Source organism: Meriones unguiculatus, chromosome 5, assembly GCF_030254825.1.
Source record: "Meriones unguiculatus strain TT.TT164.6M chromosome 5, Bangor_MerUng_6.1, whole genome shotgun sequence".
Taxonomy (NCBI): domain Eukaryota; kingdom Metazoa; phylum Chordata; class Mammalia; order Rodentia; family Muridae; genus Meriones; species Meriones unguiculatus.
In genome coordinates, this window is record NC_083353.1 from 87,500,498 (window position 1) to 88,512,863 (window position 1,012,366).

The following is a 1,012,366-nucleotide window of genomic DNA, read 5'->3' on the forward strand; positions in this document are numbered from 1 at the left end:
TAATTTCACAAACAAAGAACCCAAATTCAAGTCCTAGTCCCCTGTTATGAGGGCTTCCTGAGAGGCTTTGAGGGGAGTTATTCCCAGCAGTGAATCAGATGTAGATACAGGCGCGTGTAGATTCCTTCATGGCTTGCTATGATCTGGCTTTCACTTTTATTTATTTATATTTTTAAAATGTAACTTCTTTGTTATTTATCAGCAGAATGGGGAATTTCTCAGTCACACTTAGGCATGTGCGTCACAGTCCTGGATCCTATTTCCCTTCTTTCTTCTTACCATCGCTCATCCTGACTCTTGATGGTTCTTTTTCTTCCCTCTCTGACTCTGCTTTCTTTCTTGTTTTGAGACAAGGCCTCATTTAGCTCAGGATGGCTTTGGATTTGAGATTCTCCTGCCACCACAACTCAAGTGACGGATTAGAAGAGGGTACTGTCATGTATGGTCTATCCAGTACTGGAGAACAAACCCAGATCTTCATGCATGCTAGGCAAGCCCTGAGCTATGACCCTGGCTGCCCCTGAGCTTAATGAATTCTGTTTTTTCAACTAGATCGCACCAGAACTGGGAGTTGCTGAATTGTAGAACAGGGAGAGACCCTGTCTCAAAAGAACAAGTTGAAGGACACCTGAAGGAAGGATACCTGAAGTTGTCTTCTGGCACACAACAGACAAGCAGACACACACTGTAGTGGAAGTTTTGGTTTCTTCGTATGTTATGTGGGTATGCTCTTGTTTTAATCCCAAGCATGGAATTTAGGTTGGGCTATAGTTTGTTCACGCCTGTTAATTGTCATGTGTGGGACATGATCTTCGCCAGCTGGTACCGGCCTTCCACATGCCACATGGAGAGGGACATGATCTAGGACTCTGAGAGTATAAATAGGAGGCCAAGAAAAAAAAAATAAACATGTGGCATTCTGTGTGGCATTTGACGTTGGCATATGGTGTGTGGCAGTTTGGAGAGACCAGAAACCAGAGACAATGTGATGGTTTGGAAATGGAGAAAAACGCTTCGGGGTGCAGTGGTGTGGAGGAGCCTGCTGGTTGCGTCTGCAGTTGATGGAGATTGGTGTAGAGCCCTAAAAGAACCCTTTGACCCTAACTAGCAGAGAGAAGTAGAGGCTTCTGGGCCCCCTCTACCCACAAACCTATTCTCTCTTCTACTTAAGGTTGGGGAGGTTGGTGGAATGGAGGTAGAGGCCCAAATAAAGTAGAGTTTTAAATAAGAGCACCACAGGCTGCTCTCTGACACACACACACACACACACACACACACACACACACACACACACTCTGTTGATTTGGCCTTATGATAAAAACCATGACAGTGGAAGATGGGTTCAAGGGACAGGATTATTTGGTGTCAGTATTATGATGATGATCTGCTCCAGGACCCTAAATGATAGTTCTTCTCCCCTCAAACAATCCGACAGACTTCTAGGTGTGCCAGATTTGGGGACTACAGATTTCATATTTTATACAGTCCCATCAGCCCTTTCTGCTGCCTCTGCATTCTACAGACACTCAGTAAACGCCACATGATCTAAGCCCCAGGCACTTTCTTCGCTGCACTTAGGGGAAAGTGCTTTCAGGCACATCACTGGGCACACAGGGATTTTCCAAGGACTTCCTGTACACCATTTCAAGGAAATGGAAGTATATTCTGGAGTAAATTATATTGATTGTAATTCAGACATTTAAATCTGTTTTGTTTATTACCTTTGCAATTGAAGAATTGATCCGAACAAGGCAGACATAGCAAGAATAGATTGCTTTTATCGAATCCACAGTGACCTGATTAAAAAACATAGTTGTTATGAGAAAAATAATCTTACTTCCTATTTTATTACAGATTTCCTCCCCCCACAAATTTATTGTTTTAATATAGTAAATAAAGTAGACAATGAATTTTGTTTATTGCTGTGTGAAGTGGTCTGAGGGCAGTTAGAAAATGCTTTCTTAGAATATTTCTTTTTATTCAAATAATTGCAAAGCTTTGTGTGTGTGTGTGTGTGTGTGTGTGTGTGTGTGTGTGTGTGTAGGCCACAGGCCATTTGTTATCTGGTATTTTCCTCAGTTACTTTTAGTTTTTGAGAAAAGATCTCTTGCTGAGTGTGGAACTCGCTAAATTTTGATCAGACAGGGTGGTAGTGAGCTCCAGGGATCCTGGCTCCATCTTCCCAGAGCAACGAGGTGATAGACATGTACCACCATGCCTGGCTTTTACATGGATGCTGGGGATTTGAACTCAGATCCTCCTGCTTAGGTGGCAAGCACTTTACTGGCTGCGCTATCTCCCTAGTTCCTATAAAGCTTGTCCTAGGTGAGAGGGTGCCTCTCTCTGACGCTTTTCTGTTGGATTACCAATGCTCTGATGGTCAGATAATTCATGCTGATCTTGATTTAGAGTTTTGTTTCCTGAAAATATGTCAAAGCAAGAGCCACAACTCAAATCAATTCTTTTGTTAAAGTGTAACAGAACACCAAAATTTGATTTAGAAAATGTTCTAGTACACAGAGGGAATAAAGAAGAAAAATTACTTGCTCTTCTAAACTTTTATCTCAAGTGTTAAGATGTAACATCCTCTGTTTAATTAGATTTTGAATTTTTCTATTTGAAGTTAGGAGATGAATAGAGTCATATCTATTTTCTGGCAATCCCTTTGCTCTCCAAACTGCTACTGTTTGATCTGAAATCAAATGCAGGTTGATTCTGGAGAGCATACAGCTTCTTGTTGACATGGCTGTTTCAAAGCCCAGTGACAGATTGTGTGACAAGAGGACCGTCCCAAAGTGATGGCATGATTTACACGCTGTTCTTCCTTTACCTAATTGTCTCTCTTAACATTTCTTTATTTTATATTATGTGTAGGTGTGTGTGTGTGTGTGTGTGTGTGTGTGTGTGTGTGTAGGTATATGCATGTAAGTGCAGGGGCCTTCAGGGGTACAGGAGGGCTCCTGATCTAGAGCTGTGGTTAAAGGTGGCTGTGAGCTGCCCAGTTTGGGTGCTGGGAATCTAACTTAGTTCTCTGCAGGAGTAGACTGTTTTGATCACCGAGCTATCTCTCCAGCCCCTTCTTTTATCAATTCCAATTAGCAACGCCTTGTCTTGAATGGTTCAAGGTGATTTATTACACATACGTACCTTAACAAAGTAGTTAACCAATCACCTTTCTCCAGTGGACATTGCTAGATATTTCAGCCATCTTCAATGTTTTAATTTCATAAAACACTACCGTGAAAACTGCACTCTTGTGTCAGAAAATTTCCTCAGTTCCTTAATAAAGGGTAATTCACGGGCACAAAGTTCATGTACAACCATGTACCACTTCGCAGTCTGACCGGATTGCTAAAATGCTCTGTGCTTGCTTATGCATTACTAATAATGAGCCCCGAGGCCATTACCCACACCTCTGCAGTGATGCACTCTTCTCACTGTGCTTCTTTTCATTTGTTTCATAAGTACTATGGCTAAGCTTTTTCACTATTTTGTATTTGCTGCCTACTAGTACATCATATGAGGAGCTAATGGTTAATAGGAGCTCTTCATAAAAATTAGGTCACGAAACACTGCTGTAGTGACTCTAAATCCAGTGTTCGTATATTAACAGGATCTTTAGTTTTGACTTTGGTTTGTTGGAATACTATTCTGTCCTGAAAAAGAACCCACTGGCTCACTATCTATGGAAAGGAAAAAGTTATGATGCTAGCCGTCATGCCATTAGGAAATAACAGACCAATTCACTTGTATGATCTCACTGCAAGGAAAGAGGTGCAGTGTGACTTAGCGTCTTTCAAAGTAAATAGGTTTTCTTATTTCTGAGGCATTTTGTTATATTTAAAATTGCCAGTTACATTATGTATCAGTGCGTGCGTACATGTGTGTGGCACATGTGTTACAGTGCGCATGTGGAGGTCAGAGGACAACTTGCTGGAGTCAGTTCTCTCCTACCGTGTGTAGACCAAGCATGGGTCACTGGGCCGGGTGGCAAGGGCCTTTGCTCCCTTGTACCACCTTTATCAGCCTCTTTTTAAATAAGTCAACGTATACAAAATATGCACAAGTTTTCTGTGATGACCTATTTACTATTTCTCATTAAATTCCTTGTATTTTTGTTAAAAAATAAATCTTTCTGAAGAGTCTCCATGCATTTTTAAAGTGAAAATGGATGCCTGCCACACACGGGTTCTTCATTATGCTTTGTTCATTCAGCGTAACTCCAAAAGCTTGCTGCGTTTGTGGAGAAGGATTTCCCAGTTTGTGGCTTATAGCCTGGAGGATTTCATTATTTGGAAACATTATTTGCTAGTAGCCTAGAAATAGGTATTAAGATTTTTTTTTTCCTCATCTCCCCTGCTTCTGAGACATTTTTCTCTCTATGCAGCCCAGGCTGGCCCTGAACTGCTGTGATCCTCCTGTCTCGTCCTCTTGAATACTGGGGTCATATGAGGACATTCTTCAGCTCTTTGCAGCAATCAAAAGACATGTAGACAGACACATATAAATTCAAAATTTTATCTTAAAATGCTCAAGAGCTCTGACTGCAAGTGAGGGCAACCTTTGAGGAACGGGAGAGAGGAAAGGGTTAGTGCCAGGGAGGATGTTTTTATATATTTCACGCACTGTTTAATTTTTAATCTTTTTCCTTATGATTTGCTACTTTGAATTTTAAAAAGAATGAATTAAACATCATAAATTATAGTCATTTTGGAAAACAGTATGCTGTTTGCTTTAAAAAAATGTACTAGCTGCATGGCTGGCTTATGCCTATCATTCTATACCCCCTGAGGTGGAGGTGAGGTTGCTGTGTGGTCCCTGTCAGCCTGGGCTGTAGAGTGAGTTCAGGCCCAGGCAAGGCCAAGTCTCCAAAGACTTTATCAAAATAATAACAACAACCACAATTGTAAGATCTCTCTATTGACCATTCTGTATTGCTAGTACTGTCTCTGTTGAAGAGACATCTGCAGTCCTGTGGTGATTACAGCTCTCTTCACAACAACCAGGATATGAAATCCACCCAGAAGCTTTCATCAGTGGTGGTGGATAGGTGGCACGAACACATGGTGGGTTTTCACAAAATTACATGATTATGGAGAAGAAGGTAAAGGAGAACTGTCATGCTTAAAGCTGCTTATAAAGGAAGGAACAAGGCTGAGACTTGCTTCTGTTCTTATCTTAGAGGTCCTTAGTTGGAAGCCACGACTACGTAAGGTCCGTAGGCAGCAGCTTCTACAGAAGAGGGAGTTATATGCCGATAGACAGTTAATGTCTATGCCATACACTATCCAGTGGCATATTTGCAAATTGGCAAGTGGTTATTTTTTTTCCTGTGAAAATCAAGATTAATGTGTTTGAAACCCATCACTTTATTATATGCCAACATCAGACTTCCACCAGACCTTACACGGCCTTGCTTGACCACACTGAGATTCAACATTACACAGAGCGTGAACGCTTATGAAAAATGGCATGATTTTGTAAAACCAATCTCAGATACACAAAAACACAGGGCTGAATTAATTCATCAAGGATATCAATAAGCTGATAGAGCAGGGGCAATTTCACTTCAATTATAATCTTTAAGCTATAGCCACAGAAAAGTGACTTATTAAGGGAACCATATGTGTGATTAATGGGTTGGCCGGGGTACTAATTACTCATCAGGATGCAAGATCAAAAGTGCCTTCATATGTGAGAACAGAATAGAGTGATTTATATTAAAGGTTTGGCTGGGTCCCAAGGTCGTGAATGAGTTTATATTCAGAACCATAGGATGTGATTTTTAACTAAAAATACAGAAAAAAAAATGTGTTAGAAATGTCGAACATGGTACTAACAGTAAAATCTTTAATCAAAAGTTGTGACTTTGAGATAAATAGCCATGTTTCCACTTGATTATATATTTTAAGATTTAAATTTCTTTCTTTATTTAGCGATGTTCAGTCACCTAAAGGTAAAGGTTTCCCTGTCACTTCCCTCCCATGACCCACCATATCAGCTGCACGGGAACAGTTTTATAGCAGTCTGTTAAGTGGCTGTTTAAGTAAAAGCCAAAGTTTAGAATTCCTATATTCAACTGCACCTCAGACTAGTGGTATTAATCATCATTAGAAGACAAACAGTGCATGTAAGGATAGCTTTCTTATGTATTAGGGATATTTTCTCCATCATTACCACTGAACACTGCAACTTGGTTTGAAAATAAGAGATAAGGTTAGAAGGAAACATAGGGCAGTGTGGGTAACAGCAGGGTGGTAGTGGTGGTAAGGCAGAGTTCAGAAACCACCTGGTATCTGTCTGAAAGTGCCATAGTTATCTTTTATGTGGAATATCCCAACCATGGCTGAAGCATTGACTAAAAATTCACATAAGTAACACAAACATCAATAGTTTCATCATTCTTCCTCCCTCTGTCTCTCTTTTTTTCTCCCTCTCCCTCCCTCCATCCCTCCTTTTCTTCCTCCTGTTTTCCTTCCTTCCTTCCTTCCTTCCTTCCTTCCTTCCTTCCTCCCTCCCTCCCTCCCTCCCTCCCTCCTTCCTTCCTTCCTTCCTTCCTTCCTTCCTTCCTTCTTTCCTTCCTTCCTGATAGAGTATGCTATGTAGACCATATTGATCCAGAACTCACAATTTCCCTGCTTTAGGCTCCCAAGAGCCAGGGCTGCATATGAGTACCATCATGCCCAGCAAAGGTACTAATTTTCATAAGCTAACAATGGCAATAGGGAAGCCCACACCACAGATCCTTTTATTTTAATTAGGCAATACAGAGTGAGTGACTGGGATTCCTGTGGCATTTGTTTTTGACACTTGACACAGAGATGAGGCTTGGTGCTTTCTATACATCGGAAACGGTTTATAAACTTTGAAATGTCAGTGTAATACTTTGAGATAAGAACAAATATTGTCTTCACAGTGATGAAACCAGAGACATTTTTCCCAGGATAGGGAGAAGAATATTCATCAATTGGACAACCTCACTGTCCATGGAACAGTAAAGAAGGACAGTAAGGGTCTTATAACGAAAGAGAAGAAACAGCAAAATTTTGATAAATGTGGTAGTGTTGCCCGTATCCCCAGCAATCAGGAGTTAGGAGTTGCCATCTAGTCTGTCCAAAGAAAACCCAAACAGGAGACAAAGACCACAAACTAAAACCAAACAGAAAACCAGAGATTAGTTTGAACCTTTACTACCCATGAATTACGTATGTACATAACAGTTTCTTAAGTAGGTTGCTTCTATTTTCTTTTTATTTTTAAGAGTGTTTGAGCAACATAATTTGTCATTCTGTGTTGGCAGTGGATCTGATGGGCAGTGGAAAGTTGGAATAACCATGATTGCATTGAGATTGTCAACTGCTGACTTCTTAGAAGGTCCACAGAGCAGTCTCAAGGTTGTGACCAGATAAGTTCATTAGTTACATTTACCACAATGCAGGAAAACACACACTTGACCAAGTATGAGTTCTAGTGAGAAAGTAAGAGTTGGTGAGATGATTCTCAGTTTTTGGGTATGTTGCAGTGGTTTGAAGGTAAACCTTACCAGGCAGAGCGTGGTACTGTCTGGATGGAATCTCTGTCCTAAGACTACATACCGGTGGTCACTGTCAAGTATCATTCATGAAGCATCCTTTGATGTGCAAAATGTTGCTCTTGTTGGTCTTAGTTTGCACTCTTGTCGTTCAGGAACAAGCCTGAAATTTACTCTTGTTTGCTCTTAGTGATATTTACGTAGTGAATCATTCTCTAAGAATTATTTACCAAAATGTTGGGACAATATATCAGGTGTAAGTGTGATGCATGTTCTAGGTAGCCACAAAGTAGGTGGCTCCAAGATTATCAAGGGGTGCTCCAGTAGAGCACCTGGCATCACCTGAAACAATCAGTATCCTGAGAAGCTCCCTACATCATCTCTTAGTAGATGTGTCCGTCTCTACAATCAATCTCCTATTCTGATCTCTAAATTTCTTACTCAACCATGAGCTATTACTAGAATGAGTTGTTGCTGAGTCTGCTGCAGAGCTGGCTTCAGGAAAGTCAGCATCCCCCAATAGCTTTGTCGGCAGAGGGGTCTGCTATCATTCTGACATTGTTCATTTCCCACCAAAGTTCATGTTCTGAAATGTTTTTGCTCTGCACGTGGCTGCCATGCTGTGTCACAGTCAGAGGGCCCCATCTTGAGTTGCCCAACTACAAGAATACAACCCAAATAAACCTTAGTAGCTAATTTCAGGTAGAGTTGTATTTGCAGCAATCCATACCTGACTCATTAAGGGCTCATTCTGATCCTAACACTCGCAGGGAAGGTTGCCAAGCTTAAACTCTTGTCTTCTTTGGGTTAATCTGGAGATTGTAACCAGGGTGCATAGGGCTGTATTCTGAGCAAGGAGACTCAAGGGAATAGAATCTAATCAGAGCCTTGGGTGAGGAGGGGGTGGATCTTTGTGGAAGAAAGTTGTTAATGAAAGGCTTCTGGGCAGCCAGAGGTTTAACAAGGAAGCCAGATTATAGTGCAATAACTTTCAAATGGCTGCGAAGTGAAATCATCTACTCATCTTGCTTGGAAAAAATAAAACTGGAAATGGAGGGTTCTATCACGTAGCATGAGCAAAGTCCTGAGTTTGAACCTCAGCACCACAAATTAAGAATAAGAGAAATAAGTTGTTTAACTTCCAAGTGTTTGTAATTTTCCTATCACCTCACCTTTCTGCTTCTTGACATTTTTTTTTTTTTTGGTCTCATTCCCTTCTGACTGAAAAACATATTCTGTTCAATTTAGATTTCATTGAATTTGCTGAAGTGTGTTCCATAATCTGGCAGTCCGGGTAGCATTTTGTGGCTAAGACACTGTCCATTTTGTGTACGTTTTGTTGGACCCTGCTGTTAAGGTCAAAGCGTGGCGTTACGGGAAAGCCCCTGAACTCAGTGCTAAAGTGATGAACTCCTTTCCTCCACGTGATCTGGAGAAACCCCAGATCCTCTAAGGAGTGTCACAGACTTAGCGAGATTACCAGACCCTACTTTTCCACTTGTTTGGAAAAGCTCTCTTGGTTGAAGTCATATTTTCCCTTTAAGAATATTCTTAGTTGACAGGCATGGGGACATGCATTTACTCTGAGGGCTCGGTCATTTCAGGCAGGCAGATCAGCACTCTCTGTAGAGTGAGTTCCAGACCAGTCAGCGCTAGTAGGAACCCTTTCCCAAAACAAGAGAGAATATTCTTAACTGATAATCGAAGCATTTTGTCATGGCTTCTTACAAACTTTTCTTTTTGGATACTTCTGACACCTATGCCAAATATAGTGCTGACATTTTCAATTTGTTTAGAATATTCAAATTGAAATATCCTCAGATCTTGCTGTGATGATTTGTGATAGAAAGCTCAACCTTTTTGCGTTCAGGGAAGACCCTGGATTATGCTTGACCTTTGTTTTAGCCAGCTTACCTCCATATCACTGGGCAGGATAGGAGTTTCTACTCTCCCTCAGTCTTTCACTGAGGGAGGGGCACCTATGCCTGTTCGAAGCCACAGGCACCTTGTGCTTTCTGACACTGTCGGCTTGGTTAAAGCTCTGTGAAGGAGAACTAAGTGCATTGCTGAGGACCAGGAAGGGGTTGCAGCTTTGTCTGTGCTTTGTGGTTGGAGGAGAACACATCTTTTTATACAGGTTTTATGGTGGTCCAGGCTCCCATTTTGTGGCCCTTTTTGGTAAAGGCAAAATTTGGGGTAGATTTTCATTGACACCCCCTGGCAGTTCATTGGCCTCCCTGGTGAAAAGTCCATACAGAGGAGATTCATCATAACAACGTCTCTACCCGGCTCCTGGAATGTCAAGCCCTCTGAGTTGTATGTTGTATCCTTTTCAGAGTCTTCTTCGGTTTGTTCTGGGTCTAGCGCCTACAGGTATGTCCAGCCTATGGCTCAGGATTGCAACGAATGTGACCCAGCACAAATTCATGAGCTTACCTAAAACATTATGAGATTTTTTTTTTGATGTGTGTGTGTGATTCATTTTTGTAATTCAGTGTCACCCTGCAATGTCAAAGGTCAGCCTGGCCAAGTCTATCATTGCGAGTTTTTCTTTGTACTTTGCAGGCCGACTTGGAAGAATCAAAACAAAACAAAACAAAAATCCTTGACTTCATTTTCCTGGAAATAGAAGGGCCTGGAATTGTAATGATTCTTAATTTATGTCCACATAGATTTTGGCTTTTCTGTATTAACTACCAAACCCCACACAGCTTTTCTTTCCATATACACCACCTGAGTGAAGAAAGCCCCATAGACCTGGGGCAAGCAGCCCATGGCAGCAGATTGGCATTCTCAGCCTCCCCAAGGGACATGTTGACAAATGTGCCAGGGCTGCCTTTATACTGCTGCATTTAAATCTTTGCCTTTTGCGTAGTTTTATATGTTAAGCACCTTGTTAACATACTGCTGGAAACTCATTTCTTTGGGAATTAAAAATCTTTCTGTGGACATTAACTGGAGAAAAAGCAGAAACCAGCACTATAAAATCTGTATACTTTATAACCAAGTGCCAACTAATTATGCCAGTAGCTGGAAATGCTTGTTCATTTTAACCAGTGTTATGTTCATTTTCAGAGGGAACAAAACCTTCTTGCAAGGAGTTGTTCCTCTTCTTGCCTCATTAGAGAAAATTACATGTTTCCTTATCTGGGCTTTTTCTATAGGAATCACACCAATTATTAAGCAAAGAAGTTGCTCATGAAATTGAATATCACGGCCTCAGTCAGCAAACAATTCCTGAGAATGCAAATGTCTGACATATAGATACCTGTCTGGGGCTGATAGTACCAGCAGGGAATCCCACAGAAGATCATTTGACTCAATAACTCCATTCTTCCTTCCTTAATTCCTTTCTTACTTCCTCCCTCCCTCCTCTCCCCACCTCTCTTTCCAGACAGTGTCTGACCTCCTGTGTCTACCTCCCCTGAGATTATAGGAGCAAACCATCACACCCAGATCAACGTCTCTCTCTGATCCCTAATTTTTTTTTTTTTTTTTGGTTTGGGAGGATCCAGGCCATGCACAGTTTTCTTGCCAGTCACGGTTCTCATCCTAGCAGATTCTCTCTATTCTGGTATCAATGCCTTTATTTTAATCCTTTCCCTTCCAAGCTTGTTGTTTCAGATGTCTGAAACGACCGCTTCATATAAAGACATGAGAAGTCAACAGAGAATTTCTCCCCCCCCCACCTATACCGTTGTTTCTTATTTCTTTATTTAAATTGTTAGATGTGTGAGTGGCATGCGTGAAAGTATGCCTCTGCAGCACTTGTGTGCCTGTTGCCTGTGGAGGCCAGAGGAGGGTGTCTGATCCCCTGAAGTGGAGTTACAGATGGTTGGAAGCTGCCATATGGGAATTAAACTTGGGTCCCCTGGGAAAGCAACCAGCAGAGCCCCAGCATAGCACTGATTTTTAAGAAAGGCTATGCCAATATGTAGACATATTAACATATGTCGTTTACATTAAAAAAGTTTTAAAATGTATCATAATTGTCTTTATCTTATAATTATTTGAAAAATTATTTCATAATTTTTCTTTCTTTCTTATTTCCCTTTATATTTTTATAATCTCTTTGGGGCAGGGGTAGGAAGAAAAATATGTCTAGCAGTGGTAGAAATAGGTAGACCTAAATCAAGAAAAAGGAACTCATACAAAAGTGAAGTTTGTTTAAAACGAAATTCAATAAAACAAACAAAGAACAAAGAAAACCCAAGCAAACAGTTGACAACACAAAATAATGTCCTCAAATCCAAGTCCTCAGAAAGTTCTGGAATCCAGTCCTCCTGGTGTAGCGTCAGAGGAGTGGCTGGGTGAGTCCTGGGTATTCTAAAAGAATTAGCTGAAACTATACACCATTAATTGACATTTGTTGTAAAACAAGTGGACCCTTCAGTCTGATAGTGACAGAAAGCTAATTACGAAGCCCCCAAACCACAAAGGAAAACAGACTTGCTTCTCATTTGAGAGATGCAGCACAGGAAGAGGTGGATATTCCCTGGCTAAAATCAGGAGTCTCACTATCCATTGGCATTTTGGTAAGCAGCGCTTACGTCTCACAAGAACAGAAGCTCTTGGCGGGGGGGGGGGGGGGGGGGATGGACAGCTTTCCCCGTCTGCTGCCTCTGTCTGGAACTCCTAGAGCAATATGCGCAGCTCTGGACCAATCAACAAGGAGACAGGCCACAACAGTGACGGTTCTAGACCGAGTTCCCAACCGAGTTCTGACTTCTGATGTGGGGTTAGTGTCATTTAAACTGAGACTGCTGTCGGTCTTCTCTCTCACAGGAAAACCGAGGAGACATCGCAGAAGAAAGGTGAAGGTATTCAGAAAGGTGCAATTCTTTCTTTATTTTTTTATCTCTAAGCTTTTTTTTTTAAATTAAATTTTTATGTTTTAATATTAATTACAGTTTATTCACTTTGTATCCCAGCTGTAGCTCCTTCCCCCAGTCCCTAGATGAGGGAGGCGTAATTATTTCTCACACTGGAGCAGAATGGCGTTAGAGATACCTGTGCCGCTTCAGCTGCTTCTCCCCTCACCTGGTTCCAAAGGCACGGAATTCCCGCTAGCTTCTGTCTTATAACATTTCCAAACTACTACATTTATTGTGCTTTATATAAAATTGCCTCTTCAGAGCATGAGTCTTCAAGACAAACACACAACTTAACCTTATTTATTATAATTTCTTCTACTTCGTTTATTCATAATCATTAAAGCAACATGAACCCCTTCATGAATATACTGTGTTGTAGCAGAATTATGGCTGTTTGGGAGTCCAGGTTGGAAATGTAATCATTTAGGAAATGGTGTGTGTGTGTGTGTGTGTGTGGTCAGAAGATAATTTTTGGAGAGCAGGTTCTCCCTCTTCCTTGTTGGAGCAAAATCTTTCTTGCTTCTGTTGCTGTATGGAGCACCCTAGGCGAACTGGCCTGTAATTTTGGTTTCTGACCATGGGATTAAGCACAGCCATGTATCCAGTATCTAAATGGGTTCTGGAGGAATCAAACTCATCGGGGCTTCTGCAGCAAGTACGTTCACTCAGTATTCCAATAACCACTTTTTATAACTGTGTTTCCTAGAGAGAAATGGATTTCCTGTTCCTTGCAACTGACTTACAAGTGAACCATGGCAGTGCCGTCCTTGCACCGGCTCCTAGTTACTCCTAAGTCATTTAGCGGACATACTGTCAGATGTTAATCGCCCAGAATCAGTCTGATGAGCTTAGGCTGCCTCCTTTGGTCAAGTTACCAGGTATCTTCTTAGAGCCAGTCACAGCAGGTAGGGTCAGATGACCAGGGGCTGAATTGACTGAGATGATCAGGCCTCCTGCAAACATCTTTGTCTAGAGCTGAGGAAGTTCCAGAAACATGCTTTCACAGAGAGTAGCTCAGATATGAAGTACAGGGATGAAAGATGGAAGATTTGGGCCAGGCAGTGGTAGTGCACACCCTTAATCTCAGCACTCAGAAGGCAGAGACAGGTGGATCTCTATGAGTTCAAGGCCAGCTCTGGAACTACAGAGCCAGTTTCAGGACAGCCAGAGCTACACAGAAAACCCTGTCTCCAACAGGGGGGTCGGGTGGGCTGGGGAGATGGCTCGGTGGTTAAGAGGACTGGCTGCTCTTCCAGGAGTCCTGAGTACATTTCCCAGCAACCATATGGCCACTCATAACTGTCTATAACTGTAGTCCTATGGGTATGATGTGCAGATGAACATACGGGCAAACATCTGTATACATAAATAAATAAAGCTTTAAGCAAAAAGAAAAAAGAAAGAAAAAGAAAAACAGATGTTTTGGGATGGTAAAAGCTTTTACACAATGGACAAGTCTTTTATCTATTTAATTTATTTTATGTTTTCTTTTGTTGGGGGCAGTGTTTCATATAGCCTAGGTTATCCCTGAGCTCACTATGTAGGGGAAACTGTTCCTTCTGCCTGCATAGCCAGGCTGCTGGGAGTGTGGGCACAAATACCATATGCTTTTTAGAAAATTCTCTTTAGAAAAGACAATCCTCAGAATCTTATGAAAGAAGGGGGAGATAGAAAGACCTGGAGGGAACAGGAGCTCCACAAGGAGAGCAACAGAACCAAAAAATTTGGGCACAGGGTCTTTTCTGAAACGGATACTCCAAACAAGGACCGTACATGGAGATAACTTAAAATCCCTGCACAGTTGTAGCTCAAGGTAGCCCAGTCCAAGAGGGTTCCCCAATAATACGACCAGGGACCACCTCTGAAATGAACCTAAGGGCTGGCTCTTTGATCACCTCCACTTGAGGGGAGAACAGCCTTACCAGTGCACAGAGGAAGACAAAGAAGCCAGTCCTGATGAGACCTGATAGACTATGGTCAGATGGAAGGGGAGGAGGTCCTCCCCTATTAGTGGACTGGGGGAGGGGCATAGAAGAAGTAGAAGGAGGAGGAGGAGGAGGAGGAGGAGGAGGAGGAGGAGGAGGAGGAGGAGGAGGAGGAGGGGGTGAGAATGGGAGGGAATGAGGGAGGGGGCTACAGCTAGAATACAAAGTGAATAAACTCTAATTAATAATAAAAAAAGACAATCCTCAAAGGAGAGTCTCTCAGGGATGTCAAAATAGCAGGGATTATATCCACCACCTTCATCCCTTGTGGTTTTGTGACCTGCAGAAGTTATGACAGTGACAATTCAGTCTTGTGGAGAATATTAATTCATTCATTCAGAACACACCTGCACAGGAATCTGAAAGGTGAACTCAGCTAGACTATTGGGTCCTGCTAGGGTGTATGTGTCCCCTGCAACTTATTTTGAAATATAGTTCCCATTTCAGGACTGTGAAGGAATGATGGAGATGAGTCCATTTACAGACTGATGACCTCTGGACTTAAGGGCGGTAACAGGAGTAGCCTTGTTCTTTTTGTTCGTTTGTTTTTCGAGACAGTGTTTCTCTGTGGAGCCTTGGCTGTCCTGGACTCACTTTCTAGACCAGGCTAGCCTTGAACTCACAGCGATCTGCCTGCCTTTGTCTCCTTGAGTGCTGGAATTCAAGGTGTGGGCCACTGCGCCTGGCTTTTTTGAGTAGTAGTAAGTAGCCTTGTTAGACAAGTGAATATTGTGGCTTCCTCACTCTGTCTCCTGTAGTGGTCACAGTGAAATGTTCTGACCTTAGCTGGGAAGCCCTCAACATGCCAGCATTTGCCACTGCTGTGTTCTTGGACTTCCAGAATCATGACCTAAAAAGTAACCATTAAACAAACAAACAAACCTGTTTGTGGTGTTTACTTACAACAAGAGAATGTGATGTAAGAGATGCCTTAAACTCAAGTTTAAGTCCACTCCTTGACAACTTGTCAGATACAAAGGTGTGTGGGGGTAGCATGAGGTCTTTCATCACAACTGTTGAAACTGCCTTCTGTCGAAGGGTACCAGGTAGAGTCAAGTCAAACACTGAAACGGTGTTGTGTTAGTATTTTTATTGTGTGTGACAAAATGCATGAGCTAAGCAACTTAGAAGATAAAATGCTCATTGACTTTATTTTGTATTTTTTCATTTTCATGGGCATGTATATAGTATCTGTGTGCGTGTGTGTGTGTGTGTGTGTGTGTGTGTGTGCTTGCTTGTAGATGTGTGTACACATGTGTGTGGAGGCCAAAGGGTAAGGTGAGGTGTTTTCCTCAGTCACTGTTCACCCTATCTTTTGTATCCTGAGGGTCTGAACTCAAATCTGTACATTTCTGCAGCAGACACTTTTCCAATCAAGCCTTCTCCCCAGCCACTGAAGCGCTGATTTTTTTTTTTTCAATGCAGTTTATTCAGGAACATTGAACAATCCTCGGACCCCGGGGAAAGCCAGCCCACAGCTTAAATAGCCTCTGGGTAGCCAACCCAGGCGTGCCACGGGGGCAATGCAGATAGGTCCACATACATGGAAGCAAGCCAGATCCTCGGCCTTAGCCAAATGTGGAGTTGTTTGTGACAGAGAGCACTCACCATCGGGAAGGTGGAAGGCAGAAACCAGCTCCATCTTTAAGGCATAGCATTCCGCAGCTCTCTACAGTTCCCCCTTTTTGTTTTAGACGCATCAGGCAAGAGTAGCGGTCTGATCTCTGATATTAGAAATAAATTGGGACTTTGTACAGATGTTCATTTAGGTGTCATCCACCCAAAGAGCATCAGACCCGTCCAATACCTTTTTCTCAGAGGCGGGACCTGGGGCATCAACCCGCATGCAATCAGACATGCTCTTCTCTGGGTCCAAAGCGGCTGACCCTGAGTGCAGTGCTTAGCCTCACATCCTGAGCGTATCATTTTAGCTTTTTATGGTATCCAACCATGCTTGGGGAGAATGTCCTGCTTCAATGGCTGTAAAGGCCTGAATGATCATGGCTGCATCACACTGTTGTGAGACTCTAATCTTGCATATATACCACAGGCAAACCAAGGAGACCAACACCAGAAGGCCTGCTAAAACTCCCATGCCCACCCATTCCTTCAGATGATTCATGGCTGCAGCAATCCATATTGATAATCCTGTGGCTAGTCCTGCGTCCACTCCGGTAGAATTTACTGTGACAATGGCCACTCTCAGCTGCTCCATCGTAGTATCGAATTCTCCAGTCCAATTACCTAAAATATAGCTCAACAATTGTTTAGACAGATTTGCAGCGCAGGAAAAATTCTCATGTTGTATGCTAGTGACACAAAGTCCAGCATACTTTCATTGACAGCCAGGTTGAGCGATTTGCCATAGGGTATCAATTTGCTCCTGCAAGAGGTCAATCCTCTGATTGAACACCATCAAGCTTCCTTTTAGTTGAGCATTAATTCCTTTATGTACAACTAAGGCATGAGCTACATTGGCTAAATGATTATTCAGGGTCTGAGCAGTCTGCCCAGTATGACTCACGGCTAATGCCCTGGTGGTAGCTCCAACAGCCGCCAATGAGATGGTAGTAACAATGGTGGCTGTAGTTCCAAGATCCCTTTTCTGTCTGAAGAGAGTCATAGCGTGAGGGGCATCAATGGGCATAGGCACCCAGTGAGGCATGCGAGTAACCAGGGCATACCTAACTTTACTAGCATTCCAGCATTGGGCAAAAAAGCAAGTATCATTACCACAATTACTTGGCTCTATCTGGCTAATAATGAATAAAAATGGGGGATATAGACAAACAGGTGTGGGCTTATAGGAAATATTATGAGAAGCCTTAACCCCTCGTTGGAACATCCTGCGTCAGTTCTAGAACTAGCAGTGCTGGTGTCCGAGGTCTGAGTAGGTTCAGGAGACCATTGCCCCCAGGGGCGAGACGTGCTCCATGCCAATTGACTAACTCCATGTTTTCCTCCTATTTTGAAAGTCATTTAAGTTTCTTAAATTATTTTTTTCCCTTTTTTCTTAAATTTTTCATCAATTACACTTTATTCATTCTGCATCCCCCCATAAGCCCCTCCCTCCTCCCATCCCAATCCCACCCTCCCTCCTCCCTCTGCTTGCATGCCACTCCCCAAGTCCACTAATAGGGGAGGTTCTCCTCTCCTTTCTGATCTTAGTCTGTCAGTTCACATCAAAAGTGGCTGTATTGTCCTCTACTGTGGCCTGGTAAGGCTGCTCCCCCCCCAGAGGGAGGTGATCAAAGAGCAGGCCAATCAGAGTATGTCAGAGGCAGTCCCTCTTCACATTACTATGTAAACCAATTGGACTCTGAACTGCCCTGGGCTACATCTGTGCAGGGGTTCTAGGTTATCTCCATGAATAGTCCTTGGTTGGAGTATGAGTCTCTGGGAAGTTCCCTATGTTCAAATTTTCTTGTTCTGTTGCTCTCCTTGTGGAGACCCTGTCCTCTCCAGCTCTTACTATTTCCCAGTTCTTACCTAAAATTCCGTTCACTCTGCCCAACAGTTGCCCATCAGGCTCAGCATCTGCTTTGATAGTCTGAAGGGCAGAGGCTTTCAGAGGCCCTCTGTGGTAGGTTCCTAGGTTGTTTCCTGTTTTCTTCTTCTTCTGATGTCCATCCTCTTTGCCTTTCTGGATGGGGATTGGACGTTTTAGTTAGGGTCCTCTCTCTTGCTTAGTTTCTTTAGATGCACAGGTTTTAGTGGGTTTGTCCTATGTTGTATGTCTATATGAGTGAGTATATACCATGTGTGTCTTTTTGCTTCTGAGACAACTCACTCAGGATGATCCTTTCCAGATCCCACCATTTACCTGCAAATTTCATGATTTCCTTATTTTTCATTGCTGAGTAATATTCCATTGTGTAGATGTACCACAATTTCTGCATCCATTCTTCAATTGAGGGGCATCTGGGTTGTTTCCAGCTTCTGGCTATTACAAATAAAGCTGCTACAAACATGGTTGAGCAAATGTCCTTTTTGTGTACTTGAGCCTCTTTTGGATATATGCCCAGTAGTGGTATGGCTGGATCTTGAGGAAGCGCTATTCCTAGTTGTCTGAGAAAGCGCCAGATTGATTTCCAGAGTGGTTGTACAAGTTTACATTCCCACCAGCAGTGGAGAAGGGTTCCCCTTTCTCCACAACCTCTCCAGCATGTGTTGTCACTTGAGTTTTTGATCTTGGCCATTCTCATGGGTGTAAGGTGAAATCTCAGGGTTGTTTTGATTTGCATTTCCCTAATGGCTAATGAGGTTGAGCATTTCTTTAAGTGCTTCTCTGCCATTCGATATTCCTCTCCAGAGAATTCTCTGTTTAGCTCTGTTCCCCATTTTTTAAGTGGATTACTTGGTTTGCTGCTTTTCAGCTTCTTTAGTTCTTTATATATACTGGATATGAGTCCTCTGTCAGATAAAGGGTTGGTGAAGATTCTTTCCCAATCTGTAGGTGGTCGCTTTGTTTTGATGACGGTGTCCTTTGCTTTACAGAAGCTTTTCAGTTTCATGAGGTCCCATTTATTGGTTGTTGCTCTTAGAGCCTGTGCTGTTGGTGTTCTGTTCAGGAAGTTTCCCCCTGTACCAATGAGTTCTAGGGTATTTCCCACTTTTTTTTCAAGCCGATTTAATGTGTCTGGTTTTATGTTGAGGTCTTTGATCCACTTGGACTTCAGTTTTGTGCAGGGTGACAAGTATGGATCTATTTTCATTTTTCTACATGTAGACATCCAGTTAGACCAGCACCATTTGTTGAAGATGCTATCTTTTTTCCATTGTATGGTTTTGGCGTCTTTGTCAAAGATCAGGTGTCTGTAAGTGTGTGGGTTTATTTCTGGGTCCTCTGTTCGGTTCCATTGATCCACCATTCTGTTTCTATGCCAGTACCATGCAGTTTTTAAAACTGTTGCTCTATAGTACAACTTAAGATCAGGGATGGAGATACCTCCAGAAGATCTTTTATTGTAGAGGATTGTTTTAGCAATTCTGGGTTTCTTGTTATTCCATATGAAGTTGAGAATTTTCCTTTCCAGGTCTGTAAAGAATTGTGTTGGTAATTTGATAGGAATTGCATTGAATCTGTAGATTGCTTTTGGTAAGATGGCCATTTTTACTATGTTAATCCTACCAAGCCATGAGCATGGGAGATCTTTCCATCTTCTCATATCTTCTTCTAATTCTTTCTTCAGAGATTTGAAATTTTTTTCATACAAGTCTTTGACTTCCTTGGTTAGGGTTACTCCGAGGTACCTTATGTCATTTGTGGCTATTGTGAAGGGTGTTGTTTCCTTAATTTCTTTCTCAGCCCTTTTGTCTTTTGTATACAGGAGGGCTACTGATTTTTTTGAGTTAATTTTGTATCCTGCCACTTTGCTGAAGGTGTTTATCAGCTGTAGGAGTTCCCTGGTAGAGTTTTTGGGGTCACTCACGTATACTATCATATCATCTGCAAATAGTGATAATTTGACTTCTTCCTTTCCAATTTGTATCCCCTTGATCTCCTTCAACTGTCTTATTGCTCTAGCAAGGACTTCCAACACTATGTTGAAGAGATATGGAGAGAGTGGGCAGCCTTGTCTTGTCCCTGATTTCAGTGGGATTGCTGAAGCGCTGATTTTGACACAAGGTTTCTACCCATGACCACTTGGCTTTGCTGTTTCTGACATTATGATATAGAACATGCAGTAGATCACAGTGGCTTGTCCCAGGGTAAACGGGAGGCAGAGAGACAGGAAGGGGCTAGGGACCCAATACACCCTTCCAAGTTGTGGTCTTTTTTTCTTTTTTCTTTTTTTTTTTTCCAACAAAGCTATATCTCATAAGGTCCCAAAACCTCTTACCATCACAGCTGGTGGTCAGGTCTCCAGTCTATGAACCTTTGGGGGTGTGTTTCAGATCCCAATCCTAATTTATATCTCAAACCTGTGTCTGTAGACTGAATAATTCCAGGGGAGATCTTGGAGCTTGTTTTGGACAACCTGATAGCTGAATGCTTTGTTACTAAGTGTATCCCTTCATTACAGCCAATCCTGCTGGGAATGTTTAACAGGAGGGCAGCAACAGAGCATAGCAGTGTTTCTGAATGGAAGGAAGAGGCCAGGAATTGTGTATTGTTGACACTTGTCATTTCTAGGACTGAAATCATTCAGATAACCTGTCCTTATTTTATAAATAGATTTTCAAATGCTTGCTTGAGATGTCATGATGCAGTAATCTGAGCAGAGATTTACTTAGAACAGAGATGATAACAGGTGATCCTGGAAACCTCTCTCCTAGTTCTGAAGAACAATATTTGGACAGACACTGGAGTCTTAGGTGACTTCTACACACTTAGGAATCTAGCTGGTGTCTGGGCATTACAGAGCGTTAGGTTTCAGGAATTTCTGGGGAATAGAGGAATTATATATACTCTTAGGAAATAGTAGACTGGTAAGAGAGGATTGAAAGACATCAATGGGTTGATCTGAGACACCTCTTTAGTGGGAGCTAATTGAGCAGTTTGCAGAGGTGCCTTTGGTGAAGCTCTTGTCTGAAGAGCAAGAAGGGACAGTGTGACAGCTGTCAGTGTTGTCCTTCCTGCTTGGATAGATTGGTGTCCTGGGACTTGGAGGGCCAGGAAGGTATCTCAGGCACAGCTCTGAGATGGGAAGGTATCCCAATGGAAGGGCACCCCAAGACATGGGACCCCAGGAACCACACAGCTCTGAAAATATGCCTCTTCAGCAGAGGTTGTTGCAATTCCCAGGGTAGGTTATCCCCAGCTGAGCTAAGGAACTCAGGAGCCTCAACCCAGATCTACTTCTTTTCATTGCTTCTTCTGATGAGAGCACCACACCAGACAGCATATCTCATAAAGGCGATGTATCGGGGTGGTCCAGGTTGTGGAGAGATGAATGCAACATTGGCTGCCCCTGTTCTCGGGAGAGAACAGCAAGGAATTGAGCAGACACAGACTTTATATAGGATTTCATAGAGGATGGAGCTTGCTAAGGCAGAGATTTTATAAGGTAAGGCTTGGTGGGCTTTCAAGTCCCAAGCTTGAGAGAACTCAGGAATTGGTCAATTTTCCTGCTTAGGGATTGGTAGCTTTTTACTCAGCCTTTTCACCTAAAATTGGCATAAGCTGGGAAAGGGTCCTACTGAGAGGCTGGAAATGTCCTTTGTGACAGTTACAGAGTCTGAAAACACTATTATGACAGAGAGGTCTGGGGAAGGGGCTGGCCAGTCTCCTGCCTCGAGGGTTTACAGGTTTACAAAGTATGCAGTGTTTACAAAGTTTACAAAGGGAGTCTACCTCAGGGCTTGAGCCATCATGAATAGCTAACAGTCAGCCCAGTTGAGCCTCTCTCTACATCTTCTATGTTTGAAGTCAGACATAATTTCAAAGAACTGCTTAATGTTCATAGGACATGTGGCTCCAGGAGCATGCTTAGAGCTGAGGTACAGGTGTCCCTGATGGACTTTAGAGTACCCTGATGGTGGGTGGAGCATGAGTGAGGATGGAAGCTCTTATAAGAAAAACTGTGTCTAATCAAGCAGGCAGCACAGCAGGGCCTATTAGATTTCCTTATGACCATGCCTGAGACTCCTTTTGGGGAAAACACGGCAGGGCCGATGTTCTAAAATGAACAACTGAGATGAAAAGTCAGGATAAGCTCAGCTGCTTTGTGAGAGTTGCCTATTCAAATACTTATATTGTGACTGTTTCCTATTTTCATCTGGATATAAAGTTAAATACTAAAGAAGTACACAGTTATCAAAGAGTGTTGCCTTTTTGGTGGCCATAGAAATGAAAGTGTGGAATCCTTGAAAACTAAGAATGAATAACAGAGGAGGGAGCAGGAGATGATTAAATACGATGCCCCTGTGAGCGCAGGACTCAGTGTGACTGCACATCAGCCACCTACAAAGCCAGCCCTGTAGAACTTTGAAAGGACACCCAATCCGTCTCTCCATCCCTCCACCTGGAACCTAATGTTCCAGCCGCATGACTGGACTCTTTAAAGTTGTCTGGTGTTGGGTTCTTGGCAGAGAGTCGCTGTTGGTCAGCGGTTTGTTAAGGAAGTCCTCCCGGAGATGCCAAGAGCAATCCAGAGAGGCACACTGGGCACAGAAGGCAGCTGAACCGTGGCAACATGTTCATTTCGGTAAAGGCTTCCACCAGAGTCCTCGGGGGGAGTCAGAAGTATCAACTCCGCTTCAGAGACATCCCCCGGCCACTGTAGGAATGCTGGCCTGCCTTGTTCACAGGAGTGGCTCACAGGAGCAAATAGCTGTCGAATGTCAGGCAAAGTTGCTCTGTAGCCCAGAGATACCTGCTAAACATTGAATGGCACGGAAAAGTGACTCCCAAGTGTCTTCCAAGTAACTGCTTCGCTATTGTATATTTAAGAATCCTTTGTTTTATGATGTTTATTATTTAGGCCGATAGGCCTAAATAATGGGAGCTAGGAGAAAATGTCCCCTTGTCATTATCTCATTTTTAAGACCTAGGATTTGCCTTCTGAGTATTTGTTGAATGGATGAACAAATGAAAGAAAGCGAGCCCATCACTGAGTGCACGCTTATGGGCCAACGACTTTTATTCTCTTCTAAAATAATCTGAGTTGTCAGTTAAAAAAAAATCTTCTCAATAAGTGCTTATTGAAAGACTATGTGACAGGTTAGATAACTTTCAGTGATATCATAATGGGTTGTGTGTTCTCTGAGTCATAATTGGGGGAGGCAAGTTCCTCCAGTTCCCTGACTTCCCTGCATTAGGCTAGCAGCCTCCAGACTACAGCCAGCCTGTGGTTGCAGGCTTTGTTGTTAGCGTGTGATTATTTCTTAGTCCCTAGCCAGTGTTCCAGCTGGTTCCTGTAAGGACAGAGACAAGGACTGGAGGAGTTGTCTGAAGAAAAGGTCAGTCTCAACCCGCAAGGAGGCGGTAGGGCATTCCTGAGTGGGGTGCTCTTGTCAGGAGGTCTGGAATTGGTGGGAACAGAAAGGGAAAACGGACTCACAGCTGAAAATTTGAATACTTCTTGGAGATAGGAATGAATTGTGAGTGGAGAAAGACAAATTTACCATGGGATGGACTAGATTTGAAGTGCTGTGGTAGACATCTAGAAATCAGAGTAAGGACGTATAAATAAAGCAAACCCAAGAGGTACAGATTTCTTACCCTAAAAATTTCAAATGTTTTTGATCCCTATAATTTCTAACAAAACTTAAAGTGCACCAATCCTGTCTATTTTCTTTATTTTTTCCTCCTCCTCCTTCCCTATTTATGAATTAAAGAATTTAGTTAATGGGAAATTAGGAAGAGTTATTCTCTGAGCACAGAAAACTTAGTGGTGGCTACACCACTGAGGAAAATCCCACCACCCTCTGGAACATCTATCACTTGTTATTTCATTGTCTCCCCCTTTTACTCACATATGTCTCCTTATTTATAAAATATTAATCCTACTTCATAACTCAAGATCCCGGAACTGTGATATCACCGGTGATGTTATTACTATTTAATTTGCCTTCCAAAAAGCCTGAAACATCCTTCTGTTTGTGAACAGAAGCTGTGTCTGGGCCTTTGAATCATTCAGATTCTTCTTTCTGTTTCTCACTGAGGACAGAAGCTGTGGTCTTCTGTGTTGGGCACAAACAAGTAATAGTATTCATTCCCATTTGGATATGACAGATATGCTCTCAGGAATTAAACTCATTTCCTCGCTGTGTACGCTTGAGACTTGGAGAGGCCAACTACCATCCATCTCTTCTAAATCATACTTCCTGCTTCAGAGCAGGCTGCAGATAACCTCCATGTGAACTTTGCCTATGGATGTTTATCTACAGCCTCCAAGTAATACAGATTTATTCTGGTAATATGCAGACCATTTTGCAGATAATGTTGAGAGCAAACATTTTATTACTGTTTTCTTATAAGTTACACATGGCTCTGTTTTTAATGGATATTCCTTTCCAACCTCAGACTCACAACATGCATAGTTAGACAGATTTTTATGATGTTCTTGAACACTGTCTTTTAATTATACGCTGGTTAACAAAACGAGACTGTCACTTTCATCAAGGGAGAGCTAAGGATGGAGAGTGTTTTTTGACATCTCCCCAACATTCACATCCCAGCACCACTTGGATGTTAACATCACCCAAGCCAGACATAAAAATGGAAAAGTCTCACATTACTTTAAGAAGACCCTGGAGCAGTTTTTAATTATGTTCACCACAAGCATGCAAGGCTTCTGGTAATAGTAGTTGAAGGGTACCTTAGCAATCAGAGTCAAGGGTAAAAAGGGCTGTTGAAAGGGCCTACAAGGCAAATTTTCATCTCACTAGAAGTCAGACTAGATAAAATTGAGTCTGAAAACGGTACACAATTGAGTGGACTTCCTAATTACCAGGGTATCAAGAGAGCGGCCATTTAAAAATCCGAGAAGTAACCTCTCTCTTTCTGATAAATTCCCAATTTGAACATGGCCCTAGAAACGATTCTGCACCTGACTTTGGTGGCCTGAGAGTCCTGCAGTTCCAAGGTTGGTATCCAGACATGGCGACCCTTCAAACACTGCTCCCATTCTAAGACTCAGTGATCTCATCCTTAGAGATAATAAAAGTGTAGAGAAACTTCCATCCAACCTGTATATTTTTAGATTCTCTTTCTAAGCATGAAGAGGGTTAAAGCCTTTTGAATTTCTTTCCTGGCCATTCAGGCAAGAAAATAGGTCAAGAGCTCCACGAGGCCAAGGAGGCCAGTGATTTATTTTTGTGTGGAGCTAGTTAACTCTTTCTTTCAAGAATACCATAACATCTATTTTTGTGAAGATTTGTCAGGGATGAACACAGTTCAAAGTTCCAGGGTTTTAACGAATATTCATAGTTTAGCAGATTTTGCAAGAAGTTGTGACTGAGGGAAACTTCCAGTATTTCCTTGAAAGTGGTGGGGTTGGCATCACATCAGCTTTGTCTTCTCTTTGCAACTTCCCATGTAGAAAATATGAATTGGGAAATACTTCAGACATCAGGTTGAATCCATTTTTGTTCATTTGGTCTTTTCTGGTAACGCAGCCATGCCACATCTCATCTGTATGGCATTGTAGATCTGGAGCTGGTTCTAGCCTGCCTGTGTCCTTTCTACAGCTCATCTTAGAGAACAGCCTAGAATGGTTTTGTTTGCTTGATTTCTATCACTATGTAGAAGAGTGGTTATCTACTTACTCTGTGATTCTCATGTCTTCTACAATATTAAAAATTTCCCCCACATTGGAAATTCTGGTGCCTCCATGTCATTCTTCATAAATCAGGGATTAATGGAAAGTGGTGCCAATTATTTGTTTCAAGAGTCAATACAGGGAAAAAAATCCTGTTATCCAATTCCTAGTATATTCTTTCTAGGTAATAATGCAGCCAACACCCAAATAAGAAAAAAAAAACTAAAATCAGAAATGAGCCAAGTGCAAGTTAAAAAAACAAACAAACTGCATTTCAGAGAACCATGTGTTAAACAAAATAGAAAATGTGCAATAAACTTTAGGCATAAAAGACTTCATTGGCTATAAAATTTTATTTTATTGCAGGCCTCCTATGTCTAAACACATTCAAGATCAGTTAAAGTATTAAAATATTTAAGATGACAGAACATGAAGCCTAATCTCTGAAATACAGCAGGGAGGATGAGTGACAGGGGCAAACGCAGAAAAGCTCCCCCATCACCTGCACGAAGTCCATCTCCAGCTCCGAAGACAGTTAAAAAGGACACATAGGGGAGAAAACATCCTTAATGGCCCTTTCCATCTCTCCCCACACAAAGACACCAGTGGAAACGGAATGACATCTTTGTGCCATAGTCCCCTTGTTACAGGGCGAGTCCACCTTAGATGCTTTCACTTAAAATGAGGATGTCGGGAAACTTTCATGTGGCCCAAATTATAGTTCTCATGAATCTATGGGAGCTCAGAAACAAACAAACATACAAACAGGTATGGTTTAAAATTTCCCCAAGTGTGCAGAGACGTAGGGACGTAGCAGAAAACTTCTACATGGCCTAAGTAAAGCCTATGTGACTGAAATAAGTTTCCCCGTGGGAAGCTGCAGTTCCTGGGGGACCTTCCCTACAGTCATACTCACATTTGGACATCAGCAACTCATGTTCTAGAAATTACTAAAGGAAGTAAGTGCAGCCCTAAAAGAAGAAGAAAAATGACCCTTTGTTTTTAAATATAGATTTTAGTCATTGACTTCACACATGTCTATAATGTATTTGATCCTATTTTCCACTATTATCCTCTGTCATCCTCCCCTCCCTCTGGAACCTGGCTACTTCCCAACAACCTACCTTCCGATTTTTGCATTTATTTTATTTATTTTATGACTGACTGATTTTGATTAGTAGTGCTTCTGGGAGCATGGATGGGAGTTCCCAGGACGCGACAACTTAGCAGTGATTTCTTCACAAGGAGAAAATGATTCTATCTCTTTAGCAGTCACTAAGTTACTTACAGTAACTCTTCCTCTGGGAGTGGAACCTCATATACCACTTGTCTTAGCCATGCTGGGGTGTTCGCTGACTTCCTTGTGTGCATGTAACCACAGCTGCTGTGAGTTCATGAGGACAAAAGCTTGTCATGGCCTAGTCTTCTGTTTTGTGAAAAAGGATCTCACTGGCTGGCTTTGAACTTGTAATCCTCCTGAATGCCAAGGCTACAGGTGTGCAGTACCACTTCTGTTTTGTGAAGAAGGATCTCACTGGGTAGCTGAAGCTGGCTTTGATCTTGTAACCCTCCTAAATGCTGAGACTACAGGTGTGCAGTACCACTTCTGCCTTAGAGAAGTGTTATCCAAAGGAGATAGACAAAGGAGAATTAGAAAGTTCTCTGGAAGTGATTGAAGAGCATGCAACAGAGTCCATGTCAGAGACAGCACCTACTCCCCTTATTAGGGAACCCACACGGACACTGAGCTGCCTATCAGCTACATCTGAGTAAGGGGGTCTAGGTCCTTTCCATACATGGTCCTTGGTTGGTGCACCAGTCTCTGTAGGACCATCTGGGCTCAGATTTTTGGCTTTGTTGTTGTTCTTGTGGAGCTCCTGTCCCCTCTGGATCCTACTCCACCAATTTTCCATATGACTCCCGATGCTCTGCCCAAAGTTTGGCTGCGAGTCTTAGCATAGGCTTTGATCCCCTGCTGAGTGGAGTCTTTCAGAAGACATCTATGGTAGTCTCCCCTCCTGTTCCATCTCTTCAACTACTTCTGGTGTCTTTTGTATTTGCCCTTCTGAATGAGAACTACTTATTTTTTAGCTTCTTTAGATCTGTGGATTGTAGTATGGTTTTCCTGTATTATATGACTAAGATCTGCTTATAAGTGATCACTGTTGATTTTAGAGCCTAAGCTGTTGGTGTTCTGTTCAGGAAGTTGTCTTCTGTGCCAATGAGTTCAAGGCTTTTCCCCACTATGGTGAGGTGGGTTAGACAGGCCACAGAGAAAGAGGTTGCAGACCATCCTAATGAGACTTGATAGGCTGGGGTCAGATGGTAGGGGAAGAGGGATCCCCCGCCCTGAGGACTAGGGAGAGGGAGGGGGGGAAGAAGGAGAGAAGCTAGGACTGGGAGGAAACAATTGAGGGGTTACAGTCAGATGTAAAGTGAATAAATTATAAAAAAAACTGAATAGAAAGTTCTTTGGATATGTTGCCAAAATTACACGCATGATTAGGCTATAGCAAAGAAATCCAATCAGATCAGTTACTTAAAGAACTACAGGAAAAATACACTAACACAGGCGAAGGAACCTAGTGAATCCCTTAAAGAAATACAAGAAAATACAACCAAACAGGAGAAGGAAATGAATAAAGCTATCCAGGACTTAAAAATGGAAATATAAGCAATAAAGAAAACACAATCTGAGGCAATCCCAGAGATGGAAAACCTAGGGAAGAGAACAGGAACTGCAGACAGAAGCATCAATAACAGAATACAAGAGCTGGAATAGGAATCTCAGGGGTAGAAGATATGATAGAAGAAATCAATACATGAGTCAAAGAAAATGTGAAATATGAAAAGTTCCTGACACAAAACATCCAAGAAACCTGGAACAATATGAAAAGACCAAACCTAAGAATAATAGGAATAAGAAGAAAAAGAAGACTCCAGAAAATTTTTTCAACAAAATCATGGATTGAGACAGATGCTGGGATTTGCAGCCAAGCTTGGGGTGGAGCTCCAGGGGGTCTGTGGAAGTGTTGGGGGAAAGATGGAAGGACCTCGAGGGGACAGGAACCTCACAAGACCAACAGCCACAACTAACCCAGACCCAAGGGGGCTTAAGGAGCCTGCCTGGTCTGCACTTAGGCCCCCTGCTCATGTGGCCGATGGGTGGCTTGGCCTTCATGTGGGTCACCTGGCAAGTGGAGGGTAGTGGGTTGGGCTGTTTCAAACATGGACTCTATTGCCTGCTTTTGGCTCTCTTCTCCCTGGCAGGTCTGCCTTGCCTGGCCTCAGAGGATGAGGATATGCTCAGTCCTCCTGTGACTTAATGGGCTGGGGAGGTTGACATGGGGGGAGGGAGCTCTCCTTTTCTGGAGAGGGGAAGGAGAAAGGAAGGAGGAACTGGGAGGGGAGGAGGGAAGGAATACTCTTGGAATGTAATGTAAATAGTCTGAAACAAAAAAAGACTTAAAATATTTTGGTGTAATTCCAGCAATCGATTTGATATATGTACATGTGCACATGTATCAAACAGACATCTACATGTATGTTAGACACAGTTGGTATCAAATTAAATATTCAGTTGTATACTCTTTCCTCATTTTAACTTTAAGGATGGTAAATACACTATCAATTGATCAGTTGATTGTAGAGCACACAGTGGCTAATTACTAAAAACTTAAGTTTAGTTATTGAGGGCTGCTCAGTCTGAATTCTCATGGAAACCATGCTAGGTCGATTTGACTTGGCTCAGGCGATTTACACTTGTCAGACCTCATCACCATCAGCTACGAAATAAAGGGATCATCACAGCATCTGCCTTGAGAAGGTTATTGTGAGGATTTTGATGCCTCATGGTACAGGTTAGGTTCTCAGTAAATGCTCTTGGTCATTTGAAAAAGAATGTTCGTAGCTTTGTTTGAGGAAGGAACCGCAAACTTCCTTGCATGAAGTTGCAGCCTTTTATCACACCATTCCGTTCAGCACTCTCCCTTGTTGCTGCCTTGGGCGTCCTGTGCCCAATCCTTTAGGACTACCAGCCGTCCCTAGATTTGTGCATGCTCCAGTGCACTGCACTTCTCTGCCAGCCTTGGGAGTTCATCTCTAACTTCTCTCGAAATAACTTACCTAGAAATAAGCACAATTTTCCAGAACTAAGGCTGGACGTCACCTCTGTTTGGCCTTGTCTGCTAGTTAAATTTACTTAACCCTTCCTCTATGTTATCACAGAATTGTCATACTATCTTCTCTGTGTACATTCATTTATCTGTCTTTCTCTTCCATGCCTTCCTTCTCCTCCATGCTCCTTTCACCAACTATAATAGATAGTAATTAAGAACAAAAGCTTTGGAATCAATCATTTTAATTCACAGTTACATTTCCAGATGAAAGCACCAAAATGGTTCCTTCCTTCCTTCCTTCCTTCCTTCCTTCCTTCCTTCCTTCCCCCCTTTTCTTTTTGGTGAAACCCCAATTTCCTTGCCTCTGAACTAAGAAGAACACTTCACTAGAGTTACAGAGAGACTGTGACCTGTGAATGCATGAAGTTCTTGAAACTCACCTGCTCTGTGTAAAGCCCTAAAATAAATGTTATCTCCCAATCGGTATTTGCTCAGCACTTACTTTACGGCTGGGCCTCTTTGCGTGGTACTCTGTATTATAAGAGTTTGCGCATGGCCTGATGCTCTTCTCAGAGATCAGGCTTGTTGAGGTGAGAGACTTAAAAGAATCTCTCCACACCACGTTTGAAATACAGATGCGATAGGGGTAGCCGGGCTATCGTTTCTGTCAACATCTGGTATGCTTGTCACACAGTCTCTGCAGGGCGGCACTTCTAGCCTAAGAGAATACACACCTGCTGCTGTGGGAAGCATGGCCAGTCCTCTGCATCACGGCCTCCTGCCTCCTTTCCTAGCTCACCTTTTATGCTGCGCCCCTGGACATCATATGGTCAAAAGAAATCTCTGCAGGACTTCAGCAATGGACTTCAGCCTTCTTTTTCTACCCTGAGGCCGAAGTGTGGCTGCCCGTTACATATTCCTGCAGGAAAGGAGCCAGTGGCTACTTAATTTTCTGTGTGGATGTGGAATGCTTTGTCCTTTGTTAAAATCCACACTGCATTCTTCTCAGTAAGCTAGTGGTCCAATCTGATTAACACAATACATTTTCTTTTGTTGCCAAACACTGCCAGAGGCAAAGGTATCACTCAGGGAACCTCCCCTTCCTCCAAATGCACACACACACATACACACAAATGAAAAATAAAGAGATCTGTACAATCATTATTGGATGAAAATAGCACTTAGGAATGTATTTGTATTGTGAAAAATGGCCAAATAAGAGTCGATGACTGTTTGTAGCCGTATAATGTAAGGGAGATAAATTGGTGCCCAGAAGTCTGACATTTCAAAAGCCAGAGAACATGTTGCATTTTTTTTTCCTGATATGCCATTTTTGTAATTCCCCCTTTATTTTCCTTTAGCAAAGAGCAATTCTTCTGTGCTGAGGCAGTTCAATTAGAGCATTGTAAGTGTTGTCAGAATGGCTTTGGCTTAGGTGCCCTGAGCAACTGGTATCATTTTGGAAGGGAATGTGGTCTTGCCTTTACCACCCTGGTGTGGACCTTGTGTTAATTAATTTGGAAAAGAATTAGACCATCTGTATATTTTCAGCTTAGTCAACCAGGCAAGCAGATTAAAAGCATGCTATCTCACTTTCCAGAGGTTTCTCTCATTTGTTTGGCAGCTCAACACCCTTCTCTCTCTCTCTCTCTCTCTCTCTCTCTCTCTCTCTCTCTCTCTCTCTCTCTCTCTTTCTCACTCACTTTCTATCTCTCTCTCTATATATGTATGTATGTATTCATATATTTGGTTATATTGTCTCTGTACCAGTTTAGAAAACGTTTTGTTTGTTTGTTTTTGTTTTTTTTGGTGTAAGTTGGTTTCAATGACCTACTCTGCTTATTCCTTCCCATCCTCCTCCTGTCTGGCCACATACTCCAGCTTAACCTAAAATTTGCATTGCTCATGTTGGACTCACACTTATGATTCTCTTGTTTTAGTCTCCTGTATGTTGAAATATAGTCATGGACTACCTCATCCCAGTACCAGGAAAGCAGAGGCAGGGGGATTTCTGTGAGTTTGAGGCCAGCAGAGCAAGATTTGGGTCAGTCAGGGCTATATAGTAAGACCTTAAGATGATTTTTTTTTTTTTGGTGGAAAGGGCTACACAAATAGTAAAATGTTTCTGGATTTCTAGGCCAAGCATATGAACATGGCTGCTGACAGTACCAGGATACACAATCTCACAGCACACTCCTTGATCCTCTGGTTCTTACACTCTTCTTCCCATCTTCTGCAATGTACTCGGAGCCTTAGGTGCAGGAATTGTAGATGTGTCAGTTGGGATTGGGCTCCACAACTCTGCATTTTGATTAGTTGTGGTTTTCTGTAATGATTTCCATTTATTGCAAAGAAAAGTTTCCTTGCTTGAGTGGTGAGGATTACACTAATCTGTGGGTATAAGGACCAATATTTAGAAAGTAGCTAGGAATTGTGCTGATTTATAAAGTGGTGGTTGTAGGCTCTCTTCCAAGATCATGACGTCACTAGGCCTGGGTAGTTGGCTATGTTTCTGGTGCCAGTCATTATTTCCTTCTTGTTGAATGGGTATTGAATCCAAATATAGAGCTATTGTTTACCAACAAGATATGTGTGACACCACAGTACCCGGAGGGTTAATATGCCATGCTGGTAGTTGTTGTGGTTTATAGGCATAATAGTTGGGGTATGACTGTTGGTTGCCTCATCCTTTGGAAGCTTGCATGGCACCTTCTGGCATGAAAGCCAGTCATAGGGAGAAGCTTTCAGGTCAGTTCCAGCTCAGGAAAATCTGGGCCCCCGTGTCTGAACTGCATAGTGTCTTCAACAACAAGGAGTTATCTACCATCTTTGGGGGGTAACCAAAGGTAATAGCAATAGCCAGTAATGGTTTGGGAGTCTCTTGGACAACTCCTTTTTTCTTTTCTCACCCACTGAGTCCAAAACCAGTGCAATCCAAATGCGCATGGGTATGCAGCTATCCACTGGAGTATGGTCAACCTACTAGGTCCCACAAACCTGAAGAATACTGACTCTCCCTTCCCTAGCTGTCATAAGTTGCCAATAACTCCTTGTCTAAAGGTGAGTGGGGCCTTATCTCTGTCTGTGTTGACATGCTGATGGGCTTGATCTTGCAAGGGTCTTGTGCAAGTAGCCACAGCTTTAGTGTGTTCATGAGTGCAATAGCCCACCAATATGTCTTAATCTCTTGCTATTACAGTTTTGACAAACAGTTTATTTCAATGGAACTCAATTCCTTGGTCTTTACAGAAAGAGCGGAGACATTTTGTTTTTCTGTTGCCTAGTCTCTAAATGAACAGCATGTAAGTTTCGGACTTCCAGACATTTTGACACCAAATGACTAAAGCTTGTCCAAGAAAATAACCAACAAGGAAGAAGAAAGGGCAGGTTAGGACAGTGAGATGGAGGGCATGAACACTGGCGGCATCACTCAGTTACCACCGTGGAGCTGCTCCTAGGGTTGAATTTTGTCCACCACAATTATAAAAGCCTCTTGTGGAACCTTCTATATATTCAGAGATTGTAAGTGCTTAAGTTGAGAGGTCCTAACAAATGAAACACAGCTGCATAGTCAGTAATCAGACCAAGAAACCAGTGTTTATGGTTCTCGCAGATCGGCTCTTCTTGTCTCAATTTCACCGTTCGCCAGAGGTAACCAGTACCTTAGATTTTTGACATTCAAGACCTTAACTGTTTCTAAAAGACTCACATCTTGAAAGCTTGTTATCTAGTGGATGGTAGATCCTTTAGGAAGCAAATCTGCTGGAATGGAGTTAGATCACAGGTGACTTGTACTTGAAGAGGACACTGAGACCCTGGACACTTTGTCTCTTTGTTTCCTGGCTACCAAGGGTGGATATCCCTTTAATCAGCTGCTCCCATCAAAATGCACATGCACTGTGCTGCCACATACTCAAAGTGCAGCGTTAAGCTGCTGTGGGCTTGAAGCCTCTGAAACCATGGACCAAAATAAACCTTTTCTCTTAATAACCTGATGATGCCAGACAGTTTGTCATAGTACTACAAAGATGAAGGCCACAATCATATATTTAGTTTTTGTTCTTTGGTGCATTGCCAATCACTCTTAGTATACATAGCTTTTGGTATTTGATTCTTTCATATTTCATCCTTCTTCTATCCATTTACCTTATTGCCATATGGAGTTAGGTTCTTTATTGTTGCTATTATATAATTTTCAGTTGAATGACTATTAACATAGTTTATCTATCCTATTTCCATTAGTTTTTGTCTGTCATGATTGGAGATGTTGTACATATTTCCAAGCATGCTTTTTGATTAGCTTAATGAACACAGTTCTGCTTAATAATGAAGCCCCTGTATCACAGAGAACATGCATATTGGGTTGGGCTAGATATTCCCAAAGCTTATTGTGGTGGGATGCTTCTTTGACACTATATGACAATTCCAGGAGTGACATAAGTAGCTCAGTGTTAGACCATTTGCTTAGCATATTTAAGGTCCTAAGTCAAACTTCAGGACTGAAAAGATAAAATAAAATAAATTCTATTTTACTTTCTCATCAGTATTAGGTATTTTCCACTTTCTTCATTTTAATTATTCAGCTAGATACGGTATGGCATTGTATTGTGGTTTTAATTTATATTTCCCAAATGACTAATATGGCTGAACTTTTAATCATGTTGATTGACCATTTCAATATTCCCTTTCGTGAACCATCCAAGTCTTTTGTTTATTTTCCTACTGGGCCAGCTCTCTTTTTTTTCCCCTCATGTATTTTAGAGAGTTCTTTATACATATCAGATATATAAATTTGAGGGTGAAATATAGGCTTGCCAATACATTTTAAATGTGAACTTGAGCTTAGAGCTGTACTACTTAAAATTTACAGCTTTTAGAGAATGTCGCTTGGGTAAAATACTCAGTTTGTTTACCATCTATCTTATTTAGGGTTTCTGTTGCCATGAAAAGACACCACCACCATGGCAACTCTTATAAAGGAAAGCATTTCATTTGGGGGCTGGCTTATAGTTTCAAAAATTTACTCCATTGTCATCATGGTGGGAAGCATGACAGTGTCCAGGCAGACAAGGTGCTAAAGAAGGAACTGAGAGTTCTTTATCTTGATCCCCAGGAGGAGACTGTGAGCCACACTGGGCATAGCTTGGATATATAAGACCTCAAAACCTGCCTCCACAGTGACACACTTCAGTAAAGCTACACCTACTGCAACAAGGCTATACCTCCTAATGGTGCCACTCCCTATGGCTAAGCATTCAAACCCATGAGTCTATGGCTGCCCTTCCCATTCAAACTATCACACAAAGGCCATTGCCTACTTGCTCTTCGACTCTGAGAAAGTCCTAGGCAATATCTTGATAGAATTATGGATATGAGTTAGTCTAATTCTCCAAAATAGCCATTGTTATTCAGTACAAGGTTGTCAGGCAAGGACATGGCTGGCTCATATATTCTTCTTTGCTAATCAGGGGACTTAGAGAAGAGAAATAATTTCAAAGCCATAGTCTTCTCATGTTTGTTTTTTATATTCATATACCTTTTAAAGGAGACTAGACACAATGCTTTGCTCATTACACTCCTGTGTCCACAAGGTTTTCTGATGAACCCCAGCTTGGTTCTTAACAGTCTTGCAAAAGCCCATGCAGAGGGACTCATGTGTCATTGATCATAGCTGTAGAAAAATAAGCACTAGGATGGCTAGGTTCTTAGACTCTCTCCAGGACATTGCTTAATCTCCTTTAAAACTTAGAATCTATCCCCATTTTTATTATTATCAGTGGGCTGTAAAGCACAATTCCTTAAACCTCTGGGGTGAAATGTCTTTTTCCCTTTTCTGAAGCGTATTTTCACTTACAGGCAAAACATGTCAATATGAACTCTTGAGCCTCTCTCTCTCCCCTCAGCCATGACATTGTTCACCCTTGATGTCTATACAGGTAGAAGATTTCATTATCAAATTTTCTGCAAGGTATCTGCTAGACAGGGAAAGAATACTTATTGGCAAACCAGTTAATATGGCAGTTCTAAAATGAACATACATTGGTAGGTAAACAGGATTACTAATGCATTTGAATCTCTTGATATCATAAAGCACAATTCCTTAAACCTCTGGGGTGAAATACGTTTTTCCCTTTTCTGAAGCTTACCTTCACTTAAAATTGGGGTTTTCCTCTCCCAGAATCCATCAGCAGTAAATAGTTCACAGTAAATGACTCATGGGTAAAGTCACCATGAGCACTAACCCTTCCTTGACTGATTGGTCCCTAGAGCTGGTCTTGGGGGGTCCCAGAGCAGGTAATAGTTTTTAACAGTTTGTTCTCTCTCTCTCTTTCTTTTTTAAAAATTTATTTGTTTTTTTAAATTAATTACAGTTTATTCACTTTTTATCCCAGCTGTAGCTCCCTCCTTCATCCCCTCCTAATGCCATTCTCCCTCCCTCATCTTTTCCCATGACCTTCTCCAAGTCCATTGATGGGGAGGTCCACTTCCTTCTCCCTCTGACCCTAACCTATCAGGTTTCACCAGGACTGGATGCATTGTCTTCCTCTGTGGTCTGGTAAGGCTGCTCCTCCCTCAGGGGGAGAAGCTCAAAGAGCCAGCCACTGAGTTCATGTCAGAGACAGACCCTGTTCCTATTACTAGGGAACAAACTTGGACACTGAGACACCATGGGCTACATCTGTGCAGGGGTCCTAGGTTATCTCCATGCAAGGGACCTTGGTTGGAATATCAGTCTCAGAAAAGACCCTTAAGCCCAGATTTTTGCTTCTGTTGGTCTCCTTGTGGAGCTCCTGTCCCTTCCAGGTCTTCCTATTTACCCCTTCTTTCATAAGATTCTCTACACTCTGCTTAAAGTTTGGCTATGAGTCTCAGCATCTGCTTAGACACACTGCAGGGTAGAGTCTTTTAGAGGCCCTCTGTGGTAGGCTCCTGTTCTGTTCCCTGTTTTCTCCTCCTTCCAATGTCCATCCTGTTTGCCTTTCTGAGTGAAGATTGATGATCTTACCCAGGGTCCTCGTTCTTGCTTCTTAGGTATACAGATTTTAGTATGTTTATCTTATATTATAATATCCACTTATATCTAATATCCACTACATAAGTGAGTATATACCATGTGTGTCTTTTCTGCTTCTGGGATACCTCACTCAGGATGATCTTTTCTAGTTCCCACAGTTTGCCTGCAAATTTCATGATTTCCTTGTTTTTAATTGCTAAGTAGTGTTCCATTGTGTAAATGTACCATAATTTCTGTATCCATTCCTCAGTTCAGGGGCATCTGGGTTGTTTCCATTCTGGCTATTACGAATAAAGCTGCTATGAACATGGTTGAGCAAATGTCCTTTTGTAACTTGAGCATATTTTGGATATATGCCTAGGAGTGGTATAGCTGCATCTTGAGGAAGACTATTCCTAATTGTCTGGGAGAGCACCAGATTGATTTCCAAAGTGATTGTACAAGTTTACATTCCCATGAGCAATGAAGGAGGGTTTTCCTTTCTCCACATCTTCTCCAACATCTGTTGCCACTTGAGTTCTTGATCTTAGCCATTTTAATGGGTGTAAGGTGAAATCTCATGGTCGTTTTGATTTGCATTTCTCTAATGACTAAGGACATTGAACATTTCTTTAAGTGTTTCTCTGCCTTTCTATATTTCTCTACAGAGACTTCTCTGTTTAGCTTTGTACCCCATTTTTTAATTGGATTACTTGATTTGTTGCTGTTTAACTTCTTGAGCATATATATATGTATATATTACATATATACATATATATATTATATTACATATATATATACATACATACATATATATATATATATATTCTGGATATTACCCCTCTGTCAGATAAAGGGTTGGTGAAGATCCTTTCCCAATCTGTAGGCTGTTGTTTTGCCCTGATGACAGCGTTCTTTGCTTTATAGAAGCCTTTCAGATTCATGAGATCCCATTTATTGTTGATCTTAGAGCCTGTGCAGTTGATGTTCTGTTCAGGAAGTTGTCTCCTGTGCCAATGAGATCAAGGCTCTTCCCCACTTTTTCTTCTAATAGATTTAGTGTGTCTGGTTTTATGTTGAGGTCTTTGATCCATTTGGACTTTAGTTTAGTGCAGGGTGATAAATATGGATCTATTTGTGTTTTTCTACAAGTAGACATCCAGTTAGACAAGCACCATTTGTTGAAAATACTATCTGTTTTCCCATTGAATGGTTTTGGCTTCTGTGTCAAAAATCAAGTATCTATAGGTGTGTGGGTTTATTTCTGGGTCTTCTATTTCATTCCATTGATCCACCATTCTGTTTCTATGCCAGTCCCATGCAGTTTTTATTACTATTGCTTTATAGTACAGCTTGAGATCAGGGATGGAGATTCTTCCAGATGATAAAATAGACCTTCAACCAAAATTAATCAAAAAAGATGAGGAGGGGCATGTCATTCTCATAAAAAAAAAAAATCTACCTGCAGGACGTCACAATCATGAACATCTATGCCCCAAATACAAGACCACCTGCATTTGTAGATAAAACATTATACATTATTAAAGCTTAAATCACACATAGATCCCAACACCTTAATAGTGGGAGACTTCAACACTCCACTGTCACCAAGGACATATCATCTAGCCAGAAGCTAAATAGGATAATAATGACACTTATAGATGTCCTAAATCAAATGGACCTAATAGATGTCAACAGAAATTTTCACCTATACTCAAAAGAGTATACCTTCTTTCAGCACCTCAGAACCTTCTCAAAAATTGACCATACACTTGGACACAAAGCAATGTTCAACAGATATACAAAAAGATCAAAATAATCCCTTGTATCCTCTCAGACCACCATGGCCTAAAACTAGACCTCAACAATAACAGAAATAACAAAAAGCCTACATACACATGGAAACTAAACAACTCTCTACTCAATGACAGCTTGGTCGGGGAAGAAATGAAAAAAGAAATTAGAGACTTCCTAAAAGTCAATGAAAATGTAGCTACAACTTACCCAAACTTATGGGACAATCCCACACCCTCATCTCCCCCATCTCCTCACCTCTATCTCTATTTAAACCCTTTCATCTACAATAGTCCTCGCTTTGTTTCTTTAATCTATATGCCACTGTTCAGGAAGATATTCCTTCTACTGTCTCTGGCCATATTCTCAGCTTCCATGGGCACTCAGTGTTAAACTAAGCTAAGGAATTGATGCTGGGGCTACATATGAGAGAGAACACGTGTGTGTGTCCATCTATACTGGGTTACCTCACTTGATGTAATTTTTCTGATTCCGTCTATTTACCTGAAAATTTAATAATTCCATTTTCAGTACACGTGAGTAACTAGTCCATTGTGTATAAGTTCTGTATCTCCATTACTCCTCAACTGATGGACATCCTGACTGCTTTCATTTTCTACCTATGTGAATATGACAGCAATCAACGTGGATGATCAAGTATCCCTGTTGTAGGTATAGAGTCCTTTGAAAATATTCCCAGGAGTGAGGTAGCTAGGTTATATGGTAGATCTAGCTCTAGTTTTCTGGAGAAAATTCAAGACTGATTTCCAGAGTGACTACACCAGTTTATATCTCGACCAACCATAAGGGTTTTCCTTTTTCTACATCTGTGCCACCGTTGTTATTTGTTATGATAGAATGAGATAGAATCTTTAAGTAGTTTTAATCTACATTTTGTAATGACTAATCATGGTAAACAGCTTTAGAAATGTTTCCTAGCCATTTATATTTCTTCCCTTAAGAGTTTTCTGATAAGCCCTATAGCCTATTTTAAAACTGGCTTACTTGTTTTCTTAGTGTTTAATTTTTTGAGTTCTTTGTATATTCTTGTCACTAATCCTGGTCTGGATCTACAGACGCCAAAGGTTTTCTTCCATTTTGTAGGGCTGCCTCTTGACCATTCCTTTGTTTTGCATTGTTGGTGTTACTTTCTAGGCTACAGTAATCCTCTTCCAAAAGTCATTTGATATAGCTATATGTTGAGGTGCACTTGTTAATTTTTCTTCTAGTGTTAGAGGTTGAGGTTCAGATCTAATGCTGTGGTCCTCGATCCACTTGGGGTTGTCTTTTGTGCAAGGTGGGAGAGAAGAGGGGTCCTGTGTCATTGTTCTTCTGCATGTTTGTACCCAGGTTTTTTTAGACAGTTTTTTTTCTTTAATGTCTAGTTTAGTCATCTTTGTCAAAAACTCAGGTAGCTGTGGTTCCTATATTCTATTCCATTGATCTAAGTTTCTGCTTTTGTGACAGTGCCATGATATTTTGACTACTATGGCTCTGTAGTATAATTTGAAATCAGTTGTGGTTCCTGCCATATATATATATCCAGGATTGCTTTGGCTGTCATTAGTCTTTTGTGCTTCTGTATAATTTCTAGGGTCATTTTTTCCCCTTTATCTGTGCAGAATAATCTTGAAATTTTTATTCAGAAAATAGCTTTTGGTAGGGTGGCCATTCCTGAAGTGTTTTTCCAATTCTCTTCTTGAAAGGCCTTTTAGCCTTCTGTCTTTTATTTATTTTCAGTGTCTTAAAATTTTTAATTGTATAGGTCATCCATTTCTCTGGTTAGGTTTTCTTCTAAGCATGTGTGTGTGTGTGTGTGTGTGTGTGTGTGTGTGTGTGCTGTCAATTAGACTGGCTCCCTTTCCTTGATTTTTTTCTGTATGCTTGTCATTGTTTTATAAGAAGGCTAATGAAGTGTGAATTTATTTTGTATTGTGCCACTCTTGTGAAAGTGTTTATCAGCTCTAAGAGTTTTTGGTGGAGTCTTTAGAATCTCATATGTATAGAACCCTATCATCTATCACAGGGTTACTTTAACTTCTTTTCCTATCTGTATTTTATTTCTTTGTCTAGTCTTACTGCTCTACCTAAAACCTAAAGTGCTGTATTGAGTAGGAATGAAAACAATAGACCCTCTTGTCTTGTTCCTGGTTGTAGTGAGAACACTTTGAATGCTTCTACATTTAGCATGATGTTGGATATAGATTTGTACCACAGTGCTTTTTTTTTTTTTTTTTTTTTTGGTTACTTTACTTTTTTGTTTTGTTTTTTTGAGACAAGGTTTGTCTGTGTAGCCTTGGCTGTCCTGGGCTCACTTTGTAGACCAGACTGGCCTCAAACTTACAGAGATCTGCCTGTCTCTGCCTTCCAGAGTGCTGGGAACATAGGTGTGTACCACTATTCCCAGAGACTTTACATGATTTTTTAATAATATATCTCCTTATGATTGTGAAACCAGCTCTCTAAAAATACACTAAAATTCCTTTTATTTGTCTGTGACTACTAAAATGGTGATGAGTGAAAGAATCTTTATGAACAAGCCTGTATTTAAGCATACATAACGGTAGGGTTTTTCCAACTTTCAAAAATATCCTTTCACACAGAAGCCAATTTATGACAGCTGTTTTAATAACATGTAAAAAAACCCCACATCCCTCCACAGATTACACACAAACTGTATGCAAGTGGCTTTTTTTGACATCATTAATTTTTAGAGTCATAATGGCTCTATAGGAACAAAATAGCTTAGAAAACTAGACAAAGACCAAACAAGGGTAGAAAATAAATATTAACTCCATCAATACCTGTTGCTGCTAGCTTTTGTTATTTTTGTTTTTGAGACGGGATCTCTCTCTCTATCCCAACATGACCTGGGACCCATGACCCTCCTGCCTCACTCCACCCATTTGCTCCAATGTGGGATCATAGACATGCACTGATTCATTGTCACATATAGGTCCTTGTCTTTTCTGGATATTCAAGTTTCCTGTGTGTGTGAGAGTTAAATTTCATCCTGTGTTCAAACAGTCTTCCAAATAGAGTCCTGCTGTAGCTGGGGCTGTTTGTCACTGTAAGAGTCCAGGGCATTCAGGTGTGAGACAAGCAGGGGGAGCCTTGCATGATGGCTGCGAATCCACTTCCGGTAGGCCAGATCTTGCTGGGCTGATCTGAACTTCCGGGTCCTTCAGACTTCATGCTGTTTTGTTGCCTATTTGCTTGCTCCACTATTTTGCAGTGAGGGCAAAGTGAGAGGTGCAACGAACTTAAGAATGCTTAACTGTGCCTCAAACTGCCTTATTAAACATTTTTATTCTCCTAAAGAGACAATTTCCACCTACAATTATTTCTAAAATGAACATGTGGGGCTCGTGATTGCCACCACCCTCGGACCTGGTGGTGAGCAGCGGCAGGTAGCAGGCTCTCTCCAGGAAGGTTCTGCTCCACCTGAAGTGCTGAAAGCACGCCAGTCTGAAGGTGGTCTTTGCCGGCTTCCACTTGGCCATGGGCCACCTTGATCTTGGAGACTTTTTATCCCTGTGCGCTCTCATTACTAGGTAGATATATTTATGTTATTTATTCATCCTGTTTTAATTTGGGAATGTCATATGAATTTGAAATTCATTTGTTTCTTTTATATTTTCCAACTTAGTGGAACATAGCTTTTTCAAGGTATGTCTTTGTGATTTTTCTGAATTTCATTAGTATCTGTTGGTTGTGATATCTCTCTCATCTCTCATCAGAATTTTATTAATTTGGGCTTTTTGTCTTTAGGTTAATTTGACTAGGGGTATGTAAGTCTTATTTGTGTTTTTAAAAATCAACTGTTTCACTGATTCTTTACATTTTCCTAGTTCACTGATTTCCCTTTTAATCTTTTTATTTTGAGTGCATGTTTGTCTTTTGTCTGTGTGATGGTGTAACTCCTTTTCCCTGGAAAAGTTGTGAGCTGCCATTTGGGTGCTGGGTATTGAATCCAAGTCCTCTGAAAGAGCAGCCATTGCTCTTAACTGCTGAGCCTTCTTCATTCCAGCTCCCAATTTCACCTCTAATCTTAATCATTTTTCTCCCATTTGCTGATTTGGAGTTTAAGTTCTTCTTCTTCTTCTTTTTTTTTTTGGCATCAAGTTCCATCGTTAAGATATTTTGAGACTCAGTTTTTTTTTTTTTGTTGTTGTTGTTTTTTAATGTATACATTTAGGACTATAAACTCCCTTTTTAGGACTGCCTTAATTGTATGCAATCGATTTTGGTAAATTGTTTATTCACTTTTATTCAGTTCTAGAAAGTTTCTAAAAATTTATTTCTTAATTTTGCCAGTGTCAATTTCCCATTCAATATTGTGTTATTGTATTGTTTAAGCTCCATGGCTTTTTGTGGTATCTCTTGATGTTGCTATCTTGCTTTATTCCATTCTGGTCACATGGAATACAGGATGTTATCGCAAAATCTCTGTATTTGTGGAGACTTGCCATGTGTCCTAAAATGTGGTCAGTTTTGGAGTTGGTTCCACGAACTGCTAAAAAGAATGTTATATTCAGTATTTTGTAGATGTCTGTTTAGTCTAGTTGATTAACAGTGTCACTTAGCTCTGATGGCTCTGTTTACTTTTCATCCAGATGACTTATCTGTTAGTGTTGTAGAGTCTGGAAATATCCCATTATTACTATGTTGCACTCAAGCTTTGATTTTATATGTGGTAATATTTATTTTATGAATTAAGTGTTCCTGTGTTTGATTTGTATATGTTTAGAACTGTAATATCTTTTTTCACTTTTTAAAATTCTTTTTTTGTTTTGTTTTTATTTTTATTTTTATTAATTACAATTTATTCACTTTGTATCCCCCTGTACCTCCCTCCCTCCTCCCCCTTTTCCACCCATGCCCCTCCCCCAGTCCACTGATAGGGGAGAACTTACTTACTTCATTCTGATCCTAGTCTATCAGGTCTCATCAGGAGTGGCTACATTGTCTTCCTCTGTGTCCTGGTAAGGTTACTCCTCCCTCAGGTGGAGGTGAGGTGGAGGTGATCAAAGAGCAAGCCAATCAGTTCATGTCAGAAACAGCCCTTGTTCCCCTTACTAGGGTACCCACTTGGACACTGAGCTGCCATGGGCTACATCTGTGCAGTGGTTCTAGGTTATTTCCATGAATGGTCCTTGGTTGGAGTATCAGTCTCAGAAAAGACCCCTGTGCCCAGATTTTTGGGTTCTGTTGCTCTCCTTGTGTAGCTCCTGTCCTCTCCAGGTCTTACTATTTCCCACTTCTTTCATAAGATTCCCTACACTCTGCCCAAAAGTTGGCCATAAGTCTCAGCATCTGCTTTGCTACCCTGCAGGATAGAGCCTTTCAGAGGCCCTCTATGGCAGGCTTCTGTCCTGTTCCCTGTTTTCTCCCTCTTCTGATGCCCATCCTCTTTGCCTTTCTGAATGGGGATTGAGCATGTTAGCCAGAGACGTCCTTCTTGATTAGTTTCTTTAGGTGTACAGATTTTAGTATGTTTATCCTATATTCTATGTCTAATATCCACTTTTGAGTGAGTATATACCATGTTTGTCTTTCTGCTTCTGGGATACCTCACTCAGGATAATCTTTTCTAGTTTCTACCATTTGCCCACAATTTTCATCATTTTCTTGTTTTTAATTGCTGTAATAGTGTAAATGTACCACATTTGTGTAAATGTACACAATTTCTGTATCTATTCCTCAGTTGAGGGGCATCTGGGTTGTTTCCAGGTTCTGGCTATTACAAATAAAGCTGCTACAAACATGGTGAGCAAATGTCCTTGTTGTGTAACTTGAGCATCTTTTGGATATATGCCTAGGAGTGGTATAGCTGGATCTTGAGGTAGCACTATTCCTAATTGTCTGAGAAAGTGCCAGGATGATTTCCAATGTGGTTGTACAAAGTTTCATTCCCACCAGCAGTGGAGGAGGGTTCCCCTTTCTCCACATCCTCTCCAACATGTGTTGTCACTTGAGTTTTTGATCTTAGCCACTGTGATGGGCATAAGGTGAATTCTCAGGGTTGTTTTGATTTGCATTTCCCTGATGACGAAGGACGTTGAGCAATTCTTTAAGTGTTTCTAGGCCATCCATATTCCCCTCTTGAGAATTCCCTGTTTATCTCTGTACTCCATTTCTTAATTGGATTACTTGATTTGTTGCTGTTTAACTTCTTGAGTTCTTTATATAGTCTGTATATTAGCCCCCTTTCAGATATAAGGTTGGTGAAGATCCTTTCCCAGTCTGTAGGCTGTCCTTTTGTTCTGACAACAGTGTCCTTTGCTTTACAGAATCTGTTCAGTTTTCATGAGGTCCCATTTATTGATTGTTGATCTTAGAGCCTGTGCAGTTGGTGTTCAGGAAGTGTCTCCTGTGCCAATGAGTTCAAGGCTCTTCCCCACTTTTTTGTCTAAGAGGCTTAGTGTGTCCATTTTATGTCAAGGTCTTTGATCCATTTTGACTTTAGTAATGCAGGGTGATAAGTATGGATCTTTTTGCATTTTCCACATGTAGACATCCAGTTAGACCAGCACCATTTGTTGAAGATGCTGTCTTTTTTCCATTGAATGGTTTTCGTTTCTTTGTCAAAAAATCAAGTATCCGTAGGTGTTTGGGTTTATTTCTGGGTCTTCTGTTTTATTTCATTTATCCACCATTCTGTTTCTATGCCAGTTCCATGCAGTTTTTATTACTATTACTTTGTAGTACAGCTTGAGATCAGGGATGGAGATACTTCCAGATGAGCGGTTGTTGTACAGTATTGTTTTAGCAATTTTGGGTTTTTTGTTTTTACATATGAAATAGAGAATTGTTTTTTCAAGGTCTGTAAAGAATTGCATTAATATTTTGAGGAGAATTGTATTGAATCTGTAGATTGCTTTTGGCACAATGTCCATTTTCACTATGTTAATTCTAATGATCCATGAGCATTTTCTTATATCTTCTCCAGTTTCTTTCAGCCCTTTTGTCTTTTGTATACAGGAGGGCTAGTATTTTGAGTTAATTTGTATCCAGCCACTTTGCTGAAGGTGTTTATCAGCTGAAGGAGTTCTCTGGTAGAATTTTTGGGGTCACTCATTTATAATATCATATCATCTGCGAATGGTGATACTTTGACCTCTTCCTTTCCGATTTGTATCCCCTTGATCTCCTTTAGTTGTCTTATTGCTCTGGCTAGGACTTCAAGTACTATGTTGAAGAAATATGGAGAGAGTGGGCAACCTAGCCTTGTTCCTGATTTCAGTGGGATTGATTTAAGTTTCTCTCCATTTAGTTTGATGTTGACTATAGGCTTGCTGTATATTGTCTTTACTATGTTTAGATATGTGTCTTGTATCCCTGGTCTCTCTAAGCCTTAAACATGAATGGTTTTTGGATTTTGTCACATGCTTTTTAAGCAACTAAGGAAATGATCATGTGGTTTTTCTCCTTCAGTTTGTTTATATGGTGAATTACAATGATGGATGTTTCATATATTGAACCATCCCTGCATGTCTGGGATGAAGCCTACCTGGTCATGGTGGATGATATTTTTTTATGTGTTCTTGGATTTGGTTTGCAAGTATTTTATTGAGTATTTTTACATCCATATTCATAAGAGAAATAGGTCTGAAATTCTCTTTTTCTGTTGGGTGTTTGTGAGGTTTAGGTATCGATGTGACTGTGGCTTCATAGAATGAGTTTGTTAATGTTCCTTCTGTTTCTATTTTGTGGAATAGTTTGAAGATAATTGGAGTTAGCTCCTCTTTGAAGGTATGGTAGAATTCTGTGCTGAAACCATCTGCCTTTTTTTTTTTTTTTTTTGAAAGGGAGACTTGATGACAGCTTCTATTTCCTTGGGAGATATAGCAATATTCATTCTATTTATCTGACCTTGATTTAATTTTGGTAAATGGAATCTATCAAGAAAATTGTCCATTTCATTTACATTTTCAAACATTGTGGTGTCTAGGCTTTTTTGTAGTAAGACCTATGGATGGTTTGGATTTCCTCATTGTCTTTTATGGCCCCCTTTTCATGTCTGATTTTGCTGATTTGGATAGTTTCTCTCTGCCTTTTAGTTAATTTGGGTAAGGGTTTGTCTATTTTGTTGATTTTCTCAAAGAACCAGCTCTTGGTCTCATTCTTTGACTTGCTTTCTTTGTTTCTAATTTGTTGATTTCAGCCCTGAGTTTGATTATTTCCAATCATCTACTCCTCTTGGGTGAGTCTGCTTCCTTTTTTTCTAGGGCTTTTAGGTGTGTGGTTAAGTTGCTTTTATGTGATGTCTCAAACTTCTTTCTGGAGGCACTTAGTGCTATGAACTTTCCTCTTAGCTCTGCTTTCATTGTGTCCCATAAATTTATGTAAGTTGTGCCTTCATTTTCATTGAATTTTAGGAAGTCTCTAATTTTTTTTTTCATTTCTTCCCCGACCAAGCTGTCATTGAGTAGAGAGTTGTTTAGTTTCCATGTGTATGTAGGCTTTTTGTTATTTCTGTTGTTGTTGAGGTCTAGTTTTAGGCCATGGTGATCTGAGAGGATACAAGGGATTATTTCAATCTTCTTGTCTATCTATTGAGGCTTGCTTTATGCTGACTATATGGTCAATTTTGGAAAAGTTTCCATGAGGAGCTGAAAAGAAGGCATACTCTTTTGATTTTAGGTGAAAAGTTCTGTAGAATCTATTAAGTCCATTTTACTTAGGACCTCTGTGTCATTATTATCATATTTAGCTTCTGTCTAGGTGATCTGTCCTTGGTGAGAGTAGAATGTTGAAGTCTCCCACTATTAAGATGTTGGGATCAATGTGTGCTGTAAGCTTTAATAATGTTTCATTTACAAATGCAGGTGGTCTTGTATTCGGGGCGTAGATGTTCAGTATTCTGATGTCCTCCTGGTGGATTTTTCCTTTGATGAGAATGAAATTCCCTTTCTCATCTTTTTTGCTTAATTATGGTTGAAAGTCTATTTACTTTATTCAATATTAGGATTGCTACCCCCAGCTTGTTTTCTGGGTCCATTTGCTTGAAAAAATATTTTTCCAGCCCTTTACTCTGAGGTAGTTTTTATCTTTGTTGCAGAGACATGTTTCTTGGATGCAGCAGAATGTTGGATCTTGTTTCCACAACCATTCTGTTAGTCTGTGTCTTTTTATTGGAGAGTTGAGACCATTGATGTAGATAGATAATAGTGAACAATGAACGTTATTTCCTTTTATTGTGGAATTGGTAGTGTTACTGTGTTTCAATGCTTGTTTTTTTTTTAATTCTTTGTTGTGACATCTATATATATTGTGTTTTCTTGGGTATAATTAATTTTTTTGTATTGGAGTTTTCCTTCTATCTTTTGTAGGGCTGGTTTGCTGTGTAGATATTGTTTAAGTTTAGTTTTGTTATAGAATATTTAGTTTTCTCCATCTATGTTGATTGAAAGCTTTGCTGGGTATAGTAGTCTGGGTTGGCATCTGCAGTCTCTTAGAGTCTGCATGATATCTGCTTCAGACTCTTCTGGTTTTCATAGTGTCTGTTGAGAAGTCTGGTGTGATGTTGATAAATTATATGTTACTTGGCCTTTTTCCCTTACTGCTTTTAATATTTTTGCTTTGTTCTGTAGATTTAGTGTTGTGACTGTTATGTGATGTGAGGAGTTTCTTTTCTGGTCTGCTCTATTTGGAGTTCTGTAGGCCTCTTGTATGTTTATGTACATCTCTTTAAGTTGGGAAAATTTTCTTCTATGATTTTTTTAAAAATATTTTCTGGACCTTGGAGCCTGGAATCTTCTTTTTCGTCTATTTCTATTATTCTTAGATTTCATCTTTTCATGGTGTCCTTGATTTCTTGAATGTTTTTGTTTGGAACTTTTCTGATTTTATTTTTTCTTTGAGAGACGTATCCATTTCTGCAATTGTATCTTCAGCACCTGAGATTTTCTCTTCCATCTCTTGTATTCTGTTGGTGATGCTTACCTTTGTAGTTCCTGATCTTTTCTTTTAGTTCTCTAGCTCCAGGGTTTTCTCTGTTTGTGTTTTCTTTATTAATTCTAATTCTGTTTTCATGTCTTGCACCTTTTCCTCCATCTGTTTGAATGTGGATTCCTGTCTTTCTATGATGGGCTCTATGTTTTTGTTCATTTTCTCTCTATATGCCAGTAATTGTTCCTTTACCTACACTTCTTCTGTGCCTCTTTTTTTTTTTCCTGTGTTTCTTTGAGAGCTTTTTTCATTTCCTCTTTGCCTCTCATAACTGGATAAGTATAACTTTAAAATCATTTTCCTGTGTTTCTGATGGATTAAAACTATCTATTTTGGGGGTTGCTGGTGAAGCCATGATGTCATGTTTTTTGTTGATTGTGATCTTGTACCAACCTCTAACTATCTGCTTATCCATAACCTTCCCTGTTTGTTCCTAGAGTCTGTACTTCAGACTGGGTCTGTCTGTCTCTGGTGTCTGGAATATTCTTTAGGAAGATGAGAGAGGCCTACTTGTTTGAAAGTGGATGTTGGTGTTTCAGCTGTAAGGAGGAAGGTCACAGGTGCATATGTGCATGCACGGGTGTGTGTGTGTGTGTGTGTGTCAGTGTGCCTTGAAGGAGGGTGCTAGAGCTTGTAGATACCTGAAAGGTGGTGCTTAAATGTACTAGGGGGTTGGGGTGCAGTATGGGTGATGGTGCTGTTCATGGGTGCAATGTACATGCACTGGTGCCCTGAGTACTTCAGTGGCCCACAGGCCTGTTGTGCTGTCCTCCTGGTATTCACATCTGTCTGGGCTTCAGGAATTGTTTGCCTGGACTCCACTGGGAGACCCACAGAGCAGGGGCTTCAGTGTTGTGAACACTTTTCTAAGGATGCCTATGTTGCCCATAGTAGGGGTATGGGTGGGTGGGGTCTGATGTCTGGCTGCTAGGATAGAGGGGAGCCTGGTTCTGAGGCTCAGCAAGCACTCACTTAAAGGCACACTCACTTGCTCGCAGGTCTAATTATAAGCACAGGGGATCCTCCCGTTCTCTCCTCTCGGATTTGGGCCCACAGGGGCAAATGAGAGTGCAGGAGATCCATCAGCTCAGTGGGGTCCACTGCTTAGCTGCAGGGCAGGTATGCCTCTGTAGCCTCAGTCACAGAGCCTTCGAAGGCTGGTGCTTGTGCTACCCATTGGCCCACCGCAGCGGCAGCTCTGGGAGGCCTGTGCTGTTTCAGCCGCTGAGCGGGGAGGCTGGTGTTTGGGGTAATCATTGCAGTCTCAGCCAGGCCGTCTCAGTGCTTGAGTGCTTGGGGCAGAGGCCACTGCTGGCCGCCTTGCTGAGCAGGATTACCAGTGCTTGGGAAAAGGAAAAAGGGGGAAGTGCAGGGGGTTGAATATTCTCCACTCTCCATCCCCAGAGACGTCCACAGGTGACCTGGATCCAAACTGTCCCAGCTCACAGGTTGTTCCCTCTCGCCCAGGAAGCCTCAGTGTGGATGTTATGGCTTCAGCTGCCCCTCCACTCACCAATTTCGGAGTTTTGGATCCTGTGCCCCTCAGATACGGTACAGTGCGCGCTGGTCATAGCCATCTTGGAACCCCCTGTAATATCTTTTTGATTGGCTATTCCCCCAATGCGAATGAAGTGACATTCCTGATTTGTTGCATAGATTTAGCTTGAAGTAAATTTTTGTCAGATAGTAGAATAGCTTTCCATGCTATTTTTTTTTCATTTCTGTTCTTTTTCCCACACCTTTATCACAAGATAGCATCTATTTTTGTTGGTCAGGTGTGTCTGTTTTCTAATCCAAGCTGCTAATCTGTATCTTTTTATAAGGAAAATTGAGACCTTTATTATTCAGGGTTACATCTGAAATGTGTATCAATTCATAACATTTCATTGTTTTTTAGTGGTTCTGTATTCCTTTCCCTTAAAATGATTTTAAAAATTAATTTATTTCTATTTCGTTTCTATAAATGTTTTGCCTGCATGTATGTATGTGTACCACATGTATGCCTGGTACCCACAGAGAATAGAGATGGCGGTTGTGAGCCACCATGTGGATGCTTGGAATTGTACCTGGGTCCTCAGCAGGAACAGTGACCTTAACTGCTGAGCCATTTCTCTAGCCCCACATCTTATAGACCTCTTTTGATTATCAGTCCTGGTATCTCCTCATCTCCCTACCTCCCTGTGCCATATTGGACATGTCTTATCCCTCTCTTCAGTTTGAAATATTCCTTCTAGAATCTTTTGTAGAGCTGACTTAATGGACATTTATTTCTTTAATTTTATCATGAAAAGTTTTTACTCCTTCAATTTTAATGGTCAGTTCTTTAGGGTGTCACAGTGTGACATGGTAGTTTTTATCTTTTAGAACTTGGAAAAATATATATATTAAGCCTCCTGGCTTTAAAAGTTTCCATCGAGTAATCAGCAGTTATTCTAATAAGCCTGTCTTTATGTGTTACTTGGCCCTTTTCTAATGCAGCCTTCAGTACCCTTTATTCCATGTTTAGTGTTTTACTCCCATGCTCTCTTAATTTGGGAGTTTATTTGTTCCCTTTTTATACACTTTGAACTCACTGCACACGTACAATTGTTCTTTTGCGTTCTATATCTTGACTTTTGTTTATGTTGCTCTCCTTGGAGGGTGTAATAAGGAATTGTTGGTGGGCATGGTAGTGTCTATATTACCTTGATTTATCATATTGTTTGTGTTTTATTGGGTGTAAACTGGGCATCTTGGGTTAGGATGTTGGTTATCTTTTCAACCCGCCAGTCTGGACCCAAGGAGAGATGTCAGGCCTGGGTATCTTAGAATTGACTTGAGGGGACAGACTTAAGGCTATAGTCTGGGCACACACGTAGAATCTGCCACTATATTCAGGTCTGTTCCAGGCCCATGTTAGTTATATAGTGTAACTGCATTACTTGGGTCCAGGGAGAGAGGGACTATAAGGAAAAATGTAGCTTGGAGTCGAGGGCAGATTAAGCAGAGGTCTTGGTGAGGGCTGAGTAACTTTCTGAGCCATAGGTCCAAGTGGAGGGACATTGCCATGAAACATGAGACAGGATGGTGCCAGCAGGATCTTGGTAAGGCAGGGGAATTTCCTGGGGCCAGAGGAGAAACGTAGTATGCTTATCTAGAAGCAGAGTAAGACAGTTGGGTTCTTGGAAGACCCTCATTGGGTCCATAGGAGGGATGTGTGAAATGAGAGGTGGAGAAAAGTAGCTGGGTTCTCCCAGGAGAATATTTTATTTTGAACTTTTCTAAATTGCAAAAAATTACCAACAATTAAAGTGCCAACTGGTACATATAAGTAGTTTGAATTTGTTTTTCATAAAAGCAAATCACTAAGAAGAGAGACTACTTTTTCTCTCATTAGCATATATTAATTACATAAATGTGGGGAAAACCACCGCAGTGTTCATGCCCCTGTCTCCTCTCAAGTTTGTCCCCTTTCTCTTCTAAAATAGTTCTATTGCTGCTTTCTTGTCTTTTGTCATAAAAAAAAAATACTACATCCTACATATTTATCTTCCTGAGCCTGTATTATTTCACTTAATCTAATAATCTTCAGTATAGGCTTAGATTTTAATTAGGGTTCTTATTTAAGACTCTACCTCCCTTCCAATCTACTGACCAGTGGTAAAGGAAAAAAAGTTATTTTAGGAAAAGGGGGATCATAGATCTTTTTAGACATAGTTCCTTGGGGAGAGTCCACTCTTTGTTGTCCAGATAACAGCTGTCCAGTCTAAATGCAAACGTCACCTAGCAACATAAATCAGCACAATTCAGCAGTAACATTAAGACTCCACTTCGGAACGAGTCACTGAAAGTCACAAAACTCAGTAGGATTGTCCTGAGAAGTTCTCTAGAATGTTTTTCTTTATGAAGTCAAGTGTTGAAGAATGAAGACCAGCAAAGCAATGTCAAGCCAAAAAACATTGTCTCACTGTCCATGAACTCCTGCATATCTCCTATCCTCAGAGTTCACCCCCAGATGTTTCAGCTGGCCAAAATCACACCTTTCACACAAGATGGCTTGCAGTAAAACATCACAAGCCCTCTTACAAGACATCTTCTAGTAAAACACCACATGACACAACTGAGTCTTCAAAGAAACCAGAAACTTCTACTTCACTTCAGTTCCATTCATTTTCCCCAAAATGACATAAATTTTAATTTTTTATGACAGAATCATATTTCATTGTTTATATACACCATATTTTCTTTATCAATCCACCCATTAATCAATACTTAGGTTGATCCTATAACTTGGCTGCTATGAATGACAGGATGTTAAGTAAACATGTGTGCAGATATTTCTTGAAAGTAGTTACTCAACACTTTAGGAATGGGAACCTGGTTTAATTCTTCTCAACATGTTGCTGTTAAGTCTCCATGTTAACTGTTAGCACAGGCCTAAGTTTAATCTGTAGTTGCAACAATTGGTGGGGTGCAGAAGAGCAATTGGAATAAGATTTACAAAGTAGATAACTGATATCTTGAAGAAGTGAGGCTCAAAGGACCAGGAGACGACTACTCAATGCTCTTTATCCATACTCCAAAGCAAGCAGACCAATAAACGATCTTTTCACGCTCTTAAAATGTTTTGGAAGACTGACATGTGCCTTGGAAATCAACACTTCTCATACGGTTATTTTGATGCTGTCTGTGTTTTGTCAGGCATAAATGCCTTTCTTCTACCTTGATATAAAAGACACAAGATGATCAGATTTCAAGCTTGTCAGCATTGACATCTGATCATGTCTAGAGAGCTGTTGACTCCTTTCTCTTAAGGACAGTAGCTGACAGCCTTGCATCAATATGTTGCTAAGAAGGGTTTTAAGACGTGCATTACTTGTCTTCCATTCTTTACCATTCCAGACACCCAAGGGTCTACTTTCTTGCAATAATGGGGTAACTAAGTGATCTTAGTTCTGACTGAGTTAATGGGAGTTTCTCATGAATGTGTGTTCCCATGCATGCATGCACATGTGTATATGTGAGTCATGTGCATTTTGTGCTTATATGTGTGTGTGTTTGTGTGTGAATCATAGGAAAACATTTGGTGTTATTCTTCAGGCATTGCCAATCTTCTCTCTCTCTTTTTCTCTCTCTCCTACTTATTTATATTTTAGAGAGAATTTGGAACTCACCAAGTGGATTAGGCTGGTTGGCAAATGAGCCCCAGAGCGCCCCCTATCTTTGCTTCTCTAGTTCTGGGATATAAACATGTGCCTGGCTCCCAGCCTTTTAACGTGGGTTCTGGGGACAATACTAAGGTCAATGTTTGCAAGGCAAGGACTTTACAAACAGCCATCTTTCCAGCCCCTGAAGTTTCTGAAGAGCAGAAAAGATCACCCATTTCAAGCACTCCCAGCTGGGAAATTAGAAAGTTAACCGAAACTCAAATGTCTAAAATAGTTGGTCAAGTGGGCTCATTGTAATAGAGTTTTGAAGCAATTGTCACATTTAAACTTGGGTATTAGTTTTTTTAAAACTTGGTATTATTCAAAGTTTTAGATAAGGGGTAGATTCAGGATAGTATGCTCATTAATTTTTGCGGAAAATTAAAAAAAAATGAAGCTGAAAACAGCAATGAAATATCAGAATATAGCTGCTTTGACTGCTATTTTATGTATTTATTATTTGTGTATATGTATTTGTATGTATGTATGCAGCAGAACTTGTATGGAAGACGGAGGACAGCTTTATAGACTCTGCTTTTGTTGTCCACTGTGAGGGTCCTGAGGATTGAATTCATATCATCAGGCTTGGTGGCAAGTGCCTTTATCCACTGAGCCATCTGATCAACCCCTAATATTTATTTATTTGTATAAACCTCTGTATATGTCAAGTAAACATACATACCGTTACTGGGGGTTAGATGAAGCAAAGAATATTATGAATAAAACAGCCTTAGGTGATTTGACTATTTTTAATGACAGTTAATTCTAGCATTAGTTCAGTCTCTCACTTCCGTGTTTACTTTGATAGCAATGAACACATGTCAAAACAGAAACAAAACCCTTAGAGAATTAAGATACACTTTAGGAAAAAAGTTATTATTTGCAGTATTTTCAGTGTGTTTGTAAATAATCTTCTTTAAAGGCAGTGTTTGCTTTGTATTCAGTTTATATGCTTACACTTTACCAGACACACAGCAATTGCATGAGAAAGGCAAACTTACCTTCATTTCTCAAACAAATTTACATCTGGTGATCACCAGAGCAAACATCATCAATATCCTATGAGCAAACACATCAACAGAAATATCCCTAAAGAGCCCACTGCCATGAACTTTGCTTCTAATTCTAGTCTCCAATTTACTGGAACAAGGTACAAGACTTGAGAAAACAGAGGGTTCTGTGAAGTGAGGTGAACTCAGGGCACCTTATAATGCATAAAAACAAAAGACAAAAAAAAAAAAAAACCAAAACAGAAGTACTGGTCTAATTCCACCACAAAAAAAAAAAAAAAAAAAAAAAAGAAAAGAAAAAAAAAGAAAAGAAAAATATTCCCACAGGGCTAAGGCTCAATCAAAGGAATGTGGGTATTAAATGAAAGAACTCCTTACTGTCAATATTCAGCAGCCTGTCTCCCAAAATATGACATTGGACTTGATAGCAAGTAGAAAATATGCACAAAACTACACTGGCAAATACTTTCTTAAATGAATCAACTGGCAAAAACAGACAAACGTCCTAGGTAGAAATCTTTCAAAGATTTAATATGGTCACTCTGCCCTCAAGGTGATGAGCATAATTTGTGTGTGTGTATGTGTTTGTGTGTACATGCACGCAATGTGTGCTTTTGTGTCCTTTTCACACAAGTAGGCCAGAAGAGCATTCCAAGACTACTCCTATTTCATCTCTCAATTATTCCTTTGAGCCTGGGAGTCTCTGAGCCTGGCATTGCTCCCTGTTGGACAGGCTGGAAGTCTGTAATCCCAGTCACACTCCCATCTCTGTGCCTGGGAGCTGAGGTTACAGAGTTTGGGTGCTTGGCTTGCTATGTGCAAGCTGGAATCTGAACTCTAGTCTTCAGGATTGCAGAGCAAATGCTCTTAACTTCTGAGCCATCTCTCACGCTCTGAGAATGACTATAATTGTCTTCTCCTTAAGTGTGAGATGGGCATAAGGACTTCTTTCAAAGTTATAGGAAGCAGGGAAAAGTAATTTCACTGTAGAGAAACCTGACTCACACTAATTCAGCCAATGATGAAAGTTATCATGAAAAATCAGTCATGGATTTTTTTTTCTTTTCTTTTCTTTCTTTTTTTAAAACAGGATTTCTTTTTATCTATTTGTGTGTATGTGAGTGTGTGTGTGTGTGTGTGTGTGTGTGTGTGTGTGTATGTGCATAAATGTATGTGGCATGGTGCACACGTGTGTGTCAGTGGACAACTTCGGGGAGTAAGTTCTCGCCTTCTGCTGTATTGATCCTAGGGATCTAACTCATGTCATCATGCTTGGTGGACAGTTGCTTTCACTGCTGTCACAGTTAGGTTGTCTATTGCTGTATTAAAACATCATGACCATGAGCAACTTGGCGAGGAAAGGGTTTATTTTGCTTACACTTTAACATCCCAGTTCATCACTGAGGGGAGTCAGGGCAAGAACTCAAGACAGAAACCTTGAGGCAAGAACTGTCAGAGGGGAGTGCTGCTTACCGGCTGGCACCCTGTGGCTTGTTTGGCTTGATTCTCATACACTTCAGGACTATCCGCCCATGAGCAGCATTGCCCACCTTGGGCTGGGCCCTCCCACATCAACCATCCGTTGAGAAGAAACACTACAGGCTTGTCACAGGCCAGTCTTATGGAGGCATTTTCTTAGCAGAGGTTCCCTCTGTTCAAGTGACTCCAGCTTATGTCTGTACAGTCCTGAAACCGTACACACATGCACACATACACATACCAGAAATTGATTTAGCAAGTTGTGTTTATATGTTTTCCCTATATTTCTCTCCCTCTCTCTCTTGCAATAATAATCAAAAAGGGGCTCTCAGTTTGAGAGTTGGGGCTTGGGAGGGGTTGGAGGTAGAGGACATTGGAGGGGCTGGAGAGATGAAAGGGAAGGAGAGGGGTAATATAATTATATTTAAATTTAAAGTGTGTAAAAAAATCTCTAGAAGTCAATTCTAACCATAAAGATTATCTTAAAACACAATAAAAGGGCATCCCACAAAAGACTGAAGACAAGTATGGCCAGCTAAGAGGAACCCAGAAAGATATGTCAGCTACTCATACTCTAGTGTTCGGGGTTGGATCTTAGGTTAAAAACAAATAAAATATGAATAAAGTATAGATTTAGTTAACAATAAATCACTATTTGTTCATTGATCATAAGAGATGTTTTACATTAATGTAAGGTGTACAGGTGTTTGGAGACTCTAAGACTGACTAACTTTTCTGAAAATATGAATCTTATAAAATGTTTATTCACAGAAGCTCTTTGGTTTCCATTTATTGATTGCTCATCTTAGAGCCTGTGCTCTTGGTGTTCTGTTCAGGAAGTTGTCTCCTGTGCCAATGAGTTCAAAGCTCATCCCCACCTTTTCTTTTAGTAGATTTAATGTGTCCGGTTTTATGTTGAGGCCTTTGATCCACTTGGACTTGAGTTTTGTGCAGGGGGATAAATATGGGTCTATTTGCACATTCTATGTGTGGACATCCAGTTAGAACAGCACCATTTGTTGAAGATGCTTTCTTTTTTCCATTGTATGTTTTTGGCTCCTTTGTCAAAAAGCAAGTGTTCATAGGTATGTGAGTTTATTTTTGGGTCATCAATTTGATTCCATTGATCCATGGGTCTATTTCTATGCTAGTACCATGCAGTTTTTATTACTGTTGCTCTATAGTATAGCTTGAGATAAGGGATGGAGAAAACCCCTGAAGATTTTTTTTATCATACAAGATTGTTTTAGCTATTCTGTGTTTTTTGTTTTTCCATATGAAGTTGAGAATTGTTCTTTCAAGGCATGTAAAGAATTGTGTTAGTATTTTGATTGGAAGTGCATTAAATCTGTAAATTGCTTTTGGTAAGATGGCCATTTTTACTATGTTGATTCTACCAATCCATGAGCATGGAAGATCTTTCCATCTTCTAATAGCTTCTTCAACTACAGACTGGGTAAAGCTCTTCATCAATCCTACATACAACAGAGGGCTAATATCCAAAATATATAAAGAACTCAAGAAACTAAACTCCAACAAACTAAATAATCCAATTAAATGCTACAGAACCAAAAAGAGAATTTTCAACAGAATAATAGTGAATGGCAGAGAAATATTTAAAGAAATGCTCAGCATCATTAGTCATTAGTGAAATGCAAATCAAACCAGCTCTGAGATTCTATCTTACCACCTGCCAGAATGGCTAAAACTCAAGCGACAATACATGCTGGAGAGGATGTGAAGAAAGGGGAACCCTCCTCCATTGCTGGTGGGAGCACAAACTTGTACAACCACTTTGAAAACCAATCTGATGCTTCCTCAGACTATTGTGAATAGTGCTCCCTCAAGACCCAGCTATACCACTCCTGGGCACATGCCTGAAAGATGTTCCACTATACAACAAGAGCATTTGCTGAACTATGTTCATAGCATCTTCATTCATAATAGCCAGAATCTGGAAACAAGGTAAATGTCCCTCAACTGAACAATGGACATAGAAATTGTGATACATTTATACAATGGTCTGCTACTCAGCTATTGAAAACAAGGAAATCATGTGATTTGCAGGCAAATGGATGGAACTAGAAAAGATCAGCCTGAGTATGGTAACCCAGAGCCAGAAAAACATGCACAGTCTATACTCTTTTATAAGTCGATATTAGCCATATAATACAGGATAACTATACTACAATCCACAGAACTAAAGAAGCTAAATAACAAGGAAGACCCTAAAAAGGATACTTAATTTTCATTCAGAAGGGCAAATTGAACCTGAAGTGTTGGGAACATGATGGGAGTCTACCATAAATGTCCTCTGAAAGACTCCACCAAGCAGGGGATTGCAGCAGATGCTAAGACTCAGGGCCAAACTTTGGGCAGAGCACAGGGAGTCTTAGGAAAGAGTGGGGGACTAGAAGGAAATGGAGGAGACAGGAGCTCCATAAGAAGATCAACAGAGCCAACAAATCTGGGCCCAGATATGCATGCAAATGCACCAGCGAAGGACCATGCATGGAGAGGACCTAGACCCTCTGCTCGGATGTAGTTGATAGGCAGCTCCGTCTTCCTGTGGGCTCCCTAGTAAGGGGGAGCAGGAGTTGTCTCTCACATGGACTCTGTTGCCTACGCTTTGATCACTTCCCCCTAGTGGTGGTGGTGGTGGTGGGGCATTGCCAAGCCACAGAAGAAGAGAATGCAGGCAGTCCTAATGAGACTTTATAGGCCAGGGTCAGATGGCAGGGGAGGAGGGCTCTCCTTTTCTGAGGACTAGGGAAGGGGAATAAGGGGAAAGAAGAAGGGATGGTGGGACTTGGAGGAGATGGGGGGAAGAGAGCTACATTTGGGATGTAAGGTAAACAAATTATAAAAATACATTTAAATTGAGTGTAAAAAAAGAAAAAAATGTTCATTTAAAGTATTATACATTTGAGAGCAAAAGTCTTAGTTTTTTTAACTTTGAAAATTTAAATTGATCAGAAAATTCATTTGCTTATAATCCTTCTGTTTATTTTTTAAATTAATTAATTAATTAATTTTTGAGAACAAGCCTTGCTATATAACCCTAACTGGTCTGGAACTTCCTATGTGTACCAAGTTGGCTTTGAACTTTTGGCAGTCTTCCTGTCTCCTCTTCCTCAGTGCTGGGATTAAAGTGCTATTTAATATGGCCCTGGGGCACTATTCCTAATTGTCTGAGAAAGCGCCAGACTGATTTCCAAAGTGGTTGTACAAGTTTACATTCCCATCAGCAATGGAGGAGGGTTCCTCTTTCTCTACATCCTCTCCAGCATATATTGTCATTTGAGTTTTTAATCTTATCCATTCTGATGGGTGTAAGGTGAAATCTCACTGTTGTTTTGATTTGCATTTCCCTGATGACTAAGGATGTTGAACATTTCTTTAAGTGTTTTTCTGCCATTCAATATTCCTCTACAGAGACTTCTCTGTTTAGCTCTGTACCCCATTTTTTAATTGGATTATTAAGGGGAACAGGGACTGTCTCTGACATAAACTCAGTGGTGGGCTTTTTGACCACCACCCCCTAACGGGGGAGTATCCTTGCCCGACCACACAGGAGGACAATACAGCCAGTCCTGATGAGACCTAATAAGCTAGGGTTAGATGGAAGGGGAGGAGAGGAGGACCTCCCCTATCAGTGGGCTTGAAGTGGGGAATGGGAGAAAATGAGGGAAGGAGACTGGGATTCGGAGGGGGCTATAGCTTGCATACAAAGTGAATAAACTGTAATTAATATACAAAATGAAAATTTCATTAAAAAATATGGCCCTGGGGCTCAAAGCTAGGTTTCGTGCATGGTGCATGACAGTTCTACCAAGTGAACTACACCCCAGTTATTTACTGGTATCTAACTATTCAACAAGTGTTCTTTCGTCTGTACTTTGAGGCACCATAACACCACATCACAGGTCTTTACAGCTCAGAATGGTCATGTCCTCCATTCAGCAGTGGACATCCCCTTGAGAGGTTGTGTATCCCATGTGGTTGCAGTTTAATTCCCTGGGGCAGAGCAGTAAACTGATGTCATTCAGTAGAATTCAGAGAGACCCTAAAGTGAAGGTAGCTAATGTGTGAAAGATAGTCTCTTTTTCTGTCATCTGGTTTCCAGAATCAAACTCTGGTCATCAGGGTTGGTGGCAAGTGCCTTCGATCACTGAGCCATCTTGCTTGCCTTACTTTTTGACTCTGTGACCTTCCTTCATCATGGTGCCCAGACAGGCAAAGGCTACCTGTTAGTGGTGAGGCATGCCTTCTCATTCCCTCATTTGGTTAAGTCCTTGTCTCACTTTCAGGAGCCTGCTTCTTTGACCCACCACATACCTTGACAGAAGTTGATCTTATAAGCCCCATGCTACAGGACAAATGAGTTAATTATTCTCAAGGTCATGTTGACTTCTACGGAGATTACACTCTGATCATTCAACTGTAAGATGTGCTAACAGCAAGATATGTTCAGCACCGCATAAAAGCAGTTCCTGAAGCATGAAGACATCCATTCCTTTGAACAGTGGCTACACTGTTGGTGAAAGCTGCCTAGACATCCACCCTCAACTCAATGATGTAGTGGCATCCTCCATGCCTGCAGAAATAACACACAGCATAAATCTGTGTTTTCTGAAAATATCACGTTATATTCTTGGGGACACTGGCATGGAAATGATCTCGAGTGTAAAATGTGCCCGAGATATATGGAACTCTCCAGCAGGAATATTGGATTATTGTGCTCTGTAGCTTTGCAAACCATCTTTCTTGGATGGCAGCAGAAAGCTTCAATCTACTTGCATGAATTATAAATGACACCCAGTCCTCTTGTTAAAGTAGCTACAGGATGCTTTTCTAAAAAAGCCCTTCAGCCTGTTTGCATCATTATGCATCTGTCACGCTGAAGATTTGCTTTAGAAATACCTCAGGATTCTAGACAGTTTTTAGTAAATTGAACATAGGACTCTAAGACTGTTTTTTTTTCCTTTCTGTTTCTTTTCTTTTCTTAACTTTCCCCCCCCCTTTTAATTCTCAGGATGGTACTGACATAAATTTAACCTGAAAAACGAAGTCATGGCTTTTAAACAATTATCCCCAAAGAAGAATTGATTACAAAGAAAGACTGCCCGTGATGGGGTGGGGTGGGGTTGGAAAACAACATTGATTCTGGAGTACAGTCTCCTGGAAGCCAGACTCTAAGGTGCCTTCACATGAATGTTATCACTGTCAATAGCAAAATGGGGACAAATCCGAATCAGATGCTCCAAACAAACATTCTCTGTTTTAAAGACATACTGTTAGCTTAATTCACATTCTTCAGCATCACCTTCGAAATCTTTCCACATGCTTCAGACACTTCCAGGCTCTTGCCTTTGCAGCAGTTTTTCTTTAGTGAATGAATAAATAAATAAATAAACATATAGATTAGATTTCAGAAACCTGTCATTTCAGAGCTCATGAAATGGAACGAAAATCTTTGAGAACTCAAAGGAATGAATATTCAATGGAAAAAATTGCCCCCCCCCCTTTTTGAGACAGGGTCTCTCTGTAGCTCTGACTGTTCTGGAACTCACCATGTACATCAGGCTGGCTTCCCACTCACAGAGATCTGCCTGCCTCTGTGTCCTGAGTGCTGGGATTAAAGATATGAGCTATATATGGTATATGATACAGCCCACTTAAAATTTACTTTATTTTGTTTGGAGAACAATGTCTTACTGTGAAACTCCTGCTGGTCTGGAACTCATTGTATAGGCCAGGGTAGCTCCAAGTTCACAGAGATCTGTGCCTCTGTCTAATGAGTGCTAGGACTGAAGCTTTGTACCACCATGCCTGGCCTAATAATATGACTTTTGTATTGCTAATTTAAACTTATTTTTGATACAGCAAAAGCCTGTTTTATTTCTATATGCACACACATATTTGGGGGGATTATAAGTAAGTAGAGTCTAGGATCTGCAGGAAGGGACTAAAGAAATAATGCACAGTACTAGATGATGTGGGTTTATGATAGTTTTTAAAACAAGTATTGAAAAACATTTTATTGTGTTGCCATCTTATTCTGTTATAGAACATGTTCTGGAGAGCTAGGGACCTTGGAAAGAACATAAGTTGAAAACATATGTCAGTAAATCCAAAGAGCAGAGTCTGTTCTCTGGTGTTAGCTTTTTGTGTGACTGAGGGGAGTCAGTTGCCTTCTGAACTTCAGAATTCTCACTTGTGAGAACTTTTTTTTATAGACATGCTGTGGGTGACTAAACTTTAGAATAGCAAAGTTAGAGGACCTATTATTCCGGGCTCATTAAACCTTCCTTAAAATTAAGAAATCCACGAATTATATAAGAAACACATTAAAGTGATTTTAAGAAGAATAAAGGAGGCTTGAGCTGGGCAGTGGTGGGGGCACGCCTTTTGTCCCAGCACTCGGGAGGCAAAGGCAGGCAACCCTCTGATTTTGAGGGCAGCCTGGTCAACAGAGCGAGTTACAGGACAAGCCAGGGCTACACAGAGAAACCATGTATCAGGAAGCGGGAGGAAGAGGTGAGGCTTGAAAAGTATGCACAAAGCTCTGGGTTCAATGCTCAGAACACCATAAAACTGTGTGTGGTAGTGCTTGCCTGCCATCTAGTATGAAGGAGATGGAGCTTGGAGAATTAGAGGTTCAAGTTCTTTCTCTGTGAGTATGAAGCCCCACGGGCAACATGAGACTCCATAGGGGATAGAAACAAGAGCGAATTCTCTAAAGCGTCAGTGTGTGGATGTCCAACTTGCGCTTTGAAATACAGCGTACATGGTAGTCACTTAAACAGGCCCCAGCTGCCACTCAATGACTTTTTTTTAGACCCACTAGAGACCTGAAGTTCCACACCTCAAAACAAGCCTTGTGATCTCTGTGGGCCTCACTGGCTCGTCATCCTAACTGACTTGATGAGTCCAGGGCAGCTGTGGAATGACACTGGCGATTGGGTACACATGCACACTCGTACACCCAAGAATGTGCAGGTGCACATTCACAGTTCAAAGTTCAAAACTGAAAGTAAAATAATTTCGGAGTCTGGAATCCCCAGATGAATGCGGATTGTTATGAGTGAAATAACCTCAGTAAGGTGGAGGCGGTAGAAGGTGTTAGCCTAAGAAACTTTAGAAATGTGCAATAGCTCTAAGATTAAAGACAAAAAAAAAAGAGAGAGAAACAAAGAGCTGCAATTAAGCCTATTGATGGCGAGTGACAGCATTTTATTTCTTATAGTTGGATGGGAATTTATAAACTAAAGAAAATGGTTGGAATCGCCCCCATGGAAATGGGTTAAAGTTGAAGGTGTCAACGAAACTCATATTTGTCTTGCTGTGTATGTAGGTGGTTATGTTCCTGAACGTGGCACTCTCTCTCTCTGCTTATCCGCCTATGTGCCTATCCATATGTATCATCTCTCTTCAATCTATTCTCTATTATCTCTATAATCTCTACCCTGACATATATTCATTATTTATTTATTATTTTTGTATCTATCTAATGTCAGTGTATGTTTAAATTCATTTCACTGCTCTGGCAGTTTTCCCACACCTAAGTAATACTCAAGTAACAGTAAGCAAGCAAGGTTAGCTCACAGATGTTGGTTTCCAGCACTGTCTAACAGAGGAACAAGGGCTCTTTGGAGAAACAGCTGATGTCAAGCAAGGGATAGAAAACATGATCCATATTTCTCAACTTGTGGGTCGTGGCTCTTTTGGGAATCACCTATCAGATATTCTGTCTATCAGATAATTACATTATGATTCATAAAGTAGCAAAATTCCAGTTATGAAGTAGCAATGAGAATAATTTTATGGTCATGGGTCACCACAGCATGAGGAGAACTGTATGAAAGAGTTGGAGTAAGAGGAAGGTTGAGAACCACTGTGCTGGCTGCTCTCAGTGAATTTTGTAAGAGTCAGAAAAGACATTAGCACATGGCAACCAAAGGCACACTAACAAAGAATGGTGTGTCAACAAAACAAAACACAAGAACTCTCTCCTAGGGTTCCCAATGGGCAAAGCTAGAATGACATGAGCAAGAAAATAAGTCAAGTAGCACTGGGTTACAATCAAAAACAAAAATAAATATTCACAAGTTGGTATTGATTTAAAGACTGGTTGGATAGATAGTGGAGGAAAAAATAATAATAAACCTTACACACAGAGGAAGAATTTCAAATAAATGATGCAGCTATTAACATCCCAGAGGGCAAGGACGTCAACTCTCCATTTCCTGGGTGTGAGCTGGGCAGGGACTTCCCTCTATAAAGAGCTTCGAAAGCTGGTTAAAAAGGATTCACCCAATAGTGCCGAAACCCGGTAAACCCTCTTCACCCAAGCCATCATGGCCTATACGAACACCTAGAAATCATGTGGCCTGTACGTACATTTGCTATGTAAATGGAATGATGCTTCATCTGTTTGGTCCCCTCCTCCCCTAGGTTCACAGGATTAGTATTTTCACAAGAGAAACAGCAGACAAATTCAGTTGATGTGAGTCTTATGAGCTACTTGACTGTATGCTTTTGAACTGGCAAGGTCATTCAGACACTCAGAGAAATTCCTCTTGGATAATAAAAGCTTAGGAACACAGGGCAAGTAAATGTGACATGGTGTCCTAGAGTAGAGAAAAAAAGACACTAGGTATCAGCTAAGGAAATCTGCATTAAATATAAACTTTAGTTTGGAGTATCAGTTTTGGTTTATTAATTATGATATAATTAATGATATTAATTATATCATTCTAATATAGCCTTTTGGATAATAGGAATAACTATTACAGAGATTGAACAGAGCTTTCCTCCAAACTCCTCATCTGTTTAATCTGTAAAACTTATTTTTAGACAAAATATTTTTTTTATAGGAAGAGAAAAAAGTTTGCTTTACCAAAGCTAATCTAGATTACATACATGATTTCTGAGGAACCAGAGAATTTATTCAAAACCATAGCACTTTAATATCTTAATGATGGTAAAGTAACTTTTAAAAATTTTATTTATTTTTTAATTAATTACAGTTTATTCAGGTTGTATTCTAACTGTAGCACCTTCATTCCTTCCCAATCCCACCCTCCCTCCTCCTCCTCTACCCGTGCCCCTCCCCCAGTCCACTGATAGGGGAGGTCCTCCTCCCCTTACCTCTGACCTTAATCTATCAGGTCTCATCAGGAGTGGTTGCATTGTCTTCCTCTGTGGCCTGGTAAGGCTGCTTCTTTCTCAGGGGGAGGTGATCAAAGAGCCAGCCACTGAGTTCATGTCAGAGACAGTCCCTATTCACCTTACTAAGGCACAAATGTAGACGCTGAGCTGCCATGGGCTTCATCTGTGCAGGGGTTTTGGTTATCTTTATGCATGGTCCTTGGTTGGAATATAAATCTCAGAAAAGATTCCTGTGCCCAGATTTTTTTAATTTAATTTAATTTTATTAATTACACTTTATTCACTTTGTATCCCCCCATAAGCGCCTCCCTCTTCCCCTCCCGGTCCCACCCTCCCTCCCCCTTCTTCACTCATGTTCCTCCCCAAGTCCACTGATAGGGGAGGTCCTCCTCTCCTTCCTTCCAATCTTAGGGCAGGTTTTTTTTTTTTTTTTTTTTTTTTTTAGAGATGATGCAGTTTATAATTTATTTATTTTATGTATATTGGTGTTTTGCCTGTGCCCAGATTTTTTGTTGTTGTTGTTCTCCTTGTGGAGCTCCAGTCCCCTCCAGGTCTTTCTATCTCCCTCTTCTTTCATAAGATTCCCTGCACTTTGCCCAAAGTTTGCCTATGAGTCTCAGCCTCTGCTTTGATACCCTGCAGGGAAGTCTTTCAGAGTCCCTCTGTGGTAGGCTCCTATCCTGTTCCCTGTTTTCCCTCTCTTCCAATGTCCCATTTGCCTTTCTGAATGAAGGTTGATTCTACAGATTTTAGTATGTTTATCCTATCTTATATGTCTAATATCCACTTATAAGTGAGTATATACCATGTGTGTCATTCTGCTTCTGGGATACCTCACTCAGGATGATCTTTTCTAGTTCCTACCTTTTGCCTGCAAATTTCATGATTTCCTGTTTTTAATTGCTGAGTAGTATTCCATTGTGTAGATGTACCATGATTTCTGTATCCACTCCTCAACTGAGGGACATCTGGGTTGTTTCCAGATTCTGGTTGTTACAAATAAGCTGCTACGAACATGGTTGAGCAAATGTCCTTGTTGTAGACTTGAGCATATTTTGAGTATATGACCAGGAATGGTATAGTTAGATCTTGAGATAGCACTATTCTACTGTCTGAGAAAGCGCCAGATTGATTTCCAAAGTGGTTGTACAAGTTTACATTCCCACCAGCAATGGAGGAGGGTTCCCTTTTCTACACAACCTCTCCAGCATGTGCTGTTACTTGAGTTTATGTTCTTAGCCATTCTGATAGGTGTAAGATGGAACCTCAGAATCATTTTGATTTGCATTTCCCTGCTGACTGAGGACGCTGAACATTTCTTTAAGTGTTTCCTTGCCATTCGATATTCCTCTATTGATAATTCTCTGTTTAGCTCTGTACCCCATTATTGATTGGACTACTTGATTTGTTGCTATTTAACTTCTTGAGTTCTTTATATAGTCTGTATATTAGCCCTCTGTCAGATATAGAGTTGGTGAACATCCTTTCCCAGTATGTAGGCAGTTGTTTTGTTCGGACAACAGTGTCTTTTGTTTTATAGAGGCTTTTCAGTTTCATGAGGTCCCATTGTTGATCTCAGAGCCTGTGCAGTTGGTGTTCTGTTCAGGAAGTTGTCTCCTGTACCACTGAGTTCAAGACTCTTCCCCACTCTATCTTCTAACAGATTTAGTGTGTCTGTTGAGAGTGGGGTGTTGAAGTTTCCCACTATTAATGTGTGGGGATCTAGGTGTGATTTAAGTTTTATTAATGTTTCTTTTACAAATGTGGGTGCCCTTGTATTTGGGGCAGAGATGTTCAGGACTGTGTTGTGTTCCAGGTGGAATTTTCCCTTGAAAATTCTTCTCCATCTCTTTTAATTTTCTTCTCTATCTCTTTTGATTAATCTTGGCTGAAAGTCTATTTTATTATATATTAGAATGGCTACTCCTTCTTGCTTCTTGGGTCCATTTGTCTTCCAGCTCTTTACTCTCAGGTAATGTCTATCTTTGTGACTTAGGTGTGTTTCTCGTATGCAACAGATTGCTGGGTCTTGTTTAGGTATCCACTCTGTTAGTCTGTGTCTTTTTATTGGAGAATTGATTCCACTGATGTTGAGAGAGATTAACGACCAGTGGCTGTTAGATACTTTGATTTTGCTCTTTGATGTGCTACTATGTTTGTGTGGTTGGCTCCTTTTAGTTTTGTTGTAGTGAGGTTATTTATTCCCTGTGTTTTCCTGAAAGCAGTTAGTTTTCTTAGGTTGTATTTTTCCTTTAGTGTCTTCTGTAATGCCGGATTTATGAGTAGGAATTGTTTAAATTTGTTTTTGTCATTTAATATCTTGTTTTCTCCATCTATGATTACAGAGTTTTGCTGAGCATAGTAGCCTGGGTTGACATCTGTGTTCTCTTAGGGCCTGCATGATATCTGTCTAGGTCCTTCTGGACTAGAAACTAGATTGTTTCATAGTCTCTGTTGAGAATTTAGGTGTGATCCTGATGGGTTTGCCATTTTATGTTAGTTGGCATTTTTCCTTGCAGCTTTTAGTATTTTTTCTTTGTTCTGTATACTTACTGTTTTGAGTATTATGTGGCAGGAGGTTTTTCTTACTTGGTCTAATTTATTAGGTGCTCTGTAGGCCTCTTGTATTCTTATAGGCCTCTCCTTTATAGGGGAAATTTTTTTTCTATAATTTTGTTGAAAATATTTTCTGGGCCTTGGAGATGGGAATCTTATTTTTCCTCTATTCCTATAATTCTTTTGTCTTTTCATGTTGTCTTGAATTTCTTAGATGGTTTGTATCAGGAATTTTTTAGATTTATCATTTTCTCTGATGGATCCATTGATTTCTTCCAATTTTTCTTCCACACCTGAGATTGTTTCTTCCATCTCTTGTAGTCTGTTGGTTATGCTTACCTCTATACTTCCTGTTTTCTTCTCTAAATTCTTCTTCACCATGATTTCCTCCATTTATGTTTTCTTTAATTTTTCTAATTCTATCTTCAGATCTTGAATTGTTTTGTGATTTCCTTCACCTATCTGACTGTATTTTCCTTCAATTCCTTCACCTGTTTGTTTGAACATTCCTCTGTTTCTTTTATTTCTTTCAGTGATTTAATCATTTCCTCTCTGAAGGTCACAAACTATTTGGCTGCATCTTCCTGTATTTCTTTATGGATGGCCATAATCTCTTTGACTTTATCTTCCTCTATTTCTTTACATATTTTATTTGTTTCCTAAATTAACCTCTTCATAAGCATAGATATAAGGTCATCTTCTTGAATTTCACTTAGGTTAGGGTGTGCATGGCTACTTGCCCCTGGATAGGGTTCTGGAGATGCCATGTTGCTTTGCCTTTTGCTGGTTGTGTTTTTATGCTGGCTTCTACCCATCTGGCTCTCTCATGTGTTGGCTGTTAGTTTCTGGTGCCTGCTGGAATCCTGGGGTGGGTATAATCCCATTGGCCAGATTCTGGAAGGGGCCTCCTCAGCTTTTTGGGTATGGTCAACCGAATTGCGGTGCTTCTCACGAACTGCCATAGATCACCTCAGGTTTATGGACCTGCGTGGTAACTGGTTTTTGATTGTCAGGGGGACTGTCCTCTCACCAGGAGAAGTCCTGGAGACAGCTGCCCTGCCGCTGGATTTCTTGCTCTGAATTTAGTGAACTGTTACTGCTGTTCTTACACCATGTTTGCTGGATGCAGCCCTCGTGGAGAACCAGGGAGCCCCATGGCTTGGTCAGTTTAGCTAGGGACAACTGGTTGCACCTTGGAGCAGTATCTGGGGGCTGATCTTTGGGATCCCAGGCTTCTGTAGGTCTGAGGTTGGGGCTCTGTGTCCCATACCCGAGCGGTAATCAATGGCAGGTGAGCACAGCGCTCATGCATACTGCAGGAGCCTGCGGGAACCCAGAAACTTTACTGGAGCTGGGTGTCCTGAGGTCAGACCTGATGTTTACCCTACCACCGAGTTTCCTCCCAACAGGGAGAACCAGTCTGTGTTATTTTGGGGTCCACAGTTCCATCTGGGATGGTGAGTAGAGCACACAGGCACAGGTGAGTGGTGGCTCCAAGCTGGCGACTAGGTTCCTGTAGGAACACGGGAACTTTCCCCAAGACTTTGGGGTAGGGAGTCGGCTGAGTGTCCTGAGGTCAGACCTAATGTTTCCCTCATCGTGGGGTTTCCTCCCAAAAGGGAAACCCAGTCTCTAGTGCCCTGGGGCCCACAGTTCTGTCTGAGAAAGTGAGTCAGGCATGCAGGCTGTCTCTGGGCTGGCAGCTGAGCACCCTCCAGACCCTGGGACCTTTTTCAGCGATTGTCTGGGTGACCTGAGGTCGGTCCTGATTACTTCCTCAACTAGAAATCTTTCTCTCAACTAGAAATCCCAATTTCTGGTGTTGTGGGACCCACAGTCCAGTTTGGGATGGTGATCAGAGCACAAAGGCATGTGGCTTTGGGCTGGTGACTGAGCGCCAGCCAGGACCAGGGAACTCTTCCAGAGCTTAGCAGGGTGACCTGAACTCAATTGCTTCCCACACCGTGGGGTTTCCTCTCACCTGGGAAACACAATCGCTGGTGTTTCAGGGCCCAGAGTTTGGTCTGTTGGTCACTGTTCAGTCACTGCTGTCCTGCTCATGCGCCACCATCTTGGGTCACATAAAGTAACTTTTAAAAGTGAAATATGCCCTTGAAAATACTAATCTGTTTAAGGATAAAACCTCTCAGTAGAAATGTGCTGTCATTAGAATGTCTGGTATATGATATGAATTTAGTGTCTGTACAGATTTGAAGGCTAATTTATATTTCTTTCACAAAATTATTTTAGGATCTCTTCAAAGATAAACTGCCCTAATCAATATACCTAATAACATAACTTTATTTGTAAACATTTCATGTGCAGATATACAATTTTACAATGTTATCAGAGTTGGAGCAATTAAGAATTTCCTGAATATAAATGATTGACATGTTCAGAATTTTTCTACAGAGTCCTGCTAATTCTTTCTCTGTGTGTATGTGTGCTTGTGATGTTTTAGAAATATAATTTATTCAAAGTTGAAGTACTTCTCCCGACCTTCCATAGTTGTAGGTTACCATAATCAGTGACAATTACACATATATTGAATTCTACACGATGTTTTAATCACAAGATATCTTGGATTAATTCTGTTATGAAAGGATTTGTTATCTGGTAAGATGGTAACATACATTTAAATTCTGACCTGCTAACCTTCCAAAGAGGAATTATGTGAATTATTTAATTTCCATATACATTCTTATCTTTAAAGGTTATTATCAGGAAGAGTAGCTTTTTCTCCTTAGTATACACTAAGACAATCAGCATATTGGTCCTTGTGTCAAGCTCATCTTATTTCATCATTAGCTGTTGATGCAATTATTACATTGTAGTACCTAATATATGTGAGGGATTAGGAACATGGGGGCAGATTGATGACACTTTCCATTTGCACAGAGCCCTTAGGGCTTGTTAAATGCTTGATGCACATGGGAACACTCTAAAGATCTCTAAGACTCTGTGCAAATGTCAGACGGTAATATTTTCTTAGGCTTTTCTGTAGCTCAGTCCAACCTCATAATGGTTCTGTGAGGGCTTCAGGGAGAATATTTGACATGATTTTCTGGATGAAGGCACGGAGATTCAGTGAGCAGTGTGGCTTGTACTCCACGTGCTGTCTTGGGGACAGTTTAAGCCTTCTGAGCATCTGTTTCTTATTCTGTAAGGGTGACTGCCATTTGCTTCTAGGACAGCCTCTGAGAAAGCTAATGTACTTCTGCACTGAGTTTCATACTTGGTTATCTAAAAGTGCTCTAATAATTTTGACTATTATTGTCTGTTTTTCCGTCATCTCACTTAGCCTCCTCAGGACAGCTATAGTGTCAAGACAAAGAAGAAAAATATTGCTATTCAATTTTCATCATTTAATACTGAGTTCGAGTAGAGAATCCTGGCTTTCAGAGCCAGGTTTTGTTTGCATAAGTGTTTACTAAACACCTCACACCCAAATCCTGGATAAGTTCCAGTGACCTATGGACAAAGATGAATTTAACATAAATTGTTCACTCATAGAGATCCTGTAACATCCAAGTGACTGGACAATTGTGTGAAGAGAAGGCTAGAATGTGAGAGCAAGCGGCAGCAACACACTCAGATCACTTTCCATTTGCCGCAGTGTTGAAAGTTTGCAGGAACAGTTGGCGTTTGAGCAAATGTCCAGCAAGCAGCCGGAGCTTGTGCAGCTTGCATGTGTGCATTGGGAATCTCCGTTTGCAATTACAACAGCAAATGAGCTACAGAGTATCTCTCCTTAACCAGGACACGTGTTTCTATAATCCCTCTGGTCTCCTGTGTTGTAGCAAACAGGAAAGGATATCCACTGAAAATGAAGGTGTAGTTGGGGGTCGTTTGTAGGATGTCTTAGCTGAGGAGGAGTGATGGGAGTAGCGTTAGAATCTTTAGCAAGGGGGAGGAAAGCTTCAGTTCATCTGCTGTGTGTGTAGGGGAGTTTCAGTTTCATTTTAAAGAAGTGAAAGCTTATCAGCATCCAGCGTCACCTTGGGAGACCTCAACCTGGCAGAGTTCTTTTCACGCACAAGGATGTACTTCCTTCTCAAGCCTGCCTAGGCAATAACCCTGCTGGCTCAGCCTGTCTGTGCGTTCCCCTTGTTCTAGTGCCCCAAGGAAGACGTGTTTCCTCTTGCATGTTTCTGATTTCTCAGAGGCTGTCACCTTGAGCCGTTCCTCAAGTTGCCTTCTAAGCTCCTGGTTTCTGGTTTTATTTATTTATTTATTTGAATGTTGAATCTGGATAGTTAGTGGATGCAGCTCAGTTGGCAGTGTGCCTGTTAGCATGCCTGAGGTTCTGGGTTCAATCCCTAGAACCGCCGGTGGTGCACACTTGTATCCTCAGTATTGGGAAAGTAAGAGCAGGAAGGACAGAAGTTCAAGGTAATCCTCAGCCTCATAAGTAATCCTAGGGTAGCCTAGGCTAAAGATCCTGTCTTAAAACAAAGAAATTGACTTAGCTATGGCACTGGATGGATTTGGGGTATCATTCTCACATATTTTTCTAAGTGTCTTGTTTTCAATATGCTGATTTGTAGAAGAGGTGTTATTATTATTATTTTTTAGAGCACGGGCACATACACATAAGTATAAATGTATGTACATACACTAATAAAATAGTAGGCACACATGTATAAGAATACATACACTTATGTATATTTATATAATGTCATACTTCAGGCTGTGGGCAGAGGGACACTGGGCAAAATCCTGTGTTTGGGCTGCCTCTGGACCTTCTGAGACTAAAGAGTCCACGAGGCCAAAAGCATGTGTCCACCTGTGGCTTGTGACCGTTTGCTCAAACATGTTTTCATTGCTGAGAATCAGAATTACCTGTCTTGGACTTGGTCCCAGTCATAGAGTCTGTCTGGCTTCCCTTCAGAGTCTCTTCTTCCAAAAACAGAGCATGTTTCTGGTAGGGAAAGCCTGAGACATGAAGGACATCAAAGGAGAAGCTGCTTGCAGGGAATACTGCTGGAACTCGGATGTGTCATGCCTTTACAGTGTTGGTTAGAGCTCTGAGGAAGAAAGGATCTTTGCCAACTATGGCTGGCAACTAGGGTAGACTCCATGGATACCATTTTTTTGCTTCATAACTGTGAGAATTCTCAATGTAAATCTGATTTTTTTTTGTCAATGTGGAAAAGAGAATTTCTTTTTAACATTGGTGTGCTGTGTGAGATTTAAATATTTAGATATGCTCTGTGCCATTCTGCTTGTTTTCTTAACCTAAAACCTGCTAAAGCCAGGGCTAGGCCTTATCAACCACAATCCTCAGTCAAAATGAATGTCAGTCTTATTTTCTCTACTTTTATAAAAAGTGTCATTGGAATTTTGGTTGGAATTATGTACATTGACTGTGTGGATAGATTTTTGTAGTTGGATATTTTATTAATATCTCTTGATGCATATTCGGCTCTTTCTTATTAATGTCTTCTTTGATTCCTTTTATCACTGTTTTGTGATTTTGAGACAGTGAATGAATCTTTCAGTTCTTTAATAAATTTTATTCCTAAGGGTTTTATCTTCTTCTGAAAGAGAATTAGGGTTATTATATACTAATAATGAGTTTCATTGTGACATTTTTTTCCTTTTATTGGCAGTAGATCAAAGAAATTTATTTTAAAACAACTGTTTCGTGCATATATGTATATATGTATATATGTATATACATATATAACCTTTTCATTTATTAGATATGGAAGTATATTTGCAAACTAATGACATGGATCTATCTCTTTATTTTTAACATAACGAATTAAGTCTTTGTCTTCTATTAGATGTTGCAGACATCAAGTCCTCCAAGGTTTCCAGAGTTGATCAGAATTATGTTTTTCATCATCAGTTCTGAGAATGTGACTTAGTACAGGATGGCAAAATCATGTTTAAGCCATTTTTAAAAAACTGTTAGGAAAATTTTCCTAATCCCAAGTCAAAATTCATTTAACAGTATTTAATGGAACTTAAGTTACCACCTCAAACAGGAATTTTTATTTTATTTTATTTTTAATTGAAAATTGATACACTATTTTCTATCAGCCCTTTCCCTCTTCCACATATCACAGGAGCAATTTTTAAAGTCACGCATTCCAACACAATACAATCTAAAGATACTGTAATTTGACACGTTAAGGAATGACAGTATGAAAATATTAAGCTTTTGTTTCCATAGTAAAAGCATTACGCTTCTACAATAACAGAAAACTTTGTAAGTACAGTACAGTAACACAGTTGCTATTCATGCAGTAGTCTTGACGCTTGCTATTGATCCAGCCAGCAGCATCAGTGGGAGAGAGTCCATCAGTGGTGGGAGACACATGAGCGGAGAGGAAAGGGCGATGAAAGGGAGAGGGAGAGGGAGAGAAAGGAGAGGGAGAGGAGAGAGACAAAGAGAGAGAGGATAGAGGAGGGAGAGACAACTGAAAGTGGGACTAAGGTATAAACTCTCAAAGCCTACCACAGTGACATATTTTCTCCAGGAAAGTTGGACCTTCTATAACTTCCCCAAAGAACACCACTAACTGGGGACCAAGTGTTCATATCTCTGAGCCTAAAAGAAACATTTCTTGTCTAAACCTCCTTCTGAACTACTGTAAGTAATGTAGCTGTAGACATGGACGTTCAGGTATTTCTGTGACTTTTTAAAAAATTCTTTATTAATTACACTTTATTCATTTTGTATCCCCCCTGTGGTTCCCTCCCTCCTCCCATCCCAATCCCTCCCTTATTCCACCCTCTGCATGCAAGCCCCTCCCCAAGTCCACTGATAGGGGAGGTCTTCTTTTCCTTCCTTCTGATCCTAGTCAATTAGGACTCATGAGGGGTGGCTGCAGTGTCTTCTTCTGTGGCCTGGTAATGCTGCTCCCCCCTCAGGGGGAGGTAATTAAAGACCAGGCAACTCAATTCATGTCAGAGACGGTCCCTGTTCCTATTACTATGGAACCCACTTGGACACTGAACTGCCATGGGCTACATCTGTGCAGGGGTCTTAGGTTATCTCCATGCATAGTCCTTGGTTGTTCTGTGACGTTTTATTGTAAGAGTCCTTTAGGCATACGCCAAAGAGACATATAACTGTGTCATAGTTTAGTTCTACTTTCAGTTGGTTTAAAAAAAAAAAAAAACACTCGTATTTATTTGCACAGTGGCTATACAGTGAATATAATTGAATATAATTGTTTTCCTTGCCAGCATTTGTTGTCATTTGTTTCCCTGATAAGGTAAATTTCTGACTGAGTTAGATGGATTCTGAAAGTAGTCTTAATTTGGATTTCTCAGATGACTGAAGATGTTGAATACCTTTTCAGGCATTTATTGGCTACTTGTGTTTCTTTTGACAATTCTATTTAGTTTATTAGCTCACTTACTGATTGAATGATTTTTTTAGATGTTTAATTTTTGTAGTTCTTTTTGTGTCCTTGATATTGAAATACATTGTCTGATATTTAGTTAGCAAGGCAATTTTTAAAAAAATTCATTTAGTAGGCTTTTTGTCATGTTGTCAATTTCTTACTTTCATGTATACTATATCATATATATATATATAATTTCATTTATATCTTATCACCTGTCAATTGCTGGGTTTATTTTCTATCCAATTGGAATCCTGTTCAGAAATTCTTATCCATAACTATGTCTTAGAGTATTTTATCTATGTTTTCTAATAGTAGTTTTAGGTTTCATACCTTACATTAGAAGCTTTGATCCATTTTCACTTGATCTTAGCAAGTAGGGCCAAGAATCTATCTTTAATATGTTTTGAATTCATTTTTTTATACAGGGTCAAAGATATGGATCTAGTTTTATTCTTATGCATGGAAATTTCCATTTCTCAGCACTTTTGATAAAGAGATTTTTTTTTTTTGTTCAATATGTTTTGCCAGTTTTGTCAGAAGTTTGATAGCTATAACTTTGTGCATTTATTTCTGGATCTTCTATTTTCTTTGCTCTACACATCTTTTTGCTAGTACTATGTCTTTTTTTTGTCACTATGCCTCTTTAATATATTTTGAAGTTGGGTACTTTCATATCACCACTATTATTCTTTCTGCTAAGGCTTTCTTTTGCTATTTTGGCCATTTGATGTTTCTATATAAACTTTAGAAGTGATTTTTTTTTCATTTTTTTTAATTACACTTTATTCATTTTATATCTCCCCATAAGCCCCTCCCTCTTCCCCTCCCGATCCCACCCTCCCTCCCCTTTCTGCATGCATGCAACTCCCCAAGTCCACTGATAGGGGAGGTTCTCCTCTCCTTTCTGATCTTAGTCTATCAGTTCTCATCAAAAGTGGCTGCATTGTCCTCTACTGTGGCCTGGTAAGGCTGCTCCCCCCTCAGGGGGAGGTGATCAAAGAGCAGGCCAATCAGATTATGTCAGAGGCAGTCCCTCTTCCCATTACTATGTAACCCACTTGGACACTGAACTGCCATGGGCTACATCTGTGCAGGGGTTCTAGGTTATCTCCATGAATAGTCCTTGGTTGGAGTATGAGTCTCTGGGAAGTACCCTGTGTTCAAATTTTCTTGTTCTGTTGCTCTCCTTGTGGAGACCCTGTCCTCTCCAGCTCTCACTATTTCCCAGTTCTTACATATAATTCCATTCACTCTGCCCAACAGTTGCCCATCAGGCTTAGCATCTGCTTTGATAGTCTGTAGGGCAGAGGCTTTCAGAGGCCCTCTGTGGTAGGTTCCTAGTTTGTTTCCTGTTTTCTTCTTCTGGCTTTCAGAGGCCCTCTGTAGCAGGTTCCTAGGTCTGTGCATCTAAAGAAACTAAGCAAGAGAGAGGACCCTAACTAAAATGGTCAATCCCCATCCTGAAAGGCAAAGAGGATGGACATCAGAAGAAGAAGAAAACAGAAATGATTTTTTAAAAAAATTTGTTAATAATGTCATTGGGATTAATATGGGAGTTGAGCTGACTCTATAGATTGCTTGTGACAATAAGGCATTTTAACAATCTCAATTCTGCCCATCCATGAGTGTAGAAACATTTTTATTTTCCAGTGTTTCTTCACTTTATTTCATTGTCTTAAAAGTTTTCAGTGTACAGGTCTTTTGTCTCCTAGGCTAGGTTTGGTCCTAGGTATTGTATTATTATTCTTTTTAGTGTTGAAGCTATTGTCAGTGGAACCTCTGAACTTTAACTTCTTTCTTGGTGAGTTTATTATTGGCATATAGAAAAGCTCTAGTTTCTGTGTGCAGCGCTACTGAAAGTATTTGTTAGGTCTAGGTTTCCTGGTAAGGTCTTCAGGTCTTGTAGAACGATGTCAGCTGCACACAGATGCTTTTATTTCCTTCTTTCCTACATGCTTCTACATTATTAATATCTTATAACTTTAGATAAGATTTCAATTAGTATGTTGCATAAGACTGGAGAAAGTGGGCACCCTTACCGCATTACAAATTTTAGAGAAAATTGTGAGATTTTTGTAACTTAGTATGATTTTGGCTATGAGGTTGTCATATCTTGTTTTTATTGTGTTGCCGTCTGTTTCTTTTTATTGCTAGTTCCTCAGAGTGTTGAACCTTGTTAAGTCATTTTTTTTTTTCTGTGTGGATTGAGGTGATCATGTGATTTTGATCTTTAGGTCTATTTCAGTCTATAACGAATGTTTTACATATGTTGATTTAAACTTCCGTTGCTGAAATGAAAGCAACTTGTTGGGTGTGTGATTTTAAATTAATGTGTTCTGGAGCTTCATTTCCAAAGTTTTGCATCTATGTTCATCAGGAAAAATGATCTATAGTTTTCTTTATTGTCTCCTTATCCAGGTTCTCCATTAGGTTAATGCTGGTTTGAAAGAATAAGTTTGATAATGTTCCTTTCTTTGCATTGTATAAAACAGTTTGAGGATCATTGGAGTTAGCTCTTCTTTAAAGAGTTGGTAGAATTATTCAGTGAATCCACCCAATGCTAGACTTTTCCTTGTTGGAAGGTTCTTTTCTTTTATTACTTTATTACTTTATTTATTTATTATTTATTTATTTATTTACATGTTAGTTGTAGCCCTCTTTTCCTCCTGGTCCCACCCTCCCTCCCTTTTCTCCCATCCCCCTTCCCCTACTCCTCAGAAAAAAGCAGCCCCTACCCCAACCATCCCAGCACATCAAATTGCATCAGGACCGAGGGCATCCTCTTTTGTGTGGCCTGTTGAGGCAGCCTTGCCAGGGGGAATTGATCAAAAGGCAGTCAACCAGGTCCATGACAGAGACAGTCCAGTCCATGCATGGTCCTTGGTTGGTGCTTCAGTCTCAGTGGGCCCTTCTGGGCTCTGGTTAGTTGTCTCTGTTGATCTGGTGGAGTTCCTGTCATCTCCAGATCCTTCTATTCTTACCCACTTTTCCACAAGACTTCCTATGCTTTGCCCAGTGTTTAGCTGTGAGTCTCAGCATCTGTTTCAGTCTGCTTCTAGGAGGAGCCTCTCAGAGAACAGCTACATTAGGGTATGCCTGCAAGCATAGCAGAATATCTTGAATAGTGTTAGTGGTTGGCTCTCTCTCTTGAGTTAGGTCTCAGGTTGGACCAGGCATTAGTTGGACGTTTCCTCAGTCTCTGCTCTATCTTTATCCCTGAATATCTTATAAACAGGGTAAATTTTGGGTCAAATTTTTGTGGGTATGTTGGTGTTCCCTTCCTTCCACTAAGAATCATGTCTGAAGAGGGTATCCTCTTCAGTCTCCATGAACCCTGTTACTAGGAGTCTCAGTTAGAGTCATGCCCATATCCTCTCAGAAGCCTACCCTATCATAGGCCTCTAGCTTATCACAGAGATAAGCTGCCCCAGGTTTCTCTTCTCTCTGTAGATCCTCTATTCCCCGCGCCCCCGTCTCCAGGTTTGCTGTCCACCTTCATTTCTCTCATGCTCTCTTTCCTACCTTGTTCCCTCTCTTCAACTGCTTCCACTGTCTATTCTATTTCCCATTTTGTGGGGAAGTTCTTAAATTACTGCTTCAATGTCATTGATTGCTATGGTTTTATATCCTAGGATATAAGAGTTTATCTTGACTCCTCTGTGTTTGGGATGACTTGATTTGTGGTCTAGAATATGATCTATTTTAGAGATGGTTTTATGGGCTCTTGAAAACAATTTGTGTTCTATTTCTGTTGGATGGCATGTCCTACTGTAGACTTATCAGATTTGATATGTATTTCACTTATTGTATAGTGTAATTCTGAGGTTTTTGATGTTCTTGTTGAATTTTAGTTTAACCTATCTAGAGATAAGACTGGAATATGGAATCTACCTAATGTTATTTTACTAAGACCCATTTGACCTTTTATATTTATTAATATATTTTTTTGAAATTAGGAATCCTAATGGTTAGTGCATGCATACCTAAAATTGTTATATATTTTTGAAAAATTATTCCAGTTATTAGTAAGTATCTCCTCTAACAAATATTGGTTTTAGTCTACTTTATCAGATATCAAAACAGCTATGCCCACTTGGTTTTGGTTTTGGTTCACTTTTGCTTTATTATTTTCCATCTTTGAATCCCAGTCTCTCGGTGTCTTTACTAGTGGGGTATTTTTCTTAGAGATAATATAAAGCTTTTAGTTTCAAAAAATCAATTCAACCCTATGTTATTTATTGGTTAATTGAATTTATTTACACGTACATTAATTATGTACAGATATTTACTAATTCATTTAATTTTTTTGGCTTACATTATTCTTTTCTTTCTTTTCCATTCATTTCCATGGTTTGCTGCTTTCCTACGTTGGATGTGTTAGATCCCTCCCTAGCTCAGCTTTCATCTTTCCTTGGCTCACTTGACTGAGTTTTCTTCCTTCTTTGCTTATAGTGTTTCTTTAAATATTTTATGTATTGCTGGTGGTCATAAACTGTCTCAGTTTGTGCTTGCCTTGAAATGTTATTCATTAATTCTAAAAGCCAGCTTTGCTGGTTGTGGTATTCATGGTGAAGGGTCGCTGATAAGAGATGTGATGCTGCTTGGATGTTTCTGCCTTCGTAAGTCAGTACTTTTCTTTTACTGCTTTTAACACTGTTTTATATCCCTGACATCCCGATTGTACTGTATCAGAGAGGGGTTCTTGTTCAGTCATGTCTGCGCGAGACTCTAAATGCCTCTTCTGTTTGAATATCTAGTTCTTTCTCTGGATTTTGAGGGATTCCTGCTGTAACATCAGCGAATAGACTTTCTGTGGCTTTAGTGCTTACTCAGACTTTTGTCTTTTGGGTTCTTATCTTCAATCTCTTGATCATATCCCAAAGTTCTCGGGCATTGTGGTCATGCTCATTCTTTTTATTATTCATATTTGAATGCAGCATTTTATCAGCATTATCCACCATCCCTGTTATTTATTTCCTGCTTTGTTGACTCTATTGATTATGCTTTTCACTGTTTTTTTTTATTTGACTCATTTAGTTTCTTGTTTCTAATTTGTTAACTTTTTTCAGAATCTCAGTTTCTTTGCTGATTTTTCTTTAGTGTTGTTGATGACTTTTAATCCTCACTGATGATTTTCTCATTCATCTTGCTTTGGCCTCTGTGTTACTGACTCTCTCCAAATTCTGAATCGAAGCCCTTTCTTACTTATATCCTGTTTTGGGTCACTAGTCATACATATCTTGCCTTTAGGAGTTGATGAGTCTTATTATTATTATTATTTTTTTTTGAGACAGGGTTTCTTACCCTGGCTGTCCTGGAACTTACTCTTAGAGGAGAATGGCCTCAGGGATCTGTCTGCCTCTGCCTCCTGAGTGGTGGGAGCGAAGGCATGCATCACAACTGCCCAGCCCTGATTCTCAATTTTTTTTTCTAGGAGTTACATTGCTTTGCTTTTTAATGTTTCTTGCATTGTTTTGTTGCAACTTGTGTGCCTGTTGGTTTGGATATCTCTTGGTGGAAATGTAAAATGATGAAGCTGTTAGGCAAAGCAATGTAGATGCTCCTAAAATGGTAAAAGCTGAACTGAACTTGACCCAGCAATCCCACTTCTGCATTGGTCTGTAAAGCAAACAGAACCAGTGTGTGAAGGAAACACCAGCACATTGGTATTCTTTGTAGCAGTACTGACCATGATCAAGCCAAGAAGCAACCTGCTTTTCGGTTTATAGAGGGAGGAATGTACTGTTGAGAATACACAGAATGGGATATCACTTATCTTAAAAATGAAATCTTTTGAAAGGAGAGTATGAGAGAGAAGAAAGGCATCCTAAGGGAGGCAGAGAGAAGAGAGTAATGCAACTATGTCACATGAATGTAGAAGGGTACTCTTCCGGTAAGAGAAAGGATTAGCAAGAAGCTGGGAGGAGGACTGAATAAGAAGGAAGTATGACACCGAAGTATGGAAACGTCATAATGAAAGCTACCACATGGTGCTTACCGGGAAACGAAATCTGGAAAGAAATGCTTCTGAAAGAATCCATCACTTCTTGGCCTTTTGGTGGAGACGATGTGTAGTAGCCAGCCTTCTCAGCTCCCAGGCAATTCACAGTTTAAAACGCTCTTACGAGATGGAAAAGTCTGGCTACCCAGGCCAAAAGAAAGAGAAGGAAATTACATGCACATGTAACACCATGGACCCTGAGGTCACTATCTGAAGTGACGTAAACCGGTATCAGAAGGAATCATGCTATATGATTCCAATAATATGGAAGTCAAACCCACAGAGGCAGGGAGCAGAATGGCAGTTTGTGGGAAGTAGAGGCAGAGGGATCGGAGAATGGCTGAGAGGTGTAGACAGAGATCTGCTGTCAAGGTGTACTCACACGGAACAGTCCTGTATTGTGCCCAGGATATTTTGTCAGCAATGTAAATCTTAAGCCTTTCTCCCACTCTTAAAGCAAACGAGCAGACAGAGGGTTAAGAAACGGGGCAGTGGAGCCATGACTTCCCACAGGGTGGGAAGGAGCCTTCATGTGAGTGTTATCAACAGTGCTTTCAAAGGGCCCCAGGATGTGAATTGGAATGGTGATTTCTAGTGACGGTTAAGCGTCTTTGTAGACATCATGATCATCACTGTTCTAATGCTGCAAGGCTCCTCGGCCTTCCTCCGTCACCGTGGGCAATGTATCCCGCCTTTACGGGAAGACGTTTCCTATGTTGCAGGAGGAAGATGAAGCCCGAGTTTTTAGCTTTCTTTCCTTTGACACGGACTGCATTTTATTATTTTGCTCCTCCTGCCTGCACCTCTTTTCTAAGAGTAGATGCTCCTTTATGAATTTCACCCTCTCCCCCACCCCCGACCGTGGTTTTTCTCACTGCCCTCACCACCCTTTTCTTCAAACTCAGTGCTATACAAGCCAAATCTGCAATATACAACACCGTCTCCAAGGACTCTGCATAAAACAACATTCAAGAGCTTTAAACTCAAAATGACATTTCAGAGTAGAAACAGTCAGATAAAAACACAAGTTTCTGATTTGCTTTAAAGAGAGTTATTCGAATCTGCATTTCTACAGTCTAGCACAAAAATGGTTGCTTCAGTCATTATGCAAGGCAAGACAGCTAGCAAGATTTAATACAAGCTTTCCCTTGTTCCAGTGAGGCTCACTCACTTCCTCATGATGGGTTTTCTCAAGAAGTCACTTTTGTTTAGGACTTAAATATTTTTGGTAGCAAGATTCGACCTTGGAGGATGTTAGTGGGGTAAAGGTGAAAGGTCATTTCTATCACTTCAGCGGAAAATTGTGAGCAGCGGAAAGCTGTTCTAATTCCACCTGAAAGAGAAGACACAGTCACTGTAAGTTAGAATATACTCTCAAAATGTCAGAGGGAGAACAGCGACGAGCACGTGGCAACAGCCAAGCACGGATGCGCTCAGTTCCATACAGTTTCCTTCAGTTAAAGCTAGGGAATTACAAAGAGCTGGATTCTGGCTTTAGCTCTTGAGCTTCTACTCTCATGCAGAAGTCCTCTGATGAGCCCTTTGAACAAACAGAGCAGCATCAGGTGACGTGGCTGGCGTTTATAATCTGCTGGAGGAGCTACGAATTGTTAAAACAAATAGGCCGAGCACAGGAAGTCTGTGGCTTAGACTTTGAAGGAAGAGGATCTGCATCAAAACTCTAACCAGTGTTTCCTGTTGTGTGACATTGTATTATCTGTTTGTTGCATTATTTATTCATGTAGGGCTTTTTTTTTTCTTTTTCAACAAATAGAATGTGTTCTGTACACTTGATGATATTCTCAATGCTGGTAAACAAATCTGTAATGGTAAGACTGAAATATAAGGTGAACAAGGGGCATGCAGGCAGGTGATGTTGAGAGACATAGGAGCAGGGAAAGACACAAGGAACCTGAGGCAAGGTAGCCTGCAGCCACACCCTAGAGCTTTACAGGAGGTAGGAGTGTGGTATCCTTCGGAAAGCTGCTTAAGGTAGATGGAATAATGGTGTAAAGGCCCTAAGGCAGGTATTTGAGCAAAACTAAAGAGACAAAGCTGCCAAGTAAAGAGGAGTAAGGATAAAGATAGCAGAATAAAGTTGGAATTAAATCGCGTGGAACCTAGAAAGTTCTAGGGAGGGTTTTGCCCTATCAAGATGGTATTCATTAGTGTGAGAAGCTATGGGTGAGTTCTGAAAGAGGAGTCTCATGGGGCATGGTTTGAACTAGCCCCCAATCTAAGGAGTGATTATTTGTATTAATTTATTTTAAAATTTTATCTATGTGTGTGTGTGTGTGTGTGTGTGTGTGTGTGTATGTATGTAGGCAGGCATGCCAATGCCATTGTGCTCATATGGAAGTCAGACAACAACTTTCTGGGGTTGGTTCTCTGCTTTCACTCTGGGTGAAGTCAGGTCACCCGGTTCGTGTGGCAAACGCATGTACTCACTGAGGCATAATGCCGGTTCCACGATCTGATAGATTTTCAAGCATCACCTAGCTGCTGTGCTGAAATGGACTGCAGAGGAGAAGAGAGACTTAGAAACCATTTATAAGGCTGCTTGAACAATCCAGGTGAAGAGCCTCTGGCAGCAGTGGAGAGGATGAAAAAACTCTGGGTTCCGGAATTTATCGATGGAGGGAGCACAGATGTAAAGGACAGAGAAAATGAAGATTCTGAGGGTTTTTGCACTCCAGGATATAATTTTAAACAGCTTTAAGGGCAAAGCAATAAATTACACGTACCTTTCCAGACTTTGAGATGATGTAGTTCTCAGTATGGGGTTTCTTGGCATAAACATCTTTAGCTGTTTATGTTTACAAGTTTATCTGTCATCTCCTTTCAAAACTCAGTGTTCAGGTGTTTTCTTATTGCCTTTTTATGTTAAACGCTATTTTCTGTATGATATTGTAGATCAAGATGCAGTTATGAGGAATGATACCGAAAAAATCCCATGCACAAAATAATTAGTATGATTAGCATTATTGACTGTCAGATGACTCAGTAAACATACTCGGATTTTCTGAGGTTTTTTTTTTTTACACTGGTTTGTGGGGATTGCTGCATATTAAGAATAAATGATCATTTCATAACCTGCTTAAATTTTCGACCCCTGACCTCTGCAATGTGCACTCCACTTTTCCACTTTCGTCATTTCAAACATGTGACAGAGATGGAATCAACACTTGGTAGCCCCCTTGGGATTGCCTCTGCCAGTGTAATCCCTTGAGGTGTCCATAGTTTCCTTTCCTTCTAAGGTCCATCCATTGGCATAGCCTCTGCGGCATGAGTGTGCCACATTTGTGATGTCATTTCCCGGTGGACGAACACCTGCACTGATATTAGTTTTCAGCTTTTGCAAATAAAGTTGCTGTGAAAGTTTGTGCATGCGAATCTGGGGGGAACATAATTTTTCACTTCTCTGGGAAATTTCTCCAGGAGTGTAATTGCTGGGTTGCGTGTTTAGTTTTCTGAAGAAACTGTCAAACTCTTTCCCAGAGCTCCGGTCCCACTCGATATTCCCAGCCTCCTCCTTAAGTAACACACTTTATCTTCTGTTCGTGGAATTGTAATTGGTCTAAATGAACTGTGATGTGGGAAGGAGTTTAGAAAGCTTGCTGAGACACACAAAAATAAAGTATGTTCTGTACTAATTTGCAGGAGAGAAAAATCTGTTTAACAAAACCTTCCCATATAATAAGGTCATGAAAGGCCTGCACAATAACTGAGTAGAGTTATTTTGGATTTTCAGAGAAGCCTTTGTTAGAATTACACATGAACCCGTGCTACTTAAAAATCAAAGCTATGGGGATGAAGGGAGAAATAGAAAGAATCAAAGATCTAATTCACTGTAAACTGAACAGCCTGCTTCATGCCCGAGTTCTCATGTCCTTAAGCAGCTGTCTGCCACATGCGCCAGGCCGAGCTGCTCCAAGCTCTCCTTGAGGTCACTGCTTTCCCATACCCACTTGGATGTCATAGAACTACCTGTGTAGACAGGAGGCCGCTGAGAGCAAAGACACCACCTCTTCACCGTTGTCTGTCAAAGGACACGTTGGAACCAAAGAGTAAATGGTTCTCATCCTGAAACCGATAATCATATATGATTAACTATAATATGTATGGTCATATCTGCCGCTTTTGAGTACTGCCCTGTTTCTAGGAACTGTTAGAAAATTACATATGTGTGACTTTTAAAAGGAGGCTTCAAGAGAAAGTATTATTTCTAATTTGTGAATGAAAGCCCATTGGTCACTAGAGGTTCGCCACATGCACTTGTTAGACTAGTCTGTGAAAATGGCTCAAAAGACATGGCCAGTTTCCACATTACCGTTCTTCTAAGGGGGTCCTAATTTGTCTATTCCTTTTTGGTTTTGGGTTTTGGAGGCCGGAGCTTGCTATATAGAAGGACTGGACCAGTCCTTCCTCTCCTTTCCTGCAGTGTCTATATGCTACGATTGGAAGCATGAGCCAGTGTGCTTTTCTTGTCTTGTTGACTCTTTTTATAAATAAAATCATGTTTGGATAATTTCATGAGGACCATGTTCACATTATTTCAACCCTCCACTCTCCCCTTCCAATTTTTCTTGTACATGTGTGCCTGTGCGTGTGCATATGTGCATTGTATGTATTTTATAAGCTTCTAAATACATGTTTAGATATATTACTTAAATACATATATTTTTCATATATAAATATATATTTATGTAAGCTTATTATGTACATATTTAAGTAAGTTTATAAATTGGTATATTCCCATAAGGTTTTCCCTAGCATCCTTAATACTTTAACTTTCCTCTCTTCATCTCTCTATTTGTCAACCCTCTCTTTCCTGCCCCCCTCCAGTTATAGTCTCCTCCTATTCTTTGCATTTTCCCCTTCATGGCACACTTTGGAGTTCCTTTTCTCCCTTTCCCCCCCCCCCCCAGCCCATAGTCTCTTTTTACTTTACTGGCTTCTGTAGTTATCCCAGATTATATACTAAAATCTAAAGATTGAGAGCTAGGATCCACAAAGAGAACTTGGGCTGTTTGTCCTTTGGGGGTCTGGGCTACCCCACCCAGGTTAATGTTTTTCTAGTCTTCACCTACTCTAATGACATCTTCACCATGTTTCGTTGCAGATTATTGGGGAGCAAAAGATGTTTCGCAAGAGGGATCATGATTTAAAGTACGGTAGTACAATAACCACAACCATATCTTTAATCATGTCATCATTCTTGCAGGAATGAAGTTATTCTAAAGAGGCAGTTGTGTCTTTCCCTTTGGCCAATAGACTACTGAGACAATGGACTACAGTGACTTAGAGTCTCAGGCCGGAAAAAAAAGAAAGGCTGCATTCTGGAACCAGCCAGAGGAAGCTCTTGTCTCCAGAAAAAGACTGTACCCAGTTTTGACAGTTCGTGCGACCACGTTCACAAGGGATCCATGACAGGCAGGACCATGAATCCACCCAGAACTCTAGTTATGCAGACCTCTTGCCCTCTATTTAAACCTAAACCTCATGTCAAGTCCCCAGAGGATGGACTTGGGGGCGTGTCTCTGGCGCTCTTTTCCTTTCCCCAACGTGACCACACTAAATAAAACGTTTTCCTGCTTTAATTATAACTTGTCTGTTTGTTGAGTACAGGGAGCCAAGCTAGGTTTGTCATGGCTGCCGCCGCCCATGCTTTGACACTAAAGACTGGTAACGCTGTGGGTTTCTTTCATACGCCATGTGTTTTGCTGGGAAGTCTACATAAAATGTTATGATTCCAAACAACAACACCTGGAATTTTTATGGCTGTAAAAAAAAATAGCCACACAGATTGATAAAGTGACGTGACTGTCCATGAGGGCACACATCTGGAATGCAAGTAATGGTCGCCCTGGAACCACACTGTTGTACTGTCTTTAGAGGTACTGAACATTAGAGGTATTAAAGACAGGGGCTTTTTGGTTTTTGAAACATACCTGAGATGATTACATGGAACTTACAAGCACAGTTTTGGCAAAAGTGTAGCTGTAAAACAACTGGTGTAAAAGATAACATTGATAAGCTGTCTTTCATTAAAAAAAAACTATAAATATTTCCTGTGGATGCTAGGATGAACGCTTTACCACCTTTCTGTAACGACACATTAAAGTGGCTCTAACTTTTAAAAGAGGCTCACACCTGAAGAGAAACCTTAGAAAGATGTTCCTAATAGCTGATGGAATATAGAGGAAGAGTACCATGTGCGTCCTGGCCACTGGTGTGGCTTGTTCATATTAATTATGGCCTCTCCTATACTCTCTACTACCCATTCCCATTTTTACTTATTCCTGAAGTTAGTTTGTGACCATTACACCGCATTCATATGTAGCTGGTGGTACCTAATTCCCTAGTCTACAAAGTAGGAGCCTCCTACCTCCTCTCTCTCCCCCTCTCTCCATTTTTTGTCACATTAGACCTTTAATGTTTATGTTGGTTTGAATGAATGAATGAATGAATGAACCTTTTCTTTCTTTGTGTTTCACATTCTGGGTATCACTTTTTTAATTAAATTTTTATTTTTTATGTTAATTACAGTTTATTCATTTTGTATTAGAGCTGTAGCCCTCTCCTCATTCCCTTCTAATCCCACCCTCCCTCATCTCCTCCTATGCCCCTGTCTAATCCACTGGTAAGGGAGGTCCTCCTCCCCTTCCATCTGACCCTAGCTTATCAGGTCTCATCAGGACTGGCTGCATTGTCCTCCTCTGTGGCCTGGCAAGACTGCTCCCTCCTCAGGGGGAGGTGATCAAAGAGCCAGCCACTGAGTTCATGTCAGAGACAGTCCCTGTTCCTCCCCTTATTAGGGAACCTATTTGGATACTGAGTTGCCATGAGCTACATCTGAGCAGGGGTTCTAGGTTATCTCCATGCATGGTCCTTGGTTGGAATATCAATCTCATAAAAGAATCCTGTGCCCAGATTTTTTGGTTTTGTTGCTCTCCTTGTGGAGCTCCTATCCTCTCCAGGTCTTTCTATTTCCCCCTTCTTTCGTAAGATTCCCTGCACTCTGCCTAAAGTTTGGTTATGAGTCTCAGCATCTACTTTGATACCCTGCTGGGTAGAGTCTTTCAGAGTCCCTCTGTGGTAGGCTTCTGTCCTGTTTCCTGTTTTCTCCTTCTTCCAATGTCCTGGGTATCACTTCTTAATGTCTTCATTATCTCCTGTAGCAGCTCTCGTGAGTATCTGGTTAAAAGGATGACTTAGGGGTCTGTTAATGAACCTTCCTCTTTAGTTCAGTTTATCAGTGTTTACTGAGTTAGTCTCTAAGCCAGTGATAGGCACACCTAGGACAAGAGATGGATAGCATCTGGCATTCTGGTGAAGAACACAGTAGAAAGCGAGATAAACCGGTACAAGGAATAAGAAAATCCATCCCAGTAGATTTTCAGAGGGAGGTGAAAAAAGAAGGCTTCCTTTAGGAAATGACGGGTGCACAGTTGTTTTTAAATATTTATTTTATTTCATGTGCATGAGCATTTTGCCAGCATGTATGTGTGGCACCATATGTGTCTGGGACCTCAAGATGTCATGAGAGGTCAACATGAGCATCAGACTCAGTGGAACTGGCAGTTACAAACAGTTGTGAGCCACCATGTGAGTGTTAGGAACGGAACCCGGGTTCTCTGAGAGCCCCAAGTGCTTTTAACTATATAGCCATCTCTCCTGTGAATTGTTTACCTTTCAGAAAAAAATTCAACAATTGTTATTATCTTTATTAGAGAGTTTACTGAGAATTGAAGACACTGATATCATGTCCTTTGACCAAATCCACCTCTCCTTTTCCTCCCATCTACTTGTCCTTTATTCCCCACCGCTCTCTCCTCCTACTCTCATATACTCTTTATATATTTTTTTTCTCATGTGTGGATGTTAGCTTTGAACCTTCAGATGTGTGTGTTTTATTTGCAATGCCCGGACACATGAGTAAATTGCTAAAGGTGCATGGTGGTGGCAGTTAAGGGAGGGGAAATACAATACAGTGGAATATAGAGTTAAAGAAGAATAATGGAACAGAAAGGGTTAAACTGAGGTGGAAGTGGTAAAATAGAATAGAGGAAGGAATACAGGGAGAGAAAAATAACACTAAACTTTTGGAAAATGACAGAGAAACATACTCCTATAGGAACTTTATATATGCATATATATATATATATATATATATACACACACACACACACACAGGTTATACACATGTAGAATGTATACATATATATATATATATATATTAAATGGAGTTACCGTATAGCAGGAACAATGAACCCACTAGATACCAGAGGCTGGCAGAAAGCCCAGCACCAAGAATGGGTTAATTCTGTTGGAGTTCTTGGCCAATGGGGTCCCATAGATCCCCAAACATTAGGGGACATTGGTACTGTCCTTGGTTATCCTCCAGAACTGCAGGATAAGGCTCTATTGCTAAAGACTCCATATACTGAGTCATGAAACATGATGAAATAAGATTGTATGGGTCTGGGAGCTTCATTCATAGTGGATAACTTTCATAATAATGGAAGGTGCTATGCACCTGAGAAGGTCAGTAATTATCAATCTTACCCAACTGTGAACTCTGCAAGGTTTAGTAATGACTGGCCTGCCAAGACACGTCCACTGGTTCAACAGTGGTATGAACAGCACGTGCTGGGCTTTACACATGAGCCCAGTGGTGGTTTGAGAGAACATAGTCTGCATAGGTCCTTACATTTGGATACTTGGTCCCCAGGTGGAACTGTTTGGAAAAGGAAAAGAGGTGTGGCCTGTTTGGAAGAGGTGTGCCCTGGGGATGGGCTTTGGGGTTTCAAAGACTCATGCCCGTCCCTGTGTGCTCAGTCACTACTTCTTGTTTGTGGATTTGGATGCAAACTCTCAGCTGCTGCTCCAGTGCCAACATGTCTGTTGCTTGCTGTCACATTACCTCCTGTGATGGACTTCAGTCCTCTGAAACCATAAAGCCAGTTAAACACTTTGTTTTGTACATTGGTCGTGGTGTTTTGCATAGCAATTGAAAAATAATCTAACACAAGCGCCCATCATATCAGTTGACATTTAGCTTTTTCAATTATGTGTGTGTTTGAGAGAGAGAGAGAGAGAGTGAAAGAGAGAGAGAGAGAGAGAGAGAGGGAGGGAGAGAGAGAGAGGGCACAAGCATGCACATACGCCTGTGAATGCAATGTCCATGGAGGTCAGAAGAAGGTGTGGTGTCCCTTGGATATCTGGAGTTACACATGGTTGTGAGCCGTAATGTGGGTGTTGGGAACTGAACTGGAGTCTTCTGGAAGAGCAGCAAATGCTCTTAACCTCTGAGCCATCTTTCCATAACTAGCATCTACTTTTTAATTGACATAAAACTGTTCTGTTGGCAAGAAAGTGATTACACTTTGTGGTCAATGAGCATACTTTGCCTCTCATTACCCATTTGGTGAGATACGTATGGTAAAAGCCACGGTGGCTGTCACTTAGATCTTGACAATGCTCTATGGAGATAAATGCCCATTCAAAGGATAAGACATTCAGCAAATAAATGTTAAATAATTGAAACAATTTCAGTTCACCTGGCAAGGAAAATAAAATGGGAGATAATGAAGATAAAAGTTCTGGGATGAATTTATGTAGCATATAGAAAGACACAGGAGAGTCATGGCTACTTAACTGCTTTATGCCGGTTTTTGGTTGTTGTTTTTTGTTTGTTTTGTTTCATTTTTGTTTTTGATTGGGGAGGGGACTGAGTATTGTAATTCATGTGGCTCTTTCCTTCCTGTCACTTCGGCTTGTCATCCTCATCCCAGATTCATGGCAATATTAGTTTGCAGCCTTGTAGTTTGACAGACATTCTCTCTCCGCGATGTCTGCTGTCCCCCTGGAGTCCCTTGCTTTCTCAGGCACCACCTAGGAAAAGCTGAAAGTGGCTTTTGTGACAGAGAAGCAGCATCAGTAACTCAGACATGACTGATGTGCACTAGCCAGTGAATCTGCATGTGGTGGCCCTCCTCACAGACATTTTCCTGACAGCCCTCAGGAGCATACTCTATGCTGATGAACGGCATTGCATAGGACAGGGCTGGGCAAAGTGGCCACTTTCATGTTTATGGAAATATCCCCCTTTACTCAGTTCTCATCGCACAGAGAGATATTTTTAATAGACAAAATCTACTATGATCAGACACATGCAGTCTGGCCATATTTAATGTTTTCTCAATCCTATTAGTACTTCCTCTTAGATTTGCAGATAATTGGTGTTATATCCTACTTGTTCAAAAGACTGCCGGGAACCCATGTTTGCATATGGAACACCCAGCCTAGCCTCCTGTATACAAACGGTGTTTGACATTGTCCTATTTTCCTGGCTGATTGAGTAGGCATCATGAGCCGCTGGTCGCTTAGGGAGCTGTAGCAACCCTACCGAGCAAACATTCGGGATTTAGTTTATGACTTGAACGAAATCTCTGCTTGTCAGGGAGAGTGCCAGAAAAAATGATACTTGGCCATTTCCCCCTCCCTCTTTCAATTCTTTATTCTGGTCTTAAAAGTGCTTGGTTGTAACTAATAAATGTTACTGGGTGAATAAATGTTCACCCAATATACCGTTTTTGACATAAATAATCTAATGTCCAAACAATGCAGAAACTGCCTTAAATAAAACATGTGAGTGCCAGGTCTTTCTGGTAATAATTTGGAAAATATCAATAATGTTGTCAGTTTAACAACAGAGCATGCTATCTGCCCTTTTCATCTTACTGGTGATAGGAGAAAATGGGAAAAAATCACCCATTTTAACAGAAAAAGCAGCCCACAATACTGTCTTGAATTATCTCAGGCACCTTACCTTCAAGTTCAGGAATAAGCAAATGTATTTTGGTGGCATGCTTCTGAAGCCTTAAGGGAGGCTGGGTGGCTTGGTGGGTAAAAAATTTATTTGCTTTAAAATCACTATGTGAGCTTGAACCTCAACAAGGAGGCTTTGACATCACGAGTTCTTCCTCTAACACTCGCGCAAAATGAAGACAACTGTATCTACTTTAAAAACAGAGCTGTGGAAATTAGACAATGAAGGGTTTTAACTGACTTACATTACATTTCATGGATCAAAGCAAGAAAGAGATCGATCATTTTTTCCCTCCAAACACAATCTTCTATTCTTTGTTTCTTAAAGCTACTTCATTGGAGCCTGTAGGCATAGATAAACACAATGGTTAATCTTCCTACATTTCCACTTGAGTGTGTTTAGAGTCACCTAGGAAATTGGGGAGTCACACCTCTGGGTTTGTCTGTGAGAGTGCTTTCAGACATGACCAGCTGAAGGAGGAAGACACAGTGTCTATATTAGGTGGCACCTTCCAAGAGCTGGTGGCCCAGATGACATTGCCTTAGCTCTCCTTTCTGACCCGCCATAAAGAAAATGGCTCTGCTTTGCCATGCCTTCTCATCCACGGTAGACTGAACCTTCTGAAGCCATGAGCTACAATGAATAATTCCCACACTTGAATTGTTAGATCAGGTATTTTCATAACAGAGATACAAAAGTAACCAATACAGTAACTTTTAGTGGTAAGAATATTACTATCATGATGACCTTAGCTTGAGATTCTTTAGCAGAGAGGAACTGTAAGAAGAGCATGGGTGCAGCCTATCTACCTGGGAATGAAGAAATAGGAGTGTGTGTTAAAGTTCTCTAGAGGAATAGAACTGATAGAGTAAACATGTAAGAGGAAATTTGTTAGATTGGCCTACACAACAGAGCTTGTTTAGTCCAACAATGACTACATACTAGAGAGCAGAGAATTCTGGGAGGTCTCCACCGTAAACTGGTGCTGACCACCTGGAAGGTTCCTGAGAGCTACTGGTCTCAAGTCCACATCGGAAGTCTGAAGAATCGGGTTCTGATATCACCAAAACATGGCGGCACCAGCATCAGTGGGCATTTGCACTGCAGTAAGAAGAGAGGCTGGCAAGAGGTACCCTTTGACCTTAGGGCTGTTTACATCCAGACTACCATCCTGAAAGTTCAGCACCGTATTCGGGAGGATCTTTCTTCCCTTAGTTAATCCTTCCTGGTAATGTCTTCACAGACCCACTAGAGGTAGGTTTCTTAGTGAATTTCAGATGCAATCAATTTGACACGATTACTATCATCATAGGAAGAGATCAAAAAGAAAACAGAGAGACAGAGAATTGAAGGAAAGAAGAAAGAAAGAAAGAGAAAAAAAGAAAGAAGAGAAAGATGTTATGAGCAGGTCATAACTTGCTGTCAACGAGGTACCCTGAGAATACACCTTTTAGAAGACAAGTCTGGTACTCTATTGGTTTCTCAAGTAGACTTCCCTTAAATGGTCCTGGGTAAATGTTTCAAGTTACACTGAGCATTTCATTGCTGCCTCCTGACTGTGTGTAAGCCCACCTTCCCATGTGAGTCATCAGCAACCTGTGAATGACTGATAGAGGATAGGATAGTCTAGTACTCTGCCTCTGTAGAGGGAAATTCACTGGATAGGTTATGCTCTAGAAGAATTTTCTAAACAGGTTTCAGGCCAAAGTTAGACTTCCTTGTGACAATATCCTAGCTTGAATATTTACTTTAAAAATAATTAATTAAAAAAGTGTGTGTGTACGTGTGTGTGTGCAGGGTGTGGGTATGAGTGGGTGTGTGAGAGAGAGTGTGTACGTGCCCATAGAAGTTAATACCCACACCCTGCATGCGTGCACACACACACACACACACACACACACACACACACACAAGAATGCTGTTTGTGTGAGTGCAGGCATAGCCAGCACTCATGTTCATCATGGGGAGGTTGAACAACACCCTCCATTGTTGGTCCTTGCCTTCATCCTGTTGTTTGATGCTGTGAGGTGCTGCAGCACCTCCTTTCTCTGCTTTCCATCACACTGCAGGAGCAGCGAGGTTACTCACGCCACCACACCAGCTTTTACGTAAGTTCTTGCACTTGCCCTGCAAATACTTTTACCCACGGAGCCATGTCTCTAGCTCTTCTTTCCTAGTCTTTATTCTGTTTTGTTTTTTTTTTTTTTATTCCACCACCAGAAAAGCCTGAGACTTCTCCATGGCTAAGTCTCCTGAAAACTAGTCCCCATCTGTTACTAGGGAACCTGACTGAAGTGACACAAGGGCAGCTGTTCAACAATGCACTTCCATCACTGCTGAAGGCTAGGCGACAGCCAGCTGCTGCTTCTACGGACCTCACCACAGTGACTACTGATGGTGCTTGCTGCTGTCCTGGAAGGGTTGAGAAAGCCGAGGAAGCTCCTTGGTGCATGGGAAATTTGCTGTGCTGGGTATGACAGCTGTTGTCCCCGAGGCGCTGTCCTCTTCCTGTCATTGACGTTGGTTCCAGCTAGTCTTCCATCTTTAGAAAACTTCAGGAAAGAATTGACTATCACATTCTGGTCTCACGTGTGACCCCCTAAGTTAAGAAATTGATGTAATGCTCTTCGGGAATTTTTTTTGTCATGGAGTTCTGTTCCAGGACGGAGTAGACGGTGGGACAGGGAAAATGGATGTGTTAGAGAACTTGCATGCAGGTCCGCTACGTCATAGGAACCTTGCGTCCTGTGTCAGAACCACTGTCTAGTTTGTTTTTAGAAATACTTTTGCCTTGTAGAATGGCCAGTGGGCCACGAGTCATCTGGATTGAACCTTTCTCAGCGTGTCCTCAATTCTTATGGGAAGGAGTGCGTGCTGGGTCTGAGACAAAGGACAAGGTAAGTCATCTGTTTTGAGGGGCTAAGCTACAGCCCCTCAGGATTTTGAGCCTTTAGTTGGTATTTAGAAGTCACGGAAAAAATGTTTAATATTACATGTATAAACTAATACTTAACAACTCACTAAAGGAGCAGGATTCAATGGCATACACTCTTATTTCCAGCACTTAGGAGGTGGAGGCAGGTGGCTCTACATGAGTTTGAAGCCAACCTGGTCTACAGTGACAACCTCTCTCAACAGAAGAAAAAGAAAAAAAAAAAGTAAAAACAGAATAAAAGCAAACTCAAAGACTCACTAAATTGTAGCTGTTATATTGATGAAATTAGGTTTGGGGGTCCCTCAGTGTCTCAGCAATCTTAATGAAATAGTTTGGGCTCTCATTGTTCAGCCCTGAAATGCCTCAGCTCCTTAGACTTTCCTGTTCACAGACCCCTGGGTACTCCAAACTCCTTTCCATGCCCCACAGGTGATGTTAAACCTGTAGCGAAGGGAGGCATGAAGCATTTATTTGTGCGTGGGTGGGTTGGGACGTCAGGTAACTCAGACTAAAGCAACTCATTTCTGCGGGAACCTCCCAGAAAGCCAGTTTGCTCTTTCCTCTGAGATCTCACGTGATCCCACAAGCTGCTGTGACTGGGGCCTGACTCATTTTTGGCAAACAGATGCTGTGCTAAATGATGATGAAGTGATAAACATATGTAAATATTTCATATAGAAGCAAAGTCAATATGGACAAGCGCAAAAAACTCTGTTCCAAGACAGGGAAAGCTGGGCTGTGCATAGTCACAGCTGAAATGGAGGTTGGAGCAGACCAGGAGCTGAAAGCAAGCCTTGTGTTGTTATTTAAAGTAGATGGTCTCAAACCCATGCACATACAGGAAGCTCTAAAGGGACTCAGTGGATGTTTAAAAGTGAGATTGGGAGGGGAAAACATGGGGCATGGATAGATAAGAAATTGGAGAGGGGAGAATGGGGTGATGGTGTTGGCTCAAAATACACTGTATGCATGTATTAATATTAAAAAACGTATTTAATAAAGATTTTAAAATTTTATTTTATACACATATGAATGTTTTGCCAGCATGTACATACATGCAGCATGTGTGTGCCTGGTGCCCATGGAGCTACAAAGAGGGTATCAGATCCAATGTAAGAGAGATTACTAATGGTTATGAGACCCATTGAAAATGCCGAGAATCAAATATGGTTCCTCTGAAAGAACTCTTAACTGCTTAGCCATCTCTCCAGCCCCTCAAAGTATTTTTTATTATGTTTTAAATGAAAGAGCCCATGTTATTTTCTTTTATTTTAAAAGATAATTTATTCATGTTGTATCCCGATTATAGCCCCCTCTCTCATCTTCTCAGGTCCCACCATCCCTCCCTCTTTTCTCCTATTGCCCTTCCCTTGACTACAGAAAGGGGGAGCCCTCCTCCCCTACCATCTGACTCCAGCTTATCATGTCTCATCAGGACTGCCTGGATCCTTTTCCTCTGTGGGCTGGCAAGGCCGCCCTACCAGGGGAATGTGTTCAAAGAATGGGCAACAGAGTCCATGTCAGAGGACATCCCCCAATCTTCTTACTAGGGAACCCACATGGAAACTGAGCTGCCTATGGGCTACATCTGAGCATGGGGTCTTGGTCCTCTCCATGCACTGTCTTTGGTTGGTGCATCAGTCTCAGCAGGCCTCCCTCGGTCCTGATTTGTTAGCATTGTTGTTCTTCTTGTGGAGCTCCTGTCCCCTCTGGGTCCTTCTGTCCCCCCACTTGGGAATAGTGCTACTTCAAGACCCAGCTATACCAGCCCTGGGCATATACCAGAAAGATGCATTTGCTCAGCTGTGTTCATAGCAGCTTTATTCGTAATAGCCAGAATCTGGAAACAACATAGATGTTCCTCCATGTTTTATTTTTATTTTGATTATTTCTATATATTAATGTGTGAGGTTAGTGCAGGAGAGTGCAGGAGAGTGCAGTGCGCATGCCGGCTACAAGAGGGCATCAGATTCCCTGGAGCTGGAAGTTATAGGAGGTTGTGATCCATGATGAAGGTGCCGTACTTACCACTTTTGTCCTCTAAAGAGTAGGACCGGCTCTTTACCTCTTAGCCATTTCTCCAGGCCCCTGTGCTGGTATTTAAATGCTTACCAGAAACTCGGCCTGGGTCATGTTTCTTCAACTTCATGATGCAGTGTTCTGTCAGCTGGGTAAGGAACAGAATTTAAGCCAGGTTCTAGCTCCTATTCTTCCTGACCTTGAACTCACTGGTACCTCCTCTCTCCAGGCTCCTTGGTAGTGAAAGTTCACAGTTATATACATACTTTCACAGAATGGTTATAGATAGTTCATGATGGTGTGAGGAAAATGTTTTAGAAAGGACAGCATTGCTGTAAAGGGACAAGGCCCTATTCACTGAGGGTTGGAGAAAGGGTAGAAAATTCAGGAAAAATACTAGGAAATAGCCTGGAGAAAAGGAAGTCAGAGACACCTTTCTTCCTGGGATCATTAATCTTTTTGATCTAAATACAGAAGGCTGACATGGCTGTCTACAGGATCTAGAAAGGAACAGAGTTAAAGTGCAGTCACTCAAGAGTAAGTTGGTCAGGATAGGGCCCATTCCCCCGTTTTGATGATTATGGTCTCACCAACCACCCTCTCGAGCATTTAAAAACCTTCCCCCCTGGAGTCGTTAAGACATGCACAGCAGAGTTTCCGCACAAGTGTGCTGTAGAGCGGTCTTGTGAGATAGTGGAAGAAAAATTATTCTCAATCAAACAGCATGGGTAACATAGAGACTTGTTTTGCTCCTGACACAGCTTTCTGCCACAGAATTATTTAAAGGAATATACAAACTAAGCACCATGCAGAGCTACTCTTCTTGGGGTAAAGTTCTGGAACTCTGGGTCCATAATTTGCAGAAGTATTCTTGGGACACCTGTTTTGTTGGGTGGCCAGATAGTGATACTGTGGTGTCCACATTTGTATCAACTCAGGAAAGATGAATGAAGCATGGAAACTCTCTTCCTCTGGAGGGACTTCTGAATGCAAATCCCAGAGAAAAGAGAATGCAGGAATGAATGCTTCAATCAACCTGGTTGCTACAAACAGGCCAAGAGTGAACCAAACAATGACAGGATTCAGTTTCACGTGTATATATCTAAGCACAAGCCACAAATGAAGGGGCATAAAGTTTAAAAATAAGGGGAAAATTCTTGAGTTTTTAATCACATTCCCATGTTGATAAAATATTTATGAGCTCTCTTTCAATTAATTAGAATAAACTATGTAACACTACAGGAAACAAATTGAAAATTTAATAAAGTAAGTTCACTTCCAATTTCTTATGAAGAAAGAAACTAATTATATTTAGTTCTGTAATTATAACATTAATTAAAATATAATGCAAAATATTCCGTAAAGTGAAAACAGTGCCGAGAAATAAAATGCAGACTTTCAGACAATTTGCTCTTTAGAAAAAAAAATGTTATAATTTGAAAGGAAGCAAGTGTGTACCATTTTCTAAAAATTTCATCCTTTAAGTACAAACTAAACAGCCTTCTCATAGAACTAATTAATATTTATTTGCCACTCTAAGCCCTTTTCTTCCGCTCGTTGTGTGCCAGCATCTTCTTCCACTTGCCTTAGCCATCTCCTTTGTAGTATGTTTAGAGAGAGAACACTATGTCCCCGGGCCTACTGTCGTGACATATCCCTTTGGGGTTTGAACCTGGCTCAAGGTTCAAGTGATTGGAGATTTGAAAGCTGGGGTATTGTTTAAAATTTTGGGAGTGTTCTAAGTGCCCTCCATCTAACTGGCCTGTGACTGCCCCAGGTCCCCCCAGGCTAACACGAAGATGCTGTAACGGCCTCTGGCTCACCTGGTTGGGGTGAAAGCGGATGTTGCTCCAGGTGGCTGTTTTCTTGGGGAGACATCCAGAAGTGCTAAAATGAAACTAGACAGAAGATTGAATGACTTGCTGAGCTTTAAAAAAAAAAGATTTATTTATTTCTATTTTATGTGAATGGGTTATTTTGCCCATATATATATATATATATGTTGTAAGAAGGAACCAAACTGAAGCCATTTTGAATGAAACTTTCATTTCTAATATGGGTTAAATAAAGCTTAAGTTCCCAAGACCTGCCTGGGTAACTGACATTTTGCTTGGCAGGAGAGAGAGAGAGAGAGAGAGAGAGAGAGAGAGAGAGAGAGAGAGCCCTTATGTGGGTAACTGACATCCTGGTTGGCAAGTTTAGACATGAATGCTAGGCAAGTTGCCTGCCACAGTTGAATAAACCAACCAATGAAAAAAGGATAAGTGTATCACAGAGACATTCTCCTAAGGAAGTCCCCTAATCCGAAATCCAGATTGGTGCAAAAATAAAATAAAATAAAAAAAGTAACTGTGCTTGGCACAAATGTTTATAGTCTTCAAGCTTAAGAGCTCTATAACATCCTGGTTTGGAGTAGACGGTGGGGCTTACAGTTCAGCTCCAGAGTGTGCTCCGCAGCCCTGATTGGTCAGTAGCAGATTGATTACAACAAATGTTTGCCGTCTGCATTGCCCTGCTGTTTGAGTTGTATCGGATCTGAGCGGATCCTGTAACAATGTCTATGCACCATGTACATTCACTGGAGACCAGAAGAGGGCGTTCAGATCCCTTGGCACTGGAGTTGTTGTAAGCTGTCATGTGGCTGCTGAGACTTTAACCCTGGTCCGTGTGGAAGAGCAGCCAGTGTTTTTAGCTCGTAAGCCATTTCTCCAGCCCCAACCTGGTGATTTAATTTAAGTGATTATTTTCTCTCAAACATTTCTCAGAAGACTAGGATTGACTAATTGCCCAGATGCTAGGATTCCAGTCCACAGGAATATGGACTATTTGGCATGCTGACGGCTGCTTCCTAGCTTTTTAATTTCAGTCAGACTCTGGTTTAACCAAAACCACACAGGTTTATGACGGGAAATGACAAGCTTAAAAAACTCACACTTTTCTCTCTACATCTCATTGCACTTCAGCTTCAAGGAAAAAGTCATTTGCATTTCATCTGATTCAATTCAAAATGACTAAAAATATATATTGAATGCATACTGTGTAGAAGATATTCTAAATAAAACAAAATCTAATAAACGCAACATTTCCCTGGTTAATTTGTTAAGAATTGAATTTCTGTCCCGTTCTTCCCTGACTTCCCCGTTCAGGTCCTGGATAGGTGGTGCAGATTCCAGGTCGTTTTCATACAGTGAGTTTGAGATACAATGCACTGCGTATTTATGTATTGGCTTTCAGAGTAAGTGTGACTGGAGGTCTGGGGAGATGGCGCAGTCGGCCAGGTGCTTGATGCATAAACATGAGTTAGATTCCTCAAAATTCACATACAAAAAGCCACAAACGGACACTTGAATACATACACACAAACGCATGAAGACACGCACACACACACACACACACACACACACACACTCAGTGTTACTGGAGGCAGAGAATTAGCTCCAGTGCTTTAATTTACGGCCCAAGAACTCACATGTGCATTCCCAGAACGTCTAACCACCACACACCTTTACTTTGTGGTTCTGAGGAGAGGACCAAAGCCTTGCATGCTGTTCAAGCCCTAGAATGTCGAGTCAGTCCCTTAGCCCACTTACTGACCTCTTGATCTTTGCAAAAAGTTGGGGGGGCCTTGTATGGTGACAGTGTTTCATCTTGTTTTCCTTTGCTATGTCTAGCTTAAGGTCTACATATGCTGTGCACCCTAAAATTGTCTGCATTGTTCATTGTCACCAACAGAAATATTTGGAAAGCTGTATTTTACCATCTCCTCCACCAGAAACAAATATATATATTTTTTAAGTTTACCTGCTCTTCTATTGCCTCCCCCATCTACAACCTCAGTGTGATAAAGAAGAACAGGCTGGTACAGATATGTCCAGATCTTTTACTATAGGTAGAATCCTAGTGGTTTTAGAAACCAGATGGTGCCCCATTAAACACTTGGCCTTGCCTTTTTAGTTTTAAAAACCGCACATTTACCTGTGAGGCATATGTGAGTACAGAAACTGGTTAGCGTGTCTCATGAAGACTAATGCTGTTATGCTCACAGTTCAAGGCCAAGGGCAATGGTGGGCCAAGGACTGTCTCGTTTCCCAGGGAACACGTGTCGGTGCTCGGAGGCAGTTTTGATATTACTTCTGTAGTGGATGCTTCTAGTTTTTGCTGGGTATAGATCCCAGAGACACTATTATGGATCGCACAATGGGCAGGGCAGCCACTGCATGCCTCCCTTAGCTCCATGTGTGAATAGCGACATGACAAGACATCTTCAAATGGGGGGATACCAGTATCCTCGAACAAAGAGAGCCTGTTCTCACTCTCCTGGGACATTCTGAAAGGAAAGAATGTCAAGCGCATACCTTTCGTGATAGTGCTTTTCAGTTGATAGCCCACTTTCTGACTTAGGCACACATTCTCATTCCTAACGGCGGAGCCATTGGCAATTGTTAGCTATTGGAATAGGATGGATTAATTTTCTGTAAGAGCGTATGGTAAATCTACCATGCTCTGGCGGAAGGCTACACATCCAAGGATATTCGGATAGCACAATTTGGCCTTGAAAGGTTTTTGTTGTTGTTCATTTTGTTTTAAATTAAAAAGTGCACACTGAGGGAGGTGAATGGAGAAGGGTGCTAAATTTTGGAAGAAGTGGAGGAGATGGGATCAAAATACTTTATATGAAATGCTCAAAGAACAACAACAATAAAGCAGCTACAGTGACACCATCCAAGTGGCACAGGTTGGACCAGAGCAGAGGTATTGGTGATGCCAAATAGTTGGTTGGCAAGTTCAGAAAGGCAAACTCATCAGGATAGGTTATATGTTTGGGGGTAAAAAGAAGGGAAGGTCACGTGTGACTTCAGTTCAAGACTGTGGGGAGGGCAAAGAGGCTTAGAATCTGGAGTTGTTTTTTTTTTTTTTTTTTTTTTTTTTTTGAGATGGAGAAGCAAGCGGGCTGTACAGAGAATCAGTTGCTTTATTGTAACATTGATGATCTTTTAAAAATATTATTTATTTTTTATTAATTACAATTTATCGCAGCTGTAGCTCCCTTCCTCATCCCCTCCTAATCTCACCCTCATTTCCTTTACTCTTCCATGCCCAGTCCACTGATAGGGAGGTCCTCCTCCCCTTCTTTCTGACCCTACCTATCAGGTCTCATCAGGACTGTCTGCATTGTCTTCCTCTGTGGCCTGGTAAGACTGTTCCTCTCTCAGGGGGAGGTGATCAAAGAGCCAGCCACTTAGTTCATGTCAGAGACAGTCCCTGTTCCCATTACCAGGGAACCCACTTGGAGACTGAGCTGTCATCTGTGTGGGGGTTCTAGATTATCTCTATGCATAATCCTTGGTTGGACTATCAGTCTCAGAAAAGACTCCTGGGTCCAGATTTTTTGCTAAGCAAGAAGGAAGACCCTGGGTAAGACCTCATTCAGAAAGGTAAATGGGATGGACCTCAGAAGAGGGAGAAAACAGGGAACAGGACAGGAGCCTACCACAGAGGGACTCTGAAAGACTCTACTCAGCAGGTTATTGAAGCAGACGCTGAGGCTCATAGCCAAACTTTGGGCAGAGTTCAGGGAATCTTATGAAAAAAGGGGAAGATGAGAGACCTAGAGGGGACAGGAGCTCCACAAGGAGAGCAACAGAACATTGATGATCATAAGATGCCTGGTAAGCAGCCACATGGAAACTGGGAAGGTTTTAGTTAGGGAAAAAGTGAAGGGCAGTGATGTAAGTTAGGGACTGAACTGGATTTAACCCAATGCAAGTAAATGAAGTTGCTAAGATCTGACTGCTTATAGAGCAGATGAGGGGTCCCAAGCCTGAGCTCTGGAGCATCTATGTTTGTAGATAAAACAGATCAAGAGCAGCTACTGTGTGTTCAGTAAGAAAGGCGACAGCCAAAACAGGGAAGTGTTGTAGGAAAACATTATAGCAAACTCTGTGCAGACAAAGTTTGAAGTCATGTGGATTTAGCCAGGTGAGGTCACTGGTGACTTTGGTATGGAGACCTGATATGGTAGGATGCAACTACACTTGATTGAAGTCGGATGAAGAGAGGTTCTCAGAAAAAGAGTCAGCCTCTCTTGGAATTTTGCCAAACAGAGAAACAAAGAAATGGGTCACTAAGGGTTAAGTCTGTGTTCAAAAGAGGCCTTGGCTGTTGCAAGGCATGGATTTCAAGGTGTCTCAGACCTGCTTGGAGTTCTCATTCTATTGACTTGACCGAGTCCAAGTTTCCAAAATTTAACCCTCTTCTGAGAACATTGCCTGACAGCTGGACCTTTCTCTAGTTTCTAATTTGGTCAGTCAGGGACGGGACTCAGAGTTCAAGTTTCTGTGGCCATCGCAGGTGATGCTGGAGCTGTTGAGTGTCACTGCTCCTGGCGTGGATTCCTTTGCTTGTCCCTCTATCTAAGTGGGCTCCTATGCTTCTGTCCCGTCCCTCTACTCTTACTTGTAAATTGCCCTATTTCTATTTGATGATTTAAATCACTATTAATTCAGATTTTATGGGAAAGGAGATGTAATTTTCTTGTTTACCATTGTTCACCCTTGTGTATAACACATTGCCTGTCAGAGACTTAAAATAAAAGAAAATAATTTGGTCAGATAATGAATTGATCAATGAAGAAACGGATGGCTTAATGAATGAAGCAATTCAGCAATAAGCGTTGTGCTAAATATGCTTAGAGATACCTCCTCTTTCTTTGGGACTATTTATAATGAGAGAAAAAAAACCCTGGCATGTTTTACCAAATTCAACATAGTAAGGAGTTATGCTTTAACCTCCCAGGTACCCTGATGGATCTTATCTGCTTATTTATGTTTCAGCATTCATGGTCAGTCACCCAGAGATCCTTAATGTGGCTGTTATGTGCTGTTCCAAGATGATCACAGAACTTTCAAAGGAAATTGCCGCCCGGAAAGCCACAGAATGTGTTGTCATTAATTATTTATAGGCAGGTCCCCAGCTGTCACCAGTTTAAAAACCTCCCTAGCTGAAGAAGCCAAAGAACACTCTTGCTTTGTCCTTCTATCCACTAATTAGCATGTAAAAGCCATCCAATTTCCAACACGCGTCATCTAGTACATGAGTGTGTCACTGGAGGAATTTGTCATGTCCATTCAGTTGGAAGAATTTACCTAGCCAAGTAACACACACACACACACACACACACACACACACACCTACCAGGTTGCTAGAACAGGCATTTTCCTTCCTTCTTTCTTTCTTTCTTTCTTTCTTTCTTTCTTTCTTTCTTTCTTTCTTTCTTTCTTTCTCTCTTTCTTTCTAAGACTGTTAAAGAAAACATTTCTGCTTAATATTCATGATTGGGCAATGACCATCACCTCACCCAGAAAACATAAATAAAATATATTACTCTCAGTCATTAGCAACTCAGATAGGAAAAAGAGAAAAATTGGGACATTTAAGAGGATTTTGCATTTTCATCGTTTCATTCTAAATGACAACCTTAGATGATTGGTAGATTCTATCAATAACTTGAAAATAAGTGTGAAGAGATGGCAAAACCCAAAAGAATTTCCAAGTCATATCAGGCTTGCTATAACACTTCTACTAAAAACAAGGCATTCTTGTTTTATGTTGCCATATCTTTAGAGTCATATTTTTTTTGTACCAGAATAAAAGTGATAGTGCAACATTCATTACATTTTTTTTGGACATAAAATAGCCTTAAAAGGTTGAATATTGGCATTTCTTACTTTAGGGCTAATTTAGAAGCTTGGTGCATTTCTCAAACTTTCCTCTATTGTTTTTGTAAAGTTCTAGTGTTCAACAGTCATTCAATTTTCAAAAGCATTTCCTTAAATGAATTTTGTGTATTTGGTTGTGTTCTCAGAACTGAATGTTTATATTTCAGAGATCTTGGTACTAATGGACCAATGCATTGGTGTATTTATTTTCTTATCACAATCAGTTGATGTTTTGTTGCATTGCAGTGAACAAACAAACAAACAAAACAAACAAAAACCCCAAGCCATAGATGGCCAGTTTTCAACTCTTGAAAAATGTAATAAGTTTAATAACTTTCATTCTCCTCTCTTTTTTTCTTTCCCTTGTAGCTCTAAAGTACCAATCAAATGAAAGGAAACTTAGTCTTCGAGGTTAAAAAAAAAATCTAAGACTCTACTGTGTGGCTGAAGTAGAATGCCAGCGTTGTACATCCATTGATGTCTACATGGCTGCATCTGAAGAGAAGTATCATTCTCCATGGTCAGTCCACAGTCAGTTTCCTTCTCAGATGAATTACAAAGCAAATGCAAAGCAGCAGTTTATTCTTCCAGCTACAGTTCTCGGATGTTCTCGAGATGTACATACGGCTTCATACTTCCCTCCCGTGATGGAAAGCCCCAATGGCTGTTAAGTCTCCTGAAATAACTGAATCTTTGCAGGAAAGCAGGTGCCATTTCCCTACAGTTTTAAATGATAGGTAGATGGCGATGCTGCAGACATGAGGGGTTTCTCTTTTGCCGTTTAACTATCTTCTTTCTACATGTTAGAATATGAAAGATGGGCAATAATAAGATTTCAAAATTTGAGGGAATCTGGGATCTACAGACCTTTATCCATGATTCTGATTATCGTTCAAGCCAGCACAGTATTTCCCCAGGCTGTTGTAGAGATGAGCATGAGGAAATGTACTTCATATTGGTTTGTAGGGATTCATTTTTATGTGTACCAAAACACCGCTGGAACCATACATTAAAATTATTCTTTGAGAATTTCATACATGTATACTATGAAATATGATCACAACTAACCCCAATTTTCCCTCTTCAACTTGGCTTGGATCCCTACATACAGCTCCCCTCCAAACTTCATGTCTTCTTCTTTTTTTTTTTTTTAAAGTAGTCCATTGAGTTACAATTAAAGCTGCCCATATGTGAATGAATGGGGACCATCCCCTTGAGCATGGGCAACCTACCAGTGACTCCCAAAGAAGAATGTTTCTCCATTGCCCAGCAGATAGCAACTTCAGATAGCTCCTCAGCATGGGGGGAGGGGCATCAAGAGTTACCCCCTCCCCTAAGCTTGAGTTCTGCACGGCTCGCACTTGCGTACATTGGGTGCTGGTAACCACAGCTGCTGTATGTCTGGAAGCACAATCGCTGGAAAACAGCATTTCATAGCACTCCTCCGCATCTTCAGACTCTTGCATTCTTTCTTCCACCTCTCCCATGGTGTTCCTTGATCAGAAAGAGGGTTGATACAGACGTCTGACCTGTACCTGGTTTCTTATGGTCCTTTATTCTCAGCATCATGACCAATTTAGAAGCTCACACCTTTTATTTTGTGAGTAAAACTTTTAACAAAAAGTGAAAAACAGAATTAAAAGTTAAAGAATGGGAAATGAGAGATATGTATGAGGAGAGGGAAGGATTGGGTATGGTACTTCTGTGGCAGAGTTATTTTCTTTCCTGTAAGACATGGTAGAACCTAGCCTAACTTTGTTTAAGGCATTTGAAGAAAACAGAGAGAGAGAGAGAAAGGAGAGGAGAGAAAAGAAGGGAATTTCATACATAAGTTAAAGCATTTCCGTCATTCCTCCCCACCCCACTGAGTCCAGTTGGGTCTCTAATGTACATAGGTGAAGAATTGACCGACCACTGGGGCATAGCATGTTTGTTCCTAAAGAAAGCTGACTGTCCTTCATTTATAGCACAGTTGACTTCTAGTTTCTCATGTGACATTAATGGAGCTTCGGTGTCACAGCTCCTTCTAGCAAAGCAAGGCCTGGATAAACTGAAAATCAACTCTTCTTAGATCAGCCAGACAACTGAAGTCCGGGACAGCTGCTGCACACAGAGCAGATGGGTAGGCACAGGCCATTATGATGTGTTGGGACAGAAACACACAAACAGGAAGCACTGCAGAACCAGGACTGGGGTAGGAAACCAAATAGTTGTTGACAAGTTGCTAGAGGCGTTTTGCCTTGGGTCAAGCTCCAGAAAGCTCCATTTTTAATCAAGGCTCATGCATTTGCAATTTACCTTCAGGAGCTCTACCAGGTCCTCCTAGTAAATGTCAGAGAAAAAGAAAAGTAACTCCAAAACTCCCCCTATGTTTCCAGCAAGGGCAGAAAAAGGAATCATACCAACATGTAGAGAATACTGTTCTGAAAGACTGTTTTACCAAAGCCTAAGCTATTGGGACTTTATCCCCCTACTTGGAAAAAGAATGTACCACCTCGAAGGCTAAGAGCTAGTATTTGGTATACTCTTGCCCAGAGTATGGAGATAAAATCCCAAAAGCAACAGGGTATGGAACAGGGATGAGCAGAAAAAAAAAAAAAAAGAGGGATGGGTGCAGCCACTGTTGGAAAGGAAAACATCCAGAAAGCAGCAAGACCTGAACAGCCCCATTAATCACCAGGATAACTGACATGTCAAGAGAATTCTACTTAGTAATAGCCGATCACATGGACCATTCCCCAAGATAGACTCCATTCTGGGCAATGAAATACATGTAAATTCAACACATCATAAAGAATAGAGATGGGGTGGGGGAGGATAGAGGGAGAGAGTACTGGGAGAGACAATTGGAACAGGTGAAAGGGCAATTTGGGGCTAAGGTAGGACCTAGTGCAATGGAATCTATTAGGGTAACCTAATAATAGGGGATACAGCTTGAAACCGACCATCTTCTATAACCAGTGAAAGGATTGGGGCACCAATCCAGCCATAAAAACTTCTTCCAACAATTTGTCCTGCCAGTATGATGTACTGGGATAAAGGTGGCACAAAATTGTGGGAGTGGCTAACCAACTACTGGTCCAGCCTGAAACTTGTGCCACAAAGGGGGGCCCACCCCTGATACTGCCTGGAGGGCTAGAAATCAGAGGCCAGATGGCTCAGAGACTGAGAATAGAACCAAACAAGCCACCTCCCTCCAAAAAGTAAAGAAATAATTTTTAATGATATTATGTTGTACTTGTAGACAGAAGCCTAGCACAATCATCATCAGACATCAGAGAGGACCTATGCAGCAACTGATGGAAACAGATGCAGAGACTCACAGAACATTAGGCAGAACTCAGTGAATCTTACAGAAGAAAGGGAGGAAGGATTGTAGAATCCTGAGGGTCAAGAACACCACAAGAAAACCCACAGAATCAACAAACCTGGAATCAGTGGCTTACAGAGACTGAGTCAAGAATGATCATGGGGACTGCAAGGGTCTAACCTAGGCTTATATGTGTGCTATTGTTGTGTAGCTTGGAGTTCTTGCCAGGCTCCTAAATGAGGGAGTGGGGGCTGTTTCTGATACTTTTACCTGCTTCTGGAACCCTGTCCTCCTAGTGGGTTGCCTTGTCCAGCCTTAATATGAGGCGAGGTGCCTAGTTTTATTGCAACTTCATATACTTTCTTTGGTTGATATCCCTAGGAGGCCTGCCATTTTCTGAAGAGAAAAGGAGGAGTGGATGGGGAGGGAGGGAGGAGGTAGGGGAGGAGTGACCAGGAAGGGAGGAAGAAGGGAAAACTGTGGCCAGGATGTAATATAAGAGAGAATAAATTAATAAAAATACAGACAGAAATCCCAGAGTGATGTCTAGTTTAACAATGAAGTTCAAGGAGAAATCAATGGCAGAATAAGAGCAGGGAAAGCCTCAAATATTTGGAGACTTAAACACCCAGTTGAAATACTTGATCAAAGAAAAAAATTTAAGAGAAGTTTAAAATATTTTGAACTAAATGAAAATACAACCATCAAAGTTTGTAAGGTACGTGGAAATAGTTACCAGGAATTTTATACCACTTTCTGCACATAATAAAAAAAGAAAAGAAAAAAACCAGAGCAATCTAAAACTTATAATCAAGGAAACTGAAGAAGAAAAAGCAAATTAAATCCAGAATAAACAAACTCAAACTTAAGTTGGAGCTATCAAATGGCTCAGTGGGTAAAGGTGCTTGCCATCAATCCTTGAACCTCAATTTGATCCCTAGGATCCACCTGGGATCTACAAGGAGAAAGCTGACTAGTGGAAGTTGTCTCTGATCTGCACACCCATGCTACAGCACATACGTGTGCTCATATATACATGCCCCCACAGATGCACACAAAACAAATGCACAAGAATGAAAGAAAAGTTCATGAAAAAAAAATTAGGCATTCCAGAAAGATTTCAATTAAAAAAGGGTTAAATTAGATTAATACATCACTAAGCTAAGAAATTAATAATAATATCATAGGTATTTTTACATTGCTATAAAACTTATAAGCAAATAATAAATACAATGACATAACTTTATGTGCTCAAATTTAATAATCAAGGTGAAATGGACTAATTCTTTGAAAGACACAGTGTAGCAGAAGCCATATGAAAACAGACACCCAGAGGCCAATATTTTTCATAGAATCAGAATCAATGACTAATAATGTTTCAAAGTGAAAAGTTTTAAATCTAGATGAACTCATTATAATTTGGTTTTATTTATTCCCCTCTCCCAAAACACTTGAAAAAATTGTACCAATTCTCTACAACTACTTCTAAAACACTGAAACAAAAGAATAGTTCCTAATTTTTCCTAGGGCCAAATTACCCCAATATATGCTAAACTAGACGAATACCTCAGAAGAAAAGAAAACTGAAAACCTGAAAAACTCTCCTGAATATAGGTCCCATTTTTTTTTAATCAAAGAATTGGAGATTTAAATGTTCAATGAAAAACTAGGCAACTTCTGGAAGGTAGCACAGGAGAGAATTAAGGTGACCTTGAATACAGTGACGAGGCTGGAGACAGCACCCCCTAAACCCAGGAAACAATGGTCACTTGAGCCTCATTAAAAGAAGAGATTTCTATGAGAAGGTCCTGCCAAGAAAATGAAAGGGCAAGATTCAGACTCAGGAAAAACTTTCTAATGATAAACTTGATGAAGGACTGCTATATGAAATTGCAATTGCTCTTAATGTTCGACAATATGAAGACGCTCCAATTGAAAACATGAACAAACACCTAACCAAAGGTACACAGATTGGGAGTAAGTATATATAGAGATGCTCAACATCACAGGCCATTTGGGAATTGTGGCTAGAAGCAACCATTCTCAAGCATTCTACACCCATCAGAACGTTCCAGATCTAGAATACTGACAACATGCTGGGTAGGAACTTTGATCTGCTCTGGATGCAGCAGGGTATTTTGGAAGATGATGTGATACTGTTTTACAAAAGTAGCACTCAAGCTGTCCAACCCAGCCACTAGGCTCCTTGGTATTTACTCAAATGAATTAGAAACTAATGTCTATACGATAATTTCCCACAAATGTTTTTAGGAGCTTTATTCACATTGTTAAAACTGGGAAGCAACCAATATGCCTCTTACTAGATAAGTGAGCAAGGGTGTTACTAAGTGAAAGATACCTATGTGAAGAGGCTATATATATATATATATATATATATATATGTGTGTGTATATATATATAATATATACTATATACTATATATATTCTATATATACTATATACTACTATATACTATATACTGTATACTGTATACTATATACTTTATATACTATATACATGATTCCAATTATATGACTTTCTGGACAAAATGAAACTATGATGGTTCAAAGCATAGTGGTTACTACAGGTTAGGTGAGAAGGAAGAAAATGCTACATCAGTGATGGATACCCATCTTCACACACATTTCCAGACCCATAGAATGTGTAGCTTAACGTGAACCATGGTCTTGGGGTGACAATGATATGTGAGCGTTGGTGTGTTGGTTGTATTCAATGTACTGCTCTGATGCAGTTGTGAATAGAATCAGAGATTGAGTGTATAGCAAGACAAGAGACAAATGGAACTTTCTACAATTTTGTATTGATTTTGTTGTTGTTTAAACCTGCTCTGAAAATAAAGTTTATTATTAAAGTACTCGAAACTGAACTCAGTGACTCATTCATGCTAAGCAAGTGCTCTACCACTGAGCTATATCACTTTTAACGTTCTATTTTGAGACAAAAGTCTTCTTAAGTTGCTCAGGTTGGTTTTAAACTTGCAGCCATCTTACCTCAGCTTCCTGAATAACTGGATTAGAAAAGACATTTTTCTTCGGGTTTATTTGTTGCATTCCTGGTCTTTCCCAGGTCCGGACTTTGCTGTTTGCATTCACATCACATGACACAGTAAGTGATGTTTCATGCCTCTGAAGGGCTGGGGCTTTGTTAGAATGATGGATTTTTATTAGGTTTGGTTTGCACTAGCTTAATATAAAGGGAAGGCTCTCATGTCATCAGTGGGTTTCCAGGGTGCAAAATAAAGATAGGGGCTAGCTCTGTTTTTTTTTTCTTCCACCTTATACACTAGTTCTCAAAAGATTGTGACTACTGCCCTGGCTCCAGCACCTGACAATGCCAGAGGTGGCACAAGAAAATTAATGCTGGCAAAATGGTGTCATTGAGCTGACACGCTGAAAATGTGTGGCCACGTACTTCTAAATTTTTATTAGCTGTTAAATACTCAGGTGTTCCAAGTATCTGCCATACAATTTACATGAGTGAAGAAGTGTTCCCAGTGAAGACTGGGCCAGGAGATAACTTGGGGGCCTGTGTGGGTGGCCCCTGCTCCACTGTAGGTATGTGGTAGATGGGCGATTAAAGCCTGATCTGAAAGAGAAGCTGCTATCTGAACTTCTGTATGATTTTTCTGAGTTTAAAGGTTGTCAAACTTGGAACATTGAAATACTGCAGCACAAAGGAAGCAGAATTCGGCTACAAGTTATACGCATTTCATGTCCTGCCGGTACCTTATTTCTGCAGCAGGTGAGTCGGTAGTGTTGTTTCTGCAGCTATTTTTTGTTTTTGTTTGAAAGTTGATGGGCCTATCTCCTCCTCATTATGCCTCAGTGTCCTTCTCAGTTCCAGACGGTGACTAGCATTGCGGGAAGAGCTGATCTGGCTCAGTGTGTCACTTTTTCTCATAGGAAGCTGGGTCTCAGAGAGGTTCTGAACCATGCATGAAGTTGGCTAACTCAGTGAGTGGTCTAATTCTTGAGTCAAGGCTGTGTATGTGGCTCTATTCACAGAGTTCTGTGTCTCTTAGTCTCTCTTAGTCTCTCTCCTCTTGAGAAGTGTCTATTTTCCCAGGCCTTTGGGGGTACTCTATCCAGTGAAAGCAGAGATGGAGAGAAGGGAATGCACATTTGTCTAGACCCTGTGTGTGTGCAGGACCCTGTCATCTAGGCATCCATTTATTATTTTAATCATGGGACAAAGTCCCCAGCATGCTGCTATTATTTTATCTCGGAGAAGATGAAAACGAACAAACCGAGGCCAGAAATTTGAGTCACTCTTCTCTGGACCACCCAGGTCTACAAGACCTTCTCAGCCTGTTCTTTTCTACTTCCTCTTGCCTCCCTTCGCCAAGCTCGCAATGACACCCAATGTCATTGTCTTCATTTCCCCAGCACTACAACCTCTGCCAGATGGCTGAGGCCTTGGAGCTGCTTTCCTAGAGGACAGCCAAAGATCGCAAGCGGCAGGATGTCTTTGAGGTTCCTCTCCAACCATTGCTCTGCTCTTCCCCTCCTTCAGTTGCCTTTCTGAAACTCATTTACCAGCCCAGCCAAATGCACCATCTCAGTCAGGGGCCTGGCAGGAAGTAGACCAAAACTCAAATGGGAGTAGTGAGCCGAGTTCTATTTGGGGAGCATTACATAGGCGTGGAGGCGACGAGAGAAACCAGCAAATGATGCTGACATACCCCGTGGCTTAACAGCAGCAGGGAGCAACCACTGCTGCCCAAGAGCAGCTGTGGCCTTGGAAGAAGAATACAGACACTGCTGCCTCAGAGCTTGGCAGGAAAGGAGCTGGGGAATAAACTGGTGGCATCTCCTCCATCTATCAAAAGCAAACATCTGAGGGACAGGAAAAAGGCATTGAGTGGCACTGGCAAGACAAAGTACAGCCCGAAATGATTCCTACTCGTTTTCTGTGTGCTTTTGCTACCCTACCAGGTGTGAGCATTCCGAAGGCTACCTCTGTCAGCAAAGATCAGGTGGTCCTGCCTGTCTCTTTGTTGTTGCTGCTTCCCTGGCTGGAGTCCCAGCCAGCTTGCATTTAAACACACCTTCAGCTTGGCACCAATAGACACGAACCTCTCCATCATGTGGCACAGGCAACCGGCATTTTCAAGTTCAGGCTTCAGGATCCTGGGGGTGGGGGTGGGGCAAGCTGTTTTCTTTCCCAAGCACATCTAGACTGAACATCTGTAAAGCTATGCTTTTCCCAAGGACCTGGATCCAACAGTTCCTGTACTTTTGGGCTTTCCTGGAGAACCCTGATTTTCTTCTTGGATCCCCAAGGGTATTCTTTCTTCCCTCGGCCCCTCTGCTTTCAGACCCACAGTACCAGCAGATTAAGTTATTTTAACTTTATGAATATGCATATACAAAAGCCTAAGATACTTTTCGAAAGTGCAAATGAGTCTGGAGGAAATGTGCTGCTATTTCTGCTGATGGGTAGAAGCATGGCTGAGTTACACCCAGTGCCAGTCAGCACATTCTATGCATAGTGAGCGTCTTGCCTTCCCGGAGCAGAACTGTTTTCAGTGTGTTGGTAATGCTTAGACGATCGGTATTTGTTTCCCCAACAAGGAAAAGTCCTGTTTTTCTTCTCTGAGTGCTCGTTACTAAGTCCGGGGCTTTATACATACTAAGCACGCACTGGACTACTTAAGGTAGATCTCTAGCCTTCAAAGGTGAGATTTGTCCTCTCCTCATATATGAAGACATGGAGATCCAAAGTCCCATGTGATGTCCAAAGACGCTGTGGTCTCATTGATGCTGGGTGACAACATCCTAAGTCTTTCTTAGGCATCCTCTGATACCACTTCATCCAGAAGATACCTCATTATTGATGAGTGCAGGGAGAGCCCAGACTCCATGATTGGCAGTCTGTGAATTCTCAGTCAGAGGCATGTGGACTTCCTTTATGGCATCAAAGGTGTCATTATCTGGTCTCTTCTTTTGACTGTACTTACTCATGGGTTGGAGCTACTAGTTTTACTCACAGTGTTTTGAAAGAGGTTAAGTAAGGATGTTGTGTGTAAGCTTTCTGGCTGTTCAGGTCACCTCTTTTCTGTCTCTGTGACTGGAGTGTCCAGGCTTTGAGAGTGATTTTTTTATTGGTAGTTTTGGGTTGCCAGTCCGTTTGTTTTATCCTCTACACTGTTGAAAATGAACTCTTGGTACCTGGTGTCATAGTTGGATTGTAAAATCTCCCCCATAGGCTCATATGTTTGTACACACGTTTACCAGATGGTGGCGCTATTTCTGGATGATGTAAGAAGCATCGGGAGGCGGGGCCTAGCTGGAAAAAATTAGGGTTCTGGGAAAGGTGGTGCTTGGAGAATGCTAGCTTACCTGCTTTCGTTTCAGCGCCCCAGTTTTCGGAGTCTTCCTGTGTTGTAATTAGCCACTCAAACTCTAGCTGCCACCACTGTGAGCCATTGCCATCACCAGGTCTTCCCCATCATAACGAGATCAATGACCGCAGTCAATCCTTCCTCTCTCACTTTGCTTTTTTGTCAGATTTTTGGCCATAGAGATGAGAACGGTAACTGGTCAATACTCCTGTTTTCCAGTGTGCTTTCTCTCTCAGGACGTTCGGGATAGCTCATCTTTTTCTTACAATTCATATCGCATGGTCTTCTTGCCAAATTTCAAAGAAGAGCCTGAGAGGGATGAATATTTGGATAGAACGGTGGACAAAATAGTGTCTTTTTATTTTTCTACCTTAAAATAAAAATTGCTTCATTATTATTACTATTCTATGTCTGTCTGATATATGTGTGTGTGTTCACTTGCCGCAGTGCTTGTCGGGAGGTCAAACAATTTCGTGGAGTCTGGGATGTCCATCATGTTTACACCAGGAGCCGAACCTAGTTCATCCAGTTGCGCCGCCATGCAGGAAGCCTCCATACCTGCTGAGGCATCTCAGTAGGTCCGCCTGGGTTTTTCTCTCCAATAACTAAGTTAGAAATAGACAACCTACAGGTGTAAGGAGGTGTTAGCCTGACAATATTGGATCTTCCAATCTATGAACAATGGGCACATTTATTCGGCTCTCATGTAATCATTCAAGGACATTTCATAGCCTGTCACAACATGCTCTTTAAAGATTCTTCTGACTCATCTCAGAATTTCATACACACATAGAATATGTTTTGACTAAGTCGTTGTACAACTAAACATAGACGCATGATTTAGTGTTTTACTCGGAAGAGCTGAAGTTCTAGTCCTAGTTTGTTTGCCGGGTATATAACTGGTTTATTTTTTTGTCACTGGGTCTATGTGTAGACTCTCTCATTAAACTTGTACTTTGAAACAGTTATCTCCCGTATTCACTCCTGATGAAGCGTGAGGAGTGACAGCTAGTATTGTCTGGGCTCAGAAGATGCCCTTTGAGTCAAAATATGTTTGAAGCTTGTCTGCCACTTTAGGCTCCTATTTCCCCTGAACTTCAGGACTCAGAAAATTTTTATTTCTCTCTCTCTCCTCCCCTCCCTCCTTCCCTCTCCCCCCTTCTCCCTACCTCTATTACTGGGGGTTGACATTAGGGCTTTGCACAAACTTGGCACAAACACTCCGAAATTGTTCTCTTATTTTATTTTGAGTGAGGAGCTTGCTAGGTCATCTGATCTGGCTGGATCTGAGGCTGAGGCCAGGCTCACTTGAGGCTGCCATTGTCTTTCCTCAGCCTCCAGAGTACTTGGGATGTCTGGTATGCACCATCAGGCCCTTCTTCTGTTAGCTTGTACAAACAGATATTCATCATTACTTGGTTTAGTTATGAGAGTCAGCTCTACCCTGTCTGCTGTGTTTCTGGAAACTGAAACATATGCTAATAATACATATGCTAATAATACATTTTTGTATCTTTAAAACAATGCTTAAAATCATTCTAAGGATAATATCTGTAAAATTATCTCCAAAGGCTGAATTTAAATGGTAATTTTCAGATTAATTACAAGTTACCACAGGGAAACTATCAACATTCAACTTCCTGAGACACCCTCAAACCTTATTTTTCTTATTTGGCTGTAAAGTTGATCCTTCTTGCTACACAGAGTCACCCCTCTCTGTAACACTGGGGTTTTTATGTTTCACCTTCTGGGTCTGAGAGAACTGTTTCTACCTCTGCCCATCAAATTCTTCTATCATGCTCATCAGTTAATCAACAGGTGACTATTGAGACCACACACATACACACACACACACACACACACACACACACACACACACAACGCATTGTTGTGATAATGGTGAACTTGTTCTTTGGGTGAGGGGTACATAGCCAGGTTGTCCTCAGGGCCAGGAGCTGACTGACTCACCTGCCTCCTGTGATCACTCTGAGCCACATAGATCACAAGTTCCCCACAGAGAAGGTCAGGAGGTCAACCCAAAAAACAAAGAGAATAGTAAGTCTCCAAGAACCTATGCCAAAAAGAGTTAAGGAAATTTGGGCATTAAACATTTATTTGGTGATTTAGCGTGGTAATTAATTTTAAAAAATCCTTAAAGCTACATTTCAACTTATTAATTAGTAATTGCGTATAATAATTAGTATTTACCCAAATTATTGAAACTTTCTCTTTTGGGTGGTTGATAAAGTTAGTGAATAAATTTTTTCATTGTTACAATTTAGGTTTGACCCAGATGTTCGCTTTGTGCATGTGTGTGAATCATATGTGTATGTATGAAGGGGGTTTACATTGACATGTGTGGGTATACATGTAGTGGTCAAAAGTCTATGCTGGATGTCTTACTCAACAACTACTCATCCTATTTTCTGAGTCATGTTCTCTCACTGACCCTGGAGCTTCCTGATTTGGCTAGAGCAGCTGACCACCAAGCCCAAGGCATCCTGCTGTCTCTGTTCCCACATCTGGGAAGGCAGGTGTATGCTACTATGCCTAGCTTTAAAACAAAACAAAAACAAAAGAACATGGGCTGGAACTCAGGACCCCATGCTTGTGCCATAGGTACTTTATCAGGTCATCCATGTCTCCATCCTGTTTATTTTGATAAAGAAGAAAATCAACATTGGGATGTAGAAAAATCCATCACTGTATTACTCAGAAGGAAACACCATTTACACTTTGAAAAAGTGTTTAACTGTGAAATATTTTCAAGTGTAGTTAAAGCTATAAGAACAATACATAGAATTGCCATGTATCTCTCACCTAGATCCCGTGTGTTTACACTTTGTATTCTCCATGTATCTGTCTGCTTTAAATTAATATGTAACTCCACATACGTGCACGAGGATGAACGTCTATCCATATTATTGACTTTTCTAACTCAATTGCTACCATAGTTCTTTACTGTGAGGTGCTTTTTTTTTTTTTTTAAAAAAAAAAAGAGAGGCGGAACACTCTGTTAGTCTAACCACTATTCAGTGACTGCACTGGAGAAATTTAGCATAGACACAATCCTTTTGCTTAAGAATGTGCCCTGGAGTGAAATTTTGTCAATTGGTTCAATAATGTTCTTTATAAAGGCTTTCTCCAAATCCTGAGTCAATTTTCAATCCTATATGAAATTCAGTTGTCACATCTCCCTGGCCTCTTTTAACCTGGAGCATCCCTTCATTTTTGCTTCAACTTTCCTGACACTGACATTTTTGTGGACAACAGGCTGGATGACTTCAAGAATGCCTCTCAATTTGTCTGATATTTTTTTAATTCTGAAAAGGCTTTGAAAGGGTCGTACGAACTCCCTGTCAGGCCTGCCTTCTCTTTCTCTTGAGAGCCTCATCTACTCTGACTTTTGTCCCTATCATTCTTCCAAGATTGCTTTTATGCAGGTCACCAGTGACCTTCATGTCACAAAACGCAATGGTCACTTCCCAGTCATCCTTTTATTCAACCTCTTGACATCGTTTTATGGAGTTCATCTCCCTCCTGTTGGAGAGTAGCCCACATTTTTACTAGGCTTCTCCTTCTGCAGCCTCCTCCTTGCCCTCCCACTTCAGGGCCCTGAGAAGCCTTTGTTAACCTTTGCTCATCTTCTAGACCTAAACTTAATTCTCAGACTTCTTCGATTTCCATGTTTATTTTCAAGTAGTATTCTGAACTAGGAAAATGATTTCTTTTTTTATTTACTTATTTATTTTAATGTATCAATGTGTGGTGTATGTGTGTGTGTGTGTTTATGCATGTATATATGTGTGTGTGTATTTGATGCATGTAAGAATGTATGTGTGTATGTAGTTTGTGCATTTGTGTATGTATGTGTGTGTGTGTGTGTATTTGCATCTAAGGGATACAGAGGAGAATGCCCAGTGTCCTATTCTGTCTCTGTTTGCCTTTATTTATTTGAAACAGGGACTCTCACTGAACCTAGATCAGGGTCGGTAGCCAACAAATTCCAGAGACCCACTTCCCTGTGGGTGTTGCCAACTTTGGGCAAATGGTCCAGGGCTGTAAAAGAAATCAGGCTGAACAAACCATGAGCTCAACCCAGTAAGCAGGACTCCTCCATGGCCTCTAGGTTTTGTCCTGACATCTCGTCAGCATGGACTATGACAGTGAGCTGAAATAAACCCTTCCCTCCCCAAGTTGCTTTTGGTCAAAGTGTTTAACAGAGCAGCATAGCAATAGAAAGCAAATTAAGAAAATCCCCAGTGATGGGATTAAAAGTACACGTGGCTGTACTGGCTTTTTAAATTTTATTTCTAATTTTTAATATGAGTGCTGAGAATTTGAATTCAGATCCTCCCACTTGCACAGTCCTCGCTCTCACTAACCATCTCTTCAGACCCACAGACCCATTTTTGTGATTTCAAATCTAAGTCTAGCCTGGCCTTCTTCACACCTGAGCTCCAGACCATACATTATTCTACGTGTCTCCCACGTAGAGGCCCAATAGCTTCTCAGAATTACCATGTTCATTATCAAAGTCTTATTTTCCTAAAAGCCCCAGGTCCTTTCTCTTCATTAAGCACAAATATCTGTCTCCTTTGCCATGCATGGAGCAATGTGCCTGATGCTGAGTCTCTGACTCTGCTGCTCTCTCTGTTTGTTCTCCCAGCTGAATGAATGGCTTATTCTATCACTCATTTCAGACCCTGGGGCGGAGGTCCATCTGTGTGCACCAGTGTTTGTGTATGTGTATGTGTGTGTGCGCGTGTGTGCGTGTGTGACCAATCTTTCATCAGAAGTAAAAGTGATTTCTTACTGCATCATCTTTTTATGTAATATAGAAATGCTCTCCATGTTTGTCTTTTTTTTTTTTTTTTTTTGAGTCTTACTGTATAGCCCTGGCTGAACTGCAGCTCCTTCTGTAGAGCAAGCTGGCCTTAACTCACATGGATTTGCCTTTCTTTCCTAGGGCTTAAAACTGTGCACAGCTAGGAAAAAAAGACAAACATCACTTTTTGATTTAATTTCTTATCTTATTTCTCTATGTTGTGCTTATTAGAACTTATATTTATATGTATTTTTTTTTCTTTATCCCCCAACTAGAATGTTAACTCCATGCCCATAGAAATGTTGCTTAGTTTAATCTCACATATATAGCTCAGAATAGTTTCATGGTCTTAGTAGGCATTCTGTAAGTAATTTTTACAAACAAATTTATATATTTTCTGGTCTTTTTATAATACAAACATCAAATAAATACTTGAATAATGTTCTTTTTTGGGTTGTTTGGCAATTACTTTCTTGATCAATAATATATACTGAGTATATTTGTATATCACCAGGTACAGATCCAAGTCACTTTCAGCAGTCTCTGTGTCATTTCTCTAATTTAACAGGGCACTGTAATGATTTATTCAAATTCATCTGATGGACCATTGGATTGTTTTCCTTATTTTGCTTTTTTTTCAGCAATGCTATAATGAATAAGCTTCTATTGAAGTCTATTGTAATCTAATTCATCAAACAATTATTGAATATCTGTTTCATGCAATTTACTGGTCGGGACGATGGGATGGCAAAGCAGAAATAAATGGGTCGAGGTTTGCTCATTTAGGGAGCTCATGAACACTCAAGCAGGCAGATAATGATAACTAAAGATTACATGTTTGAGGGGACCAGGAGGGCCGCTGGAGAGGAAAACTACATGGTCAGAATTCTGGCATGTGGAGGGCCAGGAGACGCGTGGGGATGCACAGAGGCTCTCCAGTGATTCCCATGGGAAGTCAGCTTTGACACAGGCCTTCGCTGTCAGAGAGTGTGGAGCGGAGTGAATACAATATCCAGGCAGGTTGTTGGAAAAAAAACTTCCTGACTGACTTAGCTCTCGTTGGATTAGAACACGTAGTGAGTGATGATGAGTCCAGGACACTCCTGGGTGGCTCAAGCCTGTACAGGAGGATCAAGTAACTACCAGAAGGGTCCCGTGGACAGAGATCAACATGCTAAATCCACTCCATCTACCTGTCCTGTTGTTTCCTTGGGTGGAAGAAGATTTGCCCAGATTATCTCAGCTCATGGTGAGTCAGACTCACTGTTTGGAAGAGATGCCAAAAGTCTGTATTTTAAAATCACATTTCCCTGTGTGTGTCTGTATCTGTGTGTGTGTTTGTGTGTGTGTTTTGTACTGCTGGTTAACAACTAATTTTCTTCAAGAGGTTGTTTTCTGACTCAAAAGCAATAAATACATAAGTAAGTAAATAAATAAACACCAAAGCCTCACTTGACCCATCCCTAGTGGTCTGTACGTTCTCAGAGTCACTGGGGGCTCTGAATGTCCTTGCCTGGATGACCTCTGTCTCAGGAACTTGAATTTCATTTGAGCTGTAGCAAAATTATTCCTCTTCATATCTTGATTCAACATATGCTTAAACATGCATAGGATCATATGTGACGGCAGTGAAACACCCGGAAAACAGGACTCACAGTGACTGAGGCACCGAATAGCTGCTCCGTCCTGACTACAGGGGGTCTTCTGCCCTCCCCACCTGAGGTTCTCTGTGGTGCCCGCCGTCGCCTGTGCTAGGATTTAAGGTTTGGCAGGCGGATTAGAACATAAATAGCTGCTGAAATAGCTTTGTCTTAGGCTCTTCACCTAAGCAGGGTAGCAGGTGTCGAATAGCTGGATGTTGAGATTCAGACCTCTAAGACGCTCAGCAGGTCAGATCTGCGTATCAGAGCCCTGATACACATGCTGTGGAACTGCATCCCATTTAGCTGGAGGAGATGGTCAGCTGATTTAAACCAGGAAGCCATTTGTAACCAGCTCCTTCAGTCCCTCCCTCAGCAATAGATCCTGGAATCTCAGCCTTTTCCTCCTGACCTTGATTCCAGCAGACTCAAATCACCTCTGCTTTCTTCTTCAACCTTTGTTTAGATTTGGATTTGTGGAACACAAGTCAGAAAGGCTCAACTATTTTAAGCTTTCTGAGATCCAAACTCTATCTGGTTACTAAGAAACACAAATGATTTCAGTTACCTTGGAATTAAATGTAGCCTAGAACATTCAATATTTGCCAGGTCATGTTGCAAATGAGCTACTGTATTCATAATGAATGTGTCACCATCATAAATATGACAAAAAGACATTTGCAGAAAGATGATTATCCACATCGGTGATAGAGATACAAGCTCAGAAAATTAACATTTTCTGCTCTTCACCTCTCTTTGCTTTGCATTATTTAGGCATTTCTGGGGACTTGACTGAATGCTCTCAAACCCGCAGCTTGCAGAAATTGTACAGGCTACCCTGCATTGATTTCAAAGGAAGGACCCCTTTGGAGAAGTCGACATTTCTTCTCTCATGTCTGGGTTAACAGGAAGACCTGTATTCAAAGGTTCCTTTGTCTCAGTGGGAGCACCGTAAGACAGCTTTGGCTCTAATTTATATTGGTTGCAGGTATGTGCTGGATCAAAGTAAATGGGAGCAGGAGAAAGAAGCCGCATGCAAAGTAGAGAGAAGAACTGCAACGTATTCTCTTTTCCTTCTTTGAGCAGCTAAATTGTGTGACTATCACAACCAACAATTAGTGAGCAGTGGCCATGCACAAGACAATTGGTTCCTAGCTCTCCTGCTCATTTAAATCTCTAGGATGAGCTTGCATTTTAAAGTTACATTTATTTATTCAGTGGGTGTGTGTGTGCAGAGACATACTACAGTACAGATTTGGAGGTCGGAGAACAGCATATGAGAATTGGTTCTCCCTTTCCACCATGTCTGGGGATTGAACTCGGGTTATCAGGGTTGCCAGTAGGTGCCACTACTCATTTACTTGTTGACCTGCCTTGACATCTGTAGAAAAAACTGAAAACAAACAAACAAACAACAACAACAACAACAAAAACCAATTCTTTCAAATCTAGTATTTGGCAATTTCACACAAGTATAGAATGCATTTTTTATTACATTCACCCCATTGCCTTCTTTGTCCCATTTCTCCCCAACCCCTTCTTCTCTTCAGTGCCTTTTTTTTTTAATATTTTACTTCTTTGACCCAGCAAGTTTATGGCAGGTTGATGCATGAGCATGAGTGTAGGGTTATTTATTGGTACTTGGGCAACTAACCAGTAGCTAAACCACCTAAGAAAAATGACTCCTCTTTTTCCAGCATCTGGCAACTGCCAATAGCTCCTGAGCTAGCAGCAGGGTCTTATGAGTCCCTCCCCTATTCATGATGAAATATTGGTGGGCTCAGACACTTCAGGTCTTGTGTAGGTGACCACAGTGACGGTGAATTCCTGCGTGTAACGGCCTTGTCACTTCCAGAAGGCAGGAACTCACAGCACTCCTTTACCCCCCCACCCCCAGCTTGTGCATTATTATTTCTGCCCCTTATTCGACACTGTTCTCTGAGCATCGAGATGTGTGCTATGGAGGTCAAGAAAAACTTAGAAATTATTCAGCATCATGGCCTCACCCTAAAGACTCTGATTCAATTGCTCAAGGTAGAGGCAGGCACTGCCAGTTTTAGACAAGTGCCCCGAAAGATTCTAACGCCATAGGCCTGGATGGTTGCCATTATCAGCATTTTCAACTTTCCGTTGAGAAGGCAGAGGTAGAGAGAAGCACCAGGCCCGTTTCCATAGGGGATCAGAGGGGGTGAATCCAAATTTGAATCCAGGTAGGTGGATTCCAGAATGCAAAGCAAGGAAATGCAAAGATTACAGGAGAGTGGAACATTTTATGCCCAGCATTTGGGGCAAAAATAGAGGGAAGATGACTCTAGAAAGTAAACTTAGAACAAGAGAGTCCGTGTCATCCAGGGTGTGTTATGTATACTGCGTGTTATATATGTCTACATCCCCCCTTGTTAAAGGTGAACGTGAAGGAAGGAAATGGAATACTTGAAACAGTAGTGTTGACGTCCTGTGTGTGTGAGCAGAAAATGCTCATGGTTGGTCACGGGCTCTGCTGTTCTTGTCATTTAACAAAGCTAAATGCTCTCTCTCTTTTTTTTTTCTATTTTGAAACTCTAAATATGTTTAGAATAAGAAGTGCCATTTTTAAAAATGTCCCTATGTCCTACTGATTATGAGGGCCGTTACTCAGGCCTACACTGAGCCTCAGAACTCGTGGAAAAAACTGGCCATTTCCTCCGGTGTGTTATTTACTTTCTCTGTTGCTCCAACAAAAGCAACTTACAGTGAAAGGTTAGTTCCAGCTCACATTTTGAGGGTGCAGCCCATCTTGGCAGGAAAGGTTTGGTGATAAGAATGTGAGGTCACAGTTTTCAGTTTAGGACCTCAGGTGATCAGGCTGTTCTTCCCCCTTCAACTAATCCAATAGAGCAACTTCTTCCCAAACACACCCAGAGGTCTGACTGTGTTTGGGCAGAACCCAAAGGAAAAAAACCCAGCGGTGTTCTGCAAAGACAGGGCTGCCGCTCAGCTGTGTTCTTTGCAAATGTGTGAGGCAGCAGTGGTTTCATGAACTGTGGTCTTTTCACAGATGAGTGCAACGAGGAGCAAGTAGGCTAAGTAAATTGTTCAAGGTCACTGAGGAGAGGAAGAGGAAGAACTGAGGTGGCACTGAGTCTCTGCCAGGCTCACTCTTGGGGCATGGTAAATTGGTTCCCAGGCTTTTATCTGGGCTTATGTCCATCATACTCTTCACAGATTCTCCTTACGAAACTCCTGCCTCATAACACTTTCACCAGGAGTGTCTGGTACCACAGGAAACATTTTTAGAAGAATTAAAATGCTTAGGTCGATGGTTAGTCCTGGCCTGATGTTTACAAGTTCCTTTTATCAACTTGTTTATTTTTACCGTTTTTCCTATTCAATGGTCACCTTAGGAGTTCCTCGATACTTCGTTAACTTCCTTCCTTCTTTCCTTTCAACTTCTTGTTTTTGTTTTTGTTTTTTTTTTCTTTTGTGGTGCGGTGATAGTAATGACGGTGGTAGTAGTGTGTGAGTTTGTGTGTTTGTGTGTGTGTGTGTGATATGCATATGTAGTTTTGTGGGTGCATACATCTATGAGTACATGGAGATCAGACCTTGGAGCTCATGTTTTTCATCTAGGTTGGCAGCAAGCACTCCCCAGTGGTTCTCCTATTTCTTTTTCCTTGTCACTAGAGTTACAGGTGCATGTGAGACCTCACATGGCTTGTTACATGGGCGCTGGGGTCTGAACATGGTCCTCATGTTTGCATACCAAGTGCTTCTCTCTCTCTATCTTCCCCGTATTGCCCTATTCGAGGCAAACATGAGCAGGTCTCTTGTTTCTTAGGTAGTGTGTATGTCCTTCTGTTCATGACTTCTGGAGTCTCAGTTACTCTGTTTCTCAAGAAGAAAGCATCTTTAAGCAGACTGAGATGGGAAGAAGGGAGAGAACAGCTCTTTAGGTGATAAGTAGCAGAATAACGCCACACAAATATGCTCTGCTATGTCCAAAGTCTGTCTCTGGCTGTCTTCAGGTTGCTCCTCAGTATGACTTGTGATCATGCCAGCAATCTTCTCTCCTCTCTACCATTCTGTATCCCATACCTCCTTCAACACCAGGATTTCATAAAACGGAACCAGGGAGGATGGTGGCTCTAACAGCATCTAACCTTTTCGAAATATGGTATCGATTATCAGTGATTTTGATCTTTTTTTCTCATTTCAGTTAGCTGGGTTCAACAAAGGAATATATAGTGAATGGAAAATTCCCCAAATAGACAATTCACAAGTTTCAAATTGTGTGCTCTTGTGAGTAGCAGAGTGCAGTCTCTCACTGAGCTACTCCTTACTGCCAGAAAGCCAGGTCCCATTTTACATTTTTGCAGTAAAAGGTTTGAACACAGTGCAGCGAGATATTTCAAGAGGGAGAAAGACCATAGTTATGTATCTTTTACTACAATACACTTCTATAATTGTTCTGTTTCATTAATGGCAAAGTATTACTTTGCTAAATGTATAAAATTTAACATGGACCTATACCTATATGAATTAAACAACACACAGACACAGACATATACACACACACAAACATTCCAATACTCTCCCAACGTTCAGCCATCCACTGAAGGGTCTTGGGATGTGTGTTGGTTAGTTTTATATTAATTTTATATAAGCTAAAGTCATTTTGAAGAGTCAGGCTCTCAATTGAGGAAATGCCTCTGTAAGATTGGCCTATAAGCAAGTCTGTTGAACATTTTCTTCATAAATGATTGATATGAGAGGGCTCAGACCACTGTGGCTGATGGCAGCTGTGGATAGGAGGTCCTAGATGGTATGGGAAAGCATGCAGAACAAGCTGTGAGGAGCAAGTCAGTGAGCAGCGCTCCTCCGTGGCCTCTGCATCAGTTCCTGCCTCCAGGTTCCCACCTTGGCTTGTGATGAAGCAGAACTGAAATAAACTCTTTCCTCTGTAGTTGCTTTTGGTTATGGTATCACAGAGACAGACAGCAGGCTCATCCTTTGCACATGTAGTCCTCGGCTTATGGCTGTGGACTCCTTAGGAGGTGGGGCCTTGTTGGTGGAAGCAGGTCACTCGTGGTGGGCTTTCGAAGGCGGTACCCAGGCCTGGCTCCTTTCTAGCTCTTCCTTCCTCCTGGCCTGCTCCATGGGAGCAGCTACATGGCACAGTGTTGTCACAAAGCTATTCCTGCCACCATAAATGGAGCTACACATTGTCACACCCTCCTGGCCACAGCAAGCTGAAATTTCTCCCAAACTGTGAGCCAAGCTACAGATTTTCTCTCCCCCCCCCTTTTTTTTTCTCATAGACATTTCGTTTGCAAAGACAAGAAAGCAACAAACTCTGGTACATTCTCTGTGACTGTGGGCAGATTTTCCTGCATAGTACATGCTGGACAAAGAGGCAGCAATTATTTGCACCATTTAGTTCAACAGCCTGTTGAGATCAGTACTTTTTTTCATGTGAGAACACTAATGTGGGCCGGAGATTCATAAATTGTCACGTGGTCTCTGTTTACCCCATAGGATGAATTCATAGTGCATTCCATGAGGCACCAGTGAAGGCTTTTGAAGAGTGCCAGACCGAATCCCCCTCTTAGTATTTCTATTTTTATCTGAATGGACTATATACATACATACATACATACATACATACATACATACATACGTACATTGTATTTACGTGTTAGCGTTTAACTTGCTGAGTGATGGTATTGAATGCTGTCCCTGTGCATTGACATGGCTGTGTTAGGCGCTGGCTTCCAAGCTCCTGGGGGAAGTTATAGCTGAGACTTAATGTATTGTGGAGTATTTTTAAACTGTGTCTTTCTTAGTATAAATACTTAAACATATTGACTGAGCAAAATCTAACTGGAAAATGTATTATACTTGAATCAAGTAAAAAGACCTACAAAAAAAAAGTTTATGTCAGACTGCGTTTGCTCTTGGTTTAATGCATTCTTTGCCTAAATGTCTAGAATAGGAACGTAGATTAGCAGTTTCAATTCTAATAAAAAGGCAGTTAGTGTTACTAGGCTTATGTCCATGTCTTGGGTTTTGTATACGCATCCTGCCTAAAGCCTTTAGTTTTCACAGATGTAGTGGATACCTACACTTGTTTCCCAACCAGAAAATATTCAAAATATTGTTTCTGTCTGATTTGCTTTTAGACAGCCACATTTCCCCCTGACAGCAACAAATGCTTCAGGGAAAGCAAGCCTACCCTCATGTCCAGGATGCTTCTGATTTATTTCCTTCCTTTTGGGTGATAATTGTTGAAACGACTGATGATTCCTAGGCAAAACCTTGTTGAAGTGTAGCTAAATCAGATGGGAGTAGATGTTGGCCAGAGACTGTGGGAAGGATGCTCTTTCTTGGCCAAGGTCATTGTCACAGCAGAACCACGGCAGCCTTTTTAGTGTGTGCTCAAGGATGAAGGCAGCAGAGGAAAAAGAGAACCATAAAGAACCAGGCCAAGCCTCTCTCTATGTCTTTTTGGTCCCATGAAGCACCGTAAGCCACAGAGTTCCCTAATTAATGCAGGCTGAACTTTCTGTTTCTGGCTTCCAAAGCTGTCAGACTCACAGCTTAGGAAGCCAGAACCGGTACAGGAGCAGATACTGGTAGTCAAACTATGGTAACAATAGCAATAGTGATGACATTTTCATGGGGAATGCAACCAGCAGTCTACACTGATGTAGTTGACACACAGCTGTGGTTACAGTGGAGTTTTCTTTTGCTTAGAAAGTGGGACCTCAATCTGAAGGGATCAAACTGTGTAGCCAGAACTGCCCGTGAGCACCGTACCTTTCCACACTGGTAAGCCAGCTGCTTTCCACTATCTCTCTTTCACTATTTATTTGATAAACTATATTTACTAAAGACCCTTGTGCCATACACTGGGTGCAAACTAATGACATCCCTAGATCTCATGAAAGTTACTTTTTAGTATGAGGAGTGGCCAGGAAAAGATGTTGCTGAGGAAAGTAGTTGTTAAATTTTATTTTTTCATTAAAAAAATCTATTAATTTCTAGGTGTGTATGTATGGATCTCTCTCTCTCTCTCTCTCTCTCTCTCTCTCTCTCAATCTGTGTGTGTGTGTGTGTGTGAGAGAGAGAGAGAGAGAGAGGGAGAGAGAGAGAAAATATTACATACGTAGGAGGCATCATCCGCCATCTTCTCTCTCATTCCCTTGAGACAGCCTTTTGCAGAAGCTTCATGCTTTCTTTTTTTTTAAGTTTTTTATTTTTATTCTTTTAGACTTTATTCACTTTGTATCTCCCCATAAACCCCTCCCTCCTCCCCTCCTAATCCCACCTTCACTCCCCCTTCTTCACGCACGTCCCTCCCCAAGTCTACTGATAGGGGACTCTCAGCTAGGTTATCTAGCCACCAAGGCCCAGCCACCCTCGTGCCATCACCTCTGGACGCAGGATTGCAGGCACTCGTTCTCAGGTTTGTATGAGTCTAGCAACCCAAACGCAGGTCGTTGTACTTGTTCTCTGAGCCATCTGCTGAATTTGGAAAGATGAGAATGCGCTAGAATGCTGATAGATGGCCAGGAGACATTTAGATTGTTGGCAGAGAGTAAAGGGAAGGTAGATTAGAAATCATTCCTCCATGTTTATCCTAACTGAGCATAAGGAGATGCCATTCAACTGAATGAAGTTTCCATACAAGGGCTCAGGCAGGGACCAAAGAGCTCTGCTCTGAACCTCTCACATCTGAGAAGTGAGGTGTTCAGTGGATAGGTGAGAGACGTTAGTCACACAGGGAAGGTGGCTTGTGAAATATGCAATATATACACTGGTGGACACAGACTTGACTCCAGGTCTGTCTAAAGGCAGAGGTACCTGCATTGGACAATTACCTCCTCTTTAAGAAGGGTCTGATACATTGAGTCATCATTAAATGATAAGACGCATTACTTACAAATAGTAAGCAATGGCTTTGCGCTTAATAAGCTTAACAATGGCAGCAACGGCCTTAAGGACATCTCGGTTGATGAACCCCACATGGCCCAGATGATGCTGTCCATACTCCTAAAGGCCTAGCCAGTTGAAGGAATGAGCAGCAGTTATGACATTGTTTGGTTAATTCTGTTTCTTGAACGACTAGAGAAGAGACTCATAGTCATTTTCTTAGGTCCCAGAATTCTATAGAAGAACATTTTCTCATAGGTGATGATTATGACATATGCATTTCACATGGTGCTTGCATATGGCCCTGCTGTTTTGCACAGCGCCAGTCTGTATTTCAAATCTCATTATTCTCTTATATAAACCCAGCGAGTTAGATCACTCTGGAATTATTACAAGTATTACTGTTTTCTGTTGCATTTTACTTGGCTGTGTGGTTCTACAGAGCATGAAAAAATAAACTGTAGTCAAAAATACTCTCCGAAATTCTCTTCTTCAAATATTCTACTACTCTCCCATGAATGCTGGGGGTTGTTGCTATTTCTTTTACTCCTACTTGGTAAGAGAGAGGATTTCTCTTGGGGGGGGGGTCATCATAGAAAAAAAGTAGAGACACTTTTAGTAAGATGAAATGTCTGTTTCTTCATCATTCTTTCTGCACACTTCTTGAGCATTCATGTTTGAGTGTGCTCGGCATAAATTCCCACTAGATGCAATTGTGCACTCCCAGACTGCAAATGAGGAGTGTCGTGGGTAAAGTGACTTCCCTGTCGTTACCCATTCATAGCAGAGCCCCAGGTGGGACTCGGGCTTTTTTATAGATCCAGACTCCCACTTTCTCTTTCTACTCGTCCAGGCATCATCCCGATTCTGTGCTTCCTCTGTTCCTCTTAAGTCTAACTCTGGGCCCTTGTTCTTGCCTTTTATGGGATGACTCTTTCCTTCCCCAGTTTGAATTAATTTGTTCCCATCCTGACGTTTGCTTTACTTTAAAAAACAAAAAAAAGCTCTTAAAATCAATTGTTTAATCTTTTACTCTTGATACCTTGACCCTTGGTCAAGAATAGTGTAAGTAAGCATCATGTTCAGTCAAAGGGCTCGAAGTCACTTCACTGATATCTTGACTTCTCAACTTCCCCAGAGGTTCTATCACACCCCATGACCCAGGTAGGGGATTGTCATTGTCACCAAGGAAAACCTATTTAGCTGAATGCCCTCTGCAGAGTCATTTATCTTCTATTCTAGTTTATACTTGAGACATGGCTATTGTCCAAAACAGTGATTTATTAGGGTTTCTCTTTAGGACTGTGTTTAAAGACACTATGCCCTACATTGTGAGATTGTTAAAGCAAAAAAAAATTCCCGTAGAATTAAATTTAGGGTAGGACAATTGGTGTGGGGGAGGGGAGTGTTGTCTGGAGTGCATGAAACTCCGATTGTTGGGACTGTGGGCCCCTCTGACTGGGTCATGTCTCGCGGTCCCCTCTTCCATTACTGCACAGCTATAGAAAGCATAAGCAATTGAATGTTCTATATTACCAAGCCATGTTCAATTGTTTCAATAGTTGCAGTAATTTTATTACCGAATGACTTCATTTAATGTGATGGCCATTTATTAATAAGGTTTTCCATTCACCCCAGGCAAGCTGTAAGGGAAACAAGTGACTACTTGCAAAGACGTCACACAAATTGGCTGTAAGACGGTAAGACAAACAGCAGGGTAAATAGATATACTGTAAGTAAAGCAGTGTTTTGAGGTGGAATGAGGATGGTTATCCTGTGCCTCTAGCTTTACCATAGAATACTGGCCATTCACACTTCTGAGCCCCTCTTTCTGCTGGGCACATAGTGTCACTGTGAGGGCAATTCACCTCAGAGTCTCAGCTTTGCGCAGGCTTCCTTCTCATTCACCCCAGGCTCAGGATTTGATGTGGGAAAGTAAGCCGTAGTCCTTCTACACTGTGCTGCCGGACCCACAGGCTCAAATCAATACCCTTGGAAGGACTGCTAACACTCAACTCTTTTCTTCACGGGAAAAGTGTCTGAACATTGAACCTGACCTTTGAAGGTTCTTTCCTGTTGCCTTTCTCATACACACCCCAGTGACTGCCTCTAACTTTACTGGGGTGATTGGAGCACTCTGTCATCTGTTGGTGTTAAAGTGTTGCATTGCATGGAAATGCTGAGAGGCAGCCTGCCTCTGATTATGTAGGATGCAAGGCATCGTGATTGCTAAGCTACTTACCATGACAAATGCAAAGAACTTTCTAGCTCATTGATTCTGGATGTGTTCTTGACAAAAAACCTCACTCATGAAAGCAAAGGTGTCTGGTTGCTTCTCAAAAAAAAAAAAAAAAAAGTATTAGTTGTTTGATTTTTTTCCCCCACAAAGGTATGTATGCAAAGTAATTATTTTCTTCCAATATTTAATTTTTTTCCAATATTTAAATTCTTCACTCTTTTCTTTCTTCTTAAAAACAAACTCTCTCTCTCTCTCTCTCTCTCTCTCTCTCTCTGTGTGTGTGTGTGTGTGTGTGTGTGTGTGTGTTTGAAGGAAGGAAGCCAATAAACCAGTGTAATTCAGATCATCCAATGAAGAAATTGACTATGTAAGGCTCACTGCTTAATGTCTTCATGTTTCTCTTGCTACAAAACAGTCCATACTTCGTATTATTTTTATTGGACATATTTAAGATATGTAGCATGCGTTTTGTTTGCTTGCTTGCTTGTTTTAAGACAGGATCTCACTCTGCGGCAGCCTGAGTTGACCTCAACTCCTGCCTTAGCCTCTGGAGTGCTGAGATGATAGGGGTTCCACCCCACACACCCACCCAGGATGTTTTGATAAGCAAGTGATTGTTACTGTCTAGTCAGCGAGCACATCTCTCATCTCACAGTTGTACTGTTTGTGGACCTTCTCTGACCTCATTCCACCAGCACATTCTCAGTATTCACCGAGGTGTTGCTTATCATCCTGTTCTTGTGTGTGTGTGTGTGTGTGTGTGTGTGTGCTCTGCACTCACTGATCTTTTGTAAAGGAAACCATGTGTCTTCTGATCTGCAGGTGCCCAGTCCACGCCATGCTCCACTCCTTGTAACCACTGCGTTAGGCCTTTTCTTTCCTGAAATATTTTCTAATAATTCCCATTTAATCGCAGTATACACAGCATCAAGGGAAAAAAACAAAACAAAACAAAACATCTGCAGTTCATTTGGCACCATGGCCTTTAGTTTCATCACAAGAGTCACTGAGGGCCGGTCAGCCTTCTTAAAAGCTGGTTAATAGTCCCACTGTCCATATAATCTCTTCATGCAGCTACCCACAAACAGGCTGTTTCCTTATCTTGGCTGTTAGCAATAACGTGCATCGAACATAAGAACTCAGATTTCTGTAAGAGCTGTTCAGTATCTTCCCTTGGGCACCTGTGTGTGTCTGTCTCTGTGTATGTAATATGTAATATATATATGATACATTATATACATTCATTCATAATACATACACCTGGAAGCATGCCTCTTGATCATACACCAGTTCTATTTGGAAGATTTGAGGAAATTCATCCTACTTTCTTTAATGGTTGAATCGATTTAAATTTATATGCAAGAGCATATATAGGTCCCCTTTGCTCTGTACTCTCACCAACTTTTTCTTTATGACTCCATGTTTTTCCGTGGTTCTGAATACAAACCAAGGGTCTCATGTATAGTAGGCAGCACCCAAACACTATCTGATACCCTCAATTCCCTCCTGTGATTTTGATAGCAGCAATCCTTACAGGCATGCAGTAATAACTCATTGTGGTTTTGGTTTGGGTTCCTCTAATGAAAAATAATGGTCTACATTTGTTCATATACCTATTGGTCACTTGTATGTCATTACTACAGGAAAATCTATCCAGGTTCCTTGCCAGTTCTTAATAGAGTTGGTTATTGTGTGGTTTAAATAGGTACATTCCCTCTAGATTCATGTGTGTGAATGCTTGACCATAAAAAGTGGCACTATTAAGAGGTGTGGCCTCATTGGAGTAGGTGTGGCCTCATTAGAGTAGGTGTGGCCTTGTTGGAGGAAGTGTGTCACTGTAGGGGCAGGCTGTGAGGTCCCATACGCTCAAGCTACACCCAATGTGGCACACAGTCACTTCTGCTGCCTGCAGGTCAAGATGTAAAACTCTCAGCCCAGTCTTCAGCACCATGTCTGTCTGCAAGCCACCATGCTTCCAGCCATGATGATGAGGGACTGAACCTCTAAACCTGTAAACCAGCTCCAATGAAATGTTTTTCCTTACAAGAATGGCTGTGGTCATGGTGTCTCTTCACAGCACTAAAACCCTGACTAAGACAATTATCCCTCTCTCTTTTGCTGTGGAATTTGAGTTAAAGAATCATTTCGAATATTTAACCTCATAGCTGGTGGGTGGCTTGAAGATGTTTTCCCCATCTCTGGGCTACCTTCTAGCTTTATTATTTGCTTTTAAAAGATTTTTTTTTATTGATGTAGTTCCACTTGTTCATTTTTGCTTTTGTTGTCTATGTTTCTGGTGTCTTAAAAAAAAGAAAAAGATGATTGCCAAGATCAATAAAAAGAGGTTTTTCTCCTGTTTCTTTCCAGGACTCTTACAGTTTTACCCTCATATTTAAATCTTTAATCCATTTTAAGTTGATTGTGCATATGATCTAAGAATTTGATTTCAGTTTTCAATATGTGGATGTCCTCATCTGCCTCCTGATTATTGAAAAGCTTAGCCTTTCCTGTTGTGTCTCCTTAGTTCTTTGATTGAAATATATCTGAATATCTATGCTTGAGTTTATTAACAGCCTCTACAATTTGTTTACATGCCTGTTTAGTGAAGATTTTTTTTTTTGGACTTACAATTTTTTTGCTAGTATTTTAAGGAAGTCAATAATGTATTTTAGTGATGTGGGCTATTTTAAACAAAAACAAATTATAGTTTTAAACTGTTAAGACTATTGTAGTATTTTCCATCTCCAAGAAAATATTCTTAAAATATTTATATATTTCTAATAGATTTTTGGCAAATAATAACAATCCCTTGCAACTGGCTGGATTCAGGAATTGCTTGAAAGTAACAAGAAAAATCCAGGTGCCTTACTGCATCTGCCCTTGGACCACCAACAGGAAAATGCCCAAGTTGGGGAGCCTGGATGTAACCTGCCCGAGGCAGGAGAGACAGTTCTGGGAGTCAACTGTGGGAGCTGGAGAACAGGGTAAGGAGATGTGTCCTGCTCCAGGGAGGGAGCAGATCTCACCAACTAAGGATAACAATGGAGTATGAGAGCCCCCTGAGACTGAGGCCACTGGGTGGGCCAACCTCTGGACCCCCTGTCTGCTGCCCCCTCTGGGAGATATGAAGTCCCAGTCCTCTGTGCCTGTGCTGATGTCAGTGTGCACTTCCAGTGTACATGGAGGGACAGACAGAACGTTTGTTACCCCCAAGAGCACAATCGGGAGATGTAAGTGAGCAGAGAAGCCCCGGTATGCAAAGAAGGGAAGCCGCTCAAGTGGAGGCAACTTGTGCTTAATCAGCATCAGCGGTAACTGTGGAAAAGACAGGACACATCGACAAGCCAACTGACCCCTGTGCATGTGGCGGATGTCTCTATGTTTCGAAGGCTCACAGAGAAGCACCAGTTATTCATTGTTCCTGCCCTATGACCTCACCTGCTTCTTACAACACATCGGCTAGAAGTTTTCACTCTATTGTAAATTAAATACATGCCCACTTTTGTTTGTAGTTTTCATCATTGATCCATTTTCTTTCCTTTCGTAACTCCATGTCCTGCTTTCCTTTTGGGTATATTTTAATAGTATTCTGACCCTAGTATTTTTAAACGTAATTTAAAACTAAATTTATATAAAATTATTTTTATATTTATTTCGGTTTTAAAATTTTCTTATTATTGGGAAAATGCTTCTCTCTCTCTCTTATCTTACTCTTGGTCTTTTTTTTATTCTCTATAATATTCTTCTCTATTCCTTGCCTTATTTTTCTTCCACTTACTCAGTCTTGCTTTGCCTCTATCTCTTCCCTTTTTCTACCCATTCTATTGTCTCATTCACTCCCTATTTTTACATTTACCATAACTAATTTTTAACTTGATAGGACATTCTGAATTAGGTTTGCTATTTTCCCATATCACAATCATTGATGATTATTAGTGGGCCTTAATTGAGTGATGATAAACATATTTCTCTATCTTGTATGGTTTGAAATTATTGCCGTTACAGAAATTTATTTTTTCCTCAGTGAGTGACACCAAAAATTTAGCTTTCAGGAGTAGATAAGATTCCCAAATAAAAGAAAAGGAGATGCCCGAAGAAAGAGCCATAATAGATTGCAACGCAAAAACACAACATGCAAGACAATATGAGTCTTTCTCAGATTGTAACACCTCAACTACTGAATTCAAGACACTGAAATGGGTGATCTGCTGGCTGAAGTCTTCAAACATTTCCTAGTAAAGGTGATCACTGACTTCAAGGAGAATACAAATAGGCAGATGAAGTTATCTGGGATCTGGAGAAGAATTTCAGCAACATAGAGGAAACAGCTATCAAAACGGACATTACAGTTGAAAAAGTCAACAACATGGAAGAAAAAATTCAGCAAAGAAATTGAGATCATGAATAAATGTTGCAATATTGGAATTAAAAAGCTCAATGAGTCAAGTAAAAAACAATGGATAGCATCATGGGTAGACTTGACCAAGACAAGAAAGACTATCAGAGATGAAAGGCAAGGATTCATACGTCAATAAAGAAAAATAATTAATCATAATTTTACTAACCAAGGATTCTAAGATACAATCAAGGGACCAAACCTACAAATCCATGGGATAGAAAAAAATGATATAAAACTTAAGGCATATAGTATTTATTCACTAAAATGATAGCAAAAAATCCAAGTATAGAGGAAAAATAGATTTCCAAACATAAAATACATTTGGAACCCTAGATAAAAATAATTAGAGAAAACTCTCTCCATGACATATTGTAGTCACTGTGTCAAAAATATGAACCAAAGTGTTACACTGGAGAAAACACCAGTCAACTTCCAAAAGCAAAAACAGAATAACATCAGATTTCATGTTAACAATGCCAAAAGCCAAGAAAGCATGGGATGGTATATTTCAAGTCTTGAAAGAATAAAACTGTCAAGCAAGATGCCATATATATATATATATATATATATATATATATATATATATATCACTTTGGGGACTTCAATTTCATGAAATTAATATTGATAGAACCAGAAGGTGGCACAGGATTTGATACGATAATAATGCATGATTTCAATATCCAACTCTCATTTTTAGATAAGTTATCCAACTAAAAAAACAACAAAGCAACTTTGAACTATTCGATACTATAAATGGATTTAAAGATATCTGTAGAACATTTTATCTGAAACATACAGCCCATGGAACATTTTCTAATACTGACCACATTCTAAGCAAGAAAGGAAGCCATAACAAATGCAAATGAATTAAAATAATTTCTGAAATCTTCACAGATAACAGCAGAATAAAACTAGACAACAATAGTAAAGAAACTCAAAATAAACAAACCAATACAGATACACACACAACCAAATCCCAAAACAAACCCAGATAAATTATACAAATACACAAATACTCAGAGGCTGATAATGTACCCTTGACTTATCAATGGGTCATTAAATAAATCAGGATGAAAAGCAAAGAACTGCTAAAACCAAATGACCATGAAAACACGGACTACCAGAACCTTTAGGATATAGCCATGACAGCCTTAGGAGGAAAGTTAATAATTATAACAAATCAGAAAGACTTTAAACACATACCCTACATGTCTACAATAAAAACTTTAAGACACTGAAGAAAGAAGTTAAAGAAGATTCTAAAAGACAGAAAAATTCTCCCAAATTAATATTGTAAATATTATAAAATAATTTTACTACTGAAAGTAATCCATATATTTCACATATCAAAATTCCATTTATATTTTCAGAATTAAAAAATACAATACTGAAGGCACATAAACGCATAATAGACCCCAAATTCCAAAACAACTTGGGTATAAATCTCGATCTACATCTCTTACCCTGCACATAAATCAATTCAAGGTGGCTCAAGGATCTTAATGCAGGCCCTTAAACTTGAAACTGCCAGGGAAAAACAAACAAGAAACACCAAGAAACAGGCTTGAGCAAAGGATCTTCATGATAGAGCTTCAATATAACAGAAAATAATTGGGAAAATTAAGCAAAGGGGCAGCTTACAGAATGTGAAAAACACTGTCTTTCAACCATACACCAGAGGAGAAGTTAATATGTAGAGTACACAAAGAACAGAAAATTTGCAACATCAGAAAGTGAAATCATCCTACCAATAAATGGTCTAATGAACTGGACAGGTAGTTTCCAAAGAAGACTATAAATCACCAATACATACTTTTAAAATGTATTCACCATCCTTGGCCATCTGAGAAATACAAATTAAAACCACTTTGACACTCTATTTCACCCCAGCCAAAATAGCTATCATTAAGAAAAGAAATACAAGGTTATAGAGAAAGACCAACCACTATACACTGTTATTTGGTAAAACTGTCGAAGTCAGTGTGGGTATTTCTCAAAAATGTAAAACTATCCTAGGATCCAGCTATACCTGTCTAGAACTTTAAAAAATCTAATTAAATGTATCATGCAAATATTTGCACATTCATGTTTATAGATGAAATAGTCACAATAGCTAAGGAAAGGAACCAACCTACATGTCCATAAACATGAATGAATAAAGAAAACCCAACAGAATAATTTTTCAGCTCTTAAAAATGAGAACATCATAGTTGCAGGAAAATGGATGGAACTAGAGATCATTAGGTTAAGTGAAATAAGCCAGTTTCAGAAAAACAAGTATAGCATGCATCCTCACAGATGTACATGGAATCTTAGATTTAGGCTCTGTATGCGTGTGCATGTGGTAGGTCATGACATTAGAAAGATCATAATGAGATTAAGGAAAAGAAAAGGGAGATGAAATTATTTGGAGAGAAGAAAAGGAAAGAAGAAAGAAGAAAGGTGGAAAGGGAGATGAGATGGTAAAGGGAGGTGGGGGAGAGGAGTGAGTAATTCCAACATGTAATAATGTCTGGTTATGAACCCCATCACATTGCATGGCAACTTTAAAGCTGAGGTTTAATTTGGCTTATTATTTCAGAGGTTCTTGATCACCTGATCATTTGACTCCTGTCTTTTGGGCCTGTCACAAAGGGATGAATGACAGTGGGAGCACATGACAGAGGAAGCCTTTTATCTTAAATCTGAATGCTGATGTTGGAATTTATTTTTCATTATTCTCAGCGAACATTTAGTTCCATGAATATTTATCTTCACTTTGCATGTCGACTGTTGCCCCCCACCCCCTTTTTTTGTCTATTTGTCCCAGCACTTTGGTCAATACATCCAGGATGCTCAATGAATGAATATCAATGCAATGAATAAACGATGGGAATAAACAGATAGAAGAGTGACTGTTTGCCCAAAAGGAGTCAATAACCCAGCAATGGAGAGATGTGAAAAGAAATGGTTTAAAAGAAGAGTTACAAGTATTATAAGCTGATCATACTTTTGAATAAAAGAAACTGCCTAATTTATAAGAAATAAGACAGCTGGATTTTTACAGTTCTTTCTGACTTGAAAAATCAGTAATTTGACTTTATTTTTTAAAAATAAAAGTTTTCAAAAGTAATCGTGGTTTTCGGCTTTATTAGTCTCTGATACTTCTCTCATACAAGGGCAAAAGTGTTCTGCAGTAAGTATTTCAGGATTTGTGTTTTGTTCGGTCCCTGTTAAAGCTACTTAATTTTCTCATCTCAGGAGGGACGTGATTGTAGCTACTATAAAATAAATAGAAGACACCATTCCTAAGGATGAAAAATGGATGAAAAAGAAATGTAGAAATATAATACAAGCCGTTCAGTGGTTCGTCATACAGTCAGTAGGGGTCAGAGCCTAGCCTGAGAGACTCAGTGCCTGGTATCAGGATTTTCTTTTTTTATTTCCATTTATTTATTAACAGCCTGATCACCCCTCCCTCCCCTCCTCCCAGGCCTACCCTCATGCCCCTTTCCCCATTCCTCCCCACTCCTTATCAGAGAAGGGGAGGCCCTGAAGGGGTACCAACTCACCCTGGCACTTCAAGTTGCAGCATGTCCTCTCCCACTGAGGCCAGACAAAGCAGCTTAGCTAGGGGAAAGGGATCCAAAAGCAGGTAACAGAGTCAGAGAGAGACCCTACTCCTATTGTTAGGGGATCCATACAATGACCAAGCTGCACATCTGCTACTTATGTATAGGAGGTCCAGTCCATGCATGTTCTTTGGTTGGTGGTTCAATCTCTGTGAGCGCCCATGGGCCCAGGTGAGTTTACTTTGTAGGTCTTCTTGTGGTGTCCTTGACGCCTCAGGCTTCCTTAATCCTTCCTCACACTCCTCCACAAAATTCCCTGAGCTCTTTTGATAAAGCCCAAGGGCAGAGGCCCGAAGGCAGAGGCCCTGAAAGCCAGGAGGCCTGAGAGTGAGGAGATATCTTCCTGATATCTAGGAAGGGGGTCTCATCCACAGGAAAGGTTCAGGGAAAAGGGGTTGTAAAAGCCACAAGGGCCTAGAGGAGCCATGGAATTATGGACCGCTCCAAAGGAAAGGTGAGAAAGGGGCAGGTAGGGGTGTAATGGCCCAGAAGGGCCTAATGGAATTGGATTAAAAAGCTGTGTGATCCTAGAGGAGCTGAGGGATTATACACAGCTTCCAAGGGAAGGAGAGAAGAGTGCAGGCAGGAATGCAATGGCAGGTTTGGCTGTATGACAACAAAATACTATTATCTACTGAAGCAAAGGGCTCCATTTGCCAATTCTAGAAGTCTATCATGAGCCTGCTCCATCTGAGTTTTCATCTCTAGAGCCAAGACTCAAACTCGAGCCTGTCTATGCCATACCTGCTCCCCCAGTCACTCATTAGATGGCATGATATCAGGCTTCAGAAGGGTTACAGCAACAGAATGTAGTCTATATTACAAAGAAAAGAAATGGAAGGCTGGAAACAAGTCCGGATGACAAAAATCCAAATGAGACTTACTGGCATGTAAAAATAAGAGGTAACAGTAGGGACAGATGGGAGATGATTAGGGGTTTAGGGAGCATAATCCTTACGACTTGGCCACTAATGGGTTCCATCATGGTGGGCTAGAACTGGGAATGCCTAGATAAGAGACGTGGGAACACTTTGGGAAAAACCGCCTCATGCTGTCTTACTTGTGCACTGTGGCAACTGAAAAATGAGACACAGCTCTGTACAAGACGGACCAGCCTTGTCTTTGAGGACCAAGTAACTACTTCTCCCCAAGAAGAAAATACCACGAATGTGAACCCAAGTACAAATTTCCTGTTCTCCCTGCAGGTTGCCATCATTGTTTCATCATGGGTCTATCTTTTCTACGTGGGCCATCCCTGACTTCTTACTGATCAGTAACATTCTCTGGCAACCCTTGGCATGATTCCCTGGAGGAACTCTGCAATACACAACAAACTGTGTCATTCACAGAAACACTGTTGGAGCTACAGATTGTTTGCAGGGCTAGGGCAAGTTTTGCATGCCGTCAAATTGGTGTTTATGCGTTTACTGCCTGTGTTGCCTAGCTCTTTGAGATGGCACAAAGTCTATAAATGGCGGGATGCCCAAGCTCTTCCTGATCCCCTCTCTGGAAACAAATCTCTCATTTCCCCAGTATACTGCCTTCTGTGCTTGTATTCCGGCACAAGCCAGGGTTCATCTTAAATCAGAGCTGTTTATGCATGCAATTGTCTTCTCAGCTAGATTGCAGGCAGGTGGAGAGCCAAAGGCAGCATCTCATTTGTTTTCTCAAATTTGGGTCAGCATGAAATGGGTCTGCAGTTGAATCTAAGATCAGATGGGAAAGGAACCAGGAATCATGAGAACAGGGGAGCGCAGGGATGAACTCTCTCAAATGGATGTTGAAGACAATAGAGTAGAGATAATGCTTTTTTTTTTTTTTTTTTTGGTTTTACACGGTATTTACATCCACTAGAGTACATAGGTAGGTTTGCTAATAATAGAAGTACTGAATTATAGACATTTTTCAATATTTTAGTAGAAGCTTTCTGCTGCTTGGGGAATATAGAGACTAGAGATGCTACAGAGACACAGCTGATGTGATTGCTCTCACTAGAGAAAATGCAAATGCCAGACACTCACTTATGCTGGCAAGACCATCTTAGATTCCCGGCAAGGGCTAATGACAGTCTTGGCAAGTTGGATGCATCTCACTCTGTTTGGTGTCTTAGTTGGGATCTCCAAAGTAGGAGGCCCGGAAACAAAGTCTCAGGGTTATTTCTCTGGATGGTATCAGGACGTCTAAGCAAAAACAAACAAACAACCAAACAAAAGACAGGAAAAGGGAGTAAGTGGATCAGGATCCCTCAGGGATCATGAATGAAAAGATTATCACTGTAGAGAGGCGGTTCTAAATCTTCTAATAACCATCTGAGAATCTTCTAGAAAGTGTATAAAAAGTAATACAATGAGTAGGAGAGCTATTTTCATCTAGCAGTGTCCAGCCCTCACTGCCTGCTCCTACTCCCTGTTGCATTGCACTGCTTGGTTTAGTTTCTATGGAGTCAGAGTTTTTCTGTGGCCAAACAGAAAGGCAGGACAGTGGGAGATGACCAGTTTCCTGGGACCCGGCCATCCTAGTGGCAGGTCTCGTTGGGATAAACAGGACATCAACATCAGCTGCTCCAAGCATGAAGCAAGATTCAAGAGAAATGAGCTCGTGGAAGTCCCTCTTATAGTGAGGAAACCCTGGCTGAGGAGCTCAGGGTCTGAGTTCGCATGGGCTCTCTGGCAGTGTGCTGAGGTCATAAGACAGTGATGCTGCCTCATTTAATCTTCACAGTTCCTCCATACTGGGAGGATTGGAAGGAGAAAGAAATTTATCTAAGAAATGGAATTACCATTGCAGAAAAGATTAAAAAATACTTAAACAATACTGAACAGATGGCCATGGTAGTCTTTATGTGCAGAAATGATTAAGAGGTTTCTAGTAATGGCATTAATATTATTACAGCAGCCCTTTGTCGAGATCCATCAAAGTACTTTCCCGAACTGCACACCTGGCTTCGTTTGTGAGGGAGATGCTTCTCATCACTCTGTGTGGACCAGGAAGCTGAATTTCTATCAGGAAATAACTTGGCAAGAGAGGCAGGGATGAAGTTCAAGGCAGTCCAAACACAGATCTCTTCCCAGCCTGTTTAACTCCCTGTCCCTATAGGCAACTGAAGACAAATGTGCTATGTAAACAGCATTTTCATTTCCCGTGTAGATGTCTGTTTCTCTGTACTCAATTCCCAGGAAACATTTCATGAGGTGAAAGTACCTGTTTGCAGAAGTTTCGGGAAACCCCAGAGCTGCAAAGGTAAATATACAGCCTCAGTATGAATTCTGGCCCCCTCGTTCTGCAAACAGTAGATACAACCAGCTGCCAGTCACTAGCCGGCAGGCTGATTTAGAGAGGCAAAACCTACAGAAAGGGCTCCGCAGAGAACCGAGACCCTTTCAGAAGGAGTCTCTCGCTGTTACACTGAATATAGGTGGTCGGAGGGGGCTTAAAAGGAAACAGTAGAACTTAGAGAGCATTTGCTTAGCAACATGTGTTCATTATTTTCTCTTGGACTTTGTTGCTTTCACTCACTTTGCGAAGACTAGTGAAAAATGTGAATGGCATGAAGATAAAGGGTTAAAAATGTAGGCTTTCTGTTTCGGCCTTCACTCCCCCATCGCAATGAAAGCACATAGCCCACGTTGGAGTCCCAGCACCCATGTTGGGGGGGGGGCTCACACACCTTTAACTCAAGCTCCAGGGACATTCGACCTCGCTGGCCTCCTAAGGTAAAGCTGGAGTGTGGTCTGCTTCACTGTGTAGCCTGTACCTGATACATGGGTACCAAGCCACGAGACACTGGCAGTTCTCAATACGTGTGACTGCATTCAATCAAAGTTGTCATTGCTCTTGTACCTTTTAGGGTTTTCTTTTAAATACTCTCATGAAAAAGGTAAACATCAAAAATGTACAAAAGTGATTTCTTAATTGACTGAGTATTGCCACATGTAATTTTCAATGTCAGATTTAGATTACTGGATGGCCAAAACAAGATTAAAAATTTTTTTTCCTCCTGGGCTTCACCTTTGCCATAAAAATCCAATTTAAACAGCAGGACAGTGGAAGGAAACTGGTGTTGGGAGCATGAAATAACATGCACACTTGCTAATTTGTTATCATTGCGTTGTATGAAGTACCAGGACAGAGCCCTGGGTTGGGTGAGCTGCAGCAAGATGAGCTTTTAGACAACAGACAGAGGCTGACCATGGCTACAGCGTGACTCTCTTAGTTAGCTCTTGGCTCACTTGCTGCTGCTTAATGGAATGAAGCTCGACCAAATTTAGTGGGTTCAAATAGCGAGCTACGTAGGCTTTGCTTCCACATGGCATCAATGCGGACAGCTCAACTAAGGCCAGGGGTCTATTTCCAAGACAGCTTCAGCCACATGATCAGAGAGCTTTGCTAGCTGTTGGCCAAAAGCTCAACTGTCATTCCTGGCTTGGGTCTTGGTGCTTCTCTGCATGGGCTAGTCCACATGACTAGGCTAGACTTCTTACTACATGGCAGTTACTGAGTTGTCAGACCTTGCACGGGAATTATTTGCCTCCATGTGTTGATTCATATGATGCTACCGTTTTATAAGTTTTAGGTATGAAATGGACATATCATCAGAGAAGCTGGAAGGCAGGCCCATATTCACCGGGAGCAGGCCACAGATGTATTATTTTATTTTTTATTACTCTGTAATATATGTGTGCTGTGTGTGTGTGTATGTAAGTGTGTGTGTGTGTGTGTGTGTATGTATGTATGTGCGTTTGTGTGTGTATATGACTGTGTGTATGTGTGTGTGTGTGCGTGTGTGTGTGTGTGTGTGTGTGCATGTGCAATGTACTTGCAGAGGCCAGAGGCTGACATTGGGTGTTTTCCTCAATTTCTCTTCAACTCTCCCTCACTCATTCACTCACTCATTTATTCATTCACTCATTCACTCACTCATATGTTCATCTACGTATTTATTCATTCGTTCATTTATTTATTTGTTTTTGGGGCAGGGCCTCTCACTGAACTTGGAGCTTACCCAGTCAACTAGACTGGCTGTTAAGGAAGCTCCACAAATCTGCCTCGACAGAGCTGAGATGACAGACATACACCGCCATGTCCAGCTTTCCCCATGAGTGCTAGGTGTCTGTCCTCAAGTCTTTGTGCTTGACCAGTATGAACCTTTAACCCTTGAACCATCTCCCCAGCGAGTGTGTTATTCTTTTAGGGGCCCATAAAGTAAGTCCATGTGCTAATTTAAAGTATTATAATTTAGAGACAATTTATGTACTTTGTGGGTGGTGGTTGTTTATTTGCTGGCTACTGCAATGAAAGACTGAAGCCCTTCAGTGTCAATCCGAATAGGGGGCTGGGGCAGGGAGAGCATGGTGGGATTGAATTTTTGTGAGAGTCTAAACAGACTCTGTCAGACCAACAGTTCTTTAAAGTCCACAGAGTGGTTTGTGCACCTATCTGAAGAGCCAGAGAAAACAAAGCCTGTTAACTACACTAACGTATCATTGAAATGGCCATCTTGAATGTAAATGATGCTGCAGCCATTGTGCCTTTCAGGAGACAAACTGAAGACAGTAAGTGATTGAGTTTTAAAACTGTTTCTGCGTTTCTTTAGTTTGTGTTTTTGGTGTCAGGGATTCATAAAGTTCAGGCTGACCTCAAACTTGCTATATAGCTGAGGATGACCTTGAACTTCCAATCCCTCTCTCTTTACTCCCCCTAGCACTAATATTACACCCACGCACCACCACAACTGGCTCTAAGTGGTTATAAGACCAAAATCCACATTTCTCAGTAAGAAACTCAGTCAAGGAACTTTGGAAAGTTGGATACAGTTTTCACCATCTCTTTATTCTTCAGCTTTTACACAGTATCTGAGCTTCTGGGTGCAGCCTAGGAAGGGAGGAAATCTTTTTCATTAAAATTCAGACTAAGTATTCTTGAATGTACCTCCATCAGCTGCAGCTGTCCTTGCCAGAGTCATTAAAATTTGATAATTTGTTACTTAACTCTCTGGAAATGTATCAAAGTTAGAGTCCCTACCCTTGCTAAGAGGACTTTTAAAGCAGATCTAGTGAGTTCATGTCCTAAAGCAATATTCCCTGTTGATCAAAGTCTCCGGCCCTACCAGTTTCAGGATGATTCCCATAATTAAGATTTCTGTCTGGTGTTAATTTCCCCAGGGACTGCCCAACCTCTTGGAAGGAATATTTCCTAATTAAAGGTACCTTGTGAGCGAGGTCTTCTGTAGCATTAGAGGAGGTTGCTAAGTGAGCTTGACTCTTTACAAAAGGCGAGGCTGGCTAACAACCACTGAACCCGATCCGCGTGCAAACTTATTGCCCAAAGTCCACCATTTTCAAAAGAAGCATCTGAAGTACGAAGGAACCAGTTCAATAGGTTATCAATGGTCACACAGCTAGTGACAGCGCTGGATTCAAGTCTGGGTGTGGTGAGTTCTGGGGCTTGTGCTGCCCTTTCTTCGTGTTGGGCTACAAGGAGAGATGGGTTCTCAAAGTTTGGTCTAGGGACTCAGGATCTTGTGGGCCTTGTGACAAATGCAGACTTGGCCACACCTCCGGGCTGCAGAATCACAAGCTCTGAAGGTCTCTCTCAGCCAGCATTTGTCCCCTCCATCCTGTGGACTCTGAGGCATGGTCGCCTTTGAGAATCCCTTTAACTAATATTTTTATCTCACCGGAAATGTCATACAGCACAGGGCTCGCTGACAAAGCTGTCCACCTCAGGCTTCTGTAAGCATCAGACACCAGAGTGCTTCTGGGAAGCCATCCACACTCAGCAAATACTCTAGAGAAAGCCGACCTCCACATCACGAGTTCACGTTTGCTCTGTTTCCCAACACTCTAGCTGCTTCTGCCCTTCTGATTCTTCATGTTAAAATATAGATAGCGATGTTAGCTTTCTTCCCTCACCAAAATAGTATAAAAATTAATGGGCTATATTAAACTCTCTCAGTTCCTGGAAGAAAGGCAGTAGATAAACACAATATTAATATTTTAAACAGGTTGATTTTTGGGGAGGGGGAATAGAAGTCTTTTTTTTTTTCTTCTTTTGGTGATTAAACGTGCTGCTGTCTCTTAAAAGAACTTTTTTCCCCCTTCATTAGAAAGGATCTTCTTTAAAGGCATCAGCCAGGTTTCTCTCATAACATCAAGGGAAACAAACAGTATTATGATGAGAATGTGCTTTTTCTGAGCAGAACTGAGATTTCAAAATTCTTTAGTTCCCCAGTAAAGCATGCTGGCACTCTGGATCCTGGGTGTGAATCCTGATCCAGCCATTCACTAGCCCTGTGACCTTTGCTTAATCACCTCCCTCCTTCCCTCTTTCTTCTTCTTGCAGGATAAGGATGGTAATGACCTTAAATTAGGAAACGAATCTAAAGTGCATAGCTCCCAGCCACTGACTCTTCACCAGCCGTGCTATTATTATTATTATAAAAATGATCAGATGTAGCCCCTGATTTGGCTCCGGGTGTAACTTAAAGGCAGAACACATGTCTCATACCCAGCAGGCACTGGGCTTGACTCCCAGTATTGAAAAAGAAAATTCAGGTGTTGACTAGATTTTTTTTTCTCTAGAAAGTCTGGCTGCTTGGGTGTTTCAGGACATTTTCTGCAGCCTCTCTGGCTCTCTGTTGTTCATGTCTCAGGGACTCAACATTTAGCATGTGTTTCCTGAACTACATGATATCAGGGCCATCACAAGTATGAGAGAAATCAGTGACCATGGATATAAATCCCTGCTTGGAAAGTTTGCAGGGCAGCAGGCCTTCTTTTTTTATTTTATTTATTTTTTAAAAAAGATTTATTTACTTTATGTATATGAATGCTCCGTTTTCATGCACACCAGAAGAGGGAATCGGATTCCATTACAGATGGTTGTGAGTCACCATGTGGTTGCTGGGAACTGAACTAAGGACCTCTGGAAGAGCAGTCAGTGTTCTTAACCACTGAGCCATCTTTCCAGCCTCAGCAGGACTTTCTTATCACATCCATTTCATAGACATACTTAATGTGTGTTGGCTTGATGGAGCAAAATTTCTTTTTGTACTGAAAAATCTTCAGTCTGTACAGGAACTTTTTTTTTCTTGGTTATCATCTCCTTAAACAGATAAAAAAAAATCCATGTGATGAGTACTTAAGAATTTTTTTCTCCTTCTTCTTTTTCCTCCTCCTCGTCTCCCTTCTCCTCTTTCCTCTCCTCCCCCTCCTCCTCCTTGTGAAGGATTACATTTTTGGCTTTTATTTTTCCAGTGCTAGGAATGGACCCATCACCTAGTATACACCAGGTAAGTGCTCTGCCATTGAGTCAAAGCTAACAGCAGATGAGTATCAAACTGTGGGAGGTAGGTGGCTGTCACCGTGTCATCTTGCTTGGATTGACAGATGCCTGAAACACCCAGAGCCAGTCAGTAAGGAGGGTATGAAACTTGCTAGTCAGGCTGTAGATCTAGTTGGTTCAAAATCCATCTTAAAAAAAAAGTTCCTCTTCTTATTTATATTCTCTCATATATATACACCCCTACTGTAGTTTCCCTTCTCTCCCCTCTCCCAGTCTCTGCTCCCACCTTCCTTTCCCCCAGATCCACCCCCCTCCACTTCCCCTCAGAAAAGGGCAGCCCTCCCAGGAACACCAACCAAATATGGCATAACAAGCTACAATAAACCAGGCACATACCATCATATCAAGGCTGGATGAGGCAACCCACTATGAAGAAAATGGTCCTAAAGGCAAGCATAAAAGTCAGAGGTAGTCTCGTACTGTTAAAAATCCCTTGAGAACCCCGAGTTACACAACCATAACATAATTGAGGAGGACCTAGGTCAGACCCACACAGGCTCCTTGATCTCTGTGAGCTGTCTTGAGTCCTGGTCAGTTGATTCTGTGGGCCAAGTCCTTGACCCCTTTGGCTTCTCCTCCCTTGCAGGGCTCCCTGAGCTCTGGGATCCTGTATCTGCTCCCATCAGTTGCTGGATGAGGTCTCTCTGGTCTCTCTACCTTCAATGATGCCATTGTGCTAGTCTCTGTTCCCAGCATGTCCTGCAGGCATGACAAACTGTAGGTTGGAGGTTTTGTGGCTCGGTTGGTGTCCTGGTCCCTCCACTTGAGGCCTTGCCTGATTACAGAGGATGGCCAGTTCAGGCTCCATATCCTCCATTTCTAAGCACCTTTGCTAGTGTCCCCCTTGTAGATTCATGGAGTTTCCATTGTACCAGGTTTCACCTCACCCCCCAAATGCCCCCAATTCCTATTGTCTCTCCCAGTATTCCCTCGCCACCCCCACCTTACCCTTCCTGTTCTTATCCCCACCTGCCTCCAGTCCACCTGTGAAATCTATTATGTTTCCTCTCCCCAGGGAGAGCTTGTGTCCCTGGCCTTAAGCCCTCCTTGTTATTTAGCCTCTTTGGGTCTGTGGATTGTATATTTCTGGACTCTATTAAAAAACAAAAACAAAAAACAGGTGTTCACAGGTATGTGGATGTACTTTGGGGATCTTTGATTTGATTCCATTTTTACTCCAATACCATGTGGTTTTTATTACTGTTGCTCAGTAGTACAGTTTGAAATCAGGGATGGTGATACTTCCAGATGCCCTTTCATGGTGTAGAATTGTCTTAGCTATCCTGTGTTCTTTTGTTTTTCCATATGAAGTTGAGTATTGCTTTTTCAAGGTCTGTAAAGAACTGTGTTGAAATTTTGTATTAGATTCCTTTGGTAAGATGGCCATTTTTACCACCTTAATCCTACTGATCCATGAGTGTGGGAGAACATTCCATAAGATATGTTCTTCAATTTCCTTCTTCAAAGCTTTGAAGTTCTTCTCATACAGGCCTTTCACTTGCTTGGTGAGAGTTACCCCAAGATATTTTACATTATTTGTGGCTATTGTGAAGTGGGTTGTTACCCTGATTTCTTTCTAAGCCCCTTTGTCATTTGTGTATAATAGGGCTACTGGTTTTTGTTTTGTCTTGTTGTTTAGCTAATTTTGCACCCAGGCACTTTGATGAAGCTGTTTATCAACTGTAGGAGAACCTTGGTGTATTTTTTTTTGGATCTCTTATATATACTATCATTTTATCTATTAATAGTAATACTTTGACTTGTTCCTTTCCAGTTAGAATCCTCTTCATCACCTTTAGTTGTCTTATTGCTCTAGCTAGAACTTCAAGTATTATATCGAATAGATATGTCTTGTTCCTGATTTAGTGGAATTGCTTTGAGTTTATCTACATTTAGTTTGATATTGGCTGTTGGCTAGCTGTAAATTGCCTTTATTATGTTTAGGTATGTTCCTTGTATCCCTGTTCTCTCCAATACTTTTATCGTGAAAAACTTTTGGATTTTGTCAAAGGCTTTTTCAGCATGTAAAGAGATGATCATGTGCCTTTTTTTCTTTCAGTTTGTTTATATAGTGGATTACATTGACAGATTTTTTTTTTATTAAACCATCTCTGTATGTCTGGGATGAAGCCTACTTGATCATGGAGGATTATCTTTTTGATGTGTTCTTGGACTCGGTTTGTGAGTATTTTATTGAGTATTTTTTCATATATGTTTATGAGCAAAATTGGTCTATAAGTTTGTTGTTGAGTCTTCATGTGTTTTGAGTATCAGAGTGACTGTGACCTCATAAAATGAATTTAGCAATGTTCCTTCTGTTTCTATTTAGTGGAATAATTTCGTGAGTACTGGTGTTAGCTCTTCGAAAATCTGGTAGAATTCTATGCTAAAACTGTCTGGCCCTGGACTTTATTTGGTTGGGGGAATTTAATGACTGCTTCTATAAAATCCATCTTTTAAATGCCAGTTCCCCTGTGCCTGCTTAGTGGTATATATTTAAATAATGTTCCTGTGTGGCTTTTGAAAGGCAAGCAATGAATACATACATACACACACACATATATACATACGTGTACATATATATATATACATATATATATATATACAAACTTTTTATTGGTTCTTTGTGAATTTCATATCATGTACCCCAATCCTACTCATCTTCTTCTCTCCTTGTATCCACCCTTCATTTTTGCAACACCCCCCAACAAACAGAAAAAAAAAATCTTGTCGTGGAAGCTGTAGTGTGTTACACTGTGTTTTACATTTACCCTTTTTCCAACACACAAGTGTTCACCGCAATGACTCCTTGGTCTATACGTAGACTCCGGATTTTGCTCCTCTATCAATACTGGAACCTCACTAGCACTCCTCTTGGGTACCCTATTGTCACCTCATGTCGTGGAGATCCTGTAGTTGCGGATCTGTAGGAGCGTCTCCTTTTTGCATTCTAGCAGTTCATCGATGGGTAGATGATAGAGTGGGCCAATGCAAAGCCCCGGATCTGGGCCTGAGAGGTGTCTGAGCCGGTCAGCCTGCCGGCTCTCCCACTGTCATAGCTCTGTGCTAGCTCACCGGCACTCCTCCTCGCAATCAGGGTGAGCTCTACTCTGCTGCCCGGGGGACGTTCAGCGGCTACTCTCCTAAGTGTGGAAGCCCGTGAGAGGCAGGAACAGTTTTCCCATTCTCGTGACCCCAGAGCCGGCTCTCTTGCCTAATATAGGGGGTAAGGAACGAGGGAGGGGAGGGAGGAGTCTCTCCTTGCCTGTGGTACCAGACTAGCACTCATCTCAAGCTAGCTTCCTGTCCAGGCCCCATAGCTCCTGTCTAGTGGTTGCCTCGGGCTTGCTCCTTGCTTGCGCCCGCCTGAGTGTCCCCACGAGAGCAAGGGTCCTCTGTCTCAGGCTCACTCCCACCTGTGGCCTGTGGACCCAGGCAGACGGAGTTCTGCTAGTATTCAGCTTCTGCCCGGGAGCCCGTCCAAGCCTGCACGGGGCCAGACTGGTGGTTTACTCAGGCTCGCTTTTTTTCAGGGAGTGCTAGGCCACTGATCATTCAGACGTTCATAGATCAGATCCCTGAGTGTACACGCAGCCTCTCTCCTCTCTGCCACCTACCGACACAGAGCTGACACAGCAGCCACACAAGGAGCAGGACAAGGGGTATTTCTGTGTATGTGCGCGTGTGTGTGCTCAAATGAACCCATGTGTGCACATGTACATAGGTGCCTGCTTTATGCTGGTCCTGGGGATTTGAACTCAGCTCCTTACACTTGTGCATTACCCGGTGAACCATCTCCCTAGCCCCAGCAAATCAGTTTATATGTGACGGCATTTAAACACGGAGTAAATCTTCCATTCCTCTATTCATGTTTGCAGATTAAGGAGAAAACGAAGGTGAGTTCCATGCACCTGCCTGCGTGCAGAGCATTTGTCTGGAGGCTTGGGGATTTTGAATGATGCTTCCCTGACCTGTTTGCAGGAGGGTGTTGTTAAACATTTGGATTAGGACAGAAACTCTTCTCCTGCTTTGTTTCCTGGTAAGAAACAACAGAGTGAGAGCTTAGCAGCTGCAGATGTCTTCAGCAGGAAGAAACTCTCTTTTATTTCTTCCAACATAAATTAAACATCACAGGAGACATCAGGAAAGTTACAGGAACAGCAGGTACTTCCAGCCTTGTGTTAATGCGGCCTGGGCAGTGGATCCTGAGGTTTTTGAAAAGCAGTGAGATCACCAGCAGGGAATGGATCACAAACATGCTGAAATGCAGAGGGTCCGATGTGCCCGCTCCTGATACTGGTTGACTCCAGCTCACTGATACCTAGAGATTGGAACTGGCCACCAGGTGCACATTCCAGAATGAAATAGCAATATTGGCAATTTGCAGCTCATGCTGGTAAGGAAAGTGGACAACATCTTCTGCAAGAAGAGCACAGGTAGAGCAGAGGCTGTGCTAGCCTGCCTGTCCCGTGCAACAGGAACTTGCAGTTATAATGAGGCCTGTTGGCACAATAGGGTCAAGTCCAGAATGTTGGGCCAAGTGGAATAGCACTCTGGCATTTAAGGGGCTATGCATGGTTGTGGAAGGCCTCGAATCACTGAGCTGCCTTACCCAAGTTAATAGCTTGTGATAGAGATTTAATCTGTCACAGTCGTGGAGGATGGGAATTCAAAATCAAAGTGCTGGAGGGATTGACTCCTCATGGAGACTCTGTGCACCATTTCGCTCCTTTGTCTCGTGGAGGCTGACAGGCCTTGGCGTTCCTGGGCAAGTGGACGCATCTTTCCCATCTGGTCCCCCTTCCATGTTCCTTGCCTGTAGATCACGTCTCTTCTTAGAAGTACACCTGTTGTTGGACTTACAGCTCAGGCTCAATGTAAATCTAAGATTGAGATCTTAAGATTCATCATGGGATCCTTAGCTTACACCCGTAAAGGCTCTGTCACCAAGTAAGGCCATTTGCACAGCTCTGAGGGTTGGGACTTCACCTTGTCTTTGGGGAAGGTCAGTTCGCTTGCTGTGATGGATGTAACCATGGAAGTCTGAATGCCTGTGTTCTAATCCTAATCTGATCACAGCTAATCGAGTCTGATTGCAGCTACACTTTAAGGAGGCCTGCAATTTGTAAATGTGTATACAATAGCAAAACATACTAAACCTCTATCTGCTAGGTGTACCATTCTGGATGTGGGGGTCCTAAGTAATAATGCTGACGGAAATGTCTGTTGTCATGGAAACCGTTCTCCGGGTATGTGTGTGCGTATGTGTGAGTGTGTTGGTTAGTTTTCTCGTTGCTATGACAAGTGCTTGACAAGAAGCTGCTAAGGGAAAAGGGGCCTGTTTCAGTTACAGTTATAAGGGTTACAGCCTGTCATGGTCACAGTACATTGGCTGCCAGGGAACAGAGAGATGAATGTCCATGCTCAGCTTGATACTTTCTTTGTTTCCTTGTTTCTTTGTTTGTTTCTTTGTTTGTTTCTTTGTTTGTTTCTTTGTTTGTTTCTTTGTTTGTTTGTTTCTTTCTTTCTTTCTTTCTGGGACCTCAGTCCAGGAGATGAATCTTCCCTGCTCAATTTAACCTTTCTTGAGACATCCTCATCTATACACAAGAGATTCATGATAACTAAGAGTAGTCAAGTTACAGCACAGTTTAACCATCAAGGTGGGTGACACATTCAAATACATGTCACATCTGCTTGAAATGGACCACTGTAGAGGTATCAAATAAGGAAAAGGACACTGAGGCTGCAATTTTTATAATGTGACCCTAAAAAATCACCTAAAGGCTACCATTTAAGTAATGTCTTCATAGAGAGGAGGCAGTGAGCTTGACAGATGCCTGGAAGGAAAAGCATTTCATGTAGAGGCGATAGGAAGTACCAAAAAACCTTAGCTAGAGCGGAGCCTCCACTTTATAGAGGGAGTGAGAAAGGGAAAGTGTTGAAGGAGATAAGATGGATGACCATGATAATGTCAATGCTGCTGCTGCTATGATGATGACGATGATGATGAGGATGATGATGATGATGATGATGATGATGACGATACACAGACACCTGACTGTCCTGCTACAGCTTTATCATTTGCTCTGGGGTGAATAGGGGGCATGGGGGATTCTAAGTGGCACAGTGCTACTGGAGTCCATCATAGCATCAGTGATGCAGTTGTATTGAAGAGAGACTCAGATTAGGTTGGCAAGGTGGCACCTGCCTGCAATCTCAACTCTTGGGAGATAGAGGCAGGAAGAACAGGAGTTCAAGGGAACCTACAGCTAAAGAGCAAGTTCAAGGGCAGCTTGGGCTACATGAGACTGATACACACACACACACAAAAAAAACCCATAATAAATATATATTATATATAACATAATATATATATATATATATATATATATATAGAGAGAGAGAGAGAGAGAGAGAGAGAGAGAGAGAGAGAATGAATACAGACATACATGAAGGTGAAGGCAAAGCAGGAAGACCACTGGGACAGTTGCCCTAAGAAAAGAGTGTAACAGGGATATGCACCAGAAAAGTTGGGGGGAGTGGGTTAGGGGGGTTCTTTGTGTATTCTGAAGTTTCGACTGTCTTTCTTTTCATCTTACTTTTTTTTTAAGACCTGGAACTCGTCAAGAGTTGGGTATGAAAGATGAAGTAGGAGTCAAGGATGCTTCCAAGCATCAAGACAGTAATTCAGATTACTTCACACTGCAAGACAGTGTGTGGCTCAGGTTGATAAGTCCCGTGATGTCGACACACCACACCCATTTAACACCGGAGTAAACTAAGGTTATGTCACAGACACAGATGGAATTCAGAAGCTGGTCTCTTATTTATAATATATGACTCTTAAATTCCCCATACTCCATTCTTTCCACTGTTAAAAGGATCTCACTATTTTACTCATAGGCGAGGGATTGTAAGGACAATATGAGGATGACTGTCTATATTCTGTCATACTGTCTGAGTCTATAAAATTCAGTGTGGTAAATGCCTCACTCCTAGTGCTATCAGATAAGCATGCTTATTACCTCTCGTGGTTCTTGATCAGATCACCTGTGCAGCTACAGCCAGAAAACACCTAAGCTGGAGTCATCTCAGAATATCCCTCACTTCTGTGCTTTGTCTCTGATGCTAGCAGCAGTGGGCCTGTAGGTTGGAAACGCTTTCACATCGTGGCTTTTTCACACGGCCCGGACTTCCTCGCAGCTATGTGGCTGAGTTTCAAAGGCAAGCATCCTCAAAGAGAAAAGAATCCCCTGGAATCTGTGTCATCCTGGAAGTCTAGTCTGGGATGACAGGGAGAATCATGTCTCTCATACTCCATTCATGGAGGCAAGTGTCAAGAATTCACCAGGCTCCAGGGGAGGATACGACCTCTTGAAACGAGTGGCCAAGTCACACATGACAGAGACCTTGTGGAACAGAAGAGTATGCTATGGCCATCTATGTAAATGCGCAATAAAGTAGTTGATATTGTTTCAAGGGAGGATCAAATCAATAGTAATGTCAAAATTAGACAAGCTAGGTTCGGAGTGTAAGCATAGCATAAGCAAAGAAAAGGCTACAAGGTCCCAGGCTTCTGTCCCTGTGGGGAATGGTGACAACGAACCAATCTTAACATGTAGCTCAGACGCTGGAAAACTCAGTACACCTGGGATACAGGATCAGTACAAAGTGTATACACAATTCTCTTTATGAGGTGGTGTCATCTTGCATCACACATGTAGACTTTGCTTTTTTCATATGTTTGTCTTGAACATCTTTTTGTATGACTCAATGCAAACATTAACATCATCATGTTTTAGAGATGCACACAACAAGCACAGCTTGTTCGGCACTTTCTAATTGCTAACTTGAAAACATATTTTAGCAATTACATCTATCCTGAGATAACCAACTTAGTCTTATTCTTTGGCCCAGTTTTTCAATAAAAATGAATATTGACGAGCTTTTAGAAATGGATTTACTGAACCCCTTAACTTACTCAATTCTTAAAACTTAAATTGGGAAAATTTAAAGCCAACAACAACAACAATCAGCAAGCAATGTCTAATGACAATCAGTGTGTGGCTAGCTTGCTGCTTCAGTCTGCTACCATTTTTCATCTTTGCTGGATGTAGGCTTTTCTTGAAAATCAAGTATGTCAATCACAACATTTTTTTCTCTATTTTTGTTGAATGTGTGATTAAAGAGGATACATGTCTACATAGCTACTTCATCTTCACAAAACATAATAAATTATTTCTAATTCTTTATCATCTTCTAATCTATACTCCATACCCCAACTGTCCCAAAGTTTTCCTTTGGGACAAAGGAAAGGTTTCCAGCTTTGATGGCTTTTTTTTTTTTTTAATAATCCAATAAAGAACAGGTCACTAGAGTCTCTTCCATTACCTTTGCTCTCCCCTGAGCATTAACTTGTTGAAGTTGAGCTGTTGATGATGACCCTGTGAACACTAAAACCTTTGTGGTAAAGCAAGTCCTTATATAGAAAGTGTTAACTGAACCACCTGTGGAAGGCCTTGGCCTACAGTTTTTGGCTGTTCCAAAGCTAGGCTTTCCCGGGAAGGATGGTGTCATGGTTAATTTAGGAGGCCACCTGGGAGTCCCCAAGCTTATGGCAGGGATTGCTGAGTCCATTGTTTAGTGTAAATGTTTCCTCAGGTTAAGTGACTGCTGTTAAATTAGTTCACAAAGAAATGGTGCTGAAGAGTTCATCCCAGCTGATCTTCTGGTGATGTTGAGTTTTCAGGGAAGCATTGTATCTCTCTCCTTGGGTGGCCAAAATCATGTCTTTACAGTTAGGCCTATGTGTGGAAATCCTGGCTCTGCCTGTGACTAGGGTAACATGTTACCTTGGAAAACCACTTAAACTTTATTATCGTTGGCATTCTAGGATGTGGACAGGGCTGAATTCTTTCTGCTTGTCCTGTGCAAGTGACTGGTGAGCAAAACTGACACCAAGAAGCCATCAGGCTTCCCAACCTTGATGACAAGGCTTCTCACACATCCATGTGCATGAGAATCACTAGGCTTTTGGGGGGGCAGGGCAACAGAGCTAGAGAGTCTTAATCAGTAGATGAGACCCAGGAGTGACTTTCTCTAGCAGGTGTCTTATGTGAGCCCTGCTTAACAGACCCAGGAGCTGTACTTGAAATGAACCTACTGGGGACCCTCAGTTTACTTATCCTCATGTAGCAAGCACTTGGTGACGGTTACGGTATACCGGGGCCCTCCTAACCACCCACACTGACACACTTCAATGCTGAAGCTCTTCCATGTGCTGGGCTCTTTTCTATCCATATTTTATAGAAAAGAAAATCGAGGCCCAGAGAAGTCCAATAAATCCCCCAAGGCTGGGTAGCTGAGACAATACAAAAATATTGAATGTGGTAATGGAAAGCTTAATTGAAAAGCACTTCTCATTGATTTGTGGATTTAAAATTCTTCTTCTTTAAAATTTAAAAATTCTTTGGACAAAAGGTTATTACTACTCTTGGGTAATGTACAAGGGCTGTTTCCCATTCTGATCAAAGAGATACATGCAAAATACTATGTACTAGCTATTTTGTGAAATGAACTATCCAGAAAGCAGTTGAATGCTTGGCCAATAGGGAACTCCACCCGGGTTTATTGAGTGGAGGAATAAATATCTTTTAACATATTTCAGTGCCTGCATATGTTGGTCCTTAAGGCTTTATTCTGGTGATGCTTGGAACATTCCCTCTTATTCTCACCAGCTATTGGTCCAACTGATCAATTACAGCAAACTGGAAATGCCAGGCCCTTGATTCACTGTCTCCTATCTAGCCATCTGCCATACTGACAGTGTGAAATCTTTCTTCTACATTGAGTCCCAGTACTGATGTCATCTCTAGACTGTGGTTGAAACCATAGTCTGGCCTCTTGGCCGCTTCAAGCTTCTAACCGGCTCACATAAATTACTGTGCTTAAAGTACAGAATCGACTTCAAATACTAGCTTGGATGTAGGGAAATACCTTAAGTGCTTTGATTTTGTGCAGCCTCTTTAGATAGCCGAGTTAGCAATTAGCACAAGGGTGCTACTTTGGCCAAATGTGAGTCTCAGCTCAATGTTAATCAGCTGTGTGGAGCTTGAGGCAAGGGGCACCTCACTGTAAAGTGGGGCTAAGTTTGCCTTAGAGTAGTATGACGGTAGGATGAATAGATACCATTAAGTGCTTTCACCATGCTGGGCACGAGCTAAATATTGCCAAAAAATCAGCCCTATCGCCTCAGTGAAAGTGAGGTCAAAGCGCTTACTTTAAGAGAACACATTTTTGAAAGTTGTCTCTGGATGCTTGGGAACTATTGCATAAATATTAATTGCCTTGAATACTATTACAGAAAGATGAGGGTAAATGCAGACTCATAAGAGTATTTATAACATCAAGAAAGATTTTTTAATGCATACATTAATTGCATGCACATATGCAGTGTGTGTGTCTGAGTTCATAGGTGTGGGGGGGCAATTTGCAGCAGTCATTCTTTCCTCCTAACTTGCAGCTTCAGGCACAAGTGGATTTGGGGAGAAACACCTTTTCCCATTGGGATATATATATATATATATTTTTTATTATTTATTTAGATCCTCAAATAAATGAGCTGCCACTTTATCTCAGAGTTATGGCACCACCACGGGAAGGTGCCATGTGATGAAGCTCTTCAGGATATATCATTGCTGTTGACTTCAGGATTCTTTTGAAAAAACAAAACAAAACAAAACAACAACAACAACAAAAACAAGCCATGGGCTTTAATGATGGTGACTGATATATTTCCAATGAAGAGTTCTGGTTCTTGCAGATTGGACAAGATCTCTGAGCTTTGCTATTCTTTCAACTGATGGAAATGTCAGTCCTTTTGATTGTTATTGCATTATCTAACTTGGAGAGAAGAAACACCCAGTCTTATGGGAACTTTTTAATAAACCAGCTCTTTGACTATCTTGTTTTGATGTGGTTGTCCCCCAAAAGGCTGCTCTTGCAGAGCTGTGAGATAAGCACAGGACCCCAAGGTGAGTTTGAACTTCAAATGAACAAAGTATATTTTAGTATTACTTATCTCCTCACACACAATGGATAAATATGTCCCTACTTTCCAAATATGGCAACCCTCTCCGGACTATGGAGTAGGACAATGCTTCTTGGCCTTTATTTCTTCTGCATCGAAGAATGTTGATTGTATCTTGATTCCGTGATCATGAATCTGAGAGACCTACTCTACCCTCTCTCCTTCTGCCTCTTCCTCTTTGTTTTGAGACAAATCTGATGTCTTCACAGTCAAAATCATGATCATTCCGCCTAAGCCTTCTGAGTGCCGGAATTCTAGGTAAGCACAGCACATCTGTCTCGATGACTATTCTGATGCTCACACCTGGAGGGAGAGGGCGAGGGGGGGGTGTGTCTTTCTCCAGACAAGTCAGTCTCAGTGCTTGAATGCTTGTTGCATCTCAAGTGTCTCATCACAGTACTGTCGCTTTGACAGAGACCTTAGGCTAAAGATGTGTTTCTTCACAGTCCTGAAACCTAGGTGTCCCAGATCCAGACGTTGGTAGGGTGACCTCTCCTTGATGCGAGTGGCTTTTCCTCTACTGCTTCTGCACCTAATCTGCCTTTGAGCCAACCCCCAACCCTCGCGTGTCCCTAATAGGATCCTGAGCAGTCCTGATAATATCTCTACTAAGCAACTGAGTTAGGGCATATGCTGACAGACTCGTTTTATTTTAATTATCCTACTAAAATGTCTGTGTCAGTACAGGCACCTTTTGAGGTTACTGTGGTTCAGGACTTCTGTGTGTGAATTCTCACAGGATAGGATTCAGTTTACGGTACCATCTGAAAGCCACTGAGGCAGAAATGCCATGGAACGAGCTTTCAGAGAGGCCTACCCATTTGAGTGGCAAGAAGCCCACAGGGAAGAATAATGTCTCAGGTGCTTCTAATCAGGCCTGGATTAGTCCGCCTTTCCTGGACCTGAGCCTCATAAATTTGAGTATGAATGGCTGTCACCTGAAAAACTTTCTTAATGCCTTAGGTTTCTGGTTCTATATTTAGGGTATGCTCCAGATACTGGTGTAAACTGTGTGAGTACACCAACTTTTACAGAAGAGAGAATGGTTAGCTTTGCTTATAAATTTCTAAATCATATAAGTACCACATGCTAACCATTTGTGACACTGGAGCTCCAAGTAGTTCTGCTTGGGTTTGAACACCCAGACCTCCAGAATTAAAGTCCAGTATTTTAAAAACTGAGCCACTCGAAAAGACCTAGAGTACATGGGAGCTCCATAAGAAGACTAACGGAGCCAACAAATCAGGGCCATGGGGGCTTGCAGAGACTGATGCATCAACCAAGGACCATGCATGGAGAGGACCTAGACCCCCTGCTCAGATGTAGCCAATAGGCAGCTTAGTCTTCATGTGGGTTCCCTAGTAAGGAGAATAGGGGCAGTCTCTGACATGGACTCTGATGCCTGCTCTTTGATCACCTCCCTCTGGTGGGGTGGGGGTGGGGAGACTTGCCAGGCCACAGAAGGAGAGAATACAGGCAGTCCTAATGAGACATAATAGGCTGGGGTCAGATGGTAGGGGTGGAGGGCTTCCCTTTTCTGAGGACTAGGGCAGGAAAATAGGGGAAAAGAGGGGGGTGTGGGACCAAAAGGAGATGAGGAAGGGGGCTACAAAGTAAAGTGAATAAATTATAAAAAATAAATTTGAATTAAAACAAATGACCCCCCTCCCTAAAAAAATGTCTAAATCACCTTTGATAACAACCCTTTATAGCCTATAGGCTTCCTAGAACTTAGCCAGACCAGCTGAAAATAGCTAAAATAACTTATCTATTTTAAGAATAGCCATCCTCAAGCCCCAGCTCAACCACTCCTGGGCATACACCGAAAGATGCTCCACCACACAAGGACATTTGCTTCGCTGTGTTCACAGTGGCTTTATTCGTAATAGCCAGAACCTAGAAACAACCTAGATGTTCCTCAACCAAAGAATGGAAAAAGAAACTGTGGTACATTAAAAACATGAAATTTTTAGGTAAGTAGATGGAATTAGAAATGGTCATTCTGAGTGAGGTAACATAGACCCAGAAAGACACACGTGGTATGTACTCATTTATAAGTGGATTTTAGTCATACAGTACAGGGTAGACATACTACAGTGTCCAGACCCCAAGAACATAAGTAGGAAGGAGGACCCTAGGGAGGACATGCAAATCTCAATCAGAAGGGACAATAGAATAGACAGAGGTAATGGTGGACGAATGGGAACAAGGACCATCAGAGCCCACCAACCAGGGACTGGAGTGGCCTATGGAGTCTGAAGCACCAAGCAAGAATAATGCATGGTCTGGACTTAAGTCCTCTACTTATAAACACCCGGTGGGCATCTCAGGCTTCATGTGGGCCCAATCGTCAGGGGAGTGGGAGATACATCCGACATGGGCTATGTTGCCTGCTTTTTGAACACTTCCCCCTGACAAGACTGCCCTACTAAGACGCAGGGGAGAAAGACAAACTCTGTCCTCATGTGAAGAGATGAGCTGGGGTGTCTGGATATGGGGGGCTTTTCTATTCTGAGGAACAGGGGAGAAGGGATGTGGGAGGGTGTGACTGGGAGGAGAGGAAGGAGGGGCCTATATCTGAGATGTAAATTGAATTAAATAATAATAATAATAAAACACACCTTACTCTCTATTGAAGTTGGATAAATGTAGCCAGTGGAAGGTCGATACTCTGTCATTATGTTCTTTAAAATAGGCTATGATTGGCTGATAGGCAGTCTTGAAGGGCTTATTTATAGTAATGGAACTAAAAGGTGAGGGTGTCTTCCCTTCAGTACATCAGGCTTAAGAATACTCCCTGTTAGAACCTAGGAGAGAATTTTGTGTGTGTGCAGAGCTATGGCTAGGTGCCAGGGAAAGCCCAAAAGTGTCATAAAATGTGGGTGATTTTTTCATGTGACAGTCATCTGGGGACATTGTCTACCTGCCTGCTGTTTTAAAATTGTTTCCTTTCTTCATTTTCCCTAGCTCACCAATAAAACTTAAGATGGGTGTGATTTGAAAGGAGAACTTTGGCCGGAAACATTTTCCCCGTTATTTTCCTGTTAGTTTAGTTTTTAAATCTTCAGGTGATAAAGAAATAGCCTGAGAATTGACATACCTTGGCCAATTCTGCTCAGATAGAGCATTAAAGTGTGGTGGAATGTATTCCTCGCGTGCTTGAGGCCTGGTGTTTGTTCCTAGTCCACCTTCCCCCAAGCAAACAACAACAACAACAACAACAAAGCCTCCCTCAGTAAGAAGGCTGGCCTCTTGGGTAGTCTAACACTCAAACCCGGCAGTTACTGGTTTTGTTGCCACTAGGGATTAAACATAGAACCTTACACAGGACAGGAAGCACTCTGCCACTGAGCTATGCCCCCAGCCCCTTTTATTTTACTGTCTTTTGTTTTGAGAAAAAGTGTCACAATGTTGCCCAGGCACGCTTTAAACTTTCCATCCTTTTTCTGCCTCAGCCTTCCCAGTATGTCGGATTACAGGCCTAATGGCTAAACTTTGCTCGGTTCCTTGGTCTTGATGATAAAAATTCACATATGGAAAAGATGCGCCACTTACTGCTGTACTGTTAGGGTGAACCGGTGAGAGGACAACCAGTCAGGCCCTGTATCCTTCCTGAAGCCGCTGAGGTAGTTAATATCACCAGGAATATGCATTTCCACAGTGTAGGACTACTAATAAAGACGAGAGGTACGGCCAGGTGTGGTGGCTCAGCACCGTTAATCCCAGCACTAGAGGTTAGAGGCCATGGCCAGCCTGATAGGGTCAAAATGAGACCCCATCTCAATACGGCCATCTGAGCAGCAGAAGACAAAAGAGAGGTATGCGTGATGCACCAATCTCCATGGAAGCTTGAACAGGGTATCCAGAGGACCTAAGCTCATCAGAGGTTAGTGGCTGTCGAAGCATTGATCCTTAAATTGTTGGAGTAAACAGGTGTTGGGTAATTGGGCTAGCAGTTGGGCATTTGCGGAATCCCAGCACCAGCTATTTACCAAACAATGCAGCAATACCAGTCTGAGCAGGAAAAATGTATATCCTGGGCAGAAAGCCAGGCTGGCTAAATACCTCCATTTCTGTGGACGATCCATACAACCTGACCTACGGAGTACTAGACAAAACAGGGTCCTAGGGATTTTTTTCATTTAAAAAGAAATGTTAAAATCAAGGTTTTAAGCTTAAAAGCGAGTTTTCCCAAAATTCAAGTGTCTTTGCCACCGGGTCTCGGGTTCAGTAAATCTGGCGTTTTCCCTGACATCTCTGGAAGTCTTCCCCAGATGCTTTGGATCCCTGATGGGGTTGATGCTCCTTCTATTATTCTTTCCCTCCAGGGTCCATTCTCAGAGGACTGGAAACTTGATCATCCTAGAAGAACTCCTTTGCCCTCTAGAATCATATTGGCCACTGAAAATTTTAACAGGATGAGTGCGTGGGTTGAAAGAAGGAAGCATCTGGGATGCTAGCTTCTCGGCTCCCTCCTTATAGGGAACACATGTGGGATGTGCTTGTTCTGTGGCCTAGAGGTCACGGGGCCTTGAGAGGTGGTCCTTCGCTATGCTTCTTTCTTTCCAAGTTCTGTTGATTCGTCCGTTTCTCAACTCCTTCCATTTAGAGGTGATAGTGCCTCTGCTGGCAGGAAGGTCAGGGCCTGGCTAGAACAAAAGGCCTCTTTACACTGTAAATACTGTTTGTTTGTTTGGTTGGTTGGTTGCTTGGTTTATTATTATTATTATTAAATTTACTGTTTTATTTTTTCTTTATTAATTACACTTTATTCACTTTGTATCCCCCCCCATGGTTCTCTCCCTCCTCCTGACCCAATTCCTCCCTTCCTCCACCCTCTGCATGCATGCCCCTCCTCAAGTCCACTGATAGGGGAGGTCTTCTTTTCCTTCTTTCTGATCCTAGTCAATTAGGTCTCATCAGGAGTGGCTGCATTCTCTTCTTCTGTGGCCTGGTAATGCTGCTTCCCCCTCAGGGGGGAGGAAATTAAAGAGCAGGCCAATCAGTTCATGTCAGAGACAGTCACTGTTCCTATTACAATGGAACCCACTTGGATACTGAGCTGCCATGGGCTACATCTGTGCAGGGGTCTTAGGTTATCTCCATGCATAGTCCTTGGTTGGAATATCAGTCTCAGGAAAGACCCCTGTGCTCAGATATTTTGGTTCTGTTGCTCTCCTTGTGGAGTTCCTGTCCTCTCCAGATCTTACTGTTTCCCACTTCTTTCCTAAGAGTCCTTGCACTCTGCCCAAAGGTTGCCCATAAGTCTCAGCATGTACATTGATAGTCTGCAGGGCAGAGCTTTTCAGAGGTCCTCTGTGTCAGGCTCCTGACTTGTTCCCTCTTTTCTCCTTCTTCTGATGTCCAGCCTCTTTGCCTTTCTGGATAGGAATTGATCATTTTAGCAAGAGTCCTCCCTCTTGATTAGTTTCTTTAGGTGTACAGCTTTTAGTAGGTTTATCCTATATTATATGTCTATATGAGTGAGTATATACCGTGTGCATCTTTCTGTTTCTGGGATACCTCACTCAGGATGATCTTTTCCAGATTCCACCATTTACCTGCAAATTTCATGATTTCCTTGTTTTTTATTGCTGAGTAATAGTCCATTGTGTAGATATACCACAATTTGTGAATCCATTCCTCCACTGAGGGGCATCTGGGCTGTTTCCAGCTTCTGGCTATTACGAATAAAGCTGCTATGAACATGGTTGAGCAAATGTCCTTGTTGGATACTTGATCATATTTTGGATATATGCCTAGGAGTGGTATAGCTGGATCTTGAGGAAGCACTATTCCTAATTGTCGGAGAAAGCACCAGATAGATTTCCAGAGTGGTTGTACAAGTTTTCATTTCCACCAGCATATTTACACACTGAGGCAAATGCACATATGAGCATGTACATACATTGCATGCATGCTTGCATGAGTGCATGTACACACACACAGATACATACATGCTCACACACACACACACACCCCAAACTGTTCTCATATTTATGCTGTTCTTTAGGAAGCCCTGCTTCATAGTTGCTATTTTAGCCACTTGGCTAACTTTTTTGTTTTGTTTTGGTTTGGTATTTTGTTGTTATTTTTAAAGACAGTGTTTCTCTGTGTAGCTTTGGTTGTCCTGAACTGGCTTTGTAGGCTGGTCTCGAACTCACAGAGATCCACTTACTTCTGCCTCTCTAGTGCTGGAACTAAAGGTTTGCGCCACCACTCTCAACCTTGACTAGGTTTTTAATGCACTTGAATCTGTTAAAGGACTGCCTGTGCTCAACCTTTTGACCCTGTACAGAACTCAGAGAAGCTTTGGCTGACTCTGTCTGTCATGGAGTATTCTACAATGGCTGATTTCTCCAAGGTGCTAAGTTAGAAAGCTAGCTAGAGTTTTGACATTCACCTAAGCTTATCTTTCCCCAACCTCCAGTATAAAATCTTTCAAGAAGGTCTAACAGGCCCCAGGTGGAAAAGGACAAATGGGTTAACTATGATCCTAAAGACAGGGAACTTAATTGAACTTTGTAACTTTCACTTGGTACCCTAGGATCAAAACAGGAAGGAGTATGCTCCGAAGGAGAACTTTGCAAGGCAGCTTTAGCTGGATCTCTGTCTGAATATTTCTGTTTCAGTATCTGCATGGTCAATTAATCCCTTAAAGTGATGACTAGTGGGCAATTTATTTAGGGAGTACAAGGGGCTAATTGGTAATATTGTTACACAGGATCTTGTGGGCAAAAATTATGCCTGTCTTTTAAAAATATGCCTTTGGGATGTAGAGAGAGCTGGAGTGCCTCGGGCCCCAGAGGAATTCAGTCTGCCAATGTCAGAATTAATGAATAATATGGAAACTTAAGTGTAGGATGGATGGGGTGAGGAATGCATTAAAGATTAATGGCATTAGACTAGTGGGAGAGCCACATTTTCTGGTGATCAAAGGCTCTGAGGCTTTTATCTGTGAGTGCCTGTGAGAATGTTGAACATCTTGGAATTTGTCATATCGCCTTTGGTTAAGTTTTATCACCCTGCTATGCAGTAAGACACTCAAAAGAAAATCTTCCACACTCCAGCTCTGATCTGATCATTCTTTCAACAAATATTTGGGGGCCATCTACCCTGTGCCAGACACTGATAAGAAAAAACAAGACAGTGACAGCAAAACACACACAGTCCCTTCTCTCAAGGCAAGTACACTGTAGCAGAGTAGATAAGTTATCCTTAAATAATAGGGAAAGTACACAGTTACATTCTTAGGCAACGAGAATTCCTGTAATATTGTATAGTGGGATAACAAATCTTCCAGTGGAAAAAGACTCCAAATACTGGGTAAGATATAGTAAGGGACATTTTTCTTGTGAGGTTGAATCTCCCCCAAAGTCAGGAATATCCTGAGAGGCCAGGAAAAAAGAACACCAAAGAAGGGAGATAGGGTCATGGGCTGATGTCCATGTTGCCTTGTCTGGGACGTTTTCACAGATACATCCCAGGGAACAAACCATTCACCGTGTGAGTCAGCAGCCAAAGTGGGCAGCTGACCTGAGGCTTCTCAGCTAAAGTAATATTCCACAGTGAAGCAAGACTGAACTCCAAAAATTTGGGAAGGATTATCTGGTCAAAGGTGATGTGACATTCACGGTCAAAGTTTCCCTGAAGCCACTGTGCTTGGAGTGGGAGAGGCAGAACAATTTGACGGTGTCATGGTAACTGGTGATAGGAAGTTCTAGCAAAGGGTTGGTCATGTGAATAGATGTTTTGGCCAGGGGCTTCAGGATTTTGGAAGAGCTGAAATGCAGAGACAGAGAGAGACAGAGAAATGGCAGGGGGAAGGAAGGTAGGAGAAACTACATACAGTATAAGAATTGAAAGCTAAGTTATTGAAGTAATATAGTCACAGTATTTAAAGGTCCACTATTTACAGTGAGGTGATAAAGGACCAGTATTTATAGTGGTGGAGATTTTATCTGTATGTGAAGCAGCTGTTATTAATGACCTTAGGCAGTGAGATAGCCCTGGAATTGCTATTTTCAGTGCTCCTTCTTGCTGCCTTTATAGTGTTCACTGCAGTGAGGTAAGAGTTAGAGATGGTCCAGGTGATAGAACAATTGTCTTAAACCCTGCTGGGAGCAGGATGCTGTGAACAGGGCATCATGGGATGCATGAAGGAGGCAGCCCTCAAGAAGGGTTATAGGGCTTTCTCGTTGCCTCTGTTATATTTTGGGAGCTGAAAAGGAGTGGACAGAAATTCCATCTGCAAAAAAGTAAAAACCTTCATGGTGCATATTACATAGATTTTTCTTGTCAAAACATCGAAAAATAAAGCATGAGATGCAAAATACCCAAACAAGCATCTACTACCAGTAAATTTTGTGTCTTAAAGGAATGAAAAAATAGTCAAGTGCAATTGGTTCTAGAGTAGAATATATGTGAAGTTTTCTGCTCCTCCATCCTGCCTGCCAAGTGCCACTTCACAGGACCTGATTTACTGCTCTCTCTCTCTCTCTCTTTCTCTCTCAATGCCCCTAATGATCCTTTCTTTTATGTTCTACTCTGTTAACTTTATTTCTTTCAAAAGTCTCATTAATGACAAAAACGATATCCAAGTCCTGGACTCAGGGTGGTCCCAAGCTCTCCTTAGTCAAAAGTGTATTCCTACGACCTCCTAAGAGATAGGATCTCACCTTATTTACCATTGGGAATACAAAGATGGAGATTTAGGTAAGAAAAATTAGTTCGTCAAACATCACAGGCAGTAATGGTGGAGCCAGGACTTGGGCTCAAGCAGGAGTTTTCAAAAAAAAAAAACAAAAATTTGGTCTTGTGGGTAGCTAGATTTCTACATCTGTGCTGCCTATATTTTAAAGTGAGCATATATATATATAATGTGATATATATAATATATATATAATTATTATATATAATGTGGTATATATAATATATATAATTATTATATATATATAATGTGATATATATATATATATATATATATATATATATATATATATATATATAAAATGTGATTTGTATACATTGAATTTGTCAGTCTGGGATAGGGCCCAAATCTCATATTCCTAATAAGCTTCGGGTGCTATGTGGTAGACATTGGGAAAACTCTCTGAACAAAACCACCCAAGGAAGGAAATGCTAAAATTCGTAGTATAGTGAGTCCATGCTGCCTCACACTCACAGTCGAGTAGGACGTTTTCAGTTGAACATTGAATGAGCATCTACTATGCTCTGTTTCATCATGTTTTGTGTTATACATACGGATGTATTGTATGGAGTGTGAAAATATTCAGTTGTGACTTCTACAACAATCTGTAACATATTTCTCTCGGCACTGGGTTTTTGATAACTCTCCATGATGAGTCACATAGGTATGGCACTTTCATTTACGACTTTTCTGTATCCTTTATTTTCCTAGTGATAGATGTGCACTTTGCTTATGATGCAGTTTCACAATGAAGTGAAGCGTCTTCTCAGAGACCGGTGCAAGCATCTCTACGGGGGTTATGTAGAAATGAAGTCACCCTTTGAAAAGCATCGACCTGTTGCCAAGCTGTTCAGAAAAGCAATCTCAAGCAACTTAGCTGGGTCCAGAAGTTTCCTTCCCTATTTGAGAAGTGTGAGGTGGTACCCTATCCTTCATTATTTTAATTTGTAGGGCTTTGCTAATTGAACCTTACCGTATTTTTTGTTGTTGTTGTTGTTGTTCATTTGTTGCCGTTGCATTTCTACTTCACTTGTTCTTGCTCTCAGAGTTCCTCTGTTGTGGTCCTTATCTGCTCCTCATACCGTTTCCTATGCTGGTTCATCATGTGTAGCTCTTTGCATTCTGTTGATGCTTATCATATCTTAGAGTATCTACACACTGACACTTTTCATGTGGGCAAATGTTACCTTTTCTTTTTATGAATTATGCTTTTCCTTCGTGAAGGCTTCTACGGGGAGAGATGACCTTGCAGGAGCCAAGGATCCCTGAGACGGAACAAAGTTGCCCTGATTTACCACGCTGCATGGATGAAGAGTATGGGGTCAATGCTTTGGGGATTGATAGCAGGGCCTTAACTGGAGCTTACAGAATGTGTTTTAACATCCTGCATGTCCTGCATGCAGCACTAAAATGAGGATATCTATCCCATTTCCTCGGATTTCTGGCTACACTGCCATCTATTGGTAAGCAGTCCTTTAAATGTAAGGTCAGAAATTCTGTTTTTTTTTTTTTTTTTTTTTTTTTTTTTTTTAGATGCCCACTATTAAATTTCATATGCATGACAGATGCTACTTGACTTACTGATGTCCCTAACAGGACTCATGAGGAACTTACCCAGGCCAATAATTATGGTTGTGCAGGAGTCCTGGAGGACCTTCTCCCACGGGAAGGTCCAAGCGCCGTAGGCTTCCGGGTGGATAAAGATCAAGGGTGGGGTCAAAGGTTCTGCCTCTCCCAGAAATGCCAGTGAAACATGGAACCAAGGTCTATGCCAGACGATCTCAAGCTTAGCTGGAGGTGTGGAAGAAAAGATTTCTCTACAGTAAGTGTTACAGCTCTTTTTGCTGGAATGCCAGCGCCAGGCCAGGTGGCAGAAGGGAGCTCAGGCTCCGAGACCTGAGTCAGGAGGCAAGGCGGGATCAGCCTGTCTTGGGCAGTTTAGTGGATGTTTTGGGAACAGCTGCTAGTGGAGGCTCGGAGCTACCAAACTGAGAGGCAGTGGTGGGAGTCCAGTTTGATGCAGGCAGACGGAAGGGCTGCTTAGAGAACGCCCAGCTGCTCACCTCAGCAGATGGACACTGCGGTGGATGGAGCAGCACGAGAAAGATGGTGGCAGCAACAGGGGCCGACACCTGGAGAATGGGAAAAGCTCGTGGTGGCCAGCAGCATGTGGCTCCCCAACCAGCAGTCAAGCCTGGGGAGCCCTTCCCTCCCCCAAATAAATGTTGAGTCCCAGACAGTCATGGTGGAGGAATGGAGTAAAAGAGTGTTTCTTCAGTGAATCAGGGACATTATAAACCTTGGGCAGTAGGAGAGGTTTGGTTGGGGGAGGGATATATTTGATTTGCTCGGGCGAGGGATGCCAGTGATATTTCATTTACATGCAGCATTTACATACAGTCCTATCATAAGAAGGTAAATGCAGTACTTAATTTTCCTATGGGCAGCAGGGGGTTAGGGGAAGAACTCCAGGTTACGGTTAGAAGTATGGAAAAAGCTCATTGGCCAAAAGCTAAGGTACCAAGACATCTCATTAGCATGCGGAGGGTATTTCCAGGAATCCCCATGTGCACACTGAAGGGGTTTCTCATTGGGATAGGGTTGGGCCTGAAATCTTCCCGAGGGCTATGTTGACGCTCCTTTGAGGGTCTGGGGTTTCCCCAGCTCAGACAGAGAGGAGGGAATCCAGCTGAGGAAGGGAGTCTGTCATTTAGCACTGAGCTCAGGGGCTTTTTGGTAATGTCAGGCTTTGACCTTAACAGCAGGGTCCAACAAATAATATTAGCTGATGCAACTTCAAAAATCTAAATAGAACCTGTGTGTTGTAGGTAGCTCTTTCTTGGGTCTACCTACAAGGTAGATTGGATTGGATGGATTATCTGTGGTACCTGATGTCTCTGTTCTGTGATATCTGTGAAATGGGGTCAGTGGATCCTACTCTACCTCCCTCAACGAGTTCAGAGGTTTGATCAGATAATGCCATCTGAAAAGCTGCCTGCATATTCTGATGGCCACAGGACAGTTGCAGATAAGGAGAAAGACAAATCATTGACCATATGCCACACCAGAATGTGAATGAGACATTTAAATAGGCTAGCCATCATCTTCATTGCCACAGTGGTTGCCATGTGTGACCCAATGGCTTTAAATAGTGCCTGAAACCATTTGGAGACTCTCTGTTGGCCAAATAAAACAATATAGAATTTAATATGATCTCTATTTGATTAATAAGAGGATATGAAGTTGAATTCAAGGATCTTTTTGTGAGACTACACATAGATATAAAACACAGTGGATATGAAAGGAGTGGAACAGAAGAAAGCAGAAAAGGAAAGTGATGAAAAAAAAAAGCCCCTTACATTCCGATGAAGGAGACACTGTTTAGGAATTTTAAAACCATAGACAGAAAAGGATGTTTGGATTTGCTTTTTAACTGTAAAGGATTGTTTGGGTGATTGATTTCACTGTATAAAGTTGGTCATTAAGAAGTCAAGGGGGCTACAATTTACCTGCAGATTCTTGACTTAGTATTTTTCAAGTGTATGAAGAGAGATGAGAGACGAGAGTCTGTAGACCTTTTGCTTTTGGAGAAGTGCTATAGGAGTTGGGCCTGTGCTCTGAAAACAGTACTAATGTCTCCTGAAGAACTTGGAATCTGGGCACATCCTAACATTCTCTGTATGTCAGTGTCTTTGCTGGGTTTCTGCTGCTGTCATAAAACTCTATAGCCAAAAGCAACTTGGGGAGGAAAGGTTTCATTTCACCTTTGCAGATTTTGGTCCCTCATTGAAGAAAGTCAGGGCAGGAACTCAGGAGCTGATGCTGAGGCCATGGAGGAAAGTAGCTCACTGGCTTGCTTGTTTAGCTTGCATTCTTATAAACCTGAGGACTACCTGCCCACGGGCGGCAATGCCCTCAGTTGGCTGAGCCCTTCCACATCAATCATTAATCAAGATAATGCCCCTCACAGACTTGCTAATGGCAACTGATAAGAGCCATTTTCTCAATTGAGGATTTTCTTCCCAGATGACCCTCACTTGTATCAAGTTGACAAAAGCTCATCGGGACAGTCAGTACACTCATCAAGCAGTTTTGCTTGTCATTTCTTGCTTTTCTTGTCCTGTGCATATATCATTTATTATTTCTCTTTCCTTTTACTTGTGTTGGAAGATAAAGTCCCGGTCTAATCCATTTCGTGAAGATTTCATGTAGATGGGCTGCTCTTTTCTATTTAGGAATGGCTGAGTGACCCAGACCAGGAAAATCAACAGAGACTACGTCCCTGGTGACAGCAGGTGACCCTGGCTCAAGAAAGGTCAGTGTCGGAGCAATAAACAAAGACACTCATTATAAGGACCTTTGGCTGGACCACTGAGAAAGAAAAAGAAAGTCTGCCGCACCATCTGTCACCAAGAGAAAAGAACCTGCCTGGGAGATGCCAACCCAGGAGGCGTGATGCTGATGGGGGAAGCCATGTTTTACTGATGTTTAAGTCCTTAGTTGCGGGGAAACAATTTTTCCACAGCCATTCCAGCCAGATTAGTATGTAGATCTTTCAGTTCCTGTTGTGGTTTACTTCCCATCACAAGGGGCCTTGGTTATACACTGATTAAATTTTTTTTTCCAGTGGAATTTTTTCTTTAGGGCAAAGCCCTTAGATGTAAGTGAATGAGGGCCAGTAAAGTCTATCTTGTACATATTTCTAGATAATTCTTACTGAAAACACACCTTTGGAGTTTTAAACTCATCAAAATGTGCAGATCTGTGATTACATTCAGAGGTACTAGGATTAGGGCAAGTCAAATTTATTATCAGGTCAGCATAAAGTTGACAGATATTTTGGTTTGTTTTTGTTTTTAATTTAATTAAAATTTTTGTGTGTGAATGGTTTTCAAGACAGTGTTTCTCTGTGTAGCCTTGGCTGTCCTGGTCTATACCTGGCCTCGAACTCACAGCCATCAGTTTGCCTCTGCCTCCCTGAGTGCTGGGATTAAAGGTGTGTACACTGTCATACCCAGCTGAGAGACATTTTGTGATGACATCATAATGTTGCCCATATTTACAGGCAGCTTTTGATGGCTCTGGCTATCATTTGCCAAGCTGTAAGTCATGCCCTGCCACCCTCATCACTCTCCCTTTTTTCATGTTTCCTGACAACCTACGGAGGCACTGCTGGCGTGATGATGCTGCTGATGAAGCTTCCATCTTCAACTCCCACAAGCCTTAGTTACTCACACAGCTCATTTCTCTCATTTTCCTAAATTTTCTGACAAAACCAGTAGTAAAAGGACAAACATGCAATAATCATCCAACCAGAATGAAGGTCTGGGACTTGCCCAGTTTAACCTAGCTGAACAAGTCCCCAGTATCACCACCCAGTGGGAGGGAACTTCCCCCTTCACCTGCATCTAAGGAATGAAGACAATCACAGGTGTTATGTGGGCCGGTCAGTTGAGATCTGTAAGTCTTTCCCTACAAGATTGCCTCACAGAGACAGGATCTTTATAAGTGAGATTCTGTTCTTTGCACACTTCAGAATTATCAACACATGTCTTTCGGCTATGGTGGGGCAGTGAATGACCAGTGAAATCGTGAGCCCCTTGTGACATTGTGACACCGGTTACTAGTACCACAGAAAATGACCCCCTCCCCCCATGACATTCAACCTGATACTTCCTTGATGGATAATATTCAACTTTAGTTTCTTTAGGCTCAAATTCTAACATTTTATTTTGTGTGTATGTGTGTGAATGCACATTTTTTAGTGTGTGTGTGTGTGTATGTTTGTGTATGTATGGGCACACTGCACATGTATGCATGTGGAGGCCAGAGGTCAACCTCTTTTGTTATTCTTCAGGGGGCATATCTTCCCCCCACCCCTTTGAGACAGGCTCTCTCTCTCTCTCTCTCTCTCTCTCTCTCTCTCATCTGGAAATTCATGATTCATGAATTGATGGCTGACTCAAGCTAACACCAGGGATCCTCCTCTTTCTTTGGGGCTATGAGTGTGTTCTCCTAGGCTCATTTTTTTTTTTTAATGTGGGTTGTAGGGATCAATGCTGGGGTCTTTATATTGTTTGAAAAATGCTTTACCAACTGAGCTATGTTCCTAGCTTCTTGAAGTATTTTCAAAAAGTAATTCTCTCCTGCCCTCCCCCCCCCATTTTTTTAGTCTTTATTTCCCTTCCTCATTTAATTTACCTTGTTTTGTGAATTTTGCTCATGGTCCTTCAGAGTTGACACAAAGAATGCATTAAGCTTACAACATGAGGGACTTTCTTAGACTTAATATCCCATTTTCATAAAGAAAAAAAGTAAGTTGATTCCCCATAGGGACACATTGTGGATATTTATATTCAGGGACCATTTCAATCCTTATTTTCCTGACTGGGACACTAAGTCTCTGATTATTTAAATGGATCAGAGCTTATGGAATTAAGAGGGTGTTAAGCTCTAAGCTCATTATCTTCACCTGTTATGCAGAGGAAATGCAGAGGCGGCTCTGTCATTGCCTGGGGCCCAGAATCATGAACCATGTCCACAAAACCCCAAACTCCATCCAGTGCACACTACCCACCACCCTGGCTATGTCTTCCTCATACATGAAGTAAGTATAGCTATACATGTTGAATACTTTAATTCCTGGTCATGAATGGGACTGACTCTCACACCACACTGTTTTCCCCCAAGGTCAAATAAGGTAGACAGGACCTGGCTTGGGGTCCTACTTTCTTAGGACAATGATGAAAAAAAAATAGCTTAAATAATGATGCCAAAAATAAAAATAAAAAACATCTTAAATAATGGCTGCTAGAAACAAAAACAAAACAACAACAACAAAACAAAACAAAACAAAAAAAACCCCCTGCACTACAGAATTTATCAGCTTCTATTTTCTACAGATTATTAGAGGAATGAGCCAACCAAACATTGAACAGTCCATGTGGATTTCTAGAAATGTGATCTCTGATAGACCTTGACAGCGAATCTTCTCTGAAATACATAATTTATAGGCGAACTCGTAGGCATTTGTTTTTCTCTAGGTTTTGAAAAGAGCTTTGATACATTCTCTATGTAACCTTGTGATTCCATTTGCCCAACTGGTGCATGCTTATAACTCATTCTCAACCTCATTTCTCGCTGTCTAGTGAATGAGTTAAGTACTGTTAGTTCTTACATGGAAACAATGAACACAGCCCTGGTTTTCTACCAAAACAGGAAAACTTATCTTCCTAGGTAACGTTTATTGATTCTTTTTACTATTCACATGAAGATTTCTTATATCAAGATACAGGAAGGAAAAAGATATGGCCACAAAAGGTTTGGCTACATCCATAGTAACAATCCCTAATTCTGCAAGTTTTAGCTTGTACAAGAAAGACTTGCAAACCTGACTGTGAAATATAGATTTAACATGCTATTTAAACTATTACTTTGTACAAAAATATGTCAGACTTTTTCAGATAAGGAAAAAGTCTTGAAGCTAGCTTGTTCCCACATTATGTGTTTTTGTCACTCTAGTAAATTATCACTTGTAAGTCCCCTGTATTTCTCCTGATGTATATTTATTTTCAGTGGCCTGAGAATAAAGTGTCAGATGTATGAGTAACAGGTAGTTTGTATATGAGAGTTATAGGGTAACACAGTATTACTCGAACTGCACTGGTTAATACAGGGGGTTGCAAGGTTGAATGAGCATGATGTGACAGTGGGTTAACTCCAGAAAATGATAAAAAAAAAAACAAAAAAAACAAAAACAAAACACTTCTCCATGTTGTCAATGGGAATGATTATACGGTAAGTAACCCACCGTGCACTTTGAGAGGATGCCTTGATTGTTTCTTTGTTTGTTCATGCTACACACACCCCACAAGCAAGAACAGAAATTTCTTCGATAAATATATGCTGAATGGAGCCGTGCTTCACCTGTCTCTTTGTGTTTTCTCTTCTTTAAACCTACCATGCCAAACTCCTTGCAGTATAATACAATACAGTGTCAAAATTGGGAGGAAGCATAAGGTGAGAAAGGTCAAAGTCTTCCATGACAATAAAAACAGCTACTTAAGTGAATGACATGATCCTAGGCATAGGCCTTGGGCCACTTGCCTGCGGTTATGTCCGGTTCTGTATAGTTTATGGATCATTATTGACAGAAGGAGAAGGTTTTACATTCTGGGACAGCTATGGCTGAGAAGTGGTGGGGGTTTTGTTTCAGACAGTGTTTCTTTCTTTCTTTGGCCTCTGAGACATCAACCTTAGACGTGTCATACAAAGAATTTAAGTGCCGGAGATTACTCCTCTTCAGGGTGCTGCTGTTTCAGTAGTCTCCATAATGGCAAATGGAAACGCTGCTGCTGGGGCTGAAAACAGAAATCTGTCCCTTTGCTGTGAGTGTGACCCACTATGTGGTGGTTCAGTGTGACCATGAATACATCACTGCATTTAATTGTTTTAGAACTTTTACAAGGGATAGTGAGTACTGTTACCTACATTTGCAGATGAGGGTCATGGACAGTAGGTGCTAGAACTGAAACAATAGTTTATAGGCTGCAGAGCAGGAGGTAAACTGGGAGACAGCTTATGCTCTGAACCAATCATCTCTCTGACCCCTAAAGGATGTTTGATAAGAATGGATAATGGATGGAAAGTGGGAAGAAGAGGTAATGATTTCCACATTCCTTTTATTGTGCTCTGAAAGGCTGGTTCCTCTACTTTGGGTCTTTAAAGCTTCCAGTAGCATCCTTTGTACTTTGAATGTCTTCTCAACTACAGACTGAGGGAACTGCATTAGCTATTAAATTGGATGTGTGGCCATACACTATTTTCTGACTGAACTTTTTAGTACTTCAAAGACTTGAAGTACAGTTTAATGGTGTTTTAGCTGTCACTGGAATTAAAAGTCGAGTGCTATTGTGTGCTGGGTTTTGTCCCTCCTTTGGCTGATATTTAGAGAAGTAATTCTACTTGAGGCTTGCAAGATGTGTGTAGCATGAAACAAACAATGCAGGTAGGCTTCTTGTGGTATACAGATTATTTATTGTTCTTCTAATATTCCTTGCTGAGAAAAATCCACTACCGACTGTTTGACCCACTGGACCTTTTTTTTTTTTTTCTTAATAAAAAGATAAAGAGACCTTAGGTCTAACTCTCCTGAATTTATGTTACCACCAAATCATACAGTAAACACAACAAAAATATCATCTAGTCTTTAAGGCTTTCAAGCCAGGGGAACAAAAGCAGAATGAATGGCTACTGTCAGACATTGATCCTGAGAGCGGACATTTTTTAAGGAGTTCATGGTAGACTGTGCAGACTCACGTTCTTCTGCGCCTCCTTGTTGTAGAATACTAAGGTTTGGGCATGTCACCTCTGCTTATTTTTTATAAGCATCTGTTGCTTATATTCTTCTCATTAAGGTTTGTTGGTATTTTCCTTCATCTTCCAGTTAGATTGGCATATCTGCTCAGTGGGTCCCATGCAGAGGAACCAGGATGAACCAGACAGACCCAGCCTCTGACTTAGAGAGGTGGGCTGGCTACCATCCTGTCTTTCCCATTTTTTATACAGCTGGACATGCCTGGGAAATGCTTAATACCTACTAACTTGATGTGTCTAGGAACGACTGTGCCAAGAAGAACAGGAACCTGATTCCTTCCCAGTAATTATCACGGGGTAGTCTCTGTATCAACCTCAGTTGTGGCAAATGGATGAGAAACAGCATGCACAGATTTTAAAGAAGTGAAGTGACATGACTTTTCTGAAATTAGGCATTGCAGGACTGTTAGAGAATGGAAAGAGGCCGCTGCATCAGAAAGTCCCCAGGTCAAAATCGTTCAGACACAGACACACAGACAAGGTACATAGACCTGAAGCCTTTTAGTTGCTATGAGAGTTCCCAGAGAAATGGGAGCAAGTCAGGAGGAAAATGCAAGGATGTCAGGGGCTCGTCATGCCTGACTGGTAATATTTGCTGCTAGATAATTCATCCTGTGCAGGAAATAATTCAAATGGGAGGAAATATTTTCCTTAGACATCAGAAAGATTGGCCAGAAACGAATGTGACTGACACGGTGTCTGTGGTCAGTATTTGACATTCAGAAGGACTCCACTCTGCCTGAATACATTTGCTTGAGAGACAGGGTGAATTCTAATGAGGTATAAGCTGTCATGCTGTTTATGATTTGGTTTGAGGACCTTACAGCTGGCGTGCTGATGAAAGATTGGACCTAAAAATGTTTATGGTCATGACTCCTTGAAGATCAGGGTGCAGACAGACATGCAGTGTACATGAATAGGTGTGACCATCTTGACCAACCAGCTCTCTGCAGGTGGAATAGAAGTTAATTGCCCATTATGTCCGTGTGCCCTGGAACTGCATACATCCTGAATGGAGATACAGACATCTTGAACACAGCAATCAATCAGACTCCAAACTCGAAATGAATACAGCATGAGAAGAACACTATCGGCCTCTTGTCTTAACAGTGGTTAGCACCGACAGAAATTTAGAATAATACCCTTCTTTTATTAAACAACCACTTCTAGAAACCCATTGGATCATCTCACCAGTGAGTTACCTATCTATACGGAACAAATTAGTCCGTGACAGTGAGTTAACACAATAATGGTTGCCTTTTATTTCATGCTATCCGTTGGCCTATAGTAGCTTAGCTGGGTAATTTGGGTTTTTGGGTCCCATGAGTTTGCAGTCAAAGTGTGAGTTGGTCTCTGCACCTTAGTGGGCTGAACTACACAGAAGGTTAGCAAGTTGGTGAGAAATCTCATTCTGTACTTGGCCTTTTCCATAAAGGGATGCCAATATCTTTCTGTGATGGTGGTTGTCATTCTCCAGAGTCACTTTTCCAAGAGAGAACACATCAGAAACTACAACGTCTTAAAGAATATTAATGGATCATTTTGGCAATATTTGATTGATTTTGTTGGCCAGTTCTATGGATCGTGGGAAAGGACTCAAAACCATTGAGATTGTTTTGGACACTGGCGGTCATCAAACCCGATCAGCCAACACTTTCAGACTGACTTCTTGAACATTTCTGCAAATTTAAAGTATCCCAACCAAAAAGGCTGTATACCTGTATATAAATTTTATGTAAATTTTTTAGTACTTTCCCACACATTATGCTTTTTTTTGTTTTGAAGTCACTCTTTACACAGACACATAAAAACTACTTTAAAATTTATTCCAGGTGTGCAGGTGCCTGTGTGCTGTGGTGCATGCATAGGGATGAGAGCACAGCTTACAGAGGTTGGTGTTCACCTTTGACCATATGGGTACTTGAACTCAGATTGTCAGGTGAGGCAGCAAGCAAACTTGCCTGCTGCCCCACCACACTAGCCCCGAACCTGACAGCATTGCATACCGAATCTCTTGACACACAAGGATGTCCAGCCTTTTGTCCTTGTGACATGATATCATCGACAGATGTGTTGAGCCTCACTGATAGCTATCCTGGGACATGCGCAGCCTCTGACCATGTAAATCTTCACAAAATCTTTCAGGAACTGGAAAAAAAAAACTCCTAAGGCTGGATGCTGAAAAATCTAAGAAGTCCTTGGCTCTTGTGATTGGTGGTCGGTAATGAATGCACATGAAGGTCATACTTGTCACATGGGAGTTGCATATTGCCTTTCATAAGTTACCAAAATTTAATCTATGACTCAAATCCTGACTAAGTTTATTATTCCCTCAGAAAAAGAACCACAAGTAGATTTTAGAAGTCTGTGGCATTTGATGGTTTTACTCACCCTATCACAGGTTTGCCTCGTCAACATCACGTTGAGGACATGGGCCTTGGAGGGGCCTTTTTTCCATTCCCAGCCCACTTCTACCACAGTGTCAGCTGCTGATTTTTATCCCTTCCATCACAGATTGTTATAATATTTAAAGTTTATGTGTTCTTGCTCAGCACCAACTGGGGCTATGGCCAAAATTCCGATTGGGAGTGGGCGCTGGGTTGGGAAATTATAGATATGGCAGCTGAACAGCTGGGATAATCTATGTTTTTGAGAAAATAATCATGAACAATGCAAACTCAGCCATTAAAATAGAATGAAAGGGTGACATCTGATGCAGTGGGAATTTTAAGGAAAAGTCACGGTTTCAGATTTTCAATGCTGGCCCCTCTGACTAGGTGTCAACGGTATCACCACTCACTAGTAATACTGTAGTCAGCTTGATTTATGTCTGTAACATCTTTAATTCGAGCCCCTCAGAAGAGTTGACAGGGAATTCACCTAGTGCCATCCTTTCTGGGAATTCTTTGCCGTGAAGCTGCGCTAGCCTGGTTCCGGTGTACCTGCTGGGTCCTGTGTGGACTGTATTTCTCCACTGATGGTGGCTGATGGTGACTCATTTACTCCTTAGCATCTCTCACAATGATGACGCTTCTGTAAGCCAGGAACTGCACTTTTCTGGGTCACTATTGATTTCCCAGCCCTGACCATACTGTACAGTACTAGTGACTTTCCATAGTAAGTAAGGGTGTGCGATTCCATACAACTGTAAAGGGCAGGCATTATCTAATAGGAATCAAGAATCTCCTGCTACACAGCTTCAGGCATGATTATACTCAGCTGCCTGAAGGTCTGTTCCTTCATCATCTCTTAACCCTGTGACTAGTGCTAGTGTTAATTTCATGCAACCCCTTCCTTTTGGAGGTCATCGCAGCCAGCAGATAGTGTCTGCAGAATGAAAAAAAAAGGAGCCCTTTACCTCAAATGGTTGTAGCTTAAATCCAGGCAGAACAACATCTGCTTTAAGGAGTCTACCTGGGATTACCTACTCTCCTAATTCATTCACTGTCATAGGAGGGATGGAAATGTAGTAACAGGCCTGGACTGCCTACAGAGCATGGACCTGACTATGATGTGGAACTTGGATTTTAACTAAGGACTTAGATAAGAGGAGAGAAATGGATGTGTTCTAGTCAGCGAAGGCCAAAAGAAACCACCTTGCATGAGGAAGGCAAAGGGTACGTAATAGGCAGAGTCTGTATATTTAAATTCCAATTCCAGGATTAAAAAAAAAAAAGAATAACACTTATAATCTATGGTTATGCCTAATTGCTTTCTTATAAATGTCATTATTTTATGCCTTTGTAAATAATTAAAGCAACTTCAAACCAATCTGGGCAAAGCATCTTAAATTATCTGGAGCGATCAGGAGGAGCCGATGTTTTTAGCATGTCACATATTTACTGAGCAGATTTGACTTACCTTGGTGACAAAGTTGGTTATAACTATAAGCTGCCGTAGCAAGAACCACAGCAATGAAAACAACAAAAGCAATAACAACAAAAATGCTGCCCAGCGAACCAGCATGATTTCTGAACGTGGAAAGCAGATGTATGAATCTATAAAGACAATATTTTTTTTAAAAAAATGCACCTCAAGGTAGAAATTAATTAGGGTAGGTGACATGGTAGGGCTTTAATCCACGGGTACTTAAAGTCCCAATGTTCATGTTTTACTGCTGTCCATAGTGTCTACAAAGGAAGCAAAAGAGGCAGAAATGTCACATTTTGCCTTCATCAATTGTATGCCTTTAATCCATCACCTCCATGATGCCGGGATCCCATCTCTCTTCCTCAAATGCCCACCCACAGACTGCTCATCTAATGTCTAGAAGTGGGAACGCCTTGACCTTTCACACGTGGCTGGTGTCTGAAGCCCAAGGTGTTTACAAAGAACATTTTATTTGGTGTCTTTGCAACGAGGTCATCTCTTATGTTCGAATTTTAAATGCAATGCCGAAAACCTGCTAAGTAGTTCAGAATATGATTTATTATTAATTGCCACTAAGATTTACAGGAAGCCTGACTGTCCGGCCCTGGTGCCAGGTACTTTACAAGTGTAATCTAATTTAATTGACCAGTATTTGTACAGATTAATAGTGGTGTGTGTAGAGTAGAGGCAATTTATTTAGTTCCCTCCTTGGAATTCACATTAGTAGCAAGGTTATTGCTTCCTTATCTCCCTTGAATAGAAATAGGTGGTCAGGAGCGTTTGATATGTGTGCTTTCTTCCCCTGACTCATATCGTTCTGGATCTGTCTGCAATCCTGAGGAAGGCGTCCATGACCTTCTGTCCCAGCCAGATGTTTCAGGCCACACTTTGGAGGGAGACAAATGTGTCCACTGGAGCTGTCACCACTTGTACCAGTGACCTTGTGTCTGGCAGTTTGAAACTGAGCAGTTAGGAAATGCTGGAGCTGCTTTTAGCTGGAATGACATGGTAGTGGTTTTTTGTTTGTTTGTTTTTAAGCCAACAACCCCATTCTGTTCATTTAGTTGCCGGATTGGGAAAACAAACAAACAAACAAACAAACAAACATACCCAAGGGTCTCCAGTCTACAAATATTTAGGTGATAATTGGCAGGCACATTCCCTAAAGTGACCATACACTATCAAATGTGGGGACACTAAGTTTCTATTTAGTAAGTAATTCTTAAGCTAAAACACAGGCTCCCATTCCAAACTGCCCTTTTGGGCCTCAGGACATAACCATCTCTGCATTGTGCCTTATTCTGTGGGTTAATTGCAGTAAAGTACTATGTAATGGGTTTTATCTTAATGTTATTAGCTGGAATTATTATTATTATTATTATTTGCTCAGAGACATTTCTGGACATGCTTTGTAAGATCGTGAAGGAAATCTTGTACCAATGCTAATCAAACAAAAGGACTTCAAATAAAACTGGAAGCATTACTAATCTGGGATCCTCACGTAGACATGTAATGATCTGCCTTGTGTGCAGCTTGTTCCACAGGATAAAAATCACCTCGGGCCAGCTGTTGCTTCTGCAGAGTCTTGGCTGTTCCTAGCAGGAGGAAGTGGTTTCTCTCCCAGAGGCAGGGCAGAATTCTGAATCTGGGAAGGCAGGGAGAGACAGGTCAAGCCTGCCTGGAAAGGGTGTAGAAGTAACAGATGAGGCTGCCTTTGTGTGTAGATTATGGACTGTTCTGTTCTAGCAATCAAAGGATTGTTGGGGTTTACAAAGAGGTCTTGATTTTTATTATGTAAAAATAAAGGGTCTCATGGGCTGGAGAGATGGCTCAATGGTTAAGAGTACTGTCTGCTTTTAAAGGACCTGAATTCAACTCCCAACACCCATATGGCAGCTTATAACTCTCTATAACTCCAGTTCCAATGCACATAAAATACAATGAAATAAATTATATAAAAATAAAGAGTCTATGATACCACACCAGCAATTTTGAAAACAAGGCACGTAGTGAGTGAGAGAACATAGATAACTTTCCAGGACTAAGATCTCAAGGGACCTAGACAGCTGCTAATTATCTAGAGTTAGTAACATTTATGGCTCAAACAAAACAACAATAGCAACTTTGTTTCCAAAAATTTCTACAATGTTGGGAAAAATCACAAGAAAGTGGAAGAGTCCCAGCTCCAGCTATAAAGTGTTTTTCTTCATGTGGACAAGTAGAAACTCGGGCAGACAGAGAGGCCCGGAACTAAGAGTGGTGATCTAAAAGATGCCTACCATCATAGAAACAGGAGAAAATCTAGAGGGACACAGCACTGTTCAGAGCCAGCCCCTCCAGAATGCAAGAGTAAGCCATGTGCTCTGACTTACTCTGTTCCAGTGACTATTCCACAACGTTGCAGCAGCTCTTGAACCCAACAGACCATGGCTGTGGTGAGGACCAGCCAGGTAGAGGACCCTAGGCATAACCAGAGCCGTTTTAGTCTCCTTCCTACAGAATTCACTTTCTTAAATTTAATTTTTCTCAGTAACTTCGCGTAAAGGTGTTGCATTCACATCGCTTTTCTCCACTCTTGCGCTACTGCCCTCCCCAGATTTATGATCTCTTCTTTAATTATTGTTACCAGAAAACTTGCACACACATGCGCGAGGGTGCGCGCACACGCTCACTCACACACACATATACAATATACTAAGTTCCTTCACCTTTGCTCGTACGTCTGTGTGTCCAGGCTGACCATTCGTGACTAGGCAATCTCTGTGGGATCTCATTCCTGGAAGAAACTGATTGTCCTCCCAGCAGCCACTGGTGGTAGCTCTTCATCCAGCGGTGGCGGTGGCGGGACTTTGTGACATTTTCCCCCTCCATGTTGGCATTCCGTGAGGCATCTTCAGTATTCTGTTTAGGCAGCCACACTGCTGAGATTTCATGGGATGGCGTCTCTATTGTGTCTAGGGAACACAGCATAGCATCAGGCATCCCAGTACTCTGGCTTTTATAATCTGTCTGCTCTCTCTACTGCAATATTCTCTGAACCTTAGGTGTAGGGGTTGCATTGCAGATGTATCAGTTGGAGTTGGCAGATACTTTCAGTGAAAAAAAAATTTTTTTTCATCTGTTTGGCAGTAAGTTCTGCTTGCAAAGGTAGCTTGATTTGATCTGACTTATATATCCTTGTGTGAAATCTTTTTTGGGAAGATGTTTGTGAAAAACATTTAGAGGCCAATCTTCAACTATGAAAGTAGATAATAGTTGGCAAAAATAACAGGCCAGCCTAAAGACTTCAAGAGAAAAGTAGTAGAATGACAAAGTTTTTATGGGTGTTGAATGGGCTCTCATTGATTTTTAGAGTCTTCAAGGCCAGACGCCTGTGAAGGGCTGTGCGCATTTTCAGAGCTCTTAGCATGCTCTGGAAGTGACTGGGAATGTCATAAGCACTCAACCCTGACTGATCTTGAGGCTCTGTGAAGGGAAGGAAAGGCTGGCTAGCTGAGAGTCAAAGAAGTGTCCAACATAGATGGACCTGCTCAGAAAAGACGGGGAGTCCTGTTGCTTTTAGCTGTTTCAGGAAAACAGGTCTAATTGTCAGCAGCCACAAAGCTCTCTGAGCACTTGTATTTCTCAAATCAAAGAACACAGATTTTACAAAATCCAATTCAGGAAGCCGACATATCAGTCACTTTTCTTACTGCTATGACCAAATACCCATTGAAAGAAAGTTAAGAAAGCAAAGAACAATTTACTTTGGTTCATGGCTTGATGGAATTCAGTCTATCAAGCTAGAGAGACCATGGAAGCACACACCAACTGTGTGTGGCAGTTGGTCTCACTGGGTCTGTAGTAAGAATGCAGAGAGAGAGGAAGGACAGCCCTCAGCTCGCTTTCTATTTTCCATTTATTCCTTCTGGGACTCCAGGCCATGGGGGTTTTGCTGCCCACATTCAGCGTGGGTCTTTCTCCTCAGCTAACCCCTCTCTGGGAATGTCCTCATTAACATGTCCAGAGGTGTGTCTCCTAGGTGATTACAAATTCAGTGAAGGTAATGGTGAAGACTAATCATCATGGGAAGGAGAAAGGGCTCAGCAGTTAAAGGCTAGGCTCACAACCGGAAATATAAGACTAATCATCACATGTCCACCCCTTATCAACGTGACATCTAGACACACCTCGTTTAACTACAACATTTGACTCCTGGTCCTCTCATGGCCATCTTAGAGTGTGGTATGCATTCAGTGTATCTGAAAGTCTCCAATTCTTCTTAACAGTTTTAACTGATACTTCTCAAAATTCCAAAGTCCCAAGTTTTTTCTGAGACTCAAAACAGTCTTTTAACTCATAGCCCTGTAAAATGAAAGTTATATTTCTAATGGCACATAATGAACATTCTTATTCCAAAATGGGAGTAGTGGTACAGCAAGGAAAGGCTAGACTAGATCAGGTCCAAACCCTCAGTTATAAGTATATAGGCCTTGTGATGACATCATATGGGCTCCAACAGCCTTGGGTAGCCCGCCTCTCCTGTTCTGCTGCTTGCAGAACACATACTAAATCTTTGGGGCTGGTTCCACTCTACACACACAGCAGATAGCTCATTGTTCTGGTATTGTAAACAAACCGGCATCTCCACCTCAGTTCAGGCTTCACTTTCTCACCTTCAGATACGGACCTCTGAGGGTCTGCATGGAACGTGACCCCGCCATGCATTACCTGATCGAAACAGCTTTCTGGAAACTTGATGCAAACTTGCAGGATCCTGAAATTCCAGGATTTTACATGCCCTCAGATGTTGCTGGCACTGTCAATTTCTGCTGCTAGCATGAGATGTAGCAGCCGGTTCCCCACCTTTACTGCAGCGCTTGTGGCCTTTGAAAGTTTTGGCAGCTGAACCGGAGAACTCTTTTGTGGCATTCTCAGTTCGGGCTCTCTTCAGATAAATTTTTACTAGGTTGTAGTCTTACATAGATGGCATCATTTCTTCTCTTCGGGGCCCTTTTCCTCTCACCCCATGGTAGAGCGCAGGGTTCTTCTCTAGCATCACCGATCTCATTAACAGTGAACTGCTGGTTTTCTATACCCACACTGTATACAAATATTAAACTCCCTCACACTCCCTTCATCACCAGACTGTGCTTTTTAAAAAATGTGTTTCTGCTGTTTCTCACTGTAGATATGACAAAGAGTGCCGAGCAGTAACCTTGTCCCAGTGTGGGTGTATTGCTGTCTTGAAATTTCCTCTACCAAGCAATTTAGTTTGTTACTTTTGACTTTCAGCCTAAGTCGAGGCTTTAGGACACAGACGAAATACAGGAAGAGTCTTTGCCAGCGTGCAGCACAAAGGGATGAAGAGTGTCCTTGCTTTCCTCTGGAACCTCCTCAGCTGGTCTTCTGCTGTCCCCCTTTCCCTCAGGGTTCTAGTTTTCCAAATTCCCACCAGAGCTGATCATGCAGCTTTGCTCATGGCACTCCAGATCTTTCTTCCTACGTTTCCAGCTTCTACAGATCAGTTCCAAAGACCCACAAGTCACATCACCAGGTTTAACACAACAATAACCCCTTCTCTGTATTAGTTATTCATCTCATGAATTCAAGGCAGGCTAATTTTGGTTCGCTTTATGAAGGAATCCTGGTGGCAGGAAGCTGGGGCCGCTCGTGAGGTCTACAGTCAGAGAGTAGAAAAGGTGAATTCTGGTTTTCATCTGAATTAGTGATCCCCCCCCCTTCTCGCCTTACTGACCTCTTATTGGCCTTGTCATTTTTAATATTGGAATTTTTTTTTAATTCTATTATCACTTGCTGAAAAGACTTTTTTTTTTTCTTTTTCTGGTTGAATACTGCATCATTCCTATTTAAAAAGCATCAAGCTACACATGTATGGGTTTTGTTGTTGTAAATAAAAAATGAGTGTTGGGATATATAATGTTTATTATTAGCCCTAAGATTATCACAGCAGTATTATTTAACCCACTACCACAAATAATAAGACACGGATACCTATTAGATTTTATAATTGCCTTACATACCTTGAGCCAGGCAGATAGTTCACCTATGATGTCTCAATAACCTCACCATCCATCTCCCAGTCCCTATCCAATGCCATTCACCTTAATCCACCTCATCTGGTCTACCTTCCATCCATAAATGTCATGGTACTTGCTTGTATTCTTCATCTGGGCCATTTTATGCCATTATTGGAGTCATTCCTCCTCGGCCATGTGTTTCCTTCTCCACGCTAACCGACGGTGGCGTGGAGAATTCTCCTTTTGCCTCCCTTTTCCCATGATTCTCCTGTCTGGGAAGCCTGGGAACCTTAGCCACGTCTATCCATTCTGCCCTGCCCAGGTATAGGCTATTTAAACAACCAATCAGGTATGTTTTAGGCAGGTTTACAAAACAAGATAAATGCAACCGGATCTTGAGGGCCAATAATTAGCATAAAAATAGAGCAGAACAATCCCCAACAGGGTTAATTTCTGAATTTTCACCTCTAACCCACTGATCTGTGTGTATATCATAGGTTATCACACAGTCTTCATTTCTGGAGCTTTTGGGTAAGTTCTGAAGTTAGGATGGGGTCCTGTAGATTTGAGGAAGGCTGTCATCTGCTTAGCAGGAGGTTGATTAAGACCTGCTGTTATCCATAAATTCAATGTCCCAGTTGGGAAGATTTGATCTGTGTTAAACAGAGCCAGGTATGCCACTTTGTTTGACAGAATGAAGGAAGAATACACGGAAATGTGGCATTTCTGAACCTTGACTCTCCAATCATTCCTGCAGTGTTTTAATTCTTTTCTCGATTTTTCTATCATCTTTTTTCCCTTTTTTAAATATTTTTTTATTTTTAAATAATTTTATACATTCACTTGTATCCCAGGTAGCCCTCTCCCTCTTTCGTTCTCAATCCTCCCCTCTCTCCCTCCTCTCCTCCCTGCCCCCTTCCAAGTCCACTGAGAGGGGGTGTTCTCCTCTTCTTCCATCTGGCCCTAGCTTATCAGGTATCTTCAGGATGGTTGCAATGTCCTTATCTTTGGCCTAGCAAGGCTGCTCCTCTCTCAGGGGGGAGGGGAAGCTCATGAGTTCATGTCAGAACAATTCCTGTCCCCCTTACTAGGGAACCAACTTGGATACTGAGCTACCATGGGCTATATCTGAGCAGGGGATATAGTTTATATCCATGCATGGTCCTTGGTTGGATAAACAGTCTCATAGAAGCCCCCTGTGCTCAGATATATTTGGACCTTGTGGGGCTTCCTGTCCCCTTTAGGATATACTAATTCCTCCTTCCTTCATATGATTCCCTACACTCTGCCGAAGGTTTGGTTATGGTTCTCAGCATCTGGTTTGATACACTAGGTAGAGTCTTTCAGGTGCCTTCTGTGGTAGGCTACTGTACTGTTACTTGTTTTCTCATATTTCCAATGTCCATCCCCTTTGTCTTTCTAGATGAGGATTGATTCGATTTTTCTATCATCAACTGCTCACCTTAATCCCTAATTATTTGAAAAGGTGTCTCTATCATAAGTGTTTGTGAAATTCTGGTTTTAAGATGTTGATAAGAGTTCTTACACATGTTAAAAGGTACACATAACTGTTGAAAAGAAAGTTTGTTTAGTACCTACAAGCTCTAAAGAGCCCATAAGCATTTGAATACCTTTCTCAGGGAGACACAGCTGCATGGAGATGTCCTTTCTGTGAGAAGGTATTTGATCAGACTTCTATTATGTAATATGTCTATTCTGTAGTCTTTGTTGAACATGCTTATCAGCGGCCTTATCTATAAATGTGAACAAATTTTCAATTTTCCAGTATGAGCTATTTTTTTTTTGCCAAGTGCCTCCTAGAAGTCATGATCCTTGAGATTAGCTACCAGATATACATAGTCAGGTTGTATATTGTTAAAAACTGAATTGTATCCCCTTTAACAATATTGTAAGGTTCCAGTCCAACTTATCTGAGAATGTGAGATGGATTTTAGTCAGTGGGAAGTTCCTGTCAGATTAAGAATGGCTCTAAGGCTTATACTGACAATTATTGTTTATACACAATAAGGGGAATTTAGAAAAATACATGTGCTGGTGAAAATAGAGATTGAAGTCATGTGTCTACAAGCCCAAGAATATCCAGAACTGTTGGTGTTTCAGGGTTTTAAAACACTATGACCAAAAACAGCTTGGAGAGGAAATTGTTTATTTTGCTTACACTCCCATAATTCATAATGCAAGGAAATCAGAGAAGGAACTCAAAGCAGGAACGTGGCAGCAGGAACTGAAGCACAGGCCATGGAGGAGTACAGCTTACTGGCTTGTGCCTTGTGGCCTTCTCAGATGGTTTTCTTATAGCACCCAGTTCCCAGTGGATGCCTTCAATTGTTATTCAGGAAAATGCCCATCAGTCAATCTGGTGGGGGCTTTTTCTCTGTTCGGTTCTCTCTTTCTAAATGACTTTAGCTTGTGTAAAACTTACATAGAACTGGCCAGCAAACTTGGTGATCATTGGAAGCTAAAAGAGGTAGTGCTTTCTGAGATAGACTGAAATGGCTGTAGACATCCTGATTCTGGATTTGATTTGAGCTTCCAGACTTGTAGCAATTTGACCAGAACCTCAGTGAAACAATCTGCCCACCTTTCTTTGTCTCTGGAAGCCAGATGATGGGCTGCTGCCTTTTGATTTGTGTACTGCTAATCCTCAAGTCCTGAAGCAGTTTCCTCACCTGTAGTAAGTGCTTCACTTTATCTATCTATCTATCTATCTATCTGTCTGTCTGTCTGTCTGTCTGTCTGTCTGTCTGTCTATCTATCTATTCCTGTATTTGATTGATATAGCCTGCTAGCTATATAGTTTTTGAATTATGAAGAAAACAAGCCTAAGTTTTCAAAATACGTAAATAGTGAGCCAGAACTCAGATTCAGGATCAGGAGCCTTTTCAAGTGAGGTATCCACGCTTTCTATGCCAGAACTCAAACCTAGATCTGCCCACTTCTAGAACATCTCTGCTTGTTGCCATGTTCTGTCCACCACAAAATAAAGGGCTGGAGTCAGGTGGTGTCTTGAACCCTTGGAATCTCAGAGCAGTGATTCTTTGCGAATAGTTTTTCAGTCCCAAGTTTAAGAACACTCGCTACATTTGAAGTAAAATGGGGATCCACCCGTAAGAGCAAAGCTGGAATGCTCAGGTGTTAGTTTTATTCAACAACCCTGTAATACTTACTTCGTACCTGGCCTTATATGTTTCATTTGATGGAGGACACCACACTATTGCCAATTTAAATTGTTGTCATTTTTACAAAGAAACTGAAGCAAGAATTCCTGTCATTTGCTGGAAGCCATGGCCAAAATGCTACTTGAACTGTATCCATCCAGGACAATTACGGGACATATTTGTACCACTCTTGTGGGTATTCTGATTGTACTTCAAGTCCTAGGTCAACATCTCACCACCCAGTAAGTTGTCGTTCATGCTATGTACCTTGTGCTATATGTTGCTTATAGACCACAGTTCTGGATTCTCTATACTTTGCCGACTTTCTTTTTTTTTCTTTTTGATCTTTAGCAAGTAAATTTATTTTTAAATATAATTTTATATTTATTTCAATTTATTCACTTTGTATCCCTTCTGTAGCCCCACCCTCATCCCCTCTCAATCCTACCCTCCCACTCTCCTCATTTCCTCCCACCCCCCTTCCCTAGTCCACTGATAGTGGAGGACCTCCTCCCCTTCCATCTGACCCTAGCCTATCAGGTCTCATCAGGACTGTCTTTCACAGTCTTTCTCTGTGGCCTGGTCAGGCTGCTCCCCGTTCAAGGGGAGGTGATCAAAGAGCTAGCCACTGATTTCATGTCAGAGACAACCCCATGTCCCCTTATTAGGGAGCCCATTTGGAGACTGAACTGCCATGGGCTACCTCTGTGTAGGCAGGGGATCCAGGTTATCTCCATGAATGGTCCTTGTTTGTAGTAACAGTCTCAGAAAAGACCCCTGTGTGCAGACTTTTTGGATCTGTTGCTGTTCTTATGGAGATCCTGTCCCTTCCAGGTCTTACTATCTCCCCCTTATTTCATTAGATTCCCTCCATTCTGCCCAAAGTTTGGCTATGAGTCTCAGCATCCACTTTAATACCCTACTGGGTAGAGTCTTTCAGAGGCCCTCTGTGGTAGGCTCTTGTCTTGTTCCTTATTTTCACCTTCTTCCAATGTCTATCCCATTTGCCTTTCTGAATGATGATTGAGCATCTTACCCAGGGTCCTCCTTCTTGCTTAGCTTCTTTAGGTGTAGAGATTTTAGTATGTTTATCCTATATTTTATGTCTAATATCTACTTCTAAGTGAGTGTATACCTTCTATGCCTTTCTGCTTCTGGGATACCTCACTCAGGATGATCTTTTCCAGTTCCCACCATTTGCCTGCAAATTTCATGATTTCCTTGTTCATAATTGTTGAGTAGTATTCCATTGTGTAAATGTACCACAATTTCTGTATCTATTCCTCAGTTGTGGGACATCTGGGAACTGTCTCCTATGTCACCCACAGTAGCTGAAGTTATTAATATAAATGGTGCCAAAGAAGGTACTTCATAGGAACTGGAAAAAACTCCTTCAGAAGTATGTGGGCTAATCACATTGAGAGGTAGTTGGAAAGGCAATGCTGCCGTCGACCTTCTCAAAGCTTTTGGTAATTTACACCCAAATCACTTGTGCCCTTTCTAAAATTTTGTTTTCCTGGACTTCACTTCATATTTATGGAATCAGACTTTCTGAGAGTGAAATCTTCCCAACCTCATTAGACATGGTATTCCCAGTGTCTGCAATGTCTTCTCCCAGTTCACGATTTCTTTACCTGAAAAGTTTCCAGCCTCTAAGGATTTTCCTGTTTATAGGGAAGGCTGTGGGTGAGGCACCCTTGATGTCTCTACCAAACATTTTGGTAGCAGCTGCACACAGCACTTTGCACACTGTAAAAACATGCCTGTGCCTTTTCTTTAAGACTCCCATGCACATGCTGATGAGCTCCTTGAGGACAAGGTCTTTCGCTGTCACCCATCAAGAGCTTGTCACAGTCTCTGGTAGGTAGCAGGCGGTTAGTAATATAACAGGGATAAATGAGCAAATAATAAGAAATAGTGGAATTAATGAATAATTAGGAGCTCTTAATTTCCCTTCAAATTTTTGTTAAGAGCACACGGATCCGAATCTATCTTTTTTAATTTGGTGTTCACTTGATGATCACATCTTGCCCCCTTCCTCTCCCCCATGCCCTCAGCCATTTTCTCAGTTGAAGAATACAACTTGGCATTACTAGTCAAGAAAAGCAGACAGAAGCCACGGGGACTAAGGACTGCTTGTTTCACTCGCCTTTTTGAAGGGATGCCAACAGGGAATTTAGATGGTGGAGCAATAGTCCTTAGCCTCCAGAATCATTCCTAGCAAGCTTGGTGTGGCTTCTGTTCATACATGAAGAAAGCAGAGTGGCAGCCAGTGATTGGGCAAAGCACAGAATTTCAAACAGAACACACCCTTTTGGCAATCTAGGCTAACTATAAGTTAAGGGAACCAACATCTCTGTTTTATACAATCTGGAATGCTTTCATTTTCTGATAGAACCTAACGTGCTATATTTGTTGTATAAAAGTTAGTAATGCATGTGTGTAGAGGGGGCTCAATTGGCCCAGTAGCCTTTATAAACACGTGGGAAGGATATGAGACCTGATGAAATTTCTTTCCCTTGTCATCCACAAGTTTATACAAACTTGTTCCATTTTTACATAATGAATAACAGATGATTTGCCAAATGAGTTTGGATTATGATTATGTTTTTTAGACTTTGATCATGATTTTGACTCTAACTAGAAAGGTGGCCTTAGAAAAGATCCTTCACTCATTACTTTTTGAAACATCCTTAATTACTAGGAGAAAACAATCCTAACTTTTTTGTTAGCTCATATATTTCTTTGCTCCTATGATTTAATACAACACCACGCCAGTGAGGAATTATGTTGTCTAGGTAGATACTGTAGCCAACTGATATCAAGTCAATGAAATGCTGTCTATGAAGAAATTTAGTGGCTGGGGAGATGGTTCAGTGGCTAGGATGCTTGCCACTCAAACATGGGGACCTAAGTTTCAGTCCCCAGGGCTCACATGGAATGCCGGCTGTGGTGGTACACATCAGTATCCCCAGCACCGATAAGGGTAAGGCAAGCATCCTTAGGGCTTACTGGCCAGGCAGTCTAGCTCAATCAGTGAGTTCAGGGTTCAGTGAAAGACCCCGTGTCAGAAAAAAAGGAAGAAACTGTCTCAGAGAAGACCCCTATGCCCACATATACTTGGTCCTTGTGAAGCTTCTGTCCTTTCCAGGTCATATTAACCCCCTCCCCTTTTTTATGATTCCCTGCACTCTGCCGAAGCTTTGGTTATGAGTCTTAATATCTGCTTTGATACACTGCTAGGTAGAGTCTTTCAGAGGCCCTCTGTGGTAGGCTCCTGTTCTGTTGCTTGTTTTCTCCTACATCCAATGTCTATCCCATTTGTCTTTCTAAATGAGGATTGATTATCTTACCCCGGGTCCTCTTTCTTGTTTATCTTCTTGAGGTGTATAGATTTCAGTATCTTTATCCTATCTTATAGGTCTATATAAATGAGCATACACCATGTACATCTTTCTGCTTTTGGGATACCTCACTCAGAATGATGGTTTCTAGGTCCCATCATTTGTCTGCAAATTTCATGATTTCCTTGTTTTTAATTGCTGAGTAGTATTCCATTGTGTAAAAGTACCACAATTTCTGTATCCATTTCTCAACTGAGGGACATCTGGGTTGTTTCCTAGAACCTCTGCTCAGATGTAGTCCACGGTAGCTCAGTATCCAAGTGGGTACCCCAATAAGGGGAACAGGGACTCTTTCTGACATGAACTCAATGGTGGGCTCTTTGACCTTCTCCCCCCCCCACCCCGTGGGAGAAGCAGCCCTAATAGGCCACATAGGAGGACTTTGCAGCCAGTCCTGACGATACCTGATAAGCCAGTATCAGATGAAAGGGGAGGAGGTCCTCCCCTATCAGTGGACTTGCAAAGGGGCAGGGAGGAGATGGGGGAGGGAGGGTGGGATTGGGAGGGAAAGACGGAGCGGGATACAGCAGGAATACAAAGTTAATAAACTGTAACTAATATTAAAAAAATAAAAAAATGGAAAAGAAAATAAGGAAGAGAGTGGTTGGGCTGCAAAGTATGTCACTGTAATTTTTATTATGGAAGACTGAGGCAAGGAGAGAATTGGCAGAGAATTCCCATGTCTTTATCACCTACCATCATTAACTGTCAAATCAAGAAAGTCTTGTGGCTTTATTCTTTCTGTCTTCTATGGAAGTATTTTGATGGCCATATTTCAGTATGTCTAAAATATAAGAACTGTTTAAAATACAGCTATAATAAGATTGTTATATAAAAACAGTGATTCATTAAAACTATTAATGTATCTAATCAACATTCAATATTTTCCAGTGGTGTGTGTGTTGGGTGTGTGTGTGCTATTTTTCTCCTTAAAAGAGTGTATTCAGTTCAAGATTTCAGCAGGGTTTGTATGATGCATTTACTTGATGGTGACTAGGAATTAAATTCAAAGCCTCATTGTTCCTGGCAAGCATTCCACCGATTGCATCATAGCCTCTGCCAATTGACGTATTCCTTAATACGCTTAAGGAATTGACGTATTCCTTAAGCCTCTCCTGTTCTGTAGTCTCTTCCCCTCTTCTCTGATCACTGCACTTTCTTTGTAGTTTGTTTGTCATGGAAACCAATTCAGCTGAAATTTTCAAGTCTGCATTTGCTAGTGGCACTTTCATGGTGTTAGTATATGTATTTGTCACCTCTTGTCTTCTTATGTGGTTACTAAATCTAAAAGCTTAGTCTGATTGTGTCTGTGTATGTTTGCTTGTGTGTGTGTACATGCATGTGGTTAGCTGTATGTACAAGGGTCTTTTCTTTGGAAGGGTAGTACTCTCTTGCCTTGGGAGCTTCGTTAGACCTGGTTGTCTCTCTTCTAGTGCGATTAAGATGAATCTGTGAATTTAGCTGGAAATGGATGACATTCATATCACTAAAATACATCCCAAATCTAAGAAACAAAATATTTTATTTCTTAGTCTCAAAGATGCCTTTGAATCACAAACACATGAATCAATGTACAAGTATAAACAGTTACTAAACCAACTCATCCATTTTGTTCACGATCACCTCACATTTGAGAGCTCTCATTGTGTTTATTTTCTGTGAACTGAATTTGAGGCTTTGACTGGGAAGCCATAAATCCAGTTTTTGATGAAATACGACTTTGCTGAGAGGCCAGACTGGATAGGGTGCCTGCTAATTTTTTCTTCTCAGTGTGGCTTTGACGAGCGGTGAGCACTCCACTCAGTCCTTTCAGGCCTAGCGGCCTAGCCCACCGTTGACTTCCTCCTTCTAAAAAAACTGTCCTCTTTCAGGCTCAATGTTTGATGGACAAGGTCTTGCTAGGGATATCCCAGTCAGCCAGGCTTCACGGGCCGCATCTGACATGTGCCTAAGGTGCGGGCAGACGAACGAGATGAACGAGTTCTAAGACCCGGAGTGCAGGCGCTTCTTCTCACACTCCCCAGACACTAGTTAGGCCTAATACACTCGGAAGGTTGCTTGTCTAATTTGAACTGTAAGAGGCTTTGGCTGGAGGGTGGCTCTGTGTCCCAGTGATAAAAGAACACATAAAACAACCCAGTGCCTGATCACTCTCCCTGACTGTCAGTGAATCATGTCTAATAGCACCTCCATGCAGTTTGCGCCAATTTGCTTGCAATGGCATCTCTTTTCCGTGGGCTTGCTGCTCAGCAGGCCCTGAAGCAATCTATGAATAACTTCCCAACAGATGCTGTTTATGAATTGAAGCAAATGGCTTCCCTGTTTCTCTTTTTTCTCACTTCAATAATTTTCAGTTACATTACGATGAATATTTATAGTCCTGGAGCAGTGCATAAAAATGGAGCCCAAGCAGACCTGGGTATTGTTTCATACGTGAGTGCTGTTCTAATGGGCTCTGCCTGAGTGGTTTTAATAATGTTCTGTTGATGGACCAAAAAGAGGATGCAAATTGTAGATCAGTCATTTCCATTCACTGTTTTACCTGGATGGACAGTGACGGAGTACTGGCTGCACCCTTTACTCTCCCGTGCTACCTACCTCCCTGTGCCCAAACAACCAAGCCTGCTTTCTGCCCCTTCAGAGCGAATCTCAAATACATGACTTCCATAGAGTCGCTGTCCCCACTAGAAAAAACCCATTAGGCTAGTTGACCACTCTCCCGGTGTTTCTATTTAAGATTCAAGTAGCTGCTACAGAGAAAGCCATAGCCCACAGAATACAGCGTTCCTCAGAATTGAAATGTAAGTCACAGAGAATATGTTGGTTTTGATTTCCAGGCCTTTTACGGAAAGGTATTGGGCTGCATTTTTGCCTAAAATGGCTTTTCAAATGTTTTATATTTCTATGCTCTTTTAAATATTACAAAAACGAAAGGACTTATATCTAGTCATTGGTCCTAAATTGTGTTTGAAGGGGAACTGCTCTCTCTTCAGTGGCTTATGTTTCAAATAGCTGGTATACCTTCCCTGCGTTTCCCATTTTACAATAATGAGTTCGTTAACTACCCTATATTTTCCAGACCATTGACTGTGTCATATTGGCCCACATACAAATAATTGCCTGTTTGGCTATTTGCTTATAAATCAGAGTGTTGAAAATGGTATGTCAATACGTACAGACATGCATAGTGATTACATAGAGAAACCTCCCAAAATATTTAAATTGTCCCATTTCCTACTTGTGTGTTATGAAATACTCACCAGCTACTCAAATAGAGCTGTATTTATTATGCATGCAAGCCCACAATCTCTTTACCAGCTACCATTTGTATGCTACACACAGAAGGTTGTGCTGTAACACAACGGTAAAAATAAAAAAGGCAATTTGGAGAGAAGTATATTCCTTGCTTTAACGGCAGCAGAGGCAAAGAGTGATCTTCCTTCGACACAGGGAAGCATAACCCACAATCTTGCAATATTCAAAGCATTAAGGAAAAGCCCAAGAATTTAATATTTGATCCAGAAAGGTTATTTTTAAAGAAACCAAGACATAGCAAAATGTCTCCAAATGATTATCCTGCCTTAAAAAATATATATGTATAACTAGAGTCAGTGGGAAGATTTTCAGGCTTGAACTGCAAGACCTAAGGATAGACTGTGGCCCCTACATGCCACCATGGTGCTTTTTGTTTGCTTGTTTTTCATTACTGCAGTGCCTAGGCTCCAGCCTGGCCCTTGTGCACGCCAGGCAAGGGTTCTAACACAGTCACACCCCTGTCTTCTACTTGCTCGAAATAATACTACCACACTATGAAAACAGCAGCCTTAATAAGGATCACGGGTGTCAATGTGAACATTGTTCTCCCACTGGAAGACCATCAGTCGACAGAGACGTAACTGTAATTTTGGATGCTTACATGCAGATGTAATGTTTGCAGTGGCACACCAAGGCACCATTCTTGATGTGGCATGTTCTCTAACTGACTGTGAGAAATATCGAGATCCTTGTTTCCTTTTCCTACCTGATCTGCAACCCGTCCCTTTCCTTCTCTTGATCGCACGTCTTTTCGTCCATTTGCTTTTCTTCATATTGTTCTTTTATCCTAGAGATAGTTGCAGTTTCATTATTTATGTTTTTTACAGTGCAGTGGGTCTTTCTGAGAAAAAAATTCTCACTTTCTGATGGTCGTTGGATGAGGATGAAGCTAGGTGAGAGGGTTGGAGTGGTGATCAACATCAGGGAATGGACCACTTTTTAGGGCAAGGGTGTTGAGGAAACATGGCTTGGATATGAAAAGTTGTGTGAGGTTTGGGTATCTGGAAATCATTGCTTTGGAACTATTGGCTGGATATGCAGGATGGAAGGTACTGGAGTCCAAAATTAAACATAAGTTGGGAGCAAAAAAGTTCTCAATAGAAAACAGTTGGTAACATTGGGCGAGCAAAATGTCTCATTGGGTAAAGAAACCTATCACTATACCTGATGACCTAGAAGGACATAACTGATTTTTCCAGCTGTCCTCAGACCTCTACACACTGGCATATGAGCACACACATGCTCTCACACAAAATAAATCAAATAGAAATGCAACTAAAAATTATTCCAGGGAAAACTTGGAAACACAGTCAGAATCAGGCTTCACATCAAGGGTCTGGAGCCCAAAGATGAGGGATAGATCTTCCTGAGTTTGGTTCTTACTACCTTGAGAGGTAAGACTGATAGAAAAATTAAGGAAAGTCATTTGAAACCAGCTAAATAAATCAATGTAATTACCCCCATTTTCTTTTTTTAACAAGTCTACTTATTTTATTTTATATATCAAGAGACAGGCCTACAGGTGACATAGCTCCGAGGGCTTTAGAGTTTTGAATCTAGGTACATGTAACACCAAAGGCCATTATATGGACAGGAAGGCTCTGTAATTATGTCACAAAAGCCCCTAGAGCAGGGTTGTCCAACCTTTTGGCAATGCCATGATGTTTTCTACTGAGGTGTGTAGAGAATGGGCCACATTGCTGCCTACAGGCTGCAGGCCATGTGTGTTTGCCAGTGGATGGGGGTAGAACACAGTCCTTGATAGAGCAGGACATTCCAAAGGGTTTCAGATTCCACATTGACAGGAGGGTCCTGTTCAGTCTGTTGCCACCATTCTCCCCTTTCCATGAGGAAAAAAATAAAAAAAGCAGCAAGACTTTGTAGGTCAGGCAGAGATTGAACCAGGGACTATGCAAATCATTTATAGAGTGCTCATGTCTGCGGGTGCCTCCAAATTCTAGAAACTCAGGCAAACATATTCCTTTTATTTTTATTAAATAATGTCATCAAAGAAACAACTAGTAAAAATAAAATGACATCTGTGTTTCTAGACTTTATGGCTACCCTGTAGAGAAAATATTTTAAAATTGATATTATTTTTCTCTGTTAAAATATTTCTTGTGATATTTCTTGTGAAAGTACTCTGTGATGTTAAGTATATTATTCTTTTTATTGTATCCAAGGTGACTACATTATTGTTACATTCTTCACATCTCTCCTTTCTTATCTTTTCTAATCTGTCCTGTCATATTTCCCAATCATCCATCCATCCATCGTTTTTCTTTTCTTTTCTTTTCTTTTTTTTTTGAGTCAGGGTTTCTCTGTGTATCCCTGGCTGTCCTGGACTCACTTTGTAGACCAGGCGGACCTCAGACTCATAGAGATCTGCCTGCCTCTGCCTCCCTGAATGCTGGGATTACAGGCATGAGCCATCATACCCAGCTTCATCCATCCATCTTTTATTTGAAAAATAGTATTTGCTGAGCAATGACTGAGAGATAGTAGTTAGAGATTCTTTGACAAATAAGATAGGGTTTGAGTTCACCCCAAGACATTCCCTCTATCCCCGCCAGCAAAGTTTCTAGAAAAGCACAAAGCTTGTTGTGATACAATGCAACAAATGTCAGACTGAGTCATGGCACCGATTCCACATGGGACTGGATTGGTTGGTTAGTAGTGATACCAGGATTTTAGATCGAGGGGCTCAAGAGAAAAGAAGGCTAGAATCAGCAGAAATTCAGAATGGTGGTGTTTAAAAGTTCTGTGCAGAGGGAGCCGGAAATGTGAAGGTAGAAAGCCTCTATGGAAAGCTCCTGGTCTGGTCTCGAAATGAAAGAACATTGTGCAGTCTAGCATCACAGCAATGCGTGTGGGAAACCCTGGTGGAAACAGGGCCATCAGGGACCACGAGGGAAGAGGTAGTTCAGATATGCTTGGGCGTGACTTTCAAAAGTTGTGTTAGGTGCTCAGAGTTCATTATTCCAAGGGTAATTCGGAGTCAAGATGGGCTTCAGGAAAACTCAGTGACATTTACACTTTGGAACAATGTGAACACGGCAGGGCAGATGCAATGGAAAAGCCAGGACAAATTCAAAGAACCCGCTTGGGAAGCTGACGAGGTACCCCAGCAAGGGGATGGCGGCCTGAACTGAGCAGGTCAAGAGAAGTTCTCACACTGGAATCTTAAGTTGTGCATCGGTGTTTTCCGTTATGTTATGTTCAATTGCTTCTCAACATGGTAGAGATGACTATAGCAGCAGCTCAGTACCAGCTCTCCACAAATCTCAGGAAACTTCATTGTCTAACTTTTTCATGTCCTCTCCTTGTTTATCTCACCTTTTTACTATGTAGTTCTTTCATACACACTTTTATAACTTTCGTGAAGATTGCTATATTAAGCCTTGTATTGAAGTTATTGTTTTTTATATTCAATACATATGAGGTTAAATCCTGGTCCTCTTGTCAAATATTTAAGTTCCTCAGGCAAGCTTCCTAACATAAATTTCAGGTTTCTCATTTTTAAGATTCAAATAGCAGTAACAACAAATAAAAACAACATCTACTGTCTAGTGTTAAGACCAACAACTATTCTACCACAGTAACCAACATAGCGTTTGATTCATTACAACTACAAAATGGTCCAGACATTATACAAACACCTCCAGAGGTCCCAAACTATATGTGGAAAAGTGACATACTGGCTCATGATTTTTATTTGTCATAAATATAAAAATCCAATATGATGGACTATAAGGCAATTATGTTATTAGGAAAAATAATTAGACTTCATGAAAGATTTATGCAAACTAGCAGCTATAGATCTTAAATTATTTTAGATTGCATATAAACCTTATATTATTTTGCTCATACAATTCAATAACAAGAGGGTAAATGTATTTAAAAAAATGATTGTTGCCCCAGTCATCCTAAAAGCACTCATTTTTAAAAAGTACATTTTAAGAGTTACAGAAAGTAACTAATGGTAATTTCTCATGGAAATTACTGTTTTTTTGTCCATAGACAAAGAGTTCAGAGCCAATAATAATAAAAAAAAAAAACCAACATAAACTCTAATGTAAGCCATAATTAAGGTTGACAAATAGGTTCTTGAATGGTGTTAAATAATGAATTTTTAAAAATAAAAATCAAAAGTCACACAAGCCATCTGAGAGATGCCTGCTTGTCATTCACTATAAAGCTTCATAGACATCTGTACGTGACCCCCAAATCTTACGGTGATATTTAAAGGTACCCTGGGTTCCCTTGTGTAAATGGTTCATTTTAGCCAGCTCTTGATGTGAGTTTAGTTGCTGTGTGGATAGGGTCACTGAGTTCTGAAATATCCCTGTGGGATGGACGGGCAGGGAGTTCCCTGATGTGCACAGATCTTAGAACTTGGGGGATTGATGGGCAGCTCTTGACATTATCAATGGACTTGAGGTCGATGTCTTAACAATTCACACAAAGAAGGGGGAGATAGAAAGACCCAGAGGGGACTGGAGCTCCAAAAGGAGAGCAACAGAACCAAAAATCTGGGTCCAGGTTTTGTTTTTCTGAGACTGATACTCCAACCATGGACCATACATGGAGATAACCTAGAACCCCTGCACAGATGTAGCCCATGGTAGCTCAGTGTCCAAGCGTGTACCCTAGTAGGGGGAACAGGAACTGTCACTGACATGAACTCAGTGGCAGGCTCTTTGGTCGCCTCCCCCTGAGAAAGGAGCTGCCTTACCAGGCCACAGAGGAAGATAATGCAGACAGAACTGGTGAGATCTGATAGGCTAGGGTGAAAGGGGAGAAGGACCTCTCCTATCAGTGGACTAGGGACGAGTCATGAGAGGAGAACAGGGAGGGAGGAAATGATTGGAAGGGGATGAGGGAGGCAGCTACAGCTGGGATACAAAGTGAATAAACTGTAATTAATAAAACAAAAATTTAAAAAGAATCCACACAGAGCAATGACCTACCTGCTGGCCATTCAGAGCAACATTTGCAGGAGGGCAGGAGGAGTCCCACCCACTGTAAAATCAGGACATGATTTAGAACTAAGCACATTTAGGACTGGTCCATGTCTGAGAGGAAGGCAGCCGTGTAGGGAAGCAAACAGCAGTCGTGAGGCACATCTCCTGGGGGCGCCACTAACACTCCCATGGCAGACAACATAAAAATGAAAACAGTACACAGCACATCCGCACTTCAGCGAAGCTGTCACGGGGATCAATTTGTTTGTGAAGGGGCTGAACAGTTGGGAGAAAGGTATACATTTATTACTTCCATGTGCCGGGTTGTTTATGTTTAAATGGGAACCGTTGCATTTGAAGTGAAATAATCCCTTTAAGCACTCGGCATTTGTAATGAGTTATTTAATGTTTTATGTTTGCCGTGTGCTCTGTGATCAATAAAGTGCAGATAAAAAGCATTCTACAAAGCCGTAGCTTATGCTATGAAATAACGCAAATTTAGGTTGATGACTATGGTTTGTGCTAAAGTAAATTTCTCTTTGGAGTTACCAGCTGTTGATTTTGTATTTTCCTGTTTGAAGGAACTTTTCAAAGGGATCTTCATATCTAATGGATGCACAGAGATTTAAAATTCAGACTGTATCCTATTTGCACAGCTCACTCAGAATTAGCCTCTAGAAATGACTTCTAGGCTCACTCAGAATTGGTTGTTTTCAGTAGTTGCATGCAGGGGGACTGGAGACGCCCAATGAATCAGACCTTCTGAGTACAAAAGGCGGCTGCATCCAAAAACAAGCGCCGGTTCGCAGAATCTAACTTGTCTGGAACTAGAATGAAAACACCTGCAGTTGTCTGCCACAGGAAGCCTTATGTTGGAAGACCATCATGTGTATTCATGTGTATTAGGTCTTTGTACTGTCAACCTCTGGGTTAAGACCGCCTTCTGCCTGCCATGCCCAGGTTGTCCCAGGTCTGGTTAAAGCCTGTGGTTAAGCTGCAGACTGTCTTACGTGCACTGCCATGCTGTTCATGAACGCACCAGGCCTATCTGGGAGCAATGACAGTGGGGATTCACCGACTTTCTCACTCTCTTCCTAACGAACGTGTTTGCTTCCTAATGTAATGAACAGGCTAGCTGGAATCCACGCTATTGCCAGCTCTACTTAAAGTAATAAGAGCCACCGATGGGTCATCTTCAAGGAGTGGAACACAGTGAGCAAGCAGTTTAAACACCCTGTCTCATTTCTCCCAGGAGCCTACCGGACAAGCCTGTGTAATCCCCTTCCGTTTTAGATAGAAATTCAGCCCACTCAGGGTGTTAAGTGGTTCGCTCAAGACGTAAAATCCAATATCAAATCCAAGTGTGTTGGTCCTTCACTATAACCGATGGTTTCTACCTGCCAATCATATACACACGGTGCTCACGGGTACACACTCACCACCTCTGATGAGAGGTTAGGAGCACGTTGCTTCTGGAGCTGCTGACAACAATATAAGATCTCGATGCCATTATTTTAGTGCTTCTCTATAGAGAGTGATTCAGTATTACAAGTGTATTTTGGACTTTATCTCTACCCAAATATTTAGTTCATGAATTACTAAGCATTCTGAGAAGGCCTATGAGAAAAGAGTTTTGCACTGGTTTTCTCCTGGTAAGAGCCTGGGAGAGAACATTTTTCAAATGCTTCTGACGAGCTAGCTCCCTTTCCAGGAATCAAACCAAAAGTATTCTCACAATGGGAAGACGGCCCAGTAAATGAAGTGCTTGCCTCCTGAGCATGAGGGCCTGAGTCTGAAACCTAGATGCCATGTCAAAAAGGCTGGTGTCCTGGCATGTGCTTGTGACCTCAGTGCTGGGGAGCCAGAGGCAGGAGGATCCCTGCGATTCGCTGGCCACCCTGATAATGCCTTCTCAACCCACAAACCAAACGTTAAAACCAATAATAAAGACCTGGGGATGGCATTCATGGGGAGAAACTCCTGGAGTCGTACTCTGGTCTTTACATGTAGATGCACATATGTACATGTGTATACACACACACACCCACCCACACACACACACACACACACACACACTGAATGAATGAATGAATGAATGAATGAATGAATGAATAGAGCCACACAGCAGGGACAGATTTATTAATTGCAAGGCCATGGATGTTTTCATTTTATCCCAAGAATTATCAGGACAGGATTTTATTTCTTTATTTTAAAATTGTCTACAGTACCAGATCTGCAGTGATCTAAAGCCAATAACTAAAAAATTATTTTAAAGAGGGACCTGTTGCGTCTGTACGGACAGCCCCCAGAAAGATTGCAAAGCAGAGCCTGTCCTTAACTCAATTAAGAACACCACAAGTGATAGCTCCATCTCCCCGGGTTTTCTCCCAGCATGAGATGACTCAGCCAGAAATAGCGAGATAATATCACAGATGTTCCTTTGCTCGCATAGCTGGTTATTGCTTATCTCGATGATATTTTAATACAAACACACAACTGTTCACCCTGTTTTATGGCTGTCAGGATTTTGCTTCATATTTAACAAATGGAAGTTTATGGGCAGATGTATCATTGACTCAGATTTACTTTCCCCCCTCATTATGTGACATGGAAGAGCTAAATGCCGGAGAGGGTATTGGCAACATCTGCACTGACAGACTCTAGGATTCAGACTGCCTGTCCGGAGGAGCATCACTCTCCCATTACCACAAAAAGATCATAATTGCTTTCTAGGCTTCTGAGCAAATGACAATGAGGCATGGTTACCGTCACCACTCCTCTCGGGTGTAGGTTAAAATAGCAAATAATTCCCAGGGTCACTGTCATCCTCAAGTGATTTTTTGCTTCCCCCTGATCTGGCCTAGTGGGCTCAACAAAACAGTAGGTACATATGGCTTTGAGAGTATTTTGAGTCTGCTGAGTCCCAGGCATCCGCTTGTTTCCCCCTCCTCACTGCTGGACTGCAAACTCCCGTTGCCTCGTTGTCTGTCTTTACGAAGGCAAGCGTGCTCACAGAGACTCTCACTGCCTCATCTGGTTCCACAAAGGTTGTCACGATTACACAAGCACTTTCCTGAATGAGCCGTCTCACCAGCCCAGTCCCTTACAGTTAACCCTGCTCCCTTTCTGTCCTTCAGCTTTGTCTTGAGCGGTCACACACTCAGTCACCCTGATCCTTTGCTTTGTTCACCGAAATGAGCCACGCGACTTGTCTTGGAATACTGAGGGGTAGAGACACCTGGGAAATCACCCGGAATGGTACCAAGCTGGCTGCTCTAGTTGTTAGTCTCCAAAAGTATTCTGAGGGAGGCAGCAAGAATGTTGAAAGGGGGCAACGGAGACTACCAAGCATTCCGGCCTGCCCACTGCCATTCTCACTCCAAACTGACTTATCTGCAGCTGAGGAATTTCATAGAGAACCATTTATGTTGATGAGTGTGATATATACATTATATACATGTATATATATATATTCAGGGATACATATATATATATATATATGACTGGATGCCTTAGAACATGTTTCAAGTCAAGCTTAGCAGGTAGTCATGAACAGGCTAGTGGTTCTCCTGAGGATGTTGGTCTCCCTAAACTCAAGCAGTGTAATAAGTGCATGTCAGTTTTATGAAGTGTGTTACAGTAAAGGACGCAGCCCCACCGGAGACCACCAAGCCCACAGGTACATCATCCTCGGTCACCAGGTGGCTCCCTCACAGGCCTCCTCATCACATGTATCAGCAAAGCTGCTATCTGCGCACTATCACAGAACCTTTCTTCTCAGGCTGTAGCTGGAAATTGTCTCCACTTTGCTCTCGTGTTGTTTCCCGTCCTCCTGTTCTCTCCTGCCTCCCCTGGTCCATGGCCCTTGTAATGAGGCAGGAGCATTGCGTTTGTGGCTCATGGTGGGCAGATGGTTCCCCCACATCTACATGCTCCCACCTGACCTTGACTCAACACTGTCCTGTTGGGTAAATGGGAAAGTTGACATTGCCCCTTTGCCCCCTCTTGACATCATCATCATAAGTATGTAAGGTTTGTTGGTTACTGCTGCTCAGCCTTGTTGATACATGATGGCTCAATCACTGTGCCACTGCTTCTGTATTCCTTGTTCTCCACACTTTAGTGATAAAAATAGAGGTCGTCGATTAGACTGCTTTAAATGCTTTGCAAAACGTACCAGATTAACAAAATTCTAAGGTAGGCACCATGCCTATTCCCTTTTTGCAACTGGGCAACTAAAACAGAAGGGAAAATAACGTTTACTATTTCACAGAGAAGTGGGAAAATGAAGATTCAAAACCTCAGCAACAGAGGCCCCAAATCTGTGCTCCTTCCCAGGAGGCAACATGACTTCTCTGCTTTCCTTAAGCAACCTGACCTCCTTAGCCTGTGACTTCTGACACAGTCACATCCATCCCATGACTGTGCACTAAAACCCAGCACTGTTGTGTTCCTTTCAGCTCTTTGCACGTTAGCCCAAACATGGGCTGTTGTCTCAGAGAAAGCAGGAGACTGACTTGCAGTTCAGCTTTGAGTTGTAGGACAAAGATGTAAATCGTAACCAGCAAATGAAACTTAATGGTAAATTCGTGAGATGTTGGGATTTTTTTTTCTAAATCATAAAAATGATTCTTGCCACCAAGAATCATTTTTTAAAAATGTTTTTAGTACTTCTTTGAGAGTTTCATATGACATATTTTTTTTTATTGTATCCACCCCGCCCTCTACACCCCCTCCCGCACCTCTCTTAAACCTATAACATTTAGTTTGTATTGGTACCCTCTATACTCTTGGGTATAGAGGGTACCCTGGGACATGGTCAACCTGAGGTGGCCACACCATTAATGAAAATCGACTCTCCCTGTACTAGTAGCTATCCAATGTTAGCAGTTTCTCTTCTAGGGATGGACTTGGTGCCATTCTCCACTCCTCCATGCTGGAGTTTTGCCTGGCTGGATCTTGTATCGGTCTTGTGCATACAGTCTCAATTGCTGTGAGTTCACGCTTGTAACTTCCCTGTTGTGTACTATAGAAATTGTTTCCCTCAAGTCACTTGTCATCTCTGGCTCTTGCACTCTTTCTATACCCTCTTCCTGGAAGAGCCTCTGAGCCCCACCTGGGGGGTAGGGAGTGGGATACAGACCTCCCATCTAAGGCTCAGCAAAGTCTCTTATTCTCTGTGTGTGACTAATTGTGGGTCGTTTTTGAAAGTACCTCCTTTTAGTATCAAGTGTGCTCTCCAAAACTGAAGACACAGGGACTCCATAGGTGACTCAGTGGTTAAGGGCACTTGTTGCTCTTCTAGAGAATCCATGTTCTGTTCTCAACACCCTCAAGCCAGCTCATAAGTGTCTAGCTCTGATGCCCTCTTCTGGCCTCTGCAAGTACCCTTGCATTTGCTTCAGACATATGCAAGCAAAGCTCTTCCCCACATAAAATTAAAACAAAAAAACAAAAAACATTGAGATGCATACCTAAGTGTGCATACAAGACAAAAAGAATTAACATTTATCAAGTATGTACTATATGTTAAGAAATGTTAAGGGCTGGAGAGATGGCTCAGCTGCTAGAATGTTGCTTAGAAGCATAGGGTTCTAGGATCAGTACCCAGCAACGCATAGCTTGAGTATAACAGCAATGCTTGCAATCCAAACATGTAGGAAGCAGAGGGAGAGGAATGAGGATTCAAGACCATCCTGAGTGAGTTCAAGACCAGCCTGGGAACAGCAAAACCCTGTCTTTTTAAGTGTTTCATGAGTATATATTCCTGCAGTGTCTATATGCTGGAAAAGCTTCCATACACATGAGTATATACTTATGAAACACATATATATTTTTTAAAGACAACAAGTTTTCAACCTTGTGAGGTTTGTTTCACGTCGGCATCTTTTTTACAGATAGGAGTACAGGCTCAGAACAGTTAAATCTGTTGATTTTTGGTCAAGCAACTAGCAAATGACGTGGGCAGAACCGGGGCCACATGTTTGGGCACAGACAGTGCTTCTGATAACCACACTTCACCAAGACACATGTATTAGTACACACAATTGCAGACCTAAGTAGAAACCCAAACACTCGTGAAATGCCAAGAGGAACATAGATGAACATCTGTGAAGTATCTTCAAACAGGAACAGAGAGAATGGACTGTGTTGAGCATCTTTCCAGATCTCAAGTTCTGTCATTTAACTTCATTCTACAATGAATTTGACCTATTCAAGAAAAGCTCGCTTACTGCCATCTCTTTTTCCTGCCCTAAGAGGGGTGTGGGAAGGCCATGATTAGAACCCGTAAAAGCACACCTTCCCAGGTTGGTCTTAGAAGTGTTTTGAGGAGGACTCCACAGCGGCCACTGTCAATTCCCAGAATAAAATTAGCTGGATGGCTCAGTGTTAAGAGCAAACCCCAACTTCTCTACATTTTCTGTGATAATTCATACAAAGATTTATGTTTTCACGCTGATGAAAGTGTCAAAAATGAACATAAACACAGTTTGAGTTCTTTAGAGGCAAATGGGAAAGTTGAGCAGAAATCAAAATTTTAGAGTTGTTGGCAGCAAGGAGCTTTGAGTATGTCAGACCTGGCTTCAGACAGCTTCCTTATGCTGTCTCTGTATGTGTCTGAAGCATGTTGCTATGGTACCTACATTTAAATTTTTTTTTAAATTTACAATCTTTAAATTGAAGATGACAATCCTACATCCTTGGGTCACGTGGAAGATAAGTGTAATATTGTCTTGAGCTAGTATATAGTAGATTAGTAAAATACTGTTTATAAAAAAAAATACTGTTTATAATTACTCATTTGTGTGGAAGGGTAATTTGGAGATGGATTTCACACAGTGAACCATTGGCTAGTTGCCTACCGACCCTCTCTATACGAACTTTTCATAAGTTGATGAGACTGTGGACATGACAGCTAGAAACTGTCCGTTTTTGCAAAGGATGCATACTATCTAGAAAGCTGCTGAAGTCTAGCACACACCTAGTAGGACTCCATAAGCAAGACATAGACAAATGGATATCCCAAGGAGAAACTGCCTTCGCATAACGAGGAAAATGGGTAAAGCCAGGCAATAAAATAGAGCAAAACAAATAGATTGTATAAATGTAAAGTGAAAACCAAACTGTTCCTGCAATTATAGCATTCATATGATTTATGCCTTTAATTTGTCTAAATCAGTGACCCATGGAGTATTGGCATAAAAATTTCAAATTCAGCAGAAACCTAAATCACTGGAAGGAAACACTGAATTTTTATTAGTTATCCTTCTTTCATTGACTTCTCCCAAATAAAATGAATCCTTCCCCGAGCGAGGTAAAATGAAGTATTGTACTTACTGAGATATTATTGATCTCAGAGTCTTAGCATCCAATACGTCACAGACACATAGAAGTACTCCTTGCCTGTGAAATCAACGGCTCAGAATTACATTCACGAAGCCTTTGCTTCTGAGGAACATTAACCCCAGGTTCCAGCCTGAATTATTTGACAAGACGACATGAAAATAGACTCCAACAAATTTGGGTATAACACAAAAATAAACAAAAAAAATTTGCAGAAATCTTTTAGGGAAGTAAGTAATCTTTTAGAGAGAGCTTATAGACTCCACAGAGGAGGTGAACACGTATACTTGAGAAAACTCTGTAAGTGGGACCAAGCCCTGGGGTCTAGGAGGCACAGACTACGAGATGCAACAAAATCCTAAAAGTGTAATCTGGTCGTGAATTACTTCCACTGATATTCCCATGACTGAGGGGAAAGTTCTGATTGACCCTTGAGATAAAGGAGGCCAATAAGGAGAGTGTTCCCCACATTGGAGACCCCTGCCAACTTCCAGAAATGAGTCAAACGTTGTGATGCAAGATTTTTAATTTTAGTTCAATGAGACCCTGTCCTACAGAGCTGTGAGACAAAAAAAATTGTGTTGTTTTAAGCTGCTACTGTGTTTGTGAGAATGGTTTATGAAGGCAAGAGAAAGCTAAAGAATAGCCACTTGAAAAGTAATTTCTTACACCACACATTATGTGTTGCATTAGAAATGCAGCAGGTGCTTACTGTCATCATAGGCTAAATGCAGTTGCTCAAAGATAAGCAAGACCTCAAGCACAAAATATGCTCATAGATGGCCCTGCCAAGCTTCATGGATAATCACCTCTGGGTTTGCTGTATAGATGAGGTTGAAAAGAACGATGAGGAAAGGTGCCAATGGGGAAATACTCTCATATTCATGTCCTCCCCACATTGGGTAGGGAAGAGATAAACAGCCACCCTGAAACCAAATGAATTCAGCGTAAGGGGAACAATAGTGATGGGTGTCTGTGCCTTCTTGGATTGGCTCGGAGAGGTAAAACAAAGAAAGAAAGTATGGCTGTTTTCAAGGACGCCTTGTGAAAGAGTCTCCACCAGACAAAACTTCGAGGTGGAGTGAACCAGAAAGAGAGACTAGAGATTTCAGGCATAAGGAACTTGGATGTGGCCAGTTGGAAGGAGTGATCACTTACCTTCTGGGAGCTGTGGTGAGAAGCCACTGCAGCGTGGTGCCTGGGCACTGCTAAGGATTCACAAGGAAGGCTTCCGTACTGTGCTCCTGCCATCCTCTAGGGGGCTCATCTAGTAGAACAAGGCCTTTTCCAGCACGAAAGACATCAGGCTTCAGAAACCCAGCGGGTGCCAGACTAGACGAAGGGGTGAGGGGAAAGCAGACACCCCGTGGACATGGCTGATCTCTCTGCCTGAAGTGGGTCTGAACCGAACAAGAAGAGAAACTTCAAGTTTGGACTCTTAAACATGCTTAAGATCAGACTCTATCATAACGAGGCTGTTCTGGAGACTTGAAAGGGACGACGGAAACTGCAGGACTTGTCCAACTTTTCAGAACTCTTATCTGTTGACAGACAGTGGCAGATGGAGGATGAAGTCTGTCAAATTTGGCTTATAGAATGTGCTTGTCAAATCTCGCATTTTTTTTTCTATATTAGTTATCAAAACAACAAAGTGATTTGAAGACCCACGGAAACAAAAATCTACCCCTAAAACAAATGACATTAAAGAAATGACAGAATCCGTAGCAAAAGTATGTGAACAGCATTTAAGTGTGGACCACATATGATCGCTGTGAACCCAGATAATAACAAAACAATGAATGCCAGTGAGCAGATAAAACAAAGAACGCACAAACTCAGATGAGAAAAAGTGATCTATAAGTTTTCCACGCAAAGATTTAAAAAATATATAATACGTTTAGCTAAAGGACACTAAAGAATTTTTCTGAAATGAAGAGACAAATACATCTACGGATATCAATAGCACATGGGCACGGTGACTTCTGAACCTCATCTCTCAGGTTCCCCGGTAGAAAAAAAAATGTACTGAATCCAGCAGGCCCCAGCCCTACCCATAATGTGTATATTTAGTTCCTTTATCTCAAAATGATAGCAAATACCTGACAAAGTCAACTCAGGGGAGAAAAGTTTACTTTGGCTCATAGTTTCAAGAAAGTTCGGTCCAATGATGGTGAAGGCATGATGGAATGATTCTCTGATGGTGGGGTCATAGCAAAGCCCCTCACATCTTGGCCAATGAGGAAGCAAAAACACAAGACCAGATCTAGATGGGAGCCCCATATAAACTTATATATTAAAAACTAAAAGAGGGGATCCATTTATGAGGAGGAAAAAAAAAAACAAACAGGCAGCGCATATCTTTCTGCAAGTGGCCTATTCACTTAACATGGTGATTTCCTGTTCTGTCCATTTTCTGGTTGGCTTAATAGATATATCTTTAAATTTTTATGCTGTTTTTGAGAATTCCATATATGTATGTAATGAAATATGGTCACACCTACCCCACTTCCCCCCATAATTTCTATATCTTCCCAACAACTGCTTCTCAACTTTATGTCCTCACCCCTCTTTTATAATACATTGAGTCCTATAAACACTGCTCAAAAATGCACAGGTTTGGGGCCACCAACTAGAACACGGCAATCCCAACAGTGGCCATAACCTCAAAAAAGAACGATTCTTCCTCCCTCAGAAATTGCCCACTCCCAAGAGAGTGAGGCTCGAAATGGCCTATGCTGGAATTGTGGCTGTCTTGGTCTTGTGTAGGTCATGCACTGGCCTGAGTTCATCAATGTGATTGCCATGCCACAGCCAGGAGACTGTATTCCGTGGCACTGCTCTCTTCCTCCTGTTCCTATATTCTTTCTGCCTTCTCTTCCTCAGTGGTACCTGAGCCCGAGCGGTCTGTGATTGGGGTTAATATACATGTCCCGTTTATGGTTGAGCACCAATCTCTTATTTTCAGCACTTTGACCAATTATGCATCTCAGCACTGGCTGCTGTCCACTGCAAAAGCAAGCTTTTCTGACAGGGTTGAGAACAGCCCAGCTCTTTCAACACCAGGAGAGAGGTAACAGATATTTCTTGACTATTTCTGGCCTGGCAGATTCTGGCTCACAGACTGAGCCTTCAGAACTCATCAAGGAATGGTTGTGCCCTTAGGGAGCCCTTTCAATTTGAGGCACATAAAGGATCAAATGCTTTCAGTATCATTTCCTTTGCTGCCACCCACAACTTCCCTGCCATTGCTCAAAAGTATTACGTTTCTCATTGTACCAGGGTTGATTTAGCCAGGAAGCCAGGATGTCAGGCAGACACGCTGATGTAGATACGCGTCTCCAAGTTCTCATCACTTGGAGGCTAAGGGCAAGTGCATTCAAGCAGAATGCTGAGAGGGTCAGTACGTAATTGGGAGAAGAGTTGGAAGAGCAGTCACAGGCACAGCACAAAGAGTGACTTGCCCCATCGGCCCCTGGAGAGTCTTGGAAGTAAAGCAGCTGCACAGGAGGAGGACTGGCTGGTGGCACCAGCTGGCGAAACATATTTCATACAGAATGTTACCTGTTGCTCTCCATAGCAGTGTCTGCAACATTTCTTAAAAATAGAACAGTAGCAGAAGTCCCTCAATGCATCCCCTGCCTCTGAGCAGCCATGCCTTGCTCTCAGCCACCGTATGTGCGGGTGCTTGAAGTGAGCTGGTTCATGGAAGGAGTTTAAAGGGCCAAAATGTCCTAAAAGTCAAGAGGACCGCTGACGTCTTTCTGTGATTCTATCCAGACAACAGTGGTGCAATGGGCTCTCGCTGGGTATGGTCATGGAGTTGCTCCATGTTTCTCTGGCCTGAGTCTTCTGTGAGGATGAATCATATCTTCCTTGTGTGTCTAACTCTGTGCATGTATGCGAGGGGGTTGAAAATAAGTGTGGAAGCCAGAGGACAGCCATCGGTATCATTCCTTACTTGGTATCTACCTCATTGTATGAGGTAGTGTCTTTCACTGGTATTGGCTAGGATGACTGGCCAGTGATCTGCACGGGTCTGCCGTCCATGCCTTCCCAGCTCTAGAATAACAAGTGCATGTCCTCCTGCCTGGGTCTCTCTGGGGACCGCTCTGAGGTTCTCAGGCTTATTATGCAGCTTACCGACTCAGCTGTTTCCCCTGCATTATATATGTTCCTTGAATGTTCCCATTACTGAGGAGGGAGAAAGAAGGTGCTAGATCACATAGAAATGCCCCTTCATTCAGGCTATTTTATCCTTCACCTTGGTCTCAGCTGCTCACTCCACTTTCTGTTTCACCAGCCTCTACCGGAGGCCCCTACTCTTAAGGATCTAAAGTTCTTGTCTAAGGTTTAAGTCTTTTTTTTCCTGGTGGCAAAAACAAGATGATTGCCTGAATCTCCTTGGGCTCACTGTGGCAGGAACTGCAGCAGTTCTGGCCATTAGGCTGGAGGCACAGGGCTCTGGATTTCCATCTTCTCTCCAGAACAACATTCCAAAAGAACAGGGGAGACATCTGACAGCTAAGTGACAGGAAAGGAGCCAGGGGATCAGCCAGCAGGCATAGCTCTCCCCTGGGGCTTCTGACTTTAGTGTTGCTGTTCTTTAGGATCCCAAGAACAGTTTAGGCACAGGGCCTTTGCTTCTTTCCTGCCACGACTCCATCCCCCTCTTCTTCACTCTTTTGTCCCCTGACTTAAACATCACTAATGTTATGAATTCTTTTTATAAATGAGTTCTTCCAATCAGGGTGAACAGTTATATACAGCCAGGCCTAGTGGTACAGATATAGAATCATAGGTATTTAGGAACTGAGTCAGGGGAATAGCAAGTTCAAGGCTTGATTGGTCTGCAAAGCAAGATTAAGGCCAGTTAAATGGTAGGAACTGGTAAAGATCATCCTTAGTGAGCTATCCCAGGAGCAGAAAGACACACATGGTATATACTCACTTAGAAGTGGATATTAGACATATAATATAGGATAATCAGACTAAAATCTGTACACCTAAAGAAGCTAAGCAAGAAGGAGGACCCTGGATAAGATGCTCAATCCTTGTTCAGAAAGGCAAATGGGATAGACATCGGAAGAGAGAGAGAAAACAGGAAACAGGAGCCTACCACAAAGGGCCTCTGAAAGATTCTACCCAGCAGGGTATTAAAGCAGATGTTGAGACTCATAACCAAACCTTGGGCAGAGTGCAAGGAATCTTATGAAAGAAGGGGGAGATAGAAAGACCTGGAGAGGACAGGAGCTCCACAAGGAGGGCAACAGAACCAAAATTTCTGAGCCCAGGGGTCTTTTCTGAGACTGATACCCCAACCAAGGACCATGCATGGAGATAAACTAGAATCCCTGCACAGATGTAGCCCATGGCAGGTCAGTGTCCAAGTGGGTACCCTAGTAACAGGAACAGGGACGGTCTCTGATATGAACTCAGTGGCGGGCTCTTTGATCACCTCCCCCTACGGGGGGTCAGCCTTACCAGGCCACAGAGGAAGACAATGCAGCCAATCCTGATGAGGCCTGATAGGCTAGAGTCAGATGAGACCTGATAGGCTAGAGTCAGATGGAAGGGGAGGAGGACCTCTCCTATCAGTGGACTTGGAAAGCGGCATAGTAGGAGATGAGGGAGTGTGAGTGGGATTGGGAGTTGATGAGGGAGGGGGCTACAGTTGAGATACAAAGTGAATAAATTGTAACAAATAAAAATGAAAAAAAAAGAGTACATTAAAAAGGCTGACAGCTGCAGTACTTCAGAGTCTAGACTTTATCCTTCCCTAACTTCAGCACCTTGCAGCTCCTTGACCAGCCCTGGAAGACACAGCCATGTCGATTAGCCATCGTGTTTATTGGCAGAAGAGCAGGTTTAACAACTGAGAGAAAAAAACTCTCACTCCTGCTAAACATGATAATAAACAATCACCTGTTTAAAAAAAAAGATTAAGGCCAGTCTATGCAACTTAATAAAATTCTACTATTAAATTAAAAAAAATACATTAAAAGGGCTGCATATATACACTGACCATAGCACACTTGCCTAGTATGTGAAGGGCCCTGGGTTCAATCCCTACCTACTACTGCTGAGAGAAAGAAAGAAGAAAACATAAACGGAAAAAATGCTGTAAGTAACTCTAGATTTTGAATGCTGGATTTCAAAATCACACAAACTTTATGGACCTTTCTTTGTGCTGCCATGGAGACACCAGCTGGAAGGCTGAGACAGCCTGTATTTGTTTCTTAGAGTCCCTGAGGTTAGAAATCCGAGTCCAAGTCCCCAGGGGGGGTCACCTTCTTTGTGAGGGCTGGCTTTGTTCTAGCCTAGTGTGACTTGCCTCAGACACCAGAACAGGGAAGTAGGCAGAGAGGATAAGAGGATGGGAGGAAGTGAAGGAGTGGGAGAAAAAAACAGAAGGGGACAGGGGAGGCAAGGAAGAGGACAGGAGAGAGGAAGTGGGGGGGTGGGACAGGGAGAAAGAATGAACCTCATGTCTTTTCTTCTTCCATCATGGTACTTTATTCGCAGGACCTCATCTCAACCTAGTTAATTCTCAAAGGTCCATCTCCAGACACCATCCCATTGAGGGTTGGGGGTTAGCATAAATTCTGTAGAAATACATTCCCTTTTTAGCGTAAGGCACTATGAATGCTGTTGCTAAAATAATGGATTTTTGCATTAAAACTAGCAATGAACAGGGTGGGCATCAACTTGTCTCCAAGACCATAACGGGGCTAAGGTAGGGACTGGAATGAACGTGGAATCTCTTTTCAAAGTTCACTACAAGATGTTCGCTTCAGGCCAGAAGGCTTCGCCATCGCAGAGGCAAACTAAGTGTTTGTAGTGATTGAGAGCCCTCAGAACGTTGCGTTTTCCTAAATTGATGTCACTGAAGAAAAAGAGAGAGAAAAGAAAGGTGTACCTCCTTGCTAACAGTCACCTGGGCTTTTCCATCAAGCTCTAATGTGTACCTGCTCAGCTGCATTTTCTAAAATGGAAATGGTCCCTTGAAGGGGCGTCTCCTCAGGCATAAACTCTTCATACATGCTTAGTACTCAACGGGATGTTTACAAATTAAAACAAGTCCCCTAAAGCAAAAGCTAACATTCTGCTAGACGAAATACATTGAGGGTATTGGCTGCAGAGGAATCTTTGAAGGACTTTCGGAGGTAGGTAATGGTGTAACCACATTGCCAATTTCCCTTCCTGTTGACTAGCTTAAAATGCCCTTCAGAGGCTGAGAGTGAGATCTCTAACTCTCATCCCCTGTGGACAAAGGGTAAAATCCGGCCCTCCCACATTCCGCCAGCTGCTCTATCTGGTAGCAACAGCCTCTTCAACACTAATAAAAAAAATTTTTTTCCCCTTATTAGCTGAGTTAGCTCTAGCCTCAAGATTCCTTTGCTGTAACTTTTCTTTGGCAGCTCATTTCCTGCCAGGAGTTGTTTGTTATGAAAACCAATGGGAAATGAATAATGTATAAATTATAAAAGCTACCCCATTTTACCTCCCTCGTTATGGCCCACTGTGTTTTCAGGAGCATATGTGTTAGTGGGGTGTTTGCAGTATTCATGACATGGACTTCTAATTTATGAGCTCTTAAAGGCACACTAGTCACCAGCCTGCTAATTATTAATATTGCACTCTGAGGATTTTTCTCCTGAGCTTTTATTGCTGCCGAACAGAACTCTACGAACTAGTATCCGGCCGCCTCCAAGATCCATGGCTAGGTCAGACTGGAGTGTGAGTCTCTGACACTGATGTGTGGATGGTTGTATCAGAAGTTATTTACCACGTGAAATACCAGCCTTGCCAGCTTTTAAATGTTAATGGCTTTATGGTGAAGATAAAAGGTCTGTGCGTCCCACCTGGAGAGCTCAGAATTTCGCATCCGGCCGTGGAAATGCCTCCTTGATGTCATAAATCACTTTCACTTTTCTCTTAATTACCTATAGGTGTTTATGAAGGTTCATAAGTGTCAAGTAAAAAAATACCTGAAATAATGTGTATGATAACCGAGGCTAGAGAGCTGCATTTAATGTGCTATCGTTGCTGATTTGGTTAGATAAAAAGAAAGAACCAAAATTAAAGGTTTAAATAGACCATTTGGATTTATTAATTTCAGTCAGGTTGCGGAATTGAATTTAGAGACCACATTAATTTATTCAACAGTGTGAGTCAGCCAAGTAGAAAGATTGCCCGGGGCCAGCTTATCTTGTAAGATGCTGCCCAAATGTCCATACCGGTCTTAGTTGATCTCTTAGTCTTTATTTATTATACACAAAACTTCAAAAAAAAAATTTAATTCAAGTGCTGGGGAAATGGCTCGGCAGGTAAAGGCACTTGCTGTGAATGTATGAGGACCTGAGTTCGAATCCCCATAACCCATGTAAAGCCTGGCACCTTAGAACACAGGTCTGTAATCTCAGTGTGGCCATAGCAAGATGAGATGCTTGTGGGCTCGGTAGTTAACGTGGACATGGCAGAAAACAAACTGTGGCGCTGACTCCAACACGGCAGAAGGTGAGGATCAGAACTGCATGTTGTCTTCTGGCCACTGTGTGTATGTGCCCTCACTCACAGTCATGTAAACATGCATGTACACATAGGTGTATATATTTATATATAAGATAACAAAATACATAGTGTTCAACTCCAAATATCCTTCATAGTTGTACAGTATTTTAGATACACTCCCCTCAATTAGTGGCATACCAATTCTAGTATTTTATGTAACTAATTTTTAACACTTTGAGAATTTCATACATAATTACTGAACTGAAATCAGTTCAATCCCTTCTCTTCCCCCTTCAATTTCTTGCATGTCTTCTGCTATTTCTGCTCAAATTCACTAACTCTTCTATAATTATTACTGTGACATGTCCGCATTCACTCTCACTCTCTCTCTCTCTCTCTCTCTCTCTCTCTCTCTCTCTCTCTCACACACACACACACACACAACCTATTGAGTCCATTTTGTGTTGTTTGCACGTACTTGTGTTTAGAGATGATCGCTGGGGATTAGATAACCTGTCAGGGGGCTCAACCTTTCAGAATACCAACTCTCCCTCCAAGCAGCCATTGATTGATTACCGGTAGCTTTTCATCTAGGAGTTTGGTCTTGTGAAATCTCCCCCACCCATGTTGGCATGATGACTGTTGGCATTATGCCGGCCTCGGGCAACTCTATGGTTCAGATTGCATGAGTGCAGCTTCCCTGCCTCTACAGAAGACATAATCTCCCAGCGGGCAAGCTGGTCCTCTGGCTCTTACAAACTTTCTCGTAAATGATCCCAGGTCAGATATTATCTTGGCTTAGGAAAGGGGCAGAGTAGGTTCTCCTCTGAGACCTATGACCTTCTGGGTGGCTGCTTAGGTTTACACTGCCAAGCATGAATTCCTGACCACTGTTTCCACTTTCTGGCTACTGTGAATAGAGGAGCAACCAACATAAATGGGGGAGTATTTCTATAGCAGGATAGTCTTTTGGGTATATGCCCAAGAATGATAGCTGATCACATGGTAGAGCTGTTTCTAGCTTTTTGAGGAACTCCAACCCTGATTTCTGTAGTCGCCACTCCAGAATATGCTCTTGCCGGCAGTGACTAAGGATTTCCTGTTCATCATGTCCATACCAGTGTTTCTCATTATTTGTATTTTTGATCTTCGTAATTCTGAGTGGAGAAAGATGAAGTAATCAAAGTAGTTTTAAGTTGCATTTCCTTGACATCTAACATTATTTCTCGGCTTTGTCTGTTTCATCGTTTGAGAACTATCTTTAGTTTTATACCCCAGTTTAAAACTGTGTTGTTTGTTTTTTTCATGTTTAGGTTTTTTTAAGCAAAAATTCAAAGTATCTTATTAATATTAACCTTATAAATGAAAATTAAAAGTAATATTTCCATTTTATTCATAATAGGTTATTTTTTCATACAATATATTCACATTACAGTTTTCCCTCCCGGTCCTTGTACCCTCCTCCTCTCCCTAGATTTTCAAAGAAGAGTTAATACCAACACTCCTCAAATTATTCCCCTAAATAGAGACAGAAGGAACATTTCCATTTTTTTTTTAATGAGGCCATGGTTATCCTGATATCCAACCCACATAAAGACTCAACAACAACCAAAAAGGAAATTATAGACCAGTTTTTTTTTTTATGAACAAAGATGTAAATATACTCACTCAATAAAATCTTTGCAAATCAAATCCAAGAACACTTCAGAAAGTTCATCCACCATCATCAAGTAGACTTTAACCCTGAGATGCAGTGTTTTTTTTTTCAATATATGAAAAATCAATAAATGTAACCCACCATTTAAGCAAACTTGAAAAAAAATCCATGTGATAAGCTCAGAGATCATTCTTAGTGACACACCTAAACATAGTAAAAGCAGTTATAGCAATCCATAGCCAACATAAATTTTTATTTCTTTTTTTTTCTTTAGTTCTTTGTATATTCTAGATGCTAACTCTCTGCTAGATGTAAATTTCTTCCCTTTCTATAGGCTAAACGACGTTTTTTTTTGTTTTTTTTTTTTGTTTTGTTTTTCTGTACAGAAGCCTTATAGTTTCATGAAATTCCATTGTTAATCGTTAGTCTTTAATAATGAGCTGGCAGAGTCCTGTTTAGAAAGTCCTTTCAATGCCAATGGGTTCAGGTGTATTTTCTACTTTATTCTCTATCAGAATGTCTATGTTGAAGTTCTTAACCCATTTGAAGTTGAGTTTTATGCAGGATAAAGGGTAAGATCCACTTTTGTTCTGTGACATGTAGCTATCTTAGTCTGATGAGCAGAATTCACTGAAAATTTTGTCTTTTCTCCGATTTATACGTACTATTGGCTCCTTTGTCAATAATCATGCTGCTGTAGGAGTACGGGCTTTCATGTGGGTCTTCAGTTATATTACATTCATTGATGTGTCTACGTTTATGCCAGAATGATGTTGTTTTTATTACAGTAGCTCTGTAATATAGTTTGAAATCTAGGTTGGTTTTAGTTGCAGTTGTTGTTAAGATTTATTTTGGTTATCCTGTATCTTTCACATTTACATGTGGAATTTAAGACTTTTTTCCAGTGGAGAATTGAATTAAAATTTTGATGGGGATTGCATTGAATTTTATAGATTGGTTTTGGCAAGGTGAACAGTTTTATAATATTAATCTTAGGAATACATGAGCATGGGAGGTCTTTCCATGTTCTGGTATACTCTTCAACTTCTTTTCTCAAGGTCTTAATGTTTTCATTGTATGAGTCTTTTACTTCTGTAGGTAGATTTATTCCAAGATATTTCTCTTCGAAGCTATTTCAAATGATACTGTTTTCTTGAATTATTTATTGGTGTTTATCATTTGTATACAGGAGTTTTCTGTGCTAGCTTTGTATCCAGCTACTTTGATGATTTTTTAAATCAGCTTTAGGAGGAGAATCTTTTGGATTTTTATGTATAGAATAAAATCATTTGGAAATAAGATTACTTTGAGTTCTTCCTTTCCTGTTGGTGGTATCACCTTTTATCTGCTTCACTTGTTTTCTTGCTTCAGCTGAGACTTCTGTACTGTATTGTGTGGGGCTGGTGGGCCGTGCCTCCAGGGGAATTGGCAGAGGAACTGGCTAGATGGAGCATGTTCAAACCCTGGAAATCTCAAACTTGGGATTTAAAATCTCCTCCCAAGAAAGGAAGGTGTGGACAAAGCTCTCTCCCTGTTTTCCTGCCTGCCTCAGGAGCACATGACACAACCCCAAGGTGATTACAGGTGGTCAGCCACGTAAGCTTGTCACCTGTTATTTCTCCCCATGGAAATAGAGTATCATCAGTGTCCTAGTCTCAGCCAATGAAACGGATCCATTCCCCAAATCCCTTCCCACTGTCCAAAGTTTGTAAAAACATTTAAAAAAAAAAAAAAAAAAAAGCACGCCATCTATTTAATTAAAGGTTGTATGGTATAGCTGTTTATTCTGAGCAGCAACACTGGGGAAAGAAGGCCCTCTCCCCCGTCCTTGAAGAATTCGCCATTGGACCCCCACTTGACTGCTGGCCAGGCTGTAGCCGGGTGCCACAACCATCACAGGCAGTTGTTTCCGGGGACTGTTGTAGCCACCATAGAAGCTGGCCTGTCACTGCAGGCTTCTGCTGTTCATCAGCCAGTCAGCACAGATCACCATTGCCGTCTTCTTCCCTGCTGCTTGGCTCACCACAGCGCCCTTTTGTGGCAGTGAGCTGTCGCTGTTCTCCACAAGCCAGGGGCAGCACCACCATCTGGCTCAGCTCCGGGACTGAGTTCTAGCCGTAGCCCAGTCAGGCACAGGCATGTTCACCTGTACGCCTCCTGCGTGTTTAGACAGTGGTTAACGCTGCTGTTCTGGAAGCAGCCTTTCCACTCGTCCGAATCAGCTTGGGCTTCAGCCAGGCCCCTGTCTCAGTTTCGGAGCCCTGAACTTTCAACTAAAAGAGACGCTTCATTCACTGTGGAGAAATCTTTTTCCTCCGCATCTCGAGCGGGGCCTGAAATCCTGTGGCATCGATCTTGGATCTTGTTCAGTGCTCCACCCTTTCCTGCCTGGAGTCTGACGCTCCTGAGACAAGCAGAACTCAGGACCCTGCACTTCATCCTTTCCAGGGCTCCTGGAGACCAGCAGAGCCCGGACCTTCCAGAGCACACTTCCCCCACGGTGCCCAGCGGGGAAAATGGAACTATAACATTGAACATGTTTTGTTCCTGGTTTTAGTACACACACACACACACACACACACACACACACACATATATATTTGAGTTTTCCTCTATTTAGCAAGATGGTTTATTGACCGGCCTTTATTTTTATTTTATTTATTTCATTTTTTATGTTGAGGTATGTTCCCTGTATGCCTACATTCTCTCAGACTTTTATAATGAAGTGGTGTTGGACTCCGTTTTAACCTTTTTATGCGTCTGATGGGATGAGCGTGCAGTTTCCGTCCCTTAGTCTGTCTGTGTGGGGGATTACATTTAATGACTTATGTATATTGAACCATCCCTGCATCAATCAGATAAAGCCAATGTGATCTTGTTGAATAATCTCTTTGATATATGTTCTTGAATTCAGTTGGCAATTATTTTATTGGAAAATTTTATGTCTATGATCGTCAGAGATATTGGCCTATGCCTTTCCTTTTTGTCGTTGTTGGGACCTTGTTTTTTGGTATCAGAGCGATAAATTGGCTTTGTAAAAATTATTTGGAAATGTTCCCTTTTTATTTTACTGAATAATTTGAGGAGTATGGGTGCTAGTTTTTTTTTCAATGAAGATTTGGTAGATTTTTTTTGTTTTCAGTCCATCTGGCCCTGGACTTTTTTTTAGATGAGAGATTTTTAATTAGTGGTTTCATCTCATTGGGTAATATGAGTCTGATTAAATTATTTATTTTAGATTAGCTTTTCTAGGCCACATGTACCTATAAATTCATTCATTCCTTTCAGATATTGCAGTTTGGCAGAATATAGCTCTTTTAAAGCATGATTCTCTTAATTTTCTCAGTGCAAGTTGTAATGTCCCCTTTCATTGCTAATTTCATTAGTTAGATCTCTCTCTTTTGTTTAATTTAGCTAAAGATGTGTCAGTTTTTTCAAGGCAGCAACTCTTAGTTTTATTACTTTTTTGTAATATTTGTTTATTTGTATTTCATTAATTTTAATCTAGATTTTGATTAGTCTTTCTATTGTGTTTTTGTGGCATTGCTTATTATTTTTCCAAAATATTCAGATGCATCATTAAATCATTAATTTGTTGTTTCTCTCTCTCTCTCTCTCTCTCTCTCTCTCTCTCTCTCTCTCTCTTTGATGTAGGTAACCCCTGGTATAAAATTTCCTCTTGACACTACGTTTTGTCTCATATATTTTAATATGCTACATTTTAATTTCCATTCAATTTTAGAAACTTAGATTTAACTCTTGATTTCTTTCTTGACACAATGCCATTCAGTAGGGTGCTTTTTAATTTTCATGAGTCTGTGAATTTTCTAAAGTTTTTTTTTACTGCCATTGAAATCCATATTTCTCTCAATTGGTGGTCATGTAGCAGAGTGTTATTTCCATCTTTATATTTTTGAGACATGCTTTGTGTTCTGATATGTGGTTGATTTTGAAGAAAGTTTCATGGGCTACTGAAAAGAATCTGTACTCATTACTGTTTCATGGAATATTCTGTAAACATTTTCGAGGCCCTTTTGATTCAGGGTGTTATTTAAGTCTAGAGTTTCTTCCCTTATCTATTTTTTTCTTGATGGCCTGTCTATTGATGACTGTACGCTATTGAAGTCACCCATTATCATTGATTTGGGGGCCAGTCTAGGATTTTACCCACAATATTGTTTCTATTGTGAAATTGAGTGCCCCTCTGTTTTGTGGGTATATATTTAGAATTGTTAAATTCTGTTGGTATATTTTTTACCTTTAATGAGTAAAAGTTTCCCTTATATCTTCTGACTAATTTTTGTTTGAAGCATATTTTGTCAGATACTAGAGTATCTATATTGTCTTGTTTATTAGTTCCATTTTCTTCAAATACTCTTTTCCATTTGCCCTAAGATGCTTTCTACCATTGATGGTAGAGTGTGTTTCTTGGAGACAGCATAAAGATGGACCCTATTTTCTAATAACCTATATTTTCACTAGAAAGTCAAGACCATTGATAGTCATAGTAATTATTTTAAAGATTATTTAATTCCTGTCATTTTACATATTTTTGTGGGTTTTCTCCGATCTTTTCTGATTATCTGTCTTGGCATTGTTTATTTGTTTTCTGTGCTTATTTGTTCTCTGTGATCTCCTGGTTCTGTTTATTATTTTTTTTCAGATTGAAATATCTCTAGTAGTGTCCTTTGTAGAGATGTCCTGATAGACACAATAAGGTGGTTTTTAATATGCAAAGTTTTGATTTATCCTTTGATTTTAATAGATAGTTTTGGTGGGTATAATAATCCATGTTGACAGTGTGCAGTTTCAGTACTTGGAGTAAACCTTTCCAGACCCTCCTGGCTTTAAATGTTCTTTTCAAATAATCTGGCTTTATTCTAAAGGGCCTGCCTCTGTGAATGACTTGACTTTTCTGTCTTGAAGCTTTCAGTATTCTGTATTTATTCAGCTTTCAATATCCTTTATTTATTTTATATTTTTAAATTTTTTAGATATAATGTTGTTAAGAATTTTTTTCTGGTCTTGTTTGTTTTGTCTTCTGTGGGCTTTTAAAGCTTGAATGAGGATCTCTTTCTGCAGTTTTAGAGATTTTTCTTCTATGATTTTACTGAATATATATATGTATATATTTTTGCCTTTGCTGTGGTACTCTCTTTTTTTATACCTATAAATTTGGAGGTTGTGTATTTTCATGGTGTTGTACAACTCTGCCACATACAATTCATAATTAAAAAGAATTCTCACTGACATTTATTAAGTGATCAAATTACTTTACTTTACTTTGATCCCTGACTTTTTGTCTCTGAGATAATCTATTTTGTTGATGAGGTTTCCCCTCACTTTTTAATTGATTTTATGATTTTAATTTACATCATTATTTTGGCTTTGATTTCTTTAAAAACTCAAACTTGGTTTTTATGTCTTTTTTGTACCTTTTCCTGTTTCGTCTCTGTATCTTTGTGTTTTTTTTTTCTTTTTTTTCTATAGTTATAGTCTTCTATAATTCATTGGGAATTGTTCTGGGCCATTTTCATTAGGGAACATTACTATGGGTTTCATATTTTTTGAGAAGACATGTTATTTTGGAGTGTGTGAATGTATGTGGTTTAATCATATTTTTATTAATTAATTCAATTTATATCTCTGTCATAGGTCCCTCCTACTCCTCCTCCCAGCCCCACCCATCCTCCCTTTATCTCCTTTCCTCTCTATTCCTTAGAATAGGTGAGCCCCCCTACCCAGACACCCCAGCACATGACTTCACATGAGGACTGAGTTTGTCTTCTTCCCCTATGGCCTGGTAGGAAAGTCTCATCAGGGGGGAGGTGATAATAAAAGCAAATAAGATAATCCTTGTCAGAGATATCCCCCACTTCCCCAAATAGTGGTCCAACATGAAGTCTAAGATGTCCATTAGATTTATCTTCTTGGGGTCCTGTGAATTGTGGTATGTGTATGCTGTACTATATGACAAAAATCTGCTTATAAGTGAGTATATACCATGTATGTCTTTCTGAGTCTGTGTTATGTGTGTGTTTAATTTGCAAAAACTAACATCTGGAGTTGGTCTATTTCTTCTCTCTGCTAGTTGAGGGGTACAGCTTCTATTTGTAGTCTTCTGGTTGCCACCTCTAATCTATTCCTTTCAGGGGCTTAGATAAGAAAGAAGCTTGGAACAATGTTCTCCTGCTAGTATGGATTGCTACTGGGTCTCAAGGCCAGAAAAGACAACTGGAACTTTAGAGGGATGGTGAGGGCCTAACAGAAGGTGGCAGTCCCTAGAAAGCATTGGGCTCTGGAATAAATGGAGCAGAACTGAAAACGGGATCAGAAGTGGTCTCTATGTGATTTCTTTGATTCATGTTGCCATTCAGTATGCCAGTATTTTATTGAAAACTTTTGTGTCTGTGTTTATTAAGGATATTAGCCTACAGTTTTCCTTTTTGTAATGTCTTTACTTCGGTTTTGGTATTAGAGTGATACTGGCTTTGTAAAGGAGTTTGGGAGTAGTACTTCTGTTTCTATTGTTTTTAAATATTTAAGAAGTGTTGGTTTCAGTAATATTTTGGAAATAGAATTCTACTGTGGGCACTACTGTGAATCCATCTGGACTTAAGATTTTTATTTATCTAGAAGGCTTTTTATTTTTGTTTCAATCTACTTGTTGTGGTCTGTTTAAGTTGTTGATCTCTGGTTTAAATTTGATGGTTCAGATTAATCTAATTTCTTTTTTTTTCTAAGTTAATAGAATTTTTGAAATATTCTTTAATAATGTTCTTAATTTCTTTGGTGCCCTTTATCATTTCTGATTTTGTTCATTTGGGTCTCCTCTTTCTTTGGTTAATTTTGATAAGGGTCTATTGACCCTTATTTGCCTTTTCAAAAAGCCAGCTCTTAGATTTGTGGGGTTTTTGTATTATTTTTGTTGGTGGTGATAATATTTTTTTCTATATCAGTAATTTCTGCTGTGATTTTTATTATTTCTTCCCATCTCTATTCACCCCATCCCCTTCCCCTAGTCGACTGAAAAGGAGAGTTCTCCTCCTCTGCCATTGATCCATAGCTTATCAAGTCTCATCAGGACTGTCTGGATTCTCTTTCTCCATGGCCTAGCAAGGCCACATCACCAGGTACAAGTGATCAAAGAGCAGACAACCAAGTTCATGACAGAGGTGCCCCTGCTCCCCTCACTCAGAGATCCACATAGACACTGAGCTGCCAGTTGGCCATGTCTGAGCAGGAAGTCTAGATCCTCTCCATGCATGGTCCTCTATTGGTACATCGGTCTCTGCAGGATCCCTGCGCTAAGATGCTTTATTTTTACTCTTTCTTGTTTTTCAACGTAGCCACTTTAAAGGCATACATTTCCCTCTTGACTGGGTTTTGATATGTTGTGGATATTTTGTTGTATTTTCATTTTTGTTTATTTCTGTGATTTAATTTTTTTCTTGATTTCTTCTTTGACCCATTCATCAATTCAGTAGTGTTATTTAATCTCTACAAGTTCGTGAAATTTTCAGAGACTCTTTTGCTTTGATTTCAAACTTTCTTATGTTGTGGTTAGACTGAACACATGGAATTATTTCACTGGGGCTGACCCACATCTTAAAGCCAATAGTATGCTCTTTATGAAACTGTATGTGCCAGAATTTCTTGCATCATGTTTAGGACTGCAGTGTCTTCTTGCTTAATTATTACTAAATCTAAAATTTTAGAAGGCTAGCCATGAATGGCTCAAAATTACTCAAATTATTCGTGAGTGAATACTACAGCTAACAATATTTTATGCATATTATCTCTTTACAGTACTGCCAAATATAATAGAAATCATCATCTAATGTTGCTTTACATGAAAAAATTGAAGACTGTTTTTAATCTTGTGATCTTCTGGAAAGCTAGAGAAATGTATTAACTTGTCAAAGTAAAGTACAGAGACTAGATAGGCATTACTGTAACTAAACCATTCAAGTTGAATTTTTCATTAGTATCTTTCGAAAAACACATTTTTAAGAATAATTAAATTAAACCTAATAAAATAGTAAAGTAATAGTAATTTCAGAAGATAAATTTCTAACCACTCATATTACAAAGAAATCCAGAGTAAACAATATTCACTGTTATCAAAGATAATGATTCTATCTTTTGATATATTGATTTCTAGTCTTAATATACAATTGATGTTTTAAAACTGTACAATTAGAATTTATCACAGCATTCTGTTTTGCATTATTCTTGTGCTATGAGTATTTTATTACATAATTTAAAGGTCTTCATTTACATAATAAATATAACTTTAGAACGGGGCTGTATAGCAGGCTCACCATCCATCTGAAATTCTAGTTGTCTTTTCTGGCTTTGAGAACCAGTAGCAATCCACATTGGCAAAGGAACATTGTTCCATGCTTCTTCCTTGACCAAGCCACTGAAGAGAATAGGTTATTAGATGGCTACCAGAAGGCCAGGGATAGAAACTGTAGCCCTCAACTAGCAGACAAGCAGAAGAAACTGATGTCCTACTTTACTTTACTGCATGTCCCGCAGGGCCATCTGTACCGACATGCACATGTATACCCAGAGACCCATGTGTGCACATAAATAAAAAGAAACAGCTGTTTAAAAGATTCTTGTCTAGAAATTGTCACTGGCATGTTGTGTTTAGTATAATATCTCCCATGCTCTTTGCCCAATGTATAAGTCATTATTTGCTGAAGTTACTTAGGGAGTATTTTGTGTGCCCTCTAGAGCATGCATCCTTGAAGTAAATGTAGATTAAAGCTACAATCAGATACAATTTAGAAAAGAATTGTTATAGAGGTGAATAGTGCTTCTGATCTGGAGGGAGTGTAGCACTGGTGATCCTGTGAAATAGTGCAGACACTTGGTGAAATAGTTTGGTTCTTCTTTTAAAACTGAAAGTCAAGTTTCAGCTGTCATAAGACTTAATGACTCTTTTCTTGGGTATTCATCTCAGAGCAACAAAAACCCAACTTTACCTATAAATAGGTAAACAAAATGACAAAAAACACCCCCAAAATATTCAAACTGCGTACAAATGTATAAAAGCTTGATTCAACAAATGAATGACCATACAAATGTGATATACTTACTTTATAGAATATAATTCAATATTAAGAATGAAACCCAGAGACACAGGATAGAACCAAACACAACTGAGAAAAAAAAGTCAGCAAAATTTTTCTGATGATATTTTCCTATACTCACAGATCAGTGCTTACCCCTAGTCATCAAAGGGTCACCATCCATCAACTGATGGGACAGATGAAGAGACTCATAGCTAAATACCAAGAGGAGCCATGGTAACCCAGCAGAAGTGGGGAAGGAAGGATTCTAGGAGCCAGAATCAACTAAGCAGGGATAATAGGGGTTCATAGAGACTGAAGTGACATGGACTCTGTGTGGATCTGAGCTAGGTCCTCTGTATATACCTTATGGTTGTGTGCTTTGATGTTCTTGTGGGACTCCCAACAGTGGGAGTGAGGGTGCTCTGGGTCTTTTGCCTGCACTTGCGATCCCTTTTCCACCTACTGTTGCCTTGCTCAGCCTTGATATGAGGGGTTTTGCTCAGTCTTATTGCATCTTGTTAGGCTATGTTTGGTAGATATCCCTGAGAGGCCTACTCTTTTTTTTTTTTTTTTAAGGGAGAGGAGGAACAGAGAAGAAGTGAATATGGAGAGAGGACAGGAGAGGGGACGAACTGGGAGGAATGAAGGGAGGGGAAACTGTGGTCAGGATATAATATATGAGAGAGGAAGAAAAGGTTTTTTGTTTGTTTGGTTGTTTTTTTTTTTTTTTAGATAAAATACAAACTTATGTTAGAATTTGGATAAATTCCTGAAAAATTATATTGAGAAAGGTCAATACTAGATAGTGATATATAATATACTTGTATTTATACAATACTCTGAGATGACAAAATTATAGAAATGAAATAGAAACTATGGCTTTCTATGGGCTCAGGACATGGGTGATTAGAAGAGAAGGGTATGAATGTATTAATAAAAATAACAAGGGCATCCTCATGGTAAAGGGTTAATGGACTGACTTTAGTGGTAGACACGATGAGCCTATGCTTATGACAAAATTTTATCACACACATGCATATACATTGATGGACATACAAATAAGTGAATTGGCAAGATGCTAGTTGGATCATCATTTTATTGGTTGCTGTATAGCACAGCTATTTTCCAAAATGTCACCACTCAGAAAAATAAGTGAAGTTTAAATGTTCAGTATCTGTTATTACTTCTTATGATTCCATAGAAATTTGTATTTATTTCAATAATTACAATAAGTTACAATAAATTACAATAATTACAATAAATACATTGTGCAATTGTGCCAATGATAACTGAAAAATCTTTGCATCTATGCCTATTTGTTTTACAGTTTTCTTCTGTTATTCTCCACTCAATCTTTTATTAGTAGTTTGAAAGAACAGATGTCATCCAGGAAAAGGTAAAGTTGGACTCCTTAGGCAGATAGTCTGGAAATGTGAAAGCTATAGATATTCTACAAAATCTGAACATAAACTGTCCACAAACCCCTAGCTGGATGCACATTATGTATGCACTGAGTAGGGGCCCCAGGGCAAGATGAATTGGAAACATGGAGTCAAGTAGGACTCTTTAAGAACTCAAAAATTCAGAACTGCTTCTGGTAAGGTTATGACTTTGTTGCATTTTTAAAAAACATGTGCTTATAGTCACCCACAATTCATCTGAAGGTATAAGAGGTATGAATCTGAGACTAAAACACAGCTGGAGTTTGAAAGAAAATGCACAGACACAGCCATAGAACCACATGTACTACAAGAAGTGAAATTTGAATGTAAAATCTTAGCTTGCTGGACTTACCTATTCAATAGACTCAAGAATTAAAAATCAAAACCAAAACCAAACTTAAAAAATTAAAAAAAAACAGTAACCAAGTACACCATAGTTATTAGTGCAATTATTTTACAAATAAAATTAAATATGAGCCTTGTGAGATGGGTTAGCAGATAGGAGTTCATGCTGCTCTTTATTGCCTAGACCAGCATCAGCCAGCTGGCAACTTGCCTGTAGCCCTGGTTCCATCTGATTTGACACCCTCTTCTGGTATCAAAGGGACCTACACACATGTGGTACACATACACACACAATAAATGAGTGAATAAATAAATAACATTAAAAAGTTAAACAAACTCAAATGACAATAATCTAGAAAATTGATAGCTAGCCGATTATTAGTAAAGGAAATGCTGGATAAATTTATTTGTGTTCCAGGCAAGTCTCACTGTATCATAATGTGGGTATATAAACAGAGGAGGTGTATTGTTTCACAATTGCGACAATTTAATTTTTAAAAATTACTATTAAATGTAAACAAATTCTCATGAGTTTTATTTAACAAACACATACTGTCACCCACTAAGCAATCTCTGAAAAAGGACATTTAAAGACGTATAATTAAAAGTTCAGGAGATTAAAATGATACTCAAAGATGTTAGGAAGAAAAGAAAGGGGAAAAGGACAGTGGAAGGGGAATAAAACAAATAGAAAAGACAGAGCACATTGGCAGGTCAGAGTCTTTGTACACAGTGATCACACTAAGTATAAATGGAATAAATATTGGAACACAAATATTAGATTGGACTATTTGTAAGAGCTGACTGAAAAAGAAACAGGGATACTGGAAGGAAGTGGTGAAGACAAGAAGACAAGTATGGAGGGGTTTGGGTGGTCGCTATGGCATGTGAGAAGCCTCTTTTTTTCAGTTAAGCAGAGTTCAAAGACAGCTAGCCGTACTGGCCATCTTGGATCTCAAGATAATATAGTAGTAAGTTTGTATCCTCCTGATCCTGCTACTCTGTCCAAGTCAAAGAGGTCCAGAAAGCCTGCCCCTATACAACCAGGGTTTCCTTGATGACTGGATGTTGCAAAACAGATAGAGCCTGATCATACCATGCATCCTAGAGGTCACAGCTAATTTGCATATCTTTCCTTGCCACCTGGGACTATTCTGTAAAGATCGTGTGTTGTTTCCCTTCTTATTTTAAAAACTTATTGTTATCATTATTATTTACAATTTATTCACTTTGTATCTTGGCTGTGGCTCCCTCCCTCATCTCCTCTTCTTCGTTTTCTATGGTGTGTATGTGTAAAAAATTTTCAAGAGTTTGATATGATGTAAAGTGGCAATTGTTTAATGTAGCACTGCTCAGCCCAAACCACTTGAATTTTTGTTTATGCATTCACACCTCAGATTTTGTTGTAAAAATCAAATGCAGATTTTTATCCACATCAAGAATATAACTGTTTATCGTGTAAGTGACAATTGGGGGTCTATTGGCGTAATATGCCATAATTTATTTACCTCATTTTCAATTGGTGGATATTTAGTTATTTTCATGGTCCTTTTTCTCACTAAAACCACTATGCATTATGTATCTGTTATCTTGTTTATATTTCTAATTATTTTATTATGATGATTTATAGGGTTAAGTTGTCTGGCCAAATTACTGATTAGAACACTTTGAACATATTTAATAGTGATAGGTATTTATTGTCAAATGCTCCCCAAATGGTTGAAATTTTACCTAAAACAACAGCTGATTGTTTCCCTCATCTTTACCAACACTTCAGATTATCAGTGTTCTGTTGTCCTTCCCAGTCTAGCTGAGACATGACAACATACTGCTGTTGTGGTGGTCTATCTTTCTTTAGGTTTCAATGATGAAAATTCCTAGTATAAGTAGCAAAGGTGAAATAGTATCTAAATTTATCTCATTTCTGGGACTAACAATTGTGTTTGCCTTGACATTGATATGAGGTCTAAACGTAAATGAGATATGTGAGATGTTTAGCACAGAGTTGATAAATAGTCGGGAAGGCAGTCCTTGTTAGCATGTGTGAAACTGAGCCTTTTCTATAAAGTAATGTACAGGAAGCTAGGAGTTAGGCATTTCTGCCTGGCCAATGCATCTTGCTCTCAGAAAGCAAAACACTCTGTATTCCTTTGGCCAGCTCTCGCTTTCCCAGTCACAATATTCAACTAAAGCAGTTGATCACACAAAGGGCACTTAGGTAGGACTCCTATAGTTGAGCTTGAGGGTGAGGTGACTAATGTGTAAAATAAGGTTATTCATTCCAAATCCATAATTTTTATTAGGTAGTATCTTGCCTAAAATAGGAGCCAGTGTGAGTCAATGAGATTAGTTTTGGATTGGTAATAGGTAAAGCATGAAAGGTAATCAGCTTTCCCACATCACACTGGGAAGTCCAAGTCCTTGTGGAGACTTGCTTAGTTAATTATAGTTGTCTCTTCTTTGGACAGAACCTTAACAATGACAAGTTTAGCCAGAACGGAAACTTCTGTTCAGAAAATAATAGCTTTCATTGCTATTGACAATAGCATTTTAAACAGAATTTGACGCTGTGTGTAAGATAGCTTGGGTTACGTTTCTTTTCTTCCGCGTAGAGAGTAAAGATGTGGAGAGGTGTACTTACTGATCAGGGGGGGTCTAACCTTAGAATATTTGTATCAGATGATGTGTTGTTTCTGGTCCCTCCCTCCAGTGTTAGATACTCCTTCTTGCTAAAAGTGGGCTTCGGCAGTTGTTTCTCCTCTGTATAATCTGTAATGTTCCAGGAAACGAAACAGTGTCTAAAATAAGAGTAAGTCATCAGTGTGTGTGCATCCCAAGAAAAAAATACATTTACTGGCGACCTTTGTGCATTTCAGTGCCTCTGATTACCATCTGGCCCCTTATTGAACCGAATCCCCCAAAACATCTCACATATGGATTTGCTTAAAGAAAAAGCTTTCTGTGTGTGTGTGTGTGTGTGTGTGTGTGTGTGTGTGTGAAAGAGAGAGAGAGAGAGAAAGAGAGAGAGAGAGAGAGAGAGAGAGAGAGAGAGAGAGAGAGAGAGGGAAGTTACCCCTGCATGTGAAGGTCAAAGGACAATCCTGGCTCTTGTTTCTTAGACACTGGCCGACCTTGTTTTGCTTTGCCTTTAAATTTTCATTTATGTGCCTATATGTCTGTGAGTATATGCACGGGTGCATTCACCTAGGCCTGAAGAAGGTCATCAGAGCTTTAGTTAGAGGCATTTGTGGAATGCTCTGCTTTTCACATGGACTGGGATCTGAACTCTACTCATAATTGAGCATGAGCAGGTGCTTTTGACTGCAGAGCTATCTCCCAAGCACTCACCTTTCCATCCCTGCCCCACTAACTTTTCTCACTGGCTTGGGCTGGAGGGGCCAGCAAGATGGAGGGATCTATTTGTTTCTACCAGTCAGGGACTAGGACTGGGATTTCAAGTGTGTGCTCTGCTATCCCAGCTTCTTTTTTTTTTTTAATTTTAAATAACTTCAGTTCTAGGAAATCAAAAAGGAGGAAAGAAGCTCATGCCTTCAGGACAAGCACTTCACTGATTTATCTGTTACACAGCTTAGAAAAGTTTCTTCATCTGGGTGAACCATTGTTACAAAGTGCTTAAGCAACTTTACACATTCAACTGTGGCCTGTGTTTAGTGTTATTTTCTTCTTACAGATTATATGGGTAATGGAATTTTAAAAAAATCATGTAATACATTAGCAGAACAAAACATCAATTTTTAAAAGTAAAACATTTGTAAATAGTATCTACAATATGCCACTTGGATCAGAACTAGATTTTTCAGTAACTTCTATGAATTAATTTTCATCAGCATTATTTAAGTGCTGTGGCCTTTGCTAACCACGCAAAAGATGCACAACTTCACATATACATCTTGCCAAATGGATAAAAATAGTCCATACTGATGGTGATTTACAGTCAGGTTTTGGTGTTGATATTTTATAGGGCCCTTTTGTAAGTAGCCATAAATTTAATCACAATGTCTTTATCACTTGTGGTCAACAGTACTCCACTAAAGTGAATTTCCCTTATTAAAGTAGAGCATGACATCAGTTAGGATAAAGGACAGGGGCACAGGATAGTTCGGTGGCAGAGCACTTGCCTTGCATGCCTGAGACCTTGACTTCAGTCATCAACACCACAGAAGAAACAAGGGGAGTAAACAACCAAGAGTAAGGGAGTTCCCAGCATGCACATTGGATGGCGAGCTTATCCTAATTTGTCCTTCATTCTTTAAGGTGTAGGCAGCACCTGTGGAGGTTATAATGACATTTCCACATGAATAGGTCTAGTTTTGGAGGAGACTTCCGCATTGTGTAGGAGCCACAATTTGCATCATTAGATTAAACTAAAGGGTGTGATCTTGCCTCTTTTAAGGCACATAATTCTCATTTTATGTTCATGGAAGTTCTGTCTAATTCCCAAAGGGAGAATAGAGCTCTAAATTATGATGTCCTCCTGAAGAGTTATGAGTGTCACCCCATTAACACTTGACATGTGGAAAAGGCAACCTTTTGAATGTTGAGATAAAAATATGGCCCTCTAATGGAGAGTATATTTTATCTGTAACTGAGTAATTTAGACTCAAGCGACCTATATCAAGGAAAAGAATTAATAATGAAAAGATTAAGGATTGATGGATTCCTGCCACACAGGAACAGGAAGTTCAGCACATTCGCAGTAGCTGGAGAAATTTGGGACATGATGCTATTCCCAAAATTATCAGGAAGAGAAAATATAATAAAGGAGAAAAAAAATAGCGCAAACAGTTTCCTACCCCCGCCTTCCCGGATGTTCAAATTCATGTTTCCTTAGATGGAGCTTCTACATCAGATTTCTCTTTTGAAAAAGCTCTGTGTTTTGTGGGCTTTCCTCCAATGAGAAATAAACCGAAAGTTTTTTTGTTTATTTTTGTAGTGATCATTATGTTCTCAGAACATAATTCTCTGAATCCCACTTGTTGGTATTCTAAGAAAATTCGCTGCTTTCTGTGTGATAAAATACTGTCATCTTCCAAGTTAAAGTCCAGATAAAAATGTATCTGCTTCTTTAACAAACCAAACTCCTTAATAGAATTGCTTCTTCATAGGAACATGGCTTTTCTGAGCAGGCTTTTTTGACTGCCTCCCTCCAACCATTCTTTTTCCACCCCCTCTTCCTCCTCCACCTCTTTTTCCTCCTTTTCCTTTACTTCCGCTGTCTCCTCTCTTTCTTCCTCCCACGTTAGTTCCTGTTACAGCTCAGAAAAAAAAATCTGTCCCAGATTTTAAGCACTTTGAAATTCTTATGATAGGAAATGTACCCTGAATTTAATCTGATTATTTAAAAAAGAACTGCAGATTCAATTTCTTATAATAACTTGTTACGATCGTGTAGACTCCATATCTTGAGGACTTAACTGAAGTCAAAAGAAGGAGGAAAAAACCTGAAGTATAAAACTACCAGCCCAAATCTGTATTTGGTATATGTTCAATATGTAATTCACTGAACTCAGGTCCGGGGGTTTTGGAATCCCACCTCTGGTGTGTGTGTGTGTGTGTGTGTGTGTGTGTGTGTGTGTGTGTGTACTGAGTGCTGCAAGTGATTTGGGGTTTTGGAATCCCACCTCTGGTGTGTGTGTGTGTGTGTGTGTGTGTGTGTGTGTGTGTGTGTACTGAATGCTACAAGTGATTTGCATGCATTTGTGATTCACTTCTGTTTTTAAGACTGATTAGGGGAAGTGCCATCATGGAGATGTCAGTGATCTTTTAGAGGATACCACGCCTGTAGTTGTGTGCTTGACTTCAGAGTGAGTTTAACCTTTGATCTTGGAACACCAAACTTCTATCAGCAGCGTTAATTCCTGAATGACTACATTATCTGGGCTTTGGATCTATAGAGCAGACATTCTGACATTTGAAAGCATAAGTGTTTTTCTTAGCTTTTTTTTCCCCTTGGGTCTAAGTTTTTTTTATTATTATTATTCTTTTTCTTTTTTATATTAATTACTGTTTATTCACTTTGTAGCCCAGCTGTAGCCCCTTCCCTCATTCCTTCCCAATCCCACCCTCCCTCATCTCCTCCCATGCCCCTTTCCAAGACCACTGATAGAGGAGGTTCTCCTCCCCTTCCCTCTGACCCTAGTCCTATCAGGTCTCATTAGGAGTGACTGCACTGTCTTCCTCTGTGGCCTGGTAGGCTGCCCCCTCAGGGGGAGGTGATCAAAGGGCCAGCCACTGAATGTATGTCAGAGATAGTCCCTGTTCCCCTTACTAGGGTACATACTTGGAGACTGAGCAACCATGGGCTACATCTGTGCAGCCATGGTCAATGATTGGAGTATCATCTCAGAAAAAAAAAAAAAAACGTGGGCTCAGATGTTTTGGTTCTGTTGCTCTCCCTGTGGAGCTCCTATCCCCTCCAGGTCTTTCTATCTCCCACTTCTTTCATAAGATTCCCTGCACTCTGCCCAAAGTTTGGCTATGAGTCTCAGCATCTGCTTTGATACCTGCAGGGTAGAGTCTTTCAGAGGCCCTCTGTGGTAGGCTCCTGTCCTATTTCCTGTTTTCTCCCTCTTCCAAATTTTATCCTGTTTGCCTTTCTGAGTGAGGATTGTTCGATGATTCCTAATGCAAAGCATTCCTCAAAAAATAAATAAGGGCTGATATGGCTAATACAATTAAATACATTTTAAAACAAAGATTTAAGCCTTGAAGAGACTGTGATGAAAGCTAAAGTTCAAATATCTGGCATTGGGCCTTTTAAAAAAGTATTTTGAAGTGTGTGTGTATGTGTGTGTGTATGTGTGTGTGTTTGTATGTACATGTGGACAGGGGCAGATAACTATGGAGTCCATAGGCCTTCAGTCTCCTGGAGCAGGATCCCCTGGGGATGAAATGATAAACAGCTGTGGGGTTTTGAGCTATTTGACTTGGGTGCTGGGAACTGAACTTGGATCCCGTGGGAGATTAGTTTGAGGTCTTAATCACTGAATCACCTCCCCAGACCCTAGGAAATGATTTTTTTTTTTACTCAAATTATTTTTTACTGAAAGACTAACAACATAGTATAGATTTATCAAATGTTGATTTTTTTTAAAACGTGTGTGTGTGTGTGTGTGTGTGTGTGTGTGTGTGCATGTGTGTGTGTATGTGTATGTGTGGTCTTTAATCACCCTGAGTCCCTAGCATTTTTGCTGTGTGTCTTAACTCTTTGGCCTTAACTGTTACCTTGACACAGCCTGAGTCACCTGATAAGGGCATGTCAATTGAGGGACTGCTTAGACAGGATTGTCAGCTGATGGACAGATCTGTGGTGGCATTGTCTTGAGGCCCAGCTCACTGCGGGCAACACCATTCCCTGGGCAGGAAGTACTGCGTTGTATAAAAAGGGTATCTAAGCATGACCCTGTCAACAAGCCAGCAAGGAGTGCGCCTTCATGGTTTCTGCTCAAGTTCCCACTCGTGTTTCCTGCCCTGACTTTCCTCAACAATGGTCTATAACATGCAAGTTAAAGTAACCTCATTCTTTCCCTAAGGTGATTTTAGCCATGTGTTTGTCTCAGCAAAAAAGAAACAAACCAAATCGCTGTCCCTCTCTTTCCAGTGAAGAGAATAAAACCATTGGACTTTGAATAGAAAATTCAAATTTTGAATCTTTTTAAAATCTTCTAGACATGGGAGGATTGGCCATCACAATAACTCAGTAGCATAAACCTTTGTGTACCCTGTCATAGGAGCACCTTATGTTGGGTCTCCATCTTAAAATCGACACTTATTGGTATATAACTTCAGAGGACAGCTGTAGCATGAAAAGAAAGGAGCAAATAGAATAAGCGTACATTCTTACCCATAAATTCAGTTTTTCCATATAGATACAATGTACATACAAGGCATAATATAACATACCCGAGGGGTTATTGGTAAGATCCTAGCAATGATGCTGCTTTTAGAACAGGCTGTAGAGACATGATACTTTGTCAGTGTTCGTTCCATTTTACATATTTAAATTTAAGAGGGGATTAAAGTGAACTCCCTTTTGTCAACTGTTCACAGTGCAATGCAAGTATTTTAATGTAAATTGTTAATTAAGCGCCTAGTCATGTACTAAGTTTGAAATGAGGTACTTACTCCTTTGGTTTGGCCAGAATCTCTTATACAAATGTTAGTTAAATAATTATTTATGATGTGACAGAGAAAATGACTATATTGTGCTAATAAATGGGATTAACTACCTCTTTTATTCTGTAGGTTCACTAGAGCAAGATAAGAGACAAAGGAAAACCTAGTGTTAGTCAACAAGAAAGATTTTTTTATGCAGCCAATATAGGTTTATGAGATCTATCTATCTACTATCTGTCTATCTATCTATCTATCTATCTATCTATCTATCTATCTATCATCTATATATCATTGAAATTTTTTTGCAAAGTCAGAACAATATTATGTAATATAGAAATGCTGCAATATCTATGACCCTTAAGATTCAGCTAATACTCTAAAGGTGAAAGAAGGTTTAGACTTGATAAGAAAGTATACTTTCTATATTAGGTAGATATGGTGAAAGCTTAAAAGAAACCCTCAAAAAGAATTTTGCTGAAATAAGCACGTGCTGCACTCTTGGTTCAGCTGGGCAGTCTTAGTATTGGCTAGCCTTCCTCACACGTCTATGCTCAGTCATGAGAAACCACAGTGGCATGGCAGATCCCCAACTGGGTGGGGCTGGCAAACACCTGGGCTGAGTGGACACTGACCCATATTCTTTGTTTTCTTCCTGTAGGCTAGGCTGAGGTTATTCTGACTACCCAAGAAAACAGAATCAGAGGTCGGTGACTTCCAAAAGCCCAAATCTAGATGTGACCCTCTAAGATAGTACACTGGAGTCTGCCTCTTTGTGACTTGGTTTAACGGTTACTGTTCTGTCGCTCTGATAAAAAAAATACTTTGAACAAGTGAAACTTGGGGTAGAAAAGGATTTATTTAGACAGAGTCTATCATGGTGAGGAAGGGTTGGCAATAGTCAGGGAAAGCATGGCAGGAGCAGGAAGCTGGCTTATCATACTTTTTTATTCATATATCAGAAGCATAGGGAGAGAAAGAACAAGATAGCAAGTATGTGTGAGAGAGAGATGGGGAAAGAGAGAGAGAGATAGAGATGAGATGAGGCTGTAAGTCATCAAAGTCCATCCACAGTGATACACTTCTTCCATCAAGGCTCCATCTTCTAAAGATTTCCATAATCTTGGCAAACAACACCACCTATTTGGCATCAAGTGTTCAAATACAAGACCCTATGTGGGACATTTATCATCCAAAGTACCACACCTGAGTAAGAAAGAGTCATTAGAAGTAAAAATAGACAACTTCAAAGAGAGAAAGAAGAGCTTTGAAAACTCAAGAAGGCGACAGTACAGTGATAAAGTACTCAGGAAAGAAAAGACATAGCCAACACGTGGACCATGGCAGAAGAAGAAAAGTAGAAGCCTCAACCCAAAGTAAGCTAAGTGGCCACAGCAATTAGACACTCAGGTCAAGTTCACAGTCCCCAGAAATCACAATTCCAGCTTCGGATTTGGCTGAGACCGTGTTTCCTCCGGTGAATAGATAGGTCAGCAGTGGGGAGGAACCCATTTTGCCATGCTGTGACTTAGATGGTCAGAAGTGCACCACCTCAGAGGATCACCACTGTCCTGTCTCAGGACCAGGATGCTTGGAACAACTATCAGGGAGCTTGAATTTAACTGACCTGACCACACCTTCAGGACAGGGAGTCAGTCCTGAGAGGCCACTGGGGAGAACAGGAAACTGAACGTCAATAAGCTGAAATTTGACCCAGGCAGTGCATTAACAGAAACAGGAAGGTCCACTCTGGTGGTCAGGAGCAGCTCCCACTAACAGATAACAACACTGGACTCTGATAGAGTAGAGCCTCAAGTTAGCGAGGGGATCAACCTCTGCAGCTACCTGTTTTCCATTTCCTGTTTACAGCTCCGAGTGTCTAGATTTTTAAAAACAAAAACCTCAAATAACCCAATGATACACCTCAACGTCTTAGAAAATTAAGAATAAATTAAACCCACAGGTAGTAGACAGCAAGAACTCATAAGGATCAAAGAAGAAATCAATGAAACAGAGACCAAAAGAACGATATATAGCTCAATCAAAAAAAAGTTGGTTCTTTGAAAAGATAACGTGAGACTATAAAATCTCTACTCAGGGCCTACAAGAGATGGCTCAGTAGTTAAGAATGCTTTCTTGCATCCACACCCAGCACCTCACACACATGTCCAACACCTCACACCCACATCCTATGGCTCACAATGTCATATAATTCCAGTTCCAGGAGATCCAACACTCTTCTGATTTCCTGCACACAAGTCATTAGTTCAGGCAACATACCTACACACGTAAATAAAATAGAAAGAAAGCAAATCCTTGCTCAATTAACCAGAAGGGAAAGAATACTCAAAGTAGTCAAATTAAAGTTAAAGAACAGGATGCTACAAACACATTGCCATGAAGCCTAGGTAATCATTCAGGGACACTTTGAAATTTTACCCCCCCCCCCAAAAAAAAAGATGATGAAGAAGGAAAAGATAACCAATCTACCACCACCAATATCAAAACCAGGAAAATCTAAAAGAAATAAATTCCAAGATGTAAGACCTACCAAACTTAAATCAAGAACAGATCTATAGCATACAGATTAGAGACTGAAACGGGAATAGAAATAAATGTCCTCTGTAGGGCTGGGAAGATGCTCAGCAGGTAAGAGACCTTGTTATGGTCTCTTATGCACTAGAGCTCAAGGGCTGATACCCACCACCCATCTAAAAGCTGGGTATGGCTATAAACACCTGGAACCTACTGGGGGCTGGTTGGAGCCAGAAGGATTACTGGGATATACTGGCAGCTGGCCTGCGGCACGTCTAGATTTGGAGAAAGACCCTGACATAGGAGGTAGTGCAAAGTGATGGAGGAGAATACCATCATTCCTTGTCTGGCCTCTAGGCATGTACACTTCCATGCTCAAATCTCCCTCTGACTCTCTCTGTGTCTGTGTCTGTCTGTGTGTCTCTGTGTGTCTCTCTATCACACACACACACACACACACACACACACACACACACACACACAAGTCTTCCCATGAAGAAAAGCCCAGGACAAGTTGAATTTATCAAACCTTCAGAGGAGAATGCCTAATACCAATACTCTACTGTTTGTCCAACAGCATAATTTTATATTTAATCTTCACCTTCTTATCTGAATATGAACTGTTGCTTATTGAGTTCTCATTGTGTGCTAGATACTATAGTATATACAAGGCCTTCTCTCTCTCTCTCTATATATATATATACCACATTTTTTTATTATTTTTACCACTGTGCAATAAAATATCCCCAGTTTTAAGATGAGTAAACTAAGATTTCAGTCCACCCACTGACCCTAGACCTATAGAACATTTTGTTAAAGAGAATCTCATTGCAGTTGGGATTCATTTTTCCAAAGTAAGGTATAGGTGTGTGTCAAATAGGTTTGGGAAAGAATAAAGAGGAAGTAAATGGTATGAGCAATCCAGTCAGCATAGTACATATTAGCTATCCTATAAGAACTCTGAGTTGGACACTGATAGTGAGTTTTAACTGTCAGCTTGACACAACTAGAATCAGCCGGGAAGGGATTCTTGAGCAGTTATCCAGATCAGTTCAGCCTATGGAGACGTTTGTAGAAAACTGTCCTGATTGTTAGTGGATATAGCAAGACCCTACCCACTGTGGGTGGTAACATTCCCTAGGCTGGGCTCTGAATGGTGCAGGAGTGAGAGAAAGCATTGGTTAGCTCTGTTCCTGATTGTGGAACTTGACCAGCTTTCTCAAGTTCTTGATTCTGTGATTTCCCTGCAGTGATGCACTCTGACCTAAATTGTTACCCAAATAATGCTATTTTTCATAAGTTGCTTTTTGTCAGGGTATTTTTTTTTTAAATCATAGAAATGCATTAGGACAGGTACCATGACTTGCTGTTTACTCAGATCATGAATAGCAGCTTGCAGGGTATTTGATTCTGATAGTTCTGTCTCCTTTTCACAATAGGGCTCAGTTGCAGGTCTGTTCCCTTATCTCAATCAACCAGAAATAAAAAAGTCATACAGATTAGGACTACAGGCAAAACCATTTATCTTGTGTACACTGTGAAGTGTGACTTAGTCTCCAGTATGCCATATTATTGGACATTTTTAAAGAATAAATTTAACTCTCATTACTTTTTATTTTAAGCACCAAATTCTGACTATGAAACACATTAAGATTCAAATTCAGTTAATAATATTGGATTTTCTGATGGTTTAAGTGTCTTTAGTAAAACATATTTCTAAAATATTTATTTTGTAATCTTCAGGTGGATTAGTTAAACATAAAAAATGACATTATGAAGACAATACTACTATCATGGTATTCTGTGGGAGTGAATTTTGCACTGTTTTAATATAATTTTGATGTTAAATTTTTACTAAAATGTAACACAAGGAGAATTAGGTACAGAAGAGTGGAGAGCTCAAAATGCTTTTTCTAACTGAGTCAAAGTGGAACTAACCCATTCATAGCAAGCACCACATTTGATTAATTACTATCTGTTTTGTTTGTGTGAAAGATATACATGTATGTTTTATATATATATATATGTATATATGCATGTATAATGTGCATATGTATCTGTATATGGGTCACTATGGTCTACTTGTGAGGGTCAGAGAACAATTTTCAGGAATATAACCTTACCTTTTCATCTTGTTTTTTTTTCATTGTGTGTGTGTGCTCTCATGTCAGAGGAGTACATCTGATCCTGCGGAGCTGGAATTACAGGCAGCTGTGTGCCCTGATGTGCGTGCTGAGAAGTAAGCTGAGAACCTTTGAAAGAGCAGAAACTTCTCTTAGCTGCCAAGCAGTCTCTTCAGCTCCCCTTCTCGCTTTTGAGGCAGAGCGGATCTTGTTGATTTTGCCCTGAGCACACGAGCCTATTGGTTCCTCAAGCTCCCAGGCCACTCTTCTGTCTCTGACTTCTCTTCTCCATTACCAAGGTGTGTTATTGCATGTGGCTTTTTGCTTAGATTCTGGGGTACAGACTCAGGGTGTTAAGCTTGTAGGGCAATTTTTTTTAACCCATTGAGCCATCTGTTCTACCCTTATTTGGATGTTTTTATGGTGAAGATTACTTTGAACTACGTTTTTCAGTATAATGGATTGATTTTATGATTACATACATAGATACATACATACATATGTTTCACATCTTTTATTTAGCATCAAGTTCAAAAGATTGATCTATGAGACTGCATGGCATTGCCATTGGTTTGACCTCTTTACCACCGAGTAAGCACCATTATTGGTCCATTCTGTTGGGATGAGCCTTTGGGTAGCTTCCAGTGAGAGGCTTCTACAGATAGTTCTGCTATGAACACTCTAACATGGGTTTTCACACACACGTGCTTCACTTCTGCCGTGACTAATCTAGGAATAGAGACTGGGAAGGGAGAGGCTGTGCATCTTTGTAGTTAAACATGGCCGCCAGCTCACACGAGGAGTATATTGCAGTTACTGGGACTTTGTGTTGTGTGCCTTTTAACTTAGGTGAACGCAGGTCTCTCTTCTTACACATGGCAATGGTTGAAATTCCCTTTACGTTTGCTATGGGTACGTCATCTTAAACTTTCAGGTTAACAACCCCAAGGAAATGATTATTAAAATAAGCTCCTGTTGATTATAGGAAAATACTGTTGTTAAGGAGGATACTCTCAATTCACTCTCATGAGGACAGGAAACAAAATAATTACAACTCAGATTAAATGATGCAGCTGGTTTACAGTTATTCTTTGGCTCCTTTCTCTTATCATTTTATTGCTATTACAAATGCCTAACCTATGTGCCTTCTTTAACTTAAAAATAGTTTTTATGCCAAACAGTATATTTTTTTCTATTGTACCCAGTGACTTGGCTTCCTTTATTAAGTCTGATCAAAGGCCAATTAAAGTTAGAAATTTTTTTCCAAAGCACTTCTGTGTGTCATCGTCTGACATAACTCTGTGTGGAAGAAATACTTCTGGCTTTCTTTGCTTAGTGCTTGCCTCAAAAAAAAAAAAAATACAGTCTGTGTATTCAAATACACCTTTCCCATTTCAGAACATAAAGTATCTCTCAAATTATAGTCTGTTCAGAGAATGTAATTTTTGGACAATTGCAAATTTTATCAGTATCTGGTTTAGAAACTGTGCTCTACCACCAACAATAGCATTCTGGCATTTTATTCCACCAAATTATGAATATGTAAGAAATGTTTGAATGAGGAGAGGTTTTGGGAGATAGTGTCACTCTTTTATGCCAACAGCAGAGTGGCTTTAACACTCGGTGTCCCCCTGCTGTAAGTATTGTGTTGGAGTGGAAAGCCTGTGTCATTCACAGCTACAGCCATTTTTGGCTAACACTAATCGTTTTGACTTGATTATGGGGCAGGTTCTTTTCTGTTGAACTTAGGGGAGGGTTTGAAGAAGTATTAAGACATACACAGTTTAACCGCTAATTATTTTAATTATTTATGAAAGATAACCCACATGAAAAGTGACTTTATATTCATGCCCAGGTTATAATTTTCCTGAACAGTATATTCCAATTTTATGGGTGAATAGAAACTAGTGGGAGCAGCGTATTATTTAAATATGTAAGCCATCTTTGGGTGAAATTAAAAAAGCCATTTACCAAATGATATGGAAAAAAAATCCCGCAAGTAAAAGAAAATAGTGTAAATTTTCTTTTCAAATGACACATAAAGTTGTACATATTTATAGTTGCCGCGTGGTATTTTGATACCTGTGCACAGTGTTAAAATTTTATGTCAGTAAGTATATCAATGTCTTTATAGCTACATGCATTTCTGGTAGAAATATTTCATATGTTTTATTTGAGTTCTTCTGAATATACAGTATTATAATCTGTCATGATCCCTCTGAGCATTGGCATACTAGAACTTTTGGTCTTGTTTGTAACTTAATACCTTTTAATCAACTTTTCCCCGCCTGTGGCTAACCTTCCCAACCTAAGGGTATTTAGTGTTCTGTGCCTATTTTATTTAACTAGGTATTATGTTCTCTACTTCTGTCCATGTTGTTACAAATGATAGGATTTCATTCTTGCTATGTCTAAATAGTATTCATCATATATACTATGCATATATGTTAATATAGTATATTATATAATATATATGTTAATATATTACATATTAGATATTATATATTATGAACAGTTTTCTTTATTACTCCACCAGTTGAGGAACATTTATGTGGTTTCCATTTCTCAATTCTTTTATCTAATAATGTAGCTTTAGCTCTACTCATATTAATATGCTTTCTGTATTAGCACATAATATTTATTGAATGATAGCTGGATAGAAAAATAACGTTTGTTAAGTACTATTGGTTGCTATGCTTTACAAATGATGATATGGAGACCCAAAAGGGTTAGAATAAGTGATTTTTCCAAATATAATAATACAGTTGGTGGGGTTTAAAGCTGTAAAATAATAAAAATTACATCATTTTTTCTCTTTGTGAAGTGAGTTTTTTCCTAAATAGTCCAGGAAGACCTCAAACTTGGAATCCTTCTGCCTCAGCCCCTTACTTGAAAATGCTATCTTTTTAACTAATTAACTAGTTAGTTAATTAATTAACTTTTATTAATTACAACTTGTTCATTTTGTATTGCAGCTGTAGCCTTCCCTCATCTCCTCCCATTCTCACCCACCATCCCTCTTCTTCCCCTATACCCCTCCCCTAGTCCACTGATATGGGAGGTCCTCCTCTCCTTCTGTCTGACCCTAGTCTATCAGTTTTCAGCAGGGCTGGCTGCATCATTTTCCTTTGTGGCCTGGCAAGACTGCACCCCCATCTCTCTCTTTTTTTTGTATTTTGTATTTTTATTTTTATTAATTAGTTTATTCATTTTGTATGCCCCTGTAGCTCCCTCCTTCCTCCCTTCCCAATCCCACTCTCCCTTCCCCTTCTTCACCCATGCCTCTTTTCCGGTCCATTGATAGGGGAGGTCTTCTTTTGATCCTAGTCCTATCAGGTCTCATCAGGAGTGGCTGCACTGTCTTCCTCTGTGGCCTGGTAAGGCTGCTCCCACCTCAGGGAGAGGTGATCAAAGAGCCAGCCACTGAGTTCATGTCAGAGACAGTCCCTGTTCCCATTACTAGGGAACCCACTTGGACACTGAGTTGCCATGGGCTACACCTGTGCAGGGGTTCTAGGTTATCTCCATACAAGGTCCTTGGTTGGAGTATCAATCTCAGAAAAGACTCCTGTGCCCAGACTCTTTGGTTCTGTTGCTCTCTTTGTGGAGCTCCTGTCTTCTCCAGGTCTTACTGTCTCCCCCTTCTTTCCTAAGATTCCCTTCACTCTGCCCAAAGTTTGGCTATAAGTCTCATTATCTGCTTTGATACCCTGCAGGGTAGAGCCTTTTAGAGGCCCTCTGTGGTAGTCTCCTGTCCTGTTCCCTGTTTTCTCCCTCTTCTGATGTCCTTCCTCTTTGCATTTCTGAATGGGGATTGGGCATCTTAGCCAGAGTCCTCCTTCTTGATTAGTTTCTTTAGTTATGCAGATTTTAGTATATTTATCCTATATTATATGTCTAATATCCACTTATGAGTGAGTGTATACCCTCTGTGTCTTTCTGCTTCTGGGATACCTCACTCAGGATGACCTTTTCCAGTTACCACCATTTGCCTGCAGATATCATGATTTCCTTGTTTTTTATTGCTGAGTAATATTCCATTGTGTAGATGTATCACAATTTCTGTACCCACTCCTCAACTGAGGGGTATCTGGGTTGTTTCCAGCTTCTGGCTATTACAAATAAAGCTGCTACAAACATAGCTGAGCAGAAGTCCTTGTTGTATACTTGAGCATCTTTTGGATATATGCCTAGGAGTGGTATACCTGGATCTTGAGGCACCCCCATCTTTTAACCAATCTAGATGATAAAGCTTAAAACATCACAGCACAGACAGTGCTTTGCATGTGACTGACTTCACAGATATCAGCTAACACACGTTGGTTAATACCAACAGCTCTCCCACTGCACAATAAGCAGGAGTTGCTATCATCACATTTCATCCAATCTTCTGTCCTGATTCTTCGTGACATTAGCAGCAACTGTTCACCATTGTAACTGATTGTGTCACTTATTTCAAAGCCTCTTGGTGATTGGTCACAGTGTGCCAGGTATTACAAGTATGAGCAGATGACAGTGAAGGTAACCTGTTGCCATTCGTCTCTCATTGACAGAGCTGAGAGACATTTGATAGAGATGGGTAAGATTACCATTTCCCAGTCTCATCAGAGGAACCATTCAGCCAATAAGTTAATAGTAAAGGAGGGACATGAAAAGAGCTAACACTGGTGTTGCAATTCAAATGGAATGTATGTGAAACCAGAAAGGAAGTCCTTCTACAGGTGTGTGGACACCAGCAGATCTCAGAGAGATCCTGAATGTGAAGCCCAGGGAACTCAGTGGAGAAACTTAGAGGTGAATTTCTCAATGCCAACAAGGAAACCAGGTGCCAGGGAAAGATAGACATGTTCAGCGGAACACTGGCAGACAGTTCAAGAGAAAGCTACCTTGCAAAGCGTTTCAGATTTTTTTAATTTATGTTTTTATTGATTACAGTTTATTCACTTTGTATCTCAACTGTAGCCCTCTCCCTTGTCCCCTCCCAATCTCCTCTCCCTCCCTCTTCTTCACCCATGCTCCTCCCCCAGTCTGCCAGAATACAGACACGCTCTGAGTCAGGATCTGCTAGGACAACCAGTCTCTTCTTTTGTTTGTTTCTATAAAAACAACAACCAAACATATCCTAGTCTGTAGGAGCACCCACAACAAAATATTGTTATTTTAAATAACAAGAGTCATGTCTCACAATTTTGAAGGCTTATATATCCAAGATGAAGGACTAGCTAAGTAGATTGCATTTCAAGAACTAGTCTCTTGGCTAGGAGGAAGCCCCCATATTCCTATATGTCTAACAGCTCTTTCTGATAATTCCTAGACAGAGGGGAAGAAGAGTTCAGTACAGCATGTAAGTACCATCTTTTTCAATCTAACCTGTCAATACACACGCCCTTATGACTTCATTTCATTTTAAGTGCCTTTTAATGCCTCAGCTCTGCACAAAAGTCATATTTGGGTTGCAGACCTTCAGTATGAGTTTAAAGGGAGATTCATTTATTAACGACACACCTTAATTTTTAATGTCTGTATTCTGCCCATCTCCAGATATCGTGAGTACGTAGCCCTGAGAGCTATTTAGAAAAGTATAGCATGAAATTAATATATTAAGCCCATGGCATGCTGAAAATTTGAGGTTGTCCAAGACTAGCATCACCTTCTGGCTCTCAACAAAAATGAATCCTCCACATTGGACAAGATGGCTACTGCATTAATTACTTTAGTCATTGCTGTAACCAAATACCAGACAGGAAGCGACTTAGGGAGAAAGGGTATATATTTCTAAGGGATATACTCCACTGTATCCCTTAAAAAGGCTTGCAGTAGGAGCAGAGATAAGGGTCACATTCTATCTAAGAATCAGATTAAGAAAGATGAATGTTGCTGTTACAGCCAGGTGATCCCCAGAAGTTGCCAATTCAAGGTAAACTAGTAGGAGCTCACAAACCCCCACAGGTAAGAACTAACAGCAGAAAAAATGCATAGAACTTAATAATATAATAATATTTTATTATTAGGTAGAATAATAAGCAGAATATAAAATTAATTTATGAAATAAATAAAAATGGACAAGCAAGAAAAACGTTGTTCAAAATAACTAAATATCTGACAAGCAGAAGTCTATGTTTGCGTTCAGTCTATTGGTCTTCGGTGTTGCAATTGTACTACAGAACACAGATGCATGGTTCATGCACGTGGATATTTACAGATAAGAATAACTGAAAATAGCATTAAAAAGTAATTAAATAAAAAATTACGAATAGAAATCTGCTTAAATAAAAATAGAAGTATCAACCCTATATTAGCTAGTCTGAACATATATGTATTACCTAAAACAGTCTTAAAATGTACACAAGTTAAAAATATTTGGCTTATAAATATGAGCTGGTAGATAGATGCCTGTGATGCAGACAGTTGGCAGTCTAGGGTAGGAGGCTAGCTCATCTAAGACAAGCTTCAGCGCATAGCAAGGGCTCATTTCAAAAATCACCAGAACTACAGATTATTAGCGGTAACTTTAGCAACACACAGTAGAAGTTGGCACAGCTCCCTCATTTATTAAAAGAATGCACAGCTAATTAACTATTAGCAATGGGTTATTTAATCGATCTTTTATATATAGATGTTTCTTTAAAAGTATCTAAGTCTTAGTTTTTGGACTAGAACATTGTAAATTTTCTGTAAGTTTTATGTTGGGTTAAGAAGACCAGTAAACTTCAATAAACGTTTCCTTATATAAGTTGCCTTGGTCATGACGTCTTATCATGGCAATAGAAAATTAACTAAGACCAATACAGGGTGAGGAGCATATCATGAGCCTCCACTCTTGGCCAAGGAGATATTAGAAGTTCATGGCTTGTCAGGAGGAGAGAATCTGTTTTATTTAATGGACATTTTTCCTGGTAGGTTGACTGTACTCTGTGAATAAACCCACAAATTGGACTTGGTGGGTTATAAGAAAAGGACATGAGGTTGGGAGGGGTTGCAAGGATAAAGGATGGATAGAGGAAGAGTTATAGGGAAGAGCGGGCCGAATATGATTTTGCATGCATGAAATTTTCAAAGTATTAACAAAAACATTATTTTTCAAAAAAAGACATGAATGCCCACTCTGCTGATATTAGTATATAAGGTAGTGGTGGAGGTTTCCCTCAGTGCCCTAAGGAAATACAGAAAAAAAGGGAGTGTGATGAATAACATTGTGTCCAGAAAAATAGGCAGAACCAGAGATCATTATGTTGAGTGAAGTAAGCCACACTCAGAAAAACAAATAGAATGTGCTTTATCTCATGCAGAATCTAGACAAATAGTACTTTAAAAGACGTGAAAGTAGAAAAAGAACTGTTTGGATGTGGGAAAGAGTCCAGGAAGGTATGGGTCAAAAATGTAATATGAGGGGCAGAATACGATAAAAGTATATATGTGTAAGGAAATATCACATGGAAGCCCATTATTTTACATAAGCAGTATATAGTAATCAAAGAAAGAAAAGGGGAAATTTAGATGTCAAGTACTTAAACTATATATATATTACTTTAACTTCTAGGGGGTTGACATTTTTCAAAAGAAAATGTTGGTGAGATAATTTTAAAAGGAAGATTTATCCTCTTATCAAATTTCCAGTGTATGTTGTCTACTGTAGTCACTTTGCTTTAAGCTAAATCTCCAGGACTGTTAAAAAAAAAGTAATAAAGGAGAAAAAAAAAGGAAATAATTTCTCTGTCTATATCTCTGTCTGTCTGTCTCTCTCTCTTTGGGAGGGGGCTGTGGGCAGATGCAATTCCTCAACTAGGAGACTATATGATTTCTGTACATAAATCAAAATAACAAAAGAACTTCTTCATGAGGCAGCTGAATATAATACAATCAAACTCAACTTCTATATACAAAGACTTTTGAGAATGTAATTTTGAAAAGGTAATATTAGCTCCATGTTTTGGTGGTACTTAGGAAGACATTTAATAGTGAACATAATTTATGTGGGGAAAATTATAGTACCTCAGCACTTTATTTAAAAATACAAAAGTACAAGGTATGGTGGTACATGCCAATAAGCCAAGTATTTTAGAACCATAGAAAAGAGGGCCAGGGGTTCAAGACCACCCTCAGCTACATAGCAAGTTCAAGACTAGTTGAACTTTTTATAGCAAAATTAAAAACAAAATCATTTTAATCACATAAAGGCTTCATATCACAAAATGTTACTTCTCCTGTGTTGGTCTATGGATTAAATGAAATTTCAATTTAAGCTCCCAAAGACATTTAAGAGGCAATTTATGACCTAATTTTTAATTTTAGTGGAGGTTCAATTGTCCATCAATAACCAAGAGACTCTTGAAGAGAACAAGTAGAATGAGCTGAAAGGCTAGCACTCCCAGAAGAGAACTCTAATAGGTAATAATTAGCTCAGATTAGCATGATATGCAAACCAAACAGACTCCAGTTCTCAGTATGAAACCTGCACTTAGCTGGTACTTTGATGTGTGGCAGAGGCTTTGCCATTTAGGTGAAAAAGATGGACCTTCTAATAAGTAGCACTGGAGCCAAACCAAAAAATAAACCCAAAAAAACCAAAACATCAAAATGGGATCCCTACTCTATGCCGCTAAAAATGTAAAATAAACTATGATATATACTAGCTTTCCATGGTGTGCTTTGAGGTACAGGAATGTCATTCCGTGTCTACTCATTTATCATATGGAATTCTTTCCTCTAACTCTTCTATAGCATTGTCCAAATTTTCTTTTCTTTCTTTATTTTTTAAGTAAGAATAACAATTGCTGTTCATTCCAATCCTCTGAAGTCTCTGCTTAAACTCATTATGTTTTCCAAAGGTTCTATTTCCAAATGAGAGCATATTTCCTGCTTTGAGATGGATGTAAACCTGGGGGAGGAGGATTCTGTCCAATGGAGGACAGTCATTGAGGAAAAGCCCCACCACATGCCCACTGCTTATAAAGATAATGGAAAGATAAGCTACAAAATGAGAGGGAATATAAATAATATATAAAAGAAACAAAGTTTATGTAAATATGCTGCAAAAATATTTACATAACGGATGTGAATCAGTTAGGAAGATAAATAACCCAATGGGAAAATTGGCAAGGATCACAAATAAGCTGCTTAGAGAAGAGAAAACGCATGTGGCCGATTGCCCTATAAAGAGGCTCTAAGCATGTGCAGCAAACAGGGAAAGCAAACTAAGGTCATGATAAAATATATTTACTCTCTCTAGGTTAAGGAGCCTGACAATGTGAAATATTGTCACACCTCTCATTGTGACAGAAACTCTTAGCATCACTACTGTTGTTCGTGGACCCAGTACTAACCACAGTAAAACACTAGATGCAATCCGATACTTGTTGGTAAGGATAACTGATACATCGGGATATATTCATTTAGTATTCTATTTTAAAGCTGAATAAAGTTACCTATGTATGACAACACGATTATAGGCTCACCCAAGTAGAACTCTTGATACAATCCTATATAGTCTATGTTTTTAAAAGTAAGGGAATACTACAAGCTTGAAGATAATGATAACTTTCAGGAAGAGACAGAGAAGTAGTCTACCAAGATATTAGTAAGAATCTAGCTCTTTGAGGTAGGTTCAGGCTCATCGTTAGTCATCGTCATCATTTGTATCATATATAAATGTTCCATCATATAATACATTCAAAATCTTTATGTTTTTAGTAATATAAAACTGCATTTATTTATTCATTTGTTGTTTTTTTATTAAACTGTATTTATGTAGATGAATAAATGTATTCAGGTTTAATCAATCAGCCCACAAAAAGTCTGATTAAAATACTTTAAACCACATATGCCAGAGATGATATCTAGGAAAAAAAGCAAGTACTAGCTCCAAAAAGCCAAATACTACTGGTTTTACAAAATCAGTAAAATGATTCCTAATGATATTCTGATATACTCACAGATCGGTGCTTTATCCAGTCTGCATCAGGGAGGCTTTCTCTGGCAGCAGAGAGGAACAGTTGCAAAGGCCCACAGCCCGACATTCTGTAGAGAGAGACTCTAAATTAGAAAATCATCATATTTGAAATGTTATAGTGTAGAAAGTCAGGTACAGCCAACAGCTCTATTTTGAGAGTTTGTTGAAAGGATGTAGATGTCTATGGAATGTCCTGCAAACCTGCAGTACATGAATCAGTACTGGAGTCCTGACTTAGCTCTTTACTAGATAGAGGATATTGAAATTTTCTTAACTTTGCCTGCTATGATTTTTTTCTGTTAATGAGGGACACTCTCCCGGTTATCTAGTGCCCCTTTGCCCAGAATGAACACTCATGAACTGAGCCAAAATGAGGATCAAGTCAAAGCAGGGCTGCAATCTGCGGCAGAACTGCTTATCTGCCCAGGCTCAGAAGCTGAACTTGGGATTAGAGAACTGAGGTTGAACAAGTGGTAAGCCTCTAAGACTTGGAGCATTTGGAGCTAAGCACCTGATACTGTTATTGTAATTATCATTTGATATCAGAGCTTCCTAAGACAGATGCTCTTGAGTTTCCAAAATGGGCCTCAAGCCACTGTACTTGGTTACATATGTGGAGAATTTTCCAGCAAGCAGGAATTTGTTTCATACCCTGGTCTCGCCTCTCTATCAGCATACACTGCAACTGTCCAACGCAGTTGACGGCACGAAGGAGGTGTCCTATCTCTGGTTCAGTTGCCTGAGCTATAGGATCTGCATCTCTATGCCTCTCTTGGTGTACGAACACTGTACAGTCCGGAAATGGTTCGTTCACACATTGTCTTCCTGCTCTGCAGTCCACCCTGCCTGACGCCAGGATCAGGGCCTGCTCCCTCCTGGGTAATGAAGGCCTTCAATCTCTATCGGTTTGTATTACAGTCACTTGCCCAAGGCTCTAACATGAAGCTTCTGTTCCCAAGTCTTGAATTTCCTCAATGGATTCACAGTTGCTTTTGAATGCTGCAGTTTTCTTGCTAGAGAGTGCGCACTTTTCGGCACACTGCCTTACTCGAAGGTTGTGTCCATCTCTTGCATAACCCTAGTGCTGCAGAGAGCGTGCTGTCATGTGAAAAGGCAGCAGACTGCCACCCCCTCCTCAGCCACTTGGACTCGGATACGCAGATTCTAGAAAGTTGTCATGCATGTTTACAGCTCTAGACTGTGCTGATTTTTCAAATTACACCTGTCTAGAAGATTTGGAGGCAATGGTACAGGTGGGGAAGAGAAGAACCTTAACCTGTTATTTTGGAAGTACCTGAACTCACTAGTGAAGAAAAGGTTAACAAATTGACAAACCAACCCCTTTTTCCACTTGTTTGTTTGCCAGTTAAGATTAAAATAAAATAAGTAAATGAATGAATTGTCTGTTTTCTCCTTCCATCTTTTGTTTTAGCAGACGGTGATGGAAGATTTCCAAAGAATTTTCTATTTAAAATATCACCAGATGTTCTTGTTGGTGAAATTCCTTTGAATAATGTTGCATTGTTTTAAATTATATACCTTATTTTTCATTAATTTATTATTGTTTTTAATGTATTCACTTTACATCCCGATCGTTGTTCCCTCCCTCTTCTCCTCCCACTTTCATCTTCCCTTCTCCTTTCTCCCTCCCCATCCCCTAGCCCTCAGAATGGAGAAGCCCTCCTCCCCTACCAAATGACCTCAGACTATCAAGTCTCTTCAGGACTGCCTGCATCCTTTTGCACAAAAAATTTTATGAGTTCTGGATAATATTCCTTGTGGGCAGAGGACTTGATTTAATGAATCAGTCCCAGACTGCAGGGCTTTGTGCCTTTGCCTGCCTGGATTAAAATTTCACCCATACTACTTACTTGCTGGGTGATTTTGGACAGGATACTTATGATTCCTAAACCTCAGATTTGTTACTTATAAAATGTGACAACTAATAAGTCCTTTCTTAGGTCACTGTGAGGAAGAAGCTAAATAATTCATTTACAGAGCTTAGTAAAAACCCCTGGTTCTAGTTGCTGTTCAAATGGTTGCAATTAGCTAGGTCTGCCCTGGACTTCATCTTCCCAACCGCCTCATCTGAGCAGTTTGCAGTGCTTGCTGTTAGAAACGGGTGTCCAGAGCTTTGGCTTGCTGAGGTTTCACATCCTATCAGCAAATAGTAGACCGGCTCCAGATTGTAGCACCTTTAAAAACTGCGTGCAGAAAGGAGAGGGATGTGGCTCCGGGTGGTTTTGGAAGTCTAACCACAGAAAGCACACCAAACAGCGCCTTGCACACACAGTGACCCAGCAACAAACGTCTCCTGTCTTCAGTCTCGTCTGTGCTGAACAGAAAGGATTGACTTTGCAAACCTCTGATGAGAACAGTACAAAGTCAACCCAGTGACATCTCTGCGCTGTCACTGACAAGCATTGGGTTGTCTGCCTGGCTCCCGTTGGGTAACCTGGCCTGCCCTTGGCCTTGAGCTCTTTCTTCTCAGAGACCTGGTTGGGACTGAGCCAGAGTCCGTACACACGCAGTGGGCACCCTGGCTACCAACTGCTGCCCATGAACACGCTGTCCTTGCAGGCTACTCTGATTTGTTTTGCCAATGTTTGCAGTAGACTTTACGGTTCTGAAAACCTGACACTCCTGAAAACCTGTTCAGTGCAGTCTCTGCTCAATTCAAGCCATAGCATATCACCTCTGGTCCCCTGCACACACCTAGAGCTCTGGGGTTCTCTTTCGGCTGTAAAAGCCCAGAAGTGTACATATTTAAGGGATGGCCCAAAGCATTTCTCAGTTCACAGCCAATCAACAACTCTCTTCTAACTTTTCCTTACATGTTTATCAAGTTTCAATCAAATCTTTCCATCATTGTCTACAGGCCTTATATGATCCAAATCTTTCCGCCTCTCTGGTCTCATTTACTTCTTTGTATGCTTTGGCCACACAAACTTTTATTCCTTGGACTGTACATGGTCATTACCTGCTTATTGCTTTGACATTTGGTTCTCTCTGTCTGGAACCTCTCTCTAAACTATTGCCTCATTAGATTTTTTTTTTCATTTTTCAGTGAAGTTCTTCTATGCCCATCAAAGGACTTAATCACCAACAGCACAACCTATGGCCTCATCATTCTTATACAGTGGTTCTCAATTAGGAGTCTTGTGATCTTCCAGGGGACATTTGGCAGCCTCCAGAGATAGTTTTTGTTTGTAACCGCTGGAAGGGGCAGGGTATCCCATAGAGGATGGGGGCTAGATGTACTCTAAACACCGTAAAATGCCCAGGGTGACCCACCAAAGAATTACTCTCAGAAGTGTCGATGTTACAGAGGTTGAGAGAGCTCATGTAGAATTTTATTTGCTCAAGGAATCTGGACCTTTGCGGAACTGATTCCCTGATTCATTCGTGATGGTAACTTGATTTTGCCTGTTTTCTCTGTTAGACTACAAATGCCAGTAAAACAGAAATCTTGTTTGTTTTTTTTTAAAAAAAAAACCATTTACTTGAAAACTTCAGACCCGAGCATACTGCGTTTACACCCTCCCTTCAATCCCTCCCATCTCCCTCATCACCCCTTGTAGAGTTCATGATCTCTTCTGTAATCATTGTTGTGATATACAGACATACGGCTTAATATGCATTGAAACTGCATGTGTGTATTTATATTTTTGCATATTATAAGTGCATTTTAAAGTAAATTACTTAACGATATGTTTCCTTATGGCCTTTCCTTAGTGTTATCTATCTCCCCTCCCTCCTCCTCTGTATTACACTCTCTTTCTTTGCCCCAGGTAAGCTCTCCTCCCATTTTCCCTTTCCCTTTCTCTTCATCATACCTCTGTCCTGCTATCTCCCTCTTTAGAGCTCCTTCCTTCCCCAAGTGGTTCCTTTTTAATTTCCTAGTTCCCCTGCTTAGTCCAGGTGTTGCAGTCACATAAAAAGATTCAGATTTAGGATCCACAAATATGAAAGAACTTGCAGATTTGTCTTTCTGGGTTAATTCAATTGGTGTAATTTTGTTGTTGTTTTCTTTAGTTCTATCCATTTACTTAAAATTTTATAATTTTGTTAAGTTTTCATAGCTGAATATAACCTCATTATGAATTCCCAGCACATTTTCATTATCCATTCACCGGTTCCATGCTAACTGGGTTGTTTGCATGTCCTAGCTGTTGTGACGGGAGCATCAACAAACATGGCTGAGCAACTATCTTTGCAATAAGGTGTCAAGTCCTTTGAACAGATGCCAAGGAGTGGTACAACTGTATTATACGGGAGTTCTGTTTTTAGCTTTTTGAGACTTATCCGCACTAATTTCATAGTGGCTATGTCAGTTTGCAACCGGAGCAACAGTTAGAGAGTGTCACCCTTTCTTGAAGCATCCTCGCTTATACTTCTTGGTGGTTTTCTAAAAATAATGAGAAACATTGTAGCCATTTTGACTTTGAAATCTCAGAGTAGTTTTAATTTTCATTTGTCTCATTGCCAAGGGAATTGAGCATTTGGAAAACTTCTGTTTGTTTCATCACTGTTGTGTCTCCAGTCTCTACTTTGTACCTGAACTTGGTGAGGACATTAACAGTATATATTAACCATAACCATAGCATTAACATAGCATCTTAATTAACCATAGCATCTTAGTAGAAAAGTTAACTGTGCATTGCTGTACATTATACTTGACCATACCAGGCCTTTACTATTTTCTTGCATTGCATTTGGTCTTGGTGATTGTTATATATTTGGAGTAGTTACAGACTTGATGCCTGGGATAGTTCCATGGTGGGTGAAATAAACTCATTAATAATATGAATTATACTTGACCATGCCAGGCTTTTACTATTTTCTTGCATTGCATTTGGTCTTGGTGATTGTTACATATTTGGAGTAGTTACAGACTTGATGCCTGGGATAGTTCCATGGTGGGTGAAATAAACTCATTAATAATATGAAATACCCATTGTAGAAATATTCCACTTCCTGTGTCTGTCCCAGGACTTTTAAATGTTCTCTGTGTACTTTTAACCCTCATTTTATTTGTAACTGTACTACCTAGAAATTAAAAAAAAGCAATATATACTTTCAGAAAACACGGGCATCAAACCTGAACACACTGCAATCCCTTGCCCGCCCTTTGGACCTGGTCAACAGATGTTAGGTGTAGAGTTTACAATATAACTGCCCTCCTCTGACATAGGCTCTACTTCAGTGTTCTGAACATGAGGATAACCAAGGGCTTTGTACGACTTCAACAACACCTGCTTAAAACCCAGTCATACTTGTCTGCCTAACTAAAGCCAGGAAGGGGATCAAAGGAGTTGGTGCTGTCCCTTTTTGTGTTCCTAGGAGCAGAATTGTGAGTGGGTCTATCACTGAGAAGAGTCTGTGTGGTCTATATAGGCTCTGTCCTTTTTTGAAGAGTTTTTTGTTGTTGTTCTTATTTGTTTTGTTTGTTTGTTTGTTTGCTTGTTTTTCAAGACAAGGTTTCTCTGTGTAGTCTTGGCTGTCCTGGATTTGGTTTTTGTAGACCAGGCTGGCCTCAAACTCACAGCAATCTGCCTGTCTCTGCCTCCCTGAGTGTTGGGATTAAAGGCATGCACCACCACAGCCAGTTCTTTTTTTGAATGGTTTTATCTATTGCTTTCAGCTTCCCAGAAAGTGAAATTAGAAGATTTATCATGGACTTGGGACATCATGTACCTATTGTTCTCATGGGAACTAGCCAGATGTGTCTGATGAGCGTCAATTGTGCCGCCATCTCTCTCCCGCCACCTTTGGCATCTATATAAGCAGAAGAGGAGACAAATCCGTGGAAATGGGGAGGTGTGCTGTGTTCCACCCTGACTCCTCTGGGAAGAAAGGCAAAGAATTTAAGAAGGCTGTATAATGATCGTCTACATCATATCAAGCGTGTTGATTGTGCTGTTTATACATCCTGTAGCTCAATCACATCTTTTTCTCCTTGTGCAAAGGGTCTATTATTCTCCTGCTGTGCTAGTAAACTTCCTTCCGAATTGTAATTGTCATTTTTCCTACATTATGTGTTTTGGAGTTATACTTTTAAAAGATTTTATCTATCTTATTTTTATATGTGTGGCTGTTTTCCCTGCATGTATATCTGTGCATGTATGACCTGGTGCCACAGAGGCCAGAAAAAGTGTCAGATCTCCTGGGACTGGTGTCACACACAGTGGTGAGCCTCCTTGCGCGTAGTTTGAATGGAATCCCTGAACTTTAGAAAGGCAGCCAGTGCCCCTCGCCACTAAGCCATTCCTCCAGCCCCTTGGAGCTATACAATAAGGTATGTCTTAGTTCAGAGTTTTATACCTTCTCAGTAATTAAGGCTGCTCATAATTAGCATTAAAATACTATTTTCCTTGTAAGTTTCTCCTGCCTTCAAGCCAATTTTACTTGGTGTCATTGCTTCTCGTGCATTCTCTTTGATTAACCCTTTGATGACTGAAATCTCTCTGTGTTCTCAGAAGTGTCTTCGACTTGTGAGTTGAACCTAGGTACCTGTACATGAGTGCTTTACCACTGATCCAGATTCCCAGCCTCGGGGTCTCTGGGAGAGATCTCACATAGTAGCTGAACTTTTCAATGAAGTCCCAACACGGTCTAAGTTGACTTCAAACTAGCTACTGAAATTTCAAAACCACTGTATTAATCCTTGATAACCACAAGAGTGACACACACACACACACACACACACACACACACGCAGGACTTCAAATGTGTTTCTGTTGAGTTTATTGCTATCATCTAATCTGTGACAGATTTGTTTCATTTTCCTTTTATTTCTTTATTTTGGATCATTGAAGGATTTTCTTTTCCTTCATTCAGACTTTTTTTTTTGGCGGGGGGGGGGGTAGTTACAAGTCATATGTCTGTATTACTAATTATCTGAGCTGTTACAGCAGGCTTGCCTGTCTTAATGGCTTATAAAATCAATGACTGTCTTTATTATCACACAGCACACAGGATCTTACAGTGGCTCCGCTCGGACCACAGTCCTCCAAACTTAAGTGTTACTATTCTCCCATGTTTTACTTTGAATCCTTCCCAAATCAGACAACTTGATTACGTTTTCTACACTGGATGATTGTATAACGTGTGCACTTGATGTGTACACGTATGATGTAAACACATACCAATGCCAGGCTTACGCTTTTTGTTAGAGCTTAGACTCTTTCCGTGATATAATTTTCCCTCTGCTCAGTGGACATATGGCGAAGTATCTCCCAGTGAAGGTTAGACCCCTTAAGGAGGCACTGAGTAGCTTTTGGTCATGTGACCCTTAGTTTTATAGTAGAAAATGTGAACAAATTCTTGGTGTTCCTGGTGATTAAACTTTGAAAGAAGTTTGGCTGTGTACCTACTTCAAGTCTCTGGATCTTACCATCAAAGAGAATGGGAATATCACAGGCTAGGATGTTTAAGAAGCACAAGGATGGAGGGAGGAGGTGGGGGTGAATGTGATCAAGGTGTGAAAGATGTGTACAGGTGTAAAAATTTCAGAACATAAATAATAAAAAAGATACACAAGGAAACACCATCATTACTGCTAGATTAAGTCACTTAATATTGTCATTTTTGTTCAACATTGCTCATAATCACTAATTCTGAATGGTCTATTTTCAGGTTTATAGCAATGTGCGCATAAGAATGCAAATGGGAGTATGAGACCCTCACAGGTAGTGATCCTCTTACGGCTAATTAAAATATTTTAATTGATCCAAGCTGTCTTTACATTGCTAGATTTGCATCAGAAGAAACAAATATGACATAATTTAGCTTAAGCTCACACAATATGGCTTTAGTTTGTTTTATATATTGAGGTTCTGTAAAAATATTTTAGTTCAGAAAGAAATTCTTCTAAGCAAACCAATCCAAAAAGGAAAGATATATTTTGCTTTTAAATGTGTCGTTGCCTGCTTGTTATTCTTTGAAATTGAATCTTATTATATACTGCAGCTGTCTTAAATCAAGTGTAAACTCTGCTTTACCTCAAATAAGAAACATAAAACTTTTCTCTACCTTACTGCCACAGCCCTGGCTGGACACAAAATTTAATAAATTACTCCCCTCTCTCCTTCATTTCCTTCCCCTCTCCTAGTCTCATCTTCTTTTCCTTTCCATCCTTCCTTTCTCTCTCCCGCCCACCTTTCTCTCCTTCTTGTCTCTGCAACAGAGTGTTGTTATGTGTCCCAGGATGGCTTTGAACTCCCCATCTTTCTGCCTCAGACTCCATCTTGCTAGGATTGCAGGTTTGTGTCACTATGCTGGCCTTCTTGAAGAAACTTTCTAAAAGTTAATCCACTATTTGATAACAGTTAGGTTAATATTATGAGGAGTAGGTAGAGGACATTGAATGTTTCCACTGTGAAGAAATGACAAAGGTCTGAGGTGTTAAATAAACCAAAGTGATCTGATTACATTTTATATACATACATGAATGTTACACCAACCCCAATAAACATGTACAATTGATTCTATGTTCATTTAAAATGTTCCAAAGATGTTATACTAGCCGAGGGATAAATTAATTTACTCAATGCTCTAGTTTTCCAGAAAGGAGTTTTGTTTTGATTCTGAGTCTTGCTGTGTAGCTCAGGTCGGCCTAAGACTCTTGCTTCATAGCTTGGGTTGGTTTTCAATTCTTAGTCTTGCCACAGTCAATTCCTGAGTACCAGGACCACAAGCATTACCCATCACGCATAGCTATGGAAAAACATTAAATACTTTTTAGGCTTTTCCAACCTATGTAATCACGTATTCTTTTATGAATGATAACTTCATATTTATGATGAGCTTGTCTAGAACAAGTTAGCAGTGCAACTAATTAATTCACCCTTAGAGTTTTCCTGCCTCCCGAGAAAAGATAAGTTCTCTCTTATCGACACAAAATGTTGATATAATGATTTATTATAACATAGTAAAATGGCTTCTACAAATATAAACCCATCGTCTCCATGTCTCTCCTTTATTTTTTGACCATTTGTTTAGAACTAAATATATACCTTTGTTGACTCAATAAAAATAGACAACGACCCAAGTGCTGTCTCAATCATGCCGGCCTGCCTGCTACCAAGCTCCCTGCCATGATGGTTATGGACTCTAACCTGCAACGAGACGCTCCAATTAAATACTTTCTTTTATGAGCGGCCTCAGTCATGGTATTTCATCTCAATAAAAATAAATTAACAAAGACAAAAAAAAGACAAGTATACCTAATAGTTATATTGCTCTTGGGAATTTATTTTTTAAACCACCTAATGATTTAAATGAAGCCTTATTTTGGGGAGTCTTTTATGAAGGGATTTTTTAGCATGGATTCTAGTTTACAAACAACCACATGGATGCCACACCATCACTCATATTAACTTAGGGACATGGTCATTTTCCTTTTTTTTTTTCCCTGTGAATTCCCCCAAATCGTTTCATTTCATAGAGAAAACAATGCTGGGAGATACAGCAGTTTAGTGCTAAGGAAATTAACACACATCTTGAGAACAACTTCTGCAAACTAAGAATGGGTTCTAGGCTGTCAGCTGTGCTTGGCATTTTTTTTTTAAACCTTGTGCATTTAAAATACTTGCATAATCTAAACCAGTTACCGCAGATCAAGCAGTAGCTGCTATGTAATTAACAGATACTTCAGACAGTTCCTAGCTCTGGAAAAGCTGGTGGTGATTTCTATAGATGAATTTCCACATCTGGAACTATTGGTATGTCTTGGATTTCAGTCAAAGTTTTGCTCTGTCTAGATCTTTCTCATCCAACAAAGCAGTCACTAGTTACATGAGGCTTTTAACACTTGATGTGTAGACACTCTAAGGAGAGATGGTCTGGAAGGATCAGATACAATCAGACACAAGCTGCATTCCAAATTTTTTTCTCTGATAGTAATATTGTGCCATAAACCTTCTAGACAGTAAAGAAAAGTGTCAACGGGGCGAAAGGATGGGAATGCAATGAAGGAAGATATTTACAATCCACGAATCTGCTAAGAGACTGACATCTAGGTATGTAATAAACTCGGACTTCTCAGTACCAGGAAGGCCAATAACCTGATCCGATATGAATCCAAGGTTCTGAACCGAGGTTAGCGGAAAAGATCATTCAAAGGACCAACAGGTGTGTAAAAGTGCTCACTCTCACTAAGTGGAATAAAAAATAAAAGCACAAGGAGATTCCACTCCGCTTCTGGTAAGATGACCTTCATGTGCTAAGGGGAAATGGGAGGCCCCTGCACGCTGTGGGAAGTACCTGGCCCCGGAACTAGGCAAATCAGGGCAGGGACTCCCCAAAAGTGAAACAATGGAATTGCTTTATGGCCCAGCAGTCTCACCAGAAGTGAAGACAGTACATAGCAGAGACAGATGCACTCTCACACTCACGCTATCTTTGTTCACAGCAAGCAAAATAGCGAAATCAGCCAAAGTGCCTACTGACTGATGAGTACATAAAGAAAAACTGGTACACATAGCAAATGCCACTCAGCCTTAGAGAAGAGGGCAGCTCTGTTATGTGTGACACAGAGGATCCACCCAGAAGACATGGTGTTGAGTGAAATTCCCTCTCATGGTATCACCTCCGTGCAGAAGTTCAGAGAGCTGAACACACAGAGGCAGAGATGATTGGCTTGGTCGTGCGTGCTCAGTGCAGAAGGCATTGGGATGGGTAACACCGTAGTTAAAGGATAAGAGGCTCTTGGTGTGAAAGGAGCAGCAATTTAAGAGACCTGTGATAAAACGTGGTGACTACAGATGATAACAATGCTTCATATTTTGAAACTTGCTAAGGCTGGGGGGTGTGTCTAAAAGACCTCATCATAAAAAAAATACATAAGAATGTGGAATAATACATAGGATAGTTGGATTACTTTAGCCATGACGTGCTTATATACAATATCACTTAGTACATATTAAACATGGGTTTTGATTATAATGAACATAATCATTTTTGTCGACATTAGTTAATTTTTTATCATTAAAATCATTTTATTGTTAACATTTATTTTTATTTTTTTAAATTTTTTATTAATTACACTTTATTCACTTTGTATCCCCCCTGTGTTTCCCTTCCTCTTCCCATCCCAATCCCTCCGTTCCTCCATCCTCTGCATGCATGCCCCTCCCCAAGTCCACGGATAGGAGAGGTCTTCTTTTCCTTCCTTCTGATCCTGGTGAATTAGGTCTCATCAGGAATGGCTACACTGTCTTCTTCTGTGGCTTGGTAATGCTGCTTCCCCCTCAGGGGTAGATAATTAAAAAGCAGGCCAATCAGTTCATATCAGAGACAGTCCTGTTCCTATTACAATGGAACCCACTTGGATACTGAACTGCCATGGGCTACCTCTGTGCAGGGGTCTTAGGTTATCTCCATGCATAGTCCTTGGTTGGAATATCAGTCTCAGGAAAAACCCCTGTGCTCAGATGTTTTGGTTCTGTTGCTCTCCTTGTGGAGTTCTGTCCTCTCCAGATCTTACTATTTCCCACTTCTTTCATAAGATTCCCTGCACTCTGCCCAAAGGTTACCCATAAGTCTCAGCATCTGCATTGATAGTCTGCAGGGCAGAGCCTTTCAGAGGCCCTCTGTGTCAGGCTCCTGACTTGTTCCCTCTTTTCTCCTTCTTCTGATGTCCAGCCTCTTTTCCTTTCTGGATAGGAATTGAGCATTTTAGCAAGAGTCCTCTCTCTTTATTAGTTTCTTTAAGTGTACAGATTTTAGCAGGTTTATTCTATATTATATGTCTATATGAGTGAGTATATACCGAGTGCATCTTTCTGCTTCTGGAATAACTCACTCAGGATGATCCTTTCCAGCTCCCACCATTTACCTGCAAATTTCATGATTTCCTTGTTTTTTATTTCTGAGTAATATTCCATTGTGTAGATGTACCACAATTTGTGCATCCATTCCTCCACTGAGGGGCATCTGGGCTGTTTTCAGTTTCTGGCTATTACAAATAAGGCTGCTACAAACATGGTTGAGCAAATGGCCTTATTGTGTACTTGAGCCTCTTTTGGGTATATGCCTAGGACTGGTATAGCTGGATCTTGAGGAAGCGCTATTCTTAGTTGTCTGAGAAAGCGCCAGATTGATTTCCAGAGTGGTTGTACAAGTTTACATTCCCACCAGCAGTGGAGGAGGGTTCCCCTTTCTCCACAACCTCTCCAGCATGTGTTGTCTCTTGAGTTTTTTATCTTAGCCATTCTGATGGGTGTAAGGTGACATCTTAGGGTTGTTTTCATTTGCATTTCCCTCATGGCTAATGAGACTGAGCATTTCTTTAAGTGTTTCTCTGCCATTCAATATTCCTCTATTGAGAATTCTCTGTTAGCTCTGTACCCCATTATTAATTGGATTACTTGGTTTGCTGCTTTTCAGCTTCTTTACTTCTTTATATATACTGGATATTAGCCAATATCAAACTCAATGGAAATAAACTTAAATCATTCCCACTGAAATCAGGGACAAGGCAAGGCTGCCCACTCTCTCCATATCTCTTCAACATTGTTCTTGAAGTCCTTGCTAATAAGACAATTGAAGGAGATCAAAGGGATACAAATTGGAAAGGAAGAAGTCGAATTATCACTATTTGCAGATGATATGATAGTATACCTGAGTGACCCCAAAAATTCTACCAGGGAACTCCTACAGCTGATTAACACCTTCAGCAAAGTGGCTGGATACAAAATTAACTCAAAAAAATCAGTAGCCCTCCTGTATACAAAAGACAAAAGGGCAGAGAAAGAAATTAGGGAAACGACACCCTTCACAATAGCCACAAAGGACATAAAGTACCTTGGTGTGGACCTAACCAAGCTAGTCAAAGACTTGTATGAAAAAAATTTCCAGTCTCTGAAGAAAGAATTAGAAGAAGATATCAGAAGATGGAAAGATCTCCCATGCTCATGCCTTGGCAGGATTAATATCGTAAAAAGGCCATTTTACCAAAAGCAATCTACAGATTCAATGCAATTCCCATCAAATTACCAACACAATTCCTTATAGATCTTGAAAGAAAAATTCCCACTTTCATTTGGAACAACAAGAAACCCAGAATTGCTAAAACAATTCTCTACAGTAAAAGATCTTCAGGAGGTATCTCCATCCCTGATCTCAAGCTGTACTATAGAGCAACAATACTAAAAACTGAATGGTACTGGCATAGAAATAGACTGGTGGATCATTGGAATCGAATAGAAGACCCTGACATAAATCCACACACTTATGGACACCTGATTTTTGACAAAGATGCCAAAACCATACAATGGAAAAAAGATAGCATCTTCAACAAATGGTGCTGGTCCAACTGGATGTCTACATGTAGAAAAATGCAAATAGATCCATACTTATCACCCTGCACAAAACTAAAGTCCAAGTGGATCAAAGACCTCAATATAAAACCAGACACACTAAACCGCTTAGAAGAAAAAGTGGGGAAGAGCCTTGAACTCATTGGCACAGGAGACAACTTCCTGAACAGAACACCAACAGCACTGGCTCTATGATCAACAATCAATAAATGGGACCTCATGAAACTGAAAAGCTTCTGTAAAGCAAAGGACACTGTCTTCAGAACAAAATGACAGCCTACAGATTGGGAAAGGATCTTCACCAACCCTATATCTGACAGAGGACTAATATTCAGTATATATAAAGAACTAAAGACATAGGTTAATTTTAAGAAGAAGAAGAAGAATACAAATATGAAAATGTCCCAATAATTCTAATACTGATCAGGTGCTGGAATGAAATCTCTTAAGTCCAATATTTAACTCATAACTAAGGCTCAATTCACAGATCTGAATTCTTCTTTTATTGCAGTTTTAGAACACAAACTCTGTGGGTCCTATGTATTCTTCCTGTCATCTTATGTCTCAGGTAGAGCTTCAATTATCTTGAACCTAGTTCCTGGTTTCATTCTTTATCCCCCACCCCTTTCCTTTAGAAATGATTGAAAGTTTCCTGCCAGTATTTAGGCCTGCTTACCCTCCCGTCTATGGCATTTGGTGCTAGAATCTAGATACAGAGAGGCTAAAATCATAATTTAAATGTGGAAACCTCCTAAACATTTGCAGTGACTTTCACATTAGAAGTCCAGGTGTGCTCTGAGCTCCCTATATTCAGTGTTCTGGCATTCTTAGAATAAAAGTAGTACTATGGAGCTGCAGAGGTGGCTCAGCTCTCGCCACTCTTCTAGAGGACCTGGGCCTAAGTCCCAGCACTGACATGATAGAGCCAATGTTCTGCTCTGGCCTCTGCAGACACCAAGACACATGTTACACACACACACACACACACACACACACACACACACACACACACACGGGCACAATTCACATACATAACAGTTTTTTAAGTAAAAAAAAAAAAAACAAAACCCTAAAAACTAAAAACAAAGGCAGAGGGAAAATAAGACAAAAGTAGACGGAAAGTATTAGAGAAGGAATGGTTTTGTGAGACCAGAAGCTAATGATAAAGTACATTTGTTGGATAGTCACATTTGAAAAGTTCTGCCTGGATTTTCTCTTCTGCCTTGTGTGTGCACAAGTGTATCAGGGCTCCTCAAAGATCTGATGTGTTAATTCACAGAAAACTTTTAGAGTTGTTTCTCCCATTGAGGAGACAACAAATATTGGCTTTTATTGGATCATAAATGCTGAACATCAGTATGTCAGTGCTTGGTCCTGGCTCGACGGACCTTTGTAGTTAACACTAGAATAATTGTTAACAAAGGTGAATATAGAATTATAGCTAAATGCATTTCTCTCTTTCACTTTTTATTATCTAACTATACCTTCTTTTTTTGAAGCTTATACTTTCTATTCATATTATTTCTCAATTGCAGAGTTTTGCAACTAAATGGGAAATGATAGATTATCATTTAGCCAGATTCCTTTACCAAGCAGTGATGATGTCACCGGAAGATGTTACATCAGATATCTTGTACTCAAACAGCTGTTTGAAAGACAGGAAACGGGTGCCCCATCTTCTCTGCCAACTGCCTCCAGCTGGCCCCAGCTCAAAGCTTTGAAGATCTCACGGCAAATGGCTACAATGCTGCCGCTGTTCCTATGGCACAGGTGGGGAAGTGGAACGTCAATGGGGTGAGTTGTGCAAGCACTTAGCAGCAAGCTGAGAGTGGGTGTGCACATTGGACTCTGATTCCAAAGCTGCTTTTCACTATTTTGTTCTTAAAGCTAACTGACAAAGTGAAGGGATTACAAAGTAACGATGGTTCACTTCCCTTTGGATATCCTCGGAGGAAGGGGGATTGAAGGCTCCTGTACCATCTAGCCTTTATTGGTGATAAGTGCCAATAAAGCAAAGGTGATAGGCTGTCACCTTTTTGTGGCTATGAGACCCGGTACAACAACCATAGTAGAGGTCCCTTGATATTTTCAATCTATGTGAGAATAAACAGACGGTAAGAAATGAATGATGGCCATGACATCTACATATAGTTCCTTAAGGGCCATGTAATGCACTTGAGTGCATACAGTATGGGAAATAGACTGTGAACATACCTGTGTTGTTTTTGTCCAAAGAGAGTATAAGAGGTTAGCACTGTCTTTCCCCAAATCATGACATTGTAAGACCAATCTCAGTTTATTTCATTGTATAGTACTAGTGTAAAAGTGTTAAAACATCTTTAAAATTGAGTAAAAATCACTTAATTACTTTCACTGCTTACTAATTAAATAGAAGAACTAACTCTATTACCACGGTTTTAATTCAGTAATTTATTTATAACAATAATATGAGACCTACTTGGCTTAATGATTTAAACAGCAAAATGTTTTGAAATGCTGTGAATTCATTCTAGCTAGCTAGCTAGAAAAGGGGTGGGGGGAGGATCTACAAATCATAAACCGCTGAGCTCTACATGAAGGGCTTACATGAAGAGATTACACGAGAAGTCAGCAATCAAAATTATTTCCTATAACTCAATGGATAAAATGGGAAGAGAACACACACAAATACGAGGCTATTCTATGAAGACAGGGAGTTTTCCTTTCTTTTTGCTCTTGTTAGTGATGTCCACAAAGCGAGTGGCTTCAGAGACTGGCTCTTCTACATCTGTGCATCAGAACCTCCACAAGGCTAAAAAGCAGCTAGTCAGCAAAGTTGTAGTGTTTTCAAAGATTACAGGGAGTCACCCATTTTCTTGTCTTTGCTTGCTTCAAGAAGTTGGCAACGTCCCCTGTCTTTTGGCCCCATCCTTTATTTTGAAGGCTAGAAGAAAAGTATCCTCCAATCTCTTAGACTTCACACTCTGTTCTCGCTCCATTTCCACTGAGCAATGCCCTCATACAAACAGCTGTCATCACAAAGATGTTCCTCCTGTACTTTATTTCTCTTTTGTTCAAGTCCCTCTGTCCTTCTTTCCCTCTTTTGTTATTAATTCTTAGCAGTCCTGAGTTTGGCCTCATACTTGTTCTGTTCTCATTTGCAGGGCTTGTCGTGCAGTCATAGCCAACATCTGTTCATCAGGAAACACATCTATCAGAGATCAAGTTAGTTTGGGCTTTGTCCCCTTGAATTGGGCTGCCCTATTAGCTGGACTGTCACACCTGCTTTCTGTGTGGTAGCTGTGTCTTTGCCAGTGACATAGATTCCATCATCTCCATATGCTTTTCCTATTCACTGGCTGCCTTACTTCTGCTTCTACGTTTCCATTTGTACCAAGTGTCTAAATGTTTACAATGCCTTTTGGGATGGGGGAAAAGGGGTGGGTACACATATAACCCTATATTCTATAGACATCAATAATTGCTAGGAATACGCTCAGCTAGGAGAATAGTACCTGATGCTCGTGAGGTATTCTCAGAAAGATCTGAAGACGTATCATATGGAAATAGTTGCAAGAGAATTATGTGGGGTTTGGGTTTTTTGTTGTTGTTGTTGTTTATTTGTGTGTATGGAAAGAGTTGCAATAGTATTATGTGGCAGTTTCTTTTTGTTTATTCTCTCCATATAAATTCTCTCAAGTTACCCAAGCTTGCTATTTGAGGACTCAGATAGTCCTCACTAACAGAAAAGATAAATCTTATCACAAGATCTTTAAGATGCTTAATCACTAGTGAGTACTTTCACAGAAGCAGCACGGTCTTACACAAAACCGGATCATAAGTGAATTAATAGTAGACACGAGAAATTATTTTGCTACATAGTTTATTGCTTAATATAAACCATGCTGTGAAATAAATATGCCTTCATAAGCAGTGCATTCAGAGTCAATCAATGGTAATTTTTCCTGTTGAAGTTTGGTAAATAATTTAATAAATTTCCTAGCGAAATCGGATGGAATTTCAAATAAATCAGTAGATTTTTAGTTTAGCTGTTTAGTGCCCATAATGAATACTTAATGTCTAACAGCATCTACTGTTTACATTTGCCTGGAGTCTCTAAAACACTAGGAGATGAAATGATGTTGTTGTTGTTTTTCTGTTGCCTGGTGTATGGCTCTGGCAGAATTAAAGCGTTCCATGAATTTCATGTTTGAGGGAGAAACTTCCTCCTGCAATCTCTTGTGAGCTGGCACAGGGGTAGAGCTGAGCTTAACGGCATGCTCTCCTCTCTAGATTGAATCTGTTCTGAGCCGTGCGGCTCTCAACTGTACCCTCACGCGTCCTTAAAAGAAACCACAAATTCTATGGGACACATATTTAGTTCTTTGCTGAATGCTGAGGACGTAAAATGATGATTTAAGGGCCATGAAGCTGAAGTTGGTATAAAACTAGGAACAGTGTGTAAATTTCCTTTAGAAACATAAGAGAAAGCTTGTTTTGAATACGCTTAAAAGTTTAATAAGAATTCCTTTTCTGGTGTTCAGGAAATGCAACTTCACAGAAAAAAATAAATATATATCCATTAGCCTCTGCTAAAACGCACCCAGCTTTCCAATTATAAAAGTCTAGTAAAGCCAATGTTTCCTCCTTTTAGAATCACTTAAAACAAGTGTGAGAATTATATCGTTATTTGAATGGGCCACATTCATGGATATTGAATGGATTTCTGCCTAGGCTGTGGAAAGAGCAATGTAATTCTCTGTGAGCGCTTTGGAAAACTCACCAGAAGGAATTGATACAACAGAAGAGAGTTAATTAGGGGGACCCTGTAGTCACCACCCTTTCCTGTGTGACCTCTGATGATGAAGTTCATGGAGCAGGCCACTAGTCAGCTTCTGTGACATCAACCCTGGGTTCCAGGTGTTGAAAATACAACACTGGACATGTCCCAATAGCATTTACCTTTGTTGTTGTTGTTAGTGTAATAGACAAGATTAATCAACAAAGAGCTATATAATATCCTGTTGCGTGGTTAAGTCTAAGTGCTACCAGAAAAAAATAAAACAAGATCATTTTTGAAATTGTAACCTAATTGCCTTGAGCTTCATGTTCCCCCATGAGAAGCTTTTTCTTAATATTTTCATCTGCATCAGAATTTGGAGCAACTTTAGGACACATGAAGGGAATTCAGTACGAGCTTAGAAAAGTGGCTGCATCCTAAGATAAAATTAGGTCCTAGACATAGCAACTTTATGGCCTAGCACAGTTTCTCCAGTTTTATCTCTAAGCCTACTGGCATAGCAACAGCCAATATACAAGTGTTTTGTCAAGAAGCCCATCTTAAACATGCCTGCTGTCTAGGAGTTTATAAGCACCGATTGCTTTAAAAGGTATCAGGATGATACACTTGAGATAACGCATGATGAATTGATACCTCCTAATTCTCTCAGGGAATACTAGTCCTTCTTCTCTTATGACCAGACAACCCCACTGTTAAAGAACAAATCCTTTAGAACAGTATACTCTGTTTCCCTTTCCTTGAAAGATTCCCTCTGCATCCCTTGGGCCCTTGCTTGCTACCTAAACTGTGGATATTCTGCATGATACACACATATCTGAAGCTTGAAAAGATAACATCCACATATGAGAAAAAAAATTCAATATTTGTCTTTCTGGGTCTCGGTTACCTTGCTCAGAATGATTGTTTTTAGTTCATCCATTCACCTGCAAATTTTATTTTTTTCTTAATAGCTGAATATAATATGCAATTTTGTAAATGTTCCAAGTTCATTATCCATTTGTTAGTTGATGGACATCTAGGATCTTTCCAAGTTCTGGCTGTTGTGAGTAGAACAGCAATGAACATGGATGAGCAAGTATCACTATAGGAAGATATAGAGTCCTTTGGCCCCAGAGTGCGATAGCTCAGTCTTGTGGTAGGTCCATTTTCACTGTGGAGGCAGGCCCAGGCTTAGGAATAGTTGGGCGACACCATACAATGGATTCCATGGCATTGTTGCCATTCTTGTTGTGTGGGTGTAGGTGTGCGTGTGTGCAGGCACGCATGTGCTACTTACTGTTCATCTAGGATGTTTTTGGTTTTTTTTGTAGAGAGAAATAATATGTAGTTGAGTGACCATGGAGATGCGGACAATCTGAAGTAGCTGTGGGAAGGAAGGACTATGAACAAAATATATGGTGTGTAAAATTTGAAAAATAAAAAAATAATAGTAATAACTCATCTTTTAGGATGCTTTGCCCTCTTTTAAATTTTTATAATTGTTTGTGTTACATTATTATTCATTATTACGCATTATTCATGGGGAAGGTCACACTTGAATATGAAGGCCAGAGGCCAATCATTTTTCCCCTTACTTTCTGAGACAGGATCTCTCACTGCCCTGGAGATCACTGACCTTATTTGGCTAGCCCGGCTGGCCTGCCACCCTCGCGATGATCTTTAAATCTCTACTGCCACAGAGCTGAGATTACAAGCCTGCTTTTATTTTATTTTTTTTAATGTGGGTGCTGGCTTGTCAAACTTGGGTCTGCATATCTGTGCTGCAAGCACTTTATCCATAGAGATTTTCTCAGTCCCTTCTTTGAAATATTTTTATATGTGCTTTGGAGAGATGTGCTAGGCCACTTTGAGAATTTGATGAGAGCTATGGTTGCCATCCTTAGAAAGACACGCTTATATACATTGATTCATAATTTGGTATATACTCTCAAGTTGTCAAAGAGGTTCTGAGAGCCAAACAGAAATCCCAAGATGCCCACTTCCCCTTCACTACACTATCGTGAAAAATAGAGAAACTTGGCGTTTTTCACATAATCCTCCCTCTATGAATATTCATGCAACCATCTTCCTTTTAATTATTGAGCAGCAAAGAACACACTGTTGTGGGCTCTGATGAAAAGAAAAAACTCATTTGCAAATATTTCTCGGCCAGTTATTAACAGAACCATATGCTTTGAAAATTAGATGCATCCAAGAAGAAATGAGGAACGAGAGAAGACACTGGCATCTTTGATACTCTGTTAACGGTTTGGACAGAGCAACTCTCAGACTGCAAGTCCATTGCCATTTAGGCCTATACTTTCGAAGTGTCTGCTTCTTATTTCCCACTTAATTCCCTTTTTGGTTTTAAAGCTCCACAGTCAGGATTCTTCTAGCAGTGTATGTATCTGTTTCTCCGTATGATTCCAAGTCTTAGAAAATTGAATTATCCAGCCAACTAATAGAATAGAATTGAAAAGTTTAACAAAATGTCTCCCTAGTTGAGCCTTAATTGAAACTCCAAATACAGTGAAGAAAACGGTACCAACGTAGGCGGATGAAAGTCTTAATTGCCAGGTATCAATTGTTCACATGGTTGGCATCATTAAGAGGATTTCAAGTCATTTCACCTACTAGGACTCCTTTGACCATGCCCACGATGCTTACCCACTTAATATGCGTAAATAAAATTATACAAGTCAGAACGAACATGCTCACTCTGACACAATAGAGCTTCACCTGTTATTTTCCAACCTTTCTTTTACATTCTCCACTCACTTTTTCGTTCTCTCCCCCTTTGTTATTCAAAACCTTTATTGGACTCTGAGAGCGAAGAATGGGGGAGTCATTAGTTAGCAGGATCTCCATGGGAGGCTTGTACTCGAGAGGTGGTTCCAAGGTCCTCAACTGCAAACACCTGCTTCTGTGTTAAAGTCCTACAATGGTGACACTCAGCATGGGAGCAATTTCTTCTTTAGAAAATAATTCCCCTTAGTGTGAGTCTCACTTCGGGGTGCACATGCATAAATGCTTGCTTTTTTGAAAGAGCAGATCTTGTAATACACAGTAGGTGGCTTTCCCCAGTGTTCAATACCCACAAGATATTCCTAACTTGGTTCTGCTCACTCAGAGAATTATATTTTCAAAACACTGGTGATCGGTGACTCACTGGTGTGCCTTCTCTTTCCTTAAGGGAGTCACAAACCACTGGTGTGTCTTGAAGAACTTAGACATTTGTGTGTGTGTGTTCCATGCAAAGTATTTTTGAAAAAGTACAGCATTATATCTAAATGGTTTTGTGACCGGAAGCACTACATGAGATAACTCTACGTGCATTTCAACTGAGAAAGCAACATTTGTTGTGGTGGTCTTCCTTATAACGCCTCTACTCCTAAAATTCCTAATCCTCTGACAACCTTAAACCTTGCTTCTTCTTCTATTGCCTTCTACGTGCTAGAGATATGAATGATAGATGATGAGGAGGGGAGAGAAAATAATGAGTCATAAATAAGACCCTCTGATTACTAGTTTAGAAATGTTTGCTGGGATTACCTGTACAGGAAGCAGCTTGTGACAAATCAGTGTCTGAGATGCTGGTGACTCCTGATTTGGGCATGTGCTGGAAGAGCAGTAGGTGTTTATTTCTTTGGTATAATGAAGTATCAGGGCTTAGTCCCTCTAATCATTAATTTTTTATCATAAAATTGTAATGGAAGGCAATTGGTAGGGTGGGCACCAAGCAAGGAGGACAGCTAGAAAATACAAACATGCAGAAAGCTGTTACAGGCAACAAGTGTGGAAAACACTGGGCTGAGCAATTGGAGAACACTGGTGGGGTGGGGGGTGTCTATTGATGCTCACACTTGCATTCTCATATGAAAGCAGATGGGACCAGCACATTTCTAAGCACGCTCAGTTTAAGGTCAGACATTGCAATTCCACCCCGCTCCTCGGCATCTTTCTAGTCTTCTGCTTCACCCCTCCCCCCAAAGCCATGACCAGTTCTAACATTCAAGGAAGACAATATCCATGGAAGATGAGACTCTAAGGTGAAGCACCGTTTCCCTGGCTTCTGGAGTCAGCACACCCAGCGCATACCCAAAGCCATCCCCTGTGATTCTCAGATGTACCCAGGGGCTGGCCGTCATCTCCACCTCTAATACAGAGCTGTGTTGGTTTTTTTCTCCTTCCACCCTGACTCTCAGAATCATGTTTACAATAAATTATCCATGATTATTTACCCTGGATTTCTTGTGGACAACCTAACTTGAAATAAAAAGCCTACACTTTGGAAAGAGGGGGAAAGCTCTGAGTGAATGAAATCCAGAATGAATGTGTGCTATTGATATGGATATGACCACGTCAAGGACCAGAGCTGCAGAACCCTGCGGAATGGCAAAGACACCCCCCCATCTCACCCTGGTGAGGCTCACAGGGTGGTAAAACCTTCCTCTGGTCCTGTGTAGATGCTGATACTGTGTGCAGAAACTATCCACCATGGCTATTTATGGTCTAAAGATCGCTTCCCTACAAAGATTGCTTCTATATAGATTAGGTATTCCTGCCTCTTTGATCCAGCTGTATAATAAACTCTGTCTCCTTGATTCAGCTGTCTACAATTACCCAGCTCCACCCCCACCCCTGCCCCATTCAACTCAATATAATAAACATGGTGAGCGCCCAGGGTGCTGTGGTTTCTCCATCAGAGAGCCCAGTCCGTCTGATCCCAGCTTTTTCTGTGTTTCTGTCACCTTTTCATTCTCTCACCACTGACTCAGATCAAATGCCCGGAGCCATCCTGGGTATAGCACTACACTTTTGCTAATACCATCCTATTTATGTCCTAAAACTGTGAAAATTTACCCAGGCTTTTTTTTGCGCGTGTGATGCAATATCCAGAATACGAACTGATAGGGGTCTAATTTTATTTCTATAGGAAAATCCATAAACCTAAGTACTTTTTCTTGAAATTTTTATAGCCCTCGACATACGAACTGAAACACCAATTTTTTAAAAAAACCACTTAGGTATTCTAAAGGAACTCATACTTTAATCATTTTAATCTACAAAATAAAAAATATCCATTTATAGTAACAGTTGTCTATTTTCTATATTTGACTTTCTAGGTTGATCTTGTTATTTATAATCACTGTTTCAGCCTTTGGCCAATAGAACTAATGAGGACCAGAGACTATATTGTTTATCTAGATCTAGGCAGGTCAAATTGCAGTTGTACATGTAAGCCTTCATCAGGAAATTGTTCATGCTTTCTTATTGATGTTTTTATGGTATCCTGGGTCACTTGCCTTTCTGTTTAGCCTGGGAAATTATGACTGATTTACTTTTCATGTGTTGGGGCATACACGAGTTTAGCAGTTGCTTCTCAGAGAGAATTCAGGCCAGCTGATCCTCCTCTTATGAAACTCAGCATGCAAAAATAATACCTAAAGTATAAATTTCATTAAGTATGGCCCTCATCATGGAAACTCCTACCTGGTAGATCAGAGTGTTGATTTTGTTGTTGTTTTATTTTAATTTGAATTCCTTGTCACTTAAAGGCAAGTGAGCGCTGTGAGCATGAGTAAGCATTTGGAGATTTCTGGACAGAGGATGCTGTATCAGGGCCATGTTTCTCTTCTCATGATACAGTTGGTTGCTGAGCAGCTGAGCCTCTTCATTTGGAATTGCCCTGTGCCATCTCAGGCTATGACTTTCTGACTTTACTGTTTCTTCCTGCTTATATTTGCTTCATTGTTTTCTTTTTAAGAGCAGTCCTTTTAGGGGTTAGACTGGGATTTCTGCTTTAATATCATGGAGGATGCAAATTAAAACAATTGCCTTGCTCTAAACCAAATCAGGAAGCAGGATAACCTTGATGACAGGGCTTATACTTAGGATGCTCAAAATACAGTGCACCACAACTACTAGAAATGAAAGTTAAAACGGGAAACTTGTAATCAGCTGTTTCTATTACTCTTGGAGGCCTTCATGAATCAGTCCAGATATCCTTAACTCACTATTAGGAAGATGCAAGAACAGAGAAGCTAGTTTTAGTCAGACACAGCTGGCTAATGATTTAGTGTGCCAGCACTTAAGTGGTTTGAATATAAATTTAAAGATTCTTCACTTTTGCCATGGAAGGAAAAGGTCATAGGCTCTATCCTTCTTTAGAATCTAAGTTCTTTAAACAGACTGCTCTAAAAGAAAAGAAAGAAAGAAAAAAGAAAAGAACAAGAGAAAAACAAGGGATTGGTAAAATCCAAATTAGGAAACTCACAAGTATCTTTCAAACAGTCAAAAACTCCAAATCATTATGTTTTTGAAGTGGTCTGGGCGGATGTGATGAGCAATATGTCAAAATGATAGATCAGCAGGAAAATGAGAGTGCACAAGAGTGACAGGGGGCATGTTAATTAGAAATCACAGGCTTCAGAGACTGAATGGATTGGCTTATCTAAATAGCACTTTTCAGTCTTTCAGTGTGAGGTTTTACCTCATTGCACGTTTGAAAGCATTTCATTATAAGACCTGGGCTGTATATAAAGAGATGATGTATATCCTATTTCAAGACCTTCTTAAATGTCACCTTATGAATGGGCTGAGGACTTGAGCAGAATATGTGTGCTGTGATCCTCATTAGCCATTGAAACAAAAGCTCTTAAGTTCATAAGACTGTGAGGTGGTAATGGTTAAAATAAAAGGACCTCTTTCTTCTTCCCCAGCCATTTAGGAAACAACTAATGCAAGGAATGGCCCTTAAGAGTCTTTGAGAATTTCAAGATACTACTTGCTGAATGGGTGGGTGGAGGGAATGCTGAAGCCACCCAGAAGCAATATAGCTCATGTTAAGTATGTGCTGTTCTCTGGGAAGGCCAAGTTTTAAGGCACCAGGAAGGCAAGTCTCTTATTTATATACTTGTGTTCTGTGAGGTGTACCCAAGGACTTCTCAGCCATCTACAGAAATCTGGAAAATCTCATAGAAAACCACCAATCTTCATGGTCTTACAATGTTTCCATTTCTTTTTCCACAATCATCTCTGAGCTTTAGGTACAAGAGTTTTGCTGTAGATGTGTCCATTGGACCTGTACTCCACAACTCTGAATTCTGATTGGTTGTGGTTTTCTGTAATGGTCCTTACTTACTGTAAAGAGAAAAAGTTCTTTGATAAGGGGTAAGGAGCATCCTTCTCTCTCTCTCTCTCTCTCTCTCTCTCTCTCTCTCTCTCTCTCTCTCTCTGTGTGTGTGTGTGTGTGTGTAAGTATTTCGAATATGGTTGAGGATTATTGTGACTTAATAAAGTGTCATTTGTAGGTTCTCCTCCAAAATCCATGACTTCCCTAGTCCTGGGTAACTTGCTAAGTTTCTCTCACCACATGTTTTCCCTCTTATGAAGTAGGTCTTAAGCCTGAGCCATTAGTTACCTCCAAGGCATGTGTGCCACTATTGCAGCCTTAGGGCTCTCATTGCTGGTCATTGTTTTATTGTTGCTCATAGGTGCCCTATCTAGGTAGGAGTGTTGATTGCTCTCCTCCTTTTGAAGATTGCATGTCACCTTATGGTACCATGAAAGCTAGTACTTAGGTTAGAGGTTTTCAGGTCCATCTTGCTAAGAGGCCTCTGGGCCCTGTGCCTGAAAGATGTGATATCGACAGCAGTAGTGACGTACTGTCTACCTCTGGGAGCAACCAAAGGCAACAGTAATATCCTGTAATGTCTTTTGGACAACCCTGACCAACAACAACTCAAAAGAATCCTTCTCATAGCGTTGGAATTTTTGTTAGATTATCTTTGCCTCTTAGAAGACACATTGTCAGCCCAGTTTTAAAATTTTTGTTTAAACTATATATGCATATTTATTTTAGAAGATACACCCATAAAGTTTCACCAAAATGATTGCCAAAACATGTGCTGATGACACCAGTGGTCATGCTAATGCCTATGGGAGACAGCCTATTGGGCATCAACCCTATACAGAAAAGTCCAGGCAACTAAGGAATGCTTAGATTGCAATGTCCCACCAATAATAGGTGGTCATCCCTGAAAACATATATATATAAGTAACATTATACAGATTGAACAGGTTGTATTAGAGACACACAGGTACAAACCACGTACACATATTCACACACATATAGTAACAACAATTGATGAAAAAAGAGACCATGGATTTGAAAAAGTACAAGGAGGAATATACGGTAAGGTTTGAAAGAAGAAAGGGGAAGGGTGAAATGATGTAATTATATTATAATCTCAAAAAATAAAACACTTAAAATTGCTCTGACCTCTGAAAAAGAAAGAAACAGAGAGAGAGAGAGAGAGAGAGAGAGAGAGAGAGAGCTGCTTTCTAAAGAACAAAGATCCCGGTCCTGCAACTCTCCACCCCTATTAAGATCTGTTTCTATTTCTTAAGTTTTGAGTAGCCTACATTGAATTTTAAACATATTTTCTCTGCCAAAAATTACAAATAAACTATTGACATTACAAATAACAAATAAGAAAGAAACCTGGGTCACATGCAGCAGACCTCAGCTCGTAGCTGCTTCTACACAGCTGTTTCACACTGTGCACGTCTTACTGTAATTATCTCCTTCCACTCTTAATTCCACACAGTCTGTTCCCAACCCCAACAGGGCCAGTGTGCTGCTACACCAGAAGTCAGAATTGGCTGTTTTTCTGTTCTTCCTCACTGAATGATTTCACCAGCTTACAACAGAAAGAGGTCCAGGTGATGTTGAAGCTCTACAAATTAACCAGATTGGTGGACTCTAAGGCAGAGCTATTGGCAATTTGTAATACATACATGCTCGGTGGTCTGGCATCAGAGTGCCTAGAGAAGAGGTCCTGAATCCAGACAGCTGTGTTTTATGAGCCCTCCTCCACCCTGCACTGTCCCCAAATGATATTATCCCAGCTAAAGTTTAAGCACAGTTGTGTCTTCATGTTGTCTCCCAGGATGGCAGTATAACTGCTTCAGGATCCCACTCCAGTTTCCTGTGATCACACCTTGGGGAATTAGCTCACCATCCACTTCATTATCAGACAAAGCTCACATACTGAGATTCTGAGAGATGGAATTTCGGTTTGCTTTTCTGAGGGGAAATGTATGTACCCCACACTGTTCAAAGTTGCATCCTGTCCTTCTTCACTGCTTATCCCACTGCTGAGCTGCCTCCTCACACACCCTACAGTTTGCATGTCTATTTTGTTTACTGTTTGGCTCCCTCCACTGGAATGAAAGTTGCCTCAGAGTGAGAATTCATGTCCGCTTTCTTTTCATCCCCACAGCGTGAACAAGTTTTGGAGCATATCTGACAAACAGTAGGGAGTCCATAATGTTTGCAATGGGAATGAAAATGATAGAAAAGCATTACCATCTTTTGTGGTTAGGAAGTCAGAGTGTTCATCTTATGCTTGAAGCACAGGCACTACCTCACTTTTTCCTTTAATGCTCATTGGACTAGCAATGGAGAGAGAAATTATACCATGTGAAAGAAGTAAAGTTCATTCTTAAACCAATGACAAGCCTCCAGATGGACCAGGCTGTCTACCAAGGAGAGACCCAAGCTTTTTGGCTGGACATGTTTAATAAGTTTAGTAACTAAGCTGGCAGTCAACATCAGGAATGGACTAGTGACAGAAATATAGTTGGTTCAAGCATCACTGTTACAGAAGGATTTTATACTGTGAACTCTTGTTTTATGATCTTGCGTTGTGATGTTCCTGTTAATTTGTTTGTATATTCCATCTATACATATATGTTCATCCCACACATTCATTCATTCCATCCATTAATATAGTCATTCAATTTCTTTGTACCATATCCATCCATCCATCCATCCATCCATCCATCCATCCATCCAATACCTGACTAAATAATGAACTGTGGACTCCAAGATTGGGGTGGTTGACTGGGTCTGTGAACTTTCTGGAGGGTGCATTGAAAATAGGTTGAGCATGGGAGTGTGCAGAGTTACCAAGACAAACACTTTTTCTTTTTTAATGGGACAAGATTGGCTAAGAGCAGGTTGACTTACAGAAATGTATGAGATCTGTACCATCTGTAAGACCACACTTATCTTTTGGCATTGTAGTATTCCCATGAGGAATCTAAACAAAGCTCAGTGGGAAGCCCACATTACGTACTCAGCATGGGTATTGAAGAAAAAAACAAGAACACATCCAGAGATCGCATATTCAAGAGTTTGGTAGATCTTTGTTTTTCTTTTGTGGCATCAGGGGATAAAAAAAGATCAAAACACAGTCCAGTACAAATCAGAGTTTGCCAATGGTAATGCCTTTACCCGGGGGGCATTAATATGGTGTCAAGAAAGGCATTGTGTGGCAATACAATATTCTGTACACGCCTCATATGTACTAAGAGACTGGGGCTTTTAGGGGCCCTCACAGCCAAAGTTAGTAACACACCTTGAGGTCACTTAAGACTTAAGACTACTATAGTACTGTGTGTTCAAACTTTTTGTTTAACCTGCGGTTAAGAGAACAATGTAACAACCAATACCTGCCCTTTTTTGAGAACAATGTAACAACCAATCCTATTTGCCTTGGATTTCCCACACAATCAGTGTTTAAAACCTAAGCTAATGCATAGCTGCAATTTTAAGTTACATGTTTTTCCATGCCCATCACCCAGAGTAATACAGATGTATCATTTGCTGAAAGCAACTTTCTAAAATTTACAATGACAGTTGAAGGCATCCATTTATGGATATTGGTTGAGAAACAATGATGTTTATTATCTGGGTCAGCAGGGATCAGTTGGAGCCAGTGACTTACTCCCTTGTAAAACTTGACTTTCTATAAAGTATCTCACTCCTTACACACATGCTGTTCGATAAATGCAAATCAAAGCCCTTTGTTAGGGACGGACCCCAGTAATACGCAGAGACACATACAGCACGCACATATACATACAATCAACACACACCGACAGCCACACCCATACAGGCACAACAGATAGTCATGGAGACACTTATAATGACAAAGACAGAAACAGACACATCCAGATGGTGATACAGACACAGGAACACACAGACTCACCAGGCAGCCTTTGGGAAGGTAGAGATTCAGAGCCCTGCAACAGACAGACAGAGGAAGGAAGATACAGGGAGAAAGAAGTAGAAAATTCAAATCTGGACTCACTGGTAGTTATAGGACTCCAAGAGAAAGTGCTTTGTGTTCTTTCCTTAGTTCAGCATCAGCGCACCATTGGTACCTTGGGGTTAATCACTGACAGATATAATCTGTGCAGCACAGGAAATGGCAGCGTCTCCTGTATTTAGATTTTAGGATGTTACCTACATCTCCTCAGTTATGAATCTTGTATGGTGGGCTTGAGGAATGCTTCCTAACAGCTCAGGGAGAGAAGCATAACAGCAAAGTTGCAGTTTCTGTGCAGTGCTGTTAAAATTAGGCGGAGAGGCTCTGAAGGCCGTTCTCTTTCGCAGCTCGCTTCCCCATGCTGCTTAGAAAAGACAGCAGCGAGTGGAAACTGAACAGCAAACTGTGTTCTCACCATCTGTCTTGAAAGAAGTATAATATAGAGTGACTGTCACTCAGGCTACTTGGAAAGGGAAGCCATTTATAAGTGTCTCCAGTCCTGATTGAACACTCCACACAGAGTTGAACCAAACTATTCAAAAATACCTTCCGAGGGTATTTCCAGGGCTGGCAGTTCAATAAAAAAAGGCTCCAGGCATCAAGTGTATAAGCCATCTGCTGATAATTCCAATGTCTTTATTAGCCCAGATTAATTAAAATCTGAAGATAAGAAACCCTCTTCCATCCTCTCTGCCCTTTGCATTTCCTGGCAAGAATCATCAAAGCGTTGAAAGCATGTTGGGGGCCAACTCCTCCATCATTAGGTGTAACTATTCTTACCGCTTTTCAAAAGCCATACCTGTGGCAAGCAATCAGCTTGTAGGCTGCGAGGAGAAATGCATGTGTTTAAAAACTGAGCCTTGACAAACAGAAAAGTGTCAGTTTTTACAGCAGAGATGGCATATGCTTCAGAGCCTGAGGTAGGGAATGAGTGAAAAGCACAGCCCTTCACTCCCCTTCTGCAACAGTCTCCAGCACCCTGTCAAGATACTGCCTTGCTGGCCTACTTCTGACACATGGAACTCTTTTCTTATAGGTAAAGTATTTGATATTCACTTCCCCATCCTAGCAATGTGAGAGGTGGACTTTTTAGGTCATATATATAGGTCTGTATTGTGGGTGAGCACACTGCCTGCTTTTGTAACTGACTGAGGTCCTTGCTTACCCTAGAGCAGAGATGGTCAGTAAACGAAGCATTTGCTCTACTCAAAGATCACTGCCAAGCATCCTGCTCTGTAGGGAACTGCAACATGTCTGTAGCCTTGGACAAAACTAGGTGTAGCGTCTATCCATGGTTCTTTGAACAGTGTATTTTTTTTTTTCAATTTAAGGCAATAGAGAGAGAGAAAAAAAATCAACAACTCAGCTTTGTTGCCAGTAATAGAGGGACTATTTTACAAGGAGCCGTCATGTGACTTAGACTTTTTCCACCTTCTTGTAGCAGTGTGCTGTATTTTAATAGACTTCCCATGCATTATGCAAACGGGATGCTTTACAGACTTGTCGCAGATGGCCGTTGAAAGTGACTATTGGCTGATCACTGCTTACCACTTTCTTTTTAAAAATGACAAGCTTTATCTGCCTACCCATAATCCCTAAGTTGAGGAGCATAATAAACTACAGAATTAAAATAAAATGGAAAAGAATTCCACAGGGAAGGAATGACAGCATGGCTGGGTTTTCATCATGTCTTCCAAGTGCTACTATCAGGAGCTTGACCTAATAGTGCAGGGATATGGGCAGTGGAGCCTAGTGAGCGGTGCTTCTGCCAGGAGCAAGGAAAAAGCCCTCGCGAATGGATTGTGCTGCTATCGAAGGAATGGGTTGCTTAATGGCAAAAGTAAGATTTTTGTTACAAGATTAAGTCTGCCTCTCTTGCCTCCTCTTCGGCACTGTGTACTTCCCTTTCTCTTTCTACCATGTCATGATACAGCTTGAGAGCTCTTACCACATGCCATCATTGTGCTTTTAGCTGCTCCTACCTCTACAATGCTAAAGTTCTTTTCTTTATAAATTATCCAGTCAGCTATCTTCTCTTACAGTAGCAGAATACAGACTAAAGAGTGCCCTTCAAAGAATGACTGGGAGGAAATATTTTCTTATGTGGCAAATGAAAGAAAAATTTCAAACCTCTTCAGCTAAGTTTTGAGTACTGGGGATATAATAACGGGAGGCAGGCGGGTCAAGGCAGGCAAGAAACATTTGAAAGCTCTGAAACGGTTCACGTCCTCCAAAGTTGGGTGCTGATCATTACCAACACTGTAAGTCTAATTGTCATCTCCCAGTCCATCCCTAAGGCTCTCAGGTCAGTTTTGCACACCTTCCATCCTCATCTCCAAACTCACTTTCTGCAGGATATGTCCTTTGCCTTTCCCTCAGTAACATCAGCTTATATCCATTTGACCTGTCTCATGAAAGAAGTCTTTCCTCCATTTTTATTTCTTATTCCTTTTATTTATCTGGCTGCCCTGAACATCTCCATGGGAGCACAACTCATTTGCTGAAAGAGCCCTCTCTTTTCAGTGAAAAGAGTTTGGCTGAAAGAACTCTGTGTTTAGATGCCCAGTAGAAGCAGGGATGTTGACAGGACGAAAAGAAGTTCCTTGGGAATCACGAGCAGCAAGTACCATGCTGTCAAGGCCTCAAAGGGGGTGAAACTGGAGAGAGAGTCAGTGTGGAGACTGTTCAGGGAGGATCATCTTCCACTGAGTCCACAAAGTCCACCCCAGGCGTCCCTGATGAGACTGCAGAATCCTTTTAAGTGCCCTTCGCTTTCGGTCCTGCTGCCAACCTAGCCAACGTTTTCTAAACCCACGTCTTAGAAGCAAATCTGTTAGCCCACATGTCACTGTCCAGCAGTGGAAAGAGGAGAGTTGAACTTCCTTTGAGACACTGTTCTTTTCTGCCCTGAACAGCTATACTCGGCTTGATGTATCTTAAGGCAGGACAATGGAGAAAAGTTATCACACAGAGTAGCAGAGGCAAGATTTTGAAAAGGACATGTGGGAATATCACATAAAGGCAATGTAGTCACAGGCCTGTCCCCAGAGATCATTTCAGATTAGCTGATGGGGCAGTTCAGAAAAGACGACTTCCAGAAGGGGCTAAGAATGAAAGTGTTAGATTTCACTTATATTCAAATCTTACTGAAGGAACACCTATTTTGCTCAGTGTGTATTCTTGATAGTAGTTGGAAAGTCGAAGATATGACAGCATGGGTCTCTGTGTATGTCACTGTGTGTGCATTTTAGAGAACGAGAAAACGGAACATCTTTGTTCATACCATGGGGATAGGAAAGAAAGCACTATACTTTTTTCAGAGCAGTGTTTTTCTGTCCCCACCATACATACTGCAGATAAAGATATACAGGCGCATAAAATGTACATAGGAAGTTTGAAAGCATGTAGTTGTTAAGCGACAACCTGAGGAGTCCCGAGCCAAGGTACTTCATAACCATGCAACATGATTTTTCTTCTCTGCACATAATCTGTATTATATAAACAGGGCCGAGTATCTATTGTACTCTGTCGTTTCATAAACAGCACTTACAGCTCAGACTCTGAATCAAAGGCCATCACCCCACAAAGCCCTTGGACCACTCCCTTCAGGACATCTCACTTTGTGTCTCAGCTGTCTATTATATCATGATTTTGCTGGGTGTCTATTACTTCTATCTGTAATCACTTGGTGAGTCTGTTTCCACACCTTTCTCCCCAATAAAATATGAAGACCTATGGAGGCAGAGATTGCTTTTCTTTCTCATATGTCAATAACAAGTCATAGGTCTGCGTGTTCAATAAATAAGGGTATTAAAAGAATATAAGTGTTAGGGTAGGGGGACACACAAGGCCTGGTTTTGGCCATATGACTAATGAGGAGTTGCAAAGTTGAATCTTGGCCTGACTTTCCATTTTTCTAATGATCTGTCCCCCGGACTCTTAAATGATATAATTATTTCTACCTAGAACAAAATGGGGAGTCACCTCCGAGGGAGCCAGAAACATCTGATTCAGATGTGACTCTACCTGTGTGGGTGTGTTCCCCACAAACTGGGTTGCGACAGAGAGCCGCTGGGCTTGCAGATACCACATCCTGAATGCCTTCACTGTTTGTGGGTATTCCTGGAACTCTCTGCCGGGAAGAAGAGTTCATTCTTATTCTGGCTCCTGGCAGCCTGCACAGGTCCCTCTTACTGCTGCAGGCAGGTTACTGACAGGACCTGTTGTTTAGTACCCTATCTATCAAGTCCTATTTATTTTTAAAATAAACTTTAAGTATACTGTAAACTCCCTTCACAAACAGAGTTTTTTTCCTCCTCTTTTACACTTGACAAGCCTCTAAAAGGAACAGTAACTCTGTCTCATAAACATTTGAACCTGATCCTTTTAAGAAAGAATTACACTTAAGATACTCAAGAATAAGGAAAGTCTCTGTCTAAATCCTGCCTTCCAACTACTCATTTCACCATCTCTTTTCATCTTATTTCCTCCCTTCCTCACTTCCTTCCTTCTGTTTTATTCTTCTAATATTAACTTATTAGAGATTCTATACTGTACCCTGGTCCCAAATCTAGCTGAAGTCTACCCCCATACTACTCTTAAGTAATGTGGTATTATGTGAATGTGTTTTGTTAAAAAGGCAAAGTGAATTCCAATTTCTCCATTCATCAAACCTAAACACTGTAAATCTTTTACTTGTAAACCTACAATTCCATTTGACCACCAAATGCAAAGCTGATTAGAAAGAACATTGGCATGATGGGACATAAAGGAGCTTGATATTTAGAGTCATAATGATGTTGATTCAATTCAGACTTCTTAGTATCAGGCCTTGGGGAAGCCTGCTATCCTTGCTCACTGTGTTTCTTCATGGGAGATGTAAGCAATAATAATAACCCTTTGGGTAGATTTTCAGGATATTTTCTAAGTATTTCCAACTTTGCCCCTTCTCAGCATAGTACGCCAGCCCTTTATATAGGCAGACTATACAATTTATTGTATCTGGCAGGATGGAAGGTAGATCATAGTTTGCAAACACAGAATCTTTGACCCAAATCTTGCGTGTGGTGAGATGGCTCAGTGTTTAAGAGCACTTGCTGCTGTTCCTGGGTACTAAGTTTTGGTTCCCAGAACCCACACCAGGCAGTTCACAAATGCCCATGACTCTTCTTCTAGGGAATCTGATGCCTTCTTCTGGTGTCCGTAGAGGCACACATACACACATAAAAACATCTTTTAAAAATCCCCCTATCGCCTACATTTCTTTTAGCTCCCCCCTCTCTCCACGACTCTCCCTCCCCTTGCCCTGTGTGTGTGTGTGTGTGTGTGTGTGTGTAAGAAAACAGGTTTACTGAGAACACTGCAAGGGACAGCAAGCTGTGTAGTAAGAATTGTTCTGCCTTTATCTATCTTTTCCCTTGACCTATGGGTGCGCTTACATAAATGGCATCCGTGAACAGACATTTACACAGACCATTCCCCCTCCCTAAAGCTACCAGTAGCCCAGAAAAATTCGATTACTTTCTTTTAAGGCTCTTCTTTGGTTTTGTTTCTACATTTTAGGCCATTATCTGGGGACAGTGCATGGGAATTCCTGATTGGACAAGCCTGAGTGATGTGGCTGCCCCTTCAACCATCGAATAATTTAAAGTATTGTGTGGTCAATGGGTCCTTTAGAACTAATCCAGGGCACAGAGAGGAGAGAGTAGGATGCTTAGGAGTCATGCTACAATCATCATTACAAACCTCTTTTTTTTTTTTAAAAAAAAAAAAAAACCTTACACAAAGATAGGAGAGAACCTTGTAAGAGAACCAACCCATTCCCTGTGAGCTTTATCTCTCAGATCCAACCTCCATCAACACTTTTCATTGACTTCCTGTGGCTCAAAAACTAGAGTATTGACGGGAACTTCTCATGGCTGCCTGAGGGAACTAGAAATGAAGCTTTGAAGGGAGACTCTTAGCTCTCCAGCCAAAGCACAAGGCTTAGTGGCCCCATGTACTTAGATGGGCACAACCCATCTCCCCAACCATGAGAGGCCACACAAAAAGGACAGTCTTTAGTTGACCCGTGAACGTTTTCCCCAAAGGTCACTACAAATCACCAGGGGTAATAAACTAAGCAGTACGATGCTTCAGGAGTCAGAAACCTCTGAAAGGGGTCTGAATTCTACTTTGTAATATAGGAAACACTCTCAAACCCCTAATATGAAATGTTACAATAGAGGAAAACTGACTCATTATTTTTGGCCACACAAGTTCTGCTAAAGGGTATCACCATGGCTGTTGGTATGAGTTGGGCACTGGAAAACTGAGGCAATTTCACATATACCAGCCCTTCCTCTACTCTTCACTTGGCTCAGAAATTTTCATGAAATTATACAAATCCCTGAAATCTAATATTTTTATGTGATAAAATTGTGTAAGAGGAGGGGGTGGAAGAGAAGTTTGGAAAATATGATGACAGATGGCAAGTGGGCTCAGGCACATAGCGTTCCTATATATAGGGGAGGGGACAATCTGGTTAATCAAGGGGAGGGGGAGCATTTTTTAAATTTAGATCCAAGTATTTTATATATTCAGCAGCATCATGTGTAGTGTAAAAGTGTACTGAAGCAGCTGAGCCGGGTAGAATTTTTAATGTTATTTCTTGGTTGGGGGTGGGCTGTGTGATCTATATTTTCAACAGCTTTACATATTATTTCATGCTGTCTACATCTGAAAATCAAATTGCACCCATAGGTTTGGGGGGGGGGAGTATGTCTTTTGAGAGAGGGCTGAGAATATCTATTTCTAGAGAGAGTTTCTTCAAAGGAAGGCTAAAGGCGTTTCAGAGACGATGGCCATTACAACTCATTCAACACACTGGAAAACTTAGGCATGCATTCTCAATGAGAAAGGTCCCGGAACTTGGTGGAATGAGCCATGGCGAGGCAGCGAAGACTCTTGAGGGCAAAGCCTGGCTTTATATAATTCAGGACAGGTAAATTGTGTCACCTGGTATAAATCACCTTATATCTTTGGATCCTAATTTATTTAATTTGAAAGTGGGAGATCAGAGGCTTGTGTGTATGTTTGTGGGGGGGGTGTGGATTGGTGGGTAAAGACATCATTGTACAGATGCAAGCACCTGAGTCCACAGACAACCAGATGTGATAGCACACGTCCGTCATCTTAGCACTCCTACAGCGGCGTGAGGAGGAGAAACAGGAGAATCCCTGGAAGCTCCTGGGTCCTCCAGGACTGGTATGCCAAATCTAGCTGCCTTAACCCCTAGTAGTCAAAATGTGGAGCTCAGTGGGTACTGGGTTTGGCTTTCTTAAACAGAGGACTTTTCCCCCCCTCGTGTGATTCACTGTGATTTCTTAATATTGTTTTCACCCTAAACTAGCACTCCCTGAAGTTGTCTTAGACGAGAGAAAGACATCTTCCCGAGAGATGTTCACAAACCTTGGCTGGTCCAAATTGGTTAATCTAATCGTGACACCAGGGAATGGGTCTTCCATGTGTCACAGGGAAGACTCCTAAAACTACAGTTAATTCAAGAAGGGGAATTGAGTTAATGTGAGTGAAAAATCAAAACAAGAGATGTATTTAAAGAAGGCAACTTTGAAATCTGATAGACATTCCTTGGAGCACTTATTCTTCCTCTACTCTATGCATTTAAATGAAGAGTCAAAAAACATGATAATGAAGTAGAGGTTTCATATGGTGGCTATTACCATACAAAGCACATAGTAAGCGTTCAATAAATATGCCTACATCGGGCTAACCTTACATCTGTTAAACATAGCAAATTTGTGTTTTTAGTTGGCAACTAATTAACAAGGAATTGCAGGTATTTCTGGAGTTGCCATAGTGACACAAAATCTACCAAAATAAGTTTTTGTTTTAGCACAGTGGTTTTCAAACTTGGCTGCATATTGAAACTAACTAGGGAGCTGTGAAAAATCCTATTGCCAGGGTCTCCCATCTAGAGATACCAATTTGATGGGTCTCAGGGTGAGGTCTTGGGACATAGAAGTGTAAATACTCCATCCCTTACTGAAATTCTCTGCCATGCCTAAGGACCTCTGGCTTAGGGAGCATGAATCTGGTCATTTCTTCCTCCTGAGCAGTGCCCAAGGCTTCCTTTTACAATGCTCTTTCCTTCTGCTTTAATCCAGTGTGGCTAGATTCTCCCGTCTGAGCTGGCACCGTCAGAAATACCACACACTCTCCATTACAGTATGAAAAATGCTTCATGTGAGGGTGGAAACCAAGAGTGGGGAAGGCCCACTGTCAATATGGTATGTGAGGGGAGAGGAGAGGATAGGGAAGAGAAAACGAGAGGCGAGGCGAGGAGCACTTCCTTCTGGTGCTGGGATATGGTTAGAGAGGCACTTTTAGGCACAGCGAGCCTCAACGTCCCACACAAACACCCATGCTCGCACAGACACATCATCTGAAACTTTTCCCAGCCTCCTCCCGCTCAGCCCACTGCCAGCCACCCACTTAGCATCTTCCTGGGAATTTATAAAACATCTCAAACATGAATAAATGAGAAGTGACTGAGTTTGTTCATTCATTCACACATTCATTTATTCATATTTTCTATAAATATTGATTGAATACCCACTATGGACCAGGTACATTGCCAGACAGCAAACAAACAGTAGTGTTCAGAGTGGGGAGCTTTCAGATTTTACCAAAGCCCTTGAATTTGGAAAGCATTTGGGACAATGAACCAAGTTGTGATGATCTATCATCTTTTCATGAGTTCTTGAGTTCAAGTCTCCCTACACTGCTGAATGAATGAGCAGTTAAATTCATTAGAGAAGGGAAGAGTGAATGGGGAGCTATGAGCAATCAGGTGGGTAGGGAGGAATAAAATGATATTAGGTGGAAACTATGGGTGAATGCCATTTCATTTGAGGTTTTGTGATCTACAGTTTTAGAATAATTAAGTATAGCCGGGCTGGGTGGCACATCCTATAACCCCATCATCTAGGAGGCAGGGACAGGGAGATTCAGACCAGTCCATGCTACACACTGGGATAATTGATAATTGTTTCAAAACGAATAAAATCCCACTCCAGACATCATTATGCGGTGTGCGTTTTGGGACGATAAAGCTTGCTTGAAGCAAAGAATGATGGGGTTAGAGAAAGTCTGTATCCAGGGTGCTAAAATCTAACTTGGGTAAAGAATAAGATGATAGAAAGGCAACAAAATGTATAAAAACTTTGAATCAAGAAGCATGTGATACATTGGAGGGGCTGAAAGGCTCTGTACTTTCTCTGATGGTATGGATTTGAGCAGTAGATTGAGGATACAGAGCAATAGACACCACTGCAAATGGAAGCAGCACTGACTCTCAGAGCTTTCAAGAATCTGTGTCTAATGTAGACTGGGGAAACCAAGTGAAACTCCTTGGAAAATGATTTATAAATACTCGTTCTAGAGAATTTCAGTTAGGGAAGTAAAGTGAATGGGTGGCAGTGGGTGAAAATAAAAGAAGGAAGAAAACTCTGTGGATGTTTCAAATACAGTTGACTTTGCAAGGGTTACAGGAAGTGAGAAAACACCTTAAAAGTCTAAGAAATAAATTTTACAGTAAAGAAAAAAAAGTTGAAAAAAGAAAACTTGATCAAAGCTAACAGTATTCCAGGCCTCTGGTAAGCATCTGTGATGATGCTGTGTGGATGGGCTCAGAGGGTACATCTTCCCAGGTGGGGCTGAGAACAGATTGTAGCTCCAGGGCTCTTAGATCATCGCATTCATACTGTCTTACAGATGAGTTCAACAATAAAGAATTAAAAGGAAGAAGACCCAAGGAAGGGGCTGGTCATGAGGTTCAGGGGAGGTGAGTTTGTCTAGCAAGTAGGCAGTCTTGGTTAAAATACGCATCAAAAAATATTGTCCTATTACCAGAAATTGCATAGTTCCCAGAATTAAATTGAAACCACAAAGAAGAGAATAATCGGCCATATTAATATTGAAAGAAAACTCAGAAGAAAAATTCATTTTAAAATAAAATTGATATGAACATAGAACATCAGGAAAAGCTAAGAGGATTGCTTCTCCAGAGGGAAAGCAGATGAGAGAGTCTTCTTCAGGAGTTAACAACTAGTATTGTGGAGGATCCCATAGAGAAACATTCTCCTTTTTTGCTCTATTTCATCAAAATAAGAGCAACAAAACATTAGAAATAACTAATAGATTTGGACTACTTATATTGGCTAAGACACCATTGAAGGAAGAATTACTGATTTGGAAAATGTGATATCCTGAGGGAAAAAAGAATGTAAAACATGTTTGAAATGCTTTTTACTTTTGTCAAGAAAGGGTCTCACTGTGTACCCCAAGCACACTTAGTACTCACCACATAGTTCAGGTTGACCCCAGGATTGACAGTATTCTCCTGCCTTAGCACCTAAGTGCTGGTATTACAGGAATGAGTCACTGGGCCTGGCTCAATACAGTAAATGTTAAAAAGTTTAGTATTTAGAAAAGTAAGACATTCAAGAGAAATGCTTGGAAAAGTGTTAGGCGTATGCACACTTACATATGAGTGTTGCAAACCTTGCTCTGCTGCATCAGAGATGATTTTCAAATTCTCTATTTAGATCTTGAGTATTCTACCTTCCTAAAATGATGAATATGTGTGACATGAAAGCAGAAGGAGAGACTATTTAGGGGCAGGAATGGTACCAGCAAGTGGGGGAAAGGCAGTATGGGGGAGAGCAGTTGGGGGAGATTCATCATATCTATGTATGCAAGTGTCACAATGAAACCAAAAGATTAACTCTAACTAAAGAGATACTAAAAAGAGAAAAACACGAGTGAGTATTTTTATAAGAAGAGAAATTACATGAAACTGTAGAAAAACATTACAGCTTTGATCACAAATGGGATTATCTTTTCAATATTTGTCCCCCCTTTCTCATTATTATTCTAATGCTTCCTGTGTGCCACCCCTCTCATTCCATCCCTCTCTCTTAGCTTATGGATGAGGGCTGGGACATTACTCACTCTAAGCCTGGCACTGTGATCTTTCCTCATGGTCCAGAGAGCAGCCCAAGGAGGCATAACCCTTTCTCTTGCCATCACCTGTATAGACTTGAGTACCATGTCTGACTAACGGCTGTTGGACTGAAAAGCATTGCTCTGCTATGTACCACCAAGGTCAAGGAAAGCACAACCTGTGCCATCAGTAATTGGCAGCAAGCTAGAAGATCTTGAATTACCTGAAAGTAGGTGCCGCATTTTGTCTCGTTCAAAACTCATGTCATGGATGAGGAAGCGCAGAGTCCAGACACCTGTGAGCCGTCCTGATGCATTCATGATGAGAAGGTCGTCATGGGACAGATACCCTGAAAGGCAAAGAGATCATTAGAAGTGAGGCAGCCAGGTCTTCAATGGCACAGTGGAATTGCGGAAGCAGACTCACCTTGAGATGAGTTTGTGGGCTGTCAAATACTTAGAAACCGCACATTTTTATTATATTCTTGTTTGAAATGGTTTTAGTGCATTTTTTCCTCTCCTTTTTTTTTTTCTGCAAGTGGGAACCATCATTTACAACTTACATTCTTCTTTTGTGTCATTAGAATCTTGGAAGATTGATGTCTTCGTTTGCTTGCTGATCCTGTAACTGAACACAGTAGACTGGCTAATTAGTAAAGAATAAAGATTCAGTCAGCATGTAGTTCTGGAGGCTGCTTGATCCAAGGTCAAGGTACCATATTTGTTGAAGGTCTTCTTTCTGGAGGGGAATCTGCAAATTCTTAATATCAGAGACTATTATATCATGAAAAGGCTATTGTATCATACAAGAGACAATTGGGTTTTATAACAACCTATTGTCAAGCTAATGTATTAACTTCTTCATTCGTTGGTCCATGGATGGATTAACCCATTCATGGTTGCAGAACCTTTTTAACCCCCTACCTGGCCCCACCTCTCAATACATCTAAACAGAAACTTTATTTCAACATAAGCTTTGTTGAGGACATTTAAGCCATAGCAGTGACTATCTCCTTCTATCTTCCTGCAAAGCTACCCAGGGGCCCAGGTCTTCTTCTCCCTGACCTCGATAGTGAGGGCCAGAGCTGTGCTTTCTAACACAGTAGCCACTAGCTGAATGTGGCTCTCTAAATTTAAACAAATTTAAGTGAAAGTTAGTAGAATTTAAAGCTGACTTCTATAACTCTACTAGGCACATTGCAAGTGCTTAACAACTAGGGATTGGTGGGTCCCATCTTCACCAGTGTACAAAGAAAACACTTTCAGCACTGTAGGAGATTCCACTGTGCAGTGCTGTGAGTGTGCGTATGTGTAGGGTACAGTGAAGAAGGGAAATGGGGGTGGCAGAGAGAAAGTGACGAAGAAGGAGTAGGGGAGAGAAGGGAAGATGTGTTAGATTGGAAAACCTGGTGAACATGCGTGTGTGGGGGGGCACAGGACAGCATCAGATGCTATTTCTAAAGCACTACTAACCTCTCTCTCTCTCATTCTCTCTCTGGTCTTTCATTCTCACGGAACTTACCAAGTAGGCTACGCTGGTTGGCCCAGGGTTCGTCTATGTTCACCTCTGCTGTAGTCCTGGGAATATAAGTGAACAAGTGCCTGTCCCCATTTCCAGCTAACGTAGATTAGAAGGGGTCAAACTCAGGTAGCCGTGGTTCAATGGCAGACAGTGTCTGAGCTATTTCCCTAGCCTGGGTAACCCATGTTCTCATGCCATCCATGCTGTGCCAGTTAAGCCTCTGTGATCCCTTGAGTGTGCCCTTTTCTTTTTCTTATATCTTCTCATGTCTGCCAGAAAAGAGACACAAAGCTAGGAGGCTGTGGGAATTCTTTCTAAGTTTAATATAATACAACTTCAGTCTCATTCAAGTTCCCAAGAAAAGGCATCAGCAGGAGCAAGAGCAGACATGTATATTAGCCACTTCACTTATTGTTGGAACAAAATAACTGGTTAAAAAATATCTTAATGAACAGCTTGTTTTGGCTCACAGTTCAAGGGTACAGTTCATCATAGCAGTTAGAGCTAGAGGCAGCTAGACACTGTGCATCCACAGGAAGCAGAAAACACTGCATGATGGTACTCAGCTTGACTTCTCATTTTTATAAAGCCCAGGACCCAGGCCACAACTGTGCTGCCCATGTGTAGAGTAGATTTCCTACCTCAGTTAACCTAATCTGGGTAATCGCTCAAAGATGTTCTGACATGCGTGTCTCCTTGGTGATTCCGGATTCTGTGAAGTTGACAGCATGTTTATAATAGGTGCAGTCTAAACAGGGGCCGGCTAAAGGTGATGCCTCATCAACCGCAGTCATGAAAATTGGACTTTATGTTAATCTAAGAGGGAAGTCTTTGAAAAATTTCAAACCAGCAAGGGTAATGTGATCATTGTGGGTATTAAATACGTTCCATGTAACATACAGAATGAGGGCGATTTGGGTAGAAGATGCACAGTCTCAGGTAGCTGAGCTACGTAGGCAGGTATTACTGCTATGATAAAGGTGATGGATACACAGTGGGCGAGTGTGTTTGAAGGAAGAAGGAAACAATAGAGGATCTGAGGCATAGCTGGGAAGCACAAGTTAGAGAAAGAAGCAACTGGATGTAGAAATACATTGGAAAGGATGTGGCAGAGCCACGTTAGGCACAAACCAATCAAAGTCATTTATGTAATCATAGTGGGTCTGGGAGATACGATTTCGGATCAACTGAAAATCTGAGGGGTTAAAAATAATAGGAGTAACACTTTATTTCATGTGTCTGCAAATGTACATATGTGTACGTGTTCACCTGTGTAGGGTTGTTTTTGCAGGTGCCTTTGCACACGGGTGCAGGTACATGTGAAAACTTCTGGCAAACGTTGGGTATATTCCCACCTGGTGCACTGAGGCAGGCTCTCTCTCTCTAAAAAAAAAAAAGCCTTCTGAGTTCTGGAATTACAGGGCTCTGCTGTGTCCACCTGGCACTTATATGGGTTGTAAGGATTCCTCAGCTTGCACGACACATGACACTTTGCCACTTGAGCCACAACACCATTCCTGGATCTGAAATTTTCACAGTGAAAATGTCACGTGGTTGCCTCTAGTTGCCAAAGCAGTGGTTGTCACAACCCAACAAAAATTAGGTAATTTTAGGTGCTGATAGTTCATGTTTACACCCTTGTAATGAAGACACCCTTGGTCTCTGACTTTCTCACGCATTCCTTATTTTGCTTAGAGAGAAGGATGAGCAGCTGTTGTGATTTCAGCTTTATCCGTGTCCTAAAAAGACAATAAAGAAACCAGGAATTGAAGAACAAAGGAAATGACCTCATTCTTTCTTTTTCTTCTGCCTACAAGACAGAGATGATAAGCAGTGAGCAGTGAGTTCTACTTGATAAAGTAATTGCAGAAATAGGCTGTTGGAGTTGAAAAATGAGTCTCCTATATGAAGGTTACCTTTTCAACAGGCCTCAGAAAAACCTTACTTCCATCTTCCTGTTCTTACAATTACTATAAATTTAGCTTCTGCATTCAGATCTAAGTAATAAACTATCACCATTTTTATAACAAGTAATTTAGGCTCGCTGATACTATTTTGTTATTACTAACAGATTTTTAACTTCAAAAAATTATTTTATTATCATAGGTGTCTATTTTGCCTGCCTGCATGTATGCGTATTATGTGCATGCTTGGTGCCTGAGGGGGGCCAAAAGAGAGAGTTGTTCTCTGAAATTGGAGTTATGTGCGGTTGTGAACCACCGTGTGTGTGCTGGGAACCAGACCTGGATCCCCTGCATCAGCAGCCAGTGCCCTTAGCAGCTGAGCCATCTCACCAGGTTCTGTTACTTAAATGTTTTATTCTTTTCTAAGCAGTGATTTCTTTGTTCTTACCATTTTCATTTATTTTACTTTTTTTTTTCCTTAAATCTCATTTTCTAGTTTTTAAGAGTATAATTGTCCCATCTTCATTGTGGCCACTTCAGAGTTTATTTGAATGGCTTCATGTCTTATCTGTCATACTCTCCTCTCATATCTGGCTTGTTTCACTGTAATGTCTAGGTCTATGCTGTTATAATGATGAGTCAAAATTTATTGTTCCTCACTAATGTTGTTTGCCTAGAATTTGGTTGCTTAGCACCTGGGCCCTAGGAATCAGAGAACTATCTGAGTCATAGTCCTCCAACCTTGCTAGACAAAGATGTCACATTGTTTTAATTTTCCAGTTTCTCTGAAATTAGGTGTCTTTAACAAAAAAGTCTACCTGTTAGCAATTCTGTATTAAATGAAAGTATGCGTAAGGGCCCAGACTAGTGTAAGAAGCTTTTGTTGTTTCCCTGCTGTGCTGATACATGAGTTAACATCATCAGATGACATACTCTAAATTTGTTTTACCTAATTTTTGTTTTTAATAGCTTCCTCTCCAATGCTGCTTGATATCAGAACACAATAGCAGAGTAAATGTCTTCATTGCTTTTCCTCTTGCCGTGATGAAATACCCTGACAAGAGTAACTTAAGAACCGGGTGTGGTGGCACGTGACTTTAATCCCAGAACTTGGGAGCCTGAGAGGCAGAGGTTAGCCGATCTCTGTGAGTTCAGGCCCAGCCTTGTCCACATCGTGAGTCCTAGGCTAACCAGGACTCCATATTGAGACCCTGTCTCAAACAAAGGGAGTGGGTGGAAGGAAGGGTTTATTCTGGCTGACAGTTGCAGAAGGATAGAGTCTGTCACGGGAGCAGAGGTAGGCGGTTGGCTGCTCACATAACATTTATATTCAGGAAGCAGAGAATAAACAAAAAAATGGGGCCAGGATGTAAAACTTCAAGGTACTCTCCCACTCCCTCCAGCAAGAGTACACCTCCAAAAGGTCCTTACAACTTTTGCAAACAGTGCCATCCCCTGGAGATCAAGTCTTCAAATATGTGAGCTTATGGGGGGGGGGGTTATTTCACACATTTAAACCATAACGATAACTAAGAAAGTGTATGTAACAAACATTATTATATTTAGTTCTTATGAGCAAGATGGACAAGTGCTACATTTCCGGTATGTAACACATTGTAGGGTTCTAGCATAGATGGAAAACTGGGACTCTGAAAAAAATGTTAGAGCACAAATGGCTTGTGAGATTGGGCTCACGGGGGGAGACAGGATGGAATTATGACTTAGCTAGCAAAACTGCTTTTGCATAATGAGGAATCTAAAATGGACATTCTAGATGACTTGTGGGTAACCCCAATAACTTTTTTCTCCTCCTAAACAACAGGAAGAGAGAGAGAGAGAGAAAGAGAGAGAGAGAGAGAGAGAGAGAGATAAAGAAATGAAGACTAGAGAAAAAGAAAAAGGAACAAAATTTAAAAAATGGGCTTTAGTGGCACTGACAACATTTGGATTCCAACTGTCTCAATCATCCTTTTGTCTATGTCACCATTTTCATTAATTGATTGAAATGGAATAAGGAAAAAAAACAGCTATGAATTCATGGCCGAAGTGTGCTATCTGAAGAAATATACATATACGTCATTTGACTCTGCATTGAACTGAAACTTGGTGTGCTCCTTACGCTAGCTGTCATTTATTCAAATTCCTTTCATTGTTTTCAGTTCAGAAATATGCAGACATAAAATACTGCATGTCTCACATTTTCTTCTGTACATTTGTGAATTAAGATTATCTGAATCATTAATTTGCTTGTTCTTAAATTGGAGTAAGGACAGCTTTCATTTCCAATAAGTGTAGAATGGAGTAAAATGGGAATTTTTGTTTGTTTGTTTTTGAGTAACTATGTGGCAGTGTTTGTTGTCTGTACATGGAGTTTAGTTTCTTGGATGGATTTCTCAGGTTAGCGTTTTATTTTATTTTATTTTTTATTTTGTTTTATTTTCAAGACAGGGTTTCTCTGTGTAGCGTTGGCTGTCCTGAACTCACTTTGTAGACCAGGCTGGTCTCTAACTCATAGAGATCCACCTGCCTCTGCCTCCGGAGTGCTGAGATTATAGGCATGTGCCACCATACAGGGATCCCAGGTTAGTTTTTAAGTTACCCTGACTGTGTGGAACATTTATACAGAGACTTGTCATCATTTAGAGCTACACTTTCATCGGGAGCAATGTGTTATCCACTCGTCAGGTGTAGTTCTCCACCAAGGTGGCTGGATGGCTGAGTGTCAGAGCACTGGCTGCTCTTGCGGAGGACCTGGGCTTGATTTCCAGCACCACATGGCTGCTTGCAAGCACCTGTAACTCCAGGTCCTGGAGATCTGATGCCCTCTTGTGGCCTGTGTGGATTCAGGCATGTGTGCTTATACATGCAGGCAAAAATACGTGAAATAATTTGTTAAGACAGCTGGACTGGGTGTTTTCTATTCACTAGGCTCCTTCTGTTCCTCAGCCTCCACCTCTTTCTCACTGATGTTTCCTCCTCCTTCATTTCCATCCTGTTACAGCATCTGTCCCGCCTTCTCTACCCTCTACTTATCATGTTGCCTTGTGCAGGGGCAGTTTGCTGCCGGATTGAACATTCTGAGTGCTTTACTTTACCTCCAATGTCCCTGCATGCCTTTCTTTCTGATTTTCCATGGGAGGAATCCTTGTGAACAGGATACATTTAAAAGCATGCGTATCTGTACATGCGTATACAGTACTGTATTTGAAAGCTCTATCTTTAGGATTTTGACCCAGAAAATGACTTGAACCCCACAATGCTTGGGATATTTTAAATTAATGAAAGCCTTCCGTCCTTCTTAGTCCCTTTTCTTTCAAACACTGTGCTGTCATGACACTGGTCCATTATCATCAGCCATAGTAGGGGCCAACTTATACATCACTCCCTACTTGGGCCTCTAGTCCTAATACTTTAAGCTTTGTGGTTATCAGCGCACTGACAAACGACAACCAATAGACTCTTACCACAGCGGACTCTGAAGACAGAAGCTTGAATGGTCACACCGCTGTCTCCTCAGAGATAGCTTAGGATGGAAAAAAAACAATTTAATTAGGAAATGAGTAATACGGGTTTAAGTCTTTATCAATCAGGATTGTCAATTTTATGCTATAATAAAGTTACAAGTCTCAGTTGCTTTGGCAACTACTTCCTATTCACTGTGTGTGTCCATCTGTTTTGGGAGGGGAGGAGGAAGGGCCTCTCATCACACGGTCCCTCAGTGATCTGATCTAGGCTGATAGCACAGCTTGTCCCTGTTCCAGAGGCAAAGAGAAACGTGCATGGTCCCATTGTGATGCACCTGCCCTCACTGACCGACCTAACCCCAACCAACCCAAAGCGCACCTGCTTCTGTTCTACTGTGGTCAGAAAGGCACAAGTCCCTGGAAGGGCAAGACAGTCACTCTTGTTAACTAGAACCTCTGTGTTTGTTGAAGCTGGGGAGGGAGGGTGCTCAGGGAGTAAAAGCACGTGCTGGGCAAGGGTGAGGTCTTGTGTTCAAATTCCCATCGCCCCTATCAAAAGTTATCTGTGCCTATAGCCCCAGTGCTGTCAGAGGCAGAGTTAGGAGGACTGGTGGGGCTTGCTGGGTATCAGCCTAGCTCCAGGGACCAAAGCAGAGAGTGATAGAACAAAACATTGCCTGGTCTCTGCACACACAGGGACCATACTCTGCATACCACAGGTGCACGTGTGCACACACACGCACACACACACACACACACACACACACACTCAATATTTTCTAATGTTTTTGTTATCAAGGAAAAGATCACTGGCTGCAATATAATAGATTGTAAAGCATCCTTTGGAAAGATATAAATGGAGCAATGTTAACATCCCCATTTCATTCATTCATTTCACCCATCATATACATGTGTAGAATGTTACAGCAAATCTCTTAGCTTTTCATATATCTCAAAAATTTTCTACAGTGCCTTAAACATGACCCATGAGTCCATGCTTCCATTGTACTAAAATTGAATTATAGTTGAGCCACTATGGTGATCCTCTGTTTAATCCCTAGAAATGAAAATTATAAAGTTATGGTATTTCAAAATGATGGCATTTGTTGGCATGTAAGAATTTATGAATTTACTTTAATGTAAAATTATTTGAAAACCAAAATCAGACCCCCCAAAAAATTATGGGGTAAAGCCTGTCTTGAACACATAGATGTTTCAAATGTCTAGAATAATCTATGACTCTAGAATAGATGACTAGTAAATCTTGAAACTCTCTTACTGTAAAGCAAATACAAACATAAAGACAGATTTTTAAATTATTTTTTTCATAAATCCCTTTCCTGGAATATTGACAAGATGGCTCCCATGCAGAGCATTTAGGTTGGAACCCACCCTTTCACTTCGTGCTTCTTTAGCTTGAAAGAGTTCTTTTCGCTTCCTTGTCTTCCCTCCATGTTCCTCACTTGTGAGATGGAGCCTGTCCTTGTACACTAGTAAAACACTTTAGATTATGCTTTACAAGGTAGAGTTCAGAACAGTTTGAGCATGTGGGAAAGGTCTGACGAACTTTGACCCCAGTTCCTGTGGCTGTTTCTACTGTTGTCTTGATTCTGAATAAACTTCCTATAGACAACAATAATGAGGCAATGAAATAAACACACAAATCCAAACTAAAAACTTGTCCTTCTTAACTCATTTGATGGTTAGTTTTGAAATTTGGTTTGTGGAGGGAGGGAGAACCAAAGGGAGGGAGATCCAGAGAGGGGGGAAGGGAGAGAGAGAAAGAGAGAGAGAGCATGAGAAAGGATATTGTTCTCAAAGATACACCCAGCATTCAGCCTTCTTTACAATGCCCACAAAAGGGGGAAGACATTGGAATTCTCAGAAACTTTGAAGTTTTTCAAGACAAGAAGGTTGTGAGAACCCTGTCTGAAAATAATGCAGAGGAATCAGGGTGGTGACCTTTGACAATGGGGGTCACACCGGTCTAGCTTTCTGCTTTATCCCAAGCATCCAGCACATAGTAGGTGTGATAAAAGTGACTTGTGAAGCAACTGAATGGGCATTTAGGAGAATTAGCACCGCCACAGCCTATAGAAGAAAAGTAGGTCACCTCCCATGCGCCTCTGAAGTTTAAGTACAATCATAGTATACTTCCAGGGAAGCCAGGGTTCACACCATAGTACTAGAGATGCTACTGAACTTCTGAGTGTTTTCCCTTTCCATCTCAGCATGCTATTTAAAGAAAGCAAAAAATACTTTCACAAAGAACCTTGAGCATATTTCCTCATCCTAACTGGCTCTGCTGCTAGCAATGGTTTCTACTTATTAAACATGTTGAATAGCTCCGAAGATTTTATTTGGCTTAGGAACACAAACATCAGTTATATCCCATATAAATCGAATTCCAAGAAATAGCTGACAAAACAACAGAAAAAAAAAAGTCAGGACAAGTCTAACTATATTCAGTTAGCTTGCTGGCACAAAGAATACTCAGAGGTAAGACATGGTGCCTGCTTCCCTTTCCCATTTACTGTCTGAAGCCTAAAAGCCATTAACACCATCAATATTTTGCATGCTGTCTTTTCTCCCTCGTTTTTCTTTCCCTTCGCAGTCCCCTAGCATGAGAATGGTATAAGAAAAAAATAAAAAATAAAAACACCACAGACCAGCAGGCGACATTGTATTAAGGCACTGCTTGGCTCGTGGGAGAGTTAAGGGCAGTTATTAGAATTTACCTTATCTACAATCGAGGGTAATGTCACTTTAAGACATGTGAGACTTTAGAGAGGAGGGGTGTACTGAAACAGACTCCCGCTACTTACAGGAGGTATAGCAGCCCTGCTCCTACATTTCGCTGCCTAACTCTGTCCTGAATGTGCTGAAGTGGGAATGGTCCGTCCGCGGCTATAAACTGCTTCTCATCAGGAAACTACATTAGCTCACCATCACTTCAAAGGTCTCGTCAGACAGAGGTGACGCCAGGAGATGATTTAAAGGTGAAAATGACAAGGTTTCCGCCCCTCAAACCTTGGTTCCTTTTCTGACAATACAGTGAACGAACCCAACGTCTTCTCAACTGTGAAAATAGGACTGGAGGAGGAAAGCTTGATTTTTTTTTTTTCAATTCTTGATAAAGAACTGCCGGGAAGCGTTCTCTTTGAAAAAAATCTCAGAACTGTGACACAGATGGATTTTAAAAAGTGTTAGCTCTTTCCAATGAACACTAGGAGAGTGCCCTGCTCTTGGCTGGATTTTTCAGGTAAGAAAGCCTCTGTAAAGACTTAAGATCCAGAAAGCAGATTTGTAACATATTCAGAGAAGTATGCAAGGCTAGCTGCATTATTTGGAGGAAAAGACTGCCACAGAGCAGAGCTCTGTCAGGGAGCAAGCAGGGAAAGATATGCAGGAGCCTGGGGAGTAATGCTGGGAATTAAAGAAAGTTAACGGGGAGGGGGAGGAGGGAGAAAGAAAGAAAAAAAGAAAGAAAGAAAGAAAGAAAGAAAGAGAAAAAAGAAAGAAAGAGCAGCATTGCAATTGTTAAGTCACAGCATCTTCCTGTGTACTGAGGTCTATGTGGGTTTAAAATGAGCAAGAGAAAGCAGTCTCTGAAGAATTGTTAAGTTTTGATGATGGCTAGATTTTTTTCCCTGAGTTAAATTTCCGGTGCATTTTAACAGCGATTGGCAAATAGCAAATGCATATGGGGGTCACCTCTGTTTTGTCTTTCTGTAATTTGCAGGCTATTCTGAAAGGCTCTAATATGCATTCATTTGGGGATTCACAGAAGGGGTATATCTATTTATCTCTGCTGATGAGAGTGCATCTATGCTCTCCTGCTAGTTCTGAATACAATGAAGCAAAGCATGCTGTATACAAAACTAAATAGTGGGCCACCAAACTAGAAACTAATTAGAAAGTGAGTGGTCCACCTGAGTCACCGCCTGGGGCATGGATGGCTCCATGCTGTTGGAAGAATGTTCTCCCACTTGGCACTTAATTACAGTTGTCGTGTTTATCCATTGTCACCCTCAAAGCCCTTCTGAAACGCTCCATCTCCCTGAAACCTGCAAAGTACCCAGAATTATGTACAAGCAGATATGTGTGTGCATAATGCTTATTTTTGCTGAACATCACTGGTTTCCAAAGAGTACCAATTTCCACAAATAAGGAAGGCATATGGGAGGTCACGAGCAGTTAGTCAATGTACAGTGGAAATTGCTGAAGGGTATCGTTTGACAGAGGGAAGGATGAAAACATAACCTTGATTGCACAGCCCCTCTCTGAGCTCTCAGAGAGGAAGGCATGTCGCTAACGGAATTCTTCTATAGAGGATGTCTCCTGTCACTGGCTGACTAAGGATGATGCTTCAAGTTTGATTAATTTGGCAATACGAAATGCAGCATAAGGTGTTGTTTGGGAAATTGGACAATATGTAGCGCCATTGAGCTTCTGTAGCTCCTGAGATGCTCATAGGTGCAGATAAGACTGTCAAAGTTTCGGCGCCTGAGAAAAGGTATATGCTCACCCATAAATACACACACCACCTGTATATGCATATTCATCAATGCTCCGGCAAATGCCACATGGGATCTTAGGAAGCAAAGCAATACTGTAAATTAGGGCTTGCTGTAGGATAGATGCACAGACCTTGCCTTTGAAACTCCTTCCGGCTAAAGACACAGTTCCTTCTGATTTCAAGTCCAGTCAGAAAGATCAGTTCTATTGGGAGATTACAACATCCCTCTGAGAAATGATTACTTAGTTTAGAAGACAGCATTGCGATTAAAAATTCATGACTGTAGAATTAAAAAAAAATAAATAAAAAGAGCCCACTCTTTTCTTCCAGGCTTATGTCAGACTTGCAATGAAGTTACGATGAGGACGTCTACAGCTATTGAATGCCTGGGAAAACTAGTTTGCAGATCTTTGTGCAAAACTATGCTTTTACGGGCATGAGATGTTTTCATCCGCCTGACTGACAGTCAAAAACTTTATTTCTGCATTTTGGGGCTTCGTTGGCCTTTTCTCTTACAGAACTTAAGGGACATATTTATAAGCTTCTGGAAAGGGTCTTTAACTCTACTCCCTCGCATGACCTCTGCAGGGACGTGCCTTTTAGCCGGCCAAGTAGCAAAAGAATACTTTGTCTGAGCTCCTACTTCCCTCTTCAGTGTGCCGGAAACACCAGGGGCTTGAAGCCGGGGGTAACCTGTGTCTCATGTTCTCTTCAGAGAATGGCAATGGTCTCTGCGATGTCCTGGGTCCTGTACTTGTGGATAAGTGCGTGTGCGATGCTGCTCTGCCATGGGTCCCTCCAGCATACCTTCCAGCAGCACCACCTGCACAGACCAGGTAAGTGGGGGAGCTGGCGCCTCGGCAGGCTCCTCCAGGCTCACCGTGGTCCCTTCAAAAAACAGATGGCAGAGCGCGAGTGACAGAAATTGCCATAGTGTAGGCAGTTTGCCTCTGAATTCTAAGACAAGTTGTGGGACGGATGCTCCGGGGGAAGTAGGGTGTATCAAGAGCGCCCTGGAGGTGTTTCTGTCAATCTCTCAGAAAAGGTGTGTTTCTGTAGAAGAGCCCCCTCCTCCCACCCTCTTCCACACACCTTGCTAGAATGATTTCGAGTTTGACAACAGAAAAAAAAAATTCTACAAAAAGGTGGGGGTAACTTTCAAAACTAGGGGATTTAGAAAGGAGACATGTGAGTTTATACCCAGTGTAGACACTGTCATTATCAGTCTGTGGATAAGGGTTCCACGGATGTGTCAGTGACTAGACTAACTTTAGAAGTTGTCAATGGAAAAGAAAAGGAAACAGTGACTTACTATGCCGTCTCTGGTTTAATTTGCATCCTGTCTTCTCTCCCCTCCTTTCTTTACTTTTGGCTTCTCCAGTGTGTTCCGTGCCCCCACCCTTGTATTCTTCCCTCTGTTGGCAGTTTCAGGAACAAGTTCGCTCTGGCATGATTTTTGATTTTTGAAAAATTCTTTTATTGATTCCCCCCCCCCTTCTTTTTAGTTCCTGTTGCAATTTTCTTTTCTCGGCTTCTAACTCTTTCCTCACCTCACTCTCCAATCCGGATTTTCCTTTCTTTGCCTCTTCAGCTTCCTCATTACAAAGTCTCTCCCGGTGCGATTGTTCTTAAGCTTCCAGGTTGGTTCTCAAAAAAAACGCTTCCTTCCGAGTAGCTGTATTTAGCCTTTGTGTCCTTTCGCCGCACCCCCTACCTCCACAGTCCTGGTGGCCCCCTCTGATGGTCAAGTTCAACGCTTGGGGACCGGTTGCACACCCAAGTTCCCGCTCCTCAGTCCTGGAGTGCTGCCGACCTCCCTCCAGGACCCTCTCCATACCCTTCCCTGGCCTCCTGCCATCCACAGGGTGTCTTGGTGCGCGGGTCGTCTGCGTGCTGTCTTTCCTGGCTCCGCAGGGTGCCTTTTGCTGCTTCCCGAGCTCAGCTTCTAGGCTGGGGCGGACTGCACAGAGCTGGGAGGGTGCTTGCCAGAATACGCCTGCGGGCTCTGCAGCCCTTAGCTGCAGAGGAGGGCCGGGGGCGGAGGCCAGCTGTCCCGGGGTCCCAGCCGCCTTCCTTCCACGAGCCAGGTCAGCAAGCGAGCGAGAGGGCGCTGGTGCCCCTGCATGTGGGCATGGAAACCACGCTGCTGCCGCCGGTGCTGCCTGCCTGTTTTCCGTGTCCTGTGTGCAGACCCTGGCACGGGAAGCGCCAGATTCCTGCCAGAAGCTTCGGTGCCAACATGGAGGGAACACAGTCGTGGATTTGGGGATCCCTGAGCTACCTCCAACCACTTAATCGCCAATCTGTTCTGGCAAGAAAAGTCTCTGGCTTGTTACATGGTCATACAAATAACCTGGGGAATGCGCCTTCTCTGTAATGCTCAACAAGGAGATAAAGGAACCATTAATCCCGTCAGTGCTGGGCACCATGTTCGGGGTTAATCCATGTTGTTAGTTTAATCATTGTGTAAGTGGATATAGTTTGCTCTCTTTTTTTCCTCCCAGAGAACGGAAGTGGAAGTTTGGAGGGGCTGGGTAACTGGCCTGAAACCACCCAAAGAATGGTTGCCAATGGAGGTCATGCCCATGTAATTCTGCCACTGCCACGGGGGGGGGATGCCCACTGGTGCAAAATGACAATGCCAGGTAGCCTCTGTGAGGACCGTCCGATATAATCTATGGGAACTTTAAGGTCATGCCAATACTGGGAGCCATTAAACAGGTGGCAGGTGGTGGGGGCCAGGGACTGATCAATACTCTGTCACTTAACTTTCCCGCCATGACTTTGGATTAGTGACGTCTCATATCTGACCCCATCAGGAGACGAGGGAGGGGGATGAGAGGATGACCCCCCAAGTAGCGGAAAGTGCTCTGTGCGCTGTGAATTTCCCTATAAATAGCAAGCATACAGATGCCCTGTCCAAGGGACTGTGACCTGTAATCAGAGATGCTGAATGAGTCAAAATCTACTGTTTATACTGCTAATAAGTCCACTTGGCCAGCACGAAAGTTTGTTGCTTTCGTTGTTTTCTAACTAGGTGATGCATGGCCTGGACATGCCAGCGATGATGACCTCTCTTACAGGCTGCTGTGTGGGTAGTGGACTCTTACATAGTGTGTGTCTATTCACTTGTGGGAGCTGGAGCTGACATGTGTAACAAGGAAGTTCTTACCATCTCAGGTCTTACTAAAATATTTTTAAAACTGAGAAACAGATACAAGATTCTAACTGAAACTAAGCTCATTGCTTACATTTCTCTTACTGACCGTGGAGTTTGCTCATTATCAGCCAATAGATGTTAAGGCTCTCCCTTAAGTAGACCCAGGAACTATGTTGCCAATAACTCTTCCTCCAAATACTCACTCTTTGAGCTCTATCTCAGCCTTATTGTGGAAAAGGAGGAACTACAAATGCCTCCTTTAGATGCAGGGGGATTAAAACTATGTTGATTTGCAAAAAAAAAAAAAACAAAAAAACAAAAAAAAAAAACAAAACAACAACAACAACAAAATGATGTCAGTTTGGAAGTCCAATTGGTTTGTGTAATGTGCTCATTGAACTTTCTTAGGATTTCTACAATTAGCGTGATAGATCTTGGTCACAGCAATCTTCTAAATTATTTCAGTCACTCTTTAAGGAGCTCTTCTGCTTCCATTTTAAGAGTAAAAATGTGTTTCTTTTCTTTTCCTTTCTTTTTTTTTTTCTCAGATAGATGTGGCATTTTCCTTTGTGGATCTTCAATCTTTAGGGACACTAATAAAATATAGGTGCAAACAAACAAACAAACAAAGAAACAAAACCCACCAGGACCAGTTATCTGTTGACAATCCACCCCTAAATGAGCAAATAAATAAATAAGTAAATAAATAAATAGTTGGACAAACGAATACAAAAGGGAAAACATAATCTCATTCTCTCAAATTGGTGAAAATGAGTGACATGATGAGGAAAAACGAGGCAACAGCAGATCCCAGCCTTGCTGCCTTGGCCTAAGCTTGAAAAATCACCCCCTACAGAAGGTAGAACAGTGCACTTGGCATGCCTTCCGAGCATGTGGAAATGTGCAGAATGACAAATCTTTCACTACGAGTGTGCGTGCGTGCGTGCGTGTGTGTGTGTGCGTGTGCGTGTGTGTGTGTGTGTGTGTGTGTGTGTGTGTGTGTGTGTATGTGGACTCTAGCCCTCCTCACCTGCTTAGGAATGGCAGCCCCTCCCCCTCCAGCCAGCACCTCAGGAAGCTCCCCAGTCCCCCTCCACAGCAAGATTGATGGTGTTCCGATTGCAAGCAGGCAATTTCAGTCTCTCAAGAAATAATCCACTACACTGACAGATGAGAGGAATTTGACGAGCCGTTCCCCTTGTTGAGACTGCGCCTCACCTGGATGGCACCAGGCAGCCAGGGCCTGTTAGGGGAAAAATGGTTAGAGATTTGGGCCAATTTCTGCTGTCAGAACACGAGATTGGGACAGTGTTTTTGTAAGGCCATACATTTGTGATCTGTCTCCTCAGTGTAGGGGCTTTGCACACAAGCAGAATGAGAATATGTTAACTAGAAAACTGACTGATTTTAATGTATTCGCCTGCAGCCCCTAAGTTCTTCCTATTTTTCATATTTATAGTATTAGGAATGCACCATTTATTTTCACTTACTCACTAGTTAAGGAAGATTAAAACAGTCAATCAAATGAAACTGAAATTTAAAATTACATAACTGAGTAAAATGTGCTGTAGATTAAAGATTCATAATTTCAATAATTGAATATTGGAATTGTTTTTTTTTTAATCTGGGCAATGACGTAGGAAGTTGCTATGACAACTTGCAAAATATTTGTGCCGTTTTCTCCACCCTTCCCCCCATCCTTATACCAGAACTTTGGAAGGACAGTTAATTTTTAAAAGACAGATTCACCAATGAGGACTCAGAGGCAGCATTTCCATTGTTTTTAGTAATTAGAACATCCTACATTCTTCACACTCAACAGGATATGCATAGAAGACAAAGAATACATGGTCTGTTAAATGAGTCTTCCAATTTAAGATTAGGTTTGCTTCTGGTATGGCTATATGACTTTTGATGACAATTTTAATGCTTAATTTATTTGGGGTATGTGGGTGGGTATGTGGGGGGTATCTTTGAAACAATGGAATATAAATCTTCTCAAAATTTTTTTGCAAGAAAAGAATCCCTGGAATCCTTCAGTAAAATAAAATTATATATCTATGAATTACATGAGACAAGTTAGTGGTAAACAATGAATCATTTGTTCTCGAGTCAATGCGATTTCATTGATGTTGGAAATGATATATAAAAGCTTGCTCTCAATAGAATGTCTGTTTAATTTATACTTGACAAGATTCAAAACTGTATTAAGTAAACCATAAATATTAGAAGCTCACATTTATGACTTTATTATATGGTGAACATCCCCCCCCCCCCCATTTTAACACAAGGATTTCAGGTAAATCAATAAAAATTTGTGTATGTCTGATATTAAGTTTTAACCCTACCATTGAAGACTACATTTCAGAAAACTGCCTGGAGGGGTGTATCTTAGATGCTTTTCAACAAAAGGCCGCTTTACAGATTTCGTGTGCAAGAATAGCGGATACAACTGTGGTTGTGCACTTTCCTGCTAGGAATGCCTACTACAGCAAAGTTGCTAAGTGCAGTGGATTAGAGTTAGGATTGGAGCAGACAAGCTGTTATTTGGTGTAAGCTGGGGCTGGTAATAATGCATTGATCATCTGATGGAGGATATTGACCACCCCCAAGAGTCTGAGCGCAGCTATGGACATCAAATAAAACTCTAAAATCCTGGCCAACTAGAGAAACAAATACGTATTTCCTGCCACCGCCACGGACTTGGGACAGAACGGTGGCAGTGTCCATAAATAGCACAAGACTATGTGTTCAGTTCACAGTTAAGGACAGTAGATGTTTTGCTCCACTGCAAACTAAAGAGTCTTCAGCAGTGGCTCAAATGAACATTAGTTGTCAACTGCTAATTTCTTAAACTTTATTGGAGGTGATGATCTGAACTTCAAGTTGACACACTGCAAAGGGTTTCTGTTTGAGTATGCTGAAGCTGGTGAACCGTTTCTCCCACAGCCTTTCAGGGGTAGCTCTTGAAATGTGAAATGTGTGAAGGTAGACACACACTTCTACTTCCAGAAGCTTATCGCAAGAAAAAAAATGTAGACACGTATGAAAAGATTTATGTTGAGGTATGGTCACTGCAGCAATGGTTTTAATGGCAACAACAGAGTTTCAGCTCCATCAAAATGGGATTGATAAAATAAATTATGGCACACATCTATTCAACTGGATGCAGTGCGGCCATTACGAAGGATGAGTTATGTTTATATGTGGAAAAGGCCCTAAGATAAAGTGCTGAGTGAAGAAGACAAGGAGCAGAAAAACTATTTTAAAATAATTTGAAGAAATACAGACAATGTTAAAAGATTATGAATATGGTTCATGCAGTACTAGTGAAATCTGAAAAAAAATTCTTAAAGACCTAGAGGCCGTAATTCTTAAGTTGTATGTATTAGTTATACATGATAATGGGCCTTGATATACATTTTCCATGTCTGTAGATAATGCTTTTGCTCATATTCAACCTACCATTACAATCCCTTGTTCTTTCTGCACTCATTTACCCTCTTCTTACCCACTATTTTCCCTTCTACCTTCATGTCTTTTTAAGAAAGACTATGTTCATCTTTAACTGTGTGAATGCATGTGTATGTGGGTGAGGACATACACATGAGTGGGGTTACCTGAGGAGGCCAGGGGTGCTGGATGCCCTGGAACTGGAGCTGCAGATGGTTGTGAGCTGCTCAGCGTGGGTGCTGGGAAATAAACTCAGGTGTTCTGCGACGCCAGTGTATTCTCTTGACTCCTGAGCCATCTCTGCAGCCCTACTATGTCTTTTTTTATGTATGTGTGAACCAAGGAGTTTGATTAGGATTGCTTACAGAAATATGGAAGGAGGCTGTTTACTGGAGTACCAACCAGAAACTTACCAGTGGCTTTACCAGCGATAAGAAAACTTTTATCCTTCCTGCAGGAGCTTGTGGCTTCCTATAGAGTTTCAGGGAGGGATAAGGTCTCTTGTGTCCACCCCCCCACCCCCACCCCGTCTATGGCGTAATATTGGTGGACCCAATGTTATGTAAATTTTATGCAGGTAACCACAGTTGCTGAGCGTTCAAGAGTACCACAGCCATGGTTTAGAAGTTTTACTTGTGAGTCTGTGTTTTTAATTCATTTCATAATCATAGGCTACCTTTAAAGACAGTCTGAAAATTAGCTATAGAGTTTTAATGATTAAATTAGAAGTAAATCAAATGCCATTTCTAAATAAACAAAATGAAGGAGAGATGGGTAAAAAACTCTCGTGAGGCCTCTTTCCTAAGACCCTTATAATAATAGACAGTGTAAACCAGTATTAATGAAATTATGCTTCATAAAGATCCTTATTGGGAAAATGGGGTTGGATGTTAGGGAAACAATTTCTTTGTGATATATTCTTCTCTGGGAGATGAACAATGTAAGTGTATGAAAGTTTTGGGAACAGTTGCAGATGGGAAACAATATTGTTTATCTAAATTTTACAAACATTCCTTTTTTATTTGGGCACCATCAAGTGTCTACTCACATCACATGCACTGATAAATGCTGAAGAAGAGAATTCTGAAAATGCATTCATCCTTTATATCTCGCCATTACTAAGGGGCTTCGTGTAGTAGAGGCCCAGAGCATACTTGCTGGGTTATTCAACAACAACAAAAAATTGATGGAGGTTTTGCTAAAATTGTAGGGTCTTTTTTGGTTGTTTTGACTTGTGTGTGCATGTGTGTGTGTGTGTGTGTGTGTGTGTGTGTGTGTGTGTGTGTGTGTGTTTGGCATGTGAGCACAAGGACACTTTGGATTTATGACGTTTGTATGTGAATTAAAATGTGGATACCATTCAAATGGATAGTGATATAAATAGCAAATAATCAGTGTAAGGTTATGGGACGAGCTAAATCAATAAAGATGAGTAGGCATATGACAGATCTTAAATATAAAAGAGGTTTATTAGGTGGATATGAAGAGAGGGAGAGAAGAGAGAGCAGGACATGATGGGGAGAAAGAGAGAAAGAGAGGGGGGTGCCCTGATAGAGAAAGGACCAAGAGAGCAAGAGAAGAGAGGACCAAGAGAGAGACCACAAGTCTGGCTTTAACGGGTAAGGTACCCAGCCTTCCAGGTGTGGCCACCTGGCCAGTGACACATGAGGACATCGTAGATTGCTAGGCCACCCAGAAGCAGGTTTTGTTCCAAAATCCTAACAGTCAGTATAGCATATATGTGTATAGGAATGTATGTCTTTGTATAGATATTTAACTCTTTGATATTTGAAAGCTATTTTATTAAGCAAAATAATCTGAAGTACTGCTTTAAAATGTACTTATGGATGTAGGATATATAGATGTTTTATTTATACATGTAGTCATATGTTGAATGCCAAGAATTTTTATTTTTGACAATGAGCTTTCTTTTCCCCTTTAGGTTTGAAAAAGTCTTACAGGGATCAGCTTGGGGGACTTAAGAGAAAGCTCCCCTTAACAGGCAGAGAGAGGCCTTTCACTGTCTTTTGATTTCAAGAGACAAAATTCACTTCAGCTTTGTAGTCAAGAATACACCAGACAGGCAATTTCCCCCTTCTTGGGATAAAGAAAAGATGAATGTTTTTAACAAGCTGTGTAAACTAATTGAATCCCCCAAAAGTAATATCCTCAAAGCACACAGAAAACTCTCTTAGCCCACTCTTTCTTTCTCCCTCCTGATGTTGTGTAATAACAGTCCCTAAAGTGAAAACAGAAATGGTGTTATCATGAAGTTTTCCTCTCAGAAGTTGTATTGAATACTGCAAGGTCTGTCTGTTGATGAAGGACTTCCTTTATGTAGGAAAGGCATCAAACTAAGTCTTATCCTGGGTCCTGAAGGGCAGAAGACCTTGATGCCCTCAGGTATGGTCACTGTTCTCATGACCCTACCAAAGCTTAATTTTACTACATCCTTACTAGACAATCTTTTAGGCTGCTCTCTACCACTCAATCCCAAGTCAAAGCCTTTGGATATACCTACCCAGGGGTATTGTCTTGTTTCTGTGAATAAAGAACAGATTGACTTACTTACACAGTTCTCAGAATCCCAGCTCCTAGATTTCAATAAAGCACCTAAATTGAAGGGCAGTATTACCAAGCACTAGCATTCATCACACATCTTAGATCAGGGTCAGCAGGCCAAGCTTGCTACAGAATAAAGATTGAGTAATGCTTCAATAAGTACTTGATGGTCAACTGGGCTTTGCTTTTCCTAAACAAGACCTTTATATCTTCAAACTCACATGCTGTGGAAAAGGACCACATTAGCTTTTAAAAAATATTATGAGATACAGTGAGGAGAGATAACCATAGAATAGAGGTCAGAGGCTGAGATTTAGCATTTCCCTCATGCCCTGTCGATCACCAAGGCTCCAGAGGAAGGAATGAAGGAACACTGTTCACACTTCAAAGGCAGCAATCTGTATATTCCATAGATAGGTATGTATGTTTTCAGACAACGAATCTTTAAACTGTCCCCCAAGAAATGGTTTGTTCGTTTTACCTATTCCACGTAGAAAGACTCATTGCAAAAATACCCCTTTTCAAGAGACATTGGCTAAAGCGAATTGAACTTCATGGACAATTCATAGGTGAGAAAGATAAAACCCCTCATGGCAACTAATGAGTTAAGTAGACGAGAGAGGGCATTAGGGGGTTCTGACGTGTGAGACAACTGAAGACTAGACACACATCTTGAGGAATGAACTTGTTCTGAGCTGCCTCTGAGCCCAGCCCAATGTAAGAAGATTATGTGGCATTTGAAAGTGATCCTGAATCTTAACCTCTATGTGTACTCTCCTTATCTCATAAACAGCGGGTGGCCACAACAAACCTTGGCTAAGAATGACATCCTTTCTGCAGACTGCCAGACAAGGTTATCTCCAGCTCCAACATTTTTATTCCTAATGAATTTATTAAATATGTGTATGAAAGCCAAGTAAAGAGAAGCAAGGTCAATAGGTACTAAGACGGGACATTGGAGGCACGTCTGTCTTGACTTGGTTCAAATTGTGTGCACTCGAGTCCTTCCCCGAGTTTTACCCAATAGGCCCACACACTTGACTCTGTGCTTTTTATATGCAGAGGAATTGTTATTACGGGGGCTCCACTCAACTGAGAGTTTTGATATAATGAGGCCATTGTTCTAATCAGAGGTCTCATTTGAATCTCAGCTAAAAAAAATAATTAATTTTCTTTTAAATTAAGGCTTGGGAGAAGGGGTAATCGGTAAATGTAATAAAAATGAGAGAAGCATCCAGAAGTACTTGTGAGGCCCACATAAAACTCTTAATTTAATATTTTATTAAAGTTCTCAGAATCTAGTTTGCAACCCACTAGTATGTCATAAATATATCTTGAAGGCCAATATTATTTCTTTTTCACAGTTGTTCTTTAAACAAGTGCATTTATTTCATGCAAGAATAAAGGCGACTTATTATAAAGCCACCTATGTCATTATTCTCCTGCAAATGACATACAACTGAGGTTCCTGAGAATTCTTAATTTAGTGTCCTCGTAGGAAACCTGGATGGCAGCTCTTAGAAATACTGCAAAGTTTCTGCATGCAGATAATTATAATTTATCTCATTTGGGAATAGACAATTTGGTATCAGTGTATCATGAGTGTTGTTTTAGTTGCTAGTGATTTTCAATTGCTGTGGTCTTGCTTTTTAATTATAAATCACTGTTGGTTTAGTTTTCTCATTATCAATTAGTTTGCTGTGTGCTATTTGGTTAACCCTACAGAATGAATGATGCATATTTGTTCATCTTGTACTTCAAATTGCTAAAGAAGACTAGCCTTTAAGCTCATCCTAAATTACGGCCCAAAGATAATTAATCTGAGGTTAGGCTGCTGCGATGCTTGCCTACCATAGATGAAGACTTGAGTTTGATCCCCAGCACCTCCTATGTGTGGAGGTGCATACCTGTAGCCTCTGCCCTCAGGAGATATAAATAAACGAAGGGACAGAAGCTCAAGATCATCTTAAGACTGAAGACAGCCTAAGGTACATCAGGCCCTGGAGAGAGAAAGGTGTGCGGTGGGGTGGGGGAGTAATTTAGATTCTAATTGCTAAAACATGTACAGCTTATCATTCCGTGTACATTCATCATTTGTCTAGTGATATTGTGTAGACACTAACTGTGGCCCTTTGCAATGTGTTCTTTTGGTACTTTTATGTCCATAGAGCTAGAACATTGCTTTATAGGAACCTGATAACAGGTTCATCTTATTTCACAAAAACAGTGTTTCATACAGGTTTCTTTTCAGAAATTTATCTCTTAGGACTCTTTCCATTAGAAAGTTGTAATAGGTGGGAATTGGATACTCCTCTTCTTCGCTGAGCTATGGTTATGGAAGTTGGAAGACCGCTTTTGTTAAGACAATTTCATGACCAGAGATTAGTGTTCTCAGGAGTTTGAATTAAAAATAGTAGTTGTCACAGTGAAAACTCAATCAATTCTTTTTTTATGAAACAAAATGATAAAAGGCAGAAGGATGTAGGTTTTTGTGGACGCTTCTTAGATACAGTTACATCCAATGGAATTGATTTGGTTGCTCCTTGTTGCTCTTCATCTGCTGAGAATGCAAAAATGTTACATTCAGGAGAGGTACTCCGGAATTGAGGTCAGTGGGTGAGCATTTGTAGGGCAATATTTTTGACAGCTGCTGAAGAATTACTAAGAAGATAGAGTGAATTCATGACTTGTGGATTGCCAATCTCCAGCTTTCTATCAGACCTACAAGATCAATAAGTGATCACTTTCCACATTCTCTTCCTTGATGTTCCCTGACCCTTGGGACAGGGGGAGTAGTAAAGATTAAGGCTGGGATACGATAGTCACTTATTTTCAGCACTCAGTATTTCTTCCCCGTGCTTTCATAGGACATGTGTTTCACTATCCCCTCCAGTCAGGGTTTTTAACTGGGTTGCAATAGAGTAGAGTTCCATATGGCCTTTGCATACACCCTTCATTTTGGCTAACTCTTCTCTCCTGTTTCCTCGTTTTCCCTGTCCCTCACCAGTACTCCTGCTTTAACTTTTCTGCCCCTAAAATTCCTGCCTACTTTCATTTGATTTATAATCTACCATTCACACTTTCCTTTTTTTAAAAAATCCCCTCTTGATTTTATTTTTAATATGGCATACATTTGATATACAGTATTCATTCAATGTCATTTGCCATCTACTGGGGGCAGCGAATTGTATTTTTGTCCTGTTATAATAGAGATGACCTTTTTTTTTTAAGTAATGCCTACTTAACATAAGCTCATAATTTCTGTGAGCTAGAAAATGCTGGTCATGATGAAAACCATGTTTACACACAGTGAAGGCAACTGAATACTTGCTGATGATGAGCAAATATGAAAATGAGCCTAAACATTAGCCTTCACAATAACGGTGTGAGGTAGAACATCCTTTCATTTCATGAAGACAGTCTAAATAATAGGTTTATTGATCTGGTCATGTCCCTGTGGTGTGGGACGTGGCTTGGGATAACAAACTAGGGTTTCCTTCCAGTGTCTGAGTGCTACCTCCATTTATTGTATAATGAGTTCAATGTGATGTGAACCCTTCTCCATCATGCTTTACCTGGAGCACAACCACACATGATGGGTAGTGTTATCCTCATTGTTCCACATGGCAAAATATGGAAAAATCATTCCAAGTGAAAGAAGAAAGCTTAGCTTATGCAAGGACTCTTGTTAGAGTCCCACGTCCATGATAGCCATGCATTGCTAGGAAAATACCAGCAAGGTGATCTCAACCAATGGGAATTAGAAGACAAAGTTTTGTGCAAGGTCCATCGTTCTGTTTCATGTCAGCTAAGGGCCTTGCTTGCTGAGAATGTTGCTTAGTCTGTATCAGGCAGTACTTTTGAGGAACGAGTTTGCCTTCATTTCAATGGGCAAAGAGGCAGAGCTGGGCACATGCATCTGCTGTTTCTTTGCTTGGTGAGTGTTAACTCATTTGCAAGAAAAATTTTCAGGGCTATTGTTGGCCAGCAGACTCTGGAGACTGCCGTACCACACACAGGGAAACAACAGCAGAGGAGAAATGGCCTTAGTGGAAATTTTTCTATAATACTCAAAATGAAGTTGTAAATCATTCACACTGGGAAAGAATTCTCTCCAACTACAATCTAACTTTTCCGATAAGATTTCTTTTTGGCATTTATCATGTTGAGATTTTATAAATTATGTAGACTATTGTAAAGTGGGCTGACCTTTCTGGTAAGTGATTTGATCATTTGCAGCAGTGTCTTTTTTGCTAAAACATTGAATTTTCTGTCTTTCAAATACAACATGCAAGGCCCACAGCCCAGTAAGAGGTTAGGTAGAAATTGCTTCTAGAATCAGACAAGAAACCTTCCTTTCCAATCCCTGTCGTTATCAAATACATATCTCTCTCGATTCTAAAAATATCCCCAAGGCCTTCAGTGGTTCATTTAGTATGCTGCACTGTTCCATCCCGACTCACTCCTCACACCAAAAATAATTAACAAGGTAAAATCAAGCCATATAAAACAAAGTCGACTCTAATTTCCAAAGATACGGGAAGGTGCTTCACTCAGGAACTCTTGGCAGCCAGTTCATTCTTTCCCTGAAGATACCATCGCAGGCATCATTAATCAATCACAGAATAGTTTACGTCGAACCCAGCCTCTATCTTGGAATCACCGAGTGACTAAATAGGGCAGCAGTGATTTACAAAGCAACCACAGCAACCACCCCAAGAACAGTCATCATCCAGCTGCTATTTCGTGCTACATGTTGCATCATAGACTTTCCTATTCAGCTGCAAGATGAAACACATGGGCTCTTTCTGGTCTAGATTGTTCTTTTCTGTATGTCACATGTCCCTTCAATGTAGGCCGTATTATTCATTTACAATTAATTATTTGGGAGGTGGTGAGATGGCTCAACAGCGAAGAGCATTTTCTGGGTTCTATTCCCAGAGCTCACAACTATCTATAATTCCAGTTCCAGGGGATCCATGCCCTCTTCTGGCCTCCACATATACTGCCTGCACATAAATGGCACACAAATATACACATAGGTAAAGCATCTAGACTCATAAAATATTTTTTAAATAAATAAAAATAACAATTTGAATGATCAAAGAAGTTGGTACGTACTTAGTATGCATAACAGATCCTGGAATAGGTTAAGCACCTGTGAGTGAAGCATCTTCTTGTATCTTTGGAAATTAGAATTGACTTTGTTTTATATGGCTTGGATTCACCCTTTTAATTATTTTTGGTGTAAGGAATGGGTTGGGAAGGAACAGCGTGGAATACTAAATAAGTCAGAAGTCCACATCTTGGTTCTATTGCTATTATTATTATTTTACTTATTTGCTCTAACTATGGATAAGTGAGGCTAATTATTCCTATTTAATCTATCACAAAGGGGAAAGCCCTATTTATAAAATCTCACTTACAGACTTGGGCAGGAAATAGTGAATGTCAGAAAAAAACGAGGTAAATGGGATACTTAATACTGGCATCAATAAGCTTAATATTTCATCATGTAATGAAGATACACATATAAATTTTATAACTTGGCCTTAATTAATCACAAACATATCTGAGTCTTCTGACAACAAAATCTATGTGTTCAGCCCAGCAAATAATAGAGATTTTTATGGCTAATCTCTCCACTGCAATACTCAATAGTTAGCCATGAGTTCTAAGTCAATATGAGCAGGTCAATATTTCTAGTGCCCTTCTCCTAACAATATGCTGTATATGAAATTACATACAAAAGTGCTCTAGTCAAGTTTAAAAGTGCCTGTGTCTACCAGACAGGAGAGAAGTTTAGTTAATTAATAACCCATCGAAGGGAAGTGCTCTGAAAGTTAATGTTGTCCTGTCTCTCTGAAGATAACCCAACTGTATTATAATTGCACTAAAACAGACACTAGTCTCACGGAATCTTATATGATGTATCTATGCTTCCTTGTGTGGCTTTTCTTTTCTATTAACTTTAATTATCTCTGGTGCACTGGGAACTGAGCTTGAAGATTTGCCAGTGCTAAGCCTGTGCTCTATCACTGAGCCCCTTTCTTTTGATCAAGATGTTCTTAAAATAATCTATTGCCTATTTATCACAGAGCCCAACTACTAAAGGAAGAAAGCCATAAATATGCTGATAAACACAGTGCTATCAAAGTGTCCATGGGATTCATCCCAGCCCACCATTCAAGTCTTGAAGCTATACTCTCATGTTTTTCTTTATTTTCTAGTCTAAGTATAAAATATTACCTTTGTATATTAAGAAGTGCTTAAGCCGGGGCTGGGGAAATGGCTCAGTTAATAGCGTGCCTGCCATGCAAGCATGAAATGGATATGACTCAGGATGGCTCGAGCCTGCGTGAAAAAGCAGGGCATGGTTGTGAGCATCTAGATTCTTGGTCCTGTGAGGGCAGAGATGGGCAGTTCCTCAGAGTTAACTTGTAAGGCTGCCTAGCCAATTGGTGAGCATTCGGTTCAGGGAGAGGCCCTGTCTCAAAAGGTAAGGTGGAAACAACAGAGTAAGGCACCCGACAGTGAACTCTGGCCCCTGCCTATGCATGCCCACAGAGCGCTTGCACCCACAAGCGCACACACACACACTCACGTAGCTGTACGCTTATACTAGATGTAAGAATTATTTAAATTTGGTTGGGGTTCAGTTTGGCAAAGCGTTTGTCTAGTTTGCAGGAAATCCTGGATTATCCCCAGCGTGAAGGGACATGGTAATGCATGCCAGTCGTCCTAGATTTTGGGAGATGGAAGCAAGACAATCACATATTGAAGGTTATCCTTGCCTATACAGTGAGTTTGAGGACGGCACAGTCTATGTGAGACCCTGTTTAAAAAAAATTAACTATCTGAGGCACATAGGATGGAAAATTCTGAACCTTGTCGGGGGGGGGGAATGCATCAATGGTCTGTTTCTCCTGTTCTAAGAGCCTAGGGAACTGGAGCTATCATGACAGAATAGCCTGAATAGGCAAAACCATGGATTAAAGATAGTTTAAGATGATGATAAATTTGCAATTAATATCTCAGAGTCTCTTAATAACTGTATCCGACAGTCATCAGATGTGTACCAAAGGGGTCAAAAGCATTATCAAGCCTTCCTGAGTTCTTCTTGAAGCTTTATTATCTCCTTTTTACTGTCCTCATTAACATACTTCACAAATGCTGTTAAGGATTTCTGGCAGGCAGCGCATCTGAGTAATTTTACAGTAGTGTAAAGGATTTATTAATTATAATCTTTTCATGAGTCTATTTATTTTCAATTGTGACACTAATAGGTTGCCAAAACAAACCAGAGTTAATTGTATTTAATTAAATTGTTGAAAACAAGTAAGGGTAGTTTATTCTTATTGTAAGCAGAAAGCCTTATTGATGTACTTGTTTGTGTGAATAAGGTCTAGTGAGAAGTTCTTTCTGCTGGCTATCATGCAATTCATCAAGGAAAGGCAATACAAAGATGCTAATTCAAGGATGTTGTCATTACGATAGAACTTTTGGAAATAGAAGCTTCCAGTACTATTTGTAACACTGAATTTGTGTTAGGTAGTTAAAGTGTGGGGGGGGGGTAGGTATTTTCCATCAAGGCAGAATACCTGTCTTCCTACTGTGTTCCCCCAGAAGTGGCCATAACTTCTCTCCTTCCTTTATTGACTTGTATTGTTGGGAGGAAGTGGCTAAGATCTGCCTTAAATACAATTGGAAGAGGTAGAGTGGGACGTTCCAAGAGCAAATGACTTATAGGGGGTTTCAAAGGGCAACAACAGAAAAGCATTCTGGCAAAGATCACAGCATTCTCTTTTGTATTTTGGTCAGGGTGAAGGACAGAAGTTAAAGCAGAAAAATCAGGAAACCCAGTGAGGTGGCACAAACCTGTAATCCCATCGGTGGAAGAGACAGAGGCAGGTGGATCTCTGTGAGTTCGAGGCCAGCTTGGTCTACAAAGCAAGTCTAGGACAGCCAGAGCTACACAGAGAAACCCTGTCTCAGGGGGGAACTAGAAAGCAGAACAACCAGATCTGAAGAAAGGGGCTGCCTTGTGACCAGTGCGTGCAGATGCTGTGAAGGCCACAGGGGGCAGGGTAAAAACTGGCTTTAGAAGGAAAAGTCTGACTTAGCCCTCCCTCCCCTTAGCTATCCCTAAAATTTACAAGAATTCCAAATGCGAAGTTCTCCCGATCATTGCAGTGTGGCTGGTGTTATGCTACGCATTCCACATCATTTCATTACTCTACGTATTTACCCTGAGTAAAGAAGTTAACTCTCTTCTTTCTACGAGCAAGGGATATACAGCTCACAGGAGCTACGCGTCCTTGGCCCAAAGCGCAGACTAGTAAGGAGAACAGAATTTGAAGCAGGACCCTCGACTTCCCGGTGGCATGCTGGCTGCAGTGGCCTTAAGGAAACGCTGCCTCTGGCAGTACGGTTGGTTTCACTGAAGTGTGTGAGATGAGAACAAATGTATGTCAGGCCAGGAAAGGTAATGCCAGAGTATCCAGACTTTCCAGTGCAAGTGTCTTGAGCTCTTCCCTGCTTATGTGGCTGCCTACTGAGGCTGACTTGGAGTGCTTCCGTCTACTGTCTACTAGGTATCCAAATGCAGATAGAGCGGTTTACTGTGACAGATTTGGGGAGGGTCTGGCGGTGACAAGGCTGCCTTTGGAACTACCACAGGTAATTTTTATTTACAACTTTCAGATCTGGCTCAACCCAACGGCTGGCTTCCATGTGTAGATATCCCTACTTAAACGGCTTAGTTTGTTTTAATACTTTGTTGAAGCTCAGGGAACTTCAGCAAAGAAGGCCAAAGGGAATTAAAGAAAGAGATCATCTAGTTAGTGAATCCAGACCAACACACACACACACACACACACACACACAAACCCACAGAGACCCCTTGAATGTTTTCCTTATTTTCATGTAGCAGACTGTTAAGTGACTGAGGGTGGCTGTGGTCCACATTCTCATTGTTGTGAAAGTAAGGAACGCCTTTGAAAGGCCAAGTGTATATCTATCTGTTCTTCAGTCAGGTACATTCCTTTCCTATCACCAGTGTATCATGCATTTGTCGCTTGCATTCTCTTTTTGTTTCCATTCCTCTTCCTTCTCAACTGGTGAAAGGAAATTTTCCCTTATGGCTCTCAAAGGTCAAAGCACTTACAACCACACTATCTAGGATGCTCCTATTCATTTTAGAGAAAAATTTGGGATAGAGAAAATTGAGCAAGGTGGTGTTTTTCTATTCTCCTTGGCATTTTTTTTTTAATCTCCTTATTTTCATTTCTAGAACCGTGTTTCTTCCTGGTTGGCAGGCAGAGAAATCAGTTATGGATCAAATGCACCCATGTGTCATGGATTAATGCATGCAAATGCTTTGATGGCAGCAGGAGACAGAAGCTTGTAAGAATGGATGCTGACTTGGGAAGAGAAAAATTAATGAAGCTAGGAAAACAGTGATAGCAGAGAACATTGCAATTTTAGGTGCTAAATGACTTATTTTCAAACCCTAGGAGTATGGCAATATTATTCCTCGCCTCCTTCCTGTAACTAAGTGTTCTCATAATGCATGGTGACCTCCACTGAAGGAAAGTTGTTGTGGGGAGTCAGGCTTTCAGGAGAACTCCTATTTAACTAACAGACTTTTTTATTATTGAGGAAAAAAAAAAAGAATTCAGTGCTCATGGGATGATCAGAAAGAGCTGAAATTCACCACTGTGAAGCTAAAGGAAGAGAATTAAAAACAGGAACACCATCCTGGTCTGCCAACACTTCTGTGTGTCACAGATGCCATTACCAAGTGCCATTTTCCTGTGGATAGTTTAAGAAGACGACATTTGCTTGCCAGATTTAGTTCTGCAAAACGTGACTTTAATATCTGACCTATCTCCTAAGTGTGGAATTCAGCAGAGGCAGTTATTTTTCTCATGACTTTAAAGGCTTCTCTAGACTAGAATATCACACACACACACACACACACACACACACACACACACACACACACACGTGTGTGCACACACCCTGAATCATACATTGTTAGGGTATTATAAAATTGTATTTCAATAAGGAACAAGATGACCCTAAAAACCATGTAGACTAAGCCTTCATTAGATCCTTTGTTTGCCTCGAATCATCATTGCCTGCCAAGTAATTATTGACTCACTGATGGGGGTCTGTGCTGTGCTATCTTGGGGTGCACTGCTGAGATTTGGGATGTTTCCTTTGACTGGCCGAGAGAAGATGCTTTCAGCCATGAAGCTGGGCTGTCCCTGACATGCTTCCATTCATAGCTTTGTCACGGTAAATGGCAACCCCAACCTTCCCATTGCTTACAACAGCACCCTAGTGTCTCTCTTAGTTCTGGGCTCTCTCCCAGATTGCATATTGAGTCTACCAACAGGCCTGCTCTCACCAATTCATGCCACATCTAGATTCTGGCCACATCTCTGCACCTCTTCAGCTGGTTATTATGTCCTCTGAGGTGCTGCAGAAACCCTTGGTTGTCTTTTACACTCTTCTCTTTTAAGCAGCAGGGCCATACAGTTGGATCTCATTTCGATTTATTTATGGGCCTGCAGCCTATATGGGTTTCATGTTTCCCTCAAGGTAAGAGCCGAAGTCCTTACAATATACCCCAAACGCACAATCCCATTATTAGTGACAGATCTCTCCCCGTTGCTGACTTTTCCTTGCCCACACTGGCCTTCTTGTTTTCCTTTAAAAGACAGATGCATGACTGTGCCTACCAGTTTTTGCTCTGCCTGGAACAGTCTCTTACGGATCTGTGTGATGCACACTCTTACCCTATTTTGTTTGGCTTCAGATATTGTCTCTGTGATCCTGTGGGCCTCTTTATGGATTTTCGGTTTTCTCCATCCTCCCAGAGGTCTGCGTCTCCCGCTCCCCTTCTGCCTCTGTTTTTGTGGAAATAGCACTTGCTACTGTGAACTTACTGTAACTCCCTTTTTATGTTTGTCTGTTCCCTCTAAAAGGTGAGCCACACAAGGGCTGTGCTTCTATTATTTTTGACACCTGGCAAACCACAAGCTGAAAATAAGTCCCCTAAATATTTGTCAAGCAAATCAATGAGGAAAAGAAATTTCAGAATCTCATTGTGTGATAAACCTTTCCCTCTACTTAGTATTAAATATCTCTAACTAGTCCCACAGCTCCTGCCCCGAACTCTTGCCCTCGGGTTCTTTGCTGAAAAAGGAATACCTTCTCATTTTTGTGGTCCTGTCCCCAGAACTGGCATGATGCTGCTGTTCACAGGGGTGAGTGAAGAGACTAGCCCAAGGCCAAATGTTTGTGAGTGTCAGGCGACAGGCCTAACCAGGAGCAGGGTATGGAGCGTGCGAGAAATCTGCTGGTGTAAATGCCTTTTTCATCTAAGGTAACAGTGTCTGCATCCTATGCAGCTTTTGTCCCCCGTGGAATGATAAGCACTGTGTATGCCCACCCCAGTACCGGTCCTTGTCACTGGATCTTGACAATAAACAACAGGGGTGGGACTTTCATTCCCTGGATTCATATAAGCAGTAAGTAACAAAGCTGGGATTAAAACCAGTCTGACTCCAGAGTGTGTTCCTAACCCCTGTGTGGCGTGTTGGTCTGACTCTAATGCATGTTCCTAACCCCTGTGGTACATGTTGGTCTGGTTCTAGTGTGCGTTCCTAACCCCTGTGTGACATGCTGGTCTGCTCGTAGGTGTGCTCCTAACCCCTGTGGTACTTGCTGATCTGATTCTGGTGTGTGCGCCTAACCCCTGTGGTACTTGCTGGTCTGACTTTAATGTGTGTTCCTAACCCCTGTGGTACTTGCTGGTCTGATTCTAGTGGTCTGATTCCTAACCCCTGTGTGGCATGCTGGACTGACTCTATAATGTGCTTCTTACTACTGTGTTGCCTGCTGGCTTTTTGGAAGGTGATACACCATTCTCTTGGGATGCCATTCTTAAGAAAAGGAAACAGTTTTCTAGCTCTTGTAGAGGGTGCTTCATGAACACCTCTGAGATATGAGGTGTTCATTACCTGTTGGTATAGAAGAGTTCCATGTTTGATAATTCAAAGTAGATCTGCTCTCTTTTTATTTAAATGTTTTTCATACCATATATTTTTATCAGATTTTCCTCTCTCCCAGTTCCAATTCCCCCCATATTTTCCCATCCTTCCTATCCCACCCAACTTTATGTTCTCTCTCTCCCTCCTCCCTCCCTCTCTCCCTCCTTTCCTTCCTTCCTCCTTCCCTGTCTCTGTCTCCCTCCCCACCCCCGCTCTCTCTCTCTGGAAATACAACCCCACAAAAGCACAGAAAGAAAAGCAAAACAGCAACAACAAAAAAATCCAATTAAAACAAAACAAAAAAAAAGATCAAACAAAACCAATATCCACAAAACAAAGCAAACAAAAACACACAAAACACAAGTGTGGAGTCCATTTTGTCATAGTCAACTATTGGACTTGCGCCTGCCCTTAGTGCTCTCTGCATTCGATATCAGTTGCCAACATCATTTCCTCCAATGGAGTGTCACTGGCTGGACCAACCCCTCTTTTCACATGTACTTGAATTGTAAGAAAATTGGAGTTAGGGAAGACGGGTTGAACTGACTTTAGGTTTACGGGAGGTGAAACAGTCATGATGTCTTCCGGAGGAGAGTCATTCAGAAATGGAGGGTCCGCGTGTCCGTCTTACCTCTTCCCTTGGCCAGGCTAGTAGCCCATCATATGATATATGGCAGTTGTGGACTAATGCAGCACTGTGGCTGTGATACCCTGATTTTTATTTAAACAGCGCAAATGTCCACTTTGCTATGTCGGCGACTGTATCACCCTGCCAATTCCTATTGAGTTCTCCATTAGTGAAGACCCCCAGGTCTTTTCACACATAGCACACAGACGTCATCTCTCCTCCTGTCTCTGCTCTTGCAGCTGGCTGTTTGGATCCAAACGTGGAACTCTGCGTTTGTTCCTGTTACTTTCTATCTCATTAGGTTTCAACATTCATTTCCCCTCATTAGAAACCGTCAAAGTTTTCAATCCTCTTACAACCACCGAATTCTCAGCCTAATGGTTTCAATAAATAAAGAAATCTGTAAGGTAATTATCAATAAATTAGTTCCTAAGCAGGAATTGAGAATTTACCATGCCCTGAAACTGCGGATGGCATGTGAGCACGTCATCATTTTGTGTTGGGGGTAGGAGATAATGAATGTGATTGTCGTGTAAGCAGGGGGACCTGTGTTTGAATCTCAGCACCCACATGAAAAAAGCCACATACTGACTGCAGGTCTGTAACTCAGCATTGGGGAATGGAGAAAGAAAGAGCCCTGGGGCTTGCTAGCCAGCTAGTCTAGGCAATTAGTGAGGTTGAAAATGCCTTGAGAGACCTGTTTCAAAATATAAGGTGGAGAGCAATTAAGGAAGATGCCTGAGGTAGACATCTATCCTGCACAGAGCTATGTGAGTTTACCTGCACACACCTATGTGGGAGCACGCACACACACACACACACACACACACACACACACACACACACAGAGGCGCTTGAAAAACGCACGTTCAGAAGAATAGTTTCAAGCTGCTTCTTACACATACGACCTTAGAGATGGAAATTCCAGGAAAAAAAAAAACATCCCCCCCCCCAAAAAATCAAATAGTTCATTCTAGAATGAGGACAAACAATGTGAGCCATATATAACACAATTTTTTCTAGAAACCATATTTGTTAAGGTTACAAAATACACAGTTAGAATATTATCTTTTATCCAACGTATCCAAAATGCTCGTTTTCAATTTTCCCCTGTGCCGGCTGATGACAAGTTGCTTAAAGCAGTAGGAAGGTGTCACCTCATAGTCACGGAGAAGCTGGGTCTAGCAGTACTGTCTGCAGGCTCGCAGTCCTTTGGTTGTTGGTATTCTCTGACTGTGATGGCCGCATCACCGTTGTAATCTCTATGTCCATATTGCCTGTTCCTCTGATGTCTATCAAACCTCCCTTGTTCTCACTTGTAGGATAAGCTCTTCCCCAAGATTTACAGTCACTGTTTTTTGTTTGTTTTCTCCTTCTTTGCCCTGTAAGGGACTATTTACTCACTGTATGAAGTTATAGTCGTAGGTTATTTCTTTGTGCTAGAACTGGAGTCCAAGGACATGGGCATATTGTTGAGTGGGGGATTGTTCAATCCATTAAAGTGACCATGCATGTCTTCATTAACAATATAAAATAATTTCTCCAGTTGTTTTACTTTACATTTTTTGCACAAGTCCTTTGATTTTGTGTCTTGTGCTGGCAGTGTGTTGGCCTGCAGACACTCAGGATTCACCATAAATCCTTGATATGCATTTAGAGTTTATTAAATGTGTAGTTGAACAAGACTAGTCACACACTTAAGTTATTCTAGTTGTATTTAAAAGTTTTCCTCTAAGGAAACTAAACATCAGGTTGAAAATTTAAATTAAGTAAATTCAGTAAGAGTAAACACCTATCTTAAAGGTCCCCTTGGTCGTGCTTCAAGGCTCTGGGAGGAACGTGATAAGAACTTCAGGGGAACTTGATGTTTTGTAAGATGAAGAAGTAAGAGGGGAGACAAAGATCTTCCATTCTCATGGATCAGTAGGATTAACATAGTGAAAATGGCCATCTTGCCTAAAGCAATCTACAGATTTAGTGCAGTTCCCATCAAAATACCAACACAATTCTTTACAGACCTTGAAAGAACAATTCTCAATTTCGTATGAGAAAAACAAACAAACAAGCAAACAGAGTTGCTAAAACAATCCTGTTCAATAACAGATCATCTGGAGGTACCTCCATCCCTAATCTCAAGCTGTACTACAGAGCAATAGTAAAAACAGCTTGGTACTGGCATAGAAACAGAATGGTAGATAAATGGAATCAAATAAGACCCAGAAATAAACCCACACACCTACGGTTACTTGATTTTGACAAAGAAGCCAAAACCATACAATGGAAAAAGGATAGCATCTTCAATAAATGGGGCTGGTCTAACTGCATGTCTACATGTAGAAAAATGCAAATAGATCCATATTTATCACCCTACACAAAACTGCACTCCAAGTGGATCAAAGACCTCAACATAAAACCAGACACACTAAACCTGTTAGAAGAAAAAGTGAGGAAGAGCCTCACTTGAACTCATTGGCACAGGAGACAACTTCCTGAACAGAACACCAACAGCACTGGCTCTATGATCAACAATCAATAAATGGGACCTCATGAAACTGAAAAGCTTCTGTTAAACAAAGGACACTGTCATCAGAACAAAATGACAGCCTATAGACTGGGAAAGAATCTTCACCAGCCCTATATCTAAGAGAGGGCTAATATCCAGAATATATATATAAAACTAAAGAAATTAAACAGCAACAAATCAAGTAATCCAATTAAAATATAGGGTACAGAGCTAAACAAAATTCTCAATAGAGAAATATCAAATGGCAGAGGAACACTTAAAGAAATGTTCAACATCCTTAGCCATCAGGGAAATGCAAATCAAAACAACCCTGAGATTTTACCTTATCCCATCAGAATGGCTAAGTTCAAAACTCAAGTGACAACACATGCTGGAGAGGATGTGGAGAAAGGAGAACCCTCTTCCATTGCTGGTGGGAAAGTAAACTTGTACAACCACTTTGAAAATCAATCTGGTGCTTTCTTAGAAAATTAGGAATAGTGCTACCTCAAGATCCAGCTATACCACTCCTAGGCACATATCCAAAATATGCTCAAGTATACAACAGGGACATTTGCTCAACCATGTTCGTAGCAGCCAGTTTGTAATAGCCAGAAGCTGGAAACAACGTAGATGGCCCTCAGTTGAGTAATGGATACAGAAATTATTTGCACAATGGAATACTACTCAGCAATTAAAAACAAGGAAATCATGAAATTTGCAGGCAAATGGTGGTAACTAGAAAAGATCATCCTGAGTGAGGTATCCCAGAAGCCTTCACACATGGTATATAGTCACTTATAAGTGGATATTAGACATATAATATAGGGTAAACATAATAAAATATGTACACCTAAAGAAGCTAAGCAAGAAGGAGGACCCTGTGTAAAATGTTCAATCCTCATTCAGAAAGGCAGACTGAATGGGCATCAGAAGAGGGAGAAAACAGGGAACAGAACAGGTAGCACAGACGGCCTCTGAAAAACTACCCAGCAAGGTAGCAGCACAGATGTTGAGACTCATCGCCAAACTTTGGGCAAAGTGCAGGGAATCTTATGAAAGAAGGGAGAGATGAAAGACCTGGAGGGGACAGGAGCTCCACAAGGAAAGCAACAGAACCAAAAAATCCGGGCACAGGGGTCTTTTCTGAGACCAATACTCCAACTAAGGATCATGTATGGAGGTAACCTAGAACTTCTGCACAGATGTAGGCCATGGCAGCTCAGTGTCCAAGTGTGTACCCTAGTAAGGGGAACAGGGACTGTCTCTGACATGAATTCAGTGGCTGACTCTTTGATCACTTACCCCTGAGGGCCACAGAGGACCAGGCCACAGAGGAAAACAATGCAGCCAGTCCTGATGAGACCTGATAGGCTAGGGTCTGAGGGAAGGGGAGGAGGATCTCCCTTATCAGTGGACTTGGGGAGGGGCATGAGAGGAGAAGAGAGAGGGAGAGTGGGGCTGGGAGGGGAAGAGGGAGGTGGCTACAGCTGGGATAGAAAATGAATAAACTGTAATTAATTTAAAAAATAAAAAAGATATGAAACTATAGTTAAAATGTCAAAAGAATGGATATAACTAGAAATAAGATGGAGAGTGTTATTAATAATAGCCAACAGTAATGTCCTATCAGTAGAACAAGCTATGAAGATAAAGCAGGTTTTGACCAGCCAACTCTTAATGATATTTTAAGCCATCTATCTTTTATATGGTACATTTTTGTCCAAGATCTTCCCTAAATGAGATACTGATTGTCCGCTTCCAATAGCAACCCCAGCTTGAAACATACCCTGCTTAGGAACAAAAAGAATGCCCTCATTAGAGGCTTCAGAGAGACCACAAATCTGGCCGTGCATTACATGAATCACATCAGCTTAGCTTCAACACCACAAAGAATTGCACCAGCAAAAATGATGTCATGGCTTTGGAGACAATCAAGTTTCTCATGTGTGTCTCATGGTGCTTTGATTGTGTTTCATCACTTAGGTGTTGAAATTTCTTCCAATGGCCATTCAGAACTTATTTAAAATTTTCAGGGCCCCCCCCTAAAAGGTTTTCTTATTTAAGAGTAGAGTAGAAACTTGAAGGTCTCATCTGGGAATGTCTTAATGCAATCATTATTGGAAGAAGATAAATATTCAGTATGGACTAAGGCCGGGAATTATCCATATTGAGAGACTGATGTGAAAGTAATTTCCTTGTGGGATGCCTGGTGACGAATTTTACTTCCCATCTGGATTGTCATTTCATTCCACAGATATTTCTGTGGGACGCTGTTCTAATGCCGGTAGGTGCTGGAAAAGAGAAATAAAAGTCTCCTTTAGCTTTAAAGCACTCATGAAACTGTAGGCAATGCTCAAAAATGAAAAAGGGATGTAAAGCAAGGAGAAGTCAGTGCTGAAGGTGCGAGGAATAAGAAAGAATAATGATGCTGACCTAGAAGAGCCGGAGAAAGCCTGTTTTGTGGAGGAGATGGCAGAGGAATGGGTCTGGGAGACAAATGAAAATAGTCATTTCCATTTGTCGAGTTGTTCCTGGGTGGCAGAGTAGTCATAAAACCAGAAACGGGTGCACAATGGCCAGTAATAGAAAAGGATGGTGAGTAGATGAAACAGGAAAGTCAGAAAATTTTGTTTAAAAAAAACTGAGGCCTCATTGTGTAAACATCCATCTGTGAATCCCTAATAACACGGAGCTGTATTGTAACTCCGGTTAGATCTGAGGACTTCTGTCTTCTATTGTACTTCCTGTGGCTTCTGTTTTCATCTCTCATGGACATTCTGCTTGAGAAATACCCCATTGAGATAAACACAAGCCAGAATCAGAGGGATGTGATTCTTAGACTTAATCTCTAAATTATACCTATTTGAGTCTTCTTATAGATTTTCCTTTCTCAAGCCTGAAGGGCTTATTTACTAATTTCTTCATTGGCCGTGATTGAATCTCACTTTTGGTGTTCATATTTTCTTTGAGATTTCCTCATGTTTTATGCCTTAAGCCTGGTGTTCATGTCTTCAGGTCTTTCGGGGACTGTTTGGGTTTCAACTCTGTTGTCTTCTTGAAACAAACCAAGAGCCTCTCTGCGTGAGAATAACCAGTTGACACTCTTACCATATATATATATATATATATATTTACTGTTACAGTGAGCCAAGTGGTAGTCAGATATGTCCTCTAGGTAACTCTGAGTGTGTTAACACACAAGGAGGGAGTGTGCAAGAAAAGTCAGTCACATGATCAACTGGCAGAGGTTTAGCCAACTCTTCTTTTGATTTATTTTTCCCTCATTCTTTCTTTTTCCCTTTTCCATACCCATGTAAATCCAAAGTGTTTATTTCCCAGCCTAAAGCCCATCTGGTCCCACTAACATGTAGGGACATAAAAAGCATAGCAAATGTGTCAGGATATATCAGGCCTTTGCTGACAGATTTATAGACTGGGTAAATGAAGCATGAATTGCTAGAATTCTCCTTTACCTAGCCCCAGTGCTCCCAACCCCCACAATACTCATTTCTCACCCTAACAGGCAGCTCTCCCTCTGCCTGTTTCTATCTTTGTACTCTTTGGCTGTCAACTTCCTTGTCTATGTCTGTAAGAAGAACCTCAAGTCATTTGTTTAATACAGAAAACAATGAGCTTTCCTTTCATACCAACCTGTGCAACGAGGTGAGAAGATTTTTCTCAGGACCTTGGTACTCAGTGGCTTGTGAGATTGTTACCACAGTCTCCTTTAATGGCTTAGGGATAGTAGTTTCAGGATACCCACAGATACCCAAATCCTTGGCTGTTCAAATCTCTTATGAAACATTTGTTCACCATCTTCCCATATACATTAAACTACCTCTAGAAACTCCGATAGCCAGCAGAAGGGCACATAGTTCTTGTGTACAGAAACAGCTTGTTAGATTGCATTTTAGAATTTACATTCTTTTTCTATTGTTTCTTCTTGCTCCCCTTCTTCCTCTTCTTCTTTTTCTTCTCTTTTTTTCTCCTTCTTGTCTTCCTTTTCCTCCTTCTTCTCTTCCTCCTCCTCCTTCTTCTATCTCTTCTCCTCTTTCTCCTCTGCTTCACTAAATATTTTTAGCCATGCTTGTTTGATTGGCAGGTGCAAGACCTGGGGCCACAGAGGGCTAACTCTGTAATAAATTAATTATCGTTTGTATTATACTTCCATTTTTCTCTTACTCCTGTTTTCTACCAAGCCTCTAATCCATCATTTGTTTCCGCTTTCCTTTTGTATTTTTGTTTCCTTTCTTTTCTTTTCCTTTTCTTTCCTCCCTTCCCTTTTCTTTCCCTCCCCTCCCCTTCCCTTCCCTCCATATAACATCCTTACATTTCTACCAAAATTAAGTCAGAAGAGAAAAACCTTTATTTCTATATAGTCGATGGAAAAAATATATACTTACCAGCTGTTTAGGAAGGTAATGCCTAGTTGTGAAACACTTTCACAATAATGAAAAAGTGGTCAAATTGCCTTCAATTTTTTTTATAAAAATAGACAACGCCTGTAGTAATTTTCTGCATTTTCCCATTGACCTAGTTGCTCGTTCCTTGTGTGACAGCATAGGTTCACATTTTTCCTGTGTGGGAGCTTTCAGACTCACTTTCCTTTCTGACAGTCTGGTCCCATCTTCACCTTTCCTCTGTCCTCACAGCTGGGGACTAAACGTTGGCTTTCCGTGGCTGACATATCTGGAACACTCTACCTCAGGGCCATTCCTCTTTGTGTCCTTCTTTACCAAGTACTGGATCATGAGGGTTTTACTTTCCTGTCTTAGTTTCTTTGCATCTTGAAAACTATGTACAATGCAAGTGTTTAACTTCCGATGTTGACATTTGCTTTGCAATTTTATGTCAGACATTGTGCTTTTTAAAAAATTTATATACAAAATTCAATGTCCTCTTTGATAGCACAGCATTTTTATATGTAGATAAGATAATATGATATGACAAATATTAGCTTATGAATTGCTGGATCAAACCTATGTTGGATGCTTCCTTCTTAAGGAATGGATAAAAGGGAAAATTAGCATATAAAGTATTTTCCCAAGTAGGAAACATTTACTTATGTAGAAAGTGGAATTGGAACTATGTCTGCTCTTTCAAGAATATTTATTAGAGACATCTTTGTCAGCTGATCAATGTTGAAAATACAGTTTTTAATGCCTCTGTGCACCATGGTGAGTTCCACAAATCACCTTTCAGTTAAGAGTTCAGTGTTCTTTTTGGATCAGTTTGTTTGGAAGAATAGAGGTGATAATACAGTTGTGAAATAAAAGAGAACTTGGTCATACGAATGACAAGAAAGGAAAGAGTTTCCCTCAGGAGAGTGCACGTATTCAATGTGACATGACAGGTCGCCTTTGATGAGTGAGACAGCAGCATCTTTCATAGGTGCATCACCTTCTTGCTAGCCCGTAGCTACCTTCTGTAGCTCAGCTTATAGACTGAGCTACTAAATAAAACATTACAGAATAAAGAAAAGGGAGCATAGGAGTCAGGGTGAAGTGAAACTTGGGTGCTTTTGAATGCTTCCTTCCCCTGACAGATGATAAAGCTCACTTGAAAGTAGTAATAGCTTATATACAGCACTTATGATCTGCATACTATTAGTCTTGCTCACCCAAATCCATTCATCCTTCCCGGTATACATTTCCCTGTTATGTACTGCTACAGATCTCTTTAATCCGAGGGACTGCAAAGTCCCACCTTTCCCAAAATACCAGTCGGATGCCTAGCGAGTAACTGAGTCAAGTTCGTGTTCGAACTGATTTCTCCCCCTGTGCTCTGAACTGTGAGCGTAAGTGGACTGCACTCTGGTACCGCCTCCGTAGCGGGTCTGTCAGAGGTTCTCGGGTTGGGGAGATGAGGCAGCGTGCAAAGTGTTTGCCATACAAGTGTGCAGACCTGAATTGAAACACTCAGATTTGAACACTAGATATAGCAGCACACAGCTGTAGTCTCAGTGTGTGTGTGTGTGTGTGTGTGTGTTTTAAGAGTTCTTCTGTGTAATAGGAATGGCTGTTCTGGAGCTTGCTCTGTAGACCAGGCTGCCCTTGAACTCAGAGAGATCCACCTGCCTCTGCCTCCCGAGTTTCTTCATAAAATGATGCTTTCTGATTTTAGTCTTGCCATGTTGTTTTTTTGTTTTGTTTTGCTTTGTTTTGTCTTGTTTTGTTTTTGGTTTTGTTTTTTTTTAGTTGAAGACAAGGAAATTGCTATTAGTCTTTCATGTCCTCACTTGGCAAACACGAACAGTTTCTATGCTGGGATGCTGAGCCTAAGAGTCTTCTTTTTCTGTCTATATAAAATGATGTAGAAGAGAGAAAGCCAATACGTTTATGAACTGAAGAGGACAGGAATTTTTGTGTGACTGCTCAGATAAACTGGAAAATGCCTGATACTATCACAATGGCGGTGACATAAAATCAGATTATATAACAATTTGTGTGTGTGTGTGTGTGTGTGTGTGTGTGTATTCTGCTCTGTAGCAGCACCTAGGTCAAGAGATGCCTTGGGACTTGCTCACAAAGCCTCTCTGAAGGTTTTCCCTTTCAGGCACCCATCAAGCATTTGCAGAAAAGACTGTTGATACAGCAGACACTCATTTCCACCTATTCCAGTGGTTTTCAACCTGTGGATCATGACCCCCTTGGAGATTGAACAGCCCTTTCACAGGGGCTGCCTAAGACCGTAGAAAAACACAGGTGTTGACATTATTATTTATAACAGTAGCAAAATTACAGTTATGGAATAGCAATGAAAATAATTTTATGGTTGGGAATCACCAAAACATGAGGAACTTTAAAAGCTTTCAGTATTAGGAAGGTTGGGAACCACTGGCCTAGTCCTTGCTCTTGTCCTATTATATGATTTCGAAAAACCAAAGATCCCTTTCATTTACAGACTGTCACTAGACCTCTTTTTCCTGGAGTCTGTAAGCCAGTCCTATCTGTGGTCTTACTAGTCTTCTGACTACTGTTTCTACATGCAGTTTTGAGGCACTTTCTCATTTGGTGCACACTTTCTGTTTATTCGTAACCATCCATTCTGTCCCCTTAAACCCAAGCCTTTACAGTTCCTTGTGGTTTTTTTATATTAAACACTTAATATATTTAATAGCAAAATAGTGATCTCCACCTGTATTGGAATTAATATGTTTTACTAAGCTATTTTGTGATGCCATGCATAATTTTTTTCAGTACTTGAGGATAAAATCTAGAGCCATAGACATGTAGGCAAACACTCTGCCACTAGGACGCAGCCACAGACCCCTTTTCTCTTGACTATAAGACAAGTTCTCACATGAACTTGGCAGCCCTCATGCTCCAGATTAGACTATACTTCTTACATATTCAAAATCTCACTCTCTAATACCAAATCTGCCATCTCAGTGATCCACTGACTAGAACAGTGCAGCAGCTCCTTAGCAAATTAAATAGACATTTATAATATGGGCTCACTGCTGTTCCTTCTCTGTGTTGTCTTAAGAAACCTGTAACTGATGTCCACACAAGACCACGCAAAAATATTTAATTGAGGTTTTCTTAAAGACCAGTCGTGACTGAGGACACTACAAAAGTACTTGAGCAGGTGAGTAGCCTAGTGAACTACGGTGTATGAGCACAATGGAAAAGCAATGCAACGCTACAAAATATTGAAACATGCACCAGCTTGGCAGTCTGTTAAGTGAAAGAAGCCAGTCTCGAGACTTTCTTCAGGGTTTCATATACGCAGTATTCTGCAAAGGCAAAATTAGAGTGACAAAAACCTCACAGTGATGCCCCAGGGGCTGGCGCTGATGCTAAGTATGGGACAATTCAACAAAAAGAATGAATGTTGCCATAAATAAACTTGAGAACCACAAATGCAACGTAAAACTTGACATAATTTCGTGACATTATTTGTAAGTTTATTATTGATTCCATATCTTGCTTAATGCCAGGGAGACTGACACTTATTATTTTAACCATTTTACCATTTTACTTGGGAAGAGTATCTCTGAGATCAGTGATTTTTAAACATGTCATGTTTGGCTGCAGGTGATGAGTAGGTACAGGCTTGTCAAGTCCCTGTTAAGGTCAGGGTAGTTGCATAGGTACCACAAATCCTGGACTCAACTATCTTCCCTCCTCCAAATCCTGGCCAGTTTCTCCCTAATAAATACTACGTCATGACAATTACTCTGTCGCTCTCCAAACAAATATTAACTTTGAGGACAATTCCTCCTATTTGTCAAAGCAATTCCCATGAGCTCACGAAAATTGTAAGAAAACCACCAGATGGCTAGAACCCAGTGTAACCATTCAATACCAACAGAATTTTAACCACTTAGCTCATATTTTGCTGTTTGTTTGTTTATTTATTTATTTATTTATTTATTTTTGTGTTGGTGCCATTTTTTGCTTATTGATCACATGTCTAATACCTGCCAAGAGCTAAATCTTGAGTCAGAAGACAGCAAAGAAAAGCTCAGTCGGATTCTCTGAAGTCTGTGTTCTCTTGTAGCAGATAGAACTGCTGTTTAGATGCACTGTGGTCATCAGAACAATGACCAGGACTCATGAGTGACATCTTCGGGCAGGTCAAGAGTAACTGAGAGAAGAGTGAGAAAAGTGCTTATCCAGACAAAGAAGGGCACGAGAAGGTCACAAGACAGAGGGATGAGCACACGGAAGCACAAAAGAGCAAGGGCAGCAGTGTGTCTGGAGAAATGGGAAGATGGCAGCATTCTAGGGGGTGGGGTATAAAGGAGCTTGCACTCTGGAGATGACACCGGGGTGATGGGGACCACATCTGCAGGCCCTGGGATGTAGCACTGAAGGAGTGAATGGTTCTGTCTTAAGAGTGGTGGTGACGGACCTGCAGTGTACGAGTGTCCCGTGACTGTGCCCCAGCCCACAGGATCCAGTTTCAATGTGGAAGATTTGAAAGCAATTTCTTTTTCTCTTCAAAAAAGGTCTAGGTATTAACATTTTATGTCTAAACTGCAGTTTCAATTTTTCCCTGTGACATTCTTCTACTCAATAAAGGAGGTAATCCATTTTGGAAGAAATACAGTTCATCCATGGGACTCAGTAAAACGATTTTCCATTTTAGTGGGGAAATATTCAGCCTGTAAATATTTTAATCTTTTCCTCTGGTGTGTGGAAGGGGCTCTTTTAAATGGTTTTTGGCAAGGATGAGACACAGTAAGATTTGCATTTTAGAAGCATCACTCCAGAGGCAAGGTGGAGAGAGGACTCTGGCAAAAAACATTTCACTGCTCTGGAGGCTCAATTTAAGCAAATCCTTTTTAAGCATCTTATGGCCAGACAGGACAACAGAGCAAGAGAAATTATTCTCACCACCTGCCATTTCTGTGTATGTGGGAATGCAACCCAAAGGAAATTGTGCTCTCTCTCTCTCTCTCTCTCTCTCTCTCTCTCTTCCTCTCTCTCTCTCAGAGAGAGGAAATAAAGAGAAGAAAGATGAAGGAAAACCACAAAGCCCCCTTTGCACACCATCACATAAAAGCATAATGTTATTTGAATTATTATCACATAAAAACACAAAGTTATTTGAATTATTGTCTTACATGTGATATTCAGCCTTTCATATCTCTAACAAACTGCAGAAGAGTGTTAGGAAATCTCAGAACAATGCTGGGACTTGTCTGGAGTACTTTTAGCATATGGATCCTTGCTTTTACTTATCTAATATATGGCTACTTGGTCATTTTTTATCAAAATCATCCCTGCCACATGATAAAACAATGGCTCATAGAGTCCAAAACATCTTCTGCTTTATTTTTTTAAATGAGTCACTTTGAGTAAATTATGGACACGTACGCAACTGAAAAACTGAGGCAAATCATCAAAAGCTTTTAACACCAATGTTTTGTGTCAAAGGAATTATGAGCCAATTTGTTGGGAAAGTAATTTCGGCAGACCAGACCAGGAAATCTGCATCAAAAGTACAATGATTTTCATACAACTTTCTTTCATTTGTGTTCTGCCTTGGACTTGGTTGTCAGTGCCCTGAGGCCATGAACAATATCTCTTCCTACTTAACCCATAGCATGCCGCACAGAGCACAGACTCTAGTCCGAACTTGACATGTTTCGCTTGTGTGAATGAAGGAGACCTTCTACAGTTGCATTGTTGATGTATAGAATCTACAGTGGAGCAGACAAGGTTTTGGACTATATGTTGTTCAGAGTAGAGGATATCTTTGAAACCCAGCTTAAAAAAACCTTCAGATCAGACCTCTACTCTTGCCTGATGCGTCTAAAACAAAAAGGGGGAACTGTAGAGAGCTGCGGAATGCTATGCCTTAAAGATGGAGCTGGTTTCCGCCTTCCACCTTCCCGATGGTGAGTGCTCTCTGTCACGAACAACTCCACATTTGGCTAAGGCCGAGGATCTGGCTTGCTTCCATGTATGTGGACCTATCTGCATTGCCCCCGTGGCACGCCTGGGTTGGCTACCCAGAGGCTATTTAAGCTGTGGGCTGGCTTTCCCCGGGGTCCGAGGATTGTTCAATGTTCCTGAATAAACTGCATTGAAAAAAAAAAAAAAAGTAAAAAAAAAAAAAAACAAAACAAAAAAAAAAAAAAACCTTCACAGAAGCGCTGGAAAGATGGCTCATTGGTTAAGAGGATTTGCTGTTCCTTCAGAGGACCTGAATTCAGTTCCTAGGACCCACATGGTGGCCCACAACTCTCTGGTCTTCTCTGGCTTACATCAGCACTGGACATGCATGAGGTGCATACACAAAGGACAAAGATTCATAGGTACAAAGTAAAAATAAATAAATCAAAATGCCACACAGAGATCAATGTTCATAGGATGAAAGACTTGGTATTGGTGGACAAACAACCAGCATTGTATCTCTGAGAAATTTGAATATCCTGGCTTTTCATAAATCTTGCTATCCAGTCATCATTACTTGGTAATATCTTATTCAACCTCCCATATTCTTTACGATTCATATAACATAATCTCTATGCATTTTCATGAAATGAAGTGCATTTATCTTTTGTTTGGAACATTTCTTTTTCATGTTAGATGACAACCCCCTAAATTTTTAACTCATGAATTACTTGCATTGTACCAGATTCTGTTTCAATATTTTCCTTTCCCAGTTATACTTCAAACTCTGTGTCACTGAGGATTATGTTGTCTTCAGCTTTGCTCTGCGTTTAGCCTCTGTTATTTGTCAGTCTGCACTTGAACACTTGTTGATTGGTGAATTGTGTTTTATTTGTATTAATCGTACAGTTCTTTATTTTCTGAATGTCACATGACTCATTTCTTTAACCTTCTGTTGATTGAATTTTAGATTTTAAGTACTTCCATGGAAAGATTCATTTTCTAGGTTATCACGTAGAATAAATTCACTGAAGAAAGTCCATGCTAGTATGTGTGTGTGTGAAGCATTTATTATAACTAATAAGAAACAGTCCTTTTTATTCTGCAACCTCTTCCTACTCAATTATTTCATAGAGTTTCATCTGACAAACATCCATGATAAATAATTGTTAGTACTTTTAAAACAATATTTCAGAGAACGGGTAGGTTGTCCCAGATGTAGGCTTTTTTGAAACAAGGATTTGAGTTTGCATAGTTCATTGGTAGGAGATTGCTTATCCTAGGAGGTACCAGCGGGGGCCTGGGGAAATAAGGCAGGAAAGAGAAGACAACCATTATGTTTTGTATCATTCAGCAGATTGCTGATGTGGACAGCAGGGCCCACCAAAGCTTTCTGAGGACTGTGCAGAACATGCCTCGGAGGAATCCCATTTAAGGAATAAACAAATCAATTATTCTAGCTTGTCATGCACTGAGAGCTACTCTCATTGGTGTTAACTGCACATTTCTGACTTGTCCTGTGAGAGTATGCCCATGTGCTCATGTTCAGAGAAAGTCCTCAAGGGACTCCACGTGTCCACTGTGGGGAGACAGAGACTTACAAAATAATATGGCAAGACACTAGGAGCATGTGCTACAAAGATTATGCCTTATTGTGCATAGAGGTATTTTTGCTGGCGTGCTGATGCTGTGTCTATTTATCATGTTTTTCTAGTGACAAAATAAAGCAACTTAAAGAAGAGTTTATTTTGGCTTGTGGTTTCATCTCACGGTTGGTGAGCCCCATTCCTGTAGATTTGTTTCATGCAGAGTATCATGGTGGGTTAGCAAAGTTGCTCACCTTATGGTCCCCCAGAATTGGAGAGAAAGAGTCCAAGGGTAAGATACTGTTATCTTGGTTAGCTCCAACTGACCTATACATTAAATGATGCATCCTAGAGCCATTTGAGAGAAACGTCTTAATTGAAAAATTACCTAAATCAGGTTGGCACTGGGGGGTTATATTAATTGTTAATTGATGCAAGAGGGCCCAGCTCACTGTGGGCAATACTATCCCTTGGCAGATGGTCTTGGATTGTATAAGAAAGCTAATTAATCACGAGCCTGTGAGTGAGCGAACAAGCGGTATTTCTTCATGGTCTCTGTTTCAGGTCTCTGCTTGTGGTCTTGCCTAGACTTCTTTCAAATGATGGACTGTGGCCTGGAAGTGTAAGCCAAATAAATCTTTCCCGCCATTTAGTAGCTTTCTTTCATGGTATTTGATATAGCAGCATAATGATGCTAGAACAGCTACACCAACACCTGTCTAGAAATGCTGACTTTCCTAAATTAGGTCAGCCCTCCTAACAGCCCATTCAGCCAGACACTCATCAGCAGGTTATTCCATTGCTGTGCCTGGCATCCCTGAGATCCTTTTACTTCACAGTAGCCCCTCACGTGGAAAACACACTTTGAAAGGATGAGTCATTGGAGGCGTTTTATTTCTAAACTGTAGCAGTGGGTTAATGATCTACCTTAGCCCCTAGAGTTTCATATTGTTGCAGGACAATTTTCTTTATTCCAGTAGCTCAGGAAGTGTGGCCCTCCCCCCAGTAGCTTCAGAGTTGCTCAGTTGCCCAGGAAGCTGTTTTAGATTCATACACTTGGCCTCCTTCTCTGTCTCTTCGTAGACTCCGGATATGACAGAGTTTAAAAACTCTTCCAGGAGATGTTGGTGAACCACCATGCTACTCATCTACAATTTGCATCTGTATGAATTTAGGTCTCCTACCAATTTTTATAAGATTAAAATTATTTCAGCAAAACAAAACAAAAATACTTTTCATTTTGGAAAATTTTTCTTAATGCCACCCTTGTCATTAACTAAAATTCCAATGTTCTCATCCTCTCCTGAGTTATGGCGTACACAAGTCTCAGATAAGGAAATGTTACTTTGAAAATTATTCTAGTATCTCATTGTTGATACATCAGGATTTGTTATAAATATAAAGATTAGTGATCTCCTTAAATCAGTTTATAGAAATTTGCATAGAAATATTTGCAAATAACTTAGTTAGTAATGATAAAGGCACGTCCTTCACTGAGAATAATTCTGGCATTTAAATCTAGAAGTAAAATTTTGAGCCCCTGTTCCCGTCCTGTGCAATTTTTTTCACATTTTTAATGCACTCTGTTAAAGCATGTTTATGGAAAACATACTTTTCTTTTATGTTCAATTATGTAATAAAAATAGAGGAGCCAACTGAATTGTCTTACCAAAGTTCAGGTTTTATTCTGTTAAGAATTAAAGTAAGAATGCATATACACATGCTTTTCTACTGCCTGGAAATTTTTATTGTTTGATTATTTTATACATATTTCATACAACATATTCTCAACTTCATATTATAATGAAACACCTTGATTCAAACTTATCTCCTCTAGAAACTCACCATGAAGATTGATAACGTTTGAGTTGTTCTAGTGAAATATGGATGCAGATTCCTTATTGATCATTCTGGGTCATTTCATGGTTTGAAAGCCACTGAGCTAACCTGGTGACTATAAACCTTCTCAGGGTTGTTATCACATTGTTTTGAAATTCTGAGTGCTTTTTATTAGAGACATTTAATAAACTCCAAATTAAATCCCTTAATTACCTGGGTAAACTAGCTGCAAAAAGCTTTTCTTATCTTATGGCTGGTCTGTATTTGCTCTAGAGCAGCGGTTCTCAACATTGCTAATGCTGTGACCCTATAATGTAGTTCTTCATGTTGTGGTGACCCCGAACCATAAACTTTTGTTTGCTACTTCATAACTGTAAGCTTGTTAGTTATGAATTGTAATATCTCTGTTTTCCAATGGTCTTAGGGTTCATGGCAGAGGGGTCAATGGGGTCGTGACTCACAGATTAAGAATCATTGATAAAGACCATCTTGACTTCCTGTTTCATGACATTTCTTCCTCTGCTCTAAGTCAGATAAAATGCCGCGAGCCACAGGCTTAACTTACAAAGCTGAGAGACTGAGAAATATACAACATCTCCTATTATTTGAGATGCTCATCATCCATTATGTTTTTCTAGTGATTGCATTCATGTGTAACAGACATTGTTGTCAGTTTCGATTATGACATTGACCTTTATATGTTTGTGTAGAGATGTACCCATGGCTGTTACTATCCATGCCCATTCATGTGTGTGTTCTCTAATCGTGACATGTCTCCTAGCAGGTGACCATTGGAATAGCTCTTGTTTTGCAGGTGAGAAATGCAGCTGCCAATGAGGCTGGCTCAATTTCCTAAACCTTCAAGTATATATTAATTTTCATTTAAATTACTAGTAGTACAGTGCTGTTCTAATTTCATATGTTAGCATAAGACAAGAATAGTGTTTCACATGAAAAGCTAACAGACCCTGTCTTTTACTTCCATGTTGGCTGTGACTCTGGTATTATTTATTTGAAGTCCAACTAGTGACACTTTGGGAGAAAGGCAGAACTCTTAAAACTGTCTTCTGTATAATTTCCCAGTTTTGTTCCCAATACCAAAGACTATTCAGGGAACACCAACTTTACGCGATGAGGAGAGAAGAAGAATGAAGTAATCTCAGAGTTTGAGTGAGGAGGGATGGTTTAGCTGAGAGACTGGGAAGGAGAAGGGTTGAGAGGGATGAATATGTACAAAATACATGGTATGAGGTTCTCAAAGAATTAACAAAACTTTATTTAAAACAATCAAAATACCTACCCAAGTCACTTGAGTTTTTTTAGGTTCTTCTGTTTGGGATGGGAGGGGCATTTGTTTTAAAGAACTAATTCAGATGGTGTATGGTATACCAGCATTTAATCCTAGCACCCTTATAGCTAAGGACCACAAAATATTTCAGGCCAGCCTGAGCTACATAAGTAGTTAAAGGAAATTCTGGATAATTCAGTGAGTCTCTGTCTAAACAACCAATCAAAAAAAGAAAGTAATTAACTGAAAATATTAAGATTAACTTGCTTGAAAATTTCTTTTCAAATAAGAAAACACTATAAAATGAGAAATTTACTATCAAAGAAGTTTTCATTTTTGGTGAAATATGAACATACTTATTTGGAGCTGTGCTTTCAATAAAGATGATTAAAAGATTTGCCAGACACAACATAAACATTTACTCTTTTAGAAAAAGAAATTGATTACAGCCTAAAATATAAAGAAGTGGGTTCATCAATCACAGAATGTTCTGTGAGTTTTTTTCTTCTTCTTCTTCTTCTTCTGGTATCTAAGCGAGACACTGAAGATTTGAAATCTGAATTCTAAAAGGGGCTTAGACAGCTGGCAAGATTCAAGTTTCTCATTCTCCTGGATTTTTTTTCCCTAGATGATTCCACATGTCTTCAATGCTGCTTGCCAGAGTCAGCCCTTCCTTTGTTGCTGATAATGCCATTTGATTAAAAACAGGCTATAGCCAACAGATGCATGCAGATCTCTTTTCAAAATCCCCATTTTCTGACCTAAAATTCCCCTTTCCATCATTTCAGGTAACATTTTTCACTAAGATATAAAGGCAAAAATCACTTATGAGCCTCAATTTTAGGATTCTGCTCTTGAAAGTCACAAAGAATAATAAAATTTTGATAGCAGTCTAACGAACATATCATACCCTTAGATAGGAGTCCCTACCTTTCCTTATTTCCTTCCTTCCTTCCTTCCTTCCTTCCTTCCTTCCTTCCCTCCTTTCTTTACAAAAAGAAGATGTATTCATTTTTATTGTATCTGTATGGGTGTTCTTGCCTGAGTACACAATGAAGCATTGCATGTGTGCAGATCCAGCAGAGACCAGATATTCTGGAACTGGAGTTGTGAGCTACCATGTGAGTGCTGGGAACTGAATCCAAGACCTACACAAGACCAAAGAGTGTTCTAACCACTGAGCTATTTCTCAAGCCCCTGATTTGAATCCTTTCTGTTACTTTATTTCTTTATTCAATCATTCAATCCTTCCTTTGTTTATACTTTCTTTTTTCTTTCATTTTTTTCTTTTGACAGTGTTTTTTTTAATTTTTTATAATTTATTAACTTTATATCTTGATTGTAACCCTCTCCCTCATCCCCTCCCAGCTTCACCCTCCCACTCTCTTCCTCCCCTCCCCCGTCTTCTAGTCCTCAGAAATGGGGAGCCCTCCTCCCCTACCATCTGACCCCAGCCTATCACGTCTCATCAGGACTACCTGCATCCTCTTCCTCTGTGGCCTGGCTAGGCCGCCCTGCCAGAGGGACTTGATTAAAGAGAGGGCAACAGAGTCCATATCAGAGCCAGCTCCTTTCCTCTTTCTAGGGAACACACATAGAGACTGAACTGCCTATTGGCTACCTCTGAGCCAGGGGTTCTAGGTCTTCTCCATGAATAGTCCTTGGTTGGTGCAATAGTCTCTGCAGGCCCCCATAAACCCAGATTTGTTGGCTTTGTTAAAGTCTTTGTGGAACTCCTGTCCCCTCTAGGTCCTTCTATCCTCCCACTCTTCCATAAGACTCCTTGAGTGCTGGCCAAGTATGGTTGTAAGTCTTAGCATCTTCTTTGATCCCCTGCTGGGTAGAGTCTTTCAGAGGCATCTATGGTAGCTCCCGTCCTATTCCCTCTCTTCAAACTCTCTCAGTGTCTATTCTGTTTGCCCTTCTTAACGAGAATTAAGCATCATTCCTAAGGTCCTCCTTATTATTTAGCTTTTTTAGGTCTGTGGATTATAGTATGGTTTTCCTGTATTATATGGCTAATTTTTGCCATGAGTACATACCATGCATGTCTTTCTGATTCTGGGTTACCTCACTCAGGATGATCTTTTCTAGTTCTGTCCATTTGCCTGCAAATTTCTTGATTTCTTTGTTTTATAATAGCTGAGTAGTATTCTAATGTGTAAATGTACTACAATTTCTGTATCCTTTATTTGGTTGAGGGATACCTAGGTTTCCAGATTCTGGCTATTATGAATAAAGCTGCTATGAACATAGTTAAGCAAATGTCCTTGTTGTATAGTGAGCATCTTTTGAGTCTAAGACGAGGAGTGGAATAGCTGGGTCTTGGGGTAGAGCTGTTCTCAGTTTTCTGAAAAAGCACCAGATTGATTGCCAAAGAGGTTGTATAAGTTTGCACTCCCACCAGCAATGGAAGAGGGTTCCCATTCTTTGAACTTAGCCATTCTGACAGGTGTAAGATGGAATCTCAGAGTTGTTTTGATTTGCATTTCCCTGATGACTAAGGACGTTGAGCATTTAAAAAAAAATGTTTCTCAGCCATTTGATATTCTCTGTTGAGAATTTTGTTTAGCTCTGTACCCCATTTTTAAACTGGATTATTTGGTTTGTTGGTGTTTAATTTCTTGAGTTCTTCATATATTTTGGATATTAGCCTTCTGTCAGATATAGGATTGGTGATCTTTTCCCAGTCTGTAGGTTGTCCTTTTGTTCTGTTGACAGTGTCCTTTGTTTTACAGAAGTTTTCAGTTTCATGAGGTCCCACTTATTAATTGTTGTTCTTAAAGCCTGATCTGTTGGTGTTCTGTTCAAGGTGTTGTCTTCTATGCCAATGAGTTCAAGGGTATTCCCCACTTTTTCTTCTAACAGATTTAGTTTAGTCTGGTTTTATGTTAAGGTCTTTGATCCATTTGGACTTCAGTTTAGTGCGGGGTGATAAATATGGATCTATTTGCATTTTTCAACATTTAAACATTCAGTTAGACCAGCACCATTTGTTGAAGATCCTGTCTTTTATCCATTGTATGGTTTTGGCTCCTTTGTCAAAAATCAAGTATCCGTAGGTGTGTGGGTTTATTAGTATCATGTACTTCTTCCCACTCATATTTTGATATTAAGTTTTCAATTAGCCTGGAAGCTGACCATCGAAATCCTCATGTCAAGCAAAATGCTTAGAAAATATCCCGTGAGTTAAAACATCAGAATTCCTTTTCTTTTTCTTTTTCTTTTTTTTTTCCATTGTGGTTATGTGTTTGCTGCTTTCTAATCTGTATGGTGACCAGGTTAGAGCTGAATTTTCCTTCCTCCTGCTTTAGCCTCCCAAGTGCAAAGATTACAGACATGAGTCACCATGCACAGCTTTTTTTTTTGTCGTAGTAAAATAAGAGCTGTTCTTGATGATGCAGCCTCTGGTCATTTTCCTGATTTTATTGGCTATTACTCTTACCTTCACACTTTATTCCAGCCTTGAACTTTCAAGAAATATAGATACTTTCTGTAGAAAAGTCTTGCTTGCCTACATTGATGTATTGTTTATCAGTAGGAGGAAGAAAACATGGAATTTTAAGCTCCACCTAATTTCAAATCACAGACTAGCAGCCATTTATTATTACACATTAGAAAAACGAGAAAGATTTTCTAAGCTTCAATTTTCCATTTCCAGGATTGGAAAAAAATGCTGTTGTAGCAAAATTCCTGTGATTGGGCTTGGTGTATAAACATAGGTAATAATTATTACTGTCAGTGATCGTGGGTATACCAGTCAGATACTGTCATGTAATAAATATATACACAATCTCAGAGAAAAGAACATTTCTGCACTTTTCAGGTCAATCCTCTGCAGGTGGGTTAGTGATGATTATGCTGACCTTGAAGAAGGCTTCAGCTGACCTTAGCGGTTCTGCTCTGAGTCGTGGGTAAAGCCAAGCCAGATCTGTCCCACCCACACGTCTGTTCCAGGTAGACGAACATGAGCCATATGAAGAAAACTCTTGCTATTTCCAAGACCACAATCAAAATAGAAACATCTTAAGAATGGAGGCTCAGAACCGACACCACACCTCTTACGTGCGTAATCCATTGCCTGACAAAGTCACCTGTGCGAACCATGCCAAGACATCGGATACCGTGCTCTTCCGTTAGGTGAATGACGAAGGTATCTGGAAGACACCAAAGATTGCAGCACCGAAGCTGCTAAGTAACTGGCCACACACAAAAATATTATTAGACAATTGTCGTAAGGAAACTCAGGCTCTTTTTTAACTTGATCTACATTAGATGGTCTTGCCAAAGCCTGTAAGAGAGTGCAAGTCTACTTTAGGTCACATGACCAGTGAATTTGGTCTTGAGACTTGAGTTCTACCGCAGACTTTCTCGGTAGTCCTCAACTCGCCTTCTTTAAGAAAATAACCACCGTGGGACAGTTCTAAGAAAGAATGCCCTCTGTAAGGATGGCAGCTAGTATGGGCGCTGGAGAGGGAGAGACGGTCCAGGTAAGTGTGTTTATCTGCCTGCTGTCGGGCATGTTCTAAAATCATCGTCAGATCTCGCATTATTTTGTTATTTTCCAAGCTTTACTTCGTTTTCAAAATCAAGTGCTAACATTAACGAAGGGAATCTCTCTCCTAGAGAGTACACCTCCCATGTCCAAACAACGCTGGCGTCAGAAGCCACCAAGAACTGTTAGTGATGTGAGGTAGCAACTTCAGGATCCTGTCATAATCACTGAGTTTTGAGAGTTTGCCTAGTGGCATACTTTAATTACATTTTTTTTTCCTGCTGGCAACATCCGCGTCCTAATAGGTTTACACTCCCCTTAGATCAACTGGAATTCATTTTCTCTTATCCTCATGGCTTATGTAAGCCATACTCCCATTGAGGATACTACATTTTCAATTAAGGTGTTGAATATAATATAATTAACTTGCCATTGGCTTCCAGGATTTGAAGCAAACTCATGTCTTCATTTCGTTTCTGTACTATGTGGAATGTTTTATATGGGTACAGATAATGTTTGGTGATGTTACCTGGAATGATAAGTTATACTTTAGAGGTTCGTTGAATTGGTGTAAAATAATTTACTCTCTAACCAAAAAAGCAAAACAAAACAAAACCCTAAATAACCGGACCCTTAAAATATTGCTCCATTAGTTCTGGAAAACAGTGCATTTCAACTTTTAAAGATTCATTATTGAGATACTGTCTTATAAGTGAGTTCCCTGGTTTGCAATGGTACATTAAAAAAAAGAAAAAGAAGAAGAAATTTTAAAGCATCCAGCTGACTATAAACAAGAACCCTAGAAATAAATCATTAAAGTTGTCCATTAGGGTCTCGTTGTTTTTCTGATAAGATCAATACTGAGTATGTTGCTTCTTTGGTGACAATAAGTATTGACTGAAGGCTTACTGGGCTCAAGCATCATGATAAGGATGGCACATGGATAATCCCATTTAATCCACAGAGTACCTCGTGTAGAAAATACACCAACTGAATTTACAAATAGACCAAAGTTCAAAGAGGCTAAGTAGCTTAGTCTTCTAAACACCACCACAAGTGGCAGATCTAAGTCCTGAATTCAGGTAGTCTGCTTAAAGACCCTGCGTGGGCCATACAGTGCAGGTGGTCAGATTTTGTATGTACAAAGATTAAACCTGGTGATATTAAGTTTTATAAATATTATTGTATGATTAAGTATAGCATATTGAGAGTTCTTTTTTAATTTTTCTATTTTCTTCACAATTTATTCATTATGTATCCTATGAAGGCCCCTCTCTCAACTTGCCCAGTTCTACCTTTCTACAGAAAGGGGGAGTTCTCCACTATTGCCATCTGCCCATAGCTTGTTAAGTCTCATCAGGACTGCTTGGATCCTCTTCCTCCATGGCTTGGCAAGGCTGCATCATCAAGGGTGAGTGATCAGAAAGTAGTCAACTGAGTTCATGATAGAGGTAGCCCCTAATTCCCTCACTCGGAGATCCACATGGAGACTGAGCTGCCAACTAGCCACATCTGAGCAGGGGATCTAGGTGCTCTCCATGCATCGTCCTCCATTGGTGCATCTGTCTCTGTAGGAGCTCCTGAGCTCAGATCTTTTAGTTTTGTTGGTCTCCTTGTGGGTCCACTGTCCCCTCCATGTCCCTCTAATCACACCCCTCTCTTCCTCCATAATATTCCCTGCGCTCTGCCCAAAGTTTAGGTCTGCGTCTCAGCATCTACTTCTATCCCCTGTTGGGAGAGAGATTTCTTTCTGGTGCTGGAATCAAACCCACAGTTTTGTGAATGTTAGACAAACACTTTACTAATTGTGACTGTACTGCATATTCCTGTTTTCAAAGAAAATACTGTTAAATATATATATGTATATATATATATATATATATATATATATATATATATATATATATAGTCCCACCATATGTTATCAGAACTCTTATATAGCATTGTACTCCACTTGGATAAAAGTTTTGTTTCCTCAGTTAGACCTCTGTAGTATCTATAAAAACCGTTATTCTAATATTCAGGTAGTTGAGCTTTGTCCTCCCACTCATTCTCATATAGGTTTGTAGGTCCTGGGGTATACACATGTCATCTTTATTAAGCACATACAGTCAGAGCCATCTTTTATTTTCTGTGAATGACACAATGCCATCTTGGGGTATGAGAGGCTCTTAAACAGATGATTTTCAACAGCCCTTCCTGATGTTGACCATTACTCCCACTCCTTCAGCAACCATGAACTGCCTATAGCTCTAGGGTCGGGTGGGGCCATAAGAACTTCTCTCCCTTCAAGGACATAGTGTCGATAGGCTTGGTCTCATCAGGTCTTGGGCTGGTAACTACTGCTGTTGTGAGTTCATGGGTTCCACAGCCATGATGCTTCCAAAGGATAGCATTTCGTAGCACCACGCCTCATCTTTGGGCTATATAGTCCTTTCACCCCTCTTCTTCTGGGAAGGAATGATATAGGTGTCTCACTTAGGACTGAGCATTCAGTAGTCAATTAGTCTCATCACTTTGGCCAGTTATAAAGCTCTTCATTGAGCACTGCTCACTGTAAACAATCTTCTTTCACTTATAGGAGTGACTGTAGCTACATTTAATGAAGAAAGGCAAGTTCCTCTCTGGAATGAAGTCATGGATATTTTTCCTCCTTGGGGTGTCATGTAATGTCCGGATGGAAACATCTCTCTCAGGTAGCAGTTGAAAAAGTTGGTTAAGGCATTTTGTGAGAAGGAAAAGTCATACACTCACCTAGATCATTTAAATGAGGAATGAGGATGTACTGGGAATATTGACCAAGGTGGGTGAGTGGTGACAGGTGACAAATCTAGAGTTTTCAGAAGCCTCTAGAGCTCTGAATCCATTGCTGTTCTGCAGGAGATGGGGGTTCAGTTATTCTCTGACCCTTTAGATTCTGTGAATGGGTGCATTTGTCCAGGTGTCCCTGGGGGCTGGTGCTTAAACTACAGAAGCCATCTTTTCATTAAGAGACAGAGGCAGATGTAATTGTACAGAAGTCAAGAAAAACCGCAGGCACCATGGATTCACTGAAATAACAAACCCAGAATAACCCACTGTATTCTTTTCTGCTTTATGAGTTACAATTGTTGTTAATTAAATGATTAATTTCTGCCGGTCAGACATATTCTTATTCTTTTTTAAATAAATAATTTACACTAATATAGCATCTATGATTATAAGAATGTGTTGGCAAGACGTATCCATATGGGACTCATAGATCTTGAAAGTGGGCTGAAAGGAGGCCTTGTACTGCTGGGTGGACTCTTTACTATGCAGTTCTAGAGGCAATGATTCCATATTCTCTTATGTGTGTCGTAGCTGTGCCCTACTTCTTCACTTTCTCCTTAGAAGACCATTGATGCTCTCAGTTTTCTTCATTCAATACGTAGGAAATAAACTCCTTACCTTTGCCTGTAGTGCCTTGGGCAGGACCAAAGCAGTGGGCTCCGTTGATAGAAGATGTTTTCCCTTAAGGGACCAGCTCTTGTTCAGCCACCAGGAAGGATGCATGTGTGACAGGCAAAATGATTTGAGTGCCTCTCATTATGGTGGGACATGGGCTGTAGATGAAGAATAATAACAGTGGCGTATCAATCACACACGTGCTTTACTTTAATTCCTTAAAGGAACAAGGATGATGATCTCACTGTTTCCCCAGACTGATGAAGAATAGAAGCATGATTTGTGTTCGCAGGCACACATGAATTCTGGGTGTCAGTAACAGAACCTGAGTGGAGATTTTATGCCTGTCTTGATGCCCAGGGAAAGGTAACTGATTATGTGGAGCTGGGGAGAGTGTACCACCTGGAGCTGGTAGCGGAGCGGTGGCAATGGGAGGGTGTAAATGCTAATGCCCATGAATGACTCAGGGAAGGAAAGGTTGCTCCTCTCTGCCCATCTCTCAGGTCGTGACACACAAGATGCTGCCAAGAGAGGAGTCAGTCTTTTCTAATTAAGAACAGATGAGGACAGGGGAGAGTGTTCTCTCTGTTTTAGTTCCCACCCCCCCCCCGAAATATATTTCCTCTCCCCATATAAGCTCTCAGAGATAGTCCTGATGCTCTATTGGTTTCCTGTTCACAGAGGTTGCTGAGCAGGCACACTCAGATACACATACATACAGTTGTCTCAAGGGAAGAGTTTGGCAAAGAATGTGGACTTTGGAGCGAGACATCTCTGGCTTGCATCTTGACAACATAAATCTCCAGCTCGAGGACCCTGGCTTTCCCCTATAACGTTGCCAGATCTTGGTGTTTTTGCCAGAGAACCTGACATGCCTAAGTTTCATTATCTTGAGAAAAATATCTTGAAATGAGAATTTGGCTAGGAGACAGTTACAGGAAATACACATTGGAAGTGAGGAAGAGGTGCCGGAAGGGGAGAGAGCCAATAAGGACTCTCAAATGTCTAGTCTTAGAGATTTTGGGGTTGTCTCAATCAAGGGTTAGACTAAGGGACTCCTCACTGACTCTTCTCGGGGAGAAAATGGAGTATGGTCTTTGGAGCATTTCACTTCTATATTTGGGTAAAGTATTCCCAGGAAAATAAGAGAAAAAGGCCTCTCTGCATAGCATGAAATGGAGAGGGCTTGGGCTGGGTCCCTTCAGCCTCTGTCAGGCAGTACAGTAGTACCTCACTGAGCTTTAGAAGACTATGGTGTTTACATCAATAAAGGCTTTCCAGAATGGCCCACAGAAAGCACTAGCTCTCTGCTGGTGGCCATCTGTGCCAGCAGCAGCAGCATCCTCTGGGTGAGAACCTGGTTAAAGAACTGACCTAGATTCAAGCCCCGCCTCTTTCCGAACTCGCTGCAGGGAAGAGCCTTTCAGCTTTTAGAGTTCTGTAAAAGGCCGGTTCTTAACTATTTAAGAGCTGGACCGATGATTCATTGGCTTACATGCTTACTATGCAAGCATGAAGACATGGGTTTGGATCCCAGCATGCATATAAAATCTGGGAAACAAAGATACGTGGATTCCCAGAGGTTGCTGACCAGTTAGAAGCTATAAGAACAAGCTCTATTGCCAGGCCACACTGGAAGACAATGCAACCAATCCTGATGAGAGCTGATTGGCTAGGGTCAAAGAGAAGGGGAGGAAGACCTCACCTATCAGTGGACAAGGGGAGGGGCATAGGGGGAGAAGAAGGAGGGAAGGTGGAATTAGCAAGAGAGGAGAGGGGGGGCCACAGCGGAGATTCAAATTGAACAAATTGTAATACATGATGATAATAAAATTTTTAAAAAGAATAAGCTCCAGGCTCAGTGAGAGACCCTGTCCAAACACTAAGATAGTAATAATAATAAAAAGAGAGACCTGGTCAACCTCTGGCCTTTCCATGTATATTCATGGATGCGCACCCCAGCACATTTTTGTGCACACACATGCATGTAACACACATACTAAAACAAAGTTAGAGATAATAATTGTTTCTTTACAGTACTTATACTCTGTTTCTTCTATTCAGTGTGGCCTTGTAGCCTGGAAGCAGCTACGCACAGTGTGCCTGTAAGTGGATGTGGCCCCGGTTCAACAACAATTCATTAACTAGCAAAGGTCATCATCATTTTGTTCAGTAGCCACCATACCTTTCCCTATAGCCATGTAACAATTACTAAAAGAGCTTTAAATTCTCAATAGGTAACAGAGAAAGATGCGAAGTGAGCTCTGTGTAACCCTGCCTGGTTTTGAACCTTGGCCTACAGGTTTTCTGTTGTGGAGGCTTTATACAAATGTTTATTCTCTCAGCGTTATTTTTCTCATAGGGTCATTTGGAGGACTGGCTAGGTTAATCTCTCTGTTAAGCTTGAAATAATATATGGCACATTTACAATTGAATAAATGGTTATATTATGCCTATTTAGATTTCCACCCCTTTCTCTCTCTCTTCCCCTTCTTTATTGAAAATCCATTAGAATTATTTTGGAGTGAAAACTGCAGGATAATTTTCTACACCTTTCTTAAGATTCAGATCTGGTACAGATATTTACTAAACTGTTTGAACAACCTGTAAGAACAGTATTGTTTAAATCAAAGGACCATGTGACCAGTTCTGGAGGTTTTGTGGGTTACACTGGCCACAGAAGAGGGAGCTACTGGCATGCCATGAGTAAGCTTCTGTGGCAGAATTTACCTGGTTTAAAACGGCATTAGTGCCAGGCTGAACGCCTAAATTAGATATGTCACTTCTGTACTCCTAACCTCTGATATTTGACACAGTGTATGTCACAATATCACACATGATTTATAAATTATCATCATATTTTTCTCTGGCTCACAGGCTTTGAAAAGATGGATGAAAATATTTTGTCAAGATAGATACATGTAGGCACGGAGTATAATTTCTTTCTTTCTTTGTCTTTTGAATGGCACTATCATTGAACAAAACTCTATCAAGGGCCTTGTTGATGAAAAATGTGTAATTTATTTTCTCCTAAATCAAATTTAAACATTGAAGGATTGTTTTGACAATGTGAATAATGTCCCTTGCATTCCATATCTTTCTATCAATCTGGAACAATTGGAGCTGACAAAGGACAGCTTCCAAAACCCTGGTCTTTGTTGTGATTTAAAGAAGCCTTTTCTCCATAAATTACAGAGGTGTCTGGCAGCGCTAAGGCTGGGAGACTGTTATTCATAACTACTTAACTCTCAATATTATGACAGTGTGGCTTTGAAGTGGAATACCCCCATTCAAATGCTCTTGCTTCTAAATTTCACCACACTGGAGCAATTACTAATAGCTCTTTCCCATCAAAATCTCACCATGGCCTCTTTCCTTTATTTCTAAATCTGGAGATCATTCAGCTTGTCAGATAAATTTGCTAGAGAATTTTCAATTAAAAAAAAAATGGGTCTAAGCTGGTGGCTAGGGAGGTCATAGGCCCCAGAGGAGATCCTACTAGTAATACTTTGTGAAATGGACACAGTGTCAAACTGCCTTCTTAATTTGCTCTTTGGAAATTTAATACAAGTATTTAACACATTTGACTTATTCTCAATTCTACCCTTTTAAATCTCTCTCTCACTTGTGTCGATCCTCAGTCCTCTCTGTAAGTTTGTTTTCCGTATCTTCATTTCTGCTGGTTTTGTTTCATAATGCACTGAGTTTAATAAGGGTAGTATGTGTGACATGATAGCTACAACTATCTTTTGAAGCTTCGTGGGCTCACCAGTAGGTATACAACTCAAGACGACTCCCCTTTCCCAGAGTCTAGCCCATACCCAATAGTTCAGTGGGGAAGGTAGGACCTCATGAGTCCCTCTCCTATCCAATCGGTCCTTTCTATCTCCTCTAGCACTGGTTTCAGCATTGGTCAAAAAAGATTCACTTTGCAGAGGACAAAGACTCACACATGGTTGGAATGTGGTGGTTAAGTGACCACAGGGTGATCATCCCCAGATAAGACGTCTTTATTGCCTGCTTTAAGGCTCATGAAATATCATGAAAGAGGGGGCAGAAAGGAGATGATAGCAGAAGACCGGGATAATTGCTGTGGAACACTGTCTTCTGGACATTGTACAGACGATGTACTCACGAATTCACCTAAGCAGATTGGGTCCATTAGCATTTCCTCATGCATGTCCTCATTTAGGGACAATACGCAGTTAATGGGTGTGGGGGAGGGGAGAAGTTATCACTTTCTTCAGTCTATAGTCATTGATAACTTGCCCACAGTCTAACAAATAAGTACTGCCACTCATGCTCATTCAAGTAACCATAATGAAATTTAGTGACATATACTCACTTTCCCTCCGCCCCAAACACAGACATCAAAGTACAAGGGGAAAGAAGAAAGGTTTCAGCAGGAGATGAAGAGGGATGAGAGAGTAGTGCAATATAAAGGTGACAAGAATGCATATGTATTTATGGAATTGCAAGAAATGAAGCAATCTCAATAGACGACTTCTGCTAAAATCTTTTATGACTCCAGCTTTCACCTGAGCATCAGCAGGTTCCTGTGGCTACTGTGAGGCCTGTGTCCTTATCTAATGTCCTTGTGAAGCTTCTCCACCCTCTTGCAGCCCATGTGGTTGCTCTGTGATGACTGAAGAAGGACATCCTTAAGAAGAGGCACATTACAACGAAGACAAGGGGTTTTGATTGGGAGGTCTTCCATGGTTCTCAACTGAAGCCCTCTCACAGGGAGTATTTGAAAGCCGCCTTCTAGTCAGCTTTGCCTCCCAGATGTACACCTTGTTTGGTCAACTCCATTCATCTTACACTCCTTGGTCACTTATTCCTCTCTCATTCCCACTGCGTGCCTGTCACAATGTTGAGCCATACAATTTTTCCTATCTGCTTCATTTGGTTTTGATCTTGGTTTAGTGTTAATTGCTAATTTTGAAAAGAGTAAGTTATGACTCATGCAGATATAATACATGACTCTCAAAGATTTGATTCCACTTCTAGTGGGCTAATAATATTTCACAGTTGGTTTGAATGAACATTGGACTTAAGAAGAATGACACTCTCCATTGGGAAACCATTTGCCTTGATTTGGACAGAAGACATTGATGTCACTAGTGACATCACCCACAATTTATTTTCTCCTTGGTGATACAAATAGTATCACCAAGGTAAAAGGGGGCCAGAGTGCATGCATACCGCTGGAATAAGAGTGTCTCTAGAACAGTGTTTCTGAGCCTGAGGTTTGAAACCCCTTTGGGGGGGTCAAACAACCCTTTCACAGAGGTTTCCCTCTAAGACTATTGGAAAACAGAGATTTACATTACAATTCACAACAGTAGCAAAATTACAGCTAGGAAGTAGTAATGAAAATAATTTTATGGTTGGGGGAGGTCACCACAACGTTAGAAACTGCCTTAAAGGATTGCAGCCTTAGGAAGGTTGAGAACCACTGTCCTGGAGGGGCCGTTATGTGTTATCTATTACCCTACAGTAGCCATTCCTGGTCTAGGCAAGAGCCTTTCAGCTTTTTAACACTAGCAGAGACAGCCACTGAAGACAGAATGAAAGTGAAGAGAGACACATCGTGGTTTGGAAGAGGGTGGCCCTAATAGTAGGACATCTAGGTGACCCGTGTCAGGGAGAATCCTACAATAAATTGTTTAAAACGTCGCCTCCCGAATAGAAGGGGTACCTAATTTCTTTCAGAAACCTCTGAATAGTTAATTTACTCAAAAGTGAACATTAAAAGACATTTAAAAAAACCTTTTTATTCAAACGTATTTTGCGTACTAGGCGGCTCTTAAAAAGGGAGAGCACTTTCTCCACACTCAACTGAACTTTTTGTTGGCCTTAACTGTGCTCACAAAAATTTTCTTATCCGGAAGTTCTTAGGGTATCATAAGCAAGAAGATGAAGAACTATCTTTTGGGGGCGGGGGACAAGAGCAAGGAAGCAGGAAGCTGGCAAGCTCCCCCGGTGGATTTTGTGTGCTCAGGCATCCATTTTCTGCAGTAAAATTCTGTGCAGTTCATCGGCGTCCTTACTTGACTTTACCCGAATTAGCATGGTGGCCTCGACGGCGGCGTTCTTCTCCAGCGGCGGGTTGGGTACACAGACGATTAAGACGTTGTTTTTCCCCATTCTGCTACAGGGCATGCTGGGCGGCACCAGAACGTTCAGGAGGGTGTTGCCCAACCTGGGATCCTGCACCAAAAGCCGAGTCTTCTGATTGGCCGTGGCTTTTAAAGACAGCGTGCCCGCGCCTCTTTCTTTAAAGTCGTTGTCTTTCTTGTAAAATAGTTTACACCTTTTGGAGTAGAAAGGGCACTCCTCCTTCTCTTCCACCGGGGCCGCCTTGGGGGACTCATTCCTTCTGCTTTCGCTTTCCTCGCTGCTGCCTAGTGCTGGACTCTCCAGAGCCCTGGCAGACACGGGTTTCTTCTGGGCGATGCCTTTCCCGTTCGAGCTGGATCTTCTGGTGGATGATGAGACGCCATCCACGGGGCCAGAGCTTAAGGGAGCCCACGCTTGGCTTTCGGTGATCTTGCCCGAGTTGCTCGAGGCGCTTGTGGCTCTTTGTGGTGGGTCTGCTCTCCTTTCAGACGTGAGCTCCGCCTTTTCAGGTGGGCCCGGCTCTGGTTGCTGGTCAGTGGCGACAGCTAGGGAAGGAGGCTGTGTCCCAGCCGGGTCCCTGCTGAGCTCACTTTCGGAGAGACAGCCGCAGCTGCTGTGGAGCTGCTTTTCGATGGCGGTCAAGTATTTCTCGTATTGTTTAAACACAGGCGTCAGATCGCAGAACGGATTCGCATTCACGTGTTTCACTATCCAGTCCCGGACCGAGCAGTTCAGGCCAGTCAACTGCCTGTGGTAGATGCTCCCAGCGCAGGCTTGACTGAAAGCAAGGCTGGGGGAGACAGGAGGCTGACTGTGGCCATTAGGCTGGGGATCTGAGATCTGTTCAGGGTCCATAGACGTGGGCTCATTTGCAGTTACGGAACCGAAGTCTCCCTTGGGCTCTGCGGCGGCTTGGGCTGTGTTCTTTCTGGTTGTCAGTCCTTCCAGAGGCTTCTTTTCAGGGCCACCGCCAATTTCTTCTCTTCCCGAAGGCACGGGCAAACTTTTCATCCCTTTGGAAGTCCCTCTACCATTGCTCTGGAGTCGGGCATGTCTCCGTTTGGCTCTCTTTATGGTTCTATTCCTAAGGACGTCCTCACTGGCCAGTGAGAATGTTCCCTCCTCTTCAGCGTCTTGATGCCAGTTCCTGCCTGTCACTTCCTTCTTGGCAATTTTTTTGGCCATGTATTTTGACTGTCCCTCAGGATCGCAACAGCCCCACCGTGGGTCCTGGGAGCTGTCGGTATTGGGAGCCTGGAGGGATTTGGTGGTCAGCAAGTCTGGCGTCTCCAAAAACTGTTCATGGCCCTCCCCTGTGTACCGCACTAAGCGGAGGGACGTCTGGGCCTGATACCACTTGGGGAACGGCGACAGCACAGCGCGCTCCAGCCTAGAATCTTGGGGCTATTTAAATTTTAACGGATTTTATTCAGGACCTCACTCTGCATGCCTGAGAAATGTGGATACTCAAGAGGCAGACAAATGAAATCTACTGTTTCTTTTTCTGAGAGCAATGAAAACAATGTAACCCCCTGCCTTTTAGGCTGCTTCGCCTTCTTCTTATTCTCTTCCTTAACGCTGTTTCTGCTTTTCAGCTCCATGTAGTGATCTTCTGCTTTACCAAGGCAATAGGTTCCAGGCCCCCAGCGAATGCCTGCAACTGTAGATATCACCAAACTAAGTTTGGATACATATATGACTATGCATGTATGTGTATGCATAATATGTATGGTAAATATAATCCATGGTTACTTCTGTGTATAGATACCCTTTAAGATATCTTTTTCAGTTAGGTTTAAGATACCAATAACAATAATAAAGCACTTCAACAAAGTTATTTTAAACTCATCCGTTGTTTTTTTTCTAGAATTTTTCCATTCAGTGTTTTCAGACCACAGTTAACCGCTTATAATTGAAGCCATGGAAGGCGGAACTGTATTTTAGGGAGGGTGGGCTTCCTGAAGTTACTCTCCTCTCAAGGCGATCGTGGCATCTGCCTTTGCTGTTTATTGTGTAACATTTCATTTCTTCATATTTTGTGATGATGTAGAATCGCCCAAGTGATCAGTGAGACTTCCAGCAAGGCAGGGACACCTCAGATAATAAAACCACTAGAAAATAAGTTCCTATTTTCAAAAGTCTCATCAGAGGCACCTGGACTTTTCTAGATTCCCTCTAACTTGTTTGTTAGAGGGAACAAATCTGCATCAGGGATTAGTAAGCTATGCCTTGCGGCCTAGCATGTGCTTACAAATGAAGTTTTATTGAAACACATCTATATTCATTACATATTTTATGCAACAACAGAGATAAATAGTTACTGCAGACACTGAGTACCCTGTGAGACCTGAACTATTTATCATTGCATCATTTTACAGGCAAAGTTTGCCACCCTGTGAGTTATGCAAGCGGTTAGCATTAATGTTATTTGCTTTTCATTCATTCATTCAGCAAATACTTAATGCAGCTATTAAAGACCAGATTCTGTCCTAAAATCTCCTGGTAAACTGCTAGTTATCCAAAGTACTAAGAACCTCAAATTCTTTAGTGTGTTCCTTTTCTCTGTCTTTCACTTTTGGCGATGGTAAAGGATGCTCTTAAATCTTAGTGTTGAGATTTTTTATCCCCATGGGATCTTGGTTTTGGGCTCTCCTGCAAGCATGCCCTCAGGCCGAGATTTGGGATCCAGAACTCTCATTGGGTGGAAAACAAACCATCAAACAAACATGATCTCAGGGACAGAGAAGGATGGAAGGGGAGGCAGCTGGTTCACTGGCAAGCCACCTGTCATCCCTGGTGACAAGGTTAAGATCTCTGTGGACAGAGTCTGAGAAATGTGTGGCGCTCATTATCAGAGACGGCCCTCCTAGAGGGGAGGGTGGGAATATTTGTTTCCAGGCTTTAAAAATGTCAGTTGGAAGCTACTCATGGCTCAAATAGCAAAAGGCCGGGAAGTCCAATTTCTACTATTCTCTATGTAGTCAGAGCCTCCATAGCAGTAAACTTTTCCTCCCTATATGTTGTTCCCTTTTCCCTACCCAAAGACACACATGTCTTAAGACCTACTAGCAAGCATGTCTATTAGTTCACAGGAATATGTCCATCTGGTTACGACGTGCCTTCGTTGAATGATTTGAACTCTTTAGAATAGTTGATACTGTCTTCATCTAGCCATGCTGAAAGTTGACCTTGGTTATCAGGCCATGGGGTAGGCCTTGAGGACAGCAGTACAGTCATCTTTTAAGGCCCTCTCTCAGCTCAGAACTTCTGCTTAGTTCTTAACCATGGAGAAGTAGCTGTGTTTTTGTCTATCACATTAAATCTTCCCACTTTTTCCTCCCATCAGTTCCCAGTCTGAGCTCCCTTCTACCTGCAAAGATGAGAGTCTTTTTCTCATGTTGTCCTTCAAACCTGCTGGCTTTCTTTCTTGACCTGAGTTAGTATTCATAGCACTTTATTCTGTCATCTCCTTTCTTCTCATGGTGACACTTGGCACCACTTGGGATTCCATAATCATTCCAATGACCATTGCCACTGTATTTCTTAGGTGTCAGAGAGATTACACAAACCACTATATCCTTCTCTAGCCATGCCCCATTCCAGGTTAAATCAGGTAAGAGTCCCGGCAATTCTGAGAGCATAGCATACATATATGTCCAAACAGTGAGGGCAATTTTGTTGGGGTTGTTTTGTTTGTCGATTCCAAGCTTTTAAGGTTAATTCTACCCTCAAGCCCTTGCCATGTGTATGTGATGTGTTTGCTTGCATGTTTACATGCGTATGGGAGTGCATGTGTGTGGAAGCTCAAAGTTGACATCCTGTGTCTAGCTGGGTTATTCTCCACACTGTTTATTGAGGCAGAGTCTCTCCCTGAGCCTCCTGAAGATCATCTATTCTGGCTACTTAGCTAGCCACCTTGCTCTGGGAGTCCCCTCTCTCTGCCTTCTAAGTGCAGACACTACAAACAACTCCTATGCCTGCCTCAACTTTAAGTGAGTTCTGGAGATCCGATCTCTAGCCCTCAGGCTTGCAAGTATCATACACACTGAACCCCCTTTAAAAGTCAATTCTGAAGATGCCGTTCCTGGGGCTAGTGAGATGGCTTAGCAGTAAAGGTATTTTCTGCCAAGCCTGATAAACCTGAGTTCAGTACTGTCGATACCAGGGATACACATGGTGGAAGTGAAGACAAACCCCTCTAAGTTTACATGCATGCACACACTTGTGAAAGGTGCAAATGTAACATTTTTTAAAATACCCCTTTTAAAGATCGATTTGGTTTGCAGCTGAAGTTCATTCTGATTTTCCTAGATTTTTGTCACACAGTAACACGGAAAGCCCTATATCCCCAAACAAACAAAAACAAAACTAAAATCAAACCAGAAAGAAAACAAACAAACAAACAAACAAAAACAAAAAAATAAACCTCTCAGTTTCAGACAATTTGGGGCTGTTTTTCTTTGTACAGTCTTGGTTTGAAAATTGATAGTTCATTTATATTGGTCTCTCTAATTCCAAATATCTTGATGTCCTGTGTAGATCCTGAGGTAAAATTTATCCTGATCTATTTAGGAAACACAGGAGGATATATTAGCTCGAAACAATGAAGCTGGCAAGGAAAGCATTAACCACAGTGAACATCTAGTGCCCATTTCCTATGGGAAATGGAACACTAGGGTAAAATACAACTTTCTTAAATTCCCAAAGCAGAACGAAAGTGCTGGGGAATTGGCATAGCAATTCCCAAGAATCACTGGCTAAGTGTTCTTCCTAGACAGCACTAAACTGTAGATATTTTCAGTCATCTGACCTCAGACAGGGTGACTTGATTTGAGTTCCAGGATAAAAAGCCACAAGTGCTCCAGGAAGCCCCAGCTGGAATTTTGCAGGAATTATTGAAGGTACTGTGGTGAGAAGGCATTAAACGGCATTTTCAGGAGTGCATGAAGTCCGATCTACTCCTTGCCTGTGGTAAGCTGATTTCATCACAGCCAAGGAGATTCTCATTGGCTATAGTTTATCATAAGATGCTTAATGGTAAATAGGTGCAAGCCCGGTAATTATAACCCAGCTGCAGTGAACCCACTGTCTCCCCTCTAATACTTGTCTTAGAATCCTGTTACCCCTGGCAAACAACCAGCGGTTCTCTTCCTTGAGAGCTGCCTTTGGTGTGTGTGTAGGAGTGTCTCAGTGTCAATGTATGTTTTACACCCTGCAAAGGAAACCCAGGCTAGAAATCGGCATTTTGTATGTAGACTATCATGTGAGAGCTCAAAGGCTATCTGTGGTTCACTACCTGTTTTATAGTCTGATTCCTGTAACTTAAAACATAGCTGACATAGCCACCAAAGCCAGCTTCCTGTATCAGTGCCGGAAAGAGGTGACACCGGCCATCTTCCTTACCCTCCTGTGACTGAGAGCTTAATTCAGCAAGCTGGGGAGAAAAATATCAGGTTCACAGTTTCATTTATTTATAAACATAGATCTGCGCTTATAAAATATGAGAGGATGAAAGAAACATATTTTCACATTAGGAATGATTCCTTAGGTAAAAGTTTTATAACTTGATTTTTTTCCAGGTGGGATAATGCCAAACATGGGGTCTAGCCAAAGATATTCCTTCTCCATCCCCAGAGCAGATTCTGTGAATGCTGTGTTTTACATGGCAAAAGGGACTTTGCTCGTTTGAGTAAATAAAGAATGCTAATGTGAGTGGATGGGCTAGGTAGACCTTCAGTGGCCTTATCATTGAATGAGTTAGGAGCCATTCTGCATCAGATTGCGTACTACTACAATGAAGTGACAGAAGCCTTGACCCTGTGATAATTTGAAGTTGAAGGAGAAGCCAAAGAGAGCAAGAAGTAGATCCTTACCTGGACCCTTGAGAAGGAATGTAATCCTGATGACACCTTGATTTTTGTCTACTAAGGTACAGTTTCTACATCTAATCCCCAGAACTATAAAATAATGTTCATGTTTTAAGCCATTAAGTATATGCCAGTTTCTTGGATTGTGGTGGTTTAAAAGAGCAATGTCTCCCATTTAATTACTTGGTCCCAGACAGTTAAATACTTGGTCACCAACTGGTGATACTGTTTAAGGAGGCTTGGGAGGTGTGGCCTTGTTGGCAGATGCATGTCACTGGAGGAGGGCCTTGAGAGTTTAAAGACTCATTCTGTTTTAGAGTCCGCTCTATATTTCATGCTCAAGTTTTATAGTTCAAGATGTGAGCCCTCACTCTCCTGCTCTTGCTGCCATCCTTTGCTTCACTTTTGTGGACAGTAACTCTCTGCAGCGTTAAGCCCAAATGCACTCTCTACATTGCTTTGGTCATGGTGTTTTATCAGAGCAACAGAAAAGTAACTGATACAGTGGTGTAGCCTCCATAAAACCATTCATTATTACACATAGTATACATATTAGTGATAGCACTGATAACCACTTCTGTGTAAATTATGATAAAGATGCAAAAATTTAGTTAGTGAAATCACACTCCACAGCTCTATTACATACTCATCCTGGACCTTCCGAAAATTATTTAGCAACACTGAGTCTTGTTTTCTCATCTGTAAAATGGGTATTATAATACGTATCTTAGATTGTTATGAACATCAACAGAATGATTTATGTTTTGCATAACATAACTCACAGGGTTCTTGGGATATAATAAAATCTAAAATGCCGTCTTACTGAAACATAATAGTAATGTTTATTTGTCTGAAGACTTCACAGTTCATAAAGTATTGCCACATGTACAGTTACTATCTTTTCTCTGTACTCTAGATTTCCACTGTTGGAGCAGAAAGGACAAATATCATCTTCAAAGTCACAGAGTTATTAAATGGCAGAGGTAGGATTTGAACTCAGCCAGGCTGGCCTTAATTCCTTGTCAAGGAAGGTAGAGAACACATTTCTATTAATGTAGAACAAAGCACCGATGAGTTTTGCGAGCAAAAAGGGAGACTGCAGGAGTGGTGCGACGGAAGAGCCCTGGTATCTGTGACAGCATAGGACACTCATTATAGTTAGGACACTATTTACAATTTCCTCACCTGTGGAGCCAACTTAGGACTGAACTGTTTTGTGAAAAAAAAGAGTTTCATGTTTACTGAACACATGTAGACTTTTCTTGTTCTTATTCTGTAAGCAATACAGTATACTTTTTATGTACTATCTACATGACATTTAATGTTATATGCAATCAAGAGATGACATTAAATACATAGGAGTGTGTTTGCAGACTACATGCAAATAGTATGCAGTTATACTATAAATGTGGGATGTGAGCATTCAGCAGTGTTTGGATGATGGAAGAATTGTGTGCATGATATAGGATTTAAAAAAGCGAAACTCAGGCAAAAAGCCCCATGGGTAATCTTTATCTAGTCTTCAATTTAGCCAACGGCCTAGCCTAACTAATGAATTAAAGGTTCAATGAAATAAGGACTTCTGTGAAGTGTACTAGTTTGATTTAGAGACCGTTAGGCATTCTGAATTCAAGTACCACGAGAGAGTGTAATTGCTTGCAGTTAGAAAGATGCCTGAGCTGAAATTCCTAGGTGCAAGTGAATCCTTCCTGTCATTAGGGTTGTATGGTGTGCTGGTTAGGTTTTGTTAATCTGACACAAGGCAGGGTCATCTGGGTCATGACATTTATCAAAGCAAGAAAAAGCAAATTAGGTCATACCGCTTAACGGTGGAACACTCACCCAGACCTTGCTTTGACACAGACACATACAACACACACAATTCTTTGAATGGGGTTCAACTATAGCTAATCTGCTGCTCACATTTCTGTCATGGAATACAAGTGACAATCACTTCCTGATTCTTCTAGGAGCCAACCTCGAGAGGAAGAGATGTTTGTCTGTGATGTTTTGATATTATCCTTAAACTCCCTCAGAATTCTATCTTTCCACAGAGCATGTGTATGTACCCATGTGTATGTACGTATGTATGAGTGAAAATATGTATGTGTGTATGTTTCCTCTTTTAGAATCCTTTTCTTCCTTTGGAGATATGGCCTCCCTAAGTGGCCAGTGCCTGTCTCTCTCCTGGCTGTGTCTGTATTCAACTGTAGTATAGCACATGTACCATCAGCCTTGCCCACCAAACCTTCACCGCTATACAAATTGGTTTTTATCCAAATTTTTATACAAATTGGTTCCAATGGAGAAATTACACAAGGCAGACCCTGAGTGTTCACTGACAAGTGGTACTTCGTTTTGTGACTCCAGGATACACAATTTTATTTTAATATTTATAAATAGTGTTTAAGACTATGGCATTTGATCTTGAAAAAAATAAAGCTAGAATGGTGTAATTTCAGGCAAAGAAACACATAGGACACGGGAATATTCTAGATCAGCAATTGATATGTGGATGTTTTGCCAGGAATTGCTGCACTGAGATTAAAGGCAAGCTTATTTCCTCATGAATGGCATCAGTCTGGAACTCCATGAATGTGGAGAGCCTGGTGTCCACTGTGATGTGGGCTCAGTTTCCTTTTGAGCTCTTTCTCATGGATGTCAGGTACATATGCCTTAGGGGAAAGATAAAAGAGTGAAGAGGTGGGCTGGAGAGAGGCTATATAATTTTATTGAGCAATATTTCTCTTTTAAATGGACTCATGGATAATTCAATTAGCTAGCTTTTGATTGCTCTTTTTAGTGCAAAGTACTATATAATGAAAATGTAGATTCTTCAGATCTCACCATCACAAAACCATCTTGTAAGGGTGGATGACTGGACTTTGTCTTAGTCACTGTTCTATTGCTGTGAAGAGATAGTTGTGACCACAACAACTCTTAGGCAAGAAAGCATTTAATTGGGGCTTGCTTACAGTCTCAGAGGCTTTGTCCATTATCACCATGGCAGGGAACATGGTGGCGGGCAGGCATGGTGCTGGAGAAGTAACTGAGAGTTATACTGAGTCCACAAGTAAAGTGAGAGGGGCTGGGATTGTCATAGGCTTCTAAAATCCCAAAGCTCACTCCCAATGACACACTTCCTCCTACAAGGCCATACCGTCTAATCCTTCTAATCCTTCCAATTCTGTCAACAGTTCCACTCCCTGCTGACTAAGCATCTAAATATGTGAACCTCTAGGGGCCAGTCTTACTTAAACCACCAAAGGCTTGATCATTCAGTGAGCTTGACATAGGTTTTATTTTTGTAACAGCTGCATGTTCCTTTTCAATGTCTCACCCCAACTCCCTACTGAGTATGTCAAGTTGCTTTCTCAGATTTGTTTGGACAGAGCTGCTCACTGAAAGTGAACCTGGCTTAAACTGAGTAGACAGCAGCCACCAATAGCCCTGTAAAACACTTCCCAGTGGAAAGTATCACAGCAGACCACCTAGGAGTCTGCCTGTCTCATCCGTGCTGGAAGTAGTAGAAAGTACCATGTAAGGCCATGTAAGAGTCTGTTCCATCCATGCAATAAGCAGATGAAAATAATAACAGAAAGCAGGCTTTGAGAAGGATGGTAAATGAGTCTCACATCAAAACCTGGGTTTTGCATTTCATGTATGGAAATGACATGAGTGTAAAAATTTTTAAAAGAAATATGGTGATTGATTTCTCCTGATAGCAAGAATTTCACCTTTCATGTGGTTGGCATGCCTCAGGGAGAGGGGGATGAAGAAGTTCTGAGAAAATGGACTACATTGGCTGGGATGGATTGGGAATCCCAGTGTTGAAACCTGAGGGCCGAGCAGGAATCATGTTTAGCACTATGGTGTTAGAAAGGGTGTGAGAATCAGAAAGGGGTCTCTTTGTTTATAGTCTCCTGGAAGCTGGGTATTAGTGGAAGCTTGAAAAGGAGCTTGTAAGCCTGAGTAACAGATGCATTTTATACAGGATATAAGCACTCAGGATTATACACAGCATCATGAGACCATAGATTCCGAAGTAGAGCAGACAAATAAGTAAAGAACAGAGCTAGCTGGCAATGAAGGTATATATAGAGCATCCAGGAGAGGCCTCTTCTTTTTGAGAGTGAAATCATGTCTCCTCCAGGAAGGACCTTCCGGACAGAGGTGGAAAATGAATGGCAGACTCAGTGTGATTCTGCCTTCTTGAGTTCTCTGACTATGCTACCTGTTCTTCATCAAAGACGGTATGTCTCCTTATGGTCATATGAAGAAATGAATTTGCAATAAAAACAATCCATGGATAATTTTTTTTTAAATTTTGGGTTTCTTTTATAATAAAAGCAGATGGGAACAAATACAGAGACCCACACCCAGACATTATTCAAAGAGGAAGAGAGGGCTGGGGAGAGACAGAGACAGAGACAGAAGAGTCCTTGGAACACAATGGGAAATGCCAACAAATCCCTTCCCTTAGGGCTCAAGGAATCCTATAGAAGAGGAGGTGAAAGAGCATAAGAGCCAGAATTGAGGGAGGACACCAGTAGAACAAGGTCCTATAAGTCAACTGAGCGAAACTCTATGAACTCACAGAGACTGAAGCAGTAAGCACAGGGCCTGCATGGGTCTGTATCAGGCCCTCTGTGCATTTATTGTATGTATCTTTTAGTTTAGTGTCTTTATGTGACTCATGTGTGAACAAGTGGGTCTCTGATTCTTGTGCCTTCTCTTAGCACTCTTTTCGTCTTATTGACTTATTTTACCTATCTTCAATGTGACTTTAGAAAAAAATCTTGCTATGCTTTGTTATGTCTTAGAAGCCTATTCTTTTATAATGAGAGACAGAAAGGGAATGGATACATGTGGGAGGGGAGGTAGGGAGGACTTGGGGGGAGTAGAGGAGGGGAAACTGTAATCAGGATATATTGTATGAGAAAACAATTGATTTGCAATAAGGGGGAAGAAGTTTTAAAAGGTTTACTTTATAATTTTATGTGTGTGTGTTTTGTCCACAAGCATGTCTATGCACCATGTATGTGCCTGGTGCAGGTAGAAGTCAGAAGATAGGGCTTAGCCAACTTTCCAGCTCCCATCCAATTTACTCTTTGAGAAAGGGTATTTCACTGGACCCAAAATTCATCATTTTCAGATAGGCTCGCTGACCATCAAGCTCCTAAACTCTGTCTGTCTGTGTCCAGCCCCATGATGGGGTTAGAGGCACACAGGACCACGCCTTGCTTTTGCATGAGTTCTGAGGCTTTGAACTTAGATCCTCTTATTTGTGTTACAAGTTCTCTTACCCACTGAGCAATCTCCAGTCTACTAGTTCTTACAGGAACAGTATCTTCTGAAGTAGTATTTCAGCTCCACTGATGATGGAAGAACTATTACCACTTTGCATCTCCCAGGCGTACCCTCTGACTAAGCAAATCAGCCCAGAGTTTGCTATTATTTGAATATCTTTGTATTTGTTAAAATGAAGCAACTGTCATATTAAAGTAGAAAAGGAGTAGTTGCTTATGCAAATATCTCTAAAGTTCATCTGCTGCTAAATGAGATGCTGTTCTCTGAAACTTAGAAATGCTTGACATAAATTATGACCTAATTAACATTTGCATGGTAATCCGGACTTCCTGCAGCTTATTCTGCTAATTAACACATGACAAATGAGCACACGTTAATATTTTATCGTAACATAACTTGCCCAAGAAAGCCTCTTATGCCACCAAAAACATTTCACACTTTGTGTGTTTTTTTGTCATATGTCGCTGTTATATAATTGTAATAATAAAATTGCCTCCCATTGTAAATGTAGTAAGAAGGACATATTTGCAGACTCTTAGAATCTTTTATTTTCTTCATTAAGGCTTTTAATTCAAGTTGTGGAAAATGTCTGTATTTTTGTGGAGAAAATTCTTGATTTGTGCATTTCAGTTAGCTGTCACTTTCCATGGTAGATTCTGTGATTGGTCCCAAAGTTGTGGTTCATGAGGAAATCAAAACCCATCCAAGAAAAGCAGCATTGCCCATAAGCCCAGTTGTATTATGCAGGCGACTTCCTATATATTGTAAAGCGAATTAACTAATGTTTTTCGTCTCTTTTCTAAATTATAATGTGGCAGGGTGGGGATTGTTCAGGTTATTTCTACTTTGTCCTGGAAGAGCAAACAGGTGCATTTTAGGTGACTTGGCTGCCTTTGCAGATTTTCTGTTTTGATGGCTGTCCTTGGGTGTTAAAGGGCTGTTTTGTTTGTTTTCCTTGGGATTTCTCTAGCATAACTGCAGAATGCATTTCCATCTGATCATATAAATCTGATCTGTGGTTTTTGTTTTTTTTATTTATTATTTATTTATTTATTTTTTAATTTTTTATTTTTTTTTATCAGTTACATTTTATTAACTCTGTATCCCAGCCGTGTCCCGATCCCTCATTCCCTCCCAGTCCCTCCCTCCCTCCCTCATCTCCCCCGTGCCCCTTTCCAAGTCCACTGATAGGGGGGACCTCCTCCCCATTCATCTGATCCTGTTTTATCAGGTATCTTCAGGACTGGCTGCAAAGCCCTCCTCTGTGGCCTAACAGGACTGCTCCTCCCTTCGGGGGTGGGGAGACCAAAGAGCCAGTCATTGAGTTCCTGTTAGAAATAGTCCCTGTTCCCTTCACTTTGGGAAACCAATTGGTTACTGAGCTACCACAGGCTACATCTGAGTGGAGGTTCTAGGTTATATCCATACATGGTCCTTGGTTGAATGTCAGTCTCAGAAAAGACCCTGTGCCCAGATATATTTGGTCCTTGTGGAGCTCCTATCCTTTCCCCATCAGACTAACTCCCCTTCTTTCTTATGATTCCCTGTACTCTGCCAAAGGTTTGGTCATGAGTCTTTGCTTTGACAACACTGCTAGTTAGAGTCTTTCAGATGCGCTCAGTAGACTCCTGTCATACGTTCAATGCACATCCCATCTGTCTTTCTAAACGAGGATTGATCATCTTACCCCATGTCCGCTCAATTGATTATCTTTTTTAGGTGTATAGATTTCATTATGTTTATCATATCTTATAGGTCTATATAAGTGAGTATATCCCATGTTTGACTTTCTCCTTCTGGGATATTTCACTCAGAATGATCTTTTCTAGATCCCACCATTTGCCTGCAAATTTCATGATTTCCTCCTTTTTGATTGCTGAGTAGTATTCCATTGTATAAAAATACCACAATTTCTGTACCCATTCCACCGTTGATGGACATCTGGGTTGTTTCCAGGTTCTGGCTATTACAAATAGAGCTGCTATAAACATGGTTGAGCAAGTGTCCTTTTTGTGTACTTGAACAAACTTTGGGTATATACCTAGCAGTGGTATAGCTGGGTCTGGAGGAAGCACTATTCCTATTTGTCTTAGAAAGCGCCAGATAGCTTTATCACCCTGCACAAAACTAAAGTCAAAGTGGATCAAGGACCTCAACATAAAACCAGATACCTTAAATCAATTGGAAAAAAAAAAGTGGGGAACAGCCTAGAACTCATTGGCACAGGAGACAACTTCCTGAACAGAACACCAACAGCACAGGCTCTAAGAGCAACAATCAATAAATGGGACCTCATGAAATTGAAAAGCTTCTGTAAAGCAAAGGACACCGTCATCAAAACAAAACGACTGCCTACAGATTGGGAAAGAATCTTCACCAACCCTTTATCTGACAGAGGACTAATATCCAGTATATACAAAGAACTAAAGAAGCTGAAAAGCAGCAAACCAAGTAATCCAATTAAAAAATGGGGAACAGAGCTAAACAGAGAACTCTCGACAGAGGAATATCGAATGGCAGAAAAACACTTAAAGAAATGCTCATCCTCATTAGCCATCAGGGAAATGCAAATCAAAACGACCCTGAGATATCACCTTACACCCATCAGAATGGCCAAGATGAAAAACTCAAGCGATAACACATGCTGGAGAGGTTGTGGAGAAAGGGGAACCCTCCTCCACTGCTGGTGGGAATGTAAACTGATCTGTGGTTTTTGAAGTCTGAGAGAAAACTTTCCGAAGTAGAATAAGAACCTTTGCTGGGATGAATAAATAATTCTGTGGTTTTTTAAATATATATTTTATTTTTATTAATTAGTTTATTCCCTTTGTATCTCACCTGTAGCATGCTTCCTCTTCACCTCCCATCCCTCTCTCCCTCTTCTCCTCCCATGCCCCTTCCCCAGTCCACTCAAGGGAGGTCCTCCTCCCCTTCCATCTGATCCCAGTCTATCAGGTCTCATCTGGAGTGGTTGCATTGTCTTCCTCTGTGGCTTAGTAAGGCTGCATCCCCTTGAGGGGGAGGTGATCAAAGAGCGGGCCAATCAGTTCATGTAAGAGACAGTTCCTGTTCCCATTACTAGGGCACCAACTTGGACACTGAGCTGCCATGGGCTTCATCTATGCAGGGGTTCTAAGTTATCTCCATGAATGGTCCTTGATTGTAGTATCAGTCTCAGAAAACACCCCTGTGTCCAGATTTTTTTGGTTTTGTTGTTCTCCTTGTGAAACTCCTGTCCCCTCCAGGTATTTCTATCTTCCCCTTCTTTCATAAGATTACAATTCTGTGTTTTAAAAGCATGTTTTCTATGTTATCTAGTGAGCCCTTGAGAAAGTCTTTATGTCTTTCCTTCTATGCTTACTTACATATGCTCCTGACATTATTGAGCAAGATTTCTTGCCTAGTGCTACAGTAATGCCCATGGTTTTCCAAATCTAATACAGTTAAACCTCCTCCCTCTGGAAGTTACAAGGGAGTCTACAAGCATGATGGAGAGCACAAAACTGTTAGTGGGGAATTCTGTGTGAGCTTCATGTAATGTATGTGTGTGTGCAGAGAAATATAGATGTAGCTCTATGATATGTGTGTGTCAATCATCGATCTACCCATCTCTTTATTTGTATTAGCTCCAAACTGGATACAAACCAACTGTCAGGCAGCAGGTAGAAGAAATAAACTCTAGTGTCGTGAAAAATGTATTTTGTTACTATTTTAATTTTGGAAATTATGTTGGTTTTAGTTCCTACCAATTAGCCACCTTCTTTTTCTCCTTCTTTACCTCTTCCTCTGCAGCCCTCCATTTCTTCCTTCCTACTTGCTCCCCTCCTTCCTTTCTCTCCATTCAGTAATCATTCACTAATTGACTGTTATGTCATAGATCTGATGACACAAATCTGAGTGAGTCTGTCCCTGCTCTACAGGGATGACAGAAAGTACATGCGTGTATGGTTAGGACAACTAGGAGGAATAATTCTTTTAATGAAACAACTCTGAAATACTCAGACACAACTGGGAAGTTAGGTGTGGCTGCGCAGAATTGCTGTGGCCTCCTTTGATATCACCATTCTTGCCATTCCTCACTGGCAGCAGTGTCTTCCATAACCAAAGACAACAAACTATGGCTGCCATTTGACTCTCAAGCACAGTGACTAGAGACAGGGAAATGATGAAAACTCCCATTTCACTTCCATCATAACACATCTCATCAGCTACTAGGTGACAGACGTACTATATAAGTGGTCTCAGTATGTGAAACGCATAAAGTGAAAAATGTAACAAGAAGAATTTTGAAGTACTCTGTGTAACATGTCATTTTGTCCAGAAAAGACTTATCAGTTAGTACTAGGCCCACAACTCTGCAGTTTGACTGGTTGTGGTTTTCTGTAATGGCATCCATCTGAGGCAAAGAGAAGTCTCCTTGATTATATCCTTGATTAGAGACTATACTTATATGTGGGTATAAGGACAAGTACTTAGAATTTGGTTAGGGATTATGCTGATTTATTGAAGTGATAGCTGTAGGTTCTACCCTAAGATCCATGACTCCAACTAGCATTAGGTAGTTGACTAGATTTCCAGTACCATGCATGATATCCCTCTGGTTGATCAAGTCTTAAAGCCAACTAGAGAGCTTTTGGTTAATGCCAAGGTAGGTATGAGGCCATCCCACCTTTAGGTTTCTTGTGCCGTGTTGTTTGCTGTTGTGGTTCACAGGTGTTACAGCTGGGTTGGACTGTGGTTGCTTCTTTTTTCTGGAAGCTAGTATGGCACCTTCTGATACCATGAGAGGTAGTCCTCCGGGAGCAGGTTTTTTTTTTTTTTTTTTTTTTTTTTTTTTTAAACTAATGTATTCTTTATAGGGCTTTCTTGTAGATCTACTCTAGACATAACTTTTTCCCCCTCCAGTTCAGACAGATCCTTCTTATTTATATTTACTGGATTTTTATGCTGTCCTGAGGCTTGAGACTTCATAGTAGAACCGTGCTCAGGGCTCTAAGCTTTTAAATCTTTAATCACCCTAATTCCTGTACTTGGGGTCATGTTACTTAAGTAGGCGCCACTATTCTCAGGAATAGAGCTGCTCAGATAAAAACATATTTGTGTCTTTACTTCCCCTGTGGTTTTCCTGAAATAAACCCCAAGAGCATGGAACTGGAAACCATAAACTTATTTCCTCCAAAATTACACTTTGATCAAAAGGAGCTCATGTATTACAGCTACAACTAGAGTGCTTGCTTTCTCTCTCTCCTCTTTTCTTATACCTTTTTTTAAATTAATAACAAATTTATCACGGTGTTTGTTTACTCTCTTCTCTTTGTACCTAACAATGATGCAGAGAACAAAAGAACAATGGGGTAGCATGTTTGTATGTTTATGTTTGCATGTATGTGTTCAACTATGTATGCACGTGTGAAAGATACATGTATGGGTATGCACACATGTATAGGTTAACTTTGGTTAACCTATAGACCATAGGTTAACTTTGATTATCCTTCCTTGGCATCATAACCTTGCTTTTTTAAAATAGGCCCTCTGACTGACCATCAGTTTGGATAGGCTGGCTGGCCAGGGAGCCCCAAACATCCTCCTTTCTAAGCCTCTCTACCAGTGGGATCACAAGTATACAGACATGCCTTTAAGCTTTCTTCCATGAGTCTTGGGGATTGAAGCTGGATCTTCATGCTTGCACAGCTTATACTTTACTAAGTGTGCTAGTTAATTTTCTATGGCTGTAATAAAAACCCCACCATGCTGAAGGCAACTTAGAGAAGAGTTTATTTGGGTTTATAATTCAGGAAGGTGAGAGTCCCTGGTGACAGAGTGAAGGTATGTGGCAGAAATAGGAATCTGAGGGCTTACATCTGGAACTGCAATCACAAAACTGAGTGTGCACTGGGGAATGGCCCAAGATTTTAAAACCTCAAAGCTCTGCCAGTGACATGCTTCCAACAAAGGCATTCCTCCCAAACAACATCACCAACCACAAACCATATATTCAAACACCTGAGCCTTTGAGGGACTGCATCATCGAAACCACTACACTGAGTTATCTCCCCAGGCTTGACGGCTTATCTTTTTTTTACGTCTTCCTTATGTGAGGAATGGATGATTCCATACCATTCCTCTATTTTTGTTGGACACACAGCATTTTGTGAAGATTGCCAGTACCATAGGGTCCTGCATTCTGACCTTGAACATTTTATTCAGTAGGTATAGAGTGCTATGCAGACTACTGAATTCAGGGGTACTTCTGAGAAAAGGATTAACTCAAACTCTATCGTTTTCAACATATAATGGAATGCTCTATTGAAGGTGGCACTGGGACTGTAGGAACTGATGGGTATATGAACCAGAACAGATAGGGCCCTCAGATGAAATTAAGAGTCCGTGTCAACTAGTAGCTATGTCTGAAGAGTGGGATGGTAAGCTGATGGGAGAGAATTAGGGAAGGTTTCTAAAAGGCAGGCTCATGTCTTATACTCTAACATTGTGGAGCCTAGAAAGCCATGTTTTCATGTAGTGACACAGTTGTTAGCTTAGCTTGTCTGTACATTAGATTTTTATCCCTAAAATTGTACAACCATTGCAAGGAATAAATAAGGCTAAACCTCTAATTTGCTTAGAATGCTATTAGAAATATTCTAAGCACTAATTGACATTCATTCTCATTATGCTTCTGTTACCATGGGTTGTAATCCTTGAAATGAGGCTTAAAGGATAAGGAAGAGTCAGCCAGAGAGTGGACCAGATGTGCTAATAGCAGGTGGCTTTTGAAGCAGAGCTATGATCATGGGCAAAAAGCACAGATGTGAGAAAATGCTTCACGTTGCTTGAGCATAAAAGCAACAGGATAGGAGGCTTGAGAACTGGGCTGAGGCCACACCATAGCTCTTAATTTTGTACTATAAAATTTCAAGTGAAGTGCATGCATTCTCAATATGAGAAGAGGATGACATTTTAGCTGTTGTTATGCTGGAGTTGTGGAGTGTGGATTTGGGTAAGTAAAACTGCAGGCAGGGTGAGGGGTTGGTTGGACCCAAAGGATTTCAGGTGACAGGTGGTATAGAAATAGAAAAGCGCTAGTGTCACAATTCGTATTTTGTTGTAAAATACTCAGGATGGGGTCATTTCTGAAGAATCAAAGTTTCTTTGGCTTGTTCTTCTAGACACCAAGACTTTCAAGAGCATGGCCTTCGCTTTAGCCCAACATGAAGTGAAGCTTGTCTTTCTGTCTTATGGCATGGCAAAGGATATCACATGATGACAAAATAAAAAACCAGTGTGCTAGCTAAGATTTTACCTGTTTTCATTTTAAATCTGCTAATGTCATCAATAGGACCTCACACTCATGATCCTAGTTAAATAGCTGCCAAAGATCACCCTTCTTCCAGATGTCACTGGACTCAACATAAATTTAACGATTAAGTTTCTGATACGTGAATTTTCGAGGTGACGTTAAAGCCAGAGTTGACAGATAAAAGAAGAGTTGAGGGATGTTTAGGAGAGAATGAAATTGTGGCATCTTAATTTTGTGCTTAGATGTAAGAGGAGAGCCACAGTGAACAATCTTCTGGCCTTAGGACTAGAGCAATGACAATGACACAGATAAGGTAGAAGGAGATTTTATGCATTGGCTGCTTTTTGTGAAATAGTTGGGCACTATGGGCCTAAGAATTAGTGATGGGTCTTGTCTGAAGTCTGGAACGTATGATCTAAAAGACATCGGGGCTCTGGAAACCTGAAAGGAGCAATACTGGGCTAAGGCATGCAGAGCAATGTTGATGTGTTTGTGCTGTTTTCAGAATTAATTAATTCGCGTTAGAGTACAATGAACTCCAACGATATTCTCCTGAAAGGGAACAATGCTCTCCTCCCCCAGCTCATTAGAAGGATTTCTGTAGAGAGGATCTTTGTTCAATGACAGACGTTTGAATTTCATGCTTCTAAAGGAAATTAGCAGACAGCCCATCCTTGTTCTGTGTTAATTAGAAAACGAGTAGATAAACAGTGGGGAATACCTCCTTTGGGTAGCCTTTCTACTTGTGGGATTCTTGAAGGATTACTTGTGCCGTAGCTTTGTGATAGGAAGACATTATGCATTTACAGAGCATTAGATTTAAGTAATAATGACGCCGATGGATGAACATTCAGTGTGTGACGTTTGTTGGGCCACCATTCTGCGTGTATTTAAGGCTGTGCAGATTTTTAACCCTGAACTCTGAACTTGAAGCTCAGATTCCCAGAATCACATGCCAGGGTAGCTTGCACCTACTACGTGACCTTGAACAAACAGTTAAATTGTTGAAGCTTCGATTCCTCATTACTAAAAATTAGAAATCAAACTGTCTACCTTAAAGGAATATGTTTAAATTAAATTGAAAAGAAAAAAAAAAGCAGTTGGCAAAGCTTGTAACCCTAACTTTGCAAGGGAGACTTTTTCTCCTCACACATCAGAAGCCTGAGATCCTAGGGGGTGAAGCAGTAAACAGTTCACTTTACAGCAGAGCTGAGGTATCAGCCTTTCTACGGTGTGTGGACTTCTTAGCCTCATTTGCAACTGCCATGTACATCTCCTTTAGCGAAGCTGGCTCAGTCTCAACTCAGAAAAATTGTCTCGTATCCTGAAAACGCATGCATCTTGCTTGGGCTTTTTATTGTGATTTCTTTCTTTTCTGTCTTTCGTTTTTTCTTTTCTTTTCTTTTTTTTTTTTTTGGTGGTCCTATTGAATGACTCCAAAGTTTTATGAAGGCTGGATAAGTGTTTTACTACTGAGCTACTCTTGTTTTTCTTTTATGTAAAGCAGTCTCTTGTTAAACTACAGAGATTGACCTTGAACTTGCTATATATCCCAAGTAGAACCCAAACTAAGATCCTTCTATCAGTCTCCCAAGTAGTAGATAGCAGCCCGTGCTACTATCCCCCCTAGTCTTAACGTTTGCTCCCTCAGAGTATTCTCCACCATAGAGAGGGGTCTATTTCAGAATTATTGCAACAAGATGCCCCCACTGTAAAGTGTGTTCTCTCGGATCATATCAGGACAGTCAACAGAAGGTACCTATTTTATATGGCGCCTTGACATAGTTGCATCACAGAACACAGGCATAAGCTCAATAGATGCTGTTTTTGGAAGAGTATTCGCACCTGTGACCTTCCTTTGCAAAGATTTGCATCGAGATTGTCATAGTTGAGTACTGCCTTATACGGCTGCATGGTTGTTGCTTGTCTTTATATGTGGACACACTAGTAATGGCAGGCATGAACTTAGCTGCAATTTGGTTTTGCAAAGGAGTCTGGAGTCTACATGACTTTGGGTTTTACTCTTGGGATAATAATGTCTTCGATACTATCAGTGAGCTGATTTTTACTATGTTTTTTTTTTTTTTCCCCGTAAAGTAATTTAGAAATCAACTTGGGATCTTTGATAAAAGCATTGAAAAGCTAACTAGAATAGTACATTTAACTCCACAAAGGAAGGTCTATTTCAAGAGAACAATAACAAATTGCTCATGGGACTAGGTCCTATGAATGACATTTTCTTGATATATATACAAACATACAAACATACATACATCATACATACATATATTTGTATAAATAAGCTATCAGTTTCTCAAAATATCATTTAAATAGCAGTCCAATAGAAAAATTTAAATATGGTGGTATATAAACTTCATTACAAAGTAAACAGTTTTACAAAGCACTATGTACAGTTTTAGTTGTTTGAAGACTGACAGAGAAAACTCAAGCTAGCTGCAAAACTCACTAAGTTGTGGGTGATGGCAGTGAGGATTTAGCCTTTTATTTATTGTGTTATAATAACTATTTTAGTTCACCTTTCTCAATACAAAGTGAGTACCTTGAGGGTAGGAACAAAGCTGTATTTATAAAGTGTTCTCTGAGACAGGTGCCATTTTGGTTGCTTTGAGTTCATCTAAAAAAGTGCGGGGTCCTGAATGAAAAGAATTTTCGTCTCAGAAATTTCAGCTGTGAAAGCCTGATTGCCATTCTCCATTCTCCTGCTGTTTGACATTGAGGAAGTCACTGCCCTCCTTGGCTTATCTACTTCTCCATAAATAAGGAGGCGGTATCCTACCTGCCCTTTGGGGATTCTATAAGAATGTATTTAACATTTAATAGGGAATTGTCTCTTAATCTGTGAGGAATTAATATTTAATATTAATGAAGTTCATAGCCTCCCTTTTAACTCTTTTCTTTGTAGTTGCAAAGTGCTTAGCAGCATAAAAGAGGATGAATGATAGAAGATGAAGGCCATGACTGTGTCACACATGATACCACTTCTACAGTCAGAGGAGGGCTCTGTCTAGTGACAAAGGAGTGTTCTAGGCAGTAAAGAAATTAAACGAGGCAGGTAACTATCCCCACCCTTCAAGCTACACTGTTCCTGTCTAGGTAGTTACATATTTCAAGTGGTAAACACTTGGCTTATTATGAATCATCTATATTTCAATTGCCTGTTTTCTGTAGATTTTATATGAAAATCATTTAAACAAAAATTACACATCAGAAAGACTGGGCAAGAAGGCTCACGAATGATCATTATATGATAGTGGTGTGACTACAGTATGTTTCTTTGTTCTTTCCTATTCTAAACTTGGTTTAATCCATATCCCAGAGTGGCATGGAACAGAGCTATCAAGACCAGCACATGTTGCTGGTGATTATGGTAAACAGGCCAATGGGCACTCTTGGGTTTGTGAACTGGCACAGTGACGCTCCTGAGGTTTGTGGGAAATGGAGATAAACAGGATACATCACTGCAGATCTCAACGAAAATTCCTGAATGTTCTTGCAGTTTTAGGCTTAATTATTTCTTGGTCTTAGCTTTTATTTTGGCATGGTTTCCTTGCTTGTGGTCCACTATTGAGTAGGGAGCATTGAGTGTTTGATTATCTCACACCATTTCCCTCTCCCTCTCTCTGTTTTTCTCTCTCTCCCACTCTTCTTATTTTACTATATGTGCGTCTACTTCTGAGTTTTCATGGCCTCTACTTCTTTCTACATTGCCTCATCCACTAATGGTACTTGGTAATTTCCCTCTCAACTACTTCAAGATACTCTTCTTCTTCTTCTTCTTCTTTTTTTTTCCTTCTTACACAATCTCAATGTAGCCAACACAACAGGGTCATGATCCACATTTCCCAGTTTAATTTGGGAGAGAGAGAACCTCAGAATCCCAGCCCATTTCACTTTTGGTGGTGCCTGTAACGGCATGCACCCTGACAGATGACTGACTGTTTCTGTCAGTCTTGGAGGTGACCTGACATGTGCCTCAATGGACACACTTCACAGCTTCCTAAGGTCACCCCTCAGTAAGGACTGTAGAAAGGAAGTTTCAATAAGGGGGGAGGAAGGATAGTTGATTCTACAATAGTATAGTTAATTCTATAGTTACTGTGTCATTGTCACTTGTTGTGTATAAATATTATATACTGTTGTGTTGTAATAATACAATAAATATTTTCTGTAAAAATGCACATGATCATATCATAATGTATAGTTATATTGTTTTATGGATTTAATATATATTTAGTCTTAGATTAAATTTGTTCATAGCCTAGAAAAAAAGCAATTTTTCTTTATGTATGACTTTATTACAGCAATAGCTTTTTCCTACTCCATTCATATGCTGTTATTGTTAGTACTTACAAGGCTTTTCTAAATTTCTCTACAAGTGTGACTCCAAAATTTAACTTTTATCTCTAACCCTTCACTGTGTCTCCTTTGAAAATTATTTCTCCTGTGAGAGTGGAATTGGTTGCCTTTTCTCTTACACATTATAGATCTCCTTGTATTGAAGTGCCCTGTGTTAGAATCACATATTTGCCTTCCCTTTGACGCAAGGCCCAGTTCATAGGAATGGTACCCTGTGGACTAGTGTTTGTGGGAGGAGGTAAAAGATGGCTCCGCTGGTAAATCACTTACCTTATGAGGAGTCCCATCCCCAGGGTCTAGTTATGAATTCTGAGTATAGTGATATGCATATGTCATCCCAGAACCAGAGAGGTAGAGACTGGTGCATCTCTCAAGCTCATTGGCCAAGCACTGTAGCCTAGTTTCTGTGTTTCCGACCAACAACAGCATTTCTCCAAATAATATGGAGACTTTCCTGAGGATACCTTGGGTTGTCGTCTGGCCTTCATACACATCCCCACACATACAAACATCCCCCCCCCCCATATACACACACACACGTACAAATTTCTATCTTGTTCATTTGTTTGCATCTTTCCCATGCTCCCTCGCACCTAGTGAATGGTCTAGGCAGTTTGAACCCTTGGCATCCTAATGTGGGAGTGGTAACCTAAGCAGAGGTTCGAAATGCTCACCCACCTGTGATGACTTCTGGGAGTTGAGTGTTACATTTTGTTGGGTTTTGTTTTCTGATGGGACGGGGGATTATAATTCCAAAATTAATAACTAGCAAAGGAATTATGTGCTTAAAAATCTAGTAGCTGAGCATTATGTGCAGGCCTGTAACCCTGGGATACTGAGGGGCTGGGGAGGATTGTGATTTACAAGCTAGCCTTGGTGAGACCTTGTCTCAACCAACAAAAACCCCCAATGAAGAAATAAGGAGATGAACAATGAAAAGTGTTTACTCTATAACAGGATCTCTGAGGACCTCAATGAAGTAGCACCCACTAGGTGTCTTTGGGGAGGATGCCCCATATGAAACATTTCCTAACTCATGTGCTTATGAGGAAAGCGTGGAGGGTGACAAAGTGGAGAGACAGGGAAATGATAGCATTAGAATCCTTTAGGAATTGCTCACATGCAGCTTTAACGTATTATCATTGTCAAGTCCAATGGAAATTCCAATTTCCCAAACTCTAAAAATCAGTTCAAATATACAGAAACATGCTCAGTCTGAACTGTTGGAGGACTTCTGGTGGTTAAAGTCAGCATTCGTTGGGAACACATGAAACCTGCCTAAGGGAGTCATTTTCCTTACCTCTGGCAGAAGGGTACATATGGCTGTCCATTGACACATACCTGTGGCTGCATATCAAAGCTGGTGCCCGCCTCTAGGCTTCCTCAGTAACACACATACATGTTATACAGTTCAAATCCCTCACACCAATCTCCCAGACCTTACCCTACCCCACCCCACAACTACTTATCCTCTTCATAACCCCTCTATTCTCCCTATCTCTCTCCATTCCCTATCTCCTGCTATCCTGCCTTCTTGCAGATGGCTCTGGCCATGTCCATTCTGCTGGCTATGCTCGGTCTTCTTGTTTCTCTTTCTGCTCTGGACTCTTCCAGATGCCTCTGATTATTCTCTTGCTCTTATTTACAAAGAAACCTTACATGTGGAAGTCATGTCATAGTGTCTTTAGTGCACCACCTCACATATGTGACTCATGTAAGAGTAGGGATTAAGATGCTGCTTTACGCACAGCTTTGAAGGTTTTTTTTATTTTTTTTTAAATTGTCTTATCTTGACTCCTAAACGTATACCCACTTATTCTACTCCCTCATGTTTGATCATGTACTTAGCATTCCAAGTAACCACCCAGGAACTTGAAAATTAAGGCAAGATTACTCTGCAGCTGAAGAGCATTTCAATTACCAATTCCTCCAGATTAGGACTTTCATAGCCTCTGATGCATTCTTCAAAATCTCTGCCCACATGGAAACAATGAAACAGCAGCACAGGCCCCAGCCATGTTGAAACATTTGTTTCCAATATGGAACGTGATGTTTATCTCAGAAGTTGAGGACTAATTTAGGTATTTGAGAAAACTGATGGCTGATGCTTGAAAGAACCCATCAGCGAACTTTCTGCCCTGGGGGAGTTTTCTCTATTCCCAGGAAGCACAGCCCATTGAGAGATGCTGAAACTGGAGTCATCAGCCGACATGTCTGCAAGTGGAGATTTACACACTATTCCAGTTTAGTGATCCAGGATGAGAACCACAGAGAGTCTTTCCGCTTCTCTCTTAAAGTACCCTAGTATCCAGATGTTTCCAGAATGTTGTTCACGTCATTGTGGGCGTTATCTATGGTTTTCATTCCAGATAGGGTAGCAGGTATCAGAGTATGCTGGGGGCCTGGAGGTGCATGCTGTTTTCTGAGACATCTGTCATACCTTGAGAATCTGCTTACCCTTTTCTTTGGTCCTTGATAGTAGCTGCATGGAATGGCATCTTTCATGTCTATCCCATTTGCTGGAACTATTTCTAATTGCTGTATGCTAAAGCACCATTAGTGTTTTTTTTCCCTTTTCACTTCCTTTTTAGTCATAACCAACTATATAAAAACATTTTTACTATACTTTCTCTTCTGATTCCAAAATTCATAGCTGAATTGGTTTATTTCTTAAAGCTCTTTGTTATATAATGAGATGGGGGAAAAAGATGAGCTATCACTCCTTCCTTTTAATGCAGTCTAAAGTATAAGGGCAGCTTGTCAATAATAATGGTTTTGAAGTTATGAAATTTGCAGTGAAGTAACCTATTGTGTTATAAACCCATTCCCTCCCCCCCCCCCAGTGTCCTGGTTGAGAGCATTCTTTGATGCTAACAGATGACAAAAGATTTTAGGTAGTGCTCTCTTAAATGATTTACTAAAAGAATCCTCCCCTTGATCAGGACCACTGAGGTCAATGTGGGATGTTAGAGCATTACTCTTGCAGGATCATCGTTTTATCAAAATGAAAAGGGTTTTCAACAAGACACCCCACAAGTCCCAAGACAATAATTACAGTCTTGGAACGGAAAATCTTGCATGTTTGCAGACATTTTAGAGTTTGGCATTTGTGGCTTTTCTCACACTATGAAATATTCATGTGCTGTTCATATAACCCTGCTTAGTTACTATTGGATATCCACTGTTGTACGGGAATTGCATTTAGAATGGAATTGAATCTAATTTGGAAAATCCATTAGCTCTCATGCCCAGAAAGTTGGAGACAATAGTTAATAGAGCTGGAGAATAGATGTGAATTCATCTTGGAGGGGTTTTATTGTTGATGATGATGGTTAAAAAGAAAAGGAATTATTCTCAAAATTATATCTCATCTAGAGAATATGAGATTGATAATAAATTTAGATTATGTGCATTAGATATTTTGAAACAATAATTAATGGTAATTCAAGTAATTTATTTTGTTAACAAAAAAAAACATAAAAACCAGATTATTGATAGATGTCATGTAGAGAAAACATTTTGGAAATTACATATCAGACTTCTTACTGTTTTCTTCCTTCACTCTTTTTCTACCTGCTTTCTGTTTATCTGTCTGGGCAGAAATATTAGGGAGGGGTGTTGCTATGTCCTCTTTTGGTTCTAATTATCTATTAAGGGTTTCTACCCAACTTTAGACTGTTTGGTTCTTGAATTAAAGACACAGATTTATTAGACTTGTTAATAAGCGTTAGGGTCAATAACTGGGCAGATATCAACTTATACTAATTCTCTAATTTACCTGGGTATTTCCTAGTCCCATGCCCCAAATTACTTGCCTTATTGGTCCTGCCTAGGCTGTTTATGCGCCATCATCCCTCATAGCCATGTCTTTTCTCTACGCTTTTTTCTTTTTTCCCCTGGTCCCTTACCTGCAACCCAAGACTGGAAACTGAAGCTCCTCCTACCTCTCTTCTGCCCAACTACAGGCTGGCCAGTTGTTGTTTTGTTGTTGTTGTTCTTTTTAATTTACCCAATCAGGGATAATTGGGGAGCAAAGTTTACATAACATTGATCAGACTATGTGAACAGAATTCACCATTTGTATACGCGGAGCACAAGACGAACCCCCAACACATGTCCATGTTTGTAAAACTGGGTATGGTTATGGATATTTTTTTAAATCTATCTGCTTCACGATAAATAATAAAGCACAATCATTCAAATTTAGTCAGGAGTAAAATTTTGTTTTACTGAGATGATTTTTATCATCAGTTGAGAGTTAGTGTTCTCCAGAGATTTAAAAGATTTTCTACAAATACCAGCATGATATAAACTTAAAATAGTCTGGACTCATAGAGTGTCCTTGGACTAGAGTATCTGAAAAATCACAGGACAATCGTATTACCCTAAATTCTACAGCCACAGTGAGCTGGTGTTGCCAGGCATATACACTGGCTTTATCCTTCCAAAGATTTTGGTTTTATTGATTTCTTGTGGTTTTGATGCACAGCATTTCCTGCTATAGCAACTAAGGAGGTGGAGTCTATGAAGTCATGTCTGAGATACTGGCCAAAAGCTAAGAACTCTGAACAGTAATCTGTGTTCAGCTGCTTATAAGCGGCTAGACTTTTGGAGATCATCAAATATTCCCAAACTACTGTTTTCTGCCCAGTAAAATGGGAGTGTATTGCTGGATGGTTCCTTAGTTTCTATAAATTCTGCAGTTTTGAACATCTATGTTTTTCATTTGTTTGACTTGAAGCTTATACCAAAAATATTTGGGTACTTTAATCTTAATATGACTTCCTTACATTTATCAATGCAAAGCAAAGAGGGCCGGGGTGTGAGAAATCAAATGCCACAGCTTTCAACCAAGGGACAGTTTGGTAAGTCACTTTCTAAAGGATGATCCTCAGCACAAGTATTTGAATAGACTGTAGAAAGTCTAATGTCACAGTCAAATCCAAAAATTATTTCAGTTGATACACAGAGCAATTATACCAGTGACATTAATGATGGTGAGAAATAGTCCTGATTCTATTGAGAGGTACAGCTGACTGGGCATACAGCTAGGATGCACAGCAAGAATGAAAGGGGTGTTCAGAAGGATTCTCCAGGTGTTGGTCTGAGTAACTGGACAGACAGTAGTTGCCATTCCTGAAATGAAAGGTGCCGAGATTTTACAGGGATGTGCAAAAGTTGTCAGGGGGATGTATGAAGAACATGGTCACTATTTCAATTTTATACATGCTGTATTTGAGGACTGAGATTGAATAGAAAGCTAGAAATATTTGTCCTGAATTCAAGAGAATGATCAAAACTGGTGATTTAAATTTGGGAAGTGTTAACATTGCCAAAATGGTATGGATGTGATCAATCCTGACATTCCGCACTTTTCTCATCAATAGGTAAATGTTTTTGTTTTTGTTTTGTTTTGTTTTGTTTGTGTGTGTGTGTGTGTGTGTGTGTGTGAGGGTTACATGAGATAATTAAAGCTTTATAATATGTGTATAACACTGTGTGCTGACTATTACATAAGTAATAAACATCTTTCAATTCATTATTACAAAGATCAAGGAACATGTAGGTGCTAAATTAATGAACATGATGACTGTTATAATCAATTCTGGAGGCTTGGCTAATCTCAGAACCTGATGAAGTTAAAGCTGGGCTTCTCAGGCTCTTGGTAAAGTTGGAGGAACCTGAGAGAAAAGGAAACACTTATAATTTAATATAATAAATGGTTATTAACTGCATCTTTCAGTGAAATCTGAGCTGTGAATCCCAGCATCCACATTATCAAAGATGGCTGTGCCAACTCTCGACTTTTTGGTTGAAATGTGCACCTGATCCTCTTTGCCTAGAAGGAAATGTTGACCAGGAGAGATTGAAGAGTCCTTGAGATGCTCAGAGAGTATCTGTTTAATAATTCATCTAGTATTTACATTGTCCCTTGGTGTCTAAAGTAGCTCTTGTTAGGAATAAAGGATAAAATATTAAAGAAAGAAATATAAACAATCCTGATCTGAATTACAATTTCTACTTTAAAAAGCATGTTCGTGATTCACAGATGCAGTTATATGTGTGCTCTCTGAAAAAGAGGCTGGCTGGCTGACCTAAGAGCCTCCCTTAAACACTCAGTGAATATTTCCTTATAGTGACCATGACTTTGCACTTGAGGTTAGGAGCCTGAGACTTTCTAGTCACTTCCTTGGAGCTGGATATGGTGGCACACAGCTTTATCTCAGCACCCAGGAAGCAGAGGCATGTGGATTTCTGAGTTCAAGGCCAGCCTGGTCTACAGAGTGAGTTCCAGGTAGCCAGGGCTACACAGAGAAACCCTGTCTCAAAAAACCCAAAATAAATAAGTAAATAAAATAAAAGAATTACCTACTTCATTCAATTACTAAAGTTGTGAAAAGCAACTAATAGAAGCTATGAATCATGGTGACCAAGAGCCCAGTGTTTCTGGAATCTTGATGTCTTGGTGAAAACTGACAGGTCATCTAAGCATCTTCATCCAACAATAAGAGTGTATCAAAAGCAACAATTAGACTTGTATTTCAGTCTTTTAAATTAAGCATTGATTTATACATTTACATGTATTTGTAAGAAATAGAGATCCTGTGTACTTTCTGCTCAAGTTCTTCTCTTTTTAATTATATTTTTAAATATGCTTGAGACTAATATATTTATATCATTTATGATAAGTTTTTGGAAAACCACAATAGGCTGTCTCAGACAGCTTCATTATATTTATATTAAGATTATTTATATTAAGATTGTATATGGGGCTAGAGCAGTATTGCGTCAATAAAATACTTGCCTTGCAAGCATCCCCCAGAACTCAAAAACAAGCAAACAAACAAAAACCATAAAACTAGTCACAGTGGCCTACAGTAGTTATCTAGCACGGGAGGGGCAGACACAGGTGGATCCTTGGGACTTGCTGGTCAGTTGCAGACCAAGGGCAGGCACTGTCTCAACACGCCAAGTGGATGGCATCTGAGGAAAGACATCTGACGCTGCCCTCAGACCTCTATATTCAAGAATATATAACGTTCTCTCACCCACCCATGCATACATCTGCATACACACCAATAAATATGCACATACACACACACACAGACATACACACAAACACACCTTGGTGCACTTAGAATTACAAACGCATGTTTTGAATCCTTAACTCTAAATCTATACAAAGGCATCGTAGTTAATGCCGTTTTCTCTGTTTTCTGCCCTGTGTATTTTTCCTTCAACTGTGACCCTGCAGGTGTGGCTAGTCTTCAGAGTAGACAGCAGCTCGGTGCAACCCTTTTCGTAACGCTCGGCTCAGCAGTAATTCCTTCTTCATTGTCAGTTTTCCTGTGTGACTATAACCTCAGAGGACAAACAGATCTGCTCTCACTACAGTTTCTATAGCATCTGGCAAGGGATCTGCCATGCGGAGAGGCTGTATGCCTTTTTTTGGGGGTGAGAGAATCAGCTACTCTCCCCAGCTGAGATACACACGTTGCCAAGAGTTAGATCAGAGGAAAACCAGATTGTGAGTGTTGGTGCTACTAAAAAGAAAAAAAATCTATGGCAGCCTGATTTTGAATCTCAGAGCCCAAATCTGCCTCCTTTTACAGGGTTTCCACTTACCAACCACCACTCCACAAATTTTGGAAAGTCTCAAATTGGAGCCTAGGAACTTAAATTCTTCCTCTTCTGGCTTAGAGAACTGGAGGAACAAGCATGAAGAGAAAGTAAGCCAGTTATTCCAGGCTCTAAAAAAAGCAAAACATACTATAAAATGGTGTGTTGGGATCGGGGTTGACATGGTAGTCTGTGGAAGTCGCTGTCTATCTAACTATGCCACAGGGCCACTTATATTCCTCAAGTGACCTTTGGCAGAGGGTATCTAGAGGCAGTGTTCACCTGGAGTTACAGTGGGTGATGCTTATGGTAACCTTTATTGCCATGTTATGTGATTTCACTACTTGAGGATTTGTTCACAGAAATAAATAAAAGATGACAAAAATAAAAACTCCTGCTTCTGACCTCCCTGGAATCATTCTCTTTATCACACATCAGTGGGCATTTGCGTTCTCTATCAAGGTTCCTCTACCTAAGACACAGGACATACAGACATTTTTTTTTTTGCCAGAAATTTTTATATAGGAAGTGGCCTTTTGAACTTTTCTACTCTTTTGACAACACCTAACTGTCAGAACTATTGTCTTGTTATGATCTCAAAATAAATCTAAGCTGACAGACCTCATGGATCAAGAATTCTGTTATTCCAGATGATGTCCACTCTTTCCCTTAGGCACTGCCTCTATCCCATTAGGATAGAGGAGCCCCAGAGTATTGTGATTGAAGATGAATGAAAAATATATGTATAATATTTTTTTTTAAAAAAAAACTACATCTATGAAAGCTCTAATTCTATCTAGTTATGATTTCCAACTTTGGTGGGCTTAGAGATGTTTAAATTTTTCATCTCCTCTGAGCCTATGAATCTTTCTGGCATTTAAAATAATTTGTTTATCTGTTGATGTTATAACTCAGTCTTATTTCTTATTTTTTCCTTTAGAATATGAGGTCCATAAGGATAGGATTCCTAATTTCTTCTGGGTCCTGATCCGTGTTTGGTGCCTAGAGCACATAGTTTGTTCAATGAATGAAAAGAACAGACTTTCTTTATAGCCATTTCAGCGCAGAAACAGAAAGTCAGATCCTGACTGACTTTCTAGGAGAAAAAGTGATTTGTCATACTGATGGAAGGGTGCTTAGGGAATGGCAAGCATTGGGGTTACAATGCAAGAGGGACATTTGTCAGTTCATGGAAGATGGCAAAAAATAAAATCAGTTGTTTCATCTCTGCCACACTGGCAGCATTGTCATGAGTAATATAAGGTTATTTGCCCTTATTGTTGTTCTAGGTACTTCATGGCTCTTCAGTGAATGTTGATAGCCCTCCAGCTTAACATCACAGATTTTTTCCTTTTTAAAACTTTTTTATTTATTACAATTTATTTACTTTGTATCCCAGTCGTAGCCCCCTCCTTCATTCCCTCCCAATCCCAACCTCCCTCACTCTTCTCGTCCCATGACCCTTCCCCAGTCCACTGATAGGGAAGGTCCTCCTCCCTTTCCATCTGACCCTAGCCTATCAGGTCTCATCAGAACTGGCTGCATTGTCTTCCTCTGTGGTATGGTAAGACTGCTCCCCAGTCAGGGGGAGGTGATTAAAGAGCCAGCCACTGAGTTCATGTCAGAGACAGTCCCTGTTCTCCTTACTAGGGTACCCACTTGGACACTGAATTGCCATGGGCTAAATCTGTGCAGAAGTTCTAGGTTATCTCCATGCATGGTCCTTGTTTGGAGTATCAGTCTCAGAAAAGACCCCTGGGTCCAGATTTTCTGGTTCTGTTGCTCTCCTTGTGGAGCTCCGGGCCCCTCCAAGTCTTTCTATCTCCCCCTTCTTTCATAAGATTCCCTGAACTCTGCCCAAAGTTTGGCTATGAGTCTCAGCATCTGCTTTAATACCCTGCTGGATAGAATCTTTCAGGGGCCCTCTGTGGTAGGCTCTTGTCCTCTTACCTGTTTTCTCCATCTTCCCAGGTCTATTCTGTTTGCCTTTCTGAATGAGGATTGAGTATCTTACCCAGGGTTCTACTTCTTGTGCAGCTTCTTTAGGTATACAGATTGTAATATGTTTATCCTATATTATATGTCTAATATCCACTTATAAGTGAGCATATACCATGTGTGTCTTTCTGCTTCTGGGATACCTCACTCATGATGATCTTTTCTTGTTCCTACCATTTGCCGGCAAATTTCATGATTTCCTTGTTTTTAATTGCTGAGTAGTATTCCATTGTATAAATGTACCTCATTTTCTGTATCTATTCCTCAATTGAGGAACATCTGGGATGGGAATAAAAGACCCATAAATAAATCCACAGATTTATGGACACCTGATTTTTGACAAAGATGCCAAAACCATACAATGGAAAAAAGATAGCATTTCAACAAATGGTGCTGGTCTAATTGGATATCTATATGTAGAAAAATGCAAATAGATCCATACTTATCACCTTGCACAAAACTAAAGTCCGAGTGGATCAGAGACCTCAACATAAAACCAGACACACTAAACCTGCTAGAAGAAAAAATGCGGAAGAGCCTTGAACTCATTAGCAAAGGAGACAACTTCCTGCTTTCTGTTAAGCAAAGGACACTTTCATCAGAACAAAATGACAGGCTATAGGTTGGGAAAGGATCTTCACCAACATCACAGATTTTAACATTCAGGATGGTGTCAAGAGCCAGAGAAGGAAAATGTGATGACTGCAAATAGGGACTTGTTTCTCATTCCTCATTGCACATTGCTTTGGCAACTGTGGATCATCTTGCATAACTGTGGCAGTATGTCTAGCACTGTAGAAGGCCACCTGACCATCTTGAAATGGGCTGTGACCCTCCCACAGGCTTCCTGTTGGCTTGGCCACAGTAATGTATCATTTTGATCCTTTGCCTTCACATCAAGGGGATGTGATTGGATGTTTTTCAAATATTCTGATAGCTTTCTGGGTATGCCTGCTATGTCCATACACTGGCTAGAGCTCTCAGGGTCTGCCTCTGCTGCTTACAAAGCCTCAGATCTTATGAGACTCACTTCCCTACCCTTGAGAGTACTTCAGATAGGAATATAGATGAGACAGTTTCTTTGACTGGTGTTACATTTTTTTTTCATGAAATTTATTTGTAATACTAAGATATTTGTGTAATAATCTACACTTTGTGGTACTCAAATCTATTGGCAACTAGGACATAAAATAGCAAAGAAGTTTTAATTCTGAAGATCTGGTCTTATATGGAGCAGTGATGATGAAGAGGAAGATGACGATGATATGATGACAATCATTGGACCGCACTTACTGAGAACAGCCTACATTTCAAGCACTGTGAGACACCTGCTGTGGATCAAATAATTTAATCCTGGCAAAATATCTGATGAGTTAGGCACTGTTAAACTCTATTTTGCATATATAGTAAATGGGTTCAGAGTAGTTAAATGATCTGTGAGAATATTAGAGCAGACTTCAGAAAATTTTCTTTACTAAAAATTCATTGGGTTTATTATTTTGCTTCTGTTTTATTTTTTTCCCTCCACAATTCCATAAGGTCATTAGCTACTTTTCCAACCAAGGATACTAAGGCTCCCGTGAGAAAGTGAGGTGACTTCTCCTGAATTAGACAGCTTGGAATCAGCTGGGATTTAGAACAACAAAACTGGTGCTCTGAACTTTCGAGTCTAAATTAGCTCCTGTTGTAGTGCAGCTTAGAGTCCTACAGAAAGACACTGATAGGAACAGGAAGTGTGTCTGAGTAATCTACAAACACATGAATGCATACAGATGCACATGCAAGCATATGTCTATACTCATATATACAGCCAGGAACTTAAGAAAGGTGGAACCACAGAACACTTTTATAAGGCTTAGGAAGAAGAGTTTGTAAAGCGTTCCTCTCACAGGTAATGGGAGGGAGTAATCAGATAAATTGGAAGGTTTATTTTTGAAAACATCTAATTACCTTCCAGCAGGTGTGTACCCCAGGGCACCCTCAGCAGGTAAATGGTACCTGGGGATCTTAGGAAATACTTCTTTGAGTAAATGTTCCTTTTCTCTCTTTAGCCTGTTCCTGGAAGCTGAGGGATTTGATAACAGATGCTCAGGGCTCATTCTTATTAAAGCAAAAGAATTGTGTCGTCTGTCACCATAGATGCATCTCCCATGCATGCATCTACAAGGAGCGTATCCTGAGAAGAAAAAACAAAAAACAAAAAACAAAAAAACGATCTCCTTATTCACATGCTATCGGGATGAAAACCTGGGGTTGGGTTCCTTGTGATTACAATGACAGAACCTCAGCTTCATTTACACCAGCTTTTACTCCAGACACTTCTTTCCCATAATAACCCTCATTTGAAAGGAACACCTTTTAGCCTCAGGGCCACAGCAATTATGTCAGGTTGAAGAGCAGTTAGTCTCTACTTATGTTAGAGTAAACAAAATAAATGATTGTCTCTGTCTGTTTACCTGTTCTATCTGTTTGCTTCTGTGTTTTTCAGCCAGCAAAACAGTACTCACCGTTCTCTTTCCTGCCTTAAAATGAGCTTTGAGTGCAATGATCCTTTATAATGTGGGTTAGTGTTCTGTTGTCTCAGGGCCTTGACTTCTTATGGATTCAATTGTCTCAGTCATTCTGCAGTATGAGAGGGAGAAAGGCAAGCATATTCACTTCCTATATGCATCTTCAAGTCTAACAAGAAGGCAAAGCAAGGTGTTTTGTTTGACTTCTTCCATGTTGTGCCCAAGGCCTGACACTTAATATGTGCTCAGTAAAAGCTTATTGGAAAAGTATATGCATAATAAAGTATAGTGTCTGGATGGAAAGGATACAAAGATGAGAAAGAAGCTCTAAAAAAACCCTCCTTTATTTGGGGTGTTTAGGCCTCTACCTCCCTTCCACCAGCCGCCCCAACCTTAAGTGGGAGAGAGAAATGGTTAGTGGGTAGAGGGGGCGCAGACCCCTTTACTTCTCTCTGCTAGCTAGGGTCAAGGGGTTCTTTTAGGCTCTATACCAATCTCCATCAACAGCAGGTACAGCTAGAAGTCTTCTCCATACCACTGCGCCCCGAGCCTCCACACCTGGTCTCCGGTCTCTCCAAACTGCTACACACCACACTCCAACACCAAACACCACACCTGCTCTTTCTCAGCTCTCATATTTATTCTCTCCCAGTCCTAGACCACACCCCTCTCCATGCCACATGTGGAAGGCCATTCCCAGCTGGCAAAAGCCATGCTCCACACAAGACAATCAACAGGTGTGGACAGACTATAGCTGAACCAATTCCATGCTAATTTAAAACAAAAGCATACTTATATAACACACAAAGAAACCAAAGCTTCCATTACAAAAAGCCCTTAGAAATAGAATCCCCAAAGCTTGGTGACCCTGACATTGGCCTCCATTGTGAGGTAAATATTGGTCTAGAGCCCACTACTTCCCATGTTGGTTATGAAAGCATCAGTATGATGTCCCTGTGACGCCTTAGTTTCCTCAAAGGCAGAATGGGAACATCTCCGTGGGATATTCTTTGTTAGAGACCAGACCATGCTGGGCAGTCAATGCTTGTAATTGCCATTGATGCTGAAGATTGATTGGCTTCTTGCTGCACAGAATTACACCATTGCTTTCGAATGAAACCTAAGTGAATTCAGTGTCTGAACAGAACCGTAATGGAAGTCAATAATTGGATGCATCAAATAGAAAATAGAAACAAAAGCTCACTCAGCTGAAGCCATTTTGATGTCTAACTGTCTTGTAAATGTGTCCACAGGCTTGTAAATGACTGGCATCTTCTCAGACAGAGTCAACTTCCCTAATCTACTGCGCTGCATCTCAGCTGTGACTTAGGAGAAACCATTGGACTTCCCAGGGTTTCTCCTGCCAAACGTACAAAAATCAAAGTGAAAATAAGGGCATCCCCTTCTCCATCTCAGAGTGTTAGCTCTGCATGTCTTTCTGGCATCGTTTTCATTGCGTTATCAATTCACCAAATGCCCACTGGTCTGTGCTCATAAGCAAAGCGGTAAGGCAGTCAAACAATGGGAGACCTGCCTAGTGGGAGCATGTGCTAGGGTAACATGCTGATTGGAAGACAGACATGCTAATGAATACAAGGAATAGGAAGTAAGAAAGATGATAGAGATGCTAAGGGCTATGAGTGTAAGGGATTGGGGTCTTGGCTTATTCTGGTTTATTGGGGTTACTAGACAGAGACTTTGCATTTTGAATCTTGTTCCCCAGTTTAGTGTCTAATACTGTTTATCAATAGACCTTTCGTGTGTATTTAGACTACACCAGTCCTAAGCAGTTCTTCTGGTTGTTCACCATTCCTTACTCTATGGGTCTAACCATTCCACAGGAAGACCTTTCCTCAGCTTTCATGGTGTTTTCCATTCTCTGCTCTTCAGTCAGAGTTGAGTAAGATCCTCTCTCCTTAAGAAACATCTTGTCAAGGAAATGATATAGTCTGTGCATCAACAAGAGGAGACTAAGGCTAGGAAGCAATTAGTTTTCCTGTTTCACATCTAACCAGCACCATATGTTTAGTCACCTCTGACCTAGACACTTCAATCCACTGAGGAGAGGTTCCTTTCTCAAGATACTTGCAATCTGATAGTCCTGGGGTGCCAAGTAAGGTTTTTCGGTAGAATGGCTTCTAGCTTCTGAGGCAGGAAAGGGAGAGCATGAATAAAGATAGGTAGCAGCACCTCCAGGGTCCTGTGAGTGGGCTGAGGCTGAGAGATACATCTGAAAAAAGAAATTCTATTTTCTCCCGAACATAGATGACTGATGTTTTCTCCTGGAGATTTTTAAGTATATCATTACAAAATATAGATTTATGCCACAGCACCCTCTCCAAGGAGTCTGGCATCTCTCCCGTTCCCAGGAAGAAGCGCTGCTGCGTTGGATGACTTCTGATGCTTTTTTGGTCATTCCTTACTAAGCACCCTCAGGAAACTCAAGTTCATATAGATCTCAGAGCGGATGGTCCTGGATGGAGAGTCTTACTTGGTTTTTCTTCAAGACTGGGATAGTCAGAGAGTTTAAAACAATCACCTGAATCACCAACGGTAAAAATTCTTTACAAGGTCCTTGCAAACAAGAATAAAGATGCCTATGTTGGGGTAGCTGTATGTTTGACATTCTGTGCTGGAAGTCCAGCTCTGCCTTCAAACCAACTGGAGGTGCTGTCTTTCTCCATAGTAACATGGGGCAGACCTGGGTTGTGAGGCCAATGATGTTCTTGAAGATGAGAAGACTATAAACCTCCTGTGCTGGCTAGTTTTTATCAACATGACAGACACTCAAGTCACCTGGGAGAAGAGAACTGCAGCTGAGGAAACACATCCATCAGACTGGCCTGTAAGCAAGTCTGTGAGACTTTTATTTTTTTAGTGATTGGTGTGGGAGAACCCAGCCTATTTCCAGGCAAGTGGTTCTGGGTTATAAGAAAGTACACTGAGACAGCCATTAAGAGCAGGCCAGCAGAGAACATTCTTCTATGGTTCTTGCCTCTGTTCTTATCTGAGTTCTCTCCTGATTTCCCTCAATGAGGAATTGTGATCAGGGTTCATAAGTCAAACAAACCCTTCCTTCCTCCAGTTGCTTTTGGCAAGTGTTTTATCACAGTCACAGAAAATAACTAGGACACCTTATTATGAAGCAAGTTCTAACCTCACTTTGCAACTCTTTGAGTACCCTGAACTCAGGGCAGGGTTGGGTTTACTAAAGGTACTTCAATCTAGGCATAAGCATGAAGATTCAGGGAGAAAGACATACCTCAGAGTATGTTGTGGACTTCTTAGAAAAAGTAGTCTCGGTGTAGAATTTTAAAGCCTGTTCATTTAATACCATTCATTATCTACCTTTCGGGTAACTACGATATTACAATGTTGAAACATCCTGTATCTCTGTGACCCAGAATTCATTAGTATATACCAGCGATGTTATGCCATTCTAATTAATAGGAGATCCAACCAGGAGCTTTAATGTCAGTTAACTAATAATGCACACAGGAAGGTCTTGTCTTTTTATTTATTTATTTATTTATTTTCTTGGATGGCTGGGGCATTAGATGGAACTGAGTTGAAGATCTATGCTCCTATAAAAGTTATATTATGCATCACGACTTTCAGCAATTTATTGGTGAGCATCTTGGAGGTTAAGAAAGAGATACCTGGATTCTCAGGTGGTTTCGTTTAATTACTAACCTCTACGATTTCCCAGAAGGCCAGTCACAAGACCTTGTCTATTCTTGTCTCTCCAGTCATGTGTAACATACAGTACATTTAGATGCCAGACAATTTACCTTAGGCCAAGACTTGGGCTCCAGGACCCAGCTCTATTTCTTTCTGGTTATGTCTTTCTACTTAGGTTGGTAATCCTTAGGTGTAAAGCTGTGTCCATCCTGAACTCATATTCAGCTTCCACATTGTCCTCTGAGTACCAAAGACCCTACACTTCTTAGAACAAATGGCTTTGAAGTTCTTGAAGTTTCTGTCTTCTCTGAGGTTAAAAAAAAAAGTGTTCTGGGAGTACATGTGGATGATCAAGAAGGGTGATTATTAGGAAGGAAATGAAAGTGTCTCGGCCTCAAAATGATGTGCTCAGTCCCCGACAATGTAGGCTGGCATCATGGATAGTGATGCAGAGAAGTGTGTGTGTTTGTGCTCATCAGTACTCTTGCTTTCAACCCTTCAAGTCTTGGGCAGACAGGGATACCCCTGCCTACCTGTTAGGAGGAAGTGTAGGAGAAACAGCTGTAGCAAAGGCTGGTCTAACACCTCTGAGGCCTAAGTATTGGGGGGATAAATGCCTATTGAGTGTTCCTTCTCTTCAATTGTTTATTAACTCCATGTCATGATAATTCTAGCCACGTTGATTCATTCCTCTATTTCAGTTGTGGAATTCATACTGAAACATGAACAGTTCCAATCAGAGTAGTGCTAATACATTCACATTATGGGCTCAAAGCAATTAACATCTCTCTGTGCATCCATCCCATTAGCCAGTCATTGGTGGTGAATTATGAAGCGTGTATGACCACTTTGGAATTCCCTGGGTCTGCTGAGTATACGTTTGAGCACTCTAATAATCATCATCACATAACAATAAAAGCAATAATTGGCGGTAGCCTCTACTCACTAAGCATTTGCTACATACAACCTCTGTTCTGAGCACCTTACGTGGTGTTGTGACATGCAAAGCCCAAAGACTCAGTGAAGCAGTATTCTTATTACTTCTAACCCACAAATGATTTCCCATGTCAAAAGTTAACCAGAGTCAGCAACCGAGCAAATATCTACCCAGTTTGTTGGTTTAAGATTCCCAGGTGTGTGATGTATGATGTATGTATGTATATATGATATGTGTTTGTGTTTTGTCATCCCAGTTTATTGATTTAGCCTGAATGTACCTCCAAAACATGACAGCAATTTAAAGGCCCATGTTAGCTTGCTCATAATAATTAATCTTTATTACCCTTGTCATAATCATCACATCCTGGACACAGTAGTCACTTGATACCAGTCTCCTCTTTTTGTCATTAAAGAGCTTTGGGGGTTGCCAAATTGAAATGTATCTACTATATTTACTTAGCTAAGTGCTGAAGTAATAGCCCGATATCAAACAATCCTAAGAATGGTTCTTTATGAATTTTTACATTGTTCAATTAGATTTTCATTATCTTTTCAAATGTATGCAAAACACAGAACTTTTAAATGAGACAAAGTATGTAAAAAATCATAAAGTGTTCTGACAGAATTCATTATGTTCATATTATGGTTAAAATATTACATTCCTAGAATATATAAAATGGTCTTTAAATGAAATGAATTATCCTGAAATTTCATTTATTTTTCACACAAACTGTATTGAAATGAATTTTCTCTTAGACAGCTCAAATTAAAGAATTGTCACTCCAAACCAGTGTTCTGAAAACTGTAACCAGGAGTTTCACGGATATAGTTTTATTGGACTATAGTTTATGTATGATCAAGTTAACTGGTTCACATTTTGCCTGTGGCTGCTTTAATGGCACAACAGCAGAGAGGCAGAGCAGTGGTGAAGATATTACCCACACAAAACCTGGGCTTTCCATCTGGTCCTTCATAAAGAAAAGTTTGATAATTTCGGCTTTAAATAATTTCTTTCAGACTAGAATGTTTGTAGATACACATTCCCATAAAGTCTGATGAATTCTGATCTAAGTACTTTCTTTCAAAGTGAATGTTTATGGATATTTGTTCTTATAACTCCCTAGAGTCACTGAATATTTGAGATCTTCCTGATAAACAAAATACTCTCATTTCAAAATAATTTGAGTAGTCTAAAATGTTTAGCCAGCTAAAGAAATATTTTATTTAATTGAAACCTGGATAATTTGAAAAAAAAAAATCGAAGGTCATCCTGGTCCTATAGTTGATCTTTAAGCACAATGTATATTTATCAAAATTCACTAAATTTACCTAGAAGGAAAAATAAATACCAAAGTCTGTGTGAGAAGCACATTTTTCTACTGTTCTAGTTTCATGTCTGTGGCCATGATGAAATCTCCTGACAAATGGCCACTTTGGAGAGAAAAGTGTTCATTGGGCTTCTAATTCCAGGTCACAGTCCATCAGTTTAGAGAAGTAAAAGCAGGAGCATCAACAGCTGGTCACAAGGGATCCACAGTTGGGGAACAGAGAGAACAATCAAGTCTGTTCTTGATTTTTCCATTTTCTATGCACTATCAGTTTTCACCACTCAGAGGTTCCAGCCAGTGAGAGGTGCGGTTTATCACATTTAAGGCGGAACTTTCTACCTCAATTGACTCAGTTGAGAAAATGCCAACCCAACCGGAGGCTCTTCCTAGGTGCGTGGATTGTGTTAAGTCGACAACTGAAGCTAACCAATGCACTCACTAACAGGGAAAAGACAAGACAATGTGTCAAAAATGCTCACTAAGCTCCCCTCTGCACTAAGGTTTACCTACAGAGGCCTGTCTGTACATTAAGGATGAAGCCAGGTTTTGTTCCCATGATTTGGCAGTTCACTAGCTCCTGTTTAGGAAGAAATTGGCTTTTGTGTGCATTTTGGCTGCCTTTCTATGTCTGTTAGGTCCTATCTGCCTAGTATCAGAGATCAGTTTGCCAAGGACTGGGACACACAGTTTATCTGGACCGGAGTTTGGTCTGAGAGATGAAGGGCAGTGGGTGACATGATAATCACTTGGGAAACCAGGTGGGCACAATTCAACTTTAGGTGCTATAATCTAACTTTTTATTCTCAGGCATGTCTATCCTTTTGAAAGGAATTTTTAAATACTGAAAAAAAAAAACCTTTTTAGTTATACTTTCAGATACAAAAGAAAATTACATGACAGCAAAAGATTTCAAAATATAACTGGAACAATTTTGAATCCTTGCGGGAAAGCTCATACTGTCTGACCTCACCTTAGTATGCCTGGATTAAATACATTAAACCTAAAATAATAAAACTTGTGGGAAAGGTGTCCAAAAAGGATGTTGAACACTGATGAAAATGGTCACTAGATCCTTTGCCACACATCCTAGAACCTAGTCAGGAAGTCAACTGGGGACAAGAAATGTAATCAGTAGGATAGAGAAATAATGGTTTACTTTTATTCACTTTCAAATCAGTTGTTAAGTGACTACATATGTAAATTGCATAAGACATCTAAATTCTAGAGGAAATTTTAGGAACGAATATTTATGGTTTTGGTTAGGTAAATATTTTAGAACAAAAAGCACAAGCAACAACAACAACAGAAGGTAAAAGAGGGCAGGCAAGGTGGCTCCGTGGGTAAAGCAACCTAAAGCAAGCCTGATGATCCAGTTTCAAGCTCTTGAATCTCCGTGGTGGACAGGGAAAACCGCATCTCACAGACTGACAAACAAAAGGAATGACTGCATCACTGTGCAGCTTGGAGAACTGACGGGTTTGCTGGGTATGTCCAGACACCTCGCAGAGGGGTCCTTTCGGGGAGCAGGGAGAACTCAAAGGGCAGCTGAAAAGCCCCTCCTACTGTGGGTGAGAAGTCAGGCACAAAGCAACCCTCTGCATGGCCGGCAGGCAGCTCAACGAGGCAGCATCTCTTCCCTAGTAGGTATTTACTGCTCTCATAACCCCAGGAAAAGGTCTCATGACTCTAATTCAGTTTTTCCAGATACATAAAGACTGTTGGCCTCAAGATTTTGGCTTAGTACTTCCAACTTCAGTGAGGAACCTCCCTCCCTGTGGAATGTTTCAGTCAGGAGGAATTGCTTTAGATATCCTCTGACTTTCCCATGCGGTGCCCCGCGCCCTCCCAAGCGCTCAGCATAAACACATACGATACATTTTAAAGGTGGATGAGACTTAGTCAGCACCAAAAGCCATCCTTTGTCCTCAGACAGGTTATGAAAAAGGAAGACAGGGAATGGGTGGAAAAACAAACATCTTTAACCAGAACACCTGGTGTGGAGCTCAGAAACTCTCAATATGAAATACTAAGAGAGAAGGTATTTCAGTAAAACACATGTGAAGATAAAAAAAAAAAAAAAAGGCGAATAATTGTAAGGGAGGGCATTCGGCATCGTCAGTAACTACGGACACTCTGATGAAACCATAATGGTAAAACGTTATGTACCTGACAGCATGACTGAATTGACAGGGGTCAGTGCTGAATGCCGGCTAGAATGCTGAGTTAATGGAATCCATAACATTCATGGCAGGGATGCAGAAGCTTTGCAAAACAATTTGGCAGTTACCCTAACAAAATGGAGATATATTCGTGATTATATTTATATTCCATTCTGGCCGCTTCTTGAAGGTTGAAGTAGACTAGGGCAGAAATGTTTATACTGCAGTAATTAGAAAAGGCTGAAATCAGGAACTTAGACAGGCAGGAAGGGAAAGCCAATTGTTAAATGTTTACCATTATAGCATTACACATGCCCCAGCAATTCTAGTACCAGGGATATTAAAATGTATATCTATTCATATGCCTGTGCGTTAATGTTTGTCATAGTATTATTCAGACTTTGACAAACCAGACATGACCAAAATCTCTATCCAGCAGGAGTGGATGAAGAACTAATGGTGTGTTCACCCACACAATACTGAGCAGTCCAAACCAAACCAACCAAACAAAACCACTGACATATAAAACAACGTCTACAAACATAGGCTTTCTGTGGTTTAAGAGTAAATGAGACATACATCCTGTCTCTTCTTCCAAGCTCAAGAGTCTTTCTGGAAGAGGGCAGAAAGATTTTGAGAGCAGGAGATGGTGGATGACTACATTGAAGCCGTGTTGTCCAAGACAGTTGCAGTATGAACTCACAGTGGTTGTGACAGCATACACCAGACCTGCCCAAGCTCAAGCCAAAAGAAGACTAACAGGGGGAAAAAACTCATTGCAGATTATGCAAATTTGAGGTGAAAAGACTGGAGAAAAACCCCACCAATCCCTGAGCAGGAAAACTGACCAATCCCTGAATAGGAAAGCCCACCAGTCTCTGTGCTTCTCACAATTTAGGACTTGAAATCCCACCAATCCACATTCTGGATATCCCTGTCTCAGAAAGCTCTGTCTCCTAAGAATTCCTATATAAAGGTTGCATTTGCCCCAGTTTCCCGAGGCCTTCTCCAGGGAGCAGAAGCAGCCGCTCTTGGGTTTGTCCCTTCAGTAATTTATTTTATTTTTTAACCTCTTTTTAATATTATTATTATTATTTAACATTATTACTTTTTGGAGTGGTGGAGCGTGCCTGTAATCCCAGCACTTGGGGAAGCAGAGGTAGGCAAGTCTACAAAGAGAATCCAGAGCACCCAAGGCTACACAGAGAAACCCTGTCTCTAAAAAACAAAATAAATTAAAAAATTAAAAGTAATAAAATAAATCTCTTTTAAAGAGATTTACTGCCTGCCCTGACTCACTTGTCAGAAGAAGAGAAGAAAGAAGAAATGAAGAAGGAGCAGAACTCAGGATCCCAGGCTCCTGAGCTTATCAGGGGTTGGGGACAACCCTTTCCTACGAGCTACAACATCTCTGTTGAGGAGGTTTCCTCTCAGAGCGGTGGTTCCTGTACTCCTGTGCCTCAGGATACCCTTGGGACACTGTCCCACTCAGAGCTGCGATACCTCCAGTCTGTGACTCAGATTCACTGCCCTCGGAGTTGTGAGTGGTCTAGACATCTTCCCACCCGATCAGGGAGGCAGGCCAACCAACAAGCAAAAATAACAGCATTTGGTGCTGTGACTCGGATCCACGGCCTCAGAGCTGTGCATTTCCCGGACACTTTCACCTGACTACCAGAAGGCAGGCCAAGAAAAATAATAGTCAGGGCTCTCTTTCCCATGAAGCTCCTGGAGCAGTTAGCCTTCATGTGATTTCTGATACTCTCGTATAACACCAATTAACACTGTGCAGATTCAAATTCAAACTCAAAGGGCAAAAGTCTTTTAGCACATAATTTATTGTCAATTTCAATTTGCTGCTTGTGTTTTTATTGATTTTACAGAGGCTCCCGGATGGTTCTGCCCTAGTCATTAAAGTACTAATTTTGTTAAACACTTATTAAGTAAGACTAAATCACGGACGACCGCCAAACCTTATGCTTCAAGGCCTGGATGAAGAATGCAGGAGCTGACAGGCTGTGTGATTTCTCTCTTTTAAAATGCTATCATGTTTGAACAGTTTTGGACAAATTTTTTAAAGAGTTCATGTTAGCAAAAGTAAAGACCTTTGTATAACCTTATAGGATCATTGTGTCAAATGACGTGTAAAACTTCATTGTTTCTGTCCTTTAATGTGTTTATCTCATGTGGTAAAATGTAGAAACTTGTTCAGACAAGAACTCTGGGGGTTGAGTTTAAATTTGAAAAGCCACTTGAAGTGAAATGCACTGTAAGTACCTTGCTAATAATTCAAGAGGTTTTAATGCAAAGAAAAATTGAGAACACAGATGTTTGTAGCTTCCCCCCCCCCCAATGTCTAATTTTATGAAAGTAGGATAAGGTGGTGGGAGAGATGTCTTACTTAAAGTTGTGTGTATATGCGTAAAGAGTTAGGCGTCATGATGTGTCTTAGCCTTTGGCAGCCACCCCTGGCCCCGCTAGTTTGCGAAGTGTAGGACATGGACACCAATTGATTGGTGAGTAGCCAAGGATTCAGGCTTCTGGAAGGCTTCAGACATTAAGCAAGAACAAGTTAATCCAGGTGGCACAACTTTTACAAGCATAGTCATTTCTCACACCCGAGAACACTGTTGCTGATTAGATGAAGACATGGAAACACACCCGAGGGAAATGGTCAAAATTAAACAGATTCAATTTAAAAGTTTCTGAATTATCATCTGATGTTCTGTAACCGTAAAAATATGTAAAATAAAATTTTAAGATAAAACAAAGGCCTAGAAATGCGATGTAATAGTCTTTACTCTCAATTTTACTCTATAGAACGAATACACATGTGTCTATAGAGAGAAATATTTCAAATTAAACCTCCAGAATCTAATACATTCATCTCTGTAATCTATCGTATAGCTTGCATGATTTATCCAGCCATCCCCATGGTAATTTAACATTACATTTTTTCATAAAAAGAAAAAAGAAAAAAATAGCCAGAGATCTTCCAAAAGGCTGTCCATGATTAGGCTCTCAGACACAGGATGAGCCAACTCTCTATAAAAGAATGTTTAGGCTTTCTAGCATTTCTCTTTTATACTTCAGATTCCTGTACTCAATTATTAAACTGTTATCCATTGCTGCATCTTTGGGTCCACTGCTAAATGCACATACTTTTGTTGAAAATAAAAAGGAAATATTTTCTTGGGAAGGAAATTGAATGATATCAAACTGGAGATTAGGAATGAAGGGCAAAACGAAAGCAAACTAGCCTCTTCCCTTTAAAGAATATAATCATAATGAGTTTTCTTCACTGGCCAGAGCTTTGTCATGTCAGTTTTATCAAATACAGAGTGCACCTTCTGTGAGCCAGCACTGTTCTTCATTTTATCTATCTCTTCCTTTGTACTCCTTTCATCTGATAATCAATTATGACGCTTTTAGGCAGGTTTCTCTATATCATAAAAAGGAATTATTATCTTTGACTTAAGGAATTTGAATGGATCTTAAAAGAATAATGTCAGAACAGGATCACAGGAACTATAAATGTATAATGTATGTGTATGTGTATATACATATCTGCAATGTATATGCATGTCCGTATATATACATATACATATACATGTATGCACATATATGGATAGAGGATGCATGCATTATACATATATGTATATATGTGCCTGTCAGGAGGCGATGCTAGGGAGGAAACAGAAAGCCCTGTACATGCTTGGAAGCACTCAGCCACTACAGTACATCCCTACTCCACTGTGAACAAAGTTAGGGAGACATACAGAGGACTTGCTGAGGGAAAACCTTGCTGAGGCCTTGAGCTAAGTAAGGCCTCTTGGTTAAGATAATATGAGGAGAGCTTGTGTGACTCAGAAGAGTCAGCCATTAGGCAAGTCACCAGCTCTCTTCACAAATAAGGTAGACCATTAGCACATAGATGTTGAGGCAGGAAGTGTGTCTATGGACCAGAAGAAGAAGTTGGTGGTATGAAGGAGACAGCTGGTTAGGAAAAACTCATAGTTTAAATTTTGATTTTTACCTGTAGTGATATGCTCCTGTCTTGTCATGGCCTACGGCAGGGCTTGGACTATTCCAAGAATCACCATACTTGTAGAAATATATGAGATTTCTAGGGCTCAGAATAAAGGAAGTTGTCCATAGAAAATGTTCCCACAATAACACTGAGCTTAGTGGGTAAATGAGCTTGCTGTGCATGTGTGACTGTTTCTTTGATTCCCAGGACCCATATTAAGGTGGAAGGAGAGAATGTTGTGGAGTCCTTCTAGCCTTCCACCTTTCTTCTGCCTACTGGTTTGAAGACAACTTTTTTTTTTTTTCTTTCTGAACATACAACTCACTCTTGACCACATGTTTCTTTGAGTACACTGGGACTGTCATTTCACTGCACTTCTTGCCTATTAGTTTTGACTAGAATTCTGCTACCAGAACCACCTTCCCACGTGTGCCAGGATGCAGGGATGTAGTTTGCTTTCTAGCATGACTGGCTGTCTTAGGTGGTGTTATGGGCGTTTGATGTGAACTGTTTGTAGAAATGACTGGAGCACTGGAAACCTTGTATATCTCTACAAGTAGGACAGTATTATTCCCGCCGAGGGCCTAGGCCGTGGCGAGGCAGGACCATATTCCTTACAGCGTTAGGGACTGAGAGGCTGATGTTTCAGTCAACTCCACATGTCATCCATGTGAAGTCTGGCTTTCTTTCAGCTCATGCTTACTACCCAGGGTGTCACATTCCAGACTACAAACCAGGAAAGGCCTGTAATGGTACCTACTCTAGTAGCCTGTGAACTCCTGTGTTTTATGACTATGACCTCTCAGAGTTGGTTCTCTGAGAACCTCTTCCTCTAGACTAGAGGTGACCATAATCTGTCTCCTTCTATGACAGCCCACCTGAAAACTGTCATCAGATTCTGTGGATTCCACCTCCAGAAAATGCCCTTCTTCCATGGCATCTGTCAAATTTCACTGTCATCCCTGTCCCGTATCCTTTATCTCTCATTCCCTCCTTACTCTGACCTCCAAACACACAGCTAAAGCAAGCGAGCCACTCATGTAAATGAGATCATGGGCTATACTATTTTGATATATCTGATACTTGAACACTCATGATACCTTCCAGTTTGCAATGCTGCATTCCATGGTGAATACATCACTATTTCCCTCCTTCCTTCCTTCCTTCCTTCCTTCCTTCCTTCCTTCCTTCCTTCCTTCTTCCCTCCCTCCCTCCCTCCCTCCCTCCCTCCCTCCCTCCCTCCCTCCCTCCCTCCCTCCCTCCCTCCTTTCTTTCTTGCTTGTTTATCATTGTTTTACAAGACTGGGTTTCTCTGTGTAACAGCCCTGGCTGGACTGGACTCACTTTGTAGATCAGACTGGCCTCGAACTCACAGACATCCACTTGCCTCTGCCTCCCATGTCCTGGAATTAAAGGTGTGCACCACCATACCTGGCCCTATGTCCCTACTTCTTAACTGATAGAGATTTGCAATGATTTGAGTTTAGGGCTTCTTAGAAATGACAATTCGTGCACCTGAGTGTTTTATAGAACACAAACAAAAGTCCTTTAAAAATGTGTGGTAGCTTGAATGATGTTCCCCATCGTGCTGGGCATTTAAACACTTGGTCCCCACGTAGTGGCACCATTTCGGGAGACTTAGGAGTACAGAAGAGGAAGTTGGTCACTAGGGCTGGGCTTTGAGAGTTGTGTCACTTCTAGTCCCCTCCGAGGTTCTTTGTGCTCATGGTTGAATAATGATCACACAGCTTCTGTTACAATCACCTTGCCTGTTGCTTGCTGCCATGATGGACTCTTGTACACACACACACACTCACACACACACACACACACACACACACACACACACACACACACACACCAGGCCAATGCTCTCTGGTGGGGCAGGTGGAGGTTTTGATATGTATGAAACTCACAGTGGTTAAAGCAATGCCCAGCGGCTTTGTGCTTTGCTTCCTAGGTATTTTCTGTCAGGCTGAAGGTTTGCCTCTGTCTCTCAATTTTACAACTGTCGGTGTGGATAGAAAACCCATCAAGATATTTACCAGAGGGTATATGTGTATGTATGTGTGCATATGTGTGTGTATGCATATGCTTATATGTTTGTGTGTATGTGTGTGTGTGTGTGTGTGTGTGTGTGTGTGTGTGTGTGTAGGACAGAGGGAAACCTCAGGTTTTATTTCTCTTTAAGTATCATAGATTCGCCTTGGTATTTGAAACATGGTCTCTCATTTGGACCTGGGGCTCCCCGACTTGGCTAGACTAGCTGGCTAGGAAGCCCCAGGGATTGTCCTGACTCTGTGTGCCCAATTCTGGGATTACAAGTTTAACACCATATCTGCCTTTAAAAGGAGATGGTAAGAACTGAACTCAGATCCTTGCATTTGTATGGCAAACACTAAACTGACTGAAATGTCTCCAGCCCCTGTTTGATTTTGTGAGAAGATTTTATTGTTTGAAAGCTTTGCAATACGGTGCAGGCCACGTCCTTTCATCACTATAATTACAGTCCTGGGAAAAACAAACTTCCAGAATAAACCAGCCTTGAGTACCAATGTCTAAGTCTAGCCATTAATAAAACGTATCAGTCTGAATCATTCCAAAGAATCCCTAAGGATTAACATGGAATTTAGACGTGTATATTCTGCAGATGTGTCTAGGATTCCTAGATAAGTGAAATATTACTATCTCAGGCCACCGTGCTACTTGCAATATATAGGCACAGTTACTCCTTGCATAGGAGGGAATGAGTTCTTAGTAGATCATTGATTCATCATCACTATTCCTATGATATTTTGTCAGTAAAGTTAGCAAATTATTCTCAACTATATTTAGAAGAAAAAGGTTCTTTGACCAGAGCTCTCACCTGTAGAACTTTTTTGCTTGAAAAAAAAAAAAAAAAAACCAAGAAAAATCAAAACAAAACCCCTTAATTTTTCTTAAGGATTTTCTAAGTGAGATGTCACTTGTTTGTGGAAACTAAAAAGCTGGCCTAGGTTGGGAAGGAGGAGGAGGAGAGAAGAAGTGGAGAAGGGGCATAGAGAGGTAACTTCAAATCTTCTCAGTATTGTAGAGTAACTCTAATTGGCAGTAATTGGCCAAACCTTTCCAAGTAGCTGATCAAGAAGATGCTGAAGGTTTTTAGCACATAGAAATGATAGCTATCTGAGGTTCTAAGCTATGCTAATTACTTGATCTAATTATGGTATGTATTTATTGAAATATTACAAAATAACCACTAAGTACATGCAATACTATGTACAAAGAAAAATTATTTTAAAAAGAATTACTGGTCTATGAGCCCTACCGTAACTACAAACCAAAATCCCAGACTTGACTAAAGAGTCTGATTTTCCGTTTTACTATGGAATGTAATTATAGGGTTTCCTCTATTCAGCCCCCTCATCCTCCACCTCAAATCCATGGCATCTTCTTCTGTAAGTGCAATTGTCACACACATAAATATGTGTGTGTGTGTGTGTGTGTGTGTGTATATGATTTCAGGCTTGGTACTGGATAACCACTTAAGGGGTTTGTCACTGTGGAAGACTAATTCTTCTCCTTCAGGCATTCCTTAGATGCCTGAAGGTATTTTGCTTTTTAATGTACATGGGTAATTTGCTTGAATGCATGTCTGTGTACCATATGCATTCCAAATGCCTTCGGAAACCAGAAGAGGGTATCACATCTCTTGGAACTGGAGTTACAGATGGTTATGAGCCATTCTGGGGGTGTTGGGACTTGAACATGGTTCCTCTGGAAAAGCAACAAAAGGCCTTAACTGTTGAACCATTTCTCCAGGCTCTTTGCCAACAGTTCTTTGTCTAGGGTGGTGACCTTTGACATTCCCCCCTCCCAGGTGAGCATGTCTGTTAGGGTTGCCTTTTTGGAGCCATGCTGTTGAGATCAAGCTTTCCTGTCATTTCTTGGAGACACAATCTCACAGCTGATTTCCTGGTCCTCTGTTTTTTTACAATCTTCCTGTCTCCTCTATTGTGATGTTCCCCAAATCTGAGAGACAGGAATTTTGTTGAAGATGTAACCATCCTAGCCGATCTCCCCGTGATAAGTGGTTCAGAAGGCTGAATTTTCAGCTGATTCCTCTGGACACCTATGGATTTGTCGGGTTTGGAAACCACTACTTTGGAGGAGTTAAAACTGCCTCATTAGAAAACACATGGTGTCTTTTCACTTTCATCTGCTTTCCCCTCACCCATGTCCTGGGACAGAAACTTCTGAACACACACACACACACACACACACACACACACACACACACACAAAATCAAACCTCTGGGTCTTCACCCCTGGGTTCTGGCAAGCAGGACAAAGGCTGGCACCATTGTAGGCCAAATCTACTCATTTGCCTGGTTTTATAAACCAAGTTGGTTTTGGCCATGGTGTTGCCCAACAATTTACACATTGTCTATAGCTCTTTTCATGCTTTGGTGAGTGGCAGAGGTATGCAGTTGGCAATTGAGTCTGCCTGGCTTGCAAAGCCAGGAACCCTTGTTATCTGCAACTTTTCAGAAACCGTGTGCTGGTCCCAGAGCTGAAGAGTGGGCAGCACACAATGCTATTTCCTTAACGGTGTCTACTCTAGGTGTCTGACGGGAGGTGACAATTCAGTCCGTGTCTTCTTTGTGACTGACTTGTTTCACTTCCCATAATATCCACAACATTCATTTACGCACGGATCTCGCTTTGTTTTTAAAGCCAACTACTTCTCTTTCGTGTGTGTGTGCATTGCATTTATTTATCCATTTGCACACTGTTGTGCATTTTAGTGGCTTCTGCCTTATTGTGAATTCCCTGCTGCTGATATGGTTGAACATGCATCTTTTTGGGGTTCTGTTTTCATTATTTAGGATAAATACCCAGAAGCGAGATTGATGGATCACATGCTTGTTCTGTTACTATTATTTTTGAGAACCTATGGTACTATTTTATGGAACCTACATTATTTTGCCCTCTCACCAACAGTGCACAGGGCTTCCACTTCTCCATCTCTTCGTTATTTTCCACAGTTCTGTTTAGTTCTCTTGTTTTTATATCAGTTGCTTTAAGGTTGCAAGGTGACATATCACTGTGGTTTGTGCTTGCATTTCCCTAAAGATTAGGGATACTGCATGTGGTTTTATGCCTTTGCTGGTTGTTTATGCAGTTCTTGGCCAAGAGTCTCTTTAAATCGGTCCATGTTTTAATTGAGATTATGTTTTTGTTTTTCCTGGTTAGTTCTTTGTGCTTGGTGTGAAAACCTTGTTAGAGACATAATTTCAAGGTTTTCTTCCATTCTGTTTTGCTTTTATATTTTTGATGATGTCCGTGGTACACAGAAGTTTTAAATTCCTATGTTGCCCAGTTTATCTGCATTTATACCCATCACCAGTTCTCTTGGTTTCATGTCCAAGAAACCACCGATAACTTGAGTCAAAGGCTTCACCCCAAATTTTCCTGCTGAAAGTTTAATGTAGTCTAGTTCTCTGATCTATTTTGAATTATTTGTGTTCATGGTGAAAGGAAAGAGGCTAGCATCATCTGTCTGCATGTGGCTGTCCAGGTTTCCCAACAGCAATTGTTGAAAAGATCGAGTCTCTTGGGGTCTGTGTTTTGTCATTTCACCACACAGGTCAGGGTTAACTTCTGGGCTTTCTAGTCCATTTCACAAGTCTAGCTAGGTGTTGGTTTTTATGCTATTATTGCCTTGTACATTTATTACTGTGCCTTTGAAATCAGTTGAAACTTGGAAGTATGAGACCTCTAAATTTGTTATCCCTTTTTTCCAGTTTTTATTTTTTTGCAGATCATCTATATAGTCTTATATAAGCAAACTTTATTAAAACTGTATATAGTGAATTTTGGATATAGTCAGGTTAGAAAACCATTGATCTAGTTTTTTTTTTTTTTTTTTAAAAAAAAAAGGGGTAAAATGGAACATCTAGATGCAAATGCCTGCTGGTTGTTTCCAATCAATTCTTCTTTGAAGAGAACTATGAAATTCTTAACAGAGGGTGGGAGAGAGGTGTGGGGGAGAATGCCGAAGCAGTCCAGCTTATCTGACTTTGTGATTTTTCATAGTGACACTCCTCTGTGTGCCCTAGCAAGAGTCCCAGCAATGATAGGGTCTTACGAGGTGAAGCTGATAATCCTGGGAAAATTGATCCTTTGGAGAGACACTGCTACCATCTTCATGATTTGTGCAACACATATTTATTTTGTGCCTGTTGTTTCATGAAAATTCATGAAAGAAACTTGCATTTCCAAGAGTCTTTGGAGATTGATTTTTTTTCCAGAGATTGTGGTAAGAACTCTTGCCCATGATTTAGGAAGAGTGAAAGGAGCTATCCATCCGCAGTATAGCACATGTTGATACATTTTCAGGGCTGGGCCTGCCTGGGTCCAGTTTTCAGTTGTTTTTTGTTGTTGTTGTTGTTTTTGTTTTTTGATTAATATATTTTAGTGTGAGGAGAAAGGGCAGGGTGATGTGCTTGTTCACGTGTGTGTGTATGAATGTGGGTGCATATGTAGGTACACATGTATGTGGAGGAGGCCTGACTTTGATGGACAGTGTCTTCTTCTATTGCTTTTCACCTTCTGTATTAAGACAAGGTCTCTCACTTGAACCCAAGCTCTCTGTCTCAACTGGTACAACTGGCCAGTTTTCCTTTTTTTTTTAACTTTTATTAATTACACTCTATTCATTTTGTATCCCCCCCATAAGCCCCTCCCTTCTCCCCTCCCAATCCCATCTTCCCTCCCCCTTCTTCATGCATGCCCCTCCCCAAGTCCACTGATAAGGGAGGTCCTCCTCTCCTTCCTTCTGATCTTAGTCTATCAGATCTCATCAGGAGTGGCTGCATTGTCATCTCCTGTGGCCTGGTAAGGCTGCTCCCCCCTCAGGGGGAGGTGATCAAAGAGCAGGCCAATTAGTTCCCGTCAGAGGCCAGTTTTCCTCTTAATCTCCTTCCTGAGCACAGGGACTATAAGTGGAGTACCATACCCTTCTGGCATTTGCATGGATGCTGGGGATGTGAAGTCAGGTCCTCACACTTGTATGGCAAGTGTTTCAACCTTAGGGTTTCAATCTTTACAAGACACATACCTTAAGTTTATTAAAGCCAAATGAAGCATGCTTACACAACTTGAGCAGAGTTAAGCCACAAATTCAAGCCCTGCCTGTAATCAATATTCCCTCCTTTCTCAGAGTAGAATTTCCTTTTATATCAGTGAACTGCTTCTAGGCCAGTGGCATGAGGATGAAAAGGCAGCAGACAGATAGTCAAGAATTAATAAAGGAAGAGTCTGACTTTTAGATCCCTTCTAATCAGATTTTAATGGAGGCTTCAAAATGCTCTGGATAATGCATTCCATCCTAATTATTCATAGGACACGTTTTAATTAGATTTTTCAAATGCTATACATGCATATGTTTGTCTTTGTGACTAAATGTGGTAAATGTACACACAATTTTATACACATGATGTCCGTGTACATCAGCATTCATCACCAGAGTTGAAGTTTCCCAGCCGTGAGTTCAAGGTCTTCTAGTTCAATAATTCTTAATGACACAGAGAAAAAAAAGATGACTTTCCTGTGTTTTTGACAACTCTGGCAGAACTCATTATTCTGTGTTGGTGGATCTCTCACATATGCAAGCTTATTTTTGGTGTTCTAAGAAATCTGAAGTTCACTAATAAGGTTTTTGAAGAACACTCTTGAACTGAATGTACGGGCTACAGTTGAATAAGAACAGTTTGTGTCTGGGGTGTGAATGAACCAGCTGGGACATGAAGTTCTCCACGGTGTCCCTAATTCAATAACCACAGGTTTTCCCATTCTCCCAAAATAAGGCAGCATTTGTGATCGAAAGTAAAAAGCGTCAGATAAATGTGTACAATTTAATGTTTGGTTCAGTATCAGACCTCTTTCATTTAGATCAATCAAAATACAGACTGCACTGCGACTCCTAAGAACAACTGGCAATGAACTGAAGAGGCAGTAGCTTCAAAAGTTTGAGTGTGATTCCCAGACGGGAGCCATGTAGATTTTTAGGGCCATCCCAGCAGCACGGGAGGCGGGAGGGTGTGTGGGATGTCTGTGCCTGTACTCTGTACCTGTAGTGTTTATTGTTAACGTCAACGGTGGCTTAGAGAGGATGCGCTTCTCTCTGTAAGCCTAGTGGTCTGCTGTATCCATGAACAGTGTTTACTTTTATATCTGCAACTACCTCTTTCTAAAATGGATTTTTAGAAATGACACAAAACTTTTATACTTTGCTCTTATTGGCTGCAGATCACCTTTCTCTTGCTCCTCTTCTTCCCACCAAACACTCTCCCTTTTGCTTTCATGTCATATACAGTTACATACCATGTGTAACATAGTGACATTACATGTATGTATTTATATATAAACATATGTGTGTGTGTCCCATATATGAGAGAGAGAGCATATGATGCTGGATTTTGTTTTATACTTTTTGTTGTTGTTCTGCTCTGTTTCCTCCTCCACATGATTCCTTTTCTACTTTCGTATTACATGCACTTATAATATAATATATGTTTATATATTCCAGATTCTGAATGAGAGAAAATATATATATATATATATAGAAGTCTGGCTTATTTTGCTTAACATAATAGTCTCTATTTCTCTCCATTTTTCTGCAAATGACACACTTTTACTTTTCTTCATGGTTGAATAAAAATCCACATGTGTATACTTCAGTTACGTGATTCATCTCACATCTCTTTCTTTCTTTCTTTTTTTTTTCAATGCAGTTTATTCAGGAACATTGAACAATCCTCGGACCCCGGGAAAAGCCAGCCCACAGCTTAAATAGCCTCTGGGTAGCCAACCCAGGCGTGCCACGGGGGCAATGCAGATAGGTCCACATACATGGAAGCAAGCCAGATCCTCGGCCTTAGCCAAATGTGGAGTTGTTCGTGACAGAGAGCACTCACCATCGGGAAGGTGGAAGGCAGAAACCAGCTCCATCTTTAAGGCATAGCATTCCGCAGCTCTCTACAGTTCCCCCTTTTTGTTTTAGACGCATCAGGCAAGAGTAGAGGTCTGATCTCTGATATTAGAAATAAATTGGGACTTTGTACAGATGTTCATTTAGGTGTCATCCACCCAAAGAGCATCAGACCGTCCGATACCTTTTTCTCAGAGGCGGGACCTGGGGCATCAACCCGCATGCAATCAGACATGCTCTTCTCTGGGTCCAAAGCGGCTGACCCTGAGTGCAGTGCTTAGCCTCGCATCCTGAGCGTATCATTTTAGCTTTTTATGGTATCCAACCATGCTTGGGGAGAATGTCCTGCTTCAATGGCTGTAAAGGCCTGAATGATCATGGCTGCATCACACTGTTGTGAGACTCTAATCTTGCATATATACCACAGGCAAACCAAGGAGACCAACACCAGAAGGCCTGCTAACCCTCCCATGCCCGCCCATTCCTTCAAATGATTCATGGCTGCAGCAATCCATGTTGATAATCCTGTGGCTAGTCCTGCGTCCACTCCGGTAGAATTTACTGTGACAATGGCCACTCTCAGCTGCTCCATCGTAGTATCGAATTCTCCAGTCCAATTACCTAAAATATAGCTCGACAATTGTTTAGACAGATTTGCAGCACAGGAAAAATTCTCATGTTGTATGCTAGTGACACAAAGTCCAGCATACTTTCATTGACAGCCAGGTTGAGCGATTTGCCATAGGGTATCAATTTGCTCCTGCAAGAGGTCAATCCTCTGATTGAACACCATCAAGCTTCCTTTAGTTCCAACGAGGGGTTAAGGCTTCTCATAATATTTCCTATAAGCCCACACCTGTTTGTCTATATCCCCCATTTTTATTCATTATTAGCCAGATAGAGCCAAGTAATTGTGGTAATGATACTTGCTTTTTTGCCCAATGCTGGAATGCTAGTAAAGTTAGGTATGCCCTGGTTACTCGCATGCCTCACTGGGTGCCTATGCCCATTGATGCCCCTCACGCTATGACTCTCTTCAGACAGAAAAGGGATCTTGGAACTACAGCCACCATTGTTACTACCATCTCATTGACGGCTGTTGGAGCTACCACCAGGGCATTAGCCATGAGTCATACTGGGCAGACTGCTCAGACCCTGAATAATCATTTAGCCAATGTAGCTCATGCCTTAGTTGTACATCTCTTTCTTTCAATCTCCATTTTACAAACAAAGAGACCGAGGTCTGCCAGCAAACATGAATCTGGCACTGAAATCTCATTCCAAATAATTTAAGTCGAATTTTGTGGGGCTTCCCACAAAGGTCCTGGTCCTTCCCAGGACCCCGATGCTACTTTTCTTTAAACTGCTTTGGAGGCTTTCTCTATCACCTAACTTTTTTAATGATACTAAGGATTTGCCATTCTGATCACAACCCACCTTTCTGTTGCTCTTGACAATGACACCGGTGCTAGATGGAGCAATCCTTATGATGTATAAATTTCATAGTGTTTATGAACACATTAAGCAGAGTTGCCTAATATATATGTCAGTCATAAAACATAAATATATATTTAAGGCATATTACCTGCCTTATATAATGTCAGTCACAGAACATAAATAACCAAGAGAAGCCTAGGTTGAAAAGAATCACAAATGAGATGAAGATAATGAATAGGCTGAGTGATTCCATAGGTCAGAACATGTTGTGTGAGGTAAGCAGCCCTCCTAACAGGAGCACTTACTCCTGGAGAGGGAGAAAAGGGAGATAAACATGAATTTAGGACAATGTTGTGCTGGAAACCATGATTGAGACTCGCCCTGGAGTGAGTTTGACAGTGATATGACTTATTTGTTTTTCATAAAAGACAAAGCCTGGACCAAAAGAGTTTTTTTTTTTTTAACTTGAGCAGAATAATAACCTAAGACTCCTGCACAGATGTAGCCCATGGCAGTTCAGTATCCAAGTGGGTTCCATTGTAATAGGAACAGGGAGTGTCTCTGACATGAACTGATTGGCCTGCTCTTTAATTACCTCCCCCGGAGAGGGAAGCACCATTACCAGGCCACAGAAGAAGACAATGCAGCCACTCCTGATGAGACCTAATTGACTAGGATCAGAAGGAAGGAAAAGAAGTCCTCCCCTATCAGTGGACTTGGGGAGGGGCATGCATGCAGAGGGTGGAGGAAGGGAGGGATTGGGAAGGGAGGAGGGAGGGAACCATGGGAAGGGGATACAAAGTGAATAAAGTGTAATTAAAAAAATTTAAAAAAATAACAAAAACCTAAAAAAAGAAACAAATGATAAATTTACTTATTTTTTAAATTAGGACTTCAGTTGCTTTCACCATAACTTGGTTTATGCCATTTGTGTATGTATAAATGCATGTGCACTAATATGATGAGCAGTTACTTACACATCAATTTTCACTTTACATATACGCCTATGCAATGTCGTTTATGTACATACATGGCACATACACATAGCACAGCTTCATGAGTCATTGAGGAGAAGGGATACCCATTGGAAGCAGCAGAAAAGAAGACAACAATGCTCAAAACAGCCCTAGTGGATGGCCACACACCACATAGGCAGCATGAGTAGGACTTGGCTGCCCTCTTTCTTTCTTTCTTTCTTTCTTTCTTTCTTTCTTTCTTTCTTTCTTTCTTTCTTTCTTTCTTTCTTTCTTTTCCCTTTTAAATGAGTACATGAATTTGGGTGAATACGGAATTGGAAGTAGGTCTGGGAACACATGAAAGAGGGTAAAGAGAATGTTCAAAATATAATGTATCGAATTCTCCACAACAACGAACAAAAATAGTTTTTAAATTAAAATATTTAAAACAAAGAGCCAGAAAGGACAATAAATCTTTTTTAAACAAAAACATTTGTGTGTGTGTGTGTGTGTGTGTATGTTTGATCACTAGAGACTGTAGCATGCCAGTGTTTCTTTTTTTTTAATTTTATTTTTTTCTTATCAGTTACATTTTATTAACTCTGTATCCCAGCTGTATCCCCCTCCCTCGTTCCTTCCCACTCCCACCCTCCCTCCCTCATGCCAGTGTTTCTAAACTCTCTTGCTTCTGTCAATATTTTCTTCAGCCAGATCACCAATGTTAGTTGCAAATGAAGGTAGCCCATTTACTGGTGAACACCTTGCTCTATTTGCTCATCTTCCTGGGTAGAGTTTTAGGGTTATTATTGTATTATTATTTAAGTAAGTTAATATTGCCTTCAGCTTAATTAATTAAAAATTTAATTGCATTGGCTGTAAGCCTTGCCACTCGGTGGTGACAAGGGTTTTATAATTAGCAGGGGCTATGGAATGTGAGATTTTTTTAAAAAAGAAATGCTCCCTCTTAGCGAGGAGAGGAGCCCCTGGCCATTCGTCATTTTCCAGAGACTTCCCTGCCTGTTATTACCATGAACTGGCTAACACGTAGGGGAAAGGCAGGGGGATGGTAACTGAGTGGTAATGGCTCTGGGATTGTGTACGTGTGTGTACGTGGACTTTTAAAAGAGGACTGATCATAGCATTGCCTCTCCTCTGTGTTGTGCACATGTGTAGTGTGTGTGTGTGTGTGTGTTTCAGTGCTGGAGGAACCCCAGAGTTCTCCACATGCAAGACAAATGCTCTACCACTGACCTACACCCCAGCCCCTTCCTTTAAGCTTAGAGAGGCGGGATGTAGTAAATGCCGGATCTGTAATCTAACTTTATGGATATGAATTCCTGCCCTGAGCTCACCAGCAACTTTCCGCTTGGGAAATCTCAGTGCTTGTTTCAGGTTTAATTTCCTCACCTGTAAAAAGTGTTCGTAACGACACTTACGCTTCTGTGTTGCTGTGAAGAATTAGCCACATCACATAAAGGGCCGGAACAGAGCTTGGAATGTGGAGTTACCCTCACTGCTATTTGCTGTTTATGCTAGTGTCAGTATTATTGCTGCTTTGTGCTGAAAGTGGCTAGAGAGATGAACCCCCAGCTTAAAGATGTGGAAACTCTAAGGTTCAGAAGCCCTTGATTTTGTGACACCCCCAGACAAGAATCCCAGCGCTGGGCCATCTCTGTAGATACTGGGAGTAGACTCTTACTCCATTCCTAATAAAAGACTGGCTATACAGCAAGGTATGGTGGCACATACTTGTCATCCTATTACCTGAGAGAATGACTGAAGCAGACTGATTGTTAGTTCTAGGCCGGCCCGTGCTACGTAGAAAGTGTCTGTCTTAAACAACGTTATTTTTCTGTCATTAGTATCCCACATGGTCCAGCTGACTTCCTTGAGCCATTAAGGTAGACAGTGCGTTGGGAGGCTTACATTTACCTTTCTACAGGAGTAGGCCCCTACCTCAGAGGCATTTAGACTATTTCTGTGCCATACATTCTTCTGATGAAGTCCCCTCATCATGAAGACAAAATGAGCCTGCCAACAGCCCCGGTGAGTGAGGATGAAGGCTAGTGGGCCAATGCAGCAGCTTCTCATCCTTCCGGTGAATGCATCGAGAAAGTGCTCTGCGAATTTCTTGGGTGTCCCAAAGGGTTGTCAACAGCCCCTTCTGTCTGTACCACAGGCCTCAGGCCACACCATTTTATTGAGTTTGCCCCATTGTTATATCACCGCTCTAGCTGTGTTGATTCTATGCCCTTTGATCACCTTTGGAATGAATTTCCTTTGTTCCTAAGGCCGCTCTTGGTCTGATCTGTGGGGTCCCAGATGGAAGCATGCACTTCTCTGAAATCCTAGTGCAGAAGCCGGTGTCCGTGTACGTTTAGAATGAATGCCATTTTTCCTGGCCAGTCCTGTCTCCCCGAGGTCTGCCTTGGTGTCTGGCAGCCCACAGCCATCACCAACTGCTGGCTGAATGATGGAGCCAGTGAGTGAATGAATCAAAATACTTCTAGGAAGCTGAAAATGAGCAGGCCAGCTGGGGGTGGTTTGGTTTTATTTACTAAGCACTGTTCTGTAGACATGACAGGAGGGTGTCAAAACCCCATGGAGGGCTCGGTGTCATGCCTGGTTACCTCCATCTTTAGTCATGGCATGCTTTCTGTTTTCCCTATGATCACAGAGAAGCGGAGGTTGGTACATATGCTGGTTCTTTGTCTCCAAAAACCGTCTCTGAGGATACATATGTTTTACATGCTGTCAGATATTCATCAGTGGCCTGCCTCAGGTTTGATAGCAGAAATGGGTGAATGCTTTGATGCACAGTATAAAGGGGGAGAAACCTGGAGATCAAATGCTCAGTCAAGGATACACTCTGGTGAGAAATGAGGACTATGAGAGAAGCCGTCATTAGAAGCACGTCTTGCTGTGTGAAGGTACAGGTGACCATCCTCCATGCTCACTAAAAAAATAAGACGATGGTCAGCCTCTCCTGATTGAAGAACGAAAGGCATCCCCTTAGCATGTGGGCACGCCCTTGCCTCCTAGTTTCAAAATGAACGCTAGGCACAGTAAGTTCAATACAATAAGTTCACAGTTTTAATCTTCTAAAGAGGACAGATTTAAGTTTTAGATTTTGAGGTTTAAAGAATCTACCTAACTCCACGATTTCAGATATTGATCAGGGACAGCTGGTATTACTGCTGTGACACAGCGTGGCCAACAGATCACTGCTGTAAGGACAATCAGTACAAACGGCAGACTTAGGATGGGTCTTTATTAACCAGACCATAAGTTAAAGTTCCTGTCAGAATTCTGAAATTCTTTCACAGCCATGTGATGCCCTTGGTCGCTAAAGCGGTGGTAGAAGCCAAGGAGGAGATTTTTATATATGTGTATGTCTATGGAATGGGCCATATTTCGTGTTTAATAGCATGACACCAGACCCCTGCCTAGAGGTGCAGGATCCAGAGGGGGATAGTCCAGAGACCTAGAATAGAGTTAAATACGGCTGGCAAAAACGTCAATAAAATGATTCCTAATTATATTCTGCCTTACTCATAGATTGGTGCCTAGCCCAGTTGTCATCAGAAAGGATTCATGTAGCAACAGATGGAAAAAGATTCAGAGACCCATAGCCAAACATTAGGCAGAACTCAGGGAACCCTTCAGAAGAAGGTAAAAAAGGATTATAGGACCAAGGTGGTTAAGGACACCACAAGAAAACCCACAGAATCAACTAACCTGGGCTCATAGGGGCTTTCAGTGACTGAACCAACAACCAGGGAGCCTGCATAGGACTGACTTAAGACTTTTGTATATATGCTGCTTTTATGTATCTTGGTGTTCTTGTAGGACTCCTAACAGTAGAAACAGGGGCTATCTCTGATTCTTTTGCCAGATTTTGTGACCCTTTTTCTCCTACTGGTTTGCTTCTTCCAGCCTTAATGTGAAGGGAGGTGCCTAGTCTTACTGAAAATGATATGCAATATTTGGTTGATATTCCTGGGAGGCCTGATATTTCCTGAATAGAAAGAGAGGAGGAAGAGTGGAAGCAGGGGGAAAGGGGAGGAGGAGAAAGGTGTCTAGGAGGAAAGAAATGAATGGAAACAGGGAAACTTGTCCGGATAGAAAAATAATAATCATAATCCTAAACTGTTCTTAGTTCTATTGCACAATATGAGCCTGGGTGAAATGCACCAAGGAAGGGGAGATGTTGGGATTCAGAAAAGATGTTAAGGAGACTTGTAGATACGGGCTGCTGGGTTTGGATGGAACATGTCTGTTAGTGCTGCTGTTAAAGTCAGGGTGGTGATGATTTGGCGATGGTAATGAAGATGATGGCAGTTTGTGGTGCTGATGGTGATATTGACCGTGATCTGGGTGGTAGTAACTGAGGGTAGTGCTGAGGGTGGTAGTGGTGGCAGTACAGTTGATGGTTATTGCATGGATCATGGAGGTGACAATTTTTGTGACAGTTGAGGTAATGATGGTGGTGTTGTGATAATGTGGGTACTGGGCATGATGTGGATGATGCTGGTTGTGAAGATGGTGGCAGTGATGGGAGCGGTGGTAAGTGATGGTGATAATGTTGTATCCATGTTGGTGATGATAATAATCATCATAATTGTGGCAGTGTTGATGATGATGGCATTGTGGTAACGGTGGTGATGATTATTATTGATAATAGAAATGGTAGTGCTGGTGATAGTGGTGACAGTGCAGGCAATGAAGCTGCTGACATTAACCATGGTGGGTACGATGGTCACTCACAAGGAAAGACTATCATATTAGGCTGCTCTCTGTTGATGTGATCAACAGCATGGCAGAAAGAAACTTGGGGAAGGGAGGGTTTATTTCATCTTATACTTCCCTGTCTAGAGGGCAGTCAGGACAGGAACTCACTCAGGAACCTGGAGGCAAGAACTGAAGCAGAGTGATAGAAATGATGCTTGTATTTATTTTGCCTTAGGAGCTCTACTTGTGCCTTAATTTTTATAATCGTTCACAGGTTTGTGGTAAATATCATTCTCATTAAAATTATTGTTCAGGTTAAAGCAGGAGGAACAAGCCTCCAGAGGTCCCACAGTTTTAATATGCCATGGAACCTAGACTCAAAGTCAGGCATGCTGATTCCAGAGGCCACATGCTGAATTCCACAAAGTCTGTATTCTAATCTGACATCTTATTTCCCAATTTAAACTCATCAAGTTCAGTACCATTTGGATTCAGTTCTAAGTGAGACCCCCATGTCCCACTGCTGAGGGACTTCAGAGTGTAATGAGCAGAAAATTGTGCTCAGATCCTAGGGTTAATAGCTGGGAGGCAGGACTTTGCCAACCACAACTTTATTATCCAAGCAACGATTTCATTAAGTAGACAAGCAACTCACAAGGGGACTGTTGACTAGGATGATGCTGGTTTCTGGTAGTCTTAAGTAAGTCAAGATAAAGGTGTGGTTTGTGATGTAGCTTCATGCATTGTTTGAGCACACTCCCTACAGATGTATGCTCTAGGATCTCTCCTGTTCTCTGGACCTACACCATGCAGACTGTCCACAATCTACAGAGGAAATCCTTGCTACTTTAAGTGGTACCTAGGGGCTTATGCAGCCTCAGTAGTTAAGTGCTCATCTCTTGCCAAGATTCCAGTTTTCCTTCATGTTACTGAATTACTCAGTAACATGAGTTAGCACAAAGGGAAGAATTTCCAGATTAAATAAAAAAAAAGCAAAACAAACAACTTTTACATAAAGCTCATTTCTAGAAAACTTTCTAGAGTAAGTGAAAATATGTGGCTTTTGCCTTTTGTCACTTAAATCTAAATGCATGCATATGAATAAATAGAAATGAAAGAAACTCTGGAAGGAGGTAATAGCCTTGTTCTTATCTTCAAGATGCCGTCATTCTTCCAGAATCCCAACATTGTGGGATTCTTGTGTATCCTTCAAGAATACACAAGGAATAAATAGTGCATAAAATAACAAGGAAGTCTGAGTATTTAGTAGAGGATCCAAACATGTCAGGCACTGAGCTCCTAGGTAAGGTCTCAATAAATATTCATTGTGAGTACTTTGTCATCTCTCCTACATAGGCGAGTTAGTCAGTGCTTAACAGGGGAGGTTAAACAAAATGCCAAATTCTGGTTTCCACCCCTTGCCAGACTTCTTTGCCTTCTGCTGCTTGTGGTACAAAATAGAGTGGAAGTTTCACTAACTGAAAGGCTGCTACACTGGATCTAGACCTTTTAAAAGAACACAGTTAATTGGGCATGGCAGCAGTTTTAATCCTAGTCACCGGGAAGCTGAAGTAGGAAGATAGAGACTATGAATACAGCCTGGGCTACATAGGAGAACCTCGTCTCCTAAACTAAAACACAGAGAATGGAAACAAATGGAAAAATGATATGGTATAGAGGGTAGAGGTTTGCATGTTGGTTTCTGGGTAGGTTAGATGAACTTATGTATATCACTCCATGTCTACCAGCTCTACTTTCTCAATCAACTGAAAATCCCAATAACAAATTCTTCAGGATTCTTGGATTAAGAGAGATGTTATTCCAGCAACATCACCAGCGTTTCCCTTTGTATTTGCTCTCTGACCAATATCCACATCAAGGCAATGACTCCCTAAAGTAATCATGCTTCTCCAAGTTAATGAACATTGGTTTTGTCACATGGTTTCCTTCTGGGAGGTTTTAACCTCTAAAGACTGTCTGGCACCCACCATTAGTATTTTCATTTCTGCTGCACAATTTTTATAATGGCAGATTATGTGGCTCACAGAATCACAGAGAAAGTAAAAGTTCCTTCCTGGAATAAGTCTGAGAATAGCAGAGTAGTGCTGTAGCCTCCTGGACAGGGAAGACTCTGAGAAGCCTCACAAGGCAGCCTCCTGTAGAAGGCCGTGATGGTGGGATGCCTATTTTTACATTTCTTTGAGCAATATTTCATAACATGTGGTTTGTTTTGGAAGATATAAGCATGATAGCTTAAATTCTTTCATCTTATTTATTATTGATTAATTTTTCATAGTAACTCTTTTAGAAGTAGGGGTGTCCAGGCCTGTAGAGCCGCCAAGCCTGAGTGACATTAAGAAGTTTACCCTCTGCAACAGAGCCTTCATTTAAGAATCTGGAGTGTAGCTATTTGATTTTTCTTCTTGAATTAATGTCGGATAGAATCACGTCCTTCTAAATTATTTAATTCTAAGAGTCTTAGACACTGTGGCAAAGGGCAAGCAAGAGGTTCTTCTCCAAAACACTGTTTATGCTGATTTCCATTTCTGCTGCTCTCATGCTCCCCCAAACCACTTAAACTGCCAGAGCAGCCAACACCTCCAGTTCTTTCCCCTTCTCATCTTGCACTGAACAGCTTCAATGCAGCTATGTATCTCCGCAGCACAGTACGAGTCTCTCATTCCTCTCACCTTTGTATCACAGGCTTAGAAGCTCCTGCAACCTTGTCTGTTCTCCAACCTCCTCTCACGTCACTTTCTCCATATTATATTCAAGCAGCACTTTTTTCCCCTCTCCAATTTATCAAGCTTCTTTCTGGCTCAGGGCCTCTGCCCAACGCTCTTCTTTGTCTGAAAATCTCTTTCCTTGCCAGCAGGTAGCAGAGATGGGTCCTTTCCATGAATAGCTTAGTATGCATATCATTTTCTTATGAGACATCCCTCTTCTTTCCTGACTAAGGCCTCCTTTTTACTGTTCTCTGGTTTGTTGCATCATTTCTTATTTGTCTGTTGGTTGGTTGGTTTCAGTTATTTACTTTTCCTCTGGTGGCCGGCACAGGCATTGTCTGTCTCCCTCAGACACATGACAAGATGTGTAAGATGTCAGAGTTCTATTCTGTGTATTGCTGTTGCCATGTAACTATGCGATGTGTGCGACAGAGTAGGTTCTTTAAGTAATGTGCCTTGCCTGTTTGGCAGAGTAAGTTAGTATGTAAAGAATATCCTGTTGAAGAACAAAGGCCTCTCAATCAACTAAGACACATATGAGCTCATAGGGACGGAAGCAGCAAGCTCAGGGCCTACATGGGTATATACCAGGTTCTCTGTGCATATATCATAGCTATTAGCTTAGTATATTTTTATGAGACTTCTGACTGTGAGAACGAGTAGGTCACTGACTCTTGTGCCTGCTCTTGGGATTCTTTTCCTCTTATTGGGTTGCACTGTCCAACTTAGATATGATAGGGTTTTTGTTGTTGTTGTTGTTCCATTTTAGTTTGTTTTGTCATGTTTATTTGTTTTCTCTTAGAAACTTGTTCTTTTTTTTTTTTTATTGAGTAACAGAAAGAGGGTGGACCTGAGGGGAAATGACGTAAAGAGGAGCTGGGTGTAGTAGAGGGGGAGTGGGAAGCTATGATCAGGATATATTGTATGAGAAAAGAATCTATTCTCAGGAAAAGAAAAAAAATGTATAAAAAATGCTCAGTTGAACTGTGTTCCTTCAGGAAGATTCCAAGCACCATAAATGATAGGTCACTTGTTGATCTTTGAAACCGTGACTGAGCACTGTTTATTTTATTTTATTTTATTTTTTTGCTTATAAGACACTGTCTCATACTTTATTCATGTTCTGTCCACTCAGGGTGATGTAAACTAGCACCCCTCCATGACCATCTCTGCACACACACTCACATAAACACACATAGGACACAAAGACTACTAGCTGTCAAAGCTGTTTATGCTGGCCAATTAATTGATTTCTGTTCTCCCCAGAGTGTGCAGGTTAATTGCCTTCAAGCACCCCCTCCTGTATGCTTGCTTTTATTTTCAGCTTGCCTCCTGCTGTTATGTTGTTTCCCTTATTCGACCCACAGCTGTCTTTATTACTGACTTCCCAGGTAGATCGAGTGAACTTTGTAGCTGTTGTTGTGATCTATTCACTGTACAATGATTGCCTATTTCTTGTCTCCTGCCTGGGCTGGGTCGGATGGCTGGTAGACCTTGCTGTAGGTGGGTGGGCTGCATCCAACCAGTAGTGTTCAAAACTCATGATTTAGAATAAGTGCCACGTGGTATTCGAGTTCAAGTCTTTGGACCTAGAGCCTGGACTAAAACCCTGGGTGTGGACTTGGTTCACTAACAGCTTTTGTGCCTCAGTTTCTTCACCTATAATTGAGAAATAATTACAGACCCTCCTCATTTGATAGACGTAGTCTATGGAAACATTTGACCCAGTAGCTGGGACCTACTAAGCTCTCTAGATCCAATTTGTAAACACAAACACTAGTGTTTCTTTGAATTGTGTGGGTTTCAGACTCCTGATCACAACAGCTCCCGTATCCTTGGTTTCAGAGAAGGTAGGCTTCTGATGCTTGCAATCAAGATGGCTTCAGTTAAAGAATAGTTATTAAATATTATGTCCCATGCCAGATAATACGAATCAAGGAGGGTAAGGATACAGAATTGCTTTGAAAATTTCTATGAGCCTTGTCCCTGTCCACACGATAAGAGGAGAATTCTGAGAGTTGTGGAGATGTTGAATGTGATCCCCAGAACCTGCATATAAAATCCAGACAGGTTGGCCTATGCTTATAAGCTGAGCAGTGAGGAGGCAGAGATTAGAGGACCGCTGGAACTTGATAGCCAGCCAACTGGTCTATTCCACTTGGTGAATTCCAGGTCAATAAAAGACTGTATTAGAAAAAAATTGTGGTGGTACTTGAGGAATGACACTGAAGTTGTCTTGCTACCACAAGATGTACTCACACATGATCTATACTCTGCCCCATTTGCACATACAAAAAGTATAGTTTAAGTCAAGACACAATTAATAGGACAGAGAGTTAAGGAAAGGGGACTTCAAAATATGGACATATCTCTGAAGTCATAGTGGATACTTAGCATTGGACTGGACACTAGAATAGGGGTTGGATACAATTGAAAGGACATCTTGGAAAAATAAAAGAAAAAAAAGAAAGGACATCTGTGATGATCACGGGAATAGAACCATTAATTTATGGATTGCTTTAAGAAGGGGTTGAAATGATTGGCCCGTAGAGTTGACTTTCGGGTGACAAGCCCAATCATATTTGTCGGCGATAGGTATCTTAGCCCACATAGAATGTGCTCAGTCAGGTGTCGTAATCTAGAGAGTTCACATTAATGGGAAAGATGGTAGCTCTGGAGAAGATCACATGGCTACAGAAGCAAGCTTTCTAGAATGGTACATACAAAGGGGAAGGGGGACCACACAAACTAGGCAGTCGGGTGGAAGGGAGACTGAAGGGATCCACAGTATCTAGATAATGTGCTCCTATGTAGGAGCAAGGGCACAGGAATCCTGCAAAGGCAGGAGTGGCTCACCTTAGGAGACACATCTTGCCTTCTGATTCCTTATGAGAGAAATTTGAAGGTCCATACTGTACACACTGAAGGAGCTGAGGAACATGCTGTGGCTACCTCATCAGAGACGGTTCAGTCAACGACAACTTGAACCACATCCACCTGAAATCCTGTGTGGTGCACATTTGTAAAAACAACACAAGCAAGGCCAAGGCAATTGGGCTGCAGGTTTGATGGCAACCTGTCTTACACCTCCACCAAGAAACATATAAAAAAGTTTCATTTGCAGTGAGAATATTTACAGCATGCTTTTGTACCGAAACTACACAAGCTGGCTTTCTGTTCGTCATTACATCAACAATATAGTATAAACATATTTGTGTAGCATCTATATGATATTATACAACCAACTAGGGATAATATAGAGTTAACAGGAATTGCATGTAGGTTACATGAACATACTGCATGATTTTATGGAAGAGACTTGACAGCCAGGGTGAACTTTAGTATCCATGGAAGTCTTGAATCAAACCCCAGGGTACCAAGGGAAGGCTGGAGTAGTTCCTTTGTCAACTGTAATTATTTCAAAGTCCACAGGCTCTTTATTTAGCTGCTGTCATTTAGAGTGACACATTGAGTGCTGGGTGGTTGTTTGCACCAGGCTGAGGAACATTTGGTTCTTGCTGTCAGTCAGTGTCAGTGGCCTGCTGGAGTCTGTCCCAAGTACATTTCCTTAGAGTTGAAGGGTTTGAACTGAGTTTAGCTTTGAAACACTGATGTCCTGAAAATTAGACTTTTCTCAGAGCTATGAAAATATCTACGGGCCTGAGCAGAGAACAAACCGTGGACTCCATGCTGTTTGCCTGGAATAGTTTGCCGTGTTGGGGAAACATTAAAACACAGCAACAGGTAGACTTACATTGCATCTCCAGAAAGTTCTATTTGGGGGAAGACCAGGACATGAATTCCTGATTTCCTTTCTTCCTAACTCTACAGCGTTAAGTTCCAGCTGAAACCAATTCAGACTTCATGGAGCAGATATTCCAGCTGATTGTGACTTAAATAAAGTATCATGTCTCTCTCACACATATGCACATCCACATGCATGCGTGTGTGTGTGTGTGTGTGTGTGTGTGCGCGCGTGCACATCCCACAGCACATGTGTAGAGGTCAGAGAACAGTACTGAAGCTAGTTCGCTTCATCTTCATCACATGGATTACAAGGATGGAACTCTGGACTTCAAGCTTGCTGGCACACGTCCTTACTTTCTGCATTATTTCCCTGGCCCATACGTTTTCTCTGATATAGGATGATGTTGGAACCAGAAGAGGTACATGAAGTTTCTTCATGTTCTCTTTTTACCTTCTGAGCTCCTTCATGATTAAGAATAATTGTCTACCCTTCAGCCACCTGTGTAACATTCTAAGCACAAAAAGCAAGGCTTTGCTAAGGCAAAGGTGCCACATTACAGCCAAGCAAGACACTTTGTAAAAGCTTTGCTGACAGCTTTATCCATTGGTTTCTTATTGTATCCCATTGGTTATACACATCTCTCCACAAGATTTGCAAATGTAGTTATTTGGCTGGGCACATCCATCCACCTGCTAGCAAAGAGAAGTGGAGAACAGATTTAAGGTAGCCATTTCTATTAGTTACTCTTTTATTGCTGTGATAAAACACCATGACCACAGCAACTTATAAAATTACAATCCAGAGGGACAAGAGTCTATGACTGTGTAGTGGCTGGAAATGGAAGCTGAGAGCTTATCTCTTGAACCACAAAAAATAAACAGAGAAAATCTGAGACTAGCATGTAGCTTTGAAACGTCAGAGCCGGTCCCTAGTGACATATTTTCTCCAGCAGAGCCATACCTCCTAAACCTACCCAACCAGTGTCCCCCAACTGGGAAGCACATATTCAAACATTTGCGTCTGTGGAGGACATTCTCATTCAAACCACCACACCACTGAACAATATCTGCCATGATACATGTGTAGCTTGCTGAAGCCAAGAAAGTCTATGCTTCCTGGCAGCATCGAAATACATGGTCTGGGACACATGTGAGGCTTGTCTGAGGTTCTGCACTTGGCTGCCGACATTTCCTGATGTCCAGGTAGCATGGAGGAAGAAGCAGATGCTGGTGTGGCACTTATGCAGAAGAATGAACTTCAGTGGGTTGCTAAGCAACCGTGGGCCAGTATTTTCTGGTCACACACCACCATTTCTCATAAGTTGTTTTGAGGACTGGATGGAATTGTAAGTATAAAGGACTTGGCTTTGTGCATGGGAACATAATAGATGGTTGATAAATGTCAGTGATATTTTTTAATGTGCAAAGTTGGGGGCAGTTCTTTAAGGATCATAGCATTTGGACTTGCCAGATCATTTATTTAAACAGCTGTGATAAGAGTGAAAATTTTAGTTTTATCATTCCTTTAAATCTGTCAAGACTCTCTGAGGCCAACAAAATGGTTCAGTGGGTAAAGGGGGTGCAAGCCTGATGACCTGAATTCAAACCCCTAAAAATTGTATAAAGGTGAAAAGAAAGAACCAGTTCCATATTGTCCTGAGACTTTCAGATATGTACATACACACTCACATGCACACACCACACACACACACACACACACACACACACACACACACACCTATTAATAATTTTTAAAAAAGAATTTTCCTGTTACATTTCAACAACTCCCAATAGGATGAAGGTACATTTATTTTCAAACATGTAGTGGTTGCATGTACGTACCTCTCATGAATGAAGGAATGTTATGCTTTCCTTCATTCAAACCCAGGAAGTTTGGCTGCAGTCTAATAAATGGAGAAAACATTTAACTTTCACGTTCTTAAATAACTCTCAGACAGGAAATAAAGCAGATAAGACTTAAGGAAGATAGGTGTGCCCACATTCTGGTTTTGACTGACAGATCTTTTCAAGAATGTGAGATGACGGACTTTGATTTCCATCACAGTTGGAGAGAGCATGAGTCAGAATTTTACAAGCTCATCCCATGTGGAGGAACGCCACCATACCAGAACTCCACAGAGGAGGAAAGTGGAAAAAAAGGATTGCCACGAGATTTCTACTCGACGTGGGTCCACACACATGGATTTGGCATGTGCTTGCATCTCAGTCTAGGTTGTAAGGGCACAGCTCTACTGTCAAGCAAGAGACACTCACAAAAAGACAGAGTCCCATATTTAAAGGAAGGAGGATAGGAATTATGAGCGCCGCAGGGCAGCTGCTGCACGTGTGCTGACAAGTTTGCATGCCACTTTTCCAGGATGACTGCTCTTTACCTGGAACAGATTCTCCATGGCAACCTCTTCACAGGGCGCTTCTGTCTTTTTAAAATGTGCACATTGGGAAGGAAGTAGAATACGGACCACCGAGTGCCTATATATAGAATAAAGGAAGGATTGCAGACACCATGGACAGCATCTAGTGTTTCTTTTCTTCCCATTTTCTGACATTTCTTCCTTCTTAGATGGGTCTAGGTGGAAAGACAGGATTAAAATTCACTTTTACACACCATCAGTGAGCATACCTGTGAGATATGGATTGGGTCAATTAGCTTGCACTGTTCTCAGTGACTTAAGTTTTGCCCCAATAGTATGCTGAAATGTTAATGGACACTTTGGCCTTGCTCCATGAGGCCAAAAAGAGTACTTTATCAGAAATAAAAACTTTAAAGACTTTAAAGACTGCTCATAAAAACTAAAGTTCTGAGGCTTTTGTGGGCAGAACAGAGTCTCAATACAGTGTTTTCAAAGATAGAGTGGGCTGAGAGCCCCAGAATGATTTTTCTACTATCGTTGGAATATTTGCTATCTGAAGTCTTTGTCAAGGTCTAAAACGGGAGTGCTTTGTAGCAAAACCTTTCCTTGGCTTCCATGGAGCAAGTGCAGAGCGTCCTGGAAACAAAAAAACAAGGCAACGCCATCAACAACAACAAAACCCTCAGAATCCAGTTAATTCAGACTACTGCACATCCATGCCCTCCCCGAGAGCATCACCCATCACCCTTCCCTCCATAATTCAGCTTTCCAAAGTAATTTACCCTATCAGATTATACTCAGAGGCAAGATGTGACTTTAAATTCAGGGAGTGTATTATAGACCGTAGCACACTCCTAAGTAAAAATTGTACCGAAGGACAGGTGCATATTGCAGAATAGAAACCCCCAGAAACTTGTTAGGTTCCTAGAATACGAAAAAGCAAATGAAACAAAGACAAGTACTCCGGTGGCTTTGGGAGTTTTTATGCTCTGAGATCTTTGCCTTCTGTTTCAGCGAAGTAGAGAAGGAGAACGATAAAGGATGACAATCAGGCAAGCTGCTGACCCTGGTGGGGTGCCCCTTGGACCTGTAGTTGTGTTGGTCAGCTGTGGGCAGAAAGTGAGAATATAAACACTGAATCATGGCAGGCATGTAAGGAAGGTTACGGAAAGGTCATCTTCATAGCTGCCTGGCGCTTACACTCGGTTCTTTCCCATGTAATCTATTGAGAGGAAATAGAATCCGTGTAAAGACAGTATCCTCTGGATTAAGAAGAGATTTGATATTTATTTGTGGATTCAAATGCTTATGAGCCAATGCTACAAGGTTCCCACCCCTCTTCCCCAAGACTATGGACATCGTGTGGACATGCTAGAGGCACAATGTTGAAGCTATCAGGCACACTGTGTGGACATCGTGGCTTCTGTGTTAAAATAAAATGAAATATCTGTTGCCGACACATTTGTTTGTATAGTATAAAGGATAAGAGTGAGTGCTTGCTGAAACTTCAATTTGGAACAAAACAGTGCTGGAGTGGAGCCCTTATGCCCCCATGGAACATGAGACACTGTGCCACTGTTTCCTCACGTGTCTGACAGGAGCTCCTTACCTCTAAGCAAGTCATGTGAAATGACCAGTGAAAAGCATCTAGTACATGGTGTGGATACAGACACACTGGTAGTCACCCTCCTTATGTATCGTTATCAAGAGTTGGCTTCCATGATGAAAGACAATTCCCATCAACAGTATGTGACAGTGCCTTTAAGTGTGGCCTCGAAGAACAAGCACTGCATTTCTGATTGACAGGGATTAAACTTTTAGGATTCTGGGAGTCATTACTGCCTTTTAATTGTAAAGAAATTCCAGTGGGATTTCTGATACACTGTTACAGTCATCATTTTAAAGATAGTGTTTGTTTATGTTAACTCATGCAAACATTGATATACCAAATGCCAGGTCAATTAGCCTTAGAAATTAATTATGTATTTAAATAGCAGTAAGATGAGAAATGCACACCATGGAAGTTAGAGTTGGGAATAGATTCGATAAAGTGAACACAGTTTCAATAATATATGGGGATGAATAATTCCCCACCAAACACCAAAGTAATAATGTGCCGTAAGTAGTGCTTTCCCCAGTAGACACTGCCAGGAATTCAGTAGGAAACAAGTAACATTATGAGGAAATATTGATTCACTGTGGGCACAGTGAGTCCTGTTATGATAAAGACAGTCTGTGGCCATTTGTTTTTTTTTTTTTTTTTTCATTTCCTTCTTTAAAGAAAAAAAAAAAAACAAAACTAAATATATGACTTGCTTACTGTAACCAAGATGTTTAGATTACATCCTTTTATAGAATAAAAAGATTTATTGGGCTTCAGCTTCCCCCCCCCGTGATTTGGGCACCCCGAGGTCATGAAAAAGTTGAACTCATTCCATTACACTAGCTCTGGGTTTTATACTTACATTAAGTCTGGAGCCTGGTATAGGAATCCCTTCCAGTTGATAGAAAGCCTCATCAGGCTTATCCGGACCCACAAGGTGCTGAATCTCAACCCACGACAGCGTGGCAGATAGAGACTGGCAAACACAACTCTTCACTGGGGCTAGCTCCACTGCTCAATGCCTGTATACAATATTGGGTCAAGCTCCTGAATGGCACTCAGGTTTTTACCTTAAAAGTTGAGATAGATAGTAGTTCTTCACGTGTGGAGGTGTTGTCAGGGTTACCTGAAAGGATGCATGTAAATATGTACTGCATCAGAGCTAGGCCCTGCTCAAGTTGGTGTGCCTGTGGTTGCTGTGGCTTAGGTTCCGTCTTGCACCCCAAGCTCCAGTGAGGAACACCTAGGAGAAAGGACTAAAAGTTGCCTCGTGAGAGCCTGTCCTCACAGCCATCCCCACTCAGCTTAGAGGAGAGGCGATCTGGCGATGGTGGCACCTTGACATTGACGACTGACATTGCCTTGTCAATGTGCTTGCTTAGGGATGAGTGCCTCTCTTCAGTCCCTGTGCAGAAATGCGTCCTGTCTCACACTCAGAAGGATGAGATCCAGACTTCATCAGTGAGCAGAGCCAAACAGCACTTCCCCTTTCGCAAAAGCCCTTCCAGATTAAAGCCCTTAATGTTTCCAGTCAAGTAATATTCTTTCTCATCTTGAGGGCATCCCATGGGTTGAGATGATCTTTACATATGGAAGGAATCTGGGGGTCAGCGAGATGGCTTAGCTGGTGGAGGCATGAGCTGCACTTGTCTGGAGACCTGAGTCCCATACCTGAAACCCCCATAAATGTAAAAGGAGGGAACCAATGTCATCAAGTTGTTTCCTTACTCTCACATACATATATTCCTCATGCACTATAAACAGAGACATAAATAGCACCTAGAGAAAGTCAGCAGTACTCAGTGTAACCACTACCTCTAGTTTATAGGACAGTGAATTCTCTCGAGACAGTTATTTTTTTTTTCCTGGGGTTTCCCTACTAACTGCCACTTAAAAACTAAACGTAGAGCTCCTTTGCTGTGCTGCTTCCTAGAATCCACCCTACTGAACTATGAATGTGCTGACCTGTCTTTCTTAAAAGCCCTCATTTTCAGAGTGACCTCAGCAGGCTATGCAGAAATTCACTGAATCTACTTTGGAGGCAGAGATGGCGAAGTACCTCAGATTCCATTTGCCCATGGAATAAGCCGACTCTGGTTTGATACTTAGTATACTGTGCCCACATTGTCCCTTCCTTCTTGCTCTAAAAGCCTTAGCTGTAAAGTCTGAGAATAACAAAAGACAAAGGTCAGCGTCCAGCAATACTTCCTAAGAGTCCACTTCCTCAGGCTGCCAAATGATTGACAGGTGGTATGGCATGTCCTGAGGTGAGCATGCTTTTTATTTATTTATTTATTTTTAATTCTTTTTTTCTCTCTAACTCTGTATCCCAGCTGTATCCCGCTCCCTCATTCCCTCCCAAACCCTCCCTCCCTCCCTCATCTTCTCCCTGCCCCTTTCCAAGTCCACTGATTGGGGAGGACCTCCTCCCCTTTCATCTGACCCTGTTTTATCAGGTATCTTCAGGAATGGCTGCAAAGTCCTCCTCTGTGGCCTAGCAGGACTACTCCTCCCTTGGGGGGTGGGGAGGTCAAAGAGCCTGTCATTGAGTTTCTGTCAGAAATAGTCCCTGTTCCCCTTACTATGGGAAACCAATTGGTTACTGAGCTACCACGGGCTTCATCCGAGCAGAGGTTCTAGGTCCGTGGTGGAGTGTCAGTCTCAGAAAAGACTGCTGTACCCAGATATATTTGGTCCTTGTGGAGCTCCTATCCTTTCCACGTCATACAAACTGCCCCTTCTTTCATATGCTTACCTGCACTCTGAGAACATCTCCAGTTCAGCTGTTTCCACTCTCCTCTTGTTTTCAGCCCATGTGCAATTCGGCTTTGAAACCATCCACAGCATGTGACAGGAAGGAAGGAAGGAAGGAAGGAAGGAAGGAAGGAAGGAAGGAAGGAAGGAAGGAAGGAAGGAAGGAAGGAAAAAGGAAGGAAGGAAGGAAGTTGCAATGACTTTTATTAAGAAAGAGAACTTGAGTGGCCAGCATGACAGCATAGAAGACTGTCTGACTGACATTATTCTTCTGGTTTCTGCTTAATTCCTTGCCTTCTCAATAGACTGAGCTCAAGTTTGGTCTGATGGTAAGCCAGATGTGTGACCAAGGCACGGGCAAAAGAGAATAAACTCTTACTTCTCAAGTGGTTTTGGGAAATCCCTTTGGTCAGCTGGCCTTGACAGTCAAAAGGATGTGTGCTTGGCTGTCCTTGAAGCTGCCTCTTCAGGGAACTTTGATAAAGAATGCAGTCCACACAAAAGAAAGCCAGGTAAAGAGACCAATTTGTGATAACTTATTTTGAGAGCTAGATTCTTTCTTATGGATACAGCCGGTTAGGTGTCTTAATAAGGGTGTATAGATAGATGTCTTCCTTCTTATTCTTTAAGACAGTTGGTGTTGACTTTCAGTTACCTGCCACCAAAAAAAAAAAAAAAAAAAAAAAAAAGACCAGTTCCAGTAAATTGGTTCCAACTCAGTCTATTCTACCTTGGACACTATACCCTTTGCCATGATGTAACTCTACAGAATCCCTGAAGAACCTGAGGCTTCCAGGAATAATAACCAAATCTGGAATAATAACCAAATCCCATTATCATATTGTGGAGAGATAAAAAAAAAACAACACTCTGTTAGCTATTTTGTTTGTTTGTTTGTTTGTTTTATACACTTGGAAGTACTAGCAATTCATGGAGGATTTTTGTTATTTCATTTTTTTAAAGAGAGTGTTAGTATCCATGTTTTTTGGAGTTGGTGGGAATTAGAACCTGATAAACTCAAATAAGTTGTCCAAGGTCTTATGCCAGCTACTAGTGAATAAATATGAGATTGAGTGTACATTGTACATTTTTACCTGCATGTGAAAGAAAGGCTATCTGGAAACCTCCAACCTTCATCATACAAGGGCACTTTCCATTCAGGCTCCTCATTCTCTGGTGTGGTACCCATAGCTCTTCCCTTAATTCCGTTTCCATGGTGCACTGTACACTGATGTGCCTTGAACATTCTGGCATTTGCTTGGGGGTGGGAAGCCTTTCTCCAGACCTCAGCTTCAGCTGCTGCCCACCTAACCATCTGCGGCAACAGATTTGTGTGTTATCAATTAAAGTCTAAAGGAAGTTGGCAAAGCCTCCTACTCTAACAGGATGGGCTAAAGACGTTCCTGTTAAGACAGAAATGGGTTGTGTCTATGATGGCGGTGCTTGGTCGCTTTCCAAGAACACTTTAAATATACCCCGTGTCATGAATCGCCCAGCTTGCATTCACTTTCAGACATTCTTCCCAGAAGTGGCTTTCTTTCATAGAATGGACCTGTGCATAACTTGACAGGGCTGCCCCATGAAAACCAGAGAAAAAATGCACAGTTTGGAATATCCTGCCCTGTGAATTTCACATTGACATTCACTTGGAAAATTACTCTTTTAAAAAACATCTGCAAAATCTTCATGTATCTTTATCCATAATGCCGAGTTCCATGTATAGCCCCAGAGTCCTCAGTTCCGCTGCTCGGGAAGATCATGCAGCTCTCTGCACTGTCTCCCTTGGGCTCTCCGACAGTGTTGAGTACACCAGATGTGCTGGATTCTAACATAGACAATCTCAAGCTCACGCTCAAGATTTGTAAAAGAACATTTTCCACAAAACTGGATTAGTTCCATGATCATTTATTATATGTTACCCCCATGTTATGTCTTATTGAATTAAGGCTTAGCATTTGTTCTGAAACCACTTACCAGCTACAAAGACTAGCTGATTAGTCTATCGCCTTATTTAAAAAGGCTTTTATTTTTCAGGGGATAGAGAGGTGGCTCAGCAGTTATGAGCACTGGCTGCTCTCCTAAAAGACCCAGGTTCAATTCCCACCGCCCACATGATGGCTCACAACCATCTCTAGCTCCAGTTCTAGGGAATATGTCACGCTCTCTGCTTCCAAAAGCACTGCACACAAGTTGTGCACAGACATCCATGCAGGCATAACACTCATAAACATAAAATGAAGATAAATTAATTTTTCTATAAAGGCTTCTAAAATGGGTTTTGAAGTGATGTGTTCCTGAATTACAAGAAATTTATTCACAGTATAGTTAGGCCCTTATAGTACAAATATCACATTATCTACCCCCCTTCCAAGACTGCCAGCACCATGACTACCATTGTAAAATATGGACCTATGGAACCAAGTGACTCCTTGTGGTGAGGCTTACCTCAGGGACTTCATTATCCCTGGCATCCACTACCTTAAAGGCACTAGTGACCCCTGTTTTTCTTTCTTTTTTTGAAATATGTTTTTATTAATTTTTAATAATTTATTCACTTTATATCTTGATTGTAGCCCCTCCCTCATCTCCTCCTGGTCCTCCCTTCTCTCCCTCTTTCTCCCTCCCTGCCTCCCTAGTCCTCAGAAAGGGGGAGCCCTCCTCCCCTACCATCTGACCCCAGCCTCTCAAGTCTCATCAACACTTGCTGTATCCTCTTCCTCTGTGGCCTGGTAAGAGCCACCTCCTCACCAGGAGGATGTGATCAGAGAGCAGGTAACTGAGCCCATGTTAGAGACCACCCCCATTCCCCTTACTGCAGAACCCACATAAAAACCAAGCTGCCCATTGGCTACATCTAGGTAAGAGGTCTATGTGGTCTCCATGCATGGTCCTTGGTTGGTACATCAGTCTCCACAGCCTCCACCCTGCCCAGGCCCAGATTTGTTAGCTTTGTAGGTATCCTTGTGGAGCTCCTATCTTCTCTGGGTCCTTCTATCCCCCAACTCTTCCATAAGCTTCCTCTGCTCTGGACAAAGTTTATGAGTCTCGGCATCTGCTTCGATCGCCTTCTGGGTGAAGTCTTTCAGAGGTCATATGTGGTAGGCTCCTGTGCTGTTCCCTCTGCTCAGTTGCTTCTAATGTCTATTCTATTTGCCCTTCAGAATTAGAATTAAACATCCTCCCCTAGGGTGCTCCTTGTTATTTAGTTTCTTTAGGTCTGTCGCTTTTAGTATGGTTATCCTGTATTATATAACTAATATCCACTTATAAGTGAGTATATACCATGCATGCCTTTCTGGTTAAGAGTTACCTCACTCAAGATTATCTTTTCTAGTTCCTGCCATTTGCCTGCAATTTTCATAATTTCCTTGTTTTTAATAGCTGAGTAGCATATCAGGTTGTTTTCATATTCTGGCTACTACAAATAAAGCTGCTATGAACATGTTTGAGCAAAGGTCCCCGTTGTATGGTAGAGGAACTTTCAGGTGTATGCCCAGGAGTGGTATAGCTGGGTTTTGAGGTAGCACTATTCCCAATTGTCTAAGAAAGTGCCGGATTGTTTTCCATAGTGATTGTACAAGTCTGTACTCCCACCAGCAATGGAGGAGTGCTCCCTTTTCTCCACATAATTGTCAGCATGTGCTATCACTTGAGTTTTTGATCTTAGCCATTCTGAGCAGTATAAAATGGAATCTCAAAGTTGTTTTGATTTGCATTTCCCTGATGACTAAGGATGTTAAGCATTTCTTTAAGTGTTTCTCCACCATTCAGTATTCCTCTGTGGACAATTCTCTGTTTAATTATGTACCCAAGTTTTAATTGGGTTATTTGGTTTGTTGGTGTTTGATTTATTGATTCCTTTATGCATTTTGATATTAACCCTCTGTTGGATGTAGGGCTGGCGAAGACCTTTTTCTAGTCTGTAGGCTGCCATTTTGTTCTGCTGACAGTGTCCTTTGCTTTACAGATGCTTTTCAGTTTCATGAGGTCCTATTTATTAATTGTTGATCTTAGAGCCTGTGCTGTTGGTATTCTGTTCAGGAAGTTGTCTCCTGTGCCAATGAGTTCTCGGCTCTTCCCCACTTTTTTCTTCTAACAGATTTAGTGTGTCTGGTTTTATGTTGAGGACATTGATTCAATTGGACTTGAGTTCTGTTCAGGATGATGAATATGGATCTCTTTGCATTTTTCTACGTGTAGATATCCAGTTAAACCAGCACCATTTGTTGAAGATGCTACCTATTTTTCCATTGTATAGTTTTGGCTTCTTTGTCAACAATCAAGTATCCATAGGTGTGTAGATTTGTTTTGGGGTTTTCAGTTTGATTTCATTGATCCACCAGTCTGTTTCTATGCCAGTACTATGCAGTTTGTATTACAGTTTCTCTATAATATTGCTTGAGGTCAGGGATGGAGATACCTCCAGAAAGTTTTTTATTGTACAGGATTGTTTTAGCTATTCTGGGCTTTTGTTTTTCCATATGAAGTTGAGAATTGTTCTTTCAAGGTCTGTAAAGAATTACCCACACCAGAGGATGGTGAGAGTGTCTATTTTTCAGTTATAACACAGAAGGGCCATTCTGCATTGTCACATGTCCCCAGATTGGGCGTAATGAGGGGGTACACTCCAGATTGCAAGGCACTGAGTTAAGCTAGGATTAAAGTCAAGGGCTTATAGTGAAATTGGAGAAATGATGTCTGGCCATAGTAAAACCTGCTTCCCAATGTTCTCTAAAATGGGATGAATTTTATTCTCTAAGGGTCCAAAGGAAGTGATTGAAAAGATGAGTCATTCTTGACGACAGAGAAATGGACTAAATGGTCTCTCAAGATCCTGCATGACCCTTAGATTCTATATCAATTTTAAATGTGCAACCTAGCCCAATTCCTCTTTGTTCCTTTAACTGTCACTAGGACAAAAAAAAAATTGTGCCTTATAGGCAGCTCATCCTTGCCATGCCCTTTATGTCACCAGAAGCCAGAGAACTCTATTTTTTTAAGATCTTTTTGTTTTTGAGAAAACTTGGCAGAAACACTCTTTTTGAAAAGGAAAAAAAAATCAAATTTTAGGGCTATGGAAAAATAACTTTCTGTGCTCCTAGGCTCCAGAATCTACCATTTGTTAGAACCAAGTGTCTGTCAGGGTGTGAAAAATTCTTGGAAGGCATTTCCTAAATTTTGTTATTGTTGTTTTATCACCTCATTCCCATGAGCCTTCTCATTTGCTCTCTGATGCCTGTAAGGCTGAGCTGGCCAAGAGAGGCCTGGCTCATCTCTTATTCTTAAAGCCCTAATATGTATTTCATGGTGGAGATACATATGTTTGTTTCATCTTGTCTGCTTAGACAGTATTCTTTATTTCAAATCAGGAAAACAAAATTGTGTTTTCTAAGAACACATTCTGACCACACATTTTACATTAATCTCTCTTAAAATATTGTTCTCCAAGTTCCTTTTAATTTTCTACTTTGTCTACCAAGAAAATTTTAACCTAGTTTTCTATGTGAAAACCACAGTCACTGTAATTAGATTTCATATCAAATCCCGAGTTCTGATATTCTTCCTTCCTGATCTTTGACCCTGAGCTTAAGTATAAAATCTTTCATCAACCCACAGAAAATTCCATTTCTTAATTGGAAAATAGGAAGATAATAAACCACATTGGAGGGTTGGCATGGTGACAATTTACAACAATGATGTACATACCATCAATTACCTAGCTTTTTAACTATTACTGATGAACTTTCATTTGTTAAAGTAATGTAACAAAACCCACATAAGGCTTTATTTTTGTCATAGTATGGTATAGATTTTGAAAATATATTTTTTTTAGTTTTCACAACTCTAAGAAATACCATGTCTCTTATGAACCACATTGCTTCCTGTTAGCATAGCTGCACAGCCTGTGACATTCTTGTATTTCATAGCCTTTCAAGGGAGTCTTGAAGAGGTGTTCCAGAAGGACCTGCTCAGGACACATTCAAAACGTTTCCTCAAAGTCAGGATGATCAAAGTTTAGAAAGATATTGCACAGGAGAAGGTCAGAGCTCTGATTCCTACATATTTATTTTGGCAAACACAGAAACCATCTTGGAAGTACCCACTTGATGTATGAATTTATCAAGAAAGACTCTAAGTCCAACCTTGGAACAACTACAGCGGAATAAGAACAAGAGCATGCTTTACAGGCTTAATATAGCATTTCCCCTTGGATTTTCCACATGTCTTTAGAACAGATCACAGTTTCACAGGGGAGAGTTGGAGCACTTGACCCTGGTATGTACCTGGGGTGGCTGATATGATAAAAAGAAACATTCACAGAGTTTTGGGGGAGACCCTCTAATTGAAATAGTGCATCTGATACAGCACGCTGTCGATTATGAGGACATGTTGATTTTCTGAAGGGGTAGGACTAATCATATAACATTTCTTGCTTAAACAGACTTAAACTATTGAAATCACCTTAGGAATGTGGCGACACAAGCTGAAGCAGAGTGAGCAGTGATGCTAAGAACTTATAAGTGATCCTCATACAGGTTAAAAAAAATGATATTGTGATATTTTGATGTCTTAAAAATCCGGCTAGGGAGTGACGGCTTCTCTTGGACCAGACAGCTCTAAGAATCAGCAAGAATGCATCCAGGAACAGACTTTTAAATTGCAGACTGATTAATACAATGGTGTGCTTGCACCGCCGGGCTCAGATGTCTATCCAAGGATTAGGAATCGGCAACTATGTACCATCTCTGTGATGTATAGAAAATAAAATAAAAAAAATAAATTAAAAAAAAAACAAGACAACTAAGTCAGACAACCTTAAACTGTTCACCCTGCTCTACATTCTTCAGAGGACCCAGTAAAACTCACAGTTAATTTTCCCTCAACATCTGCTGCTGTCTTCTCACTTGTGACCCTTCCCAGCCCTGCTATCTTTCCCAAGCAGCTCTGTGTAGCATGGGATGCCTCTCGTGATGGGTAGCTCTGAGTACAGAGTCTTCTTAAGTTGGGTCTGTACCCTGATAAACCTACAGTAAGTTGAAGATTAGGTGGAAAGTGCGTTCAAGGTACTTGGCCTTCCGAAGAGCACAATTTGGTCAAGCTTACCTTAAACACACCAGGAAAACTCGCATTCGCCAGGCAAGCTCATCTTGCACACACTCTATCTCACAAGAACGTATTAAACATCCCCTGTAACTCGCTGAATACCCATATTCGGGAACAGCGTCGGCACAGCCCATTGTTGAGACTTGGCAGTCTCACAGCGACAGTGGTGACTGAGAACTGGGCTCACTACCGTTGCTCAACATCATTAGAGATCATGAAGCCCAGAAATGACTAAAATTCACCATCCGAAGCAGAGTGTCTACTCAATGGGTATCATTTTCATATTATAAAAGGCTGTAAAACTTGATACGGAGCCACTGTAGGTTGGGGAATGGCTCTGTAACAAAGCGTTTTTCCGGATCTGTCCTCTGTCTCCATCTGTAGCCACAGCTAATGTACTCAAACATAAAACAATACACAACACTCTCAGAACCAATGCTGTTGAATTCATGACCATCTGTGACTACCCTTGACTCTGATCAGTGGCAGTTTCAATGAAACACATGAAATATTTGAAGTTGTATTATTTTATAGCTATTCCTCAAATGAGTCCGTTCTTGGCTCTTTCCAACCACCTAATGATAGATTTGGAACAGACATTCAATCTGTCTGCAAGGCCAGTTCTTTGTGAATGAAGTGCCCGGGTCTTTATGGAAGAAGTAAGGCTACACCTGCCTTGCCTGGTGTTTACACCTGCTGTAAAAATTACTGTGGCCTATGCAAAGAAAACAGCTTAAAAACCGTTGGTAAAGCAGCATTCCAATCTTCTTACTTTGAAAGAAAAGTGTCTAGAATTAAGGAAGTTGTTGACCAAATTTGTATAGCATAGAAATTGGAAATAATAAACCAGGCCACTATTTCTGCCACTTTTTTTTTGTATTTGGCCTTTGTCCAGTGCTTGGGAGTGATTGGTTCTGTGTGGGAAAAGGCAAGAGAAACTTTGTTAACTGATTTATCTAATGAACAGCCAAAGATCCTTTTGTAAAGTCCTCGGCCACTCTTAGAGATTTCTTGTCTCTCTTTTTTTTTTTTTCATTTCTTTTTTCTTCTTGCCCATAATGGCAGTATACTGTTATTCACATTTGCTCTGCGTTGGTTAAAAGCATGACCTCTGATGGTCATAGGCAAGAACTCTTTCCTGGAGCTTATTCGTTTAATCTCTTGCAGCATTTTGAATGATTGTGTTCTGCCCTATGGGACCCTATTAACTAATAGGCAGTAAACTTTGACACGAAGTTCAGCTCTGTTTGTCTCAGACATTTGGGTTTGTATTTGTAGTCTGTTTGCGTGTCTTCCCACCATACCCCCAGCTTCTTCCCTCTGTAATGGCATGCACCTGAGAAAGCCAGTTCTTGATAGGATCTCAGAGATTTCAGAACAGCGTTTGGCTAGGGGCCTGGATCTTTGTTATTTCTCTGCTCACTTGCTCATAGCCCCTGCTGTGTTCAGGTTTCCTTCCAACTCCATCATCTTTCTAAAGTAGCTCCCGATTCTTCCTTGTCAAGCCACTGAGACTACAGCTCCTATCATCAAAGAATTCACAGGGGCCTTCCTCCTGTGCACAGGACAGCCCTTTATCCAGGAATGTTTTTTAAAATCAGTATTAAATGATGCATGATAAAAATCCAAACTCAACTACCCAAATGTAAAAGATTCTTCAAAATAAAATAAGACCAAGATAATTGTTGAAAACACAGCGCTATTTTAAAAACAGTAATATTAGTTTATTATGTCATTTGAGGTATGGCCACCCCAGGAACAAAGTGGAATGTGGGTAATCATGTGCCTGAGTCTGCTAAGGATTCAGGATGCGTTTTCTCCCTACATTATCCCCTGGCAACCATATGTGCTAAGCCATACTTCTCCCCACCCCTCACTTTATGATTAAGAAAACTAATGCTTGCAGTTATTAATAAATACTCACAACATACTTACCTTATGCGACCTTTTCCTCAGAGTGCTTTCCACCATTTTAGTCAATAATCTTAACTATCTAATTAAAATAAACCCAAGTATTAGTCAGTGTTGTTATGCCATTTAATGGAAGATGAAGCTGAGGTACGGGACTTAAGGAATGTGACTGAGAGTTCTAGATTTAAGTCATTTAAGTCAGGGTGTGAAGAGCAGACACAGATTGTGTATTTGTAGAGCGCACGGGTGTACACTGGCCTCTCTGTTGACAGAAACGCTGTGGGGATGGAGCAGTGGGCTGAGTTCACCTGCAGCCGCCACTACCTTGAGGGCTTACCCTGAAAAGCTGTGTTTATTTCCTTTGAAATGCCACATAGGTGCCAGCACCAAAGGCAGGTCTCTAGCTCCTAGAGGCAAATGCTGTAATCATCCACATGACTTGCTTCTTTATACAGTAATATGAAAATTGTCAATTATGGCTGAATTATGGATGCTACAGATACCTGTAATTTTCGGCTGCAGTTTTGTAAACACACACAGCTGCCTTTAATTTCATTTTACCAGTCATGTAATTCATTAACACACACCTGCAGTTACCCAAGATACACCACCAAATGAACATAGCTTTTGGGTTGCACTTTCTGATTTTCACATGCTCCCCTGTTTAATTACCACACTCAGAAGGCAGGGGGTTGGTTAAAAATAGGGTTCCTCTAAAGAAGAAGCCTGGTGATTATCCTGTAAGCCCATACTCAGGTTGCCTTCTCAGACATTGCTGTAAATCACTGCTTTATCAGTCAAAGCCCAGGGTGGTTAAGAAAAGGATAAAAGTGTAAAATTGATTTTTTTTCCAACTGTTATGTCAACAAAGACAAATCATTACAGAATGAATTTTGGGAAGCCCTCCCACCATAGCCATGGAGGGTGCTGGTGGATTCTTGCCTCCAAGGGAAAAGTCAACAAAGGTTGTGAGATTGTGTCTTGGATGTTATTGCAAGACTAGATTAACAGGATGCCTATATTTTAATTTTCCACTTTCTGCTTTCTTTCCAACCATTTGGATTGTTTTAAATGGATTAGGCATTTTTTTACCAAACTATCTATACCTTACCGACTATAATAACAATGCCAGTTCTACTTTGGGAGGAATGAACTTATGCCCAGCATCTTATTCAACATGTGGAGTCTTCAGTATCACTCAGTGATATTGGTTTTACTTTTCTCTCTGTGCATATTCAGGGTCCAGAAACTAGAGAAGCTATACTCACCGATACGAACGTTCCCTTGGCAAATGGGACCTCTGTGATTTAAACCCAGGATGGCTTTTTCTAGCTACCCTCCCTATCATGACGCCACTTACAGTTTCCTAGCATATGAAGGTTCTACTCACTCCTACTATACTTGTTACCACTAACCCCCTTATATACTGCACAAATTGCAGGGTATCGTATGAAGATCTGCTCCTAGTGCTGTCAGTGGGATTCGGTCTCCTATCTTAAGACGCGGTGTTTTCAGAGACACCAGTGCATACTGCTAAAGCATGAAGGCCCATCTATTTGCTTCTGTAACATACAGCTAGCTCAGGTATCTTTCTGCCCACTAATGGTTCAGCTCACTTTTGTTTTTATGTTAAGTTTAGTCTCACGTAACTACTTCCAAAGTGAAGAGGAGGCCGTCGCTAATGCTGGGGGTATATTCTTCCAGATTACACTTTTTAATTCCAAGAGCCAATATTTCAACAAGATTATATCAAAAGTCTTAGGATTTGTGGCTCTGATTATCCCTGTTACTTCATTGAGCAGAACAGAAGTTTAGGTGACAGAGCTTCCGGGGTGCTGTTTGTAGTCTTGGGACTGGAGGGTAAAGAGAGTGCAAATTGGAATCAGCCACTCATTATTATCCACGTAGAGAAAGGGGAAAATGAACTTGGTTATCAAAGGAAGGCTAGACCTTAACTCTACAAGCAAGGAATCTGGATACGGGTAGATAAATCAGTGGATGCCTCTCTAGTCTATCAGTAGATCAAATGAGCTGTTTTATTTGCTCACAGTTCCGCAGCCATTTTTCCCTTTGACGGTTAAGTTTAGCAAAAATTTCTCAGCAAATATTTTAAATGGCTGCCAATCTAAAGTGATCCAGGTCCATTCCAGCTGTGGCTCTATATAGATCAATACCAAACTATTCACATCAGACCCAATTAGTGCTCTGGTGGTATCTATTCCCCACATGCTTTAAATTGCTGAAATGAATAAAGTGGTTTAGAATGTGTCGCAGGACACACTCAAGGAACATTCAGAAACTGCTGCAGCGGGAGAGCAAGAAGGACACAGTTAGGAACTGTTACGTGGAAAGATGAACGAGTGGAGAGATTGGTGTTTTGTTGAGAGCTGGAGGAGGTGGATAAACAGGGACCCTCTGAGTGTAAGTTGAAAAGCTCCTCTATAGCTTTGGAGAGCTTCGGAATCAAGCCCTCAAAGGCTGCTTTGTTTTCTTTGTTCATGTTTTATTTATTTTATACCTCTCGGCTGCAAGTATTAGCATCACTTGTATTTTCAGACAGACCTCCATAGAGTGGTTAAGATTCACACATCAATCTGATGATGCCATGGCACTCTCATGGCTGAGAGGCAGCCCTCCAATGTTGACGTTTTCCTTGAGGAAGAGAGCCCTGTCAGATGGCTCCTCTGAATTAGTCACCACAGTAACCCAGGGTGAGCACATGTGCTTTTGAGACTAGCATTGCTTGGATAGCAACATGGGAAATCCGCATTCCAAGAAACCCATTCATAGACCCAAGTGTGACTCACTTTTTTTGTCATTATTTACCTCAAATCTATTTGCTTCTGTTTTTCAGCTTTTCACTTTTAGATATGAGAAACTTGTCAGTTACTTGACTACTAAGGGTGATTAATGCTAGCTCATCTACTTCATGCCATATATTTTTCTTCCATTTGTTTCTATTATTTTAAATGTTGTATTCATTGAAAAAAGTTTCATAAATATATCCAATGTATATTGATTATTCCCATCTACCCTTTCAGTTTTTCATAGTATCTCCCATCTTCTCTCCCAACTTCATGCCTCTTTTTTTTTAATCGTTATTAATAACTCCTGAGTTCAGTTCGTGCTACCTATATGTACAGGTATTTTTGGCTGTCCACTGGGGCATGCAGGGCTGCCCACATCCACAGCCTTTAAGGAGAGTAGTGCTCTCTTCCTCAGCAATTACCCAATGCCGTCACTCCCTAAGTTAGCAGTAGGGGCTCTGGGGTCCCCTGTGCCAGAGCTGTGCCATCCCTACTTGATTTTTTACTAGTTTGATCTTATTAGGAAGGCCTGTGCAGCTGAGGTGAATTGATACTTGCACCGGGAATGTCACATCCAGAAGTCAGCCTTTCCCAGTGCGCCTCCAAAATGCATGGGCTCCTACATTCTTTCTGCCTCCCTCTTCAGAATTGCTCCCTGAGCCTTGGATGAGAGGAAAGTCAGAGAGACAACCCTTTCCAAGCTGAGCCCTTGATGTTATTTATCCCTGGCACTTGGACAAGTTAGGAATCTCTTCACTGACCACACCTGCTTCGAGCTGTGTTGGTCAATGGGATTCCATGAGTTCCCAAAAGGAAGGAACGTGTTCTGTGAGCATTCGGCAAAATCCTGCTATAAGCATTCCTGGGCTTCCTTTGGCTTTTAGATTATTGTACAACCTCGAGAGTTTAGTTAGAATATTGTGTCTCTGTATAAATTGTGTCGTATTATTGATCCTTGTACCATATTATCCAAACCTGTGTTACTTCTTTGGGGCTCATAGTTGTCGCTTCCCATCCCCTCCTGCTCTGGGCCTTACCAGTGACCCATGTGGTTTATTCTTTTCTGGGTACCTGAAGACAGGTTTGGTTGTCCTGTTCTGAGGAGGTTGGGGGAGTAGTAGTTTTCTCCACTCTCTCCAAAATTTATTTACACATAATTCTACTTGCCTTAGCCATGGGCACATGAATGCACACACACACACACACACACACACACACACCACTTCTTATATTACCTATCCAATGCACACAGAACATTTAATCTCTGTTTTCCATGCCAGCAAAATTCTGAAGCAAGAAAGCATAGAACGGCTTGATGGCCACTGTGCAGGAAAATTAGGAGAGGGACTATTAAGAAAAAAAAAAAAGCCATAACAATGAACGGCTATAAAATAAATAAAAGTTGATGTGTATTGAATATATTAATTGCATGCCTTATTACAGTTTATCAAGCCAGCACCATGGAGGTAGGTCATGTTTTCCCCCATCTTAAGATGAAGCTGAGTCTTGAAGAAATCGTTCTAGTTCTCCTCAGACATGCTTGACATTAGGTGGGATTTATGATGAGAACCTACAGAGAACAGACTCCCGCTCCTAACTCCTGATTAGCTGCATAACACAGAAGTGCCTGATCACTGTGAGGACTACTGAGCTGGAGGAGCCTAAGAAGCCTCAGCAATCCCTTTGACCCATGCCGTTGTTAGCAGAGAGTGATGGAACTGCAGCAGTCAGCATTTGTTCCAGACACTGTATCCCCTCCCAGCTTTCCCAGCACTGACGTTATCCTTATTTTATAGAGGAGGAAATGGAAGTGGAGAGGGGTTATCACTTACGCCTTATTTAAGATCTGAGCCGGGACTCAAGCTAATCCATGCCTGCCAACTGTAATCTCATAGGTCAGACCCTGTGCCAGTCTGTGTGCCTTGCAGATCTCCTGTCAAAATGTGCTGTACCGGAGAAGTCTCTCTCCTTTATGGTTTGAGAAAAATAGCTTGTACTGTTGGGGGCCACAAGCTGAAAATTAACAAATCATTTCAGTGATAATAGGAAAACAGAAAGGGTCGGATCTGGAGAAGTTACCCGAAGCTTGAACAGTGGCCAAATCCAAAGAAAACACTTGCAGAGGCCTTATTCATGACTCTGTCCCTTTGTCTGCAGCCATCCTTCATTAAAAACCAGTCTTGTGCAGTAATTTCAGGGTATTAAAGTCGAACAGCTTAAAGTTATGTAATTAATTGCATTCAGCTTCGGTTACAATTACTAATTGATCTAAGCCTGCCAGCACCACACCTGGCAATAGACAGGAACGCAACGGTGAAGCCAGGCAGGTGGTGGCAATAATTAGGTTATTACTTTTTTTCCCCCTTCAAGTACCAGGTGGTCCAAACCCCAGGATCAGGCAGGCTGCATTTGGCCCATGGGTACCATTTCTGACTCTGGAGCTATTTTGAAGGCACTAAGAACGATGACAGAAATAACTTGTAGATGAGGTGAGGTAAACTCAGTACCAAAGTTGCTGTACAAAGACAGGCTTGGGGAATGAAATCCCCAGACCTTAAGATGTTTCCCGGAGACAGGTGAGGTCTAGAAGAAAAACCTGCTAGACCAATGGCCACCGAGTCTGTGCGCTCTTTGGCTACCATGAACCAGGCTTTCTGGGCATGAATGAAGGATGAAGTTACGGAAGTAGGCATGTAATCTGAGACTATGGGAACTGTGTGTCGTGGTCCCACACATCAGCCTGGAAATCAGGGAGACACTTTTTATTTGTCTGGTTGGTGTATTTTTGCTTTCTCCCTGGATTTTCTTAACGAAATGTGACATCTTGCAAATTATATTACTTTCGGCGGCTCAGTTTCTTCATCTGTAACACAGAACTGGTTAATTAATTAATATGGATCGATGGTCGTTGTACTCACTAAAGAAGAAATGTGTCAACATGGTTTAGTACAATGCTGGCTGCACAATAAATTATTCATTCATATAAACCTGTTTTACCTTATTGTATCTAAAAGAGTAAATGGTTTGACTATCTGATATTGAGTTAAGATTGATTGATAGTAGTCAGAACTTTGGAATGATAAATACTATTATCTTCACTTCGAAAATAAAACACGTGCCTGTATTGAGCATGTGTTATATGGCAGGAAAAGGCTAAATGGATACTCTATGCACTTCTTAATGTTGGGTTGGTATTAGTATATCCATTATGTAGATTAAAACCTGAGGTCTGAGGAGGACATGGAGTGCTCTATTTGGGTCTATTTTTAGCTAGCACATGAGGAGTTGTGTTGGAACTCATCCTGGTTCTATTGCTATTAACTTACCGTGATGTAGAAAAGAGGAAAAAATGTTCTTGAGTCCTTTTTGCAAGCTTTGCTTCTGGGTTATCCCATTCTACCCTCTGTGCTTTCATTCAGATTGATTTCAGAAGCACTCAGTGTTTGGGGCAGGAAACATGCATATGAAGGGCTTTCAGTAAGGAACAGGGGAAATTATGACTAGTGTCATTTAGCTGTTGGTTTTCCTCTGCTTTTGTTTATGGTCTTTGTGCTTTAAAGCCTGCCTCAGAGCATCCTGTGGAAATCCAGGCTGAGGTACAATTTTAGTGGTAGACAAAACACTTTGGTGGGTCCATCCTCTTATGTCACAAGTAGAATATTGCCAGGAGGTATCAAATGTTATCAACATGATTGCAGCTCTGTCCATAACATCTGAAAAGTAAGCTTTTCCTTTGCTGAAAATTAATTATCCCAACTGCTGCAGGAGTGAAGAGGATAAAACCTTGTTTGGAAGGCAGACAGGCAGATAGGCAAAAATACAGCTTGTTTATTTTTAAAATAGTTTTCAGTCTTTCAGGGACTGTCTTCTGATCAATAGACATGACTAAGAAATCCCATGGTTTCATCTCCCAGGCTTTATGCTTCCCATTTATTTGCCCAAGATGATAAAACCTCACCTGTGGTCTCTTCAGTCATTCAAATCGGGGCTGGTATCCTCCAGTTTATCTTCAGGTAGATCTGGCTGCACATTTCACTTTCAGACTGCCTTAGTATTTACAATGCACTGCAAGGAGAGGAAAGAGACGCCACCTTCAGTTTCTGCGTTAATGAAGACAGGGCTCCTTGGATTAAAGGACGTGGTTTAAATGCTGAAAAATTGCACCTTACTTTTCAGCCCATGGAGAGCAGCCGGGAGGCTCCACTGTTAGTTCCTTCCCTGATGATCTGCCTCTTCCTCCACAGGGTTAACCAGTTCCACAGATCAATACCTTCCTGCTAGAATCAGCGGAAATTAAAACCAGACATGAAACTTCACTCAAGCCCCTTAGAAAATAGGCCCCTGAAGAGGAGGCCTGATACTGGAGTCTCTGGTAGAATGGCTTTGCTGGACCTTTATTCTCATGCCAGTTCTGGGCTGATAGGAAAAGGGCTTCTGATTTGAGCCACATCTCTTACAATAGTGTTCATCAGTATACTGCTGAGATTTCTCAGTGACCTCTCGGATTCAGAAGCAGCTGCCCTCTCTATTGCATGGACAGGCATCTGGCTTCCTAACAATCCTTTGAAGTCCCCACCACCCACACTTATATATAACCCTGCACACTGGGACCATTTATAACATACAATGCAATGGAATAATGTCTTTGTTTAAACTCTTGTTGTGAAGAACAAATTGTTTGAATTGTTCACAAAAACGCTGTATGGGACCTTGATAATATATAGTTACTAAGAGTTTGATGCATCATACACATTGTACAATTTCCTGGGAGCAAAGGTAGGTGTATGGACTCTGATCCCAGCTTATGGTCTCAACTGAAGGCAGACATGGCTAGCAGAAAGCAGGGAATTATGTGCCTGTGAAGACTACAAGGCAGGACGGGCCACCTGGGAGTAGTCTCCTGACATCACAAGAAGTGATTCAAGGCTATTCCTCATCCGACTCGTGATGGGATTTTAAGTAACATGCATTAGTTTCTTCATCTAGAAGGAAGCAGCTAGAACAATGCTTCTCAACCTTCCTAGTGCTGCGATCCTTTAATACAGTTCCTCATGCTGTAGTGACCCCCAACCATAAAATTAATTTTTGTGGCAATTTCATATTTTCATCCTGACTCCAGAACTGTAATTTTGCTACTGTTACAAATCATAATGTAAATATCGTTGGAGACAGAGGTTTGCCCAAGGGCTTGGGACCCACAGGTTGAGAACCACTGAGCTAGACCATGAACCCATTACCATCCTCCAGGTTGTGTTGACTACAAGAATAGTTCTCTACCGAATTAACCACAGACCTTCCAAAGCAAGAACACCGAGACCTCTACGGTCAAATAAGGCAACACACGGAATACGTGTATGAACACTGGCTGTGGAGAGCTCCTGGGATTCTGAAGGCCAGCACTGTGAACCATCTTTTGTAGTGCAGAGATGGGCTGAGATAAGGCGAACAACTTCACAGAGAACATTCCGGCTCATTCCAGAGCCTCCCAGAGCAATCTCAGCAAACTTTCTACTAAAGAAATAGAGAAAATACGTAAGACGTTGTGGGCCATTCATTCTCTGGTGCTATCACTCGGCTCTGATAAGGAAGAGGAAAGCAAGCATAGGTTGTATGTGATTGAATGGGTGTGGCTGCTTATCAGTAAAAGCTCATTGACAATTTTTTTTTTTTTTTTTCTGGGACTGCCTTTGACCAGTGCACCATAGTTTTCTGGGTAAAAAGCTCTAGATATGTTTCTTTATGGCTTGGTGATTCTACATAGGATGCTCCCTGCCCCCAACGTTCTGCTTCTGAGTCTATGGTGTGGATGGTACAATGGCAGCAATGCAGAGATGATGTGAGGATAAAAGCTGATGCAGATAATTAGAGTAGCAGCGAGCTCCTAGTAAGTTCTTGTTTCATTGGCTATTATTGCTAAAACCCAGAAACTTCAGCAGCTTTTCTGGCTCACATGATCATTAACACATGTGGACAGGATTTCCACTCAGGAAGTCAGATTCTGGACCCCTCCACTGCCTTCCCTGGCTTAGAGAGAAGGATTTGGCCCAGTTTGTCTAAGCCCAGAGTTCAAGGTAACTCACTGAAACAGGACTCCTGATCACTTATCAGGCAGGGTAGGCTTTTTAGGTCAAAATGCAAATGCTCATATATTCAGAGTGTGTGTGTCTGTGTGTGACACTACTTGTTTAGAACTGTACCTTAAAAGTATTCCGAGTCATGCATTAATTCTTTTTTGTTAGAGATTCTAACAAAACTGTATATCCTACAACTATATGTGTGTGCAATGTTATGGTAATACTTCGAAGCAAAAGTAATTCAAATGTACTTCTCTGGGTCTGTTAGGAAACTGAAGAAGGATGTTGGTGTTTATCATAGGGTCACACATTTTTCCTGTAAAAGGCTTAAAATGCTTGATATGCTGACCACAAAATATACCTCTCAATTTTAGATATTTATTATATATAAAACACCTGAACCTCACTGTAGCCCTCACTTTTCTGGTTTGGAATTCCATTTGTGACCTCACATTCACTTTTATGGAATAAATGGTCTCCAGACAGGCAGTAACGGCATCCCCTGAGGACTGTGAACAAAGTGAAGAGTTGGGTCCCATTTTAAACTTGCTGATCTGGAAACCATAGCACCCAGAATGTGGTGGTAGCACCCAGCAATATGAGGTACAAAAACCAAATAACTATGCTATCCGTGTCATTTTTTTTGAAGCATTCCAACACATTCCAAACATGTGCTTATGTCATTTGTTCTATTGAGTAGACTGAAGAATGAGTAAAAGAATTCTACCCTTCTTAAGCTTATTTGCTTGATTTTATTTAACCTTGTTGGCATAAAGACTTGCTATTTCCTCTTTGGACTAGCCAGAGTATGCTGACACCTTTGGTTTCTATCTTGAGATTTGAGATACATGGTTTGTTATTCTAGTACAGGCATTAAAAAAAAACAACAAAAAAACCCCACAAAAAACAAACAAACAAACAAACAAACAAACTGCAGCCCTGTGGAACAAACCTGGCCCATCACTTGTTTTCATATATAAAGTTTTATTGGAGCACAATCATGATTTTTCAATTGTCATGCCTGCACTGCACCAGCAAGCCTGCTCAGTCACAATGGATGTGGATCGTTCATAAAGCAGAAATTCTTTACTATCTGTTCTTTTATAAAGAATATGTTTAGTCTAGAGGTACAAATCTCTACAAGTAAGACAGCTAAGAACAAGAGAGTGATATCAGCTTCAGTTTCCCACTTTGAATTCAATATCCAAGATTCCCAGCTTTTCTCCAAATGTGTTCCTCAATGTTCTGGATCATTCTTCACGTAGGCACTATAATTTCTCCCAGCTGAATCAGTAATGCCAAATTTATTCACTCTTTTCCCTAAGGCTCAGTAGTGCAATATTTGTCAGTATTCTGTTAAATTATCACAATTAATTCTTTGAGGGAATATCATTACATGTATGTGTCTCAGTGTAACATAGTGCAAATTTGAAAATATTCCAAGAGAATTGTTTTGAGCCTAGACAAGAAGCCAAAAGTGATACAATATACTGTTGCCCCTCTGATGATGCTATCTGAAAAACCTGAAGTGCTTTACAGTGTGCACCATGTCCAGACTCAGAATGAAGAATGACAAAAATTTTTAGATAAATTGGTTTGTGAAATATTTATGTGCACTTTGGTGGCACAGACAGGAGGTAATGTGTTTTGTATTGAATCAGCTTGGGGGGAAAAAAGAGCACAATGTTAATGAGATTTTTTAAAGCTGCTTTTAAATTCATGTTGGCAAAAGACAAATAGTCAAGACTTTTAATTTCTATAAAGTTAACAGCTAGAGAACAAATAAAGCTTTATTAACTTAAATAAAAGTAGCTTTTCTTTCAAGGGCACTGTGATTTATTTTTCTTTCCATGCAATGTTCTGAAGGGCTGTTCTTCTTTATATATTGATCAGCCCTTTCCAGTGTATTAGCCAGGTTCTAACTAAGTACTACTGAAGTTTGAAATGTCACTGAGTGACTCCAGAGGAGTATAGATCTGGGGTTTAGCCAACATCTCTTCCAAACACACCGTGCTGTGACCTTGATACATAACCTTAAGCCAACATGTGATCTCTCCATCTTATTAGTTGGTTCTTCCAAACTTAGAGATTTAAAATGGACTGAGTATCTGAAGAAGTTGGCGCTGTACTTGGATGGGTTAATAATTCTTGGAAAGTTTGCTAAGAGCCAAGTCAATCCTCAAGCATGGGCTCAAACCTTTCATTGCCTTTGTGGGGCAGCCATTTTTGCCTCCTCCTGGGCCTCTCTGCTCACTTCTGCCATTGCATAATTATGACGGGCGAAAATTATGACTTTTGCTTGTTGTGACCCTTTGTACACTCTGACATTCTCAAGGATAGGAGGTGAATATTGCGCATCAGGGGTCCCAAGTGCCTGGAGGAGTGTGGGCAATAAGTTCATTTATGGTGGGTGAACAAATCAAGAGACAAATTTTAGTGAATAAGCTGCAAAGCCTTCTATCACGATGGGAGTATGTATAACCTGACAGTGGAAGCAGTCAAAATCTATGAGAACTCTTACTAAAACGTTCTTTGGGTTGAGCTTAGGGACAACGATGACTCTCTCATCTACACTTCTGCAGTTTTAACTCACCTAGGGAAACCCTGAGAGCCCCTTCAGATTTCCTGATTGGATCTCCCAACCTCCTTCCCCTTTATGTAAAAATGTCCTTTCTGCTGACCACTAGCAAAATGCCTTGGCTCTAGTGGCTGGATGTTCTTATTTTATTTTATTTTTTAACAGATATGCTAATCTCAGGAACGATCCATCACAGCCCCAGCATCATTAAAACAGTGTCCCATCGCCACGCTGCAGCTGACTGCTGAGTCAGCGCCTCCACCACAGTCTTGTTTTTTGCAAGGATTTTAATTTGGCCATAAACCTTCACTCAGGGCAGAAAATTGACACAGAAAAGGGCTTTCTTCTCAATGAGGGATTTTTCAACAGGATGTCAAAGTACACTATTTAATGTGTGTGAACTGTCGTGAGGCTCACAAATATTCAAGCAAAATTCTAGAAAGGCCTTTAAGACTTTGGAAGTTGTGTTATCAACTGACTACTGGAATTATCTCTTGGAGGTGTCAACAGGCAAATTTTGAATATTTTTTTCCCTCTTGGGAGATTGGCCCAGACACATTGTATGAAATAACTCCAGTTACTGGAAGTTCAAAAAAATTCTTATTTTTGCAGAATCTCAGCTTTTTCATTATATGAACTTTCTCATTTCCATCTGCTTTTGAGCTCACACAGTTTTGACCTTGACTATGACAGTCTCTTGTATGTGTGTGTCTGTGTATTCGTGTGTTTAAGACTACACGGGGGAATTAGATTAATCGTGTCCAGTACTTGGAGTCAGCTCACAGCTCTGCATATGATTTTTGCTTTACAAGTCACCTGTGATGGACTTTTCTTTCAGTCCCACTTTTCCTTCCATCTGATAGATAACCTGTGTGAGCTTTTTCCAATTCTCTAATACACATCCAGTGGCTTTAATAATCCTTTGACTGTCTTCTTAGGGGAATCATTAAAGATGGTGTTTTCTCCTTAACTTGTTATAAAATATGTTGGGCTTGAAGCATGGCTCTCTGGGTAAAGGTGTTTGCTGTCAAACCTGACAACATGAGCTCAGTCCTTGGGACACACAGGGCAGAAGGAGAGCAGTAACTCCTGAAAAGTTTTCTTCTGACCATCACACATGCATCATGGCATGCTTGCACCCACACACCCTCACACCTCCATCTAAATAACAACAACTATAATAATAATAACATGTAATTTTAAGACTGCATAAAATACGCCCAAAGTTAATTGTTTCAATACTTCCTCAGTACATGCCACTACTTTACAATGCTCACATTCCCTTCCTTCCATTTTGAAGATAGACAATGGTGGCTGTTCACACACAAACAATTGCTCAAGATGAGGTAAGTTTAGGCCAGGGTGTGGCAGGCTACATATACTGTAAAAACAAATGATCTCACTGAAGCCTACAGTGCTATATGCATGGAGAGCCTTTATCTACTGACATTTTCAAACCTCACCTTATGCTTGAAGGGTGATCCTACACAGCAACACCTCCAACAAGAAAAAAATTAGTGATAAAATTTAAATATGAGGGGGATCCCCACCAAAACTCAATCAGGAGCAATGCTGGGTGATAAAACTACCCACGGGTTCTGCCCTAGTTCAGTCTGATTCCTGTTATTAGACTCTGACTATATACTGTATAATGTGGCCATGCAGAGTCTGAATACAGAGTATTCTGAAGTAGTCAAAGTACTAAGCATAACACTCATGCACATCTGCTCCACATCAGTTCTATGCTAGCCTCTGCAGAAGGAAGGAGTGAAAATGAAATGGTCTTCACCCTCAAACTGTTGTAAGTCTATTGATGCGAAATATAATTTTCAGGGTAAGATGTTCTTTAAAGGCTCCTTTATTCAACAATATACTTTTTTCCAAGTGCCATACATTTCCTAAGTTGTGAGAATATAGCATTAGAATTCACACATACACACACATTAGGTAGCACGTAGCATGTACTCAATAATTATTTGGAAACTTGAATTTAAACAATTAAGTAAAACAGTAACAGGAATGAGGAAATATTTTCAGGGCAAAGTGAGCACAAACAACAGAAGAGGGAACTGTTCATTCTTACCACATTTCTACAACATTGGAGTTTTCTGCAATATTGAAAGTGGTGTGAAGGAAAGTAGCAAGGGCAGATGGAAGAGAGAGAACCCTAAGTAAAGTCACAACAGACCACAGCACATCCAACCTGTTGAAAGTTAATGTGATCAGAGTTCAGAGACCACACGGGGGGAGGGGTGTCAAATGAGACTGCAAAGCTCTTATTTGGCAAGAATAAGGTTTTCTTGGCCTACTGAGATGAGGACACTTAAGATTTCCATTTTCTTTTTCTTGTTAACATTTTAAAACAAACAATGACAATAAAACAACAAAACAACCCTCACATATACATCAAAAACAAAACAAAACAAACATACAAAAACAAAACAAAACACCAGGATCTCATACAGTCCAGACCGGCTTTGAACTCTTCCTGCCTCCTTCCAAGTGCTAGGATAGACTCACAGGCAGGCTCACTATGCCCCGTATCTGACTGTACTGGTCCTGAATGCATACATATTTCTTGTTCTTTCTTTTGCTGGCTCTTTATCCCATACTAGTTCTGCTGTTCTTGCTTCCTTTCAAGCTACTGCATCTGCTCTCAGTTAGTCAGTCTTCTGCTTGTCATGGAATAACTCTTTGCATCTTTCTCAGGATACAGTGACAGTATACAATGAACAACAACAAGATCTGTGTGCCATTATTGAGATAATAACAATAGGGCACCTAGAGAATCCTAGCAGAAGAAAGCCATTTTCAGGACCAGCCAAAAGATGTAACTCACAGAATAGATTAAGAATGCTCAACAGAATGCTGTCCATGATTCAGGGAGCCAAAGGCATTTGATGTTCCACATTAAAAATTAACACTGTGAAAGGCACAGCAAAGCCTGTCACATGCCCCCCCCCCCCCCTTGTGAAGCCCATTAATGGTAGAAGCAACCTTTCCCAGGGGACAGGAAGAGAACATCTTCATATGGAGGTGCCAATTTAGTCATTAGAGGAAAGTTCTAGAATCAAACGGAGGGCAAGACTTTCAGAAAGAGGATGAGGATTTAATTGCCCATTTGTGGAGCTGCAAGTCCCTTACCGGCACGAGTGAGGGCCAGGGAAAGTACAATGGCCTCAAAGTGAACATGTAGGATACAGCTTCTGAGTGATGAGCTGATCACTTTGGGCTGATACCTCCGCAGTGAGAATGGCCTGCATGCTGTTTGAGGAGCTTAAATTTTATGAAACACTTGGGGGTGATGTCTCTTTACCACTTCAGCAATATGCTGTTACTTTCCTGCTGTTGTTTCAAATACCTGGCTAAACAAATGAAGGAAAGAAGGGTGTATTTGGACCTATAGTTTTGGGGTAAAATCCATCACCATGGGGAAATATGACAGCATGAGCTGGAGGTCACATCTCATCCTCAAACAGAGAGCAGAAAAATGACACATGCTGGTACTCAGCTCCCAACCTCAACCCTTGGAATGTGTCACCCAACCTCAATTCCCTCCATCTAGAAGATTAAATACTCAGGTTTATCTCCTAGATGATTCTAGACCTAGTCAAGTTGATAATATTATCAATCACACCAGTATATGACAAGAGTTTTCTCTATTGTTCACTGGAAGCCTGGTAAGGTTACTCCAGATGACATGGCTGGTTGGGGACAGAGTTGAGACATGGCTTCAGATCTGATAAATCTCTGTGTTGAATACTCCCTCGATGCTCAAACAATATACCTGGTGCCATGGTATTCAACTCCTCACAGCATTGTCCTAGAAGACTATTTCAGAATGACCCTGGACAAGTTAGAAGGCAGATTTTGAAGCTTCACTCAATCACCCATTCTGGAAGGACCCTCACAATACTCTTTATTTTTAAAACAAGAGCACTGAGAAATTCTTACCACATCAGAGTATAAGGACCACTATACAAAAATAAACAACTCTATTATAGTCAAAGATATTTAATGAAATGTACAGTGGTATAAATTAATCCCAAGATAGAGCTTAAAATAAGCTGAAGAAGAGCTGAGGATGTGGCTCCGTGGACAGAGTAGTTGCCACACAAGGACCTGAGTTTTGACACCCATCATCCACATAAACCCAGACGCCAAAACAGGTGTCTCTAAATTTTAGTGTTCATATGGAAAGATGAGTGGTGGAGAGAGGAAAAATGCTGGAAGTTCACAAGTATGCCAGCCTAGCATATTCTGGGGAAAATAGGGGACCTTCTTTCAACAAGATAGAAGGTGGGTCATCCTCTGACCTCCATAGACTGTAGCATGCAATCCTCAATAATACAGACAGACACACACACATATACACCCACCAAGCCTTAAAATGAAAAGAATTCATTGTAATATTTATTTTTTTAGTTGTGCCATTTATTCTCTTCTCTTTGCTCCTCCAACTGCTCCCATGCTCAATCCCACATCAAGACAGTTTCCTTTCCCCCAAACCCAACACTCCTATATAAACGTTTCCCAGTGAAAATCATCTTACTGTTTTCTAAGGAATTGTATGCACACATTCACAGGTATTTCTAAAGGTCATGCTGACCTGAATAGTATCCTCCATTTGTCATTCAATTTCTCACTAAAAAATTTAGGAGAAACTGATGGTTACCATAAACTTGGTTTTTTTTTTTTGTTTATTTTTTTCTTCATACACTTCAAACATGCACACACACACACACACACACACACACACACACACACATAATATAAAAAAATACAAAAACCTGTTCTGTTTGAGTAAATAGAAACCATGGGAAACATTGTTTGTTATTGTGGTAGTTTGGACTGGATTTGCCACTATAGAGTCCTATATTTGATCATTTGGTTTTCGCGTGGAACTATTTGGGAAGGTTTTGGAGGTTTAGCTTTTCTGGGGGTGGTGTATCAGTGAGGCAGGCATTGAGGTTTCAAAAACCCATGCCATTTCTAGCATCTCCTTCACTGCCTTGTGGCAGTATCTCAAGATGTGCACTCTCGGCTACTGCTCTAGTGCCATGCCTGCTTTCCTGCTGCTGTGATCTTGGTTATGATAGTCATGGACTCTACCCCTCTGAAACTGTAAGCCCTGGATAAAGTTTTTTTTTTTAATCAGTTGCTCAGTCATAATGTCTTATCACAGCAATAAAAAAAGTAATGTAAATATTCCTTCTACGTTCTGTTGCTCTTAGCCCAGCAGCATTGATTCTAAGTATAGGAAACTCTGATAGATAGATGTTGGTCTGTGCTCTATTTCAGCAGCCAGCATTGGTGAAGCAAACCAGTCACAGAAATTTCAGATTCCCCAAGTAAGCATTTTAGAAGCCATAGATAAGAACCCAAGTAGGCTTTCAGTACTGACAGCTACATGCCTTTGAGACTCTAGAGTCATCATCATTTACATATTGGATGGTTTTCAGCAATATCTACTTTATCTGTATTCTAATCAAAGAAGGGCAATTTTAGAAGCCACTTCCTTTCCTTCAGATTCTAGGAGCAGATTCTAGTTCAATAAATCCTACTAATTATTCCTGATAATTTGATGTCCCCTAGTCCCTTCTTTAAGATTACAAATGATTTTATCAACAAATGGGTCTAAAACTGCTCATGATCTTAAAAATTCCATTAAGCTTTTTTTTTTCTTACCTTAAGAAAGACTTTATTGGGGTTTAAAGTGAGGATTATACTGTCTTTTTACAGAAGCAGGCAGCACACCAGTCATATAAAAAAATAAAAATAAACAGTGGTTTTCTGATTTCTCTGCCATAGCTAAGAGGTACTTTCAGTCTAAACTCTTATTTTGAAAAACGAATACATTCTCTACTTTTACTGAATTTTCAAAGTGTATCATCTTTCTTTCATTTTTGACAGATGAGTTATGTAGAGTTGTATTGCACTGGAATGCCTGCTTTTACTCCTGTGCATAGAGATTGGCAGTTGTTTAAGAGGTGGCCACATCTATAAATATTTATACCCTGCAAAATAGTCCTAGGTAAATTAGATACTATAGCAGATGCTCTTTAAGATACTCTTGAATGATTTATGTCACCATTAATTTGTGTCCTCAAATTGAATCAAGATGACCAGAAGGTGACAAACGTGGTGATGAGAGCCTTCCCAGGCTGGAGTTTTCATACCCTGGAAGATGCCAGCTGCCATATCATGATGACTTTCAAGCAATGCTTTGGTGGTGTCATCTACAGAGCAACTGGGGCACTAAATGAAATTAAGTTAATCAGGTGTGACAAGAGGGGTCACAGTTAAAATGAAGGTGAACTGAAAATATCATATTAAATTACATATATATATATACACATATATATATTTCACATTGATACTTGGATACTAAATATCTCATTATGTTTTCACATATTCAAAAATATAAAATATCTAAACTCCAAAACATCTGGTCCCAAGCACTTCAAATAAATAAAGCATGTTCAACCTGTATAGAATTTTATTGTTAAAGGAAAGAGGAAGACAAATAAAAGGCTCATGTTATTAGATACTGCCAGACTCTATGACAGGAATAAGTCTCCCTAACTGTGTTGATCATGTGAAGAGTTTTGACACACGTTAGTTTTTAATGAGATTTTTAGAAGGAAGATTATGACAATGAGGCTGAGAAAAGTGATGTATCTTCTACAAACACTTGACAGATGGGAAGCTGACTGCCTACAGTGGGTGATCAGAAAGCTTGATGTCCTGTTCATGATGGGATGGGTTACTTAAAAAAAAAAAGCACACAGATACTTAGGACATTTATTCACAGAAACAAGTGACTATCCATAAGAAGAACACGATTCATCTAATTTCTGACCTGCCATATTCTTATCATCCTCTTTCAGGTTTCCAGTCACATTGGACTGGAAACAGCTTCAAAGCCATAGTACTGGTGAAAATCGGCAATGCGTCTTTCACCAGAGGGATCAAAGCCATTGGAAGGCTTTCCTGAAGCTGCATCCCTGTTGTCTTCATCCAGTAACTTCCTTGGAGTGCCCTATTTTGAGAGCTTGGTTTATTTTGTCTGACTCAGGTTTCTCTGTGCAAATAGCCCTCCCCATTGGGTATTTGGAAACAAAACAAAACTAAATAATCAGCTGCTCCTGCATAACATTACAGCTCTCTAAAGCAGTGGCACAATGAAACAAACAAAAAAGAGAGGCTGACCATGAACTTCAAAGGGAAATATGGGTCAGGAGATGCCCACAAGTGGCACTTGAAATATTCCAGCATATTTCTGGGATGTGAGGAAGAGCTTATTTTCAGAGATTCTAGATAGCATATATAAAATTGTAGTCATAAAAATGGTGGTTGAAGAGCGAGCTCATAGCTCATACATACATAGGAAGCAAGCCCAATGAAACAGAGCTATGTTGGACTTGCTATACCAAGCCTCTAAATATGCTACTATAGATATGATAAAAAAAAAACAAACACAAGACACTGTCTACAATAATTAATGGATGATAAAACAACCATATCTTGCCAAACACAGATATTCAACAAAGAAAAAGACATTTAAAAAGATCTAAATGGATATTCTCAAGATGCAAAGTACAAAAAACTGAAATGAAAAGTTCACGAGAGGACATTGGTGGCAGTTTCCAACAGACCTTGGAGGGAGAAGAGTGGAGAAAATCAACAAAAGACAATTTTGACTTAGGTTAGGTCAAATGAGATGATCTAGGTTGAGTAACAAAAAAGTAGTAAACCATAGATGAGCCGACTTCCAACATCTAGGTCATACCATCATATGCCCTAACTAAGAAAGAGAAGAAAGACAAAGAGAAAGCTTTAGGAAAAAAAAAAAAAAAAAACCTAAGGAAAATGGTCTAAACCTTTCCAGTTTTGCTTAAAAAAAGAAAAGCAATATAAACGTTCTAGCAGCATAGTGAACTGTAAGTGACTTTAAAAGTTCACCTGGACAAAGCAGAGCCTAAAGAGGGCATAGAGAAGAGCAGGATCCTGCTCAGCAGGTTAGGCAGGTGGCTCCTTATCAGAACTCAAGGGCAGTAGAAAGCAGTAGGCTGACAGAAAAGACTACCGACAGTTCTCAGTCCACTGTTATGGTTTGGAAGTTCTTTACATTCTCCTAAACTCCTGCTGAAACTTGGTTCCCTGGGGTAATCGCTCCAAGAGAAGCTGGACCTTTAAAAGGCCGGTTAGTTCATTAAGAATTTGGCAGCTCTTGTAGGACAGGGCAGTTGAAAAAAGCTAGAGAGGACAGGAGCTTCACAAGGAGAGCAACAGAACCAAAGTATCTGGGCACAGGGGCCTTTTCTGAGACTGATACTCCAACCAAAGACCATGCATGGAGATAACTTAGAACCCCTGTTCGGATGTAGCCCATGGCAGCTCAGTATACAAGTGGGTTCCCTAGTGCCTCTGACATGAACTCAGTGGCTGGCTCTTTGACCGCCTCCCCCTCATGGGGGAGCAGCCTTACTAGGCCACAGAGGAGGACAATGCAGCCAATCCTGATGAGACCTGATGGACTAGGGTCAGATGGAAGGGGAAAAGTACCTTCCCTATCCATGGACTTGAAGAGAGAGGCATAGGAGGAGATGAGGGAGGGAGGAAGAGATTGGGAGGAGATGTGAGGAGGGGCTACAGCTGGGATACAAAGTGAATGAACTGTAATTAATATAAAAATAAAAAATAAATTAAAAAAGAAAAGTCGTGTCTGCATTCTCTCTTTGGTGTGAGCCCATGCCCTCCCAATTCTCAGCCCTGTAGAGCTGCTGTGGAAACCCCTTAGCAAGGGGAGGATGTCCAGCCTTTAAGCGGTGAACAAAGTCCTTTTAAATGAATTCCTCAGGGTCAATTGTTCTGTGATAGCCAGAGAAAGTGAGCTAAGACATTTAGAAAATCTGTGCTTCGGGAATTAAGGGGAAATGAGCTAAATAAAAATGAGAGAACCTACTTTTTAAGAGAGCTGTTCTCTCAGGGATACACAAATGCTTTATGCTGCAAAGAAAGGACATAGACAATAACTTGAGTCAATGTGGAAAAATAGCACCAGTAACTACATAGGAATATGTAGGAGGCAGAATAAATATTATTTTTGCTTTGTGACTCTTTCCCCCTTCCTTTTGATTTTAAATATCTTATTTTTAAATATTTAAAATTACTATTTATTAATATTAAATTATAAATAAAATTAAATATTTAAAATATTTTAATATCAGAATATTTGCAATATTCTGATTTTAAAATCTAAATAAATAGCATAATCAATGAAGAGATAGTTTGTGTAATATAATGTACAGAATAATGGAGAAAATCGAGCTAACTAGGAGCAAGTTTCTTATGTTATTTAATTAAATTTTTATAGTTATAATATGTTGAATGGTTAGGTGCACTCTCAGAAAAATCACTAGTTCTTAAACTATTGCAAGGATGCAAACTGTGGAATTAAGGTATTTCTATTTAGCACAACAGAGGCAAGAGTGAGGGATAGAAGTAACTGACATGGCATACATAACACAACATCACAGAGGACAGAAACAGAAAAATGGCAGATGTGACTCTTATGTCATATATAATTATAACAAACCAAAATGGACTGAACAGTCCAATCGGATAACAGAGATTGTCAGAGGTGCTAAGGGAATAATATTTTATAAATGTTTATAATTTCTTACGTTTCTATACCTGATGTGTAGCGTGTGCATGCATGCATGCATGAGTGCATGTGTGTGTATTTCCGTGTGCATGTGTGTACATGATATGGGAGGATGCATGCCACGGTGTATGTGAGGAGGTCAAAGGAAAACTTTGTGGAGGTGATTCCCTTCTTCAACCTCTACCTAGGATTCAGGGATTGAGCTCAGATCAGCAGGCTTACTTGGCAACCACCTTTTCCTGCTGAGCCATCAAGGATGTGATGTTTACAAGAGGTGTACTTTTGTTCTGTGGGTTTGGGAGGAGTAGGTTGGAAATCAAAGTATGGGAAAAGAGGCAGCATCAAAAGAGAAATTGAAGAATCTGGAAGCAATATGGAGATGTAAGGCAAAATAGGCTTTAAAATGCTGATGGAGGCAGAGAAGGATATTTTATAATCATGTACCAGTCCATAAGGAAGACCGGAAGCTCATAATCACAGCTATACCCAGTAGTAGAGTAAAAAGACATCACAGAATTTAAATAAATACAGGAGATATAGTGACAAAAAATAAAAATAAAATAAAAGAGTTGAAAAACACTGAACACCAGCCCCAGTTAACAGACATTTACAAAATACTCTACCTAACAGTGAGTTCATCTTTACCTCCTCATCCCCAGACCACATGGAACATTCTCCAGGACTGATTTGTTAAATCAGAAACATACCCTATAACATTTTAAAAGATTAAGATCATTCAAAATAGTTTCCTCTTCCCAGATTTAAAAAAAAAATATTATTATTTATATTCTGCCTGCCTGTGTACCAGCAGGCTGAGGGCACCAGATCTCATTATAGATGGTTATGAGCCACAATATGGTTGCTTGGAATTGAACTCAGTACCTTTGGAAGAAGAGCCAGTGCTCTTAACCTCTGAGCCATCTGGTCCAACTCAAAGTATTTTCCTCAACACTAGAAAATAGAAAAAAAAATCTGAGAACTCATATATATATATATACATACATACATACATATTTATATGTACACATACATATGTAGAGAGAAAGAAACTAAACAGCACCATAATAGTCAACAATGAAATTTCATACATGTGTGCACGTGAATGCATAGACACTCACGCACACACACAAATCACCTTAGAAAAATACATTGAAATTGGTGTATTATAATGTATAATCTGTAAAAGCCATGTTGAGAGGGAAATTAATATGTGTAAAAGTCTACATTTGGAAAGAACAAAGGTTTTAAATAAATTAAAAAAAAAAAAAACCTCAAGCTTCTATTCAGGAATTTTTTTCTTCAAAGAGAATTAAATTAAATCTAAATAAAGAACAACGTTGAAAGTTAAAGATTAAAGTTAAAATAAACAACAAAGAGTAGAAAAACAGTAAAGAAAATCAATAAAGCAAAAAAGACAAGTTCTTTGTAAAATACGACAAAATTGACAAGGCCTTTGCTAGAGTCAGCAAAAGATTTGAATTACCATGATCAGGAATAAAATAGGGGCTATCACTACTTATCCCACAGAATGGAGAAAAATAAATCAAGACCTGTATGCAAGCAAGTTGTATAACATAATGAAATGAACAAATGCCTAGAAAGATACAAACTACCAAAACTGTCAGTGAAATAGAAGTGCAATTATGCCTGAAACAAACACTAAACACGTAGCCAAGATCTTCCCTAGTACAACTCAGATTACAAGACTTGACTAGGAAACCCATACAACAGTTTCTTTAAAATAATGTTTTCTTTTTGAGATTATAAGATATTGACTTCATTCCTGCCTGCCATGTATGTCTGTATGGACATACGCATATGTAGTACTAAATATAACCTAAATGGTCTGTATAATGTTTTAAAAGTAACAGTAATCCTTGCATAGCCTTTAAAGTTGAGGTGCTGAAGAGATGGCCCAGTTGTTAAGAGCACTTGTTGATTTCCCAGAGGACAATCAATTCCCACCACTCCCTGCGGCTCACACCATCTGAACTTCCAGCTTTATACAGCATGGCACTGTATGCATGTGATGCACAAACATTCATGCAGACAAAATATCCAAACTTATAAATGAATGAAATGAATTAATAAATCAAAATAGTTTTAAAATAAAGTAGTGTTTCCCAGTTAATTGTATAAAGGCAGCTATTTATCCCAATACCAACATTAGGCAAGAACCAAACTCCATTATCAATAAAGAAATGCAAAGTTTCAGCAAAACTCTACTAAATAGAAATTATGTACATGTGTTATAAGAGATTATGGACCATAAAATTGGAGTTCGCTATTGGAAAGTAAGACTGAGTTAACACACAAAACCAAAAAGTTTAAGAAACCATGTTAATATTGTAAGAAACCAAAATACATGACTTAAGTACATACAGACAAAACTATTTTTAAAGTATACTGGCAAAACTTATTCAATTGAGTAGTGACACTTTTATGAAATAAGAAATAATTCCATTTATAATATTACCTTAAACAAAAAGCATTTAGTCATAAATTTAACAAAAACATATAATAAAAATTATACCTTTTTGATATGAAAAGGAAAAAGTAATACATGCATGGGAGTAGCTCACAGGAAGTAGTCTAGTTGTTATGTGACATTATTTGCGCTGGTTAGGACGTGACACAAATTGCATTCACTTCAGAGGAGGGAGCTTCCATGGAAGAGTTGCCACCATTAGATTGGCCTGTGGGCATATGTCTGTGGGCGTTCCCTTCATTTCCACACAAAGAAGAGCCTAGCCCAGTACAGGAAGTGCCACCCACCCCTGGGCTGTCTGGTTGTCTTGGGTTGTATAAGTGCAAATTGAGCAAGCCATGATGAGGGAGGCAGTGAGCAGTATACTTCCATGGTATCAGCTTCGGTTCCTGTCTCCAGGTTCCTACCTCGAGTTCCTGCTTTGGTTTCCCTTGATAATGGACTCTAACCTTTGAAATATAATAAACACCTTTTCCCTCAAGTTGCTTTTGGTCTTGATTTTATTGCAGCAACTGGGGAGCAATCCACTACAGCATCTATACGAAATTCCCACAGCATAAAAATCTATAAGAATAGAAAGGATGTTGAGCAAGTACAGGAAGTGATGTGACGGCTGTTTTCAAGTGACAGGATCAAAAATTAGATTGTCTAATAGTTACATGACCATACTAAACCTTTGGAATTAAAAGGGTAAATGTTACTATATTGGTGACCTTTTTCTTTATTTAAACAATGTAGGGTGTGTGTGTGTGTGTGTGTAGTGGTGGAATATGTTTCTTCCACCACGTGGGTTCTAAGGATCAAATTCAGGTCATCTGGTTTGGCAGCAAGCATCTTAATCCTTTAAGCAATCTTGCAAGCCCTCAGTTTTATAGCATTTGAATTAGAGTTCAATAAATCTATTATTTAAGAAGACAATGTAAATAATCCACATTAAAACTGTGGAAAGTTGAGTTTGATGTAGCACCTGAATTCAGGAGGCAGAGCCAAGTTACAAGCTTGTTGCCCTGGTATGCAACAAATGTGCTTTGGCTAAGAATACCCATCAGTAACATCCGCTCTTGTTTTCCTCCTGGCCTAGAGCTCTTGTTCAAGTTCCAATGGCAACATTATGTGTATTATTTAAACAAAGTTTCCATGTTCTTAAGTGACATGTCGTGCCTACATGAACTAGGGCAGGAAAGGAATACTTGCACCAGGGAATCACCTTTAGTGTTTGTGGAGGTAAAATATTTTGGAGTGGGGTGGGGATAGGGTGGGAGGTTGATGTGATGTAAGAGGCCAAGACAGTACAAGATCTCACTCAGGGAAAATGTTATTTCTTATGTTTTACATTTAGTGCAATGCTTTGTCTTCCTGAAGAGAAAGCTTCAAATTCTTCAGCATAAATGTCTGTGGCAATATCTTCCATCTGTATATCTCTAAAACCTATCTATAGGCTGTTTTTATGTCAGTCCAATCCTCTTATATCACTTGAATATTTTCCTGGAAGCCTTTGAATTCTCTCCTTCCCAACATAGTCACACTTCTCATGGTACCTAAAATTTAAACTATCTAAATTCTCATCAGTGTTGTGTAGGTAGAACTCCAGGCAGCGGCTGGTGGCCATATCACTGACATCCCATGTGATAGAATGTCAAAGCTGTGAATCATGCGAGTCTTTCAAAAGCCACTTCACAAATATTTAAGTGGCAGTTTACATTCAGGAATATATGTTTTCTGACAAGTTGGAGCTGTAATTCATGGAGGAAATGTGTCAAGATGCATATTCCTTTCTGTAGTGCACTGAAGTGGCTCTCCATATTTTTTAGAGGTCCAGTACTCCATCCCGGGACAGAGGACCACAGCTATATAATTTGAGCTACTAACACCAAGTTTAGTAGCTGTTGTATGTTTAGGGATGTTTATTTTAGAGTAAAACTAATTTGTTTTCACAAATATTTAATATTTTAATATACCCAATCACCCGTATAATATTTTTTCTACTAAGCATATGGACAATAGCTCTGGATAGAATGTTCTGGTGCCCTTTAAAATTTCTCCAAGCTTCTCTTAAAGCACTGAATATAACACTGTCTTTATACTGCAAAACATTTTGTCTCAGTCCATTGTACGCTGTTATAACAGAACACCCCAGTCTGACTAATTTATAAAGAACAGATTTTTTTTAAATTATTTTCTTACAGTTCTGGAATCTGAAACTCAATGTGTCAGGCCTTGCTCATGAAAAGGCCTTATTGTGTGTTATCCCACTGCTGAAGGTGGGGGAGAACAAGAAAGGAAATAGAACAGGTGTCGTAAGAGAGGAAATCTCTTTTTATGAGAGAACTATAATCCGTTTATGAAGGCTTGTCCCCATTCATGTCCCAAATCTCTCCTATTTGGCCCCACCTCCCAACGTATGAACTTTGGGGGGAAATTTTAAACCAAAGTCTTACCACTTTGTATCACACATGAAAAAGTATAGAGCAAGAAAAGCCCTCTACTTTGATATGCCTAGCCAGAGTTCAGGGGCATAAAGTGTATATGGTAGGCATGGTGACAATGCAAGACTCGCCTTGCTAGGAGGGTTCTTTTACAAGATGACTTTCTGCTGAGGAGATGTGGGCAAATGTCTCCTCACTCCAAGTAGGACATCGGCAGCACATCAAAGCAAGAACTATTCTACCTGACTCTAGTTAGATGAAGCAGTGTGATTATTTTGGTTCCTAAAGTAGGATAGGTAACTCAAAGATAACGGCGGCACTGGGAAGCCCACCCCAGAATGAATGGCAGCTTGGAGAAGCTGCATGGCTGGCACTTCCTGACCAGTTTGCAGACAGCTCCACAGGTTTAGTGCTTTTGAAACCTTGGGGAGAAGCCCTGTCAGCCTTGTAACTTTCTGTACTTCCCGAGCCTGGTAAGTGGCCTCAGCTTCCTTATTCTCAAGAGCCTCCCTGCTCCCTTCAGAAGCATTTGTAAGAAGCTGCTGCCTGATGAGGATGGAGGAGGCCATCAGTCTTCTTCGTTTGCCCAGCGAGATGGGCTCCAGAATCTTTGTGCTTGGGTACCAGAGGTGGCAATATGCTTGTCTGTCTTTCTGCACAGTGCTTTTGGACCTCTTCGTTTCAAGGGCATAGACTTCCAGAAACCTTGATTTTTAAAGCAGTGCTCAGACCACCACTTTAAAAACTGTATCGCACACAGTGACAGTATCTCTTTGGATGTAAGTTTCTCACCACACACATTTTCAAGGTGCATTTGAATGTTATAATAACAGTGCAGTGGTAACCACAAGCTCTCACAGAAATTCCATTGCAAATAAGCAATGGTATGGACCAGCAATTGGTGAGATGCTCAGAGAAGCCATGCCCCTGATCCATAGAACCCAACTCCAAATTTTAACTGGACTGTGCTTTCTAAGCACATACCATTTTTAAAAAAGACCAGATTGCACAGAATGAAAAAGGACAGTTGATATTTTGGTTTTAAAGTCGAGTTGTTGTCCAATGCAATAAAAATGTAATGTAAACAGAAGCACAGATTACACCACATTTAGCCTCCCTTTTAATCTTGATCCATTTTTTTTTTTTAAGTTGGACATGTCGGCATTAATTCTTTTCCGTGATGATGACTAATGTTCTTACCACTTCGTTGCCGAACTCATTAAGATCTACGTAATTCATATTTGCATTCATGTACACGTTCACCGCTTCTCCATTCCAAAAATACCGCACTGAACCCTGACCAATGTGTTTGTACATTTCCACAATGCTCCTTCTGGGATCCCCAGGCCACATAACATAGTGGAGAGTTCATTAGGACCATGTCACCAGTATAGCTATAATTAAGGCTGCATCAGCCATTTCAGGGTTTATAACTCTGCTGTAAAGTTGTTCTCTGGGATGAAACTCAGCACAAAAGCTCAACGTGGGAATAGGTCGTTTGCCAGAACTGGGGAGGGGAGATTGATTTGGTTGTTTATGATTCTCTGTGCTGCTTATCTGATTCTTTGTGGCATTTGAATCAGGATGTTTTACGGGCTTGGTGTTCATCAAGAACTGACATTTCCACCAGAGTCTTCGTGGACCTCACACTGTAAATATTGCAGTGACTCAGCCGGTGTTCCTAGTTATATTCATTGAATGGGGACAATATGCATATGAGTGCAGTTAACACGGAGCAGAAGTCACTCTAATTAGGCGGGAACTGTGTCATTTCATTTAAGTCAATACACTGAGTTCCGCAGTTGGCTGAATATTCTTGTCAAGCAGATACTGAGGCATACGCCCTCAGATTGTTCTGGGATATTTAATTGGTAAATCATTGCAAATGGTCAGAAAAGTTTAGATCCATTTCTGTTAGAAAACGGCTGCTCACCTTCCTAGCTGAGGAGCAGTTGATGGCTGCTTGGGACAAGTGTAGTCACTGCAAGAATGCCAGTACCCGCAGTGAATGACTCCACAGCTGTACACTTCTGTGCACATCAGGAACACTAATAGGACTTGGTGGGATAAATCACAGTCAGTCAGTCAGTCAGTCAATCAATCAATCAATCAATCATTATAAGAAGAAATGAAGTTGGAAAAAGAGTATGATGATGAATCTTGGGAAAGTTGGAGGGGGAAGTTATGGAGTAGGTACAATCAAGATACATTATGTGTGTGTGTGTGTGTGTGTGTGTATGTGTGTGTGTACATATATTGAGTTGGAGCTATCCATTGGAGCCTGGTGGGCTCCTCAGAGAGTCCACAACTGGAGATAATAGTTACCCCTTTCTTTGAACATGTCTGTAGCAAATGATCTAGCAATGAAGGTGGGGTTTTCTTATCTAATCCTCCATTTTTTCTTGACTGTTGACAGACCCAGTCCAGGCCTCAGCAGTTGCTCTGAGTTTCTGATTGCAATGGTTGTGTTTTGCCCAGGAAATGACATTTCTCAGCCTTTTGCCTGTCTTCTGATTCTTATATTCTCTCTACACCCTTTACCCAAGCCATTCCTTGAACCTTTTGAGGTAATTGTATAATTGTCTTATTTATGGCTGAGCATTTATGTATCACTTGTTCTCAGCCATGACTCTGCTTCACCATGTTCCCTAGGAAGAGAGCTTTCTACAACTAAGGCTGCAAGGTGTGTGCATCTATAATTATACAGAATGCAGTTTGATGCCAAATAAGTTTGTTAAACAGTAGTATTCAGTTTCTCCATAGGGCCTGTAATAGCCCTGGTCTTTCTTCCTTCCTTCCTTCCTTCCTTCCTTCCTTCCTTCCTTCCTTCCTTCCTTCCTTCCTTCCTTCCTTCCTTTCTTTCTTTCTTTCTTTCTTTCTTTCTTTCTTCCTTTCAATATTTTTAGTACCAGGCATGGGTTCTCTCCTATGAAGCAGGTCTCAGATCCAATTGGACAGCAGTAGACAGTGTGAGCAGAAAGCAGTTGGTTGACCCCGTAATAGTAGTACCATTGCTGCACAGTAGACACATCTTAAATGCCCGGTTGCTCTTAAGATCATAGGATTCAAGGCTGGGTAAGACTGTTGATGCCTTTTCTGTCCAAGCAGCCTGCATAGCACCTCTGGGAACTATGAAAGCTATCCTGTAGGAAGGAAGCTTCTAGGTCAGTTCCAGCATGAGTTCTCTATGTCATGTATCTAAGGTGTGCTCTGTTCAGCAGCAGGAACTTACCATCATGTCTTTTGCAGATGTTGCCGTCTTGAGACACCCGACTAAAGGATTCAATAATAGAACACTAGTTCACTTCTCTTACAGTCAATTTGTGATTAGACATACTGTCATATTTGGTACAAGTTTAAATGTAGTCTTAGGCAGTTATCCAAATAATTAAAAGCCTATGATTTTTTTCAGTGAGAGATTAACTGTTAATGGCATCTGTAATAATTATCAGCTTCAACTCCAGAAAAATGAAATAGGATTCAAGCATTCTTTCACTGCTTTTATGTATCTGGTTTTGGACAAATGGCTTAACACCATTAAGTTCAATTTCTCATTTATAGTATGTAGATGCATACAAAGAAATTACTAAAACATAAACTTTGACAGCCCTACTAAGCACAGCACTTACAACATAGTGGCTATTATTGTGTCAAGTTGTGTTTGGCCTAATTAGAATAGCTTTTTAATTTGTCATCTATCATTTGTTTATTCACTCATTTTCTCATAGAGTTGTTTCCACTGTGCCAGACACTCTGGTATGACGCTGCAGAATATGCTGATCTGGGTTGGTACAGTCCCTTTTTTTCTTAGATTCTAGTGAAAGAGACAAGAGTTATTAGATAAATAAAATAATCCTGAATTTCGGCAGATGCTAAGAAGGAAACAAGTAACAGGTGAAGATGGAGACTAACAACCAGGAGATCCAAATAAGCCTCAATTCTAGGCATCCAGGGAAGCCTTCCAGGAGAAGGGGTGGTATTTAACAGAGCAAGAGTGGAAGACACACTCAAGACAGAGCATCTCAGGCCAGCAGGAGCTTGTGGTAGAAGGTGCTTGGGATGCTCAAGAACCTGAGAGAAGGTGAGTTTGCTGGGCCATAGGAAAAGTTAGGGCTGTAAGAATCTCCAGGTTCTTTCCTGCCCAGTAAGCTGAGTAAATAACCGACAGTTTCAGAAGTAAGAAGGCATTCCTTTTGATGAGAAATCAATGGGTAAGGCAAACGCAGACTCTAGTGGTGCCTTCTGCATGGTTCTGGGTTTGAGGTCCTTTCTAGGAATGGGCTATGAGGGAGGATGGTATTCATGCTGTCACCAGACAGCAGGGAACAGACCTCTAGCAGCCACGGCCACCATAATTTGGACACAGTTGTGTCTGTGAGGTGGCATTATAATGAAACCAAGTGGTCTGGAGTTTAAAATGGCATTCAGACCAGAGCAAGCCTGTTTGGAGTCCCTGTGGTGATCACGTAGGTATATGTGATAACTCAATATTTGAAAGCTAAGATCGTGTGGTTTCAGTATCTGGGCTTTAACTTTTGCAACCAAGGATGAAATCAATCAGTATTTTAGTGGCTGAGGCTCTTTGGAGTGAACTAATATGACTAGCCTGGAGATAGAAAGGGCAGGAGGTAGGTCTTAGATAACAAAGGCTTTTCATTCACAAAAAAAGATTCCATTCCATTTGAGGTAAAGATCCCAGTACAGATGATAGAATGTGGTATTATTAGGATTTGAATACAAAATGCCTCTCATAGTCCCAACTTAAATATTATATGTCTAATTCTTAGCTGTCAGTGCTGTTTGGGAGTTGTGAAAACTTTAAGAGGCAGGAACTTTAAGAGGTTGCTGGGGTTTGGGGTTTGTTGTTCCTCCCCCATCACACACATTTTCTGTCTAGCACGAGGTGAACATCCTCCCTTAGGCTCCCGCCTCTGTGATATTCCATCCCAGCCCACGGTGGGGTGGCAAGAGATGGCAGACTGGCCGCTTTAAAACAGTGAGCCAATACAGAAGTATTTCCTCTTTGTGTTCTTTCCAACAGTTTAGTCCCGCGATGACTAAACTCACGCATGATGTTTATTCTTCAAGAAGTGTGTCTCAGGTTGGTCAGTGAACATTGTTTTTAAGAAATTCGGTGGTGACTCTGACATTCCTCACTGATCCAGAGGGATATCAGGAAACACCCACATCTGGGGCGGTTTTGTATCATGGTGTGAGCTGGAAGACACTTGGAGAGGTTGGATGTCCTCCTTATCAGTGTACAGAAGGGGACCCGAGTGGTGCGCACAAGGGTCCCACTTGGTGAGAGTTGTTCTGATGGCAGAACCACGCAAGACTTTAGCGCTGCAATGTGAAAATGCATATGGTATCATCAGTCATAATTCCACCAGATTGTAACCTGTTCACTTCCTGAAAAACAGTGCGCTGTGTCTCCTCCACGCTCCTCCCCACCACACACCCTGCATAAAATACCATGCTTGTTTCTTTGAAAATTTAAAATTCAAGAACATGTACAAGATCTGCATATTTCCCCAGTTCCCTCCTCTCTAGATACAAAATATGTTTAGGATTGTTACAACTTGGTCTTTCTAAACAACCTTCAGAACTAAATTTGCATGGCTTGTTAGAGCAGGGTGAGCATAGAATTCAAATTTTCATTAGATTTCTTTTCTGGTAGTATCATTTTGCCTTAGCTTGTTGTGTTTGGGTTTTTTTTTTTTCTATTCACTGTAGAAACTGCACTGAAGGTTTTTGGTTTTGCTCTGTGCTCACTGTTAGACTATTGAATAATGATGCAGCAACCAGGAATTGTCTAGTACTTTCTTCAAGGACTTCTTTTTGCAATTCCACACTTAAAGAACACAGGAAATGTACTCTTTGTAAGCTTTTCACAGTAATATTGTCTGGTCTTCATCTTCTTGATTTACTCTCAAGATGCTACTATTATTGTTTTCAAATAAAGAAGTTTGGTGATACATAGAAGGAGTATGTTTTCTTGGATTGTGTTGGAGGCTCAGTTAGGATTTGAAAAGATGCTCCTGGAATCTGTGTGGTCACCCCCCTCACTTGCAGTTTATCCACTTTGCTTTTTTACCTCTGTATTTATGTAAATACAAAGAAATTCTGCACATGGTTAAAAGATAGGAGGGATTGGTTCATTCAGTGCACATTAAATTGTCACACCTGAGTGTCATGTCATTAGTTCACACTTAAAACATAGTCTTTTATTTGGCTTTTTTAGGTCTGTGGATTGTAGTATGGTTATCCTGTTTCATATGGATAATATCTGCTTGTAAGTGAGTGTGTACCTTGCCACTCTTTCTGGTTCTGGGTTACCACACTCAGGATGTTCTTTTCTAGTTCCATCCATTTGCCTACAAATTTCATGATTTCCTTGTTTTTAATAGCTGAGTAGTATTCCATTGTGTAAATGTACCACAAGAGGGAAGATGCTTAATTCTCATTTAGAATGGCAAATAGAATAGACACCAGAAGCAGTTGAAGAGAGGAAGCAGGACCAGAGCCTACCATAGATGACCTCTGAAAGACTCTACCCATAGGAGAACAAAGCAGATGTTAAGATGCACAGCCAACATTTTGGCAGAGTGCATGAAATCTTAGGAAAGAGTGGGGAAATAGAAGAACATGGAGAGGATAGGATCTCTATAAGTAGACCAACAGAGCCAACAAATCTGGGCCCAGGGGAGCTTGCAGAGACTGATGCATCAACCAAGGACCGTGCATGGAGAGGACCTAGACCCTAAATGTAGCCAATAGGCAGTTCAGTCTCCATGTGGGTTCCCCAGTAAGGGGACATTTTCCTAAGAACTCTGAAAACAATGAACTTTCTTACTCCTTTGTAGCTTTACAGAAAGGTTGGTATCAGATTTACTCAGCAGCTATGAGATGAACTAAGGATGAGTCATGGCAGATAAGTCAACCACTGTAAAATGTGACCCACTAATATGCTTTTTGTATGATAATTATCCTTTCAAAATCCAGTCTTGTGGCACATGACAGCTGGGGTTACAGTGGAGCTGAAAGTTTCCTATCATCTAGGGATGCTGTAGCCGGTGTAACACTGCAGCATACAGCATGACTTCTTGTTTGCGATGCTGCTGCTATAAACAAACCCACTGCAGTGCCTGTCATGTATAAGCATGGCACATGCAGCTCGCAGAAACTTCTTGCTAATGATAATAAAATGGTATGTTAAGGATTTTTATACGTATTGCATTTTTAATCACTTACTTTAAGTGTTTTGTGGACTTATACAGTGTGTCCTGTAATCCAGCATGAGTATGACCAGATACTATCTCATAGCCTCGTACCCATATTGCCCATCTCTTGAATGCATCTAGAGCCCATACTGAAATGTTGGCCTATACCCTCTAGGTAATGAGTGTGTACAGTGGTGTCCGCCTAATAGCTGCAGCCCTCAGTCTATGTCTCTGGTATTAAGCAACACATAACCATAATGATTACCTTAATTTCCCGGTCCTTTTGGGTACACCTTCAAATGTTCTAATCATCAAAAACAGGTCACAGATACACAAAGAGAATGTCAGTGGCCATGGCAAATACCCAGAGTGCCTGACTACAGAAGGAGGTGGCCAGAAATGCAGCAGGCATCAAAAGCACCAGTTAGGAGAAGGAAGAGTTGCCACACTCATCGGAAACCTAAGGGAGCAGGCTCACTGAGGGTAAAAAGCAGGACAGGGCTAAATCACAGTAAAGATTATGTGAGATATAAAAGCCAGTTTTGGCTGATGAATTGTGTATCCCTTAGCGCACTGTTCGCTATCAGGTTCTCAGCTGGAAAAAACTGGTCCCCTTCATGACTCTATTCAGTGAGCTCTGTAAACGCCTCCCTGCTATTGTACTGGGGATGGAGATGAAAATGAATGCGATTAGAGTTCAGTGGGGTGTCTTTATTTCCCGAGGTTGTGACATTTAGGTTTTAAATGCTACACACAATGCACTAGTATTTGATTCAAAAGTGCATTAACAGCTTAACATATTCAAATATCAGAAATGGGACCGTGGGACTCTTAGCACCAAGGTTCTTGACTCAGCTGCTAGTTTGTTATTGCCTGGTTGCTGTGTGCTTCAGCCTCCTGAGCGCTGGGATTTTAAGCATGCAGCAGCTCATTTGCTTCACTCTGACTTGTTTGCATAGTCCTGGGAATAGAACCCATAGCCTTACGTGTGCCTGGGAAACCTTCTACTCAGACCTGAGGTGTTTAATGTTCCTATTGAAAAACACATACACGTATTCTAATGTGTGCTTTCAAGGAATGGCTTATAGCCCTTAACGCATTTCTTTACATAAACCTTGTGTTCTTGAGACTCCTTACCTAAAGCACACTGCTTTATGAACTGTATGTATCTATTAGCAATTTCAGCCAACTCGGTTTGGTTCTTAGTAGCAGGGTCATGTTTTATGGATGTTGTTTATATTTTATGCATATGATGGTGATAACCATGGGTCAGACTGAACTGAAAATGGGAAGAAATATAATTTATGTCTAGGTTAAGGAGGTTCACAGAAAAAAAACAGTAAATCTTCAAAGAATTGTTTATGATCAACTGGCTTAGTCCTCCAGAATAATTATTCTGTCATCAAAACCTAGCAATATTCAATATATTTGAATTGAGCTGCATCTGTGTAGTCTTAGCATTAATCAATAACATCAGCTGCCTCCCTGCTTCAGGGGAAAATGTTGGTTTGGGATGTTTTTAGCTGTTCAAAAGAAAAAAAAAATTCACTGACTAATTCTTGTCCAAGTTCACCTTTTCAAGTTTTCCTGGGACCACTCATTGTACATCGAGTGTGAGGAGTAGATCAAAGGTTAATGATACTTAATTGGACTTCATTAAGTGGTAATATAAGTTCTGGCGCTCCTCATTACACCCCAGGACTGGACAGCAATGTCATAACATCAAGAAATAACGAAGCAGAAGCCATGCATTATCATGCACTGGAACGCTCCAGCCACTTATTATGTTCCAGATATATTGTCTCCACTGAGGTATAAAGTGAGGTGCATATTAATATCCTGGTCAAGTTCCAGTTCTGAGAAGGACCGTATTTTCATATACTGAAGACTTCCTGATTTGGAACTGTTAGGATTTAGATGGTGATTGGGTGCTGCTTCTCTTTTATTATTATTTATTAGCTGCCCTCAGCCCACAACAGACAAGGTGATTTGAGATCATTCCCTGGGGCGGAGAGTCTACTCATCCTGCTCTCCTGTTCTCACGTGTCTTTTGAGTTTAGGGACTGCCTATTCCCTCGTTTCTGCGGTTGGCAATTTCTAACGAATTTAACGAAAATAACATATTTGCAAGTGAGCATGTTCTATTTACATCAGACTCCATTCTGCGGCTCCCATTCTGATTCTGGGATGGGAACCCATGCATGCAAAACAGTTGTAACTGTCATTAACATGTCAGGGAGAATGTGGACTACATTGCCATGTGCTTAAGAGATAACCACAAAGATGGGGTAATGAGCTGACCTTGGCCCTCTGCAGCACAAAGCTAAACACTAAAAAAGAAACTGCCCTTCATTACAATGGAATGTAATTACCCCTAATCTTTAACCCAAGCAGGGAGCTCAAATTGCTCATCCAAACAGTCATAATCACACTGCCTCTCTCTGAGATGTCAGCATGATGTTTCGAATTCCTGTGTCTGAGAGAGGGGCTGGGTGATACAGTGGTGCCTCCTGTGCTGTGTTCTCACCCCAGCTTGCTGTGAATAAATGAGGAAGTGATTAAGTGGACATGGTAGTAATTCAAGATAACTGACTGTCATATGATTGACAGGACAGATGGGATAAAGAAAAGGATCTCATGACTCCCACTGTAAACGGGTATTGTCAGCGCAGTTGGATTTTTCAGGGTTAAAGGCATAGAAATTTACCCAAGCCTATATTTCAGGAATACAATAAATATAAGGTATATCAACATCTTTTTCCCATTTAAGTTGTTAAGCTCTGTGTGTTAAATGTCATTTTTATCCCATTCCTTTCAAATCAATAAATGTCTAACCCTGTTATGTGACAGGAAATCTGTTTAGATGGTACCGACATAAAAACCACAGCTCTCGTCTACAAAGAAATAAGAAGTAGTTTATTTTGGAGCCATTATAAGTGGCTCTGTGCCAGAAATACAGATTTAGGTTACCCCAAATCCCATGTTGTAACATGGAAGCCGTTTTACAGAGTTTTTATAGTTTCATACAGCAAAGAAAGTCATAAATCAAGGCACGTTTAAAATACATTTAAATTTAAATTAAATTTAAAATATCAGAGAGGCAAATACATCCAGATAGCGGAAGCTTTTATTGTTTTCTTTTTAATAGGCCCAACCCACTATCTGATGACATCCTAAGCTCCTGGATTGCTGGAGTCCAGTGTTCTGCTAAGTTCATCGCTTCTGAAAGGTTTTTATTTATTATCACAAGGTGTTAGTTCAGATACAGAGTGGGGCAAGGAATGGCTGCTGGAAAAGGCTAAACTTATCCCAAAATATAGTAATTAGCCTCTGAACCTACCAAATTCCAATCTCTCCATAGTACTGAAATTCCAATAGGTCCATCAGACACACACATAGACTCCTTCCAGAAGGTTTTTTTCCCCCCCCCAGGAATTCTCAATCACAATGGTCATCTAAATTTCCCTCTTCTCATGAAGTCGTCATGCTTTTAGGGAAAACAGACCTCTGAGCCGACAGTCTGGGTATAGAGACCTGGGTCTCCTGTGAGGCAGAAGAGAGGTATCCCTTTAGGATATTTGAATGCTATTAGCTATTAGTCATGTTTGAATGTTCCCTTGAAGAGCCACTAGAAGCTAGTCAACAGAGGCCAGAGAAAGACAGAGAAGGGCAAGGACCCTTTCCAGACAGAATCATTTCTGTTGACTCCAGAGGCAGTTATGCACAGAAAGCCTTAATGGCTGGAAAATTACAGGCCCTGCCAGCATTGAAAGGCGGTAGAAGGGCAGGAAACTAGGGGGTGTTACAAGTCTGTCTTTTCTAGTCTTTGAAATTTTGGTTGCACTTTTGTAGCTTGCTCCACTGGGAATCGCTTGTACCATGGTTTTCGTATTTCATCACAAATTCATTTATCGTAAAAGGCTCTTTACATATATGCAAGACCAGCACCCAATATTGAATATAAATAGAAGAGAAATTTCAAAACAACCTAAATCAAGACAAAATAAGGTTCTAATTCAGAGTTGTTGTTGAGCACAAGTTCCTGAGCATAAATCTGCACTTTATTGAGTGGGGAGACGAACACATGGTAGAAAGATACATCAAACAGGAGCCTTTCTCCTATAATGCCCCACCTGGCTGCTTAAGAGCCAGGCAACTTCCTGAAATTGTAGTTATTGGAAAATAGCAGCCTCATGGGAAAATACGGTAGCCTTTGAGTTTGTCCTTTGAAACCTCTGCAACACATGGCTCCTGGCCGTTCTCATCAGGGAAATGTCTGGGAATGGCCCTGACCATCTCTTGGTCAGTTTTTAATATTTAATAAGCCTTGCTTTAAATTCAGCTCAAAATGGTAGAATTGTTTCTTTCTCTCTGGTGAATCTCGGGATTAACACTCTTTGAAAATAAAGCTGGAAAATGACCTTCTCATCATTAACTCACAGCCTCCCGCGGCCTTCTCCACGGGAGAAGTTTCCTTCCTAATGTTATCTTGAGTTTCTCCTAGTATGCAGTTCCACTACTCAGGAATAATTATTATACCGTAGACAGATTTTAAATTTTGTCCCAGAGGTCACGAGAAGCTGATGGAGAATCTTAAACACTTCATGGTATTATTCCCTAATTCTTGTCTTGAAATTTCCAGAATAGCCTGAAGCCATGGCAGGGAGCTGAACACGTCCTTCTGCTCGCAGGCGCTGCTGTACACCTCCCTGTAATTTGTGCTCTGAAGCTTAACTCAGCTCCTTGCATTAAAATAACAGTGGACTATGGGTTAAAGCCCTGTTTTGTTAGGATGTGAATGTTGAGAGTAAAGATTAAACCTTTTTTTTTTTTTTTCTCCTTCTCAGCATAACACCCTTTCAACTCCTGCATGCAGACTGGCACATAGCAGGTGCTCAATGAACATGTCATATTTATAAACAGACACATGCATTGTGTCTGTGATGAACTTAATGGCCTCCACCATGGTTCTTCGGTTTTGAAAATCATACATCCTGTGCATTTAATTCTTTATACTAAAGGAAAATATACTCTACATCGCCCACAGAGCCATCTTTCTGCATTTATCATATATTTCTTGGAAGTCTTTGATGGTGTCAATTGCTGATCACTGAAGTCCTGGGGCTTCATTTCTTGATTTTGCATTTTTTTTTCCTGTCAAATTTTGTCAAATTTGCTTCCTTTGCTGAGGACAATCTCTGTCTCCTCATTGCCTGGATCTGGAAATGATTACTGGTTCTCCTGTGAGCTGTCTAGGTGTCTCCTTCACTTCCTTCTCCACCTGGGCACCTAACCTGCCTGGGCCATCTCCTTTGCTTTCTTGCTTCCCTTTCATTCACTCCTTCAGCTCTTTTCCTTGATAGCCCAGGTGCTTCCCTCCCAGCACCCCTTTCACCCTCAGTTGGCTTATCAAAGCACACCATGAACTAGCCCAGAGAAGATGCTCCAGGGAGTCTCAGTTGCTTCTTGCCTCTGCAGATAATTAGCAGATTCTTGAAAATTCTCCAAACTGTATAAACAGTGAGTCAAACTGGTTTACTTTTCCTAAATGCTCACCCCCTGCTTCATCCTTTACTAGTCTTCACACCAAACCTCAGTGGAAAAACTAAGAGTACATTCCAGCCCTTAGTTGGAGTCACTCTACCTGTTTTCACTCAATGAGAATAAAAAATAAAGTAAAATAGGTGTAAGATGTAATCTCAGGGTTGTTTTGATTTGTGTCTCCCTGATGCTAAGGATGTTGAACATTTCTTTAAGTGTTCCTTTGCCATTCTATATTCCTCTGTTGAGAATTCTCTGCTTAGCTCTGTGCCCTATTTTTTTTAAATTGGATTATTTGATTTGTTGGTGCCTAATTTCTTAAGCTCTTTGGTATTCTGGATATTATTCCTCTAGTGGGTCTACACCTTTTCTTCCAACAGATTTAGTATATCTGTTTTTATGTTGAGGTCTTTGATCCACTTGGACTTTAATCTTATGCAGGGTGATAGATATGGGTCTATTTGCATTTTTCTACATGTGAACTTCCAGTTAGACCAAATGTTTAAAATAAAAACCTCAAGTGACAACATATGCTGGAGAGGATATGGAGAAAGGGGAACCCTCCTCCATTGCTGGTGGGAGTGTAAACTTGTACAACCACTTTGAGAATCAATAAGGAAATTTGTTCAACTATGTTTATAGCAGCTTTATTTGTACTAACCAGAATCTGAAAACAACCTAGTTGTCCCTCGATGGAGGAATGGATACTGAAATGGTGGTCCATCTATATAATGGACTACTACTTAGCTATTAAAAACAAGGAAATCATGAAGACCAACCTGAGTGAGGTAACTCAGAAACAGAAAGACAGGCATGGTATACACTCACTAATAAGCAGATATTAGCCATATAATATAGGACAGCCATCTACAGACCTAAAGAAGCTAAACACAAAGGAGGATCCTAGGGAGGATGCATAAATCTCATTCAGAATGGCAAACAGGATAGATACCAGAAGCGGGAGAAGAGAGGAAACATGATGGGAGTCTACTACAGGATTCACCCAACACAGGATCGAAGCAGATTCTGAGACTCAGGCCAAACTTTGGGCAGAGCACAGGAAGTCTTATGGAGGAAGAGAGAAGTAAGATTAGAAGGACGTGGAGACCAACCAAACTAAAAGATCTGAGCTCATGGGGTCCTACAGAGACTGATGCAACAACAGAGGACCATGCATGGAAAGGACCTAGATCCCCTGCTCAGATGTGTCTGATTGGCAGCTCAGTCTCCATGTGAATCTCTGAGTGAGGGGATCAGGGGCTGCCTCTATCATGAACTCAGTTGACTGCTCTCTGATCACTCATTCCTGATAATGCAGCCTTGCCAGGCCATGGAGGAAGACAATCCAAGCAGTCCTGATGAGACTTAACAAGCTATGGGCAGGTGGCAATAGTGGAGAACTTTCAGTGGACTAGGGGAAGCGGCTAAGGGGAAAAGGGAGAGAGAGTGGGACTGGGGGAGTTGAGGGAGGGGCCTTCAACTGGGATATATAACGAATAAATTGTGAAGAAGTCTACATAAATTATAAACACAAGGCCCAGTGGATTAGCAGAAAGGGGCTGCAAACAGATAACAAATGCAAGAGTGCTATATACAAGACTTTAGCATGTGCTGTCTGATCAGTCTCAAAGGTTATATCACCCTTTTGGTTTTACACATTAATTTTGTTTGTTTTTTTTTTAACTTTACACAATAGCTTTACATATGTGCCTTTATCAGTTCTATAGAAGGTTGTGATTTTGATTTGTGTGATGATGTAGCACACGATTGCAAGACGGATTACAGGGACATGTTTAAAGGACCCCTGTAGGACTGTTTTTCCTTTTTGAGCTTGTGACCGTTCTATCCATACTTTGGGAGTGTGTCTTAGTTAACACGAGGCACTTAAGATGTGATAAACTCCATCACCCAAACGAAACTCGGGAAGAAACAGTTTATTTCATTTTATAGCTTTTAGTCCACCATCCGGGGAAGTTAGGGATGGGACTAAAGGAAGGAACCATTGCAAAGGCCATGGAAGAACACTTCCCACAGGTTGTTCAGCTTCCTTCTCTATATAAACCAGGACCTGCGCAAAGGTAACACATTCCAGTGTGGGATTGGCCCTGTTAAATCAATAGCTGATTAAGAAAACCCACCACAGGCTAATCTGGGGAAGGATCTGTAGCTTTAGTTTAAAAAAAAATTCTATGCATTTTTTTTCTACCCATTTTGAGTTGTACTCAGGCCACAAAGAGTAGACATTGATTCTTGACTTACCTTCTTCTAAGTACTTGGTTCTGTCAATCTTTCTAATTTTCATCATTGACATGATTATTGTGGTGGTATTGTGGTTTTGTGTTTCATTAAGTAATAAAACTGAGCACTTACTCCTGTGATTATTCATGTAATTACAGGCTGTTGGAATATTATGGTTTGTGGTTGCTGTTTCAGTCTTACCCATTTTTTCTTTTTAAACTGGATGGTCTTGCTCTGTCTTTCTTTCAGATTTTCTATTATATTTACTATTTACTTGTGGATGGACATGCTTTTTTTTAAATTCATGCCCTCTATTTATTTAACTACTATTATATGCATATGCTCATACATATACATGAATAAATACATAAATACAACCTGCTGGGTTGTTGACTGTGTTTATATATGGGGCTGACCACTTGGGATTAGAATAAAAACTAGGGGGCCTATCCTTGAGGGAGATTGATGTTCCTACTCTTTGAAATCAATGATTGCATGTAGAGGTGGGGCCTTGTGAGATTTCCCAATTTTATTTCTTATATTCATTGTTGGCTTGAGACTCGCATCTGTTATATCTCTTTTGTGTTTCCTGAAACAACCCATGTTTTTATAAAGAACTGTATTTACAATTAAGAGTCTGGTCTTCCTGACTTTAAAACTTCCTGCATTTTCATAACTCTGAATTTCTTCCCCTTGCATGGAGGACAACCTTGCAAGGAGGGAAAGATGGATTTGTGATATCATCCAGCATTTGATGTGATGCTCTGCTGGTTCAAGCATGCTCTCTTGTCCTGCCATTTTACTTCCTTATTGGATGCATGTGCCCTTGGATAGGTACGTTTATGACCATTTCATGGCTTTGTAGGTTCAGACTTTGGGCATCAGCTTTGGACAAAGGGACTTTAGACTCAGGTTGAATATAAGATAATGATTGTGTTATCCGGGATGACTTACAACAAGTAATCTTTAGTGAGTAGAGTATAAAATTACAGGTTGGAAGTTTTGAGAAAGTAGAGATTATATGCTGCCCACTATCATAGTCTCAATGGCCAGGTATGTATATAAATGTTCAACAAATGTTGGTTTAAGGAAAGAAAAGAAAGGATCTAGTAGGCACCGTGGCTAGCACTCTGTCATAGTTATCCAGTAGGCACCAACTCTCATAGTCATCCTGTAGACATTGTGTGTAGCACACTGTCATCCTGTTCTTGGCCTTCAGTGTGCTTGCTCCATGCTAGTATTTACTGGCACACAACATGTAGCCCAAGAAAGAATCTTGTTTAAGCTTTTTCTTCAAATTTATCTTTAATGGTGTTTGAACTCATTCTTACCCCTCTTCCATCCATTCCCATTTCTTAAATGCTGGTTTAAATATTCGATCATGGCTGGAGAGGAGGTTTAATTGATGAAGTGCTTGCCTTGCACACGCAAGGATCTCAGTTTCTTCTTCAGAATACAAGTTTTTTTTTTTTTTTTTTTTTTAGCCAAAATTAAATTAAATTAAATTTAAAGGTGAGCATGGTGGCATACACTTGTAATTCCAATATTAAGGACAGGAAGAATTTAAGAGCTGGCTGTCCAGCCAGCCCAGCCTACTTAGTGAGCTCCAGGCTTGGGAGAGATTCCATATAAATAAAGTAAACAAAAACCCATGTTACATGGCTTTTGAAGAATAACACTCAATCCTGACTCCTTGGTTGTACTTACACACGTCAATCAAGAAAATGTGACCAAGATAAAAAAATGCAGTAGGTAAAGTCTTGATTCTAATAATAATAATAATAATAATAATAATAATAATAGTAATAATAATAATGGCTTGTGCTTTTATTAGTACATGACTTGTATTCAAACTCTTTAATTTATCTTTGCCTCTGATTCTTCAGCTCTACACTGGGAATAATGTTTTTCTCTTCTCTTAGAATACTTTAAATTTAAAGTGAGGTAATTCAGGATAAGGGGTGGTGTGACACCAGGCACAAAGGGGCTGCTGTTAATACCATTGCTGTCACTGCTGTAATTCCTAGTGTCACCATTGGCATTATTAGTCATTGGCACAGGGGAATTTCCCCTAGTGTGTGACTGAACTTTGAAGCCTCAGTTAGAGAGAAGCAGGTTGTTTGATGAGAATGAATTAGAACAAAGGAAGCTGGTGAACTTCAAAGCTATTATATCAAGCTACTGCTGCTGAAATGAATTGTCTTGCTCTACATGAGGGGGAATCTGTCAAAAAGAGCTGCTGTTAGTTCTGTGGAATCAGCCTGCTCCCTACCTTGAATGGTGTCAGGAAGAGATACGAACAAATTCTAACGTTTTGTCATTCTGTTCTCCATTCCTCATTCGTTGTCAGTCTTTTATGTCTGCATTACCCTGTAGTGAAAGAAATGATTAATTAGATCACAGCTTATCTTGCATCCTCTCCAGGACAGCCTGGCGGCCTCTGTAGTACTGACAATGTTTCTGATTATGTTCCAAAGGATAGCAAGAAGCCATTGGAAAGCAAGACCCAAATCCTTCCAGAAGATGGTTTTACTCATCAACGTGAACTTGATTTCCATGGCCTTCGTTTTCTGAAGGCAAAACACTAATATGGGAACAATGCCCTCTCAGACTCCATGGTAGGAGCATAGTGTGATAACTCCTCCCTACACACGCTACCATTAGGGTCTTATAAAAATACAGGCTAACAAGCGAGGACTAGAGAAGATTAATACAAGTTTTAAGTGACACAGAAGCATTCATGACTGAAAGCCCAAACACTCAGAGACTTTTCGTGAGTATAAATCATCTTTATGAAGTTATGTAGAAAGGTGGTTGGTCTCAAAGAGTGTTAACCATATTGGTAGGATGAGGAGAGGAAATCAAGAGAGCCCTCTTTGATTATAGTCTTCTTGCCTCTCTGGATAGACTTCTTCCTTCCAGGTGTGGGGCAAGCCCTCATCTGGAATAAGAGTTCATACTGTTGGGAACTATGATGCACATGCTACAGATGACCTAATTTCCACTGTGGGTAATTTAGGACATCTGTATGATGTCATAATAATTCAGGAATAGTTGATGTGGTGATGATTCTGCAATCTCTTTCATGCCTGGAAAGCTGTTGAATGTGTCTGTCAGGAGTTTCCTTCTGTCTCCACCTTTCTGCTTCTGCCCTGGTCCCTACTCTCCTTCCTAAAGACCTGCCTATATGTGCCATTTTCTCTTGCTCCTAAGTGCTTCTTGTCTTCTGATCTGTTAGAGGTATGGTCACTGTAGCCCAATATTTTTTTATTGAATACTTATATGTATGAGATTATAAGAGTATAAGGAAGAAAGTGACAAAATTCTTGCTGTCATGGAAACCACAAAGAAATGAGTGGGATTAAAGTGAGGTTGGGAGGTTGGACAGCACACAGGGCTCTGATAGCACTTTGTAGGGGCATCAGTTTTGATGGGCCACATGGAACCTGAAGCTTGATCAGGAATTTTCTTCCAGATAGAAAGCTCAATAGAAGGAAAAGAGTGGAAATGTGCCAAAGGGAGCCCAGGAGAACTAAAAAGCAAAGGTTAAAAAGGAAAGTGAAAGATTGTGGCATAAGCAAAAATGATGCATGGTGGAAAAGAAGATTGTGTTGCCATTAATTTATTTTGATTTTTTTTTTCAAAATAGAGTCTCACTAGATAATTCAGATGGCACACTCTACTTTTTTTCAGTGTCCAGAGCCTTACACATGCTAGGCATTGCTCTATCACTGGGATATTTACATCTTAGATTCTAAGGTTTGTGATCTTTAGAAGCTCATTAATAATGAGAATTAAGAGCCAGTAAGACTGTTTTAAGAATGAGTAACTAGTCATAGTACCTATCTCTTCCTCCTAAAGAAAACCACAAAATCCATGCTGTATAGGAGCAGAGATCTAGCAGAAGACAGATATTTCAGATCAGATAGTTTTATATTATTCATATAAGCATTTTATGCTAAAAAGCATTTAAATGTCTACTTTAAGTCCACAAGCTTCCACAGCTTTAGCAAAAGTATCAACAAAATAACCAAGTTAAATAGACTTTATAACAAGAAAACTCATCCAAATCACTTATTTTTGAAATCAAAACAAGGAAGCAAAAAAAAAAAATTCAACCATATCTTCTCTGTACTAAAAAGCCTGCTGTCCTCTCTATGCAGAGCTGCTTTGAAGTTGCTTGCATCGTCAAGGAAAGAAATTTTAGTAGTTTTGTGTGTTGAGTCCATCGCCTTTTTGTGAGTATGGCTGTCATCATTGTTTTAAAGACATTTTTCTTCAGGCAAAACAACTCTGAAAGTATAATATGAATCAACAGAAAAATATATTTATTCTTAGAGAAAGTCTGTTTTCTCCTAAGTTTTAGTTTACTCTCTACAGATGAGTTGCAGAATGCAAACCTTCTTTTCTGGGTATATCCTGCACGGTGGCCATGTTAGGATAGTTTCTGCTGCTCTAAGGTTGTGTAGCAAGCAAGTCAGGTTTTTCCAGCTGCGAATAGTTTTTGAAAAGCATGTGGATTTGAACTGTAGGTATGTTTCATCTGGTCTTGGCTGAATTTGGTTAGGGTAGGCTTCATGTAAGGTTCAGTGTGAGGTCCACTTCTATGCCACTTTCCTATATTGTGAGAATCAGTCTCTCTGTGTGTGTACATGGAGATATAGTGGTGGGAGAAGGCATATTAATATTCATGTAAGAAGGGGTGTGGTTTCAACTTCGAACTCTTTGTATAAATGTATATTGTTTCAAGCTACTTCAGATAACATTACAGGAGACTATGGGAACCCATATGCCGGCTGTGCCCCTGGAATAAAGGACTTCGGTATATAATGCCTTAGTTTGCCTATCCTCACATAATGGCAATGACTCCACTAGGCATGTCACAGAGATGGTATGGATTTTCTTCGTAAAGTCTAGAGTGTCCAAAGAGCATTTATTAAGTATTTGTCACAGGTGAAGATGTACCAGCGCGTCCATTATTATGGCCGCGGTCTTCTCACACATTTCTCTGCAACTGTTGCTTTTTAAGTACAGCTATCTAATTTCCTACAATCCTGCTTAAAGATATGCCCCTCAACTACCTCTGTGTTGGGATCCTTGCGTACTTCTTTCACCGTATGCTCACATCAGAAGAAGATGAATGTATGCTTGAAGGGTTGTGACTACAGCCTTCTACAGCCCATAGCAGTTGGAAGTGTTCTTTCGAGACTTAGGCTAATTTTTAGCTACTCTGATTTATACGTACATTTGTTGAAGATAAAAATAGGCATACCTAATTACCAGTCCCATTGCTTAACTTCCTTAACATCTTGAAGGAGATGATCAGTGTCATGGGCAGATGAAGCATAAAGCCTAAGTGACAGACATGACCCTTAATCGCAGTTATCAGCACCCTACTTAAAACATCCAACCCCAGGATCCTAGAATATATACATACGTGGGTGGCCATGTCCTTGCTGGGGTAAGTTCACACTATGGCAAACCTGTCTCTGCACATGACTACCTCATGACCTCAGGTGTGTATGGGACATTTTAAATCATCTCAATGCAGTTCTGGTTGTCACACCTTGGGAGACTTCTGCGAACCAGAGAATGCTGATTAGCATTCATGTCTTATAAGATCTTATATTACCTTTCTATGTCTTCTAATGCATAGGACAGCCTTCCTGTTATACAGGATTATCCTACCCAAGAAGTCAATACCTCCAAGGCTGAAAACCCTGCTCTCCGCTCTGCCTACTCTAGACAAGTAGCATGCCCCTGCAACAGACCACAGGGGTTCTGACTATAACGCTCTTACCAGGAACCATTGAAGTTTTCTCTTTTATTTTGTCTCCTAATGTACACATCTTTGTATTCCTTTAGTTCCTAGGATTCATCTGGAAAGTAGTAATGCTTAATAAGCACACACAGATGGAATCTATGGTTATACAGATGTGCGCTTAGTCAGTACTACTGACAACTCTCTTCCTAATATTGTCTCTCTTCTTCCTGATCTCAACTGCATCAGTAATGTATGGCATTTTGGAGCAAGCTGGGTTCTCAGAAGATAGGCCATGGCTCACTGAGGTTTTAGGAGAAATGATCTTCCTGCAGCTGGAAGAGGATGCTAGAGCTGATTCAACTACATAGGATACATTTCAGAAAAGGGAGATACATTTTACAACTAGGAGAACAAGCAGAAAGACCTCCAGGATGAGAGATCAACTTTACGAGATCTATCACAGACCCAATGTCTATCACTTTCTTTTACAAGGCCTAGAATTAGTCTTTAAACCACTGCCAGAACTGAAAAATATATTTTCCATAGCCACCGACTGAAGGCCAAGTTTAATGAGTTACTCTTTTACATATTGTCAGAATTTTGGTTTTGAAGGAGTTACAAGCATAGTGAATTAAAAATTTCCTCAACAATGAATAGAACTTTTATGCTCTGTGAAAATAAGCATTCCCTGAGCTTATTTGGCTGCTTTTCTATTACTATTATTATTATTATTATTATTATTATTATTAATTACAATTTATTCACTTTGTATCCTGGCTGTAGCTCCCTCCCTCATCTATTCCTGGTCCCACCCTCCCTTTCTCTCTACCCCCTATATTTGCTCCCCTAGTCCACTGATAGGGGAGGACCTCCTCCCCTACTATCTGACCTCATCAGGACTGTCTGGATCCTCTTTCTCTATGGCCTATTAAGGCCACCTCACCAGAGGGAGATGATGAAAGAGCAGACAACCAAGTTCATGCCAGAGACTCCCCACTTCTCCCCCTACTCAGGGACCCATATGGAGAGCTGCCCATGCTCTACATCTGAGCAAGGGGTCTAGGCCCTCTCCATGTATGGTCCTTGGGTGATTCATCAGTCTCTACAGTCCCCTGTGGGCCCAGATTTTTTACTCTGTTGGTCTCCTTGTGGAGCTCCTGTCCCTTTCAGGTCTTTCTATCTCTGCCTTCTTCCATAAGATTCCCTGCACTCTGCCCAAAGTTTGGCCATGAGTCTCAGCATCTGCCTTGATTTCTGCTAGGTATAGTCTTTCAGAGGCCCTCTGTGGTAGGCTCCTGTCTCCTCTCACTTCTGATGTCCATGCTGTACAGTTTTTCTTAACCAAATGGTGACAGTTAGAGGAAGTAAAACGGGCCTGGCGTGGACAATGCGTCTTCACTGGATCACAGGTGTCTTTGGCAGGATCTCACTTTTACCCAGAAGATTTTTATGGTGGCTTGGTTAGAAGCATAGTCATCTGCTGCTTGAGGAGTGCAGCAGTGACCAGGACTATGGCTTCTTCTGTCTCCTTATCAGTATAGCCTCTAATAATGTAGAAGACTGAAATGGTAATATCTTTTGTGCTCTTTCAATTCCCAGCAGGTGGTTGTATTAAACAGAACTTTAGTTGGCAGGTACTACTCAAAATTATCTCCTACAGAAAAGTTCCGTCAAACAAGGCATGAATATATCTTTGTCAAAACAGCAAGAAAGAGCCCTTATTTTAAAAAGAAAAAGAAAAAAAAAACCTTAGCAAATATTATACCTTCAGGCTCTTATGATAAACTTGGTTCCAAACTCACTGTTGGAAGAAACATTTGAAAATCTGAGATTTGTGAATTATGTGGTATCATTTTTCATTCTGGATTTAATTATTCCGGAGTACAGGAGGGTTGACTGCTTCTGAAACCAAGTTATTTGTAATTAAACATAATGCAATTTTGGCTCTGCCAGAGTACAAGTTTCAGCTACAGGGCACTTTCTGTTTTGTCCACTATTGCCATCTCAGGACCTGGCATGTAAAACTTGTTTAACCAGTATGCATTGAACAGATACATGAATTTGTATATTAGTCATTAAAAAATGAAAATCTTTGTGTCTAAACTTTTTGCCTTGCCCTATATTAGCCTTGTATTTAGAGTCATGCAGCACAAAGCCTTGGCAAACCAATGTATTTTTCTTAATAAAATACGTTTAAGTTTCCTCCATGTCTTATCTTTGGCCCTGGAGTAACTTCTTTTTACAACTAAGTAACATGCTATTTTACAGATCTGTCTGAATGACTTTCTCATTTACCTGAAGGGCATCCTGATGCCCCCAAAGCTCTGTGATTATGATTGATGCTACTATAAATATCTCTGCATTGTGTTCTTATGGACACAATTTTCAACTCCTTTGGGAAAACACTAAAGGGTACAGATGCTAGGTCTTACAGTAAAGTATGTTTAGTTTTATAAGAAATAAAACTGTTTTCCAAAATAGCTGTATGATTTTTATGTTTTCCCTGGCAAATAATGAGATTTCCTTTTCCTTTTATCTTTTTGTTTTTAATTTTTACTGCAATATAATTACATCATTTTTAACTCTTCCCTTTTCTAACTCCAACTTTTCTTATGTCCCTTCTTTCCAAACTCCCCAAGTCCCTCTCAAAGTCATGTTCTCTTTTTCTTTATTACTGACACACACACACACACACACACACACACGTGTGTGTATTTATATATATCCATACATTTATATAAAATATGAATATAACCTACTGAGTCTTCGTATTGTTGCATACATATTTGTGATTTAAGGACTGATGACTTGGCACTGGGAAGCCAATTAAGGGACTCATCCCTGAAGAAGAGTAATTCTCCTTCTTTCAGCAGTCATTAGTTTCCGGTCTTTTGTCTGGGATGGGACCCTGTGAGATTTCTCCCTTCCACTTTAGTCTGTCTAGTGGTGTAGTCATTGTTTGGCTCTTCTTTAGGCAATCATAGTGTTGAATTACATGGGTGTAGCTTTCCTGTCATTGGTAGGAGACACAGTCTCCAATTCCTGTCTCTTTGTGGACTTGCCAGCACTTGCAGTTCTCCTGCTCTGGATTGGTTATTGTGATAGGCATGTGGTAGAAATAACCCAGGCTTGCTTCGGTTGGCCTTTTCTTCACAGGGGCTCTAGGGAACATCTTTTATTATGCCTTTGATGTTAAGGGAGATGTCATTACCAAATCCAACCTCACCTCAATACCTGTGTTACCTCCTAGGGGACTATGGTTTTGAAATTCGCATTTAAGACTCTGATCCTTACTAAGTTCATTTTGCAGTGTGTGTGAGATATGAGCCTAGACTATTCTTTTTTTTCTTTCTTAAGTTTTTCCAAGTGGGTGTGTCCAGTTGTTTGGTGGTCATTTATTGAAAAGACTGCCATTTCTCTGTTGTGTTGCTTTTGTCATTTATGAAACTCCAGTTGACTAGATTTGTGAGGCTCTTTCTGCACTCTCCGTTCACCTGTTCACCTCTATTGATATATTTGTTTATTCTCTCACCAAGACAATACTGTGCATATTGTTGTATTTTTGTGATAAGTCTTAGAAGTAGGTAGTGCCAGGCTCTTAACTTTGGATTTTTCTCCTTCAATTTGCTATTAGCTAGTCCAGATTTTTTACTTGGTCATAGAAAGAAACTATTATTGTTGTTGTTGTTATTGTTGTTGTTGTTGTTATTGTTGTTATTATTATTATTATTATTATTATTATTGACAGGGCCTCATCATGTAGCTTTGACTGTCCTGGAATTTATATAGATCAGATTAGCCTCAACTCATAGATAATCTGCCTGCCTCTGCCTGCTGTGTGCCCGGATTAAAGACATGTACTGCTACACCCAGCCAGCTTGATATAAAAAATCATTTACTGAGGTTTAATTGTTTTTTCACTGAATATACAAATATTTTAAGAAACTGGCATATTGACAATATTGAGTCTCCCTTTAGAGACTGTTTACGTAGTTTTCTGATTTCTTTCACCTGACTTTTGTGGTTAACGTCACATAGGTATTGTATCAATATAGTCAGAATTATAAGTAAACATTTCATTTTATATGGTGCTAGTGTAAATTGTATTGTACTTATTTCTAGTGTATATGGGATTGGCTTTTTATGGTAATGTTGTATTTTATAAATTTGCCCTTATGACTTATTAATTCCAAGAAGGCCTTTTGTTGTTGTAAATTTCTTCAGATTTTTTTTTCCCAAACAATCTTGTTATCTGCAAACAATCTCCCAATAAGTAACATTTCATTTTACTGTCTTTTTCATTGCTAGAACTTCAAGTACAATATGGAAACTAAATAGTAAGAATATGCCTTTCTATTGTTTTGTCTATAGTAGGAAGGTTTCTAATTTTGTTCCTTGCATATTTTATGGACTGTCTTACTGAGTTGAAGCTATGCCCTGTATTGAAAACATTTGTCATTAATAGTAATTGTATTTTGCCAAATGCGTTTTTTTCTTTGTACTATAGTAGCGTTTTCCCTCTCAGCCCCAAGCTCCTGGAATAAAGACACATGGGACTCAAAATATATTTGCAACTACCTACGCCATATAGCTAGGCTCTTCTCTGACTTACTCATAATTTAAAATAGCCTATTTGTACCAATCTACATTCTGCCACGTGGGTGGTTACCCCTGTTCAGGTACCATGTGTCTGTCCTTCTCACATCTTCCCAGACAAATCTCCTGTGCCTGGCACTATCCCAGAGTCCTTTTTGCCTGCCAGATGTCCTACCATTTATACTGCTCTTTCCTATAGGCCATAGGTTTCTTAATTGGCAGGAAATGTTTCCAGACAATACATAAGACATTCTCTCTATATTGTACCAATGATGTACTTGTGTGTTTTTGTTTGTTTGTTTGGTTTTTGTTTTGTTTTTTAGCCTATTGATGTGGTAGATTACATGTTTCAAACACTGAACCATGTGTATGTTCATTCTGTGGGCAAATACTATTTGGTCATATTTCTAATATTCCTATGGATTAAACCTGCTTATATTTTTGTTGAGGATTTTTACAAGAGTGCTTATGAGAGGTATTTTAAACAATTTTTCTTTTCTTACAATGTCTTTGTCTGAATTTAGAATTTATGTGGCACAGCCCGTGTAGGTACGTTAGAACTGGAATATTTTTCTCCTGAAATGTATGGTGTATTTGACCAGTGAGTATATCCAGACCTAGTGCTTTCTAATTTGGAAGTTTTTAATTATTATTTTAAGTTTTTAGCAGACATAGGCCTATTTAGATTGCTTGTGTGTTCCTATGTTGTTTTTAACTAATTAATCCTCTCAAGGCACTGACTCATTCCAAGTTATAAAATTTGCAAGAATAGATCTATTCACAGCATATTTTTTATTATTGTTTCAGTTTTCATGGCCTATTTGCAATGTCTCCTTTTTATCACTGAAGAAATAACTTGTGTATTTCTTCACAAGTTATTGTGAATGAAAATGTATGAGATCCATTTTCTTACACACACTCTCTGTCTCTCTCTGCCTGCCCCCTTTTGCCTCTACTTTTCTTCTGTCCTTCCTTCCTTCCTTCCTTCCTTCCTTCCTTCCTTCCTTCCTTCCTTCCTTCCTTCCTTCCTTCCTTCCTCTTTTTGTATCCTATTCAGCCTAAAATTTTATTGATGTTTCCTAAATACTCATTTATTAGTTCCCATTGATTTTTCTCTATTGAATTTATATTTTAAATTTCATTTCGTCAAAATTTGCTCTTGTTTTTTTGGTCCATTTTCATGTTAGTCTTCTTTTTCTTGTTTCCTAAGGCAAAAACCTATGTGTCTTCTTTTACAATAGTCATACCCAATGGTATCAATTTTCACCTCATCACTGCCTCTACTCTGCAATACCAACTTTGATATAACCTACTTTAATTTATTGATTTCACTTATTTCAGACTATTTGACATTTCTTCCCTGTTTCAATTTAAATATGTTTAGACTCTTTGACGTATGTATTATTCAGAAAAGATTGGTTAATCTTCTTTTAAATTTGGTAAGGTAAAATTATTGTTGAGTATGACATGTCTCAATGAATAATTCTGAGTGAGCTTGAGAAGAAAATACATATCTATGTCTATTTTGATGACACAGTCTATAAGTCTTATTCAGCTCATTGATGATGCTCTTGAACCCAGCTTCATTCCTGCTGCTTTTCTGCCTTCTGGCTCTGTATGCTTCCAATAAAGGAGTGCTCTAGTCTCAGCCCATAAGTTGATTCATTTACATCTCTTTGCAGCTATCCAGGTTTTACCTAAGATATGTTACTGTCTTGCCTCTTTATAGTTGGATACATATTTTACATCAGTTGTTAGGTTCCTTGATCATTGTATAGTGCTCCACTTTATCTCTGGTTACTCCCTGCGTTTATGGCGACTCTGTCTGAAATCAATATAGTTGCACCTACTTGTTTTTCATTAGTGTTGGAGTGTTATTTGTTTTCCCTCCGTGTGTTGCTAACTTTATAAGCTGGAATGCAATAATTGCATACATTTATGCAACACTGTGTTTTATTTATAGGGATCACATTAAGATAATTGGCATATTTATTATCTAAATATCCATTAACTCTTTTTCATGGAAACATTCAAAATCATTCTTACAGGTTGTTTTCAAATAAGCAATCAACTGTTCCCAACCATAGTTTTTCTGCTTTTGATGGTTAATCTGCCTTGTCAATCTCACTAAGTTTGGACTTACCTATGAAACAAACTTCTGTGCATGTATTACAGTGTTTCAAGAGGTTTAACTAGGGAAGAAGATCTACTGTAAGATCAGGTAGCACTGCTCTGTAGGCCAGGGAACCAAAATGAATTAAGAAAAGAAAGTGAACCGGGCACCATAATTCATTCATCTCCACTTCCTAACCTAGAGACACATGTGACAAGCCAGTATGCTTTCTGCATTGTAATATATTATACTCACAAACTATGATCCAAAGGGAACCCTTCCTTCCTTAATTTTATTTTATCAGGCATTTGTCACATGATAAAAAAAATTAATATATTTCTGTACTATTAAAACATTGGCAATCATGTCACATGTATTGTATCATCTTTACCCCTCATTCATCTTCACTTAAGACCTCTTTTTAATTCTTATGGTCCCATTTCTAATTATAGGACTTATAAGTGCTCTCCAACTACTTATATTTAAAAATTTTAATATGAGGTCCAAATATGACAACAAGGCATATTTGTGTTTTAATTTAGAATACTTTGCTTCACAAAACAATTTTTAGTTGAGTTAAATTACTTACATATATTGAGATTTCATTTTTCTTTATGGCCGACTAAAATTCTATTGGTTATATTGCAGCAATTTCCTTATCCAGTCACGTGGACAGTGTCTGGTCTGGTTTTTTTGTATAGGTGTTTTTGTTTGTGTTTTGTTTTCCTTTTGACAGAGTCTCACCTTAGCTCTCATTTGACTTAGGGATGAATTTGTTATATAGATTAGGCTGGCCTGGAACTCACAGAGGCTCAGTTTATTTTGCCTCTTGCAGGCAGCTCAGATGCTTCTTTATGAACTTGGGCTGGCCTTTGTTTGACTGCTGGGCCTGAGCCTCAACTTGCCTAGGAAAGACTCTCAGCAGTGTTTATTGTTTACATAGTCTTAGGGAAGGAGGATCTTAGTGAATCTGTTCAGCTTCAGGAACTTCCTGAAGCTATTTCAATGAGATTCCCTACAGTATTTGAACTCTCCTTAAGAACATCCTGTCTTAAGAAGTTTCCCTCAAAAAAAAAAAAAAGGATGCACAGAAAAGAAAAGAAAAAAATTTCCCTCCAATATGGAAGGATTGAATCCTGAAGAAAACCTCTACACAGTATCCTTCAGCATTTAGTGTTTTTTAACTAAACATTTAAAATTCTGCATCCTCTCCATTCTTTTCCTATCAATTATATTTCTTTAACTTTTAAGTGGAATTTTTTTATATACATTTGCAAACAAATCAAGTTTAAAGTTTGGCAAAGTAAACTTAAAGCCCTTCTATCCTTTATAATTTTTCTATAATTCATTTCACGTACATGAAATTAATGTTACATAATTCAAACATATTTTGTATATAAGCATATATAATTGAATATTTATTTTATTTACTGTACTGTACTGTTGAGATTTCACAGATGCAGCTTCCCTGTCATACCTAAAAGACACTCCTTTGAAGCACACAGCCTGGTCCTCTGGCTCTTATAATCTCTCTGCCTTTTTTCAAGGTGTTCTCTGAACCTGTTGTGTAGTGGTGTATTGTTGACCCGAGTCACTTATTATTGGCATTTTGACCAGTTGTGGATCTCTGTACTAGCTTCCATCTGCTACAAAAAGAGGCCTCCTTGATGATGGCTGAGAGCTGCACTCATCTGTGGGAATAAGGACAGGTTTTTAGACTATAGTCAGGAATTAGGAAGATGGCCAAAGAAGTTGCTATAAATAGGCTTTTGGCAATGTGATGGTAAAATTCAGGGAGGGTGAGGTCCTGTGGCCGGTGGTTAGGTCTCTGTATTTCTGTGATCCAATGGCTCTGCGTGCTGAGCACTGTAAGTGACTCTCAGTGTTACTGTCCTACGGTATGGGACAGGGTGTGAGTATTTTTGTTCTTCCTCATGGAAAGCTCAGTCTGTCTGAATTTATGGATTTTCTTTCTTCCATGTCACTTAGGTCCTTTTCATGTCAGACTCAGCTTTAAGGAAGTTTCTTTTGAGGGTAGCCTTGTTGAACAGACTATTTTAGCATGTGTTAAAGTCCTTCCTTTTCTTTTCCTCTGCCACAATCACCAGGGATTTCCCCCAGTATTTAGTGTGATAACCCGGTTGTGAAACTCACAAAAGTATGGAGAACTTACTGTGGTTGATTAACACAGTATTTTAGCTCTGAAACATAGCCATACTCTCCCTCCATCGATCCATCAGTTAAGCTAGCTAGCGCCTTCATCTCCTTTGTCAATATGGCTTTTCAGAGGTGACAATGATTAGCACTGTTTGATGATATGGTCAGCTCTTGGTTAATGTAATTATCTACAGGAGAGATGGAAGAGATAATCTTATAAGTCAGTCTGAATCATGTGCCTTTACTGAGGCCAAGAAAGTATAACCAGAGCTACAAGTCTAAGGCAATTGGATGGAATATCAAGTGCCAGAAGGATTAAGACAAAATCTCACCACAGACATTTGGTTGTCTACCAATTCCCTCTAAGAAACTTTCTATAAAGAACTCTTATTTTATCAGTGTTCGTTCCCAAATCCCTTACAGGGAACTGAAGTTCTCAAGGTAAAGCTAATTTGCTCAAGGTCATCCAGTGAGTTAATGACTAATTTATTTGATAACGAATGTCTATAGTCCCCTCCTGTAAATATCTGTTCTCATTGTATCATTTGGCCTCTCAGGTGCCCTATAAACCCACTTTCTCTTTTCCCCTTCTCACTTCAAGCATAACTATTCCCATTTAGTAAATCACATCTTATTACAGAATTATAAAGTTGAGTGGCCAGTTGTAGTTCCACACATAATATAAAACTGACCTTGTGTGTAATGTATTGGAATTCCATAATGCAGGTTAGCCCAAGAAAATGAACTGTGACTTTACACTGAAGTGCAAGGATTGTGTGAAGGGAGATTTCTTTGACTTATTCTGGAAGACACGGGTGATTTTTATAACTCACATTCTCTTGCAAAATGATTTGACTCGGTTCAATAACTAGGGTTTGTGCTTTATGAGCTGAAACTTTTAGTCGATAAATGCAATGGAAATTATACCGAGGAGCAAGCTCTGGCTATGTTCACTTCAGGCTGTCTTAGGGTCTCATGTCCAGCCAGAGTACACTGTAATATTGTAGACTTTTTCCTGAAAGATCAGAGACATAAACAACTGTGAGTGTGAGGAAGGAAAAGACAGGACTAGGTAGGAGTCCATTGGGACTCTGTAAACCTGGAAAAGGCTCTCTCTCCATATGAAATGTAGATATTTAGAGCTCAAAAAAAGTAGAATTCCATCAGGTTTTCATATCTGCTACTGTAATAGGACAAAGGTACATTTCACATGATTTTAGATACTGGGAGACTGTGAAATAAATTCAGGGAGACTGTGAAATATATCTGGATAATTTTATTTCTTTAAAATGTTGCATTTGTTTGTTTGCAGGTGATGTGACTTTTCATAGGATCAGACCATAAGTGATATACAAGTGACTAGAAACTCTGTCATGCAACAAGATACAATTTTGTTTGTTAAAGAAAAAAGCAAAAAAAAAACAAACAACCAAACAACCAAACAAAAACAAAAAATCAACTGAACAAACAAATCACAGAATCGATTCACCTGATAGTAATAAAAAATATGTTAGATGTGTTACAATTAACTACTGTTCAGACTTTCTCCTGTTGGCTGAGCTCTCGAGAGATAGTAAACACAATTCACGGTCATGATGCATTGAGATTCACTGTTGTGTAAAGAAGAATATAGTCACCTGATACACAGCTCCCCACCCCAAATAAGGACATAGCCTAAATTCCTTCATTATTCTATTTGCTTCATCAATATTGGAACAAATTTTAGATATTATTTCATATGATTTATTTTAAAAATCCACATTTGTACATGAGAAGCCAACTGCTGGTAATCGGTAAAGAATTTTATGTCGGGGCTCACAGAGATGGGAGAGACAAACACAGAGCCTGTATGGGTCCTTGTGAGACCCTCTGCATTTGCTCATGGTTGCCTAGCCTGGTGTTGTTGTGGGACTCCCGAGAGTGGGAGTGGGGGGATCTCTTTGCCTGACTTGGAACCCTTTCCTCCTTATTGGTTGCCTTATTCAGTCCTGCTATGAGAGTTTGTGCCTAGTCCTGTTATAATTTGTTAGCTCATGTTTAGTGAATATCTCTGGAAGGCCTGCTGTTTTATTTGAAGAAAAATGGAGGAGGAGTGGATCTGGGAAAGAAGGGAGGTTGGGGGAGGGAGGGGAAACGGTAGTTGGGACATAATGTATGAGAGAAGGATAAAAGAAAAAAACAACAATTTCATAAGGGTTTAAAGCTAGGGCAACACTATGACAGCAGAAAAAAGATATGCTACATACATATTAAGGATATAAGATAATGGTGAATTCAAATGTTTTCTATATCAATGTAGAGAATATGATATTGTCAACAAAGAATATTTAGGATGACAACTAGTGGCAGATAGATAATAGACTGCTGACAGCCTTGAAATGAGATGGGTGATTGTGTTTAGTATATCTGATTTCTTATGAAATGTTATGAAATATTTTCAGATAGGTGTTCATTGTAAGCTACTCATGTCTTACAAACCTACTAATTTACAAATTGCATCATTCAGGGATCTTTAATGTGTGGATTAAAAATTACGTATAAATTGGCTTCAACATGAAGATTTATTAACATAGTAGTAGAATTAAAAAGACAGTAATACCATAGCTCCAACTGCAGTTGGCCCCTTCTGTGCAGCACCATGGTTTGAATCACAAACCCCACCTCGGAGCTCCATTGTTTTGGATGGGTCTTCTCTGACCAGACCCAGTTACATCCATCTAAAGAAGGGAAGGTTTTTCCAAGGACCACCATAAAATTCTGGGCTTATGTCTCTTTGGACTGACTTAGACCCTATGACTGTCTCTGAACCAGCTACTGTACTTGGGAGGTTGATATGAATTGGTCAGACCTCAGTCATGTGATGTCCACAGACACTGGGAGCTCAACTTAGTCATACTAAGCCACATTGATGAGGAATACAAATGATCTGACCACCTAAAGTGATACGGAGACTTACAGAGTAGATCTGAGTAATTTAGCATTGATAACATCTAAAAATGTACATGCACATATGAGCAAACAAAAGGGCTGAGGTTTGGTTTTGTATCAATTTGCCTGGCAAAGGATACCCAGAGGGTTACCAGGTTTCGTGATGAATGGTGTTAAGAAAACATGTAATTTTTAGGCCCCAGCTGGTAATAAGCAAATAAAAACAAGGTCCTGTTCTTTATTGGTTAGTATGGAATAACCTCTTCACAACCAAGATTCACCCACTTATTGCTGTCTGAAGTCTTTCTCTTTGTTTGAACCAGTAATTCACAGTTTATGCCTTTACTTTCCATGCATTTTCCCAATTAAAACATATTAGCATGTTATAAATCATTAAAAGAGGCAAGGTTTCTATAGATAATAAGAAAAATTCCTTAGTAAAAAAAAACATTAGCATAAGTTTTGGGTGCAATGCGATGTCATAGTACTGCTTGGAATGGTGATTTTTTTTTTATTCCATTAATGAGTGCAGTCCACAGTGACCATAATCATGCATATCAATTCTAAGGGCACGATGCTAGGCTTATTGAATCTGTGCCTCTAGGGACAGTCCCAGAAATCTGTACAGTCAGACCTACCTGGTTATTGTGATGTAAACAAAGATTTGCACACAGCAATAAAAAAGCATTAGTTTCTGGACTCTGGTCATACAAGCTGTAGAAATTGGAGTGGAATTTGTTAAGCCTTTACCATTTATCAGCCAGCTTCCAGAATTCACTTGATGACCAGAACTGAGTTAGGAGCTCTTGTTATTCCTATTTAGCAAAAAGGAAATAGGGAGCAAAGCTGAAGGGTTAAGTCAAGATGTGGCGAGTACACATAACGCTTCCTTTACCAGCATCCTGCTCTGTAGTTTGAATGCCTCGAAAGAGACTCAACCACGGAGGCCGCTGAGTTACAATGGACTCAGTCACTTTCAGAAACAGGAGAAAGTTTCACTGTTTTCCTTTATATTACCTTGAAGATAAACTGTGCCCCTTTGCAAATTTATATGGAGGACATAACAGGAGATGTAGTAATTAAAACACAAGGAAAACCCTTTTGATTTTCCTCATAAGACAGTCTCTGTATGCAGGGAGCTGATACTAATACTGACGGTCTTAGCCAAAATCCCAGTACTTTCAGGCTTGTGTTTACTAAGAGCTGAGTTGGCATGACCTGTCTGGACACAACCTTTCCTTTGGCCCTGAATGACATCTGGAGTCTGTTTCCTTTGTGTATGTTATCCTACCAGGCTCAAGCAAAGACCCACCGCTTTTCTTCATGGATGCATTTTTAAAATAAATCCTATGACTGTGTTTTACTTTAGTGAGGAAGGTACATGCATATGCCACAGCATGCACAGAGAGGCCAGAGGACAGCATGGACAGAGGAGCAGTCCGTGCTCACCTTGCACCATGGGGACTCTGGAGCTTTCTCTCACGTTACCAGGAAAGCACCTTTATCCCCTGAATCACGTTGCTGTTGTCAGATTCAACCTTAACCTGTTGCTTAAGTCCAAAGTGAGGACAAAGCTATACCGGCAGAGTTCTTTTCTCAAAGAATTGGTCCAAACGTGGGTCTCTGCCAGCTCTTGCCCTAAACTCAGATCCATCAAGATTCCATTCTCATTTTGGTGGATGTTTTCTCAATTTACCTAAAGAGTGGCTTAACCTCCGTCTTGCTTGTTGCCCTGAGAACTGGCATAGCCTACTCCCAGTCTATGCTCCTAGGATGTTTCTTCCCCTAAGGAAGAAAGGACCAAGTCATGATTTCTGGTCAGGTGCACAAGCCTGTGACTCAGGCTTCTGATCTGTGCAAAATTTACTGCATAAAATTCTCTCTTTGTCATTCTCTGAGTGAGGAGGTCGTCTTGATGTGCATGGGTGCCACCTAATCGGGTGCACACTGTATGAAACAGGATAAAATAGGCCTAAGTGGTCAGAGCCAAAAGAGCATGAGAAATTCCAACTTGTAGAGATGCCTTCCATCTTGCCTTGATAAACCAAATGCCATTTCATGGATAGGGCCCAGAGAAGGGCCTGAGACTGACTCTGGGTCCTGAGAGGTGTTTCCAGTCAATAGCTGACAAGAAAATGAGAACTGTAACTATAAAAATGTGAGGAAATGTTTTCTGCTAGCAATGACAGTCTGGAAGTAGAAATTTGCCTAGTTGGATTTGACAACATAGTCAACTGAGATTTTGACTTCAGCCTTGGAAGGCCTCGAGTAGAGAACCCAGCTGGAACACACCATGCTTTCGACCCAAGGAATCTGATGAATTCGTGTTATTTTAAGTGGTTAGATTTGTGGTAATTTGTCATGCTGCAAGAGAAAACTAATACAGCCTAGAACATGCCTAGTCCTCCCTGAAGATTGTTACGTTATATAATGGTAATTTCTATGACTGATGTTCAAGAAAATGGACAGTGGCTTGGTAGCAAATGGAAAGCAACATAGAAATGTTGTGATTCTCATAGACAATTAAATTTAGAGGGTGGCATATCGCATTATCATCATCCTTTCTTGCTCCTTAACCAGTTTATTTGCTCTCTCCCACTTGCATTATTATATTACACGTCTGTTCATTACAGTCACAGCGCCTGGTTTTCTGGCTCCCAATGTGTTTAGACATTGATTTAAATTCTTAGTTGTATATCTCGAGTTTTTTTTTTTTTTTGAATTATCCTATCCACAAATGCTGTAACATCCCAAAGAATTTCATGTTTGCCTATGTTAGAGAATTTAATTTCTTCCTATATTATAATACAGCTACAACCATAATAAGAGCAAAACCTTGCCACAAAATGCATATAACTTACTGTCTCAGAGACTGGAATTCAGCAGTTCAGAGTCTAAATCAATGCATATGAAATCCATAGCAGCTGGAATGAGGAGCCTGTTTTAATCTCATCACTGTCAGTTTTGTTTTCTTTCTTAAGCATGCTTAAAGATGGTTTGAAAGCACCAGGCTCCATCACAAATTTTTCTTGCCTTTCTTTCTTGCTGCCCTGGGTTTGTAATGAGCTTGGGCTGTAGAGAAAGAGAAAGGGATAAAATAATTGGAACTGTCTCTTCTATTACCACCAAGTCCTATTTTTGAAGATTTTTCTATTATTTAACACCTTCCATTTGTTTTGCCTTAGATGTGTGATTCAGTTATCAAAAGCTGAAGAAAATGAAACCTAACTTAGAAGGCTTCATCACAAATGTCCCTACACAGGAACACCCAACTGTCGCGAGGCCTGTTTCTTAGAGCCTTTTTTCTACAAGGAAGGTTGGCCACCCAGAGACTTCAGGGGACCCGCTTCAGAGACGGGTGCCTTCCCCACATTTGTTAGGCTTCCTATGATCACATCTTTTCAGGCTGGCTTCCCAGGGATGTCTGATGGGCACATTCCTGGGGCTTACACCCCTGTGATTGTATCCTTCAGGGTTAGCAGACTAACAGAGATCGAGCCATTTTAAATTTCCACCCTGTCAATTCTGCTTACCCTTTGGCCCAGCAAGAGGAAAGGAATCACTTCTGATGCCTGACATACAATGTCACAATCCTTCTGGGCCAAGTACTATCAATATCCAGCAGTTATTTTCATTGTACTGCATTATATTTTACCCAGTCTCACTTTGGTAGAGCCACCCCACAGTTACAGCCACTACTGAGGCAACCAGATAACTTTTGAGTGGTAGTTGCAGGCAATGGAACATTGTTTCTTGTGCCGTTATCATGCAAAGCTACTCCCCAAATTTAGCTGTTGAGCAAGACTAATCTCCCATAGTTTTGATAAGGGCCAAAGGAGCCCATGTTAAGATAATGGACATTTGGGGCTGTCTGCATTCTCGGTTGCTTCACAGACTTGAAGAGTTTCCCCACCTTGGCTGAAAGTTTTCCCTGAGAAGATTATTCTAGGGAGCCATATATTTTATGATTTAGCCCTGGAAACCCAAAATTGCCATTTCTGCAATAGCTTTTTGGTTTTGAAAGCAGGCTAACTCTATTCTTTATGGGAGGGAACTGTGCAAGAACCATCTTGGTCATGCTTTACCAGATAGAACTGTATTGTAGAACTGGTGCTTATAAAGTTTATTTTCTGCTTACTATTCTTTATTATTATTATTATTATTATTATTTACAATTTATTCACTTTGCATCCTGGCTGTAGTCCCCTCCCTCATCTCCTCTCAGTCCCACCCTCTGTCCCTATTCCCTTCATATATCCCTCCCCTAGTCCACTGATAGGGAAGGTCCTCCTCCTCTACTCTCCGATCCTAGCCTATCTGACCTCATCAGGACTGTCTGGATCCCTTTTCTCTGTAGCCTAGTAAGGTCGCCTCACCAGGGAGAGGTCATCAAAGAGCAGGCAACCACATTCATGTCAAAGACTGGCCCTGCTCTCCCTCCTAGGAAATCCACAGGAAAAGAGAGCTGCCCCTGGGCTACATCTGAGCAGGGAGTCTAGGTCCTTTCCATGTGTGGTCCTGGGTTTATTCATCAGTCTCTGCAGGGCCCCATGGGCCCTGATTTTTTGGTTCTGTTAGTATCTTGTGGAGCTCCTGTTCCCTCCAGGTTTTTCTATCTCCCCCTTTTTCCACAGGATTCGCTACATTCTGCCCGAAGTTTGGCTATGAGTCTCAATCTGCTTTGATCCCCTGCTGGGTAGTCTTTCAGCGGCCCTCTGTGAAAGGTTCATGTCCTGTCCCCTGTCTTCTCCTACTTCCAATGTCTATCCTGTTTGTCCTTCTGACTGAGGATTAAGCCTCTTCCCTAGGGTCCTCCTTGTTGTTCAGCTTCTTTAAGACTATAGATTTTAGTATGTTTATCCTATTTTATATAGCAAATGGATGCAACTAAAAAAAAAATCATCCTGAGTGAGTTATCCCAGAAGCAGAAAGACACACATGGTACATACTCACTTATAAGTGGATATTACTATTCTTTTAAAGAATATTTTATTGCGCAAGGGAATGGTTTGAAGTGTGCATGTGTTGTGGAGATGTGTGGAGGTCATAGGACAGCTTGTGGAAGTAGTGTTCTTACTGATAATTAATTTTTTTTGCTATGGAGGATATGTTGAAGGGAGAAGATTTTTAACACAGTGATAAACACCTTCAGTATCATGATTCTTACATCTGTATCCATGTGCATATAAATATTTAAAAAAAATTACAGGGATTCTATTATGTTCTAGTTACTGTATTGAAACGGCTCATGTAGAAAGACCACCAGCCTTGGTAAAGCTTCTATCTATGAGGGAGGAATTACAAGCTTGTAAAGTGACATTGCAGTAAACAGCATCAGATGGGAGACAAAACCACAAGAACTGAGGTAGGAAATACCTGGGCAGTTTTGTTTACACAGAATAAGGAAGGACCGTTCTCTATCCTTAGGAGAAGGTGCTTAAGTGAAGACTAATGGTATGGGAAGAACCAGTTGGAAAGATAGAGAGATGTGGGTGGGGTAGGGAGAGTAAGTAAAAAAGAGGAAAAGGTGTGGTAGGAACCATGAGGAAGATGGTGTGACCCACTCACAGACAGAAGAAAGATTTGTATGACTGAAGCAAATTGACTGGGAGAAAGGGACAAAGATGACATTCGGGGATGGAGAAAATGGCTAGACCATATTCTGAGGCCTTTGTAAATGTAGTAGGAGACATTGAGACACACACACACACACACACCACACACACACATATATATAGTTTATATATATATGTGTATATATATATATATATATATATATATATATATATAAACTAGAAACTGAATGTGATATTCTTTAGGCTTTGAGCTGAGTGGTCTTGCTTCTAGGGGGAAAATGGATATTTATTCCAGCTCCTCTTACCTTTGGTTGTCTTTTTTAAAGTATTCTTTTAGGTACAGATGTTTTTATGTTTTAAAGCAGACATCTTCTGTGATAGGGGGCTGTCCATCTTTCTTCCCACTAGTAGATGAGTAAAATTATGAATCACTCACAGAGTGTGCACATTGGTCCCTTTCTTACATAATTCAGATTTCCCTCCCTGTTCAAAATTGTTCTTGCTTTTCTGAATGCTGTCTGTGTATGCTCACCATTTTTCTAGAGCCACATATCTAAATATGACCAGTCAATAACAGTGGTGAGTTCATCGGAAGAAAGGGGGTGGCTGATCCGAGGTAACCCACTCTTTGGTTTGTGCTTCTCTTTCATTGGCCTCATTTAGTACAATTTCTTGTCAGGTGAGGGCTCAGGGCTCAGTCCGGACAAAGGACAACATGGCTCTTTCAGAATCTCGCAGGACTTTCTCATCCTCAATTGTTCACTCTCTTCCAGAACTGGCAACTTTCACTTGTAAGTGGTGATAATTTATAAAAGTCATTTCAGAGAGAGACAGAGTATGACCACACACCCTTGAGGCTACTCACTTCTCTTTGGGTCTAGGAAAATCAGCTTCTTTTCCTGTTGGGCAATAGAATCAGTTCTAACCCCTTTAAGTCCATGAGAAAAAAAAAATATAGCTAGTATATTTAAAAATGAGTTTATTTCATGATTATTGGGAGACTTGAGAAACTGCATGTTGGGTAAACAGTTTTTGGTATGAAAGATCAGCACCTATCCATACATGAAAATGCAGGAACTATTTCATGTCTCAAGTAGTTACTTCTATGAGAAAATAGCCCTCTGCGTAAGATTCCCCCACCCCTGTATAAACATTGTGTGGCAATACCTGTAGTCAGAGTGTTGGGGATGCAGATGTTTAGAGAATCCTAAACCTGTATTTAAAAAAAAATCTCATAATGTTCATTGCTTTAGCTTGCTTGTATGTAGTTGAGAGAATTAATATATCATAAAGAAATCCGGGAGCTGTTACTAAAAGTTATAGCTTTCCTTACTTTTGTTTCTCTAGCCCCAATTTCCCTAAAGAGTCAAGGAGTAGGATATTCAGCATGTAGAGTTATTAAATCTTAGAGGAAATATCAACAAGCCTGTGGATTCTATCAATCTTACACGTCCAGGAAGATTCCCAACTCACATGTTCAGGGTAATTTGATCAGTAATGCAGAAGAAGTCACAGGTGAGATTTCTCTGCCTTACATCCTCCAGCTCAGGAATCAGGCTTACAGTAAATGTCTGAGACCGGGGAGTGTACCCAGCTGAAACCTTCCTACTCCCTGCGCTACACAGAAAAGTTCTGATTAAAGCCAATAGAGCCTTTAGCACATTCTTCCAATATTGAATCAACTCAGCCTTGACTTTCATAAAATATTATTGAGTTCGCCTGTCTTTCTACCTGGGTGTTATTATACATACATAGTAAAAAGACTACTTAAAGAAGAGTTAACTTCGAAGCAGATGATGCCATTTGCAGCATTGCCAGGGAATAGACATTAACAAGCTGTCTGTTAATTGATTCCAATTTCCTCAGTCAAACAAGGAGCTCTGGCTCCTTGGGTTAGCTTGTTAGAAGGAATAGATCGACTGAGTATTGGTCTTTTCCTGCATGTACATCGACATGTTGGAAGGCAACATGATACAAATGCTTTGTTCTGTCCTTTCTGCTTTTTAGTGATTGTAGACTGTGATCATCATCTTAGTCTTCCAAGCATACTTGAAAATTATTAAACATTTAAGATTTGAGCTGAGCTGACAAAAGCAACAGTGTGCTGTCACTCTTGTAGCCAAGTGGCATGTACAAAGCCTTTGGCGTAACCTTCCAACATTCTCCATCTGTCTCCTACATCCTATAAAATCTTTTCCTTCTCAAGGTACTTGGCATGATGAACTGCTGAAGAAAAAGCTAAAATGTTACGCTCAGGATGCTAAGCACTGCACTCAGGGTCAGCCACTTTGGACCCAGAGAAGAGCATGTCTGATTGCATGCGGGTTGATGCCCCAGGTCCCGCCTCTGAGAAAAAGGTATCAGACGGGTCTGATGCTCTTTGGGTGGATGACACCTAAATGAACATCAGTACAAAGTCCCAATTTATTTCTAATATCAGAGATCAGACCTCTACTCTTGCCTGATGCGTCTAAAACAAAAAGGGGGAACTGTAGAGAGCTGCGGAATGCTATGCCTTAAAGATGGAGCTGGTTTCTGCCTTCCACCTTCCCGATGGTGAGTGCTCTCTGTCACAAACAACTTCACATTTGGCTAAGGCTGAGGATCTGGCTTGCTTCCATGTATGTGGACCTATCTGCATTGCCCACGTGGCATGCTGGGGTTGGCTACCCAGAGGCTATTTAAGCTGTGGGCTGGCTTTCCCCAGGGTCAGAAGATTGTTCAAGGTTCCTGAATAAACTGCATTGAAAAAAAAAAAAGAAATTTGGCCTTCTAATGGCAGCACATGAGAGCACAGGCCCTGGGTTCAGAGTTCATCCTTAAGCCTCATCTGACTTTGAGTGAATCCCTTCTTTTTTCTCTGGTCCTTGGCTTCCTCCTTTCTAAATGACAAACAATAATTAATAGCCGAATTTAAGCAAGAGAGTTGGAGCTAAGTGCTTGGCCCTGTGTCCAGCGTGATGTGAAGGCTCAAAACTGGTAGATGCTTTCGCAGTAACCACAACCTACCTTATAGGTGCGCCCCTGATGTCCTGCCTCCCCTTATATAAATTGCCTTTGGTTATTTATTGCATCCATAAGAGAATATATTGTCCATATATTAAATATTAGATCGCGGGTTTTCTATTGCAAGTGAGAGGGAAACATCCCAGGAAACAAGTGATACTACTCTGAAATCTTAGTTCAAGATTCTATTATTATTATTATTATTATTATTTACAATTTATTCACTTTGTATCCTAGTTGTAGGCCCCTCCCTCCTCTCCTCCCTGTCCTACCCTCCCTTTCTCTTTTCCCTCTTTCCCTCTTCCATAGTCTACTGATAGGAGGAGCCCTCCTCCCCTACTGTCTGACCCTAGCCTATCAGGTCTCATCATGACTGCCTGGATCCTCTTCCTCTGTGGGCTGGCTAGGTCACCCCACCAGAGAGAAGTGATCAAGGAGCAAGCAACCAAGTTCATGTCAGAGACTATTTCTCCTCCCCTTACTTTAAGAAAGAAAGATTTAGTTTTTCTTAGATGTTGCATATTTTCCTGCAGATGAATGAAGTATTCTGAGATTTCTGCACTAGTTAATTATATCAATATAAAGTTTAATCATACTCCCTTCATGACAATGAAATATCACTAGCCCAGTGTACCAGGGGCTTTTATTGTTTATTATTGTGGCTATCACTTTCAGAAAAAATAGAAGTGGCATATACTCACAGTAATAATATTAACAGCAGTAATAGTAACCATGATATGAAATGTGTCAAGGTACTTCCTGTGCGTGAGTCCATTTCACTCCCATTAGAAACATACTTCTATTAGTCACAGTCCTCAAGAGTAAGAGAACCCATATTGTGTGTGTGTGTGTGTGTACTTATTAAATAAGCTTAATGGGATGGACATAGTAGCAACAAATCTTACATGAGAAACTGAGAACCTCCTAGTTTCTTGGTCCTTAAGGCTGAGTGCTTGGCTAGTTTTTCTCAATTCAACACAAGCTGTAGTCACTGGGGACAAGAGAACCTCGAGTGAGAAATTGCCTCCATTAGGTTAGCCTGTGTCCAGCCCTGGGCAGGTTTTACTGGGTTGTATAAGAAAGCAAGCTAAGTATGAACAATTTAACAGGCCAGGAAGCAGTGTTCTGTGACCTCTGTTTCAGTCCTATATTGGGTTCCTGCCCTATTTGTGACCTAGGATTTGTAAAATGAAATAAACCCTTTCCTATCTAAATTTCCATTGGTGTGTGTTGTGTCACTGAAACTGAGAATCACACTAGGACAATCTTACCAATCAGAGCAGTCAGATAACATCTGTCTTATATGACAGAGGCCAAGAACACAGTGGCTATGCAATTCCAGAGACTGGGTATGACAGCGGTCTAAGTCTGGCACCAAAACCCCAGAGGGTTTCTGGAGAGTCACTGTTTCACAATGGAAGCCTGAAAACACTGGTTCTGATGCCCGGGAAAGAAGCAGCAGCAGCAACAACAGGATGAATTATCTCTGTAGCAAGAGGGAAGACAAAGGGAGCAAAAGGTGAATAATCTTCCCCTGCCTCTGTTTCTATGGGCTGCTACCAGAGACTGGCACCACATTTGAAGTGGGTCTTCTCACCTCATTTAAGGTAGCCCAGACAGTTGGCTAATTCTGCACACGTGATTCTAAATGGTACTAAGCTGACCCAATGAATCATCACAATAATTCTCAATGAGCATAAATATGAGTATAGGGAAGTGGTTCTCAACCTGTGGTTGTGACTCTTCTGGAGGTTTGAAGGAGCATTTCGCAGGGTCAGGGTTGCCTAATACCATTTGCACCACAGATACTTACATTATGCTTCACAACAGCAGCAAAAATTACAGTTATGAAGTAGCATCAACAATCATTTTACGGTTGTGGTCACCATAACAGGAGGGACTAAACTAAGGTCTCACAACACTAGGAAGGTTGGAAACCACTAGGAGTTGGAGATCAGATAATCTGGGTAGAAATCCAGAATGACCTTCACCCAGTCATTCTTCACATTCCAATTATATCACCAGAAAGATGGAATTTCTCATTTGCAGATTACTTCCGGAGATCCAGGTCTGTGGTGATATACCAGCAAAAGCCTGGTTCATGATTTACAATAGCAAACAAATAAATTAGAGAATATTAAAATTCCCAGGTTCTGTGTTGTAGAAAGTATTAAACAAACAAACAAACAAAAACCATAAAACACAAGCCATGGCCTAGCACACCTCCAATTAAGGACAACAGGCCACAAAATGGCGAACGTCTTTGAACCTGTCAATACCAAATGCTAACAGTAAAGTGGACTCCTGTCAATGCTCTCAGGAGGCTGCTGGGATTAAGAAGTGCAGTGTGCCCTCTGTAGGACACTCTCTAATAAATTCTCTGGGTGCCAATTAGTCAACCAATCAATCATTTGATAAAGAACAGTGACTCTGGAAAGGAATTTAGGAGTTTGTTACAATGCTAAGCTTTATCTCACCCCCCATATCCTCCATTCATATTTTCAGGTGTACCAGGAGATAGAAAGTCAGATAATAAATGAGAAAGTTAATGAATCAGGGCCGGGGAAAGGGCTCTGTCAAGAAAGTGCCTGGCACACAAGCCTGGGGAATCAACTTGTCCCCCACGCACCCATACGGAAGCCAAGTGGGTTTCCTGTGTGATCCTGGTGCAGTGAGCAGAGGCAGTGGGCCCTGATGAATGGCCGCTCAACCTAACTGAACTGATGAACTCTAGGTTCAGTGAGAGGCCTTGTCTCCAAAACTAAGGAAAAGAGCCACACATAAAGGCACCCAGAATTGACCTCTGACCTCCAGGCACACACATAGGCATCTACACACCTACTGGCAAAACTCCCCAGCCGGGTGACTATGGTTTGCATAAACACAAGCATACTCACTTCTGTGCCCTTAATAGAATGAGATGAGATGACTGCCTCCACAATTCCAGTCCTCATCACTTAAAAATCTCAGCACAATCTACAAACAAACAAACAAAGAGAAACCGAGCACTGTTCTATAAATTATTTGTCAAAATCATCAAAAGAAGTGAAATTTTGAGAAATTATCACAGCCATAATATCAAGATTATTCTGTACCATCCTAAGAATAATATACATAGCTATGCTTTTGTTTCAAATTACTTTATATAGCAAGCAAGAAAGTGTATGCACGAGAGAGAGGAGAGAGAAAGAGAGGGAGAGAGATCCTAGATTGGTAGATGATAGGTAGATAAATGATGAAAGATAGATAGATATGAGACAAGCAGACAGGCAGATAGACAAACATCATCAAATCAGGTGCTCAAAATGGCTCCCTTGAAGGGAGTCAGCTGGAGTTCTCTTGAGAATGTCTTGGGAAGAGCAGGGTATGCTGCTAAGCACAGTTTACAAGTAAAAGAGCAAGTAGCAACAATAGAGCTAACATGATCAAACTAGGCACTGACAACACAAAGCACTAACTGACCAGAAAGTTGTGGTAGAGAGCTGGAGATCCAGAATGAGCTATCTCTCCATGGCTGAGCTTCCTGTAGGTTCACTTCAGCTTTTCTTTCCCATGGCACATGCCTTTATTACTGGATAAACCATAACAACATCTGCCCAGAACGGTTTACTTTCTAGCTGTCCTCAAGGACACAATGCTTTCACTCTTGAGGTGTGTCTTTCATTCCTATGACATGTTGGGATGGTGTGGTGGCTAACCCATGCCCAGACAAAGGAGTTTAAAGGACACTGTGAAACACACATATTTGGGTTTGAAGGGAGTGAATATCCCTCTTTCAGAGCCAGTTTCTCAGTGAGCTCAGACAGCACAATTTGCCAATACAATAGATGATTAAATGTAATGGATTATTGTAGATGGGAATCTACGGAAGAAAGAACAGCCTTAGGTGGAAAGTATGACTCTTGTCAAAAGAACATCAATATTGAGTCATTACTAAATACACTTCAAGTGTACATACTGACATATTAACAACAGAAACCTGGGTGTGGCCTAACAGGAATGACTATCTTCATATCTTTTAAAAAATCTAAAACTCTTATTAAAATAGATTTCACTGGGGGGTTGGTGTGGTAATAGAGGCATTTTTGCTCTTAAAACTATCTGAAATAAGTGCATTCACTACTCACTTAGTTTTTAGTGTCTCTTGTTATTGTCTAATGTGCTAGCTTTTATTTCCATTATCTTCTCATTCAAGGACATTTAAATGAAAAGAAGATGACTAATGTACAGGGGGCCGGGATTACTTACAACGTTTTATACTATCTCTGCGAGCTGAGTGTTTCTTTCTGAGGACAGTGAGCAAAGCGTGCCTCTGTTTTCAGATGGTTCGAAATGTAAATGTTTTGTTTTGCTCTGGTGCAGGGGATTGAACCCGGAGCCTCATCCATGCTAGTCAAGTATGCTATCACTGAACTATACTCCTCACCCCTCATCTTTACATCTCCATTACGAATAGATGTTCAGACAATGCATTTCCTAGAGGGTTATTTGACACCTCACATGATTTGATGCTTCAAAGTTTCAGTATCAACTCAATGTCAAAAATTTAACCTTTTGGATCAAACTGCAGAAATCCAGTGAAGGCTTCCAACATTTCCATCTGTGTGTATGTAAACAGATGTAGATTTAATTATCTCCTTTAACATTTGCTTTAAGGTATACTTGCCTAAAGACTCCAGTTACAGTGTGTCCTGAGGTGACGATTTTCTTGTGAAAGTCAAATATAATTTCTAAAACCAAGTGTTCTGATACTTGCCTACTATCCCAACACTCAGGAGCTGAAGGCAAGAGAATTGTTGAGCTTAAGATTATCCTGGGACACAGAGTGAGACCATGTCTCAAAAAACCTGAAAAAAAAAAAAAAAGAACTGTTCTAAGTACTTAAGTTAGTGGATTCTTTTGGAACAAAAACATTTATTGTTGAAAATATAGATGAATAGTTTGTCTGGAGTCATTCCTGAACAATTGTGTGTGAGTGGGCCATGAACAGCACCTCTCATTCTGATGAAAGGTAGGTCCTACACCTTGGTACTGAGTCGGCAATCCACTATCTTGCATCTTATCCCACATCACTATTTCTTTGTTTACTTTTCAGACTGGGTCTTATGCACATCCAGCCTGTGAAAGTTAATAATAGTAAAAGTTCTCTTCTAATATTGGAAATACAGGTAAATAGAATAAAATCATCTTGTAAGTTATTTTTCTGTTTTTTGTCACCAAACACCTGGCAAGAAGCAATTTGAGGGAACAAAGGTTTATTCTGATCTACAGTTTGAGGGAATGTCTGTAGAGGAATTTTAATTTAGAATATGGTTGTTCTGGCAAGAGATCACATCAAAAGACCTTCTAGGTCTGTGTGATCCAGCTGAAATACAAACCAGGAAAAAGAGGCAAGCAGATATGAGTTGAGGGCCAGCCTGGTATAGAGCAAGTTTCAGGTAAAGAAAAGCTTAGATCCAGGCATGGTGGTTCATTCTTTTAATCCCAACAATGAAGGTAAAGTTTGTGGAAGGAAGCACCCATGTTTTAAAGTGATGTCTAGTTGAGTGGCAGAAAAAGTGACAGATTTGACAGAATTGGATATGCCCAATTCTCACAAGAGCAGAGAGGAAAGCGAAGCTGCTTAGGAGAGCAACACAGAATTAGGAGAGAGGAGGCACTTTTACTGGGACAGTAATAGAGGGACAGGTTGCCAAGAGACCTCAAGCTAGTTTCAGGTGAATACCAAATGAGCCAGAGAATGAGAAAGAGCCAGGAGATTAGAGAAGATTGCTGGAGTTAGTTTGAGGCCAAGCAGAGCAATTCAGGGGCCAAGTGAGAAGCCAGATTGAATAAGTTAGCTGGGAGAAGAATTTGAGCCAGAACTGCTGAGTTGAACCAGCCAGCCTGGAGCTCAGTAAAAACAAGAAAGGGTGAGCTTATGCAGCAGTAAGTTTCAGAGGTTGAATACGTTAGGCCTAGGTTAGATTGTATGGAGTCTAGAAGCTTCCAGGACTAGGCCTAGGTTAGCAGAAGGAGGCAGTAAGCCACTGAGACAGGAGAATAAAAGTCCAACAGAAGTCCAACAAAGCAAGTGAGACAAGGAAGGTGTGGCAGGAACCCAAGACTGCTGCTTACAGAGCACCTGCCATTAGGAAGCAGAGGGTGATACAGTGAGCTAATTTCTCCTATTTTACGTAGTCCTAGATCCCAGCTTATGAAATAATGCTGGCCACATTTGTCATCGATCACCCTACTTGATTTAACCAAATCTTAATGATCCCTTACTGGCACAGCCAGATCTTTGTCTCCAGGGCGATTCTAGGGCTTTATCAAGTTGGCAATCTGTATAAACCACATGTAATTTGCACGGAATGACAGAGAAAAATGCAAATGAAAAGTGAAGACATTAGATCAAGTTCCCGCTGTACACGCCAGAGAAATGAATTGGCTGGAAAGAGGATGAGGGCCACACCTACCCCTGAAGCTATAGCAGACTTGGACACAGTTTAAACACGACCTCTGAGTTTCCAGGAAGCTCTGAGAATGTAGATTGGGAGGTGAGCCCTGCTTCTCTGATCACTTCACTTCCTTGTCACTTCCCCATGACCATTACAAACATAACTTCATTTCCACTCTCTACTCCAAAAGTAAAATCCTTTTGAGTGCCCTTGATATTGCTGTTGGATTTCTAAATAGTGCTGCTCAATTCCTGTGCATTCTTTTTCTGAAATTATTTTAAACCAAGATGTTCTCTAAAAGGATTTATAACTTACCATTAGAAATCCTCTTCATTGCTTTTTAGCCCTTCAGGATTTTGTATGGATTACTAAGGGGATTTCTTTTTATCACTAGGGAAATATGGCTGCAGCTATTATATCTTAAAAAAATATAAATCTTCAGCATAGCCTAACAGTGAGAAATGCATTTACTTTCCCCTCCAGAACAAGTTTCCAATAATCCAAAGATGTTTTTAAAAGTATTTTAATTTGACAAGAACTAATAAAATAGGGACATAAAATACTGGGAAGTTCAACCCACCTCTACATGTGGTTTGCTAATATGGGCATTACTGAGCATCAAAGCACAGGTTTGAAATATGGGAGTTAGGTCTGTGAGGTAATAATGCTGCAATGCACACACACACACACACACACACACACACACACACACACACACACCACATGCTTTGCAACTTTGCCTGAGGCACTTGTGGAAAAGGGCAGGCCCCTTCACACAGGTATCGTGTTCTTCCAGCCCCTACAATCCGCTAGCCATGGGTCTTTATCTATCCCTCAGGTGGCTTCCTCCCTCACCTGAGGCTGTCTGCTGTTTCCACCCCTTCCAGTAAGCATATTTCTGGCTGTTTATATTTTGAACACCACATTTGATTGGTCAGGATCATCCAAAATAACCTGCCCTTACATTAGTGTCAACCTTAAACTATTCATGATATATATTTATGTAGCGCATCATATTTTCTGCTCTTGCCCATACTGAACAGGAAGAGACAGGGTGTGTATGCCAGAGTTCACACCCTGGGGACCATCTGAAAACCTACCTGCCATAGATGGCTACCAGGTTTATCTTATCCCTGGTCATGTCTAATGATAATTGCTTGTTAACAGAGAAAAAAAAAATCAGTGACCCCTACGTATACTGAACAAAGAATTAATAGCTAGAACAATTATCAGCACATAAAACAGGTTTGTCTTTTTTCATCCTCTGAAGATTTAATATGATAAATTGGTTTATAAGTCTTATATGCCCCCACTTAATTATGCAAGTCACAGTATGAACTGTATTTGTAATAGAGTAAGGATTAGGTCTTTGAAACACAACATTCTTAATTAGAAAAGAATGCCACTTAGCATCTGAATTTGGTTGGGTCATTAATTCAGTGAGATACATTTTTTATGCTCACTAGGATAGACACTCTCAAAAGAGTTTGTACATTTGCAACAATGATATATAAATATTGCCTCTCATACAGAGTCAAATAAAGGCAGTTTTAAAGCAAATTGAGGTCTTGTGGGTCTCAGGTAAAAGCATGATTAAATTAAGCTGAGCTAAATTTCACAGATGCAGGGCATTTGTGCTGAGGCTGTGGGCCAATCAGGGCAATAAGTTTAGTACTCATTACAACTTGAACAAGTCATTTTTTTCATCTGCAATTCTTCCAAGTCCTTTATTAATTAATGAAGAAAAAAATAGCTGCTGATGAAAACCCAATCAAGTTTGTGCTTCTGAGCTGTTGGTTCAGGCCTTTGAGGTGAAGTCTAGTCTTTTAAACTAAAATGATCAGTATCAATAGAATCTGATAACAAAAAAAAAAAAAAAAAAGAATGGACTAAACCATCTGATTTCCACTCCTGCCCCCATGCTCAACATATTTTTCCAAGTGGCCTACATGGTATCTTGATGAAGGGGTATGGATGACTAAATTTCTGTATAAGATGGATTATGGTCCTTGGGTTGTGGTGGTCTCTGAGTGGTTTTCCTTTTTCCTCTGTCTCTTGCATGCATAGCTTCCCCTCAGGTGACTGGTGAGGTTTTCAGTCAGGCCTCTTTCTGTTGGATGTAGCTCCTGACACCCTATCCCACTCAGTCGTTGGTGATCTTTCATGATTCTATAGCTGCCCTTGCCTATTGACTGTAGTGGCCACAAGCTGACTTGTCTGGGATGCTTAATTTCTCTAAGATTGGGTCATCTTGGTCTTGTTAGAGCCACCCAATTTCTTAGCCACTTATAGTTCTTTTGTCTTTGTAAGTATCATGAGGATAGTACAGGAATTTGAACCCTCAGCTCTCCCTGTTCTTCCGTTGTGCTGTGGCATCATTTCACTGTTGCCAGTGACAAACTTGTCACTGTCCTTCCAGTGACAAATGCCAGTGTTTGTCTTTGGTATTACCCTTGATCATCTGATTAATTTCACTCAACTTCAGTGCACAGGACAAGTGAGACTCAATTTTGCTTGTTTTTCCTTTTAGTTTTGAATTTCCTGTTACGTTGTAGAGCCTTAAGGTGGCGAGAGAGCTTCCCACAATTATTCCTATTGTTTGGATCTTCATTATTCAGAACTCCATGTTAGAGATTAAATTACCTTTATATATGGTAAACAAGAAATAAACCAATATAGATTATATTTTCTTAAGAAAATAACAGAACTGTTAGGACAAGTATTTTATAACTGCACTGAGTTATAAAATTTCAGAATCTGCATTTCAGAATCTCAAGTTGCTTCACTCTCAATAATGCTTATTTTAATACTGTCCTTCCACTCCAGACAGATGGGCACAATAAAACTGCTGGGACACGTGTCTGTAAGACTCAGAATTTGAAAAGATGAGTACATGGCATATATATATATATATGTGTGTGTGTGTGTGTGTGTGTGTGTGTGTGTGTGTGTGTGTGTACATATATATATATGTATGTATGAAGGTTAGCTAGTATTTTAACCATAAGGGAATACAGATAGAGGCACAGAATAAACACATGCACGGTAGAGCGGTCTGTCAGTGAGACGTACAGTGGCTTAGAGACCATTATGCCATTGGGCTTTTTTTTTTATCACATAAAACTACAATTAAAAATTATGTTTCCTTGTGATTTAAGTACATATCAGTGTACATAGCTGTCTGGTGAGGTGGAAATTCATGTCTTATTCATTATACACAGAAATATGATAGGGTATGATACCAGAGTGTGCTTCATGGCCAGCTGTGGAAAACCTATTCCTGCAAGTTGCCTAACTGTTGGTGAAGCTCTGGCTCCACCAGCCCTGTAACATTTTTTCATTTTACTTTCATGATTATATCAAGGGTGGGAGGGAATGGAGGAGAACACTCAGCCATTGAAGTTTGTTGCTCTGATTTACAAGCCGAGCATTAGTGAGTTTAGCTTGCCCTTTCAAGCAAACTATTTGATGTCATTGAGAAAAAAGTCTGCCTTTAGGTAGCTGCTCTTGTCACAAGATACAGTGCATGCCAGACAGGAAACTGCTGCATTGTCCTCCCTACTCCCACACCTGATAGATCTTTATTTGTGGAGTTAAAAGTAAAGTGATTCAAGTTGCTCCTTTACCTGAATGGCTCCTTTGGTGATATCTAATCCCTGTGGAGGAAGAGACCTCTTTTCTCTACATTTCGTCCTCGTCTTACCTACACAATAGTCATGCTGGTTCCCCCATCAAATGGGTATTTAGTATCTTTTGAACATTAGTTTGGCTTAATTAATGTTCAAGAGTATGTATGCACAAGGTCTTTTCACTTCAATGTGGAATATGAGACATTCATTCCAACTGTGTAATGAACACCTTAACCCTTCTTTTTTAAGGGATAAAACATGTTGTTTTCATATTTTTGTTTTTAAGCTTCTAATTAGCATACAGAATATTCTTTCAGTATGACATTAAATGCATGAGTTTTATTAGATTGTCCTTGCTCCATTCATCACCACTGACTTCCTTTGCCATCCCTTTTTCTCCCTTTAGATCATTTTTCCTCATTGAGGCACCATTCTTTTTCATTTACAATGTAGATTCTGCCTATAAAGGGAATGCATGTTTGTCTGAGTCTGGTTTCTATATCTTACACAATGACCTCCAGTTTTATTCATTATCTTGCCAATGACATAATTTCATTCTTCTTCATGGCTAAATAAAACTCCACTGTGTTCATATATCACATTGTCTTTATTTAGTATTTAGTCATCTATCTATGGCTTCCAGGTCCATGCCATACCATGGTTATTGTAAATAATTTTGCAATACACACGGAGATACAAGTCACATCCTATTGAATGCCCTTCGCTATGACTTTTTTTTTTTTTTCTTATTTTGAAGCTTGATTTGTCTTTTTGGAAGATAGTAAAAGCTTCAGGGCCAACTTTGGTGACTGAGGTAGGGGCTCTCAATGGGTAGTCCTCTTTCCTGCCAATGCAATCAGCATGATTTCCTTGAGGGTTTATTAAATAATCACTCAGGCACTTTCAGGCTACTTAAAGTTGAGGAAGCTTATCGAGCCTTTCTACATACACTTGCAAGGAAGGCAGTGCCAAATAAGCAAGCTGGAGTTCTCATTCAAAACAGTTTTTAAATGAATGAGCAATTACTATGTATATCCCAGATACTAACTTTTTTCTAAAAAAAAATAATATTTATAAGCATGGTAACAAAGCCATGGAAATTTCTATTTGTCTTCCAGAAGCGTGTGTGTTCTGCATGCAGATATAAGTAAGTGCATGCAGTACATACTCAGAAAACTTTTATGCAATTTTCCTATCATTGTCTTGTGCTTCAACAAATATGTAAGACTTTAGAAAGTTTTACTGACAAAGGGATAAATATTATACAATTCTTCTGAAACCTTCATAAATCCTATCCCAAATGCTTACTCATCAATAGCATGGGGCCACAGAGACAAATGGCAAAGGTTTGCCAATATGGTTTCTTTCTTTCTTTCTTTCTTTTTTTTTTAATCCAACCTTATGACATATCCTGGCCAGGAAAAATGAAATTTCCATCACCCTAGAAGTTGTCATCAATCTTGAGGTGAAATCTGTGACCAATTAACATTTCTGAGTTTCACCATATTTTATTTTCCTTTTGCACTTTGAGTGCAAGGCCCAATAACCATGCTCATGCGAGGTTTTCAAAACTCAGACACATGAATTCATCATCACTTATTCACTGTTTCCTTTATTCTGAATGCAGTTAATGACAATACAATAAACTGAGCACAGATTCGTTGTGTAACTATTGGGAAACTGCCACAATTGGCTGTTCTCTGCCTCACCCCCTAGACACTGTCCTCTGGTTTGTTGCCCACAGTCAACGCACAGGCAGGTATATTTTGGAAAGGATTGGTTACACGTACAAACTGCCTTCTGTCAATGGAAGTAGATGGAGGCAACATGGAAGCCTGGCTGCTTTTAAGGAATAATTAAGACTAAGATACCCAAACGTCCTTCATGGGTATCATTCCTCTAGTTTTCTGCCTTGCTTGGTGAAGCTTACTGAAGCCTATTTAGCAATATTTCAAATGCAAACAGTTACAATGATCTGTGCACCCTGTGAGACACAGGATGAAAATGAAAATTTAATCCTCCTGTTTGTAAACATTTTGCTGCCTTAGCTGAAGGGGTGATGATTTTAATTTTGCTAGCACACTGTTCGGCATTCTGTAAATCCATTACTCAGAGGGCTTGTCCACTTGGAGATTTGGGTGTCTGCTTCCTGGAAATTCTTGCCTGTGGCTTTCAATAGGAAAGTTATTAAGTATTTAGTTGTTAAAAAATGACTCTTAACAGAGAAACTGGCAACCAGTCACTCTCCTGGCTGAGGCTCACTGGTTCTTATTGTTGGCTCTGGGGATAGCTCCACCTGTACTTCCAGTCAACTATTTATCCTATAGGTGTTTAAAGACAACTGAACTCATATCATTAATATAGCAGAAAAAAGGAAACTGTGGACTTCCAGCCAGGTGGTGGTATAAGGAAAGCAGTAAGTGGGATTTTAGCTGTTGGTATTTTATTTTCTACAACTCTGGGTAGTGATAGTTTCTGAATTGGTTCAATAATAATTTATTTCCCTCATTGAAACCAGGGGAAATCCCTTGTTCAAGAAGAGACATGAAGAATGAGGGCCTGGATCACATGTTCTTTTAATATGAAAGTTTAATCCTCAGCACATAAGCTGGCACACACATTTTACACAGATGTATGCCTATAAACATGCGCACACATACATACATGCTTGCATGTACACTCAGAAATGGCATGAATGGGAAATTTTCAACAACCTGTAATGTCTGATCAGAATTATGTGTCTATATAATCACTGTAATTTATACAGGGCCATCTCTTTAAAATAAATCCACACCAAAGGAATATGTTGAGAATGGCAAGGAAAATAGATAGCCTGCTATTTCCTGCCTGCAGTGACAATGAGGAACCACGGAAGGAGGACCAGCTGGTGACCTTGGGTAGGTCATATCTCCTCTAGTCAGGCCTGCTCAACTCATGGATGTTGAAATATTGACTTTCTGAGCAATTACTATGTACCAACCATAGCACAAAATCCTATGCTAGGATTCCTATATGCAGAGCAGATAGCAGGAATGTAAGAGACAGGAGTATGGAACCAGCTTTCCGGTCTCTAGTCCTATCTTTATTTCCACAGATGATTATTGACTTGGGGAGATGAGATATTGTAACATCTAAGTGGATAGCATGTAGCTGAAGCAGTAATATAACAGTCCTGATTGCCAAAAGTTGGGTATTTTTATCAAAATGCTCATGCAGGATGCGGTCACCAGCACAGCTAGATTCCAGGTCGCATTTTCTGAGTTCAGTATCCCTGAGTTCCAGCAGAGACTGACTCACTGGTAGAAAACGCTACTTCTCAGTTTTGAGTGTGCCCTCTCTTCCTTCCCTTCAGAACTTCTCGATCAGACAAGTAAACATGAAGTTATTGTATTCATGGAATTCTGTTCATGTGCAAGGGCTGTTTGCTGCAGCAAGATGCACGCCTCAGTTGTTTTATGTGCTTTCATGACCATCCACAAAGGGAGAGTGGCTGCCATATTTTCATAACCACAAATTTTCCACAGCTGTTCTTTTTCATAGCCAGACCAATGCTTCTTGGAAGTATGATATTATACGCGTGTGACAATGATCACCTCAAGATATTTGTGTGGCCTCCTCCCAGTCCGCTTCCACTTACTTTCTTTCCTGTCAGGCCTTCCTATGAAGTTCCACTATGGGAAACCTGAAAGTGATAAAAATACAGCATTAGCATTGGAGATGTTGCCCAGTTAGACTGCTGGCCTATCGTGCTGAGACTTCAAGTCTCAGCAACCACATAAACCAAGTCTATCCGAAATGTTAGTGCTCCACAGATGGAGGAAGAAAGGTCAGTAGTTCAAGGTCATTCTCAGTTACAGAGTCAGTTTGAAAGTAGCCAGTGCTACATGACAGACCACAAATAAACAAATGTATTTTAAGTGTGTTAGCTTTGAAATTGACATCAATGAATTTATGATCTGGGAAGAAAAAGAATCTGTACTTCTCTTCCTTGCTCTTTTCTTTATAATTTTAACTCTATATATATAACATGTTATACAGTATTTTTTAGGTATATTATATAGCTACAGGTGATGAATTGGCCAGAAATGTTGACAGAATACTATTCACTGTCTTTCATTTGAAGTCTGAAAAACAGACACTTAGAGTGATCTGGCTCAAGTCAAAGAACCAATCTGGTGTCAAGGGCATGCTTTTGACATTGTGCCATGAGTATAAACCCATACAAGAGACAAACCGAATCCTAGAAAAGAGAGTGATACCTAGTGAGTGCTTCCAGGAATGTCAGAGAATTCTGAGACTCAAAAAATGTTTTGGGAATTTGCAGTACACACAGAAAAACTGCTTGGACAATTTGGAGGGTTCACATGTGTGAAGCAAAGAGCTGTTGGGAGTCCAGGGTCAAGCAGTCACAGATGTACACTGAACAGTCTTCCAATATATTTTTTAGGTATTTATTTATCTTTAATTTATGAGTGTGTGCTTGTGTAAATTTATGTGCCATGTGGTGTGTAGGCCAGAAGAGGAAATTGGATTCCCTGGAGATGGAGTTACAGGTGATTTTAAGCTAGAGATCGAACCAGTGACCTCTGTAAGAGCAGCTTGCTAAGAAGGCATTCTAGCATGCTGACTTTTAGATAATTTAAGAGTTCTGTCTTCTTCACTAACTCCTCCTGTTCCTTCTCTTTGTCCTCTTCTACTTTCTATACTTCTCTTCCTCCTCCTTTTTCTTTTATTCTTTCCTTTCTTTTAGATACAATATTCATATAGGAAATATATACATATCTTGTTAGGTTATCTTCCATCCCAGTATCTCCGTTTAGGTTTCATGTAGCAGTAATTGAGCTAAAATAAAGCACGTGTCATTGGGAACTCACAATGCTTCCATTTATTTTCTTTTGTACAAAAAAAAAAAAGCAATGCAATTATGTTTTGAGTTGTGGTAAGAACATTGTATGAAAAATGAGGAGAAGAAATAAAGACAAATTAGGACATAATTACGAGGGCTGGAACTCAGCCAGTCTCTTTCAGCCTTTCAAGTTGGAGACAGCCCTAGTGCAGATGAACTTGGAGAATGAGTCCAAGCGCCACACCTTGCTTCCCACAAAGGGAGGACTCTCACAGGCATATGGGGAAGAAGTGATCATCAAAAACCACCAAACCAAAGTGGAGAAATAAACTAAAGTCCTAAAGGAAGACAGGAAGAGTAATGGTGGTCAGTTTTATATGAGAGTGTTAGGTTAGGTTAGATTTTTTTTTCCTTTTGAAGATTAATTTTATGTGTGTGAATTCCTGCATGTATGTGGGGGTAGCACAGTATGGTTGACATACATGGAATACTGGATCACCAGGGGATGACTTATAAGCAATTGTGAGCTGCCATAGGGGTACTGGGAACTAAATCATGTCATCTACACAAGCAGCAAGTGCTCTTCATCACCAAACCACTTATCTCTCCTGCTCTCCCCACCAAGCTCTACCAGCCCTGTAAAGTGTCTCTCCCAGGCTCTGCTTAAAACCACATTGAAGTCTCAGAGTCTTAATTTATTGCACAATATTTAGAGTATATTGGGACTTTTCATTTTATTAAAATTCTGCTTTTTTTTTTCTAACCACAGATGCCTCATTGAGCAGATCTGCACACACAAAGTAATTCCCCAGAAGGAAATATTGTTTAGATTGGCTCCAACTGTGTTGAGGGGATACTTTACTTGAGGGTCTGTTTTGTAGAGTCAATAGCCAGTGGTTGAAGTTGGAAACATGTTCGTACATGCAGAAGCATGTTGCTAGCAGCTAAGCCTCCAGGATGGGAAGCTGTAGACTGCAGCCTATTTTAAGCAAATGCACTTGAGCTTTGCTCATTTGGAAAATTGGGAGCACTAAAACAGTAGTTAGTTGGTAGTTCATTGTGAAGTATAAATTAGATCACAGATCCAGAGCATTGTATCACATTATTTGAGCATGGCAGAAATACTTGATAATTATTAGCTATGTTATCGGGACATGTTAATCAGACTCAAAAGTATTTCTAGCCTAAAGAAGCTAAGCAAGAAAGAGGACCCTGCGTAATATGCTCAATCCTCATTCATAAAGGCAAATGGGATAGACATCAAAAGAGGGTGAAAATAAGGAACAAGACAGGAGCCTACCACAGAGGGCCTCTGAAAGACTCTATTCAGCAGGGGAACAAAGTAGGTGCTAAGACTCATAGCCAAACTTTGGGCAGAGTGCAGGGAATCTTATGGAAGAAGGGGGAGATAGAAAGACCTGGAGGGGGACTAGAGCTCTATAAGGAGAACAACAGAACCAAAAAAAAAAAAAAATCTGGGCCCAGGGGTCTTTTCTGAGACGTACTCCAACCAAGGACCATTCATGGCAATAACCTAGAACCCCTGCACAGATGTAGCCCAAGGAAGCTCAGTGTCCAAGTGTGTTCCCTAGTAGTGGGAACAGCAGCTGTCTCTGACATGAATTCAGTGGCTGGCTCTGATCACCTCCCCCTGAGGGGGGAGCAGCATTACCAGGCCACAGAGGAAGACAATGCAGCCAGTCGTGATGAGACCTGATAGGCTAGGGTCAGATGGAAGCGGAGGAAGATCTCCCCTATGTGTAGACTGGAGAAGGGGCATGGGAGAAGAGGGAGGGCAGGATTGGGAATAGACAAGGGAGGGGGCTATGTCTGGGACACAAAAGTGAATAAATTGTAATAAATAAAAAATAAAAAAGTAAAAGCAAAAAATACAGTATTTCTAAAGAAAATACACTATGTCTGCCTATTTTCTGTTCTGTGTCACAGTGACATATGGCTCTGTTCCTTTAATTGTCACATTTGCTTTTGCTTGATTGCCTAGTAATTAATTCACTTACATGCCCATCTTTTTGACTGTACCACAGGTTCCCCAGAAGTGATCTTATTTTTTTCTCTACTTTTTCTTTTACTTTTTTTATTTTACAGCCTGATCACAGCCCTCTCCCTCCTCTCCTCTTAGAGCTACTCTCAGGACCTACTCCAGCACATGCCTCTCCCTCCCCTTTTACTCACAGAAGAGGAGCGTTCCCCCATGGTTACCAACCCACCCTCAGCAGGTCCAAGCACTTCCTCTCCCACTGAGGCCAGGTAAGACAGCCCAGATAAAGAAAAGGGATCCAAAGTCAGGCAACAGTCGGAAGCATCCCATAATCTTGTTAGGGAATCCACATGAGGACCATGCTGCTCATCTGCTACCTACGTGCAGGGAGTACTAGGTCCAGCCAATGCAAGCTTTTTGTTTGGTGGTTCAGTCTCTGTGAGGCCCCTGGGTCCAGGTCAGTTTACTCTGTAGGCTTTCTTGTGGTGTCCTTGACCCCTCTGGTCCCTCAGTCCTTCCTCCCGTTCTTCCACGAGCCTATCGAGCTCAGCTTATTGTTTGACTGTGGGTCTCTGCATCTGTTTCCATCAGCTGCTGCTGGATGAAGACAGTTATGCTAGGCTCCTGTCTGCAGGCGTAGCAGAGCGTTATTAGTAGTGTCAGGGGTTAACTCTCTCCCATGGGGTGCGTCTCAAGTTGGGCCAGTCATTGGTTTGCCATTCCCTCCACCTCTGCTCCATCTTTATCACCACCCTTCTTGTAGGCAAGACTAATTTGGGATTGAAGCTTCTGTGAGCAGTTTGGTGTCCCCCTCCCTCCTCTGGAAATTTCACCTGGCTACAGGCTGTGGCAACTTCAGGATTGAAATACTTTATGAGGAATCTCAGCTCAGGTCACCACAATAGACTCAAGGGAGTCTCCCCTGTCCCTGTGACGCCTCCCATGGATTCCATTCTCTTTCTCGGGTCTATCTCTCCCTTCCCACAACTAATCCTGAACCCCACCACCACCATTACCCTGCCTGCCCCCTCTTTCACACAGCTCTCTCCCTCCATCAAGTTCAGATGTCTATTTTATTTCCTGTTTTGAGTGAGATTCAAGCATCCTCTCTTGAGCCCTCCTTGGCTTGTTTGGGTCTGTGGATTGTAGCATGGTTATCCTGTACATCATGGCTAATGTCCACTTATAAGTGAGTACATATCATGCATGTCTTTCTGAGTCTGGGTTACCTCACTCAGGATGATCTTTTCTAGTTCCACCCATTTGCTTGCACATTGCAAGATGTTTTTATTTTATTTTATTTTATTTTTTAAAGTTGAGTAGTATTCTATTGTGTGAATGTAACACATTTTCTCCATCCTTTCTTTGGTGGAGGGACATCTAGGTTGTTTCCAGTTTCTGGCTTTTATGAATAAAGCTGCTATGAACACAGTTGAGCAAATGTGGTATGGTATGGTGGAGCTTCATTTGTGTATATTCCCAGGAGTGTTATATCTGGGTCTTGAGGAAGAAACATTCCCCGTTTTCTGAGGAACTGCCAGACTGATTTCCACAATGGTTGCACAATTTTGCACTCCCAACAGCAATGGTCAATATAAACAAGCTTCATTTCCTGGAGGCAGCTCTTTTATGTGTTTTTGTTTTTGTTGTTTTGTTTTGGTTTGGTTTTTGTTTGTATTATCTTTTTCTTTTTAGCAAGACCCACTTTAGAAAATCATTCACGTCTGAAATAAAACCAACTGAGTTGGTGTTGAATTTGCAAAGAAAATAGACTAGAGAGACACTTCTCCCTTTCTACCTATATTAAACCCTTATTCAAAGACTTAAGCTCAAATAAGAGAACTGGGTGGAAGCGACAGACAAAGGAATTCCTAAGAAGGGGTGTTCTGGGGGTGTCAAGGAAATAGTGTTTCCTGAGTTTATTGTGCCCAGGATGTTTCTCACTAACATTCCCCTCCGTACATGTGGCCACCCACTCCCTGCCCCCTCCAATATGGCATCTGACTCAAGCTTTGAAAGGCACTGTGGGATTCCTCTCAAAGTCAAGTCATCTTGGCTACTGACTTAAGTTTGGAGCCAAGCAGCGGAAAGAGTCTTAGCAGTATGTTGTACTGGCGTAACTTCATGAACTCTGCTCATGGTTTCCTCTTAGGTTTTCTGACAGGCATGTAAGAACCACTTTCTGCTGCTCTTCTGAGTTTCCTCGGTGTTCAGCATCAACGGCTTTACCCACGTGAAATACACACATACATGATGATCTTACATGCTTGCTTAAAAATGTAGAGGTCCTTGTGAAAATAGAAAGGATGAGTCTCTGGCCCGCCGTCTAAAATCTCAGTCCTCAGCCATCCTCACAGGCGGTGGTTGGCCTCGGCTCCATTATCTTACAGTAGCCACAGTGGCAGCACGAGACTGCTTCTTTTCCCTCTTTCCAGAAGATCCAAAGGGGTTTTCTATTGTGAACAGAGCCAAATGAAGTCAGTTCAAAATTGTGCGCACACTTATGCTGTCTGCTCCACGTTGAAGGAAGAGTGTCAGACGAATGAAGCTGTGAAGTGGACGTGTGAACAGCTCCCAGAATGTGGTTCTTAAACCACAGGCTAATGGATTACTCCTCCACGCCAGGTGTGCCATGTTCAAATGTTTCCATTGATATGTACATTTAAACATGATTTAGACTTGGTTTCATCACCCACATAGTGGAGATATTTATCTTGCTTTCCCCAAGACTTTCAATACATTTGACATACTTCTATCGAAAGAAGCCAGAGTGCTGTTGGCTTCCGTTTATGTTATTTAACTGTATGTGTATTTATATAGTTCCGCAAAGTGGGAGGACCCATCCTTCCCACAAAGCCTAGAGCTGTCACATCTGTTTGCTACGAAATTTTACTCTGAATATTTCCAACGCTGAGAGAAGTAGGAAAACCATGAGAAGTGACTATTGACATTGGCCAACTATTTATGTTAGTAAGTGAAAGAATTAGAATATCAAACACCTACCACCAATTAGTCAACAGTTATCCTAAACAGCTTGCACAATTAACACTTTATTCAAGTTGCTTTAATCACATATCTGTCGGTCCACTGATCCAATTCATCTTAATTTTTATTAACAGTTGATTAAAGTACAATTTATATTCCATGAAAAAGTATTTACTTCAAAGATAAAATTCAATGTTTTTTACTAGAACTCAGACTGTGCAACCTCCACTACAGCCCAATTTTAGCACACTGCCATCACCCCAGATGTTTCCTGTTCATTTGCAGTCCGTGCCTCTACTCCTCAGCCCCAGGCAAGCTCATCTACTTTCTGTCTCTGTAGATTTGAAAAGCCATACATTGCAACCAACATAACAAGACTTCACGGAATGCCTCTAAAGCAAGATTTCCAAAAGCACAAACTTATAAAAAACACTGTCCAGACTGAAGAGAAATTATGTTTCTATGGGGCAGAGGTTCTACGCCACAGGCAATTAACCTTCCCATAATGAGCTTTCTCTATGCCTACACTTACTCTAATTCTTTAAATCTGGAAATATCAGTTCTTTCCCATTTTACTGATGAGAACAAATGAGGTAGAAAGAGGAAGAGGGCAGAATTGAGGATAAAGGGAAAAAGTTGTAGAGGTGGGATTCAAGCAAGGCAGTTACTGTGCTCAGCCCTTGGCTCTCGCACTGAGGCTGGCATGGGCTGGATGGCACTGTGGTCCTTCCAACACCACTGGGTTGGGGGACATAGATACACAGCAGCTTTATTTCTGTGGGGTTTTGACCATGGTGGTGATTGCTTGAACAGATTCCCCATGATGGCATTTGAGAATAAAATCAAAGAACAGCAGTGGCAGGTGTTTGGAAACTGAATTTGGAATTGGCCTCCTACAGAAAGCAGCTAGATACTGACTTCGTGGGTGATGAGAGAAATCGACGGCTTTCTCAGAGGGAACTTGCTTCCATGGAAGCTTTCCAAGGGAGCAGATTTCAGTTTCTTTTACATTAAATACCCTGAAAATATATACACGGGGGTAGAAAGAGGGAGAGCCTCTGAAATGTCACCTTTTCATGTAGGGTATCTTCTCTTGGAAATGAAATTGCCGGTGCTAACCCAGAAGAGAGCGTTTAGGGCCTATCAGCTCTGGGTGTGATTGAAGTGTGGAAAGCACCAGCTCCTCCAGCAAGCTGTGCAGACACAGTTTCACTCTAGTTCCAGAGAGACTGGCTTCTGATTCATTCACAAGTGACAGCGCTCTGGTTCCTTTTTCACCTAGCCCACCAAGTTCCTATTGGCTTTCCAAGAGTCATGCTTGCACACATTTTTTCTTCCACATTTTATTCCCAGATAATGAAACCAACAAATAATGCAATTATTATTTATATAAATATGCTTAGCCTTCCTCAGACGACTTGACCCCTGAAAACGACATAGTTAAATCAAAGGGATGGATCATGTGAACTTTAATTCTAGTAATGCAGCTTGTAGACTGATTAGATACAGTTTGTGTTCTTTCCCAGGACCACATAGATTTAAAATAAAATCCCATGAATGAATGAAATGAATGAATGAATGGTACAAATGGATTTGGCCATCTCCAATAAGCATTTGAACCATTCTTGAACTTTATCCCACTTTGTATGGAATGCACGCATAAACATGCATGCATACATACATCTCTACACAAATGCCACAAGCATGCATGTGCACACACACACACATTCTCTGAGGTTTCCAGGGATTACTCTCAGAAGTCAACATGGATTTTCATCTGACCTCAAAATAGAGTATTTTTTTTTTCTCAAACCTGGGAACTTTGGTAAGAGATGGCTCAATTTAACTAGCTATGTAGAAGTCTTACTGTGTTCCAACCAATGACTTCTCTGTTACACCTCATCTGAACTGTCACAGACCCATATCTTACAGGTTGGGACTCCTTATCAAAAGTGCTCTTGTAAACAGGAAAAAAGTTAGGAAACTGCCACAGAGGGCCTCTGAAAGGCTCTGCCCTGTAGACTATCAAAGCAGATGCTGAGACTTATGGCCAACTGTTGGGCAGAGTGCATGGAATCTTATGAAAGAAGACGGAAATAGTAAGATCTAGAGAGGATAGGAACCCCACAAGGAGAGCAACAGAACAAGAAAATTTGAACACAGGGAACTTCCCAGAGACTCATACTCCAACCAAGTACCATGCATGGAGATAACCTAGAACCCCTGCACAGATGTAGCCCATGGCAGTTCAGTGTCCAATTGGGTTCCATAGTAATGGGAAGAGGGACTGCCTCTGACATGAAATGATTGGCCTGCTTTTTGATTACCTCTCCCTGAGGGGGGCAGCAGCCTTACAGGGCCACAGAAGATGACAATGCAGTCACTCCTGATGAGATCTGATAGAATAAGATCAGAAGGAAGGAGAGGAGGACCTCCTATCAGTGGACTTGGGGAGGGACATGCGTGAAGAAGGGGGAGGGAAAGTGGAATTAGGAGGGGAAGAGGGGAGTTTATGGGGGGATACAAAGTGAATAAAGTGTAATTAATAAAAGTTAAAAAAAAAAGTGCTCTTGTTTCTGTTACACTGGTAGCAGCTACCAGTTCTGTTGGGACTTGGCATTACAAGTTCAGCACCCAAGGTTCAGCCAGCCAGGGATCAAATACGTTCCAAAAATTACATCACTGTGAGCAGGTTCAGAGTATTTTTTCTTGTCATCCTTTTCTAAACAATACATTATAATAACTAGTTACATAGAATTGATATTGTGTTATGCTATATATGTTTACAATTGTGTGTCCTATGTGTGATCTAACAATCATGGCAAGTATATGAAACACGTGTGTGGATTATATGCAATCTTGGATTTCCCAGACTTCCTGAGGAAACACTGAGGGATGACTCTCTTTGCAGCAGCTCTGATACAAACCAGTTCTGAAATCCTATGAATGTCATATAACTTTTGAGCACCACACCTCTTCTATATCTTTTTTTTAAATTATTTATTAATTACAGTTTATTCACTTTGTATCCCAGCTGTAGCCCCCTCCCTGAGCACCTCCCAATTCCACCCCCCCTCCCTCCTCTCCTCCCACGCCCCTGCCCAAGTCCACTGATAGGGAAGGTCCTCCTCCACTTCCCTCTGACCCTAGCATATCATGCCTCATCAGGACTGGCTGCATTGTCTTCCTCTGTGCCCTGGTAAGGCTTCCCACCCTCAGGGGGAGGTGATGGGATCATTTCTAGATCCCATCATTTGCCTGCAAATTTAATGACTTCCTTGTTTTTAGTTGCTGAGTAATATTCCATTGTGTAAATGTACCACAATTTCTGTATCCATTTCTTCATTGAGAGACATCTGGGTTATTCCCAGATTCTGGCTATTACGAATAAAGCTGCTGTGAACATGGTTGAACAAATGTCCTTGTTGTGTACTTGAGCATATTTTGGATATATGCCTAGGAGTGGTATAACTGGATCTTGAGGAAGCACTATTCCTAATTGTCTGAGAAAGTGCCAGATTGATTTCCAAAGTGGTTATACAAGTCTTTAAGAGATGTGTGGTAACTTTAGAATTAGCTACAACATTATAGGTCATACTTAGCTAAAAGAAATCGTAATTTCTGGGAATGGAGAAGCTGTGTTTTTTCTGCCCAGTGCCTATTTCTGTTCTTCCTAATGAAATGTTCCTTCTCTTCTCAATTTTCCTCTGTGGAGTCATTATGATCTGTTGTGCTAATCCTACCCTGTGCTCCAAAGATCAATCGCATCTGACCACTCTCTGCTTTCTGTGAGCCGCAGTAGGGCCAGTGGGTTTTGGCTCATAGACCTCTGTACTTCGGTAAAGGAAAAGTGTGTTTACTATACTAAAGGCTGGGAAGTTAGCAGCCTGTGCCTCTTGAGAACCGGGAAACACGTGCAAAGTCCTTCAGAGCATGCAGAGAAGAGCAAGCTGGGACAAAGGAAAGAGAAATATGAAGTTTTCCCAGAGACAACTCTGGAATTAGAATAATTCCAGAACTTTCCCACTAAGAGACACAACGAATTTCCGTATTTCTTTTAGGTTGATATGAGTTTCATTTGGTTGTTAAAGCTAGAAATCTTGATTGGGATAGCGTCATACTTATTAATAGTAAAAACACATGGTTTTACACTTATATGTTTAAAATATTTTGTACAAAGTTGGTGTTCAGGAAATATTAAATACCCTATTACAATAAAATAAGGTAAAGATAAAGGGTCAACTTATAAGGCAGGTGAGCATTCTGGAGCCACTTAATTACTTTAATTTCTAATTTAAAGATAGTATTGATATTTTTAATATTGTATTTGGTGAAATAAAAGGTGCTATGTTTATAGTTTGATTCTAATAATATATATATTTAAAAGTATATGTCCATAAAACATTTGATATAAATCTATATATTAACGTCATTAATGGAACTGAGAAACTTCTGATCTTCCTGCCCCCACTTCTTAGTACTAGGATTATGAAAATGTGCCACGAGGGCTGGTGAAAGCAGTGGTGGGCATTAAAACTCAGTGCCAAGCAAGCGTACTTCCTCCTGCGCTATCCTCAGCCCAAGAAATGGCATTTTCATATAGAGAAAAATGTTAGAGTCAGATCACTTTAACTTACTCTTTATTTTATAAAGGACACAGTGACAGAGTTACCCCTCTCGGTATGTAGGGAGATATTGATGGAACCAAAGAGGTAAAAATTAGACAGATAGGGGAAGTCCTCCTCCCCTTCCATCTGACCCTGGCTTATCAAATTTCTTCAGGACTGGCTGCAATGTCCTCCTCTGTGGCCTAACAAGGCTGCTCCTCCTACAGCTGGGATACAAAGTTAATAAACTGTAACTAATATTTAAAAAAAGCATAGATGGGTTTAACGGAACAAAAAGATCTATGTATCTCACATTCATGAATATATTATGTTATTTAAAAAAAAATTAGACAAACACAAGATAGGGTAAGTGGCAGGTTGGAACTACAAGTTTCACCACTGCCCTGACTCTTTAGCTGAGAGTCTCCATATTCAGACTAGGGTAGTATTCTTCATATTCTTCATAAAGAATGTACATCTTTTTTTTTTTTTTTTTTTAGAATTTCTGATTCCTTTTTTTTTTTCCTCAAGTATTTTATTTTATTTTTTTTTATTTTTTTATTTTTTTTATCAGTTACATTTTATTAACTCTGTATCCCAGCCGTGTCCCGATCCCTCATTCCCTCCTAGCCCCTCCCTCCCTCCCTCATCTCCACCGTGCCCCTTTCCAAGTCCACTGATGGGGGGACCTCCTCCCCATTCATCTGATCCTGTTTTAGCAGGTATCTTCAGGACTGGCTGCAAAGCCCTCCTCTGTGGCCTAACAGGACTGCTCCTCCCTTCGGGGGTGGGGAGACCAAAGAGCCAGTCATTGGGTTCCTGTTAGAAATAGTCCCTGTTCCCCTCACTTTGGGAAACCAATTGGTTACTGAGCTACCACAGGCTACATCTGAGTGGAGGTTCTAGGTTATATCCATACATGGTCCTTGGTTGAATGTCAGTCTCAGAAAAGACCCTGTGCCCAGATATATTTGGTCCTTGTGGAGCTCCTATCCTTTCCCCATCAGACTAACTCCCCTTCTTTCTTATGATTCCCTGTACTCTGCCAAAGGTTTGGTCATGAGTCTTTGCTTTGAAAACACTGCTAGTTAGAGTCTTTCAGATGCACTCAGTAGACTCCTGTCATACGTTCAGTGCACATCCCATCTGTCTTTCTAAACGAGGATTGATCATCTTACCCCATGTCCGCTCAATTGATTATCGTTTTTAGGTGTATAGATTTCATTATGTTTATCATATCTTATAGGTCTATATAAGTGAGTATATCCCATGTTTGTCTTTCTCCTTCTGGGATATTTCACTCAGAATGCTCTTTTCTAGATCCCACCATTTGCCTGCAAATGTCATGATTTCCTCCTTTTTGATTGCTGAGTAGTATTCCATTGTATAAAAATACCACAATTTCTGTACCCATTCCACCGTTGATGGACATCTGGGTTGTTTCCAGGTTCTGGCTATTACAAATAGAGCTGCTATAAACATGATTGAGCAAGTGTCCTTTTTGAAAAACTCAAGCGATAACACATGCTGGAGAGGTTGTGGAGAAAGGGGAACCCTCCTCCACTGCTGGTGGGAATGTAAACTGGTACAACCACTCTGGAAAGCTATCTGGTGCTTTCTAAGACAAATAGGAATAGTGCTTCCTCCAGACCCAGCTATACCACTGCTAGGTATATACCCAAAGTTTGTTCAAGAATGTACATCTTAAAGAAACTTTCCGCTGTGCCTGAAACTAAACGTCCATTGGTTGTTCCTGTGTTTCTACATCTTCACAGCTTTGAGGACTGGTGTCAGTGAGACTGTGTCCTTGGACTTCCCAGCTGAGTTCTGTTGTGAGAAAGGGCAGTTCTATTTTTTTTTGACATTTAAATTTTTTATTTATTATTTATTACAATTTATTCACTTTGTATCCTGACTGTGGCACCTCCCTCTTCTCCTCCCTTGCCCCTCCCCAAGTCCACTGATAGGGGTGGTTCTCCTGCCCTTCTATCTGACCCTAACCTATCAGGTCTCATCAGGACTGGCTGCATTGTCTTCCTCTGTGGTCTGGCAAGGCTGCACTCCCCAAGGGGAGGTGATCAGAGAGCCTGTCAGTGTCTTCATGCCAGAGAAAGCCCCTGCTCCCCTTACCAGGGAGCCCACTTGGAGACAGTGTCTATGGGTTACATCTGAGCAGAAGTTTTAGGTCCTCTCCATGCTTGGTCCTTGGTTGGGGTGTCAGTCTCTGCAGGACCCCCAACGCCCAGTGTTGTTGTTGTTGTTGTTATTGTTGTTGTTGGTCTCCTTTTGGAGCTACTGTCCCCTCTAGGTCTTTCTATCTATCTCCCTCTTCTTTCATAAAATTCCATGCACTCTGCGAAGAGGCAGTTCTTACTGAGATCATGATCAGGGAACAGCATGTGGAGGATAGCTGATGGAGCATCAGCAGGATGCTCCTTTGGGAAAGTTGTGCTGGTGCAAATGTGGCTTCAGTGAGTTCTCAGACACGAACTAACTGCTCTCCTCACAATTATATGTCCACATACACCTGTGAACATTGGTAGACAAGTTAGTTACACAACGATCTGAGCCGGCTCATCTTGTTGTGGCAAAATACCTGTAACATCCCAGGAAGCTCCTAAAGGTCAGGAATACACTTCTCACAGGTCCCATCAGACTCCATGACTAGAGCAGACCTGCTCTCTGCCTCACAGATAACGCCTTCTTCACTGCAATCGATCATGGTAGAAAGCAGATGACTCTGAGCTATCATTTACATGGTCACCCGTGCCACTTATGAAGGGTCACATATAACGACATAGTCACTTCTCAGAGGCCTTCCAGTATGGTTGCCTTGGGGATGCTGATTTTGAAGCTCAAATTTGAGAGGGACAAATTCTTGGTCCTCAAGTACACAATCAATTTCCTGTCTGATCTCAACACGGCACATAGGTTAGGTGCTGGGGAGAATGAGTAAGCATATCATTATGAGTTCCTGTGTTTCTGGAGATAACTGGTCATATCCTAGGGTGTGACACACCTGAAGAGAATACTATCTTATAATGATAAATGCATCTTTATATAATTATTATTTTCCACGTTCATTATAGAAAATAAAGTGAATACAAAGGTGTTGAATTTGTCAGAATCTATTCAGAAATGAGAAACTGCACAGTAGTTAGAACAGAAAGCTAAGTATGAAGACTTAGCAGGAGATGGATTCATCAGGAGATTGATGATTATTGCAGATTATTATCAGATTAGTATAGGCAGCATCATGGAAAGCAGCTACTGCTCTAGGCTGAAACATGGCTCGTGGGGACACCTCCTTTCCCAGGCTGACCTACTAACTTTGCTGAATCTCACAGACCACGTATTTACCTGTTTACCTACAGAACACAAGAGTTTTCTGTGATGAGGAGGGGCTGGCAACATCTTATCAAATGTCAGGTTTGGCCACAGGAGCCACTGGCAGCGGACAGGCTTTTAGTAGGGGAACTCTACAGAGAGGAAGCTTTAATTTAGCATGCAGGTTACATTATATGGCCCGCTAATTCAAGTGATTCTTTTGAACATTTTCTGTTTCCGATGGTGACAAACTTGGTGGTGAGTAAAATGAGACTGTTTAGTCAAATGCTGGCAGCGAATGCATAATTCCACAGGAAGGGTAGACTCGTTTTGTTTATTGTGTTCTTTGCCAAACTGATGGCTGATGAATAAATATTTGGTAACATCTTAAAAGAAACAAAGACACTTCAGGCAATCATAACATTAACCCTCTCTTTTAAACTCTCTTCATTCTCTCCATAGCCCCATTTAGTCAATACCTAATTTTGTAACAGAAGATTGACATTAAAGGAAAATTACAGGTTATTAATGAACACTGGACTGAGTAGCTAAAGGTTAATTTGACTTAGATCAATGTTTAAGTTTGAAATAGGAAAAGTAATCAATTGGGTTCTTTTGAGTGAAGACTTTAAATTATATCAAAGCTTTTTCTGAACTTGTAGGCTTATTTAACCTAATTTCTAAGATTTTTTTTTTTTTTTTTTTTTTTTGGCCAGGTGGACCAAGTTTAACTAAGTGTGACCTAATGCAACTTAAATTTTAACTGAAGAAAAATAATTTTGAAGCACTCAAATTACAGTGGGTGTGTATTTGTGCATACTGGGCCAAAACTAATGTTTGTGTCTATGTCAGTCAAATAAATGAGAAGAAACCTTACTTTTCTATCTTTTTGCCTCATTTTCCATGTACAAACAACAGATTTTAACAAACTAATATGGAAGAAAGCACTGCACAAGCATGTACTTGATTTTACACTAGAATGTTTATCAATAAGTTTGTGGAGTTCAAGGGTCATAAATTTGAACTGAGACATTCCTTCACAATTAAACTATCTGAGTTTCCAAATCCCAGTTGTGCAGGACTCCAACTAATGGTAAAGCAGTTTCCAATGCTTTCCTCCTTTAATGTTAAGTAAGAGGATGTTCTCCAAGTCTTTGATCCTTCTCTAGCAGAAGCGTTTGAATTTCTGGGTAAATTCACCTCCCACCCCACTACTCCAGCCTCAAATAAAACAACTTGTCAAAGTTAGCATCCTGATCCTGACACAAGTAGCATTTTCTGCAGAGTCTGTGGCTTTTACAGAGCTCAGAGGGCAGACAAGTTGAAGCAGTGCTTAGTCCAAATTCTCATCTCTTGAATGCTTAGTTGCCAAAACAATTAACAGGTGTAGCGAGGAGGAAGAAGGCAGCCCATCTGCTGCTTTTGTGCCATTTAGAGCAAACGGCCGGCAAATTCACCGAAACCCTCAGACAATTAGTCAGAACCGTTTGCAGCCCCTGTGTCCTATAACAACCTCATTGACACATTTACAGAGGAGGAGACAGATGGTTTCATTGAAAATGAACTTCTCTTTTAAATATATAATACCACCTTATGAATAAATAGCGTTTGGCACCAAAATGCTCTCTCGTGCACTGGGAAATGGGATGCTCACAGCAGCTCTTTTGTACACCAGGTGAAGGGATTGTCCAGGCATGCATTTGAGTTGGCATCCCAGCCTCTGATAGTCTGGCTACCAGTCAGTGATGTCTCTATTATGCTTTTAGAAATGGTGAAGGGAAGCTCTGAAATAGTCCAGTGATCCAGGAATACTCATTTCTTTTACTCAAATATTCCTGCCAGCACCCACGGTGCCCACTAACCCCTCACAGGCATCTGAACATTTGAGAAACAGCAAGCCACACTCTAGTAAGCCCAGGGCCAGCCAACGGTTCCATCCATCCTAAGGCAGTACTTTTCCCCTTTCTTAAGCACCCAGGCAAACCTCAGCTTGCTGGCACTAGTCAACCAGACAGGAGCATAAGACAAAGAAGAAACTGCTAGAAGATGGTGATAGGCAGAACATAGTGCAATTCTCTCTATCGTCTGTCTTCCTCTCTCTCTCTCATCCCAACTGCATGGAGAAGAGAACCATGCCGAGATTGGTGTAACAGTTGGACAACGCTTAATGATACCACTTATAATGCGCTAAGTTACACACAGTAGCTCCCGGATCTGATTGTTAGGTCACTCTTGTTCAGAAATGGACAAAGTAGTCAGGGAATAGGGAGAGAAAAATTCCTGTTTCTTTCCTGTTCTTGGGAGGTCTAAGTGCCTACTGAAGTTCCCTTATGCTTGACAAAGACCAGTTTTCAAAGGCTCCACGCTCATTGCTTTGCTAATTGGCCCTGCCTCGCAGAAAGCTGGTGTGCCTCTGTTATCATCCGAAGCACAGGAATGAAAAGCCAAGGACACACAGTGGTACAAGTGTTGGTTAATTCTGGCCTCACTTAGGTTCATCAGAGAAAGATCGTGGCCATCAAAACAGCTCTGAGGTGGGTATGCTCATATTTAGTGTAAGAAAGGAAAAGACATACTTTCGCAGAAATATATCTTCTGTTTAAAAGCAGTCTATGAAAATTTTGTCTTGATAATGAATATACCACTCATGTGAGGATATAGAGAAGTGTGGTTGCAAACTAATGCCTTTATTTATCATAAAATTGCTAATTGGATCGAATTTATGTAAGATGCTTGCACCTTATCCTATTGGGAAGAATATAAGACAAGTGATGTTTTGATTGAAGATTTTAAGAGAAAAAAAGAACTCTGAAGTTACCTGATGATGTAGATCCTTTTTTCTCCCCCAGGTAGAAGTTGCTTTCTGAAGGTTATTCACCAAAAATACTGTGCCCATACATTTGTTTCATTCAGTACGTAATGGGAGAGTCTATGATGAATACCCATCTTTTGTGACTTTCAAAGAATTCCTTTTTTTCTGATTTCAAAATTAATCAAGGGAAAGTGGAATCCCACTTGAGAATGAAGCACAGAATATAACCCCTGAGTTAGACTCTTTATGGGTACAACTAGTCCCTGAATGGACCATTGTTAGACCTTCCTGAACAATGGCTCTTTAGTTGAATGCCCCCAACTTTCTCTTCCTCTTTTTTTAGGCACTCCCAGTGATGAAACAGCAGCAAGGGTGTGACAGGATCACTGGAGACTCAGTTTAAGGCTTCATGCAATTTTGTGGTTTTTCTGTGCCCTTCAAACCCTAACTCCCAATATTCCATTCGATTTTGGAGCCAAAACAACAACAAAAAAGAATCTTAAGTTTTACAAAGACATTTGATTCATGACCTCTTAGGTTTTAATTATCTTATTGCTACATATTTTTAAGGATAGCCTGCTAAGCCCATTGAGTCGTGGTCATACATATATATGTTTAGGACTGACCTCTTAGGACTACCCTGTCCTCTCAAGTGTCTTGTCCCTGGAGAAGACTGATTCTCTCAGTAGCTGTTAATTACCCATAGCTGTTCATCCGAGTCAGAGGTTGGGGAGCTTTGTGAGATTCCTCCCATCCACGTTGGTATGTCAATTGGTGGTTCCATTTTTCAGGTTTTATTCAGGGTACTACATTAGTGATAGTTTAAAGGTATAGCTTTCCTTGCAGCAGCCAGCAGGCCTGGGCTTTTAACTCTTACAGTCTTTCCACCACTTCTTCCATGATATTCCCTGGATCTTAAATGTAGGGGTTGTATTGTGGATTTATAGATACAGCAATTGGGCCTGGGAACCCCATGATGTGTTCTGTATTTTGATAAGCTATAGATTCCTACAATGGTCTCTCTCCATTTGCTGGATAGAGAAGCATCTTTGATGAGGGATGAGAGTTAGACATATATGGTTAGGCTGTGCTGGTTTGGGAAAATGATAGTAGCTTCCCTTCTAAGATCCATGGCCTCCCAACCATGGGTAGATTACACTAGGCATGGATTCCCTCCTTTTGAGTAGATCATAAGTCCACCTAGGTAGCTGGCTCCCAGGATAGAAATACCACTGTTACTACTTTTGGGATGTCTTACTGTTTTGATCATTGTTGTGCTTCGTGGACATTGTAGCTGAATAGGACTGCTGATTGCTTTTCTCCCTTAATAGCTTACATAGCAATCTCAGATACTATGAGACCTAGTATGAGAGGCTTCCAAGGCATGTCCAGCTTGATTCAGAAATAGAAAGGCCTGTTTCTGAAATGTGTGGCATCACTAGCAATGGCATCTTCACTTTATTTTTCAGAAACCAATGGCAATAGCCTACATTGTTTGGGGAGGGGGGGTTCTTTTGGAAGTCCCTGACCAACAACTCTAAAGAAGGTTTCCTATCCTGACATTGAAGCTTTTGGTATGTCAAGGATTTTGGGGGAAAACAAAATTGTCACCAAGGCATAATTTCAAATATTTCATCTTTCATTATGCTAATTTTCTTTTTTCCCCCAAACCTATTGTATCTAGACTTTGGCCTCACTAACCCCTCACCCTGCCTGAATTTGCAGTAATACAGCTCCAGACAAGACTATTAAACTAGCGGGTTCAGTTGCAGGGTTCCAGCCTGGAGCTTTTAAAGGCCTCCTTTAAAATGCCCTGGTTTAGGGAACTCCTTTGGTACAGTGTAGTCCCTGCTCCTGCACAGCTCGTGATGAACTGTTCCATTCTTCCACATATTTGAGAATGTCTCAACGTGTTTTAAGATGCCTTAAAAAGTTTAGTATTTAAATCTGCTTAGAGTTATATTTGTATTTGCATGAATTGTTTAGATATCAAATTCCTCTTTTGTGGACATTAAAAGTCATACACAAAGCAACCATTGTTAATCATGTATGAATTAGTGAGGCTTTAAACTAAGTATAATACCTCTTGAGTATTGTGCCTGATGACTTTTGGCTCCTAAAGTTGGAAGTTATTTAAATATGAATATTATTGTGATACCTAGCTTAATTCCCACACTAAAATCTACTTTAGGAGTTAAGGTAATTTTCCTAAGGTCATAAATTGAATGTGGAACTGAAATCCATCATTTGTATTTTCCTACTTTAGTGCTGTTGGTGAGAATTAAGTACACACACATAAACTGAAGTTCTGATGTAGACAGCGCAGTGTTTCTCACTATCTGTGTCATCCATAACACTTAGCATATGGTGCCTGGTGAGTATGTGAGATCCGTAAGCATGCGCATTGGAGGACGTGTGATAAAATAAGCTACTTTCCCCATTTGCTATTTCCTTGGAAACATTCTGAGTTGATATTTATCCTCCTACCCACAGAGGGGAGAAAAACATCAACGTATCCCTGATGGATTGTGGGACTCTGTAATTGCCAGGTTCCCTGGATTATTCCTGACAATGAGATATGGTGAGGAGGAGCCTAACGCTGTGCGTCCTGTAGTTCAGTCTCAGCATAAGCACTGGCGAGCCTCAAATCTCTCACTTGGTGTTAAGTGAAAAGCTTTGGAGAGGTCTTACTTGAAAGAATAAGATTGACCTGGTTCCTTTAACATTTTACTGTTAAGCAATGATAGTTGTCAGGAAGCAAAGTTCCACAGCTCTTCAGGCCTCTCCACAGTTAACACCATGGATACAGTTTCAGTATGGTTCCTAGCTACTGACATTGTTTCAATCCAGAGAATACACTCAGATGTCCCCAGTTACACCTGAGTTCATTTATGTGCCAGTGTTTTATGTGCCTGCAGGTTTATGAGTGCTTTATGTGCACACACAGCTTCATTATCCACCCACCACATTAAAGAAACAATATATCATGACCATAGTCACTCTCCTGCCTTTCCTTCAAAGCTCTACCCATCCCTTCCCCCAACCTCCAAAAATCTTGAATCTTTCTCTATGTCATTATATTATTCTCCAAAGATTATATAAATGGAAGCATACACTATGTAACCTGTTGAGACAGACTCTTTTCAAGAATCTTGGGTTTTTTGGGGCTCATTCAAATTATAGATTTAATCTCCTCTTTCATTTCTAGCAATAGCTATAGATACAAGCATAGCCTGTGTGGCTGTCAGCCCACCGAAGAACATTAGGGCAGCTTCCAGGGTTTTATGATTCCAAATAATAATACCATGAACAAGCCTAGGAAAATATTCAAATGTACAATTTCCGACTCCTAAGTACATTTTTAGCTTTGAAATGAATGTGCAGACTTTTGTCCAGAGTGCCTGTCTCACGCTGAGAATTCTAGCACTAATGTGAGAATGATCCAGGTTCTCTGCCTCCTCACCAGCATTTGGCGTGGTGACTTTCTCATTTCAATCATCCTGATAGACGTACAATTTCACAACTGTTATAATTTTTCACTTTCCCATTTATGTTGAGCATTTTTATATGTTGATTAACCACTAATGTATTTTTTTTCAGAAAATGTCTGTTGATGGGCTTTTGTAGATTCTTTTTAATGCTGAATTTTGAGAGATAATATTCCATATTTAAATCCATTGCTGCGTATATGATTTCAAAATGCCTTATCCCATCTCTACTTAATGTCTTTATCTTCTTAAAGTTGTTTTCAGAGCAGCAGATCTTAATATTGACAAAGACAAGTTAACAGGACTTTTTATTGACTCTTGGTTTCATCTCTAAATATTCTGTGACTGGCAGTGGATTGTGCCAGTAGGACTTTCTCTTCTTTTCTCTAGAAAATTTTACTGTTTTATATTTTAGATCCAAGATCATCATTTCAGTCAGTTCTGTGTGTGGTATGGTGTGTTTAAGGTGTCTCTGTCTCTGTGTGTGTGCACATGTGTGCACGAGTACACAAGAACACATGAATAGGCCAGAGTATGATGGTGGGTGTCTTCCTTTGTCATACTCTGCCTTACTTCCTTGAGACAGGAGTCCCACGGAGACAGAGATTTGCCTTTCATCTAGGTTTGCTCGATAGTATTAAGCAAACATTACCTGTTTGTCGCTGACCCTCAATGCTGGGGTTACAGGAAGATACTCCCACACTTAGCTATTTACATATTTGCTGGGAATCTGAACTCAGGTCCTCACACTGTGGCAAAGCAAGTGCTCTAAGCCCCTGGGAGACATGGCCAGCTCCTTGGTCAATTATTTAGAAGCATGCACAGTTTGTGTTTAGGGTTGTTTCTATTGCCTGAAGATGTCCAGTTTTCCCAGCACCATTTTTGACAAGATTATTCATCATCCATTGAATTATAGCATTTAAAAAAGTATATAGTGAGGTTTTTTTTTGTTTGTTTGTTTTCTGTTCTTTTTGTTTTTATAATTCTTGTGACCTGTATAATAGTACTTAGGGATATTTGAGCAGCTATTTATTCAGGCCTGTTCCCAAGTGCGCCACATGCATCATTACCCAATTACTTTGCAGGAAACAAAACATAGGTGGGTAGTATGACTGCCTTCATCATGAAGGTGTAAAACTGCATTTTGGAAAGATCAAGTGACTTTCCCATTATCACGAAGCTAATGTGATACACACACAGAATCAGGTGTTGTGTGTGCATATACCAAAAGGTCACACAGTGCTTAGTATGGAACTATTTTCCTGGTAAAGGAAGCACAAAATCAAGGCTTTACATTCTCAAGCTCTCACTGACAGATTGTCAGGATAGATAGCCTCTTTGGCAGGCCTTAGAAAGGCACTTCCACGTCTCAGAAGTTCAGGAGGGCTTGGAAACTGATGATGATATTTAGCCAAGGACTGGCCATGTTGTCTATGAGCAATTTGGGCAACTAAGTGGCAGCCTTCACCCAGTATCAGTTTTTGATAATACTCTCTGCCATGCCAGTACTTACAGCCAACACACCCAGCATTCTCTTGATCCTTATTACTTATTCCACCTAACTCCTTCCAGATCCTTGCTGATTTGAACAAAGGTCACATAGCCAGGAATGAGTTTCCTTATTTATGGAGTCTCTAATTTCTTTTTAAAGATCCTGATAGGTTATTTTCCTGGACATTAACCTGTAGTAATGATTTCTTTGTGATTTACATGTTGCACCTGTAATTTACATATATCCCTAATGTGCCTCTTCTCATTTCATGGAGCCTTGCATAGCTATTGCATCTTAAAAGCAAAATGAACAAAGGGGTCACCTGGTGCCATATGGTGTTTAAAGGCAGGCTGCTAGGGGGATTTTATTTTTACCATAGTTTATGTCACAAACATTTGATACTTGCTCACCTTTTGCAAATAGAAAATCTTATGGATAGAGCAAGAATCAGAAGATAGATTACCTTGCTTCCGTTCCTGATTACCTCAGGAATGACCTTGAACACTCTCCCATTTGAAACCTGCCCATCCTGAGAGTACAGACCGCAGAGAAAATAAATGCTCTGCTCTTTAGGGTTAGCCTTTATTGCTTCCTTGTTTTATGAAATGTATGAGCCAGTTTTCTAGAAAGGAGAGAAAGTATGCTTTTATAAGAGCCTCCAAGTAATAATGCATCGAGGGCTGGCTACACAGGTACAGTTAATGTGACACAGAACCATGTCCAGTGTTGAGAGCTCTCCGGGGGCAGGGAGACTGCACACTTTGGTTTCCGGTTCGTCTCCAGACTCAACTACCACATTGGGTTCACTTCCGTCTGCTAGTCTGACTCTTTCTATACCACCACACAGAACTTGCCGTCCAGTGGAGTCATTTGAACGTCTCAGAACTTGTACCAATTCAAGTCTGAAATATTCTCCAGGGACTCTGTTTTGGATTCTCGGTCGCAGCTGATGATGCTATTTTTAAGGCTACAGATCCTTAAAGGAATAGGGCCAGGCCTGCTGAAGTAAGTGATTAAGGTGGGTCTTTAAAGGTTGTACCCACTCCTGGTTCTGGCTCTGTTTCTCTGCTTCCCAGTTTAGCCGCAAGCTCCAGCCACCAAGCCCTAAGCACTCACATTACCATGTCTTTCTTACCACGATGGGCTGAGACTCTTTGGAACCGTGTGCCAAAATCAGGCTTCCATTGCATAGACTACGTCTGTCAGGTGTTTTGACAGGGCAACGGGGAAAGTAACACAGACTCTTCCATGCATCCCCAGGGAGTTGTCTCTCACTCCGGGAACCTGTTGCCTAAACTATGACCATTTCTCATGGCCAAAGCCGTTGTGAGGAAATATGCAAGATCGAGACTGAGGAATCGAAGATGATCTTGGCCAATCTTTTTCCTTCCCTTTGTCTCAACTTTCTATGCATTGAAGAAATAATTTCAAAACTCTCTGGTCTGTTGAAAATGTGAAATAAAGCGAAACAGTGCAAGGATCTTTCTGAATGGTGAAGCGCTAACCTCAGGTTAGTATTGTCCCAGTCACCAACTCCTCAGCGCCATGTTGGCTCAGGCTGACATTCAGACCACTCAAACAATAAGCAAAAGGGAGTATGTTGAAAGTTGGAAAGCCTTCACTTGTCACATATGTAAAGAGCCACAAGCTGATCTGAGGGTTTGGAAGGTTGATAAAGGATTAATGTGGAGCTGGCCGCTGAAGTCCAATGCCTAGCTGCCACATGTAAAAATTCACTGTGTCTCAGTTTCTGTCACTTTAGGACTATGGGATGGTGACGATAATGATGGTTTTAAGTTCCCCTTTTTAATATTTTTATTGTATCAATTTATTTCTGTATCATTTGTGTGTGTGTGCTCACACACGGGTGTCACACTACTGGTGTGGAGCTTAGAGAACAACCTGTAGAAATTGATCATCTGCTTCCACCATACAGGTTCTGGGAATTGAACTCAGGTCCTCCAAGTTGGCAGCAAAAACATTTCCCTCCTAAGCCATCTCTCTGGGGCCGATTATCTCCTGGGGTTGATTGGAAGTAATGATAAAATATTACAGGAAATAACCAGCGACATACCTGACTCATAGAAAACATCAATACACAGGAATCAACATATACCTGTTGTTTCTGCTTTAAATAGCCCTGTTGAGAACCATTGAATCTCTTCTTTCTTCTCTCCTGCTTCTTAATACATGAAAATGATTAGAAAAAAAAAAAGAAAGAAATTGTATCACTCTGGAGCCAACCTGGAACATTCCTTCAGATACAACTGCAACCTTTGTTTTATATGCATTCTCTGAAGAAAATTCTCTTGTCCTCTTGCTAGAATTTTCCAGTTCTCTCTCCTTTTGCTTTAAGAAAAAAAAAAATATCATCTTCAATATTGCTGTTTTTCTTGTCTCTAAATGTCATCAGAGCTAACACCTGTCCTGGTCCCAGCTCTGTTGACTCCTGCAGACTCCCTAAAATGGACAGCACCGGGAACCTTGTCACATTCCCAGTGCTTTTTGCCCGAAGCCACCTCAAATCCCTGGTGCCACGGGTGAGCTGAGAGATCCGGAGATGACAGGCTATTTAGCATCCATGCACACAGGGGTCCAGAGCGCTACAGGGCTATAGGGGCAGGCACATGCCACCACTCCGCTGCCATCACCCGCGGCATTCTCATCTGTGTTGTCTGGTTTCCCTTTTGTTTTGTGAGTTTTTAACACTCCACAAGGATGGGAACACAGCACTGGATAGAAGAAAGGGGATATTGACCCTATGAGGTTTCTAAACAGTATAGCTCATGAGTGTATGGCAGGGGGAGGGGGGTGAAAGACAGATTCTCTCCACAGTTTCTCATCGTGGGACATAAGATCCCATGGTGAGCATATTGGGCCCTGGACATTTAAGTGTTCACTGAGCATCAATCACCCTGATTACCTATTTATAGAAATTCTATTGTTTTATGGTTTAGTGATATAAATTCTCAGGCTATGGTTTATATGTCTTTTGTATTGCACACAATTTGAATATTAATCCAGTAGTTGCCTAACTGGCAGATTTAGGAATGACCTGATGTGGAGTGGCAAAGGCATTGGGGTGTAGACATTCTAAGATCACTTTTAAGATATGAACTTTAAAAGTAGGAGAGTACTTATTTTTAAAAAAAAGCAGCTAAGAGGATCACAAAACTCTGATACAATCTTCACATTAATTTCTAATAACTAGTTTGCAATGATTTATCTGCAAAGTCAAAGGCTGTGGCTTTGACTTGTTTTATAAATGTAAGAGATTCATGGTTTGCCAAATCTAGACTTCAGAAAGAAGCACTAAGTGGAAATACTTGATGAAACAATGCAATTTGAGATCGTTACTGAGGAGAAGGGTTTAGTCTGCCTTAGGCTTACTGTTTCGAGAAGTGAAATAAAATTATTGAGATGAGATTAAGAATAAGATAAATCACTTGGAGAGGAAACAGATTGTGAAATAACAGAAATCAGCCATTGAGGCAAATGTACTGTGTTATGGTTTGGATACAGAATACCTGTGAGAAGGCTCCTGTGGTAAGAGATTGGTTTATAGACAATTACATTCCCAGGGAATCTGGGAACTCTAGGAGGTGGGACTGAGTTGGAGGAAATGGGTCACCAAATCCTCTGATTCTTGAAAATATCTTGTCTCTGGCTCTCCCCAGCATGCTTTGTCATTCCTGAGTGATACTGTGTAAGAGCACCTTTGCCACATGATGTCTTCAAGCACTTGGACTAGGCAACCTTGGAATGAACCCCCTGAAACCATGAGCAAAAAAAAAAAAAAAAAAAAAAAATCCTCCCTCTTTTTACATAATTTATGTTATATTCTTGGTCACTGTGACATAAATGTGCACAAGTTTCCTGGCACCAGAAAGCCAACTCAAAATGCCTTAAGTATCAGACGAAATGTTTTAGCTGAAGTGACAAAACAAACCAGGAATTGACCAGGTTGAGAAACATGGATATTGTTAACACAACTTGCTCTCTCCTGGTCCCTCTTCACCATGGCTTTGCTACTGAGTCAAAATAGCCTGGTAGCTCCCTGGTTCAGCAAATAGCCTTGGGAGAATCTTTTCTACATGTTTATGATATGATTTGTTGCGATCACAACATCATTCCTGAGAGAATCACTGTTGTCAAAGCTTGAGGTGTTATGTTTGGCCCTTATGTCCAAAGGCCTATGGATGGAAGAGGGACAATGTTTCAGAACAGACTAAGACCTGCTGCTTAGGAGGCAACACCAATTTGGGAGACTTCCACCACTGACCTACCACATGTGGGACCTGGAAGGCACTGGTTAGGGGAAAGAAAGGCAACTCTAAAAAACAGGGCCTAAAAGAAGGAAGAAGAAAAAAGAAAAGAAAAGGAAGCTCAAGAAATCCCCCTTTAGTTTTTTCTTTTTTTTCCCACACAGACATACAGCAGTAGAATTGAATTAAGGCAGGCAGACACAGAGAAGGCTGCTTGTTGAGTGGGCATGGAGCCTGGACGAGATTTGTTAGGTGCTTTGTGAATAGCCAGACCCAGCTGTGGAGTGAGGATCCCAGGATGGAACACTTCAGTCTATTTCATCTTTTATTCACTTCCCTTCAAAGCCTTGTCTGGACTTAATGACAAATAGCTTTAAAGGTTTGTTGTCCTTTCAGCACTCTCCGTGCCCCTGGTAGATAAGAGCCTATGCCATCAGTGGTCAAGCATACAAGCTTGGTTTGAAGAATGTCTTAAGAATAAGTTTATAGACAGTGATCTTCTAGCTCGACACATGCATATTCGCTCATTGAAGACTGAGAATATCTAATCCACCAATGCTCAATATGAGGGTTTATTTTGGTTTTGTAACTGATTTTATTTTGTTTATTTTTATTTTATTATCTTGTGTATGAGTGTGTATCTAGTGTGTGCCTGGTGCCCAGAGAACTCAGGAGAGCTCTTAGTCATCCCAGAAATTAGTTACAGAGGGTTATGAGACACCACACACACAGGTGGCTAAGAATTAAAAGCAGATCTTTGCAAGAGCAACAAGTACTCTTAACAGCTGAGCTATCCCTCTAGGCCCTCCATATAAGGATATTGGAGAACTAGAACCAAGGGTAATATTTCTTCCAGGCTGGTATGGACCCTTGAACTCTCCCTCTCACCCATCTCTATCATATCCTGAGGGCAGCTGTACTCTGTATGCAGGCCTCCCCGCCCTACCGCTATTATATTCTGAGGGCAGCTCTACCCCCATGTGTTCAGGCCTCCTAAATATAAATCATGACACTCTCTCTTTACAGAAGCTGGCTGGCTCCATTCCCGAAACACTGAAACACTCAGTAACAACTTATCTTGCAGACTTTAAAATTCTCACCCACTCTTTCTTACAGATGACCAGCCTCTAAGGCAAAATAAAAAGTGCTTGAATGGGGATATGGACAGGAATTCACAAAAGAAAAGAAAGTCTCTAGCCTGGTTGGGCAAGCCTAACTGATCCCTTAATCATTTTTCTAGCAATTTCCTTCTTCCCTGGAGCCTGACCCTGTAGGACAAGGATCTATTTTCAAGTCAATTACTATTCATAAAGGCCATAATTACATAAAAAAATCATAAAAAGAACCTCATTTCTCTTATTATGGTAATGTGATGGTAATTTTTGAAATAACTACAATTCGTATGATAGAAATGGCAGTTGCTTTCTTTCAGCTTCTTATTGCTATTCGTTTAATACCACACCATTTCCAAATCTCCAGTGTATCCACAGAGCAGCAATAAGTGGCAGCTTGTAGATGGTGTTTAAGCAAGAAAGCAAACACAACAAGTGATTAGCTTATTATATGCCGATGAAGCCAATCAACTTCTCATTGGGTAGCATTCAAAGGTCTTCCCAAGAATTCAGGAGATACATGCGTGGGAGCTACATCGTATCTGTGAGTAAGGGCTGACGTGCCTTAAGCCTGTTCACAGTTTCAAACACTGTATTTCAGCTCCCTGCCACCCTTGTAATATAGCTTTTTCTTGATATTTGCAAAGACTGTTTGCTAAGTATTAGGAGTGATTTCTCATCTCATTTACACTTACTGTTAAAGATTCTATTATTCTCTTATCATTTTTATTCCATCCATTCATTCGTTTCTACTAATATTTATTGAATCATCTGTTCTAGATCACGATATAGCCATGAAGGAATCAAAGGCTCTATTTTTGTGGAGGCAAAGGACATATGGGAAGATAAGTTGGGAGTAGGAGCAAAGCATACAGAGGTGAAATTTAAAGAGAGAGAGTTGAATGAAGGGATGGGGTTAGCTCAAGGAGATAGTATCTCCAGCATAGCACCCATCCTGTACAAAGGTCCTGAGAAGAGAGTGCTTACGAGGAATAGATCATGACTTCTGCCTATGGAATATGCTGAAACAGATGAGAAGGATGTAAGCCGGAAGAAGGAAGCAAGACCTATAACAGCTAAAACAGATTCCTTCCCGAGGCTAAAGAAAGTCACACGAGGATGTCTACAGAGAAGAGGCATGATTTACCTGTGTGGACATTGAAGCTGTGGGGGATGTTAATTCAGTCTCAGATGTCAACTATGTAGAAGCCACACACCTGGGGTTCATGCTCAGGTCTTTGCAGCTCGAAAGCCTCAATCATTTACAGTCAGAGTAGAGCCCCCATCGCTCAGTAGGCAATGCTAGGTGTGCTCTATTATTGGCTTTAGAAATAAAGAACTCTCAGAACTCACTACTGTTATACATGTTACTGAGCTCGCTGGCCTGTTCTCTATCGGCTTCCTTCTCATCTTCTTGATCTAATGCTCCAGAGTCACATGCCCAGTTAAATTATGCTTATGAAGTTTACTACCTATTCCTTTCTTCTCCATTGCTGCCACTACGATTCAAGGTCAATGCCTCCTAGACTGTCTTTTCCTAAGTCATTTTTGAAGTCGTGACAATCTAGTAACACCTTTTCATTCTAATCCTTCCATATTCCCTGATGTCTCAGTTTGGCCATGTGCAATCTATATTTTGAGCCACATGCTCTCCTCTCTCTTTGCAGAGGCAGATGGATGGGGGTAGCTGTTACAAATTGAATTTAGGGCCAGGCAAGCAGTCTGCCACTGAGCTACGTACTTGGCCCTCTTTATGCATTTTATGTTGAGAGAGAATCTCACTGAATTGACTGACCTGGCTTAGAACCCACTGTTTACAACACTGTGTAGGCTCAGATTCTGGTTTTCCCACTTTCCCACTACGATGATGAGTTGTTTAAAAACTCTATGGCTGCCTGTAAAATGAAGGTGGTGATAACAAGATAACAACTGCTTGGGTTTACTAGTGTAATGATTCGATGGACAAACACATGCAAAACCCTTTAGAACAATACCTGGGCATTAAAAATACACAATAAAGTTTACTTTTTGAAGTCATATTTGCAGTGACACAGCACATACATTTAGAAGTACATGATAGTATACAAACTGAAAAGTTTTATTACTCATCACATGAAGCATGCTCTCATAATCCCACTTCCTTGCCCTTCTCTAAAATCTGTCCTATTTTCTATGATGATTGAATGACACCTGTCTCTTAAGGCTTACCTAAAATTTTATCTCTACGAGAATGCATCACAGTCATCGTAGACACTAGTCCTCACTCCTCTCCTTTCTTATAGCTCTGATTTTGTGCACAACTTTGATGGCACATATGACTGTTTAACTGTCTGTGTTGAGATTTTATTCCTCCAACCAGACTGTAGAAATCTGGATCAAATAAGGACTGGATCAAGTTTCAACTTTCTAGCAGACAGCCTCAGCCCCATGCTATGTTGAGCAGAATTTACTTTATGAAAGTTCACGGAGGGCGGTGGGAGAAGTTTGTCATTACATTTTTCTTGGCCCACAATACCAAGCTAGAGGCAGGCAGTCTGTCCTACCAGTAGAATATCAAACTACATAGTCAGTTCTAATAAAAAGATTCTGAAGTCAAACTATTTGACGCTGACATATAGGTTGCTGAGGATTGAAAGTGATTATGACATTTGTTGTAGATTAAAGATCTTTATTGTGTGACAATTGTGTGCTTTGGCTCAGCTCCTACCTTGCAGAACTGTAGTTTCAGTTGGAAAATCTACAGAAACCACTAGGAAATATTTTTTTTTACTTCTTCTAAGATTTAATAAAAATATTATGCACATACAGATAATTAGTACTGTTCATCCAAGCATTGCTCTTTAATATGGGTAAAGGACAAAAGAAGAGACATATATGTACTTATATATTTAGGTTATGGAATGGAGACTAATAATTGAGAAAGTAGGAAACTCAATTCCATTAACATTGAACCACTGAACATGAGTAAATGGAGATAAAGCATTTCAATGTTCCTCTGCACTAACACAGACTCACATTTGCATTAAATACAGGCAAATCTTATGACTTTTTTAAACCTGAAAAGAAGATTTTTGCTTATTTGTACCTCAGAAATAAAATAATTCCTTATGTGCCTTTCAGTGTGGGAAGGGAAGTCATAAACACTGAAGCCAATCTCTAAATAGCAGTGCTGGGACTTGGTCCAATAAAAAAAAAACAAAAACAGTGAGATCTTCTAGGGACATCACTACCTCTGCAAAGGGGAGCTGAGGAGGTGTTGGAATATTACAAACAGCTGTAATTTTCTACAGAAGGCATCATGCCAAAAAAGAAGTCCCCAACTACTGCAGGTGACCTTCTAGGACATTGATATCTGGTCCTGCTTTTCCAAGGGACAATGGAGTGATGTGATTGTTGGATCCAAGACATCAAATTAAACCACACCAGATTTAAGCCAAGCACATATTGTGAGGTTCCACAATGCAATAAATAGAACACGTAAGTCGATACTGAAAACTAGCCCTCGAAGCGGGAACTACTTGGCCTCATTTGAAAGGGTGGGAAGGAAATGAATTTTGTAATAAATTGCTTGTCAGTCAAATGATATCTGGTTTACAAGAGGAAACAAACCATTCCAAAGAGTTCCCATTGTGCCAAAGGGGGGAAAATCAATCAAATAGTCGCTAGTACAACAGATGAAGTGTCTCCATTCATCTTTAGGTCATCTGCAGCCTCACTCAATTGGATCAAAGTGGAAGTATCCAGTCTGAGAAATGTGAATAGACAAAGGTAGAATGAAGACCACTCTTTCGTTCTCAAATGAGCTTTTATTAATATGATTCTTTTTCTCTTAGTAATTTTAGCTTAAGAACATATTGATAAATCTGGTTTACTCGCCATTTGAAGTAAAACATCATCCCAAAATACAATAAATTATATTTATTGTATGGGTTTTGACAGCATTAAATGCTAAGTCTACATAAAGAAAAATAAATCTACCAATTCTAATATTTACGAAGGGCATTTTGAAAACTGAGGACTTTGTGTCTGGTCTCAGGATATATCAGCAATCACCACTATTTTTCCTCAAACTCAGCATTGGGAGGGACCTTCACACTTCCCCCTTAGTTCTTTTATTTGGAGCTGTCTACTATCTTTATACCTATCTGGGGGTTAGCAGTGTCTGTGGTCACAGGCCAAGGGAATCACTAAGAGAAAGCTGAAGCCCATGTTACAGTATAGATTTTTATAGTTTTCCTGTTTTGTTCACCTGCCTGTCTGTTTTGTGGGAGATAATGATTTATCTGTTTAAAAGTCCCTGAACTGCTTGGGATTTGCTCCTTTCAAAAGATATTGACTAGAATATCTATGAAGAGAGAGAGGGTGGTTGGCAACGTGCCACTTCCTGTGGATGACGGCAGAAACATCTGTAATGACCAGAAACTTATTATCATAAGCATGTATATATAAATAACCAAAGTTGGGCTCAAGTAATCAATCTACTAGTAAATCAACATCTTAATGGATCTTTTTATTAATAATTGTTCTGCCTCATAATCCTTCCTCTTCTGTAGGATAAACTATTTATCAAAGGCAGAAAATTGTATTACAGCATTTCCCAAATAGTAGAATGTAACATAAGGCCAGATGGCTAGTCCAAGCTACCTTTAAATTTCCACAGTCCTTTCAAGTTGTACTTAGAAAAAAAATTTTTTTTTTTTTTTTTTTACTCTCAGTCTTAGATGACCCTGACAAGGGGTCCTGATGACCATTTGCAGAACAATGTCTACATTTTCTAGCTGCTGTGTCAGTTCAGAAAACTCTTCCTTTCAGCCACAAGGGACAGGGTGCATTTTTACTGTTAGGGGTCTCTCAAATAAAAACCTCTTTATTTCTGGGGTTTGTTGTGTCTGCTCAGAGCAAACATTCTGTCTGTGAGTCAAGACCTTGACTATGCTATCTATTCTTTCTGTGCCTCCACTGTTTTCTGTACAAAGTGGCAGCCATGATACCGCGCTCCCGGCACTGAGTGCAAAGACATGTTTTGATTTGTGTCTGATGTTAATGGTTCTGTGAGATGGTGATATTTTCTTTTTTTTACTTCAGTAAACGGTAGTTTTCTTTCTTAAAATATCTCAGGTGTCGTTCCTGAGAGATAACGATGTCACTGAGAGCATTCTGATGGAAAATTGTAATTGAATTGTTTTAAAATGTGTAATAATTTTTATGTGCATGGCCATGGCATTGTGGGCCAAATCATTGTGAGCCAGAAGGAAATGTGAGCCTGTGGTGAGAATGCCGAAGGGTTGGGTAGAACGTGGAAGAAGCTGGGTGCTGGGGGTGGGTTAGGTTGTTGTGTTAGTTATACATTTATCAACGTAGTGTGTCCCCTCTGCTCTTCAGCTATCAAGTTTCCTTGCAGAACCTTTCTGCAAGGTTCTGACCACAATAGCCAGTTTCTCCTGTGTCTTTGTTACATTCCTGTGTTCACACTGCAGCCAGTGTGACTTCTGATGGTTCTGTGCTGCTTCTCATCACTCCTGTGATAGCATCATTAGAAGGATGAGGAGATGGATAGCATCAAAGCATCAGGCTCCAGACAGGCACTCCGGCTTCATCTCCTATCCCCTTTCATCCGTATTGCTCTCTATATACGCTCCTCCCCAGCCCTTGAACATTCCAGCCTCAGGGCATTTGCATATGCTCTTCCAGACCTGGCGTGTTATGCTCACACTTTCTATTTCTCGGGACTGTTTTTACTTTAGAGCTCGGCTAACTTTCCTAGGAAGAACTGCTAGGAAGCCTTCTCAAGCCACTCTAATGTTTAGCCTTACTCATCTCATTTCCAGAACAGCATACCATTTTTTCCTTGGTATAACCTATTACTCAAATGATAATTAAGTTCACCGACTCAGGGGCTCGTGTCATCTTTTCTTGTCTTAGGTGCGTACTTTAGCTCTTAGATATCAACTGGGTCATGGCTAGTGCTCCACCAGTAGGTAAGGAATCAGTGGATCATCCAACAAAGGAACACTTTTAATTCGATAAGCACCAGGGTAGATACAGAACGCACTGCACTGTCACTCCAAAGTTTTCTCTTTTACGTAAGGTGCATTCTTCTCCTTTTCAAAACATGACACTGTACTGTGACTATTCTATTCAGTTTAGTGGTTGCCATGGTGAATCTGAGCACTCAGAGGATACTTAATATTTCCATCCGATTTGCAGCTGAACATGCAAATCAAAATTCCACGTAACTCTCTAGTGGCTTTTCGAAACAAAGACCAGCTGCCAATGATGCTGATTCTCAGGTAACCTGATAACCCTGTATGTTTATACATATTCCTGGAACCCAGGAATTGTACGCTGGGGACCCTGTCATTATATCAGCAGAAGACTGAGTGCGCGTGGACCGAACTTTCAGATTCACTTCCTATGTCATTTGTATGTTTTCCCTCCAAAACTATAAGCTAGGAGTCCTTGGTACTGTAATTCAAATTAGCATGCCTTGGGTACTTTACATGGTAATAGGAAGCTGATTAATTTAATGCCCAAAGTAAAATCATATCATGGGGGATTTAACTGCATGTTCCCATCTTAGTTTCTTTTTCTTTCTTTCTTTCTTTCTTTCTTTCTTTCTTTCTTTCTTTCTTTCTTTCTTTCTTCCTTTCTTTCTTTTTTTCAACTTAATCCTTTTGGTTCTTCTACATTTGCAGAGATCCTGAAGTTACGTAAAATAAAAAAGTAGAAAGATGTGGGTTCCACTGAAATGTCCCTTCACTGGGACCTGATAGGAAAAATAAAATTTGATTACTTGCCTACTGAAAGTCTGACTTCTATAGGATGATTTGCTCCTCAATACAAAGTCACTTATGCTCTGTGCTCCTTGGATCTGAAAAATCTTCCAGCCTGACTTACAGATGGACCAAAGATGTTTGTTTGTTTGTTTGTTTTTTCAATTTAACCCAAAACACAATCTAGGTTTATTTGTTACTTAAATATCTTAGGTCTTTTCCTATTAAATACTTTTCATACAATGTTTTTTGATCATGTTCTTTCCCTTCTTCAACTCCTCCTAAATTCTCCCCACCTCCATTTTATTATTAAGCACCAAATCCCACTTTTGGGAATTTGACCAACATAACTGGAGATTTGATCGATTACATGTTATAATGCATTTTAAATCCTCAAACCTTATCATATTTTATAACGTGTACAGGGTTGTAACAAACAATTAGGATGGATATCGATAGCAGACTGTGTCTGTCCGGAGTGACACCCACCTGGCGCAAAAGCATGTCTCATTGCTCCGCATAGCATGGTTTTTGAGGACAGAACACAAGTATTGAGAAAAAGGTATTGTATATATGGAAATGGAAGTTTGATTTCAGTCAAAGATGTTAATGTTTCTCACACAGAATTTCCGCTCCTGAAAATCACCAAAGGTGCATTTCATTGTTAAATTTAAGAATTTCATTGTTAAATGGATATTACATGAGAGATCTTCAGAAGGATTTGCCAGTATCTGACCCGCAATTTACTGTTTCATCTCTTTCATCTTGTTCTTCGGTGAGCATATATGAGAGTTTTCTTTTGGAAATTTTGACTGTGATTCTTCATAGTACACAAAAAATTGTGCGTGTGTGTGTGTGTGTGTGTTTTTTTTTTTTTTTTTTAAAGAAGAAGACATTTTCCATGGCAGCACTGAAGTCTGGAGACTTCCTTCTATGCACCTGATTAGCATTTGATGGAGATTCAGTCCAGGTACCTTACCTTACTATGGAAAGGACCAAATGCAGAAAACTTAAGTCCTGTTCTCTAAGTGTTACAGCACATGTGTCAGGATCAGCTAACCCACTGTTGCCAGGATTCCCTGGGCACAAGCGTACCCTGGACTCAGTCTGGGTCTTTCTTTGTTTCCACTGATGTGAGTTTCTAGAGGAAAAATGAACAAGACGATTCACAAATATATGTGTGGGTTGTAGTGTAGCTAGTGGTGGAGAGGTTGTTTCACTCGAGAAAGGGCCTGAATTCTATCACTAACAACACACATGCACACACACACACATGCATACACATACACACACATACAGAGGAAGAGAGAAAGAATGAGACGACAGAGGCAGAGAGAAGGAGAGAGGGAGAGAAAGAGAGAACATCACATATAGACAAGTATTCATTTTTAAATAAATAATTTATCTTAATGTCTATTAGTATCTATCTGCTACTTTAAAGTGAGAATGACAGATTGGAATGTAGCTAAGTGGCTGAGCTCTTGCCTAGCACATGAGTCTCTGGTTTCAATGCCCATGACAGGAAAAATAAGCAAGACAAACAATCAGACAAAAACTAGTAATAAAATGAGTCATTTCCCCAATATAACTATTTGAAATATGGAAAAATGATTATTTATGTTAAAATTAAGTTTATTTTAAAAAATGAATAATAGCCCTAACACTCTGTGGCCAAGGTTCCTAATTTTCGCCCACATCAGTGAACTCTGGAAACCCCTGTTGTCTTCTACTTCTCTTTCATCCATGAGCATCTCCAATGTTCATTTTGATATGGTTGTCTTTGGTCAATGTAGAAAAAAACAAAAAGGAAGCAGCCTTGTGAAACATTTCAATTAACTTACACAACTTCAAGGAGTAAGAGTAGTGACCGTTAGAATATAATATAACATAACATAATATAATATAATATAATATAATATAATATAATATAATATAAAGCTTTCTAGAGAGATATTGATATCAACCCTTAGGATTCATCTTAGTGATAGAGAAAACGGAATTCACTATTCAAAGCTTAACACAGTTGATAAAACAGCTTATAGAAATTATCTATCTAGACTAGAGAGGTGACTCAGCACGTAAGAGGTCCAGACTTTAGATTCTCAGCACTCACATCAGATAGCTCATGACCACCTGTCATTCCAGCTTCTTCTCTGAGAGAATGCCCAAATGTGACACACACACACACACACACACACACACACACACACACACAGAAAAAGAAATCTTTTTTTTTTTAAAGAAATCATCTATCTGAGGAAAAACACACTTCCGATAAAGTTAAATTCAATGACACAAACCTGTTTTAATGATGACCAGCTAATCAGATTTTATTAATATCAAAACTTGGCAAATTTGGTGCTGGGCTTAAGGAGATGTGCAATATATATACATGTATCTATAAATATATAACAGATAAAAGATTATATTGATAACCCTTAAGATTTTATGGAAAACTTTGTCTAAGATTCCATATCTCTATATAGAATTGGCATCTTTTTATGAAAATATATGCAAAAGATTGGAATAGATGTATATATTATTGAATTTAGAAACGCACGTGTTGCTTTACTGGCAAAGCTAGATGTGTGTTCAACTCAGGGTAATTTCCATAATCTCAGAGTTTTATTTTCACCTCCTCATGGTGCTATTTAACTTGAGAGTTCTCTTCAAAGAGCTTCAACAAAACCCTGCTCTGAGGTTCACATCACCCAGAGCTCAGTTTCCTGTTTGATTTCCCTCTGCCATTATTAACACGTGTTGATTTCATTTTCTTTGTCCTAATCAATTCTTTCTAAGAGTCTCACACAGCATTCTTGTATTCCAAAGGGCCCCAGTCCCTGCTGCTTTCAACATCAACTTAATTTGAGAGGTCTTTCATGTGGATGTGGCTTGCCATCATCAAGGGCGACTCGTTTGTTAATTAAGGACGATTTAGCACACTGGCCCAGCATCCTGCCAAGATCAGGGATTTTTTTTTTTAAACTCAAGTGGGAATTCCCAGTAGGAGCTATTTTTGTATTCCAAAGCTTCAGAAGAATGTTTTGATCTACCCTCACGGGTAGATCAGTTTTCTGGAGCTTCAATGTGTTAGAAAGCTTTCCTATCTGGATTCACCTCCAGGCCGGGGCAGGGGAGGGGTGGGAACAAGAATGAAAAGCAGAGACCCAAAGCTTGTTATAAAGAACCTCCCTGTAGTGCTCAAGACACTCAACCCTCTTCTCTTCAATGCTTTGCATATTGTTGAGTGCTACGGTAAAGGCTGGTGGTCTACATCTGGGCTGCTAAATAATACGGCATGTCTTAGTGACATTGCTGTAGTTCTCATGAACATTTTATTACTCCAGTTCATCCAACACCTGGATGGAACTTTCGGTGTTGATGTTTTAATTTATTTTTAGCCACATAGATGTTATTATTAAAAAAAAAAAACACTTTGAAACAAATAAAAATGCCACAAACTAAAATTAACCAAACCCAAAGCCATACAACTCAATATTTAGAATAGACATTCAGTTAAAAGCTATGGAGTTTCACATTAAATTTTACATTTTCAACATAGAATATATTTTAAACACTTAGCTACAAACAAAACCAAATTATCCACAATAGAATTAGAGTTAGAAAAAGAATCCACTTTATAGCCTCTTTTGTAACTTTATTCAGGTTACATGCCTATAATTTCAGCTTTTCACAAGTTCAAGGTGAACCTGGGCTATAGAGTGAGTTCAAGGGTAGCATGGACAAATTATTGAGACCCTGTCTCAAAATGAAAGGGTAGAAAAGGGCTGGGATATAGCCTGATAGTGGGACCTTAGTCTAGCATGTAGGAAACCTTAGGCTCAATCCTTAGTGTTGACATTTAAAAGACAAAGGGAAAAAAAGAGAATTCTGTGGCTCGTGGTGTGTTCAAGTCTTGAACTTCGATGTGGGAGACTTTTGGATGTTCTCTCAGAAAATGGCAGCGAGTCCTTACTCTTCCTGACTGTACCTTGTTGCTACACATCGCTTCCTTTTTGGCCCAAAGCAAGGCCCTGCTATCTGGACCATTAAAAACAAAATAAGTGGTTGGTGTTAGGATAAATGGAGACAGATGTAGAAAATCATCTTTCTCAGGTGAGCAATTTAATTTGTAGCCAAAATGGTCATTTATACTTTTACACACTGTAATAAAGGTATCTGGAAATTTGGTTAACAGTAAGGCTTGATATATGGCTTAGAAGAATGAGATAGAGGGGGAAAATTTTAATTGAAGAGATGTGTGTCATGGGTGTTGTGAAGTTGAAGGATTTATAATATCAAGTGGGACTACTCTCTTTCTGCACAAGTGTAGCATGAACAGGCCAGCATTAGCTAGCCTCTGGCTCCACTCCAGAATCTTTATTCTTATTTCAATTTACTGTAATTATTTTATTTTATGTGTGGGTGTTTTGGTTGAATGTATACCATGTGTATACCATGGTATACCACATGTATACCATGTGTACCATATGTGTGCCTGGTTCCTGCAGAGGCCAGAAGAGGGCATCAGATCCCCCAGAACTTGACTCACAGACAGTTTTTGAGCTGCTACGTGAATACTGGGAACTAAACCCAGGTCTTTTGCAAGAGCCACAAACGCTCTTAACCATTGAGATATCTCTGTAGGCCAGAGTCATTCTTTATGCTAACATTTGTTTGTTTACGGTTTATAGGAACTGTCTTTTTTCAACTTATCTTGCTTATTCGTTGTTTACGATTGCACACAGAGGTTAGAGGACAACTCTTGGAGTCTCTTCTTTTCTTCCACATTGTGGTTCCCCAAGATTGAACTTAGGTTCTTGCTCAGTGACAGATATGTTTAATCTATGAACTATCTCCCTGACCCATAAAATTTGAACCAACAAACTTGCTTCTTTTTGACTGTCTGTATTATGGTGTATTTTTATTCTTCCTTTACCAATACTTCTTTCAGATTGAAAAGTCTGCATTTCTAGAGTATCAGGCTGAAAACCCTTTGATGTGGTTTACAAGCACAGGAAATTTCAGAAGAAAGGCAGTCAGGAGTTCTTGGAGGGGAAAAAGAAAAAAGACAATGTGCCCATAGGCTTGGGTACCTGGAGAAGGTGACAAAATGGATGATAGAAAGTCTGGCTGCTGTCATCCAGCAGTTTTTCTACCTTATGTGTCCTCCTTGCTGAAAGGTGTTACCCAGCTCTTAGAGGATACAAATGTGGTTTTAACTGGCTAGTTACCATCATTTCAAGCTATGTGTCCTGCCTGGTTGGTCCTTAATGAGGCATATCCACTGTTAGATGTAGGCAGTGCCAACTTCTCCCAAAGCCTTTGCCAACCTGTTGGAGACTGTGGATGCCAATAAAAACATGATTTCCAGGGATGATCTTCCAACATGGAAATGATCCTTTACCCCAAGGGAAGCATTAACAAGAGAAAGCTGCTCCCCCTGCCACACACACACAAGCTAAGCCATCTTTATCCCATCCATTTGTGCCAATTGTCCATGGATCACACGGTTAAGACTTAGAGTTAATTACCCTGCTTAATCATTTCACAGTGCAAACAACACCAGACTACCAAGTTATATTCCATAAATTTATGCACATACCATTTGTCAATTATTTTACTCAAAATAAGAATATAGAAGTAAAAAAGTTACTGAACCCACTTATATACGCTAGTCACTTCTCACACATAATTTTATTGTATTGAAGCAAAAAGCCCTGTGAAGGGCTGTGGGGCTTATGTATGTCATGTGTGTGTGTCATAGTCATTTCAGACAAGGAGAGTAAAATCCAAAGTTCAAGTGACTCCCCCATCCCACTCCTCTGCAACTGGTAGAAGAGCTTTCTCTTGACACCTTGACTTGAGTGAATGTGTGGAGAGTTTCCAGGGGCTTCGCTTTAGGAGCAGATAATTGCTCATGTTCTGATTTCTCTGTCAAATCCTAAATATCTTATTCAATCTGCACAGTTTATTTGAAGTATTTCCTTTTGTGAATATGAAGAGGAAGGAAAAGACACTAGCTTTATATTATTCTTTATATATTGTAATTTCTCAAACTTGACTTTCCCTCTGAATACATTTTCATTGACTGCACTTATATCACAATGTGAAGCCCACAAGCACACAATAAATCTCTACTGGACAATTGTAAGGTAGTAGCAGGGCCACTCAACACAACTGCAAATATGAACCAGCAAAGTTCTATGAGTTTTGATGTTCTTCTTCATTGTATGCTCTTAAGATTGTTGCCCCTGACATTGGCGACCTAAAGAACAATTCTTTCTGTTAGAAGTTTCTGCCAGCCTTTTTAAGAGTTGGTAAGAGGAGAAACACATTTTCGGAATCATAGTCATCCTCTTTTACAATACAAAAATAAATTTCAAAATTTATTTTGAAAATGAGGTTCTAAGTTCTTTGCTTGGCTTCCTTGGTTCTTCTTATAGCAAATTGATGACCAAAGTTTGGTTCTGAATAATGGGATTCTAAAAGAGAACCAATACATGAAGGGATTAAAAAAATAAAAGGGAAGAAAATAGCATTTCAGGTTAAAAAAAGAGGAAGAAGAAAGAAATACTTTATGGTGATATCCAAACTTTGACATTTTTAAGGGTTAGCACATTCAAACCAAAGACTGAAATTGCTGGCCTCTTGATTCAATTTATCCTGGGTTTGCAAAGTGGAGGCAAGGTGAGTTCAGTTGTCAGCTATAGAGTAGAGCCCTTGAGATGTTTTCTTCTGTGATACTTGCCTTTTCTTTGACAGTTATTATCATCTCCACCACCCCCTCCTCACTGAGAGAAAATGCAGTGAAGGGAATGAAAGGTGAAAGGAATGAAAAGGACAAGAATGGATGAATACTGGAAGAGGCCACATTCCCTGACACAAGGGGAAGAGGGCCAAACCTAGCCCTTTGGTTTTCTTCCAGACACCTAAAAATATCCACCCTTTGCCTGCCTGACATTTCCACTGTCTTTTCTTACACATGCTCCATGAGGGCTGCTAATGTTTCTTAACTCAGGCATAACCTGCTCTTTTTTGCTATGAGAAAGAAACCAGTCAGTTGGGCAATGAGGATAATTAAGAGAGATGTAAACTTTCAAAGTGGCTGACACTGAGCTGTCTTGCCTGACTGACCCAGCATTAATCCCAACACCCCATTATACCTGCCATTTAAGACTTTCCAGCTAATGTGTACATTTCTTTCTATCTCTTCTTATATAATTCTTTCTTTGATTCCCTTTCCTTGCCTGATTTTCTTCCTCTTTCCTTTCTTCTTTTCCTCTGTTTCCACCTCTCAAATGCACTCCTGTTGATACTGATGGTGTCTGTCCTGGGACCACACTTTGATACTTCTATAGCAGACCAGCATGTCCCCAACATAAATATGCATGTGAGTCACTTTTAGTTCCTTTTAGAATTCTGTGTTCTGAAGGAGTAGGTCTGAGGTGAAACCTGAAATTTTCTTTCTTCACAATATTCAAGGGAAAGATGGTGCTCTTGGCTGACACAGGATACTTGGAATATTTCCAGAAAACAGCCCTTTGGTTTCTCTGCAGTTAGGATTAACCCATTTTAACACAAACAAAGGCCATTCTAGAAGCTGTCACTGAGAGTTGCGTTTGGCTAGATAAATCTAGGAATTTTGGGTGTTCCCCCCACACACCTCTTTCTGAAAGCTTGGCTACAAAGAAGTGTCTCCAAACGCATCCAAATGCATCCTTGCCTTCGTTTTGTCAGAGTTGAGTGGTTGGGGACTGTTGACTCAGTCCAAAGTGGAGTTCAGTCTCTGCTCCTTTACTTTCTCAGATATATCACTTAGCCTTTCTAAGCTCCCCCAGAAAATGATGGTGGAAGTAACAGTCTCTTAAGGGGTTGTGGGAGGATCTCAGGAATGGAGATAGAATGGTTCAGAACACAGAAAACTGGAACTATCACCTGAACATACTTTGTGGTGATTCTGATCCCATTTGGCTTATCTGGATCCAGTAAGAAGACACAGGAACATTTTCAGTCTTTTCATATTGCTTATGCTTGGATTTGGAAAATATTTGTTTGTGTGTGCAGCAAACACCAGACAGTTTTCAGCATATTCTCGAGTGCCTGGGTGTGCTCGTGCAACAAGCATTCTGATACCACTGCAACCATTTGGTATTCGGTTACTGTGATAGTAAAGGATTTATCATAGGGATTTGTGTTTCCGTGTGACAGCATGACCTCGGATGGTCATGGATACCCTTCCCCATTGCTTGGGCCTTCCATCAGTGGAGCTTATTCTCTGGACAGAAGATCAAAAGTAACACCACTTCCTGTTGCATGGCAGAACAATCTCCCCAGCATCTGTGGAGGAGGTATATGGATTCAGCAGTAAAGGAAAAAAAATCAAATCTCAACTTAAAATTTATAAGGAAAAAGCACATAGGGACCATTTAGAATGTATCAATGTTTGACCAATTTAGCACATGAGTGATGAAATAACCAGATATATTGTTTCTACTGAAAACTTAAGAACATTGATTTTTCAGTCTATAGCAATCAAGATTCATTGAAGAAAATTTATAGAAATCTAAGCAAAACTGCCTTAGAAACAAAAATTGGCATGGAATTGTCATATTAACTTAACTATACCTGGCAAGAATATAGAAGCTTTAATATAGGCTAGAATTCAAGACACTTGAGTGTCAAATCCTACCATGTCCGTCACTCTTGGGCTCCCTTCTCTCTGTGTGGCTTTCCTCTGCATTAGGAAGATTTCCCCAGGAGGTGGCATGAATGACCACTAGCCAAGACTTCAGGTCTGTTTTTTCATAAAACCCAGCAGCACACACAGCTGCTCCTGCCTGACATAACGACAGGATCTGATTTCACAGCTTTGCCTTCCCTATACCCTCACCATCCCATAATCAACAATGTGGTCTGAGGCATGGCATTGGCCAAAAATAGCCCAACACAATGCCCAGCTGAGATCTGAGTTCCCCACAAGGATTGGTACCCTTTTGACACTGACCTACTGTCCAGGAGAGAAGGCTGCTGAGGAAGAGAAATACTTCTGAGTTTTAAGAAGCACCCAAAGATTAAAGGCAATGTATTCCTTTAATAAACCAGAGTGAGTGATGGAGAGCCCAGTGGTTTGCATGAAACTGTGTAGGAGCATGTTACTGGCTGTGTTTGGAGGATGCATTATGACTGGGACTTGGGAGACTTTTGGAGAACAGCTATCTGTATTTTATTGGTTACTTTGCACATGAAATCTCCCTCCTTCTCCCTCTCACGCTCCCTCTCTCACTTGTCCTCCTTCTCGCTCACACACAATATTTAAATACATACAATAAGCTTATTCATCTCAGAAATGAGGCCTTAATGCCCACCAGAGGGTGTCACTGACATGATTGAAAGGTGGTTAAGTTACTTTGAAGCATACAATGATTGTACCATGTAGCTATAAATAGATGCTCTGGGGGATAGTCTCTTTCCCCAATCCTATTGACTTATAGAGATGTATGTGTAGATCTGAGCTCTGAGCTCAGTAAAATATGACTTTGTATTGCAGTTGCTTTCTGCCAAAGATAAAAATCACTTTACATAAAAGAGCCTATTCTCAGTGGTGAAACAGCTCTTTCTGTAATAAAATACTGTGCTGTGAACAACAGTGCTAGCTTCTGTGTGCCACTGCGGTTCCATCAGGAGGCATGGTGGCGCTCACCATGCAGCCATAGCACCTGTTCACCCTCAGGAATCACCTGTCCCTTCCCTTATCTGGGTGACTTCACCTCCTTAGCTCAGGCAACTTCAGCTCCTTCATTTCTTCAAAGGCTAAGATAATGTTCCTGAAGCAAATGGAATTAGGAAGTCAAAATAAGCTAAAATCCATAAAACATGTCTGATGAGCATGGCCTGTTTGGAAATCATGTAAAAAAAATGAAGATGGGAAGCACATGGGTGTTCATTATAAAGGAATATAAACAAAGATTTTGTTGTTGTTATTTTGAGACAGGGCCACGGATTTTGGGTAGCTTCAAATTTTAAGTGATCTTCCTGTCTTAGGCTCACTTGAGTGTTGTTATTTAAAGCAAGTTATACAACATAATGCTTCTATTCTGCTTTCGAGAACCAAAGCCTTTTCAAAGGCTAGGTGCTTGAGAGAGCAAGCAGTTTCATGACACTTGTCATTCCTCTGCCTGGCCATTAGGGTCTTCATTGGAAACAGGACTCAAACAGTGCCTAGGACTCTCAGTAAAACACCTCAGAGGCTTTATTTGTCGTGCATCGTGAAGACAAGTTGCGCATTTTCAAGTCAAAGCTGACTTTCCAGGAGGGCCAAGCAATACATCTAACATTGTTTTCCTTATATTGTTGGATATACATTGAGATGGTGACTTGGGGTTTGAATTTAAGTTCCATTGAACTATAGCTGTGTTTATCCCTACTTCTGTGATGCCCACAAGGGTAATATTCCAATTGAAGAGGTGGAGTGGAGGCATAGCAAGGAAAAGTAAGTAATTGCACATTGTGCTGCATGCACTAGAGAAAATAAGAGACTCGGACTCTCGGCAGAAGCCTCCTTTACATCTTTAATGACTTCTAATAGGTGGCAATAAGTTACAATAGAGACTGAAAAGCAGATAACCAGGCAAAGGAGAGAGGGAAGTATCCTGAGCAGAGAGAATGCCGAAAGAATGCAAATATAAACATACCTGCATGCAAGTAAGATCTGTATGTGTTCGAGGAATTGAGTACCAAGCATGGCTGGAAACCGTGAGTGTGGCAAGGAGGGGGTTATGGCATGTATTGGGGGTAAAGAAGGGACCATAGCACTCAGATTTATAAAGTATTGTAAAGGCTTTGTCATCTCTGTACAGAGGCACTATAATGTAGAACTAGAATGACATAAATTATCACTTGAAATGACTCTAGTTATGGTGGGATGGTCACTTGGAAGGTGTAAGAATGAAAGCAGAGAGACTAGTTAAGAAAAGAAGTCTAGAGAACAGATAACATGGGCAAAACAGCATAAAGTAAGGAAGAAAAATATCAGCTCTCTCGGTGGCTATGTTACTTATTTAAAATCCAATTAAATCCTTGGAACTCAGTTTTTCTGTCCAAGATAGTAAATAGGACACAGTCTACCCTATCCTATACCTGCACTTCATGATAATTTATGGATATCTTTATCAGCTGCAGATGGTTTTCCTAAGACAGCCAAGTTGCCCTGAGCAGCTTTCTAGTGTGGAATTAAGGTAGACATTCAAGATCTAGAGAGAGAGAGAGAGAGAGAAAGAGAGAGAGAGACAGAGACAGAGACAGATAGACAGACAGAGACAGTTACAGAGAGACACAGAGAGATACTGTATGAGTTAGATAGTCTTAAATTATTCTCTCTCATTCAAATGCAGGGTAGCTTCAAAGATCCCATTGATTTGATACACAAATGAACGTCTGATACCAAAGTCACATTATAAATTTTAGAAACCCAGATCATGAATCTGAATTACCATACTATGTGCTCAGGTTGAACATTTTTATGGAGAAGGGCATTTAAAAGATCTACAATTAGACTTTTAATAAATGAAGGATTAGAAAGAGAAAATTCTCCAAACCTTCTCTGATATCTCACTTGCTGGTGCTTAGAGAAAATAGAAAATTAATTGAAGAACAGAACAGCGTGGGATGCCAATATATCCAAGTGAAAGCCAAAGTTCACTTCTGCCTGTAGAATCAGATGCCAGCGATCAATGCCCACTTCACAGTGTGGTTTGCAAAAATCATTCTACAGATAATGTCCTCAAGGACAAGGCATGGCCCACAATGACTACGCTGAGAGCTCACCTAAAGTGCTGTGGGAAGTGACTTCTTCCCAGAGCGGTGGAGCATCCATCAATCATACCATAACAGTGTCAAAATAATCCATCAGGGCTTATGACATCCTCATGTTTCATTTCACAAGTAGCTCTATCTGGGCAAGGGGCATTTGTGCATGTGTGTACTCATGTGTGTGTGTATGCATGTACATGCACATGCATGTACGTGTGTGTGTGTGTGTGTGTGCAGGCATGTCTCTGCACATACCTGTATGTGTGCATGTGTGAATATGTGCAAGTAGCCTTATTCAGAAGCATCATTATAGGCCTCTGCTTTCTCAGGATGGCATGACTACTTATTTAGTTGTTTTCTTTAGAAAGAATTCCTTCAGCAAAAGATTTTTGTATCCCTGGAGATGTAAAATTAGGGAGCACGCACACAATCTGCAGAAGCATATTGGAGGGGTGGCCAAGAAGGCCAGGGCTTCTTTAAAGAAACTGGCAAGATAAAGTTTGAGTAAATGTTTAGTTCGATTTTAATTTTAAATCCTTCCTGGTTCTGCTCGTGGATTAAGTTACTCAGTTTCTATGTGTTGCATACTTATAGGGAAGAAACCTTGGCATGAAGTGAAGCCATGAATTGGAACACAAGGCCATGCTCTAAAAAAAATCCTACATTTTATACATACACACATGTCCACAGAGAGAGAGGGAGAGAGAGCTGAAATCTGATGTGGTGAGGTTGCTGAGAACACAGAGCTATCTTGGTGGTTAATGGAGGAAGAAGTAAGATGAGGTGCTGAGAAGTGAGGACTGAGTAGTGATTAGTTGGATGGTAGGGAGAAAAAGAGATTTTTATACAACAGACATGTCCAGATACCCACAGCAAGTGTGTTTTGTGAAGAAGAGAACTCAGACCATTGCAGCTGTAAATAAAGAAAAGGCTTTTCGGTGACTTTTGTGTCCTTGGCCATGACCTCCTCCCAGGCCTTCTGAGGTTAAGGTATTTTTTTCCTACCTCCAAAGTCATTAAAAATCACTTATGGTGAGAGACAAACACGAAACAGGAAAGCAAGATAATTTCAGATAAAGAGTATGAAATAACAATGGGCTGAAGAAAGTTGAAAGGAGACAACAGCCAGAATGATCACCAAGCTCTCTCTCAGGAGGTGACATTCGAGCAGAGACCTAAGTGGCACAAAGGAGCCAGCTAAGAAGAGATGTGAAGCAGGATATTTCATGAAGAAAAATAAACAGTGCAGAGACTGGGAAGCAACAAAAGGCTACTGTTGTTGGTCTCATAAATAGAAAGCAGACAGGGGCTAAGAGAATGTGGACAGCCTCCACTGGGACACCTGTGGGCTTTGTTTGTTTGTTTGTTTGTTCTTTGTTTCACTAGACAATGAGTACCTAAGCCTGGGGTATGTGTTCTCTCAGTCCTGTAAAGAAGAGACAGTGGCAACTGCTCCATCACCCATCAAACTCTGAACTAGAAATCCATTGAGTGAAGATATCTCTCAGATAAATGGCCACAGTTCTGCTAAAATTCTAAGACAAAATAGAAAAAGAAAAAAAAAAAACTTAGTCTGAAGTTCAGTTAGCCAATTGTTAATCTAACAGGCTGGTAAGAAAAGCAGAGGATACAGTCATGTCAGACAATAATTAGTGAGGGCCGAGTGACGGACTGGGAAGAGTATTTTGACCTCAGTAGTGCTGGCATCAGGGCTCAATAGTCCTTGGTCATGGGGCATGTTCTGTGTGACATCTTGCAGTACGCTTAGCTCTGACCTGTAAGAGACTGTACCATCCCCCATTTGCGACCACACCAAATGTCTTGAGACTTTACTAAGTGACCCAGTCAAGGCCAATGGTGAGAAGAAAAAAAAAATCCACGCTGGGTCATTTTCTCAATGACTCAGAAGTCAATGATGCACAGGATGGTTTGTTCTACCCAGAGGGGTCTTCGTTGATTTGTCTGTATACTTCCCCAAGAGGCATGTTAACTATATCCCAGGAATTGAAGTATTGCACATCATATGTGCATCCTTAGCAACAGAAAACCAAGATGCATAATTTTTTATTATTTCTTATTGTTTGTGTTCGTACATCCATCAATGGAAAAGAATCCGCCTTACAAATTTTTCTTTATAAATATATAATATAATTGTAGAGTAAACCTCTTTTATCATCCTGATAGGGGATTGAACTAATACTCTCTTGTATATTGAGTTTTATCTGAATTTTATTCTATTTTTTAAATAGCGTATGGGGAGGGGAGAGTGAAGAGAGGACATGTGATTTGCAGTGTTTTGAAATCTGTGGCATAGCTGAGTTTCACTTTATCATGCAGTAGCACACAGCTTTCTTATACAGTTTTAATAGTTTTTTTTTTAAAATAGCTTCATTTTTTTCCTGATGCTAAATATTCAGAGAATAGAGGCAAGTATACAAAAGGAAATTAAAATCATCCATAACCCCACAATCCAAAGATAACTGTGTGCATTACTCTTTTATAGATTCATTTAGTCTTTCATTAAATTATGTGCCAGGCAAAATGTTAAAGCTGAGAATACATATAAGGTATATGAAGTATGTCTTTACATGAAATCTGCTTCTGGGTATACGAATGGGCATGTATATATATATATATATATATATATATATATATATATGTATATATAAAATATATACATTTTTATGTAGATGCACGTGTGATATGCATATCTATAATTATATACACATATGTGTATGAGTACGCATACATATGATCTTTATGTTATGTGTGTACGCATACTACATATATCATATGAATATCATATACATGAATATACATATCTATTATAAGAACGTATGTATGTGATAGGCAAGTACATATTTCACAGATATGTGTTGTATACTAATATGTATCTTACATATAAGCATGTTTATACCTATCCTGTGTCTACTTGTACCAGATGTATTATCTGGCACCTAGAAATTTAAATAGTATTTGGTCTGAGAATGCTTTTGAGAAGAAAACCTGAAACATTGTCACGTCTGCACTGTAGTGCTATGTGAAAAGAGCTAGTTTTAAGTCATGTGTGTACTCTTCTGCTCGAACCCCGGCTCCCTCTAGCTTCCTCTTGTGCCATTTCTGAACAGATGACCTATGTTCAGAGCTTATAAGTAGCTTCACCATCTTCAGGGTTTCTCTTCTAGTTTCAGAACAGAAGCAGGAAGAATGAGAAAGCTCTTGAAGCTGACTGCATAGCCTCGCTCTGCCCAAATGAGTTTCCCAGGTGTGATGGTTTGAATAGGAATGGCCCAAACAGACTCATGTGTTTGAATGCGTTGCCCATAAGGAATGCACTATTAGGAGGTGTGGCCTCATTGGAGGAAGTGTGTCATTGTGGGGGTGGGCTTTGAGGTCTCATATGCTCTAGCAACACTGTCCAGTGTGGCTGATAGTTGCTTCTGCTCTCCGTAGATCAAGATGTAGAACTTCTAGCTCCATGCCTGCTTGCATGCCTCCATGACAATAATGAACTAAACCTCTGAAATGGTATGCCAGCCCCAATTAAATGTTTTCCTCGATAAGAGTTGCTGTGGCTATGGTGTCTCTTTACAACAACAGAAATCTTAACTAAGGCACCGAGGGATATTCATTGGCTGGGTTCTTGTCACCTTGACACCAAGACCCGTTAGCACAAAACTACACTCAGGTAAAAGTAACAGGCATCCTTACCACGGCAGGCACTTTCCTTCCTCCTTTTCTAAGGTAAGCCCTCTTTGTCATTAGTCTTTCAGACACTGGTCCGTGTAACACAGATGCACACATAAACATTTTTCTCTGCCCATTAAGAAAGGATGATGGACAGATTCCTCCTTGAGCTGTGTATTATTGACATCTTTCCAGGTCAATACATTTAGGAATAACTCTTCTATGAAGACATCACATTTACTGAACTGTTCTGTTTCAGAGGGTGCAGTCTCCAATTCTCTCCATGTTGTCATGACAAATGAAGAAAAATTATAAGCATTTGTAGTGTGACTTTAGAAAAGTAACTACCCTCTTCCCCCATAGGTGAGCCTCTTATAAACAGAAAAACGAGGCCAATTTGTATGAAAGATATTTAAGTATTTTGTTAGGTACCATCAAAGTGCATTCCAAAAAACGCTAATCATTTATGTTTAGCAATCTACCAGCAATATGTGCTCCCTCCCTCTTACCTAAGAAGGATGCTCTCAGAGCCGAGGGGAGAAATCACATCTTCTAAATTTCGTTACAATGAACTATTTTCATTGTTTTGTTTTATTACTGATACTTTATTAATGTACCTGATTTATAACTGGAACGTTGTCATACGTTGAAACCTTAGGATGTACATGGAGTTCCGGTCTGTGTTCAGTTCCAAGCATCTTAAGTTGTTTCTCCCGCAAGTGCTTAAGGATTTTCTTACACAGAAGTGGAAGGAATACTGACATTCCCTTTGCTTGTTGCCCAGCTTGAAAACTTAAAATAGACCCTACGCTTACTTATCTGCTTGGGGCTTAATCTCTTCTTGGGCTACTTTTCCACTGCCCCTTTCCTTCATGTGTTCGTTCAACTCCTATTTCCCACCCCTAGTTTCAGTTTTGAGTTCCTAAAGAGTCCTATCTGCGTGGTCTTAAAGCACTGTAGCCACGTCAGCTCTCCTATCTAGAGAAGGGATAGTAAATATTGTGGCATAAGTCTAACCTTGCCACTGTGCACCTGAGTGGATCGTGCTAACTGATCAATACCAATAGTTTTCCATGTACACCCAGGTATACCCTTTCACCTGTTGTCAGCATGAGGCTTTCCATCAGTGGTTCTTAGGCTTAGGGAGCATGAGCATCACCTGGAGATCCTGTTAAACTTTGTATCCTGAGCTCTGATCCTCCGGAAGCCTTGCTTAGCAGGTCTAGAGCAGAAACTAAGATTCTGCTTCTAACAAGAGTCCAGGTGATGCTAATCTCGATGCTGCCTGTTAACACAGCAGACTTCCCTCACGGTGTTCTCAATGAGTGCTTTCCAACTGCACCATGAACAGGAATCAAGTTCAGATGCAGATCCCAGTAGACCTGCTACAAGGGCTGAGATTCAGTGGATGCCACTAAATTCCAGGTACTACTGTTTCTTCTTGGCCTGGTTTAAATACTCAAGTCTTCAATATCTGGTCTTCATCAGAATTGGCTAAAACGGAGGCTATGGGTAATATCAGACTGGAGTCAAAGCAAAGTTTCCTAAATATCATTGCATGGGCTAGAACCATATAAGAAGTAAAATAAAATTTAAGTTTAAACTTTTGGGTTCCAATAGGAGACATTGTGTTTCATGACAAAAGTAGGGAAAGGTCCGGCATTTTTTTTTTTTTTAATTGTGGAGCAAGACAGGTAGCCATGGCTTTGTTTGCAATAGATGTTGAGCAAGTGTTAATGTCTGGATTCATCTGTTTAACTCTTCTATTCCCAAAACATCCATTTTGTAAGATATATGTGCTCAGTTGACTTAAGTTAGATGCTTCAGGCCGTGCAGCAATAAGGTGGGTGCAGACCCTACTTTCTGGACATGATGAGCTGATGAAAGAAATAGACATAATTATGAATATATTATGTCTCTTATAGGCAATCTGAGAGGAAAAGGGCATATACTGCTTCTCCATCCTTCTACCTGGAATTTCAATTCAAAGCATTTATTTATTCAATAGGAAATTTCCCATTTCGAGTAGAAATCTCATAAAATTATAGAACGGCTAGAAGGTGGTTTTCTGAGTAGCTTTCAGTTCTATTATGGGCTTTGTGCATGGATTGTACTCTGGGTAATAGCTAAGCTTGTAAGCATAACACAAGACGTTCCGCATCGCATGGTACATGTGGCAACAGGGAATTGAACACCATCTAGAGAAACATAACTTCTTTCATTCGTGGACTTTGGAGGAATTTACATTAGTATCCTTATTGATATACAACCATCGCTTTTTTCATTTTAAGTAATGTTCAGTGGCAGTTTTGCAAAGCACATTTGCCCAAATTCTCCTACATAGCTTTCCATACAGGATGTAAAATTCTAATAATGCTAACAATGTAAGCGATATGGTTTTCCATCTGCTGGATAATGCCATTTGCTGTCATTAAGGTTATGAAGGAACCACTTGAGGAAACAGATTCAAGAAAGGGGAGGGGAAAGGCTGTAATCAAAAATAAAAGGACTTTCAGAGGGGAGTGGGCTGAGCTGCTTGAAAGCAATGGCCATTTTAGCACTGATGTTGGGCCGGGGCTGCAATTGTTCATCATTCTTTTTAATGGTCAATATTCTGCTCACCACAACTCATCCTTTCAATACCATTGATCCTTTAACAACCCTAGCTGGCAATCACTCTTTGTAAGTTACTGGATTAGTGTTACCCTCTTTTGTGGTTCATTGTTATGCAATCTTAGTATTCTTATTCTTGAAGAATGTGACTTGTTAAGTGAATTAAGACAATTCTCAGATTTTAACAGGCAATACGTTGCAACAGTATAATCCTTCTGCCTTACAGCATTACACAACAACCCTACCTCTAATTGTAGAGGCATTGACAGTGCACTGAGTAGTCACTTTCTACACTGTGGAAGGGTTAGAAATATTTTGATTTAAAAAAAAAGCTAAATTACCCAGAGAAGAGCATGTCTGATTGCATGCGGGTTGATGCCCCAGGTCCCGCCTCTGAGAAAAAGGTATTGGACGGGTCTGATGCTCTTTGGGTGGATGACACCTAAATGAACATCTGTACAAAGTCCCAATTTATTTCTAATATCAGAGATCAGACCTCTACTCTTGCCTGATGCGTCTAAAACAAAAAGGGGGAACTGTAGAGAGCTGCGGAATGCTGTGCCTTAAAGATGGAGCTGGTTTCCACCTTCCACCTTCCCGATGGTGAGTGCTCTCTGTCACAAACAACTCCACATTTGGCTAAGGCCGAGGATCTGGCTTGCTTCCATGTATGTGGACCTATCTGCATTGCCCCCGTGGCACGCCTGGGTTGGCTACCCAGAGGCTATTTAAGCTGTGGGCTGGCTTTCCCCGGGGTCCGAGGATTGTTCAATGTTCCTGAATAAACTGCATTGAAAAAAAAAAAAAAAAAAGCTAAATTATATCACATTTGCATGTCTGAAATCTTTATCACAGGATTTCAGGGGGTTTGGATGTATTAGAAATGTGGAGGTGTTCAATGTTTAAGTCATGTAAGAAGTAGAAACAAAATAACAGTAATATAAATGCATTTAGTTGGGGACAATACTGTATTTCTTCAGATGACTTCAGGTCTTCACTTTTATCGGTGTTATCCTCTTTACCAGTTAGTCCATAGCCTTTCAACTTAAACATTTTTGCTACTCGGTGACTTTACTCTCTATTTTCTAAAGGTCTTCATAAAATTTCATGTTTATGAAAAATTATCAACATATATAAGCATATATATTGATTTAGATAATGATGGTATGTACATTTCTTATTTATGAATAAAAAGTTGACATAACTCCTTATAAAAATGCTAGTACTTATTTTATAGGCCTGCTCACTTCTCTGCCAATTTCTTTAATTCTTTTAATGGCCCTAGAGGATCGGAATGGTAGTATTCAAATTAAGGTTTTATGGAGCTCACCTGGGCACAGATTTAAATATACCTGGAAAAAGGAAATCTCACCTGAGAAATTACCCCTATCAGACTGGCCTGCGGGCATGTCTATGATGTATTTTCTTGATTGCTGATTGATATGGGAGGGCCCAGCCCATTGTGTGGCATGCTATCCCTAGGTAGGGTTACCTGATATGTATGAGAAAAGTAGCTGAGTTGTCTTTAATCAAAGACAACCATGACAAATCCATTACTTATCAATAGCCATGCTTACTCCAAATAATCATTGTCTCTAGAAACATTTAGTCATTCATATATGCAATAGGTACGAGAGTCAATGAATTTGTCATGGCTGTTTTTGAATAAATGGAATTCACTGCCAACAACAACAAAGGTAGCTGAAAAAGCCAGAGCAAACAGACCAGTGAGCAGCTTTTCTCCTGTGCTACTATATTCCTGCCCTGGCTTCCCTAGATGATAGACTGTGTTGAGCAAGTAGAAGCCAGAGAAGCACTTTCCTTCCATTTAGTTCCATTTAGTCAGTGTTTCATCACACCAATAGAGAAAGAAGCAAATTAGGACAATGGGCATGAAAGCTAAGGCCTGAGGAAGGCAAACTTTAAGATGTATATTCTCAGTGAGCCTTATATGTGGCAAAGGAAATTTTCATATAAGAAAGTGTTTTTGTGATTTCCTTGTTTTTTATTGCTGAGTTGTATTCCATTGTGTAAATGTACTACTATTTCTGTATCCATTCATCCATTGAAGGTCATCTGGGTTGGGTTATTTCCAGGTTCTGGCTACTACAAATAGAGATGCTCCAAACATGGTTGAGCAAATGTCCTTGTGTACTTGAGCATCTTTTGGATATAAACCTAGGAGTGGTATGACCTGGAAAAGACAGGAGCTCCACAAGGACCAAATATACTGGGCACAGGGCTCTTTTCTGAGACTGTTTCTCCAACCAAGGACCATGCATGGATTTAACCTAGAAGCCCTGCTTTGATGTAGCCCATGGCAGCTCAGTATCCTACTGGCTCCCCTAGTAAGGGGAACAGGGACTGTTTCTGACATAAACTCAATGGCTGGTGACCCCCTGCCCTGAGGGAGGAGCAGCCTTGCTAGGCCACAGAGCTCATTGCAGCCAGTCCTGAAGAGACCTGATAAGCTAGGGTCAGATGGAAAGGGAGGAGGACCTCCTTTATCAGTGGACTTAGAGAGGGGCAGGGAGGAGATGAGGGAGGGGGTTGGGATTGGGGAGAATGGGGGCTACAGCTGGGATACAAAGTAAATAAACTATAACTAATATAAAAAATAAAAATTTTAATTGAAAAGTGTTTTTGTAATACTAGAATCCTCTAGATATCATCACATCTTGTTGCCCCTGAGATTAGACTGCTGGAAGATTGTATTTTTAAAGTTTTCAAAATCAGAGTATGTGATGCGACAGTAAGCTCTAGAACTAGTTATTTAAGATGGTTTGATTTTTATAGGTGTTAATTTTCATATTAACCATTCTAATGAGGTATATACTACTATTCTGAAGGAAGCCTGGGAACAACACAATTGTGGTATTTAATTCTATTTATAGCTCAGTAGTGGAACTGGTGAACTGTAATCAACCCAGAATTCATTTCAGATCCTTTAATGATCTTTTAATTGTTCATGCTGAATTCTGTCCACAATTTTGAAATTCAGCAAGGGCATTGGGACCTTTTGTTTGATGTGACAGCCCTGTTGGAGTAGGGACATTTACATGTTTTCCTCTGTAAATGGTTTTTATGCTGTTCAGGGTCCTGGCGTGATTGGATACACACGTGCTGCTGTCAAGCCACCCCTTTGATTTGCTTTGGAAAAATTAGCGGTGTAATTTTTGATCGCAGAAACGAGTGGTGTTTGTTTTGATTTGAATTTGTATTCAGTAAGTGGAGGAGATAAGGAGGGGGAGGAAGAAAGAGGAAGAGGAAGGAGGACCAGGGAGGTTGTGCATAGCTCAGAAAGTGTGTGGAAGCTGGAGAACATCTTTTGAAGTCAACTCTTTTCTTCCACCATGAGTTCTGATGATCAAACTCAGATCATCTGGTTTGTGCAGCAAGTATTTGTACCTGCTGGGCCATCTTGCCAGCCCAAGAGTGGCAACTGTTTGCATGTGTTGCTTCTGTTTCTGATTGGCTGTCTCAGGGATAACAGGTGTCCAGCATGCACTGTGGGTCAGACTCTGTTCCGAGTACTCTGTGCATGCTTGCACAGGATCTTGACAGCTCTCTTATAAACCAGCCAGTTACAGATGTGGGCAACCAGGATCAGGAATAGATTGGTGGCTTGCTGAAGAGTGCACAGCAGAACAAGGATTTATGACTTGGTTCTCCAGCTTTACCTACATTCTCTTGGAGCCATTGTTATAGTGTCTCCTCTCTATGCTATGAAGTCAAGCTGGGGTCACCTCTCAGCACAGAGGCCTCTCTTGACCTCACTAAGCCATGAGACTTTATGACAACATGCATGATGTTGTCAAATTTTCTTCTCATTACAACATTTCTAACAATCTGTTTGTGCATTGGAGTAGTCGCCATTACTTTAAGAGCTTCTGAATTTACTCTTTAATACTAAAGGTCCCTGCTTATTAACAGAACTGCCCGGTAGTTTGCATACATAATCATTTCACCCTCAGTTAGGCCCCTTCTGTCTTTTCTTAATCATTACAGTGAACTCTGTCTGCTAAGTGCTTGGATGATGTTGCACATTTTATTCAGTTCTCATGATGCCGTAATGAATTAGGTACAACTGTCAATCATCCTCATTATACAGATAAGGGAAAGCATAGTTAGCATGTTTAAACTATTGAAGGATTGATAGCTGGGATTTGACCTGAACTCTGACCTTCAGTTGCTCTTCTTTAGCTCAGTGTCCCATGGTCCCAGTTTTCCCATTGAAAGTCAGTGTGAGGCAGCATCATCACAAAAAAAAAACAAAAAAAACAAAAAAACAAAAAAAACAATATCACATTTTTATGTTCACAAGTTCTCTTGAGGTTCTGATGAGTTATGGATATGACATAAAAAAAATCCCTAAAGACTGTTGAACAGTTATTTGTGCATGCTTTTCTATTACTACAAAAATAAGAATAGTGGCGGTTTCTCAAGCACTGCCATTTTACCTATCTAGTGTTTTAATGTGCTCTCTTGAGTGTGAGAGGAGGAGCAGGCTTATGAAGTCTGACCTGGATCCTGCCCGCTCCCTGAACAGAGTGAGCTATGCTGAGCATCAGAGCAAGGCCCTGATGGGTAAGGTCAGTGTTAAAGAGCCTTCTTGGAAAGAACAGAATCATTGCTTTTATTGTGTGAGCCTTGCACAAGCCCAAGACTCATGGCAGTTTAGGGGCTTAAGTTTCCACATTTTTGTTGTTGTTGTTAAAATATGAAGATCTGTAGTCTGTTAAGTTCCAGATTAATTGATTGTCTTTGCTTAGGCATTGGGTGGAAAGGGTCTTCATATTTGAATTTACAATCAGATAAACTGGGTTCATTTCTATGCCCTAGTATAGAGTAGAGCTTTGGGTATAAGCTTTTCTAGACATCAGGTTGATTCTTACTGCAGTGGGAATAGAGTTTTTATCATAGTATGTACATGTTTTGCTTTTGGCTCACTTGGAAGATGACTTTTTTCCTTGTATCTGTGACTTCCCTGTTTTCTAAAAGAAGATGTAAAGTACCTTATTGTCATAAAGGACTAATGCTTAAAGCAAATGAGTAAACTTGGCGCATAAGTAGGAGTGTTTATGACTATTCTGTCATAATTGATTCCCACTGAAAGAACTGACGAATGTCTTAAAATGTGAAGAGGAGAGCCATGAATCCACACATGCTTGTTTTAGTACTTCATTTTGTCTAATTTTCTGGTTTTCAAGCCTTTCTATATATATTATTCTCTAGGGTTATCTATATCAGACTAAGTCTATTCTACTCTAAGTCTATTCTACTCTCTGAGAAATTCAAAAGATTTTTTTTACATTGATAGATGCATATCATCTCTAAATTTGGTACATTCTCAGTCAAGAAAAAACTTCAAGCCATTGTTTCTTTCTGCATGCCTCCCAACCTGGTCACTAAGATGGGAAAGATCATCAATGCCTCTGAGTCTCACTTCTAGGTAATGCAATAAAACCCACACTGAAGTATTTAAATCTTAAATTTTTTTTATGGGAAAGCTCTTGGCTGAGGCAATGCAACCTCTTTTTTTTTTTTTCAGTTTGTTTTTTCACCATAACCTATCCTATACCACAAAGAGTAGGTAAGCATGACCATTCCTGGGCTGTAAATGTGCTGTGTTGTAAAACCTGTCTAGTATTCTTTGGTTCCTTGGGATGAATTGTTTTACAATTTTGTTAATCCTGACCAAACTGAACAGTGTGAGGATATAACACATTCAAGCATAGAACCATAATCCAAGACCTGAAATTTCCTGGCAGAGAACACGCCTGTTGTGTGGGGCCATTTACCGCCAACAACTGCTGATGACTGCCATTTGTCATTGGGTTTTGATGTTGAATCTGTACTGATGCACACTTCTGACAAAGAAATGTCTAAGAGGCCACCATCCAATAGAATGTGTGTCTTCCGGAAGTGTTCTCCAGCCCCAACACGTCTGTTAGAGTGTATAATGACAATAGAAAGTATTACTGCAGAGCCTATGCTCTGAGTAATGGTCTCAGCTTCTAAAAGACAGGTTCTTTATTTTGAGAAGTTCATGCATGGGAATTCTATTTACGTCACTTCAGCCCCTGCAGACTCTTTCTGTATCTCCTCACTCCCTCTCAAGTTATGAAGTCCTCCTATTTAGTTATTATTGTCGCACACATGCATGCTCATATGCACGCACACACACACACACACATACATGTGTGCACACACGTTTATACAAATACAGCCTGCTGAGTCCATTTAGTGTCCGTCATATGTATATGTGCATAGGGTTGGCCACGTGGAGTTGGGCACAGAGCGCCTGGCAGAGGATGTGAAGGAGTCATATGGGAAAAAAAGTGACAGAACACTCAAGAAAATTACAAATGGCAAAGAATGTTTTCAACATTCCTTTAGCAAATGTTGCTAAGCACCCAGTCTCTAGGGACCAAGAGGTCAGTGCTGAGTCTTCCAGGCATATTAGGGGACAGTCCCATAGAACAGTCATGACATTGGGTATTAACTCTAGACTCTAGAGGTTAAGAGCTTGTGAAGAAAAGTGGAGCCAGGCACTGCATTCTTTGTTATGTATTTTGTGTGTGTGTGTGTGTGTATATATATATGTATATGTATGTATATATATACATGTGTATATACATACATGCATATATATGCATATATATGTATTCATATATATTCACATATATAGTCATACACACACACACACACACACACACACACATATATGTATAAAACAAAAATGCAGAAGAATAGCCAAATCCGGCTTAGAATTATATGTGATGTGCTTTTGTATTTTCTTAGGCTCTGCATACCCAAATGGAGACCCTCATGTGCCAAGTCTCGGCCCACAGTTAATTTACTCTCCTCCTTTTCTTACCCCTGAACTGAATTATCACCTTCCTGAAAAGCTGTGTGCATAATGGAAAGGCTGACACAGCTGAGGCGGAATGGAGCAGGCCAAATGAGACTCCTATTATCACCCTATTACAGAAGACGTGGGCTCCTCTTTGCCCTCCATTCATCACCTGCTAACTATGAAAGCCTCATTGGGTTGCAGGTTTCCTTGGTGGCTGCTCTGCCCTGACCTTTGCTCCTCCCCACCGTGCTCAGGAGTAAACAGATGCATCCCATTCAGGGTGGAAGCCACTGTGATGGAAAATCATAATCAGGGCCAGGTGAGATTTCTTTGCTTCCCATCGATGGAGAGAATTAAATACTGTTTCCCATCCCTCTAACTTCACATTCACCCCGAGGTAAACGTGGACCTGACCAAAGGGGTGCTCAGGACAGTCCTATGAGCACATCTTCAGTCCCAAAATCCTCTGCTCCTGGTGGCTTCAAAGTTCTCTCTGATGTTACCAGATGCATTTCAAGTGCTTAAAAAAAACACATCTGGGCAGATTATTTTAATCGTGGATGCTTTCCAGCCTGCACCAAACAGCATATACACTTCCAATTAGGACTGCTCACCCCTTCCTCCGGGCCCTGCTGCAAGGCCCGTTGGCGAAATCTAACTAAATCTAATTACATCGGTTCATTTGCTGGAGTGAAGGACATTTCTAAAATTTCTCATCTGTCTCACTCCGTGTACCTGGAGGACATTGGTTGTAACGGGTATTGTTTCTGCTTCTGTTTGTGGGGGGAAAGGGTAGTCTAAGTTTTTCTGAGAACCCTGAGATGATTGGAATATTCTTAGTGTTTTAAATGACTCCCCCTCCCCCTCTGAACCCCTCACCCCCACTACAGTTACAGTGAGTGAAGCCGTATTACTTAAGCTCAAAAGCCTCCTTCGGTCGTGTTTCTCATTATTTTGCTCTCTGGTCATGGGCAATCTTCCTTCTCCATGCATGCTGAGATTCTGCATGTGTTTCTACACTGGAATTAGCATAAACTGCAAAGCGTGCTCCATAAGAAAGCAGCCTTCCTAGACATGTTGCCCCTTCTGTATACACGGCCCCTCATGCATACACTGTTTCTCATGCACACACACACACGTATACCCTGTTGCTCATGTATCCAGTGCTCCTCATGCATACACAGTTCCTTATTCATGCAGTGCTGCTCATGAGCACACTGCTCCTCATGTACACGCTGCTCTTCATGTGCACACTGCTCCTCATGCCTAGGTTCAGAACACACCATGTTCCTAGTCCCTAGGACCACATGTAAGCCCTGGCCTGGCCACAGGCACAGAAGGAACATTCTTTAAGAATATTTATTCTTATTTTATGTGGATGAGTGTTTTGCCTACATGTATATATGTGCAGAATGTGTCTGTTTGTGTGTGTGTGTGTGAGAGAGAGAGAGAGAGAGGGAGAGAGAGAGAGAGAGAGAGAGAGAGAGAGAGAGAGAGAAGTGCCTAGAAATGCAGGCTCTAGCTACCCTGGAGCTAGAGTTCTGTAAGGTTAGCAGCTTCCATGTAGGTCCTGGGAACTGTACTCAGGATCTCTGCAAGAAGAGCAACTGCTGCCCATCCCCAAACGTTAACTTTTTTATTTTTTATTTTTTTTTTTATTCATTTTACATCCCGGTTGTAGCTCCCTCCCTCCTCTTCTCCAGGTCGCACCTTCCCTCCCTCTCTCCCCTAACCCTCTTTCCCTAATTCTCAGAGAAAGGAAGGCCTCCCTACACACCCACCCCAGTATATCAGGTAACACCTGGATTGAGAGCACCCTCTTACCCTGTCGAGGTAGTCCCGCCAGGGGAAAGTGATTAAAAAGCAGGTAACAGAGTCCATGTCAGAGTCAGCCTCTATACTTCTTACTAGGGCACCAATGAGGACAGAGCTGTCCACCGTCTACATCTCTGTAGGGGTCCTAAGTCCAGTCTACGCATGATCCTTGGTTGGTGCTTCAGTCTCCACAGGCCCTCCTGGGCCCTAGTTAGTTGGCTCCGCTGGTCTTCTTGTGGGGCTCCTGTCACCTCTGGGTCCTTCTATCCTTTCCCCGACTCTTCCACAAGACTGTCTGTGCTCCACCCAGTGTTTGGTTGTGGGTCTCTGCCTCTGTTTCCATCAGGCGCTGGGTGGAGCCACTATGGAGGACTATGCTAGGCTCTTCCTCTGCAAGCAGAGCAGAGTGTGGTTAATCGTGTCAGGGATTGGCTGTTTCCCATGGGCTGGCTCTCAGGTTGGACCAATCATTGGCTGGACATTTGTTCAATCTCTGCTCTGTTTTTCTCTCCGCACATCTTGTAGGCACGGTCAATTTTGGATGGAAGTTTTTGTGTGTTGGTTGGTGTTCCCCTCCCTCCACTAAGAGGCCTGTCTAGTTAGAGGGTGGCCACTTCAGTCTTCATGAGCCCTGTTACTAGGAGTCTCAGCTAAAGTCACCCTCATATCCTCCCAAAAGCCTACCCCATCATAGGTCTCCAGTTTGTCACAGAGAAGTCCCTGCCCAAGGTTTCTTTTCTCTGTGCAAGCCCTCTGTCTTCCCGTGCCACTCTCCCCAAATCTGATGTCGACCCTCATTTCTCTCCATGCTTCCTCTCTTACCCTGTTCCCTTTCCTCAACCATTGCCACTGTCTATTGTATTTTTACTTCTGAGCGGGAGCTAAGCATCCTTGTTACATATTTTCTTTAGGTTTATGAGTTGTAGTATGGTTGGTCTGTACTATATGGCTTAAATCCACTTATAAGTGATAAAGTGCATCTTTCTGAGTCTAGGTTACTGCATTCAGGATGATCTTTTCTAGTTCCATTCATTTGCCTGCAAATTTCATGATTTCCTTGTTTTCAATAGCTGAGTAGTATTCCATTGTGCAAATGTATCACGTTTTTTAAAAAAATCCATTCTTGGGTTGAGGGAAATCTAGGTTGTTTCCAGATTTTGAGATTACGAATAAAGCTGCTATGAACATAGTTGAGCAAGTGTTGTTGTTGTATGGTAAAGCAGCTTTTGGGTAGATACCCTGCCTTCTCCTACTTGTGATTATACCACTCCTGGGCATATATCCAAAAGATGCTCAACCATACAACAAGGACATTTGCTCAACCATGTTCCTAGCAGCTTTATTCATAATAGCCAGAAGCTGGAAACAACGCAGATGTCCCTCAACTGAAGAATGGATACAGAAATTGTGGTACATTTACACAATGGAATACTACTCAGCTATTTGAAAACAAGGAAATCATGAAATTTGCAGGCAAATGATGGGAACAAGAAAAGATCATCCTGAATGAGGTAACCCAAATCAGAAAGATATACATGGTATATACTCACTTATAAGTGGATATTAACCATACAATATGGGATAACCGTACTCAAATCCATAGTCCTAAAGAAGCTAAACAAGGGGGATCCTAAAGAAGAGGCTTAATCGTCATTCAACACTGCAAACACGAATATTTAACTTTTAAGCAGCTGTGCTAAGGTTCAGCTATCCTTGAGTTGTATTTGTGTTGAATCCAAAGGAGTCAGTGAGCATAAAAATGGAGCAAATGAAATTAAAATCTGCTCTGAAAAGTTCCGTTTCACTGGCTTTGCTGCCTGGAAAATTGGCCCATGGAAGATGATGTTGCCACTCTCACTAAGGGAGAGTAGCTGTTTGTGGAGATATTCTAGCATTCCTTTCATTTGTATTCCACCTGGTCACCTTTAGTAGCATCCGCCCTCTTCTCCATTTCTCATCCAGGCAGCTTCCCACCTCCACTTTCAATGAATAACTCCCTGTCATGCTTTTCAAATTAAAGACAATACTTAAGGCATTAATATCCTTATTCTCTTATTCTTTGTTTATTTGTCTTCTGCAAAGGGTGACACCAAGGCTCTCTATCTGTATTAAATTCCACTCTATGAGAAGGTGAACCAACTTAGTAATGCTTGTTTCGTGATATAAGAGAGATAGGCCTCTATATAATCACATAATCCTTGTGTGAAACTCCTCTGCTAGTATCACTTCATAGGAAAAAAAATGAAATATACATATCTTTTAACAAAAAAAGTTGACTAGGGTTTTGAAGATTGTTGTATCAATAACTAGGTTTTGAAACTAGGAGACACTATTTTAGTCTCCAAAGAAGTTATCTCAAATCTTGAAGTATTTAGATATGTTAACTTTTGTTATGTTTATTAAAATAGAAACCCCATGCCACAAATTTCCCCTCAATGAATTGTCAAAAAAATGTAAATATAATACCATGGCAAAGGAATTGGAATTTTTACAAAACAGGTTCATGTTATTAGTCCATATCTTATTGCATTGTTTCATGTGTTTGCATTGATTTAGAGGTCCAGCATATACATGTAACATGTATTCTATATTAATATCTTATATTATTTATAATATATAAAATGATATAGAATATAAAATAATTATAAACAATGTAATATAAAATAAATAGTTACATATTGTTATAAATTATTATAGTATATTATATAAAATCATGTATAATATATTTAAACATGCATTATATTGTGTCTTATATTATTGATATAACACACAATGTTTTATATTATATTGTAATACATTATATAGTGAATGTAACTATATATCTAAAGATATACAATATAGGCTAAAATAATTTTATATAATTTTGTATTTCTATGTTATTATGATTATTGCATTGTTTCTGCTGTTTGCATTGGCTTATAGGTCAAGCATACATATACATGTATGTGGAGGCTGGAGAGGCAGTCTCCTTTGTTTGGTGTCTGTTCTGTTCTATTTTAAAATGTCTTCTCTTGCTTGCAGATGTCCCGTGCACATCCTTCACAGGCACATCTGTATCTTTTCAAAAACTGTTCTTGAGTTAGTGTGGGAGCCATGGGGATGGGACAGAACATTCTAAGAAAAAAGCTGGCCTAAACTACTTACATTTGACAGTGATATAAATAATGAATAAAGATGGAAACTAAAAAAAAAAAAACAAAAACAAAAAAACAAACAAAAAAAAAAACAACAACACTAGAATATTTTGATGCAGTAGTGTAGGTGAGAAGTGATCACTGGTAAAATTTGGGCAGCCTCTGTGAAAATGGATATAAGTATAGTGGTATCTGGCTTCCAAACTCTTCAGGTGAATAGAACGAGGGCTATGAGGCAGATAAAGGGGTCCAGCATGTCTTTGTTCCTGGAGGTGAGCATCAGGTGAATGAGGCTACCACCAGCTCAGACTGATAAGGAAAACAAAGGATTTTGTGAAGCAAATGGAAACCCTCAGTTTGGCCCTGGTTAAACATGAAGGCTTTCATTCATCCCAGGAAATCTATTTGTTCACTCTTTTTTTTTTTTTTAACTCAAACCATGTAGGTGGAAGTAAATAAATGCTGGAATGAGTGGACGGGTTGCCCATGAGAAATAAAAGCAAACAAGTGGTATAACTAAAGCACTCATGTGTCTCGTTTCCACGCTAAGGACTTTTTTTTTTTTTTTTTTTTGCATAATGTGAACATAACCTGGAGAATATTCCATTAAACTCTATTGTTTTGGAAAAACAAAATACACAATTTGGGATGTTTTATGTAGTAGCTCCTTTGAATTAGTTTATATACTATTTTCTGAGAAACACTTCTCATAGAAAAATATCTCTTACCCAGACACCCTGCTCAGATGTAGCCTGTGGGCAGCTCAGTTTCCGTGGAGGTTTTCTAGTAAGGTGATCAGGGGCAGTCTCTGGAATAAACTCAGTTGCCTGTTCTTTGATCCCCTCCCCCTGGTGGGGTGGCCTCACTAGGCCACCGAGAAAGTGGATCCAGCCAGTCCTGATGAGACATGATAGGCTAGGGTCAGATAGTAGGGGAGGAGGACCTCCTCTATCAGTGGACTAGGAAAGGGACATAGTGGGCAGAAAGGGAGGGAGGGTGAGGCTGAGAGGAGATGAGGGAGGGGGCTACAGCTGGGACAAAAGTGAATAAATTGTAAATAATAATAATAATAATACCTCTTTAGTTTAACTTAACCCCTCCATTTCTATATTATTTTTCCTTGAAAGTATCCTTCAAGAAAACATGTAACATCACACAGCACTGAAATTAGGTGTCTATCAAATTGACATTGTTGTTTTTCAACACTACTATGTAAACTTGGTTGTGTATGTTTGTGTGTGTGTGTGTGTGTGTGTGTTCATATGCACTGTGTGCTTTGGAGACTCTATTGTTTTACTTCAACCTTTAAAAATCCATGAATAGTAAATATTCTTATTCAAATCCACCTATTCTACGATTTATGTGAGTAAAAAAAAAGTCTTTTAAGTGCCCTCTCTCAAGGGCAGTTCCCCTGTGTCATAATAATTGAAAATTAAGAAGTTACAGAGTCATAATTAAATTGTCCCCTTTGAACCTTTGTTGACTGAGGCTGCATGTTAAGTACACCTCATTTCATCCAGAAGTAGCAAGAAATATTCTGAACAGTAACCGAGACGTGATAGCTTAACAAGTTTTGACAGGTTCCTAATTACTTGACTACCCAATAGTTTAAAACTCTTTAATAGTGTAGCAATTCTCTTATTTTCACATAAGTCAAAAGGTATATCTAATTTACGATTTAATTGATATCTATATTGGTGCTTTATAAAGACTGGCTTTGCCTAATGTTTTTAACTATTAATTTGTAACCTTTAATCTGCATGTGGGAGATAATTTAAAGAAGAAATTACTCATGTGATCAGCTACAAATAGATATATCTGAAAATGCTTTTAATAACTTAACTCTTTTTACTCTGAATCAAAGTATTTTCCCTTAAGATCTAACTCCATTTAACAGCTAGCTACTCTTGTGTGCTTTATTCCACTCTGCTAAACTTTTATTTTTGTTTTTCACCTATGCAGCATAATAAATAATAGTTTTAGGCTCATAGTAAATGTCAAATAAAAATGATACATGTAAAAGGATGCAACTGGATCTGACTCATGAAATTTTGAAGAAGAACTATCTTTATCTACCTCATTGAATAATGCTGTGGAAATGACAATACAGGCTCAGTAGCAGATTGCTGCATTGAAGTAATGCTAGCTCACATTGAAGTTTTCTCTATTGCATCAGTAGAATGAAAGATCTTGAGGGCAGGCTCCTATTCCATATGATGATTTGTAGCCTTACATACAAAGCAGTATAACTATGAGTAATTAGCTAATGGCTCTGCAAGATGCTTTGAGGAAAATGTTTCTTACTTCATGTATAGAGTTCTATTTATGTGATTTCCAAGCCTTTTACAGCTATGGTCTCATTTAAAGTCCATAGGAACACTACAAAGTGAACAAAATTGTTTGTTTTTTTAAATAACAAAACTTATGTTGAAGCCTTGTCTAAAGCCAAAAGTTAATGTGATGGTGGCCATGGAGCTGCCTGCCTCATAGCATGTATAGTTAGCTACCTTAAGTGCTAATGTTCAAGTAATCTTATGAAGATAAGTCATCATATTAAAGGGGAAGTAAAGGAAGAATATTCAAGTAGTACAAGATGGAGATATCCTACCCATTTTGCATAAAAGGAGTGTGGGACATTTTAAGCAATGCTGTACCCGTTATGAGAAAAATTATGTTGATGTGCTTAAAAACCCACATATCACACTTAATAAGTCTCTTTTTTTTCCCAGTGAGTACCTATCTATGTGTTTAGAGAATCCTGGCTGCCATAACAGAAAAGCAAGTCATTTTCATATAGTTTAGCATTGGCGTAATATGGTACCAGACATTACTGCTTCTCCATTAAGACATGAAAGAAAAGTGTCAAGAGTGAGCTCATTAGAAAACAATGCTGAAGAGAATAGAGCCACAAGGTGAACTATGAAGTATCAAAGACCATGCTTGAGAGATATGAAGAAAGGAAAACTTGGGTATGTGTAGATCATCTTTGAGAAGAAATGGCTATTGGAGTAGATTTGAGAGGATATGCTAATTAGATAATTTAAGCCACCTTGGTTCTCAATAAGGTGGATACTGTATATTGGAGAAAGCTCAAGCAGGCCATTCTACCTAGAGGAAAAGCCACCAAGAAATAAGAGGAAGAATGAGGGACCTGAGATCAGGAAACTGAGGTACTTGATGGGGGAAAACCCCTCTAAGGTCATGCAGGGAACTTACTCAGCCTGCTTTCTTATACCATAAGAACCAAGTGCCCTGTGAGCTGATCTGTCCCGCAGGAATCAGGAATGAAGAAAATGCTCCTCAGAGTTGCTTACAGGCCCATCTCATGGGAGCGTTTTCTCAGTTGAGGTCCCCTCTTCCTAGGTGACGCCAGCTTGTGTGGACAGAAGACCAGCCAGTAACAGCAAGGCTCTGATCCAGAATTCTAGCAAAATATTCTCAGAACTATCCCCAGCAGCCTGTATTCCTGAAAAATGTAAATTGAGTTTTTCATTCATTTCTCATCATTCTCTTTTCTCCTAGCCCCAATAAACATAGGCATAATTGTCTTGTCCTCTAAATATGTCATACCGTATGTTGTACTGTAAACATCCAATCAAGTGGGTTTGTACTCATTGACCTATGCACAGAGAATTCCGCATATTCAGTCTTAACTTACCTGGAGCTTTAGAGAAGTCTGTGCCCTCATTTCTGTGTCATTTCTCTCTGGCTTCTCCTCCTGATCTTTTGCTTGTCAACATACATCATCTCTGGACCAGTTCAGAGCTCTTGGGAGTCTAATGCGCACAGGAATTAGGTTTTATGTAAATGTTTCCGTAATCTTTGGCTCTTTATTGACCTCCTGTGAGCTACTGGCAGTAGTCAAAAAAAAAAAAAAAAAAAAAAAAGATCCCTAGTCACTTCCCTACTCTCGTTTGCACATGTTAGCTTAAAGGGCAGTTCACTGACTATTTCTTATCACTTTCTCATGGATTCTCAAAAGCTACATTGGCAATCTGTGCCATCTTTAAATTTTGGATATTAAAGGACTAGCTTGTGCCCTTTCTTTTTTCTTTAATGTCTTGGTTTGTGTTAACCTCCACAACATAAGGCTGAAAACATTCACCAGAAGTTTCCGTAAGCCAAAGTGATGGAGTAGTTTGACTGAAAAATGAAAATTATGGACCCTCACCCAAGGACAAAGGGCAACACTCTGAAAGCATGCAGCAGTGACACCCACATCTTCATTGGCTTCTCACACTGCTCCAAGACTTGACGTTGAGAGCATCTTTGCTAGATGAACCTCACCGACACCTTGAGGGTGGATGAAAGTATAAACATTAAAAAGTTTACTCCGGTTCCAAGAGACAAGGGCACAAATCTTCTTTCTAGCCAGTTGACACTAGACAACTAACAATGGTCGTGATTATTAGTGGAATCTTCATCTTGAGCCTCTGTGAGCACTGAAGGAGATATTGCACATACCAAGACTTAGCAGGGTGCTTTGTCTGGATGCTTACTCATCGCGAGCAGCATCCTTGCTCTCCCTGAAGCGTTCGTGGTCGGCACCCTAGTTATTCCTGTGAGAAAGGAAGTTGGTGTTTGGAGGCCTGCAAGGAAAACAGTTGAGAACTGTGGTGGGAAAGGTTGTTTTCATTTCATTTTGAGGCTCTCCTAGGGACTGTTCCCTAAAGCTGCCTGATGAACGAGGTCACAGAGAGAGGTGAATCCTGTCAAAACACAAAGAACAGGCTTTGATCAGAGCACAGAGAATATCTTTGAGAGGCTATCGATTAAGATGTAGGGATTTTCTTCATTTGGACTGAAACACGCTCAGAACGTTAAGGAACCACACTCCCGGCAGTGAGGAAAATTAGCTCCAACGTGCTTCTTCTTTGGGTCCTTCTTTGTCTTAGAAGCCTTAGAATATTCTGAGTTGTCAAAATATGCAGTAAAAATAAATATCTTTAAATTACAATGTGCTGCAGGCACAGATCTCCCAGAGGTCCAAAAATCAATGGGACAAGGTACCTCAGGCCTGCACTGCCTGATATAAGGAAATGTCTATTCTACATATAATTTTAAAATCTTACGCAACCACGTTTTAAGAAGTAAATATATATATATGTACATTTTATTTACAATGGCATTTCTAAACTATCATTTCAACACATAGTGTATATTTTATTAATGATTGTTTTTTTTTAAGTTCATACAGAATTATGCAAACTTTTTGAAAACTTGTGTGTATTTGAGACTCCCAGCATATCTATGTTCTGGCTCTCAAAACAGCAAACCTAGTGTTTGAGGAAAAAAAATATTTATAATACTTCCACTTTAAATTTTTTATTCCAGTTAGATCGAATCAAAACCATAGCTTCCTCATCAGCTAGCCGAGCTTCGTGGGCGCAGTGGCCACAGTAAGGTGAGTGGTCACTGCACATGTGACGTAGGAAAACATCTGAATTTCTGAATTTAGCTCAGCAGCTCTAGGCAGGAATCTTCTGCCTCCTCAGCTCCAGGTCCAAACCCTGCATCTTCTGTTTCCTCACTGTGTACCCTCACTCAGGTCACCTACCTTCTCCAAGCCCTAGTTTGGTTCCTTTAGCTCCAGCGCTCTAAATGCATATGTTTGCTCTGAGAGTTGAGGTGGGTGTTGCCTAGGGCCAGTGACCTGTAAAATGTAACGTAAACACAATGCGTTTAAAATGCAGCAATATGGAAAGATGTAATTGCTTAGAGATTCTTTAATCAATCCTACAGCACTTATAGAAGCAGAAGGAAACTGTCTCGTCTCCCTTACTGTGATGCTGATGATAAATCCTATAGCTAAAATGCAGTGGGTTGGTAGCTTTTTAAAGCAACTCTTTTTCATGCTTCTTGATTGAAAAGTCTATGCTTTTATCCTGATTATAAGTTCTAAGACGTGTTTTTAAATTAAAAATAGACTGTTTGGTCTTTCACGAAGACAGGAGTGACAAGATGGTCACAGTGGGGTATGTGTGTATGGACTTGTGTGTGGGTATAAAAGGAAAATGTACATATAAAACTGTCAAGTCTGTTTGTTCCCACAGAAATGGGTGGAAAGTAGAAGATCTTCCCAGTTTCACTCTAGAGAATTTTCTAGTGTTTCAGTTTTGTATTCAGTGGGCACATATAATTTTGTTGTTGTTACAAGAATCAGAGCCCATGGCAAAAGAATGGTCTTCTTTAGATAATAAATTAGCTCAGTTCTCTTTGCAGCTCTGCCATTGTAATTGCACGTGGGAATTGCTGCAGAAACTCCAATAATTATGTTGCTAGCTCTTAAGAGAATCCAAGTCAGCAGGGAGATGGCTGAGTTGGTAAAGTGCTTGCTATGCAAAGTCCTGAGGTCCTGAGCTCACATCTCCAGTATCTGTGGAAGAAGCTGGCCCTGTCAGTGAGTACCAGTGACCCTCAGCACTGAAAAGGTGAAGACAGGAGGAATCCTGGGGTTGATTTGCTAGCCAATTTTTGCCAGATAACTTCAGGTTCAATGAGAGACCTTGTCTCAAAAGATAGAGTGGAGCGCAAGTGTCTTAGTTAGGTTTCTATTGCTGTGGTGGTAAGACACCGTAACAAAGCAACTTAAAGAGGAAAAAAAAATATGTTTCATCTTACAACTTTCAGGTCATACTCCATCACTCTGGGAAATCAGGGCAGGAACCTGGAGACAGAAACTAAAACAGAGCCACAGAGTAACAGTGCTTCCTGATTTGCCTCCTAGGACTTGCTTTCTTCTACCATCAAGGACCACCTGCCCAGGGCTGGCACTGCCAGCAGGGCTCTAGTCCCTCCTACAGGAATGATTAATCAAGGAAGTGTCCCACAGGCTTGCCTAAAAGCCTATCTGATGGAAACATCAGTTAAGATCCCTCTTCCCATCTAGGTGTGTGCCAAGTTGACAACCAATAACCAGAATAGCAACTGACAAAGACACTTGTCATCAACCTTTGGCCTTTATACCCACTTGAATGTAAGTGCATGTACAAATCTTGCCACACACACACGTGCATATGTGCACACATATACACTCACAAACAGACACACACTCACAAACACACACACGCACACACACACATACACAAAGTAGAACTCAACCTCAGAGCCCACGTGAGCCACAGAAATCTGGATTTCATACTTTACAGACTTTCTTTAGCTTTGTGTGAGACTCAGGCTTGTTGTTCCTATCTACAGCCTGTCAGAGCATGTGGCATGTCTCTCCACGTGAATAGTTTTTTCAGCTTTAGCCTCTCTGGAGAAATACTGGCTTTTCAACTGAATTGTTCCCAAGAACCCCGTAAATGAATTTCTGTCACATATGCCTTGAAATCTCTATTTAGATCTCATAATCCCAAACATATCTTTGGAATTTGATGAAAAATCTATCCAAGTATTTTTCAGGCTAAGCAGCCAGAGAAAGACTGGATACAATCATATTATCATGGAACAGAACACAAGGTACCAAGTGATGTAAGGACCCTCAAGGAGACTAAGTCGGAATACCTTTCCGCAATGGGGTTCATTCAACTGGATCCCAAGACCCTGTGGAACTGACTTCTTGCATGGCAGGTACACTTCCTGTTTCACCTATGAGCTATTTTCCTGTGCCTTCAACTTTATATGTCTTATACTGAATCCTTCCCCTGAGCAAAGATTGTACTTGGTGCTTAGAATAACACAAAAAAGGTAGGATGCTCTCCAGGAGCTTGTACTTGTTGGGCAGACCTGTGCATCCCATAACCACCATACAGACAGGGAGAAGAGTAATACTGGGTGATGTCAGATCGAATGATTCATTTATTTGAAGGTTTTGTCCCTAGTTGGTGGAACTCTTTAGGAATGATTAGAAGGTATTGTTTTGTTGAGGAAGTGTATCACTGGGGCTGGGTTTGAGGATTCACAGGCCCATACCGTACCCATTCTTTCTTTCTATGCCTCCATCTTGTACATATGATATAAGCTCTTAGCTACTGCTCTGGTACCATGTCTGCCTGTTTGTTGCTGTGCTCCTTGCTATGATGATCATGGATTCACTTTCTGAAACTGTAAGCGTGTCTCTAATTAAACGCTTTTATAAGTTGCCTTGGTCATGATGGTTTCCTCCTGGCAATAGACCAGTAACTAAGACAATGACCTAACTGGGAATATCTGAGCCTCTTCTCTGATTGAGCTGATACAGAGAACATGAAAAAAATTATTCACTAGGCCATAGGAGAGAAGGAATGTGGCTCTTCCGGTTATATTGAGCACTATATACCACAAGTTGGAGGTAGGAGGCAGCATAGTATATCTGAGGGCATCAGACAAGCCCAAGTAGCTGGAGCCAAGAAAAAGGACAGAAACATAACCTAGAATGACCAGGAAAGAAGAAAAGTAGGCCAATCCAACAGAACTTGGTAGTCTCTGTCAGAATCAGCCGTGCAAGTAAGTACCCAGGGCAATAAGGGGGCTTCTGCTCACTGACTTGTTACAGCTACCTAAACCATCACTATCTGGTTACAGCTACCTAAACCATCATATCCTGTTACAGCTACCTAAACCATCATTAGCCTATAAATTAGTCAAAAAAAAAAAAAAAAAAAAAAAAAAAAAAAAAACACATCATAGCGAGCTGGAGAAACAACTCAGTGGCAGAGAACTGACCCAATATAAGTCCCTGGGTTAAATCATCATTTCTTTATCAATAATGAGGAGGGAGGGAAGAAGAAAGAATGGTAGGAGAGAAAAAGGAGGGAGGGAAGAGAGACAGAAACAGAACATAAAGAAAGACATAGCATAGATACTTCTTGTTATAACTTCACAAAAATCACTCCTAATTATAGACCTTTATCTTAGTCTCCTCCAGAGACTTTTAACGAATTTGATGATATTTTATAGTAGAGACACATAGCCACTACCAATTCCTTGAGAACGAGTCTGTCGCCTTGGATGGGACTCAGCCACCTTTATCTTTCAAATACCTTGCCAGAGATTCTGACAGACAGAACATTCTTACTTGCAGGCACCAGGCGTGGCATGACACTGCTGATGTCACTGAACACTTTCCGACAGCTTGCTGCATGGTTTTCTTTTTCTGTTGTCAGTGGGCTTTGTGACACTCATTGTTCCGACATTTCTCTGGTCTTCTACCTCAATAATTTTTCTCCATGCACAGATTACATCTTTCTAATGACTTAATATTTTTGTTTGTTTTAAAACTCAAGCAAATCATCTCAGTAGGTCTAGCATTTTCTCATAGTGCTGTTTTATTTTATGTTTCATTTGCTAAGAGCTTATTATAATTTTTCATATTCTTTGCAAGCCATATTATTTAGACTTTTTGAGCATTTCAGAACACAAACACACACAAACACATACACACACAGTTTCCTCTCAGGCTGAATTACTTCTTTGAATTTGGAGAACATTTCCGATTCTCTAACACACTGGTAATTTTTCATCTGCTTTTGGCAGACGTAGAGGGAATTTATTCTTCCTTAAGCTCCCCCGAGAGCCTGACAATTACAGAGCAAGTCAAGGACTCTGCCACCCTGGAAGTGCCCAGAGATAGACCCCAGTGCTGTGGTCTTTCCCACAGGAATTTTAACTAGAGATCAGATATATCTCAGTAGGATAGTTGGAAATGAGCAGCCACAAAGAATAGGGAACCAGGGGATCATGGATAACCACTAAAAAGTGAATGTTAATCTATGTGCAATACATCGAGAAGCAAGAGTGGGAAATCAAGAGGATGGAATAAAATCCAGGAGGCAGAAAAAAAGGCATCAGAGGGTAGTTGCAATGGTGATAGAAAATCTTATAGCTGAGGGAATAGAATAGATGAAGTGACAAAAGCACAGAAGAAGAAATAAATGAACAAAGGGGAGAGATCCAAAGAAAGAGACAGTGGGTAAAGAGTCTCTGGGAGGGAACAGCTTTTATACTCTAGAGTCAGCTTATCATCTGCTTGCTTTATTAATCCTAGAATCCTCCGCTGGGTTGATGGTTAGATCCTCCATTTTGTTTATCCTTTGGGTGTGGGGCTATTATGGGTTGAGGTGAGGTCTCATGCAGCCCAGGCTGGCCTATGTAGATCTCTCTGTGTAGTCAAGAATAACCTTGGACTCCTCATATTCTTGCCTCTATCTATACCTCTTGAGTCCTGGGATTATAGGAATGTGCACAATACCCAGTTTAAGCTTTTATATTTTTACACATAACCTGTGTGTGTGTGTGTGTGTGCAAGTTTAAGAGATTTTTTCACATGTATGGACCCACAGATATGTAAGCATTTTTTAAAGTTAGTGTATCCTTCTGGCCAAGAAGGTTAACACATCAGTATTAAACCAGATTTTAAGCCTACCTCCAGTCCTATTCATTCCCTTCTGTGTCCTGTAAATAGTCACTTTCACTACTTCCCGTGTACTTCTAGTAATTTCTCTTAAAAATATCAGCCACGTTAGTCTCCTTTTTATTTACATTCTCCTCACACAATAGGTAGCACATTATGTAATCTCATACCTTCGGATTTTTCTTTAGGACACATTGGAGACCCATTCAGTGTCCTCACACAGAGTGCTACGTCCTTCTTTGTGTAGATTCACACTATCTTCTTCCCCTTAGATAGAACTGAAAAAAAAAAAAACTTGCCTGGCTGTTGTATTAAATGTGTGTATTTATGTATACAGGTGGATGTGCTATAGATACATTCATACATACATACCTGAGTAGAGAGATTGGAGAACAACTAGGGATGCAGTTTGTCAGGGGCCATCTAACTCTTATTGGTCTGGAGCTCACAGGGTCAGCTAGTGAGCTCCAGGGGCCTCCTGGCTCTGCCTCTCTGGTTCTGGGACTGCTAGTGCTCAGAGTCACGCTGGCTGAGTATCTTCACACAGTTTCTGACGATAGCACCTTCACATTCAAGTCCCCAGGCTTGCAAGGCAAGTGTATGCAAGATGAGCTGTCTCCCTAGGAGCCACTAAGAGGTTTTCTATGTGAAAAACCAAAGATGAAAGAACAGTTCACAAATAGGTCTCGTCAAAGCCCAGGAGAAGTGGTCCAAGTACGAACAATAAACTAACGAAAGTCTAACAGATGATGAGGGGCAAAGGGACTCTTAGCTGGGCCACCATTGGCAAAGCAAAGTTAAGCAGGAAGTCCATGTCTCTATGGAAGGCAGGAGCTTTTTTTAAATAATAAAAAAGAGCATCATCTGAACTATTTATGCTAAAAGGGTCATAGCCGAGATGAAAACTAACATTGGAGATTCAGCCAACACTGAAAACTGTCAGAAGTCTGAGAACTGACTGACAGCTGGTGCTTCTGTGGGAAAGCAAGAAAGAACATCGCTTAACTGTCCAGACCCACATTAAAAGGGAGATTATGTTGAAAAATGATGGCATTTGGTAAATGTACATATTTTGGAGACAGACTTTTTATAATAACTTTATTCCTATTTATATCATCAGTTCACTTACTGTATCCTTAGTTCTTTGGTAGGTTTAGCCAGTTTGTAGTCACTACATTTTACTTTTTTCCTGGATTTCTGCCACCCATTTTTATTTATGTAATAAAGGAGAAGTATTAGGAATTTATTACACAGCGTCTCTTTCACTATGTAGGTAACATGACTTTGAGGATCTTTGCAAAAGATCAAATGTTTGCCCCTCCTTTTTAAAGGAAGAGATAAGTATTTCTAGCTGAAATTTGCTAGGCTGAAATAATAATTACGTAGCCTTAGCTCGTTAACAGAAGTCCTGGGCAGGGTGAAGCGCTTATTTACATTCGTACCACATGCTTTCGAGAACGAGAAATTCCCCAGGAAGTTGGTGAAAATGCACTGACGGGGCCTTATGCATCAATCACTGCATACATCCAACATGGCCTCCCAGTCAAAGAATTCCCTGGGCTCTCCTGTCAGGATCCATCGTGACCTCTTCATGCTGTACCTTTCCAAATGACAAGGAGCTGTTCGTAAAAAAAACAAAAAACAAAAACAGAAACAAATAAACAAACAAACAAAAAACATCTAGAGACTGATGTTTTGGCTGATGACAATTAACATCATTCATACATCCTGCTCTCCTTGTTTTTCTTTTTTTTTCTTTCTTTTTTTTTAATTTTTCATCAATTACACTTTATTCATTCTGCATCCCCCCATAAGCCCCTCCCTCTTCCCCTCCCGATCCCACCCTCCCTCCTCCCTCTGCATGCATGCCACTCCCCAAGTCCACTGATAGGGGATGTTCTCCTCTCCTTTCTGATCTTAGTCTGTCAGTTCACATCAAAAGTGTCTGCATTGTCCTCTACTATGGCCTGGTAAGGCTGCTCCCCCCAGAGGGAGGTGATCAAAGAGCAGGCCAATCAGATTATGTCAGAAGCAGTCCCTCTTCACATTACTATGCAACCCAATTGGACTCTGAACTGCCCTGGGCTACATCTGTGCAGGGGTTCTGGGTTATCTCCATGAATAGTCCTTGGTTGGAGTATGAGTCTCTGGGAAGTTCCCTGTGTTCAAATTTTCTTGTTCTGTTGCTCTCCTTGTGGAGACCCTGTCCTCTCCAGCTCTTACTATTTCCCAGTTCTTACCTAAAATTCCATTCACTCTGCCCAACAGTTGCCCATCAGGCTTAGCATCTGCTTTGATAGTCTGAAGGGCAGAGGCTTTCAGAGGCCCTCTGTGGTAGGTTCCTAGGTTGTTTCCTGTTTTCTTCTTCTTCTAATGTCCATCCTCTTTGCCTTTCCGGATGGGGATTGGACATTTTTGTTAGGGTCCTCTCTCTTGCTTAGTTTCTTTAGATGCACAGGTTTTAGTGGGTTTGTCCTATGTTGTATGTCTATATGAGTGAGTATATACCATGTGTGTCTTTTTGCTTCTGGGACAACTCACTCAGGATGATCCTTTCCAGATCCCACCATTTACCTGCAAATTTCATGATTTCCTTATTTTTCATTGCTGAGTAATATTCCATTGTGTAGATGTACCACAATTTCTGCATCCATTCTTCAGTTGAGGGGCATCTGGGTTGTTTCCAGCTTCTGGCTATTACAAATAAAGCTGCTACAAACATGGTTGAGCAAATGTCCTTTTTGTGTACTTGAGCCTCTTTTGGATATATGCCCAGTAGTGGTATGGCTGGATCTTGAGGAATCACTATTCCTAGTTGTCTGAGAAAGCGCCAGATTGATTTCCAGAGTGGTTGTAAAAGTTTACATTCCCACCAGCAGTGGAGAAGGGTTCCCCTTTCTCCACAACCTCTCCAGCATATCTTGTCACTTGAGATTTTGATCTTGGCCATTCTCATGGGTGTAAGGTGAAATCTCAGGGTTGTTTTGATTTGCATTTCCCTAATGGCTAGTGAGGTTGAGCATTTCTTTAAGTGCTTCTCTGCCATTCGGTATTCCTCTACAGAGAATTCTCTGTTTAGCTCTGTTCCCATTTTTTAAGTGGATTACTTGGTTTGCTGCTTTTCAGCTTCTTAAGTTCTTTATATATAATGGATATGAGTCCTCTGTCAGATAAAGGGTTGGTGAAGATTCTTTCCCAATCTGTAGGCGGTCGCTTTGTTTTGATGACGGTGTCCTTTGCTTTACAGAAGCTTTTCAGTTTCATGAGGTCCCATTTATTGATTGTTACTCTTAGAGCCTGTGCTGTTGGTGTTTTGTTCAGGAAGTTTTCCCCTGTACCAATGAGTTCTAGGGTATTTCCCACTTTTTTTTCAAGCCGATTTAATGTGTCTGGTTTTATGTTGAGGTCTTTGATACACTTGGACTTCAGTTTTTTGCAGGGTGACAAGTATGGATCTATTTTCATTTTTCTACATGTAGACATCCAGTTAGACCAGCACCATTTGTTGAAGATGATATCTTTTTTCCATTGTATGGTTTTGGCGTCTTTGTCAAAGATCAGGTGTCCATAAGTGTGTGGGTTTATTTCTGGGTCCTCTGTTTGGTTCCATTGATCCACCATTCTGTTTCTATGCCAGTACCATGCAGTTTTTATAACTGTTGCTCTATAGTACAACTTAAGATCAGGGATGGAGATACCTCCGGAAGATCTTTTATTGTAGAGGATTGTTTTAGCAATTCTGGGTTTCTTGTTATTCCATATGAAGTTGAGAATTTTTCTTCCCAGGTCTGTAAAGAATTGTGTTCGTAATTTGATGGGCATTGCATTGAATCTGTAGATTGCTTTTGGTAAGATGGCCATTTTTACTATGTTAATCTTGCCAAGCCATGAGCATGGGAGATCTTTCCATCTTCTCATATCTTCTTCTAATTCTTTCTTCAGAGATTTGAATTTTTTTTCATACAAGTCTTTGACTTCCTTGGTTAGGGTTACTCCGAGGTACCTTATGTCATTTGTGGCTATTGTGAAGGGTGTTGTTGCCCTAATTTCTTTCTCAGCCCTTTTGTCTTTTATATACAGGAGGGCTACTGATTTTTTTGAGTTAATTTTGTATCCGGCCACTTTGCTGAAGATGTTTATCAACTGTAGGAGTTCCGTGGTAGAGTTTTTGGGGTCACTCACGTATACGTATACTATCATATCATCTGCAAATAGTGATAATTTGACTTCTTCCTTTCCAATTTGTATCCCCTTGATCTCCTTCAACTGTCTTATTGCTCTAGCAAGGACTTCCAGCACTATGTTGAAGAGATATGGAGAGAGTGGGCAGCCTTGTCTTGTCCCTGATTTCAGTGGGATTGCTTTAAGTTTCTCTCAGTTCAGTTTGATGTTGGCTATAGGCTTGCTGTATATCGCCTTTACTATGTTTAGATATGTGCCTTGTATCCCTGATCTCTCCAATACTTTGAACATGAATGGATGTTGGATTTTGTCAAATGCTTTTTCAGCATCTAGGGAGATTATCATGTGTTTTTTTTCTTTCAGTTTGTTAATATGGTGGATCACATTGATGGATTTCCGTATATTGAACCACCCCTGCATACCTGGGATGAAGCCTACTTGGTCATAGTGGATAATATCTTTGATGTGTTCTTGGATTCGGTTTGCAAGTATTTTATTAAGTATTTTTGCATCAATGTTCATAAGGGAGATTGGCCTGAAATTCTCTTTCTTTGTTGAGTCTTTGTGAGGTTTAGGTACCAAGGTGACTGTGGCTTCATAGAATGAATTTGGTAATATTCCTTCTGTTTCTATTTTGTGGAATAGTTTGAAGAGAATTGGTGTTAGCTCTTCTTTGAAGGTTTGGTAGAATTCTGTGCTGAAGCCATCTGGTCCTGGGCTTTTTTTTGGTTTTTGGATGGGAGACTTTTGATGACTGCTTCTATTTCTTTGGGGGATATAGGACTATTTAGTTTATTTACCTGGTCCTGATTCAGCTTTGGTAAGTCAAATTGATCAAGAAAATTGTCCATTTCATTTAGATTTTCAAATTTTGTGGCATATAGACTTTTGAAGTAAGTCCTAATGATTGTTTGGATTTCCTCAGTGTCTGTAGTTATATCCCCCTTTTCATTTCTGATTTTGTTGATTTGGGTGGTGTCTCTCTGCCTTTTAGTTAGCCTGGCTAAGGGTTTGTCTATCTTGTTGATTTTCTCAAAGAACCAGCTCTTGGTTTCATTGATTCTTTGAGTTGTTTTATTTGTTTCCAATTGATTGATTTCAGCCCTGAGTTTGATTATTTCCAGCCATCTACTCCTTCTTGGAGTGTCTGCTTCTTCTTTTTCTAAGTGAAAAAAGTTTTTAAGTGAGCCATTAGGGTGCTTGAATGAGCTGTCTCGAATTTCTTCTTGAAGGCACTTAGTGCTATGAACTTTCCTCTTAGCACTGCCTTCATTGTGTCCCACAAGTTCGGGTATGTTGTGTCTTCATTTTCATTGATTTCTAGAAAGACTTTAATTTCTTTCTTTATTTCTTCCCTAACCCAGCTGTCATTTAGTAACAAGTTGTTCAGTTTCCATGTGTGTGTAGGCTTTTTGTTATTTCTGTTATTGTTGAGGTCCAGCTTTATTTCATGGTGATCAGACAAGATACATGGGATTATTTCAATCTTCTTGTATCTGTTGAGGCTTGCTTTGTGACCCACTATATGGTCTATTTTGGAGAAGGTTCCATGAGGTGCTAAGAAGAAGGTAAATTCTTTTGTGTTTGGGTGTAAAGTTCTATAAATGTCTGTTAGGTCCATTTGATTCATGACCTCTGTCAGAGACATTGTTTCTTTGTTTAATTTCTGTTTTGTTGACCTGTCCTTTGTTGAGAGTGGGGTGTTGAAGTCTCCCACTATTAATGTGTGGGGATCTATATGTGCTTTAAATTTTATCAATGTTTCTTTCACAAATGTGGGTGCCCTTGTATTTGGGGCATAGATGTTCAGGATTGTGTTGTCTTCCTGGTGGAATTTTCCCTTGATGAGTATGAAGTGTCCTTCCCCATCTCTTTTTGTTAATTTTGGTTGAAATTCTATTTTATCAGATATTAGAATGGCTACTCCTGCTTGCTTCTTGGGTCCGTTTGCTTGGAAAGTCGTCTTCCAACCCTTTACCCTCAGTTAATGTCTATCTTTGTGTCTTAGGTGTGTTTCTTGTATGCAACAGATTGCTGGGTTTTGTTTACATATCCATTCTGTTAATCTGTGTCTTTTTATTGGAGAGTTGAGTCTATTGATGTTGAGAGAGATTAATGACCAGTGGCTGTTAGATCTCTTGATTTTTGATGTTGGCTGTGGTCATCAGGTTGTGTGCTTGGTTGCTTTTTGTTTTACTCTAGTGTGGTTATTTATTTCCTGTGTTTTCTTGAATGTAGCTAGCTTTCTTGGGTTGTATTTTCCCTTCCAGTGTCTTCTGTAATGCTGGATTTGTTTGTAGGTATTGTTGAAATTTGTTTTTGTCATTGAATATCTTGTTTTCTCCATCTATGAGGACTAAGAGTTTTGCGGGGTATAGTAGCCTGGGCTGACATCTATGTTCTCTTAGGGTCTGCATGATATCTGTCTAGGCCCTTCTGGCTTTCATAGTCTCTGTTGAAATGTCAGGTGTGATTCTAATGGGTTTGCCATTATATGTTACTTGGCCTTTTTCCCTTGCAGCTTTTAGTATTTTTTCTTTGTTCTGTATACTTACTGTTTTGATTATTATGTGGCGGGAGGATTTTCTTTTCTGGTCAAATTTGTTGGGTGTTCTGTAGGCCTCTTGTATTCTAATTGGCCTCTCCTTTAGCTTGGGGAAATTTTCTTCAATGATTTTGTTGAAAATATTTTCTGGGCCTTGGAGAAGGGAGTCTTCTTTTTCCTCTATACCTATTATTCTTAGGTTTTGTCTTTTCATATTGTCTTGCATTTCTTGGGTGGTCTGTGTCAGGAATTTTTCGGATTTAACATTTTCTTTGACAGATACATCGATTTCTTCCATTGTATCTTCTACACCTGAGATTCTTTCTTCCATCTCTTGTAGTCTGTTGGTTATGCTTACCTCTGTAGTTCCTGTTTTCTTCCCTAGATTCTTCCTTTCCATTATTTCTTCCATTTGTGTTTTCTTTAATTTTTCCAATTCTATCTTCAGGTCTTGAGTTGTTTTGTTTACTTCCTTCACCTGTCTGATTGTACTTTCCTGTTTTTCTTTTAGTTCCTTCAGCTCTGTTTCTTTCATTTCATTCAGTGTTTTAAGCATTTCCTTTCTAAAGGCCATAAACTGTTTGGCTGCAGCTTCCTCTATTTCTTTACGGATGGCAATATTCTGTTTGAGTTTATCTTCCTCTATGTCTTTACGAATCTTATTTGTTTCCTCTGTTATCATCTTCATGAGCATACTTGTTAGGTCATCTTCTTGGATTTCAGTTATGGTGGGGTGTCCAGGGCTACTTGCCCCTGGGTAACTGGGTTCTGGAGATGCCATATTGCTCTGTCTTTTGTTGCTTGAGCTTTTACGCTAGCCTCTACCCATTGTGCTATCTTAGGTGTTTGGGGTTAATTCTTGGTGGTTCCTGGGGACCCTGTGGTGGAGAGAATCCCCTTTGCAGAAAGCTGGTTTTTCCTGAAGCATGTCTTCTCAGCTTTTTGGGTATAGTCCCTGGATGGCTGGTGTTTTTTCAGGAGTTGCTCACCTCAGGGACAATAGACCTGAGTGGTAACTGTGGTCTTTGTTAGTCAAGAGGGTTCTCCTCTCACCCAGGGAAGTCCTGAGGGCAGCTGCCCTGTTTCTGGGTTTCTTGTTGTAAATTTAATGATCAGCTGCTGTGACGCAGTTGGACATCAGGCGCGCATCAACTGTTTGTGCCTGTGTCTGGAGCACAGCTGAGTGCTGGCGCCTTGGCCCCACTAGTCTGCTAGACTTTTTCTGGGAAACACAATGACAGTGTTTTATGTCCGCGAGTTCTGATTACTGGTCACTGTGCTGATCCTGCTGCTGCTGCTCAGAATGAGAGTCCTCCCAGCGCTGCCATCTTGCCCCTCCCCGATTGTCTTGTTTTTCTTCTTAGCTCTTTTTTCCCCCTCATTTTTTCTTTTTTTTTCCCCTTTACATGCTTTCTAAAATTTCTTCATCCGTTTAATCTATTACTCGAGTTCCCAAGGGCAGATTCTCCATCTGACTTTTTGCTATTGTGTGCCGGCATCTGTGACATCCACAAACACCTTGGATAGGGAACTCAGTAAACATCTTTGAATGAATTGCACAGGTGACACAGTTGAGTCCACAAGGGTTGGAGCCCGAGTAAGAGTCTTGTAGGCTTGAATTCTCAGGCCCATTTTGCCATTTGCTAACTATATGGACCAGCACAGAAAATAATCTGAAAACCCTCAGATTTTGTGTTTGTAAAATGAGACTAATGATCTAGCTTTAAAATAAGGTTTTCAGAATCAAAATTCTTGTGTTCCATCAAAAATCCACTCTTTACTGGCTGTGAGTAATCCTGGTGAGGCTACCCAACCCCCTGTATTTCAGTCTTCACATTAAATGAGAAAAGTGTTAATAATGTAGACCATCAGATAATTACAACCTCAATTCTCGTGAGAGTGTATACCCAGGTCGTTGGTACATAGAAAGTGCTTGATAAACACAGGCCATTTCTATCCTTAGCATTGCTGTAAGATTTCACCACTCCATCCTGAATGAGAGCAACTTTACTTCAGGAGCAGGTCCACCCACAGAGACATTTCCAGATGACTGTCTGCCTTATTTTCTTTGTGTTGCTGTAACAGAATATCACAGATGGTAATAAAAGACCAGCGATTACGCTGGAGAGAGAGCTCAGTGGGTAAGAATATTTGTTGCTCTTGCAGAGGACCTGAGTTTCTAGAGCCCCTGCTGGGCAGCTCACAACCACCTGTATCTCTAGCTCCAGTGGATCTGGAGCCCAAATCTATCATCCACAATCACCTGCGCTTATGAGCAAAAACTCATGCACAGACACACAAATAAAAAAAAAGGAATTCCTTTGTTGTTGTTTCTTGAGACAGGATTTATCTGTTTGGCCTTGGCTATCCTGGATTCCTTTTGTAGGCCAGGCTGACCTCAAACTCACAGAGATCTGCCTGCCTCCGCCTCTCTAAGTGCTGGAATTAAGGGCATGTGCCACAGGCTGAAAAATGTATTTCTTTCCATTCTGGAAACTGTGCTCTCCAAGGATAAGTACCCAATGTCGGATGACAGCCTTCCAACCTTGTCCTGTAGGAAGGGTGTAAGGACAGTGAAGAACATGTGTGAGACAGAAAGGGGGAAGGGACTGAACTTGCCCTTTTATTAGTTGCCCTTCCAAGATGATGTGACACTTCCAAGATGATGACACTATTCTGTTTAAAGAGTCAGAGCATTTATGACCCAGTCGCCCCAAAGTTTTCACCACTCATGATGGTGATGTCCCCACCATCGTGTCCTCACCTTTAAACACATACTGGTGGGTGAGCTCCCAGCACTGAGCACCATTCTGCCGACGGCTGAATTCCCAGTACATAAAGTTCACGAGAGGTGTTCATGTTGACATTCATTTCATCTTTCCACATGTTTTGGTGGAAGAAGCTTCCAGAACCCAGGTGCTCTAAGCAGGAGTCAGAGATTTAATAATAATAATAAAGCTGTAATAATAATAATAAGTTGCAAATTTTGACACACAGATAGGAGATTAGAGAAAGGAGGTCCATAATATAAACACACAGAGGCAGCCGTTTGTTTCCCCCAAAAGTGATAAACCAAAGAATTTTTGTTCAGTTCTTCCTGTTAGGAAAATCTCTGGGGAAGATTCGAAACAGATCACAAGGACCAAACTTCATACAAAACTCGTCAGTTTGCTCATGTATCTTTGAAAGTGGCTAGAAAATCACAGCCCTTCTTTTTACCAACATGGTTTAAAAATACTTTTTACCTCCTTTTGTCTCACTGGAAACTCACTGGAATTTCAAGTGTTTAAGATGCACCCACAATGTAGTGTCTTGACAAAGGTAGACATTGCATTAGCGGAAAATTGGAGTGTGCCGTAATAGTTTTACCCACAAAGAATAAGGCAGAGCTATTTCAAAATGATAGAAATGTGAAGCTGGATATTTAAATATGGCTAAATGAAGGTTTCTAAAAGCCTGTGGAAGCATTCTAACCATATTTTCATCCTGTTGCATATTAAAGTAGAAAATATTCAATAGCTGTGTGATTTAAATGATATATTCCTGTTATGAGCATATGTGAAGAAGAAGGTCGCATTTAGAATCAACGATCCAAAATTCAAATGATGTAGAGTTTTGCTTCTTAAAAGCTCAAGTTCAAGCAAGCAAGTTTCTAACTCTAGTGAGAATCGTTTTGAAATCATGTTTACATTTGAACTGAGAAAAAAGGCATTTCTGGCTATCAGTTTATCTTTCGGCAGTGTGGATTTTTCCCCATGTATACTTCCTTTCTCTTAACAAGCTAAAGGAAGGATGTGACTTGGATCTGAGAGCAAAACCTATGTAATGCCAAGACATAAGAATGCCCATAAGGTTTGAGGATAATATCTCACCCCCAGAATCTGTGCTAATCAGGCAGTGATAATCATACTGTGGTACCCAGGAGTGAGATAAGCCTTGTGTAACATTCTTCTAGATTATTCTTTTCAAACAACCACTGAAATGTATTACAGAGAATATTTAGAAAATCTGAAGAGAGACTTGGCAATTTAGACTGAGTTCTAAATAAAGAAATAAGTAAATGAAATCCCACCGGATGGTGATGAATTGATTAGTTAGTGGGTAAGAAAATAAGTGAAGTTACCAGAGGAAATAATGGCCAAGGAAAGTGTATTGGGTTGTTTGGGGTTTTCAATTGCTTTTGCATACCTTGTAGTAGCTGCTCTTGACCAGAGTCTTCCATTTAATGTCTCCTTGTACAACTCAAATAGAATCTTGGTCACCATGATTTGAAAATACAACCACAAATCGGATAATTTTAAGTTTAGAACTTGTTCTTCCTGAAATCTAAAGATGCCTAGAATTAATGTGTACAGGCAGGCCCATCTAAGATTGCATGAAATCCTCTCTTCGTTCAGCTTTTGCTTGTAAGTTTCTGGTGTAATGGGTGTGCTGGCAGTTGTCTAGAGGTTTGCCAATCTTATTATCCGATACAGACAAAGAACTGAATGATCAGGAAAGACAGAAAACCAAGCCGAAGAGAACAGGAAAACAACAGCCTTAGCCTTCCTAAGGCTGGAAGTCCACAAAGTAGGTTCCAGCTTGGGTGTTTTACAGGAACCCTGAGTCCTTGCCTTCCCCACATTGTTCCTGTTTAGATACCCACCCCACACCCTCCTGATGGTCTACCTCACAATGTCCGCAGGGAACAAGAGGCTGCCATCCCGGGGAACCTGCTTTTGGTTTTCTTACCTAATTACTGTCCTCTAACCCTCCTCCACCTGAAACTTTTTAACTTCATTACTCTAGTCTCTATGGCTGCCCTCATGTCCTTTGAATATCTTTTGTCTGTTATTTTCTTTTTTACAAGGGTTCTGGTATTAATGGATTTGAGTCCATTCTAATGACCTCAGATATTTGTGCAGATACAATCTTCCAAGAAAAATACCAATTACAGGTTCCAGAATATTCTATGCAATCCACAAAATTATCTATTATAGCCATGCTTTTGTTGAAATGAGTTTATTAGGCACATAGCAAGCAAAAGTAAGATGAGCAGTGAATGACATGTTGAGAAGTAGCAGATAGATACCAAAACATGACCAAACTGGGTGCTCGCCAAAGCTAGCAGACACAACTGGGCTAGCCTGACTGAGAAATCAAAGGAGAGGGAGAGGTAATGTAATCAAATCGAGAGCTTACAGATCCCCTGCAACATTAGAGTAGCCAGCTGGAGTCCTGAATATGAGTCCTGGCAACAAATAGGAGCAGAAAGGTAGCACTGTCAAACTGGGCATGCTCAGATATGCAGCAGGTATGAGCAGCAAAGCCCTGCTGACCCGCTCTCCCTGGAGATTTGTCAATGGAGACTTCTCAACAGAGTGGAGCAGCCTCTCTGTGATAAGCTTTTGCTGTCTCTTTCCTACTGCAGCCATTTTTTTTATCATGGGGTAAACAAATAGCAGCCATAACTGGAAATGATTTTCCTTCAGCTGTTCTCAAGGACACCGTGTTTTCACTTTGGAGCTGCTTTGTTGTTCTTCCTTCTCCATGTTGCAGGTACTGGGGTCGCAACTCACCCCTGGATGTGTGCTTTTGGGGGATATTTGAACATGCTAGAGTCTGTGATAAGAGCGCCCACCACTTCCAACAAGCTTAAACAGAATGTGGCAATTCACCAGTATAACTTACAGTATAGTGTATGAGGTTTAGGACTTTAATATTCCCTTTCAGTGGGAGGGAATTCAAACTATAATAAAATCTTAGATCAAAGGGGAAAAAAAAGTGAAAAAAATTATAATTTTCTGTCCAGAAATAGTAGGCACTTTAGAGGCCTGAGAATTATAGAGATGGTCTAATAAATTCCTAGCCACAGTGAATAATTATAATTATTCAGTGGAAGTGGGTGGCTAGGGGAGAGGAATTTGTCTTACAATCCTAGCAGAGTCAGTGAAAGAGCATAGACAATCAGAATACAGAGACAGGCCATAGTGGAGCCATTAAATCCTCATTCAGAAGGAAAAATGCTATAGACATTGGGAGCAGGAGAAGACAGAGAACAGGACAGGAGCCTACTATAGTCAGCCTCTGAAAGACTCTACTGATTGAGGTTTCGAAGTAGAGGCTGAGACTCAGCCTGACTTTGGGCAGAGTGAAGGAAATCTTAGGAAAGAAGGGGGAAATAGAAAGACCTGGAAAGGACAGGAGCTCCAAAAGGAAACCAACAGAGCCAATAAAACTGAGCCCTGGTGGCCCTGCAGAGATTGATACCCCAACCAAGGACAATGCATGGAAAGGACCTAAAACCCTGCTCAGAAGTAGCCCATAGACTCAGTCTCCATGTGGGTTCCCTAGTAAGGGGAGCAGGGGCTTTCTCTGGCATGAACTCAGTGACAGGCTCTCTGATCACTTCCCCCTGGGAGGTGCAGCCTTGCCACGGCATAGAGGAAGACAATGCAGCCAGTCCTGATAGGCTAGGGTCAAATAGAAGGGGAAGAAGTCCTTTCCTATCAGTAGGCATAGGGAAAGAAGAGGGAGGGAGGGTGGTATTGGAAAGAGAGGAGGGAGGGGGACACAGCCAGGATACAAATTGAATGAATTGTAATAAATGATAATAATAAATAATGTTTTTAAAAAAAGAATAAAAAGGGAAAGAAATACAAAAGTCAAAGGAAAACTGGCACATATGCTCATCTGTCCATTCCTCACTGTGCAAGAAAAACAGGTTATAAGTAGCCTCCATGCCTCAGTTTCTCCATGTTAATTGGATCTGGTTACAAGCCAGGACTGTTGTGACTAATCAAATAATGCCCTATGTGGGAACATGTGGATTTTAAAGTATAATTAAATCACCAACTAAAGCCCTTCAATGACTGGGAAAGAGAAGAGAAAACAGAAAAATATGCAATTACAGGAGTTAAATAATTCTGTGATTGTTATACAGAAAATATAACCTAGGGAACTTCAGATTCCTGAAAAGAAGCAGTAGATGAATGAAAGCCTCTGTCCATTCAGCAGTGCCTGGAAATTATTCAGAGAGAAAAGCCATGGTTGGCACTTACTCTGTTGTGATTCTTTAATGTCCTCACTGTGTGCCTTTGCATTTCCTCCTTATATGTGGGCTTATTCTTTCAGTGGACTTAGTGCCTAAGGGGAAATAACAAGTATCTCTGTGGGTTTGACCTTGCAAAAACTTAATTAAATGACAGTAATTATCAGAGTGCTATTAACTTTGAAACATTCAAGGCTAGCATTTCACCCCAGAGAGTTTGCTTGAATTTAATTTCCACACATGCATAGATAGTTATAAAAAAAAAAGAAAGAAAAACCATCCAGTTGTGTGTATGTGTATGCGCACAGTTGTATTTTGTGCATTTGAGTGTTCCTGTGTGTGTTCAAGTGTGTGTGTGTGTGTGTGTGTGTGTGTGTGTTCTTTAAAGTTACATGCTGTCAAATGTACACTTGGGCTCTATAGTTTAAATTCTGCCTCACGCAAATTCATTAAGGAATCCAACCTCAGGAGTGAACCGGACCTCAGTGAATGACAATTTGTCTGGAGTTTTTCTATGAGAAGTTTCAAACACTGCAGCATCCTGTTTCCTCTGGTTCTGTCTAAACCTAGGGGCATCTGTACTCTGCTGAACATGCAGTCAGGCAGCTGCGGGGTGGGGTGAGAGGAGTTCTCCCGTGTCTGTATCCCAGCAACAATTTCACTTCTCATTCATGCCAAGACTAGTTTCAACTTCATTAACATATTTTAATCATTTTTATTCCAAATATTTACCTTCCTTTTCTGAGCACTTTTCATTGCTATTAATTGATTTTTAATTGATACGTAAAAGCAAAATTACACACATTAATGAGCCAGCACATGCTTTGCTTCATTCATATGTTATGAAATGATTCAACTATGTTAAAGTTATATATCTATTTAAGTATTTACTATTTGTTTATGGAAAAAAACAATAAAAGTACTCTGTCTCTCTTTGTATACAAGACAGAATTTCTTGTTGATTGGATTTTTATTGTTATTTATTTATTTATTTATTTATTAGATCTTTGGATCAAACACGGACCTGTATCATATCTTATGTGTGACATTAGAAAGCTCTCTAGCATCCGTAGACCTTGATTTCTACTTTGGTACAATGCTAATAGTGTACAATTGAGATAAAAATATTACTAGGTTAATACATTGCCAAGCACATACAAGAAGACATAGTCAACATTGTAAACCGTAGCTTTTCAGCCTACATTTCCTAAGACCATTTTATGATAAAATGATGACAGAAAACCACTATTATTCAAAAGTTTGGAAATATTTACATTAACTTAGATCACAAATATTTACACAATCGTGGATACAAAATCAAAGACATGAGAGATAATCTGAAATCTTTTGTATAGTATCTTATTATCCTTCCTTGGCTGTCCTGGAATTCACTTTGTAGGCCAGGCTGGCCTTGAACTCACAGAGATCTTCCTACCTCTAGCCTCCTTAGTGCTGGGATTATAAGATCACAGTGATCTTGTAGGACAATCTCCAAGTATCCGGATGTTGCTGGTATTGTTAAGGTGAGATCCTGGGTACTGGCAGCCTAACAAGCAAGTCTCAGCCATCCTTCCTTCATAGGCCAATTAAAGAGACAAATTAATAGTTACGATGTGACCACATTTCAGAAGAGGAGCAGAGTTCCAGTAAACCACCTTGCAAGTCTATCTTTTGGATGTTGACACGACGTTCAAGATTTAATAGAGGCCTTAGTGAAGGTGTAGTTCCAACTACCACTGACTCGTCATTATCTTGGCTTCCGTCTTTCCTGTGAAGCCACCTGGGAAGGCATAATTTTCATTCCAGGAGTTATGTACCCACTCTGGATGTTCCCAGCCTTCAGCCCTTTTCTTTTCCTAATACGAGTTTCATACAGAAATTCCAGTTTGGGGGTGTCCATTGTTTCAATATTCTGATAGGCAATGGGAGGCTCACAAGGGTTTCTTTATCATATCTTCACTCCTGCCAGAGTACTATAAGAGAGGCTCTGACCCTGACAAGCCCAGTGTTATGAGTTAGGACTTGAGTGTATCCTCAGTCCTGCATTCAGCAGTGTATCTGCATGGGTTCATACATGACATGCCTTCATACATGACCTGACACATTAACATTATCAAATTCACAAGATATGTGGCTTTGTCAAGTTTCAGCTATGTTTTTTTTTTTTTTTTTTTGTAATCCTAGAAAATGCCTTTACTTTCCCCTAAAACTATTTCTCCTTTGTGTCTACTATCTACTGTGCATTTGCTTAACTTGATACTCTGAAAGATTGGAAAGAACTAAGACACTGAAGCATAAGCCACACTTCGTTCTGGATTTAGCCAATCAGCCTCATCTGAAGACTGTAAGGATGTATGAGAGAATAGTGTCAAATGACTGGCTCCCTAACAGTGAGGGCTGAAGCCTAATGAGAAGGTGAACCTTAGACTAGAGTTGAGGTTATGTGATGATGCACAACAGTAACAGAATAAAGACCTTCAGTGCAACAGGGGCTCATAATTGTCCTCATCATTTCATTAATTTCTAATATAATATTTTCACCTTCATAAATATTCCAAAATAATTATACATTTAAACTCATAATGGTATAACATTTCAAACCGAGAACTCTGTGATTCTGAACCATTCTCTATTTTGCACTGCGCCAGGGAGGTTATGTCCCTAAAACGATTGTCTCCGGCACAATCTGACTTTATCTTTCATTCAGCCTTCATTAATATATTATCACCTCTAGATGGGTCAAACAGTAAATTGCTACATTTAGTTTAGTTTTATTAAATGAAATGCTTATATCATCCCATAAAAATTAAGTATGTGTGCTTTTTTTTTTCCTACTCTTACTCCTTTCTAGTCTCACTTCCTTTCCCAGTGACTTTGCTATCTCTTGCACAGACCTATTAATCAGAATGGCTGGTGTAGTGGGCAGATGCCTTTATAACGGTTTAAGGCTTTTTGAAGGCCAGTCTCTTCTCATAAAGTCTGGTTCCTGCTTCAGAGCACTTACTTTTGTTCTGACACCTTACATACCTTCAAGTGACATATACGAAGGCAGACGTGGTGTTGTAACCCCTGTATTTGAGAGACACTGTTAGATGCTAATTATCATAAAGAGGTTATGTCTTCCTGTTCTAGTCCACTGTAAGTTGCTGTGATAAGTGCCATAATCAAAAGCCACTCGGTCATGAACAGGTTCGCTTGGCTTACACTTTCTCATGATAGTCAGCTATTGAGGCAAGCCAAGGCTGAAGCTCAAGGCATAAACATAGTCACAGGAACTGAGGAGCTAGCAGAGGGATACTGCTTACTGGATTCCTGTCCATTGCCTGTTTGCTTTCACAACCCAAGGCCACCAACCCAGGAACGGCACAGCCCACAGTAGCCTGCCTCCCCCACCACGCCAGCCATTAGCTAAGAAAATCCCCCCACAAGAAAGTCTGTAAGCAACTCTGACGAAGGCAATTCCCCAGCTGAGGTTCCCTTTTTCCAGGCAAACCTAGATTGTGTCAAATTGACAAAATGCTAACCAGCAAACCTCGTGTCAGGAAAGTAGAGGGTTCTTGAAGCTTATCTCTACCAAAAATTGAATGACTTACTTCCTTATCTCTCTAGCACGTGTGAGATTCCAAGAAACATTTGCTTTAATTTTCAGCATTTCTTTTACATCCTTACAAATTCTTGACCCTGTGGTCTAAGGTTCACCATCTCAAAGGGGTCCATTCCATGTTATGTCTTTCTTGTCACTGCAAGCCACGCTCATGAACCAACGTGTACAGATGAGACTAATTTACTAAATCAAGGGAAAACCACGGGCCACAATTCAGCTTTCCAACCACTTGCCCTATCTAAGCTCAGCTAGATTCCCTGTTTAAGTTCTCTCCTATCCCCACACATATGCTGACCTTCTTAGCCCCTTGCTGCAGCATCTTTACAGTGTCTGACATTCCTTGTAGGTTGTCATTCAATTCCCCCATCACAACGTAAGGTCCGGGCAAATGGAGGATTTGCTCACTCAGTCTGCTTTCCACTGTACCCTTAGTGTGCAGCTCAAGCACGATGTCATTGCTCAGAATGTATGCAGAATATGCTTATTAATGTAAACATCAAAGCAAAAATGTGTATGCGAACCCAATCTTTCTGAAGGTGAGAGGAGAAAAGAAGCCAAAGTAATGATTATTATTTACTGACCACCCACTGAAACCAAAGCATTCAGTCTAAATTATCTCATTTAATTCTCATGTGGGCTCTTCCACAGCTCCAAGTGGCCAAGAAAAATTTGAACTCCTCTCCACTTTATGACAAAAAATATTTTCCTTGGAACATGTTATGCAAATGTGGAAAAGAGGCTCAGATGTTCACCGTGGAATACCCAAAGATACATTTCCTTGCACACTACAATTTTCGCATGGCTCCCTGCAAATACTTGTTCTCTTTGAGGCTTGGGTTCCGACGAGACACTTTCTTAGCAGTGGGAGAAATATACATAGAAATTTGTTAGCCACAAAATACGGAGCCCATCAGGAGGTTCCTGCCTTAAAGGCGGTTCAGTTTGGTCCTCAAATTGTGACAACATGACTCAGGTTTTCTATTAATTTTTGTGCCTCATGCCCTCAGTGTTAGCCTGGCAAGATGAGAGTTCCAGATGCTCCTGGAATTACAGACTCTGTCTCACGTTAGTGGGAAGTCAAGGCTGCTGCCAGCCACAAGGCTCATTTATGCAAATTAGCAGAAATACCCCTTGCTCCAGGAAACCTTCAAAGTTAGTGTAGGATAGATTTATCAATAAAAATTATAGAAACAGGCAAAAAATGCATCACTGGAAATCATGTAGTATGTGTATTTTGTCAGTGAGATGAAGAACTCAAAGACATTGTTATATGTTAATTATTATAAAATTGTTATGTCTTTCTCTGAGAAAAACACACTATTTTGTTCTCAAAGTTTTTCTTCACCAACATTTGAATGTCCTTCTTTATTGTCCTTCTAGCTTATATGGAGAGTTGAGGAAATGTTTGTTCTAAATACTGAGAAGCCAAGGTCTTCACTAGAGATCAATGAAGTTAAATAAATTCTGAATATTTTTATTTTTTTAGATTGCTACCAGATTCTTTATAATTTTTTTCCCCAGAAACAGTGAGAAAATGTGCATGATTTCAAGGCAATTCTGAAAAAAATTCCCATTTTGTAATAAAATTTAAGAAACAAAGCACAAAAGAAAGATAGCACAACTGTTTGGGATTTTTTTTTCTTTTTGAAACAGTTTCTGTGTCTATTCTTGACTGCCCTGGACTAACTTTGTAGACCAGGCTGGCCTCGAAGCACAGAGATCCTCCTGCCTCTGCCTACACAAGTGATTGGATTACAGGGATGCACCACAGTACCTGGCTTGGGTTGTTGGGTTTTTGTTTGTTTGTTTGTTTTTTGTTTTGTTTTAATCTTGAAATTTTCATTTTCTGTCCATTTCTTGCAAAGAAATAAAGCTCTTAAGACATTGGTATTATTAAGGCAGAAGACCAGCAACTTTGATTTTCTGAAAGTGGCTGGTAATGTTTCTATTTTGCCCACTTTGTATTCTTTTAAAAGTGTTTTTTATTCATTGTATATCCCAATTTTAGCCCCCTCTCTTAATTCCTCCTAGTCCCACTCTCCTTCCCTCTTTCCCCCATCCCCTTCTCCTAGTCTATTGAAAGGGGGAGTTCTCCTCCCCTGTCATTTGACCCTAGCTTATCAAGTCTCATCAGGACTACCTGGATCCTCTTCCTCTGTGGCCTGGCAAGGGTGAATCACCAGAGGGAAGTTATCAAAGAGCAGGCAACCGAGTTCATGACAGAGGAGCCCCTGCATGGAGACTGGGCTGCCTATTGGCTACATCTGAGCAGGGGGTCTGAGTTCTCTCTGTGCATGGTCCTTGGTTGGTGCATGAGTCTCTATAGGGCCCCCGGGATCAGATTTTTTAGCTTTGTTGGTCTCCTTGTTGGGACTCCTTTACCCCCCCCCATATTTAAGACAGGTGTGGCAGTGAGCACTTGTAACCCCAGCACTTAAAAGTATGAAACAGGGGGCTCAGAGATTGGAGACCAGCTAGGACTACATAGTGAAAGCCAGGGTCAAAAAGCCTAATGAACAAGCATGAATTTTTTTTTAAACAGGAGAATTATTGCTGTGAATATTTGACTAAGTCGTCAGAAACCATTCTAGATATATAGAAATTATGTCTGCATTGCCACTGCTAAGTCGCAGTGCTTCCCTCTATAGTCTAGGGCTGTTCCTTGGCTCACTTCAGATTGAGAGTTTTGAGTATTGAAGCAGTCTGTGTTCCTTATGGTTTTGCAAATCTTATTTTAAAATTCAGTTAGGTCTCATTGGTAGTGTGATCATTGGATTCATGTTTGAAATAAGTAATGGTTCCATATATATATTTTAGTTATATGTCTTAAAAACTTTTCTTCATTATTTTTGGTGTGTGTGTGTGTGTGTGTGTGTGTGTGTGTGTGTCTGTTCTCAAGTACTCTCTGTATGTGACTTCTGATGCTTATCTTATGCTTAGGAATTTGCATTCTTTAAAACATCATGTCAAATTAAAACCGAACAAATACACATGACAACAGATCATTTGAGAGCACAGCATCATCTTCCCTGCAGAGTCTACTTTGGAAACTCCTTACTCACAATCTCCTGCCACATGTTATTTTGTGTGTTTACTGTCATGTCCTACAGCACATTGTGGCTAGTTGAAAGCACAGTGTTCTACATACCTTCCTTGGAAGCTCTCTTTCCCTTTACTCACTGAAAAAAATTCTACCATGTTGAGTTTCTTAAAATAAAACATCTTAATTCGATCTTCCATGAAGCTTATTAAAGTAATAAATGAATCACATATGCTTAAGTAGAAAAAGCTATAATGAATTAAGAAAACTGATCAAACTAATGAAGATGTTTTAATATGAATGCTGCTCCTCAATTGTAAGACTCTTTTGCAGTACAGAAGCTGGGTATCTGTCTACAACTCTCGCGAAAAGAGTAAAACACACTGCAGTCACTAAGGTACTTGTGCCTAACTTGGCAGCCTTAGGGCACTTGCCCATGTGACTCACTGTGAAGAGGTTGTGGTCTTAGTCTGGGCTTTGCCACTTTGCCCCAGTCCTGGTGGGGCTAAAAGCTTTTGGACTATGGGTGACAAACACCTTTCTTTTGAAAACTAGGTTATTAATTTTAGCCTGAAGAAATGACAAAGGTGCCTTGACTTTTGAGCCCAGACACATAGACCGATAAGAGGAATCTTCTCCCGAGGTGTCAAACAAGGCAGTCATTCCACCGCAGCCACCTGATGACTCAGGCAGTTGACATGACTCCTGCCCTCCTTGCATGTTTCTCTAGACTTGAGGATTGTTGTTCCTCTTGGGGTTTGATTGTTGCTTTTTTGTATGACAGCCCGCGAAAGGTAGTTAGGAGGAAAACAACCCCCGGGATTGAACACCTGGTCCAATTAGACAGCAATACTTGACATATGAGTAAGTCACGGAGTGTACTTTTCCTTATGAAGCTCAAACATGAACACCTGTTCCTGTCCATGGAGGGCACGGTTGTGTGTTCAGAGCTAGGCTTTACTTGGATTCTTATTCCGAAAGGGAATTGATATCTGCTGCTTCGCAATGGAACTACGGCAAAGCCATGGCTGCAACACCTACTCATTCCTGTCATTCCTGCAGCCCCCTTCAGATTCACCTGCCATACTGTCAACCAGACAGCCAGGTACAAATATCTGGCAATGTTTTCTCTTGATAAGACTAGCTTTTGAAAAAGAAAGCATCACTCTAGTATTCAGACATGTGTATACACACCCTCCACAACCTCATACAGACAATGTACTTGCACACCAACTCATACACACATGCACTCACACACACACATACACTCACATACACACACTGTATCTCTCTCACACATACTCTTCCTATCTCTTTCACAGATACACACAAGTTACTATTCTGTTGGCTCCCAGTCAATAAATGGGATACCTTTTACTTAGAGGGGAACTTCATCTGTGAATTTGGCACTAACTTCTTTATTCAAAATATTTTTGCTTCAGCATTGCAGAGCCTCACACATGTAAGACAATTGCTTTATGTGTTTTAAAAGTTTACATTTTCTTTCTAAATTTCTGACCTGTCACTGTTGGGAGCTAATAACTGGCCCACAAGATCTGAATACTACCCAGATGGATCTATCCTTGTGTGTAAATCTGACTAAGATGTATTCCTGATTGGTTAATTAAAGGCCTAAAACCTGGTCAGGGCAGAATGGGGTCAGTGGAGCTAAGGTTCCAGGGATTTGGGACTGGAGAATCATGGGAAGCTGAGAGACAGATGGAAAGAGAGGTGAAAAGAAGACACCATGATGGGTTAGCTTGGAGAAGGAACCACGTGGCCTGAGAGTAAGGACCCCAACAATGGCATGAAAAGAAACATCAAGATGAAAAATATAAGCAGGTATTTATAAGATTATGGATGGAAGGTAGCCCAGATAGAAATGGTTAAGGGGATGGCATGGAATTTGGGCCGGGAGGTTATTGAAATATTGTAGGTGAAAATTTCTACACAGCCCAAGGTAAATAGGCAATTGTAAAATCTAATCTGTGTCTTATTATTTGTGATGGCAGGTTAAATAATACTGCCACAATAATTACAGAGCAATAATAAACATATGTAGCCCAACACCATTTATGTAGCCAACAACATATTGCTACTGATATTCATCCTGTCTCCTGCATCTCAACAAAACAGTAAACATTTTAGCACTGAGTAGAGCATGAGTATAAACCTGGGCTGACTCCTGAGTCGTCTTCTTGACTTTTAGGATAGCTATACAAATGCAGATTATGCTATGTGCATGCCAACATAACTAGAAAAACAGAAATCATAAGACATTATTAAAGGAATTTGCCTCAGAGGAAAAAAATGTTTCCCAGAAGTAACAAATCATAAAGGTATTATTTTCCAGAAATTATTAAAAAAAGGAAATTATAACTTAAAAAACCAAACAAATAGGTTATCTGAGTTCTTTCTGGAAGGCAAAATACCAACCTGTGTGTCCTGTGCCAGTCCCAGAGAACAATGAGATTTTATGGGATCTGCTCAGAAGATGATGAGAAGAAGGCTGTAGATGACCGAATTAAATCCCACAGAAAGTCATAATCAGACACTGAGTGCTTGATTCTGCCATGCAGAGTTGCTGTGGAGGCTTATCATCCCCTCTCCCCTTGAGTTTGGAGAGGCACGGGGCTCTTCTCCTTCAACTGAGCTTTCTCTGAAATCTCTTGGGAGATTTTCAGAGATAGAGAAAAAAGGTTTGAAATTTAATTAGTGATGGTTCTTATGAATTCAATCCCTGTTAAGTTCTTCTAAAGATGTTGTACTCGATTCATTTCATTAGAATTATTTTTATGGGGCTGGGAATTGAACCTATGTCCTTTTTCCTGATGGGTAGGTTCTCTACCACTGTGCCTTACTCCTGAATGCACTTTAATTTTGTTATACCCAACATGTACTGCTATGAAATTCAAAAATTTCACAAAACTCCCTTAAATACTTTTCTATGCAGACTTCCAACCATCCCGGAATCTGACAAACCAAATCACTTTAATGAACCACAGCAAACAGCTCATGTTGAAACAGCTGTAAGCACAATATGCAAATCATGTTTATGAGTAGCTCATGCTCCAGAGAGATCGTCTCTCTATGACTGCTCTATTATTTACAGTACGTTTGAAGTTTAATTTTTGTCAACATTGACAGATGCCATCCATGTTAATACCGGGACTAATATATATATATATATATATATATATATATATATATATATATATATGAGCTAAGTATGTGCAGAGATACTGTGAGTTGATAATGTGGGTTGACAAATGTTTTTAACAACACCCAGCTATTTCTGAGCAATTGACAAAATTTACCTGAGGTCTGTGGGAACAGTGCAGGGGAAGGCCAGAGGAATATGAATGAAGAGAGAAGAAAGCCAGGGCTCTGGAGAACACTGTATATAATGAAAGCATGACAGAGAATGATTAATTATATTCCAAAGACAGATAATTCCCAGAGAATGTGTCTGTGATAAAAAGTTTCTAACCTTTCCAGTTGTAATTAAATGAAGGATTCACTAATCTAAGCCGAGTGAAGACTATTGCATTCCAGAAGTATCCTAATGCTCATGAGGAGATGGGTTATTTTAAATACGCATGCCATGGCCTGAGTTGCAAGGTTGACAACCTGACAGTCCCCTGGAGGGTGCAGAAGGAAGTTCACCTCTCCAGCAGGAAGCCCTTCTCTGAGAAATGATCAGAGCCGTTCAATAAAATGTCAGTGGCTTAGAAAATTCACTTGCCCTAAAGTATCTCAGGATTTATCTTCAGATGGAAAGGAAATAGAAAAAAAATCACAGCCAATACTGTTTCGCATTGCTGTAGTTATAAATCTTGTGTTGAACATGCTTTTAATGCTGTTTAGATTTTTCATAATGTCCTCCCTCTTAGGATTCTGTGTGGTCTAGACTTTTTTCACTCTACTTTTTCTTAATATTTCCTTTCAGACAACGAAAAGTAATGTTGAAAACATTGTGGCTTTTTGGAGGTGGTTTGAATGCATTTCGTATAGCCTTATTTTTAAGAGGTATTTATTGATTGTTCTGTATATAAGTGAAGCCATCTAGGTCCTGAAGATTCACTGTTTACTCTACAGCCTAACACATACATAGCTATTTTCAATGGCTGTGTGCTGGACAAGTAAGTGAAGTTGAACTGCATATTAGTTCTACTTGAATTTTGTGGTTTAGGCACTTCTTCGTCCAGATATCTAATATATGAAGCAAAGGAAGATAACGTAATTACTGAGTGAATGTCTCTGAGGTGTTTTGATTGAGGGAAACATTTTCAGATGCATATATTTTTATCAGTTTCCGGTGATAGTGATATGTGCACAATGCAAACCCAGGAATCTGTGTTTGATAAAAAGCTTCTAACCTTTCCATTCATAATTAATATTCATAATTAAATAAACAGTGATTACTATTTTGTTCCATAACTGTACTAATACAGATTAAAATGAGTTATTACAAATATGCATCTTATTCATGATTGGTTCCTTCTAAGACAAAAAATAAACCAAACTAAACACATGTCAATTGGGAAATCAATAATTTTTTGTTGAATGTTAAAGGGGTTGGCTGATTGATTGGAAGAGGTGAACTAAGTTAAAGTTTGATTTGATAGAACAGTTGCTGTTTTCTGGATGTAATAACAGGCATTATATGTATATAGATCATGTTTTATGTTAATTTTCTGGAGATTCTACAGAAATTCCTCTCCCCAAGTTTACTGCTATCAACCATAAATTAGTAAAAATTATTAGAGTATGCTACATTAAGGAACAGTTGCTGGGGCTGAAGAGATGTCTCAAGGGGTAAGAGCTCTTGCTTTCAAAGCCAAAAGACCTAAGTGTAATTACTCAGTAACTACATTAAAGCCAACCATATAAGCCCAGCACTGGAGAGGCAAGGATAAACAGACTCTGGGATCTCACTGGCCAGACAGCCCAGTCCAAAATATTAGATTCAGTGACTCTCTCAAACAATAAGGTGCACGGTAGTAGGAAATCTGTGGCCTCAGTTTGGGCATGCATGGACACACACACACACACACACACACACACACAGACAGAGCAGACAGACCCATACACACACATACACAGACACACACACAGAGACAGGCAGACACACACACACACATGCACGCACATGCACGCACACACACACTCCTCCCCTCAGCCAGTTTCTACAGCCAAAGCTATTTCTTACTTAGGTTACACATTGGGGGAAAGATTTCCTCTACATTGCCTCCCTTCCCAGAACCCAGACTGAAGGACTGATTTATGCATAGCATGTGACCAGTTGTGACTGTAGCTGATTGTCCTTGTTAAAACTGAAAAGCTAAAATTTTTAAAGTGATGACACATTGGTGGATATTTATTTGTAGAATATTATGCCATTGAGGTCCAAGGGATCTCCAAAGTCATCAAAGTGGGCTGCTTTAACTTCCTGAAAAGGACACTGAATGGTGTGCCATAGCTCACCCAGTACACACTGGGATCCGGCTCTCCTGTCTTTCCATCTAATGCTGGACTACTTATGTTTCTTTTTGTGTTTTTCTTCCTCCTTGAACATTATTTTTCTTTTTGTTTCTAGTTACCATTAGGAATTATACAAGGGGATGAGAATCTTCCTTAAACTGTTTGAGAAATGTGTTTTACATGAAACCTTATTCTTTCCTCATAATTGCTTAAAAGATTTGGATGTAATCTGTTCTAAGTAGGCTTACTGTCTGAGAAATAATTGAATTTAAACCCTTTGAATGATGATCTCCAATAAAAATGTATCGCATAATGTCCCTGTTAATAAAGAAATGGAACTCAATAATGTAAATTCCTGGGTAGAAACAGAATCCACAGTACTGGCAAATATGCGTTAGTTTTTCAAAAGATTTATTTTATTATTTGTATTGATGTGTGTGTCTGTGTGAGTGAATGTCACCTGTGTGACATTCCCACAGAGGCAACACAGACTCGTCGGAGCTAGAATTACAGGTAGTTGTGAGCCACAAAATGTAGGTATTGCTGACTGAACTTGGGTCCTCTAGAAGACCAGTGCCAGGGTCCAGTGCCAGGGTCCAGTGCCAGGGTCCACTTAGAAGAATTACTGTAATTCAGACACCCCAGAGCACAGTGTTTTGTTTTATTCTGTATCTGCCTCACTTATTAACATAAACCATTCAAAGGGTAATTGACCTATTCCATATCCCTTTAAGAACACTAAAACAACTTTATTCATTTTAGGGGTGAATAAGAGGTAGCTAAGAAACCGATTAATCCCATGGAGAGACCAATCCCTGTTTGTTACTTCTAAAATACTGAAATCACTGGCTATGATTTTTAAGTTAAAGTTGAGCCTGACCTGGTTGGTGGCACTGACCTGTAATCTTTGCTACTCCTGAAGCTAAGGGCAGAGAGATTGCAAGTTAAAAGCAAGTCTGGTCAACCAAAGGAAATGCTATCTCAAAAATAAATAAATAAACAAATAAACAAGCAAACAAATAAATAAATGCAGATCGCTGTTGTATATACACAAATATTTAGCAAGTAGTTTAAGTATGTGTCAGTTCGGTAGGACATGAGCAGAAGATCCAAGGCATGTGACCTTTCTACTGCCAACTCCTCACTCTTAGTTTAGAAGCTTTTGTCTTCAGCAACTGATGCTCATAGAGAGAGCTCATGGCTGCTCAAAGTGCTAGTAAGTGAGTGCTGAATGCTCAGCCCCACCCTGAGCCCCAGGAAATGTCACAGAAGAAAGGCTGAAAGAACTTTGAGAGCTGAAGGATGGAGAGAAGTGTGGAGCGCCCTCTTCTGGATACGCTATGGCTATGGCAATCATCACCCTGTAGCTATGACTTGCCTGCATAGAAGCTGCAAATAAGGAACTGGGAATGGGAACTTGAGAGCAGTGTTGCACCCAATTAGGAAGAAGGGATTTGGCCGGGGGAGGGGGAATAGGATAGTGGGATGTGAATGTAATCACAGTGTATTGTGTACAAATATGATATTGTCAAAACAAATAATTCTTTTATTATTTTTTTCACAATTTATTTACTTTGTGTCCTGATTGTAGCCCCCTCCCTCATCTCCTTCTAGTCCCACCCTCCCTTCCTCATCTCCCTTCCTTCCTCTACTCCACTGATATGGGAAGTCTTCCTCCTCTACTATCTGATCCTAGTCTACCAGGTCGAATCAGGACTGGCTGGATCCTCTTCCTCTGTGGGCTGGCAAGGTTACCCTGCCAGGGAAAAGTGATCAAAGAGCATGCAACCGAGTTCATGTCAGAGACTGCCCCTGCTCCCCTTACTAGGAAACCCACGTGTAGACTGAGTAAGAAATTAAATACCAGCCAACCAAATAATCCAATTTTAAAAGGGGGTACAGAGAATTCTCAACAAAAGAATATTGAATGGTGGAGAAACACTTAAAGAAATGCTCAACATCTTTAGTCATCAGAGAAATGAAAATCAAAACAACTCTGAGATTCCATCTTATACCCATCAGTATGGCTAAGATCAAAAATTCAAGTGACAAAACATGCTGGAAAGGATGTGGAGAAAAGGGAGTACTCCTCCATTGCTGGTGGTGTAAATTTGTACAACCACTTTTGAAATCAACTTGGCACTTTCTCAGAAAATTTGAAATAGTGCTACCTCAAGACCCAGCTATACCACTCCTGGGCATATATCTGAAAGATACTCAACCATACAAAAAGGGCATTTGTTCAACTATGTTCATAGCAGCTTTATTTGTAATAGCCAGAATCTAGAAACAACCCAGATGTCCCTCAACAAAGGAATGGATATTGAAATGGTGGTATATTTTCACAATGGAATACTACTCAGCAATTAAAACCAAGAAAATCATCAAATTTCCAGGCAAATGGGGAGAACTAGAAAAGATCATCCTAAGCGAGGTAACCAGAAGCAGAAAGTATATATTAATACTTACATATAAGTATATAAAGTATACTTATAAGCAGATATTAGCCATATAATATAGGATAAAGAAATAATTCTTAAAAAGTAAGAAGAAGGCAGGGGATACAGTTCAGCTGCACAGTATTTGCCCAGCACTGTATGTGTCTCTAAGGTCAATGCACAGAATTATAAATGAATGCAAAGGTAAACTAATTCTGTAAGAATAGGGAATGGTCACAGCAAATATGACATAAGTAAGGTAGCTGCAAACCATTAGAACAAGAACTCTCAGCCAGAGGCTATTGTAAGAATGTCTAAAGGCAGCTTTATCTTGGCTGACGAGTAGGGTTTGGTGGTACTAGCATCTATTACATAGAAGCCAGGGGTCCATCCTGCACCACTCAGGACTGCCTGGTCCCCAGCAAATGATTTTCTTCCCGAAAATGTCAATGTTTATCACATCCTGTCACATAACCCACAATACTGATGTCAATGATTGTCACTACTAAGGACTTGGGCAAAGTTAAATTTATTCCTAGCTTACTTAGTCCCTTCAGTATAAAAAAAAAAAAATCACTTTTTCCTAACCCTAGCCTCGAATTGATTCATCATCCTCAAAACAGCATAAGTATTTTTTCTTTCCTTCAAAGTTCAAAAGAGATGTGTCTGTATTAGAGGGATTGAATCTTTCATTCCAGTTTAGTATTCCAAAGATGGAAGAAACTGGCTAAGCCTTGACTCACATCTAATTTATCCTGCTGGGCTATTTAAAGTCTTCATTATCATAAAAATAATTGGTTATTTTCGTAGTAAGACTACAATGGCTGTTAGCTTTGATACAGCTTGTAATGAGAATATTACTGAAACCGTGTTTCTTCTAAAAGGATGGCTTTTACCTGAGTACTTCATATGCAGTGTGTGTAGGCGGGGGGAGTTGCGGGGGTGTGTAAGTGTTTGTATATGTGTGGTGTGTGTATCGAGCTGTTGAACAAAATCTCCAGTTGAAGAAGAAGTATAATAATGATTTAGCTTTCTCTCTTTCTTGAGGAAAATGTGAATCATTTGAATGCTGGTGTAAGTTCTCACAAATGAAAACTAAAAGACTATCTTAGCATCCGTCCTGAAATGGCAGCTTGAGAGCAGGAGTTGGCTAAGTGGCCACAGGATGACTTCTTTGGCTTCTTGCATAATTTGAAGAGGTCAAGTTTGCACAGCCGCCTGCAGATCCGCCCTCTCTTCCTGCTCTGCTAGGAGCAAAGAGGGGCTTGTGCTCTGCTACACTGCATATTGGGCAGGGTTAACAAGCAGGAAGCCCTGATGGGGTTGGGAAGGAGTTGGGGAAGGGGAAAGTAGCCTGCTCTAAGACATCCTGCTGGAACTCCACTTCCTCACGCTGGATCCTGAGACCCAGGCTGCACTAAGGTCGCCTCATGCCACTCTCCCTCTCCTTCAGATCTCTGTCTCCCCCCTGCTGTTACCCATTCCAATCTCCACTTAAGCTTCGAATCACTTCCTCTCACTTCCGTAACTAGTCCTCTGAGGAGAGTCATGACTCGAAGATTCTTCTCGTTCTAGAATCTGACTTCACGTCATGGGGCATGACGTGGCACGGAGACAGCGTGCTCCCCAAGAGGAGGCACGTCCACAGAAGGGACTAGAGTCATTCTGGTATTAGGAGCCTTCTTCTCAAGCGGACAAAGAGAGCGCATGCTTGGGAGAACGGAGGAAGGCCTAGCCTTTGAATCGGCACCTACAGAGTGGAGCGGAAACTACCATCTTTCCTGCTCACTGAGGGCAAAACAAACTTCAGTTGTCAGGACGGGTCCAGATCTCTGACGTGCCTCTTCCCGATGTAGTATGCAGACACGGCAGTTAGCTTATCTTCCTTAGGTCACCTCTTCTATAAAGGAGGGAATAAGCATCTCTTAATATACAGAGTTCTGCTTTATCCATAGTCTAACTCAGAGAAATAGTTGGAACATTGCCTGTCCCATGAAAGAAGGTCCTCCATAACCTTGCTGTTATCATTTAACTACTTCTTGGTCACACATACAGTATGGGCCACATATGTAATCACATGATTTCCTTGTCTACTTTTTAGGTTCGTTTAAATTTCAGTGTGTTATCCCAGCTCATCTTCAGTCCTCCATGAAATGGATGCTATTACTGACACATCCTCTAGGGTATTTTTAACCACGACTTCCCTTAATGGTGGAGAAAGATGTGTGAAAGTGGATTTGTTGATAAATAAGTGAATAAGTCCTGTGATTATACAAGAAGCAAGCACTTAAAATTGTGTGTGGTGTGTGTGGGTGATGTAGGTATGTGCATGTGTGTGGGACAGAGTCTGACATTGTGTCCGTCCTTTAATCATTCTGCATCCTACTTCTTTGAGACAGGGTCTCTCACTGAACCCAGAGAGCACCAATTAGATGGACTGATTGGCTGACAAGCCTCAGCAATCAGGAGTCCTTCTTTCTACTACCTTCTCAGTGTTGAGATTAGTGTGCCTGGTCCTTTTACATGGTTGCTGGTGACTCAATGTCCTAATGTTTGCACTGAAAGCCTGTTACTGAGCCATGTATCCAATCCCAAAAGTTTTTTTTTAATTTGTTCTTGTTTCTTAAAAATTATTAGACATACAAGAATGTCCTGCAACAAAAAGAAATTAAACCTGAGATTAGAATATGCTGGGACTTTTGAATACACCACATGCTTTCTAGACATTTAACTAACCAGCAGCCATGTTTCTCTCTTGCCCTCTCCTCTGACTAAGTTCCTCCTGGACCTCTTCTTCTACTGTTTTATTACCTCTTCCCTCCTGGATTTCAAAGTTTTATTACCTCTGTCAGCCCGCTCCAGTCTCCATCTGGACCTAGAGGCTAGGAAAACCACGGGAGAACCATTGTCTACTGCTTTAAGGGAAATAGCCAACCGCAGTCACCACGGTTTTCTGAAGGGGCCTGAATATGAATAATTGCTTTCTCCCATTATTATTGTTCACACATACCTGTTTCCAGACATTTTAGCTATGTCCGTTCCCAAAGACAAATATTCTTCCTTAGCAAAATGTACTCAAGAATTGTTTCAGAAGCCAAAGCATACTTTACAAATACAAGATTTTAAAATGACATAATTAAATTTTACAGCAATTAGGCGGGTGCAGTGGTGTACAATCCCAGCACTCAGGCAGGCAGAGGCAAGCAGCTCTCTGTGAGTTCCAGGCCAGCATGACTTACAAAGTGACTCCAGGACAGCCAAGGCCACACAGAGAAACCCTGTCTTGAAACAAACAAACAAACAAACAAACAACAACAACAACAACAAAAAACAGAAAGTTTTACACTGATCGCTGCCTAACTGCACAAGAGGCTGATTTTCTAGTTTGCTCCCAGGGGCATAAGTTAAAAGTGCTTATTTAAAGCTCAAGTTGTTTGTGGCTTTGTCTTACAGGTCATAGAAATGATGATATAGGTATACAGAGAGACCATATAGGTAACAGATATGTCTTATAGCTCATAGATCTATATCTTACCCTACGTATAGGCATTTCACTTCAAATGCCATGATAGTTGTTTAAATATAAAATACATTGTAATATAGCAGTTATCTACAGATCAGTACTTAAGTAAAGCTAATGTTCCAAAGAGATGTGTTGGCTTTCAGGTGACGTTTCTCTCAAACTTATCACATACCATTAGATACAGGACTTCATTCAAGTTTATAGTCTTGGGCTGGGGAGATGGCTCAGCCAATAAAATCATACTGCATAAGCATTAAGACCTTAGTTCAGACCCCAGAAGCCATGCAAAAAAGCCACAGGGATGTTGTTGCATGCACCTATTATGCTAGCAATGTGGAGGTAGAGACAGAGTTCCCTGGAACCCACTGGTCCTAGTCAATCTAAATCAATGATTTTGAGACCCAGACTCAAAAAGTAAGGTAGAGAGTGATAGAGGACGACACCTAAGAAGAACCCATGCTGTCCACACACACATGAATACACATGCATGTACAGGCTAGTAAACACATACTCACGAACATGTATGCCTAAATTCAGGTCATTATGTCTTAATTTTCTTTTTTATTGTGATCATGCTTCTTTGACAACTTCGGACATGCGTATAATACACTCTTGTCTGCACATTCTCTCTCACTAGCTACCCTCACCAGCTCTTCCTCCGACCAAGTCCCCCTCCCTCCTTTTGTTTTGGTTTTGTATTTACTCTGTGACCCGCTGAATTTAACCAGGGTCATCTGCAAGGGCATGGGTGTGGAGCCAGGAGAAAGCATGAGAAAGCATTCATGGCTATATCACTAACGACAGTGAGTTCCTCTCCACTGGCATCCCTGACTCCCGTTAGCTCCCTTAGGAGGGAGCCGGGCCCCATACACCCCTCTTCAGTCTGTGACTGAATATTTTGATGCTCACTGTTAGCCATGAATCAGACTCATCTGCTGTAAGCTCGTGAGTGCTACAGCTGTCATGACTGCAACACTGCAATTCACATTCTTCTTCCCCAGTCTTAGGTTATTCTGACTCCTTATGTGAAGTTCCCCAAGCCTTGAGGAGAGGGCTGTGTTCGAGGATGACCATTCAGCTTAGTTGTTCTCAGCACTTTGACCCGCCACCTGGAGGTTCAGCCTTAGGGCCTATGCTCTCCCCAGCATTTTTACCAGTTCCTTGACACAGAGAATGAGCTCCCTCCTGTAGAGAATGCCCCAGATCCAATGATAAATCTGTTGGTAAGTCCAATAGCAGTCTTTCCCCTGGGCTTTCCCAGAGTTGGACTTCCCGTGTTTCTCTGGCTCTTCATTTTTCATAGCCATCAATGGGTAGACACCAGTGCTATCATCTCCCCTCACTAATAACCCCACCTAGAAAAGCCACGTATGCATCTTGCCCAACCCTGTTCATAGAGTTAGAGACAACATACAAACAAGAGTTAAAAATCTGCTGTAAGCACAAGGTCACTCCAATGTGCAGAGAAAAGTCAGGATCCAGTGTGGTCCATAATCATAATTTCTGAGAAGTGTCATGGCTTAAGAGAAGCTTTGAAAAGCAACTCTTACATAAAAATCCTCGTGGCGCTCAGCAAGTATCATTTCACTTTAAATACCCACTTTCCTATGTATGACCAGGGCCATGTGCCCAGATCCTGGTGAACTGAACACGTTCCAGGAGAAGCAGCATCCCCTCCAGATGAAATGAATCAGGATTTATGCGGCCACCTGTACAATACATTAGCCGCCACCTGCAGACCTACCCAGCTGTGCAAAATTCACCGAAATAAACAGGCTAAAGTGGCCAGAAGTAGGAAGCAGATTGAGGAGCTCAGGAATAGGAGCCAACACAAATGCAAAGAAAGCTGGGGGGAGTCAGACCCAAACCAAACAAAACCAAACACTGAGTCTCAGGAAGAGAGAATGCAAAAGCTTCTGGGTTAACCACAGGTCACTGAATGGTAATTCTATGGCCAAAATACATTGAGGTAATGCTCCTTGTTTGTGTAGGTAGGTAATTTCAGCCATCAAAATTATGATTTTTCACAACTGAAATGCACACTGTTGTGCCAAGCTGAAAAGGATAGAAGTAAAATAACCAGCCAGCGAGAGAACCTTGGTGATACAAACATTTGCTTATTCCTCTAACCTGTGAGATTAGCTAAAATTCATTTCCTAAAAAGCAATTCTCAGAAGCGGCATGGCATAAGGCAAATGCTAGCATGTGGATTTACTGTGAAACAAATGAAATCAGAGCTGCTAACAAGAGCCTCTGTGTTGTGTTCAAGAGGGGAAGCCATGCTGTAATCCAGAATAATTTTCATCTTAGCATTTCTGATGAAAAACATGTTCTGGTTCTATTACTATTGTTGTGACAAATAAAAAATAAAAAAAAGTAAAATATAAAAAAAAAACTAAGCAAAAGCAACTTTAGGGGAAAGAGTATTCATTTGGATTGTAATTCCAGGTCACAGTCCTCCACTGAGGCAAAAACTTGAAGTCAGGCTTGCTTGCTTTTCTGCACAGTATATCCTCTTCTAGCTTCTCTGACAAAGGAACTAACTTCACATCCAAAGCGATGTGTTAAGAACCATAATGAATGTTGCTTGCTGGTTGGAAGGTATGTGTATATCCAACTAGCTTTATAGCATAGTTCAGGATCATCTTCCTAGGCAATGGTGCTGCCCACGGTCACCTGGGCCCACACATATCAATTAACAATCAAGATAGTCTCCAACATCCACATCCACAGACCAAGCTGATATCCCCCACACAATTTCTAGGCTGTATAAAGTTGACAGAGCTAACCAGGGCAGTACCTGATGAGACATCGACAGAAGGGTGCCTGGGTCTCTGTGGCTCCAGGAATTCCCGCTTTACCTCTTTTCCTTGTCAGTCAACATCAGTTTTCCTACCTTTATGTGTGTTTTTGTTTTTGTTTTAGCTGGGATTGAGATTGTAGGTGTGAACCACCATACCCAGCTGGTCTCTAACCCCATTTTTGAGAGAACTCTCATGATCCCAAATGTATATTTTTAGGGAAATTAATTAACGGATTTTTTTTTCATAGAGCTAAATGGTTGACATTGGCCAAAGTTGCACAGGTCTTGCCTTGCTTTCTGTTTGTTGACAGTTTTTGCGGTTTTGTGTTTTGCTGACGAATGCTCTCGTTTTTAGGAATACTGCCCACTGATAATATTTTTAAAAAGAATATTCATACAATAAAATATATACTTCCAACTTCTACATCAGATATGTTCAGGCACCAGAGAACATATGAACACAAAGGAACCCAACAAACAAGAAGTCTCCCGCTTGGCAATGGAGGGACCAGCATTCCCTGAGGACAGCTGGGAGTCATAGGAGGGGGTGAAGTATTTATGGGAGAGTTTGTCCTGAGATTCAGATTGGCAGGAACTTTGTGGGGAAGGGGTTGAGGTTTTGCTCTAGATAGACCGCTTTTACAATTTTTTTGTTTGTTTGTTTTCTAGAGGGAAAAATTAAGTGGAGTCAAAGCAGTCATTAGCAAAGAAAATACCATTCATTCATTACCCAAGAAAAAAGGAGGTCTGGCTTTCATGGTTTTATTTGAGAGAGTGTTTTTGTGTTTGCAACTTTTCACCAAATTATGAAGGTTGGTAACCACTGCAGCAGAGGACACTGAGGTGAAGTCTGAAACCCATATTTGTCACTAACTGGTTGTATGACGGTATGAAAATCATTTCATGGTACTCGACGCCGGCGTCATTGATCTTAGGGGGGAGATTGTTTGAAGCACATGTGTTTCCCGCGGAGTGTTGTAGTTAGAAGTGTGGATTTTAGTGGTGTGGTCTGCATGCCTGTGGCTGCCACTCCTGCAGCTGATGTCTGTGTTAGTTATGGACTTCTTCCTCTCATATTCCGAATGGTAATAACATCTACTTTCTTGTTTTGCTGTAATGATGCAATTAGGCAAGGGTTGTGAAGATTGTAAAGCATGTGTGGCAGCAATGGCCTGTGCAGGGCGGTCTGCAGTGGCTGTTTTCGGTGATTGTACTGAGTTCTCTCTCCATTTATTGTGAATGCATTGTGTTTCATATCTTATCTGTACAGCAAAGACAAGTCCATTAACCTCTTTATATTACTCTCATGAACTACAAGATCCCAGGTAAACCCTGGAGCTGCAGTGTCAGTGGACTTTGAGAGGAACTGGAGGGAAATTCAAGATCCTTTATTGTGCTAATCAGGCTGTCTTCATGCTCTAAGTATCTCCCTGGCCCTTCTCAGCTTCCTTTTGTGAATTAGAAGACCATGACTTGAGACAGCCTTAAGAATTTGCCCAGTCACCGTACCTTGTAGTAACTTGGATACATAGGCCCAATTCTCACAAACTTCTGATTAGGAGCTGCGGTGCTGAAGGCTCCTTACAGGGAAGAGGTGTGAACAGTATGTGGTCTTAGTTATCTGAGATGGACTTAGAGCCAATTGGAGTTTCTGAGAATTCAAGAAAACAGCAATTCCAGGAAAATACAAATAAAAATTTCAGTGGCATTATCTGAGATCCCAAATGCCATTTTCTTGCATGTGCTGTTTTCTCGTTTTCATGTGTGAATCAAGGAGCCAAAATTTATTATAGATCAGTATTGAGCCTCCCAGCTATATATTTTAGATACTCTTCTAAGATTTATCTTTAAATTTTCTGAAATTATTCTTTTTTTTTTTCACTGATTGTGTCATTTGAGTTAAATCAACAATTTGAAGTGTGCATGACATCGCAACCCCAAAACTTCCAAATGTGTGTTGTTATTCCTAATGAGCTTTGTTTCCTCAGGTGTTAGTTTGGGGTCATTAGAGACTGTCTTTACAAATGAAGAGAAGTGATACAGCAGAATAGTCAAAGGAACCACGAGGAGCAGTTGGATGCATTAGTAACATTAGGACAGCACTTCATTTTTTTTTTTTTCAAATTATCTGAATATTTGCATCAGCTAAGACATTAACAAGAAGGCTGACTTCCAGCCTGTCCTTTGCTATACCTTCCAGTGGACTGTGCGGTATCACAATCTGGTGATAGAAAAAGCCGGAGAATTTTGCCACCATGATATAAAGGGTGAGCCTGTCAGAAGGAAATGAAACTAGAATTTAGTAGCCTTCATTATTGGAGAGATGGTCCCCGGAGGACCATTTTAGTCAATCTTCCCAACTCTGGGAAAAGAAAATATCTTTTCCTTTGAAATGATAAAAAAAAAAAAAAATGGATAAAGGATAGTATGAGACAAAATTTAAAACATTATAAGTGAGTTTAGATATCTCAATTTATTTAATATACATATTAAATTTTATGCATGCATCCATTATGTCACTTCCTCCCAAGCCTTCCAAAGTCCTCCTCAATGACGTCTCCCTCCCAACCCCAAATATTCTTAATATCTTTTAAGCAACTGATCCCAGTTGGTGATGCCAGTGTGCATTGGTATAGGGCAAGTCGATGGAGCATGGATAACTTATCTGAGGCTATATCTCTGATGAAAACTAACGTTCCCTCACCTGGATGCCAACAGTTGCCAATAGCTCATCTGCTAGGGCTAGGACATAGGCCTCTTTCTCATCCACACTTGATTTTCTTCTGGCTTGATCATCTTATGCAGGTCTTGTGCATGCCACATCCACCGGGAGTCCATTGCACAACAGCCCTGCCATGTCTGGAAACCACTGCTTGACCGCAGGTTTTTATTCAACCTCTGATTCTTATAATCTTTAGTCCCCCTCTTGTACAATAATTGCCTAGCTTTGAAGGGAAGATTCTGACATAGATGGCCCATTTGTGGCCGAGGACTCTACAGTCTCTTATTCTCTGTTCTTGAACCAATTATAGATCTTTATATTAAGCTATATATTACAAAAAGAAGTTTCTCTGATGATGGTTGAGGGCTGCACTAACATATGGGTATAAAGACAAGTATTTAAAGGGAAGTTTGATACTATGTCCATTTAACAATGTAATAGTGGGTTTTTTTCCCCCTAGGGGCTTTTGACCTACCCAGCTATGAATTCTTGGCCCAGGTAACAGTACCTGGTATGAATTCTATAATATCAGAAAGTGAGTGGTTACTCCTGAAGCATTCATGTCACTCTTGCGCTAATAGTCCTATCTTTCCAGGCTGCTCGTTATTGTAGCTGGCAGAGTGCTGAGCTGGGTAAGGACAGCTCACTTTTAAGTATAAAGTTCCATGCTCTAGACTCTGGATTCCATTGCTAAACTGCTACCTCATCCAGATGCATTGGAGTGTTAACAGGAAAACTATTTTAGGAATTTTAGAACTATCTCTTACAGTTTCTACCAGAAATTATTTTATAAGAACTTGGGATTAAAAATCAATGTAAAACTATGCAGAGACGGGGTAAGTCAATGATGAACTTTGATGTTCGGCCAATCTGGGTTCAAGTGCCAACATCTGCAATCATTTAACAACATGAGATGGGTCAAAATAACAAACACTGCTAAGGTTTCATTCTTTTGTCAATAAGATGGAGATAACAGTATGACTTCATTTAGATTTTAGATGAGATTAGATTCATACGAATCCTTGACAAAGTGCTGGGAATGCAGGAAGTACTCAACGGAGTATATTAGTTGAGGTTTATCAGCACCTGTGCGTAGGTCAGTGTCATGTTAACCAAAGTGCATGGAAATCTCCAAACTGAGATGAATGACTGATCTCTGTTCCAAGGAAGGAGGCTTTCAACAAAGCCTGTTCTTTGGCTCATGTTTAATGCAAGATGTAGATACTTTCCCCGTGGTTAGCTTCTATCTGGGATAATAAATGAATTCAAATTACTGTACGAACTGGAAACATTCTGAATCCTTGAAAATTGCTTCTATAGAGTGTCGTACAATAAGAGGAGGGCTTGAAAACAGGAATCCAAATGTAGAGTAATTGGGATCAGAGGAATGTTAACATTTTCCAGAATAAACAGTGTCTGCAAGGGTTTATTCATTGCTCATCTTGGCTGACTCTGACCTATGAATGTGTCGGTGTAAAAGGACATCACCATTTGATGCTCTCTAGGCTCTCACATTTCTCTTCTTTCTCAACTGGAATGATAGTTTCCTCTTTTATGTTTTCTCCATGCCGAGTTTTCATGAATCAGCTGCTTGGGGATCAACTGGGATTCTGTGCTGTTCTCTCAAATACATTCCCCAGTGCCTAGCTTGGGATGTGTGAGTGCTGAAATTACCAATTTCATAAAATTGCTTCTGATGTTGGGTAAGATGCTATTTTTATTGAGCACGGCAATTGCCGCCCTGGTTTCAGGAGGACTCACTCTTCCTCTTGATGATCCTGTTTAGTTTCAGATTTGTGTTTGGGGAAAGCAGTGATTACACAGTTTTGAAGCCCCTTGAGCTGAAATTGCTAGGGAAACTGTCTGCTGGTCGAGAAAGCCAGTCTGAGCATTTCGACTGTTTGCTGAAAGGCAGTAACAAACGTTTCAACCTTGGTGGAGCATTACAAATTGTTTACAGCCTTTTCCGGGAACTTGCATAAACCAGCAGGCAGACATGAGGCATACACACATTATCAATTCATTTTTATTGTTCAGTTTGCTTTAGAATTCACTTGGCCTGAACATCAGCTCACAGATAACAGTGTTTTCTATTTTATTCATCCATTTTAGAGAATAAATTGCTTACACACAATGAGTGTATACATAGCATTGCACCTCTGAAGAGCAGAGACAGATGAAATTGAGCCAGAAATTCGAACCTAGTGGCAGAAAACAGTGATACAGAAATCCAGAAGAAGATTGGCCAGAAAGCAAGAGCACTGACAAAATATAATAAAATGAAAACCAAGTGGAAGGCAGATGGGGTCCAAGCTTCACAAAATAGAAAAATCTTAACTCCATGATGTTACTCCACTCTGTGGTGCTCTCTGTGACACCCTCTTTGTAGTCTCTCTTCACGGAGGCGAAGAACACAGTGTTTATTGTAGTCCCACACATTTGAGATGATGAGGTGACGTGGCTTCCATCCTCTGTGCTCATCAGGCCATCTGTGCCAGGATATCCATTCACAACAAGTTCTGTCACAGAAAACACCTACAAAAGGTGGTGATAGTCACTGACACGATAGAACATGGTCCTTATGGTAAGAACCATTTTGCTTTAGTCAAACAACTGTCCTCAACAATTGTTGTATTGTTCGTTTGTTAACTATGATTTTCATCAAACTGCAGTCATACATTCTCAAGCCAAGCTATTGGTTAAAGCTAAAACTTTGGAAGAATTTTGTATAGTTACTGCTGGAAATAGGAGAGTTATAGACAACCTATGGCTGTGCTTAAGTCATCTCCGAGCTACATGTTTGTAAAGAGGTTTGTGCCCAGAGATGAAAACAGACAGGGTTCTTAGGCCTCACTCACTTAGAATTGTACAAATAAGTTCCTTAACCAGGAAATGCATTCATTTTGGTAACCTGGAGCCAAGACCATTTGTGTTCTAGGTGATCTTTTGGAAACTGGTATAATTCATACAAAACCACTATGCTTGAAATAGCTAAAATAATCTTAAACAATAAGAATATTGGATGCTTTAGTATACTGCAAAATTATAGACAACGCAGTAGGCTGCCTACAAGTAAATCTGAGCATTTACAGACAACTAATGTTCAGCAACAGCACCAAGACAGAATAAAGAGAGACTCTTCCAAAAATTGTCTTGAGAAAACTGGATAATCATGTGCAAAACAATTTTTAAAACAAATGTATGTTTTACATCATACACAACTTAAATTCAACTCAGAACGGGACATACAATACAAAGGAGAAGACAAAGGAACTCAACCCTTGAGGGAGCAGGGGCCTCATCATAGCATGTGCTCTTGTCAGATGGCCTCATATTTTGTTTCCGGATCAGCTCTGGGTAGAGGAAGTAGAAAGGTTGTCCAGGAAACTTTGGACAAAGCCAGGTTAGGCCACACCTGCACTGGGACCGTGCCCTACCTGTCTACCATCTAGAGCATAGACTTGAGCGTGGTATTTCAGAATGGCAGGGTCAAGCAGCATGGTACACACCAGCAGCTGCTGGCAAAGAAAGGCAACTATTTCTCAGTAGTCAGTGTGCAGGCTGGAGCAAGGTGCTCAAGAGTGTGATCATGAAAGCCGTTAAACACCCTGGAATTAAACAGTTTTAAAATATTTGTGCTAATAAAGGCATTTAATTAAAATAAAATGAAAGCAGTTACTAAATAGCCAGTTGTCTGTTTACCTGGTACAATGAAAAGAATTTAGTTCAGTTTAGAGTCTTTGGAGAATTTGCAATTAAAGGAACAAAAATAGAAACATCATCAAGTGGAAAGTGATGTTTTAAGTTATACTACACACTTCATAAAAATACTTAAAGTAAATGTTTAATAGGATACAATTTTATTTATACTTTCTCATTTGAATAACTGATTGCCTTGATAAACATGTATGTGTCAAAATTACTAAAATGTTTGTATAAAGTATATGTAGTGAATAAAGGTGAAAAATATATAATACATAATAATAAGTAAAATTGTAAATGCCGAGAAAAAAGCATAAGATGAAAGGTCTCTGATGAAGTCTTCCTGAAAGCCCAGTACATGTCAATCATTTCATTGCTCTACTTCTTAGATTTGTGAGAAATCTTTTGACTATGCGTCTGAGAAGGATCTAAACTGAAGAAGTTCCTTATGGAAATGACTTCACTTACTTAAGTTTTATGTAGAGTCAGAATAGTCTCTCGGTGCAGTCAGCAATATTGTGTGTACAGGTCACTCTGTGACCTTGTTTAAAATGTCCCGATTCAGTAGCTTTTGGCGGGAGCCATGATCCTGCATCTTTTAAACAAATTCCCAAGCTATACCAATATCATCCCTGAGAGCTAGTGTTTTGACACGCTTTCTGGGTCATACTCATTCTATGTGTCTTTGTTACCATGTCCAAGGCGGGTCGATGATATGCTCAGCTGCACGCTCATTCACTGATCCTCGTCACTAGTAGACTCACCACTGTAGGATTGGATCGTAAGTGGGATAGGAAACAAGATGTTTAGAAAAGGAAATTTCAGGAAATTAAAGGCTTTGACATCCAATTATCACATGCCGCCTAGAAATCATAGCTCATTAGCCCAAATTAGCCTTCTTAAATCCAAGAACCCCAAGCCCATCATGCTCAAAACCAGAAATCTTTTGAACTCTTAACATATCACAAGTGGAAAATTCCATAGCAGCAACTGCTTCTCATGCAAGATCATTTAAAATGTTATATACAATTAGCTTTGGGCTGTGTGTTCATGGCACATACACATTAATGTGTTTTTGCCTTTGACTTGACACCCATCCTCAGGAGGAATTTCATTAGTACGCAAATATTATAAAATTCGAAAAGTGTTCCAAAATGGAAACAAAAAAAGAAAAGAGAAAAAGGAAAGAACAGAAAAAGAAAAAAAGAAAAAACACCCTGGACTCAGCACTTCAGACAGGCTATACTGACCTTGCTGCTCCACTAGTAAATCATAGACAAGTTACTATGACTAGGGACAGAGTCTGAGGATTCTGGATGTCACTGTTAGTTTTCCACATCTCAGAAGACGAAAATGATTACAAGAAGGTTTCACTTACACACCTTGATTTAGAAGGTTGTTTGGAATGTTTTTCCTTTCTCTTCACAGGATAAGCCAGTGATTCTTCCAGACTGATAGAGTTTGGGCATTGATCAGAGTTGCTGAATTTATTGCCAACTTTTTTCTTTTTAATTCAGTCAGGAAAATATAGGAGTAAAAATAGTAACAGTAAGTTTATTGCTTTCTAGATCTTGGCGTGTCCAGTTATCCAGGCATCTACTCTGAACAATCCCATGGTATCACTTGCTTGTTTTGAACCTCAAGAAATGGCAAGGACTGAGTTGTCCAAACAGAGATCAAATTTTCCATGTTTGTTCTTTATGTGCCTAGTATTATAATGACTTTTCCACCTCTTTAAACTTTTAAGGGTGTTTTGTTTTGTTTTCTGACAAGGTTTCTCTGTGTAGCTTTGGTTGTTTTGGACTCACTTTATAGACCAGGCTGGCCTTGAACTCACAGACATCTGCCTGCCCCTGCCTCTCCAAATTCTGGGATTACAGATGTGTGACACTATGCCTAGCTACCTCTTTAAACTTTTAAAGAGGTGAGTTAGAGCTGATTTTGGCATTTAAATGACTGAGATTTCTATGCATTTCCAGTGCATCATAGCCACATGGTAACCAATCTTTTTTTTTAAATCAGAGAATATGCTACAAAACATAAGACAAACATTCCATATATACAACAATACCAGAATATATACATTTACATATATTTTGCCTGTTATTGAGTCGACTTGCTTTAATAATTTCCATTGATCCCAAAAATTGATGAATAAATGATGAATGATACCTGTCACTGGAATGAATGTCAATTTGTTCATGAATTATTTGCTGAAACAAAAATGTCCTTAGGAAGGAATCTCCCCGGTACTGCTGGCAATGTGCAAGATTTATTTATGGCAAATATTGCTCAGTTGCTTTGCCAAGCTTTGAATTGTAAACTTTCTTTTCAATTCCTGAATCCTAGCCCACTACTTTCAGCATTTGTCAGTATTTCTTTTTCTTTTTTCTTAATACACTGAGTTGGGAAAGAAGTAGATCACCAAGGATGGGAAGATTTGGAGCCAGGCCATCCTGGGCTTGCAGCCCATCACCACCTTTTGCCAGCTATGTGGCCTTAGGTAAAAACATCCTCCTTCATCATTGACTTTCAAAGCTTATGCTAAAAAAACATAACATCCAGTTTGTGCTTGGAGGATTAAAGGGAACACAGATAGCGCAGCTTGCTGGGATTTGTCGCATCCCTACCTTACATGCTGACCAGGATGATTTCAATGCTATAGGAAAAATGGGCAGCGCCTGGAACTGTTCACGGTGCCGTCATGGTTCCTGTGGAACTGGAGTCTGTTTTTCATGCATTCGGGATTTTTACCTACTGCTGCTTCCCAGCTCTATAGCACTCCTGTCATACAAAGTTACTCTAGCTGATCAAATTTAAAGAAAATCCAGAAATCTGAACACTTATATCAACATTCCTACTCCTTTTAATATCAAGCGTATTTATGCAAAACCACATCTTTGGCCATTCGCTGAAGTGGAAGACTTTCTACTGACTCAATACTAGAAAGCTAGATAGGATGGGTATTTTAAACAAGCTGTTCATTTGATACTATGTCTTTTAGTATTTGAAAGTTTCCATTAGTTGAAACACTGTTCTTTTCCCCACCCTTACTGACATATCATTGTTATACAAAAACTACATTGTTGTATAACTGTACGCAGTTAATGTGTGCAATTCATTAGCCAGCCACATACATTTTTCCCCAAGCGATCATCGCTACAATCAAGAGGGTGAAAATATCCAAAATTCCAAAAGTTTCCTTGTATCTGTGCTGGAGAGATAGCTCAACAATTAAGTGTCGCTCTCACAATCATGGAGACCCATGTCTGGATCCCTAGTACCCATATAAATAAGAGCTGAATAATAGTATTACTCTCCTCTGGGGCCTATGACTCAATTAGTTACAGGCTACTGGTTGTGGTACCAGGCATGAATTTCACCTTTGGAACAGGTTTTAAATCCAATCTAAAAGTAGATAGTTATTCCTATAGCGTTTGTGCCACTATTGTACCTGTGGGCATATCTTGTCAAGCTAGTGATCACTGTAGCTCACAGAGCTCACAGATGGTTAAGATTATTGAATATTTTTCTCCCAGTAGCATAAACAGAATATCACAGCACTTGAAAGCTACCAAGCACCCTCGCTCTCTCTCCCTCTCCATTCTCTCTCCCAGTTTGCACTCTGTCTCCTTTCTCTGTCTCCTATCTCTATGTTCTCTCTCTCTCTCTCTCTCTCTCTCTCTCTCTCTCTCTCTCTCTCTCTCTCTCACACACACACACACACACACACACCATGGCTCAGGGATTATCATGGAAGAAGGAATAAAAAAAACTTTAAGAGTCAGGAGTAGTATCTACAGCAAATGAGTATTTGCACAGGTGAGAGCACAGCATCTCTGACTACATAAGACCAAGTCAGCCAGAATCCCAAGATTGCATTGGTGGGGGAGGGGGAGGTGTATCTAATGAAGTCCCACCCCCACCTGAGAAGCTATTAGCAACTGATGGCTACCAAAGGAGAAAGAATGAGTTTGCTGTGGGATGCAGCCCTTGGAAGGCTCCCCATGTTCCAATGGATGGTTTTACATCCATGAATATACAGGAAGTACTAAGTAGAACAAAAGCAGAGAGTGAGAAAAAGAGAGAGAGCACATTCCATTAAGTAGAGAGGGAAGTGGTAAGATGGGATGGGTAGGTATTGGAGATGAGAAATTGGGGGTGGATTTGATCAAAACATGCTCAAAATGTGTATAAAAATTTCAAACAATAAAACATTTCAGTGCTGGCGATGATGGCACACATTTACACATATGCAACACTGCATCCACGTGGCTGAAACAGAAAGATCCCTGAAGTTCACTGCCAGCTAGCCTAGCTGAATGGATGTCCCAGGTAGAAATCCCGTCTCAAAAATCAAGGTTGACTGGGAAAAAGAATCACTTGTAACTGACTGTTGGCCTCCACATGCTTACAACACATACACACACACAAGTGAGGTTCCATGTCCATTTTTTTTGTTGCTGTTTCTGTGTATGCTGTGCATGTGTCTCAAACATTTAAAACGCATCTCCCCTTCTTGCCAAGCATTTACATATTGCTGTTTTTAAAAGAAACAACAAATTTGTGTCTAAAAGTCACAGGGTGAACAGGTTGTCATTTCTGAGTGATTCCTCGCTGGCATGAAGCCCACATCCCCCTAAGCTCTGCCATCTTTTCTGTTGCCTGTCTTCTCTTTTCTACTTTATGTGGAAAACCAAAACAAAAGATCAGTGCAGTGTGGCAGAGACAAGCGTCCACAGCCCGTGTCATTAATTCACGAAAGCTCACTCAGTGGAGGTTTCTAATCACTTACTGGGTTTCTGTCAGATGAGATTAGCTCATGTTCAAGTGCAATGCTTAAAGTTCTTGTGGCTTGGAGCTTATTTAATGATGTGGGTATTTGTTTTTGCTGTACAGGCTTATATTGAAAACTCTTCTCCCCGGTGATTTCTGGGCTACCTGGTATGGATCTTTTGTGACTGTTGTTAACAACATTTGGATGAGGCCAGGCCTTAATTTTTACTTAAATAATGGAAGTCATCCATCACATCTCACAGAACTTTTTTTGATGTGGTCAGTGTTTATCGATGTGCAAAAAAATAAGTCTTTGTTCCAAACTTGTGTTTAATTCCAAAGCAATTGCCTTTGGCTGTGCTCTACCGTCAATATTGAATAAGTGGCCTTGCAGGTGCCTTTGCTGTTTCGTGATTTCTGACTCTCAACCAAAAAGACCTTTCCTTGTTTTCACCAAGTTTCAGTTAGCGTCAGTGACTCTGTGAGCAGTAAGTGGCCAGAATACCATCTAACAAAAGGAATGCTGATGGTTGCCACATTTCTCTCTCCCGTTTATTGCCTAGCTTTACCTTTTATCTCTGTAATCTTCTGTCTATTATGTTCCAAATTCTAGGTCAAGCCCCTGATCATAAAGCATGTGTGCTCACTACTCATCCCTGTTACCTGTACCAAAATCTGTAAAAATAAGGATGGTTACCTTTTTAAAAAAAAAATTGAACTCAATGTTAGAGAGGTTTAAAATAATTAAGTCAGGATTCAAAACTTTGCTTTCTGGTTTTAAAAACATATACGGGATTAATCAGAAGGGCTGGCAAGGTAGACCAGTTGGCACAGTACTTGCCTAGCTAAATAAGGTTTGATCCCCAGTACAGGATAAACTGGTGGTACATTCTGTAATCCCAGCACTTGGGACGTGAGAAGCAGGAGAATCAGATGTTTTAGAACATCTTCAGCTACATAGTGAGTTTGAGGCCAGTCTGGGACATATATAACACTGCTTTTAATTCATTTCTTTTCTAAATTATTGTGATTAAAAAAATGGTTCACACCTGTTCTAGGGCTACCTGATGTTTAAGAATTGCATTAGTCATTTATTGCTGCTTTAACTGTTGTATAACAAATTGCTGCAAACCTCACTGATTTCAAGCAAGCTTTTGCTATTCACTCATAGTGTTTGGTGATTTGTCTGTGGTTTGCCTGATCCCAGACAGGCTTATCTGGGCTAAGAGCCAGGCTGTGTGTAAGATTGAAGTCACTGCCATGCTACGGTTTAGATATGATTTTTTTCCCCACTGCCACTCCTGTCGAGATTCAGTTCTACAGTGTTGGAGGGTGGGGCCAGTGGAAGGTGGTTTAGTCATGGGGCAATGTTCTTAAATCAGGCGGTACTGTTTCGGGGAATGGGCTCTTACTCTATGGGGCTGGATTAGTGGCAGTTGCACAGTGCATCATCTCCTGTGCTTCCATGCCACACACACCTGTTTGTTTCTGTTTTCCTCCCATGTATGTAGCAACATGTGGCCCTGGCTAGAAATAGCTGTCCAGCCTTGACCTTCCAGAACTAAATAAACCTGTCTGCTCTGTAAGTTAATAAATCATAGTTGTTCTTTTACAGCAACAGAAAATGGACTAATACAGACATCCCAAGATTCAACTTTAAGGAAAGAAGACTCCTAGGTTAGGGACTTGTTCAGGCCCATAGCATGTTGGGGGGAAAAAAATCAAATATCTTTTGAGGACTTGGACTAGACAGACACAAAGTAGATTTTTACCTACATCCTACTGTCTAAAGCAAGTCCCACAGACAAGACCAAATTCAATGAAATGAGAAAGGTAAAAATGTAGGTGGGTAGTAGGAGAGGAGTAGATACTTCAATAATTGCAGATTGGTACAATAGCAGAGCCATACTTTGTTTATTTGTTATATTTATTTATTATGTATTAATTTCATATACATTCCTACATGTATGTGTGCGTGAGGGTGTCAGGCTTTGGAACTGAATTACAGACAGTTGTGAACTGTCATGTACGTGCTGGGAAATGAACCAGGGTCCTTTGGAAGAGCAGCCAGTGCTCCTAACAGCCTCTATGCTTTGTTGTTTGGCTGTCAAAGAAATGGCACAAGATTTTAAACAAAGCATTGAAAGACCTGCATTTTTTTCCCCAGAATATAGTAATATTTGATTATATGTCTTACGAAAGCTGTTCTATCATTCCACTAACGTCTTACCATAAAAAAATGTAGTTATAAGTAAATGAATCTCTGAGTTATTATAGATAGGGGTTCAGTATAGGATATGATTACTTTTTAAAAAAGAATCTTACCAGTGTCGAAGAGAATGTTAACCACACTTTAGAGAGACAAATTTAAGCCTTTATCACTCTTCAAAGATATGAAATATTCTGCAAGAGGAACAAGAAATTTGTGTATGAATAAAGCTTTTTATTAAAGGCCATTTTTAATGTTTTGGGGGAGGAGTTAAGCTAAATTAACAAAAGTGGTGACTGCCTAGTGAAAAGCTGGTAAGTCTGTAGAGGAGTCGGCTCCATTGCAAAGGGGTGGTTCTTTTTAGATGGAGATGAGGAGGCAGTGAAGTTTTATCTCAGTCAAGGTAATGGAAAACAGAGTTTCTGTGGTGCAGGCACTGCAGGCGTGAAATGATGCTGGAGACACTAGGGGATCGAAGTCAGGGATCAGCCCACATCTTCTAGACTAGGAGAAGTCATGGAAGTGAAGACACGGGCCAGAGAGAGCAACAAGAAATGCCAGTGATTGTCCTTGGTAGGAGCTTGAACATGAGTGAGGAGGTGTGGGGTGATAGCTTAACTTGAAAGGGATTCAAGCACAAGGGGTCTTGGAAACTACTGGTTTTATGAACTGACCTTTGAAAGAGGTCATATTTTGAGACAAGAATCTCTATCATTTATCATCTATCTATCTATCTATCTATCTATCTATCTATCTATCTATCTATCTATCTATTTATCTATCATTAGATGCTTACCATCTTCCCCTAAGTCCAGCTGAGCTAGCTGACCAGTGGGTCCATGGAATGCCTTTTGAAAAGGCTGGTAGCATCCACAGGAAATCACCACTAGCCCCGGCAAAGATAAGATTAGGGAATTGTGCTGTACTGAATGAGAATCTTCCCTGTAGGCTTAATCCCTTTGAGGAAGTTATGGAACCTTTAGGAGGTGAAGCCTCGCTCAAGGAAAAACATCACTGGAGGCAAGCTTTGAGGGTCCACACCCTCACCCCATTTCTCCATCCATCTCTGCTTCCTATGAGTGAGCACACAGTGATCAGCTAACTTCTGACTCTTGTTGCCATGCCAGGCCACCCCACTGTTATTGACTCTCCCTCTGGAAACGAAAGTCAAAATAAATTCTTTGTTCTGCAAGTCGCTTTTGGTCCTGGTATTTTATCATAGCAACAGAAAAGTAATGAATACGGGAATAAATCCACAAAAGAAAAAGCAGGTTCTTGCCCACAGAGGCCTCCTTAAGTCTCAGCAGAAAGTGCAGTCTAAGCCAGTGTAATGCAAATGGAAGTAGGTGCTAGGAAATGTTCTATTTGCCGCTTCTGTGAACAATAAACATGTTCCTCTGGTTGGCTTTTGTTCTGCTTTACCATCCTATCCTATGGATGAGAGCTTGAACGGAATATCTTTAATCAGCCCACAAAGGCTGCGAACTTGTTTATCCTGTGTGGGTGCCAGAAAATGATCTAGTTAAATTTAGCTAAAACATTAAGTACCATTCAAATATTTTTTTCTCCTTTCTTAACTATACAAATCCCACAGAAAATAAAATTTTCATGTCTTAATTGTGATACTGAAAGTCTCTTTTCTTCTCAGCATGCTTGAGATAGCAAAGTAATGTTCAAAATGAATGTGATTGTCTCCGACAGTCATGATTCAAATATTTAATCTACGGGGAAAATTCCCAGAGTGCCTTTCTCATCATTTCTCAGCTCTGTGGAGAATAAAAGCCTCAACTTTATATGATCTGATATTATTTCCATTATTGGTATTATGCTGTAGGCAAATATCCTTCAAGAGGCACAGCCGGCGCCCCTTACGCTTAGTGACTTACGCATCACAAAGACCAATCCAGCCTTTGCAGTGTTAGATGCCATCACCCCTGTAATCTGCTGAGAATTTAATAACTGTAATTTGGCTTTATACAGAGCAGCATCTAGGATTTAACCGTAGATTCCTCACTCACTTTGAAAGCTTTCTTTCAGAGCTTTTTTTTTTTTTTCTATCTAAAAGATCAAATTTTCTATAGGTTAGTTACTTTAACAGAGAGCTTTTGGGTAGCCTGTATAGGGGGTGGGTCAGAATCTGTAGATTGATTATCTGGGGAATCCAATAAGAGTGCCTTACTGAGCCATCTGCTGGAGTCCTTTCAAGATTTTTTATCCATTCAGAAGAAAATGCCACAGGTTAATGCTATTTCCTAATGAATCCCAAGTAAATAAATATTATATTGCAAGCGGTTATTCTCCAAATGTGGCCTTCAGACCACCTAGGTATAAAACTCTCTCGGTAGGATGAGAAACACAGATTGTAGGGGCACTCCCTCACGCTACTTGGTCATAATTGCTGGGGCAGGGAACTGGTTATTTATGCTTTTATGAAACCATGGCGCTCTTGTGCACAGTAAAGTGTTATTCTTAGGCACAGAGGCTGTCTTCTGTGCATGGCAATTTCACTCTTGGCTCCTATCCTCATAGGTACTAAACACATTATTGGCCTCCTAAACCTGCTGGTAAGAGATAAGAAGTTGGCTTGATTTCAGTCCACGGTTCCCATACTATATCTTTAGGCATTGCTGTGCAATTTGAGAACCTGAGTTCATTCAGACTTTAAAATGACTGGGACAATGTCTTATCCCTAAATTAAATTTTCGTCAGGGAGCTACTATGTTGTTTTCAAACTGCATTATCATTTGTACTTTTTTGCTACATATTTTTAATGATATCATTATCTACCTTTATAGAGCTGGGTTTTTCAGTAATTATGGTGGTATTCTTAAAAAGTGGGGGTGGCGAGGTGGCTCAAAGGGCAAAGGAGCTTGCCACTAAGCCCAATAACCTGAGTTCATTCCATGGGACCAACACGATGAAAGGATAGAACTAACTCCTGCTGGTTACCATCTGACTTCCTCACCCACACTGTAGCATACACACATACATACATATGTACATACATACATACATACATATAATAAAATGTTCAAAAATATGGATCATTTCAGTACTGCTGTCTTATCTGATTCTGATATTTTAGAAGTTGTATAATAATACTCTTGTTTTTATAAGAATTAATAAGTGTGTGTAAAGTGTGATATACTTTACAACTTTTTTGTTACATATGGTAGTTTTTGGTGGCTTCTAAAATTTTAAGATACACATCTATGGATGTGTTCAAACCACGCGCTAACTAAATGGAAAATTTCATGTGGCCACTGAGAGTCTACTATGTAGCAAAAGTACCACTGGGCTCTAGAAGGTTTGGGAACCTTTGATTTAACTCATAAATTTGTAGAAGTTAATTACAGAACCAAGTCTTTCTCATGAATGGCCTTTCTACTCCATGGTAGCTTTTGTACCAGTGCTACCTCAAGGCACTCCAGAGAACAAGGATTCATGTAAATCCACACTCACTCTTTAGCATTAATTATTCTCATCCCACCAAACTGGTCAGATCAAACAGAATAGCAAGGAACTGGAGTTCTGACACAGACCTGAGCTAGCAGCACCGAGGCAGAGAGAGGGCAGTTGTACGTAGGGCCTTCAGCTGCCAGGCACTGTGACCACAATTAGTGTCATTATTTTTATTTGATTTATTACTATCTTAGATGTGGGTTCTCTTATTATCTCTGTATCAAAGATATGTAAAATGAGACAGAGGTAAAACTCACAGAGTCCATTCAACCCTGCACTTGTGTTCTCCGTCACCAACCGCATGATTGACAAGCTGATCCAGATTCCTTTGCAGTCTTCAAAATGAAAAAGGAAACTGCAGTTCCCGCTGACTAAAGGGGATTGGTGACATTGGTAGCCTGTATCATGTCAGCCTTTGCTGACAGTGGGCAGTCAGGGACTAGAAGACAGTGCTGGTTTGGACTAGACCAACTGTCAACCTCTAGAGACCCCTTGCTTGCTTCCTGTTGAAATTCCTACAGAATGGCATCAAAGCAGAAGCCACAGTGTGTGCAGCCTAGAACAGATTAAGTATCCAGTCCAGGCAAGAGAGGCCCAGAAGAGAAAAGTTCATCAAAGACCCACCAGCCCCTGCTCTGCGTCTCCCGCTTGCCTGTAGCTCTCATTTGTGTCTGTCCTTTTTTTCTGCAGGAGGATGCGGCTGCACATGATAACCAGTGAATACAGAATAGAGTTGCTGTTTTGCACAGGGAAAATCCTCTGACTGGTGGAAAATAGACTAGAGATTAACAGCACTCAGGGTATAAGGAGTCACATAAAAACGTGAGAAATCAGCAATACACTGATAAGACCAGCAGAGTGACATTTCAGCTCAACAAAGGAAACCCGGGAGACCCGGGCTAGCATTTTCTTAGGGTGGAGAGATAGATAATATCTCATCCAAGCTTTTGTTCTTGCCTGAAGATACTCTAGGAGATAGAGGTAGAACTCAGTTCCTCTCTGGAAAAAAAAAAAAGTGTTTGTAAGCAGTAGCATTAGAACTTGATCCTGCAAAAATCAGATACAGCTTGCTGTAAATTCATATAGGGGAATTTGAAGGAGGGTAGTACCAAAGAGTGGATCAAAAGATGGATGGGTTGAATATACTGAGGTTAAAATATCCATTCTCTTTCTTGGGGACAAGGAGCAAAAAGATTGGCTGGAGTGATCAGCTTGCTGAGTTACAGACCTGGTGGTACAAAGAGGGAAAGTTGAACATTCAGATCAGCAGCTATTCTTTATAGCCAGTTACCTTGGGACCTCACTAGCTCCATGGGGACTGAGTTTGTCTAACTCGGAAGTAAAGCTACTGAGAAATAGAAGAAGATTGTGTGGTCCACCCAGCTAGGGTTAAGCTTCGTATGCTAATATTCATTAGAGAATGCTGACTACCTGGTGTTTTCCTTCCAGGACCCCCAAATCTTTTGAAATGAGGTCTTTCTATATAGATCAGGCTGGCCTTGAACCTGAGACCTTCCTCTGGTCCTCTACCTCAAAAGTATTAGGATTACAGATGTGTACCAAGATACTTGGCTTAAATCCAAAAGCTTGAATACTACAGTGACAAATTGAACTACCAAGCAATAGTATTTGGAAGGGGCCTTAATCTTTATGAAGACAGCAAAAATTTTGGCTGGCAATGATAGCTAACATTTCTCAATTTTTATATTGTTTGGCCATCGTCATATAGAGTTCCGTTTCTATTAACTAAGTCAAATGCCAAAAACAGCCTCAAGAGCTTAAACGGCCTGGTTTATATAAGCTTCCATTTTCTTAATTGAATTGCTTCATAGCCTGAAGTGATGAGTTGTACATTGTACTCTTATTTCCTCCTATCATGAGTGGGGGAAAAAAGTATGGCAGTTGGGATAAAGATATTCAAGCAGTTAAAGTAAAGGGCTAGTGGACTGAGCATCCGTGCTCCAATGTACATCATACAACTTGCCAAATTCTTTCTATTTCCAGTGGGAGAACCTGTCCACTCCTCACACAGGGAGGGGTATCAGTCCTCGTCTGTTCTCTGTACTGGCTGGCAAGAACTTGCTCTTAACCCGTGTCTCCTGTGCTCATCTTCAGTTCTTTAGCCACCATTGCTAACATTCAACCAGTCACTTTGCTCTGGAATGCTCTTGGTATCACACAGTTGCAGCACATTTGATCTTTGTTGTTACACCATTAGGAGAGATTCTGCTTTCTAATTTTTAGTTATTGGCTATGCCAATAACAAGGCCTTAAATGATTTTACACCTGCGGCAAGTGTCCTTTCTCTTGTTCTCTCACTCTAGACCTACTGAGACTGCATGATCTCTGGGGCTCAGGTATTTTTTAAATTCTTATTGCAGAAAAATCTCACTTTCTGCAGTTGGCCATACCTGGAAATGGTTCTCTTGTATACAGGATGAAAGCATTTTCCTATGACACAGTCAGGGCTTCTCTTGGGCAGAGCTAGGCTGCTTGGTGTTGTAATGGAATAGATGGGATTTTAGGTTTTGCAGACCTCTTGCAAATATGCAATCCCTGTTACTGTACCATCATTCACAGTGCCCTATGAAATATACATTACATGAGGAAATTACCATGCACTCTTTGAGCTCACTGAGACATTGTGGGATTCCCCAGCCCTGGTTTTTAAACCCGAACATGTCTGTTTCAAGGTGTCCTTCAAGGGACTCCTTTCTAGAAATGAGCTGGCACCCTAACTTTGTGGCAAGGAGGAAGAGAACGATGAAACAGCCCAAGAGTAACAACATTGCGTCCTTGAGAAAAGCCAGAAGTTCAACCATTTGCAAAAGGCATTTCTTTAGTGTATCCCACGGTATAAAGGTTCCCTAGTGGGAAAGGGACGCTTGGAAGCACTGGTTTGGGGAGCTTAGCCATCTAGAGAAAGCACAACAAGAGCTCCAACTACCTCCTTCAACTTGTCCAGTTGGTTTCTGTTAGTTGCTGTGAGAACCCAAATGATATCTAACGCTGGTATATAATATTCCACTTAGAAGTCTCTCCAGATCAGAAACTCCATCTGATTGCTTCCAAGGGGTTTCCTGTAGGTCTCAGCTGACATCTTGCTCTCTGTCTGCTGCTCCCGTCCATCTGCCACTTGCTATGAGTTTTTTTTTTTACTTTTGCCTGGTCCTCTATCCTCTATACTCTCTAAGTTCATTCGTCCAAAACTGAAAGTATGACGATCACAGACTGTTCTCCAGACCATACAGAACACAGTAGATGATACATTAGGGACATATATGACTGTTCCAGTAAAATTTATGATAACAATACATTTGGCTCCTGGGAATGATTTGGACCATGAAATGAGGCTCTCTGATTCCTTCTCTAGGACCCCTACTGCCTTTACATATTTTTAAGCAGTGGAGGCATCAGAGTACTTTTAAATCACATTGAATATTCTATCAATGGGCAATCAGAGCCCCTCTCTCCACTTTTATCCTTCTTCACAATTTATCCATAGCAACCCCTCCAGGAAGCTTTGCTCCTGAAGGACTTTTTCCCTACATCTCAAAGTATTTAAAATAACTCTCTTAGGGGAGGCATTATCTGGTGAATACCAAAACCCGGAGTCCGGGCCCTAGGTCTTCTGGAGCTCAGAGAGCATTTATGACTGCAAACTACTCTGTAAAGAAAGATCTCTTCCCAAGTCACTGAAAAGCAAATGTTCTAAAGAGTCCAATCCTTGGCTTCAAGCCTTGTTAGCTCTGCTCCAGACGGCAGGCTCCTCGACCACCGGCTTGTAAGATCTAACAGCCTTGTAAGGATAATGTCTATAACATGCTTATTCGGAGCCTGGCACACAGGAAATGCGTGGTGACTTACTTTAATGTGTGTTTGTCATTCTGCCCATGATGGACGATGCATGCTCACGGGTTGCAAGAGGGAGCGTGTGGAGTTACTGCACAATTGAATAGCATGCTATCACTAAGTAGGCTTGGATACATAAACGGCTCAGTCTGTTGCCCATTATTCCTAAGAAACTGGGCTGGATGTTTAAGAAATGAAGTTGGGGAGAAGGCTCATGCAGGAGGACCTGGGATTTAAAACCTACTTAAAAAAAAAAAAAAAGAACAGACAAGAAGGCAGTGGTAGGCACTTGTAATCCCAGTGACAAGGTGTTTTCTTGACCCCACTGATCAGCCAGTCTAGCTTACATGTTGAGTCCTAGTCCCATAAGCAACCCTGTCTCAAGAACCGAAACCAAAACCAAGCAAGCAAGCAAAAAGAAAAACAAAACAAAACAAAAACCAAAGTGAATGGCACCCTGACACCCAAAGTTAATCTCTAGTTGTCACACACATCCACATACATATGTATACATAATGTACATATATGTACACACAAACTTTTGAAATGGAAACATGGTTTGTGGATAGCATGAGACTTGTCTTTCTAATTTTACCCCTACGCACGTTGGTCCAGGTAAGACTCCTGGATGTGGCAGTGCCAGTGAATTTGAGAGAATTCCATCTTGCTGCAGTTCTGAAATATTTCAACACAAGCCTCTTTATAACCCTTGTTTTTCTCTGTTACTCCTCCATTCTCTGACACCTCTGAAAGCAATTTTTAAAACTCAACATGAACTGTGAGAATGAATTACTGCAATCCCTCTACAGCCACAGGGATCACGTTCCTTCATGAAAACCTTGTGGTTGGAAGACTGCGGCAGAAAGATCAAGGGCTCCTGAAATTAACATCTGGGACAAAAGCAACTGGAAGGGCTTTTGATTATTTTAAAACACTATGGATAAGTGCTCTGAAGGCTTTGATTCTAAGACAAACCGGATTTCTTATGTCAACACCTTATTAAAAGCTGATGGCAATCTTCTTTCTGTACCTATCTTCATAGAGACCTGCTATTTTTTTTTCTTTCTTTCTGAAAGCTTCCTGAATTATTGTGTATGTTTTGGGGCAATTTTTCTGTTTTTACCAAGAGCGTCATAAAAATTGATGTGGATCCTCCTACAGGCTCTTTTATCTAGACTGAATCTCTTTGAAGTTTTCTTTTCTATTTGAAAAATTTAAATCTGTGTTTACTGTCTTAATCCAAAGTCAACTGTGTCTACTTTACCCCTTTATTTCTGTAAGCAAAATAAATTTTAATTGTTAAAGCTTTTTTTTTTTTTTGTTTTTTACCAGATAGCACAGTACTCAAATGCTGATTTCTCTGGATATTTTCTCTTATGAAAAGGTGTAGCTAAAATGAATGTCCTGTGAATGTGTTTCCCTATGGAGTTGTACACCATCCATACAGATAGAGAACGAAGCAGCTGTGAAATTCTTAGCATATGTGTTTTAGTGCACCTGTGGTCGTTTGAACATTTGAATGTTTTAAATTTTAAAATTTCATACAAAAATATGAAATATTTTCATCGAGACAAGCAAGTTTTATCTGTAAAGGTCCACACAGTAGATAGATTAGGCTTAAAGGACCATAAGCCTGTCACTGATACTCAGCTGTGTCGATGTAGGAGGACAAAGATCATTGGAAATGTGTTAATACAGTGTTTCAATGAAACTTTATTTAGAAACAGGGTGGATTAGGCACTCAAGTCACAGCCTGTAAAACCCTGATACAGATCATTCCGTTTGCTGCTTTGAATGATGGATGGGACAGGAGGAAGTGAGGATATTTCACTTCCATATTTGGGTCCATATTTCAACATCATACTTATAGCCCTGACACAGTTCTCAACAGTTCTTCTCTAGACATGCATGAGCTGAATAGTTTGCCACTGTCCCCAGCAGCCACTTCAGACCTCCAAATGAGTCTGACTGACTCATTAGCAATGTTTATCTGCCCTCTGAAGGTCTGTCTCTATGACTGTGTCTTTAGGAGGACAGAGAAGTCAGTATAGGAGGGGGATGAATGAGAACAAAGTCAAAGATGTGTATGAAAATCCTACAGTATAACTCATTGCTTTGTACGCTCACTTAAACTCAAATATACATGCACATACAAAGTCATAGATACATGCCTACTGTATGTTACACCAGTGACAGGGAACAAATGACAGCTCAGGGACTTCTCAGTCTGATCCCTGCAATTTTGAAGGTGATGAGGACAGTCTTCTTTTTATGATTGCTTTAGAACTGGTATTAGCAACTCTAATCCTGTCCAACACATAGATTTCTCTAGTCAGTCCTCTGGGATCTGGCATCTTTAAAAGGTTCCAAAATGTTTCCTACTCATTGTGATATTTGCAGAACTGCCTATATAAAGTAAGTACAGTATTCCATTTCCCATTCAGGAGACATACTTCAATATTTTGAAAAGAAAAGCATAAAGATGCATCTTCAGGACATTTACATTTAATTACATTTAAAAACAATTAATACTCTTAGGAGTCTCGCAGTCTGTGGCAGTGAGCTCCATGCTGTGTCTTTTAAGAACTGTGTGGCCCTTAGTTGGTGCATCAGTCTCTTCAGGCCCCTCTTGGAAAGGGCCCAGACCTCCTGCTCAGATGTAGCCAATAGGCAGCTCAGTCCCCATATAGGCCGCCTAGTAAGGGAAGCAGGGGCTGTCTCTGATATGAACTCTGTTGCCTGTTCTTTGATCAGTTTTCCTGGAGGGTGAGGAGTGGGGAGAGAATGGGGAGAAGGTAAGGTGGGGTGGCCTTACCAGGCCACAGAGGATGCAGACAGTCCTAAAAAAATTGATAGTCTGGAGTCAATTGGTAAGGGAGGAGGACTCTCCCTTTCTGAGGACCAGGAGACCAGGATAGGGGGAAGAGAGGGGGAGGGTAGGAAGAGAAGAGGGAGGAGGGATATGATCAGGATTAAAATGAACAAATAAATAAATAAATCATGTGTGACTTTGGACCTGCCTCTTAACCTCTCTGGTTTCAGCCTACTAACCTAGGAGTAGAAATAAGAGCAGGCCTTTTTTTTTTCTTTCCTTCCTTCCTTCCTTCATTCCTTCATTCATTCCTTCCTTCCTCCCTTCCTCCCTTCCTTCCTTTTTCTCCCTTCTTCCTTCCATCCTCCCTCCTCTTTTTCATTGCTCTTAAATTAGTATAGGGGGTAATGGTTTTCATTATGGTATTTTCGTAAGTATATGTCATGTTTTTGTTCTTATCCATTCTCTTTTCCCTCTGTTCTTTCATACCCAGCCTGCCTCCCTTCTACTGCCCCCTTCTTCTTTCATGTTGTGCACTCTATTACTCCACACCCCCACACACACACACCTCTTAAGATCTTTCCATCTTAAAAACCAAACCATCAAGGCTGCTTGTAGTTGGAACACTGACTTACAAAATTCTATAGAGAAATGAGCTCTTTAAGTTCCTGGGGGCAGATTCACAACTCCAAAACAATGAAATCCAAATCTACATAGGTGGAAGTCAGGTCTGCAGGTGGTACCAGGAAGCAGCCAACACCACAACACAGAAGCAAGGACCAGCCAAAATGATTTGATAACAAGAGCCACCTGGACTCCTGCTAGAAGGGCAGCAAGGATCTCAGTCCCTGACCTACACTTTCCAGGCTGAGCGCTAATTAAGGTGATTATTATGATCGAGCAAAATGGGAAAAGCCACATCAAAGTGATGCTTACTCCATCAGTTTGATTCCATGTATTCTAATGGCTATCCTGCAGCCTGGGTTTGAGATTGGGATGGACTCCATTATAAAAGACAGATTAATAAGAAAAAGACAGAGACTGTTAGCAGGTACGTGACATATAGACATAGGAGATAGTCACAGAAAGAGTAGACTTAGGAGAGGTGGATTTGAATTCCAGCTTGTACGGCTTCTTCAGTGATGCACAGTAAATGTTGAGAGAAATGACAAACCAAAGGAAAAGGTCTTGTACATGTTCGTGTGGGTGAATTTGGTGACCATGTCCATGCCTGTGGAGACCAGAGGTCAGCTCACACGCTCTTTACCTTGTTTTGTGTTACAGGATCTCCCTGACATGCCTCTCCAAATGTGCTAGGCTTGCTAGAGCAGGGATCTTCCCGACTCTGCCTCCCCAGTACCATGATCGCATCACTTGACACCATGCCTAGCTTTTCATTTGGGTCCTGGGGGCAGAACTTGGGTCCTTAAGCTCGCAAGGCAAGCACTTTGCCACCTTCCCAGCCCCTCTACAAACTCTTCTTCGAACAACCTCCAGAGTGCACACAGCTCCCTGCAGATTCCCACTCCATCTTCCCTCTCAGTTGGAAGGCAGCACTCTTGTAAAATGCTCTCAGGACCTCCTAAAATGTTACCTTTCCACAGAAGTGGTTACTTGCCACTTTGTCTTTGAACTGTACTGGATAAGGGACAAAGGACAGTCCACACATACCTCTTTCTCAGGCAGGATTTCACTCCTCCATAGACTCAGACTTTTCACTCTGTTGTCTCCTGTGTCATATGCAACTTGCCCAGACATCAGACTTCTCTGCATGTTCGGACAAATTACATGTCTATGTCTGATCTAGAGCTCTTCTTTGTTTTGTCCTCATTGTCCCTAGAAGTTACATTGTAAAGATGGATTGCTTGTCTGTTTCTTACATTAGGACAGGAAAGCCCTGCTAGTCATTTATAGGGGATCCTTGCCTTATCTTGTGTGCTCAGCTGTGACTTCTGTGGCACAAACACTTTAGTAATGGTTCTTGCTTGTTGGTCTGTAGAGGTGTTCCTAACAGAGCAGGTGTTTCTGAGTCTGCTTGTGGCTAAAGTGTGTTGTTTTATATTCATGGCCAATACTCGATGCATAGTCTGGCTTTCCATGCCACAGGGACTATGACAAAGTAGGAAGCAATGGGAGGAAAACTCTTGATATTCAGAAACATAAAGTAAGGAGAAAAACCAAGCATGGGGCAGAGAGCAGGGAAGGGAGGCCAGTGGGTGAGGGGGAAGCAGCAGAAGGGTTTTCAGCAACAGCAAGGACACTCATTTGCCATCCCTGTAACGAACTTCACAGCCGAAATCTCCAAGGCTTGCTTTATTCCAGTGTGGACTAAACAAAGAAAGTTGTAGTTCCTTTCCAGGAAAAAAAAAAAAAAAAAAAAAAAAAAAAAAAAAAAAAAAAAAAAAAAACAGCCCTGGCCTGAGCACTAACAAATGGGGGGTTTAGAGCAAATTATACAGCTGATTTATATCTTCAGACAAGGTACTATTGATTTCTCAGCGTCAACTTCCTTACCATTAGGTGTGGTACTTGGACCTGCTTGAAGCATACATGCCACAGCCTGTGGACTGTGTGTGCATTCCCTGACCTCAGGCTTTGGCCACAACCTGCCTCTTCTTTAACATCTTCTTTAAAAAGAAAAGCCAAAGTTTCCTTTCCTTTTCATTCTAAGACTCAATTGTATACACTATAATGCTTTAGCACGGGGTCTTTTTTTTTTTTTTTAATCTAATCAGGTGTCAGTATTTCAAAAGCAGAACATTTCCTATAAAATACATTAGTTTTACATTTCCCTCAGAAACGTGGGTAATCATATGGCATGAATGCTATTTCCCTATATACTGGTTCACTGTGGCTCCTTTATACATGGCATGGACACTTCATTTTGCAAAACCTCCTCTATTCTCTATTGCCTCCCAGACAATGGGACACATTGAGAGCTGTTATTCCCCTGTCCACCTCCTATTGTGACACAGACAGGGGCAACCAGACAATTACTATGCTCAGAGGCAGTCTGACAAAGAGACAAACAGGAAAGAAAAAAAATGAAGGCGTAAAGATTCATTTAAGAGCTGGAGAGATATCCCACTGAGCCATCAATTGCTCGGCTTTAGAGCATGCATACTCACATTTCCATGTAAATGCACAAACATGTATGTGTGCCTTCATTTAAATAAACAATCCACCGTACTCATTTCTGGGGATTTCCTAGCTGTCATAAGCGTTTTGGTTAGAAATCTGTGCCAGGAGCATCTTCCCCAATTATGAGTCCTTCTAGACATTTGAAAACTGGCTTTTCACCACCAGGCCTGTGTGCCATGGGAATGGTGAGGGTCTTGCGAACCAGAGCTACAATGTTCTCTTGTTCTCCCGCTCTCTGAGTGTTGGAGAGCTGGGCCTCAAAATCTCAGTCACTACGGTGCTCTTTTTCTGTGTCTGCAGCTTGATGAAGCATCCAAGCTTTGGATTCAAACTCTGTAATTTCAAACTTGGGCTTCATCTCTTTCGAGATGTATGATGACGCATGCGTGCTTGCCTCAGTTTCCCTTCCATAGCATTGGGCTGGTTAGTAGCGCTGGACCTGTAGAGCTATCATGGTGAGTAGATGAGAGGAGCTCCTGGGAAGAAGTGTCAAGCCAGGCTGCACACGCAGTGAGTGCCAGCTAGCCCGCAACGATGAGTTTCCTCACCACCTCGACATCATCATCACCCCTGTGCGCTGAATTCCCTCTGTATCTTCACGAAAATCCAGAACCCAGAGTGCTTTGAAATTGCCAACATTTGCATATGGCAAGGAGTATTAACACATACTGTTTTGTGAAACTGATTAAACATGCTTTATGTAGCTCTAGGGAAAAATTCAGACCAAGTAAGTAGAAGCTAGGAAAACGTGTTGGCCCAACATCATGATGAGTTTTCTTTTAGTTGGAGATGGAAAGCAGGGGAAAATGACCCGTTGCTGCAGGGTGAGCGGCAAAGCTAGATGATTGCGCCTGGGGAAGGCCATGGGGCTTCCATCCACAGTGTTATCCGCAAGCTCCATGAGGCCTCTTACATTTACTTGAAATGGAATAAAATTAAAGTCCAGCTCTTCAGTGATACTACTCACATCTCAAGTGCTAATAGCCAGAGCCACACACGGCTCCCGCTGCAGCTGCTTTATTAACAGCACAGCAAATTCGGGTGGAAAACCCCATTCTGAATCCAGTCCTTGGGAAAGATGGAGGCAGGAAGCGTGGGGTAGAAATTCTAAAGGAGGAACCCTTGCCTGGAGATGCCTACGTCCGTCCCACCCTCACCCCAGGCAGAACAGTGTTTCTGAACCTCAACTTCCCATGTGTAGAATTAAAATTTGATGAGCTTCAGGCTTTGCATCCGGAACGAGGTGTGATGGGAGTGGTCTAGTTCTGTCTGCAGCAGGAGGCAAACAGGTGGATTCAATGGTCTCTGCTGCAGAAGAGCAACCAGATCGTTTCAGAATTGAGAGCTGCGCCCAGGGAGCACTGAGCAGTGTGCCTGACGCTAAGCTGAGCTTCTTAAACACGGTGCCTCATTCAATCTAATACCAAAAACACTTTATAAAAAGTAAATGTGTGACCGTAAATGGTTATATGTGTTGGTGCTATGCTGATTGCACTAATCCATAGTCTCATGTTTGTATGTGGGGAGGCATGCATGTGTGGAAGAGTACACATATATGTGTGTAGACACCCGAGGAGAGCTGCTGCTGCCAAACCTAAGTCATACCCCTCTTATTTTTGTTTGTTTGTTTGTCTGTTTGTTTGTTTTTGAGTCAGGCTCTCTCGGTGGCTTGTAGATTGGCTAGCTGGCCAGCAATCCTCCAGGATTAACCTGGATCTTCCTCACCAGCGCTATCGAGGTATCCAAGTACACATCAATATGGCTGGCTTTTTTCTTTTTAAACATTCACTCTTGTGAACAAATTGACGTCTTCAGTGGCAAGCACTTTATTGACTGAGTTATCTTCTCAGACCAATAACATTTTTGTTGTTTAATGATTTTTAGTTTGGGGAAATTTCATACATGAATATTAAATTTACTTTATTTACAATGCTACTTTTCCCCCTTTAACTCCTCCTGTGTAGTCCCCCACTCTGCCTCAGATATATTGCTTATTCGTTAATTATTATTGTGACACGTTAAGAATGTACACACACACACAAACACACACACATGCATGTGTGGACAAGCTACTGATTAGGACTGTCCACTTTAGATTTGATAGCCTATCAGGAATTTTATCACTGAAAAAAGTTAACTCTCCTTCTGTCTGTACTCATTAATTGCCTTTAGCTCTTGATCTAGGGGTTGGAACTTCTACAATTTCCTCTATCCACATTGGCACGTCAATTGATATTGTTGTTACGTAGTTCTTGCTTATGTAACTACATTGTTGAGATTTGATGGTTTCAGCCATCAAATCTACCATATCCAGAAGGAGACTACCTATAAGCAGGCACTGTGACAGATGCTCTTGTTCTTACACTCTTTCCTGTCTTCTGTGATTTTTCTCTGAGTCTTAGGAATAGGAGTTTCCTTGTAGATAAATCATTCAGGAATACTTATTCTCTGCATTTGATCAGCCATGGTCCTCTGTAATAGTTTGCCAAATAATTGCCAAAAGAAGCTGCTTTGATGCGGGGTGAAAGCTACTTTTCTATGTGGGTAGAAAGATAAGTATTTCAAATATTGTTGGAAATTATATTAGTTTAGGAAAATGGCAAATGGTGGGTTTCTCTCTAGGGTCCATGACCACTCCCCATGGTTAGTTGTCTAGGTTTGCATTTGCAGTACCAGACATAAATTTCCTCCTACTGAGCTGACATCTATTGGTTACTCCCCAAATAAAAGTGATACTATCACACCATTGGGTCCATCTTGTTATGCTGGACATTGTTGTGGTTTGGCAGGAGAGAAAAACTGACTAATTTTCTCTCTCTGGCAACACACATAGCACCTTCACATACTAAGAGAGCCAGTCCTTACGATGGTGCTTCTGGGTCAGTTCCAGCTTGATTCACTAAGTCCTGTGTTTGAAGTGTGTTGTGTCTTCAACAATAGGATTTTGCCTTCAAGTTCTTACAGAAAAACAAGGGCAATGGCAATAGCCTATTTTTCTTTTGGAGTTCTTACACCCTCTGACCAATGAGTAAAAGGGAGGTTTCCCATGTCTGGCACCAGGTTTTTGTTAGTTTATGGTTTTTGCACATTACCACTCCATATCACATATGTTCGTATCTTGTTTATTTATTTGTTTGTTTATAATGTGTATATGGACATATACACTTATGTATACAACATGTGTTTTTAAGTAAAAATAACATAATATCTTCCATGTGGTGCTGTCAAACATTCTTACTGTTTTTTAGTCAGAGCTTCCTCACTCTCTCTCTGTAACTCTACCTCCCATTCCCCAGGTAAATCTTGCCCCATTTTCAAATGTCCACCCTCCTAGCACCTGTGTCCTGTTAGCCCCTTCCCTAAAACTTGCTCCCCCCACCCACAGTCTACTTTACCTTCCTGGTTGCTGTGGTTAATTTGGGTTATACACTCACCTCTAAGGATATAAAGCTAGGCTCCACAAATGACAGAGACTATACCGTATTTTTGTCATTGAAATCTGTGCTTTATCAGTTCACATTCAAGGCAGGCTGGTCTGGAGCATGGATACAATTCTGTCTAGGACCAAAAGTTTTACAACTGTGCTTTCAGCCCTGCTGCCTTGTTTACAAGATATGTGAGGAAATCTGCAAGGGCTGATGACACTATGTCCTTTGTCACACGGAGATAAAGATGCCCTGTTCATGTCTCCTCTTGCCAATGACATTGCAAGCTCTCTGTAAACAAGAGTTATGCCTGCAACATTTGTTTCTTCTATCCTTCCCAGAACTGTGCTGAACACACAAGAATTCAGGAACTATTTACACAATCGAATGGAAGTAAATCTTCTAAAAAGGACAGTGTATCCAAGAGCCGTTTCTTACTTAGCAGCTTGCTTCAGGGAAAACTGTCCATGTTGATGTAGCAGAACAAACCCCATTATGTTATCACGTTCATTATTGATGAATGGCTGTGGTCAAGAGGGAATGGACTACGTATTCTCAGTAGGATAATAAGGCATACAGGCAAGGGAGAAATTGTTGGCTGATAAGGACAAGCAGCATTCTTTTGGTTTTACTTTGCCATTTAATTTCTTAAAGGGCTGTTATCACTTGTGGTTACTTTTTGACAGCTTCCTGTCTTGTACAATGAAGATACTCACACCAGTTGATGTCTGGCTTCTCTGCTAAGCCAGCCACATAGAAAATGTAGACACAGAGAGAGTAAAAGAAGTTCTGTTAAAAAGATGAAGTGCAAATGAGACAGCTGTTAGCAGCTGTGCCCTTTCTGAGTTCTTTCTGCTGTTTCTGTTTTCTTTCTGTTGTGCAGGCAAACAGAGGGGAGTGGCAATCTGTTTTCATATCCAATGTGTATGTGGAGGTATGCTTCACTTTGTGGATTCCTACTTAGGTTTGGTCAGATCTCCCAGGAATAACAAGAGATGTTCCGTTGAATATTAGATTTTGGATCTCGGAAATGAGAGACTTCTTTTTAAATATGAGATAGAGTGATAAAAGATGGGGCTTGATGGAAATCCCAACACTTGGAGAGCTGAGGCAGAGCAGGTTCTATGTGATGGCTGTCTTGGTTGACATAGTAAGACTGTCTCAAAAACTGAAAAAAATAAATGTAAGTAAATAACATTAAATACATTCACATGTTGTTTCATAGGCTGTTTTCTTTCAAAAGTATTATGTATTTGTTAAATAAATCATATTGTCTGCAGGTTGTCCTGGTGGTAGTTTCAGGGAGCCAACATTCCACAATTCTTTTCATTCACATCACAGTAATAAAAGTAAAAGCCAAAGATGCCCATATCGGATCCTATTCCAGCAGTCACTGATATGTATGCTTTTACACATACTTCTATACTTCCTGAATTCTCTGAATGTGGTCTTAATGGGTTGTTTTTATAAAATTCCATTCTCTAGTTCTATGTCCTCCTTTTTCTTAACTTTCTGTTAGCTGTCCTTTCATGCTTTCTCCTGGTTTATCATGCCAAAACAGCTACTAAGATAACTACGTCCCCATCTCATCTAAGTGGAATGTCCAGAGTTAGAGGTTAATTAATGTGTCTGAACAGCCCATCAGCCGAAAGAAATCTATGACTTATGAGAAGCTCCTATTTACTGTGTGGGTTTGTTTCATGTGATCTCAGACCATAAAGCCTATAATAACTACCATTTTGTTACATTGAAAGCCCGAAGTGGTTTGTAGTAAGTTTCCATGACTTAAAAAAAAAAAATCTGTAATGTTAGTGATCCCTCCCTTTATTCAATACCTTAACAACCAAACCAAACATCATTCTTAAAATGATGTTTATCAGCACTGAAAGAGAAGTTTCTGATAACTCTTGGATTGCCCTCAGTGATAGACAAATTAATGACCACCCCAAAAATGCCTAACCTCCCAAATTTGTGACTATACCTTTTTATAAAGATTTTAAAGTTGCAGGTGAAAATAAAGGTTGCCAGAGCTGACTATACCATAAACTATATCATAAACAATACCAGGTAAATGTGGTTACAGAAACCTTTGAAATAAAATGGGAGCCAGAAGAGTAAAAGTGGAGTATTGGCATGGCATGATACGAGAAGACCTCAACCTACCCTTCCTTGCTGGCTCTAAAGAAAGAGGAAACAGCTTCAGTCCAAGAAGTGTAGACAGCCAGGCAACAAGAGTAGACAAAAAGCCGAAGCATGCAGACAGCCCCTAGGAGCTGGAAAGGTGAGGCTCAGATTCATTCCTAGAGCTGCCAGGAAGCTACTTAGTCCAGCCTGCCCCTTAGGCTTAGCCTCAGAATACCCACGCCCAACTTCTGAATATAGGAACGAAAAGTTTATGGACTTATAGTGGTTCAAGCAACTAAGTTTGTGGCAATTTGTTATAACCTCCACCACTTCATAGAGTGATAAGTCACAGCCGGAGCTCACTTTTCAAGGCCAAAGCAGAGTGGAAAGAGGTGACAGGTCTACCTTTCCATTGAGTCATATTGTGGAATTTTGTCAGTTGGCACCTTGACAAGAGACAAAGCTGGATACATTGAACAATAAATGACAAATGTTCGCTCCTGTGTAAGGTCTTCAGTGGGCCTGCAGGCTCTCCACTCGAGGTGAGTATGATTATAGACCCCAGGTCATAGGAAGTAGGATCAGGGTACCTCCACCACCGATTCCAGCTGGGACTATAATATTGGTTGATTTGTCTTCTTCAATAATGGGAGTCAATAACCAATGTCAGTGGCTCTTCTAGTCAGTGCTTGCTCAGGTGTCTTGATGATTTGGTGGAAAACTGTAGATTCTACAGATCCACAGGTCTTCACAGACATCCACACCACTAGGCAACCTATAGACTGTACCAGTAAGGGGCACCCAGCTTTCTCAGCAGCCACTCAACTGAACAGAAAGCTCTTCTAACAGCGAGAAAGAGTGCAGGATTATAGTCGCTTATTCTCTCTGTGAGGTGTTTGCCGGGTTATGGTTATAATATGCGCCAGGGTATGTATCCTGATACTCAGCTGCCACCATTAGAATTGCCAATGCAGTTTTCCTCAAGGCACAGGAAGCCAGTTTCACTTGTTACCCAGTGTGCTCTGACAAAGGGGTCAGAAAGCAAGGTTGGAGTTCACCATCTTAACTGCTCAACTGCTACCTCAATAGCAGAGCTGATTTCTTTTCCTTAATCACAAATGCTCGCTCTGCAGGTTGAACATTTCAAATTGGTAGCACTAATATTGTCACAGTTAGTCACTTGAAATACTGCCTGTACACACAAGTATGACATATGCTACTATTTAAATTCACAGCTTGGCCTCACATGAAGACACAACAATGCTAAAATCCCTGATTCATATGGAAATGCTCACATTTTATGCAGAGACTGAAATCATTGTGCCAAACATTACCCCCACTGTCAACATACTGCAGCCGTGGGAAAAGTTTTATTATACTCTAATGAAAACTAAAATTTATTGGTATCTGTTATTATTCATCAAATATTAGAGGAACTGGTGAGAGGCTTTTAAATCACTAAGTTTAATGTTCATAAGAAGTAAATGTTATGTTTCCAGTCTTTTGTATGATGATGGATTAAAGTGGGGTATGATTTTATACTAGACAAGTAATAAGGCAAAATAGGGGTTTGCTGTAAGTGCAAATTAATTGTTATCATATACTGACTGCTCTCATGACAGTCTTAAAATACTGAAGTAATGATTCAATCCGTGGGAAGTGGGCATATACCAGCTGCCCCCACTAGGTGTGGAGCGAGCAGTAGCAGGGTTTAACTGTAGACTGCGAGGGTCTGAGAATATGGGACAAATAGAAAGAGAGAGCACCACCATTTCTCAGTGTGTGCTAATTGGGCACTCATTGTATCAAGTGACTATGCACACTATTTAACTCAGCTGTGACAGGAAGATATGTGTCTTCCCATGTTATGGCAAGGGGGGATGGAGGGCACCGAATGTTTGAAAAGGTAGAGGATTTACCTGCATTCATATGGCTAGAGTTACAATAGTATCATATTGTAAAACCAATGACCAATGGATTAATATTCTGTCACTCATCGGCCAAACAGCCCCCAGTCGATCATTAAACAATGCGAAATGCTAGATTGGCTATTTCGAAAACGGAATGATTTTTATACTACTTGTCTGTCAAAGAACAGTCAAGCTGTACTACTGGGCTGGGTTTTTAGTGGCACACAGTTTGTGCTTGAACACGTCCCTACTGGACACCTTCTCAATGTGCAAACTTCTGAGCTGGTTTCTAAGCAAGAAGGAAATAGCCTTTCTGCCTTTGATATTCACAGGCCTCAAGTAACTGCAAGGTGTGTGGGGTAGACGCTCTCACCGGAATCCACACAGACACTGGGAGTGAAGGCACTGCTGCAGTTACGCTGCTGCAGGCTTCCTGATTCTTTCTGTATTTTGAATTTTTATTTATTCTTCCTTCACACAATCCACCCCAACCTTCTAATCCTTCCAGTCCCCCCCCACCTCTCCTCTCTTCCAGACCCGCTCTCCCACACCTCTCCCAATGCAGATGACATTTGGGAGAATGAGATTTGCATTCATAGCAAAGAGAAGGAAGTGATTTCAAGGTGGCGAAATTGAGTCCAGGGAGTGCTGGGTTACACCACATATTTCTCCTTTGTGACAATCCTGGGCTACATGGTTTGCAGAATTTATTCAATTAATCTTTGGAGAAATTTTTACAAGGTAAATAATTTTGCCCAACTTGGTATTAAGAAAAATGCTCCTCTCAGACCCTGGTAAATTTTCTAAGACTGCATAATGTCATAATCTTCAAAGAAAAATGGCAATTTACTGTCTAAATTGTATACTCTTGACCCGTAGGCCTTACTGGCCTACCCAAAACATGAGTAAAAATTTATATAGAGCAAGTATTTCCTGAGAAAATGCAAAATGGAAGAAGCAAAAATAAGGGCTGTCTTAAAATTAAAAACAATACCTTCTGGCTGATTATTTTGAAAGAGCTTGTAGAAAAAAATACAAAAACAAAACAAACAAACAAAAAAACCGTGCGTTTGTTCAACTATAACTGCTGGCTTTCCCAGTCTCTGGAAACACAAAGTAAGCTGTAGCCTTGTGGTGTTCAGACTCAATTTCAGATGCTGGACAAATTATTTAACATCCCACGCCTAAAGTGTCTACAAATGAGAAAGAATGGTTGTACTTATGAGGATTTGTAGAGATTGAATAAATTAATGAACATGTTGTGTGCATGGATAGTTTGTGCTCGTTAGACAGGACCCAGTATAATTATGAGAGGTGAGATTAGAATGAAAAAGTGCAAATCACAGCTGCCTCTCTAGAGCCTGATAGTGTTCAAAGATGTTTGTATTCTGACCTCTGTATCAGTTAGTACATCCTGGACCTTGACCATGACTCATTCATTCTTCTAGAGCTCAGTGACCATTCTCCATCTTGTTTAGCTTTACCCCAAGGTTCCTCATTTCTTAAACATGGATAATAAGTTATGTCCACAGAGTACAACTAAGGACTTAGGGGACTCGTATCCACGAATCAGTTTGGATATTACTGGCATTGAGAGAGTGATAATATTTATGTTTCCTTTTGGTCTCGCCTGAAGGCTCTCAGACAGCTATGTGCTCTTCATCATCCAAGGAAAATCAGAATTCTCATAAATGACCCATGCCACTCTTGAATCACCTCCACCTACTTAGCAGCCCTTTGATGAACTGGTACAGTTGTCTGTACGTGTGCAAAATCTCTTCAGGCTTTAATAATATTGTAGCAGCGACATAAAAAGGAGGCAAAAAGAAGCAAAAATTAGATTAAGAAACACTCTGTCCTCAGGTCTAGTGTTAATTTAATGTCCATCGAAGCTCAATGTGCTTCAGTTTTCCTCCAGGTGAACAGATACTCATTGTCAACACAGGGTCACCTGCAAGCAAGGAGCCATGGCTAAAAGAGCAGTGGCCATCAAGGAGCTATTGTAGCCCTGATGCCCCTTACAGAGTGAGTCATCAGTACAGAAACTCAGACATGTACTTAAGCCAACCATACCTCCAAGCAAGAGACAGCTCTGTGGTTGGGCCCACATATTTGCTTGCTTGCTATGTTCTTTCTGTTATAACTCCCTGGTGGTTGAATGATAGAGCAAGGTTCAGAAATGGGCTGGGAAACGCTAATAAGACAAGTTTTAGGATGGAGACAGGAAAACAAAGGACAGCTGCTAGAATGGAGGGTTCCTTCTATTGTCTGCAAACTAATGCTCAACATTAATGGCTCACTTAGCTCCTGCCTGTATTTAGTGGGGAAGCAAATTAACTCCAGTGCAAACAGTTTATTTATATGTAGACATCCCCATACATTTATTTAGAGTCCCCCGTGATGCTCTACAAGCTAATTACAATGAAAAATAAGCCATTTTGTGTGTAAATATACATGCAATTCTGCCGGATAATTGCCTGAATTTCAGTTTTTGTCCACATGCCCAGTGCAAAGGCTACAGATGTTATTTTTCCCCAAGTAACAGAGCACTTTTGTAGTCCGAACCATTGACTCATGTCTACTTGTAAACAAACTGAATTTATGAGTTGAAGCAAACCTAGTCAATTGATATTAGATTAACAAGGGTTTTCTCTGATAAGCCCATCATCCTAGATTTGATAAACAAATGTGGTCTGTGTCTCAGATAGAGAATAAGAATTTATTAATTCCTAATAAGAGATCATCTTCGAGCATTATATGTCCAGCAACTTCATCACTATACCACAGAGTTTTTTTTCTATTAGTCTTCAAATATCTAACACTTCTAGTGACCATAGGAATGACCTAGACTAAGGAAAGAGAACCCCCAAAATATGAAACATTAACAAACAGCTAGAATACCAGATTGTCCACTAATCAGAAAGTTTCTCTCTTGAAGGTTCTAGTGTCTTTGGTGTAGTTTGTGGTGTGTATGGGGGAACTCACTTCCTGGTTGTCTTCTTCACGATCTCCTTGAATTCCTTGGTGTCATATTTTTCTTATTTTTTCAGCTAAAAGAAATAAGAACACCAAAAAAAAAAAAAACATTCCTTTGGTGATGCTAGCATTATATCTTCCTTTTCCTCATCTAGATCCAGGCAATGTGGACAACACTAAAAACATCCATGTAGCCAGTTACTATACGCAGCAAGAGAATATGATGTCAGAGTGTGTTTTGGATTCACTGCCTATCACTACAACTTCTCCTTTGCTGTTCCCTCTGTAATTATTTTAATATGCACGATAGGGTATAATGATAGCAATATAAAATCACTTAATAAAGATCTGATGAAAATATATTTTTGTATTATAATGTAGTATATATTATATAATTTTTATATAAGATATAATTATATACTATATAAATATAGTATGTATTTATATTACATAATGTCATATATAAGATGAATATATACATATATTTATTTATTAATTGATATGACCTTCTGATAATTATATGACTAACATTACCTCCATTCCGTGACAGAAGACATTTCATTTCCCAAAGATGGATGTCATAACTCTGGTCCTTTATACCTTATCAGTGAAATAGTCTCTGAACCATTCATCTAGGACACCCTTGCTCTTCATTCACAGATGCACTCACACCAAAAATAGAACTAAAGAGCCTAGTAGTGGTACAGAAATCACCTTAAAAGGAAAGCTAAGAAGCTGGAGAAGTGCCTCAGTGTTTAAGAGCACTAGCTTTTATACAGGACTCAGGTTGGGGCCCCAGCACTTACAGGCAAGTCCACAACGATTTGAAACTCTAGTTCCAGGAAATACAAGGCCCTCTTATAGCCTTCATAGGCACTAGGCAGGCATGTGTTATATAAACATATGTATATGCAGCAAAACTCTCAAACACATATAAAATAAATAAATATAAAAACTCACTTTTTTAAAGAAAAGGCCAACAACACTACCAACCACTTGTGTAGGCATGAAGAGACTTCAAGAAAACCCATTAATCAGAATATCATCTATACTAGATTTGTACAAAAAGGAAGCACATTGGTTTCTATTGCGTGTTAATCCACAAATGTTCAAGAAACTCCTCATTAAAAATTGAACTTTTTTTCTTTGTAGAGAAATCCCTTCTCCTATAAGTGTGTATGGATTTAAACAAGTGACTGGAATTACCAATTTTTGTGAGGTTCAGTTTTGTCAGAGGTGCTGCTCACCATAACACAGCATTGGTTGTGAGCCAATGGCAGCCACAGTTCTGAGATGACATTGTCTTTTCTGGTTCATGAGTGTTCTTTCCTTAACAGGGTCCATGGTTTTAGCTTTTGTTTCATTTCGGACCCCAGCTTCTGAAAGATTTGCTATCACTTTTGCTCTTCCCAGATTGTTTTCAAATATTTGGTGCTGCCTTTTGCTTCATTTCCCCATGTCCCTCCTTTTGCCCAACAAGAGCTTCTCTTTCTAGTGCCATGTGGACATTTCTATAGTCTTACCCAGATTACATCCAGTTCCCTTCCTGGATATTGTCAAGTGCCACGCCTTCACAAGACAAGAAATGTCTCCCTAAGATAGGAGAAAAGAAAAGATCACCATGTGTTATCAAAATGCTCAGGGGACTCACTGGCTGGGCATTTCCTTTAGCCACAGGGTAATCACAATAAGACACACCCTGAATTTACTTGAAGAAATAACTGGTTTTGGCAAAAAAATTAAAAATAATTTGTTGACTACTTAATAGAAAGGAGAATACAAAAAGGATGATATTGTTTGTACTTCAGGTTTTCGGGAGGAAAACAATGATGTTGAAAGTCCAAGAACTCGTTGTGAAATGTCATTGTGAAATAGCAAAAAAAAAAAAAGTCAAAATTACTATTAGAGAATGGAACAATGGTTGGATTAATCTCTTTGGTCTTTCGTGTTTGGCTTTTAATTATGTTGATTCCATCTTTACTGGATGTCAAGCTGCTGAGCACCAGCAAGAAAGCTCTGCAGCACAGAACCTGATACTCAGATTTATTAGGTCCATGCCTGTACTTCTCTTTCCACCAGACCAACATACCTGCCCTAGACCAGTGGGAAGAGGAAAATAAAACAATGTAATTAACTGAAATCATGTGGTAGGAGCTTATAGTTTGAAGAAGGGATTTGGAATATACTCTTCCTAAGCATTGCTTCACTATTCCCCACTTTCATATTCTTAATTGTCAAAATAACCTAGAATTAGTAAAAAGAAAACACATCGGAAAACATGTTTTATTACTGGAGCTTCTTAAAAGAGAAGATAGTGGGATTTTTGTTGGTTTGGTTTGGTTTGGTTTGGTTTAACCATTTCAGTCAGCACGGGTCTACTGTTACATAACTATGATCTCACTGAGCTTCTGAGTTTGTCCATTGGTGATCTGTAGTACTACCTTTGTGGAGTCTATTAAGTTAACATGCTTGAGATCACCTAAGCCAGGGGTTACAACCTCAAATGCACATGTAATTCAGAAAATTAAAAATAGCGAAAGTGACCAAATCAGAGACAGAATGGAGTGACAACGATGATTAGCTGGAGAGCAAATGCTGGTTTTAATTGGAATGAGGTCACTAATGACTGTTAGTTGTTCCTCTGAATGCATGGTGGCCCCATGCTGAGAAACTTCTGATTTTTTTTTTTTTTTAAGAAACTGAAAAGCTAACTTCTTAAATGAAATTAGATTCATACTGACTCACACCCATGGAAAAACTTGAAGCACAGACAGTTTGAGATCTCTGGTCTAAGACATAAATGTCTTCACATAAAGTGCCTCCTCCTAACTTTTCCCATTTTTATCTAAGTTACTTACGATGATGTCCCCAATAACCGGAGAATTATTATGCCACACATGCACTTGCTAAATATTACAAAGACTGAGTTACAAGGATGGCTCTGTGGGTAATGTGCTTTCTGTGCAAGCATGAGGCTATGTGCTGAGCTCCCTGGTACTGGTGTGAAAAGCCAAGTGTGCTAACATATACTTGTGCTTGCAGAGCTGGGAAGCAGCTGAAGGGCATTGTCATGGCTTTGGTGACCATACAATCTAGGAACCACTGAGTTCTAGCTTCAGCAGGAGAATGAGTCTTAAAAGATGAGGTGGAAAATGATAGATTAAGACCCCCAATATCAACTCTGGGTCTCTGAACCTGTGTGTGTACATATGCGCACAAATACATACCACTCTCTCCCCCACACAGCAACCGACAATAATAATATTATTATATTGTTGCCTGTGTTTATGGCCTGGGCAAGTTTCTGAGAATCTCTGAAGAACATAACTTTGAACCGTTTGGGGCTTGCTTTGGACCTGCTGGTGGTAGAATGTTTGAAACTGAAAACGTGCATGCAAGAAAAAAAAAGGAAGATTTTTGTGGATGTTGATCTAGAGTTTAAAGGGAAATGATCCCTGTTGGGAATAACAATACAGAAACTCGGGCTCTGGGCTGTTAAGAGCTACAGCGAAGTGAGCCACATGGATCTTACCAGTGTTTGTGCTGTTCAGAGTCTGTGCTCAATAGGCCACTTTCACTAATCACTAACCACATAACAAAGGAGTTCCATGGGGACCCCACAGGTGATATGAGATTGCAGGGTAAAGCTGTCCCAGAAAGTAATGCCACGGTACAATCGTGTGAGACAGAAGCCAATGAAAACTGAACTAGACAAACGTAATTTGGCAATAAATTTCCAAGAGCCATACACAAGAATGATTGAATTAATAAAATTAAATAACACAACCCATCAGATGGGTTTGTTCAGCACTGAACAAATCATTATTTTTAAAAGAGAAAGTGAAAGCCACACGAAAATACAGAGAAGCTGAGCCAGGGATCCTTTGGAAAATACCAAACTTATTTGTAAACCTGTCTAGGTTTATAAATGATGCCAATGTGCAAGGTCCCTAGCCCCTCCCTGGGCAATGCTCCTGCTGGAGACAGAAATGGATTTGTTTACTTCAGCCTCCACAAGAAGAAAATTGATCCCTGAATATTTAAAGTTCACATATTTGTTGCCAGTTTAAATTGTGACTTTTTCAATTAACATTTTATTAAAATACAGTTATGTCATCTCTCCATTCCTTTTTCTTCCTCCAACTCCTCCCATGCATTCACCCAACTCCCTCCTAAACTCTTGGTCTCCTCCTCCCTGTTACTGGAACACATATATATGTAGACCACACACACATACACTACATACTTGGAAATATAAATACAGTCTTCTCATTCCTTTTAGTGTTATTTGTATAAATGTGATTTCAGGACTGAACACTTAGTGTTCTGTAACCAATCAGGAATCCATCCTGGGGAAGACTGTTTCTCCTGCTCTCGGCATTCCTTAGTTACCTATTGTTCTTTTGCCTGTGGGTGGGCTGCCATGAGAATTCCCCTTTTCCATTTTAGCTAAACTATTGGTTTTATATTTTGTTGGGTCTCATTTAAGCAACCTGGGTGAAGAATGTCACTATCATTTGTAGAAGACACAATCTTACAGCAGATTTCCTACCGCTTCTATGACGATACCTGAACCATAGACACAGGAATTGTTTTTATAGATGTATCCATTAGGGTTCAACACCCCACCACCAGTTGTTTGCTGCATTTTGACCAGTTGTGGTTTTCTGTAAGAGCTTATGTTTGCTACGAAGAATAGTTTCTTTAGTGGGGGTTGGGAGCTATACTTACTTGTCAGTAGAGGGATAAGCTTTTGGAAGGCAGTTGGGAATTTCACTGATTTACTAAAGTAGTGGTGGTGGGTTCTTCCTTCAGCTCTCACTAACACTGAACAGCTGATTTTTCAGTACCAGGCATAGTTTCCTTCCTGTCAAGCAGGCTTTAAGTCCAATTAGACTACTGTCAGTTACTGCCGACATATGCACCTTTAGAGATATCTTGCCATGCTGGTCATGGTGTGTCATGGGGGTTCACAGCTACGTAGGACTGTTGGCTACTTTCCTCCCTTGGCAGCATGCATAGCAGCTGACAGTTCTATGAGAGCAGGTCCTCAGAAAGGAGGCTTCCAGAGGGATTCAGATCTGATCCTCTGAGTCCTAGGCTCAACGTTCACGGTGCCTTCAGGGTTAAAGACTTACCTTCAACCCCTGGTAGGCAATGGAAGGCAGCAGCAATGGCCTGCTTGAGTAGTTTCTTGGACACCCTGACCAACAACTCGAAAATGGGTTTCTAGTGCCTGATACTGGGGTTTTCTTAGAGAGTCCATGACTCTTAGGGGGATCAGCGTCAGCTCAAACGGCTCAACTTTTAAATTGCAAGCCCTTACTTCACTTATTACTGTTGCCTAAAGAGATAAGATGATGAGAGTGCACAATGGTCCAGGTGGCCAACCCCTCATGGCTAAAGAATAAGCAGGAGGCAACAATGGGAAGGAGTTTATGAGCAGTGAATTTAAAGGCAGGGTGATCACTGAGGCACTGCTTACTCATGGGGACTCTGTAGGGTGACACTGTCCTGCTGGGTTCTACAACTTGAGGAAACCTGAGAGCAAAACGATCCTGGGTGATGGTTGGGGCGTTTAGTAGCCCTGTGAGTAGGGATGGACATGAGGACATGCTGGCATCTGCTTCAGGGAGGCAAATCAGTTTTATTCGGGGTGAAGGAGGGTTCTATAGGAATATCTAGGGATAGAAATATCTAGGGTGGACAAAGGTCATTCATTGGTTGAGGGGCTAAGGTAACTGAGATGCCTCATTGGCGTGGGAAGGCATTCCAGGAATCCCAGATGCTTGCTGACTGGGTTCTTATACAGAAAAGGAAAGTTGGAGCTGCAATTTCCCTAAAGGCTACCCTACATTCCTCAGGTAGAGGGTGTAGGGTCCAGGGTTGTGCAGGCAGAGAAAAGGAAGACCAGCCACAAAGGGAGTCTTCCATTTTGCACCCAGCGCGGGGCTTTCTGAGTGGGCTTAGACCTTAGCAGCAGGGTTTCCCAACAAACGCTTATTCTTTTCTTTACGCCACCATTTGTTTATCTTCATCCAAATAAGAATACCAGTAGTGACTCAAGCTATTCAAAGAAACAGAAAAGTTATACCCAAATTGTTTGCTCTCCCTGTCTGTAAGTTGGGTTTGTCTCCCCACAGCCCACTGAAGCTCTTGACAAAAGCCCCTTTGGGTTTTATGCAGCAGCACATTCTGGCTCTGTAATAAATGGTGATGTCAGAACTACCATAAGAGACAGAAGTCATTTCATTTTACTTCAGGATATGAGTCACCATCTGGAAGCCCAGATACGCCAATCTTAATTTAAGAGCAGATTTTTTAAATCTAACTGCAATGTGTGGGAAATGCTTATCAGTATTCAAAGCGAATACTTGGGTCACTCTGCCTAGCAAACATTCATTTTGTTAGGACCCTGTTCATGAGTAAAAGTGGATGGATTCTGCAAATAGTTCAATCCCATTTCTGTATTAGTTCAGGCTCTTATTTGACGGAAGTGGAAACCCACTTGAACAAGAATAAAATGTAAGGAGGAAATTTATTATAAGAAAATACAATGTCTCCTGGAGCCTCGGGGCAGGATTGCACTGGAGACTAGGCACGTGAGGTATCTATACCTCTTCTGTACCTCAGTCCTTAGCTGTCCACTCCTGCAATTTTACCCCATCATTCAGGAGACTATCAGAACCGCAAACTCCATATGCCCTTCTACTTGAGTTGATGGACCAGTTTTAGGAAGACTGGGAGGCAGGAATCCAACTCACGGATGTGGTTTTTTTTTTTTTTTTTTGGTGTGGCAATCATAAGGATGGAGGAGTATGAAAGGACCATCTCCACAAAGAAGAAAGGTGAGGAACAGTAGATCGCAAGCAAATCAGGCATTTTCAGTTGCTCCCTGTTGTTATCGATATGACAAATGGAAGAAAAAATCCCTACTGTGTAAAACCAAATATAGAAAATTCACGGTACAAGTTTGCCTATTATGGAAGTTTAATCTATCAATACTTATTACAGGAAGCTGGCTCTTCAGGTACTCTGGAATCTATAGGCTTTGGTCGTAAAGTGGCTTTTAACCATCCTGCATGCTATAACCACCCCTTCCTGATGTTCCTAAAAATCACTACGTTGCATTAAGCCTTCACCTTATCATATGATTTTTGTACTGATGGAATCAGCTTACATTCTGATCTTCCAGAAAGTTACTTATACTTTCTTGTGAGAAAAATGGCCCCGTGTTTGCTGGGAACTCCAGGCTAGCCTTTTCCTGTTTTCTGGGATATCTTGGGCTAGCTATCCCCCTGCCTTCTATATGGATTGCATGGCTTTCAACACCTCATATCTAACTGCCTGCAAAAATCATCCTTTAGTATGTGAGTAAAAGAAAAACATGATCCTTAGTCACCATTTTTTTTTCTGCCAGTGTCATTGCCAGCCTTCTGAGGCTAATCCCATTTCAAGGTAATGGTATATACCAGAGAAGGTTGTACCTGGCCCATATATTAGGACCTGATCTTCATATAAGCAGATCCTCCTTTGACCTGACCCCACCAGACTGTTTTTTATCAGTGTTCCCACCTGGATTGCAATCCTTTCAAACATAAATACACCCTGTTGCTCTTTCTCTGTTTGCTGAACAGCTGTCATCTTCAGAGGCAAGCACTCCCTTTGTTTCACCAACGGTGGCTTCTATTGCTTTTATTACTCTGGCAAGGGATGTGACTTTATGTATGCATATACACGGGATTTCTATTACTTCACAACTAATTTCTAATTCAAGTACAACTTTCTTAATTCAAGTACAAGTGATTAATGTTGTGGGCTGTGGATTACCTGCACAAAACAGACATGGAGTCAGTTCAAAACTTACTGGCATCTTTATTCCATTAAGAGTCACTGAGCAAAACCAAATGGAAGGAACTCAGATGGCAGGCCTAACCCTAAGAAGATAAGGTTAAGATTAATTCATGATCAATGCACTCTGTGTATAAATGCCCAACCAACCCTCTGATCTGGAGAAAGTCAACGGTAAATTTACACACATGTGATTTCCAAGGAGCACCATGAACTGCTTTTCTTCATTTCACTCGATTCGGTGCTACAGATATGAAATCTGCTTCATCCTTCTTAACATTTCCAGTTAAAAACATTAAAATTGCTCCTGTGTCAGGCTCAATATTCTACACACACAAGTGACTCAAGTGGGCAGCCAGGTTTGAAGACGTCACCCTTTAATTTTTTATAATTTGGGGGACATGCATTCATCCATGGGCCCCAGTTGATCCTAACAGGCAGCCTAAGGAAACTTCTGCTCATCTCCCAGCCTGGTCCACAGGATCAGGGTCTGTGCAGAGGCCAGCTGGACTCCTACACACCAGACTTCCCAGGGGCAGCTTAGGCGGATGGGGAAGGGATTAGAAGCATCAAGGGGAGGGAGGAGGAATGTTTTTCCTCTGACTTTTCACTGAGCCTCAAACTTTGTCTTTTGTTTGTCTTCTGGCTTGGACACTAACGTTTGATATGTCAGCCCATCTCCAAAGGTCTTCAGAAACTATTGGGATGTGAGCCCTTGAGGCCCAATCAAGTCTCTATCAATTATATGATATTTCTGAGCTGAGAGGGACATTTTGGTGCAGAGTCTAAAGGTCTCGACATTTAGACCTTGGAATCTAATATTTTGGGATTCTGTCCTTGCTCTGTAATTTTCTATGTGACCCAAGGTGAGAAAGTTAATGTCTCTCAGCCTCAAGCTCTTCCACCTGCCAAATGGAGATAGTAATAGAAGCCACTCTCTGGGGACTGGGGATTAAGTAAGATAACACAAGCAAGGAGGCCATTGTGAGGGGTGAAGAAGGAACTGTCTCCACATGATTTCTCTTTCTCTCTCTCTCTCTCTCTCTCTCTCTCTCTCTCTCTCTCTCTCTCTCACACACACACACACACACAGTCTTTCCATTGTGGTTTTGAAAGATCCTCAGAGGTGATACCCACTGTGCACAGCAGCCTGAGCATAAAGGCTGGCCAGATGGTGTTAGCTCTGGAAACCAAGGTACTCCTACATCCCCAATCAGAAAGCATGGGCTGAGAACCTGCACTCAGATCCTAACTTCTAAGGTCAGTAACTCTGCAGCATCAGTTAGTCAAAATCACCTTGTTAAACCAGGAAGAGAATCCGTTTGCACCTTGAAAGAGACAGACACTAAATACATTTTAGTTTGTGTACTTGTTTTAATTTTTTGAGACCCAGTCTCAGGGAACATGACTTCGATCCTCTGCTCTGCCTGCCTCCAGTCACCGAGTACTAGGATTACAGGTGCTAGCCCTAATCCTTGTTAGCATGCTGGTAGGCCTTGCGTGCGCTAAGCAAGCATTTGATCACTTGAGCTGCGTTTCCAGCACAAGACTTGATAAACAAATATCCATGAAACACTTAGTGAAGTTTGTAAATCATTTTAGGTATTTGCTGTGCTTGGATTTATTTGTGATATAACATTTCTTCTCATTCTTATTCTTAGCCTACGTGAGAAAGCTCTCATGTAGTTCAGATTGGCCTTAAATTCTCAGTGGAGCCAAGGATGACCTAGAACACCAGATCGTCCTGTTGCTGCTTCCAAAGTTCTGGGATTATAGGTGTGTGCCTATAACTACACCCAGCTTTTGTAATTTGCTGGGGACTGAATAAAGCATAACAATATGAGGCAGTTGAAAGAGTGTCACAAATTATAGCCTGAGCAACCTGCGGCTCTTGGGGTTCAAAGTTTTGGTGGGACACAGTCACTCATCGCTTACTTCTCTGTGACTGCTCTTGTACTCCACCAAAGCACTGGGTAGTTGTGACAGTTCACAAGCTGTCCCCACCCTGCCCCCCCCCACTTGCTTGCTATCTGGTCTTTCAGAGAAAAGTTGTGACTTTCTCTGTAAGCAAAGCGGTGTACCTAACCGAGTCCTCACAATCAAAAGACCAATTTCTGTCTGTAGTAACAAGGAGTCCTTCTTTTCGTTTTGCCTATGAGGAAGCAAAGATGCAAGACTTACTCTGTAAACACTCCAAGGTGAAAAATAGCAGCTGACAGATAACTCCAGGCACTTCGTTAAGAATCAATATCTACAGCCCTGGCCACACAACTCCAGTCCTCCTTTGGTGACATAGTAACTGGGTAGGTTGCTACAAGCTACTGATTCATTTTCACCATGACCCTCTCACATAGATAGTATAAAGAGCACATGTTTAGCAAGTCCACCTTCAGTTCCATCCCACCTGTGCTGAGGCCTCGGGTGGGGTGCTGTGTACATAAAGTGCCCTGGCACTCTGTGGTGAGACTGGCTACAGCGTGCTTTGCTCCTGCCTCCCAGGTTAATGGGCTTCCCCTCGTGCAAACTCTGACCTCACCAACAGCGTTACCTCTGGCATGCCAGCTGTGTTGCTGATGAGTTAACTCGGTAGACAGTGGCTTGCCTTCCTGCCGGCCCTTTGGAAGTCTTCTCTGTAGCTGGGAGGTGTGGAGTCTGTTAAAATATGGGATTCCAGAACTTTGCCTGCCGAGGGCTAATTTTATTCGCAATGGTGCCATTTTCCTTTGATTCATTTTTGAAATGTATGCATAAGATTCAGGTCCTGGGGAAACATTCCCTTGAGATCAATTTGCAGGATTCTCTAGTTTGTAAAGGCAGATCATTCTCCTGTGTGCGTGTGAGTTTGATATGGAAATGCACATTCTTGCCCTACATCTAGCGGCTACTGGGCTTAAGATTTTCTTTGTAAAACCATAAGTTACGCTGCGCACTCTGTGCCTCAGTCTTCCTTTCCTGACATTAGCATTGTACACATTTTCTTCTTCTTCTTCTTCTTCTTCTTCTTCTTCTTCTTCTTCTTCTTCTTCTTCTTCTTCTTCTTTTTGACTTAAAAGTTGGGTTTTTATTCATTTGTTTTACTCCCTATATTCTGATACATAGAATTTATTATTATTTATTTCATTTATTATTATAATCATTTATCATTATTTTTATCAATATAAACAAAATCAAAATATTATTAAAATTGTAGGACTACTACAAGGTATCAAAATACTCAGTAGTGAATAATGTTGACACGTAAAATATATTTACTGTAGTTGTTACAAAGTCATTTATAGAATTATAAAAATTATTGGTAAAATATGACTACAGTTTGAATCAATAAATACAAGGCTTTGAAGTCACTATTAAATCTTTGAAACTACTCGTTTCATTTTACAATCCCTTTCTTATAGTGCCTCCTGCTTAAATATATAATAACATTCTGGCCTGCCTGCAGTGTAGACATTTTCTTAAGAATGAGAACCTAAAGTCCCAGGAGAGGGGAAATGAATCTCAATTCTGCACTTTAAAAGCTCTTTGTTGACAGCTAAAGCAAAACCAGAAGTTTGGGACATCATTAACGCACACACACTGTATTCTTCCAGTGCTAATTTTATTTCCTCACATAGCCAATATTCTCAATGCTAGACTCAAGATGGTTGATGGCTGCTGAATTTGAGGGGTAGAGGTGACTGTTTTGAAATATGAGAAAACTCTTGGAAAGTACAGTCATCAATTGGAATGCAGTTTTGGTGGGACACAGTCACTCATCGCTTACTTCTCTGTGACTGCTCTTGTACTCCACCAAAGCACTGGGTAGTTGTGACAGTTCACAAGCTGTCCCCACCCTGCCCCCCCCCCACTTGCTTGCTATCTGGTCTTTCAGAGAAAAGTTGTGACTTTCTCTGTAAGCAAAGCGGTGTACCTAACCGAGTCCTCACAATCAAAAGACCAATTTCTGTCTGTAGTAACAAGGAGTCCTTCTTTTCGTTTTGCCTATGAGGAAGCAAAGATGCAAGACTTACTCTGTAAACACTCCAAGGTGAAAAATAGCAGCTGACAGATAACTGACAGATAACTCATAAAAAGTATTTTTATGGTTATTGATTAAATATAATGTTTATATAGAGTATTTTGTATTATTTATTTTTGTGATCTCTCTCTCCTCCTCTTTCTCGCTCTTTCTCATCCCCCTCTCCCTCTCTCTCCTGTGTACATGTTCATATGCTGTGGCATTATGTGGGGGTCAGAGGACAACTTTGCTTACTAATCCTTTCCTTCTACCTGGAATGACAATGAAAATTGGGTTGGAGAGAATAAAGATGAAGGATGGATGGGGAAAGTTTGACCAATGCATGCTAAGTTATAGTAAGAAAAGAACAAGAATTTCTCATGTGATATTAACAGTAGGAGACCTCAGACAACAGTATACACTGTCCCATCTCAAAAGGCTCTGAGAAAGGATGGTTAGGGTTTGGTCTTTACCATAAAGATGTAATCCCTGTGTGGCATGAGGAGACAGATGTGTTTAACCTGATTTAAACCGTATACAGTGCTCAAAACACATGTATTAAAACAGCACATAACCCACCCATATGTTCAATATTTGTTTTTCATGTATTAGTTAAAAATAAATTTAATTAAAAATAACCCCCCAAATAGCATAATATGAGAATTCTTATAAGTAACATAGTGTGTGTATTCTCTGATTGAAAAGTGATGCTTTTAAATGTCTCTTTCACTGATGCCCACCAGTGTTTACAAAGCTTTGTATTTAGTGGCAATTTATTCATGACAAAAAAAAATGACTGAGTTACTGAAAACGATAATAAATGCTTAAAATATTTTTAGTCTTAACAGGTCAGACTAATTTAAAAAGAAAAAAAAAAACCTGTTTTATCTGATGTAAAAAATCCATGTGCTTGAGGAGCCCTGTCACATAACCAACGCACTAAACCCAGGACGGGCTGGTTTGTAAAGCAGAGCAAAGTATGTCCCTGCCCAGGCACGCGTTCCTGCTACTGCCTATCAGCACAGTCTTTGAAATCATAGAGTTGTCATTAGACGTTCTACAGGTGCTACCTGACAAAACCACAGCTTTACTTATTTATTGCAAAAAGACATTTTAAAAACTGTGGATGGGTATTTTGCTTGCATGTATGTCTACATACAATGTGCATTCAGTGCCTGTAGAGACAAGACATGGGATCCCTTGGAAATGCTGTCGGGTATGTGCTGACAATTGAACCTGGGTCCTATTTAAGTGCTCTTAACCACTGAGTCATCTCTCCAGCTTCCGCAAAAGACATGTTTAAAATGAACCTATATTCATGTTACAAGCCGGAATTTTAATATGGAATTTTAATACCTATCTAGCAAACATAACCCACATTCACTTTTTCTCTATTATTTTCTCTCACAACCAGCTACTTATTTTTTAATTTCATTTTCAAGATGTGTTTTTAAAATGTGTATTTAAAGTATTAGATGTCATTAGGACATTTCAAACTCAGCATGTTTTAGTGATTCTCTTTTGCTCAGTCTCTGCCATCTCCGGATATTCTTGACCTCCCTTGTAGCTTCCCCTACTATTTAATTAAAAATGTTATAGAAAGCGTCTCTATTTTAAAGATATTTAACTTTTATTTGTACTGTATGTGTATGAGTGTTTTTGCCACTTGATTGCCTAACTGAGTATGGAAGGCAGAGGGCACCGGATCCCCTGGAGCTAGGATTCCAGGCAGCTGTGAGTCTCCATGTTGTTGGGAACTGAACCTGGGTCCTCTGCACGGCAGCCAGTGTTACGCTGTATAGTAATGTTTAACTCGGGTTACACACATCTGTTGCACATGGATTTCTTCTTTGTGAGAAAGATCCTTTCTTGCAGTCCTTTGAAATGGGACAGCATACAGCTGTTTTCTGCAGTCTTCCTACTGTTAACAGGATACCAGAAATTATCATAACTTTTCTTACTATAAGTCAGAATAAATTAATCAATTCTCCCCCCTCCCATCTAATCCTTTTCCTTATTTTCTCCTGTCTCTGATAAACATTATTTCTACTGTAACCTTCTACTAGATCTGGTTATTTTTTGTTGTTGTTTCTTCTTTTTCATATAGGAAAGATGAGACCTGTGTTTTATACTACAGGGGCAAGATTATGCAGATATTTTATTCGTGTGCCTGGCTTACTTTGTTTATCACAATGGTCTCTAAGTACAGTCATCTTGTTTCAGAATTAAGGGCTTTATTCTTGGGGGCCTGTATAGTTATTCCATAGTGTATACACAATATGCTAGACCTCGGATTCCATTTGTCACTAACTTGATCCTCCAGTTGGTTTCTTTGCTTGGCTGCTGAGAATAGGTAACATGGGAGAACAGCTGCCTCCTTGACACAGATTTCTTTTCTTCTGCACATCTCCCTGTTATGATATTCGTAGTGTATTCTTTTTCTTGTATTGCCTTTCTATATCTACTGCCTGTTTTTAGTTAGTCTATTTGTTTTTTCGCTATTGAGGGTTAATTTGTTGTTACTGTTGTTGTTCTTTGCATATGCTGGATATCAATTCCTTGTCCAGTACGTAATTTTCAAGTATATTCTTTCATTCTAAAAATTATCTCTTCATTCTGCTGATTGATTCCTTTGTTGTGAAGGAATGTTTAGTTAGACATTTGACTATGGTTGCTTTGGTTTCTTCTGTTTTGTGGGTATATGAAAGAAAGAGAAAGAAAGTGAGAGAGAGAGAGAGAGAGAGAGAGAGAGAGAGAGAGAGAGAGAAACAAGTGGGAGGGAATAAAGAGGGGAGGGAGGAAAGAAGGGAGGGAAAGAAAAGGAATGTAAAGAAGAACATCCAATGCCCATTGCAATGAAGTATTTTCTCCTTTTATTATAGCTGTTTCACCATTTTAGATCCTACATTTAAATCTTTAATACCCTTTGAAATGATTTCATAACCAATGAGAGAGAGAGAGAGAAGGAGAGAAGTCTAGTTTCATTCTTCTTCATGTGGGTGTTCATTATTCCCAACACCACGAATTGATAAGACTATTCTTTTGCTCCAGTGTATTTTTGTTGAAAAATCAGATGCAGTTATGTGGAATTACTTCTGGGCTCTTTTTGTCCACCTTCTTGATCTGTGTTTCTGTATATATCCAGAGTTATACTGTTACAATCACTATAGCTTCAATACACACTTTGAGGTCAGGAAAGGTAACACTTCTTGCTTCATTCTCTTTGTTCAAGATAGCTTTGAGTATTCAGATATTTTGTAGATTCACACACATATTTGGATTGTTCCTTTCTAGTCTCTGAAGAAGGCAGTTGGTATTCTTATCAGCATTTTCTGAATTTCTAAGTTTCTTTGGTCAGTATGGACCTTTTTACCAAGCTGATTTTTCTAACCCATGAACAACATGGGGTGTCTTTCTATTTGTGCGTGTGTGAGTGTATGTGTGTGTGTTCAATTGCCTTAATCAATGTTTTGTGGTTTTCATTATAGAAATATTTCATGCTTTTGGTTCACATTTATTCCTAATTGTTTAATATTTCTGTAGATATTTTATGTGGGTTGCTTTCCTAATTTCTGTTTCCGATAATTTACCATAGGGTCATGATGACATGATTACTATTTTGGGATGGTAGTTTTGTTTTCTCCAATGTCATTCCCTCCTCTCTTCATTTTTCTGTGTGGTATTAGTATTTGAGTAAAGCTAGGCTTGGAGAACATGCTTTCAAGCATCCCTTTATTCAATAACCTCAGGAAACATGCTGTTGTTTATCCTTTAAATATTTAGTACAACTCAACATTAGAACCATGTGGTTCAAAATGTTTAAAAATTGACATCTACTTTATAACCCAGTGGGTGATAGAAGTGTATGTTTCTAGATACCTTCATTGACTCCAAATTATAGGCTTCTTTGGAATTATTTGCAAATTGAAGGAAAGTTTTCTAAATGATTATTGCTGTGTTTTAAGTATTTTGTTCATTCCGTTATAATAAAAACCCTGCTCATGTGAGGGCTGCATGTAATGGGAGCCCTGCTTCGCTACTCTTTCCTTCTGGCTTTAGGAAGTGGTTGCACTTGGGATTGATCCTAGAGCCTCACGCATGTTCGGTACATGCACTACCATTGAGCCATATTCTGAACCCACTTTGATTTTACAGAACTTTGAGAGACATTTCTCGCTAAGTTGCCCAGGCTGTCCTCAAGCTCAGCTCTTTAGCCAGAAGAAGCTGTGATTCTACTTCCCCCAGTTTCCTAGGTACTTAGAACTACAGCGCTGTATTACCAGGTCTGCCTCAAATATATTTACAATTGGAATATCATATAGTAGAGGGAAACATTTCAGTAACAGTCCAGTGAACATCCATTCACAGAACTCCTCCACAACAATGCAACTCAAACAAGAACCACAGCAAAACCTGTAATCTAGAAAAATCCTTTAAGCCTTCTCCCAGGCACCCCTACCTTCCCAAGGAAACTGCTTTTGTAACTGTGAATTCGTTTCACCTTTAAAAGTCATTTTATTAAAGCTGATCTACACACTACCTTCTCTTTTGTATTTGGCTTGGCTAACTGGCTTTGTCGAATAAGGTAGTAGAAGGCTTGCTTCCATCGCTACCTTTTGTTTTACTGTGTCAGCATGGCAGTTTAGCTTGGCTGCTGTTGAACATCTGATTAGCTTCCTTTGGGACTATAATAAACAAAGCCTCTGTGAAGAGTTTTTATATGCTTCTTGCCTGCTTGCTCTCATTATTCCTGAGTACATGCCTACAAGAGGGCCAACAGCTTTGCACTGAGGTACAAACACTGCCTGGCTTGTGTCACTTTGTCTGTTGACATCTTTTATGAGCTACTCAGTGTCCCTTTAATAAACAGAGGACCATTTAACTTAGATTTTAAAGTCTGTTATACATTCCCCCAAGACTGTCTTTCATACTTTTCCCTTTAGTTCATCTTTAATGACAACTTTTCCAAGGTTTGACTTGAGCCCTGTCATTTATGAGTCACTTTCTATTTTTTTTTTTAGGGGAAAATCTTTTTATTTATCAAGAACAGATCAAGCAAAACTAGGAAAGAGAACGAAGTTCTGTCTCGTACACTGTCATCTTAAAGACCTTGTGTTTTTAAGCACCTTCTGGAGCTAGCATCCCTCAATGTCTTTCATGTATTATTGACTACAGCAGAAGCTTAACATGAGCCATCCAAGCTGCTTCCATAGCTCCAATCCCTACATTAACCCCATTAACCTGAATATAATTTGCTGCAAAGAAGAAAACTTTAGCCTCAGGTTGAAATGTATGTACATTTTTTTTTGGCCAGCTTCTCTCCAGTGTTATTTCATTAATATCATTAACTTTCATGAACATCTCTTCGGGGAACTGAATACTTCAGCAGTCATATTCTGCTCATCAGATTACCACTATCAACTGTTTGCCCACAGCTTACATCTCACCAAGGAAGAGTATGTATATTCTCAGGCAGCTCATTTCAGGGTCACTCATTCATAGCTTGTATGTGAAGATATGCTTAGTGTTTTAAAGTTTCACTCTTTTAGATTACATAGTAAAATATCATTTTCACTTAATTTCACAACTTAACTTTTCAACTATTTGTATGCATCACATTCATATCACCTAAATGAGAGTTAATAATTTTGTCCATTAAAATGTTAAGGCCTAATTTGTATCAGTTTGACCGAGTTGAACTCCTTTATCCATGATGAGCAATCTAACTCAAATATCAATAATAATACTTACTGTGGAGGTTTACTGTCTGATATAGCCAGGCTATAATGAGAACTTCATACACCATTGATTATTTACGATTATCTTAGGGGTGTTCTCTCAGCCACATCCTTACTACATGATTTACAAACTACAGAGTTGGGTTTGAACCCTTGTTTGGAAAATTGCAAAGCTCAGGTGTCTTTGCCGTATCCTCCTCCCATCATTGCTGACCCTGCTCCTTGCCATTTCATAATACCGACAGAGACTCAACCATCCATTTGACCATGGTTAGTCCAGTTGATTTTCAGTTGATTATTATCAATTGTTATAATCGATATGGTGTGTTCTTTGGATTTTGCCTGTACTAAAAGTGTCAGGAAACCAGTACCTTCTTGAATTTGTCTCCCAATCTTGTTCAGTAAATTTAGAGACTATCAGTAATTCTGTTGGGTCCATATGCATATTAGCATGATAAAATTTTAATCCCTTTGTTATAGCAGCCGTAATAACAATAGTAAACAGTGGTAACAAAACACCCCAGTGTGAAGGAAGTTTTAAGTACTCTACTGAATGTTTTATGGGTCTTTGCTTACCAACCCCCAGAGCTGCTTGATGGCTTAATTCCAATTGGATTAAGCAAATAAAAGGGAAATATTTTGGCACACTGAATTGAACGCTTCAGAGATGGGACCAGCAGCAATGTGTCTAGAGTGAAAAGAGCCCACAAGAGCTGGGTTCCTCACCATCATTTTGCTCACTTTTGTCTGCATCAGCTCAGGTTCTCTCCAAAGGTCAGGTCACATCTTCAAATTCAACAGAAATAATTTTTTTTAACCCAGTATTTCTGCACAGATCTCAGGTTGAGTTTGATTGAACCAAGATGGATCAAAAGCCCACCTTCTGGCCACTCTTTGTTGCTGAGGAAAGACTGTACTGTTTGTCCATGCCTAAGTTACAATGCTACCTCAGCGCTCTCATGCACTGCACAATGTGAACTAAAGACAGACAGGAAATGCCTAAGTTATTAGCAGAAAAAGGAATGAGGCACTGGTAAACAGAAGCAGTGCTTATAAATTTAAACAGTGGCGTTCATTGGCATTTCCATTTCACAGACAAATAAATCAAGGTGTACAGTGCTACAGTTGTTGACATTTGCCAGATATAAAACATAAAGCCAATAATCCATCCAAAGATCCTCAGGATATCTGTAAGCCCCTCTCTATCCCTGTGAAGTCCTCTTTGCGATCAAGGTTGCGTATCTCATTCCTAGTAAGGAAACACAGCTCTTTACAGTCACCATAGCATCTCTAAGGGGGAAGAGGGCTATGCCCAGGAAAGCAAAACCTGTGAATTCTTTTCCTCATTGAACAGATTCTCCAAGAGTAAAATCTGTGTTTTCACAATTGAAAAACTGAAAAAGCACTACTGACTCTTGATGAAGTTCTTGGTAACTAGATTCAGATGCCAAACCTGGTAGCCAGTTAAACATTGAGGCTTCTTCCTCCATATCTAAGAATCCATGGTCAATATATAAGAAGTGGAGACAAGCTGATAGACACATGGATTCATTTAATCCCTGCATTAGGTATCTACACATCTAATGTAGTGGCAAAGCGTGTTTATTACCTTTATTACCCCTGGTGACACACCAGACTGTACCCAGGTTCAGGCTCAGGCCATGTTCTCATCAGATGACCCAGTGTGAAAATGAAGACTTCTAGCTCCCAAGTGTTGTGATTAAAGATCTTTTGAGTGAATGATGGGCTTCCTATTTTCTTACTGAAGGGGCCAGGGGCTACTCAAAACTCTTAAAGACTCTCTTTAGTTTCTTTCCATGTACCCATTTCTTTTAAGTGCCACCACTCACTCACAAAGCACCAGCAATGGCAAATCCATCTACCTATATGTGAGGACGTACTATCAGAAGGGTGTACTGTATCAATTTTGACAGGAAATTTTGATCTTTGTTTGTATATGTGTGCATGTGTGTATAAACCCCAGGGGTCAATGTTAGATGTCTTTCTCAATCACTTTCTGCCTTGTTTTTCAAGCCTGGGTATCTCCCTGAACCTGAAGCTTGCTGACTCAGCTAGAATAGTTCGCTGGTCAACAAACTTCAGAGGATCCCCCTGTCTTCACTTCCCAGCACTGGACTCACAGGTATGGGTCCCTGATGCTGACTCCTTTCAAATGTGATTATGGAGAATTGAACGCAGGTCCTCATGATTATGTAGCAAGTGTTTTATCTAATAAAGCATCATCCCAGACCTAGTTTTGAAAGTCACATAAAATCACTCTGTATTATATTAATTAGGAGGAAGTCACAAGTCCCATTCCTGCCAGAAGAAAGTAATATAATGGAGGCCACACTTGCCTCTGCATTGGCCTAAGTTATTCTTCTAATACACAGAAGTTCAACGTGTGTGTGAGGGTTTATTATGTGTAAATCCTACAAGATTTTATACAATGAACTTAGCTGTCCCAGATTTTGCTGTCTTTATTCAGGAGTCTAGAACCAGTTCTCCATGGACACTGAGGGATGTATTTTGTTGGCAACAGCAATTTCTAAAGTCAGGCATTCTGCTGACCACTGGATATAACACCATCAGTGAAAACACGCATGCCTGCTGCCCTATGGAGTTTTTATTTCTTATAGGAAACAACACTAAAATATTTAACACATGCTTTTAAAACTGTAATTTCAGAGGTCATTCTGATTTGAGAGTGCAGTATAAGAGGAACAAGGTACCACTGACTTAACTGAGAGGGTGAAAAGAAAGGCTTCTATGAGGAGATGGTAGCTGACACAGAGTATCAACAAGAAAACAATAGGAGTAGTAATGCCAGAGTCTGTTGTAGAATGACTGTGACATTTGGCAATGATGATAGTAGTCCTACGAAACACCTCACTAAAGATATCTCTGCTTATTCCTCCTCACACACACTCACTCTACCATCTTCACAAAATAATTCTCTAAACACCCCGCTTTTCAAGAGTGCCCACAGAGAAAAACTAATTTTCTAGTGTGAAACTGGACTGCATGAATTTTCTGGATATTGGGCCTTCTAAAACAATTAACATTCTTCTTTCTGCCCTTCAGTCTACCCTGAAATCGGTGTTCATGCACGCATGAAAACATGCCTCTGAGGCTGCTGGCCTGCTTGCAGGAGGTCCATTAAAGGGAGGCTCATTTCAAGCACAGATGGTCCCCTGGTAGCTTGGTGTCTGCCTGTGGCCAGCCTAAGTGAATTCAGGTGGCCCTGGACTTCTGATCACATCCATGCAGCCAGGAAGGAAATGAAACCTTGTTTATCTTTTTGATAAACTGTCTCTTTCAATGCCTCTGGATGCTATATGCAACTTGGTGGAGTCAAATACTATTAAATCGTCATCACTGTCAAAAAGAGAAGTATTAAGTTTTTCTACCTGCGTCATCTTTATGACTTCTACCATGTGCAACACAGATAAGTTTCTGTTTGCCTTCTTGTCCCTTAAATGTGTGTGATGTTTTGATCTCCCTGACTGATTTTGTGGAGCGCATCTCACATTATAAATAAAGGTAGACTTTTATTATTGCCTTTCAGCCAAGCCAGTAAAATACCAAGATGACAAGGGTCAGACTCTCTGCCAGGGTTAAGCAGAATTATCTCCCTGAAGTGGCTCAGAGAAGGCAGAGATTTGGAAGCCTCTTTCTCTGGGCAAAAGCTTTGGAGGTGTCTCCAGCCATTGTTATCCCTGTGATTAAATACAGCGGTGGAAGTTACGCTTAAGGGCGGGATGTACCTCTTTTAGTCTCATCAACTTAAAAGGCAAGATAGTGAATGTACCTGGCTGTATTGTCAGCAACAGCTCATCCCTGAAACATTTAGTTTTAGAAGAATAAAGTTTATTAGCTGATCATAGTGAGTTTGGATTTCTTGCCAATCAGAAACAAGGACTCTGGAGTGACCACTAACTAAACTAAAGATGGCAAACTATGGCCCATCAGCCAGGTCTGGTGCATCATTAGGCTTGTATGGTCTAATGGCTAAGAGCACTCTCTACTTTTTTGAATGCTGGAAAAAATAATCAAAAGGAGATGATTTATGACACATCAGAATTACATGAAATTCAAGGTTCTGCTCCCATAAATAACAGTGGTGTGGGCAGACAGCCATGCTCACCTGTTCACATATTGCCTGGAGCTATTTACATGATAGAACAGCACAGTTCGGCAGCTGCCCTTACCAAAAGGCCTACAAAGCTGAGAATATTTACAGTCTGGACCTTTACAGAAAAAAGTCTACTGACCTCTAATCTAAAATATTGCTAGCTACTGCAACGACAAAAGGGGATCCCTGGAGAGTTTTGCACAGTCAATTAACTCTCAGCATGGTTGTGACATGTCAGTTCCCTTAACTCCCAGTTGTCTAACCACAGCAAACTTCCATAGCCAGCCTCCGACTAAGAGGAGAAAGCTATCAGTAAGTGTCAGCACGGTATACAGCACACGGTACTGCTGTGCTGTCTATTTCCACTCTTGCCAGTGTTTTGCTTGTGTTCACTCACTCATCTTCACTACAGCCCACAAGGGACTGAAGATTGCTATTCTCTGCTTTGTAGATGAGGATAGTAAGCAAAGAAAGCAGTATGGTTTTCTTGAGATAAATATATGTGATAAAGCATGGGAGTGGTGCCAAAATGATGTTAGCATGGCTCCCAAATCTAATCTCAATTTCTATATCTGCTATCATCCTGCCTATATACATCTGAGATTTAAAAAAGAAAAAAGAAAAAGAAAAAAAAAAACAGCCATTGATGCCATAGGACAGTGGTTCTCAAACTGTGAGTTGTGAGCCCTTTGGGGGTTGAAAAAGCCTTTCATGAGGGTGGCCATAAAAAAACAAAAAACAAAAAAACCCCAAAAAAACAGATATTTACATTATGATCAATTACATTAGCAAAATTACAGCTCTAAAGTAGTAACAAATATAATTTTATGGTTAGGAGTCACAACAACATGAGAACTATATTAAAGGGTCACAGCATTAGGAAGGTTGAAACCACTGTGATAAGGGACTACTTCCTGACCAAACCCCTTATTATAGAATCCAATAGACATAAGCAAAATACTAATATCTTGTTCATTTATTAATTCACTTAAGAGGTTGCTAGTAATTAGCCCACAGCAAAAGTTAAATATAAAGTGTGGGGTGTTGTATGGGGATTCCGTGTTTCATCCATGCTGAAGAAGGGACTTGTAATTGAAGGCCAGTTTGTGCCTGAGTGAAAAGTTCCACCAATAAACGTCAAGCTCTAAACTGGGACTGGATCCTCCAGAGGGCGGTGACTTCCAACCACTTTACCTCAATTATAGGACATCGTGTTTTCATCCTCTCAGATTTGCACCTAAGCCAAACAAGTGATACTGGTCTATGAGCATGGTTGCCATTTAGCAAGAGGGGACGTCTTAAGTTCGCAGTGGCTCTGCAGGGATGGTTTGTGAGCATCACATTGTTTATTAGTTATTCTTTCATGTTGTCATGAAGACACTTGCGCATCATCACTGCTGCATTCCCCTCAACATTCATCATGTTCACGCATGGAGGACAATGGCAGAAACTCCTTTAAGAGATTTTTTTTTTAAATTTATACTTATTATTGCACTTTTGTGTTTACTGTTTTTATTCCAAGTTATATTCGTGTTTGGGTATCACCAAATACAAGTAATGAGAAAATACAGACCCAAAATGAACGTTAAGTAGGCAACAATGTAAGAGTACAATTAAGGGGCACTATTATACATGAGCAGTTCAAATGCATGTGGGCCCCAACAAGAGGTTTCAAGAACCTGAAACATAAATGTAGTCATTTCCACCATTCTGACACCTGTCTTTACACCATCACCTGATACTATGCCCCTCTTCCAGTGATATTTTTTAAACTAAATTGTACTTTTATATTAGTAAGAAGAACTTGTATGCTGCTTGTTTTATTAATTTCCCGTCAGCTCTCTAGTTTTCTCAATATTCCTTAAAGAGAGACCATTTTATTTCCAAGGAACCAAGACTCACAAGGCACAACTTTGTAACCTCAGTCCCCAAGCCGAGTAACCCGAGACAGGCTTATTATTTGAAATATCATTTCAGTATTAATATATTCAACCTCAATGTGACTTTTTAAATATAATCCTAGGAAAATTAACATAGTCACAAGAGTTTCTCCTTTAAATAGAATAGCCCGTGTCTTGTCTAGAAATTGTTTCCATATCAAACTCAGCCTTGAGGGCTACCAAAGGAGAAAGAAAGTCAGCTCACCCATTGCCTGACTAAACCAGAAAGCTTGGTTCAGCTACCTAGCTGAAAAAGTCTTGGGAAGATTTAGACCAAAACTACTTTGTAATGGAATGGTAGGCAGAGATACTTTCTTAGCTTTCCTAACAACAGTAGTAGAATACATCTAATTATTGTAGATGATAGCCCAGGGAAGCTAAAAAGCACAGATGCTGTTACTCAGTTTCTAGAGATTTTCATTGTCAGCCAGGGTGAAACTCCTTCTTTGAGAGAGAGAGAGAGAGAGACTCCCCATTTGTTTTATTAGCCATATCCAATATTCTAACAGTTGTTATAGGAAATAAGTAATTTCTAGCCTTACAATGTAGCTTTTTAGTTTACAATGTATTGAGAGTAAATCTAGACCAAGCATATTTTGGGGATGAGAGAATAGAAAAATAGATATATTATATTTTCTGCTTCACTTTAACAAACAAATCTCCTCAAGCAGATCTGAGAGTAATACAAAGGCAATTTGGTGTCCAGCCCATTACAGAGACTACAATTCTCGGTGTCATACAAAGCCCCCTTTTTGATGTAAAGGAATAAAAATCCTACCTTTTTTAAGGGCCAGTCGAGAATCAGAGTTTTGTTTTGTTTTGTTTGTCTTCTAAGTTTATTGTTGCATCTTTGAGTAAAATTTATTTCCCTCTGAGTAGAGTGATTAATAAAAATGATTCATGCAATTGAGTTCCATTGTATCCATGACTATTCAAGTCATTCCTTCTTAAAAAAATAAAAAGAGGAATCCAGTGAAGAAGATGAGTTGTTCTCAGTGTCACTTTAGTATTTTTATTTCCAGAGAGTTTGAGAACTGAATTCAGTCACCTCATCCCTCACTAGGTAGAGGGGAGGAGAGGCGCAGGTTCATGTTGGCAAAATAAGAAAGGAAAAACACTTGGAGACTATTTATCTTATCAACTATTTATCCCAACATCATTAATAGCATCAGATTCCCTTTGGTGTCTACTTTGAACCCTATATTATTGTAGTCATCTGTCCATATTACTTAACCCTCATAAATTGATGCTATCATCCACATTGTGTGGCATGAAAAAGAAGAAGAAATATCAGATACCAGGACTTGAAATTTAGCAATTAGCGTAAATTGCATCAGACATGGCTGTCCTTTCCAGAGTTCTTCTTCTTTTCTTAATCTGTCTTGTACTTGCCCATAGCCCTGGAACAGAGACGATGGTAATTTATTAAACGTAAGCTTAAATACATCAGCAGCCATTTTTCCCTGCTCAACTAGACTATGCCTGAAGATCCATTAGTGTCTCTGCTGTCAATGATTCACAGACAGAGACACTTGGAGTTTCCTTCCAGTCCATTGGGTCAATAAAGCATTTTTTAACAGAGTCTTAAATATGCATTTCTGACATCCTCTACAATAGATTCCTAAAGAGCTATTTTTAAAGCCTGATCAGGAAGTCTTATAAAGTGAATCTCAAAGCCACTGCTTTATCTTACTCATTACAGCTTTTCAAGAATGGAACTACTTGAAATAAAGCGAAAATTTAAGTGACCAATTAATCTTGTCAATCTTAACATACTTCAGCCTGAGTCTTATTAATTTCCTCCAAATATTGCCTTTGACTGTGTCCTGGTTTGCTTTCTATTGCTGTGATAAATATTGTGATCAAAGCAACTTGTAGAGGAAAGTATTTATTTCATCTTACAGGTCACAGTCCACCATCCAGAAAGACTAAGGCTGGAGTTTAACAATAGCAAATGAGAACAGACGCTAAAGCCGAGAACACGGAGGAAAGCTAGCTGCTGGCTTAGTCTCCAGCTCACAGGCAGCCACCTTTCCTTTACAAGCCAGGCTCATCCGTCTTGGCATAATACACCAGTCACAGTGGGCTGACCCTTCTACATTAATTACCAATGTAATGTAAGAAAACTAATGTAAGAAAATGCACCCCACACATGACCATGGGCCAATCACACAGAGGTAATTTCTTTTTTTTTTTTTTAATTTAGATATATGCTTTATTTTATTTTATTTTTTAAATATTAGTTGCAGTTTATTCACTTTGTATCACAGCTCTATTCAGCTCCCTCATTCCCTCCCAATCCCACCCTCTCTCCCTCATGTCTTCCCTGCCCCTTTCCAAGTCCACAGATAGGGGAGGTCCTCCTCCCCTTTCATCTGACCCTAGCTTATCAGGTATCTTCAGGACTGGCTTCATTGTCTTCCTCTGTGGCCTGGGAAGGCTGCTCCTTCCTTGAGGGGGGGGAGGGGAGGTCAAAGAGCCTGCCATTGAGTTCATGTCAGAAATAGTCCTTGTTCCCCTTACTAGAAGTAATCTCTTGATTGAGGCTCCCTCTTCCTCATGTGTCAAGTTGCAAACCAAGATTAGTCATCGCAGACCTTAAATACATACCCTTGCTTGATCATTGATAAAGACCCATGCTTCAAATGTGTATGGGAGCGTACGTGTGTGTGTATGTGTTAGGTTGATACTTCATTTCTAAGTTATCTCATTTAGATTAAAAAGGTTTTATACATTTTGACTCTAACAGTTCCAAGTTGTTTTTTTCTACATGTATTAGAAAGGCACTTCTTGGCATAAATTGTATTTATCATGCAATTTCATCCTTGCAGAAGACCATATAAAGACTATTTTAGACAAGTTTACAAAATATTGATATATTTGGGAAAAGGTGTGAAGGTGGGGACCTGGGAAATTAGAGGGAAGCTGAAGATTAAATGTGATCAAAAGACATTGTGTGCATGTATGAAATCCTGAAAGGTTTAATGAAAGCATAATATTTGCTAATAGAAATTAATATTTAGCCTATCTCCTCATATATGAATTCTTTTCCTTCTCTACTCACCTTCCATATTTATTTCCCTTCTCTGCTCCTTTGCTCTCTCCTTTCCATCTATTATAGACATTTAATCAATTGCAATCAACTTAGAAAATGTGCTATGCCAATCCTTTATCTTAAAAAGTGAGCATTATTTTAAAAATCAGAATCATGCATTCTGAATGTTATTGTGGGAGAATTATGTGAAGTGTAAAAACATATATCAGGAAAGTATTTGCATATTGGTTCAGGAAGAACACTTCAAGAGACCTTGACAGGTGAGTGTAGGGACACACATACACAGAGCACACGCACAAATTACACGTGTTCATTTTTGTTCTGTTTTTGAGGCAGTTATCACACAAAAGCAGGCTTTCTGGGAAAGAAGAGAATGTCACTGTTTTTTCTTCCCTATTCTTTTCTCTCCCAGAAAGCTTGCTCTTATGGCAATTTGCGTTGTTCCACTTTGCTTCTTCATCTTGGTTGTAAATAAAGACTAAGTATCTGATTTCTTGACAGATGAAGAGGAATAAACAGGAGAGCCTTCCCACAGGTGACCATTTTAAACTACTGTTCCCCAGTTTATAGCCCAGAATGAATCTGTTGCTTAGTATAGGCTACTTCTAGTAGATTTCTAATCTGGGGGCAAATTCTGGATGTGATGACAACTTTCAGCTCAGCTCTTAATCATCCACCTACCAGTCATTCCTAGCGTTTTCCTTCCCGTTCCATCATGATACATAATTGTCATCAGTGGGGAGTCCTTTTAAAAGAAACATTATCCTTAGCAATCCATCTCCCATGAGTTTCCTCCCTTGTATAGAGCAAGACAGTGATGCATGGAGCTGGGAAAGAGAGCTCATTGCTTGGAGCATTTGGGCTTGGCAGAGAGTTGATGCTGCCAAAAATAATCTTAAAACAGTATATTCTTTGCACCACTGAGGGCATTAGAAATTTTCTTTTCCTCTTAAGAATAAAGTTGATAATACATTCAGAGCTCTGACAAACCCAAGAGACAGAGAGGCATGGGAAACAGAGAGAGGCCTCCTGGGGTTTGCTTGCAGGGGATCTACTCTCCCACCTGGGTGAATGTGGGTAAAGACGGTGAGAGTGAGAGACTCCACTGAAAGTTCTGTGGTGGAGGGAGAGCTAGCCGGTTGGTGTGTGCTGAACCTACTTGGCTATTTTAGATTGACCTACGTCAACCAGGTACTTCCTCTACGACGTCCTAACTGGAAAACAACAGGACTCTTTATAAAAAGTAAATTTGTGGTATGAGGCTACAATTTCATAGTTACTTTGTCTTAGACTTGTTTTCCAGGGTCAAAATGAGGATATGAACAGCAATTTGGAAATCTGAATTGCACAGACAACGTCTGAACTGTTATTTGAATGGTAGCCTCCGCTGTTTGTTGATATGTTATGCCACCTGTGTGACTGGCTGGGTGTGCAGATGCTGGGCACACTTAAGAAGACGCTATTTTCCAAATAATCCATACACAAAAGGGGGACGTCAGATTTTCTGAGCTCTTAAACGACTCCGTTTTGACAAGCCATAGATCATCTTCAAATCACTTAGACAAAGATAAAATTTCGGACTGGATTGGCAATGGCGCCATAGAAAAGGCTGAGTAGCATTTACATGACAGATATTGGTTTGGTTTGGTTTGAAATAACTTTGGCATTCAGATTTAAAGAGACAGTTCGCTAGGTATTTCTTAAAACACACATAATAAAAATAAAAGAGGACATATTTCTAGTTTCTAGAAAGGGTTATAATAAAACTAACTTTTCCCTTCGAATGGGGCAGATTTTTTTCACGATCGTTTTCCTTTCTCCGAGGAGCCAGCTGGCATGAACAATAGACTTTACTGTGATTGTGAGACAAACCCAGGGTTTTACTTTCTAGAATTTCATCAGTTTCTCACTAAATCTTACATGAGCCAAATTGAATGTGGGATACTGTTATCACTAACAAATATTAAATATAGATCTGGGTGGGGAAGCCACATTTTGTATGTTTACCTTACTTTATTTACTATGCCAAAGACATCTGCCTCTCCCGATCACATTTTCTACCCATGTGCCTCCTCATCCATCCATCAGACACTTGCCATTTAGAACTAATATTGATCCTAGTAACTGGATAAGCGCAGTTGCTTTCATTCATCATGAGCAGAGTGCTAGCATTAAACAATAGGCTTTTTTATGCTAAATTTTCAGGAATTGCTGTGGTTGACTCCTTCTGTTTAGTGGAGGCGGCTGGACCCCTTTATATAACCTAAAAACCTTCACAAATCATAACTTAACATGATGGAAACTTTTCTTATCAAATGATCAGTATTTTAATTTTGTCAGCACAAGCAAATGGTCCAGGGTTACACAATTGGGATAGATTCGAATATTGAACTCCTCTGTGGCTCGCTTGTTTATCTAGACAAGCTGGCCTGAGAACTCCAGGGACCTACTTGTCTTTGCCATCACAGTTCCGGGGTTACAGCTGCCTACCAATCTCCTGTCTCACATGGGGGCTGGTGACCTGAACTAGGTTCTCAGGCTCATGCGACAAGAACTCTACCTACTGAGCCAATTCTCCAGCCCAAGCTAACTGTCCCTCTCCATAAAGAGTTCACACTCCAGTGAAAGACACCTGGGCAGTAAGGACAGTAGATAAATTGCGGACAGCATCTGAAGGTATGAGGTAGTCTAGGAGAGGATGAGGGTCAAACACAGATCAAAGGAAGCATTCTCATGTGTGCCTGCCAAGGAGATTAGCATTTATTTTAATAGAGTAATCAACTGAGCTTTTTATAAAGTGGCATCTGAGCAAAGATGAAGAAGGACTGAGAGTGAGCCAGAGATCTCCCAGGATAGTGTCCCAGGTAATGTAAGAACCCTTGGGAAGGACCCTGCCCAGCATGTTAGCTTGATTACCCCCAGGCAATATGGTCCACGGAAGCAGAAGAGTAAAGAAGAGTTGTGGCAAATGAGAGCGCACAAAGGCATGGGAAAAGAAGAATTCTGGACACTCATCTTTGAACAGCCATCCTGAGACACATGACAGACTCCCATTCTGCATGCTTTTTACCAAAAAGGAATCACTATTTTTGTACAAGATGCAAACCCCATGAACTTTGGAAGCTGATAGACTTGAGTCACTCTTATGTGCATGTAAGCAAGTTATTAGTTATATCTGGTACTTCCTTTTTCATCTATGTGCTGGGGGTGAGACCTCGTAAGGTTGCTGGGATCCAGCAGGCTAGACTCATGATCTTGTATGTCTATCATAGCTGCTGACTTGACTGTAAATCAAATGAGATTCAAAGTGCCTTCTGGGACTATATACATGCCTTGTTACTATTTTTCCATCACAAGGGCTGCTGTCTGGTATTAAAGCTACGTACTTACTTAAATTAGTGCTATTTTCCTGTCCTTGGTGGGTGCACCCTTGCCAGACCACAGAGGAAGACAATGTAGCCAGTCCTGATGAGGCCTGATAGGCTAGGGTCAGATAGAAGGTGAGGAGGACCTCCCCTATCAGTGGACTGGGGAAGGGGCATCGGAGGAGAAGAGGGAGGGAGGGTGAGGTTAGGAGGAGATGAGGAAGGGGGCAACAGCCAGGATATAAAGTGAATAAATTGTAATAAATAATAAATTTAAAAAAGTTAAAAATTAATGGTATTTTCATGAAGCGTAAACCTAGCTATTACCGAACTTGATTCAAGGTAGTTGTAGTTGGCAATTGTTAGTAAAGCAACATGCTCACAGGTGTCTGGGTGAGAGTGTAGTGTACCATTGGCCCTGTACTGTTAACTCTAATCCCAGGCCTGGGAGAGCAGAGATGGGGAGATACTTTCCCTTCATCTTAGTTCAAGTTTTGCTATTTCTCGCTCAGCATTGTGCAGTGCTATTTGTCCGTCCTGCTTGGCCGCCTGTCTCCTCTCCAGTCCTGGAGATGGCACTGGAGCAACACCCACAGCAGGACTGCCCATTGTCTTTCCAATCATTGTTCTGGCCACACTGCAACAGAAGGGACTCATGTGAGAGAGGGATGAGGCAGTGCCCCTTCCCAATTCAATCCTGTCTCACCTGGTCTGGAAGCCTTCCTTCATTGACTGTAGTATAGTCCCGAACTACCCAGTTATTGCTTTGGAGAAATGGCTAATTGTAACATGAAGAGAGGACATTTACAAAGATCCTCCTATAGTATCTTGAAGAGCCAGGAAGTGAGGATGTGTTCAAAATAAAGACAAAAACAAAGGAAGCTTACAATGGTCACTGTGCCAATGGGCGTAGAATCCAAGAGAAAGCTTGCGTAGCCAAAGCGATACTGTTTGAAGCAACTGAGTGACCTCGTACTACATTGTAACAAATAAATTAAATTCATGAGTATACACAGATATAAATAAGTAAGTGAAGATGGAGAGAAAGAGGCAACACTTCTGCAGAAGAATTCTAGATACTTTCATTTGTTATCCTAATTCCAAGATACAGACTCCTCAGTTTCTACGTGTAGATGGTTCACAACAACTTCCTTACAAAGTGTATACTACAGAGGGGGAAGTAAGGAAAAATATGATAAACAATGAAGACATCTGACAACTACTCCTCAGCCTGGTGACCAGATTCTGCATCAATAAGGCAAATCTGGATTGATAGTGTGTATGTGTATACCTGTGACAGGATAGAGTGGCGTTCACCTCTCTAATGTTCCTTCCCAAACACATAACCTCACTCTCATCATAAGAAAAGCATTAGACAAATCCCAATTGAAAGACTGTCGCTAAAAGGCCTCGCCAATCTACCACCGAATGTCAAGGTTATCAAAAAGCAATGAATGTTTGAGAAAATGTCACAGCCATGAGACACCTAGGGAGATAAGGGAAATGAACACAGTGTAGTCTGCCTGGTTGGACCCTGAAGTAGAAAAGGTTAAAGCTGCAAAAGTCTAACGGAGCTTAGAATTTGGTTAATGCAAGTACGTTTGAGACTTTGGTCCCGGAGCAGCCTGCAGAGTCAAAAAGTAAGGGGGTGCTGAAACTGAAAGACAAGCAAACTGAGTGTGATCACCATGTGTCAAAGTAATGCACAAGCCAGTTAAAGGGCTCCCAGGCGTCAAAGACAGAGCATACTAAGCAAGCAGGTCCCACACACTGGATCATAATGCCAGGGACAAGTAAATGTCAAATGACCATACTGAAGATGTTAATAATTAGCTAATACAAGCAGGAAATAATAAAGTATGGTGTATTTGAGGCCTCTTCCTTCCATCTACATAAATTTTCTAGAATTCTAAAATTACTCAATAATAATAAAATGAAGTTTTAAAAAATACTTCAGACTATCGTGTTACTATGAGGCCTGCTCATCATAATTGCCCATTGGAGCCTTGTCTTTCAACTCAAAATCTTGGAAATCTTCCATAGTCCCTATTCACAAATGGAGCTCCCATTCCACCTATGTTTACAGAGCCTGGGACTTACCTTATTGCTCTTAATGTTAGTTAATTCATTTACTTTACTCAGTCACTTAGAAAATACTTATATACTTCCTTCATGTTAATATACCTGAGACAGTTATTTCAAACAATAACCTTGATCCTGTCTTGGTTTACAGCTTGGCTGGGAGGGGCCACAAACATTGACTACTGGGTGATTTTGGAAATACATGGAGTACTAAAATAATGAATAGTTGTAGAGATGATGAGACATCTTTTAAGAAATTGATCTTGACATTGAGCTCTAAAGAAAACTCATAGAGAATCTCTCTTACACGTGCATGTGTATGTATGTATGTGTACATACAAAAGCATGTGTTCCCTCCTCTTTCTCCCCTCACTCTTTTTCTCCATGTTTGTGTCTGCATGCACATTGGAGGGATGTGGAGCTGGATAGACAGGCACTATGATACAGTGGTTCTTCAGGACTTAGCCTGTGTGCTGGAGTGATGGAAGCGGACAGGAGCTAAGAGACGGTATTTCAGGAGAGACCATATACGCTGAGACAGGAAAAAGAGTAGTTGGAGTTGAGCTGTAACTCTGCTTGCCAACATGCACAAGGCCTTGGTTTTAATCTTTATAACTTCTAAAACCAAACAAGAAACAAAAGGAGAGGAATGTCCACGTAGAAATTCCTTCTGCAGCTGGGTGGTATCGTAGGATTGCTTTGCCATGCATCAGACTCGCTGACAATTCCCACAGGAGATTAAGCTCTTCTTTATATCCGCACAGCTTCTTCTCTAGGTGCTGTGGTTATTATTCCCAGTTTACAGATGAGGAAACTAAGACCCTCAAATACTAGGTGGAAGGAGTTAGATTCAAATGAAAATTAGCTGGGTTAAGCTTTGGATTCTTTGCTTTTCTTGCAAGAGACAGAACTAATTACCCAGTGCTGGATCACTTTGATATATTTCTTTCAAGGCAGACAAAGTTTTCTCAGCACTGTTGAGATTTTGAGCCAGGCCCTCCCTTGCTGCAGCAGGCTGTCATGGATGGAATGTTTAATGGCATCCTTCCTCAATACCTAGAGGATGCAAGTAACATCTTGCTCCTCCTAGTGATCACAGGAAAAAAAACTCTCTAAGTGTGAAGGAACCCATCATGCCCTTTTCCCAATGTACGAACACACTGCGCTGCAGCTAAGTTCTCAGAGAGCAGAGTGTCTTAATTACTCCTTGTTTCCCATGACCCCTTTCTTTTGTGCACTTCCCTATGTGCTCCTGTGTGTGGTCTACGTATATCGATAGTATACACTCCACTTAGAGTTTATAACACAGCAACATGTAGACCACTTGTTCAACACATTCTTGCCATCTCTGACTGAGTGCCAATGGTCAAGAATTCTAAATGTCAAGGAGCCCATTTTGGTAAAAATGAAAACCCACTGTCTCTGAATTCAAAACTTGAAGGTGAGAAAACTAATTCCTGATATAGTTCATAACTCTGCAAAGCTCATTGCTTCCAGGGTGTAGAAGGGGAGCTTACCCAAGCCAACCATGGCAGGGCATACCTTGTAATCTCAGCATTTGGGAGGCTGATGGAGAAAGATGACCGGTTTATGGGCAGCTTAACAACAACAAAATCTAAGGCAAAAAGAGCGACCTTTATTGACCTAGCAGCTTACCTAGCCAGGAGCTAGTAGAGGGTGGAATCCATTAGGATGCCCGTGTACACTGATGCGTGCTGAGGTGAGCCCTGGTGATTTAAATGAAGTCTGCTGTCTAGCCATGCCATCGAAAGCACATGTCATTTTCTCCAGAAAGTCTCCCTTCCATTTGTTCATGCCACCTGGGTTTGGCAATGATTCTGAACTATATTTTTGTTCAGTTCAGCCCTCTTGATATGGGCAGGTAGTAGGAAGTAGAACCAATTTCTAGCTGCTTTCATGGCACTGAGGGTTCTGCATCACTGGAGTTCTGCTAGTCATTATTAGTGGGTGTTTGGAGACTCCTAAATGCAGATATAGCATAGGTAAGAGTGCTCAGCATGGCGCGTCTAAGTCAGGTGCTCTCTTTACTTGGCATTTTAGCTCCAGGCATTTGCTGCTCTGCTGCTTTCCATTACATCCAGCCTAGAATCATCCCATCTTGAGATGCCCATTAATTTGCTGGTGTTCTTCACTGTTTTGAGTATAGCACTGCAATGCCTGTGTTCTCTGAGGCAGTAGGGATCAGGAAATCTTTAGTAATTGTATTCCACAGGACCCCCCTGTAATTCCTGTCATTTTCTGGAAACTCTGTCTGTGTATTCTAATCTGCCTGTAGACTCCCCGGGTTAGGTCTAATCGATGTCCCTCTTTGTGTTGTCTTGCCAGAAGGAGGGACCTGTGAAGTGATCGCAGCCCACAGGTGTTGTAACAAGAACCGCATCGAGGAGCGGTCACAAACAGTGAAGTGTTCCTGTCTACCTGGGAAAGTGGCCGGGACAACAAGGAACCGACCTTCCTGTGTGGATGGTAAGCAATGGGTTTCAGTGCTCTCTAACGCGTATTCACTCATGAGCTCACTACATACAAAGTTGTTTTCTTGTGTAAACTAACTGTGGATTTGGATCACGCAACAAGGCATAACTAAAGTGTTGTGAGGTCACATGCCAGACCTCAATAAGGACGTGAACTTTTGCTCCTCTGATGTTCGGTTTGAATGTCTACTCCAAAACTCATGTTGCAAGCAGGCTGCCGTTGTGCAAGTGCAGAAAAGTGAGGCTCTGGGGAGGTGGCTGAGCCATGAGGGCTGCACCATTATAAGTGAGGTTCATGCCATTGGAAAGAGGGAATCCAGACCCCTCTTGCGCCTTTCTTTTTCTGGTTCCTACTATGTGACAGTGTATCATAAAAGGCCTCCACCAGATGCCCATGGCTTGATCTTGTAAGTCCAATCCTCTAGAGCTGTGGGAATTAATTTAGGTTTGAAAATTACCCAGTTATGAGTGTTATGTTATCACAGCAAACACACACACACACACACACACACACACACAAACCTGGATTGGAGGGGTGTCAAATAACATCATTTTGATATTTTTAAAGAAAACTAAAGCAAAAGCATTTTTAGGACAAGAAATATCTGGATTCAATGTATTTGGAAAGTATTTTCTTGAAGCCTGGATGGACTGGTAACGGTGTTGATGATCTGAAAGTTTGCAGTACCTAATATTCATTTAAAAGGTATTTACTAAGCCCTAGTTATCTGCCAGGTATCAGTCATTGCCTTGAATATATATGTGTGAATGAACACCGTTTCCTTGAGTGCACCTATGTACCAAAATCTCTTTCATATTGCTCATGTTATTTTGTCTAATCCTACCAAAAAAAAAAAATCCTCCTACTGTAATGAGTTATCTATATCCATCTTATAACTCGCGCCCAAATTTAACAACTGAAAATACTGATCACATGACTAGGACTGTAGTTCAGTTGGTAGAATGCTCACCAGCATGCACAAAGCAGCATGGCATAAACCTGGTGTGGCTGTGCGGGTGTGTAATCCCAGGAGACGTAATGCTAAGGAGATGGAGACAGGGGATCAAAGTCATCCTTGGCTACCTAAGAAGTTCAAGAATAACCTGAGCAATACAACATCTTGTCTCAAATAAATAGATCAAATTAAATTCCGAACATTTTCCTACCATGCCTGTGGGACGAGAATTCAACTTAGCTGGGAGGTTCGGGCTCAGAAGCTCTCATGTAGCTGCAATTGAGTTCTAATGTTGAGGGGTGCTGGGGTTGGTTTTGCTGTGGCTTTCTCCCATTGCTGTTGGCAAGTGCTTTTATTCTCTGCCAAGTGGGTCCATTGGAGCTTGGTATCTTTACAACATGGTAGTAGGATTTCCTCAGGGTGCCTGTAAGAAAAGCACACAAGCTCCAGTGTCCTTTATGTTAAAGCTGGGAAATATGCTTCTTTATTTTATCATGATCTTGTTCGTTACGCCTGTCTACCCTCTTCAGTGCAGAGGTGGCTTGCCAGAACATGAAGACAAGTAGTCACAAATCATCAGAGACCGTGTCGGAGGCTGGACACCTGTTTCCTTCCCAATGCAAACATAAAGAAGCAGACTAAAAACCGCAGGATAATTCCCTTGATACATGCTTTGAAAGTCACCTCTTGTCTAACTTGTATGGCTGGTCAGTATAACAGATGTCAATCCTAACTCTTGGCTACCACCTTTTAGATAATCTTATATACTATGGCCAAGCAGCAAGCCTGTGGTTCTCTGCAGTTATAATAATTTAAAGTGTAGGTGTGACTTGATCTCCTAATTTTTCACCAGGGGAATTAGGTAGGCTTCAGGGAAATGATTCATACAGGGTCAGAGAGCAAGGCTGGGAGCTTCTATCTCTGGACTTAGGCACACTCTTCCTTTTCTAAGTAAGCAGAGTGAAGACACTTTCTAGATAAGATTGTGCTTTTTATTTTTAATTATGGATCAGTAGGTCCTTATAAAGAGAAGCTATGGCAAGGAAACAAGGTATTTTAGGAAGTAAAAGAATTCTGTATTTTTGCTTTGATTTCTGATCTTTGCTTATGTGATTCTGCTCGGTAGGGCCTGATTCCCCCTTCGAGCATTTTTATTCACACTCTCATATCAATTAGGAATGGGTAAAAGGTGCCACTCTGATCTCACTTGGCATGATAGTAAAGCTTCAATAAAGAGTATTTAATGAAGATCCAATGCTGTAAATATGATTTCTGAGAGAAGTGACTATATCAATGTAGCTTGGGTCAAGAGGTAAGCTTTGGCCTGGTCAACTGCAGCCAGAGAGATAAGCTTACATGACCAGCACATATCTCCTTCTGTTCTTGGAGGAAGTCAAGCTAGTCTTAAAGGATGTAACTAAGCCGAGTTTGAGAATACGGTGCGATCATTTCTGCACTGGGGCAGTTTCTCCCAGGAGTCATTTGGCAAGATCTGGAGACATGTATATTCCAGATGTTTACCAAGGAGAGGAGCATTATTGCCATTGACTTCTAGTAGACAGATAGAAATACTACTAAGCATGCAAAATACGCTGGACCCCTCCCCCACAAAAATATATCCAACAGCAATGTCAGTGGTACTGAAGTTGTCTGAACTGGACTGTGATCAGGCAATTCCATATCACAGGGAACACAACCAAGCACTGCTAATGAGCAGGCAGGAAGCTAGCCTACTAAAGCCATATTGGCCTTTTCCAAGAGAAAGTTCCAAGAAGGCAGGAAGGCATTGCACAGTATAAAATACAACGGTCGCTTATGCTCTTGGCCAAAGAAATCTTTAAGGTTGTTACCTATAAATCTCCATCCCAATTCTAGTTCATTTTCATCTTTAATGACCTAGAATGGAATTGCCTTCAGATTTTGGATGAAAAGTACAAAGTACAGTGTGTTGGCTGTGCCGACAGAGGAGAAAATGGCATTTTGTTCTAACTTTTGTTAGATAATAAACAATATGACAGTAATATTTTAATCTCAGGACAAGTTTATTTCATTTTGGAAACTCTTAAATGTCAGTGTGATTGTTTCAAACAAAAGGACCACCAACTCTATCTTCCAAGCAAAAGCCAATAAAAAGTTTATTGGCCCAATGATGAACATTCATATATAAATAACATTCCATTCTCAAATCTATGGGCATGTAGACAAGTCTATCTGTCACTATCATTAGATTTGTTTAGCGGACTTAACAACTTAAATGAAAAAATATATATGAAGCAATCATTTGATGCAGTTGCTAGAATATTTCGGTGTGATATTATGCCTGGGCAGAATCTTGGCTGCAGTTGTTACCAAAATGAGTCTGTCTAACTACAGTGTATTGTCTTCTCCAAACAGAGGGTAAGGACTTCTGCTTCCTAAAGCTGAGATAAGAAAAAATAGAACTCTGTTTGTACGGGGATTTCCACATTGGCTCTTGTCAAGTGCCCTCCAAATTATAGGTTTTAGTCTCGATCTTACTAGCAGGTATAGATAATTGTTAGAGATTTCAATTTATAAAACTTTCTGTCATGTTAATCCAGCATGGTGGCATCTTGGCTGCCGAGTTCTGAAATATCACCTACTTTTCTCAGAAGTTTAAGTTCATTGTAAGAATTTTTAAAGCCATAGATATATAATATCCATACATTAAAAACATTCATGAAACCGTTTCCCAGAGATGGTCATGGCTTTGAATGATTGCCTTATAACCTAAGCTCAGAAGTGAAATGAACCCTGAGGTTTCACCTTTCACCCATCAGAATGGCTAAGATCAAAAACTCATGTGGCAACACATGCTGGAGAGGATGTGGAGAAAGGAGAACACTTGTCCATTGCTGGTAGGAATGTAAACTTGTACAAATACTTTGGAAATCAATCTGACACTTTCTCAGACAATCAATCAGGAATAGCGCTTCCTCAAGATCCAGCTCATTCCAAGACCTCTCCTCCAACTTCTGCTCTCCCAGATTCTCTCCTCCTCTGCCTCCCACTCCTTCCTGTCCTCTGGATCCTTCCCTCTCCTGCCTACTACTTCCTCTCCATTGCTCAACATTGTGGCTTGCGCATTTTTGGCAGAATTTATCTGTTGTGAAGCAAGGGTATTTTCTTTACCTGAGTGGCTTGTTTGTCACATTTGAAGCCATCTCTGTATGGAGGTTCTCTGATGATCATCGTCTTTGAGGTAGGCAGGGTGCTGCCAGGAGATTACCTTTCTCATTATCAAAGAATCTTTAAAATAATAAAGACACTTTCAAATGCCATATTTTGTAGGTCTGTGAAGTTTTTGAAGACTACCTATCTTTATGTAATCAATCTGTCTACAAAATCATATCTATCTGTTAAACCTAGGATGTATACTCCTGTGATAAATTAGACTAGTGTCTGACATGACTATGAGTTGATTAACTAGCGATTAACTTGCATTACCTAGTACCCTAACCAGTTTTTAATATCAGTTTAAAAGTATTGGAAGTAACCTTGAACTTGTATCAATATACTAAAGCTTATACCAATGTTTCAAAAAATAGACTTATTTTTGCATCAATATACAAAATTCTATATCAGAGTTCAAATTAACCTTACCTGAGAATAACAAATAAAACTCTAAGTTGAGTAGATTCAATAATCTACCTTTTGTTTTATTCCTATAAGATATCCCTTTATACTTCTTTCTTTTTAACCCCTTTTCTCCTGATCTGAGAAAGAAAGATAGAAAAAAGAAAAAGGAAAAGAGAGAAATCCCAGAGTCTAACCTTGTTTCACTCTGAATAAGACCATTAATAATTTATAAACATCTCCCAATGACAGTAAAAATTTGTAGCCATAAAAAAACAACCAAAAACATACCAAACCCCCTTTAAGGAAAATTGAACCTCATTCTCATGGATTTCTTCTAGCTGACATTTTGGACACACAGAAGTCCTATTAGTGGGGCCAACATTGTGGCTCAACATTGTGGCTGGCTGTTTTATTTTGGCATGTTTACACAAAGTTGAGACAGGTGATGGGTAGAATAGGTATCACAATGCAATGTCTGATTGAAACCAGAGAGTGAGGGAGAGAAATCAGCATTTGAATGAACAAGGGTAAGGTGTATACATTCCAAAAGAACATTATACCACACCCTAACTGGATATTAGCCATATAATATAGAATAAACATACTAAAAACTATACTCCTAAAGAAGCTAAACAAGGAAGACCCTAGGGAAGATGCTCAATCCTCATTCAGAAAGACAAATGCAATAGCCATCAGAAGCAGGAAAAAAACAGGGAATAGGACAGGAGCCTACCATAAACAGCCTCTGAAAGAATACTGATCATGGTATTGAAGCAGAGTCTGAGACTCAGCCAAACTTTGGGTAGAGTGCAAAATCTTAGAAAAGAAGAGGGATATAGAAAGTGGACAGAAGCTCCAAAAGGAGACCAACTGAGCCATAAAAACTGAGCCCTGGGGCCCTGCAGAGACTGATACCCCAATCAATGACAATGCATTGAGAGTACCTAAAACCCCAGCTCAGATGTCCCACATAGACTCAGTCTCCAAGTGGGGTCCCTAGTAAGGGGAGCAGGGACTTTCTCTGGCATGAACTCAGTGGCAGGCCCTCTGATCACAGCCCCCTGGGGGGTGCAGCCTTGCCAGGCCACAGAGGAAGACAATGCAACCAGCCCTGATGAGACCCTATAAGCTAGGGTCAAATAGAAGGGGAGGAGGACCTCCTCTATCAGTGGACTAGGGAAGGGGCATGGAGGAGGAGGGCGAGATTGGGAGGAGACGAGGGAGGGGGCCACAGCTAGGATACAAATTGAATAAATTTTAATAAATGATAATAATAATAAAAATATAAAAATGTAAAAGCACAGTGGAGGTATTTATTAGATTTAAATTCTGCGATAGTGATTGATGGAGGGTTCATTTCCCTGAATATGTGATAAGTCTTTCCCATGCTTGTGCAGACTTTTCCAAATATAATTGTTGATACCTAAATAGGATTCCTAGTGGTAAATACCCCCTCACTTATTTGACTGCCCTCTCTGCTTTTACCCACTTACCATCATTTTTTTTTCATTCTCCTGATTCTCTTCTCTAAGAATAAGTAAACGTGAGCATCTCTCCAGGGCAGTAGTTGACGATACATGCATGTTTGCTTCACATTTGTCCTAGACACGTCTTACACAATACATTTTCCATGGTAAATGTCTGAACACTGTTATTTTCTTTCCTCTGAAGTTGAGGTCAGTTTTCACCTGTACTGGTTCCAAAAGCAGAATAGCTACGACTTTAAATGAAGCTTATGGTTTATTAGTTTAGATCAAAATCTAATATCAGATTATTTGAAATGAGAAGTTTGAAAGTAAAATCTTAGCAATGTATTCAAAGCACATTATGTATTTGAGGGAGGTTTTCAACTAATGACTAGTTTTAAAATTATGTCTGATCACCTGATAACTGGAAACTCCAAAATACACATTCATCAAATTATGGCATAGTCATCTATAAATATTTATAAAACCATCATGCCCTTGTCCCCATGCCTAGGATGTAACAACATCTATGAAGGAATTCTATGAAGGAATGTGCTGTTACATATTATCTAGCATTTAAGTCTATAATTTCAGTAAGACTAAAACCTTACTTCAGATCTCTGATCAGAACAAACTAAAACTGTATTTGATTCTTTCTAGTTACTTTCAAGTGCTTCTCAGGACCTAAAATAAATCAAGTACATGTCCACAAACATGAAGATGATAAACACACGGTTAAAGTATCCATTTAAGGGAACAATTTGTCTAAGCAAAGAACATACAACAGTGAAAATTGACCTTCTAAGAGGCTTCTAAAGCTATGGTCTATAATTTTAGGAATCCAGCATGGCATAAAATAGTATCAGCCTAAATATTTTTACATAATGGAATATAGTTACAACAACATTTGTAAGAAGAGTGCTGGTTCATTTTTAAGGCTTCGCACGTACACCTCTTCGTAATGCTCTGAGCCTGTGGACTTACTTCCTTGTTAGGCCAGCCCTGTAAGCTATGTCCTGTTATCTCTAATTTTTTCATCAGGTAAAAAACACAGAGCTTTGGTGACTGTTTCAGTGTCATGCAAGCAATAAAGGCAGAGACAGAAGGTCAACCTGGGCTTTGGTGCCCCCAGAGGCCCTGTATTTGAGATATAGTTAAAGCAGCCTCTGGTCTTAGCCACACATTAAGTTTCAAAGGCTTTCTTTTAAGGTGAAAGCTATCTCAGTGAACAGGGAAAGGCAGTATAGCCAAATGATACAGAAATATCATATACTTGGGACAGTGCCTGCTTCTTTTCATTAGATATCATTCTGAGGTCATTGCCATAGAATAAGTAGAAATGCTTCTGTAAACCATGCTTTTTTTTCTTTTTTTTTTTATTCACTCAGGTAATTTAATTTTTTTAATTTTTATTAATTACAGTTTATTCACTTTGTATCCCCCTGTACTTCCCTCTTTCCTCCCTTCCCAACCTCACCCTCCCTATTCCCTACCTGTGTCCCTCTCCCAGTCCACTGATAGGGGAGGTCCTCCTCCCCTTCCCTCTGATTCTAGTCTATCAGGTCTCATCAGGAGTGGCTGCATTGTCTTCTTCTGTGGCCTGGTAAGGCTGCTCCCCCCTCAGAGAGGGAGGCCAATCAGTTCCTGTCAGAGACATTCCTTGTCCCCATTACTATGGAACCCACTTGGATACTGAACTGCCATAGGCTACCTCTATGCAGGGGTTCCAGGCCATCTCCATGAGTGGTCCTTGGTTGGAGCATCAGTTTCAGAAAAGACCCCTGTGCCCAGACTTTTTTGGATCTGTTGCTGTCCTTGTGGAGTTCTTGTCCTCTCCAGGTCTTTCTATCAATGTTTTTAGTTCTATGTAATGATTGAGAATTTACTGTGAAAGCCATCACAGCAGTGTGTGTGTGTGTGTGTGTGTGTGTGTGTGTGTGTGTTTGTGTGTGTGTTTGTGTGTGTGTGTGTATAGGGGATTACCAGAGCCTCTGTTTTATACTGAAATGTACAAGTTTCTCTAGTTAGAGCTCGCCAAGTAATTTCTATCTTTTTCTCTTTTTCAACTTGAATAAATATGTGAGAAAAAGGTCTACAGCTGGTCAGTAGGGAAGTTTTTAACTTATTCTAGACATCAGCATCAACTTTAACTAGTCAAAGTCTAATTTGACTTTGTAACTTCGTACGACTCTCTCTCCTCATCCAGAGAAGAGAATGACTGTTTCAGTGACTCCTCTTCCTGGTAGTTTTTGACTTGAGGCTCTTACTGTCTCATGTCAAATATAATGAAAGCAGTCTCCAGGATCAGCACACAGTAAGCTTCAAAGGCTTTCTTTCAAGATGCAAACTATCTAAGTGAACAGGGCAAGGCAGGACAGCCAAATATACAGAAATATCAAATCAAATATCAGACCCAAGTGGAATCAGACTCTGTCACCAGGCATGGGGAACAGTGCAGAAGCTTCTGTTTGAGACATTTGTCACCTTCCCAAATGGGCATCCCAAAGTCTTTTTGAACTCTTCGTTAATACAATGAAACACCAATTGCATTCCAAGTCATTTTGTGACAAAAACAAGCCATTATGTTACTATAATTTGATGCGGGCTTATTGTAAGCTTACAAGACAAGGACAAATAGACAGAGAGAAAGCAAGGGACACAAAGATCTTGATGGGTTAAAGGACTGGCTAGCATGAGAAAGGCCACACAGAGAGACAGACATAGAAAGGAAAGGAAAGGAAGTGAGTTAGAAAGGGTGTTCAACAGGTACTAAACACAAACACTAGACAGATTTATCCACAAAATAGCTTGATTTATTGTCTTGAAGAACTGGTCCTATGCTGTTTTGTTACTGCTTGGGGGTTTTTATTTTTGAGATTATAATTACAACATTCTTCCTTCCACTTTCCTCCCTCCAAACCTTCCCATTACGCCTACCACTCTCTTTCAAAGTCATAAACTCTTTTTTTTTCACCAATTGCTATTGCATGCATACATGTGTGCATATATGTATTATTATATTATTTATTTATTTATTCCTAAATACAAACTGTTTAGTCCTTATAGTGTTACCTGTACACCTGTACGTATGTTTTCAGAGGTGACCATTTGGGACTAGACAACCATTTGATGCGTTCTTCCCTTGGGAACATCACCTCTCCCACTCTCAGCTTTCCTCGGTTGCCCATAGTTCTTCATGGAGGGTTGAGATCTCCGTGGGCATTTCTCTGCCCACTTGGCCATGTCTACTGATGTCACCTTGTTCATCTCATGTTTAGACAGGCATGTTGGTGGGACTTCATGAATATAATATCTAATATTATTAAGAACCAGAGTCTCACAACACTCTCTGATTCTCTGCCCCTTAACAGTCTTTCTGCTCCCTGTCCTTTTTTCTTTCTTTCTTTCTTTCTTTCTTTCTTTCTTTCTTTCTTTCTTTCTTTCTTTCTTTCTTTCTTTCTTTCTTTCTTTCTTTCTTCATTTTCCAGGTATTTTATTTTATGTTTTATTAAAAATATTGATTTTTTTGTTAATAAAGTTTATTCATTTTGTATCCCAGCCCCGCCCAATCCCACCTTTCCTCCCTCATCTCCTCCCATGCCCCTGCTCAAATCCACTGATAGGGGAGGTCCTTCTCCCCTTCCATTTGAACCTAGGCTATCAGGTCTCATCAGGACTGGCTGCATTGTCTTTCTCTGTGGCCTGGTAAGGCTGTGCCCCCCTCGTGGGGAGGTGATCAAAGAGCCAGCCACTGAGTTCATGTCAGAGACAGACCCTGCTCCCATCCCCAGGAACCCTTTCCTTAGCCTTAGGTAAGGGATATTCAGTGACTCTGGGTTCCAGAACTCTGAATATTGTCTGGTTGTGGTTTTCTGTAGTGGTCTCCATGTTTTGTAAGGAGTTTTCTTGATGAGTGAAGACTCCATCTATTTGTGAGTATAATGAGAATAGTTTAGCACGCATGATAATGTATGTACATAATCCTAGCACTCAGGGGGCTGACACAAGAGACTCACAATTTTGAGGCTGACCTGGGCTACATATAAAATTCCTGTCTTGAACAATTTTACTTGACAGATTTAGATTTGTACTTTAGTCTCATACGAGCTCTACAATATGAGATTCAAGACCAGAATTCTTACAAATGTTTTATGGAGACTGATTCTGAGAGAAAGACATGATAGAATTTTCTTGACACACTTGACATATACCATCTTAATCCCAATACACAATATGGTGGGGAGGAACCTGATAATACAGATAAATTTTAGATTCAGAAAAAATTTCCCCAAAATAGTGTTTTATATATATATACAATTTGACATTAAATAGCTCCCTTAGTAGTCTGCCAAACCATGATATCATATTAAAAGTTCTAAGAAGTTCCGCAGGCATGTATCTCTTTGAAGTTTCAGTATATGTCAAAGGTTTATACAACTTTTGCTCTGTTGCAAGCATTCAAATTGACCCTATGTGCTCCATGATATAGACATAAGGTCATGAATTTGTGGATGGTATAGTTTGCTGTGGGTTTTCCTGTGCCTGTGGTTCAGAGTTCTTCCTTAGACAAGCTAACCAAATAGTGCAGAGCTGACCCCAGTATGGATATTTTTTAATATGTCACTGATATGTCAGGCTCAGGTACAGTTTGCAAATCATCTAGAGGCTTTCAAAACTTAGCATGAAATTTTGCTTGTTTTTATTTACAAATGTTAAGTGTTTTAGTGATGGAAAAAATAGTCTTTTTGGGATTTTCCACTGTTGCTTGTCATCCAGTCAATGAAGCACCGTGCGAGGAAGTTGATGTGATGGGTCAGAGATGTCCTTCTCTAACATCTCTCTAACATTTGCCTCACCTTCAGAAAGGCAACCCCAGTTTGCTTACTAGGCAGAACCACCCAATTCAGATGATGTCTTCAGAAAGGTGGACTGTCATTTCTGAACGGAGACCCCACTGACCTATTAGAAAAGAATCTTAGATGGCGTCATGAGTAAAATGGTGGCACTTGCTAATGGGATGCGGCTTTTAAATTATATGTAAGTTCTCTTTGAAAAAGCATTGGGTCTCCAACTTCAGACCGAAACCTGCCCAGGCACCAAAATGAATAAATAAATAAATGAATTTAACAAAATGAAACAACAACAACAAAACTGAAGGTTTTCTTCAAAAGAGAAGTAGGAGGTGAGAAGCACAGGATTGGATTTGCTTCTGGATCTCCTAATTAAAGGCCAGCCTCTGCATTTCCTCCTTTTCATAAGAGAAAGATCAGGAAGCTGGCTGGCAGTGGTCCTCTGGGCTCTCAGATCACATGCCACTGTTCTACTTTTCTCCATCTTCTTCCTGGTTTTCCCTCACGGTTTTTAGAAGGAGTTACTGATGGACAAAAGAACCATCTACACACCAGCTCTTAGGCCAGCAGAGTGACGTAAGTTTGGAATTGTATTTGCATAGGACGTCCCATCTTTGCTCGGCCTCCATTCTTTATTTTTGGCTACTTAAGTCTATACCACACTGATATTACTGATGCCTAATCCATAAAGGCTGTGGAATAAGTGGTATGTGATTCGCACAGTCATTTTCTACTGTTTCCCAGCTAAAAAGCAAATTATTTCATAAGTTACTATTTAGTGTAAAGTAAAAGGCAACATGATACGTATAGAAATGTGTGTATATGCCCTATAGCACAAACATACACCAAAAATCATACTGTATCATTGATAATTATTTATCAATGATAACTATTCAAAAGAAACTTATGCATATAGGTACAGCAAAAGGAGAGTAAAAATACAAGTAATTCTCTCTTTCCCCTGTTCCCAATTACAATGTAATTGTGGAGAAGTAACCGTTATCACATTCCTTCACATCTTTACAGAAAACAGTTAGGCACACACAAGCCTGTGGTGCACATACACAAAATTTTTTAAGTCAAATGTTATCATATCAAATAGAATGACCCATGCCTATAATGTAAAAGCATAACGTAGGGATATACCTCAAGTGAGTCACTGAAAGAGAAATAGAAATGGCTGCCAAGCATAAAAAAAATTACCGGACATTACTCATTTATACAACTGTAAATTAAACACTGAGATGCAGTTTCATCAATCAAGTAGGCAGAGATGAAAAGTTTGGTAATATCCAGTCTTAAGGAGGGAGGAGAGAAAAATTACATTTAAATCATACTCAATGACAAACGGCTTACAAACTCAATTAGTCAGCCACTCTTTTCTGTGTGGCTCACCAAAAGGGAGGATGATAAATAGGAAAGTCTGTAATGAGGCTGGATGTTTGGAGAACATAATAGAAATTGCATGTGTTACAGTTGTTTGTGCTTACTTGTATTTAGCAACAGTTCTTGGGCATTTAATTCTTTGCATTTTCATACATGTTGGCTCCATGATGGATGTAGACAGTCACTAGGAAAACAGAGGACCTGGTGTCGTTTCAGCTGAAAAACTATGTATGAAATTATATTTGGTACATACGTGAAACTATGGCAGTCACAAAATACGTGCCATGAAGTATAAGGTTTCCATACGTGCGTTAGTGTGTATATGTGTGTGCATGTGTATAAGAAAGAGGCAGAGACAGAGATCATGGTAATAGTATACCCCTGGTCCCTGTCAGTTGTCTACCTGCTATAAATTTGGTGGCACAAAATCCCATTTTCATAAATGAAGGTGTTTCCCCCAAACAGCCTCAAACTCACTGGTTATCATTTATCTCCAAAAAGCCCAGGTATTTTTATGGATGTTGTTCTCTGATGTGATTTCACTTTTTTTTTTTTTTTTTCAATGCAGTTTATTCAGGAACATTGAACAATCCTCGGACCCCGGGGAAAGCCAGCCCACAGCTTAAATAGCCTCTGGGTAGCCAACACAGGCGTGCCATGGGGGCAATGCAGATAGGTCCACATACATGGAAGCAAGCCAGATCCTCAGCCTTAGCCAAATGTGGAATTGTTCATGACAGAGAGCACTCACCATCGGGAAGGTGGAAGGCGGAAACCAGCTCCATCTTTAAGGCATAGCATTCCGCAGCTCTCTACAGTTCCCCCTTTTTGTTTTAGACGCATCAGGCAAGAGTAGAGGTCTGATCTCTGATATTAGAAATAAATTGGGACTTTGTACAGATGTTCATTTAGGTGTTATCCACCCAAAGAGCATCAGACCGTCCGATACCTTTTTCTCAGAGGCGGGACCTGGGGCATCAACCCGCATGCAATCAGACATGCTCTTCTCTGGGTCCAAAGCGGCTGACCCTGAGTGCAGTGCTTAGCCTCGCATCCTGAGCGTATCATTTTAGCTTTTTATGGTATCCAACCATGCTTGGGGAGAATGTCCTGCTTCAATGGCTGTAAAGGCCTGAATGATCATGGCTGCATCACACTGTTGTGAGACTCTAATCTTGCATATATACCACAGGCAAACCAAGGAGACCAACACCAGAAGGCCTGCTAACACTCCCATGCCCGCCCATTCCTTCAGATGATTCATGGCTGCAGCAATCCATGTTGATAATCCTGTGGCTAGTCCTGCGTCCACTCCGGTAGAATTTACTGTGACAATGGCCACTCTCAGCTGCTCCATCGTAGTATCGAATTCTCCAGTCCAATTACCTAAAATATAGCTCGACAATTGTTTAGACAGATTTGCAGCACAGGAAAATTTCTCATGTTGTATGCTAGTGACACAAAGTCCAGCATACTTTCATTGACAGCCAGGTTGAGCGATTTGCCATAGGGTATCAATTTGCTCCTGCAAGAGGTCAATCCTCTGATTGAACACCATCAAGCTTCCTTTTAGTTGAGCATTAATTCCTTTATGTACAACTAAGGCATGAGCTACATTGGCTAAATGATTATTCAGGGTCTGAGCAGTCTGCCCAGTCTGACTCATGGCTAATGCCCTGGTGGTAGCTCCAACAGCCGCCAATGAGATGGTAGTAACAATGGTGGCTGTAGTTCCAAGATCCCTTTTCTGTCTGAAGAGAGTCATAGCGTGAGGGGCATCAATGGGCATAGGCACCCAGTGAGGCATGCGAGTAACCAGGGCATACCTAACTTTACTAGCATTCCAGCATTGGGCAAAAAAGCAAGTATCATTACCACAATTACTTGGCTCTATCTGGCTAATAATGAATAAAAATGGGGGATATAGACAAACAGGTGTGGGCTTATAGGAAATATTATGAGAAGCCTTAACCCCTCGTTGGAACATCCTGCGTCAGTTCTAGAACTAGCAGTGGTGGTGTCCAAGGTCTGAGTAGGTTCAGGAGACCATTGCCCCCAGGGGCGAGACGTGCTCCATGCCAATTGACTAACTCCATGTTTTCCTCCAATTTTGAAAGACTCATACTCCAACCAAGGACTATTCATGGAGATAACCTAGAACCCCTGCACAGATGTAGCCCAGGGCAGTTCAGAGTCCAATTGGGTTACATAGTAATGTGAAGAGGGACTGCCTCTGACATAATCTGATTGGCCTGCTCTTTGATCACCTCCCTCTGGGGGGGGGGGAGCAGCCTTACCAGGCCACAGTAGAGGACAATACAGCCACTTTTGATGTGAACTGACAGACTAAGATCAGAAAGGAGAGGAGAACCTCCCCTATTAGTGGACTTGGGGAGTGGCATGCAAGCAGAGGGAGGAGGGAGGGTGGGATTGGGATGGGAGGAGGGAGGGGCTTATGGGGGGATGCAGAAGGAATAAAGTGTAATTGATGAAAAATTTAAGAAAAAAGGGAAAAAAAATAATTTAAGAACCTTAAATGATTTCACTTTTAATCAGTTTGTTTCTTTCCCCAAAGGCAGGAAGGCCAGGGTGCCCTCAAACTAAGGAGCCAGCTCTTCATTCCTGTAGCTGGGCTTCAGCCTGGAGAAGGCAGGATTTCAGGGTCTTGTGTTATCAGTGCTCTGTCACTATGAATAACTAGCAAGACTTGTGAATTATTTCACAAGGTCTGTGCCCGTGTCCTCTGCAGCTCTGCTGGGCACCGCTGGGCACCGCTGGACACTGCTGAGCACTGCTGGGCACTGCTGGAGATAGTATATTTTGATGTGATTCCTTCTGATAATGTCAAATAAGGAAATAGCAGTGCAGATGGCCCCTTCTGACCCCCATCTCTAAGTTCCCACAGATGAATAACATTTTAAAACATTCATACTTTTCTCCATCTTCTGAGGTTTCTCAATCCCCTCACCCATACAGGACGTGAGTTGCCTACTGTGATGTTTAATGATTATTCTCCATTGGGAATCAGAAGGACAAGGCTCTAAGCTTTCCTACAATGGAGTTTCTAGATTAGGCTAGTCAATGTAGAAAAACATGCCTGTAAGGTGGGTGACATCATTTCACAGGCTGTGATTGAAGGCTACATTATAAAGAAGGCAAGCCAGCATCCATTGCTCACTGCCTCCGAACTATAGATGGAAGGTTACTGGCCACCTCACTCTCCTGCCACCTTGATTTCCCCACTATGATGGGCTGAACCTCCCTGCCCCAGAACTGTAAGCAAAGCCTCAACCTTAAGTGCTTCTCAAGAGATTCCTTCTCTACAGTAACAAGAAGTTGTAATTCCTATTAACTAGACAGCAGAGGCCCAGAAATAGCTACGTTCAAAAGCTATTTAGATATATGATAGAAGAATGCAGTCTTCACTGTCTCCCTCCACTCCAGGCTTCTGAGACCTGAGCCAGAATAGACAAGAAAGCCTCACTGATAGGAGGAATGTGTTCCTCTAGAACCATGTTTACCTGCCTGCAATGGCAGACTAACTCTCCTCACCTGTACAAACAGCTCTATAACCTCCTGCCACAAGAGCTCAGACACATTACATATTACCTGAGTTGTCCCCACTCTGTGCCCACTCCCTTGCCTTCCAGTGAGGAACATTTATCAACAGCAGATAACATGTGGCAAATTAATTCTTCAGCAGAAGTCATAACCACAAGCACTTCCAAACCTCTTAGAATTTACTATTCCACATGTGCGATCTTTAGAAAATGAGAATCCCTGCTCAGATGTAGCCCATGGTAGCTCAGTATCCAAGTGGGCTCTCTAGTAAGGGGAACAGGGACTGTCTCTGACATGAACTCAGTGGTGGGCTCTTTGAGAACCCCCCAAGGGGAGAACAGCCTTACCAGGCCACAGAGGAGGACAATGCAGCCAGTCCTGATGAGACCTGAGAAGCTAGGGTCAGAGGGAAATGGAGGAGGACCTCCCCTATCAATGGACTTGGAGAGGGGCATGGGAGGAGATGAGGGAGGGAGGATGGGATTGGGAGTGAATAAGGGAAAGGGCAACAGCTGGGATGCAAAGTGAATAAACTGTAATTAATATAAAAAATTAATTAGAAAAGAAAAGAAAATGAGGTGAGGGACCTGGGCTGCAAGATATACAAAGCAGTCTGAGAGAAAATTGCATGCACTAACTTCTCAGGACTCTCTGGATGGGTTGGAGGTCTCCACCAGTTCAAAAAACCATAGGTAGACCATTCTAATACACTCTCATCATCCCTGATTTGCCCTGTTTCACTGTCAGAGAGTGATAGAAAATCTCAGTTGTCAACCTGATGGGGTCTGGAATCACCTCAGAGATGCACTTTAGGGAATGCCTATGGCAGATAATCATAGTTAGGTTAACTGAAGTGAGAAGAACTGAATGGTACTATTTTCTAGGTTGGCGTCCTGGACTGTATAGAAAAGAGAAAGAGAGTTGAACTCAGGCATTCATTGTTCTCTGCTTCTTTCTTAATTAAAATTTTTTAATCTATTCACTATACTTCCTGACCATAGCCCTATCCCTCTCTCTTCCCAGGCCCACCCTCCCTCCATTTCCTCTATCCCCTAACTTATTCCTCAGAAAGCTGGAGCCCTCCTCCCCTACCAACTGATCCCAGCCTATCAAGTCTTATCAGGACTGCCTGCATCCTCTTTCTTTGTTGCCTGAGAAGGCCACCCTGCCAGGGGAAGGGACCAAAGAGCAGGCAACCGAGTCCATGTCAGAGACAATCCTTGCTCCCCTTACTAGGGAACCCACATGGAAACTGAGCTGCCTATCAGCTACCTCTGAGCAAGGGGTCTAGGTCCTCTCCATGCATGGTCCATTCATCAGTCTCCTTGGGCCTCCTGGGCCCAGATTTGCTGGCACTGTTGGTCTTCTTGTGGAGCTCCTGTCTCCTCCAGGTCCTTCTATCCACCTATTCTTCCATAAGATTCCCTGCACTCTGCCCAAAGTTTGGCTGTGAGTCTGAGCATCTGCTTCCAGTCCCTGGTGGGTGGGGTCCTTCATAGGTTATCTATGGTAGGCTCCCTTCATGTTCCCTCTCTTCAACTGCTTCTAATGTCTATTCTGAATGAGAATTAAGCATCCTCTTTAGGATCTTCCCTGTTACTTAGCTTCTTCAGGTCTGTAGATTGTAGTATGGTTTTCCTATATCATACGGCTAATATCCACTTATAAGTGCGTATACAACATGTGTGTCTTTCTGGGTCTGGGTTACATCATTCATGATGAGCTTTCCCAGATTTTCCATTTGCCTGAAAATTTCTTGATGTTCTTGTTTTTAATAGCTGAATAGTATTCCATTGTGTAGATATACCACAGTTTCTTTATCCATTCTTCAGTTGAGGGACATCTGGGTTCTTTCCAGTTTCTGGCTATTACAAATAAAGCTGCTATGATCATAGTTGAGCAAATGTCTCTGTATGGTGGAGCATCTTTTGGGTATATACCCAAGAGTGGAATAGCTGGGTCTTGGGTAGAGGTATTTTCTCAAATTTCTGAGAAGGCACCAGATTGATTTCCAAATTGGTTGTGCAAGCTTGCCCTCTCACCGGCAATGGAGGAGTGTTTCTCTTTTTCTACAACCTCACCAGCATGTCCTGTCATTGGAGTTTTTTATCTTATCCATTCTGATATTTGTAAGATGGAATCTCAGAGTCATTTTGATTTGCATCACCCAGATGACCACAGGAGATAACTTCTTGAACAGAACACGAGCAGCTCGGGCTCTAAGATCAACAATAAATGAGACCTCATGAAACTGAAAAGCATCTGTAAAGGAAAGGACACATCCAGTAGACTAAAATAACAGTCTATAGACTGGGAAAATATCTTCACCAACCCTACATCCAACAGAGGACTGATACCGAAAACACATAAGGAACTCAAGAAATTAAACGTCAGCAAACCAAATAATACAATTAAAAAATGAGGTATAAAGCTAACAAAGATTTTTCAACAGAGGAATATCAATGGGCGGAGAAACACTTAACGAAATATTCACTACTTCCTGACTATGAACAAATGTCACAAGATACCCCTAATTCCTCCTGTTTTGACTTCTCCACCTGACACTGTGAGCAAAACTAAGCCATCAAGTTATTTTCAAAATATGTTTAATTGTAGATTTTAATATAATTACATCATTCCACCCTCCCGTTTCCTCCATCCAAACTCTTCCATGTACCCTACCCTTGCTCTCCTTGAAATTCAAGGGTTTTTAAAAAATTTTTATATAAAATTTTTAAAATTTATATATATATAACAATAATATATATCTAAATATATAAATACAAACTTATCATTCTATATAATGGTACTTGTATGTATGTTTTCAAGGCTCAGCATCTGATATTGGATAAACAATTAATAACTTTTCCCTGGAAAGACTGTTTCTCCTGTTCTCTGGTTGAGGCAGCCACGTTGGTCAGACTTGATGGGTGTAGCTTCTGACATTCCTAAGAGACACAATCTCACAGCAAACTTCCTGTTCTCTGGCTCTTACAATCTTTGGAGTCCCCTCTTCTGAACTCATCGCTGAGCCTTAGATGCAGAAGTTGTGTTGTAGATGTATTAGTTGGGACAGGGTTCCACAACTCTGCATTTTGATAGGTCGTTGTTTCATGCGATGGTCCCTGTTGCAGAGAGAAGTTACCTTGATAAAAAGTAAGAAATACTTTTATTTATGGGTATAATAATACATATTTAGAATATAGATAGGGATTGTGCTGGCTTAGTAAAGTGGTGGGTATAGATTCTCTTCTACAAACTATGACTTCATTAGCCATGGTAGTTGGCAGGGCTTTTAGTTATTATACCAGGAATATTTTCCTGTATTCAGTGGATCTTAAGTCCAATTAGAGAGCTGTTGGTTACAACCAATATATACATGTAACTATTACACCCTTAGGGCTATTGTGCAATGATAGTCATTATCATTCCTAGGTATCATGATGGGTAGGACTCTTGTTTTGTTGTTGTTGTTGTTGTTGTTGTTTGTTTGTTTTTGTTTTTTCTCCTTTGAAAGCTTACATGGTACCTTTTTATATAATGAAAGCTAGGCCTCAGGGGGTGGTTTTCAGATAGGTTCTTTGGGCCTTGTGTCTGAAGTATATGATATATTCAGCAAATAAGGACTTACATTCTACCTCTGAGACAACCAAGGGCATTAGCAGTTGCCTATAATGTTTTGGGAGTCTCTTGGACAATCCTGACCATCAACTCAAAAGAAGACTTTCCATGCTTGTGCTGTAGATTTTGTTCATTGTTCTTGAGGGAAGCATTGTCAGTGCAGATGGAAAATTTTAATTTAAATTATATTTATATGTAGACTTATATGCATTATAGGTAGATAGCTAATAGTATTATTTCTTATCACTCTTTTAGATACCTTGTTATTTTACTATCTTCCTTCCTTCTTCTATATTTATCTTCCTCCCCATCCCTAATTAAGAACCCCATTTTCCCATTTTTCCCTTCAGATATCTTATACCAGGCTATTCCTCCTCTCTACTGCTCCCTCACAATAATCACTTTTTACTTTTGTCATGAGATTTAATATCAGCAACAGAAATGTAACTAAGAAATGAACAAGCTCAATAATACCTAACATTATTTAGTATTTTCTTATCACATTAAGTCTAAAATGCAAATGAACCATCAGCTCATAGTTCTTAAGCTAGTAAAATGACTGGGCAATTAATCAACCACTCTTTCAAGTCCACATTCCTTTAAATTTGAAATGACTCACACATACTAATTTAGACATTGCTACTCATTGTCTCCTTTGGTTTCTATATAGAAATTTTTCTTTAAATTGGTACCTGTTCTTATCAATATGCTCTAAGGTACAACCAACTTAAACTACCATCTCAGCAGTTGCTCAAAGAAAAAGAAATATTTACTGGAGAAAGTTCACTGGGGCCATAAAATTCAAAATCATGGATTTCTCCATAATAGGCCATGTGGCAACTAGAACTGCAACATTTTCAAAACACTTCTTTTTTTAAATTATTACAATTTATTCACTTTGTATCCCAGCTGTAACCCCCTCTCATGTCCCCTCCCAATCCTATCTTCCCTCTCTCTTCTCCTGTGCTCCTTCCCTAGTACACAGATAGGGGTGGTCCTTCTCCCCTTCTATTTGACCCTAGCCTATCAGGTCTCATCAGGAGTGGCTGCATTGTCTTCCTCTGTGACCTGGTATGGTTGCACTGCCCCAGGAGGAAGAGATCAAAGAGCCAGCCACTGAGTTCATGTCAGAGACAGCCCCTGTTCCCCTTACTAAGAAACTCACTTGGAAACTGAGCTGCCATGGGCTACTTCTGAATAAGTAAGGGTCTAGATTATCTCCATGCATGGTCCTTTGTTGGAGGACTGGTCTTTGCAAAGAACCCACGGCCCAGATTTTTTGGTTCTATCAGAACATTTCTATGTTCACTGTGTCTCACAGATTGTGTTGTCTTTCATTTGGGGTTTTTCAAGATATTCTAACTTGTTCTATTGTTTCTACAGATAAGGCCAGCTGTCCATAGGAGTTTAAGGTGATATCAATTGCCTGGGCCATCTGTTATAATTAGTTACTAAAATTGGTAATATCCCTTTTTTATAATAATTGAGTACTAAAAATAAAAAAATAGTAATTACTTAGTTCTTATTTCATGTCAGACTTCATGTGTTACATGTATAATTTCCTATAATCCTCTCAAAGCAGTGTATATGGTAAGCACTGTTGATAAAAGAGGAAGCTGGCAGCTTCTTCCAGGACAGAATAATAGAAGCTAATCTGGTAGCTTTTTTCCAGCATCTAGTGGAGAGATGCTGGAAAGAGTAGTCAGGAAGTGGGGTCAGATGAATTGCTCACAAGAAGTGCCTGTCACTGAACTGCCATGGGCTAGGTGTCCAAGTGGTTTCCATAGTAATGGGAAGAGGGAGTGCCTCTGACATAATCTGATTGGCCTGCTCTTTGATCACCTCCCCCTGAGGGGGGAGCAGCCTTACCAGGCCACAGAAGATGCCAATGCAGCCACTCCTGATGTGATCTGATAGACTAAGATCAGAAGGAAGGAGAGGAGGACCTCCCCTAGCAGTGGACTTGGGGAGGGACATGCGTGCAGAAGGGGAAGGGAGGGTGGGACCGGGAGGGGAGGGAGGGGAGGTGGAAGGGGCTTATGGGGGGATACAAAATGAATAAAGTGTAATTAATAAAAGAAAAGAAAGAAGTGCCTGTCTACTTCTCATGGTCTCCCGGGAGAACGCTACTGTTCAAGTATGCTGGGATGTCCTTTCCAACACACACATATCATTGTTCCCCTTCCATTTCTCAAATTCATCTATTTTTCTCCATGCTTTAATTTCAAGACATCGCAAAACGCTTACCTTGACTTTAATTACTCGTTCCGTGTAAAATGTGCCTTTGGTGACCCCTTTTCACTTCTGTCTGAGTCTTCCTCTCCTAGCCACCCTTTATCAACTACAGAAGTATTCCCCAGGAGCACCCTTATAACATTTTCTACAACATAAATTATGGTCTGTCTACTTGTACTGTTCTCTGCTACAGATAGTCACCCATTCATCCATCCATCTGTCCGTCTGCTTGGTAATTTTTAGAGAGCATTGACTGTGTGCCAGGAATTTTTCCAAATTCTTGATGCACAGGGATGAGAGATTCCTTTCTTTCCATTTAGCTCATAATCTAACAGGAGAAACAGATATTAATCCATGTGTGTTAAAGTGAATAGTTGGAAACTACATTCTGAATGAAAAGAAGTGAGTCCTTAAAGAGGATGGATGACAGGAAAGGTGGGGGATACTGGGAAACTAGGAGACTTCTGTACTAAGAATCCTGAGATGTAGCATACACGTGCTACACATCATAGTGGGAGCATTCCAGATAAAACAGCATGGGCAAAATCCACTAGTTTTGAGAAAAAGCTAATATGGCTAAGAGCCAACGAACTGTGAGATTGTATGCAAGAACAGGTGGAAAAGACAGATGGGGCCACACATGAAAGGGTGACACAACTAAGCCAGGCATCAGCATTTCCTGATAAGATTCTTAAATCTAAGATGTGTTAATCAAGACAACAAAAGAAGAGTCTGCAGCGAGAAATTAGATTGTGAGCCCACCAGGAGTTTTTGTGATTAAGAAGGTAGCATAAAGAATTTTTTTTTCTTTTTTGCTGAGATAAAACTCCTCTGCAGTGTTTGACAAGACTTCAAAACCTCAGCTATATTATTTCAGAGCATGCCAAAGCAAAGGAAACAATACCATCTTTTTGACACCAGTAGCTTTTACACATGTCATTCTCCCCATGATTGCTATCACCCACATGTCTCACAAGCTCTTCACTTCTGACCCCATACCTTGACACAAATAACCCTCACAGCCATCCCCAAATCAAACAAAACAAACATTTGGATGAAATTTCCAGTCACTGCTTTTCAGTTCCACTTTCCTATTTTAGATAATATTTTAACCAGCAAGAAGTTTCTCTTCACCAAGAGCTGTTTGCACAAGGAGCTTTGGGGTACATTTCAACATAGCAATAAACTCCAGGGCCATGTCAGCTCATCTTCCTGCTTCTTGTTTCCCTCATTAATGCCATCTCATTTTTGTTTGCTCTTTTATTTTTTATTGCATTCATTAATTGTGTAAACTAATGGGCTTAATTATATTCCACATGTACACAATACACTTTGATTGTCTTTAATGTCCTAATATTATGTGCTCCTTCCTCTTCCTCTATCACTTTCTCCACTTCCAAGACCTACTTCTAATTTCATGAATATCTCTATTGTTTTCTTTTTCTTTAATTGCTATTGTTACTTGTATACATATACGTAATGACATAAATACAACTACTGAATCCATTTGGTGTTGTTCCTGTGTATATAAGTTAAGGACTGACCACTTAGTATTGGGAGCTTGTCCTTGAAGAAGCCTGATAATCAGTCTTTGTCTCTCTATCTTCTCTGCCCCCTCTCTCTGGCTCTCTCTGCTTCTTTCTCTCTCTTTCTTTCTGTCTCTCTGTCTCTTTCTCTCTCTGTAGCCAGTAAATGCCCATAACTTTTCTATGTAGGGAATGACCCTTGTAAGGTTTCCCCCATCCATACTAGTATGTCAACTGTCATTGTCACTGTAAAGGTCTTCTTTAGAAAACCACATTGTTGAGCATTTCTTTAAGTGTTTCTCTGTCATTTGATATTCCTCTATTGAGAATCTCTGTTTAGCTGTGTACCCCAATTTTTAATTGGATTACTTGGTTTGTTGGTGTTTAACTTAAGTTCTTTATATATTTTGAATATTAACTCTCTGTCAGATATAGGGTTGGTGAAGATCCTTTCCCAATCTGTAGGCAGTCGTTTTGTTGTGATGACAGTGTCCTTTGCTTTACAGAAGCTTTTCAGTTTCATGAGGTCCCATTTATTGATTGTTACTCTTAGAGCCTGTGCTGTTGGTGTTCTGTTCAGGAAGTTGTCTCCTGTGCCAATGAGTTCCAAGCTCTTCCCCACTTTTTCTTCTAACAGATTTAGTGTGACTGGTTTTATGTTAAGGTCTTTGATCCACTTGGATTTTAGTTTTGTGCAGGGTGATAAGTATGTATCTAATTGCATTTTTCTACATATAGACATCCAGTTAGACCAGCACCATTAGGTGAAGATGCTGTCTTTTTTCCATTATATGGTTTTGGCTTCTTTGTCAAAAATCAAGTATCTGTAGGTGTGGAGGTTTATTTCTGGGTCTTCTATTTGATTCCATTCATCCATCATTCTGTTTCTATGTCATTACCATGCAGTTTTCATTACTATTGATACTGCAACCAAGGACCATACATGGAAATAACCTAGAACCCCTGCTCAGGTGTAGCCCATGGCAGCTCAGTGTCCAAGTGCGTTTCCTAATAATGGGAACAGGGACTGTCTCTGACATGAACTCAGTGGCTGGCTCTTTGGTCACCTCTTCACTGAGGTGGGAGCAGCCTTTCCAGGCTGCAGAGGAAGAAAATGCAGACAGTCCTGATGAGACCTGATAGGCTCGTGTCAGAGGGAAGGAGAGGAGGACCTCCCCTATCAATGGACTTTAGGAAGGGCATGTGAGGAAAAGAGGGAAGGAGGGTGGAGATGGGAAGGGAAGAGGAAGGTGGCTACAGCTGGGATACAAAGTGAATAAACTGTAATCAATAAAAATGAATAAAATTTAAAAATAAATAAAGAAAAGAAAACCACATTGTTGAGATTTCATGGATGTAGCTTTCTTGTCCAATATAGAAGGCACAGACTCTGGACACATACTCAGTTTCTCTGGCTCTTAAACTCTCTGTCCTCTATTCTTCAATGTTCCCTGAGCCTTAGTTGTATCCTAGCTGTGTTAACGGGGTCTGGACACCACACAGTTATTTGTTCTCTGCATTTTGACAAGTTGTAGCTTTCTGTAGTAGTCATTTCTATGTGAACTGTTAACACCGTATTCTATGTAGCTACGCTCCTCCCCCAAATCTCCATAACACATTTTCACCAGATGCTACAACACAGCACCTAAAATCTCAACTGTTGGGTGAAATTCAGAAAAGTGTTCACAGGAACATGGAGATGGTGAAAAGCCATTGCTTCTCCCATTGCTATTTAAGATCGTCAAACATTATGTGTTTGAGAAGTGACATAAGAAAATACTTTGTACACTACAGAAATTCTTCACTGTCCTTAACATCACTTCTAGAAAAATTGTATTAGTAACTATAGGAACTGATAGTTACTGGGCAAGGAATATGTGAGGCATTCACTGATAAAATTACTAACACCAAAACATTTAATATTAATAGTCATGCAAGAAATGCATGCTCTGTATGTAGGGTACATTGTTTATGCTTTTATGTGCATGTATTCATGTGGGTGAGTAGACACACACACACACACACACACAGGCCATGATATGTGTGGAGACCAGAGGACAACTTCAGTCAGTCTTCTTATTCTGACCTCTTCGACACAATTCATCTCTTACCATTTTTCGCTGTGTGTATGCAGCCTATGAGGTTCTGGAGAATTTCCTGTCTCTGTCTCTGTCTCCCTCCCCATCTCACAATGGAAGCCCTGGGATTATAGATGTGTGCTACTCTACTCAGATTTGCCTGGGTTCTGAAGAGGCAAACTCAGGTCCTTGCACTTGCAAAGCAAGTGCTTTATACACGTATCTCTAGCCTGTTCTGCATATTCTTATTACCGTCATCTTCCTAAGGATAAAACTGAGTACAAAATGAGAAGGGACTTTCCCAAGATGTCAAAGCCACCATACGGTAGAAACAGGCTTCAACCTCAGCAACAGGAAAGTAACACTCACATGGGATAAGAGGGTTGCACTTATTCCCATAGAGAAAAATGGGAACTTTCAGTGTTACTTGAAAACCCTGATTTGGGTTTTGACTTGAGTTTTGCCACTTAATTATTCTCACACCCTTCAGAATGCTATTCCCCCAGAACCATTGTCTTCTCATTGCAAACAGGCAATGAAACAATATTGCATTAATAAATCAATGAAAATATTGTCTTAGTTAGGGTTTCTATTGCTGTGAGGAAACACCATGACTGAAGCAACTTGGGGAGGGAAAGGTTTATTTCACTCAAAATCCCATAAAATAGCTCATTATCAAAAGCATTTAGGGCAGGAATTCAAGCAGGGCTAGAACCTAGAGGCAGGGGCTGATGCAGAGGCCATGGAAGGGTGATTTTTACTGGCTTTTTCTCTATGGCTTGCTCATCCTGTTCTTTTATAGAATCCAGAACAACTACTCACAGTGAAATTTGGCCTTCCCCCATAAATCACTAATTAAGAAAATGTCCCACAGGCTTTACTATGACCTGATCTTACGGAGGCATTTTCTCCTCCTAGACATTTAGCATGTATAAGACCCTGAAAACCAACTCCAGAACCATGATTTAAAAAAAAAAACTCCACAAAAAGGTATTACCGGGTGTGGTACAATACACCTGTTGCAGCATTTGGAACACTGAGGGAGTAAGACCCTCTCTTGAAATTTAGGGAAAACAAACTAAAAGATAAATACATCCTCTCCTATCTATTATCTTGTTGCAAACAACAGAAGATGGTGGGAACATTCTCTCAGCTGTTACAAGGAACCTCATGCAATCAGATTCAGCCAAAGAACCTAAGCAGGTTTCAAACATTAACATTTTTTTAAATTTTATTTTATTATTATTATTTTTTTATCAGTTACATTTTATTAACTCTGTATCCCAGCCGTGTCCCAATCCCTCATTCCCTCCCAGTCCCTCCCTCCCTCCCTCATCTCCACCGTGCCCCTTTCCAAGTCCACTGATTGGGGGGACCTCCTCCCCATTCATCTGATCCTATTTTATCAGGTATCTTCAGGACTGGCTGCAAAGCCCTCCTCTGTGGCCTAACAGGACTGCTCCTCCCTTCGGGGTGGGGAGACCAAAGAGCCAGTCATTGAGTTCCTGTTAGAAATAGTCCTTGTTCTCCTCACTTTGGGAGACCAATTGGTTACTGAGCTACCACAGGCTACATCTGAGTGGAGGTTCTAGGTTATAACCATACATGGTCCTTGGTTGAATGTCAGTCTCAGAAAAGACCCTGTGCCCAGATATATTTGGTCCTTGTGGAGCTCCTATCCTTCCCCCAACAGACTAACTCCCCTTCTTTCTTATGATTCCCTGTACTCTGCCAAAGGTTTGGTCATGAGTCTTTGCTTTGAAAACACTGCTAGTTAGAGTCTTTCAGATGCGCTCAGTAGACTCCTGTCATACGTTCAATGCCTAGAAAAGATCATTCTGAGTGAAATATCCCAGAAGGAGAAAGACAAACACGGGATATACTCACTTATATAGACCTATAAGATATGATAAACATAATGAAATCTATACACCTAAAAAAGATAATCAATTGAGTGGACATGGGGTAAGATGATCAATCCTCGTTTAGAAAGACAAATGGGATGTGCATTAAACATTAACATTTTTATACTACACTGAAGAACTTCATGTGACATATGCCCTTCTTCTGTAGTCATATGCCAAGGTTTTTTAAAAATCCTTTTTAATTCAAACAGAAAAGACCTTGATAGAAACCTTCCACCATTCATTGTTGCTGATGTTCTAGGTAGAAACAAAACATACAGCGTGAATTTATGCAAACCTTGGATCAAAGCGAGCCTGGTTTAATATGCCAGACAACTGTTCCTACAGAGAAACTCTGTAAATGGCTTTTCCATCCTTCTGACTTGTTCTCAGAATTTCAGTGGACACATCAGAGTTCTCACCATTTGTCTAAAACGTCTCGTTTTTGAGGGTTTCAAACTGTAGACTCTGGGATTCAGGAGAAACTTATCTAACACAACTTCATCTTTAAACGAAAAGATGATGAATAAAAGGCTCAAGAAATTCCCACATCAGAAAACTTCCTCCACAGTTACCCATCCTCTCTGACACTGAACCTTAGAGGTATAGTGGCCAAGGACGTGATCCCTCTGGCAGCTATAGAGCAGAAAGCAGATGGCATGTCAACTGTCCTGTGAAGTATGCCCCGTGCTGTGGGTGAGCTGAATGCCCTGAGAGCAAGCAGATTGGATAAGACTTTGCATTGGAGTTCATATCCAAACTGAGACTTGGAGTGAGCAGTTAAGGGGACAGCATGGAATGCTTGTGTCAGAAGGCGTAACGGCCGTACAAGCGTAGATTCAAAAAGAGAAGGCACGATAAAGCGATGAACCGAGAGAAGTTCCTTGTGGCAGGTAGAGAAGCTCAGGAGACGGGCCCGTAAAGAGGAGGTCAGAGTTCTCACAAAGTGCCAAGCTCGTTGTAATACCCTGGCAGGAACAGTGGTGACTCGCTTGTACCTCTGTGCAAGAGCAATAGAACTGGGTGCTAAGGAGATTTTGTTCTGGTGGCATATGCTTATAATCAAAGAACTGGAGAGGTAGAGAGAGAAAAGTCCCTGAGAATCACTGCCCAGTCAGTCTACCTAATCAGTCAGAGACTGACCAAGATGTACATATCCTGAGGAATGACTTCTGTATCCAGATACATGCACACACACACACACACACACACACACAAACACATACACACACACGTATTGTGCAATGAGGTAGTTTGGTTTAATTTGAGTGTGTCCCTACATAGCATAAAAATTAAATCGCTTCTATACAGTTCATTGCGATTCATTGCTATTAGGCAGAGATTTCTAACCGATGCCGAGAATGAAACTCGCAAGTGCCAGTATGGTGTCAGTCAGCTTGGGTGTGTAAGTCCACATGCTGACATCTAATCAATGGTTATATTCCAGTTCTGCTGACAAAATTCTCAGAGTGATGATCGCGGGAAAGGAGGCACCTCCCAGAGAAAATCCTAGCAACTGAGCTGCATGACTCTGAGCCCTTGAATTGTACATACCCGCAAAGTCTAGGGTTGGAGTCCCAGTTTTCTGAGCTGGGAAGATGACTCAGATAGAAAAGCATTGGCTGTGCAAGGAAGAACAATTGAATTTGATCCCCCAGAACCCAAATTAAAGGCTAGATATGATGATGTGTGCTTGTAACCTGAGCTTTGAAAAGGCAGAGATGGACAGGTTTTGGAGCCCAGTGGCCAGGCAACCTAGCCAAATGGGCATGCTCCACGACAAATGAAGGGACCCTGTTCAAACAAACAACAAGCAAATGGTGAATGGCACTTGAGACACAACAAATGTGATTCTCATTTCTAGCATTTGTGCTGGAACATGTTTGTGAATACACTCCTGTATTTGTGTGTGTGTGTGTGTGTGTGTGTATGTGTGTGTGTGTACATACATACACACACGCACTCACTCACATGCAGACCCACACACACTCACAAACTATTACAAAGTTCTTGTGAAAATCCTTTTGCTATCAGGTCAGGGATCACCATGGTAAGGAGAAAGGTGAAGTCTGGGATAAAGGTGTCTTTAATCAAGCAGAGAAAGAAATATCACACGATGTGAATTGAAGAGCACATTGACTCTCTACCAGCCTGTACATTAGTGTTGACTGAGAAGGGTCCTAAAATCACCTCTGTCTTGTTCTCACCTCTAGATGGTGTCTATTTCTAATCACTGCCACACATTGGCACATAGTCCTCATTCATGGAACTGGGTTTCTAAAGAGCACATCTTATAGGTATTAATTGGGCCAATATGGGGTCTGGGTGTTTTTTATTATAGTCCGATATGGATAATTGATAACTAAAGGTATTGGGCTAAGGGATGTAGAAAAGTGGGCCAGACATTTACACCTTTCTAGAAGCAGAGATGTCTTATTTTTTTTTAAGTTTTCATCTATAAATATTTCGTAAAACATTAAAAGCAATGTAAAAGAATATTTCCTCTGGCATGGTGGTACATGCCTTTAATCCCAGCATGGGAGGCAGAGACAGGTAAAATGCTGAGCTCAAAGGGTGAATCAACAGGGTGAATTCTAGACCAGTGAAAGCTGCACCCTGTACAAAAAAAAAAAAAAAGAAAAGAAAAAGAAAAGAAAAGAAAAGAAAATTCTGCATAATTATAAAAAAATCAGAATATGGTATAAATACTAAAGGAATTCAGCTCTGACCTGACTTCTCATGTGTAAACCGGAAATAATAATAGTGCCATCTGACCAGCATGATCAGGGCTAGGATTAAATAACTTAACACATGTGGTGGTTTACAAATGCCTGCCCCGTGTTTCACAAATGCAGCTGTTGTTCATTACCCTAGATGAAGGTGACAGCAAAATCAGGACAGAAGGGATGAGAATCACAAGATTCATTCCGAGGACACAAATCAGTTTGGCTGGGGCCCGGAGGAGTAATAGAGAAAAAAAAAATTTACAAAGACATGTTGCCAAATTGCTTTCTTCAGCTCCAGGCTCATACTTAAATTTCAGAAAATGTTCATTAATTGATCATCTAATAACACAGTCCCCAAGCAGGTGAGGCAAGCCAGGTGTGTGTTATACAGAACAGAATTAAATGAGTGGACTGCTCAGGGTTCATTCCAAAACTTGGGCTCTGATTTGAATGTAACCCAAATGTGTAACCAACAGATGTCTAGGTGATAAACTTAAAATTAAATCATCAAACAACTTTACAAATGAAGCAGTGGGTATCCTTAAGTCTTGGTACTAAGGGGGCAGGGACTCCTCTCCGTGATGCCTTGCATCTTCTTGGCAGACAAGAGCTAGCTTCCGGCTTGCTGTGAGAGTCTCTGCCCACTTTATTAGAAAACCGCATCCAGGGCGTCAAATTCTTCTTCTTCTTCTTCTTCTTCCTTTCACTCTTCTTTTATAAATATTCGAGGTAGATTAGAAGTCATGTGCAATGTAAACAGAAGTCCGATGCAGGTGAGTAAGAAACCAGGATGCAGAGGAACAGGAGCTGTGAGCTTTGCTGGAAGTCTGAGGGAAGCTACCACACCCAGAGGAGGCTGTAGAAGCCCGAGTAAACCTACCGCATGCAGATTGCGCGCTAAAGCCTGCCAACAGGCAGTGGTGAGGGGAAAGCAAGATTTATTGCTGCAGTGAGAGTGTTTCAAGAGTAACCCATACGGCTGATCGAGAGAGAAACAGCTGTTCCTGGCAGAGTACTAGACAGAGCTCTAGTTCCGGGTTTGGGTAAAGAGCATGCTGAGCATATTGGTTAGATTTCAAGTTGCTGTTCCAAAAGCAACTTAAGGATAATAAAAACGGGAGGATGCAGTTCACTATGGCAGGTAAGCCACAGCAGCAGGAGTTTGAGGCAGCTGGTACCACTGCGCTTATCTCCATGAAGCTTGGGGAGAAATGAGTGCTGGAGCTTGGCTCCTTTTCGCTCAGTCTGGGATCACACCCATGGGATAAAGCCATCCACCATCAGGGTGCATCTCTCCACCTTAATTAACGTGAGCTAGAAACTGCCATCAGAGACTTAGCTAGTCTTTTAGGAGTTTCCTTATCCTTTTCTTCCCTTGATATGTGTTGTTTACATTTACATAATATTATTGGTTCAGACCAGTCAAGTGACTTTACCTACTGGAAGGGAGCTGGAAAATGGAGCCTTTAGCTGGGCTTTTTATGACGACAGTTATCCATGGAAGAGAGTGTGTGTCTGTGGTGCAGAGCTGACCATTGCCCTATAACTTCCTAAGGACGTTTGCAGGAATATGCACAAGCGTATCAAAAGCAGGGACTCTTAGCTCTTCCTTTAAAGTGATGGAGAGGGGACTCCTGTCTTTTACCATTTTAAACCTCTATAATGTCAAGCACTATTCTACCCATTCCTGATTGCATGTTGCTAGCTGTAAAATATTGATAAAGCTATCTAGTCCTCAGACTTGGTTTGTTAAAGTGATGTACGTACTTATCTGACTTACCAACAATGGTCCAATAAACAGAGAAAGAATAAAACATTATTTTGATGCTTGTAGCTCATATCTGTGTTTAGTCATTGTCATAACCCAAAGATATTAGACCTAAGACTTGCAAAGCTGATGATTTCATCTCTGAGGCATTTCATATTTTATAAACCACATTCTTGGAGAGCCTTATTTGCCTTTCTGAATAACTAGCTGACTTGCTGTGACATCTGCTTAAAAAATTATATACAGTGCCTTTTCTACTTCTGCCATTTCTTAGTTTTGCGTTTTGAGGATGTCAAACACTCCAATCCAGTTGGAGGACAATCCAATTCTAACCTCTGTGATGGATACACACGTGGCTGTGAGGCTGTGCACCCTGGCAGACGTCAGTACTGAGGGGTACCTGCTCTGTGAGGTGACTGTCCCAGTCACTCAGCAAATGATCAAGTGATCCACGCCATTGAGAGCAAACTAATTTTCTCTGAAGAATTCTCCATGTCTACTTTATGTTGAAAAAAAAAATGCTTAAATACAGATGCCCTTGCAAGCATCGAAACTAACACTGAATGCAAATGCCTCTGAAATGAGCTCTACTTGTAAATTAGGTAGAAGGACGTTCTCTAGTTGGATTATGGGCATGGTCCCTTGACCAAACTCAATGGCCTTCAGCATTATATGCATCAGGATTTCCTAGAAAGCTGTTTGAAAGATGGTTTTCAGGGCTTCATCTCCAAGTTGTCTGACTTAGTAGGTTTAAGACAGGGGCTAAAAAAATTGCATTTCCAAATAACTCACCAATGCTCTTGTCAGTGTGCTTGAAATTCCATGCTTAGAGCCACCCTCCTCACACTTAGCATCGAGCCACACTCATTTATTTATGCATCTTTCTATGACTTCTTTTGTATTAGGTCACAAAAAAAATATAGTCGCAATAAAATGACATTAAGTCCAGAAGGCCAAAAATAAAGTCTGCTTTCTGTAGTTAATGTTTGTTGATCTCTAACTAGTGTGTGGGTAAGGGAAAGAGAAAGACCCAGCCTCCCTCCTCTCCTCTGACCCTTCTTTATCGCCTTGAATTGGGGATCTTGTAGAAGCCCATATCAGTACATTCAATTATAAGGACAAATCATTTATGTATGCCTGTCACTAAAGACTGAAAATGAAAGGGAATTGCATTACACACTTCAGTACCCAATTTCTACTATACAGATAGAAAACTTATGTCCAAAAAAAGGAATCACAAAGTCAGCTTTGATGGCAATCCAGTCCCTCCCAGGAAGGAAGCAGCGGTTAACACTTCCCTCTGAGGTAGCAGAGGCTCCCTCCATCAGCGTGATGAAGGGTTCACTGTCACGTCCTGTTAATTAGACTCACGTGCTCGTTTGCATCCGAAGTGCAGTAAGTGGAAACACATGTCTGTTACATGGGACCCAATAATCTGAATACAATCGTTCCTTAATGAAGTTGTCTGGAGTGGAGTGCAGCCGTCAGCAGGGAGAGGTCCGTATCACTCTGATGGCCTTTTAGCTTTGTAACTAAGATTTAGCACGGGGGGTCATCAGTTATCTGTTTCCTGCACTCCTGTGTCTGTGTGACAGCATAGGTTGAGGGATCAGAGTCTCTTTGGTGTGCTGAATCATTTTCTGTCACTGGGAGAAGAGTTTAAAGGATGTGTTTGGCACTGGGGTGGTACAACATAGTGATAAGTGAGTCAAAGCAATGCAGACTATGGTCTCTTCATGGTAATTGCGGTCATTTACTTCTGTCAGCTCCCACCCTCATTGCAGCATCTTTGTGAGGCTGTGGTAGCATTCTAATCTATGGTGAAAGACTCCTATATTTCGAATGTTAAAGGACTTGTTGAAGTCCACCTGAACCTGTGATTGACAATGTGGGGTAACACTAGAAGGTGACTGCCCACTGTCAAGTCCCTCTCTTTCACTCTAGTAGTCTCTCCTACTATTGCATTGCTTGCTCTGGACCCTGTCCTTCTCCCAGTGGGCCTTTCGTAAAACACATACTTGATCCAATTATTCACGAACGTTGCTTCCGACTCTCTCTAACTTTTGTATGACCATTAATGAGTCAAAAGTTTCTTGCCGAAATATAGACAAGAGGCAGATAAGTATAAATGATGATTGAAATGTTCCAAGGGGTCTGTAAGGTTCTATAAGCAGTACAACACAGAATCACAGAGAAGCATTCCCAAACCCAGCGACTGGATAATGCCAATAATTTACTTTCTAGTAATTTCTATCAATGAGTCAACTCTAGGCATTTGTTAATGGCTGCTGTGATGCTTTGTTGGAGATTGTGAAGCTGTATCCTGCCTTAGAATGAAAACCACTGCAGATCATAATGACAAGGATGAGCACAGGCAGCATGACTGCCAGGCAGACCTCTACACACTTTAAATATATTGTCTTGGCTCATCCCATACCTTCTTTTCAGCCAAAGAAGAGAGCAAAAGCACTTGGGTTAAATGGCTAATCCAATGAACCATGTCACAATTCTAAGAAGCACACCAGAGTGACAAACCAGGGGAGGCTGGGCTGAATGTGGAAGGGGTGGTGCTTTCTTCCACCGAGAGCAGGAGGTGCAGAGTAGATATCTCCATCACTGGGTGGAGATATTCTTTCTTTCTTTCTTTCTTTCTTTCTTTCTTTCTTTCTTTCTTTCTTTCTTTCTTTCTTTCTTTCTTTTGTTATGAGGAAATCAACAAAGGAGCAAGTCTACAAGCTTCTTAACTTACTTTGTGTCTTGAAGTCCAAACCAAGTGATAGAGAGCCCCAAACTCCTTCCCAGGGCCATGCTTCACGAAAGTACAAGAAATACACAAGACAACTAGAAAAATGAATCATATTTAAATCCACTTCTCAAAATATTTAGATGTTTATTTGTGAGTGTGATCGATGCTTCACAAAGTAACTAGCAAACCCTGCCCATGAGTCTCAGAGCAGCCGTAGCTTTGAAATAATGAAGAACACAGACAGTGTTTCATTGAGCGCCCCCTGTCTACAGGACTGCATGAAAAGCTCTGTGGTTTCTGCATGTACCGACCATAGCCACCACTGAACCTGGTGTACGGAGACTGTCTAACACAATATGAAGGAGGATGCTAAATTAGAGTTAGAGGTTAATGAAAAAAATGCGTTATGTTTTACCTGCTAAAAGAACTAGACAGAGTACACTAAACATGGTTTCCATGTTGCCAAAGGAAAGCCATGTAATAAAGTGAAAAGAGAAGTTTCAGCAGCTTTGTTATCACACAGCCTGAATGAAAGCACTAAATTTCCATTTGTCTGCTGAAAAATAGAAATACATTCCTCTTGTAGATTTCTTATAAAGAAAGGGGGAAACGTAATCTAGTCAGAATAATCTGTGAGCTCTTTTTTCATTTTTGGAGGAATCAAGGATGTGTTGGTTAATAGTCACATGTCAGTATGAGGTGAGCTGACTGCTATTTCACTTCAATCAAGATATTTAAAACACAGTTTGCTTCTCAGCTGCTCAGTGTATGTCTACACCAGAGTGGCTTTCATGCTAGGGTACAAACATAATTGAGATGGGCCTTTACTTGCAAGGAAGTCAAACTGACCATGAGAAAACAGTGATCCATCTCCATTACTAAGGAAAGTATGAAGATGGAGAGAAGAGGGAGGGGCTTCTTGTAGGAGCCGATCTGCAAAGACACAAGACAGATATCAAAGAAAGGTATTGATGCTCCAATTATAACATTATAAAAATAGTAGAGAAGTAAGCTGTGGACTTAGGCATATAGGAGATGATATAGGAAGTGACACTCCATTTTTGCTAGAAGAGCAAGAGCTAGAGAAGCAGAGGTAATTTCTTTGTGTTGCTATTATTTTGATTTTGCAATAGAATGGAGACAGAGTGGACAGAATCAGAAAGGGCTTACCATTCATGTTTAGAAAATTGAGCAATATTTTGTGAGAGATGGACATATGCTTTTTGATTAGGCCTTTATATGTTTATCATTTATGCTTTATAATGGAAATGGAAATTAATGAACTTGCGGAAAAATCTTGCTTATGTGTAGAGTTTGGCTACGACATTAAATTTTGACAACTCTTCTCGTACTTAAATAATCAGGAGACTATTCTCCCTCCAAGAAAACTTGCAGACTTAATGACCAAATGTCCAAGGCACAGGGCATTCATTGCCCACAGCTAGGTAATGGTGTCTGGTTTAGCGCGTGGTCTCTGGGAGACCATAATTCCTCTAGTTTCTATTTTCTCACCAGCATAGAGCCTCATTGTTATAACCATTTATTATCAGAGTTATGGCACATTTTTGTATAGTACAAAATTATTCTTAGTGCTCAAAATTAGGCCAAAGGTGAGAAAATGAAATCCAAAAAGTTCCACATTTTTTTAGAAAATGGACGATAACATATTTTCTTTCTTACTGTTGAAGACCCTGTAGCTACTCATGATTTTTTTCTTTTTTGCATTGAGGCAATGAGGGACAGGAAGAGACTACTGCCTTCTGGTTTTCTCTTCGAGGCTGCTACCATGGGGATTAAGGAAGAAAGGCAGGCTTTATGGCAAGAAAGATGCTATCCTTTGGGGATGTGTGGAAGAGGAAGTAACCTCAGGATAACCATGATTATCAAAGTTTAGCAGAAAGTTGAGTATGGGGGTGTCAAAACAGCAGATGTGCCTAGGTTAAAGTCTTGGGATTAAATGACCAGCCTCAGGCAGTTGGGATGTAAGGCCTTCGGAATAGATCGTACCACTCAGTGAGTCTGAGGTTTATGAAGCCTCGTAGACATATGCCTAGACAACAGCACATCGAGCCAAGAAAGGAACTTAGAAGAATAACTAAGAGGAATAAAGTGAATACAGAAGTGTATTATGTAGTGCTAAAGGCAAATAAGTAGATTTTCTAAAAGGCATCAAATGTGGTTAATAAGTAGTGGAAAATGCAAGACCTGTTATTTGGGAATTTGAATTCCCTTGTTGACATTAATGACATTCAGTGGAGCTGTAAGGACAATGCCGGGTAATTATAGTGATTGGGCAAAACCTACTACATGCCAGCAGAGTTCTAAGCACTATATGTTTTAACTCCTTTAAAACTACAGTCTTGTTCTGCCACACCAGTCTGGTCAGTCTTGTCTGCACCTTCCACAGCCCCCAAGCTTAGAATCAGTTGCATATCCTGTGTGCCAGCCCAGACAGGCCAGCTTGCCTGACTTTAATCCACCTGCACTACCTCTAACCTCCAGCCCTTTTATGGGGCACACACCCTGTGCCCAGATCCAATTTGAAAAGTCTACCTATCATGATACCCTCATCAAAGAAGCTTCCTTTTGCAGCAGGCAGATGCTATTACAGAAAACCAGCACTGTTCAGTCTGCTAAGAACACCTGAACTGATTATGAAATGCTCAGCCCCAACAGATACATTTACAACCCAAGCCCTGAACCTAATGCTCAGGGAACGTCAAGGAAGAAGGGACAGAATGATTGTAAGAGCCCAGAAGAGCCCAGAGGACCAGAACACCTGCTGCGAGATTGTGTCTTCTATATATGACAGGAGCGCTGTACTTTGAAAATGTCGGCAGTGCAGCTGCCTTAAAGGCCAAACAATGATACTATTAGTTGACATGCTAATGTGAATAGGGGAAAATTGTGCCAAGCCCCACATTAGATGAAGAGTTACAAGCAATTAATGACTACTGAGAGAGAGAGAGCACCCATCATTCGGTTATTCAGTCTCAGGTGATCATCCCTAAAGACATATGCAAATATGTAGATATAAACAATAAGATATACATATGAACTAAATACACTCAGTTCCAGGAGACCTAACACCTTCTTCTGCCCTTGGGAAGCACTGTCATGCATGTGTTGTACTCATATACATACAGAAAAAAAATACATTAAATAAATAAATAAACATTTTTTTAATGCACAGATTAACTATGATCCCTGGTAGTCTAAGGTTAGGATTAATACATTTTATGGCAGAAAGACAAGTTCAGTGGAATTTTACTATTAAGATTTTCCTAGACACATGTGTTGTTAACAGTGAAGGCATCTAAGTGACTGGGTAATCTGGGGCCCCTTCCCAAGAGGACCCATGAGAGAGAGGAAGAGGCCAAGTGCCTGAATGCCTGATTATGGTGAAGGTCTGAAGGGCTTTGAAAGATGTAAGGTTATGGTCAGAAACCTTTTAACATTAAAGTGTGCAGTACCTTCTCTCTTCTCTCTCTCTCTACTTTAATGAAGCATGGCATTTACTTTAGTCCCTACTCATCCATTAAAGGCATATTCAATTTGAAACTCTTATTGAGTCCCAAAACATATCTACTTAACCCCAAGAAAAGTGTCCCAGAGTTTATGTTGAATAGACTCATGCATACTGCTCAAGGACCAAAACTTAGGGTTAGTGTGCCCTGGTCAAAGAGGACCTTTTTGCTTCAGAGAGACATTACCAGGCATATGTGAAATGGATTGTAAATCACTCTTGTTGTTTTCTGGAGATTGGACATGCTCGTTTAACATATTTAATGTGTTTCTGACATTTACAAAGTGTCTAGCAAGCTTTGGACAATCATTATTTGAAGCATTTTATTGAAAGTACCCCTGAGTAGTTTCTAAACATTGCGTTCTGTTTCAATCGATGCTGAATATCCCTGAAGAGGGGATTGTAAATGTTGAATGCTGTAGCTGTCAATCATTAGCTCACATACTCCCTGTTTGAATGATGATATATTTTCATCTGAAACAGTACACATATCTAGCTGTTCACTTTTTCCCTGGCTGCTATGGCAATGCTTTATTTCACTAAGACTGGGAAAGAAATGGATTAATCTCTAGAGACAAGAGCACTTGCTGACCTTGAGCACTAGCAGACTCAAGGCTTTTGAGTTCTTTGAAGAATGATGGGGCATGAGGGGGTCAGATGTAGTGTCCCAAACACTCTGTCTTGACAAAGGAGACATCGCAGAGTCCTTTGCCCTTCTGCAATTTGTGCTGGGGATTGACAGGCCCTACATTAGGATGGGAAAATGTGTGCAATCTGAAAACGCAGCATGTTTCAGAAATGACCGAAAGGGTGCACATTAGAAAGGCAACTCCTCTCGGCGCTGCACTGTTTTGCTCTTTCTCTGATCAAAATGCAAACCGTAACTCTGTACTTGGCAACTCCATTGCATTCTGGAGCCACAGACAGAGAAGGATGAACTGAACCAGCAGGTGAGTGGGGTGTGGAGTGGCAACAGGCACGGGAGGTGCAGAATGCAAATATGAATCTCTTTATCATTAATTCTGTTTGATTGAGTAACTGTGAAGAATGTCAACTCTATCTAATGAGGAAATGTGCAGCGAGGCCATTTGGCAATGGGCAACAGACTTTGTGTAAGCATCTGGCACAGAAATAATTTGACAAACAGCAATATGCCAGATTTGTGCTAAACAACTTTTAAGGAACTATTTGTCAGGCTTTACACTCATTATTCCCGGGATGCTGATCACCAACATCATGATTCAAATGACAATTAACTGCAAGTGTTTTGTTGTGGTTGTATCGGTCACATTCTCCACAGTCCTCCTCCACCCATTTACCTTTTTATTGACAGAAACAATAGTGGCTGTCGATGCCCTCTCTCTTTGGCACATTAAAACTTCACTCTTGGAAATTGCTTAGTAAATAAAGCCCTAAGCAGAAGGACTGAACTGAGAAATGGATTATTCATGTATCCCTTGGAAGAAGAGTGGTTGACTGGCATTCTCCACCAATAGGGCTCCTACTGTAAATGTAGAGCAGGATGGCAGCTGTGGTGTTAGAGGAATAGTCAGTAGCTCCAAAACCTGTGGCACTAGTCAGCTGAAGAATTGAACAATAATATCGGGCAGTTCTTGCAGGCTTCCCTGCCCTCTCTGTAAAAAAATAGAACCACACTATGTCTTCTCTGTCTTTAAGCACTGACTGTTCTACCCATATATGCACTTGTCTTAACTGTAACCTGGTTCTAAGCACCTTGATTCCTCTATTCACCAGCCTTTCAGTTGTTCCCAATTGTCTTATTGTCCTTCATGCTGCCTTTGATCTCAAGGTCAGCTATTTCAAACATCTTTATGCCTGAGTCACGATCTCAGAAGCCGGTGGTTAGGTCCATTCACTGTGTTGCATTGATGAAGCTTAACCACAGGTTAATAGAGACATTGAAGTCCTTTTATGAGTGTCTGAAAGGACTTGGAGATCTTGAGAAGTCTGGGCCCTATGAAAACTGCTTCATCCTGTCTTGCCTGTACTCAGTGACAGTGTTTTGTTATTGTTGACTACAGTTTATGGCCACTGCTATTTCAGAGTGATGCTTTGCTGCTTACATCCCCATAACCATCCCTGTGTGCCAATTCTGTAGAGTTTGCAGAGGATTGCTAAGATCTTATTATCCGGGAAGCTGAGAAAGAGGGACTGAATTCAAGAAGTCAAGGCCAGCTGAGTTTGCCTGGTGAGAACATGTGTAAAAATGAGATAGGGGGAGAGAAAGAGAGGAAACATAAAGAGACAAAGAGAGAGCCAGAGAGAAGGGGAGGGATGGAGAAGAAGAAAGAGGAAGAGGAGGGAGGGGAGGGAGAGAGGGAGGAAGATCAAGAATGTTTACCTAAAGGCTGTATCCCTAATGCTGATACCAGATTCAGAAGGCTGAGATGAAAGCTGGGAATCTATTACTGTTTATTATTATTTTTATTATTATTATTAATTTATTTTTAATTGACAGAAGATACATGGAAAAGTAACTTTTAGTTGCCTCATTCAATTGTTGTGTGGGACTTAGTGCCTCCTTCTGCTAACCTAGGCCTAGAATGCTTTCAGCCTCTGAGACTTACTTCTTGATATGCTCATCCTTTCTTGTTCTTTTTGAGATCTGGACTCGCTGGATCTACTCAGCTGTTCTGGCTCAAACTCCTCTCCCAGCTAACTTATTCAATGTTGCTTTTCTCTCTTGGCCGCTGAATTGCTCTGCTTGGCCTGAAACTAACTCATACAATCTTTTCTAAACTTCTGGCTCCTTGTCATTCTCTGGTTCGTTCAGTCTTCACCTTAGTTCTCTCTGCAACCTCTCTATTATTGTCCCAGTAAAACTGCTTTCTCTCTCCCTCCTTTTCTCTCTCTCTCTCTCACTCTCATTGCCCCTCAAGTAGCTTCCCTTTCCTCTTTCTTTTTGTGAGAGTTGGGCATATCCTGTTCTGTCAAATCTTTCTCTGATTCATCAGTTTTTCTGCTACTCAATTAAAAATTACTTTCAAACATGGGTGCTTTCTTTTACAAATTACCTTTACTTTCATTATTTGGGATTAAAGATGTGTACCATCACACCTGGACCTAAGCTTTTCTTTACCTGAAACTTACTCTATATCAGGCTGGCTTCGAACCCAGATCTGTTTGCCTCTGTCTCCTGGATTAAAGGCATGTTTGTATTCCAGCTGGATTGCACAGACATAGATCTTTGGCTGTTATCTCTTGCCGGCCAAATCACACAGACTAAGAAGGTCTTTGGAGGTGTTCTCTTGCCAGAAAAGCAATGTTCTGAATTAAAATTCCTCTACAATTACACATGTTTATCATCTACAGCATGTTGTTTAAAATTATGTGTGTGTGGTAGAATGGTTAAGTGTAGCTAATTAACTTCACAAGTTTAATGATCTAGGGGAGGTGCAAAAGCAACTGGTTAATGATTTTTAAGAATGTAATATAGTCTTATTAACACAGTTGTCATATTGTAAAACAGATCCCTTGAACTTATTCTTTGTATGACAGTGAAACTGTGCATACTTTGATTACTATCACCGTTTAGTCCATGGTAAGGACCACTCTGCTTCCACATCCACATATTTGTGACTGTTTTAGAATGTACATAACAGCAAGATACAGAAGCCTACAGTTTTGTGTGTGTGTGTGTGTGTGTGTGTGTGTGTGTGTGTGTGTGTGTGTGTGTATTAACAGCTTAGGTAGTTCTGATGACATTGTCCCAGGTACCATGCTTCTAAATGGCTTGCCATTTTGCTTATGGGTTAGGAGAGGCAGATATGGTCTTTTTATATAAAAGATCATATAGTATAACAATATGGTCTTGGTCTACTACTATAGCGTATGTTATGAATTAGAACATAAAGAGTTGATAAACCAAAACTATAGCTTGTTTTCCAAGGTCGGTTTACTGGTCCACGGTTGTATAACTATTGTTGGACTACTTCCTGCTGATTAGGGATGTCAATTTCTTTGGGGCACATTTGATCTTCACCATCAGATATCTAATTTCTTCTTCTTCTTCTTCTTCTTCTTCTTCTTCTTCTTCTTCTTCTTCTTCTTCTTCTTCTTCTTCTTCTTCTTCTTCTCTTTCATTCCACACTATTTAACAAATTGTGGCCAACAGCAACCAACAACCAACCAACCAACAATCCTCTAACTCTCCAACTCTCCTAGCATTTATAAACCCTCTGAAAAGTTTCCTGGATTCCAAATGTCACGCAATCACAGAAACTATCTGCAGCTGGCAAATATCATACCCCTGCCAGAGCATGAGGAAAATCATAGTTAACTGCTACTAAGCAGCCCCATATCCTCACACCTGGAATTAAAACATACAAAGAAGAAACATTCTCACAATGTTTCTGTTTTTTAAAGAAACTAAAATTCTGAAATTTTCACTACACCCAGCAAACATGTAATCCTCAGTTCACCACCAGTGGCAAAATCAAAACCAGAATTCTGCAGTAAACCTAGATGTTTCTTTTTTAATTACTGCAAACTTATTGCTTATTATAAGTGTTTTAAAATTATTGATCTCATTTTGGCTTAACTTTGATAGGTCAGCTGCACCTACAAATTCATCCATTTCTTTTACATCTACAAATTAAGTGAGATAAAAGTTTTTAGTGAAAAAAATATTTTTAGTGTGTCCTTGTAATTTCATTTTTAATTACATTGGTACTGTGGCAATGTTTCCTCTTCTTTTTTATTAATTTATTCAGTTTACATTTTGGTCATAGGTCCCTCCATTCTCCTCGTCCCACACTCTCTCTTGCATCCTCTCTCTCCTATTCCTCAGAATAAGGAAACCCCCCTACTCAGATGCCCCAGTTCATCTCTTCACATGAAGACTGAGTTCATCTTTCCATCAGGGAAAAGTGATCAAAAACCAGGCAACTTAGTTTATGTCAGAGATGCCCTCACTTCCCTAACTAGTGGGCCCACATGAAGACTAAAGTTTCAATTGGGCTTATCTTCTTGGGGTCTGTGCATTGTAGTATGTCTATTCTGTACTGTATGACTAAAATCAGCTTATAAGTGAATACATACCATGTGTGTCTTTCTGGGTCTATGTTATCTCACTCAGTATGATCTTTTCAATCCATTTGCCTGCAAATTCATGATTTCCTTTCGTTTTAATGGCTGAATAGTATTCCACTATGTAAATGTACCACAGGTTCTTTATCCATTCTTCAGTTGAGGAGCATCTAGGTTGTTTCCAGTTTATGGCTATTATGAATAACATTGCTATGAAGATGGTTGAGTAAATGTCCTAGTTGTATACTTGAGCATCTTTTGGATATATGCTGAGGAGTGGTATGGCTGGGTCTTGAGGTAAGGCTATTCCCAGTTTTCTGAGAAAGCACCAGATCGATTTCCAAAGTGGTTGTACAAGTTTGCACTCCCACAAGCAATGGAGGAATGTTCCTCTTTTTCCACATCCTCACCAGCATGTGTTATCACCTGAGTTTTTATCTTAGCTGTTCTGATAGGTGTAAGATGAAACCCTTTTCATCTATAGATATATTACCTTGGCTTCTCTCTCTCTCTTTTCTCTCCCTCCCTCTCTCCTTTTGGTTAATTTGGCAAAGTATTTGTCAATCTTGTTGTCTTCTTGAAGAACTAATTATTTGTTTATTGATAGTTTTGTGTTTTTTTCAGTGTTAGGACACAGAATTCTGATTCTAAGGGTCTCTGTAGAATGCCAAAGTAGGTCAGTAGATTCTTGAAAAGAAATAAATAAACTCATTAATTAATAACTTTGAGACAAATGTCTCTGGGATGCTTTCCATGAAAAATGCCATCTGAAGGGCACTTTGAATGGCCTAAGCAACCATGTATTTATTTTTATTAATTACACTTTATATCTCCCCTCTAGTTCCTTTCCTCTTCCCATCCCAATCTCTCTCTTTCTCCACCCCTCTGCATGCATGCCCCTCTCCAAGTCCACTGATAGGGGAGGTCTTCATTTCCTTCCTTCTAATCCTAGTCAATTAAGTTTCATCAGGAGTGGCTGCATTGTCCTCTTCTATGGCCTGGTAAGGCTGCTTCCCACTCAGGGGGAGGTGATTAAAGAGCAGGCCAATTAGATTGTGTCAGAGGCAGTCCCTCTTCCCATTACTATGGAACCCACTTGGACACTGAACTGCCATGGGCTACATCTGTGCAGGGGTTCTAGGTTATCTCCATTCCTGGTACTTGGTTGGAGTATGAGTCTCTGGGAAGACCCCTGTGTTCAAATTTTCTGGTTCTGTTGCTCTCCTTGTGGAGTTCCTGTCCTCTCCAGATCTTACTATTTCCCACTTCTTTCATAAGATTCCATGCACATTGCCCAACAGTTGGCCATAAGTCTCACTGGACATCAGAAGAAGAAGAAAACAGGAAACAAGCTAGGAACCTGCCACAGAGGCCCTCTGAAAGGCTCTTTTTCCCTAAGCAACCATTTTATATGAGTAGAGTAGACATGTTTCTACGTACTCCAGCCCAGGATATTCTTATACCACTTTTGCTAGCCATGAAACACAAACTTCCCCTGGGCATAGGCATGACTTTACAAAATGAACCTCAGGCTAAGGATCATTCCCACTGATCCAGTGCAGGAGCTAGGAAAATGAACATCTTTTCTAAGGGAAAGCAAGACCATCACACACACAGACTGCATGGACAAGGATGCTGACCTGTCAGCTAGCAAGCAACTTTCTTTGCAAAGAGAAGTAGAAAACAGGTTAGAAAGATGAAATTATTTTTAAAATATTGAAAAATTCTGGTTTTTCTTTGATTTTGAATTCAGAATCTAAGCTTAAAGAGAAAGCAATAGTTTTATGTAGATTACTTCCAAAAAGCAAGGTATTTTCATTCATATGATCTTTTAATGGACAAGGAGAAGTAAGCAATGATTCAAACTTGAATCTTAATTGAATAAATATAACCAAATCCTGGTTCAAGCGCAGAATCAAATAGGACTAATACTAGTTTTATGGGAGTTGAATAAATGTGTTTGCAGTTGATACAATGTATTATCTCATCTTTGAAATGAATGATAAGGTCAATACAAAGAAATCTCACTTCTGTTTTTTCCTAATTCCCCATGTGCCCATAAAAGACTCTCATTTTGAAATGCTCATGAAATGACATCATCCCCAGTGAAATCAAAGTAATACATAGACAGAGACAAACTCTTCAATCAACATCAAAGATACCTGCCATTCTAGAAAACTTAATTAAGATGCTGTACTCATTATCCTTGAACTTGACTATGTCTCCAGTATTCTTTCCCTTTTCCGGACGGGCACAGTAAATGTCACCTGCCTTGTTACACAGGCAGATCAGAAGGGAACCTTTGAGAGATGCATTAACTGCCATCCCCTCTGAGAGACTGGCTTCCCTGTACACCTGAACTCCCAATGGGCATAACAAATGAGCATTCAAATAGTTTTCTGTTCCTCCTTGGTTTTGGTCTCTGTAAGAAATAAATACTGAGGCTTATACCAACAAACTAAATAATCCAACTAAAAAGTAGGGTATAGAACTAAAAAGAGAATTCTCAACAAAGGAATATGGAATGGAATAGCTGAGAAGCACTTGAAGAAGCATCCAAGGTCATTGGTCATTAGGAAAATGCAAATCAAAACGACTCTGAGATTCTATCTTACAAATATCAGAATAGCTAAGATCGAAAACTCAAGTAATAACACATGCTGGCAAGGATATAGAGAAAGGGGAACACTCCTCTATTGCTGGTGGGAGTGCAAACTTGTACAACCAATTTGGAAATAAACCTAGTACTTTCTCATAAAATTGAGAACAGCTCTACCCCAAGACCCAGCTATTCCACTCCTGGGCATATGCCCTAAAGATGCTCCACCACACAACTAGGACATTTGCTCAACTATGTCCACAGCAGCTTTATTTGTAACAGCCAGAAACTGGAAAGAACCCAGATGTCCCTCAACTGAATGGATAAAGAAACTGGTATTTTTACACAATAGAATACTATTCGGCTATTAAAAACAAGGACATCAAGAAATTTGCAGGCAAATGGATATATCTGGAAAAGGTCATCCTGAGTGAGGTAACCCAGACTCAGAAAGACAAGCAGATATAAGCAGATATTAGCCATATAATACAGGATAACCATACTACAATCTACAGATCTAAAGAAGTTAAGTAACAAGGAGCAGCTAGGGAGGATGCTTAATTCTCATTCAGAAGGGCAAATAGAATAGACACTAGAAGTGGTTGAAAAGAGGGAACATGAGGGAAGACTACCATAGATGTCTTCTGAAAGACTACACCCACCAGGGGATGGAAGCAGATGCAGAGACTCAGCCAAACTTTGGGCAGAGCACTGGGAGTCCTCATGGAAGAGTAGGGGCACAGAGGAACCCAGAGGGGACAGAAGCTCCAAAAGAATACCAACAGAGCCAACAAATGTGGGCCCAGGCGGGCCTGAGGAGACTCATATACCAACGAAGGACCATTCTTGGAGAGGACCTAGGACCCCTGCTCAGATGTAGCCCATGTCAGCTCAGCCTCCATGTGGGTTCCCTAGTAAGGGAAGCAGGGGCTGTCTCTGACATGGACTCTGTTGCCAGCTCTTTGATCACTTCCCCCCTGGTAGAGTGGCCTTGCCAGGCCACAGAGGAAGAGCATACAGCCAGTCCTGATGGGATTTCAAAGGCTGGGGTCAGTTGGTAGGGGAGAAGGACTCCCCCTTTCTGAGGACTAAGGGAGGTGGATGTGAGGGAAGAGGGAGGGAGCGTGGGACCAGGATGAGACAATGAAGGAGGCTATGATCAGAATGTAAAGTGAATAAATTTAATTTTTTAATTGTATTTTATTTTTACTTTTTTATTTTTAATTACACTTTATTTACTTTGTATCCCCCCTGTGGTTCCCTCCCTCCTCCCCTCCAAACCTCTCCTTTCCTCCCCCTTCACCACACACTGCCCTCCCCAAGTCCACTGATAGGGGAGGGTTTCTTTTTCTTCCTTCTGATCCTAGTCTGTTAGGTCTCATCAGGAGTGGCTGCATTTTCTTCCTCTGTGGCCTGGTAAGGCTGCTCCCCCCTCAGGGGGAGGTGATCAAAGAGCAGGTCAATCAGTTGATGCCAGAAGCAGTCCCTGTTCCCATTACTATGGAACCCACTTGGACACTGAACTGCCATGGGCTACATCTGTGCAGAGGTTCTAGGTTATCTCCATGCATGGTACTTGGTTGGAGTATGAGTCTCAGGAAAGACACCTGTGCTCAAATTTTTTGGTTCTGTTGCTCTCCTTGTGGACCTCCTGTCCTCTCCAGCTCTTACTATTATTTCCCACTTCTTTCAGAAGATTCCCTGCATTCTGCCCAAAGTTTGGCTCTAAGTCTCAATGGTATATACTCACTCATATAGACATATAATATAGGATAAGCCTACTAAAGTCTGTACACCTAAAGAAACTCATCAAGAGGGAGGACTCTGGCTAAAATGCTCAATCCCCATCCCGATAGGCAAAGAGGATGGACATCAAAAGAAGAAGAAAACAGGAAACAAGTTAGGTGCCTCCCACAGAGGGCCTCTGAAAGGCTCTGCCCTGCAGACTATCAAAGCAGATGTTAATTTTTTAATTTAAAAAAAGAAGAAGAAAAAAAAGAAAAGTCACCTCTCCTCTCTATAACAAATGTATCTAGCTGAGTATCCCTAAGTGAAATTAAAAAAAAAAAAATACCTTGGCACAAAGTTTATCTTACCAAATCTCAATATGACAGCTTTTGAAGGGATCCCTAGCACATCCACTCCCATCCCTAACATCTGATGGACTTCATCTTCTATTCCTTCAGATGTTTTCCTTGGAGATGTTTCCAAGGATAGTACTTTTCATTGTTCTTCTCAGCACTCCATCCTTGGATTGGGTTCCTCCATTAATAAAGAGGATTTTTAAAATACCATCACTTGTGTCCAAGGAAAAAGCAGACTTTCATTATAATAAAGTGCAGAGTAGTTGCCCATAGGTACAGGATAAGAACCTTGCTTGAAGTGGTTGAATTATACTCTTGGGTATTGCATTTGGTAGTAATCTGTACCTATCTGTGACAATGTTTGCCTCCTTGTCTCTATGTTCAAGACTCCAAAAAGCTTCGTCTACCTCTTCCCTGCAGTGGAACCAAATGCAGAATAAAAATTTACCCAGATGTGTTTGAAAAGAGACTGCAGGTTCAGGAGTAGCTTCTTGACATGAGACTCTGGTGACATAGACTTGGGCTGGTGCCAGTAACATGCCTTCCCAACAGTTATCCAGAAACTGTTTCTTACGGCTAAAGCACTGTACTGGAATTTTTAAAGTAATGATAATCATATTATTTAAAAATTAAACTGTATTTTAATAATAAACGCATCTTAAATGAAATAGTTCTCTGTACCCACTTTATAAAGAAAAATAAACACCTTCTAGGGTCCAGTTTAGGGACAGCCATGAGTACAAATAGCCTAGCTGCAGTCTTCTGAAAGAGAAGAAACCAGTTATGCTGCACTTATGTTCTATAGTCCATACACTGATCTATTATAGCTATTTTCCTCTCTTTAATGAGTACTTTTATTAAGTACAACAAGAAAAAGTAAATGAACAAATAATAACTAGCACATAGAAGCCACAAAGAGCACAGAGCATCAACAAATGGGGAGTTTATGGTCTCCAGCACAGAAAACTAGAATAGCCAGGTTGAGAGAGCAAACAAAGGTAGCATCATCAAACTGGAAATTAACAAACATCTGGAAAATTATGCAGAGAAGGTAAGGCAGTCAAGCAGAGCTCCTTATTAAGGAACTCTGCAGATGAGCTTCCCGCTTCCTGATCCTATCTCAGACATCTTTATATCATGGGATAAACAAGAGTAACCTCTATTGGAGCTAGCTTGCTTTCTACCTGTTCTCAGGGATGCAGCGTTTTTAATCCTGAGCCATTTCACTGGTTTCCACTGAGGGACCAGCCTAGGTTGGAAAGATCTTTCAGATAAACATGCTTGGGACTTATGTGCAGGGTTCCTCATTTATAGCGTCTGCTTTAATGCAGCTTAAACACATTAAATTTACCAATATAATGCAGATTACTGTATATATGTAGATCCCATACAATAGTTTTTACCTTTTCCCATCATCCACACTGCATTTAAATGTGCTAAATCTCCTAGCTCAGTGGGAATGACTATATGAAGAGCAATTGAAGCTTTGAGTGCTGTTGCCTTTCCATAACTACAACCGCTATGGGTTTTGTGGACACGATAGTGGTAGACAGAGCACAAGCTTCCAACAACATATCCTACTAATGACATTAGGAATGAAAACGGATTTCATTTACAGTGATCTGGTCTCCAGATTGAGACAAAAAGCTTTTCTTCCCCTGGAGTGGTTCCTTCTGTCTATGCTGTCCTATGCCTCAGCATTCTTCTGTCCCTATCTATCTTCACTCACCTCTGCTTCCCTTCTCAGTTCATACCCAACTTTCTAGGGTTGCTTTTGGTTGTTCATGTGCAATGTATTATCACCTTCGAAGAAAATTAATTACTCCTAGAGCAATTATCAGGGCTTCAGAAAGAATGTGAAAGCCAGGAAGATTTTCTGTGCAGTAACAGTAAACGGTAAATCATTGATAAGACAGAATGTATTTTTACTATTATAAGTTACATTTCTTAAGACCTTGGGAAAATTCTGAATAGAATGACATGTAAAAGTAAGAGAAAACAAAACTTACTTTTGTTTTCTATGTTTTAGATATTTTTCTATATCTTTAAATATTTATAAACGTATGTCTGCATTTAATTTAGGAAAAATAAATTTAAGTTTAACCAACATATAACCTACCCTAGGCGAGATTTTATAAGTGGTGTTTTAGTTACTTATATCTAGTTATCAGGAGTATTACCACATGTTTTACTATTGGAAAGCCCGTTGGCATAGAGTACACTGAGCAAGCCTTTGGGACTTCCTACTCCGCTCATGCTTTATATTAAGTGACATCTTTCAGATTAAATAATAACATACGTAGAAACTCAGTCATTGTTTGTCATCAAAATGAATGTCCATGGCACATGCATATTTTTGGCACTCTTTGGGAGGAAAAAATACTTTTCTGATGAATGTGGTTTATGGATCACTTGGTGGATCTCAAAATTTACAGGTACTAATGTAAATACAATTCCAAAAAGCTCTTTTTTCCTACTTAAATGTTCTTTTTTAAAATACGGGTTGAGTACTTGTTGGGCAACTGAAGTCACCCTCTCACCTCTTTGTGCAGTACCTGCTTTTTAGTCTTTGGTTATTGTAATAAATTCAGCTGAAAGAGCATCATAGAATTTTCTAGCACATGGGGTGCATAGATTTCTATCCAGGGTGATGCATTGATCGAGACTTCCAGTAAATTAACAACAGCAGAACACCATTAAATTTTAAACTTAATTGCCTTCCCCTCTTAATTTCTATGGATAAAATCAATAGATGCCAGAGAAAAGTTAAAGGAGTTATTTAGCAAGCATCTACTTCCTGGAGCATAATGTAAAAACCACTGTTTTATTTCAGGCTTGATACCAATAACTTGCAGTGCAATATGGTCCCTTAGAAGGCTTCTATCAAAAGGTTTCACCTTACACAGTTTTGATTAGCTCATTTTGTAAACACACAAATGAAACTTCTATTTTTAAATCAGTTTGGCTTTCTCTCTGGACCTGTCCTCAGCTTTCCCTGACTGTTGAATTGCATTGCTCTTCTTTTCCACTGTTGTCATTTATTAACTCATTTCACATTTCCATGTTGAACTTTAATTTGACTCAGTAACTTGTACCCCAGGTTTTCATGAAAAATTATAGCTCAGTATCAAATATTGAACTTACTCAGATACATAGGAATAAGCTCTGCCAATTGGTATTAGGTGTCATACTGGGTGAAGACATATACACATAGCGAGAACAGACAAATATCTCCTGGCCCCATTCAGCTTGCAACATAATGGAAATAAAATAGTAAATGTGAATGCAAGAATCATATAAATGTCAAAGCTAAATTACCAAAAGGTAAATAAAATCATGTAAAGGGATGGAGCCTTAATAGGAAACCTATCCTTTAAATGCATGGACAGAGAAGGACATGCCAAGATGACACATTCAAAGTGAGACACACCTGTAACTCTAGCTCTAGGAGAATTTGAAGCCTCTTCAGTTATATGGGTGGGGATGCACACACAATTAAAAATAAAATAAATATTTAATGTAAAAAAATAAATAGATGAGAAGGGCTGATTGGTAAAGTAATGTAAAAGCAGCAGCACCTGGTTCAGCTCTCTAAGATAGACATGAGATATGTGGAAGAATAGCAGAAGGCACTCCTGACGAGTGCACAGAGACAAGGAGGAAAAGGCATGATCCATGCACCCCAGGGAAGGAAGAGGTGGGGGTGTTTAAACCAAACAGTGGAATTTCCAGTGAGGACTGAAATACATGACTCTTTTCCAGAATATCCACATCTGCTATGAAAAGATTGCACAGGAAGTAGGAAGGTGAGCACCCTTTCCCCTCACCCTATCCCATACAGTCCTATTTCTTAAGTATCAGAGCCATGAACTTTCTCAGGAGTAAAACAAGTTCAGTGTCCAAGCGGGTTCCATAGTAATGGGAAGAGGGACTGGACTGTCTCTGACATGAATTGATTGGCCTGCTCTTTTAATCACCTCCCCCCAAGCAGGGGGAGGGGGGATAGCAGCCTTACCAGGCCACAGAGAAGACAATGCAGCCACTCCTGATGAGACCTAATTGACTAGGATCAGAAGGAAAGAAAAGAAGACCTCCCCTATCAGTAGACTTGGGGAGGGGCATGTGTGCAGAGGGGGGAAGGAAGGGAGGGATTGGGACGGGAGGAGGGAGGGAACCACAAGGGGATACAAAGTGAATAAAGTGTAATTAATAAAGAATTTTTTAAAAAGTAAATATGGTGAAGATGTATTATAAGATACTGTTATCAGATGTTGGATCTATTGAAACAGAGAAAAATGGAAACAAACAAACAAAAAACACAAGTATGTTTCCCTGTCATCCAGAATACATAGAACTTTAGAATCCTGATTGTATTGGGGTAGCAGGAAGATTCCAGAAGGGCAGACCCAGGAGACAAGTCATGATACTATCTATTCCTCACTCATTTGGCTTTTCATTGGTTTAGAGGTATCTATGAAGCTTTCTTGGGTGAGGATTGTGGAAAGCATAGAGCAATAGTAAACCATTGTAATGGTTATTTCATCTTGATCAAAGCAGAGATAATTGGGTAGAGGACTATGCTCTAAAAATTGTGAAGAAAAACATCATCTCATGCCTGCAACTGCACTCAATGGCTGATGATCACAGGTTAGGGTGACAGAGTATCAAAAGTGGACCACCCACACCAACACACCTCTAGTTTCTTTAGCCTCAGCAGTGACTAACTTGATATCGCATTGCTTGCAGTCAAATGCGCCTGATTTTCTTCTGCAGTCCTGGGAAGGAACCTAGGGTCTTCTAACATGGTAGCAGGTGCTCTGTCACTGAATTATATCCCAAGTCCCTCAGTGACTGGGAGTTGAAAGCTATGTGTAAATTTTCCAGGCACTGTTCAGTTCTTCGTAGGCAAAAGTGAAAGGAGAAGAAATATCCCAAATAGCTGGTGTCATAAGTCACCTAGAAACATTAGCTCAGGTTGAAGCCTGGATTCAGATAATTTCTAGAGCAGAGTGGTGGATTTCCACTTTGCTTTCCTCCCACTGATGCACACTGGAGCACAGCCCCTCCTGAGTAAGGGAGCTCCTCCTCTACCTCTGTCTACAAGGTTTGAATTGCAGCCATTGAAAAAGAGGAATGAGGGAGGGCATGACGTTTCCCTTAAGGCCAAATACATGCTTGTCCTTGCTTTTCCTTTGTTCTAATTTAGTCACATGAATCCACTTACCTAGAAAATATTGTCTGTCACCAGGAAACTGTATCCAGCTAAAATCTGGGCAATCGGTTACTACAAGAGAAAGATGGTACACGGGGGATGGAGGAGGAAAGGCAAGACCACCAACAAGTATATTGAAGACAGGGACCTTCCAGTCTACTGGGAACTGATTCTGTTGTCTAGCTAACGTGATAGTATAGTAGTGGCTTTCATTGACCAGGTCAGGCTTTGTACTTGAACAAGCTGCCAAAGGGTCCAGGTATTTCCAGACGTAGCGTGTGGTTTTATCTTGCCTGAAATTCGGGAAGCTGAACAAAGTGTGGGTGAAGTAACATGTTTTAGGGTTTAACAGAACTTATTCACTAAAATGAGCTACAAAGACAGGTTCTGCTATGACGCGATAGTTGGTGATGGTGCAGAGGAATGGCCCACTCCTCTGCTGCTTGAATTCACATACCGTCAGCATTGAAAAGGAGGCAGAACTCTAACCGAACATTTATGGACCCCTTTGGTTTAAGCCATTGAAATTTAAAGATTGTTCTTATGGCCTATAGTTGTATATATGATGTATGATATACACATATACATATATATGCATCTGTGTATATGTATATGCATGTATGTATACATATATATCCCTAAAAATTAATATTGCAATTCCACTTTGGAGGTGTTGAGATAAGCTATCTGACCTGTCAATTACTTGAAACCTTAGGTATTAGCCAAACATTGCTTAACACATCAGGTCCCAATTTGAGTCATCTGCAAGGATAATGGTTAGATACCTAGATTTTTTAAAGGATTATCTGAATTAATATTTTTGTTAAAATTGGATGCTGCAGAGACATGTAAACAGTCAGACCTAGGTAAAATCAACCTCAAGGAGCAGAAGTAATGTTTGCTCAATCAGAACATTTGTCAGTGTGTTTCTGTTTGTGGTGTTGATGTTCTATGTGTGTGTGCATATGTGTATGGTATTTGCATGTGGTATGTTTATGTGCGGTTTTTGTGTGTGTTTGCATGTGTGTGGTGTCTGTGTATGTGTGTGTGGTGATGGTGGTGGTGGTGTGTGTGTACACACACATATGTATATTTGTGTGGGGTGTGTGTATGTTTAGGGTGTGTGTGTATGTGTTGTATAGGTTGTGTGTTGCATATGTGTGTGGTGTGGTGTGTGTATATATGGTACATGTGTATATGTTATCTGTATTATGATATGTTTGTGTTGTATGTGTTATGTGGTACGTGTGTGCGGTGGGATGTACTATGTGTGTGTGATGCATATCTATATGGTTTCTGAGTGTATGTTGTGTGTGTTGTATGGTGTGTGTGTGGTGTGTGGTGTGCTGTGCGTGTGTGTGGTGCCTGTGTGTTGGGGTACGTGTACGGGGGCTCTAGAACTGTAGGAAAGGAAAGCTGAGATCCTTATAGCTGTCTCGTCTGCACTGTCACTTATGGCAACACAAGCACACCCACAGACAAACACCTTCGCTTTCAAGGCTTTTTCTTCAGATTTATAATTGTTTTGAGTTTTTAACTCAAACTGAAAGTAACACAGCATCCATGTATTGCTAATGCCCTGATAATATAACATAAAAGAGTGATTCGTGACCTCTAGACCAGGAGGGAGCTAACACAGCAATGGCATATTGGTTAAAAGATATAGAAAGCATGTGTTTTTCTTTCAGTGCCACATTGTGACTCTCAGCCTGTGTGTTACACATTTGACTTAGAGGTGTCAAGAAGCTGAATGAAAGCTGAATGAATTTGTATTTGTGAGGGAGGAGCCGAGTTCTGCCCCAACCCCTTGGTAAGAGGCTTTGCTTCTCCAGTTCTGCCCCTCCAACCAAGCTGAGCATCCCCAGACTCGGGTTCTGTTGGGACAAGAAAGAGCAAAGGAAACACATATCAGTCACGGGACTGCTCGTTATCCGTTGCTATCAAGGTTTGTCCACAAGGGCACCAAAACAATCGGGTAAAATGAAGTTTTGAGATTATCCATGGATTCCAATTACAGTATTTGTGCTCTTTCAGACCCCTATTAACATCTCCAGCTGGCTTAGCAACACTGTTGAGATTTATAAGCCTTCCTCCCTGGTTAACTGCCTCCAACCTGGGGCCCACACGATCAGCACTTTTCTATTATCCTCAAATCTTGTTTCTAAGAAAAAAACATATGTTTGCGGCCTGTGTGACTTCAGAAACTGCCAACTCATCAATAGCTCCATCATTTGACATGAATTCCATAAGGTGCCAAATGAGTCTTCGTCAAGGTGGCTAGTTCACTGCAAAGTCACAGGAGGGAAGAACACGGGCAAAGCATAATTTATGCATCATTTATTACTCACAGTCAAGAATGGCTCTCTCACTTTCTTTTGTGAACAGTCAGAGAGATAGCCAGGGAGGACATTAGAAGCTGTAGTGACTCTCCCAGCAGCAGAGACTGGGACAGCTCTGCTCTGATTCTGGCCAGGCCGTTAGTTTTGTTTTGAGATAATGGATTTAAATTTGGTTCTGGTAGCTTCTCACTTTGATTATTATTTTTTTTTTAATTAATGACTTAAGCTGTCTGAGGTGTGTTAGTTCTTTGAATCTGGGAAACAGAGAGGCTGTTACCATATGTAAGGACACTGTAAGGACTGAACTTCAAAAGTATGTTTGGAGTCCTTGGTGGTAGAATTAGTATCTTAACTGTGGTGGGAGGTAGCAGCCAGACATGAACCAAAATTATTTCGAAATAAATCCCCATGTGCAAGTAGAGCTGGGGAATTAGACTGAAAGGAGAAGATGATTTTAACATTGACATTCTGGTTGTGGCATTGTACTGTCATTAAATGAACAGTCACTCTGCTTGGAACCATATACATATACAATTCCCTTACTAGTTTCTCAATTACAGGCAAAGACATAATTATCTGATTTAAAAATAATAAAATGTGTGTGCAACACTCATAGCTGATTGCCTGGAAATCGCTAAGGACTTATCCAGTCAAAGAGTGATAATAACTTTTTGGTAAACCCATTTGACTAATAGATTACATGGACTGATGAAGAGGGATGAGTAGAACATCAGTTTGGCCTTATGTAGAAGCCACTCTATATAGTTTGAAAAGATAGACGTGGAATATATGAATGGCATGGTTAGACATCTGACAGGAAGGCTAGGGTAGGGTGAATGAGGAAATGGTTAGTAGCCCACACCCAAGGAACCTTGAAGTAATTGTGAACATATCCGAGTCAATGGTCCCCACTGCTTTCTCAAGATCAAGTGGATTGTTTGGGAAGAGCCCACGGATGTAAAAAAAACAACTGCCCATTTTTCTCAGCCGCTTAGGAACCAGAGTGTTCTAGCAAGCTGCTGCTCTGAACTGTCTGCCAGAAGATCCCACCAGAGAAAAAAGGCTGCTTTTTCTCTTCTATCTTCCCCTGCTTCCTGTATCTAGACAGGGAAGATGATAGGAAGCATTGTTATAAGGCTGTCCCTGGTGATGAAGAGGAAATATAGAAAGGTATGATGATGATGAATTATGCTGTTGATGGGAGTCAATGATAGATAAATTCAATCTATCTGTTTGGCTGTTCAGCATTTATCATTTATCTAAAGGTTCTATTGAGAGATGACACTGTTTCTGAAGTACCCCTGCCTACTAGACAATAACTGTGATATTGTTTGGTTTGCTTCCTTCTCCAGTGGCATTGGTCAAAGGTAGGATAGTTTCTTCAGGTAAGAGTCTACAATCATCTTCCAAGGTAGCCTGATTTCAAGCAAGTAGCCTCATACAAAGAAAATGTTATTCCATGCCTTGACCCTTCAACCTTCAAGTTCAATAGCTGCTGAGAACAGGGTCAGGAGCCTCTCAGAGTTGCTCTGTTACATGCTCTTCCCAGAAGTTTCTCAAAACAGATGCTGAGACTCACAGCCAGACATTGGGCGATGCTTAGGGAGTCTTGTGGAAAAGTGGGAGGAAAGAGAAAAGGACTTGGAGGTGACAGGAGCTACACAAGAAGACCAACAGAGCCAACTAACCAGGACCCAGAGGGGATTGCTGATACTGAAGCCTTAAACCAAGGACCATGCATGAACTAGACCTAGGCCCCCTACAAAGATACAGCAGATGGACAGCTTAGGCTTCTTATGGGTCCTCTAGTAAGGGAAGTGGGGACTGCATAAGACACAGACTCACTCGCCAGCTTTTTTATCACGTTCCCCTGGTGGGACTTTCTTGTGAGACCACAGGAAAAGAGGACATGCTCAGTCCTGATCCAACTTGATGAGCTGGGGTGGATGGGAAAGGGGGCTCCTCTTTTCTGAGGAAAAGGGGAGGGGAAGGGAAGGCAAGACTGAGAGAGGAGGAGGGATGGGGCTTCAACAAGCATGTAAAGTAAATAAAAATACAAAATAAAATTAAATAAAATTACTCAGATTCGAGAAGGAAAAAAGAGATAGGAAGGGACAAAAAATGAATTTAAAAAATCTTCAAGGGGGTCACCATGGGAAAAGTGGATAAGCTCGGGGTTTAGTGTTAAACAGCTTGTATATAAGGCAATGAAGCACCTTTAAAAAACAGAATGCCAAGATACTACAAGTCTTCAGTACAACTTAAGTATCAGATCATTTCATGTAGGGGCCCTTTATGTATCCTCTTTTTATCTAATATTAAGTTATTAACAGGTATATGAATCCTATATAAAAAGGAAAGAGAGGCTTACAAGATCAAGTAACCAGGTTGAAGTTACTAACCACAGGAGCCTCTGCTTTCACCATTACTCCTGGAAGGCTCGCTTCACTGAAGGTGCCAGGAATGGCGGTGATGGGAGACTCTTGTCACCCTTGACCATCTGAGAAGATGAACCTTTACACAGGGATAGGTTTCCATACCCATGTACTGTTCCTCGGAACTGCAACAAACTGGCCAAGCCACCCAGAGCGGAGCAGTGGCTACAGCTTGCTCCACCTCTGGAAGCTTTAGGAGTGGCCTGAAGGAGGGTAACGGTCACCATCAGTGAGGCATGAACACAAGGTGAAGATACAGGCTCAGCACCCTCAGATGGCTAAACGTAGCTTCTGAGAATGGTGACTACCCATTGTGTGATAGTTCCAGGAGGAGATTGCTGGCTCTTAAGTATATTCCTGACCATTTCTGTTCTCTGTGAAAGGTATATTTAGATAATGGTCCAACATAAAAACAAACATGCAAGAGACTACGTCAAGTGAACTAAATAAATCCTCATTTCAATATAGTATATAATGCGGGTTTTTGTTTGTTTGTTTGTTTGTTTGTTTTTTTAAGTAGCTCAAGAGAGAAGCAATGAAAGTGGCACAGATAACTGTGACTCTTGGGATGCAGTTCTGCTTATCACATTAGCGGCTTTGTTTTCTCAGAATGGCTGTGTTTATCCTATTGGCTTTTAGAAGTGTGGAGAGTTCCTCTTGGCTGAGATGCCATGTGCTGAACCAGTTAACTAAGGTCCTACTTCTTTATCAGAATCTCTCTGGCTCCTTGTGCTCATGTAGGCATGGGGATTGAAAGTCTCCTGCTCCGGGTCAGATGTGAACAGCTTATGCTCTCATTCTTCAGAACTATGTTTTCAGTGCTGGAGTCTTGTGGCATAAAGGTCCCAGCCTTAAGCTGTTCAGACCAGGAGAGTCTTCAGAAACCAGCACCGTTCAGCTCAGTGAGACACACGCCTGGTACCTCATCCGTTTGTCTCAGAAATTAAAAATTGGGAGGATGGAACTCAGTTATGGAGAATTCATGTTTAAATGCTTTATCTGTTGTGTCTCAGCCAGATGTGGTAACACACACCAACACTTAAGAAGCTAAGGTAGAAAGATTGTAAGATTGTTTGTAAAACAAACAAAACAAATCCATAATAAAGCCACATCACTTTCTACAGATCTGAAAATAGGGAATTATAATTAGCAGTTTCACGGGAGGAGTAACTGTTTTAATTATGGCTTAAAACAATTTCATGGTCAAATGTCTATTGCTAAAAATCATTTAGTAAGATCTGGAGTCTCAACTACATTAGCATGAGTGGATGATTTTCTAATACTCATTTTTTTTTTCAAACTGATAGGTTTTGTTACCAAGACCCAAATTTTTGACAAAGGAGGTAAATACAAATGTCATACCAATATTAGCTATAGTTTTTAATGTTTCCAATATTAATATTAAAGTGCGGTGCAGAAGTTCATCATGCTAACAGTCTTTATTTTTATCAGTGTGCGGCATAGATACTGATAAATGACTAGAATGAATACAACATAGATACACACACATTTCAGGGAAACCAACAACAGCACCTCCATCATAGATCTCTTTTCTTCCTTTTAGCTTCTGCTTTACCCTCACTGCTGTCTGCTCCTTACTTCTGTTATTATGGGTTAGTTTATTCCTTCTTAGACCATTGATCATACAGTACAATTCTACAGGCCCCTCTGGGCGCCGTTGGCTCTGTTGGTCTTTTCGTAGAGCTCCTGTCACCTACAGGCCCTTTTCTCTTTTCCTCCCACCTTGTGGAAACAAGACTCCCTAAGCATCACCCGATGTTTGGAGCGAGTCTAGGCAACTGTTTTGAGGCACTGCTGGGTAGAGCCTCTCAGAGGACAACTGTGTCAAGTTTGTCTGCAAGCACAGCAGAGTACGGTTTATAGTGTCAGCAGTTGGCCCTCTCCTATAGGGTGGGTCTTCAGTTAGGCCATTGGTTGCGCAATCTCTCAAACTCTGCTCTATCTGCTCTATCTTTATTCCTGCACATCTTGTACTCAGTTTGGAACTATTGTGTGTTACAATTTTATAGACATCGACATACATATCCTGTGGCAAATATAAGTGAGTATAAAACTGAGACTAGAATTTCTGGGTCAAAAAAAAAAAGTATGTTTAGTTTTAGAAGATTCAGCTAAAAGAGACTGGTACCTACCAATAGTTGGCATGCTTGTGGTATGCTTTTGTGTCTGTGCCCATGTCTATGTATATGTATGAGGATATGTGCATGTGAACACCCATGCACAAGTATGTAAAAGCTAGAAGGAAACAGTGGATGTCTTCCTCCTTAATGCCCCACATCACTTTTTCAGATAGGATCACTAAGCCTGAAGCTTGCTGTTCCGGCTGGGCTGGCTAGCCAGCAAGCTCCCTGGATATGCCTGTCTCCACACCCCAGCATTGTGGTTACAAGCAGTGTGGCCCCGCCCAATTTTTACATGGGTACTTACAGTCAACACTCATGTCTCCTTACATGGATAGCAAGTACCCCTACCCACTGAGGCATCACCACAGGCCATGTTTAATATTATCTGGATTAGGCATTGTTTAAAAGTTCACATTGCTGGATGGAGAGAAGAATCTCATTATTATTTTATTTCATGCTTAAAATTAGGAACAGGAAACGTAAACCACATGGAAATGGTTCTACTTGTAGCTAAGGGATTATTTCTCTTTTTATAGAATATTTGGGTCTCACCCAGAAAAGAGACAGAGGTTTAAAGTCATGCTATGAGATTTGGGCACAAAGAGGACTATCAAACCCCTGCATTAAAGTCTTCCTTTGGAAGTCTGAGCAGACACATCACTGTGACTCTTGAGCTCTCCTAGGTAACACCAGCTGCATGTTCTGTCTCATTTGGTATTCTCAACTTTGCCACTCTCTTTGTTTAACAAATCAGAACATGATGTGGCAAGTTGACAGAAGCGTTGAGGAGAATTCTCAGTGATATAACGTGATATAAGGTGCTCAGAACACCTGTGCATAACTGTTTGGTCTGCTCATACTTCCAGCAAGAAAGTCAGCGGGCCCCTCCTAAAGGAGAAATCAGGACGACTTTTTAGCACACTGTCTGAGTTAACGTCTAGAAACTTCTATGACATAAAAGGATTTTTTTTTTAATGAAAATTATTTTCTGTAAGGTTTAGAGTATGTGAAACAGAAAACTCCCTCAGTGGATATTTATTCACACACACACACACATGCACAAACACACAGACACACAAAGGTGTCAAAATCTGACATGATTACTTGATCCTTATTCTGGTATCATTTTAGTAGCACATGGTATTTGATGAGCTATAAAATAGGAACAATAAATTGAGGCTTACGTGGATGGGACTGTGATCTCTCAGACATTATTAAAGTGATCCTCAGCTTCCATTTCACTTTGAAACAGCAATTTGAACATTAAGAATAATTTAAACAACAATATATAAATAAATATGTCATAATAGCATATCATTAAAATGACAGAAAAGTTTCTAGGTAAACATATGTAGGCCCTAATACTGGCAAATATCAACTTATACTTGTCCATAAGACAAACACCAAATGGAATATTTATTTTATGACTATTAATATTATTCTTCATGTATTGTTTTACATGACTGTGGACAAACATTGCTCTAAATAAATGGAAGCTCTAGGCACTGCTTGCATCTTGTTTATCTCCTTGGATCTTAGTACTCATTCAGTGTCCAAAAATGAAGGTTCTGTAAGATTTTTAAAGAAACAGTGGTAGTACGTGTCTCTTATATTTTATATGGCTGCATAGGTTTTATTTAAAGGCTAAACTTTTTAAATTATGGGATAAACCTTTAATACAAAGAAAACAAAATACATGTGCCCATAAGAATTCAATATCATAACGTCCTCCTGACGAAGCTTCTGGTTCATTGTTATTTTTTCTTTACTAAAACAATAGCAGGATAAGTCTCCTCCTTTAATAATTTGATGACACGTGGATCTTTATTATTAGGATGGTTGCAGACAACAAGCATGTTCAATTGAAAACTTCAGGTTCTGAAGGTATTTCTGGGGTGTTTTCTCTTACATAATTGTCTCTCTACACGTAGCATGGCATCATTCCATGTAGATAAGAGGAACTAAGGAGATGAAAGGCATGGTTTCAACCTGAACACCAGGCAACAGATGTCAAAAACATGTATGTACACTCAGCTTCACTCTTTCTCCCTCCCACACATGCAGCGATGCTTCCAACCTCACAGGAGTATGTCTCCATGACCGGGGGGCACCCTCACAAAATTTCCTCACCTACTTCTCAGCTGCGATCTAGCTTATGTAGTTGAGACAAGGACTTTGCTCCTCTGGACAGGGATTAGTTCAATACGAAAGGAGAAACTGAGCCTAGCATCAACACGGCCTAAAAATTTGTTAGAGATGTAAATTCTTGGGGGGGTCTAACTGAAAAAAAAAAAAAAACTCTAGGAAGGAGGCCCAGTAGAGTCGGTTTCACCTAAGTCTTCTTCTAAAGCACACGGAGATGGAGAAGTGCTCACCTAATTCTCTACAGCAGTGGTTCATTTTTTAATTATTTATTTATTTGTTATTTCTTAAAATTTATTCACTTTGTCTCCTGGCTGTAGGCCCCTCCCTTGTTTCCTCCCAGTCCCACCCTTACTTCCTCTTCTCCCCCTATCTTATGCCCCTCCCCTAGTCCACTGATAGGGGAGGTCCTCCTCTCCTACATTCTGACCCTAGCCTATCATATCTCATCAGGACTGGCTACAAACTGTTCTTTTTTATGTTTAATAATTATTTTTATTTTTAATAATTATAGTTTATTCATTTTGTATCCCCCTGTAGCTCCCTCCCACCTTCCCTCCCAATCCCACCCTCCCTCCCTCTTCCACACCTGTGTGCCTCCCCCAGTCCACTGATAAGGCAGGTCCTCCTCCCCTTCCCTCTGATCCTAGTCTATTAGATCTCATCAGGAGTGGCTGCATTGTCTTTCTCTGTGGCCTGGTAAGGCTTCTCTCCCCTCGAGGGGAGGTGATCAAAGAGCAGGCCAATCAGTTCCTGTCAGAGACAGTCCCTGTCCCCATTTGCTATGGAACCCACTTGGACACTGAAAAGCTTCTGTAAAGCAAATGACACTGTCATCAAAACAAAATGACTGCCTACAGATTGGAAAAGTATCTTCACCAACCCTATATCTGACAGAGGCCTAATATCCAGTATATATAAAGAACTCAAGAAGTTAAAAAGCAACAAAGCAAGTAATCCAATTAAAAAACGGGGTACAGAGAGAAACAGAGAATTTTCAATAGAGGAATATCAAATGGCAGAGAAATACTTAAAGAAATGTTCAACGTTCTTAGTCATCAGTGAAATGCAAATCAAAAGGACCCTGTGATTTCACCTTGCACCCATCAGAATGGCTAAGATGAAAAACTCAGGCAACAACACATGCTGGAGAGGATGCAGAGAAATGGGAACCCTCCTCCACTGCTGATGGGAATGTAAACTTGTACAACCACTTTGGAAATCAGGCTGGTGCTTTCTCAGACAATTAAGAATAGTGCTTCCTAAAGATCTAGCTATACCACTCCTAGGCATATATCCAAAAGATGCTCAAGTATACAACAAGGACATCTGCTCAACCATGTTTATAGCAGCTTTATTTGTGATAGCCAGAACCTGGAAACAATCCAGATGTCCCTCAGCTGAGGAATGGATACAGAAATTATGGTATATCTAGACAATGTAATTATAACTCAGCAAGAAAAAACAAGGAGATAATGAAATTTGCAGATAAATGGTGGGAACTGGAAAAGATCATCCTGAGTGAAGTATCCCAGAAGCAGAAAGACACACAGGGTATATACTCACTCATAAGGAGATAATAGCAGTGGTTCTTAACCTTCCTAATACTGTGACTCTTTAACACAGTTTCCTCAGGTTGTGGTGAACCCCCCCCCATAACATTACATTTGTTGCTATTTCACAACTGTAATTGTGCCACTGACTGGTGTCTCAGTTCCTAAGAGGTGGGCTACGATGTTCCTGAGACCATCAGAAATGTGTGTTTTCCAATAGCTGCGGCCCATGGCTCAATAGGATCCCTTCTGCTGTAATGTGGAAGATCTCTCTCATCTCTAAGATGTTAGATACCTTTCTGACTTTTCAGATGGTGAGTTTTGTGAAAACACATAGCAGGAAAAAGGTCTGGTGATTAGAGCTACCACTTCATAATACAAACAATGAAAGCACAGGCATTAAAGGAATCCATTGCAAGCATAGTGAGCTTTTACAAGGTAAACTCCTCCTTTTGCATGAGGAGCATTGGCTTTTACTCAATATGTTTGACTACTGGGTGGGAGTCTTTATCCTGCACAACACAGCCAGAGGCTCTTTATTGGTCTTGGCTGTTACCTGAATTTATACGATTAGGATAATATATTGAGATCTTACTTTGGCAATGGAAATAGAAACTAGGAAGTCTGAAATAGCATTTTGACCTATCTGGGAAGCATTATCCACTATTATTATCTGGATGTATCTCTACAAAAGGTTTATGTGTTGAAACCAGTCTTCAGCTGATGGGATTATTCAGGGTGTTTTAAGAACTTTAAAGGGGTAGGCCTTAGCTGAAGAACATCAACCCTGGCAACATGTTCTTAGTGGTATACTGTCTGTCAAGAAGTAAGAGACCCTCTTTGCCACCTGTTTCTTCCTCCATGACATTTGGCTCAACCTTGACTGACCAAGTAACCATAAATTTAATGCTTTGGAAACCCCAGCCAAAACAAATCTTCTTAGTAGTTTCTGTCATATGTTTCACACAGTGATGGGGACAATAATTAGTACAACCACACAAACACAAATGCGGCTTCACAGATTATTAAGACTGATATGGAATCTCAATCTAAAGTTTGTCACATTGGGGCCTAAAGAATTTTTGAAGAATTACTTGGCTTTCCTTACTACTGTGGGCTTAGTGACAATATAGTCAGGTCTAGTCATCAACCTTGCTTATGCATAGCTTAATGTTGCTGATATTCTTTCCTCCCTGAGGGAACGAAAAGAGTCTAATTTGTCAATTTATATAAAGTTGATAACAGTGCCTATCCTATAGGCCTATGTTAATAAACAGTAGAGTTTTCAGTTAGCCAAAATTTCTGATCAATTTTGACAATCAATTTTGATCAGTTTAAGAAATCTGGGCTCTGGAGGTGTAGCTCTTCAGTAGAGATACCTGCTTGGTATTGCCACAGTTCCAGCAATATTGATAATGATATCGGAAATTTAGGCCAGACATGATGGCACATACCTTTTATCATAGCACCAGAGAGTCATAAGCAGGCAGATTATTGCGAGTTTCAGACCAGGCTGATCTACATAGCTAGTTCCTGGCCAGCCAAGAGACCTTGTTCCAAGAGCTAAAAATTATGTAGAATTTTAGTTTTTATATCACTGATATGATAATATAACATGATAATATAATTTCAAGACAGTAAGTCTCTCTCTTTTAAATTTTTTTCTCTCACTTTATAAGTCCTTTTTTCTTATTTGTTTATTTATTTTTATTATAATTTATTCACTTTGTATCCCAGCCATAGCCCTCTTCCTCATCCCCTTCCAATTATTCCCTCCCTCCCTCTTCTCCTCCCATGTCCCTCCCCCAATTCATGTGACCTTAGCCTATCAGGTTCCATCAAGACTGGCTGCATTGTCATCCTCTGTGGCCTTGTAAGGCTGCTTCCCCCTCAGGGGGAGGTGATCAGAGAGTCACCTGAGTTCATGTCAGAGATAGTCCCTGTTCCCCTTACTAGGGTACCCACTTGGAGATTGAGCTGCCATGGGCTACATCTATGCAGGGGTTCTAGGTTATCTCCATGAATGGTACTTGGTTGGAGTATCAGTCTCAGGAAAGACCCCTGTGCCCAATTTTTTGTTGTTGGTGGTGGTGGTGGTTTTCTTTCTTTCTTTATTTCTTCCTTCCTTCCTTTCTTTCTTTTTTTTTTTCTGTTGCTCCAGTCCCCTCCAGGTCTTTCATCTCCCCCTTCTTTCATAATATTCCCTGCACTCTGCCCAAAGTTTGGCTAGAAGTCTCAGCATCTGCTTCTAAATCCTGCTGAGTAGAGTCTTTCAGAGGCCCTTTGTACTGGCTCCTGTCTGTTCCCTGTTTTCTCCCTCAGAATCTCCTAGAATGCATTTTATTATATGAACTACTCCCCAACACCTCCCAGATACACCTCATTTCCTACCTACCCAACTTTGTGTCCTTTTGTTCACTTTCATTTTTAAACCTACCAATACCAGCTCAAGCTGCCTTCATATTCTTGGGTGAATTCCTGCCACCAGACAGCAGTTACCCTGCCAGAGACTACACGCTTAAAGAAGAACAACTCTCCCTCTCCCTGCAGCTCTCAATCACCAGTGACTTCTGTTAGGGGTGGAACTCTGTGCCTACCTCCCTTTCCCTGCTGACATTTGGTCTGGCCTGAACTTATACAGGCAAAAGCTCTGTGAGTTGTTACGAGCAGCTGCCCTGAAGACACTGCTTCCTTGTAGTCATCTCCCTTCTTTCTGGCTCTTAACAATCATTCCACCTCCTCTTCATAACGATCCCTGGAAGAAAGGAGTGTGGGATAGGCGTCTCATTTAAGGCTGTAAATTCTCCCATCTCCTATTCTCTACACATTGATCAGTTGAGATCTTTATGTTATTTGCCAACTTCTGCAAATAAAGGCTTCTCATATGAGGGTTGAGAGGCAGCTTACTCCATAGGTATAGCTATCAGTCATTAGGAGTTGGTTTAATACTATGTCCATTTAGCATAATAATATTAATAGGTTCTCCCCTAGAGCCCATGAGCCATCTAGTCATGGATTTTGGGCCTGATAACAGTGCCAGGTAAGAGTTCCATTTTGTAGAGCAAAACTTAAATCCAATCAGAAAATGGTTGGTTATTCATATAACACTCAGTCCACTACTGAACCAGTGAGCTTGTCACAGGATCTACAGCTGGATAAGAGGGGTGGTCACTTTTCTTCTTTGCTGGTGTGCATACTTCCTTCTTGTACTATGAAAGCTAGCAAATGCTGATAAAGCTTCCAGATCAGTACCTGCTTGGTTTCTCCATGTCTATGACTCAAGTACAAGGTGTTTTAGGCAATATGGTCCTAGTGACTAGTGCTAGAGAATTACCAATAGCATGTAATGTTTCATGTCTATGGAACCCCATTGGCCAACAACCCAAAAAGAGGCAACCCATTCCTGGCACTGGGATTTTTATTTGTTTGCATATGTTGTCTGGAAGAGGCATTATTGTTATCCCACTATAGAGTAACTTCATTTTAATTCATATATATATCTATATAAATTTATATAATATATATAATAATTATATATTATATATTATTATTTTTATATATAATAATTATATATTATATATTTTATATATAATGTATATTATATGCATTATATATAATATATAATTTTTCTTATGTATATTTAAGAAAAATACATTTTCATATATACTTAAGAATATATACATATATATTTAAGAAAGCTTCTAAGTGTTGGGTTCCCATATGGCTTTCTCAAAAGGTCTTTACTGTTATTTATCACTCTTCTACCCTTTATCAATATTCCTTCCTCTACTCTTCCCAATTTAATCCTTCCTGTTCCTTTATATCCTTATATCGATCTGTTCTATCTCTACTTCCTTGACACTCACCCCCGGCCAGGCACTCTGCTTGTTTCATTACAGAGCCCAGTGATGATCATTTAACTTCAACATTCCCAGCTTTAGTAGACAACAGCAGAATAAATTTCCTAAACACAACTTCTACACAGCCATCCCTTAGTTAAGAAAAATATGAGTCTAGCACACACTTGTAAACATTTAGCATTTGTTAAATTCCTGCATTACTGCTCCTGTATTTGAATGTTGTGAACACACAGGATAAAAAAAAGAGGCCATTTAAAATGTTAGTCTCTGTAGCAGGACAGTGGTTATTGTAAATTATTATCTTATTGTATGGGCAGTGCTGATACAGAGGAATGTCCATGGCCTCAGGATAGAGAAATCAGGAGGAATCATAATGAAAGAGCCAGGTGAAGGTCCATGGACAAGAAGAGTTTCCACAGTGCTGTCAGGAACAAGCTAGCCAATATCCACAAACTTGCCACACTGCTCACATTTCCTGTTTCTCCTTCTTCCCGAAACCCCCACTTCTTCAGAAAACCCACCTGCCTTTACTCCCAGCCTTTCGGGAGAACTATCTTCAGACCTCACTCAGCAGGCTGAAGCTGATGATTCTGACCCAATAAAAACATAGCTTTCTTCTTGTCATGGTGGTAGATAGGTTCAGGGCTGGGCATGTGGTCTCACTGGAGCCAAGACAATGAGAGTTTCCCTGAGATTTCTGGAAGCTTGCAGCCCTGACAGATGATGGCAGTCTTGCAGTAACCTAGGAATAGCGCTTCCTTAAGATCCAGCCGTACCACTACTAGGCATATATCCAAAAGAGGCTCAAGTACACAATAAGGACATTTGCTCAACCATGTTTGTATCAGCTTTATTTTTAATAGCCAGAAGCTGGAAATAGCCCAGATGCCCCTCAACTGAAGAACGGATGCAGAAATTGTGGTACATCTACACAATGGAGTATTACTCTGCAATGAAAAATAAGGAAATCATAAAATTTGCAGGTAAATGGTGGGACCTGGAAAAGATTATCCTGAGTGAGTTGTCCCAGAAGCAGAAAGACACACACGGTATATACTCACTCATATAGACATTTAACATAGGATAAACCTACTAAAATCTGTACATCTAAAGAAACTAATCAAGAGAGAGGACCCTGACTAAAATGCTCAATCCCTATCTTGAAAGGTAAAGAAGATAGACATCAGAAGAAGAAGAAAACAGGAAACAACCTAGGAACCTGCCACAGAGGGCCTCTGAAAGGTTCTGCCCTGCAGACCTGCAGATACTGAGATTTATGGCCAACTGTTGGGCAGCGTGCATGGAATCTTATGTAAGAAGTGAGAAATAATAAGATCTGGAGAGGACAGGAACCCCACAAGGAGAGCAACAGAACCAGAAAATTTGAACACAGGGGTCTTTCCAGAGACTCATACTCCAACCAAGTACCAGGTATGGAGATAACCCAGAACCCCTGCACAGATGTAGCCCATGGCAGTTTAGTGTTCAAGTGGGTTATATAGTAATGGGAAGAGGGACTGCCTCTGACATAATCTGATTGGCCTGCTCTTTGAACACCTCCCCCTGAGGGGGGAGCAGCCTTACCAGGCCACAGAAGATGACAATGCAGCCACTCCTGATGTGATCTCATAGACTAAGATTGAAAGGAGAGGAGGACCTCCCCTATCAGTGGACTTGGGGAGGGGCATGCGTGACGAAGGGGGAGGGAGGGTTGGTGCAGGAGGGAAGGAGGGAAGGGCTTATGGGGGATACAAAGTGAATAAAGTGTAATTAATAAAATTAAATTTAATTAAAAACATAAAAGTTAAAAAAAAAAGAAAAATATGCTGGGGTTCAAGCCAACACACAGGAACAAAGCACAGGGTAGAGAGAGACCAGATCCAATGTCAAATACAGCCCCTGGACCTAGTGGTTTCTGAAGTCAGTCCTATCCCTGTGTGGTCCAGGTAATGGATTCAGCTTTTCCTTATAAAAGTGTCAAATCTATTGCTTCTTGACTGCAACTTAGGTTTTGCCAGAGGCAAAAATGAAAGACATTCTCGGCCCAAACCTTAGCAAGTGGAAAAGTATGTGCCAGAAAGAAAAGGGGGCACCCAGTTCTCCAGGTGCAGTGATCTTAGCTGCTATCTCGGGTAGAGAGGAGAGAGCAGCGTAGGAGACGCTGGACAGAGATACTGAGAGCTCAGTTCATGAAGAAGGTTGCATAGCTTTCTACAGGTGAAGGGCTGAGGGAGCTTGGTGGTTGAAGTTGCCTGCTGTGCAAACATGAGAATTTCCTAATACCCAGAGCATGTATAAGTGCAGCACAGGTGTGGCAGCCACCTGTGACTACAGGGCTCTGAAGGCCAGGACAGAAAATCCCTTGAGTAAGCTATCTGGGTATATTAGCCATGTAGATGGGCTGTGGTTCTGTTAGGGACTATCGCAAACAGTGATTGACGAAGACTTCAGACGTCAAACTCAGGCCTCCATACACATATAAGCAAATATGGGCACACGTGTACAGATCCGTACACATATGTGCACTACCTATACAGATTCAAAAATGCGTACATAGCATGTAAGCAAAATGAAATGACATATACATATTACAATATACATGTTCTCTGCAATGGGGAAGGCATCCTGGCTTGAAGCTCAAGAGATCTCATCTGGTCTTTTTCAAAACTTGTAGGCTCTACCCTATAGCAGGAAGTAACTCATACACAACGTATTCCCAAATCTGCATAGTGCTTTGGGAGGTCTAATATACTTTTCCAATGTTTTCACTGATTCTTCCAGCAAATACTAGGGCATATTTTACCACTAGGCATGTGTGAATGGGGCGTGGAAAGTGAAGTGAAAGAGAAGAACCAGATTGGCTTGCGAGATTAAGGTGTTGACTCTTTTCTGAATAGTCAAAGCCTAGGAAAGGGAGCTTGCAGAAGCACTTCAAGGAGCTTGGGCTTCAATATATTAAGTTGGAGATGCTTATTAAGCAACCAGAAAAGCAGTTAAACAGAGTGGTTCTGTCCCAAAGATCCACCATTAATCTTACAGGCAGAAGTAGGCGCTCATATTGCAGAGGCTTTGAAGAAGCAAGTTTTAATCTACATACGCTTGGCCCACATCCCCCCTTCCTTCTTCTCCTCCCCCTGTTTCTAAAGAGATTGATTTCACTTTGCATGAGATGCTACAGTATTTTCAATTTAAATAGAAATCTCAAATAAATTGGATTTAAAAATCTTCTTGGGGAAAAAGGAAACAATTTGCTTGCTGAGGTTTAATTTCAAGGCAAGAATCATACCAGGGCTGTTTTAGACCCGTCCTCAATTGCTTTCTATGTGACATGTGATGCTTGCATACAAAGGGGGATTTCTGGAATTTCAAGGAAGTTGAGGTGGCCATATCTTATAGGCACAAAGCCACCATCAAGTGGCCAAGTCACAACTGTCCGCAGCATACCCGTGCCTCAAATTCCCACAGCACAGGCAACTATCTGTTGTTAATGCTCTCTTCACACGTAAGGCCACAGTTACATCATTTCTCTTGGTGGTCAGCTGCAGGATCTTATCACACTTAAGCCAGATGGGGAAAAGGAGCAGCTGCTGTTAACTCTCTAGCAGGCTTTGCCAGATGTGTAACTGATTCCATCCAGCTGTTTTCAAAATAGCATTTTTTTTTATTAAGTTTCTCTACCCCACCACTCTGCTTATGGAACAGTGGTCTAAATGAATCTACCTGTTTTTCCTATATTCTCTTGACTTTCATAGAAAATTAGGAAAGAGAAGCAATTGGTCTTATGCCTACTTATAAATTCATGATGTAAATAACAAGATTGATGTCTCAGATGGCACATCACTAAACCATTCTGTTTTCTTTGCTTTTGTATCACTATAACAGAGCACCTGACAGAGGTGGCTTAAAGGCAGAATGATTATTTTGGTTGGTAAGTTAAGCAGATACAGCTCATTGTGGTATGGAAGCCATGATGCCTAGAACTGGAACTTTCACTGTAGCTTGTTAAGCCACTGTGGATTGAGAAGCAAAGAGATTAAGCCAGAAACAGAGTGCTGAGGCACTCTAAAAGTTATCCTTTACCCCTTAAGCCTCACCCCTAATACCATACACACAGAGAGATATCTCTACCTATCTATCTTTCTTTCTTTCTTTCTTTCTTTCTATCTATCTATCTATCTATCTACTTACCTATATAGATATACAGATATAGATATGTGTGTCTATCTAGATTATCTACCTACCTACCTACCTAGATAGATAGCTAGATAGATAGAGATAGATAGATAGATAGAGATAGAGATAGAGATAGAGATAGAGATAGAGATAGAGATAGATATGTGTGTATGCCAGTTAAGGCCCTGAAAGATTCCACAATCTCCCAAAATAGTACCCACAAACAAGAGAACAAGCAGTCAAATGCATGTGCTTTTTGGAAATGTCTCATATCCAAACCATAGCATTATTTTCCTGCCTCCATAGTTTTGCAGCCATCACATAATGCAACGTGCCTGGAGTTTAACTTTAAAAGATGTCATTTTAAAAGTCCTATTATCATCACTGTTGGCACAGTTCAAAAGTTCAGTCTTTTCTGTGGCTCAAGCCAGTCTCTTCACCATAAGCCCATGTAAAAATCTAAAAGCAAATTACATACTTCCAATGAAAAATGACACAAAAAAACCTTCCCATTTCAAAGGGAGAAATGGCGGACAGTGTGTGTGTGTGGGGGGGGGGGGAGATGCCAAAGAACAGTTAAAGAAAACAAGAGCAAACACCTGAAAAAAGAAATCCTGCTGTTCATGTCTGGCATCAAGGGTTGGGTGGCTTAGAAAGCGCTAACCTGACATAGGATCTTTCATGTGGCAGTTCCCCTCCGTGCCTTCTCTCCAATGCCATGGGGTCTCCATTGCATCCCACCCTTCACTTTTACAGCCTCACACAATGGCAACTCAAGACAACTCCCCAGGACCTTCATATTCCCAAGCTTCATACGATTTTTCTAGACCCTTAGCATAAGTCTCTGTGACTATAATATCTACTTTAGCTTCTGGAAAAAACCAGCACTGCAGGAAGGCAGTGCATTCTGCTGTTCCCTTGACATGTGTCCTGCTCTTGTTTTATGTTCAGTGGCAATAACTCTGCCACAGAGGGATGTTAGATGCTCTTAAAATTTATTCTCCAAGACAAATGAGTCCATTACTTTTGAACTTTCTTTCATTTAAATGATCAGACCCTAGGCAGAACTCAGGTGGATTTTTATTTTTATTTTTTGCCAAATTGCAATAAAAGTGGCCTCAAGACCAACTATCAATAGATACCTTATTCACATCTGAAACACCATGTTTCTAGTCCTTGCTGTATACATTCCGTTCAGGACTATAGTCTCCCAAAAATCTCACCAGGGTAAGCTCTGTTTCTAGAATTCTTTAACTCTTCTAGCTGTAAACTCTCTCACATTCTTCTCACATTTTCTGAATTACACGGTCAGATTTTCAACAACAAGGACACTTCTGATACCAGTAATCCTCATCACTCACCTCACTGGTACAGATAACTGACAGAAATGACTCATGAGAGCAGGAATTATCTTGGCCCGTGTCTTACTGCAGTCTATCATGCTGGCAAAGAATGACAGCAGGAGCTTGGTCCATGTGGATGGGAACTTGGAGCACATGTTACCTCTCAGCAGCCCTGGAAGCAAAGAGCTGGAACCACAGTGGAACCACCTATAGCACTTAAGTATTCTACACCTAAGTATCCTTGTCTGCCAGCTGTTCAAAAAGTTTTACCACTTCTAAAACAGTGCCACCAGCTAAGAAAACAAGGGTTCAGGCATGTTAGTCTGGGGGGAGGGGAGATATGTCACATCAAAACCATAACTAATTCTGCAATTGTGAAAGATAATCAATATATTTTATGGGATGTATCTAAAGATATTTTAATTCTTCTCTTGATATTCCAGTCACTATAAGCAACTCAGCATTACTTTAAAGAGCTTTGTGTATCCTTGATTTAAAAAAAAATACTGTATCAAGCCTATTGAATTTGGATGTCAGTTATTAGAACCTGTCAATTCTTCAGACCTTCTCCCTAGCCATTTGCCTTCAGTAGCTCAGTAACTGGCACCTTAAACTATAATTTCTAGGGAACTTAAATGCTACTGAGCACAGCTTCTTATAATAAAATGTTGGTGCAAATATGCCTTGAGCTAGGAATCTCTAACTTCATTCCAGTCACTGGTTTTTTAAATGTTTAACCCACATTTCATTCAAATTGGGTAAAATGTAAACTTTTCCTTCATTGGTAGGTTCTTATCAAAAGAAAATGTAGCTGCATAAATAATTAGTCACTAAGTGAAAGAAGCCTGTGTGGATGTGATTGTTCTTATTTGATTTTCCCTGCATCACAGAAGCAGACTGAAGATCACAGTTGTTATGATTTGTTTGCCTGCAACATGGGTTTCAGATTGTGGATTTGATAACTACCAGGTAGGGCGTGCAATCTTTAGTTCTTCAAAGATAAGGCCACTCTTTGTGGTCTGAAACATTCCTGTGTTCAGAAGTTCAATACATTTGACCAGTCCATGATAGTTCAGGTCTCAGCCCTACCCTTTACTGAATTTGTGATTTAAGAAAAGTTTCTTGATCTTTCTATGCCTCCAGTTTTTTTTTTTTTTTTTTTTTTTTTTGTCTAAGATGGAACTGATAGCTCATCCTTTTTGTATGGTACGTGCAAAGAAGATGTAAGGGTTAATGCACTCTGCCTTACCAGTAAATGATGCACTAAGTCTGAAGTAAATCTTTGTTTGATGTTGTCCATAGCAATGGTCCTTACACATTGAGCACTGAGCTAGATGATATGTGAGCATTTGGGGAAATGAGTTCTCTTTGTACCTCTTGGTGTTTTGATATCAAAATCAGTGTTTCTTGTGGCATTTCTGAGCCATCTTGGTGTTACTTTTGTGCTGGTTGCTTATTTTAAAGACTATCCTAAAGTAGACCTGAGTTTGTTGTGATGGTTCAACTAAGTTTTGACAGTAAACCAAAGAGGAAGAAAAGTAAAAATATCAGAAAATACAGGACCTTTGGGATCCAATTAACCCAAAAAAGTCCACTCTCAAAATTATGAAAAGATGGAAATATTATGATCAGTCCCTGAGTGTTTGAAAAAAAAACCTTCACAGTTTAATTATAAGAGAGAATGTCAATTGCCTTCAACTAAATCCCAAGATTATGCTGTTAGTAGAGGTTTAGAGAAACATGATAGAACTCAGTGGCAAAGTTTGGCGGCTTTAACTATAATCAAAATGTCCCCAATATCTGTTATTTATTTAAACTCTCAGTTTCACTATTTAAAGTATTAAGATTCAATAAAAGATGGAAATATCCATGTTTTTTTGTCCTTAATTTTCCATAGGTGGAAGTGTATATTTATTTCAATAAATGTTGAAATTTCTGTCAGTGTCAAACTGTTCTCTCAAGCAAAAGTGATGTGATAAATTATACATTAATCTTACTGAAATACTGAGTGTGTCATGGCTGGGTTTTTTGGTTTTGAGGATTTTTGTTGTTGTTATTTTCATTTGGATCCATTGGATGGGTTTCACAGATAGACATCTGTATGACCTGAGAGCACCGTAGCATAAGTAGCATAGATCTCCTCTCTGCAAATATGCCTCTCCCCAAAACAACAGCTTTAATGCCAACTGGTAGAGCTGGTGAAGACTATATTTCCGACCTGTCAGCACTGTGCTTGGAACACACTTCTTCAGGCTAAGGACAAAATTTCAGCCCTATCTATGATCGAATCCAACATCCACTGTTGATCTGAAATAAATTTTTTTGGCCTTTATTGTTCCATGTGTGTTTGTCAACAAATACATATTCATTATGATATATTATAAACACCCAATGAAGGTGATGAACATGGTAGAATTACAGTGCATCTCAATACTAGGAATTATTTTTCTCAGCGCTGTGACAAAATACAATCACAAAAGCAATTTTCAAAAGGAAGGGTTGGTTTGGGCTCAGTGTTTGAGCATGAAGTCCATAGTTGTGGCAAAAGATATGCTATCTTTTGAGCATATCAAAACATGATATGATATCATCAGAAGCCTCAGGTAGCTGATCACATTTCGTCTTTGGTCAGAAAGCAGAGTGTGACCAATGCTGATGATCAAGTAAGTCACTTTTTTTTTTTAATTTTCTGTATCTCAGCCCACTGATGGTGCCACCCTCATTTGGAGTGGGTCCTTCCTGTTCAGTCAAACCTTTTTGGAAACACTCTGATTGACACCCATATTTGTGAATGGTGATTCTAAATCCAAGTTGACAGTGAAGATGAACCACTACACTCTGAAATATGGCAAGCACCCAAGCACATAGCAGTTACAACCACTACTCTAGAGAATAATGGCATCCCCATTTGGGAGGTGAGAAAACTGAAGTTGTGGGAGATAGAGAGAACCCAACAGTCGCTGTGAGTAGACACAGGATGATGTTAATCTGGCACATTTAATGCAAGCAAACACTTGCCACATTTTTGCTGTAATGGCAGGACTGGAAGATTCAAGCTCATGTGTTTGGCAGGAAATGGGCAGAACGCATGAACTAAACTAGCTGGGAATTTCAGCAAAGGAGAAAGAAAGAACACATCCTGTAACATGTCAAGACAAGTCTGAGGCCAGATTTCTAAAGAAAACTCCTGATTATGAAATGTTTGAAGCAAAGTCAATTTGGTTTCAGTCTCTGTGAGGACTGATGGTTTTTCAATGTCTGTTATTTTCTAGTTTGGATGGTCCCTAACTTTCATCACAGCTCTCTGGTGATTCTCTGACACTCTTGTGAAGGGTCCAAGTGTTCAAATTGCTTTCAAAAATCATTAATGCCGTTGTGTTGGTATATGCATTAGTGTTTTGAAATCAATTTTGGTTAGATCCCCCATTTCAGTCAGCTCAAGCAGCATCACCAGGACACACCATTAGTCATTATAGTATTTATTCCACTTGCTTACAGTAAATGTTCAGCAATGTGCGATTGCTCAAGACTGTAAATAACTAAACTAATATATATGTGTACGTATTATTTTTTTTTTGAAACAGGGTTTCTCTGTATAGTCCTGGCTGTCCTATAACTCTCTTGGTAGACCAGGCTGGTCTCAGACTTGGAGATCTGCCCAGCTCTCTGCCTCTGAGTCCTGGGGTTAAAAGTACCCACCACCACAACCTGGCCAAAAATTCTCTTCTGTTGTTGTTGGTTGTTTTGTTTTGTTTTGTTTTGTTTGAGACAGGGTTCATCTGTGTAGCCTGGCTGTCCTGGAACTCACTTTGTAGGCCAGGTTGGCCTTGAACTCACAGAGAACCTCCTGCCTCTGCTTCCTGAGTGCTGGGATTAAAGACGTGTGCCACCACCACCACTACTGTGGATGCATTAATTTTATTGAATCTAAACACATGGGCACCCAAATATTCCATGTGACAAAATGGCAAAGACTTATATTGTAACTGTCCCCAATGAAAGCTTAATTGGCCACCCTATGTACTGAATACCAAATTTAATTTATTGAAAACTGATGGATATAGTAATACAGATTTGATATTTGGCAGGGCACCAACCCCCAACATCCCCGAAAATGACACTATCATTTCTAAGGACAATAACTGATAGTATTTGATGATAATGAAAAAAGCTCAAGCTTTCAAGTGAAAAATTCTGATTTGGGAAAACTTCAACTTGACAGATTCCCAATATATGCAGACTTTCCTGGTGTATTAGAAGTTCTAGTTTTGATATTCTACAGTAAAATGTGCCAACATTTTAAAGTCTGCTTAATTCAGTGAACCTACACTTCCAAGTGAACAATTAATGATATGACTAAGTCTTGCCTGGATATAAGTTTAGCCATGGTACAAAGAGAACAAAGGGTTCTCGGGTAACAGCATAAAAAATTCATTGGCTTGGTTTCATAGCTGCATGGGTTAATCAAACTAAGAAACTATTTTTCTTTGCGTTTTAAAGATGTGCAATGAGTGTCTTTTCTTCCTTTTTTATTTTGCTTGTTTCTTTGCTTGGCTTTTGAGACATCAGCTTACTCTATAACTCGGGCTTTCCTTGAACTTACTAGGTAGCCCAAACTGGTGTGAGATTCATGGCAACCCTCCCACCTCAGCTCCTTCCGTTTCTTACCACATATCTGTACAAGAAGAGACATTCTTCACATATTTTAGGCAAAACTACAAAGCACAACAGATGAGGCAAAGAAGCATGTGTTATGAAATATAAATGCAGTGAGGGGGTACCGTGGTGGGCCCAAGCCATGGTGTGCCTCCTGAGAAATTATGTCATGCAAGAGATCTAGTATAAAGGGGGTAAACTGGGGAAAGAGAGAGGAGTAAGGACCTGGCAAAGGGGTAGAGGCAGCGATTGAGCCACAAGGGCAGAGAGAGAAGGAAAGGACAGAGAGAGCTGGGAGTGTCAGGAGGTCCTTTTCTAGGGCAGCATACACCTGGCAGTGGTGGTAGGTGCTGACGTAAGCAATTGCTAGGTTCCTGAGGGCAGACCAGTAGAATTGCCTGCATGCCAACAGCATGTATGAAATCACTGTTTTTTAACATTAATATATTCATTAAAGCAATCAAAAAATTAAAAAAAAGAACCATTTTGATTGTTAATTTCTTTTAGAAAATATATTTACCTTGAAATATGCTATTTAGGTTAATCTGTGAGGTTGTTGTTGAAGTAAATTGAAATATTTGTAAAACTCCTGTTTAAATTTCTAATTCAGTAAATACCAATATATACCACCAAAGTTATTGAGGACCCTGAATGATGTTTCAGAGTAGAACAGAATCTTGAGGTCAAAACTGAAAGGTGCCGACTCTTCAGACTAGTACTGGTCTGTGGGGATTTGGGGAAATGGTTAAAGATTCAATTTGGGGTATTCCACTTCAGACCTGCCAAATCAGAATGTCCCCCTGTGAATCAGAACTGAGCGTTTTGACTAATAGACAAGATGACTCCAAAGTCCAAAGCTTCCTAAAGTCAACAATTCTGGTCTCCAACAAACCATGCTATCACTCCACATTAGCGGTCCCCAACCTGTGTATCATGACCCATGGGGAGATAAGATGACATTTCCTAAAATCATCGGAAAAGGACTAATGAAAATAATTTTATGGTGTGTGTCACCACAACATAAAGAGTCGCAGCATTAAGAAGGGTGAGGACGACTGTTCTACATCTTTACTGATAAAAACTGCGGAATGTATTTTCAGTGTATGTACTCTTAGCTTAGCCTGTAATCTTTGCTCATGTGTCAAAAATGTCTCATTAAAAACTGATCAGAAAGCAATAGAAATGGGAAGATGAGGTATCTGTTCTGCCTATGCAAATTTGCATAAAGACTGACTCATGAAGGTTCATAGTTAGAGCTGTGCTATATAAACTAACCATTTCACAGAACTTCCCTTTTCTCTAATAAAGGAGACTTAATATTATAAGAGGCAGTTGTACCTTCTGCCCCTTTCCAGTGACTTTTCTTTCTTTTTTGTCAAAATCCTGAGTAGAGGTTCTTGCCACAGAAGCTATTTTTTTCTAAGAGTAACCGCAGAACCCAGGGAAGCCAGACTACAGAGGGAATTTCTGAGTGAGCTCCTTCCTGACAGTCCAAATCCCCAAGTTCCTCTGGGAATCTCTCTGATCTCTGCTCTCTGTGAATGAAAGAAGCCAATGAATGAATCAGTACAAGTGTTTGCTCAAGCTCCCTGTTGTTTACAGGAGCCTTTCATTCTTGACTTTATTTATGGATGAGTTTTTAATCCTGAAGGTTCAACATAGGTCGCTTTGGAGTTTGAGTGATAGTTTCCTTGAGATTTTCCCATATTTACTTTGTAGGAAAAAATAAATAAACAACACTTTGTTGTCTTCCTTCCTTTCTTCCTTTCTTTCTTTCTTTCTTTCTTTCTTTCTTTCTTTCTTTCTTTCTTTCTTTGTTTTCTTACTTTCTACTTAAAGGAAAGACTTTGGAGAAAAAAAAAAACTATTGTGGGAAGATATTCTTACCTGGAAAATTTCTCCATGTATTCAGGATCAAAGGAATAAGTTAAACCTTATACAGGATATGTTCCCATGCCAGCGTAGACACAAAGCCAAGTTAGAGTAGTAGTCTCTAAATAAACAGATTTCTTGGCTCTACCCAAGACCTACTAAACATCATCTAAAATAAAAAAGAATTAGAAATTATATTATACTGTTTGTCACATTTTCTTCCTTTTAAAGGACAAAGTCCTATTCTCTCTCTCTTTCTCTCTCTCTCTCTCTCTCTCTCCCTCCCTCCCTCCTTCTCTTTATATTTTCTTTTTATTCATCTGCTCTGTATCCATCTTTTAGCTATTATGACTGGTGCTGTATGATCACATTTGAACAGATTCCTCTTGAAATCCTAGCTCTAAATTCTCTTGGGTATATTCCCAGAGTGGAATTGCTACATCTATGATACTTCTGCTTATAATGTTTTGAGGACTCTCAATTTTCTTTGCCCCAGCAGCTCTACCACTGTACCTTCTCACCAAAAGCACTTAAGGTTTCCTCTTTCCTCGTGTCTATATTAGCACGTTTTCTTCTGCTTTTCTCCTTTACCAGTATCCCTCTTAACAGATTGGTGGGTAACTTTTATCTTTCCCTGGTTTAATAAATAGTCAAGGTGATTCTGTAATACTAGATGCAATTTGATGCCGAATGGCTCCTGAATTTGGGATTGATCTAAGCCTGAGGAGGCATTGCTTCTGCAAGTCTGAGCTGTTTTCTTGAGCTGAGTGTAGTTCCCCTGTGCTTCATGCACCAAGAGTGGAGGAGCCTATGGCATCTGTGGATTCTGCCCCTAAAGCATCAGTGAGTCAGTGCGGTATGCTGGCTTGCAGCTTCCACTTTAGAATTTGATGAGCTAGGTTTCTGTTGTAGACTCTGATCTTATTTGCTGTGCATTCATGTGGTTAATCTAAGTTCGACTTTTCTGAACACTGCGGTGAGTAATGGCCGTTTCTCAGATTGGCTTTAAGAGTTAACACCATCCCTGACATTCATTAATGTCCAGACTTGCTTACAATTCTGAAATCAAACCACAGTTCCCTCCTTTATAAAACAGACTATAAAGAGAAATGTATTAGTTTGCTAATGATCCCTACAATTAACTTTCCTTTTCTTCATGGTAAGGAAATGCAGATGCCACACAGGAGACGAATTTGCACAACTAAAACTCTGCACACAGGTATAGCCGTAGATTATATATCTATGCTAAGTCTCCTAGAGAACTTTCCACCTGTTCCTTGGTCTACTTGAATATAAATATGGATTTTTCCCAGGGTCTTCTTGGATCATGTAGTGAACTTGAAAACAGAAGTTACATATAGTCAGTGAATTCTAAAAGGCCTCTGAATTCAGCCTCAACCTGATTTTTAAGTCTTTCCCAGGCAATGTCTTTTTTTTTCTTATATTCACAGCCTGCTACAGCCCTTGTAACATAAAAAACATAAAACACTGAGAGAAGTGTCTATGCCTTCAAAGTAATTGCTGTTCAAGTTAATCTTAGATTCCATATTAGATTACCAAAATTTTATGCTGAAATCCTGACTCCTACTATGGACTTTGGATAGTTTGGTTTCCAATCAATAAGATGCTGATAGAATAAGAACCGGAATTCAATGGAAGCTCCTCAACATTGCAGTCAGCTGATGGCCCTGCATTCTGTCTGCAAGAGTGCTGTGGTGATACTCAGCATGGGGAAGTCTGTCTGTGTGCTTTAATTCTCACCAGTTGACTTGTACGCTTAGCAAGATACAGTATGTCCAGCCCTGTGTTGCAGATGATACTGGCTGTTGAGACACAGAACTCTGTATTCTATAAACCAACAGAACCTGAGCTAGGAGAAAAAGGGAGTTAGATACTCCAGAAAGGTTGGGTATGAATTAGAAACATTACCATTTTTCAATTGGCAAGATCATTTAAATAAAAAAGGGGGGGAGGCCTTGTGTTATGGTGCATGCCTTTAATCTCAGCACTCAGGAGGCAGAGGCAGATGGGTCTTTGTAAGTTCAAAGCCAGTCCTATCTACATACTAAGATTCAGGCCAGCCAAAGTAAGACCATCTCAGGGAAGGAAGGAGGGCAGAAAAAAGAAAAAAAGGAAGTATTTGTGTGATCTTCTCCCAATTTCCATTTTATTCATTTTGATTTTAAAGAAATCAAAACCAGCCATTGCAGAAGATACATAACAAATGTGGCTTCAGCGGGAATCGCTGAGTACCTGGAACCTCAATATATAAACACTGAGTCCAAGAAAAGTGCATACCTTACTTTTTAAAATTGACAACAAATATTCATTTAGTTGTTTTAAGTTTCAGTAAAAATCGATATGAGGTAGTTCCTACTTACTTAATGGCCATTCCAGACTATTCAGCTCACTTCATGTTGGATTAGGGGTACATTTTAAATCCCATGCAGAGTCAGTGTTGCTTTAAGCATAGCCTGAGGACAGTTATCTGAAGCAACTTCAGTTTGATTGTGAGGGTGCAGAAAGACGTGCTCCCCGGGCTTGCACATGGATCAAGAAATAAAGGAAACCAAGGAAGAATTTACATCAAAGCAAGCTAGGCATCGCCAAGCATTGGAAGGGGAAAGCAATCTCTGTGGGCCGAGGTTTAAGAGGCATCCTTTGAAGTGCTGCTGTTTATTCTGTAGGATTTTCCTACTGGCCTCTTGAAATAATGGTGCTAGTGAACCTCATTCCCTCAAGCAAATAAAGACAAGTAACGGGCCAGCTCAATCCAACTTCACTGAGATGGTGGTTCAAAAAGGATACCTGAAGCCATTGCCCTGTGGGACATTCAAGGAGAGCAGTGAGGCAGACTTCCTTAACCAGCATCCTCTACGTTACAGAGAACCAGTACCAAATGTGCCTAAATTGGGGAGAGGGGAGAAAATAGGATGTTGTGAAAGATAGTTTTCAAAATAACAATTTTCACTGTTTCTTTTGGTATGCATAAATGGCTGTTGCCCCTACTGAGTTTAATTTAATTTAATTTAATTGCCTTTGACCTGGACTGTCCTGAGTACCACCTTGGGTGATAAAACATTAGGAGAGTCACATTCAGACTTACCAAAGACAGATCAACATGGAGTCTTGCCCTTTCTCTTGTGTTGGACCCTCTTATTGGGATATTCTCTGTCAAAATCAAGTCTTGATGCTGTGATAATCCGAAACCATCTGGAAAGATTCTGTATATGTGTGCTGGTTGACAACCTCAGTGGTCTCCCAAAACACAGTCACATCAGCTGTGAGCCTGGCAAGTGAGTTATTTTGAAGTTCCCTCTCCATGGAAATGTTAGATATCTAAAGCCCCAGGGACAAGTAGCTACGTCCTCAAGACAGATTAAATATTTGCAAAATACACCAGCTCAACAGAGGCAGACTCAAAGCTGAAATGGTATGTTGTTCTGGGGCAGTAAGTTTTGAGCAGTGGCTTTGCTGGAACAGGTGCTGCCCAGACAGTCGTTGGCGTGAAGGCTCTGGTTAGGTTACAGTGAATCCTCACCATTTCCCATGTAAGCAGTTATTATCCTTGTAAACTGTTACTCAGCTCAAATTCTTTTTGTATCTCCCTGGTGTTAGTAAGAACATGAACTGCCTTGTGGAGTAGCTTTGAGGACCACAATGATTATGGCATAGACAAGGAATGTAGCACCCAACAAGTTTTATTAGCATGCCACCATCTAAACCATTACCAGTAACAGTTTGGTTACAGAAGATGGTGTGTTTCTTGCCAACGTTTACCTGCTGAACCATCTCATCTGCCCTGTTTGGTTTTTAACCTCCCCCTTCCTTTTCTGGTTCCTGTTTGGTTTATAACCTCCCCCTTCCTTTTCTGTGTGTGTGTGCGTGTGTTACATAAATATTAGGAGTTATGTATATTAGAAGAATATATTGGAAGAATAGCTGTGCTGCAGAATCATAGTGGATAAACAAAAAATATTTAAGAATCTCCACCCTCGGAGGTTGTCTCATTCTGTGCAGCCAACATATTTTTTTGAATTTTTTGAACAGATCCATTTAGATTTGATGCTTACTGAGATAACAAATCTCCTGCCTGATAGTAAATGGACTTTTCAACAATAGCAGCTTGATGTTCAGAACATGACACCATTGGATAGTTAAGAGATTCTGGATAAGTTTGATCCTCGCTCAGCAGTTACGGTTATGGCCTGTTTTTTCCTCTATAGTATAGCATAAGGGCAGAGCTTTTTTTTTTTTTTTTTTTTCATGGGATTGTAGCAAGGCTAGCTCCTGTATCAAGTATCTTTGAGTGAAAACAGAAGTACTGAGCTCCTTAACTATTCCTATGGTTTTATAAAGTTTTTAACTCCACGGAGGAGCCAAAACCAAGGGGGGCAAAGATGAATCAATCAGATGAATCATATAATGCCAGTAGTGCTGGGCTGAGGGTGAAGACGACAGTCCCCCTGTCAAGGTGAACAATAGGAAAGTGTGCTGTGTTGAAGTGGGCACAAGATAGCTGCCTCTCTCTGAAATAAAAGTCTGACTTCTTCTTAAGGAAAAAAATCTTAAGTCTAGTCAAGCCTGAGTACGATAGTTATAGAACCCAAGATGTCACTGGGATTGCAAGACAGCTTGGAGACACAAGGGTGCTCTTCCTGATTCCAATAGAACTTTATGTTAGAACATAAAACTTCTTCCAAAAGATTTTGAGCGGCTCTCTTCTCCCTGTGAAAAAAAAAAAAAAACAAAACAAAAACCACATTTAAATGGCAGAAGGAAACATTTGAAGCACTGCTTGCGTATACAGGGTCGGTTGCCAAATGATTGACCAAAATGATCTTGGGGGACTTTTCTGAAGACAAGACCTATTTTTTAACACTTCTTGGAAAATGAAGCCTTGAAAGCTTCTCTTCAGCTAAAGGGATTTGAGGGATAGATGGGCTGGAGCCTAGAAGTAAATTCGTTCTCCCCTCCCTTTGTCATAATCTTTTCCCTATAATACGCTACTAGAGGCTTGAGTGACCAGCCTTCCATGACCAAAGTGAAATCGTGAAGCTCACTGAAGAGGTAAGTTTTCCCCTGGCCTCTCATTGAGCAGCCTGGGTATTATAATAATCTTTTGAGCTGCACGTAGAATTTTTCTAATTCTGAGCAACTCTTCTTATTTTGGAGGGCACTATGCTGATATTAATAACAAATACTTTTTCCATGGATGGGTCCACGGTATGAAACACTGGCCAGATATAATGTGTTATCTCTCTTTACTCTCTAATACAAAGTTGGTGATAGGCAAGTTGGGGAAACATGGAGTAAACTGGGAGGATGGGTGGGGGCATATATGATCACATTTCATGTATGAAGCTCAAAATAAAAGTTTTTTTAAAAGAAAAAGTGTGTACTAATGTAAAGAACACCCTTCTTGGTTCATTCCAATCACCCTTAACATACCCTGGCAGTTACATTACCTAACCAGAGCAGGGATCTTCACAGAGGGAGGTATTGTGGCTTTATAGGTTTTTGTTTTGTTTTGTTTTGAATTCAGAGCTTGCTGTCTTTTCCTTCTCTGTCTTTCCATTTGCACATGCATTGCAACCAAAAATTTCTGAACAATAGACTTATAAATCAAATGTAAATACCTTCAATTTAGCCACAAAGCAGAAATAAAAGTGTATTCAAATTCTAACAAAATTGAAATATTTCTTGGTAAAACTCATGTGTTTTATAGTAGTAGAAACCCATAAATGAGAAGAAGTGATGTTTGTAGTAAGTTACAGGCAATTCATGGAAGAAAAGTGAGGAAAGATTTATGCTTTTGGATTGACTTGGTTTTAAGGGACAGGAAGGGTGGGAGATAAAGGGGTGCAGTAGCTTGTGAACTGCATGTTTATTGAGACATAATCTCAGGTTGTATCATCTATGCCAGATTCATTCCCTTCCTGGTTGTCCTGCATCTCTCTTCCTAGGCTCTGTGGGATAGCCTCAGACAGCAACAAACTCACATTTGTGTGAGGGTGGGGTGTGTGTGTGTTTAAGTACAATGGAAGATAGTCTGTTTCTTTAGGCAAGTCACAGATCAGCTTGGTTTCATTGGCTCATCTTAAGCCATGTGATGATTTAAATCAGAGGTTTTCAGTGCTCTGTTATGAATGGTCTCCTATTGCTAGCTCTGAACATCAAATCTTTCATGGACCACTGCCTTCTTCAAACATGGTAAAAAAAAAGTGAATTAGTGTGAAAATATATAGTGTAAGTCTAAAGTCTTTCCTATCAGGCTTCACAGATGTAAAATTCCCATCAAATTACGGTGGCATGTTCTAAACATTCCAAATATCTGTATTTGCCGCAGACCCAGGACAGCCATGCTCTGAGAAGTGGAACTCTAAGCTAGGAGTCAGCAAACAACTCACAGACCAAGTCTGGTCCCCACCATTCTAAAGAAAGTCTTATTGGAACATAGTCAGGCAAGTTTGTCTATGCCATGTTATCTCTGCTGCTTTCAGGACTCAATGATACCATTGAGTGGTGGTAGCAGAGGATGTTACCTACAGGTAAGGAATATTTACTATGCTATTGCAAAAAGAAGAAGAAGAAGAAGAAGAAGAAGAAGAAGAAGAAGAAGAAGAAGAAGAAGAAGAAGAAGAAGAAGAAGAAGAATTTTCTAATGTGTTTTGTAAGGCTTCACTATGATTGAAATGGACAGGCTCACAAAACATGTTCCTAGAGAAAGGGAGTGGGGTGATTGGATCAGCTGCCAAAGGAAGAAAACTTTCATTCTAGAAAGTCAAGATGCTGTAAGTATATAGCACAGATTGAGATCTCTTTACTCCTAACATTTTCATTGTCATATTAAATACCAAAAGCTGAATTAGTGTTTTAAATGAATACAGTTAAAGCATGTTGTGATTTTAAATGATTACCGAGGCTTACAAGAATTTGTCACTTCACATCCTCTTCAGAATAAAAATGATTTGGTGGTTTGAATAAGAATGCCTCTCCCCCTGCCCCATAGGCTTTATACCCCATAGCTCTTGAAAGCTTAGTCACCAGAGACTAGTTGAAAGGATTAGGGGTGTGGCTTTGTTGGAAGAAGTTTGCCACTAGGGTTGGGCTTTGTGGTTTCAAGGGCCCAACCCAGGCCCAGAGGCTCTCTCTTCCTGCTTACTGAGGATCTGGATATAGAACTACCTCTCCAGCACCATTCTTTCTTCCTGCCATTCTTTCCTCCATGATGAGAATGGACAAACCCTCTGAAACTGTAAGCAAGCCTGAATTAAATGCTTTGCATTATAAGAGTTGCTATGGTCATGGTATTTCTTCACAGCAATAGAGCGCAAGCAAAGTCAGAGGATAAAACTACACCAAGGAATGAATCAGTAATTTCAGTGAAAATGAGAGAATTATTAATACCTGACAGGGTAGACTATAAAACGAAAACATTATAGTTTATGACTTTAGTTCTACTTCCAAGAAGTAGAAAGTAAATCAATATAGATATTATATTTATTTAGCAAATATTTCATGAATGGACAGTACAAATATTTAAACATTGTAAAATACAAAAACCGTAAGAATGAGTAGGATGAATGGAGCCCTGTAAGAAAATTGAAGGTCAGATCAAACTACAGTCATATAATTACATAAAATAAACTTCATATTGAACTACAGCTAAGAAGAGTAGAAATAATTATTACAGAGTAGAAATAAGAAATAATAAGGGAGGACTTCCTTTGGCAAAGGTCTTTTGTAGGAGAGGTTTTGAAGCCAAGTTCCATAGCAAAAGGAACAACTAGCCACAAAAATTGCTGTGTTGTCACATCATAGAGAATTACTGTGAAGATGAGCACAGGAAGAGAAATCTCTGAATGATCCCTAATAATAAGGACATTTTTATAAATTTATAGAAAAGTAAGGCAGTGTAGTTAGCAGAGATGGTAAGAAAAACTAGTGCCAAATCACTTGGGAGCTTAGACCCAGAATTGCTGGGAGGAGTCCATATACACACAGTCTTTCCTGATTTACAAAAGTGGATAGAAGTGAAGAGCTTTAAGCGAATGAGTGGTATGGTTAGGTAACATTTGAAACTAGCACCTTTGGTTTTTCACAGTGAGCGGTAATGACAGTGACGTACAGATTGGTTGGAACTAATAGAAATGTTCTAACTAATTTAAGTGCATTAAGTGACTTAATCCCTGTGGCAACCCTGTTGTTAATTTTATTTTACACATACGGATTATAATTACTCTTTGTTTTGATTAGAAAAATTCAACTCTTCTTGTGCTTCACAAAACACAAAGTGAAGTAAACTCTGTCAGCAAACCTTAGCCTACTGGAAACTAGTGTTCTGAGTTGAACACTGGAGTCCTCATCATTCCTCACAGGATACACTGACATCCTCATCATTCCACACAGGATACACTGATGTCCTCATCATTCCTCACAGGATACACTGATGTCCTCATCATTCCTCACAGGATACACTGAGGTCCTCATCATTCCTCACAGGATACACTGAGGTCCTCATCATTCCTCATAGGATAGAACCATTAATCACTAAATGCTGAGTGACTGGGTAGGTAATGAGCATGGTCCTGGGCACACAGGTGAAGGAAGATAATCACTCTAACGAGGCACTGTGACAAGCACTGCATAGATGACCAGTGATGAGAACTTAGACCTACATCCTAGAGGCTCTTGCTCATCTTCTCTTCACTCTCTTCACTTGGAAGCTCCCAGGTCCTCTCACCGGCTATCATCACTCTCCCAACCAAGTCAGGTAGCTCTCCTTGATAGTATGAATCATCAAATGCTATGTGTGGTCACAGCCATTCTGCACAAGAACTAAACACCACCATGACCCCCCTACACACACACACACACACACACACACACACACACACACACACACACTACACTGTTCTTAGGTCTGCACCCAAAGAATCAAAGGACTGTTTGTGTCCACATGAGGACAGAAACTTGTGTCAAGGTGTCTCTCTCTGTTGCTCTCCGCCTAACTCTTAACACAGAGATATTTGCACATCCATGTTAATTTCTGTAACATTCATAATAGGTAAGAAACAAAACCAGCCTATATATACATCAACATTTGGAAGAGAGAAATGGAGTACACAAAGACAATCAGCCAGGAAAAAAAAAAGTGAAATTGTGCCAATTGCAAGAAAATGAATGGGACTAGGAAACATTATGTTAAGCAAAATAAGACAGACTCAGAAAGGCCAGTACTAAATGTTTTCTTACATGTGGATTCTAAATTTTAATTATATGTGTGTGTGTGTGTGTGTGTGTGTGTGTGTGTGTGTGTGTATGTATGGGTTTGGAGAGTATGAGCAAGAAACAAAAAAGGGACCATAAGAGGGGAAAAAAATCATATGTGGAAGGGGGAAGAAAATGAATAGACTGTACAACACATAAAAGACATAAGACACAGGGTGCTCTTGGGCGATGAGGAGACGAGCAGGAGGGCACAAGGAATGAGAAGGAGAAGTCGGGGAGAAGGATGAACAAGAACAAAGCGCTGTGGAAAGGTTACAGTGGAGCATTTGTATATTTTTAGAACAAATATAAAAAGATGCAGAACCAAGCCTTCCAATCATTCCAAGATGCCAAGGAATAGTGTATGTGTGTTCAAGCTGATACTTTACACACGTCTGTAGAAGTATTACACTTATAAGCCATAAAGGAGAACGAGCCCAGCTGTCTACCACTAGGTAAGTACTATCCAACAGGTGATGCATCCAGACAATTGACCGCCCTTCAGTCTCAAAAGAAATGCGGTAGCACACAGAATCACAGATGAACTAAGAGTGCGAAGAGTGTACAGTGTACCCAGAAGAGGAATAGACATGGACACAGAAGGTGTGTTAATGGCCATCTGAATCATGGACAAACAAGAAAAATATGTTTATTGGGTACAGCTGCCCTTGGAGGTCTGAAAAATGTCTAGCTTGTGGAGATGGTTATATATTGTGAATGTGCTAAAAATCCCCCTGGGTTCTCTGCTTCTGGTTGGTTGTGATGCCAGGTTCTAGTTAGGTAAGTTTTCTCTCAGCGTTTTTTTTTTTTTTTTTTTTTTTTTTTTTTAATGCTGTTCTAAGAGTATTCCTGTTAGGGACACTTTTCTTATGAAACCATTACATTTCCATTTCTCTGGGAAGAAACACCACCTATGATAGTGCAGATTGAAGCAGAGCATCTGGAAGGGAGAGCATTTATAAATTTGATGTGTGTACACATGTGTGTGTGTGTGTGTGTGTGTGTGTGTGTGTGTGTGTGTGTGTTATAGGTATGTGAGCATGCACATGAGGCCAGAGACTGATACTAGAATGTCTTCTTCTGACACCTTCATTTTTTTCCCTTTTCTCTTGAGTCTGGGGTCTCCTCACTGAACCCGAAGCTTGCCACTTTGGTTGAACTATCCAGGTATCAAGCCTCTGAGATCTGCTTGTCTCTCCCCCACGAACCGGGCTTGCAGGCATGCACATACTTCTGTGACTTTCACATGAGTTTAAGAATCCAAACTCAGGTCTTCATGATGGTGCAGGAAGCACCTAATCCATGGATCCATATCCCCAGCCTTAGATTTATATGTAATATTTGCACAAGGTGCTGAATGCTGAGGAAATCACTAAGTAAGAAGCTAGTGATCATCATAATCATTGTAGCTCTGACCTTTCTCCTGGTCACATTATCATTGTCAGATAATTGGATAAACTTGATCAGTTGCTCACAGGATAAAGCAGTCCAATGTCCATTAATCCGAATTTTAATACTTACATAATTGACTGCCACCTTTTAATAATTAACATCTTTAAAGCATACACTTTTGAGACACAGGCAGGAAAAATATCCATGGCCACATTTTAGTAGTATTTACCGATCAACAGATACAAAACAAAAAGTAACTTCATCAAGCAAAGGAGTTTGCTTACCCCTCGGTCTATCATTGACATCGATTCAGAATGATCCTTCTTGGGAAACCAAGTTGCCTGTGTCCAGCTCACCAAGCTGAGCCAAAGCAAAGCTGCTGGCAAGGCCTTTGATTTGCAAAACAGCAGGGGTCCTTAGCTGCCATCCTGGGTAAATGACTCTGAGCCTACATTGCTCCAGAGCCTGCAGTGTGCTTTTGCCTGATGCCTTGAGGAGCCTCCTTAGGCCCTGGCATTCCCGGAACATCCCAGCTTAGGTTGTAACCAGGATCCAGGCATGACAGCTACATCATTCCTGCTGTGTCTGACACTGAGACTTCCAGCTGCCTTGATTAGTTTCACCGGATCCAAACAAAAGTACAACCACCAGCAAGTGCAGCTGTTCCTGTCAGAGCCAATATCCAGTATCAGGTCCCCACACTTCACTTTTGTCTCTTGAAATGAAATAGAAAATCCTTTAGTCGTTACAAATTGTGATTCTCAGTCATGTCCTTATCACTACAAAAGCATTATCCACTTTTCAATAGTTTAGCTAATACGCTTAAATTTTTCCCCATTATATGTACAGAAAAAGTCAATCTCCAATAAAAATATGTCTCTCAGCAAATAGGAAACCCAAACAATGGTGGTTTCGGCCTTGTGTTGTGGTTAGACAATGATGACTCAAGTGGATTCAATGTTGATCAAGGGATTCTGGTGACTCCTGTTAGAAATGATGACATCTCCTCCAAAAACGAGGTTATGAAAGAAACTCACTGTGAAATTAGAGGAGCATGTGGAATGATAGAGCAGAGAAGCTCTTTCAGCATGGGGGGTTTGGGGAGTCCTGAATTACACTGAGAAGACACCCAAGAAGAGTTACAGATACTTCCCAAGCATATGACAAAGCAGAGTCCAGACAGCATAGGCTTCGCTTGGTGGCATGGGTTTGGAGGATGCTCAGGTAGGTGTTGAGGAAACTACAGAGAAAGTGATGATTGAAGGCTGCCATGTGTCGAACCAAATGTCCAGTGATTAGAAGTGTTCAATAAAAATACTTCAAATTAGCTGGGTGTATGTAGTACACATCTTTAACCCCAGCACTCAAGAGGCAAAAGGCAGGCAGATCTCTGTGAGTTCAAGGCCAGCCTGGTCTCCAAAGCGAGTCCAGGACAGCCAGGGCTTTTACATAAAGAAACTCCGTCTCGAAAGGCGAAAACAAAACAAAAATTTGATTTAAAATCTGCTCTCAAGAGGCCAGTGATATATGATGATGCTTCCAAGTTCTAAAACTTTTCACTTTTATATGAGTGTCTGTCCCTGTTATCATGTGTCTAGATGCATCTGTGCAGGATATATATATATATATATATATATATATATATATATATATATATTTGTATATCCACATATATGGAGACTACAGGTCAGCCTTGGCTGTTGCTCCTTAGACCCCATCCATCTTGTTTCTAAGGCAGGGTCTCTCACCAGTCTGGAATTTGCGGATTCTGCTGGACTGGCTGGCCAATGAGTCTCTGGAATCTGTGCCTCTCCCCACCAATACTAGGGTTACAAATGTGCACTGCAAACCCTGGCTTTTTCATATGGATTCTGGGATTCCGGCTCAGGTCCTTGTGCTTGTATGTTGGGCACTTTGCCACTGAGCTGTCTTCCCCAGTCCCTATTTTCCATACTCTTACATTCACATCGTTCAAGTTCAAGGGTTACATTTTAGGTCCCTGGATATCCCCTTAGGTTAATTCCCATTTATCTATAGCAAATTGTACATATCTGACAACCTGAAGCGATATAAATTTATCAACTCAAAAAGTGTGGCACAAAGTTTATGCCTCTACTTGCTCCTCTCCCTTTTTTCACCCTTTTATTGAAAATAGTTTTTCCCATCACATAATATGCCCAGATTATAATTTTCCCTCCCTCTACTCCTCCCAGTCTCACTCCACCTACCCCTCCCTTCTGGGTCCACTCCCTTTCTGTCTCTCGTGGAGAAACTAACGGGCTTCTAAGGGATAATAATAAAATATAATATAACTAGATAAAACAAAAACTAACGCAACAAAGTTGGACAAGAAAAACAAAGGAAAAGAGCTCAAGAGAAGGTACAAGGATCAGAGATCCACTCATTTGCACTCTCACGAATCCCATAAAAACAATAAACTGGAAGTCATAATAAATACACAGAGGACGTGGCACAGACCCATGCAGGCCCTGTGCTGCCTCCGTCCCTGTGGGTTCCTATGATGTTTGATCATGTTGACTTTGAGGGCCTTATTTTCTTGCTGTTCTCTATCCTCTCTTGTTCTTACTATTTCTGCTTCCTGTTCTGTGAGGTAGGCTGAGCCCCGAGGGCAGGGACATACCTACCTTTTTATTATTGTTGTTTCTTTAGAACAGCAGTATTTGGTTTTATGCTAGGTCCATGGGCTTTCTAGTTCTTTGGTTCTCTGGTTCTTTGACATTGTTCTTTGACCCAAACAGTGTCAAGTATGTGTTCCATCTGATGGAATGGTCCTTAAGTCTAATTAGATATTGTTTGGTTAGAAGCCCAAGTGTTTTGCCACCATTGCATTAACATATCTTGCAGGAAGCACACCATTGTAGATCAAAGGGTTTATGGCTGGTTTAGTGTTTATATTTCCTTTTAAATAGCACACAGAGTTCCTCCTGGTACCAAAGATGCTAGAGCAGTGGTTCTCAGACTTCTTGATGCTGCAATCCTTTAATACAGTTCCTCATGTCATGATGACCCCAACCATAAAATTATTTTCATTGCTACTTCGCAACTGTAGCTTTGCTACTATTATGAATCATAAGGTAAATATCTGTGTTTTGCGATGGCCTTAGGTAACCCCATGGAAAAGAGTTGACTCCCCAAAGGGGGTCGTGACACACAGGTTGAGAATTACTGCACTAAAAGATAGGGATGAAGTCACTAGCTTAGCTTCTCCGTGTTCAATATGTCATCTTCAGCAACGGAGCCTTGCTGTCAGCTTATTGAGAATAACCTAGAATATTGTCAACATCCTGGATCCTTTAGGGATTCCCAAGACACCATTTGGCCAACAATTAGATATAACTCAATCATGGCACTGGTGACAAGAGATGACCAGTTGGGACTCTGTCTCAATGTTATTTGGCAATCTCATTTAGATCAATGTCATGGATGTATATATTTTAGAAAGTGTCTTCTTTATTAGGTTTCCATACTACCACTCCAATGGAACTTAATTTTAGCTATCTCTCCATACATTCCATTCCTTGCCCTACCTCCTTTCCATTCCCCACTTGATCCTCCTGTTCCAGCTTCCCTACCCCCACACATCCATCCATCATTATCTATTCCATTTCCCTTTCCTATACAACCTAGTCCCCTTCTGTATACTTGTTTTCTGTGGTTTTGTTATTTTGTGGGTTGGTTATCATTGACTGAAAGTAAGCTAATATGAGTGAAAACATACCACATTTGTCTTCCTGAAACTGGGTTACCTCAACCAGGATGTTTTTTTTTTTCTAGTTCCATCCATTTACCAGTGAATTTCATGATTTTTAAATGGCTGAGTAATACTCCGTTGTGTAAATGTACTACATTTTCTTTATCCATTCTTCAATTGAGGGACATCTAGGTTGCTTCTAGTATCTGGCTATTATGAACAAAATTACAATGGACATCGTTGAGCAAACGTCTCTATGGTCAGATAAAACGTCTTTTGGGTATATGCCCAAGAGAGGTATATCTGGATCATAGGGTTAACTGATGTCCATCTTCCTAAGGAACAATCACATGATTTCCTTAGTGGCTGTAAACGTTTGCGCTCCCACCAGCAATAGATGGATATCTCCCTCATTCTACATCTGCACGAGCATGAGCTGCTACTTGTTTTATTGATCTTAGCCATTTTGACACATGCAACAAGAAATCTCAAAGTAGTTTTGAATTGCATTTCCCTGGTGGCTAAGAATGTTGAGCATTTCTTTAAGTGTTTCTCAGCCATTTGGAGTTCCTCTTTTGAGAATTCTCTGTTTAGATCCATGCCCCATTTTTAACTGAGTTATGTGGTTTTTGATATCTAGTTTTGTGAGTTCTTTGTGTATTTTGGGTATTAGCCCTCTATCAAATGTGCAGTTGGTAAAAAATAATTTTCTGCTCTGTAGGCCTCCTCTTTATGCAAATGCCAATGCCCTTTGCCATAAAGAAGCTTCTGCGTTTCTTGAGCTCCCATTGATTAGTTGTTGAACTGAGTGCCTGTGCTAACAGTGTTTTTTTGTTCAGGAAGCTTTTTCTTGTGACACTGAGTTCAAGGCTATTCCTCACTTTCTCTTCTATCAGGTTCAGTGTATCTAGTTTTACATTGATGTGTTTGGTCAATTTGGAGTTGAGCTTCATGCAAGGTAATAATATGAGTCTATCTGGATTCTTCTACATTGTTTGACCAGCACCATTTGTTAAAGATGCTGTCTTTTTTTCCCCCTGTATGTGTTTTCTAGTTTCTTTATTAAAAATTGGAGTCCATAAGCATTCAGGTTTATGTCTGGATTGCCTAGTTACATCCATTGATCAGCAATGTGTTTGTTTTATGCCAATACCATGCCCCTTAATGTCTTGCCACACTGCGGTGAGGGTGCTACCTGAGCTGATCTTTATCCGGAGCCTTCGCTGCTGAAGTCCATTGCAACACTCACTAGCAGAGTTTATTTCCTGGCAGGGAAACTGCCTCTCATTGGATCTCTAATGGATGCTGCTTTCAGATGCCGGAAGCTACCTTTTCACTCTACATAGGCTCAATATAGTCGGCAGAGACAGAAATAGTTGTCCCCAGAACAACTTTTTGTCTGGGTAGAAAAGGTGTCCATTATGGTGAACAGAGAGTCTCAGGACTCTGAGGTTCTAAGCTGTACATTGTAAGTCCTCGGCTTTATCCCTTATTTCTGTTCTCAACCATGGCCCACGGTGGTAAAATAATCAGTCACAGTCTAGAAAACTTTTCACTGGCAAGAACAGGGTTAAAGTGAGTTTGAGAATGTTTGGCCTTTGAACAGCCAGTTATTTTTTCTTGCTATATAGGTCAAATATTGCCAGTTAACTTTTCTTGCTACATAGGTTCAAATAGTGAACTTGAAATGAATGATCTGCTCAGAAGCAAGTAGTAAAGAAGGAGTCAGAAGTGGAGGACGTAATGGGCTAGAATGGAAAAGGAGATCTCTGCTCCTTAGACGGAATAACAACATGGCTCTGCTAGTCACAAATGTTAAATATGAATCTATTTAAAGAGCTCTCAAAGAAAGATGAAATAGAGTGCTAAATACGTACAGTGAAATAGTATGCAACCACCAAAAGGAAAGGCTGTTGTTCGTAACAAAGTCGATGAAACTGGAGGACAATATTTTAAATAAATAAAACAGTCAAAGGTTAGCAGTTATTCCAAATTCTCTCATACAAAAAGTCACAAACCATTAAAAACATCAACCTGCGTGTAGAGTAGTTATGGCTAGAGGTTATGATTAGGGAATAGGAAGGATAGAAGTAGGCTTGGTAATAGATGCCAAAATACAATTAAATTGAAGCAGTAAGTTCAGTGCATAGTGGGGTTCACAATACTCTGTATATTTTATTACTAAATAAAAAGAGGAAACCAAAGACTCAAAAAACACCACAAAGTATTCAATTACTTATCACTGAAACATTACGATGTAACTTGTTTTAAGGTGTTAATTGTGTTGATTTGATCTGTACGATTCTGTGCATGTACTGAAGTATAACAAAATGCTTCATGAATATGTACAGTTGCTATGTATTTATCACACTATTTAAAGTGAAGGAAATACTGAATTAAGTGTGTTATATGAATATATCCAATGATCATGTTGTATCTCCTAAGATATACTGTATATAAGTAGACTAGATAAAAATGAGTTACATCAGTACCCTTTTTTTCAAATTTTATGACACATTTCAGAGAAATCAGATCAGGCAAATCAGTTTGAATAAAGCTGTTGGCTACTGTCCCCTAGCTTCTCTCTCTCACGTGCTCTCTTTTCTCTTACACACTGTCTCCTCTTACTCTTACACGTGTCCTGTCTTCTTACACAGGCCCTCTCCCTATGTCTTCCATTTATCTGAGTGCTATCTGCAAAAATCATGAGGCTTGTGAGATGTTTCGAGTTAAAAAAATATATTATTCTTTTTATAAGAATAGATTTGTCCTTGTGAATCATTTTGATAAGGACTTTGGTTCAGATGTTCTGATTCCTAGTGTGTGTCACTGTGATTCTGTATTTACTGTGCAACCAGCCGGAACCCATTTTCCACAAGTAAAATGGAAGTGAAAAGAAAACTTGTGCTGCACCTATAGAGAATATGATGATGGTGAAGACCAGGAACTTAAGTCTTGAGAAAACACTTTGATTTTAGCAGAAATAGATCATGATTTTCCTATGCAGTATTTATCTCATTTTCTCTCTTTTGCAAGAAACACACAGAAATCCAAATTCATATATATTCATGCTCTCATGCTACCATAGCCAAGTATTCTAATAAAAGTAGCTTTAGCAACAGAAAATTATTTTTTTCTTACTTCTAGAGGCTGAATGTTCAATATCAAGAAGTTTTTTTTTTTCTTCTGTGTGTACAGATGTGCATACAATTGCACTCACCTGCATGAGAGTCTGTGGAGACCATAGACTGACATCAGGATGCTGTACTGGTTATTTTATTTGCAGTGATAAAGTGCCACAAACAAAGCAACTGATAAAAAGGAAAACCTTGTTTGGGTTTACAGAGGGTCAGAGGCTATGATGGTGAAACAGAAGCATGGGGCACAGTGGCTTGAACAGCAAGCTGAGAGCTGACATCTCACACCACACTCAGGAAGCAGAACGGATGAACTGGGAAAAGCATGAAGCTGTGAAAGCTCAAATCCCATAACCCTGTGCTCTATGTACTTCCTGCAGCAAGACCACACCCCAAGACCTCCCCACACAGCACCACCAATAGGGAGCCAAGGGTACAAATGCAAGAACCTATGGAGGACCTTTTCATTCAAACCACCACAGATGTCCTCCTTCATCACTCCTTCACCTTCGTTTTTAAAACAAAGTCTTTGCTGAACATGGAGCTCACTGTTCAGCTAGACTGCTGTTTAACAGGCCCCTTGGATTTGTCTGTGTCCATCTTCCAATGCTGGGTTAGAGATACACATCATCAAGCCACTGTTTTTGAGTGCTGGGCACTGAGACTTGGATCCTAATGCTTCCATGGCAAGGATTTTACCCACAAGCCCTCTCTCTGGCTCTAAGTTTTTCTTCTTGACTTTAAGACAGCCGCCTTCTTGCTGTAGCTTCAGGTGCCTTGTTTTGGTAAGTGCACGGATGTAGGGATTGTGACTCTTTTCTATTAATACCACTAGGTATTCAAATCATATGATTTCTGATTACCTGTACACTCCAAATACAGCTAGTGATATACTGATGGTTACAGCTTACATATACAAATTTTTGGAAAACATACAGTTTTGTAAGTTCACAAGAAGAGTCTCACTTAAATAGAAAGGTATCTTGAGTTTGCTTTTGCTTCTTTTATGAAGTGTTACAAACTTTCATTAGCGTGATATTTAGAGTTTCTATTGCTGTGGTAAACAGTGTGGCCAAAGCAACTTGGAAAAGGAAGGGTTTATTCCTAAATACGTGTCTAGGTAACAGTCCACCCCCGAGGGAAATCGGACCGGGAACTCAAGTAGGGGAACACAGCAGAAGCAACCTATAAGCACTGCTTATTGGCTTGCTCAGCCTGCTCTCTTATATCATCCAGGCCACCTACCCAGTAATGGCACAGTCCACAGTGGGCTGGACCCTCCTATATCAATCATTAATCAAGAAAATGCCTCCACAGGCATTTTTCAGTTGAGGTTGCCTTTTCTCAAATGAATCCAGTTGGTGTCAATATGGAAACACAAATTAACTAACCCAGAGTATCAGGGTTTTAAATTTTTTTCATTTAATTTCCATAGAAACTCTGTGTTGATGGATAGTTGATGTTATGGTTATTAATATACACTAGATGATTAGATGTTATGTACTCTGTCCCACAATTATGGAACTTGTGAGCTAACCATTTGTTTATCTAACAAATATTCTGGAGCTTTTACTTCAAGTACACGGAATCTTATGAAAGAAGGGTGAGACAGAAAGACCTGGAGGGGACAGGAGTTCCAAAAGGAGACCGACCAAGCCATAAAAACTGAGCCTTGGGGGGGGAGGGGCTGAAGAGAATGATAGCCCAACAAAGGACAATACATGGAGAAGACCTAAAACCCCTGCTCAGCTGTAGCCCATAGAGTCAGTCTCCAAATGGGGTCCTTAGTAAGGGGAGCAGGGAATTTCTCTGGCATGAACTCGGTGGCAGGTTCTCTGATCACCTCTCCCTGGGGAATGCAGCCTTGACAGGCCATAAAGGAAAACAATGCAACCAGTTCTGATGAGACATGATAGGTCAGGGTCAAATAAAAGGGGAGGAGGACCTTCCCTACCAGTGGAATATGGGAGGGCATAGGCAGAGAAGAGGGAGGGAGGGTGGGATTGGGAGGAGAGGAGGGATGGGGCCACAGGCAGGATACAAATTGAAAAAATTGTAATAAATGATGATAATAATAAAGAAAAAAAAGGTTTCATCCTCACAAAAAAAAAATCCTCAATCCTTGTAGTTTAGACATGAATAAAACAGAAAAAGACCTCCTTCTAAGGCTTACGTTCTGAGAAATGAAATCAGATGTTCATTAAACCAGTACAGGTAATATACATTTGAATTAGGAAAGTATAAATGTATGAGAAAACTGAGTGGTTTAAGGTGACTCTGAGTAGTGAGGGCCTCTGAAAGACTCTACCCTGCAGGGTATCAAAGCAGAGGCTGAGATTCATAGCCAAACTTTGGGAAGAGTGCAGGGAATTTTATGAAAGAAGGGGGAGATAGAAATAACTGGAGGAGACAGGAGCTCCACAAAGAGAGAACAAAAAAATCAGGGCACAGCGATTTTTTCTGACACTCATACTCCAACCAAGGACCATTCATGGAGATAACCTAGAGCCCCTGCACAGATGTAACCCATGGCAGCTCAGGGTCCAAGAAGATTTCATAGTAATGGGAACAGGGACTGTCTCTGACATGAACTCAGTGACCTGCTCTTTGATCACCTGCTCCTGAGGCAGGTGCAGCCTCACCAGGCCACAGAGGAAGACAATGCAGCCACTCCTGTTGAGACCTGATAGACTAGGGTCAGATGGAAGGGGAGGAAGACTTCCCTTATCAGTGGGCTGGGGTAGGAGCATGGGTGGAAAAGAAGGAGGGTAGAAATGGGAGGGGACAAAGGAGGGAGCTACCATTGGGATACAAAGTGAATAAACTGTAATTAATAATAAATAAATAAATAAATTTAAAAAACAACATATCTAGGAAAAAAACAGGTTAATCAGTGAGGTAATATCAGCACTTAGCCTGTTGGAGCTATTCCCACATTTATCCTACCTTTCAGGAAGATATGGAGAAAGGAAGCTACTAGCTTAATGTTGAAAACTACCAGGCAGCCTTCTCTCATGGTCCTATGTGGATATATGTCCTCTGAAGACCCATCACCTGAAATTATCAACTCCCCCCTTCTACTGATTTAAGCATTGTCAAGGGTGGGAGGAGTAATACATTCCTAATTTTATGTAAATTTTTAAAGGATTCAAAATACAATTTTGATATAAATGAATTAAAAATAGGGTGAGCTTATACAGCCAAGAGTAAATAGAAACTTAAATAATTGGAATTTAAAAAAAAAACAAGCACCACTATCAAATCCTAATTGTTTTTTAAAAATCACAGCCCTTGAGAGGATAGCATATCTGTTCCTCATCAGCCATTACTCTGTGTAATTAGTAGTAATTAGTAATTAGAAGGTAATTTATTAGTTTGAATCTTTCCAGAGAATGGTGGAAAATTAACAACCCTGTTAGTAAAATGCAGTTTCTATGACAAAGCAGCCAAGCTACACAGCTTTTAAAGTGGTAAGGTTTGCTATGGTTGTGGTCTCAGGCTCTAGTCTGCAGTCATCCTGCTTAGCCGCTTTGGGGTCTGTGACCAGGCAGTGCCGAATGGCATGAGGGCACTTCAGGACACCTGATAAGAAGATAAGGAAGAAAGGGATGAGAGGGATACAGAGTGGGGACACAGAAGCAAAGGACCACCTCCCATAGTCCTCATGAGGACATTACCGTAGAGATAGAAGAATTTCCACCGCATCCCATCTCTGAAAGGCTGCAACATCTTCTAATGACACCAAATTAGCCTGCAGGAGACATTCCACATTCACACTGCAGCAGCAAGGAAAGCTAAAGAAAGGTCTCCAGAATGTAGATGATTCCTAGGAGGTAGGGGATGGGAAGACCTCTAACTGATAGGGTAAAATGGGGCTGAGGAAAACTGGGTGCCTTGCACTGAGACTCAAGGGCTGTTGCAACTAGTCTGTGGCTTTCCTGGGCTCACGGCAAGGACTCATGTTATTCATCCTATTCAGGTGCCCATTGTCTCAGTGTCCAATGTCATTGTGGTGACCTACAAGGTCCTTCATGTGCTACCCTGGCTCCTCATCCCATATTCCCTCTGGTGCTGAGCTTAGGATAAGGCAGGTCTTCCTACCCAAAGAGCACTTTCCTGCATCCATCAGTCTTCCCTCATCCCTCTTTTTGGCTGGTCCTCTCTGTTGTAATGAGTTAGTACCTGTTACCTCTCTCCCCTACGGGATGTGTTATGATAAACTGTAATTGTCTATGGGCTTGACCTTCCACACAGACACTGAGCAAGCCATGCGGATAGAATTAAAGACATGCCACCCATCATTCCATCCCCAGGGCTAATTCTTCAGTGAGACACTGAAGCTAAGCCATACTGCCTTGAACTCCGGGAAGCTCTGTTTTGTGTGCCTGTCTTCTGGAGAACAGCTTACGTCACTGTCACCCACTCTTAACTACAACATCCTATTTCCAAGCTGTGCATCTCGGGGCAAAGGCCTTCGTCATCTCTAAGGTCTTCCGAGCCATCTACACAAGGCTATTAAATTTTATCCCACAACTAAAGCTTAGCATCTGCACACTTCATTAGAATAAAGAAACGGAGACTTAGAAATTTGAAAATGTCAAGTGAGGTAACACAGTAGTTAATATCAGAGCGCCATTACCCTGTGGAGTCAGAGTCTGAATGAAGTGTTTTTCTCATTGTATCATTTCACACAGTAAAGGGGGAAAGTGAAGAGAAGAAAAATAAAAATTCAGGAAGGTGACAGATTTACTGGGCTCCATGAAAAGGGAACAGGAGGCTATTTTTCTTTGGCTTTCAGGTAAATGTAAGTTGGAAAATTTCCCTCTGATACGAATGTGTTCATTCCAATCCTTATGATTATATACTCCTTTATTTCCAGTCCTTTCTTGCTTACTGAGAAAAAACACAAGGAAGGTCAGGTATCTGCTGCATTGATTTTCCAGAGTGCATATTAAGAAGGCTTGGAAGCAAGTGTTTCTCCATGCTATTCTGGCTCTTTCCTGGGACTTGGAAGGAGAAAAATCTCATTTGATCTTTGCAATCACATTTCACTCACTTTGAATGTTCAAAAAAATATATCCATTGCTGTTTTTTTAAATAAGCATACAGTACAAAAATCAGAGTAGCAATAAATATGGAAATAAGGCTCAGCCTTTCACTGTGATAAATTTTATACATGAAGCAGTAGGTGTGAAAACAATACCTTAGCAAGTGTGGTCAGCATAAATGTCATTAACTCAATTATCTGCAGAGCTTCAACAGGTTTCTAATCATGTATTTCTAGAAGCAGACAAGTTAAAATAACTTATTCCCTCTAGAACTCAGATAGAAACACAGCAGTAAACATAGCCATTTTTCTTATATCACAACAATAAAAACCTGAATGGGATTGTGAATAGAGGCAATCAAAGACGAGCCAAACAGATAACCGCGAGGTTTTTCCCACTGTCAAAGGATGCTAAGGAATTCCTCACTACAAATCAGCAAATGCTCACAGTGATCTGAGAAGGAAATAAACCCACATAGCTTTACAATTTAAAAATGTTAATTAAATACAGATCCATCTTCACCAGGTTTGTGATCTTTTCAACATTTTCCCTGGTAGGCTTTGTAACCCTGGACAAACTTAATCTACTGAAATGACTTGTCTGTCTTTATTACAACTCCCTACCTCACTTATTTAAATTAAAACCCAATATATATTGTAGTGTTGCAGCAGAGAATGATGAGTGGTGTGTAATATATAATTAGACGCTTGAGATGCAGTAGGAGTTGTTGCCCTAAGGGACGAGGGTAATGGCGGACGGATCACGTGCACAGCAATGTGCATACGGCGAGTAGTGTCCTCGGGTCTTTCTGTGTTAGCTTGCTGCATATCCAACCTCCTTAGCAACCCTGGGAGGTAGGAGAGTTGAGTACGTTGCGGCTTACCGAGGTTATGTACTTCCGCCAAAGGCTTTAAAGGGCTCAGCCTCTCTCTGGACTGCAGCTGAAGCTTTAGGCACTCCATAGTGCGATCGTCCCGTGTGATGCGTATATCCGGTGCTGGATCCCTCCCAAGCTTCACTGTTTCATTCACTGTTTGGAACGTGATTGTTCCTTGAAATTAAAGTTGAGATTTACACACACACACCCGCCTCCAAAAAAATAAAATAAAATAAAAACTCCATGCATTAGCTTTTCAATGTAATGACTCGTTTATCGCCATGAAGAATTATATACAACTGGTTTAATAAAGTAGTTTTATGGAATGGATACAACTATCAGCTTTTCTCTATCATCCTCAAAGGTCCATTTCTCCAACCGTGTCAAGTATGCTGTTGATTAAGGGTCATACAATGGCCTCAACAGAAGAGTGCCAAGTTTTTAGCCCATTCTACAATATCCCTGATGCTAGGAACATGCTTTATTATTTGATTAAGTGGTTCTCACTTATTCATTAAAAAAAAAAAAACCTTTAAAAAGGTAGTAAAGGTTATCCAGGATTTTATGAGTAGTAAATTATAACGAGATAAGAAGCAAATACATTTTAGAATGGCTCTCTCTTCAGAGTTCCCCATCCTGATTATACCAGCTACATTAACTGTACAATCAGAACAGAAGGTGTTCCTCTCGGATAAGCATTTGGTCTTTTGAAGACGTTCTTAACCTGAACTTCACATTTGAAGACAACCTTTGCATCCCGCTTTCACCCATGTGCTGCAGTGATCTGTAACACTGCAGGGATTTGTGAGTCAGATTAAATAACTTCGTAAGACCAGTGGAGTGATGTCGCATAGGCGTGTATGGGTGTGTACTAGGTGATGACCCATAGTTTCCAGCAGAGGGAATGACAAGGTTGTTGGACCAGTGCTCCACAGCATCATTTTTAAAAGTGTGCCAGTGTTCCATTCTCGGCTATCCAGTGTAGTGACATTGGCTGACCATTACGTCTTTCCAATGTGACTGACACAGGTGAGGTGAATTTTAGTTATACCCAGTCTAAACTAGTTTAAATGTAAAGTGATGTAGCTACCAACCTCTGTTTTTTTTTCATTAATTAACTAATTTGTATTAATTTACTTTATATCCCGTTTGTAACTTCCCCTCCTTCTTCTCCTTCCAGTCCCTTCCTCTCTCCTCCCTGCCCTCTATGCTTCCCTTTCACCTCAGAGAAGAGGAGGCCTCGCATGGATATCAACCCACCTTGGCATATCAAGTTGTACTGGGACTGGGGGCATCTTCTCCCATGCTATTGAAGCTAGACTAGGTCATCCAGTTAGGGGAAAGGGATCCAAAGCAGGCAATAGATTCAGAGACAGCCTCTGTTCTGGCTGGTAGAGGTCCCGCATGAGGACCAAAATATACATCTGTTACATACGTGTTGGAGACCTAAGTCCATCCCATGCAGGCTCTCTGGCTAGTGGTTCAGTCTCTGTGAGCCCCTATGGGCCCAGATTAGTTGATTTTGTAGGTTTTCTTGTGGTGTCCCCAAATCCTCTGGCTTCTTCAATCCTCCCTCCCTCCCCATCCATAAGATTCCCCTGGCCTCCACCTAATGTTTAGCTGTGGGTGGGTCTCTGCATCTGTTTATATCAACTGCTGGGTGAAGCCACTCAGATGACAGTTATGCTAGCCTCCTGTCTGCAAGTATAACAGAATATTATTAATGGTGTCAGAGGCAGGTTCTCTCTCAATGCATAAGACTCAAGTTGGCCAGCCATAGGTTGGCCATTTCCTTACTTTCTGCTCCCTCTTTATCCCTGTACCTCTTAGAGGCAGGAAAAATTGTGGATCAAAAGTTTTGTGGTTGAGTTGGTATCCCCAACCCTCCATTGGAAGTCTTGCCTGGTTACAGGAGGTGACTCTTTCATGTTCCATGTTGTCTATTGCTAGGAGTCTTAGACAGGGTCACCCCCCATGATTCATGGGAGTTTCCATTGTCCTAGATTTCTAACTTGTCCAAGAGATACCCCTCCCCACTGATTCCAGTTCTTTCTCCCTCCATCTTCCCCACACTTGATCCCTCCTGTTCCCCCTCTTCTACACAGTTCCCTCCCTTCATCTACTTCAAATATCTGTTTGTTTTTTTCTTCTGAGTAAGATTTAAGCATTTAAGCCTCCCTTGGCCCTCTGTTGTTCTTTATCTTCTTTGGGACTGTGGATTGTAGCATGTATCCTGTACTTTATGGCTAAAATCGACTTATAAGTGAGTACATACCATGTTTGTCTTTCTGGGTCTGGTTTACCTGACTCAGCATGATCTTTTCTAGTTCCATCCATTTGCCTGCAAATTTCATTACATCATTATTTTTAATAGCTGAATAATATTCCATTTTGTAAACTTACCATTTTTTTTTTCATCCATTCTTCAGCTGAGGGACATCTAGGCTATTTCCACTTTCTGGCTATTACAAATAAAGCTGCTATGAACATAGTTGAGAAAGTGTCCTTGTGGTACGGTGGAACATTTTATAGGTATACCTAGGAGTGGTAATAGTTATGTCTTGAGATATAACTATTTTCAATTTTCTGAGAAACTGCCAAATTGATTTCCAAAGTGGTTGTACAAGTTTGAACTTCCACCAGCATTAGAGGAGTGTTCCCCTAGCTCCATGTTCTCTCCAGGATATGCTGTCACTTGAGTTTTAATTTTAGCCATTCTGATGGCTGTAAGATAAAATCTCAGGGTCATTTTATTTGCATTTACCTGAAGTCCAAAGATGTTGAACATTTCTTTAAGTGCTTCTCAGCCATTAGAGCTTATTCTGTTAAGAATCTGTTTAGATCCATAATCCATTTTTTTAATTGAGTGTTTTGGGTGTTTTGGCATTTAATTATTTGCGTTCTTTATATATTTCAGATGTTAGCCCTCTGTTTGGATGTAGAGTTAGTGAAGATCTTTTCTCATTCTGTAGGCTGTCATTTTTGTCCTTTTGATAGTGTCCTTTGCCTTACAGAAGCTTTTCAGTTTCAGAAGGTCCCATTCATTTATTGTTGACCTTACTGCCTGAGCTGTTTGTTGGTATTCTGTTCAGGAAGTTGTTTTCTGTGTCAATGCAAGTAAGACTTTCCCCCACTTTTTCTTCTATCTGATTTAGTGTATTCCATTTTGTGTTGAGGTCCTTGATCCACCCAGACTTGAGTTTTGTGCAGGGTGATAGATATGGATCTAATTTTATTCTTTTACATGCAGACATCCAGTTAAACCAGCACCATTTGTTGAAGATGCTTTCTTTTTTCTATTGTATGGTTTTGGATTCTTTGTCAAAAATCAAGTGTCCATAGGTATGTGAGTTTACTTCTGGGTCTTCAGTTTGATTCCATGGAACAACCTGTCATTTTTTTATGCCATTTTTTCCTATTTCCTATTTATGCTATTTTTCCTATTTCTCTTTACTGTAGCTTGAAATCAGGGATGATGATACCTCCAGAAGTTCTTTCATGTTACAGGATTGTTTTGGCTATCCTGGGTTTTTGTTTTGTTTTGTTTTTGTTTTTCCAGCCATCAGAACTGGAATGAACTTGAGAATTTTTCTTTCAAGGTCTGTAAAGAATTGTGTGGGCTGAGACAAGCTGGAGACCTCTGATGGCATAGGCTACAGGAGGATATGGGGATGTCTAAAAGATGTGGAAAGATAAAGATAGAGACTGAGGGAATGGCCAACCAATGCCTGGCCCAACATGACACGCATTCCATAGGAGAGAGCCAACCCCTGACACCATTGTGCTTAAAGACAGGAACCTAACTTAACTATACTCTGAGAGCCCAGCTCCAAGAAGTTGATTGAATCAGATGCTGAGACTCACAGCCACGCATCATTTGGAGCTTGCAGAGTTCCATGGAAGAGTGGAAGGGAAGATTATAAGAACCTAATGGGGACAAGAACACTGTAAGACCAAGAGAGTCAACTAAATTAGACCCATGGCATCTTACAGAAACAGAAACACCAACCAAAGCACATGCATGGATTTGACCTAGACCCCCTACTTATATGTAACCCATGGGCATTTTGATCATCATGTAGGTTCCCTAGTAAGTTGAGCAGGTGCTGCCTATAACACGGAGTGTGTTGCCTGCTTTCAATCACTTTGCGCTGGCCAGGGTGCCTTGTCTGGCCTTAATGGATGAGGGAGAACTCATACCTGATGTGACCTGATATGCTGGAGAGGGTTGGAAGAGTTGAGCTCCCCTTGTCTGAAGACAAGGAGAGGGGGTTGGGTCAAGAGAGTGAGAAAGAGAGACAGGGAGAAGAGGAGGAAGAGGGCTATGAAAGCAACGTAAAGTAAATATTTGAATTAAAAATACATTAAAAAAAGAATTGTGTAGGAATTGCATTGAGTCTGTAGATTTCTTTTGGTTAAGATGGCTATTTTTACTGTTAATCCCATCAATCCAAAAGCATAGAACATCTTTTTTTTTTTTTCAATGCAGTTTATTCAGGAACATTGAACAATCCTCGGACCCCGGGGAAAGCCAGCCCACAGCTTAAATAGCCTCTGGGTAGCCAACCCAGGCGTGCCACGGGGGCAATGCAGATAGGTCCACATACATGGAAGCAAGCCAGATCCTTGGCCTTAGCCAAATGTGGAATTGTTTGTGACAGCACTCATCATCGGGAAGGTGGAAGGCGGAAACCAGCTCCATCTTTAAGGCGCAGCATCACGCAGCTCTCTACAGTTCCCCCTTTTTGTTTTAGACGCATCAGGCAAGAGTAGAGGTCTGATCTCTGATATTAGAAATAAATTGGGACTTTGTACAGATGTTCATTTAGGTGTCATCCACCCAAAGAGCATCAGACCCCTCCGATACCTTTTTCTCAGAGGCGGGACCTGGGGCATCAACCTACATGCAATCAGACAACCTAGGAACCTACCACAGAGGGCCTCTGAAAGCCTCTGCCCTTCAGACTATCAAAGCAGATGCTGAGCCGGATGGGCAACTGTTGGGCAGGTGAACGGAATTTTAGGTAAGAACTGGGAAATAGTAAGAGCTGGAGAGGACAGGGTCTCCACAAGGAGAGCAACAGAACAAGAAAATTTGAACATAGGGAACTTCCCAGAGACTCATACTCCAACCAAGGACTATTCATGGAGATAACCCAGAACCCCTGCACGGATAGAACATCTTTTTATCTTGTGATTTCTTCTTCAATTTCTTCAAAGACTTAGAGTTCTTGTCATACAGGTCTTTCATGTGCTTGGGTAGAGTTACACCAAGATACTTTATATTATTTGTGGTTATTGTGAAGGATCTTCTTTCCCTAATTGCTTCTTTACCCTGCTTATCATTTGTATGAAGGAGGGATACTATTTTTTTAAGTTAATTTTGTATCCAGCCACTTCGATGAAGGTATTTATCAGCTGTAGGAGTTCTCTGGTAAAATTTTTGGGGTCACTTAGGCATACTATTTTATCATCTGCAAATAGCAATATTTTGACCACTTTCCAATTTATATCCCTTTGGTGTTTTTTAGTTGTCTTATTGATGTAGCTGATGCTGAGTACTACATTGAATAGATATGGAAAGAGCGGGCAGCCCTGTCATGTTCCTGATTGTAGTGTCAGCAAGCTAGACAAATCCTTAGCCAAACCAACCAAAAGGCAGCGAGACAGTATCTAAATTAACAAAATCAAAAATTAAAAGATACCAACACAATCCAAAGAATCAGTAGGTCTTACTTCAAAAACCTGTACACCACAAAATTGGAAAATCTAAACGAAATGGATGATTTTCTTGATAGATGCCACTTAACAAAGGTAAAGCAAGATTAGGTAAACAATTTAATTAGACCTATAAACCCCAAGGAAATAGAAGCAGTCATTAAAATTCTCCCAACCAAAAAGGCCCAGGGACAGTTGGTTTTAGGGCAGAATTCTACCAGATCTTGAAAGAAGGGCAAATACCAATACTCCTCAAATGATTCCACAAAATAGAAACAGAAAGATCATTGCTGAACTCATTCCATGAGGCCACAGTTACCCTGATACCTAAAACCACACAAGGACTCAACAAAGAATGAGAATTTCAGATCAATTTCCCTCATGAACGTTGATGCAAAAATACTCAATAAAATACTTGCAAAGCAAATCCAAAAACACATCAAAAACGCCATCCACCATAATCAAGTAGGTTTCATCCCAGGGATGCAGGAGTGGTTAACATACAAAAATCTATTGATGTAATCACCATATTAACAGACTGAAAGAAAAAACAACAACAACAACAACACATGATTATCTCATTAGATGCTGAAAAACCTTTGAGAAAATCCAGTGCTCCTTCATGATAAAGTCTTGGAGAGATCAGGGATACAAGGCACATACCTAAACAAAATAAAGGCAATATGCAGCAAGCTGATAGCCAACATCAAATTAAATGGAGAGAAGTTTAAAGCAATTCCTATAAAAATCAGAAGCAACCACTGTTTTTGACAGTAATGGTGTTAGTGAGTCACTTTCATTTTTGCTGAGAAAGACTCATTCTCATTTAAAGACTGGTGCAATAAATTCAATACCACACAGATGTTTTAATTTTTGTTTCCATCTGACTATCCAAACACTAACTCCTTTAATTAAAGAAAACATCCAGATACAGTAGCACAGCTATATTTCACAGATGGATTGCTTGAGTCCAGGAGTTCGAGGCCAGTCTAGACAAGATCCTTACTCAAACCAAACCTGCAAAAGAAGTAAGGCAAATACAATTCTCATTTCTCACATAAAAATTAGTATGTTAAATGATGAAAATAATTTTCCCACTAGTATCTAGTAACTCTGACCATTGAGTCATTCTGCTTATTTTTCCCAATATCTTTTGATCAAACAACATGTCTTCATTTCCCTGTGTAGAAGTTATCTCTACTTTTGTGGACTGCTGTAACAAAACAGCCTAAACCAGGAAGTCTACATATAACAGAAATTCCCCACCATGAAGGAGGCCAAAGATGGAAAGAACAAGTTGTGGTCAGACTGAGCATCATGAGAGTCTACACTGGCATTGTTTTTCTCACCCTCTAATGCCACAATGGACAGAACAGAGGATGCCCCTGGGCTTGCCTTTTAGAGGGCACTGATTCCCATTCAAGAGGGCTCCACCTCCATGGCTTAATTATCTCCAAAGGTCCCACACTGTAAAACGGTTAACACCTTAACTATTAAGCATTTTAAATCAGTAAAGTGTGGAAGGATGTAAACATTTAGTGACTAAATTTTTATCCATTTCAGAAGTGCATTTAGAAAACACAAAACAGCCTTTTAATTAAGAACGGTCTGCATAGGTTTGGCAAAACAGTTTATGGGTATCCTAATACTGATCTTTTTCTGTGTGACATAACTATGAAATGAATAGATTCAATAATACTATTTTTTCAAGTTCATGGAAACAGATGTGCATGAGGAGAGAGCTTTCATTTCATTGTCCACAAACTTGTCTATGAGATATTGCCTCCTCTTCTCACCCCATCACCCTGGTACATCTTTCCTTGGATGAAACAACTACAGTGGCCAAAATAAAAATTCCACTGATTTAAACATTATGTTAAGTATTAAGGCAATCGCTGTGTCCAGAAGCTACAACTTCTTAGTATTTTTGCTGTGGTTTATTCTCTGTTAATGTATATATCTAATGCCATCCCAAGTACCAACAACAATCCAGTCTTATATCTTACAAAGTCACCCTTAGCAATGAAAAAAAAAATCCTCTTTTTTTTTTTTTTTCATTAGTGTTAGCAAAATCCTGGAATTGAAGGTAATTGGTTGGCTTGTGCCACAAGCCAATCTCTGAATCACTCACTGTGGCCAGAGAGATTGATTGTCCCAGTTTTTAATTGCTCCATAACACCCTTAACACTTGGGGCTCAGAAACTGGCATTTTATTTCAGCCCATAATTTTATTAGTCAGTAATTTGGATGAAGTTCAGAGGGGTAATTTTCCTGTCCCACATGGTGTTGACAGAGGTCACTTCATGGTGTTCCCTGCTCCCTGGAAATCTCAGTCTGGAAACAACTCAGTATGAAGCACACTGGCTTCAAGAAGGGATGAAAAGCAGAGCTCAGCTGGGATTATCCACCCTGATATCCAAATGTCAAATTTTTTCTGTATGATACGGGGCTCTAGAAGAACAAGAATTGATTACCAAGGAGAGGATTATGCTGTATTTTAAGAAATCCTGGAGGGTCCTTTTGAATGTTTTCAACCAGGGAACAGGTCACTGAGGAATGATACTCTATTCCCAGGGGCACTGGAAGCTAGCTTTTTTTTTTCTCCCCCTGCAACAGTCTTTAGCCATACATACATAGCGATAGATTGATCTGATGTAAGAAGCGTGGGCTGTGACCACCCCTCTTTCAAGGCGCTAGGGTCAGCTCCACCTGAAGCCTACGACCAATATTTCTCAAAGAGAAATCAGAGATGCTTCCAGAAAGAGAAGAAAAGAAATCGGCGCATGTACACATGTAAACAATAGCCCTGTTACAAGTGGATGCTGCCGTCATACAACCTCGTGGTCCCAGCAGACATTATAGAATGAAAAAAAGATCTGACTACAGCGTGACCCTCAGTCTCTACCATCTCCTAGCTTAGCCTTGTTTTCGCAACTGTTAGCCTTTCCTTCCTTTTCTATAAACTGTGGGTAACAGTAACTCCTCCCTAGGGGTAGGGCAATTGCCTGATGAAAGCCCCTGGAGTTTTCTCAGAGGCTCTTCTCCCTGCCTCTCTCCTGATGTGTGAGGCAGTGGGCATCAGCTGCTCTTGAAGCTGGCACCCCTTTTGAGGGTGGCTAAGGAGTTTCCAGCATGGAGGAACACTTCAAACGTAGAAAAACCTAAGTATTATTTGTAAGCAGCACTGGGCTCTAATTCCCAGATGTAGATCACCATTTTCCTTTGATCACTAAAAGCAGATAGAGCTCTGGTCCCTATTCACAGGAGAGGGAGCTTCTGTGCATCTTTGAAGTGACACTTTCCTTCTTGATCTTTGAAAGTTACTGCCCTCAGAATGCAAAGCATTCAGGACCAGTGGTTTTTTTCTGCAGCATTGGAGGCCACTGAACCTGTCTTCATAATGGGATAAAGAGCTTTTTTTTTTCTTTTATTGGTCATTGCTGATAAAACTTGATTGCTGAAAGTTTTTTTTTTCATAGGCATTCAGTGACTGGAAGCTGTCACCAAAATCTTACCATTAAATTTGGCTTCAAATACTAAACCCATGACTTCTCAGTCTGATGCTTTTCATCATGGAGATACTCCTGAAAGGGTAATGCCCTTCAGGAAATGTTATCCTGGGGTTCTGCATCTTTCAATGTGAATACCAGATGGAGCACTTAAGACAGGGAGGTTGCAGCTGTTTTATATTTCAGGCTCTCTTTTGTGTATATTTTCAATTAATATGTCTAGCTCTTGCATCTGATCTAAAAACAAGTGATCTGGAATGGAAAGCAATTGGAGATCTTATGTGGCATATGAGGACAGCTACAGTTCTTTATCCTGGTCCTAGAAAAGGCAATAAAAAAGGGTACGAGAGGTCAGGAATGGTTCCCTGAGCTCAGCGTGTAGGAGTCAGGCCACTGATGATAAATGAGATCGTTCGTGGTCATCATCAAGATGGTGCTAAATCACAGAGAAGACTAGAGTAAACCAAATGCTTGTCCCTCTCTCTCTCTCTCTCTCTCTCTCTCTCTCTCTCTCTCTCTCTCTCTCCTTCTGATGTGTTTAAGGAGAGAAAACCTTGGTGAATACTGTTGTATATGTAACAGCTCCTTTGAAGCATTTGCCTCCCGTGTTTGAACACAAACTAAGAATTTTTCTTTAGGACAATGATAACATCTACCTGGAAGAAACACCCGTTTTTATATTTGTTTCTATTGACCATGGAGCAAACAAGACCAGTTTTATATTTATGAGGAGTTATTTTCATGTATGTGATATATGATATGAGTTAGTTTCATGTATATGATAAGACATTGTGTATAATTATGATATATAGATTATATTACATATTACTGAAAGTGTATATATATCACAATTACTAAAAGTGACACACTGTCACTTTTAGTGTGTGTGTGTGTGTGTGTGTGTGTGTGTGTGTGTGCCTGTTGCTGTCAAAACCTGGGTCTTGCTCATGCTAAGCCAGTGTTCTCTCATGGAGCTATACAGATGTCTGGTCTGACTGTTTAAAACTCAAGTGGAGATCTTTGCTTCTCTTGAGTTGAGACACAGTTGAGACACAGTTCCTTGTCTCAACTTCCTGTTAGTCAATGAGAAATCCTCATGGCTTTTGGGTTCCTTTATGATGTAGGTTCAAGGATATCTTTGCAAAGCAGCCAAAAGTAAGTTGAGCAATCAAATGCTGAGCGAGCCTCCTCCTCCATGCAGCCTGTGGTAGAAATCCAGGCTGCAAGTAGTAAAGAGAACAGACCACGTGCTCTTGTTAAACAAACTAATTCATCACAGCACCACCTAGAGTTAAGTTGCATTCTTCAAACATAGAGCCACGGCCAGGGAGGGAAAGTCCATCAGACAAAGGAAAAACATAGCCTGGAGAGAGAAAGCTGCTCTGGTTCCAGAGAGATTATTTCACCTCTGGGGAGATGACTCAGAAGTTAAGAGCACTTTTGCTCTTGCAGAGGACTTGGATTCTGTCCCCAGTATCACATAGTTTTTCACAACCATTTGTAACTCCAGTTCCAGGGGATTTGATGCACTCTTCTGACTCTTCAGGCACCAGACACACATGGGGTACACACACATACATGGTGGCAAATGCTCATATACATAAAATTAAAATCTAAATGTTTTAAATTCAATTTATAAAAGGCTATTGCTTCCATTAGCTTCATCACACCGTTGACTTGCCACAGCAGCCATGTAGTGTAAGATCTGCTTGTTGAGGAAGATTATGATCCAAGTCTCGTACCCCAAATAGACCCTTGCCCACTTACTGCCACCCACTCCCAAACACATACTCCCTTTTACTTCAAAAATGCCAAAAATAAAAAAAAAAATGCCTAGCCACAAATACTGGCTGGGATGTGGCATGCTCACTCACATCTCTGGATTACATACAAACTTCATCTCCGGTGAGAATGCCCATCTCAGCCTCTGGAGATAGCAGTCAATAAAATGATTGCCATGGCAACCCAAGTACCTGAAATCAATCCATAGAACTCACATAACGTAGCCTTGCATGGTGGTAGGTGTTTACAATCTCAGTACCCCAAGGTAAAGAGAAGCATGTCTTTGCAGCTTGCTGGCCAGCCAGCTCTTCTGGGTGGACTCCAGACCAATGGAAAATCCTGTCTATAAAACAAGCTGGATGGCACTCAGTGGAGGAACATCTAGCCTCAGGCTTCTACACACATGTGCATCCACACATGAAAAGTGAACACACACACACACATACACACACACACACACACACACACACACACACACACACACCAGTGCTTATCTCTTCTTCAAATATTATGGTTCCTCCTTTAGTACTTATCTCTCAGACCTGACCTTTTAGTCATCCCCTGGAACAGTTTGCATCAATTGGTCCCGGTTCTACCCTTTACTAGCTGTGTGAACATGGGCAAGTCAAGGCCTCTTCCTTTGCTTTCATCTCCACCCCTCTAAACAGAGCAGTGGTCTTATCTGTATCCCAGGACTAAAAGCAGGTTTGACCTGTTGCACTCAGGAAGTTCATTTAGTGCAATGCCTGGCTCAGAGTAAGCGCTACATAACTGTTATGATTTCAAATGATTATTCATTTGACTATTTCACCGATCGTGTTAATGGCAATTAAATTCTATTTTGCATTAAGCTGAAACCTTCTCGGTGGCATTTATTAACATGAATCAATTTATCCTCAGCCGTAACACAGCCCCAGGAATGTGTTTAACTGAACTGCATGGAAACCTGTCTAGATGAGGTCCCCTGGTGACAGTTATCAATTACTGGGGAGACTTAAAACAATGGTAACAGCAACGCTTGGCCATTGAGCTTTCACTTTGTTTCAGGCTTTGACCTGGAGTTTTGTGAATAGTAACGTCTTTAGTCCTATGACCTCTACGTAGGATCCTTAAATAGACATAAAACATGCCAGAGAGATGCTGCTCTCGCAGAGGACCCGAGTTCCGTTCTCGGTACTTACATGTCAGCTCATACTATCTGGAACTTAGTTCCAGGGGAGCCAACACCCTCTTCTGGCCTCAATGAGAACTGCCCAAGTATGGTACATGGATATAAATGCATATAAAACACTCATGCACATAAAATAAAAATAAGTAAACCTTTTACAAAAGAAACAAGAAAACAGAAGCTTATGTTAGTTAATTCTTTGCCCCAAATTCTGCAGCAAATGAAGAGTTTGAAGCCAAAGTCTGTCTGACTACAGATATTCCATTAATTATGCTTTAATAATTTGATACTCAAGATGTTGATTTAGTGCATATCTGTATGTATGTGTGTGATAAATTTCTGTCAATTTATTAGTATTAGATTATTTATTTAATATGGATGAGTATTTTGCTTCTATTTATATATTGTATCACATGCAGTCTTGGTGTCCACAGAGACTAGAAGAGGGCATTGGATCCCCTAGAACTGGAGTTTTGGATAATTGTAAGCCATGATGTATGTGGATGCTGGGAATTGAACCCAGATTATCTGTAAGAGCAGTAAGTGTTCTAAACCACTGAGCCATCTCTCCAGCTCCAGGTGATAAGCTTTCAAATAAAGTTCACAGCAATACCACTATTTACATCCAAGTCATGTTGTCATCACGTTCTTCAGGACCATTTCCAGAAGTAGTTACAGGCCCCAAATAATCTCAAGTAAAACATGAACACTTTGTAGTTTCCATTTTAAAAATTCAAATGTTCAGTTAGATTCGGGCACTCCTGAACTCGAGCTGGCAGTGCTCAAGAATCAGTGTCTTGGACTACCATTTGGGTAAACTCTCGACTCTCAAGCAGGACCACTTCAAGGCGAGTGCTGGATGCTCCGATTCAAAGCACACTTGTTTCACAACCTCTCTAGAAGTCCAAGACCTGACACATTAACTACTTCCATCCTTATTCTGACCAACACAGAGATAAACAGAGAGGAATGTACAATGAGGCCAGCACTATATCACCCTGAGGATTCAGAGCCCGAGCGAAGGTATTTCCTTAAGGGTTAGCCAACTGTTCCCATAACAGTGGGGAATGTGGAATTATTGCTAGGCAGAAAGAGAGCAACTGACAGCTGACCACAAAGTCGGTCTCTGATTCACTTTCATTTGTCTATGAAGCTCTTGAGCTCCTATGTGGCAACTACTTTGGCAGTTGAAATCAATGATAAAATTAAATTCCATTTTAGATAACAAAATTTTTTCTTCTACTGCCAAATTATATATATATAATTTTCTATATAATTATTATATTATATATTACATATATTACATATATATTAATATATATTACATATATAATATATACATTATATATTACGTATATGTTATATAATAATTATATATAATTATATAAATATATAATATATTGTATATTATAATATATTATATAGTATATAAAATATATATTATATTATAATATACTATAAATATATAGAAGTATGTATATTTCTGTCCACAGAAACCAGACACTAAGCATCTTGATCTAAAACACAGTATATGATACCTAGAACATTATTGCTGAAGTCTGAGTATCTCTGTAACGCTTCTCTATTGGCTCCTAATCACTGGTGTGATGTTAGGAGATGTGAGTTTTGGTAAGGATCAGATTTTCAATGGGATTAGTATTCCCCTCACAGAGGCCTCAAGAGCCCTCTGTCTCTTTCTTTCCTGTGAAGATGTAACATGAAGATGGTATCTATGAACCAGAAGTGATTCTACCAAACTATAAACATGCCAGTGACTCACTCTTCTCTGTCCCATAAAGCGACATGAAATTCTGTTGTTTAACACTGTCAAGCTCATGGTATTTTGTGTTTGCATCTGGATGATCTAACATAACTGCTCACCACTACCTCAGTCTTGTAGCAACTAATTTACCTAGGAAAATACATTCAGAAGTGAATAATTTTAAGGTGCTGGGGGCCTTCTTAATTAGTTTGGGTAGCTATAGCAAGGCTTGATAGCCCGGAGGCCTGGTGCACAACAGAAATCCGTGTCTCATACTTGACCTGACCAATAACCAGACCAGAAAGGCAGCATGGTCAAACCCTGCCAAGGAGCCCTTTCTGGTTTGTAAACTGCCAGCTTACTACTCTCTTCATGTGAAAGAAAACAGAGAAAGCTCTCCGGGGTCTCCTTTTTAAAGACATGGATTCCATCCTTGAGAGACATATACTCATCTTCTAATTACGTCTCTGAGGCCCCACCTCATACCGTAGGGTTGCACCCTAAGAACTTGGAGGTGAGGGGCACACGAGCATTCTGCTTATGGCCTGGACTTTCCTGTCCCGGAGGATTCGCCTTTCTGAATTTGAGGAGGACAGTATTCAGCAAGAGTGCTTCAACAGTGAGGTTCAGAACAGAAAGGATGTGATTTCTCACGGAGGGTCTCGTGGCCATCACGGCACACGCCTTCCTCAGGATTTCACGTTAAGCTCTGTTTCCCGGCTGAGTGTTTCTTTCCTTAAGAAACGTCGCCATCTCAAAAAGAGAAATAAGATGGCTTTTTTAATTCAGTGCTTGAGCTGAGGCCAGCCTGAAAACTCAGAACACACAGGAAGAGCCACATTGCTGAACACCAGCCTTCCCAGCAAATCCTGTCAGTTCCCAACGCCCTTCAGCCCAGCTCACGGGTCACCAAGATCACAGTCCCTCCATCAGTAGGGGTGTGTTTCAGCCTGATACTGGAAGAATGAAAAATAATCTTAAACAAAGAGCCAAGAAATATTACGAGACCTTCCTCCAGTTGCTGTTTTTCCAGTCTTGCTTTAATTGCTGACGCCCTGTCTCCCAGTTTCTTCCCAAGATACAACCAGCCTCAGGAAGCGCCCCTCCCTGGCACCCGTGTCTGAACACTGTCTTCTTCTGCTCGAATCATAGCGAAGAATGAAAAATAGATCTTAATCGCTTAGTAAAATTCAATTTAGCTTCTCTAGACCATAACAATTAGAATCACTCCATTGTAAGCACACTAGATTGTAATTAAGAAAACCCAGCGTCACCGATGACACTAAAGTGTTCCAGGAAAAAAAAAATGCCTGATTTGCATACAGCTGTGCCCACCCTCCATCTTCTGCACCAGCTGTGTTTAGAAGGACATTGCGATTATATATGCAAAGTGGAAGCATGCATAATAATGACAGAAAGCCACTCGAAGGGTTGTCAATCAGTGGGCGGAATGTCTGAATGGTAACACTTAAAATAGTCCTTCCTCAATCATATTCCTTGTGCATATTCAGTGTTAAATTAGGCCATGATGGCAGTGTTCCTGCTGTGCCCTTGGTATGTCTAGATCCATTCATTCTTATAGTAAGTCCACAAGTGTCCCTCAAGTACATTGGTGTCACATGGAATTCTATTCGGCAATAACCACTAGGATGCTTGAACAGTATGCAAAACAGGAACTGATAAGATTTTATGTAAGAAATCTGTAGGTATCAACAGGAGTTTAGTAATCTAAGTGTCAGTATTGGGGTTTTTTGTTTGCTTGTTTGTTTTTGTTTTTGTTTTATGAATTTCCCTTGAAAGTGCCAGCAGTTACAGCTACCATCTCTACAAACAGTAGACACACCTATAAAACTGGAGACTGGAAACCAGGCCAGTAGTAAATGCCTTTTCCTAACAGAAAATGGGGACTTTGCCTGAGCACTCTCCCTAAACGACCTTAGTTGCTTTTATAGAGCAGAACTGTCCAGCCTCAGCCACAAGGAAATTATTTCTGTGTCGAGATTCTGGGGCAGGAATTATAATGGGAGAAAGGGCTGAGAAATGGCTTTTCTGTAGCCAATTTACAGTTCTGGCCACAATTTCAGCATGTCATCTGCTCTGTGTGGAACCTGAAATGCACAGATGGAGACTTACAGTCCCTGGCCTCCAAGATGTACAGCCTAGTGTAGAGATAGATGGGGGAAGAAACACTTAAGCTTTCAAAGCTGTAGGGAAAACACAATAAAAACCCAAAAGAAGACTGAAGTTTGGTCAAATGTAGGTCAAGAAAATTTTTACAGTGTCGTGAAACTCGGGACAATTAGTTATTTCTTTCTTATAGACCCGTTCTCAGTGGCAGAATGGGTCAGGTAACCAATTCACAGTCAGTCTCACAAAGGAGGGAAAAAGGATAAAAGAAATTCTAGAGGGTCTGGGCCCATAAAAATTTGTTTCTTCTTCTTTTGTGTTCAAACAGATAGGTGATTCTGGGATTTGTGGTCTTGAGTAAACTAACTACAAGTATAAAAATTTTTATACGGATTTATGAATTTTTCTATAAAACTGAAGATGTAGCTGTAGAAAGTCGAGATGGGTAGATTTTCTGTGATGTCTACCAGTATTCTTCTGACTAACTTGTTCATCTATGTCTCTTTTCTCTCATGACATTATCATTGAAAATAAACATCTAACTTGAAATATGAAGTCAAGGAGTCTATACTCCATGGCCAATGACCAGAAATTAATGCAAGCTGTGAGAATAATGTCTGAAAGAAAGTAGAGGAATGGCAAAGGTCTGGGGAACATGGTGTCATTCATAGTTTACTTTGAAAGGAACATTCTTTTGTTTTGTTTTGTTTTCCTAGTCAGTTGAAATGGTATTTAAGAGGCAGCACTTAAACCAGGATTTGAGCACCTACAACACATACTGTGATGTGTGTGTGTGTGTGTATGTGTGTGTGTGCATTTTATGTGTATATATGTGTATGTGTATGTTTGTGCATTTGTGTATGTGATGTGCCAGTGCTGTTGCAAAGAGGCAAAAAACCGACAAAGTGGACGGTGTAGACAAATAGTACTCAGTATCATGAGCTTGCCAATTCAGGGTTGCTTGATTGTTTCATTTTGTTCAGAACATGGAATCTGAAAATTAATGTACAGTCTCAATACTGGGAATTAAATTCAGCTATTAAAAGCCACCATCTCAGAAAAGAACATAGACTCTTCAGATGACCTTTGGTTCATAAGCTGCAGTTTCTTACCTTTACGTCAAATTCGTTTTGCAATTTCTTGGGATTACCGTGATTATAAACTAAGAATGTCTCCCCCTGCTAGTGACGATTCAGGCCAATGATTTGGATGCCATTTAAACACATCTTGTCATAAGTTGCTTAAATTTTTTTATTTAAAAGGTTTTTATCAGCATATATTAATTCTACAGAATAGTTTTGTTGTGATATTTTTTTCAAACATGTATGCCATGTGTTTTGCTAACACACACACACACACACACACACACACTATGTGACTTCATTTGTCCCTTTCCTCCTTGTGTCAATCTTCTTCCTGCACCAAACTAGTTCCCCTTCTATATCTTGTTTGGTTTGGTTTGCAGGACTTAGAGTTTGTTCTTTAGGGTGTTGTTTCTGATAACCCAATGAATTTGCTTAGGATTTCTTTCAGAGTGTAAGTGGAAGGTTAATTCATAGATGAAGTTGTTTAATTCACACATCAGTGCCTTCAGAAACAAAAATTGTAATTGTAATGTCAAAAATGGACAGAAAAAATACCCCCCCAACTACACAAACTAAATATTCCTGATTATAACCTAATGTGTTTTACTGTCCCAGTGATTTGGTTACCTGAAGCTGTTAATATTTGAGGTTTGTTTTGTTTTCCTTTGAAACACTTAAATTTTCTTTAAGCAGGCTTCTTAGCCTAATACAAGCTCTGATCCCTTCAAAAGACACCAAGAAAACTAAACTACAGCTTCCTCCCTTGTTTGGGATTTGAATGGAGGATTCTTGACATTTCTGTTTTTTCAATTTTTTATTTTATTTTTTATTACTTACAGTTTATTCACTTTGTAACCCAGCTGTAGCGCCTTCCCCCAACCCCTCCTAACCCTACCCTCCCTCCCTTTTCTGCTCCTATGCCCCTTTCCCAGTCCAATAATAGGGGAGGTTGTCCTCCCCTTCCATCTGACCCTAGTCTATCAGGTCTCATCAGGACTGACTTCATTGTCTTCTTCTGTGGCCTGGTAAGGCTGCTTCCTCCCTCAGGTGGAGGTGATCAAAGAGCTAGCCCATGAGTTCATGTCAGAGACAGACCCTCTTCCTATTACTGGGGAACCCTATTGGACATTGAACTGCCATGGGCTATCTCTGAGTAGGAGTTCTAGGTTATCTCCATGCATGACCCTTGGTTGGTGTATCAGTCTTAGAAAAGAGACTGGGCACAGATGTTTTTGGTTCTATTGCTCTCCTTGTGGAGCTCCTGTCCCCTTCAGGTCTTTCTATCTCCCCTTTCTCTCATAAGATTCCCTGCACTCTGCCCAAAGTTTGGCTATGAGTCTCAGCATCTGCCTCGATACCCTGCAAAGTAGAGTCTTTCAGAGGCCCTCTGTGTAGGCTCCTGTCTTCTTCCTTGTTTTCACCCTCTTCCAGTGTCTATCCTGCTTGCCTTTCTGAATTAGGATTGAGCATCTTACCCAGGGTCCTCCTTCTTGCTTAGCTTCTTTAGGTGTATGGATTTTAGTATGATTATCTTATATTATATGTCTAATATCCACTTATAAGTGAGTATATACCATGTGTGTCTTTCTGTTTCTGGAATACCTCACACAGGATGGTCTTTTCTATATCCCACCATTTGGCTGCAAATTTCATGATTTCTTTGTTTTTAATTGCTAAGTAGTATTCCATTGTGTAAATGTACCACAATTTCTGTATCCATTCCTCAAATGAGGGACATATGGGTTGTTTCCAGCTTCTGGCTATTACAAACAAAGCTGCTATAAATATGGTCGAGCAAATGCCCTTGTTGTATTCTTGAGCATCTTTTGGATATATGCCTAGGAGTGGTATAACTGGATCTTGAGGCAGCACTAGCCAATTAAAAAATGGAGTCTAGAGCTAAATAGAGAATTCTCAACAGAGGAGCATTGAATGGCAGAGAAACACTTAAAGAAATGCTCAATATCGTTATTCATCAGGGAAATGCAAATTAAAATGACCCTAAGATTTCACCTTATACCCATCAGAATGGCTAAGATCAAAAACTCAAGTGACAACACATACTGGAGAGGATGTGGAGAAAGAGGAACCCTCCTCCATTGCTGGTGGGAATGTAAACTTGCATAACCACTTTGGAGATTCTTGACATTTCTATAGCAGTTCTTTTCAAACTTGTCATTTTTCATATTTTTGCTATATAACCACATTCTCTCTTTATTATTCTTCACTTGGTTTGTTCTTTTACATTTACTTGAACATACTCATTTTAGAAGCATATCTTCTGGCTACCTTAGTCCATCGGGAACTGTGATATAATCTCATTCCCATGACCCTCATGGCTTGGTGTTTTCCTCCGTTCTGGGAAGGATCCATTAGACCTAAATCTATGAAAATCCCACCTATGCATCTGATGGTTGGCTGACAGATTATTCTAAGAGGACCCAACCTGAGCTAGCTACTCTCTGCCCCTGTGACCCTTTGATATCCCAATCAGTTTTAAGCCTCTTTCTATGCTATCTTTGTTAATCTGCTATTGACCAAGCAAATCACAGGGTCAAACTCAGCTAGAAGGGCTGAGGAAACAGACTATTTCTTTAAGTTACTTTGGGAAGAAGTGCGCATTGATGGAGACAATGATTTCGGCTGTTTTCTTAATTGTAAAATAGAAAATTAGTAACTTGAAAGGATGGTAACTTTTCAAAATAAGGCAGAAATCTATCACCGTTACAAAGTGACAACTGTTCGGAAATTAAGTTTAAAAAGAAAAAAGCACAAGAGCTCAACAACTCTCTTGACTCCCAAAGTTCCTCACCCTTAAATTGGGAGGCACCACTCTAGTTTCTGGGTTTTTTGTGCAACTTTGGTAAAGCGTTACTCTGGCCTTTCAACTTAGCTAACTTATCCTCGTGACATTGTGCCATATGGCTCAAGGTAAGACAGCTCTGAGTCTGGACTCCTCACAGATAGATGCTTCCAGTACATTTCTGCATTCATATTCCTGTTCTCTTTTGAGTTTTAGCCTTCACAATGGCATTACTGACATGAAGAAAATAATCTGTGATGTGGCAGTGTGGTAGAATTTCTTTTCTGTTAGTTGGCACTTTCTAATTTTTTTTCTAGTTGCTTATAATAGAGTGCTTGGAATCACTGAATTAAACATTCAATCATTAAAACCTTACATCATCACTCATTTCCTGGTATACTTTAAAATTCACAGGTGAGGTTTTGTCAGGCTTGTATGTAGCTCATAGCACCTATCCTAAGTAGGGCTGAGCATGGAGCAGCTTACCTCTATTTTCTAATAAGAAAAGCTAAACACTTTGAAGCAGTGTGCAGAGTCCCAAAATTAAGTGTACTGTATCCATGTCAGTTCATGATGTGTGTGTCTGTATGTGTGTGTGCTTAAAATAAAACTGAATCCCATTTACGTGTATCACATATTAAGAGTAAAACAGCCAGGGGCTAGAACAATGCCTTAGTGGTTATGAGCATGGACTGCTCTTCCTGAGGATCTGAGATCTAGTTTTGCTCCCACATGACAGCTCACAGCCAACTGTAACTCCAGTCCCCAGAAATTGGTTCCCACTCTGGCATCCATCATGAAAGTAGTGCAAAGATGCACATGCAGGCGAAACACCCAGAGACATAAAATCATTTTCAGCAAATAAAATGAACTATTAAAAAAAAATAAATCCTTCTACTCATTAAATCATGCTGTGTAAGAGAAAAAATGAAATAATCATTTGTTGGTTTCCTCCCCTTAAAGGGTTGACGGCAAAAAAGAGTTCATTCTGAAGAAACACAGGGAACGTCTTGAAGACGGCAGAAATAAGTAATCAAAGAGTTCTGTTGATACTTCAGACAAATTAAATTATCTCTGACTTCTCTGTGATCCAGGGTTAAACATTTCATCCTCTCATGAAAGTCAAATAAGGCATTCTGAAGTTAAATCCATTGCCACAACCCAAAGGCATTGGTCTCCCCAGGGACAACAGGACCAGAGCAATGTTATAAATTGCTATTCTCTTGTTTTGTAAAAACATCTGAATTAATGCATTCGCAAATGTCTATGAGAAAGGTGTGTGTGACTCTGAGACCCTCGGGCCTTGATCTGACTTCCCCTTCCAAAGGATCCAAGTGAGTTGTAATTCGCTCGGCAACCCGTGACATCGTAATGAAATCAGAGAAACAGGGCGTCTCATCCAATTCTCCAGGATTTGACTGCTCAGGCAGTAGGTGAGCTCAGGGTTAGAGACACTTCTGCCCTTGTTGCTATCAATTTTTATAGATCTGAAGTAGCCTGAGAGGTTCCATGTGCCCCGTTCTTTCTCCCTTGTCTAAAAGTCTCATCAGTGCCAGGAACATCTCCCTGGGAGTTTGAACTTTCCTTTAATCTAATCCATTTAGAAAATGACTTACAATTTATTGAATAAAGTGGAGAAAATTGATACCTTTTCATTAGGCTGACAAAGTCTTTTTCACTGCTGGCATCTGAAATGTGTTTTCTATTTAAATTTTATTTATATCAATCTTCTCTAGTGAGAGTGAGATTAAAATGAAAGACCTTACAATCAGTGTGCCACTTTCCCATTACTGCCAACGCCATGAGTGCTGGGTTTGCAAATGAACTTGATGTCAGGAATTTCCTGGCCATGATTTAGTATTCTGGATTAGCTGCACAGTGAAGAAAAGCAAAATTGATATTTTAATATATCAATAACCATAAAGGGGAGTACTTTGCATATGAAAAGAAGAAAACATACTTAACTGACATTATTTGATTATAGCAAATCTGTAGCAATTCTCACAAAACCCATAGCAGAGAGGCTAATACCTTTGCAAAATACTTCTTTTAAATTGAGGAAATACTTGTATACCAGTGTAGTTCTCCAAGGAGCCATTTCTAAAATGGAACACACAGCCAAATGGAGCTGTGTGCATCCCCCACACAAAAGATTACGGGTTCTGTTCCTTCTCTATTTATATTTGTCTGTATGCTCTGAATGCTTGAAAATAGTTTGTGTTGGCTTTGGAATCAGAGAAGAATGCCAAGTTTGTTGTGGCGGATGGCAAAACTTCTGGAAACCTTTATGCCTTGATAAAAGAAACAACGTCTATGTTCTGTGAACCTCAGAGATAATTTTAAATGTCTCAACTGTGAGACGTTACATTTAAAGATTCACGGAATACCCCAAATGAAATTTATTAAGTAGTCATGGATCCTTGTGTTGCTCTTACGACTGCTTAAAAATTATATACCAAGCACTGTGGGATGGGACGATAAGGAATGTGCTTGCTGTATGAGCATGAGAAACAAAGTTTGAATGTCCAGTAGTCACGTAAGCGCTAGACAGGCAGCCCAGCTGTCATCCCAGGACTCCGGAGCAGAGATAGGGGATGCCCAGAGCTATCTGGCTTACTAGGCTAACCAAATCAGTGAGCTCCAAGTGCAGAGAGAGATCCTACCTCGGTTGATGAAGTGGAAAAAGCTTGCCCTCACAGGCAAGCACACAAATGTCTGCTTGCACACGTGTAAACACACACACACACACACACACACAAATGAATCTAAACATGAAAGTAAATTTAGCTGAACTTACTTCTAAAAAAAAAAGCCATCTGCTCAAGGAAAGGAGGGCAGCGTTAGGCTCTTTACTGGACTCAAGGACAGAGTTATCCTGGAATGAAATTGCAGAGGAAGCCTGAACTCAAGCGTCGGTGTCCAGCCCAAGAAGGAACTTACTGGTAACAAGGGATTGGAGTTCTCTATTGAATACGAGAAGTCAAAATATTCAGTCACCAGAACAGTTGATTCTTTCCAAAGCAGTAAATGCACCCCAGCGACTGATAAGATAGCTCCAGACAGATGAAGATGACCAGAAAGGACAGTTTGCGGTTTAAAGCTGTCCCTTTCTCTTAATAAAATGTATGCTTGTGTGCTCTGGTATGAAATTTTCTTGACGAGAAGGTAATTTCATTGGTGAAGAATCTTTCGCCACTACCACCCTGCTTATCTAAATTAGATCCACTCATCTCTTCCCCTGAAAGTATGTTGTATCTTTATGCAGGACAGCTTGACTCTAGATATTATCTGTTCTTCACATCCCCACGTCGCTGCTGTAAGAAGCTGGCTGTAGCTGAAGGTTGGAAACTGTACCTCTTTACTTTATGTCTAGAACAGAAGTCAATGAATAGCTTTTATATGTATTAAGATATAGTACTTTCTCCAATGCACTCAAGTAGCACCACCGGAAGACATTGTATCGGTCTTTGTGGTTTTAAATCCTGCTTATTTTACATTTCCCACCTTCAACCAAAACCTTTATCGAAGTAAATTACCTCTGTCTGGAAAAAGCTAGAAAATAACTTCTAGGAAAAATATAATGATAGTCAAACCTATTCTTGGCTATTCATTCCATGAATGTTTAAAATATGTAATATTAATATATGTGTTATATAGCATATATGTGTTATAATTTACATGTTAGATTATACATTTGACGGTATATGTATATTAGAACTTGTATATACTTCCACTGAGGATCAGATTTTAACTTATGGGTAAATTCATACACAGTGCATAATAAATAAATATATATAAATAAATATTTACTGACATGAATATTTGCTTTGATGAATACAAAGTTTACTGTGCTTTATTCTAACTCCTTCATTTCATTTAAAATTCACAATAACCAGTTGTGGTTTTTATAACCAAGGAAACTGTGTCTTGAATCACACAATATTTGAAAGCCATATTGCTAATGAGTGGAGGAGTTAAGACTGAAACTTAGGGCCCTAAGAATCACAGACATGTAATTTAGCACATACCATGGAGCTTGACAAGGCTGGATCACTTTCTTAAATATGTGATCATAAGAAAAGGAAGTTTGGAGACATGGCAGAGTTGACTATTCGATGCTTTTGACTTTCTCTTTGCTTTGATAAAAACAATGACATAGTTGGAGTTACTAGAGACCCCCTGAAAAACAGCACTATAACTGTGTACCAACAACTGTACAAAAAGCAGAGGCTGGAGAGCTGTACCATCCCAATGGAGTAGTAACTGTTTCTTCCATTGCATGACATATTAGGTAAGAGTGAGGGTGGAAATCTATCTTGATTGATGTGCTTGTAATCTTATAAAATGTGATCATATGTTCAACCATTTAATTTATGCTCAGATTTTCATTAAGTCATAAAAGCAAGCTCCCAGCCCTGCACTTCTTAGGTGCTCTACCACAGGAGCCCCAAATCAAGCCTTTCTGTGAATTAGACATAATGGCAGTACCTGCTTTCCGGGGTACTTGAAAAGCTAAGGTGGACAGGCAGCAAGTTCAAGGTCAGCCTAAGAAATACACAGAGGTTCTGTCAGTCAGAGACCACCACAGAAAACTACAACCAGTCAAAATGCAGAGCTGTGGAGCGCAGTCCAAGTCTGTAAAACTCTTCCACACCTAAGGCTCAAGGAACACTGTGGAAGAGGGGGCAGGGACTGTGAGAACCAAAGGATCAGGGATTTGGGTGTGAGACTGTGGCTCCAGGGAACTTCAGATGCAATGCACATAAAAGTCACACCAACATTGCTACCAGAACAGGAGCTGGACAAGGACACGATCCCTGGAAATGGTGAAATGGGCTGGGGAAAAGCATGAGGCTACATCCCAACACAAAGAACTGTCGAACTGAGGGAAGCTGAGAGCAGGAGAGGTGATCTTCCCCAGGGAAGAGCACACCCATTGCCTTTCCAGTGCCAAATGGCCAGCCCTGAAAACATACATGCAACTAGTATTTTACAGACTGAATATGTTTTTACATGTGTATGTATGTATGTATGTGTTTATGTACATGTGTATGTGTATATAGGTATATACATATAATGTATGCATATCTGTATATCTGTATATATGTACATATGTACATATATGCATATATGTATATACATATTATATAATCTACCTAATGTATATACATATATGTATATGTGTATCTACATATATACATATATACATATGTATGTGCATATACACATGTGTACGCATATACATGTATAAATATACACAAATACATGTATATATACATATACATATGCATGTAATATATATACACATACCTATATACATACATACACATACCTATATACATATACACATATACATCATAATACACATATACATATATACATACATACATACATATATACATGTATACATACACATGCAGGCAATAACAATTAGCAAAAAGAGGCCACAAATTTGGAGGAGAGGAGGGAGGGGTATATGGGAGGGTTTGAAAGGAGGAAAGGAAGGTAGAAATGTAATTATATAATTTCAAAAATTAAAAGAAATAAAAATATTTTTGTACAAAAGTTTTTAAAAGTTTTTAAAAAATAACGTCATTGGCACCCTTTGTGTTCTCTTCTGGCTTACACACCATGGCCCAGTTCTTCTTCCTCAAGCACCCCTTTCTCATGCTTCACTTTTGTTCATGGAATCTAGGCTCTAGAATCTTCCGTGACTGACCCATTCAAGAGAAGTGGCCAACAGAAGGCTAGCTTCCTGCTCTACGGAACTTCTGGAGTGTATTAAAGTTTTCCCGTTTCCACCTTCCCATGCCAGCCTGCTCTTTTAGCATAGCAATGAACTTGCTTGCAGAAGATCGCTGGGCCCATTTATTCGTGACAATGGCAGCAGTGCCTCCGTTAGGACACCAGCTCTAGAGGGACGCTGCAGGGCGGCCCCTGTCATGGTCTTTACTTTATCACTACATAGTACGTCGATAAACGTTTCCTGGGCTGAGAATCAACCACTGTTTGTGGAGATGACATAAAAGGGATTTCTGCTCTTGTTCAATCCGACGCTCATAGCTGTATATGAGCTGTATCTATTAAACTTTGCCCTGTTTGGCATCTCACTGCATCCCCGCATCCGTGGCAAAGGGGGTAACAGGAGCAGCATCAGGAAAGGGTGACCGCCCGTCTGGATTCTCACTGATTCACCTCTTACAGTATCTTTGGCTCTGCGGCAGTATGATCTGGTATAAGGGAGAAACCCAGCACTCATGATTAAAGGGGCTTTAGTGATTTTTAAGAAGCTCTCCGGGAGACATGAACATCCTTGAAAGAGCTGAAGATCAGATATTTCCTGCACATGACACATGCACGGAGCAAATCCCAGAACCCTGGGGTTAAAAGGGACCGTCAAGCCCCCTTTCATAATCACTATGGATAAGAGGAAGTCGCTTTTGCGGATGATGTTTAATTAACTCGGTTTTTTGAGGGATGAAAAGCCCTTGTCACAGTTACATATCTGGTGCACAGCATCCCTCTCTTCCAAAATTGTTCCCTGGTGGGGATTTCTGTACAACGTTGTAACTAATGGAATCGAGCAAGGCTCATCTCTGACCAGAGAAGCAGCAAGCGTGCTGAAACTAATTTCATCAGACATTGAATGTATTTTTTTTTTTTGTATGTGTTTGTGTTTGACATGAAATTATTTTCAGCAGAAATGTGGCAGGGAAAATCCATTCACTCAGCAATCAATAATTGTTTTTAAGTTCTCTGAATTCTGAGCACAAAACTGTAAGTAAGTGTGCACTGTAAGGATTACGTTTAAGCTGGCCTAGAACCCTTCTTACCTCCGTGAACCTGAAAAGGCTAACCACTAGGGTTAGATAGTAACCACTGTGAGGATGATTAATACATTTTAAGTTCTTTGTACAGGGGCCTGAAGCGGTGGCACATCGCTTTAATGCTAACCCTCAGAGGTAGAAGCAGGTGGATCACGTGAGGCAACCTGGACTGCATAATAAAAATCCTCAAAATAAAAATTAAAAAAAAAAAAAGAACCAAAAAAATCTGGGCACAGGGGTCTTTTCTGAGACTGATACTCCATCCAAGGACCATGCATGGATATAACCTAGAACCCCTGCTCAGATGTAGCCCATGGCAGCTCAGTCACTAAGTGGGCGTTCTAGTAAGGGAAACAAGGGCTGCTTCTGACATGAACTCAGTGGCTGGCTCTTTGATCACCTTCCCCTTGAGGGGTTGGGGAGGAGCCTTACCAGGCCACAGAGGAAGACTATGCAGCCAGTCCTGATGAGACCTGATAGGCTAGGGTCAGATGGAAAGGCCTCCCCTATCAGTGGACTAGGGGAGGAGCATGGGAGGAAGGGAAGGGAGGGTGGGATTGGGAAGGGCTGAAGGAGGGAGCTACAGCTGGGATACAAAGTGAATGAACTGTAATTAATAAAATAAATAAATAAAAACTAATACAGACACACAAACTGACATTCAGTAAATACCAGTTATCATTTGTATTATTAGCTACTATAATTTGAGACAATTAAAAATTATTCAGATGAAGAATCTAGATTTTTAATGTATATTTTAATTATATATACATATATTTTGTGATGAAGGAAAGACTATATCGGAGGATGAAGGAATGTAAAGGAAGTGAGTGGGGCAAACAGAAAAGTAATGAGAAAAAGAAAGACAAATATTGTTTCATTCATGTGTAGAATCTAGTGTGTGTGTGTTTGTGTGTGTATGAGAGAGTGAGGGAGAGAAGAAAAGAGGGAGAGACAGGCAGGCAGACAGGAGACTTGGGGAAAGGAACCAGTTGGAATAAGGAAAGGATGTACCAGGGATGACTATGAGGACAGTACATATGTAAGTGTGTTTGTGTGTGTGTGTGTGTGTGTGTGTGTGTAAGTATTAATATAAACCCATAATTATATATTCTAAGTAAATATTTCAAAAAGTGCCTGGAGGGGTTGGAGAAATGGTTCAGCAGTTAAGAGCATTTCTTGATCTTGCAGATAACCTGAGTTTGGTTCTCAGTGTTCACATGGCAGCTCTCAGTTGTTTATCCCAGTTCTACAGGGACTTTTACACGCCTTTTAACTTTCATGAACATTGTACAACTGGGGTGCAGAGACATACATGCAGGCAAGGCACGCATGCACATAAAAATAAATCTGTATTTGTGAAAAGAAAAGCATTCTAAATTTTAAAGTTCTCAGTTTGGAATAATACAGTTTTGTTTTGTTGTGTTTTTTTTTTTTTTTCAAGACAGTTTCTCTGTGTAGCTCTGGCTGTCCTGGAACTTGTTCCTGGAGACCAGGGTGACTAGAACTCAGAGATCCACCTGCCTTTGCCTCCTGAGTGCTGGGATTCAAGGTGTGAGTTCTTTGATTTTTTTTTCTAATAAAAATTTTTAGAAATGAGTCATTATACAAAAACAATCCTTTACATCCTCCATATATTCAGGGACAAAGGAAACAATATTTATATTAAAAGCACTATGAGCATAGAAGTAAAACCAAGTATTAATTACAATCAGATGTTTAAAATTAAGGAACAATTAAATAAAATTTGAGCCAGCTGTTGTGGTGCACATCTGTAATCTCAGCACTCAGGGAGGCAGGTCTCGGAGCTCTGTTAGTTCAAGACCAGCCTGGTCTACAAAGAGAGGCCAGGACAGCCAAGGCTACAGAGAAATCTTGTCTCAAAAAAAAAAAAAAACAAAAAACAAAAAAAAAAAAAACAACCAACCAACCAAACAAAAATCCAAAAAGGGGGGATGGGGAATTTGAAATCATCTCAGAAAACTGATCAAAGTTTTTTGAGAATATCACTAACTATGTAATATCAATTTCTATATGATTTCATAAATATATACTGAGTAGAAAAAAACGAATTTTTATACTGATTTTTTTCTAATTGTAATTTTATTTCCATTTTTAAAGACATAGAAATGGGTAACTCACATTGATACAAGCTCGTTTTATGAAGCTTAACAGATTCTTTTTGTTCCCCTAATCTGAAGGTTTAAAATAGCTTCCAGTTTGGGTAGAGGAACAGGGTAGTTTGGAATTCTCTCTTTGGGTCATACATATGAAAGATGCTGCAGAAAATACAAGTTTTATGAAAAATGCCAGAATTAGGGACCGCAGCTTGACCTAGGCTATAGAGAGACATGTGTATGAAGATCTCCGTACGTTGGGAGAATCCACCAAAGAAGGCTGTGCTGAAGGATGGGGGAGACTCGCAGAGGAGAGGCAGATCAGCCGCTTCATTCTGCAAGAAAAGCCACAGTAGGAATGTTTTACCGTTATGAGTGTATCTGGGGACTTCTCATTCTTACCGAGCCTTCCCCGCAACAGCCGGCGGCTCTTTACAGCTTTGAATTAAAGGTGCTTCATGAGGTTAGAGATTTTTTTTTCCCCGTCTGTCTACACATTTACTGAGAAAATATTAATGCCTAAGAAAAAGGGAAACTGCTTTGGTAGTAGCTTGAAGCAAAGTAGGTCAGCTCAAAGAGGGCACAGAGCTGCCTGGAGGACAGGGCATGTGCAGGTCTTTAGAAACAGGCGCAAATACTGCCTGCTGACCTCACTGCCAGCCGGTTTTTATTACCATCCCTCTAAAGGGGGGGGGGGGGGGGAACTGTGACAGCACACTAACCGCAAGGATTGTTGAGAGAGCATCCTTCTCCTAAGAGCAAAACCAGATGATGTCTGTTCTCCGGGATTTCAATTCAGGGCACAGGATGAAAATAGGGGTTAGGCTTTAAAAGGTAAACATTGGGCTTGGTGATAAATGTGAGGAAATTGTTGAAGGGAACCACATATTACAGGTTGTCAGTACACACCAGCATATCTTTATTTTTTTTCTCATGTTTATGGAAGTTTTAACATTTTTTTTTGTTCCCTCTCAACATGACATTGTTTTCTTTGCTGGAAGGGGGCGGGCAGAGAGAGAAATTGCATACCCAGAGAGGGGAGAGAAGAAATTCAGAAAGAGAAAGAGAGAGGAAATGCAGAGAGAGGGGAATACAGAAAAAGAGAGAGAAGGGAACCAGAATTCCTGGATTATATAATGAAGCGCCTCTGGAGAAGAAGAAACCCCACCCTTGGGCTGGAAAATTCAAGGTAGAGGGTGGGGTGTGCCAGCCATGCCTTCTAACAGGTAGGGACCGAGGGATGCTGGGAGAAACTGCAGGCCAGGTCCACTTTGGTTAAATAGGCACCTCAGCTGCTTGTCCTGGATCTGAATCCCAATAATGTGTGCATGTGTGTGAATGTGCATGTGTGTTTACACACATACATACATATGCTGCCAGTGCCTTATGGCCATCCTTGCTATAACCCTCCAAAAGACAGTTTCATCTGCAGTTTGGCTTGTAATAGTTTTTTGTTTGTTTGTTTGTTTGTTTGTTTGTTTGTTTTTCCACAGCTTATCAAACATACGAAAGAGAACCCACAGCCCATACCAACTCTACCTTTGACTGCGAAGGAACAAACTTTCTTTCATCATTACTCTTGATTTGTACTTTACAACTTTGCTTCTGCGCTTTCAGCTCATTTTTCTTTCTTTTGCTAGGGCTTTGAAATCCTCCAAGGCCCTAGGCTAAGGGATAAACCTAATGCTGGGTGGATAAACTGGCCTTTCTGAAAAGAATACGTCAGTCATTCTGAAGAATACTCAGCTCTTTGTCCCTTTAACTGGAAAGAAATAGCACAAGGTCCCTAGTCTACAAAAAGTAGTGAGTCAAAATCCCTCAAAAATCTGAGAGTAAATCTCCCACGTAGCAAGTATCAGACCAGGAAGAGCTATATAGCAAGACTCTGTCTCAGACAGAGCAACACAAAACAAAAATGTCCCCGTTCCTCATTTTTTTTTTAATTATATGAGGTGATTTTGGACAGTGTGGTGCATAAGAAAACCAGGTGACATTGATGTGTTTGCACTGTGATTCTTGCTGTCTTGGTAAGTCCTTCCTATCCAGGTCTAGAAGATGGAAGTAGACCTACTGTGCGGCAGAGAACATTAACACCTGCAGAGGCGTGCAGCATCAGAATGTAGGGTTACTTGGTAAAGTACAAATACCGTTGTTTCCTGTTTTTTGCACAGCCTCCATAGTCATTGGGAAATGGTGGTGTGAGATGGAGCCCTGCCTAGAAGGAGAAGAATGCAAGACACTCCCCGACAATTCCGGATGGATGTGTGCTACAGGCAACAAAATTAAGACCACAAGAGTAAGTCTGCCTTGAATATTGCATTCAGGTTTCAACCTGTGCTGTCTGGCTTTGCTCTTGCATTAGCAGTCAGAAGGGCTTGGAATGGGACAGGAGGAAAGATGTCCTTTAACGGGACATATTCTGGACTAGATGGGTCAGTGTCCATCCATGAATTAGAAGTTAGAGTTTGACCCTGACCTTTCTGCATGATGTAGTTCTCCATTTATGTTCCAGAGTCGCAGATAAATCCCCAGGGGAGGCAATGATTAGGAAGTTACTTGAGTATTACATCTTACAACCAGGGTGTTCAGAATGATACTCACATTCCTTGCTTGATTCACCCAGGCAGCATGCTGACAAAGAATGTGTTTTGTTGATGTACTTAAAAAAACAAACAACAACAAAAAAAAAACCCTCTTTTAGTTATGTTTCTTATATGTTTTTCTCTCTCCTCCACCTCAGTCTCTTCCATCATCCCAACACCAGGTAGGAGAGAGAAAGGGTTAGTGGGAGAGGGGCCAGGTTCTTTCTTAGCTGCTTCCTGCTGGCCAGGGTCATCCAGTTCCTGGGAGTCAGTCCAGTCCTCATTTTGGGAGGCCTCCATCTTCTTGTCTCACAACAGCAACTAGGAGCAGCAAGGGGAAAGCAGGAACAGCCTTGTTCTTTCCCTAGCTCCACCTCCACACTTTTGGGACTCTGGCATTTATTCTCGCTCCAGTGTTTAAGTACAGTCATGTTTAAAGGAATTTTAATGACCTTTTAGAGAAGTGCAAAAAGATTTGTAAGGTCAGTAATTATTCCTTGCTTTCTCTGGTTAAACCAGGAGCTTCCTAAAATTATAAAGTATGGAGGGCGAGGCTGTTTCCCCCCATTAGTATGAGTGTTATGGTGCCATACCAGGGTAGAGGGATCTGGCTATACCAACCATTAACCAGGGAGGGATTGGACTTGGGTGACACCTACAGGGGAGAAGGTGGGTGGAGCTCTGGATACTTAAGAGGGATTCTTTTTCCATTAGTACAAAGACATGAACACAGTTTAACAGCTAGTATCACCCTATGCTGTGTACCATTCAATTGTCAGCATATCAACCCTGGAGAGTGTTTGCGTGTATGTGTGTGGGCATGTGTGTTTATTTGTTTATTTCTTAGTCATTTAAAAAGTGACCTTTACCAGTTGTAAATTCCACATGATAAGCATTTGCTCTAATGAAAGGTGACACAGATTTTTAAGAGCATCCCCAATTCTAGCCACTCTTATTATGAAACTTGATATGCTCTTTCTTCCCAATATCCTACTTCCAATAAATAAAAGTGGACCTTGTAGCTATATGTTACAGAAATCAGAAAAAGAAAAATTATATAATGCTGTATAAAAACACTCAAGTTTTTTAATATATAAAATAAAGGTGTGTCAATATAATTACCTGTATGGACTATAGTGGCCAAAAATTTTGGCCATAATTCCTTGGCTTATGGTCAAGAGGGATTTCAGAGTCACCTTAACTTGTTAATATGTGTCCTCATGTCTCTGAATAATTCAGGATAGATTTTTGCTTCTCCTTGCAATTAAACGCTTACATAAGGAAACATCCAGAAGTGAGGCTGGCTTGGGATACCCTCAAAAGAATTTGTTTTAATTAGCTGGTACAAGAGGCCAGATTTGCATATGGTTATGTTTCATCTGAAAGGTACCTGGACAAGCTAGAATGCTTGACGCTGCTCTGAATTAGACTTACAGTTCAATCACATTCGGTTTGAACACATCACTTAAGTGTCCTTTGCCAAGTCTCAGTCCCTGGTCAATTGATGACTGATACTCTATACAGAAGGTACCCCTTGCTCTCATCGTGACTCAGAATAAAAAATCTCATTAAAGAAAACTAATCTGACTCAAATTATTTCATCATTTAAGTGCAGAAAATTCCAAGAACACTAACTCAGAGATGCTTTGGAAGATAGACTTTATGCTCAAAACTGAAAAATGAAAACACCCAGAAATAGTGCCTGCTACTTTTTTGAGAGCTGTGCAGCTTTCGTTTAAATTTGGCCTCTATCTTATTTTGGAGTCTACTTCGGACACCAGGCATGTTGTAGTGTACCCCCACACTCCTCCCTCATCAAACGGGGCAGGTGCAGAACCTGGTCACTGTGCTGAGGGGGGGGGAGCACTCTATTTGCCCCACCCTGGGCAGCTGAAGCTACAAGGGAAGTGACCTGTGGCTTATGCTGCTTTGAAAGCTTAGAGTGTGTGTGTTCTGCCACACGCACAGCTGAAAATTCTCAAGAGTTCTTTTAGATGGGGGAAAGAGGACACCGGGTAAAGCCTTGCTTTATAAACCCTGAGAATATTCAAACACTGCCTTCACCTTTTCTCTGCGAGATTCCCCCAAAACTCCTGGATGTCAAAATCACATTTCAAGAGAAAACACAGCGGTTGAGCCCAGACATGCAACTAGGAGCCTACATTCGGATGGTAGACTCACAACAGTTCTTAGATCATATGCTCTGAAAATAAGGTCTAGCCTCATTTTTTGTAGACCCATGGGTGCTTCTCCCATCAGAATGCATATATACCTACCCAGTTCAAATATTGACTCTAACAATTTAGCATTTAAAATAGATTACTTCACCGAGGGACTTTAAGCGTTATGAGTTCAATTTTTATTGTTATCTACGAGGTAAGAAAAAAACAAAAGAAACCACTTATTTTCTTATTATATGTAAGACTAGTCTTCAAAGATCACTGCCCACAATTTACAAAAAGGAAAAGTTGAAAAGACCACTCTAAACTGTTAACTGTTAAAATGTCAAGTGAACACTTCTTTCGGGCTGTTAGTTTAAATATTAACTCTTGGGCCAGAGAGATGATACAGCTGCAAAAGCCCTTGATATGCAAGCCTAAAGAACTGGATTCAGATTCCCATGCTCCACATAGCAAGCCAAGATGGCACATGCCTGTATCCTGTGGGGAAGCAGAGACGCGAGGGTCCCTGAAACTTGCTGGCCAGTTATTCTTGCCAAATCTGTGAGCTCTAGGTTCAATGAATGATCCTGTCTCAAAAATAGCAGAGCAGGGTACTAGAAGGACACATGTGTGTACACACATACCCCAAAAACATGCACATACCACATAACCACATATAAATAAATAAAATATATTCCCGGCTAAAGGTCTTTGCCACAAGGTTTCCAGGGACTTGATTCTTTTCCCATTCAAAGCCTTCTGGTAAAAAGGCTCAGAATCCAATCTTCCTCTATGCTTTTAGTTCCTGGTCCAGACTCACCACTCCAAGTAGTTACACCTGTTATTTTCCTTGTCATGGACTTTGAATACTGTATCTACTTTTTACAAGTGTTATATTCCTAAATGAAATCTGAACCAAAAAAAAAAAAAAAAGGCTCAGAATGTTTCTGAAATATAGATAAGCAAGAGATGTTTTGCTGCGTCATCTACTTTAAAGATTTCCAGTGTTCATTTTTAAAGGAGGGCTGGATAGTAAAAATTCCATATATTATCTCAACTAAAAGTCCCCAGAAGAGACAGGCCTGAGTAGCAAGCCACAATGAAGAAGATTCTTGGTAATGGTGGCTGTCAGAGACAGTCTAACCTAAGGAGGTGGAAAAGATAGGGGGAACTAGGTGAAGCACTTTCTAGCAAGGGATTTGGAGTGATGAATCTTAAGAAGATTCAAGATCCCTGGAAATCGTGATATAGCAAGGAAGTATTGCTTGAGAGAGTGTCAGTGTGAAGTATGATAACACTGCTTTCACAGTCACCCTGGGCAGAAGTTTGGGATATCATCACAGAGTTTTACAGCTACACATGTCCCTCTTTGATCATTGGTTATTTGATTAGAATTGTTCTATTGTTGTATAGTAGCAAAACTAGATTGCATGTCACCTTGAATTTTTTTCTGTGTTTCCAGATGTTTTTTTAACATTTATTTTATTTAAAATAATATATAAAGACATGGAATGTTGTTGAGGCTCTACCCACATTCAGGAACTTAGAAACCTTGCTTAGGTAGCATAATGGTTTGACTTAGAAGAGAAGAATTCCCCACAGAGGAAACAAGTTATCTTACTCTGATATGCTAACTATTATCTGGAAATATATTGTCAAGATGAAAGGAAGAGGGATGGAATTCAGAGAAAATTATAATCAGTTGGAAAGAAAAACAAAAAGATAGAGCTTGCAGAACCTAGTCTGATTGATTTCCTTGGGAAAAATCGATTAACTGTAGATTTGCTTCAACCCAATGGGGGGGAAAATAATTAGAGTGTCTTGTAAACTTAAGTTTTGTTTCCTAAGAGGAGTTATCAGACCTTAAATTGCATAAGCACAACAAAGCATACCAGCCATCTTGTCAATCACTGTAACACAAACCTCCAAAGTCCTCTGTCAATGCTCTCTCCTCTATCCCTCTGATGATAACTTTGAATTTGGCAATATATAGCCATTCTAATTATCCCAACACTTTTCATATATTTAAAAAGAGAATTCCAGTTTGGACACCTTCTAGCTTCTTGTTCTCCACAACAATTCTACCAGATCTAAAATGCTTTGAGAGCTTATAGCATTACAATTTCTGATTACCATTCAATTTCCAGTTGGAGTACTGAAATAGAGGGAGAGAAGGATACCAACCTCCAAAGAGGTAATATCAAATTGCTGTCTAAAAAAAAGCAATTGAAAGATAAGAAAGATACATCAGACATGGAGATGGTTGAACGATTTACAGAATTGCAGAAAAGGAAGTTGAACCATTTTATGTAGTCACAGGTGCCCCTGAAAGCAATAAATAAATTCATTGCTTTAGTCAGTAAATACGGGTAATATGCTATCTAAATTTAATGTGTTGATGGTTGCAGGGTTTGATGGCAATAGGACAGCATTCCTAGACTTCTGCATTGGGGTAGGGAGTAAAATTAGAGATGAAAGAAAGGCAATTTCAATTCAGTTTGGTAAATGCTACTTTGGTCCTTTTTGTAGTGGAAAGGAAGACACTGTCAACCAAAGGTTATATCAGCCATTGGAATAAAAGAAATGGAGGTGTCAAAGATCTATTATTTGTAAGGAGAAAACACAAAAGAAATTTATAAAAAATTCCCATATATTCTTCACCTGGACCAAGAAATGTTTAAGAGCAAATTTTTATTATTATTCTAGCTAATTCTAAAAGATTTAAATTGATTTGTTCTTTTTTGTCTCAGAAGGATCATTTTCCAAAGCTATAAAAATATTAAGATATCTAGGAATGCATTTCTGATACCCTGGTATGCACAAGACCCTGGCTTTGGTCCCAACATCACAAGAAATTGAGATGATAAAAAAACAACAACTTATTTCTTAAAGCTGGCTTCTTCTTGCTAGAGTCATCATTCATGTTCTCAGCCAGTAGCTCCTTCAGCATGCCTGTGTCCTCAATATTTGAATCTTTGGTCCATAATGAGATGGATTAAGTAGCATGTGTATATCCTTGCATATTCTTGATTCCAGTTAACAGATGGTTCCTCATCTTCTAAAGGTCTCTCTCTGCTTCTCCATAGACATGGACTAATCTAGGCAATGATTTTACCAGCAATCACTCCTCAGTGTCTTACAACAGACAACTTCACAAGGCCATGGGGTGACCCAGCTCAAATTCTCATTATAGGAGCAGAGATTAATTACATAATTTGCATGGCCTAGTGTAACAAGGAGATGTAAGGTCCTCATTAAAAATCTATTTGTAAATTCACAACAGCCACAGTAAAATAAACAAACAAACAAATAAATAAGGCAACTGTGGGGCCCTTATTGAGACAGAACCCATGGAATGAATAGGGGTTATATACCCATGAAGCCAGTTCTGGGTGAACATTTCTCTAAGAATCTTTCTCCTCAGTTTTGACACAGAGAAACTTAATGGATTTGTGGAAATAGGGAGGATCAGTCCGTATGCTTTGAGCATCACTTGAGAGCCACCTGAATAAGGCAACACAATAAAATGAAAGGCATCCTCCCTTTCTGTAAGAACGGATTTCTTTGTGCCTTCATTTCTTACTATTCTAACTAAAACATCTTTTTTTCTTTGATTTCAGATTCATCCAAGAACCTAACAGAAGCATTTGTTTATATAAGTAGGAAAAAACAACCTGTGGAAAATACATCATGAGGATTTAAAACATCTTACATACTTGCAAGCCAAATGGATGTCTTATTTGCACTTTGACTGGTTACCAGATAATCACAGTGTGTTTACTTTTTGAAACAAAGCATCCCAAAAGAAGACTCCGGATTTTCTGGCAACGTCATGGGAAACGGCTTTTAAAAGGAAATGAGTTTTCTCTGTGAAATTTGGGGGATCATGAAGAAGGATCAACCACCTTCTAATTTGGAACTACCGTTACTTTGTACCATTTGAAATATATGTATATATATAATATTTTGAAATATTATATATTCTCTTCAAGAAATGAACAGTACCACAGTGTGAGGTGGCTGGCGTAGCCCTTTCAGTTTTTGGATATTTGGTCGGTTTTGTTTCGTTTGCCATTTCTTTTTCTCTCGGTGAGGAAGATACACGCCCGTGTGAGAATCCAACATGGCACTCTCCCTGGAAGGCCAGCTGCAGGCGGACTCCTGGAATCTGAGGCATCCTAACAATACTGAGTCAAGAGCTTCCCCCTGTTTCGACCCAACGAAGCTCCATCGTCTTGTTTTATTGCTTTCTACCCTGTGCAATATTAGCATGCAAGCTTGGCTTACATAACCATACTTTATATTCAATTGATATATAATAACCGGTCTAACCTCTTCCAGGAAAATATTTTTAGAACTACTAGCTTTTCCACAGATAAGCAAATGAGGATTCTCAAGGGAGCTGCTCCACCATGCTATTAAGACTCTAGCAGGATGGTAGGATGTAGGCCCCCTGTATCAGTAAGTCCTGTAAATACGATGTCTTAGGGCTTTGTACAGCTGTCTTAGACTGCAGAAGTGTCCTCTGATTAAATCCAAAGTCTGGCATTGTTAACTACATAGTGCTGTAGCGACAAGTCTTCTCATGGCACCTCTTTCTATGTTTGATTTGCTTTTTCCTAGAATATTTGCATCTCCTCTGGTGAGATAGGAAGGCTATGAAAGCAATTAGGTTTCACAATGATCTATGTGACCAAGTGTTGGACAGCCCTATTAAAGTGGTAAATAACTTCTTTCTTAACCCACTTGTCCTCTTTGTTTGCCACGTAGCGTTACAAACTCTGCTTTAACCAAACCACAAAACACCCTTGCTCATGTTTGTAGTTAGCTAGAAGGTCTTGGAATCTCTAGAGGCTACTACATCCAACAATAATATTTTGAAATCTAGAAATGCATTAATATGATTTTAGTAAAATATCCATTTACAATTACAGGGCTTTCATGTGGGTTACTCTGATAATATATATGTGGTTCACACACACGCCAAATGAACAAAAACTCCATTTTCGCTGTCTATTTGGAGTTAAGTTTTGAGCTGAGCTAAGAGGTAAGCATCTACCTAAGGTCTAATTTTCCTAAGGAACATTTTAAAGGGATTTTACACTCCTGTTACCATATCATCTCAAAACTGCAATTTTTTTTTTTCCTCCCAAAATCATTCTCTGGCATCTGTGTTGTCAGAGCCACTCAGTAAATCAACAGCGCCGCAGGCCCTGAGTCTGGACTTTTTAAGTATCAAACCTCTAGTAAGACTCAAAACACCCCCTTTTTAGTCTACCAAGAAAGCCTGAGGTTAGATTGACTATGTGAACTGTTAGCCAGAAATTTTGATTCTGTATCTTGAAGGCCGGTAGAAAGCATCTAGAGATAGAAATAGAATCTTAACTGTAAAATCGAGACTTCCAAACACTTCTGTAGATATTTGCTAAACGGTTACATACAATTCGTACCAGTATCCAGGTGTGTTGCAAGTGATAGCTGGCCATCACTTGATAGCCAACCACTTGAAAAATGGATGTAGGAGGATTGTAAGTTCAAAGTCAGCATGGGATACAGAGCCAAACTCCTGCCCCAAAACAAAGAAAAAAGTTCATTCTAGCAGTCATTTCTTGGTTTTACAGCACAGATTCAAGTGCCAAGCAATATTCTTTTTAAAAACTACCTTTCATCTGTCGGTCAGATTGAAATTAAAACCACGAACCTTAAGAATTATACATTTGATGAAAAAATTAGAATAGAAATATTTGCCAGAGAATTCGGTAGAATGTTTAACACACCAAAAGAGAATGTAAGGAATCCATCAAGCAAGACTAGAACAAGAAAGCCAAGTTTAAAACAAAAATAAGTAGGTAAATCAGGGTTCTTGTTGGGGTGTCACTTTGCTAAGCAAGGGAGTGCACATTATGTGAAATGGGAGCCTACAAAAATTTACGTATAGGTGAATTTACCATAACCATATTGCCACAATTTCAGTTTTTCAGGAAACACAGACATTTAGAGTTTTGCATAAAATTCCCTAACTTTCCTAAACGTAAATAAGCGAACTTCATTTGAGTGGCTGCAAATATTATCGAGTCATGTTCTCTGAAGGGTGGCCTTAGCGCAGTGAGAAGAAAGGAGGCTCTTCTGTCCACAAAGCCTCACTTTAGAAGACAGTCCTGCGAACACACAGTCTATGAGGTGTATCTTTTCCCGTTCTGGAGCCAGCAGCTATCACTCAGCGTAAGAGCTAGCCTAGAGGGCTCTACCTGTTAGCTCACACCCATCCATGAATTCATGCAGAAGCATCCCTTGAAAGACCTAGAGAAAGAAAGCGGGAAAGAAGACCATGTCAGAATCAGGCAGTCATCCTATAAGACAGTACAAATATCTGTAATGTCAAATTCAATTTGGATTCATCCAAGTCCCTTACACAAATGTGTGGACCAGCCAATTGTGTTTAAATTTAACTTCTTCGAGTTTGAGGAACTCAGCGGCTGCCATCTGCCTACTGAGCCTGCACATTTGTGGTGCACAAAATTTCGTCACATGCATACGGTAATAAAGGGATCAGTGTATATGACTAATATCAATTTTCAGCTCATGCCTCATGGACCACGAATAATATGGTAACATAATTGGAATATATTGTACACAAAGTTTCAGCCAGTTCTTGTTAAAAAGGAAAGTGACGCTTGCTTTGAAGTCAAAGACTTTTAAAGGGAGTCAAGTTCCTTTGTTGACATTTGGGGAGTTCTTGGATTTACCTGTTCGTTGACTGTGCAAGCACACTGAGAAGCTGACTACTCGGCAGTTTTCCAGCATGTAGTGACAAGTGCTTTCACCAATACACAGGCGACATCTTTTTTCGATTAAATCGTGTAGCTTTCACAAAGCAATACAGTGGTTTTATAGTGCAATATATTATGCCACCTTGCTGTTGTCACTGATACAGTAAGTTATGGAGGGTATAAATATTTTTTATAGGAGTAGAACCACCCATTCCTCACATATATGGACTTTCTCTACTAATTAAGTTTGGCAGTTCCATTTCAAAAGCTCTTAGGGTCTGTTTGACATAGGAATGTGTCATATCTTTTTGCATGAGCTGTTACCTTCTAAGCAGAAGTACAAGTGTTTAGTAATATTGTAAGACTGAAGTGATCTTTATATATTTTCTAAATACAAGAAGGTGTGATAAAAGGCAGGACTAAAGAATGGGAGTGCTTGGGACAAATGACATTGGGGATAGAATCCAATTCCCTAGAAATCACAAGCTTTGTGTAGAAATTATAAAAAAGAGTATTGTTTATACCTCAAAGTAAATTAAAGAAGAGAATAATCTTAATCTCTCTCCCCTCTCTCTTCCTACCTCTCCCACATCATACACACACATACCCACAAACTAAATTAGCTAATAAAGATTTTGTGATTTTAGGTTTAGTAAGCCAACTTTTTTCCCTTTGAAAAGTAGCTCAGAAACTTCATTGGCTGTCATGGCATTACATTATTGGCTTATAATTGGTCCCATTTGTTTATTTTATTTATTTCAGTAAACTTGCCTCATCTAAAAAGCTACATTGGGCCGTTTACATGCCTCCAAGAAAGTAAAAATGCTTGCCACCAGACCCGGTGAGCAATCTTTAGAATCCACGTGATAGAAAGAAATAACCAATGCATGTTGTCCTCTGTCCTCTACACACACCTCATAGCATGGAGTGTGCACATAGATTCACATATACAGCAGATTCAATTTCTATCACTCCAACCTTGGGGTAATCAAACTGGTGTGAAGGAAATATTAAGGGACTGAGAGATGGTACTTGCCAACTTGAAAGATTCACATAGCTTGAGAAGCTTGGGTATTTACTCAAAATAATACGGCAGTGAAAATGGCCTCCCCATATGTTTCTAGGCTGTGCACACAACCTCTCACATGTGAAATCACTGTGTGACCCCTTTTCTCCCATAAATGTCCTTCTCTATTCATACCTGGACTGCAAATGGACACTTAATTTGTTTGGTTTCTGATCTGGAGTTTGTCACTGGACTCAGACTGAAAAAATCTGAAGGTTTTTCTCCATTCCTTGTCACTCATGCACATTTCTTCCTCTCTGTTCTTTTTCACATCTCAGGCCCAAAAGATCCGATACTCATTGAAAAGAGCCCTCCATTACAATCCCCTAGCAGCCTGAGTCCTTGCTTTCCAAACTCACAACCCGAGAATGCATGAACACTTTCTCTTTGCAAGAGGGATATCAACTACACAAAATTTGATTATAGGAGGACTAGGGGAGAAGGAAGCAGAACCATTTTCCATGAACAAAGTGACATAAATAATTAGCCTTATTGTATCATTGCCAGTGAGCAATATCGGTGATTTTACTATGATGATCATCCTTCTAGAGGTTCTGTGTGGGTGCTCCACACTCAAGACAAACACTGAAAATAAAGCCACAGGGTTATGTCACAATCTGTTTCTACAATGCTCAAAAACTGAACAGATCCACACCAAACTCTCTTGAATCTTTTATTCATTAGTATTGCCACTAGTGTGTTTCAGCCACCAGAAAATGCCAGTGTAAGACACACTTAAGCAGTGTCGTTAGCACAAGCAAGCAACTGATGGCAAAGGCATGGCTGGTGTCCAGAATGAATGCGAATGTAACTTGATAATGGCCTGAGCCATCTGGTATGTAAGAGGATAATCAGCAACCATGCAAGGTCATGACCAGACACCTTCTCCACACATAGCTGTCAACGCATTTAGGCTGACTGTTCAAACAGATTTATATAGCACCCTCGGTTACTCCAGAAGTGTGTGCCTCTGGGTTTCTCTTATACCCACAACACTGTTAAAGATCCCCTTTATTCATTCAGTCATTTATTCATTCAAAATTAAACAACCATATATTGAGTCTTTACAATATGTCGCCCTAGTATTAGATGATGAGAACAGTGTCATACGTTTTATAATTGACAGAAGTGATTAATAACCAAATATCATGACACAAGAAACTCCAACGGTACCAAGAAACTAAATGATGGGAGCAAAATGTTAGCTTTCAGTAGCATACTCGCAAAACATGGAATTTAACATGGGAGGAGGGGCCTGGCAGGAAATGAGAGAGTTGGGGGGAGTGAGAATGAGGAGCCCACAGGCAGATTCCAGGTGGCCAAGTTACTATGTACAAAGGCCTTAGTCAATGGAGAGCTAGCTGTGTTTGCAAAAGTGGAAGCACCTTTAGAGCTGCATGACATTGGGAAGGGAAGCTTGAAGTCACAGCATGTAGCATGTAGACATGAATAAAACTTGGAGTTCTGCTTGAATTGTAGCAGGAAGTCACTATAAAGTGGGCTTAGAAGTCATCGAAAGGAGCCCAGTCCGTTTTTAACTGTAATAGGTACCACTGGCATCCAGGTAGAGCCTCTATTTACATCCTTGTCTGTGCAGGAAAATAAAAGTACATGTGGGACATGGGAATTAGGAAAGAAATAATCAACTACTAATAGATGAGATGGAGGGTAGAACCCCTAACTTCCTTGCTTCCAAGTGGGAGAATTTGAACCATATTCTGCGTTTACGCTCTGTGGAAAGACTCTCCAATGTAAAGATGGCCTCCATTTGACCTGTCTAGTTGGGGGTTTGTTGACACATGCAGCTCTCGAGCTTTTGGATGGAGTGACTATAGTGTAAGAATTTACCTCTATTTAGAGTTGTCATTGACTTAAAATCAGGATTCGGTTTCACCTGATCAGCTGCTTTCCCATTGGGTAGCAGAGATCTGTCCACCTATTCAGAATCCCAGATAGGTCACAGGTGACCAAACTCATAACTGACTCAAGCAAGCTCCAGTAGATTGCCTTCCAGCCCTAGTTTCTTGCTTCCTTACCAGTGTGTCTCAAGTTCATCACTCAGCCCCCTTACCCCAAAATCTAAACATCAAGGTCTTCTTATGAAGAACCCCCCCCAAGTTTTTTAAGAGGGCCAAATGGAGATGAGATAGAAGAGTACTCAAATGGAATTGAGATGACCACTGTTTAGTTATCTACACAGAATATTTACCCCATCAGAGCCTAAGGACAGAACAATGAATATTGCTGATCTTTTGTAGAGGAGTTAATGCCGTCTATTCAGGTCTCAATCACCTCAGTCAATTGCTAAGGCCACATTGATATCAAACTAACTAGGATATGTGTGGCTGTAGTGAACACAATCTGTAAAGTACTTGATTTATAAGCATTGGGACCTGATTTCAAGTTCCTGATCTGTGTGAAAAGCAGGTATGGTGATACATGTGTATAATTCCAATGCTAGTAAGGCACTGGCAAGAGGATTCTGGGGACCTCTGTTCAGCCATCCTCACCAATAAATGTTGATCCCACATCCCAGTGGGAAATTCTGTCTCAAAGAATATAGTGGAGGGTTTCTGTGCAGTGTCTCAGAGACAAGCCATAGTGATAAAGGTTTTGTTTCCTTTTATTTATTCTGTTCCAACGGGACCCAGTTTCATTGGCAGTGAACAAAGTTCAAATTGAATTACTAATAAGGTTTGAAGTCATCATATTGTTCTCCCAAATGCTAAAGTAAGCTGAGCATAGTTGTGTATGCCTGTGAATCCAACACTTGGCAGCAGATGAGTGCTAGGATGAAGTTCATCTTGGGACAATATCAAGTCCCTAGAGTAGGAAAATTAAATGTAAGCATGGGCATGTGTCCTGACTCAGAGTCACTTAAAGCCATGGGACTGGGCCACAGATTGGCATCCTATACAGCAACAGCCAGTGTTAACAATGGGAATATTAGTGCTCCAGCTCAAAGACCAGTTAAGGATTTTAAACGGCCAGGACAAAAGTATCCTCAACTCATCAAGAAAGACTGTGCGAGTGACAGCACCTCTAAGAATTCAGCCGGGAGGTTCTCTTCTCCCAGCGGCATTCTCTCCACAAACTCTAAAAGCAAACCCCCAAAAAGCTTCTCATGTCTACGCTCAAAGCAAGAAAAACAGCAAGGGCAAACCTGCTGACAGAATCCGGTCTTGTGTAGGCAACAGAGAGTTTAGTTTTCTCTCAAGCTGTTACTGTTCTTGTTTCTTGTGCCAATAAAAATTATCTTCAGGCTAAAATGCCTAGAAGGGATATTGTAAAGAAAGAAAAATACCTAGGGTAGAAAAGGAGATTTCTGAGGCTGCAACCAGTTCTCCTCTGTCACACAACCATCCCCACCTACGTGTAGTGCTGAGGGAAGGGGAGAGGTGTGCTTTGTTCTTACAGATACCTCTGTGTAAATATTCCCACTGGAGACGATGCCAAATGCGTAAAGAGTTGAGGGATGATGGCTGTAGCCCATTTCCATTGTCAGGGAAAGAGAGGTTCCCATGTTTCACCCCCTGAATGAGGAAAATTACACTCTTCATTCTTCATACAAAAAAAAAGAAAAAGATTTTACCCAAAACATTATTATATTAGAGTATGGGAAATTCTGAGCTTGCAGGGAGAGGTGGAATTAGAATTAATTGGTGTTGCCACTGTTGTTAAAAAGACATAGATCCTAAACCTTAAAATCCAGAGACTCAGAGATCAACCCAGGAAAATGTCTAAAATAGATTATTTATGAATATTTGGGGAAATAGTAATCTCTGATTTTATTTCATTGAAAGAAAATCACATCTGACACTAATTTTGTTGGTCTTGTTCGAAACTACCCTGAAAGTATTAAAAAAAGTGATGAACCTAACTCTAGACTTAGTAAGAAACAACTCTCGATCCAGGATTTCCAAATCCTATATGGCTCTTAGAATAAATCTTCCCAGTTTTTTTTTAAATAAAGTTTTATTCTAACACAGCCACTTGTCAACTAAACAGTCTCTGTCCTACAACAGCAGCTGAATAGCTGTGGCAGCTCTGAAAGCCTGGAGCATATAGCATATGCTCGAGTTCAAGGAAAGATTTCGGACACCTGGTCTACCATGGAGAGGGCTGAGTGCTAGAAACAAACAAACATGTGAGTCCACAGCCACCATGACAGCCATTTGCCAGTGTTTCCAATTCATGGACAACAGGACTTTGGACAAGTGTTTTCAGTAACCATATTCTGGGTTCTGGCTGCACAGCATTTTAACATCAGGCATGAGATGGAAAGGTTTGATTTTGTATGCTGACTGCCTTTGCATATGATTGACAGTCTAAGTGCCCACTGATCACCTTTCGTGACTAAAGTGACTCAAGCAAATACACTGGTGCTCCAAAGATGTTGAGATGAGTATGAACAGTGGAAGGGCACATGTCCAAATTCTCAGAAAATGGATAAATGGGTTAGGGATGAGATCTGCACACAGCATTTAAAGCTCTATCATTTAGAAAAAGAATTCTATTTGGTTCTGAAGAGTATAATAAAAATGTTCAGCTTCATATGTCCCAGTATTATAACAACAAAGCACCAGCAGGCTTCCTTCAGTGGTCATGAGCATCTTGTCATGCCTAGTATTCAGACTTTGTTCAGAAGAGCTGTTGGGGGTAGGGGCTGGGGAAGGACTCATGAGTAAGCAGTGTTGTCCCCTCTCAGAATGTGTCCTTCTCTGAGTCCGTTTTCTCGCTGGTGTAACAGGAATAAAACTACACCCGCTCACTAATATCAGATTATTGCAATTCAAGGAACTCTTAAACTCTGAAGGACTGAGACTATAGAAAGCTAGATGACTTGGCTCAGATATGCAAATATCTCCTGACTGTTCTAAAAGTGCTGCTTGCCGGTGATAGCAGGTTTTTTGTTTTGTTTTGTTTTGTTTTGTTTTGTTTTGTTTTTTTCTCCTAGCATAGGTAGCATCTGTTTTTTCAAAGAGAGTAGGCCATGCCTGATGGAAACCAGATTCATCTCTGGTTAATCTGATAGAGCAGTGGGAGTAATATTGGCAATGACCTACAAGAATTGTCAATACATTAACATCCCTTTGTTATAGGGAATGGCAAAAGGACTCAAGCATTTAATCAGACCAAGAAGAAGAAACAAACATTTGATGGCAGGAAAGAGACCAAACACAAACAGGCAGATGATAAATCAGAGCAAATTACAGGACAATTAAAGACATGAGTTGGTTCAAAAGTATCAAAACAAGCTGGCGTCTTAGCTAGAGATGCTTACCACATAGAAAGTGACCCTTCATCAGATAACATCAAGTCTACACCAGCTCTTCAAACGCAGTGTCAGCATAGCATGGTGATAAAATCCTCTAACCACAGCACTCCAGGGCTGAGATAAGAAGATGGCCACAAGTTCAAAACCAGCATGGGCCAAATAGCAAGTTCCTGGCCAGGAAAGACTATGAACCTAAACTTTACCATGTTCCCAAAATGCAGTAACCAAAGTGAATTGTGGGATAGTGAATGAAAAGTCTTCTAAGCAACCTCCAACTCTACTCTGCCAGCTAGTTTTAGCATACTAGTTATAATTTCAGCAGTATATCCTAGAAAAATCTAAAAAGGGTATCCATCAAGTATTTTTTTTTTTTTGTCACACTGAAAATTTTCTTTTTCTTTCGTTGGGAAACATATTTATCAGGAACACACAGTGCAATGCCCTGGTTAAGGAGCTTGTAGTGGTGGGCACATTCACCGGCCCAACGGGAAATGCACGCACTTCCCCAAATCAAGAGGAAAAACCAATATACTGCTCCATTATTTCATAGCAGCAATTGAGAAAGAAAACGTGCTTTGAAAATGCCTAATTTATAAATATACTAACAGATAAGGGAAAACAACATGGTGAAACAGATGACTGGACATAATGAAATGAGTCATGCTTTGTTTTAGGAAAAGTAAAATGTATACAAATACATTGTATTTAGTGTCTAAAAGTGCAAAGTAGCGGGGAAAGTATGTATGTGCTTAGGTATTTACATATGAAACCAAGCACTCAACATCTATACATCCAAACCACAAATTGTTATATTCATGATTCCAGCCCACAGCCATGTTGCTCTTGATAACGTAATTTTTTTCTAAAGTGATTAATAATGGTTAGTTAAATTTTTAAAGTACAGTCTTTCCCACATTTACATGGTCGTTTCATTCATTCTTGAGTAGTACACACCCAAATCATGTCAGCATAGACATCTATTGATAAATAAATGAAAGCAAAATGTCATACATGCATACAATGAAATATTATTCAACCATTAAAAGGAATGGAGAGCCAGGTGTGCTGCCCACCTTTAATTCTAACCCTTGGGAGGCAGAGGCAGGCAGATCTCTGCGAGTTCGAGGCCAGCCTGGTTTACAAAGTGAGTCTAGGACAGCAAGGGATATTACACAGAGAAACCCTGTCTTGAAAAACAAAACAAAAAAGAAAGAACTGACACATGCCACAATACACAAAAACTTTGAACATATTCGGCTAAATGAAAGGAAACAAACACAAGTGACCACATAAGACTTCATTCCAGTTGTGTGAAATGTCCGGATTATTAAGGACCTCCATAAAAACGAAAAGATTAGTTACAAGGGGAGAGAAGCAGATGCGAGAATGACTCTTGGCTGTGCTAAGAAATTAAAAGTTTGGAACTCGACAGTGGTGATGGTGGTATAACAGTCCATGAGCGCTCTGGAACCCAGCACGCTGTATACATTTCAAGGAGCAAAAAATGTTTCTATGATAGTTAGAAAGAGAATGTCATTTTTATATACAGTTTTTTTGTTTTTGTTTTTGTTTTTGTTTTTTTTTTTTTGGTCAGATCTTTGGGATGCCATCAATGTTTCAACTTAGTGGGCATTTGATGAAGATCAATCCTGCAGGAGGAAATGGGGAGGGAGACTACAAAGAAGGGCATTCTCCTAGTCCTATGAGCAGCCAAATTTTAAGAGTGGAGGTTGAACTGTGCTAGTTGCGTTGTGATTGTTTTCAGAGCTATTGACAAACTGACCTTACTTCCAGCCGCCAGTTGTTAGAATAAGCTTTTCATTTACATGGTCAGAGGGGGAACTGATAACCCATTAGGGCAGCAATTAACCCTATATTGAACAGAACCGTCATCCGTTTCAGAACATGCATCATCGCCTTCTTTCAACACTAGCACCCCGCAAACCTCTGTGACAACCCCAAAGTCCCTGTGCTGATTTCCAAGTGGCCTCGAGGTTGGGCTTCATTGTGTGGCGAGCCATCGTGTGCTAACAGCAGAGAGGACCTAAACAATGCTCTGCCTGGTGCAGCATTTTCCGGAAATTCCAAAATGAGCAGCAGCCACCATGGAGGCCCCTCCACAAGCTTTTCCAGAGCAGTCCTTGAGTCTCATCTGCAATTCCTCACCTGCCTCTCCTCCCCCCACTGTTAAGACAGCAGGGAAGGGCGCACAGTTTTGCAGGAGTCCCTGAAGGTACTGGCAGCATTCTTGGGTTTGCTCCTGAGGACCCATAACCGGGATGTGCAGCACTTCCTGTTTCCAGCAGTCCTCACAGGTGCACCACATATGTTTCAAGGAGGTGAATGAGACATCAATGCCGCAGAATTTTTTTTTTTTTATTTTACGAATGAGTGCTCTATCTGCATGTATATCTACACGCCAGAAGAAGGCATCAGATCCCAGTATAGACGGTTGTGAGCCGCCATGTGGTTGTCAGGATTTGAACTCAGAACCTTTGGAAGAGCAGACAGTACTCTTAACCACTGAGCCATCTCTCTAGCTAGAGAAAAGATGTATAAAATGTAAAAAAAAAAAAAAAAAAAAAAAAAAGCAAAGTTCCTGTGCTCTTTTTTTAAATGATATTTAAAATTATTTTGAACAGAATTGTAGAAGCATTTAGGATCACGTTTTTTTCCTTCGGTAATTAATTTATTTAATTTACATCCAAATTGGAACTTCCCCTCCCTCCTCTCCTTCCAGACCTTCTCGCTGACACTCCTGTCTCTCCTCCTACATCCCCTCCCTTTCTTCTCAGTGAAGGGGAGATGTCCCATGGATATCAAACCACCTTGGCATGTCAAGTAGGACTGGGGTACCTGCACCTTCTTCTGTTGAGGCTGGACAAGGCTGTCAATTAGGGGAATGGGATCCAAAGGCAGGCAACAGAGTCAGAGGCAGCCGCTGCTCCTGCTGTTAGAGGTCCAACATGAGGACCAACCTGTTACATATGTGAGGGTAAAGGGCTAGAGCCTCTGTACAGCTACTGCATATGGGGGAGGGGAGCTGGAACGTTCCTGTGGTTGCTCTCTGGTTGGTGGTTCAGTCTTTGTGAGCGCCTAGTGCCCAGGTTAGTTGGTTTTGTATGTTTCTGTGCTGTTTATAAAGAAGAGTTGTCACACCTAGAGGTTTTCCTGTTTCTCTGAGTGTTTTGTTTTGCTTTTTTGTTTTTTTATTGATTGATTTTTATTAATTACAATTTATTCATTTTGTATCCCAGCTATAGCTCCCTCCTACATCCCCTCCCAATCTTGCCCTTCCTCCCTCTTCTCCTATGCCCCTCCCCCAGTCCACTGATAAGGGAGGTTCTCCTCTCCTTCCCTCTGACCCTAGTGTATTAGGTCTCCTCATCAGGACTGGCTGCATTATCTTCTTCTCTGGCCTGGTAAGACTGCTCCCCCTCAGGGGGAGGTGATCAAATAGCCAGCCACTGAGTTCATGTCAGAAACAGCCCCTGTTCCCCTTACTAGGAAACCCACTTGGACACTAAGCTGCCATGGACTACATCTGTGCAGGGGTTCTAGGTTATCTCCATATATGGTCCATGGTTGGAGTATCAGTCTCACAAAAGACCCTTGTGCCTAGAATTTTTGGTTCTGTTGCTCTCCTAGCTCCTATACCCTCCGGGTCTTTCCTACAGAAACTGAAAAGCTTCTGTAAAGCAAAGGACACTGTCCTCAGAACAAAACGACAGCCTACAGACTAAGAAAGGATCTTCATCAACCCTATATCTGACAGAGGGCTAATATCCAGAATATGTAAAAAAAAAAAAAAAAAAAAAAAACCTTAAGGAGTTAAAAAGCAACAAATTAAGTAATCCAATTTAAAAATCGGGTACAGAGATAGACAATTCTCAATAAAGGAATATTGAATTACAGAGAAACACTTAAAGAAATGCTCAAAGTCTTTAGTCACCAGGAAAATGCAAATCAAAACGACCCTGAGATTTCGCCTTACACCCATCAGAATGGCCAAGATCAAAAACTCGAGTGACAACACATGCTGGAGAGGTTATGGAGAAAGAGGAACCCTTCTCCACTGCTGGTGGGAATGTAAACTTGTTCAACCACTCTGTTTTGTTTTACTTTTCATCTAAAACAGCAATTAAACAGCCCTCAGTGTGAAAGGGGGCAAATGGGAGGCTGTGTTCAGCGTCCTTCTGTCTGTCTGCCTGTGTGCCTGTGTGCCTGTGTGCCTGTGTGCCTGCCCAGGTATGGTCTCCAAAGAGGCCAAGAGGCACTTCCTTCTTTTCCCTAATTAGTTCCATCCAGTGTTCAAGGCTAAAACTCCAAGGTCTAAGTCGGCGCTTCCTGAGCTACATCAAAGTTTCCTCTTGTTTCCAATAGAGTACAGAACTCCCAAAAGGCATCATTTGCATTAATATTGTTTTGAAAATAAATAAAACCCTATAGCAGTGGTTCTCAACTTGTGGGTCATGATTCCTTTAGTCATGTCATGTCAGATCTTTTGCATATCAGACAGTTACATTACAATTCATAACCTTACAAAATTACAGTTATGAAGCAGCAATGAAAGAATTTTATGATTGGGATCACCACAACAACGTGAGAAACTCCTATTAAGGGGTCACAGCATTAGGCAGGTTGAGAACCACTGCCCTTGAGTAAACTAAAAGAGGGAGGAAGCGCTACCCAGGCTTTCACAAACATCCTTGGGCTGGGCATGGTTGGCAGGCCCTGACACTGCCCCCTACAGCTCCTATGGCCATTTCCACTGGGAGGATGAAGTGTGCATGAAACAAATATTGAGTTTAAATAGCAAACATTGCCCCAAAGTGAGGGAAAGGGGGCATGCTTTATTTGAAAATACTGTAAAATTGCTATGATAAAGGACCATCAGGGTCAGGTGGTGTCGCTTCATCTTAGGGCTTCTAGTCTGTCGCGACCGCCTCGACCAGCAAGGAAGACGCAACCACCAGCTCTTCCCCAAGCAGTTTATTCAGGCCTTTGCAAGCTTCTTCTCCCCCGTACCCCGGGCACTTCCCAATTGTATAGGCAACCACATCAGCCAATCACAGCCAACCACGCTCACTCATCAGACCTGCAGCAGGCAGCCAATGGGCCAGTGCCACGCTCGCCTTGACCAAACATGGACTTGCTTATCAGCAGTCAGTACATCTGGCAGGCGCCATCTTTTAGGCGCGGCAACTTAATAGCCACGGCTTGCTACACTAGTCCATTATCGAAAGAAGTCAGGGCGGGAACCTACAGGCAGGAATGATTGATGCAGAGGCCAAGGAGGAGTATTACTTACTGGTTACCTGTGGCTTGCTCAGTGTGCTTTCTTATAGTACCCATGACCACCATCTCAGCTATGGCACCACCCAGAGTGCTAGGGGCTCTCCCACATCAGTATCAAGGGAGAAAGTGCGCCACCTGCTCACCCACAAGCCAGGCTGGAGTGAGGTTTCCTCTCCCCAAGTGAGTCTGGCTTGTGCCTCAGTGACACACAACTGGGCAGCACAGTCATTCTCATCTAAGTATCACAGAAAACATTCCGACCCCATGGTTAGGAACGTGTCTCTAATTTTTCCATTCTGTCATTTCATGAGACCTGAAAACCCAAGGAGTCCACAACTGGAAATTAAAATTTCCTCTATGGATTGTTTTAATGTGAACAAGTAGTTAATAATCTCTTTTTATTAAAGTGTAACCTAGTATTCAAACCGATCATTCTGTTTTTCATGCTCGCTCAAGACCATATCTAAAAACCAAAAAAATTTGGAACAAGTGTGCTATTGAATAAACTAAAGACAGGCTATTAACCTGTCTTGGGGAACAATCTTTCAGTGTATAAGAAGGTGGTGGGCACCATATTCTTTAGATGGCAATGATGTTTGAAAAGAATGCATGTATGTGAAATATGAGTTTTCCCCAGACAGCCAAATTTCATAGGTGACTAAATACAACCCAATTTAAGTGTTTAGCAGAAAAAAAAATGAAAGAATAGGTTCATTCAACTCTAAGGACAAAGCCTTTGAACTTGAATAAGGATTCCTACGTCCACTATTTGTTCCATACCAGAGCAACATATATTTCCGATCTTGTTGTTGTTGTTGTTGTAGATTTCTATTTGAGAAATTTCAATCACAAAGTTAGATAGAATTGTAGATGAATCTTTCAGTTATCTTGAAGCCATTCTCATAGCACTTTGTCTCCTGAGCTTAATAACCTCCCACCCCAGATTATTTTAAAGCAAATCCTATTATCTATTAACATATTAGCATCTGTAAAACATAAGATTTGTTTAATTCTTTATTAATTACACTTTATTCACTTTGTATCCCCTCTGTGGTTCTCTCCCTCCTCCCATCCCAATCCCACCCTTCCTCCACCCTCTGCACCCATACCCCTCCCCAAGTCCACTGATAGAGGAGGTCTTTTTTTCCTTCCTTCTGATCCTAGTCAATTAGGTCTCATCAAGAGTGGCTGCATTGTCTTCTTCTGTGGCCTGGTAATGCTGCTTCCCCCTCAGGGGGAGATAATTAAAGAGCAGGCCAATCAGTTCATGTCAGAGACAGTCCCTGTTCCTATTACAATGGAACCCACTTGGATACTGAACTGCCATGAGCTACATCTGTGCAGGGGTCTTAGGTTATCTCCATGCATGGTCCTTGGTTGGAGTATCAGTCTCAGGAAAGACCCCTGTGCTCAGAATTTTTGGTTCTGTTGCTCTCCTTGTGGAGTTCCTGTTCTCTCCAGATCTTACTGTTTCCCACTTCTTTCCTAAGATTCCCTGCACTCTGCCCAGAGGTTGGCCATAAGTCTCAGCATCTGCATTGATAGTCTGCAGGGCAGAGTCTTTCAGAGGTCCTCTGTGTCAGGCTCCTGACTTGTTCCCTCTTTTCTCCTTCTTCTGATATCCATCCTCTTTGCTTTTCTGGATAGAGATTGAGCATTTTAACAAGAGTCTTCCCTCTTGATTAGTTTCTTTAGGTGTACAGATTTTAGTAGGTTTATCCTATATTATATGTCTATATGAGTGAGTATATACCGTGTGCATCTTTCTGCTTCTGGGATAGCTCACTCAGATCCCACCTTTTACCTGCAAATTTCATGATTTCCTTGTTTTTTATTGCTGAGTAATACTCCATTGTGTAGATATACTACAATTTCTGTATCCATTCCTCCACTGAGGGGCATCTGGGCTCTTTCCAGCTTCTGGCTATTACAAATAAGGCTGCTACAAACATGGTTGAACAAATGTCCTTATTGTGTACTTGAGCCTCTTTTGGGTATATGCCTAGGAGTGGTATAGCTGGATCTTGAGGAAGCGCTATTCCTAGTTGACTGAGGAAGCACCAGATTGCTTTCCAGAGTGGTTGTACAAGTTTACATTCCCACCAGCAGTAGAGGAGGGTTCCCCTTTCTTCACATCCTCTCCAGCATGTGTTGGCATTTGAGTTTTTGATCTTAGCCATTCTGATGGGTGTAAGGTGAAATTTTAGGGTAGAGGGAAATCAAATCAAAACATAAGGTTTTATAACCATAAGCAAAATGAGATTATCAAGACAGTGATACCTGTCAACAAGGCTGCCAAGTAATGATATTTTCTGTACCAAAATTGTCTTAGAGATTTAGGTAAGTTGCTTCACTATCCGGATGATTTCCATACTGTTTTCTCTTCTATAGTTCTCTCTCTCTCTCTCTCTCTCTCTCTCTCTCTCTTTTCCTCCTTCTCTCTTTCCTTCCATCACTCTCCTTCTTTTAAACATTTTAAGAAGCAAGGTGTCTTTGTCCTATTGAGTTTTCCACGTTCATGCTTTTTTTTTTTTACAAATTTTTTAATCATGTCTTGACTTTTGTCAGTTGCCATTCAGAACTAGAGCCCTTACCACATTCACATCCCCCCATTCTTTGTTTGTATCAGATTTCTTCATACTTGAAGATATACACTTCAGTCTGAAAGCACATAAAGTCAGGTTTTGTTTTTCTACCTTTGTCAGCCATTGGTGATCATGACTCAGATACATGAATTTGTTGTGCAGTTATAAACAATGACTTTATATTTATTTATACTTTGATACAGGACTCCTTGTGTAATCCAGGCTATCCTTTGCACTCACTGCATAGCTCATGTGGGCCTTGAGCTTTTTCTCCCCCTCAGTCTCTCAAGTGCTCATATGACAACTGAATGCAACCTTGGCCACCTGATGTTTTTATTTCTCTCCCTCCTTTGAGTAAAGAGAAACTTCATCCATCACTATACAGAAGCAAATTTTATGAGAAGACATCCTAAGTGCTTGATTATCTTCTTTTATCAGCCTTCAAACTATTGATGTACTTCACCTGTAATTTCCAAAGTGACCAATGGATTTTCAATGTTACTGTAACTTCATGGAAGTAAATGCATTGGATGTCTTTAAACCCTTGGTACCTAATGTTCTTAGTAAAACTCAGGTTTTCTTCCCATCTTTAACCAACTGAAATTTATTGAGGTCTTGCCAGAGACTTCTAAAGCGAATTCTCGTGGCAATTCCAGGGGCTTCCTGCTCAGCAGAGCCCTTGTAGGGGAAGATTAAGCTTCCCTCTCATTCAGACCCTCTGAAGTCATAGCACAGGTCAGCTGTCATACAGCAGACTGTTGTCCACAGTGCAAGAGGGGGTCACACAACCCAGATCAAGGTAGCCACTGCCAGGGTCACTAGGACATCTTCATGGAAAGCTCTGGTGAGACATCAGGTCTTCTGATTCAAAGGCTGCTAACGACGGCATGCAACTACTTCAGTGTCCTTCACAGTAATGTCACTGTTATTTTTTTTCCCTGATGGTCTCTCTCTCTCTCTCTCTCTCTCTCTCTCTCTCTCTCTCTCTGTGTGTGTGTGTGTGTGTGTGTGTGTGTATCTCTGTTTCTCTGCATCTCTCTTGTGTATGTGTGTGAGTGTGTGCACATGTGGGGGTGAGCACATACACATATGTCCATCTGTCTGTCTGTCCCTGTTCTTTTCTGTTTCTCTCTGTGTGTGTCTCTGCCTCTGCCTCTTGCTCTATCTAAGACTCTCTCTCTCTCTCTCTCTCTCTCTCTCTCTCTCTCTCTCTCTCTCTCGTGTGTGTGTGTGTGTGTGTGTGTGTGTGTGTGTTATGATATTTAGTACCCTGGACTCAAGGCATCACACAAGAAAGCACATACTTTACTTCTCAACTACTATTGAAGTTTTTTATATCATCTAGATACTTGCAAAAACAAGTTTAAGATTGAAAGAATATTGATTCTGCTTCATGTAGATGTCATGGTAGACTAAATACTGTCTCTTTCTCTACCTTAGAACCATGGCCCTCTCCTCTGCCTGTTTGTGTGTAGCTTCTGACTGGAGAATGACTTTTATGTTTTAAAACACTTGAAACAAAAATTTTTGAAAATATTGCTAGTGACATGTTAAAGTTTCTATGAAATTCAAATTCAAATGTCCACAAGTAATGCTTCCCTAGTGTACCGCCAAGTGTGTTCACTTATGCTTTACCTATGCCTACTTTTACACTGCAAGAGCTGAGTTGAATTACTGCCAAGGGGATCTTCTTTCTGGCGTCAGCTCCTTTGGGACTCTGCAGAAGTCTATTACCTCTTTCAGGATAATAGTCTTAAAGTGAATTAAATAAAATATATTGGATTCTTAAAATGATATTAAAATTAACTAATCAAATATCTAAAAACAATTTGGGATGTAATGATGAACATACTTCTTTATTAAAATGTTAGCAAAATCCAGTAGCAGGTTTAATAATGTTCACAGTTTTAAAGCAGTGTTGCATGTAAAAACATTTGGGGGTGGGGTGGTGGGAGTGTAGCTCAGTGGTACAATACTTGCTAGCATGCACAGTGTATCACCAAAATTTTCAACATCTATAGCCATGACGTGATATGAAATATCTGCTATCTCTACACAACATATTCATGACTTATATTGATGTCATGGTGGACCTTTGCCTACATTCAGGATAGAGGAACTTCCTAAACTTACGTTTTCTGAAAATATGGATGCATCATTTTTCTAAATAACCTAAAGGATTTCCTGAACTCCATTTATACACCAAAAAAGCCATGCACACCAATCTATAAAGACCTACAGTGCGCTCTCTCTCTCTCTCTCTCTCTCTCTCTCTCTCTCTCTCTCTCCTGGTCCATGGACTCTTCCATTGAGCTTCTGTTTCCCCCCAGCAGACAAGGAAGGTAAAGGAAGCCCAGAGGCCATTTTAGAACCCTGAAGGAACTTAACTGTTCACAGGCCTTTTTTGAGCAGATTTTTTTGGCCTCTGTCCCCACTAACTTTGAGGAAGCCTGGAGAATGCATCTAATTCTGTTCTCACCAAGAGAAGAAAACTGCCTGATTGAATATTCAGCCCTTGTTTACCACAGCATGCTCCCAGGAGCTCTGAACAGAACAGCGATGGAACCTGTATTCAGCAACTCCAGACAGTTGTCCCAACAAGACACTGTCTCTGGATAGCTTAAACAATAAAATTTTATCTGTATACAATTCTGGAATGTGGGAAGACCAAAGCAAGATGTGGGGATGGGGGGCACACTAGGGATTTGGCTCAGCTGCTATGGTGATCTGTGAAAGCTTAAGAGTTCAAGTTCAGATCCTCATCACCCACATAAAATAAAAAGTGAGCTACAGAAACACAGCTGTGACCCCAAGCTTGGGAGGGAGGAGACAGGAGGAGGAGGATGCCTGCATCTTGCTGGCCAGCTGGTCTTGCTTAGCTCCAAGTTCAGCTACAGACCCTGACTCAACACATAAAGTAGAAGTCAATAGAAAAAAAATACCCAACATCAATACTAGGCTCCTACATGCGATTACGCAAGTGCGTGCACCCAGCACCCACACGTACATGCCATTCCACGCAAACAAAAAATGCCAGCCAGCTCAGCTCCTGAGGTACACAGCAGCTATAGACGTGTGAAAGCAGTGATGGAGGGGAGAGGAGAGAAAAAGTGAGCAAGCGAGTCTGAAGCAGTATTTCTCAATTTGTGGGTCTCAACCTTTTTGGGGTGAGGTCGAATGATTCTTTCACAGGGGCCGCATATCAGATATTTACATTTTGCTTCATAACAAAATTACAGTTACGAGGTAGCAATGAAAATAATTTTATGGCCAGGGGTCACCACAACATGAGGAACTGTATTAAAGGGTCGTAGCATTAGGAAGGCTGAGGACCACTGATAAGGGAAAGGCCATCAACTCAAAGAATCAGCAGGATCCTTTCTGAGATCTTTAAGACTCAGAGAAAAGGGAGTGGTTTGGTCCTTTTTCCCTTTTGCTTTACCCCCACAGTGTAAACAGCTCTGTATGGTCCTGCTTCCTTGTTCTATCCCAAAGCAACAGAGCATCACATTAACTGTCTTGTCTTATTAATTCAACAAGCTGCTACAAGGATGGAGAGCCTGGCTATGCTTGCTTTATGCGGACAAGCTTTGGGTGGTTGGAAGAAAGCTTCAAGGCACAAATCTCAGCACTTCAGAGAAGCTGCATGTGCTGGTGGAGACTCGCCATATCTGGCCTGACTTCAAACTACAAGTTTCTCATTATAATTTAATTCACACCTTTTAGAATGATAAGAAAATATGGAGGTGTTTGCATATCAAGTAGGATGTTTGTTCATGGGTTGTTATTGCTGCGTTTCCGCATTCATTTTAAACGCTGTTCAGTGCCAAATATCATAGCCTTGGCTCATGTCAAAAGACGTTCTCCTGTGACAATGACTCCTGCAGCCCAGAAACAGAAAACATGGACTTTGAACACTTTTTTAAAAAATCAAATCAGAAAATGCAACTGAGGGTGAAACTTTATGTACACACCGGGGAAGCATCAATATTAAGGGATTAAAATCTTTTAAGTAGTAAAAGATTTCTCAACAGCAATTTTTTAACATTTTTAAATTTTTATTATTAGTTACATTTTATTAATTCTGTATCCCAGCTGTATCCCACTCCCTCATACCCTCCCAATCCCACCCTCCCTCCGTCATCTCCTCCCTGACCCTTTCCAAGTCCACTGATAGGGGAGGACCTCCTCTCCTTTCATCTGACCCTGTTTTATTCAGGTATCTGCAGGACTGGCTGCAAAGTCCTTTTGTTAACACTTTTTTTTAAATTTTTCATCAATTACACTTTATTCATTCTGCATCCCCCCATAAGCCTCTCCCAATCCCAACCTCCCAATCCCACCCTCCCTCCTCCCTCTGCTTGCATGCCACTAAGCAAGAGAGAGGACCCTAACAAAAATGTCCAATCCCCATCCGGAAAGGCAAAGAGGAGGGACATCAGAAGAAGAAGAAAACAGGAAACAACCTAGGAACCTACCACAGAGGGCCTCTGAAAGCCTCTGCCCTTCAGACTATCAATGCAGATGCTAAGCCTGATGGGCAACTGTTGGGCAGAGCAAATGGAATTTTAAGTAAGAACTGGGAAATAGTAAGAGCTGGAGAGGACAGGGTCTCCACAAGGAGAGCAACAGAACAAGAAAATTTGAACACAGGGAACTTCCCAGAGACTCATACTCCAACCAAGGACTATTCATGGAGATAACCCAGAACCCCTGCACAGATGTAGCCCAGGGCAGTTCAGAGTCCAATTGGGTTACATAGTAATGTGAAGAGGGACTGCCTCTGACATAATCTGATTGGCCTGCTCTTTGATCACCTCCCCCTGGGGGGGAGCAGCCTTACCAGGCCATAGTAGAGGACAATGCAGCCACTTTTGATGTGAACTGATAGACTAAGATCAGAAAGGAGAGGAGAACCTCCCCTATCAGTGGACTTCTCGGGGAGTGGCATGCTCAACAGCAATTTTTAAAGAACTTCTCAGACATTGTTGTTTTCCTTTCCCCAAAAACATTTGGAATAGCAACAAATGGGATGTACAGATGGAGGCCTGATGTGTATGTTTTAATAAGACTTACACTGATGATAATAAATAGGTTTCCCAAAAGGGAAACCACATGATATGGAACTAATGTGTAGCAAGAGAGGTGTTTTTAACAATTATTAGCAGTTTGCACAGTAATGTTGTAGACCACTAGAAATTTTCCCTGTTAATGAATGAAAGTCATATCAAAGTCAGGTGAAGCAGCTCCCGTCTCCCCCATGAAGAAACACACATGCACATAGGTTTGCTTCTTTGTAAAGAAGCCATCAAATGATGGGCTTTGAAAAATACTAAAACATATGAAATGATCATTCTACACAAGGCTTGACACACTGATCCACAGAGCAGCTCATACTTTGACAAGCATGTTTAATGTGAATAAATATTCATAACCCAACATGCTCACCTAAGCTTGAAACAAAATGTGGAAATAACTAAGTTCTACCTGATGCTTTCCGATGGTTTATTTCACCCAAATATGTTACAAACCAAAGATCAATGTGTTTGGTAAAAGTGGCTTTCTTTCAAAGGGTTTGATTTTTTTGGAATGGAATTCCCAGCACTAATATTGGGAAAATGGATAATCAGGAAAAAAAAAAAAAAAAACGCAATTTTGTCTTAGGTTGTGAGTCTCATAGGGTATGCCTTGGTACCTGTCCTGGAAGCCCAGGAGCCTTCAAAAAATATTACTTTACCTTTATACAAAACATGGGGAAAAACTGGAAATACATCAATTTATACATCCATTTATTCACTTAAAATAGTCACCTAGTCTATAGCTATTCCTTGAATGCCTGCTATTCTTTTGGGTTTCCCAATTTATTTATGTTTTCTGCATCTTTATCCATGAATTTCAGGTCTATAGTCCCTTGCGGAAAAAAAAGTATAAATAATGAAGAACATATGAAGGACAAAACTCAAGCCCTCACCACCCACACAGAGTCTTTGCAGGGTCATTGGCTTCACCAGCACTAAGGGGACCCTGGGTCACACATTCACCTGTAGGGACAGAGGCTAGTGACTGGTGTGTGTGTGTGTGTGTGTGTGTACAAATGCATTCACAGAATACTAGTCTCACTTTTTAATAACTTCGTCTACTTAATTAATAGTATTCTTACACATTGTTCTATCTTAGTGCCTTTATATCAACCTTTCATTTATCATTTTTATACATTTAATGAAAATATAATTACATCTCTTCTCTCTTTCCTTCATCCAGTCCCTCTCATGCCATCACATTCTCAGATTGACAAAGCCTTTATTATTTATTAATATTATTTATTGTTATTGTTACACACACAAATACACATGCACACATCATATATGTTGTCAACCTCTTATTTTCTTAACTCCTAAGTATTTCATCCATGTGTCCCTCATCTCTTTAAATCCATTTCTCCTCTTTAGCCTGGCACAACATGCCAGCACACACACACATGCACCCCTTTATCTTACCTCTTGACCATGCCCCTCCATGTTTTCCATTTTGGCACATTCTACCATCAGATACAATTACATACCCAAAGGATTCAATATGGAAAATACAGACTGAAATCAATGTCCATATTAATATTGGCTTTTAGAAGAGAAATGAATGACAAACAAAAAGAAAATTGTGTGGTCTGGGGATGTAGCTCTGTTGGTATGATACCTGCCTAGCACACAGGAAGCTCCTCTGTTTCATTCCCAGAACCACATAAAATGGAGCAAGGTGCCTCACATTCATAAATCAAAAGTTCAAGGTCATCTTTGGCTATCTAGTGATTTGAAGGCCAGACTGGGATATATGAGCACTTGTCTCAAAGAAGGAGGAGGTGGGAGGCAGAGGGAAGGATGATAAGGAGGAGGAGGAGGAGGAAAAGGCAGCAGCTATAATAAAAGTAAATAAAGGGATACATTAAATAACACATGATGAGGATGAATTTTTTAGATCAAGCAATTGTACATGGCTTCAAAAAGAAAGAGGTTCTTGAGTAAAGACCTAAAGGAAATGAATGTGTTGGACACAAATATATCTGAAGTGATGGTGTTCTGGAAAAAGGAAATGTAGCAAATGTGTAGGCCCTGAGTGCATACATGCGCGCTACAACCAAGGAAGAGCAAGGGGAATGGCAAAAATAATAATGAATACATTTCAAAGGAATCTCAGTCTTGACAATAAAAAAGGACATTTTTTCCAGAGGAGATTTACTTTGGCAGTAGTCACCTGTGGTCACGCAAGGCTTTGGCCAGGATCTAAAAGTCAATGTTCGGCAAAGCAGGGTAGCTGTGGCATCTGTTCAAGAGTCTTGTTCACCTCCTCAAGCTCTCAGTGGAGGCCACATATTGTCTCTCTGCTTCTCCATTGTCAGAAGCATCAGTCTTCCCTCTCTCCCTCAAACCCAAGAAGCCAGAAGTTCTCCAAAATTGAGACCTTCTCAGAGGCAGGGTCCTTGTGATACACTGAAAGGCAAGTGTATTCTGGACATGGCAAGGCACAGACAGAATCTGAATCCCAGAAGGTTCCGTGAGCTACAGAATGAGTGCCCTTTAGCATGTAGCTCTGTTCGGTATGGAACCTCAGTATCGTATTTGGGGAGGCAAGCAAGGTCACTCTCCCTTCAAAGCAAGACTCAGCAGTGGAAGATATCTAGACAATTATTATGTAATTCCTGGTTCCATAGAAGATGCTGAATTTCAAGGTTTGCTTTAACCTCTAAGAGAAAATTTACAGTACTAATATCATTATTCCATTGCATTGACTAGATTCTTATGGAAACAAAATGGCTGAAACAAAGTGGAAATTTGGATAGGAGAAGTTGAGGAAGTATTTGCCCTGCAGGTTTGAGAACCTGAATTTATTCCCATGAATATATATATAATTCCAGCACCAAGGAGGCAGAGACAGGCAGATCCCTGGGGCTGAAGGGACAATCATCCTACATACTTGACAATCTCTATGTCAATGAGTGAGCCCATTTTTAAAACAAGGTGGGCAGGACTTAAGGAGTGATAACCAAGGTTAACCTCTCTTCCATTCCTCCATATGCACTCACATACATGAGAAACTGTATACACAAAAACATCCATTCATACACACACACCTCACATTGTTATTTTGGCTCATTCTCTGTGAAAGGCAGGAGTAGATGTGACCACAGGAGATAACCAGATTCTAGACATAGCAAGGTCCAGGACCTCAGTTGATTTTGAATGTGTTTCCTTCTCTGTCACTCAGCTGTCTAGTTCTAGTAATATATTGGTTTCTCTCATCTTTATCTTCCTGCTCTACAACAGGAAGATGATTACTAGGGATGCCATGTCTACATCAAGCTTTCTCATAGTCTGTGATCCAAACATCTGAACATACTTCTTCAAAATTCCAGTCTTTGTAGATAGATCGGCTGCCCCCAAACAAGCTGCTGCATGTAGAGAGGTGGTCACATTCAGTAGAGCTGGGATTCATGCTCATACTTGAGCTCAGGGAACAGGGACAGCTACACAGAAAATCATAAGAAGAGTAGAAGAAAGTGGAATTAAGAAGATAAAATATATATCTATTATAAGAATGGGTCATAAAGGGAACACACCTTCTTAGAATACTCACATTTTATAGTTTCCCAGTGCAAAAATGCATATATTTTATGTAATAACATCACTTTTTCAGGCTAACATTTCAACTTTTTATTGAAAAGCAGTGTACAAACAAATAAAGTGTATATTTTAGAGACACACAACATATATTCTCATGCTGTTTAAAACTATTTTCTGTATTCCAAAACAGCTCTATGGTTTAAACTAAAAAAGATAATAGATAAATTCTGTTCAGAAATTTTGCAAGAAGCTAGGCTTGAGAGTGCAAACAAATGGAGATTAGATGTCTGCTGTTCTTAGACCACTCAGTCTTAGAGGCAGACAGATCATATGCCTTACCAAGCACGGTTTTCTTCAGCTGACTCTGGCTTTGTGTATGACTCATGAATAATGGTAAACTCTTGCTTCCATGAATTAATTTAGATGAGCCATGACCTTGGGAGAAGAGACGCCTGCTGCATTGGTGTTGGGCAGGGTAGATGGAGAATGATACCAAGTGGTCCAGTCTGTCTACTGTGACCACCTTTCCAGAATGATGCAGCCATCAGATATCTTCACCTTCTATTGTTTTGAGATGCAGACTCAGGAGCCCACTCTGATTCTTAATCTGGATATTCATCTCCAATTATATCCATATGGTTGGCTCACTTTCACCTCTTTGCATCTACTCATTATCTCTGGCTTAAGATTGATGCCTGTGTAGGATATCGGTAGGTCTCCATATTTTCTGACTGTCATTTGTGCTTAGCCAACAGAGAACAGGTCAGAGATATTTAAGAGAGAGAGAGAGAGAGAGAGAGAGAGAGAGAAAGAGAGAGAGAGAGAGAAAATGGTTCCAATACCCAAGTCTATCCTTATGGGGCTGCTATAAAACAATGCACCTAATTGATAGGATATCGCTGGACTAAAGAAACTAATACTCTATAATTCCATATTTCTCCTTATTTTCTATGTTTTCACTGTCTCCTACCCATTCCTCATTTTTCTTTTTTCCATTTATTTATTTATCTGATCTCTTTGCAGCTTGACCCCAGGCCCCTCTCTCATCTCCTCCCAGTCCCCCCCGTCCCCATTTCAGAGAAGAGGAGGCCCCCAAGAGCTATCAACCTCCCCTGGCACCTCAAATCTCAACAGGAGAAAAAAATGCATCCTTTCCCACTGGTGCCAGACAAGGCAGTCCAGCTAAGAAAAAGGGACCCAGTGGCAGCAACAGAGTCAGAAGCAGCACCTACGTCCATTGTTAGGGACCCACATGTTGACCAAGCTTCGCATATGCTACATATGTGTTGGGGGTCAGGGTCCAGTCTATGCATGCTCTTCAATTGCTGGTTCAGTCTCTGTGAGCACCCATGGGCCCAGGTTAGTTGATTCTGTAGGTCTTCCCATGGTGTCCTTGACCCCTTCTGGTCTCTCTCACTCTTCCAGAGAACTCCCCAAGCCCAGCCTATTGTTTGGCTGTGGGTCTCTGCATCAGCTGCTAGATGAAGTCCCTCAGAAGACAGTTATACTAGGCTCCTGTCCGCAAGCATGGCAGAGTATCATTAATAGTGACAGGTTCTTTCTTTCCCTTGGGGTGGCTCTCAAGTTGGGCTAATCATTGGTTTGCTATTTCTTCAATTTCTGTTCCATCTTTATTCCTACGCTTCTTGTAGACAAGACAAAATTTGGGTCAAAGTTTTTACAAATGGGTTGGTGTCCCACTCCCTTCACTGGAAGTCCCACATGGGTGCAGGAAGTAGAGACTTCAGGCTCCTTAACTCTCAATGCTAGATGTCTCAGCTAGAGTCACCCCCATAGACTCCCAGGGGCCTTCCATGTCCCAGAGGTGCACTCCCACCGATTTCCCTTATCTCTCTCAGACTTCTCCTTCACCCCATACCCCGTTCTCTGCACACTTTATTCCCACCTCCATTACCTTCCCCAGCCCCTCCCACCCAGCTTCCTCCCTTCATCTACTCTAGATGTTTATTTTATTTCCTGTTTTGAATGACATTCAAAAACCTTCCCTTGGGCCTTCCTTGGCTTCTTTGGGTTTGTGGCTATCCTATATTTTATGGCTAATATCCACTTATAAGTGAGTACATACCATGAGGGGTTTTCTGGGTCTGGGTTACCTCACTCAGGATTATCTTTTTCTAGTTCCATCCATTGCCTGCAGATTGCATGACATCTTTGTTTTTAATAGCTGAGTAGTATTCCATTGTGTAAATATATCATATTTTCATTATCCATTCTTCACTTGAGGGACATCTAGGTTTCCTGTTTCCTGTTGTTTCTTGTTTCTGGCTATTACAAATAGCTTCTATGAACATAGTTGGGCAGCGTGCCTTTGTTATGGTGGAGTATCTTTTGGATATATAGCAAGGAATGGTATAGCTGGGTCTTGAGGTACATCTGTTCCCAAATTTCTAAGAAATCTCCAGATTGATTACCACAGTGGTTGTACAAGTTTGCACTTCTACCAGCAATGGAGGAGTGTACTCCTTGAATGTGATGTCACTTTAGTATTTTTATCTTAGCCACTCTGACAGTGTAAGAAGGAATCTCAGAGTCATTTAGATTTGCATTTCCCTGATGATTAAGGACTTTGAACACTTCTTTGAATGCTTCCCAGCCATTAGAGATTCCTCTGTTGAGAATTCTGTTTAGCTCTGTATCTCATTTTTTAATTGGGTTATTTGGTTTGTTGATGTTTAATTTCTTGAATTCAGTTGCAGAAAATTGAACTCAAGTGTCTCCCCTCATCTTTGAAATCTCTCTCCATTTTTATGTGGGGCCAAGTTTTCAGCCTGAGATTCTGAAATGTTTTGGTATCTTGTCTTGAGTTTGGATACATTCCATGCCCAGTGATATAGTACAGAACATGGATAAGTTCTCCGATTTCTAATAAAGGGAGAGTTGTGTGTTGGTTTTACAGCACAAGGACTTCCTTAAATCCTTGTGTCACATAATACAGAGTATTGGAGGCCACTGTACATCTTCAGCCAACAAGACAGATACTTTCTGGTACAAATCCTGGTCATATTTATTCTGGGTAACATGACCCAGGAGATTCTGATGTTAGGAAGAAAGCAGTGAAGGGCACCATTTCTTCCCACCCAAAGTTCACAGCTGGATTTCTAGAGTGCAAACATCAGCAGTTCTTCACTGTTTCATCCTTTCATCTGCCCAGATAAAGACAAGGGAACAAAGCCCAGTGGTAAAGATCGGCAGTAGTGAAATTGTCTGGAATGACTGCTCAATCAAAACATGAATTTTAGAGAGACTATTATTCTAGAAATATGTTTTTTTTTCATGGTTCAAGAAAGAATTGGAATAGAATGAGGGTCTTTCATGGACCCTAAGTCATTTTAATGAATCCAAAGACTTCATCAAAAGATGACTGTAACGCTCAGATTATTTTATAGAAACCATAGTGAGAAAGTATGCAGTAGGTAAAACAATAACCATCAACATAACAACCTGATAGTCTTGACCTTAGCCTTTACAAATACACATGTGCCTGATCTCTACAAAGGTGAATAATATACCAGGTGATAAAGATGTTGACATCATTGTTAGTTACCTAGTCAAAAGGTAATTCCTGAGAAATATTGGCCTTTAAGCAGTGATGGAGATGGGTAAGGATATATATGTCTGCAATAATGCAGAGGCTTTAATATGTCAAATAGATATTCTCCCTAAAATCACCAAGAGAGCACAGTTTGCTTAACTATTTATATAAATAAAATTAGTCCAGACTAGATTGGCCCACAGGTTCTATTTTCAGGATATGTTTTAGCAAGTGTTTGGTCACATAAAGAGTTATGAAGCTAAGGAAAACATAAATGGCTTTGTTTGGAGAGGAATGTGTGTGCAGCTCAGTGTCCATGTGGTCCAAGTTGCTAAGTTCATTATTGGGGGTGGTGTGTCTGTTTAGCTCAAGATAAGTGGTGTCATAGGTTGCTAATCTATCCCTACCCTTCCCTGCTTCAAATTCAGTAACTGGTGGGTAGAAGATGTTCTCACATCAGGGATACCCTTTTTGAGGTCTTTCAGGAAACTCTCAAAAGTCTGCAAAGGAGAGAGAGGAGAGAGAGAAAGAAGGAGGGAGGAAAAGTGAAGGAGGGAAAGATGGACAGAGGCCTTTAATATTTCAGAGTCTGGAGTAACTAGAAGCCACAGACTACAGACCATAAAGTATTGAGACCAGCAAAGATAATAAAGACCAGACAACATCGACTAGAGACCAGAACACCCTCCCAGGGACCAAGATGTGGACTTCTATAGAATCTTATGAATGGCACCGAGTTTTCACTTAGAAGTAGCTTAAATAAAATTTTCTGGATTTGACTGGAAAAAAAATCACCCTGGAAAGGATGAGACTAAATTTCCAGACAATAGTAGTTTTATAGATAAGAACTTAATTTTTGCACACCAGAGATTATCATTTTACGTTCACACATCCCAACATTTGCTTTCAGCAACTCATTCTCTCTAGGTAGAGTTAGGCAGTTGCACTGAATTAATTGCACTTGAGTTAGCCCTGTCTGAAAGTTTACATTGCATTGTGTGTTATATATATATTCTATTGGAAGTACCATGAGTGCTGAGTTACTGAAATGATCACTAGAGGGTTGTCTGGCTTAACATGGTTCTAGCATAAAGAACTATGATGAAATGAACCTGCTAAAGTAATAGCTATTTCCTCATATGGACATAGTTCTGAAGAAAGAGTAAAAATAATCCAGAACAGCAATTCTTGTTCTGCATGGAAACCCAGGAAACAATGCATCAAAGTGAGCCTTGTCTAGCTGGGAGGCTGACAAAGATTTCCTATGGCTGGCCAGCTAATCAATGTTTTGGGCTTAGTGAGCCACAAGATAGATGTCTTGTAAATACTCAACCCCAATGTTACAATATGAGAGCAGTTACAGGTGATGCATAAAAAAAAAAAACACAGTTGAATCCAATAAAAGTTTATTTATAAAAACAAGTCACAGACTTTACCTATCAGTGGACCAGGGGAGGGACATAGAGGGAGAAGAGAGAGGGAGGGTAGGATTGGGAGGAGATGAGGGATGGGGACACAGCCGCGATACAAATGGAATAAATGAAAATAATTAAAAAACAACAATAAGTCACCAGTTGTATTTCATCCATGGGACATACTTGTCCAACTTCTGACCTAGTAAATCACACTAACAAGAGCCTGTCAAGTCAGTAGATACAGGCATGCCTGCTGGAAGTTTGGAAGAAAGGACTCACTGGATTTGGTTTTCTGCATTGTTTGTGCTCCATTTTCCTTTGTAGCCTTTGGAGGCCAACATCAAATGTACCTGAAGCCACATGATTTAGCGTGAGCTTGACTTTCGTCCTCACGGAGAGGGAAGTAACCAATGAGCACATAATCACTGAACTATAGTGACTCGTGTAAAGATGAGGAAGTGGTCCAATCTGTTTGATTTCAACAATTTTTTTGTCAGGAACAATTTCCAATAAGTAGTCTCAGAGACAAAAGTTTGAGTGTCAGTTGTTCAGAAGTTCAGAAGTAGAGACAATTTTACAAATTTGCACTCCCACCAGCGATGGCAGAGTGTTCCCCATTCTCCACATCCTAACCAGCATGTGCTGTCACTTGAGGTTTTGATCTTAGCCATTCTAACAGGTATAAGATGAAATCTTAGAATCATTTGGATTTGTACTCCCCTAATGATTAAGGACATTCTTAGTATTTCTTGAGCATTTCTTTAAGTGCTTCATGGTCATTGGAGCTTCTTCTGTCAAGAATTCTCTGTTTAGATCTGTACTCCATTGTTTAATTTTGTTCTTTGGTTTGTTGATGTCTAGTTTCTTGAGTTCTTTATATAGTTTGGATATCATCCCTCTGTCAGATACAGGGTTGGTGAAAATCTTTTTTCCATTCTGTAGGTTGCATTTTGTCCTTTTGACAGTGTCCTTTGCCTTACAGAAGCTTTTCAGTTTCATGATGTCCTATTTATTAATTGTTAATCTTAGTACCTGAGCTATTGGTATTGGAAATCAATTTGATGGTTTCTCAGAAAATTGAGAATAGTTCTACCTCAAGACCCCAGCTATACCACGCCTGGGTATATACCCTAATGATGATCCACCATACCACAAGTATACTTGTTCAACTATGTCCATAGCAGCTTTATCCATAATATCCAGAAACTGGAAACAACCCAAATATCCCTCAACTGAAGAATAGATAAAGAAAGTGTGGTACATCTACACAATGGAATACTATACAGCAATTAAAAACAAGGGCATCATGAAATTTGCATGCAAATGGATATATCTGGATATACCTGAGTGAAGTAAGCCAGACCCAGAAAGACAAGCATGGTATATACTCACTTATAAATGGAAAACAGCTATAAAGTAGAGGATAACCATGCTACAATCCACAGACCCAAAGAAACTAAGTACGAAGAAAGGCCCGAGGCTGGGAAAAATACTTGAATCTCACTGAGAAGGAGAAATGGAATAGACATGAGGGGGGGTGGAGGGAGAAGATTTAGTGGATGAGGAGGGATGAGAACATAAGGGATCAGGTGGAGGAGGACAGACTGAAGGAGAGAGTACCGAGACAAGTGGAATGAGGGTCACCTCTGGGATGAGCTAAAAACCTAGAACAATTGAAACTCCTGGGAATCTATGAGGGTGACCCTAGCTAAGACTCCTAACAGTGGGAGATATAAAATATGAAATGGGTTACCTCCAATAACCAGACAAGACTTCCAACAGAGAGATTGGGGAAGCAACCCAGCTGAAAAACCTTTGACCCACAATTTCCCCTACCTACAAGATGTACAGGGATAAAGAGGAAACAAAAGTTGAGGGAATAGCTAACCGATGACTGGTTCGGTCATCGGCTGAGACCCGTGCCATGAGATCAAGATGTCGGGAGAGAGAACTAGCATCAGTTGGAGAGAAGGGTATCTCTCAGACAAGCGAGAAATATAGGAAAATGGAAACTCCCAGGAATCTATGAGGGTGACCCTAGCTAACACTCCTAGCAAGAGGAGATATGGATCATGAAACAGTCACCTCCTGTAACCAGGCAAGACTTCCAATGGAGGGATGAGGATATGAACTCAGCCACAAAACTTTAGACCCACAATTTTTCCTGCTTTTCAGACAGAGGGAACAGAAAGTAAGAAAATGGGCAACCAAAGACTGACCCAACTTGAGCCTTATGCCATGAGAAAGAACCTGCCCCAGACACTATTTATAATAGTCTACTACACTGCAGACAGGAGGCTAGGATAGCTGTCATCTGAGAGGCTTCATCCAGCAGCTGATGGAAACAAATGCAGAGACACACAGCCAAAGTATAATTAATAAAGAATTAAAAAAAAAAAAGTTAACCTGGAGCAGAATGGAGCTTCATCCTGCGGATGAACTCTGAGAGATAATGAAGTTCAGGAGACTCGCAGCCCTGAAAAGGAACATAAAACAATCCTGTCAGGTGCCAGTAGGCAGATGCTCCAGAAAGATGAGGCAGAACCCCAGGGGAACTCTATGGAAGTGGGGAAGGCAGGATAGAAGGAGCCAGAGACACCACAAGAAAACCTGCAGAATCAACTAATCTGAGCCCATGAGAACTCACAGAGACTGAAACACCAACCAGAGAGCAATGATGGGACTGACCTAGGCCCTCTGCACATGTTACAGTTATGTAGCTTGGTCTTCAAGAAGAATGCCTAACCATGGGAACAGGGGCTGTCTCTGACTCTATTGCCTGCCTTTGGATATCTTTCCCCTGACTGGGCTACCTCATCTAACTATAGGAGAAGATGTGCCTAGGTCTTACTGCAACTTGATATGCCAAGGCTGCTTGGTTGATATCCTTGGAGACCTTTTCTTTTCTGAGGAGAAAAGGAAGGAGAGATGGATGGGAGGTGAGAGGGAGGGACTTGGAGGAGAGAAGGGAGGGGAGACTCTTATTGGAATAAAAAGTAAATAAATAACTTAAGAAAAAGAAAAGGAGGAGAATTAACAGCAGTAGAGATGGGAGGAGAGGAAAACACCCAGGAAAGTGTGTATTATACTAAAATCTGTACACCTAAAGAAACTAATCAAGAGGGAGGACTCTTGCTAAAATGCTCAATTCCTATCCAGAATTGAGGATGGACATCAGAAGAACAAGAAAAGAGGGAATAAGTCAGGAGCCTGACACAGAGGACCTCTGAACGGCTCTGCCCTGCAGACTATCAGTGCAGATGCTGAGACTTATGGCCAACCTTTGGGCAGAGTGCAGGGAATCTTAGGAAAGAAGTGGGAAACAGTAAAATCTGGAGAGGACAGGAACTCCACAAGGAGAGCAACAGAACCAAAAATTCTGAGCACAAGGGTCTTTCTTGAGACTGATACTCCAACTAAGGACTATGCATGGAGATAACCTAAGACCCCTGCACAGATGTAGCCCATGGCAGTTCAGTATCCAAGTGGGTTCCATTGTAATAGGACTAGGGACTATCTCTGACATGAACTGATTGGCCTGCTCTTTAATTACCTCCCCCTGAGGGGGAAGCAGCATTACCAGGCCACAGAAGACAATGCAGCCACTCCTGATGAGACCTAATTGACTAGGATCAGAAGGAAGGAAAAGAAGACCATGGACTTGGGGAGGGGCATGCATGCAGAGGGTGGAGGAAGGTAGGGATTGGGATGGGAGGAGGGAGAGAACCACAGGCAGGATACAAAGTGAATAAAGTATAATTAATAAAGAATTAAAAAAAAAAAAACAAGTTAACCTGGAGCAGAATGGAGCTTCATCCTGCTGATGAACTCTGAGAGATAATGAAATTCAGGAGACTCACAGCCCTGAAAAGGAGCATAAAACAATCCTGTCAGGTGCCAGTAGGTAGATGCTCCAGAAGAACAGAAGTTTCAGCCACTGAAGGGTTACCTCAGACAGACACTGATGCTAGGGCCTGCTGAAGAGGTAATGGATAGAACACCCACAGGATTTAGTAAATAAAATTGGGGTTGAAAGCTGAGCATGGTGGCCTATGCATTTAATCCCAGCTCTTGAGAAGGCAGAGCCAGGTGGATCTCTGTGAGTTCAAGGCCATTCTGGTCTACAAAGCAAGTCCAGGGCAGCCAAGGCTATACAGAGAAACCCTGTCCTGAAAAAACAAATCAAAAGAAAAAAAAGGGGGGGGGAGGGGGGATAATTGAGTTTGTCTTCTTCCTAAAGTTCATAAGAAACCAATGGCTTTTTTGAGTCAGTTTGAGCCTTCTGATTGCACTGTGCCTGAAGCACACATGCACATTTTAGCTATCAGCTGACAATACTTTAAAAATTAGATCTTCACTGAAAATGTAAAAAATATTTTAATTTCCTTAGAAGTGTAACAATTATTTAGGTAGCATTTACATTAGAACACCTTAGTATTTCAAGTGGCTTAAAAACAGTTCAAATTATATGGAGGAATTTACAGAGGTTGTATGTAATTACAACAGTGACTTTGTTTTACAGGTGGGCATCTATAGACATTGGTATCATCTATGAGGAGCCATTGGAAATAAGATGTCAAACATAAAAGATGTGTACAAAATGCATTCTAGTACTTGCAGAATAGTCACTAAATCCCTCAAATCCTTCCACTCATCCACAACATGGAAAGCCATACATAAGAACTTCAGTGAATCACGGTGCAAAATTCTGACCTGCTCTCTGTCTAAAAATGGCATGGCGCCAACTGTGTGTTCCTTGGGAGAGCTTGTTTTTGTTCACAGAGCCTGTGTTTGAGGTTTATCTGTCTTGTTTATTCTTTCCACTCTTGTTTGCTAAGTGAAGTTAGAGGATTAAGTTGAGGTAGTCTGGGCAAATAGAAAGGGTTCAGAAGATAATAAGAACAGAAGGAATAAGTGTGGTGGTGTTGGCGAAAGTCAAGGCATCATGGGAGGCAGCAAAGATTCAACATGTTTAGGAGACTGAGAGAAATGTCAAAAGAAATTAAAAGAAAATTTTGCAGCATCTCAAGCATACACAGCCTCTTTTTATTATTGAGGGAGAAGTTGAATATATTTCTATTATGTTTCTGGTTGAGTACTATTGAATTTAATGTGTTAATGCACACTTAAATGAGCCTGTGAAAGATATTTCACATTCAAATATATTTACTTATGATTATCTAGAGAATAGATGCAAGTGTCTGTGTTTCAGAAATAAGGATTTTTCCACATGATTATGGAGAATAACCATTCCAAATACATACATACACCAGGAGGAAGCACAGGACAGCCCATGTAAGGACCAAATGGTCTGTTAGCCAAGACCTGGGAAGCAGGCAAGCTGATGAAGCATTGATACAAACTCAAAGCTGCAGGCTCAAAGGCCAAGGAATGTCAAGTTTTAATTCAGGTCCTGAGGTGAGAAAAGCAAATGGCCTAGCCACAAGATAGGTGGCAGATGGCCTCTGAAAGATTCTACTGATTGAGGTATCAAAGCAGAGGTGGAGACACAAAGCTAAACTTTGGGTGGAGTGCAGGAAATCTTACAAAAGAATGGGGAGATATAAAGACCTGGAGGGGACAAGAGCTCTAAAAGGAGACCAACAGAACCAAAAAAAACAAAATAAAAACTGGGCCCCAAGGGCCCTGCAGAGATTGATACCCCAACCAAGGACAATGCATGGACAGGAACTAAAATCCCGGCTCAGATGTAGCCCATAGGCTCAGTCTCCAAGTGGATTCCCTAGTAAGGGGAACAGGGGATGTCTCTGACATGAACTCACTTGCAGGCTCTCTGATCACCTCCCCCTGAGGGATGCAGCTTTTCCAGGCTACACAGGAAGACAATGCAACCTGATGAGACCTATTAGGCTAGGGTCAAATAGAAGGGAAGTAGGATCTCCCCTATCAGTGGACTAGGGGATGGGGCATAGTGAGAGAAGAGGGAGGGAGGGTAGGATTGGAAGGAAATAAGGGAGGGGGCCATAGTAGGATACAAATTGAAAAATTGTAATAAATGATAATAAAAAAATTTTAAAGATAGGTGGAAGAAATGCATTTTTCCTTTGAAATGTAAACCTTTTTGGTCTATTCAGGCATTTGACATTGAATGGAACTTACCTCTGTTTAAAGACAATCTGATTTTCTCAGTCTATAAATATATGCAGACTGGATTTAAGTATCCATTTAAATTAAAGTGTTAGAAATTGCCCTCACAACCACACCCACAGTGTGGCCTCCAGGCTGGATTGGAAGTCCTGAGTTCAAGCAATCCCTTTCCTTCAGCCTCCTGATCAATGAGATTGCAGGAATGCATCAAGTTTGAGAGTAGACACTAAACGTTTTCATCACAAGAACAGATAAGCATGTGAAGTAATGAATATAATAAGTGGCTTGGTTTAGCTCTTCCATCATGCACACATATACTGAAACATCATGTTTCATAGCGTAAGCACAGCTATAATTTTAGCATGCCAACTAAACACACAACCAATCTCATCCAGCTGAAAGTCTGTGTCCTTCTACTCTCCGCATCTTTGGTAACCAGCATTTTATTCTGTTTCTGTGAGTCTGACTTTTTGTAGCGTCCACAAGAGCATACACAGGATTTCTTTTTTCTGTGCCTGACTTATTTCATTTACCATAATACCCTTCAAGTTTATCCATGTTGCCACAAATGAGAGGATTTCCTGGTTAGTACAGAGGATTTTAAATGTTTCCAGCACAAAGAGATGGCAGATGTCTGGAGTGATGGACATGCTGATTACCCTAATCTGATCACTACATGCTATATGTTTTTATTGAAATTTCACAGTACCTCATAAATATGTATAATTACTGTGTATCAATTAAAGCAAAATATTTTAATGGCAGGCTTTCATTCCTTTGGAAGACAGAATACTATTACATCAAGTATATAATACATTTTCTTTATTGGTTCGTATATTGATAGACACTTAGAATGAGTCTGCATCTTGGCTATTGTGAATAATGCTGCAATAAATGTGGAGGATGTTGTATCTTTGAGATGTTGCTCTCATTTCTTTTGGATAAATGCTGAGTGGTGAAATTTCTGGATCATAAGTTGGTTCTGGTTTAATTTTTAGGTATCTGCACAGCATTTTCCATAGCGACTGAGCCAATCTGCACTCGCATAACATCCTTGCTAATATTATCTTCCATCTTTGTGATAATAGCCATTCTAGCAGGTATGAAGCAAGAGCCCTTTATGGTTTGAGTTTTCATTTGTCTGATGATTAGTGATGCACAGCATGTTTTTCACATCCCTGTTAGTCATTTGATGTGTCTACTCAGGTCTTTTATAAATTTTTAAACAGATTATTTATTTACTTGCTGTTGAATTATTTGCATTTGTTTTATTTTTTGGACAGTAATTCCTTATCAAATGTGTGGTTTGCAAATATTTTCTCCCAGTCCAGACAATCTCTTCCCTCTTGACCATTGTCTTTACTGTACAGAAGCTTATCCTGGGACATTTCCTGATGGATATATTAAACATTTTACTCTGGCTGGTGAGCTAGGACAGGAACAAGGAAGACATCCAGGAACTATTGTAATATCGCATGCAGGGAGGAAAAATGATTTTAGGTAAGGATGTTTGTTAATAGATATGATAAGAAATGGTGAGATTCTAAATGTGCTTTTGATAATATTTTATAGTATGTGGCTATGAGTATGGGAGAAAATTCTAAGACTTTGCTGTGAGAAAGGAACACGGTGACTCAAGTGAGCATAGTAGAGACAGTATAAAAGCTGTCTGTAAGGAAGGAGTTGGAACTTAGTCCTTAATGGAAACTGAGATGCTCACTGGCAATTCAAGAAGCAACTCAAAGCAGGCAGATACATAGCATTGTTTAAGAGTTGAGGATCCATCCCTGGCCTGACTACATAAGAAAATAATAATAATAATAATAATAATAATAATAATAACCCAACATTACCATATCTGCTTCCCCTTCGCCTGCTGCTCACCACCCTTCACCCTGGCCAAGCTTCTCTCCCTGCCACACCTGCCTTTCACAGACAAAATAAACTTCTCCCCAAATCCTGCTGCTCTCGGTGGGCACCTTGATCTGTTCATCTTTGTGTTTTGCTAGATCTGCATCTAGGAGACCTGAACCACGGGGAGGCGATGAGAATCTGTGTGTCCCCTTTTCGTACTATTCGAGGGCAGTCTTTGAGAATGGGTGCGATCTGCAGACATCTCCATCAAACTGCAGTCATAATAGCTGTATATATCCACACGTCATAGGTGCTGCTACTTGTTATTTTAATGCATGCTTTGCTGATGCACAGGATTCTAGAATCTTAGGAACTAGAAGTTTAAGAATTATCCTTATTTATTTATTTTTTTTATAAATTATGGTTTATTCACTTTGTATCCCAGCTGTAGTCCCCTCCTTAGTTCCCTCCCCACCCCACTCTCCCTCTCTCATCTCCTCCCATGCCTGTCCCCAAGTCCACTGATAGGGGAGGTCCTCCTCCCCTTCCCTCTAACCCTAGCCTATCAGGTCCCATCAGGAGTGGCTGCATTGTCTTCTTCTGTGGCCTGGTTAAGGTGCCAACCCCTCTCAGGTGGAGGTGATCAACGAGCAGGCCAATCAGTTCATGTCAGAAACAGTCCCTGTCCCCCTTACTAGGGAACCCACTTGGAGACTGAGCTGCCATGGGCTACATCTGTGCAGGGATTCTAAGTTATCTCCATGCATGGTCCTTGGTTGGAATACCAGTCTCAGAAAAGACCCCTATGCACAGATTTTTTTGGTTCTGTTGCCCTTCTTGTGGAGCTTCTGTCCCCTTCAGGTTTTTCTATCTTCCCCTTCTTTCATAAGATTCCCTGCACTCTGCCCAAAGTTTGGCTATAAGTCCCAGCATCTGCTTTGATACCTTGCTGGGTAGAGTCTTTCAAAAGCCTTCTGTGGTAGGCTCCTCTCCTGTTCTCTGTTTTCTCCCTCTCCCAATGTCCATCCCATTTGTCTTTCTTAGTGAAGATTGATCATCTTACCCAGGGTCCTCCTTCTTGCTTAGCTTCTTTAGGTGTACAGATTTTAGTATGTTTATCCTATATTATATGTCTAATATCCACTTATAAGTGAGTATATACCATGTGTGTCTTTCTGCTCCTGGGATACATCACTCAGGATGAACATTTCTAGATCCCACCATTTGCCTGCAAATTACCTAAACCTCACAAAGACCCAACAAAGAGAGACAATTTTCTAGTTCCCATCATTTGCCTGCAAATTTCATGATTTCCTTGTTTTTAATTGCTGAGTGGTATTCTATTGTGTAATATCTTGTCCCAGCTTATCACTTAGAAGTGAAGACACCAAGATTAACAGCAATGAACTAACCTGCCTGAGCTTCAGGTTTTCTCAAAAACATATTCCTCTACTCATCACCACAACAGTACAGTTGTATTAAAATGCAGGTCTGCTCTGTATTTTATGGAATGTCTACTGAATGTGGCACTGAGAACTGTTATGCAATTGCACTTTGCTAATCCTCACAACTCTCTAGTTAAAATTTGCCAATAGATGAATTGCTACACTTAGCCTGCTTTTATTCATAAGTATTATTAATGAGTATCAAAAGGAATAGCCTTGGGTCACATAGCTAGGTAATGATTGGCTTGGGTCATGTAGCTAGGTAATGACTAAGACAATACCAAAAAATAAAAATAAAAACGTTTCCACATCTGTGACCCTTTCTGGCTCATGTATTCTCTCTGTTAAGCATTTTTCTCTGTTTTGGAATGAGGGTTGGGAAAAGAAGAATCCATGTTAGATTCATGCATTCCCTCTGAGTGAGTTTCAGTCTGCTAATGGCATGCACGGGTGTGCCACAGGCTGAACTAGCATGCTTCATGTTCTGCATGATCAAGTATAAAACTTATTCACAGATTTGTTCTTTAATCTCTTATTTTCAAGAACGTATGTGCTTTATAATCCCAAGTGGAATTAGTGGCTGAAGTTAGATGGATGAATCACCCATCTTATTCCAAAGAGGAAAAAAAAATGTATACACAAAACACAGAAGCTATAAAAGCATGAAAAACCACCTCAAACTAAGAAGTGAAACAAGCAAGTATCCAGAACTCTTTTCAACAAAAGCAAAGTGCCTAGCCTAAACTCTAAGCTCACTATGCTCAGTAAAGACAAGGCTCTCACCCACAGGAGACCTGCTTGTATTATTGTGTGTTCACTACTGTGTTTTTCAGCCTTGTAATTTCACTAGAGTGAATTTTAAAATAGTCTAAAAGAAGAATTAGAGGATAATTTTTACTTCTTTGTGAAAAGGAGAATCTTCTAGAAGGGAAAGAGAAAGCACAATGAAGCTAGTCAGGTGTTACTTTAAAAAGTCACCTAAAGGCTCCTGTATTGAACACACAGTCCCTAGAAGGTGGAGGGGCAATTATGGAGCATTTAGGAAGGAGAGTGGCTGATTGAGGTGGATCACTGCAGTGGGAATTTAAAGGAATATTGCAGCCAATTTCCTTCTGTTCCCTGTCTACCAGCATTGTGCGATCTTACCAGCACAGACTTCTCTGCCATCAGTCAAAGTCCTCTAAAACCACGAGCCAAAATAAATCTGTTGTTTTTGTCAGAAATTTGGACACACAGACGAATAATATAACTCATTCATCAGAGATACAAACTTTCATTTTTAATATGAAGAAGGCTAAATCCATGGGGTTTTGTTTTGATTTTGATTTGTTTGTTTGTTTTATAATTACCAATTCATTCTGTGTGAGTGATATGCTATTGATATCTTTCTACTTGATTCTGACTGGTAAGGTGTCAGAAAAATCACTGCAAAGGCCTCTGAGCTTAGACAGCTGTTCCTTCCTGCTTGAAGAAGACACTGTTCCTTTTAGAAAATGATTGACATTCCCCTGCACTCCCGCAGCCTTTAGAGAAAAGTCCAAACCATGATCAACAGTGGTGTTTCCTGCACGGATATGCGACAACCAGACTCACCTGTGTCCGATTTACTTTGGTCAGGTTGTTTGATTGGATCCTCTGGTGAGGAAAGCAGTGCAGCAGCAGAAGTGGAGGACGAAGCTATCTATCTTGATGAAGAACAGAAATGCAGAAATGATGCAGGTGGGCGCCATTCCAGGAGAAGACAGCCCCTGGCATTCTGGCAGGAGATTGATATGGGGATGAGCATACCTGCAGGAAGTTCCCAAACAGCCCTTTAACTACTCACAGTTGGAATTTAAGCCATTTATACCTTCCTTTTTTTTTTTTTTTTTTTTTTTTTCTTAACCATGGCCCTGTAATTATCCAGATAGGAAGCAAGAGCTCTGCTGTTAAGGACTTTAAATGTATTCAAACAAACAATTAAGTAAGCAAATAAATAAATAAATAGGGGAGCAAGCAAGCAAATAAATAAATAACACAGAGCACCACACAGTTGAGTTTTTGTAAGGACACAGACTGAAGTATGCGGGGACCATTCTCAGACTTTGTTGTAGCTGGTGTTGCTACATAGAGATTGCCTGTGGATATCTGTGCAGCTTTCCGCCACATGTTAAGGTAAAGAAGCATGACTCTTGAAGTCAGGCTAGCCTAGGTTCAGACTGTCTCAGTGTCATTTCCCAGCTCTATGATGGTAGGTCAGATTTTTTTTTCTCAGACCTCTGTTTTTCCCTCTATAACATAAGGATGGTGACGATGGAGAAGCCAAAACAGACCAAAGATGTTGACGTACTTTTTAAGAACTCTTTTATTTATATTTCCTATATTCTTTTTCTCCCTACTCTACCCCAATCCCTTCCAACACCCCAACACCAGGTAGGAGAGAGAAAGGGTTTGTGGGAGAGGGGGCGCAGTTCTTTCTTAGCTGCTTTCCTCGGGTTCCTTGAAGCTAGCCCAATCCTCATTTCAGGAGATTTCCAACTTCTTGTTTCACAACAGCAACTAGGAGCAACAAGGGGTAAGCAGCAGCCTTGTTCTTTCTCCGAGCTTCCCGCTCTCTGGGCTCTGGCATTTATTCTCTCTCCAGGGTCCTGAGATTCAAACTATTTGCAGCTGGCAAAGAGCTCCTCTCAGAGCCAGCATGAGGCAAATAGTCTGCTGCTGTGGACCATCTGAATCAGTCCCATATCCCACACCTGGGACCAAAACAAAACATGTTTATACCCATGACACAGAGGTAGCCAGCATTGTAACAATAACAAGAGACAAAATGATGATCTTGGATGGAGGAATCCTGGCACACAATACTTCAGGCACTGTATCTCCTAAGACAGAACTCTATTTCCACCCAACCAAAGACACATTGTCTTTCTTATCCTCTTGGAACTGAGGGAAGATGAGCAGAATTTTTTATCTCATACCTTTTTGTTCACTTACCAACAAACAAACAATCAGGAGAGACTAACAATGAGCATCATGCAGCCCAAGCAGCCATTATGTGAAGGATGCTAGAGACCCAGCTACGTCCAGGGGGAGGGGATGGGGCAGGAGGGACAGGAACAAAGAATTTCACAGCCTTAACTCTGTGCTACTATACCAGCGATTCTCCGGCTTCTTAGATGTTAGCCCATTCCATGCACTGCAATCTCGGAAACCCTGTCATGGGCCAATTTTTCTTAGCTTCATTCATTCATTCATTCATTTGTGAGATAATTCTTCACCAAATACCAGGATCTAAGGAATACAGTAGCAAAAATAAGCAGGATGCTAGCTGGTATTCTAAATGTGGGGGGAAAATGTGTACAAGAATGAAGAACACAAACATGCACACACACACACATACACACACACACACACACACACACATGCATGCACACATACACAGAGCGACCAAGATGTACTTTATTATATAAGGTCCATCAAAATCAGCATCAAGGACAGTGAGTAGATTGAGACCAACTCTAGATGGGGATAAATACAGCATCTCTGAAGAGACTGCATTGAAGATAATATATAAAGGCAAAAAAAAAAAAAAAGGGACCAAGCAGGCAAAGATTAGTGGGCAAAATCATCCAAGCAGTACAGACAGCCATGGCAATGGCTTTGAGCTGAGGACATTCCTCATTGCTTCTTCCTGTTCCTGGTGACTTTTTAATGCCTTACTCAGATCTGATCACCCAAGTTCTCCCTACTGAGGATGGTACTTAAAGTCTCATCTGTTTGGGCCAGTTGTTTTATTTGTTCGTTCACTTATGCACCCCTCTATTAAGTACTTAATACCTGGAGCCAAAAATAGTAACCAAGACCATAATAGTAAAAGAAACTGATGCGAGTTGTGTGCACAAGGAGAGTGGAACGCACAGAGATGGCTCTCCAAGCACCCCAGGTTCACATGGCCACATCTCAGAAGGTTCTTCAGAGACCCTACCCTGGACACAGATTACCCATTAAGAAAGTTTGTGGACTCTTAGAGAGTTGGACTCCACAGTTTGAAGGCAGGTAGAGCTTAGAGAAACACCTGAGGCTTAAAAGTCAGAATGAACTTGGTTCCAAAATCTGACCTTGTCATTGACTTGGGGCCTTGGAAAAGTTACTTCCACTCTCTGAACTTCAGTCTTTTCCTCAAGACAATGTTTATTTTACAAGAGTTAGCCATAATCCCTGGCGTAGGGTTCAGGGCATTATGTCAGACACATAAAAGTGATTAAAGTGACATTTCCCCCCAATTTTTGCTTTCTTTTAAAGTTGTTTCGTTGAGCAAGTAAAACGTTGTAAACTATTCCAGGAAAAATACATTTTCTGTTTTTGTTATTAATATAATTCCATCTTATTTTTAAAATACCATATTTTAAATTCAGATAATATATTTACCATAAGTTACCCATTCTCCTTTCTAGAGTAATGCTATGGTTCTTCCCTTAGCCACGGCTTCACTGTTTATTTCCTGAAGTAAACAGTCCACAAGTTTTTTTTTTAGTTTTTTTTAATTCTTTATTAATTACACTTTATTCACTTTGTATCCCCCTGTGATTCCCTCCCTCCTCCCTTCCCAATCCCTCCCTTCCTCCCCCCTCTGCACCCATGCCCCTCCCCAAGTCCACTGACAGGGGAGGTCCTCTTTTCCTTCCTTCTGATCCTAGTCAATTAGGTCTCATCAGGAGTGGATGCAGTGTCTTCTTCTGTGGCCTTGTAAAGCTGCTCCCCCTCAGGGGGAGGTAATTAAAGAGCAGGCCAATCAGTTCATGTCAGAGACAGTTCCTGTTCCCATTACTATGGAACCCACTTGGATACTGAACTGTCATCTGTGCAGGGGTCTTAGGTTATCTCCATGCATGGTCCTTGGTTGGAGTATCAGTCTCAGGGAAAACTCCTGTGCTCAGATTTTTTGGTTCTGTTGCTCTCCTTGTGGAGTTCCTGTCCTCTCCAGATCTTACTGTTTCCCACTTCTTTCATAAAATTCCCTGCATTCTGCCCAAAGGTTGGTCATAAGTCTCAGCATCTGCATTGATAGTCTGCAGGGCAGAGCCTTTCAGAGGTCCTCTGTGTCAGGCTCCTGACTTGTTCCCTCTTTTCTCCTTCTTCTGATGAAAGTCAATAGCCCTCCTGTATACAAAAGACAAAAGGGCTAAGAAAGAAATTAGGGAAACAACACCCTTCACAATAGCCACAAAGGACATAAAGTACCTTGGTTTGAACCTAACCTAGCAAGTCAAAGACTTGTATGAAAAAAAAATTTCCAGTCTCTGAAGAAAGAATTAGAAGAAGATATCAGAAGATGGAAAGATATCCCCTGCTCATGGCTTGGCAGGATTAATACAGTAAAAATGGCCATCTTATCAAAAGCAATCTACAGATTCAATGCAATTCCCATCAAATTACCAACACAATTCATTACAGACCTTGAAAGAAAAATTCTCAACTTCATATGGAACAACAAGAAACCCAGAATTGCTAAAACAATTCTCTACAGTAAAAGATCTTCAGGAGGTATCTCCATCCCTGATCTCAAGCTGTCCTATAGAGCAACAATACTAAAAACTGCATGGTACTCTCATAGAAACAGAATGCTGGATCAATGGAATCGAATAGAAGACCCTGAAATAAATCCACATACTTATGGACTCCTGATTTTTTACAAAGATGCCAAAAGCATTCAATGGGAAAAAAAATACAGCATCTTCAACAAATGGTGCTGGTCTAACTGGATGTCTACATGTAAAAAATGCAAATAGATCCATAATTATCACCCTCCACAAAACGAAAGTCCAAGTGGATCAAAGACCTCAATGTAAAACCAGACACACTAAACCGCTTAAAATAAAAAGTGGGGGAGAGCCTTGACCTCACTGCCACAAGTTTTATATGGTGTGCCACTCTGAGTAACATCTAATCCCGATTCCTCCCACTCCATACCACCGATTATTGAGTCATCCCTGGCATCTAGGGTGTATATGCTACATGTCTCACAGTCACTATAGAGTCTGCTTTGGTTTGAAAACTTACTGTACCATAGTTCTTTTGCTTAAGTAAGCTTTGTGTTAGCTGAATAACATCCCTAATGTGAGGAGTGGCAATGCTAGCCTGTCATGTGTACCAAAGGGGTGTCAGAAAGTACTTCTTTTATGTAAAAAAGTGAAAATGTATTCCTAGGTGTATGTGTCTAACAAAAAGCATGGTATGATATAGAATTTGGTTCACTCAGGATGTTAGAATATATCCCTCACAGGAATGGGGAGATAGCTCAGAACTCTGTTTAAATACAGATGTAAATGTCACACAGTTATAAACACAGCACCAAGGAGGCAGAGACAGGAGGATCCCCAAGGTTTAGTGACCAGCTAGTGTGGTCTAATTAATGAGCTATATGTTAGGGAGAGATCTTGTCTCAAAGGAGTAGACAGCATTCATTTGGACGGGACCCCAAGTTGTCCTCTGGCCAGCACACACACGTGTACACACATGCTTATTATACACCCACATACAGGAGAATTCATGTGTGCATGTGCATGCATGTTTTCAGAAGTTAAAAACCAATGTTTCCCCCCACAGATCACAGATATGGGGGTTCTACTGTACACTCATTTTCAACAAAGCTGTATGTGCAGCAGCTTTCCTGAAGCCTGACTACTTTTGGTGTCTCTGTGATGACATTTGGGTAGATAATTAGCTAATATTCACTGTAGAGCAGTTTAAGAAAAGCCTATCGCCCTCACTCTAGATGTGTGAGGACAGTTGGGGTAGGACTCTGGCCAGCATCATCACAAAAGAAATGTCATGTCTCTTTCTCTAAATTTTGTTTATTTTATATATGTGTGCCTTGTGTGCATATGGTACCTGTGGAGGTCAGAAGAGGGTGTCAGGTTCCCTGGAACTGGACTTACAGATGGCTGTGAGCCACTCTGTGGGTGCTAAAATCTGTACCCAGGTCCTCTATAAGCGCAAGAGGAGCTCTTAGCAGGGGAGACATCTCCCCAGCCCAGAAATGTCATTTCTTATTTGTTGGTAGTCACCACCACTTCTAAGCAAACGGGTTGGGGGTCTCTGTTGATACGAGCCTTACTTGCTATGTTCTTTAAAATACAGGAACCAGAAGGTACACCTCAATGTTACCTCACAGTATTAAAACTATTTCTCAAGTCAATTAAGCTCTATGAAAGCAAACAGATGCTGTCCGTCCCCAACAAACCCTATATCTGTCATGGCTCTCTGTGGGGACTGTCACTGGAGGTTTGTGGATTACCCCCTGGAATTAGGATCTGTGGTAGGAAGAGTGTGAGGTGTTGTATGAAGGTCAGTTTCAAGCTACACAAGAACCTTCCGTTAGCTGGCAGTGGGGAGCAGCACCGCCGGCTAATCTACCAAGGCCGCTGGAGTTACTCAGCTGTATTAAACTGTTAGGAGGAAGAATGGAAATCGAAATAGATGGTATCCATTTGAGGTGTGCTGTTTGAAACGCGTTCACCGGGAGTGTTAAATCCAATACAGATGACAAGGTCAGCCGAGATCCACTGCTGTACACCAAGCAGAGCAACGCTCAGGTGCCCACTGCAGGCCGTTACTACACACTTCATTAGATTATACCCCCAACCCGAAACAATAACTTCTCAAGATCCAAACTGCACCTGAGGCCTGGAGAGCATCCCTCTGAGGTCCTTTAACCTTGGGATGGGGAACTGAGTGAGAAATGATTAGACTCCTAAAACTTGTTAGAGCTGAGAATTCACAAACTGATACTCAGACAGCATACTCTGAATTCCGCAGCGATTTTGACTTTGCTAGAGACTCAGATCGCTTTGTGTCCACTCCAAATTGCTGGTGCCAGTTGAGACATTACCTCAAAATCACGCTTATATTTCTGAGCATGGGAGGTTGTTTACATTAAGAATGCCGCTGCCTGTGACCTCCACGGCCCAATCTGTCATCTGCTAACTTCAGTCAAGATTCAGTTTTACCTGTATCACGTTCCGGTCATGAAGTTTAACGTGACCAGTGAGGATATGACCACACATTTCCAACCCTATCAGTCCCTTGTTTCAGCTTTATCTTTTTGTTGCCTCGTTCTTAAAGGCTAAGGGTTTATGTTCCTTGATCAATCTTGTGCTTTCGTGAAGTGACAACATCCATCCAGACATTGTTTGCCACCTTTGTGCCCTGCTAGATACCATCTGCCTTTCAGACAAAAGAAACGTCTTTGCAATGACACACCGCTACATTTTTGCCTCAAGGAATGAATTTGCTCATCCAATTAATGAATATTTCGTTAAGCTGATACTATTGGTTGAGTTCTGTGTATCTATGTGTTGCTATTTTTATAGGACTTTAGGGGGTCATTGGAAGTTACATGAGACTGAAAGTGAGAGACAAGGGAGCCAAACACTTCATTTCCGAGGGTAAATAGGCAACAGTGTTAGGAAATTGAGAATGTTCTTACACAGGGCAGTCTTTGAATACCTTACAAAGAGATAGAATTTGTAAAGATACCTGAAAGGAACAGAGGAAAGAATATCTCTGACCAGATAAACAACACATGCAAGCCTCTTGCAGGGGAAAAATAAGGTTAGTAAAACAGAGCCCTGGGCAAAAGATAAGGAGTCAGAAATGGACAGATATGGGGTTTTATGGTACAACCTGAGCCCAGGTCAGGAGTTTGGGCTTTGTTGCCTGAGTGATGAGAACCTAAGAGTTTTAAATGAAGGTCATCACTGCTGTGAAATTATTGCCACTCATGGAGCTGTTCCTTCCTGCCCAAGTATAGCCTGAGGGACTTTTGCGTGACCTTTACTAGATCTGAGTTCAAGTCACAGCTCTGTCCCTTACTGTCCTTACTATCCTATGTTAGATATGTTAATCTCTAACTCTAAAACCTAAAATGAGGGGAGGGGGGCACATAATATACGCCTCTTTAAATAATCTAAGTAAAGGGAGCATATCACATCTGTAACATAGAACCAAAGTTATTTCATTCATTCATTCATTCATGCTTTAATGCAACTAACTTGTATCCAACCATTGTTACTCGGCCCCTTCATGCAGTCAATTTTTTTTTATTACTTGTATATTATCCTTTATTTTCAAGGCATTTGACTTTCTGTCATTAGTGCCTCCTAAGTTATTAATATGGTAAGTCTTCAAACTTTCCATTTTCAGCTATTCCTGTACTTCCTAAAATCCAAAATCCTAAGAATGTGTGAGGAGCACACAGATGTCAGATTTCCACTTGCTTGGAAAATCCCTAGCTTCCGTCCCCAAAGCATCTGAAGGCTGAGATGTCATGATGCCAGGTGAGCCATTCTCAACCTTTAAGACACCAGAAATCGTGACCTGGCATTAATCCAATTATAAGACTGACAGGAATAATAAACAATACTGGTAATTCTAGGACCACTCCATATAAAAGTAGAATACTCCACAGTGTGTGCCGGCTCATGCTTGTACAGCTTTTGATTGTCTTTGAACCCAAAGCAGACCACCTCAGAAGACCAGTTCCCTGACTGAGCTCAGAAAATAGCCACCAGGCAAACTTCTTCAGCTCTCCACGAAACTCCAAGAAAGCTTCCTTCTTGATAATGACTTGGAATTGTGGCTAATCTGCTTTTATTGGTTTTCTTCGCTCTGCTAAGTCTCACTCAGCACAGACTTCTCTATTCTACGGAGGCTTCACAGTAATGAGTACTCTTAGCTGTAACAGAAATTCATTGTCCACGTTGATTTAAACCCAAAGGCAGAAGTAAGTGATTCTTGGTGTATAATATTGTGGCATTCCCTTTGAGAGCTACTAAAATAAGGAGTGTCACTGAACCCTTGATTTTTATTTCAAATGACAATAATTGCTCCTGAGGTAGTACCACACAGACAGTGATATTTCTTCTGTATAAAACACCCAGCCTAGAATCTGATCAAAATCTTACACAGTCAGGAAAGGCGCTGATTTTATTTCTTCTTAGAACTGTCTACGTCTGAGGTCACTGTGTCCAGACAGGTGTCTGACTTTCATAAAAGATTTCTCAGAATGATACTTCTCACAAATTCAGACTCATGTACCCAACGTTCTGATGGCTGCTCAGAGCGTGGCAAAAATCTACAAGTTAACAAACCCTGTGAACAGTGTGTCCTGATGCTACTTTTTTCTTCTCGTATAAAAAAAAAAAATCTCTAACAGTATGTCCAGCCTGTGTTCCTTAAAGACTATGAGACCAGCAGGTAAACTAATGATGGGAGTTGGGAGCAGTGAGCAGCCACACTGAAATTATTTCATGTTTTGATGAACACCTCTGCTCTGTTCTCACACATTACTAATTAAGAGAGTGTCCTGTATGCACTTCCTTCTTTGGTCGTCTTGAGAGGACTCTGTGATGGTGTGTTTGGACTCTCTCCCATGGTCCATGTACTATATATACCTCCTGTGTACTTTTCTAACAATAGCAGGAGGAAAGCATTTATTCAGAAATTTTTACAGCCAATGCTTTACCTGCAGTCTCTTCGAGTTTTGTTCCTCAACAGTGCTGTGACCCCAGAGAGAAATGTTCTGCCAATAGAGAAGAAGAAAGATGATTTGAGCTTTCACTGTCCAATTTTGAAATTGAACCATGGAAACAAAGAAGGTTTAGATTTTCCAGTTTGATGTTGAACAGTGTGTGTGTGTGTGTGTGTGTGTGTGTGTGTGTGTGCATATGAATACATTTTGTTTGTATTACACATCTCTGCACATATGAATACATGTTGTTTGTATTACACATCTCTGCACACATGTAGGTGCAGAGATGTGTAAATATGTATGGAAGCTTGAAAACAGCCTTGCATATCATTCCTCAGACACAACTCATTTTTGTTTGTTTGTTTGTTTGTTGGAGACAGTCCCATTGGCCTGAAGCAAGCCAAGTAAGAGAGGCTGGCTAGCCAGGAAGCCCTGGTGATACTCATGCCTCCATCTCCTGTCTCCCCAGCAGGATATCCTCCGGGGATAACAAAATATGCACTCTTCCCAGCTAGTGGGTGCCCACGTGGGTTCTGGGGATGGGCCTCACGTGCAAGCACTTTATGGTGTAGTATTTTTTTTCCTTATTTATGTATGTGCCATGAACTAGAGTCCACACCTAGCAACAAAAATAATAAAGCTTGCTAGAGAAAAATATCAAGTCACTGCTTTGAGGAAGCAGAAAGAACCTAACACACCAAAGTCCTTCTATCTTCCAGGAAGTCTTTCCTGTGGCATGTCTGCACTTCCTCTCTCTCTTTCTCAGTATCAGTATAGGTTCTCATTCTTTAGTCTTCTACGGTGACCTCTGTCATGACTCTAGCCGAACTGGAATGTATTTTTCAGCCCTTGACTTTGTCTGAGCACATGACCAGCATTGGCAATGGGTAATCAGTTAGCAAGTAAGATAATAGTATAAAATAGGACTGGGGTTTTTTTATGTGTGGTTCGGTTGAAACCCCTATTATGAAAATTCACTTAAATAGGGTGGAACTATTTTACGTGACTTTTCAGCAATTTGTGGCTTTAATGGAAGGCCTCAAAGTACACTAGAATGACTTAGAATCCAAAAGAAGGGGAGGAAAACCCAAGGGTCCTAAAGCTTGGGTGCCACTGGACAGGGATCTGGGACTACCTTGGACCCAAGTCTGTCTTTCATCTGTGGAATACCATCTGAGGTCAGGGGGCATCTGTAAGTTCAGTTCCTAGGCTTTGGCTGTGAAGAGAAGTCATCTGTTTCAAACTCTGGCTGATACCGTGAGCCAAGCCTTTAATGGTATCAGCGAGGCAGCTGGCAGTGTCCTGCCCCTTCACTGCACTTCCTGGATGGGCACCATGAAGGAAGAGTCTGGTGATATGTCCACCCCCCAGGCATGGAAGGTAGCTCTGGAAGCTGTCCACTCTGGACTCCAGTCCCATCCATGCTGTCCGGGAATCACTGGAACTGGAAGGCTACCTTACCACTGAACTTCTGTCATTCCTTCTGGCCCAAAGCAGCTGAGCTCGCTGCCAGTCAGGACAGCACTGGCAGTATAGAAGGTCTCCTGCTCCGTGCACCTGGACTGGGTGCTCAAACCAGACCAGAAATGTGTTGCTGGATCCATCCGAAACAAACTTGGTGCAATTCTGAGCCAGAACCATCCCTAGCCGCTTGAGTTCGACCTTCACCCTGTACTCAGCCTTCCCAGAACTGGACCCATGTAAGCCCAGCCCAGCAATAAACACCTTTCTGTCCACTGCAAGTTGGATGCTGTCACAGCACCCACATTACCTCCACTGGTTACTTCGGTAGGCTGAAGACTAAAAACAGTGGCACGTCTGTGGAGCAAGGCCCTTCTTCTTGGTCAGGGGGAAGTCAAGGAGGGACTTTTTGGCAGCATCAAAGGAAGATATTGTGGGACTCCTCTAAGGTCAGGAGATCTGACTAGGCAGGACCATTGGCAGACTCCTCCAGGGTCATAGTTGGAAATTAGACCAGATAGAGGGCTCTTCCCAAAATGTGCCTCTTGCTGTGAGGGGTAGCTGGGAGGCCCTGTCTCGTGCACTCTGCCACAGTGCAGTTCAGTATCGCCTCAAAGACCACAGTCTCCTTGGTGTTAAGAGCCTCCCTGGTCACAGTGACCTCCAGTGTCTGCCGGTCAATTTCACAGAAGCCTCCAGACCGCAGAGACACTTCAGCCTGTACATGGATGACCTCCCAGCCCAGCTGGGTCAGTTCAGGCTCCTCAAACCGTCGGCTCTGGGATAGCAGCACACAGGCATTTTGGACTTCCAAACTTGTCTCCAGAAAGTTGACACAGGCCTTGGCAGGCACGGGCACAATGTAGTTCTTGGCACCCTACAAAATGGCCTGCACTGTGCCTGCCTCCACATCAGTCTCGTCACCCTACATGGACTTTAACAAGACCAGGAAGACGGTAGGCTCTAAGTCGGGAATGAAGATTTCTGACTTGACTTCGGCAAGATCCCCGGAGAACATCGCACGGAAGACAGAGATGCCAACAGCCAAGACACACTCTCGCACAGCGTAGGGTGGAAGGACTGTCAGTTGGGACTCTCGGGATGGTTGTTGTCCAGCAAGGGTGGTGCCCGCAGCAGATGGGCACCAGGCAGAAAGGCAAAGGCCGATCTTCCTGCTCACTGCCGCGTCTGCCTTGTTGCTGTTGGCTATGTGGTGGCAGTACCCGCAGGGGCACTAACCGGTGGGTACAGTTCCGCAGCCATCTTCCTAGAACTGTTCCTTCAAGTGTGGGTTTGTTCTTTTCTGTGAAAAGAGCATGACCAAGGACTGTTGGTCCTTTTAGCACCACAGAAAAATCAAAGGTCAAGCCCCTGGGGACTCACGGGTGAAAACAAAGCTGCCCAAGTGACCACCGTTTAAACAGTCTAAGCTACTGATCCAAATTCATTAGACGTCATTGCTTTAGTCAGCTGAGTTAGGGAGACATTTGTCACATGGCATGATTGTGGCTAGAACAGACTAATGCATTGTCAGAAAAAAACAGACTTCCTCAGTTTTCTGGGTTAACCGTCGACAGTTCATTTTTTGCCAGAAAACATCCGTGTCCTGTGCTGTTTAAACCCAGCGACCAGTACAAATTTATCACTTGGTTGGGAAGCAAAATGTTGTACAGAGATAAGAGTAAGTATATCAAGCAGAAATCAAAGTTTATACATCTATCTCAAAACTAAAATCCACAACTTTATTTGCACAATGCTGTAACTGTACATCAAAATTTCAAAAATTCTAAAGGCTGAAACCAGTAAAGTCTGTACATGGATATGTGAGTATGCAAACCCCATTTTATTTAGCAGAGCAAGTAAATGCAGAGCGGTCAGTGATAAATACACAAAAAAACACTAATGTACCTCGGTCTGTTTGACAAGGTGTGGGGCTAGAATGTGAGTCCACCGAGGAAGTTAAGAAACCATCTGTCTGCATTCAGCTCGTACCCTAAATGGACGAATGCCTGTCTCACCTCTCAATTCCTCTTTCACCCACTAACCTCAGAAATTTCTCCAACAACTGCACTGAGTCACTTGCTTACCCCGTCCCCAGCAATGTCTCCAGCGCTCTGACACAGACAGAGAACTAAATCACAATCTAAGTATGCCCAAAAGTTGCTTCGAGTCTTAAACTATGCCAACCTACAGAACAGCAGTTCTTAGATTTTATCTCCCGAAGCATAAAGAGGGACAACAAAAATGAACAAACTCATAAACAAAAGTGCCTGTCCCTAGGAAGCCTCTGTGGGAAGTCTGAAATAGGGCTCGGATTTGATGCCATCCCAGTATGATGATTTCACCTGGTGTGGCAGAGAGGCAGAGTGATACATTTTCCATAAAACTTTACTTACTCCATTTCAAAGACTGTCTTATCACCAAACTTATGTCCCTGTACTTTTAAAGGATCCAAACCTTTATCCTCAAAGCAACATAACATGGGTGAAGGCAGATTGCCATGTGTGTTTCTGTACACCTCTATGCTTCATACATGAGCTTGAAAGTTTTTATTACCTCTTGACATGCAGAGAGTTGAATATCCAAAGTTATCTTGCTTATTTCCTGGCTTTAGAAACTTTAAAGATCTGACTTAGAAATCTAAAGGCAAGTCAACTAACCAGTGGGACTTGAAGGAACAGCCCAGTGGAAATCACTGACCTCATAGATAGCAGAACTGTCTACACAGGAAATAAACTCCTTTAGAAAATGATCATTCCTCGATTTACGGCCTTGCAACCACATTCTCTCATCTGACCCTTTCAGGAGCTGAAGAAGAGAGCATACCTGATGGTCTACCTTCACAGCCGACAGGCTTTCATATCAGTTATGGTTCATATATGAAACTCTGCTAGCAGGCTCGTGTACTGAACACTTGGCCAGTGGTCCACAGTACTGTTTTAGGAGGTGGTGGAGGCTTTAGGGGGTGGAGCTTCTCTAGAGGAAGTAGGTCACCGAGGGTGTTCGGTTACAGTTCCTTCCTGGTCCCTGGCCACTTCCTTCCTCTCTACTTCCTGACTGCCGTGATGCAACATTCCCTCCTGCCTCATGCCATGTCATTCAATTTGAGACCAAGTAATGAAACATCTGAAACGAGGAGCCCAAATGAATCTTTCCCACTTTACGTTCTTACTGTCAGATACTCTGTCACAGCAAGGAAATATTAATTAATATTGTTTCAGTCCCCCTCAGTGCCATAACTAAAACTTGAAACCAGCCTTTTGACTAAGCCCAACGTTCTTCCACTAGAGTGTAGTGGTGGTCAGTGTAACATACTGCTGCGCCAACATTTTGTTGGCCGCGAAGATGTCTCCTTTCCAAATCAGCATCCTGTCGACTGAAATGAACCTCACTGAACTCCATTTTTTAAACATTTTAGGACACAAACAGATCCTCTAGAATCCCGCATCTTACGATGCACACATTAAAAACTACCGCTACCGTAAGGCATGTACAGGGTCCATCTCTCTCATGTAATCACAATAAACTTATCCCAATTTAGACATCCCCTCGACTCTGCACTTGCTGTTTGGGGAAATGCCCACCACATGTCTGTGCGCCCTCTATTAGGTTATAGCCAGTACCTTTGGGCCACTTCTCCTCCCTCTTACCAGCACATCACAGCTCATTTGAGTTTGACTTTAAACAAGAAAAAAAAAATCAAGCTTTCTCATCATCTCAAAACATTCACTTTGTCAGCCTTTTGCCAGCTCCATCTTCCTTAAAACATGCCCTGGATATCAAAAGAGATAGAAAACTACAAATACCAATCAAAAAGTTTATGAGGTCCTTCTTGTACCCAATAACACATAACACGATAAAATGGAATGACTACAGACTAAGATGAACATAGGTTCAAATCCCAATTTTTCTCTCTATTGTTCTAGCTAAGCAGTTTTTGGGCAAATCACAGCAGCTCTGTTATCCCCTATTTCCTCACTTAAAATAAACTTAAAACTTGCATAAATTTTCAAACAGTGAGTGGACCTCAGTCCAGTGTTGCTTGTTTTATTGTTACAAGTGTTACTGCTATCTTTGCTGGTATCCTTATTACTTAAATGTCAACCCTGAGGAAATGGCTCTGTCTGCCATGACTTTTTTACTCCCAGCCATCTTTGTGTTCTCTCCAGCCCTGTCCATGGGGCCACCAGCAGGTTTTCCTAGTACAATTATAAATAGTGGATATTGGATCCGGAGTGCTAACTTAGCCTAGCCATTGCTCCTGGCTTCCCATTGGCTGGACTTCTAGATAGATAGATGAGCTAGGGTAAAAATAAGAGGGAACTCTTTCTTCATCTCACATACCTAGAGGGATGTTTTGGTCTTCTGAGAACAATGAACCTGATCTGAAGCTCAAAGTAACTCTCAATAAAAGAAATCATTCATGAGAAGTCTTCTGAAATTCAAAGGCAGGCTGAACTCCAGCGTTCCCCTGGCAACTCTCAAAAGAACGGGAAAGTGGCCAGCAGAAAACTAGAATGATAGCATGGAAGAGCATTAGGGTTGAGAGTGAACAATCATCCTGGCATTTAAACGATGTTGACAGGATAAAATCAAGCCATCACATCAAAGAAATTTCAACCTTAGTTGGGTGCTCGTCAGCCAACACAGCTTTTTCATACTTAACAACTACAGATTGGTCTCACACATAGCCTGCAGACATTGGTGGGGCCATGGCTCGGGAATCTAAAAAGTGTGTGTGTGTTCAAGATGAAGAATTACATTATCATATGGGAACTGTGTGTAAGCGCTCACTTTTATTTTTCCTCTCTGTTCACCTTATCTTGTAGGCATGTTAAATGTAGCTAATTATTTGGCTGGTTGTACACAAGTTGTTATTTTGGACGCCCTCTGAGTTCCCATCTTTCTGATGGAAATTTTAACGGCTTATTAAATGGCACACACACTCATTTTCCCCCAACCTCACTTTCTATTATTTCAGTGTATGCTGAGTAATTTGAAGGCTCCCCTCCTGTTCATGAGTAATGCAGGGTAAAAAAACCATATTCATCCCAGAGTACAAGATGATAGGTTAATTTTCATGTGAATTGGAGTCACGGTGAGTGTGTGAACTAATATTGAAACTGACGTATACACTTTCCTTTAAAAGACAGTGTGTGCATGTGTATGGTATGTGTGTGCTACTTGGGAATACATGTGTCAACAGATTCCCGTGTGTGCACAGAAGTCATAGGATATCAGGTGTTGTGGTGGTTTGAATAAGAATGGCCCCTAAAGACTCATGTGTTTGAATGTTTGGCCCATAAAGCAAGACACTATTAGGAGGTGTAGCCTTGTTAAAGGACGTCACTGTGGAGGCAGGCTTTGAGGTCAAGCATGGCTTGACCATATACATATGCTGCCTTCAGATCAAGATGTAGAATTCTCAGCTCCTTCTCCAGCACCATGTTTACCTGCATACTACCATGCTTCCCGCCATGATGACAATGGACTAAACCTCTGAAACTGTAAGCCAGTCCCAATTAAATGTTTTCCTTTATAAGAGTCGCCAAGGATACTAGATGTATAATATAGGATAATCATACTAAAATCTGTACACCTAAAGAAGCTAAGCAGGAAGAAGGACCCTGGGTAAGATTGTCAATCCTCATTCAGAAAGGCAAATGGGATAGACATCAGAAGAGGGTGAAAACAAGGAACAAGACAGGAGCCTACCCACAGAGGACCTCTGAAAGACTCTACCCAGTCAGGTATTAAAGCAGATGCTGAGACTCATAGTCAAACTTTGGACAGAGTGCAGGGAATCTTATGAAAGAAGGGGGAGATAGAAAAACCTGGAGTCTCTTTCCCACTTTTTCTTCTAACCGGTTTAGTGTGTCTGGTTTTATATTGAGGTCTTTCATCCACTTGGACTTTAGTTTTATTTACAGTGATAAGTATGGATCTATTTGCATTTTTCTACATGTAGATATCCAATTAGACCAGAACCATATATTGAAGATGCTATCTTTTTTCCATTGAATGGTTTTGGCATCTTTGTCAAAACTCAGGTGTCCATAAGTGTATGGTATATTTCTGGGTCTTCTATTTGACTCCATTGATCCACCATTCTGTTTCTATGCCAGTACCAAGCAGTTTTTATTACTGTTGCTCTATAGTACAGCTGGAGATCAGGGATGGAGATACTTCTAGAAGATCTTTTATTGTAGAGGATTCCTTTAGCGATTCTGGGTTTCTTGTTATTCCATATGAAGTTGAGAATTTTTCTTTCAAGGTCTGTAAAGAATTATGTTGCTAATTTGATGGGAATTGCATTGAATCTGTAGATTGTTTTTGGTAAGATGGCCATTTTTACCATGTTAATCCTGCCAACCCATGAGCATGGGAGGTCTTTCCAAAATACCCAGCAGCGTATTAAAGCAGATGCTGAGACTCATAGCCAAACTTTGGCAGAGTGCAGGGAATCTTATGAAAAAGGGAGAGATAGAAAGATCTGGAGGATACAGGAGTTCCACAAGGAGAGAAAAAAAATCTGGGCACAGTGGTCTTTTCTGAGACTGATACTCCAACCAAGGACTATTCATGGAGATAACCTAGAACCCCTGCACAAATGTAACCTGTAATAGGAACAGAGACTGTCTCTGACATGAATTGAGTGGCCTGCTCTTTGATCATCTCTCCCTGAGGGGGGTGCAGCCTTACCAGGCCACAGAGGAAGACAGTACATCCAGTCCTGATGAGACCTGATAGAATAGGATCAGCTAGAAGGGCAGGAGGAACTCTCCTACCATTAGACTGGGAAAGGGGCATGGGAGGAGAAGAGTCTGGGGGAGAGGATTGGAAGGGGATTGGGGAGGGAGGTACAGCTGGGATACAAAGTGAATAAATTGTAATAAATAAAAAAATTAAAACAAAGAGTTGCCATGGTCATGGTGTCTCTTCACAGCAATGAAACCCTAGTGTCCTGCTCTATTACTTTCCCTGTTCCCTTGGTGCAGGGGATCTCACTGAATCCTCCTGCCTCTACCTGCCACAGAACTGAGGTTACAGTCATGCTGAGGCTGTGCCCAGCATTCTGTAGTGGCTGTTCATCCAAATTCAGGTCCTCTTGCTTGCAGAGCATTACACAGTGAGCCATCTCCTCAGGTCTCCTCAACTTCCTTCAAATGACCGATATCACTTAATCTTCACAAAGGAAACAAGTTTTTCTTTTTTCATTATCAATAGGCTTTTGGCCAGGCACTATGTTCAGTGTTCGGCTTGTGATCCCATGTGCTGTCCTTTTCTGTCTTCAGCTTCAAGTCAGGGACCTTCAGGGCCTTAAGTTACTTGGCTTTGTTCATAACATGATGAGCAGTATATACTTTTCTGATTCTAAATCCCATGTTCATTTCCACAAAATAAATTCATACTTGAGTTTATTTATAAATAGTGTCATTGGGATAGGTACTTAAATCCTCCTTTGCCTAGAGTATACTATTCTTATCTGAAAGGATAACTTTAGATTTATCACATATTTTAACTTATTTTTTTATTTATTACAATTGATGTAGGTCATCTCTAAATCCCGCTTACTTCCCTAAATAACATGCTAATAAATCCCTTCTCTAGCTGAATCCTCTCTGGGAAGTTGATCTTAGAACATAGAGGATGACAAAAACAATTGCTAATTATTAATAATAGTGGCAATCATTCATAGGATGAATCATCTTCGATCATGAGATGCTAATGATAATTGGCTTGGGTCCACCCAACATTGCAGGCTTTTATGGGACTTGTTTGCAAATAAATAAATATCCACACGTTTTTATGGAGTGAAGCAGTAATTTTTGGATGGGGGAGGGCAGAGATGAAAATGGGATGAAAATATTTGGGGTCTGCTTCTTTTCTTTTAGACCTGCAATGCTCAGTGAGTAAGAGATGATGCACAAGTGAGTGAGTGGAACACTTTTACCGAACCAGTCTCCAAACTGGCTCTGGCCAATGTTGAAAGTTCTTGATGGGCGTGATAGAAGCATTTCAGTGTACAGCTTCCTCAGGCCTCTGTGGTCTGCGTCTGCCAATGTTGCAGTGACGGTCATCTTCGCAGGAACTGGATAAGGAGTTTCCCGTTGTGTTTATAAGAAAATGCAGGCTCCAGCAAAGACACTATGAGATGCTTCAAACTGAGCCCCCTAATTTATCCAGACACAGCACGTCCCTTTCTTGGTCTCTCCTAACCCTCTGGCTATGCTTGTCTGACTTAAGTTCTAGATCTCACCAAGTTCTTTCTTATCCCTGAACCAGAGCATATGCTATTCTCTCTTAGAGTGTTCTCTTTACTCAGCAAACCCTTCATAGGCTGTAAAGTTTTGGCAGAAATTGTCTTTCTGCAGAGAAGCTCTCTGGCAATTCACAAACAGGAGCCTCTTTCTACACCCTTGTAGCCCATCTACTTTTCATAAAACTTACATTTGTTGTTCATGCATTATTTATTTGTTCGATTAACTATTTAATATGCTGCATGAAATGAGGTACTTGATCTATTATTTTGACTGTTTTTCCTGCCTTATGAGCATGGTTTACTGGCTGTAAGTAGACACATACTTCAGTGGCCTCTAGAGAATGCTTTAAAATCGGGTAATTAATGTGTCAGTTCTAGCCTGTATTAGAACTCTGTAAAGTAGGTGCTTCTCTTATTCATCTTTGTTATTCCCATAAGGCCTTTTGTGGTCCCTAACACAGAGCAGATGTTTGGTAGTATGTATGTGCAAACCATTCCATGCAAGAGTACAATCCAGAAAAGCAACTGATTGGAACACACATTGGACAGAAGGGGCAGGATTGCTCAACCCAAGAAGAGTGCTTATCTATTGCTATGTCTGCCTATCTGCCTTCTTAAACAGGATAATGTGCCCTCGTGGCCTTGTTTACTTTCCCTTGGTGTTGGTGAGTGTTACTTTAATTCAGATATTATTAGTTCAGAAAAATTGTATTATCCCCTTCATGGAGAGTATTAGCAGCCTAACTGATAATCACTTCCATGGAGACTGGCCCACTTAGGACATTTAAGCATAAATCAAAAGAGAATGAAGACTAAGAGTGACAGTGATAACCTTCTGGTCATAAGTCAGCATCTTCTAGAGAGCAATCCCTTTGCTAATATGGTTTTAAGTCTAGAAATTTAAATAGGATTTCAGTACACATGGTGGTAACAAAGCTGAGGAAACTAATGTGGTATTTGCACAAAGAGATATTATTGTGTTTTCCCTCATCCCCCCACAAAGAAAACATGATGTAGTTCCACCTGCAAGGGACTGAAGCTGAAGAAACTGTGAGGGGAGATTCTGCATTACTCTACTGGAGGACCCTGGACACCAGCAAGCCGGGCTGATGAAGTACTGCTGCCCAGGATGCTCCATGTCTGGTTCCCAGAGGAGCCACCTCTGCATCACCTGAGAGATGCTGAGAAATACAGGGTTCTAGCTACAAACCTACTGATCGGATGTACATTTTACCAAGTTCCTATCCCAACCCTTGCAGGGATTTAATGCACACTTATGCTTATGAACATTACATCAAAAGAGAAATGATGGCGAGAGGAGAGGAGAAGAGAGGAGAGAGATTGGGGTCACAAATAGTAACTCTTTATCAGAATCAGTGCCACAAAGAAAGGGACTATTGGGCCATTAGGTTATCAAAATCCATATGATGTCATCATTCCCTGTGGTACAACCCTGTGCCTTTTGAGTCAAGCAGGATCAAATCCCAGGCTGACTCCAAGAGGAAGGCTTTTGCAAGGATTTACTTCACAAAATAAGTCACAAGCTGCTTCTACTGTCTTTCTGCCGACATTTCTGTAGCAGGGTGAAAGAGGTGGAGGACAGTGAAAACATACCATTTGATAATGCAAAGATATAATAAACTAATCAATACCTAACAGTGCAGGTATAAAGCAAATTCCCAGACAAGGAAAAAAAAAAAAGTCCCCTGTTCATACCGAATAGCCTGATTTACAAGGAGCTGTAACTGGGTCTCTGAGATGGAGGAACAGATAAAGAAGAGGATCAAAACGTGCTATCTAGGAAGGAACAACAAGAAAAGCCACTGTGTTATTATCTTACTGTGAAGCAGGATGTATTTGTATAGAGACGAGGGGATGTTCGGAGAACTATTGGAGGTTTAGACCTTGTTTTAGTTCAATCAATCTAGTTTAATACTGGAATTTGAAAGCTTTGACTCCGTGAGGCTGGGGAGATGGCTCAGTGAATTAAAGTGCTCACAAGGCAAGGTGAGAGAGGCTGACAGGACAGCCTCTGCCAGCCTGTTTGTGGACCCACTAACCTGGAAGATGCAGCAGTGAGCAAGGGACCCGCTCTCAAACAGAGGAAAGGAAGACTCAACATCAGGTACCAATGCTGCTGTGGATCCTTACCCCTACATATGTACCTGAAATCACACACACACACACACACACACACACCATACATGTCCACACACAAATAGATATGAAAAATGTTTTGTTTTATCTTTTTAATTTTATATTATTTGTAATAGCCAGAAGCTGGAAACAACCCAGATGCCCCTCAACTGAAGAATGGATGCAGAAATTGTGGTACATCTACACAGTGGAATATTACTCAGCAATGAAAAATAAGGAAATCATGAAATTTGCAGGTAAATGGTGGGACCTGGAAAGGATCATCCTGAGTGAGTTGTCCCAGAAGCAAAAAGACACACATGGTATATACTCACTCATATAGACATACAACATAGGACAAACCCACTAAAACCTGTGCATCTAAAGAAACTTAGCAAGAGAGAGGACCCTAACTAAAATGTCCAATCCCCATCCGGAAAGGCAAAGAGGATGGACATCAGAAGAAGAAGAAAACAGGAAACAACTAGGAACCTACCACAGAGGGCCTCTGAAAGCCTCTGCCCTGCAGACTATCAATGCAGATGCTGAGCCTGATGGGCAACTGTTGGGCAGAGTGAAGGGAATTTTGTGTAAGAACTGGGAAATAGTAAGAGCTGGAGAGGACAGGGTCTCCACAAGGAGAGCAACAGAACCAGAAAATTTGAACACAGGGAACTTCCCAGAGACTCATACTCCAACCAAGGACTATTCATAGAGATAACCCAGAACCCCTGCACAGATGTAGCCCAGGGCAGTTCAGAGTCCAATTGGGTTACATAGTAATGTGAAGAGGGACTGCCTCTGACATAATCTGATTGGCCTGCTCTTTGATCACCTCCCCCTGGGGGGGAGCAGCCTTACCAGGCCATAGTAGAGGACAATGCAGCCACTTTTGATGTGAACTGATAGACTAAGATTAGAAAGGAGAGGAGAACCTCCCCTATCAGTGGACTTGGGGAGTGGCATGCATGCAGAGGGAGGAGGGAGGGTATGATTGGGAGGGGAGGAAGGAGGGGCTTATGGGGGGATGCAGAATGAATAAAGTGTAATTGATGAAAAATTAAAAAAATAAAAAAATAAATGGATAATATATATATATATATATATACATATATATATATATATATATATATATATATATATATATATATATATCAAGGTCGTATGGAAAACTTATGTTTGCAGTAACCAATCCACTAGGAAATCAGCCCTAATGTGTCCTACAATCTGAACAGTTACATTACTATTCCCTTTTCTTGGAAAGCAATGAAAAGGGTGGTAAAGATGAGTAATAACTCTGTGAGGGACACAGCAATCTTCCTGCAGCCAGGCTTAAAAGGGAGAGTAAGTCCCAGAGGGCAATGCAGGGTGCGTGTAGACAGGTGAAGAATTGTTTATGAGTTGGAGGGAATGGAAACATCTGCTAGCTCCAGACCTTTGAGAAATCCTTCCCAGTCCTCAGAACATCTCTGTCTGTTCCCAAGCAGAGGAAAAAATAGCCCCATTTAAATATAGTCTCACAGAGCACTAACCTTTACCTTTTCCAATGTATTTCCCTACTGCAGCCAAGGAGCTGCCTATGAAAGAAAGCATCCGACCCCATACACACTGGAATTCTTTCACCTATGTGTATGAATCCCCAGTATTCTTATTATTGTAATTCTATCTTCTGTTAAAACCCCCAAGACAGGGTCTTAAATGTTGAGTTGGAGCCCTAAGGAACAACAACCTCATTCAATATGGACTTGCTTTTCCCTTCAATTCATCTAGGAGACATTTCAATTAAAAAAAAAATTTGTGGATTTTAATCTTATTGTGCTGTAGCACGTGGGCAACTTTGTAAATAAGACAATAACTTATTTAAAAGAAACCTGATGTCTTGGTAGGCTTCACTTCTCTGACACCTGGCTACCCAAAGGGCTGGTGGGTTGGTCTATAGCAAGGTGTATGAAACTGCCCTTTAAAAAGCTATATGGCTTTGTTCATTAGAGCAACAACAAAACTGCTCTAATGCACCAATGCAGTGATCAGGCATATATGTTACGTGATTATAAAGGTGAAAACCAGGGCTAGAGAGATGGCTGAGCACTTAAGAGTGTTTAATGCTCAGGCAGAGCGTCCAGATTTGCTTACCTGCACCATAGGGTCGCTCATGCCACTTGTAATTCCATTTCCAAAGGATCACATGTCCTCTTTTGATTTCCATGGGCTCCTGTATGCACGTGCTGCACATTTTCACAGACATGCATTAAACCATTCACATAAATATTAAATAGATTATGGTAAGGAAGAAGATACATACGTACATACATACATACATACATACATAGACAGATATTTTTCAGATAAGAGAACCGAAGTCTGGTTAGACTTACTTAACTGGAAAACTCTGTCTGGAACTGTAACCATACCCTCCTCCTGATTTGTATCATCCCATCTTAGAAAAGGTCTGCTAGGCTTCCAAGGAAAAGCTTTTCTCTGAATTCTTTAGCATGTGCTAATATGAAACATGACCATCAAGCACTTGCTTGATGACCATGAGACTTTACAAATTCAGTGAAGCCAGCATTACAAAGCAGGCTTTACTTGCTCCTTCTTAATAACAAGGCATACACAGATGTTACACAAAGTGATGAGTAAGCAGAGGTGATGAGGAAGAGGGGGCACAAGGATACATATGAAAGTGAAAAGTGAAAGGATACATGAAATTAAAAAGGGGAGGGTATAAAAGGATGAAAGGGACACGAGGGGGGGAGGGAAGGATCAACTAAAGCAAGTTTTGTTTGAAAATGCCATAACGAAACCTAATATTGTATGCTATCTATATAATTAGGATTAGGGAGGTGACTCAGTGGATAAAGCTTGCCACATAAGCATGAGGACCTACATATAGCCAGATGAACTAGTGTGTAATCCCAGAGCTCCTACAGCAAGAGGGTAGAGACAGAAGAATTAACAGACTCTTGCATCCTATCAAGCATGGTATACACTAAAGCAAACTAGGTGGAAGGTAAGGACTCACACCCAAGTTTGTTCTATGATTTCCACATGCATGCCTTGGCATGTGTGTGTTCCCGCTCACATACAGACACACAATCACACACTTATTCACATGTGTGATATAGATGATAGAGAGAGAGAGAGAGAGATAATAGATAAATAGTAGATTGATAGATGATAGGGAGGTAGATGAAGAGATATAGATAGATGATAGGTAGATTGATACATGATAACTAGATGATAGATAGATTATAAATATAGATAGATGGTAGACAGAAGGTAGATAAGGGAGGAGATGAGGGAGGGAGGATGAGATTGGAAGGGAATGAGGGAGGGGGCTACACCTGGGATATAAAGTAAATAAATAAAAACATAATAAAAAGATAGGTAGTAGATGATAGATAGATAGCTATAAGATAGATAGATAGATAGATAGAGATAGATAGATAGATAGATAGATAGATAGATAGATAGATAGATAGATAGATAGATAGATAGATAGATAGAATTTTTTGAAGGGGCAGGCATGAAGCAACTTGTCCTCATATTACCAGGTGCTTGGTAAGCAGGGCTGCTCTCCAAGGTGCTGATGGATTTACTGGCATGTTTTTAGTCGCAGACCTGCCAGTACTTTTATAAAAAGCATTTTTTTTTCATTTATTTATTTTATTCACTTTATATCCATCCTTGTTGCACTTTCCCTCTTTCCCTCTGAGTCCCAACCTCCATCCCTCCACCTCTTTTCCTCCAAAAAGGAGAGCTCCCTTTCCCATCCACCTCAGCTTATCAAATTGCATCAGGACTGAACCTATCCTCTTCCCCTGCCTCCTGTCAAGGCAGTACCAGGGGAAAGTGATCTAAAAGCTTACCAAGTGAGTCCCTGTAAAATGCAGTCCTCGACCTGCCAGTTCCTACTGAGTGGTGATTCTCTCCATAGACTCCTTTTCTGTTCATGTTCCCAAAGTGTTTTATGACACATAGAAGTAAATGAGAAACAGGCCTTTTCTCAACTATGGTATGTAACATTCCTGAGGAAATGCAAAACAGCCACGAAGAGTAGAAATATTAGGTTTAGGAAACCTACGTTTAGGTTTAGGAAGTTGAGGAATTTCACGTGGGCCCAATAATGCTCATTCAAAGACCTTGGAATGAGGAATGTATCTCGGAGTATTATTTGAATGGGAAACCAAATAGACTATGATACATAGTTGAAGCTGAGGGGAAAAAAGTGAATTTTATCCATAATCATGTCTGAAGCCTTGGACATCCTATAACGGCATATTCAGTGAGTGAATTTTGAAATGTTCTATTTTCTAGATCATCTCATATGTCTTGAAGGTGTAATCCTATTCAGTTTTCCCAAGCTTCCTGGAAAATAATGAGGTGACAAGGAAAGACTTAGGAAGAGAGACACAGGTGAACATAATGATTCTGCCACTGCCACTGCTCTGACTTTAAAAAGTTGTCTGGCTTTTTAAAAAATATTTCTTATTAAGCTAAAAATGTGCCCTAACTTAACAATGTCATGCAACATGATTATCAGGATTGTCTGCTTAGTATTATTGTAACGAGAACTGCATTAAAGAACGTGCATAATTTAAAAAGTTGTCCATCCCTTGTTGATATTCACTACGTACAAGTTTTGTGGATTCTTGGTTGCAGTGAACTGTACAATCTGTGCTCAATAATATGATACGTTGAGGGTTTCCTTCTTCACACATATCCCAATGCATTTTGTTCACCCTCATTTGTATCATTCCACAATTATTTTAGTTTAGAAAGTATTTGCATTCACTTTGCTCCTGCCATTTGCTTCGGCAATGTGTTAATATTCTTTAATACCATTGTTCAATGGATGTCTAGATGCAGATATCTCTCCCTCTCTTTTTTTTAATCCATGACCCCAAGACAGAGCATATTCATGAGCTCTGACATGTCATTGGTCTCCTTTCCCTCATACTTGGTTTCCTTTACGGAAGACATTTCATTAACGACACAATTTCATGTGCACATGTGTGGTCCTATGTGAGCTTGTGTAAGTTATGTATATGTAAGAGAACAGAATCAGGAGAAGGAATAAGATACCCTGGAACCAGAGATGCTAGAGGTTGTGAGCTGTCATGTGAGTGCTGGAAAGCAAACTGAGCCCTCTCTCTAGCCCTCAACGTTTTCCTAAACATTGATATGAATCTTCATATTTTCATTCTAAAAGAGCCAAATGGATAGCACACATTTTTTTCAGGGAGTTTATCTGTCTTATTAAATTGACAAACAAGCATCTGCAGCCCATCCTAAAGCATAGAACTGTAAAATATTTTTCTACTTTTCTCCACCGGAAAAAAAAAAAAAAAAAAAAAAAACAGCACTCCCCAAGGCAGCTCATACAAGTTTTAAGAACTTACTTCTCACTGAACTTTTTCTGAGACCAAGGTATCAAGCAGGGAAATCCTCCTGCACCAGCTATTTTATCTTAATTATGAATACACGTTGAATAAATCACAACATACATCTGGCTGTTTCCTATTGACCAATACAAAGTCTTAGACTGATTTGTAATATTGAGCTAAAACGCACTTGCTGCTTTGCCTACATATTAGCACAAAGCCTAGTTGTCAAGATTAGATAACCACAAATAACTTCCGGAATTTTTTTCTCTCACACCTCCCACTTGGATCAACATTTGCATCACTTTCAAGTGAGTTTTGTAGAAAATCCTTGTCTTAAGTTATAACAACATTGTTCAACACCAGCTCAATTTTTTGTTCACACAATCACTAACAGTATGACACAAACTGCTACTCTTCCTTATTTAACAAATTCTTATTGCATAACTACTCTCATCCAGGCTTTATTTTAACAAACAACAATAAGCAAAAAATCATAATTTGGACTTTACAGCTAACTGAGATAAAGAGAATATATATACATATATATTATATGTAATGAATAGAATCATATATAATATACATTATATTTATTCATGTATGCAGACATATATAATGAATATTTATATATAATGAATACATATTCATTCTTAGTGTAAAGAAATAACAAATGAAGTAAAAATTACAATAATAAGTAGAATCAGGAAATGTTGATGGATGAGGCTAGATATTGCAGATTTGGGTATGATGGTAATGGAAGTCCTAACTAACAGAGGAGTAAGAAGATTTGGGGAGTGAGCCATGCAGATATTTAGGAGAAGTGAAAAATGGACAGAGGAGTTGGGAAGTACAGGGGTTCTGAGGCAGGAACAAGATGGGGGTAAGCTAGGGCAGAAAGAGTACTAAGCAGCTGATGAAAAGTGAATGAAGCATGCAACAAAAGTGAGTAAGTGAGAAAAATGTGGGAACTCACAGTCAGACCATGAAAAGCTATGAGAGGCATCAAAGGGACTTTGAGCTTAATCTCTGAACAGGATAAAAGCTGCTCAAAGGTAGAAGCCAGTCTGTCTTCTATTTTAAGAGAACTGCTATGGCCTCTATCTATGTGTTCATGTAGCCAAGGCTTGTTTGCCATGTACTTAGTTAGCATCAGGCTTGACACCAGGTATTGGAGGACACAAAGCTGAAAAAACTCTGGACCCTTCTTCAACTCAGAGATCCTGCAGCAGTTATCTTCAGAGTGTGCTGTTAAATGAATGGACGTCTGATTTAATTTCCTGTGTGATCAGGGACCATGGGTTATGAAGGAGAGAGGCTATAATTCCACCACTGAGCGCTCCACCAATCCCCCACATAATGCCTTTCCACTGCTCAGTGGGAAAGCTTATTTTTCACAGGCTCATCCATTACCTGCCCTAAGCTGACTAATAACTCCTTTCTTCTGGCTGAGCCAGGGCTGGCATATAGGCAGCTAAAAATGTTCCACAGCAATACATATTTCATCAGGTTCTGTAAAGAAAATGCAAATTATCCAAAAGAAGTCTTGTCACCATTTGCAACTGTGGGCTGCTGCAATGATGAGCAAGCAGGTAAAAAGTGATAAAAATCTCTTCCTTTCTCCCACAACCATCTCTGATCTGGCAGTTCTATCACGGGTTTACGTTCTAAGGCAAGATGGATGTTCCCAGCCAATTTGAGGGTAAATGATCTGGTACAAGAATCCAAAAGCAGCCTCTCTAAGAACTCCAGAATACAGTTGCTTACCGCTGTGTCTGCGGCATGGTCTGCCTACTCCCTGTTGTCAGGAGGGGAGTACGTGCCTGTTTTCTTTATCTTGGTTGATTAGTAGGCTGTTGTTTTGCAAGAAGGTATAACCTAGTCCCAGTAGGGCTTGGTAATCAACAGTTACCTCATGTTCAAGTTCGTACAATCAGTTGGTGTACTGTTGGCATCCAGATTGAGGCTTGTGGTTAAGTTTGCTCAGGCAGGTGCAGACTGAAGAATGGGGGAGATACTTACCAAAGGCTCACAGAATGTGTGAGTTGAATTGGGCTGGAGGCAAAAATTACACGTGTGTTCCTAGCTCCTGGAACCTCCAAATGCAGACATAATTGGAGACGGAGCCTGCTGTGGACTGAGTATTTGTGTCCTCCTCGATTCATAGTTTGAAGTGCTAACACTTGAAGTGGTTGTGTTTAAAACTGGAAGCTTGAGAAATAATTAAGTTCTGATAAGAGCGGGACCCTACAGTTACTACTCTTCTGTTGTTGTGATAAAGTGCCACAAACAAAAGCAAATCATAGAAGGAAGAGTATATTTGGGCTCACCATTACAGTGGAATAAGAGGCCACCATGGTGGGCAGGCATGGTAGCCAGAGCAGGACGCTTCAAGATCACATCTCAATGGCAAACACAGAAGACAGAGAGCAAACTGGAAGTAGAGTGAGGCTATACATTCCCAGTGCCCACCCCCAGTGACATATTTCCTCCAGCAAGGACATTCCTCCTAAACTTTCACAAACAGTGCCACCAACTGAGGTCCAAGTGTTCAAATGTCTCAGTCTGTGTATGGATCATTTCTCATTCAAACCACTTCAGCCCCCAGTGATGGTGCTCGTGTCCTGATAAAGAAAGGCTGGAGTTTTCTCTCCCTCTACCATGGGAATGCACAAGAAGGTGGCCATCTGGGAACAGGGCCCTCAGCAGACACAGTGCTTTAGCAACTCTGATCTTCAGTATTCTCTAGAAATGGGAGGAATAAATGTATAGATCTTCCAACCTATAGTGTTTTATTATTGTAACTAAATACTAAACTTCAAATGAGGTTATCATTGTTTCCAGATGGACTCTAGATCTAGTGATCCAACAGGAAATACGACACCAAGAAGGCCATGTAACTATGGAGATAGATGTTAGAGGCAGACAAACACAAGTGAGGAATCCCAGGAGCCACCAAAGGTAGACGAGGAAGGAACTGTTCTCTAAAGACTTTGGAAGGCATGCAACCTGTTGACATCAGGAACTTCAGGCTTCTGGCTTCTAAAATGCTGAAAGAATGTTCAGTTTTCAAACGATCAAAAAATCAGCAATTTGTTACAGCAGCTACAGAAAACTAATACACAAAGGAATCTATGCACAGTAACATGAAAAGCTTTCCCAAGATAAACATGGAATTTTCTAAATGCCAAGTCAACACAGTGAAGGGGCCATCCCATTTACCCATGAGTCTGGAAATGCACTATTCTTCCAGAGGTCAGGAGCAGCACCTGACCTCCACGCTGTTTTCCACCAAAAATATTTCACCGTGCTTTGTTTAGCTTACTTCCCCCCCTCCTTCCTTTATTTATTTATTTAATCACTTTACAGCCTAATCCCAGCCCCCTCCCTCCTCTCCACCCAGTCCCACCCTCATGCTTTCCTCTCCCATTGTGCCCTCCCCTTCTTCTCGGAAAAGGGAAAGTCCCCAAGGGTTACTAACCCATCCTGGCAAATCAAATGATAGCAGGACTAAGCACATCCTCTCCCACTGAGGCCTGACAAGGCAGCCCAGCTAGGGGAAAGGGATCCAAAGGCAGGCAACAGAGTCAAAAACAGCTTTACTCCCATTGTTAGGGGGACCCAAATGTTGGCCACGATAAAATGACCCACACGTTGTCCAAGATGCACATCTGTTACATATGTGTCGTGTTCTAGGTCCAGCCTGTGTATGCTCTTTGGTTGGTTGTTTGAAATCTGTGAGCCCCCATGGGCCTAGGTCAGTTGACTCTGTAGGTCTTCTTGTGGTGTCCTTGATCCGTCTGGTTCCCTCTATCCTTCCTCACACTCTTCCCCCAAACTCCCAGAGTTCAGCCTAATGTTTAGCTGTGGGTCCCTGCATCTGTTTCCATCAGCTGCTGGATGAAGTCTCTCAGAGGACAGTTATGCTAGGCTCCTGTCTACACGCATAGCAGAGTATCATTAATAGTGGCAGGGGCTGTCTCTTTCCCATGGGGTCAGTCTCAACTTGGACTAGTCATTGCTTTATCATACCCTCAATCTCTGCTTCATTTTTATCCTACAATTCTAATGTTCCCAGCCTTATTTGTTTTGCTTATTTAATAGCATTTACCCACTAGGTCTTCCTTCCCAATCCATGAGCATGGGGACAACTCAGAACCTACCTGAGATTCCAAGACAGGAAAAGATGGCCTGGGATTAAAAATATAATAAGCTCAGGCTCCAAGTGGGTTCCCTAGTAATGGGAACAGGGACTGTTTCTGACATGAACTCAGTGGCTAGCTCTTTGATCACTTCCCCCAAGTGGGGGAGCAGCCTTACCAGACCACTAAGGAAGACAATGCAGCCAGTCCTAATGAGACCAGTCCTGTTAAGATAGGCTAGGGTCAGAGCAAAGGGGAGGGAGGACCTCCCCTATCAGTGGACTTGGGGAGGGGCATGGGAAGAGATGAGGGAGGGAGAGTGGGATTGGGAAAGGATGAGGGAGAGGGCTACAGCTGAGATACAAAGTGAACCAAATGTAATTAATAAAAAATAAATAAAATTTAAAAAACATAATGGATGAATATGTATATTAGGCAAGAGCTAGGTTGCAAAGATAATTAAAATCTCTAAGCCTCAGTCAGCCACCATCGCTACACAGGTCTCCAGCACATGAGACACAGAAGGTACTTCATGCAAACGTATCGGTTCTTTCTAGAGCCTACCTTAGATCCCTGGGCTTCTTCTCCTGGTGAATTTGACTGAAATGAACTGAGAAACCTGCTTTTAATGTTTTCCTTTTGGTCCCATCCTTTTAAGAGTGAGCCTTAAACCACCCATATCAGAATTCCTTAGGGTACTTATTACCAGGACAGATTTATGGGTCTCAGCTCAAGACTAAATCACAATCTCTGGACATTTTAACACACATCACAGAGAATTTAGATGCATACTAAAATTTAAGTACCACTGTTGCTTCTCAGACTTTTATACTAACTTCATCCATCACTATCACTCTTTATCAGATGTGTGAGATCCTCTGCTCTATGGGGATTTGAAATCCCTTGTCCCTTGGTGGTAAATTTCTCTGAACTCTAGTGTTTTCTCTAAAGAGCACACCAATGCGTAGACTTGTATTTCCTGGTATATTTGCTCCCATGACAATAAAGATGTCTCCCTCATCTTAGTTGGGTGGAGGGTCTCTTACTTCATGCAGCCAGCAGATTTCTGCATCTTATTCCACACTATTTCCCAACCCACCTATATATTTACATTGATTCTGGACCTCTCTGGTGGCAAAAGGGGGCAGGGATTATAGGAATTACATCATTCATTTCAGAACTATATCCATATTCTTATCCCCCAACGTATTGGAATTTACATTCGAAGTCCCACAACCCCTTAAAGCCTTTTATGAACTCCTAGGTAGAGAAGCCCTAGTGAAGGTTAACAGCACTACAGATTGACGATTCATTTCTATAATGGAAATAATAAAGGTGACAATAACCAACCACTACTGAGCACTTACCATGTAAGAGGCATGAAGCTAAATGCTTGCCTTATTTCATTCCACTCTTATCCTTCCCTAAGGATTAGATAGTGATGGTATCTCCATTTTACAGTTGAGAAACATGGGCCTTCAAGAGTTTATACAGCAATCTTCAGCCCTATAAGCAAAAACCTCATTTCCCAGACCACAGGAGACCACAGGCTGGTTTTCTTCAGACCTCCCGGTCCCTTGGCTAAGAACTGAGGCAAAATCACCTAGCCTATTGTCAAATAATGTAGATCACTTCAATATCCCATGTAGAACTCACCAGATTGATTTCCAAAGTGGTTTTAGAAATACAGGGATGAAGATGGAACAGAAATTAAGGGAATGGCCAACCGATGACTGCCCCAACCTGAGACCCACCGTATAGGAGAGCTCAAACCCCTGACACTATTAATAATACTCTGCTATGCTTACAGACAGGAGCCTAGCATAACTGCACTCTGAGAGGCCCCACCCAGCAGCAGATCAAAACAGATGCTGAGATTCACAGCCAAACATTAGGTGGTGCTCAGGGAGTCTTGTGGAAGAGTGTAGAGAAGGTTAGAAAAACTCATAGGAAAAAATAACTCCACAAGAAGACCAACAGAGTCAACTAACCTAGGCCCATGTGGCCTTACAGAGACTGAAGCACAACCAAAGAGCATTCATGGACTGGACCTAGGCCCCAACACATATGTAACTGATGGGTAGTTTGGTCAACACGTGGGTCTCCTAGCAAATGGAGTGGGGGATGTCTCTACTATGAAGTCAGTTGCCTGCTTTGAGATCACTTACTCCTAGATAAGCTGCCTTGTCTGGCCTCAGTGGAAGAGGGTATTCTTAGTCCTGATGCACTTGGATGTGCCAGAGTGGGTGGTTGGTGGGGTCTCCCCCTTTCTGAAAAGAAGTAGAGGGAGAAAGGGGGAAAGAGAGTGGGAGTGTGGGACTGGGAGGATGGAGGAGTGTGTTCAGGATGTAAAGTGGATAAAAAAAAATAAAACAAAAATATTCCATGTAGCCTGCAGAGACCCTGGCAAAATATTAAGTAACCTTGAAAGGCCTTTGATTGGTCCTTGGGTGTCTCATTTTGCATCTTCCTATTTCTTTATCTGCTTTTCTTTTCCCCTATGTGCAATTTACTTATTTGCATTTTAGGCATAAATAATCCCTAATGTTCAGACAGCAAGACAGACATCTAGGTTGGTAGTGAGAAGAACTATGAAGACATCAAGACCAGTTGAGAATGGTGAGATTGTGGGTAATACCTTAACGAGGACCGGAAAATGTTTCTTTAGTAAATTGACAGAGGGAGCTTTGGAGCCAGCCTGGAACATGTTTTCCAGCCAGTAGGAAAAGCATCTGCAAAAATAGCTGGCGCAAGGTCTCAAGTAGAGTCATCTGTGAGGCAGACAGGTAGACGTCTGAAAATGGATTTGTGAAGGTGGAGAAGGTAGAAGATGGCTACATTGCATCTTGTATGGATCTGGCATTGGGCTTTAGATTTCACTTGGTGTTGGAAAGTCCTTAAGGGATGAAGTAGGGAAGATATGAGGTTCATTTAATTTTTGGTAGGAAGCACTGAGGTCATTGCATGAAGAAGTTGACTGAAAGCAGTGAAAGGAATAACAGTGAGGTCAAAACTCTGTATGACCCTGTGGAATCTGACTTGCCAAAACAACATTGTCAATTGCCTAACAAATGTTAGACTAATTACAGGGAAAGTAACACAATATACAGTCAGTGAAATGTTAAATAGTATGTATTTCTTTATGAACCCATCCAATAGTAAGATCTTAATGCTGAATCTGCCATAATGCCAAAGACATAGTATATATCAATATTATTTCAGCATTCTGTCAACCTCTGTAATATATGAAATTTTCTATGTTTTTAGTTACTATGGCATTGATTCTACTTAAAGTACTATTGTAGCTACACAGAACCAATTTTAATGAAATGCCCAATGTGCTATTCAGACACTAGTAAAAATGAAGAATTTCTAATTTCAAAATATTTCAAACACTCCCCTTAATTTTATACATGGAAACAGGTTAAGATCCTAAGAGTTAGGATGTTATTTCAATAGTCCAAACAGATGGCCTAAATTATGGTAATTTTCTTGAGATTGGGGAGTAGTGAAGAAAATACAGTACATTTTAGTGCATGCTGACCATTTTTAAATCAAGTTTGTACGAGATGGCCCATGTGTCATAATCCTATTTTTATTAAGCATTAATGATGTTAATGCACTAATTTTGGTATAAACATATGCATTTGAATACATATGTATGTCTATATATAATATACATTACATAAGATATATCATATATTTTTATGTTATATGTATTAGGTACATTACACACATACATATGTGTGTGTATATATATTCATATAGTATATTATGTAGTGATTTAATGAGCTGGGGTAATATGTTTTTCACCAACTGACCCTATAGTTCCTTACACATACTGATTTTAAAGTAATTTAAAATAAGATTTGCAGTCTTCTTCCAGGCCTGGTTAATTACTTCTGTATATTCATTGCCTTTCTTCTAAAATGGAGATGTTGAAGTACATTACCTGTGAATATCATAACACACACAAGTAACGGGACTGCAGTATGGTTTGGTCAGGCCAAGTTCAGAAACAAAGAGGGCTATAACAGTACCAGAGTTAATGACTCCTTTGCTGGACAGTTTAGGTAACTAATAGAAGGGTCGGTAGGCAGTGCTATCGGCGAGGTTCTGACAGGAAGCAGTCACTCCAATAAACATGTAAAAGACAATGTGAGAAGAAAGTGATAAACCCTTAGACTGTCTAGTGTTTTATTCCTATATTCATTTAATCTGAAATCTTATATAAAAACATAGGATATCATTCTCCCTGATGGGAAATCATCTTGGCTTTATTTTAAGGTGTTTGCTTATTCAACTCCATTGTCACCTAATTTTGTATCTCTAAAAATTTCACTGTGACTAGGGCAAGAGCAATTTTCTTTGCTGTCTATTGAGCCACTGGCGATTTTTGAAATAAAATGGCATTCTTTCCACCAAATTTCTTCTTGTTACAATTTAAAATGGGCAAGTGATCTATGCTCAGGGAATTAGGAAAAAAAAAAAAAAGACAGAATCTATTGGAGAGCTAGACAGTCCCTTAGCAATTGTATTGCACCGAGGTGTTAGTGCTGTGGTTTATAAATAATTCATCAATCAATCATATGACTTTGAATAGGTCTGTCAAATTCTGCTAGAAGAGGTGGCAAATAATTCTTCAATACAATCGTTTGTTTTTCCCCATGAAAAATAGTATACATTAATACATAAAAAATAAGAATTGAAATTCCAGTGAAGCAATCTGTTAGAAGAGTTTTGCACATCAAAAGCAGTAGTATACCGTATGTAATTGCTTCTCTCTTGCCATCACTGCATGGAGTCACAATTGCTATTATTTGACTAATTGTGTGTTTGGCAGGCAACCTTGGAAGCAGTTCTATAATTCTATGTAAAACTCAGTACAATGCTTTAACAAAAATACAGTTGAATCAGGGCACACAGGAAGTTGAGTTGACTGTTGGCTTTATAAGGCAAGCAGGTATTTGATTGTATTTGATTGGGTGTATGAATCTCATTTCATCTAGTCAATACAGAAATAAAAAAAATTAATATTGAATTGATAGATGGATGGATGGGTGGATGGATGTATGGAAAGATGCACAAAATCTAACTGATAAAATGTTTTGTGTGTCAATGAATAGCTATCATTAAAAATGTCACATTTAAGAATGTTTCAAAATTGTATGTTGATGACTTTATTGTTCTCACTTAAAAATAAAAAAAAAAAACATGGAATAATGTTAGAGCAGAGTTTTTTGTTTGGTTGGTTGGTTTTGTTTTTTTTTGAGACAGGGTTTCTCTGTGTAGCCTTGGTTGTCCCAGACTCACTTTGTAGACCAGGCTGACCTCAAACTCACAGAGATCTGCCTGCCTCTGACTCCTGGAGTACTGGGATAACAGGTGTGCCAACATACCCAGCTTAGAGCCCAGTTTTAAAGACAAAATTGAAGCCAGACTTTTTTAAACTATTTTATTTTGGTTTCTTATGTCTCTTCCTCCCTTCTCTACCCCAATCCTTTCCAACACCCCAACACCAGGTAGGAGACAAAGGTTAGTGGGGAGAAAGAACATAGTTTTCCTTCCTGATGTTTAGGGTTGATAGATTCCTTAGGGCAAGTCCAATATTCATTTTAGGATATATCCAACTTCTTCTCATTAAACTGTATCAACAGCAACCAGCAGCAGCAGGGGGGAAGCACCAGCGGCATTCTCTCTTTCTCTCTTCTCTCTCTCTCTCTCTCTCTCTCTCTCTCTCTCTCTCTCTCTCTCTATCTCTCTGCGCTCTGGCATTTATTCCTTCTCTAAGTCCTCAGAATTAAACTATCTGCAGATGGCCAAAAGCTTCTCTCAGAGCCCACGCAAGGCAAATAGTTCGCTGTGGCTGTGGACAACCTGAATCAGTCCTATATCACCTACCTGGGATTAAAACAAAAGCATCTTTACCTATAATAAAGCAAAACTCCCACAACAGAAGATGAATAGAAAAGAAATCCTTCTGTGGTCTTGCCCAAACAACTCCACAGTTAAAAGTTAAACCAGTGGCAGCACTGTGTGTGAGCTAAGACCAGCCCGGCATGATGGGAATGAGGGATAGGAAGCTGAGGAGTAACCAATACCTCATATTCACTATTACTTTATCCTTAAGTACAATTTCACATCAGTTTACCTTGAGTAAAACTCAATGAGATTGCTGAGACCATGGTATTCCAGAATACTGATCATGTTGAGGGCAGCATCATATTGGGCCTCAGAATTAAGTAGAAGGTCCCAGTCTGGTGCTTTTCAGTGATTCTAGTCTCACAAATGAATAACTACACCTCCCTGGGCATCTGCTCTGCGTCCTGAAACAGTACTAATCTATTCATTTGTTTCAAGTGAGACTAGATGCTCTGGAGAGACCAAGAATCTCATTTTCAGCAAGCTTCCTGCCTGTGCTTTGTTCATGTCGTTCCTTAGCTATCTCTCTTTTTAAAATTTTTATTCTTATTTTTATATTAATTACAATTTATTCATTTTATATCCCAGCTGTAGCCCCTCCCTCATTCCCTCCCAATCTTACCCTCCTTCCCTCATCTCCTCCCATGCCCCTCTCCAAGTCCACTGATAGGAGAGGTCCTCCTCCTCCATCTGACTCTACTCATCAGGACTGGCTGCATTATCTTCCTCTGTGGCCTGGTAAGGCTGCCTCTCCTCAGGGGGAGGTGATCAAAGGGCCACTGAGTTCATCTCAGAGACAGCCCCTGTTCCCCTTACTAAGTAACCCACTTGGATACTGAGCTACCATGGGCTATATCTGTGCAGGGGTTCTATGTTATTTAAGACAGGTCTCATGTAGTTGAAGTTGGCCTTAAACTTGCTCTGTAACCAAAAATGACCTTTGGTTTCAGATCCTCCAGTTTTTACCTCCAAGGGCTAGAATTACAAGTTCATCACTATGCCCAGTTTTATTCAGTTCTAAGAATCAAACCCAGGACAATGCACATATTAAATATAGTCTCCACCAACTGAGTTGTGCCCCCAGGCTCCTTACTTCCTTTGGCCTCTTTTTTCTATTCTGGAAAATAGAGTGATTTTTTTTTTAGGACACAGATAATTTAGGTCAAACACTTACATATACCCTATGCCCATAATATATGATCAATAAAGAATATTTAGTGCTCTTTTTATTTTTGCTGTTGTTTTCTAAAAATGAAAGGGATTTTACTTTTTTAGACCACAAAATGCTATGGGGAGAAATGAAGTGGGAGGCAACTTATATAGAAAAGGACTGTGCAGTGTGCTCATGGGTCAGGCTAGGTAGAGCTCCATGTACCACAGGGCCCTCTAGAGCAAGGGAAAAAAAATAGATCATGAGACCAGCCCCTCTTTGGGTAACTACTCTTGAAGTTTACAGTAAGACTTAAAAGGAGATTAATTGAGGAAAAAAAAAAAAAACAAGAATCAAGCCTAAAAGACAATATTATTTGTTTTGACATAAAGTTTAGAAAAACCCACTTCAACGTTTTTCCCCTTGCTGGGCTTCCTGATTGGGGCAGGCATCCTCTGCCCTCACACACATCCCTGAGGTCTTGGCAGAATGAGGGGAAAGAAATATGCACAGAGCCCAGGGGAACACATACGCACTGCTGGGACCTGTGCTGAAGGAACTCCCTTGCATGTTTTTGTTATTAGTTCTTCATTTGGAGGGAGGATCTCTCCATCTCTAATTAAGAACAAACCAAATCCAGAAAAGAGAAGGGAAGACCAGACTTTCTCAATGGCAGGTTGTAAGATATAAAATTGGATTCTTGAGCCCATCTGTAATGAAATACTTTAGTTGGTGCTTTGCATTAAAGGTCTGTCACTTTGGCGTGAGGGGCTTGGATTTTCAAAAGGAATTTTATAAAGGAAATGAAAGGCAGGTGAGCCACCGAATGCAGAGTTCTCTCAAGATGTGGTGCTTTGAAGAGCAGTGGTTTTGTTGTTTGGGCCTATGAGGAATTAACTTCAGTATATAAAGTAAGATTTACTTTACCCATTGAGACACCTCTATCTCTCTAGTTTTTATGGAGACTTAAATAAGACATGTGACTGAATACAAGATACCATATTTTTCCCAAACCTCACCATTAAGAAAATATAGAGTCATCTTGTGTACAACTTTTCAGAGAGTTTTTCTATTTTTTAACTTCAGGGAGAAGATAGGATCTGGGGAAAACTTAGCTTGAAAGATGCTAAGCCAATCCAGATGAAGATAGCTATAGATGGAGCTGAGAAAATGGCTCCATGAACAAAGAAAGGGCTTGCTGTGCAACCACAAAGACAGGAGTTTAACACCCCAGAACTCATGTAAATGCTGGGAGAGTATGGTATGTGGGAGACAGAGACAAGGGATTCCCTAGAACACGCTAGCTAGCTAGCTAGACTAGCCAATTAGCACGTCCAAATTTAAATGAGCAACATGCATCAATATATGACATCCAGCTCTATATACATGCATACAAGCACACACACACACACATACATGCATGCATACATGGACATGAACTACACACATATGCATTGAGATCCTTACACAGCATGGATTTCTCACATGTTATTTTTCTGGTTGTCTTTATACAAGGCTTAAGTAATTCTTTTCAGACATATTGACTATCATAACAGCCAATACTCAGTGTCATAAGTGGGTCTTAAAAGACATGTTTGAAACTAAACAGAGTGGGCAGTGCCTTTATAAAGGTCACAAGCATAACCAGAGAAGAATTCATGGGAACAAATGTCCTGATGTTGTGTATGGAATACTTTGAGCTTGAGATAAGATGCCAAAAATTGGCAAAATACCCGGATGCACAAAGGCATACTGCATGTCAAATGGACCCACAATGTTGTTGTACCCTGGAAAAGTGGTAAGTGCTTTAGCAGAGGCAGAAAAACTGAGTCAGTGAAGCAGTCTCTTGCCGGGCCATTAATTTCTTTAGGATTTGATTTGGCTGGAGAAAGCTGACTCATCTTGGAGACTCCTCTTCCTTGGAAATTCCACGTACAATAACTCATGAAATGGGACTTATCATAAAGGCCCAATCACTTAAACTCCACATGGACAAATTTCATGAACTCTGTGCCCTACAAGGATTAGTGTGCTCTAGAGAAAGAGCCAGGACATCGAGGGGTATATATCTCAAGAAATGGCTCCTTCTCCTTAATCAGCTTTGAAACCTAGGAATGTTGATCCCTCATGAATATTCTGCACAGCAAATTCTGCCTCCATATCTACTTCTAGAGACCCTGGCTTGCAGGAGCAGGCTTAGGCATAGATAGGCAATAATAATAATAATAATAATAATAATAATAATAATAATAATAATAAAAGAGAGAGAGAGAATTCTATTGTAGGTTGGAAGTGTACACCTACAGATTTAGACAGCTGAGAAAAGACCAGGGCCTAATAAAAATACTTAAGGAAGAGGGTAGGATACACTGTGGGGGTTGACACTTACAGGGGGAACCTACAGCTGTGAGACATAATGCAGACTTTTCTTAAGTACTGAGGTTGAATCCAGAGCTTTGTTCGTCCTAGGCAAGATCCTTATCACGGTATTTCTATTTTGAGAAAAGATGTCTCAAAATATCCCAGGCTGGCCTTGAATTTCTGATCCACCTGCCCCAGCCTCCCAAGTAGCGGTCCTGCACCCCAGGCCTAGCTGAGATGAAGTTTTTTGAGAAATAAATACAAATAGAGGTAGACCTTCCAAGGCTGAACCCTAACACTTAGAGGTTGGGATGAAGAAAGTCCAGTGAATAAAAAGGCAGCCAGGAAAAATAGGAGAAAATCCAGGTAAGTTCGGTGACCTGGAAAGGCAGTACTGAAAGTTTTAAAGAAGTGATTGGTCGTGTCAATGTGTTGAGAAGCCGAACAAGATGAGGACAGAGAGGCAATCAGATTTGGCAAGACACAGTCATTGCCAGCTTGACAAGAATGATTCGGTGGAACCGTCTGGATAAATGCACGATTGGAGTGTTTTCAAGATAGATGAGAGGTGAAGAAGTGATGGGGGGGGGGGGGAGAAGAGCTTTCTTCAGCTTTCCTCTAAAGGGGGAAGGGAGGGCGCTACAAGGCTGCAGTGAGAGGGCATTGCATCTCAGGAGCGTCGCTTTAAAGGTGGATTTTTCAGCACTGTTAGAAGTGATCCTACAGGGTTACAGTTAATGACACAAAAGGGAAAGGGAAAGAGGGCAGCAGGGGTGTGAGATCACACCATCCAAGACAATAGTGAAGGTGCCAATAGTGAAGGAAAAGTTTGTTCCACATCCCAGGAGAGCAGGGAGGTGGATGGAGGCTGGTGCAGGGAGGGGATGGTGTTGCCTGTGGGTATATGAGAGGACTGTTTTCTGTTTGCTCTTCTAGGTTCTCAGGGGAATTAGCACTCACATAAGAATGGGACAAGGATCTCCGCCCTGTAACACCAAAAGCCTTGTCTTTTACTCCTTTGCAATCCTCCACCCGTCAGTCACAGAGCATTTGGAGTGAGAAATGCTTAGGATCAACCACTTCTTATTTTCTTTTCCAGTGGTTGAATCTCCCTAGGTTCAGCACCAAGGTTCCCCTGACTCCTTTCATGCTGTTCATTTTTGTTAAACAAGCTCACATTCTCCATAGCGTGGCGTGACCCACAGCCAAGTCATTTCTTCACACCTGAGTCAGCTTTCCTTCCGTGCTCTCTGATCATTGATTTAGCTCTGTTTTCCACTTGCTGGGGCAGACTTTTCCTGGGCCTTTTGTCAGGCAGTATTCATCACCAACCAATGCGTGCCTCTCTGTTCTAATCCCAAGTCCTAAAGGAAAAGACAACGGTGATTCAGAGAGGGGATGTTTTGTTATAAACGTAATTTGGTCAGCTCTTTAAGTGTGTCTGCCAGCACTTGAGGCCATGAATAATGCTGTCTTTTAATTTTCCCGTGACATAGAAGCCGCTGGAGTCTCTCAGTAGTAGTGTCCTATGACGGGTCAGGAATCACTGTCAGAGCCCTCTAAGCTCCGCAGGGTCCTGTCCGTGCCAGCGTGGTCCAGGTTCTAGTCACAAGTTTCTGATTTTCAGTGCTTATCTGTATGCAAGTTTTAAACTTTTCTATTTCTGTTTTATTTCGTCGTTTCAAAAATGGAAAGAATGGGGCTGGGGACACGGCCCAGCAGTTACAGGCACACGCTTCTCTTCCTGAAGATCCAGATTCAGATGCCAGCTCCCACTTGGCAGTTCACGACTGTCTGAAATTCTAGTGCCACGAAATCCAACATCCTCTTTCAGCCACTGTGGGCACTGCACACACATGGTACACAGACATGCAAGCAAAACACCCACAAACATTTAAAAAAAAAAGAAAGAAAGAATGAGGGGCTGGAGAGATGGCTCAGAGGTTAAGAGCACCGGCTGCTCTTTCAGAGGTCCTGAGTTCAACTCCCAGCAACCACATGGTGGCTCAAAACCATCTATAATGAGATCTGAAGCCCTCTGCTGGCATGCAGGTGTACATGGATAAATAATAAATAAATAAATCTTTAAAAAAACAGATGATAAAAATGGCAATGTGAGAATTCCCCACTTTGTAGAGTTGATAGAGTGATCAAATGAGTTAACAGGCCTTCCAGCCTCATGCCTTTGGGGGAGAATGTTGGATGCTCAGACAAGAGCTGCTAATATTATGTCAGAATCCCTCAAGAAAAAAAATGGTGTGTGTGTGTGTGTGTGTGTGTGTGTGTGTGTGTTCTAGTAAGTGTGCGTATATGTGTGTGTGCACACTAGAGGGTACTCTCCGGTGTCTTCTAGGCTGCCAATATTATGTCAGAATCCCTCAAGAAAAAAAATGGTGTGTGTGTGTGTGTGTGTGTGTGTGTGTGTGTGTGTGTGTGAGTGTGTTCTAGTAAGAGTGCCTGTATATGTGTGTGTGCGCACTAGAGGGTACTCTCCGGTGTCTTCTAGGCATCTTCAGAAACGCCATCCACCTCCTTTGTGTGGCGGTTCTCACTGGCCAGGAGCTCACAAACTAGGCTTGACTGGCTGGCCATCAAGCCACAGGGATTGTCCTGTCTCCACCTTACCAGCACTGGGATTCTCAGGGCATATGACCAGGCCCAATAGCTTTATGTGGGTTCAAGGAATCAAATCCAGGCTCTCACGCGTGCAAAACAAGTATTTTACCAACTGAGCCAACTCTCCAGTCCATACACTCAAAGAACAACAACAAAAACCAACCAAACAAACAAACAAAAATCCTACAATCTTTAACGTTCTCCTATGAGAAGCCATGGAAACCTGTTATTTCCTGTTATATAACAATCCTTTAAGACTCTACCGCACAGAATCCACTCTTGGCTGGATATAGTGGCACATCCCCTTAATGCCAGAATTTAAAAGGAAAAGGCAGGTGGATCTCTGTGAGTTCGATGCCAGCCTGATCTACACAGTAAGATCCAGACTAGCCATGGCTATGAGTAAGGCTTTGCCAAAAAAAAAAAAAATCCACTCTTGGTTGATGGATTCATTTTTTGATGGCCACCATAAAGAAGCCACAAACTGAGTACCAAGACAACAGAAATCACAGTTCTAGGAACCAAACATTCTAAGATTGAGATGTAATCAGGGTGGTATGTCTCTCAAGTCTATAAAAGGAAAGTATGCTGTCTTGGCTTTCCTAAACGTTTAGCAATTCCGCAATTCCTGCCTTTGGTGTGGGGGGGGGGGGGGGGCTTATTCCTCTGGTCGCATCTGCAACTTCAGGCACCTGCTCTGCCTTCAGTGGCCTTCCTTCCCATATCTCTTCTCATCGTCACACGTTGCTCACTTTATAAAAACACCAGCTATTGGATTTCAGTCCAACCCCATCCCATTATATTCTCATTTTAATCAGATGGCATCTACAAAGACTATTTCCACACAAGACAGTGGTTCTCAACTTTCTTAATAATGTGACCCTTTAACATGGTTCCTTATATTGTGGTGACCCCTAACCATAAAAATATTTCATTTTTCCTTTAAAACTGTGATTTTTGCTACCATTTTGAATTGTAGTGTTAATATCTGATATGCGGGATATCTAATATGTGACCCCTGGGGGTCATGATCCATGACTGAGAAACGCTGACATAAAGGTTCAGATTTGGACATTTGAGGAAACATACATTTCAACCCATGTAAGTGTTTATGAAACACATACCTCTAAGTATTCTTCTTTGATCCAAACCACGTTTCCCAACTGACCATGGTCTGGTTTAGCAGTAAAGTTGAGCCTGATAATGGACGCCATTTTAAATCTCCTGTGTGTATCTGGGATATGCGTGGAAAGTTCAGGCACAGAGAATAAGTTTTAGAAACTTCCACAGTCATTTGACTTTGCTGGGGAAACAAAGCATGTTTATTCAACAGACTTACCTTGCTGAAAGGTAACAGGCTGGAGTTGTCCTTGGAGGGTCTGTAAACCGTGGGTTGAAAAGTTTCAAAAACTCCACTTACAGATCATTTGAGATGCATTGATGTGCCTGTCCTACTGTGAAGGCTCATGTGGAAGGGAGCTCTGCGTTCCATTTTCCCCCTAGTTATTTAGATTCCCCATCCAGCACTATCATCCTTGAGTCCTAAATAACGAGCTGTTATTATTTCTGCCAACAATTGCCTTACCTAATTTTTTTTAAATCTCATTTCTCCTTTTAAAGAACACAGTCTAAAGATTCAGGGAAGCTTTTCAGAAAATGGAGTGTGTATACTATTTGAAAACAGCTCTGTTCTATAGTCACTGCCTGCCTTGTTTCAAGAAAAAAAAACAGCAAAAAAAATAAAATAAAATAAAAACAAGTCTCAACTAAGAGTCTTTTAAATGGCTTTGGTGAAATAGAAGGAGTTCTTGTCAGAGTGAGCTATGGAGTTCATTATGTTCCTGGTTATGTGTGTAGAGAATGCATTGTCTCATGATGACACTGATGTTTTCCTTTTCTTCATCTTTAAAATATTGTGTATTATCACCAAGATATAAATTCTTCAAGTGAGCCATGGCTTTAGAAGACTACATTATACACAGGATAATATATAAATATACAAATATACATATACATTTGAGGACATGCATACATACATGTATACACATACATGTATATCATAGGCATGTATGTATATATGATATACATCTATATACTTATATATACTGTTTAGGGGTTATAGAGATGGCTAAGAATTAAGAACGCTGGATGCTCTTGCTGAGGAACTGGGTTGGTTTCGAGCACATATATGGTGGCGCAGAACCATCTGTAACTGAAGCTCTAAGGGATCCAACACCCTCCTCTGGCCTCTGAAGCTGAGATAATGGAAGTGTTTTTGGTTTTGTTGTTGTTTTGGGTATTTTGGTTTTTGGTTTTTTTCCACAGAGTTAAAGAACCTAGCCCATAGCCTTTCAATTGTTATGCCAACTGAACTAAATCTGTAGCCCTTAGATAATTTCAGACAACCACACATGTGATTTGTTATTAGCTCTTGAAAAGACCAAGATACTATAAAAAAGAAACAAAACCCAGAAACATACTCACTTGATAAACTGTTTCTCAAGCTTAGATACCATTGTTGTTGTTATCTTCTATACCCTGACATCTAGTTTCACCAGTTTACCTCTAAATGAAGTCATGTCTTTCAATATGTGAATGAATGACTCTGAGACATAGTACTGAGAGAATTGCTTCCTGCCTGCCTAAGATGGTTGGCCCCACAATTACTCCAAGATGCTAAGAATGCTTCCTAAAGAATGGTTGTCGGGGATCAGTGGCAGAGAAATGAGACTGACAAACACCTTTTCAGCAGAGTATGGAAGGACAGCCCCAAGAGTCCTGCCGTAACCACAAATCCAAGCCTCAGAAAAATGACCAAACCTTTCAAATGGCATTTTATTTTGTGTTCTCAATGGTGTCAAATAGTATGCTAGATGCTGGGGGAGCAGGCATGCAGTGAGAGTTCTCAGCACCAGTAAGGGTCAGTCTAAAATACCCAGAGACAGAACAAGTTAGGAAACTGGGAAGTTCTTAGCCTCTGGTGATGCCTACTCAGCTCCAGAATATGTCTGTACAGGCACACATGAACCTACAGTGCTGTCTTTGTTTGAGACTGATGAATGCTGGTACTCAACACTCTTCATCCTGGTGACCTCCATATTTAGGCTATCTCTCCCCATTCTGATTAACTCAGTTTGTTGAACTGTCTCCTAGGTAAGTCTATATATTGTCAAGTTGAAAATGGTAGCCATCACAGGCTCTTTCCCCTATCTAACTTAAGTATTCCCTAACTGGGGAAATAATCATTGCTTGATGGCTTGAGCACTAGCCCCAGAGAAGTTGACCACCAATGCAATGAATGTAAACAAGAGACAGAGTCCTTCCCTTTACCCATTGAACTATCAGGAGGAGAGCCTTTCTCTTCTTGCATTAGAAGTTGATAGAGCCTTGAAGGTAGCATGGCAAGAGGTTTCCTTCACACAGTTGCTAGTAGGATTATAGCTTCTGCTTCAAGACTCAAGTAAAGATTGGTCATGTCACAGTTTGTATGGTAGTGTGTTTCTTAAGTCTATGGAGCTATATAAGTGGAAACAAAATTTATCTTTGATCCAATCATATCTACTTAATGAGTGAGAAAAATGGAACAGGACCCTACTTGTGCACAGCTAGTGTTCTGGAATAAGCTAGGCATATATCCAAAAAAGAAACTTATATTTTCAAGCTGAGCATGGTGGCACATACCCACAACCCTAGCACTGGGGATCCTGAACTATATGGGCTCCGTGTGTGTGTGTGTGTGTGTATGTGTGTGTGTGTGTGTGTGTTCCAAAACAACAAAAAAGTTAAGGAGTGGTTCTATCCTCAATCTTGACTTTATTGGAAGATCTCATCAAATTACAAAATCTTGACAATATGTTAATAATGTCTCAATACCTGTCTCCATGGTCCTTCAAAGAACCAAACTCTTTGACATGTCTTTGTGAAATTCGCCCCTCTTTCCTTCTCAGCATTGTTTTCCTTAGTTCCAGTCAGAATCTCTGGCTGACTTAAGCAAATCTTCTCCAGAGGCTGGCTCTAGAAGAGCTCCTGACCTTGTCAGAGCCAAGCCAATACCAAAGACACTGTCAGAAACAGCAAGGTTGCTAGAAAAGATTCACACTGTTTTTTCGCCCCATAGGAAAGCTGCCAAGATGAAAGGGATTCCTGTACTACCTCAAAAACACAGATGCCATTACAGACAGAAAGCATTACTGGAAGATGCAAAGTCTTTGGTAAGAAAGAGTTGGCTAATGTCAGAAACAGAGAGCCTAGTAGCTGTTGGTGACATTTGTCTGTGAGTCAAATCTCATCTGAAACATAAAGTACCAGCATTGCCAGTGTGGTTTCCAACATGTGGTCCCTCCACCAGAAGAGCCCAGGCTGCTTGGGTAGAAAGACAAGTTCTTGGGTTCCCACTCCCCACTTTTTAAGCCAAATCTTTGTGTGAAGACTCCAGGAATCTGTTTCTGTATGTTGTTTGTGTGTACATAGGCACAGCTAGGAAGCCAAAGGATGATCTCCAATATTATTGCTCAGATGCCATCCACCTAGCATTATTGTTGGGAGGAGGGGATTACCTGCGTGTGTGACTGTGTGCGGTGCCCATGGAGATCAGAAGCTGTTAGATCCCTTGGGACTGGAGGTACAGGTGGGTACTAGAGTATCCAAGTCCTCTCCAAGAACAGCCTGAGCATTTCTCTATCCCTACCAATACCTAGGTGTTGTTGTTGTTGTTTTTGTTTTTTTGTCTATAAAAGGCCTGTCATTGAACTGGTTTGTTGTGTAGGCTAGGCTGACCAGCCATCGAGCCCCAGAGATGCAATTGTCTCTATCACTCCTGAGCTGGGATTACAGCCATGCGCCGCCACATCCAGCTTTCATGTGTATGTTCCAGTATCAAATTCAGGTTATCAAGCAATTGAGATAAGCACTTTAAGGGTGGAGCTGTAACCCCAGGAATCCGAATTTTAACAAACCCTTTGTATGATTCCAGTACACACTGAAGCTTAATGACCACTGGTGTTGGCATACAGTGAGTTGATAGAAATCATCTGTTTTAGCTTAAGCACAATCATTCTGTACCATGACTGAACCTTTTCCAATAAGGCTGGTCTGAGTTTGCTTTTTGTTTATCTGGTTGGTTGGTTTGCTCTGAGACAGGATCCCACCATGTAACACAGGCTGGACTGAAATTATAGATTATCCAACCCCAGCCTCCTAAGCACTGTGATTACAGGCCTACACCACTGGGCCTCACACAACTTTCAGTATTTTTATCTTAATAGGTACTTTAAAAGTAGATGTGTAGAGTCTTTCAGAGGTTATCTGTGGAAAGCTCATGTCCTGTATCTTGTCTTCTCCTACTTCTGATGTCTATCCTGTTTACCCTCCTGAATGAGGATTAAGCATCTTCCCTAGGGCCTTCCTTGTTTAGCTTCTTTAGGGCTATAGATTTTAGTATGTTTGTCCTATATTGTATGGCTAATATCCACTTATAACTGGGTATATATCATTTGTGTCTTTCTGCTTCTGGTTAGCTCACTCAGGATGATCTTTTCTAGTGACCACCATTTGCTTGCAAATTGCATGATTCCAAGGGTATCGTAGGAGATACTGAGACTCGTAGCCAAACTTTGGGCAGAATGCCGGAATCGTTATGGAAGAAGAGGAAGATAGAAAGACCTGGAGGGGACAGGAACTCCACAAGAACAACAGAGCCAAAATACTTGGGCTCAGGGAGGCCTGCCAAGACTGATACTCCAACTAAAAACCATGAATGGAGAGGACCTAGGTACCCTGTTCAAAGGAAGCCCATTGGTTTCTCGGTTTCCCACTGGGTTCCCTAGTAAGGAGTACAGTGACATGAACTCAGTGGCTGGCTCTCTGATCACCTCCCCCTGGGGATACAAGGTTGCCAGTCCACAGAGGAAGATGATGCAGCCAGCCTTGATAAGACCTGATAAGCTAGGGTCAAATGGAAGGGAAGAAGGTCTTCCCCTATCAGGGGACTAGGGAAAGAGTAAAGAGAAAGAAGAGGGGGAGTGGGTGGGACAGGGAGGAGACAAGGGAGGGGGCTGCAATGGGGATACAAGTAAATAAATTGTAATAAATAGATACATAAATAAAATTTAAAAATAATAATAATAAAAATTTTTAAGTAGAAATATTTTGTTAACTATACTATTTTATCTATTTCCAAAGAGTATTAACGTCCTTTACCCCAGTAAATTCAGATAAAGGACAAGGAGACTAAGTAAGGATATTCTGTGTGTACATGCCTCCACAGAGAGATGAAGAAACCAAAGAAACCCTTAGGGAAGCTAGCTAACATGTTTTTGGTTGGCTTCTTTCTATCCTATTTGGATGCCCATGTGGCTGAGTAATGGCACCAGCAAGTGATAGAGTCAGGCAGACTTGGGTTTGAATTCTGATCCTACTATGTTCTAGCTACAAAACACAAAAAGCTAATTTCATAGAATTTTAGAGCAGAACAGTGGTTAATCAATATGTACATGATAGGAAACATCAAGTGTACCTCACAACTTAATATCACTACAAAAATTTAATACGGACTAAAAAAAAATTTAATACGAAAAATAATCAACTGGAAAAATGAAAGTACTGTTAAACACTAGAGCATGGAAGAGGAGCTTCTAATCAATCATTCAGTCTGATCAACTTATGGCTGTTTTCAGGACTGTTCTCAGTATTGTCACCCCAACCCTTCACTATCGTGCCAGGCATTATCACATACTCTCGCTTCAGGTTCCCGTCAGAAGCTGCTTCCACAGCAAGACCCTCTTCCTTCTGAAGGTGGTAGAGCTGCTGCTGACCACAAGCTATTTAAGCTGTCATAAAAAAAAAAGAAAGAAAAAAGAAAGGAAGGAAGGAAGGAAGGAAGGAAGGAAGGAAGGAAGGAAGAAAGGAAGAAAGGAAGAAAGGAAGAAAGGAAGAAAGGAAGAAAGGAAGGAAGGAAGAAAAAAGAAATAAATAGCCAGCAGGCTTGTTCATTCTTAAAACAAGTCTGCTTAGAGTCAATAGGTGGCTCATCCAACCCCACTTCATCTGTGGCTGCCCCACACTGAGATCAGTGTATTAAAGGCCTTACCTTCCTGGTTTCTCTGGTTGGAATGTTGTCCTGTAGAGAAAACACCCACACGAAGCCAGTAGTGCTTCTTTTGTTTTTTTTTAATCTGGTCTTCTTTAGATAGTTAAACTAGATTTTTCATCATGACTATGGCTGTAGTGCCTCACCTAGATGGCACATAGTCTCGTAGCTAAGTAGTATAAACAACTCTCACCTTAATACTTGCATGGGTTCAAAACCTGGTTTTGTCAATTAACGCCTATTTGCCTTTGAGCAAGTCATTTATCCCTTAGTGCTTCAATGTATCCTTCTATAAAGTGGGACAAATAGAAACACAGACAGTTTTGTAAAAAATAATGAGTAATGCTGGGCAGGATGGTGTATGCTTTTAATAACGGCACACAGAAGGCAGAGGCAGAAGGATCTCTGTGATTTCGAGGCAAGCCTGGTCTACAAAGTGAGTCTAGGACAGGCAGGGCTCTGTTTCACAGAAAAACCCTGTCTTAAAAAACCAACAATAACAATAACCATTTACTAACAATTTGCCTTCTACCAGACTCTGTGTTAATTTTTTGAGATTCACTATCTAAAATTATCCCAACGCTAAGTCAATCAATACTGTAGTACAAAGGGTGATGAATGGCTTAGTGAGTGGCATGAGGACTGGGTTCAGATCCTCAGCCCCCACGAAAAAAAGTCAAGTAGGTATGCTGGCACACCTGTATTCCCAGCACTCGGAAGACATGCTGTTAGTGGTTGTTTTAAAAGTGTGTTGCAGTTTTCTCTTAACCCAGCTAACATCCAAAAAAATGAGACTGGACTATATATATATATATATATATATATATATATATATATATATATTTAACATGCTTTACAGCACAAGAACTGAGCAGTATTAGTCTATGTTAGCCCTCTAAAATAATCTGGCTTCCTTCCCCATAAATCTTCAAGGTTCTTGGATTCATGTCTTTCTCTGCTCCAGCTCTCTCTCCTGATGTGTCTCCCAGACATGAGGCTGAATCTCCATTTCCTCTCCTTCTCTCTCTTGTCCTAGCTGGGAAGAGTTCAGCCCCATTCTCTCCTCTACTCAGTCACTGACTGTCAAGCCTGCTTATTGACATATCAGGAACAACTGGGAGACAAAGTTTAGACAGGGGTTGCAGTTCAGAACAAGGTTTGCAAGCAGATATGAGGAGCACAGAAATCAGCATTTTAATCTTTACACAGTGCACAATAACACTGTGTTGTTATTGTACCTACAACACACACTGGAGTGCTGAGGCTAGCTAGACTAGCTGAATCTGCAAGCTCCAAAGTCGGCAAGAGACCCTGACTCGTAAGTGGAAATCAACTGGGAAGGATGCCCAGCATCAACCGGTAGCCCACACACATGCACACATATGTGTATATGAGACTATAAGCATGTGAATATGCATACATATACACCACACCTATATACATATGGAAAGAAAAGTAATTGTATATTAACAATATGTATAACGATGACATTAACGGCGGTAATAAAGCTACATACTCTCAGCATTGTATTAAGAATTATGTTGAATATTTTTGCATCGATGTTCATGAGGGAGATTGGCCTGAAATTCTCTGTCTTTGTTGGGTCTTTGTGAGGTTTAGGTACCAAGGTGACTGTGGCTTCATAGAATGAGTTTGGCAGTGTTCCTTCTGTTTCTCTTTTGTGGAATAGTTTGAAGAGTATTGGTGTTAGGTCTTCTTTGAAGGTCTAGTAGAATTCTGCACTGAAACCATCTGACCCTGGGCTTTTTTTGCATGGGAGACTTTTAATGACCACTTCGGAGCTCCACAACGAGAGCAACAGAACCAAAATATCTGAGCATAGGGGTCTTTCCTGAGACTGATACTCCAACAAAAGACTATGCATGGAGATAACCTAGAACCCTTGCACAGATGTAGCCCATGACAGTTCAGTGTCCAAGTGGGCTCCATAGTAATGGGAACAGGGACTGTCTCTGACATGAACTGATTGGCCTGCTCTTTGATCACCTCCCCCTGAAGGGGGAGCATCCTTACCAGGCCACAGAGGAAGACAATGCAGCCACTCCTGATGAGACTTAATAGACCAGGATCAGAAGGAAGGAAAAGAAGACCTCCCTATCAGTGGACTTGGGGAGGGGCATGCATGGAGAAGGGGGACTAAGGGAAGGATTGGGAGGAGAGGAGGGAGGGAGCTACAGGAGAGAATAAACTGAATAAAGTGTAATTAAAAAAATAAACATTAAAAAAAGAATTATGATGTATCTCAAAGCAATCTTAGTGGGGGAATCCTCAGCATCTTGCTTTGAAGATGAGAAAGTTGAGATAACAGAAAGGTTCTGCATACTGCCCAAAGCCACACAGCAGATCGAATATGGGCTAAGACTCAAAATCATTCCTCCATGACTTCATCCTCTAAGCTCTTAGCTGGCTGCCAGTTTGAATGCACAGAAATATTGCCTTGTAAAATGAAGATGCCAAGGCTCCCACTCTCTAGCTACACAAGACTAACCAGGATCATTAAAAACAGTCTATTCTCTTGGAGGAAGAATTCCAAAAAGGAGTGATGTGAACAGAGCAGTGAGTTTTAAAAGCTTCCACCTGGCTGCATGCACTGTGAAGATGAGGGATTTGTTCCAAATGTAAAAAATAACTTCATTAAGTAATGGAATTTAAAAACTAGAGCACCTTCTACTAGATAGGCAGTTGTGTGACAGGAAAAAAAATGGTAGACAGTTTTATGGCATCAGGTGATACAACAAATGAGACACTTCTAACAGTATAGAGAAAATCATTCCAAACTTGAGTGGAAAGGGTTCACCTGTAACTGGCCTGTATATGAAGCTCCTACAACTGGTTAAAAAAAGAACTGGGTACATTGTCCTGATAATGTCATATCTAGCAATCTGGAGGTCAAGGAGAGGGGGGATATTTTAGCCATCACTCACTCCTCACCTATTATGAGCCTGCTACTGGATAAAGCCCTTCCTAATGTGTCTGCTGAGAGTTGGAGCACTACAACTACCCTTTACGAGAGAGGAAAGTGAATGTAGGAGGCATAAGATCATTACTGGAGCTCGCTATCTAGATAAAGCCTGAAATGGGGTCCCACTGTGGTCTGGAGACTGGGAAAATGGTGCAAACTCCACTCTGTCTTTCTAGAGATCAAATGGGAAACTTTGGATTCGAAAGCTCAGCCACGGGAAACAAGGCTTTTATTTGTTTTTCACACTATGAGGTAGAAATGTAATGTTTCTTCTTAGAAGTGAGGACAAATTGAAGCCTTTAGGGAAAGCTCTTAGGGAAAACGTGTGGGAAATCAGCCTAATGGAAAAGATCATGGCAAATCTCTTCTGGTTCCTCAGGCCAATAAGAATTTGTTTACTTATCTATATAGCCTGGTGTTTTTTCCCAAGATGATGCGATGTGTATACATCAGAAGTATTTGTTCAACTGCCTTGAATGTTCTTCTAGTTCCCTATCTCTTTAGTTGGATCAAATGCCTTGATCCCTGTGGGAGGAAGGAGAACCTAGTATTTATTTTTTGGAACTCACTTTACTCTGAATCACTGTGGAAAGCATAGGGCTGTCCAAACAGTATTATAAACACAGGCTCCAGGGGAAGATTGGTTATAGTTTAAGCTTCAGGCTCAGCTTATGTATTTTTGGGACTCACACAAGACCAAGTTGGACACTTGCCTGGAAGACCAAAATTGGTGGGAAAGCCCCAGAAGCATTTGTCCAGAGAAGATGAGAGAATGATGGGTTTACTGTATTTAGTGTGGGTCTAGCTCAACTCTCCAGCCTTCTTATAATCTTGAACATGATAGTTATTGTTGAAGTAGAACAAAAGTAGCTTTAGCACTTGGCCGGGAACTTCTACAGAACCATCTTTCTTTGAGGTTGATGGTGTGGGTTGTGGCTTGGTTTGGTTTTCCTTAAACTGATTTTTGTTTTTTCTTTGTGTATAGGATTCAAATGGTGTAGGAAAGATTAGGAAATGAGGTGTTTCTGAAAACAGGGGTATGCTTGTAATTCTTCTTGCTGAAGAAAAGGGCTGCATGAGAAATGAAACATGACCCCTTCAAGATGTCAACATCCTAAGCCTTCACGGAGATGTGTATGTGTCTTTTTTCTGGCAAAAGAGATTGTGCAAGTATGCTTAGGATCTTTGAGGTAGAGGCCCTGTCTTGGGTTTCCCAGGGAGGCTTAATGTCATCATGCACACTCTTACACAGTGGATATAGAAATAGAATAGTCTGAGGAACACATGTGACCAAGCCCAGGTGAATGATGAGACATCTCATCTTGGGATGTAAGATCCACAAATCAGAGACAATAAGAAGCTTTCAGGGGATGAGAATGACAAGCAATAGACTCTTTATCATCACCTCTGTAAGGGAGACAGGGAGACTGCTGACCTTCAAAAGTACAAGATAATAAAATCTGTATCATTTAAGCCAAGTAGGTCACGGTAATTTGTTACAGTAGTGACAGAAAATTAACTTAAGGGCTAAGTTCTCTAGAAACAGCTTCTGAGAGAATACTTGATGTGACTGGAAGGATGGGAATCATCTTTGGCTGCTTAGAATTTACCTGAGGGCTTTTTAATGTCAGCACCATCAACATTGCAGGCCAGGTAATTCTCTGCTTTGAGGCTGCCCTGTGCATTGTCGAGCATTCAGAAGCAGCTCTGGCTCATTCCCACTGTGTGCCAGTAACACTTTCTGCTCTTGGTGCTATGACAGAGAATGTCTATGGACAGTGCCAAATGTCCCCTGTGGAGAGAAGGGACAGCAGAATTGCTCCCAGGCTTATGGCCACTACTCCAGCTTCATCATATGCTCCTCGGATGTGAAATTTCTCATGACAGCAAACGACTCATCTTTCCCCCATGGTCCTAATTCATAAATGAGCCAGACCCTGAGACACACAACATATGCTTTTGCCAGAGTCGTTTTGCTGCTCAATTACAAGGCAAAAAAGAAAAAAAAAAAAAAGAATCCTTGCCTCTAGACTAGATGGAATAATCTCTGGCTTGTACCAAGAGATCAGACGGGATTTATTTCTGGATGAAGCTCGGCTGATAACCTAAGGCAAGTTATTAATCTGCTCAGCCTAGCCCGCTAACACCTTAAGCCTGTTACTCTCAGTAGATGCCAAATAAAGCCTTATATCAAATTGAGTCAGGTGGCTTTGTGCCCCTCTTCCTTATTTGTGGAAATTAATTGTGGATCCTACTCATAACTACTACTGCTTCAAAAATCCCAAAAATGTATAAGGATGAAACTTGGTAAAGCTCAGGTAATGGGTGGAGGCTTTCAGTCTTCATTGGCTCCAAGTTGTGCACATTATAGGAAACAGAAACAACACCAGCCTGAACAAAGCCAAGTTCTCCCTTCTTGGTATTAATATGAACTCAAAGGGAGAGATGGATTCCAGTTCATTTTCAAGGAAAAAAAGAATGTTTCCACTGTGGTGTAGCAGAGAGAGATAAGAAGACAGAACTAGAGAGAAGGAAAGAGAATAAATGACGAAAGGTCTTTTATGGATAGGCTATAAAAGAAGGGAAAAGCTTTGGAATAAAAGTTTGTCTGTCTCACACAAAACTGTAACTTGACACTCTAGTCCCCAGTGTGTGATATTTTTGGAGACTAGGCCAATGGGAAATGAGTATTGAGGAAGTCGCAGAGATAGAATGCCTGTGAGAAGGCTAATGCAACTGCAAGAGGAGGAAGTAGGTAGAGGCCATTGGAAAACACAGTAAGACTACAGCCAGCTACAAACCAGGAAGAGAGCTTTCAGCAAGAATTCTACCATACTGGCACTTTGACCCTTGGGTTTCTCAGCCTCCCTGAATTTGACAAATAACTATTGGGTAGGCAGAAGGTCCCCTTCTGCTGGGGCCTACACCATGATAGAAAGACCAGATGGTAGAAAAAAAAAAAAAACAATGACAAGAGACAGAGGAAGTTTTTCTGGGCTTACCTGTTCCTGCAGCCACTTGGTCTTGAGTTACTCAGATTTGTGTCATGTCTAATCCAGAATGAATAGAGTATATCCTCTGATTAATATACTCTGCCATCAAGAGTTCTGAAAATCACCTTATAGTGAGATTTCCTGCGTACATGAATAAGATTTTCTGGCCAAAGACTCTGAGGCTGAAATTCAAAGGCCACTGGAAATACTGAGAGATTCTGGTTGGATATGTGCATGAGTGACAAAGCAGCCATCATTATGTAAACCTAGCAAGCTGGAGATAGCCTTTGTTTAAAAACCACTGCCATTGTCAACCAGAGTATCCTAGTCTCCTGAAAGAATAGTCTATCTCCTGAAACTCTCAGACCTAAGTAACCCCTTTCTAATAGACAGGGAGAATCCTCTTTCCAATGTCACACAGAAGGAACTTCATTTAAAAAAAAAAACTATCAAGAGCTATTTCTCTCTCCTACCCAATTCATGTTCTCTTCCACGTGGCCAACTCCACTAATTTTTCTACAATAGTGATTGAGAATATTTTGTTGGTTGAGGAGGAAGTTTCTGGTTTTTTTGAAGACTCAGATGTGCCATACAATGTTTTGCTGGAAACTGTCTTGTGAGAGGGCATGCGATGTTTGCTCTAAGCTGTCTTATATGAGGGGCATGACTTTGGCTAGCTGAAAACATCCGTTGGTGGACTCTGAGAAGAGGAAATATATAGAAGCCCATGGACATTGAGACAATGCTTTTTGGATCAAAATCGCTGAGTTGGTCTTTCTGCTTCAACACTTGACTTCACAGAGAGAAACATTCCAGAGAACTCCTTGGGGCAATCCAACTGAGTTTTCTGGCTTTCACTGACTTGTCCTGATCTGCAGAATCATGCTGATTTGTGTTGCTGTTTGGTGTTGGTATTTGGACTGGACTGATGCTAGCTAGACAATAAAGAGTGGACTCACCCAAAGAAACTACTTCTAAAAAGGTCTACATCCCTTTTTCCTAATAACCCTCTTTTCTCCCCTACCTCTGGTCAGTGAGTGGAAGAGAGGCAGAAGCATTGAAGAACCCTAAATAAAGTGAGTTTGGTAAGAAATATAAGCCTCTAGTTGGTGACAATGGTTTTTGTAGTTTAGGTTTGGGTTGGGATTTTTGGTTTTGCTTGTTTAGTTTTTTAAATCAGGAAGTAAAATAAAATAGTAACTAATAAGGGAAGAAGGCAAGGGAGACCGTGGATTAAACACACAGTCTGAGTGACTTACCATTGACCTACTATCATGACTCGTGGGGAGAAGGCATTTAGAAAAGATAAATCACTAAGAAGAGCCTTCATTCAATTCAGAGTTTTCCTGACATAAAAAAAGAGAACCCTTCTCTTATTACTTAGCCACAACACAGACTTTGTAAAAGTGCCCAAGGCAATAAGACAATTAGATACTAATCCAGCCCAAGACATAAAAAGGAGTGCAGAGATTTAGGAACCAGCAATATTGGGGAAAATGCTAGAGGATACAAGCAAGGCATCCTGACTGTACTTGCAATCTACTTTTCCATAATCTGATACCTTCCTCTCTGTGTTTAATAAGGTAAATCTTACAGTGATGGTTGCCAGTATTCCCTATTTGAATATATCTTTTGTTAATTTGTCAACAGTTGTATTAAATAATATTTTCAGGGCTACAAAATTGGCTGAGTAGGTGAGTGTATACTGTTCCTACAGAGAACCCAGGTTTAGTTTCCAGCACCCACCTTATGGCTCACAACCACCTGTAACTCCAGTTTCAGAAGGATTTGATGCCTCTGTCTTCTGCAGGCTCCTGCACTTACACATGCACACTCATATTTAATTGCAGGCATGCACAAGTGTGTGCTCACATACACACAAACATATGCACACACTTAAAATAAATCATTAAGAGTTTGTTTTCTTAGCAAGTTACTGTTGTTTGGAAGAATCAAGACTGACTGAAAGAATTTTAAAATAGGAAAAGCAAAAACACCTCAAGAATTCTCTGGTTAAATAACTCTAGCAAAATAGTGGATTTGATGCCATTAAACCAATAAGAAAAAAGTTTGAGATTTACTCTTTTCTTTTATTTTGAGGCAGGATCTCATTCATGTAAGCCAGAGTGGTCTCCTTTATGTAGCTGAGGCTGGCCTTGAACTCTTGATCCTCCCACCTCTGCCTCTCAAATGCCAAGATTATACATCTACAATATCATGCCTGATACACTGCTCATTTTTAAAATGAAGGGGATGGATAGTTAGCTATATTAATTCCCTTAACACAGGATAGATCTGAAATTATTAACTTGTTCAAAACTGTGCCAACATTATTTTTCTGGATTTTTTTTTTCTATGACTTCTAAAGAAGCCATGGCCTTCAGTCTCCAGTAGACTTGACTCTGTCTTATCTCAAAATCTTCTAAGCCAACAAAAATGTAGGACTGACAACTGCCTCAACATATGTCTCTTGGAATATGTGATGGAGAGAAAGAAGACAAGGACTTGGATGGGAGGAGAACAGGGAAGAATTTGGGAGAATGTAGGGGAGGGGAAACTGATCAAAATATATATTACATGGGAAAAGGCTTATTTTCAATTAAAAGAGAAATACACATGCCACAAGTTCAGGGGGAAACATTCGCACCTCTCCTTGTCCCATTTCAAGATGCCAAGAGGATCTGATGGCCAGTGTTGGGCAGAAGTCTACCTATCATCTCTACCAGAGGAATGGCACCATTAGTGGCAAACTCAAAATCACTTGGAGATAACTTAGAATCCCTGACAGGAGTTTTCTTGAAAACTGCACAATTCCAAAATCAAACACAAGCTCCCTCATTTCCATGATAAACTCCAAGGTCATGATAATCATCACCTAATTACAATGGTGGGGCTAGCTCCTCCTTGTTTTTAGAAAACCTGTCCACCTTGAGATTGAGCCCAGCCAACAGTCCCTTTTGCCAATGCAAATTTTGGACAAATGGGTTCTGAAACTGAAACGGAATCTTTAAACCGCATTAAATAGCACAGTTTCTTCTTAGGAATTTCTCCTGGGAAGAGATGTCTTCTATTCGAAGAGTGTGTTATGACAAGCATGCCAGAGCTGATGGGGATCTGTTCTGACTCATGACATTGCTTAAACTGGATTAGGGAGGATGTGTGTGGGAATTCAATGAAAAGTTCCCTGGGGCCCCAGCCCTGTTATTTTTGCTAATAGCCCTGAATTATGACTGTCTTCCCCCCAAGACACCATAACTCTTATTTTTAAATTGAGTGTATCAGGAAAACTATTCCTCACTGCCACAATTAATTGACCCCACACATCAAAAACTGGCTTACAGTCTATATTGGTTACATCTCTGTAGCTGTGAATAGACACCATGACTAGCAGCAACTTAGAGCAGGAAGGGTTTATTTGGGCTTATGGTTCCAGATGGATAGGAACTCATCATGGTGGAAAGACATCAAGCAGCAGGCACGGTTACTGGAGCAGGAAGCTGAGAGTTCACATCCTCAACCACAAGCAGAAAGAGTGAACTAGAAGCGGCATGAGGCTTTAAATCCAAAAAGTCTGCCCCCTGTGACTTGCTTCCTCCAGCAAGGCTATCCCACCTAAACCTTCCCAAACAGCACCACCACCTAAGGACCTGTCATTCAAATACCCAAGCCTGTAGAGGAATATTTTTCATTTGAACCACCACATAGTGGTACTTCATTCCCCTTCTTATCCTGTCTACTAAACTAAACTTAGCCCCAATGCCAGGACTGCAATGCCTTGCAAACCTCCTCTTTTCAAGTTAACCTTCATCAAGGGAAGAGTCTTGATGACCCTGGTCACCACTGTATTCCTCAAACTTGATTCACAGTCAACGTGAATCAAGGGCAATGGTTTGAGGGCAATGGTTCGTGCTGTATGAAATCATCTTGTTGTTCATTATTACAGGTGAAAAAAAAAACTCCTCAATATGATCTAGTGCATCCTATGAGTTCTTGGTCATGAGTCAAATCCACTGCCTTAATTTATACTCACAGAAATTGGAGATAAGACTTACTTAGTTTTAAAGTTTGTAGTAAATCCAACAAGCATATTTCAATGAATAAGAATTTTCTTATTCCTGGAAATAAATCTTCAGCACTCAGGCCCATCAGGGAAACCAGGTATAGGCCTTCAGATATCATTGTTCTTGTTCTCTATCAATCACCTATTTATCTAGCTAGCTAGCTACCTATCTATCTATAATATATCTCTCCCTCTGTTTCCTTCACTAGAAACCAGCCTAGTTATGACATCTGGAAGCTGCATGGTTCATTCTTGCATCTGCAAGCCAGCAGAGGACAAAGTCCTCTTTTCCAATTGATATATTGAAACTTGGGTTTATACTGGGTTGAACTTGGTCACTAAACAGGAGAACTGAGTGTGCTTCCATTGTCCTAGCCTAGATTGTAGATTAGCCTTCTAAATGCAGCAATGACACCAAGACGATCTGAATTCCAGGCAATGACGGCAAAGGTAAAGTGGTTCTCCAAAGGACAATCTGAATCTGTTATAAACCAGATTCAATCAGCTAATTGCTGAATCAACCACCATAGCATGGAGAACTCACACAATAGAAATCTATCATCTCACAGTTCTGAATGCTGGAAATCCAGGATCAAAGTGCCAGCAAAGATGATTCTATACAGATGTGCTCGTGGCTTGCAAATGGCTCTTTTTCAGTATAATGTGCCCTTTGCTTTGTATGTACTCTTCTTTTTCTTGTAAGAACTTCACTAGGGATGGAGAGATTGCTCACCAGGTAAGACAGTGTGTTGTTCTTGCAGAGAACCTGAGTTCTGTTCCTAGCACCCTTGCTGGGCAGCTCACATCTAATTGTAACTCTAGGTGTCAGGGTTCCAGTGCTCTCTTCTGGCCCCCATGGGCACCAACAGTTATACATACATTCACACAGAAGTAAAAATAAAATCAGTCAATTTTACAAAAAAAAAAAAGTCAGTCTAATAATATAGAGCCCTTATGACCTCATTTAATCTCAATCACCTCTTTAAAGACTGTATTTCCAAACAGAGTCGTGTTGAAGGCAAATACCTCAACACATAAAATGCAGACAGTCTAAGAACCCAGCTGAGACTAGAAGATAACTGTTCCTAAACAATGCTTTCTTTGCTATATTACCTTTTTTGTCTCCTCTGTCAATCTTTGCCTTACATCTTGTTGGAGCAAGACATTAGACATTGTCCAAATGAAGGATCCGGAACATGAACTATCTTGGTGGACATTTTCTCAGTTGCACCACTGTTGACATTGGATGATCTAATTCTTTAAGTTGGGGCTGTCCTGTGCATTGAAGGATGGTCGGATATTTAACAGAGTCCCCTTCTTCAGCCACTGGATACAAATACCACATCTTCCTGCCCCCAAACAAGGATGTATAACCAAATATGTCTCCAAACATTGCCAGAGTCCTCTAAAACAGGGAGGAAAATCACCCCTGGTTCAAACCACTAACCTAGTCAAGACATTTGAGTGGCTTTCTTCTCCACACTTTATGACCAAATAGTCATTCTGAACTTGATAGGTCTAGTTTTTTTACCCTCTAAGAAGCTTCCCTGTAAAGAATAAACTAGATTCTCAGAACCTACCCCCCAGACACTATCAAGTAACATGTTTGAAGACAAAGAACCTGAATTTGTTTGAAGTCCTTGGAGACTCACTTCTAAGGAGCATCACTGACCATTTTGCCACTAGCTTTTTGTTGTTGTTGTTGAAGAATATATAGAGATTATATACTAAGACAAGGATTTTTATTCTTTATTTTTTTGTTTTTTATATTAATTACAGTTGATTCACTTTTTATCCCAGCTGTAGCCCCCTCCTTAATTCCCTCCCAATCCCACTCTCCCTCTTTCATCTCCTCCCATGCCTCTCTCCAAGGCCATTGTTAGGGGAGGTCCTCCTCCCCTTCCATCTGACCCTAGCCTATCAGGTCTCATCAGCACTGGCTGCATTGTCTTCCTCTGTTGCCTGGTAAGGATGCTTCCCCCTCAGGGGGAGTAGATCAAAGAGCCAGTCACTGAGTTCATGTCAGAGACAATCCCTGTTCCCTTTACTAGGGAACCCACTAGGAGACTGAGCTGCCATGGGCTACATCTGTGCAAGGGTTCTAGGTTACCTCCATGCATGGTCCTGGGTTGGAAAGACCCCTGGGACCAGATATTTTCCTGGAGGGGACAGGAGCTCCTTAAGGAGAGCGACAAGGATTTCTCTAAAGTTCAATTCAAGCATGACTTCCTTCAAGGAGCTCTCATATTAGGTCAGAAGACAGACAACAAACAAATTAACTATATACTAATAACATCGTAACATCTGATAACTATATGTAAAAAATTAAACCTAATTGATGGGCAGAAGAGAGAAGTTAAGAGCATACACTAGTTAGTTCCCAGCAGCCCAGCTGAGCAGCTCACAGCTGCCAGTAACTCCACCCCACAGAAACTGATGCCATCTTCTGGCCTCCATGAGCTCCTGAATTCATGTGCACATAAAAAAATATATATATAACTTAAACTTGAAAACAAGTGTTTGGTTGGTTTTTTGTTTTTGTTTTTGTTTTTTTTTTTTTTTGGTAAAAAATCTAATTATGGAGTAGCATATGGCACAGTGGGGATAAAACAGAAATAGCGTAGTTAGAGTTGCGCTCAGGAGAAAAATATATCTGAATGGGTACTTAGAGAATTGGAGGAGTACAGCTTGGGCCTTACTGAGGAGGAGAGTCCACCCTACACATGCTCTATAAACAAGGGGATGTCATTGCTGGAAGAGAATAGTGGAAGGGAAATTAGGATCTAGAGTAGTCTAAAAGCTCAGAGGTAATGAGGGAGCGAGCCATGTCATGTAAGATTTTTCATGCGGTGATAAGAATGACTTATATTGAACATGACCTACATGAAAAGGCTTTGAGCAGAGGCGTGACATGCTAGGATTGATATCTGCTGTTGTATTTAGACCATCACTCATTTGAAATGGTTGGAAAATGGAGGACTTGTTAGAAGGCTCTTTGGTGACAAGGAGTTCAGTGGTGCCATTGCTAGGAGTATAGTATCGGTGGAATGGTCTGGATAAAAATTGAGAATAACTTCCTAAATAAGTTTGGGGGATTGTGAAGACCAACACCTAGACAGTATTCAGGAGGAGTTGCTGAAGGAGAGCAGTTGGAAAATGAAGCTCTGAGTGGAGAGAGGAAATAAGGAAGATTGTTTTAAGGTGGCAAAGACTGTAACACGCTCCAGCAGCTGAGAGCAAGCTGTTGTGGAAAGCATGCATGGTGATACAGAAGAAGGAGGCTCAGTGTAGGGGAGAGTTCCTGAGCAGCAGAGGCAGCTTTAACTTTTGTCTTCAAAGAGAGGTGTTATCCTTGGTAAGGCATCTGCACAGAACTCCAACAGCAGCCAGAAAGGAGCCGGCACACCTGGACTGAAGAAAGGATCGGTGTGTTAGGAGCCGGGAGTACATAGAAGTTCTCTCGCTACCACAGTAATCCTTTCAGAGAAGAGAAGTGAGCCACCAAGAGCCTTGAGCTCTAGGAGCTTTGAGCTCTTGGCTGATGACCCTAAGGTGATAATGTTCTCCGGACAGAAATGGAATTTCAAGAGGCACAGCGAGAGCACACCGGTGTTGAGAATGTGGCTGAATACCAAAATGTGAGACAGGAAACAGGTCATTGTGTTGCATTCTTTGTCCTCGTTAGGACAGAGGACAGACAGTAAGACAGTGTCTGTAGCTCTGGACATTGTTTCGAGGGATGTATCTGAGGCTGACTGGGGAAAGATATTGAATCATTGAGTTGGGCCGCCTAAGAAAATGATTAGGGACAGGCCCGGGCAGGAAGCGTTTCAAAACAGCTGATTAAAAAAAAAAAATGTTTCTCCATACAGCTTGATCTATGTCTGATATCAATCTATGGGGAGAAATTTTGCTCCAAGCATGACCTCTCACATTGTTCCTTCTGTGGTTCCAATAGGGGGGGAAATCCCTCCGCAGGGCCAGTGAGTTTGTTAGGCTCACTTACAGAGCAGTGGGTAAGGGATTACAGGCAGAAACATGGATGACCCTAAAGCAGCCCCCCGGAAGGGCTGTATGCAGCACAGCTGACCTCTTCCACACGGCAGAGCCCCAGTCCCCTAGTCTTTCCCAGCCTACATATGCTATTCCATCAGAAACCACGTGCAGAATTGCACATAAGTGGCTGGGAGGAAGTGGCTGGAAATGCAGGTGAGGGTCCCTTGACCCTCCCTTGTAGGAGAGGATGCCAACAGTCAACGAGCCCAGCTGTGATGATCCCTCGCAGGCAGGCGCGGCTGAACTCATGAAGATGGTGGCTGTTTGACACCAGGATGGTACTATACAACCCAATCTTAGGCTAGTGCTTGATCCTCTTAGAATTGGGCCTTTTCCTTCTCCCAGAATTTTCTTGGTACTGGGGTAAGAGTCTGTAAGAGTGTGTTTGAAAATGATTAAATCTCTTCGGAGAACAGCTGCTGTTTGCACGGAGAGATGTTCTAGCAGGAAGGCAGCAGGTTAAAGAAACCTGTGCTTAAAATGTAGGATGCTTGTAATCTAGCAATCAATACACATTGAATAATGCCAAGGTAAAAATATTCCTTCAGCAAAAAATAATAATAATAATAATAATCAGATGGAAATGAGTTTTTTCAAAATTATAATTTCCAGAATAGGCCAGAGTCAGTAGCCCCTCACTCCCCTTTCATAAATAAAGGCCCAACAGGATCAATTAAGCTCATTTGTTGACTTATCCTATTCAGATGTCTCCAGGCCTCTAGGAAACAAAATGAGCCCAGACTGCACTAGGCTTAAAGAGAGAACCGAGGGAGAGAATAGATCAGCAAACCAAATTGGGTCTGAGAGAAAAGCCTGGAGATTGGAAAGCCTTAATTTGGAAATCATACAAAACATGCCTGAGAAGGTAGAGAGAAAGCGTGCACTGGCAGCCCATCTGCATATTCACTGAGGCGGCTTAGACAAGCGCCTTTCTTAGCTCAGACTTCATCATGTATATGTCCGGATAAGCATTGTTTCCCTCAAAACAGTTGCCTCCGGGGGTTGGCAATTGCTCTGGTGATGTTCACCTAAGCTGCTATCACGACTCACCGGGCTTTTGCACCTGCCAGCTAAGCCCATCTCCTTCTGGGAGGATTTGACTGTAATGAGATACCACCAGTTGTTCTGAATCAAAGCTAACAAGTAATGTGGCTGAAGCAATAGGAGATTGGAAGGGTTTTTTTTTGTTTTTTTGGTTTTTTTTTAAGAGCCTATGGCATGTAAATTAAATGTAGGGTTGATCTGCAGGGTTGACATGCTACAGAAAACAACTTCAAAGAAAGGCTACATTTCTAGACTATGAGGGTAGCCCTCCCTCCGCTTCCCGAAATCCAAGCTTTTATTTAACTTAGTTAAATTTTATACAAACAAAATTACAATTGGTTTGATCCCACTACCTTTGATTTATATTTTTTTTTGTTTGTATTTTAAAAGTCTGGCTTTTACTTATGGAACTTGAAATACGGATATGTTTAAAGGACTGTACTATTTAGAAACGTACGTCGTCAACCATGAAATTATCATGCTTTATCAACCCTAGAACTGTACAGCCTTTTTGACGGTTGTGTGTTTTAGAGAAGTCTTTAATCTGTGGGTCCCCTCCTGGTGTCATAGAGGTAGCATCCAATTTTTTGCTGTTACAAACAACACCACTATTGCACGCAGATGCTCTCCACACTTCTGCAGCTCGCCTACAAGCCCGAGCTTGCTTTTCCTGTAGCTTCATCCTCCCTCCTTCCGTCTTTTTATCTTGAGTTAGCATGCTTTTGAAAGATGGCTAACTTGGGCTTTTCATAGTCCTCCTTTTTTGAACCTTCCTCCACCCCCACCCCCCAAAAAAAAGGCAAAATACTGTGCTTTGTGGCCAGCTTTGGTGTGGATGCTGGGACTTCTGGTCACAATAGCATCCTATTGGCCAGACAATGACAAACTCAAGTATTGCTTGTTGGCCTGCCGTCCTGTGGGAACCAAGGGAAGACCCTGTTGAACATTCATCTCTAGGTCATGGGGCAAGGTCTTGCTGGCCTGAGTCTACAGAATTCAGCATTGCAGTTGCTCAGAAGAGGAATAGAGGGAACTGTCTACCTAATTTTTTTCGACCATCCTTGGAATGAGATAAACAGGAAGACTGGAGTCTGAGAGGTGAAGGTCATCAGAGAGTCTAGGGAAGTTCATCTGTGACAGCACTTTGCTGAACCTAGGACGCAGAATCCTACAACGGATCCCTTTAAACCAAAACTTGTATTCAGAAAACACCTCCGGCAAACTTTGTTGGCTTCATAAAAAACCCAATTCACACTGGTGTGAAATCTAGAAAATTACATAAATTTTCAACACAGTCATTTTTTGGAAGTTGTGGTGGACAAGGCAGGGCAATAGCAATGGATTTACTGTGGTGCTGGTAGCCATGGCTGCCATGGCAGTGTAGACTAATGGTGATTGCTGACTGGGGATCATTAACTGCTGCAGAAAGTTTGTAGTGTCAGGGAGGGGCTTACAGTGGCTTACAGTGGAAGCCAGTTTTGTTTTTCGGTGACAGCTGCTTCTATTGCTGCTGTTGATAGCCTATCACTTAGAGTCATATTTGTCTTTCTGTTATAATGTAAGATACAGGGTTGAATTTCCCATTGACTCTTCATGTTGTTGATCAGTCTTATTAAAGTTCTCAGGTATTTTGAAGCCCAGACACAATACAAGCTTCAGTCTGAGGTAATACATATGTACTTGTCTGAGAAAATTCTCACACATTCAGATGATTGGAAAAAACACAAGGTTTTCTCTGTCCCCCTGCTTCTAGTGGCAAGCCCCACCTCCTGACACCAGAGCAGGTCTGGTCGATGCTGGAGGGGTGGCTGCTGCCGCATCCTGAAGTAAAGGTGACATTCTCAACAGTAACTTCCTAATCTCATTTTTCTATTTGATTTCTTGACAAAGTGAGCTCCTTTGACTAAGCGTGCATGCCTTTAAATTTTTAAAGGAGAAGAAAGAGAGGAAAAGTGTCTATGTGCAGGCAGTCATTATAATCCTCATGAATATAACAAGTGGATCACAGTCAAGGTTATGTTTCCAAGTCTTGTGTATGGATTTATTCATTGACTCCTCACTGATTTAATGAGAACCACGCTGATAAATCATAATATGTAACATTTTTTTTAAACTAAGGGTCTTATTTTCACCAAGGATGCTTGAAATCAAATTTAATATTTTTATGCCCATACTCAGATAACTATTCGGAAGGAGAAAATAATTACCTAAACTTGTAAGGCCTGCAGACCATCAGACTGTCCTTTTGCTGAGAAACCCCTCATGTGAGCTTTCTCCAATTCATCTGAAGGTCATCTTTAAAATTCAGCTTCCAATACAGTTTTCAGCAAAGGCAATGCTTTGAGCAGGGTATAAATGTTTATTTAATTTAGATTATGAGCCAAGTATTGTCCTAGGAGTCTTCTCTTATGCAGGTAATCCATGGCAGCAGTTTCAACTGTGAATGGTGTGGCCACAGGTGTGGTTTAGTTGTTTCTGGTGACCCTGAGGGATGACTACAGAAAGATGGCACTGGCATCTACTGGGTGGAGGGAGACATTCTTCTAAATATTGTACCTTGCTCAGGACATACCCACAGCACAGAATCATTCTACTCAGCATTAAGACTGAGAGCCTGGAATAGGATTTGTCTTTCTTTTCATCCAGAATCCCATTTAGTAAACATCTTCTCTGTGCCACCAGCTCTTTAATACCTGCTTAGGCCATAACGGCAGTCCTGTGTTCCCCACTGACTTCAGGAAAGCTGTGAAGGAGGAAGAGAAGAAAATGTGTTGTTCTGTGTTGTCCTCACAATAAGCAAAGATCAATTTCAGCATGGAGTATCCATTTTTAATACCCAAGGTCCAATAAGATATTAAGCGTGATTCCTACATCTGCTCAGTGCAGGGAGATAATTTATTCAGTACAGCCCTAAAATGAATTCCTGAAGGTGGAATATGAATAACAGTGGAAGAGGATGTGTAACATATTATTTTACAATAATTTAGTATTTTGCAGTGTTTTCATTTTACCCATCGCAAGAGAAGCCCCATTGAGCTCTCCAAGAATCCTAAGATGATGCCTTCACCACCGACTACCAAACTACTTCATCCCTGCTGGTAGACGTCGAGAAAGATGTGAGTAGGAAGTGTGCAATCTCAATGCAAATTTAACAATTGTAGGCGTGGTACATATGCAAATAAGGAGCCCAACAAGTCACCAATTTCCATTTTATGAACTGCCTACAGCTACAGTTCTCAGAACTGATGAAATGTTCAGACACTAATATGCTTTTTGTCATAGTAATGAGGTTTAAAAAAAATGGGAAGTGATACAAAAGCAACCTTTCATTACAAATTTCTTTCCGGCAGTTTGGCCAGGATTAAAAATGTTTTATTAAAAGACATGCAGTGAAAGCCTATGATTTGGAAAAGGTGGATAAGTTTCCAAAGCATATATAATCTCTCTCTCTCTCTCCCTTTTTTGTCCACTGCAGTACCTGAATGCCAGCAATGTGTCGGTGGATGTCTTGTGAATCTAATAGAACTGGTGAAAGAGAGTATTACCCCATTCAGCATTTTGTTACTAATGCTCGTAGGTGAACTGAAATTTATGAATAGGACTAATTCTTTAATGACTAAAATAAATGTTAACTTAGGGTGAACAATTAGAGAAGGATACGATGTGTGACTGATTAGTCAAAGCCATAAAACATATATACACTGGTCCCTGTTCAGGGCCCTCTTATGTGGACCAACACAGGTAGTCTATTAAGAATAAAACGATATTAAAAACAGTAGTTCCTGATGGAGAGTTTGAGTATCAGTAACCAATGTTTACTCCATTTACTGGTACCTCATCCAGCTGTCTGTGTTGCTAATATTGGGAAGTGTTGGCTAAAACCATCCGACAAGCATGTCTTGTTGATAACACAATTCTCAAGTCTCCAAGTTCTCACAGAATCCAAGACACAAGAAAAGACCTTGAGAGGTTCCTACTCTTCAACTGCAGTAGGGAATTGGACCAGCTCTTTTTCCCAATCTAAGAAAGAAAGAAAGAAAGAAAGAAAGAAAGAAAGAAAGAAAGAAAGAAAGAAAGAAAGAAAGAAAGAAAATCTCTCATTTCATCTTTGACCTGGTGCTATTTCTGCACTTTGCTGTGTATACACACGAGACTCCAACCCATCACTGAATAGCTGTCAATTCAGAGCCTATGAATCCTTAGAAATTACCATCAAGGAGCTAAGACACAAGAATGGTATTTCCAGGCAAAATGTGCAAAACCTGCATACAGATGGAATATTGCTCTTTATAAATTGAGACGTCAGGCAAATCAGAATCAAGTGAAAGGAAATGTCTTTGAAATAACAGTATTTGTGATTTATTCTCTTTCCCCATATTTCAAGCTAATTATCTTTGTTTGAGGTGAAAAACTAAAAAGGCTTAATCTGTTTTTGAAGTTCATCCCCATCAAATTAAGCAGAATATATATGTAGCATTGTGCTGGCAGCTTGGGAACCCAGCAATTATTTTAAAAATTAATAGCAACTGCCTTTATAATGCTTTACTTTGCGACAAACTTCAGTATTTGCCAGTACCTTGGAGGCTTGTAATTGTCCCAACTGTCTGAGCAACCAGCTTTATGCGCCACCAAACCAGTCACCTCAATTAAGATCAGGAAAGGAAAATTAAAGCTTTGTCTGCATGGAATAGCCTTTTAGTTTAAATATGTAATGTATGTAAAATGTCTCCCATATGTGGATAAGAAGAAAGACACTAAATGATAGTGATTAAAACCTAGGTGCTGAAATGAGTTAAACTTGGAATGTAAGAGAAACTGTGCTTCTGTGTCATACTCAAGTAAGGCTGGAAGTCCTGGGTTCACTTTTATGATCAGTACTATGGGAAGAATGAGCATCTATCTCATTGGACATTGTCAGGAAAGCAGAAATGATTGACATGCAAATAAACAAGCTTCTGCTACCACTGCTATTTTCTTTGAAAGTGTTTTTCTTCTGACAAAGATGGCAAAGGGGACTGGATGTCTGGACACCTAAGTATCAGCACATAAAATGACGCAGCATACATTTGTTTACTTCAGCCTGTAAAATGTGGGTCCTGGGGAAGAGGAAGATGGCTCTGGAAGCCAAATGTTTGCCATGCTAGCCAGGTGACCTAAGCCTCCAGAGACCAGATAAAAGCCAGATTGCAGGCTCAGAAACCCACGATCCCTGCTTTGAAGGGGAACTGTAAGAGGAGGCAGACGAATTCCAGAAGCTTGTGTGCCAGCTAGCCTGGTGCATGCAAGGGATGAACAACAAAGAGACTATCTCAAAGAAGGTGGCGAGTGAGAACCTGACATTGGCCTATGACCTCCACATATGGATGTGACACACACATACCACACTAAAACATATTAACACTCACGTGTTAACACACACATGCACACACACATACTATTACTCACTACCACATATTAGTATATAAACTCAGTGGTGCTCTTTAGAGTGTTGAAAAGTAGACAGTGACAGGAAATGAGGAAACTTGGGAGGGTCTGTAACTTTGACAAGGCACTGAGATGCTCAAAGACTGAGCCCAACTTTATGACCCCTGTTTGTAAGTCATCTAGAGATTATTTAAAGGCTACAAGATGACTTTAAAGTGCAGGGAATCTTATGAAAGAAGAGGAAGATAGAAATACTTGGAGGGGAGAGGAGCTCCACAAGGAGACCAACAGAACAAAAATATCTGGGCCACAGTCTTTGCAAAGACGAATACTCCAACCAAGGACCATGCATAGAGATAACCTAGAACCCCTGCACAGATGTAGTCTTTGGCAGCTCAGTCTCCAAATGGGCTCCCTAGTAAGGGGAACAGGGACTGTATCTGACATGAACTCAGTGGTTGGCACTTTGATCACCTCCCCCGGCGGAGGGATTACCAGACCACAGAGGAAGACAGTGCAGCCAACCCTGATGAGACCTGATAAAATAGGGTCAGACGGAAGGGGAGGAGGACCTCCCCTATCAGTGGATTGAGGGAGGGGCATGGAGGAGAAAAGGGAGGGATGGTGGAATTTGGAGGGGATGAAGGAGGAGGCTACAGCTGGGATACAAAGTGAATAAATTGTAATAAACAAAAAAAATTTTAAAGATGACTTTGTTATATGAAAGGACTGTGCCACTTTGTAAAAGAGATTTTAGAATTTTACTATCTATGGCCTTCTGGAACTTTGGATATCAATGGCTTACTGTGAGAATGACGTGCCCCTAGGTGATGCTGCCTTCTAAATGAACTCCACAAAAAAGCTCTCTATAACCTCTGAAAACACTGCCAGATTTGCATCCATGAAGAACAATACTGCCTCCCCCTAGACAGCCATCTCCTGAGAAAGCAATGGAATTTGAGGGTTTCATCTAAAAAAAAAAAGAAAGAAAGAAAAAAGAAAAAAAACCTATTCCTGAATCTGCCCCTATCCATAAACACTTGCTCTTTGGCCCCAAGCCTCATGCACAAGGCTGCTGTGCTCATTGTTGTTTTCTAGATGTTAAAGATGTTGTAAATGTCTGTTTCTCTTCCAGTTGAGGATACAGGTGTTGGACATGACTTTTGTATGAGGTGATCTAGGAACACTAAAACAGTAATGACTAACCACAAATTCCACAGCCCTGTATTCTAGCTCTCTTTTTCCAGCCAACTTTTCTACAAAAAAAAAAAAAAAAAAAAAAAAAAAAAACATAATTGCAGATAAGTTATTTTTAGCATTATTCAAGATCAGTAAATCTACTAAGAAAAAAATACTGAATATATAATACAAAACCTACTGTAATTTCTGGTCTCAGAAAAGATGTTGAACCACTGGGTTAGATTAAGACTGTTATATAGATGCTGAGACTTACGGGCAACCTTTGGGCAGAGTGCAGGGAATCTTAGGAAAGAAGTGGGAAACAGTAAGATCTGGAGAGGACAGGAACTCCACAAGGAGAGCAACAGAACCAAAAAAAAAAAAAAAAAAAAACAAAACTGAGTACAGGGGTCTTTCCTGAGACTGCTATTCCATCCAAGGACTATGCATGGAGATAACCTAAGACCCCTGCACAGATGTAGCCCATGGCAGTTCAGTATCCAAGTGGGTTCCATTGTAATAGGAACAGGGACTTTCTGACATGAACTGATTGGCCTCCTCTTTAATTACCTCCCCCTGAGGGGGAAGCAGCATTACCAGGCCACAGAAGAAGATACTGCATCCACTCCTGATGAGACCTAATTGACTAGGATCAGAAGGAAGGAAAAGAATTCCTCCCCTATCGGTGGACTTGGGGAGGGGCATGCATGCAGAGGGTGGAGGAAGGTAGGGATTGGGACGGGAGGAGGGAGGGAACCACGAGGGAGATACAAAGTGAATAAAGTGTAATTAATAAAGAAACAATAATTTAAAAAAAGACTGTTGTACATTGAAACTTCTAGAGAAGCTAGGAAAGTGCTTTCTAACAAATACTTATTCTGAGCTCCTATTCATCTACACTGCCTTCTAAGTATTCGTTTTAGAATTAAAAAAGAAAGAGAAAAAAATGGAAGGAAGGAAGAATCTTTTAAGAGATTTTCATCATCAAAACCAAACAATGTTTGCCCATAGACAGACCATCAACATCCCTTGTCTTTAACCACAGCTCAGTCTGAATTGTATACTGTACACTGGAAACCACACTGATGTTTTCAAATATTACATATCCAGAGCTGGAGCGGTGGCTCGGCCATTAAGAGCTCTGCTTGCTCTTGCAGGGGACCCAGGTTCTGTTCCTTGCACCCACACAGAGGCTCACCACCATTTCTAACTCCAGTTCCAGGGGATCTGATGCCCTCTTCTGGCCTCTGCAAGCAGCAGACACATGAAGGCAAAATACCCATACGCATAAAATATAGGTCTTTTCTTCAAAAAGTTTTACTTACCTTTGCATTCTTTTGTGCTCACATTAATAATTGTAGAGAATTATCGTTTATTTTCATGCTAGCTCTTTTTAAGTCATAAGCTGAGAGGTTTCACATTAATATATATTATATATTACATATTATATGTGTGCAGATATATAACATGCATGTGGATATATGTGCATGTGTGTATACATCTGTGTGCTTTTATGTATGGATACAAATGTAAGAACCTATACTTATATATGTAACAACATTAATGAAAAAGGGGTCTATAGATTTGAAAAAGAGCAAGGAAAGGTTCATCAGAAAGTTTTGAGGGATGGAAAAAAAAAAACAGGAAAATGATGTCATTAAATTGTAATCACAAAAACAAAAATAAAAAAATAGAAGTGTGCAAACAGTTCCTGCCTGCCCAACTCTCTTCACCAGCTTTTCTTCGGGACTTTCTAAGGAGAGAAGATTGCCCATCCTTGTTTACTTGTTTATACAGTTTGCCCCAAAAATTCTGTTGTTTTTCAGAAATCTCCAGAATGTGGGTTTTTTTTTTTTTTTACAAAATCTTTTCCCTTATACCTGTACTGATTTTGTGCCCAAATTCTGGGCATATTTACCTGGGTTGCTATCTCAGGAATGATAACTCTCCTGTATTTTTCCTACCAGGCCAAGCTCATCCTTGATATAAAACATTATTAGATAAAATAATTGTTACAAATACCACATCTTCCATTGATGAATTGTCAGAAAGCACAAGACAAAAAAAAAATTAAACATTAGTGTCATGTAATTTCCTCAGCTTCAAGTATTTGCTCTATTTGAGAATGTCTTCTTCTAGGTTTTGAATACACATGTGATCATCTGTGTGATGTTCATGCAGTTTCTCAAGTTGTACTTTTTTGTTTCCTGATCTTTATGTGTGTTGGGCTGTGTGCATGTACGTACATGCACACAGTACATGTGTTGTGATCAGGAGACAAGCCTCAAATGTTGGTCCATTCCTTTGACCTGTGTGAAAGGGTCTCTTGTTCACTACTGCAGGCCTAAAACTAGCTGGCCCACAAACTCCCAGGCATTCTCCTGCCTCCACTTCCCAACTCACCACAGAGCACTGGGATTGCAGACATGAGCTACTACATACAGCTTCGTGTGGGTTCTGAGCATTTGAATGAAGATGCTCTGGCTTGCGCAGCATCTCTCCGCCCCCAGAGGTTATCATAATGCTGTGTTCAGCTACTAGGTACAGAGGACTCGGTAGCAGCTTTCCCACTTGACATGAGAAGGAGACTTTTCTGTTCATATACATAGAATTAATTTATTATGGCTATATCTTTCAATTAACCTAGGTATATGAAAGTTCCAAATGTTAGTGATTTTCATTCCCTCCTCCAATATAAGTTACACTGTTATAAGTTATTATTGAATTTCCTACTTCAGTCATGGTGCTCCAGAATGTATGTGTGTGTGCCTGCATGTGTGTTAGTAAATATATATTCTTTAGCATATACATATGCACTCCTAGATCAGCTCTGTGTCTAGAATCTTCATATCTTCACAGTCATGATCTCAAGAAATAGTGTGTCGATTTACATACTACCAGACTGCCCATTTGTGAAAATGTTCATTTCCTACCCCTCTCTTTTGACCATGATTGTCAGGTTTAACCTTTGCACACTGGACAGGGCAGTACTCGCTCATCACTTAATTTTCATTCATTCATCATTAGTGATCATACATGTATCTTCCATGGGTGGCTTTTCATACCTAATGTAGAAAACAGACTACAAATTGGACTTAAGACCTAATTTTATAACTAAAAGTTGGTACCGCTTGACACATATCCTTCCATTTCCCACTCATAGGTCTGATTCCTCCTGCTTTACTCTCTGCTTCTGGAGTTTGGGCTTTTTGGGTTCTGTGGATAGGTGAGATCATAAGCTATTTGTACTCATGTGTCTGACTTATTTCACTCAGCATAATGACCTTCAAGTGTATTGTCGTAATATACATGACAGGATATTTTTACTTTTCGTGACTGAAAAAAAATCAATTCTATGTATATGTGGTATGCATATGTACATATACCAAATATACCACATTTTCTTTGCAATTCATCAGTAGATACTTGGGTTTTTCCACATTTTGACTGCTGTTAATGATGCTTCATTGAACATGGAGATACAAACTTGCATATCACACTTGATGCTATATGTTGAACTGTCCTTTCATGAACAATTTAATGTGCTGCTGGATTCATCCTCTGGTATTTTGTTGACCACTTTTGCGATATTAATGTGTTCCTCAAGGATACTTTTCTTGTATGTAATCTTTCTGGTTTCTTTATAGGGACTATATATTCCTAGAAAATTAAAGTTGTACAATTTTCCAAATCTTCAACTGTTTGGTGAAGCTGGGTGTTAATTCTTCTTTTAATACTCAGTTTAAGGAATGAATCAATAAATTCAACATCCACAAATTGTCTTTCAAAGAAATTAAGAAAGTGGTCACATAATGTATCAAAAAGAATATGGATATACATTGGTTTTTAGAGACAGGGTTTCTCTGTGTAGCCTTGGCTGTCCTGGATTCACTTTCTGAGAGTAGTTCTTTTCCTTGATTTTTACCTCTGGTTTTATCTCGCATCATCCATCCGGGTTTCTTCCTTTCACTCTCTTCTTTCTGTCAGATGGAGTTTTCCATTTTTGTTCTAGTCCCTTTAAGGTCTGTAGTTAACAATAAATGCATAATAGTTTCTTCTTGAAAGTACATTTATGCCTATTGTCTTAGTTAGGGTTTCCATGGCTGTGAAAAGACACCAGGACTAAGACAATGCCTATAAAGGTGATATTTAATTGAAATTGGCTTAAAGTTTCAGGGGTTTGGTCCATTATCATCATCATGGAGGGAAGCATGGCAGCAGCGGGCAAATAGAAACGGTACTGGAATTGCTGAGGCAGCCAGGAGGAGAATGGATTCCATATTGGCGCCTTCCACACTAGACAGAGCTTGAGCATAGGAGACCTCAAAGCACACGCCCCCCAGTAACACACACCTTCCAACAAGGCCACGACTACTCCAACAAGGCCATATCTCCTAATAGTGCCACTCTCTATGGGCCAAGCATTTAAACACATGAGTCTATGGGGGCCAAACCTATTCACGCTGACACACCTCTTTAATTCATTCTTGATTCTGCTTTGGCATCATCATATCTCGGTGAGTTGTTTTCATTTTAATTCGTCACTAGGCATTTTCAACTCATTAATTATAACCTAGATTTTTTTTTTTCATGATACTCTTTCACAAGTTAAAAGAATTCTCTTGTCCTGGTGAGACATGATAGGCTAGGGTCATATAGAAGGGGAGGAAGACCTCCCGTATCAGAGGACTAGGGGAGAGGCATAGAGGGAGAAGATGGAGGGAAAGTGGGATTGGGAGGAGACCAGGGATGAGGCCACAGCCAGGATACAAATTGAATAAATTTGTATTAAATTGTAATAAATGATAATGATAATAAATATATATACATATATATAAAATAATTCTCTTCAATAAAGAATGGTTTATAGTGAAGGAACATTGAATTCATGTGATGAATAAGCCTTGGCTTAAGCTCAGAAATGCTTTTGTATTTATCTCGATAAACATTTGTCCTTTCCTTTTATTCTATTAGTCTAGCAAGTTACATTGATTTTTAAATGTTAATCCAACTGTGAATTCCTATGACAAATACCATTGACTAATATGTATTACTATTTTATATACACCTGGGTTTGATTTAATAGTATTTCTTCAGCTATTTGATGGTATTTGTCTTAAGTACTACTCAAGTGTAGATTTCTTCCCTTTGATGCCTTTACAGGGTTTTGGCATTAGGGTGATGAGCAGATAAATAAGTTGGGAAGTGTCCGTTGTTTCTTCATCTTCTGCCGGCGTCTGTGCAGAGTTGTTATTTCTTCATTGTCTTCCTGGTAACTCAGAACAATAAAAATGGACCTGAAGTGCCAAGCAGTTGTGGAGCATTCCTTTAATCCCAGCACTCTGTGTTTCCAGGCCAGCCAGGGCTACACAGACAAACCCTGTCTCAAAAAAAAAAAAAAGAAGAAGAATAAGAGGAGGAGAAGGAGGGGGAGGAAGAGGAGGAAGAATGGACCTGAAGCATCTTTGTAAAAATTCCTTTAGTGCCCTCTGTCAGATGTAAGGTTGGTAAATATCTTTTCCCAGTCTGTAGGCTCTTGTTTTGTTCTGACGACTGTGTCCTTTGCTTTACAGAAGCTTTTTGGTTTCATGAGGTCCCATTTATTGATTGTTGCTCTTAGAGCCTGTGCTGTTGGTGTTCTGTTCAGGAAGTTGTTTCCTGTGCCAACAAGTTCAATGCTCTTGCCCACTTTTTCTTCTAATAGATTTAGTGTTTCTGGTTTTATGTTGAGTCTTTGATCCACTTTTACTTTACTTTGGGCAGAATGATAAATATGGATCTATTTGCATTTTTCTACATGCATATATCCAGTTAGGCCAGCACCATTTGTTGAAGTTGCTATCTTTTTTCCATTGCATTGTTCTGGTTTCTTTGTCAAAAATCAGGTGTCCATAGTGTGTGGGTTTATTTCTGGGTCTTTGATTCAATTCCATTGATCCACCATTCTGTTTCTATGCCAGTACCATACCAACTTTATAGTATACTATAGAGCTGTTAATCTATAGTACAGCTTGAGATCAGGAATGGGGAAACCTTCAGAAGACCTTTAATTATACAGGGTTGTTTTAGCTATTCTGGGTTATTTTTTATTCTTTTTTATTTTAATTTTTATTAATTACAGTTTATTCACTTTGTATCTCCTCTGTAGCTCCTTCTCTCTACCTCTCCCAATACCACCCTCCCTTCCCCTTCTCCACCCATGCCCTTCCCCCAGTCCGCTGATAAGGCAGGTCCTCCTCCCTTTCCTTCTGATCCTAGCCTATCATGTCTCATCAGGAGTGTCTGCATTGTCTTCCTCTGCGGCCTGGTAAGGCTGCTCCCCCCTCAGGGAGAGGTGATCAAAGAGCAGGCCAATCAGTTCATGTCAGAGACAGTCCCTGTTCCTATTACAATGAAACCCACTTGGACACTGAACTGCCATGGGCTACAGCTGTGCAGGGGTTCTATGTTATCTCCATGAATGGTCCTTGGTTGGAATATCAGTCTCAGAAAAGACCCCTGTGCCCAGATTTTTTTGTTTCTGTTGCTCTCCTTGTGGAGCTCCTGTCCTATTTCCTACTTCTTTCATAATGTTCCCTGCACTCTGCCCAAAAGTTGGCCATAAGTCTCAGCATCTGCTTTGATACCCTGCAGGGTAGAGCCTTTCAGATGCCCTCTATGGCAGGCTCCCGTCCTGTTCCCTGTTTTCTCCTATATCCAGAATATATAAAGAACTCAAGAAATTAAACACCAACAAACCAAATAATCCCATTAAAAACGGGGTACAGAGCTAAACAGAGAATTCTCAACAGAGGTCTATTAAATGGTGGAGAAACTGCTAAAGAAATGTTCAACGTGCTTAGTCATGACGGAAATGCAAATCAAAATGACTCTGAAATTCCATCTTACACCCATCAAAATGGCTAAGATCAAAAACTCAAGTGACAACACATGCTGGAGAGGAAGTGGAGAAAGAGGAATCTTCCTCCATGTAATGTAGAAGAATGCCAACTTGTACAACCACTTTAGAAATCAATCTGGAGCTTTCTCAGAAAATTAGGAATAGTGCTACCCCAGGGCGCAGCTATACCACTCTTGGGCATATATCCAAAAGATGCTCAACCATACACAAGGACATTTGCTCAACTGTATTCAGAGCAGTTTTATTCCTCATAGCCAGAATCTGGAAACAACCTCAACCAAAGAATGAATACAGAAATTGTGATACATTTACACAATAGAATCCAACTCAGCTATTAAAAACAAGGGAGAGATGGCTCAGAGGTTAAGAGCACTGGTTGCTCTTCCAGAGGTCCTGAGTTCAATTCCCAGCAACCACATGGTGACTCATACCATCAGTAATAAGATCTGGTGCCCTCTGCTGCCATCTGGCATTCAGGCACACATGCAGGCAGAACTCTGTATACGTAATAAATAAATCTTTCAAAACAAAAAACAAAAAAAAAAACAAGGAAAGCATGAAATTTGCAGGCAAATGGATGGCACTAGAAAAATCATCCTGAGTGAGGTAACCCAAAAGCAGAAAGACACGCATGTTATATACTCACTTATAAGCAAATATTAGCCATATAATATTGGATAAACATACTAAAACCTATAGACCTAAAGAAGCTAAACAAGGAGAACTCTGGGTAAGATGATAAATCCTCATTCAGAAGGACAAATGTGATAGACATCGGAAGCAGGAGAAGAGAGGGAACAGGACTGGAGCCTACCACAGATGTCCTCTGAAAGACTCCACACAGCAGGAGATTGGAGCAGATGCAGAGACTCACAGCCAAAATTTGGGCATTGTACATGGAGTGTTATGGAAGAAGGGGGAAATAGAAAAATCTAGAGGGGACAGGAGCTATACAAGGAGACCAACAAATCCAAAATATTTGGGCCCACGGAGGTCGGCAGAGACTGATGAAACAATCAAGGACTGTGCATGTAGAGGATCTAGAACCCCTGCTCAGATGTAGTCCATAGGCAGCTCAGCCTCCATGTGGGTTCCCTAGTAAGGGGAGCAGGGGCTGTCTCTGACTGCCGTTTGATCACTTTCCCCTCTCAGGGAGACCTAGCCATCCCATAAAGGAAGAGGATCCAGACTGTCCCGATGAGACCTATAGGCTAGAGTTAAATAGTAGGGGAGAAGGACTTCCCCTATCAGTGGACTAGGGAAGAAGGATAAGGGGAAAAGGGTGAAGGATGGTAAGATAGGAAGGAGATGAGGGGGTGCTACGACCAGGATACAAAGTGACTAAATTGTAATAATAATAATAATTCTTTAGTGCAGATAGTTGGGGGGAAGGAAATGTGTAATTGCTTTTACAGTTAGCTTTGGTAATTTGCATCTGTCAAAACTTTCGTCCATGTTATTAGACTTACTAAAATAAAATTATTAAACATTGTTTCATCTTTCTAAATGCAGGGCTTAGAATGATGTCTTCTCTTCATTCCTGCTTTAGACCGGGATGCTTGTCTTCACATTCATTCTTACAAGAGGGTTATGTTCATTGTTTTTATTGTAAACTATAGCTGGTTTCATTGATTTTTCCCCCTATGTTCTCCTCTGCCATTGTGCCTCCTTTTGCTTTAATTACTTCCTATTTTTTTGGAGAATGGGAGCTTCAGAGACTGTCTTAGTTTTTTTTCATGTTGCTGTGATGAAATGCCCTGACAAAAGCAACGTGGGATTTATTTCGAGATGCCGTCCATCATGGTGAGAAAGCCAAGGAGGCAGGAACACTGGAGACAGCTGCTCACATCACGTCCACAGCGAGAGAACAGCACGCAATACTTCTGCTGCTCAGTGCCTGCCCTCCACTTACACAGTCCAGGATCCCAACCAAGGAACGGTGCTGCCACTGCAAAGGCAATCAAGATAGTTCCTCAAGCACATGCTCCAAACCCCCAGATTGTTCTAGATTCTGCTACAATAACAACAAACACACGCCATCACAAAGACTTTACACCTCACCTGATGGTGTACCTCTTTGCAGTCGCAAAACAAATTGTTGGGATTACCAATGTGAAAAGACTCTGTCTTTTCCCTGGGGCCTTACTGGCTCACTGTGGGCTTGGAAAGTAGTGTGTGTGTGTGTGTGTGTGTGTGTGTTCTCAGGGCATAACTTCCATTTTCTACTCAGTTCCCTCTAGTCTATGCTGCCCTCCCATAGCTTCCATCGTCCTCTCAGTTCTCTGTATTCTAAGATGCACCCCTACAGCACCTATAGTCTGCTTGGTTCTCTTTATTCTAAACTGCTATTCATATCTTCCATAGCCCGACTGATTCTCAGTATTCCAATCTGCAACCCCTTCCCCCGAACTTCCAGCGTCTGCTTGATTCTTTGTACTCTAAACTATACCCCTCCCCATTAGTGTCCATTATCTGCTTGGTTCTTTATTCTTTAAGTTATGTCACCTCTACCCTCCATCATCTCCTTCATTCTCTCTATCTAAGGTCACCTTCACATTTACACCTGGTAGTTTCTTACTGTGCACAGTATCTCTATTTATTTGGTAATTATCCAAAAGTTCTTACTGTTCTTCATGAGACTTCTCTGAGAAAGCTCATTTTTCCATCGATGGAAACTGGAGGCCTGAGTAGTCTTTCCCGCTTGGAAGGGTGTGTGTTTTGGTTCCCTTCTCAACTTCCCCAGAATCTTAGCTGCTGCTTTCTCTCTATAACACTTGAGGGATAGTACATGCTGGCTCCTCTCCTGTGCCTTCCAGGTGGTTTGATTCATTTTTCGTACTACTCTCATTTCCTGAGAGAGTGTGTGTATGATGGTTTAAATATTTTTGTCATTGTAAAAGTAGTAACCAATCCAGGCATGGTGGTGCATGCCTTTAATCCCAGCACGGAGGGAGGCAGAGGCAGGCAGATCTCTGTGAGTTCAAGGCCAGCTTGCTCTACAAGGTGAGTCTAGGACAGCCAAGGCTACACAGAGAAACCCTGTCTGGACAAACAAATAAACAAAAAAAGCAGTAACCAAAGAACTTTTATTTAAGAGTGAAGAAAAAGTACTTATAAGTCCTTCAACCAGAAAACAGCTGCAACTAACGCATGTTAGTGTATTCTCTACCTACCATTTCCTTACACAGATAAATGGAGAAGGGTGGAAGGGCCCACCAACTGACTGTGCAGCAAGAACATTGGCCCTGGTCAGGTGGCTCAGTAGTTAAAGGCGCTTATTGCCAAATCTCGAGGCCCAAGTTCAGTCCCCAGAGCCATACAGTAGAGGGAGGGAACCAATTCTCACAAGCTGACCTCTGACTTGTACATGTGTGCAATGAATGGTATGGGTACAACCACACACACACAAAAGCACATATAAATAAGGAAATAAATGTCATTTTAAAATAAAGTGACTTTCATTCAAGTGTAAGTGTATTTTAAAAACAAATAGATAAGTAAATGAATTTATGTGAAACACTTTAAAACTGCAATAGAAATCTTAAGCCAGCACTGTTTAAGGCAGTAGACACGACCTACACATAGCTATGGGCCCTCTGAGATTTGAATAGCCTGTTTGGGAGAGGCGTTCTAAGAATATGTGCTTTATATTTGGAAGACTGAGTACGAAGAAATGAAATAACTCATTTAAAATTTTAATTCTGGCTCATGTTGAGATAGGATTAGTCATTATTATTAAAAATTGACTTCACGCATTTGTTAAGCACTCGTTAAATGTGGCTTGTCGTCCCTTTAAGATTAAACTTAGGACTGCTGCCTGCAGTGCTTCCCTCAGCGATTCCTTTGAAGAGCTCTACTCAAACGCTGCTGGGTGTTTGCTTTCTTCTTCACTAAACATTACATTGCTGTGCTGACTGCATGTCATAAGGAGTTCTTCAGGATTGCTGTTTTAGCACAAGAATGAAGCACATTGACATATATGTGTGTGTGTGTGTGTGTGTGTGTATATATATATTTCCAGGATGGAGCCCACTGTTTTGTATGCTAACTAATATTCATAGATCATTCAATAAATGAGATCACCATTTAATAAGCGTTCCACATATAATCACCCAAGGACATTACACACAGTGGCAGGAAGGAACTTCTGTGAGAAGTTTGCTCCTGCTGAAATTATTGGATTCCCCTCAGGGAGTGTTCAATGAGTGAGTACACATTCTTATTCGCTTTCTTCCTTTCTTTTAGCAGATTTAAATGTATATAATAAGAACTAATGAAAGTCGAAAGGCATTAAGATCAGACGAAAACAATGCCCACTGGCAGTGAAGCATATGGAAGTGTATGCAAGCCTTACAGATCAGAAGAGAAAATTCATCTGGAAGGAAATCTGAGCAGCAATTCCTGGCAGAATATAATCAGCAATTTTCAACCTCTCATAAGTAGCCAGATGCTAATCCAATCTATCATGGCTTCTTAGGTTTTAAATATAGCATCATTAACATTTACTGGGATTTAATTATAGGGTGATATTCTACTGAAAGCAATATTTCCTGGCCATCTATCCTCACTCACTGCCATGTAGATTTCTGTATATGAAAAGGTATAAACTAAGATCCGTGTAGAAGAGAGAACACGGTGTCTGTGTTGCTAGACCTGAAAGTTGTGTAATTCCACTTTTCTTTATCAGTAAATAAAATTCCATGGTGTCTATGTGCCGTACTTGCTTTATCCATTTGTCTTTTGATGGACATCTAGACCGATTCCATTTCCTTGCTTTTCTGACTAGAGCAGAGATAAATATCATCTTCTTTGTCATTTGTTCTTTTTCTTCCCTCTCGCCTCATTCATTTCCACATACTGTTGGGGCTGTGATAGGCTATCTACTACAGTGCAATGATTGAAAGTACCTGCCCCGGGGCCAGACTGCCTGAGCCATAGACTACTGCTGCCACTGAGCATCTCAATTCATTTAGGCAAGTGGTTTAATATCCTGTATAGCTTACACTTGATTTTTGTCTCCTATGATGTTTGAGTACCGACATATCTAATTTAACAAACATACCTTTACAACAGCTTGGAGTCTGGTTGTTTTAGACTCCAATTTATAAGTCAATTTTTCCTTTTATTTTTAGCTAATACATAAAAATGAATAAATTTACATATTTGGTACCATTCAAATACAGATATGTGCATGTATATATACATTGTGATATGTAATTATATGTACCTTACAAATTATTAAGTAATTCACCCTACAGCATGCTAGAGTCCTCATTTCTGTCTAACTGAACTCCCATTGATCACCATTCTCCCTGTCTCCCTCACCTTCCCTGACACTCTGTCACTATTTTATATCAGCTTCAATGATGCCAACATTTTCAGTTTCTACATGGGGTAAGCTGATGTGGTACATGCCTTTCTGGGTTTGGCTTAGAATAATGGCCTCCAGCTGTTGCTGAAGTGACAGGACTCCATTCTTTAGATGGCTGAAAAGTGCTTCATTCTTGCCACACTTGCTACCCATTCATCTGTGGCTTGCTTCCATTTGGAGCAATGGAGTGAATGCAGATACAGTCATTCTCCCATGAGTTCTACCACTATGGATTCAGGCTGACAAAGACCAAAAATGCTAAAAAGAAAATGGTATCTCTATGGTGAATATGTGCAGATGGTTTTTCTTGTTTTAATATCTAAATATTACAGTAGAACAATTATTTCTGTACCATTTACATTGTGTGACATAAGTAATCAGAAGGTAATTTAAGGTACACATGAGGGTGATACATAAACAATGTGACATTTTATGTAGGGAACTTGTGTGTTCTCAGATTACAAATTCTGAGGACAGAAGGGTATCCTGGACCAATGTCCCAAAGATACTATAAGACAGGAATGGACCATTTTATTAAGAATGGAACCATGATTGCTTAACTTCTCAATAGAACAGGGGAAAATTTCAACGCAAGAATTTTATGAATTAAATGTTTTTCCCTTCCCCCAACTCCCCTCTGAACCTCCCCACACCCCTGCCCACCAAAACTCTATGTGCCTATGCTCTTACTCTCACTCCTGTGGGTGCTTGCTTTCATATACTATCTCAAACACACACACACAGAGAGAGAGAGAGAGAGAGAGAGAGAGAGAGAGAGAGAGTTTTGTTTGTATTGGCCAATCACTCCTAGGTGTGCAGCCGACACATAAACACTCCATTGGAAATTTAAAAAAAAAAAAAGTATTTCCTTCCCTTTACCAGGAGCAAGTAGCTTCTTGATAAGCGGCAGTATCCCATGTCCACTTCCCCCTCTCGATGCTGGGACCCCAACCTGACTCGAATCTCTACAGTTCTTCTGGATACTGCCACAGTCTCTGTGAGTTTATGTATAGCACAATGATTCTCATGTTACGTGGCGAGCAAGCAAACTCCCAAACACAGGGAGGATTTAAAAGTCCACCATTCCATTAAGTCCAGTAGAAAGCCTGCTCTTACTGTGAAGGGGATGGAACGACACGCTGCAGCATAAACGAGCTTTCAGGCGCTTGAGGATAATTCTAAGTGGAGTGGGAAAGCCCCTTGCTTTTTGAATAGGAAAGCCAGTGTGATGATTGACAGAACTACTAGTTACTAGTTAAATTACCCAATCTAGGTACATAACATGGCTAAGGACTCCTCCACCCAGACAGAAGAACTATACTTACAACTAACTTGTCCTACTGAATTACTCAGGGATCCATTTGCTTTGGTAGAAACAACTTGACTTCTTTTTTTTTTTTTTTTTAAGTTTTAGTTAATTTATTGGGAAGTGGTATTTCATGGTCACAAGCCACATACCGGAGATAAAAATTAAGGATAGAGTGATACTGTAAATAAATAAGTATATACTAATCACTTGTTTTATTATGTAACAAGTATACTGAATTGTCAGAATAATCACAGCATTATCAAAAGCACATGCACATATTTCTAACATCCGCTGAGCAGTTTTGCACTGAGCATATTCTCTCTTTGATTGATGCTTATAGTGTACACAATTTATTGATAGAGACAGAGACGTGGAGATTTCAGTTCACATCATATCTATTACTTAACTCTAATTTATTCCTTACTAATCATGTATTTCTCAGCACTGGTAAGTTACAATATCAATTCATCTCTACTCCATTTCTTAAGGTGTCATGGCAGAACACCTCACAAGTTCCCACAAGGCCTCCTGTCCTTTAGAAAAGAAAACTAATTTTGCTGAATGTAAGTATGCTGGCTCCCGTTTTCTCTTCTTGAACTTCTTTTTTTTTTTTTTTTTTTTTTTTTTTTTCTTTTTTCAATGCAGTTTATTCAGGAACCTTGAACAATCATCTGACCCTGGGGAAAGCCAGCCCACAGCTTAAATAGCCTCTGGGTAGCCAACCCAGGCGTGCCACGTGGGCAATGCAGATAGGTCCACATACATGGAAGCAAGCCAGATCCTCAGCCTTAGCCAAATGTGGAATTGTTCGTGACAGAGAGCACTTACCATCGGGAAGGTGGAAGGCGGAAACCAGCTCCATCTTTAAGGCACAGCATTCCGCAGCTCTCTACAGTTCCCCCTTTTTGTTTTAGACGCATCAGGCAAGAGTAGAGGTCTGATCTCTGATATTAGAAATAAATTGGGACTTTGTACCGATGTTCATTTAGGTGTCATCCACCCAAAGAGCATCAGACCCGTCCGATACCTTTTTCTCAGAGGCGGGACCTGGGGTATCAACCCGCATGCAATCAGACATGCTCTTCTCTGGGTCCAAAGCGGCTGACCCTGAGTGCAGTGCTTAGCCTCGCATCCTGAGCGTATCATTTCAGCTTTTTATGGTATCCAACCATGCTTGGGGAGAATGTCCTGCTTCAATGGCTGTAAAGGCCTGAATGATCATGGCTGCATCACACTGTTGTGAGACTCTAATCTTGCATATATACCACAGGCAAACCAAGGAGACCAACACCAGAAGGCCTGCTAACGCTCCCATGCCTGCCCATTCCTTCAGATGATTCATGGCTGCAGCAATCCATGTTGATAATCCTGTGGCTAGTCCTGCGTCCACTCTGGTAGAATTTACTGTGACAATGGCCACTCTCAGCTGCTCCATCGTAGTATCGAATTCTCCAGTCCAATTACCTAAAATATAGCTCGACAATTGTTTAGACAGATTTGCAGCACAGGAAAAATTCTCATGTTGTATGCTAGTGACACAAAGTCCAGCATACTTTCATTGACAGCCAGGTTGAGCGATTTGCCATAGGGTATCAATTTGCTCCTGCATGAGGTCAATCCTCTGATTGACCACCATCAAGCTTCCTTTTAGTTGAGCATTAATTCCTTTATGTACAACTAAGGCATGAGCTACATTGGCTAAATGATTATTCAGGGTCTGAGCAGTCTGCCCAGTATGCCTCATGGCTAATGCCCCGGTGGTAGCTCCAACAGCCGCCAATGAGATGGTAGTAACAATGGTGGCTGTAGTTCCAAGATCCCTTTTCTGTCTGAAGAGAGTCATAGCGTGAGGGGCATCAACGGGCACAGGCACCCAGTGAGGCATGTGAGTAACCAGGGCATACCTAAATTTACTAGCATTCCAGCATTGGGCAAAAAAGCAAGTATCATTACCACAATTACTTGGCTCTATCTGGCTAATAATGAATAAAAATGGGGGATATAGACAAACAGGTGTGGGCTTATAGGAAATATTATGAGAAGCCTTAACCCCCTCGTTGAAACATCCTGCGTCAGTTCTAGAACTAGCAGTGGTGGTGTCCGAGGTCTGAGTAGGTTCAGGAGACCATTGCCCCCAGGGGTGAGATGTGCTCCATGCCAATTGACTAACTCCATGTTTTCCTCCACTTTTGAAAGTCATTTAAGGTTCTTAAATTATTTTTTCCCTTTTTTTTAATTTTTCATCAATTACACTTTATTCATTCTGCATCCCCCCATAAGCCCCTCCCTCCTCCCCTCCCAGTCCCACCCTCTCTCCTCCCTCTGCTTGCATGCCCCTCCCCAAGTCCACTAATAGGGGAGGTTCTCCTCTCCTTTCTGATCTTAGTCTGTCAGTTCACATCAAAAGTGGCTGCATTGTCCTCTACTATGGCCTGGTAAGGCTGCTCCCCCCAGAGGGAGGTGATCAAAGAGCAGGCCAATCAGATTATGTTAGAGGCAGTCCCTCTTCACATTACTATGTAACCCAATTGGACTCTGAACTGCCCTGGGCTACATCTGTGCAGGGGTTCTGGGTTATCTCCATGAATAGTCCTTGGTTGGAGTATGAGTCTCTGGGAAGTTCCCTGTGTTCAAATTTTCTTGTTCTGTTGCTCTCCTTGTGGAGACCCTGTCCTCTCCAGCTCTTACTATTTCCCAGTTCTTACCTAAAATTCCGTTCACCTGCCCAACAGTTGCCCATCAGGCTCAGCATCTGCTTTGATAGTCTGAAGGGCAGAGGCTTTCAGAGGCCCTCTGTGGTAGGTTCCTAGGTTGTTTCCTGTTTTCTTCTTCTTCTGATGTCCATCCTCTTTGCCTTTCCAGATGGGGATTGGACATTTTAGTTAGGGTCCTCTCTCTTGCTTAGTTTCTTTAGATGCACAGGTTTTAGTGGGTTTGTCCTATGTTGTATGTCTATATGAGTGAGTATATACCATGTGTGTCTTTTTGCTTCTGGGACAACTCACTCAGGATGAGCCTTTCCAGATCCCACCATTTACCTGCAAATTTCATGATTTCCTTATTTTTCATTGCTGAGTAATATTCCATTGTGTAGATGTGCCACAATTTCTGCATCCATTCTTCAGTTGAGGGGCATCTGGGTTGTTTCCAGCTTCTGGCTATTACAAATAAAGCTGCTACAAACATGGTTGAGCAAATGTCCTTTTTGTGTACTTGAGCCTCTTTTGGATATATGCCCAATAGTGGTATGGCTGGATCTTGAGGAAGCGCTATTCCTAGTTGTCTGAGAAAGCGCCAGATTGATTTCCAGAGTGGTTGTACAAGTTTACATTCCCACCAGCAGTGGAGAAGGGTTCCCCTTTCTCCACAACCTCTCCAGCATGTGTTGTCATTTGAGTTTTTGATCTTGGCCATTCTCATGGGTGTAAGGTGAAATCTCAGGGTTGTTTTGATTTGCATTTTCCTAATGGCTAGAGAGGTTGAGCATTTCTTTAAGTGCTTCTCTGCCATTCGGTATTCCTCTACAAAGAATTCTCTGTTTAGCTCTGTTCCCCATTTTTTAAGTGGATTACTTCGTTTGCTGCTTTTCAGCTTCTTTAGTTCTTTATATATACTGGATATGAGTCCTCTGTCAGATAAAGGGTTAGTGAAGATTCTTTCCCAATCTGTAGGCAGTCACTTTGTTTTGATGACGGTGTCCTTTGCTTTACAGAAGCTTTTCAGTTTCATGAGGTCCCATTTATTGATTGTTGCTCTTAGAGCCTGTGCTGTTGGTGTTCTGTTCAGGAAGTTTTCCCCTGTACCAATGAGTTCTAGGGTATTTCCCACTTTTTTTCAAGCCGATTTAATGTGTCTGGTTTTATGTTGAGGTCTTTGATCCACTTGGACTTCAGTTTTGTGCAGGGTGACAAGTATGGATCTATTTTCATTTTTCTACATGTAGACATCCAGTTAGACCAGCACCATTTGTTGAAGATGCACAACTTGACTTCTTATCGGAGAGAGTCTACCAGTAAACTCCAAAGGACCCTTGGACTCACTGGCCCATCCTTTTCCTCTCACTACACCATGTCTCTCCACTAGGAAACGATCAGTAGCTGACTTAGACAGAACCGATGACTGGTCCCAAACAGCTTAAAGATTTTGACTGAAAGCTTGCCTCGCTGCATCTTTCACGTTGCTGTATCGTTCAGTTAATGCCGACGAGGATTCTGTGTGTTTTCCCTTGCCGTTTTCATCAAGTTGTTTTTAAATCCAGATTAATGAGAACATCAGTGAGTTACACGTGCTGGTAAATCCGTGTATGGAGTGTGTTTTGTCAGGTAGACTGTGCTATATATCTAACTCCCACTCTATGTACTTCTTTTTTCCCAATTTATTACAATCCCCCAAAAGGCTGTCATAAGGGACATACTTCTTCATGTTTTCATTTATTATGTAACTCATTTCCAATTTAGATACACTGCCAGCTCTGCTATGATATATGGCTGTAACTTAGTATTTGTGGATTTATTTGTGTATATAAAAATACTCTGATGGATGTAAGCTGATATGCTCCAAAATTAAAATCTTATGTTTTTTTAAAAGGATTTAAAATACTAATGAAAATTTTTATACCTCGGTATCTTGAGATAGATACACATCTCGAGGCATGACAAACTACAAGGAACTTGTGAAATGGCGTCACCAAGGGTCCTGTGATGATTTGATGCCCATTCCAACTTTAAAAAGAAAAACCCCGTGCCTGTGTCTTGTTGGCACAGGCATGTCATGGCACACATCGTGGAGGTCAGGGGACCTTGGCTGTAAGTCTTCACTTTCCGCCTTGAGAGAGGGTCATCTGTTCCTGCTGTGTGTGCCAGGTTCTCTTTCCGCTCTCAGCCTCAGGTAGCTAAAAGAGAACTATCTGAGCCAATAGTGCTAACAAAAGGTGATTTCCTCCCTAGGGTTGGCAATAGCGAGAGACAACGTAGTTATCAAGATTCAGAGTAGCTGGACTTCGATGGCTCAGCAGTTAAGACAGGACTCTGGGTAGTGTCCCCAGTGCTCACATGGCAACTCACAATTATGTTCCAAGAGAATTGATGCCCTCCTTTGGCCTTTGGGGACATCAGGCATGCACATGGAACACATACATACACAAAGCCAAACACTCATACAAGAGAAGAAAATGTAAATTATATATATATATATAAAATACATGTATATATATATAAAATTTTATAAAGTTCAGAGTAAGTGGTAGTAGAGTCATAAAGGTAAAGGCCAGGTATTTGTTAAACAACCCCCTTGCACAGAACAGCAACCAGCTTACAAACAAAAACAATAAAACAAAAACACACAAACAACAAAAAGAAATCCAAAGCAGTCCTGAAGCAGCAAGAGTATTGGTGAAGAAAATCAACCTAGCTGATTGTGTGTGACTCTGTTTCGTATCCCCTAGTGTGGACACCCATGCTTTTCCGAGAGCCAGTCCTTGTTTGAGCTACAAAGAAACACCTCAGTGACTGATATGATGAGGGCATACCTCAGGTAAGCCTTCCCCTGAGTTAGCAAGACAAACTCAGTTTGGTTAGGATGATTCCAGCTGTCCCTTCATACACCCTCTCTCTGCATACCCCAACACGGGACCTCTTTCTCACCTACAGATCGAGGCATGCCTCCAGGTTCCGTAATTGTCCTGACTGCTGTCAGCATGCCCTGCCATGTGGCCTCTTGGTGGCCTTTTCATGAGCCCAGAGGAGAGAAGCAATGGCAAACAGGGAACTTGAATGCCACCACTGCATGGTCACTCATTTTCCAAGCTAGGTGTGATGTTTTCCAAGTCTAGGCCCTTGTGTTCCCTGGCTTTGAACACCCGTTTCAACATAACTCCTGTGGTGATGAGTAGATGTGTGTTTTCTTTCAGAAGATCTATTCTTTCCATCCTGCTAATTTCTTTCTCTCTTTTTTTACACTTTTTAATTTGTTTTTTTTTTTAATTTTTATTTTTATTATTTTTTTCACTTTGTATCCCAGCTGTAGCCCCCTCCGCACCCCCTCCCAATCTCACCCTCCCTCCCTCTTCTTCTCCTATGCCCCCTCTCTCTTTTTTTTAATGTGATCACTTTACAGCCTGATCCCAGTCCCCTCCCTCCTCTCCTCCCAGTCCCAAACCCATAGCCCTTTGCTCCCATTCCCCATTCCCCTTCTTCTCAGAGAAGAGAAGGCTCCCAAGGGATATAAACCTACCTTGGCATCTCAAGTCACAGCAGACTTAAACACATCCTCTCCCACTAAGGTCAGACAAGGCAGCCCAGCTAGGGGAAAGGAAACTATGGCAGGCAGTGGAGTCAGAAACAGTCCCTATTACAATCTTAAGAGGACCCACATGTTGAACATGCTACACATCTGTTACATGTGTGTAGGGGGTCTAGGCCCAGTCCATGCATACTCTTTGGTTGATGGTTCAGTCTCTGTGAGCCCCCATGGGCCCAGGTTATTTGACTCTGTAGGTCTTCTTGTGGTATCCTTGACCCTTCCTACTCCCTTTTTTTTCTCCTACTCACCCACAAAAATCCCCAAGCTTGGTCTATTCTTTGGCTGTGTTTCCATCAGTTGCTAAATGAAGCCTCTCAGAATACAGTTATACTAGGCTCCTGTCTGCAAGCATGGCAGGGTATCATTAATAGTGACAGTGGTTGGCTCTCCCATGAAGGTATGTCTCAAGCTGGGCCAATCATTGCTTTGCCATTCCCTCAATCTCTGCTCCATCTTTACCCCTACACTTCTTGTAGGCAAGAGAAATTTGGGGTTGAAGGTTTTGTGGGTGGGTTGGCATTCCCCTCTACTGGGTTGGAGGTGGGGATCATGTATGTGAAGAACAGGGGAAGTAAATAAGGGGAAAGACTGGAAGAGAGAATGAAAATCAGTGGGGGACATTTCTGGGACAGGGAGGGAATGCCAAACACCTAGCTATTAGAGGTGGTGACTTAAGCTTCCCTATTCCTTTCTCTCCCACCCCCACTGCTAGCAGTCTCAGCTAAAGTCACCCCCAATGGATCTCAGTAGCCTCCCCTTCCCAGAAATGCCCCCCACTGATTTTCATTCTCTCTTCCGGTCTTTCCCCTTACCTACTTTCCCATTCTCCACATACCTGATCCCCATCTCTAACCCAGTTCCCTCCCTCCAACTACTTCAGATGTCTATTTTATTTCTTGCTCTTAGATTCAAACATCTTTCCTTGGGACCTCCTTGGCCTCTTTGGGTCTGTGAATTGGAGCATGGTTATCCCGTACTTTATGGCTAATGTCCACATGTAAGTGACTACATACCATGTGTGTCTTTCTGGATCTGGGTTACCTCACTCAAGATGACCTTTTCTAGTTCTAACCATTTGCCTGCAAATTGCATGTTGTGTTTGATTTTAGTAGTTGAGTAGTATTCCATTGTGTAAATTACTACATTTTTCTTACCCATTCTATGGTTCAGGGACATATAGGTTGTTTTTAGTCGTTGGCTATTACAAATAAAGCTGCTATGAACATAGGTGAGCAAGTGTCCTAATGGTATGGTGGAGCATCTTTTCGATATATGTTCAAGAGCGGTATAGTTGGGTCTTGAGGTACATCTATTCCCAAGTTTCTGAGAAACCTCCACATTGATTTCCAAAGTTGTACAAGTTTGCACTCCCATCAGCAATGGAGGAGTGTTCCCCTTGTTTTACATCCTCTACAGCATGTGTTGGCACTTGAGTTTTTATCTTAGCCATCCTGACGGGTGTAAGATGGAATCTCAAAGTCATTTTGATTTGCATTTCCCTGATGACTAAGGACATTGGGCATTTCTTTAAATGCTTCTCCACTGTTTGAGATTCCTCTGTTGAGGAGTCTCTGTTTAGCTCTGTACTCCATTTATTTTTTTTTACTCCATTTATTATTAGGGTTATTTGGTTTGCTGGTGTTTTATTTATTGCATTTTTATATATTTTAGATATTAGCTCTCTGGTGGATGTAGGGTTGGTGAAGATCTTTTCCTACTCTGTCAGCTGCTGTTTTGTTCAGTGTCCTTTGCCTTACAGAAGCTTTTCAATTTCATGTGGTCCCATTTATGAATTGTTGATCTGAATGCCTGAACCGTTAGTGTTCTGTTTAGAAAGTTGTCTCTGGTATCATTGAGTTCAGGGTTATTCCCCAGTTTCTCTTCTATTAGATTTAGTGTATTCAGTTTTATGTTGAAGTCTCTGATTTACTTGGACTTGAGTTTTGTGAGGGGCGATAAGTATGTATCTATTTGTATTCTTCTACATGCAGACATCCAATTAGACCAGCACCATTTGTCAAAGATGCTATCTTTTTTCCATTGTATGGTTTTGGCTTCTTTGTCAGAAATCAAGCATCTGTAGGTGTGTGGGTTTATTTTTGGGTCTTCAGTTTGATTCCATTGATCTACTTGTCTGTTTTTATGCCAAAACCATGCAGTTTTCATTACTATTGCTTTGAAGTACCACTTAAAATCAAAGAGGATGATACCTTCAGAAGTTCTTTTATTGCACAGGATTGTTTTAGCTACCCTGGGATTTATTTTTCCATGTCAAATTGATAATTACTCTCTCTAAGTCTGTGAGGAATTGTGTTGAAATTTTGATGAGTATTGCATTGAATCTATAGATTTTGGTAAGATGGTCATTTTTACTATGTTTATCCTACCAATCCATTAGCATGGGTGATCTTTCCATCTTCTGATATCTTCTTCAGGCTTTTTCTTTTGGAGACCTGAAGTTTTTATACAGGTCTTTCACTTGGGTTTTAACACTTTTCAAGCCAGAGAAAATGATGTTGAAGTATGCAAATTGAGTAATTGTGTGTTTCAGAGACTGGTCATCACAGAATACACTACGCATCATCCTTTCCATGCATAGGGAATGCAGAAACTCCTCTGAAAGTGATGATCCTTCTGGGGTGCCGGTAGAATTTATGAAGTTTTTGCTTTAGGTGGTGAGAGACCAAAATCTCTGTGGAAAGGGGGGCCTCTGTGCCTCAACTTTGTTTGCTCAAACACCCTAATTTTGCCCCTGGCTGTCAATCACCCAACATATGAGCATCATATTACAGCATACACAATGTTCATGCAGAACTTCCAATCAAAGAAAGAAAAGTAATAACCACCCGTATTCCTCTAGGAGTCTCAGGGAGGGGGAAATACTCACATAGAAGAGTGGGCTCAAGGCAGGATGAGAACCATCTAAGCATCTTGGCAAAGGTCATACAGGAGGGGCAGCCATCCATGACTCAAACCCCTGTTCTCTACTCCTATGCTTGAGACATGAGGACAGGGGTTAGTCTTGCCTGAAGGAACCAGAAGCGGATGAGGGAATACAATTGCCATAGTGGTACAATGGCTATTAACTGGGTCACGGGAGAAGGTACCGTATCTGATGGAGTCTATTTGCCACCCTCGGACAGTTTGAATAGATTCAATTGACGGTGTTCTCATACAAGTGCACTTCAGGCTCGTTGGTAAAACAGTGGTAATAGGAAAGTATCTGCAGAAGCTTCTGAGAATATGTAAGCAGGGATGTTGGCAAAAACCAGTGAAACAGTTTAGTTTAGGGAGCAAAGCTGAGAATGTATTTAGAATCGCACACTCGCCTCTTCTCACTCTATACGGTATGAAATTTTCCCCTTCTATAACATATGCTATTTTTCCAGATTTCTTTCATCCCATTGTCTGGCCCTCTCTGGTATCTCTTGACCTCACTCTTAGACTAATGGGGAGCAGAAAAATAAATTGATTTCCCCTTGTCTTCCTGAGATAAATGGCTAGTCACTCCTCAGATAGTTTTATATTTTATTACCAGTTTTAGAATTCTGCAAATGTTATTTACATGAGCTTGAGTGAGTTCAGGTCTCGGCTCACAGATAATAATTATGACAGTGGTAAATATTCACAGCTGGCATTCACTGAAGGCTGCCCATATGTACAGCCTCATCTTCAAGACAACGGTTTAGGGGAGGGCAGTTACAGGGAAGATGGAGTTCTGGGATTTCTCCAAGATCGTCCAACCAGGATATTGTGGAGCTGTCAGTTGTGATGTCGCAGTGCCAGAGAAAACAATAAGAGCAAGTGCTGACTTGTGGAAATAAGGGTGACAAGTGAATTGTATCATGGGAAGAAGACAGTGAGCCACGTGTCATTTCCTATGCATGTCCGCAGCATGTCTCCTGGCAAGGCAGGGCTAGAATGCTAATGGATAAAGAAGACATCCAGATCCCAGTGTGGGAAGGCCTAACTGAGAACTAGGAAATGAGCAAATACCTGGGACAAATGGGCTTGTTTGGCTAAAACAGCCTATGCTTTTGTGGGAGGTATTACTGCTCTTCAGCTATGTTCCACAGGGGATTCACCTGTGTATAGTGGGTACCCTTCGTTTTAAAAAGCTGTAAACAATCAGTATGAGTACATGCTGGTAGGGATATAGGATGGCTTTGATGTCCTGAGCAAGGAGTGTGCAAAACAAGTCAAGGCCTTCAAAATCTTCACCAAAAGTCAAGCTGTTGTTAGTAGGGAACACTCATCGAGAATCCCTTAAATACTGATAACACATACTCACATGCATACACAATACACTCATGCCCCATTCAGATATACTGCATATGCACACATACCATAGACATACAATACATACAAACATACCACACACATATGCAAAATACACTCTACTTACACTACACACACATATATACAACACACACACCACACAAACACAACATGTATCACACACACAGACACAAAATACATACAAATACAGACATGCAGTACCTACATGCACAAACACCACACAGACAGGCACACCATGCATATATTATACAAATATAACATACATGCATACACATGCCACAGAGACACGTTCTACATATATAACGCTTACAAAACACACCATAACTAACATCATTGGCACCATTCCTTGAACACTTGTGATGTCCAGAAGCCACCTACTCTGGAATCTGTTAGTTGATTCTGTCAACAAGACAGCTACGTTTCATATCATACACTAAATTGAAAACGAAAATATCCGTGTGTCACACTGGAAATGGAAGTCAAGGCATAACAAAAGGGCTGGACTTTTAATTAAATTGTGTCAGTAACCTTTTGCTGTCATCTCACAGTTTAATTTGAGCCTTCTTGTGAAAACTCGGGGTCAAGAATCAACCCTCCAGAGTGCCGTGGAATGCAGCCATTCTTGTACAGCTCCAGCCAGATACTGTTTGGAAGCCATTCCCATTGCTTCAATTAGGGGAAAACATTTTAACGCTGTAGTAAATGCATGCTATGTCACTCTTAATTTCTGAACAATCCATCACACTCCGAGCATGAGCATGGCAGCTCTTTTTAATAAAGGATTTCGCAAGGCATCTGCTGCAGCTAAAACTATCATCTTTGCCAGCTCCAGGAGTTTTTGCTTTATGTCATGTTTGACTCCCCCCCCAAAAAAAATATTATTATAAGGTCTGGAATTACAGATGCAGCAGTGGAACTAGCTGACATCAATTGCCCGTGAAGATATCATATTTTGAAGAGTGAAATGTGGTAAGTTTTCATTTTAATCAAAACCTATAACAGGACCAGGGTTGCTTGTCTGAAACAAATAATTTTCACATTTCTGGATACTATCAGATAATGGCTCTCTCATCCATGAAATAATTATAAAGCTAGAAATACTTTAAGAATATCACATTGTCTCTCCCATTTTGTTTTAATGGTTATTTTATGTTTCATCAACTTGGAGCTTAAAGGATGAAACTGGAGAGTATTCAAGAGTGAATTCGTAAAAGTATCTCTCAACCTGTAACACCAGTGAAGATCATCAGGGGATGGCCATTTCTCGTCCATGGCCCTAGGGGAACAGGCTCATTGAAGAATCCAATACTATTTGGCTATAAATGAGAAAATCTTTTTTCTGAATAAGAACCTTCAAAAAGGCAATTCAAAACATCCCCCACTTTTTCCCAGCTTTGTAGCAGCCTCTTCTATCACAATGTTTCCATAACTTTCAAGTATGTATTTCTTATTCCACGAGTCTATTTTAGACTTTGCAATTCCATCTTTGGCTATTAAATATTGTTCTTATCTTTCCCCGATCTTTGTTACATGAACACCTAGGCTTGAATCTCATTCATCTACCCACCCAGCAGGTGTGCAAAGGAGTCATGTCATTCATGCTCTTTTGAGGGGACATACCTGGAGTTCTGTGTCTAGGTCCAGGTTGTCACCCACTGTGTCCTGAGAAGTAGAAGTAATAGTTGTTCTTGCTTTTTTTTTTAATCAGTAGGGTATTATGGCCCTCTCAGGGTGAAGGGACTGTTTCACTTGGAATGGTTCCCTTAGGGAAATGCACTGCAGGTGGCAACTGTCTCCACCCTGGATTTAGTAAAGAGTGCATTATATTTTCTGGGACAATGGGGACAGCAGCGTGGTTACCGAAGATCACCTGAGCTGTTAGGGGATTTTAGTAAGTATCTGAAGTAGGTTCCCTCTAGCCATTAGAAAGACGGTGTGTCATAGATGTCATGGTGTTCAAGCTGTGTTATTCTCTGCTAATCATGGCTTAAGAACTCTAAGAGTCCAATGAGAGTGAAGTTTACCAGTTACCCTTTGATCATCCTCTGTGCCAACACTTAATACTGACTTTCCAAGTCTCTTCCACATCAAAGGCTCCCCATATAAACTTGCCATTCCTGGGGATATTGCCAACTTCCCAGATCCAAGTTGATTCTTTTGTAACTCCCCTTTCTTAGCACCTTGCCCTTTCCTTTATCAAATCCCTTCATGAAAATCAATCATGCAGTTATTCAGAAGATATCCAACGACTTCATTGATCAATCAGGATAAACTAATGTTGCTGCAATAGCAAAGCTACATTTCAAGTGACAACAAAGAATGGCTGTGCTCCATGGCTTCCTCATTCAGAAAGAGCTACAAGCAGCTCTGTCTAAGAGTCCTAAGTGTGACAAAGGAAAAAGTCTACCTTTGATAGTGAAAAATGGTCCCTAGCCATGGGTGGCAGCTAAGCATTTGAAGTGCTGCTGGCCTGACAAAGGGACTTAATTTTTATTTGGTGTTAATATAAATTGATTTAGATTTTTCATAACCAAAATTTTGTCTTTGATTTCAGCTCTACGGAACCATTGCTGACATTCTGCCAGGGAAGGAGAGATGGACACTTATATACTATCCCTTAAAAGTTTCTGCCCAGAAGTAGTAATTGTCACACCCTGTCAACTATCAAGGGCCCAAATAAATCACATGCCCACATGCTGCCGAGAGTCAATGAGAGCAAGCTATGATATCCTAGTAGAAAACAAAAGTTGTCATCCACTATCCCACACTCAGGATTCTGATTATTCAGCAGAAAGCGCAATGCAAACACCCTTTATCCTGGGCTTGCTGAGATTCTAATTGGAAAATTGGAAGCAATCCTTAGAAATACACACACAAGCATGACCACAAAACTCTGAGACACAAGCAAACCTATAATCCAAAGATTTCAATTCAGATGGGTAATTAAGAAGGGCATCTCTGAAAACGCAACCTGAAGAGCAATTCTAAAGTAGTCTAGTGTAGGTAACATGCAGGTTCAGAAGAGCACTGTGAAGGCTCTGTATTTGTGATGTGCTTGCTGGTGTCATCTGGGAGGTGAAGGGAGGCTGTGGGGTGCAGTGGGAGCATGTGGGAGAAAGGGCTGCAGAGCAAAAGCCACCTTCTATACAGTGTTTGCAAGGTCTGCGAGGAGAGGAAAACTAATGCCATTCAAAGAGAAGCTCGTAGAAAGTCTTCTGCAGTGTGCCATGATGAAAGGGTGCTCTGAATGATGCTCGGATGAGTGGCTTGGGAAAGTACAAAAGAGAAGTAGTAGATCCTCGCTCTAGGTGTCCTTCGTGTTAGCTGGACACAATTCACCACAACCCTAACGGTTTAAAACAGCCCTTGCCAGCAGCCTCACAGTGCCCATGGGTCAGGAATCCAAACATAACATGAAGAGCACCTCACCAGGCTAAATCTGACTGTTGGCTGAGGTGACTTTCCTCCTGGCACTCATGTGGTTGCTTGTCATTTCCAGGTCCTTGTGATATGGAAGGATTGAAGTGAGTTTTATTCTCTTAGTAGGTATTAGCTAGATGTTCTCCTCAGTGTTTATGCCTTACTGTGTATCATCTCACTGCATGGCAGCCTCTCAAGGTCAACAAAGAACTAAGTCTCTTCAGAATGGACCTGCCCTTTTTTGAAGCCATTCACATTAATTCAGAGGCATCTAGAATATTTTTCTTCTGATTAACTTTCAGACAACTAAACTGGATCATTCACTACAGCTGAGGTATTCTTCCACATTTTTCTAACAATATGATCCAACCATGAGATTGAGAGACCATCATAGTCACACCCAGATGTAGAAAATGGAGGGCCAGCATGATGTCTCTGGAGAGAAAGGTCATCCTGAATTCCATCCCTAGGACACACACCTTGAAAGAGACATACCTCCTTCAAATTGTCCCCTGACCTCTGCACCCACACTAAGGCACATACTTACACACACACATGCTACATGTAATTTGGGCTGGAATGATAGCTCGGGGATTAAACACTAAAGATCACAACCAAAACATCAAGAGTTTAGATCCCAGCCAGCATCTACATCAAAACTCATCCTTCCATCTTCCTTTAGAAATATGTGCATGTAGATATATATATTTCATATGTACATATAATTTGTTTGATCAAGTCTACATGTATAATTTTTTTTAAGGAGAGGAAATTATACAAGGCAGTTCTATCATGGGGCAGGAACTGTTGAAGGAGGATTTAGAATTCTGCCTATCACAGCTGTCTTGCCCTTCCAACTCACAAAATATTTAGGCTCATAGACCTTCCACAGGAGCTGTTAACTATATTTAGGAGAAGGAAGAAGCAAGATGAAGGTGGCCATTGTCCATTAAAATCAGATCATCAGTGTGAGCCAAGGAGTCACAAGACACCAGCCAGTAAACCAGAATGGCACACTATGAATTAGTATAAAATGTACCTGCCAGGCAGATGGAACAGTGCAAGTTGAGGACCTGAAGTAGCAATCAAGAGAATCTTGGAATCAGAAGGAAAAAAAAAGTTCAAATCATTAACACTTCACGGCCTCAGTATCTTCATTGTTAAAATGGGAATCATTTTAGTCTTGGCCACCAGCATTACTTGTGAGCAGTAAGTGAACTAACATTTGTCAAGCCCTCAGCACAGTACCTGGTAATTGATAAGCTCACAGCAACCAGTAACTGCTATTATCTTCTTATCCTCTTCTCCAGACACAGCCAAAGTTCAATAAATACTTGTTGCTGTAACATAGTTGAAGGCTGACGGCTTGGGAAGATGTCCAGGTTTCATTCTGAAAGATGCTCCAGAGCCGAAGCAAATAAGCTTAGTGCTGTTGTCACTAAGTGACGGCGGGCCCATCATTTCTGAGTCTGTTAAACTGAGATAACCTTCCCCTCCACTTCTCCCTCCCTGAGGAAGTGCGTGGCAGCGTTTGAGGCCCAAGGAAGAAATGTGCTGTAGGATAACAACATGGTGATAAATACCTCCCATCCGTGTCTCTCATCTCCTCCCAGGGCATGAAGCTATGCGTGCAGCTCGGACCCGTCCCCATTGCAGAACTCTCCTCAGCAAGCTGTCACCACATCACTTCCTTCACTTACTCTCTGCTGCAGACTTCAGACCAAGGATCAGCCAGTCACCTGCACCCCTGAAGTCTCAGGGTGCCCTTGGCATCTTGACAGCTCAATACTTGCCATATGCTTTCCAACATGAGACTCTCTCATGTATTCTAGACAAGTACAATAGATCTTGGGGTGTTCTTTCATAGTTCACTTGCAGAGCGGCGCTCTAAGCACAGTTGTGACTCATTAGAATACAAGGATCAAGTCAGTTTGGGTTTAGGATGAGCAAATTATTTTGTCTTGAGTTTGTTATATGTCAAATGTCAATATTCAAGTTTCCTATAAAGACAATGTGGGACTATTTTTCATATCTGTTTCACAAATAGAAATTGAAGAAGAGATCCACCACCACCCCAGAATAAATTCATCATAGTTGACAGATTAGAGACCTTGAGTATGTGCAAAATTTGTAATGTCAAGTGCCTTGCTGAAATTATGCAGAGGAAATGGCCTGAAAGAACACAAGGGGGTAATATTGATTAAAACCTTCCTCTTAATGAGTCACTTGCTGAAATGTATTCCTGAGGATGGGGGGGTGTTTATGCAGCCCAGCCCATTGTGTGATGATGTAAATAATGACTGGGTTTTACTCCACCCTTTTCATTTACATTTTAATGCAGTTGAAAGTTAGATATGTTGACATGGATCTCATGGTTCACAGAGCCTAAACACTTATTATCTGGTCCTTTACCTAGACTCTCTTTCTGAACCCTATATCGAACATTAGTTAGTAAATTGCCTTTTTAAAGATAACCGGGTACAAAATTCACTGGGAATATTGTTGTTTCTATTTAAGACACAGTGGAATTAATTAAGGTCAAAGCATTCCAGGCAAGGAGAAATGCACCAACCAATGGAGCATGAAAATACATACTGCCTAAACTGATAAAACTGAAAAAAAAAAAACTGGATTATTCAGCCCTAATCACTGGAGATACCAGTACCCCACTGCTAATAATAGAACAGCTAGACATGAGATAAATAAAACAACAGGAGCCCTGGCCAACACTGTGAGCCAGCTAGCCAAGCAGCTGTCAGTAGAACACTCTATCCCCTGAAAATAAAACACACATTCTTCTGAAGTTTTCAGGGGACATTTTCCAGATAAGACGCTGTACAGGTAGACAAAATAAATTCTAGAAAGCTATAATCTTTGACAATAGGGTCCACAAGTACTGTGGAATGGCATTAGAAATTATTGTGTTCACACATGTGTGGACTTTGAACAATATATGCTGTAATAAACAAAAAGCCAAAGAAGAAAATCACAAGGGAAACTAGAAAAATATTTTATGGCAAATGAGGGGAAGAAAAAAAAAACAGCTAAAGGGGTTTGACTACTGTGGTACTTGGTGGGAAATTTGAAGGTTGTATATAAAATAACTGTTAGAAAGAAATCACAAGTGAATTGTCTCACCCCTTAAACTGCTACCAACAAAGAGGACTAAACTATGCCAACACACAGCAAGAGAAATAATGATGATTAAAACATAAATAAATGAAAGCAGGAAATACAGAAAATCAACCAAGTTAAAAGGCCAACAATGAGAAACCAGCCACGGGACTGGTTGAAAATATTAATATTAAGAAACCTCCAACTTAGTGGTCTTAATGCTGCGACCCTGTAAGACAATTATTCATATTGCGGTGACCCCCAATCATAAAATGATTTTTGTTGCCACTTGATAACTGTAATTTTCCTGTTATTATAAATTGTAATGCAAATTATGTGTTTTCCAATGGTTTTTTGGGATCCAAGATGGCGGCTCCAACCACGCAGGGTATCTGAACAGCAGCTCAGCGGTGAGAGCAGGGTGACCAGCAGGCTGTACTATGGGCCCCCAAACCCCAACATCTGTGTTTCTCAGGTGAGAGGAGAATCCCTAGGATCCATCTTCAGGCAACCCTGCTAATATGGGGAAGGGGGAGGGATTTCCCAGGCTCTAGCCCCAGGCCACCTGCTCAGTCCCACCATCTGTGGACATATACCTAAGATCTGCAGCTGTAACGCACACAGGAGGCTCCTACCCTGGAGCCTTGGGCCACCTACCTGCCTGAAACCGTCTGTGGATGCCTTCCTGGGACCGGCAGAGAAGGGGCATGCGCGGTTCTGACCCTGCAGCCTTTGGCCACTCGCTGCCCAAGCCCACTTTCTGTGGATATCTTCCTGGGACCAGTGCCTGGAGGGGTGAGGGTGAGACTCCAAACCTGGGTGCCCATTCTCAGTACTGTGGTCACCTTCTGGGTACTGGACGCTCCTGTTTCCAAACCCGAGAGTTCACCGTCAACATCCTGTGGACACCTTCCTAGTCGCAGCAGCTAGTAGCACTCTCTCTCACTGCCCAGCAGAGGGGATACAGCCTGATACTGTGGCTCCATTCTGCCGCCCCCCTAACCTGCCTCGCTCACCCAGGTCACAATCAGCCAGCTCAGCCAGACAGTGAACACAGCGGAGCTGAGATAGGCTTGGGTCTTCCCACCATCTAAGGGAAGCCTGTGGGATACTGAAACAGCTCTATGCAAAGAGATCTATCTTTGTGCCCCAGCAGTCTGGCTCACATAGGCCAGAATCAGGGAGCCCAGCACCGAGAACCCAGCAAAGCTGAGCTAGTTACCTGACTCAAGTTCCATTGTTCTCCTCCCCAAGGAGGCCTGTGGGCCACTGAAGCAGCTCTGGGCTCAGAGATCTTTCTGCCTGCTCCCCAGCAGCCTAGCCAACCTGGGTCAGAAACAATGAGGCCAGCACAGCCAGTGAACCCAGTGGAGCTGAGCCAGGCCTGGGACCCAGATCCCATCCTCTACCATCTTAAGGAAGCCTGTGGGACACTGGAGCAGATCTAGACTCAGAGAGCTTTCTGACTGTGCCCCAGCTGCCTGGGTCACAAACAGTGAGCCAGCAGAGACAGTGAATCCAGGAGAGACTCCTGGAGACTCTAGAGACAGGTGGATCCTGTGTGCAGTACAGGCTCCAAGAATAATCAGTCAAGACTGCAGACAACCAGATGGCTAGAGGCCGGCGTAAGAATACAACAACAAAAACCAGGACATCATGGCTTCACCAGAATCTCCAAAAATCACCAGATATTCTATTTCAGCTGAAACACAGGAAAATGATCTTAAATCTATAATTATGCAATTATTTGAGGCACATAAAGAGAAAATGAACAACAACAACAAAAAAAAAAAATAGAGGCCATCATGGAAAGATAGGAATCCACATTCAAAGAGATGAAGGAAGTAGTACAAGACATGAAAACAGAATTAAAATCAATAAAGAAAACACAAACAGAGAAAATCCAGGAGCTAGAGAACTTAGAGAAGAGGTCAGGAACCACAGAGGTAGCATCACCAACAAATGGAAAAAGAGATGGAAGGGAGAATCTCAGGTGCTGAAGATATAATTCCATAAATTGATACATCTCTCAAAGAAAAAATAAAACCAGAAAAGTTACAACACAAAATATCCAAGAAATCAAGGGCACCATGAAAAAACAAAAACTAAGAATAATAAAAATAGATGAAAAAAAGATTTCAGGCTCCAAGTCCCAGAAAATATTTTCAAAAAAAATCATAAAAGAAAATTTTCCCAACCTTAAGAAAGAGATTCCTCTGTTTAGCTCTGTTTCCCATTTTTCAATTGTATTACTTGATTTGCTGCTTTTCAACTTCTTTAGCTCTTTATATATACTGGATATTAGCCCTCTGTCAGATAGAGGGTTGGTGAAGATTCTTTCCCAATCTGTAGGCTGTCATTTTGTTTTTAGGACGGTGTCCTTTGCTTTACAGAAGCTTTTCAGTTTCATGAGGTCCCATTTATTGATTGTTGCTCTTAGAGTCTGTTATGTTGGTGTTCTGTTTAGGAAGTTGTCTCCTGTACGAATGAGTTCTAGGCTGTTTCCCACTTTTTCTTCTAACCTATTTAATGTGTCTGGTTTTATGTTGAGGTCTTTGATGCAGACTATCAAAGCAGATGTTGAGACTTATGACCAAACTTTGGACAGAATGCAGGGAATCTTATGAAACAAGTGGGAAATAGTAAGATCTGGAGAGGACAGGAGGTCCACAAGGAGAGCAACAGAACCAAAAAATTTGAACACAGAGATCTTTCCTGAGACTCATATTCCAACCAAGTACCATGCATGGAGATAACCTAGAACCCCTGCACAGATGTAGCCCATGAGAGTTCAGTGTCCAAGTGGGTTCCATAGTAATGGGAACAGGGACTGTCTCTGACATGAACTGATTGGCCTGCTCTTTGATCACCTCCCCCTGAGGGGGAAGCAGCATTACCAGGCCACAGAGGAAGACAATGCAACCACTCCTGATGGACTAGGATCAGAACGAAGAAAAAGAAACCCTCCCCTACCAGTGGACTTGGGGAGGGGCATGCATGGAAAAAGGGGACGAAGGGAGGGATTGGGAGGGGAGGAGGGAGGGAACTAGAGGATGGATACAAAGTAAATAAAGTGTAATTAAAAATAAAATAAAATAAAAATTTTTAAAAAAGAGACGCCCATAAATATGTTCCTGATTTTGATACTGTGTTGTATTTACTTAAAATGTAGTCAGAGACTCATCTGGGCACAAAGCCCAAGGGAACAGTCTGCCAAGACTTTCTTAGCAACTTTCTATAGTTATTTCAAAAGTTAAAATTAAAAATAAATCCAAGCAAAAGCCCATACTCTCCGGCAGGGAAGGATTTTTTTTTCCATAACTTTATTTTTCTCATTAGTTACATTTTGTTAATTCTGTATCCCAGCTGTATCCCTCATTCCCTCCCCAATCCCACCCTCCCTCCCTCATCTCCTCCCTGCCCCTTTCCAAGTCCACTAGTAGGGGAGGACCTCCTCCCCTTTCATATGACTCCCTGAAAGACTCTACCTAGCAGTGCTCCAAAATAGATACTAAGACTCACAACCAAACCTTCGGCAGAGTGCAGGGAATCATATGAAAGAAGGGGAGTTTGATGTGGAAAGGATAGGAGCTCCACAAGGACCAAACATATCTGGGCACAGGGTCTTTTCTGAGATGGACACTCAACCAAAGTCCATGACAGGGAAGGATTTTAAACATACTAAATACTCCTTTTGATAAGCAAGTCTCACTGATTTTTAAACATCTGCCCATTCTTCAGCACTGAGACCCAGTGGCTAACAGGTATATCTCTTTCAGTATTTGGGGCTCTCAGAGCAAAGGTATTTCAGATATGATTGGAGAACAAACACTAAGGGAAAATTGAAGTTGATGAGATGAAGTACCATAGCCTCCCTTCAGATGGATGGTGCTTGATCCTGCTCAATGCATGTGATTCATCAAACATCTCTACCCACTGATCTCAGCTGTGCTGGAGATCAGAGGGAAATTAAGGGGAAATACAGCTCTTCTGCTTCATGATCCTGTCTATTTTTAACCTATGAGGGAACAGTCTGGCTGGTGTTGCTTTCACGTGTTCATCGAAAGATTAAAACAGGACTCAAACTCTGCATTTGATCAAATTCCTAATTATAACATTAGGCATTTTCCTCAACAAAGGCTTTCCTTTGAGTAAAATGAACACCCGATGAGGTTCCCCCTCAGGGATGCCACAAAACAGAGCTTGGTGTTAAATTGTGTCCTTTCCATATCTGTAGTTAATTTTAAACACAATCATTGAATTTGATTTGAGATGGCTTGGGAGAAAGCGCAAGTGCTTGTCTCACAAGCATGAGGGCCTAAGTGTAGACGCCCTCACCTTGCCCCCGACAGCACCAGCTGTGGCCTAGAAGGGTGCACACCTAATCCTGGCACTCTAGATCTGAGAATGGAGCATCCCAAGAACTCGTTGACCAACTGACCAGCTGACCAGCTGACCAGCCCACCAGCCTTAACAAGTCAGCGAGCTCCGGGCTCAATGAGAAATTCTGTCTCAAAAACTAATGTGGAAAGTGACTGGGTAAGGAAGCAAGACATTGACCTCTGGCTTCTACACACACAAGCACTCCCCACACACATGAGCACACATGTATAATAGATACACCAAAATTAATTTGTTATTGTTCAAAATAGCACAATATCTAGCACCTTTCTCCAAGGAGACCATTGCAGGTAGAAACATAAAACGGAGGTGATGTTTTGGTAGGGAAAGGCAGTGAAAGAAAATCGGGCTTCATGTCTCCTGTGGAGAGCAGATGGAAGGTCCTCTGGTTTGTTTTGTTTTTTGTTGTTGTTGTTATTGTTGTTGTTGTTTTGTGAATTGTAAAAATTCCTTTATTTCATTAATGTATCACTTAACATTGTGATCCCAGCCCCCTCCCTCCTCTCCTCCTGGTCTCCCTCTCGTACCTCCCTCCCCCAATCTCCCAGCTCCAGTCTCCTCAGAAAGAAGAGATTCTCCATGAGTACCAACCCCCCCCAGCACATCTAGTCCCAGCACGACTAGGCACATCCTTTCCCCCTGAGGCCAGACAAGACAACCCAGCTAGGGACCCAAAGGGAGGCAACAGAGTCAGAGACAGCCCCCACTCCAATTGTTAGGGCCTCTACAGGAAGACAAGCTGCATATCTGCTACATATGTGTCGGAGGTCTAGATCAAGCCCACGCATACTCTTTGGTTCAGTCTCTGTGGGGGACCCATAGGCCCAGATGAGTTGACACTGTTGGTGTTCTCATGGTGTCCTTGACCCCTCCAGATCCTTCAATTTCCGCCTGCTGCCCCTGTCCGCAACACATTCACCTCTTCCGCAAGACTCTCCAAACTCCACCTAATGTTTGGCTATTGGTCTCTACATCTGTTTCCATCAGCTTCTGGGTGAAGCCTCTCAGAGGACGGTTGTGCCAGGCTCACGCCTGCAAGCATAGCAAAGTATCATTAACAGTCTCAGGTTGGCTCTCTTCCATGGGTAGGTCCCAAGTTGGAGCAGACCTTGGTGTCATTCCCTTTATTTATGCTACATCTTTAACCCTACACTTCTTGTAGGCAAGATAAATTTGGGGTCAAAGGTTATTTTGTGGGGGTTGGTGTCCCTATCTTCTCTCCAAGATAATTCCTACCTGGCTATAGGAGATAGCCACTTTAGGCTTTATCTTCTCCATTGCTAGGAGTCTCAGCTAGGGTCACCCTCACAGACCCCTGGGAGCCTCCCCGTCCCAGGTCTCCTGCTCATATCCCCCCACTCTCCCCACACCCAATCCCCCTTCCCTTCCCCCCCACTCTGTCTCCCACCCAGTTCCCACCTTCCATCCACCTTCCATGTGTATTTTATTTCCCCTTCTCAGTGAGATTCTTCCTCGGACCCTCCTTGTTGCATAGGATTGTAGCATGGTTATCTTGTATTTTATGGCTAATATCCACTTATCAGTGAATAATACCATGTGCATCTTTCTGGGTCTCAGTTACCTCACTCAGGACGATCTTTTCAAGTTCCCTCCATTTGCCTGCAAATTTTAGAATATCCTTGTTTTGAATACTTCCATTGTTCAAATGTACATTTTCTTCTTTTGATTTTTTATTTTAATTTTTATTAATTACACTTTATTCACTTTGTATCCTTCCATAAGCCCCACCCTCCTCTCCTCCTAATTCCTCCTTCCCTCCCCCTTCTCCAAGTATGTCCCTCCCCAAATCGGATGATAGGGGAGGTCTTCCTCTCCTTCCTTCTGATCCTAGTCTTTTCTTTATCCATTCTTCTGTTGAGGGACATTAGGTTGTTTCCAGTTTCTGGCTATTACGAATAAAGCTGCTATGAACATAGATAAGCAAATGTCCCTGTGGTATGGTGAAGCAAATATGGCCATCTTACCAAAAACAATCTAAAGATTTAATGCAATTCCCATCAAATTCCCAACACAGTTTTTCACAGACCTTGAAAGAGCAATTCTCTGAAAAAACAAACAAACAAAAGCCAGATGAAACAATCCTGTACATCAAAATAATTTCTGAAGGTATCACTGTCTCTGATTTCAAGCTGTACTACAGAGCAATAGTAAAAAAGAAACTGCATAGTATTGGCATAAAAACAGGTTAATCAATAGAATCGAATTGATGACCCAGAAATAAACCCACACACCTACAGACACTTGATTTTTTTGACAAAAAAGCCAAAACCATGCAGTGGAATAGAGAGAGCACCTTCAACAAAGGGTGCTGGTCTTACTGGATGTCTGCATGTAGAAGAATGCAAATAGATCCGTATTTATCACCCTGCAGAAAACTCAAGTCCAAGTAAATCAAAGACCTCAACACAAAACTAGATACATTGAATCTATAATAAGCAGAGAATCAGCCTTGAACTAACTGGCACAAGACACAACTTCCTGAACAGAACACCAACATCTCAGACACTCAGATCAACAATTCATAAATGGGACCTCTGGAACTGAAGAGCCTCTGCAAGGCAAAGCATACCATCAATAAGATAAAACAACAGCTTATAGAATGGAAAAACATCTTCACCAACCCTAAATTTTACAGAGGGCTAATATTCAAAATACATAAAGAACTCAAGAAATTAAGCAGCAACAGACCAACAAGCCAAATAACCCATTTAAGAATGGGATACAGAGTTTAGCAGAGAATTATCAATAGAGGAATCTTGAGTGGCTGAGAAGCACTTAAAAAATGCTCATTGTCCTTAGTCATGCTGGAAATGCAAATCAAAACGACTCTTGAGATTCCATCTTACACATGGACAGCACATGCTGATGAGGATGTGGAACAAGGCAAATATTCCTCCATTTGCTTGAGGAAGAACAAACTGTACAACCACTTTGAAATTGATTTGGTAGTTTCTCAGAAAACTGAGAATAATTCCACCTCAAGATCCAGCTATACTGCTCCTGGTCATATACTCAAAAGATGCTTCACCATGATATAGGATTTAAAAAAAACAAAACAAACAAAAAACAAAACAAAAAACACTTTTGCCCTTATGAATAGTTCTGTGGTTTCTTTTCTTGTCTGTGCCACTGGTTCCTTAATGCCTTAAAATAAATTCCTGCAAATAAAGCAACTTCTTTCTTCTATCCCTGCTCCCTGCTGCAGGGAGATGCTTGTCTACTTCTCAGTAAACACAACACACCCGACTGTTGTGTTCCACAAATGAACAGATAAACAATCCTCTCACAAATAGAACTATTAAGAGTTATTACCATGTTAACTCTTAACACACAATATATGCTATCTAACCCTGCATGCATTCTGTCAGTTCTTGTTCAATATTATCTTTCTTTTTACTATTGGATACTTTATAGACTAACCCTAGCTACTCTTCAAAACCTTGAGTCTTTTTACTGCATCTTCTGTGTATTATGAATATGCATTATTCACTTCCCATTGCAGTGTTTACCTTTTACTCATGGCCCTTTTTTATTTAATTGAGATATCATCACATCATTTCCCCCCTTCCTCTCATCCCTCCTACCCTTTCCTTACTCACTCTCAATTACATGGTCTCCTCCTTTTCAATCACTGTTGTTTCAAGTATAACTATATAAATAGGACTTGCTGTGTCCAGCCAGTGTTGCCTGCATGTGTATACTCCTTAGTACTGGATAACCAATTAAAGAGCTTATCCCTGGGGAAGACTAGTTATCACTCCCTGAGCTGTTGTTAACTGCCTGTAGCCCCTTCCTAGGGAAATGAAATTTCCCCCCTCCATGTTTGCATCTCAACTGATGTTGAAATTGTCCCAGTCCAGTTTAGGCCTCTATAGTGCTGAGATTTCAAAAGGGGTAGCTTTCCTGTTATAAAATGCATAATTCCCCAGCAGAATTCCTGGTCCTCTGGCTCCTTGGATGCTTCTGCCCCCTCTGCTGTGATGTCCCTGAGCTGTAGGTGCAGGAGTTGTATCGTTGACGTATCATTTCTGGCTGGGCACTTCAATGTCAGTGTTGTTCTCTGCATTTTAACTAGTTATGGCTCTCTTTCACGGTGTACTTTTGCTGCAAAAAGCAGCAGCTTTGGGGAGGGGCGAGAGCCAAACTTATTTGTGGGTGTAAGGATATAAGTAGAACGCAGTGAGGAACTGTGCTGGCTTAGGAAAGTGGCAGGAGCTCTCTTCCCAGGTCTCTGACCTCTTCAGCCACAAGTAGCTGTTAACATTTACAGTACAAGGCTTGATTTCCTTTCTATGTGGTTTGTCTTAACCACAATTAGACAGCTTCAGTTACTGCCAAATGCCATTGTTTCACTGTGACAGCTATGTCTTCACGTCCTTTGCTTCAAATTCTGGGAGGGCAACCAAAGTCAAAGCAATAGTCCATACTGTGTTAGGAGTCTCTTGTGAAAGCATCATTTGCCCAAGTGATGTAACTACTTTAAACTATATAGTTACATCTACATATATACCTTAAAGTTTATATATACTCCTGTGAATTATGCCTAACTTTGGGTAAATAAAAAATGATTATTTCCTTTTCAAGCATCCCAGTTGTAATTATCTCTCTTTCTTTCCCTTCTTCTGTGTTTTTCTCCTTCGGCTCTCTACAGTTAAAACACCCCCCTCTTGTTTTTTTTTCCATTTATCCATTCATAAAACCAATGTCCTGTTCTTTCCCCACTCTAGAGCCCCCTCCTCATGGTCTCTTTTCATTTTTCCGGTTTCTATGGTTACTCACATCTAAGGATTTGGAGCCATGAATTAATTAATTAATTAAATGAATGAACACACACACACACATATGTATATATAGATAGATAGATATAGATATAGATAGATAGATATTTGAGAATATCCAAAGTTTGACTTTCTGGTTTTGGGTTAACCCTTCAGCATATTTTTCTATATAAAAATTTACCTGCAAATTTCATCATTCGCTTTTCTTTAAAGCTAAATAACATTCCAGTGTGAGAAATACATATTCATATATTTATGTATATATAAGTATATATACATATATAAATATACATACATGACTATCTATATAAATACATATAAATACACATATAGTATGAATAGTCACATTTTCATTCATCAGCTTTTTGAAGTTCATTTAGGTTGTTTGCATTTCCTAGCTACTCTTAATAGCATGGCACATAAAAATGGCTAAGCAAGAAACTCTGAAGCTCTTAAGCTCTTTGGGGATAAACCATGGGGTGGATAATGGGATCACATGTAGATTCCTTTTCACCTGTTTAAGAATGATCATCCTGAGCAGTGGTGGCACACGCGTTTAATCCCAGCATGCAGGAGGCGGAGGCGGATCTCTAAGGTTGAGGCCAGCCTGATCTACAGAGCAAGTTCCAGGATGGCCAGGGCTACCGGAAATAACTTTTTAAAGAATTATCCACACTGATTTCTAAAGTGACCACACCAGTTTTCAATCTCAACAACAACAAATGGGCGTTCTTCACAATCTCACCAGTATTTGCTGTCATTTGTTTTCTTGGTCTTAGCCATTCTGACAGGAGAAAGAGAAAAAAAAGCTCAAATTTCTTATAATTTGCATTTACCTAATGGCTAAGGATGATGAACAGTTTTTTCAAGTATTTCTTAGGCATTTTTTTTTTCTTTTGAGAATTCTCTGTTCAGATCTAGAGCCCATTTTAAATTGGATCTTTTGTTTTCTTGGCTTTATTTTTTTAGTTCTTTATACATTCTGGATATCAATCTTAGGTCGGGTGTATAGCTGGCAAAAATTCTCTCCCACTACAGAGGATTTGTTTTCACTTGGCCAATTATTTCCTTTACTGTAGAACAGCTTTTTGGTTTTATGAGGTCCCATTTGTCAGTCATTGGCCTTAATTATTAAGCAAATGGAGTTCAATTCCAAAAGTATTTTTCTATGCCTATGTCTTACAAGCTGCTGCCTATGTTTTCTTCTCACAGTTACAGCATTTCAGGTTTCACAATGAGGTTTTTCATCCACCTGGAGCTGATTTTGGGGCAGGATGACACATAGAAGTCAAATTTCATTCCTTTACATGCAGACATCCAGTTTTCCCAGCACCGTTTGTTGACAATGTTCTTTATTCTAATGTTTGTTTTTTGGTAGCAGATGTCTATAGTTACACGCTCTCATGTTAGGGTCTCTATTTTTTCTATTGGGCTACATGTCTATCTTTGTGCCAATACCATGCTATTTGTATTACTATTGTTCTAATATAGCTGAGGCTTGACTAGTAATCACTCCAGCATTATTCTTTTTGTTCACTATTGCTTTGACTATCCTTAGGACTTTTGTTTTGTTTTTGTTTGTTTTTGGTTTTTTGGTTTTTGGGTTTCATATGAATTTTGAATTTTTTTTCTTTTTCTGTGAAAAATGTTTTGGGAATTTTGATTGAGATTGCACTGAATCTGTAAATTGCTTTGGTAGAATGGCCATTTATACAAAATTAATTCTACCTAGCTATGAGCATGAGAGGTTTTTTTCACTTTCTTATGTCTTCTTCAATCTCTTCAGAGATTTAAAGTTTTTATTGTACAGATCTTTTATCTCCTTAGTTAGGGTTGAGGTTTATTTTCTTGGTATATCAAAAGGTTACTGATTTTTATAAGTTGATTTTGTATCCTGCATGTTGCTGAATTCATCAATAATGTCTCGAAGTTTTCTGGTGAAATTTTTTGAACCTTTTATGTATAACATCATATCATCTAAAAATAGGGATTGTTTTACTTCTTGTTTTCCTACTCGTACCCCTTTAACTCTCTTATCTTGTTGATCCATTTAGTATTTTAAGCATAATACTAACAATATATGGGAAAAATAGACATCTGTGTCTTGTTCCCTATTTTAATAGGATTGCTTAGACTGTCTCCATTTAGGGTGGTGTTATCTGCTGGTTTGCCATACCTAGGCTTTACTATGTTCTTTCCAGTCCTACTCTCTCTAGCAATTATATCATGAAAGCATGTTGGATTTTGTCAAAGGTTTGTTTCCTACAACTGTTGAGTGGAATATATAACTATCATCTTTAAGTCCATTTCCATGGTTTATTGCATTTATTAACTTAGATATGGTGTGCCATCCTCGCACTTTTTGAATAAATCCAACTTGACCATGATGGGTGACCTTTTTTAATATAGTCAGTTTGTAAGCATTTTTTTTAAAGTTTTGGATGGATCTCTGTTAATCAGAAACAATGGCCTGTGGTTTTATTTTTGGTCAGGTCATTTTACCTGAGGTTCGTATTAGGGTAATACTGGCTTCATAAAAGGAGTTAGGAAGAGTTCCTTTTATTTCTATTTTTAAAATAAATTTAAAAGTGTTAGTTGTTAGTTGTGTTAAAAGTGTTAGTTGTGTTACAATATGGATTCATCACGTATTTTTATATTTGTCCACACACATGTTCATGTGTATAGTGTGTGTGTGTGTGTGTGTGTGTGTGTGTGTGTGTGTGTGTACAATAACAATAATCAAAGAAAAAGAGGATATCAATTTGGGAGTGGGGTGGACATGGAGGTGGTGGAGAGAGGAAAAAGAAGACTGATTCTATGTATTATATTTTAATCAAATTTTTTACATTGAAAAAAATAAATTTAACTTTATTGATTTAGTTGTTCACTTTACATCCCCATTGTAGTCTCCATCCTCCTCTTCTCCTGTTCCCATCCTCCTTCCCTCTTCCCCTCTCCCACCTTCCCTACCCCTCAGGGGAGGGCCCCCCTCCACTAACGCACCCAGCACTTGAAGTCACCTCAGGACTGAGCATATCCTCTTCTATGGTAGCTAGACAAGGCAGCCCCACCAGGGGAAAGTGATCAGAGAGCATTCAACGACTCCATGTCAGAAACAGCCCCACTTTCCTTACTAGGGGACCCACAAGAACACCAAGTTGCCCATGAGTAATATATGTGTAGGGGACTAGATGCAGTCCATGCATGGTCCTTGGTTGATGCTTCAGTCTCCTCGGGGACTCCTGGGCCCAGGTTAGTTGGCTCGGTTGGTCTTAGAGTGAAGCTCCTGTCACTTCTGGATCCTTCTGTTCTTCCCCCAACTCTTCCACAAGGCTCCCTGAGTTCTGCCCAAACTGCAGCTGTGAGTCTCAGCATCTGCTTTTATCCTTTGCTGAGTGGAGCCTTTCAAAAGACAGCTATGCTAGACTCCCATCTGAAAGCCTAGCAGAGTGCCATTGTTAGTGTCAGAGGTTGGCTCTCTCCCATGGGGTGGGTCTCGGGCCAGGCATTGATAGGACATTCCCTCCATCTCTGCTCTATCTTTAACCCTGCATATCCTGTAGGCAGGGTAAATTTTGGGTCAAGGTTTTTGTGGATGGGTTGCTGTTGCACCTCCTTCCACTAGGAGTCCTGTCTAGTTAAAGGATGGTCTTAGCAGTCTCCATGACCCCCTGCTACTAGGAGTCCCAGCCAGAGTCACCCCCATATCCTCCCTGGAGCCTACACTGTTGTAGGTGCCCAGCTTGTCTCAGAAATTCCCCTCCCAGTTTCTCTTCTATCTGCAAGCCCTCTGTCCTCTGACTCTGCTCTCACGGAGTCTGCTCCCACCATGGTTTCCCAAGCCCGTTTTCCTTTGTACTCCCTCTCCTATTCTGTTCTCTCTCTTCAAATACTTCTGATGCCTATTTTATTTCCCTTTCTGAGTGAAATTCAAACATTCTCCCTTGAACCCTCATTGTTACTTAGCTTCTTTTGATCTGTGAATTGTAGTATGTCTATCCTGTGGCTAATATCTGCTTATAAATGAGTACATACTATGTGTGTCTTTGGGGGTCTAGGTTACCTTACTCAGGAAGATCTTTTCCAGTTCCATCCATTTGCTTGCAAATTTCATGTTTTCTTTGTTTTTAATAGCTGAGTAATATTCCATTGTGTGAATGTGCCACATTTTCTTTATCCATCCTTCAGCTGAGGGACATCTGAGTTGTTTCTAGTTGTTTATTGCTATTATGAATAAAGCTGCTATAAATATGGTTAAGTAAATGTCCTTGTTGAATGATGGAGCATCTTTTGGATATATTCCCAGGAGTTTTCTGGCTGGGTCTTGAGGTAGAGTTACTTCAAATTTTTTTAGAAATCTCCAGATTATTTTCCAAAGTGGTTGTACAAGTTTGTACTCCTACCAGTAACAGGGGAGTGTTCCCCCTTCTCCACATCCTCACCAGCCTGTGCTGTCACTTGAGTTTTTGTTCTTAGCCATTCTGATAGGTGTAAGATGGGACCTCATAGTCATTTTGATTTGATTCTCCCTGATGATTAATGACATTTATCTTTCTTTAAGTACCTCTCTCTGTTTACCTTTGCACCCCATTTTTAACTGGATTGTTTAGCTTGTTAGTTTTTAATTTCTGGAGTTCTTTACATGTTTTGGATATTAGCCCTTTTGTCAGATGTAGGGTTGGTGAAGATCTTTTCCCAATCTGTAGGCTGCCACTTTGTTCTGTTGACAGTGCCCTTTGCCTTATAGAAGCTTTTTTATTTTATGCGGTCCTATTTATTAATTGTTGATCTTAGAGCCTGAGGTGTTATTGTTCTGTTCAGGAAGTGGTCTCCTGTGCCAATGAGCTCAAGGCTCTTCCCCACTTTTTCTTCTAATAGATTTAGTATATATGGTGTTATATTGACATCTTTGATCCACTTGGATTTGACTTTTGTGCCAGGAGATAAATATGGAGACATTTGCATTTTCTATATATAGGCATCCAAACCAGCACCATTTGTTGAAGATGCTATCTTTTTTTTCCCATTGTATGGTTTTGGCTCCTTTGTCAAAACCATCCTTTATTTCTGGTTCTTCAATTCAATTCCATCGATCAACCTGTCTATTTCTATGACAGCGGACAGTGCCATGCAGTTTTTCTTACTATTGCTCTATGTTATAGCTTGAAGTCAGAAATGGAGATTCTGCCAGATGTTCTTTTATTATACAGGATCCCGTTAGCTATTCTGGATTTTTTGGGTTTTTTTTGTTTGTTTGTTTTGTTTTGTTTTCATATGAAGTTGAGAATTGCTTCAAGGTCTATAGAGAATTGTGTTGATATTCTTATGGGAATTGCATTGAATCTATAGATTGCTTTTGGTAAGATGGCCATTTTTACTGTTAATCCTATGGATCCATGAGCATGGAAGATCTTTCCATCTTCTGTTATCTTCAGTTTCTTTTTTCAGAGACTTAAAGTTCTTGTCATACAGGTCTTTCACTTGCTTAGAGTTACACCAAGATAATTTATATTATTTGTGGCTATTATGAAGGGCAATGTTCCTTCTGTTTCTATTTTGGGGAATAGTTTGAGGAGTATTGATGTTGGCTCTTTGAATATCTGGTAGAATTCTGAGCTAAAATCATCTAGCCCTAGGTTTATTTTTATTTATTTTTTATTTTTTGGTTGGGAGACTTTTGATGACTACTTCTACTTCCTTAGGTGTTATAGGACTGTTTAAACTGTTTACCTGATCTTAATTTAGCTTTAGTAGGTGAAATCTAACAAGAAAATTGTCCATTTCCTTTAGATTTTCCAATTTTGTGGTGGAAAATAGGCTTTTGAAATAAGACCTAATGATTTTTTTTGGATTTTTCTCAATATCTGTTGTTATTCCCCCCTTTTCATTTCTGATTTTGTTAATTTGGATACTCTCCCACTGACTTTTAGTTAGTTTGGGCAAGGGTTTGTCTATCTTGTTGGTTTTCTTAAAGAACTAGCTCTTGGTTTCATTGATTCTTTGTTTCCAATTTATTGATTTCAGCCCTGAGTTTGATTATTTCCTGTTGTCTACTCTTCTTTGGTGTGTCTGATTTCTTCTGTTATAGAACTTTCAAATATGCTGCTAAGTTACTAGTATAGGATCTCTCCAATATCCTTCTGGAGGTGCTTAGTGTTAAAGTATCCCCTTACAATGTTCTGAATTCCTCTGTTGTCTGTTGTGATTATTCCCTGTTAGTTTATGATTCCAATAATTTGGGTCTTCTCTTCTCCTTTGGTTGGTTGGGACAATAATCTGTCAATCTTGGTTGTCATCCTGGAGACTCTGGTCTTAGATAAATTCATTTTTTGTATTATTTGCTTTGTTTCTATTGCATTAATTTCTGCTCACTATTTACTGAGTTTGAGCTTGGATTGTTCCTGTTTTTCCAAAGTTTAGAGTAATATCTTTCAGTCATTTATTTGTACTCTTTCTGGTTTTTTAATGTTGGCACTTAAAACCATAAACTTCCCTTGTAGGGCTGCTTTTAATGTGCTCCAGAGGTTTTGTTGTGTTGTGTTTTCATTTCTGTTTAACTACATAATTTTTTATTTCTTCCTTGATCTTCTCTTTAGCCCATTCATCATGCAGTTATAAGTTGTTTAATCTCCAAGATTTATACACTTAATGGAGACTGTTGTCTTTAAGTTTTGTTGCCTTAAAATCAGATATGATACATGTAGTTATTTCCATTTTTCTGAATTTATTAAGGTTTGTTTTGAGCCTAGAACATGTTTTAGAGAAATTTTATGAGTTAGGCAATTAGTCTTTGGTGTTTGGGTAGATATTCTGAAGCTATGTGTTAGATCCATTTGACATATGATGTCATTTAATTCTGATGTTTTATAATTAGTTTTTCTCCAGATTTTATGTCCATTGGAGAGGGCAGGGTATTATTTTGTTGGTGTTAATCTGTATCTTTTATCCCACTATTAGTCTTTGTATAAAACTGGGTATACCGGAGTTTGGTACATACATGCTTAGTATTGCAATCTCTTGTTGGTTAATTGTTCCATTAATTAGAATGAGTGCCCTTTTCACTTTTTCTACAGTCTTTTAGCTATGTTGTTCCTCTCTTTTGTTCAATTTGATTGCTTCCAGTGTTCTCCGTAGGGTTGGTTTGGTAGACGTAAATTCTTTTAGCCTGTTTATATAATGAAAAGATTGCTTTTTCTTTCAGCTATGGTAGATCGTTTTCCTGATTACAGAAGTCTAGGCTGGCATCTGTGGTCTTTTAAAACATGAATGATATGACTCTACAGTCTTCTAGCTTTCAAGGTTTCCATTAAGAACTCAGCTATTATTTTTCATGGGTTCTGCTTTGTGTGTGACTTGTGTTTTTACCCTCTCTTTGTTCTGAATATTTAGTGTGCTAATTATGGTATGAAATGGAAAGTTTTTCCCCTTGTCCTGTTTGGCCTTCTGTCTTTCATGTATCTATATAGTGTCATTCCTTTGTCTAAGTTTTCTTTTATGACATTGTTGAAGATGTGGTCTATGCCATTGACCTGAGATTCTTTTCCCTCATTTTTACCTATAATTTAGAGATTTAGTTTTTGCATGGTGTCTCATGATTGCTACATGTTCCTTGTGTGCAGCATGTTTGTGTGTGTGTGTGTGTGTGTGTGTGTGTGTGTGTGTGTGTGTGTGTTTCCATATTCTTTATGCGGTACAATTTCTCTACTTTATCTTCAAGTCCTGATAGTATGCATTCTACTTGATCATTCCATCTGTCAGGCTTTCCACTGGACTTTCTAATTGTGTTATTGAGTTTTCCAGCTCATCTTCATTTCAGCTTGAGTGCTCTTCAATATTTTAATCTCCCATTTGAATTTAGCTTTAAAATCCTGGACTGTTTTCATCATTCCCTTCAAACATACATCTGCTTTCTTGGGCATCACTCAAGGGCTTATTGCTCTTCTCTTTAAGAAAAACAATTGCATCTTCTTCAAACTCCTTGAATATTTTTATTATTATTAGTAGTAGTAGTAGTAGTAGTAGTAGTTACATTTTATTAACTCTGTATCCCACCCTCCTCCCTCAGCTCCTCCCTGCCCCTTTCCAAGTCCACTGATTGGGGAGAACCTCCTCCCCTTTCATCTGGCCCTGGTTTATCAGGTATCTTTAGGACTGGCTGCAAAGTCCTCCTCTGTGGCCTAGCAGGACTGCTCCTCCCTGGTGGGGAGGTCAAAGAGCCTGCCATTTAGTTCCTGTCAGAAATAGTCCCTGTTCCCCTTACTATGGGAAACCAATTGGTTATTGAGCTACCACGAGCTTCGTCCGAGCAAAGGTTCTAGGTTATATCCATACATGGTCCTTGGTTGGAGAAACAGTTTCAGAAAAAAACCCTGTGCTCAGATATATTTGGTCCTTGTGGGGCTCCTATCCTTTCCATGTCACACTAACTCCCCTTCTGCTGAAGGTTTGGTTATGAGTCTTGGTATCTGTTTTGAAACGCTGCTAGGTAGAGTCTTTCAGATGGTATATACTCACTTATATAGACCTATAAGATATGATAAACATAATGAAGTCTATACACCTAAAGAAGATAAACAAGAAAGCAGACAGGGGGTAAGATGATCAATCCTCACTTAGAAAGACAAATGGGATGTGCACTGGACGTATGACAGGAGTCTACCATAGAAGGCATCCTTGAATCTTTTAAGATGTTTATAACTTCTTTTGAGTTCTGGGTCCTGTGGATCATCTGAGTAATTCTCATTGGAGAACATTTCTACCTGATTGGTGGAACTGGGAGGAGACACACTATCTTGGCCTTTCATTATTGTTTTTGTTTTTACAATGAGACCTGGAAATGTGGGCTTACTTCATTGGTTGTGCATCTAATGTAAGATATTAAGTCATCATACATTCCATGGACACACCAGAGTGGGTTCTCTTACAAATGTGTGTCATGGGCCATACCTGGATATATGGGTCAGTATGGCTAGAGTATCAAGGAGACCGGCTCATCAAACTGGACCTTTGCACAGGATATGTAACCAGGGCTAAATCTGGAGACAGGAATGGGAGGTTCAGTAGGGTCAAAGAGCTACCAGACTAGACCTGGACACAATCTATGCCATCAGGGATAGACCTAAATTTGAATGAAAGAAGAAGTTGATGATCACAGTTTGTAAGCAAACAGAGTGTAGTGTGTGGGCCAAGTCTGTTTGGAAGTAGGGGTAGGGATTCATGTACCCAGGATCATATTGGGCCTGCAAAGTGGTGTGTGACTTAAGCAATGTTTGGGAATTAGAAGAAGGTACAAGTGAACTCTAGTTCAGGAAATTCACTGGGCATTCATTGGACTGGACCTGGCCATAGGATGTGGCCTAGATGAGGTCTAGAGGGTGAATATGACACAAGTCATTTAAGACAAGGGAGAGCAAAATTGTCCTACCTGTGTGTACCACATCTGGTGGCAATGGGTCCCTGGTAGAAAGTGGGTCCGGAGTCAGTGGTTAGTCCCAAAGGAATGACGATTGCCTAAAAATGGAGTTGAGACTAACAATGGTTCCAGGACCAGGGGTCATCTAGGAAGGCTAGAGTGAAGGGGAGAATACAGACAGCTTATCTGGGACAATGCCATTGTGATAGCTATGGGTTATCTGGCAGGAAGCAGGGCCACCAAGTTCCGAAGACATGAAAATGGATGGAAGGAGGGCACACTTACTGCTTTTTAAAAAGTTTTATGTATGTGGACTCTAACAGCTTGCTAATAGGTAAAAGTACTATCTGTAATTTGACCTTTGTTTTGGGTCTGTGTGGTTTGCTCTAGCTGAGGTGTGAAGTGTGTGTTTATGTGTAATCTAGAAAACGATCGTGGGTGTCTGTTTGGGAACCACCCACCTTTTGTTTGTATGTGCGCCCATATCTGGGTATGGTCCATTGTTCCTGCATTAGGTGAAGAGGCCAGGGATTGATATCAGATGTCTCTTTTTACAGCTTGCCACTTTATTTATTTATTTATTTATTTATTTATTGAGACAGGATCTCTCACTGACTTTAGATCTCACTATTAGGTTAGACTAGCTGGCCAGTGAGACTGTCTACAAACCCACCATCTGAGGCTACAGATACCTGCCACCGTGCCTGGCTTTAAGTATGTGCCAAGGACTAAACTCCAATTTTCATGCTCCTCAGGGAAGCGCTTTACCACTGAGCCATCTCCCCAGCCTCATCCAAGTTTTTTGAGACAGTTGTATCTTTTTGGCCTGGGTAGGCTACACTGAGTAGGCTCTACTAACTGGCCAACAAGCCCAAGGACCTGCCTGTTTCTGTCTATAATCCCCAGTTCTGGGATTACAGGTGTATAATATTCACACTGCTTTTTTATGTGGATCTTGAGGACAAAAGTCAAGGTCTTTTTGCCTGTTCAACAGGCACTTTACCCTATGAGCTGTAGCCCCATACCATACCATATGAGGTCTGTGGAACCTTTGTGTTTGTGTGTGTGTGTGTGTCCATGCGTTGAGTGTCATGCATGCGTATGTACATGTGTGTATGCATGTGTGCCTGTGTATTTTAAGTGGTCATATCAATTTTATACATATTTTCTTGTTGGAAATCTCCACCTTCTAAGTCCCATTCTCACATTCTGAGTCTGAACAGTCCTCGTCTACAATGATGCCTTTATGCATCTGCTGTATCAGAAATGAGAACAGAAACTGTCATAGGTCTTTCTGAGCCACAGATAGATGAATGGAGTTACAAATAGTAGAGGCCTCAGGTGGGTCTTGTGTCTAATCAGACTTGAAATGAAAGCCCTTCCCAAAACCATGTAAATCCCTGTCTTCCTCAGTCTGTCTGACCTCAGCCCAGATGCCACCATCACCGCATCAAAGCCACCTGCACATCTGCACTGGCTTTCTGTGGGGAAAGTTACTTCCCTTGGGATATCCAGGCACGGGGATTTAACGCCCTCACTCCTGGCCCCACGGCACTTCCTCCTGAGACAGGGCGATTGAAACGGCTCATGCCAGCCAGCATCAAATACCAGCTCTTCTGACTTTGACAGTTTTGATAGTTGTCAGTAAGTTTCTCGCAAGCTGACTTGGTGGCTTTGCCCCAGTTTCTTTACTGTGCCACAAAGAATCACTTCCAGTCTTCTGTCAGACACATGGCACTCATGAATATTTAAATGTTCCAAAGCATGGTCCTGATTCCTGTCAACCCTGAGCCCCACTGAGCCAACCTGTGCAGTTCCCTTTATTGTGAGAAACTAGAAGCGGGCAATGGGCATATGTGTGCACACCAGCAGGTGCAAATGCATACACATGCTTTTTATGTGTGTTCTGGGGATTCAAACGCAGGTCCTCAGGCTTAGAAGGAAAGTTAACCTAGATGACCAACTGACCTGGCTTTATGGGTAATCATTTTAAGTGCTTTCTTTTCAGTTATTAGACTGCTGAAATGTGAAGAGCATGATTTTATTTCCCATAATGTTTGAGTGCTCTGCAGAACATAGTCTCTCTCTCTCTCTCTCTCTCTCTCTCTCTCTCTCTCTCTCTCTCTGTGTGTGTGTGTGTGTGTGTGTGTGTGTGTGTAACATGAAATGTATGTATGTGTGAAAGAGAGGGACAGAGAGAGAGTACTGAACATGAAATTCAAAGAGAGCAGAAGATTTCAGAGATCAAATCTGCATGATTGAAGGTAGGACTTCAAGTTTTGAATCAGAAAATTGAAGCTCATTTGTTCACTTCCATTTCCTGGTGGTTACTTATTAAAATTATTAAATTAACAATTCAGTGTCTTGAACTATCTTGATAACTCCTCATTAAAAGAATCAAAGGTGATCATTAAAGGATGGGTCAGAGCCTCGATCTACAGAGGGCAAAGGCCCCAGCACGCAAGGCAAGGACTGCCTGGTTACACATTCCCAGCACGCAAGTGGGCTGTGAATATTGATGGCCCCAAACAGGAGAGGAGGAGACTGAGGAAGCCTGTTTTGTCCACAGTGAATCAATACTGTGAGGACTGCCCAACACACTTCAGTAAGTGCTCATCCATTATTTACAGGGCTCTTTTGTTCAGAGTTTCTGTTTACAAGATTGCTCTGTAACTTGAAATGATTGCTTCCTATCTCAGGGAAGCTAGACCCAAGCACAGGTTTTGAAAGAAAAGAGTTGGTACTTGTTTTATAACTCACATTCTGAGTCTAGACTCACATCAGGAAAATTTGTGTATCCCCACCCCAGCCCCAGCCCTGCCTTTCCAACAGATTGCCAGCCAAGGTCACAGGAAGCTTTACTGCCTGTAGCTCAGTGGGCCTCAACCTCCCTAATGCTACAACCCTTTAATACAGTTCCTCATGTTGTGGTAAACCCCAACCAGAAGATTATTTCCGTTGCTACTTCATAACTGTAATTTTGCTTCTGTTATGAATCATAATATAAACACCTGTGTTTTCCTATGGTCTTAGCTGACCCTTGTAAATGGAGAGGGTCGTAACCTACAGGTTGAGAACCTCTGCTCTATCTTGCTCTTCCATTTGAACTTAATTTGGCAGAAAGATAAAGTACAGAAGTGTCTTATCTGTGCCCAGGCTCCTACGAGTTACGAACCTTTAGATAGCTGGCCTCAGTTTTGAGGAAGGGCTGTCTGGTTTGTAGGGAATGTCCTGGACAAAGTAATTGTGTAAGGATATGTTCTTTTTTAAACTACCACTGTGGGTTATGGAGCCATTTTTTTTAAGCAAAAACTATGAGGTTGCTGTGGTTTGAATGTGGCGTGTACCCTTCTGAATGTATGTTGATGGAGTCTCAGCCTCTTGGTTAAAATCAAGTGAAAAATGCACTTGAAATTTGTTAGCCATTTTGTTGTCAGATGGGGCTGGGAAAGGCTGATAGGTTCTTGTTTTGTTCTGTTTTGTTTTTTATTTGAATTTCTTTTACTAATTACACTTTATTTACTTTGTATCCCTCCTGTAGTACCCCTTCCTCCCCTCCCAATCCCTACCTCCTCCACGCATGCCCATCCCCAAGTCCACTGGTAGGGGAGGTCTTCTTTTCCTTCCTTGTGTGGAGAGGTTCTTAACAGCAACAGTGGATCAGATTGCTGACCTGGTGCATGCAGGGCTTTAGAGGAGGCTTTAGAGGTAGTATTTAACACACCGCCAAACAAAGAGAAATCTGGCCTTTTCCGCCAGAGTCAGTCCTTGGGCCCACAGGCCTACCTTTGCAGACACTGCCACTATGGCCTTGGACTCCACAGCTGCAACAAACAAGCGCCATTCGTTTGTAAACAGCTCCATCTCCACCATTCTCCGAGACAGAGAGGAGAGGGGTAGGTGATAAGTAGTCTCATTGTTCCGCTTTCAAGAAACAAAAACTCAGGGAATATAAAACCTTTGGAATAAACAGCAGAGCATCATGTTGATCCACAGCACTTGAGCCTTTTGCTACTGTCCTGCACTGTTCTGGAGGACTCAGTTTGAAGGGTCATGCCTTCTTACTACATAAAACAAGGATGGGAAAACTTCTGCAATGAGCCAGAGAGTGACTATTTTAGGCCTTGCATATCATAAAATATTTGACACAGCCGGTTTATTCTGCTTTTGCAGGGCAGCAGTATCCAGAGATAATATACAAAGGATTGATGTGTCTAGGTTCCGATAATATTGTACTTAGACAAATAAGCAAGCCAGGCTGGACCTACAGGCCCCAGCTTGCAGCCTCTAGTGTGTGAGTCCCCATACTTGACAGACAGCTCTGAACGGTGCTTTGCTGATTTCAGAGACTTGCTACATGGTGGCAGCAGGCATGAGCATGGCAGCGGCCTCATCCTTGCTCATGAGCCGCCCCAGGCTCATGCAGCCCACAATTATATGCAGAATTAGCTCTCAGTCCTGGAGAGAACACTTGGGAAATAGATACTGGTACCGATATTGGTTCTACTGCCATTTTTCAGGAGTTGGGCCTCAGTCTTGCATAGCAGCAATTTCTTCAGGAAGTAAATATAAAAGGGTAAGCAAAAATGCAAAAGAGGAGATCTAGCTATATGCTTATGAAAGCACGTAGGGGAGAGGGCATACCTACTAACAGTTATGCCTCCACCTATGCTGGGTTCTGTCTAAAGCTCCTGTTGACTGGCCGGTGGACACAGCATTCTGTGTAATCTTACAGGTAGCCTATAGGCCAAATTAATCTCATGGTAGTTCAGTCTGTGTAATACTCCCCCAAACTAACAATGCCCTTTAAATACCAAAGAATAGTGACTTCAACTCGAATACAGAACCAGCTATGAATATTTGTCTCGCTTTTTAATTGTTAACAGTTGCTCGATGTCAGCTAACTGACACTTATTAGATGCAGGCAGCAATTGCAAACACATCCAACCCAGGTTCAAATATGGCCACATGCATCCAGATGCTACAGCTAGTCCACGCCCATGGCAGTTGTGATGCAACACAGTCTGTAATATTTTAAAAGTTCTCAGAGAAAACTAAGTCTACAGTTTTCTGTATTTTTTTCACTGTCTTAGTTTTGATCAGAACTAGCTGTGTGAATCTGAACGAAATCAATACCACTAGGTCTGAAATCCTCCTCAATGAAATAGAAACATCCATAAAGATCTCCCAGGAATCACTTGTATAGGAATAAAAAGATATCA

The 1,012,366-nt window shown here is 40.6% G+C and overlaps 2 protein-coding genes, 1 long non-coding RNA gene and 2 pseudogenes across 4 annotated transcripts; 1 reads left to right on the forward strand and 4 right to left on the reverse strand.

Moving 5' to 3' along the window:
- Positions 1 to 150,913: 150,913 nt before the first annotated feature.
- LOC132654439 (small nucleolar RNA SNORA17) lies at positions 150,914 to 151,033 on the reverse strand (annotated as a pseudogene).
- Positions 151,034 to 180,745: 29,712 nt separating this feature from the next.
- On the reverse strand, positions 180,746 to 306,296 carry LOC132654242 (uncharacterized). 2 transcript variants are annotated; one of them, XR_009591896.1, is made up of 8 exons: positions 305,359 to 306,296; positions 299,528 to 299,586; positions 293,065 to 293,265; positions 292,862 to 292,987; positions 252,416 to 252,500; positions 183,134 to 183,379; positions 182,798 to 182,885; positions 180,746 to 182,070 (listed from the first exon to the last, which is right to left on the reverse strand). It is a non-coding gene; the product is annotated as an uncharacterized LOC132654242 (long non-coding RNA). The 2 variants fall into 2 exon arrangements; XR_009591897.1 differs by lacking the exons at positions 180,746 to 182,070; positions 182,798 to 182,885; positions 183,134 to 183,379 and adding exons at positions 208,646 to 208,711; positions 209,810 to 210,051.
- Positions 302,321 to 856,772, forward strand: Tafa1 (TAFA chemokine like family member 1). The gene is made up of 5 exons (XM_060383830.1): positions 302,321 to 302,789; positions 304,762 to 304,882; positions 704,430 to 704,570; positions 838,491 to 838,615; positions 844,684 to 856,772. Exons 2-5 carry the CDS (start codon positions 304,765 to 304,767, stop codon positions 844,699 to 844,701), a joined length of 402 nt encoding a protein of 133 aa, XP_060239813.1. The 5' UTR covers positions 302,321 to 302,789; positions 304,762 to 304,764; the 3' UTR covers positions 844,702 to 856,772.
- On the reverse strand, positions 357,199 to 358,708 carry LOC110561624 (nuclear pore complex protein Nup50-like). Its single transcript, XM_060383357.1, has one exon. It carries the CDS (start codon positions 358,706 to 358,708, stop codon positions 357,401 to 357,403), a length of 1,308 nt encoding a protein of 435 aa, XP_060239340.1. The 3' UTR covers positions 357,199 to 357,400.
- Positions 856,773 to 896,839: 40,067 nt separating the features above from the next.
- On the reverse strand, positions 896,840 to 898,284 carry LOC110551650 (BTB/POZ domain-containing protein 6-like; annotated as a pseudogene).
- Between the last annotated feature and the right edge of the window lie 114,082 nt (positions 898,285 to 1,012,366).

Bases quoted from the DNA above. Each gene is read 5' to 3' on its own strand.
- Tafa1 (XM_060383830.1), top strand. From the start codon at position 304,765: ATGGCAATGGTCTCTGCGATGTCCTGGGTCCTGTACTTGTGGATAAGT. The intron at 304,883-704,429 runs GTAAGTGGGGGA...TTGTCTTGCCAG, and splicing joins GCACCACCTGCACAGACCAG to AAGGAGGGACCTGTGAAGTG. The intron at 704,571-838,490 runs GTAAGCAATGGG...TTTTTTGCACAG, and splicing joins CCGACCTTCCTGTGTGGATG to CCTCCATAGTCATTGGGAAA.
- LOC110561624 (XM_060383357.1), bottom strand. From the start codon at position 358,708: ATGGCCAAAAAAATTGCCAAGAAGGAAGTGACAGGCAGGAACTGGCAT.